Below are 948,054 nucleotides of genomic sequence, written 5' to 3'. Positions count from 1 at the left end.
CTTCCTTCCTCAGACTACAAATAAGATTATTCTTAAACACTGCTTCTAGAGTAAATTCTCTAGTTTCTAAGAAATATTCAACTAAAGTCTTACCAGGTTTTACCTTAGGAACCATAGGTACTTATGAAAAAATATTATCTACATCAGAGTAATAGTATTCTAATTTCCCTGTTTTATAAAACAAACTTGCTAATACACTACATGTTATTCCATATGTCACAGGAAGGTGATGATGGGTAACACCTTCTGACACCGATGCAGGTAATTGCATGCAAACATAGCAATCTCTAACGTCCATAGTTTTTACATATTCATACAATAACTTTGAAAAAACGTTGTTAGAAAAATCAGTTATAAACCTATCCTTATGTAAGTCCGTTCTATCTACCAATCTAGTTGAATGAGCATCATGAACCCTTTCTACATTAGTCTTATTCTCAGTATGACTCTCTATCCTTTCGAACGTTACTTTGAACGAAATTATTATAGCTAAAATACTCCATAAAAGCATTAGTAATCCTGTACAACAACAACACACTTTGCACCATCTTCGAAGGAACACATATGTAGGTTTTCTGCCTTCTGTGTTTTCCATTTCGGAAATAACCAGTGTCTTTTGACTTAGCCGCTTTTATTCACAACTAACTTTTGTCTAAACCCAAGGCTCTAAGCGCCTACTTGGTTCTTTTCAGTTATTTGTCTTGTCCAGAAATTCACTCTCTCTGCAACTTCCTCTTGTCGCTTCAGTCTGGCATTTGATCGTCTTTTACCTTGTTTTCACAATCTTGGTTCAGAATTTCCTGAACATCTGTTTGTTTTCTGATATCAGACAAGGTAACTCTCAGGATATCTAAATCTTCTTCCTCTTCAACCACTTCCGGTACAGTCACACCTAGACTTTCTTGGCTGTCTGCTTCCTCTTGTACTTCAGGAAGTGCCACATACGTCCATTCCCGTGACTTATACTTCTGGTTGGGTTTCTTAATTCACTTTTCTTTCTTCAAGTGTTTCTGATCAGTGTCTTCTGATTTCTCTTGACTAGACACTTCATTCACTTGTTCTGCTTTAGATGGTTTCACTCTTGTCAATCGATACCTCAGTCTTTTTTATTTTGTTTGGCCAAATTTCTTCTTTTGCTGGCCTTTTCAACTTATTTCCCTTCTCACCTCGCTCAGCTTTCCAAGCTCTCTTCCTCAAGAAACGTCCTTCTGGTGCTTCTCCTTCGCTTTCTTCAGATTCGGTCTCAGTTTGACCTTTACCTTCTTTGGACTTTCCCTTCACGTCCTCCTGTTCCCTGTCTACAATTGTCCCTCCTCGTGTTTCTTCCACGCAATCTTCCTGCTGACTTACTGTCCCTTCTCCTACCTGGATGTGGGTTTTCCCTACTCCTCCTCTGGGGTCTTCCGCAACAATCTTACCCTCACTCTATGTATCTAATTCCTCACCTTCTAGTTCTATGACCTCAGGTGGAATCTCTCTCGTACTTGCATGTGGGGCTTCTTTGTCAAGGATTTCCTTGTCACTTTCCTCAATATTTTCCTTTAGCTTTTCTTGTATTCTCACCTGTTAAGTATCTGATTCAGAGCTAGTATCGGAAATTTCCAGTCGCCTCCTTAATGGCAGATTCTCTTGCTCTGCAACTTGGCTTGGTTCCAACTCTCCCCTTCTCGGAGTTGGTCTTGTTCTTGTTTCTTCTGATTCCAACTCAGAACTGGTATCGGACTCTCCCAAATATTCTTCCTCAGGTCTATTTACTGGACTAGGGATTCGGAGAGTAAGACTCGCATGAATCCAATTCTTTACTCTGGCACATTTCACAGACGTCGTCGTGGTCAAAATCACTTGACGTGGTTTCCCCAACGTGGGACCAGACAATTTCTCCTTATATGCACTTTGATCCTTACCCAGTCTCCTGGACTCAAATCATGAGCTGGCTTCTTTTCAAGGGTGGTTGTATCCGATCCAACCTGATGAAACACAGAATGAACGAAATCAGCCAACCCCTTGCAATAATCCAACACGAAGTCATCAGATATAGGCAGTAGTTTGTTGACAGGAATGTAAACATGTCTCATCGCTCTACCCATAACAATTTCATGGGGACTCAGTCCAGTATTCCTATCAGGAATCGATCTAATAGTTATGAGGACTAGAGGCAAGACATCAGGCCATTTTAAACCTGTGGCCAAACATTTTCCCAATCTGTTTTTAATGGTGCCATTCATCTGTTCCACTACGCCAGAAGCCTCTGGACGGTAGGCACAGTGCAGTTTCTGTTGTACATTCAATGCTTCACAAATCAATTTTATGATTTCATTCTCAAAATGCTTTCCTCTATCTGACTCAATCGTAACTGGGAAACCAAATCTAGGAACAAACTCTCTCAATAGGAGTTTCGCTACTGTAACCCCATCACTCCTTCTGGTTGGGTACACCTCTACCCAGCGTGAAAACAGACAAACAACTACTAGGACATATCTTAGCCGGTTACATGGGGCCATTTCAATGAAATCAATCTGCATTCTGGTGAAAGGACCTCCCTCTTGTCCTATGGTCCCCAAACTCACCACTGTTTTTCCTCCGGGATTGTATTGCTGACATATTAGACATCTTTGACAAAGGCTCTCAGCTACAAGTCGAAACTTGGCATTATACCATGTCTGTTTGAAAAGTCTGATCATAGCATCCCTTCCTACATGTGCCTGTCCATGGTACATCCGTGCCATGGTAGAGATCATGCTATCAGGCATAACTGGTCTTCCATCCCGATAAACCCAAACTCTGTCTGCCTTTCGGGGTGCACATCCTGATTTTATCCACTGTTTCTTTTACTCTTCTCCTGCCTCTTCCTGTAACTGCCTCACCTCTTCCCAAGTATTCACAGTGTTAGTAAAAAGTACGGAACATGAGTTCATTTCCTTTTCCCTGTTCCGATTAACTGAATTCTGGTTGCGCGCACAATATTGCGCTATGTCATTCACAAATTCGTTTTCTGCCGACACGTAGTCAGCACCCTTTGAATGGGCAGCACATTTTACCACCGCCAATTGCTTAGGCAGCTGTATCGCCTCAAGCAACTTCCCAACCACTTCAGCATTCCGTATAGGAGTTCCACTCGACATCAGGAACCCTCTTTGGGACCAAATCTGCCCAAAATCATGCACAACTCCAAATCCATACTGACTATCAGTAATCACAGTGACTCTGAGATTCTTTCCCAATTTACATGCTCTTGTCAATGCAAACAATTCAGCAACCTGAGCTGATCTCACTCCTTTCAGACAAGACGCTTCTAACACAGCCGCTACAGTACATACTGCGTATGCTGCACTCAAAATTCCTTCTTCGATTCTCAGACAAGACCCATCCACAAACATCACATAGTCACTTTCTTTCAAAGGCACATCTTTTATGTCCGGACGCGGCTCGGTGCAAAAGTCAAGCACGTCCAGACAATCATGATCCACGTCATCCTTCACTTCCACATTCACAGCATCAGGCAACAATGTTGAGGGGTTTACATTGAGACACCTCACAAGGCTCACATTCGTAGCACCCAAAATGACTTTCTCATATTTCGTTAGACGACTATGCGTCATAAACTGAGTGCGGCTCCTTGTTAAAAAGATCGCAACGTCATGGGGTACAAACACTCTCACAGGGTATCCCATCACAATTCCTTCACTCTGTTCCAAGCTCTTACAGGTAGCAGCCACTGCTTTCAAACAACCAGGCAACGCCACAGCTACAGGATCTTGTACAGCTGAGAAATATGCAATTGGTCGTCCATGCTTCTGTACTAACACAGAAAGTGCACACCCATCTCTTTCACTGCAATAGAGTTCAAACTCTTTTTCACAGTCAGGCAGTTCAAGAGCCGGGGCTTCACACAAGCTGTCTCTCAATTGTTTAAAAGTCTTCAATTCTTCTTTGTTCAATTCAAGGGGATCTTTCACATCACTCTTCGTCAAGCGTACCAGAGGTTTTGCAAAGAGCGAAAAGTTGCTAATCCACTGAAGACAGTATCCAACCATTCCAAGAAACATTCTCTCCTCTCTTTGAGTCATTGGTGCTCTCATTCCCTTTATTATTCTGATCCTGTCTGCAGTCACCTTTCTCAGACCTTTCTCAATTTTATGGCCTAAATATTGTACTTCTTTTCTGCAAAATTGTAACTTCGATGGGGATACTTTAAGTCCTCCATCCGCCAAATGATTCAGTAATGCAACTGTATCTACCACACAGGCTTCTCGTGTTCTCGATGCCACCAGTAGGTCATCGATGTATTGCACTAGTACTGAGCTTTCGGGCGTTTTTAAATCTTCCAGGGATTTCTTTAGAATCTGATTAAATATCGATTGACTATCTGTACCCTGTGGGATTCAACACCATGTCAAGGTACGTTCGCCGAACCGGAACGCAAAAATCTGGTGGCTGTCAGGGTGCAATGGGATGGAAAAGAAAGCGTGACACAGGTCAATGACCGTGTACCATTCTGCATCATGGGGAATCTGATATAGGATTACTGAAGGGTTTGGTACAATGGGACAACACGGTACAACAATTGTATTCACTTTTCTCAAGTCTTGCACTATCCTGAAAGTTCCAATAGGCTTTTTCAAACCAATGATTGGTGAATTACATGGACTACTCATTATCTCTCTCAAAATTCCTTGTTCAATCATTTTGTCTATTATAGGAGTCACCCCTGAAATTATTTCGGGTGTCAATTTATATTGGGGAATATTCGGGTAACTTATTCCTATTTTTACAGTTATCTTCACAGGGTCTACCTTTTTCATCAATCTCATATCTTCTCCCGTGAAATCCCATAACTCGGGTTTCACCGTTTTCTTCAATTCCTGAGGCAATTCTTCTGGGTCAAATACAACAAATGCCTCAGTAACTTCGGGTTCCAAATTGGCCATGGTCATTTTATACAGTACATCCTCATCAGGAGTTTCAATAGCTATGCCATCTGGAGTACAAAAAATCGTGCAGTTCATCTTACACAACAAATCCCTCCCTAACAGATTTACAGGGCTGGTATCGCATATACGTGCATGTAAGTAATTTTCCCTATTTTAACTTTAGCAAGCTCTGTAAGATACGTTTTTATCTGTCTGTTTGAGACTCCAACTACTTGGATCGTGTCACCCGAGAGAGGAAGATTTTTGACGTCAGCTGATCTAACCGTTGAGCGAGTAGCACCAGTATCTACTAGGAAAGTAATATTTTCATTGTTTACCTTTCCATCCACAAAAGGGCCTGACTGGTCTACCTCTAGTGTTGCGCCAAGTACGCACTCCTCTTCCTCTCCTCGGCACAGTCAATAACTCTCTTCTGATTCACTCTCATCACGCTGCAGTCAATACTGCGAAACAGCACTAGCGCGCGGTAGCTTCGTTACCTGTTCCTTGGTGTACAATCCTGTCTCATTACTGTATCTCTGAGGAAAAGGTGGCTTTGGCACCTGACACTTCTGGGCAACAACCTGCTGCTGTCGCTGCGGTTGACAACTCACCTCATTCTGCACCTGTGGATTCAATGATGCATTATCGCCATTAGCACTCGGGGCAATTTACACTCAGATTTCCAATGCCCTAATTTTCCGCAGTTATGACATGGCCACTTCTTTTTGGCTTCGTCTAAACTAATCTGTCCCTTTCCTTTTCCAATATTAGGTTTTGGTCTCACATGGCCCATGCCATTTGCTTGTTCGATCAATTGGGCTTCTTGCCTTTCCGCTACTTTAACCTGAGCCCACATGGCCTTCTCTTTCAGCTTGCGTTGCTTTGCTTCAATTTTGTCGCTAAAATATTTTGCATGTCTCAGTACTTCATCTATCTTTTTATTTTGCCAATCTACTGTATGCTGTTTAATCATTTCGCTTACTTCAGGTCTCAACCCATAAACAAATCGATATACAAAATGACTTAAATCTTTTTCACTCAATTTCTCATCCCCACTGTATTGCTTAAAGGCCAACAACAATCTTTCGTAGTAGGCATGGACAGATTCTTTGACTTCCTGGTGAGTCCTATCAATTTTTACCCAATCAGTTTCTTTTGGAGGCACTTTATTTTTCAAAAAAGTAATTACCTGTTCAAACGTTCTCATTACTTCTGGATCAGGGGCACTTGTTTTAGGATCCCTAGGATACTCTTGAGTGGGCCAACCTACTGTCATTTTACATTCTGCCCATAGATCTGCCGGCACAATTAATTCGAACAGACCATTCAAATCCATAGTACTTTTCATAATTTAACAAACCTTTCCACTTGTCGATACCATTCCAAAGGCTTCTCCCGGAGCCTGGGGAAATCATTTGTGAATAATAAAATGTCCTGTCTAGTCCAGGGAACATGCACATAACCCCCTCCTGGGATCTCCTTCATGGGACATTCTGTTACCACCGTCTCCTTTTCTCTTACCGGGAACGCTGAAAAGGTCTTATCTGTTGCATCATCTCTCTTTCGAAACCACCTGCTTTTCTATCTACATCACCCCATTTCCTTAGCAAGGCAATCAGTTCTTTAATTTGAGTTAACCTTCCTGCAGTAGTCAAGTTTTCGATATCCTTTTCAGAGAAATCTACTCTATATGATTTCTATAGTGATCTTATTTTCTCAAAGTCAATGCCCATTTCGCTTGCTGTCTCTTCCAGTTTCTCATGCAAACTTCTCGCTCTCCAAGTTATACTTTTACAAAGAAACATTAGCTCTTCATCCTGATATGTTTTTAATTTTTCAGTTGGAATAGTCCCTACTATTAATTCCTCCAACGTTATTTTTAATTTTGCAACATCTAAAGGTTGAGGTTCTGTATCTTTTCGCTGTAAATTCCTTAACCAATTGCTTAATTTATCAGAAGTGGGACCTACAGGAATGGTCTCATCTCTTATTCGCTCCAAACTTCTTTCTGGGGTCTCTGATGCCGATTCTGTTGTCATCAGCGTTTTACTTGCTGGACTTTGATTCATTGTCAGATTTTCAGGAGTACTTAACCCTGAGGTACCTACTAATTTTCCCCATGGATTTTCTCCTGAATCTCTTTTTTCCGTCTCGATTTGTTTATTACTATTGTAAGGAACTGTTAAACAATGCTCACTATATTTCTGTTTCTCAAAGACAGGCATCACTGGTCCTATAGTTACAGGTACAGTTACGGCTTCCATATCTTTTGCTAATTCCCTCATTTTCTCAGTTAGTTCCAGGGTAGTTCTAGCTAGTTTAGCTGAGTTTTCATTTACCATCCTGACAGGTTGTGCTATTTCAGAGTCTCTAAATGGATTATTTCTCCCTCTATCAGGTGACGTTTGCTTAAAAGTTTTATTTCGCGGTGTTTCTTTTACTGGCGCACTCGGCATCAGCAACGTGGAGTTTGATTGATACGGGGGAGGATTTTTATAAAACATGTCCTCTAGCACATCATCCTCCGACTCATTCACACCATATTTATAACCTTCTGACCCTGTATTATTTCTCTTCTCTGTAGACTTCCTGCCACCAGTCTCGTCAGCATTTCTCATTGGAAACATCCCATCAGTCATATTTGTACTCCGCCATCTCCTCATTCGATCATCATGACTTTCCTGTCCACACGGTCTACCAAACATGTAATTATACCTTCTGCCACTCCGCTGCCGTTCTCTTTCATACATTTCTTCTTCCCAATCTGTTAAAGTTTCAAACTGAGTAGGTCTAGGTCTCGGTTCTAACCTCATCATCCTTTCTCTTAAGTTCCTTAATACAGCTAAACTGAATGAACCACTTTCTGGAAATGCTAAAACTCCATCTTCTTTGGTGTATTTTGCCCAATTATCTAGCCAAATACATGTATGGTACCCATATTTCGCTACCATAAAGGATGCGGGCGATTTCAGTGGAGGAAGTAGTTGTCCTTCCCTCGTCACAATTGGCTTATCCTTTTTAAATAGGTTTTTGATTTTCCCAAATCATGACTTTTTCTCTTTCTCTGGTGGATCGTAATACATCATTTTCATATTCTTTAATCCTGAATCTCTAGATTTCCTGAATCGCTTCTCTACGACTATTCTGTTTGCTGTCCAATCGCAGCGCGGCTCAGACTAACGCACCAATCCTGTGCATCTACGTTACTCCTGAAGTCCTCCAATCCCAGCGCGGCTCACACAAACGCACCAATCCGTGAAAGATTTGTCTCTCTATGGCTGGCCAATCCCAGCGCGGTCTTTCTGACGTCAGTTTATCTCGCTACTCCTGCTTCTGCTGACCCCTCCTTTACAAAACTTATCGGCAAACTTTCTTACGTTTTTCTTCAATCAAAATCTGTTAGTAACGACGTAAAAACACCACCATTGCCTGTTTCGCTAAACCAAAGAGATAGTTTTGTTCATTTACACAAGAATTCTGTATTTCCAGTAGGCAGCGCTTACCTCTACCCTATCAAAGAATTATTCAGTTTCGCCGATAAAGTAGCACTTCCCTCTAAACTTACCCTTCTAACAAGCAAAGAGGCTAACCGTTTCTCTGGGGATAAAACACATGTGGAGACTACACTGCTCCTGAAAATTAAGGCCAGAGTTTCACGCGAGAACCTGTTGCTTTTGCACTCACGCACATTCACACAGAAATTTCCCTAACGATAACACACGACGATGTTACCAACTCGAAAACAGGACAATGCGTTGTGCGACTTCACTTGCCACACGTTTTCCCCGTGTACCTAAGGGCATCCAACTTCCTACATCCCGGAAGTCTTCAAAAACAACATAAAATGCGACTCAACATAGAATGTTAGTACATAAATCAATAATAAAATCAATAATCAATACTCAAATCAATAATCACCCAACCAATACAATAAAACCATCAATCTGCTACCAGAAAACTGCTCCAGCGGGAAAGGGCAAATTTACATATCCTCCCTGCGTCACAGACCCATCATCACACTAACTCATTCATGCACTTATTCATTGGTAGGGCCCATAACACCAACACTCATACGTCTCGCTTCGAGTCTGCACACAGGAGGAAAGAAGAGCTGGACATGTGGGGGTATTTTGGCACAAATTTGCATAACATTTATATTTACCTAAAGTTTGATACCGGTGACCATTTCCCGAAGCCTGTCAGCCCCGCATAAATCAAATCCCTTCAGGTGAAATCGTCCAATCAATTGCAGGCTAAGGCCCAAATAAATCCAGGAAAAGTTATTTCGCTCGGCACGACTCAGTCCCAAAGGTGTCCAAAGGACCAGGCAATCGTGCAAGCAAATCGACTCTCCTCACCAGCAATCACCAACGGAAATTCGGAACACACTTCTACCCACCCTCTTCTAAAGTTCCCCTTATATATTAAATTCTCAGATAATCTGCAACATTCTCTAGGAGTAGAAGACTCCTGATTGGCTAAACCCTTAAAATTTGAAATATTGAACTTGGTTCCCAGGTTTTCTTGGTTCTCAGGGGATTGAACATGTCATCTTTTAGTTTGTATTTGTTTGTTCAGTTCTCATACGAAAAGTTCCGAAGTAACAACATGTAGACCTCTGAGTACAGGTCACTTATTGTCTTTTCTGTCATTCACACTAGCTGAGTTCTGGCAATCCTCCACGTTCCTATCCTTGACAAGAAACACGGTGCCCAATTTGGAGGTCGCCTGGAGATCCTCAGAGCCATCCAAGTCTGCGCAGTAGGCATCGCGCTCACACGACGGTGGTCACCTCCGAACTCCATTTTGGATATCGCGGCCTAGTAGGCCCGGTGGCCAACTAAAGCAAAACAAACACTAAGAATAATTATTATACGGAAATGAAGATTCTAATGTTCAAACCCACATTAATCCCATTATATATTAGTATTTTCCTAATTTATAGCAACATTTAAAGCAATAATCTTCGATGGTTGGATCCTTTTATGATGCTATTGTGTGTAGTATTGGTCTTTAGGATTATTCTTTTGAAAATTCAATAAAAATCTTTAAAAAAAATAAAAATAAACATTTAAAGCAATAATACTCACCATTCCGCAATACCAGGAGCACAAACCATTACAAAAGCAACATAAATCATGCAATTTTCTATACCAACACATTCTACGGTTAATATACCACAGTTAGTCATTATAATTATTGGCCATGCAATTAGCATTTAGTCCCACGTGTAATTTTGTGTTTACTAAGGTGCAGATGTTGATTAATGGTAACACTCCACACAGTTAATACAGGTTAATACTTAGAATAATTACGTAATTAGTATTTTGTCATGCAAATAGAGAAGGTATACACATTTTTGCTTTACCTGCTCCACCATAGGCATGCTTCTTCTTTTTCTAATAATTGGAATGTAGTGCATATTAATTACAAAAAACACAGTTAATAAGAGTTATGAGGAGAGGATTGTTTTCAAGCAAATCTCCTTTTTACGAGTCCTTGCTCCATCACCTCAGAAACCACCACTTCAGTACACTTCTGGACCTTTGGATACTCTGACAGGATGAAGGACAGCTGTGCTAATACTAGGACTGTCACTCTTCTGGACTGCTGCTCTATAGGAAGTGCTGCCCTGTTGCCTGCTGGCCTCTTGCCTAGGAAAAAAGAACTGGACATGCAACTCCATCTCAGGTCCTTGATCCTTGGTTTGGCGCTTCTATATTTCAATTCAAGCTTTTGGGCTCTTCATGACAATAAACGTACCTATTCGTACCAGAACCACATCACTTGCACCGGAAATCAGTGTGAGCTGCTGCCAGTGCGTGTCTTCGGCCAGCAAGCATTGATCGCTGCAGAGGACCGCCAATGCGAAGTGCCAACCAGGCCATATTGTGGTTAGTTCTTTAAAAATTCATAACTCCGGTTCTACTGATTGGATTTTTGTCGTTCTGGTCTTGTTTTATATATTAAATTCAGGTCTATTCTATCCTAGTGTGGGGTCCTTTTTGTGTGATGTTTTCACTGTTTTACTGTTTGAAGTTTTACACAATGCGAGTTAAGCCTGACTGCTCTGTGCCAAGCTACAGTGGGGTGAGCACAGGTAAATTTGGGGTTTGTGGTGCCCTACCCTAACAAGGATTGTGGCTGCTGCTTGACCAGGTTTCACACCCCAATCAACCAACACCCCAATTTCTTATAGTGAGGTGAGAGAAATTTGAGGTTGAAGTGGAGAAAGAAAAGTGCACAGAAACAGTTAGGTAATATGGAGAGCGAGTAAGATGATGTGAAGAGAGTGAGGTGAAAGGAAGTAGAGGGTGAGGTAAGCGGGACAGCAAGGTGAAATGGAAGGAAGAGAGGGTGGAGTTGGGAAAGGGAAATCTAAGAAAGAGAAAAATGAGAGTGAGGTGGAGACAGCAGAAAAGGCAAGTCCATATGTTTAAAACTCTAGAAATATACAGTGTATACCAGTAGATAGAAGCCAGCAGTAGGTTTGGTATGCAAGCCATGTGAGAAAGTGGCTCTGTGTATACTGTTCCCAAATAGGTACAGGGTGTACAGAGTCCACAGTCCCCAGTGGTTTGGCAGAGGCTAAAGTTAGATATAACCTTACTCTCTAAAGTGGTAGCTTGGTCGAGCAGTAATGCAGTATCAGAGGACAGTGTAAAGTATTTGTTGCACACACTCAGCCAGCAAATGGTCTCACACACTCAATAACTGAACTCTAGGCCAATGGTTTATATATGAAAAATATATGCTTGTTTTATTTTAGCACCAACAATAGGTATTAAAATATACTTTCTCAGAATGAGATGCTTTATATAAATACTTTTGCAATATGCAATTGACTTTTGTAGAAAGTTACAAGTGGTTGCAATAGGCAACACAATTTTAAACACAATAATGCATTGAGTTCAATGGAAGTTTCAAGTTATTTGTCACAGATTACTTTTAGGATTACTTTTGGAATTCCAGGGCTGGATCCTAGATTCAGTCCTGGGTCAGTATTTGGAATCAAGTGATGAAAGTCGACTTAATTACTGTGATGATTTTTAGACAATATTTTGTTATTTTAAAAGTTGACACAGAAAATTCATAGAAAACAGTCAATGATTCCCTATGGCAGAAAATTCAAGTTGCAGGTATAGTATGTTCTTGTTACTTTTGTAATCCAGTACTGAGTGCCTAGACTCAGTACTGGGACCTTTATCCAAAACAGGTAAGTCATTACGTTTTCAGAAATTATACGATTTTTAAAGAATATTTAAAGATTGCAGAAATTGACACTTAGAAGAAATGTCAAAGAAAAACAGTCAATGTTTTCCTATGGGAGAAAATTGGGTTACTGGTAAGTACAGTTGTAAGTACTTTTCAGAGTCAGTGCTGGGCACCAAGATCCAGTACTGGGAGCTCACCTAAGAGCAGGTGAGTATTTTTGTTTTCGTTACTCGGCTGATTTTTGGTGAATATTTTAAGTTTTGAAACGTCCACACTAAGAAGAAATTTCAGGAAAAGCCAGTCAATGTTAACCTATGGAAAAAATTGAGTTATCGGTTTAAAGGTAAGTACTCGACTGGCAGAGTTAAGGTTCTAGGCATAGACTCAGGGGTCTCCCAGGGTCAGGTAGGTACAGTTGGTTCACCCTCACCGGCACAAGGGCGGCCGGGTGCAGAGAGAGTTAGGCCCAATGTTATCCTATGAGAGGTAGGGGGGCCTTGGTTGGTGGCTGCTGACTAGCAGGCCACGTGGCTGTGGGAGCTGGGCTCCTGGTCACTTACTCCGGGCAAGTGGGGAAGTAGATAGGTGTAGAGGTTACACTGCCAGGGCCACTCGAGCGGCTGGGTGCAGGGTGCTTTTGAGCCTTCGGGCGCTCAATTGATTTCAATGGGAAATCTCCGGTTTAGAAAAAGACTGCAAGCTCGGGGACGAAGATTCTTCAGGTGCCACCACCACTTCGAGAGGTAAGTTGGGTAGTTGGAGGATAGGTAGGTACCCAGGGTTTGGGCACAGGGACCCGCGGGCGCCGGGGTGCCTTTTGGTGTTGGGAAATCTTACCCTCTGTTGATCGCGGTTGGGGGGCACCTGGTTCTGAGGCTGCAGGCTTCTTCAGGAGTGTCGAGGGAGGTCCTTGGGTGCCAGACTCGGGGTCACAGTCGCCGTGGGGTCGTCCTTGTGGTCTTTGTTCACTCCAGCACAGGCCAGGCTTGGCGGGTGCAGAGTGGGAAGGGTTCGCGGTTCCGGGCTGCTGCCAGGTATTAGAAGTAGATTTTGAGTAGAGCCTCTACTCATGGGTGTCCCAGGGGTTTAGAGTCAAAAGGCAGCCAGGTCCTCTGGGATTTGTGAGGTTGCTGGCCACAAGAGATGCCAGGTTGGAGCAGGAGCAGGTTCGAGGGTCGACAGGCCAGTAGGGCTGGGGCCAAAGCAGTTGGTGTCTTCCTCTTCTTAGCAGCTGCACGGCAGGTCTTCTTTCTTCTAGCTCTTCTTCGGATTTTGGAATCTGGAATCTGGGGAAGGAAGGTTCAGGGTGCCCCTAAATACTAGATTTAGGGGCGTTACAGGTAGGTGAAGGGCAGGGACCAATGGGTCCCTGTCCTGGGGTGGGTACACCACCTATCCTGCCTCTCTCCTGTGGGAGGGGGGCAGTAGCCTAGTCCTGATTGGGTAGGGCTTCCCATCTTCAAGATGGCGAGAGCCCGGGAATGTGCTTCACCTCCCTCGCCTCCCCCACCTGAGGGGTGGGGTTGGCAGGCTGGCACATCCCCTGTCCTTATTTGCGGTTTCCGGCCAAGCTTCCCGCCAGAGTGGGGGGGTTGCAGTGGCCTGGGGAAGCTCACAGAGGCGGCATGCCTTTGAAGCTTCCCCCTGCTCATCCTGGGGGAGGAGATTTAGCACCTCGCCCAGGATGTGCATTGTTGCAGACCCAGGAGAGCAGGGGCTCTCCTACCCAGGGGTCCGGCAACATGTCTGCTGCGTGGCAGCCTAGGCAGCCTCAGAACAGACATAGATTGTATGTTAGGTTTCAGGGGGCATCTCTAAGATGCCCTCTGGGGTGCTTGGTACATTAAATCCCACACTAGCATCAGTGTGGGTTTAATGTGCTGAGAAGTTTGATACCAAACTTCCCAGTCTTCACTGTTACCATTATGGCGCTGTGGAGTTCGTGTTTGACGATCTCCCTGCACCATATACTCTTAAATGGCAGCACTGCACTTACAGTGCCCAGGAATGGACCTGGGTACTGTAGGGGCACAGGGCTCCTGCTTCTGTGCCCACACCATTGGCATAGGGCACCCAGTTAGAGGGGTGGCTGATGTATGCCATGGCAGTGTAGGTGGTGGGCATGGCACGCAGGGATGTGTGCCATGTCGACTCTTTGTTTTGTCTTGTACACAGACACTCAGCCTGCAAGGGCAGTATGTGTGTGTAAGGGTACAGGGCCTCTAAGGGTGGCACAATAGGTGCTGCAGCCCTTAGAGGCCTTCCCTGGTCACAAGGCCCTGGGTACCTAGGGTACCATTTTCCAGGGGCTGACATGTGGCTAGGGTTTGCCAATTTGGGTTTTGTGTTTTAGGGAAGGAACATAGGCCCTGGGCGCCTGATTGGCAGGGGTCCAGGGCACACTCAGTCAAAGTACATTCAGCAACTCAGCAAAAAGTGGGGGCATACCATGCAAGAAAGATGGCACTTTCTCACAAGCCACACTCATAGAACACCATCCAGCATGCCTAGACCCAGATCTCAGACACCTGGGACTCTCTGAACCACCCATTTTTCATTATGACCCACCCATGCTTCTTCATGGCCCTCATAGATCTCAAATTTTGGAACCAGGCTTGGAGCAAGTTAACGTTTTTTAGGACAGTCAAGACAATTGGATGTATATTGTTGGAGCTTCAATACATGATAATATGACTGTGATTATTCTGTGAATTGTGACGAAAAGCATGTGTAAACATGGGTAGTGATTAATTCTTGTTTGAGTGATATTGATTACGAGCATAATTTATTGAATAATGATGTGTCAACTGGTCATGTGAAGAAAGAACACAATGAGGTGCTACAAAACTGTAGCAAGCATGATAATATTATTAACCCTTTGTGTTTTTGACACTGCTTGTTACCCTGTAGAATTTAGAATGTTAATTTGTAAGTATTATGTGATGGCCGTTGGGGCACTTTTTACTGGAAAGTGGACAGCTCCGGTTGGGCTCATGGCTTTACAAGACCTTGATTACACCTACCTGCTTCAGGTGTAAACCTTCCCTTCTTTTACTAAAAAGTCACAGGGCCCTATGCTATTGAAAATACTCATCCAAAATGGCCGTTGCCTCTAGCTGGCTACTACAGGGCTACATACAGTCTCCCACTCGAGTTTTCTACAAGGAAGAACAGAAAAGGGTTTAGTGCCAATTAGAATCCATTAATACGACGTGAGTTAACTGTAATATTATGTTCTTGCACTTTTTTCCCCCTTACTTACTTGAGACGCTGCCTAATAAAGCAGCACTAAGCAATAGACATTTCGAATCAGACATGAAATGGCATTTAAAAACAGAGTCAAACACTATGAAAATAAGATACATTAAATTGAAAATATAACACCACTATGAGAGGAAATTGTAAAAACTATCCGTTTTAATACCAGTGGTATGGCTTTGTTCCATATTCGACAGTAGAAGTTAAAACTTTTAAGATGGCCGCTATTTTTGTGCCGTATGGCGAATTCCTTCGGCGTTTAGGACGTTTTCTATTACAGTCAATGGCTGTCTAGAGTTTTGTCGTTGTAGTCCCTTTTCTGTGTCCATGTACGGGGACGGTCCGTCTGTTTATTGTGGGTTGTGTCGGGCGGGGCGGGGCTGAGGCAGTAGTGGAGGAAAAGGTTACCTATACACCTGGCTTTCAGCGAGATGTTGGGGTCTTTGGGAGCCGTCGGAGGACCGAAACCTGCTAAGCCCACCTTTATATCTTATGTGGCCCCCGAGGTGAGTGAAAGGGGAGAGTTGTGGCAGGGTGTGAACCCTTTTCCTGTCCGCATCCTGTTGCCGGGGAACATATAGCAAAGTAAGGCTGCTTCACCAACCCTCATATCTTGCACCCATGGGTACCTCTCCTAGGACATCACCCCCAGCAGTTACCCATACATCAGACACTATCCCTCTCTCAAATTGTACATTTTCAAACTACGAGTAGCTTCTCGTTACATTCCTTCAAAATGTGCAACCAGACCAGCACGTTTCAACAGGGAGTTAATGTTGGACGCGTAGTTCGATGATCGATCTCTAAGGCCGTTATTACATTTTGACAGTTCTGTAGTTGTGACCGTGAATTTCTATCCATTAACCACTTGCTAACCTTATATATTGAATTATACACACATTCAGCGCAGGATTTCCACACACCCGACCATTATTACTCACCTGTATTTAGATGGAAAGTGCTCCCACGTCATCTCGCTGGAACGAATATGCCGGTGATCTTAAAGTACACTTCACAGAATGCAAAGTGATACTGCCTAAACATCAGCAAGCAGCCAACTATCACCCCTTCTCCAGCACCGGACGTAGACATCATACCCACTAAGTAACCACAATTTTAGCGGCACTGCACCCTATGGAGTTTGTACCAACATCTGCTCATCAGATGTTATTTGAGAGCTCTTATCTGCCTGCACTTAGAACCCACCAGTCATGTATATGCACATTCTGCAGGTTCCATGCCCCCCCCCCGTTATTACCAGTGATGCATACGTTTACGATAGCAGGACCCCTCCAAATACCAATCTATAACCCATGTCCCACCTGTCACCCAAGAGATTTTGTATAATAAAACATTACAGGATTATATGACGTATTGAGAACTCGAGTATCCAACGTAAGGCTCCTAGATGACTCAATATCACCAAGCATGCAGCCCGTCGCTCCTGTGGCTTTTTTAAAGCAAGTAAGTTAATTTTGCCAGCTGTAGTTTTGATTCAGTTCATTCAGTTGATTGTACACACCTAAAAATAACGACTGGCAAAAGAAACACCCAGGACTGGATCATTCTGCCTTTGGTGACATGGACCAATCTGTACTCCATGGCCCAATAGCCACTTTTAAGTGTTTTATATAGTATGACTCTATCGCCAAGTATGTCCAGAGCACATTTTTATTACACCCGGAGTACCTCAACCATTGTGTGACATACATAAAAAAAGTTGAATTTGTGTTGGGAAGGCGGGTGGAAATATATTAAAGGAACAGTTCAGTTTATACATTTTTTTTATTTACATTTCATAGAGGGAATGTCTTCAGAATGACATGTATTTACCAAAGGTAGGTTCGGAGTCTAGGTTTTCTGGGTTCAAGATGTGCAATCCATCCTCTGTGTCCTGGATCTATATTGTCATCCCAAACAAGGGCATGCCCCCTGTGACACTCGCTTCCAAACTACTCACCAACCTGGATATCCTAGACCCTATTTAGGAATGCAAAAAGGACTATAAGGTATTGGATGAAAAAAAGCTTTCAAAGATACCAATACATCAAAAAATACCAAATATTCTATAAATTCATAACTTTCCGATTCCTTCTACTTCGTTCTGTAATTGCAGCTTACATGGTGATACCTTAATCTTATATAACCTATTGTATGGACTTCATCCAGCCTGACCTATATGCAAAAAATGTTTGTTTACCAACAATTCTACACCCTGTTGTGAACTTCTAAATTAACTAGAAGCACACTGGGATAGAGCTCTCGTGCAATGGGGGAAATGCTTGTCACATACACCACACATTCATGGAGAATAGTCCGGTGTCTCTGACTCTTATCTTTGAGGTAGGCTCATCCAGACACTAGAGCATTTATAGTCAGTCAGGCCTGTCAGAAGAACTCTTATTTGCAGGGAATATATATATACAGATATTCATGTGTGCAGACCCACTCTTTGTCCTCTGGAAACAGTAGACCCACACAATAGTATTTCGCAATACAAAATATATTATGAACAATTGGCTCATAAATCCTGTGCATCAAAATGATGGTGTTTACCACATCAATCACAGAAGTTATTATAAAAAAACAATGAACATTAAAATGTAACCAAAGTATTTTACATCACACATCCCTTCTTTCCATAATAGATAAGTATAGTTCATGTCTAACATCTTGGAACATACATGCATATATAGCTATCTTCATTATTTGTATGTTATCAGAGCAGTTAGTAATCTGTCGAGTATAAATATACCAAGTCATGTATTCATCCCCACATACCTTGTGGAGCTGTCGTCCTTCATTCGGATACCAGGTCTCTGGCAAGTCCCATCTCAACAATCAGTGTACATTTTTTACTCCTTCCGAATCTTCACATCTCTTTATACTCATCCCTCCAAAGATCATCTGTGGAGAAGGGAGGGGCTGCTCCCTGTGTATTCCCTCATATCACCCTTCTGTCTCGATAGATAATGGCTCTATTACTGGAGCTACGGGCAGCAGACCAATGTTGCAGAGGCACACGGAATGCTAAACAAATGCTGCTTTTCTTATTTACTTATAAAAAGCGATTTGTGCGGGGCAAAATGGCCTTGTAACTTAGTTCTGCAACTGAAAATGATTACCACTGAAATACAGCGATCTTCCATACAAAATAGAAACTTCTGTGTTTTGTTAGCACTACTAGCTCTGAAAATAGTAACATGGCGATCTTGCACACACATTAGTTTTTCATTAACAATATTAGTTTTCTGGACTTTTAGCCCGACTCACGCATAGTCCAAAAGGGTTAGTGCTTCCATGTTAGCTCACAGTCAGTCCTGGCTTGTATATAACATATGTATTATACGGAAAAGCCATGCCACACATGACAACGCTTCTCTAAAGATATTTGTTATGCAAATGAGGGACCTGTACACTGTTGAACAGGTTTCAATGAATGAATGAAATGTAACTTATCAAGTGCAGCTGCTGCTTCTCGAGAAACGTCCTGGCACTAAAGGAACACAAGAGTAGGGACAGAATCTAAAACACCCGATACATAAAGGTCTTCAAATGAGCCTCAAACTGTCTTTCACTGGAAGTAGTACGGAGGTGCAGAGGTAAAGAGTTCCAAATACTTGGTGCTAGAAAGGTTTAACTCCCGATTTTGTTTTCCGTATTTAGTAGCGCAAAGCAGGTAGTGCTTTGCAGAATGCATTGCCCTTACAGGGCAGTATTTTATTAACCTGTTCAGAATATACAGCGGGCCATTCCCCGGGAAAGCTCTATTGGTAATCAGGTGTTTGGATTTTAATTCTAGACCTGATTGGAAGCCAGTGCAATTGCTTTAAACCTGACCTGATAGAGTGGAATGTTTAACACAAGCTGGGCAGCTGCATTCTTAATGAGCTGAATCCGTGTAAGCAGTTCGTGAGACGCTCCCAGATAGAAGACATTGGCATAGACTAATATTGAAGCAATCAAGGCATGACCAATCCATTTCCGATTGGCCAGACGGAAGTATTAAAAAAAAAAAAAATCAAAGATTTTAAGAGACCAAAACAAGTGACAGTCATGGCATTGACTAGAGTTTTAAAGGATAATGCTGTATCCAGTAACACCCCAAGATTCCTGGAAACTGTTGAGGGGGTTGGTGCTTGCTTCAAATTGACTGAGGAGGGAGTACCGAGTACTAAATTTTCAGTTCTGTCAGATTTGAGTTGCAGACAGCTATTAAACATCCAGTCAGCAACAGCAGTAAGGCAGCCCTGAAAATCTTTAACTAAGAAGTCATCAATTTATTGAAATGCCAACATAAGTTGAGCATTATCAGCATACAATCCAATGATCAGCCCCCAACATTGAAAAGCTGAACCCAGTAGGGCCATATAGATGTTTAAAAGAGCGGTGCTCAGTGCTGAGCCCTGGGGGACGTCACAACTAACGGGTCTGAACTGAGAAGGAAACAGGGAAAGAAATTCTGCTTGTTATCTATGGTATAGATAAGAACAGAACCAGTCTTAAGGCCCTGCCCCTTATTCCTACCCTCTCCAGTCTCTGTATGAGGATGTGATGGGGTACCGAATCGAATGCAGCAGAGAAGTTAATAAAATGACTATTTAAATAGCTAAAAGAACTATATCTTTGGATAGTAAGTAGCATTGTAATGGACTGCATTAGTTGGTCTCTTTTTTTCTCTTCTCTAATGTAGTATAACTACAGGTTTTGATAACATTTTGACATATTAAAATAGATTGGATAGAATAATTTTCTAATTATCCATCATGTTGCTTATTCAGATTTGGCTGTACAATGTTTTGTAAACACCTTTTATTGGTTTGATAATGATCAAGGTAAAAAGATGTGGTGTTATCACTTTGCTTCTTTCTTTAGGGTGGTCGCAGCTGCATGCAGTGTATCGCCCAGTTATCCTACGCACAATCACTGGGCCATGGGTCTTTCATGACACCGTTCATATCGGGATAGTCTTTGGAATCCACACCATCTGTTCCATATCTTTAGCTTCAACGGAAATCTTCTGCTCTTGTATATCTCTTTCATAGCTGCCATATGCCAATCAATCAATCATTCTACTTGTAGAGTGCGCTACTTACCCGCGAGGGTCTCAAGTCGCTGGGGGGGGGGGGGGGGGGGTGCCGCTACTGGTCAAAGAGCCAGGTCTTGAGGAGCCTCCTGAAGGTGAGCAGGTCTTGGGTCCGCCGTAGGTGGGTGGGGAGGGTGTTCCAGGTCTTGGCGGCGAGGTAGGAGAAGGATATTCTGCCGGTGGTCATACGTTGGATGCGGGGGACGGCGGCAAGTTCGAGGCTTGCGGAGCGGAGCTGGCGGGTGGGGGTGTAGAAGCTGAGTCTGCTGTTGAGGTAGGCTGGACCGGTGTTGTGGAGTGCTTTGTGTGCGTGAGTGAGCAGCTTGAAGGTGATCCTCTTGTTGATGGGGAGCCAGTGTAGGTCTCTCAGGTGGGGGATGAGGTGGCTGCGGCGGACGTTAGGGATCAGTCGGGCGGAGGAGTTTTGGATGCGTTGCAGTTGTCGGAGATATTTGGTCAGGATTCCTGCGTAGAGTGCGTTGCCGTAGTCCAGTCTGCTTCTGACGAGGGCCTGTGTCACCGTCTGTCTTGTTTTGGTGGGGATCCACTTGTAGATTCTGCGAAGCATGCGGAGGGTGTTGTAGCAGGAGGAGGAGATGGCGTTGACCTGCTTCGACATGGAGAGGGAGGAGTCGAGGATGAATCCAAGGTTGCATGCATGGCCGGTGGGCGTCGGTGCTGTTCCTAGCGTGGTCGGCCACCAGGAGTCGACCCAGGCTGAGGGGGTGGACCCGCCAGTCCTAGTCTGCAATGATTCTCTTAAACTGAGTGCTGGTGATCCCCCCTCACTTTGGCTATATCCTTTCTGTCCACTGGTAATCCTGTAGTTCAAAGCATCATTTCATATTTAAGCAGAAGTAGACCCCACCCCCCTCCCCCAAACGAAATGGCATCTTTTTGGGTCCGGGCCTATTGTGGTCTTTATTCCAAATGAGACTGCTTCCCACCTTTCGCCAGAACACCGCAATGATCATTTATTCTCATCACATATTGGAGGTTGCCCCCTCTCACAATCCTTAAGACACAGATCAGATTGGGTGAGAACAAAAGCCTTAAATTGTAGTGTGTGTGGCATAATGGGTGAATTAAGTTGCACCAGTCAGAAAAACCCTCTGATAGCAACTGTTTGGGTGCCCAGTCACATCTTCCAACTCAGTCATCCAGGTCTCCCAGGGCTCTCACTCAGCTGGCTGTTACTGCCTTAGGTAATTGGATATATTATTGGTCAGAGTTTTATAACAGTGATACCACCTTTGATGGCGTACACTCTTCTCCAGTGGGAGCACTCCTGCATTTCAACATCTGTTCTTTGTAATTATGTAGTGTGTGTCTAAGCTGTTTGTCTTTGAAAACCTAGGTCTTTGTAAGACAATTCTTCTCTTTTTAAAACTTTTTTATTTTAAAAAATAAAACACAAAATAGCAAGCAGTGCAGACAATTGTTTCAGTTGACCAGGGCTCTTGTTAGAAAAGGGTCAGTTGGACCATTTCGCTAAAATAAAGAAAATTTCCACAGCTTATGTAAGTTTTTTCCCAATGCATATCCACGGAGCCTAATCATGTGACAGAAACTGGTTGCGTTCAGGAAAAAACGTATCTAATGAGTAGGTGGCAGGATCCTCTACTCGAGGAAGCACAAGACATCCTTCAAGAAAAGGTATAATTCAGAAATACACTAGCTCATTCTCCTAAAATCCTGCTTCTTGTGGCAAGGTCTGAAAGCAAGGTTATGCTTTGCAGAAGTGTGCAGATGTACATCCATAAAAAAGGCTTCTGAACCTTCTGGAAACATGACATTTAGCAAACATATTTAAAGCTAATGGATGTTTCAACCCAATATGAAATGACATCCATATTTGCCAATAAAAAATCAACATGCTCTTTGTCATATATGTGTGAAACAATAATACTGTTCCCTGAGGGTCTGATCCCTGAGCACCACCTTGAAGGCCTCTCATAGTGTAATTTTAGAGTAAATTGAGTTACCCTTGATATTGAAGTATTTATCGGTCGCATTAAGTGTCCATTCCCCCTCACCCACAGTGGTGCAGTCTACATGATTCAAGCACTGTGATCAGTGTGAAGTATACACCCTTAGTCAGCTTGTCCATGTGCCTAAACCTACACACATCCATCATGAGGGTGAATATGTAGTCAAGTTGGGAGAGGGTGCCTTTGTGTGTCCGAGGAGAAGAACTGTTGGGCCACTTGAGCATTGCACTGCATGTGTCTGACTAGCCATGTGAGTCTGCAAACCCTTGTGGTGGTATTGTGTCTTTTGATGTGACTTTAGTGTGACAGTCCAGTGTCACATTCATCAGGAGAAGGAAATCTTCTACCTGCACCAAAACTCCAGTCTCATCTATTCCTTTCTAGCATGGCTCTCCGAAGTGCCACATGTGCACTGCTGCTATTGTTACTGTCTTACCATCCCATTCCATTGCTTGTAGCATCCCTGCCTGTCCCTGTTTTCTGTGGTGTGAAAGGTATTGACTTCTCGATCATTATTTCTACCCAACTGGAGCCACTGGAGACCACGGTGTCAACAGAAAATTATATTTTCTCCTTGTTAGCAAGTGATTTGTTTCCCATAAGGTGTGCTTCTTGTAGTGTTGGCACTTCTGCATTATGCCCTAGCATCAGCCTGAGGACAATATTCCTTTTCATGTTTTTGCCCAGCAGATTAAATTCCCCCAAATTATGTCAAGAATATTAATTCTTTCTGGTGTATAACCCTGGATGCTGTGCTTTGCAGTGCCACATACGTATTTATCTTCTTATAGTGCCCTTTGTGTGTATGGAGTGGTCTGCCTTGGTCCACTGATCTGGAATAGTGCATCAGTTTGTCTTCTACTTACCAGAACTTGAAGTGTGGGCCCAGAACTACCCATCACTTAAATGCATGACTTGTTAGTTGTCTCATCTCTACCTTATTCCAAGGAGCACATATGGTTGAGCTCATCCTGGTTTTTAGGGAGCAGGATGACACTCTATGATAAAGCATGCCCTTAATAGAGTGGGTGAGTTTCTTCAATAACGACAAAGGTTGACTCGGGGTCACCTCTCATTTATGTCAATAGGTTCTAAGATAACTTTTTGTGTAATTAATAGTGGTCAGAGAGACCATGTGTATTATCCCTAAATTCTCTCTCCCCTTCCCAGTCAATGATATGTTTTCAGTGATTGGAACTTTAGTGTCTTGGCATCCAAGGAATCTGCACCCATCAAAATCTCTTCCATCGTACCGCTCAGACATCATCAAGTAGGTGTCATTGACACTCCTGTTTTCTTCAAGAGATCCAAGACAGGTCACAAATCACACTGCTCTTCTGCTGGAATCCCGCACCAAGGATATTTGAGTTGAAGCAGCGAATTCGGCACATATGGCTGAGAAAGAGTAGTGATCATTGCCTACCCTTGCAGGAGCACTGCATGTCTGACTTATCTCATGCACCCAATCAACCCCCCTCCTTGCACCCAAGGTATTTCCTTCAAGTTAGGAAACAACTGAACTGGAAGGCCCATCCTTTAAGGGTTGCTCTGTTGCTAATATGGAAAAGGGGTTCTGAAGTTGTACGTGTGTATTGTGTACTGTGTTAAAGCCCTGTTCCTATTACCTATCAACTGACCAACCTCAGTGACCGCAGAGTCGATCAGTAAATATATTCTCTGTGCCTCAGCAGATCAGAACCTTCTATATGCCTAATCAACAGAACAGTGGGACTGAAGCCTAACAGTAATGCATAGGGTACAGCTAGCACCCAGATGAACCCAACTATAGGAGGTGTTTCTTTCCCTGTGTCATTTTCCAGTTCCACATTACGTGGTTGGTTGTTTATATATCAGCCATTGAAAGCAAGCGATAGTGGAATGAATCATGGACATGGATGTGTGAGCATCACTCAAGACAGTAAGTGTACTACTTGCTATTTTAAATCTTATTGCTGTGATGTTCCAAAATATTTTATTTCAACGGACACCTAACCATTCAACATTTACCAAGAAGAATCCTAGCCAGAAACTAAGACGCTCATCACAGACATGTGATTAATTAATTTATCAGTTTTATATAGAGCAGACATCACTTAGTGGTATTAGCATGCTTTACATTGAACAAGAGAAATTGAATACCATAAAAAAGTTAAACTATGATAAACCTAAATGAATGGGTGTGTATTACTGTTATTCTGGAAATCATTATCTATTTCTGATTAGTCTAATTCTCGCTCGTACAACAGCCTCTGGAGTTCAGTTGAGCTGTAGGCAAAACAGATTGGTTTTAAATACTTTCGGAAAAAGAGAAAGTCTGCTGTTGTCCTCAGATTTTTGGAGCGAGAATTCCACAGCACGGGACACATGGCTGAAAAAGAAATGTTCATGGCTAAGTTTGTTTTGAATTTTGGTGTTTCAAAAAGGAGAAAGTTCTTGTTTTTTGAACCTCGCGATAATCTGAAGAGTCTACAAATTTTATCGGTACAAGGGTCCTTCAGTAGAATGGGTTTGAAGGTCTGGCAGTATATTTTAAATTTCAAACTTGTTTCTAATAGTAACAAATGAAGGAAATTTAGTGTGGGTGTTATGTAGTTAAATTTTCTCTTTGATACTAGTCTAGCTGGGGAGTGTAATGTTGCTTTTAGTAGTTCAGTGGTTACTTCAGCTGTTTCTGGTAGCAGAGTATTGCCAGAGTTCAACTGAGAAATCACTAGCACGTGAGCTGCTGATTTCCGTTTTTGTTGTTTGAATAAGATATTTGTTTTCTTGGGGGCGAGGACATAAGGCGTGTATTGTGAATCCCTCTTTTACAGCACACCTGAAGGGAATATTGGATACTGTGAAATCAGCTAACAAACTGTCTGATTCCAAGTGCATACTGTTTATTATTAGTCCCCCCTTTTTTTTTTTTTACTACAATCCTTTTTAAAAATACATTAGTTTTTCTATACGTTTATGCGAAATAAGAACAACGATCATTTTTGCATTGTAAAGACAATTGTGTATATACAGGGATTAAAGAAATACCTGGTACAATGTGAAAATAAAACTTTGGAAAATGCAGATCGTATCCTCGAATACTGACCTAGAAAAAGATTACTGTGGCAATCACCTTGAAGAACTCATGAAAATCTACTTTGGTACTCAAAACATAAAATGTCACTAGGATGCTTTTATGGTTTGTTGGTTAACTTGGTAGGGTCATTGGTGCTTATAAAGTGCCAATTAGCAATACTGTGGCACCCAGGTTTACATTGGGGAACAAGAAAGATCAATACAAACAGTAATATCTACAATTCTATTGATACCCTACTTGGCAGAAACATTACAGTAGTTATCAATCATGTAACCTATAATAGTCTTGTGAAAAACGAAGTTTTAAAAAATGCAGCCAATTGTACCCAAAATGTCAATGATCTCATCAGCAATATTATGCAAGGGAAACCGCTCGTCATACTGCTATTGACCATGGATGTATCTGGCCCCCTTACCATTGCCTCGGGCTCTCTGACCTGCCTCTTGCATAAACTTGATATAGAGAACTGTTTCTGGAGATTGCAGATCTACTCACTGTTGTAAATTGCTTCTGCAGAAAAAAATCAGGCCTATTATTGGTTGCTTCCTCTGTAGTGTAAGATAATTTTAATAATTATCTGCTTCTGTAGTACACATAAATGGTAGCATCGCCTTCCAGTTGAGAATGTGATCTGCCAGGCCCGATCGGTTCGTTTCCTGTGCCTGCTTTGATGACATTGCAGTTTTTCATAATGGTTTTGATTTTGGCCAAGTGTGTTTAACGTACGTATGGGGGCTTTCATCTAGTGCTCTTTTGCCTGTTGTGGTGTAATTCACCCACTGTAGCACACAGTTCACCTCCTATAGCATACAGCTTGGGATAACGGGTTTGCCCAGTTCAACCACTGGCGCATTTCACTGTCAGTGATGCCATTCTGCTCATTCACAAGAAGCACACAAAGAAGTCTGTTCAGCACCAGGAACTACTTTAGTAATGTTTTCTTTTTTGAGACCACAAACATAGTTTTGGTTTTAGCCATTTTAAAGTCGAGCCTCTAGATTGCGCATGTGCTGTCTGTTGCAAGGCGTTTTGTGGCCGCTTACCTTGTCACTCTCGTTTGCCTGCTTCCTATCCGTGTCCCAAGTTGTCGATGTGTTTTCCCCTCCTATGGAGCATTGCCTCTTTGCTGTTGCTTTGATTAGCTAGCATCGCTGCTTCCACTTTGTGCTTTTCAAGCACCTATTCTTTCCTTTGAGTGAAGCTCTCCTTGAGAGTGCATGTGCTTTTGAACTGTCTCGCTCGTGTACTTCTCTGCCCCTGTTGCTCTTGGTCGCCTTATTGCTCCTCCCATTGCCTCACTGCAGCCTCAATGTTTCTTCCCCCTACCTGCTCCTTCCGTGTTGCTTACCTGTCCCCTTTGCCACCCCATGTTGCTTTACCTCTCCTTCCCTGTGTTGATTTAACCCTTGATTTCCCAAACCCTTCCAACCCTCCCCCGTGCTGCCAAAGCCAATAGGACACAAAGGGGAGACCTGTTGGCTTTTCCAATGCTTCTTCTTTTGTATTGGATAAACCTTTCCAGCTCCCACAGCAGTAAAGTTTTGCATAAATACATGACCAAGTAAAACAAGCATTGAAAAAGCTAAAAGAATGGCAGTCTGCACCAGCACAACAATCTTTGCCAATGTGTGTTTGGTATTGTCAGTTTTATACAGCGTGAGGTATGCAAGTTTAAAAGGAAACATTTGTTCCTCTTTGTTATTGTTGATAGCTTAGCTGAAGTATATATGATTATTGTGGGCATGAGGAAGCCGTTAATATGTTGATCATATGCTTTGCTATGACAATAAATGTTCCTTTCATGTAATGACAGTATGAGTTTTTGTCTTCTGTATTGTATGGTGTAATAGTTCCACTTCTTTTCCCTCTTTAAGTAACTCTCGTGTAACTATATTGGGTCATACTTCAAACGTGTCATAGTTTTGCAATATTACCAATTTCTTCAGTGATGTAATTGGTGATTTAGTTTGGCATGTTGGCAGTGATGTCATTTCTGAGGTTAAAAACTGAGCTTGGCGATGGTTGCATTTAAAGTTACGATAGTAACTTAACTAGCAAATTTCTAATGTTTTTAAAAAAAAGTTTTGTACCATAAACACCTTGCAGTCCACTAGTCCTACTGTTTTTCCTTAACAAGCCTAAAGAATATTTCCATGAATTTGTTTTGTTGTGTAGCACAACCACTCTCTTGAATCTGATCACGTAGGTTAACTGATAACTTGTGCGCAGTGAGGAAGGGCATAGATAACATGATTCTGTCATATGCCTAGAGTGCAACAAAAACACTACCAGATAACTCGTTTGAGTGCCTGAGTATGCTGGTCTTGACAAATACAGTTCTGAACAATGAACTTCAGCATTATCGACTGTACTTATAATAAGTTATGTTTTGAGACATCTGTACAGGATCACTTTTTAGTCGAGATTAAAATAGCTACTAGTTTCTGTGAAATTGCTAAGCAAGAAATACAAATAAATGTAGTTTATGCCAAAGCCTTAATTTATGTTTTGTAGACGTTTGATTCACTATAGGTTTCTTGGTGCTGAAGACCATATGACATTGCTCAAAAAACAATCAAAATAATATGGAAAATAACCAGGTTTTTAAAGAGCAACTGACTATGCTGAGGCAAGTTGTAGGGAAACAGATGCCACAGTTAATTGAACAGACAGAAAAATTACAGCCACCTAATCCGTTTTTATAGAATTTTGTGTTGCTTTGAGCCGTGCATCAAACCTTAAATTGAACTATATATGTTATAGGAAGCCAGTAGAGGTGTACTAGAAGTGGGTAACTCTTGGTAAATCTAGGAGGTTGATGAAAGCCAAAAGGCCACCACATCAGAACCATTGGCTTTGGCAGTGTTTAAAAAAGGGGATGAATTAACTGTAAAGAAAAAGAACAAGCATTGGCATAGCCAATAGGTCTCGCCTTTGGGACTTTATAAGTGTTTAGCCAGAGCTATTGATTTAGCCAGTGTCTTTAAGCTATGTTGTAAGGTAGTGTGGCTTGTGTGCAGCATGTTGAAGAGTTATAATAAAAAATATGTTATAGCATTTTTGTTAGCTTGTATATAACCTAGAAGACATTATGTACAACTGAACTAATCTATTAAACAAGCATTGGAAATGAAATAGGTTTCCCATTTGCTTGAGTTACAGGCATTGGCGTTGTAAATGACAATTTTTTTAACCTATTTGTAATGAAGTGTATGTAAGTTGTGTGTAGTGGAATTATGTGGGTTGGATTGGAATTAAGTGGTGTGGAGTGTATTTGTGCAGTGGCATCGTGTGCAGTTGAAATAAGTGGATAGTAATTATGTGGCATTGAGTGTACTGGAATTATGTGGCGTGGGATTGTGTGTTATGCAGTGTAATAATATGTAATGGTATTTGTGCAGTGGTATGTAGTGGAGTCTAATTATGTGTACTGTTGAATTTTGTGGTGTGGATTGGATGTATGTAGAATGTTGTGTAATTGGGTTGTTTAGTTGGCTTATGTGGTTTGGTTTCGAATTATGTGGTGTGGATTGGAAAGGTGTGTAGTTGAATTGTGTGGTGTGGAACTGTGGGGATAATCAACACTAACTTATCAAAAGCAGCACCCCACAGAAGCAACCAGCTTTTGGCAAAGTGCAAGACCTAGTAACAAATCTCACTCGCCCTGCTTCCCCAACCTATTATTTAAATCAACAAAAAGGGGACTTGTGAGCAGAACCGCTCGGCAAGTACTGCACCTCGCAATTTAATCATTTTACTACATCTGCATACAGATTTGAAGGCATGGTACTATAATTGTCAAGATAATCCATGTCACACACCACATCTTCAATGAGCTAGGGCTCAACCGACCAACATTTAGCATGTTATGGTTTTTATACTGTATACAACAATATTAAAAACAATGGTACATGTCCCAGAATGTAACATATTGTTTAAAGGCCAGCGCTGTCTGAACGTGTTGCATATAGCATGGACTGTTTTCAGTTAAAAATGATTGTCTTTGTTTGGCAAAGAAGCAATGTGTTGGCATGTACATGTAATGTCTTGCCTGCCAGGGACCTATGGGTATGTGAGAAGCAGCTCCAATGCACGCCATGACTTGAGCACAGTTCAGAGATGCATGATAGCTGATGGTTCAGGAGGTAAAGGGGACTCATTAAGGAGGTAGGTGAATTCACTCACCAACGGTAGCATCCACATGACTGCATAATGCTCGGTACAACTCAAAAGCATCCGTTATCTGCTGGCTTCAGCCTCGGCTCATGGTACCAGTGGCACGCACATCACACCTGGAAGCAGCTAAGCAGCCATCCGACTGAACACATAAATTGTCAGCCACATGCTTGCGGTATTTCGAGGCGGGACATTCACCGGAAGTTAATTGCAAGAGGTTAGGGAACGCAAACAAAAATAAAGTACAATTCACCAATTTTAGTAGCAGGCCACTACAGGAGGCATGACCAGAAGGGGGCTACGATGCTACAATCTGTACGCTTTTTTTATTGCGCATAGATAAATGCTCTGGCTGCTCCTACCACGTCCACGAGTGAACTTGCCCCTATGTACCAACGATGTAATAGAAGTACACAAATAACCAGCACAGCCAGAGGCTGCTAGCAGAAGAAACTCAGATGGGTTGGGGAGAGGGGGGGTAGTTGTGTGGTGACCTTGAAGCAGTTCCGTGTGGATGAGCATGAGATTGCTCTTTTGGCTTTGGATGTTTAATGCACTTTGGGCCGATAGAGAGCAGCGGTCGATGTGCATTAAAAAAGTGTGGGAACAATGATCCCGAGTACGATGGGGTGGGATCGGAGATTGTGGAAAGGTGAGGCGCATGTCGTTCAGGTAGCAGACTTCCTGGAGGCGGCACTCATGGAGATACCGACACTTCTCCTTTTGGTGAAAGCTTTTGAATTACTTTTATTCAAGAGGAAAAAAAATAGAATGCAGAATGTTCATACAAAAAATACGCTGACTCCTCTTCAGTTGTCTTTTAAACTTTTAGCTAGCTCCAACATAGGTTATATTTGATGACTCAGGCTATTGTTAATAACATTTATGCCGGTGGATGGTGAGTTTGGGTACACAAGCTGTCCTATTAATCAAGACATGACTAAGATCTGATGTAGCTCCCAAAAGCCACTGAAGAGCAGCATTCCTACCCGTGCTTCTCTGTGCGCACCCCCATGAACTTGAACCATTTTAAAGAGAAAATGCTCGTAAAAATTTCAACAATTTTTGTTTAAGGCGGTTCCACAGCAATCTTTACATTAATTGCTCATTAAAGATGTGAAACGGACATAAAGACTCTAAACATGCTCACAGCAACTGGAGACTTGCTGGCTGCCGCTCGTACCTCTCCATGTTTCGGTACTTTCGAGCTGATGACCCAAGGCTGACTGGAGTGAAGCAGGGCGTTAAATAATCACACTAAAAGCCTAAAAACGGTACTATTCCAGCACTACTTATGGCTGAACTGAAACAGTGAAAGCGAATGAGGAGTATCCAACTGGAAGCAGCCAGCAGGATGGGTTAGGAAGGCAGGGCTTGGGTGGACGTCAATGTCACAACTAGGCTGCGGAGCCCAGATCAGAAGGAGGGGCCAGAGTGTGCTGTTTTCAAGGCACGGGATATTGAGTGGAACTTGCCTGCATTCCTGCGAAACACTCGCCTCTAATACAACAATTTGCATCCATTCTATTGATTGTAAATAGAGTGGAGGGTTGTTTACCTGAAGCAGCAAGCTGGAGGACCCGGGGAGGCGGGGCTTCGGTGGGACGCAAATTCCTTGACTAAGTTACGGAGCCCAGACCGGGAGGAGGGGCCAGCACACTGTGCTTAACGAGAAGAAAGAAAATGTGAGCCAAAACTATCCCAAATATCTTAATGGCAGCTTCCGTTTTGCTGTGTGGAAACTGCTGCTACATCGATAAACGAGTCTCGGCGCAGCTCAACATCGTGTGATTCTGGGCATATCAAAGAAATCACTGAAAGTCCCCGTGCCTAAATAAAACAAGCGCGCGCTCGCGCTGCAAGTTTTAAAAAAAAAAGAAAAAGAAAAGGAGGCACGTCTGACGTGTGGTGTGCGCGCACCATGACGAGAGAGGAAAGCCAGATCACTTTTCCCTCGTCATTGTGCGCGTAGCCGTACGCTTGAGGCCAGCAAAAGCCTTTGGTAGCACTTTGAAAACCCACTTACTAAATGTCTCGCCTGAGACAGCGTATGCGCTGGCTCAGGCGAGACCTAAAAATAGCCACTTCTTAGAGTTAATATCAAAACAGATTCAGGATGTCCCTTTGTTTGATATTGATTTTGTTTTTAGGCTTTATAAAACATCTTGGTCAATTTAAGTTATTTTCATACTCTTGATATTTGGAGGCGAAGGACTGGTGCTACTATGGGTTTTGGTTTGAAATGCTGAGGAGAATCTAAGCAGTATGTGAATAGAACACAGCTGTAGAGAACAAGACAATTTTAAAGGAAGCTAAGCCAAATCGTGGCTCTAGTTTGTATTCTTGCCTTTTTACCCAGTAGGCTAGCCTTCTGTTCAGGACTGACCCATGATAGAAACCTTTGCTCTGTTTAATTATAAAAGGTGAAGTATTTCTATGAGAAACGCAATACGTAGTTGTTGTTGGCATCTGGTTGTAGCAACCAGAGCCTTTTATCACTGTTGTCCTGGGGCTTTAACTTACTTTTGAGCCTAAAACTGAGCACTAAGTACACTCCCTTATCACTTGACCTCAGAGTAGCAAAGTTGAGCAATCCAAGCCTTAGGGGAGCGGTGTTGGTTAAAGACTTAGTGCCACATGTAATATCAGTCAGTAATTCATTCTTGAGATAGTGCTATTACTGTAGAAAAAAACATTTGCTTCCAGCACGCAACAAAATAGTGTGCATAAAGACCCAATGGCAAGAATATTGTATACGCTTAGTAGAATGACTTCTGCCAGCTACCGGGGTCAGCCGATATCTTATTGAGACTGCTTTCTTTAGAAGGAGTCATATGTGCCACTCACTGCAGAAAATGAACATTGGGTTATGTTCTAGTTCCACTCCATCCCGCTTAAATGATAGAGATTAAGTGGTGTGAAATGCTTTTCAGTAGTTCTCACAGGAGTGCCCCTCCTTCGCACAGTGCATTGTCTTGTGGCCTTTTAGTCTTGTCAGGCCAGTTTCAGTTTTTTTCAGGTGCGGTGCGTCAGCTGCTCCTGCTTTAGGTGGTGTGCCATCCACACTGTTTACTGAGCAGGGTCGCGCTAAGTCTGTCCCGACCTGAACGATGCTATTGCAGGCTCTAGGTATGTATGTTTGGGATTGATTGAGGCAGGCTGCAGATGGAAGTGGAGGCCATGGTCCATTGGAGCAAGTCATGACCGGGTGAATCATCGCTGGGAAATCTGCCCTGGGTTCAAACTAAACCTACCACCCAAACATGAAGAGTAAACCTTAGTTGCAGTAGTGATTGTCCAAAGGCTTTAGTCACTGCACACTACAGTGTGTAGCATGGGTCTAGTGCCAAGCTTCTTTGGGTACTCTGGTTACATCTAGTGATTTCCCTGACTGTAGTTGTGACTTTCTAAGTGCCAAGCTGCCACACACTATATCTTTCCCGAAGGACTACCATGGGACACGCTTGCTATTTTCAAGAGTGCTTCGCTCTTGCTGTCATTCCTGTTTCTGGACATTTTGCATGAGCTCCAGGGTATCAAGGCCTCACAACATGGCCTGGTGGTACTGATCCTTTCTTGGGCTGTATCAAAAAGCTTTCAGTTCTTTCTTCCTCAGATCTTGCTGTACTCCTTTACTGTAAAGTGTCTTCTCTGTGCAGAGGTAACTCCAAGACCCATCCTTAGCAGTCAGTCAGATCCTTGTCTCAAGACAGCGCCTTGCCTGAATGTTGCAAAACCTTTCATGTTTCTGTTAACATTCTTGCCAAAGGAAAGTGGATAGTTAGCGACCCCCCCCCCCAATTCTATTGTTTAAAAGAGCATCTTGGTCTCTAGAACCCCAGATTATACCAAGTTTGCAGACCTAGAGTGTGCATCCCACAAGTCCAACTGTGGGGACAGTTGTAGGTGGATCGTTATCTGTGTGTATTCCTCCAATACTGGTCAAGCTGTAGTGTTTGTCTCACAGTGCCGCATCACCACAAAGGTGGGGTGCAGTTGGGAGTCTCCTGGCTGGGCCAACCCAATACAGTGGCACAAAAGAGTGATAGGCTGCTCCTCTTAACTGCGTCTTAACGTGTTGTGATCAATAGTTCTGGGGAAGAATGAAGTGGGAAGGGGTAAGGGGGCTACGTATGGTATAATTGGACTCCCTCTCCCCCATTCCCTCCCTCTCTTCCTCCCCCCTCCCCCTCCCTCTCTAGAGTCTAGTTCACTATAAATCTGCTCAAGAATGCTTTGGAGAAGCCCTGCAATTCACCTTTGCCACGGCTGTATGAGGCTGTCTCCAAGCTCCATCTTTTGTACAACTCCTGTTTAGGTAACCAGTAGTTTCCTGCCACAGTCACACCCGTTCTACTGCATGTGTATGAACTACACACATGCGTGCCATGATCCATCTCACGTGAAGGGAATTAAAGGGGCGGTGTAAATGGACTAACACACCAATCTTAAAAACATGGGGGAGGCCAGTAGAGACCTCCACTGGAGGTCGACTGGTAAAAAGGGCTGTCCTGCCACTGTACGTAGTCAATGTAATTGGTTTACATCCTTGTAGGAAGACCGTCACTTTCAATGAAGTAGAGTTCACATAGTGTGTCCCTTCAGACCACAGAGGCCAGCCCCAGGTTTTACTTGTATCACAAGGAACCTTGAGCACTCATGCATGATAGTAGTGTGTAAATCAGAAACCTTGCATCGCGAACTTGAGGTAAAGGCACACGCTCTCCAGAGCCATACAGTGGATATTTTCCGTCGCAACAGAAGTAATAAAGCTCAAAGTGGATAACCAGGTATTTGTGAAGAGCGAAATAATCACCCCTAAGGGTCTCAAGGCGCTGGGGGCCGTCGGGGAGATTAAGTGAGCTATTGCTCGGGAAGAGCCCGAAGGAACAACATACGAGTTATTGGCCTGCCGGAAAAAAGTGAAGGGTGCGACGCGTCAATATATATGGAACAATGGTTCCGGGACCATGTCACCAACGAAGGACTTTCTAAGCAATATTGCATAGAGCGTGCGCACAGGTTACCCATGGGGCGCCCAAAACCGGGCGCTCCACCACGACCGCTAATAGTAAAGTTGCTGAATTGTCGGGACAGGGACCTCTTGCTGCAGAAAGCCCACGAATTAACCCCGATAACTTTTGAAAACACGAAAATCTCACTATATACGGACTATACGATGCTGGTACAGAGACAGCGCTCTTCCTTCTTAACAGTCAAGAAACAGCTCAGGGAACTGGGCCTGAAGTATGCACTGCTTTTCCCGGCGCGGCTAAAGATCATACATGAACAAAAATCCTACTTTTTTGAAAGCCCAGGCGATGTAGAAGACTGGCTGGAAGTGATGGAGCTGAAGAGCACTGCACCGACTGGCTCACAGGCATTGGCGAAGAGCGGGAACAGCGGGTCGACCTTACCTGGGAAAAGACGGCGAAGAACGGACAGAACGCCTGCGAGGCAGTACATCACGAAACAGCAGATGGAGCAGACCAAGGCTGGGGCGCTGGTGGCGGCGGCCGCCCTCAGGGACAGTCTGGAGGTGTCGACTCGGCCCTCCTTGGAGGAAGAGGCCACGCACGAATCGGACTCTGAGAGCAGTGTCGCGCTGTTCCCCCTCTGCGACCCCGCAAGTCATCAAAGACTTATATGGCTGATTGTATCCGCAAGTATATCTTTTTGTTATCTGTAAATGTAGAGCGATCTTCTGTAACGGCACAGGCTCCGTGATAAGCTTCATAATATTACTGCACAAAAGTACGCCACATGTGGAGCGCTAGCAATGTCCACCAAATGGCAAAGGCGCTATACAAGACCAATGAGGTTTCTTTTTTGTTTAAGTTCAGTTGTATGGTCCGGTATAGTTGGATGACTATACCGAGTATTGGGTTTTTAGGGGGAGGGGACGGTCCCACGGTACCGGGAACATTGAATGGGCTATTGCATCCGGAAGATGCATTGTTCCTCCAGCAGACACAAAAATATAGAAATTGCGTCGCAAGGGAAGTACACCATAATAACATGGAACATACGGGGCATGGGGACAGAACAGAAAAGACATAGGATGCACGCACAGCTTCAACGCCGCAAAGCACAGATAGTGTATCTCCAAGAATCCCACATGACGGACAGCGAAGCGGTAAAGCTGCGCAAAAAATGGAGGGGACAAATCTTCTCCACCTCCTACTCCAGTTATGCCAGGGGTGCCACAATATGGGTGAGGCATGGAGTACCATTCCAGGCAATGGAGCAAAGAGTGGATAAGCTCGGTAGGTACATATTTGTGAAAGGCATGTTAGACGGTCAGCCTATGGTGCTTGGCACGGTAAATGCTCCGAATACGGAACAAGACAAATACTGGGATGTGGTGAGCGGGGCGCTGGTGGGTTGGGAATCGCACCCCTGGATATTGGGAGGGGACTGCAATGCGGTGATGGACGTAACACTGGATAGGTCACACCCGCCGCTACATGGGGCGGGCGTGTTTAGACAAGCCGAAGCACTGGGCAGGTGGGCAGCGGGCTGGGAATTGTGTGATGTATGGAGAATGAGACACCCCACGCACAGGGAATACTCCTATTATTCCGCAGTGCACGACCTGCACACAAGAATTGACAGGATGTACTGCTCCACCAGAATAGCAATTCAGACGTTCAACGCCACATACTTACCAAAAACTTTCTCCGATCATAATCCACTTGAGATCACCATGGCATGGGGGAGGGTACCCACACCAGTCCCCCACATGGAGACTATGGCCGCAGATGCTGGAGGACCAAGTGCTCCGCAGCGACCTTTCTGGGATCATAGAACACTACTTTGCACTCAACAGCTACACAGCGTCAAGCAAATTGATAGAAAGGGATGCTTTTAAATCAGTGATAAGGGGGAAAGCAATCAGTACGACAGTGGGTGTCAGGCAGGAAATACATAAGAAACTAAAAGAGGTAGAGGACGAAATGGGTACACTAGAGCAGGCAGCAGTTACGCGTGTCGACTATAAGGGCCCACTGCAGGAAGCAAGGATAAAACACGCAGAAACACTAGAGACACTATGGGTCATTGACTACCAGGCATACACGAGGAGAGCCCATGCGGAAGCGGACAGGTCTGGTGCACTGCTTGCCAAGTTGATACGGGATGCTCCCCCTACAGCGGTTATACACGAGATAGAGACACTAGATGGAGGAAAGGTATACACGCAAGCAGACATTAATACAGCCTTCCGCCATTATTATGCCACATTGTATAGCACCACAGATCATGACCTAGAGCCCCAAACGGCAGACTTCCTTTCTGCCCTGACGTACCGAAAGCTCACAGCGGAGGCGCAGAAAGGCCTCACCGGGCCCATTACGCAAGCTGAGATTCGGACAGCCATAAAGAACCTCCCGCAAAATAAAACCCCTGGCATGGACGGGCTCACAATCGAATTTTACAGCACATATGCGGATCTCATAGTCCCTCTCTTGGAAACGTTGTACAAAACTGTATGGAAGGAGGGGGCCCTACCGTCCACAACCGCACAAGCATTGGTTATATCACTTCCGAAGGCGGGAAGGGACCCTGCGGATATGGCAAACTACCGGCCGCTGTCCCTACTAAACTCGGAATATAAAATATTAAGCTAGGTACTGGCTAATAGGTTACTGCCCTCCCTGCCTAAGCTCATATACATAGATCAAACTGGGTTCTTACCATCACGCAGCCCGTCCTTGAACATTAGAAAATTGCACCATTTGATGATGGAATCCCCAAGCCAATATCCACATGCGGGCTGCCTTTCGCTGGACCTAAAACAAGCTTTCGACTCCATAAACTGGGAATACATGTTTAAAGCTCTGGGGAAATTTGGGATACCGGAGGGTTATATTGCGTGGCTACGTTTGCTATACAAAAACCCTGTGGCCAGAGCCCGCACGGCGAACCACATCTCTAGTGAATACACAATACATAAAGGGACTAGGCAGGGCAGCCCTTTGTCACCCCTAATATTTATATTGGCTCTGGAACCACTGGCCATAACGCTGCGGAAGAATTCCTGTCACGTGGCATATTACTGGGACACATGCAACACCTTTTTTCGGCATATGCAGATGACATTCTCTTATACCTGCATGACCTAAGAATGCCTCTAACCGCAATACACGACACGTTCCATCGCTTTGCTAAGGTTTCAGGATTAGCCATTAATTTAAGAAAGTCACACGCCTTCTTTTTCACAGAACACGCAGGGATTAAGAATATGGCTTTTGGAGACATGCGTATAGAAGTAGCCCCGGACACCTTTAAATACCTAGGTATACAAATATACAGGACACATGCGGATATGCTAGACGGTAACCTACACAAAGCAATCCGCGCCCTGCGATCCAGCATAGGGTTCTGGACAGCACTGCCATTGTCAGTGATGGGAAGAGTGGCCCATGCAAAAATGGTGGTCCTACCGAGACTTTTATATTATTTTACTAACCTACCGTTAATGGTACCACACACCACGTTCAAATTATTGAACACGATGCTCATTGAACTAATTTGGGGTAATGGCAGATGCCGCATCAGCCTTAAAAAGCTACAAGTGGGTACACGTATGGGGGGACTGGGAGTCCCTGACCTGCGAGCATATTACTACGCCTGTCAATTGCAGTGGCTGTCTTATTGGACGGCGGGCCGCAACTTGCAGGAAATAGGATACACAGAGGCAGACATAGATAATGGTAAATTACATGCATTACTGCTGCCAGAAATGGACCCCTAAGGAGCCCCCCCCCCTGTTATTAGACACGGCACTTCGATGCTGGAAGGCGGCGCTGGAATATACACAACCGTCCAGGGCATACGCTGGGAATATTCCTTTAATGGGGATCCCCCTGTCGAGTGGTAAGCTTACGAAGCGCAAATTAACACTGTGGCTGAACGCGGGGATCGCCACGACGTCGGATTTGTTTGGAGATGGGACACTACTAGATCATGACACATTCGTTAACGAAACTGGGGCCCCGGAACAGTTGTATCTCATACATGCTGCTCTGGCACACTACGTTAAAAGGCACTGGGCCCCGTACAGGCAGGAACCTCCCACGAATGACCTGGTTAAAATGGTGCATTATATGAGAAGGGGTCGGCATCTTATCAGATGGCTCTACACCGGCATCTGCACACATACCGCGGCCCCTTTGGACGCACTGAAGACTGCGTGGGAAGGAGACATCGGCAGGTCCCTCACAGACAAAGAATGGGCAAGGGTATTAGAGCACCCGAAGAAGGTATCGAGGAACACAAAGTTTAAATTTATACAGACCATGGTATTGCACAGGGCCTACCTTACTCCGCATGGGCTGGACAGAATGTTCCCCCAGACACAACACCACTGTCCGAGATGTATGTTAGAAGGCGCTGACCTAATTCACATGTTGTGGACCTGTCCAAGAATGCGAGGGCACTGGGAGAAGCAACAGAGAGGGAGGTGAAAAATACGGTGGAGTAGTGCATTCTAGGATTGCATACACAAGCGCACAAACACAAAGTACAATACCGACTTATGGATCTTGCACTTATATTAGCCATACGTAACATTACAATGAGATGGAAATCACGGAGGCCTCCAGACGTATTGGCATGGCACTCGGAACTAATCCGCTGGGGCACTGCAGAGAGTGCTACACTACACAGGGAAGAGTTTAAAGGGTTGCGGAAAGTACCGATAGCATTAGAGTGGGATGCTCTATTGGAAGCTCTAAAGTCCATAGCGGCAGCTGAAACCCAGCCATAGGTATTATAACCTAATACATACAAAAATAACCAAGCCCTAAAGCCAACGTATACGCAGGAGGTATCGCGGCCCACGCACACGACCAGGCAACAAGCATAGGCTGAAGTTTACACTTAAAAGACCGGAAGGAGAGGTACGCGTGAGACCGGGGAGGGTGGGAAGAGGGGAGTTTTGGGTAGTTAGTATCAACATTGTAGTAATATGCTTGTCACAAATGTCCACCTTCTTTCAGTTCATTGCTAGACAATGTAACAGCCGCATTAAGATGTTGTATATACCTGGATTGTGGCGGAGAGCTGCAAAGGACTAATATATACAGGACTGGATGTATAAAATGTTACAAGCTGCGAACATTGTAATGATGCAAATGAAAATAAGAAATGCAATAAAATATGTTAAAAAAAAAAGTGAGCTATTGCTCAGAGTCAAATGCACAAAGAAGGGGGACGGGGAGCTAGCGGAAAAGGAGCTCCAGTACCCATGCTCCCAAGATCAGACGTGCCAATCACTGGGGGGATCACAGTTCCTAATAAGGTTACTAGCCTATTCGGCTGCTTAAAGTGTAGGTGTAAAGATACCTATCTTCATTAATGGTCAAATGTTGGATACAGAAAGCGGGGTATTCCTCCTAATTGGAGAAGTGCCCTCCCATACCCATATAGGGTGCCATGCTTCATCATTGGGTGTTTTGCTCCTCTAGGGAGTGGCGCTGCAGTCCCCCCCCAAGGGACCCGCGAGAGGGCTCTTTGGCGGAGATCTTTTCAGACTAACGCCCCAGTGGTGGGTGTGTGGGGATTAGTGCAGGTGAGTTAAAAATATCGTACTGTTACCCTCAGAGGTATTTGTTCTTGGTTCCGTGCGATATAGTTAAAAACAGGCAAACAAAGGAACTTTTGCGTGCTTTATTCCATTTCATAATAGCCTCCATAGTAGCCTATTAGGCCATAATAGGCTATTGGAGGCTATAATGAAATTGAATAAAGCATCCGTAAAGAGCAAGATTGAAAACATCAATTGAAGACCGAATTTCGATAAACACTGTTTATATAATTGTTGATATATGTGTATATAGAACCTCCTGTGGGGTTCTATTTGTGGATGTTGGGTGGTCATTTTCCCTTTTTATTGTGCAACTCATAATTGATCAATGTATACTTTATAGGTGAACGCTAAGGAACCTGATTCCCCCTTTTTCAAGCAGTGATCAGTTCATATTTGCTCACCACCTAGACAGTGATTCAAACCCACATAGACTACAAGGAAACATAGGCTACAATCCTATGCATGTACGTTTTGTGGGAGGATAGAAAGTTCTTAAATATTCCTGTAATTTTGTTACTGCTGTTTTTTTTTTATTATTACCTTGTTAGCCTAATCACATTACCTTTGTATTATTGATTTGTCCCGGTAGACATCCCAAGAGCAGCCTCTGTATGCATTCATACTATTTAGCTTTGTGGCTTTACCATTTCACCTGTTGTTGCTCAAGGGCAGAAAGTCATCAAGTCTTTCTCATTACAGTTATGTTTTCTTCAGTCACACTGTTTGAACTTTTGGTCTGGTATGTATGAATACATTTTTTTTAGGTTTCAGTTGTATTTGAATTTGGAAATCATGGTTTAAATAAAATCATGGTTAGCATTATACATGCATGTATGGCCACAATTAAAGCCTCATTATTTCCCCCCAAACTACGTTATATTCCTTTTCCAAGCCTTCATCCCACCCCCGACAGTAATATCACTGTTCAACTAGCATGGATGCCAACCTTACCTATGTAATATTTGCGGCCATCTTGTTCATTGTCTAGGATATCTTTTGGAATACGCAGGACTCGCATTCTTTTGGGGAAAACCAAAAGCCCCTAAAGTTTCATAAACTTCTTATCTTGACCTTGTATGCTAACTTTTATATCTGCTGCAAAGATCCACTTACCCACAAAAGATCCATTGTGGGCGTTTCTGCTTTACTCCATCTCACCAGTATTTCTTCATTTGCTTTACCCCAAATGCATATGCGCAATTAGTTTACATTTTTGTTCTTAGTATGGGATTACATTTCCCAGGAAGCCAGCAGTATCACTTCAGAACTTTTTTCTAACTGCGCTCCTTGATCTCTTTAAGTGTATTTAGAAGGCTGGCCCAGAATCTGTGGCTCTTAGGGCGGGACAATAGCATGTGTGTTAGATGGGCTTTGTTCCTGCAACCCCAGCAGTACTTGGAGCTTAGGATTGGTTGCACAAAGGCTTGCTGGTGTAAAAGGCTATCTGTATATTATTTGGTCAAGCATTCTCTATTACATCCTTAACTAGCAACATTCAGATTCCATTCATTGATCTGAGTCTAACTGTATGTTAAGTTATTTCTATAGAGCACTTATACCAACGTTCCACGACACTCAATAGCTGAAAGCTGAGGCAAGATAACAAACTGAAAGCCTGCACAAGATACCAAATCCAGATATGTTATCTGTTGAACAGTGGTTTTTCCAAAATGTTTACCTAATTCTTTCTCTCAGGCCAGTTTTAACCATGCCTTGCTTCCCTCTTTTTCTGTTATCCCTATTCTGGATATTGCCTGGGTAGATGGGCTCATATTCCAAATAAATTATTCAAAAGGGAGTTAATGCCCTAATTGCTTTAAAGTGCATTCCAGATGATACACTAAATGTCTGACCTGAGCATATCTCAGTTATTCCTTTTCTGACCAGCCTTTCAAAGTCAAAAAATTCTTTATTTCGGCCAATTTGGCCATAAAAGAGTACAGAGTAAAACAGAAAGGGGAAGGGGGAAAAGGGAAGGCAAGTATCATTTAAAATCCATTTGTATACACATGGCAATATTTTCGTACAGGCAAAAATACCCTCTCATTAAAAAATGTAAAAATGCGTCAGGTTCCAGACACTCATTTCAAAAACATTACGGCTAGCAATCCATCTCGATTAATTTACGCCGCTTGCACCACATAGCTAGCAAAAATTTAGAGAGTGCAAAAACAATAGGGCTCGATGAACTAGATTTAAAAATTCTAAAAGCATTCAGGCAATGTTTAAAACCCAGATTTCTGCACAATGGGATCAGCCAATATTTTCTTGGTTTGGTATATGCTGGACAAAAGAAGAGAACATGAAGCTCATCTTCTAGATCGCAGCTACAGCCCGGACAAGACTTATTAGAGGAGGCCGTCCACTTGCTTGTGACGGCCTTGAGGGGTAAAGTGCCATGTCGCCATTGGATAAAAAGTTTACGCGCTAAAATCGGGAAGACAACATCCATGAAGTCCTCAAAATAATAAGAATTTTTAAATTCTAAAAAAGAATTAGTGAGGGAACCCACATTAGGGGCCGTGATTAAAAGTTCCAACTTTTGCCCTTTGTAAGTTTTGGTAAACATCTTTCGTGATATCTGGCCACATCCCCTATCTGGGTCTTCCCACATGGACTGTAGTCCTAGACTTAGAAGTTCACGCTTAATAAACGCAAGCCAGGGGATTTTGCTTACACAATTGAAACTAAGGATCTGTTTAAGTTCGTCCCTGTAATTTACAAGATCTAGAGTGGTCCATAGTCTGTGCCAGAACCTTAAGGGCTTTACAGCTAGCTCGTTTGCAATAGGCGACAGTCCCAGGTCTAACCTCAGCGGTGTTAATAGAGTACTCTGAGGAAGCGATAATAATTGCCTTGCAAATTTGGACTCAACTTTAGTAATTTCAGGGGCCGCACAGTGACCCCAAAGCTCACCCCCATAGAGAGCAGCTGCCCTTGCTTGCGTCTTGTACACCTCCAGGGCAGGACTCACTGGTCTAAAGCTTGATGAGTTGGAAACCTTTAAGATGGCACCCGACAGCTGTGAAAGTCTCATGTGGGATTTGGCCTTTTGCGGACCCCATGACAAATTTTCATGAATTGTAACACTCAGGTACTGGAAGGTCATAACCCTTTCCAAGCATACATCACCCAGTGATGGATTAGCGCGAGTATACACTGGCGGGTTAAAGATCATGAATTTTGTCTTGTCCGCGTTGATCTCAAGGCCTCTGCTCTGACAGAAGTCCCCAAAGCCGTTCAATATCCTCTCAATCCCCATGGGAGATTTGGAGAGCAGGAGGGTGTCGTCCGCGAACATGATCCCCGGCACCCTCCTGCCAGCCAGTCTTGGTGCTTCATTGTCAGGGACACTGTCCAGATGAGAGATTACCCCGTTGACATAAAGGCAGAACAGGGTCGGTGCTAAGACACAACCCTGTCTCACCCCCCTGCCAACGTGGAACCTTGGTGACAGCGTCCCATTCTTGCCACAGCGAACCTGGGCAAAGTTCCCCTCATGCAATCTCATAAGTAGCACTAAAATCTGGTGCGGAAGGCCCAGATCCTGGAGGACAGTCCACAGTTTCCCCCTAGGAACTAGGTCAAACGCGGACCGGAGGTCCACGAAGACCATATAGAGGCTGCCACCCTCTACCTTTACCGTCTTCAAGTACAGTAGGATCAGTCGGAAGATTTGATCCATAGTGGACGTATTCCTTCTGAATCCCGCCTGGAAGGGGCTCAGTGAATCGTGATCCTCCATCCACGTCAACAAATGGTCCAGGACCAGTCTTGCAAATATTTTTTGTTGGACGTCGATTAAGCTGATTAGCCTGTAATTGACCGGGAGCAGAGGTGACCCCTTCTTAAATATCGGGACTATCTCTGCCCCCAGCCAAGTACTGGGAATTTCCATGCCTCTCGAGATAGAGTTAAATACGACAAGGAGATAGGGGCCCCAGATTTCAGGTTGATGTCTAAAAAGATCCCCCGGTAATTTATCAAGTCCCGGGGCCTTTCCCACTGAAAGTTTGCCTATTACACTTATCACCTCCCCCAAGGTAAACTCCAGGGGCTCCTGCTGATCTTCTGGGACTTGTGAGTCGGGCAAACTACACAACGCGGCCTCCCCCCGTATAAACCTTTAAAATAGGCCTCCCATGCTGATGGCGCAATATTCGGTTCAATGGCAGATTTTATGTCACCCGAACCATGGTTAACAAGTAACTAAAATCTGCGCGCATCTTTTGTGTCCAGGGCTACCTTTAGGTTCATCCACCTTTCCATGTCCCATTCTTTTCTTGCATGCCCCATGACCTCTTTGTACTGCAATCTGTAATCTCGAATCACCATTTTGCTGTGCCCTGCCTTAATTGCTATAACAAGATTGCTCTTTGCTCTCCTGCATGCTGAATTGTACCAGGAAGAGGCAGGTTGTCTGGGCCTTCTCGTGGGAGCCTGGGGGTAGAGACTTCAGCCAGGTTATTGGCCAAATCTGAATGGATTACACTAAGTTCTCCATTGAGGTCAGTGGGAACATCTTGGGAGATTAGAGTTTCGACCTCCAAGAGTCGTGGTAGAACTATGTTGTAGACTTTAGCTAAGTTCTCTTCCAAACCTACTATTCCCCCCCCACTTTACCCTACGCCTGTTACTTGATAAGATCAGACCCAGACCCTCATCTCCTCCTACATTAGGTGAGTCTGTTTCTTGTTGGCCTGGATTCACCAACTCCAGGCGTAACGCGTTGTGGTCACTATCAACCCTCTCAACTACCCTAAAATCAATGAGCATCGACCACATTCGGGTTTCCACCATGATGTAATCGATCCGGGACTCTTGCCCCTTCTTGTTATAGGTGCATACTGACGGGCTATCGGACACTGAACGGCCATTACAAGCCCTAAGGGAATTGTTTAATACAAGGGCTGTGATCTGAGTAGCCAATGGGGACAACACCTTAGGGCGTGGGGACTGACCTTTGGGGGATTGCCCAGTAGTCATCCTCTCCCATAAGCGCACCTTCGCTACTTCCAAAAAAAGGCTCATATTGGCAATTCACATCCCCTGCCACCAAAAGCCTAGAATCCCCTGGCAATGTACTCAAGAATTGGGATAAATCATCGATTTGTAGATGACTCAAGCCCTATCCGAACTGGCCGCGAGTAGACATTCACAACCGCCAGTCCATAGCCTTTGGGCCATTTTAGAATGGGTGGACTAATTTTCCACCACGCAACCCAAGTGAAGAGCAACCCAAATAGCCAATCCCCCAGAAGGTCTTCCTTTCCCTCCCCACCTTGCAGGTACATAAGTGGCAAATCCCACTCTTGAGTGTTCCTCCCTGGCCCAAGTCTCCTGGAACAAACATAAGTCCATCTGGTCTACCAGGGCACCCCACTGTGTGCAATGTAGCTTGTTTGTTATACCCGCCACGTTCCAGGACAGTATTTTAATTGAAGTCAGTGCAGTGGCTGCTTTGGTTACTGGAGCACTTCCTAGTGTCTCACCTACACTCTGTGCCCCACAATCAGGTTGAGCTTGGTGCTGTAGCACGACACTTTCTTGAGTCGCAAGCCCCTCTACCGTTTTAGATACCCAGGTCTGGATAGATGGAAATGGACCACCCTCAAAATCCTCTGCACTTTCAGTAGTCTTTTTAGGATCCATAGTCTGGGAATTGCCCACCCTCAGCTCCCTATCCGCATAAAGTCAGTCCACCATTTCAAGGGAACTAAACCTATTATGGGTCACAGGGTAGTTTTGGGTGGTTAAGTCTCTGTGACCGCCCCTGTTCACCCTTTGACCCCGCCTTTGCATCACCAGTGACCAATCCGATGCGCAAACTGGCGTTGCAGGTCGAGGGTAAAAGAAGGACAGGGGATAGGGTTTGATCCTTGAGCCTACACCATCGTGAATCCAGTTGCAAATGTGTTCAACTGTGCACGGGTCCCTAAAATTAACCAGAACACAATCACCTGGGATGGTTTTTCTACTGCGTCCCACCCAAGCTATCCTACGTACCATCAGTACTTCACTTTTGACATTGCGCGGTAGGGGCCTGTTATGATTAAGCCACTGGGTCACTTTATTTTTTAAGGACATGAATGATTCCTGACCTAGATTGCTAATTTGAGGAATACCTATCAAGACCACCACATACGGACTGGTTTCAGGCGGTAAATCAATTCTTTTCGCAACCTGGGGTATAAAATTGGGTAGAGACTCTCCCTCCTCTAGTGCTATCGCGTCTGGGGTGTACATGTTCAAGTTGGCTGCCCCAGCAGCAACTCCTGCGGCCGCAGCTGTCATATTTGCAGCTATGATAGGAGGCCCGGCAGTAGGAGAATGAGCAAGACTCGCAACCCCAATGGGCACAGAACTGGTTTGGGCTATGTCCGTCGACTGCATTTTTTTCTTTCTTTTTACCCCATTCCCAGCCATAGCCTGTTGTAGCTGGGAGAGCTGAAATTCCATGTGAGCAAGTCTCTGATCTAACGGATCAAGCGCTGTCTTTAGTAAGGACCCTAGTCTCTCTATGAGGATATTGTCCTCCCCCCCCCCCCCCCCCCCTTAGCCTCCCCCATACACTGAACCTGCTCCGGAGTCATGGGTCCTTTTGAAGCAGGAGGTGACAGGGATAAGTCAGTGTCCGAGCCAATTGAGTCATTCAAGGTAGGACCACCCTTGGGTTTTAAGGATGCAACACTGCTAGTCCGGCCCTTCCCTGTTCTGGTCTTCCTGTGACAAATCACTTTAGTGGCAGCCCGCTTCCTCTTGCATTTTGCCGCTCTTTGATCCCCCCTCGTTGGATTTGCCGATGATTTCACGGGCGTAGTAAGCACAGATGAAACCTCTCGTATCACAATTGCCGCAGTTGCCTCTGGAATTGGGAAGCCTATAGTTGAAAAGATGTGGCCGTCGTCCTGAGGAGCATGTACCGGGGTTGGGACACAGGTAGTATTGATATGATTGTCATGCACAGGCGTCTGAGCACTGGCAAAATGGCCCAAGGAAGATCGTTTTGCCATTGCCAGGTCCTGAGACACTCTGCGCTCCATAAGGATAATACCCTGGTCAATCACGGAGTTTTCTCTAGTAATAAAATTGTCTAAAGTGCCAGTAACCAGCCCTCTACTGGCCAATGTATTGCTCCTTGTTCCCCGAGCAGCCATATTAGTGATGTCCCCAGCAATACTTACTGTGGCAGATTAAGTACAGTTCTGAAGCCACAGGCGAAAGGAGAATGGAAAATAGGGAATGGCCCAGCCCGGCCTCTCCGACCCCCGAACGGCCGCAGACGCCCCCGCCCATGTCCCGGGCTGCTCCCGCGCGCTCCCCCGCAGCGGAAGTAGTGATGGAGTAAGTAGCGTCAATAGGGGAGGCGTTGCTCTATCCCAGGGGCAGGTGTGTACAGCAAAAAGGATTCCTGGGACTTCAACTCCTTAATTAAAATGTGCGCCCCTCTTGTCTTTCGTGCAGCGGTCCTCCCAGTGATCTCCACCTCCACTCCACTCCACCTCCACTCCACCTCCGTGTCAGGCACGAGCCCCCGCCGGCCTCCTCGCAGACGCAACGGGCAAACGCTCAAACACCAAGCCACGAAGAGCCGTCCCAAACCGCAGAAAGGGCGCCGCAGACCCAGGACTCGTGAATTCCCCAGCACGGCCAGGACAGCGGCATCAACGATGCTCCTCCTTCCCAGCACCTGCAGTAAATCTCGCGGAGTCTCGCTCGTCAGTTTGTTTAATTCTTCTGACCCCTAGTTTGTTAAACATGTTTCCCAGCCTGATACATTTCTGGAGTTCTCTCCAGAACATGCTGCGAGACAGGGTTCTCTAGACACGTAAGCACCAAGGACTTCAGTAATGTATTAACATTAGACCGATAACCCGATGGATCAAACCCACTGAGCAGTACACGTAAGGTACACATTAGGTAATCCAAATCGAAACCCTCTTTCATTGTTAATAGACCACACAAGTTCACTAGCTAGGAATATATTTTCAGGATTTATTAAAATCAAAGTTCCATCCTAGTGCACACAATGTAAATAATAGTTACAATAAACAATAGCGGCCATGATGTATATCAGCAGGCTGAACAACAGAAAATATTGTAACATTATTACAGTATTTTAAGGGTTTCTCTGTATAGATATCCTCAACCTCTCCTTTCCCTCGGCTAAGCTAAATTTAGCACCAAAAAGGAGGCCTACTAGAGTTGCCAAGATGGTTTACACCTGCATACCTGTTCTGAATACAAGTAGCATTCAATGAAGAAACAGCAGCTGCTGTTCCTGTTTATGGGTTTCAGCTGCTGTTTTCTCAAGCCGGCAGAATATCCAAACCGCATGAACTCGCTGTGTCTTCTCTGCAGCTTTCAACAAGAAAGCGTGTTTACAGTTACTAGATAAGTCAGTCTTGACTCCCCAGAGCATAGTTTTTCTCTGTCTAATAACCCTTAGTTTCAGTTCATATACTCTTTTTATACATCACTAAACATCTTCAGGATAGACAATTGATGATAACAGCCTCGCAAATCTTTAACCTACCCTTATTCTTTTGATTAAAAATGACAGAGAAATCAAACTATCTATTTCTAATAAAACCTTGTTCATTATTTAATAATAACTAGAAAAACAATCCAAGAAATACTAAAATATTCCATGAATATATTCTAGCAGACTGAATTATCAGGTTACAAGAAACAAATACTTTAACAATATTAGCACTTGCATTTAAAACGTGCACCTAACTAAATGAACATATATAAACCAAAGGGAGATACCTAAAATGATAAATACATGAAGATTATAACAAACCTAAGGTAGTCTCCCTCCTTTCCGGCCCTAAAGGCCTCTCTTTACAGGTCTTGTATGAAAACTGCACTTCTCTATAATAAAGTGAAGGGTGGTGTGTATGACGTTCTCCCCTAGCATGTCTTTAAAAGAGTGCTAATGACTGAAGACCCATAAATGTTCCCATTGCATTGTATTTTTGATATCCAAGGTATTTCCCATAGCGGTCCACCTGATCAATTATGATCCAGTATGCACCAATCTTTCTCGGTTTCTTCCCTCATCTGCTGCATCAGGATTCTGAGTTGCACTGCCTAGTAGTAGCAAGTGAAATGGGGATAGCCTAGTTCCCTGACGGGGTTGTTAAGCGCATTGCTTTCCCTTCATTCTCAGTCTGCGTCTCCCTCCGCTTATGTACTTGTTACACGCTTTCTGCAACCGTGCAAGCTCCCTCTTTCCAAACCGTAACGGTAGGTCCTGAAACACATACAATATTATAGTTAACACTGTCATTTTACTTCCTGTAATGCGTGCCCACCAATCACCGCAAGTGCACGCCAACTCTGAAGTGTAGTTCAGAGTGTGGTGTAGTTTTGATCTATCTGAGGTAAAATGTCTCCTCATGATCCTTTCCATGGTGGGCACGATAGCGATAACCAGATACCTTTTTGTATATGATGTGGACCACTTTAATGGGGTAATGCCGTGTAGATATATTTCTCCCTTGTGATATCAGGCGCCACTCTGATTTTGTGGTGTTAATACTAAAAATTGTGTGCTGTTAATACTAAAAATTGCCAATTGGTTGATGTGATCCACCTCCCCGAGGACATTTTCAGGAGAAGGCACAGGATTGGAGAGCATTGTGAGAATAAAATCTGCTAAGAGTCACTTCATAAAAGTATTCCATTAATTCCAAGGTATTCCTCTATCTCCCAACCCATTATTTTTGTGTGTGAGATCTCCTTCCTACTATGTAAGGGAATGGAAGCTTTTACCAAAATAATGCCAAACAATATTGAGGTTTTCAAAATGGACCCACTTTACCCTTATGCCCTACTACTACTACTACTACTACTACTACTACTACTACTACTACTACTACCACTCATCTAGATGTTGCCATCTCATTAACATATGTATTCAATGCATCCTCTTGCTGATCGGATTTGTAACATCTGGCTTATTTTTACAGGAGAATCAACAAAAGCACGTACTAATAGATTTTTTTTTTTTTTTAGTTATGTTGTTTTAGTAGTCATGTGTGGTTTAGCTAATTTTCAGCATCTACTCTGAACAGGAGTAACCTTGGCTGGTTAAGTCTTTTGTCATCTACGCATATTGTAAGAGCAGTTACCAGTTATTATTAGCGACATGTGTTTACTGACAGAATGCCACCACTGTACCTACCAGTAGTTGATAGATGTGCTCTTTTCCCACTTACTTTAATGGAAATATTTCCCAGAATCGGGGACCCCAGCATTATAACTTAGTTCAGCAAGTGAATATACCCTTATACATTTTTAATATAATAGTGTCACATATTTGACCTAATTCAGGCCAGGAGCACCATATGTTGATGCTTTCTCTTCCACACACACTCTCCAACTTGTTCTGGACTCTGCCCTTCCATTTTTTTTTAGTCTTCTGGGAGCTGATGCCACCTATGGAGCTTGCGTCATATACTGAAGGCATATCTATGAGGAGACCACTATGTGTCAAAAAACCCTCCATGCAGTTGCATTTAACTCCTTGTTAAGGTCTTTGTGCCACAGTATTTTCACACACCTAGTTAGAATGGGGTACTTGGTGACAAACAATTTAAATATTCATGCAGCCATTGGCCGGAAATGCTGAAACTCCCTTAAACATATTGTCCAACTAGATATTGTTATCCAAGGGTGCAAACGGAAAAAACACATTCACCCCCATGCCAAAATATTTTTACATTTTAAGATAATTTGTATCCACTTGTTATTAACCATATGCAGAACAAGTCTACATCCACCATTTTTCCATTTATTCAATCCTGGAGTGAAGTGAGTTATCATGTACTGGAGAAAATACAATGGGAATGAGGCCAGACTAAACAGAAAACTACTCTGTCCTATATATGTTAAAGGGCCAGTTTGTTACTGGGCGTTCATATGCTTGTTGTATGAAACTTTATTGAGATTAGTAAAAATGACCTGTACATACATCAATTCTACATTGTAGATTACCACTGCATTGTGATGGTAGGCATAAATAACAAAGTGCTGATTTTCTATTCTAACTCCACCTTACACCTTTCAATAACATTGTTGGACATTCGCATGCACTTGACTCCTTCCCACAAAACCTGTTTGGTATTCATTGATGTGACAGGGTATCATTTTTTCATGGCACAGCGCCATTGTACTTAAGCAGTGCTTATCATCAAATTGCCGAATGTCTATTGGCCTATATAATGTTCAAAATATAGGCTCTTTAAAAAACTTGAAAAGAAGTGAGATAATGATTTCGCCCATTACCCCTCCCACTCTCTCTAGAGAAAGTGTACAATTATTGGGGTGCTACTAATAAAGCTAGTTAAAATGAAATGGGTTTTATAGAAATTAGACGAGAAGCCAACAGGTTCTGCTGCTTTATTTAACCGCAGACCTTTGGCACCAATACATTGCCTTTACTTATGGTGCGTTGTAAGGACTTCCTATCTTCAAGAGGCAGACCTGCTTGAGAGACCTCATCCAGAAAGCTCTGAACCTGTGGATCATGGTACCTGAGGACGTTTGACAATTGGGTGAATTTGGAGATTTTAGGTAAGTTCCATGCCGACGAGGGACAACTTTTTGTGGACAAGCAGCTCAGATCCAAAGCTCCTTAATACCTTCAGCCTTTTAGTGATCACTGCTCACCCCAGGACCCAAGATGGGAGTATGTTTCCGTAAACACACCCATAAAGCAGAGCCACTGCTTCCTCCCGAGGCAATCCCATTTTAGCACCTAATAAAAACAAGCATTGAAAATGCAATAGGTCTCGCCTATGATTAAGTTAAAGCCATTTGCTTTGCTAATGGTATTCTATAGCAAAGCAAATGGGTTTAACTTAATGAAAGGCGAGACCTATTGCATTTGTAATGCTTGTTTTGGACTTGTGCCATGGCATTGCAATATGTGTTCAGTGAGCATGGTTGTGTATTGAGCGCTCCGTACGTGTTTGCGCCTAAATTCACTTTGCGTGCCTCACGCTTGAACGTGGAGTGTATTCGTACAGTGTTTTGGTGCACTGCTCATGTCTGTAGTGTGCACAGTCATTTAACCGTATGCGCCTCACGCAAAGAGTTCCTCTTCTTGGCGCATCCTGATCTATCTTTCCATTACAGATACAAGTAAGTCAAAAAGCAAACAAAAGTCTCCCTCTTGGTGTTGCAACATGTGTGTTGCGTTTTCTGAAATGAAGCTTGCACCACCCTGGTCTTGCTAGACCATGTGATCGTTTTACCCTGTGATCCTTCTTTGCCGAATGCACGAGGAACTTCGGAAGTGATACAATCCTACATTATTTTGTTATAGTTATAGCTTGTGTGCAGAGCTGGAAGTGAAAGTGCGGCCCTCCACAGAGATAGATTGGGGAGGGGAGGGTTATGCGGAGCGAGGCACAGTTCTCATCTCAGTGCCATAGAGCGAGGGACGGAGAACCCAAAAGAAGCTTAGCAAAAGGGTGTGAAAAGCGCCCGCTTCTCTGCGCTGTGCCCCTCCCTCTCTGACTTAGGGGGAAAGGGCTTCCCCAGGGCATTCCCATTCAAATGCAATAGGAGGTGGCAGCCGCTCCTTCCCCCGCCACAGGACACGGGAGGTGGGTCTGTCACGACCAGAGACCTGCTTCTCCCTGTGACTGCATTAAACGCTGCTGGCATTGTGCGTGGGGGACTGTGGCGAGGCAGTGCCCCGTCTATGTTGCTGCCTGTTGCCCGTGCTTGAGAGAGGAATTGTGTGCAAGATACGCAGGGTCGGGACGTCGGTGTGTATTACAGTGTGCTGTTTTAATACCGCTTGCATGTAGCTCAATTTTATGATCTGTATGAGTGTGCGTGTTTATGACATGACCCAGGCATGATGGACGTGTGAGTTGTGTGCTAGTGGGTCACAGTGACACCCAGTGTCTAATTGTGTATGTTGTGAATGTGATAGTAGTGAGCTAAGGGTGTGATTTTACATATCCATGCGTTTATTAAGGTGTTTTGTATAGCACTTTCTGATCACTTTCGGTTACTTCAAAGCTCTTATTGTTCTGTTTTAGTGATGCAGGAAAAATATAGGAGTCTTGTGTTAGTGCCTCAAACATAGTGTGTTAGGGTTGCGTGCAAGTGCTGGTGAGATGTGACAGCGGGGGGCAGGGTGAGCTTGTATGTTCTCGTGTGTCACTGAATTTTATTAAGAACGCTTTGTATGTCTGGTATGTTTGGTCAGCGAGTGAGATCAGTGTACGCGTCCCCTCTGTGCTACGGTTTCTTGGTGGGAGATTAGTGTACATGTCGCTTGTGTGCACGTCTCTTGTGTGCTCGTGTTTCTTGGTGGGAGATTAGTGTACATATCTCCTGTGTGCTCATGTTTCTTGGTGGAAGATCAGTGTACATGTCGCTTGTGTGCACGTCTCCTGTGTGCTCGTGTTTCTTGGTGGGAGATTAGTGTACATGTCTTCCGTGTGCTCGTGTTTCTTGGTGGAAGATCAGTGTATAGAGGAGATTGGTTAGAAAATGGGGAATGCTCGACGCAAGATGGCGGCTGGTTTCTCAGTCGAGTGAGCGCCCGTAGTCTGACCTCCCTGATTTCCCCCCCCCGCCCCCCCGATGTGAGACGCCGTATCGGCATGGACTGTGGAAAAAAACTACTAGCAAGCTGCTAACTGCTACGAGACACTAACTGCTACCGGGAATGCTGTGGGACTTACTTTTGGCAAAATACTTCGTAGTGGGCTGCCCAGGATTGCTACGCTTCAGTGGCTGCGGAGGAGTTGTCTGGTGGGTGTCTGCGGGACAAGGCAGGATTCTTGGCCGGTCTGGGATGCCGCCGAAGAGTGCAAGGGGCGGAAAGACCCGCGGTACAGGAGGAAGCGTCACACTGAGCAAGCCTCCGGAAAACGCCTCAAACAAACGACGTGGAGTGGTTGAAGATAGCAACACCAGCCCGGTCAGTAACACCGATAGCGCGATCTTCATGGCAGCCAGGAAAGGCAAAAAGTCGACTTTGGGACAGGACACACCCGAGGAAGCTGCCGTATTAAGAGACTCTGCCAAGGTGAACGAGGGAGACGGTGGGATCAGAGGATCTACTAAGACTAACACAGTGTTATTGAGAGAGGGGGACTCTGAGCTCTGTTCTAGTCCTGCAGTGCAAAGACAGGTTTCACTGCCTGATACTAGTCGGGGGGGGGGGTCTCACCAGCTGAGGTGACTTCAGAAACGCCTATAAGCTTGGAAACAGAAGCTCTGTTGTCTTCTGGCAGCAGGTTGTGTGCAAACAAAATAGATAGCTCCAATGACGGTGTAGAAACTGAGGGTGTAAATTTGATGGAGATAGATAAAGAGGGGCCCTTTTTCTCGCTCTCGGACCACTCAAGTTCATCTGGTGACGAATCCCAACAGATGTTTGAAGATCCTTTCGGTTTAACTAGTGGGTGGTGGAGAAAAACCAGTAGTATATGTCCGGAGGAGGAGACCCCCGGGAATGATAATAGGGCATCTAGCTCTGGGACTGTACGCAAGAAAACTATACCACATGCATCACAATGGATTGATACACAGGTCACTCTAGATCAAACCTCAAAGGAGAAATTGGGCAATGGACCCAATAATATGCCTCTACTGGGGGGGGCAAGACCAACACTGTTCACTTGAGCGCACAGAGGGTATTTAATTGACAGTCATATACGAGACAGTGATGGCACATAGAGAAGAAAGCCAGGCAGAAAGCCAGAAAACTCAAGGCGCATGCAGGAAATTGCAGAATTCGATTTGAAGGGGGGCCAAATCCTGTTCAGAAATTGCGGAAAGTATATCCGAAGCCGAGAATCGAATCTCTACTCTTGAGGGTTGAGATGGCAGCACAAAAAATAGCCACTGACGCGCTGACAACATACAGTGGTGACCTATACTGGAAGTTCGAGGACATGGAAATTCGCCTACGGCGGAATAATTTAAGTATTCTTAGCGTACCTGAAGGGGTCGAAGGTTCAGTGGGCATGGGACACTGAGATACAACGGGCCCACAGATTTCCCTTTCAAATAAAACAGAATCAAACCAATTTGAGGCCCAGAGCTATAATGATATGCCTGTCTAATTTTCTGTCCAGGCAGGCGTTGTATAATTTAGCCAGGCCAGATAGACCAGAGAAAAGTGGTTGGTGTAGAGTTTTTTGTTTGTCCCGATTTCTGTCCTACTACTGTGGAAAAAAGGTGGCAACTACGGCAGTTAATCACGCCGGTCCAAGATAAGGGTGCACAAGCATTCCTCTTAAGCCCAGCTAAGTTGAAAATAATATATAAAGAGAAAACGAGATTTTTTTACATCAGAATTAAAAGCAAAAGAGTATTTGCAAGAGATTAAGCCCTAGGATGGATAACACATAAGTAAGGGAAACCCTAGCTAAACGCCGGCCGGAATAATGTTTGTAGTCTCTGCAGATTGTTGAAGATTTATGCTGATCTGCATGCCAGTGAATACCCTGTCTTTTTTGGGGGGGGGGGTTCTCCCCCTACACTGTTAAACTTTTATTTTACTGTTTGGTTTATGGTGAAGATGGGAGTAATAGGCACTCGGGGGGACATGGGGGTACAGGGGTGGGTACGAGGCTCTCCATCACTGTAGACCGTTGGGTCTATCAGCCTCTTCGCTGGGGAGGGCAGGGGGGTTGCCTTCAGTGGTAGAGGAGGCTGATGTGGGGAGGAGGGGTGGCGCTGCGTTGCAGGGAGGAGAGTGGCTTCCAAGAGGGGCCGGGGATGGGAGGGTAAAAAGTATAAAAAAGCCAGTAGTAACTACAAGATTTATGAAGGAAAGAGAGATGATGTTAAGAGAGACAGGAAACTATGTCTGTTTGTTTAAACCAGGAAAAGATGGCATTTTTAACTGTATGTACATTTAATGTGCGGGGACTCGACGAGAGGGGGAAACGGCAAAGAGTGGCATGTGAAATAAGGAATATGTCACCCGATGTAGTCTGTATCCAAGAGACACATGTCCCTTGGAGCAAACCCATTATATTGAAGGAGCTAGGTTATGAGCTACTGGTGTGTACTTCTCAAGGGACTACCACTAGAGGTGTTGCTATTCTTGCGAAAAAAGGCCTTTTAAAAATCCCGAAAAGGGCAGCAGATAAATATGGGCAATGGGCCATGATCGAATGTATCACAGCTAATGAGAAGTCTGCAATCTGTTCTGTATACGGCTCGAATCATGATGAATCACAAATCATTGAATACTTAATATAGAATTGGCCAACTGGGCAACCCCTCGAATACTTACAGGGGATTTTAATATCCAATTGGGAGAAGTGACTCATAGGTTGGGGGGAGATAAATACGTTGGCAAGAAACCTAAGGTACACGAAGCCTTACAGCAGCTTCTTGAAGAACATGGCCTAGCCGATGTATGGCCCAGGTTAAAACATCCAGAACCAGGGTCAACACATTATTCCTGCCCTCATCAAAAGTTATCTAGGTTAGGTTATTTTTTTGTAACAAAAACTTATCTAAAAGATGCAAATATACAGATTTTCCCCCGAATAACCTCGGATCACAACCCAATACTTTTGGAACTTGTAATGCATGGCTTAATACGACCCAGAAGTACACTCTCCTTTGACTGGAAGCTACTACTAAATGAAGTGTTTATTAGTCACGCACGAAAATGGGTAACACAATTTCTAGCCATAAATCGTAACTCTACTAAATATGGTATAGTCTGGGATGCAATGAAAGCAGGACTTAGGGGAGAGATAGTAAGCTTTGGACTACATGCGCAGAAACAACTTAGACAGCACCAAATGGTCTTATATAAGGAACTACGATGCTCTGAGTGCAATTTGATAGAAGCAGTACAGGGAAAGCTAGATATTGCACAGGCACAAACAGAGTTGGCATGGTACAAAGCTAAGATAAATGAGGAATGAGCCAAAGACATTGCAAAGAAATACCAGCTTTTTAAAAGCGAGTGTTATGAGTTTGGGCAGGCAACAGGGAGATGCCTTGCGAAAAAGATCAGATCTAAAGAGGTAGAAAACTCTATCGCGGCAATTCAGGATTCCGCAGGGAGCATAGTAGAAACATTGGAGAGGATTCTAGAGGTATTTAGGGTTTTTTACTAGGAACTGTACTCAGCAGACACTGACACTCAAAGAGGAGGGGAGGATTTATATAGAGATCCTCTTGGGGAAACTGTGAAGGAAGAAGATCAGAGAAAGCTAGAGGAGCCTATCTCAGTGCAAGAGTTGATAGATGCTGTTGGTTCATTAGCTACAGGGAAAGCTGCTGGCCCCGATAGGCTTCCATTAGAACTATATAAACTTTTTTTGCCAGAAATACAATCGGACATGCTAGCTGTTTTTCGGTAGGCACAAAGGGCGCTCCCCCTGCATCTTGGGATGAAGCCAGTATCATTATCTTTGTTAAAAAAGGTAAACCTCCCACACTGCCAGGGTCGTTTAGACCGATCTCGCTTATAAATTGCGATGGGAAAATCTATGCAAAGATATTAGCATCATGGCTTTCTCGTGTGATTACACCCCTAGTTTCGGTCAATCAACATGGATTCATACCAGGTAGAGGCACGATCATTCATATAAGTAGAGTTACGACAATGCTAGATATCGCCAATACACGTAAATTGCCATGTGGGTTGATACTACTGGACGCAGAAAAAGCGTTTGACCGTGTCTCCTGGGAATTTCTTTAGGCAACAATGAGGTGGTACGGGTTTGATGCTGGGTTTATTCAGACAATTAAAACAATGTACAGATCATCAAAAGCGCGAGTGTGTGCACTAGGGTTAGAATCGAACCCTGTGTCTATACTAAGAGGAACCCGGCAGGGTTGCCCCTGCTCTCCCCTGTTATTGGCGCTATATATTAACCCGTTCTTTAATCTATTGGAACAAAGGCTAAACATATCATTACTAGGCCCTAGGCAAGAACGGGTTAAAATATTTGCATATGCAGATGACATAGCAATAGTCTCACGGATCCAGCCATTACGTTGGTGGAGACCAAACAACTGGCATCAATTTTTGGGATGAGATCCGGGTACAAACTAAACCTAGCAAAGACACAGGTTATATACACCGATCAGGCACTTTTTAATGACCCAAGAGTTGTGGAGGAGGCAATATATTTGGGAATCCGCTTGAACGCATCCCTTGACACAATGGTCATGTCTAATTGGGAGCCTCTGCTCTGTAAGATCAAAAAAGATTTGGACAGGATGGAAGGTCTTCATTTATCAATGTTGGGAAGATGTAATGTTCTAAAAAATGAACATCTTGCCAAAAGTTCTTTGTTTTTTAGGGCAGCCCCACTTGAAATTTCAAGAAAGCAGATTCAGAGACTACAGTCTATCTGTCGTTGTTTTTTATGGCACAGGGCAAACCTCGTCGAGCATGGAAATTTATGACCCTTCCGCGTGAACGAGGAGGTTGGGCAGTTCCTAACTTTCAGTTGTATTACTGGGCTTGCCTATTGCAGTAGGTGGGATTTTTATTGGTTGGGGCAAATGAGGAATATACAGAGGATACGCCTCATATTTTTCAGCTGCTACTAGGCTCTACGGCAGTGAGAACTTTCTTTAAAATCCTCGAACCCAGCTACTATAAAAAAAAAACGTTTTAAGGTGCTTCAGGCCGCCCATAAGGTCTGGCTCCAGATCAGACGACATATGAAGATTGGTAGGATTCATTACTATACCCCTACGGATGCCACAACTTTAGTGCCAACTATTTTTTCGGATGGCATTATGAGCAGATGGAGAAGCAAAGGAATTCTGACTTTAGGGAACCTAGTCGACAGTAGTGGTACCAGGACATATACTTCATTAATGGCTAATTATGATCTTCCCAAAGCAGATTTTTTTTAAAATAACTACAGATAAGGGACTATCTGAACAAAAGAGGGGATGTCTTGCGCTTAGCACATAAAAATAATCTATTCGAAGTTGTGAAGGGTCGGGGAAAAATTGGTAATATATATCAAGCACTTACGGAAGTACAAAAGGATGATGCGGAGGCACAAAATGCTAAATGGAATGTTAGACTGTCTGTAGAGGGTAATATTTTGCAAGAATGTATTACATTAGCTGACAAACTTCTAATATCCTCCAATTTAAAAACACAGCAGTACAAAACTATGTTTAACTTATACTATACGCCGGCGAAAATTGCACGCTGGGGGGGATAAATGAGGATAAATGCACCAGGTGTGGGAAAGATCAGGCAGATATAGTGCACATGTTTGCCACATGCCCTGATCTAAGATTATTGATTAATAGGATGCAGACTTTTTTAACGGAAGCCACGGGGGTACAGATTGAGATAACCCCAATAGTTATGTTGCTAGGGGTGCTAGAGGAGGATATGCATACACAGGGAATATACACATTTAGATATTTAATATATATTGCTGTGGCAAGATTATGTATAGCTTCTCTGTGGCGACAGAAGGAACCCCCTACGTTTGAGATGTGAAGAGGAAGACTATTCGCTATATATGCAAACTAGAAACCAACCTATATGCTATTAAAGGGCTACAGAAGCGTAGAATGGGCACTAAAATTTGGGGGGCTTTAATTGAATTTATGACGCCCGCAATATAAGATCACAAGTAGACCCCGCGTGCTCGGAAGGTTCTTAGTCTGCCTGGTGGTAAAAATCGCATACCCCCTCGGTTAAAGTAGCCATAGGCTAGTTACAAGCCACTAGTTACTTTTTTTAGTTGGGCCTTTTTGATACTTGCCTATCCGCATTTAGAACTTAATGTGTAAAGGGGCTGAAACTCCCATGCAGGGGCCTATATATGTATCTTCTATTACAGATTATATAAATGTTATTTTTCTTTTATATTCTTTTACTTGACTAATCTCTCGCTGGTGCTTTTCTGTCCTATGTTTGCTATATGTTGATGCTCTCTGTAAATGTATACTGGCTTAATAAACAAATAAATATTTTTTTTTTAAAGGAAGATCAGTGTACACGTCGCCTGTGTGCTAGTGTTTCTCGGTGGAGGATCAGTGTGCACTTCTCTTGTGTGCTAGTGTTTCTTGGTGGGAGATCAGTGTACACTTCTCCTGTGTGCTAGTGTTTCTTGGTGGGTGTGGGTGTGATATCTCTTTGGGTCGTTTATGGTGCTAAATTACAGTGATGGCACCGCAATAGCTCCAAGACTCTAGTTAATGGTACTAAGCCCTTGTGAATGCGGATGAGATAGCCATGTGAGTCTAGTCTGCGTTGGTGTGCCCATGGTGACAGCATGGGACGTAGATACTACTGAGATACATTTTCCTGGTCTTCGTTTTTGAGGTCGATACTAGGACAAATAGCACGTCTGTCTAGTGTCTATTTAGAAGGCCGTTCTCTAGAAAGGCTCTTTTATCCGCTGCTTTGTAATGGCCTTCCTTTTATTGCTGTGTTTCGTTTATATTAACAAAAGCAGTAAAGGACACCCATGGCAGCTGTTCCTCCGATACTTATCGGGCCCACAACAAAGAGGAATCCGTGGTTTGTCTACTCGCATACACCGAAAGGTTAGAGGTAAAAGTCCTAATGAGTACAACCAGGTTCGTGTTTGATACGCTGCACAACGTCCGATTAGCCCGTGAACTTTATTTCAGTTTAGAAGTGGTCTACTGGCTAGCGTGATAGCGATTTGCACAAGCTCAAACTGCGGGAAACAGGGAGCCAGAATAAAAACGCAGGCTTGCCAGATTTACAGCTGATGATCATTTGATTAAATAAACACTCACTTTCTGCCTTTAAAATGGCCACAGTGACTCTTCTAACGGTAATGTCTAGCACCCAGATCGGACGGTGAATGACCCGACTAAGACATGTTTAGTGGTCTCCAAGCCGGCGGTGGGCGCACAGTAAGTACCGCTCTGGAGGGTAGGTGGCTCTGCACGGAGGCGGTTAAGGCGTTTAGAGTCTGAGAGAGGGGTTCGCACAGGCGCAAAGAAGATGGCGCTGCCCCGGGCACTGGCAGGCGAGCGGGCATACCAGTTTCAAGCGGTATTAATGCCACCAAACCCCTTTACAACTTAACCTCCCTTCAGTAAGGAGGCTGCTCTAAAAAAAAAAATTGGGCTATAGATAGAAACAAGCTCAGGGTTGGAGGCCTTTGCGCAGTCTGCGGATTAAGGAGCCCCATGATTGATTGGAAGGGAGGAGGTAGGGACAGCAGAGAGTGGGGTGGAGGAGCTGGGAAAAGACACGAGGGAAAACAAAACAAGCCTCGATCTCTTGTCTTTATGGATCTATGTGTTTAAACACATGGTCCCATAAAGATAAGAAATCCCTTACGACAGAAGGAAAGCAGGTGAGACAGTCCAAGTGGGCCGGCACAAAAAGCCAAAGGGAGGCAACATACATAGCTCATTTCCAATGGCTGGCCACCGTTTAGCATAAACGGTGACGTCAGCCAATGGAAATGAGGGGCGGGGCTTAAAGCCCTCTTCTGAATATCCTCAGCTACAAAATCTCTCGCGGAGCAGGGCTCTGCCCTGCAACGCCACGCGAGGCCTAAAAAATATTGATAGTGAGTTTATTATCAACTGCTCCTACCTAGAACTATCGCTCTGTCTCCCTCTACATCTACATTTATCCATTAGAAGAAAATAAATCACAGGCACCTAGGTTGGCATCTTTTAGAATGTGTCGGGTTAAATCTGTTCCATCAGCGCCTTATTGCTTGTTGCTTCTCTGCTGCTCCTGACTAAAATCAATCGCTTATCTCTGGGAGGAAGGATGAAAGGCTAAATACTAGTCACCTCCATATTAAACACCGATGTCCGTGTATTTACCTCACCGAGTCATACTGCTGGTATCTGCCATCCGCACAGCTAGCTCATGTCTGCAGAGAACCGAGAGAGGCGGGAAAATGCAGGGGTGCCTCAGGCAGCCATCCACTAATCCTGATCTTCTTTCTGGTCTCTGGAGACCCTAGCATGGTGATGAGCCAAACAGGGCATTAGGGCTTGTTAGGTCTCGCCTGAGCCAGCGCATGCGCTTCCTGGAGAGACATTTAGTATACAGGTTTTCAAAGTGCTGCCCACATGATTTTGCAGGCCTGAAGCTTGAGTGCACGATGGCGTGCACTGCTGCTGCTCGCGCTCCCGCCTCCCTTCTCCCCCTCTCGTCAGATTTAATCAGGCTCCTCTGCTGCTCGCATTCCCCCCGCCCTTCTCGCCCAGCCCGTCTTGTCACCTCGGCTTGCCCTTCCTTTTCGTCAGCTTTAATCAGGCTCCTCTGCTGCTCGCATTCCCCCCTCCCTTCGTGCACAATCGCGCGCAATGTGCACAGCTGGCATTTGGCTTTCCCCTATCCCCTCCCTTCTTCCATTCCTCCTAGTCAGCTTCATGCGCGCCGGTGCCGCGATTGCTGCAAAACTAAGAAATAGAAAAAAAACATCTATTTCTTTACATTTGCTATAATTGCGGCACCTGCGCTTTACCTATAACCATGTTAAAAGTAAAGCGCGGGTGTCGCGGTTGTAGCAAAATGAAAGAAAAAGATGTGTTTTTCTTTTTTTAAGGTTTGCAGCAATCGTACCCAAAAATAACGGCGTGGCTAAACGGGAAGTGGCGTGTAATCCCAGTAGCAGGACTGCCAACAGCAGAGCACCAACCAACACACCCACCACGAGCTTCAGCATAGCAACAGCTGATTTAAAGCCAAGGGCTAACAGATACTGCCTGCAACACCAGGAAGAATGTTCACAGGGCCATGAAGTAGGATGAGCAAGTGAACAGAGCGGCCATTTGTTTGTGGTAAGCTCTTCTAATCAAATGAATCAAAAATGAGCCGTGAAGTAACAATTAATACAATTCTCGTGTATTTGAAGTTCCCACATACATTTTGCATTATTATACTTATAATAAGATACTGCTACGTACATAGTCGTAGACATAAAATGGACAATAAGACTAAATGACTGCTATGCATCACCAATTTATTGATATACATTCATTTTAACATGAACTCATCTTTTAACGCGTCTTAACGGCAACACGATGCCTCGTCTCATTTCTCTACCACAGATGACCGACACAATTCCATTCAAAACAAACAGACTTCTCTTAGAAGCTGTTCATACACCTGCACTAATAATTCTTCTATGTCCGTAACTGGCGAGTTAAAGGTAAAAGAGGGAAATGCTATTATGAAATGGAAAGAGCGCATCTTTTATTTAACTTTCTGCCCTGCCGCGCTTCTACTCCCTCCCTCACCACAGAGCGCGTCTTTTATTTAACTTTCTACCCTGCCGCGCTTCTACTCCCTCACCACAGTGTGCGCCTTTAATTTAACCCATTCCTCCTCGTCAGTTTCATGCGTGCCAGTGCCACGTTTGCTGCAACACCAATGAAATAGAAAAAAACATCTATTTCTTTACATTTGCTATAATCGCGGCACAGGCGCTTTACCTTCTAACAAAAGATGTTTTACAGCTTTCACAGGTGAGTTAAACCATAGAAGGTCTACGCAGTGCAGCACTAGTGCCTCGCAGACACCCTTATCAGTGAGCACATGAAGGGACATAACTCATTCAAGCCTATTTCGCACAATCAATATAAACTCAAGCATCCTTGCAACCCATGTTGTTACATTTCAGGTGAGAATAGTCTGTTTTCTCTGCATATCGGTACTTGTAGTTTTGCTTTTTCCGCTAGTCACGCCCAACCGCAAGTACTATGATAGAAACAACAGCCAGATGAACTAGTCACACGTGACACTGGGAAATGTGAATTTTTGAAATTGCATTTGTATAGCGCTTACTATCCCTGACGAGGCGTTGAAACAGTATAGTATAACGTTTTCACCTATCCTAGAGCCTGGATCAGTCCGATGCGCATGACGTAGAACCAAGCGTAACCATACACAGCAAAGCGAATCACCGAGTGGAACGACCACCGCATGCTATTGACTCTTTTAGCAAACGCGAACATCATCATAGGTGAAACCATCATTGCCTTACAAGTCAGGAGTGGGCGTGATACTCCATTACTTAGTGCCATATACCAATTGCACCTTATGAAACTCCACATATCTACCCAAAAAGAGCACAGCTTGAAAATCACTGTAGCCTCAACAAAATGTCTTGTGGTCCACTAACAAAATCTCAGTGTGCTGTGAAGGCTCGGGATGTGCAGGGTTATGGAGGTGTCAGCATTGTTTTGGGATTCCACATTTTCAGGATGCGTTCCCAGGGTGTCTGAGGTAAAGGCTGGTTCTACTGGATGGACTTTGGGCCAGAACTGTGTTCCTTCAATAAATGCAACAACATAAATGCCAACGTTTTCGTAGATGCTCCTCGACAGGAGCAAAATAAGACTACAACACTCAGAATGCACTGGTCCAGGGCTAAACACAGTGTACTTAATGAGCTAGAGAGGTGCTATGGCCATAGCAGCGCATGATCTGATCTTGTGTAATAACTGTACATAGTTTTTTTTTTCTAGCAGCGAAAGTATTCAGAACCATGTTTAGCGCCTCTCGCTTCCTTTTATACTAACTGCCCTGGCATATTCGGCGTTGGTTTTGCCTCTGCGTGAATCCAGAGCGTTGTGTTTGCCGGGTGTCTGCTTGGTGCACAGTGTATTTATCACAGGCAAGGGCTGGGAGGCAGCGAGATCTCACGTCCGAGTCACAAAAGCCATTTATGAGTGTGTATCCCGGCAAACGCGTGCTTGTCGCCAGTGCTGAGACAGAAAGAGGCCACATGTGACAGGGAATAATAAACCGAAGTGAGTTTTCAGATTTGATAGATAACGTCACTGTTACCAGTTTGAAATAAACCTTTGCTTGGCAGAGGTAATAGCAGCTTATAACCCCGCCTGCTTTGACTTCCCCAGTAAAAGACTTCCCTGTGGACGGCTCCCTAGAGCCCCCTCTTACAGTCCACCTCGGACGCAATTCAGTGTTAGCTTCTGCGATCCCAGCACGTATCAGGGTGGACAGATAAGTGAACACTTTTGTAAGGTCTAACAAAATCAAATCACATTTTTGGTCATTAATAACGCAAAGGCCAAGTTCTGAATTGTAGTGAATCACTTGTTTGTTACTCCTGGTTTGAAGAAGGGGTACAATTAGAAACAGCATGTCGGTGCACCAATCTTGGCATTATATTTGATGAAAGATTAACCTGCAAAGCTCACTCACTGATTAGAAGGGTTGCACTAAGAGGATTTGTAATGAGCCTCTCATGCAAACACTCAATATGGTAGGACCTCTGTGTTTACTATACCGAAGGTCTACGAAGCTGGGGTTATGCCTGTTTTACTGAATTCGCTTTTGCCAACACATCCTCAACAGCAACAGTCATGTCATTATAATATGTCCAAACCTCTGCCTTTTGAGAAAGTGTTCTTGAAAGAATACAACATTTGTGTCTGAACTGATGCTCTGGAATTAGGTTTGGATGGTTCCTTTATTAGAGTTTTAACATTTATCTCGAAAGCAGTTAAATGCTTGACAATTATAAAAACTAGCAAGATGGTACCTAGTAACTCGGGCGATTAACTTTTTATTGTAGGCTGTGTATGTTTAGCTCCAGCATTCCTAGATTATGATGTAGTAAGTTTGTGTATGGTGTATATACATAATGCATTAAATACTTTTTTATATTAATTTAATGATTTCTTTTCTACTTTTGGGTTTTATCTACATGCACGTATGCTCATTTATTATGATGTAGTCCTCCAGTTGGGTATTTTTGTATTGCATTAATCCTGTATGCTAATAGCTACACAAACTTGAAACTTCAACTCGATATGGATACTGTAATGAACTGTAGGTAGATTGGCTCTATTAACTTCGAAGATTCACTCTTTTTCTTTGAAAGATACAGGGTCTGATTCACAAAAAATAATTGCTTAATAATTCAAGTTATGAGCCTAACGATTGTTAGTTGTTGTTTTATTTAGCACTCACAAAAAATCCAAAGTATGTGTACAACTACAACTAGGAACATTTTACATTTCTGTACAGATCCTTAACCGTAAACTGAATTTTAACCTGGCAGTGAATATTCTAGTTTATGGTTCAGATGCAAAAACTTGTTTTCTGGTTTTCCGCCATTTGGAGCAAGCATTGGAATAGCCAATAGGTCTCGCATTTGGGAACTTATAAGTGTTTGGCCATGCAACAGTTGGTGTTGTTGCACCAAGGATATTCTGCTGCATAACTAAATACTTATAAGGTCCCAAAAGCGAGACCTTTTGCTGTGCCATGCTTGTGGTTTTTTTAACTACTCGGACGTAAAAGCAGATAAACCGGTGTTTCCCATAACGGTTCTCTACAAGAGCCTTGCCTTAACTGTGAAATTGTATAACTTGAGAATGTCCAGAATAAAACTTGAACTGAACTGAGTTTATTAATGATTTGGAAGTTGCTGTGCAGTGTGTATATAGGTGAAAAGAGGAGGTTGGCGAGCCATTAAAGACTTGAGCCAGGTGTCGCCTTGAGAAAAATGTTGTGAACTTCACCAAGCTATATATCTGCACACCGTTAATAATAATGTGCATACTTTGACATTTGTGTCACCTGCTGTGTAATGTTTTATGTATGTAAAGTTCTAATAAAAAAAGATCTAACCTTTTAAAGGCTACCTATGTGGACTGGTGGGGTATTTTGTTTTTTTACAGGCTTGAATAGGCCTGCTTGATTCCTCTATATTATTTAGTACTGTGATGGTTTGCAATTCCAGATGCCCTGTTTAATGTCTTTTGATGAATCAACAGAAGCCTGTTCCTTCTGAAAGCCATTATTAGTGTCTGTCCTAGGCTTGGTTCATGTAACATGTAATTACACTGTTTATTGCTGATGTAGAGGTGAAGTTAAGCAGGTAGAGCCTGAAAAGGCTTCTGTTTCCATTCAAGTCCTATTTCTATTGCCAGTTTGTGAAGTGATACCAGCGGGGTCTTGTCTTGTTTACCCCCTCTTAGACGTATTTTATACCCTCTAATTTACCGAGAGCTAACAGCAAGTTCTTCCCCTACCTACCTGTAAAGGTGGTAAGCACGCCACGTATTCATACAGTCACATTCGTGTTTGTTAAGTACTGAATATAAATGTATGGGTATTTACTCAAAAGCCTTTGAGGATTCTTTGCAACTAAGAGGTGTGCGTTAAATTGTTAAATATGTCTACTGTGGCTTCTGTCAGATGACATGCTTGGCTGTATTCCATCTAGTACTAGTACAAGTAGCCATACTTGTGTGCTCGGTTGGAATTGTGTATCGCAGAGGAACCATGTGCCAGTGGAGTATTAAAGTGTGTGTTTGTTCAAGCCAATAGGCCTTTAATCCTGGATTAGTATCACAAACATCACAGATTACCATAGTAAGTAAGGATTACACTTGTTGATGATTTTTCAGTATAAACTATCTGCACTGTCATAATTATTGCTAGAATCCCTTTGAAATGTCTCACCAACTTCGTTATCTTCCTGGCTCGTGTAACCAAGATCTGCAGTTGGTCTCTTGTAACCAAGAACTGCAGTTGGGCTCTGTGATTGTCATTTATAGTCTGCTTCCATCCATGGCCGCATGGGACAGCCACTTCAGCCAATAGCACTCACGCCCTGTGATTTGTAGCAGTTATCTGATCACATGTGCACATCTTTCAAATGAGTACGCTTCAGTACCAGGACTGCTGGTTTTCCGTTTTCTCCTTTTTATATGCCCCCTTTCATTTCTTTCAATTTTGTTTTGGAGGAGTCTACAGCCCCTCCGACAGTGCTACCAGGCTTCTTGCTTGAGACTCATTTCATCTGTAGTGTACCGCATTCCATTCAGCCACTGCCATTAAACATGGCAATCATCATGTAATGGTATTGTACATAGCATACCATTTGTTTTTTGCCATTCCAAGGAAGCCAACACTTTGGCTCTAAATGTGGGGACCATGCTGGAACTATGAAACAGTGATGTATGTACAAAACCACTGCAAGACAGACACCTACTGTTATGTTTAGCTTAATTTGTTATTGTAAGCTTCTGCCGCCATGTATAACAGCATGTTTTCTTTTTTTTATACTTTAGGTCTTTTAATTTTGTGTGTGTTTTATTGTGGTTGTTAACTGGGTGAGTGGAAGAATGGGATAATGGGTAGATGAATGAATGCATGAGTGCAAGGGTATGCACACTGGCTTATGTAGTGCCTAAACCCATCCGTGACTGAATAGGCACTTTCATTTATGAGCCAGACCTGTTGGCATTGTCTATGCTTATTGTTACTTTAGAGAAAGGAAGCTTTTTCTCATCCAATGTTGAATGCGTTCTAGATAAGAGGTTCTTAGCCGTTTTAGCTCTGTGGACCCCTACTTCAGTACTTTTTTTTACCGGAAGTTGCAGTCGTAGGACACAACGACACAAGGCATGAGACGGGAGCGAGCAGGCAAGGGAGTGTCGCGGAGCCTGTACAAGACGCTGCTGTGAGACACTGCGTGTTGGGCGAGCTGGACCAGATCAGGAGTGCGGCTGGTGGTTTACACGCCGGTTGACACACCGCAGTGAGCCGGGCCTTACCGTATTGCACTCGCACCATCCCTGTGTCCACTGCAAGAAGAAGGGGATGTCGGCAGTCGTGGGCCCGGAGAAGGCAATGAGACTAAGCAGCTGCTGTTACAGCTGTGAGCCTTCTCGCGCACAATCTGCCCGCCCACCCACTTGGCCATTACTCCTCATTGTCACCCCGCCTCCTGACCCAAAGGCCTGCCAGCAAGTAACCCAGCACCCCAGCCCCCAATTGTGCCTGGCCAGCTCAGTAGCCCCGACAAACTGCACTTAATCAAGCAGCCTGCTCACCACTCTGCCTCTCCTCCTTTCTCCTGTCCCTGCTCTGCGAGTTGACTTGCAAGGCACCGCTGCTACCAGCTGTTAACCTGCTCTCAACCAGCTTGATGAACTGCATCAGAGGCTGGAAGCTTCCCACAGCCTATATTTACACTTGCCCATGTGTTCCGCCCAGCTCTCAGCCCAGTCAACCTCAGCTCTCCCCTCAGCCAACCTCAGTTCTCCCCTCAGTCCTAGCCCCAGATCCAGCACAAGGGAAGAGCAAAGGAAAGAACAAATGAATAAATAAGGAAAGCAGTACGGACAGCAGCGATTCTGCGGCCAGGCCCTAGGAGGTTGCAGTTGTAGTCAGAGGGTGTGGGGGCGGCTGGTGATAGACCGGTGCAGCTTGTACCTCTCAGGACACACTCGCTTATGTGCCCCAGCATCAGCCTGGTTAGGCACAGAAAGCAGCGCCTGTTGCAATGCACAAAACGCAGTCTGGAAAACCAAGGGACCCCCAGTGACCCAAGCCAATAGAAAAATCACCCTCGCCAGCACCGCAGCACGTAGTGAATAGGTCCCCATTGGCAGCACAGAGACTCCGGGCCTAGCCCCAAATGCAGACAATCCCGGTGCCCTACAAGCAACATCACCACACCAACATGGTGCTGCTGGAATGCCCTCCTTACAAAAGGTCTTAGCAGCGAAAAAGCAGCAACCTAAAATCCACAGCAAATGTTATTATCTGAAGGACCAACCGGCGGCTATCTTTATGTCAAACTCTAACATCCTGGGACTACTGTCCCCCCTGGAACCAAATGTCCTTAATCAAGTTGCCTCATACAGCCTCTCGCAAGTCATTTTTGACAGGCCGATTTCACAACCTTCATCTGACTTCTCAGTTAGCAATGTCATGGAGCACTGCAACCGTGAGACATTTGCAAACTCAAAAGTCAACTATAAGAAGGGTGTAGCAGTTTTTAACGTACCCTCTTCCAAACCAGCCAGGAAAAAACATATTCAAGCCCTGCAGAATTCTACAAACCGAGCTGGACAACTCCAATCTGTTTTCACCTTTACTTCACAAGTACACTCAGGTGCAGACCCAGGCGGGGACAAGACTGGTGTTCCACCAAACCCACTTGATAGTAAGGATGGCGGTGACCTCTCCCTTCAAATCAAAGCAATGGAAGCTAAGGAAGGTGTAGTAACCGAGCAGTTGTCCTCCACCCCCTTACACCTCTCACTGATAGCCCTGGGGTCAATCTCCCATAGTAATATAGGCTCTCAGCTAAACAATAGCACAGAAGAAGCTGGCAATCTAGCCGACCACAAGAAATACAACCTGCAGGTGCACCTTAGCAGCATTCTCTTACAGTCCAGTCAAAGTTGATACTTTGGAAGTAAAACCTATACAAAACTCATTTTCACCTATGGTGAACGGGAAGCCCTGATAGCCATGTACAGCGGGGACCGGAAGAACTACTCAATTCCCGTCCAAGTAGATGCTCATAAACCTGCACACGTAAGCTCAACCAGTAAGTTAAATGACTCAGTCTACGTATTTACAACCTTGTTAAGAACATTGCAACTAACACTGGAAGCCCTAAATTATCAGCCCACGAAAATGAACACTCAGATCAAGCTACTGATTACTTTGGCAGTTTTCACCTCCAGGATTAATACAAAGCTAGTTAATCTGAACAGTCTTCTAACTAAGGCTCAAAAAGCAATCATGGCAACGGCAGCTCTCTGCGGTTGCTCCCCAATCCTAGATACAATGGAGTCACTGCCTGCAATTTTGGCAACATCCTCAGCGATCTCAAGGCGGACTTGAATCTAGCAAACCCAGCAAACAACCCTACAACACACGGCCCATTCCCGGATCCAGTCTTAACTCTCTCAGTAGGAACCTGGAAATGCAACAGGCCCCTGACCAAATGACAAAAGGCCCACGGAGGAAGAATCAACATAAAGCCTGAATACACAGGTAAAAAATGGTCCAGAGGAAAAGCATCTACTCTTCTTCTGCAACCCAAGCAGCAAGATGAACAAGCAACAAATCCTGGCTGTGACTAGGTTGACCGTGTCCATAACACGGCACCTCAACCTGTAAACCCAGACTCCGTGACTTTTGAGGAACCTGCCGTTTAGAAAGAGGAGGTAACGGGTACCCACAGCGAACATGGTCAGGCGGCAACCCAAGCAGTCTATTGAGGCCCTGTAACACCTTCGGCGGGAGCCCCCAAACAACAAAAGGGCAGTTAGATCCCTAAGAACAGACCACCAAGCAGACTCCGGCACCAAAGGCCGCCTCCACAACTGACCACTTCATGAAAAAGGAAGCATTTGTCCAGTGCTAGCCATGTCCATGGACCAGGCAACAGAGGCGCAGACCATCAAGTCCACCTGGGGCCCACACAACTTAGGTCAAGAAAAAAACAGACTCTAGGACAACATCAAACTAGACCCAGTTACCATCATAACACAGTTCAAAGACCAATCGGATATCCAGGAGCTGTCTTCTAGAACAGTGGTTCAGAAGCCTTGAGCCTCTGGGACCAGTGCCCTCAATACCAGGCTCCTATCCACTGGTGCAGTCGGCAGCCAGGCAGTCTTAATGTATCCCGAATATCAATCAAGACATCATTTTGACCTTCTCAAACCCTGGAACATCCTTTGATTACTAAGCCAAATTCCAGAAACTGAGAACCTGACTACGTCTGATATAGTTTTGGTTGAATTCTTGGCCCCAGCTTCTAGACGAACAAACAAAACTACCATGGTGCCCTGGTCATCACCAGCAGCTTCTAACCAGGTACTAGTTGTCTCAGCGTCCCTCAAAATCTGGTGGATATCTGTGTCATCTGACGTAGAACCAGCTTACCCCCATGTCCTAATCACTCACAAGATGAACAAAGTGTCCATCCTTCTACACAAACAAGTTCGATTTTTGAGGAGTGTGCGAAGCAGATCACCAATGCCATTCAGCCCTAATGCTTCTCCACTGCACGCGAGAAACGCCACAGCACCTTTGCAGGTCTACGACTCGAGCTAGATCCCGGGTGCCCTGAGTCAATCGTAACATCAAGCATGAATAAGCCCTTCAGAATAAGCCCTACAGCACCAGCACCGCCCGACCAGGCTGTCAAGGTTTTGAATCTGAACATTAACGGCTTGTCAGACAAACTAGCAAACCGCGAGATGTCTTATCCCGATCAATTAATCGGGGCCCGCTAAAGGAGTGGGAACTATAATGAAAGAACCAAGCAGCCCCTTTATCTATCTTTTATAGAGACTACAAGACTGTTTTGACTGAGTAGCCAGAGGAAAGCTGTGAAACAAATTGTTAAATTGTTAACCAAACTAAGTGGAATATACCTGATCCATTGCTGAAAGCCCTAATCGTTCTTCATATGGACACCTGGGTCAGAATCAAGTTAGGTGATGGTGCAAACCTATCAAGAAAGAGCCCAACCCATCAAGAGTTCTAGCATGGGTGCGTGTTAGCCCCCATTCTCTTTATCTCTTCTTAGCTGACTTGCCCACCATCTTAGCCCTGGTCAACTCACTCCCACCTAAACTTGGCAAGATTATGCAGCCATGCCTGATGTACGCTGATGACCTATTGCGACTCAGCCAAACAAAAATCAACCTTCAAAGGCTTGTGTGTGCTGCCATCTCGTTCCATAGTCAATGCAATGGAAATCAGTCTAAAGTAGTTCAAAATAATGATTCTGGAAAAACTGGCACTTAGCCCCTACCAGTGGTCCCTGGGTACGTACAGTGTAGAGTAGGTAAGGGAGTGCAAGTAACTGGGCTTGCTTCTCGACAGATGCAGCTCTTTTAAACAAAATCTGGACCTTATGCACCAAAAATTATCGCCTTCAAATGCTTAAAAGCAGCCTTAGCAACTTCCACATATCTCTCTCTTCTGAGAAGAATCCAGTCTAAACTGGTTCCAACCATCGCCTATGGTAGTGAAGCCTTAAAGGGAAGAGATGCAGTTCACTTGGATAACGCTGCTACCAAACTTTAAGTCATTTCTTTTCCTGCCGGAACACTCGTCTCCAGCCCAGCTGTGTCTTGAATTCAGTCTAGTTAAGCAATCTAAAGCAAGGCAAGGAGCCTTCATCAAACTCTGCTACAAGCTAAAAAAAGGCCAACAGTGGAACCCAGAACCACCATCTCTTCGCAGAAAGCACCGGCTGAGACAATTCCCCAGCTAGAGATTACCCAATCGATTCTTTAGCATCTCTTGGCCTAGTAGACCAATGGGAGACAATTACCACATTCTCCCAAGTTAAATCATTGGTAAACGAGACCTGGTAGGCAAAAATGCATTTGCTCTGAGGCAGCATGTTTGTTTCAAAGTTGCGTCTTACAGCAATCTAGCACCACAACCTTATGTGAGCACTGGTATTAAAGCCCAGACCAAAACATTGTTCCTAAGATACCACCTGGACTGCCTACCATCGCTTCAGCATTTGCCACCATAGAAGAAAACCAGCGCAGTGGAGGTTTGTCGACTTTGCGGAAACGCTCCTAAGACTGTGATTCACCAAATCTGTATATGTGAGGCAAACATAAGATCGAAGAATCATTTTAAGACCAGTTTGGATCCAGGTGGGTTTACGCCGCTGCAGGCCTGCAATCATAGCTTGCTTCAACTCAACGGATACTCTGCTCTTCTGCAGGCTCATAAAATGTCTGACCAAAAAATGAACCGCCTAACACATGCTAAGATCTCCATGACTACTCAAACTGAGTGATGAAGTTCTGCATATGCTTTTCTTTTAACTTGTGCTGAACCGCCACTTTAACGCATACTGGCAGCTTCACCGGCCCAAGCAATTTCTGTGAAATGAACCTCAAAATAATACTCACTAATACAGAAACAAGCATTCATTAAACAAATGCACAAATGAACATTTTTTTTATTTCACAAACAAATATAAACACTTAAAATTTTAATTTTAATTGGAATATTGGAGCTTCTACAAAGTCAGCTGAGGCCCATACTGTATTCTGTTTGAGGCACTTGCCCTCCTCCCACAAATCAATATGAGGATACCATCTTAATTTCTATCCTCCAATTTCCATTTTCAAGTTCCTTAACGTTTACAGAACGTTTTAAAGTGTTCAATTTTATATTTTGCTATTTTATTCATGTATACTAGATTAATCTGTTAGTATTATTTAATTTTTTAGGCAGTTGCAAACCCTCGGAGTAGGCATCGTGGACCCCCAGGGGTCCACGGACCACAAGGTTAGGAATCTCTGTTCTAGATCATATGGTGATGTTGCAATGGCTGCTGGAGTCCTCTTCTCTGTGGATATAGTGGCTATAGATTTGTGTGTCATTAACATGCAACTGGAAGGGAATTTAATTCCGCTCTGAAAAGGAGGACACATTTAGTAGCCTAAAAGGTGTGAAGGGAGGAATGATTCCTGTGGGAAATGGCATAGGGACAAGTGAGAGGATGACTGTAGATCCAATGTATACTTGATGTTTGTGATTACTGAGGAGCAAGCTTATCCAGTTCAGGGCATTCTGTTTATCCCAAGCCAATCTTTTGGCAGGTCTGGTCCTCAGTATGTTATGTTCGGTGGTATTAGAGGTGCTTGTGGCCTTCATCAAGCTTGTGATGAGGATTTCTTTCTTAATTTCGGCACGTGCAGAACTTCTTGATTGAAGAGTCTGCTTTGGTGTTTTCCTTGGACACATTGGCGCTCTTTTGAGCGGGAAGGATGCGTCTTTACACCTGTGCACTCAGTTATGTAGCTGCTTGTCTCGAATGAGCTAGAGTAGATGGGAGGCCATTTTGCTCGTGTTGAATTTTTGCTGGGACAACATTTGTTGAAGTTGATTTGCCGTCAAACAGCATCATTTCAAGCGTCTAAAACTAAGTTCACGAACACAATGTCGCTCTCAAGCCTCCTGTCTGTTTGTATGGCTTTACGCAGAACTGTAATTACTCTGAACAGACTTGTTGCTCGTTGAACCGGTCCTGGAATGACTAAGTGCCTAGCCAGTCATCGAGATTTGAATCCTCTAACTGACTGTCTCATCCATATCTTTACAGTATTTGCTTTAACCCGCTGTGCAAAGCTACTGATATTAGGCATTGGGTAGTTTGCTTTTATGGTACTGCAGTTTCTGTAGCAGAAACGGCAATGTTCGTAAAGCACGTGAGGTGCACACAACTATCCTTCATCGATGTCAGTATGTGGACTCGTGTCGTCTTCTTATTCAGTGATTAGTGAGGTTTCTTTTAGGGAGGGGCAGTTTATAGAGAATTATTGCGCCATTGCTAGTAAACCGAAACTAAACGTCAGCACTGGAAGTTTTTATAATTTTCCACTTTTTGAGTGACTCATTTCAAAGGCAGCCCGAGGCCCGTGTTGCATAATGCTGCTTGAAGTTTTGTTATGTTTGACAGCCTCTCATTGAGATCTTATGCAGCAGTCTTTGCACAGAGCTGTTCATTGTTCAGCGTAGTACCCATATGGAGTAGTGGAAATGTGTTTTGAGGTCCCAGGGCTCCGTCTGGTGCGTATCAGGAGGTTTGTAACGTGTTGTTTCACGTTATTCATTGGCCTTTAACTCCAAAAGTAGTCGTGCCCCATGTGATTACATTTTCCAATCCGTGTCATTCTTTAGGTGCCGTTTATTGTGAAAATGTTATTGTGATAACTGGAAAACTTAGTTCATTAGGTGGGACCAAATATATATTAACAAATGTTGACAGTTTATATATAGACGCAACCTAATCAAATAAAAGTAGATCGAAATGCATAATTTGTAACATGTCTTGCAACTGACTCTAGAAAATAGCCACGGTGAATAGGCTGCTGTCCAGCAGAAAGTATAGTAAAATGATGGTGACTGGAGACCAGAGGCCAACCTGTGTTTGCAACATCTACCCAATCATTCAGGTTTTTATTGAAAACCATCATGATAACAAAGTTGGCCAAGATCCGTTACCTTTCTCTGCGATGTTTTTTTTATAAACTATAATTTATATTTTCTTGGCGTATAAATGAGCTACTAACATCTTATTTCAATCTTATACAACATGCAGTTAATAAAACGCACCAATTAGATCAGGTTTCCACGTTCTGTTGTTTATTAATGTTATTGTTTATGACTTTTATAATGTACAAATCGCCTATAGATTTTCTAGGTGCTAAGAAAAGCCAGCAAAAATGCTAGGTTGTAAGATTTTCTAAAAGATTTAAAGTTCTTCTCAAGTCCAGAGGAATCCAGTTCCATAAGGACAGAATCAGCGTAGAAAATGCTCTGCCACCAAGCCTGCTTTATTATTGTGAGGAACTCTCACCAGGAAATAGATGGAGGATTTTTTTTTAACTCTGGGACCTTAACAGATTTTTGTGTAAAAATCTAGTAGATCCACTAAAAATAATTTTGAAGCATGAAAAAGCTAGAGCAATGTTTCCCAGAATCAGAGTTGCTCCACTAAATCTCGGATGCCCTCTGCCAATTTAGTTGCTCGGCGTGAAAGCTGCTCCAACGAATATCTGGCATACCTGAATATAAGATCCATAGTCTAGCCAAAACTGTGTAAAGCCTTTACTGCTGGGCTTAGTTTTTCCTCTGCAAGGTAGGGTGTGATTTTGTATAGTCTCTTATCAGAATAGAGTATGCTATACCTACTATATAGTTGACATGAGCGGCCGAATCAATTTTTAGGTCCGAATTCTTCACAACCAGTACCAGACTGATACAATTACCCATCACAGTAGGTCAGAATGGTGAGCTCCAGAGGTCTGCAATTTCCCCTATGCTGATATATCCATTTTCCCCAAATGGATTTTTAAGTCCCTATTTCCCCATCAGTCTCTATCCCTTTTGCATATGTTGCTGACCTATTTTAGCTGAAGTGTGAGATCAAGAAGGACTGGGCACCTACAAATGAGGTGAAAAAGATTTTAAATGATGTGGGGGGGTCTCACATAGCTTGACATGTTGCTTGCTGGGGTCTTTACCTTGTCTTGTGACTACTACATTGCACAGGATATTTAGAAGAGGAGGATGAGGTACCCTTTCTGATTCGTTTTCTCTGCACAGTTAATCCTCTGATGCTTGTTCTCTGAAGATATGGCTTGAAAAATGTATCATGGCCCTGGAACCAAGTGCCTTAGGCAAAGTAGCTTTAGCTATGTAATAACAAGCTTTGTTTCTAAAAGTGAGATTCAGGCTTTCTGCCGGAATTGGGGCCTGACTGACTTAGCATCCGGTCAGTGCTCAAGGGTCAGGATTCCAGGGAGAGAGAGAAATAAAAAGACAGATGCTGATAGTTTCTGCTCCCCCTTGGCTATCTGCTCCTGGCATTGTACCTAAAAGTAGGGGTAGGCGGAATTTGCGTAGTCGTGCTACGCAAAGCTCCGCGAAAAGGTAAAAAATCTCAGCGAGCACGCAAAAGTTCCACGAACATGGTGAATTGCTTGTTCCGCCCGTTCGCGATGCTTTTTTTTTGTTCACGAACGCTGTTTCGTGCTCGGGGAGAAATATCTCGCAAACACGCATTTAGACAGCACGAACAAACAAATTCCCCGAAGCCGCGGATTGCCGAATTTTGGGAAATTCCACGTTCATCTACGGAACGCGAAATTACCCAAATTCCGAAAGCGGAACAGAATTTACCGCCCAGGACTACCTAAAAGTTGATGCTTCTGACCCCTGCCCGGCAGTAGTGATGCCTTCACTATTCAGCTGCAGTTTATAAACCTCTTTTAAACAACTTTTCTTTCGCCTTTCTTTAGTAACCTATATACAATATCTGAGTAAAGCATCGTTATCACAAAAGATAGTATTGAAAACATTTTAAAGAAACTTATGTAAGCCCACAAAGAGTTGAGTAACTATATTCCATTCCAGGGGTACTGTTTCCTTTAACACTCCTGGAGAGAGATCAAGTCCTTTCTTCTACCAGAAGACATGTTGGTCCTTCATCAGACTGGCAAGAAAACCTGGTATAAGCAATGTAAAAAAGGGCAATTGACAATTCAAATTCTATATCCATGAATGTTCTATATATATATGAACATAACGGCCAAGCTACACAGGTTATTGATAAGAAAACTCACTGTTTAATAATGAAATTAGATACAAAGATTAATAAATACAATAAATATGAGAAAGCAATCCTATCCGATGTGTAATATCAAAACATATATATCTGTTTAATAAATGAATTGACTCAATTTCATCAAAATCTATCATGATTTAAGCCACTTATTCTGAGACTTTATAAGAAAATATTTGAATTGTTATGTATATGTATAGAAAATATTCGTCCCGCCTTTTCTCCTCCATTCTTCCCCTTTGAATTTGGTTATGTTTTGAGGATTAATTTATGAAACAGATATATATTGTGTGAGATTATACATAGGATAGGATTGCTTTCTTTTATTTATTGTATTTTTTAATCTTTGTATCTAATTTTTTGCATTGACCAAACCTGGTATAAGCAATGAATCACTTTAACTGGTGCTATAGATGTTTTACCATGTTTGTGAACAAAGTTGGTGTTGGCACCCTGATTTGTGGAGCTGTTTGTTGCGCTCCAGTCATCTATCTCGCCAGGCTGAGTTAGATTGGAATTGTTATGGGTCCAGATTTTGGAGAAATTTCTATAAGATAGAGCACCTATTTTGTAATGCTTGTTTGCTCAATTGGGCAAATGTATAAAATAGGTTGTCATTCCTTTTATGAATTTTGTCGGTAAGACACAAATACTACTCGAATTAAAAAAAAATTACACAATACACTTTGCAATGTAGTGCGTTTTAGCTGGTGTGCCTTCGCCCTGGACAGAGTTGCAAGTGAAAAACAAGCATTTGCAATGCAATAGGTCTCGCATTTATGCGAGTTTGAGCTATTGACATTGCAAATGACAATGCCTTTTATGTTTTAAAAACGAAAACAAAAATAAAAGGCATTGTCATTTGCAATGTCAATAGCTCAAACTCGCGTAAATGCAAGACCTATTGCATTGCAAATGCTTGTTTTGTATTGTGCCGATGTAGCACACTGATAACAGCACTATGGTATGTCTCGAGTTACACAGAGGACTTGAGTGACACTGCGATGCCTCAAAGCTGGAAACACAGCGTGAAGTTCCTCATTCTTTCGTATGTCCTGTGCGTTGGTGTTAGACTGTGATTCCCAGTCTATTCTCTTTCGTCGGCACGTTAAACATGCATGCTTCATTCCCTTCCGTTCACTTGTGCGCACGCATCGTGAGCGCGTCTCTGTGTATACTCGGCAACTACTTGCGCTGAACTCCGCGCGTCTATGCCTGCTCGCTGGAATCAGCCTCACGGAAAGCTTTCCTTTAAATGTGTTGCTCATGCGCTTAACGGCAGCGTGTGCGCCAAACAGCACACTGCGGCCAAACAGTGAGACAAAGTTCCAATTTCACCTGAAATTCAGTCAAAAACTCCCCCGCTCGGTCTTCTCAGTCCGGCATAACTTACGTTAAGCACCATACACCGGTCTCACCACTTTCTTGACAATACAACAATGAATACTAACCTTCACTATAAATGTCTCTGCAAATCTCGTCAACACGCTGGGTTCTTCGGTGGGTGTAAGCCCTAGTCGTCTCCAGTAATATAACAAGCCTGGACAAGTGACTCTTGAGGGCTCTGACACAAAAACGGATCCAGATAGATGTGCACGCCACCCTTGGAGGATCTGACATAAACAAGACGGAAGTCAGGCGCCCTTGGCCGGGATGTGGGCGGGGCCTGCTCCGGCAAAAACAGAAACCGGCGTGCCATGCTAACACGGGGCTCCCATGCTGAAGGGAGAGCCCCGCGGTGGCGGCCGGACTGGAGAGAAGCCCCGGGTCCCAGGAGGGGGCCCGGGTGAAGAGTGCTGTGGCCGAGGCTGCCCGCGGCAGCGCTGGGCTCCCAGGAGTGCAGGGAAGCCCTGCAAGAGAAGTGCTGCAGCTGCGAGGAGGAGGCCCCCCCCCCCCCCGGAAGAGCAGCCCGGTGAGTGAAGAAGGGCTGGGGGCTCCGTGTGGGCTATTGTGTCCTTTTGGCATTCTGAGCGGCCCCGTCTTGCAGCGGGCCGCTCCAACTTGCCTCGGAAAAGGGACAGGAGATGTGCACATCGCATGTGTGGACGTGCGTGTTCACGTGCGCGTACACCAACTCAAATCCACCAAAAGTCTGCGCGTGCCCATCTCCTGTCCCACTTCCGAGGCAAGTCAGCAACAATAGATCTCGCTGGCGGACAGCAGCGCTTCGCGCTGCGTTTGCCAGGAGAGACCTAATGACCAGAAACTGAATAAAACAAGCATTGGCATAGCCAATAGGTCTTGCCTTTGGGACCTTATGTGTTTAGCCAGAACTTTTGGCTATGTTGTAGAGCATTGTGGCTGCTGTGCATTATGTTGAAAAGTTATAATAATAAGTGTTGAGCATTTTTATTACCTTTATACAAACGAAGACGATATTATATACAACTGAAAAACCTGATTAAAAAAAAGATTTTAACATTAAAAAATGTCTTCTAGTTTTTTTGTACTTGCACTGCTGGCAACTTCTTCCTGCCTGTTCTCATGCTTGTTTGTTATAATATGTTTTGTTATGGGGGAGCGGGACATAAATAAAGGGAAAGTGGAGGTTGGAAAACAGTAATTTAATTAGAACACGAGCAGCGGACGGACACTAGGGGAGAATCAACAGATGCCAGATTCCAAGGGCAGACTGACGTGATGCTTGGGTGGTAAATGAGGTTTGGTGCTCAGGTGGTGATACTTTATGGTGTGGATTTGAGGTACGTTGTGGATTTTGGAGTTCTGGAGTTGAAATATGATGTTTGGTGTGTAATTATGCGGTTTGTATTGGAAATGTGTGGAGTTGGATTGGGTGGCCTGGAACTGTGGTGTTGAGTGAAATTATACTTAGTGAAATTGTGTCATGGTGTGGAGTGCATATATGTTGATTGGTGGTATGTGGTATAGAGTGCATTTTTAAAAAAAACATATTTGTATTCATTTTAACAAACATGTCTTCTTACAGAGCCAGGAATATCATGTTCCTCAATCAGCAATATGATTGACATATAACTTCACATTTTTATGATGTTGTGCAAATCTGAGCTGTTGCAGTGTGGACCCTTGTAAACCAACAAAACATCCAGTCGCAACTGCGCCCTTAATTCTAGGGATTTATGCACACCTATCAGCAATAATATACAGCTCAATAGCAGATCGGGAACAACATTAAAAAGATAACTCAAGACCATTCTCCCCCCTCCCCTCAGTGTTCCCCCCCCCCCCCCCCCCCCACCAGATGTGGCATATGGATCATATTAGTACAATCAAAGTGACATCACAATATTTTGAGTCAATCATTCCTAGTGCATGTGGCCAGTCTCCATGAGTACCAATAAAACCATACTCAAACCCATAGGGACACAAGTGGTGTCGCAGAGTTATCTGACAGAGCACCCTTGAGTAGTCATCAGATAGGAAACATTTCACTCTTCAGTCATGGAATCCCCATCAGCACTCGTGTCTGTGGTATAGAGTGCATGTGGAGTGTATTTATGTTGCATTGAGTAGAGTGCAATTATGTGGCGTTTAATTATGTGGCACTGACTGGTATTATGTGGAGTGTATTTATGTTGCATTGAGTAGAGAGTAATTATGTGGTGTGTAATTATGTGGTACTGAGTGGTATGTGGAGTGTATTTATGTTGCATTGAGTAGAGTGTAATTGTGTAATTATATGGTACTGAGTGGTATTATGTGGAGTGTTTATGTTGCATGGAGTAGTGTAATTATGTGGCACGTAATTATGTGGTACTGAGTGGTTTTATGGGGAGTGTATGTTGTATTCAGTAGAGTGTAATTATGTGGTGTGTAATTATGTGGCACTGAGTGGTATTGTGTTGACATAGCCAATAGGTCTCGCCTTTGGGACCTTATAAGTGTTTAGCCATGCAACAGTTGATGTTGTTGCGCCAAGGATATTGTGCTGCATAACTAAATACTTATAAGGTCCCAAAAGCTAGACCTATTGGCTATGCCAATGCTTGTTTACCTCCTCTGCATTCTTACCTTCTAATGACAGACTGTGGCCGATCCGCAACTCTGTGCACCCGGCCAGCAGCTGCCCTCAGCCTCGGGCTACGGCTGGCATTAGAGCTCAAACAGCGAAGGAATGTGGGCCCGAAAGCAGTAGGTGCACAAAAGGCCGCCGTCTCCCAGGCCCCTTTCCTTGACCAGCCTCCTTCTACCTGGAGCTCCGTTCCCAATCCCAGTTCACTCTCATCCCAGGGCCACGATGGAGAGTAACCATCATTGCACAGAAAACTGGCAGACTTTGCTCCAATGAACACCATTGTTCAATCAAAACTCCAGGCATTCTCTGCACAAGATGTCATTTTTTATTAACTGCTATTTACAAATATGTCTTTGGCAAGACGTTTATTTTATTTAATAACAGCGTGTGATTGCCTGCATGTGCTGTTTTCTTCTCGTGTGCAGCACCCATGTTCCAACATCCACATATTTGCATGTTAATACAAAAGCTACCGAGGTCAAGAGTTTGCCCTGCCAAGACCTCCAGCTGTCTTGTAGAGTACAACCTTTAAAACATTTGCCTTTATACAGTTGGAAGCGTATGTTCTTACATTTAATGCAAAGTATCCTTTCAATTTTGTAGAAGTGGTTTCATCTTTTAGGTCTCGGCTTTGCCAATGCTTGTATTACAAAGGCGGGGCCGTTTCTAGGTGTTTTGCCACCCTAGGCGAGAATTGAAAAATGCTGCCCCTTCCCATTAGCAATGTCAAGCTGGTAAGCCATGTCTTTTTCTACAGAAATTACCATCACATTTCGATAAACTCTACATGATGATGGTGAACTACAGATTATGCAACAGTGTGCTATGTGCCCCAATTCCCCATTAAAATTTATTGGTTAAAGATTACGTCCAGGTTCTTTTTTGGACGTTTTCAAAGCAGGGCACTGACCCTTGACGGTTTTCTTTAGGAATCACTTGGCTAACGGCCATAAAATGGCATTAGATAAGACCGGCGCATAGTGGAAGCTTGTGCAGGGTTTACAGGACATAGGACTGAGAGGAGAGATTGCCATGGGTCTGTGGTTGAAGGGGTCAGTTGGGAGAGGACTCTTGGGGAAAGAAAATAAGCCCATGTAAAATTTTATTTATGCTGGAATAGTCTTGCATACTTTCAGGCATTTCGCATTGAAATTTAATTCTGGGAAAGATCAAATCACAGCAGCATGGAAATAATGCAAGCAAATCAAACAAGAGAGACTGTTCGCGGCATATGCAGTTTTGCTGTCTTTTTTTCTAGCACAAATTGCATCCACAGTGGATGCAAGGACGCATTTTGGGCTAAAAAAAAAAAAAAAGAATTGTACCAAATGCCCAGTCTGCATTTCAAGGCATAATTTGCGCATTTCATGTAATTTTTGCCAAAGGAAATGATGCTAATTTCACCCAGGGTTAAAGGAAATTCATTTCAAAGACAGTTCACGCTCTACACTTTTCACCAATATAGGGATAGGTGACATTGAAAGTTTTACTGTGACCGGTTAGGCTATGTTTTTTAAATAAGGTGCTGATGGGTGCAAGTCTACAGTTTCTTTACCCCAGCATCTTTCTGCTTAGTGGGTATTTGGGGATTACTGTTCTCTCTTCCCATGTCTCAATTTATGAAAGACTGTCCGTGTCTGCAGGGGGTAAGCGCACAAGTCACCAGCATTTTTCAACCTCTATGAGACTGTCTATCCACTTAAAACAAGCGTGTGATTGATGAGGCCTGCATCTTACTGGTTAGGCCAGGGGAAAGACCTATGCAGGCCAAGGTTTGCGAAAGTCCACAAGCAGGAGAGACCTCTCCGATTGTGATGTGTCTGTGAGAGACCAAGAGGAGGAACAGGCGAACGAGTAGTGGGAGGCCCGGAGCACTGAGCAAAGGCCTGAGATGGGCTAGAAGAGAGAGACAGAGATTTTACAGATTTCTCTCTCAAAATTGGAAAAACCCCTATTTATTTTGGATAACCTGAAAATTCATATCTATTTAATGTCCATAAAAATGAAGCCACACACGTGCAATAAGAAGGACAACATTAAATATGCATTTTTGGACATGCAAGGGAAAACAAATAATTGTATCCTAATGTGCATATTTCCTGCATTATTACGCATAATTGCACACCATACTGAGAAATTATTGATCCCATTAAAGGTTTGCCCCTCAGCCCGACCCCACGTGCACTTAATTTTCCCATTTAAAGCTCTGTGTCCAGATAACGCCCCAAATCAACAATGTCCTTCATTGTCCAAACATGAAGTCTTCTGAAGATGCTACCCTCCCAAGATGAAGTCTGGAACACAAAGGAGGACGGGGCAGTTAAGCTTTTTCACAGATTTTTTCCAACTCGAACTGAATCAGACACACTTGTTGAGAGCTGCATACAGATGAAGCCTTTAAGGCATGCAGTTGCGGGCTCGCACGTTTGCTGCAGCGAGTGGAGGCCCTCCCCCCCCCCCCCCCCTTGCCGGCTACTCCTCCTTGACCACCAACGACGGGAAAACTGGTAAGGACAACAAAACGCTCGGGCGAGAAGGATTTAGGAGGAACTAATTACACCGATTGTTTAGGGCCGTGAAACTTTTTTTCAGTGACTGCCGTTTAGCCATTGTGCACATAAAGGTACCTTCGGTGCCATCAGGTGTTCATCGCTCCTCCGATAGACAGACCTCTCACACCAACAGAGGTCCGACTCCAATCCGGTTGGGAGCGAAATCGGAAGTCACATATTTATAGCAGCACGCACGGCCCCCGCCCGTTGCGCCTAACGTGACATCTCATTACGTCCAATTGTAGAAGATGCTAGGGGATTCCCAAACTCATGTTTTATGCCACCGTCCCCCCTTTTGCCGCCCTAGGCGTCTGCCTAGTTTTGCCTAATGGTAGAAACGGCCCTGAGGAAACGTCTCTAGTTTTGGTCTCTTTAAATCTAAACTTCTGAGCGAGCCACACTTTTAAATGGAAATCACATGCTGATGTAGAAAGATACATTTGTTGACAGCAATCAGCTTCCATTCGCTTCAAAAGACTTCTAACTTAAACATGAGACAAGTTTGTACAGTCCTTTAATGGGGGCAGCACTGCACGAGTGCTGTGAACATGAGGGAAACCAGAAAAGAAAATATTCTTCTCCATTTTAGAAACCTTTACTGCTAATTTTCCTTGGTGCGTGCTCAAATCACCTAAGGAGCATAACTAATTATATAGGTCATAGGCCACCCCCGAACTGCTCCTGTGATGCATGTTTTGCGAGGGCTGCGGTATGAACACGTTATGGTACCTGCAATTATTAGTGAATAATTATTTCCTGCAATTATTATTTTGACAGAACTTTAGAGTTTTTTTAAAGCCACGAATACAAACACTGCTGCTGCTAGAAAATCGTAAGGGATATCTAACAACAATGTCTCATAGTGGGATTCATTGGAAGGACAAGTTATTTTAACGCAAACCATATCAACAAATAACGGAGGAATGAATCCATACAGAGAGGACACAGGGAGACCAAGAATGCAGGAGAGAGTTGTATTTTCAACACATGATGGACATATTACGTCATATGTACATGTCATATAAGTTTAAAAGCACTGCGTGACACTTAGTGAAAGTGTAACCAACAAAATACTGTGCACAAGTGCTCGTGGAATTTGTGACGGCGCAAGTGGCACATAAAGTGGTATGTACAGCGGTGAAAGGGCGCAACAGAAAGAACAATGGTACATTGATTATGTCAAAGTTTTAGGGCATTTACACAGTTGATGAAGAAATTATAAAGGAACATTAGAGCAAATGCCCATGATACAATGCGCCAGAAATAACGCTGTGGAAGTCGACGGCGTTTCGGCCTGTAGTTTTCTAGGCCATCATCAGGACTGGTTACACATATTTGGGGCAGTGAAATACGGAGCCGGAGGGCTGGAAACAGCAGGAACCAGCCGAGTGGGGGTACGGGCAGGTCCGAGGGGGTCTTAATTGGAGGAGGAAGAGGACGCAATCAATGGAATAGAATTGAGGAGGCGATTGAATCGTCGGGAGGTGGTCCAAAGTAGGGTGCTGGCCGGTACGAGTCAGGCGGCGAGTGGTGTGTAATCGTAAGGGGCAGCACAAGCAACTCGTCTGGCTTTGCGTGTTTCTATTTTGCTGCCAGACTCTCCGACCATAACAATGCGACCTAAACATGTGGGATTTTAGTACCCCGCCGTATTCTAATAGTTTAAAGTATTTGAGGGGTTTTACTTTCTGCTGCACAAAGTACGACTCTGTAATGACATATTTCAAGCTACAGTACAGTCCGTGAGGCTGAAGACATGTTTGTGCAGCAAACACTATTAATTTGCACGGACGGCTCGCTAGAGCCACGTTCGAAGCACCCGCCCTCGAACGTCGAATAAATCCGGCGCCGCGCTATGTGAGAAAAAAATACAAGTAAAATCGCGCAGTGTGTGTGAAAGTTTAATTAAATAAAGTAACATCCCGTGAAGCATGTGCTCTGAGCATTCCCCACATGTTTTAAAAATAAAAGTAACTGTTTGTTGGTATAGAGTTGAAACATGATTAATAGCCCCGGCCTGCGGTGCCGTGCCAGAGGTCCGAGAAGAGGTCGTTGTGGCACAGCTCCAGGGTGGGCACCACCGACATTGCGTTTATGTAGAGCCCGACTTGTGGACGTTTGTGTAGCGGGGATGAGGGTTGAAACAGCCTGACGAGCAGCGCGCTATTAAGAGTGGAGACTCGTTGCGAGGGGCACAAGTTACCTTCCCTGCCTACCTCCTTCAATTCCAGCCGTGAGGGGAATGGCTTCTTGAACTACCGCCGGTTGCCCGCACTACATTTCCCAGCAGGCTTTGGTGGAGGCGCCTGCTGGGAACGTCACGCCGAGCGCCTTGGCGTTGAGGCTTCCAGGTACTCCGCACCGCGAGACGCGCTATTAAGAGGGGAGACTCGTTGCGAGGGGCACGAGTTACCTTCCCTGCCTACCTCCTTCAATTCCAGCCGTGAGGGGAATGGCTTCTTGAACTACCGCCGGTTGCCCGCACTACATTTCCCAGCAGGCTTTGGTGGAGGCGCCTGCTGGGGACGTTACGCCGAGCGCCAGGAGCAGCTGGGCTCGGCAGTAAGAGGCTTCCAGGTACTCTGCACCGCAGGACGCGTGTGGGCAGCGCCCGGGCAAAGCCCGGGCCAAGGGCAGTCCCGTCCTTGCCCGTCATTGCTAGGAGGAGGCAGGGCAGGGCCACCCCCCTTTTCACCAGTATTAAGGTTCTCCATACATGTACTGTTGTTCCTCTTTCTATGTGGTATCATTCATTTTACCTGGCCGGTAGGTAGGGTGACGTTTTGACAACTGTATAGCCCCAATGCACTTCTTTTTTGATGGACAACGCGTGATTCCTCCGTTACCCCCTAAAACCTGTCCATGCAAGATTGATTGGACTAGAGACTCTGTCCCTGTGCCTGGATTTTGCACTGCACCTTGCACTTTAGCGCAGTTTATTGTTAACTATTTTAATTGTTGCTGCTAAAACACACCTTGCACTTTGCGAGGAGTATAACTAAGGTGTTTCGTTTTTGTCACTTTAGTAATCTGTGCTTTAACTTTGAACTGTACTTTGCACATTGTATTTTGCACATCGTACCTTGTATTTTGTAGTCTATATATTGCACATAGTAATTAGGCCAATACTATCAAATTTTGCATTTTGTAGGGTCTGGTGTATCTCTCCTAGTGTGCCCCAAGGCTGTTAATAATGAGTACGCAGAAAACAAACCCAGGGAAAAGTGTTGTTGGCACATTAGACGCCTTCCTCCTGAGGGCTGAGTCCGCCCTCATTCATGAAATCCAAATGACAGAATGAAGGTTATCCCTCGATCCACACTCCCGGATAGGTAGACTTTCCCTAACCCTTGCATTCTCCGACTTTCTGCCGGCACTAAACCAGGATGCCTCTCTAGTTAGGCTTAGCCCGCCCCCATCCGCACCTACAGCCATAATGTTAAACCCTGGTTCTTGCTCTTCTCAGGAGCATGAACCTACTCCTATGAAAATTAAGGTAACTACTAGAGGGCAGAAGGCTAAGCCTAAACCAGACTGTATTAATGAATCCCTCCCTACCAAAAAAAAGGGACGTGGGTACACTAAATCTAAAAAACAACCAGTACAAGGAACCCCTGGAGTGAAAGCACCATCTGTCCTCCCCACTAACGTTGTTAATGAGGGTAATCCCACCTCTATGAATCAGTTTACGCCAGAGCAACTATTTGATAACACCAAGGAGGGGAATTTTTTGGAGTAGGCTAGAAACTATGCTATCCACTTTACTAGACCCTATGTTTAAAAAAAATAAGTGTGATAGAAGCTAGGTTGGCCAAGCTGGAGGGGACTTTAGGATGTAATCCTCCAGTTATGCCCCCAGTTAGCCCTACCACACACATAGATGACAGTCATAAGGGGCAAAAGAGCTGTGGGGGAAGGAGCAAGGGGTGGGTCTACTGTAAGGTTTGTAGCAACTGGTGAGGCACAAGATAAGAATAGCCTTAATAGCACCAGGTCCAGAAGTCCAGATATTCCGGCCACCTTATGTCAGCCCACGAGCAGAGTAGGATCTCCCGTGACCTATAGGGAGAGGGGGCCAGCGGGTAGGGATAACCAGCTACTGAATCTTCCGATTATAGATCTTCCACCTGAATCTACCCCATACGTAGTAGTATTGGGGAATGTACCCCTCTCCCTATTGGGGCAATGGAAGATTACGCGCAGCTGGGAAACACATTTAAATCACTGGTTTACCCACAATACCACCATGGGTCATTGTGTATACAAAAATATTCTTATGGCACGTAGGGTTAGTTGGATAGGGACCTCACGTAAATTGGACCCTGGTGATTGCGTTATCGTAAATTTTGACAACCCATTTACTGCTGGGCTCATTTTATCCAGGGACATTAGCCTCACTCCGCTTACCAGATCTGTTATCAAGGCTTTACCCTTGGGTTATTTTTACAAGTCTGCCCCCACAGGGAAATGCTAGATAATGGCCATAGGGTACGCCAACGAGGAGGTAGGTTAAATAATCCAGCTCCCAGGCAACAGCCTTTCGCCTTAGCCCTTTTAGCTCCTGCTTTGGATGGCCAGTTATGTAGCACCCACACATTGGTGACAGATAACAGATTCGCAGCCTTATCCGGCTTGGAGAATTGTGATTGACTTAAGGCCCCTGTGTCCCCTGGATCATTATCAGTTACTCTGCTTTAGGGGAAGTAGCTGCGAGCCATACAGCAGTGAGCCTTAATATTTTTTTATCTTGTAATATTGCTGGGCTGGCTAATAAGTTCCTAGATCCTCGGTGGGTATGTTACGTGAAGCAATACACTATAATTTGCTTCCAAGAAACGTGGTCGGTGGACTGTGACCTTTTTTTGGAAGGCTACAAGGCATTTTTTGTCCCGTCCACTCCATCGGCAAGTGGTAGACCTGGGGGGGCCTAGTTACTTCTATTTCGGTGGCCGTTGACTGTAAGATGCAGGTGACCCCATCTACATATTTAGGAATCCTGGCATTGTCAGTAAGTAGGGGGACACACTAGATGGGGAATCTTTAATTTTTATAACTCGACGGTTCGTCCGCATGAGGTGTGTAATATCACCAATCTGGGTGCAATGATAAAACAAACCACGGGCCACAGATTTTGTAACTTTTTGATTTCTGGTGATTTCAATATACACCCTTGCGGTGACCCCTCATCATCTTGCATCTCGTAGTTGGGTTGTCCGCGTATGAGGGGCTCTCATTTTGAACATCATCTTCAAGGGGAACTGTTGAACAATATGTTAAATGAACTAGATCTAGTGGTCACGATGTCCTTAACTGACCCTCATACCAAGTTCCCTGTACCAACGTTCAAAGGAACTGGAAGAGGATCATTCATTGACTTTATTTTAATTTCTTCGTCGCTACAATCCCTTTGTAGTGGTTTTAACATTGTAGTTAGTAAATTCTTTGAGCATAACCCTGTATCAGTCTATATGTCGGGCCACTATTGATAAAAACTGGGAAGGTTTTGAATAGGGGTACCCTGAAATCAACTGAAATGGTCCCAGGTGTCAACCGTTAGTTTTTTTAATAAGGTGAAAACATCCTGTGCCCAGGAACTTAAATTATGCACATCTGAGAGGTCCACTCCCAACGAGATCCTTGGCGCCTATGAGGTGATAGCGCAAACAGTGGGGGAATTGTTAAGTGCTCCGGCTAGAGGCACTGTGTCACAGGGCCCCAGATGGTTTGATGCCAGCTGCTCCAAATCAGCTAAACGGTTGAGGGAAGCTTTGGCAGCAAGACAGAGAATCCAATCCGAGATCCGTGGCTGTCGTAGGGAATGTAAGCTAGCCCTGGCCAAACGCAAGGGAGCCCTGCAGGAAGATGCCTGGAAAGAGTTGATCGACTCTAGTACTCTGAGGAGCAGTGCCAGGTTTTGGAGTGTTGTGAATGGACCCCTGTTTGATAAGGAAGGAGGTGTGGGCCTTGTGGCTCACATCACAGAGGAGGAGTGGGTATGCCACTTTAAAACTATGTTGAATGCCCACTTGAGCCTACTTATAGAGAGCCCAAAAATTGGAAAGATGCTGTGATAAGTTTCGAAATGGTGAGATCCTGGAAGAGATCCAAGGGCTAACCATAAATAAAGCTCCAGGCCCAGACTGGATCCCCCCGGATTTATTCAAATCGGAGCCCCTGTTTTGGGCTCAGATTCTTGAGTCCCTATTTAATGCCGCGGCTAAGAATGGGTGCCCCCAGTCATGGGCTTCTTCAACCATAGTCCCAGTTTTTAACAAGGGCAATAGAAACAGTACACACTGTTATAGATCAATTTCGCTTATCGATTCCATGGTCAAAGTGGTGGGTCGTGTCCTTTTACAGAGACTAACAAGCTGGGCGGATCAGAACAAGATATTGTCGGACGTCCAGTATGGCTTCCGACCGGGGCGGTCTACTGTTGCTCAGTGTCTTAATCTTTTTATGATACTGAATAAATACACTGTAGCACATTCTGGAACCATCCACCTTGCCTTCATGGATTTGTCATCTGCTTTTGACTGAGTAAACAGCGCTAAGCTATGGCAGTCCATGAGGGCAATGGGAGGGTAGCATCTTCAGAAGACTTCATGTTTGGACAATGAAGGACATTGTTGATTTGGGGCGTTATCTGGACACAGAGCTTTAAATGGGAAAATTAAGTGCACGTGGGGTCGGGCTGAGGGGCAAATCTTTAATGGGATCAATAATTTCTCAGTATGGTGTGCAATTATGCGTAATAATGCAGGAAATATGCACGTTAGGATACAATTATTTGTTTTCCCTTGCATGTCCAAAAATGCATATTTAATGTTGTCCTTCTTATTGCACGTGTGTGGCTTCATTTTTATGGACATTAAAGAGATATGAATTTTCAGGTTATCCAAAATAAATAGGGGTTTGCCAATTTTGAGAGAGAAATCTGTAAAATCTCTGTCCCTCTCTTCTAGCCCATCTCAGGCCTTTGCTCAGTGCTCCGGGCCTCCCACTACTCGTTCGCCTGTTCCTCCTCTTGGTCTCTCACAGACACATCACAATCGGAGAGGTCTCTCCTGCCTGTGGACTTTCGCAAACCTTGGCCTGCATAGGTCTTTCCCCTGGCCTAACCCGTAAGATGCAGGCCTCATCAATCACACGCTTGTTTTAAGTGGATAGACAGTCACATAGAGGTTGAAAAATGCTGGTGACTTGTGCGCTTACCCCCTGCAGACATGGACAGTCTTTCATAAATTGAGACATGGGAAGAGAGAACAGTAATCCCCAAATACCCACTAAGCAGAAAGATGCTGGGGTATAGAAACTGTGGACTTGCACCCATCAGCACCTTATTTAAAAAACATAGCCTAACCGGTCACAGTAAAACTTTCAATGTCACCTATCCCTATATTGGTGAAAAGTGTAGAGCGTGAACTGTCTTTGAAATTAATTTCCTTTAACCCTGGGTGAAATTAGCATCATTTCCTTTGGCAAAAATTACATGAAATGCGCAAATTATGCCTTGAAATACAGACTGGGCATTTGGTACAATTCTTTTTTTTTTTTTTAGCCCAAAATGCGTCCTTGCATCCACTGTGGATGCAATTTGTGCTAGAAAAAAAGACAGCAAAACTGCATATGACGCAAACAGCCTCTCTTGTTTGATTTGCTTGCATTATTTCCATGCTGCTGTGATTTGATCTTTCCCAGAATTAAATTTCAATGCGAAATGCCTGAAAGTATGCAAGACTATTCCAGCATAAATAAAATTTTACATGGGCTTATTTTCTTTCCCCAAGAGTCCTATCCCAACTGATCCCTTCGACCCATGGCAATCTCTCCTCTCCCCTCAGTCCTATGTCCTGTAAACCCTGCACAAGCTTCCACTATGTGCCGGTCTTATCTAAAGACATTTTATGGCTGTTAGCCAAGTGAATCCTAAAGAAAACAGTCAAGGGTCAGTGCCCTGCTTTGAAAACGTCCAAAAAAGAACCTGGACGTAATCTTTAACCAATAAATTATAATGGGGTATTGGGGCACATAGCACACTGTTGCATAATCTGTAGTTCACCATCATTATGTAGAGTTTATCAAAATGTGATGGTAATTTCTGTAGAAAAAGACATGGCTTACCAGCTTGACATTGCTAATGGGAAGGGGCAGCATTTTTCAATTCTCGCCTAGGGTGGCAAAACACCTAGAAACGGCCCGCAGTTGGCATTGCTAATAATAATGCAACACTAGCTATTGACATTGTAAATAATAATGCCATTTATTTATGTGTTTGTTTTATAAAATGGATAAAAAAGGCATTGTCATGAACAATGACAATAGCTGAAACTTTTGCAAATGCGAGACCTATTGCATTGCAAATGCTTGTTTCAGTACTGTAGGCTTTTTTTAAAGTTTTAGTCACTACTCAAAATGAAATCCATTTTATCAGCGTTGCCAGTGCTCCTTTATGTTTAATGCCCTAAATGAAACACAATGTTCTAAGCAGATTGCTAAACAGCATCTCCAGCCCCGTAAACCCACGATTGTTATTAATTGCATCCACCCCGTGCCCTTTGTGCCCTTAATAACGTGCGGACAAAAGCACTAATAGCCTGTAGACAGTACTGGAATCTGTTCTGGCAAATTAAAAAGTCACTCCCTCTATTGCTAAAATTCAAAGCAGGCACAAGTCAATTCCTTTAAATATCCACCCAAGTAATCCTGCTTAAATTTTAACATTCCAGGAAAGTACAAACCTGTGAAAGGTCAGGCACCAGCTAATCTGAGACCTTGGCGAAGCTCTTCTGAGTGGAAAGCGCCGGTGAGAAGCGCTGAAAAGTAGAGCCGCGCGTGCGCACACAGAGAAACAAATTAAAACTGGGAACGAGACAGAGATGGCTTTCTATCTGCAAATTACTGAAGAGATGGAGTAAAACCTGAAGCAGCCTGCATTATGTGGCCAAGGAGAAGCGGTGGCCAGCGGCAGCACTGAATGAAGCCTGCGATTCCTTTCAGTTTTTCTTCTCTCAACAAAAATGGTTTATTGTAAGCACCTTAATGTACATGACATTTTTTTGCTTTGCCCACATGTGATTTCCTACTTACCCTTCTGAAATGCAACATTTCTACTATTTACATGCTTCTGACAAGCTACTCAGCTGTTTAAAGTGAGCTGCGCTGGTGACTTCACACCACTGGCTAGCCCTGCAATCTTGTCAAAAGGGCATCGTTTGATTATGTCTACTTCAAGAGCCCGACTCGGATTCACGTTTTTTTTCTGCAAAGGCGCCTACCTGCACTTTTGTAACCACGCCTATGGCGAAGAGCAAGCAAGCATTACAAATAAAACAAGTATTAGTGGAGAGGCTATGGCGCTGCTGACTCGAGAGCGGGAGATCCCGGCTCGAGCCTCTGCTCCGTAACATCTTGTGATTCTGGGAAAATCACCTAATTTCTCCCTGTGATAAGTTGTCAATATATATGTGCTGCAAGACAAAAAAAAAGCGCGGAATGAGGCGCTTTTATGGATGCTCTACTACATAAACAAGAGAGGGTCAGTAGTGTGTTGACGAGGGAGAAGAGAAGTGGGGGCAGTGCAGTGCGAGGAGGAAGGGTTAAGTTTTAAGTGAACTTTACGTTCGGGTTACAAAGGGACAACGGAGGAACGAGGCAAGTATAAAATAACAAGCAGGAAGTGGGATAAGGGAGGGGGTGGCTAATGGTGATCACTTTTGCGGGCGCTTTGATGTTCTCAGTGGCCGTGCGGCTCACTGAGAACATCAAAGCGGCCGCGAAAGTGATCAGGCAGGCTGACAAATGGTGCGTGCGCCTGGTGCACATGCACTGTATTTGGAGGCCTGAAAAGCACTAGTTTGCACTTCCAAATCCCCTGTTTACTAAAGCTCTCGCCAGAGCAGCGCTAAAGCGCCGTCTCAGGCGAGACCTAAAAAGGGTTAGAATGGATTGGGCGGGGCATCCTATTTCTTAAAGCAGATGTTATCGTAAGAAAGGATGTGGAATTAACCAAGTCTGCCTTTCTGAGCCGAAGGCAAGCAGATTGGGATACAGTAGAGGTTCAGAAACCGAGTGTTCGAGCATACCTACCGCTTAAATCAACACCTTGGTCAGAACCATATTTTATGGGGTCCTTGACGACACATGAAAAAAAAAAAAATTCTCTAGGTTCCGGATGAACCTTTTTCACCTCCTGTTAGCAAGACCTAAGGGGGCTTCCAGAGGCCAAGTGCTAGCGTCCTGTGGCTGTGACCGCAAGTCTCCTCAGGATTTGCTGCACTTTGTTTTTTTGTAACTTATATGAAGTCTATAAACACAACACGAAGGTCCTAAGTCAAAGCATAAACACAACGCCGCATGATGCTGTATGTGCAATCCCTTACATTTAAACTTAAAACATTATTGCATCACCAGGAAAAAAGATTAAAGGGTCTATCGGGCCACCCTTAATGGCGGAGCTTCGTCATATATGACCCTGAGGGATCAGAGGCCGGGCCCCTACACTCGTGAGCCACCCGGCCCTACTGGGTGCCCGTCACAGTGATCCCTGTCAAAGGAAATCTCATACCACTGAGGTGACCTCCCAGACTGCTCGAGGTCCAGTTTGAGGTCTCGACGGATAGAGCGGTGCCTCCGATACCGAGCAATCTGCCGGGTGAGGTGAGGCTTTCCTCCCACAGAACGCTGGGAGAGAAGAAGAGGTGACTACACAAATGCTAAGCGCAATCATGCTAGTCTGGTAGGGTGGCTTCGGCCACACCACATCTCTTTTTATAAGTTTCTTTAATTTGATTCACATCACTGTTCACCAAATTTATCCTGCAGTAGCTTCTTTTTAATCAACTAACTGGTCCTGAAGAAAGCCGGGTGAAGTAACCAGATCGGCTGAAACATGTCGACCTAGACAGACCAAGACAGGGAAATAGTCATATATAGATTTTTTGACTTATTTGGTTTTTAGACATGACACCTGGTCAATTCATATTAAACTGTTTTTTTGACCACGTAGTCATTTTTAGTACACCACCACATTATTGCACTGCACTTTTTCTATTCCTTTTTGAACTATTTGGATGCACACCAGTGGTATGAGATTTCCTTTGACAGGGATCACTGTGACGGGCACCCAGTAGGGCCGGGTGGCTCACGAGTGTAGGGGCCCGGCCTCTGATACCTCAGGGTCATATATGACGAAGCTCCGCCATTAAGGGTGGCCCGATAGACCCTTTAATCTTTTTTCCTGGTGATGCAATAATGTTTTAAGTTTAAATGTAAGGGATTGCACATACAGCATCATGCGGCGTTGTGTTTATGCTTTGACTTAGGACCTTCGTGTTGTGTTTATAGTCTTACTTTGGGGACTGAAGGTAGTATAGTCGTTAAACTGGTCCATATTAGACCCTTTTGTAGTGAACTTATATGAAGTCCCCAGGAGGCATTTTTTAGTCCCTAATTTAAAGAAATTAAATTTTAACCAAGTCAGACCAGCTCTTATGTACCTTCAATTGTTGAAGGATGATTGTATCATTTTTATAGTAGGGTTTTTAAAAGCATCTTTGAAATCTAGGCACTTTATGGACATTTAGAATCTTTTCTTTTAGACATGTTTTTAGATTATAGGTAACGGAGTCTGTCTGTTTTTTTAAATAGTGCTAATATTTTATTCGCTTTATGTATTGTATCTGTGTAACTTTTATGGTTTTGCAAACAAAAACCAAATAAGGTTTATTGATTGATTGATTGAGTGGCAAAAACATAGTGCGTACAAAGTTATAAAGGAGACCGTGTAACGCCGCCAGTACATGATCGAGTCCGGATGGGCGGGGCCAAAAGGATACAGGGCGGTAACTAAAAAGCCTCCGTTTCAATCGGAGGCCAGCGTTTACCATAAAGGATGATGCCAGCCAATGAAAATGATGGGCTTGACTTCAAGTCACCTGCAGAAATCTTCTCGATTACTATAAGCCTCGCAGAGCGAGGAGCACATGCGCGCTCCAGCGATAGGTCTGCGAGAACTAAAGAAGGAGCCGAAGTTTAGGGCAGGGGCATAAGTAAACAAAAATGGACCACAAAACTGATCAGAGCGCCGAGGCTACAAAAAGAAAACCTTTCAGGTTGGGTCCGTCCCCTTACCAGTATCCAGGGTCACTATGTGATACTCCTCCTCAAAACACGAAGGAGAAAAGCAACTTGTTTTCTCGACGAGTGGCGCTTAAAAAAAACTCCAGAAAGAGGATACGCAGGGCATCCCGTTAGGCAGGAGATTCACAGTGGGGCAACTACTGGAGCTGGGCATGCGCTGGTGAGCATCCTGCAGTGAAAAATCCTAGAACAGCCTATGCAGAAGATCTGTTGAGGCATTCCTGCCTGTTAGGTTTGGTGATTCAGTCATGCAACTGCACAAGCCATTCCCTGAGCGGACATTGCTCTAGTACTACAACATTTACAATGGCTTTGAATTTATAAATTGATTTCTTTGAAGAACTTCTGTCTAGTTTGTGAGGATTTGTATGGCCCAAGTCATCCTCATTTGCAAAGGAAAATGCTGTTCTAGCTCCCAACTGGTCAGCAAATGTGGACGCGACACCAAGTTTCCATGTAACTCGGATGAATAGCTGTTCTTTCTCAGTTGTTGCTTTACAGTTGTGCAGCTCCCCTGGCATGAAAGAAACAACATATCCGCTCACCTTTCATCTGAAGATGATAATGTGTTTCTGTTCAGCTAGTGTTTGATACAGATATCATGTCATTGACTGTTCCAAAAGAGCTTTGGGTGAAAGTCATGTTTAAGAAATACATAAATACTTGGAGGCAGATTCTATCAACAATAAAGAAAGCCTGACTCAAGTGAACCCCTTTGCCAAGTGAGGCAAAGCCCAGCATGCACGAATCCGGTGGGCTAACTGCAGCATTATAGAAATTGTGACTGTCGCATACTGGGGCTTTATGAAAAATAGAAAGGTGTTCCAGCCACAGCATTATGAATAACTGAAGAAAGTGTGGCAACAGTTTTTTAAACGTTGATAACTCGATATTAAGGTGGTTAAAATTGTTTTAATTGCTCGTTCTGGAATTTTTGAGTGTTGTACGTTCTTGGCATTAACAGAAAATATGTGGAAAACTGATAAATTATAGCTGGAACGTTATGATTAATACAAAGTGTGCTAGCTGTATATTATAGGAAACTTGTGGTAAATGGGGCAGATGGAAACGGATCACGTGTGGTGACGGGAGCTAACTAGAACATAATGGAATTTACTGCAGTTTGCAAATTATAGTGTGAGAAAGTGCCATTTTCTTGCATGGTATGCCCCCACTTTTAGCTGAATTGCTGATGTACTTTGAGTGTGCCCTGGGCTCCTGCCAATGGGTGCCCAGGGCCTGTGTTCCTTCCCTAAAACTGCATTGAAGCCTAAACCCAATTGGCATCTCTGGCCACGTGTCAGCCCCTGGTAAATGGTACCATAGGTACCCAGGGCACTGTGATCAGAGAAGGCCCCTAGGGGCTGCAGCACTTATTGCGCCACCCTTAGAGGCCCTGTACCCTGACACACACACACTGCCTTTGCAGGCTGAGTGTCTTGGTGCAGAACTAAACAGAGTCGACATGGCACCCATCCCTGCCAGAAACCGGTCCTAGGAAGCTTGTTTCCGGTCCAGGGAAGACATGGCTTGGCAGTTCGGGCTGGACTGTTCCCATGAGGCACAGGTTCAGACTGATTTGCATATGGCCATGTCTGAACTGGGGTGGCAGAGTGGGCTAAAGAACGGTGATGGATTAAACCCAGATCAGTTGACTGGGGGTGAGTGCTTGCAATGTTCAACACTCCGTCCATCATTTCCTTTGGTTTTGCTTTGACCCATCCCTGTGTGCCATGCCCACAAACACACTGCCCTGACATACCCCAGTCACCCCTCTAGCTGGGTGCACTATGCCAGTGGTGAGGGTACAGGTGCATGAGCCCTGTACCCCTACAGTACCCAGGTCCATTCCTGGGCACTGTTAGTGCAGTGCTGCCATTAAGAGTATATGGTGCTGGGAGGTCGTCATCACCTTGATGCTACACTGAAGAGTCAGAAGTGTGGTATCAAACTTCTCAGCACATTAAACCCACACTGATGCCAGTGTGGGATTTAATGTAAGATGCACAACAGAGGGAAACTTAGAGTTGCCCCCTGAACCTAACCCACGTCCTGTCTGAGAGGCTGCCTAGGCTGCCACCCAGCAGACATGTTGCTGGACCATTGGGTAGAGAGCCATCCGCTCTCCTGGTCCTGCAACAATGCACATCCTTGGCGAGGAGCTAGGTCTCCTCCCCCAGGATGGGCAGGGGAAGCTTCAAAGGCATGCCGCCTTTGTGAGCCTCCCCAGACCACTTTCTGTGCTCAGCAACTGGTCCCCACCGGTTCTAGCCCCCACTCTGGCGGGAAGACTGGCGGGAAAGCCCAAGTGAGGAAAGGGGGTGTGCCAGCCTCTGCCAACCCCACCCCTCAGGTGGGGGAGGCGAGGTGAAGCACAACTTCGGGCTCTCGCCATCTTGAAGATGGGAAGCCCTACCCAATCAGGACTAGGCTACTGCCCCCCCTCCCACAGGAGAGTGGCAGGATAGGGGGTGTAAAACAATTTGAAACAAAAGGGGTACCCCTAATCACGTTTCCTATATCGGGGTAGGCTTAACATATATGAAAATAAACATATAGGAAACACAACAAAACGTGGACTGAATAATTGCACAAACATGTACACACCCATGGGTAAATATTATTCAAAATTCATATTTTTTATTCAATATTTCATACAAAAAGGAAAGTAAAAAAGGAAAAAGGATCAATATATATATATATAATCAATTAATAAGACCCCAGGTATTAAATCAATCTCTTGTTGATCCGATTGTCCAATGAAACAATCCCATCTATACAGTATAGTCAATAATCTATACGTCCATCATTTTATCAATCCAATGTCAGTATTTATATATCACATTCCTATGTCGTATTTACAATGAATGTCCAAAAAACAAAGGAGAGGAAAATAACTGATGGGATTCAATTACATATATCGTTCATGGCTAATAATATAATCTACGCGCGTTTCGGCCTTGGGCCTTCATCAGATAGCCATGTAATTGTGCAATCTTGTGTGTGGGTCGCACCGGAGACAGTGTTCAGAACATTTGCTCGAAATAGCAGCTGATAGCTGTGCCTGGAGGGCACAATCCTGACACTCTAGATCAAAGAGGATAATGGGGTAGATTCTCCCTGATTAACAGTGATCCTTTGAAAGATGAATCGTAGTGTGAAAAACAGGTCGCGGCCCTGAGGCCATATAAAAAATGTCGCACATGCTAGTCAGGGGAATCCATTTCCTTGCCTCTGCCAAAATTGCCGGTAGGTGTACGTGGGCAGTGGCCTCCGTCTGTTGCGGTCAGGTATAACGCTGCGCCAGGGTTAAAGTTCACCGCGCAGTCCGCATACGTCGTCTATCAGCTGCTATTTCGAGCGAATGTTCTGAGCACTGTCTCCGGTGCGACCCACACATAAGATTGCACAATTACATGGCTACCTGATGAAGGCCCAATGCCGAAACGCACGTAGATTATATTATTAGCCATGAAAGATATATATAATTGAATCCCATCTGTCATTTTCCTCTCCTTTGTTTTTTGGACATTCATTGTAAATACGACATATGAATGTGATATATAAATACTGACATTGGGTTGATAAAATGATGGACGTATAGATTATTGACTATACTGTATAGATGGGATTGTTTCATTGGACAATTGTGTCAACAAGAGATTGATTTAATATCTGTGGTCTTAATTGATGTGTATATGTGTGTGTATATATGTGTATATATATATATATATATATATATATATATTTGATCCTTTTTCCTTTTTTCCTTTCCTTTTTGTATGAAATATTGAATAAAAAATATAAATGTTGAATAATATTTACCCATGGGTGTGTACATGTTTGTACAGTTATTCAGTCCACGTTTTATTGTGTTTCTTATATGTTTATTTTCATATATATAGGCTAGGGAGTGTACCCACCCCAGGGAAGGGACCCATTGGTCCCTGCCGTTTACCTACCTGTAACACCCCTAAATTTAGTATTTAGGGGCACTCTGAACCTTCCTTCCTCAGATCCCGAATCCAAAACAAGCAAGAAGAACAAGAAGCAAGAAGACCTGCCGTGCAGCTGCTAACAAGAGGAAGACACCAACTGACTTTGCCCCAGCCGTACAGGCCTGTCGACCCTCGAACCTGCTCCTACTAATCTCCGGATTCTCCAGTGGTCTGCAACCCCAAAAACCCCAGAGGACATGACTGCCTTGTGACTCTAAAAGACTGGGACTCCCACGAGCAGTGGTCCTGCTCAACAGCAAGCAGCAACCCCTGGCACCAGCCAGGAACTGCGAACCCTGCACACTCTGCACCCGCCGAGCCCGGCCTGTGCCTGAGTGGACAAAGACCACGAGGATGTCCCCCCGGCGACTGTGACCCAGAATCCAGCACCCAAGGACCCCCCTCGACGCTCCTGACGACGCCTGCGGCCTCAGAACTAGGGACCCCTCCAACCGCAACCAGCAGAGGGTAAGATTTCCTGACTCTAAAAGGCACTCCTGCACCGGGTGCCCTGCCGCCCCCTGTGCCCAACTCTTGGGTGCCTACCTAACCTACAGCTTCCCAACTTACCTCTCGAAGTGGTGGTTGCACCTGAAGAATCTCCGTCCCCGAGCTTGCAGCCTTTGTTCATCTGGTAGCTTCTCCATTGAAATCCATTGAGCGCCTGACGGCTAAAAAGCACCCTGCACCCAGCCGCCCGAGACCCCCTGGAAGTGCAACATCTATCCTATTCTACTTCCCCACTTGCCCTGTGTAAGTGACCAGCAGCCCAGCTCCCACAGCCGCGTGGCCTGCCTGCTAGCAGCCACCAACCAAAGGCCCCCTGCCCGCCATAGGCTAACATTGGGCCTAACTCTCTCTGCACCCGTCAGCCCCTGTGCTGCTGAGGGTGTAACAACTGTACCTACCTGACCCTGGGAGATCCCTGAGTCTGTGCCCAGAACCTTAACTCTGCCAGTCGTGTACTTACCTGAAAGCTGACAACTCACTTTTTCTCCATAGGGTAACATTGACTGGTTTCACTTGCAAGTGTTGAGTTTTGAAACTTTTAAATATTCACTAAAAATCAGCCGAACAACGAAAACACTCACCTGTTATCAGGAGAGATCCCAGTGCTGGATCTTGGTGCCCAGCACTGACCCTGAAAAGGAACTACAACTGTACTTACTGATAACTTGATTTTCCTCTATAGGATAACATTGCCTGGTTTTTTTCAGAAATTCTTCTAAGTGTCGATTTCTGAAACATACCAATATTCCTTAAAAATCGCCTGTGTAGCAAAAACTATTTCTTTCAACTGTTTACAGGAAATGCACCAGGGCTGAATCCAGGATCCAGCCCTGAGTAAGAAAATCATACGCAAAGTAACCGAAATTGCATTTACTTAAAAACTCCCATTGAGCTCAATGTTATAATTGTGTTTGAATTGTGTTGCCTATAACAACTGTAACTATTGCATCTAAAGACTATTGCTTATTGAAAGTATACAACTACAGCATTTTATTCTGAGAAAGTATTTTGATACCTTTTGTTGGTTCTAAAATAAAACGACTATATATTTTTATATACAAAACAATTGGCCTAGAGTTCAGTTATTGAGTGTGTGAAACCATTTGCTGACTGAGTGTGTACAACAAATGCTTTACACTGTCCTCTGATACTGTCTTACTGCTCAACCAAGCTACCACTTTAGAGAGTAAGGTTATATCTAACTTTAACCTCTGCCAAATCTCTGGGGACTGTGGACTCTGTACACCCTGTACCCATTTGGGAACAGTATTTACAGAGCCACTTTCTTACATATAGTGCTACAGTTTTAAAGTTACTGGCCCATTGCTGTAAGACCTCCAGTAAATTGTTGGGAGGGACACACCCAAGGCATTATGTTACATAGGTCTTCAATAATATCATATTGTGACCAATGTAACTGGACTAAAATGCTTTAAAGTGCACCGTTGCAAGCAGTGTGATCAAAAGTTATTTTGGGAGAAATTCTACATCTCTTTTGGAATATTTATGTTCTTTGAAATACAACTTTGCCACATATTTCCTGAAAATTAACTGAAGGAGACCCCCAGGATCTCCATATCCTCACCTGCCCAATTTTCTGGCCCAGTGTGCCTTAAAATTCACTGCTTGTCATTAATTTTCTATGAATTTGTATAAGAGAACCAGCACATCTGTAAATTGGTTATTATTTTGTATAACATCGTCCTCCATGTTGCATGCCTTCTTTTTTACTTTTATGTGCATTATTTCTCTCTAAATGCCCCAAAGAAATACTATTAATACATTTGATAAATATGTTTTATAACTATATTACAGATCTATGTTGAAGTGTTCTGGCTTCATTCATGTGCTGCCTGGGCTGTTTTGACAAGCTATGCTGCCTCCATGCGAGATTATTTTTACAGCTGCACTTGTAGTGCCTGTATGCCAGCTGCAACCCATAAGTCATGTGTTTCCTGATGGTTTACAGTGAGCCTGCTGCAAATAGCTTCTGCTTCACTGTGGTTGGATCTGTTATATTTGTCAGGATGTATGAAATTCTTGTCTTCAATAAACAAAGATTATGTTGGATTGATGAAGGTGGTGGATTAAATTGAAGCACTTCACCGAACCCTGTGTCAACAGCTTTTTCGATGTCCACAGATTGGCCTATACAGGAAGGACTGCCCTTGAGCTGATGCCTTCCTCATGGTGTGGACCATTTTCGCTAAACAGAGACTTTGGAAATGGACTAATACTGTTATTTCTATTTTTATACACATGGCATTGTTAGTATGGTTTTTGTTTAGCAAGTATGACGAATTGTGGATTTATTAAAGCTATCTCAAAGATTATAACTTAATTTTGAGTTTGAGTAGGGTTTATATTTTAATGTTTTTATTTGTGGATCTAAATAGCCCGTAGTTACACTGACAATTGTGTCCTCCTGTGAAAACATTGGGTATTGAGTGTTTTGTTGCTTTGTACTGTGGTCAAGTTGCCTTCCATTCTTAGTTTGAGCCTAGGTAGCACATGCACTATCTCTTCGAGACAGGCTGTATTCACGCTGTGGGCTTACAGCCCGCCCATTGCTTTTTTCTTTGTCCCTTCGATTGTCCTTCAGAAATACTTGCTTGATATTGGTTAATCCTTCCTCTTTGTCCCTCCTTTTTTTGTTTTGTGTACTCCCATAGAGCACTGCCCAACTACTGGTAACGTTCCACTTTCGTGCTTTTCTATTTGTGTCTTGGACCATTTCTTAATTCTTTTCCTGCTCATCTTTGTCTTGGCAGCTTAAAGGCATCCAGCTGCTACGACACCCCATCATCTCTACAGCACTCACTCCAGGCTTCCTCTGTAAACAGGGATGTAATTATCATTCTTATCTCCTCACATGGAATATTTCGAAAAAGTCGGCGTAGAATGCTACGAGTGTGCATGTCATGGTGTTTCTTCCTATTACAAAACTAGCGTTGACTGCACTGGTACAAACAAGGCCACAAAAAAATAACAAGGAAATATCATAATGGCTCTCCCCGTTACAGTGGGAGAGCCTCTACTATAAAATTCACTGCTTACTGCAAACTCGCCCCATAATGCTTTGCGGGCCTCATATTAAAAATGCCTTTTTGTCCATATCTCAGCCTGTGGTGGTCCCAGGGCCAAGGGACCACCACCAAATTCAGCTTGATGTGGCCTTGCCTTTCGTTCCAACTTCCAGGTCTTCACCCTAAGATAAAGGGAATGCTGGGGGCTCAAAATCATAGTCTTCCCTGCTGGAGCTTTTGCTTTACACCCAGGAATGGTTTGGATTCTAGGGGCTTTATATATGGTAGCATTGTAGAAGGCCTGAAAGGTCGAAAAATGTGTAATGCATTGTTCATGTGGTTACACTGTCTAGGGGCTGATGTATGGTTGCAATTCAGTGCTCTTTCACAATGCTGTTTTACTGTGATGTCTTGGCTTCCTTGACCTCTCTATTGTGTTTGAACCGATCTTTAGTTGTCCACTCCCCCTAAATTAAAGATGCAGTATAGTTATTTCTCTGGAACACAATACTTGCACTGTAAGGCAAAATATAGTTAATGTGATCAAGACAGCAGATACTGTCAGATCTGGTTTTGTTTTGTATTAAACATACATGCCTTCAGATGACAGTAAATGTTGTTTCACTCACATCACATTACGCTTAGCATATTATTTTCAGAGCTCCAGCTTGAAAAGTTTGTTTCTAGGTATGCACAGGAAGCTTGCATTTCTACTGTGAATTGTTCTCCGTGTTGGCGTCATCATGTCCCACTGCTCAAAGCCAGCATCACCCTATCTTGTTCCTTTCAGTGGAAGCACGGTGGGCTTACGTTATGTCATGAGACACGCACTTAGCACACGTACATTTAATTTTTTTCTTCTTTTGGCCTTGGTACACACGTATCTTGCCAATGCTGAAGAGCATTGCCAAAGGCACTTCCAAGCCAGCAGCTTCCAAGACCTATTGACTGTGCCGATGCTTGTTTTACACTGTTGCCAATCGATGGTGGGGGACCCCTGACCCAAACAAATTCAGCACCATGAAGCCATTCCAGAGTTGCTGAATATTAAGATTCCGTGGTCAACAGTGTCAAACAGCACTGACAGAAAATCAAGACCTTAACCTCCTTGGAGTCAGCCGCCAGTCAAAAAACATCCTCTGCTGCATGTCATATAACTCCATACCTTGCACCTTGCAAATGTTTGATTGGGTGTTGTGCAGGTGTCATTGTTCTCTAGCTATCCATACAATTAAAATGCCACGTGATGCCCTAACATTTCTTACTAAGCAAAGATCGGTAGAAGGCAATACAGTGGTTCACACCTACACATGTTTACAAAGCTTATGTAATAATGAAGTGTGTTAAAGCCAGTTCATCAATAGGATGCTAAGTAAGAAGGGAGACCAGCCACCCCACAAATCTCCAAATTGAAACCTACAAATTCCACAAGTGAACAGAGTTTCTTGCACACAAATCCAAAGAACAAATGAATGCCCTTAATACACATCCAAATCATACATTGGCGCTTGGAACAGTGACTTTAATGGTACTTCATGTAAACCTTCCAATCTATACAAACCTTCTAGCCAACATGCATTTCATCATTTGGGTGAGTAACCCCACTACTTCATCAGAGCTATGTAGTATAAATAAATACACGTTCTGAAAGGATAAGAAAGATTAGTGAGATAGTGCAGAGAATTGAAGCTGACTTTATATTGCATGCAAAGTACATAGGAAACTTGTGGTCCCAATGTGAAATGGTATCTCATTTCATGCTGGAGTGTAAGCAAAGGGGTGATAGTTTATAAGCTCAGCCGGATCAAAACCTTCTTTTTTGACAGTGTACTACTATTGCCTCTTTAAAAACTGTGCAGGCTATACTTTGCTCTAGGAAACAATTTATGACCATACATTGCGGGACATACTCCCTTTTAGCACTTGATTCAAATGAGGTCGAGGAGTCTAGAAATAAAATGCTTACTGTTAAGGATCTGAACTACTGTGGCTGCTGCTAACAGTAGCCAAGAGCAGAATCCCGTCCCGACTTACTGGTTCCTCCGTCATGGGGGCAGATCCGGACTCCTGGGTTCAGTCCTTGAGAGACAGGCATAGACTGTCGACATTATGGCATTGTGCTGGTCTTCCTCATGGGGTCCTGTGATAAGCTGCAGTAGCCTGCATGACCATGCATAATGTGGACAGGCCCTACCCCTCCTCTGGTATGGCCTGTGCCAGCCTCACAATCCAAGAGCTGTATGGAAAATGCAAACACAGAGCTGACAGATTGGGGGGTGTTCCAAAGCAATTGCTTAACCCATAAAAGAAAGAAGACGGAGGTGGAAAGTGTCTTAGCATTATCTTTATCATAGAGAGAAACTTTGCCTGAGGTGCTCGATGTGCTGGTGTATGATGTATTTAGTCCTGACTATTATTATGACTGTGCTGAATTTAGGGAGCCTCCTCTTTCCTTTTGATTCTGCTTTTGATTGCATGTATGTTTTTCCCTGGTTCCCAAACTACTAGCACACCCCCAGTCTATCCCTGCCCCCTGGTTCCTGATTAGAGTTACGATTTCATGATCTTATCATAAAGTCTCACGGTTGTTGCTTCTTTCCTGGAGAGGAGTTTCAAAGTCACCTACCATGCTGTACTCTGGAAACAAGAGTATCGGCGGCAGTGGCCCTCACCACAGGGAGTCTTGCTCATGACTGCCATCCCTTGAGGGGTTCCATGATGGGGGAGCTCTGTTCTCATTACCTTTCCTGTATTCTTTGAAGACCGTGATGGGACGTTAGTGGATACGTAAATATTCCCGAGACCTTCATATGCCACTTTGGAAGGTTAGAGCAAACACATTTACGTGGGCAAACTCTAAAGTGAACATCTACCAGACAATTGCGGCACAAAGGACTAAATGTTAAACTTTCTTGTCCCCAGGGAGCTCTGGCAAATCCCAGCCAGCAGACGTTATAGAGCCTAATGACAAAGGCACAAGTTACAACATAATTAACTCCCTTTCTTGAGCAGCAATGAAATCGTACGGCACCAACATTTTCTCCAAAGCAATTCACCCTTAAAGTGTACTAACCACACCCAAGAACACACCAAACAAACACCCACCCAGTGATTAACCAGTTACTGACAACACAGTGCTACACATCATAACAAAATGCCAACAGGCTCCAAATAAGGGTCAGCTGTGCTAAAATATAAGGCTGCAGAGCCGAACTGTAATATGAAAGAGCATATTCGAACCAGAAAAAGCTACCTGAAGTAGCCACCTTCAGAGCTGAAAATATACCACTGTCTTCCGTCCTCCACTAGTCACGATCATCCTTCTACAGGTCACTTTTCAAGACGGTGAAAGACTCCATGCACACAAACCATATACTTTACACTCCCTAGTCAAAGAAAAATGAAAATGAAAAATGAATACTCGCCAGATCAGCTAATCAGTGGAAAGTGCATGCTCAGCACATCTCAAAGAAGCATCAACCACATTAGCCAACTAGAACTCTGTAGCCAGTATTATTACAATTAACACAGTGTAATGAGGTAACGAGCCAAGATAATATTGCCCTTCTTCATGACCGAGATATGTCATATTTAGGGTTCACTGTAAGGGTTGGAATGTATATATGAATTCCAAGACCACGTTTTCACTCGAGCGTCTTTATTCAGTAACTTTGTGTTCGAGGCATATGAGCTGCAGATTATACACTGTGCATAGATCGCCATCTGGTGTTGGGCCCGCATGTTTGCAGTTTGTTTTTCTTCTTGGACAGTGTTTGGAAGTCACGAGTTCGGTCCGTACTGAGCATGGGCTTCGGCTCCATCCTCAGATTGTTTTTTTCCGCCATCGGGTTCGGATGTAATACTTCGTGCTCCGGCTTCGAACCTTTCCAGTTCGACCTTCGACGAAAAATCCTCGTCCATCGAGATTCTTCAGACAAAATCATCTTCTTTATCTCTCTCTTCGGCACTTCTTCGATTCCAGGCATCGGCGGCGGCCTTCGGGCCTATCTCAACTCCGGTATCGGCCGATGGAAAGGACTCCCTTTAAGAAGTGCCCTAAATGTGGGTCTAAATTTCCCCACACCGATTTACATCAGGTGTGCAACCTCTGCCTCTCTCCCGAACACGAGGCCCGAGACTGCCCCGCCTGCAAGTCTTTTCGATCGAAAAAGACTATTCGGGATCGAAGAGCTAGACGCACCATGGCGCACTCATCGACCTCGGCTCCACCTGACATCTTCGGAGAAGACATCGGAGCTTCGGGACAGCAGCACACCGAACAGGAAGACGACCTCGTCAGCGCTTCCGAGGCCGACGACTCCGACGTGGAGGAGATCACACCGGCGCAGAGGGTCGTGAGTACTCAACCCACTCCCGCGCCCACACCGAAAGAGACTCCGGTTACACCTTCGCCTCCGGGCCTAGGCAAAACCAAACCTACCGCTTCCATCACCCCACCTTCGGGCCCGGTGAAGAGGCATCATAAGTCTCCCGGCGGCTCGGGCTCGAGCCAGCCTACTAGCGGTGCCGAAAAACACCCTTCGGCACCGAAGAAAACCACACCAAACCCCGTTCCGAAGCCATCGGTGTCGAAACCTGGCCTCTCGGTGCCGACCAAACATAAATCCCTCCCGTGCCGAAACCTGCCTCTGCACCGAACAAAAAAACGGAGGCCCCGAAAAAGCATGGCACAGATAAACCAAAGAAGCCGTCGGCCCCGAAAACATCGGCGCCAACAGATCAATCGGTGCCGGAGGAACTATTCACGCCAGATCCTCGACAAAAGACTTTAACAAAGGATCCAAAGACTGGACATTTGACTTTGTCTTCAAAGAAAAGACATTTAGACAAGCCAGCTCCTCCTCCACCGCCAAAACGGAAGAACTCTGCCACATTCCCTTTCAGAGTACCCTCCCCACCGCCTCCACCTCCTCCACCTCCCCCATCTCCACCCCCTCCACCTTCTCCACCCTTGCCTCATCGCTCTCCAACCCCGTCTCCAGACCCTGATGACCAAGGGGATCCATACTATGATCCAACAGATGCCCCACAAGACCCCACCCCTCCGGGAACACCAGACCCATGGGAGGATTATCATAATCCAGTTGTCCCAGATATGCCTCAGGATGATCTTTATCCATCCAGGCCATCTCCACCAGAGGACTCCTTGGGGTTCCACCACTTGTTACAGCGGGCGGCACATTATCATGGGGTGGAGTTACACAGTGATCCAGTTGAGGAAGACTTCCTACTTGATACCTTTGACATCGCAGATAAATATACTGCCATACTACCTATGCTTAAAGGGGTGACTAAACATGCAGCAGAGGTTTTCAAAGACCCAGTCAGGGCTAGGGTCTTAAACCCCAGAATAGAGAAAAAATATAAGGCCGCCCCCACAGATCCTGCCTATATTAAAGGACCTGCACCCTTAGACTCATTAGTGGTATCCACAGCTAGGAAGCGGTCCAATTCTCAGTCATCGGGTGAGGCTCCACAACCCGATAAGGAGTCCAAGCTCCTAGACGCGTCAGGCAAACGCACTGCCTCGCAAGCTGCCAATATGTGGCGTATCGCCAACACGCAAGCGCTGTTGGCAAGGTACGACAGAGCGCACTATGATGAGCTGGAGACTATCGGGCAACATCTCCCAGAAGAATATAAAAATAGGGCTCATGAACTAATACAAGAGGGAAAGACCATTACCAACACCTCTATTAAATGTGCACTTGACGCAGCAGACACAGCTTCCAGGGCTATAAACACCAGTGTTCTGCTTCACCGCCACGCCTCGCTCAGAATCTCAGGCTTTAAGCCAGAGGTACAAGCATCTATACTAAACCACCCTTTTGACCAACAACACTTATTGGCCCGAAAGTAGACGAAGCCCTGGAAAAAATGAAAAAAGATACAGATCCGGCGAAGTCTATGGGAGCATTACAGTCCCACACTCCTAGACGCTCTTTTCGCCGCTCCTCCTTTCGAGGCACTGGCAGGGGCTACTCTGCCGATAACGCCTCCACAACCTACAAGTCCCCTCCTCAGACTACCTTCACAAAGGGCTATCAAAGAGGTGGATATAGAGGAAACAATAATAAAGGCAGGGGCAAAACCAACACCGCCCGTTCTGCCACACCGCCCACACAATGACTTTCCCCCGCTCCCCCCAGACCATTCCACTCCGGTCGGGGGCAGACTACAAAACTTCTTTCAAACCTGGGAGACCATAACATCAGACAAATGGGTGACCCAAATTATTCGGTCAGGGTACTGTCTCGAATTAACATCCACCCCCCCCCAATATTCCACCCAGGCACCGTACAATGTCGCAAGAACATACCACATTGCTGAAACAAGAGGTAATCTCCCTCCTGCAAAAACAGGCTATAGAGCAGGTCCCCATCAATCAACAAAATTTAGGGGGTCTACTCTCTGTACTTTCTGATACCAAAAAGAGACGAGACTCTACGACCCATTCTAGACCTCCGGCCTCTAAATGCATACATACATTCAGACCATTTTCACATGGTAACTCTCCAACAAGTTCTCCCACTCCTCTGCCAGAACGATTTTCTCACCACACTGGACTTGAAAGACGCATACTTTCATATTCCAATACACCCTTCTCACAGAAAGTACCTCAGATTTGTAGTGGACGGCCAACATTATCAGTTCAAGGTTCTCCCCTTCGGGGTCACAACCGCACCAAGAGTGTTCACCAAATGCCTAGCAGTAGTGGCGGCACACCTCAGAAGACAACACATTCACGTCTTCCCTTACTTGGACGACTGGCTAATAAAAGCCACGTCCTACAACCAATGTGTGCAACATACAAACACTACCATCCAACTACTTCACCAGCTAGGTTTCACGGTGAACCACCAAAAGTCCCAGCTGATACCGTCTCACACAAAGCAATACCTCGGTGCCACTATAGACACCTCAAAAGCTATAGCCTATCCCAATTCAGCCAGAATCGCAAGCATACAAGCCTTGCGTCAAAGATTCATTCCTCGGCACTCTCTCCCAGCAAGAGTGTTTATGAAGCTAATAGGGATGATGGCATCTTGCATCTTCATAGTGCCTCATGCAAGACTCCACATGCGTCCACTCCAAGAGTGCCTAGCACGCCAGTGGAACCAGGGCCAGGGGCAACTGACGGATCTGGTGTTGGTGGACGGTCGCACCCATCGCTCTCTGCAGTGGTGGAACACCACAAATCTTTCCAAAGGGCGACCGTTCCTGGACCCGGTTCCTCAGGTAATTCCAACAACGGACGCATCGCTCTCCGGATGGGGAGCGCATCTATTACACCTCACAGTGCAAGGTATATGGACGCCACAACAAAAGTTACTCCACATAAACCATCTGGAGTTATTGGCGATCTTTCTAGCCCTGAAATCATTTCAGAAACAAGTCTCAGCCAAAGCAGTCCTCATTCGCACAGACAATATGACTGCAATGTACTACATTCAAAAACAGGGGGGGGGGACACTCTCCACAGCTCTCTCGGTTAGCACAGAGCATATGGAGATGGACAATCCCGCAAAAAGTCTTTCTTTCTCCTGGCACAACACGTCCCAGAAACACCATGGTAGATCTGCTCAGCAGACAAACGCAGCAAATGCACGAATGGGAACTGCACCCACAAGTTCTTCACCCATTCTTTCACAAGTGGGGGCATCCTCAGATAGACCTCTTAGCCACCCACGAAAACAAAAAATGCCCAAGCTTCGCCGCCAGATACCCACACCCATTGTCCAAAGGCAATGCGATATGGATGAACTGATCAGGCAAATTTGCATACGCCTTTCCACCTCTCCCGCTAATTCCATTAGTGGTAAGGAAGCTACAACAGCACTCCCTCACACTCATTCTGGTAGCTCCAACATGGGCCAGGCAGCCGTGGTACACCACACTACTACAGCTCTCAGTGGTACCACACCAAAAACTACACCTGTCCCCATGCCTCCTAACCCAGAACCATGGAGAAATCAGGCACCCGGACCCAGCTCAGCTCAACCTTGCGATCTGGCTCCTGAAATCTTAGAATTTGGATACCTTAACCTTCCCCCTGATTGCATGAACATTATCAGGGAAGCCAGACGTCCTACCACTCGAGCATGCTATGCCGCAAAGTGGAAAAGATTTGTTGTTTACTGCCGTAACAATACAATCAACCCTTTAGATGTATCCATACAGCACATCATATGTTACCTGCTCCATCTACAAAGGTGTAACCTGGCATACACATCCATCCGTTTACACCTAGCAGCAATTGCTGCTTACCTGCAAAACAGACCGCATTTATCACTTTTCAGAGTGCCTGCTATTAAAGCTTTCATGGAAGGCCTTAAAAGAGTAATTCCACCCAGAGCACCACCCTCACCCGTGTGGAATCTAAACGTAGTTCTTACAAGGCTGATGGGACCGACTTTCGAACCAATGCATAAATGTGAGCTACAGTTCCTTACTTGGAAACAGCTTTTCTCGTAGCTATCACTTCCCTTAGAAGGGTTAGTAAAATACAAGCGTTCACTACACAAGAACCTTTTCTACAGATACATCACAATAAGGTGATACTTCGCACAAATCCAAAATTTCTGCCCAAGGTCATTTCCCCCTTCCATGTCAATCAATCGGTGGAATTACCGTTTTTATTCTCGCAACCTCAATCTGTTGCAGAAAGGGCTCTACATACACTTGATGTTAAAAGGGCTTTACTTTACTATATACAAAGAACGCAATCTTTCAGAAAGACTAAACAGCTGTTTGTCTTCTTCTCTCCACCACATAAAGGCAACCCCATCTCAAAATCAGCGATAGCTAGGTGGATTGTAAAGGGCATACAAATTTGCTATCACAAAGCAAAAAGAACATTATCTGTTCCACCTAAAGCCCACTCTACAAGAAAGATAGGGGCTTCTATGGCGTTTCTAGGGAACATACCCTTAGATGACATCTGCAAAGCAGCCACTTGGTCAACACCGCACACCTTCACAAAACATTACTGTGTAGATGTGCACGCCAAACAACAAGCTAGTGTGGGCCAGGCTGTATTAAAGACACTGTTTCAAACCACTGCAACGGATACCGGTGGTCGCCGCTAGGGTTGGGTACTGCTATATAATCTATGCACAGTGTATAATCTGCAGCTCATATGCCTCGAACGGAATATGCTACTTACCAGTATGCATCTGTTCTTGGCATGTAGAGCTGCAGATCTATACACGCCCACCCGCCTCCCCGGCTACCTGTATCCGTTCCAGTCTATCTTATTTAGATACAACACACATGGGTTTCTCACTGTTATTACTACGCTCCATCATTTCCCTGCTGGCGAAAAACAATCTGAGGATGGAGCCGAAGCCCATGCGCAGTACGGACCGAAGGAGGAGTCACCGAACTCGTGACTTCCAAACACTGTCCAAGAAGAAAAACAAACTGCAAACATCCGGGCCCAACACCAAATGGCGATCTATGCACAGTGTATAGATCTGCAGCTCTACATGCCATGAACAGATGCATACTTGTAAGTAGCATATTCCTTTAGATAGATCATTGGCTTGGATGTTATAATCGTTTTTCTTGGTGCAATTGTGTCTCAGGCGCAAAAATTGCCCAAAAGGGAGATTGTCTTTCAAGGTTCTGGGGTGGAAACTGTCATACACTATTAGACAATTTCTTGCTGTAGGTTTGAAATGAGTGGTGGTAATCAAGGCCCCTTCATGTGCTATTATATTTAGGTTAAGGAAAACCAGATTGGACCTACTCATAGTGAATGTGAATTTTAGGAAGGGGTCTTGTTGGTTAAGCCAAATCAGGAAAGCGTCAGCCTCTGATTCGCTGCCTTCCCAAATCAAAAACACATCATCTATGCATCTTTTCCATAGTTTTACATGGTTGGTGTAAGGATTGTTTTGGTGAAGAATTTTTTGTTTCTCCAGGTGATGTACATAGAGCCCTGCCACACTCGGCGCAAAGGTACTCCCCATGCTGGTACCGTGCTTCTGTCGGTACAGGATGTCATTGAATTGAAAAAAAAATTCTGTCAGAGCTAGACGGCAACATTCAAGAACCACGTCTCTAGGTGTGTGGTATCCCCAATTGTTCTGAAAAAGTACTTCCTCTAAGATGTCCAGGGTTTCCTTGTGTGGTAGACTGGTATAGAGGCTCTCTACGTCCAAACCTATTAAGATGTTAGTAGAGGGGTTGAATTCAAGATTTTGAAGTAAGCAGAGGACGGCTTTGGTATCCTGTAGATAAGTATCTGTGGATTGTATCAAGGGTCGTAAGAATGCATCCGCAAACTTTGATAAAGGTTCAAGAATTGAACCAATCCCTGATACTATTGGTCTCCCAGGGGGGGGCACCATGGATTTGTGTATTTTAGGATTGTATAGAAATATGGAATTACAGGTTTTTTGTTTTCCATGGAATCTGCTTCTTTTTTACTTATCCAATCGTTGGTCAATGATTCTTCTACTAGACTTGTGATCTCTATGCGCAAGCGTTCTGTAGGGTCATTTCGTATCTCAGCATAATTTCTTTCATCTGCCAAAAGGCGTAGACATTCTTTTTGGTAATCTCGTGTATTCTGTAGAACTACGGCTCCACCTTTATCGGCTGGCTTTATCGTGAGGTTCTTCTCATTGGATAGTTGGTGGATGGCCACTTGTTCTATTTTGCTAGTGTTATGGTACACCCGTATAGTGCTGGGATTTATTTCTGTAACTTCCTTCAGTACTGCTTTCTCAAAAGCTAGTAGTTCAATGGGAAGGTTGTTTGGAGGTGGGGTGAAGCTAGATTTTTTTTATGGAGTCCAGTATCCGTGTTAGTATCGGTTGTTGGTTCCTTATCCTTGAAGAAAACTTCCAGTTTGATCCTACGAATGAACTCGTTCAATTTGCAACACAGCTTAAATTTATCCAAATTTTCTGTAGGGACAAAACCTAATCCTTTTTCCAATACAGATCTTTAAGTAGGTGTAAGAGTGATATCAGATAGGTTCACTACTAAACTTGGTTGCTGCTCGTTGATGGAGTGTTTGGTGGGCCCATGCTCCGTGTGTGGCTCCCTGCAGTTTCCAGGGGCTGTGCCCATTGGACCTGTTGGCCTCGTTTGTTTCTTCCTCTTGATGGTGTTTTGCCTCTCCCTAAAAAAGACTGATTCTGTTGTTCTTGGTTCTGTGATTCATCCCAGTATGGATACGGTTGCTGTTGATACGGTTGGTGGAAAGGAGGCGGTCCATAGAAAACATGCACTGGGGGACCATATGGTGGAATGTTGTGGTATGGAGACCAGCCGAATCTTGGTCCTCCCCTGTTCTTTATTCGTCCTCCTCTTGATCGTCTGTTCTTATTCGTGTAATTGTAATTGTTACTTGAATCTGAGTAATCTGAACCTGTATCAGAGCCATCACTGTCCGTATTGTAGCCTGGGTTTCGATTTGTCGGGATATAATCCTCTCTAGTGCAAGGATACACTTTTTCTTGAGAGAAGTTTTTTTGATCCTTTTGTAATTTTACATATTTTGTTTCTTTTAGACCGATCTCAAATTCCGTCATAGTTTTGTTAAGTTCATCCAGTCGTTTTTTTAGCTCGGCAGTACTTTGCTAGGTTTTTAATCGAACCTCTAGATCGTGAATTCCATTTTTCATTTCTTCTGAAAGGCGTGCTGCTGTTTTTATAATTAGCACTATCCAGTGCCTGGTACAATGCCAGGATATTAATGACCCATCTTTTTTGAAAAGTTTGTCATGCTGAAAGATGAAGGGTTCATTTTTGACTATTAAACCTCGTGGGGCAATGTTGGCTCTTAAATTCTCGGTCATCATGATACCGTGTACCAACGTTTTGATTTGGTTGCGTTTCAGTTCTGTCAATTCATCCCAGCATTGAATGGCCTCATTAGTGTCCCTGGTACTGGTCCCAGCCAGGGGAAGCATAGATGCTATAATTCTGTCTACCTCGTCTTGTGAATAAGTAAGACCTGTAACTTCAGTCATGTTCGTGAAGGATACCTTGTGAAGTATGTGTTGAAAAAAATGTCAGAAGGAGTTTTTTTCAAAAGGTTCCTACAGCTGCGCGCTGTAAATAATTGTTATCAAAATATAGGGGGGAATTAGAGGTAAAAGACTAGGTTCACCCTCCAAAAGTACATGAATCATAAACAACCTGAGATATCAGGTAAAAGAACCTAGCTTCAGATACTTAGGGTGTCAGAAATTAATTTAGTTCTGAAAATCACCAGAAAAGGAAGACATTTTCTTTTCTTGAGTCCCCTCACTCACCAGGGTTTCCCCACGGTGACATGCTTCATCATTGGGGTTCTCCCAGTCCTCTACGGACTGAGGCGTGTTGGAAAAAGGATTAGGTTTTGTCCCTACAGCAAATTTGGATACATTTAAGCTGTGTTGCGAATTGAAAGAGTTCATTCGTAGGATCAAACTGGAAGTTTTCTTCAAGGATAAGGAACCAACAACCGATACTGACACGGATACTGGACTCCATAAAAAATCTAGCTTCACCCCACCTCCAAACAACCTTCCCATTGAACTACTAGCTTCTGAGAAAGCAGTACTGAAGGAAGTTACAGAAATAAATCCCAGCACTATACAGGTATACCATAACACTAGCAAAATAGAACAAGAGGCCATCCACCAACTATCCAATGAGAAGAACCTCACGATAAAGCCAGCCGATAAAGGTGGAGCCGTAGTTCTACAGAATACACGAGATTACCAAAAAGAATGTCTACACCTTTTGGCAGATGAAAGAAATTATGCTGGGATACGAAATGACCCTACAGAACGCTTGCGCATAGAGATCGCGAGTCTAGTTGAAGAATCATTGACCAACGATTGGATAAGTAAAAAAGAAGCAGATTTAATGGAAAACAAAAAACCTGTAATTCCATATTTCTATACAATCCCTAAAATACACAAATCCATGGTGGCCCCTCCTGGGAGACCAATAGTATCAGGGATTGGTTCAATTCTTGAACCTTTATCAAAGTTTGCGGATGCATTCTTACGACTCTTGGTACAATCCACAGATACTTATCTACAGGATACCAAAGCAGTCCTCTGCTTACTTCAAAATCTTGAATTCAACCCCTCTACTAACATCTTAATAGGTTTGGACGTAGAGAGCCTCTATACCAGTCTACCACACAAGGAAACCCTGGACATCTTAGAGGAAGTACTTTTTCAGAACAATTGGGGATACCACACACCTAGACACGTGGTTCTTGAATGTTGCCGTCTAGCTCTGACAGAATTTTTTTTTCAATTCAATGACACCCTGTACCGACAGAAGCACGGTACCAGCATGGGGAGTACCTTTGCGCCGAGTGTGGCAGGGCTCTATGTACATCACCTGGAGAAACAAAAAATTCTTCACCAAAACAATCCTTACACCAACCATGTAAAACTATGGAAAAGATACATAGATGATGTGTTTTTGATTTGGGAAGGCAGCGAATCAAAGGCTGACGCTTTCCTGATTTGGCTTAACCAACAAGACCCCTTCCTAAAATTCACCTTCACTATGAGTAGGTCCAATCTAGTTTTCCTTGATCTAAATATAATAGCACATGAAGGGGCCTTGATTACCACCACTCTTTTCAAACCTACAGCAAGAAATTGTCTACTAGTGTGACAGTTTCCACCCCAGAACCTTGAAAGACAATCTCCCTTTTGGGCAATTTTTGCGCCTGAGACGCAATTGCACCAAGAAAAAAGATTATAACATCCAAGCCAATGAGACGCAATTGCACCAAGAAAAAAGATTATAACATCCAAGCCAATGATCTATCTAAAAAACTGTTACAACGACAATACCCACAACATTTAGTGTCCAAAGCAATGAAAAGAGCTTTAAATAACAGAGAAGCACTACTCGAACACAAACGAGATGACACCAATAAAGACCACAGAAGACCAATCTGTATCACCACTTTCAATATTGCATCAGTTCAAGTCACAAAAATAATAAAAAACATTGGCGAATCTTGAATAGTGGAGGTCTGAACTTACAAAAACCTATGTTCAGTCATAAAAAAGCAAAAAATCTGAGGAACTATCTGGTACACACACGTCCTAACTCTGCTATTACTGAAGGACCTGTACGTGTTCTTCATCCATTACCTGAGGGCCATTACCCATGCAGTAACTGTAGCGTCTGTCATCTGACTACAGCCACTAAAAAAGTAACTTGTAACAATGGCATGACATGGGATCTTCGATCCTTTACCAATTGTAATACGACAGGTGTAGTATATCTCATCACTTGCATTTGCAATCTCCATTATGTGGGGATGACCACGAGGAAAGTCAATACAAGAATAGTTGAACACCGAAGTAATTTCAGGTGTAAACGCAACACCACCAAAATGACTACTCATTTTTTAGAGAAACAACATACACCAAACGATCTCAACTGGGTTATTCTTGAACATGTAAAAACTCACACTAACATTGAGAGGAAGCTGCATGAAAAAGAACAACGTTGGGTGTTCAAATTACGATCAGACACTCAGGGACTCAATGACGACATCCCTTGGGGACAATTTATTTAAAATAAAGGGGAATGTAACTACAACCGGCTGTTAAAATAATTTTTCCCCCCAATATATATTAAAAAAAAAAAAAAAAATTCTCAATCAGAAGATCTCTTTCCGCTAAAGTTTTCTCATCCTCCAGCTAGAGACACAACCTCCCTGACTACCCCTTTTCAGTATTTTTTCTACCAATACCTCGGTAGTACTAGTCTCCATACTGATTCATTTGGCCCTTCTGGCTTTAAGAAATGGTATTGACAACAGGTTGGACGGTCCTCAGTCCATTAACTACCTATTGTGACTCAATTTTTTATTTTCAACTCCCCTATGCTGCATACTTGATTTTGTCTGTCACAGTTAGGAGTATCTTTGTTTGCCCTCGAGATCGGGCTAACTGTCTACCCTATCTCCTTTACGAGGCGGCCCCAATTCATCATGGCCGCCACGCTAGGACCCAGCTCCCAGAGTCCTTCTTTTGTGTTTTTCCGCGCTCACGACGCAGAAACACTTGCATATAACGGGACTCCGAATTTGGACACGCTAGTATGCGGTCGGCGAGGGATTTCCCCTATAGGTGAACAAGAGTGTGTTTGTCCACGTACAAGTAAGTGAGGCAACTTTGGACAGCGGTTTGATTTTTAGGATCCGATATAATTCCTTTCCCTCCCGTTTTTTTACCAGTGATCCCTGCCGCCGACACGGCGTCCTCTTGCAATTACTTACCCTAATTCCTTTTTTCAGGTGTACGACATATCCACACCCCCTCCGAGACCATGGGGCACATTGTTGTTTCCTAAAATGTATGTAATTACTCGTACAAGTCATTTTGTGTGTGTTTATGTCGTGTTTAGTGTCAGTTGCATGTGGTTTTACATTTACAATCACTTTTCAGCACAACGCTTGCATGGAGAGTGTTTCTCTACTTTAACGCCTCGTTTTTGACCCACATAGTGGCACCAAAAGAACGGGGAATCTACCAACACTTATGTGTGCAGTGTTAATGCTAATGAACTTATGACGTTATGAGTCTTTTGTTCCTTTAATATATTTGTTTTATGTACCCTACAGATACTACCTACATTTATCAAACGTATGCATTTTCTAACGGATGCTTATTAGTTGCAGCGTCTCACATACTTTGCACCGTAATGAGGCCGACTAGGAGTGGTTTTTGCACAGGGCTGGTCCTTGTGTAGTCCTGAGGAAGAGCTGGGGGAAGCACGAAACTGGTTGACAATATGCTAGGTACACCTATCTCATTATAGCTAGGGCCTTTAGCATATTACCCCGTTTTTAATCTTATTAGCTAGGAGCAAGAATAAAATTATTTGGCCCACTAGTTAATTATTTTAATACTCACTATACCCCACTCCACTTTTCCTGCACTACACATAATTGGTACTACAGTGCTCCTACGTAATCCGCAAGTCGCAGCACGCCTCAGTCCGTAGAGGACTGGGAGGACCCCAATGATGAAGCATGTCACCGTGGGGAAACCCTGGTGAGTGAGGGGACTCAAGAAAAGAAAATGTCTTCCTTTTCTGGTGATTTTCAGAACTAAATTAATTTCTGACACCCTAAGTATCTGAAGCTAGGTTCTTTTATTCTTTTACCTGATAACTCAGGTTGTTTATGATTCATATTTCTAAGCCCTTCAGCGCGGCGCGGATTTCCGCGCCACGCTGAAGGTTCTGTGCGTGGGCGGGGCCATGAGGGAGCGGTTCCGTCATGCGCACAGCGCAACCGACGTGCATGACGGAACCGCTCCGTCATGCGCGTCGAAGGGGTTAAAGATGGCATGAGGTATGATGGTTGTTGTTTATGAAGAACTTTGTAGGTCAAACTGGACAGTTTAGATGTGGCTCTACTTTCAAGTGGCAGCCAGTACAGTTCATTTAGAAAAGGTATGATGTGGTCAGAATTTGCCTGAGTGTTGTGGCCGAATCCATCACTGCTTTCAGGGCATACAGGGAGGGGTTTGGTATTCAGATTAGGATTTCATTACATTGGCAGAAGATTGACAATACTAATACTTGCACGACTTTTTAGAGAGTTTACAATATGTGCGTTAATGTATAAGGATGGGTAGTTCAAAATGCTGTGCTGTTTTATTCCTGGGTGAGATTCTGAGTTAACCCTTATATTTAGACTTTTGACAGTTATACCTGGTTGCATAGATTTTCAACTGAGATTTTTTAGTACATTTTGAGTGCCATGTACATATTGATGAGTATAAACGCTTTGAATTTTTTAGCAGGATTCTTAAGGGTTCTATGTACAGTTAGCACAGCATGCATGTAAGAAAATAACCATGGGGAACACCACTATGCACAAAGGGAGGGGCAGAGGATGAAATTTCCATCCTGAATTGTTTACTGTAGGTCATGAAAGAGATCAACTGTGTCCATGAAGCACTCATGTCCTTTCTTCGTCTAAAGTCAAATCTTGGATGAAGAAGCCATTATGTGTGAGCAATCCAGTGATGTTATTTTGATAACGTTTGTTGTACTTCTCCATCCAAGTTTGCAGTTGTTGATTCATCCAATATTTGAGAAAAGGGATGATAATTGCTCAGGATAGATGGAAGCAAGGATTTGTTAAGAGTGGACTGCCGCTAATTTAATTGAATGAGTATGTCTCGAGCGCAAACAAATCAGAATTTCTGTAACCAGTGCTCTATTTGCACATGTAAGAAGGAGTTTGCAGTGATGTGGAAGACCAGGGTCTTAAGATAGTCCAGCAGTGTGTGACTTTTCCCCCCCAAGCTGTTCCTCTTGCGTTAACAATCAAGACTTTGAGAACTTCGCTGAAATCTTGAAGACAAGGATCTTTGGGGAATGTTTTCCAGAATTTTAGCCTCTTGAGTGACTTAGACCTCCACAATAACGAATTGTGCTAAACCAACACAGAGAGATATGGAACATGATATTGTTGTCTGATTGGCAGAACTAATTTTAAAATTGGCTATAACAGTTCCTTAAGCTACTGTGCAGTAGCGATAATCATTTTGGTGAAATATTGCATATTGGCTAATTTCATATGTTTATTGTAAGACCTTTGTAAAAAGGGGTATTGATTCAATTTTTTAGACAATACTAACGTCACCATAGTTATTTGGCTTGTGGACTTTTTAGTTTGAGTATTTCAATTTAAAAGAAAACCTTTTGTTGTGGGTTTTTGTTGTCTTCCTCATAAATTTTACTGTTTTGGGCTAAATCATACTAGACAATTATTTACAGTTTGCTTAGCACTTTTTCCCTGCGCTGCTCTATATTCCTACCGATGTTCTTTGCTATAGAACTAATTGAGACTGGGGATCTTTATCCACACAATTTAACGTGTGGGCTGATTTCCGTGCCAAACTGTCAAAAGTCATAACTTTGAAAGCAATTGCTGGATGGTCTGAGTATGGTAGCTCAAGCTAGGTACTCACCCTGACATATCTGATGGGGAGAAAATACTCTAATAAATTCCCTCCAGAAAGTGCGTCTTTCGTGCACTCTAGGGATGGTCTAGACGTTCATAAATAATCCTAAATGAGGACTGGAGGCTCCCTTCGAATTCATTGATGAAGTGGAATAAAGATTAGCAAGCAAACGTTTTTGGTTTTAATCGGCATCTCCAGGATTTCTGGGGGCTGGGAATAACCATTGAGCCCTTATTGCTAATGATTGCTGCATTATCTCAGCACATATCAATTTGGTCTTGATGGGCAGTACTTAGTTTGGTGGGACTGTGTCATCCACATAATCACAGTAGTCAAGAGAAAGCCATGTTTCTGTGAGAAACATTTGGTGAAGTTCTTCATCCAAAATCAAATCTTGGATGAAGAAGCCATTCTTACTGGTGTTTTGTTAAAATAAATAAATAATAAAAAGATTTTAAGGTCCAAGTGTTTGCTAGTTTAAGGTCCAATTGTTTGCGAGTTAAAACTGACAACTAAGTGGAGCATTCACAGCTGTGTACTTCAGTTGTGTTTTCATCACAGTGCAGCACAATATTCTAGTTCTCTTGTTTGCAAAGGCCTTGATTTTCTGGGACCGGCATGAGTCAGACACCTTGCTGTTGCATGAAATAGAAACATGTTTGTAAGATCACGGATATATCCAGTACTAGTATCTTTCAATATTAATATTTAGTGACACCTCTGAAATAATAGAGAGCAACATTTCAGAACAAAGGTGGAGCCCCAGAGGGTACTCCTTAAGGAGACAACTGGTTACAGGTTGCAGCCGTTGGCCTAGAGCTCCTAATGCCTTTTGAAGAACGTGCTACCTTTTTAGGTCGAGCCTGGGCAGTGCATGTGTTGCTCTGCGTACCATGCTGTATTGGAGTATGTACTTGAAGCCCCGCCCACTTTCTGCCCATATTTTTCATTGGATTGTGTCATCGTTTGTAAATGTTGGCTTCTGATTCGTTATTAGGCTTGTTAGTCCCTCCTTAGTACTGCCTTGTCTTCATTTGAAACCACACATATGGACTGGCCCTTTTACTTCGGTTGTTACACAGTACATCTTCTTTAGTCTGTAAGCACTATTTTCTTTAATGAGTTTCTCTTTCTGCAGGAAGGTCTCTGGAGCGCAGTTGTGACTACCGGCTTGTTTATTCAACTTGTAACAAACGGGGAGCTCTTTAGGGGCCATGGGAGGCAGAAGGAGGCAACTCTACGATGCCTTCAAGCATTTGGAATGCAATAGGTCTCGCATTTCCGAGAGTTTAAGCTATTGGCATTGTAAATAACAATGCGTTTTATTTATTTTTCAAAAACCAAAACATAAAAGGAATTGTCATTTACAATGCCAATAGCACAAACTCGTGTAAATGTGAGACCTATTGCATTGCAGATCCTTGTTAATCTAGTTATTAGCAATTTGAGAGTATGTGTCACTTTATCGAGTTAAAAAATACTAACTATATCAACCTTTAAAAATTATCCGATGGCCTACATTACCTACTACTACATCGCATCGTCAACTTAAGAATGTATTTACCATTTTTACATCCACATCAGTTTACAATGGCAGTGTAGTAGTTGTTGAAAGAGTGGATGGGATACTTTGATGTATTGCATGCGATCGTGATCCCCCTACGATTGTAGTGTATGCCTCCAAAAATTGCCTTAACTCCTGAGCACAGAATTCAGGTAATGAGCAAGCTCCTTGTCTAAAGCAAATAGAACTACACCCGCCATTTATTGGTGAGTAAATTAGCCAGTTAAGGAATATTTTAAGTATTTGGAAATACACATGCGTCGCTATGATATTTTCACCATTGTTCAGCAGTTATTGTATGTTGTGTATTATTCAGTGACTTAGCGCGTTGTTTCCAGACTAGTTACAGAATGTATACCAATCCAGACACAGCTAAAGAAGTGACACTGAGAATCGTCTATCAATTTTTCCAATTTCTTTACTCATGCTTGGGGGTTTGTACATAGTGTAGCTGCTGCTTGAGTATTTCGAGGGAGTTAAACAAGTCACGGAGCGTGGAGGGTCCCATTAGACCTGTTACTCTGCAAGAGGCATGGAATATGAAAACACATTTTTTTCTTAAGACGGCATTCCATAGTCAAGGCTTAACTAACGACAAGGAAACCTGTTCACTCAATTTTAACTTGGAAATGCGTGGATACTGTGGAACATTCTATGTACAGTCTGCCTTTATAGACTTGGCCGCTGTTCCAGTCAAAAGAGAATTGTTCGTCCTACACCATGCCGGTTTCCTGAAGTCTGACTGCTCGCTCTACATTACTTGCATTTTGATTATTTACTTCCGGTCACTGTATATCCTCACTGTAGTTACTACCTGGTTCTGCAACACTAAAAACAATTGATCTCTACACTCTTTGTGATTCTGATTTGCGGTCACTTCCTAGACTAGACCCTAATGTGGATGTCAACGATCTCACCTCTCAGTGCCTCTCAGTCCTAGCAGTCAAAATCGATGACACTCCACTCCAAAGCATAAGGAAAAGATCTAGCCCCTCAGCACCTTGGTTCAATAAAGCACTCTACGATGAAAAGAAGAACCATAGAACCTTGGAGAAACATTGGAGAAAATCTCCATCCACCTCCAATCTCTCTCGTCTACGTTTAGCAAGATCCAAATACCACAACCACATCTTCCATGAAAAAGCATCTCATTTCAGATCCCTCCTTGACTCAGCCTAAAACAGACCCCAAAACCTTTTGGACCTCATCAAAACCCAAACTGCTCTCCCCTAACCATGAAGCCTGAGGATTCCACAAAGAAAGCACCAGATTTCGCTATTTTCTTTGATGAAAAGGTCAAAGCACTGGTGGATCAGGTCACCCACCCCACCCCCATTGAGGAGTGGAAATCCTTAGTCACTTGGCAGAACTTTGACATCATCTCGAAGATGACTTCCTCAAATGCATCATGGAAACGAAACCCTCTAACCATTCTTCTGACCCAATCCCTAGTGTCATCACCATCGATTTCTACACCCATACTCTCTCTTACTGGACCAGGCTAGTCAATCTCTTCCTCAGTCAAGGCTCCTTCCCTGTTGCCCTCAAATCAGGTCAGGTTACCCCTCGTCTAAAAAAGGCCTCCGCTGATGCAAACGACCTCAACAACTTCCGCTCGATCACCAACCTCCCTTTTCTTTCGAAAATCACAAAAAAATGTGTTGCGAAACAACTTTCCCTACATATTATGGACAATAATCTCCTCAACGTTTTCCAGTCTGGCTTCATCCAAAATTGCAGCACTGAAACAGCCCTGCTGCAAGTGATTGATGATGCACTGCATATACTCGACTCTGGGGAATCGTGTCTTCTGATTTTTCAAGACCTCTCTGCAGCCTTTGACACTGTCAATCATAACACCCTCCTCAACACACTTCATCAGAGAATGGGATTGGATGGCACAGTGCTTAAATGGTTTGCCTCATTCCTCTCGGACAGATCCCAAATGATCAAGATAGCGAGCAGTCTTTCGTCTCCATTGGCTGTAGGTCAAGGCATCCCTCAAGGCTCTATCCTTGCACCCACTTTGTTTATTCTCTACCTGGAACCATTAGGGAACCTCCTAAGTAAATCTGGGATCCATTACCATCTTCATGCGGATGACACTCAAATCTACCTCAAGGTGTCTTCCGCACACGATCTCTCACTAATCAACTCCACTCAACTCTATTCACAACTGGATGTTAGTTCACCAACTCATTTTAAATCCCGCCAAAACTGAATTCCTCCTCCTCTCTCCCTCTCTCTCCCCTCCTCCTGTTCAATCTTGGATGGATCAGCTGAACTTAACAACAAACCCATCATTGTCGACCGCGCTAAATCCCTACGTGTCATACTTGACAAAAGACTTAACCTAATCTCCCACATCAACTCTGTTGCTAAGAACGAACGTTACCAGTTGCGCCTTCTGTGGGGGATTGGTCCGTTCTTCCCGGAGAAAGACTTAAAAACCTTGGTACAATCGCAGGTTCTCTCTAGACTGGATTATTGCAATTCTCTTCTGACGGGCCTACCCAAATCCCACCTCTCTCCTCTCAAATCCATCCTCCATTCAGCAGCTCGCTTCATTACAGGGTCTAAACGAAGCGACCACGTCACTCCTATCCTGTCCTCTCTTCGATGGCTTCTGATCGAGGCAAGAACTATTTACAAAACTGCCTGCATCACACACAAAGCCTTGCACACTTCCTCCCCTCATTACCTGGCGAATAAATTGAAATTGTCGGGAGGATCTCGACCTTCTCGCAATGCGGAAAAGCTTCTGCTTGAGCCCCCCTCCTTCAAAAGGGAAAGATCGATGGCGCAATCCTTCTCGGACAATGCGGTGAGAATCTGGAACTCACTTCTCCCATTGCTCCATGCCACCTCCTCTACCTGGATCTTCAAAGCAGACCTCATATCTTTTCTCTTTCAAAGACACTTTGAGAACTAATACTTTCATTCTCAGGCCCACTAGGAAGTTCGCTCATCATTGTAAATTGGTATTTTTTCCTGTACATTCCTCACCCTTGCGTGCTGTGTTGGATTATGTGTTTGTGTACCCATCCTTTTAAGTCTCCTATTTATCTTTGTATTGTTCTATTGTCTAACACTTTACTCTTGTAACGTAACTGGTTCTATTGTACAGCGCTCTGACACCTTTGAGTAATGTCCGCGCTTTATAAAAAGGCACTAAATAACAATATCCAGCCCTGCCACTGTCGAGACCAGGCGCGCAACGCCCATAGGGTTAAAAGGGCTTTTAGCCCTCACCCACGTCGTGTCTCAACCGGGGCTGCTGCAGCTTACGCCGCTGTGTGCTCGGATGGGCAGTGTCTGGATTCTCATCTTCGCCACTCCCGAGTTTTTCACAGGTCTTTAAAAGACCATTTACGTGCCTTTGAAACTGGTTAACAGGACTGTGTTTTGTTCACTGGTTCCAGTGCCCCTCCCCCCCACTCTACCTATTCCTTAAATTAGTATTTTATTTTTACTGCCACAGTGAGAGAATGCATTTAGTGAAAAGGCATCTCTCGATAGGGGTGAAACCTTTCCAAAAGAAAAATGCAGGCTATTTGTTTAAATAGTCTGCAAAGGCCTGGCCTTGAAACTAAACAGGGCTGTAAATAAAATGCTGTGTATTCATTTGTAACTATGACTTTTCTGTCTGTTTCCTTTTTTTAAAATTAAACTTGAACTGTAATTATTAGTCATGGATCATGAATGCAGCCCTAGAACACATTTTAAAGTGCTTTATATATGTAATTGGTGTTTGAAGTTTGCACAGATAAGCGCTAAAAGTACTGCTTTAGGTGAAAGATCAGCACTTTATTTATTTCCTCCACCCTCTATCCATGATTGATGCCATATTAGCAATAGTTTAACATATCTGAAACCCTATGCCAGCTGTCAAAACAATGCTGAGTTACTCTAGGTGTCTGGGTATACATCATGCATTCAGACAACTCACTGCTCCTTCTCACCACTCACCCTTCACTTTCACGCTCACTCTACACTCATAGCGACCACACTGCACACCATGCACTCACACCATTCACCCTCCTCCTACCCTGCACTCACATGAGCAGACTGCTCACCCTGCATGCACATGACACTCCACTCTCTTGTCACTTTTAAAACTCGCCCTACACTCACAGTGATCACACTCCACTCAAGCTGTTACACTACACTCTCACCGTTCATCCTCCTCTTACCCTGCAGTCACATGAGCACACTACACACCCTGCACTCATGTGACACTTCTTCACCTGTCACTCTCATTGCTCACTACCCAGTCTCTCTCAAACAAGCACATCACTCACCATGCATTAATTCCTCTCATTCTCACTTTCACCCGCACCCAAACTCGTGTCACATCCCTCACCCTGCAATCACTCCTCTGACCCTAATCTCACACTGTCACATTGCTCACTGTGTAGTCACATAGCACTTTTGTCACTCGCACAACTCATCCTTTACTCATTTCTTCATGCGCATCTTCACTCACATGGGCACAGCACTCACCCTGCACTCACACCATGCAAACAAGCACAGCAAGGGAGTCACTCACTCACCTTGCACTTCCCCCCTCTCACCATGCATGCACACGGACAAACCTCTCAGCCTGCATTCATACAGGCACTCTGTTTATCCTGCCTGCACACAGGAACAATAGTCTGCCGGAACTCATTAGGACACACCACCCACTCTGCACTAACTCCTGTCACCATTCACTTTACCAGTCACTCTCACAGAATCACCCTTCACTCTCGCTGCTCGTCCTTTACCTCACAAAGGCACACCACCCACCCTGCATTTACACTGCTCACACCACGCTGCATTCACTCCTCTCACTCTTAATGCACTCCTCTCACCAGACTCTCACATGGAGTCTCCTCTTACATTGTATTCATGCAGCTCACCTGGCACTCATGTCAGCACATTTTTCACCCTACCCTCGCACCACTCACACTGCACTCACTCACACTATTTACCATCACCCAGCATTAACATGAGCACACCTCTTAGTCTGCACATATAAAAATTGCACAACTCTCATGAATATACACATATTTCTGCAAAAGCACCCACAGAATACCTGCTCTTTCTGTGGTACTAGATGCCTACCTAATTCCATCTTCAACCACGTGGCTGGTGCAAGAGGGGAGAGTGGACTGAGAATCTGTGATGGCACAAGGAAGGAGACGGGCTGAGGAGGCTTTGGGGTATGGTGCTGGATTGAGGATTTTGTGACACCCTCAGCCATTCCCGGCTTTCCATTCAGCACTTTGCATTTATTCCGGGACACATAATTTTATTACTTTGTAATTTGGGTCTCAAACACCCCAAAATTCCAAGCGTCACTGTACGAAATCCAAGGTTGCCGAAGAAGTCAAGCATTCCATAAGATCAGCTGGATGCTGTGATATTGCACATTAGAACGTGGATTAATTCATTTCCAATACTCTAAACTGCTTGATCTACAAGTGAAACCAAATGTAAGCACATTTCATTCACATCATACTTGTAAAAAATATTGACAAGGCAATATATATATATTTTTTAATATAGTATAGAGAATGTTTTTATTAAGCTTCACTAAAAGGCAAGGTATGCATAGCTGAAGCAGCAGGGCAAACTTTTCTAACACAATAAAACCAGATTTTCTAATGGAAGTGTGAGTGGCAGTGTGTGTGTGTGAGTGTGACAGAAAACAAAGGTACGAAAGAGTGCAAGAGATATAGTGAGACTGTGAATGTTTGTGTGTTATGCATGCAAGTGTGCTGCTGGTCTGGCATACTGGAGGATATTCTTGCCTTATCGAAAAGGGCACTGATATCATATGGATCGGACGTGTTACCTATAGTAAACTGCAGGCCCGGACATGCCTCTATGAAGACACCATCATTGGCTGTGGGGACTCGAACTGTCTACCTTAGAAAGCTGCTAACTGAGTCATACCGAGCTGCAGGGACACAGAACAAGCGCCACCACACCTGGCCGAAGGCCCAACCATGATGCACTTAATTATTAGCATATGGGATGAATCCATAGCAAAATGTTGGAACTGATATTTGAGGTAATTCTTGTTATAAAGTTTCCTGTACTCATTTTATAGGGAGTGTCAATGGTAAAATGCTTACCATTGAATACCGGAGGGAATTTTAAGAGGTACCCATTACTGTGGCTGAAGTATCCATATTACATTTTTGGCACGGTCATATTGAATGTAAACCTTGGTAAAAGGGGCTCACCATGAAAGAATTATGACCTTGGTGTAGTGGAATTAAAATTCTGACATGACATTTGAAAAAAAATAGATCTACTCTTAGGAAAGGCCAGGCATCTCTGGGGCACGTTAAAAGTACTGGAATATTTCATGATTGCCCTGTAAAGGTCTGCATCGTTTTAGAAATTTGATTGCACAAATTTCCGAAAATTCTCAGGGTAGAAGTCTACTTTGCGTTAAATTATCCACAAGAAATCTGTTAAATAATTTTGCTTGCCGGAATTTGGTGGAAGTATCACACCCTACCAGTTACATAGATCTTTTTTCCTCATATGTCTGAGGTTCGCTCTGACCCCATTTCTTTTACCCCCTGCCCCCCTCTCCGAAGTTCGGGTCCAGGTGCACCTCTGGTGGAAAAACTACCTCCTTTTTTTTTTTTTTAATGTGGCCTTTTCTAAGGTGGTTTTCAAAAGGAGCTGTGCTAGAATGTATTTTCTACTGTACATGCTGCTGTTTGTTATCTAGCCATTTCCCTGATAATGTTTTGGAGTGAAACGTGGCGTACACCATTTTACTTATTTTCACACTTACCAGAAGAGCAGTACTGCATCCATCATATTTAGAATATTACAGTCCTGCTCTATTGCCGAACTGACCAGTTTGCTTGAGTTTGTAAAAGTCGGGAGATACAACATAACAGATGGTAAAGGATTGTGATTGTATTTGCATCTGATATAAAAGTGATTTCCAGATGTTGTACATAATGGCACAGCATAACACAAACTGAAGCTAGGTTGCAGTTAGAAGCTAGAAACCAGCTCAATTTTAGCGCACCGACAGAGGGGGCTGTAGGCACAGGGTCTTCTTACAATGAATGATTTGGGGTCAGAGGAATTTTGCTGGGGAACCTCCTGGCTGCGAAATCCTTTGTGAAGCTTGGATTGTGTTTGTGCCTATTCTACAGCAGGAGAAATCGAATGATTGAATCATTTACTTTAGTGATTGATGAGTTAGGTGCGAGGATATAGCCGAAGCTCCATAGTGAATCATAAAAAAATTCTGACTTGAGAACCATGGCATTGTAGTGCGATCTGGGTAATCGCGTGGATTGTGAATAACATTTTGAAGGTCCTAAGCACATTTTAAATGGAGGGCTATTCTTAATGCTGAAGTGCTAAATGAAATATAACATTAGATTTTTATGACTGACCCAAGATTTGATATGTAATTGTGTATGTATGGGAAAGCCAAAGGAAATTTGTTCATTTATTTGAAACTTTTGTAACATGGTTGGACACTTCCCTCAGTCTTGCATTGAGGGCATTTTACAGCCCTTGGCCATGTTATAGCATCTTCATTGCTCATTGTATGTCTGGTGTACACTTGCTGCATGCAGGTTCCGAACTCACTTATGTAGTTGCCTGGTTTTGTATCCTTACTGTAATGATGTCGTAATGTTCAAGTGTGAATTGGCCAGGAATCTTTGCCCAATTGTTGATGTGAAGTAGTGTCAGGATGTTTTGGAGCGAGAATATAGCTGCAGACTGATGTGCTTGATCCTGCGCACTGACTTAAGGTGGAGTTTCAAAGAAGACTGACAAATGTCTTGTCATTTACGGAGGAATCCCACTCTAGATTAATTGAAAGGAGACCGATTCTGCTCCTTCAAAACTTGAATCTCAGTCTTTCTTCCATTCATGCAATGGAGGCTCTTTTTCCTGGCGGTAAATAGATCTAGTTCCGAAGTATCTTGGTTGGCTGAGGAAAACACATCAAGATATGACCTACCAATGCAATATAAATGTGTTAATACTTTAAGAGGACCAAGCTAAAACTGGCATCTCTAAACAAATCTATAAGAAAAGATGTAATTTTTGTTTACCTCTTGTTAATTATTTTGCTTATTTTTCTTTAAGAAAAACACACCACTGCAACATTGTTTTTGACAAAAGTCCCTCATGCGCACTGCCTTCAAATCTCTGAGTGGAATTCTCAGATATCAATGATAATGAGAAGGAAAGGGCAAAGAACTGGATCTTCAAATTTAAATTGAATCTTCTGAATTTGTCGAATCCTTCCATCCAAGATGTTGTATAAATCCTTTTTTACTTTTGTCAGCAACTGTTTTATGCAGGATATTTGAAGTGTCATGAGGAGATGCTTCAAACCTTCCTCCAGAAACATGTATTATTGATGCTTGCTTGAGGAAGGCTAAGTGATTGCTAATTTTTCAAATAAAATCCACATGTAAAAGGAAGATATTAGTGTTGACAATGACCCTTATCTGGTGTGAATACTAATACTAATATTAATATTTGCTTACTACTTTTGGTTAACCTTATTAAATACACGCTTGTACTGGAAGTAAATATGAAATATGTTTAGTGTGCTATATTAAGTGACACCTGTTTCTGTGAACCAGTATAACTGAAGCACTGAGTTAACCTGTATCTTCTTTTCTCGCTGTTTCACTAGGAGATCTGCAAAAATGACAAAGAACCAGCTGAAATGTCCCCAGATATATTCTTATTACCAGGTAATCATTTCCTGTGTGTTTTCTCTTCTTTGATCTTGTGGTCATTTCACAGTCTTACATGGATTCTAAGTTTACGTGGGTCCTTGAATTGCAGGAACACTGGTCTATCTTTGCTTGACAGTGATTTTTCTCCCTACCTTGAGCTCTAGTTTTTACATTTGTGTTCTTACCAGGCTAAGCCTAATTTGTGAGTAGCTGTAGGAACATCCTGCTAGTGTGTCAGATTAATTCGCAAAATAATTTCAAATCCAGTAATTTCTAGAAGATGAAGTCCAGGAGCAAAAGGGTTCATTTACATAAGAACTGTAAATGCTAGGCAAGTACTTAGTACTGATGCTGTATTTTTCAGTGACTATATTTGTTTACCTGATAATTGGTGCTGTATGTAAAACCATACCTCCCAAATTTTGAAGACCATAAAGGTGAACAGTTCCACAATATGTTTATGAATCCTAAACATTTAGTGTGTTTGTAAATTGGTCGTGATGTTACTTAACAATTTAAAAAAAAATGTATGTTCAAATAATGCATTTTAATGAAGTTTTTTATGGTTGGCTTTAAACACAAACCTATTATCAAATAAGATAAATATAATGTGTTGATTCAAATATTATTTTTCAATCACATTATATTTGTAAATTTAATTTACCCTAACAGCCAGAGAGGCCATCCCAAACACAAATGAGACAGGATTGAAGTTGAAGTCACCCTTCTGCCCACCACCTTCCACCATACTGGTGGAATTGATTACATTTGAATAGGCTGTCTACAATGAGGTAGAAAAAAAAAGCAGAGAAGAACACCTTCCAGAACCTGTCCAAAAAGGAATGGGAAGCCCTACGCAACCTCCAGAACAACCCCAACATTGTCACCAAACCCGCTGACAAGGGGGGAGGTATTGTTATACAAGATAAAGGTGACTACAGAAAAGAATGCAGATTCCTCCTCAATGACGACCGGAATTACAAACATCTCAGGCAGGATCCTACTGAAGCTCTGAAGGACACCATCCAAGTAATGGTGGAAGCAGCAGAAGCAAGACACCACATCTCTAAACAAGAAGCAGATTACCTGTGCACTAAAAGCCAGGACCCCGTACTTCTATACAGTACCCAAGATCCACAAGGAAACCAGACTGCCTCCAGGTCGCCCCATCGTGTTGGGCATTAATTAGCTCCTTACTTGAACCCCTTTCACGCTTCTGTGATTTCATTTTGAACCCACTGGTGCAAAAATCATTGACTTATCTCAAGGATACAAAGCACCTACTGACCCTAATCGAAGATATACCTTTTGACCCACAAAACCACCTACTTGTGGGTCTAGACATTAAGAGCCTGTACAAGAGCCTCCCCCAGTATGACATTCTACATGTGATCAAAGAGACCTTAGATAACACAACATGAGAGTTCAACACACCCAGGGACTTCGTCACGCAGTAAGCAACCCTCGCCCTGAAAGAAAACTATTTTGAATTTGATGGGGACTACTTCCTCCAAATGAAAGGAACATCAATGGGCAGCACTTTTGCCCCTAGCGTGGATGGGCTGTACGTATACCATTTTGAGACTACCCACACCACTAACATAAAATATTGGCGTCGTTACATAGGCGACATCCTGGTGATTTGTGCTGGCATGGAGGACACCCTTGCAACCTTCATGACATGGTTCAACGGCCGCGATCCATACCTACGATTCACCAGCACGGCTGATAATACAAAGCTAGCCTTTCTGGACTTAACAATTGAGGCGAAAGAGGGTAAACTGCAGACCACAACCTTCTATAAACCCACGGCGAGGAATTCGCCACTCCAATTCAATAGCTTCCACCCACGCCCACTCAGGGAGAACCTCCCCTATGGCCAGTTCCTGCGAATCAGAAGGAACTGTAGCAAGATCGAAGATTTTCTCCAACAATCATCAGATCTAATGCATAAACTCGAAACAAGAGGCAATCCCAACAAAATCATGTGCTCCGCCAGAGCACGGAATCAGAACAGCGAGGCCTTACTAGAAGACACCCAACGAATGGACACCACCATACCTCTCACATGTGTCACAACATATAACACTGCCTCCAACCTAATAACCAAAATAATCCGCAAAAAACTGCCGGATTCTTAATACCGGAAACCTAAAGTGGGAACAAGCCCTATTTTCCTTCAAAAGGGATGGCAGGCTGAAAAATACAGTCTCATCTCCACACGCCCAAGAGAAGCCCATACCTTGAGGGATACCTCCGTCCTCAATGCATGGGGTCTTCCAAACATAACAGGCCACTACCCCTGAGGAAACTGTTGTCTGCCACCTCACCATCACCACCACCACCAAAAGCTTACAAGTGGAAGAAGGAAAATCATGGCACCTGAGAAAACACACCAATTGTAACTCCACCCATGTTGTTTATCTGATAGAGTGCCCATGTGGTTTACGATACATTGGCATGACCAGCAAAAAAATCGAAACCAGAATAGGAGAACACAGAAGCAACATACACTGCAAAAGAAACGCAACCAGAATGACGGAACATTACATCACCAAGGGCCACACCCCAAATGACATAAGATGGATAGTAATCCAGCAAATCGAAATCAGCACCCGAATGGATGAGAACCTCCGTTACAAAAAGTACAACGTTGGATTTACCGATTATCAACCCATAAGACCGGGTTAAACGACAACATTCCTTGGAATTCGCTCAGTCACCACTAATTTCACATCTGGCCGCATGATCTTGTGGATGGAACATCTTCTACAGAACCACTGCACAATATTGCATCATCACACTAGTGGCTAAATGCGGGCCCCTATTAACTGCATACTGTATGCATAACATCACCCCAAACTAGTTGGGCTTGTTATATCCTTGGGCATTATCCCACCTGGCTATAGACTCTGGCCTCTAATTACCTCTTTCCCAATAAATGCCATCACACCAGTAATTATGGTTCAAACTCCGCACTGGGTACCTTTTCCCCTTTATGTGGTATATATTTTTAGATAATTACCATCTCTTGAAACAGCAGCTCGTCTTTTCCCAGTTTAAACGTAAAACATACAAACTGTTTTGTCTACAAAACACACAATCCCTTTTTTATCCAATTATCCGCAGTTTAATTTTTGCACACAACATTTCCAATTCCAAACAGAGCCTTTTACTACCAGAATGAGGCCGTTTAACGCACTAGCGGGTCGGGAAACATAGTCTGTTTTCCCTGTCCCTAGAATGAGTCCCAAGCCACGCCCCGTCGTGACGCCATAACGCAACGCGCCATGACACGCCTGCTGCTAATCAACACTGTGGAGAGGAGTTGGCCTAACGGCTGGGGCGCTCAACCTCAGACCTGGGGAACTGGGTTCGAGTCTCTGTAATGACGCTGAACATCCTGTGATTCTGGGCAAATCACTTAATCTCCCTGTGCCTAACAAAAAAATGAATGTGTGTAACGTAGCTGGTGCTATGTAAAGCGCTCTGATACCTGATTGGATTCGGATCAAGTTCGCGCTATATAAAACTCTGCAAAAAAAACAAAACATTAAATCTGGCGGAAGAATACCCTTCAAATACCCGCCTCCCTGTACAGTCCTCGAACCACATAATCCTCATCGGACAGCCAGAATAGGTATGAGACGAGAGCAGGTGACCTTGAAGAAGTAGGTAGGGCCTAAGGGCCCACGGAACCATTTTTCGTCCGACGGGTTTGAACCAGCAACACAACCCTCACAACAATGGGATGCATATCTTTTTCTCAAAACGCCCTTATTTTCTATTTTCTCAGCGTGTGACTACAGGCACCCATGCAGGATTCATGCTGCTCGGAATGAATCTATTCCTGTAAGCAACAGTTTATTTCCGATTTCTTTATCTAAACCGCAATTACTGCCGATATAATCACCTTAACGCATATATCTCGGTAGTAAACACCATACGAGCACTAGTGACACCTATTACCACTTCCGCATTATCCGCAATATGGTTCATCCCAGCGCCAAGATTATCACAGAAGATTATAGTATGACCATACTATTTGTTTGTGTATGTTCATTTTGTTCTTGTCTGTTTCCTTCCTTGACAGGTTTTTTTTTTTCTTTTTCATTTCAAAATACTTTATTGATTTTCACAAGGTATACAGAAAGCATATATCAGAGTAACCATAATCCTAGAAAAAGTTTTACATTTGTAATCATCGATTGAGTGTAATGCGCCTTTATGGATACCATGAGACTAATCTCAGCAAACAATGACAGAAGAAAAGAGGCCAGAAAAAAGAAAGGAAAAAGGAGAGAGAAGAGAATAGAGGGGAAGGAAGAGCAACGGCTAGGCGAACTATAACAACGCTTTTGCATTTCTATGCATATGCTGGCACAAGGACACCCGATATTGGCAGACTTTACATAGTATAACAGCCTAGTACAGGTAAAAATGAACATTACACTTAAATACAATTATTTCAGGTGGAACGACTTATAGATCCCAGGATATGAAGCGTAGTAGACACCTTGTTCATGTCGGTTCGTAAGAGTCTAAAAACACGTCTGGAGAGTTCCACATCGTTCTGGATGATGGTTTCCATGGAGAGTGTTGCAATGCTATGTTGTCTGCCCCTCTGAGGTGGATGATCCAGTTTATCCAGCTTTTATATGATGTCTTGCTGGTGTCCTTCCAGTTGGCAAGGACCATTTTCACCGCAGAGGTTATTAACCGGTCCAATAGGTCTTTGTCATAATCAGATCTCAAGTTTGTGCGTACACAGGCCGTGGGTAGATAGGAGTCTCTAACCATAGTACATTTAAACAAGCCAGTTATGAAGGCAAAGGTTTTGTCCCAAAACTATTTAAGTAGAGTACACTGAAAGATAAGATGAGCTAAGTCCCCGTCTCACGTTTACAGTTCCAGCATGTTGCGTCATTTCGGAGAGCTTTTAACTTCACTCTCACAGCACCACTTTAGCACTTACACTACACCTGCTCCGCTGTAATTCAGGCGTCCAAGCACACCCGAGGTGCACTCTGCACCTTGGGTGGGACCCGATGATGAAGCATGCCACCAACTAGGTTGGAAGGTGAGGGTTTTCATATAAAACCGAAGGGTTTTCAACACATAAAAATTCTAGTTCCTAAATATTGTGAGCTAGTTCTTCTTGATATCTCTAGCATTACGTCGGGGGGAGGTGAACTAGCCCCCACATTAACTCCTCCTTCTCTTACTGATTACCATGCTTCCCTTGAGCCTCTGCACAATTGTCCACTAAGGCTCCTTACCATCAAGACGGACTTTCTCATTGCTATCAAATCTGCTCTGAAGGTCAGTGAGCTGACATTAGTTCGCTGGGGTGGCGCCTATATAGGCACTGTGCATGCCACTTCAGGTGCGGTCGGTGCCACGCAAAGCCTAATAACTCCACATACTGACGTGCTGGGGTACTGCTCAAGAAAGATTTCTGGATCCAGTCTGACCCCTGAGGATAATTCTAAGGTAAGGAATATATAGCTAGATAGAGTCTCTACCAGATAAGGCGTTATCGAAGTTAAGTAACTTGTTCATAGAAGACCTATCTCTGCCACATTTAACGTTTGAAGAAGATTGAGAAACAGAACTTTTTTCTGTTGAATGCAAGAGAAAAACCGCCTTACTAGAGAATATTCCTTCTCTTTTGCAATGACGCCTGAGAAAGCTTGAGACAGTATTTTGGATGCTTTAAATGCAGGTTGTCCAGGAAAAGAATAGCATTACTTCTGGATACTCCAAGCACAGTTATCTTCTTTGTCAGATAAATGGGGGAACCATGATGCTCCTTGCATTAAAGTCAGTTGTTTTTTAGTACAGAGTGCAGTAATGTCCAGGGCACCGATGGGAAAAGAATCCAGGAATGTATTGAACATCACAGCACAGCCATCCGTGTGTGCCCACATCATGCAGATCAACATCAGCTGACACCTGTAACTGTCGCTAAACACACATAAACAAAAGAATAGAACACACAGCCTCCTAACCTTTCGTTACCCAGTAAGTGCAAAAAAAGATTGTGGGATAAATAACCATACAACAGCATTATATATAGACTGTTATATACCTTCCTTTTTTAAAAAGCAAAACCAATAAACACAAGGAACTAAATAGAACAAAACAACAGCAAAATAAAAAAAACGTAAACTCTGAATTTAACAAGTTTAACAAATTCTGCGAACTCCTCATGATAACTAGTCTAGGCGAATCCAACTTCCCTCGAAAGGGGTTGGAGGAAGGAGAACAAGCCACGTCAGTCAAAGACTGACCACAAGAAACAGTATTGTAGGCAATATTAGAGATTGTTAACTTTAGCAATTTACGAAGCATTTCACCAGTGTCCACAATTCGCTCTAACAGCATTCCCACAAACTTTCTCCACACAAACTGGATTACACATCATTTTTCTTTCCTATTCAACACATGAAAAGATTTCTTTTGTACAGGCCACGTCATCCGCATGTAAAGCAAAGTCCTTAACTCTTTTTGCTTTCAGCATAATGTTCTTACTGCTTTAGCTGAGCACCAGACAGAAATCTGACCCGGCTGAAAATTAGTGGCAGCCTTCCTATCTTTCAGCAACTCAAAGGGCACAACATTGGTCGAAGAATGAAGAGTGGTCCTATAAAACCACGACATGGCCCTTCTAGCATTCAAAACATCACACCTAGTGAAGAGACCACTGTATGCAAGAACCAGTGACTCTATTCCTATGTTCCACAAGACCATTTGTCTGACGGTGATCAAAAGAACTCTTGTGGTGATTAATGACACTGTTCTTAAGAAAATTCTCAACTTTATTGCTTACAAATTGAACCCCATTGTTAGAAACAATAGCTTCCGGGAATCTTGCTCTCACAAAAATATTCTTCATATAATCAATGATAATTTTGGATTTAGGCTCCCATAAAAACTTTAACTCAGGCCACTTTGTTTAATAGCTAATCATAGCCAAAATGTGATGTGAATTCAGACATAGTATTAAATGGACCCATGAGGTCTGTGCCTAATTTCCTCCAAGGTCCTGCAGGAGCTTCAGTGGGAGTCAAAGGTTGAGTAGAAACCTTTAAACTTTTGTCACTCCTAGAACAAATAACATTTTAACAAAGTCATCAATATCTCTGTCCATGTGAGGCCACCAGAAAGATACTCATAGCCTACGATTGGTCAGCGTGGCCTCCAAATAATTTTCATGAACTCTAAGAATCAAAATGTGTTTGAGACTAGTAGGAGGAATTAACCTATCCGATCTTATCAACAAATCATCCTCAACTGAAAGATCATTAGCCACCTTGACAAAATGTTGACTCTCTTGGTCAAAGTTTTTCTCCTTTGGTCAGCCCTCAACAAGAGAACGTCTAACTTGAGCCAGGCCCGCATCTTTAGAATCATAATCTCTCCACTAAGATTCAGAACAAGAGCCTACCGTGGCAATTTCAGTGGTAGCAACAATACAGTCCTCCAGATCTTCATCTTCTCTGTTAATTTGAGTACTCTGTCGGCCTGGGCGGTAAATTCCGTTCTGCTCACGGAATTTGCAGAATGTGGGTAATTTCGTGTTCTGTGGAGAACGCGGAATTGCCAAAAATTCCACGGCTTCGTGGAATTTTTTGCTTGTTCGCGCTTTCAAAATGCACGTTCGCAAGATATTTCTCCCCGAGCACGCAAACAGCGTTCGTGAACAGGAAAAAAGCCTTGCGAACGGGCAGTACAAGCAATTCCGCGTGCTCGTGGAACTTTTGCGTGCTCGCGGAGTTTTTTACCGTTTCGTGGTGCTTTACATAGCACGACTCTGCAAATTCCGCCCCCCCCTAGTACTCTGACCACTTTAACCATCATCAGAAGGAAATCTAGAATGATATTCTGCTCTGGCTTTTTTCCAGCAGGAATGTTAACAGCATCAAACTGGTATTGTAGAAGTCTGGTGGACAACATGGTGATTTTGGGTGTACCTTATCACCACTTAGAATGAAGTCTAAGGACTTCTGATTAGTGTGAAGAATAAGCGCCTTTCCCACAGAAAACTGCAAAACCTTTCAGTGGCCAAACAACAAGCAAGTAATAATTTTTTTAATCACCAGGTAATGGGATTCTGTACTTCTTAGCACATGTGAAGCAAATCCAATGGTAAACTCATCACTACCAGATTTCTGAGTGACCACAATGGGAAAACCATAACTACTCGCATCCATTGTTAAAGTGCAAGTAAGTGAGGGATCAAATGATTTTAAAGCCTTCACCCTTACTGTGATTTTGTCCACTGGAAATCCATTCGACTCTCTTCATCCAATTTGAAAATGACATCTTGTAAAGATTATTGATCGGCCTTGTATTGAGAGCATAGTCTGGAATGAAACAAGAGTTACACTTAATCATTTCCAGGAAAGATTTAACGCCAGACTTGTCAGTGGGTGGAGACACTTCAAGAATCAAGTTCATAAATCCAGCCTAAGTTGAATACCATCACAAGAAATAAGATGGCCCACATATTTAACACTGTCTATCTTTAAAAAATTCACATTTGTCACCATGTGTGCAAATATTAGAATAAGGTGATGTGTACTGCGGTTAGAAGCAAAAACTAGTACATGATCTTGGAAAATAAACACCTCTTTAACATCTCTCAACATGTTAAACATGACCCGTTGGAAAACGGATGCCAATCCAAAAGGCATGCAATAATACTGACACATGCCGAAGGCAAGACAAAAGCTGTAATGTGTCGTATCAGGATGAAGCTCAACCTGATGATAACAGATGCTAAATCAAGCTTGGTGAACCATCTACCACCTATTGTCAAGGCTAACAACTCCGTGATTTGGGGTAAAGGATGTAAGTCCACCCTTATCTCCTTATTGAGACTTCTGAGATTATTATTATTATTATTATTAGGAGTTTTATATCGCGCACGGTTACCCTTGGGCATCCCAGCGCTTGCATTGGGAACCCGTCCTGGTTTTTCCCTGTGAGATAATCCATACTGGGCATCCCCAAGGTGAAAGCCAGGCATCCCGCCGCGGGGGGGCCGTTGTGGAGATTAAGCAAGCTAGTTGCCCAGAGCTGCCTAGTGTGAACTCATGCTTAGAGTAGGCACCGAAGCGAGAATTATCAAGTCCGTGGACAATTGGGCTCCAGACCCTGCCGCGTCGGGAATCGAACCCTGGTCCCGGGTCTGACCTCTGCTTCAGGGTATGCCTGCTCTAACCAGTGATCAACACAAACGCACAAATCTCCATTCTGTTTGCATGCTACCACTAATGGAGACAACCAAAGAGATGATTCAGCTGATTCAGTAATACCTTTGTCACAGAAATCCCACAACTCTTTTTGAAGATCATCTCTGACACTGAAAGGCACACCAAGTTTAACAGCAGTGGTGTCAGTCTTGATCCCATGTTTGAAAACTTTAATTTTCCCAAGTTCTTTGGAAAAACAGTTGGGAGCTTTTAGAATCACCTCTGGGCAGCACCCTGACAACCAAACACTAGCATTTGCTCTTCTGTTCGTGGTTTGAGGATCATCCTCAATAACCCCTGTTGAAACCAACCAAAATATTCAACTTGTTTACTGCCACATAGATCTTCCCTTCAATAGATCTTCCTCTGAATTCTAAGACATCTTGAATAGACTCTTTAAGTTCAATTTTGCCCCCTTTATAAGAAACGGGCGAGAGATCAGATTGAAACTATTTCCTATTTCCCAAGTATCATGGAATAATTCTTGAGTAATCATAGTGATTTTGGATTCAGAATCTACTAGTAGACATAACATTTTGTCCTCCACTCTGATATCAACCACAAGGTCAACCTACTCAGCAGGATTACCTCTCACAATTTCAGAACTTTCATCAACCACTAGAACCATATCATCACCTGTTCTGAATCAGTCTTAAGATCGTAATATTTACTCTCAGATACACTTGCAACCTTAGCACCACTGCATTTGGCACTCTGATAACCTTAGCAAAATGGCTAGTCTTGCTACAAATACACTTGACTACAACACTTCTCTTGCCACTAAAATTGCATTTTATGTTGCGAAAAATTATATGTTTTGTTATGTCTCTTCTTTTCCCTACAGGTATTTTTTAAGTGTCAGTGAGTACGCCGACACTCTAAACCACACACCTTAGCGCGTGTGTAGGTATTAAACAAGGCTTCACGTGGCACAATTCACCTTTGCCACTCACAATTCACTCACCTGGTCCTGAAGAAAGCCCTTTTCACTTTTTTTACGGGCTGAAACATGTAGACCGCCACACATAGTCAATTTACGGTCATAATTCCAGATTAGTTGCACTACACATACTCTCTTTTTTTTTTTTTAACCATATCCTGAGCCGCCATTATTAAAGTTCTAGGCAAGGATCCTCAGAGATATTTTTAACTGTAAAAAAAAATCACCTCACACCACATTTATGCACAACACCAGCTCCGCTGTAATCAGGCGTCGTAGCACAACCGGGAGGCACTCGGACGCCTGGTTCGGACCCCAATGATGAAGCATGACACCAACCAGGTTGGTGTGTGATGGGTCTTTTAAGAACACTTAATGGGTCCATGTTCATACAACTTACAGTGATTTAATTGCATACACATAGTGGGTCCGTCCACATTGTTTTAAGTTTTGCTACAAATTCTACAAGAAATATCTTTTGTTGGACATGGTTTAACCATCCTCCCATGATTAGGGTTGCCACAATGGAACCAAATATTAGTTTATTTGAAAAAACATTTAGGATCTGACTTGTGCTCAAAATGTTCAGATTTGTTCGTAGATTCACATGTGAACAAACAGCACTTGCAGTTTCAACAGGTTTATTCTCAAGCTCCTTAGCTGAATTTTGAAAAATGTCAGTGCTTTTGGCACTCTTATTCGTCTCCTCCAAAGTTAGGTTACCCATGGACAACAATTTTTGGCAAATAATCTTATTACAATGACTCATAAACTGGTCTCAAACAAGTTGATCAATAAAAGTCCTAAATTGACACTCTGAAATAAGTCTACGTAAAGCAGGACTGTAAGTGTAAACATCTCCCATCATCTATTTACGTTTTAAAACAATGATATCTGATAACAACCAAACTTTGCTGAGTGCCATATCTATTACAGAGTGTCTTCACTGCAGCTTGAAACTCAAAAACATCCTCTGCCTCATCAAGAGGCAACTCTGGAAGATGTTTAAATGTGGATCTTTCCTCAAAACCAACTTCATGTAACAGAAATTAATTTCTTCAGCTCTAAATCTCTATGCACCCATGGCTCCAAGGGAAGTCTCAAAAGCATCAAACCATTGCTTACAGGGAATTTGAGGTTCACCTGGTGTTTCCAAAAACAGTGGGAGAGGACTAACAGACAGCATGGTGGGAAAAAACAAAACAATATTCCTAACAACAAGGAAACGTAAAAAAACAAAGTTCTATTTTCAAAATATAAATACATAGAGATATAAATATAGTGTGAGTAACTGTACTACACACTACAATTATGCAAAAATGCACTGCCCTCCTTGAAAGACTGAATAATTGATGTCACAACCAACTGCAGAATAAAAATAAACTGTCCTATGAAGATGGTGCGTGTGTCACCATTAATGAAAGATAATGCACAGCACACTTCTTTAATTAGGAAAACCATGATTGTAGATATTAGTGTGCATATCACTGGAACACATGCACTAGGCAATTGTTTTTGAACTGCGGTCGAGTTGAAAAGAGTTTATCGGGGAATATAGCACTTGTAGAAGAAGCACTACATAGAATGAAAATTAGCCGGTCCGACGGATGACCGATCCTCCTCGCCAAAATCAGGAAAGTAGAAATGTCCCGGACACAGATGGTAAAATATCCTGGAATTTATTAAACCTCACAGTACAGTACAGTATGCACAGCATGCAGATCAACATCAGCTAACACCTGGAGCTGTCACTACGTACACATGAACAATGGAATATAACACACGCTCTCCTGACTTTCCATACTCAGGAGGTGCACAGAAATGCAGTGGGATAAATGAGCATACTACAGCACTATACATAGAATATTACATAAAGTCTGGCATGTTATGGGAGAAATAAGGTCTTTTAAAGTTGATACTTACTTGGACTGGTGGTTAGTTTAGCTGAAGCATTCAGAACCATATTAAGGAATTCTGGATTTATCTTTGGAAGTTGAGCTAGAAACGCCTTACCAGAGTTCCCTTGTAACATGTTGTGGCTTCATGCCATGAAGCAGATTGCGGTGGCAGTTTAGATCAGATGGTAATGAAGTTTTACAAGACACCAGCCTGAGTCTTGAGTGAGCACAAGGTAAAAGGAGTTGTCCTACCCATTTCAGAACTGGAATGTGCTCCCAAAAAAAAAAATAGCAATAGAAGAGCTAAGAAATGGCAGCACATGACTAATTATGAATACAATCAGTTAATTTCTCATCGTCGAGTCCAGGACTTGGTGCCTTTAAGCAAACTGGGCCTCTCGAGATGGAGTGTGCAAAGGTGATGTATATCAGAAAGTGCTTAGTAGTCCTGAAATTCTCACATCATCTGATATGGGGCAAGCATCTCCAACCCTTGATTAGCATTGGGGAATTATTTTGAACACATATATAAATTTGTCAGTGTGATGGTTTTAGACATAAGAAATCAGAGTTTATATCTGCTCTCTATTTTAGGCATACAAAATGTTTTTGTTCAGTATTCTGCTATATATGAAAGAAACCCATTGTTTTAAATGGCTGAGTAATCTTAAATGGAGGAATACATAAAAGTTAATTGAGATAAACTGTAAGGATTATTATGTTATCCAGTATCTGTAATTGAAGATTGCAGTAGGTAAAATAAAACCCACAAGTTTGGTGAGCACTCCATCTCCCATAAATAAATGAGTGAGTGAAAGTCTGAGCCTCAAGTTAAAAAAGTAGAACCACACTACTGTCTTAAAAGAAAATGAGTGGGTAAATAGTGCATTCTGAAATCATAGTGTCATACAAAAGATATATTCATGGTGTGCCTTAGAGATTGGATTATGGTAATTCTCTACTAATTGGAATTTCGCTGCCGCACTTTGTTTGTCTCGAAGAAATCCAGCACGTAGCTGCCAGCCTGGCAACAGGCTTGTGAAAATTTAACACCACCTATGGAGATCTGACACTCCTTTTCTCAAAATACCAGTCTTCAAAAAGCTAAAGCCACTCTCTGAAAAGTGCACCCTGGCTGTGGAACTCAAATCTGCTGTATAGTAGGACACCACGACCATCAAATGTTTTAAAGAGAGTAAAAAAGGCTGTTGTTTTTGTCACTTGCACCTATGAATAACTTATGATGAAGCCAGAACCCCATCTTTCCACACAACTAGCTATGTTAACATTTATGTTTATATATGCTAAACAGGTCCCAGTGCCAAATCTCTTTCCCAAAATGGTACAATTGTTTCCCCCATTTGGCAATACCTTTAACACTCTCTGTAAGTCCCTAGAAATTGGTACTTCTGGTACCTAGGGCATGAGGAACTAAAGAAGGGTCGCTCAGGGCTGCAGCGCAAATTGTGCCACCCTAAGAGGCCCCTTAGCAAGCCCATACAAGACTACCATTTGAGGCTGCGTATTTTGGTGCAGCCCAAAGGAAAAACATGACAAGATACACATCTGTGTGCCATGTCATCTTACACTGCATTTAATATTTGTAAGTTACCCTTACAGCAGGCCTTACAGTTCTAAGGCAGGGTGCTTAATATTATATGATAGGGCATACTTGCATGAGCAGATATGCCCCTGTGCTGGTCAGTTCTACTACTGCCTGTGCAAGTGATCTGGGAAACCATTTTAGAACCCCAGCTACATGATGGCTGCACTGAAGACAGGGATGTTTGGTATCAAACATCTCGTATTAATAAACCCACACCGATTCCGGTGTTGGATTTATTAATGTATACACCCTTAGGGCACCGTAGAGGTGCCCCCTGAAAACCTACCATCCTCTGGTGTGTTGGCTGACTGGATTCTGCCAGCTTGCCACCGGAGACAAGTGTCTGATCCCCAAGGCTGAGAGCCTTTGCTCTCAGGCGGTCAGAAACAAAGTTTGTTGAGGAATAGGGTGTTCACACCCCCTCCCATAGGTTGACGTGCTGATTAGCATTACAAGGCAGGGAAGCCTCAAAGAAGCCAACACCTTTGAAATGAGTCTAGCTCCCTTAAAAGGAGAGGAAATAGACTCCGTTTGTCCAGAGCCCTTTGGCACCTGGACAGGTCTGAAAAATAGCTAGTCATGTAGGCTGGCCCACCCCCAGGCTAGTACCACCCCTAAGGTGGACTTATCTGTGGTGGATAGGCCTTTTCAGAGGTTGCCATCTTTGTGTTGGTAAACCTTTGAACTCTGGGACAGGGTTATGCCTACTTCCCAGAGGAAGTGGTCATAAAGGAGGCGTAGTGACCACAAGGGTCAGTAGGCCATTGGCTACTACTTTACACTCGCCTAACACCCCTAAATTCAGTAATTCAGGGAGCCCCAGGCGCCAGAATATATGATCTTGCTGACCTGAAAGAAGACTGAGATGAAGACTTACAAAGAGCAAGAACTGAATACCCAGCAACTGACTTGGCGCTAAGCCTACCTGACTGCCTGCTGACTTTGAAAGTTGCACCAAAAGATGACTTGTTCTGCGGCTGCTGAGTACGTAACAACCCAGGAACCAAGAACTCCTGTGGAGCAGCAGACCTACTCCCCTACAGGCAACCCAAGAGACCTGAGAACACATCAACACTACCAAATACCCGACGCCTAAAGACACCACTGCACCCTTCGCTCCAATCCCGAGTTGAAGTGGGCCAATGGTGTAGGTGTGGTCCCCTAGCCCTCCAGAGACTGAGTCTACTGTGGTTTTGCCTCTCGTGGACACCTCAACGCCGCCTGTAGCCTGTGCACATAGGCTACCTCTACCGCAACTGCTCCCGGTGAGGAAAACCGATGCCTAAACACACCTCTGCACCCATCGCCCCTGGACCATGGAGAAGAGTACCAAAGGTGTCCCTACTTCGCCAAGCATTGTGAGGCCTGAGCCCCACTGTTGGTTCAGCCTGACTGGCCCCCCAGTCAAAGACTACAGCCTCTTTACCTGAAGACCATTCTCCATAGACTTGCATTAAGCACCCAATGCTGTTTTGCACCCCTGCACCCAACCGTCCTAGTGTCGCTGGTGGTGTTCTGCTGGTGCTGACTTGAACCTTGCCCACCACTCAATGTAACTCCTGGAGACTGGTCCCGTAAGTCGCTGTACTATACCTGAATGTCGTTCTTGTTCTTCCTCCCTTAGGATACCATTGCAGCTTCTAAAAATTACACTAAGTTTCGACTTTTTGAATACAAAAGAAATTCTATTACAAAACTTATTTTCCTGATCAAATTGCTTCTGGTGCCTAAATATATATAAAGAGACATGTTATTTTTATAAATTGGTGTTGATCTCCTCCTCGATTCGGGTGTCATTTATTGACTATTGTGTGCATTTGCAGATGTCTAACACTCCCCTCTGAAAAGCCTACGGCTGCTCGACCACACTACCCTCTAGAAGAGCACCTGTGGATTGCTAAAGCAGACTCCTGCCCACTCATAAGGGACCCCCTGGACTCTCTGCATATTATATTTCATTTTGATATAGCCTATAAAGAACCAGCTTCCTACAACACTCAGAATTGCTAATAAATAAATACTTATACAGTGGCCAAACTGGCTACAAAGCTTTAGACCAAGCAATATATATATGGTCCACAAACTAAAGATCAGGTGAGTATGGGCATGTCCCTCCGCGTTCAAGACCTAGAACCTTTGAATATACTTGAGTGCAGCCCTCATACCGTAACCTAACTCACCTGCTCTTGAGGGAAACTTCTAACTAATAAGCCACTCTTGACCGCCTCTAGCAAAGAAGACGCATCTCAGGACACTCAGATGGCTGTACTCCTACCCTCATCTTAAATTGTTTAAGCTACTGGTCAATCTCTTATGCACCCCTGAGAATACCCACCCCTATAATCCCAGGGATCTCAGGTAAACCAAGAATATTGTAGCTTCACAGCCTGACTGGACTTTATCTGCAGTTAGTTGAGCAGCGGCGACAGTTGCATCCCCTGCAGAGCTAACTTTTACTCTCCCGGGATTGTACTGGTACTAAGGGAAGTATGGGAATGAATTTGTTAAAATTATATAATACAGGTGAGCCTCCATCCACGGGTGGGGCAATGGAAATCCGTCTTGGATTGGTGCTGTACCGCAGAAAGAGTGATATACGAGTGTAGAGACTGCCCTCGGAAATGGGGAACGGTGTGGGGTCTCTGAGTTGAGTATATGAGATTTCGAAAGTTCTAGGGGAAGGAGTGGGAGAGAGCAGGGAGAAACCTCTCCGATGAACCAATGGTATTACATGTAAATTACTATCAACTCGTATGATACGCTTCTGGTCTGATGTCGGTGAAGTTAAATGTAAGCGTTGAATTGCAATGTACTGTGCTTATTACCACAAAACCTGTTGTGATACTATACTCTGCATCTGAAGAATGTTTAATAAAAAGATTTTTTTTAAATAAACAAAATATATATTACTAACAATTTCCAGAAGTTTTAATTTACTCTGTAAACAGAAAACAAAAGCCCATCAGCTAAGCCTTGCCATTTTTTCCCAACAGATTTTGTTGGGTTTTCGGTGATAAACAATATAGACATTACATTCTCCATGTATCTAGTACTTACAGCAAATATCAGCGTAACGGCCACTGCAGTCTAAAATCAATCCAAAAACAACCCCCCCCCACCCACCCATAAGTCAGTACAGTGCTACAGAGACCATTTCAAATGCCATTCATTGGTATAAGCTAGCCGGTTGGGCGACTGTCAAGGGGGCCTTCTGCACTCCATAACCGGTGGCTGTCTAACGTCAAATAGGGATCCATACCAGTTCAAGATGCAACACATTGATTTATAGAGACTGTTGTGGGGACCCCACTGGAGTCACTGCCCGTGTATCTGGCTCATGATTAAACTATCTACTAGCATAACTTAGGCTTGAGCCCTGTCCTCCTCAACAACGACCCACTTGGCTTCTCTCATGAGGACTCACAGCTAGCCCACTTTATCATTTCTTTCATCCACACTGTCAACCATGGCCTTCTCGTTTCATTCCAATTTCTAGCTATCTTGCGCTTGGCAATAATAAATGCTAAATCGTGAAATCTGTCTGTGACCTTTGTCTTTGTTGGGTGGGGAAACCATCCTAACAAGTAATGTCCTGGGGTGTGTGGTATCTCCATTCCCCCCGATCACCTGAAGAACCCCTTCCCAAAACGTATGACGATTGGGGCATGCCCAGAACATATGAAGGATGTGAGTCCTTTCCTCCCCGCACCTGAGACATGCTGCATCAGGTATCTGGTTGTAGCAGCTTATGCGCTTCGGTGTCAGATTTGTTCTGTGCCTTAATAACAGTTAATGAGTTTGAAGCATGCATTTCTAGAAATATTCGGCATTCTCTATAATGTGTTGTCCTAGTCGTTAGCAGTGATAGAGATGCCTAGGTTGTCCTCCCATCTAGTTAGTAATTAGTCTAGATGCCACTGTCATTCTGTTCATAGCGCTCTGTATATGCAGGCGACTGTCTTGATGATGCCTGCTGAGAGAGCTATATATGGACTGCTCTGAGATGTTGTAGGCTCGGTATCTCCCCTGCATATTTGTACCAATGCCGTAAGTGCTCTATGCAACAGTAAATTCCACTGGGGCAGGTCAAACTACGCTCTGAAAGTCCTCAAACGGCATGAGCTCTGAGTCTCTAAAGAGGTCACCTACCTTTGTCACCCCCGCTTCTTTTCACTGATCTAAACCCCGCCAGCTTCCCTTATGCAGCAGTACCTGCGGAAACTCCGCTTGGTATGGAATTCTAGTACGTATTTTCTACAAGCCTCTATCCCAACATTTTGCTAATATCCGAAACTCATGTGAGTCGTTTGTGCTGGAAGGTCAAACATGGAGGAGATATCTAAAGAGATCGATCAGCAGCGGCACGTTTGACCCGGAGTTCGGTCCGGGTTGCGTCTGAGCTTTCTCCCCTGGACCAGCCACTGCAGTTGGGCCGCAATCTAATATGTCTTATAATCAGGACCCGCCAGGCCAACTGCCGTTTTTGCCTTCTGCATCGTCACCAGAGCCATCCGTCTGCATCCCGATCCCCAAATAAATGTAGTAATCAAGGTGTTCAGTTCTTTAAACTGCGCCCTTGGGATCCATAGTGGAAGTTTGATAAAAAACAAAGACTCAGTGGGGAGCCACCATCTTCAAGAATCTATTCCGCCCACCGCCGAAAGGGGTAGTGACTTCCAAAATTGATCGAGGATCTCGGGGACCCAACTGTGCGTTCCACATTGCCTTTCAGCAGATCGGCTCTGGTGTGGTAGATCTTAACTCCCAGGTAGGCCAAGCATTGGGGTTCCCATTGTAAGTGGGACAGGCCTGCTGGGGAGTCATCTTTTTGCACCATGGTAAAAAGTATGGACTTCTGCCAGTTGCCTTTCAGACCAGATAAGTGGCCGAATGTGTCTAGCATGGACTCCCCTCAGCTCCTCCCCTGTATTATGTTAAAAGAACAATAAATCTTCCACATACAATGCTATCCTTTGGTAATGTCTCCCTATAGAGAGTCCTGTAAACTCATTCCCAGTCCTTGCAGATGCCTCCATGGGCCCGATGGCGAACAATAGCGGAGACAGGGGCACCCCTGGTGCGTCTATTGCTCCACTATATAACACGTAGAAATAGTTTGTACCGTGCGTACCCTGGCAGTCGGTTCAGTATACAGAAACCGCGTCCAAGCTATAAAGCTCTCACCCAATCCCATGTTTGCCATCACCTCATACAGGTAATGCACCTCGAGGCTGTCAAATGATTTTTCAGTATCAACAGCAAATACCACTGCATCTTCTCGTTCGCAATTTCTGGCTTCCAGAATGGCCAGAAGGTGCCGAATATTAATCGCACTCCTAGGACTCAGGGTAAAACCTGTTTGATCTGGGTGGATCCGTTTAGACAGGAGGGGAAGAGCTAGGCCGCCAAGATTCTACTCAAGATTTTATAAATGATATTTAACACTGACGGGCCTGTATGCAGAGTGATCATGGGCCAGTTTACCCGTCTTTAGGATGGGGACTATCACTGCCTTCCTAGTTGTGTCTGGTAGGAGACTGAAGGTCCTGGCCACCCCGTATAGCTCAGCCAGTTTGAACGCTAGCTCCTATGAGTAAGTGGCATAAAACTCCACCAGGAAGCCATCGGTCCCTGGGCTTTTGTTCCGCGCCACATGCCTAGTGGCATATACAATTTCTTGCAGATAAATATCCTCCCCCAAGCCTCTCACCTCCTTCTCCTCCTCCTCAAGGCGCGGCAGAGGTAGTGTCTTCAAATATGCTTGTGTTGCTGCAGCATCTGCCGGATTAGTGCTAGAATAGTATCGAGCGAATATATCGTTAAAACTGTCTTGTGAGTATGATCGGTTTCCTCTCTCGTCCTCAAGTTCTACAATGGTCTAGCTACATTTATTCGGGCCAGCTAGCCAGGACAACAAGGAGCCAGATTTATCCCTCCCAGTGTGTGTCCTTTACATGTATTGCTTATAATCAAAGCATCTAAGCTGTTCAATCTGGACCGCCACCTCCACCGTGGCTGCCAAAAGCACAGTCTGTAATTCTGGATGTTCCGGTCGCCTGACCTCTGTCTCTAAGTGGCCTCTCAGCAGTCTGAACCTCACCTAGCAGCGTTTGTCTGATACTTTTCGCCTCAGACAGGCAGTGTCCTCGGAGAACCGCCTTGAAGGCATTCCACTCCACCTGTGGGAAGGATGCTATGCCGGTATTGTCAGTAAAGTACTGAATTAGCGTCCCTCTAATCGTCAAGTGAAAGACGTGGTCCTCCAGTGATTTGGGCTTAAGGCTTCCTATGAGGATAGAGGGGCGGGCCGTGTCTACTTCGAATGCAAAAGAACAGGACCGTGGTCCAATGTAGTGCAGGCCAGGTATTTTGCTGCATGCACTAAGTTTTGGATTTGCGGGGTGCATAGAATCCTTGTGAAGCCCTGAGAAGAAAGAATAATCCCTTCCCATCGGGTAAAAGTGCCTCCACGGATATTTATGTCCCCAGTGTTGTTGCCAGTCTCTAAAAGCGCGAACCGTGCAAGTGGTCTGGAGGGTGCGATCAGTCTAGCTGAACATCAGTCGTGCTATTGAAGTCCCCCTCCTATGATGGTTGAGGAAGTCAGATATGGTGCTAGTAGTTGTAATAGGTTCGTTAGGAATGTGCCCTGGTCTACGTTTGTGGTGTATATGTTTGCTATAGTAATATCTCCTCCCTCCAGTAGGCCCCGTACTAGTGCATACCTACCCTCTGGCTCTACCAACATGTCTATGAGCTGGAAGGGCACCCCTGCTCTTATCCCAATCTGGACCCCCCTGTCATATGCCAAAAAGTTAGTATAGTATGCCTGTCCCCTCCATCTCTGCTGTTGTACAATACCTTCCTTGGTTGTTAAATGTGTCTCCTGTAAGAGTGCCATTTGGATACCTCTTCTGTTCAAATAAGAGAACACTTTATACTACTTAGACATGGTTTGCATTCCCTGGATGTTCTAAGAGAAGAATTTTTATGTATTTTTGACCTGCCGTGATGGAGACTCTTAAAATAATCCACTGCAAAGCCCTCCAGCCCCGGCATGCCCATCATAAAAACATTGTGCAGCAGTGTGCAAGTCATGGATCTCCAACTCTCACAACAGTAACGTTTGCCCAAACTGCTGTGCCCCACGAAAAGTAGATCAACATCCCCCATCTGAACAAGAAATTGGAACAAAACCAGCTGTGGTAGTCCTCCCATGTAATGAATAAGTGAAGGGGGTGGCCTCTGGGCTCCCCCAACCGACAGATTTTACATCCAGCTTATATCTATATAAATTTAAGTTCAGCCCTTAATTTTATTTATTTCTTAGTGTGCCTCTCCAGAGGGAGTACAAAACAGTCATGGTAATCCCAGCCATTTACCAGTTCATCGAGCAGTTCAGATGATCTCATCAGACGACTTTGGTTCACTTTAGGCAACTCCATACGCTAGCTCTCTGAGGCACTGGAGCAGTGATCAGAGTCCAAGTCCTGTGCAGGTGCTCCTCGTTCTGGCGTGGACTGTCCTGTTTCTTTGCCACTTATCATTGCTACCACCTCCATCGCTCTTGGCCTCTCCAGTCGTACCTCAGCCTGCGAAGGGCCTGTTGATCCTCACCTCGATCTCTTATTGCGGGCTCTGACTTGTTGTGCCCGTTGCTGTTGACGGCCATTGAGCTTGTTCCAGACCTCCTGTAGAGAATGAATGAATTCTGTCCCCTCCTGGGTCACCACCCTTCGCCTTGCTAGGAACATTGCTGCATATTTGAAGTCTAGCTGGCGTAGTTTATTCTTGGCCTCCTGGAATGAAGCTCTTCGTCTCTGTACCTCTTTAGAAAAGTCAGGGAATATCTGCACCACCATATTATCTACTCTAAGTTTTTCTCTGCGGCTGGCTTGTCTTAGAATGTGGTCTCTGTAGTAAAGGAGTTGTGCTTCCACAGGGAGCGGGGGGCCCTGGCAGGTGCGTCCTCGATGGATTATGGTGCGTGTGTTCAAGCGCATAAAAAGCTGAGGCCCTCAGGTGCCACCTTCATGTGCAGCCAGTTCTCTAGGTAGTCCATCATACTGGTGCCCTCCACCTTCTCGGTAGGCCCACCACCTGGATAATATTTCGACATGAACGGTTTTCCGCATCCTCTGCCCGTAGTTCCAATTTGTGAACCTTCTCTTAAACCGCAGTTAGCTGTTCCTTCATGGCAGTCAAGGCAGGGATGGACTCAGTCAGTTATCGTTCATTCGCTGTCATTCTCTCAGCAAGATAACTATGGTCATCTCGCAGGATCTCCAGATCTGTGTGCTGATAGTCTATTTTAGACTCCAGTCTCTCGCTGGAGGCCGCGATGGCTTGTAATACATCCTGCAATGTGGTATCTTTAGGGGCTTCCGATGGTTGAGAGGAGCTCTCATTCCTCTCCAGCGTGTCAGCTGCTTGCTCATTATCTTGGTCTTGTTTGCGGGTCATCTTACCCATAGCTCTCAGTAGTGAATCAGTGCCAGTCGTGACCCTCTTGCTTCTCTCCCACCCAGCTTAGAGCCGGTCCATTTCTCAGGGGAAAGTTAACCTCTCTCACCACCCCTGGCAGAGCAAATATGGGAGCGAGGCGGGCGCCGACCACTGGACTAGGCGACCTCCGCAAGAGGGCAGTATCACTTAAGGGCTGCAGAGGTCAAATACCCCCACAGAGGTGGCAGGAATCTCACAAGTCCTCTTTCCTATTTATCTCCCAATGGGGACAGTCTCCCAAGTGTGTCCCTGCTGAACTCGCCGGGATGGTACCCCCACACCTTCTCCTCGAAGTGCAGAAGGCCATTCTCCCCTGCCTGAACGCTCGCTGATCTCCCTCTCCTTTTTATTAGACTCCAAGGAGCAGGGCCCAGTTATTTTCGGTCTCCTTCCGCAATTGCTGTGCATCCGCTGTCTGATCGACCGACCAAGCAATTAGGGCACTCCTATCGCCATTCTCCGGATCACCAGCATGATCTGGGGTAGCGCCCATGTAGTGTACACACCTTGTTTTGTATGACTTTTGTTTGCTTTTCCTTACTCATGTGTAATGCAGTTCTGGAGTTGTTCACTTTCATGTAAGGTAGTGCGCTATCAGTTGATGTATACTTCTTCCACACCTTACAGCGCAAAATCGATGGCCTCTCAGGCCGTTTTCACGGGGCCTGCAGGACGCTCCAGCAAAGTCTTAATCATGGGCCCCCAAGTCCCGAGAGAGAAGATCATTGCACATTTTTTTAGAAGGCCTCTCTCGTCGGTTTTTGTGTGTTTAGAAAGTACTCTTTGGATCAGAGCTGGCAGCAGGCTTCTCAGATCTACCCCGCGTGGGGCGATCAGCCGGCACAGCTCATCCTGGTGCACTGTCATCAATCCTCCCCGTGCGACTGGTGGGGTGGGGGGGTGGGGAATTGGGATTTTTGTCGGGGGGGGATTTTTGTCGGGGGGGGATTTTGGCAGGGAGGGGGATTTGGCAGGGGAGGGGTTGGCAGAGGGGGGTGGGCTGCACCAGGGTAGGGTGCAGGCCTCTAACAAGCCCTTTCCTCTCCGCCATGTTGCAGGGATTCTGCACATACACAGACCTATGCGCAGGAAACCAGGACCTCGGTGTGTAGTGGTGCACCAAAAAACCCACCTTGGTGCCCAGAACCCCAATCCGACTAGCTATAGTGTCGTTCAAACACTCAGACTTGTCCACAACGTGAGTAAACAGAGACACAGTATAGTTTAAACTGTTTATTTTAATTAACGTGCTCTATAATGCAGTACACAAGCCAATACTAGCAGCAAAATGCAGAAGAACAATATAATCAGCATTGTTTCAATTCCATAAAGCACAAAAGGGGAAACCATATTATAATGACAGAGGAAACAGGACTACAGCGCCTTACCACCCTCCCCGTGCTATGAGCTAGTTTATTATAATTATAGAAGACCTCTAGGCTTTGTCAGGGGGACCCCATACCTCCAAGTTAGATGCAAGGATTTTACATCTCCAGACAAGCACAGCTTTTCTTAGTTGGAATGAATTTCTCCAAGTGCTTTTTCATGCATGTAATGCCATATTAAAAGCACCCGAGTTTCAGTAGAGCAGCTGTGTTCCATCCTATGTCTATGGGCGTGGGACTGACCAAAGTGAATCAACAGTTACATTTTTTTTCTACCTTGAACACGCTGTGCAGACGAGGAGCACAGTGTACAGCTAGAGGTGTGAAAGGCAGACAGTTCTCATGTGAAAGAGCGCAAGCAGTGTATTTACGTGAACAGAGCCATGTAGGAACGCGTGCAAAATGCCACTAAATGGCAGCCAAGCATATACTAACTTATGCTTACGTAGCAACGTCCGCAGTTAATCCTATGTCCTCACTACACCCTCCCCTGGTCAGGCCATCGGACAGAAGTTTAGTGAGAACACAGAGTTCAAGAAGTCTGAGCAAGAATCAAGAGCATCTATATGGATGTGACTTCAAAGTTAGCTATAGAGAGTTAATTTGGAAATCTTTCAAAAGTGCCTGGAGAATAAAAAAAAATATCTTGTAAAGTGGTAAATACAGAACAACAAACGAAAATAAATGGCAGATGTTGGGCGCCAGCCAAGTTAATCTATCAGTGTATGAGCAGAAAGTTGCAACAGCTTCCAAGAGGAAGTCATTGTTATCATCAGAAAAAAGAGACGCCATCCAGTCTAATAAACCGAATGAACATACATGTTCTTCAACAAAGGGTGTTTCCAGCACCACTACAGGTCAACTTGCGTGATACTCGATGTAACTCCGGTGGAGGAAGTCCTGTGCAGCCGCACAGATATCCCACTGTGCCAAAACTCCAAGCGCACAGGCCATAATTCCAACACCGGAACACTCTTGCTCGTGGGACACTAAGGGACTCATTAGCAGATCAAAATCCGGTGCAGGAGATACCGTATTGGAGAGGCAAAGATCCAATGCCCATTCAAATGAACATTCCATGCAGGTGTAGTATGCGAAACAAAAAGATAATCTATAAGCCACTCTGAGTGTGGCCAGGGGTACAGTACCATAGCATTCTAACATACGGCTATGAAGCATCTGCAGCCGGTCTGGACTGTGCAGGGCCACAGGAAGAGCAGCCATTTCGCAGCAGGCAAATCAACAGCAGAACTCCAGCAGCTAAGGCAAGTAATAGTGGCAACCCACCGAAGATGCTGGAAAAAATAGAATGAATAAATGCCGGTATCACACCAAATATAGTTTGGAATGAAGTCAAATAGGCCAGAGCCCACAACTTTAAAAAAACAAGCATTTTCAATGCAATAGGTCTCGCAGTTACGCGAGTTTAAGCTATTGGCATTGTAAATGACGATGCCTTTTATTTATGTTTGAAAAACGAAAACACAAATAAAAGGCATTGTTATTTGCAATGTGAATAGCTCAAACTCGCGTAAATGCGAGACCTATTGCATTGTAAATGCTTGTTGCATTAAGAAGCATGTTAATCTTAGAGGGCTATAAACGAGCATAAAAACGAATAATATAAGGGGACTTTATCATACTGCATTTTTAGAAACAACCTGAGGTTTCAAATGATATTATAAACATTCTCCTTTACTTTTTTCCATTTCAGATTTAGAAGCACTGGTAACGGTCAGAATGTATTGAAAAATACATTGCAAAGGCCACTGAAACAGAAATAGAGGGCCTAGATACAGGATTATTTACAGCTGACATTGGGACACTAGCCAGTGGGATAGCTTAGTGTGTTAAACGCTTGCGGCTAAGATACGTTAGAAACCTGTAAGTCAGGTTTCATTTCTGGCAGAGCTGAATTGCAGGGGCATAACAGAGGCCCCCCCGCAGTCAGTGCAGGGGGGATGTCACCGTTACCTGAAAGGGGGACCCCTTGGACTAGCCCGTTTCAAACAAATAAAACTCTCAGAAGCAGGAAGGCAGTTAGGGAATGGGGCCCCTTCCCTTACCTTGAAGGGGGCCCGGCCCCCTGAGGTTGTGTTACGCCACTGTGAATTGACATTTCACCAATCCCTGTTCAATAAACTGGACAGCAAAAGCACCAGCCGTTTAGAAGGCTAGTAAATCTATGGAGATGGTACGTGCTGCACAGAAACAGGCATTATTCGGGACTTCACGTCATAGGAACTCCACTTTTAAATATCTTGATAATTTGACAGAGGCGCGCAGAAAAATAAAAGCAGTTTATCCAGAGGAACGAGACAGTCTGTAAAACCCCGGGATTGACCATGCGTGTATTCTCCTCAGAGGTCACGCAGCCAGAAGGCCCTCGCGCAGAGCTGCGTCGCAGAGTACTGGGTTATGAAAGAGAAGCAACGCGCCTGATGCATGTGACCGAGGCCGCCTCGGGCGCGCTCCAGCCATGCGCGGCAGAACGTCACTGGACTCAGAGGCTGCTGGGCTAGGAATAGAACACAGCTGTGAGGAGGAAGAAACGGGGCGAAGAAAGACGGCGTTATACTCTTTAACTACAAACGCTGACCAGGAAACGTCGGGCAAGAGGGCTGCCGAACGTAAGACTCTAAAGACATCCTACACCCTTCTTAAAACCAGACCTTCTAACTTAAAACAAGCGCGTCTCAGAAGTGCGTCGGCGGGGTGTGTGCGCGCGCGTGTCTGTGTACCTGCGTGTGCGTCTGGGCAAGCGCGCCCACAGACCCCGATCGCTGCGCGTGCCCCGGTCTGTCTCCCTTGAGAGGCATCACGGCAACAATAGTTCTCGTTGGCGTCAGCGCTTCGCGCTGCAACGCCAGCGAGACCTAAAAATGGGCCAACCCTGTAGTATGAGAGGCATTGAAAATGGTATGAATTAAAGCACCAAAATGCAGTGTGAGGTCAGTATAAAGAAGGGCTTGCACCTCTGTCTGGGTGTTAGCCACATGAAGGACAAATGTCTCATGGGCAGATGTGAGAGAAACTTCTTTTTGGAATAATAATGCTCTTATTCTGCTCAATTTATTGAAGTCTGCCTCCAAGGTCGGAATGGAAGGCCAAATCGAGTTATCGAGCCTCCCTTGTGAGGGGTGGAAAAAGTAAATTTTTACAGCAAACCACATGTTGTGAGACTGTCACAATATAAGGGATGCCGGCAAGCATGCCGCAACATTCCTCATTATTTAAAAGCAGATAACTACCTTTTGCAAGTGAACGTTGGTGTAATAGCTGGCACTGGGTTACCCTTCAAAACACATGCAAGATTATGGGGCTGAAAGGTTACAAGCTCCTTGCAACTGTAGATTTTTGCTAACTCTGGAATGACCTATTGATGAATCGCATGATTCCCCAGTAACGTACACCTCTTTATCATCCTGTATGCATCTGTATGTGAATGGTAACGACCATGGTAACGACCACACCTCATAAAGGAAAGCACTACCCAAAGTTTCATAGCGGCCTAATGGGTAATGCTTCATGCAGTAGCTACATTTAAACAAAGAAAATAGTAATGGATGAGTCCGACAGAGTCAGTTTCCGCCATAGAGAATGGTAAAGGCTCTAACTTTTGAATATGTAAAAGAGTCCATGTAGCATCTTTCATGGACATAAACTGCTTTTTGTATGTCAAGTTAAAAGGCAAAAATAAAGATGACGCGTTTAAATAATCCCATGGAACTTCCCCATCTTCAGATTGCATAACTGAACGTAATTGATTTTGACCATGATACAAAACCGACAAATCATCCTGTACTATATCAACAACAGACGAAACCATATTATCCAACGTGTAAATGCTGGAAGAAAGTGTGTTAATACTATTATCAACAACTGCAAGTACTTTTTATAGATTAGCCTGGTCTATTGCCCTTAAACGTGAAGCAGCTTCAATTTGGGATAGCTTCCAGATTTCATTGTAAGCTGCATAAATGAACCTTTTTGACCTAGGACCAACAGGCCCTTTTATAAAATCTGTCAAATCAATGGCACTTGATAATAATGACAAATGTTGTTTCACAGATGTGTTTTAACCAATTTTGACATAACATCCCCACCAAATAGGTGATAACTGAATGGGAGTTAGAAAAACGTGGCTCAGGCCTATCCTGTGTGTAGCCAGGGGCCTTGTCATGGAAACGGAGTTGGCAAGCATCCAAACTGGTCTGCCACACCAACCAACCTAGTGGGTCTAGACTAGAAATATTAAAAGTATCATTTGTAAATAATGATTGCAAGTATTCAATGGAATAATAGGTATGATTGCTCATGTCCTCGTATGTAGCTAGAGCAGGAATCGTAGGGGCATTCATTTGCTTTGAAGTAGCCAATCCAAAACAAGTAGTCTGATAGATCGAATCATTTAAAAATAAAATCTGAGTTGGGATGAGGCACGCGCGATGTAAAGCTTCTGTGCCTTTCACCTGCCAGGATCGAGCTCATAGCTACCCACCGACAATTTATTAATGAAGGATTTGGAATAAAATAATTTAGTGTGGGTGAGCATCACCTTAGGATGGGACGAAGTATTTAACTTAAAATAGAACGACTCTGGTTTTGACTTATCAAAATCTGTAAAATTTGTAAATTTGTTCAAAAGCGTTTTTTGAGCTGCCTTGCATAGGAGTTGGGCAATGTTCCCACTGTGCGTAATAAAAAAAAATCTAAATGTATTAGCTTTATGTAGGTAGTGATGTCCATAATGCTGGTAGCCAAACAAATTAGCATAATTTGCAGTATTTAAATACAAATCTTCAGCATCAAATGCAGTATAATACTTAAAATCAGCAAAAAAAGATTGTACTGCTTGTACATCTCAATCATTAGACCTTATGTTGTGTTTCACAACATCAACCATGGAAACACGAAGTACATTTGGTACATTAATTATCTTGGTCGGTCCATGAATCTGGAACTCCACAGCATCCCAAACTATGCCATCCGCAATCGGCCAAGCGGTGATGTTTACAAAAGTATGGTCTTGTTTCATGATGTGAGACGAAGAGTTCGGAGCCAAAGTTCCATCAATCCGTTTCACAGCAGAGCGTTCAGGGAGGTAGTGACCATTGATGAGAAGGAAGAAAAATGTCACAAATCCAAATGACATGAATAAAAAAATGGCGATGAGCACCAACCATATGCATGTCCAAGGCGGAACTAAATAAGTCTGTTTAAACCAAGTGACAAAAATAGAAAATTTGGTAGGTGCCAATGATGATGTGGAGGCCGAGTCAAAAGAAAAACGTGACTGGTTAAGGGTTTCCGGTTGCAAACCAGGCAATGACTCGGTAGTGGGATAAGCATACTCAGTTTCTTCATTATTACTGGAAGCAAGGGGGTTTAGCAAGGGATTAGCAACAGACTCCATCTCTATGGCAGTGTCACGCCGCGTGTTATCAGAAGTGCCCAACTCTGGATTCCTGGATATTGCTGGACAGAATGCAGCTGGTATTATACTATTCAGGATCAGCCAGATGTTGTAACTTGACATTGTCCACTTAGTGTGTCTGTTGTCTTTGCGACCAGGAAGTGGTGGTAAAATGACTGTACGAGAACCCTTCACGCCAAGCACTTGGACAGGTGCACGATAAGAGGGGCCAAGCTCTTTTTTGTTCTCCACTCTCTCTCGGACCAGGTCTCCGACTTTGGGTAGCCAGCCAACTACTGGAATCTGCAGTGCTGCATCCGTGGCAAAGGGTAAATGTTCCTTTGCAAGACTGTCTCTGATCTCTTGTAGTTTCTGTAATATAGCAGAATGATTATTTACGTCCAAGGATGCGGCAGCTGCTGCCATTTCTAGACCATCAAGGTCTGGCACAAACATTTTCATGCCAAAGAGCATTTCGTATGGGGTCCGCCCACCCAGAGATCTTCTAGGGAGATGATTTAGTGCACGTTGAACGCTATACAAATGGGCGTACCAGTTCCTGCCAGTCCCTAAGACCCTAGCTGTCAGGGATTGCTTTAAGTCATGGTTCATTCGCTCCACAACTGAATTGCCCTCAGGCCTGTATGGAGACACAAATTTGATCTGCACCCCCAAAGACCTCATGGCATCCTTGTACGCCTTAGAGGCGAACGCGGGACTCTGGTCTGAATGAAAGGTGCCACATGCAAAAATTCCCACAAAGACACGCAAATCCCCGATGACAGCGCTGCGCTGCGTTGTGGCCATACCCATAGAAAATGTGTGCACAAATCAACTGCAACTAAGATGAATTTATAGGCAGTATTGAAGAAAATGGACCGCAGTGATCCAGATAAACATATCCAAAAGGTCTTTTTGAAATATACAACTGCGTTTGTGGTGGGCGTGTTACCGTTGAGGGTTTAATCTGCTGACAAATGTCACAAGAAAGCACATAATTACGGGTTTGTTTATATAAACCCCGCCACCAGTAACGCTTCTGCAAAATCGGAACAGTCGCAGACACGCCAGCATGCGCCGAAGCCATGCCCTCGTGTGTGGCTGTTATCACAGAGTCTGCAGTGCGCGTTTGGAATCAACCTGTCACCAACGTCATGAATTCTCACATAAGGAACGTTATCAGGACTTAAATGATATGAGTATTTACAATGGAAACCCTGAGTGTAATTGTCACCCTTCTCTGTAGCAGCTATTGCTGCCAAGATGTCATTATCAATCTTATTCATGGATCTTGTAACTGCTGCAACGGAACACGTGGCTACTGTTGATTTAGCTGCTTCATCAGCCAAACTATTGCCTACAGCGTGTACTCCTACGCGCTGGTGGCCAAGAGTATGAATTACGTGTGAAAGGCAGAAGTTCTTTAAGATCTGCGACTCAAACCCAAAGCATTTTATGCTTAATTGCGCTGCCTTTAGAATCACAATAGTCATTCTGAGCCCAAAAGAATAAGTTGTCATTGGAAGACTGAACACAGTAGTAAGAATTAACTGCCCAGAACTCCCTGAGGTCTCGCACCTAGGAGTCTGGGAGCAGACCTCCTCTATCTGCCATCTCAGTTCTGGATCAAATACGGAAGCTGGCTGCAGTGCAGGCCTGCGTTGATGTTGCAGTGATTTGAAGATACTCGCTCTTGTGAATCAGCGCTTTCGAGGAACGAGTATCACCTCATCTGCCTCCCTGCTGCAGTGAGAGCGGCGAGGTCAGGTTGAGTAGGAGCTGCGCAGAACTTCAAGAAGCGCTGGCAGCAGGAAGTCAATTAACTTCACCAGTGGGCACTGACTGCAGTGATGTCAGTTTAATTTCGGCACCACGTTCCTCTACAACTTGGATACATTGTAGCAGTACTTGCAGAGCCGCAAGCAGATCTAGCCAGCCCCATTAGCCTCTGCCTGCGGGGAGCAGTGTGCACCGCACTGACAGGCGCTGCTAGCTCATTTCATCATGTGCATTTATGTAGCAGCACAGGGGGCACTATAATGCGTGACAAGGCATTTCAGTGTGATGATGCTGATCACCACACTGAAATGCGTTGGCGTCACACCTGATGCGTGATACTTGGCAGGACTGGACCGAACGGAGCTCTAAGCAACGCTGCTCACTCCAGTGGCGTCAGGCCACACCCCCAAATCAGCTAAGCCTTACCATGTCCCAGTTTTCTGAAGAAGTAAAGGGCCACATGGTGGCAGTATATAATATCTGGGAAGGTATAATATCACATTTTGCTTTTAGCAGCTTATTCCAAAGTTGGATCTCTCTGATTTTCCATCACTACATCTGAGTGATAATCTAGTGGACGTCAGAAGTCCTCTGCAGGAACCAACCACCACAGAGCTCCATCCGGTCATCTGAAAGCAGCTGGGATGATGGAGGAGGAGGCTAGCTTTTATTTCCATCGCTTAATCGCACTGTATTTAAGGAAAAACAAATGTGTAAAAGTTCAAATTAAATCACTTTTTTTCATGTGCGAGTCAAGCTACGGAACTCTGATCAAACTCTTCTACTATTTAGTAAGTAAATATGGAAAAGAAAGCAATGTTCTTGCCTTATTTTTTCATTTCATAGAAAGCTCAGCTCAGCTTGGCGATCATTTGTAAATTATAACTAATGGTTTTAAGCATAACGAGGCACTATTGTGAAAAGATGTTCTGTTCTCGTTCTGCAATATTGCATTTTTCATAATAAATTATATTTTATCACATGATTATTTGTTTTGTTTCATTCCTTGCTATGTCTGATGATCCCAAACACTAAATATTTCGGTAGTTTTGCATGGAGAAATGGCAGAATTAATTTCTGCTCTTTTTCACTACCGATGGGTACATTATGCAGCCTATCAATTCAATTCAATAGAAACTTTATTCGGCCACGTTCTGGCCATAAAAGTACTTTTTACATAAAAGAACACATACATTTTGGGTTTAAAACAAGAAATCACCCGAGGATGTGATTAAAAGCACAGATAAAATTCATTCATATTATTAAAAACATTTCCAAATAGGCCCAAGCCATTGCTGTTATCAACCCATATTTTTTCTTTTACGTATTGCCCCTGATAAGAAGCTTGCAACCCCATAACAAATGAGTGGGGAGGGAAGCATTTAAATCAGTGCTGGTCTTACTTGTGCAAAATAGCAATCTCTAAAAAGTGGTAAAATATGTTTAGCTCGCAGCTCAGTATAAAAACCACAGAAAAACATAAAGTGCAACAGATCTTGGTCTGAGAAATTATCGCATGCACATGGTTGTAGGGTTCCTAACTTTGAGAAACCTTTAAGTACAGTAAGGGACCAGTGGATACAATTAAATCTAAACCTGGATAAAAGAAAACGATGATGCAAATTATTAACTAAAGACCAAAAAGGTTGATTTAAAATCCCAGGACTTATAATCATAAAATGTCTGCATGTAGGTTTCTTAAGTTCGTTTAATTCCCTATCCAGGTTTCTCCTCTGTAAGAATTGAGTTTTTATAGCTTTCACATCCTCTGGGTGCAGCTTTAATGGTTGATTAAATAGCTCTAGTTCCCAGAGAGCTGAAAGCTGCAGAGAAACATACTTTAACCATGGAATATCTGCAACTCTGTCTAACATCATGCAGTCCTCTAAAATAATTTGGTTTAGGTTTGGCTTATCTCTAGACCAAATGTTTAGCCACCATATCAAGGGTGCTGCAGCAATGTTATCTGTAATGTAGCCCTGCCTTAGTTCCTCATGTACCATAAAAGCTGGAAGGAGCAGCTAGGAGTTTACGTAAGTGTTTGTTTTCAACTCCTTGTAGTTCATTGCATTCCTTGTAGCCCCAAACCCCACTACCATACACTTTCATGGCGACACATTTCTCATTATAAATCTGCAGCAGTGGTGGTATGTGTTTACTCCCTAATCTTCTAGCGAAATCCAGTAAAGCTCCAGCTGCTCTTGCCAAAGTGTTTTTCTGTAAAGCACACTGTGCCACCCAGGTGCCATTTTCATCGAATAACACATCCAGATATGAGTATGTTGGTACGTACATTGGTTAGCACTCCACCTTTACATGTAAGGGATTTTTTCTCTCGCTTTAGATTACCAATTGACATTATATGAGATTTAGTAAAATTGACCGAAAAAGTATTAACTAAACATTTCAAAGCAATCTGCGTATAAAAGAGCTGGAATTAATTTAGAACCTACTCTTGGGACGTCTAAACATTAGTCTGATAGCATTGCCCCCAACTTATTAATGTAAAGTGTAAATAAAACCGGTGCAAGAATGCACCCCTGTCTCACTCCTCTTTTTACCTTCCAGGCTTTATTTAGGGAGCCATTCTCATTATACCTTACCGAGGCAGTCAAATTAAGATGAGACCAATGCAGGAAACATACTAAGTTCCTGTCCATCCCTATTTCGAGCAGTAATTGCCATAGCTTAGACCTGTTTACCCTATCAAAAGTGGATGTTAAATCCATAAAAGCCAAAAACCTACGCCCTTTTTGGTTAGGGTATATTTGTTGGTGATCATGAGTAGGTTCATACATTGCCCCACTGTACCCCTGCCCTTGCGAAAACCAAATTGCAGTTCGGACAACACATCTTTTTCTTCCAACCAAATGCTTAGATGATCTAAAATTACTTTGCCGATTATTTTTGCTGCGGAATCCAGCAGGGAGATTGGGCGATAACAGGCAGGATCGTCCCTGGCACCTCTTTTATAAATTGGCAAAATCACCGCCGTTGACCATGAGTGGGGTAGACCTATCCTTGTAGCCGCTTTAAACACCTCTGTTAAAATGTTCGCCCATGTACCAGAATCTGATTTATAGAGGTCCACAGGTATCCCATCGGGACCAGGGTCTTTCCGTGCAGACATACCCTCAATCGCTTTCTGTACCTCTTTTACCTCAAACCCTAAAGCGAGTGGTGCTGCACTCGGTACCCAGGAGGAGCCTGTTTGTTTTATAGCATCCTCTGCATATATCTTCTTGAAGTGACTAACCCACAGATCGGCAGGAATAACGCACTCAGTTCTTGTCGTATTATTATCTTTAAAATAGGGGCTATTTACTTCCTTCCAGAATTTGGGACTATCAGCTTGTGCACTCGCCTGTTCCCTTAAAGCAGCCTTCCTTAGTGTTAGAGCCAAATCATATGCTTTCCTTCGGCTTTTAATCAGCTCTGGATCAATCAATCAATCAATCAAAGCATTTATATAGCGCACTACTCACCCAGAGGGTCTCAAGGCGCTGGGGGAGGGGGGTCCGCTACTGCTCGAACAGCCAGGTCTTGAGTTGCTTCCTGAAGGCGAGGTGGTCCTGGGTCAGGCGGAGGTGGGTCGGGAGGGAGTTCCATGTCTTGGCGGCGAGGTAGGAGAAGGACCGTCCCCCTGTGGTGGCTCTTCGGATGCGGGGGACTGCGGCGAGGGCGTGGCCGGTCGATCGAAGCTGGCGTTTGGGAGCGTAGAAGTTGAGGCGGCTGTTGAGGTATCCTGGGCCTTGGTTGTGTAGGGCTTTGTGTGCGTGGGTGAGGAGTCGGAAGGTGATTCTCTTGTTGACCGGGAGCCAGTGCAGGTCTCTCAGGTGTCCGGAGATGTGGCTGCGACGGGGGATGTCCAGGATGAGTCGTGCTGAGGCGTTCTGGATTTGCTGGAGTCTCTTCTGGAGTTTGGCAGTGGTTCCGGCGTAGAGGGAGTTGCCATAGTCCAGACGGCTGGTGACGAGGGCCTGGGTGACCGTCTTCCTGGTCCCGGTGGGGATCCACCGGGAGATCTTACGTAGCATGCACAGGATGTTGAAGCACGACGAGGAGACGGCGTTGACTTGTCTGGTCATAGAGAGGGAGGAGTCCAGGATGAAGCCCAGGTTGCGTGTGTGGTCTGTTGGTTTGGGTGCGCTGCCTAGGGCGGGGGGCCACCAGGAGTCGTCCCAGGCGGAGGGTGAGGATCCCAGGATGAGGACTTCCGTCTTGTCCGAGTTCAGTTTCAGGCGGCTGTTCTTCATCCATTCTCTAGGTAAACTTTTTAGTGGAACCATAAGGGCTTTGTGAGCTTTAGAGCAATTGGCATTAAACCACTTAGCCTCCTTAGTACCCGCCGAGCTCTTGTTACCTGTTAGCTTTTTACCAATTTGCTTGGTCAGTTTGTCAAAAGCCTCTAGTACTTCTGTGGGCTCGCTATGTACATTAAGGCACTGCTCAATATCCTCTTTGCCCTCAGTGTATAACTCTGCTAAAAAGAGCTCGGGGACGATTTTCTCCCATCTTATTTTCCGATCCTGATCCGTGGGCTGAAAATCCCCATTTGTGAAGGTCCTTAACTCAGCACCCCGGAAGATCATTAAACCTTTAGTTTCAGCAATGATGGGATTGTGATCACAAAAAACGGTTTTGGCCGCCCTGACTTCCCGCATATGTTGATATAGAGGGGCTGATATTACAACATAATCTGTAGTTGAACTGCTCCCTCTCCCAAAGAACGAAGTTCTTACCTCTGCTTCATCCACAGACTCTAGACAGTATAAATTATTACTAGCTAATAAACTTTCTAGCCGGGCGCCTTGAATGGAATGTTCGAAGTGGGCCATGGGTGGTCTTCAGAAATCTCCCCTTCTAATAAACATTTTAGTTGGCAACTGTGTACATTAAAGTCCCCCCCATTATGATTGTTTCGGTAGGGAGTGTGTCTCTCCTGTGCAAGGACCTCTATAAAATTTTCAAGATCATTTAAATGTTCACTATCATGATCCATACAAAATAAGTTATAAAAATGTACAATCACCAAAGTTACACTGCTTGGAAAGGTTAGTTCTACTGCTAGCAGATGTGGAGAGAAGCTAGGCAGACCCTTGACGATGCATGACAAATTAAGCGATATTAGGGTAAGCAAGCTGCCCTTTGCTCGTCCTACAGCTAATGGGGATGCAGATTTAAAATATGGGACAAAACCATCCATTACAAAGGAGTCAGACGTATCCCACTTTTCTTGGAGTGCAATAATGTGACCCGCCTTTATTATCGCTAACCACTTCTCATCGTCCTTTTTCGCCTTCAGCCCTGTAATGTTCCATGTCATAAAGGTGCACACCAAAGGTTCTGTCACTTTGGGATCACAGGGTAGTGGAAGCGAACTAATCTGTTGCGATATTAAAGGAGGGTTGGTACTAACCGTAATATCAACAGGGGTTGGCTGTCAATCAATACTATCCTGATCCCTTAATGTTGCATATCTATTTGTGAGAGGAATAATGCCCACTTGTGTTTGTAACAACCTCCCTTGGGGTCCTTCTGGGTAGAAAAAAGAAAGTGGAGGAGCCTGTATTCCCGTGTACGAGTCTGCTCTCATCTGGCCTTGTATCATGGCTCTAACATGTGAAGGATGGGTTACATTAACCACAATACAATCCCAGCTCCTGTCTTTCCTTGTGGCTTTCCCCACCCAACCAACTATTCTGGCCATGATAATATGGGGGGGCAAAAGATCGACCATGTGTTTGTGATTTGTCCAGCCAGTGTATTACCTTGTGTGTTAAATCCATTGTTGTCTCTTTGGAGTTCTCCTGTAAGGGAGGAACTCCTACTAGGACAGTCACAAGTGGGGCTGATTCAGGGGGCAGGTGTAAAACATCAGTGCTCTGTCTCAGCAGACTATATGGATTAAGGGGTTTCCGGCCAGTGGGCTCATTCCCGTAAATCAATTGGGTTTCCTTAGGCACAGCCCCTAGTGATTAGCGCAGGGCTGCGTCTGGAGCAGTTCCTTGGGCCCTACCATTTTCGGGATGGCCAGTCATTCCTTGTGGGCCTGTCCTATCTAGGATCTGTATACTATCTCTAGGTGACTGCTGAGACACCCTGTGTTCCCTTGGTGTACTTTTACTAGTTAGTGTGAGTGACTTTTAATATAATACCCCTCTGCCACTGAGGGACGCTTCTGCCCCATCGGTTCTGTCCCCATGCAATCCGAGGTGCTGACAATGAGACGTTCGTTTGCCTGATACAGTAGTAATTCTAGTTTATCCAGCCTAGCAATAAGGGATCAGTGTGATTATAAGATTTCTACTTTTGAAGAGAGGCTGCTTACAATTTGTCCCAAGCCCACGTTAGTTTGATTATCAATGGGTGGCGCTGCTTGTTTTTTTGGCTGCTGAGCCGTTTTCCTGCCTCCACCTCTTTTCTTTTTTACTGGTGGCTCAAATACGGAGGGGACCTCTTCTTGGTTGCCATCAACCTCATCCATTGAGTGTGTGACAACCAGTGGCGACGGCACAGGCTCGCTTTGCACTGTTTGGGCTGGGGTATTCAATGGTACCAGACTCTGGGGCAAACTATTCAATTCCATCGAGAGTCTCCGCTCGGTCAAGGCAATTTCGTTGGACAAAACATTTGCAGCCCTGGTCAGAAATAAATCAAGGGTTGTCACCTCCGCCCTCCCCCCCACTGGACCTTTGCGTGGGCTGCCTCCTCTTGACCATGTCTTCCCAAACTGCCGACAAGCTAATTTTCCAAGCTCTTCAGGATAAATACAACAAAATACAGGTGAAAAATACCAAAATGCTAGATACTGTGTTTGGAGCAAGGTTCCACGTTATCATTTAGAGCCCTCTACAATTTTTCTAAGGCCCCCTCATTCTGTGGGCTAAGAACAGTCTGCTGTAACAACTAGTTGTTTGGGGACCGTCTGCTCCTAATCCTAATTGACCACTGAAGGTAGACAAATATGCGGGTAGAGATCATGCACAGGCTGGTTTTACCTTGCATACCAAATCTATCCGTAAAAAAGTATTCAGTACCCACGGAGTTACTAAATTGCGGGCTCTATGTGTAGTGCGGTGGAACAGTACACCAGTATTCACTAAATTAGGGCTACCAATAGAGGGAAATACACGACTAGTAATCAATAGAGCACAGAGGGTTCAAAAGGTACGATATTGTTCAGTTAGTTCTCTGGACACTCCGGGTCATACCCAGCACCCATCAAGTTTTTTTGTCCTCTCAATAAAAGACTCACTTATTTAAGGCTCTGTCAGGTTTCTGCGCAAGGAGTTCAACAATGCAAACTTGAGGACCAAAATAAAGAGTGGTGGCCCAGCCCTGCCTCTTCCTGACAATGACGGGCAAGGACGGACCCGCCCTTGGCCCGGGCGTGTCCCGCGCAACGGGTGCTCTCCTTTGTATTCAAGCGCCACCGGGCACGTCTGGCAGCATCAACGGTGCAGGGGAGCTTGGGATTTGGAGTCCCTAGGCGTGCTCACCCCCTGTTGTGCCTCTGAACCATCCCGCACAGTGTCAACGGTGCAGGGGATTCTGGGATTTGGAGTCCTTAGGCGTGCTCACCTCCTGTTGTGCCTCTGATCCATCCTGCACAGCATCCCGTGCAGCGGGTGCTTTCCTTTCTATTTAAGCGCCACCTGGCGCGTCTTGCAGAGTCAACGGTGCAGGGGAGCCTTTGATTTGGAGTCCTTAGGCGTGCTTACCCCCTGTTGTGTCTCTGATCTGTCCCGCACAGCGTCCAGTGTAGCCTATCACCTATCCTAAAGAATAAGGTACTCACAAATGTACATAATGGGGATATTGCAGTCACCTGGAAGTTTCATGTCACTATGAACGCACTCTGCCTTCTGCTTTGCACTTTTGTTGTCATGAAACACTTTGGTCCCTTGCAATATTTGGATTACGACCAGTTGGTGCTGCTTGTCCCATAGAAAAAACCCAAAGGATTTCTGAACACAGGAAGTAGTACAACAGAAGTACTCTTTTACATACTCTTATGTACTCGTTTTGTATCTGGCCCGAAACGTCCAACTCCTTAGTAGTAAAAGTGCAAAGAGGACGCAGTTTATTTTTCTACTTGCACTATTGTACTAATTCTTTATGAATATTTTGTATCTGAATATTCCTTAAATATTTCCATTTCATTCTCATTTTAGATGTTTTGTGGCCTATTCACAAAAGGGTTGGAGTACAGAAGTAGTTCTTTAAATAATCCAAATTGCCTTTGCGAATAGGACGCAAACAGTTCAACCTTGGACAGTGTAGACGACTAGAAGAAGTGTCTCTCTCTCTCATAAGCTAATGGTTTGTTACATGTACGTAATTTGCAACTACCTTCTCTTAAACATTTTTTGTATTTTCTTTTGTTGTGTTGCAGAGATATATTGTAAAAAAGTGCCCCTTTTTGCATGGTTACCCCATGCTTTTTGCCTGACATCTGATGTAACCTGACTGTATGTGCCCTGGGTCCCTGCCATTCAGGTTCCCGGGGCATGTTTTCTTTCCCAAAACTGTACCTTTGTACCCACAGTTGGCACACCCCTGGCCACAGGGAAGCCCCTTGTAAAAGGTACCATGGGTACTGTAACCAGGGAAGGCCTCTAAGGGCTGCAGCAGCTATTGTGCAATCCTTAGAGGACATGCACTTTAACACCGGCACACTGCCACTGCAGGCTGCGTGTTTTGGTGCATCTCTGTGTTGCATGTCTACAACCCACTGCCTGAGGCCTAGGTAAGTCACCTCTCTAGCAGGGTGCACTAATCCTCAGGTGAGGGCACAGTGGCATGAGCCCTGTGCCCCTCCAGTGTCTAAGTCCATTCTTAAACACTGTAAGACAGTGAAGTAAAGCCATAAAGAGTATATGGTCGGGGAGTTGGTCATTACGAACTCCACAGCTCCATAATGGATTTACTAAAAACTGGGAAGTTTGGTAGCAAACTTCTCAGCACATTAAACCCTCACTGATGCCAGTGTGGGATTTAATGTAAAATACACTCAGAGGGCATCTTAAAGATGCCCCCTGAAAATCGACCAGCACGGGTGTGGTTCCTGAATGGCTGGCTGCCATTTGTCACCGCCAGACAAGTTTCTGGACCTCTGGGTAGAGAGCCTCCACTCTCTGGGTACAGAAAAAAAGCTCATCCTGGGCAGAGGTGGCATGCTTCCTCCCTCAGGATGGGCTGGGTCCACGAAGGGGAAGCTTCAAAGGCCTGCCACCTTTAGAAGCTGTCCCTACCTTTTGCTGCCCCAGCAACTGGCCCCCACCAGTTCCGGCCCCCACTTTGGAAGGAAGAATCGGCAGGATAACCAAGCTAGTAAGAGAGGTGTGCCCATCTTTGCCAAGCCTATCCCTCAGGTGGGGGAGGTGAGGTGAAGCACACACCCCAGTCCTCTCTATCTTGAAGAGGGGGGGACTCAGCCAATTAGGAAGAGGCTCATGCCCCCTCTCACTGGAGGGTGGCATTATAGGGGGTGTGCCCACACCAAGTAAGGGACCCATTGGTCCCGATCTGCACTCCCCTTTAACGCACCTAAATCTAGTATTTAGGAGCAACCTTGCCTCCTCAGATTCGAGGAAGAAATAAGAAAGACTGAAGAGCCGTGCTGACCCGGGAAGAAGAGGACATCAACTGCTTTGGCCCTAGCCCTACCGGCCTGTCCTGTCTGCGAGCTGCCTCTAGCAAGAACACCGGCAAGTTAAGCAGCCAGCAACCCCCAGCGCCCAGCGGACCTGCCCTGCAAACATCTTACAGACTGTCTCCCATGAGCACCAGATTTGTTCAAGCAAATACTCACCCACAGAATCCCGATTCCGGCGAATCCGCGATTCTGCTCCCGACACCCACTGCCCGAGTTAGAGTGGCCCAACACCACGAGGAGGTCTCCCCAGCAAACCTGACCTTGGATCTGGTCATCCCTGACCTCCCTAGAGCTTTGGACGATGCCTGCAGCCTCAACCTGAAGGGTCTCCCCCCCCCCCCCCCCCCCCCCCCCCCGACCACGATCAGAGCTGGTAAGAGAACCAGAGGCCAGAAGACACCCCTGCACCCGACGCCCCATGGCCTTGGATGGCCTAACCGACCTATCCTAGTTTATGGTATCGTGGAATACCACCTCATGTACTCAAAGTAACTAAAAAGTAATCCAAGAGTAATGAAAAGTAATTTAAACTGTTTTAAAGCATAATCAAACATGTAACGATTGCAAATTCAACAACATCTGCATTTCCTTGAAAAGTCTTGCATTTGAGAGTATATTTTACTTACCTGTGCCAAGTCCTGCTTGGTTCTAAAATACAACATAAGTATACCTTTTTTATACTTACCTAATTGATTTGGATTCTGTCTCTAAATGTATGTAACCAGTCCTTGATTGAGTGAATGCAATAAATGTTTAAAACACTGTGGATAAGCCTAACTGCTCTCCCACACTATCACAAAGAGAGCAGTTAGTACTTACATCATTTAGCCTCTGCTATACCTTGGGGACTCCCTGGACTCTGTGCACACTATACCTTACTTTGGTATAGTATATACAGAGCCAGCTTCCTACATATATTGTACATCTAATCTATTTCTCTCTCTGACAATGTTAGCGGTTTTGTTTCTATTAAATGTGATGCAACTATTGCTCTCTATTTTTACCTTCTAAGCTGAATTATTTTTTCTCTATTTTCTGCCCTGCTGTGTCCAACAGGGGAGGTTCCTTTTGCTGAACTGTGGACGGCAGTGCGCCATTGTTGTTTTCTGTGTGCATTTGTGTTTCCTGCCCATCTGAAACGCAGGTGCTTCCTTGCCCTGTTTGATCTTTCATTTCCCTTTTAAATTGAGGGATTTTGGCACCCAGGCTCCTCACAAAAACTGGCTCCCAAAGTGCATGCCTTTAAAATGATACAATCACTAACAAAGAATACTTCTAATGGCCTCATCTGATTATTTCTCTAAGTTGGATAAGCCCCAGTTAAGTTTAAAATGTAATTATCCAGGGCACTTAAGGAGCTTTTTACATTGTGGCATGGTGGCATGTTAGGAGACTATAGGATTGTGTACTTCAAATGTGGATATATATCTTTGAATTACACAATTACATTACATTTCACCATACCACTTCAAATGTATACTTTTAGGCAGTGAGATTCGAACTTTGGTTCCAAAGTGGCTGCTTTATCCACATTGGGGGTGGAAAAGAGGGAGTAGGAAGCTGGAGCATGATCCTTGGCTTTTGAGGGCACTGGATGGATGGTACAGCTCACGCACCCAAAAATTATCGCTCACCTGGTTTTTGTTTAAAAGAAATCGAGGACCTAAAAATGTGAGGATACTAATGTAAAGGCTCTCGACATGAAAATACATGCTTAGGCTGTGTTGGGTCTTGAACAACCCCTGTATGATATACAGTCTTGTCCCCCCTGTCCTGAGTGCCCAAAAGGTAGGTATCTGATAACCTGATTTTTGATTTTCCGACTATCCCACTGGTGGGTCTCTCCCTACATGGACAGGAGCCTACCCGACAGCTTGATGCATGCAAGACTGGACGATTGCAGGACTGACTGCCATGAGGAACTGCTACTAGGAGGGTCAGTTGAGGGCTTTGCGCTCCATGATTGACGAAGACAGCCTCCCGGAGACTCAATTCTTGACATAAGGTGCCATGGTCAGTGTCCTGGAGACGTCCTGGGTAATTGCCCAAACAGAACCACATACACATGAAACTCTACAGACACGAATTACTTTTGGGAGTGAGTGCAGACTCTCATACTGGTTGTATAAATAACTCCGGACGGTGGCAGTTGCACCACTGCCGAAACCAAGATCGTATTGGGAGGGAGCTATCAGCCGAGAGCTGTGGGACAAGATGGGAACAATGTATTGGCTCACAATCGTACTGTATCTAGAAACACCAGGTTCCGCTACACACAGTTCAAGTATCTACACACCACATACCTCACACCCCATAGATTTAATGTTATATCCCTGAAACTGATAAACACTACCCTTGATGCCACGAGATAGAGGCGGACTTCCTCCGTATGACCTGGACATGCCCCTTAATAGCCAGATTGTGGTGGGGATCTCGACATGCTTGGAAAAGACAGTAGGAGGACAGTACTCCCTGACAGTGACTACCTTCCTGCTGGGCTTATACCCTTGACTACACCCATGGAAAGTACAGAACAGATTTGCAGACCTCACATTAGTACTGGCCCATCCTGCTATAGTGATGCACTGGCGAACCCAGAAGGGTCCGCCTCACTGTAGGTGGATGATGGAGGTCAGTAAATGGGCCAGAGTGGAAGTTAGTGCCTTACAGCTTGAGCAAAGATGAAGACTCCGCAAGTACCCTATTGCAGACACATGGAATGATATAATGGAATTCCTTTGAGGAACCTGCCACACAACCCTGAGAGGTGGCTTATGCAAAGAAACCCAGTAGGGATGCCAGAACACCTCACTGCATTTACACCACAGCATGATTCAGGTACGCGCAATAGAGAGGAACATGCCACAACAACTAATGGGTACACGAAACGCAACATAATACGCCAGAGTATATTGTAGCACAGGCGGGCATAAGTTGTTGTTTTTGTTCACAGTTTTGGTTCTCCTTTAAATACCAAACATGTACTTGCCCCTGATGCCAATGGATGTCTCCAATATCTCAATATCCCAAAGACTGGATACGAAGGACAATGAGAAACACTCACCGGATGACGTTAACAAGCTGTGTAACTGTTAACTTAGTCACATCGCATATGAAACCTGTGTATCTGTATATAAATACAAAAAAGCAAAATACATATTTACAGAAAAAAATCTTGATTTTGTCCCAGTCATCACACTAATTTAGCGTGCAGGATCAGGCCTATACCTGTCGTTTGACATGAGTAGGGTCCTGTGAACTGGAAGCACACACCAAGCTTGTTCTCCTTGATGGACGGTTGACTACAGTCCCCGTCATGGGTTTAGCACATAGCGTGGTGGTGGCAGTGTACTGTGTTTTGTGAATATATTGTCATGATCCAACCTTTTATCTGTGTCGCCGGAGTGGAGCTCTTCTCGCCCCTTGTGTAAATTTCAATTTTTATGCGCTTAACCAGTTCCTAGCTCTAAAATCTTGACAGTAATGGAAGCATATGGGATCCATTTTGGCTACCCCTGGCCTACCTTTGCACAAAATGGAGGTGAGATTTGTTTTCCTAAACAGCGGAAATGTTTTGTTCACATTCCTGAAGCTGGTATGAAAAGACCTAGAAACTTAACTGAGGGGAACTGATACTGGATTCTTTAAGATGTTAGATTATGGCCTGTGCTAAGGGACTGCTGTTTAATCTTCCTGAACATTACCAGGAGAGAGGGGTGGGACCGCAGACTCTGTTACGCAATCTGAGGACACCTTAAGGTGAGGCCTGCTCTTTTCTTTCCCTGATTACTGCTTCAGTTTGACTGATGACAGCCAGGTGCAGAGACCCTTGCACCTCTTTGTGCCTCTATTGTGGGTGGTGCGAGTTGGAAGCTATGCTGCTGTGTGAATCATCACCCTACTCAAAGGCTGTGTCTGGAGAACATCCTAGAAAGTACAGATGAAAGGAAAACGGCCTCATACCAGTTCTACAGAACGCCCTCTTCTGATTTTGGTGTTCCAAGAGTAGAACCTCACTACTCCACTTTTTATTGCAATTGCAAGTCCTGTATGGTCAAGGAAGGGAGTACTCTACAGAGTACTTAGAGGACTGCATTCAACCAGGGCTGGTGTCTGCCTGACAGCCAGTCTCCCAGATGTGAGGGGTATCATCAGATTCTGGATCTCTTGCTTTAAGTGATATGTACCTTTTCTGAAGGATATAGAAATCTGCATACCTGCTGAGATGGGGAAAGAGCCTACCAACCCTGCAGGAGAAGTGACTGTCCAGGAGTAACAAGATGCAGCTTTTCCTTTGTGTCTGTGGGAAACCCAGAAGGGGGAACTGTGGAAAGCAATCTTTTGGTGGCGGTGTTGGCATCTCTGTAGTCTTCCTGCGCTAGTTCCTGGTGGGTGCTGCAAACTAGTGACTGCAGTTGCTGAGGCCCAGTCTGGGGTGTGATTGTGTGTCGGGTTTTGCCTGTAAGCAGCAGGAACTCCAAGGTAAAGATTTGACCTGAAATTGTGTTCAGCAGGTGTATGCCTGCTGCGGCCACAAATGGCAAGTGCGGTAAATAGCCTGTGTGCGGCCCAGCTAACAAAGGTGGTGATTAACCTGTGTGTTGCTGCAGTTGCCCAGTATTGTGATTGGCCTGTGCGTGGCTGATATAGCCCGGAATAATTGGCATGTGTGGGGGCTACATCTGCCTGTTGTACCTCACATCAGGTGCATCTGCAGAAATCGTGACCAGCTAGAAGAGGCTGCACCTGCCTGGGGTCATCTGACTCAATTGTACCCGGGCAGGACCTGCTGGCTCCAGCATGAGCCTGTCGCAGAGACCCTTACTTTAGAGACACTTCCCTTTAGTAAAGACGGTCTCCTGTGCTTCTGCCTTGCGCACTAATGAGTACGGGCCCAATGGACAAAGCAGTAAACTCAGGAGAGCTGCTGCCTGGCATGCAACTTCTCCTGCGTGAGTTTGAGCAAGCCCGATACGTGGACGATGGAACCGATCCTACAAACTATTGCACCAATGAGTGGTAAGACTGTGAAGTGTGACTGTGAGAACTGAGTGCACCTGTTTGGGCAGGGTAGAGACTGCACCTCCGCTTTAATCGTGTTACTACCTTCTACCTTATGCCCTGTTTGAATCGGGGACACGTAGACCCGGGGGAAGAATTTGGATCAAGGGGAGGTAGGGGGAAAAAAGTGGGGAGAGCCTCTACATTGCCTAATTATAGTCAAGTGACCATAAATTGCATCCTGTTTGCGTAGTGTGAAATATTACATTCTAATGTCTATCAAAGTACTTTTTTTCTATAAAGATGAGCACTGTCTCTGAATTTTTGTTGATCTTGAACATCCCCATGTCTCCTTCATGGGAAGCCCTCCCTGCCATTGAGTGAAGTGCAGAAGGAGTTGTACTTGTCTTGGGCCAGTTGGCAGAGCCGTAATACGAAAGACATAAGAGGCAAACAACCTCCACCCCCATGGTTGAAACCAGTACCCCTTGCTTCCCCCAGCCCCAAGGGATCTGACGGCCTGGAAGCCCCCTAGGACTTTGAAAATCCTGCTTTCTCAGTGCTGGGCCTCCCGATTTTGGAAAGCTGCGGTGTTTGTATGACTCCTCTACGGCGGGGTAGCTAGATATTAAGACCGGTTACAGTGACAGAAACGCCTTATGTCAAAAAAGAAATGTAACGCTGTTCCACTAATGGAGAGTTTGCGTCAATAGATATGGACAGAAAGTGTACCCAGGATATAAATAAAATCTAATGTAAATTCAAATGGCTTCCATTTCCAGACCGTAACTGCAAATATATCCTGGCAGCGGAAACATACCGAACTGGTTAATGTGCCTGACCCCATTTACTGTCAAAAGAGGATGTGCAAGCAAGCCTCATCTATTCATAGTCTAAAACACTAACGACATGCACAGAAAATGCAAGTGCGTTTCCTCCTGGCCTATGTGAGGTACAGAGGAGTCTGTTACATCCTAAGACTTCCAGCAGCGTGCAATGCTCGACTACGAAGCTGTTCAAAATGTTTTTTCATTGATTATAAAGTTGTTTACTGGGAAAGGAGTGCACAGAAGGGCACAGTGTTAAATAATTCCTTAGTGGTTTGGAACGTTGGGTATTGTGCTTGTTTTTTAAGCTTTCTTCTGTCCTGTCTCTTGTTGTCTTTGCTTATTGCAAGAGGTCACATATCTGTGTTGCTGTTGAGCACATTCTGGTGGGGGCGTCTTGGTCGGCCCGAATTATCCAGGCAGCCAAATGTATTACACTTCCGTGATGAACGGTTTCTTATGAATTTAACTCTCGTGACCTTACTGCTGACAGGCCGAGCATGCCTTTCGTTCTCAGCCATTAGCCCTCCTAGAAGAACCTCGTGGACTGTTCCCAGGGGCTCTTCGACCGAATCCCTCAGTTGTATGAAATTGTATTCTTCCTGTGCTTTATACTGGAACTTGATGTAGTTCTTTTGATCCACCTCGCCAAACACTTGTTTCAAAGAATCCAGCTGCCTTGTTATGTTTCTTTCCTGTGGCCCCTGACTTAAACTCAAGTCCAGCAGGCCACACCAAGGCCTTATCCATGTTGCTTCCATATCCTAAGTGCCTCTCTGAATGCAGACTTTTTGGCTATTTTACCGAGGCTTTGTCGAAATCTTTTTTCAGCTTATGTAGTTCTCCACTCCAAGATCTCTCAGCCTCTGTTCGGCCTGTGGGTAAAACTCCGTTCTACCCGCGGAGTTTGCAGAGTTCCGAAAATCTCTGCGGAGGAGCGGTGTTTTTTCCTCACTTGCCAACGTTAAAATCGGTGAGCAGAGCAAGAAAAATCTTACTCCAGACCTCCCGGTGAGAATTCTCAACACGGGCAGTAGCGGATTGTCACTTCCGTTTGCGTTGAGAAACCGGAGCTGCTGCTCTCGTAGAGCATCTATTCAAGCGGCAGAAAGAAGCAGTGCCCTCTTGAGCTGCACGTGGTGCCATTCGGCTGAATTTACAGTCCGGGACAAACACCTGGCGCTAAAACTCAGCTCAAACTACACAAGGTACAGAATAGGGGTGGGCGGAATTTGCGGAATCGCGTTACGCAAATCTCCGCGAAACGGTAAAAAATCTCCGCGAACACGCAAAAATTCCGCGAACACGCGGAATTGCTTGTTCGCGATGCTTTTTTCCTGTTCACAATCGCTGTTTGCTCTGCTCGGGGAAAAATATGTTGCGAACACGCATTTTGGGAACGCGAACAAGCAAAAATTTCGCGAAGTCGCGGAAAGCGGATTTTTGGGCAATTTTGCGTTCTCCGCATAACGCGAAATTACCCAAATTCCGCGAACGGAACGGAATTTGCCGGCCAGGCCTAGTACAGAATTCCGCCACAGGCAGAATTCCGCGTATCGCGGTGGTGTTTTCTAGTGATCTTCCTCACTAGCCCATGACAGAAAGGGCTGGGGTAATGGGTGGAATTATTTTAGTTTATTGATTTAACTTGTATAAATTAGTTTTATATAACACATTTTTGCCTCCGTTGGAATAGCAGAGTGGTTTACAAAAATCATACAATCACAACACATAGTATATCAAAATCAAGGAGTAATCTGGAATAACAGTAAGCTGCAAAACATTGATACATAAATCATTGTATTGATGGGTAGTATATAAAATGAACTAGTTTCAGGCACAGAGTGTTCCTTAAATGTTGCACAGGACTCTGTGATCTATCAGTTTCTGATATTTATTCTAATACAGATAAACCTATATTTTCACCTATCGATAAGATGTAGGTGATTGGCCAGTCAGTTCTTTAATCTAATTTTGAAATCTCCCTGGGAGGAAGTATGGTAGATGTATGTTGCGAATACATTTAAAATCCTCTGGGCGTTCCCTGAAAAGGAGTACTTCTAAGTAGAATTAAGAATCAAAAAATCACTTTGCTTTGAGACGTTCTGCTCATTATTAGGTATTTGAGATGAGCAACCATAATGCCTTATAATTGATTCATGTTGGTTTTTTTTTAGGTTGTGTCCCTCAAGTGTTAGCCATTTCAAGCTGACTAGATCTTGTGTTTTATGGTCCAATTCCATGGTTCTAGAGATTTATTGCAACAGAGAGTAATTCTGCATGGGAGAGTTCAAGTCCTTTTTAAGTCTCGCGCCTAGCGTTGCGGTGCGTAGCACTGCGAGAGACCTCTTGTACGGGGTTTGAAAACGGACCTAGGAATCTCACACGCTTATGCGTGTGCTTTTCCTTTTGGCCCACGCTATTGGCCTTTGCATGCGTCTTTTTATCAAAGACAGCACGCAATTGGCCAAAGGCGGGCGCATTGCTCCGCCCATGGCCTATTGGTGTCTATTACGCTCACCGCTGCCATGTGGTTTCAATTATCGTGCCCAGACACAGGCGCGATAATTGAAACCACATGGCTCGCTGTGGCGCACGCGCACCACTCGCTAGCTTCTTTTTTGGATCCATTTCACAAGGAAGCAACTAATTTTTTACGAAGCGTGCCGTGTTTTGCCCACTCTAGATTCTGTCAGTCACTCGTGTTTGGTTAGGGGGAGAAATTTGATGTCTGCGTTTCCTGAGACTCAGCTGTGCCTCACGCAGCCTGCAGGGACAACTTTACTCCTAAACGAAGGAGCTCCCAGGGTACGCACGTATGGGCACTGTTGGAAACCGGGCAACCGGGTTAGCAGTCACCAGGTTCCCAGCACAATGGTAGCTTGGCTCGAGCGGTTGGGGGCCAGGCACCGTGTTAAGCGTACGTCACACCCTCACAATAACCATGCGTTCATCCGTTCCAAAAACGACACTACACCGTAAAAATTATGAAATAAAGTAGTTTCTTTATCTTATTTTCTCTTAGTTGCAGGGTTCATAAAATAAATACAGTACCATAAGATTCTCCTTTAAAAGGGCAGGTCAAATAAATAATACCACAGTGGGGTTTCAATAAATAGGATCAGGTCATAAATAAGCAAGGAATAAATAGGGGTGCAATAAATACAAATGGCTAATAAATACTGTCAGACAATAAATACAATGCAGGAATAAATACGGTCAGACAATAAATACAGTCAATAAATAAAGCACCTTCAATAGTGTAGGGAGATAGACCACCTTAGCAACTTGGGATTCTCCCCCTTCATCTGCATCAGCCACCAAAGGGGTCTGTGGTCGGTCTGAACTAGGAAGTGCGAGCCAAACAGGTATGGCCGCAACTTCTTCAGAGCCCATACCACGGCAAAGGCTTCACGCTCTATTGCACTCCACTTCTGTTCCCTGGGAAGTAGTCTCCGGGATAGGAAGACCACGGGTTGATCCAGACCCTCTTCATTGAGTTGCGATAACACTGCCCCAATGCCATGTTCCGATGCATCTGTCTGGACAATGAACTCCTTGGAAAAATCTGGGGCCCTTAAGACCGGGGCCTCGCACATGGCTTGCTTCAGTTTCCCAAAGGCCTGCTGACAAGCCTCCGTCCAGACTACCCGTCGAGGTTGTTTCTTGGACGTAAGCTCCGTGAGGGGGGCCACAATGGTCCCATACCCCTTCACGAAGCGGCGGTAATATCCTGTGAGGCCCAGAAAAGCTCGGACCTCAGTCTGAGTCTTGGGGGGTTCCCAGGCCATGATTGCCTCGATTTTTGCCTGGAGGGGTTGCACCGCTCCCCTACCCACCAAGTGTCCAAGGTACACTACCGACCCCTGCCCGATCTGGCATTTACTGGCCTTGATCGTTAAACCAGCTTGCTTCAGGGCCTGGAGAACAGTTTGCAGGTGACGCAAGTGATCCTCCCAGCTGTTACTGAAGACGGCAATGTCGTCCAGATAAGCAGCAGAGAAACTCTCCATTCCGGCGAGGATCTGGTTCACCAGACGCTGAAACGTGGCAGGTGCGTTCTTGAGCCCAAAGGGCATCACGCAGAACTGGTAGTGGCCCTTGGGCGTGGAGAAGGCTGACCTTTCCTTAGCTCCATCAATCAGAGAGATCTGCCAGTACCCGGATGTAAGGTCAAAGGTACTCAAATATTGGGCAGCTCCCAGCCGGTCAATCAGTTCATCCGCCCTCGGGATCGGATGAGCATCAGTCTTGGTTACTGAATTCAGTCCCCGGTAGTCCACACAGAACCTCAGTTCCGGTTGGGCACCCGGTGGTACAGCTTTTGGTACTAGTACCACCGGACTGGACCAGGGGCTGCTGGAAGGTTCAATCACTCCTAGCTCCAGCATCTTAGTGACTTCACTGTGAATGCTGGCCTTCACCTTGTCTGTCATCTGGTAGATCTTTGACTTCACAGGTGGGCTGTCTCCTGTGTCCACGTCATGGACGCACAGGTGAGTCCTACCCGGAACAAGGGAGAACAACGAAGAGTACTGCCCCAGGACCTGGCGGCAGTCCTCCTGCTGTTCAGGAGTTAGGGACGGGGAGAGAATCACTCCCTCCACCAACCCATCCTTCTCTTGAGACGCAAATAAGTCGGGGAGAGGCTCGCTTTCCACGTCCTCTGCTCCGTCAGTCACCATCAGCAATATGACTTCGGGCCTCTCATGGTGGGGTTTGAGGCGGTTGGCATGCAGCACCCGTAGGGGCTGACGAGGGGTCTTCAGGTCCACCAAGTAGGTAGCCTTACCCTTCTTCTCCAACACCTCAAAGGGTCCTGACCAGCGATCCTGGAGGGCGCTAAGCTCTCCTGGTTCGATCACCCACACCTTCTGGCCAGGCTCCAACTCCACCGGGTGAGCATTGTGGTCATACCACGCCTTCATCACTGCTTGGCTGGCTTCCAAGTTGTCAGAAGCTTGCTTCCACAACTTAGCCATTTGGCTCCGGAAGGCCAGCATGTAGCTCACCACGTCCTGGGGAAGCTTTCTGGGAGTTCTTTCCCATCCGTCTCTCACCAGGCTGAGAGGTCCACGCACAGGGTGCCCATACAAAAGCTCGAAGGGGCTGAAGCCCACTCCCTTCTGTGGCACTTCCCTGTAAGAGAACAATAGACAGGGTAGGAGGACGTCCCATTTCCTCCGCAGGCTTTCAGGCAGACTTCTGATCATGCCTTTCAAGGTCTTATTGAACCTCTCCACCAGACCATTGGTCTGGGGGTGATAAGGAGTGATGAACCGGTAGGTCACTCCACACTCCTTCCACATGGCCCGCATGTATGCTGACATGAAGTTGGTCCCCCTGTCGGACACAACCTCCTTGGGAAAACCCACTCAGGTAAAGATTCCCATCAGGGCCCTAGGCACAACAGGTGCGGTAATGGTCCTCAGAGGTATTGCCTCTGGGTATCGTGTGGCATGATCCACCAAAACCAGGATAAACCTGTGACCAGCTGTAGTAGGCGGATCTAATGGACCCACAATGTCGATGCCCACCCTTTCAAAGGGGGTGCTAACGACAGGAAGTGGTTCCAGGGGAGCTTTCAGCTTCACCCCTGTTTTCCCACTGGCTTGACAAGACACGCACGTCCGGCAGTAGGTGTCGGACAACACTTTCATCTGAGGCCAATAAAAGTGTGGGACAAGCCGGGCAAAGGTCTTGTCTTGCCCCAGGTGTCCTGCCAAGGGGATCTCATGAGCCAATTCCAGAAGGAAGGCTCGGTAACGTTGAGGGATGACCAAGGCCCGTGACGATCCGTGCATGGGTGCCTTGGGTTCACTGTAGAGGAGGCCATCCTCCCAGTAAATATTATAGTTCCCCTCAACGTTCCCTGCTGCCTGGGCTTCGGCCTGTCGCCTCAGTCCCTCAAGGGTAGGACACTCTTTCTGGCCCTTGCAGAATTCCTCCCTGGTCGGCCCTCCCTCCACGTGCCACTCGGCCGGGATGGGTAGGTCCTCCAGTTCAGTAACATCCCCCTCCGCGGACTCCTGGTCCACCACCTCCGGTGGCCTATCCGTCACACGGGGCACGGATGCCGAGGCAGTCTCCCCCTGCCCTCGGTTCTTCCCTTGGTCGGCAGCCGGCGGTGCCTTTGTTCCAGGCTCCCGCCTAAACGAACTCCCCCCTCCGGGTAGTCGCAGACCTGGTGCTGACACAGGCCCAGTCAGGTGTACCCAGCATCTCCGCATGAGTCCGGTATTCCACCTCCTTCCAAGCATTATGCTCCATGTCATTCCCCAGCAGACAATCGACTGGCACGGCAGGGCTTACGGCAAGTCGAAGTGACCCTGCAACCCCTTCCCATTCAAATGCAACCTCGGCCACCGGATAGTGGCCCATTCTGCCGTCAGCCATCGCGGCAGGGTGGAGTACATGGGGAATCACCTGCTCCGGAGACACCAGTTGGCTACGTACCATAGTCATACTGGCTCCTGTGTCTCTCAGAGCCTCCCCTCTTTGGCCATTGATGGTGACCCATTGCCCATACTTTGTGGTATTTGCGGGCACCTGGATCTTAGGAACCATCTCCCGTTCTCCCAGGGACACTAAAGTGACACCCGCCCACTCCCTTCCCTTATCTAAAGGCATCTCCTCCCCAAGCACTACACTAGCTACTCCGGGGGCCTTTCCTCCAATGGGAGGGGGTGGGCTTTTCGGGCACTTCACATCTCCCTTATAGTGTCCGACACCACCGCACTCGTAGCAATGGACAACCCTTGGCTGCTGACTCTGGCCAGGATTAGGGTTTCTGGGTGGGTTAGCCCTAGGGGTGAATCCTGTTCCCTTCCCTTGGAAACTATTTTGGGGGCCTTTAGAGAACTCCGTCTGCTTTTCCCCTCCCTCTTTCTTCTGGGGGGCGCCCTGTCCGGTCTTTTGAGAGTCCCCTCCAGTCCCCCTTGTGGACACCCGGGTACTAGCCCAAATGTCCGCCTCCTCAGCAAGCTTCCGGGGATTGGTCAGCTTGCTATCCACCAGGTGTTGACGCAGTTCAGGGAAACATTTTTCGAGCAGGTGTTCCTTCAACATCAAATCAAACAACCCGTCGTAGTCCCTCACCTCACTGCCTTGTATCCAACCCTCTAATGCCTTCTTTGCATAGTCCAGGAAATCCACCCAATTCTGTGTGCCCAGTTTGTGGCTACCCCGGAACTTCTGTCTGTACTTCTCGGGTGTTAGTCCAAACTTTCTTACGAGCGCCACTTTCATGGTGGGGTAGTGGGTCTGCTCATCCTGCTCCAGGGCCAATAATGTATCCCTGCCAGCTGGAGGCATGTATTTATACAACCCCCCTCCCCAATATTTCTCTGGAACCCCATGGGCTCTTAAAGAGACCTCATAGGCCGCTAGCCACTTGTCGATATCATCCCCTGCACTATAGCTAGCTACTATGTCTTTTGGCAGATAGGGTTTGCGTTCCCTGGTGATTTCTTGGTCTTTGCTGCCACCATTAGGAACAGTTTGTGCCCCGACTCGTAGGATCTGGAGATCTATCTCCTTGAGCCTCAACTCGTGAGCCATCCTCCGTTCCTCCTTCTCTTTCTCCAGCTCCGCCAACTTCCATGTGAACTGTCTTTTCTCCCTCCGGTCAGTTAATTCTACTTCTGATAAGCCGCCACTAGAGACACTGCTGCCCTTCCTTGAAAGTGTTCTGGGCCCCTCTACTAGGTTTCCCACCTCAGGTTGGTACAAACCAGCCCCCTCGCGGTCAGTCTCTCCATCCCTGTCCTCCTTTTCAGCCTTACTTTCTCGTCGTGCCTCCCCCCCAAGCCCTCAAGCTGGTTTGGAGCTCACCCTTCTTTGCACCTTGGGGACAAAACACCCCCTCTCGCTCACAAAACTCTCTGAGTTGGGCCACAGTGTAGGTTTCCACATCCTCCAACACAAACTCCATTTTGCCCACTCAGGATAGAAGACAGTTGCTTACAGAAGCTATGCAGGGGGGTACCTTTTGTAATACCTCCTCCCACCACCAGAAGTAAATTTGGAAAAACAAAACTCAAAATTAGGAAGTCCGCTTGGAGAAAACTCCCGGTGTAGGCCTATGGACTACCCAAAGTTATTGTCGAGTAGACGCAAGCACAGCTCTATCCCACCGCTGAACACCAATTTTATGTTGGAAACCGGGCAACCGGGTTAGCAGTCACCAGGTTCCCAGCACAATGGTAGCTTGGCTCGAGCGGTTGGGGGCCAGGCACCGTGTTAAGCGTACGTCACACCCTCACAATAACCATGCATTCATCCGTTCCAAAAACGACACTACACCGTAAAAATTATGAAAGAAAGTAGTTTGTCTTTATCTTATTTTCTCTTAGTTGCAGGGTTCATAAAATAAATACAGTACCATAATATTCTCCTTTAAAAGGGCAGGTCAAATAAATAATACCACAGTGGGGTTTCAATAAATAGGATCAGGTCATAAATAAGCAAGGAATAAATAGGGGTGCAATAAATACAAATGGCTAATAAATACTGTCAGACAATAAATACAATGCAGGAATAAATACGGTCAGACAATAAATACAGTCAATAAATAAAGCACCTTCAATAACTTAAATAACACAATTAATAACAATTACAGTTCACATCACTTTCCTGAGGTAGTTTGGTTTTACTATGCCCAAGTACAGCTTGTGGTCATTTGGATGACATGGGGGGTGTCCCACCTAGATTGGTCAAGGCTGGGCCTGAACTGAGGTAGAATAAGGGTAACCTAAGGATCTGGCTCTCCCAAAATACACAACCCCTCACAGAGGTCACTGCACCAGTCTCAGTTCACCCCTGGCACTCCCAGGCTGGTTCTAACACCCCTCTAGCCCCTAGAATGGTCTTTTAGGGCTCCACAGGGCCTCCGATGCCCTTTCTACCACTTACTGCCCTTTTCACGATGATCGGCTCCGCTCGGCGCCGTGTCGATGTCGTGAGGCGGCTCCGGCTCGATGTCGCTGGGCGGCTCCGGTTCGGTGTCGCTGGGCGGCCTCGACTCGGTGTCGCTGGGCGGCTTCGGCTCGATGTCGCTGGGCTGCTCCGGCTTGATGTCGCCGTCCGGCGTCGCAGGGTCACGGTCTCCCCGCTTCCGGGTGTCTCCGGAGTGCGACCTCCACTCCCGACCTCCGGCGCGCTTCACCTCAGATTCCGGCGTCTCCGGAGTGCGATCTCCACTCCCGACCTCCAGCGCGCTTCACCTCGATCTCCGGCGACTCCGGAGTGCGATCTCCACTCCCGACCTCCGGCGCGCTTCACCTCGACCTCGGGTGACTCCTTACTCGACCTCCGGTGCCTCTCCACGACCTCCGTCGGCGCCCTCTCTCGACCTCTGACGGCTCGGGGTACGACGTCTGCTTTCTGTCAGCGCCGCTTCTCCACTTCAGGCCTCAGGTCTCCAGGCTTCTCGACGTCAGGACTCCAGGAGGACACCGCTAAACAGGTCAGGAGCTTGCTGGTCTTCTTTAAGGCCTCTTCACAATATTTAGGTCCTTAGGATGGTTTTTCTGGTCTTGATCCCACACAGGGCTCTAGGCTGGGCTTGGTCAGTAGGGACTAGCATCAAGGGTGGGTTTCTGGACCCCACTCCAAGCACTGGTTTCCACCCCTGCTGCCTTACTCCGACCTCCTTCTGAACTGCTCCTCTCTCCTCTCTAGTCAGATGCCAACTGCCACTCTGAGATGGCCTCCCAACATTCTAAACTGCCTCTCACTGTCACAGGGTTCCAGAATGTTACAGAAGGTTCGGGAAACCTCCAGTGGGTTCTGGTGATGTCACAAGTGACAATGGGTGGCCACCATTTTGTGTCTCAGGCCCTCAGACAGAAGTTCCAGGGGTAGGGAAAATGGCTCCCTGACCCTGCATCAACACTAAAAAGTCTGGTGGTTCCCAAAAAGGAAAAATTATAACAGGGTTTGAGGCAGAAGTGGGACAAAATAAATAATAATGAGGAGGGACCACCCAAAGGGCTGACAGGTCTAACAGGCACCAAGGGGACACTGCAAAACTATTAACCAAATGCAAACATGATCATCAAAGGGGTCCACGGAAGCAGCACGGTGTCCCCAGCCTACCTGAGAGCAAAAATCTGAACTTCCGTGAATAGGGCATTCTCTGGTTGAGAAGAATGGCGGCCACCAGGCAGAGAAGGAGAGGCTGGGCCGCGATCCACACACCTCCACGCCCGGCTCCCCCACCACGCAGCTCCTCAGGGCCACCAGTCACTGCTCTCAATCAATCAGGGTACTTGTAAAGCGCACTAATTACCCGTGAGGGTCTCAAGGCGCTGAGGGTTTGGGGGGGGGGTGCCGCTACTGCTCGAAGAGCCAGGTCTTGAGGAGTCTTCTGAAGGCGAGTAGGTCTTGGGTCTGTCGTAGGTGGGTTGGGAGAGTGTTCCAGGTTTTGGCGGCGAGGTAAGAGAAGGATCTGCCGCCGGTGGTCGTACGTTGGATGCGGGGGAGATCTGCGAGGGCGAGGCTGGCAGAGCGGAGCTGGCGGGTGGGGGTGTAGAAGCTGAGTCTGCTGTTCAGGTAGGCTGGTCCGGCGTTGTGGAGTGCTTTGTGTGCGTGAGTGAGGAGCTTGAAGGTGATCCTCTTGTTGATGGGGAGCCAGTGCAGGTCTCTCAGGAGGGGGGTGATGTGGATGTGGCGGGGGCGTTGACGATCAGTCGGGCGGAGGCGTTTTGGATGCGTTGTAGCCGCCGTTGGTGTTTGGCTGGGATTCCTGCGTAGAGTGCGTTGCCGTACTACTTTAGTAGTAGCTTTGGTCCGAATGATATACGTCTTTATGCTTATTTACGCAGATGTGTATTCATGTTGAAATTGGTCTCTACATGGTATCTTATTGTGTTCTTTTCAGACCCACAACATTGACACTAATACGTGCGCGTCTTTAATTATCAATATATTACCCAGGACGGAAGGAATACTGGCTTGAGGTAGATTTTATACTTTATTCAATTTTGATTGTGTTTAGTTACGTTTCAACTATTTGTATGACGAGTGTGTCAGAGATTTATATTGACACAATACTTTATTCATGATTTAGACACCGCGAACATCTTATTACATCAACTGGTACGTTGTATGTGGTTTATTAGACTTTCACATTTACGTTATCTACCTCTTGGTGATATTCGGGTGATACTTTGGCTCACTATATCATGACTCACATATGTCTTTATCACCTTCCACCTCAAACGTTTTATCATCTCACTGTGGGTGGTTTCACTTACTATCTCACTGCACTCCTATTAGCTGTGTTATTCCATAATAGGAGGTTTGGATATTTCCCTAATACTTGTACACTCCTTCTCAGCAACGCGGGTCCCCTCATGACAAGCGTAATGATTGGGATTTCCCATTTTTATGTTCACTCAAGAGCATGCCTCGGTACAATTTCACCAGCTTCACTTGTATCACACAATTACTAATTAGTATTGCGTTTTGTACATGCTACTAGAATTCTTATATTTATTTTCCAGCCCTGAGGAAGTCGTGGGTACTCCCGGGCGACGAAACACGTGTTGGCTGGACCAACGAATGAAAGAATAAAAGAGAAGATATTCACATATGTGTTACTTGCAATTATTGTATTGTTTACCATATTTTCACATTGTGACTGACTCAACTTAGTGTGCTCGGGTGCTGAATTACAAATGCGAGACCTATTGCATGACAAATGCTTGTTGGGAAAGTCCTGTCTGAGTTAATGTAGTTCAGTTTCCTTTGGTTTTTGATTTAGTTGGGTAACGACCATCCCAGGCTGTTGTCCGGGAAGGTGTTGCCACTGTCTTTGTGGCTATGGATGTTGAAACAGATTTTTGGTATGGTGGAGAAGGGGTTGATTCTCTCTAGTATGCTCACTGGGAGAAGGTTTCCTGAGCCTTTTTAGGTCAAAGCCTTTGCTAACGACATCTTAGGGACATTCAGGATGCTCTCCTGGGAATGTATTCCATCCATTGCTTACCATTGGCTTAGTAGTTTGTAACTCACATTTGCCTGCTTTCGATTTACTGCCTTAATTTGTTTGAGGCAATCCAGCTTGAGTTTGTCCCTCCTACGGAGCATAGCCCATTTACCCTATTCTTCCACGAGTGCTCGCTTTCTGTAAACAGACCTTTAAATCTTGTTCTTATCATGTTGCATTTGCTGGGCATTCAAATACAGAGGTCAAATGTCAGGCTCTGTTTTCTAAGAAAGCTTTGTGTTTACTTTTCTTTCTCTTACTTCAAAATGAGAGGATTTATGCGGCGGTCTTGATGTAAAAGACCAGACTTTTTCCTAGCACACAATTAAATGTAAATATCTGTAAATGAACCGTGCAGATATTTCAGAGTGTATCAGAATTAGGGATGCACATATAAAGCACATTTAACTGTAATTCTGTAGTGTGGTGGAAACAAATATTTTAATGCGATCAAAACAAATCAATACACTGAGTTTTGACACTCCACATATCGTTTGTGCGCTGTATACGTTTTCAGTAAAACTGTACGTTTCTGCAAATGTAATGGTCATTTCGATTGAAAATGTGTTGTCTTTAATGGCAGTGCGCTACCACATCATTCATACTCCACTCTACAACCCTCCATTCTACAACACTTTACATCACTCTATCCTCCTTCACTCTATGCCACGTTACAACACTCCCCTCTGCGCCTCCACTCCCCTCTGCGCCTCCACTCCCCTCTGCGCCTCCACTCCCCTCTGCGCCTCCACTTCCCTCTGCGCCTCCACTTCCCTCTGCGCCTCCACTTCCCTCTGCGCCTCCACTCCCCTCTGCGCCTCCACTCCCCCTCTGCGCCTCCACTCCCCCTCTGCGCCTCCACTCCCCCTCTGCGCCTCCACTCCCCCTCTGCGCCTCCACTCCCCCTCTGCGCCTCCACTCCCCCTCTGCGCCTCCACTCCCCCTCTGCGCCTCCACTCCCCCTCTGCGCCTCCACTCCCCCTCTGCGCCTCCACTCCCCCTCTGCGCCTCCACTCCCCTTCTGCGCCTCCACTCCCCCTCTGCGCCTCCACTCCCCCTCTGCGCCTCCACTCCCCCTCTGCGCCTCCACTCCCCCTCTGCGCCTCCACTCCCCCTCTGCGCCTCCACTCCCCCTCTACGCCTCCATTCCCCCTCTACGCCTCCATTCCCCCTCTACGCCTCCATTCCCCTCTACGCCTCCATTCCCCTCTACGTTGCCACTCCCCTCTACGTTGCCACTCCCCTCTACGTTGCCACTCCGACACGCCACTCCACTCTTGACACTCCACGATACGCCACTTCACTCTACAATACGCCACTCCACTCTACAATACGCCACTCCACTCTACAATACGCCACTCCACTCTACAATACTCCACTCCACTCTTGACACTCCACTCCACTCTTGACACTCCACTCTACGATACGCCACTTCACCCCATGATACACTACTCCACGATACGCCACTCCACGATCCACTCTACTCCACCTCACTCCACGATCCACTCTACTCCACCTCACTCCACGATCCACTCTACTCCATGATCCACTCTACTCCACCTCACTCCACGATCCACTCTACTCCATCTCACTCCACGATCCACTCTACTCCATCTCACTCCACGACACCTCGCTCCGACGCTCCGCTCCGACGCTCCGCTCTGACGCTCCGACGCTCTGCTCTGACGCTCCGACGCTCTGCTCTGACGCTCCGACGCTCTGCTCTGACGCTCTGACGCTCTGACGTTCTGATGCTCTGACGTTCTGATGCTCTGACGTTCTGATACTCTGACGTTCTGACACTCTGCTCCTCTCCGACACTCCTCCACTCTACGCCCATCCACTCTACGCCCATCCACTCTACGCCCATCCACTCTACGCCCATCCACTCTACGCCCATCCACTCTACGCCCATCCACTCTACGCCCATCCACTCTACGCCCATCCACTCTACGCCCATCCACTCTACGCCCATCCACTCTACGCCCATCCACTCTACGCCCATCCACTCTACGCCCATCCACTCTACGCCCATCCACTCTACGCCCATCCACTCTACGCCCATCCACTCTACGCCCATCCACTCTACGCCCATCCACTCTACGCCCATCCACTCTACGCCCATCCACTCTACGCCCATCCACTCTACGCCCATCCACTCTATGCCCATCCACTCTATGCCCATCCACTCTATGCCCATCCACTCTATGCCCATCCACTCTACGCCCATCCACTCTACGCCCATCCACTCTACGCCCATCCACTCTACGCCCATCCACTCTACGCCCATCCACTCTACGCCCATCCACTCTACGCCCATCCACTCTACGCCCATCCACTCTACGCCCATCCACTCTACGCCCATCCACTCTACGCCCATCCACTCCACGCCCTACAAGACACTCTACGCCCCTCTACACCAGTCCACTCTATGCCACTCTGCGCCACTCTACTCTACTCCACTCCCTCTATGACCTTCCCCATCACTCTACGCAACTCACTCAATGTCACGTCATGCCACTTTACTTTGCGCCACTATGTGCCTCTCCACACTGTGGCACTCGCTCCACTCTAATCCTCTCAACTTCACCCCAACCCCACGACACTCTGTTCCACTCTGTGCCCCGCTCCACCCTGCGCCCCACTCCGCCCTGCTCCACCCTTCTCCACGACACTCTCCTCCACACCGCTTTATTCAATCCACTCTAATCTACGCTGCTTTATTCAGTCCACTCTACGCCGCTCTAGTCAATCCACTCTACTCTACGCTGCTCTAGTCAATCCACTGTACTCTACGCCGCTCTATTCAATCCACTCTACGCAACTCTATTCAATCCACTCTACGCCGCTCTATTCAATCTACTCTACTGCACTCTACGCCATAAAACCCTCTCGGGTTCTTTGCGACAATTTATCTTAGTTCTCGTTAAAAGGTGGTTCTGACCATCTGAGCCGCCTGGATTTTTCGCTTTTTGAACACCTATTTGTTGAGCATTTACTGTGGGAGAGCCTCATGAGTTGGGACTCACCCACAGTGAACTCAGGATGGGACTGCATATGTATTTTACCGGTGTCCCCCTGGCGCAAGTTGGCCACTGCGCGGCAGCCAGAGTAAGGAGCACTGGGATGGTTACATGCAGACAAGTGTGCACATGCGTGTGCACAAGTGTAGGGGCTGCCCATGGGAGATTCCTAGCGTGCGCAGCCCAGGAGCAGCTACAAAGTGAATGGTGTGGCAGGACTTATGCAGTGCTGGGTGGTGGCATGGAATAGGTTTTATACAATGGGAAGTAACATGTAGGGAAAGGCAGTGTGCTTTACTTTTTTCACAGACCACATCAGTATTCTCCTATGCGGTTGGGGACCAGTTATGACAGTTTCACTTTCCTAGGGCCTACAAATTCCAGACACGCACTAAAGTCCACTGTAACTGAGATGAGAAGAAGTATTCTGCAGAGTCCAAAGCCATATCTGTACTGCTTTTGGGTCATCCAGAAATGTCATATTGCTCTGACTCCGCTCATAACCACGGCCTGGCTGGGGCTGACCCTGCCAGGCTGGATTAATGACCTTCCTCCCCAAGCTGTAGCATCAGAGGCCTAGCCCTCCACGACCGGCATTCCAAGGGCGGAGGCCTCCTCTCCAAGAAGAAAAGATGGGTGGAGCTACAGGTTAAACCATCAGCAGCTGTCACCTGGTGCCAGGCACCAAGCTGCACTGGAGAGAAGGCAGAAAGGGGGAAGGGGCTTTCAGAGACGATGTGGTTGAGACCCTGGACGACGCCATTTTGAAATAACTCAGAGGCCTGGGCAGGAAGGAGGCAGTAGGCGCAGAGAAGTGATGTCTCGCTGTTTGATAGGGCAAACCGAGACTTCCTGCCAGCTCCCTCCAAATTCTTTAAAAGAGTTTGCACAGGAAGAGGAGCCCACCCTGGCCCCTGGCATCAACGGAGGATGGGGAGCATCGTCGCGCCCCCCGCAACGATGTCTCTGGGGCCTGGAATCCCAACTCCGGGCCCCAACGCCAAGAAGCAAAGCCGGGGAGCGCCATCGCTCTCCCCGTGAAGATGTCTCTGTGGGGGCCCGGGTTCCCATCCCCGGGCTCGAAGTGAAGGTGAGGTGGGGGTATTGCCGTCGCACTCTCCCGTGGTAGCGGAAAGGTGGGGGGACTGCCGTCGCACTCCCCGAAGACCCGCTGCAGCGGGGACGTGGCTTTGCGTCTGCCCGCTGGAGCGGGCAGACCAGAACAGGAATGCTGGCTCCCGTGGCAGCACGCAAAGGTGCTGGCCAGTCAGGGAGCTGGCGGGAGCTGCCGGGGTCGAGGTCCCTGAGCGGCTGTCCACCGAGGAGGCCAGACGGGGTGTCCGGGGCCCCAAGGAAGGTGAGAGGGGCCCAGGTGGGACCGGGCCCCCGAAAACAGTCAGAGCAGCCGGGGGTGGGCTCCCCGAGCTGCAATTACTCCCCTGGGGGTCTGGGTGGGACCAGACCCTCCATCGAAGCCCAGATGCGGCCGGAGACCCACAGCACAGCTCTCCCGAGGCAGCGGGGAAGCCGCTGCTATGATATTCACGCGCCTAGAGGAAGCGCCTCATAATGCTTTGGAGTACTGAGCCGCCCTGCAGGAAAATGCCTGTTTTTCTGCGTATTGTGGCCCCAGGAGGACAGAGTCACCCCGAGAGGTGTGCCACGGTGCAGGGGGAGCTGTAGGAGCAACGCAGTCTCCCCCAGCACGAAGGAAGAAAGTCCCTCCCTAAGTCTCTGGGGACCTGCAAAGAATAACCCCTCAAGCGCTTAGCACAGGCATCAACAGCATTCTGTGGCTGGAACTTTGGTTCTTCAGCTGGGGGTGTGTTAAGGATTGCACCAAGTGGTGAAATGTGAAGGGCTGAGTCTGGGGCTGTCTGGAAGAGGTCATCCCCTGGAGGTGAAGAGGTGTAATTGCACCAGAAATGCATTTACCCATGTTATTTCTTTTAAGAGGGACTGAAAGTCACACGTGTAATGTGAAGTACCTGTGTAAGGTGGAGTCATAAGCAAAGTGGGATTATGTTGCTGGACACTCTTGCTAGGGTGTCTGGCTGTATCGGCTTAAACCTGTGATTTTAACTGTGATGCCTTTTAGGGGCTTTAATTGCAATGCATTATAAGTGTTATTAGCTTTGAGAAGTACCTCATTTAAAGTGATGCCCAAACATGTATTCTTGCTACTGCGTTAGGGGAAGAACAACCCAGACTGTTAGCCACTAAAATGTAGAGGTGTATACTCTATGGACAGTATGAGATGCTCAGTCAGGGTTATGTGTCTGCAGGGCAGGTGTACCTATTTTTAATGCATGTTGAGATGATGGGGTGGGTCGTCACTGGGATGGTGCCAGTTGGTAAGGCCCTCTCTCCAGGTTGTGTAAACCCACTGCATTAGGGGGCAAGATGATGTGCATACATGGGAGTGGTGGTACTAGACTCCACCCCTCCTGCGGGAGGGGTGGAGATGTTATGCAATGTATTCCAACAGCTTATGTATATTTGTAAATTGGTGCATAGTATTGAGTAGTGTGTGTTTAATAAATGTACTCTTACTTTTATAAAGCAAAGTACAGACTAGACAATCAATTATTGAGTGTTATTTCTGCGTACTGGTAAATGGCGATTACTAGCCTGCACCACCTCCCTTGAGTAAGCCTTAGACTGCTCTGTAACGCTACCCTCTGAGAGTCAAGCGCTACAATAGGGTGTTTGGTTCCCAGTGAAGGACAAATGTGACATGTTGTTCGTGCAGCCCTCACAGATACTGCCTCGTTTTCCAACAGTAAAAGAAATTGAGCGTAATTAGAAGATATATATACTGACCATGTACGGTTACATCTACTCACAGGGGAGGAGGGCTCCAGAGAGACACCAACTGTCTAGGGATCCACTAAATTAGGAGAGGTTCAAGGGATGGCGGAAGAGATATTCCGATCCTTGGCCCTGGCAATTTCTTCGGGGTCCCTGCTCAACCCTATGCCACCACAAATGTATAAAGAAAAAGCAGACAAGTAATTTCCAAGCTTATTAAAGATCTATAACCAATCCCGGAGGACAAGTATTGTACCTCAAGCGTGGATGAAAGCCCTAGTCAGCCCACTATTGAAGAAGCCAATGGCAGACAAAAATTATCTTAGTAATTCTCGTCCAATCTCGCAACTCCCCTACCCAAAAAAGATGCAAAATACTTGCGTGCTATCTAGAAAAGCACAATATTTTGGAGATTGAACAAATGTCCACAGCGCAGAATCAGAACTCATCCTGGTCCTAAATGAGTTGAGGATGATGATGGATAATGGTCAAACAGCAGTCCTTACGCTATTAGATCGGTCAGTTGCGTTTGGCACTATGGACCACCACGTTGTAATTCTTAGACTGAAAGAGAGTGTATAGAATCCTACCTGACAGATAGGTCTCAAGCAATGTTATGCCTACCTTACCGCTCAGAATATAACAAATGTCTGTTCATAATATTATTCCACTCTTCGTCCCTCCACTCTACTCTACAACACTCTACTCCCTCCACGACATTCCACTCTACTCCCTCCACAACATTCCACTCTACTCTGACACTCTACTCCGCGACACTCTATGCCCTTCTACTCTACTCTACTCCCTGCAGAACACTCTACGCCACTCCTTGACTCTATGCCACTCCACGATTCTCGACTGTATGGCTCTCTATGACACTGTACTTTACTCTATGACACTATACTCAACTCCTTCTATGCCAGTCCACGCCACTTTACTACACTGTACTGTGATACACTACTCCACTCTATGCCGCTCCACTCTGACTCCATTCTACGACACTCTGCTCCACTCAATGACAATCTACTCCACTCTACAAGACTTTACTCTACAAGACTCTACTTTCTCCTACAAGAGTCTACGACACTCTACTCCACTGTACGCCCTTCTACTCCCTCCATGACACACCTCAACACTCTTAGCCATAACACTCCGCGTCACTCCACTCTACTCCCCACTACGACACTCCAGTCTACGAAACTCTACGCCTTATCTATGCCACTCCACTCTACTACACTTGTTGCCACTCCACTTCACTACACTATATGCCACTCTGCTCTACTACACTCAGTGACACCCCACTCTACTACACTCTATGCCACTCCACTCTAATACACTCTATGCCACTCCCCTCTACTACACTCCATCCCACTCCACTCTACTCCACAACACTCTACTCCACTCCCCAAGCCTCGACTCTACATGACTCTATTCCACTCTAAAAGACTCTACTACCTCCATGACACTCCAGTCTACTCTGCACAACTCTGCACTACTCTACCCTGACACTATTCCACTCCACTCTTTGCCACACTCTTTGGGGACGCCACTCTTCGCCACGCCATGCCACCTTACAACACTCAGTGTCACTCCACAGCACTGTACTCCTCTCTGTGCTATTCCACTCTACTACACCCTATGCCACTCCACTCTATTACACCCTACGCCACTCCACTCTATTACACCCTAAGCCACAACACTCTGCTCCACTGTATTCAACTCCCTCTGTGCCACTATGCTCCACTATGTCACCCTACTCCATGCTACGCCACTCCATTATGACACTACTCCTGTCTACACCACTCCTCCTCTTCGCCACTCATCTTTACGCCCTTCCAGTCTACTCCACTTTACTCCCTCCATGACACTCCGCCACTCCACTGTGTCACAAATTGAGGAGCTCTGACTTGACAGCTACACTTAGTAAGGCAATTGCTAAATAAGGTTAAGGTGATCGCTTTATGACGCATATTGCCACCAGTTCTTATATGCCATCAGAGTGGGGATTTAAAAAAAGCATGCTTTTACCTTCAATTACGCTGTCTGCCGCTGATGGATAGATATATTTTAACTCCTCTCAAAAGATATTTTTAGTGCACGTCCATTTTCTTGACACCAAGTGGTTAAATGTATTTATTTTATTAGGACTCTCAACCCAAGGGTAGTAACTGGTCTAGATTATAATATTATCATTAATAATGTTAATGGTACTATTAGATTGTTCATACAGCTGCTGGTTTTCATGTGCAAATACGTAGATCAGAATGCTCACCTTTCCAGTGTAGGGGTAGAAGACTTGGTGTACACATGGAAATAGCAAAAATATTCTCTTTCTGAGACTTTATTGGAAACCTTTCAAATAGAACAGAAAACATTTCACTCAAACTCATTTTTATTAACAAGGTTTAAGCTGTTTAATGGTGGACAATTAATTTCTCCACCTCTCCCGATTGTTGGGAGACTCTAGAAACATTGGATTGTTGTGCATCAATGTTTCTGGTACTTTCCTGTTATCCTACTCTTTCTGTAGTAACCACAAAGGCAGTGGTTAGTAGTTTAAGTCCTTTATTTCTTTAAGATGATAAGTACACATCCATAGAGTAACCTCCAGCTTCATCAACTGGCAGCATTCACAGAGTCTCTCAGTGATGTCATTGCATTGAATAGAAACTCCACACTTTCGTAATACGTTGATCTTAGACCTCACTAATTTGTGAAATGTATCATAACAGTTAATCTTTGACATTGGCAGTGGCATATTGTTGAATGATATTTCTTGTGCAGGAAAGAAACTGGGCCTATTTTTTGCGGCTTAGAAAACAGTTATGGTGTTCTGAGAAAACCTAAAACTTGCTGAATTAGGTATGTGGCACCTGTTCTGCAGTCATCCATGCATACCGGGAAGTACACCTGGTAATCTAGGTGCCAAATGCATAAAGCCACAACCTTGAGCAACCAATAGTGATTTGTAATAGCATTGCTGAAAAGAATGTGCTGAGTGTTCCAGACCTAAGCCTAAGTGATCACTATCTGCAATAGTATCATCATTCTTTGCAAAGATAGAGAAGTAAATGCTGAACTCTTTCCGACCACTGAAACACTTCTGACTTCATGTTCACCCTCTCTAGTCTGATAGTGTGTCCCTTTTCTCTCACTGCACAGCCCTTCTGCTTCCTAGTTATGAGTAAAATGTACATTTATATACTCCTTGCCTTGGTAATCCCCTAGTGCCTTCAGTAACCATGCCCATCGAAGGGTACGATTTAATTGATGATCCCACTGTGAACAACCAGAAATGGCCAAGTTAATTAAGTGGTGTTGACCTTACAGACTTTTTCAGTGCATGTGTTGGTGAACCCCCATCAATGGGGCATGCTGCCTCTCCGTTGTCGCCCTCTCATTGGGAAATGTGTGAGCCAAATTTAGTATCTCCACTTTGTTTTAGAGAGAAATCAACCACTACACCACACAATAATTGCTAACTCACTTCATCTTGAGTACTGATACTTTATTGCATATGTATTCACAGGTCATGACTGATATTAATTTATCGCAGAACAGTTGGTATCCATAGGAAAACCTAAACCATGTCAAAGTAAACGCTGATTTAGGGAATGAGCCATACAATCCTTTTGCATTAGGCCCAAGTGGCCTCTCACCTAAATGTTGAGGACGAACCTGAGGACATTTCCCGTCTCCCTCCTGCCTTCAGGTGCATCTATTAAAATGGCTTGTCTTGGGTCCTGCTGGAAATATCTTGGTACTTGCCTGATAGGTTTCCACTCTTTGATCTAGCACCAACACCGAACTATGGCAGTGACTGTGCTAGTACCCTAACCTATACAGAGGGTTGCTGACCTCATGGTGGTGTCCCCAGTATGTTTCTCACTTACTGCTTTTTTGCTGAACACCAGCACTCTGTGGCTTATGTATCTAAGGCTATGCCATCCGTACCGGAGCAGAAGGGACTAAGGCCTTCTCAGGGGACTCTCCAGTGACTCGTGCAGATTTGGAGTCTACCAGTCTAGTCTTCATTTTCAATCATTAAACCTGTTCTAATTGTTCAGGTATTGGACCAATTGCTTGACAGCAGTTGTGACCACTGCCATTTAAAAAGATGGATGTCTTGGTGGTTAATTCAGCTATTTTCCTCTTCAGTTGATACTTGTGTCCTGCCCCATGGCTATATTCCTTCATTTGCTGCATCATTTGAAGGCTTGATTTCCACAACATTTTAGTTTTCAACAATGTTATTGGCTCCAGTAGATGTATCTGGTTGTTTGTATGTGCTTTATATAGTGCAACTCTAGCTAACAAGCGACAGAATGCTGTACTAGAGCCTTAAGGACTGTATGAAGCATATGCCCACCAGTTCTCAAATGCCATCAAAATGGGATTTAAAAAAAAAAAGCATGCTTTTGCCTTGGATTACGCTGTCTGCTGCTGCAGTTTACAAGAGGCATGGGGTCATAGGGAAGAGGATGTAGAGTGGCATCACAAGAGGGAGGGAGAAATTAACATTAGCTTTTTTAGGAAGAAGTATTTGGGGGGATTCTCTTTTCTGTGGTAGTATTGCGACTGTATGGCCACAACGCACGAAGTTGCTTGATGGGATAGGCAATAGGAGATAGGCAATGGGTGAAGTAGCAATGGTAAAAAGCCTGTCTGATTGTAATGGAGTTCCATCTCCTTGCAATGTATTAGGAGAAGGCTTGTAATCTTTTCCTTTATGGCCTATTTCTGACTCTGTGATATGTTCATGGTATAGCTTAATCTTGGTTGTTAGATGCAAAGGGTGCTTGCATTGACTGTCCTCGACTCTAGATGAGGCAGCAGAGTTAGAATCTCCTTATATAGAGATATATGAGGAGGAGGAGTTAAGATTTAGATAATTCAGCAAGTCACTTTTCAAATCCGATATTGGTTGACATTTGTATTGGTCAAGGAAGACCCCTTTGGTGCTCAGCTCTTATTGAGGGGGTCCACTGACCCATACAACTTCCAACCTTAATTTTTTGTCACTTACATAAGTATTTTGAACTACATAACTATATACAGATGGTTCCTTTTACCAAGATACTAGTTTTGTCAATTGACAATAATACTTACTTGAAGTGTACTGAAATGTCCTTCTAATGTATTTGATGTAGGTATCAATTAAATCTTAGAAGCATTTTTTAAAACAATCATAAGCATTTAAAAAGGTTTGTGAGGATGTTATTGTTAGTTGAGGATGGAACAAATGTGAAAGCTCATAGTCACGATCTCCTTAAACTCACTCAGACCTGAACTGACAAACAGTTTCTGACTAAAAACTCCTTATTAATTGCTGACGATTTTCTCGAAATTCATACACATCTGCACACTTGGAGAGCTAGTGTTCTAACCTTTCATTGATCTATGTTTATATACAAAAATAGACTACCCAAAAGGCCCTTATAGGCTGCAGTTCTCCCATCTTCTGCTTTACATGGTCAAACACTTGGAGACTTGTAGCATCTACATTTCTTGTATTGGAAATACCTACATTTTTAAGTACAGGCAGAGTACCACTTGAGTGGGCAACAAGTACTCTGGCACCATAACCACATTCTAGCTTTTGTCTGTCCATTGGTGACGCAGTCTCCAGCTTTGCCTCTACCAAGCTCAGTTGCTTCCCTGTGCCTACCCATGCCCAATGTCAATCCAGTTACTACTTTTGTCTCACCACTTCTCCTGAAAACTCTGATTTCACAATTACCTTTTGATTTGTGAATATGACCTGCGTATTATTCCAGTGAATAGTCTATGGCATATTTAAACTTGCAGCTGCAGAAGAAAGCAGATATTCTGAGTTCATCTAATGAGTACTTGTTTGTGTATTTCTTTGTATCATTGTTGAGGGTCAAATTTTAGAAATGGCTTGAGGGCGCCCAGCTGTAATGCAGTGGGGTCCCCAGACATCAAAAGTCTAAGAATCACTGGCTTAAATGGTTTCTCAATTGTGTGGATCATCATGACCTGATGATATGACAGTGTTTCCTTAATAAAATTCTCCAGTGAAGGTGCAAAATTGATAATATCGTTTTTCTTCCTGCCAAAGAAGACATTTTGGTTTTAATCTACTTCGTTTCTGACAGTCTACGCGAGCAATATGAAAGTTCATCTCAAACTACAGATGTATACTTTCAGGTTCAACTCTGCCAAAATGTATGACTAGAATTCAAATTGCTTATAAACCATACAAGTAGGATGCCATTGTACCTTGTCTGCAGCACACTTCGTCTATGATAGGTGAAGATCCAGTCTTCTTCTTGTTTGGGCCACCACGCTTATAACTATTGTCTTACGCTTTCATGTAAGATGGATCTCTTACAACGTCTTTCATAATACTCCCATCTTAAGTCTGGTATACTTGTAGAGTGACAGCTTTGTGCACAAATAGTGTCTGGGGTATAATGGGAGTCAGAGAGTAACGATCTATCTCCCAGCCCCTAACAACCTAGTAACGTGCGTTGTAGATGCACAGAAGAGTCTGTTTGCAATCTTGTTCCTTGTTGTGCTTTCCCAGTTATTAATAAGGTTATTGTTGTAGAATGAAACCGGCTCTCATGCTGGCTTTCAGCATATTACTAAGTTGAGTCATGTGAATATTTTTGGTTTCCAATATTTTGTTGTTTTTTCTCATACTTTTTGTTGGCTTCACTGAGACTACTGATGTTAAGTGTCATCAAGTGCATCATGGATTTTAGGGTGGGGCTTGGCTCCATCTTTAAGGTTGGGTATGGCGATAAGAAACAGGGAGAGGGGAGCTGCTTGTGATATTATGGGCCTTGCACTAGATGACAAGCGTGTGTATGCCATGGGAATCTGCAGCACTACAGGCTACAAACAGCTTGTTCCAGATAAGAAATGTTTTGCTTCATGTGCTTTGGTTGATGGTAGGGGCTATCATCTAGTGCACGACTGCACTGAGTTTCCATCAGCATCTGTTCTCTTTGAAACAGTATAACGTATACAGAACAAGGGTATGCTAACCCATGAGAGAGCTTCCATTTCATCAACAACAGGAGTTTTGTGGTGTGGATTTTTAGGAGGCATAAGGAAGAATGGTGGTCGTAACAAACATCACAATTCTCAAGGCTGGAGATGGCTCAATCCATGTCTTGACTCCGGTCTTATCAGAATTTCTAAAACCCTGCCTTGAAACACTAGGTGGTTCTTCTCGAAGAATACTTTCAGCGTAGAAGCAGATGGTGCTCTGAAAGCCAAGAGTATTTATTCACCAAATGTATTTTAGCCATGGGAGTTCACCTCCACTGACAGGAGTTAATGTTTACTCGTATTGGAACAATTGGCTGGTAAAGAGGGGATCTGCTCATTAATACCTGTTCCACACACAAACCGTAACCCTGAATAACCAGCTAACAATCACTATCAACAGCAAAAAATCTGATCTGTAGACTTTCCAGATCCAAAACAATTTTGGGGTAACTTGAAACTCAGTTGGTTCAGGCTTTCCCGATGATAAAGAATGACTGATTCCAATTTTCACAATGCCAAACAATGAGAATGGTGATTTTTGGGTATGATGGCTTCATGCAAAGAGCTGGTTCCCAGTACCTCTACCAATGCGTCAGTTGCAAAAGTGCTTAGCTTCGCAGTGGGTACAGGCATCTGTGGATTAGGAAAATCTAGTGTTGTCACCTCACCTAACTTGCGGACTCATATGGTGGAATACGCAAATTCTAATGGTAGGGCAACCATTTGCAGCACAACACTTGCACCAGATGCCTCACAGTTCAACACACGTGTAACCAGGTTGAATAACTACTTCACATCATTGCATCGGAGCTAAAAGCAGTATGTATAGCGCTGGAGGTATTTGAAAATATGCTAATTTGCACAGACATGACACTTGAATATTATGTTCAAAAACACAGGGGATAAGCTACCTCATCCGGTCACTGATTAGACAAACAAATTATCTAATAAACTGTCACGGAAAATCAAATCCATCAACCGTCATCTGCAACTGAGAAGAGTCATTGAGTTGTAGTTCTTCCTATATTCCAAGCTGCTTTGCTTTCTGCTCATGCATAAGATAGGATCATATGCCAGTCCATCAAGTTTGGACCCCAATCTCTTGGCATCACACACAACACCAATACTCATCTTTGATATGATTCCACTTTTATCACCCTTCTCTCATCCATGCACGTTGACCCCTGGGGCTGCACTACAGACCATGGGATGCAAAGGCGGTGTGCGCCTGTTTTCTGCACTCCGGAGGCACTGTTGTATTACAGACGGGGCTTCAGGCGCTTGTGTGACCCCGTCTGTAATACTGTTAGCGCCAGCATACATATGGTGCTGGCATGATTTTAAAACGGCTTTCCCTTTTCTCCCCCTCAGGAGTGGACCCATGCCAATGAAGGGGAAACACTTTGCTTCTGCACCCGTGGCATATTATGGATGGGCCTCAGAGGCTAAGAGCCAGGAGGTGCACTGACAGTGCGCCACAAAAAAGGTAGTGCACTGCCAGTGTACCACCTGAGGGTAGTCCTCTGGAGGGCGTAAAAGTGTTCCCATAAAACCTGCAGACATCCTCTTGTAGACAAATGTGGTCACTCACTGTACCCGCCTGCAGAGGAAACTGCCGCCTTCAAATTGCAGGCTAATGATAACAGCGAGTCTTTTCACTAATGTGCTGCCTCCAGGTCAGGCGCAAGTTAGCCTCTGCCCTGGAGCAGTACATTGATGGTAATATAGCGCACTACCATGGCCTCTGCTAGGCGCACCTGGTTAGAAGTGCCTGGGGCAGTGCACCCTAACCATTATACGGCTCCTGGTCTCTAAAGTGTCTCGAGACTTCAACACTTGGCATTAAAGTCCTATCGAAATTATGCAATGCAATACAATCAAGTTCCAGATCACCACTGCATCTTTTACTCATCCTCAAAAAAAGAAAGGCTGAAATGGAAACTCTGGAAAGCATCGTTAAATGTTGCTCTTGCGTTCACTTGTTAAATAGAGGTGCTAGCTGACTGTGAAATAGCTTTCTAACTGCCAGCTGTACTGGTATACTGTGTATTGAGAGGGCTTTCGTACTTAAGAAAGCATTTTCTGTAACATTTAATCAGATATATATATATATATATAGGAAATGAAGTTAGCGGAGGAGAAATTCATACTAACGAACGAAACATCCTTGTAAGGTTTTCTTTAAAAAATAAATAAACGTGGAGGCTACAGTGTGGGGCGCATGAAGACTATTTTGTTAAGTTTGGCACTACGGACCATGTGACCACTGGGAGTATCAAACACCACTCACCTGTGATCAAGGCTGTTAAAGCAGAAACGCGTAAGGAAAGGAGTGGTGTCAAATGCTGCAGCGCAGATGATGAATAAAGGTCATGCTTGAAAGGAAGACTAAGTTGGGCTCTGTATTTTCTCCTGGTAAAACCCATATACAGGATTCTCCATTTCCTGACTGCTGAGCCTGCCCTGCAGGGTCAGGGGCCCCCGGTAAATGGAGCCTTTCTAAAAAATGTTTTGGAGGTGGCATGACCTGCTCAACAAACGTGCCAGCCAAAGGATTGCCATGGCTATATGGTAAACGTAAGTGAGAAAGGGAGATGAGAGGTGATATGCTCTCTTTGGCAACTTCGCATTTTAAGCAAATATAAAAACGCTGCAGCCCAAATATGCACTTGGCAAAAAATATTGGAACAGTATGCACCTTGAATTTGATAATGAATTTTTGGGACATTTGCAGGAAAAAACGTTATCAAGCAAAAGGAAATACTGCACTGTGCCACGCTATGAAACATGTATGGAGGTGCATCCTGGGGCCTGTAGTTTGGCACTACGGACCATGCGACCACTGGGAGTATCAAACACCACTCACCTGTGATCAAGGCTGTTAAAGCAGAAACGCGTAAGGAAAGGAGTGGTTTCAAATGCTGCAGCGCAGATGATGAATAAAGGTCATGCTTGAAAGGAAGACTATGTTGGGCTCTGTATTTTCTCTTGGTAAAACCCATATACAGGATTCTCCATTTCCTGACTTCAGGGTCGGGGGGCCCCGGTAAATGGAGCCTTTCTAAATATATATATATATATATATATATATATATATATATATATATATATATATATTCACTTAAAAAACCATAGGTTTCAAACATGTTATAGTTAGCTGGACATTTCACTCGTGAAAAACCATTGAAATTCCCCCGTTATAGTTAGTGCAGGCAACTATAACTCACGCGACCGCAATCCTCTGCTGATGACGTCAGATATTACATCACTGTATTTAGACACTTATTTACCCATGTCTTCTTCCATTAATTTTTAGCTATACATATATTACAAATATTTTTTTTTCAGAAAGACACATATGTCATCAGTGATGTAATATCTGACGTCATCAGCAGAGGATTGCGGTCGCGTGAGTTATAGTTGCCTGCACTAACTATAACGGGGGAATTTCAATGGTTTTTCACGAGTAAAATGTCCAGCTAACTATAACATGTGTGAAACCTATGGTTTTTTAAGTGAATTTGCAAGGTTTTTTAAATGCTAATTCCTAACTATAACGTGTGTGAAACCTATAGTTTTTTCAGTGAATTTGTACGGTTTTTTAAATGCTAAGATGTGTATTTTTTTTTTTTAAGGTTTTTCACTGTGCGCGCATCGTACGCCCACGTTACGCAGTTCGCGGAATTTTTCAGTGTCTACCGTACGCGCACGCTATGCGTACTCCGCGATTTTTCGCAAAAAAATTAAAGGAAATTTTGGCCCTTGGGGGTCCTTCTGGGACCCCCTGACAAAGGCTAGGGGGTCAGGAACTGTCCACCCTGCCCCCTTTTCACGTTCTCCACCTTTGTGTTTCACCCCCTCAGACTGTGAGAGACAAAATGGCGGCCGACACTTCCTGGTTTCGACCGATTCGAATGTTTACTAAGATCTAACAACCAATCAGAATCGCGCACGGCAGCGTGCGCGTACGGTAAGTTTTTACCGTACGCGCACGGTGCGCGCTTATAGATATATATATGCTTTTAAATGCTATTTTCTCAGGAAATACTGAACAGATTTACACCAGACCTGCAAAAGGCACATCCCTGACCTGAGGACTACCTCTCTGCCAAATTTCAAGTAATTCTGTTCAGCCGTTCGGGCTGTAGCTTGGACTAAAGGTCCTATGGAAAAATGCATGGGGAAAACGCATTTTGGGACCCCCCCTTTTTCTCAGCCCCCGCTTGACGAGCGCCCCACCTATTTTGAAAATTTCGCGAGGATTCGTCAATCGGCGCCAAAGTTATTCCAAATAGAATGTTGCGGATTTCCTATGGAAGCACGATCCTAACTATAACTATCTACTGGCGACCGCCAGTAGATTATATATATATATATATATATATATATATATATATATATATATATTGAAGTTAGCGGAGGAGAAATTCATACTGGCGAACGAAACACCCTTGTAAGGTTTTGTTTAAAAAAAAAAATAAACGTGGAGGCTACAGTGTGGGGCGCATGAAGACTATTTTGTTAAGTTAAGAGCTTTGCCGTCCATTCTGAAAATGTGTTTTAACGTGGAGATTGCCAAAAATATGGGGAAGGAAATAAACCTGGAAAAAGGGAACACTCCCACATCGACTATATTTGATACAAGATGTATAGCCGTGTCTTTTACAAAGCAATGAATATTGCAAAATTGGTATACCTTGCCAAATACATCAACAACACGACCAATCCTGCATGAAGGTACTTAGATTTCAATAGATTTTTAATGATTCGTGCCTAGTAACGCAAAAATATCAACCAATATTCCTCAACGTGTCCCTTTAATGCACATGCTTTCCTTCACTTCAAAGAGCCAGCAATAGCGCCACCTTTGCCGGTTTGCCCCCCTAGTAGAAGGCACTTTTGTTTTTTTTCCCCTCCCCTTCCGTTCTACCATCCTGAGCTACCGACAAGATCTTCCTGCCAGTACCATTGTGCACACTGGCATCAAGGTTGACTTCCTCTGGCCTCCCAATGGTGTTGTATCCGACTGAACTTTAAGATTTGATGCTGACGTCTTGAAATTTAATTAATAGCTAGCTTAGCTCGTCTGGGAAGATTTCCTGTGCGTTCATATAGTTCCTGTAATAAAAGGCTAGTAGGGAGTGTCCACATTGTTTTTAACACTCTCCTCCTACTGTTTATTATTTTTTCACACAGATTAAGTGTCATTTGTGGTACAGCCAGATGTGTATCATTGGGACCTTACCCTTGCCCCTCTACAGAGCAGTTGCTAGTTTAGCAGTTAACTAGATTTGCAGAACCCGTTTTAGGCCTCCCTTATGGTCACCTTTACTGGACAGTCTTAAAGGGGGCGTTTTGTCTACACCCTGCTCATGATTTGATGGCGGTCTTGTTTTTCTGTGTTCCCTGCTCCTGATTCAGTGTTTTTTCTCCCCCTATTCTTGTGTGCGTCTCGCTCAAGGTACATTTGCTTTTTTTTTTTGATTGGTTGACTTGTATTCAATAACTGCTCACGTCAGACCTTGCATTTCAATGCATGAGAGGCTATTTTCACTCCCAATCTCTGTTTTTGCCCCCTGCTACTTTCCCAACCCTTTACTCTCCTTTGTAAAAAAAAAATTAGGTGACCACCCAGTCCCTCGCTTGGCCACTCCGCCCAAAGCTTAATTGGTCATCTTAAAATGCTATTTTGCTTATTCCAAGATGGCCTCTGATGTAGCAAAATATTATTCATTCCAAAAAGGCCACATTGTGTGCCACACATATAGAGTGGACGTCTTCGAATGATTTTTCTTAAAGCACAAGAAAAATTAATTCCAGACAGCTGTCGCACTGGTATGCGTACAAACTGTGGTCATTTTAAAATGACTTCATTTTTTCCTTGAAGAAAAAATCAAATCATTTCAAGATGGAGTAAAAAGCAAACCTTGGCAAAGCCAGTAGTTCAGTCGTCACATTCTGAAAATACATACAAAAGTGTTATCTTCTCGCCTCCTACCCTGCAGCGCTAATTGTACCATCTCTAGCACTGAATTATGATGTCTAGACCAAGCATAGTCCCAGCAGCAGAGAACCTGCAACACAAGCTCTTTCCCTTTCACACTCCTTGATGAATTGCTATCCCTTATCCGTATTTCTTTACACTCTTCCTCCTTTGGATGCCTTACTTTTCATATCTCTTGATAAGTCTTTTTATCTTCTCCTTGAACACGACGTAGTAACTTGTTTGTCTGATACCAGATGCATGCCATTGTCCTTATTTTGGGTACGTTTTTAAAATGGGGTTTGTTGCTCTAGCTCCTTTATTAGACTGATGTAGCACCTAGTGTCTCATTTGCTGATAATTGTTTTCTGTTTCCTGCAATTTGTTTGCCCTTAAGCCCTTTAATAGTGATCTTGCGCTGTTGCTGAGCATGGTCACCTTCAAATATAAAAAAAAAGTTGGTATGTCACTTTGCACTTCCTAAGTCTCTTTGTGGCCGCAGGGGGACTCTGCATGGCGTTAACTGAATTTCTGTTAAACAAGAAAGCAATGCAGTTAGCAGGGAACAGAGTAGTCATTGGGATTAGAAAAGCATAAGCGTTTTTAGGGCTCGTGCCCTAGCGTTGCAGTGCGTAGCACTGCTCGCGCAGGTGAGAGCCCTTTTATATAGGGTTTTGAAAGCTGACCACACGCTCGTGCGTGTGATCAGCTTTGAAACGTCAGGCATTGGCTTTCGCGTGCTTTTTGTTGTTTTTTTTACTTAAAAAGGCACGCGATTGGGCAAAGGCGGGACAATGTCCTGCCTTTGAAACGCCCATTCCCGACGGTGGCCAGCACGCGCAGCAGCACGCGTCCGCCTTGCTGTCGCGCTCCCTCCCCCCCCTCCTCTGTGGTGCGCGCGCACCACTAGTTGTTGACACTAGCGATCGCGATCGCTTTCAGTGCCGCTTGTTAAAATATGAGAGTGAATGCTAGTTTTCCCTTGGTGTGCTGAAACCATCTTTATCACTTGGTCCTGATTAGTAATACGAGCTCGGGGTAGAGTTGTATGGCAGTCCGTGTCGGTGAATGTCGGGGTCCCATCACCGACTATAGCTGAGAGTGAACATCATGTTGTGGTACGCCACTCAGGAGGAGGCTGCCTTCTGTCTACATGGTGCACAGCCCTATGGAATACCTTCTAAACAGGTGGCTAAGATCGCCTGCATTTAGGTGCTAAGGGTTGTCTTGTTTCACGATGCATCCTTAAGGCTGAGGTCTTAGATCTTCCCTTGCTGACAGTGATTCTTTTCAGTGTATAAAGCCCGGGTAAACAGCCTGAAATCACCCCGAGTTATCACTCTCACGGGCATCTGTAATTCCGCAACGGAATCAAAACGCAACGGTTCCCAAGTCGGTCCTGGTTCCTGCAACGGTTCACAAGTCGGTCCTGGAGGCTGCACTGAGTAATGTAGATTACCTGAAGAAGCAGTGAAAACTACACCTGATTCCCACATTTGTTCAATATTTCACCCTGGACTTTCCATCTACTTGGATAAGAACACATAGACACAGCCACACGTGTCTCAAATATGCCGATTAAATAAATTCTGTTTATTAGTTTCTTTCATGGTTTGGACTGAAAAGGCTTTGAGGCAGTGCAGGATATGTGCGCTATTGAATACATGTTCATAGCCATTTAACCCCATGATGAAGCCGACAGTCCTGTTCTGTTCTACCTGCAATATCCAGTGCCTAATTTAGGTTTGAAGATGGAGGCCACAGTACTTGTCCTGTACTGAATTAAATTAAGTGTACGTTTTTAAAGAACCAACAGCTTGGAACAGATATTCCATTGCGATCTTGATCTTGTGCACTTGGACATGTTAGCCTGAGCCTCTTCCACCATTTAAGAGTTGGGGGGGATGACTGCCACTTTTGTGCATGAGTGCCTGTAAGCTTCTACCGTTGGTTTCCTGTCTGCATTTGAAGCCTTGCTGTCGCTCACTGAGCAACTTGTAAACTTACAACACTCTGTCCAGGGTCTTCCCCCATACAAGACCTCAAATGCAAAAAGTAGCCATGTATTGGACCAGAGGCCCAATTCTTTTAGCAGAGCTGTTTTTAAGGGTAAGGCATTCAGCCGTGATAACGAAGATTTGTATTACAACCGGATACCGCTGTTTTTTAGACCAAGAAACAGTGGGGTGATTACAAACAATTTACTCAGCACTACAAACTATGACCTCACTGTATTTGCTGCAAGTAGGTAAAACCAGCATTTGCAATGCATTAGGTCTCGCATTTGCGAGATTTTGTGCTACTGGCATTGTAAATGACAATGCCTTTTTTATATGTTTAAAAAACATACAATAATAAAAGGCATTGTCATTTACAATGCCAATAGCACAAAATCTCGCAAATGCGAGACCTAATGCACTGCAAATGCTTGTTGTATTTGAGGCTATTTTTTCTGTGGTTTGAGAGGCTGGGATGCCCAATTTCGACCTTTCCAGTTGTTGCCCTATGCAATGTGGCCATACGGGAAAATAGCAGAACTATGGTGTTTTAATTTCTATTAAATCTTTTTATTAACATAGCTCATAGTACCATAACACAATAGACAATGTCCAAAAAGCAGATTAGGAAATTGCGTTGTGGTGAATAAAGACAAGCACATTAGTACACAAGTGGGATATCCAATTACATAATTACTCCCCAGACTCCCTCCCTGACCCTCTATATTTCCGCCAAGGCCCCTAGATCTTCTTCCATTTCTTTTTTTTTTTTTTTTTTTTTTTTTCTTTTTTAAACTTTTTATTGAAACAAGGCACAGAATCATAGTTGCATTATTACAGAGGGGTATGACATTCATGTAATACAACGTATCAAAGTGCATTCTTACAGTTATTAGGGATTGAGGGGGTCTCCAAGTCTGGTTTTCCTCATCGCCAGATCGTCGGTGGTTGATGTACAGATTTCTCCTCTATAGGCATTCCAGCTTCCCCATTTTGTATCCCACATTTTAGGGCAACCTCTTTGTTTGTAGACAGATTTCTCGGCAATCATACATTTGTCCATTTCTGCCACCTAACCAGTTGTCATCGGCAATCTATTGAAGCCTCGGAGCATTGCTATAGCTTGTTTCACGAATAGGTATCCAAGGGCTACCCATTGCTGCTCTATTTCTGTCAAGTCTGTGGGTTCCCATATATTTAAAAGTCCCAGTTTTGGTGATAGTTAGATGTGTTTACCTAGTGTGTCTGTCATTTTCTTGGTCGCTCTGTTCCAAAGAGGGCGTATGTGGGAGCAGTCCCACAGGACATGATAAAAGGTACTGTCTAGGCCGCACCCTCTGCGGCCCAACACATCGCTTCTGCTACCTATTTTTGTTGTTCTTCCATTTCTTGATGCAGCTCCTGGTCTTGTATACGGTTTCCTCAGTTCTTTGGCACCAATCTAGGTCCCTCCTCCACTGTTCCCATTGCTGGCGATGCTTCTTTTCGCACCCCCGCGGCCAATGCCAGCCAGAGTTCAACATGCCTCGTCCAGTCTGTGTCCCCCTTAATCATTAGTAACAGCCACTTTGGCTCCATCGAAACCTTGTCACCCACAACCGCGGACATAGTGTCTGTGACCTTGGTCCAGAAAGGAACTTCTTCGGGACACTCCCATTGGATGTGGTAGAAGGTGCCTTCCCCCTGGCAACCCCTCATGCAAAGGGCCGATTGATTCCTGCCCCACGCGTATAGATGTGTACGAGGGTAGTATATATGATGTAAGATTTTCAATTGGACCAGCCTGAACCTGCGACGGATTGCTATTTCGTGCAGGCTCTGTATGGCGTCTTGCCAGTCGTCTTCATCTAGGGTACCAATGTAAATGTAAATGCCAGCATTTGTAAAGCGCACAGCTACCTCCGGAGAGGTGTCCCGGCGCTGTGGGCCGTCGGGAAGAATAAGCAAGCTATTGCCCAGAGTCACATGGTGCTGGGCTCACCTGCCGCCGGAGCCAGGGAACGAACCGTGAACCCTGCAGTCCGGAGTCAGGCACCCTGGCCGCTGCGCCACACCTCTTCCACAATGTCACTGGCCCATGCCGCCCGAAGCCTCACCAAGGGCTCTGGCATATTGTTTATGAGCTTTTGATAAATGGTGGATGTGGGCTTCTCCAATATGGGGTTCAGTAGTAACCTAGCCTCCAAGGGGGAATATTCTGGGATAGAGGAATCTCTACTAATATGTGAACGCATGGCATGTGTGAGACGTATGTAGTGGTATTGTTGTGAGTCATACAGGTCGTATTCCTTCTTGAGGTAGGCAAAGGAGGGGAGGCAGATCCCTTCCCGACGTCCCCGAAGTAGTCAATGCCAATCAGCCTCCACCCCCTAAAGCCAGTCAAACGCGTCACCTCTCTCAGCTGATCTCCAATCCATAGGGGGATTCTACAGGTCAGTTTGCCCGTCCACCCCAAGAACTTGCTTGCCTCCCTTCAACATTGAACTACCACTCTTGTGTGTACAGGCCACTCTCTTCGCGGCCTCCGGACGTAGAGCAGATGCTCACAGTTACCCCCTGGCATGACTAACCTGTCTACTTTGTTACCGGTTCAGAGTTATCTGTATATACCCAGTCATTGACAACCTGGAGCTGCGAGGCCCAGTAATATAATCTGACATCAGGGAGCACCAGACCTCTGTCATATACGCCTCTACTGAGCTTGTGAAGCGTTATTCTATGAGTCCCACCATTCCACAGCAGTGTCCGCACTGACTACGAAATGCGTGCAAATACCCCCGGGGGGACAGGATACGGTGTATTTTGTAGAATGTATAGTAGCCTCGGCAGAGCGAGCATCTTAAATAATGCCGCCCGGCCCTTGAGGGAAAGAGGTAATGAACGCCAGTGACTCATGTCCGCCCCGAGACAAGCCAACTGAGGCTCAAGGATCCTAGCGAAAAATTCCTCCTTATTTCGCTTGATATAGAACCCCAAGTACTTGAACCCATCAGTGGCTACGGTGGCTGGGCATCTTATGGGGATCCGTGGGGGGAGGAAGGGGGATCCGACAAGGGAAAGATCACCAACTTCCCCCAATTGATGGTGTAGCCAGTGTAGCTGCCGAATAATTCGAAGAGATGTGATGCCTCCGCAGTCGAGTGATATGGCTGCGCCATGTACAGCACAATATTGTCGGCGTATAAGGAGATACGCTCTTCCCATTCGTGTGTCAGCGCCAGGCCCCAAAAAGACCCATCTCTCCTGATCCAATGAGCCAGCGGCTCCAGGGCCAGGGCAAAAAGGAAGGGAGACAGGGGGCAGCCTTGCCTGGTACCCCTCCTAAGAGGGAACACCCTGGACATAGCACTGTTCACCCTGACCCGATCTACAGGTTGTTCGTAAAGAAGACGCACCCAACTGCAAAAGATCGGGCCAAAACCAAGTTTCTGGAGCACCATAAATAAATAGGGCCATTCAATACTATCGCCATTGATGCGTCTAACGCCATTAACGCCGTCTGTGCGTCTCCAACATCCTCCATCATATATAGTGCGCCTAATTTACAAAAGGGGGGTGTTATTTGTTCTGTCAGGTTGTTTCAGGGCGCTCTCTTTATTTACATTGATACATATAGTGTTAACTAGAAATATATCTGAAATGGTGCCACAGGAGAGGGATAAAACCCCTAAACCCTCTGGTGGTGGGCCACGGCCCACTGTACGTACAAATCACAAACTGTGCACACGTTAAATTCTGTGTAATACGCATAATAGCATTTGTTTCAAGACAGATCCATACAAATAAGCATCTGAAGAAAATGAGGGACCACAAGGTAAAGATGTATATTCAGTCCTTCTGTTTATGACGAGTTCAAATATTCCAGCCAGCCAACACGTGTTTCGTCATGGGGCACAAAAACCCCTGACTTCTTCAGGGCTGGTGAGAAAACATATATGGGGTACGTATCACAGATATGTACAATGTTGTTATTTTCCAAAACAAGTGCAACCTTATGTGTCAACAATAAACGATGGGACATGCTACCATCATTAAATCGTAGTTAAACCAGACAATTCTCAGAGTAAATGAGTTGTGTTAAGAAAGGCCCATTGACTTGGTTAATGTAAAACACCATTCAAGGAAGTTTGAGAAATCTTGACAAAGAAAGAGAAAAGGTGTATTCCGATATGCATGCGCAAAGTCTAAATCTTATATTGTCTATATTGTGATTATTCGAACTTGTAGTAGTGTCGCTGTAGCAAAATGCCCAAACAGACCAGTTGTGCGTGAACAAAGGCACAGTGTATCAGTGTACCTCGAAGAGGAATTACGAAGTGAATGGGTTAAAAACCACTTATAAGCCACGCGTGAAAATGGACGTAAGAGAGGTTTATAAAAACCCCTACCTTCTCCTTCTACGTTGAATACATCAGACCTGCAAACACGTAAAGGAACCAAACGGAATTAAAACTATAAAATTTGCTAGTTATCAAATCTCACTCATAGAAACACAATATAACAATGCCAAAGAGAGTGCATATCATACAGCCAGGCTTACCTCAAGCCTGGTTGTAATTCCGACCCAGTGGGTCCTAACAATCGATCGGTCCGGAAGTAATCAATGAAGAGAGTGTAGGAGGAAGTTATATCCAGAAAAGTACGTCGATCCAAGTTAAGCCGATGTGAATCTGTAAAGAGTATGCACTCAGTCACTAATATTATCGCTAACCGGGGAGTTGACCAAGAAAAGTAAATCTTAGAATCTATAAACTATAACTTACCTCATGACGAGTACATCTATGAGTCACAGCCTGATTCTCCCCGCGTGTGGTTACATCTGTACACAGTGCGCATGCCCGGAAGTGATTTTTATAGTGAGTTCCGGGAGAAACACTGGACCGTGTGTGTTAAGACTTACATTCAAGCACGCATGCGTAAAGTATAATGTGTCGGGTCCCGAAGTTTGTCAAGAGATACCAACTACAAAGTGTTAATAATAAAATTGTGGAAAAATTAGGACAGAAAAAATAGTGGATTACAGGAAAATGCAAAAACTGACATGGCATCGAACAGTATAGGAGAAAAGCGTAACAAAAGGGCGACGCAATACAAGTACAATAACAAACCATATGAAATGAGCAGAGTCATCGAGTACGACTGAACACCTACAAAATATCAATTTCGCTCTAACTTAAAGAGTACAAAGTTAAAGCAGACATGTGAACAAAACGGTTACATAAAATGAAATTTACATAATTCATTTCAAATTACTGGAAGTAAAATGTTCGAATATAAAACATATTAAGATCTGTCAATATCACCTGTCCTGATATACCCATGAACTGTTGGTATCACGTATCTCTAAACCATTTCATAATGGGTATATAGGTAAATGCAGAGAACACAATGCAATTGCGTGCTTGGTAAGCATTTACCTATCATTGATACAGTTCACCCTATTTGTATTGTTGAGGTGATTCAAACATTAATACATATTATGCAGCATCAAATAACATAAATGGAGCCATGCGTGAATGTAGTTATTAATCCCCTAAGAAATAGTGCATCTCATTGTCACTATTGAAACCTAGGTCATATGTACGCAAGCGCATGATCCAAAACGCTTCGAGCTTTCTCAAATTAAGCTCCCTGTTCCCCCCTCTGGGGTTCTGTTTGCAAATGTCTATACCATAGAATTTAAACCTCTTACTTGGGTCTTGTGTAGGACACTCCCAGATGTGTGTCGCCATGGGGTATCTCGAATCTTTTTGTTTCAGAGCCCGAACATGTTCACCAATTCTCTCTTTGAGGCATCTTATGGTACTCCCTACGTATTTGCCTCCACATGTGCATTCTAACACATAGACTACAAATTTGGTGTTACAATTTATATTCACTCTGATATCATACGACTTGTTAGGGCCTTTGAACGTCTTTTTTTGTCATCTGCCCATCTGCATGTACCACAGCAACCGCATTTATAAAATCCCTTAGACCGCGGAGTCAACCATGTATCTGAGGTTGCGTCATGTGTGTAGCTGGGGCTGAGGCGGGTACGTAGTGTTCTACCCCTGCGGTAAGTAATCTGTGGTGTTCTACAAACAAATTTCACTAAATAAGAGTCATTAGTTAGAATATGCCAGTGTTTATGCATGCTCTTGGACAGGGCCTTGCTATAATCATCAAAGTTAGTGATCAATCTCACTACTGTGTCAATTGGCTTCTTCTCCTTGTCTATGATGGTGTTGATTCTGTCTGTGTTTCTGATTCTATTTTCTGCTCTCTGAATAGTGGATCTAGTATAGCCCCTTTGGGTGAATCTGGTTTTCATGTCGTGTAAGCATAGTTCAAAATCTGAATCTACACTGCAATTGCGTCTAGCCCTCGTGAATTCCCCGAAGGGAATAGCATTGATTTGGTGCGGTAGATGTGCACTAGTTGCGTGTAAAATTGCGTTGCACGCAGTGTCTTTCCTGTACAGTTTGGTATGTAATTTATTATCCTTGATAAGGATCTCAGTGTCCAGAAATGTAATGCATGTATAACTCCACTCTTGCGTGAACTTCATAAATGAAGTGTTTGAATTGAGGTATGCAAAGAATTCTGTCAAACTATCTGGGGTGCCCGTCCATATCATCAGACAGTCGTCAATGTAGCGCCCCCAGTATAGTATAGAGTCATGAAATCTGCCTCCTCCGGGTCCCCATATCCAATCCTCTTCCAAGTTACCCATGAACAAATTAGCGAAACTAGGAGAAAATTTAGATCCCATTGCTACTCCCTTCTTTTGTCTATACCATTGAGAATTGAAAAGAAATACATTGTTATTAAGGATAATGCGCATCATGTCTACCAGCATCTCCGTGTGCTTCCATTGAGAACCAGCTCTTCTAAACAAAATGGTCTCTATGGCTTTGATGCCCAAATCAAGCTCTATGCTGGTGTAGAGGGACACCACATCCATCGTGACCAAGATCATGCCCTCCTCCCATCTGAGGTCTGACAGGATATTTACAATGTGTTTCGTGTCCCTAATGTACGATGGTAAGTTTTTGACTAATGGTGACAAAAATAGATCCACGTATTCAGCTAGTCTCTCAGTGGGACCCCCAATTCCTGCGACTATAGGTCTGCCCGGAGGGAAGGTTAGATGTTTATGTACCTTAGGGAGTGTGTAAATACATGGGTAATTAGGTCTGAATACTTTTAGATATGTCATTTCCTCCAAAGTAAGCAAATTATCGTTATACCAATCAGTAAGGTTCCTATTCACTATTAGCGTTAAAGGGCCCATTGGGTTATGATGCACCAATTCATAGCATGTTGTGTCGTTAAGTTGTGTTAATATTTCCGCATTGTAGTCTTGCTTGTTCATAACCACTACATTGCCTCCTTTGTCCGCTTCTCTGATTACTAGATTCTTATTGATGGCTAGTTCTTTCAGGGCCGCCGTACAAGCGTCGCAGGTTATGGCGGGTGCTCCTACGAGGCATAAAACCAGACTGGCCGACATGCACCAGGTCAGGAAGAACAGATACCAGCCTATCTGCTAGGGCCTTGGCCAGAACCTTGGCCTCTATGTTGATAAGTGAAATAGGGCGTTTCAAGGAGCATTGGTCCGCCGGCTTTATGAATGACCACAATCGTGGCTTTGCGTTGATCGGGGGGGGAGCCTACCCACCTCCCGTGCTTCCGAATACATCTGGAGAAGGGGGTTGATAATAACGTTTGCCTGCCTCTTGTAAATCTCTATTGGTAGCCCATTGGGTCCTGACGCTTTCCCGGATTGAAGCGAATTAAGGGCTTCGCTATTTTCTCGCCCGTAAGATCCGCGTCCAGGCGGTCACTCTATTCTTGGGACAACTTGGGCAGCTCGATATCCTGCAGGAACTCAGCGCAGTGATCTTCTGTCCTGGTGCACATCGGGGAATACACCCTTTCAAAATGAGACGCGAACGCCTCCACTATTTCCAAACTGTTGGATACTGAGGACCCTGACAAGTCCATCACCTCAGCCACCCAGGAGCGCTCCCTGTCGCGTCGCTCGAGCCAAGCCAGCAACTTTAGGGACTTATCCCCAACATCATATAGCCGGTGTTGTGTGGCAAGTGTGTGGGCCCGTGCCTCCCCCTCAGTTAGCGCTCGAAGTTCCCTCTGTGTATCCAGTCTGTGACGGAGGTCACCTGAAGAGGCCATGCTGGCGCCCCGCTCCATCTGATCTATTTCATCTTCAAGTTGGTTGATCTGCAGGGACTCCTCTTTCTTCTGGGCCCCAATCAGTGCCTGGGCCTGCCCTCTCAGCACTGTTTTATATGCTTCCCATATTGTTACATGAGAGGCTACCGAGCCCCGGTTTTCCCCAAAGCAAAGTCGAGAACCCTTCCGAGTTTGTCACCAATAGTCCGGTCCCGTAGGCGCCACGGGTCTATCCTCGGAAAGGAAGCCTTATTGATCACAGGGCCCAGAAAGTGTGACACCGCCCGTGAGTGGCCGGAAATCCCACGGGCCATAATCCGGGGGTCGGCAAAAACGCTCATCTGGTCAGACCGGGTGAAAAAAGTAGTCAAGTCTTGAAGAGGTCCCATGTCGAGCTGAGTAGAACGTGTACTGTCTATGTTGAGGGTGATATGCGCGCCACAGGTCACTAAAGCCCATTGCTGTGACAAAGCCCTCCAGGCCCCGTTCCCCCCTGCAGCCCAACCCATCCCCGGATTGGTCAAGGTCCACATTCATAACCGCATTAGTGTCACCCCCTAACAGGAGGAGCCCCTGGGGAAGATCTGCCAGGAAAGAGCCCAGTCGTGGGAAAACTGAGGAGTGTAGGCCTGGTGGGACATAGCATGAGCAAAAGACTACAGTACGACCCTCCCAGCTCACTGCCGCCGCGGTAAAACACCCCACATCGTCAGACCATGTGCCCAACGGGACTGCGGGCAGGGCATCGCGGATCAGGATGCCCACCCCCGTGATCCTGACGTGAACCCCGAGTGTGCAACCACTTTATAGCCTAAAGGATTCAGGGCCTTGCACCTATTCCCACGCAGGTGTGTCTCTCGAATAAGAACTACATCGGGAGATTATCATTTGAGGTGCTGCAACACTAGTGTTCTCTTAATCTTATTGCCCAGCCCATTCACATTCCACGTCCATATTGTAAACTTAGCTTGAGTACCCATTGAAGTCAGAGAGGCTTATTATCGTACATATGCTCGGACCCACTGTGTCATCAGGCAGGTTACTACACGCATAAGGACTAAACTGGTCTCGAGCAAAACTTACCAACCTCTGAAACAAACCCTCCCCTCCACTAACACCCCCCTACCTGCCTCCCTGCTCGATGGGTCCCCAACCTCCAACCGATCAAACATGCAGAGTGCCTGTCGCCCCATTATATCCCACTCAACATATGCGAGGAAACATGAACTTGCAGTCAGCTAGAAGATTTATACAGAATTAACGAATGTCCCACCCACATTGAAGCTATATTAAGGCAGTTCAACGCACCGTCTCCTAGTCCCTCCCCCTCCCAAATGTGCTCTCAGTGAATTCAATACACCTCCACGGGCCTGAAACATCACAAAGCATTACAAGGAAGTGCAATGTCCATACTTTGCGGAGCTCCTCATAGTAGAACATTCCCCCCACAAAGCGAAACTTAAGTGATTTCCGAAATATCAAGAAAGGGAAAAGAGGAAAAACAGTTCAATCTAATTACCCCCCCTTCTACAGGTCACTTTATTACTCTCCGTTCATGTCCCTGGCTGCCGGGCAAGGGTCTCATCACTTCCAGTGTCCTGTTCTTTGAGTCGCTGATCCGGTCTGTGCGAGCCTCCTTTCCTTCCCACTGTTCGCCAACCTTCCAACCAATCGCTGGCCTCCTCTGGTGATTCAAAGAATTAAGCCCTGCTACCATCCAGGATCTTGAGGCGGGCGGAGAAGAGCATCATGTACCCCTTGTTCCCTGAGGGCTCTCTTTACCCCCTCAAAGGACCGACGCTGGCGCTGGACATGAAGGGTGAAGTCTGGAAAGAACCGGATCGTGGCGTTTTCAAGATGGAGGTCTCCTGTTGTCCGCTCCGCCTGCAGGACGGCATCCCGGTCTCTGAAGTTTAGAATGCGGGCAATGATGGTACGCGGGGGGCCCCTGGCTTAGGTTCCCCCCCAAACGCACGGTGGGCCTGCTCGACTAAGAAGAAGTTGGACAGGCGTTTGGGCTTCAGGTGGTTAAGTACTAGATCTTCTATAAACCAGTCCATGGAGGGCCCCTCCATTCCCTCCGGAACCCCTACTTCGCGAATGTTGTTTCGCCTGGCCTGCCCCTCCTGGTCTTCGAGCCTGGCGTAGATCTCAGTTTGATTTTTGGTAAGGGCAGCCACCTGTTCCTCCAGTCTTTTCGCTTTTGATTGGAGACTCCCGATGCCTGTTTCCGCCACTGCTACCTTGTCAGACGTCTTCCTGGAGTCTGCCCTTAGTAGGTTGACCTCCTCTGTCACCGAGTCTAGTTTGGGCTCCAGGGTTCCCCGAGTTCCCGAATGGCTGCCATTATGTCCCTCAAAAAGGGGTCTGGACCATTAGCTGCGGGATTTTCCTGCTGGCTCCCACACGGAGCCCCGTCGTCCTTCCCCATGGCCACTGTGTATTTGTCAATCTGGTTTGACTGGCCCGGGCCTGGTGGTCTATTGCGGCCCATATCCCAGGATGTGTCACCCGTGTCGAGGCCCAGACAAGATGTGCTGGGGGGGGTTGGCCTCCTTGACGACCACGTTACTCTCAGGGGGGAGCCGGGCTTCCTACAAACACCTCGGACACGGTAGGGCGCAAAAGGCAGCGCCCAAAGGGCAGCCAGACACAGCACGTCTCTACAGGCCCCCTGTAACTTCACTTTTGAATTCCTGTTAATATAACTTAATTCCCACAGAACGGAGAATTACGATATAGATCAACACACATTTACTTCCTGCCCTCAGTCAGCCCCCTGTATGCAGCCAACCCCACGCATGCAGCCAACCCCATGCTGCACACAGCTTTTCGCCATATGCGTTTGAGGTTTGCCAATTCACTCCACCTCCCCCCCCCCCCCCCTTCCCTGGGCAGCTAACTCCACATGGCCGCAGCTGGTGGTTGACCACAGGGTCTGGCCTTAGGTACACCAGGGCTTTTTTCTTTTTTTTTAAAGGGGAGAGGGGTGCGTAGCTCCACTTCCCAAACCTATCATGGCCCTGGGGACCCCTGTCCCTAGGGTCATATATATTTTAAAGGGGAGGGGGGGGGCAACACTTCCCCCCCCCCCCCCCCCTCCCCGAGCCTCATTAGGCCTTGGGGACTCCATCCCCCATAGCCTTATTTATTTTGAAGGTGAGGAAGGATGCATGCCCCCCCTCCCAGAGCCTTATAAGGTCATGGTGAGCCCATTTCCCTGTTTTTTGTTTGTTTATTTTTTATTAAGAAGAGAGGGGGTCCACATCACCCCCCTTCCCGAGCCTTATTAAGTTCTGCGGACTTCATCCCCAAAGGCCATTACTAAAAATTAGGGGAAGGGGGGCTGTGTGTGCCACCCTCCCCAGCTGTTATCGCCCCAGGAACACCACCCCGACCTGCATTTCTTAAAGATGGGTGCCCTGGTGCCAACTCATTGGGGGCTAAGCGGGGAGCCCCAAGTGCTCATGACCAACCCACTATATACTCACTGGGGGCCAAGCGGGGAGCCCCAAGTGCTCATGACCACAGCCTGCTTCCTGCATGGAGTGGAGCTAACATTGCTTCCGCCTGGATGGAGCAGCTAATGATGCTCCGCCCTCTGGGCGCGAACAATATTTTGATCGGTTTCCCTGCCCACGTTAGTGCAGCCAGGGAAACCGATCAAATGTCTGCTACCAGCCGGCGGGAATATTTTCACAGCTCCTACCAGCTACGACCAGACTTTGTCTTTTCTCCCACGTGGCGGACGTTTTGAAAATGCTCCTGCCAAGGGGGAGCAAACTCAGGTTTTCCTGTCAGTGCTGGTAGGGAAATTACTATGTACCTGGAGTAGTCTCTATGGAACATAGCTTAGTGAGCTGGTTCCGGGGCCTTTAGAAGCTCGCGGAGAGGGACAGAGTCCCTAGTTCTAACATGGCTGCCACCACTTCCTGTTTGAAGTGGTGGCAGCCAATCAGATGTCAGCTTTAGCTCTGTTAGGATCTGCAAAGGCTCCGTGTCCCTAGATATCGAAATGTTTTGCACATTAATTGCTCAAAAACTACTGAACAGATTTACACCAAAGTACAAAAAGCACTCTTTCTGAACGCAGATCTAGCTGTCTGGCAAATGTGGTTTAAATCCTTTCAGCAGTTTGGGCTCTAGCTATGTCGAAAGTTCCTATAGAAAAATGAATGGGGAAAATGTGTTTTGGAACCCCCTTTTTTCTCGGATCCTACTCGATGGATCTCTCCTAAACTTTTCATGCACAAACTATTCAAAAACTTCTTTGGAAAGTTTTATGGAGATTTGTCAAACAGCACCAAAGCTATTGACAACACAATAAATGCATTTAGTGTGGAAACACGATCCTGACTATAACTACCCAGTGGTGGCTGCCACTGGCTCCTACATATATATATAATGCAAAGATGGTCAAAGATGCTGCGCACTCTGAGTGCTGGTGCAGCATGTAGGGGTGAAGACCAAACACCCCTCGTAACATGACATGCTTTGGAGAAAAAATGCCGTGCTCCCAGGAGTTTCGATTAAGCAACCCATTATTCATGACACCAACTTCATTACAACTTTATATTAGAACCCCGTGACGTCTTTCATCTTCCTCAAATGGTAATTGCTCTCAGCTGTTTACCGTGCTGTGCTTTATATCATATGCAGAGCATTCTGGGAAATGCAGTTCTAGTCATAGTATGTTAATGTTTCTGTATATTATTACTGCTGAGTGCTCATTTTAAACATGAATTGCTTTTTCCTTTTTCTTGTATTACATTTCCAGGAGTGCTCATTTTCTAGTCCGACATTCAAAATGTATTTCTGAAATGTGCTGACTCCTAGGCAAATTTTAATTTGTCAATAGCTGGTCTTCTTGATGGAAGTTTGTCTTGTTTGGTAAATAAGGCCTACTGCTTCCAATAGCCGCCTCCTACTCTCCTCCTCCTTTATTCATCCTGAATCAAAAAAACGGTCCTTGGAGGAACAAATCTGATTGCAGTAATAAACTCTAACGATTCAGGTCAATATAGCAACTTCAGAAGAAGACAAAAACATAGTTTACGAAGAAACGTTAAGATGAACGCTTTCTGGAGCAAGCAACAAGCAGTAAGATGTTGTAATGCACCAAAGATAGAAAGATATTACTTCTTGTTTCCAATTTTAGGAATAAGGATTAGCATTTAAGATCCTCCACTCTAAGAAGGCCAACACATTAGCACTTATTTTAGCACGTTCCTTCAGGAGCACAGCAATTAAAGTGGAGGCTTTCCGACCAGCATGGTAGGTTTAAAGTCCGACCGCCGTATTATGATGATGGTGGTCGGAGTTTAAACTGACTCGGTCTCACAGACTCAAGGAGCCCGTCGGCTAGTCGTAAAGCGCTCAAAATCCCTTAAGGACGGCGTTCCTGCCGTCGAGATTATGATGTCGGTTTCCGACAGCCAATCCATTTTAGCCTTTCTGACATGTATCGGCTGTGGAAACTGATTTTTGGGGCCCCAGCAGTGCCCCCTTTTCCCTAGGCCCTCTGCATTTGGGCCCGTAACATCCCTGCACCGTGTGGCATACCACCAATGCGCTGTTCACCTGCAAAACCCTCCGAAGAAGAGATTGCTCGAAACGCGTCAGGGAGCGGACGCATGCTATTAATTTTCCTGGCGAGTGTGGTTGCTTGGTTTGAATAAAGCTTGGGGAAAAGCTTCTCTCTACTCGAGTGCGACTCTGATTTTGGACAATCCCCTGTGATTTGATGTTTAACGGCTGTCCCGCCGGAGGGTCTGCACCACCCCTAATTAGGGGGGACTTGGGGTTCCGATATACGGATTTCCGCCGTGGGAGTAGAGAGCATGGATGGAAGCACCTAACCTCTCCAGGGGCTCACGTAGAGCTAGATTTGCATTCATTTGAAAGCGCTGCCATTTGGATTGTTATTATGGACTGCAATTCCCAGAAATCACGCAGAGTCCCATATAGGGCAGCCAATTAGGGCATGCGATGTTATATAAAGGGAGTGGCATACCACCAACGCGCTGTTCGCCCGCAAAACCCTCCGAAGAAGAGATTGCTCGAAACGCGTCAGGGAGCGGACCCATGCTATTAATTTTCCTGGCAAGTGTGGTTGCTTGGTTTGAATAAAGCTTGGGGAAAAGCTTCTCTCTACTCGAGTGCGACTCTGATTTTGGACAATCCCCTGTGATTTGATGTTTAACAGGTGTCCCGCCGGAGGGTCTGCACCACCCCTAATTAGGGGGGCCTTGGGGTTCCGATATACGGAATTCCGCCGTTGGAGTAGAGAGCATGGATGGAAGCACCTAACCTCTCCAGGGGCTCATGCAGAGCTAGATTTGCATTCATTTGAAAGCGCTGCCATTTGGATTGTTATTATGGACTGCAATTCCCAGAAATCACGCAGAGTCCCATATAGGGCAGCCAATTGGGGCATGCGATGTTATATAAAGGGAGTGGCATACCACCAACGCGCTGGTCGCCCGCAAAACCCTCCGAAGAAGAGATTGCTCGAAACGCGTCAGGGAGCGGACGCATGCTATTAATTTTCCTGGCGAGTGTGGTTGCTTGGTTTGAATAAAGCTTGGGGAAATGCTTCTCTCTACTCGAGTGCGACTCTGATTTTGGACAATCCCCTGTGATTTGATATATATATATATATATAATAAATATATATATTACCTACTGGCGGTCGCCAGTAGGTAGTTATAGTTAGGACCACGTTTCCATAGGAAAACCTCAACATTCTATTTTGAATAACTTTGGCGCCGGTCGACGAATCCTCGCGAATTTCTCAAAATAGGTGGGGCGCTACGCTCCGCTCCTACCCTGAAAGTCTCGGGGGGATCCGTCAAGCGGGGGCTGAGATAAAAGGGGGGTCCCAAAACGCGTTTTTCCCATGCATTTTTCCATAGGACCTTTAGAACGAGCTACAGCCCGAACGGCTGAACAGAATTACTCAAAATTTGGCAGAGAGGTAGTCCCTAGGTCAAGGAAGTGCCTTTTGTAGGTTTGGTGTAAATCTGTTCAGTAGATTCTGAGAAAATAGCGTTTAAATCAATATATATATCTGAGCCCGCTTACGGTACGCTTACCGTACGCTTACCGTAAGCGTACGGTGGCGTGCGCGAGCGCGATTCTGATTGGCTCTTAGATCTTAGTAAACATTCGAATCGGCCGAAACCAGGAAGCGGCGGCCGCCATTTTCTGTGTTTCACTCTGAAAAAAAAAGAGTGAAAACAAGAAAAGGGGGCAAGGAGGAGAGTTACAGACCCCCTAACATTTGTAAGGGGGTCAAAGAAGGACAGAAAAGTACAAAAAAAACATTTATTGATTTTTTATAAAATCACGGGGTACGCGTACGGTAAGCTTACGGTAAGCGTACGGTTAAAAAAAATAAAAATGAATAAATGAAATGACGAATTAAGAGTTTAGAAATTAGGGAGCTCTAAAAAGAGCTGTTGTGTTTATGAAGTCATTTTTTTAGTGGTACCTACAAGTAAGTACCGATGCAGAGTCTAAGGTTCAAGAGGAAGACTCTGTTCCCTTCATTATTGAAGTGCACACCATCTCCTCTATAAATGTCTTGCATGTCATAACGCAAGTTGTTGTGGTAAATGGCACCCATACCATAGTCACGGAGGAAAGCAGAAACAGATTTGTTGACGTGCTTTCTTGCTTTGTCAATCTGCGGACAGAAATGATTGGACCAGTTCCATTTTTGCCTTTGGCATATGTTGGAAAACACAAAGGCAGTTTTAGGGAAAAGTGTAAACAGTTGTGCAAAGGTGTCCTTCATAAGCATTTCCAGACCTACCCCAGTCAAAGTGCCTAGGTCATTGCCACCACAGTGCACTATTATGAGGTCAGGGTGTTGGATTTGAATGAAGGATTTCACCAATGGCATCAATTGGTGCCACTTTAACCCTCTCTGACCAATCCATTTAATGTCTACATTTGGCAAAGCAAGGTCTCTCACCATACCTGTTTTCTCTGCAAACTTTTCACTCCAGAAGACATAGCTGTGCCCTACAATCCACACTGTGAACATCTTCAAAGGAGAACTGGATGCACTCAGGAGGTGTCTTTCAGTAGAATGGCAATATGAAAAGAAAGACAGTTTGGAAATGGAGGCATACATATTTTTAACAAAACAAAAAGAACTGATTGGCTGTTTCATACCATTCTAGAAAAAAAACTAGGCTGTATGTGTAAATTAATAGAAGCATGTTTTGTATTGGTACAAAAAAATGTGTAACCAAAGAACAGTACTATGGATTTGCTGTAAGGTTTGAAAAGTCAAGCACTCTTGCTCTGTGGAATTGAAACATTGTGTGGCGAACTTCTGACCTAACTCCACACAGCAGTGTTCCATGAGCTGTTGCTATGGTAGCAGGCAGAAGTCAAGTTGGGGGAAGGGTACTAGGCAGAAGTCAAGTTGGGGGAAGGGTACTTTTGGAAAAGGGTTGGTTTTCAACCAATAGAAATGTGTGATTACATTTGAAAAAAAGGGGGAATCACTGAGATTTGAAACTTACAAGTATATGTGTGGAAAAAAAGAGGGAAAGTTTGCCATTATCTGGTTCTGCTGAGAGGAGAGAGGTGAACACAACAGAGATCCTGGCTCTGATAATCTGCTGTTTGAGTGTCACATTTCTTTCACAACTAACTAATTTTAAAGGTGAGTTTACAGTTTGAGAGGGGATGTATGTGGTAACTTAAGAAATGAATAATAGAAATGGGAATTGTTTTTGTTGTAGTTACACATGGTGGTTTCATAATGTGTCAGTCTGTAAAAGTGATTTACACTTGCCCCGAAAAAAAAAAGAGCAGTAAGTGTGCTTTCAAATTGGCAAAGAAATTTCGTTTTGTGACTAATGTGAAAACATGACTCTGTGTGCATAGAGGAATTATAGGCAGAGATTTATTGCGTCTTGCTCTGGTGATTTCACAGTTGCATTAGATGGAAAGGGGGAGTGAATTTTTGGGGGAAGAAGCAGAGTCTTAGCACACACCCATGTGCTTGCCATGTATAGTCATGCACAGTATTTACAAGCGAGTGGGGTTTTCAGGTTTCAGTCTGTAATGCAAATACATTCAGCATCACTAAGGCTGGTTGCCCTTGCTGGAGTGTAGGCAGTCACCGAGAATACACATGGTGGTGGTCTGAAAAAACAGTTTGGACATGTGCATTTAAATAAATCAAAAAAAGTGGTTTCATAATGTGTCAGTCTGTAAAAGTGATTTCCAATTGTAAAAAGTGATTTTCACTTGCGCCGAAAAAAAAAAGAGCAGTAAGTGTGCTTTCAAATTGGCAAAGAAATTTCGTTTTGGGACTAATGTGAAAACATGACTCTGTGTGCATAGAGGAATTATAGGCAGAGATTTATTGCGTCTTGCTCTGGTGATTTCACAGTTGCATTAGATGGAAAGGGGGAGCGAATTTTTGGGGGAAGAAGCAGAGTCTTAGCACACACCCATGTGCTTGCCATGTATAGTCATGCACAGTATTTACAAGCGAGTGGGGTTTTCAGGTTTCAGTCTGTAATGCAAATACATTCAGCATCACTAAGGCTGGTTGCATTAGATGGAAAGGGGGAGCGAATTTTTGGGGGAAGAAGCAGAGTCTTAGCACACACCCATGTGCTTGCCATGTATAGTCATGCACAGTATTTACAAGCGAGTGGGGTTTTCAGGTTTCAGTCTGTAATGCAAATACATTCAGCATCACTAAGGCTGGTTGCCCTTGCTGGAGTGTAGGCAGTCACCGAGAATACACATGGTGGTGGTCTGAAAAAACAGTTTGGACATGTGCATTTAAATAAATTAAAAAAAAAGGTTTCATAATGTGTCAGTCTGTAAAAGTGATTTTCACTTGGCCCGGAAAAAAAAAGAGCAGTAAGTGTGCTTTCAAATTGGCAAAGAAATTTCGTTTTGGGACTAATGTGAAAACATGACTCTGTGTGCAGAGAGGAATTATAGGCAGAGATTTATTGCGTCTTGCTCTGGTGATTTGACAGTTGCATTAGATGGAAAGGGGGAGCGAATTTTTGGGGGAAGAAGCAGAGTCTTAGCACACACCCATGTGCTTGCCATGTATAGTCATGCACAGTATTTACAAGCGAGTGGGGTTTTCAGGTTTCAGTCTGTAATGCAAATACATTCAGCATCACTAAGGCTGGTTGCCCTTGCTGGAGTGTAGGCAGTCACCGAGAATACACATGGTGGTGGTCTGAAAAAACAGCTTGGACATGTGCATTTAAAAAAATTAAAAAAAAAGGTTTCATAATGTGTCAGTCTGTAAAAGTGTTTTTCACTTGGCCCGGAAAAAAAAAGAGCAGTAAGTGTGCTTTCAAATTGGCAAAGAAATTTCGTTTTGGGACTAATGTGAAAACATGACTCTGTGTGCAGAGAGGAATTATAGGCAGAGATTTATTGCGTCTTGCTCTGGTGATTTCACAGTTGCATTAGATGGAAAGGGGGAGCGAATTTTTGGGGGAAGAAGCAGAGTCTTAGCACACACCCATGTGCTTGCCATGTATAGTCATGCACAGTATTTACAAGCGAGTGGGGTTTTCAGGTTTCAGTCTGTAATGCAAATACATTCAGCATCACTAAGGCTGGTTGCCCTTGCTGGAGTGTAGGCAGTCACCGAGAATACACATGGTGGTGGTCTGAAAAAACAGCTTGGACATGTGCATTTAAATAAATCAAAAAAAGTGGTTTCATAATGTGTCAGTCTGTAAAAGTGATTTCCAATTGTAAAAAGTGATTTTCACTTGCGCCGAAAAAAAAAAGAGCAGTAAGTGTGCTTTCAAATTGGCAAAGAAATTTCGTTTTGGGACTAATGTGAAAACATGACTCTGTGTGCATAGAGGAATTATAGGCAGAGATTTATTGCGTCTTGCTCTGGTGATTTCACAGTTGCATTAGATGGAAAGGGGGAGCGAATTTTTGGGGGAAGAAGCAGAGTCTTAGCACACACCCATGTGCTTGCCATGTATAGTCATGCACAGTATTTACAAGCGAGTGGGGTTTTCAGGTTTCAGTCTGTAATGCAAATACATTCAGCATCACTAAGGCTGGTTGCCCTTGCTGGAGTGTAGGCAGTCACCGAGAATACACATGGTGGTGGTCTGAAAAAACAGCTTGGACATGTGCATTTAAATAAATCAAAAAAAGTGGTTTCATAATGTGTCAGTCTGTAAAAGTGATTTCCAATTGTAAAAAGTGATTTTCACTTGCGCCGAAAAAAAAAAGAGCAGTAAGTGTGCTTTCAAATTGGCAAAGAAATTTCGTTTTGGGACTAATGTGAAAACATGACTCTGTGTGCATAGAGGAATTATAGGCAGAGATTTATTGCGTCTTGCTCTGGTGATTTCACAGTTGCATTAGATGGAAAGGGGGAGCGAATTTTTGGGGGAAGAAGCAGAGTCTTAGCACACACCCATGTGCTTGCCATGTATAGTCATGCACAGTATTTACAAGCGAGTGGGGTTTTCAGGTTTCAGTCTGTAATGCAAATACATTCAGCTTCACTAAGGCTGGTTGCCCTTGCTGGAGTGTAGCACTCTGGACATGGGCTTTTTAAAAAATCTGAAAAGTGGTTTCATAATGTGACAGTTTGTAAAAGTGATTTTCACTTGCCCAAAAAAAAGAGCAGTTTGTGTGCATTCAAATTGGCAAAGAAATTTCGTTTTGTGACTATTGTGAAAAGAAATGTAGTAATATATTTAAATACAATAAAGGATTTTTTTTTAGTTTTTTTCAGGTATTGCTGAAGAACAGTGAACAAAATTTAAGATGCCTACAAAATCTAGAGTTCAAAAAACGCTAAAAAAAAAACTATATTTGAAGACAACTGGAGGACCAAAGTTAGTAGAAGATGCTCATGTTGGGAAAAAGAAAAAATCTTCTGGTAAGCAGAAAAAACAATTTCTTAAAAAAATATTCAAAACAAAGAAAAATGTACAAAATGTCTGTCCTGGAAAAAATGTAACAAAACGAAGAGAACAGCAAAAAATTGAGAATTTAGTTAATGCAAATATACCTTCTGCAACTGAAAAGTTTTACATAAACAGAAAAACAGCGTTTAAAGAGATACGTAGAAAAATGTTTCAGAGAAGAGTTATGTCCAATTTGATAAAGGATGTGAAGAAATATAAGCAAAAGGCTAAATTTTATAAGAGAAAAAAAGAAATTGAAGCCATTGCAGCAAAAGCATTAGAATTAAAAAGGAAACTATTCATTTTAATTTTGAATAGGATGCGTACATTAGATAAAATGGTTAATGTACTGAAATCACAAAGCAAAAGCAAAAGAGTAGTGAACAGAACAAACTTTTGTAAAGTGTTTTTAGGAAAGTGGATGCATAGTTCAAGTAGTGAACCTTTTTTTAATGAAGAGAGCTATTTTCAAAGTAATAGTTTGCTGCATGCAGTTGACACCAGAGGTCGTTCATACGAAGTAAAAAATGGTTGCATAATGGAGAAGGAGATAATGGTTCCAAGAGATGAGGTACAAGTGATGGCAGATGAGGCAATGGGGAGACGTCCTAAAGCCCCAGTGTACACTTGGAATTGTAGTAGTATTTGCACTGTGCGTCAGGAATCTATTGACAGATTTCGAGAGTTTCTAAGAGAATATAGCAAAAAAAGTGTAAAACAGAAGATTAAGGTGCTTCAAAGTCTGGATCCATGCAGAGTGAGAGAGAATACTGGTTTGCAGGGTCATTCTCTGGCTTGTCTATCTAGAAAAGTGTGCAATAGTGTTTTCCATCATTTTAGGATGCTGGCTGTTCATCATACTGAAATGAGAAAGTTTGTGAGACGGTTGTATTTTGCCAAAAGTCCAGCAATAAAGTTAAATGAATTGAATAGGGCTCTGTTCCGAGGAACGGTATCAGATGTAGAGAAGGTTGTTGATGAAATTCAGTTTTGTTACTTTGGTCCTGAACAAAACAGTGCAGAGAAGGACACAGTAAATGAGGAAGAAGTGGAAGAGAATGTAGAACCTTCTGTAAGTAAGACATTTAATGATCACATAACAAAATTTGCAATAGTCTCTAATGAAAGACCAAATGTTACTTGTATTTGTTGCCGCAGAACTCATTATAGAAAACAAACTAGGAATGTTGATCTCTACAGAAAGAGTGAAAATGAAGATAATTATAAGTGGAAGGATTTTGCCACATATATATTTCTTGAAAATTGTTTTGAATTGGGTGAAGATCAGCGTATTTGTAAATACTGTTACAACAAGTTAGAGGAAAATAGAATGCCGACCAGAGCTGTACATAATAATTTAGAATTGGATGCTATTCCTGCTGAACTTTCTGAATTAAATACATATGAGTCTATACTCATTCAATGTGTTCATCCGTTCCAGACCATAGTACGTATGGAGCCCAAAACTGGTAAATTACCTCCTTCAGATTTACTGAGAGGTTTAAAAGGTAGAGTGGTGTATTTGCCCTTGGATTTGAAAAAAAATATGGAAACTATTGATGCGGATACTTTGGAAACTGAACCATTAATTATTCTGGTTAATGGTGTACCTACAAAGAATAAGAAGATTTGGCAGGAGCTGGTAGATGTGCGGAAAGTACAAAGAGCAAATTTGTATTTGAAAAAAAATAACAAATGGTATGAATCAATTTATATAGAAGAAGAAGACGAAGATTTTCAAGAAGACACAGAAACACCAACTGGACAAATTGAAAAAGTGGACAAGACAAAGGAAGAAGAAATTTATGAACATTTTAGCATACATCCTCTTCATTCGAAAGAAGTTATGGGAGACAATATTGATCTCTTTCAGATGAAGAAAGCAAAAGGAACTCCCGTGAGTGTATGGGAGGAGAGCTTGGAAGCTCGATGTTTTCCCCAGCTGTTTCCTACGGGAAAAGGAGGACGATACGATGAACGTCCAGAACAGATTCCAGCTTCCGAGTATCGGACTACAAGACTATATGCTGAAGATCCCAGATTTCGACAAAGTATTCCTTATTTGTTCCATCTTTTATTTGAAAGCGACTTGTCTGCACTGTCTTATGCAGTAAATCACATTTTAAAAAGTGGAGTACATTTACAAAATGTGTCTGCTAAGGATTTTATGGAGAAAGTGCAGCACCGAGATGATCATTTGGAAACACAACTGATCAATCTGATGGCTTGTCAGCGTGGGACAAATGAATATTGGTACCGACGCCATGGTGAACTAAAATGCATGTTACGCAATTTAGGAACACCAACATGGTTCCTTACCCTAAGCTGTGCCGAGTACGCTTGGGATGATTTACTGGATTTTCTACGAGAGGCCAATTCAAACATTAAAAACATCGAATACAAGACAGCAGGAGAACTGTGCTCATTGGATCCGGTTAATGTTTGCAGATATTTCAATCATAGATTTGAGGCTATGATGTCCTTCATCTGCAATAAAAAAAATCCACCCGTTGGAGAAGTAGTGGATTTCTTTTGGAGAAAAGAGTACCAGGCAAGAGGTGCTCCTCATATTCATATGCTGTTGTGGATCAAGGATGCCCCAAAGTTTGGAACAGATACTGATGAAGCAGTGTTATCTTACATTGAAGAATATGCAACATGTGCTATACCAAAAAGCACAGAAGAGAAAAAGTTAAAGGAGCAAGTTTTACGTTTCCAAAGTCATCGGTGTGGAAAATACTGTCGACGGAAATACAAGAGCAAAGAAAAATACTACTCTAAATGTCGATTTGGATTTCCTAGACCTGTTCTTTCAAATGGAAGAGTAAACAGTTTTATGTCAGCTGTGAGACATACTATCACAAGAAAATCACCTAAGAATACCTACAACCTTAAAAGAAAAGAAGAATCAAAAAATATAAATGACTACAACCCAGTCATTTTATCCATGTGGAACGCTAACATGGATATACAGTATGTAGCTGACAATTCCATTGCTGTTGCACGATATGTAACGTCTTACATTACGAAATCAGAAAAAACAGAATTGAAGGAAATGTGGGAAGAGATTTCTCACGAGAAGACTGTCAGTAAGAAGCTGTACAGTTTCAGTTTGAAGATGTTATCGCATCGAGAAATTGGATCCTACGAATGTTCAGATAGGTTATCTTCTGCAAGTCTCTACTCGAAGTCAAGAAGAATAATTTGGGCAAGTTTAGGCCTTGCAGCAATGAGAAATCGGGTACTGAAATCTGTTGGAGAAATTGAATATTTGGCCGAGAATGACCCAGAAAGTACAGATATATTGAAAACAAACATGTTGGACACATATTATCCCAAGAGAAGTCATCATCTGGAGAACATGTGTCTCTATGAAGTGTTGCAGAACTACATTTATTCACGGAAAGCTGCAGAAGACATTAATAACGGAAAATATAAAGTTGTTGGTGAAGAAGGATGTTTGGTGAAGCAAACCAAAGGAAGTTTGATAAATCACCGGAAGCTGAGTTGCGACACTACCGACAAGAAAGAATTTTACTACTTGGCTCTTTTACAGTTGTTTAAACCATGGCGTACAGAGGATGAACTACTGGGAGAATTTCAAAGCTATGAGGATTCATTTAATGCTTGCAAAGACAGCATACAATGCAATACATTCACAACTTATCTGCAAATGTTAAATGAAGAAATTGAACAGGAAACTACAATTGCAGCAGAAATAGCTAGAGACAGTTCTCAGGACAGCCAAAGTTCAGGAACACACAGTCAAGATCCCCTAGGACAACCAATCGTTGAAAATGAAGCATCAATAGCCATGAATGAAGTGGAAACGGCTATGAATCAAGCTCAAGAAGAATTTATAGACTTAGAAAATTTGGAAAGACAACTGAATCAAGAGCAGCAACAAATTTATGAAGAGATCAAAAACAAAATTGATCACGGATTTCTACATGTAAAAAAAGAGTGCTCATGCACATCATTTCATCCAATCAGGATGTATGTAAGCGGACAAGCTGGCACTGGAAAAAGTTTCCTAATTAAAGTTATCAGAAGCTACCTAAAGCAAAAAACGGATTCTACTTTGTCTTGTGTGGTTACTGCTCCAACTGGGTTAGCAGCATATAACATAAAAGGAATCACCTTACATCGTTTGCTAATGTTACCAGTGGAGCATGAGAACAAAATACAATTCAACAAGCTAACTGGAGAAGCATCCTTGGAAGTTTCACGAGTATTGAAGAAGATGCAAGTTCTCATTATTGATGAGGTGAGCATGGTATCAAACTTAATGCTTGCCTTTGTGCATTTAAGAATGCAGCAAATTTTGAAGACAGACTATGACGTGTTATTTGGTGGAAAACACGTCATAGTTTTTGGAGATCTTTTGCAACTTACTCCAGTTAAAGGACAACCAGTGTTTAATACTGTGACACATGAAGACACGAAGAAGTCATTGGGAAGCATCGGAAATACAAATATTTGGTCCTTCTTTGAGTACAAGGAACTTACAACTAATATGAGGCAAGCAAACGATGAAGAATATGGAAGTATTCTGAAAGATATCAGAATTGGACTACTCACAGAAGTTGGCAAAAAAGCATTACAGAGTCGGCTGCTACATAATTTATTTCCAAAGGAAGAAATAGTTGCAGAGAAAATATACAAGAATATTGCAGAAAACAAAAGTGTCATCTGCTTAATGCCAACTCTACGTGAATGCTCAATATTTAATGAGGAGCTTTTGAAATTGGAAAAGGAAGAGATCAGGAAATTGGAAGCAGTGGACAAAATTGAGGATGGAAGAATTACTGTCACAGTAACAGGCAAACTGAAAAATAAATTGGACTCACTAGAGAAGAACATCTCCAAAACAGCTGGATTAGAAAAAAATCTATATGTTTGCATGAACTGTAGAGTGTTTTTAAGGAGAAATTTGGATGTTGAGAAAGGTTTAGTTAATGGAGCGATGGGAAGAGTTGTGGGTTTTATTAATTATCAGAAAAAAGAAGGAATTGAATGTTTAAAAATAAAATTTGATCAGATAGATGAAGTTAAAGATATTTGTCGTTGTACAGTTCGTTTTATGCTTGTGAAAGACTTATATGTACGTAGGAAGCAGTTTCCGTTTTCTCTAGCATATGCTGTAACTATTCACAAGTTTCAAGGATTGACTGTAGATTGTGCATTTGTGAACATTGGTTCAACTGTGTTCAAAGAAGGTATGGCATATGTTGCTTTGTCACGAGTAAAAACATTATCAGGTTTATTCATGATAGACTTTGAAGAATCAAAAGTTAGTGCTGATACAAATTGTGTAAAGGAGTATAATAGATTAAGAAGAAGCTATGCTCCTCATTTAGGTCAGTATCCTGTGTTGGAGAAACGTGTAGTTTCTCGTAAAAGGAAAAATGAGAATATCTGTAGTGAAGATGTAGAGAAGAGGAAAAAAAAGAGGAGTGATGTAATTGCAAGCAAAAAGAAAAAGGAAAATGAAGAACAGGTTGTAGGATGTCATTTTGAAAATAGCTCTGGTGTCAACTGCTACGCAAATGTAGTGCTGAATGTTGCATTTTATCTGGAAAGTTTGCAAGAGCAGATAATAGTAAATCAGGGAAAAAGATTCTGTTCAGAGCTGAGTCTCCTTTTTCAAAAGCTGAGTAAAGATAAAACTCAAATAGAAAGTGCTACTGACATTAGAAAACTTTTAGATGTATGTTCAGGACGAACACAGTTTTCTCAAAATGAACAGCAAGATGCACATGAATTTTTGATGTATTTTCTTCAGGTAGTGGAAGAAGAAGGAGTTCCCATTGACATTTTTTTTGGTCTCTCTTATAAATGGGAACATAGTTGTGATAATTGTTATAATATAAGTGGCTCTATTGTTGATAATGAAAGGTTTATTTATTTGACATTGCCAGAGAGTAAAACAGTCACTTTTGCAAAATTAGTTAAAGATGCTAATCATAGCATGAAATGTGGTGAGTGTAATTCTGACATGTTTTCAACATTAATTTTAAAGGAATACGGACAGTATGTAATTTTAATGATGCAACGATGTAGAGCTGATGGTTCAAAATTGGATACTTTAATAAAGAAGTTTACAGGACAGCAATTATCAATTTCAGGAAAAACTTTTGTAACTGTTGCAATAATTTTCCATGATGGACCTACTGTTACTTCTGGACATTACACAGTTTATCTTAAATGTGAAAAAGGCTGGACACTGTGTAATGATTCTCAATTGATTTTCAAACAACGTTTGCCTTTTGATTTAGCAAATTCATATCTAATCTTCCTGAAACCTAAATTTTAGAGAGACTTGGCAAGATCTGGACAAAACAATTTTACCATTTTACTGGATTACCATTGCAATTTTGTAAAAAAATTTTTTTTTAAATTATCATTTGGTCTAATGGAAAGATAACCAATTGTAATGTGGACTTTTTTAATTTTTAATGAAATTTTGAAAAACCAATAATTTTGAGATTATCGGTAACTTCTGCACATTTTATAATTTGGAATGTTATTGGACTGCCATTGGAAATTTTTTCAAAAATGATTTAAAAAATTACTATTTGGCCATGTGGAAAAGTAACCAATTCTATTGTGGACTAAATAAATTAATCAAAAAATTTTCATGAACCAAAATGTTACAGAGAATCTGTGAGATCTCGACAAATTAAACTTTAGAATTTTATTGGATTACCGTTGGTAATTTAATCCAAACAAAAATTTTAAATTACTATTTGGCCTAAAGGAAATGAAATCAGATGTTTTTTGGAGTTATTTGAGATATAATATTGTGATTATACTTCTGAAACAAACATATCAGACGGTATTTTAAAGGAATAAGTATTGGTATTAGATGATATTTTTTTACAATATTATGCATTTCTATAATGTTAAGTTTAAGTAAAAAAAGAATCAGGGCTTTTTTAATACAATCTTTGTGATTGGTATTTTTTTTTGCCCGCTGTAAAATGATGAATGCAATTGCTTTCACAATTTATAGTGAAATGCAATATATTCTGAAAACAGCAAAAATAAGGCAAAAATATTTTTTGGAAAAAAATGTAAATATGTGTACTGTATTATAAAAAGTTTTTAAAATATTAATACTTTTTCCTTTTTTTCCAGATAGATATAGAAAATTTACGAAAACTACAAACATTTTTAAAACTATTTTTTAAAAAAGAAATGAATAAATATTTTTTCAGTGAGTATGGTAAGTCAATAATAATAATTGTAGTCTCTCAAGGTCAATGTAATGTCATAAATGATTTTTAGTGTTTTTTAAAAAAAAAAAAAAAAAAGTACGCGCACCGTACGCGTACGGTAAAAAAAAATAAAAAAAAGTTTTTAAAAACATATGTAAAAAAAAGATGAAAGATAAGGTTGGCTCTTAAAAGAACCGTTGTGTTCATGCAGGGACAGAGGAAAGAAAGATTGGGAATATTAGACGGTACGACAACTGTGCTGATCTATTTTACTGTTCACCAGGGAAACACTGGTCTCCCTATAAGTAATTAGATCGTGACAAGTGGCGCACCGTACTTCAACCCTCGCAAACCGAGGGTTAATTTCCAGAGGGCCAGCAAAAGGAGATTCTCCCCCCACAGATGAAGGGCTCACCTGACCTGCAGAAGAAGGAGTCAGCCCTGCAGATGATGGTCCAGGCTGAGCTGCTGTGGATGTACTGGCTCGTCTTTCTGAAGAGTTACCTCCAAAAAGATGACCATGTGTCCTTCTGTGTGCATCCTGGAGGTGTCTCTTCATGGTGTGATTCCCAAAGGAATACTTCCTGTCAGGATTACCTCTAGAAAGTACACGCTGACACAGCCTGCAAGTAACTAAGGGTGCATTCACCTTTTGCTGGCCTTCAGGAAAAGTAAAATAATCCCAAACATAAGAAGGCTTTTGTTTCCTCGCTCTCTGCCTCAAGACAGTGCTGCTGGTGCTAGCCTCACTCTCAGAAGGGCTCTGCTGTTCTGCCATCGTATCCCAAAGACAAACCAGCTCCTTCTCCCAAGGGATCACAAGCAGAAATGAGGGGAATGGGTGTGGTGTAGGAGAGTTCTAGAACTGAAAGTAGTTTCAACCAATCAAAAGTTGTGTTTCATGATCACATGACCTACCGTACGCTTACGGTACGCTTACGGTACGCTTACGGCAAAAAGTACGCATGCGCGTAAAAAAGACACGCGCTTGCGCGCATGCGCATAACAGTCACTCCCCGACACTTCCGCGTAACGTGCGCGCGTGGCGTAAGCGCGCACACGTCCCACGCGCAGTACGCGCGGCTACGCAAAGTGCGTAACTATACGCAAGCAGCGTAGAAAGATTACGGACGTTACGTAAACCGTACGCTTACCGTGAGCTTACGGTACGCGTACTAAAAAAAAATAAAAAAAAATAAAAAAATGGAAATAAATTTTACATGTTTATTTTAAAAAATATATAAAAAAAACATATTAAAGAATTTTAAAAATTTAAGCATAGTCTTTATAAAAGGTAAGAAAATTAAATTAAAAATATGTTAGAAAAAATTGAAGAATAAAAAAAAAATTAGCATTTTAAAAACCTTGCAAATTCACTGAAAAAACCATGGGTTTCAAACACGTTATAGTTAGGAATTAGCATTTAAAAAACCGTACAAATTCACTGAAAAAACCATGGGTTTCACACACGTTATAGTTAGGAATTAGCATTTAAAAAACCTTAGAAATTCAGTGAAAAAACCATAGCTTTCACACATGTTATAGTTAGCTGGACATTTTACTCGTAAAAAACCAATGAAATTGCCCCGTTATAGTTAGTTCAGCTAACTATAACTCGCGCGCCCGCAATGCACTGCTGATGACGTCACATATTACATCACTCATGACATGGTCAGTGACATCACTCATGACATCACTGATGACATCTCAAATGACATCACTGATGACCTCACTGATGACATCATCCTTGTGATAGAGTGGCAGACCTCCTCTCACCCTAATATAACCTTTGATACACACATTCAAAAATAGAGACTAAAATTTTCAAAACAATGGACATACCAATACCAGTTACAACAACCTATTCAGTAATTCTAAGATCCACATAAACATCCACTCATTCACCAACAGTCCAATACAGTCACTCATACATGTACTCACTCATCATATGTACTCATACACCTATACATCCTGTTACACAATGCCACTCATCCACAGAGTTACTCACACACATAGTCACTCATGCTAATAAAGAATCAAACATACATTTACTAGCATATACAGTTATACACACACCACCACACTTACTTCTACAGAAACTTACACATACTTAGTCTTTTAAACAATCACTTATAGAAACACATACTTATTCATACAGGAACTCTTTCAATCTCTCACATATACTCACATATATACACCAATAGTCACATATACTAGTTTTAAACATATGTAGTTACTGATAAAGACACTATTGAGACAGTCATTCACTCACTAACACGCCCATACACACACTCATCCACCCATACAGTCCTGCACACATGCTGTGTTCAACACACACAAAGAGTAAATCATTCATTCATGCACCTATGCACTACATAATACCCCCCACCGAACCATACAGACACTCAGACTGATACTCAAAAAACAACTAATAACCTATATAGACACCCATGTAGCTACTCACCAACCCATGCAACCACTTATACACAAAGTGAGAGACTGATACAGATATTTTCATATTTAAACATTACACAGTAAGCCATGTATTCACTATGATACACTTAATCAGTCAGTTACACAATAAATTTTTCAAAAACAAAGCATCCATTTAGACACTTATATACCCATTTATTCTTCCATTGACCTTGAGATATACATATATAAAACATATTTAATTTTCAGAAAAACACACATTCACTGGATGATGTCATCAGTGAGGTCATCAGTGATGTCATCAGTGATGTCATGAGTGATGTCACTGACCATGTCATGAGTGATGTAATATGTGACGTCATCAGCAGTGCATTGCGGGCGCGCGAGTTATAGTTAGCTGAACTAACTATAACGGGGCAATTTCATTGGTTTTTTACGAGTAAAATGTCCAGCTAACTATAACATGTGTGAAAGCTATGGTTTTTTCACTGAATTTCTAAGGTTTTTTAAATGCTAATTCCTAACTATAACGTGTGTGAAACCCATGGTTTTTTCAGTGAATATATATATATATATATATATATATATATATATATATATATATATATATATATATATATATATATATATATATATATATATATATATATATATATATATATATATATATATATATATATATATATATATATATATATATATATATATATATATATTTTATCTACTGGCGGCCGGCAGTAGATAGTTATAGTTAGGACCGTGTTTCCATAGGAAATCCGCAACTTTCTATTTGGAATAACTTTGGCGCCGGTTGACGAATCCTCGCGAATTTTTCAAAATAGGTGGGGCGCTCCGCTCCTACCCTGAAAGTCTCGGGGGGGATTCGTCAAGCGGGGGCTGAGAAAAAAGGGGGGTCCCAAAACGCGTTTTCCCCATGCAATTTTCCATAGGGACCTTTAGTCCAAGGTACAGCCCGAACGGCTGAACAGAATTACTTGAAATTTGGCAGAGAGGTAGTCCTCAGGTCAGGGATGTGCCTTTTGCAGGTCTGGTGTCAATCTGTTCAGTAGTTCCTGAGAAAATCAAAAGTAAAATCATATATATATGTGGGCGGAGCCTAACCACACATCTCATCCTGAGATCTGATTGGCTGTCAGCACTTCATCCAAGAAGTGTTGGCAGCCATCTTGGGACCAATATACATGATAGCACCTCATTAAAAAGCATTGCAGTTAATAGAAGGTTTTAAGACTTTAGTTACATTATAAATCATTTGTTGATGGTACCATACTCATTTTAGGAATTGTGGTATGTTCTAAGGTGATTTCACCATGTGAAAAAGCCTTCTGCTGGGATATCATGATTGAGAGAAAAATATTTTCTCATGCTTTTCCCACAGAGGTTTGGAAGGTGATCTATAAGCTAAACGGAGAGCTTATTTTCTGTAAATTCACATTATCTTTCTCAGTCATGTGAGAATGAAGTCTGACATTCTCATTAAAACATGTACATCCAACAAGGGCAGAGACGGTCAGTTGATTCCTTTGTGTTCTACTGCAGCTTTCCAGAGTGTTCCAAAGAACAACTAGAGCGCTAACAGTCCTACTTATGATAAACGTATGGCATACCTGAAGCCATCTTGCTTGGATTAAAATGGTAACTCTTAAAACATTTAATTTAAAAAGGAAGAAAATGAGGGGGTTCATTTTTCCATAAAAAGTATGATTAGTGCTGCAGAAAGAAAAATTAGGGCACAAATCCTCTTCTATTTCATTAAAAAATTCTTACATGCAGACTGAAACATGCACTTTCAATACCAGCAGCAGTTTTCCCTGGTGAGCAGTAGCTTTACTACAGTGATCTAATGAGCAACTAGAGTGCTAACATTCTGAATTTATGGCAAATGTGTGACACATCTGAATGCCTTCTTGATGGAATCAAAGTAAAAAACTGAAAGTATTTCCTACTGAGGAGACTGCAGTAAATGAGGAAATTAGGAAACTTCATAACAAATAAGTCTGCCAAGATGGCCACCAGAGACAAAAGAGCCCAAATGTAGCCCAAATATCACCCAGATGTAGCCCAAGTATAGCCCAATGACAGAATGTCCCAGAGTGTTCTTAAAAACAACTAGAGCGCTTACTGTCTTCATTATGACAAAAGTATGGCACACCTGAAGCCATCTTGATTGGAATAAACTGGTAACACTTAAAACATTTAATTCAAAAAGGAACACAATGAGGGGGTTCATTTTGCCATAGAAATTATGATTAATGCTGAAGAAAGAAAATTAGGGCACATTTTGAGTGACTTCTCAAATCCTCTTCTATTTCATTAAAAAATTCTGACATGCAGACTGAAACATGCACTTTTAATACCAGGAGCAGACTTCCATGGTGAACAGTAGTTTTACTACAGTGATCTAATGAGCAACTAGAGTGCTAACATTCAGAATTTATGGCAAATGTGTGACATATCTGAATACTTTCATGATGGAATCAAAGTAAAAAAACTGAAAGCATTTCCTACTGAGGAGACTGCAGTACATGAGGAAATTAGGAAACTTCATAACAAATAAATCTCCCAAGATGGCCACCGGAGACAAAAGAGCCCAATTGTAGCCCAAAATCACCCAGATGTAGCCCAAATATAGCCCAATGACAGAAGTGTGCAAAACACTTATTATTTTGTGTTTTTGCAGTGTTATATAGTGCAGACTTGTCAGGTATTGGAGTGCTTTACATGAGCATTGGTTACATCACACAAGATCAAATTCATTTTGGTTGTAGACATGGGGAGACTAACTGATTTGACCAGAATCACAGAATGTCGAGCTGAAGCAGAAACTCCAACCTGGTTCCCCAGTTGCAAAGTCTGCAGTTCTGGAAGTAACACCACATCCTCTCCCCTAAGTGCAACATTTAATCAAGTGGTCAACTGGATAAAAAACATAAAGGTAACACATAATTTAAAAGTGCTTTCTTGCTATTTGAAAACTCAGAAAATATGTCCTTATTTTAGTCTTTTAGAGCACTAACAATAATTTTGATGCCAATAAGACCCTCTCATATATGTAATTTCTAAAGGAAATGCTCTTGGTATTACAGTTTTGATTACATCAAGATGACGTCAGGCGTTCCACACTTTTGTAATAAATATAGAATGTTAGCAATCTAGTTGTTCATTAGGATACTGTTGAGAGGCAGAGGCCAGGGGCACAGACTCTGAAAATTGAAGGCAGATAGGAGGGTGCAAAGGCAACAATTTAACCACACTGAGCAGGCAGGAAGGGCCGTGGCAGCACAACAGACTATGGAGGGCTGTGGAAAGGGGGGCAGGGGCAACAAACCAACAATACAGGACTTGCAAGAGAGGCTGTGGCAATGTAATAGACCATTGTGGGCAGAAGGAAGAGGCAATGGTAGTACAACCATACATGCCAACAGACCCGATTCAGCCAGGAAACGTCCAATGTTTTTAAGCTCAAATGGGCTTTATTTTATCTGTCTCCTGTCTACAATCTCCTCTTTTTCAATGTAACTCAAAGGGGAAAATCAATACCCCAGTTTTTTTTCAAATCTCCCGCTTACCAAGTTCAAAATGTTCGCAAGTATGGTACATTAGATCATGTAAGGAAATGGGGTAGTGACATGGACTTGGATAACAGAGGACAGGAGGGACATGGAGAGGTGCACCAAACTGACCCTGCAGGGCAGGCATCAGGGTTTGCAGCAGCACAATACACCACACAGGGTATGCGGGACAGGAGTGCAGCACAACAATCCATAGAAAGCAAGAGGGAGGGGACAGGACCATGCACATGGACAACAGAGAACAGAGGGGCAAGAGGCAGGACCATAATGGACAGACAGGAGAGAAAGCTGCAGCATAACAGACCATAAAGGGCAGGAGGGATGGATCAGGGGCATTACAATGGAACAGACAAGCCAGGAGGGAGGGAGTAGGGGTCTGCACATGTAAACAGAGGGCCGGGGGCAAGGGGGCAGGGCAGGAGCAGCAAGATAGCCATGGAGGTCAGGCAGGATGGGCACTAGAAGCAAGACACACCATGAAGAGCAACAGTGAGACTGTGATGGCATACACACAGACCATGGAGGGAAGGTGGGAGGGGTTCAGGGGCAGCTAACTGACCACACAGTGAAGGTGGGAGGGGCCATGGCAGCACAGAAGACCATGCATGGCAGGAGGGAGGAGGCTAGTCCATGGATTCACACAACAGAGGATAGGGAGGAGGGGGATGGGGCAGCAAGCTAACTGTTCAGAGAAGGTGGGTATTAGGAACTTTATTGTTTTTAAAACGTGTGTCTGTGCAAACTACTTAAAATATGAACAAGTATGCAGCATAATCTCACTTTTATTCAGGAAGAAGAGGACGTTTGTGACTGTGACTCCGGGCTCACTTGGCAAAAACACCCCCTGACCCTCCACCCCCTATCGCAAAATGTAATGCCCGTGAAAAGGGTAGGTGAACACAGTGTTATATAGAACATAGTCCTGAGAGCACGATTGAAAATGACAACTAGATATAGTGTATGGTATAAACTATGCACCAAAAAGTGTGATATAAGATGAACCGGGCGTGAAATATAATATGCAATACATTGTGCGCAATGACAGATTCATTGGAGAGCGCGAGATAGCACAGGCACTAGCGCGTGCTATGCGATATGCGCCTTGGAGTGTAATATGCACAGGGCAGTGTTGTGTAACCTAACTAGTCTCTAAAGTTGTAATATAAAATATGTGCTGGGGAGTGTAACGTTGCATATGCACTGTGACAAAGATATGGATCCCAGATTGTAATATGTATGGCACAGCACTGTGCGTTATAACATAGGCATCGAGGAAGGCACGTTAGATGGGGCAATATAACCCGTGCGAAGACAAGTGTTGCATGACATATTCACGGGGTGGTGTTACAGTGCACATGGGCAGAGAGTGTCATAGCATATGCACTAGCTAGTGGAATACAACACAGAGGTGTATGGCACTCAGCAGGCAATGGTGAGTGTAACACAGCATTGGGCTCTGCCAGGAGCGCGCTGTGACTCTCAAGTGATGTTTGTCCCCTTTCCAGAGAGTAAAATAAAAAGTATTACACATCCGGCTGTGGATGTGTGTTTTATTAACCGTGAGGGGGGTTTCTTGCATAGTTTTGGTCGAATTTTTGTCGAATCCCCTTTGAATGGCTTGGTGTGCATGTGTCAATAGCTACCGTCAATAGCTACCCATGTTTGTATAAATAAACGACAAGGGTGTCTACCGGGATTAGGCACGGTAGGGCATCAGACATGTCAGAGCTTCACTAGTGGTGGAAATACAATCCACGTGGATTCATTGTATGCGTAGTCGCCTTTTAATGAATATCACGCAAATCGTCATGGTGATAGGTACGTACGGTTTGTCCAGCATGTCCTAGGTGTGTCTATAAATATATATTTTTTTAAAATAATAAAAAACAGTGGCCGGCCCTGGGGATTGGGGTCAAAAAAATATAATTAGGAGACAGTCCCTGGGGGATGGGGTCATCAGGGCCAATAAATTAGAATAAGAAGGGGAACCACACAGCCCCCCTTCTTAAAATATTAGAATAAATAAAAGACTGGCATCGTGCCGGAGGCCACGCCCCCTCCTTGAAGCACTCTGCAAACGCGCCCCCTGGCGAGTTGTAAGTTGGGGAATTAATTCCTCTTCAATACTGAGGGTCCCTGAGGGCCAACTAGCCAAACAGGCATCTCCAGTATGCACCAGGGAGCTGCGCTGCAGACAGGTGTTCTGAGGCCAAGCCCCTTTTTACACCTCTCTGCAACGCAGCTCTGTGGTGCTTACTGGAGGTACCTAGTGGTCTAGTTTGACCCTAGGGACCCTTAGGATTCAAGGGGACTTAATCTCTCAACTTAGAACAGCCACAGGGCGCGTTTACACAGTGGTGTAGGGAGGGGACGGGGCCTGAGGTGACGTGTGCAAACATGCACTATGGCACGTTTTAAATTGGGGATATAATTTTCCTTCAATACTGAGGGCCCCTGGGGGCTAACTAGCCCACCAAGTGCTTCCAGTAAGCGCCACTGAGCTGCATTGCAGAGAGGTGGTCCAGGCTGTGCCACTTTTTACACCTCTCTGCAACGCAGCTCTGTGGCACTTACTGGAGGTACCTAGTGGGCTAGTTGGACCCTAGGGACCCTCAGGATTCAAATGAACTTAATCTCCCAACTAAAAATGGACACAGGGCGTGTTTACACAGTGGTGAAGGGAGGGGACGGGGCCCGAGTTAACGTGTACAAAAACGCCCTGTGGCCTGTTTTAAGAGGTAGTTTTAATCCCCCTGCCCTATTATATACTAGGGGCTTACAGAGGAGGTCATGCTAATCACAGGGGGACCCCAACGCATAATGTTCCCTAGTGTATATAGGTGTTTTCACTGTATTCTAAGTGTCTTTTAACATAGCACTGGCTCTAGGACTGGTTAGTCAGACTCAGTTACCACCAGTATCCGTCTGAAAAAGTTGAGGGTACAGGATGATTTTGCAACAAGGCTTCTTTCTGCTCTTCTTTTTGTTCTTTCTGTGCATTTTTTCTTCTTTCTTCACATGTCCTATCTCTGTAGGCATAGTTAGAAATTAGCATTTAAAAAACCTTTGAAATTCACAGAAAAAAACATAGGTTTCAGGCACGTTATAGTTAGGAATTAGCATTTAAAAAACCTCAGAAATTAACTGAAAAAACCATAGGTTTCAGGGGTGTTCTAGTTAGCTGGACTTTTCACTTGTACAAAACCATTGAAATTCCCCCGTTATAGTTAGTTCAGCTAACTATAACTCGCGCGCCCGCAATGCACTACTGATGACGTCACATATTACATCACTCATGACATGGTCAGTGACATCACTCATGACATCACTGATGACATCTCAAATGACATCACTGATGACATCATCCTTGTGATAGAGTGGCAGACCTCCTCTCACCCTAATATAACCTTTGATACACACATTCAAAAATAGAAACTAAACATTTTAAAACAATGGACATACCAATACCAGTTACAACAACCTCTTCAGTAATTCTAAGATCCACATACACATCCACTCATTCACCAACAGTCCTATACAGTCACTCATACATGTATTCACTCATCATATGTACTCATACACCTATACATCCTGTTACACAATGCCACTCATCCATAGAGTTACTCACACACATAGTCACTCATGCTAATAAAGAATCAAACATACATTTGTTTCCATATACAGTTATACACACACCACCACACTTACTTCTACGGAAACTTACACATACTTAGTCTTTTAAACAATCACTTATAGAAACACATACTTATTCATACGGGAACTCTTTCAATCTCTCACTCTCACATATACTCACTTATATACACCAATAGTCACATATACTAGTTTAAAACATATGTAGTTACTCATAAAGGCACTATTGAGACAGTCATTTACTCACTAACACACCCATACACACACTCATCCACCCATAAAGTCCTGCACACATGCTGTCTTCAACACATACAAAGAGTGAGTCACTCATTCATGCACCTATGCACTACGTAATACCCCCCACCAAACCATGCAGTCACTCAGACTGATACTCAAAAAACCAACTAATAACCTATATAGACACTCATGTAGCTACTCACCAACCCATGCAGCCACTTATACATAAAGTGAGAGACTGATACAGATATTTACATATTTAAACATTACTCACTAAGCCATGTATTCACTATGATACACTTAATCAGTCAGTTACACAATCAATTTTTCAAAAACAAATCATCCATTTAGACACTTATATACCCATTTATTCTTCCATCGACCTTGAGATATACATATATAAAACATATTTAATTTTCAGAAAAACACACATTCACTGGATGATGTCATCAGTGATGTCATCAGTGATGTCATTTGAGATGTCATGAGTGATGTCATGAGTGATGTCACTGACCATGTCATGAGTGATGTAATATGTGACGTCATCAGCAGTGCATTGCGGGCGCGCGAGTTCTAGTTAGCTGAACTAACTATAACGTGGGAATTTCAATGGTTTTGTACAAGTGAAAAGTCCAGCTAACTATAACACCCCTGAAACCTATGTTTTTTTCAGTGAATTTCTGAGGTTTTTTAAATGCTAATTCCTAACTATAACGTGCCTGAAACATATGTTTTTTTCTGTGTATATATATATATATATACATATATATATATATATATATATATATATATATATATATATATATATATATATATATATATATATATATATATATATATATATATAATGTATTTGTTAATCAATTACTGGGGGTCGCCCGTAGGTAGTTATGGTTAGGACCTAGTTTCCAGAGGGAAACAGTTTTTTGTTTTGCCAATAACTTTGGCACCCTTTGATGAATCCTCACGACATTTTCAAAACTATTGCGGCAGTCAGTTCGGCTGCTGTGTGGAAAGTTTTGGGGTGATTCGTCAAGCGAGGCTAAGAACAAGGGGAAGTCCCAAAATTTGTTGTCACCATGCAGTTTCCTATAGGAATTTTAGATAAGACTGCAGCCCGAACCACTGGATGGAATCACTCCAAATTTGGATGAAAGGTAGCTTTTGGTCCATAAAGTGACATTTTTTGAATCTATGTAAATCTTTTCAGTAGTTCATGAGAAATTAAAGGAAAACAAATTTTTTTACCTAGGAATGCGGAAGATCCGTGACTCCTCGCAATGCATCTCGAATCCGTGCGCCAGTAGCAATGTCTTGATAGACTGGCCACAACCTGAGTAGAAAGGTCCATTTTAGGACATCTGGGAACAGTCCCCGGCAAATGAAAAAATAGAGGAAATTTAGTAGAACGGGCCATGGTAGAGGTACCATGAGTCACTGGGGGCAATATAGGGGTCAGCAAGGGACCCCTTATGGGCTAGTAAATACCCTTAAACATTTTTTCCAACGTGTGGGAGTTGCTGACCCATCGTGACCCTCATGCACCCAGTCACATACCCATTCAAACACGCACCCAGACTCACTCAGATGCTCATGCACGCACTCTCAGACCCACTGAGACACTCATGCACTAAGTTACATACCACTCAGAGACTGATACACCCATTTACAGACCCACTTAAACACTAACTCACCCACTCACTGACCCATTCAGACACTAATTCACCCAGATACCGACCCACTAAGACACTTATTTGCCCATTCACAGACCTACTCAGACAGTTATGCGCCCATTCACAGACCTACTCAGACAGTTATGGACCCATTCACACACCCACACAGACACCCACTCACGCACCCACTTACAGACCCACACAGACAGTCATGCACCCAGTCAGAGACCCACTCAAACTCACACACCCACTCGGAGACCCACTCAAACTCACACACCCACTCGGACACTCACGGACCCACTCAGAAACACACCCACTCATAGACCCACTCAGACACTCATGGACCCACTCATGCACTCTTGGACCCACTCATGCACCCACTCCTCACCCTCACTGCACCCTCTAAGACATGCATGCATCTACTCCCAGACCCACTCACTCATGCACCCACTCACAGACCCACACTGACACTGATGCACCCATTGATCCAGTTGGACACTGATGCACCCACTCTGACCCACACAGAGACTCATGCACCCAGTGACAGACCTACTCAGTCATGCACCCAGTGACAGACCTACACAGTCATGCACCCAGTGACGGACCTACTCAGTCATGCACCCAGTGACGGACCTACTCAGTCATGCACCCAGTGACGGACCTACTCAGTCATGCACCCAGTGACGGACCTACTCAGTCATGCACCCAGTGACGGACCTACTCAGTCATGCACCCAGTGACGGACCTACTCAGTCATGCACCCAGTGACGGACCTACTCAGTCATGCACCCAGTGACGGACCTACTCAGTCATGCACCCAGTGACGGACCTACTCAGCCATGCACCCAGTGACGGACCTACTCAGCCATGCACCCAGTGACGGACCTACTCAGCCATGCACCCAGTGACGGACCTACTCAGCCATGCACCCAGTGACGGACCTACTCAGCCATGCACCCAGTGACGGACCTACTCAGTCATGCACCCAGTGACGGACCTACTCAGTCATGCACCCAGTGACGGACCTACTCAGTCATGCACCCAGTGACGGACCTACTCAGCCATGCACCCAGTGACGGACCTACTCAGTCATGCACCCAGTGACGGACCTACTCAGTCATGCACCCAGTGACGGACCTACTCAGTCATGCACCCAGTGACGGACCTACTCAGTCATGCACCCAGTGACGGACCTACTCAGTCATGCACCCAGTGACGGACCTACTCAGTCATGCACCCAGTGACGGACCTACTCAGTCATGCACCCAGTGACGGACCTACTCAGTCATGCACCCAGTGACGGACCTACTCAGTCATGCACCCAGTGACGGACCTACTCAGTCATGCACCCAGTGACGGACCTACTCAGTCATGCACCCAGTGACGGACCTACTCAGTCATGCACCCAGTGACGGACCTACTCAGTCATGCACCCAGTGACGGACCTACTCAGTCATGCACCCAGTGACGGACCTACTCAGTCATGCACCCAGGGACGGACCTACTCAGTCATGCACCCAGGGACGGACCTACTCAGTCATGCACCCAGGGACGGACCTACTCAGTCATGCACCCAGGGACGGACCTACTCAGTCATGCACCCAGGGACAGACCTACTCAGTCATGCACCCAGGGACAGACCTACTCAGTCATGCACCCAGGGACAGACCTACTCAGTCATGCACCCAGGGACAGACCTACTCAGTCATGCACCCAGGGACAGACCTACTCATTCATGCACCCAGGGACAGACCTACATACTCAGTCATGCACCCAGGGACCGACCTACTCCTTCGCGTCCCCGGTGACAGACCCACTCCTTCGTGCCCCCAGTCATAGGCGCACTCCGTCGCGCCCCCAGTCATAGGCGCACTCCGTCGCGCACCCAGTCAGAGACGCACTCTGTCGCGCACCAGAGACCCACTCTGTCGCGCACCAGAGACCCACTCTGTCGCGCACCAGAGACCCACTCTGTCGCGCACCAGAGACCCACTCTGTCGCGCGCCAGAGACCCACTCTGTCGCGCGCCAGAGACCCACTCTGTCGCGCGCCAGAGACCCACTCTGTCGCGCGCCAGAGACCCACTCTGTCGCGCGCCAGAGACCCACTCTGTCGCGCGCCAGAGACCCACTCTGTCGCGCGCCAGAGACCCACTCTGTCGCGCGCCAGAGACCCACTCTGTCGCGCGCCAGAGACCCACTCTGTCGCGCGCCAGAGACCCACTCTGTCGCGCGCCAGAGACCCACTCTGTCGCGCGCCAGAGACCCACTCTGTCGCGCGCCAGAGACCCACTCTGTCGCGCGCCAGAGACCCACTCTGTCGCGCGCCAGAGACCCACTCTGTCGCGCGCCAGAGACCCACTCTGTCGCGCGCCAGAGACCCACTCTGTCGCGCGCCCAGTCAGAGACCCACTCTGTCGCGCACCCAGTCAGAGACCCACTCTGTCGCGCACCCAGTCAGAGACCCACTCTGTCGCGCACCCAGTCAGAGACCCACTCTGTCGCGCACCCAGTCAGAGACCCACTCTGTCGCGCACCCAGTCAGAGACCCACTCTGTCGCACACCCACTCACAGACCCAGAGACTCACGCACCCACTCACAGACCCACTCTGTCGCACACCCACTCACAGACCCACTCTGTCACACACCCACTCACAGACCCACTCTGTCACACACCCACTCACAGACCCACTCTGTCACACACCCACTCACAGACCCACTCTGTCACGCACCCACTCACAGACCCAGAGACTCACACACCCACTCACAGACCCACTCTGTCACACACCCACTCACAGACCCACTCTGTCACACACCCACTCACAGACCCACTCTGTCACACACCCACTCACAGACCCACTCTGTCACACACCCACTCACAGACCCAGAGACTCACGCACCCACTCACAGACCCACTCTGTCACACACCCACTCACAGACCCAGAGACTCACGCACCCACTCACAGACCCACTCTGTCACACACCCACTCACAGACCCACTCTGTCACACACCCACTCACAGACCCAGAGACTCACGCACCCACTCACAGACCCACTCATAGACTTGCACACCCACAGACCCACTCATAGACTTGCACACCCACAGACCCACTCATAGACTTGCACACCCACAGACCCACTCATAGACTTGCACACCCACAGACCCACTCATAGACTTGCACACCCACAGACCCACTCATAGACTTGCACACCCACAGACCCACTCATAGACTTGCACACCCACAGACCCACTCATAGACTTGCACACCCACAGACCCACCCAGAGACTTGCACACCCACAGACCCACCCAGAGACTTGCACACCCACAGACCCACTCATAGACTTGCACACCCACAGACCCACTCATAGACTTGCACACCCACAGACCCACTCATAGACTTGCACACCCACAGACCCACTCATAGACTTGCACACCCACAGACCCACTCATAGACTTGCACACCCACAGACCCACTCATAGACTTGCACACCCACAGACCCACTCATAGACTTTTAACGCTGCCTCAGAGGCCGGAGCTCCAAGATCATGGGGCAAAGCGGTAATTGTCCCTCTTTTTAAAAAGGGTTCAAGAGAAGACCCGGCTTGCTATCGGCCCATTTCTCTCCTGGACTCCGACGTGAAAGTTATGGGTAAAGTCGTCCTTGCCCGTTTAACATCATGGTTGGAGGAGCACTCTATAATTTCTGATCTACAATATGGGTTCAGACAAGGGAGGGGAACAGTTGGCCAATGTCTTAACTTGCATTTGATCATAGGAAAGTACACGGTCGCTAAGCAGGGGGACCTCCATTTAGCCTTTATGGATCTGTCCACCGCTTTCGACCTTGTCAATCGACAAAAGCTATGGGCCTTACTAGCCACCCTGGGGCTTGACACAGTTCTGATTTCCTTCCTGGCTGTTATCCATGAGGACACAACTGCAGTCGTTCGTTATAGTGAAGACGGAAGTCAGACTGACGCCTGGCAGGTAAAGCGTGGTGTAAGACAGGGGTGTATTCTTGCACCCCTACTCTTCTCGCTTTACATCAATAATTTGGGCCCGGTTTTAATTGCAACTAGTAAAGACATTCCGAAAGCCGGCTCCAAAATGATTCCCGCATTGCTATACGCGGATGACACAGTTTTATTGGCCAGAACCACGAGAGGACTACAAGCACTTTTAAATGGTTTTTATGATTTTATGGTCTCTTTAGACTTATTAATCAATTTAAAAAAATCCCACTCTGTCGATTGGCTCGGGGAGAGCAAAAAGGGTGAAATTCTTCTGCAATGGGCAGGAATTAACCAAAGTTCCGTCCTTCCCCTATTTGGGAATTGCATTCGACGACAGATCATCTTGGGTTATACAATGCGCTCAGAAAAAGAATAATTTAGCCAGAGCCACCGGCGCATTGCTGGGCTTTGCAAAACGCATAGGGTGCAAACCGCTTCCTGCCCTATTAAAAATTTATAGCGCAAAGTGTTTGCCAATGGCACTTTATGGAAGCGAGGTCTGGGGTTACAAGGCTGCTCCTAGCATTCAAGTAGTCGAAAATAATTTTTTTCGGAAATTGTTGTCTCTCCCTCCGTCTGCTCCTATTTTTAACATCCATGAGCACTTGGGGATGGGATATGTTGCCGACCAAATAGCTGTTGCACCGCTATTAGGTTGGTTGAGGGTTTGGGCACAACAGCCACCAAACCTAAATCAACAAATTATCGAAGACTGTCTGTCCTTGGAAAAAGCCTTGTCTATCCCGTGGCTACTTTACATTAAAAACAACCTGAAATCACTCGGCTGTCTGGACTTGTTCACCAGCCCTTGTGTTTTAAGTAAAGAACAAATTAAGGCCATTAAGCATCAATTTTTGTCCAGATCAATGTTGTCAAGGGAAGGCGAGGAACTAGGGAAACCATCAGTTAGGAGGTTTGTTACGTTAAGTTTGGGGAGTGGGATTCAGCCCTATTTAACTTTCATTAACAAACCTTTCCACATGTTTTTGCTGATAAGGTTTAAGCACGGTTTGCTACCTTGGCTCTTGGCTTACCCAAAAGGATTTTTTAAGGAGGGAAGTTTGGGGCCCTGCCCTTGTGACAACATTTCTGAGCAAAACTTGTTGCACATGTTATTCTTTTGTAAATTTTACTCTTCTCAGCGCAAAAAATTCATTTTGCCAATCTTGAAGAATTGTCAATTTAAGCAAGCGAGGCCTGCATTGATCTATTTACAAATGTTGGACTCTCCTCTGACTTGCTTCGGGGTCGCTTGTTTCATTGTGGGTGCTTTAAGAGCTAGAAACAGGGCTCTGCTTATATAGTTATCCTCTAACGAACATTGTTCCTAAATATGTTGTTAGGGACAGAGCCTTTCAGTAGACATGATTTTTTAGAATGTATATTTTCGAATGAAGGAATTAATTGTAAAACATACTTTTATTGTATAATGCGCCAAACAGTATTGTATTTAATTTTTGTGTTAAATTATTTTTTGTAATTGCATTTGTCTGTATCATGAATTTCTGTCCTGTGCTTTGATGGTTTTAATATTTTAACCGAATAAAGCAAACTTTGACTTTGACTTTGACTTCACTCATAGACTTGCGCACCCACTCACACACTCACTGACAGACCCACTCAGACACTTATGCACCTATTGACAGATCTTCTCAGGCACTTAGCACCCACTCTCAGACCCACTCAGACATGCATGCGCCCATTCAGAGACTTACGAGCCTACACCCACTCAAAGACTTACACACCCAGTCACAGTCCCACTGAGGGATTTGCGCACCCACTCGCAGACCCATTCAGACACTCGCGCATCCACTCAGACATCCACTCAGAAAGTGACGTATGCACTCACAGACCCATGGAGTCGTACGCTCACACTTACACACACACACACACACACACACACACACACACACACACACTTTGACACTCACAAAACTACTCACAGATCCATTGCCACAGAGTCATAAATCTTAAATGTGCTGTTGTGTTTTGAATTTGTGCTTTTGCTTTATGACTCCACGATGGATTTGTGACTCCTAATTGTTTTTTTTTTTAATGGATTTAAAATGTAAATTATTTAAGTGTTTGGTAAAAGGGTGGCTCTTAGAAGAGCTTTTGTGTTTGTGTGTAGATGATAACTACACGTAAAACAGGATGCAGTCTTTCAAGTTGCCTTTCTCTCAGAAATGTACTCTATCACTTCTATACATATGCTGCATGTCAAAGCATAAATTGTTGTTGTAGATGGAGCCCTTGTTGCGGTCTCTGAGGAATGCAGAAACTGTTTTTTATTGACATTTTTTCTAACTTTGTCTATCCGTGGACATAATTTATTTGACCACTTCCATTTCTGCCTTTAGCAAATGTTAGAGTATACCAAGGCAATGTGAGGAAAAAGTGTCATTAATTAACCAAAGGTATCCTTCACTAAGAATTCCAGTTTTACCCTAGTAAGTGTGCCAAGGTGTCATTGCCACCACAGTGCACAATCATGAGGTCTGGATGTTAGCAATCTGCAATGCTTTCAACCAGGGGCAGCAATTGATGCCACTTTTACCCTCAGAGGCCAACCCAAGTAATATCCACATTAGACAGACTCCATTCCCTATCAATGCCACTCTTTCTAGCACGCTCTCTGGGCCAAATCACAAAGCTATGTCCCACAATCCACACACTAACCATTTGGAAGACAAAGAGGAGTAGCACACAGGAGAAAGCTGGAGCAGAATGAGACCGGTTTGAAAATAAAAGACAGTTAAAATGGAGTACAGGACCTGTTTTATAAAAAATAACATATTTGATTGGATGGTGTAAATGTGCAGGTACCTAAAATTAGGTAGTGAATTTGAAAAAGAAAAGTAAGTAGATCTGTGCTTGGGTCTGGAAAAAAATTTTTATGATATTTTGAATATGCTTATATTTCCAAACAGTCAACCACACTTAATACAGTAGAATTTGAAGCTAGTATGCAGCTTATAAAAGAGTGTTCTAACGTGGGTTGCTATGGAAACTGAGGTAAAACAGAGCGGGGGGAGGGTTTTAAATAGATTGTACTTTCAAAGTTGAAAGCTGCGTGGTTTAGATGCTTTGCTTAATAAAAATTACTTGTTTTCTCAATCACTATTACCATAAAATGCAAAGGTATAGTTAGGAAATAAGATTAAAAAACCGTAGAAATTCACTGAAAAAAAACAAAGGTTATAGGGAGATTATAGTTGGGCTCAGGTTTCATTTGTACAAAACAAGTGAAATCAGCAGTTATAGTTAGCTGAACCAACTATAACTTATGCCTCCTGCAATGTATTGCTTATGACCACAAATATTACATCACTCATTACATGGTCAGTGACGTCCCTAATGACCTCACTGATGACTGGTTTTGTACGAGTGAAATCTGAGCCTAACCTTTGTTTTTTCAGTGAAAAAAATAATATATATATATATATATATATATATATATATATATATATATATATATATATATATATATATATATATATATATATATATATATATATATATATACATACATATATACAGACTCCCTTACTGAAATGCTCGCACAGAACGCATCCGAACCCAACAAAGAAACCTAAACGCATCCTAATAAGCTTTGCATGTCTGTGCAGACGGCTTGGTTCCAACTGATTGTACAGCAAACATAGACCTAACTTGAATAGAAGTGTAGCGTGCCTGTGGGGGAAGGTGTATTTCTACAGTATATCTTTGCTATTGAGTTTTTACGTTTGTTTTTGTTTTAAGGTTTTAGATAGCATAAACCAGGCACAGGATTCCAACGAAGTGCAAAATACTTAAACCTGATTATGAGTAGCCCTGCCGGATGCTATTCATAGTCAGTCTCACTCCAAGCTGTCCGGAATTTATCGAATTTTGTGGAATAACAAGCAGATTTTGGGTCATGCTGCTCCAAAGTGTGCATGTCCTAGTAAACACTTCACCTTTTCCTACTGTTAAATTCAAGCAGGATTGACCTGGCGAAATTTAACTAATAATTCAAAAATTCATTGCACCTTGTGATTGCCGGGTGCAATAACATCGCTCAACTTATAATTGCGATGCCTGCACGGACACATTTTTTGCACAGAGATCACACTCTAGCAGGCCATCTCTAATTATACCCCTAATAGTATGCCAAATCCAACAGATGATACTCGAAATTGGATAAAGTCAGTGCCACTAAGCACCTTGTGGGGACAGTATACTCCAGAAATCATATTAATACAAGTTGATACAACCAGTTACTTGTCTGACATTTGATATTGGTTTGGGCTTTCATAAGGTTTTCCTTTCAGCTATAAATGCACACTTCTTTTCTCAAAGTATTCCAGTTATAGCATGAAGTGGGAGACAGAGGAATTTGTCATACTTATGCTTTATGCTAAATACAAAAGAGAACAGTGTATGTAAGAAATCTGATTCTAATGGCCAGTGTAGTGGGTGTAAATGTCCAACTAGAATTTGCTGGGAAGAGGTGGAGAGAGAGGGGCTTGAACAGGGAAGTTCTCATGTTGGTTTGAGTCGAACCAACACTGAACCAGGTTTTCATCTTACTAGCCACTTCCTATGATAGTTGGTTTTGATCACTTTGTGCTCTATAACAAGAGGTCATACCCATTCATTTACTCAGAATATTTGCAGTAAAGCAGATTCTCTCGTCCTGCTCCATAGGCCATATTAACTGAACATCTAAATACAAAATTCCCACCAGAGCTTTCTGTAATTTCACATTTTAACAAAACTGTGCCCTGCTCCCGCCAATCAGATTCATGGAGGTACAGCGGAACAATGTTTAACAAGGGAGAGAGCACAAACCGACATGATCAGGGAATATTATTTGACAAAATACCTTCAACATCCATTTTATCCAACACTGCTCATTTCTCGAGGGGTTAGCCGCTGTTTGCAAAAGTTACTGTTCATCTATAGTAGACATCCTCAGTCTAGCTGGCACTAATATGCCTGCCTTTATTCCAAATGTTCTACATTCCTTCTGATGTTTACCAGATCATCTTTTAAGTGTTTCCTCTGGAAATAAATGTATCCTTTGACAATTTGTTCTTTGTTCTCTCTGCTCATGAAAGTATATCTCTTGTTTTTGTGGTTGAACTGAATGGCTGGTCCTCCACCTGTTCTTGTTGCAGAAAATAGATGTTCATGAGTTTTTGCAGTCTCTCATATTCCGATAGTCTTCACATCCAAGGTCTTCATCTTCTGCTCATATTAGACTCCTCAGCAATATGCCAATGACTGCTTTAAGCTTATTCCCACTAATCTCCAGGCTCCTATCCGTTGCCAGTTGTTTCTTTGTCATTGTTCTGCTCCTGAAGCATATTCCGTTTAGCTCTTCAAATTGCAAATTGGTATCAATTATGTTTTATCTGCCATTTGAGTATCAAACTTGCTATACACCATATGTTCCTGTTTTTTTTAATAATTTCTGCAGAAACTCTGAATAATTTTTAAGCATCGTGAAAAGATGCTGAGTGAGGATAATTTATCAGTATCTATGTTGTCCTCTGGGAGGTAAAAGAAAAAGATGGATAGCCTATAGATATTGGGTCTTTTGTTGTGATGTGATCTTTCTGTTGCTAGATAGACTCAGCAGCATGTGTATCCTCATTACTCTGCTCAGTTGTTTGGAAACACAGTATATTATTGGACTCTAGGCAATCATTTTGGTTGTACCGGTCTCAACTTTAGAAAAGGCTTTGCACCCCTGACCAGTTGTTGTCCATTAATAATTATCCTGTGCCCTCCTGCTGTCATAAATGCTACTTCCTTTTTTGCACTAGATTACCACTTTTGACACCAGTTCCATAGTCTTTCTCCCAACATGGAATGCTCCCTTTCAATCCACAGCTAGCGATAAAACCTCCGCTTTCCAGAACTTTGTTTTCCTATAATTTCACTGCAATGCTCCCTCTCCATGTCAATTTTCCAAATAACAATTCTCTGAGCAGCTACCTATTCCAGCCTATTCAACCACTTCAATCAGCGATTTCACCCAGCCGGCAAGCAAATTTAGGGGTAGCCAATAATCTATGGAAGGGATCTTCTTTGCCACTGATCATTCCCTCCCTAACCTCTAAACGTTATCAGACATCCTCTCTTGTCTTCTGAATTCATGACAAATAGGACATCTCAATTAAAGTGTACAACTTCCCTGGTAATTTAGTCATATCCCCTCAAACTTCATTTACGTATTTAATACTCATAACACGTCCATGCATGCTCAAGACCATCAGGGAAAGATAAAATGGGTGTTGTTTTCTTATAATGGCCACATAGGATTTATGCTTCATTGAACCATTTGTGTTACCAATCCCTTTAAATGGTTCATCATCTATCGTACCCAGGTAACCTTTCGTGTGTCAAGCGGAAATTGACTAATCTCTTTTTCGTATTCTTCTTGTATCCGCTTTCGCAATTCTTTTAAGCTATTTAATATCCAAGTGCAAAATGCTGTTCATGTCTCACTACTTAAAAATAGTGCTGACTTCTATGGTTTTCACATTATCTCTCTACTACAACATAGTCAAGAAATGGTATCTCATCTTTATCGATGCTACTAATATAGCTCTGCATAATGGAAATGGTCTATTTCCGTTTGTATTGTTTCCATTCAGTATCTCAGTTCTACTCTCCCCAGTCACCTAGTTTAATTTCTTTCATTTTATTCTCATCAATGTTGGGATTTAAGACCTGCTTTCCAACTTTGATTGCTTATATTGTTCAGACCTGCCCGGTTATTGTACTCTTCTCACCAGGTACTTCAATCTTTTTCAGCGTCATATCCTCTGATTTCAGTACTGCTTGTTCTCAAAAAACATTTAAACTGTGGAAACCTAAACCTAGAGTTACAATCACACTTTCCCATGACACTGTACTTTTTTTCAGAAGGTTTACCTTTGATTGATCTTTTCCATTGACCTTCATGTCTTTGCTAGCTAGAGTGCATTAGCCAGAATAAAACCACATCTACCCTTCATTTTTTCCCGTCACTGCATTTCTTCTTCTGCATGAAGTCTAGCTGGATTTTGTAATCTCATTTTTTTCAGGTCGCTATTCCTAGTCTTTGTTTCCCCCCATAAAATATATTTTTGCGTTATCCTTTACAAGATCTCACACTTTCACTTTCACTTTTAACCCAGAAATATGAAACCTGTTTTACTAACAAAATGAATTTCATGGCAGCCTTGTTCCCCAGCCGGCCTTCATCAACTAAATGTTGTGCACCTCTCTACCTATGTTTTATCTCAATTTTTGCAAGTCATTAGTGCTGCATTATTTCACACTTGTTTTATTGCACACTTTAAGGCAAGCACAGCATAGGTAGGAGAGCATAGTCATTTTCAGTTTTCTTCCTGCTTTTGTTCAACAAAATTGCTATCCTGTGTTCAATTAAGAGTGTCTCTTAGGACATTAAACTGAATTCTGTGCTATAACTTTATTCGTCAGGCATAACATCAAAATCCTATTTATTTCTTTTAGTTCTTTTTTGGTTGTTGATTTGGATGAGCAAGTCCATCTTATCATGTACTTGTCTCTTCTATATTGGTCTTATGTCTTGGAGGGGTTTCCTTGACATATTTCATCTCGGGAGGTTTATAGGGTTTGCTTCAGACAGCACTTGTGCTGTCAAGGGTAAATCTCTTGTAGACTAATAGCTTAAAGGGTGCTAAGAACCCGCTCATTACTTACCATTGGTTGACTTGTACAAGCCTTGCTTCCTATTGGCCATCAGCCTTCCCCTGGACTTTGAGTTTCTGTCCCTGCAGTAGAGCATGGACCAACTACAGTTTCCCGTCTGCAGCCAGTGTCCTTCCACTAGCCGCGCGCGCTTACCGAGGTACTTCTTTTTTACCTTTAGACATGCAGTCTCTCGGAGTGCACCTGTTCGCAGTCCGTTAGCCCTCACCTGCTGTCCATGCTTTTCCTGACTCCCTTCGGCTGTCCAAAGTCTTCCCCAAACCTCCCTCCTCCGCCCCCCTGGTGTTGCTTGACCACTCTCCCTTGTCCTCCCCTTTTCTTTGTGCCTTCCCACCCTCCTGCTCACTTTCCTCATCTTCCGCGAGTTCCCTCCTCATCTTCTGTGAGCTCCCTCCTCCACCCCCCTCGTGTTGCTTGCCTGTCCCGCCCTACTCACCTTCTGCTGTCCAACCTTACTTCCTCTTGCCCACCTGTCTGCCATAGAAAAAAAACATTAAAGCCAAATAGCTCTCACAGAGCTTTTTGACTTTGTTAATGTTTTTAGAGATGTTGCACATCAGCGCGGGCTGCTCTGCAACATGGCATAAGGTAAACCAAAAAAAAGCACAATGGCGCGGTCAGCCCATGCCAATGTGCAAGATTTCTAAAAAAGAAATTGGCCACGTCAATATGTCTCACATAGGTGAACCCTATTGGATTTGGCAGTGCTTGTCATCTATAAGTTTTGTGATCGTTCTCAAACTCCCACCTTATCTTTGGGTTTTGATTGCTGATCTCAGCCCTTTTGAAATCATCGATCTTCTTCTTTAAGTATTCTCTGTTTCGCCGACCCATTTCGTCTTCTACGGTTTTCACTGTGTTTCTCTGCTTGCTCTCAATCTTTGGAATGCCATTTCGTTGTATTTCTGCATGTCTTCTTTTTGGCTTAGTTGTCTATTAGCACTAAGATTCCCATCTAGGCTCCATGTAAATTTAATGTTTTCAAATTGGGTTTTCTCAATGTTGAAATTAAACTGGTATCATATTTGACATAGAATGCAGTTACATAAAAGCACTATATAATGATTACAGTTATTGCCACATGTATATATTCCACGCCTAGTGGGCTACTAATATACCCAGAATTCACTATTTCACATAATTATCCGTCTTCACTCATTGAGAAAAGTGATCAAAACACTAGTGTCCCATTTTCATGACATTTTATTGACACTTAATGCAAAGGATGAGTGACATATTTATTGACAGTCATACGTTTTTTGTATTTATTTTTATTTAGGTGAACAGCTCCTCTGTGAGGCTAATACAGTCTTGAAGTGTACACAAGATGAAAGTTCCCAGCGTGGCATCTTTGGGAGATTGATTTGCACAAACTTTAAAGTTGCTTTCCTAACGGATGACCCAAAGGCCAAGGAGAATGTAGGTGGACGTTTCTAAATGGTATATTTTATACAATCTTATGTTGTTATTGTAGTCAGTTAATGCCTCCAAATACACAGATTCAAGTTGATTTCAAAGTACAAAGTATTTTGTTCCAAACCAGTTCACTAGGTTATTATGGGAGAAGGAGTGCGATAGAGAAAAATAGACACGGTTTGTCGTGTGTGTGTCTCTGTCTGTGTGTGGGTTTCCCTGTGTGTGGGTGTCCCTGTGTGTGGGTGTCCGTGTCTAGACTCTTTCTACATCAGACAGTCTGATTTTTCATGAAATCCTATAAGGGGGCTGAGGTACAGAGCAAGCTCCGACTTCCTACGAAGTGCTCCAGATCTCCCTGAGAGAAGCTTGCCTTTTTTCTTTATGTATATAGGGGGAGGGGATGGTTCTGTGTCTAATTCTGATTCTACTGAGAGCCATTCTGATGCTTCCATTGGTTCTTCAGAGAAGTAGTGCTATCACCATCATTATTAACATTTCTGGAAGTACCTACCTTGAATTTTTTTTTACCATCTGGTCACCGGTATCTGAGGGCTGTTGAGGACCTTACACTTGATTTGAAAAATGTAATCATTGAGGAACCTTTTGTTGATGGCCTTAAAAGAGCTCCAATACCTCCAGATTAACCAGATGCCCCTGGAACCAGACGCATTACTTTGCACTGGCTTTACTCAGTAATATGACCATCCAATACATTCTCCACCTGATGGCCTGTATCTGACACTGAGATGTGTTTCTGCTGCAGAAAGAAGAAGAGACTCTCAGGTTGGAGTCACACTCGAGAAGGACCGAAACGTTGTACCAGACCTTCCAGGTCTCATGGAAATTGGACAGATATGAGATGACCCCATAGCTCTTGCTCTGAAATCAGATAGAGCAGTTACTCATACATTTAATTGTTCCACCGTTGCACATACTACACTCAACATGTTCATAGACAGAGCTATGTTTGAAAAAACCCAGTTTAACTCCTACTGTACAACAAGAGAAAATGTTGGCCATCTTTGAGACTCTTCTACCTTGCTTACCCTCTCTACCTTTCAGCCCAGCAAATGCAGTCATGATTTTCCTATGAGTCATATCATATTGTCACATCATATTTTTTTCTCTTGTGCATCAAGTTGGGCACACATCAATGTTTCTGCTCTTCTTTTTCTAATATCTTTCTTTTTGGATCACATACAACAAAAGAGGTTCACAAAAAGGAAACTAAAGCATTCATTGCTTTTAAAAAAAGGGGGGGAATTCAGAAAGAGCTGGAGTTTACTTTGCCTCAATACTGAGGCCAAAGACAGGCTCAAAATCAACAGTAAAGACTATACTACCAACTGAAGCAGAGACAATCTTCTAAATGCTAAGGAACAGTCTTAAGCAATGGCTGTTTAGCGACCAGCAACTACCAAGCAATGGCTCCCTCTTTCCTAGTCCATATTCACTGACCCCCATAGATGGAAACATGAGATCACCTTCTGGAGTGGTAGAATGTCACAGAAAATGTATGGGAACTCGGCAAAATGCACTAAAACTTGCTCATCTGATTATTCCTCCAGCAGTGACAAAGTCTACATCTTGACCAGCAGGTTCAAGAGGTTTGTCCGCTCCTGGACAAATGTCCAATAAAATGAGAGCCCTTGTGTGAAGTGGAAAGAGATGTTCACTTTCCTACCGGAAAGTAGAGTCTAAAACAAGTGCTCAGACCTAAGCTTCAAGATTGGAAAGAAATTGGTTAAAAAAGAAACTTTTTGAATTCCTCCAGTAAATGGAACAGTTTACTTTAAGGACACTGAATGTAACTTCTGGTTAGTATATTCAAATCCCCATTGCAATCAACTCTGCAAAATATTGAAGTTCATTGTAAACAATTAAACCTCTGAATGCGTATCCTGCGTTTTAGGCTGGTATCTTCCAACGGCTATAAGAAACGGCCATGTCCCCACTTTTACTCCAAAATGTCATATTGGAAATCCTTTGAAATGTGAGGCTCCAGATGCGCCATTCCAAATTGGCATCCATTGCAGTACCTGGTTTATTGTTTGGACACAAGAGACGCTAAATTGTATGATTTGAAGGAGGAATCATCATCTATTTATCGCAAATTTCTTTTCTTTCACCGCCATCCCCAAACTACTGCTGGACAGATCCAGTCCTCATGTGATCCATGGCTGTTTGCATCTTTCTTGTACCTCATGCTCAAAAGCACATGATGCCTCTAGAGCAATGCCTGGTGGGTGAGTGGTGTCAAAAGTCAGGAATCTGAGTGGAAAAGCTGAAACTAGCTCCTGCTTTACTGCAACGTATCTCCAAGCGGTACCTGAGAAGCAAACATTTGTGCAGAGTGCACTCTACAGGCAGTCATTACTGCACTTGAGTGATGGATTAGAAAGCTGTATGGATCACCTGATGAGTTAAGAAATCTGATCAGTGAGACAGAAATTTGTTGTAAAACAAACTAGGTCCATATGTAGTTGTAGAGGAGGTTACAATGGTAAGGTTTAATAAGTCATAGTTACAGAATTTTAAAATGGTAGGTTAAACGTTTAGCCCCACCAGGATCTGCCTCCTTGCTGCTCATCCCACACACTCCAACTGACACTCTCTCAACCACACCAGGCACTCCAGCATTCCATTACCTCACCAAGCAATCCAGCATTCCACAACATCACATCCATACTGGCTGAGCAGTAGGGAACAGGTAACTATGGGAAAGGATGCATAATGTTAATAACAAGGCGAGACAAAAAGGGCTTTAAAGGTCCAGCATACATGGGCTTTAAAGGTCCAGCATACGTGCCCTGATACTGATAATAAAGAAAGGAGTATGCAGTTCCTGAAAGGAACTGCATACTCCTTTCTTTGTTAAAAGGATGCATAATAACAATTCAAGCCACACCACAATCATAATACAACAACATGCTTCAGTTGGTGACAGTCCAGCTAGCCTGCATGTTCTTTCTTCCGTAAGTTAAAATGGAGACAGGATATGGACAGTATACTTAACTTACTTCAATTACCAATTAGATCAATTCATTGCATGGTCCTTGGGATACTTTTGCTGGAGGGCATTCTGCCTGCTTTCTGCTGTTTTTAAAATCTGTGGCTGGAGGATCCAAAATCAGGGAAAATGAGAAAATATGCCCACGGTTTCTCATCTGCTTACTGTGTGTTAAAACAATTGGCTATCCCTGCACCAGACCGTCAGAGATTCCATTATGTACAAGCCACCAAAATAACAGTGTTTGCTTTCTGCTCTCTTCTTATCTAGTATGAATGGTTCAAGAAAAATAGTTTTTTCCAGCAGCCTTCGTACATAATAGAATGGGGAAGGGGACTCTGAGCGTTTCCTTTCTCATATAGTAGACTATAATGGGTATACTTAATGTTCAACCATCCTAAAAAAGTGTCTCTTTCTACAATATTATGGCCCTGGGATTGTGCTAGTTATTCAGCACCAAAGAGCTATTGTCATTCTATATGGGCACTTTATAACATAGCTTTTTCGAATTAGAAAAAATTATGACTACTCTGAACTTGATAGTTTTTAACAACGTATTCAAAGGAGGAGTAAATCAGGATTATCATTTACAGATATTATTTGTACATTCGAAGGGCAGTTGTTTCTTACCTGATTCTCCAAGATTCTTGCTTTCAGAACCACATGACTAAAAGTACTTTGGGTCACCAAAGGAAGCACATTAATAGTTCATAATACTTCCTTTTGGAAGAGAGGAGGGGGAAGGGAGCAGGGGTTTTTTTGAGCCCAACCTCCACTACTGACTTTGAAACCTCTGACTGGGGGAGGGAAGGCCTGTGCAACAGTGTGCCGTGCCAGGAACTGCGCCTGCCCCACGCATTGATATTTGGGAGCTAGTGCTGCCTCAGGCAATGAGGTCCCCTCTTAAAAACAGAATTTTTGCTCCAGAGTATCAAGGTTGGGGCGGGAGGTGAGAATGACATGTGAGGGCAGCTTCCTCTGTCACCCGCATTCTTCATCACAAGGGACACCCAACATATAAACACCTGGCAGTGGCCGAAAACAGTAAGGGGAACCTCTCATTCACAATCCCAGAAACGCGGACCGTGACCATGTCCGTTCCGCTCCAAGGGCCAAGACTGATTTGCAAATGGCCAGGTCTAAACTGGGGTGGCATGGTGAGCAAAGGAATGATGGATTTAACCTAGCTCTCTTGACTGGGGGTGAATGTTTTGATTAGTTCTGCATTCCGTCCATCAATTGTGTGTCTTTTGCCCCCTCCTAGGGTGGCAGAAGATCACATATGGAGGGCCTAAAGCTGTGGCATCCAACACATGAGAGACACCATGGGCAATACAGGAAGACTTGCTCCCGGTTGCTGTCCCCTAGCCCTATCCTTAGGGCGTAATTAGCGTCATCACGATACTCAGAGAAGCAGACCAATTAAGGAGTTACTTCTCAATGTACATGAGATGTGAACTGCCTGAGAGCTACTGCCCTAGCGCATGAGTTTCAGGTGAATCATGGGCCAACTGCTTGTGCCTTCACACTGCCGGACAAATTGGATAGCAGTGAACATTGAACCTGGCAGGAGCTCGACCAAGGCATACTGGGGACCTTGAACCTCTGCAGACACATCATAAGTGCTCTGTGAGCCTCTGACAACAGGGTGATGACAGAGGAGCCCCCCCCCTCAACCCCTGGCACCAGAGAAGTGTCTCCTTCCATAGCAGCAGTGACTTCTCTAGTGTGCAAAACCAGATCTGGGAAGAAACGTACTGGCAGTATTGCTACAGCTGTTATGATTCAGGAAAAAATCATGGCAACTGCCAAGGGCTAGAGGGGCAGTACCGACTGCGGACCCTGAAAATCTAGTGCAAACTAATTTGAATGAGATCTAGAGGCCATAGTTGAGACTAGAACAACACTAGATGGGAAGGTGGACACTGGGATGATTATTGCAAATTATTTGGTAGAGTTTGCCATGCCGAAACATCAGTTCATGAGCTCCAGCCCCAAACTCCAGACTTCCAGAAAGAAATACAGGAATTGACAGACTGCATCCACTTCCTAGAAGGGTGAGCAGAGGATATGGAAATCAGGGCACACCAGAATAAAATATAGATCATAGAGATACCAGAAGCAGCGAAGAAGGAGCAGAGAGTGGTAACCTTAAACTACTTGAGTCCTGGCTCGCCGAGTTAATGGCCCTGCTTGGCTTATCCAGCTGGTTTACTGTGAAAAGATCCCATAAGGTCCCAGCGAGGTCCCCACCACCAGGAGCTCTCCCAGGTCTATTGTGGTGAAAATGTTGAACTTCTGAGATAGAGACACTTTCTTGCAGTGTTCTTAGAAAGAAAGTCACTTTCTTCTTGAAATAGGAAAAGTCATGATATTCTTTGACCACACATTAGGAGTGCAGCACTGCATGGCTAGCTTCATAGAGGTCAAGAAGAAACTAAGAATTATGGACATGAGGTATGCTCTACTTTTCCTGGCCAAGTTAAAGATAATGGCAAACCAACAAATTCTGTTCTTGAGAGAACCTCAAGCTGCATGGGACTGGGCGGAGCAGTAAGGAGTACTGAGAGAGGTGAGTCCCCAGAATGGTGAAAAATGCTGCTCTGTCGACAACGACACAAGACAGCACAGCGAGCAAGACCGGTCTCAGCAACTTAATTGATAACATTCAGAGGCAGCAGTCCCAAGAAGATGCTATTGCAATAACAGCAACTTTTTGGCACAGATCCCCAGACCACATTTGAGTACACCCACGCACAATCATCTGTCAATGAAGCAAAATCCACCAGTCTATAGAGAGAGAGGCCCCCCTAATTACTTTCAGGTCCAAGAGGAGGGGGAAAACAAAAACTAGCTAACAAACAAACCCCTAAACTGACCTATATTGTTTTTGATGCGACCTAATTTGGTTCTAACATGCCACAAAACCCAACATCAATATGCAATAGACCAAGTAATTGCAGAGATAGTTTTATTTTTTATTATATTGCATCTCTAGAATATATTCTTTAAATACAAAAAGTGTTTTTTGTTAATTTTCTTTCTTTTTGTGTACATTTAATTAAAAAAACAATATATATATATATATATATATATATATATATATATATATATATATATATATATATATATATATATATATATATATATATATATATATATATATATATATATATATATATATTTACTTAAACCATAGGTTTCACACATGTTATAGTTAGGTGGATATTTCTCTCGTAAAAAACACAATGAAATTCCCCCTTTATAGTTAGTTCAGATAACTATAACTCGCGCGCCCGCAATCCTGCTCATGACGTCACATATTACATCACTCATGACATGGTCAGTTGCATCACTCATGACATCACTGATGACATCATCCTTGTGATAGAGTGGCGGTCGCGCGAGTTATAGTTATCTGAACTAACTAGAACAGGGGAATTTCATTGGTTTTTTACAAGTGAAATATCCACCTAACTATAACATGTGTGAAACCTATGGTTTTTTAAGTGAATTTGCAAGGTTTTTTAAATGCTAATTCCTAACTATAACGTGTGAAACCTATGGTTTTTTAAGTGAATTTGCAAGGTTTTTTAAATGCTAATTCCTAACTATAACGTGTGTGAAACCTATGTTTTTTTTCAGTGAATTTGGCTAAGTTATGTATGTATTATTATTATTTTTATATATTTATTTTAAAATAAATTACGTATTAAATTTATTTTATTTTTTTGGGGGGGGGGGTGTTTCACCGTGCGCGCACCCCCGCGTTTTTTTTTTTTTTTTTTTTTAGATTTAAAAAAATGTTCTGCCTTCGGGGTCTTTCAGGGACCCCCTGACAAAGGCTAGGGGATCAGGAACTCTCTTCCCTGCCCCCTTTTCACGTTCGCCACCTTTCTCTTTCACTCTCGCACTGAAAACAAACAAAATGGCGGCCGACACTTCCTGATTTCGACCGATTCGAATGTTGACTAACATCTAACCACCAATCAGAATTACGCTTGCGCACGTTAGGGTGCTCGCACTGTGCGCGGCTATAGATATGTATGTGCTTTTAACTGCAATTTTCTCAGGAAGTACTGAACAGATTGACTCCATATATGCAAAAGGCACATCCCTGACCTGAGGACTACCTCTCTGCCAAATTTCAAGTAATTCTGTTCAGCCGTTCGGGCTGTACCTTCGACTAAAGGTCCTATGGGGAAATGCATGGGGAAAATGCGTTTTGGGACCCCCCTTTTGTCTCGGCCCCCGCTTGACGAATCACCCCAAGACTTTCAGGGTAGGAGCTGAGCGGAGCGCCCCATTAGTTTTGAAAATTTCGCGAGGATTCGTCAACCGGCGCCAAAGTTATTCAAAATAGAATTTTCAGATTTCCTATGGAAACACGGTCCTAACTATAACTATCTACTGGCGACCGCCAGTAGATAATATATATATATATATATATATATATATATATATAAATATATAACGCACAGCAATCTTCTTCAAAGAAGGACTCGCGCTCAGAATGAAACCAGAATTTATTCAGGAAGGTTACGCGTTTCGACAGCCAAGCTGTCTTGATCATGGTGTGATCAAGACAGCTTGGCTGTCGAAACGCGTAACCTTCCTGAATAAACTCTGGTTTCATTCTGAGCGCGAGTCCTTCTTTGAAGAAGATTGCTGTGCGTTATATATTTGCCGGGAGACCGGCCCGGCGTGACTCGCCACCTGTCAAAGGGCCACGGACTTTGGTAATCTTGGATATATATATATATATATTAATTACCTACTGGCAGTCGCCAGTAGGTAGTTATAGTTAGGACCTATTTTCCATAGGAAATCCGCAACATTCTATTTGGAATAACGTTTGCGTCGATTGATGAATCTTTGCGAAATTTTCCAAACTTTTGGCCAGCTCCGGTCCGCTCCTATCCTGAAAATTTCACGGTGATTCGTCAAGCGGGGGCCGAGAAACAAGGGGGGGTCCCAAAACATTTTCCCATAGGACCTGTTGACGCAGCTACAGCCCGAAGTGCTGAACGGAATTACACCAAGTTTGGCAAAGCGGTAGTCCTCAGTTCAGACTAGTGCCTTTTGCTTAAATGGTGTAAATCCGTTCAGTATATATATCTGGGCGGAGCCTAACCACACATCTCATCGTGAGATCTGATTGGCTGTCAGCACTTCATCCAAGAAGTGTTGGCAGCCATCTTGGGACCAATATACATGATAGCACCTCATTAAAAAGCATTGCAGTTAATTGAAGGTTTTAAGACTTTAGTTACATTATACATCATTTGTTGATGGTACCATACTCATTTTAGCAATTGTGGTGTGTTCTAAGGTGATTTTACCATGTGAAAAAGCCTTCTGCTGTGATATCATGAATCATGTTTCAGAGAAAACTATTTTCTCATGCTTTTCCCACAGAGGTTTGGAAGGTGATCTATAAGCTAAACTGAGAGCATATTTTCTGTAAATTCACATTATCTTTCTCAGTCATGTGAGAATGAAGTCTGACATTCTCAGTAAAACATGTACATCCAACAAGGTCAGAGACTGTCAGTTGATTCCTTTGTGTTCTACTGCAGCTTTCCAGAGTGTTCCAAAGAACAACTAGAGCACTAACAGTCCTACTTATGACAAACGTATGGCACACCTGAAGCCATCTTGGTTGGAATAAAGTGGTAACTCTTAAAACATTTAATTTAAAAAGGAACAAAATGAGGGGGTTCATTTTGCCATAGAAAGTATGATTAGTGCTGCAGAAAGAACAATTAGGGCACATTTTGACTTCTCAAATCCTCTTCTATTTCATTAAAAAATTCTGACATGCAGACTGAAACATGCACTTTGAATACCAGCAGCAGACTTCCCTCATGAGCAGTAGCTTTAATACAGTGATCTAATGAGCAACTAGAGTGCTAACATACAGAATTTATGGCAAATGTGTGACACATCGGAAAGCCTTCTTGATGGAACCAAAGTAAAAAACTGAGAGTATTTCCTACTGAGGAGACTGCAGTAAATGAGGAAATTAGGAAACTTCATAACAAATAAATCTCCCAAGATGACCACCAGAGACAAAAGAGCCCAAATGTAGCCCAAATATCACCCAGATGTAGCCCAAGTATAGCCCAATGACAGAATGTCCCAGAGTGTTCTAACGAACAACTAGAGCGCTAACAGTCTTACTTATGACAAAAGTAGGGCACACCTGAAGTCATCTTGATTGGAATAAAGTGGTAACACTTAAAACATTTAATTTACAAAGGAACAAAATGAGGGGTTTCATTTTGCCATAGAAATTATGATTAGTGGTGAAGAAAGAAAAATTAGGGCACATTTTGAGTGACTTCTCAAATCCTCTTCTATTTCATTAAAAAATTCTGATATGCAGATTGAAACATGCACTTTTAATACCAGCAGCAGACTTCTGTGGTGAGCAGTAGCTTTACTACAGTGATCTAATGAGCAACTAGAGTGCTAACATTCAGAATTTATGGCAAATGTGTGACACATCGGAAAGCCTTCTTGATGGAACCAAAGTAAAAAACTGAAAACATTTCCTACTGAGGAGACTGCAGTAAATGAGGAAATTAGGAAACTTCATAACAAATAAATCTCCCAAGATGGCCACGAGAGACAAAAGCGCCCAAATGCAGCACAAATATCACCCAGATGTAGCCCACATGTAGCCCAATGACAGAAGTGTGCAAAACAATTATTTTTTGTGTATTTGCAGTTTTATATAGTGCAGACTTGTCAGGTATTGGAGTGCTTTACATGAGCATTGGTTACATCACACAAGATCTAATTCATTTTGGTTGTAGACATGGGGAGATTAAGTGATTTGACCAGAATCACAGAATGTTGAGCTGAAGCAGAAACTCCAACCTGGTTCCAATGTTGCAAAGTCTGCAGCTCTGGAAGTAACACCACATCCTCTCCCCTAGGTGCAACATTTAATCAAGTGGTCAACTGGATAAAAAAACATAAAGATTACAAATAATTTTAAAGTTCTTTGTCGCTATTTGAAAACTCAGAAAATATGTCCTCATTTTAGTTTTTTTAGAGCACTAACCATAGTTTTGATGCAAATAAAACCCTCTCATATATGTAATTTCTTAAGGAAATACTCTAGGTATTACAGTTTTGATTACATCAAGAGGATGTCAGGCGTTCCACACTTTTGTAATAAATATAGAGTGATAGCAATCTAGTTGTTCATTGGGATACTGTTGAGAGGCAGAGGCCAGGGGCACGGACTCTGAAAATTGAAGGCAGGTAGGAGAGTGCAGCTGCAACAATTTGACCACACTGGGCAGGCAGGAAGGGCAGTGGCAGCACAACAGACTATGGAGGGCAGTGGAAAGGGGGGCAGGGGCAACAAACCAACAATACAGGACTGGCAAGAGAGGCTGTGGCAATATAATAGACCGTTGTGGGCAGAAGGAAGAGGCAGTGGTAGTACAACCATACATGCCAACAGACCCGTTTCAGCCAGGAAACGTCCAATGTTTTTAAGCTCAAATGGGCTTTATTTGATCTGTCTCCTATCTATAATCTCCTCTTTTTCAATGTAACTCAAAGGGGAAAATCAATACCCCAGTTTTTTTCCAAAATCTCCCTCTTACCAAGTTCAAAATGTTCGCAAGTATGGTACATTGGATCATGGTAGGCAGGAGGAATTGGGGTAGGGACATGGACTCAGATAACAGAGGACAGGAGGGACATGGAGAGGTGCACCAAACTGACCCTACAGGGCAGGCATCAGGGTTTGCAGCAGCACAATACACCATACAGCGCATGCGGGATGGGAGTGCAGCACAACAATTCATAGAAAGCAATAGGGAGGGAACAGGACCATGCACATGGACAACAGAGGACAGAGGGGAAAGAGGCAATGGTAGCTAGCTGACCATAATGGACAGACAGGAGAGAAAGCTGCAGCATAACAGACCATAAAGGGCAGGAGGGACGGATCAGGGGCATTACAATGGAACAGACAAGCCAGGAGGGAGGGAATAGGGGTCTGCACATGGAAACAGAGGGCTGGGGCAAGGGGGCAGGGCAGGAGCAGCAAGATGACCATGGAGGTCAGGCAGGATGGGCACTAGAAACAAGACACACCATGGAGAGCAACAATGAGACTATGATGGCATACACACTGACCATGGAGGGAAGGTGGGAGGGGGTCAGGGGCGGCTAGCTGACCACACAGGGAAGGTGGGAGGGGCCATGGCAGCACAAAAGACCATGCATGGCAAGCGGGAGGGTTAGTGGCAGCACTAACCCTCTGAGCTGGGCCCCACTCCGACCTCGGTGTCGGAGGTGAAAAATCTGGGGGTCTGGTTGGACGCTGGCCTTACCTTTGTAGGGCATACCAAAAAAACTGCAGCCGGTTGTTTTGGTCTGTTAAGAGGACTTAGACCAGTTCTTAAATGTTTCGATGCCCCAACCAGACAGCTTGTAGTCCAGGCAACTATCATCTCTCGTCTGGACTACGCTAGCTCTCTCCTGGCTGGGGCCAACCAGGCTGAGTTAACTCGCCTACAGCGGGTTCAAAACGCTGCGGCTAGAGCCATTGTTGGCCTACCCAGATTTTGCCCGGTGGCGAATGTCCTCCGCTCCCTGCATTGGCTCCCTGTAAGGAAGCGTATTCTTTTTAAGGTCCTTTGTTTGGCCTTTAAAATCTTAAGAGGTATAGGCCCTGAAATCTTGTCCAACTGTATCTCTTTCTATGTCCCCACCCGCAGTCTCCGATCTCAGGGCCAGGCCCTTGCTGTGGTCCCCAGATTTAGACTCAGCCGGATGGGGGGTCGTTCCTTCAGCGTGAAAGCTGCACTAATTTGGAACACCCTCCCAGTTGAAGTCCGTCAGTTAGATGATCTGCTGTCTTTCCGGAGAGCTATTAAAACATTCTTGTTTTAGTTGTCCATTTTAGGTCTTTTTTTCCTGTTGTGTTATGTTTCTCCTTGTGTCTGCGCCGGGACGCTCCTTGGCTGGAGTAGCTGTGCGCATAATAAATTAATATAACATAACATAACATAACATAACCTATGGCCATGATGGGCAAGAAGTAGGGTGCAGGGGCATGCACAAAGGACCATGGAGGATAGAAGGGAGGGTCAGGACCTGGACACAGACCAGAGAGTTCAGGGGAAGGGGGCCTCACAACAGACCGCGCGGGGCAGGCAGGAGGAGCAATTGCAGCACAACAGACCAGGGAGGGCAGAAGGGTGTGGCAGTAAAATGGACCATGGAGGACAGGAGAAAGGGGATAGAGGCATGGCATGTGGACAGGCAGGGTGGAGGTGGAAGGGACAGGTTACAGTCATCTGACAATGCTAGGCAGGTGGGAGGGGAGTGGCAGCTCAACAGAACACTCAGAGTAGATAGCAGTGGCAGATCCATGGAACATGGTGGTCAAAAAGGATGGAGCAGGGGCATGCGCAAAGACATCGGAGTGCAGGGGGAAGGAGAATAGGGGCAGCAAGCTGAGCACAGAGGCTAAGCAGGAGGTCAATGATGGGCCATAGAATTGGGCAATGGAGGGCAGGAGGGCAGGAGGAGTGGACTGGTACATCATGCTAAATGGACGGCAGTGGCAGCACATCAGATCATGCATGGCAGGAGGGAGGAGGCTAGTCCATGGATTCAGACAACAGAGGATAGGGAGGAGGTGGATGGGGCAGCAAGCTAACTGTTCAGAGAAGACGGGTATTAGGAACTTTATTGTTTTTAAAATGTGTGTTTGTGCGAACTACTTAAAATATGAACAAGTATGCAGCATAATCTCACTTTTATTCAGGAAGAAGAGGACGTTTGTGACTGTGACTCCGGGCTCACTTGGCAGAAACACCCCCTGACCCTCCACCCCCCCATCGCAAAATGTAATGCCCGTGAAAAGGGTAGGTGGACGCAGTGTTATATAGAACATAGTCCTGAGAGCACGATTGAAAATGAAAACTAGATATAGTATATGGTATAAACTATGCACCAAAAAGTGTGATATAAGATGAACCGGGGCGTGAAATATAATATGCAATACATTGTGCGCAATGACCGATTCATTGGAGAGCGCTAGATAGCACAGGCACTAGCGCGTGCTATGCGATATGCGCCTTGGAGTGTAATATGCACAGGGCAGTGTTGTGTAACCAAACTAGTCTCTAAAGTTGTAATATAAAATATGTGCTGGGGAGTGTAACGTTGCATATGCACTGTGACAAAGATATGGATCCCAGATTGTAATATGTGTGGCATAGCGCTGTGCGTTATAACATAGGCATCGAGGAAGGCACGTTAGATGGGGCAATATAACCTGTGCGAAGGCAAGTGTGGCATGACATATTCACGGGGTGGTGTTACAGTGCATATAGGCTAGAGGGTGTCATAGCATACGCACTAGCTGGTGGAATACAACTCAGAGGTGTGAGGCACTCGACGGGCACTGGTGGGTGTAACACAGCATTGGGCTCAGCCAGGGGCATGCTGTGACTCTCAAGTGAGGTCCGTCTCCTTTCCAGAGAGTAAAATAAAAAGTATTACACATCCGGCGATGGATGTGTGTTTTATTAACCGTGAGGGTTTTTTTTTTTTGCATAGTTTGGTCGAATTTTTGTCGAATCCCCTTTGAATTGCTTGGTGTGCGTGTATATTAAATGTGCCCGTCAATAGCTACCCATGTTTGTATGAATAAACAACAAGGGTGTCTGCTTGGAGAGTACCCACCGGCGGGGGCGCCGGGATTAGGCACGGTCGGGCGTCAGACACGTCAGAGCTTCACTAGCGGTGTAAATACATTCCATGTGGATTCATTCTAAGCATAGTCGCCTTTTAATGAATATCACGCAAATCATCATGGTGATGGGTACATACGGTTTGTCCAGCATGTCCTAGGTTTTTCTATAAATATATATTTTTTTTAAATAATAAAAAACAAAGGCTGGCCCCGGGGGATGGGGTCCCCGGGGCCATAAGTGGCCTGAGGAGGGGAGCAACTCAGCCCCCTCATAAAGAATTAAAAAAAAAAAAAGGCCATGACCCGGGGGCTGGGGTCCCCGTGGCCGATTAAGGCCTTGGGAGGGCCAAATTTACTTTTTTCAACAAAAACAAATTCGGGTGCAGGCCCTGGGGGATGGGGTCCCCAGGGCCAGTAAATTAGAAAAAGAAGGGGGGCCACACAGCCCTCCTAATTAAAAAAATAAAATAAATAAAAGACCCGCATCGCGCCGGAGGCCACGCCCCCTCCTTGCAGCACTCTGCAAACGCGCCCCCTGGCCAGTTGTAAGTTGGGGAATTACTTCCCCTTCAATACTGTGGGCCAACTAGCCCAACAGGTATCTCCAATATGCGCCAGGGAGCTGTGTTGCAGACAGGTGTTCTGAGGCCATGCCCCTTTTTACACCTCTACGCAACGCAGCTCTGTGGCGCTTACTGGAGGTACCTTGTGGGCTAGTTTCACCCTAGGGACCCCTAGGATTCAAGGGGACTTAATCTCTCAACTTAGAACGGCCACAGGGCGCGTTTACACAGTGATGAAGGGAGGGGACGGGGCCTGAGGTGACGTGTGCAAACACGCCCTGTGGCGCGTTTTAAGTTGGGGAAATAATTCCCTTTCAATCCTGAGGGACCCTGGGGGCCAACTAGCCCACCAGGTGCTTCCAGTAAGCGCCACTACTCTGCGTTGGTGAGAGGAGGTGCAGGCCGTGCCCCTTTTTACATCTCTCTGCAACGCAGCTCTGTGGCACTTACTGGAGGTACCTAGTGGTCTAGTTGGACCCTAGGGACCCTCAGGATTCAAGGGGACTTAATCTCCCAACTTAAAACGGCCACAGGGCGTGTTTACACAGTGGGGAAGTGAGGGGACGGGGCCTGAGGTAACGTGTGCAAACACGCCCTGTGGCACGTTTTAAGAGGTAGTTTTAATCCCCTGCCCTATTATATACTAGGGGCTTACAGAGGAGGTCATGCTGATCACAGGGGGACCCCAACGCATAGTGTTCCCTAGTGTATGTAGGTGTTTTCACTGTATTCGGAGTGTCTTTTAACATAGCACTGGCTCTAGGACTGGTTAGTCAGACTCAGTTACCACCAGTATCCGTCTGAAAAAGTTGAGGGTACAGGATGATTTTGCAACCAGGCTTCTTTCTGTTCTTCTGTTTGTTCTTTCTGCACGTTATCCTTCTTCCTGCACTTTTCTTCGTCTTTGAGGACTTCTGTTGCTTCTTTCTGCATTTCTTTTTTTTCTTTCTGTGCGTCTTTTCTTCTTTCTTCACATGTCCAATCTCTGTAGGCATAGTTAGAAATTAGCATTTAAAAAACCTTTGAAATTCACTGAAAAAACCATAGGTTTCAGGCACGTTATAGTTAGGAATTAGCATTTAAAAAACCTTAGAAATTCACTGGAAAAAACCATAGGTTTCAGGGGCGTTATAGTTAGCTGGACTTTTCACTCGTTCAAAACCATTGAAATTCCCCTGTTATAGATAGTTCAGCTAACTATAACTCGCGCGCCTGCAATGCACTGCTGATGACGTCACATATTACATCACTCATGACATGGTCAGTGACATCACTCATGACATCACTGATGACATCTCAAATGACATCACTGATGACATTATCCTTGTGATAGAGTGGCAGACCTCCTCTCCCCCTAATATAACCTTTGATACTCACATTAAAAAATAGAAACTAAAATTTTCAAAACAATGGACATACAAATATCAGTTACAACAACCTATTCAGTAATTCTAAGATCCACATACACATCCACTCATTCACCAACAGTCCTATACAGTCACTCATACATGTACTCACTCATCATATGTACTCACTCATCATATGTACTCGTACACCTATACATCCTGTTACACAACACCACTCATCCATAGAGTTACTCACACATAGTCACTCATGCTAATAAAGAATCAAACATCCATTTACTTGCATTACTGTTATACACACACCACCACACTTACTTATACAGAAATTTACACATACTTAGTCTTTTAAACAATCACTTATATAAACACATACTTATTCATACAGGAACTCTTTCAATCTCTCACTCTCACATATACTCACTTATATACACCAATAGTCACATATACTAGTTTAAAACATATGTAGTTACTCATAGAGACACTATTGAGACAGTCATTCACTCACTAACACACCCATGCACACACTCATCCGCCCATACAGTCCTGCACACATGCTGTCTTCAACACATACAAAGAGTGAGTCACTCATTCATGCACCTATGCACTACGTAATACCCCCCACCGAACCATACAAACACTCAGACACTCATACTGATACTCAAAAAAACAACTAATATAGACACTCATGTAGCTACTCACCAACCCATGCAGCCACTTCTGCACAAAGTGAGAGACTGATACAGATATTTACATATTTAAACATTACTCACTAAGCCATGTATTCACTAAGATACACTTAATCATTCAGTTATACAATCAGTCTTTCAAAAACAAATCATCCATTTAGACACTTATATACCCATTTATTCTTCCATCGACCTTGAGATATACATATAGAAAACATATGTAATTTTCAGAAAAACACACATTCACTGGATGATGTCATCAGTGATGTCATTTGAGATGTCATGAGTGATGTCACTGACCATGTCATGAGTGATGTAATGTGACGTCATCAGCAGTGCATTGCGGGCGCGCGAGTTATAGTTAGCTGAACTAACGATAACGATGGAATTTCAATGGTTTTGTACGAGTGAAAAGTCCAGCTAACTAGAACGCCCCTGAAACCTATGGTTTTTTCTGTGAATTTCTAAGGTTTTTTAAATGCTAATTCCTAACTATAACGTGCCTGAAAGCTATGGTTTTTTCACTGAATATATATATATATATATATATATATACATACATACATACACATTTGAGTTGCCCCCAAGGAAGAGCCTCCAGGTAGGTTTGTCTTGCACCAATTCAATCAAATTCGGCAGAGAACTGGCTTCATTCTCCTTGCACCAAACGCGTTTCAGGTTTTCCCTTTCTTCAGTGGCGTTAGATTAAGGCAGAGTGTGCTGCTAATCGTACTTATGGAACTCCTGTGGCCTTTTGGTCCCTGTAGTAACACAGAAGTTTTCCTCATGTGAGGCTGCCCAAAGTTTGCACTTTTAACATCCAATTCAAAACCCCAGTGGGTGAAGACAACAGTCCCGCTTCACAAGCACTGCTTTCATTATGCATAAACATTTAAGCACTACCTCCCGAAAAATTGGTGACTTTGTTTGAAATCGCTACGTGTCCACTTCTGCAGTGTGGCTCTCCCGCGGCTGACCAATACCTATGAGGGTCCCTGAGAGACAGTCCCATCAGAAGTTGTTGTTTTTTGGGATCTATTATCACCAATAATTGTGGGATTTGTCCTCTCCAGATCTCTTTTTCTTTTATGTATGATTGTAGGTTGAATGAGTTAGGTTTGATTGGTGAGAATGAACTGCTGAAGGTTGCTGTGGGGTTATGCACACATTTGTTTAAATGAATCAATATTGTACCAACTATAATCTTGAAGCAATTACATGTACAGACGAGATATATATATATATATATATATATATATATCTCCCAAAGTTGCCCTGTTAGTAGAGACACACTCACAATGGATGAATCGCCAGGATACTTTTATTCAAAATCGGCATTCCTTCCCCAATGTAATTCCGTTGCCTGACGCGTTTCGGAGCGGGCTGCTCCTTCCTCATAGGCTCTGAGATGCAAACCACAGTTCAAGTGAATCAACCCTTTCTTCCTTTTCTGCATGCTCGCGGTAATTGCCCTCTGGTGGGCCTCTCAGGTGAGTGATGCCTTTGCATGCTGGGAATTGGAGTCCGCTTCACTTCAATTCATCTCCTCGATTGGAGTCCGTGATTTTGCCACAGTCTTTGTTTCTTTAATTGGAACCCTCCAGTGGGCCCCAGGGAAAGACGGCCGATTCCAATTATGCATCCACTGCGCTGCCTTGGCTCCGACATTCAAAACCAGCAGCCCCAGACTCCATTCTCCCGGCGGTGCAGTCTCCCACGGCCGGACTGCCGTGCGTTATATATCCCAAAGTTGCCCTGTTAGTAGAGACACACTCACAGTGGATGAATCGCCAGGATACTTTTATTCAAAATCGGCATTACTTCCCCAATGTGTCTCTACTAACAGGGCAACTTTGGGATATATAACGCACGGCAGTCCGGCCGTGGGAGACTGCACCGCCGGGAGAATGGAGTCTGGGGCTGCTGGTTTTGAATGTCGGAGCCAAGGCAGCGCAGTGGATGCATAATTGGAATCGGCCATCTTTCCCTGGGGCCCACTGGAGGGTTCAAATTAAAGAAACAAAGACTGTGGCAAAATCACGGACTCCAATTGAGGAGATGAATTGAAGTGAAGCGGACTCCAATTCCCAGCATGCAAAGGCATCACTCACCTGAGAGGCCCACCAGAGGGCAATTACCGCGAGCATGCAGAAAAGGAAGAAAGGGTTTTCACTTGAACTGTGGTTTGCATCTCAGAGCCTATGAGGAAGGAGCAGCCCGCTCCAAAACGCGTCAGGCAACGGAATTACATTGGGGAAGGAATGCCGATTTTGAATAAAATTATCCTGGCGATTCATCCACTGTGAGTGTGTCTCTACTAACAGGGCAACTTTGGGATATATATATATATATATTCACTGAAAAAAACATAGGTTTCACACATGTTATAGTTAGCGGAAATTTTAATCATAAAAAACCATTGAAATTCCCCCGTTATAGTTAGTACAGGCAACTATAACTCACGCAACCGCAATCCTCTGCTGATGACATATGTGTCTTTATGAAAAAAAAATATTTGTAATATATGTATAGCTAAAATTTAATGGAAGAAGACATGGGCAAATAATTGTCTAAATACAGTATTAGCATCAGCAGAGGATTGCGGTTGCGTGAGTTATAGTTGCCTGCACTAACTATAACGGGGGAATTTCAATGGTTTTTTATGATTAAAATTTCCGCTAACTATAACATGTGTGAAACCTATGGTTTTTTCAGTGAATTTGCAAGGTTTTTTAAATGCTAATTCCTAACTATAACGTGTGTGAAACCTATGGTTTTTTCAGTGAATTTGTACGGTTTTTTAAATGCTAAGTTACTTTACGCCATTCGTGGCGTACGCGCCCAGTTAACGCAGTTCGTTCCGTGCGCGCACGGTGCCCTTCGCGCACCGTGCGCGCACAGTGAGCACGCGGTGCGGTTCGCGCACCGCGCGCCCACTTTACGCAGGTAGTGCTGTGCATGCACGGTGGTCACGCGGTGCGCTGTGCGCACCGCGTGCCCACGTTACGCGGGATGGGCCATGTAGGCACGATGCGCTTCGCGCACTGTGCGCACATGGAGGACATATTATGCGCTTCGTTGTGAAAGGTAATCATTTATATTTTCATTTGTGTAATTTAAGCCATGCACTAAAGGTGTCCTGCTGACACCTTTTGTACACGGGGTGGGGATAGTGTGGATAGTTTTTTTTTTTTATTAATTTTTACCGTAAGCGTAATCGGCGATTTTTCAAAAAAAATAAATTGAATTTTTGGCCTTGGGGGTTCTTTGGGGACACCATCATCAATGCTAGGTGATTAGGAACTGAATACATTGCCCCTTTAGATGTTTTATGCCTTTGTTTTTGCTGCCTCACTCAGAGTGTGAGAGAGAAAATGGCGGCCGCCGCTTCCTGGTTTCGACCGATTCGAATGTTTACTTAGATCTAACAGCCAATCAGAATCGCGCTCGCGCACGGCACCGTACGCGTACGGTAAGCTTACTGTAAGCGCACCGTAAGCTGGCTCAGATATATATATTGATTTAAATGCTATTTTCTCAGGATCTACTGAACAGATTTACACCAAACCTACAAAAGGCACTTCCTTGACCTGAGGACTACCTCTCTGCCAAATTTCAAGTAACTCTGTTCAGCCGTTCGGGCTGTAGCTGTGTCTAAAGGTCCTATGGAAAAATGCATGGGAAAAACGCGTTTTGGGACCCCCCTTTTTTCTCAGCCCCCGCTTGACGAATCCCCCCGAGACTTTCAGGGTAGGAGCGGAGCGTAGCGCCCCACCTATTTTGAAAATTTCGCGAGGATTCGTCGACCGGCGCCAAAGTTATTCCAAATAGAATGTTGCAGATTTCCTATGGAAACAGGGTCCTAACTATAACTATCTACTGGCGACCGCCAGTAGATAATATATATATATATATATATATATATATATATATATATATATATATATATATTATATTCACTTAAAAAACCATAGGTTTCACACAAGTTATAGTTAGCTGTACATTTCACTCGTAAAAAACCAATGAAATTCCACGTTATAGTTAGATCAGGTAACTATAACTTGCGCCCCCGCAATGCACTGCTGATGACGTCACATATTACATCACTTATGACATGGTCAGTGACATCACTCATGACATCAATGATGACATCTGAAATGAAACATTGTGCATTGCGGTCGCGCAAGTTATAGTTACCTGATCTAACTATAACGTGGAATTTCATTGGTTTTTTACGAGTGAAATGTACAGCTAACTATAACTTGTGTGAAACCTATGGTTTTTTAAGTGAATTTGCAAGGTTTTTTAAATGCTAATTCCGAACTATAACGTGTGTGAAACCTATGGTTTTTTCAGTGAATTTGTAAGTTTTTTTAAATGCTAAGTTATGTATTTATTTTTAATTTTTGCGCGCACGTTGCGTATTTCGTACCGTGCACGCCTCGCCATTTTTTACAAAATATCAATTGTTTTTTTCTCCCTTGGGGGTCCTTAGATTTATATATTAAATGTGATTGTTAATTCTTTTTTTTTTTGTTTTTTTTTACCGTACGCGCACTCCGCGATTTTTTTTAAAAATTATTAAATTTATTTTTCATAGTTTTTGGTCCTTCGTGAACCCCCTGACTAACGCTAGGGGGTCTGCAACTCTCTTCGTTGCCCCCTTTTCATGTTATCAACCTTTGTTTTTCAGTGCGAGAGACAGAAATGGCGGCCGATACTTCCTGGTTTCGACCGATTCGAATGTTTACTTTGATCTAACAACCAATCAGAATCGCGCTCGCGCACGGCACCGTTTGCGTACGGTAAGCTTACTGTAAGCGCTCGGAGCGCGCCCACAGATATATATATTGATTTAAATGCTATTTTCTCAGGAAATACTGAACAGATTTACACGAGACCTTCAAAAGGCACATCCCTGACCTGAGGGCTACCTCTCTGCCAAATTTCACATAATTCTGTTCAGCCGTTCAGGCTGTAGCTCGGACTAAAGGTCGTATGGGAAAATGCATGGGGAAAACGCGTTTTGGGACCCCCCTTTTTTCTCAGCCCCCGCTTGACGAATCCCCCCGAGACTTTCAGGGTAGGAGCGGAGCGTAGCGCCCCATTAGTTTTGAAAAATTCGCGAGGATTCGTCAACCGGCGCCAAAGTTATTCCAAATAGAATGTTGCGGATTTCCTATGGAAACACGGTCCTAACTATAACTATCTACTGGCGACCGCCAGTAGATAATATATGTATGTATTTTTAAATTAAATGTACACAAAAAAGAAAGAGAAATTACTTTTTGTAATTAAAGAATATATGCTAGAGATACAATATAATAAAAAATAAAGCTATCTCTGCAATTACTTGGTCTATTGCATATTGATGTTGTTTTTTGTGGCATGTTAGAACCAAATTAGGGCGCATCAAAAGCAATATAGGTAGTCAGTTTAGAGGTTTGTTAGCAAAATCCACAAGTGACAGTGACTCATCAGAAGAGCTACTCTAGCTCACACCACAGACAGCTGATGACCTCCAGCAGGGTCCCAACTTACAAGCTGCCAATTATCAGCTGCATCAAGACAGTACTAGCCTGATATGGCAGGAGCAGCGTTGCCTCTAGGGCACTTCCCTTCTGAGGCTCCTCTCTCTCCCTCACTAGGAAAGGGTCAACATGAGGTACTGGAACATGGGGGAGAGTGGGAGAAAATTTCACAAGAACAGCATGACCCATCACAGCAGTGAATGGAGGAAGCTGATGAACAGACATCTAGGGTGGATAAAAAATATAAACCCGCTCCCACCGACCTGGTTTACATTAGAGATCAGTTGCCATTAGACTCTCTTGTAGTCTCCAACGCTCGCAAGGAAGCGAATTCACAAACCAGTGGCGAGGCTCCTCCTCTTGGTAAGGAGTCTAAACTTATTGATGCCTCCGGCAAAAGAGTGGCTTCACAGGCAGTAAATCACTGGAGCATTGCAAACTCTCAAGCTTTATTGGCTCGTTATGATAGGGCTCATTACGATGAGTTAGAGAAACGCATGCAACATTTACCTGATGAATACAAATCTAAGGCTAATGACCTTATTCAAGAAGGTAAACTTATCTCCAATACTTCTATTAGGTGTGCCGCAGCAGACACAGCAACTCGTGCAGTCAACACCAATGTACTCTTACGCAGACATGCTTGGCTGAGAATATCAGGCTTCAAGCCGGAGGTGCAAACTTCCATCCTTAATCAACCATTTGACAAGGACCATCTCTTTGGCCCAGCTGTTGATACCTCGCTGGAGAAGATGAAAAAGGACACTGAGGTCGCAAAGTCTATGGGGGCTTTGTAGTTACCTGTCAATAGGGTTCCTTTTGCCGCTCCTTTTATATGGGTGGTTCAAAAACTGTGTCCACCGAAAATTCCTCCCCCTCTTACAAGGGCAACAACCAATACCCCTCTTCAAGAGGTTATTTCAGAGGAGGTTTTACAGGAAGGTAATGGTAAGGGAAGAAGTAGAGGTAACTCCACACGCACTTCCCCCGCAAACAAACTTCCTTCCACTATCCCCCGATCATTTCACCCCTGTCGGGGGACGTCTCTCCCAATTCCTACCTGTCTGGAATGCAATCACCTCAGACAAGTGGCTACTACAAATTATCCAATATGTTTACTGCCTGGAGCTTACAGACACTCCCCCAAATATTCTTCCAAGATCCCATGCAATGTCACCAGAGCATCTCACCCTCCTAAAACAAGAGGTTCTCTCTCTCTTGAACCACTTTCACATGGTCACACCAACAGGTGCTCCCACTTCTTCAGCAAGGCGACTTTCTGTCCACTCTGGACTTAAAGGACGCCTATTTCCATATTCCTATTCATCCTGCTCACCGGAAATACCTCAGGTTTGTGGTGGACGGACAACATTATCAATTCAAAGTTCTCCCATTCGGAGTAACTACAGCACCCAGGGTTTTCACCAAGCGTCTGGTGGTAGTTGCGGCTCATCTAAGACGACAACACAGTCGCGTCTTTCCATACGTAGACGACTGGCTAATAAAAGCCAGATCGCAACAGAACTGCCGACGCCACCCTCGAAAAACAATCCAACTGCTAGAGGGCCTTGGGTTCACTGTAAACTTTACCAGGTCTCTTCTCCAACCGTCCAACAAACTAGTGTATCTAGGAGCCACTATAGACACTCAAAAAGCTCTAGCTTATTCAAACCCAGTAAGGATCAGCAACATGCAGACACTAATATTGCAGTTTCAGCATCAACATACATTACCAGCTCGAGTGTTCATGCAATTACTGGGAATGATGGCATCTTGCATTATAATCGTTCCTTATGCAAGACTCCAAATGAGTCCCTTACAGGAATGCTTAGCACGTCAGTGGAACCCGGCTCAAAGTCAATTATCAGATCTAGTGTTGGTGGACGGACGCACCCTTCGCTCTCTGCAGTGGTGGAACATACAAAACCTTTCCAAGGGGCAGCCATTCGTCGACCCGGTTCTACAGATAGTGCTAATAGCAGACGCATCACTCACTGGTTGGGGAGTTCATCTTCAAAAACATACCATTCAGGGCATCTGGACTCTGCAACAAAAACAACTCCACATAAACCATCTAGAACTTCTAGCAATTTTTCTAGCATTGAAAGCCTTTCAACTTCATCTAGTAGGAAAAGCTGTCCTGATTCGCACAGACAACATGACAGCAATGTACTACATACAAAAACGGGAGTTGAGGGTGGGGGACACACTCTCTCCAGCTCCCACAGTTAGCCCAGAGCATCTGGAGATAGGCCATAACTAAAGAAATATATCTCCTTGCAGAGCACCTTCCAGGAGTAAACAACCAAATTGCAGATCTGCTCAGTTGTCAACGACAGTAGATCCACGAATGGGAACTCCACCCTCAAATTCTTCTCCTATTCTTCCAAATATGGGGCTTCCCAGAGATAGATCTGTTCACCACCCACCTAAATGCAAAATGCCCAAACTTCTCGTCCAGGTATCCGCACCCATTGTCCAAAGGCAATGCAATATGGATGAATTGGTCAGGGATATTTGCTTACGCTTTTCCGCCTCTCCCACTCTCCCACTCATTCCATTAGTGGTTCGGAAGCTCAGACAGCAGTCCCTGACGCTAATCCTAGTTGCTTCCTCAAGGGCCCGTAAACCTTGGTTCACAACCCTGTTGGAGCTATCAGTAGTTCCTCATCAAAAACTACACCTTACTCCCAATCTTCTCACTCAGAACCATAGAGAGATAAGGCATCCAGAACCCAGTCATCTCAACCTTGCGATCTGGCACCTGAAATCCTAGAGGTTAGATATCTTAATCTTCCGCCAGAGTGCATGAATATTATCAAAGAGGCTAGGCGCCCTACCACAAGAGCATGCTAAGCAGCAAAGTGGAAGCGGTTTGTCATTTACTGTAACAACAATAAAATCAATCTGCTAGGTGCTTCAATCCAAAACATAATTTGCTATCTATTACATCTACAGCGTTCCAATTTAGCTTACACGTCCATACACTTAGATCTTGCTGCAATAGCTGCATATCTACAAAACAGACAGCATTTGTCTCTTTTTAGACTGCCTGCTATTAAAGCATTTATGGAAGGACTTAAGAGTCATTCCCCCCAGACTTCCACCTGCTCCAGTGTGGCATCTCAACATAGTTCTTGCAAGACTCACAGGTCCACTTTTTGAGCCATTGCACAAATGTGAACTACAATTTCTCACTTGGAAGGTAGACTTCCTCATAGCCATCGCATCTCTGAGAAGAGTGGGTGAGCTTTAGGCACTAACCATAGAAGAGTCCTTTTTACAAATACACCAAAACAAAGTAGTTCTAAGGACTAACCCCAAATTCTTACCTAAAGTTATTTCTGCCTTTCATATCTACCAATCTGTTGAACTACCTGTGTTCTTCCCTTAAACAGATTCAGTGGCAGAACGTGCTCTTCGCACTTTAGATGTCAAAAGAGCATTACTATATTGCATAGAAAGAACAAAACCTTCAGGAAAACCAAGCAACTTTTTGTTGCTTTTGCTCCACCGCATAAAGGCAATCCAACATCAAAATCAAGTATTGCAAGGTGGATAGTTAAGTGCATTCAAATATGCTACACTAAAGCTAAACGCACATTAACAGTTCCCCCTAGAGCACATTCTACACGCAAAGTGGGGGCTTCTATGGCATTCTTAGGAAATATACCCATAGATGACATCTGCACAGCTGCAACATGGTCTGCACCACGCACATTCACAAAACGGTATTGTGTAGATTTGTTAGCAAGGCAGCAAGCTAGTGTGGGCCAGGCAGTTTTACGTACACTATTTCAGACAACTGCAACAGCTACAGGTTAGCCACCGCTTTGGGAGATAACTGCTATGTAGTCTATGCATAAGCATATGATCTACAGCTCATATGCCTCGAACGAAAAATGCTACTTACCCGGTATGCATCTGTTCTTGGCATATAGAGCTGTAGAGTCATATGCGCCCACCCTCCTCACCTTTACCTGTTGCAGTAACATCTTACTTAGATACAATATACATGAACATCTCTTTATTACTCTTACTAACTCCATCATCACCCTTTATGGCAAAACAATCTAGGGACGGAGTCGATGCCCATGTGCACTATCACTGACAGGAGGAGTCACCTACCTCGTGACTGGAAAGACTTCTTCAAACAAAAACAAAGTGCAAACATCCGGACCCAACACTAGATGGCAATCTATGCATAAGCATATGACTCTACAGCTCTATATGCCAAGAACAGATGCATACTGGGTAAGTAGCATTTTCCTTCTGTATATTGGTGGCCTAGTATGGACAATGACACTCTTCAAACAGAGTGTGTGTTGAACAAGTGATAAGTCGTTAAAAATGGTTACTCCACTCCACCCTGTGTCTTTTCCAGCTAGGCAATGGTCCCCTTTCATTTCACTATCACCCAGGCACAAGTACGGATTGGTATTAGTGGATTACTACAGTAGAGGTTGTGAAGTTGAGTGTGTCCATGAACCAACTACAACCACAGTTCTATTGTTTTTCAACAAGATTTGTATACGAGAAGGACTACCCAAAGAGCTGGTGTCCGATAACTAAGTGCAATTTGTTTAAAAAGAAATTAAGGATTTTCTAGCAAAAACTGGTATAACACAAAAGAGTCACATTACATCACCCACAAGAGGTATTCAGTGGGCAGTTAAAAAACAAATTGAGGTTAGATGGGCTGTGGACAGCACATTGGATAAATTAGAAGGAAAGTGAACTGTGGATACCCCAAGGGTAGTAACACTCCCATCGAACATATCCCAATGTTATCCTCGGGAAAACACCTTTGGAGGTTATGAGAAGTCGTGCGCCTTCTTGCGAAGTGTTCACAGCCTGGTTGAAAGAATATCTTGGTTGCTTGGTTCATTGACAGGACAAGGCTGAATTTGTGCAAATGAAGGTGAAACAATGGTATGATGGCAAGCACGGTGGTGGTGTGTTTGATGACAAAATTCATATTGGAGACTGGGTTAGTATAAAAGAGCCTACTCATGTACCTAAAGGTCGCTTTTATTTCTGCTACAAAGATTCCCACCTGGACAGGACCCTAACATTTCATAAATGGCATTTTATTGCAGTCATTGACATTGGAACGCAGGCTACTCAAATGACTCCCTACAAAGAAGGACCTTATTGAAAGCGGGCTATTTTAATGCTAGTATTTGAATCATATAGTGAAAAATGTTGCTGAAAGTATTTAACCTCTCAACTCTGGCTGAAGAGGGGTGATGCCCCGAAACTGGTCTCAAGATGCTTGTTTTGAGTCCAGGGAGGACCTGGCCTGGCAGTTCGGGCTGGACTGTTCCCATGGGGAGCAGGGTGAAGACTGATTTGCATATGGTTGGGTCTAAACTGGAATGCCGTGGTCGAGCATCAAAATAATGGATTTAACCCAGATATGTGACTGGGGGTGAATGTTTGATTTGTTCAGCATTCGTCCATCATCTGTTCCTTTTGCACTTATGAATACTTACTTGTAAATGGGGAAATTATCTCATCACCTTTGTATTTCCCCATACATTTCTGAACACCCTCCATTGCAACAATTAATTTCAAAAGAACTTACACTTTTCAGGGTGGGTGGCGGTCAGCATACGTCTCAAGATCAAGTAGTATTGGACTCAACACTGTCAGTATCTCTAGCTCCTTCAGCTTAATCCCATTTCCATGAAGCAAATTGAAATGGATAGACTCCTCGACGGATACATTCCTAAAAAACATCAATATTCCTGACCTACCGGAAGTTCATTAATCACACTTCCGAACCGCTGATACGGCTCCTTGAGAAATGGGAGGACGAGCTGTTAGAATTAGACGACGAGGACTGGATGTTATGTTATGTTATGTTAAAATATTCTTATATAGCGCCTATCACCACTGGTCTCTAAGCGCTGACACAGAAAGAACATAACCTACTATCACTTAGCTCACTAGCCGTCCGCCATTACTTAGGATGAAGATGTAGTCTTTTTAAACAGATAGGTCTTCAGGTTCTTCCTGAAGGATAACAGCTGCGGGTCTACCTTCAGGCTAGCCGGTAACTCATTCCACAATTGCGGAATAAGTACAGATAGCGCCCTGCCTCCTTTAGATTTTAACTTAAATCTGGGTTGGATAAGATTGGAGGCCATACCTGAGCGCAATGTTCTGCCTGGAATATACTTCCTCAGGCGCTGTTTAATATATTCTGGGGCTTTGCCGAAGATTGCCTTATGAGCTATACAGAGGCACTTAAACTGCACTCTAAGCTTGATGGGCAGCCAGTGCAACTTCCGAAGGAGTGGAGCTGCGTGTGAATTCCTGGGAAGAGAATAGATCAGCCTAGCTGCATCATTCTGTACAACCTGTAGTTTTCTCAGCATCTTCTGCGGCAAACCAAGAAGCAAAGCATTGCCATGGTCTAGCCGCGAGATGACAGTGGCGGACACAAAGTGGGGGCTGAAAGGATAGGTGTTAATTTGCGCAGTTGCCTCAGCACCCCCGTGCAGGAACCCACCACCGCCGAGACCTGAGGGGCCATAGAAAGGTCGGCGTCAATCTTCAGTCCCAGACTTTTGACCACCCTGCCGGGAGGAGGTGTAATACTGAGTTCAGGAGGCCAGATCAGGTTGCACCAGGGATTGACTCGATTTGTGATGACCAACACCTCTGTTTTTTCCGCATTTACTTTCAGAAGGTTATTGGTCATCCAGTTGACAGTGAATCGGAGTACATTCCTTACTGATTCCTGTGCTTCCATTGAGTCTTCCAGCTGGACCAAAAGCTGGGTGTCATCAGCATAGTTAAAAATTTGACATTTCTGATGCGTTAGCTCCTCCACCAAAGGTTGAAGGTAGATGTTAAAAAGCAGAGGAGAGAGAGCGGACCCTTGGGGTACACCCCAGGTCACATCATTTGCCTCAGATAGCTGGTCTCCCAGTTGCACCCTCTGGGTTCTACCCGACAGAAAGGATTGAAGCCACTTAAGCGCTTGTCCCAGCTTTTCGATACGTTCAAATAAGATGGTATGACTGACCGTATCGAATGCTGCTGACAAGTCTAATAGAATCAGGGCACAAGGCTGTTTATTATCCGCCCTGATTCTCAACTCATCAGTGATAGCAGCCATTACTAGCTCTGTGCTATGCTGGGGCCGAAAGCCTGCCTGCCTGGTATGGAGTAAACCATGCTACTCTAGGTAGCTAGCCAGTGTGTTCAAGACATGCTTCTCCAGGAGTTTGCCCAGGAAAGGCAGTTGCGAGATAGGCCTATAGTTCTTTAAGGCCTTGATATCTGCACCTGCTTTCTTTAAGAGTGGAGAGACCCTGGCTTCCTCCAGCTGAGCTGGGAGATAGCCCCCCTCTAATGATTTATTCAGAAGGTTCATCAGCTGAGTCTGAATGCCCGGCAGGGCCATTTTGAAGATTCGTGGAGGGCAGGGATCCGTACTGGACCCTGACTTGATTTGGGCGACAAGCACGGCCAGGCTCTCTTCATTAATACACGGGAAATTTTCCAATGTCCCTGTCAGCTCCCGACAAGCAGGGCGAGGTGGCAACGGGGGGAACAACTGGGAGCTCCGTGATATCCCTGATAATGTCCTGAACTTTTTGGAGGAAGAATCTTTGAAAGGTATCGCAATCAGGTTGGTCACTGGCAGGAAGTGACCCATCCAGCTGCATAAGTTCCCTTAAAATTACAAAGGTCTCCCTTTGTTTGTTAGTTGCCCCTCTAATTCTATTTTCATAGTAAGCTGACTTCCTGGCCAGGATCTCCGCCTTGTATTCAGACAGAGACTTTTTGTAAGTGTCTAACTCCGTTGTACCATAGTTGAGTCTCCACCTTCTTTCCGCCTTACGAAGGGCTTGTTTTTTTTGTCTAAGTGAGGCATCGAACCACAGTGCTCCCTTTCCTTTTGCTCTGGTCTTCTCCAGCCGCTCGGGGGCCAGTTTGTCCAGAGTGACACGGATCCAGGACATAAAGGCTGTAGTGTCAGAGTCTAGATTCGACTCCCTCCCTTCAGGGGGTGAAGTGGAAAGCAACATGGAGAGTAGGGACTCGGCTTCAATCTTCTTCCAGGACCGAACCTTTCGCCACGGTTGACTGGACGCTGTGAGTAAGGGATCTCCCGGAACCCAACACTTGATCAGTAAATGATCTGACCAAATACAGGGGCTGACTTCAGTAATTTCTGTCTGGAGTATGGAGGACCAAATTAAATCAAGTGTGTGGCCTTTCTCATGCGTTGGCCCCACTACTAGTTGCTGTAGGTTGAGTGCGGAGAGATTATTTCCGAACTCAACCTCTGTGGGGTCTCTAGGTACCTTATCCCAGTGGTAGTTGAAATCCCCTACCACCATAAGGGATTTGTATCTAGAGGCCAAATCCACCACGATCTCCCTCCAGAAAGGTGTCATTAAAATCTGGCGAGCTCTGTGGTGGGCGGTAGACAACCAGCAGCATAATACAAGAGGATCTAAGTGAGATTTTTATCCCTAAAAGCTCCGCACAGTCACAGTTTTCTGCCAAAACTTGTGTCACTTTGAGGCATTTGTTAAATAGAAAGGCCACCCCCCCCCCTCTACAGTCATTGGGGCGATTGTACCAAAGCGCACCAAAATCAGGGGTCAAAGCCGCCAGTATATCCGGCATGGATGAGGTGCCTAGCCAAGTCCCTGTGAGGGCAAGGATATCAATATCGGCAGCAGCAAGGAGCGTAAAAACTTCTAAATGATGTTTTTGCAATGAGCGCGTATTCAACGTCGCAATTGTCAGCCCACGGGACCTAGTGCGGTCTGGCAGCCCCATGCGACGTAGAGAACCTCCCTCACCCTGCAGCAAAGCTTCTTCCCGCAGCTTAGCTAATGTTATTGAGTCTAGCCCCGTGTTACCTGCCCGGAGAGCCCGAAGGGTATCCATGGTGTACCTGTGGGGCAGACAAGGGGTACTGGCCCCTGGGCCCGTCCTAACATGGACGGGCGCAGACGGGCTTTCCGGCGCGACGCTGCGCGCGTGCGCTGCGCGCGACCATTATTGTCCCTTAAAAAGCGTGTGGCAGGGAGTGCTCGTCAAGACTAGAGCGCTAGCCCCGGAAGCGTCTTGTGGGCGTCTCAGGCCCACACCCAAATTGGCGGTCGGGAGTGAGGCAGCGCGAGAATCACCCAAATGGTGAGTTGTGCAAAACAATTTAGTGTGCAAGCAATGCGGGCATTGGGGGAAACAGGAAAGTGGTATTATACAGTAAAAATACAACAGGTTCACTTTTAAAAAGAGCTAAGAGCTCAAGCGGTATTACAACAAGCGGCAGTACATCTAAAATGACAGCGTTAGCGTGGCAGTCCAGTCTGGATGGAGGCGCTCCCTTCCCCCAGGGAGGTCGCAATCTCATCACAGCTTAAATTGGTGCAATTAAAAATACTCCATCCATAGAGTAAACTATTCAGGACCAGCTTTGGTCCGGATGGGTTATGGAGAGGACTCCCGTTGTAGGCGAAATTGTGGGAGGGAAGGCACGTTCCTACATATCCTTCGGGAGTGCGCCAACATCAGTAAATATTGTACAGAAGTTCTCAAATGTATGGAAGAGGTGATGGAACAAGACCTGACCCTAGAGGCTAAGAGGTGTTTGTTGAGTGTGTGGGGAGCGACAGATCTGAGTAGTAAGGATAAAACATGGGCAACCCTGGGTCACATGGTGGCCAAGCGCAACATTGCTAGACTGTGAGGGGCAAGGGAAACCCCAGGCCTAAATTGATTAAAAGAGGACATGGACTGGGGAATGTTTCGTGAAAAAACTGTGTATGTTTCCAGGAGATGTCCTAAAAAGTGGTCTCAAATATGGAGTAAATGGAATGCATACCGTGGAGATATCTGTGCTCCCCCTCTTCTACCCCCCCTTTACCTCCTCGATGATCCGGTGCATAATGAACATTGTGAAAACTGAACTTACATATTTGTAAATAACGTGTAATCACCCATAATTTGTACATGCAAAAGTTTGTATAATCCAAGCACCCAGAGACTATGTATTTAAATCTGACATGCTGTTTCTAAAAAGATTTTTTTTTTTTTAAATCCCATTTCCGTGTTAACCCTTAACCTGACATTCCTATCAGGCACTTTGGGTCACCTTCAAGACCTGGCCGTGCAATGTTTCGATAACAGGAAGACTAAATCTGAAAACTTATATAAATTTATATTTAATCTGGATCCAGGCATCTAATCTGATAAGCACACTCTTGTTTACAATGTTTTCTTGCCTATCATTTTGACAATCGTTTCTGTCACATCTTTCAACAAGGACAAAAGGATCGGGCAGCCCCAGATCGTATGACAGAACGTAGCATCGCCCTATTTACAGCTATGACACTCATCCCTGATCCCTGTCTATTTTTCTTTAAATCTCTTTGGCCTGAGATAAGTTCTCTGGCGAAAAATAAAGTCAGTCTATTTAGTTCAGGCATTTTGAGATATCTCTGTAGTCTTCTTTCTAGAACAGTCCTTGTTTGTTAGCTCTAAGGCAATATTATTTTCATATTTGGATCTTACATCTGCAATGTTCCATTTGCTAAACTTGAGTAGTGCTTGTAAATAGTTGTCACTATCTTCCGATACAGACCATGTGATCGGAAGATCATGTGTCCCAGGTTAGGACATCTCCTCATTCCACGTTCCTGTAACCACTCTTACAACATTATATATGCTAAGAATTGGCCTGCTTGTATCCCAAAGTATTCTGTTTATCTTTGCAGAAGTGTATAGGACATTTGCTTTGTTTAAATCACTGACCAGAATCGGGCCATTCCAAGTCCACCCACCACTATGTATGCAAAGCGCTATTTTATGGACCATAATGACACATCACAAGAGTCCTCTTGTCTATGTGTTGTCAGCGCCCTAATTCTTTCTAGTCAACGTTTTCAGCTGTGTTGCACATGAATGCCAAAGTGGTCAATTTTTCATTTGACCCCCCCCCGCAACAGTCTCATCTGTCGCCAGCCGCTGGACCTTGGTGTGCAGAAATCAGGTTTCTTAGTTGCCCTCCATCGATAGTCACTTGGCTGCCCATTGCAGCTGAGCTTCGAAGCAGAACAGATCAGCTGTGTGCCTCCTTCAGCTAGTGGCAACTTCACTTTCTCTACAGCTTTTTGATATTCCTTTTACCTCGCTTTACCACCTAAAATAGCGACCCTAATTCATTAAAGAAAAGTATCCGGATAACCATTGATAAGTTCATAGACCAATGTAGTATGCAGGGTAACAATCATTTTAGGCTGCATGTGCTTTTGCTTGCGAGGGGTATTGTTTACAATAAAGGGTGTGGAGACCCTCCCTTGCTTACCATTTGTTGGCTTCATTGTCACTCTTCTTTGCTGCCTCCTAATTGACCAGCCTGTGCGGGGTGTCAATTTTTCTTTCTGGGAAGCATCGACCAAGCACAGATTGATTCATTTTATTAGTATCCAGCCACTGCTCGCGCTGTGATTAAGGTATGCGTTTCCAGTTCTCGAGCTGCTTTCTCCATTCATTCTGTTTTTGAACAAATGTGTGGACATTTGTTTATCTATGCCTGCATCTTTTGGCTTACTTGTACAACTGAAATGAAATTACATTTTACAGGGGTTGGATTAAGCTGTTCTAATGTATAAACGTCAAACTAACAACACATTTACACCATCATGCTGGCCCCGTTTTGTTGTGGTACCTGTGGCTGTAGCTGTGTATTGCTATTCTTCTTTTGGTTAGTATTGTACCTAGTTTTGTGAATTTTTGCATCATTTTACTCTTCTGCCTCCTAAGTAAAATTCCCAGTGAGCGTTGCTTGGGAGTCACATCCAGCTGGCCCCAGTAAATTGACTGTAACTTTGCCAATGTTTTGCAACAGAATGCTTGCACTCCACATCATGCGCAGGCAGCCTTCCACTGGTATTCTGCATCATGGCAGTCTGACCATCATTCTGGGCAAACTTTATTTAACGTTTACGGTGAATCCTATTCAAATTATTGTATTCAATCTGTTTAAGCTTGGCGCTACACAATGTTTATTTAAACTGTATGGATGCCTTGCCCTTGCATTGGTTCTGGACAGTCTGCATCCGATTAGCCCCTATTCCTGGCAGCTGTTTCCCTCTTTGCCTTGTTGCATTGTCCTATGTATATGAGCTATCCACTTCACGCTTTGTATGAGGGCCAGAAACGGCTCCATCATCCAAGTGGTCTTAGTCCTCAGGTAATGATTTCGATATTTATAGATATTTTATTTAATTTACACTTTTAGGTCTCACCTGCCAGCAGTGCATGTGCTGTCCACTGGAAAGGGATATTGTTTATTGCAAATGGCTGGAGGCCCGATCCTTGCTTACTGTTCATTGCCATCATTGGCACTCTTCTTTGCTGCCTCCTAAATGGCCAACGCATAGCCAGGCGTCACTTCCTTTTCTTTGTGTGGCGCATGGACCAAGCACAGATTGATTGATTAATCTTCTAATTAGTGTCCATCTGTTGCTCCCTCTGTGATTCAAGTACCATTTCTTTCACTGCTGCACATTTTCGTTTTTAAACTTTTTATTACTTTTGCTCATCATCCAATAAATGCAATAGTGGAATAATTCATACAGTTTACACTTTAAGCGGGGTCTTCAACAGTATGGTCTCGAGAGTGTTGGTCATTCTGTGTGGAGACATCAGGTGAGGGAGAGACATTGTCCCCCAATATTTGGATTACAACATCTCATGAGCCCTTTGCTCCCTGCCGCCTCCACCCCTGCAGTCTTAATAGCCCTCATCGGTACGCCAGTTGCCCCATATTTTCTTTCATTTCTCTGAGCAGACCTTGCTCCGATACACCACCTTTTCTGCCCACTGACACTAATCAATGTCAGATTCCCAAACTGTGGTGGTTTAGGTTTTCCCCATGCATGCGCCACATTTAGTTTTGCCACACTGCTGCACTTTTTATGTATTTCCATTTTTTTTTATATATTGCTTATATATTGCTTATATATTGCTTGTACATGTACGCTTTTTAAGACTCTTCCTCTGTTTCCAGTTCTTGTGCTGCTTTCTCCATTAATTCGTTTTCAAACACATTTTTGGACATTGCTATACCTGCATCTTTTAGCTTACTCATTCAACTGAAAGAAAATTACACTTTATGCGGGTTGCATAAAGCCGTTGTAATATATAAATCCCACACCAGCAACACATTTACACCTTCATGATGCTTGCTGCCGCACACCATTTTTCGTTGTCTTTCGGCCATTAATCCCCTTTATGCTTTATATTTTTGCATTGATTTTCATTTTGGTTTCTTGTTTAAGCTAGTTACAATCACAACTGTTACTCTAAGCTGCTCTACACTACTGCACTCCATTCTGTGCCACTCTGGTCTGCGCCACTCTGGTCTGCGCCACTCTGGTCTGCGCCACTCTGGTCTGCGCCACTCTGGTCTGATAAAGACTTCTAGTCACAGATTTCTTATTTTAGAATTATCTCCAGGTGTCAGACTGGATCTGGGAATGTTTTGTGAGCAGTTTCTCTGCATACCAGTAGGTGGTATCGTTCTGCTCCGCGTGGCTTCGTCGTCAGCACTGGAAGCGCAATGGGCAGTGTTTATTTAGGCACCACTCCGGTGCGCTGATGTCTATTCTTTTCTTTCCACTCCAGTCAGCAATGATCCGGAGTTGAGCTACACCCAGGCACTTTTTGACTGACCTTTTTTTTTACCCTTTTGACTAAGATTTTGGAATCATTGTCTCCTGGTGTGGCAGGAATGTCCACGAGGAAGCCTGGTATCAAGAAGCCCTGTGGGCCAGTCACCGGCAAATGTCAGTGACGGTTGATTATCTCGTCTGCCTTTAGTGCTTCGAGCACGACCAAGACGCCAAGACCTACATCGATTTGTCGCTTCATGCACCCGAAAGGCCTTGAGGGCGTTATCTTCAAGCTCCATTCTGCTCGATGTGTGACACTGCGATGGTCTCGATACTGGTCAAAAGGAAGGTCCCAGGATCAGTTGCAGAGTCATTCCAGGTACTAAATGTCATCTGGGCTTTCGGATAAGTACCACAAGCAAAAGAAGACCAGGAAGTTGAAGAGGTCTTCCACTTCACCCTGTCCGTCGAAGTCAACCGACGAGACGAGGAAACTTCTGCATTCAAGGCTTGGCTCCGTGGTTGAGGCTGTCCCAGTGCTTTCTCTGTACCTCCCCGAGTTTCTTGGAGCCAGAGTGACCCCCGCCCAACTCTGAGTTTTATGAGGCCATGGACCTCATATTTGGGCTGACAAATGCAAAAAGCACAATTTATGGACGAAATGCTGAACAATGTCAGTACAGTGACCTGGGCCTAAATCCATACTTTTTTGCTCACCATGCCATTCCAGCTTGGACCCAGTCATATGCAAATTAGTCTTGACCCTGCTCGCCATGGGAACAGTCCAGAACGAACTGCCAGGCGAGGTCCTCTCTGGACCAGAAACAAGCATCCTGGCACCGGTTTCGGGGTAGCACCCCTCATCAGCCAATCTAGCTTGACTCCAATGGCTTGAAGAGCACGGGATCCATGTCTGAGCATACCCATTGATGGATGGGTGGAATGCTGAACAATGTCAAACATTCACCCCCAGTACAGAGATCTGGGCCTAAATCCTTTGTTATTTTGCTCACCATGTCATTCCAGCCTGGACCTAGCTATATGCAAATCAGTCTTGACCCTCCTTCCAGACGTGGGTCCCAGGCTCGCAATGCCACTGGGCTGGCAATTCGGGCTGGACTGTGCCATGGGGAGAAGGGTCAAGACTGATTTGCATAAAGCTGGGTACAAATTGGAATAGCGTGGGGAGCAAAATAACAATGGAATTAACCCAGATCTGAGACTGGGGGGTGAATGTTTAATTTGTTCAGCATTCGTTCCATCATTTGTTCTTTTTGCTTTTCCTTTCCCTCATATTTGGGAGGCTTGACCCCGCTCTAGTTAGGCCCCTTGGATTCATGGACGAATCCGGACCACCTCGACCTTCTCTGGTGCCAGCCCCATTGCTGATGTTACCAGTGCCCACTGGCCATGCTGTCTTTAAGCTCATCCCCAACTCCGACACAGAGCCAGATGGGTGTCATCCTATGCCATCTCTGGCACTGACTCAAGGCATTTCTTCCAGGCTAGAGCCTGCGCCCTAGTCTTATCGTTTGGGACTTGGGGATGATTGGGAAGGGCCACTGGACCCTGATGAATACCAGTCCGTATATGTCACCTGGTGTGAGGATCTGAGCACCTACTCAGATACTGGCTCGGTCTCTCCTCCTACCATGGCTACAGAGGTGTGTCCCTCATTTCCCATAGTGGTAAGGAGGGAGACCGAGTTTCAGGACCATCAGAAGGATGTTTTGTCACCGCAGCAGTCGGGGAAGGTTCTTCACCCGAACCTGTCAATGCTCCCTCTTCATGCGTGAAGATCGAGAGGCGACTGTTGACAGCTTTTGACCTTTAGTCTGAAGTCTGTAATGTTACTTTGGCAGCACCACATCCCTCCTTGTGACATGGTGTACAGGCAAACGGGTTGACCCTTTATCTGCATCCTTATCTCATATTCTTCTGTTTTATCCTTACCCTGACCCAGCAGGGCTAAGCATTGGGCACATTGAAGGGTTATTTATCTGCTATCTCCACCGTTAGGTGGCTGCCAGATCAGCCTTCCCTCTTCAGGTCCCTTTTTGCAAATAGGTTCCTTAAAGATCTGCAGCACACGTTTCCTCCAGCTCCCTTCGTTATGCCTCAGTGGGACCCTAACTTGGATCTCAGTTTTCTAATATGTGCTCCCTTTGTGCCGCCTTATACGTGCCTTCTTAGGATGCTCATTATCAACAGATCAACGCCTTAATCAAGAAACCCAAGGCGGACCCCAAGGACCTCAAGAACTTCCGACCCATCTCCCTGCTCCCGTCCCCGGCGAAGGTCATCGAAAAGGCAGTCAACAAACAACTGACCAGCTTCTTTGAGGAGAACAACATCCTGGACCCGTCCCAGTCTGGCTTCCGCAGCAACCACAGCACCGAAACTGCCCTCATCGCCTCCACCAACGACATCAGGACCCTGCTTGACAACGGAGAAACCGCGGCCCTCATCCTCCTGGACCTGTCAGCCGCCTTCGACACGGTCTGCCACCGCACACTAAGAACACGCCTCCACAATGCCAGAATCCAAGAGAAGGCTGGACCACCTCCTTCCTCTCCGGCAGAACTCGGAGCGTCCACCCCCCTCCCTTCCGCTTCAAAGCCACCGAGATCATCTGCGGCGTACCCCAAGGCTCATCCCTCAGCCCAACGCTGTCCAACGTCTACATGGCACCGCTCGCCCACGTCGCACGATGGCACGACCTCAACATCATCTCCTACGCCGACAACACCCAGCTGATCCTCTCCCTCACCAAAGACCCCCACACCGCCAAAACCAACCTCCACGAAGGAATGAAGGCCGTCGCCGACTGGATGAGAAACAGCCGACTGAAGCTGAACTGGGACAAGACGGAGGTCCTCATCCCCGGATCCACCCCCTCTGCCTGGGACGACTGCACCAGGAGCACTCCCTACACCCACCGACCACGCACGTAACCTAGGGGTCATCCTCGACTCCACCCTCTCCATGATGAAGCGGGTCAACGTCTCCTCCTGCTTCAACACCCTCCGCATGCTCCGCAGGATCTTCAAGTGGATCCCCACCGAAACTAGAAGGACGGTCACCCAGGCCCTCGTCAGCAGTAGACTAGACTACGGCAACGCCCTCTATGCAGGAGCCCCGGCCAAACTCCTGAAACGGCTCCCAACGCATCCAGAACGCCTCCGCACGCCTGATCCTCGACATCCCTCGCCGCAGCCACATCACACCCCACCTGAGAGACCTGCACTGGCTCCCCATCAACAAGAGGATAACCTTCAAGCTCCTCACACACGCACACAAGGCACTCCACGACACCGGACCAGCGTACCTCAACAGCCGACTCAGCCTCTACACCCCCACCCGCCAGCTCCGCTCCGCAGACCGCGCCCTCGCCACCGTCCCCCCGCATCCAAAGAGTGACCACCGGCGGCAGATCCTTCTCCCACCTCGCCGCCAAGACATGAAACACCCTCCCCATCTGCCTGCGGCAGACTGAAGACCTCCTAACCTTCAGGAGACTCCTCAAGACCTGGCTCTTCGAACAGTAGCAGCGTCCCCCCACCCTCTAGCGCCTTGAGACCCTCACGGGTATGTAGTGCGCTTTATAAATGCTATGATTTATTTATTGATTGATTCATTGAGGTTACGGTGGCAATTACATCTGCCCAGAGGGCCAGTGAGCTACAGGCACTGTCATCTCAACCTCCGTACATCTCTTTTTTCCAAGACAAAATGATTTTTCGAGCATCCTTGTTGCAGAAGATAGTCATTCCGTTCCACGTAGGCAATTCATTACTTTGTGTACCTTTTACGCTCCGCCTCATCCCTCTAAGGAAGAAGAGCGTTGTTTTTCACAAAAAAACGTTCAGGGTGGACGATCAACTATTCGCGGGTGTTGTCGGAGCCAAGAAAGGGAAGGCCGTGCAGAAACAAACCATCTCCCAATGGATTATTCTCTACATTAAGAACTGCTAAGAGTTGGCCAAGAAGCAACTCTTAGAGGTTTTGTATTCTTGTTCCACCAGAGCAAAGGCTTCGAACACTGCGTTAACATGCAGAGTTTCAGTCCTGGACATCTGCCAGGCAGCAGTGTGGGCTTTGCTGCACACGTTCACCAAGCACTACTGCCTGGACAGTCAGGACTGTCGGAACGGGCACTTTGCCTATTCGGTACTGCAGGACTTTCTGGTCTAAATCTGGTTCACAGGCCCTCCTCAGCGAAAGTATTGCTTGAGTATCTATTCAACGTAAGTAATATGCGGCTATAAATCTATCCAATAAATAAGTTACTTACCTTCTGTAACACTTTATCTGGTAAAGACTCTATCTAGCTGCAGATTCCTTACCGACCTAACTATTCTCCCCGCTCTGCAAACTGATTTCTAGGTACAGGGCTATTCCCTTTTCAACGCCCTACTTCCAAACACCACTGGTCAGTGTTCTTCGTGGCTCCGTGCTCCTGGCATTGACATTTGCAAACAGAAACTGACAGTGCGCTGGGGAGGCGCCTATATAGGCACTGCACACGTCACTCAGTGGCGACTGCCACATACAAAAAGTGGTGGTGGGAGCGTGGGTGCGGTGTGGGGGACAAGAGTGTTTAATCATCATAAGTTAAACTTGCCTCCCACGTCGTTCTTTGGTACTGGGTCTTCCTTGTCCCTACGTCACAGATTCCCTGTCAGTGATTGGACTGAGTGGGCTGAAAAGATGATCTGCTCAGGTCAGGGTCTCTGTGGGGTTTCTCTAATCCGGCTGTTCAATACAGCTGGGTTAGAGAAACCTAAGTGCAAATATGTGTTTGGCCGGCCTGAAACGGCCAGCCAAACACATATCCACACTTAGAGAGTGCATATAGCACTTCTCCTCCCCCCTCTCGTGCTGGCCCCTCCCATTCCTGCACACGCTGGCTGAACCAGCTGCTTAAAAATAAAACGATAATGAAATACTGTTTTATTTTTTAGCTGCTGGCTCTGAGCCACTGCAGCGACACCATTGCGGAAGAGCGCCCCTGACGACACTTCTGGTTCGGATGACACCATGGAAAACCGAATGGCACCACCTATTGGCACACAGGGGTACTGCTCACAAAACAATTATGTATCCGGTCTGACACCTGGGGATAACTCTAAGGTGAGGAATCTACGGCTAGATAGTCCCTGCCACACAAGGCATTACCGAAGGTAAGTTACTTGTTCCTGTGTGCCACTACACTCTGCTCCCACTTTGCCTCTCCATTCTATGCCAAACCACTGCACATAATGCCACTGAGGCATTCAAAGCAACTCCACACAATTCCACTCCATTGAGTGCCATGCCATTTTACTACACGCTACACTTATCAACGCCGTACCATTCTACGCCACTCCAGTCTACACCACTCCAGTCTACACCATTCCAAACTACACCACTTCATTTTATGCCACTCTACTCTGCGCCACTCCATTCCTCTCTGCTGTACTCTGCGCCACTCTACTCTACTCACTCTATGCCACTCTGACACTCCATTCCACTCTATTCCTCTCCACTCCACTCCATGCCACTCTCCCACACTCCATGCCACTCTCCCACACTCCATGCCACTCTCCCACGCTTCATGCCACGCTCAACCGCTCCATGCGACTCTACGCCACTCTGCTCCATGCTACTGCACACCACTCTGCTCCATGCTTCTCTATCTCTCTAAACAACGCCACTATATGCCATTCTACTCCACACCACGCCACTCTTCCACTCCACACCACGCCATTCTATGCCATTCAATACCACGCCACTCCACGCCACTCCACGCCACTCTACGCCACTCTACGCCACTCTACGCCACTCTACGCCACTCTACGCCACTCTACGCCACTCTACGCCACTCTACGCCACTCTACGCAACTCTACGCCACGCCACTCTACATCACGTCACTCCATGCCCTCTACTCAATGCCACTCTGCTTTAGTGTACTCTGCGCCACTCTATGCCACGCCACTCTATACCACTTTACTCCTCTCTCCTCTATGCTACACTGTGCCACACCACTAACTTTTCCTGACCCGCAGCTACACTGTTGTACAATATACCTAAAAGACATTGGCAAAGCCAATCGTTTTCACATAGGTGAGACCTATTGGCTTTGTCAATGCTTATCGAGAGAGCCCATCTTGCTCAAAGTTTGCAACGAAAGGGTACACCAGAATGCCACAGAGTTTCTCAAAATGGCTAGCTCTTGTCTTCCATTTCACTGTAGCACAGATGTTTCTACGATTTGAACCTAAAAACAATAGCCAAAAATATAGAAACAAGTAAACATTAAACAAATGCTCAATTCATGAAATATTTTCTTTAATTCGCAAACGAAAAACCACAAAAATGTAAATTTTATTTGGTAATGGTCAACTCAGATTTTTTTTTTTTAATGTAGCTTTATTTCTAAAATACGAAGCGATATGCTAGTCTCTAGATTATCACTTTCTGTTTTGCTCCTATTGAGTCCACCAATTGTCCATACTAGGCTCACTTTGGTGTACTTGTGCTTCTCCCACAAATCAAGATAAGGATATCAACCTAATTTCTAAGCTCCAATTTCAAATTCCTTCAGTGTTTTAACATTTTTAATTTAGCTCTTTGTGTTTGTTCTTCATTGATACTCTGAGCAGAAGTTGCAAACCTCAGTTTTTCATATTCCCAAATATTTGAATGTACCTAAGGCCCATCTCAAATTGATACCAGTGTTTCATTCCATGGTTTTAAGGGATAAAAACTGTATTTCTACTAAATCATCTTCAACCCTGTAAAAAAGCCAAACTCACCCACTTTTGGAGTCACTGATACCAGATCCACATTAGGATCTTTAAGATCCCCCAAAAAATAGCATTGACATAGAATGAGATGTTTTGTTGTGTACCCAATTCCAACTGCCCCATGCCTAATCCAGGAGCCACGGGTTCCATCACCAATGTTAAACGCAAATAGAGACAGTTGTATTCCTGGTTAAATGTCCCAATTAGTTGTACCTGGTGTGAAATGACCTTCCCGATTGGTCTCTTGGTTCCTGTCCTATGTATAGTAATCACTTTCATCCTTTGAATTATTTTTCTTCGAAGAAGATTCAATTCAAACGGTACCTTGTGACTCCACCCTTAGCCCAGAGTGCACCAAGACAAAGACTCAACCCCAGATTTTTTTTCCGTCATAGAGTTTGGATGTTTGTAGTGTCAACTCCAGATTCGGTGTGGTTTTCTCCAGGACCTTAAGTGTTAGCCATCAAGACTTCAACTCCTGTGGGTGAGAGATCTTCACCGGACACCAGCCAGCTTTGGTACCAGGCTTGAGACTTTATAACTGCACCGGAGAACAACAGAGGCGACTCTGCTCCTAACAGCCTCGATGCAACCCCATATTTGAAACAAGATGCATATAGTTTGACTGTTGTGGTGGGTGCAGTGTCATGGAAATGACATCTTTCCCGTTTTGCCATGAAAGCAAAATTCCCCTGGTACGATTAGCATCGGTTGTGCAACCATTGTTAATCTCTAGATCGCAGTGAGGCAACCTGCTCGGCATGTACAGGTGCAAAAAAAACATCCGGCACTGGTGATCACAACAAAAAATGCAGAGACCCATCAGCTGAAACACTGGACCAGTTCAGCCCAGAGGACATCTTCAGCATTGAGGGAGAAGAGGCTGGGTCTTCTTGTGTACAGCTGGTGCTGGGAGAGCAGATTCCAAATGTGCTGTCCTCTCATGCCTCCGAGGTAGAGGAAAAGGAGCTCCCACCATGCCCAAGCACAGGCCCCAGGACAAAGATACTCCCAGAGGCCTCCCTTTCACCTAAAGCGCTGGCGTATCTCCCACTGTGGGTTCTGTCTCCACAGTACTCTAGAGGGAGTCCAGCATCAAGCCCTGAGACCAGCCTGAAGAGGAAACAGGCCATTGGATCCTACTCCAGGCACAGACCACTGAGTATTGTCATCCATCCTCTCCACCTCAACCCTGAGGTCTCAAGAAGACAGCCCCGAGTCTAAATCCACTTTAAAGCATTTTTCAAAACTCACCCAGAGATCCGCTCTGAATCGGGCATTGATTCCGAAGTCAGACGCAAGTGAAGTTATGATTACAGTGGAGCTTCCACAATAGAGGTAAATAACAAATGGATGTTCTAGCTGCTTCAGCAGTGGTACTACCAACAGTCCCATACCATACACATCACCAAACATACCACTTCGCTGCCATGTACTCAATCACAAACATCTACAACTTCTACAGGAAGAAGTACAGGCCATCCGTGATAAAGGAGCATTCAAGCTGGTGCCTCTCCTCACTAGCGTGGTCAAGGAGTGTACTTCCTATACTTCCTGATACCTAGAAAGGACAGACCCTGTGCCTTCTCCGAGGTTTCAGGCGCTGAACCTGTACATCCTATCTGAGCACTTTCACAAGACCAGGGGCACTAGAATTATGCAGATGGAGAGGGACAAATTATGTGGCAAAATGCAGCATATTTTGTAATAATATTACTTCTTTATTTCATAATTTTTAAATGTGGTAATACTCTCTTGGCATTGGTTGCACCTAATTAGTACCAGTTTGACATCCAAATATAGCAATACGCAGTAGAAAGGTGTGCAGTACAGCTTTGCTAAGAGCCTTTAATCGCATTTTAATTAACGTATGAGCTAAAAACAAATGAATTTTTTTTAAAACCTGCAGATTAAACGGCAGATGATGGATTATGTGTCAAAAGCAGCAAATCTATAAATATACGTAAATCGCCCCAGCCGCACAATCGCATAATGACCACCCTGCAAGATATCAATCTGGTGCACCATCTATGAATGTGCTTTGTATTAAGTGGACAGTATTACTGACTCACAGTTCTACCTTTCAGGTTCACCACAGACCCAAGGGTGTTTACCAAATGTCTTGCCGGTGCAGTTGTGCACCAGCGCAAAAATGCCATTCATGTCTTTCCTTACCTAGACAATTGGCTGATAAAGAGCAGCAGCAAAGATCAATGCCTAGCACACACAGAAACTGCAGCGTCCTTTTTTCCCACTATCGGTGCCAAATACTCCCACCTCTAGGCACAGCAGAGTCCTTAATTTCGAGGGTCTGCTCTAAATGCTGTCAGAGGCAGAGCATAGCCCAGAAGAAAGGATGAAGGTATTGCAAAAGCTGCTATCTTTTTCAGACAAGATGTCCTCTCACGGTAAGGACAGTAATGAAACTATTAAGTATGATGGCTTCGTTTAATGCAGTAGTACAGAATGAGCTTCAGGAGGAGGAGTTGTGGAAAATGCTAAGTGCGCATTTCAGTTTGGCTGGCAAAATCGAACTACAAACTTAGCATTTTTCTACCGGCTGTGTTGCACAGCCGGGTGGATAACAGTACCAGGCTCTCAGGCACTGTTTGAGCGACAAACCAGGCCGCTCAGACCAATTCCAGCGCTTCTCTCATGCTGGGAATAGAATTCCCAGCATGAGAGAAGCGCTAGCATTGGTTTTTGGGAGCCTGCGCAGTGTGCACAAGTCGAGGATCAGGAGAGGAGCAAGATGGAGCAGACACAGCGTCAGTTAAGTCTTCATTTATTTATTTTTAAATGTTTGGTTTTTGTATTTATGTATTACCTCCAGCGCTGCCGGATTGTTTTGCATTCTGTCCATCAATTGTTCTTTTTGCATTTGTCCCCCCGACGGGAATACCCAGACGTGGGTCTCGTGCTCTCCATACCACTGGAGTCAAGCTATCCTGGCTGATGAGGGGTAAAACCCCGAAACCGGTTCTAGGATGCTTGTTTCCAGTCCAGGGAGGATCTGGCTTGGCAGTTCGGGCTGGACTGTTCCCATGGAGCACAGGGTCAAGACTGATTTGCATATGGCTGGGTTCAAACTGGAATGGCATGGGGAGCAAAACAACTATGGATTTAGGCCCAGATCTCTGTACTTGGGTAAATGTATGACATTGTTCTGCATTCTGTCCATCAATTGTTCTTTTTGCATTTGTCACCCCAAGTGGGACAGGTATGCCTTTTCTTTATTTCACTTTATGAAACCGATGTCTCACTCATTGGGTGATGAGTATATCTCACCCTCATTACTGTGAAGTCTACCTGGATACCAAACCAACAGAGGTGCCACATCAATTACGTGGAACTCTTGGCAATTAGTATAGAGCTCCCAGCCTTTCACCTGTGGACCTGGATCTCTTTATGATTCATGATCAGTGCTATACAGTTCATTTGTTACTCCTTGAAATGATCGGTGTTCCTAACTTCATAAGCCTCATAACGATCTTTGATTTCCTTGTGTAATGTGGGGTTCCTGTGCTCTGCCAGTAAACTAAAGAGGTTGAACAAACAAAGAAAGATTGACTGTAATCATCTTTATTGTGTGCAAGTCTAAACGTAATGTGCTTTTGGCGTCCGTAGCGAATTATCTTCCCCAAAATACACATAGGGAAACAGACTGACAGTGGTAGAATGCGTCCAATCATTACCTGATTAAGGTATTTTGTGGAACTTCCTCTTGCCAGTTGTCACACCATCTACCTCATTGGGACCATTAATATCTGCGGATGGGAGGTTTATATTTAAGACTTATTTTTGACAAGATACCGCAATGTCTTGAGGAAATGCTAGAATCAGTGGGGAATACACACATTGAATTTCCTCCACCATACCTATTGTTTAAGCAATTACAGTAGTGGGTTTTAGGAAAAGATCTGGTAATAAATATACTATAATAAGCTGGTTTTATGACACTGAATTATAAGTAAGTGGTTTCCTTTTCTTTTAGGAACCAGAATTTCGAAATAAAGTTGTTGGTGAAAACGACATTACGTTACAATGTGTGGACCAAATTTATGGAGGTATAGTATATTAAGGTTTAACGCATGCGTTTTATGATTCTTTGACTCAATGCAACGTCTAATTCGCAAATTACCATTCTATAGCTTTATTTTAGTTTTATATCTATACCCAAAAGTCAGATGTTCATCCTTCTAAGTTATGGCAAGATTAAAAAAAATTTACATTGATCAATTGTTGAACGATTTCTTTGCAATTATCTTTTAGTGTTTAAGTCTCAGTAATTTTGTATTTAGATTTATAGCAATATGATGGACCATCCCATCTGGTTTTTACGAAAAGGAAGCAAGAAGAGAAAAATGCCATCAACAACCCTGCACCCAATATTTACCTCTGATTTTTCCTAGATGTGCCCATGTCTTTTGTGGCTCTTTGATCATTTCCCTTTAGTCCCAGTGGAATAGTCTTCTTAGTCTGCTTCTCAAGACCATAATGGGACCTCCAGGATATTGAGGACCCTGAGGCAATGGGCACTTAGCTTCTCAGCAGTCTCTGATCATATAGTCAAGCCAAATACTCTTCACATTTCCATAATCTTGCTCCCTCGCTTGCGACATTTTAATAGTTTTAATCCTTATTTCCAACATGACTCACCATTTTTAGCATCCCGACATCTTCCGATGGGACGAGGAGGGTGTGCTTTCAGAACTCTTTTTGCTAATATGACATGCTTTGAAGCAAAAATTAGAGGTGAGACTCTTAGTCTTCCTTGTGTATGGTGGATACATGGCATGAGTTGTACTTTCTAATAGGATAACGTCTGGGTATTCAGCCAACTGCGGTCCTGTACCTTTCTCTCTGACATCCAGAACCTCATGCCAGAATTAAGTCATCTGGGGGGAGACCCACGATATGTGTTGGTGTCCTTTCTACCCTTAACCCTTCCAGCAAACCGTGTTCTCGTTCCCATTTGTGGTGTGGAGTCTTGCCTGGACGGTGGAGGATCTTGTATGGGGTTTACGTCCCTCCTGCACGTTTTGCAAAATGCTTGACCTATAAATTGTCTAACCTCTAAATATGTAAATCACAGTCTCTGTTATGCCAAAATCGTCTCTAATCCGTTCAGTCTTTCTCCGGACCTTTTCTAAGCATTTCTCTCAAAGTTAGGAACCCCCTCTCCCCTTCCATTTTGTAAAGTCTTGTCTCTACAGACCCACTATAAATTCCACGTTTCTACTTTGAGACGTAAATGGGGATGGAAAGGTGGTCAAATATGGCACAGGTGACTGCTGTCCCAAGCCTGCAGTGTTTCCCCAAGGATTAGTGAAGAGCATATTCTAGTCTTCTGATTTAAAGTCTGAAATTACAACATAGGCTTGTAGCTCTTATAAAACTACCAGAACGAAAATCTCTGGGTCTGTGACCATGAACAATGTGCCATTTGGTGAGGTTAACCCTAAAGTCTGAAATTGCAACTATCATGTGGCCCGTGGGGTCATTGTTGTCTCCTCTAAGTTAGTATGAGCACGCTGCAGACTGTCAGCTGCTTTGCATACGTTACTACATGAGCATACTTTTCAAATGCTTCTTTTGATATTTTCACATGAGACCCCACTGTTGTGTTCACGCTTTGCAGGTTCCTGGGATTTAGTCTGAACATTGTGAACAAGGTCAAACAACAATGCCCCTTGTTATTCTGTTCTGGTCAGGCCCTAGCACCTAGACAAAACATACAGATGCAGCTGTTTGGGAATACGTACTTTGGTCTTATTGGAATACACGGATAGGTAGCATACACTTAGAGAGGGACCTTTCCAGGGAGCAGAGCATGACAGCACCTATGGTGTAGAACTACCATCTATAGACTGAGGTACGGGGCCTGCAGATTACACCCAGATATCTTTTAATATAAGATCATCCTGCATCTGTGCAAGGGGAGGGAGGTTAGGCTACTCTGTCTCTCACTATGACAGCTCCTTTTATGATCTACAAATTACTTACTATGCTGACCATATTTGTATTATTCCGTTTTCTGCTTTTGTGGCACTTATACTGCAGATTCGAGCACTGTAGTTAAAATAAATATTTTAAACTTGTTTGTGTCTCTGTCAGATCTTACTGTGGACAAGTAGAAGAGTGTTAGTGAAAGGGTGAGTCTTGTAACTGCGATTCCTGAGAGTCTGGAGTGTTGTGTTCCGGGGTGTCTAATCACTTGTTCCTCTGAAAGTGAGTAGGAGAGCAAGTGAGACACTGTAGCTAGTCGGTCCTGGGCTCATGGGTACTAAGGTAGTAGGATGACTCAGTCCCTATATACTAAGATCCCATAATCATATGCAGAGTTTTGTGTTTGTGCATAATCCCTGCAACACAACATAGGCTTGAAGCTCTTTTAAAACTAACTGAACTGAAATCTCTGGGTCTGTGACTATGAACAATGTGCCATCAGCAAACATGGTAAGCTTAAATGCATCACCCCCTACCACCTACTACACTTAATCCTTTTATTTGACCTTATATGCTGCTCTAGTGGTTCCAGCAATGAGGCAAACAGCAGCATCCTGTCTGGTGTTCCTCTTCATTGGCATGCACCTGGAAAGGATCTTTACTCCTACTCACATCTCCTACTCCTACTCCTTCGCATACCCCAGGCATCTGGTTAACCCTAGCCACCAGAAGCTAGTTAAGCGAGCCAGTTACCCTTTCCACATCACTCATGAACTCCCAGTCGACTCGATCAAATGCCTTCGTAGTGTCAAGTGTCTTATGTCTGCCTTCCACTCTTAAAACCTCCCTCATTGGGGTGTGTTATGGGCTGTATCAGCTTGTGTGATCTAGCTGATAATATCTAGGCCAGTAATTTAGTGTTAACATTCAGCAGGAAAATTACTCAGTGATGGGTACACACTACTGGGGCTTTATCTGCCTTGAGTATCAGTGAGATCATCTCCTCCATTTCAGAGTGGTCACCACCACTAAACAAGTTGCTTTATTTGATGCTTTGAGACAGCAGCTGCGGCCTGCGCAGGTAAGAGCAGTAGAGTGGGGTGGAGGGAGGGGGTGGGGGGGGGGGGATTCGACAGATGACGCAGAGGGAAAATTAAATGAATAGTTAATTTTCCCTCGTTGTCTGTCGAATCACCCCCACCCTGCCCCACTACTTTTACCTGCACAGGCAGCAGTTGTCCATTTACGTTTTCAAAGCCTGCCATAAAAGTAATTACACCTCCGATTTCAAGTTCTCAAATGTGAACCATATTACATCTTTAGAAATCGGGGCCTTTGGGCATTCCCAGCCACAGTCGGGCGACCTCTGGAGTGCCGCTCTTGTCACACAGTAGTTGCTCTCTTCCTTGTTGATAGGCTGTACTACTTCTTTAAAGAACTCTCTTAAGTGCTCAAGTTTTTCCCTCTCTCCACTGCATTGTTGCCCTTATTTGTTTTTTATGTTCCATATCTATGCAACTGTTTGCCATGAAGAGGCTTGTCAAAAACCTACCTGGCTTAGTCTTCCCCCCCTCCTCCCCCCCCCCCCGCCCCTGCAAAGAAGAATTTATATAACTTGACTTGCAGATAATTTGCTCAGTGACATTCCACTGTCCTCATTTGCCTTCGCAAAGCCATCCCTTTTCTCCAATGGCTCTGCAATTGCATATTTTGTGGGCTTTCTCTGACTCACCTAGATCTGCTTTTCTCCCAGTCCGCAACACCTCTTTGTTTTCTTTGAAGCAGGCGACATCCGCTATGGATTGTGCCTTTCCTTTACAGCATCCAGTACAGTTATTGTGCTCACTTCCTCATTGCCATTTGTAGAACAGTAGTCCCAGTTGCCATAGCCTATGTTGTTAACAACATTTGCATCTTTCAGTAGCCCTCTTTAATCTGATGTGTGTGAATTAATGGAAAATGAAAACTGAGAAGCCCCAATGGAAGAAACCAAATCATGGAAACTCAATTTTAAGGAAATAAAAAAAAAAAGATAATTTTAAAGAAAAATCAAAAATTACATTAAACTTAAGTGGAGTTTAAGGCTACTGTGGGAAGGTAAAGGGAATGGTAATGTTTAATATAATGAGGAGTTTTTAGGGGTTAGGAATAATTGGACTATGGGCATAGAAAGGGGTTTTTAGGGTTCAGAGATTGGTGGAAGGCAGGGGTGGTGATGGGTTTTAGAGTTCACGGATGAGTGGTGGTTAGGTGTGTGAAGTGTTTTTAGTTTTCAGGGATGGATCGAATGTAGGATTTTTTGAGTGGTTTTAGCTTTATGGATGGGCAGCAGTTAGGGCTGGTGAGGGTTTTGTAACGTTCAATTATGGTTGTTCGGGTGGGGTGGTGAAGAATTTTTAGGGTTCAGGATATTGTTTGGCAATATAAAAGATATAAATATGAAATAATGTCCCCTGACATAAAGCACTGAAATAAATATCTCCGGCAAAACGTTTTCTGAAAGTAAGACCTGCAAACGTTGCATTTACACTTAAAAAAGATTCATTCAAAAGCCAATTTGGACCAAAAAGACATTCTATGGATTGGTGTCTACGAAAAGATATGCTATTCATTCTGCACATTTCAGTTTAGATGAAATGGTTTCTCAGTAATGGTATTCCATGAAATCATTTTTGTATGAAATCACATACAACCCTTTAATCTCCCTTTCTGGCAACTGGAATCTGACCATACCATGATTCAATAGTGTCATCAGTCCTTGGTCTATCTTGTGCATTCCTGTCACCATCATTTTATCCAATAAGATGCAGTCCAGTCAGGCATATACTTTTATGTGCCGGTGAATAGACCGAATGGTTATATGTCTGTGCATGTCTTATGATGCTGTCATCCATTGATCCCAAGCCATTTTTAAGTCGAGCCTAGGCACCATGCATGCGCTGTCGGCAAGTGTAATCTCAATAACGAGTGTAATCCCGCCTGCTACTTACCATTCATTTTCTCCTGCGTCGGTCATCTTTTGTGGCTCCTCAGTGCTTGGTGCTCCTAATACCTCACTTCCGTTTTTCCTGGAGCACTGGACATCGACAGTTTCCTTACGCTGGAGGGATGTATCCGTTACTTTGGGGACTACTTCAAAAGTTGACGCTTGCAGACATAACGCGAGTGAATCACGAACACACATCAGCCGCGTTGTTAGGTCTCGCCTGAGACAGCGCTTTAGCGCTGCTCTGGCGAGACTTATAGTAAGCGAGTTTTGGAAGTGCAAACAGTGGCTTTTCAGGCCTCCAAATACAGTGCATGTGCGCCGTCCGGGCGCGCGCACCATTTGGAGGCCTGAAAGCACTCGTTTGCTTTCACTTTCGCGGCCCACACGGCCGCTTTGAAGTGTGAGCGCGATCACGATCACTTACATTTCGCGGGCGCTTTGATGTTCTCAGTGAGCCGCGCGGCCACTGCGAACATCAAAGCGCCCGCGAATCAAAGCACCCGCGAGAGACACGCCCTCCCCTTCGTTTTTTCGTCCCTGTTATATCCCTGTAGATACCCCCGTTACCTAAATCTGCAGTTCAGTCAGATGGGGCTCTGGTACATGAGACGCCCACAAGCGCCCTGAAGCATTACTTCTCTCAAAAACCTGCAAAGAAAGCTGTTGGCACTGAAGAGCGCACAATTATCAAACCGGCAGATAAAGAGGCAAAACATTTAGCAGACGCCTCTCGAAACGGAAAGTGCCTCCTTCCTCTCGGCTTCATCGCATGAACCTCTGTAAATGCTAAACAGGCCTCCATTGCTGCAGTTTTAATGGAAAGCGTTTCTCTCTCTTTAACGCGGCTGGCATATTTCTGAAGTACTTTGTATGGTGCCGCGAGCTCCGGTAAAATCATGCGTGTTCCGTCATTTGTTTTATAGAGTAAAATCCAGTGTGACATCTGATTTGTTCACTGTCTGTAGTACATATTTCGTGCAGCAGTTCCTAACATGTAAGACACTCCTTTCTGCCACTTGAGCTCACGATCCCAGCATGACTTTTACACCTGATTTCATGAAGCGCTTACGCCTGGCCTGCAGCGCCTACCAGACACGTCAAACGCCAGGCAGCTATCTGCAATGTCACTTTCCACTTGTGTGCGATATGGCCAATGCCTCGCGCTGAGGGGTGTAAGTTAGCAGCGCCTCCATTAGTAACTGCCTCCGCGCCCTCCCTCCCAGGCCTGCCAAGTTCTCTCAGCCTCGAGTGGGAGCTAAAAGCCCCGCTGTCGCCTCTTGGCAATGTAAAGCGAGATATCCCCGCACCAGGGCCTGTCCGCCGCTTCCTGGAGTGCCTTGATGTTTACAAGACGGGACGCAATAAAAGCATCCTTATCCATAACAGATAATCGCAGCGGGCTTTTCACTTGTTCCACAACTACTTTTCAGCATTCCTACATATCTAGCCCAGAAGACAACAAGAAGACGTATTTACAACTATTCCAGCCAGCTCGTTATTGCGATTTCAACCCTACTAGCAAAGTAGCATATGTCGTCATCTGTGTTTATTTTCAACCACCGTATAAAACATCACTTAAAATCTGGCCATTTTAAACATTATTATCGTGAAATTAGACTACTTTGTCAATTTTGCGCAAACACAAGCTAGTGCAGGTGTAAATTTGTTACAGTCAAAGTCTGCTGTCACGCTGAAAATCGTTTAATTGCTAACTGCACAGTTTTATTTTTCTATCATTTTAGGCCACCGCCAACGCAACTGCACATACAAGACCATGGGAGCCTTGCTTTAATTTCCCGCGTCACTCCATCCCTTACAAAATTAGCTCGCGAGGTTATTTTGTACGTCACGTGCCAATCACCTGCACTAAATGAGGCGCACGTGCCAACCCCCTTGACCCTTCATGTAAGATGCAGCAATCACAGTTACATTTTGTGGAAGGGAAAGAAAATTAGCCGATACGCAAATATTTTCTAATGCCCGAGGTGAAGACTGCAGGCCCAGGTGGGTTACGTACTGTAACCAAATTACAAAATAAAATCCAAGATCACGCTAGAATAAAAAAGAGATATCCAGGAATCGAACCCTTGAACGTTCATTACGCCACATATCTCACCTTTAACTAAAACACAACAAATCAAACGTGTGGTTTCATTCTGAAATCTGAAAGCTGCGTGTTAGGCATCTTGACGTGACCTGTGACAGAAGTGTCAGGGTAATTATTTGTGATATGAACGAGACAAAATGCTCTTGCGTGTACAATAAATCCAGCACGTATTGTTGGTGGAGTTACTAGTGGAGTGTAGGCCTTCTTGCACTGTGATAACATGAGTAGCTTTCTGTGTGCAGCTGGTACTGGGAGGCGGATTCGTGGTGCCGAGACTCTGTTGCGGTTACTGGAAGTGTGAGTTTGGGCTCCTTGGTGAGAAGGGTTGGGGCAGGAGTGTCGGACTTTGTTCACTTTGAATGCAAGGAGCGTGCAATTGTGTTACCCACCCTAAAGGGAGAGTCGTACCGTTCCAACACGGGGCGCTTGTTTGCTATATCATAACCTATAGGAGAGAGTTTCGTAAGCCAGGGGACGTAGCTCCGTGTTAGAGCGCATGCGTTGTATGAATGATGCCCCAGGTTCAATCCCCGCATTTCCAGTTGGTAATTTTTTTTATTAATTAATTCGGAGCTCAGAATAAATATACTTATACCCACCGGATAATGTGACATCGTGTTTCAGTGTTTGTGAGAGAAGTGCAAGCAGTGACGTCCTATAACAGCCCTCGAATGCTTTGGATATTTCTGTTCTGTGATGATTTATAGCGAAAGGAAGCGGACTTGACTAGATTAGGAACACTGCTCATGTTTGGTATGAGATTAAGGTACGCACTTCATTTGTAAAGCACCACAATACTGCTGTGTGTTGTAGGCGCTTCACAAGCTGCATGCTTTTATCTTTAACTTGCAGTTTCAACACTGCATCTCACTGTGGGGTGCCTTCCCTCCCACCACCAAAGAAATGCCTGTAATACAGCAGAAACAGCCCTCTGGTGGTCTAACAATGAATGCTCCGCACAGGCCTTCTGGAACTTTGCTTCCATTCGCGTTATAAACCCTCCCCCCACCCTCCCAGCACAAACGCAGCAAAAACACTCCTTCAGGGGTCTGTCCATGCTCCAAGCAGCCCTCCTAAAACTTGGCTCCCAAGCTCTACCATCCGCCTCACCCGGTCCGCAGATAGTCAGCTGCTTTGAGTGGTGTCTTTATGTCACTTTAACAATCATTTCCACCTCTCGAGGACACTATGCTCAAATGAAAAAGCTGCTCAAATAATCCTAATCTGTTTTAATGGGTTACGGGCTCCTTTTAGGCAACAGGGAGGCTTAAAATCCCCTTTAATTTCTGTTAAAATACCAGGTCCCTCCCCCACCTGATCCCTTCCATTTCACTCTACAGAGATTGGATCTGGAGCAGGAAAGAACACGCTAACCACCCCCCCCCCACCCTTCATTACCCTACCGTGTTGTTTCCATCAATATGTACAAGTTGATGAAAGCCGCATATACAGCTCCTACCAGTGATAACGATCTTAACCAAGAGGCGACGTTTCTCTGTATTGCACCACTGCAGACTCCACATCAAACACATCTACAAACTATTCAAACGTTTCACACCACTCCAGACTTCTTGGCGCATCATTCGGTCTTCTTCCGAAACCAAGGTGTGAACGCTTTTCAAACACATTCAGCTGAAAGGGTGCCACGGCAACACTGATAACTATCTCAGTTAGGAGGCTAACTTTCAGTTTATTGTAGGATTGCTGTTTCCTTTCACAGCAGATTCCTAAACAATTTAAACTGTTAGGCCACTCCAGACTTAGTGGCACACTGTTTTTTTTATCCTTTCTTTTTTTCTAAAACAACGTCTAAAGTTAATTCAATGCCTTTGCTAGTTTTCATTTTACATTTTGCTTACACAAACATTTACATGTAAAAATGCAAGTGCAGAATGCTTTACTCACTATTTTGCTCTTATAGTAAACATGAACTCACCATAACAAGCATTTGCAATGCAATAGGTCTCGCAGTTGTTAAGAGTTTGAGCTATTGGCACTGTAAATGGCAATGCCTTTTATTTATGTGTGGGTTTTTAAAACATAAATAAAAGGCATTGTCATTTACAATGCCAATAGCTCAAACTCGTATAAATGCGAGACCTATTGCATTGCAAATGCTTGTTTTTCTTCTCCGATCGGCTTTAACAATGGCAGCCCATGCAGTTCTTTACTTCTTCGTAGCTCGCCTTACTCAACTTTTTAAACAATCTATATTTTTGTTTTGCTTTTTTCAGGTGAGCCTTGGTTTATTTTTAAATATGGCGCTGCGCCTTTCTTTTGCACGGCTCAGAGTCTTTAATCATCTCTTTAGGATTTTTAGGCTATTATAACTGAGCAACTGTGCTATGTATTTCTGGATCCCGTCCTGTGAAGTGTTAATGTGCAGTCTATGCTAGTGGGGTCATTGGAAGAAGCCATTTATGCTTTTCTGAAGGGATCGCAATATAGAATGGCAGCAGGGTTCAGATTCTAGAACTGCTATGTAAGCAGAGAGTTTAAAGCGCGCCTGCAGTCTGTCGCTGCCTCGCATGGGGACACACGAGCGGTCAGCGCATTGCAGGTGCTTGCGAATAACATAATATAACCTGGCATTCCATAAAGTGATATTTAAAAAGCACTGCTCATTGTTAGCAGAAGAATATAGCCTCTTTGTATACAGTGTAAATAAACAGCATCACGGGTTCTTCTCAGTTGGAGTAAACAAAATAAAAATGATTCGGATAATCAATAAACTAAATTCCAACATGGAGTTCGTAATTCTTGAGATTTTAAATCCATGTAATCGTGAAATGTTTACAGATGGTACTACAACTGCATACCTACAACAATGAATGTGAAGTAGGCGCCTGTACAAACATCTGTGCTCAAATTAATGGGTAGACTCTGATTCTCGCCTAAGCAGAAATGAATGACCGACACCTAACGGAAATGTTTTCGAGGGTTACACGGGTGTCATGCAGCCATATTCGCTTTGGAGCTTTAGTAAAACAAATAATAACAAAGGTGTGCTTTGCCATAATATTCTAGGACAATCCACTATTTGATATATGTAAAAACATAGACTGCTATATCATTTTTTCAAAATTTAAATAAAGCTTCCGTGTTACAAACTGACAGCATTTTAGCTTTAGATAAAATGTATTTCCACATACATGCCGACTTCTATTTCTTTCTTAGATCCGGTCACTTACTTTGGAACTGTGTTATTATTGAGCTAGATTATTGTTAGCCTATTTAGGGACAAGTTCGTAATGGTTAGTTTAGCTATAATAGGCTGACATTTTAAAAGTGTACAGTGGAATCCTGTGCCACCTGATAAGTTCCTTTTCAAATCCCTACATTTTCACTGATGCCAGTGCGACATTTCATAGTCCTCAAAGTTGTTTTTTGTAAATATCCTAATATGTATATAGATTAATTTATATAGACTATACTCGTGAATCTTATATTTTTTTTAATTATAAATCTTTTTATTAAACCATCTCGACATACATGCAAATACGCACAACATCAATATTTGGGTCACAGTGCAATCAAGATAAGTACGAATATATCCGCATAAATGATTGGAATTCACGGAGATGGGGGGTCAACATCTTCTACATCACGGGGAGGGGTACATATGTTGCCCCGGTATGCATTCCAGGGTGCCCACATCCTGGACCATTTTCGGGGGCAGCCACGGCCCACATAAACTGATTTTTCTCTTAACATACTCCAATCAAGGTCCCGCTCCCAATCAGTGATCGAGGGAGGTTTCAGAGCTCCCTAGAGTTGCGCAATATTTCTTTTAGCGATCATGCAACCAAGTGTGACCCATTTCTCAGCATAAGCGTTTAGGTCGGTATGTTCCCAGATATTAAGGAGACACCTGGGCGCTTCTGGCTTGATTTCTATCCCCAACACTTCACTCATGATTATATGTATATTACGCCAATATTCGCTATTCTGCTCACAGTGCCATAATATATGCATAAATGTACTCAGTTGTGTGCAACCCCTCCTACAAGAGCAATCTGTCACTCCACCCATGTGTACCATCTGGGGCCCGGTCATGTAAATTCGATGGAGGATCTTTAGTTGCACCAGTCTAAGTCGCGCTGGGATAGCAACCATTCTGGGAGAGGAGACGGCTACCTGCCATGTTTCGTCATCCAACTCTATTCCTTCCTCGTCCATTTGTCTCGTAGTTTCGACAGGGGGTTTTCCATATTATTAATGAGTTTTCGATATGTCAGCGAAATGGCTCTGTCAGGTAGGTAGCCATCCAACAGCCTATCCTCCAGTGGAGAGGCATCTGGTGGTGTAGGGCCTGCAGGGAATGCCGCTTGCAGCCAGTGTCTGATTTGTAAGTATCTGTAGTGCTCAGAATCCGCAAGAGAAAACTGAGTTTGGAGAGTGTGAAAGGACTTCACACCCTCGGCGCACCAAAGGTCCGTGGCTTGGGAGATGCCTATTAGGTCCCATCTGTCAAACCCTTTTGAGTTTCCCATATATCCCAGTTTCTGTGAGTCCCATAGAGGCGTTGCAAGAGTCAGCTTGTTGTGCCAGCCGAGTGACCTATGTGCAGAATGCCATATTTTGACTGTGTGGTCCGTGGAGCCGGTGAGCGGGAATTTACTAGGCGTTGAGTATAGTGCCCGGGAGAAGGTACCATTAAATAAAAGCCATCGATCCATAAGAAACCCCGGGTTATCAGGGCGCCCATATGTGCAATGATTTATAGCTGTAAGATGCGCGGCCCAATAATATTTCCTAATATCTGGTAGGCCAATTCCACCATCATACCAACTGAGTGTAAGCTTTTTAAGAGCAATATGTGGTCGTCCTCCCCAAAGTAGGTCTCGTAGGAGCCCCTCGAGATCTTTAAAATATGAATCTGGGACAGGGTCTATTGAATTCTGCAGTGCGTACAGGAAACGGGGCAGCGACATCATTTTATATAGCGCAGCTTTGCCCAGAAGCGAGAGCGGGAGCGACTTCCAGTTTAGTAAGTCGCTTTTCAGCCTCTGCATTGGGGGGAGCAGGTTACGGGCATATCAGACTGAGGAATCAAGAGAGACATATATTCCTAGGTATTTAAAGCCTTCTGAGACTACAGATATCGGGCAGGTGTGGGGTAGTGGAGGGGAGTTCCCCCATAGGACATAGAGACGCGAAACCCAGAGTACCTGCCAAAGATATCCAGTATGTCAAAGACTACGACTAATGATCTCTTCGGGGACGCGAGATACAGGAGAATATCGTCCGCGTATAAAGATATACGGTCCTCCCAGTCCGCTGACCACCGTAGGCCACGGATCTGTACATCTTTACGATCCACGCCGCCAGAGGCTCAAGGGCCAGAGCGAACAGTAAAGGAGAAAGCGGGCATCCCTGGCGGGTTTCCCGACTGAGGGTAAAGGGTTCTGACTTCCTGTTGTTCACAACTATCTGAGCCATCGGTGCGCTATATAGCAGTTGCACCCATCTGCAGAAATTGGGTCCAAACCCGAATTTATTAAGCACTGCAAAAAGATACGGCCACTCTAGCGTATCAAAGGCCATTGTGGCATCTAGGGAAACTATAACGGCATCCTCGCGTATCGTCGGTACTCTACCCAAGACTCCGTGCAGTCTGCGCAGATTAAGAGCAGTGTTTCTTTTAGGCATAAATCCTGATTGGTCTGGGTGGACTAGATCACCTATCGCCCTAATCAGCCTCGTAGCAAGCACTTTAGCTAGGATCTTGGGTTCCGCGTTTAGTAACGATATAGGGCGATAGGAAGAGCATTCCATCATGGGTTTCCCTTCTTTGTGGATTGTTACAATGGTAGCAATTCTCTGATCATACGGCAATGACCCCTGTTTAAGGCTATCTTTAAACATGGATTTGAGGTAGGGGCCCAATTTATCCGGCCAGATTTTGTAAAGTTCGATAGGAATGCCGTTTGGGCCTTGGGCTTTTTCCGGACGCAACGCTCTTATAGCTGCCGCTATTTCATCCGCAGAGAGGGCACTGTCAATAAACGTTTGGTCTGATTCAGACAGTGTAGGAAGAGAAATATCTTTGATAAGATCCGAAAAATCATTCTCAGGGTAAGGTGCCACCGATCCATACACCGCTTGGAAGTGAGCTGCAAAGTGGTTAGCTATGTTTTGAGGGTCAGTTACAGGGGACCCATCAGCGCCCGTAAGTTCTGGCACGAGCCTATTGGCTTTCTCTTTCTTGTCCAGCCAGGCGAGCAATTTGCCAGCCTTGTCACCCCAGTCGTATATGCGGCCCAACCTTTCTTGTCCCATTTGTTTGGCTCGGTCAGTGACCAATGCCCGGTACTCCTCCTGCCGCAGCCGGAGGAGGTGAAGGGCTTCCGGTGTGGTGTCTAAGCTGATCTCCTGCTCCAGGCGATAAATCTCCCGTTCTATGTCGGAGATGTCTTTCATTCTATCCTTCTTGGAGCCCGCAATCAGGGAAAGGGCCTGCCCTCGGATTACCGTTTTAAACGCTTCCCATAATGTTTGGGGGGACTCAACTGTGTGTTCGTTCTCAAGAAAGTAATTGTCCATGGCTTTATTGAGGTCTTTTCTGATTTTGGGGTGCTTGAGGTACCAGGGATTTATTGGGGCAATTCGTCCCACCTGCGTGTGGTCTAGTACTATGTGGACCCACAGAGGGGAATGATCGGATATGCCTCTGGCCAGGTGACGTATTTCGTGAATGTCTGTGATTTGTGGAGCCGGAACTATTATGTAGTCAAGACGGGATAGGCTATTATGTGCTCCTGAATGAAAGGTGTATTGGATCTTGTCTGGGTTGCACGCTCCAACTATCTACCAGCCCCATCGCCTCTAGGAAACCGGAGAAGGTATGTGGTGCGGGAGAGGTTGTGCGAGGGGGATGCCTGTCTAATGTCCCTGATATTATGGAGTTGAAATCGCCCCCAAGCATCAATTGCCCCTCAGGCAGAGTTAACAGAACAGCGCTGAGATCAGTGAACGTCATTCCCTGTAGCCCCGGGGGTGCATATACTGACATAAAGGTAACAGTTCGACCCTCCCAAGAGTCCGTAACTCCGACATATCTGCCCCGATCGTCTGCGTAGGTGGAGGTGAGCGAGAAAGGAAATGACTTTTTTTGCATAATGCCTACGCCCCTGGAGCTAGAGGTGAAGCCCGCGTGTGCTACCATGGAGTAACCCCATCTGTGCATTGCTTTGCACGTGTTGCCTATGAGGTGGGTTTCCTGAATCAACACAATGTCCGGTGACAGTCTCTTAATGTATTGTAGTACAACACTTCTCTTGATCTTGTCCCCCAAGCCGTTAACATGCCAACTTAAAATTTGAATCTCCTTGTTACACTGTACTCCCATTGGTGAATAAACAGTTCCCCGCTAGCTAGTTTATGTGTATGCATTGCATTGTCGAGATGATGCAAAGGGACCAACAAACAAACAGCAATCCCACCCAACATCCCCTCCACCCTGCTTCCCTGCACTCTGGGCTTAAAACTGCCCATGAAAAATTAAATGCAGAGTGCCTGTCGCCCAACTATTCTACTGAAAAGAAGAAAAATGCGGGGGGAGGCCTTAAAGCCCTGTAGCCCCCTTGCCCACTGTTACAAATTACTGGTGCAGTATATGATGGCTACACTGGCCATCGAGAAAGCAAACACCCAATTTGTCGGCTTAGATTACGGCTCAAGCCCGAGTCAAACCTCGGCTGAGTGTGCTCCTTAAACAAAGAAAAGCAGGCCAGTCATTGCCACCCACAGCCCATCTACAAGAGTCCGCTGATCTACTTAATGGTCGGTGGAGGTCTTTTCAGGCGGAGCCGTGAGGCCGTCTAGCCAGTCAGACGCTATCTCCGGCAAGTCAAAGAAACGGGTCCTCCCCTCAAACTCAACTCTCAGGCGTGCTAGGAAGAGCATGGCGTATTTGAGACTCCTTTCTCTCAATCTGTTCTTGACATCCAGGAAGGAGCGTCGTCTCATCTGTACTGCCCGGGTGAAGTCGGGGGGGAAAAGGTGATCTCCGCACTTTCTAGGCGGATCGGGGGAGCGACCCTTGCTGCTTGTAGGATTTGTCCCGATCTCTATAGTTGAGCAGCCGGGCCAATATCTGACGAGGGGGGGCCCCCGGCTTCGGCCGAACCCCAGGTACCCTATGGGCCCTCTCAATAACAAACAGTTTAGATAGGCCCTTTGGCTGCAGTTTTGTAGTGATAAGGCCTTCGATGAATAGATCGACAGCGGGACCCTCCGATTTCTCCGGCACGCCAAGAACGCGGATGTTATTGCGTTTCAGGCGCCCCTCATAGTCGTCCAGCTTGTCCTCCGGCACCCTTCGGAATTTTTGTAGCTCTCCCATGTCCAATTAAAGTTGCGAGGTATCCTCCACAATGCTGGCTGTGGTAGTCTCCAACTGTTGGACCTTTTCTCTATACTTTGTTAGGTCAGCCCTGATCAACGTTACTTCCGAGGAGAGGGTGTCGATAGATGTGCGGACCCCGATAATAGCTGCCATTAGATCCTTCATTGTGGGTTCAGTAGGCTCCTGCTCAGTACCGCCCTGTGGCCTATCGCTTGCACCCTTTCGTTCGGCCATGTCCGCTTTCGGGCAGGTATAGCGCTCAAGTCTACTCTGCTGGGACGTGCGGGTGCCCTTTACATTGGACATGGCGAGACTGTTCTTGTTTCCTGGGAAAGCAACCCAGCCTATGCACCGAACGGGGCGCCAGAGACCCCCCCGCCCCCTCACCCACACACCAACGAGAGTCAGCAGGCAAGTGCCAAATCGGAAGGAGCACTCAAGCAGGCTGGGGGTTATTAGAGCATAGGCCACAACCCATGCACCGATTACTGCGGTCTATAAGTGCTGCAAAGGCCCCCTCAGGAATCTAGCGTGTGCCCCCTCCGATGTGTAGAGTAGATGTAACCTCCGAGCAAAGGGGGAGGAGAGGGATGGGGGCACACATCTCAAGGCACCACTAGTCGACAGCGGCAGCAGCCGGAGGGGAAGTCGGCATCCGAAATCCCAACCGGCAGTCCATTCCATCCAACCCACCCCTTGGCCCTCCTCAACCCGGCTCGGGGCGACACTCCGCTATACTTTGTGCCAAGGGGAATCCCGGGACCGCGCAAAATGGCACAGGGGTCTCCAAGCACACCCCCAGCGAGGCGGCACTACCTCCTCCCCCGGAGCAATCCGGTGGAGATCGCCACAATCCAGGGATCGTCCCTCGGCAGGCTCTGCCACCGCAAGACTCCACTCGCCCCCCCCCGGGCGTCACAGAGAAAGTCTCCTCACAGCTGCCACTTAAGTCAGGCGGAGGGTGCCCCTCAGCAAGCGCAAACTCCGCTCACCTCTCCGCTGTGCAGCTCCACCATAATACGAGGGCCACCCGGGGTACCAGCTCCGCAGAGAGGGCCCAGCCCCGGCGCCCCCAAGGCAGTGTGCAGGTGTCCGGTGCAGGGATAAGGCGCTGGGCAGAAGGTTCTCAGCAGTTGTAGAGGTGGAGGGTAAAGGCACGCTCCACTTCCGATGTTCTCCGCTTCCCCGGGCCAGAGGGGGGAGGGGCCGCCCGCCCACTCGATGCTCAAATCAGCCAGTCCACTGATCGAGGTCCCAGCTTTCAAGGGCTGAAGGCCGCCGGCGCCGGCACGCTTTTCTTCAGTCTCGGTTGGCCGATTTTTACCGGAGTTGCAGCCGCGAGCTCTGCTTCAGCTCCGGTTTCTATTTCGGGCACCAGGAAGATCGGATGCATGAGTCGGATAGACGTGGGGGAAAGGGTGTCTCAGAGAGATGCTAGGCAGCGGCCATATTGTCTCGCCGCGAGACCACGCCGTGAATCTTATTTTAATGTGAATTTATTATATTCATTTGCTGTACTTCGCATTAGTGTGTGTTAATATAACTGACTGTATAGATAGATGTGTGGAATTCTAGGTATGTGCACAAGAACACACACAGATTGTTAAGATGTGAATGATGGTTCCGTAGCCAAATACCTCTGATGGTTTCGAGATTCTTGTCACCCGTAGCCAAATACCTCTGGTGGTTCCGAGATTCTTGTCACCCGTAGCCAAATACCTCTGATGGTTCCGAGATTCTTGTCACCCGTAGCCAAATACCTCTGATGGTTTTGAGATTCTTGTCACCAGTAGCCAAATACCTCTGATGGTTTTGAGATTCTTGTCACCTGTAGCCAAATACCTCTGATGGTTTTGAGATTCTTGTCACCCGTAGCCAAATACCTCTGATGGTTTTGAGATTCTTGTCACCCGTAGCCAAACACCTCTGATGGTTCCGAGATTCTTGTCACCCGTAGCCAAATACCTCTGATGGTTTTGAGATTCTTGTCACCCGTAGCCAAATACGTCTGATGGTTTTGAGATTCTTGTCACCCGTAACCAAATACCTCTGATGGTTCCGAGATTCTTGTCACCCGTAGCCAAATACCTCTGATGGTTTTGAGATTCTTGTCACCAATAGCCAAATACCTCTGATGGTTTTGAGATTCTTGTCACCTGTAGCCAAATACCTCTGATGGTTTTGAGATTCTTGTCACCCGTAGCCAAATACCTCTGATGGTTTTGAGATTCTTGTCACCCGTAGCCAAACACCTCTGATGGTATTGAGATTCTTGTCACCCGTAGCCAAATATGTCTGATGGTTTTGAGATTCTTGTCACCCGTAACCAAGTACCTCTGATGGTTTTGAGATTCTTGTCACCCTTAGCCAAATACCGCTGATGGTTTTGAGATTCTTGTCACCCGTAGCCAAATACCTCTGATGGTTCAGAGATTCTTGTCACCCGTAGCCAAATACCTCTGATGGTTTTGAGATTTTTGTCACCCGTAACCAAATACCTCTGATGGTTCAGAGATTCTTGTCACCTGTAGCCAAATACCTCTGATGGTTTTGACATTCTTGTCACCCGTAGCCAAATACCTCTGATGGTTTTGAGATTCTTGTCACCCGTAACCGAATCCCTCTGATGGTAGAGGGCTTGTAAGTGGATGAGACGGTTGATAAAAATAAACTTGCACTGGACCTACATCACTTTGTGGAGGACCTTCCTATGTGGATGGACATGAGTGTATGAATTTTACACTCTTTGTTTTTGAAAAACATATGACTTCAGACTGTTTCACTTGTTTCCTATGAATGATGTGTAGGCCAATGAGAGAACGAGCTGCAGTCTGCCCGGCTTCAGACAGTTCGGTTCTTCTTAACTAGTCTAGTTATGAATATATTTTGATTTCCTTCAAAAGTCAAAATAAATGGCTCCAGGTTTACAAAGCTGGTTTACAGCAAAGCAGCATTTTGCTTTTCACAGTAAGCTTTCAGCCCGCTGCACAACACGTGTTTGGTAAATTCTAATCTGTGTGACTTGACAAGCTAGGGGCCGGTAAAGGACCTTTCCTCTGTAATGTTTAATTTAAACCTTCCTGGCCTGCTGGCCCTGTTCATCACTGATGGTCTGCTCACAAAGACCACTCTATACAGAAGAACAACTACATTTAACACAAAAAAGTGTTTGAGACCAATAATTACTAGCAGCTTTATTGTAAGAAGGACGTTTTAAATCCATTAAAAGACTTGCTATTCACTGATTGTACTTTAAAAACATATGTTGCACAGATGAACCAGATGCTGACCAGTCGGCATAGTGTGTGGATAAACTAAAGAGAGATGCTAAACACCATACTGTTCATCACAATGAGATCACCGTGGATTGTACTTGCTATCACTAGTAATGCCTATGTTCCAAAGCAAAGCTTTGGTGCACTTTCAAGTTCCTTACTGCAGCACTCATGTGACATGATAATACATTTGAAGCTGGTGCACTCCTAAAAACAGCAAAAAATATTTATGGTGTCTGAGCCCCTGTGCCCCACAGAACTAGGTGTCTATACCTGGAACAACTGCTATTGTTTTAAAAGTTTCAGTACGCTCTTTCAGATGAAGTCGAAATGCAAAGTTTGTTTTATTGTGCTTTTAGAATAGACATTTTGTGAACAGCATACACTGCTGTAAACCACGTGTCTCCCACAGCGATGCTTCTAAACATAATGCACAACTGTTTTTATTTTCAGCGCGGAGCTCACAAATTAAAATGATTAAATGATAAATGCATTGGGTATCCTTTTTTTTTATCCGCAGCACCTCCACCTCAGCATGACTCCAACACCATAGCATCATTCAGCACCACTACAGCATCATTCAGCACCACCACAGCATCATTCAGCACCACCACAGCATCATTCAGCACCACCACAGCACCACTCCACAGCACCACTCCGCAGCACCACAGCATCACTCCGCAGCACCACAGCATCACTCCGCAGCACCACCACAGCATCACACAGCACCACCACAGCACCATCTCCGCATCAGCACAGCACCACCTCCTCCTCAGTGTACCACCACCAGTACAGCACCAATTCCGCTTCAGCACGGAATCAACTCTGCACCAGCGCAGCACCAACTCTGCATCACTCACCACCACCCCACCAAAGCATCACTCAGCACCACCTCAGTATGACTAAGCACAACCTGCACACTCCCTCTATCTGGAGTTCATTCACCATTTAGTGCACAAACTACTTATTCCTCTCTATCTTCCATTCTATCTATTCTATACAGTTATCTATCTATCTATTCACCATGGCACATAACTCCACTACACAAATACACTACGCACCACATAATTCCTACCCTTACAGTTCCACAACTAACAATTCCAATTCAGCCCACATAATTCCACGCCAAACCACATACATCCACTCCACTCTAAACCAAAACACATGGGTAAAAGACGGTCATTACCAACTCCAATAGCTCTAACTCTCGTAAATGCAATAGCTATTGCATTGCAAATGCTTGTTTCTCTTCAGCTGACCTCACTGCTGTGTCTACGTATTTGTTCTGTGTCTTATCCTCTAAACCATTCATAAGTAAACTTAAATCTTCCCACACCCAGGTGTGGTCCCTGAATCCAGTCCACCAGAATATGCATGCTGTCCCATAGAAAGGCTTCATGGCCCTGGTTCGTGGCATAGATTAATGCTTTAGTTGGGGGATGCCTCAGACTATTTCCCATACGGTCACCCTCTTTTTAGGTCTCGCCTGACCCAGCGCATGCGCTGGTCTGGCGAGACTTATTGAGAGGGCTCCAAAAAGTGCTACCAGGCCAGCCTAGAGCTACAGTGCATGTGCGCGGGCACGCGCGCTCGCTTTACCGCGATTAATTTCACTTTCGCGGCTGCACGGCCGCTTTGATGTTTGATGGCGATCACTTTCGCGGCTGCATGGCCGATTGGCATAGCCAATAGGTCTCGCTTTTGGGACCTTATAAGTATTTAGTTATGCAACTGTTGCATGGCTAAACACTTATAAGGTCCCAAAGGACAGAAGAGAAGAACTTCTTGGGGTAATCCCTGGAGTGGAGCAGTTTCTGCTGCACTCTAAATAGATGGGTCTCCTGTAGCAATTAGGTGTACACCGTCAACCATGCAGCTTTTTAGAGGATCCTAGATGTTTTGGCAGGCCATTTAGCCTTCTTACATTATTGGTTGTGTCTGTGAATTGCATCCGACCAGTATTCCGCTATGTCCCCTTATGTGTCAGCCTCTTTAGTCTTGTTTCTTCTCATGCCCAGCTTTTATAGCTCATTGACCCCCACCTATCCCCTCTGCCGTCTCCCAGTAAAGCACCTCATTCTGACTTAATTCCTTACAGAGCCTAACTCCCTTTCCCAAAGTACATTTGCAAGCTTAACTGTATTCAATAAAAGAAAAAGAAGGAAAAAAAGCTAAAGGTTTTCTGTGTGCAGTGAACCACCACTTTATCTTGCGTTATGTGGAGGGACAACGTTTTGGTACTCCCCTCATCTCCCGCGCTGCCACCGCCAACTAAAGAAACCCCATCCCGTCTCCTGTAGCCAACCATTCCTCCTGTGTTAGGCTGTTGGTGACTACCAAGGGTCTCCTCCACAGCATCCCACAAACATAGACTTTGGTGTCTGAGTCCTCTCTAAAGTCTGACTCTGTGTAGCCATTTTATTGATTCTACCATATACTATTTATTCACACTACCACTTAAGGGCACCCTTTTGGGACCACATTGTGACACAGCCTTGGTCTGCTTTCCCCAGTCAGTTGATATTGTAGGTATGTGGTGGTTCTACAGTGCGGTCCTGGACAAAAGAAAGTATAGCTCTGTACAGGATTAAAGGCAAGTGTTAGGAGAGGTATCTAGGTTGTGGAGGGTTAATGCATTGTGATGTAGTGTTCTTGAGGTTGTTGCAGGGATTCTGCACATATACAGAACTACGCGCTGGAAACCAGGACCTCGGTGTATAGTGGTGTACCAACAACCCACCTTAGTGCCCGGAACCCCTATCCGACTAGCTATAGTGTCTCATTCGTTCTCTGTACTACAGTGAAGCTACCAATGATTAGACATCCTTGAACATGTAACTTAGATTCTCTCAGTAATCGCTGGAGCTAGAACACACTTTCGCCAACTCACCCATACTTGTCCACAACATGAATAATCAGAGACACTGTATAGTTTAAAATGTTTATTTTAACTAACGTGCTCTATAATGCAGGAAACGAGCCAATATTAGCAGCAATATGCATAAACTCAATATAGTGATCATTGTAACAATTCCATAAAATATGAACGGGGATAACATTATATAAAGCTAGTGGAAAAAGGCCTACGGTGCATTGTCACGCTCCCCGTGCTGGGAAATAGGTTATAGTAATTATAGAAGACCTCTGGGCTTTGTCAGGGGGACCCCATACCTCCGAATTTAGATGCAGAGGTTTACATCTCCGGACAAGCACAGCTCTTCTTCATTGGAATGAATTTCTCCAAGTGCCTAACATGCATGCCATGCCATATTAAAAGCACCTGATTTTCAGTAGTGCAGCTGTGGCAGTATTATGTCTAAAATGCGTGGGACTGACCAACAGATTAACAGAGCACATTGTTTTTTGACCTTGAACACACTGTGTATACAGAGCCTCAGAGTAAAGCAAGAGAAGTGAAAGATAGACGGTTCTCATGTGAGCGAGCACAAGCAGAGGATTTGTGCAAAACAAATGCATGTAGAAACATGTGCAAAAAGCGGCAACACGGCAGCCAAGCTTATACTAACTTATGGTAATTTAGCAATGTACACAGTGAATACAAAACCTCACTACACCCTCCGCCGGGTAAGTCCATTGTATATAGTCATAGGACGAACACATAGTTCTGTAAGCATGAGCAGAGATCAAGTGCATCTATAATCCATCGAATTTTTAGAGAGATGGGAAAAATGCCCAAATTTTTTTTTCCAGTCTTGTAAATAAGTGCCCCAAAAAAATGTATGTCATATAAAAAAAATAGGCAATGAGCGCCAGCCTTTCGAATCCATCAGGGAGTATGAGCAGTAAACAGCAACGGCTTCCAATAGGAAATCATTGTCATCGGTAGAAAATAGAGATGCCATCCAATTTAGCAAGCAGAACGAGCATTATTGATCTTCACAGGTGGGTGCTTCTAGCATCATCGTAGGACAACTTGCGTGATATTCAATGTAGCTACGTAGGAAATCCTGCGGCGCCGCACAGATATCCCATTGTGCCAACACTCCAAGCGCAGCTGCGCATGCCATAAAACTAACCCCGGAGCATTCTTACTCATGTGTCACTAAGGGACTCATCAACAGGTCGTAATCCGGGTCGGGACATGACGTATTGGAGAGGCAAAGATCCAGTGCCCATTCAAAGGAGCATTCCAAGCATAAAAAGTCGGATTGCACGTAAGTGTAGTACGCAAAGCTGAAAGACAGTCTAAAAGCCACGCTGAGTGTAGCCAGTGGCAGCGTGCCATAGCATCGAAGCATACGGTCACGGAGAAGTTGTAGCCGATCTGGGTAGTGTAGGACCACAAGAGGTGCAGCCATTGCGTAGCAGGCAAATCAATAGAAGGACACCAGTGGCTATGGTAACCAACAGAGGTAATCCTCCAAAGACGCTGGAAAAAATGGAATGAATAAAGGTTATTACATCAAATATAGTCTGTAAAGAAGTCACAAGGCCAGAGCCCACAACTTTAATAAATGCACCAGGCCATGTGTATCAGACACATTGAAGATTCGATGAATTAATTCACCAAAATGGAGTGGAAGATTGCTATTCAAAAGGGCTTGAATTTTGGAATTTGTACTCGCTATCTGCAAGACGAAAGTCTTGTGTACAGAAGTGAGCGGGACCTCCTATTGAAATAATAGTGCTTTTATTCTGCTCAACTTATTGAAGTCTGCTTTAATTGTTGGGATGCAAGGCCAAATCGAGTTATCGAGCTTCCCTTGCGTGGCCGGGAAAAGCACTTTTTTACATCAAACTACACGCTACGAAACTGTTACAATGTACGGTATGCCAGCCAGCAAACCGCAGCATTCCTCATTATTCAAAAGATAGCTACAGTTAGCAAGCAGGGTGAAAGTGGGTTTGATTGCTGATACCGGAATATCCTTTAAAACACATGCAAGATTCGGTGCAACTGTATCTGTATGTTTTTGCAGACAAGGGAACGACCTAATGTAGAGTCACAAGATTCCCCTGTAGGGTATACCTCCTTGTCCTCTCGCAAACATCTGTATGTAAAACGTAAGGACCACACTTCATGCAGGAAAGCGCTGCCAGGGGTTCATAGCGACCTATTGAGTAATGTTTCATGCAGGAGCTAAATTGAAACAAAGGGAACGGCAACGCGATTACCCCGTGGATGAGCCAGACAGCTGAGTTAGTTTCAGCTACGGAGAAGGGTAAAGGGTCTAATTTTTCGATATGTAAGAGTGTGTACGTTGCATCTTTCATGGACATAAACTGTTGTTTATCAGACAAATTAAAAGGTAAAAACAAAACAGTTGCGTTCAAATAATCCTATGGCACTTTTCCCATTTTCAGTGTTTGCAAAGTCCATTACTGAACGTAATTGATTTTGACCATGATACAACACAGCTACATGATCTTGTACAATATCAACAACAGACGAGACAATATTATTCAATGTGTAAATGCGGGAAGACAGTGTGTTAACACTATTGTCAACAACAGCAAACACCTTTTCCAGATTAGCTTGCTCTATTTCCCTCAAGCGTGATGCAACCTCAATTTGAGAAAGCTTCCAGATTTCATTGTAAGCTGCGTAAATAAATCTTTTTGCTCTAGGACCAGAAGGGCCTCTTGATAAAATCGTTTAAATCAACATTACAGAATAACAGCGATTATGTTTTTTTTACTGACGACAGGGACGAGCGTTGTAACCAATTTTGACACAATTTTCCCACAGAACAAGTGGTAACGGAATGTGTATCAGCAAAACGGGGATCTAATCTATCCTGTTTATAACCAGAAACTGTGTTATGGACGTAACTGGCAAGCATCAGCAGCCGTCTGCCAAACTAACCATCCTACTGGGTCTAAACTAGAGACATTAAACGTAACATTCTGAACTAAAGCTTGCAGGTCCTTAATGGAATAATCGGTATGCATGCTCCAGTTCTGATATAGAGCCAACTTAGGAATGGTAGGGACATTCATCTGCTTTGTAGTAACTAAACCAAAACAGGTAGTTTGATAAATAGAATCATTTAAAAATAGAATGTGTGTTGGGATGAGGCACGCGCGATGTAAAGCTTCCGTTCCATGAACCTGCCAGGATCTAGTACCCCATACAGATTTGAAATCAATGGTGGCCTTCCAACGTTCATAGCCGCCAACTGACACTTTATTAAGAAACAAATTAGAATATAATAATTTGGTGTGGGATGACATCACCTTGGTAGGTGATGAAATGTTTAATTTAAAATAAAAGGACTACGGGTTGAATCGGTCAAAATCTGTAAAATAAGTAAACCTTTTTACCAGGGTTCTGGAGCTGCCTTCTAATGGAGTGGGGCAATGTTCCCATTGTGTGTGATTAAAAACATTTCTAAATGTATTAGCTTTATGCAGGTAGTGATGGCCAAAATGCTGGTAGCAATATAAATCGGCATAATTTGCAGTATTTAAATACAAATCTTCAGCATCAAAGGCAGCATAATACTTCAAATCTGAAAACAGACTGTACTGCTTGCACATCCCAATCATCTGCACGCATGTTCTGTTTCACTACATCACCCATTAATACTTGAAGTACATTTGGTACATTAATAATCTCTTTTGGCATGAATTTGGAAATCCACAGCATCCCAGACGATGCCACCAGCGACTGGAAAGGCGGAGATGTTAACAAAAGTCTGGTCTCGTTTCATGATGTGAGAAGATGAGTGGGGAGCCAAAGTTCCAGTTACTAACTGAACAGCAGAGCGTTCTGGTAGGTAGTGACCATTGATTAGAAGGAAAAAACTGTCACAAACCCAATGGACATGAACAGGAAAATCATGATCAGCACCAACCAGATGTATGTCCAAGGAGGGACCAATAAGTCTGTTTAAACCATGAGAAAAAATGCGGAATTTTGTAGGGCCAGATGATGAGCTGGAAGTCGTGTCAAAAGAAAAACTTTACTGGTTGAGTGTAGTTGTCTGCAAACCTTGTAAAGACTCACTTGTTGGATAAGCATATTCAGTTTCCGCATTCCAGGTGGAAGCTGGTGGGATCAGCAAGGGATTAGCAACAGAGTCCATCTCGATGGCAGTGTCGTTTTGCGCGGTGTCAGGCACACCAATCACAGGATTCCTCGAAATTGCTGGACAAGAAGCAGCAGGTGCTATTCTATTCAGAATCGGTTCTCCAACTTTAGGTAGCCAGCCAACTACCGGAATCTGTAGCGCAGCATCAGTGGCAGAGGGCAAATGGTCTTTTGCAAGACTGTCACGGGCCTCTTGTAAGTCCTGTAACATAGTGGAATGATTATCTACGTCAGTGTTTCCCAAACTGTGGTCCGGGGACCCCCAGGGGTCCCTGACACTTTCCCAGGGGGTCCGCAGGCAGCAGTTTAAAAAGCACTGCACTTGTATAATTAGCAGTTTTCAGCAACAATAAAACTGTCAGGATAACACCAGTGATTAATGTATCTGCTGGAGAGAGATGAGTTTTGTCCTGTGGCAGCTTTGAGTTATCTAATGTAGCACAGAGGGTTAATATGCCTATTGCAAAGAATGTGTACCATGCATTTTAAATACAGTATTTTATGTGCATAGGTGAGTGGGTTACTGCTTTTGTCACAAAGATTATTTTGTTGCTGTGCAGTACATAAGTGACAACCATAATCTAGCACAGTGACCTATAAACTGTCATCAAAGAGCTGCTTGCAAACTGCATGGTACAAGTTAGTAATTTATGTTCTTTCCCTGTCTTTCATTATCCCGATGCTGCTAAAAAGGTTTACCAGGGTGGAAATACATTTTTATTGTTAAAGTCAATGCTAACCACTGTCTTATGTTCTGAATCCCAAGTTTGTTGTGCTTCTCCAGACCAAGCACTCTTTAAAAATGCCTACCAGTATAAATGACATGTGAATCCTCACCTTGTAGTCACCTTTGCCTTATGTAACATTTTCTATACACTGAGTTACACTTATGATTAATTGTCTCTATATGTGTGTGATGTAAAGTGATAAACGTGTTGTAGACTGCACCATTGTTTCCTAAATTTCTTTGGGGGCAGACCCTCCCAAAGCCCCCTTTGTAGTGGTCAGGCACACTCAATGCACTTGGTGTGCACCGTATGGGGACTGGTCTGAAAACATTTGCCAGGGCTGCTTTGGGTATCCAGTCTGGCCCTGGCAGGAGCAGGAGCCTCGTACTGCGAAATAAAACCAACCATTTAAAAGTTAGTCACAGAGATGCAGCACCGACCTTCCCATTAAAATTTTAGTTTTTTTGCAAATTCTTTCAATATAAAATACTAAGGGGGATATTTACAAAAGAAGTGGTGGAGCGTGTCGTTGGCCTCTGTGGCTTAACGACACGTGCCGCCACTTCAGAAACGCTGCGCTGCAACATATTAACAAGAATATAGTGCAGCCCTACATTTCGCCCCGTGCTGGTGCTATACTTGGCAGTGTAGCGCCAATGCAGGCACCCTTGCAACACAGTGCAAGGGTGTCTGCGTGAAGGGGAAGATTGTTTATGTAAAGGAAGGTCCCCCCTTCCTGCACATAAACAATCTTGAAATGGGGTTTTGTCACTTGTATGTGTGCTGCTTAATGCAGCACACATGGAAGTTACAAAATGCCATTTTTTTTATTGATTGTTTATGTGCAGGAAGGGTCACCTTCCTGAACATAAATAATGCAAGGCGTTTTGGTTTTTCCATGTATGCTGCACAAGGCAGCACACATGGAAAAAGCAAACATGAGGAGAAATAAAGCATTCCTCCTCGTTTCGCCAAGTTAAGATCCGGTTTTCCCTGGTGTTAATTTTGTCGCTGCCTTCTATTTACGCTGCCCCTGTGAATAGGGGGCAGCATCAAAATCAATGGGTTTTGCGGTGGAACGCCCACTGCAAAACCCACAACCCACCCCTTTCACGCTAAGCATTGCGCGAAAGGGGGCCTTATTTACAAGGCAGCGTTAAGCCATGTTAAGTGGCTTACCGCTGTCTTGTAATAAGGTGAAGCCCCTATCGACACGCGAACGTTGCAAAAAGTGATGTTTCCATGGTGGTAGGGGTTTGTAAATATGCTCCTAAAATCCTTAGTAATTCGAGTATTTGTTTTGTGTGCACACGTGTTTATTTTTTTCGAATTACTTTTTCAACGTTTGAAATTTAAATCATGCAAATTGCTTGGGGGTCCCCGACTTCCAGTGGTGACTCAGTGGGGTCCTCAGGAGTCAAAAGTTTGGGAACCACTGATCTACGTCAAAGGGTGAAGCTGCCACTGCCATGTCTAGACCATCAAGGTCCGTAACAAACATTTTTATGCCAGAGAATATTTCGTATGGGGTCCGCCCACCCAGAGATCTTCTAGGGAGGTTATTAAGTGCACGTTGCACGCCATTCAAGTGGGCTAGCCAGTTCCTGCCAGTACCTAAGACTCTAGCTGTCAAAGATTGCTTTAATGGTTCATCGGCTCCACAACTGAATTGCCCTCAGGCCTGTATGGAGACAAAAATTTCACCTGCACCCCCAATGACCCCATAGCATCCTTGTAAGACTTAGAGGCGAACGCTGGACCTTGGTCAGAATGGAAGGAGCCACATGCAAAAATTCCCACAAAGACACGCATATCCCTGATTACATTTCGAGCGTCAGCACTGCGTTGTGGAAAACCCACACGAAACGTGTGCACAAATCAACTGGAACTGAGATGTATTTATAAGCAGTATCTGAAGAAAATGGACCACAGTGATCAAGATATACACAGCTGAAAGGCTTATTGGAAATGCAGAGCTGTGTCAGTGGCAGACTTGTGACGGTAGAGGGTTTAATCTGTTGACAAATGTCACAAGAAAGCACATAATTACGGATTCGTTTATATAAACCATGCCACCAGTAACGTTGCTGCAAAATTGAAACCGTCGCAGACACTCGAGCATGCGCCGAAGCCATGTCTTCGTGTGCGGCTGTTATCAAAAAGTCTGGGGATCTGCGTTGGGAATCAACATGTCTCCAACGTCATGTATTCTTACATAAGGAACTCTATCGGGACTTAAATGATAAGAGTACTTTGAAGGGAACCCTTGAGGATAATCCCCACCCTTCTCAGTTGCAGCAATTGCTACCAAATTTCATTATCAATCTGAGTTATGGATCCTGTAACGGCTGCTACTGTACACGTGGCTACTGCTGATTTGGCTGCTTCATCAGCCAAACTATTGCCGTCTGTGTGTGTTCCCACACGTTGGTGGCCAAGAGTATGTATAACATGTGTGAGTGGCAGACTTTGTTTAAGATCTGCCACTCGAACCCAAAGGGCTTTATGCTTAATTGCGCTGCCCTTGGAATCATGATAGTCATTCTGAGACCAAAAGAATAAGTTGTCATTGAAAGACTGAACACGGTAATAAGAATCACTTGCAATCAGAGAATTCACAATAGGATCAGCAAACTCTAGTGCAAGCACCAAAGCCCGCAACTCGGCCAATTGGGCGGTACAGTCTCCTAGCGCCTGTGTATGAACAACGCTGGACTTGCACTCACCGTTCTTCATGGTACCTGCCACAATTGCACAGGCCTCTGAATACGCATGCTTAGAACCTCGAGCCGGTTGCGCAGAACCATCGGTGTAAATTATACAATCGTACTCCTCAAGTGGCCGCATAGAGCGAGGAGGAGGATGAACAAATTCATACTGCAAGAACTCCTGTGTCTGGAGCGAGGAGTCAAAGATAAAGGTGACATCCGGAGAAGTCAAAGAAGTAGCCCACTGTATCCAACGAGGATGCAATGCCTTTGAGTTTGGTACACTTGCCTTTGTCACTGCTTCAAGTGCAGGGTACAGTGTTAGCAATAAAATGCGTTTCCCCTGTGCCAGTGCGCGTTCCTTCAGGATCGCCATCTGCACAGCTGTCAAAACTTTTTCAACAATGGAAAATGGCATCTCTGCAGTAAGTAAATCCCACTGCGTCTGGCACAATTCTTATCACGAGGTTTGTGTGGTTATCACGTGCTAACAAGTATTTAGATTCAAGAAGATCAGACTGCAAAGATTGCAGTATAGCTGAATGTTCCTGAAGCCAGCAGGCTTTTGAAAATGTTTGTTGTATCAAGGCATAAAGAGGCTTGATATGCTGGGCATATTCGGGAATGTAAGTACGTCCGAAGTTTAGAAATCCCAGCAATGATTGTAGTTTTTCAGGGTTGTCGGAGGTCGCAAACGTGCGCATTTCTCCAGAAAGTGAGGCGCCAAGCCTCTATCTTCATTATTGAGCTCATAACCCAAGAACAACACTGTGTACTCTGCAATTTGTGATTTTGCAAAGTTACATTTGTAACCGTAGTCCGCAAATAAAACAATGATGCGGTCGACTCGGCGGAGATGCGGCCATAATTAGTCGTCCGTGAGATAAATATCAACGTACGAGTACGCATCTGGGTCTATGCTGTCTAAAAAAGAGACAGCACGGGTGGCGAAAACACCAGTGCTGTTTTTATAGCCCATAGCCAAACGCCTAAATTGTTTTTTTTACCACCAGCGGTAAAAGCGGTCAATTGACTGCATGCCGGAGATAGATTGTGACTAAAAAAGCCATTGGAAATGTCAAGTGTGGTTTTATATTTTTTACGAACAAGACTGTCTACCAGGGCAGAACTATGGGTATTCTGTACCGCAAAAGTGCGACAATGAGAGTTCAAATGTCGTTAATCCAAAACTGTGCGTTATGACCCATCGGGTTTGGTAACGGTAAAAAGAGGGTTATCGGTGTTACACGTCTCAATCACTTCTTGATATTCTAACTGTGTCAGAATCTCAGAAACGGGAACTTTTGCTTCCCGCCGGAGGGGATATTGGGTTTTTGGCTGAGGCATAGACCGCAATGGTATTTCATGGGTCGGCGAGTCTTTATCCCAGCCCACATGCGTACGGTACAAAGCCAGCGCATGCACCAAAGCCCACTCTTCTGCAAAAGACTTTGCATGCTCCTTGGATAAGTTACTTGAAAAACTCAAAAGAATCACCTCCTGCCCCCTCAGAGCGGCAAGAACAAAAGGTGGGGGCCAATCAGCTTCCTCCAACAAAATGTTGTAAGAAGAGGTCAGATTTTCCCAAAAAATCCCTTTAACAACTCGTATGTCAGCTTCAATTAAAAGAACTATGTCACATAGTCTGTCAGGGGGAGCCACTCGAGTGTCACCTGTTTGAACTGTAATGAAAGTATCCGTTGCTGTCGACTCCAGAAATGGACGCAGTGCCTGCAGCACTATGGTAACTTCCGCTGCGCTGTCGAGCAGCATTACTGCCCAAGTTAAATTCTGGAGCCGGGTCCTCACCGTCTGTGACATATCTAGCTGTTAACGCTGCAACTTTCTTTTTCTGAAACTCTGGGCGCTGACGAGGAATATCGTCTAGTTTCCCCTTTCCATCAGTCTGACGAGGTTGCTCAGGTCCCTGTGGGGCACCTCGATCTCTGCCGCGATCCTGGCATTCACCTTCACCGGTTTGCGAGCCTGATGTTTCCTGTGAAGAACGAGAACACTGATCAGGAACCTGAAACCTGTCGGGAGACCTCATTCTCGCGCGGCCGTGCAAATCATAAGTGCGCTCAGAAGACTCGGGGGCCGGTGACGTGACACGCGACCCTGGTTTCTGTTGCTTTCCCTGTTTCTTAGTTTCCCAACTCTTTTTATTAAAGATTGGACACTCTTCTTTTTCAGACTGAGACTTCTGTTGTGTTTGCGATTGAGCTGGTGTTTTAGCAAAAGGCTTAACACCCAAACTATTGTGGCCAATGGTCTTAAAAGCCTGGGCAATAATATTCGGCAATTCGCGTGGTCTGTCTGGCTCTGGGACAAGAGCCAAAGCATTTGCTACTTGAAAGTTTACTGCATCTCCCTTAACATTAGCAAGGATCATATCAGCAACTACATCGAACACCCCGACCAATCTCATCCCCAATTCAACAGCTGCTTCTGGGCCTTGCTGATCTTGAAAACGCTTAATCACGGAGGGGAGTACTGTCATAGGAGTGCCGAAGCATTTCGCATATACTGCCGCGAACACCTTACCCCAATTATTACAATTGGTTACTTCGGGAATCCAGTCTTTCTGCAAACTAATAGTCAAAATCCACAGGTGAAGTATTTGGAAATACAGCCTCCAGCTGGTCAAGTTTTTCAGCAAGCCAATAAGGCAAATCATCCTTATTTTGAGGACGCTTGCCCATCACCGAATTAACCATAACAGGACTGATAGGCACACCGCCAGGTCCAACTGGTTGTGCAGCCAAGTCCAGGTGGTCGCACCTGAACGTTGCGAGAGACCAATTGTATAACAGCCCTATGCACCTGAATCAAGGAGGTGTGCAATATGCGGAGCTCCGCTGTAGCAACTGTTGGATGTCTTGGATGTGGTGTGTACCCTGCCAAAACGGGCCAAGTGGCCCCATCAATAGATAAAGGGCCCATACGGATCGGAGTCACTGGGTGGGGGAGGGCGCAATTAAACCAGATTTGGTCTTGCCATGCCAACAAGGGAACCTCAAGAGTTCTATAAGGCCGATATACATTAGGAGTGGCCGTATCAGTATATACATGGAACAGATTATTGGTGCCGTCCACTGCTGGAAAGGTGACCCAAGAGTAAAACATCTCGAAGTGGTAAGCCGGATCAGCTCCAACCACAAAGATAAGGGCAATACCTGCGTCCGGCACCCCATAATCGGCTAAATGTCGACAGAGTGCTGTGCGACTATGCGCCGGTATATCTACGTCAGCCATGAAGACAAAAGAACGTATAACAACCCAATACGTGGCAGCGCAATAGAGGATAAATATGAAAAGAAAACACCTTTTAATAATATCAAGCTTAAAAAACCTATAAAAACCTCAATATAGGAGGATACACCATCACAGCTATTTCCGGAAACAGAAGTGAGGGGATTGTGGACAAGCACAAGTACTACTCAAGCGTCTCGCAGATAAGAGCCAGACCAAACGGTGGTTGCGCCATGTTGCAGGGATTCTGCACATATACAGAACTACGTGCAGGAAACCAGGACCTCTGTGTATAGTGGTGTACCAACAACCCACCTTAGTGCCCGGAACCCCTATCCGACTAGCTATAGTGTCTCATTTGTTCTCCATACTACAGCGAAGCTACCAATGATTAGACACCCTAGAACATGTAACTTAGATTCTCTCAGAAATCGCTGGAGCAAGAACACTCTTTCGCCAACTCACCCATACTTGTCCACAACATGAATAATCAAAGACACTGTTTTAAAATGTTTATTTTAACTAATATGCTCTATAATGCAGTACGCGAGCCAATACTAGCAGCAATATGCATAAACTCAATACAGAGAGCATTGTTACAATTCCATAAAATATGAACGGGGATAGCATTATATAAAGCTAGTGGAAAAAAGGCCTACTGTGCCTTGCCACCCTCCCGTGCTGGGAAATAGTTTATAGTAATTATAGAAGACCTCTGGGCTTTGACAGAGGGACCCCATACCTCCGAATTTAGATGCATAGGTTTACATCTCCGGACAAGCACAGCTCTTCTTCGTTGGAATGAATTTCTCCAAGTACCTAACATGCATGCCATGCCATATTAAAAGCACTTGATTTTCAGTAGTGTAGCTGTGGCAGTATTATGTCTAACATATGTGGGACTGACCAACAGCAGATTAACAGAGCACATTGTTTTTTTACCTTGAACACGCTGTGCAGACAGAGCATCTGAGTAAAGTAAGAGAAGTGAAAGGTAGACGGTTCTCATATGAGCGAGCACAAGCAGAGAATTTGTGCAAAACAAATGCATATAGAAATGTGTGCAAAAAGCGGCATCATGGCAGCCAAGCTTATACTAATTTATGCTAACTTAGCAATGTACGCAGTGAATACATAACCTCACTACAAGGTGAGTCTTCAACTCTTTCCTAAATTGAAGCAACGTTGGGGGAGTCCTGATAAATATTGGGGATGTTGTTCCAGACCCTCTGTGCTTAGAAGGAACAGGCCTGCTATGTTTTTTAATTTTTGTATTACTCTTCCTACTCGGCGGTCAAATGGTGTCCTGGCTGCATGTGTTCCAAGAAGCGCCAGAGATTACAAGCTTGTCTTCAAGATAAGCAGGATTGCTGGTCGTGATGGGTTTGTTAAATGATGCAGATGGTTTTGAAGATATTTCAGGCCAGCAAGACGAGCCAATGGAGTTCCATCAGGATGGGGGTGATTGACGTTACTTTCGCCCCCTAGGTTTCGTAGTCCTCAGTTAGTGACTTCATGGATCACTTGTGTCCTTTTCAGAGATGCATGATCCTGAATGGGTATTCCTGCTTGTACTTCACCCCTTGTGCCTTCAAAAAAGTTGCCACTGGTTGAATGTTTTTCATTTAGTGTAGCTTGAAAAAAGTCTTGGAAAATTTGTAGAGTAACTCCATTAAAGGAGATGGATGTTGTCACCCTCACACATCCCTGCAGTGATGTGCTCCTTGTCTTCATAAGGGTAAACGTTATGAAATGTCTGGTGGGGCCAGATTTTTATTGGATTGTGGCCTGTGGATATGAATTGGCCTGATGTCTATGTTCTCCCATATGGCATGGAAAGGTCCTGTACATATGTTTACACATATTTGACCCGGCGTACACCCCTCCCACCCCCCATTTCAAACATTGTTCCTGTGTAATCTAATCTCCAAGCCCTCCTGCAAGATCACATTTTGTTCTTCCATCAGGAGCAAGCAGACATGGGATGCTTCTTGAGCCCTCATCTTCTTATCTATTGTTTTCTATAGGGAGTGCACCTTGTTGCCGAGTTTTGCAATGTTTTTGTTACTCCTTTTTTTTTTTTTTTTAACAACCCTTTTTATTAATCAAGAAGGCAAGGACTGCAGGCCCCTGTAGAACCAGGGGATCTGCCACATAGTAAATAGCAACAGCTCTTGATATTTTTACATAACAAGGAACATTGAAGAGCTGTTCATACATCATTTGTCAAGAAAAAACACCCCTCCCTTCCCAACACCCGCCCCCCCGACCACACCACCCCCAGAATCCACCAGCATTATCTCTATACAATAGATACTCAGCGCCACCCCTGACACTCAAATAGGCCCAAAGTCTCCATCAGGAGGGACCGGGTCAAGGAAGATGCCCCTATAATCAGCCCACCGCTTCCAGATCTTGAAGTGTTTCCGAGGACACCCACGCGCCTTAAAGATCGGCAACTCCAGGCCCATATTGAAATCTAAACCTAGTTTCCAAACATTAAGAGAGGGAGCCGCCGGCGCCTTCCATGCCCGGGCTGTCGTTAGGCCCAGAAGCAGCAAGTGGCGTTTATAGATATTGCCCCCAATATCGGCCATAATATGGAGCAACACCAATTTGGGGTCGACTGGGAGATCCCAGCCCAACACCTCCGACAGGCACCCTAACACTCCCCGCCCCTCCCCCCCCCAAAACCTGCACACTGCCGGGCAGTGCCAGACCTTGTGCATCAAAGACCCCACCTCTCGCCCACACCTAAGGCAGTCCGGGGAGGCTATAAGACCCGCCCGCCACAACCGCTGCCGTGTGTAATATGTCCTGTGGAGATACCGGAATTGGACGAGGCGCAGTCGGATCGCTATACTAGCTTCGCGGGGGAAGCCAGGGCCTCCCTCCAATCCGTCTCATCCAACGGCCCCACATCCGTCTCCCACCACTCACGCAGACCCTGCAGGGACGGAGCACTATGAATCACCATAGATTGATAGATTTTAGAGACTTTCTTCTCTTGGAGATCCCCCATAAACACCTTAGCCTCAAGGGGACTGAATTCAGGGATAGACTGCATACCCTCCAGTCTAGGGGCGAGGGCGTCGCGCAGCTGGAGGTATTTAAAGAACTGCGTCTGTGGCATTTGATACTCATGCTGTAAGTCTCCAAAGGATTTCATCACACCGCCCTTAACCACCGATCCCAACGTGGAGATACCAATCCTGTCCCAACCCCTAAATCCAGAGAGGGTCGCCAACTGAGGGAGCAGCCCGTTCTGCCACAACGGGGTCTCCCGGGTAAGCCTACCCCACCAGCCAATATGACGTAGAGCCTGACGCCACACCCGGAACACCACCTGAGTGACCGGTGGCAGTGCCTCTCGCAACGCAGTCGCGTAAAGTAGGGTATGTACCGTATGGGGGTCCATGAGACTCCTCTCCACCGCATACGCCGGGTCTCCCCGATCACCATACCACCATTTTTCCAGGACCAATAAATGGGAGGCGTAATAGGATAAGAGATCAGAGGTAGCCAGTCCCCCGTCATATACCGGCAGAAAGCAAACCCGCAGCGACACCCTGACCAGGTCCCCTTCCCACAGAAAGTGACTCTGCACCGCATTAACCTTCCGAAACCAACTGGGAGGAATCTCATATGGATGGTTTTGGAGCTGGTAAAGAAGTCGAGGCAGTGCCACCATCTTAAAGATGGCAGAGCGGCCACAGATAGTGAGAGGCATACGCGCCCAGAGCTTAACATCACGACATACTTTCTCCCACACCGGTACCACGTTGCGCTCCCAGGCGATCGTCTGCACATCGGTCAAAAAGACCCCCAGATATTGCAGCCCCCCTGCCGCAAGACACAATGACGCCGTCCACTCACCCCGTACGTCCCGGCCGCCCAGCACCCAAAGGGTGGATTTCCTCGGGTTCATGTATAATCCCGACGTCTCTCCAAAGACCTGCATTATGCGGAGCAGCCGCGGTCCTGTTTTATCCAGATCCGAAAGGAAGAACAACACGTCGTCGGCATAGAGGGCAATGCGATCCGAGAGGCCATGAATCCCACTCAAACCCTGTATATTGCGTGTCCATCCGAACCCAGGCGGCCAGCGGTTCCATGGCTCAGGCAAAGAGGTATGGCGACAAGGGACAGCCCTGTCGCGTCCCCCGGTGCACCGGGAATCGCGCCGAGGCCGCCCCTGCCAACCGAACCGAGGCCGTAAGATCCGTATACAGAAGCGTTAAATAGGATAGGAAGCGTGGCCCCAGGTTCAGACGCTGCAGCAAGGCAAAAAGATAGCGCCGACTAAGAGAGTCAAAAGCTCTATCTATGTCAGCCAAAAGGAGAGCTGCCCGAGCCTCTCGCCGCTGGACTGCAGCAATCGCCACATGCGCACGCCGGATATTGTGACGCGTTGCCCTATGCGGCATAAACCCGGCCTGGTCTGGATATATGGCAAGAGCCTGTTAGCCAGGGCCTTGGCAAGAATCTTCGCCTCCACATTTAGGAGGGAAATAGGCCGATAGGAGGCATGTTGTTCAGGAGAGCGGCCCGGCTTATGGAATACGACAATCTCTGCATGCCGTCAGCCGGCCGGCAAAACCCCCCGCTCACAGGCATCCTCCACCACCGCATGATAATGGGGCCCTAGTTGCAGAAAGTATTTTCTGAAGAACTCACTCGGGAACCCGTTCGGTCCCGGGGCCTTCCCTAGGGACAAGCTCCCCAATGCCGTCCCCAACTCATCCACCGTCAGCGGTCGGTCCAAATCTGCACGCGCCTCATCCGAAAGGGCTTTAGGGGGAAGATCATCGAGGAACCGATCTATAAGCCCCCCCCCCCCGGGTAGGGTCTCCCGCGAGCCATACAACTCCGCATAGTATGTTGCAAAGCTTGCCGCCAAGGCGCTAGGGTCTGTCAGCACGCGCCCCTCCATCAGTGATCCCCGGGAGGGCCTGAGATTGATGCTGCCCCTGACACAGCCTATAAAGCATGGTCCCTGATTTGTCGCCCCACTGATAAACCCGGCTCCTCGTAGCTAACCATGTCTGCCTCGCCTCATCCATCAAAAGCGAGGCGTATGTTTGCTGGGCATATTGCAACGGACGCCGTGCGCCACCACCTGACTCACCTCGGCTTCGACTCTCAAGGTCCCTAATCTCGCCCTCCGCCCGGACCAACCCCGCATCACGCGCTCGGCGGGCCGCCGCACTATAGGAGATGTCAACCCCACGCAGCGTAGGTTTCCAAGCTTCCCATAAGATATCAACCCCCGACACCGAGCCCACATTCCGAGCCCAGTACAGATCCAGAGCCTCCGTCATGCGGGCACAGTAGTCTTCCTGCTGAAGATGCCAACCCGAAAGGTGCCAGCGAAATTGCCCACTGACCCCCCTTCCCGAGCCGCAGACGAAGCGAGACCAGGGAATGATCCGATAAACCACGTGGGAGGATATCCGCCTCCACCCCCCGTGCCACCGCGGCCCCTCGAAAGGAAAATGTAATCTAGCCGAGAAAACGACCCTCTTGTTACTCCTCTTTAATAATTTTTTAAATAGGCTCTGACCCAATTTTGTGTTGGATGTCCAAGATGGAGCTACTGCATAAAACCTTTGGTCACTATTTCAGTGTCTATAAACATAGGTACTGAAGGGCTCTGGCCGTTTCTTTCCCTGTTTCAGATGTTTGGGGTCATTTCCTTATTTCTTGCTCCCCTTCCTCCAGCAACTCTTTATTATTGGTCTCTCTGTTCTTTTTGAGTCTGCTCTCACACCCTTGGCTGCTACTGGCCATGGATTCCTGTTCCCTCACCATTCAGTCACTGGCCGCAACACTGCTGTTGATCAAATAGCAGGCTACATCTGTATCTGGGTCTAGTTGGCCTTGCTCAAGTATCCTGTTCTCCCAGGTAGTAGGTTCAGTTTATAGCTACCACTGATTTGGCCTCATGGGTTAATTTGTGTCAGAGTGCATTGGGCTGTTGTGTGTGCTAAACTGGCAATTTGAGCCAAGTCCAGCAGGTCTCATGGTCCCTTCCTCTCTACAAAACTGCGCTAGTCCATCCTGCCCTTAGGTTGGGGGGGGGGGTGCAAGGTGCCAGACCCACCACTTTTCTGTAGACACCTGGTCATGGTCTTCTGATGCCCATTGATGTCGCTGCCCCCAAACAAGTGGCACAACTTTCTTTTCGGCTTGCTTGGAAACCCCATGGGCCCTGGTTCTTTTCCCAGCCCTTCTAATTTCTTGGTGGGGGAGGCGCTGTGGCATTGCTCTTCACCACGTGCCTGAGTTTCATGCAGGAGATGGGTTTGAACTTCCTGGCATGTCTGCTTTCCTCGTCTCTAACCTGCAGGTGGGGCTCGTTTATCCCTGGTAGGCTCCTTGGTGCACAGGTTGCTTCTCCAGGCATGCCACCCACTGGAGTTTCCTTTGATTGGGTGATGCCTATTGCTGCATCCATTTGCAGTCCTCCCTCATCTGTAGTTCTTCATCACGATCACCATCTTATCCTTCATGTGGCACCACTGTCTAGTGCTCTACTCACGTGCACCATCTTCTTAGACTGTGCCGCTCTGGCGAGTACCTGCCACGATATTGCTGTGTTCCAGTTAGTGTTCTGTCCCCCTAGCAGTTTTCTGTCCACCTAGCACCTGGACATGCCAGGTGTCCTCTCTATCTCTCCCCTCCCCTATTTAAAAGGCTGGGTCACTAGCTTCATTTGCCCTAGTCACTGCCATAATGTCTATCATTCTTGTTCAGAATCCTAAAATGTTCTCGCCTCAGCTCCCACAACAGTACCCTAAGATGTACCCTAGAATACCTCCAAGTGTTTTCAATGTATCCTCCCAAATTGGCATTGGTTTAGGACAAACCAAACAAATATGAATGGTGCCCCCAAATCTGCTGCAACCTCTCCATTCTGGTCTAGCTGTCTGGTACATGTGATGTAGCTTTATTGGTGTATAGTACTGCTCATAGAGAAGTTTAGAGTGAGTCTCTTAATTCTCAGTACATGCAGAGCTTTTGTGGATGTCTTGTCTGCCTAGTTTCTCCCATGCAATATCTGTAATCTGTCTACTCAAATATTCCTCCCTTATGTTCTTATGTGCCCAAGCAGATGTGAATAGTGAATTAATGAGACGTGTGCAAATCGCCATGACTACCACCTTTGTCCTAAACATCCTTGCAAGTATATTTATTTGAGGCTTGAGAGTCCAATGCCTGACCTAGACCTAACACAGTCGCTCCATTTCTCGGATCCCGAATTCTGTTTTGCAATGCATGAAGAATGTAATGTTCCTACTCTGGAAGAGATCTACAAAGATTCTGCACTCACCTTCCCTCCTGCTCTGAAATTGGCTGTTCTCCAGTGCTGTGGTAAAGTTAGTGTTGAAGTATATCAGTTTATGGGGACAGATAAGCAGAAAGGCATATATGTAGTGTATACTCACCACTGGCGTGCTGATCTACTCAATGATGGGTCTCTGTTTATGTCTAGCCATATCAAGTACCACAACACTCTGATAAGTACAGCGTTATCCATGGCTGTCCAGTTTTTTATCTCTCCGTTCTTGACAATTCCATCATTATTCTGAGCTGCGTATCGTATGTATAAAGATTTCGCAGTGGTAGTCCTCCCATTTGTCTTGGTCGTTGCATTATGTGCAGTGGGTCTCTAGTTTTGGCGTTATTGCATATGAACTTCGTTATCAGATTCTGCATCTGTTCAAAAGCTTTTCTTACACATTAACGGCGAGAGCCAGAAAGAGATGCAAAGCTCGCTGTAGGATATTCATCTTAACTCAACTAATCCTTCCCAACCAGTAGATGGAGAGCGACATCCAGCTTGTGAGGTCCATTTTGTGAATTCATTCCTAACCTTACTTTGAAGATATGGAATGTTATCCTTGTGTATAGGTGTGATTCTGACAACTAAGTACTAAATGTGATGTCCATTTGAGAGCGAACTTATCTTATTTAATCGATTCTGAGGCAGTGTCACTCCTGAGACCTCATCCATATTAATTTTCCCTCTGCAACCATGAAGATGTTCATCCAGTGCTGGTAGAGACTCTGTGAGGTCCCCTAATAACAATATCACGTCCACTTGGGTAGGGCCTAATTGAACTATGCACTACCCAGTGTATAATGTGACAATAGTGAAAGCAATCCGAATCTGAAAAAATCTAGTATCTTTTGAGCAGTTTGAAAGGCTTTATATCATAATTATCAAATAGCTTACTCACTGTCCTGCACCACCCTTCGTTCCATATCTCTAAAGCTCCATCTCGGTCAGCTTGCAAGAAGGAGGTTTACCTCTAGTGGGATGAGCGGGGAGGAGAATAACAAGATGCCTATTGGTATCGCCAGACAACCAGCATGGCCTGTCACTGCGGATGAATACAAGCTCCAGACCATGTTGTTCTTCATCAGCCAAAAGACATTTCATTTGTGTGTCCCTGTGACCATACGGTCCGTGAAACACCACTGTTTCTTATATTATTTTCTTTGCCACTCCACCATGTACCATAATTGGGACACCTGATAGTATTTCAGTAAGGTTGGGGATCCCAGTCCTGCCTCCCCAGGAGTCTAATGCAGAAATTGACTATTTTTGGCCCTTCTCTGCTTGTGTGAAGTAGTTAATTGGTCCATGCAACTTTTATATGGTGTTCTTTGGGGCTTGTAAGTGAAATGTCACAAAAGGTAAAGGATATGGGTGGATCGGTTGTTTTTAACTGGAGCTATCATACTAAGAGAGACCCCCCATGTACCATGTTTGTAAATACTATTTTATTTCTCAGATAGTGTAATGTGTCAGGCTATCTGTTATGAGGACTGGGTAATATAAGTTCCTAATTACTTCATAGCATAAGAAGAACACTGAAAGCAAAATCATGCCCTTAATTAAGTTTGCGCGGATGGGACTGAAATGTTTAGAATTTGCGATTTTGGTGCATTGATCTTGAATCCTGATGTATTGCTATAATCTTTTAGTTCTTGCATCAATGCATAATTAGATTTGGCAAGGTTGACCACTGAAGCTAACACATTCTCGACGTACATAGTTAGTGTATCTGTGGCCCACCCAAATGTAATGCCTCATATGTTTTGGTAGTTGCTGATCATGCAGCCAGCAGCTCCGTGATTAGGGCAAACAGGAGCAGGAAAAAGAGCACCACTGCCCGATACCTCTTTCAATAGAGAATTGTACTGACTCTCTTCTATTGACAGTCATGGCACCCATAGTCTTGGTGTAGCCACATTGCACTAATCTCCTTAACTTGGGCTCAAACCTGAAGGCCTCAAGCCTCTTGTCCAGACAATGCCATTATGTGATTGAATGCCTTCTGTGCATCGTATTGCAGCAGTGCTTTCTAATCATATTGATATGGTCAATAATGTGGAGTAATTTCTTAGTGTTGTCACTACAGCTTCTGCCAGGAATAATTCCTGACTGGTCAGGGTCTGTCAAGCCTGGCATATATGACCCCAGTCTAGCCGTCAACACTCCAGTAAACAACTTTACATCCACGATTAATCACCAGATCGGTATGTATGATCCACAAAGGGAACACTCCCAGCCTGGCTTTTGTATTTTAGTAATTGGGGCCCCCAGCACCAATCCAAGGAAAGTGCTGGGGTCTTTGAATAAATGAATTAATTTCAGGGCAAAGCTGTGGCAGAATGTATTGTAGAATGTTGTCATAAAACCATGCAGGCCTGGTGCATTTGTTGTATTTGAGCATAGGAATGGCACGTCCTCCACCTGATGGGCTATTCTAGGGTTCTAGCTTGTGCAAGGCAGAGACGCTGTAACCCATCTGTTTCCAAATATGTGTAAGATTGGAAGTGCAATATCTTGTCCGGAGTGTCTGCCCTGTGTAGGGCCCACTAGAACTCCTTAAAGGCTGTGATGTTAGGAGGGTAAATCTTGCCTGCTGAACTGTTTCAAGAGGATGCGCGAAGGGTGTACCAACCCAGCTCAGTCGCCTATACACATATCTCACTGTTCACCACACATACATTAGGTTTAACTATTTCTTTACAGCGAGGACTTCAAGATCAAGATTTACTGATGCTGAAATACATTATGGATCTCTCCTTTAAAGTTGTCTGACAAGACAGTGGCAACCCACCTATTCTTGTAAGGAGCAGAAGGGAAATACTACCCTTGGAACCAATTTGTTTTTAAACTGTGGCAGTCTATATTTAATAGGTGTACAATACGAGGCACATGTCTCATCCTCTGTTGTGAAGCATGTTTTAATACTGCAAGCATCTTAGTCAGTGAGATTAGGTCTCTTGCATCAAAACACACTATTTTGACCATCCGAGATGACCTCCTTGTGGCTCTGACTAGCTGCAACTCTGTAGGATGTCAATGAATCTCTCAGTTAGCTCCCCTTCCCTGTTTTGATCTTTCAAGTCTATCAGTTCCTGACAGAGGAACTACTGTTCCTCTGGCTGACTTTTTACATCCTTCTCCAGGGTCACACCTCGATCTTGCAAAATATTCAAGTCATTCTTGATGCCATGTAGGTAGTGGTTCAGTGTCTCCTGCAGCACGAAGAAATACTCTCTTAGATCCTTAAAGAGGTCTTCCATAAATGCTCTAGTTTATGAGAGCATTGTTCTCCATTGATTTGTGGGAGTCAGTAGCCAAATCATAGGTTGCTGCTGATCTGGGCTTAAGCTCTGCTTCCAGTTTCTGCTTATTCGTTAATTTGTCACTGAGCATCTGCTTCTGTTTTGCTTGACCCTGCTGCAGCCCAAAAAGCTGAGCCAATTGTCCTGGATTACTATTACTCTGCATATTGAGGCCTGCCAGCTCCCCAAGCTCACTTAGTGAGTTTGTGCGTTCTGAGTGCTCACAGTATTCCAGTCTTCCTGTCCCGGCGTACTCCTTGTTGGCATGGCAATTCCCCTGCTTCTCCTTTGAGCAAGGTACCTTTTTGGATTGCTTTCCGAGCTATACAGTCAGTCAAGGCTTCACTGGGGGTGTCTGGGCCTCGTGCCCCCACTATCTGTCTTCTCTCAGCCGTACTGCCTTAGTCTTTAGCTTCTGAGTATCACAGTGGGGGATTTTGTATATGCTTCTTAGGCTCTTGGCCCTGGTTTCAGGACAGCGCTCCACTTGTTGTCTGCAGAAGGGCCCATTTTGCCAGCTGGCGAGCACCCTGTCTTACCCCACCTTGGGGGCCTGTGCTGCCTTCCAGGCCCAGAGCCCTTGCCCCCAAATTCCCCTGTTGTCTTTTTCTATGGTCCACCATAGCCAGGTTTCTACCTTACCAGCCCCGTCACTCTGGGGGCGCTCCCACCTACTTCATAGAGATTCCGTTATTCTCTGGACCACCTCCTTCTTTCTCGCCTTGGCCCTCTACCGTCCTGCAGACAGTCTCTGCTGTCCCCCGGTGTGTGCACAAACTAACATCATTGTCTTCTTGGGGTCTGGGGTTCTGATATGCCGAATCAAGGACAGTGCATGCTGCCTCCAACATAGGACTGTGCACCTCGCCCCAGCAAAGATTCCATGCTGTGTCTCCTCCTCTGCCTCCTTGGGGTTTGAGCCTCCTACTCTTCCAGGGCCCTACTCCTTCACCATCTTGACCACGGCCCAGTTTGCATCTTTTAGTGCTGTAGTCAAAGTCTGAGCATTGGTTTTATTTTGGCACATTCCGTCTTTGCTGCACTAAATTTGAGATTCCTTTGTTCGACTCATTGCTAGATGCATGCTAGCTATGGTGTTGGATCGCAGGGTGAAAGTAGCAGATGTGCCTTCAGCGTAGCATAGGTTTATGCCTTTTCTACTGAACAGGGAGAGTAGCGTAAGTAGAGTGAATATGAGCCCCACAGATCATAGAATTTTATGTATTCAATGGCGATTAAACGTGTATCAAAGCAGAGTTGCATTTTTTGGCTCTGTATCATCTTAGCTATCTTCTTTAACTGGTTCCTGAATGACCACTAAGATGTTCTTCTTTAGTGGATTGTGAGATTTCAGTTAATCTAAACACAAGAGGATAGTACATTGTTTTGACCGTTCAGATCCAGAAATGGTATAGTTTTGCAGCATTGCAATGCTGTTACCTCCTTAATAGGGTCATCTGGCAGGTGTAACCAGAGACCAATGATGGTCACTCTACATTCATAAAAATGTAATTGTTTCTAGGCTCCCAAACATCTTATCTTTGTTTTTATCTGGCTGTCCTTAAGGCCCTAGATAGACCTTGAACAGCAGAATCCTCATCCAAGGCCCACCAAATTACCTCCATATCAGAATGGGGTAGGGGTTGTTGTTTGCTGCCTGAACTAACATGGCCAGACAGCGATCATGGTTGTGGTGGTTTAGCAGTGGGGCCTGCCACCTCTAGGAACTCCTTAAGCTCTAGGTACAGGAGAATTACTTTTCCCCAAGGCACACAGTACTTTTTATGATTACCATCCTTATTGTGCACTAAGGTGTTTTTGGCAAAATTGTTATCCTTGGAATTCCACTCCCCGTTTTAATAAGACTGCCCATGGCACTGCCATGTAGGCACAGCAATGTACAGGGCTTTACTCAGGGACTTTTGATGATGTTGGCTCTGATATTCCGTTCTCCATTTACTTTTTAAGATAACTATATGGACACTTACTTCAGCAAATGTCTTTAGTTTTCACCATTGTCGGTGCACCAGTGCTGTGCATGTCTAGAGACGTGTTTCAGGATAGTTGTACAAAGTTATTTTAGAGGTGCTGGAAATGCCACTAAGTCTTCGCATGTGCATGGTGCATCAACCACAGCTAGTCACCCATCAGCTCAAGGGAGCTTTTTTTAAAAGCACTATCCATCCCTGAGCCCTATAAACTTATTGTTACCCCATAACCATTACTGAACCCTAAAAGCTTCTTACTATCCCTTAGCACTACCCTCTTCCCAACCCTAAAATTACTTGGTGTACCTTAACACTAACCACCTCTCAACCCTAAATTCTCCTTACTACCCGTTAACACTTCCAAGGCCTGTACCCTAAAAAAGCCTTTTTGTCCCTTACATTACCCATCTTTGAACCCTAGAAACTCCTTACTATCTTTAGCACCATCTATCCCTGAACCCTAAAAACGTACTACACTCATATCGCCTAAAACACCGTAGAGGTGTAGTAACATGTCACATTTGAACAATATATCCTATTCGCAAGGTACATCCATGTTATGTTGACCCAGATTGTCCACCGGGGGGAAACCCCCTCATACACCATACTACATTGATTTACAGAAGATGATTCTTACAAGTTGTTGCTCCTAATCAGTGGCATTGTCCTTTTACATGTTAATATGCATTTGCTTTTAATGGGATCCTTTCTATCTTTTCTAAACAAGGTCTTATCACAGTTTTGGTTTATCAGCATCTTCTTTACTAAAGGTCATATTTCTGCAATCTTTTCACATGCTACTTGGAAGAGATGAAGCCTGCACTGAAGTATTGCCTCCATCCGGGTTTAATTGACATGCTTTTTGTGACAGAAGGAAATATAGAGGTGCAATGTAAAGGGTTTAGTGGGCTGAATCATGACCCATCTCTCAGTTTATGATCCACTCGAGTTTCATATATTTTAAGTTTCCCCTTTTCCAGTTTAGGAATATGTGCATAACCTTGTGTACACGTGTACAAAAAGTCATAAGGAGTTACTTGGCGCTTGCAGGTTATGATTGTTTGAATGTCTGTCATACAGAAGATTAGAGTTAGTTAAATGTGTCATTACAGAACATCAATCATATGATGGAAAATAATGCATTGTGTGCGAAGGCAATCCAGAACTGTACAAGAATACCGTGTCAAGACCTTCCAACCCTTTGGAATGTCCTGATGCTGCGATCATCCTCAGGGTAGGACCTCATTATGAGCAGCAGCCCAAAAAGCGCACGAGTCACTGTGAGATTCAGCTTAGCTCCAAGCTGGATGATTCGTTGTTAGTGCATAGTAAATCGCTAGCTGCCAGCAGCAGAGTTCTACTAAACAATGAGCAAACCCGCATGCTAGTTGTTCCGTCTCAGCTTATTTCTCAGAGGGGTTCCAACAACATAAAATAGATCATTGCATTTACATGTTGTGAATATGTTCCTTTCACTCGTTGCATTATCTTTGTTTTAATCATTTGCACAGGTGTTTTATGTTGATTTTGTTTTTCCAACCAGACTTGCCGCTGGAAATTCCTGTTTTTATTGTCTACTTTACAGCTTAACTAATATTCTCTCACTAATATATCATAGAGGTTTAGACCTAATCGTATCTGAACACCCGAGCACTTGCAGCTTTGAGAAGTAAATATAGAGTACTGACGTTCAATGACAATGTTATCTGTTTGACATAAGCTTACTTGAGCTTTCTCTTTATCTGTTAGTTTATGATGAAAAAAAGAAATCCCTTTTGACCGGGCAAGTAAGAAAATACCCTGAGAAACTGATTCTTTATTGCAAAGACTTTCGAGTTTTCCACTTTTGTTTAAAATTTACGAAAGAAGAGGAAGTTAAAAGGGTAAGTTTGAAATGCCAGTTCACATGTAAGTTTTTCCTTCATATTTTCTGGTCTTGTCGTATATTTTCTCTTGTGTAGTTTGAAGTTTGTAGTCTATTCATAGATCCATCTGCCTTTAACCACCACAATTTGGAATAGAGTAGTGCAAGCATTCATGTTTTTTTGGCATTTAAAATGGTGGAAATATTCATGTTTAGTTTTTACTTTTAGAGGTCGCTGTAAATGTCAGGCTTGGCTTACTCTCTATTTACACTTGTATAGTGCAGGAATTCACAAAATGGAAGCGACTCTGCCATAGAGCGCATCTGAAACCCAACTAGCGCAATCTGTGCTTTCAAAATCGACTACAGATCTTGAGATGCTGGCCTATTGCTTCTACTGTACTAGACCACTTGAGCCTGGATGTCAATTAAGGGTCGCAGTGGTTTTAAATGTATGTTGTGTGTTCTTGTGATTTAGAGTGTTTGCGTGAGAGGGCATGTGTATGTTTTGTGTGACGATGTGTTTGTGTGTGAGCAAACGCGAGTGAGTCAGTAAGTAAGTGAGTAAGAATGAGTGAATTTCAGTGACAGTAAGTATGAGTAAGAGAGAGCTAATGTGTGGGTGAAAGTGACTCCAATTGATTGAGTGAGAATATGCAAGAGGGAGAGAGGAGTGAGAATGAGTAACAGTGAATGAGAATGAGTGAGTGATTGAGCATGAGTAAGAGGGAAAATATGTGAGTGAGAGTAAGAATGAGTGCAGGTGAATATGAGTGACAATTATTGTGTACGTGCAAGTGAGTGATAATGGATGGATGAGTTATAGTGTGAGTGAGTTAATATAAGAAAGAATGTGGTGCTATGTCTGTGATTCTGATGTTGGCCCTGGCACACTCAAGGTAATATGTGGCTTATGGGGAATCCATGGCAAAATATTAGTGTTGTCATGCTGGATGCATGAATGACACCTGTAACAAAAATCTGGCAGAGGCATACTGGAGGTATTTTTTGGCATAACGAGCACCCATGGTAAAATAAAGGTATTGGCGTACTAGAGGACACTCTTGGCAAATGGGGAACTGGAGGGCATTACCGTCAGAATTCTGGCACTGCTGCATTGCATATCATTTTTGGCATATGGGGGCAGCCATCAAACAGCGCTTTTATTCACTGATGAGGGTCTCAAGGGGGTAGGGGGTTTGCACAGCGGTTAAGGGTTCAGTCAAAGAGCCAGGTCTTGAGGTCCTTCCTGTATTGTGGCAGCAATGTTTTTTGCCTGAGGTGCAGAGGCAGGAAGTTCAAGGCCTTTGCAGCGAGGTAGGAGAAGAATCTTCCTCCAGCCGTTATCTTGCGAATCCGTGGGATGGTGGCCAGAGACGGTTGGGCGGCGTGGAGAAGTGTGGTGGGAGTGTAGTAGAAGAGGCAGTGGTTGAAGTATGTAGGTCCGGTGTAGTGGAGGCTTTGTAGGCGTGCATGAGGAGCTTGACTGGGATTCTTTTGTTGATGGGTAGCCAATGCAGGTCTCTCAGGTGGCCGTGATGTGGTTGCGGCATGGGATGTTCAGGATGAGTTTGGCTATGGCGTTCTGGATGTTCTGCAGTTTCTTTTGGAGTTTCTGGGTGGTGCCGGCGTAGAGTGCGTTGCCGTAGTCCACTCTGCTGCTGCATCGATTACCATTTTCCTGGACTCGGTGGTGATCCACTTGAAGATCTTGCGAAGTAGGCGGAGCGTGTGGAAGCAGGAGGACGAGACAGCATTGATTTGACAGTTCATTGAGCGCTAGAAGTTCAGGATGATGCCAAGGCTTCGTGTGTAGTCTGTGGATGTGGGGGAAGGGGTTACTGAGCGCTGCGGGCCACCAGGAGTCATCCCAGGTGAAGGGGGTGGAGTCCAGGATGAGTACTTTGGTCGTGTCTGAGTTAAGCTTGAGGCAGCTGTCCTTCCTCCAGGTGGTGACGGCTTTAATCCCTTTGTGGAAGTTGCTCTTTTGGCGGTTGTAGGTTCCTCAGTGAGACAGAGAATCAGCTGGGTGTTGTCGGGGTAGGAGACGATGTTGAGTCTGTGGTATCTGACGATGGATGCAAGCGGACCGTGCAGATGTTGAAGAGGTTGGGGCTCAGGGATGATCCCTGAGGCACCCACAGCTGACTTCTGTGGGTTCCCGAATTGAATGGTGGAAGTCTGACTCTGTCTTAGGCCGGTGAGGATGGAGTGGATACATTTTAGGGCTTTGTTGTGGATGCCCGCGTCGTTAGGTCTTGCGCAGAGGGTGCAGTGGGAGATGTGTCAAAGGCGGCTGAGAGGTCCAGGAGGATGAGGGCAGCAGTTTTGACTAGGTAGAGGAGGGTCGGGATGTCATCTGTAGTTGCGAGGAGAGCGGTGTCAGTGCCGTGGTTGCTTCTGAAGCCCAATTGGGAGGGGTTCAGGATGTGGTTAGTTTTGATGAACTCAGAGAATTGGGAGTTGAGGGTTTTCTTGCTGACTTTAGATGGAAAAGAGAGCAGAGAGATGGGTCTAACGTTTTTAAGGTCCGTGTGGTCGGGAAAGTGGTAGACTCGATGGAGCAGTTGATGGTGCGGCAGAGTTCGAGTGTGATGGAGGTGTCGGCTCTTTTGAAGATGTGGTGAGGGCAGGAATCCTAGAAAGCTCCGAAGTGGATGTTTTTAATGATCCTGAGGGTGTTGTCACACGTGAGGGTGGTCCAGTTGGGCAAGGTCTGCTGGGGTCTGGAGTCGTTGGGTGTGGTGGTATTGGGTGGGGTGGGTGGGTCTTGAGTTCTGAAGTTGTCATAGACCTCCTTGATCTTGTGGTGAAAGAAGGTGGTGAGGTTGTTGCCGAGGTCTTGAGAGGGTGGAATGTCTGCATATTGGGGGCACTCATGGAAAAATGGTAGCCCTGGCACCCTGGAGGTAGTTTTTGACATTTTGGGCAGCCGTAGCACATTTAGAAAATAATTGGGGTCAATTCTTCGTGAGCGTCCAGTTTCACTGGCTTTATACACCATGAAAGGCCTTGAATATTTAACAAGTGTCCTTTCTGAGCTTACTACTTGTTAGCACGTTTCTGTGAAAATAGTACTTTAAATGCAATATTTTACGCGTTTTTTTCAAAATGTTCTCAGGGGCAGTATGAGAGTCCCCCTGTAATTCCTTAGAGGAGGTCTGTCTCACTCTCTTCCCTTGCTATAATTCAGGGCATCTACTACTCCACACCACTTTCAAAGATCATATCAGCACCTAATATAGGTGGAATCTAAATCAGACATTTTTCTGTTTTGTGTTTACTTTAATCATGCTGTTATGGAATTTCTGCAATGTCCATTATTGTGATATCATGACGGTTAAAGTCATGTGACATCACTTCCTGGGAAGATTCATGGTGGTCAAAGGTCATATGATGTCTCTTCCAATGATGTTATAAAGGGCAAGGGTGAGTGACTGGCATTTGGTGAATTGACCTCAATATAAATCAGAAAGACTGAGGGAGAAACAAAGATACACTTATTGGAAATACTCTGGAAAGCTGTACATCCTCGAAAGGACTGCCTGGTAGAACACTCCCTCCGATCCTGTCTTCTTTCTGTTAACTTGTCAGTTTATCTCGTGTTTATTATTTGAAAAATGAAGTCACAGCGGTGAACTTGCCGACATAAGTTTCTCTTATTTGTTAGAGAGAAGACTGTGTGTTTTTGGAAAATGGGAAAATCGTTATGCCTTCTTTTTTTCTTAACGAAAATACAGTATTTAAAATGTAGATTCAAATTTTTGGATGGATTGATGACTGATAATTAGCCCTGCAGTTTTTTGTTATTTTCATGGTACCAGGTTAAAAATTAATCTGTCTTCTCCCCTAATACGACTTAAAAGATTTAGAAGTTAGTCGCTGATACCTGAAAGGCTGTCTGTGTGCAAGTACAATCCTGATGTAATTATTTTCCTTAAATTATTGTGTTAATTTTGATCTAGCAGTTACACTTTTAGGTCATTATAAACATGTGTTTTAACCTTTTTGTCACAGATATATTAAACTGTCAGAGCAAGGTAATGAAAATACATCCTAATATGGTGTGTGCTCTGTACATCACCATCCCCCTGGCTTTGTGTAATAAGGTTACAGGTTTAGAATAAAAAAGCAATAATATAAGAAAGAACAAGTCGGAGAAATAAGGAAAGAGAAGAAAAATAAATAGAAAGATAGAATAAGAACATGGTTATCAAGACTCCATAAGTATTGTAGAAAATTACAAATGAAACAATTTATTTGTAAAATAATAGGTTAGTAAATTAGATGTAATTAATAAAAAAATAACAGTGCAGTTAAAAATTAAGATGGAAACCTGCAGGTATCCTAGAGTTTCAAAACCTTACTTTTCTGAAGACAGTTATGATTTAAATAAAAATTAATTTAGGGACAACCACATTATAGCAGAGTTTTCCTACTTGATAGTTATTATTTGCAGTGCAACATATAGCAAAGATCAACTGGTTTTGCTTTCATTTTATAATTTGAGCTTATGACATGAATGCCCCTCATGAAAAGGTAGACTTAAAAAAAAAGGATAGGCAGCTCTTAGCTCTTGTTGATTTTATTTCATTCATCCAACCAAACATTTTTCAGCTTGGGCAGAGAAAAACGTGCATAATGTGACCACCTTTGAGTAAGCCAGCATTGTTTGCCATCAACAATCTTTAGTTTCAGTTTATATAAAGAAATATGAGCGTAAAACAATTGATTGGAATTTAAGAAGAGAAGAGACTGAGTAGTACTAGCAGAACAAGATGCAAAAAAGGATGCAGGGAACTCTGGGTAGATACCAAGTTTTGGTGGAGAGCAGCTCCTATTTAGAGCACCTTACAACACCATTGGCACCCTGAATCTGCTCATCTCAAATGTCTATTTTTCTCGCAAACATTTTAAGCATAGGGTTAGTGATGTGCCATCCACACGGAGCTAAAAAGAGACAAAGCCTTTTGCCAAATTACAGTAAAGTCTTTAAGCTTAAGCATAGGAATAGATAGTGCCATCCATGCCAAACTGAAAAATGGCAAATACCTACGGACATCTATTTATGCAAAATATACTTAATTGTTAATTTTAATAAAAATATTGTACTGTAAAGGACTCTCCAGAAATGTTTTGTAGTGAAAGGATCCTATGAGAGGGGAATGCTTAACCACAGCAGTCTAGGAATCATTCTTGTGTGAATAATTTGTTTCAGATAAAAGGGATTTAAGCTGCAGTGCTCAATTTCCTGACAACTTGTACTTTGTTTTAGAAGTATGAGATAATATTTATAGTTTGCTTCTGTTCAAAAGCAGAATGATATTAATAAAACCCAAAACATTTGCCCCACAATTACTCCTGGGTTTATTTTTAAGTTTCCTTACCAAACACCTTGTTCAATAAAAACCAAGAGAAACCCGTCATTCTTTCTACTAATGTTTGTATGAATTTTAATTGGCAGCATCGACAAAGGACAATTATTAAAAGTGAGAAACCTCATCTTGATTGCATCTTACTTTCCACACCAAGATAATTATAATCGAGATAACCTTTCTTTCAGAGCGACGATCTTAGCTTTAATTTCCTCAAGGTTATACTTTAAAATATTATTAATAACATTAGAATATCATATGCCTACGCAGTATATTTTGGTGCTTTTCTATGCTAGTTCAAAAGGTTAAAATACTTCTATAAAACAAAAATTAATGAAAAGCAAAACCATGGATTTTTCAATGTATAATTTATGTTTCTGATCGAGAATTTTAACTGCAGATTCTTCGGCTATTGAATATTCTCCATTCGTCAGATTGGATCTAGAGGCTTTTGAGTAACTCTGTGCACTACTAGCTGGCACTGTACAGCTCCACACTGACGCCGTTGCACTCTGGGAATGACATGCAGGTCCATTAAAGGTGCCACTCCAGCACACTGACATCAGTTGCTCTCTTCTTCACCACCAGAGATGCATCCAGAGCCACCTCTCATCCTGAGACCTATTTGCCCCAAAATATACACTTTGCAAGGGAATTGTCACCTCTCAAAACGGCAGATCTTAAACCTTGTAAAGACTTTTAAAAGCAAGTGTGTGTGTAAGGGTGGCCTGTGGTGCAGTAAATTAATTTTGATGAACCTTAAGGCCATATAAGGCAGCGAGTAGAAACTCTGTCACCAAATGCTGGAAGACTCCAAGTCATAACTGGTCCAAGTCCCCGTTCCCGAGCCACAAGTTGCAGGAGTCAATCCTGTGGTTGTTCGTCATTACCCTGTCAATCTTCTATTAAGCCTAAGAAAAAAAAAAAATCAAAGCAAGACTTGGCCAATTCTCGTGACTCGCGTCCTCCTGCGAAGGTCCCAGTTCATCACCATGCCCCTTGAACTCGCTTCCGAAGTTGATTGACGTTTGATCCTACTGCACAACCTGTTCCTGCACAATCCAAGTTTCCGGGGCTGTCTGCAACATCGAGGCAGATCCAAGATATCTGTGAGGTCGTGCTTCGACTCCCTTTGGTGAGTCTGTGTGCCTCCACAAGCTCGTAGGCCCTCCATCTGGGATACCGGTGGTGAGTTCACCGCTGGGGCCCGTTGTACCATCTGAACCCATCACTGGTCCTCTCTCTGCTCCTGTACTGACTCTGCCTCCATGATATACACCAGTTCCTGGAGCGTCCACGCCAATGCTGACTCCATCAACGGCACTGTGCCCACTGTGTTCTCCGACTCACTCGGCGCTGCTCTGACCTTGACTTAGGCTGCGCTCGGTTTCTGTTGAACGGCAGCCTTCTCCATCTGACTCGATTAGCGCTTCGCCTCTGAGGTAGTTCTCATACACTACATTCCTTGATTGGGACGGATTCAGATAATGACTATGATGCAGGAGATGAAATTGGCCAACCCTAATATGAAAAAAACTGGTATGGTGACCTCCGTGATGCCATTGGTATTGAGACCGCTCCTGATTCTGGCCTTTGCTCACCCGCAGATCCAGCCAATGAAGAAAATGCTTCCTTTGCAATGGTCATGCGGAGGGTGGCCAAGGTTCTCAACCTCCAGCTCCCCACCTTACAGGTCAGAACCAATGTCCCGACCGAAGTAATCCACTTGGAGGCAACCACTACTGAAGCACTCACTGATACCCTCCTAAAGACCAGGGTCAAACCTTGCTCTGTTCCCCCAGTAAGTTGCCAAATTGCGAGGCGCAACAGACCTGCCCTAGCAGCCCCACCTTTTTTTGCCTCCTGAGAGCTAGGTGATGCAATCTTCCACTAGTTGGACAAGCCCTAGTGCTTTCCAGACTACTGCCCTAGGTAAGTTGTCCAAGAAAGTGAAGACCTTTGGAAAGAAGGTATTTTCTTTCACTAGTTTGGTTTTCAGGTCAGTCAATGCCAGTCGACTACTGGACCCCTATTCCCAAGTCCTCTAAGATTCTATTACTCAAGTCCTACCAGGTGTCCCATAAGACTTTCACCCTGTAGTAACCCAAGCCATACAGGACGGCCGTGACGCTGCCAAATTCACAATCTGTTGTGGCTTGGTTATCACGGATTCCATTGGTTGAAGCGCTGGTGCTAGTTTTGCTGTCCATTGCTGCACCTCGTTGTGATCAACTGGCTTTTCATGCAATGTCCATTTGTGGACATGTCCTTTGACAGGACTTCCCTGTTTGGGGACAAGGCACATTCCACTCTGGAGTGCTTAAAAAAAAGCAGGGCTGCAGAGCTCTCCTTGGACTTGTATGCCCTGCCTTGCCAGCCACATCCACCTTACCGTTCCTTTTGTGGTTGCGGCAGAGGTGCCCGATGCCGACAGCAACTCCAGTCTCCGCAAGGTGCCAGCAATTTCGCAGCCAAGTCCGTGGTACCCACAGACCCTGCGGACACGGGTAGCTCACCAGTCAGTCTCTTGCTCAGACTCCTTTGGCACAGAGCACAGTCACCCTGTTGGAGGCAGGATCCAACGTTTCTTACTGGGTTACCAGTCAATAACATTGGACAGGAGTATCCTCCAACTTGTCCATAAGAGGTACATTTTCCCCATCCAGTGCTCTGCTGCACCTTCCTCCATCTCCGGAAGGACTGAGGGGAGGGCCTTCTGCCCATATTGTAGCAGGAAGTGCAACCTCTTTTGTTCTAAGGGGCTATTGAGAGGGGGCCTGTGCCAGCAGTGAGTTGTGGCAGTTAATGCAGCTACTTTTAGGTCCCAAAGAAGAACGGAAGCATTCATCCTATTTTAGACGTGAGCCCTTTCAATTCTTTCCTATGGGAGGACCAATTCAAAATGCTCACTCTGGAACAAGTCTTGTCTGCTCTTGATCCAGGAGACTGGATGGTGGCATTGGATCAAAAGGACACCTATTTCTATATACCCGTCTTATGGGTCCATCAGGGCTATTTGCCGTTTGTGGTGGGGCAGGGGCCTTTTCAGTTTGCTGTGCTCCTCTTTGATCTCAACAGTGCCCCCCGGCTGTTCATGAAAGCGATGGTAGTGGTACAGCATATCTTCAGAGGTCATGGGTTCCAGGCAGTTGTCAACCACCTCCAGAGAACTGCAAACCTCCTGTCATCTTTGGCGTTCACTATCAATGTGACAGTCACATATGACTCTGACACTCCCCTTCTTCTGAGCCATTCTCAACATGGTTTGGTTTTGAGCTTTTCCCAGAGAAAGGAGAGTACAGGACATTTAGGCTATGCTGCCGGTCTTGGAGCTTTTGTCCTGGATTTCAGTGAGGTCGACTCTGAGTCTGCTGAGATTGATGGGCTCCTGTATCCTGCTGACCGAGCACACCTGGTGGCATATGCCGACTGTGCAGTGGAATCTGAAGTCTCAGTTAGCCCGACATCAAGGGGATCTCTGCCCATGTTCAGATTTAGGAAAAGACTGCTAATGATCTGTAGTGATGGTTATTGGACTACGAATGTTAGAGAATGGGGTCTGTTGCAGTACCCCAGCTTTTTGCCTAGCTTTTGATGCAGCTTTGACTGTAAGGTACTGGGTTGCTGCTGTCCATGTCCCAGTACCAGTGTTCTTTCCCTAAAACTGTTCCACAATTGGCCCTTCAGGCTACCTGTAAGTCCTTAGCAAATAGTACCTCGGTACCTAAGGCATAGGACTGAAGACAGTCCCCTAGGGACTCCTCACCTATGCCATGCAGGCTGCCACTGCAGCATGCATGCCCTGTTGCAGACAAAAAGGACAAAACCGACATGACAGACTGCCTGTGTTACATGCCAACTAGCACTGCTTAAGGTATAAGTAAGTCACCCCTCTAGCTGGCCTTAGAAGCCCTAAGGCAGGGTGCACTATATCTCAGGTGTGGGCATAGCCACACGAGCAGATATGCCCCTACAATAGTGAGGTCTGTTCCTTAATATTGTAAGTGCCAGGGAAGTCATAGAGAGTACATGGGCTGGAAACTCAGCAACTTGAGTTTCACAGCACCGTGATGGCTTCTCTGAGCACAGGAGTGTTTGGGACCAAACTACTCCTCTCAATAAACCCATACTGATGCCAGCGTATGATTTATTGAACCAAACTCAAAGGGCACCTTCGAGGTGCCCCCTAAAAACTACCAACCCTGGTGTGGTCACAGACTATTTTTTAGGCAGCCTGCCACCACCAGACATGGTCTGGACTCCTGGGTCGAGAGCCCCCACTCTCTGGGACCAGAAACCAAAGCACATTCTGGACAGAGGTGTCACAACTCCTCCCCCAGGATGGTCACTGTGCTCGAGAGGGAAGTTTCAAAGGCCTGCCTCCTTTGTAATGCGACCCCCAGGCTCTGCTGCTAGCAGCAAATGGCAGCTTCCGGTTTACTTCACCAGTGTGGGTGGGAAAAGCCGCGGGTAAACTAGGAAGAATAGGAGGTGTGCCCAGCTCTGCCAACTCCACCCCTAAGGGGGAAGGAGGCGAAGTGAAGTACACCTTTCAGTCCTCGCCATCTTGAAGATGGGGCACTCCTCCAATCAGGGCTAGGACTATGCCTCCTCCCACAGGAGGGTTGCATAATTGAAGGTGTAGTCGCCCCAGGTAAGGTGTCCATTGGCACTATCTGTCACTCAATTAAAACGCTCATCAATCTAGTATTTAGGTGGCTCCCAAAGACCCTGAAACCAGTTCATTTTGATTTAAGAAGAAGGATGAAGAAGACGCCGTGCAGAGAACGCCCACTGACATGGCCCCAGCCTGCCGGCCTGTCTGTAGCTTCAAAGACCCAGCTAAAACAACAACGCCTGTCCTGCAGCCAGCGACCTCCACAACCCCTGGGAGGACTGCCTGTCTTTGAAGAAGACCAGAACACCCAGACAGCGGTTTTTGCCCACAAGAAAGCAACACAAAGGAGAGACTGGTGCCCTTCTGATCCGTGATCCTTGGCCACTCTGCACCCGGCGCCTTGGGCCTGTGTCCAGGTGCCCCTGTGATCCTGAGTCCGAGTCCAGTGTTGGCTGACCCTTCCTGTACTCCACGATGACGCCTGCAGTGTGAATCCAAAGGCTCCCCATGATCGCGACCTGTCCAGGTAAGAAAAACCCGACGTCAAAGCACACCCCTGCACCCGAAGCCCCTGGGCCTTTAGGAGCCTGACCGACGGTATCTCTATGACCTACAGCATCCCAACTAACCTCTGCTGTCGCTGGTTTCCTTTATGTATTCTCCAGTTCATCACCTGCAGTCAGTTTTCAAATCCAAGTTCCTCCATTGATTTGCATTGTGCGTCTGATGCGATGTTTGCATCCTGCACCCGGCCACCCCTGTGCCTCTGGTGGTGCAGGTTTGTTGCTGCCTTGTGCCCACGTGCTTGTCTAAACCCCCAAAGCCTGAGCCCTGCAACTGCTTTACCTACCTGCAAGCAGTGTGTCTTCTAGTACCCCCAGTCTCCATGAAGTAACATTGGACCAGTCTTCAACTTTGACCTTTGCACCTTCCTGCTCAAAACACGTAATGCCTAATTGAATTGCTAATTTCATTCATTGGGATAAAAAAATATCATCAGAATTGGTTACATTCTGTTTGTCGTTCAGGCAGTGCAAAGTGTACTTTTTAAAATCTACTTTCACTACTGAACTAGATTTTTGATAAAAAGTGAAAATTTACTTTTATGCCATTTGTTTTATTATTTTCCAGGCAAAATTATGAGAATAAACTTGTATTCATAATTAGGCTGTCTCATAGGGATAAACACTTTTGCCTACACATTGACAATCCGCTTTTGGAGACTCTTCATTATAGTATAAATATACATAGCATGCCACAAGTTACATTTAAACTCTGCACCCATGGTGTATTTTGAATGGCCTTCAAGATATTATTTATTTCCTGGCCCAACTTTATGGGAATCTGACAGCTAAGATACGATATGGGCAATCGGGGGAGTGCACCCCCAGTGTTAAAATTGGATCCGGTATTAGGCAGGGATGCGTCCTTGCACCTCTCCTTTTCTCCCTTTTTATTAATGCAATTGAGTTGGAACTAAGGTCCACAAGTGCAGATGCACCGACTGCTGGTGGCTTGTCCATCCCAATTTTGCTTTATGCGGATGACGCGGTTCTGCTCTCACAAACCCCTTTAGGGTTGCAAAAACTAATGAATAAATTTGCAGATTTTATTAAGGGGAGAAAATTAAAAATTAATAATTCAAAAACTTTTATAATGCCCTGTGGGAAGAAAATTAAGAATTTAAGGCCCTTTACAGTAATGGACCAAATTATAACAGTGGTGGACAAATTTTGTTATTTGGGTATCACTTTTGATAGTGGGGGGATGTGGACCTCCGAAATGATAAATGTAAGAGCCAAAATGGCCAGGTGTTCTTTTGGCTTATTTAGGTTTGCATCCAAGCTAGGCTCAAGACGGATATTAGACATGTTGTATTTATATCGACATAAATGTGTTGCTCTGGCACTATATGGTTCAGGAGTGTGGGGCCATTGTAATAACAACATGCTCCAGGTAGAGGAGAACAAATTTATCAAAAAACTCCTTTGTTTGCCATCTTCCTCCTCAACAAAGTTGATCCATCTAGAGTCTGGTCTAGAACATCTATCTGACCTGATCAGACTAAGACCTCTGTTAGTATGGAGATCTATTTGGTCGAAGGAACAGACTGGTTTTACAAGAAAGATAATCTCTGATTGTCTTCACTTGGATAAATGTTCCCGTATCCCATGGCTTAACTATATTATTCGAACATTTGATGTTCTTTTTAATTTTAGGGTTTGTGATAACCCTTCCTGTGTTTTAGATATCACGAAGACCGAGATTAAACATGAATTTTTGAGGGTTAGCATGATGAAGCGTAATGCAGCTACTGTCCAGTTCTCCTCACATGTCTTTTATGACAAATATAATAAGGAAGAAATGGGGCCCCCAGGATACCTTAAACTGGTTACTATTCGTTCTCACCAATTTGTGTTGACAAGACTCCGGATGGGGACTGTTCATTTGCTTGTTGCGTATCCTGTAATGAAGACTTATACTACCGCCCCTTGTCCGTGTGACGGGACTACTAAACAAAGTACGGAGCATTTTTTATTGTTGTGCCCTCTTTATCTCCATCTTCGAAAAATATACCTGAAACCACTTTTTAAAAAATACAATGTATTCAATATTGTTTCAGCCATGGGGCTTTTATTTGGACTTAATTCACAGGACATCTGCTATTTTACTGCTGTATATATTTTAAAATCGATATGTTTGAGGAAAAGCACCATTTTCATGACATATGATTAATCTAAAATTTGCTGAATCCTCATGTTTTTATACTTATGTATGTATGTACTTTTATGATCATTAATTTATGATCGAATAAAGTTTTTTGAATTGAATTGAATGGCCTTGTGTAAAGTTCAGTAGCCAAATATAACTTCTGTTTGTAGGGAAAGAGCCACACAGTGTGATACAAATAGACAATATCGCAGTGCATGATCTTAAAGCTTGCTGGCAGAACTGGCAGTATGGTCTACCACCCAGCTATTGCTCTCTCAAAATATTCCTTTGCACTAGTTCGTAATTATAGTTTGCTCTGAAAATAGATCCATTTTATTGCAACTTGAAATAGTGTTATTGTTTAAAGTACTGTATCAGTCCTAAACCACGTTGTTTATTTCTTTAATCCACGGTTTAATCTCAAATTGTTTTCTCTTTGTATTTTGATATACATTGTCTTTTCTACTTTGACATGTTGATCCTTTCACAGATCGTCAGTGGGATAATTCATCATATCCAGAGTCCTAAACGACTTAAACGTTTATTTTTATTCTCATATGCAGCTATTGCTCCTCATTATATAGGTAAGAACTTTTTTTGTAGTTTGATTCTTCCTGCAGAGCTTCTATAACCCCTGTTTTGTATGTGATACTGGGTAAAAAAGAGTTTATATGTTTAGAAATTAGGTTGTTTATCACTTGGTGGTTCTCCTACAAGTACCAGACAACACAAAGTCCCAATTAAGTTTTATTCCAGTACATGATATTCCCTTTCAGCTGTTGACTGCCTAAACTTTGTTTTTGCTGGATAATCTCTTCTATTAATGGGTACTTTGAAAGTGTCATAGACTGTAAAGAAAGGGCAGAAATTCCAGAGTCTCGCTAGAAAGTTTGGGGAGACCCTCACCCACTAGTTTCAGCCAGTGGCGTATATCATCTTCACTGGTGTGTCATAGTGGTTAGCTTCATTTTCGGTTCACCTACCTGGACATGAGGATGGCCCAGATAGGTAACACCTCCACCAGAAGGTAGAGTAACTGGATGTAGAATTAGGTGGGATCTGTGAAGTGGCGATTAAAATTACCTCCTACTCTGAAATAAAAACTTTAAACGTGTGTTGGGGGTAGGGGCAAGGTTAAAAACAAAGGAGATGTGTGTGGTGTATATCACTGATCCTTCACATCTTACAACTGTGATCTACATGTTTCAGCCATTCTTGCCCTACTAGGTCTACTGGCTTTCGTCAGGATCTTTTTAGACCAAATCCATTTAGAGAATTGGATGGCACATGCCTGATATCTAATAAAGATATCACAGTAAGCACATTCACTCTCAAATCTTCAAAGATATTTCTTGATGCCCATATTCTGAGACAGAAGAAAAGAACAAAACATGCACCTCATGAACCAATAAAAGCGATAATCACCATTATTGACAAACTGTCTCCAAAAACTTTCAACAATGAAGATACCATTATAGTAGGGTGGGGTTTATGTTGTTCTCAGTACTATCTGTTGATCTTAGTACTTCCAGGGAAAGGTATTCTAAAAACGTAATTGTGTCTGAGTGAGCGATGTTGCTCCATTACATATTGACCTGATGGAGGTATTGACCAAATAGACAGCACAATGTCCCTTCCAAAAATGTCGGTATTTATGTTCCGGAGGCCTTATACACACTTGATATATGGGCTGAGTGGGGCCTTTTGAATGTAAAAATAAATGTAAAAATGTGACAGGTGGGTGGTGGTGGGTCCCAGATATTGTGCCCAGTGTTTCTTATTGCATTTTCCCCATCTTGCAAACAGCCGTGTAAGGCGCAGCGCATGCTTTGTGAAGTTGCTTCAAGCCAATATATGCCACCCTTCGGAAGTGTGAGCGACGTCATTTAGGAAGGTGCTTAAAACTTGGCATTTTAACCAATAAGCTTCTCAGTCTTTCTTACTGAGTTGGCGCCTAGACATCCTAGGGTAATAGTCGCCCTTTATAAATTTCATTTTCATTTCATTTCATTATTAAATGGCAGGAATAACGGACTAAGTGTCTATAGCAGTAACGTTGTAATCTGCCCATGGCCCATCATTCGAGGCATTGTAAATAACATATGGTTAAATAAATCTTTGCACTGGGTGATTTGGTAGTCTATGCTGTACTAAGGCTGGTTATTGTCTTCATGTATATATTAGGAGTAGGATTCAATCATAAAGGGCCAACTGATTAGCTGGGAAGAGCTAAATTACCAAGTTATACATGTAGGTGCTCAAATGTGCACAGTGTCTCATAAGATGCAGGTTGAAGCGGACAGTCTTATTGTCACACACTGCAATGTTAAAAACATGTGTCAAACATTTCTGGTAGAAATAACCGCCACCCTTTCCCACCCCCCTTTTCCTGGGACCCGTACTTACTTTAATTGAAGTCTGTGCCTGTGTCTACTCCTAGTGCATCCTCCATATCCTGGATGTTGCTGCTTAGTGAGCACTGTAGAATTTGAAGTGCTGTCCACTGGGGACACTGACCCGGACCTGTCTCGGAACCTGTCAAACATTCCCTCTAGACAATACCACATCGTACCACAAAGCCCTACATCGAGCCTTAGCCTTTCACGGAGTGGACTCATACAAGGTCCAAGAAGGTGAAGATTTGCTGGTGGAAACTCTCTCCTGCACACAGGCTCCCTCCAATTTTACCCATGTTCAAGTGCATTCTGTAGTCTGCTCCTGAAACATTCAAGGAGCCGTCAAAACCAGGGTGTGAGAAAGTGGCTCTGTATATACTGTTCCCAAATCAGTACAGGGTGTACAGAGTCCACAGTCCCCAGAGGTTTGGCAGAGGCTAAAGTTAGATATAACCTTACTCTCTAAAGTGGTAGCTTGGTCAAGCAGTAAGGCAGTATCAGAGGACAGTGTAAAGCATTTGTTGCACACACTCAGGTACCCAGGGCATTGGTGTACCCAAGGCCTGCCAAGGGCTGCAGCATGTATTATGCCACCCCAGGCTTGGCCTAACAATTTGACACAACTGGCTGATCACTCAGCTGGGGTAAGTTGGTGTAATCACCTCTTACTTAGGTGTAGTATACCTATAACTAACCTTAAATGGGACACCTGGTAACCTATAAGTCACTCCTATGGCAGGCCTTAACAATCCTGAAGGCAGAGTGCTTGGTTCCATGTGAGATGGTGCTCTGGCATGAGCTGAGCCTGTCTGCAGTGGTCGGAACAACTTCCTTCTACTGTTTCCAGATATCGTCATACCATATACTCTTAAGTGCATTATGAACCTCGCGGTTAAATGCTATCTTTGGTTTGGCTTTATCAAAACATGTCGAGTAAGGTGTCATACGAATTGGAATACTAACCCCTCGCCAATTCTGGCGACGGGGTTAGCATTCCACCCTTCTAGAGGGACACGACATGTACAGTACCTGAAACCCGGGTAAAATCAGACATAGCCTCAGCTCCACAAAATGGATGCTGCCACCACAGACACAAGTCTGCCCTCCTGCTGCTGGGAGTCCTTCCAGCTTGGGAGGTGTGGACAAAGGGTTTCCTGCCAGGGGAGGTGCGTGCACCACCCCAGACAGGATTTTGGGTATTGGTCAGGTAGGGCTTGAAAGAAACCAGACATGCCTGTGGCTCACAAGGAGCCTCGGTGCATATGCCAGTTCAAACCGGTCCTGGGGCACACCAGTCCCGGGCCTGGGGCGAGCTGGACAAAGGATTGGGGGTGTAACCACCCCCCCTTCCTGGTCCCACCCATAGGGAGGGACCTAGCAGGTAGTCCGGCCCCTAGAATCCGCTTAAAGGTAGGAGCTGTGTCCTAAGACTTCAGACATCCTGGAATCAACTTAACACTAAGAAGAAGACGGGAACTTCGACGCTCTGCTGCACAGAGGACTGAAGCCAATCTCCCCTGTGGTCAGGGAGTGACCACCTTGCTAACGCAAGCGCCATCCAGCGAATCAACGTCTGCTTTGCCGCCGCCTCCCGCCGGAGCCCGAGCCCAGAGACTGACAAGACCTGGACCTCCAGACCTCTCACCGCCCGATCCACAGTCCCTGCAAAGAGGAGACCCGTGGAGGCACCGAGACACGTGGAGCCAGCCATCTTGAAACGACTACGACAAGCTGACCAGTGCAACAACCGAGGCTCCCTCCAAGTTGTGCTTTGGGTCCTGAGAAGCCCAACCCTCGAGCAGCATCTGTACCAAAGGTGAGCCCTCCAGCATCTCCACGATCTGCGTGGGGCCCTTCTGCATTTTGCCACTCGACGCGCCTAACCGGTTGCTGGCCCGCTGGCTAGTGGCCATCTTGGCGACGAAATCTACGACAAACACCGCTGGTCTGGTTGCTCCAGACTGGCCCTTGCTCCCCTCCAAAGGAGCAGTTCCTCTGACCTTGCTGGTCAGAGCCATCAGCTTATCTCCTTCCCTACAACAATTGCTTTTGCCAAGGCTTGTTTGCTTTGATCAAGTCGCCGACACCGCCGACAGCGAGAGCCTGCGTGGGACAGCTCGTGACTCGACTCCTGGACGTCGTCGACCTTCAGGGACCACGTGGCTGTAGAGTCAAGCTACACCTTCCTTCCTGTTTGCACCCGACATCGCCTGGTACCCACCTGGTGCCACGCTGGTCACTGGCTAGTGACTGTGAACACTGTCCCCTCTGCTTACAGGTCTTCAACATCTCCGATCCACTCTTGGATCCCCTGCATCTCTTCCCGACCGACCGCCTGCAGCACTTTTGTCTACAGGCCCCACGGAACCGATAGAAGAAACCCGACGCACTTCGAGGCCTATGCACCCGCTTCCTGTGGGTGAGGTAAAGCTGGCACTCCTGTGCCCAAGTGTAGTATTACATCTCTAGTGCCTGTGTTCCAAATCTTAAGTTCCTAGGTCATCCGGAAGATTCCTTTTGCAGTAACTTTGTACTTTTTACGCACCCATTGAAACCTATGGGAGCACGCGTGTGACTATTTGCTCTGCACACGCCACCCGTGGACCTCCTGGTCACTAACTGACGTTAGCTCCTTGTAGGCCCAGCGATTCTAGAGGCCCTAGGCCTTTTCCCTTTTCTGTTCGTGGTACTTATACCACTATTTTAGTATATGGTTCGAGTGGCCACCAGGGCCTATCCATATAAAGTGCAACTTCTGTGTATTCTGTGATAATCTTGTTTGACGATTTGTGCTCCTGTGCTCATAAAGAGACTAGGGGTTACTTTGAGAAATAAATACATATATATTTAGAATATATATCTGTGTGGTGTCCTTTCATTGGTATAAAAGGGGGTTACTATTGGTAAAACAGCTTGCTTAACACGCTTCACGAGTTTAGCCTCAAAGACTGCTTAGCCTACGCTACCACTAGGGCAGCTAGTCCAAAAAGGTTGACTTACAACCACACCATAAGGGTTGCTTGGCATGGTACAAGGTGGTCACTAGAACTAGTGAACAGCATATACCAGGCCAACTTCTCACATTGGTGAGCAGCGGTTGGATTTGAGCTTGCTGTGTTTTACCATTGTAATCTCTTGGTTACCAATTGAAAGATCACATAGGTACCTGTAGGTACATATAAAACAAGATTAGATATACTTAAGTTCTACTGAGCTTAGTTGTTGTAGAGCAAAGGGAGTAGCACACCCTGACTACAACTACTAGATAGGTTTAGTAGGTAAACCCAAGTGTAGGTAGATTGCAACACATCCACCCACACTTAAGAGCAATGGCTGGGGCAGAGGGGTCCACTGTACCCATCTCTGTTGAGAGTGACCCCCCGAGGGCACCATCCATCTTTGCTACCCTTAATCAGAATGAGCTCAGGCAGTTGGCAACTCTTAGAGGCCTTAAACAGCCCAAGAACCCTACCTCTGCTGTGCTCAGAGCACTCTTGCAAGATGATGAGAATCAAAGAGAGCTCAAGAGAGCTTCCCAGTTAGCCCCCTTAGGGACAGGAACAGGAGGCCCCCCTTCTAAAGATGCCACTGAGGTACCCCTTTCCAATAGCCATCCCTTAGATGAAAACCATACTACAGAGGAGGAAAGTGAGGGGGATACAGACAGTGGTGAGGATGAAGGGAGAACTAGCCCAGTGCCAAGTGTTATACTTGGCCCAGCTAAACCAAGGCTATTGGGGACTGACAGTGGGTTCACCCCACTGGATCTCCCCAGTGGACTTAACACAGGGCTTGGAAGGCAAAGGAATCGCTCAGGTGACTCCAATGCTTCCCATGGCTCTAGAGGCTCTCAAGGTCACTCCAGGAGAAGGATGACCACCCCTCAGAGGAGGGAACATGAGGCCAAGATGCAAGAAGCCCAGCTGAGGATCAGGAAGCAGAAGCTAGAAGTAGCCCTGATGGAAGAGAAACTGAGCAAGGCTAGACAGCATAAAGAGAGTGGGTCTATACCCACTGGTGGCAGCATTGTCCCGAAGGACAAAGATAGGATTTTCGATAATAGAAACCTGTCTAAGGTTGTGCCCCCCTACAAAAGTGGGGATGACATCCACAAGTGGATAACTGCTCTTGAGAGAGCCTGCAAAGTACAGCAGGTTCCTGAAGACCAGTGGGCAGCAATCCTCTGGCTCTCCTTTGAGGGAAGAGGCAGAGACAGACTCCTCACTGTTAGAGAAGAGGATGTCAGAAACTACAGAGTCCTGAAGAGTGTTCTAGTTGATGGGTTAGGCTTAACCACTGAACAGTACAGGTTAATGTTCAGAGACACCCAGAAGACACAGACTCAGGACTGGTCTGAATACATTGAATGTGCCACTAAGGCTTTGGAGGGTTGGTTGCTGGGAAGTAAGGTATCTGATTTTACAGGATTGTATAATTTGATGATGAGAGAACAGATTTTAAATAACTGTCAAAACCAGCAACTGCATCAACACTTGGTTGACTCTGATCTGACCTCTCCCCAAGAATTGGGAAAGAAGGCAGACAAATGGGTCAGAACCAGGGTTAAGCAAAAGAACCAGAACCAGGGCCAAGGGGGTGATCAGAAGAAAACAGACCAAAAGGGTGGAGATCAGAAATCTAAAGACCAGAAGTCTTCAACAGGGCCCCAAACTACTGCTAAGGAGGGTGGGTCCCAACAACAGTCCAAAAAGAAGAAAGAAGGTCAAAAGAAACCCTGGTGCAATCATTGTAAAAATACAACTCACTGGACTAGTGATTGCAAAAAGGGTGGAGCCCCCAACACTGTTGCCCCTAAGGCACCTGCGCCCAGTACTACTGTTAGCAGTGTTGGTCCCCAGACAAAGGGTGTAGTGGGAATCACTATGGGAACTGAAGGAGATTCTGACTTAGACAGAACCCTGACACAGGCAGTCTTGATCTGTGATGGGGACATTGATTTGTCCCTGACTGTGAGCCCCAGTAACCTGGGCAAGTACAGACAGACTCCTTTAATTAATGACAAAGTGGCTCAAGCCTACAGGGACACATGTGCCAGTGTCACTATGGTGACACCAGGCTTTGTGGACCCTGGACAGTACATACCAGGTGAGAACTACCTGGTGACCAATGCCAGCAATGCCACTACTTCACATAGTGTGGCAGTTGTTAACTTCTCATGGGGAGGGGTAACTGGCCTCAAAAGGGTTGTGGTTAGTGCAGACCTCCCAGTATAATGTTTGTTGGGCAATGACCTAGAGAGTTCTCTATGGTCAGAAGTGGAGTACAGGACTCATGCAGAGATGTTAGGTATATCATCACATGTCCTTGGTCACAGGCCAAAAAGTGCCTCACTGAACCACAGGTCTTGGATCCTGGAACAATGGACCAAGCACCTACCAAGAAGAAGAACAGGAGGGTCAAGGCTGTGCCTTCCCCCCTGCCTCAGAGTGATGATCAGCCTTCCCAGGAAGCTGATCTAGAGGACCCTGAAGGAACTGTCCCTGAAGAGCTTGAACCTGACCAGGTTGAGTTTCTGGGGACAGGGGGACCTTCAAGGGCTGACTTGAGGCAGGCTCAGTTATCCTGTCCCTCTCTTGAACCCCTCAGACAGCTGGCTGCTGCTGAGGCTGCTGGGAATGCTCAAGGTACCCATAAAGTGTATTGGGATGAAGGGCTCCTTTATTCAGAGGCTAGAGACCCCAAGCCTGGTGCAACCAGGAGGTTGGTTATACCTCTGCAATTTAGGGGCTTCCTTCTTACCTTGGCCCATGATATTCCTTTAGCAGGACACCTAGGCCAGAACAAGACCTGGGACAGACTTGTCCCTCACTTTCACTGGCCTCATATGAATGAAGATACAAAGGAGTTTTGTCGCTCCTGTGTTACCTGCCAAGCCAGTGGCAAATCAGGTGGCACAACACAGGCCCCCCTGATACCACTACCTGTGGTGGGGGTTCCCTTTGAAAGAGTGGGAATAGACATAGTGGGTCCCATGGATCCTCCCACTGCATCTGGGCACAGATTTATACTGGTGGTAGTGGATCATGCCACCAGGTATCCAGAGGCAATTCCCCTTAGGACCACTACAGCACCTGTTGTGGCCAGGGCCCTGCTGGGAGTATTCTCCAGAGTGGGGTTTCCTAAGGAGGTAGTATCTGACAGAGGTACCAACTTTATGTCAGGATACTTAACAGCTATGTGGAAGGAATGTGGTGTCAACTACAAGTTCACCACCCCTTATCACCCACAATGCAATGGGCTTGTTGAGAGATTCAACAAGACCCTAAAGGGTATGATCAAAGGATTACCTGAAAAGCTCAGGCGAAGATGGGACATCCTTCTACCCTGCCTTCTGTTTGCTTACAGAGAGGTCCCACAAAAAGGAGTTGGCTACAGCCCCTTTGAATTGTTGTTTGGGCACCCTGTGAGAGGCCCACTGTGTTTGGTGAAGGAAGGCTGGGAGTTACCTCTCAAAAAGCCTAAGCTAGACATAGTGGACTATGTACTTGGTCTCCGCTCCAGGATGGCTGAGTATATGGAGAAGGCATCCAAAAACCTTGAGGCAAGCCAGGCCTTACAGAAAGCTTGGCATGACCAAAAGGCTGTCTTGGTTGAGTTTCAGCCAGGACAGAAGGTATGGGTGTTGGAGCCAGTGGCCCCAGCAGCACTCCAAGACAAATGGTCTGGACCCCATACAATCCTGGAAAAGAAGGGAGAGGTCACCTACTTGGTCGACCTAGGAACTCCCAGGAGTCCCCACAGGGTACTCCATGTTAACAGGCTTAAAGCATATGTTGACAGGGCAGACATGGGCTTGCTCATGGCTACAGATGAGGGACAGGAGGAAGAGAGTGACCCTCTCCCAGACCTGTTGTCTCAGAACCCTGAAGATGGCTCAGTTGAAGGAGTGACCCTTGGAGGCAACCTCACTGCCCATCAGCAGACTGAATGTAGACAGGTTCTACAATCATTTTCACATATGTTTTCCTTGATACCTAGTCAAACTGACTGGTGTACCCATGTGGTGGACACTGGTGACAGTCTGCCTGTAAAGAACAAACTTTACAGACAACCTGACCACGTCAGGGACTGTATAAAGGCTGAGGTACATAAAATGCTGGAATTAGGTGTCATTGAACCCTCAGAGAGCCCCTGGGCTAGCCCAGTGGTTCTGGTCCCCAAACCTCACACCAAAGATGGCAAGAGAGAGATGAGGTTCTGTGTGGATTACAGAGGACTCAATGCTGTCACCAGGACAGATGCACACCCTATTCCAAGGGCAGATGAGCTCATAGACAAACTAGCTTCTGCAAAGTTTTTGAGCACATTTGACTTAACAGCTGGCTATTGGCAAATCAGATTAGCTGAGGAGTCTAAGGCCAAAACAGCATTCTCAACCCCAGGTGGGCACTACCAGTTTGTGGTGATGCCCTTTGGTCTGAAGAATGCACCTGCCACCTTCCAAAGGCTGGTGAACCAAGTCCTTACTGGGTTGGATGACTTTTGCGCAGCATATCTTGATGACATTGCTGTCTTTAGCTCCACCTGGGAGGATCACCTGATCCACCTGAAGAAGGCTCTTGAGGCTCTGCAAAGGGCAGGCCTCACTATCAAGGCTACAAAGTGCCAGATAGGGCAGAGTAAGGTTGTATATTTGGGCCACCTTGTAGGTGGAGGCCAAGTTCAACCACTGGAGAGTAAGATACAATCCATCAAGGACTGGTCCCCTCCAACCACCCAGACTCAAGTTCGAGCTTTCTTTTTTTTTTTTTTTTTTTTTTTTTTTGAAACCGTTTATTGCATCCATAAAAAGGTTACAGGTATGGGCCTACAACCGCACGGCCGGCCGCTAAAGCATCACAAATATAGTACATACAGACAGTAAAGGTCTCTCAGCGGTGTACAGTAGAAACACAGGAGTAATCAACGGTGCAGGCCTCACGGCGTCCTGCCACAGAGTACGGTTTCATTTTAAGGACTAACAACATCAACAAAAAACCACAACCGCAAGGCAACCCGAGATTCAAGATGACAACACTTGCTCCATAGTGGGGGATCCAGACTGGCAGGAAAGATCTGAAGAGGGGGATGGGAGGAGATCAAGGACTGGGGGGCCGCGTGCCCGCGGCCGAGCAAGAGGGTCCAGCTAGGGAGACGGAGCAGGCGAGGCAGCCGGCAGCTGTGGTGGCTCACAAATGCCCCCACGGTAGGCGTTCCAGGGGCCCCAGATCTTCACCCACGCCCCAGGCTTACCCCTCGCCACATACACCACCCTTTCACGGAACATACACCAATCCATGTGCTCTTTCCAGGCCGACACCGCAGGGGGCCTCTGGGATCCCCACAATTGAGCAATATCACGTTTCGCTATCATGTATCCCAGAGTCACCCACCGCGTCTGCGGAACCGAGTAGTCATTCGGTTCCCATACATTCAACAAGCACCTCCTCGCTTCGGGCAGCAGCGCTACACGCGTGACCACACGCAGGACCTCATGCACACCACGCCAGAATCGCTCCACCTTCGGGCACTCCCACAGTATATGCATAAAAGTCGCCAACGCACCACAGCCACGCTTACACAGTCCGTCCATGGCAAAACCCATACGTAGAAGCCTCGGCCCCGTCACGTAGACCCGGTGAAGAATCTTGAGCTGGACGAAACGAAGGCGAGCCGGGATGGCCACCTCTTTCGGAGAGGCCACCGCGGACATCCAATCCTCGTCGTCCAGCTCCAGCCCGTCGGCCACCCAAGCCTCGCGTAGACTAGTTAACAGGCACGGTCTATCATTAATCAGCTTCTTGTATATGAGGGAGATCGTGCTGTCCGGGACATGGCCATCCAGCACTCTGTCCTCCAGGGGGGAAGACTCCGGAATGGATGCAACATCCGGGAAGACGGAGCCCAGCGCATGGCGGACCTGCAGGTACCGAAAATACTCACTGCCCTGCAGCTGGAACTCCGCCTGCAGCGTCTCAAAAGTTTTGAATCCCCCCCTCGTCCAGAGATCCCCCACTGTGCTGATTCCGATCGTGTCCCACTTCTCGAAGCCCTTCGATGTCCACAGGGAGCCCAGTCTCTCAGAGGCATACAGTGGCGACGCCCGGGTCAAACGGTCCTTCCACCCCATAGCTGCATTAGCCGCGTGCCAAACCCGCACCATTACACGCGTCGGTCCCGTCAGACGGGAGTCAGGCGCGCCAGAGTACAGCGCTCGATTGTAATCGCCACCGGGCAGGAGCATCTTGTCCATCTCGAATGCCGGGTTCAGGGCGGGCCCGTAAAGGCCATGATTAATTGCAGCTAGCTGGGAGGCCCAGTAATACCGTTTAATGTCCGGGAGGGCGACCCCTCCATCGTACCACGGGAGCGTCAGTTTAGCCAGAGCAATACGCGGCCTCCCGTCCCAGAACAGGCGCCGCTGAAGGCCCTCCACCTCACGAAAGTAGCGTGCCGGGACCATATCCATAGTGTTCTGGAGGGCGTAGAGGAAGCGCGGCAAGGACATCATTTTAAACAAGGCCGCTCGACCGAGCGGCGAGAGCGGGAGACGCCGCCAGCGCACCACATCCTCCTTCAAACGCTGGAGAGGGGGCAGCAGATTCCGCTCATAGCGGGCCTCCGGGTCAAGAGTGATATATATACCCAAGTACCGGAAACCCTGGGAGGCAATCTGGATCGGGCAGTCCCGCGGCAGGACCGGAGCCTCCCCGGAAAGCACGTAGACGCAGGATTTCGCCCAGTTAATGACTAGGCCTGAGTTGCGACCGAAGGAGCGCAAAACATCAACTAGGACGATCAGGGACTTGCGCGGGGAGGCGAGATACAAAAGGATATCGTCCGCGTAGAGGGACACGCGGTCCTCGTGCTCGGGGGTCCAGCGGAGACCACGGATGGAAGGGTGCCACCGCAGCCACTCCGCCAGGGGCTCCAGGGCCAGGGCGAACAGAAGAGGCGACAGGGGACAACCCTGTCGCGTGCCCCGCCCCAGCGCGAACGGGGTCGACACACGCCCGTTCACCACCACCTGCGCCATCGGGCCCGAATACAGTAATTTGACCCAGCTGATGAAACCCGGGCCGAACCCAAACTTCGCGAGCATCGCCCAGAGATATGGCCATTCGAGCGTATCAAACGCCATGGTGGCGTCCAAGGACGCCAAGATGGCTGGCTCCCGCACAAATGGGACACGCGCAAGCACGCCGTGCAAGCGCCGTAGATTAAGAGCCGTGTTGCGGTGTGGGATAAAGCCCGATTGGTCTTGATGGACCAAATCGCCCACCACGCCAACCAACCGGTTAGCCAACACCTTGGCGAGGATTTTGGGCTCCGCGTTCAAAAGCGAAATCGGCCGATAGGATGTGACCCGTTCACGGGGCTTCCCCTCCTTGTGGATTACCACAATTGTGGCCAGACGCTGGTCCGGCGGGAGGGAGCCCTGCGAGTGGGCCGCGAGGAACATCGCACGCAGGTGGGGTGCCAGCACATCCGGGCGTAACTTATATAGCTCAATGGGAATGCCATTGGGGCCCATGGCCTTGCCGGATGAAATCGAGCGAATAGCCGAGGCAATTTCGTCCGAGGTGGGAGGGACGTCCAGCGAATCTCTGTCTTCCGCCGTAAGGGAGGGGAGTGCAATATCCCGAAGCAGGGCACGGGAGTCCGCCTCCGAACAGGAAGAAGCAGGGGAGTAGACTCCGCGGAAATAATCCGCGAAACAGGAGACAATGGCTTCCGGCTCCGTGGCACACGCACCATCCACACTCTCAATCAAAGGCACCACTCGGCTCGCTCTCTCTCTCTTATCCAACCACGCAATCAATTTACCGGCCTTATCACCCACATCATACAAGCGCCCCTGCTGCTCTCTACCAAGGCCCCTGGCCGCCTCCGTGACGAGGGCCCGGTAGGCCGCCTGCTTTAACTGCAGAACATGTAACTTGGCGTCTGTTACCCCGTTCCCCAGGTCACCCTCCAATTCCGCAATCTCGGCCTCCACCCGGGTCACCTCCTCCCGCTCACGCCGCCGGGCACTGGCAATAAAGGAGAGGGCCTCCCCTCTAAGAACCACTTTGAAAGCCTCCCATAGGGAGATGGCAGATGGGACCGACCCCACATTCTCCTCAAAATAGCGCTGCAAGGATGTGATCAAGTCGGCACGAATGGTGGGGTCGCGCAGATACCAGGCGTTAATCGGGGCCACCCTGCCATCCCCCCTCGGGAAGACATCGAAATGCAACAACAATGGGGAGTGGTCTGAAATACCCCGTGCCAGATGGCGCACCTCTCCCACCCTCCCCGCATGGGCCGCTGGGACAAGGATGTAATCAAGCCGCGAAAGACTACCATGGGCCCCCGAGTGGAAGGTGTATTGTTGCAATACGGGATGCTTTAGGCGCCAACAATCCACCAGGCCCAGTGTGTCTAAAAGGCCAGGCAGCCACGCCTGTGCCCGGGGGAGGTCCCTAGGGGGATGGCGATCCATAGATCCAGAAACAACCGCATTAAAGTCCCCTCCAACCACCAATAGGCCACTCGGAAGTTCCAGAAGGAGGCGCCCCAGGTCCGCAAATGTAGTGGCCTGTAGCCCAGGCGGGACGTACACCGACACAAAACTGAACACTCTACCCTCCATACGTCCCGCCAGAGCAGTGTAACGTCCCCTCTCATCGTGGTGCACCTCATCAATCTCCAACGGGAGCGAGTTCCTAACCATAATACCCACCCCCCGCGAGCCTGAGGTGAAGCCAGAGTGGGCCGCCAAACGATATCCCCTCCGATTCATTGCATGAAAGGTGTTACCTATAAGGTGCGTCTCTTGCAGAAAGACAACATCTGGGGAAATACGTTTTAAATACTGCAGGACCACACCACGCTTAATCCTATCCCCCAGGCCGTTAACATTCCATGACAACACAGTCAAGTCCCTACCCCCCATCATACGTCGAAACAATCGGTCGTCCCCCACCGAGCAGTCTAAAGACAACAAAACAGTTGCAGGATTGCCTTGCGGTACGAACAAACAACACACCCCCCCCACCCCCCGGTCCCAACAAAACTCCCCCCTCCCTGCACCCCTGCATGAGCCCAGACAGCCCCCCCAAAGTGCAGTGTGCCTGTCGCCCCATAGCTAAATACTAACTAGTCCCCCAGAGGAGGAGGGAAGCCCCCAGCAGACCCCACATGACCTCCATGGGAGGGGAACCTACAGAAGCAGTATGTGGTGAAGGAACAATGTCCCGAGTAAGGCAATACAGTCACCCCTCAATTCTGATCCAGCGGGCCCTCCTCGCCAGCTGCGCTCCCCCCACCCCCCCGGCCCCGATCCCCAGGCAAGGTGTCCAACCAGTCCCCAGCCGCCTCGGGCCGGTCGAAGAAGTGCGTGCGACCATCCACCTCCACCCGCAGCTTAGCCGGGAAGAGCATTGAGTACTTAAGATTTAGGTCCCTTAAACGACGTTTGATGCCAATAAAGCTCTGCCGCTGCTTCTGGACTGCCGGGGTAAAGTCTGGGTAGAAGTTTACGTCCATGTTGTCCAACCTGACCGGTCCCTGTTGCCTGGAGGTCTGGAGGATGGCATCTCGGTCCCGAAAATTAAAGATTCGGGCAATAAGGGGCCGCGGCGGGGCACCGGTCTTAGGGCGGCCCCCGGGGACCCGGTGGGCACGTTCCACCGCAAAAAACTTACTCAGCCCCCGGGGCTGGAGATGGGTCAGGATCAAGTCTTCCACGAAGAGATCCGCCGCCTCCGCCTCACGTCCCTCCGGCACACCAATAATGCGGATATTATTCCTCCGGGCGCGACCCTCGGAATCCTCCAGTCGCCGGTCCATCAGGGCGCTCGCCTGGCCAAGCCGGCGCACCTCCTTCTGGAGGGCCACCACGTCAGTCGTGAGGCTCGTTGTGGTGTGGGTCAGGGAATCGACTCGGTCGTTCGTCTTTGACAAGTCCGCCCTCACAAGGCCCACATCCACCAGGACCGAGTCAATTTTTTGCGACAAGGTATCAAAACGCTGGTCCACTGAGGCCTTCAGTTCAGCGATGGCGCCCATGACGTCCCGGAGGGTTAGATCCACTGGATGGGCAGGTGTCTCCGTCGGTCCCACCGGGGATGACCGCGTTGTCTCCGGAGAACCCTTTTGGAGCGTGTAGCGGTCCATACTATTGGCCTGGTGCGCCGTGCCACGGCGGGTCGTCTTCACCTTCGCCCGGTCGCCATCTTGTTTGGTGGCCATGCTGGCCCTTCCACCGTCGTGCCAAGATCTCCAAACGGGCCGTCACACCAGATCACGGGTGTCAAGGGGGCGACCACAGAGCCGCGGGTCGACCCACCGCCGGCGGGCCAGCTGGGCACCTGGACAAGGCCACACCACCGCACCCCGCTCCGCAGCCCGACCTCGCCAGAGAGCAAGGAGGGCGCAAAAGCGAAAGTGAAAGTGCGGGGTGCGCGAGTCGCCCAGCCCCGCTCGCCGCTGTTATTCACCTTGTCCCCGGATCGCGCCACTACTCCAATCCGGGGGGCCGGCGAGGAGAAGGCCGCAACCTTCAGTCGATGTTCCCACCGGTGTTCGGGGTCCGATTCGAGCCCAAAAAACGGGTAGTGCCTCAGCTCGGGTTCCCCGACACAGTCCCCTTAACAAGGACAGGATATTTCCAGGATTTATTCAGGAGGTCGCGGAGGTCCTCGGGAGCCTCGCACCTACGCGGCCATCTTGGTTGCGCGCTAGGCTCCTCCCCCAAGTTCGAGCTTTCTTGGGCTTGACTGGGTACTACAGGAAGTTTGTTAAGAACTATGGGTCCATTGTGACTCCTCTTAATGATCAGACATCCAAGAAGATGCCCAAAAAGGTTCAGTGGACAGTAAGCTGTCAAAAGGCATTTGATGACCTGAAGGAGGCCATGTGCTCTGCAACTATCCTGAAAAGTCCTGACTACTCCAAAGAGTTTATTGTCCAAACAGATGCTTCTGAGTTGGGTGTGGGAGCTGTGCTGTCACAACTTAATGTAGATGGTCAAGACCAACCCATTGCTTTTATTAGCAGAAGGTTGACCCCCAGAGAGAAGAATTGGTCAGCTATTGAGAGGGAGGCCTTTGCTGTGGTGTGGGCCCTGAAGAAGCTGAGGCCATACTTGTTTGGCACTCACTTCAAGATTCAGACCGACCATAAGCCCCTCTTGTGGCTAAATCAGATGAAGGGTGAAAATCCCAAACTGCTTAGGTGGTCCATTTCCCTACAGGGGATGGACTTTACAGTGGAGCACCGGCCAGGTACTGACCATGGGAATGCAAATGGTCTCTCCAGGTACTTCCACTTAGGACATGAAGACGAGACTGGTCAAGGCTAGTTTAATGTCCCAGCGTTTGGGGGGGGGTTGTGTAGGAGAGTAGGGTCTGCTATCCTATGGTCACCCCAAATTTTTGCTTTTTGCTTCACTGGTTTTTGACATATTGAGGCTGTGGGCCTGCCAATCAGACCCCCAGCCTGCTGTTCTCTCTACTAAATTAAAACTATGCACCCTAGGTGCATAACCAATTGGAAGTGGATCACCCTGTCAGCCCCTGTACCAGTGTACACTAGGTACCCAGGGCATTGGTGTACCCAAGGCCTGCCAAGGGCTGCAGCATGTATTATGCCACCCCAGGCTTGGCCTAACAATTTGACACAACTGGCTGATCACTCAGCTGGGGTAAGTTGGTGTAATCACCTCTTACTTAGGTGTAGTATACCTATACCTAACCTTAAATGGGACACCTGGTAACCTATAAGTCACTCCTATGGCAGGCCTTAACAATCCTGAAGGCAGAGTGCTTGGTTCCATGTGAGATGGTGCTCTGGCATGAGCTGAGCCTGTCTGCAGTGGTCGGAACAACTTCCTTCTACTGTTTCCAGATATCGTCATACCATATACTCTTAAGTGCATTATGAACCTCGCGGTTAAATGCTATCTTTGGTTTGGCTTTATCAAAACATGTCGAGTAAGGTGTCATACGAATTGGAATACTAACCCCTCGCCAATTCTGGCGACGGGGTTAGCATTCCACCCTTCTAGAGGGACACGACATGTACAGTACCTGAAACCCGGGTAAAATCAGACATAGCCTCAGCTCCACAAAATGGATGCTGCCACCACAGACACAAGTCTGCCCTCCTGCTGCTGGGAGTCCTTCCAGCTTGGGAGGTGTGGACAAAGGGTTTCCTGCCAGGGGAGGTGCGTGCACCACCCCAGACAGGATTTTGTGTATTGGTCAGGTAGGGCTTGAAAGAAACCAGACATGCCTGTGGCTCACAAGGAGCCTCGGTGCATATGCCAGTTCAAACCGGTCCTGGGGCACACCAGTCCCGGGCCTGGGGCGAGCTGGACAAAGGATTGGGGGTGTAACCACCCCCCCTTCCTGGTCCCACCCATAGGGAGGGACCTAGCAGGTAGTCCGGCCCCTAGAATCCGCTTAAAGGTAGGAGCTGTGTCCTAAGACTTCAGACATCCTGGAATCAACTTAACACTAAGAAGAAGACGGGAACTTCGACGCTCTGCTGCACAGAGGACTGAAGCCAATCTCCCCTGTGGTCAGGGAGTGACCACCTTGCTAACGCAAGCACCATCCAGCGAATCAACGTCTGCTTTGCCGCCGCCTCCCGCCGGAGCCCGAGCCCAGAGACTGACAAGACCTGGACCTCCAGACCTCTCACCGCCCGATCCACAGTCCCTGCAAAGAGGAGACCCGTGGAGGCACCGAGACACGTGGAGCCAGCCATCTTGAAACGACTACGACAAGCTGACCAGTGCAACAACCGAGGCTCCCTCCAAGTTGTGCTTTGGGTCCTGAGAAGCCCAACCCTCGAGCAGCATCTGTACCAAAGGTGAGCCCTCCAGCATCTCCACGATCTGCGTGGGGCCCTTCTGCATTTTGCCACTCGACGCGCCTAACCGGTTGCTGGCCCGCTGGCTAGTGGCCATCTTGGCGACGAAATCTACGACAAACACCGCTGGTCTGGTTGCTCCAGACTGGCCCTTGCTCCCCTCCAAAGGAGCAGTTCCTCTGACCTTGCTGGTCAGAGCCATCAGCTTATCTCCTTCCCTACAACAATTGCTTTTGCCAAGGCTTGTTTGCTTCGATCAAGTCGCCGACACCGCCGACAGCGAGAGCCTGCGTGGGACAGCTCGTGACTCGACTCCTGGACGTCGTCGACCTTCAGGGACCACGTGGCTGTAGAGTCAAGCTACACCTTCCTTCCTGTTTGCACCCGACATCGCCTGGTACCCACCTGGTGCCACGCTGGTCACTGGCTAGTGACTGTGAACACTGTCCCCTCTGCTTACAGGTCTTCAACATCTCCGATCCACTCTTGGATCCCCTGCATCTCTTCCCGACCGACCGCCTGCAGCACTTTTGTCTACAGGCCCCACGGAACCGATAGAAGAAACCCGACGCACTTCGAGGCCTATGCACCCGCTTCCTGTGGGTGAGGTAAAGCTGGCACTCCTGTGCCCAAGTGTAGTATTACATCTCTAGTGCCTGTGTTCCAAATCTTAAGTTCCTAGGTCATCCGGAAGATTCCTTTTGCAGTAACTTTGTACTTTTTACGCACCCATTGAAACCTATGGGAGCACGCGTGTGACTATTTGCTCTGCACACGCCACCCGTGGACCTCCTGGTCACTAACTGACGTTAGCTCCTTGTAGGCCCAGCGATTCTAGAGGCCCTAGGCCTTTTCCCTTTTCTGTTCGTGGTACTTATACCACTATTTTAGTATATGGTTCGAGTGGCCACCAGGGCCTATCCATATAAAGTGCAACTTCTGTGTATTCTGTGATAATCTTGTTTGACGATTTGTGCTCCTGTGCTCATAAAGAGACTAGGGGTTACTTTGAGAAATAAATACATATATATTTTGAATATATATCTGTGTGGTGTCCTTTCATTGGTATAAAAGGGGGTTACTATTGGTAAAACAGCTTGCTTAACACGCTTCACGAGTTTAGCCTCAAAGACTGCTTAGCCTACGCTACCACTAGGGCAGCTAGTCCAAAAAGGTTGACTTACAACCACACCATAAGGGTTGCTTGGCATGGTACAAGGTGGTCACTAGAACTAGTGAACAGCATATACCAGGCCAACTTCTCACACCAATGGTTTATATATAAAAAATATATGCTCGTTTTATTTTAGAACCAACAATAGGTATTAAAATATACATTCTCAGAATGAGATGCTTTATATAAATACTTTTGCAATATGCAATTGACTTTTGTAGAAAGTTACAAGTGGTTGCAATAGGCAACACAATTCTAAACACAATAATGCATTTAGTTCAATGGAAGTTTCAAGTTATTTGCCACAGATTACTTTTAGGATCACTTTTGGAATTCCAGGACTGGATACTAGATTCAGTCCTAGGTCAGTACTTGGAATCAAGTGATAAAAGTCAACTTAATTACTGTGATTATTTTTAGACAATATTTTGCTATTTTAAAAGTTGACATAGAGAAAATATTTCATAGAAAACAGTCAATGATTTCCTATGGCAGAAAATTCAAGTTGCAGGTATAGTATGTTCTTGTTACTTTTGTAATACAGTACTGGGTACTTAGACTCAGTACTGGGACCTTTATCCAAAACAGGTAAGTAATTGAGTTTTCAGAAATTATATGATTTTTTTTAAAAATATTTAAAGTTTGCAGAAATTGACAGAAGAAATTTCACAGAAAAACAGTCAATGATTTCCTTTGGGAGAAAATTGGGTTACTGGTAAGTACAGTTGTAAGTATTTTTCAGAGTCGGCGCTGGGCACCAAGATCCAGCACTGGGAGCTCACCTAAGAGCAGGGGAGTATTTTCGTTTTCGTTACTCCGCTGATTTTTGGTGAATATTTTAAGTTTTGAAAAGTCCACACCTAGAAGAAATTTCAGGAAAAGCCAGTCAATGTTACCCTATGGAGAAAATTGAGTTATCGGTTTAAAGGTAAGTACTCAACTGGCAGAGTTAAGGTTCTGGGCATAGACTCAGGGGTCTCCCAGGGTCAGGTAGGTACAGTTGGTTCACCCTCAGCGGCACAAGGGCAGCCGGGTGCAAAGAGAGTTAGGCCCAATGTTATCCTATGGGCCATGGTTGATGGCTACTGACTAGCAGGCCACGCGGCTGTGGGAGCTGGGCTCCTGGTCACTTACTCAGGGCAAGTGGGGAAGTAGATAGGTGTAGAGGTTGCACTGCCAGGGCCACTCGGGCGGCTGGGTGCAGGGTGCTTTTGAGCCTTCGGGCGCTCAATTGATTTCAATGGGAAAGCTCCGGTTTAGAAAAAGACTGCAAACTCGGGGACGAAGATTATTCAGGTGCCACCACCACTTCGAGAGGTAAGTTGGGTAGTTGGAGGATAGATAGGTACCCCGGGATTGGGCACAGGGGGCCGCGGGGCGCTGGGTGCAGGGGTGCCTGTTGGTGTCGGGAAATCTTACCCTCTGTTGATCTCTGTTGGGGGGGAACCTTGTTCTGAGGCTGCAGGCTTCTTCAGGAGTGTCAAGGGAGGTCCTTGGGTGCTGGACTCGGGATCACAGTCGCCGTGGGGTCGTCCTCGTGGTCTTTGTTCACTCCGGCACAGGCCAGGCTTGGCTGGTGCAGAGTGTGCTGGGTTCGCGGTTCCGGGCTGCTGCCAGGGATTAGAAGTAGATTTTTTGAGTAGAGCCTCTATTCATGGGAGTCCCAGGGGTTTAGAGTCAAAAGGTAGCCAGGTCCTCCGGGGTTTGTGAGGTTGCTGGCCACAAGGGATGCCGGGTTGGAGCAGTAGCAGGTTCAAGGGTCTACAGGCCGGTAGGGCTGGGGCCAAAGCAGTTGGTGTCTTCCTCTTCTTAGCTGCTGCAGGGCAAGTCTTCTTTCTTCTAGCTCTTATTCGGATTTTGGAATTTGGGGAAGGAAGGTTCAGGGTTCCCCTAAATACTAGATTTAGGGGCGTTACAGGTAGGTGAAGAGCAGGGACCAATGGGTCCCTGTCCTGGGGTGGGTACACCCCCTATCCTACCTCTCTCCTGTGGGAGGGGGGCAGTTGCCTAGTCCTGATAGGGTAGGGTTTCCCATCTTCAAGATGGCAAGAGCCCGGAGATATGCTTCACCTCGCCTCCCCCACCTGAGGGGTGGGGTTGGCAGGCTGGCACATCCCCTGTCCTTATTTGGGGTTTCCGGCCAAGCTTTCCGTCAGAGTGGGGGGTTGCAGTGGCCTGGGGAAGCTCACAGAGGCGGCATGCCTTTGAAGCTTCCCCCTGCCCATCCTGGGGGAGGAGATTTAGCACCTTGCCCAGGATGTGCTTTGTTGCAAGCCCAGGAGAGCAGGGGCTCTCCTACCCAGGGGTCCAGCAACATGTCTGATGTGTGACAGCCTAGGCAGCCTCAGAACAGACGTGGATTGTAGGTTAGGTTTTAGGGGGCATCTCTAAGATGCCCTCTGGGGTGCTTGGTAGATTAAATCCCACACTGGCATCAGTGTGGGTTTAATGTGCTGAGAAGTTTGATACCAAACTTCTCAGTCTTCAGTGTTGCCATTATGGTGCTGTGGAGTTCGTGTTTGACGAGCTCTCAGCACCATGTACTCTTAAATGGCAGCACTGCACTTAGTGCCCAGGAATGGACCTGGGTACTGTATCGGCACAGGGGCCCTGCTCCTGTGCCCACACCATTGGCATAGGGCACCCAGCCAGAGGGGTGGCTGATGTATGCCATGGCAGTGTAGGTGTTGGGCATGGCGCACAGGGATGTGTGCCATGTCGACTCTTTGTTTTGTCTTGCACCCAGACACCCAGCCTGCAAGGGCAGTGTGTGTGTGTACGGGTACAGGGCCACTAAGGGTGGCACAATGAGTGCTGCAGCCCTTAGAGGCCTTCCCTGGTCACAAGGCCCTGGGTAAATAGGGTACCATTTACCAGGGGCTGACATGTGGCCAGGGTTTGCCAATTTGGCTTTTGTGTTTTTAGGGAAGGAACCTAGGCCCTGGGCACCTGATTGGCAGAAGTCCAGGGTACACGCAGTCAAAGTACATTCAGCAATTCAGCAAAAAGTGGAGGCATACCATGCAAGAAAGATGGCCAACTGATTAGCTGGGAAGAGCTAAATTACCAAGCTATACATGTAGATGCTCAAATGTGCCCAGTGTCTCATAAGATGCAGGTTGAAGCGAACGGTCTTATTGTCACACACTGCAAGGTTAAAAACATGTGTCAAACATTTCTGGTAGAAATAACCGCCCCCCCCTTTCCCACCCCTCCTTTTCCTGGGACCCGTACTTACTTCATTGAAGTCTGTGCCTGTGTCTACTCCTAGTGTATCCTCCATATCCCGCATGTTGCTGCTTAGTGAGCACTGTAGAATTTTAAGTGCTGTCCACTGGGGACACTGACCCGGACCTGTCTCGGAACTTGTCAAACATTCCCTCTAGACAATACCACATCGTACCACAAAGCCCTACATCGAGCCGTAGCCTTTCACGGAGTGGACTCATACAAGGTTCAAGAAGGTGAAGATTTGCTGGCGGAAACTCTCTCCTGCGCACAGGCTCCCTCCAATTTTACCCATGTTCAAGTGCATTCTGTAGTCTGGTCCTGAAACATTCAAGGAGCCGTCAAAACCAGGGTGGTAACTTCTAGGTTGTACAAGAAAAATAAAGGTTCTTCCTCAGATCGTCCTTGCATCAAAGGTCAGCTCCCCACATATTCCCTGGTGGTGCAGGCTCCCTGTAAGTGTGCCAACGCTCAGGCTACTGTTGGTGCTCCATCACCGGAGAAAGATAGCTAGAAGATTGACATGGCCGGTAAACATGTCACAGCCTGTTCAGCCACTTATTGGTATATCTCAAATTCAATCGGCCTGCTCTCCAGGTACGACTGAGCACACTGGAAGGAAATGAAGGAGCTCCTCCAACACCTCCCAGAACAGTACTGAAAACAAGGCCATGACCTTGTCACTGGGGGGAAAAAATCATATCTAAAACAACTATTCAGTGAGCCCTCGACACCATGGGCACTTCGGTGCGCGGAATCTATTCAACCGTACTCATCTCGCGCCATGCTTGGTTGCGTGTCTCTGGCTTCAAGCTAGTAATGCTTCAGCTCCTGCTCCACCTGTGTTTCAATGAGGAAGCACCTCATCGGAAAACAGGACGACCGGATGCTCAAAACAATCAAGAAAGACATGGACACAGCCAAGGATAGGGGTGCACTTGAGACACTTTGTCCCGTTGGCTCCTTTCACAGGTCCTAGTACCGCGGAAATGGCAAATCCACGGCCCGAAGCCTCTACTTCTTTCCGGACTCAGCGGAGCCAGGAAACACCTTCACTGAGCTATGCCAGGGGAGGTTACAGGGAGGGGTAACAGCTCCTGGGGTAGGGGGAAGGGTAGTACCAATAAAGTAGCCACCCCCGCCAAACGCTGATTTGCTCACATTTTCCCCAGATCACAATACACCTGTAGGGAGGGGGAAGTCTAGAGGGGTTTCTTCCATGGTGGGTAAAAGTCACCTCAGATCAGTTTGTCCTCAAAATCACAGGCCAGACTTACTGCTTGGAGCTCCCACAGCCCCACCAAACATTCTACCACGCAGACACAGCCTTTCTTCAGAACACTAGCCTCTACTTCAAGAGGATTTAGAGGCACTCATTTGAAAGCGGGCCATAGAGCATGTGCTCCCACAACTGCGTTGCAAAGGAGGGTACCCCCTTTACTTTCTCAACCCCATGAAGGACGGGACTGTCGGGCCCATACTCTGCCTCAGACCTCTCACGAAGTACATCCTGTCACAGCTCCTCCACATGGTAATGCTCGAGGATGTCATCCCTCTGCCTCATGACTTCATGACGGCCCTTGACCTGATGGACGTCTATTGCACATCGCCGATACCTCTGGTTTGTGGTAAGTGACCTGCCATTTCTTATTCAAACTTCTGTCCTGCAGGCTAACCACTGCTCCCAGGGTGTTTACAAAGTGTCTTGCCATGATAGCCCTTCATCTCAGGACGATCGGCATACAGGTGTTTCCTTATTTGGATGACTGGCTAATCAAGAGCAGCAGTGGTCAGCCGATACCCAGACCACCATAGACCTACTGCACGGTCTACGGTTCACCATCAATACCACAAAGTCACACTTCCAGCCCCTTCAATCCAGCCCTTCTTAGGGGCAGTGCTCCACTCAGTCACCGGGAAAGCCTATGCTAGCCCAGCATGGGTCCAAGCTTTCCAATCGTTACTCCCCCTTTTCAGCCACGTTGCGAAATAACAGTAAGAACTGTTATGCGCCTCCTCTGCATGATGGCCTCTTGTATTGCCATAGTTCCCCCTTCCAGTTTACATATGCGCCTGTTAGAATAGTGCCTAGATGCACAATAGTCTAAAGCAGAGGGTCACTGGAAAGATCTAATGTTGATCTGTGGCTGCACCCATTGCTCACTGCAGTGGTGGAACAACAACAATCTGTTGCAGGGCCGGCCTGTTCTCGACCCAGTTCCGCAGGTGTCCCTCACAACGGACGCTTCGCTCACAGGCTGGGGATGCATTTGCAGTAGTTGACTGTTCAAGTTATTTGACCACCCCATCAACAGGGTCTCCACATCAACTACTTGGAGCTGATGGCCATTCTGTTGGCACTCAAAGCATTTGTCTGTCACCTTCAACACAGAGAAGTCCTCATGCATACGGACAACATAGCTGCCATCTTCTACTTACAGAAGCAGGACGTGGGACACTCACCACAATTGTCGGTGATAGAACAAGGCATTTGGCAATCCATTACAGAGTCCATCTGCTAGCACACTACTTACTGATAGTAAACAACGAATTTGCAGACCTTTTCAGCAGAATGCAGCAACAATCCCATGAGTGGGAACTCCACTCACAAGTCCCACTCCCTTACTTCCATCGATAGGGCTTTCCCGACGTAGACCTCCTCGCCACTGCAGAAAATGCAAAATTCTCAAGCTTTGCCTTTAGGTAGCCAAAGTCCATGGGCAATGCATTCAAGATGAACTGTTCAGGGATATTTGCATACACATTTCTGTCTCTCCGGCTTCTTCAGTTCAGAAGAATCATCAGTCATCCTTCCCTCTCATCCTGGTGTCTCCTACATGGGGCAGACAGCCCTGGTTTACCACCTTCCTCGAACTGTCCCTAGTGTCCCATGAGTGGCTGCCCAACAGGCCATCCCCTTCCAGGCAGAACCAAGGCACAGTCCGACACCTGAACCCCAGGCAGCTCAGTCTTGCGATATGGTTCCCGAGGTCCTAGAATTTGGCTACCTGAACCCTCCGGAGTGCATGGCCTTCCTTAGGGAGGCACGTAGACCTACAACCAGAGTCTGCTATGCAGCCAAACAGAAAAGGTTTGTACACTACGATCTTCCTAGGCACAGTGATCAACTGCAAGCAGCAGTGCAGAAAATTGTCTGTTATTTGCTTCACTTGCAAAAGTTGGGCCTTGCTTACACTTCCACCAGAATTAATTTAGCTGCAATCGCTGTTTACCTTCAAAACCGAGACTTCACTGCTCAGTGTTCCAGTAATTAAGGCCGTCACAGAAAGCCTTAAAAGGGTCATTCCTCCCAGGGTACCACCTGGCCCCATGTGGAGCCTCAGCATTGTTGTCACAAGGCATATGGGCCCTCCTTTCGAACTGCTTCACTTGTGCCCTTTGCTTTTCATTTCTTGAAGGTAGTCTTTTTAGTGACCATCACCTCCCTCAAGCGTGTGAGTGAGCCTCAAGGCTAACCTTGGAGGAACCTTTCTTCCAGGTTCACCAAGATAGTGTATGGTAAACCTCAAATTTCTCCTTCAGACTGTCCTCAACCAAACCATCAAACTCCCGGTATTCTTCCGGCAGCCAGATTCAGTGACAGAGAGAGCTCTTCACACACTAGTTTTCAAAAGAGCCCATAATGTATTACATTAACAGGATAAAACCCTTTCGTAAAACACAGCAGCTCTCCTTTTCAAAGCCATGCACTGGCCGTGCCTCTGCAAAGTGGGAACGGCATGGCGGTTGGTCAAATATATACAGACCTGTAATGCAAAAATAAAAGGACAATGCCTGTCACTTCCACACCCCACCCTGTGTGTAAGAACGGTGCCGCTATGGCTTTTTTTAGATAACATCCCTATAGCTTACATCTGAAAGGCAGCTACGTGGTCCACTCCACTCACTCTTACCAAGCACTACTGTATAGATGTTCTTGCATGCCAATAAGCTAATGTTGGTCAGGTTGTACTCTGTAAAACAGTCCCCCGCAGCATCCCCCAGTTAGTCACTGCATAAGGAAGAACTGCTTTACCGTATATGCGCAGCATGTGTGTCTACAGCTAAACATGCAGCAAACTGAAAATGTTACTTACCATGTAAGCATCAGTTCCTTGCATCTAGCTCTGTAGACCATGCGCCCATCCTCCTCCCTGGACACCTTAGTTTGTTGCCGACGACTTTCTATTCTTCTTTCATCATTCCTTTGCATGGTCATCTTTTTCTATATCTCTATGCTCCATTTTCCTTCTCACCCACTGTGCGGAAAAACAATCTCACAATAGAGCTGATGCCCATGTGCATTATCAGTAGTAGTTGGAGTCACTGCACCTCATGACTCGAAGTTTTCTTTGTAGAAAAACAAGTAGTACGTGCTTGAGCCCAACACTACATGGCAGGAGTATGCGCAGCATGTGAATCTCAGCACTACATATCACGAACAGATGCTTAAATGGTGAGGAACATTTTCCTTACCTTTTCCTTTCCTGAAGTTCCTGGATTTCAGTTTGCATTAACTCTTCAGTAACTCACAGCCTGTGCTCAGGCTGCGAATAGATGTGGAATGCCTCCTAGGAGCAATAATAGACTGACCTGAATGGGCAGAGATGACTCTTCTGAACTCCAAAGAATATTCAGAATGAGGGCTTTGGGCATTCCGTGACACCACTGTCAATTCTTGCTTGACAGATCTTTTGAGCCACTTGTAACACTTGGGGCACATTTGAAAGTGAGACAATAAGATGCCAAAATAATTATTTTGTATCCACTTTCCGATTGCTGAAGGGTCCTGCTTTTGTCCTGCCTGACTTTGATATCTGGGTTTGTTGTGGGTGCAGACCTGCTTCAAACAAGATTTTAGTGTTAGATGTGGGAGCTCACTAGTGATTTCCCTCAGACACTCCCACACGCCCCAGAACCCAAGCTGTGTGGCTGCAGGCAGACAACATGCTGAAAGAGGCTTTTTCCTGAAAATATCGAGCTGACCAGTGGCCTCTTCTTGATGCCGTGTGAGTCTCTAAGTGCCTCCCCTAAGGCCCTGGCGCGGTTGTGAAAGTGTACTCCTATGTTTGTTAGGGCACCAAAAGTAAGCGTGAAAACGTTTGAAAACCTTTCCTCCAGACCAGTCACTCTTACATTTTTTTTTTACTTTGTGGCTACCAGATTTTCACCAGAACCAATCCATTTGGTGTATCTTAGATTATCTGACCCAGGCTTTATGGTGGTCAGCCTGAAATTGAATCTTTGCCCCCAATCTACTCTGACCATTAACTGTTATTGGTAATTCACTTTTTCTTCACACTCTCTCTTCTTAAAACTTAAAAAAAATCATATCTCTGGTTACCCTTTTTGGATTTCTTTCATTTTGTTAGTTACATTTTACTCCATTTTTCTAGTTTGGGATTTGTATTGTTTTGTATTTTGACTTTATTACTGTTTTGATACTGCATAAATACTTTAGATATTTCCCTAAGTCAAGCCTGTCTGCTGTGTGCCATAGCTACTGGGTAGGGGTGAGATTCGGTTAGTTTAGTGACTTTGAGTCTTCACCTTAATTAGGGTTGGGATTATTATTTAATTGGGCAGGTGCCCATCCCAAATAATAATCCAATTTCTTACAAACACTTTCAGAACTCTAACTTTTTGTTGCATGTTTTATCCATATTTTTTAATTAGTAAACATCTTTCACTTATTATTGATGGAAGAGAGCCTAGTGAGGAGGGCAGGAAGACTTCGCTATAGGAGGCTGCTGTTGCTTGTTGCATATATTTACAAGCATCTTTGTGACATGTCAACAGCAAGAATATAAAGGTTGACTGTGATTGTTTTCATTTTAATTTTTTAAAATAATCTTTGAACATTTAAGATCCCATTTTTGTGAGGTCTCTTGTTAACCAATCACAAGGGTTCGAACTCCGACATCCACCTATTTATCATGTACTCAACATGCGTGCATGGTCTTGGTATGTGCTAATCCAACCTCAGTGCATGTTCGTAGAATAAACTCTGCAGTGTTCTGCCTTTGTTACTGTGTGGAAGTTCAGCCATTTTTGTGGAGGCCTTGATGGCTTCATACTTATCCTACTGTACTTAAAGGCTATTTATAGGGCTAGACAGTACAAAGTGTAGAGCAGTGTCTCCTGTCTGTGGCAAGAGGAGGTGGGACCATTTGACTTGTAATACGAAGTTTCCACCATTTGAAGATTCGAGGCACATGGGTTTTAAATGCCTAGCTTCATACACACAGCCTATCATAATCAAAGATACGGGGATTAAAATAATTTGGCAATATATATCTCATGCCAAAAATAAGCATTGAGATTATCTGATGCGTCCAAATCAGTGACCTGCAGTATGGGGGTAAGTGGTTGGGTTACTATGAGGTAATGTTTTTTCCACCATCAACAGCTCTATATATTCTCAAAATGCCCTTAGTCTCCCATCACTGTTTGAGTTTATGCCCTTTGGATTAAAAAAAAGTGTTTACCTTTTTAGGTCGAGCCTAGTAGACCCAGCATGTGCTGTCTATTGCAAGGCATATTGGGCTACATGTACGAAAGTTAGGAATAGCAATTTCCTAATTGTGTTTTTTTGCGAATTTCATTTAGAAAATAGCCATTCCTAATGTATGAAACGCATTCGAGTTTCATTGCCAATTTGTAGTGGGTCGCAAATAGACCTACATCATGACTATCAATGAGTTAATCGCAATTTGTGTCCACTACGATTCGTTGCAATCAGAGGGATGGTGGCCTGCTGGGGTCAGCAGACCATCAGATCTGTGGTTGCCTTTAAATAAAGCAATCATTTTTTTTTTTTAACTGAAGCCCCTTTTCCCTAAACAAAAACTGGATGCATTTAAAAACAAAAAATTAAAAGTTTCATGTATGTTTTTTAAGAGTAGGCAGGGATCCGTGGGACTACTGCCTGCTCTTAAAACATATTTATTCAACCATTCCTAAAGGGGAAGCGGTTCCAAAGGGACCCCTTCCCACTTGCAAATGGGTTACCACCAACTTTGAGTTGGTGGTAAAGTGTGAATGTTTTGCGATAGCATTTTGGGTGCAAAACATTCGTACATACCAATGCAAATCGGTATTTGGAAGAGACTTCCCAAAAACGCTCCTTCCAATTACTGATTCGCAATCCCAAATTGTGATTCGGTATTAGGTTACCAAATTACAATTTGTGCTATGTACATCAGAAAAGGCATTTTTGCAAACGGGCTGATTCTATGAATCAAGATTTTTGCGAATGTAAAGTTTTTCGTACATCTAGGCCATTGTGGCTTACAAAGTACATAGAGAGGCTTGGACCCCACCTAGTGCTTATCCTTTGTTGGCATTACTTGTCACTCTAATTGTTCTTATTTTTTATTCAAGTCTTATCTTGTAAATTTTGTGTTTATCCCTCATCTTGCTGCTTGCTTTTCAAGCACTACTTTTACCTTTTGTGTGAAGCACTCCTCTTAGAGTGTGTGTGTTTTTAAGCTGTCTTACTTGTGTACATCTCTCCCACTGCACTCCAGGGCGGGACTGGGAATCGAAATTAGCCCTGGCAAACTGCACGGCCAGCTCCCCTGGGGGTGGGGTGATGGCGGGGGACCGGCGGAGCTGTTTTCTAGGGCCGGTTTTGTTACAGGTGGCCGATATTGCCGACCCCGGTAACAGAAACGGCCTCCCAGGTGCCCAAAACCGGACCCAACCCTGGCAGCCCACCGGGTAAATGCCTGGTGCCCGCTACGGCCAGTCCGGCCCTGCTGCACTCTGTGTTCTCTGCTTTTCCCTGCCCTCCATTCCCCTAGGCTTGCACTTGTGCATAGAACCCTTTGCTTCCCCCACCTGCGAGTTCTGTGTTATTCCCCCCCAAGCCTCTGCTTTGCTCTCCCCAAGCCCCCATGTTGAATCAATGCTTCCAACTCTGATCGGTTACCGAAAAGAAAAAAGCACTGGCATAATTCTGAAAGGCACATGCATGCGTGGTGCGCCCACCAGCAAAATGCTATGGCGGCCACGTAAAAAACTTTAGCCATGCTGCTAAAAACTATTGGCAAAGTCAATAGGTCACAAAGGTGAGACCTATTTGCAAAGCCAATAGCTCTCGCCTTTGCGACCTATTGACTGTGCCTATGCTGTTGTTAAAATGTTTCTGTGTGTTATATTGATTCCCGCTCGTCTGTTTTTTCAAATTTTTTTTTTAACTGTTTTGAGCCCTGTCCTCAAAAAAGTAATTAAAAAACTTATTGTTAAAGATTGAATCCAATATGTACTTCTGAAGCAATTCAGAAAAAAACATCTTTGAGGCCTGTGAATATGCTTCTGATAGATTCTTTCGTATGTCCATGCTCATGAAATCTTTCAATGACGAGGCAATGTAACGCGCGTTTCTGCTTGCAGAATCATAGGTTCTTTGAAACTTTCTTTTGTATTCCCACAGAGAAAAAAAATAACTTTCCTGTGCATTTCTTGTACTTCTATTTCCTTCCACAAATACACATTGACTGCTGCTTTCCACAAGAATATATCTACAAGAGTATTGGCAGTGGGAAACTCCCTGAAACTTGAGTCCACCATCCTGGGCCGAACTGCAAATTTACAAACACTAAAATTACTCCATATCTGTGGAGGATTCATTGAGTTAATGCCATTTATAAAAGCACAATTTCACCGCTTTGTTCTTTAACTAGGTGTGGCAGTAGCTTTTAAAACATAAATTGTTCATTTAAATACCCTGTTAACTGTACCCCCACATGCAGTGCACTTTCCTGTTTTGCAAATTTGATATACTTAGCAATGGCTGTCGGTATTGGCCAAATGTAAAAAGGGTTAGTTAAGGGCTGCTCTAGTTATAGGGAAATAACAATTTGAATTCATCCTGAACATTGCAATCTTGAGTGAACTATGTAGCCACTAACAACTATCGTATTACTATATGCATATATTTATTGGCAAAACATCCAGGGTGGTAGGTTGTTTCTTAATTTTGGGGTTTTTGTCAATGACTAGTAGAGACTTATTTCTGAACATAATCACTCCAAATTGCTAGTTCTGGGTTTAGGAAAAGTTTCTTATCCGAAGAACTCCTACTGTGTCCTTCAAAAGAGTACAAGTCAGATTATTGGTGCAGATAATTTTCATATGTTATAATGCAATAAATAATTTTTAAAACTTGACTTTAGTGCCTGTCTAGTGTCATCTTATATAAGTTGAAGGTATTTAATGGTTTGTGAAATTTTGTCAAATGAACTATTGTATATTTTCAGGAATAAGTACAAAATGTCAGACTACAATGTTTGACACAATTAATGATTGGAGGATGGAGCTGGAACGTGTCAAAGCATATATGAAATATAAAATAGCGAGTACCAATGAAGGTTACGAAATTTGTGAAAAGTAAGGAAACCTTTTTATTGTTATTTTGCCGGTTGGCATTTTTGTGTGCGTGCGTAGTGAGTGCGTGTGTTTGTGTGTGTGTGTGTGTGTGTGTGTATTGTCTGTTTTTTTCACAGATCACTAGAAAATATGCATATGTAAATAATCTGTGTACTATGTTTGTTATTGGTAAAACTTGTGGTGCAGTCATGAAGCACTTTTCGATATTCATTACATTTATTCCAGTCCTTCATCCTCATAATTCATTCTAAGTGGGGGTGAATCATCATCTTGAAGATTGGCAATCCTGATTATTCTCTTAGTTTGTCAAACAGTTTAGCTCATTACTTTCTTTAAAATATAGACCTAATAAAGAGGGCGTGGCTAGCGCCTGAGGAAGATGGACGTCTAAACCTGGCTCTCCGCTACAGCGGGAGGAGATCAGTAGTGCATCTTACGCACATGAAATACTTGAACATGTCCTGCCACAATTGTGTAGCTCATGGACATGCTATGTGTACTGTTTTTTAATATAATGGAGTAAAAGAAGCACTCCCGACCGGTACTCTGTCCCGTACGGGTCTCATGCAAAACGGCCATCTGCTAATCTTAGGTAGGAGAAACCTACCAAAGGGCTTAGTATTATTACAGACCTATCCCCAAGGATTTATTCTCTGTAATATAGCAACAGATCAGCTAAAGACTTCAAGAATGATTGCAGGAAAGTACAAAAGAATTGAGGAGTTCACTTGAAACAATACGACGGTATGCCAAAATGGTAACACCCATCCTCTCTATACACAGATAGTTCTCCTGCAGTCCGACACACCCCTGTGCCTTGAATATTAACCACAATTGCCCAACAATGTCAAAATAATAGATCCATTTCTCCTAACACACCAGAGATACATGATCTCCTTCTGCGAGAGTTCACAGGACTTGCACATAAAGATGAACGTACTACTCAACCACTTTTGTGTGCACCGGAGAGCTCACACTGAACAACACTAGTTCAGAGAGCCAAATTGATTTAATAAATTGATCTTTGAACACTATTTTTTGCTGTGGTCTGATTCATTCAGAGTCTTTGTCTATGCTGGACTGTTTGAGTGATCTAGATGGAGCCTAATCAAAATTCATTGAGACCATGATTAATTAAATCCATGACTAGATAAATCCACGAGGACTCATCCTGGTTCTGAGCTCTATTGTGCTTGTTACTCATGTAAGGAAATTTTCAAATATATGTAAAATTGTTCTTAGATGACACTGACTCCCTCCAATCTGAACTAATTGTCCTGAGAAAGGACAAGTCTTAACCACAAGGAATGAAGAGGATGAATTGAGAGTTAGAGGTTTAGTAAATGGTGGTAACTCGCAAGTGTGGAAAGCTGATACTCCTACAAAAAAGATAATCTGGCTAGAAAGGACAACTGTGGAATTTGAAGATGGAAATAGAAGAGGCAATCTCAGGCTTTTTAGCCTACCAGAAAAGGTAGAAAAATATGCTAAATATTGTGCTGCTTTTTTGGAAGTACGGATTTCACAAACTCTTGGATTCTCTTTTTCGGCTTTGAGATTGAAAGAGCACACTCAATTCCAACTAGAATGTTAACCAATTCAAAAACACCTAAACCAATAATCTTTAGACTTCTAAGACAGCCTCATTCAGAGGTGATCCTGGAACGGATGGGGAAAATTAAAACTATTGCCTGGAATGGCCTCTGAATCCGAATTTCGTAAGATTATGTCAAAGAAACTTTCAACTGTAGAAAGGGATCCTTAACCCTAATACATAGGCTGCATTAAACATCACCCTCTCCTTTGCTAGCCCTCCAGAGTGTCCTATCTTCGAGGGTAGAAACCTCCTATTTTGACAAGCCAAAGGTCTTTTGGAGTAAATCATCCACGATCCATGACACTTAAGAATGGACCATTAAAGCAAAGCCTTTCTCTCGCTAATAGTAAACTTTTTTCATTAGTAGACAGCCTGCATATTGCTCAATAAAATATAACATATTGTTCGTGTTGTACTGTAGAATTTCTTATCCTAAGGTAGTATTAATATTATTGGTGACTAGTAGAGCGCATGGCTACCTAGAAAAGGTTTCCCAGCACTAGCCTCCTTGCCAAACCGAGGACAATCGAACAGTTACGTTAACAACTATAAAGGTGGAAACAGCCAAGTTTTATGCTGCTTCTGAATGAAAAACTGAGCGGTTTGCAGTCTCTAAGCAAATCTGGCAGGTAATTCCAAAGCTTAGAGCCGAGATACGCAATGCTAGGAACTTTTGCCAGATCCTCATGGCTAGATCGAAGTGCACGGTGTGGAAAGTATCCAGGCACCAACGGCCTCCGCTATTTTGGCCCTGTATTAGCAACGCACTTGTAAATATAGTATAAGGTCTTGAATTGGACTTGCCACTCAATAGGCAACCAGTGCAGAGTATGTAGAAAACTTGTTGAAGAGGTGAGCCTGGGTGGGTGAAGAGGTTAGCAGCCTGTCGCAGTTTGGACAATTTGGAGCCATTTGAGCAAGAATTTTGCAACACACAGATTCAAAGCATGCTGTAGTGCAGTCTGGAAATCACCAGAGCCTGGACTACTGTTCGTTGAGCATGGATCGGAAGGCATGCCAAAATTTCCTTTAGCCATTTAACGAAGCAAGTGGCTGCTACTTTATTTGTCTGGTGACTCATGGACACATAATGGATGTAATGCTGAACAATGCAAACATTCACCCCAGTCACAAAGACCTAGGTTCAATACATTGTTTTTTTTGCTCACCACTCCACCCCAGTTTGGATCCAACCATATACAAATCGGGAACAGTCCAGCCCGAACTGCCAAGCCAGGTCTAGACTTTTAAAAAGTAATTTTTTTAGTGGGACTAACCTTGTATCTGTCCCGTACTCCATCCCAGTAGGCCTTATTGCTATACTTACCTTAAATCTTTGAAATTGCATATCTTCGTTTCTACTGATTTTGATTTTTGCTGTTTTGGTTTCAAATAATTGAATACATTTTACTCTATTTTTCTATTTTGGTGTGGGGTTGTTTTTATGCTGTGCTTTCACTTTATTACTGGTTGTATGCAGCATAAATGCTTGACACATTGCCTACTGCTTTTGTGCCAAGTTGCCAGAGTGTTAAGCACAGGTTAATTTAGTGACTGTTTGTGGTTCAGATTCAGGCTGTTGCTTGAGAAGGGCTCACATCCCCCTCAACCAACAACCCAGTTTCTCACAATGGTGCCTAGTAGTGGGATACAGTACTTGTGTTTGTACAAAGGCATACTGTGATTTGTGTAGTATCACACAAATCCCGGTGTTAATAATTTGATGCCAGATTCAACCTTTGTTTTTTTAAATAGGCCATTTTTACTTTTTCAAAATTTACTCCCATTCTACCTGCCTGTCTGTGACCCTACCTGAAAGTATGGAGTTTGAGCTCAGCAACCTAGAGAGCTAAACTGTAGCCGAGCTCCGAGGATTCTGCTAGGAGAAAGTGCTTTAATCCAAAAGGAGCTCCAAAAAAGAGGAGCTTGGGAAGTCCCTCAGGGCCTATGAGGAGGCCCACCACTTGCTAGATACAGCAGAAGATGGGGAGGAGGCTATGGGGAAGCAAGAGGAGGACCTGTGCACAGGTCTGAGCTGCTGCAGCCTGAAGAGAAGGAGCTCCCTGTCAGAGCAGGGAGTATTTTGTCTTCCAATGGTCTCACCACATAGGAGCTGAAGGAAAGAATGGTGGAGAGAGTATTCCAGCTACAGCTCGTTAAATTAAAATTTAAGGCAGCCAAGGAGGAGACTGCTGCCAAGAGGGACCTTGAGGAGAGGACATCAACTGTGGAGGAGAGGCAGGAAAAAGAGGATGCTGCTGCCAAGAGGGCAGCAGAGAAAGCCAATAGGACCTTGGAGGAAAAGAAGTTTCATTGGAGGAAAGGAGAATTGCCCACAAACCAAGTCTCGGAGTGCTCTCAGGGCCAAACGGGTACAGTCTTTCAACAATGGTGGCAGCGTACCTACAGTGTCCATTGTAGACAAGAGGGTTCACTGCCCCAAGGATCTGTTGCCTAACTTTGCTGTGGGGGATGACATTGATAAGTGGTTTGAAGCCTATGAGATTGTCCTGGAGATGCACGGGATCTCTGAAGATGATTGGGGAGCCATTCTTTGGAGGCACATACCTTGTGAGGGGGGTTGGTGTCCTGTTGGCTGTAGGTAAGGGGGATAGGGTAAGAACCCACCCCCCTTTATCAGAAAGGATGGGCTTACCCCAGAGAAGCATGTGCATATGTTTAGGGACAGCCAAAAGCTGCCCCAGCAATTCAGGGCGGAATTTGTGGTTCATGTTTGCAAGGCACTGGATGGTTGAGTGAAAGGCAGTGATCTGAAGGAGTACCAGGGGCTGTACAATTTGTCAGGGTGCAAATGTTCAGCAATTGTTTTCCAGAGCTGTGCCAACACCTAGTGGATAGTAAGCTCACTGAACCCAGGGAGCTTGCAATGAAGGTGGACTACTGGCTCAGCACCAGGGTCAACAAGAGGTTATTGTGGGGATCTACCTAAGGGTTGATAGGGTCCCCCAACAGAAAGAGAAGGGAGCAACAAAAGAAAAATAACTGAGTTCTCAAAATACCCCCCAAAAAGTTACCAGACCAATCCTGACCAGCAGAAAGGAGGATTCCACAGGAATAAGCCCTCGGGTCACTTCACCCCTAAGTGCTTTGAGTGTTACAGGTACGGGCACTCAAAAGGAGTTCCCAACTGCCCGAATTAGCAGCAGTCCCCACTTGTGGGCACACTCCAGGAATGCCTAGTGTAGTGGTAAGGGAGGAGTTTTCCCCAGTAAGTGCTGGGGGTAGTGCAGAGGTCACCTTAGTGTCACTGGGACACAGAGAGATGGTACCCAAGGCAGATGTCAACAGCCAGAGGACAGCTGACACACCTTTTATGGTACACTGCTGCCATCACCTGCATTGGGCTTCTTTCATGCGAGCGGCCCAGCTCGCTTCACTGCTTCTTAAATGCTATTCACTAGAAAACAGCCACACCAATAAAGTCACTCTCCTGGCTGGTATTCACTGCCAAGCCCTCTGGTTCCACAGCACGGGAGAGGAGCTACCATCACACCCTTATATCTAGGCTGTCATATGATGGCCCACCATCCCCTGGCTTTAGGTATGGATCCCCATATTCTGATTGTCTGGACTTTAGAAAATTCTGTACTTAGAAGTCGCTGCATACACCATTAAAAGGAGGGACTGATAAACAGAGCTCTAATATCTAAAACAACATTTATCATATCTTTTGATCCATCTACCCCTTCCAAAGGCTCTCTCTACCAAATAACTCTTCAAGGCCTGTTGGCCACCTGAAGGGACTCTGATAATATTAAGTTTGCTATAAGAGGGTATATTTTCATCCTAAACTATGTCTTTCTATAATTCTTCGATACTTCTCAACCAGTGGTTGTGAGCCCTTGTGAGCACCCTGTGCAGTCAGTAAATCAGTGTACCTTCATTTTGAGCGGATGTCATTCAGCCACTGAATATATTCAGACAGACATGGCCCTGATGAAGGATTTGTTCATTTTTTGTCTACTTCCAAAACGCACATCGGCGCATTTGTGTATGAATGTACCCATTATGTACATTTATATAATGAGCAATTATTCTGATTTTATGTGAATTTTTTTCCTTGTATGTTACATGTTCACTTGTTTTGTATATTGTTTTGCTTAGTCTTAAGATCTATGTTGGTTTTGTTATTTGCACTGTGAGATATTATATGTTCTGTATGTATTTGTACTATTGTATTGTTGTGGGTGCTAATCTGAATACATAGAATCATTCTATTGTATGTATTCTCTCTTGCTTTTATATACAAAAAATAATGATGCACATATATTTAAAAAAAAGATAAAGAATCATTGAATATATATTTTTGTACGTTCGATAAAATAAACTTTAAAAACCACTGGTCGGGTGCATGGCATTTTGTATATCATGGACATATTGCAGCCTAGTATATTAAGTCGTTTGGAGAAGTTACTGTTCTTATTTGCCTTTATCATTCATTGATCACCATTGATTTACCTGCCTTCTTGTTACTTTGCCCTTGTAGTGTCACTGTCAGTATTGCCCAATTGTGTGCTGTCTTTTTAGAAAGACACACTCAAAGGCCAATTAAAATAATACAGAAAAAAAAACACGCACGAGCGTGTGAAATGTTCAGAGTGATTCCAAGATGTTGTTTTCCTAGAGCAGCGCATGCACACTGCGCTAGGCTCGACCTAAAAAGCACCGCTCCCGCTTTTGTTACAGGGGGCCTGATATTGCAGCACTGCTGCAAAACCGCCTCCCCCCCCTTGACAAAACCGCACCCCACGGCCAGGAAACCAACACCCACCCCTCCGGCCCACCTGAGAAACACCCGGTACCCGCTACCGCCAGTTCGGCCCTGTGCAGGGGACCCCCTCTGGCTTTGTGCATGGGTGCCGGGCCCGTGCACTGAGATCTCCTGAAGAGGTAGAGGGTGGGGGGGGGGGCCTCCATGTACTTTGCATGGGGCCCCCTTACTTTTCTTTACGTCACTGGGATTGAACGGTGTTCTTCTCCTCAGGAGGGATTTTTCTGGACTGCGGCTGCGCACCTGCCCGTGTGTTTCCAATGCCCTTTGCAGGGCGTTAGCTGCTGTTTTTTATTGTCCGGCTACGCCTTCCCAGCCCGCTCTCCTTTTAATCTGTCAGTACAGAAAACCAGCTGGTTTGATTTCATTGTTCATATTTTGTGCATGGGAAATGCTTGGCTCTGTATGAGTTGTTGGCGCTTTATTGGAATGGCCAAGTTCTGCTAATATTATGTGTTTTACTGTTGGATCTTTATTATGATTTGGACATTTAATTTCCTAGTAATTAGAGTTGGCACCTTTCTAAAGGAAAAATACTGCCCATTCGTTGTTGTTTTAAGCGTCTGCAAAGGCCCGAACATGATACTAAATATGAGAAACAAAATCCTGTGTATTCATTTGTAACATTACTTTTCTGTTTATTTTAATTATTAGTGAGGGATCTTTAATGTAGCAGTAGAACAGATACAAAGGTGCATTTGAAATTATATTTGCTGCATAAAATATGTAAAGAGAAGAGCTAAAAATACCGGTTTAAGATTATTTTGCTTATTTTTCAGCTGACCGAGACATTAAAATACCGGTTGTGCTGGTAGAAAACCGACTGAGTGGCAACACTACGAAATTAAGCAGCTCTGGGGAGTGGAGCTTCCCAGACTGACATGAGTAGTTGGGCTCCAGTTGTACTTTTTTTATAGTGTTTAATCCCGCTCCCTCCCCCTCCTTAATATCTAGACATGACTCTCGTCAGAAGTTAGCGACTGTCACTGGTGGTGCGCAAATGCATGCCCGCCTGCTCCTGAACAGCACCTAGCACCTGGAATCCTGGTCAGTTGCACCTGCAACAGCGATTGCTCTACTCTAGGTTGCAGCCTTTTAATTTATAGATCCAGGTGAGACCTCTGCTTGTTCTTAATCCTTTGTTTTATCCTTTATTGCGCCAGAATCAAACCACCTCCTGTCCCAATTGCGGTTTTAATTTATTCACCGCTTGTGCTACTACATGCCCTCTTATTTTATCTACGAACAATGCTGAGTCTCACTATTTTACCCTTCTTTGATATCCTCTTTAATTACGCATAGCAGCAATTTTATTAATGTACAATCTTTGCCCAAACACAAAATAGAAATACATGATTTAATAGTAAACACAAAACAGCCATCTTATTTATCGCGGAAAGATGGCTTCAGGATTCCTCTAGCCTGGATATTGCCAACGCTATCCTTTCCAATCACTGTATTTTGCATAAATAAATAAAAACAAATAAACCTCTGGGTGACACATCCATCATCTCTAATAAGGCTACTCCTGCTCCGTTGGAGATACTGATATTCAACAAGGTGAAGGCATTCATTTTTGCCTGGCAAGCTCTGCTACAAATCCCCTCTTGATTTATCTTTTCCACCTGCAGTCCTGAATTTTACTTTATCAAGTGTGTGTCTCTTTATCTTGAACCTTACTTTAAGGCCTCCAACTTTTGTATTCTTTGGGATTTTATTGTACATCTGGTCTCCGAATTATTTCACTGTGCTCATTATTTTCTAATGGTCAATGAAGGTTCATTGACCATTAGAAAATAATGAGCACAGTGAAATAATTCGGATGGGGGCACATTATTGATCCCATTCTGACCAGTTCCCGGCTTGTATCATGTAATTCCCCACTTCCCCTTCGTTGGTCCTACCATTTTGTAGTACCTCTTATCATGCAGGAGTGGTTAATTCCCTCTCGAATGTCTTCTCTGCCCAGTCCTGGGCTAAAGTTAGTAAAGCCAACATAACACTTGGGTGCAAGAGCCAGCAACACAGTAACAATATAGAAGATGAGTTCAATCCATTACGATTATCCTCCTATGACCCCAGATGGCAGACCCTCCATTTTATCTTTCTGCCGAGGATCTACTCGCTCCCTGATCATCTTCTCACCATCGCTATTCAAGTTACTGGAAATCGTCCAATAATGTATTCTATCATTCCCGGTGGGCCTGGGTAACCTATCTACGCTGTACACATATCAACCAATGTCATACGAGAGGTTTCCCGGCCCCCACTCAGGGTATTTGGAATACACTTGACGTTGTTATTCGCGACTCTTCTGACGAAAGGGCAATCTCGCAATCACCTACTGACTACTAATTCTTACTCTTCTTATCATATCTGACTCACAGAGCCTCCATGCACATAGTATCACATGCCTCCCCCTCTCTTTCCTCTTCATGAGGATTCTTCTATTGAGATGAGCAAACACTCCCTCTCTAATGTTTCTCCGTTAAACACGTAGTTGATTCAATCCCTCTTAAACTAGATGAAATTGTGCTCCCTGGTGGATCCTTGCCCCCTAACATATTACAGTATGCCTGTTCTTTTGTTGGTCCACCTTTGACTGATCTATGTAACCTGTCGCTGTCCTCAGCCATTGTGTCTTCAAGGTGGGAACAGGTTATGATTGTGCCTCTATTGAAGAAACCTACAGCACACCCAGCTATACTTTTCTAACTTTTGTCCTATTCAGTTAATTCCTTTGCCTCCCAAAAATTCTGGAAAAAGCAGTAAATGTGCAATTGTTCAATTATATTGGGGACATTGGTTGCTTAGACAGCTTCAAATGTGAGTTCAGATCTCAGCACAGCATGGAAACAGTGCTGACCAATATTAATTATGGCAAGAGGCATATTTGAGACCAAGGGTGTTGTGTTCCGCTGCCCTGATCCTTTTAGATCATTCAGCTGCCTTTGACTGTGTTACACAGAGTGCTAGTTACTCACCTCTGCCAGATAGGGGATCTTTGGTAAGGCCTTAAGATAGTTTAATTCCTTCCTTGAAAGCATTTGCCAAGCAGGGCTTGTTCACCTTTTGTTTCTAATGATATTACACTTTGATGTGAGGTTCCTCAGGGTTCTTCCCTTTGCACCACTTTATTTAACATCTGTGTTGTACCCCTAGCTGGCCTGGTAAGAGCCTTAGGAGTTTGCATGTTTCTTATGCAAATGACACATACATTATTGTAGATCACCAATGACTACCCCATGATTCAGCAGATTTTCTGTCAATGAGTGACAACTGTGGCTCTTTCGATGAGCAATAACTTGAACAAATGAGGTCCTCCTTTTCAGTAAAACTTCCTTGTTTTGGTCATCTGCATGCTGGGACACAACTTGTCCATGCTTCAGTTCCACTACACCAGGTTCAAATTTTGGGTGTAGTGTTTGATTTCAAAATCACATTCTCTAAACACATCCCTAGAGTTGTAGCCACTTGTTTCTCTCTTCTTTGCCAGCTGAGTAGGATTCTTCCTTGTATAAATGTAGCCCTGGTTACATTAGCATTACCTCACTTGCCCTAAGATATAAGCACCTACTCATTCTAGGGGACCTGAACTTGCACTTTGACAAGCCTACTGAGCCCCTGGTGAGGGCCTTGTTAGAAATCACGGCAGCCTGCCATCTTACACTGTATGTCTAAGTCCCACCCACAAATTTGGACACACATTAGACCAAATTTTTTGTGACTTTTACAGCGGGTGGTGGATTCTCCATTACCACTAATCGTGTCGGACCACTTTCGAATTAACTTTCGGATTCTAGTCACAGGGAAGCCTATCCCTTTAGGGGAATCAAAGGTGGAGCTCACTTATAGAGCTCTACACAAAATAGATAATCCGCCTGTTAGATTTGGGGGTCTCTAGTTGGCAGAGGTGGGTACCTTTGTCCAAGTAGGGGCCCTTGCGTCTAGTCAGGGTAAGGGGGTACACTCCTAAGATACCCCTGCCCACCCCCTTGATAGCTTGACACGAGCAGACCGGCTTATCTCAGAGGCAGTGTGTAAAGCATTTGTGAACACATACAGTAACCAAGTGACAACACTACCGATGGACACTACACAAGTTGTATATAATAAATAAGTATTCTTTATATAGACTTATCACAAGACAACAAACGACAAAAATCCACAATACTGTACTTAAAATGGCAGAATTAGCTTAGTTCTCTTTAGATGTTAAAATGCGACACTTTTAGTTCAATGTAATGGAATGGGATTAAACCCAGATCAGTTGACTGGGGGTGAGTGCTTGCAATGTTCAACACTCCGTCCATCATTTCCTTTGGTTTTGCTTTGTTTGCCATAAGTTGGCAGGGTATGCTCAGACGTGAGTCCCTTGCTCACTTTGCCACTGGATTCAAGCAAGCCTGGCTGAAGACGGCTGAAATGCCAGAAACCTGTCCTAGGAAGCTTGTTTCCGGTCCAGGGAAGACCTGGCTTTTACAGTTCGGGCTGGACTGTTCCCATGAGGCACAGGGTCAGACTGATTTGCATATGGCCATGTCTGAACTGGGGTGGCTGAGTGGGCTAAAGAACGGTGATGGATTAAACCCAGATCAGTTGACTGGGGGTGAGTGCTTGCAATGTTCAACACTCTGTCTATCATTTCCTTTGGTTTTGCTTGGACTATGCTAATGCCTTCTATCTGGGTCTATCTGGGCAGCAGCAAGAGCAATTTTTAAACTTAAACCCAGACCACACATGACCCCCCCCCCCCCACTCCCCCCTCCCCCCCATCTGAAGTCCACACATTGGCTCCCAGTTAGGGAAAGAATAACATTTAAGGCTCTAGTTATTTTTTTTAAAGCCTTCAATGGAACAGGTGCCACCTATCTTAGAAAACGAGTCAGCCATTATGTGTCCAACGCCGACCTGGCTTGCATCCCCAAAGCTCGTCTGGCACGCAGAGGCGGCACATCTTTTGGCTTTTTGGGAGCCCACTTTGGAATAAACTGCCGGCAGGTCTGAGATCTTTAACAGTGCTCTTCCTCTTCAAAAAACAGCTGAAAACTTGCTTATTTAAATACTAAGCTGCATAGGGTATGCACTTGTTAACTTGTCAGCGCCGGGACACTCCGGATGGAGTAGCTGCGCGCTATAGAGATACGGGTCATTCATTCATGAACGATAAGCTATTATGGTATATTACTCCTCACACCTAACGCTCATCCTTTCTTTCTCAGGATACCTACCTTCGAGCTCTGTATGCGAAACGGGGTGGCATAGCATTCTCTCATTTAGCACCCAATCACTGGAACTGCCTCCCTCTACCTTTCGAAGAGCTCTCAAATCACAGGGAGTTTAGAAAGTAGATTAAAATCTGGTTCTTCCAGAAAAGTCATTCATAAAGTGGCACGTTTTATATGCTGATTTCAGGACCATGATGCTCGTTGGGTTTAGGGTACACTTTATAAATGCATTAAATATTATTTGTTTGGAGATTTCCTTTGTTCAGTGAACATAGACTGCTTAAACTGCAGTTGTTATTTTGTCTATATTTGGCTGTGGTCACAACAAGAGATGCAAGTGCTATCTCCAAGCTAAGTCTGTTGTAGGTACTTAGTTTTTGATGCCTTAGATTATGCGTGGCAGGGTCCATGATTCTTTACTCTTAACTTTAATATCCATTTTTTGTTCAGTTCCTGTCAGTGACCTTCACTTTCAGGGGTCAGCTTTTGACTGGGAGGACTAGGATCGAAGGTGGATAGGGATGATGAATACTTTGACTGCACTTGGAGGGCCGTAGCTACAGTGGTTTAGTGTATTCAGGTAAATAGATTCTAGAGTTTAGATATTATGTGTGACTCTATCAACTTTGATGGATTTGTTGGTATCTAGCCCTGTTTCCTAACATGGGGACTGTTGTTAATGGTTGTATTTTCAGCATTTTATTGTTGTGGTGATCTGCCCTCATAAGAAACTGGGTAACTGGAGAATAACTATCTTAAAACAGTTGATAAGAAAACGTATAGTGGGGATTGGGCAAGCCACGACACCCGTAGTGGGGTAAAGAAGATTTTTTATACAGTGGTGTAAAATTCATGTTCTTACTTACTGCAGTTTTCATATTTCATTTTATGTGCAATTCATCCCTAAAGCCAGTTAGTACAGTATGTGGCAGTATTAATTTTGTATGATGTATTTTTGAATGTTTATAATATTTTTGTTCTCTGTTTTATCTTGTGTGAACAGTCTATTAGTGGCACGCCATTAAACATATGATATTTCATGTAAACTGACTGATTAGGGTGTACATAGCTAAGAATAAGGTTGCGAAAAAGAAGAACTGGACCTGGACTATCCTGACTTCCTCTGCCGGAGCCATGTCACTAGCTCACTGAGCAATCTTGCGCAGGCAGTGTTTTCAGGTTAACACCAGTTCCTCTAGTTGAGTTCACCGACGCAGTGGCAAGCCAAGTAATCTTTTGTTTATGAATAGCCTACTCAAAGGTAGCACTAAGAAAAACCGTTAGTTTAAAATGTTTAATTGAAAATCCTCAGTCTAGTGCATTAAATATGTACGGTAACCCAGCATCCTAATGCCATTTCCAAACTCTACAGTAACCTCCGTTAAAGCATTAAATAGCAAAACCTGCTTTTCGAATTTCATGAGATGCCATGAGACCTTCGCAGGATACCCTTGTGAGTGATAGTGCACTTTATGAATACACATAGCATAGGACGGGTCATTTAGCATATCATTGAATAGCTGGGTACAGCTACTCCTTATCAGAGCTCTCCTGCGGGATTTACCCTCTAGGTGAAAGTCGCCTTCAGCACAGCTTCTGAAATCAAGTCTCTGACTGATGATCAGCTATATTTCTGGGACGAAGACCTCTTCTAATTAGTGCTCAAATCATGAATCCCTATGCTGTTTGACCACTGATTTTATCTCATATTTAGAAGTAAAACCGGTTTTAGGGACACTAAGCCTACATAAATCGTCAGTGCGAACCACATGCTGACATTAAGCATCCATCTGTGTAAATAATGAGCTTACTCTGCATGGGGGGGGCCATATTGTAATGGTTACTCAGTAGCATAAACAAAAACATGTCCGCCTACAGAGTTGTCGGCCATGATGACCTCAACATTTTTGTGTGTGCTCTAAGAACTTTGCACTTTCTTATTAAAGATAAAAATAATCTGACAGCAAGCCCAGAATGCAAACAGACTAACAGAGTTAGCACTTTCATCGTGTTCACATCTTGTAGCAAAAAAGATAACGAACTGGAAAGTGGACCATAGTAGTCACCAGTGGCTGATATTAATTCAAGAATATCACACATCACTTTTATCCATAAAAGCAAGACCATAAAGAAATCACCTTTAACATTTGAAAAGTCGTTTTTGTGGTTACAGGTTGGTGCTAGCTGAAAACAAATCTGTTTGTAGCCATACTGGATGGGAGATACAGAGGTATCGCATTAGAGGGGCTGGAGGAAATCTTTCATCCGGGCACCTATTCAGGAAGAAGAAAACTCTTAGCAGACCTCATTCAAATGTCGTGTTTACTGTTCCGTATAGTGTCATTGTAAATTATTGAATTCTTTTGGTTGCTTTCTAGTTTGCCACAATATTTTGTTGTACCAGTATCCCTACCAGATGAACGTATCTTAGAATTCAAAGGAAAAGGAATTCCTGTAAGTATTCTACTTATTAATCCCTATAGATGCCATACAAAAATAGTAACCATGATTATGCAGTTGTATAACTACATATTTGTGTAATTGTTTTTCAGGTTTACTTTGGTTCAATGTTAGAAATTGTATGTTTGATTTATATATGTTAAATGCAATATATGTTAAAAAGTATAGCCACACTAAATCTCAGTGTGCCAGAATTGCATCTTATTATGGTGAATTACTCTTGATGCATGTTTTCCTACTTAACCACTCAGGGAGAAGATGAGGCCTAATGGCTAGAGCGGTCGACCTCGAAACTGGGGAACCAGGTTCGAGTCTCGGTAGAGACTCTCAACATCCTGTGATTCTGTGCAAATCACTCAATCTCCCAGTGCCTCACAAAAAATTAATGTGTCCATCTGCAACGCAACTGGTGCTCATGTTAAGCGCTCTGATACTTCGGGTCTAGTTTGCGCTATATAAAACTTTTTAAAAACTTTTTTTTAAAGTCTTGTGTTTGAAAAGTTATTGTAGTTCAAACAACATCTCGCTCTTAGGATGTAAACAATTCCCCTTAAGCCACACATTATTTCCTTACTTCACAATTCTATATCTCTTGTTCTATAATCATGCATATATATCTTCCCTCAAAATCCACAATGAATGCCTAAATAACCCACAACCTCATTACCTCTTTGTGACAGTCAATAAAACTTTGCGAGCCACTAACAAACCATTATTTAGACGGTCTTATATAACCTACAGATTGCAAGGCTTATATGCAAACAAAATCCATCTTTATCACAGACTACTATGACAACCTTTCTCTCCTGTTCAATTCATCAATGTTTCTTAGCTATGTGTTGACCATAAGGGCACAGCTCACCTTCACAATGATCATCCTATATTTGGTGTTTCATCCAGGGTTGCTGCCAAGTTTGAACTTTCATCAGATGTTCTCTTTAGTTTACAGTCATCCTCATGTGCCACTATAATGTGCTCCATTCCAATTTCTTGTAATAGTAATCCACCACTCTCACCACCGAACCCCCTTTAGCTAAAAAATACAAGGGAATTTTTCAAAAATAAGCAACATTCCTGTTCTCCATTGCTCTGTATGCTCCTCGTTGACATTAGTCATGATTATAAAATTAACTGGCTACTGTTTTTCAATGACCTTCAGAATTTATAGCATCATCACTCCCTGACCACCCTCCCACCCCCGTCTAGGCATGTCATGGAACTATTTCTGTGCTTCTATTACATAGCCCTATTTATTCTATTCAGCAAGACACAATCTCACTGGTTCTCATTGAAGACAAATGTCACTGTCCAGCATGATACTCTGAACCGCAAACTATAAGCTTACCTAACAACTGCACACATCTGGTGAGCCAGGCCCTTTCAGGAGCATGCAGTTGGTAAGCAGGTCGTTTGTATTAAAAGAAAGAGATTACATAAAAGCTAGCTTTTGTATACCTTGCTAATTTATTTTGCAAACCCCTTGCTCAACACCAAAACATATCTCCACCAGCAAAAGTAGAACTGTCTGCAAATGCCTCAAGCTCTGCATTAGCCCTACACCGGACACATCAGCAGAGCATTCATTGACATTTCACACTCTATGTCCGTAGATTGTTCAAGGATTCATTTGATAAAATCAGGAAGCAGATCAATTACACCAAAACAAACACCACTATCCCACGGATTCCATAACACAAAGCACCCAAATAAATTCACCTCAGCCGCCTGGCCCTAGAAAGTCTGTTGAATGTCCTCAAATTTCTGATGTCTATATTCTAAGAGCAGAAACACATCCCTCACACAAGGCAACTTGCCTGCCACACTAAAGACCAAACCAATCTTCCTGCTGCTAAACAAGGTTAATCCCAGCCTTGGCAGTCTCGCCAAGAACCCTATGACCCACTTTCCTTTCTTTGGGAAGATTGTTGTGACAGTAGCTACTATCCAACTGCACAAGAAAATCAATAATAATTCCTTTCTACATATCCTCCTGTTTGAGTGCAGGCAGTATAGAGGCAACAGTTCTCCAGGAAGTTAACTCCCTCTGCTTGATCGACAACAGCAATCACTTCCTTCTCGGTTAGCTTTTGCATTTGAGCCTAGATGAATTCACACCCCAACCTACGGACAGTCATAAATCACTACCCTTGTATATCTACATCAACTTCCCTTTCAAAATTAACACAGCTAAGAATAAAAAGAGGGCCTTACATAGTGCTTTCACCTGTCCATAGGGCCGTGAGGCCTTTTCCTGTGGTCCTGAAGCAGTCACTGGTTACTGAGAAGAATTTTATGTGTGCACTATAATGTACCACTGATGTCACAAAGCCATACAGACTATTGCACTGCAGTTAGATGTTCAAGTAAAATCGTATAGATGCTTTACTCCCCATGGGTTTAGATGTAAAGTCTCCAAGCTTACTCTACGAGGTGTAAGGGATTTGAAACCTGATACAGCCTGACACACTCCATAAACTTACTGTACATAGACTGATTGCTGATTGTTTTTCAGTTTTGTACAGCATACTGCTACCCATGGCACTTGACTGCTTGTGAAAGATAAGCAGTCAGTGATCTTACTAGGAAAAATGTAGTTTTTCGGATATTTTATACAAAAAACAGAAAGTTAGTGAAAGCTAGTAAAACTGTTTTGTAAAATAAAAAGTTAAAATGGGGGAAGAAAATCAGAGGGCGCTAACCCATTCTGGAACAAGGATAAATCAGCAAAATGCTATAACATTTCAGTGGGCTAATATTGTAGTGATTCAGGGTGCTAACCCGTTCTGGAGCTAGGATAACACAGCAAAATGTTTTTATAGCATTTCAGTGGGGCAAATGCAGTAGTAGATCAGCTTGGAATTTGATTCTCCCTGCAGGCGACCATATTTAGGGACTCCTGATTGTGCAAATGGCTGTTTGAAGCCAGTATTTTCTAGTGATGGAGCCTGCAGTGGAACTTATGCACTCACTTAACCACAAGGCTCTACCATTAGCAGCAGAAGACAAAGTTACTCTTAAGTGTGCCAATAGCTATTTGAACCACCCCTCATGTGACTCTATCCTGCAATTGGGTGAGGCCCAGTCAGTACAGAAACTCACAGCTGTGCATAGGTCAGTGTGTCTGTTGAGCTCTGATTGGAATGTCACATATAGCTATATGAGCAAGAACCATTATCCTACTGAATAGCCAACGCGCTAGGGTCCTCTACTTAACACAAACACTATGTTATTTCTAAGGCCTCTTACGAAGCAGATAGGGTTGGGTATCAAAGATGGAAGCGGACGTTTTCTCTTTTACTAATAGACTGAGATAGCCACTATTGTGCTTTTGGGATGAACTGGATTCGTCCCATCCTCAAGACTTGCCTATGTCACACTGTTATGTACCTAACCCACTTTGGTCTGTATGATCTGTTCTATGTAAAGCGCTCTGACACCCCAAGGTGTCTAATCTGAAATATGCAAAACCTTCAATAAATAAAGACAATACAAATAAGCTTGTTACAAGAATTAACTTTGAATCTCATATCCCAAAGTCATTTGTGTTAATAATTTCATTGATGCGTTTAAACCTATTTTTCTCAAGATTTCCTCTATAATCTTATTGTATTTTTTTCTGTTATAGTGAGTTACTGTTTTTTACTTTATAGTGCTCTTTAATTGGACTTTTTTTGTCTTCATTCTACTAACAGTATTGCTTATTTAAGCTGTTAATCTTTGCATCATCAGTACCTCCTTTGGAGTTAATCTTGTAGTTGGTTGATGCTACCAAAGGGTGAGACTGGGATACTTTGAAGGAGCGTCCATTTTGCATCTGTACAGCTCCTCTCGCAGGGCTATTGTCGAAGCTTAGTAATAGCACATATCAAAGTTTTTGCTACCCTTTTCACCCTTGTCAACTGGATTAGTAACAATTCAGAAAATCACAATACATACCAGCATGTTATATGGCAATTAGGAATTCCTGATAATTAATTTAGAAGAGGAAGAAAGGATAACATGTGCTTTGCATGTGAAGACTGTGTTGTTAGACACGTAAGCTTTAGGAAGTGCCTTAATAGTAAACGTTTAAAATAGGTTCCTGTGAATACAGCCATTTCTTATTTAGGGCCTTCACTATTTGATGTCCTGTATACAATTTTGTTAGATCCAGCAAGAGAGAGTTTAATTTCTGTGCTGGCACTGCTTCTGAGGACGAGTTTTTTTCCTTTGAAAATGGAAAATTAAAGGAAAGGCAGTTGAAGGAGTAATATCTCTAGTCTGGGAACCTAAACGTTTGAGCAACATTTACACATTTTCTTGTTGCGCCCAATTCGTTTTGTCACTTGTGAAAGGTGGTGAAAGATTGACAGGTTTTCAATGCCCAGAGTAGAACAGTGCTTTTTTGAATTTTTCGGTTCGAATTATAAGTATAACGAGCATGTTTTTCATTTTGTAGATTTGGTGTTGGTCTTGTCCGAATGGATGTGCCCTCATGAAAATGTCTCCGCTTCCCAAAGAACAAGACGAAGGCTTTTCACTGCAGCAGAAAGACTTCCTAAATGGGTCAGTAACTGATTTATAATCTAACTATGTAACAATTAGCATATTAATCAAAAACATCAGACACATTTATTTCCATTTTTTGTGTTAGTGTAATCTTTAATTTTTTTCAAAAGTCATGAAATAATCAGATAATGGTACGACAAGTATCATTATGGTAGTAATTTTAGAATGCATAATATTAAAATGAAGAAATATCACATACTTGGTATGTTAAATTTTTTTTAAATCTGACTATGTGTAATGTAATCTGGTGCTCCTATAAAGCGTTCAGATGCCCTTGGGCCAAGTTCAGGCTATATAAAACTACAAGAACTATATTTTTTTTAAGTTCTTAAAAAAATCAAACCATGGCAAGTGTAACTCTTTAAAAAGAAAAAAAAAACTAGTTTTTAATATGTACTTTATTAAATATTTTAATATGTATAAGATTATACGTAGCAGCATTCATTCTACTCTATTTAAAGCAAGTATAAATTAATGTAATATCTCTAGCACTCACTTTATACGCCTGAGAGTCGAGGCTATTTTAAAATACATCTGTAGGCAATGATGGGTGAAATCGAAAAATGTGACAGCTTTATTCTTGTTTGTCGTTTATTTATTCTAACTTTATTTAATGTTTTTCAAGCCAAATTATATCACATTGTGAGGTTATAAATATGTGACGTGACGTTTTCAGTAAGTGATATATTTGACCGTATTAGTGGCATATTTAAGCCACAAAAGAGGACAGAGAAAACAACCCCACATACAGTAGCGGCTCCTGGAGGGAGTGCTGCGGTGAGGCGGGGCTGGGGAGGGGCAGGGTGGGGGGTAGTACAGTACGGTATACGGCCGAACCAAGGTAAGTACATAAATAAATAAAACAAATCACAAGGCGCACGCTGCATCGCCATTTGGCATTGCAGCGCGCACAATGTAATTTGTTTTATTTATTTAATTATTGATGTACTTACCCCGGTCGTAGTTTACTACCCCCCACCCTGCCCTTCCCCTGCCCCGCTGCACTCCTTCCAGGAGTCGCTACTGCCCACATTGTGTTCAGCTCATTCAAATTTAAATTTAATTATTCTAATTAATACAAGATGTCTTTGTACTCTGATTTTTAACAAACAACATAAGTAAAAGCAGCAGTGATAAATACATCTTGACTAGGCCCATCACCTGCCCAGTCCCTTAATCTAAGATGGCTTTAATGGCTAATCGGAAGGAAACCAATGTTCATGCAAGCACTTTTCAGCCAATGCGAGTGGTCCCTAGTACGTATCTAATTACTTCCCCTTCTAAGAAATCCATTTAGATTTATACAAATTCATAGTACAATGTAGTAGCTGGTTATAGGGGGTCAAGTGAGCTAATACATCCACCACAAGGATCTATTATTAACCATGAGGTTAAAACATAAAATTCCTCATGTCCCCCCTCAGCCTGTAATCCCTCTGAAGTGGATTGAATAAGTGCTGTAGAGTTTGATACCTGTCAATTACACTAGGAAACCCATTTGGATTATCAAGTCCTCTGCAAATATAAGCCTTTTATTACAACGTGATTGAGCAAAGTCTCACCTTTTCTTTCTGACCGTTTTGGGGGGATTGCAATCATTGCTTGTTTGTACTCTAAATTTCTTTTCTACTCTAAAATGAATAATGCAGAAATAGTACCAACATCAATAACCTAACGTAAATGGGTCACTCTTAACCTGGGTGTTTGTGTGTTTTTTACCAGAACTTTGTGAAAACAGGGAGGGGGAAGTAACCTCTTGACTAAGAGAGGTGTCAGTTACAGACAAGCCACTCGTGATTGGGCAGAAGAAGAGCTGAATAATTCAAGAAAGCAGACCATATTCACAAGGGAATCATTGAGTTGGAGAGTCAAACTGCAACTCCCTCGACTTCTCAAGAGTCAAACTCCAAGTGATATCTCAGCTCACTGCTTAATTTGCTAAATAATAAGTGCAGAAGCCCAAGGTTTTTCACAGAACCCCACAGCCGATGCTGCTGAATGTTGCCCCATATCAAGGGTGTATAGTTTTGATTCCACCCCATGCCTCTTTAATCCTTGCTACACTCCATGCCCATTTATATCACTCTTGCAAGTTTTTTCATCCTTTTTCCTCCCTTTGTCACTTTTTTCTTTATCCCTTTCTCTCTCTCGATGAAAATCTGATGATAAAAAATAAGCTCCAGTGCACAATAATGAGTGCTAGTGGGCCCCCTCCTACAGCCACGGGCTCAAATTACCACTCATTACCTCTCATTTATCTGTCATATATTGAAAGTAAGTATCGCATCAGTAACTTGACAATGTACCAGCCAATCAGATACGCAGAGGAAGTAAAATACTTACCCTGTCAATCACCTTGCTTTTTAAAGTAATGAAACTGCTCAGATCCCTTCTAAATGGCAAAAATATGTATCCATAAGCATACACTTGGATATACTTTCTTCACTGGTGTGGTCACACATTTACTACAGTTTGATACTTCCATTGGTTGAAAGTTCTAAATAAATGTTCTACATTCTATTTTTGTATTCCATCCCATCATGATTATTTAGAGCAGTCATAACATTGATTGTTCCTCAGGCACAATGAGTGTGAAGGAGAGGGCAGGCTTTTCCTCTTAGGATGCAGAACTGTGAAATTAGATTTTTATTGGTTCCTATGACTCTTAAACCATTAATACGTGTAATTTCGCCATCCTTTCCCTTCTCATGACACAATATGGATTTTGACTTGGGTTTGGGGTATAGTAATTTTTAAGGCTATATACATAGAATGTGAAAAATAGTATACGCCTAGGATATAGTGAAACCTACTTGCCTAATACTTATTGCATCATTATCTAAATGTCGGGAAATGTGAGTGAGAAGACTGTCCGTAATCCAGTAAACAACCAGACAGTCTACTAACAAGCATTGGCACAGCCAATAGGTCTCGCCTTTGGGACCTTATAAGTGTTTAGCCATGCAATAGTTGATGTTGAACCAAGGATATTGTGCTGCATAACTAAATACTTATAAGGTCCCAAAAGCGAGACCTATTGGCTATGCCAATGCTTGTTTCTTTTGTAACTACATGTTACGAAGTGAATACTTTCTTGATGAATAAAATGTTTGCGTCTTTTATTCTTTGCTCTGGCTTGGCACTCAAAGTCTCTCTCTCAGGAGGCTTACTGCTCATATTTGTTTTTGTAAATATACTCTACAAGTCTAAATTTAAACACTATGTGCAAACATTTTGAAAAAGCTAAGCTTCAAATGTTAACATATTTTATAGTGAATTAATTAAATGTGTATCGCTGGTTTCAGAACGCGCAGCTGTAAAACATTATTAGAGACTTGCGTGACAGGTTCAAAGTGACATTCATTCTTTTCGGTGAACAGTGCCTGCCGAAGCGCGTCCGTTTGTTGTCGGGAGCGGCGCGTTATTCCTTGCATCCTACACAAGGATTAACAGGCGACAAGAGCTCTAGGGAAGAAGAAATAGATTGCAGAGAAATATTTAAAATAAAGCTTTGTATTAATGGTGAATCGAAGAAAAAGATGCGTGCGCAATTATTTACATGTGTGACACTTCGCCACCCACACACGATTCCTTCTCTCCAGTGTCTGCTGACGCGCTACAGCTTTTCACAAGTGTCACAAGAGGCTTCCCCGAGTCTGCTGAGGCAGGGCTGAATGTATGTGAGGTGTTAGTGAGTGCACTTCTGAAGCAGTGAAAGTTATAAGACCGTGTCCTGAGCTCACTGTAGCAGCTCACGCCGTGTCTTTGTGGGGAGACCCCGGGGTGACTGTGTGTGGGTCCCAGCGTGTAGGTCAGCGGTTAGTAAGGTGCGCTCCTAATGCACACCAGCCATTAGTGTAGGTTATTAGGCTGTGTCCTGATTTCACTGTGGGAGCTCACACCATGTCTTTGTGGTGAGCCCCCTGGCTGACTGTGTGTGGGTGACAGCGTGTATGTGAGGGGTTAGTGAGTGCACTTCTGAAGCACACCCGCCATTAGTGCAGGGCATTATGCCATGTCCTGACCTCACTTGGCCGCTCACACCATGTCTTTGTGGGGAGCCCCCTGGCTGACAGTGTATGGGAGAGTTCCTGCTGAGGTCAGTGTGAGGGTTAAGATCCCACAGTCCTGGGAAAATCACCCTGTGAGACACCTCCAGAAAGCACTAACACGTGAGGAAGCGCGCCATTTCAAGCAGGCACAACTATAGGAAAACTCCACAAATGTCTTTTAAAAAATGTTTTTGGGGGAACAAAGGACGGGGAATTTGTAAATTGACTTTTGAGTGAAACATGTTTTTCTAATAAAGATTTTCAAACATCCTGTGTGAAGGAGAATTTTTCCCAGAAAACCTGGCGAACTTCGCCAGGAGGTTAATTGAAGGGCATTTTAAAATGTTTAAAGTTCATGAATGTGCATAATGATGGATTTCACCCAATTATGCCATTAGAATTAGAATTTCGGGTCTAAGAAGATGCCTCGTTTTTTTGTTGTTGTTAAAAACCTTCGCATAGGTCGAAATAACACTTTTCAGCTTTGGGTAGTTTGCTAAGCTGCTTGCTTCAGGAGAGCTGTGAATAAATATTAGTTTACTACAATGTAGGTCGCGTGCGCCCTTGTTGAACACGTAAAAGATTTACTAGGCAGAAAACAGGATTTATGTAATTCCCAGCCTATTAAATTAGGATTCAAAAAAGCAATAAGCGTGACTCACACCACGTGTTTGGCTCGGGTGGGCGCTGGTAGCATGAAAATGACCTCACTGTTGGTAGAAAAACAATTCAGACAGTGACGTGAACCAGGGGAAATCTAGAAGTACGTTAAGTGTGAAAACTGGGAGTTTTTCAAAAGTTTGTGGCGCGAAATAACCCTTTGCACATCCATAATTGTAATTTTGCACCCCCCTTCTGAAAAGCACCACGTAGAAAGAGAGACGGGCCCTGGCCGTCCTGTAGGTGTTAAATTTCGCTCACTTAGCTGTCTTGAAGCCCGCACCGTTGTCATCGGGGATCTGAAACTGTTGATAGGAAGTGAAAACGCTACATAAAAATGAACTAAAAATAATATAAGTAAAATGAAATGCCCGAAATGAGCTCAGCCACGGAGGTCTCCAAATATAAGAATGAAGCTGCACAGAAGTCGGTGACATGAACAGTTGTGCGCAGCGCTATGTCCAGCAGAGAAAGAGCTCGTGGGGTAACTCGGCAGCGTGTTGTAGCGCTTCGATGACCGACTAGGACCCTGAAGCTCACACGGGCTAGCCTGAGTGTCTCGAGGTATGATGTTGCACCTGTAGAACATCCCACAGGGAAAACCTATGGCACATTTAACTTATACATAGGTGAAGGATGAAGGTCACAATACTGTCCTCCTGGCAGAGCACCATCGCAGGGTAACCCCTGACCCACAAGCCACGGTATCCATATATAGGCTAGGGAGGGTCTTCTGAGCTCTTTCCTCCCGCGGTGACCCCGAGGTGGACAAACCCAGAAAAACAGACAGCAGTCTGCCCAAGAACCTACAGCGCCAAGAGGCCAAGGAATTATCCAGCTATGCAGTATACAAAATATAAGTAACATAACATATATACATTGCTATGAAAGTAACTGTAATAGAATAGGGGGCGGGGGTCACGGGCTATAGGGGGCATCTGCTGGGCTCAGGTGGAGTGGAACATGAATGAGGGAAGTGTCGTGGGCTTCTTGGCGCAGACATCAGCTGAAGTGATGTCTCTTTTAAATAAGCGCTCGCCAGGCAGGCCATGACGTTTACGTTTGGCTTTTTCTGCCGTCCCACTTGGAGGGGCCTCGCATGCTAAAAGGTTTCTTGTCTTTATGGGGCAATGTGTTTGGCCTCATAAAGATAAGAAACCTTTTACTTCAGAAGGAAAGCAAGCGAGGCCGTCCAAGTGGGACGGCAGAAAAAGCCGAACGAAAACGTCACCAACAGCTCTTTCCCAATGGCTGGCCGCCGTTTAGCATAAAGGGTGACGCCGGCCAATGCGAAAGAGGGACGGGGCTTCAATCCCTTTACTGAAAAATCCCCAAAACATTAAATCTCGCCAGCGAGACTGCGCATGTGCGCAGCCTACGCTTGCAGGACCTAAAAAAGGAATTGCTTGATCATGTAACCATTGCCGAACATATTTGCTGAGGGCAAGATGTACAGATATTTATCACCACAAAAAATTTGCGCTACATCAAATGCCTTTAACATACGAAAGGTGTGTGACGAAACACATTTTATTTTGTGAGATCCTGGGTCAGGTTATGGGGAGGGTATCCCCTGAAAAAAGATAATCATTGAGACAATTGTATACCCTCTCCATAAAAACAAAAACCATTGTATTGTTCTCCAGGGAGTACTCCTGTTAGAGAGAGTAAGGTAAACTCATTCTAATTACCATTGTATTGAGGATATGACTGTTGTGTGAACAGTCAGCGTTTATGCATATGTGAGTAATGGGACGTCATCGTTATGTACATTGCATCTCAACATCTTGTCCCAGATCGCCCTCCTGGCTGCATGTTTCCTAAAACTCTTCTGTCATTTAGCTATGCCAAACCTCAGTAAATATAGCAGCTGTTCTCAGATCTGATTCAGGAAGTGTGCTAGCCCTAGGAAATCAGGCTTGACACTCAATTTATTTGCTTGAATGATTCATCCGTAAAAGTCCCAGAGGGACCCAAGTTCTGATGATGAGTGCGACAGTTTTTAGCACTAAGAAGTGCAGGGTCTCCCTTCAGCAAAGGCTCTAGCTCCTCTAATGAACTCTTCTTTTCCTGGTGCTTGTTAGTAGCTCGAAGAGGGCAACAAGGTGAGATCCAACTTTAGGGTTCAGTAAGCCTGATACCAGAGTTTAATGATATTTGGCATCACTGGCCTTTGAAATATTGGGACTGGATCACAGTGATTACATGCACTTAATCAACAGGTTGTTTAGAACACGTTTTGCTACGTAAATGTTCTCTATTTTTGCTTGAAAGCGGCAGTGATGATTCGGCTTGGCTAACCTCCCCAATAGTTTTCTGCACCCCTTTGCCTTCTGGCCATTACAGCTAAATTCCGCAATAAATGGAGGAAGCATTGGGTAGGTGGCAACAGGTTAACCTAAAGGGTTTAAACAAACCATAATTATGTTGCGTCTTGGAGGGAGCTATCTTCAAGTCTCGGAACATTAGTCTTCTTTGCACCTGAAATTTTGTAGAATTTTGATGCGACAGGCAGCACAGTGCTATCTCATTCAACAGGGAAGATTGGAGTTCAAGTGCCCTGATTTTAATTACTCATCAGAACTGACGATGGGCAGAGTCCTATTATCTGTTCACTCAGGCCTAATACATTTCTGGGACTGATCTTTTTTCAGGCAAATAACCTCAGCAAAGGGTTTCTTGGTAGTCTAACTGTTCCAAGGAGTGATTTTGAGACCCACTGTCAGGTAAGCCACTTCTGACATGGATTATGGGCTCCAGCCAGGATGCCAACATCCATTTTACTACTACAGGATCCACGAACATCGTACATGGACAACAACTCCCTCACCTTCCTTTGGCCTCTTATTTGTGTTACCCTCAATCGTAGTAATATAGACATAGGTAAGGTGACAGAGCTTCTTGGTTGCGATTGTTCTGCAATGTTTGCACAGGAAGTCATTGTTTCCCTTCTCATCAGCAGACTGGTCAATTAATTATATGCTGCTCTAATCCCATCTCCCTTGCGATTGGCAATACGTACAGAGGTTGCACCTGTCAATATAAAGTGAGAGGGAGGGTCCGAGCAATAAAGATATATTAGCACTGGAATCCTGCGCTACGCAGAATAATGCTTCCTTTCCCCCTTCAGGGCTTATTGAAATCATTGTGACTTTTACTTTCATTGCTCCACTTAGGGCCTGATTTGCAAGTTGGAAGAGTGGCATTCCCTGGTGTAATTTCATGGCGCCCGATCACAAACGGTCTGTTGTTTAATAATAATAATAAAGGGGCTTGTAAAGCGCATGGTGACGCCATCCCGGCGTGTCCCCGCGCTGTGGAGTAAAGTCAGGGCCAGGAGAGGGAAATTAAAGGGAAAACAGATGGGTTTTCAGAAGTTTTCTGAACAAGGTCTCTGAATCCGCTAGTCTGATACTCATGGGGAGAGAGTTCCATTCTTTGGCAGCCATTACACGAAAAGAACAACCACCCATTCTGGCTTTCTTGACGCGGGGAATTTTAAGCAATCCAGTTCCCCCAGAGCGGAGAGTTCTGTTAGGCTCGTAGGGGATAGCCAGATCAGTCATGTAGGGGGGAGCTTTGTGTGAGATGATCCTGTAGCACATTAGAAGTGCTTTAAATAGGACTCTCTTTTTTATGGGGAGCCAGTGCAGAGTGGCTAGGGCTGGTTTAGAGGCTGATCTTTTTGGGAGTCTAAGGACTAGGCGTGCTGCCGTGTTTTGGAGTACTGGAAGTCTCCTGATGTTTTTTTGTGTTGTTCCGAGCAGAAGCACATTTCCATAGTCTATCCTCGAGGTCACTAGAGCTTGGGTCATAGTGCGCCTGGCTACAAGAGGGAGGAGGTCTAGGGTACGGTTCAAGGTCTTCATCACCCCGAAGCATTTCCCTACCACTTTGTGCACATGGTTGTCATAGGAGAGTCTGGGATCAACCCAGATCCCCAGGTTCTTAGCTGCTTTGCAGGGAGTGGGTAACGGCCCCAGACATGATGGCCACCACTCCTTGGTCCAGCTCGTATCCCTGCCTCCAATTACCAGAACCTCCGTTTTTGAACCATTTAGCTTCAGGCAGTGCTGGGTCATCCAGCCTGCCAGAGCCTGCATGCAGGTTTTAAAGTTGTCGGCATCAATGGAGGGTGCTTGGGACAGGGAGATGAGGAGTTGGGTATCGTCGGCATATGAGACTAATTCAATGCCGAACGATTCAACCACTTCAGCCAAGGGGGCCATGTAAAGATTGAACAGGGTGGGGCTCAGGGCAGAGCCCTGAGGTACCCCCTGTTCTAAAGCTATGCTATCAGAGAGGTACATGCCTCTCTGAACCTGGAAGCAGCGGTTGGTGAGAAAGGCTTTTAGCCAGCCCAGTGCTTCCTGGGTGACCCCGGCTTTGTTCAGACACTGCAGCAAGATGGAATGTGCCACAGTGTCGAACGCGGCACTAAGGTCAAGCATAATCAGTGCCATAGTCTGGCCCTCATCAGCGCCTGCCCGTAAGGTTTCGGTCGCTCTCAGAAGGGCGGTTTCAGTGGAGTATCCTGCCCTAAACCCTGATTGAGAACTGTGGAAGGCATTATTAGACTCTAGATGGGCCATGAGTTGGCTGTTAGCTATTTTTTCGGCCACCTTCGCCAGATAAGGTAGCAACGAGATGGGCCGCAGGTTTTCTAGGATATCCTGACTTATGTTCGGTTTTTTCTTACCCAGGTTTCGTGGTTGTGGGAACACCAGACCTGATTTTACTGGTCAGAAATACCTGTACGTAAAGTCTCTTAGAGGCTTGGGCTGCAATAGCAGCCAAACCCTCGGCCCATGTCCACCTTTTTCTCTGGCAAGGGGGAAGCACATCATAATCTCTCATCCCATGACTCTATTTCTCTTTCCCTTCCTTACCCGCTTCACTCCCTCCCTCATCCTTCTTAAATCAGGCTCCGACTGCGAATATTTACCATCTGCTGCAAGCAAGTGGTATATGTGTATGGTAAATGTGTGCATTAAACCTCTCAGAATGCCAAATTCTACATAGTATTTTTGTGTCAGTACAGTTATTGCCCATTCTGAGAATTCTAACTCGTAATTGGTGGAGTTACCTGAGGAGATGTCAGGTAGTTCCGTACACCAAAAATCTGTGCATGGATTTACAACCTACTTGTAATCAAGGCCCCACAGTTAGCAATCATTCTCCTATGATCCCATAAAGTTCATGGATTTCCTACAAGTTTGTTTTTTCTTTGGCATATGGCAATTATCTCATTAAGGGTGTCATGTGCAGCTACCTAGGTTTGCATTGAACCATGGGGGTTGATTTGTTTGATACCTTTAGAAGGGTTGAAAGTTTCTTGGCATTCTGTAAATTCCCTTCATACTGCTTAGGATCCTTCCTATGGTATGGAGGCTGCTACATCTTTAAGTCATAATATAAAACCTCTTTACATTTCTGTTCTGTCATGATTCTCCCCCTTCAGCAGTGGTTCGCCTAAAAGGTGGGGAAAGCTAGGCCATTTATTGCCTTCTGATCTCTGCCTGTGCCTCATTCCTGGTACAGTGGTACTCGAATTGACGCTGGACTTTGTTGCCAGGCATACAGGAAATGACCCTTTCTGTTGCTAGGTTCACATGTTTGCTATAAGAGGAGATGAAGGTCCCATTCTTGATATTAGGATCTATGTGGCTAAAACAATCTCTTTTAGATCTTTGAAGCAGCTCTGTGTCTACTTCAGTGCAAGTTGTATGGATACTAAACCATCAATGGCTACTACTAGTGAATGGTCTTAACAAACGATAGTGCTGACAAATGAGCAACAGTTGAATTCGGTCATTTGGGCCACTCTGAAAGAGCTAAGGCAGTCAAATAGATTGCTGGCAGGGAATTGTCCATCACATAAATGCAAGGCAATCCCATAGGCAAGCACTAGCACATTCATGGCCATGTATTAAGAAGAAAATACATGCTTTTAGAAAGCCGTTATTGCCTTAGGCACTACTTTATACGTCATCAGTGATCAAGGACTAGGGTGAGAAAGTTGCAGGAAGTAGGAATGGACTGAAATACTTGTGATTTAAATTACATAGGGTCGTCTTGTTTTTGACCTCTTCCTCCCTCCCACATCCTCTCTTGCAGGTAATCTAGGTTTGCCTGCTAAATGTCCAGTTTGACAGCATGAAACAACAAATTAGGAGACAAGGGGTGATGTTTCTTATACTCTCCCCTTTGTGGGGTTTATTAGTAGGCCCTTGCAGATCCTTGGACCCACAGTGGTGTTCTTGAAATTGATCTATTTTTTAGTCAAAGTGTAGGTGAGATCTCTTTTTTTATCCCATATGGTTTTGAAGTGCAAACTAGGAGCTCTATACACACTCTATGGGCTACATTTATCAAAGTTCCATTTTGCATTCCCTAAATAGCGAATTTTAGGTAATCGCTATTTAAGGAATTCAAAATGGTATGTAAGAAAAGAGCGATTCCCTATTAGCGATTTCTATAGAGTCGCAATCGCTATTAGGGAATCGCTATTAGGAAATGCTACTCCATTAGTTCCTATGGGCCTAAAGGCACATGGGGCGAATGGTTTTGCATTAACTAATTTGGAATTACCTAATTGGTAATTACAAGTTAGGAAATGCAAAATTGAGCATGCCCGGGGGCCTAAGGCCCCCCTGAAGCACCCTCCATAAAAAATGGGCACATGTAAAGTGCACACATGCCCTAGGGGCATATGTGGGCTACATGGCACCTTGAAAAATGCATTTTTTGTGCATTTTTAAAAATTGCACATGGTTACCATCGACTTGGAGTCGATGGCAATAGCATTTCCTAAATGCTCAGTTTGCATTTAGGAAATGCTTGGTACATGTGCTAAGGGAATTGCAAATTGCGATTTCCCTATTTGGAGTCACAATTTTAGGTCATCGCTAAAAAAATTTGATTACCTACAATGCACTGTCAAATCCTTTCATACATCTTGAAAGGCTATTTTGCATTCGCAAAATGGTCACATTTAGCGATTCGCACCATTTACAAATGCAAAATAGGTTAATACATGTGGCCTTTATGTTCTCTGATTGCATTACATCTCGTCACCATAGGTGCCCGCGTTGTATAAGCCTGTCACACATAACTTGTGGCCCTATTCTCTTTTGGTGGGAGTTGACAAGGCATATTGTAAAGCATGCACCTTTCTCCATGGTACATAAACAACGTTACATTGAACATTTATATTGTAACAGGTACATATTAAACATGAGGTGCTTAACATAGCACATTGTGGTGCACGTGAGACTATTACAGAAACCAGGATATGGTTTGGGGAGAAACTGTGAGACTATATAATTGAGACAACACTAAACTTCACTCTAGTTTTGAACATGCATATAAATATTTATGTAAACATATATATGTATGTGTGTGCGTCTGTTTTTTATTTAACCTTTTTTGTAATAATTTACAGATCTGAATGAACATAGAAATGAGAATGAACATTCATTATGATACAAGATTACCGGCATTCAAAATTGCATGACATATGCGTATCATCACATCAAATCTTTACAGAGTAACAGCACTTAAGGGTACCTTGTACCAATACATTTGATAACAAATGTTTGTCAAGTACAATGACATTGCATAATGGGCCTCAGTTTCCCCTGCCTTAAGTGCTGATATAGAATTATAAAACCTCTGGTGAACCTCAAGTAGATGAACTCTTTGTTCCTTCACTGGGTTTGTTCTGGGACTGTCATGTGGTGTTCCAGTATCTGTTTTACCATTTACTTGTTGCTCTTAGAGTGGTCTATTCACCTTGTGGCTTTTTGCTCGCAGTCACGCTGTATCTCTTTCAATTGTATGCCCGAAAAATAGATTTCATGTGTACCAAAGTGGTCTAGTGCCTGGAGGATCAATTGCCTTATGAAGCAACAGCCTCTAGTCAGCCAGGTCTTCATTAATTTTCTTGTCTCTTAAAGTAGCACTCATGTGCACATCGTATACTACAGCCCACTCTTCTATGTCTTTATGGAAATTAGCTAGCTGTGATCAGAGTGATTGAAGCCACAGAATGGAAATTCGCTGTTTTCCAATACATCATTCGGCATATGGTAAATTTATGCATCCTTCTTTTTGGGTACTGGGACCAATCCTGGCAAATATTTTCTATGGGTTGGATTCAGCTTCCCCAGCCAGATGCAATTTAGCCCGTACATCTCAGAATTCATAGCCAGGTCATCTTTTTTTAAAGCCTCATCGTCCCTGTTACATGTAGGGCAAGTGTCTGAGTAACCGATCTATATTATACTTAGCACTTTCAGGGTTACATAAGTTAAAAGCAAGTCATTGAATCGTGCTAGTTTGAATTGTTTTCATTGCTAAATACTTGCTTAAGGTGTGTACAGGCCTTAGACCATTCCCCATCTGTCAGAGTCATCAGACACTGCTCAGCCTTGTCAGTTCAGAGGGCCTTGTAGATCTTCGCTGTTGATCGTTCCCTGCATTGCAAGTTTTAATCCCCTACCAATGTTGTTGTTTATGCAGGGCCTTTTTGGAACATAGTCCAGATTTTGGCTGTCCTAGCATTGTATATGCTGTAGTAAGTGGCTTTGCACACTCAGAGAACCTCTTCTGCTTCCCCAAGAGTCAGGAACTTACCATCATCATAAGAGGTCTCTCATCATGTTAGAGCGCTTGTTTTTTATCGGGCCTTATCCTGCTTAATTTTCTTTCTCCATAGTTACATTACACATGTTACAAGCAACTGTGCCACAATGACCCGTAACTGCATAGGTCTAGTAACTAATGCATGAAAATAGAACTGGGCCACACAGCTTTCGATTAGTTACCAGTCAAGTTATTATTTCACAATAATCTTGACTAATACAGCCTTTTAAGAATTTATTTTCAAAAGTAATTCTTTATATATTTTTTCTGCATGTTGATCACATTTATCTCATTTATCTCATTATACTCTTTAACACTTTTGACAGGATACAACCACTCAGTAAATTAAGAATACCATCTGAAAAGAAAAATACCATATTTTTGTTATTTTAAGTAATTTAACCCTTGTTAGTTTTTATTATCTACAAATTAGCTTGTGTGTGTTTCCAATTCAAATTTTCTGTTCATTAGTATTGTTGTCCTTGCATGATAACATTCTTTGTTTGATATGAACATTTATAGAACCAGCCCTGCATTTTAAAATTCTGACTTTTTATCTTGTGTCCTATTCAGAATAGAAAATATCATTCACAGACCTCCTTATGAAGTAACCATATATGAAGATCTGTCGGTCAATCTCCCTTCCCTTCAAGAAATTCAGACTGCTTACAATCGCTTCAAACAACTATTTTATATTGGTAAACATATATTTATTTTGTTTTAAATTGTCTGTGTATTTCTTTTATAGAAATAGAGAAATATGGAAAATGGGTGCAGCGAAAGAAGAAAGTTTTTTTTTTTCCCTTCACTTTATGATCATTGAGGTGCGCTGCTTCTCAGCCTTGCCGCTTTGCCCTCTAGGCTGATGTACTTTTCTTAACTTGACCATTGTGATGTACCCCATGATGCAAACTAACTGTTAAGATTTACTATTCAAGTGATGTTAAGCTGTTTCCAAAAGTCTGTGGTGGTACATTATTTCTGAGGTGACTAGTTTTGGTCATCCAATACATTCATAAGTCGGAGTGTTTAGATCGGCAAATATCTGGAAAGGTCATCGCCTTACACCAGCAATAAAACCCTATGGCACACTGCTAATAACATCCAAGTACTCACACTCACTTCCAGGCTCAATAACACTAATCAACCAAAATAACCTCTGGGCTTAACTCTAATGCTATCTAATGCTAATGATCTGTCCTATAATGCCCATCATCTCATTCCAACTGTACTCTGGAGACCTCAGCTGCCCACTGCATTCTCATTCTCCAAATACCGATTTGACAAACATGGTCATGTCCATTCCAAAATCCTGTATTTAGTCTTTGAGTATTTGGATAACTATGCCCTTATCTTGGTCAAAGCAGTCCTTCACACCCTATCCAAGCTTCATTGCAGCAGACTATAAATCTCTTTTGCTACAATGTAAATTTGCCCCTATCAATAATGGTACTTACAGACAGTCTTCCTCATCTCTTCGCATTCTCATATACAACCATGCAATGTTAGAACTCAACCAACTCATCAGTGGCTCCACATACTCCACACACGCCATGTGACACTCACTCAACATAATCTTTTTGCTTCATGGCCCTATCAAAAGGACTTCTCCAACAATCTCCATCACATTTACAGCTACACACAACCCCCATCAATATTTCTGACCTTGCATCTGTCCTAATTTCTAAAAGTGCCTCCATCACACATGACTTGCCAGCAGCCAACAACCACTCAATCACTCAACCACTCAATCAATAGGTAATTCTGTCTCTCAACTGATTTTTCCCAATATAATCCTCCCAGTGACTCACAAAAAAATGGTAAACTAAGGTTGTTTTCAATGCCATTTGTAGTAGCGGCTGTGACACCATTTGGATGTTGTAGACATTGTTCAACTATCCAGGCTTTTTTTTAAATTGCATAATTTGATTGCTTCCAACAAAACATTAACTGAAGCTTAACTTACCTCCGCTTAACTAATGTATTTTCAGTGAATTTCAGAAGCTTTTTAATGTATCTACCCGGTCCCTGGACTCTCACAATACACTGTGTACACTTATAAGCTTCACAGAACAGGCAGTGTAGACAATGCAGTATCTTTGGCCATAGCTAGGAAACGTTCATGTGCATACAGATCTACTGCACATGGCCTTCAGATGAGCGCTGGACATTATGCCCCACTACCTTATACCCTGTAGCTCATTCCACAGAGCAACTAAGTGTTATACACAAAATAGGCAACATTCAGGGAATGGGTACCAAGTGTCCCAAAACCTCCTGTGTCAAGCCTCAATTCTTCACAGGAGTGCGAAGATCACAAGCAAGCCCATACATTAGGGAACTTTCTTTCTGGGAACATACGCTCTTACCAATTTAGCTCAAAGGTCATGCATTATTCCCTCCATAAGCCCAGTTCATTGTTCGTCTCACTACACTTTAGTGACTCTGGTGGGAATCCACTATGTTGCGCAGTCTTCTATTCTAAGTGACTTCTATGTCTTTCCCAGTTTGACAAGCCTTTCCACTTCGTTACTCCTTTGGCACACCCCTCAAATCAAGTTCTCTCTCAGTACACAAGGATATTGATAAGTAGAAAGATACCAAGTAGGTAAGCAAGAGTCTCACACAAAAACAGCAGAATTGGTCAGCTTCTCCAGTATTTGAGTGTTATCCGTCTCCTCACCAAAGCACATGAAAGATAGAGAATTGCTGGCCATCTACATGGGTGTGTCTTGTTGGGAGATATTTCTTCTGCTGGAGAAGTGCCAAGGTCAGCTGTACATGCTCTGTGTCTGATTTGGGAGGGGCTGGAGATTCCCTGAAGTATTCATCCCTATTCATACCCCTGGACTAAGATGGAATCCAGAGTTAGGATAGATGCTCAAATAGTTAAGTCTTTAGAAGGTTCAGTCCAGGGTGTACACAATGGACACTTTCGATCCTTCGGACAGCTTGGTATTGACTTGGAACGTCACTTCTGCAATGCGTCATTAATGTGCACTGTATCTGCCAGATTGCTGTTATCTCTCCTGGTTTAAGACTCTAATATAGTGCCAAATTGTAGAGCAGGAAAGTACTTTGGCTTCTTCATTTCAAGCTCCACATACCACACCAGTACCAGGACTGATTCCTACCCTTTCTCCTATGCACCCATGTTACTGGATAGATGCAAGGTTGCCCTTTTCAGTCTTTTTGCTTTTCCCATTTTGATGCGGATTGTTTTGTTAGCATTCCTGCTTCTTCTAGCCTCATTACTTTCAGCACTTGATTTTCCCTGAGACTGACCACAATGCTGTAAGTACAAATAATTGCCTAATGCCATTTGATACACACTGGTCATATTGTAAGCCTTTTAAGCTCTGTCCATTGGGATACTGGCACCCCCACCAAATCACAAGGGAACTTGCGTATTAGTGGCAATCTGACCCCCATTCACAGATGACCTTTGAGCCCCAAATCCTACAGCAGGCTTAGAAAGGCTTGAAGACTCCACTCTCCGATCCATCCAACTCAGTCTCTGTAAAATAATTACCCTGCAACTAAGGACAATTCCATATTTGTTTTCTATAGTCTCGCTGCTTGGTCCATAGTGGTGATGGAGGATAGTGTATAGTTCCTTCAAACTGAGAAGAAAGCAAAATGTATTGAGTTCTAGAGAAAGCAACTCTATTAGTGTAATGCCACACCAATTAAAGCTGCCAGACTGCAGTTATTTTCAATCAGTGAAGCTTTGTATTCTTTTATGATGAGTGACTTTTTGTACCATGGCTTTGGCAGCTGCCTTATCTTTCTTGACCTGTGCATCTCAAAGAAGGTGGCAAATCACTCATGTTATCAGATCTCAAGAGTCCAAGACGTCACAATGTTTTCCTTGGGTCTCCGCTATTATTCTCGCTATGGCCACTCTTGGATCCATATCACCACAATTAAATGGGTCTGTTTGGTTCTATAGAATGGATGTGCTTGTACAGCTTCCTCAGTCATTCCGTTCAGAGCACCCCTGCCTCTTTGAGCATCTCAGCAATTTTGGTCTGATCCACCCACTCCTGCTTTTAAGAGCAAAAATGCTGATCCCAAAAAGGGGCCAGAGATAATATTTCAAACGTTTCTTTGTAAGCAAAATGGACAAAATTTTGTTTTATGACATCATTATGATTTAATCTCGCTATGCGCAAGTTCAGAACGGTCACCAGGGCTCAGGTGCTGACAACCGTCTAAAGTGACGACTGTGCAGGTCTGCTGTATCTATGTTGGGCACTGGGTCGGTTACAGAGATTTCGAACATCATGAGCAGTTCAGAAGAAAAATAATCTCTCTCAGGAGAACAGAAATTGTTATTGGAGTGCTGAACTAGGTAGTGCAGGGTCTGTAATCTGGATAAGACTCCCAAATCTATTTACAAAGTCTCATGAAGTGGTTACCTGGGGCAAGTGGAAAAGCACAATAATTGTTAATGTGCTGAAGTTTAGGCAATATTCTGAGGTCCTCATTACGAGTGGCTTGAGAAAGGGGCCATTAGTTCACCATCGCTGGAGTTACCTATGCCGCGAGTACGGAGTAATGGGAAGTCAATACATTTGGGGCTGAGTTCCTTGAGAATTCCTCATTATGGCCCAGACTTTCACTACTTTCTGTAGCTGAAAACTCGAGGTGAAAGTAAAAAGTTCCTAATTCTGATGGGGCAGGTTATTGTTTGTGACAAGCTTCATTGGAATTAAATAGACGCTAAGGTTTTTTTTTCGTAATTGGAAACTCAATGCAAAAATGTCCTTCCTCTGGGCCCAGGGCCTTACACAGACTATTTGAAGTCCTCTCCACAGCACGTACTGAATATCGTGATAGAACTCACCATCTTAGAGTGTCAGCTGGATACACCCTCTTGTAGCTGGATTTTCTAGGCATTCTTTATCATTGGTACCGTTTTAGGAAAAGAAAAACAAGAGGGCTGCATGTTTTCTCTCTATGGGCCTGAATAACTCCGGCATTTCTCTTGCATGTGTCTGTATTCCCTCTGCTTTCTCTTGTGCTGCTACATTACACAGGCACCAGTCCCATCATTGTTGAATTCCACAACATCCTTTCCCATCTTTGGGGGCACCTGCTATTGTGCAGATGACCAGGTAGGTGATGATTGTAGCCTCTTACATTGATTGGTTATGAAGGGCTGCTTTGGGGTACCTGGGTATCAGAGCTGTATGTCTTTGAAGTCCCACTTATTAGTGTATGGCTTCTATTGGAGTGGAAATTGGGTGTGCTCCACTGTGCCTTACTACTGCCCAGTCTGGAGCCCTGGATAGCTGAAGCTTGGGTTTACACCTTCTGTCCAAGTGGAAATTCGAACAAGAAATTCTGCACAACATTTTTCTGGGCCATTGGAATTTACACACAGCCAAAGGCTGATTTACAGTCCACTAGTTCTCCTCTTGGGTCTACATTCCTTTGATCCCTATGATCATCCCTATGATGCGGATTGATTGTCCAATAAGTGGAAAGAAACACGTTTGCAGCATATGCTGCTGTAGATGACATGGTGTACACACTCCAGACATCTAGGGTTGGGCTTCAATACAGCCCATTGTTTTTCTCCTAAGAAGGAGTATTGGTTTTGGGGTAAAGTGTGCTGCCTCTCCTGACACTCCCACTGTATTAGGACCCAGGCTACACATTAGAATCTTTTTTCGCCATCGTATTTGGACACGTTTTCCTTCCTCCGCAACCACTGAGCACCAAACCATTACTCTCGGCTGGAAAACTGAAGCTCCTTCATCTATGAGATAGTGGGCATTCAATAGCAAACATCCCAAATTCACCCAATATATTGAACACGTCGAAGCCAGATCACTTCATTAACCTGGGGCCAGGTTGTATAAGAATGACTTGTGTAGGGGTAAGCTATATACAACACACAATTACAATTTGGCATTAAAAGGATAGATGCAAGGTGCATTATTCTACAATGCACTGCAAGTCCCTACCTAGTCTCCATCTGCCAAGGAGTTCAAATGACTTGCTTTTGCATGGTGGCTCCTTCTGGTAGCCCTGATGACCCACAGAAGACTTGTGCAATCTATTTTTCTTCCCCTCCCTATACTATGGCTCTCAAGATGAGCTGTCTCAAGGGTCCATTTTTAAACTGCACAAGCATCCTGGACTAGTAAAACACCTTGAGTTTTGGGTAGCAGACATAGAAAACTGTCCCCAACACCCTTGGCTTCGATAAGAATTAGTTATAGTGAAGAAAATCGTCCTGCCATGTAGTGATCTCCAAAGAAGCGTAAGCTCCACGGCAAGGAATGGCACAGAGAGCACCATGCCTTTACCGATGATCCACGTCCAAAAAAGCCTCACCAGTACCACTTGTCTTCCAATGTTGAAAACAATGTTAAAGTGCTCATCAGAGAACTTTAAAGACCCTCTAAAATCTCATTCATCCCAAAGTGGAGAAGAAATTCAAGCCTTCCCGACAGGATCTTGTATTCACACAAGGCAACATACCCCCGGACTCATTTGTAGCCCACACAAAAATGAAATGGTACCAGATGCATGGTACTGGTACCAGATAAAGAGAGTAAGCCCAGCAGAAAAGCACGTAACACTGGATGCTGCACCACAGTGGTATTTTTAAAACTCAATGGCTCTCCTGTCAAGGTATGATAAGTATCAATGAGAAGAGGTGGAGATACCTCCTCAACATCCTCAAGAAATTAGTTAAGAAGATAGTGCAGAAGGAGAAAATAATTTCTACTGCCATTGCACAGTGGTCCTTATATGCTTTGGATATAGCTTTTAAGCAAATCAATGCACTGATATTGCTCAGATACCATGCATGGTTTGAAGTCTCTTACTTTCACCCAGAAGTGCACTAGTGTCTTTAAAGGTTCCCATTTGATAACAAGCATCTGTTAGGCCATATTTGGATGAGATACTTGAGAAAATTAAGACCGGTACTGACACTGCCAAAGCCATACCCATTTTGCAGCGTTGGTAGTGCAAGCAAGGTTTTTGTAAACCTCAGGCACCGACCATCAGCAAAAGGGGCATCAACCTCTAACTCCAGTAGCCCTTTCAGGAAGGTCAGTAGCAGTTTGAACAAGTACAGTATCTAGAAATGTCTTTAGAGGTAATGGCCATGCCAAGGGAAGAGGTGCAATTGGTAGAGGCGCCTCTACCTCCAAACAGTGACTTAATAGTTCTACCTCCCCAATAATCCAACACCTTTCGGGGGAAGTCTGAGATTATACCTTCCTCAGTGGCAAGAGTTAATCTCTCACTAGTGAGTATGTTCCTGTTCATCCCACGGTTATTCCTTAACATTTCACACACCACCACCCCCCAACATTGCATCCCAATCCACAATACATAATCAAGCAGCATCACAAACTCTTGCTGAAGGAGGCACAAGCTCTCTAACTTAAACAATTGATTGAATTAGTTCCACAAAGTCAAATGGGGGCAGAAGGTGTATTCCCTTTACTTTCATAAACCCAAGAAAGACAAGACATTTCAGATTATACTAGAGATGATTCGAGCTCTCAACTGCTACATTGTGCCAAATCACTTTAGAATGATTACTCTGCAGGATGTCAATCCACTCCTCCAAGTGGGGCACTATATGGTGACCCTCGACTTCAAGGATTCCCAATCCATATATCTATCCATCCGTATCCCTTCCAGGATCTCAGGTTCATGTAAGTGGAGCTCATTATCAAAGTACTATCCTTTGGAGTAAGAACATCTCCTAGAGTATTCACCAAAATCTTGATGTAGAGTTGCCGTATTCACATTCATGCGCTTCTATACCCAGATGATTGGCTGATAAATGGAGCAGCCATGACTAGCACACGCATGACAATCCATTCACCTTCAGAATTAGGGTTTTATGTTAATGTACAAAAAAAACCACCTTTGTCCTTTGCAAAGTCAATGGTTCCGAAAAGCCACACTGAGTGCAGTAACAGGCAAAGCATACCCAAGCAACAAGAATCTGATGTTTCACCTGCTGCTTCCCCTTTATCGGACATTGCCTCAACTTACAGTTAATGTGATCATAAAACTGTTAGGTAGCACTTGGATCCTTTTCAGGAGTGTCGTACAAGACTCTGGGCCCAAATAACTTGCAAATATGAGGAGCTGGTGTTGAAGGAGCCAAGTCTTCACGACAGAACTTAGTACTGGTCAGGCTGCAAGCGATGATCAATAGACACTACCCTCATTGGTTGTGGAGTACACAATGCAGGTGGTCAGGACAGGAGCAGCTTCTGCACGTCAATGTGCAGCTATTTGCAGTGCGTCTAGCACTTTGGGTCTTTCAGGAGCAAATCTGCTATAAGGCAGTGCCCTTTTGCACAGACAACATGACATCCATGTATTCCATTTAAAAGAATGGTGGTACCCACTCACCTCATTTGTCGTGTCTGCGCAAACAAGGTTGAAATTGGTCCATTCACCACCAAGTACATTTGTTGGCAGAATGCCTTCATGGAGTGGACAACGACTTTACAGACCTTCTCAGACAAATCTATCAGCAGAGCCACAAGTGGGAAATCAGCACTCAGGTGTTCATACGTTACTTCCAACAATACAGCATACAGTTGTTCTGTTCACTACATATGCAAAATGACCAAACTTCATGTCCATGTACCCATGACCACAGTGGCGTAGCTAGGGGGAAGCGGTCCCCCCAGGCGGCACTATTTTGGGGGCGGACAAAGGTATTCAGATAAGGCTCTGCTTGCTTTCGTGGACGTTTGGGGACGGGCAGAGAAGAAATAGGACTCGGGCAATGTCCTCTTCTTTTTTGTGCTGGCAGCTGTTCCCCCCCCCTCTCTTCCTATTATTCCCTCTCTTTCTGTCTTGCTCCTTACTTATTGAAAACCGTAACTTGAAGAAACGGTTCACAACCTCTCTTTCCTTCTTTCATTTAGTTGCTTCCCTGTGAAATGGATCCAAAAAAGAAACACTCTTGCAGGAAATGCCCTTTTTCTGACATTTTTCTATTCTAAAATGCAGCGGGATGGAGAGAAGTAGAAGGTTTTAAATATGAAAAATAAATGCATAACTAAATAAAGCAAGACAGAGTGGTTGCAAAGTGGCCGGATTGGTTTTATTCACATCCAAATACATCAGCCTCACTTTACAGAGTTTGCCAGGGAAGTGCTACTTTTGTTTTCTAGTCTTTCTTTGAACAGCATTGTTGTTCCCAGGTGGGAAAGTGTACCATTCCTGGAGGTACTGCAATACCTGGTTGATGGGTGGATTGGAAAACAAAATGTGTACCATGGCTCTGTGTTTATGGATGCGGTCTTTTTAAACTATACTGCTTACGTTTTGTAAGGATATAAGCAATGGACATTGAAACGGTTCCCTTCAGGGCCCTGTAGTCATGTCCTTAACTTTTCAGGTAAAACCACTCGCTGATTTCTGAATAGTGAGTGAGAGATCGTTAAGGTAACCATGTTGTTTCTGCTTACATTTCACATGCTTTACTTAATCTTGCATTACCTATGAGTGTTTGCTTGTACTTTTTTTTTAGGCAGCATATTACTCTTATCAAGTGCATAATTTGAATTAAGCCACATCCAAGTGTTTATAGCGGGCACAATTAGGTTGTAGCTGAAGGCAGTGCGAGTTTCTCTCCGTGGGGCAGTATGGAGTTCAGTGGGGGAGAGGATGTGGCACTATGGCCAGAGCTGTCGAATTTGGAACTGGGGAACTGGGTTCAGCCTTCATGACGAGTCCACCAGACCACTCTACTGAGGAAGCATATTCCCATGCTAGACATTAGAAGGCCCCACTAGACCTTAGAAGGCTTGATGTCTTAGCACAAGCGGGTGTACCTAGTGGTGTCAATTGTGGGTTAACCTTGAAGGCCTGTCCACCACAATCCATACTGAAGTTCATCTCCAGTCTTGCGGGCAGGCCTACAAAGCAGCACACCCTAGAGCAACAGTGATCCAGTCACTGTGACTCTGTCACTGAGGTCACATGAACCTTGAGCAGGTTAGGGCAGTGCGAACGGTGTGACCGCACTGGGTACCTATTACAGGTGGGTGCGTAGTGTTTGCAAGTATATTATGTTTTTTTTAAAACTATCTGCCTCCTTCCTGGCCTCCAGCAATTTTCAGAAACAATAAAAATGTCATGATAACTTCGGTGATTAATGTTCTTCCTAGAGAGAGATCCGGGTTTTGTCTAGTGGAAGGGTTGACTCCTGGAAAGGTAGCACAGAGGGTTCATGTGCCTGCTGCAAAGAACATGTACCATGCAGATCACAAAGTGCACTGCTTTAATGGGGGACCATGATGAATGGTCATTTAATGTCCGCTGTAGATTATGGATCCCTGAAAAGTGTCATGTATGTGCATGTTTGCATTGTGCTGAGGGGATTACCAGGTAATTGTTCACGCAGCTCTCTGATGGATGTCACATGATGTTTTTCTGAGTCCCCAGATAGATCATGCAGTCTGTGTGTTCTATTTTGTACTGCCAGTCACCGGTGTATTCAACTGTGCAGCCTTGGACCGTGTCATGTATGTGCATGTAACTTGCATGATCGAGGTAACTATTAGCGGCGATACTACGTGTCTCTCGGTCCTCTTTCAAGTGCTTGCCGTCCTTTTTCCCCAGCAACGCCCTCCCCGCCCCAGGGGCGGCAATCTGAGGGATAGCCCCGGGCGCCACAAGCTCTAGCTACGCCTCTGCATGACCGCAGTCCTTGGTTCTACAAATCAACTAATCAGGAAAAATTGCAAATGCTTTTCTCCACTTTACCTGTGATTCCTTGGGTCATCAGGAAAATATGTCCAGTTCCAGTGTGATTAATCCTCCTCAGATGTCCTACCTAGGCTCAACAGTCATGGTTGTCAGGGCTTCTGAAAATGTTAGTCCACCCTCACTCCGTCCCGACCTGCTTACACAACATTCGGGTCGGTTAATACAGCCTAGGACCAGGGAGTGTGGTCTTTCGATTTTGCACCCGAGGTCCGAGAATGGGAGTATCTATATACCTAAAACATCCTAAGGAATGTATGGAAATACTTAAAGAAGATAGTTAACCAACCACTAGGGTGTATTATGCAGCTAAATGGAAATGTTTCATCCATCACTGTCATAATTAAAACATAGAGCCCTTACCTGATAATGTACAAACCGTGAATGAATAAGTGAATGAGGTGATTTGCAGAGTGCTAATATCTGCCCCAGGGAGTGTCCCAGTGCTAGCCAACAAGCAAGATAAGATTCCTCTACCATAGTTACTAAGGTGAGGCGAATAACCAAGTCTTCAGGAGTTTCCGAAACAAATTCTCCTTTTTGATGGAGCAAAGAGCAAGGAGAGCTTGTTCCAGGCTTTCGCTGCTACAAAAGAAAAATAACCTCCTCCCCTCCTTTTCAACTTGAATGTAGCCATGTTAAATAACAGGGTCTTGCCTGGTCTTAGTAGTCTGCTTGGAGTGTAAGGCTGGAGCCTCTAAGAAGTATTTTTGGCCAATGCCATAGTAAGCTCTGTGGACCAACACTAGTGTTTCAACTTTAGGAAGATCCAAGTACAGACTATTGACATAGTCTAATCTGGACATAATTAATTACTTGCACCACTGTTTTGTTCTCCTGTCATGGAAATAAGTCCAGCATTTTTTTTAATGATCTTAAAATTGAGAAACACATACCTATTACAGTAAAAACTTGGAGATGTAAGGAGAGGTCATTGTCAAATTTAATTCCAAGGTTTCTTGCAATTACTGCTCTGGGAGGATGGTAGCCAATCCTTCAGGCCACCAGTCCCTGATAGAAAAATTATGACTAGGTCCAAAAACAAGGATCTCAGCCTTATCAAATTTGTATTTTAGCAGGCTATGATGCATCCATTTAATTACCTTTGATACATTTTGAAAGCAGCCACTGGATTAGTCACAGATCGGTCCATCAAAAGAGTAAGCTGTGTGTCATCAGCATAAAACCCTACCTAAATTCCTAAAGATTCTATTATTGTCACCGGGGGGGCCATGTCGACATTAAATATGGCTGGACTCCTTGTTGATCCCTCAGGAATACCATATTGAGTCTGTGATTTCTTGATGAGGAACTGGCTATAGTTACTGTTTGTTACATATTGGAGAAGAAGTATTGAAGCCATTTATGCGTCAAGTCACAGATGCTCATCTCTGATAGACGTTGTGGAAGTAATGAATGAAATATGGTGTTGAAGGCCACTGACAAATCAAGAAGAACAAGGGCAGCCTTCTCACTTTAGGTAAAAGTAATTTTGATGTTACAGACTTCAAGCAGGGCTGGTTCAGTACTATTATGTGACCTAAAGCCTTATTGTGACGGATGCAGAACATATGCGTGGTCACTTAGTCAGGTAATACATTGTTAACCAATTTTTCAAGGCTCTTGGAGAGAGTTGTGAGCAGGGAAATTGGACGTTAATTTGCTAGAGTATCTGGATTTGCTGGGGTTTCTTCAAAAGAGGTGTTGTGTTTTCTTGTTTCTAGAGAACTGGGGCAAAGGCTGATTCCAAGGAGGTATTACAAAGGGCAATCACCACAGAATGAATAACTTCATTAGCTTGTCCCACCACTTTTGAAGGGCAAGGATCCATTTGTGATCCCAATATACAACTACTGATGGCTAGTTTGGTTTGTTGCAGACTTCGTGGTTTAAAATCGTGCATTGTGGAGTTGGATTTGGGGTACGTATTTGAGGGTGGTGTCCAAAAGGAGCTGTCGAAAATTTAGGATCAAATTCAGATTGAATATTTAAAATTTTCGAAAAAGGCAGAATGATCATAACAACTCTGCTCAGGGTTATACTATTATATTGTATTTGTTACATTTGCAAAAGACAGGCCTTGCCTATTTATCAACACATATAAACTTAGCGAGAAGGCTCAAAACAGGTAATATCCCCTACACTATTGCCAATTCCTTCATGGTATGTTAACATTGTCTTCATTTGACTTATGGGGCCTCCTTTTGAGCACCTTCATTTGTTCCAGCTGCAGTTCCCTTCATAGACGATGGTTTTCCTTGTTGCACCCTCCTCCCTACATAGTGTTAGTGAGCTATATGCATTGTTAAGCGAAGAACCTTTTAAACAAGGCCATAAAGACAGAGTTGTGCTTAGGAAACACCCTTCTTTCTTGATAACATGAAAAAGTGACACTATTTTTAACTGGTCTGTTGTACTACATTCCTTCATTCCAAAGCCACCAACGCTTACACGTTACTCTACATGTTAGAAGAGCCATTATGGATTACATCGATTTTAATAAGCCTATGTGGAAAACAAGGTAACTTTTTTTGTGTTTGCCCAACCATAAATCAACACCATAATGTCAAAGGCAAGCCTCGCTAGGCGGATTGTATGATGCATTCAGATTTAGTACTCTGAAGCCAAATGTACATTGTCAACCACTGCTAGAGCACATTTTATTTTTCTCAAAGTGCCACAATGGCTTTTTTGGGTATTATTCCGCTGGCAGATCTCTGTAGAACTGATACTTAGTAATCCATCAACACTTTTACAAAACACTACGGTATGGAGATCCGTGCACTACAAGAAGTAAACTCAGACAAACAGTACTTAAACCATTGTTCCAGACATCACCTGCTACTGCTTGTAAGCCACCGCAGTATGGGAACGAGTACTGCTTTTAAGTCTATGCACAGCATGTGAACTACAGTGGCACATGTTTCTAACAGAAAATGTTACTAACCTGTAAAAATTGGCTGAGCTTGCAGCCCTGTAGGCTCACATGTACCTTTGCCACTTCCCCGGATTGTCTTAACATTATATGTTCATATACCAGTTTTGTAGACATCATAATGCTTCACAATCCAAAACCAATGTCTCCCCCAGGAGAAGGACAAATGGGTTAAGGTGGAGTTTGTGTTTTGGTTCATTGTGGGTTTCAGGAGAGGTAGCACGGTTAACGTCAAAACAAAAATTTCGTATTCATTGAGGAAAATTGCAACATTTGAGCCCAGCACTAGATGGCAGCACTTTTCTCGGCATGTAAATCTACAGAAGTACAAGCCGCAAATCGATTGTTACAGGTAAGTAACATTTTCTAATTGCATAGAACACAATAACTTTAAAAAAGCCTACAAAATTTCAAAATTAGTCTTGAAGGCTCAGTGTTGATGGTAGTCCAAATATGGCAGTTTGTCAATTATTTTAATTATAATTCTAAACAAAATATCTTTTTTGTGCCTTTTGTTGGTAATAGTATAGTGAACGTTCTGTATTGTGCTGATGAGTGAGCACTACCTTTCACATAGATTGGAAATCAAAAATATAAATATAATTGATTGTCTGTGTGACAAGGTTTTACTATCATCAAAGTTGACAAGATTCTCATGGTAAAACATTCAGTGATGGCCTCTAAATTGTTTTACCTTACTTTTACAGATTTATGACATTAAAGAACCCCAAACCTTGGATTTTTTTAAAGTCTTTTGCAAATAATTGTTGCATGTAGCTTAAAATAAACTGGTATTAAATATTCGCTTTATTAATTTATTCAACAGATAATCGCACAGAATATTGGGACTCCGATGTGAAATGGTTTTCTGTTCTCGAGAGCTGCAACTGGCTAGAAATAATTAGGTTTGTTTAAGACTGATTTGAGGCATTCATATTTTAAGTACATATATTGGCTGTCTATGAATGTGGATAGACCTGTTTTGAACTGTTTGACTCTTAGATAACACACCTACTTCATTTCTTAAGGTGCAGCAGTATGCTGATTTATCCACAAACTGGCACCTATCATCATTGCCATATCTTAACTCAACAATGTCCCAGAACTGCCTCGCGCCTGCCCCCACACTAAGGACTCTTTCAGCAACATTCGTGACTGGACCCATGTGGTCAATTGTTTACTTGAAAGACTACAAACTTAGCAGTAGTTCAGTTGATGACGTGTCTGCTGCCTACACCATTTGCCTACATATTTGCTGTTTTCCAGTTCAAAGATGTTTTTTTATATGAAGTGGTTTACTGCATTAGAAATCCTTTTGTGTAAATTCAGCAGTACCCTTTATAGTGACAAAACAGCCGTCTCATTGTCATTGTATCTTGATTGGCAAGGGTCCTTCTCTGGGCATTTGGGGCCTGATGGTTAATTTGCACACAGGTCTTATAGTACTAATAAAAGGGAGAAATTATGGCCGCACAAAGAAAGCTGCACTTTCTGTCCTTGGAGAAGCATCCCCTCCAGCACCAATGTTCTAAGGGGAGGTAATATGACATAAACCTGTAAATACTCCAGTTCCATTCTCGAACTCTTTCCTTAAGAGTAGAATTCCAAATGTCTTCTCTTCTGCTGTTAGCTCAGAAACGGTGCCCAACAAGCTCACCGCCTCAATATATTCTATTTATTGTGAAGGTGGTGTAAACTCTGCCCTACTCCTTAAAATCGGTTTCTACAGTATCACAGTAGATTATACCGAATTTGATTTTTTTTTTTAGAAACGTACTCTCAAAATATTTTGGTATAGGGTAATAGAAGAAAACCTGTTGGTGTATGAGCTACTGAAAAGATCCTTCAGTCTTGGGTATTCCCACGTGCATTAATATAGGGATCCAAGTTTGGCTCAAGTTATCTGTATTTATGTACAGCCCCTGGGAGCAATCTTTGACATCTAATTAGATGGATAGGTTCCCTTTTATGCCTCATTTTACTAAGATATTACACACTGTAACATGTCAAATGGTTGCTACATAACTCTGTCAACAGTGCTTAATTAAAAAAAAAAAAAAGGCTGCCACCATATCAACATGCGGCTTTGCCTCAGTATTGCAGGTTGTTTTTCATCACTGTGTGCTCCCTTTCATTAGTGTTGCTGTATTTTTCTCTTCCTCCTCCCTTTCCTGCCTTTCTCTCCTGTGCTTTGGGTCAAGCACACATTATGTTAACTAATGCTACCTCCATGGAAGTAACCAATAACATTTCAAGCAGAGTTAAGATGGTACCTACCAGGTATCTCTGGGTCCTTCAGCGCAGACTCAAAGGATGCTGCTTGCCACTGTTCCCTCTAGAGTGCGCGTCTGGGCGGCCGCGCACATTGTCATTTATCGCCGTGCAGGTGGCCCTTCAGAGCGCGCATTACAAAGGGTCCTAATGCTGATCAGCAGGAGAGATCTTTATGGGCGTCTGAAAACTAACAAAGATACAGGCGCCTGCAATAAAAGGACAACTCTGGGCAGGGGAAACAGGCTGGCTTTAGTTAAAGCACAGCAGAGTGGACCATATTTAACCCCTTTGGAGGTAGATTACTGTGGGCTGCTTCCATATGTTGTGGCATTTTTCTGTTGTGCTAAGGAAAAGACTAGAATTAAATAAAGGAAAACACAGTAAATTTAAGGTATTAACACATTACAAAGAGTTACTTATTTAGGCAGAGACAATACTTCGTTTCTACCTTTCTGCATACAGTTTACAGACACTCTTTTAATTAGAGCTCTAACCCAGTATTTCCTGAAGCTTTATTTATGGTGATACATCCAAACTGTACATAAAGATGCCTTTGAATTCTGTGTGTATTTTGTCAAGTTTGCTGCACACTTCAAACACGTAGGTCAAAATGTCAGGTTATGTTGTTTGCTGCTTATGCTTTTTTTTTTTTTACACAGAACCGGTGTTTTTAAACTTCTCTCACTATGCAGTGAGGAGAAAGAATAGCAGAGTGAATTATGTGCCAATCTTGCTGGGGTATATGAAGTGTGAAAAACGGAAAGGCTGTAGGATGTCGTTTTTTCGTAGCACAAAGCAAGCATGTGAATACCTGTAAATAAACTGTATAAATTCAGCACCTATGAAAGCAAAAATAAAGCTAATTTCTGAATAATTCTGAAGTGTGATTGAAACAGATTTTAATAGGATCAGAAGAAATCAAGACCCTCAAATAATATTCACTGAAGCCCGATTTCCACACATTATCATGTATGAGCAAAACAGTGTATAACTGTATGTCTGTGTAAATTTAGTGACCATTTCGATGGAAATGTGCTATCTGTAAATGAAAATGCGCTAACACACCATCCTTTAGTTACATAAAAAAATTGCTCGCCTCATGTCCATTAAAGCTAGGTGGGCTGTGGTTCTAAAAGGTTTGGAAAGCGGTGCACTAAGCACAAGTGATGGCAGTTAATTTACTCCCAAAAAGTACTTTTACTAAATATCTTGGTCCTTTTACTAAATGTCTTCGTCCACATGTATGAACCAATGGTCACAAAATACTGGTCGCATATTCCATCCAGTATTTTTGAACCATTGAGACATTTTGCCAACCAACCTATGTATTAATAGGTTGGTTCGCAAAATGCCAAATTGCAGTTGGTTACAATTCAACCTGCCTCATGAATACTAATTAGGTAGGTCAAAATGAGACCAACTATGATTCACAGCCATCACAGGGAGAGTGGCCTGCTTGGGTCAGCATATCACCGTGATTGCTTTTAAATAAAGCAATAACATATATATTTTTTTTAATGCAGCCCATTGTCTTAAAAGGGAAACGGTATGCATTTAAAAGAAAAACCAAATAAAAGAAAAGTTCAATTTTTTTTTTTTCGAGAGTAGGGAGGGTACCACCGCATACTCTGAAATATTTTGTCAACGTTAACGCTGGGTTACCGTGACATTTGAGTAGTCAGTAAAATATTAATGTTTTTAACCTGATTTTGGCTGCAAAAATATTTAATCCCAGTCGAAATTGGTATTCAAAAGGGATGCCCTAAATATATCATTTACAAATACTGATTCGGTATTTAGTGGCAAGCCCAAATTTCGATTTGATAACGTGTTACTGTGTGGAAATTTGGATTTGCTACATACCAAAATGTATTTTTGAAGGTCCAAACAGTCAGACATTGCAAATCAGACCTTTTGTGAACACAAAATGCCTTTGTATATCTGGCCCTTGTTAGCCCTTTTTTCAATGTCCACTGTTTTCAATTCCATTGATATGCTGAAAGTTGGATTTTCATTTAACAACCATGTGCAGTTGTGCTCTGTTTACATGGGCTGAACCGTTTTAGCTAACACACCAGGAAACAATTTTCTTCCCACAATTTTATATAGTGCAACACAGTTCCAAGAACCTTGGACGGCTTTATATGTGCACCAGAAAATGTTACCCGTTATTTAGGTTTTGCCTAGGACAGCGCATGCAAGATCTCTTGTTTTATATACAGTGGGCTTGGAGACTACCTATTACTTACCATTGTTTGGCCTTATTGTCACTCAACATTGCTTGCATCTTATTGGTTTGCTGCCATAAGTTTCCTTCCTCTTTGTTTGTTTGTCTCTCCCCTGGAATATTGATGCAATACTTGCATCCTTCCACTGCTCATTTTATTAGGTGCTACTTTTTTTTTATAGGTTTAAGCACTCTACCAGAGTGGGTCTTTTACATCTGGCTCCCTCATGTACTTCTCTCCTTCCTGCTGTCTGTCTAATTGCTTTCTCTACCCACTGTTATCTGTGTTGTAGCGTGTCCCCTCCCACTTTCCTCCAGCTCTCTGTGTTGTCGCTTGCTATCTCCCACTCTCCGTGCTTGTCCCCAAGTGGAAGAGGTGTGGCGCAGCAGCCAGGGTGCCTGACTCCGGACCACGGGGTTCACAGTTCGATCGCCGGCGGCAGGTTAACCCAGCATCATGTGACTCTGGGCAATAGCTCGCTTAATCTTCCCGACTTCCCCCAGCGCCGGAACACCTCTCTGGAGGTAGCTGTGCACTTTACAAAGGCTGGTATTTCATGCTGTCCGTGTTCTTGCCAGTCCCTTACCATTCCCTGTATTCTTGCTTGCTCCCTCACTCCCACTCCCCTCTTGCTGTCCATGTTGCCCCTGTACCTGCCATAACAAAAAAAGAGCGAGATATGATGCTGTCAATGATGGCCACATCATAGCACTTATTTAAAAAGAAAACTTTAGGCCCTGCATACCCACCTCCCATTTTATCCCAAAATGAAGAGAGGTGTTGCCTTTCACCTTTTTTAGAGGTAGCACGCTCACTCCTGTTACGACTCAGTTGCGCACACAGCTCAGAAAAGTGTGCACATAGACACTCCATTGCTGCACAGCAAAAAAAATAATTAGAGGGAACATTGCTGCTTGCTGTCATTAAAGCTAGAAAAAACAGGACAGTAACTTTAGAACCAGCCTAACGCCCAGTTACAAATTATAAAATAAATCTTGAAGTGTATTAAAGTGTATTAAAAGTTCCTCCTCCTTATGCTGTGTTTATTATACCACAGGCAGTGCCTGAAGAAAGCAATAGAGGTTTCTCAATATCTGGAAGTAGAAAACACAAATGTGGTTCTTAAAGGTAAGTGATAAGTAATACAGTAACTAGAGATAAAAACATAAATGCCAGCCTTCTTTTCATAAGCAAGCAAGGAAAACTGTACAATACATGAATGTTATTGTACCATATTATTGTTGAAGTTCATCACAATTAAAACTGCCTTGTTATATTGTTTTCATAGTGTGGTAACAGTAATTGCTTTGTAGCTCACTTGTATGTTTTTCATGAATGCCAACTCTGATTTTTTCAGTCACATCTAGAAGCATTTAATGGTGCATGAGATGTAAGTGGAGATATTGAGAAGCTCCAAAATAAAAACCAGTAATTAGAATTCAGATCTCCAACTTGTTTGGGCTGGATATTCATTATCAGTACTTGAATGTCTATCATGTTTAAACTCTTGCTGCAGAGGGTCTGTTTTTATACCTTAGAAATCAATTTTGCATGAACCTATTCTAGATTAATGTGCTGTCCATTATTGTGCCATATTGTGATTGAGTCTGAATTGTTTTCAACTAATAAAATAACGAGTTTAAACCTTTACAGCATCAACTGGAAAGATATTACATACACTAATCTTTATGAGAGCAGACATGTTTTACATTGAAGAAACAATTATTCTAGACCACACAACACATTTTTGTTGCTGACTCTCCTCAAAGTTCTTTTTGCATTTGTCACCACGAGTGGGACGGATATGCTCAGACGTGAGTCCCGTGCTCTCCATGCCACTGAAATCAAGCTATCCTGGCTGAAGAGGGGTGAAACCCCGAAACTGGTCCTAGGATGCTTGTTTCCGGTCCAGGGAGGACCTGGCTTGGCAGTTCGGGTTGGACTGTTCCCATGAGGCACAGGGTCAAGACTGATTTGCATATGGCCAGGTCTAAACTGGAGTGGCATGGTGAGCAAAAGAATGATGGATTTAACCCTGATCTCTTGACTGGGGGTGAATGTTTTGATTTGTTCTGCATTCCGTCTATCAATAGTTCTTTTTGCATCTCTCCTCAAATAAGGGCTATGGTATTAAACAAGGAAGCAATAGTAGCTGGGGGGCAATCTTAGCGCATATGAATTTAACATGGAGATCTAGAGCACAGTACTCAATGAACAAGTACTTCTTTAGTATACATTGCAAATTATTTACTTAATGACATGCTGCAGCTACAGTCACAAAACACGGTTGTGTACATGTTCAAGCAAAGAAAGATTCACAAGTGGGGGAGACAGCTTTGAAATGTTTGCCTACTTCTACTATATTTTCACATCTCTACCATGGTGCTGATTAATTGATACACAATATATGAATCTAGAATTGGTTCATGTGCAAAACAAACCAGTTACTTAACTTTTGCAACAGTTTTGCAGCCTGAAACTTTTAGATTCATGTGGGTCTTCCAGTAAAGGTGAGCAGTGTATTAAAAAAAGGAATCGGTTAATAAAAATTAAACAATTAAACATATATTGGGTACATTTTCGGTTTATTGTTAGTACCCCACTGTGGGTGGGGGGGGAGGGAACAGGTTATTGGCTCCATCAATGGTTTGACACTCAAAAGTAAAAGTTTATTTTATTTAAATTGTTCCTTTACACCCATCAGAACGTAGGTGTTCCCTGTCCTGAGATTAAGAGAATAATAATTGGAAAGTTCCTTTCGGTGCCTTTTTACTCAAAACCACCTTCCGTTGAATTCAGTGCCTCTCATGAGATGAGCGGATCTTTCTGTCTCCTAGCAATCTGACTCTTTGTTTTTCTGATGCGTAAAGGCTGGTTATGTGCAGGTCTTACTATGGATCGAAAGAGCTACATAAGACAAGCTGAGTTAAAAAAACAGACATGCTATGTGGGTCCACACCCTCTTCTTCCTCTTGACCAAAATGCGCCCCACCCACAGACAGGTGGATGTAATCAGTCCAAACTCTGCCGTCGGTTCTGTAGGGGAATAGAGTGTGTTTTCTCAGCAGCCATGGTGAAAGCTGGTTTGATTTTTTTTCAGTATTCCATCCATCATCTTTTCTTTTTGCATTTGTCACCATAAGTAGAAAGGGTATGCGCAGACGTGATTCCTGTGCTTCCTATGCCACCAGATTCAAGTTAGCCTGGCTGATGAGAGGTGATACCCTGATTCCGGTCCTAGGATACTTGTTTCAGGTACAGGGATGACCTGGCCTGGTAATTCTGGTTGGACTGTTCCTATGGAGAGCAGGGTCAAGACTGATTTGCATATGGCTTGGTCTAAACTAGAATGGCATTGCGAGCAAAAAAACTATGGATTTAACCGAGATCTGTGACTGGGGTTGAAGGTTTGATTTTTTTCAGCATTCCTGCCATCATCTGTTCTTTTTCCATCTACATGCTTGCCATTCTTTTAGGATTACCAAATGGTCATTGTTTCAGGGCAGAGGTTGTGTATAGGCAGTGCTGTGGTATAGGTGAGTTTTTCCTCTCCATTGTGTAATTGAGAAAGGCCTGAGTCAGGTCGCTTTGTCTAATGTATCTGACTAAAGCACAAAGGACTTGGTCTTTACAAGGATTACCTATGCAGCTTCATTGCATGGGCCCCTTTTAGAGCTGATCAGACCATTTTCTATCACTGAGAGCTTATTTTCTAGAATTAACCACCTAAATGTCCTACCTACCCCAAAATGCCCTTATTTGGGCTTTTTTGTTTGACAGTTGGGAGTTTGTTGTATAGCTTTTACTTTACTTTTCTACCCGTTTCCTATGGGGTAATCCAAAACATTTGCTTGATTTTAGGCAGTCATGCACTGGTTAGCTCTGAGCTCATGTCAAGTCCATGTTGCTTTAATGTTGAACAGCTAAGCTCTCTGGGTGAAATACCAGGTTCAAATATGTGGAACTTATTGCTGAAATACTGACTTTCAAATGTTATTCTTTCTAATCAAGAGGGGTTTTCTTGCCAGTAAGTTTCCGATGCCTCCAGTATCCGCAGGGGCATAGGTTCTATGAATTTAACCAATTTAGAATGGGGCCTAAGGGGCTCATCACAATGGCGGTTGGACCAGTGTCCGGCCGCCATCCGGCGGGATGGAGGCCGGCCGACAGGTAGTCAGTGGCTCCACCCACTATATTACAATCCGACCTCTGTGATGGCTGTCGGAAACATGCCTTTTCCAATAATGGCTTGTGCTGCAGCCCGAAAAAGGGCTGCAGCACCAGCCGTAATTGGAAAAGGCATGTTTTTTAAACATCCATACACCTTGTGCCAGGCACCACATGGTGCCTGGCACATGGTGCATGGGTGTTTGGGGACACCACATGTGCCCCCCTCCCCCCAGGCTACACAGCGGAGTCCGAAGGGGGACAGGGGCCCTGCCAGGGGCACCTAATGTCCCTTTCCGGCCGCCTTACAGAAAGGGATATCCTGATTCCTACAGAGGCACCGCAGCCCTTGCAGGGATTCGGAATTCGACCGCCATCTTGACGGGCTCATTGAGCCTGTTGGAGGCAATGGTCCTATCCCCACCTCTGTGGTCCAACTGTCTGCATTGTAATGCAGCAGTCAGACTGATGCCCTAGATAGCGGGCGGAATGCCACCGACGGTCTGTCCGTGGCTGTCCCCCCCCCCATCATAACGAGTGCCGTAGTGTTCACAGATAGATGTTTAAAGCCAGAGCAGAGGGAGAGCAGGTGTAAGTGCACCCAATAGTGTGCTATGGAGACAATCTAACAATAGGCCAATTTTAACATGCAATTTCCTTTTGTTGATAACAGATGTAATTTACACTAGAGTGTTTATGCTTATCCCCATTTTATTTGGTCTATAATTGATTTTTTGGGGGTTCTGATGGTCTTAAACCCTCCCAGCAAATTTGTGATTTGATTTGAAGGGTTAACTCTAGCATGGACAATTTGTGGCATCCTAAAAAGTATTTGAAGCTCAACTGCAGTAACAGTCCGACACTAAGGCAAGCTTATCAGTCAGGAAGCACACTATTTCCCAAGTGGATATGCTGATTCACTTGGAGCTAATGCAGTGAGTTTAAGTCTAGAACTTCAGTGGCAAAACAGTGCAAGTTAAACAAAAGCGCAGCTGTTGCATTCTTCTCCCTATGAAGCCTCATCCCAAAACAGTAGTTTGAGGTATTGTTCCACAAATACAAAACTTGACCTTGGCAACACAGTATCTACTCTACAGCCAGAACGAAAGTGAATTGCTGCAAAGTCATTCCTTTATTTAATTTCTTTTTCTGAAAATTCCTAGCACTTGGCAGTAAAGACCTCTGTTACTTGCCACTGTGCTTCGTCAGGGTTCATGAGAGTGAAGTTGGAAGCAGTTGTTTTATTTTCTTAATTTGCATCATCATTCATTTATTCCTTGCATTCTGCTGACATTCAGTAAAATGTTACTTACCATGGTTCCTAATGACTGTTAGGCTCAGGCATGCAGACATTTAAAAGACATTTCTCAGTACCTGTGTTATCAGATTACATTTGAAACTTTTCCATCAGAGTCAAAAGATACCTTTTTCAGTAAATAGGGCCACTTTGTGGATTCATACTAGAATAAATGTTAGCTCCTAATAAAAAACCACCACGTCACTGTGCAAGTTTCTAGACATTTTAGCTGCCTTTACTTCTATAAAAGTTGTAGAAAAAAAGACATTTCTGAATCTTTAACACCATGTGGGATAAAGATGAGTCTATACATCCACTTGCTTCTTTTCGCCTGATTAATAACTCTGTCACCCCCATCTAAGCTGTGTCATTATGCGATCAGTTTAAAAATAACAGAGTAAAACTGCTGTTCTTCCCTCATGGACCTCCAGAAATGTTTTGCAATAGCATATTTTATGTCTTTTTTAGGTATGGCCAAGAGGCAGCTTTAGCGGTTATGCAGCCTCCTTTAATTATAAAAATAATAAATGAAATGCTGCCATATCTACATAAATGGTGGAGCTATGTGTCGTCCCTCTTAAGCCATTAGTTTCCAGCCGTCATTTATATTTTACCTCTGACCTCCACAGCGTACATTATGGAATAATGGGTCAGCCAACATCAGACGCAAGTTCGCTTGCGCTGTTAATGATGGCACATAGCCTGATCAAGTGCGCTTCTGCCTAACAAAAGTGCCATTTAGCTTGTGGGTCAATTACAATAATTCAAAACATACAGTACTTATTTTTTGTGCCAACATGAAGCATATTTCTTGTGATATGCATTCCAATTACAAAAGGACTTCGATATCTGTACTAAGCACAGTTTCCTGACAGGAAGCACCCGTTTTCTTCTATTAAAATGATATGTTATAGGTAATTTTTTGTAATTAAACTTTTCATTGTAAGTATATGTCTACAACATTTACTCTGTATATTTATATTTGCTTCCTTATTAGGTCTTGCATGAGACATTGCATGCACAAACATTTGAAAGTCCGTTTGTTTACTTATAGGGGCTTAGAGCCCACCCATTGCTTACCATTGGTTGGCTTCATCGTCACTCATTTCCTTGCTTCTCCTTGGTCAGCATGTGCCAGGTTCACTTCCTCTTCATGTATTTGTCCCTCCCCTGGAGCATAGCCCAAATTCTGCTTCTTTGCCCTGCGTGTGTCCTTCCACTGCTCTTTAAACCTGGGAAGTGCTTTTCAGGCCGTTTCTTCCCTTTCTGCTCTGTGTTTTCACTTGCTCCATTGTTTGTTGGTTCCCCCTTTGTCTGTTGCTTCCCTGTTGTCTGTTGCTTGCCCATTGTCTGTTGCTTGCCCTGTCTCCTTTCCTGACCGAAAAAAACGCTATGGATCGACTAGCCTAGGCTGTTTTATTGCATTTTTTGTGTTGCTTCTCCCAAAGTTATTGCTTACCCATTAACCCCCTTGCTCCGCCGTCATAGCTTGCCCCGTTCTTCCAGCCCCCATTGATTGCATGGTCTGCTCCCTCCCACGAGATAAAAAGGGCTATGAGACAGCCAGCTCTGTTGTTTCCCCCCTCCCCACCCACCAGCTTTTAGCCATGTTGCATAGCAGCCGCGCTGCTGTACAGCATGTTTGTTAATTTTTGTGGCAAATGCTGAAAAAAAAAAAAAGTTAACCAATGCACCAGCTTGCCAAGGCCAGACCTCTTGGCTTAGCTAGTGCTTGTTTCCAATTCTAAGCAACTCTAGTGAATGGTACTGAGTACATAAACATTTCTGCAAAGTCATATACTAATATATACTGCTTATTTAATAATGCCCATATGCTATAGAGTGGACATATTTTGGTGAGAACACTCTTATCTTAGTGCAACCACTGTTTCACAGCCTTCCAATTGCCCATGAAGATGGTTCAATATTTTTCACATTTTTACCACAGTTTTTCTTCACTGAATCAAATAGGTCATCAATTCCATAAAATGATCCTTTCTTTCTTAAATTAATTCATCAAGTGATGCCTTTCATCACAGTGTATTGTCAACATTGCTTATCTTACAATTGTGTATGGAGTGTGCATTCAAGTACACTCAATCATTACTTTGTATTGTTTTTCTAAGAAAAGAAACCTGTCTGGAGGTAGCCATGTATTTCCCTTACCCTTAGGAGAGGTGAAATGATGATATATGTAAGTGTGTCCCCTAAATTTGAAAAAATGCTAAAAGTTGTTAAGGGGTATCTTGACTTCCATTTTTGAGGTTACAAAGTGCCAGTATTTTTAGGTCTCGCCTAGCGCTGCAGCGCATGCGTTGCTCGCCTTGGCGAGATCTATTGTTGTGGGTTTAGCTTCCGAAGGGGGACAGCAGATCTGCACGCCCCCGGACAGGCGATGTGCACATCTCCTCATGTACGGCTCGCGGCTTCACAGCAGATCATAACCGGCAGCGCCTGCAAGTTATCTCATTCGTCTGCCAGCTCCGTCGGTCAACTGAGAGTTCCTTAAGCCTCCTGCAAGCTCCCCTTGCCACACGCTAAGTCCCCAGTCACCTGCAGTACAAGATCACACGTGGAGCTCACCAATGCGCCCCTGTCTCTTACAAAGTTTTCAATCGTGGAACATTCAGAGCAGGTGTGGGTTCCTCTCCCACGCACTCTTGACCCCCGCTACCCCAAGTAGAGTTACCCTCAGATAACCCTCAAGTCAGTCTTGGCACCGCTGGTCACTTGCAGGCTCCTCCCCAGATGCTTATTGGCTCTCACAGTAAATAGCCGGCTTCTTCACTCACTGACCGGCTCCCCAAGGACTTCCTATAGCGCTTGGCATCTCCACAGATTACCCAGATCCATAAAGAGGCACCCAGCACCCCCGCAATCTTCACAAGAACCCACAAGCCTTTGTCTGGCTCCGAGCAGGGAGTATCTGCAAAGTTCGAGCTGCAAGCGGAATCCATCAGAACCAAGGAGCCGCCTACCGTATGGGCCACATTGACAGTGTAAAGGAAATATCGATGGCATGTGAGCCGAGCCTGCCGCGAGTGAGTGCCGTCTTCCAGCGTGTACTGAAGATGAGAGGAGGAACCATGTCTGCAGATCATGGGGCAGGCTGACTGAGGCTAGTCTGCGAAAAAGGGACGGGGAAAAAAAAGGTTTATTTCTGCCAGACAGATGAAGGGACGTGCTAAAATAGATTAGAAGAAGTAGTACGCGCACAGTTGCTCTCACACTGCCTGACAGATGGGAGGGTCCATAGACGACCGTCAGGGACACGCTACTACAACCAGAGAAAATATATAGTGATATACCCCGAGTCACACTATCATGAAAGATGGGGCCTTAGAGAAAGATGAACAGACAAGAAAACCCGCACCACGAAGTAGTAAACTTATTGACTGATGGGAGTAGCCTGTACAAGATTGCCACAGACAGAAAGAGAGACAAGTTATAACAAATCTTCAGATGGCACACTGGCAAAGAAATAAACAAAACAAGCATTGGCAAAGGAATAGACCTCACCTATGTAAGCACTATTGGCTTAGTCACTGTATTTTAGCCATGTTGTATAGTAGCTCGGCTGCTCAGCAGCATGTCTGAGAGTTAGGGGAAAAGCGCTTTGCCGCAGCCAGCACTGACCATGATCTTAGTATGGGATTATTCTCTGCCGTCACAAAAAAAGGTTTTCAGGGTGAAATGACAATAACACCACGTCAGCATATGTAGAGCAACAAGAAATTAAAATACACATTTATGCATCAATCTTTTTTTAATGGGAAGCCAAATGTGAGCCAAAGGCTGAGGATGGTAGGCAAAACGCACATTAAGCAATAATAAGAAAAATAAATTATAACCACCATTCAAAAATGGTGCAAGGACTGCAATATACTTAATGCAGTCTAAAGTTGTGAAAAGTAAGTAAAATCATGGCACAACTGCGATGTCTGGCACTCACAATTGCATAAAACGCATTCAAAGGAGAAAACTCACACAAAGCTGATGTTTAGGGTATCATTTCTGCATGAAGACCAAGCCAAAAGGGCGATGCACAGCAGTGAGCGCTGGATACTGTAAATGTAATCCCTCACACAGTGGGATTTCCCCCCCCCCCCACACCATCTCTATCATACCCCACTCCGTGTCTTTCCACGTCCCAGCGCTCCTTTTCTCCCCCTTCCTTGACCCAGCTCGCTTTCTTAACCTTCCCTTCCTCCTGCTCGGTCTCCCCCGTCTCCTATCGCTTCCTCCCCCCACCTCTCCCGCTCCCCTTTCCTCTGACCTCTCTTCACTTCCGCTGCTGGGAGCAGAAATTCATTAGCAGCCGCCCTGGGAATGCCCGGGCTTCTGAAAATAATGACAACCCTTTTCAGGTGCGCAACACCCATTGGGCTCACCGGGCTTCAGCCCCCCCCCCCCCCCCGTCATGTGTGTCAGCCCGGCTGAGACAGCCTCGCGGGCTGGCGTCTGTCTAATTGCAGCTGCACCCGAGTACTTCGGAGGTCTTTAAAAGCCCATTTACTCGTTAATGAGGCTTTTGTTGTGTTTTCACCCCTTCTTACAGCCACTCTGCCTATGGCTGGAAGACTTAGCCCCCACCCGAAATCTTTTTCACCCCCCCCCTCGAAATTTGGCTATAGTTGCCCGCCTGACCATTTGAGGCACTGCTCAGATACGATTCCTTCTCTCACTTTCTCTCCCTCTGCTTCTGTCCTTCTCTCCCTGTCTCTCTTTTCCCGTCTCTCTCCTTCCCCCTTACCCGCCCTTTCTATCCGGTCTCTGTCGCTTTTTCTCTCTAATACAAAAAAAACAAGCATTTACAATGCAATGGTCTCGGCAATATTATAGGTAGAGCTATTGGTATTGTTCATTATTTTTTATCATTTTTGTATCCCTAAATAAATGGCATTATCATTTCTATTGGCATTAGCTTTTTTTTGCATATGTGATGCCTATTGCATTAGCAGAGAGAGAGTGAGCTAGTGAGATAGAGAGTGATTGAGAGAGAGTGAAGTTGTGAGGTTGTGAGCTAGAGAGTGAGGTAGTGATGTTTTGAGAGAGAGAAGTTGTGAGATAGTGAGGTAGTGAGAGTTATGTAGTGAGAGAGAGTGAGGTAGTGAAACAGTGATGTGAAATTGCTACAAATTAGTAACTTGTTACACCCGATCCTCTTAGTTCAATATTTCAGAGCAGAAGAAAAACAAAAGCAAGGTAACAGGCAACCCCGTTCAACAGTAGACAAAGAGCCAATTAGTCACCTGATGTCTTCTATTCTAACTAAGTAGAACTTTCTAACTCTGACTTTCACGCTGTAAAATCTCATTTGCCAAGAGGACATAGGGTAAAGACAATGAACTACACATTTTCGCCACAGTGTTTATCTAAGTACCAACTGAGGTAAAGGAAATTCCACAAGAAACAGCTAAGATTATTTCCTTCTAAACTGTGATATGAAGGGCGCTTTAGTAGCCCAGTAAACACTTGTCTCGGGGAGTGGGGGGGGCGTTGCCAAGATGGCAGCAGGGTAGGGCGCCTTTCACCGTCTCTCCTGCCTGCCATCGGCCTTCTACAGCAGCGCAGCAATGACCGGAATCCCGAGAAGTCTGTCACAAGCTGCGAGTGGCACGGGGACCAGGAGCGGGACCCCCGAGTGAAGAGTGGGAGTACGCAGATGCCGGCGGCTTGGACGAGCCCCGCAGTGGGGCCTACGATACACAGCTGGGCTGCAGAGGACCGCGCAGCGGCGAAGATAATAGCAGAAGCCGGCAGCGGCGTGAAGTGCTGCCGAAGAGAGCTAGTGGATGCTGCGGCGAGGGGCAGGCGAAGCTGGCTAGTGGTGACCTAGGGTTGAGGGGGACCTTGGCTGGCCGCCCTTCATTAACGCCAGAGAACGGCCCTACCAGCAACGGCTGCAGGATATCTCGGAGAGTGGGAAGCCCGAGACAGTTGGCACTCGGGGGTTTATACTCACTCACACAACGGAAAACAGGCAGGGATTTGTAGGAGAGCTCCATACAATTTAGCTATAACTTCAGGCTCGACATGAGGCTGCATCACATAACAAACACCTACCTGGTTACTCCTAAAGCAGGTCAAGCCACTTAAAGTTTTGTACGCTCAACATGAGAGGACTTAATAAACCGGTAAAACGCAGGTGCTACTGTCCTAGCTAGGGGGAGAGGACGCCATAAACACCGCCGCCTTTCTCCGAGGCGAAGAAGAAATGCCTCGGAGAAAGGCAGCGGCGGTTTCAGATTCGGGGGCGTGTTTCTTTTTCTCTCCTCTTGCCATTGGCTGGAGGAGAGAAAAACACGCCTAAAAAAGGGCGTGGCTAAAAAGTGGAAAGAACAGCACGGATCATGCCCCCGAATCTGAAAAAGACGGAGCCTATTTGGAGGGACGGCTCTCTCCTCCAATGGCTGGCCTCCGTTTAGGAAGCCAGCCAATGGAGGAGAGGCAAAAAGAGAGGCGGGCTAAAGAGCCACTCTCAGAAACATTAAATCTCCGACTTCTGGTTCTGCCTTCGGCAGACCGGACGGTCCTCGACCTAAATATGGGGATGCGGGAGGGAGCAAAATAAAAAACAAGCATTGGCATAGCCAAGAGGTCTCGCTTTTGGGACCTTATAAGTGTTTAGCCATGCAACAGTTGATGCTGTTGTACCAATGATATTGTGATGCATAACTAAATACTTATAAGGTCCCAAAGGCGAGACCTATTGGCTATTGGCTATGCCAATGCTTGTTTTTTTTCTTAGCCGCTTCCCCCACGCCCCTCCCCTCCTCCTTCATCCTCCCCTACCTCACACTTCCTTCCCCCACCCCTGCCCCCTTACCTCGGATTGATGCCGGCCACACCTGGTCAAAATACATTCAAATCAAGAGAAATAACACAGGAAAATCCACACAAGACAAAGTTCAAGGTACAAACCATCAAGATTTATTTAAAATTAAGAATCAATACAGAAGGCAAAAAGGTAATGGCTAGTCAATCAATTCAAAATGCTCATAATGCAAATAAAGGCAAAACATTGGCAGCAGAGAAATGAACCATAAGTTAAATCAGAAGCCAGCGCCATTTGCTGTCCAACACAAGGCAAATGAGAAATTAAGAGCATTTGTCATAAGCACTGCTCAGTTAACAAGATTAAAGTAACTTGGGAGTATTCCAAGTTGTATTAAAAGCAAAGCTTAATATGAAGTCTGCCTCTAAGAAGAGCATGGGACGTATCTGGCTCTTTTTCCCCAAAGGGGACCTTTTATACACGTTTAGATTGAGAAACTGTGCAGCCACTGTGGTCTGACACAGACAGTTGCATTGAGGTACCTAGTAGTAAAACAACAACACGTGGCAATAGGCTTGTACTCTACATCTATTCATTTATTCTGTATTATACCCTACAACAAAAACAAGGATGCATTAAAGATATAAAGAGCATCTGCATTTGGCCAAAGGAAGTGGACGTCCATTTCTATGCACTTGTACATCCGCCCTCTGCAGGAACACCAGGCGCAGCATGAACAGAAATGAATACATTTTAAAAATGTCGCACTGCAAACAGAGCAGAGGACTGACTGCAGTGCATGCGTTTTATTGAAGTATCGACGGTCACATTGGAGGCTTCCCCGAGCACCGAGAAAAAGAAAACAACAGGCCAGGCTGCGCCGCACGGGTTTGAAATGTGCACCTTTGAAGACACTCCCATCCTAAGAAACGCAGGGAAGCATTGCATTGCATTTGCTGTGTTCCAGTATTCATTAGAATACTGAATTACTAATTGGAGAATCGGTGTTCACCATCCCGTCCTCCCTTGAATACAAAACTCCAGTTTGTACACCACCATCCGCAGTGGAGTTGTGAGAGTAAACGGATATTTCAGTTTTACTCCCTCACAACAACTGTACGTCTTGATTTCAGTTAAAAATGTGGATTTGTCACATTTCAGAAATTAATACGTTTTTTATACGCTAACCGTGCAGGGTCTCTAAACGCTCCACGCTGTTGGAGTAAGGTGCATAATACATTGATTTGCCGAACTTCACATTTGGCCAAGAGTAGAAGCCGAGATTATATTCCCATTGGCTGAAATTGTACTATTTGGCTACAGGAAGAAGTGCTTCTCGGCATGGTTTCATAGGGGGCGGGGGACTGGAGGGCGGGGGGGGGGGGGGGGGAGGGGTGGGGGCAGGGGTCTGGTGGTATCCATAATGTGAACCCGTGAATCACATGTATTTTTTGGGCTAGTGGGGCTACCACTGGGGTCTCTGCTCGTCCCTTATGCGGGTGTGTCGGTGGCTGATGCTGGCTCCGTTTCACCACACTCCCGACGTCCAGGCTCCTGTGTTTGGGCCTGGTGAGCGGTATTTTGGCACCAATGGTGATGGAGCAACAGTTCCAAGGCTGTTATTCGCTTCCACTATTGTCGTCGGCAACTCGTGCCCTCTCCTGTCCAGATACGCGTGCTTACACCAGAGATAAAACATGAGGCGGCTCCGGGCACTTGCTGGGGCGTGTTGTCCCCCTCAGTGCAGCGGCCTGTGGTACCGGGAGCGGGCAGGCAACAGCGTTGACACAAAGCAGCGGAGAGCAGGAAATAAAAGGTGCGCCCCTTAATCTCCGTGGTGTGTTAGGGTACCCCACTATTTACCTAAACAGCACCCGCGTTCAGTCAAAAGAGTGGCGGGAGAGCGGAATGTTGCTTGTTTTTTTACTATAGTTGATAACCCGGCTAGAATTTAAAAAGTTCCAAGTACCACTGCCTCACAGCCGCAGAGGCCATACACCAGCTCTGGTCATATTCTAGTCGGGTTTAAAATAGTTTGGTTTTAGTCTTTCAAACGGTTATATTTTTAAATAATTTCCCCGTAAGAAGTAGTATGAAATAATAGAGACCTATTTATCTATCTAATATAAATATATATCTATATATCTCTCTATATCTATATCTATCTATCGATCTATCTATCTATCTCTCTTTCTCTCTCTCTCTCTCTCTATATATATATATATATATATATATATATATATATATATATATTCACTGAAAAAAACATAGGTTTCAGGGGTGTTATAGTTAGCTGGACTTTTCACTTGTACAAAACCATTGAAATTCCCCCGTTATAGTTAGTTCAGCTAACTATAACTCGCGCGCCCGCAATTCACTGCTGATGACGTCACATATTACATCACTCATGACATGGTCAGTGACATCACTCATGACATCACTGATGACATCTCAAATGACATCACTGATGACATCTCAAATGACATCACTGATGACATCACTGATGACATCATCCAGTGAATGTGTGTTTTTCTGAAAATTAAATATGTTTTATATATGTATATCTCAAGGTCGATGGAAGAATAAATGGGTATATAAGTGTCTAAATGGATGATTTGTTTTTGAAAAATTGATTGTGTAACTGACTGATTAAGTGTATCATAGTGAATACATGGCTTAGTAAGTAATGTTTAAATATGTAAATATCTGTATCAATCTCTCACTTTGTATATAAGTGGCTGCATGGGTTGGTGAGTAGCTACATGGGTGTCTATATAGGTTATTAGTTGTTTTTTTGATTATCAGTCTGAGTGTCTGCATGGTTCGGTGGGGGTATTACGTAGTGCATAGGTGCATGAATGAGTGACTCACTGTTTGTATGTGTTGAAGACAGCATGTGTGCAGGACTGTATGGGTGGATGAGTGTGTGTATGGGTGTGTTAGTGAGTAAATGACTGTCTCAATAGTGCCTTTATGAGTAACTACAAATGTTTTAAACTAGTATATGTGACTATTGGTGTATATAAGTGAGTATATGTGAGAGTGAGAGATTGAAAGAGTTCCCGTATGAATAAGTATGTGTTTCTATAAGTGATTGTTTAAAAGACTAAGTATGTGTAAGTTTCCGTAGAAGTAAGTGTGGTGGTGTGTGTATAACTGTATATGCAAGTAAATGTATGTTTGATTCTTTATTAGCATGAGTGACTGTGTGTGAGTAACTCTATGGATGAGTGGCATTGTGTGACAGGATGTATAGGTGTATGAGTACATATGATGAGTGAGTACATGTATGAGTGACTGTATAGGACTGTTGGTGAATGAGTGGATGTGTATGTGGATCTTAGAATTACTGAAGAGGTTGTTGTAACTGGTATTGGTATGTCCATTGTTTTGAAAATTTTAGTCTCTATTTTTGAATGTGTGTATCAAAGGTTATATTAGGGTGAGAGGAGGTCTGTCACTCTATCACAAGGATGATGTCATCAGTGATGTCATCAGTGATGTCATTTGAGATGTCATCAGTGATGTCATGAGTGATGTCACTGACCATGTCATGAGTGATGTAATATGTGACGTCATCAGCAGTGCATTGCGGGCGCGCGAGTTATAGTTAGCTGAACTAACTATAACGGGGGAATTTCAATGGTTTTGTACAAGTGAAAAGTCCAGCTAACTATAACACCCCTGAAACCTATGTTTTTTTCAGTGAATTTCTGAGGTTTTTAAAATGCTAATTCCTAACTATAACATGCCTGAAACCTATGTTTTTTTCTGTGAATTTCAAAGGTTTTTTAATTGCTAATTTCTAACTATGCCTACAGAGATAGGACATGTGAAGAAAGAAGAAAAAATGGACAGAAAGAAAAAAAAGAAGTGCAGAAAGAAGCAACAGAAGTCCTCAAAGACGAAGAAAAGTGCAGGAAGAAGGATAACGTGCAGAAAGAACAAAAAGAAGAGCAGAAAGAAGCCTTGTTGCAAAATCATCCTGTACCCTCAACTTTTACAGACGGATACTGGTGGTAACTGAGTCTGACTAACCAGTCCTAGAGCCAGTGCTATGTTAAAAGACACTTAGAATACAGTGAAAACACCTACATACACTAGAACAATATGAGTTGGGGTCCCCCTGTGATTAGCATGACCTCCTCTGTAAGCCCCTAGTATATAATAGGGCAGGGGGATTAAAACTACCTCTTAAAACAGGCCACAGGGCGTTTTTGCACACGTTAACTCAGGCCCCGTCCCCTCCCTTCACCACTGTGTAAGCACGCCCTGTGTCCGTTTTTAGTTGGGAAATTAAGTTCATTTGAATCCTGAGGGGCCCTAGGGTCCAACTAGCCCACTAGGTACCTCCAGTAAGTGCCACAGAGCTGCGTTGCAGAGAGGTGTAAAAAGTGGCACGGCCTGGACCACCTCTCTGCAATGCAGCTCAGTGGCGCTTACTGGAAGCACTTGGTGGGCTAGTTAGCCCCCAGGTGCCCTCAGTATTGAAGGGAAATTATATCCCCAATTTAAAACGTGCCATAGTGCGTGTTTGCACACGTCACCTCAGGCCCCGTCCCCTCCCTTCACCACTGTGTAAACGCGCCCTGTGGCTGTTCTAAGTTGAGAGATTAAGTCCCCTTGAATCCTAAGGGTCCCTAGGGTCAAACTAGACCACTAGGTACCTCCAGTAAGCACCACAGAGCTGCGTTGCAGAGAGGTGTAAAAAGGGGCTTGGCCTCAGAACACCTGTCTGCAGCGCAACTCCCTGGCGCATACTGGAGATGCCCGTTGGGCTAGTTGGCCCTCAGGGACCCTCAGTATTGAAGAGGAATTAATTCCCCAACTTACAACTCGCCAGGGGGCGCATTTGCAGAGTGCTGCAAGGAGGGGGCGTGGCCTCCGGCACGATGCCAGTCTTTTATTTATTTTAATTTTTTAAGAAGGGGGGCTGTGTGGTTCCCCTTCTTATTCTAATTTATTGGCCCTGATGACCCCATCCCCCAGGGCCTGTCTCCTAATTATATTTTTTTGATCCCAATCAATATATATTTATAGACACACCTAGGACATGCTGGACAAACCGTACGTACCTATCACCATGACGATTTGCGTGATATTCATTAAAAGGCGACTATGCATACAATGAATCCACGTGGAATGTATTTACACCACTAGTGAAGCTCTGACATGTCTGATGCCCTACCGTGCCTAATCCCGGTAGACACCCTTCTCGTTTATTTATACAAACATGGGTAGCTATTGACGGGCACATTTAAAACACATGCACACCAAGCCATTCAAAGGGGATTCGACATAAATTAGACCAAAACTATGTAAGAAACCCCCCTCACGGTTAATATAACACACATCCACTGCCGGATGTGTAATACTTTTTATTTTACTCTCTGGAAAGGGGACGAACATCACTTGAGAGTCACAGCGCGCTCCTGGCAGAGCCCAATGCTGTGTTACACCCGGGTTATATTGCCCCATCTAACGTGCCTTCCTCGATGCCTATGTTATAACGCACAGTGCTATGCCATACATATTACAATCTGGGATCCATATCTTTGTCACAGTGCATATGCAACGTTACACTCCCCAGCACATATTTTATATTACAACTTTAGAGACTAGTTAGGTTACACAACACTGCCCTGTGCATATTACACTCCAAGGCGCATATCGCATAGCACGCGCTAGAGCCTGTGCTATCTCGCGCTCTCCAATGAATCTGTCATTGCGCACAATGTATTGCATATTATATTTCACGCCCGGTTCATCTTATATCACACTTTTTGGTGCATAGTTTATACCATACACTATATCTAGTTTTCATTTTCAATCGTGCTCTCAGGACTATGTTCTATATAACACTGTGTTCACCTACCCTTTTCACGGGCATTACATTTTGCGATGGGGGTGGATGGTCAGGGGGTGTTTCTGCCAAGTGAGCCCGGAGTCACAGTCCCAAACGTCCTCTTCTTCCTGAATAAAAGTGAGATTATGCTGCATACCTGTTCATATTTTAAGTAGTTTGCACAGACACACGTTTTAAAAACAATAAAGTTCCTAATACCCGCCTTCTCTGAACAGTTAGCTTGCTGCCCCATCCCCCTCCTCCCTATCCTCTGTTGTGCGAATCCATGGACTAGCCTCCTCCCTCCTGCCATGCATGGTCTGATGTGCAGCCACTGCCCTCAATTTAGTATGATGTACCAGTCCACTCCTCCTGCCCTCCATTGCCCAATTCTATGCCCCATCATTGACCTCCTGCTTAAACTCTGTGCTTAGCTTGCTGCCCCTATTCTCCTTCCCCCTGCCCTCCGATGTCTTTGTGCATGCCCCTGTTCCATCCTTTTTGCCCACCATGTTCCATGGACCTGCCACTCCTATCTACTCTGAGTGTTCTGTTGAGCTGCCACTCCCCTCCCACCTGCCTAGCATTGTGAGAAGACTGTAACCTGTCCCTGCCACCTCCACCCTGCCTGTCCACATGCCATGCCCTTATCCTCTTCCTCCTGTCCTACATGGTCCATTGTATTGCCACACCCTTCTGCCCTCCCTGGTCTGTTGTGCTGAATCTGCTCCTCTTGCCTGCCCCGTGCAGTCTGTTGTGAGGCCCCTTCCCCTGAACTTTCTTGTCTGTGCACAGGTCCTGACCCTCCCTTCTATCCTCCATCGTCCTTTGTGCATGCCCCTGCACCCTCCTTCTTGCCCATCATAGCCATTGTGCTGCCACTAACCCTCCCACTTGCCATGCATGGTCTTCTGTGCTGCCATGGCCCCTCCCACCTTCCCTGTGTGGTCAGTTAGCTGCCCCTGACCCCCTCCCACCTTCCCTCCATGGTCTGTGTGTATGCCATCACAGTCTCACTGTTGCTCTTCATGGTGTGTCTTGCTTCTAGTGCCCATCCTGCCTGACCTCCATGGCTATCTTGCTGCTCCTGCCCTGCCCCCTTGCCCCCAGCCCTCTGTTTACATGTGCAGACCCCTACTCCCTCCCTCCTGGCTTGTCTGTTCCATTGTAATGCCCCTGATCCGTCCCTCCTGCCCTTTATGGTCTGTTATGCTGCAGCTTTCTCTCCTGGCTGTCCATTATGGTCAGCTAGCTACCATTGCCTCTTGCCCCTCTGTTCTCTGTTGTCCATGTGCATGGTCCTGTCCCCTCCCTCTTGCTTTCTATGGATTGTTGTGCTGCACTCCTGTCCCGCATGCCCTGTGTGGTGTATTGTGCTGCTGCAAACCCTGATGCCTGCCCTGCAGGGTCAGTTTGGTGCACCTCTCCATGTCCCTCCTGTCCTCTGTTATCCAAGTCCATGTCCCTACCCCATTTCCTTCCATGATCCAATGTACCATACTTGCGAACATTTTGAACTTGGTAAGAGGGAGATTTTGAAAAAAAACTGGGGTATTGATTTTCCCCTTTGAGTTACATTGAAAAAGAGGAGATTGTAGACAGGAGACAGATCAAATAAAGCCCATTTGAGCTTAAAAACATTGGACGTTTCCTGGCTGAATCGGGTCTGTTGGCATGTATGGTTGTACTACCATTGCCTCTTCCTTCTGCCCACAATGGTCTATTAGATTGCCACAGCCTCTCTTGCAAGTCTTGTATTGTTGGTTTGTTGCCCCTGCCCCCCTTTCCACTGCCCTCCATAGTCTGTTGTGCTGCCACGGCCCTTCCTGCCTGCTCAGTGTGGTTAAATTGTTGCCTTTGCACCCTCCTACCTGCCTTCAATTTTCAGAGTCCGTGCCCCTGGCCTCTGCCTCTCAACAGTATCCTAATGAACAACTAGATTGCTAACATTCTATATTTATTACAAAAGTGTGGAACGCCTGACGTCATCTTGATGTAATCAAAACTGTAATACCTAGAGCATTTCCTTTAGAAATTACATATATGAGAGGGTCTTATTGGCATCAAAATTATGGTTAGTGCTCTAAAAGACTAAAATAAGGACATATTTTCTGAGTTTTCAAATAGCGACAAAGCACTTTTAAATTATTTGTTATCTTTATGTTTTTTTATCCAGTTGACCACTTGATTAAATGTTGCACTTAGGGGAGAGGATGTGGTGTTACTTCCAGAACTGCAGACTTTGCAACTGGGGAACCAGGTTGGAGTTTCTGCTTCAGCTCGACATTCTGTGATTCTGGTCAAATCACTTAGTCTCCCCACGTCTACAACCAAAATGAATTTGTTCTTGTGTGATGTAACCAATGCTCATGTAAAGCACTCCAATACCTGACAAGTCTGCACTATATAACACTGCAAAAACACTAAATAATAAGTGTTTTGCACACTTCTGTCATTGGGCTATATTTGGGCTACATCTGGGTGATTTTGGGCTACATTTGGGCTCTTTTGTCTCCGGTGGCCATCTTGGGAGATTTATTTGTTATGAAGTTTCCTAATTTCCTCATGTACTGCAGTCTCCTCAGTAGGAAATGCTTTCAGTTTTTTACTTTGATTCCATCATGAAGGTATTCAGATATGTCACACATTTGCCATAAATTCTGAATGTTAGCCCTCTAGTTGCTCATTAGATCACTGTAGTAAAACTACTGTTCACCATGGAAGTCTGCTCCTGGTATTAAAAGTGCATGTTTCAGTCTGCATGTCAGAATTTTTTAATGAAATAGAAGAGGATTTGAGAAGTCACTCAAAATGTGCCCTCATTTTCTTTCTTCAGCATTAATCATAATTTCTATGGCAAAATGAACCCCCTCATTGTGTTCCTTTTTAAATTAAATGTTTTAAGTGTTACCAGTTTATTCCAATCAAGATGGCTTCAGGTGTGCCATACTTTTGTCATAATGAAGACAGTAAGCGCTCTAGTTGTTTTTAAGAACATTCTGGGACATTCTGTCATTGGGCTACATTTGGGTGATATTTGGGCTACATTTGGGCTCTTTTGTCTCTGGTGGCCATCTTGGGAGACTTATTTGTTATGAAGTTTCCTCATTTACTGCAGTCTCCTCAGTAGGAAATACTTTCAGTTTTTTACTTTGATTCCATCAAGAAGGCATTCAGATGTCACACATTTGCCATAAATTCAGAATGTTAGCACTCTTTTTGCTCATTAGATCACTGTAGTAAAGCTGCTGCTCACCAGGGAAAACTGCTGCTGGTATTGAAAGTGCATGTTCCAGTCTGCATGTCAGAAGTTTTTTAATGAAATAGAAGAGGATTTGAGAAGTCACTCAAAATGTGCCCTAATTTTTCTTTCTGCAGCACTAATCATACTTTTTATGGAAAAATGAACCCCCTCATTTTGTTCCTTTTTAAATAAAATGTTTTAAGAGTTACCACTTTAATCCAAGCAAGATGGCTTCAGGTGTGCCATACGTTTATCATAAGTAGGACTGTTAGCGCTCTAGTTGTTCTTTGGAACACTCTGGGAAGCTGCAGTAGAACACAAAAGAATCAACTGACAGTCTCTGCCCTTGTTGGATGTACATGTTTTACTGAGAATGTCAGACTTCATTCTCACATGACTGAGAAAGATAATTAGAAAATTAGTTTATAGATCACCTTCCAAACCTATGTGGGAAAAGCATGAGAAAATATTTTTCTCTCAATCATGATATCCCAGCAGGAGGCTTTTTCACATGGTGAAATCACCTTAGAACATACCACAATTCCTAAAATGAGTATGGTACCATCAACAAATGATTTATAATGTAACTAAAGTCTTAAAACCTTCTATTAACTGCAATGCTTTTTAATGAGGTGCTATCATGTATATTGGTCCCAAGATGGCTGCCAACACTTCTTGGATGAAGTGCTGACAGCCAATCAGATCTCAGGATGAGATGTGTGGTTAGGCTCCGCCCACATATATATATGATTTTACTTTTGATTTTCTCAGGAACTACTGAACAGATTGACACCAGACCTGCAAAAGGCACTTCCCTGACCTGAGGACTACCTCTCTGCCAAATTTCAAGTAATTCTGTTCAGCCGTTCGGGCTGTACCTTGGACTAAAGGTCCCTATGGAAAATTGCATGGGGAAAACGCGTTTTGGGACCCCCCTTGTTTCTCAGCCCCCGCTTGACGAATCCCCCCAAGACTTTCAGGGTAGGAGCGGAGCAGAGCGCCCCACCTATTTTGAAAATTTCGCGAGGATTCGTCAACCGGCGCCAAAAGTATTCCAAATAGAATGTTGCGGATTTCCTATGGAAACACGGTCCTAACTATAACTATGTACTGGCGACCGCCAGTAGATAATATATATATATATATATATTCACTTAAAAAACCATAGGTTTCACACAGGTTATAGTTAGGTGGATATTTCTCTCGTAAAAAACCAGTGAAATTCCCCCGTTATAGTTAGTTCAGATAACTATAACTCGCGCGACCGCAATCCACTGCTGATGACGTCACATATTACATCACTCATGACATGGTCAGTGGCATCACTCATGACATCACTGATGACATCATCCTTATGATAGAGTGGCGTTCGCGCGAGTTATAGTTATCTGAGCTAACTATAACGGGGGAATTTCATTGGTTTTTACGAGAGAAATATCCACCTAACTATAACCTGTGTGAAACCTATGGTTTTTTAAGTGAATTTGCAAGGTTTTTTAAATGCTAATTCCTAACTATAACGTGTGTGAAACCTATGGTTTTTTTAAGTGAATTTGTACGGTTTTTTAAATGCTAAGTTATGTATTTATATATATTTTTATTTTTTTAACGTGCGCGCAACGTGCGCGCACCCCGCGATTTAATTAAAAAAAAAAAATGTTTTTTCCCCCTGTGGGGTCCTTCTGTGACTCCCTGACAAAGGCTAGGGGGTCAGGAACTCTCTTCCCTGCCCCCTTTTCACGTTTTCCCCCCTTTCCTTTTCAGTGCGAGAGACAAAATGGCGGCCAACACTTCCTGATTTCGACCGATTCGAATGTTGACTGACATCTAACAACCAATCAGAATTTCGCTCGCGCACGGCGCGCGCGCATAGATATTTATATGCTTTTAAATGCTATTTTCTCAGGAAATACTGAACAGATTGACACCAGACCTGCAAAAGGCACTTCCCTGACCTGAGGACTACCTCTGCCAAATTTCAATTAATTCTGTTCAGCCGTTCGGGCTGTACCTTCGACTAAAGGTCCTATGGAAAAATGCATGGGGAAAACGTGTTTTGGGACCCCCCTTTTTTCTCGGCCCCCGCTTGACGAATCACCCCGAGACTTTCAGGGTAGGAGCTGAGCGGAGCGCCCCATTAGTTTTAAAAATTTCGCGAAGATTCGTCAACCGGCGCCAAAGTTATTCAAAATAGAAATTTGAGATTTCCTATGGAAACACGGTCCTGACTGTAACTTATCTACTGGCGACCGCCAGTAGATAATAAATATATATATATATATATATATCTGTATGTATATATATATATATATATATGTATGTGTGTGTGTATGTATATATATATATATATATATATATATATACACATAAATATATATATATATATATATATATACAATATAGTTTTAGCAACTGAAGAACCGGGCTCATTAAGCCTGGCGGCGCAGGGTACGCCTGAAATTTTCTGAGTTCGCCTTCCAAATTACAGAGACACGGAACACTCTGTCTGGCATAGGAACTTCAATTTATTAGCTGCAGCTAGGTACAGTTGTCCTAGAAGTACATCAGTGGTAGGTTCTCAGGAGACTGCCACTTCAATCTGTGGCTCAGTCTTTTGTAGCGCTTGAATCCCCTAAAGCAACAACCCCCACAATGTGCAATAAAAATACAAATCATCCACAAGAAAACATTCTTTGCACAACATACAGGATAATGGGTAATAGAAATTCCTTCCCTAAGGTCGTGTTCTCTACCAGACCCTATAGGTCAGGTGGCATAGCCATTCCTTGGTTAAATTAATTTACGACAGGACGTGTTTGCGTGTTGAAGATGGTGATTCGTAAAACAACTGGAGAGGCCGAGAACGGTCACCAAGGGTCAATAGATGGTTATCCGGGGGATTAGTTGCTTCGAGCCGGGTCTCAGAATGGACTTAGCTCAGGGAAACAGGAAAGGTCGTGTAATATGTGCAACAGTATAGAACGTGAAAAACGCTATGAGGGTTGAAGGGGCCTGAGTGAGGGCAACAGCGTAATGGTGTTACAAGCAAAGATGGGGCCGTATTTGAATTTCCTCAGACCCTCCTTTTGCCATTACTCAGGCAAAGAAGCCAGAGGCTGTTGTTAATCTGAATCGACTTCAATAGCCATGAAATCTACAAGCTGTTGTTGCAGCATTACCTTTGTGTCCGCTGCTTTCTGTGCCACCGGATTTGGAACACAGGGTGGCGCAGAGCCCGCATATAGCTGGACCACATTGTAGGCAAAGGCAACATGAGAAGAGAATAGCCAAAGTCGCTCCGACAAAGGTAAGAATCTTCCATCCCCATGTAGACAGTAGTCCCCCAAACCATCCCATCAGAGACCAATTCCCTTCATCCTGGTGAACGGACTCAGCGATTTTATGTAGCTTAGAGATGGCTTGGTATACTGTAGGGGCGTTATCTGGAATAAAAATGCAACAGCTAGATCAGATCAATCTGCATACGCCCCCACGGTCAGCAAGGATGATATCTAATACCATCCTGTTCTGAAGCGTGACGAGGCGGTCAGCAGCGAGTTCTGCAGTGATGTTACTCAAAGCTCCAGCGGTTTCATTGACAGTGGCTTCTACAACTCAAATTAGTTGTCTTATGTCTCTACGGTTGGCTATTGAGCCCCAGAATGGAAGGAGTCCTTTCAAGACATCCCCGACTTCTTGTCCTGACGTATCCTGGCCAGATGCCACCCCTCTTTTCTGTAAATGATGCTTGGCATCTGCTATAGATGTAGGGGGCAACAACCAAGCGATATAACAAGTGCCTCTCCAATTACCAGGTAGAGAAGTGTAAGCCTTATTTCCACACACGAAGTATGTATTACGTGAGGGAACCATGCGAGGCCAATCTGTCCCATTCAATGTCACGATATGTTGGCAATTGCTTGTACCCTTATATTCTAACCCTCCTTTCCAAATACAGAATGGTGCTTGTCCAGGTACCACTAGAAAAAAGTTTGTCCTTTTCGAGAGGTTCTATTGGAGGGCAGAAAATACAAATTCGTAGATTTGTTTTGGCGATCAGCATATTCTGATTTCTCACTATCCGTCCCATATATCCTTTTTCTGTCCCGCCAACATAAATGGTATAGATGTACTCCCAAGCTCCTTACTTCTCGAGTATCCCCATCTCCAGAAAATACCCAACTGGCGCTCAATTCCCACCATGCACTACAAGAGCCATTAAATGAAAAAGGAAGGGTAATGTATGGCATTCCAGTATTCACCGAACTTGGCAGAAGACCGCAAACCCAACAGTTCGTCGCATTAGTGGCCAATTGATGTTGGTGTAGCATGGAAATGAATGTGTTGTTGCGGAATTCACTCCTTCTTGACTCAACATGAGGTGGTAGAGTGACATGTGTATGCATTTTAACCGTAACTTTGGGAGTAGGCTGTGTAAAAATTACGTGTAGTCCCCATCCTATACAAGACAATATAATACATATCAAAATCAATATTATTAAAGCCACTATAAAACGATTATGCAATAATTTACAATGCTTCGTGCTCATTGTTTGTATTTTGTCCATTCCCTTGTTAACAGTAATTTCCAGCTCTAAATATTGCCCCTGACGGGAGGTTGCTTCACTCAGCTGTGATTGTCTGTAGTTCTTTATACTTTCCTACAAGTCCCACAGGCCTAGAGCCACATTTGGGTCACAATTCTGAGACTTACGATCACGGCCCTGCAATCATGTGGAAATCGAGATAAAGACAAAAGTCAATGAAGCACTATTGAGGTATTTTGTCCAGTCTGGGCCTCAAATCGTACCTCTGGGAACCAGGTACAGTTTGTTCTTGGAAAAGGAGATGTGGTTTAGTAGTGTCCAATTTCACTGCTGGTGGTATAGCTGTCTGGAGGACCTCGTCGTCGTCTTGTCCTGCTCCGGCAAAGTCTAGGCGCGCATCGCTGAATAGTCCAAATCTTGGTACTCTTCCGTTTTCAGAGTCACTAATTCGTTTATGAACCCATTGATCATAAGGCAATGGTAGGGGCATTTTCTTGCAATGTACCCCATGTACCCAGTTCTTTTTGCCGACCACCTTTACTGCAGTATGCGTCATCAGTAGCACCTGACGAGGTTCTCTCCAGCGAGGTTCCAAGTTCTTTGACCTCTGGAAGTTTTTGACGCAGACCCAGTCTCCCGGCCGTATGGTGTGACCAGGATCCGTTGAAGCCTGGGGCAAAGTATCTTGTACCTGTTGGTGAAGGACAAGTAACTTAGTGGTTAGATCATGTAAATAGTCAATTAACAATGGATGCTCTATCTCTGAGTATTTCTTTGGCCTTGGGACTCCCCAAACATTTGCAGGGTGTCCAAAGACAACCTCATAAGGACTAAGCCCCATACGGGAATGGGTGGTTGTTCTGGTGGATAAGAGAGCCAAGGGCAAGGCATCAGGCCAGGCAAGGCCCGTGCTGGCTTGTATTTTCGCCAGTTTAAACTTAAGGGCGCCATTATAGCATTCCACCAAATCTGCTGACTGAGGATGGTTTGCTGCGTGGAATTTTTGCTGAATGCCAAGGCCTGTACATACTTTCTGCATTATCTGACCCACAAATTCACTTCCGTTGTCACTCCAAATAATTCTCTGTAACCCAAATCTTGGCAGAAACTCCTTCAAAAGGACTTTTGCCGTGGATAGAGCAGTATTATCTTTCAGGGGATAGGCCTCTACCCATCGGGAGAAGGCACATACCACAACAAGAACGTACTTCAGATTGTTACATCATTCCATGTGGATGTAATCTATTTGTAAAACCTCAAAAGGGTAAGTTGGGGGAGCAAAGTGTCCTGCTGGTGTTGGTGTTCCCTTCCCCGGGTTATGCATCAAGCATACAATACAATGCTTAACTAGATTGTCTGCACATTTAGGGATCCCCACATTCTTCCATACCGGAGCCAGAAGTTTGCATATACCTTTAGCGCCAATATGGGCTGGACCATGTGCCATGGTAACTACTGGGAGTACATAAGCATCTGGTAACAACCAGCGTTGATGTTCTGACAAGTCTGTCCAGCACCCTGTCACATCCAATCTTCCTATACTTTCTTTCCACGTACTCAATTCTTTCTCTGTGGCCTCTGCCTGGATCATTTTCACACTGTCCACAGTATCCTCACACATCCCTCCTTGTGCAACCCATCTAGCAGAGCCCGCAACATACATGCGGCTTGTAGTGTCTGTAGCTGTCTCTTTCGCTATGTGGTCTGCGAAAGCATTTCCTTTACCTACATCATCAGTGATTTTCTTATGAGCACTACACTTCACAATCGCTATCTGAGTGGGCAAGGTGAGTGATTCATGGAGGTCATTTACCAATTGGCCATGCTGTATCTTAGTGCCATGGGATGTGAGAAACCCTCTTTCCTTCCACAGGCGGCCAAACCTATGGGCCACTCCAAACGCATACTGACTATCAGTATACACATTCACCCTTTTTCCTTCAGCCAACACACAAGCTCTAGTCAGTGCTATCAATTCAGCTGCCTGGGCTGAGTTATGTATAATACGCGCTGTTTCTACAACCGTGTATAAGGTAGTGACTGCATAGGCTGAGGTCGTTTCACCATTGGGAAGCTTAAAACAAGAACCGTCCACCCATAAGGTCCCATCCGGGTCCAGGAGTGGAGTATCCTTTAAATCAACTCTGCCTTTTGTCTCTTCCTCCGTGCGGAGGAAGCAGTCGTGTTGCTCCTGAGTGTCATTTTCTACTGTGATTGGCAGCAATGTTGCCGGATTCCAGGTATTACACCACTTAATGTGTATGTGGCTAGCCAAGAGCGTCAATTCGTACCCCGAAAGGCGTGCACTCGTGAGGTGTTGGGTCTTTGTTCTATTTAGGAGGGTGTCTACTGCATGCGTTACCATGACAATAAGGGTATTATCTAATACCAATCCAGCAGACTGGCGAATGGAAACTGCCGCTGCTGCTGTAGCCCTCAAACAGCTAGGTAATGCCTTGGCCACTGGATCTAACGTGGCCGAAAAATAGGCACAGGGGCGTTGCTTGTCCCCAAATCGTTTCGTTAAAACTGATAACGCGCAACCTTCTTTCTCATGAACATAGAGTGTGAAAGGCTTACTGTAATCAGGAGTACCTAACACAGGGGCAGAGCACAAGGCAGTGCGTAAATCAGTGAAACTTTTCTGACATTCCGCAGTCCATGGAAGCCGGTGTGGTGTATCTTTGAGTGAGTGCCAACAAGGGTTTTGCCAGGAGGGAAAAATTGGGGATCCATTGTCTACAATAAGAGGTAATACCTAAAAAGGCACGCACCTCTTTTTGCGTACATGGAATAGGCATTTGGGCAATTGCTTGGATACGTTCTGGGGTCAATCGCCGTCCCTCCTTTGACAAGAGATGACCTAGGTAGGTAACCTCTTGACAGCAATATTGCAATTTTGATGGTGAAACCTTGTGGTTGTGGTCAGATAAGTGGCGTAACAGTGAAATGGTAGCCTTTTTACAAGTGTCTTCAGAATCTGCTGCAACCAACAGGTCATCCACATATTGAATGAGAGTGGCTCATGGTGGTAAACACAAAGTATCGAGCTGTGATTTCAATGCTTGACTATAAATGGAGGCGCTCTCGCAGTAGCCTTGAGGAGCTCGCTTGAACCGGAAGCTTCGGCCTGCTAAGGAGAAGCCAAAAATATCCCTACTTTCCTCAGCAATGGGAATGCTGAAGAAAGCATTTTTTAGGTCAATGACGGAAAACCAGGAAGCTGAGGCTGGTATCATTGTCAGCAGGGCATTACTATCCGGGACAGCAGGGAATTGAGATACCACAATCTTGTTGACCTCTCTGAGATCAATCACGAAACGATAGACAGGTGGCTAAGAAGGGTTGGTTCGTTTAAAAACAGGCAGAACAGGGCTATTGCATACATTTCCCCTAGTCTCTTCGACCACATCGTTTTGTACCAAATCATGAACTATAGTCAAAAGAGCTTTTTCGCCGTCACTGGAAATTTTATATTGTGTAATGCGAGGAAATTTAGTATTCGGCTTGAGCGTTACAATGTAGGGAGGAATCCGCAGGAGGCCCACATCATTGGGGCTGGTGGCCCAGAGGGTGGCTGGAAGAGATTGTAATTCAGGGAGAAGCTGATCTTTAGACAAGTACATCGGTGAGGTCACTTTCTTACCTAAGGTAAGACGTACACCAGAAGGGGAACAGTGTAATGTCGCATACAATCTCTTCAATAAATCCAAGCCCAACAAATTTTCACCACAACCGGTTGTTAAAAGGAGCGGGGCCTCCAATTTGTAAGGACCAATTGAAATGGGCAAAGGGCATGAAACCGGGTTTTCACCTGGGGCGCCAGAAAAACCTACAGAAACATTTGTACAGCCAGACAAAGATGCCCCAGGGAGTTTAGAGTGAAGCATAGAGCCCTTTGTTTCACCAGTGTCTAATAGGAATGGCTCTGTAACACCTAGTGCTGCCACATCAACGTAAGGCCCACTTTGGTCCACTGGAACTGATACTACTCCCGTACTTTGTCCATGGCTGTCCTAGCTAGGTTGAGAATTCTGGCTCTCATCCTCAGTATAGTAATCACTGTTGTAATAGTTGGTAGACTGAACATTTTGCTGATCAAAATAATTCGTGGAGTTTCCAGGGGGCATGGAACGTTGGTTATTAGGCGGCATACCTCGTCCTCTACCTCTTGGTACTGACTGATAACCACCCTGGCCTCGTGATGCAGGAATACCGCTCGTGCGCTGTAACAAAACCGGGCAATTATACTTTAAATGGCCTTCTTCTTTACAGTAATCGCATTGATTTTGGCCCAGTGGGGGCCGGGGAATGAAAGGCCCAGACCTCTGCAACTGTCTCTGGAATTGTGGAGACGGCTGGTATTCACGTTGGGCAGGGCGAGGAGGATAAGCTTGTTGCAAAAGAACTTTTGTTTTCAACTCTTTGGTCTTTTCATCAAGTTTCTCTCTTTCCTCTTTATCCCTATTTTCATAATACTGGGCAGTAGCCAATATCTGGGCCGAAGAGGAGACCGCCCACGCGCTTTTGCAATTCTTCAACTTATTAGATATTTCCGGAACCAAATTTGACACAAATTTGTCTTCAAACACTCGTTGGCCACCTTCCGTGCTCATATCCTGACCACTATGATCGATGAACGTCTCCTCGAAACGAGTGAAGAAATCAGAGACGTTTTCATCCACTTTCTGCTTACAAGCTGCTAACTTAACCCAATCAACTCGCAGAGGGGGCATCATAGTTTTCAGTAAGGCAATGATCCTAGCTGGGAGTTCTGTAATTAGAGCCTCAGGTTTGGCACCACCCACTTGGAGTCTGTCCGCGGCGAGTATGGCAGCCCAATCACCCCCCAGTTCCCTCACATGGTCCTCCTTCCGAATCCTAGCCCATAACGGTTGTGGGACCACATTACCCATTAGCATGTGTATATCGCCCAAATTCATAATGCATGCATCGACAGTTTGGGACAACTCTTTGTAGTACCCAGCAGGATTTTTACGAGGGTCCGGTAAGGACTGCTTAAGGGCCAATACCTCAGATCGTTTCCACGGAACGTGTACCCACACACGTTGAAAGTGAGCAGGTATAAGAGGATTACCACCCTGTGCTGCAACCTCCTCTCTCCACACTGGGGGAACCTCTCTCATGGGATAGTGTTTTGATTTTCGCCTGACGGAGGAATCGCGTTTTGGCAAGGACCGGCAGGCAAGCATCATTCTAAAAGTGACAAGCGTTCCTACCGCGTCCTCAACCTCTGCGCCCACAATCAGCCCTTTATGAAACTCGGCCTGTACATCGAGCAGGCCCTGAGGGGCTCGTCCCAATCCCATATCCTCCCACTCTTGACTTAAAATGTTACACATAGTATCAAAAACATATCTCTGCGTTGGCGCCTCCCCCTGCTGAAAGGTGACCATAATATCTTGCACACTATACTGGGGGCCATTCGTGATCCACCTTCGGGCCTGAAGATCCAGCACTTCCCGTTCCTCCGGACCTGACTACGAGTTTGTCTACGAGGAGGAACAAGGGTCATTTGAAATGTCCCAAAGAGAGGGGACAAAAGGCCAGAAACGGTATCGATCATTCGCCTCCGAGCGGAGGGAGAATTCGTCATTAGGACATGAGACAGAATGTTAGGCGGGGCAGAAGAGGGAGTAACATTTACGAAGGGAGCCGAAGGTAAGGCAGAGCTCGGTAATACCGAAGAAAGCTGTGGTGGGGGTGCAGGAACCGATTGAGGAGCGACAGGTGGGACAACAGGCGGATCAGGTGCTAATAATAAAGGTGCATTCTCTCTGGGGGCAGGCGGTAATCCAAAAGGTACATTAGCTCCCTGCGCATAGGGCGGGGGTAATCTCAACAGATGGGACATTAAAGGATCCTTCTCAGGGTCCACATTTTTCTCCGTAGGGGAAGTTGGCAACACTGGATAACATTTATCTATTGCCATACGATGTTGCCTATCTGAGACCTCGATCGCATGATCGGTTTCATTATTTTTAAACTGTTGCGCAGCTTGTAAAATAGACATATCCCTCCTATTTCTTTTAGCTTGTTTTATTTCTTTCTGTTTGGCCTCCTTACGCCATAGGCGAAAAGAGTCAAACATAGCCGGCCGGGCTTTTCGCTTAAACAAAGTGTTCTCCAAATTATCTAAAATATTGAGCTCAAAACTGCCGTTTTGTGGCCATCTTAAAACACCATCTTTCCTAGTATAGCGAACCCATGCCTCATTAAAAGCTATGGGGCCAATACCATGTTTAGAATATACTTCATAAGTGGGAGTTCCGGCCGGAGGAATTGGACAAGAGTTCTCCAGTCGGGAAGCCCTATCGCGATTACAACAAAACCATCTTCCAAACTTACTGAAACCAGGCATCGCTAACACAATAGTTTCTTTACAAACTTCAAGGGGTTAATTAGTCACTTTATAGTACAAAAACTGCACTCACCCCTCGGTTTCGGCTTTTGCAAAAGTCGAACAAAGACAAAACAAAGACAAAGGAGTGGCCACTATACTTAACTTAACCAGATGTTTCCGTACGCCAACAGAGGTCCGTCTGATGTCTTGCGATACAAATTACCAAGGGAGCCAAAGCATGGCCGCAGTCAGGGCAGCAGGTCTTTTCAGCCGTTGGAAGGGAGAAGCCACACGGTAAAAAACCTTCGGTCCACTTACGACATGCAGGGGTCGATCACGTGGTGCACGTCCTCCGGAATTTCCTTGCGGGGCTCCTCACGCTCCTCGGGCTGGACCCACGACCTCTGAAGCGGCCTCACAGAGGGCACCAAATTGAAGAACCGGGCTCATTAACCCTACGGCGCAGGGTACGCCTGAAATCTTCTGAGTTCGCCTTCCAAATTACAGAGACACGGAACACTCTGTCTGGCATAGGAACTTCAATTTATTAGCTGCAGCTAGGTACAGTTGTCCTAGAAGTACATCAGTGGTAGGTTCTCAGGAGACTGCCACTTCAATCCGTGGCTCACAGTCTTTTGTAGCGCTTGAATCCCCTAAAGCAACAACCCCCACAATGTGCAATAAAAATACAAATCAACCACAAGAAAACATTCTTTGTACAAGATACAGGATAATGGGTAATAGAAATTCCTTCCCTAAGGTCGTGTTCTCTACCCGACCCTATAGGTCAGGTGGCATAGCCATTCCTTGGTTAAATTAATTTACGACAGGACGTGTTTGCGTGTTGAAGATGGTGATTCTTCAAACAACTGGAGAGGCCGAGAACGGTCACCAAGGATCAACAGATGGTTATCTGGGGGATTAGTTACTTCGAGCCGGGTCTCAGAATGGACTTAGCTCAGGGAAACAGGAAAGGTCGTGTAATATGTGCAACAGTATAGAACGTGAAAGAAACGCTATGAAGGTTGAAGGGGCCTGAGTGAGGGCAACAGCGTAATGGTGTTACAAGCAAAGATGGGGCCGTATTTGAATTTCCTCACAACGGCGACGACTACTTTTTTACTGAAATCATAAATGATGTGTCGTAATTTCCTCCAGTGTTAAAAGTATTTTCGCGTTACAAAAAGAAGAAAAGCACAAATATGCCTTGCGTTTTTTGGGGAAATGAGCCTCGCCACCAATGGACTACAGTTTATCATTTGTTCGCGCTTGCTTTTCTTAGTTAAAGTCCACAATGGGGGAGGAGGCTGGTGTGAAAGATGGTGCGAGGAGGGAATAGTCCAAGGTCGTGTCCCAGGCTTCGACTTTCAGGCACAGGCTGATTACAAAGGCGATTACAAGGCGACAAGCGATGATTCTTCAATCAGGCGAGCATCTCAACTTCTGTGCCTACACATGGTGCGATTCTATTATTTACATTGCTGTTTTATGTTTTTTCAGCTTGGAAACGGCCAATATGATTAGTATTATTAATATATTTTTTTAATATAATTTCGTTGTATATGGTGACTGGAAAAATGTTATAATGTAAAGTGTCATACGAAAAATATTTAAAATGTAAAAGTAATTGAACAAAATGATCAGCTACGTACAGGGTAGTGTAGTCATTTAGTATGAATTATTTTCTATATAAAAAAATACGTTATCCTTTTCTTCAGTAACGAAGCATATTCCTGCAAAAAAAAATATGCAGAAAGGACGCCTTAGAATGCACTTCGCCACCCTCCCGCTCGTTTTAAAAGGAGTATGCAAATAAGAAACGTTTGTAAAAACTTTAAAAGTAATGCGAAAGGCTGCAAAATGATAATTTTGTATGAAGGTTAAAAGGCGGTGCAAGATCTGAATATTCCTGAAAAAGCGATATTTTAATCTGCAATGTTAACATGTTTTTACCTTTTTTTAAAATACAGCACAGAGAACATTTTTAAGAATTAAAATAGTGTATATATGGATTAAAGCAATTTTTATATATTTTAATAAGGTTACAGTCTGGATCGAAACACACAACGTCATTTTAAAGCGGCATTGCCGATTGAAAACAATTTGAATTTACCTCTTTGAAAGAAAATAGTTTTTAACATTTTGCAAGTATGTTTGAAGTTCAAGTTCCTCATTTACAGTGGAGCGGGAGCCATAATCCTCTCTCCCGCCATACCCCCCTAACCCTCCACTAAACAAGCTGCGAAACGCGCTTGGCTGAGCGAGAGGAAAGCCAGATGGCGCCTCTGCTCGTGCCTGTGCGCGTAACCGTACACTGTATGCCACACAAAGCTGTGGTCGGACTTTGAAAACTCCACTCCTGAATGTCTCGCCAGGGCTGCGCATGCGCAGGCTCAGGCAAGACCTAATAAACACTGCATATTTTTTAATCTTTATGTTTACATGGGAAGGAACATTAGTGAATGTGCTCACACCCTTGCATATATTTGTTACACATTAACAGCGCTTATATTTATTCACACATTACCAGAACGTACCTCATTTTGAACGCATGATTTTAATGCCTGGAGTTGTATGAATTTGACTGTTTCCTGTCTATAACAAGTATTTGCAATGCAATAGGTCTCACATTTTAGAAACTTTGACCTATTGCTATTGTAAATGGCAATGCCTTTTATTACTGCAGGTTTTAAAAACAATAAATAAAAGACATTGTTATCTAAAATGCCAATAGCTCAAAATCTCGCACTTGTGAGACATATTGCATTGCAAATGCTTGTTCTATAATGTTACAGATCTGTTTATGAATTAAATCATAGCTGAGAATCAAATGCTGTTAATTTGCAGATTACAAGACTTCCGTACACTTGTGTCTATTCGTAAAAAGTAGAGCATCTCAGTCTTTTTTTGCTGCATTTAACTTTTCATTCAGCAGGTTTGACTTGTATCCGTGTTTTAGAAATTTTATTATAATTTTAATTGTTTCCTCTGTGCTGCCAAAAGTAATGCTATTTTTCAACAAGTTGGTTACCATAATTTGTATCAAATTAAATTAGACATATTTTCTTATCGATTGGTTGAAATGTCAATCCAGTTGTTCTCCTTCTGCCGCATCTGCTTCCTGTCAATGCCTTGAGAGGGACTCCAAGTCCCAGCATTACGGCGCCCAAGAGCACCAGCAAGGAGAGGTGTTCTGCTTGGGTTTTCGGATCAGATAGAACCCGCTCATCAGAGTCTCACTAACCCAGCCAGAACGTTACCCCCTCCCTAGGGCCTATTTACAATAGTGCAACCACATATATCTACCACCTAAGGACAGGGAATTCCTACTATACATACCAAAACCTCTTATAATCGGCGGCCTCACGATCCCATACGGATCCAGACCTCTCTGCCCATACGACAGTATCACAAGTGGCGGCCTCGCGATCCCATACGAATCCAGACCTCTCTGCCCATACGACAGTATCACAAGTGGCGGCCTCGCGATCCCATACGAATCCAGACCTCTCTACCCAGACGGCAGTCTCAGCACAATTGGCGGCCTCGCGATCCCATACGAATCCAGACCTCTCTGCCCATACGACAGTATCACAAGTGGCGGCCTCGCGATCCCATACGAATCCAGACCTCTCTACCCAGACGGCAGTCTCAGCACAAGTGGCGGCCTCGCGATCCCATACGAATCCAGACCTCTCTGCCCATACGACAGTATCACAAGTGGCGACCTCGCGATCCCATACGAATCCAGACCTCTCTGCCCATACGACAGTATCACAAGTGGCGGCCTCGCGATCCCATACGAATCCAGACCTCTCTGCCCATACGACAGTATCACAAGTGGCGGCCTCGCGATCCCATACGAATCCAGACCTCTCTACCCAGACGGCAGTCTCATACGACAGTTCATCCTATGATCACCATAACATACAAAAAGGGAATCAGTCTCACTATTCATCAGATCACACAAGGACTGCCAGTTCGAGCATAGCCTGTTCTCCGGTTCGAGGGGCTCCTCTTTCCCTTATTCAGTTACCACTTACCTGATCAGGGTTAACATCTGTTCATGTAGCCGCAGCTGACTAGAAAAATAGGCTACCCTCTCATACAAGAACACGCAGCACATGTTGGTTCACTACAAACTGGGTACTTTATTACTCATTACATACGCAATCACATAACATTACAATATATCACATAACCTGCAAAGAAAAGTGAAAGATTAAGTTGTACACTCTAATAAGAAAGGGTCGACATCACCTTAGTAGTGTGTAGCCTGCACTCAGTGGTCATCTAGGTTCCCTTCTCGTCTGTGCCTCGGCTCGCCTGGAAGTCACACCTCCGCAGTCACGGGTACATGTCTGCACCACTATGCGCTGTTCTCTTCACCCTTCTCCGAGTCACTGGGACCTCTTCCTTATCGGCTACTCTCTCCTCTCTGGCTATTCTGCTAGGAGAGTATCTGTCTCTCGGTTCTTCTCCGCCTTCAAGATGGCGTCTGTCTTCCCTGGAATAAGTAGTAGCTTTACTGCTAACGGCTAGATGCCGCCTACGGACTGAACATGTAACTGCCTCAGACTTTCACTAATATAGAGGTGCGTTTCCTCATGGAAAATTCCGGCCCGTAACCTGCCGCCCACCAAATTCTTGTACCTCCCCGTACCAAGGACACGTTCCCAGCCGGCCGGCCTGATGTAGTGTCTTCGGCATGAAGAAAAATACAATCCTTCGATAAGGGCCGGCCTGAACCGGTTCTCTCCAAGCGAATAACACCTCATAACTAAAACATTACATTTGACCTAGAAGCATCCCAAGCTGCCGGAGCAGAAAGAAAGATGGAGTCTCTCCCGTTTGAGGCCTACCAGGCCTGAATTCAGCACGGCTCCATGAAATACCCTCACTACAGGACAGGTTATCCCTAATACTAACGAATCTATCCCCTAGGCTATGTGTGCAAGCCCTGATCTATGGGGAAGAGCACAGGATCATGTCGAAGTGCCTAGTAAATAGGCTCCATTCACTACTCTAACCCTTAGACTTGAATGGTAAGAGACTGAAGTCACCTTCAATCACTTTTCCTCACAAGAAGGCCGGGAAAATCGAGCAGAACAAGAGGCAGAGCCTGCTCACCTAGAGCTACATATCGCTCACTCGTCCCCCTGTGGTAAAAGCCGGGCGGGCCCATCTGCACCCGTCCGCTACCAGACAAGGCTGGGCCCACCTCCCTCTTGCTTGCCATCATTATTTGCCTCATCCATATGTGCAGGTGAGCGATCTTCTAAACATATTCAGTCATGGGCAAACGTAAGACTGTTGGGTCTGCCTCTACACCATGTCCAACGGTCACTATAGCCAGTATGCTAAAGAGAGCCGTGAGAATAATCTCAAACTAAATTGTGCTTACTGAACGCTGGCTATCGTTAGAGCAACGATCATTATTTGACGAAGCAAGAGGATGCGCTGCACTAACATGGATAATAGTGCCTCTGGGTTAATCAAAGTGGGGAGAGTGTCGCAACCAAACAGCCAAATTAGTGACTGCGATAACCATGTGAATAATGTGGCTACCCGCCCAGAGCAACCTTGCCTTATGAACGCTCAATCTCCCTTGGGTCCAGCCGTTAAAAGGAAACAAGCATTGGCATAGCCAATAGGTCTCGCCTTTGGGATCTTATAAGTGATTAGCCAGAGCTTTTGGCTTTCCTGATGTGTCTTAGCTATGTTGTAGAGTAGTGCTGCTAGTGTGCAGCATGTTGCCGAATTATAATAAAAGAGTGTTCTAAGCATTTTTGTTACTTTATATTTATATTTAATATATTATGTATAACTGAACGACTTATTAAAAAAGAGAAAATGAAAGTAGCGCTTCAGTGGCAAACTATATAAAGTGGCGCTAATGTGCATGGTTGTGAATAAAACCAATCAGACCACTTTGCGACTACTCTATCATGCTTTATTTAATTAATGTATTTTTTGTATTTTTACCCTTTTTTTCCTCTCCGACCCGGGGCTGCACTTTGGGAATAGAAAATTGTCAGAAAAAGATGACATTTTCAGCAAAAGTGTTTTTCTTTTTTGGATCCATTTAACAGGGGAACAAATAAAGGCAAGGAGAGGAAGAGAGGGTAAGAGCGGTTTCTTCACGTCACGGTTTTCAGCAAGTGAGGAAGAGTAAGACAGAGACAGAAAGAAAAAGAGAGGGACTTTGAGGAAGAACACAAGAGTGACGGGGACAGCGGCAGAACAGGACAAGTGAACTTACTGTCCTTGTCTTCTCTGGGCAAGAAGGAAAAGACAGAGTCCTTTTCCTTCTCTGCCCTTCCGCCATCTTGAGCTTACTCACAATGCCAGTTACAGAATGCCTCACAGAGCAGCGCATGCGTGCTGTGCTATGCTCAACCTAAAAAGCAGCGGCTAAAGAATGGGTAGTCAAGCGGAAGCATAATTGCCAGCAAAATGGCCAGCTTTTATATTGGTTTCAACCTCAACCGCAGCCAACGAAGGCCGGCGATTACTTGAATCCGAGTTCGTTATGCCTCATAGACCTGTGTGAGATATTCCTCACTATGTTAAGAAACAGCTGAAACCCATTGTCACCTGCATAAATCACATAGAGAGTTATTTGGCCTGATTGCCAAACAGCACATAATTACTAATAATGGGAATTGCCCTCCCTCCGGTCACAACGCTCAATTCTGCTGTCGTTCAGGGAACACTGAACTTCCAGAGACAGCTGTGAGGATTGTAATTGCCCCAGCCAGCACCCAGGAACACTCAACAGTTGCGTCTTCTGGTGGCACCTATCAACCTGGCACCACTGATAATGGTAATTCAACTTTTAAATCAATGGAAGAGCGCAACCCAACAAGTAGGGAGAACACCGGGACAGAGCGTACTCACAATAACGAGAAAATGAACTTAACCTCAGCAGCATGCCCGTATGTGCTGGTTTTAGCAGGCGTTCCCCCTCTTAGACGAGATGAATCCGAATCATGGGACCACCTGTGTAGCAGAACCACTCACTGGTTCTGTAGATATAAACATTTTAACGCAAGAGAATTAAACAAAATCATAATGATACACAGAATTGTTTGTGTGGGACTCAAGTAAAAATATAGAGGGTGACTGCATTGTGATACATTTCAGGAATCCGTCCTGTGTAAGAAATATACTCAGGATGAATGAGGATGGTTATCATGCTGAGTCCAGGATTGTTACACTACCACTAGGGTATTTCTGTAAACCAGAGGGGAACACCGTGCACCTCTTTTCATGCAGCTACCCCCAAGCCTAGGTTCCCTTTGGTCTGTAGAAATTGATTTGCGGCTTCAAATGTCTTAACTGATATTGATTGACTGGGGGTGGGTGGGGTCACATGGTTGTTAATAAGGAAGCAGTACTTAATCACCCAACGCCTATAACTCGATCCAGTGTTCTTATATCTCAGAATGCCATCTCTGATCCACAAGCTCCTCTACTGAAAAAAATAAGCTGGAATGTGGCAGGGCTCCGTTCTAAGATACATTTACCAGAGTGGCAACTTTCTGTAAGACGTTATGATATTATATTGCTTCAGGAAACCTGGGCCCTTCCGCCTATGGCACTTGACTGATTTCAGTGTGCCAGCCGGGCTGTCTGGTTTGGCCGTGCTTGTAGAGGCGTAGCTGTTTGGTTAAACTTACTTACCAGTGGCTGTGCTAGCTCCCTGGAGACCCCCAACAATAATTTGAAGGTTGTACTTTTTGTGGTGGACTACTGTTTGTAGCTAATTAATTTTTTATAACAACGACTTAATTATGACTCCCAATACGAAGTTTCCTGCTTTATTTGACTACATTGACTCATTGCTAGATAAGGTCACCAACAAAGGGCGTCTGACTTATCTCTGTTTAGCAAGCAATTTCAATGTGAGGCTTCCCCAGCACCCCAACTCAGCTTACGATAAGTGCCCCTTAGAGGGTGCTGACCCAAGAGGCTAGGAGCTGTTGACTTACCGTTCTTCACTAGATCTGAATAATGTAATGGATGTGGCAGGTACTAGTGAAATTGGGCTGCCTACCATCAGGGGCAGAGCTCCTCCGTAATAAACTATATTTTCATTACAAGTATTCTAATTCAAATGGAGACACCATCCCTTCAAACTTTGGGGACCATAATCCATTGAAGTAGCTTTGTCAGTAACATCGAAGGCAAAATTCAAACTGGACTGGGAAATTAGCAAACTGAAGCTGTCAACAATCTTAGATTGGTTTGGGAACTCCAAGACCAGCCCGATTCGTGAAACAAATAATAATAAAGAATCAAGGCTGGTTGGGAGCTGTCTGATTGAAGATCAGGTGGTGAGTGCCTTTAATGATCTCTGCTCAAATATAAACAAGCATTCGAGAATACGTTTCCCCGATGGAGAAAAAAGTGCAGCCTGAGTAACAGCAGAAAGAAAAGGCACGTGGTGACTGCTGTGAAAACAAATGTGGTCATATAACAGCTTGTCACTGTTCATACGCCTCTTGCGCTCAAGCACCTCCCTCCCCCCACTGCCAGCAAACTCTGAGGCAGTTTAGAACTGTTAGCCAGCATTCTGCCCCTTGTGTGAATGCTCAGTGAAGGAGCCCCTTCCGAAAAAGTCAGTGCCTGTCATGCAATTTAAACATGTACTTAATCCGTGTCTCCCCCTCAAGTCCCTCCATTGCGTACACTGCACGGAACAGCTGGATTGCAATGCCATGTTGTACGTTCATATAAGGATGCATGTGTCATAAAACCTCGGGCCAACATAAACACCCATGAGCACAACAAACATTTTTATCAGAGCCCGAGAGAGCCAGAGGGCTAGCGTTGTGTAATAGACATATGGGAGCTTGTCCACTGCGTGCGGGTCACTGAAAGGTATATACTGTGTATACCTTATGTTCCCTGAGACACACCATTCCGTCTGAAAACTGGTAAATTTTCAATACTGATAATGAACATTAATACAAGCAATATGTACACCACAAAATGCAGTGACATCACTTGTCAACACAAAGTACAGTGGGAGGGGGAGGGAAGACAGACAACATGGACAACGAGAGGGGGAGAGAAATAAACAAACTACGGCGGGAGGGGGCGGGAACAAAGTGAACACAAGAGGGGGGGAGAAATAAACAAAAACTACATCAGGAGGGGGCGGGAACAAAGTGAACACAGGCAATGGGAGGGGGCTGGAACAAAGTGCCCATGAGAGGGGGGAGAGAAATAAACACAAACTGGGGCAGGAACAAAGTGAACACGGGCAACGGGAGGAGGGGGTGGGAAGAAAGTGCCCACAAACAACGGGAGGGAGGGCGGAAACAAAGTGAATCACGAACAGTAAACACCATTCCGTCTGGAAACTGGTAAATTTTCAATACGGATAATGAACATAAATGCAGGCAATATGTACGCCACAAAATGCAGAGATAACGCTTGTCAACACAAAGTACGGTGGGAGGGGGCGGAAAGACAGACAACAAGAAGGGGGAGAAATAAAAACAAACTACGGCGGGAGGGGGCGGGAACAAAGTGCCCACAGGGGAGGGGGGAGAAATAAACACAAACTACGGTGGGAGGGGGCGGGACAAAGTGAATACGGGCAACAGGAGGGGGCGGGAACAAATTGCCCACGAGAGGAGGTAAGAAATAAACAAACTGGGGCGGGAACAAAGTGAACGTGGGCAACGGGAGGGGAGTGGGAACAAAGTGAACACGGGCAACGGGAGGGGGCTGGGAACAAAGTGAACACAGGCAACGGGATGGGGGGTGGGAACAAAGTGAACACGGGCAACGGGAGGGAGGGCGGGCACAAAGTGTCCACAAACAACAGGAGGGCGGGCGCAAAGTGAAACACGAACAGTAAAGTTACAAAACAAGGTGAGGCATCACCCCTACTACCACAAGTACTTAATTGGCAAGGCACAGTAATCAGGACACAGTTGGTCGATATAGCATTTAAAATACGAAAGGGACTGTACCTTATTAAAGCAGATGGCCTCACAATTCCTGGAGAACGATTATGGAAGTGAATAGTTCACGACAGATGATTTGGAGAAAAGAGAGCTATACAGAACAAGACAAGCCCGGCGGAGCGTGGCGCGCGCGCGCTTGGGGGCGGGGGAGCGCATTCCAGGCGGGGGAGCGGACCCTTTGAAGTGCTCCCAAAAAGCGGATTGCATGGTGGCACGATGCGCGTGATTGTGCGCGTGCTAGCCATGCAATCCGCTTTTTGGGAGCGATTGTGCGCGTGCTAGCCATGCAATCCGCTTTTTGGGAGCACTTTTAGAACCCCCTTACAATAGTCTCGTTTTGCGATCGCTTACGCGATAGCAAGGCGAGACCTAAAAAGGCTTTTATGAACCCACCTAGATCTGCACACTCTGGTCCGAGATAGTCTAACCACGACTGCTTTATGTAGTGCTCTTGCTGCTAAACCCAGGATTAACTCTGTGGAGATTTCATTACGAAAACAGAGAGGTTACTTCAAAGCACTGGAAGGAGGTTATTACACAACAATGGGATTCGCTCCAATTAGCGGCTACTATGAAAGACAGCAAATCATTTTGGTCTGCTGTTATGAGAGATATAAATTAAACCGTGACCTCGATTAGCTGCTATATCACAAGCGAGGCATGGTTGGCCCTCTTTTCTAAAATATATTCTGCTACAGTATAGCCCTCTGAGTTCCGAATTAATGTCAATAAATGGTAGGGCATTCAGGTTACCCTACGTGAATTTGAGGATTCCATCTGTCAGAGTGTTAGTGGTAAGGTTCCTGGATGGAACGGAGTCCCAATTGATGTGATAAAATGTAATACAGTGTTTTGCCCTCTGTTATTGACAAATGTTTTTAATAACCTTGCTCATTCCCCGGTACCCAGTTCGTGGTCCAAATCAACCATAGTGCCCATAGTCAAAAAAAGTGACCGGTCTCACCCAAGTTGTTACAGACCCATTTCACTCATTGATAAAACAATAAAAATACTAGGAAGGGTCCTATGTAATAGGATCAAGGCGTTGATTCAAGATGAGGCAATTTTATATCCCTGCCAATATAGGTTTAGAAATTGTGTAGGTAGGATCGCGTAATGACTGAACGTAAATGTTATCATAGGCAAGTGCATAGTAGCCAAGCAAACACCATTATATCTGCATTCATGAACCCGACCTCAGTGTTTAACTGTGTAAATCACCCGAAATTATGTTGACTCCTACTCTCCAAAGGGATGGATGAGGCACTGGTGCAATTCTTAGCATATTTGCACGAGGACATGAAAGCTAGGATAAGGATCAGGTCAAACGGCGAAGTTTCTGATCCATAAAGGTTTCCCGATTCATGCAGCAAGGCTGCATGCTGGCATTCTTATTGTTTATTTTATATATTAATGAGCTTTGTTCCAAAGATAAAAGATACCTTGCTCCCACACTATTATGTGCGGACAACGCAGTGCTGATAGTTCATACACCAAAAGCACTGCATCTATTGGTTCATGCATTTGTTGAACTTATGGCTGCTCTGGACCTACAAAGGAATTTTTCTAAATCCTATACTATGGCTTGTGGCCCAAAGTGCAAACATCTCTCTACTCATTGTTGGCACAAATTGTGTAAAAACCTCTAGTACTTTTTCTTACCTAGTGGTCACATTCGATGCAGCTTGATTGTGGGCTCCTAATATTGTGCAGCACAGGATGAAATTATCTAGGGCATTAGGCTCGCTATATAGTTTATCCCAGACCCGGGGGAGGGAGAGCCCTTCTCCCATTACTACAGATTTATAAGACTCAGTGTATCCCCACCATAGCCTATGGGGCGGAGATGTGCGGCTTTGCATAGAAACTGGGGAGGGGAGTTTGGAAGCTTGAGAGTAGTCTTTGTAATTTGTGTCTGTGCTCCTCATAGTTTGCACAGGCCTATCAAGCAACACACCGGTAGAGCTGGTGAACTAATAAATGCTTGTTTCTCATCCAGATATTCGAGATCTCATCAGTGCATCTGAACCAGATTGCTACATGGTTTATAAATTCAAACTCAGTGGTCTGCCGTAGTTGCTGCTGTCACCACCCCACCTCATCAAGTTTGCAAAGGTGGTGCGCGTACAACCTATTGCTCTTCTACATATTTATTCGCTAAAGCACTTTTCATCAAAGACAAAATAGTTGTGTGTCACTATCACTTTAATCATCTACAGCTGCATATTTGAGTATTCTCTGTCTTCTCTGCTTCAAAAGTTACTTGTAGCTTACTTTCTGAGCTCTGTGTATAGATGACACAACATGCAAAAACAACAATTGATGGACAGAATGCAGAACAATGTCATACATTCACCCCAGGACAGAGATCTGGGCCTAAATCCATCGTTTTTTTGCTCACCATGCCATTCCAGTTTGAACCCAGCCATATGCAAATCAGTCTTGACCCTGTGCCTCATGGGAACAGTCCAGCCTGAACTGCCAAGCTAGGTCCTCCCTGGACTGGAAACAAGCATCCTAGGACCGGTTTCGGGGTTTCACCCCTCTTCAGCCAGGATAGCTTGATTCCAGTGGCATGGAGAGCACGGGACTCACGTCTGAGCATACCCGTCCCACTCGGGGTGACAAATGCAAAAACAACAATTGATGGACAGAATGCAGAACAATGTCGTACATTCACCCCAGTACAGAGATCTGGGCCTAAATCCATCGTTTTTTTGCTCACCATGCCATTCCAGTTTGAACCCAGCCATACGCAAATCAGTCTTGACCCTGTGCCTCATGGGAACAGTCCAGCCTGACCTGCCAAGCTAGGTCCTCCCTGGACTGGAAACAAGCATCCTAGGACCGGTTTCGGGGTTTCACCCCTCTTCAGCCAGGATAGCTTGATTCCAGTGGCATGGAGAGCACGGCACTCACGTCTGAGCATACCCGTCCCACTTGGGGTGACAAATGCAAAAACAACAATTGATGGACAGAATGCAGAACAATGTCATACATTCACCCCAGTACAGAGATCTGGGCCTAAATCCATCGTTTTTTTGCTCACCATGCCATTCCAGTTTGAACCCAGCCATATGCAAATCAGTTGGCAGGGTATGCTCAGACGTGAGTCCCTTGCTCACTTTGCCACTGGATTCAAGCAAGCCTGGCTGAAGACGGCTGAAATGCCAGAAACCGGTCCTAGGAAGCTTGTTTCCAGTCCAGGGAAGACATGGCTTGGCAGTTCGGGCTGGACTGTTCCCATGAGGCACAGGGTTAGACTGATTTGCATATGGCCATGTCTGAACTGGGGTGGCAGAGTGGGCTAAAGAACGGTGATGGATTAAACCCAGATCAGTTGACTGGGGGTGAGTGCTTGCAATGTTCAACACTCCGTCCATCATTTCCTTTGGTTTTTGCTTTGTTCGCCATAAGTTGGCAGCGTATGCTCAGACGTGAGTCCCTTGCTCACTTTGCCACTGGATTCAAGCAAGCCTGGCTGAAGACGGCTGAAATGCCAGAAACCGGTCCTAGGAAGCATTTTCCGGTCCAGGGAAGACATGGATTAGCAGTTCGGGCTGGACTGTTCCCATGAGGCACAGGGTCAGACTGATTTGCATATGGCCATGTCTGAACTGGGGTGGCAGAGTGGGCTAAAGAACGGTGATGGATTAAACCCAGTTCAGTTGACTGGGGGTGAGTGCTTGCAATGTTCAACACTCCGTCCATCATTTCCTTTGGTTTTTGCTTTGTTCGCCATAAGTTGGCAGGGTATGCTCAGACGTGAGTCCCTTGCTCACTTTGCCACTGGATTCAAGCAAGCCTGGCTGAAGACGGCTGAAATGCCAGAAACCGGTCCTAGGAAGCTTGTTTCCGGTCCAGGGAAGACATGGCTTGGCAGTTCGGGCTGGACTGTTCCCATGAGGCACAGGGTCAGACTGATTTGCATATGGCCATGTCTGAACTGGGGTGGCAGAGTGGGCTAAAGAACGGTGATGGATTAAACCCAGATCAGTTGACTGGGGGTGAGTGCTTGCAATGTTCAACACTCCGTCCATCATTTCCTTTGATTTTTGCTTTGTTCGCCATAAGTTGGCAGGGTATGCTCAGACGCGAGTCCCTTGCTCACTTTGCCACTGGATTCAAGCAAGCCTGGCTGAAGACGGCTGAAATGCCAGAAACTGGTCCTAGGAAGCTCGTTTCCGGTCCAGGGAAGACATGGCTTGGAAGTTCGGGCTGGACTGTTCCCATGAGGCACAGGGTCAGACTGATTTGCATATGGCCATGTCTGAACTGGGGTGGCAGAGTGGGCTAAAGAACGGTGATGGATTAAACCCAGATCAGTTGACTGGGGGTGAGTGCTTGCAATGTTCAACACTCCGTCCATCATTTCCTTTGGTTTTTGCTTTAGATGACACAACATTACATATTCAGAATTTCACTGTCAGGAAACGGAGCAGTTTGAGTGGTATAGACAGGAGTGGTAACGTTAATAAGGCTGCATATGGATACCGAGTGGCACTGGCTGACAGTGGGTGCTATGAATCCCCTAACCATCTTAGCAGACTGCTTCACCAGGATCAGAGGCCACACACAAAGCAAAGAAGAAGCCAAAAGCCAGACATGAGGCAGAAAGAAGAACCTAAGAGAAAAAGCAGTTACAGCAGCAACGGATGGAGAGACTCAGCACCAAGAAGGAAGTAGCTGGAACTCTTCTTTGTCCTTCCGCTTGGGTTTCTCTCACTCCTACAGACGAGCTTCATCCCAAAGGAGTTCAAACGGATGTGGGTACACTGCAGTCATTGTCGTTGTGATGGCAGATGAAAGTACCTGCCCACCTGACCTACTGTGATGTCCACAGATTAAACTAAATGCCAGGAGTCCGGTTGGAGCATCTCGACCTTCCAGGCTTGCATAGCATCCTGTTGGCACAACAAAGTTCTATTACATCTCACAGCTATCGGCGAGAACATTTGGCTTACTTCGTTGGTGTAGCAAACCACAGCTAACTGTAGTATCAGAGTCGTGCTGCAGGAGGAATACCCTTTCTTGGAATACATAGAACTAAAAATAACAGAGTCTAGAATAGGATGTGTAACCTCTTTTGAATTAAAGATTATTTCTTATTTTATCTCAAAAGTGGTACGTGCATCTTGTGTGCTTAGAAACATTAACACTTCCCAGATCTCTAAGGACTCTTGACAAGGTAGAGTTCAAATACAGATAAAGGAAGCACCATGCGACACACAGCGACACAGATCGGCAGAAGTTGGACAGATACAGAAACCGGGGAGGGAAGGAGTTTGGAAGCCTGAGAGTAGTTTTTTAAATTTGTGTCAGTGTTCCTCATTGTTTGCACAGGCCTATCCAGCAACAAACCGGTAGAGCAGGTGAAACCAGCACTTCCTATAGTATAGTCAAAATATAGTATTTGGGTAGCATCTGTTCTGTATACCGGAGGAAGATGCTATTACAGGAAAGAGACTAAAATAAACTACTGGTCTGGGTCCCCAACAAACCACTCATTGGCAAATCAAATCTGTAACTGTATTATCAACAACTGGAAAATACTCAAAAACCTCCCATAGAAACTAATATTTGTCACTAGGGAAAAATAAATACTTAAAATCAGAACAAGCAAGGGTGAAGACAACCTGCGCACATGATCAAATATTCATTGTTAACCTCTGGGATCTTTGACATATAAAAGACATCACAAATGTGTAATGAATCCATTGGTAATGATTTCTTTATATAGAGAGGAATCAATTTTCCGTATATTGGAAGACCGCACAAGAACCAAAGAAATTCATCCAGCAACACAAGGTGCAAGTACGATGCCAATAATGAACCACATTGTTTATATGAAATACTCCGAGGACAAATTAAAATGGACCGTTCGACACACAGTCAAGGAGGGAACATATTGGGTCTTTACAAAAAGCAGAGGCTATGAAGATGAGTGTCACTAAGGCAACCTGATGTTAATCATATACACTTCCATGTAACTACAGAAAATCGTGTGGCTACGACAACAGCACCACTGGGTACACACCCATGCAAGGCGGCAAAAAAGACCCAACAAGGTTTTTCCATTAAGCAATAAAAACATTGAAATATACATACCTGGTTCAGACAAGAAATGTTCTGTATAAAAGCCATAAAAGAATATCCCTCTTAAGGGAAGCTCACGTGCAAGGTCCAACTTTCTAATTCACAACATGGGTGATAAGGTAATATATCACATTATACCCCTCGTCCTGACAGAGTCCACCGTAATGGCACCTCTGTATGGTGAAACACTTTGACTGCATAAGAGGGAGAGACCAAACAATAGTAATGCACCCATAGTTCCCCTTAATACTTAATACAAATTGCTTATAAATCACCACCCTTCTTATCCTGCAATAGAGAAATTGTGCTAAAATAGGCAACTCCATCCTAGGGATATCCAAATACACCCGTTGGGACGCTGCAGAATCATTTTGCTGCTAGAAGAAACGAATAAGCACAATATGAACGGATACTAGCAGTCCCAGCATTATTAGCAAAAATCTCTTGGTGGTGTCGCTTTTACCTACATATGTTACGCAAATTGTTTGTTACGTAATCAAGGAGTATTACGATTTTTACATACAAAGCAATCTTAAAAATGGGCGAATAACTATGAAACTCAGAGCTTGTAAACTAGAAGTCTCATTGATGCAAGTAAGAAACAGGAGAAAAGCAATAAACAAAGGTACAAAAGGCACCTGTGATCTATTTAAAAGTCAAATGTACTGTTTGAGGGTGTGTAACCAACCTCAGGTTTGTTTTGCCATTCTATTTTAAGTTTGGCCCCTTCTAACTGATTGCTAGATGTCTTCTACCCATTGTATCATTTGTGTAAAGCCCAGCCTTGGGGTACCGCAGGGGGCTAGCACATCAAGCTTAGGGAAATAAAACCAGGCACAGACATGGGAATCACAGAAAGTCAGCACAAATAGTCTTTGGCACACATCTATGCCTGTGTTGATATATACAAGTACATTAAAGCCAGACATTTTGGCTTTGCTAATGCTTATCCTCAGTGTGTTTGAGGTTCTTAGGTCTTACCTTTTCCATCTCTGGTTTAGCATGGGTAGGTTTATTTAAGTGAGCATTTTAAAAGGAATGAAATTGAAGTCTGAAAATCAAGTACAAAATAAATACTTGGGGCCTAATCATGAGTACGGCGGTCCACAGGACTGCCGTACTCATGGTGGCGGTCTGACCATCGCTACGCTGTGGGTCCACCCACAGTATTCAGAGTGTGGCAGTCAAACCGCTGGCTCAGCCGGGACCAAGGATCCCACTGGGTCGGCGGTCTGCAACCGGCACGAATATGCTGGCAATGCCGCTGCCGGCACCTGCATGCATATTAAGAGTTGCCTTTGCACCACCCTTTTCATAGCGGTGAGCCCGCCATGAAAATGGTGGCAGAGAGGCAACAAGGGGGCCCTAACTGGGCCTCCCGGCTTATTTGGGCCTGTGGGTGCATGCAGGGGGGGCACATGTTATACCCCCCTGTAATTGCACCCCCATTCCTGCACGGTGTGGCATTCATGCCACACCGTGCAGGAACGTGCTGCAGTACTGTATGAGCCTACCAGCCCCCGTCATGAGACTGCAGCAGCACTGCCCCCCTTGGATTGCAGTTGTAATATGGTGGGCGGACACACCATGGCTTTGCCCGCTATCCTGCGGACGGCACAATGGCGTTACCACAGGAGGACCGATAAAGTTGTAATAATGCCCTTATTGTCGTTGGGGATGGTGCAATGTAGTAGATTCCGGTAATAATGATTTATGAAGAGATGTGTGGACATCTTTTTCTCAGTGAACGTTGAAATCTTCCTGAAGAATCTGTTTGATCACAAAAGGAGGTGAGTTGATCAGCACTATAACAAAGGAAACCAATCAGCACATATCTCTTTACTGCCAGATGAGCGATGTAAGTTTGTGGAAAATGTGTTGTATTTGTTATCTCTGCAGTGAGGCACTGGAATGAGGAGTTTGATTTAGTCATTTAGCATTTTAGAGACTCCTTTTGGATAAAGGCAGCTGCCATACCGCAGGGTGGATATTGCATCCTAGTGATATGGAGGATGAGCAGAACTAGGTTTCTTTGAATACATTGCCATGATAGTCTTAAGCTTGAAGGAGAGTAGATATGGAAGCTGCTTTAGAGACCATAGAAGTACAATTTAGGAAGTCTGCTTTGATGTGATGTATGGGAGATGGGTCACTGGTTTGGAATAAGTGAGTGTTTGAGGTTGCTTAATCTTTGATTCTGGTAAGGACATCTAACCCAGGATACTGAAGTAATTAGAAATATTATCGAGCAGAATATTCAGGTGCATGGTGTTCATTAGGAGTATTGTGCATAGAGGAAAGCTCTGAAGCATTGGGGGTAGGGTGTGTGTGTTGGACTCTTCAGGCCTATGTGTGTCAATTGATGTGCAGTGGGGCCAGAGTTTAAGAGGACAGTCCCTGGAAGGAGAGTGGAAGAGAGATGTGTAGTTTGCAGACCTTGTATCACTTTGTACAGGTGATCGAGATCAGTTTGATTTCAGAAAGTTCACTTTGTAATGTTGATAAGAGATTATGCTTTTGTTAGTAGAAGTGCCCACAATAATGAGGCAAGTAATCATACTTAGTACATAGAAGGCAACACCGAACTTTGCAGAAGGGTTTGAATGTCTCCCTGATAAAGGGACTTCATCCCAAAATGTCTAGAAATTTCAAACTTAAATCATGAAAATAGAATATTTGGTCACCTTGATTGAAATATTACTAGGAAGCAGAAAGGCTTTTGTGTTATGAATAAAACCAGTTACTAACTATGTTTTTCCTAGTGTAAGTATATCCTTATATATGCTGAAAAGATCCCCAACTGTTAGGAATAATGGAGCTTTCCAACGATTAGGAAGATAATGTGGAGCATCTTGGAAACTGTGTAAACCATATGAATAAGAGTAAAATATTGTTGCAGAGGGGTATCATTATTGCAGTAAGTAATTTCACGTCTCATGTGAATAATGCTTGTGGGTGTCCATATAAGGACACTTGCTTTGTGTACAGTTTTTGTGGTGTAGGTGGACTGGACCACAAATTTAGTTGACAGAGGGGCATTGGTGGTAGTGGCTACTGGAAGGGTGGTGGGTTTGGTCTTTTCAGTAATGTGGCCTTGGTCAAAATAGGAATAGCTTTGTTACAGATTATGGTACTGACTTCCTTGATCACTGCTGGGAGTATGCTGTCTAGTTTAATTCACAATAGGTATATTGGTGGCGGAAGAATGGGGGAGTTGAGGAAGGTGAGTTTGTTGTATCATAGTCAGTAGAGATGGTTCGCAAGATATCAATCAAGAGGAAGGTTTTAGGACCTTTAGGGTATCAAAACATGGTGATGATAGAATGTCGATATCTGAGGATATGTCTCGACTGTTTCAGTTTCATATAGGGGAAGCTCTGGTTATAGTAACCTAGGATGTCACATTTTTTGGAAAGCAAGGAATGCTAGTTTATGCGACAGAGAGGAAAAAGCATTGTGTATAGGTTCAGGTGAGAATAAGCTCTAATCACAAGCAGGTGCATGTTTCCTACCATACATCTAGGAACGTCATGTTAATTTTCCCTATAGCTCTTATTCCAGTTCTTTGGCATTTTCCATAGCAGAGAACTCTGCCCAGGGGGGATTGTAGCCTCCTGTGCATATGCATATTTTTTTCTACAGGGAAAACTTGTTTTCCCATGGAGAAGGCCCTTCCGCAACACCCCCAACTAGTTTGGTGTAATCCATTCCCCTTTCTATATTCCACTGAGAGTTAATTCAGCACTTGGCTATTACTAGTGTAGAAAAGAGTCGATGTGTACCCCTTTGAATGAGATTTACTATTGCAGATTTAACCATACTGATAAATAGATTTACACCCACTAGTAAGCTTAGACTTTACCACCAAATGTACCTTTTTGAATAAGGCCCTTTGTCGATAGTAAAAATAAAATAAAGATTAGGTCAAAGCGCTGGCCTACAGAGTTCGGTATTTGAGGAAGGTTTTTGATAGGTCAGGGAGTAATAGAATTTCTAAGGGGTTGTTGCACGCATCCCAGAATAGATCGGATATGAAACTATATGTTCGAGGCATGTGTGCTGTAAATACACATGCTTTGCATACTCCTGCCATCTAGTGTTTGGTCCGGATGTTTGCAAGTTGTTTTTTCGAAGAAGTCTTTCCTAGTCACGAGGTAAGGTGACTCTTCCTTTTGGTGGTAGTGCGCCTGGGCATCGACTCAATTGTTAGTTTGTGTTTTTTAAGCCATTGGGTTCAGATGTGTATTGCTGCGCTCCAGTTCGAAACAGTTCCCCAGGTTCCCCTCTGCGCACAATCCTCTCTGCCATCGACTGTATTGTTTCCGTACGCGTTGCCACTTCTCTGCCTATCGTTTTGACATCGGAATCGGAAAGCTTGGTGCACAGCCTTCGAGGCCTAGCCGCGCCCGGTCAGCTCTCCGTCGATGGATGGGACTCCGTTTAAATTCTGTCCTCGGTGCCACGTGAAGTATCCACACACCGACTCACATGAAGTGTGCAACTTGTGCTTAGCTCCCGAGCACAAAGAAGAAAACTGTGGCACTTGCAAATTGTTCCAGTCAAAAAAGACTCTCCACGACCGTCGGGCTCGACGTCGAGACATGCAGCGTCAAAGCATCGGAGACACGCCGGACATCTTCAGTGAACACTCAGGCCAAGAAGACATTGAGGCATCAGCGGCAGAAGAGGAGGAAGCCTTCTCCGAACAAGACTCCAACTCGGAGCTCGAAATATACCTCCGTGCTGAAGAACGGCGGCAGGGTCAAGGTGACGTGAGTACCGAAGACCCCTTTCCCCCACAAACACAACAGAAGCACAAGGCTTTGGCACCACCTGCACCTTCTGGCCAAGGTCGGCACCGAGACAACGTTTCCTACGCCCCGCCTTCGGGCCTGGCTCTGAAACATCCAGACAAGCCATTCGGCTCCATACCGAGTTGCTAAAAGTCTTCCTCAGAGTCGAAACCCTCCGGTTCCAAGCATAAGTCCGGTTCGGAGACGAAATCCTCTGTGTCGAAACGCAAGCAAACATCGGAGCCAAAACCTTCCAAGCCAAAAGGCCAGCCTCCGTTGGCACTGAAGACTTTGCCACCGAAGCACAAAGAGCCCCCTTAGGATCCGAAAGTGGACACTATTCTGTTAACATCAGATCCAAAGCAGAAGAGGCTCCACATTAACCCTGAGACTCGTCATATTTACACAAAACCACCTAAAAAATGCAAGCTTCGAGATTAGGACATTTTTTACAAGATCCCCTTGAAGAAAAAATCAGTAGCTACAAGTCCTCTCCATCTGCCATCACCTCCTCCAGCACCTCCGTCTCCACCTCAGAATCCTTTGCATATTTTACCTCAGGATTCCCCACAATCATGCCATGTTGATGCAGATGATGGGGGGATAAATATCCCAATAGATCCATGGACAGATTACACAATTGATCCCCCAGGTGATACTCATCCAGACCTTTACCCAGCCGAACCATCTCCTCCAGACAACAATGCATCACAGCAAGAACTCATTGCCAGGGCTGCACATTACCATGGGGTTGAACTGCACAAAGAATCACTAGAAGAAGATTATTTGCTTGAGACTTTAGCTTCTACACACAGACATTTCCCATGCTTAAAGGCATGATGCAACATGCTGATGAGATTTTCAAGGACCCAGTCAGAGCACGCATCTTGACTCCTAGGGTGGCCCAAAAATATAAGGTCTCTCCTATAGATCCTAAATTTATAAAGGGACAATTACTGTTAGATTCCCTAATAGTATCTAATGCTCGTAAGCGGGAGAATTCTCAAACATCAGGAGGTGCTCCTCCGCCAGATAAAGAGTCTAAATTAATTGATGCTTCTGGCAAGCACATAGCTGCTCAAGCTGCAAATCAATGGCACATTGCAAATACGCAGGGCCTCTTAGCCAGGTATGACAGGGCACACTGGGATGAAATGGAGCAATTGCTCCAATATCTCCCAGATAAGTATAAGGCTAAGGTACAGTACTTAGTAAATGAGGGTAAGATCATTTCTAATTCCTCTATATGCTGTGTCGTAGATGCTGCAGACACCGCAGCTAGAGAAGTCCGGAGACACGCTTGGTTATAGATTTCCGGGTTTAAATCTAGAGTCCAACAATCAATCCTTAACACATCCGTTGATAAGGAACACCTATTTGGTCCTAATGTTGACCAGGAGTTAGAGAAAATGAAGAAGGACACCGAGGTAGCTAAATCTATGGGAGCACTCCAGACTACCTCCCACAGAGGCTCCTTTCGTTGCTCCTTTTACAGAGGAGGGTCAAAAACACAATCCCCAGATCAAAATACCTCCACTTACAAAGGTAACAACAGTCCCCTCTCTCAGAGGGTTTTTTCAAGGAGGTTATAGAGGCAACAACTTCAAGGGTAGGGGTAAGGGCAACACACCACGTAACTCCCCTTCCCCCAACAAGCAGTGACTTGCCCACGCTTCCCCCTGATTACACCACCGCTTTCGGGGGAACACTTCAACAATTTCTCCCCGTTTGGCAGTCTGTAACGTCAGACAAATGGGTGCTTGGAATTATTCAACCTGGTTATTGCCTGGAGCTTACCAGCAACCCCCCAAACGTTCCACCTCGGTCTCACAAGTTATCTCCAGAACACATACACTTGCTGAAACAAGAGGTCCAGTCCCTCTTACTGAAAGGGGCAATAGAACCAATTCCTATACAGTACCAGGGCTCAGCAGTTTTATCTCTGTACTTTTTCATCCCCAAATAGGACGGTTCACTAAGATCTTACTGGATCTCAGAGAGCTAAACCCTTATATACTGTCAAGAGCACTTTCACATGGTGCCACTTCAACAGGTACTCCCACTTTTGCAAAGAGCAGAATTTATGTCTACCCTAGATTTTAAGGACTTGTATTTTTACGTTCAATTCATCCGGCTCATCGCAAATACCTCAGATTTGTGATAGTGGGCAAGCAATACCAATTCAAGGTGTTTCCCTTCGGAGTGACCACAGCGCCCAGAGTATTTACCAAATGTCTGGCGGTAGTCACTGCTCATCTCAGAAGACAACAAATTCACTTCTTCCAATATCTAGACGACTGGCTTATCAAAGCCAGCTCTCAACAGAACTGTCTACAACACTCACAGTTCACAATAAATCTACTTCATCAACTGGGGTTCACCATTAATACTCAAAAAGCTTACCTGCATCCGTCATAGATGGAGTCTTACCTAGGTTCCAGTCTAGACACAGTCAAAGCTCTAGCTTCTCCCAATGTAGACATAATTCGCAATATTCTGGCTATGATTCTACAGTTTCAACCAAACCAAGCTTTATCAGCCAGAGTGTTCATGCAACTACGGGGAATGATGGCATCTTGCATTGTATTTGTGTCCCATGCAAGGCTTCACATGCGCCTCCTACATGAGTGCTCCGCACGTCAGTGGAATCAGGGTCAATTAACCTATCTAGTGTGGGTAGATGGCCGTACCCATCTCTCTCTGCAGTGGTGGAACCCACAAAACTTACCAGCAGGCCGGCCTTTCATTGACTCTATTCCACAGATCGTGCTCACAGCAGACGCAACAGGTTGGGGGGCTCATCTTAAGGGCTACACAATACATTGAAGCAAAATTGCATTTTGATGTAAAATCATGTTAATGTGCATAAGCTCCCCTGGTATAATATCAGAACGATTTTAGACAGTTCTTTAGGACCACAAATCACATTTAGGAGCAGAAATCTAGTGAAGTGCAAAATCAATTGTAGGTGAAATATCCCTCATGGTGTAGCATCAACAATGTATAGAAACACTTTTAAAAGCTCAACTGTGCCTTCTTTGCACTGTATAACTGCTTCTCCACCATCCATGCACTGCACTGGAATCACTATCTAGGCATACTAGCACACCTGATGTCCAGTAGCTAATGGTGGGACTGTAATACTCCTCTTGTGCGATCTAAAATGATAATGGCACTTTCTTCAAGCAATTGTTGAAGCGTCCCAACAAAACAAACTGATGGCTGAAAGGGGCTCACTCAAAACTGCTCTCTGTATATGTTTTGGTGTTACTGCCATAAGTTCTGGCAAATAGTTAAAACATTCTGTAGCGATACCTAACAAAAGCTCTACTGCCCATGGTTTACTGTCATGTCGTACAGATCTGTAGAAGATGGTTATGCCATTTCCCCCCTAGCCAGAAGAGAGGTTCCCAGTGAATTTCATAAAATTGTGTCAGAACTCTCCTGAAGAGGGAGCACAGTTTTTAAATGCATGACTTTGTTTGAGAATTCACAAAGAACAGATCATAAAATATTTTCTGTTCCAAAAGCTTTTATTTTGTATTTTAAAGTGATTCTTAAGCATTATTTGCATGTGAATTCGAACAGATCATTTTTAAGGCTTACCAGATCCATGCCTTTACTCCTAGCTAAGCTTAAACCTTGCATCAAGATCGTCACTTCCTGATATGTAGATTCTGGTTTTGTGTGGTTTACAACTAGTGGTTTTCCTTCATCATCCAACTTTCACAGCAGCAACACAGCTTGGTTTCAATTCCCCTTTTTTGATCTGTTCCCGCTTTCTGTTCCACTTGACCTAATTTCCCCTTGGTTTTCATTCTGACCAAATCACGCCTTTTCCCTTCTGACCTTTCCTTTGCCATATCCTGCTTCTCGCTGTAGAATTGGAGAAAACCGCCTCGCATTGCAACCGTAAATACAGTGTGTAGGTGGGGACTAAGACATATTTATTTCTGAGTGGAAATGCGTATAGTCTTTTTTAAGAATTAAGAAAGTGACTTTAGAGAAAAAATGTTTTTTTTTTTTGCAGTTATAAATATTGTGATGCTCTACATGGATTAATAGAACATGTATTTTTTTTTAGAGGGGAGGCAATATGTGCAATAGTAGTGTACTTTGCAGTAGGCAATACTTGTGTCTGGCAAAGGATCATTAATCAGTACGTTATGGGGGAAGGATAGAAAATGAAGGGAAATCAGAAATAATTCAGTGCCCCTTCTGGGTCTAAACAAGGTAAGAAGCTATTTATTATATTAGACAATATGAAACTCTAAAGCTGGCTGAAATTTGCTCTTCACATTGCTTCTACTTCTACAGGGGCTGGAAGTTGTAAAATTTGTCCTTAAATGTAGAGAGAGTACTATCAAGAAAGGTAACGAAAGCTTCCCAGGCTAACCCAGGAAAGAGAAAGATCAGGAGGAGAAACTGGCACCTCTAGAGCATGTCTCTGTTTCAGTTTGGTAAAGATAAAAGCTGTGTTAAAGACATCTCAAAAGAATAGTTCCAATATGTCCCATAGAAAATATCATAATTTTTTAAGGAAACGTGGGTAGACAGTTCTAAAAATGTCCCAGAAAGGTTAGATTTAGCTGAGACTGCAGAGCTTTTTTTTTTTTGAGTTTCAAAACACACTTTATTGAAAATCTGCACAGTACATCAGCGTAATGTCAATCATCCATGGTATTGCTGAATTATTACGACAGTGATTTACACCTTCCCGTGCAGATTCTCTACATATAAACATCCCTCTTCCCCTTCCCCCCCTCTCCCCCCCCTTGTTGAAAGGTCCACCCACCGGTCATAGGATAACTTAATGGTACAGTGTATGAGGAGCAACACAGTCCCTATAAAGTCAGATTCTCCAAACAACTGCACAATGCAGGGCATCCCCGTATGAATGACAGCCGTCAGATGTCTGCGCCTGCCCGCCTCTAGAGCAAGCACCAGGCATGACCCCCCCCCCCTACACTCCATATGCCTCATCAGCCTTGTATAGACTCCGCCCTGCTGCTCCCCAAGCGCTTATCCCTCATCTGAGAGTATCACAATTGAGTGCCCTCTGCTCCCTCTGCTGCGGGGTCCACCTCCTTCCCCTTCAATGTTGCACCGCAGGATGCTCCAGAGTCCAGAAGAAAGGCAGTCAATGGTCCCCATATATCCTTCGGGCGAGACTTCACAGGTAACAGTTCCGCATAATCATGCAAGTGGCCTTGCCACGTAGCCATCTCATTAACCCAGTCTTTGAATTTTGGAGCTCGACCCCGTCCCCACCTACAAGCTATCTGCCGTTTTGCCAAGAACAGCGCTAGCGCCAGGAATTTCTTATGTACTGTTTTGATGCCCTGGATGAGACCCAAGAGCGCCACAAGTGGATCTGGGACCATATGCACTCTGATCATAGCGGATAGCCCTTCGAAGACTTGTACCCAGTATGTGGCCACTTGGGGACAGCACCATGCTAAATGTAGAAAGTCCGCCCCCTGCTGCCCACATCGCGCACAGTGATCATGCTCCCTCAATCTCAGTTTGTGTAGTTTAATAGGGGTATGGTACAATCTATGCAAATACTTAGTGTATGAGGCGAAGTCTATTGTTACCGGTAACCTCCTCAGTTTGCCTGCAACCTAGCTCCCATTGCTCATCCGTCAGCGGGGTATCTAGGTCCTTGTCCCACTCCCATCTAGCCCCTGGCGTGCCGGAGGAAGACCCTTTCCTAATGTGTTAATACAGGGTTGACACTACATGGCGTGGGGCTTCCACTCGCAACAGGTCATGCAGGGGAGGGAACGTGTCCGGTTCGTCCGGAAACGCTGGGGTGACCGCCTTCACACTTTGCCGGAGCCTGGTGTACATGAACCGATCCATAGTGGACGGCTCACGGCCATCAAAGAATTGCCCTTGGGTTCGGAATTGCCCCCCTACATAGAGATCTCCCCAGGTGGTGTAGTGCAGCCTATCCAGTAAGTTGCGGCACAACCCTTCATAAGTGACCTGTAATAAGGGGTTACGCAGAAGATGCATTTTGGGGGAATACATCATGGGGCCACCCAACTTGCGCACAATATGGTCCCACGCAGCGATCGTACAATCCACCGTGGAAGGGCGGCGCTCTCGCCACCCTGGTGAAGAGGTACCCTTCTGGTGGTGTCGGGGACATGTAGCCATCTTCCACTGCTAAGTGTGGCATGTAGGGAGGCGGATGAAACCAATAAACTGCAAAGTGCGCCTGCGCGCAATAGTAATAGCATTCAAAGTCGGGAACATCATACCCCCCCTGCTGATACGGTAACAGCATTGTGGCAAGGCTCAGGAACGCCTGCTTCCCCCCCCCCCCCCTGTAAGTCGTATAATTTGTGAATTAAATGCATTAAAGAAGAAGCGCCCTGGGTGATAAAGGATATTGACAAAGAGATACAAGAATTTATGGAGTAGGACCATCTTTATAAGGGAAATTCTCCCCGCCATCGACAGTGGGAGGCGGATCCACCTGGCAATCTTGTCGATAACCCCATCTAGCGCCACTCCATAATTCGCCCGCATAAGTGCATCTCTGTCCCTTGTTATCTGTACCCCCAGGTATTTTAACTCTTCATTCTCCCAGACTAAGGGGTAGTCCATTGGGAATTGTTGGGTATTAGGCGTGAGGGGGAACACTGCAGACTTAGCCCAATTTATTTGGATGCCCGATATGGCACCAAATTTGGTAACCTCACGCAACACTGGATTGAGGTTTTCCATCGGCTTTTTAATATACAAGGTCATATCGTCCGCATACAATGAGATAAGTAATTGCCTGGCGGGACATACCAAAGAGCGCTCAATATGGTGCTGCCGAAGCTTCGCAGCCAAAGGTTCGATGGCTAGAGCAAATAAGACCGGGGAGAGTGGGCATCCCTGCCTCGTGCCTCTAGATACCTGAAAGGGAGTGGGGCGTGCGCCATTCATCAGTACCGTCGCCAACGGTTTAGTGTACAGCAGTTTAACCCAATTCAGGAGGGAAAACGGCATTCCCATATATTGTAGAGTACCTATCACGTAATCCCACTCCACAGAATCAAATGCTTTAGTGGCGTCTAGAAAGACCGCCACTGCGGAGCACTTAGGATCTATGTCCTGCATGACTGCGAATAAGGTGCGAAGGTTGTGGGCCGTGGCTCGATTTGGAATAAAGCCCGCCTGGTCTGGCAGCACCAGGCGCTCCATTAAAAGCCCGAGCCGAACTGCTAGAACTTTTGTGAGGATTTTAGTGTTGCAATTCAGTAGGGATAATGGACGATATGACTCGCAATGTATCGGGGACTTGCCAGGCTTTGGCAACGAGATAATTTGGGCCTCCCGCATTGTTGTCGGCAGTGTACCTTCCTCCAGTGCCGCATAAAACACGTCTTTCAAAATTGGCGATAAAATTGGTGAATATGCTTTATAAAATTCTATTGGGAGGCCATCGGAGCCCGGAGCCCTTCCCGACTTCATAGTCATTATGGCCTCAACGATCTCGTCCACTTATAAGTCCAAATTTAAGAACTTTTGTTGTGTGGGTCCCAACCATGCCAGAGCCGTGTCCTCAAAGTATACCAGCAGATCCAACGGGTCCCCCCTGTGCGTGGTGTAGAGTGCGCTATAATAACTTCAGAACACCTCCAGTTGATCAGTGAGGTTACGATGCACCTTACCCTGGGGATCCACCACCTCCGTGACGTAATTAGAAAACTTAGGGGGTCTAGTCAGCTGCGCTAACATTTTCCCGGGGCGATCCCCTTCCCCGTAAGCTCTGACCAGGTACGGTTTCCCCCGAAACCTACTCTCTGCTCGCTGCTTCCTCATACGTTGCGAGTGTCTCCCTCAGCCTGGCTCGGCATGCCCCATCGTCCGGAGACGCTTGGAGTGCCGTTTCCAATATTTTAAGTTCGCCCTCTAGCTTTTGAATGTCCCTTCGTAGTGCCTTAAGGACGCCCTCTCCTTTGGAAATGCACCAGCCCCTTGCCGTAACTTTAAATGCCTCCCAAACAGTAGTGAGGCTCGAGACAGAGCACACATTTCGCTCAAAGAAGTCTTTGATGTCCTGCTCCAGATCGTTGCGAAAAACTGTGTTCTGGAGGTGCAAGGGGTTGAGACGCCAACTGGGATGCAGGCTATGTGGAGCAGGGGGCTGCATGGTCATCATCACAGGGGAGTGATCAGAGTAGGTGCGTGCCAGGTGTACAACGTCCGAGAGCCAATGCGCCATCCCCACAGATACCAGGAGGTAATCCAGTCGGGCCCAGGACGCATGCACCACCGAGTAATGCGTGCCTTCTGTCTGCGTCGGATATATGTACCGCCACGTGTCTAAAAGGACACTAGCGTCCATCACGTCTTTGAGTGCTCGCTGCGTACGCGTATAATGCGCAGGCACGGCACGGCACGAGAATGATCCACCTGGGGCTGCACCACCGTATTGAAGTCCCCCCCCCCCCCCCCCCAAATGACATACGTAGTGCCTAGCATCTGGATTTTGTCCCATATGGAGAGTAAGGGTTGGGAGTCATCCGAATTAGGGCCGTAGAAAGTGGCTAAAGTCACCTCATGTGAGTTAAGCGTCCCCCACACCAGGCAGAACCGCCCGTCCCTGTCCACTTCCGACGCACCCGGTATAAACCCCACCCCACGTTTAATTAGTATGGCCACCCCTCTAGAGTATCCAGAATAGGACGCGAAGTAACGATGTGAGGCCCACTTTGCTACAAAGGGGGGATCCGCACCAGCGCGCAAATGTGTTTCCTGTAGCATGACTATAGCTACCCGGTGCCTGTCAAGATAATTAAGGACCTGTCGTTTTTTCCTAGGGTTATTCAGACCCCGAACGTTCCAAGTGAGAACTTTCAGGTCGTTAATGTCCCGCGTGCCCTCCACCATTTTCACAGCTATGATAAGCGGACTGATATACTAGCTGCTCCCTGCTGACCATCTGGGTGAGTAACAAAACTGTACACCAAGAAACCCCCCCACCCCCCTCCCACTCCGGCACCCCCAACTCGCTTGGAACTAGCGCCCACCCCCCCTGAAAAGGCATCCACCCGTTAAACACTATTCCTCCCATTAGGAGGTTTGGGGGAACACCCGTGTGGGAAAAACACTAGGGGCACGCACCGTACGCACTCTCCTCCACGTTTGCACCCACCCCGCTATATGCGCAGTTAGTTTTAGCAGGAGGGAGGAGAGAGCCCAGACTAGAACAGTATGCATGCTATATAAATCTGAGAACATCACCAAAATCCAACAGCTCTGTGCACATCGGTCGTCAAGTGTCCATGTACGTGTAGTCACACGTGCGCAGGTCAATCCGGATTTGACAGAGGAGACCGTGATCCAGACCGAGAACAAACTCCCGCTCCCGATGCTGTGTGAGTACGATGCTTCTTGAGAAAGTCCTCCACTTGTTGAGGGTTCTGAATTTTTTTTTGCCGACCCTGGTGCGTGATTTTCAGTTTTGCTGGGTACATCATAGCGTATGAAATCGATTGCGCCTGTAGTTTCTTCTTCACGGACGTAAATTTGCGCCGCGCCTCCTGCATTGATTGTGTAAAGTCCGGAAAGAAGGACAGCGTGGTGTTTTCATAGTGTACCTGCTTCTTCTCTCGAGCAAGACGCAACACCGCATCCCTATCCCGGTAATTAAGAAAGCGCGCGGCGGGGCTCCCGGGGGCGGGCGGGCGGGCGGCCAAGGATCTGTGTGCGCGCTCCACCGCTAGGAATCGCGGCCAAACAGCTTCACCACCAATTTTTCGACGAAGTCCTCCATACGTCCTGTATTGGCCGACTCTGCCAAACCCAGAATGCGCACATTGTTCCTTCGGGAACGTGCTTCCAACTCCTCGTTTTTGTCTGCAATTACCTTGAGCAGCCGCTCCATCTGTGAGAGCTGCGCCCTGTGGGCCGTAGCACCGTCCTCCAAATCAGACACCCTAGTTTCTGCCTCTGTAATCCGCTGCTCGTGATGGTCTAACTTATTAACAACAGAGTCCATGCGGGCATTCATAGTGTATCTTTTCTACGATCGTTGTGAGACTCTGTTTCATTCCCAGCAGCAGTGACTTCCAATCTTCCTCCTGGGCGTCCATAGTGCCTGTATCTGCTTGGTCAGCTGAGTTGGGCTTGGCGGATTTACGCGCCTCGAAGGGCAATTTCGCCTGCTTGGCGTCAGTGCGGCCCATTTTGGAGTTGCGTCAGGCCTCTTCCAATTATAGGGGCAGTCTGAGACGGCCTGCGATGCGCCCCGGGTCCCACTAGGCACTAGGGGAGACGCCCTCCCCAGCTTCTCCTGACCGCAGAGTCCCGCAGCCGGTGTCACGGGGCCACACGACAATACCCCTCAGGCGGTCCACACCCCCACCACAGTGGCGCCACAAAGCCGCAGATCCACCAGACTGCGCGAGTGTATGGTAACGGGAAGAGGCCTTCCCCTCAGCACTCCCCACCGGGATCCCGCAAAATGCCCGCCACTCACCACGCCGGGCCGGCGATCCAGGCAGCATACTCCCAGGACGCCCTCATAGATCCACCAGGAGAGGGTTCAGCGCACGGTGCCAGGTCCCCCCGAACACCTTCCAAGTCTACGGCGAGGGGTAGCCCGGTAAGTCTCTGCAATAGTGACCTCTCCTCCCGACACACGAAATGGCGGCAATGTTCAGGCAGCACTGTCCTCAAAAGGTGATCTCGTCAGGGGCATCCCGCCAGCCCAAGCAACTCCTCCGCCATCCGCCAAGGCGCAACCACAGCAGGGGGGGCCCGCCACTCGTCCCGGCGGCAGACTTCGCGGGGGAAGTGCGGCCCGCCACTTACACCCAGGCGGGCTCCCAAGCGGCTGCTGGGTGACGGGTCTCATGCACGCTGCTCACAGGTCCAGACCGCAGCGAGCTCCAGCCGGGGTGGATCGCAGCCGCCACGCCGCTCCGCCGGTCAGCACAGCTCCGCCAGCACCGCAGAGATCCAAGCCAGGCCTCCACCACCGCTCAGAGAGGCCGCGCAGCACCGGCCTTGCGAGGCCGCGGCAGCCGCTCTCCCCCCTGGTGTCAGCGAAGCGCCCAGCCGCAGGAAACTTCCACCGACTCCAGGATCGGCTCAGGCAGCAACGGACGCCCAAGATGCCTCACATTTCAATCCCCAGCGGTTCCGACACCGCACAGTGCGATATGCAGGGTTTGATAGCAGTCCAGGATGCACTGAAGGATGTTATCTCGTCCGGTCGGGTAAGCGCCTTACTGGTGTGGGCCATCTTGGTCGCATGCCACCTAGCGCCCCCGAGACTGCAGAGCTTAAGAGATCATGAAGACATAACAAAGTGATGGGCTAAATGCTTCTCTTAATCTCAACATCTGACAGATGCTTGGGTCGCATCCCAGACCATCGTTTTTGACCCACGGAAGAGACCTGGGCTGCAGTTCAGGCTGGACTTTTCCTATTGGAGCAGAACCATGACTAATTTACATATGGCAGGTCTCTGTCTCGAGTGACATAGTAGATGAAAAAAAAAGCACTCAAATGCGGCCTTAGCAGTTCACCAGTGGTTGAAATTAATTCAAGTATTCCTTCAATCTCTTTATTGGTTTTCACATTAGTTCAGTAGGGTGCAGAATATTTGAAGCATAGATTAACAAGCTATTATTTTTGTCTGGTGCTTTTGGCCGACTATTATTATTCTGAATTCAGTTGATCAATGTACAATGTCAAATGCTTTGAGATCACTCATAGTATTGATAAAGGAAGAATTCAAACTTGGCTTAGCGTGGTGTGGAAAATCCTCATCTATTTAAAAGCGAAAGAGTCATCACGATATTAGCTTAAATGTTTGGGGAGTATAGTCAGATTATAAACAAGCAGTATTTAAATCTTCTGGTATGTTGGACAATGATACTGGTCTACTATGTTTAGAAGAGGACAATTTACCTTTCAGCCTCTTTGACAGAAAACTATTGCTCATTGCATAATGCTTTGGGACCCTTGACCTAGAGTTTAGGATACCCATTTTTGTAATCTTTCATTCAACTATATTTGTTTAATTGAGTTTTATATAGCACTCTTTACTCCAGGTTGCAATTAAGGCGCGTCTTGTATCCTAAATACAATCTTACGGTAGTCTTTAATTTTTGAGTCGCTTGCTAATGATGTAGTGGCCTTTTTAGGTCTTGCATAGACGGTGCATGGACTGTTTCGTCAAAACATTTTCTTTACAGTTTAGTGGGTTGCAGCCTGCCTGCAGCTTATCACTGGTTAGCTACAGCATTGCTCTTATTTGCTTATTTTTATTTGTCATCTCATGCACGTGTCTTATCTCTTGAGGCTGTCCCTCCCCTAGAGCAAGGACCAAGTACCTGTGTCCTTCCACTACTTCCGTTTTTGGAGCTACTTTCAAGTACTTCATACAAGTGTTTGTTTTCAGGCCCATCTGTTACTTCCCCCTCATCACTATCTCCTCCCTGTTTCATCTGCCACCCATCCCTGTTTCATCTTTCTTTCCACTCTTGTCTGTTTTTTCTTCCCCCATCCACTCATGCCCTTTTCTTGCACCTACCCCTGTTCCCTGGCAAGTGGCAGCTATTTCAGGGCCAGCATATCTGGCTGGCTTTCTTCACTTCCCCCAGCAGCGGCTTCCTTGCAGGCAGGAACTGGAAGGGCTTGATTTACAGTTAATGACTGGCACATCCCGGAGACATGCGGTCACACCTCAACCTTCTGCTGACCTTGCATCCTGTGCTGCCTGCCCCCTCGCATCGGAAAATTATCGCCTCTTTGGGAAACCCAGCATCCCTGCTAGCGCAGTTCAGTGCTGCAGTGACCTGTGTGAGGAGGAAGTTGCAAATTTACTTCTCTGTGGTAAACAGACCGCAATAGTTTTTTTTCTCATTACAGCAGGCTTTTTAGAAATATTTCATTGGGTACTCTTAATGCAAGGCAGATCTGCTTGTTCACGACATACCCTGTTATTTTTCATTCAGTGAAGTCGACAGCCTGAATGTCCATTAGGAGTGCTGCATGTTTTCTTTGCTTTTCTCAGTAGAGCACCAGGCTTCGCTCGCTGGACGTGGATTAATCAAAATGCCAAGGGTAGCGGAAGTGACCTCACACACCAAGTGACCCTCGCAGAAAGTGACATCACAAACTTTGACCTGGTGACATCACAGGAAGGGACATCACCTACCCTTTGCCCCACCCTGATGATGTCACAGTAAGTGACATTGCAAGGCATTTGACCTGATCACAACATATGAAGTGGCATTGCAGAAGTGGACCTCAGCTAGGCCTACCAGTGCAAGGGGTTCGCCCTTCTCTGCACAGAGTCCTCAGACCAATAGGAAGAAGTTGGCACAGAAACTGGAATTGAAAATACAAAGTTTAATAAACCTCATGAGGTGGAACTACATTCACACAGCACCCTTCGGTATTGAACCAAACAGAAGGAGCATGGTCCTTTTATACCCACACAGGGGCTCAAAAAGAAGGCGGTACAAGTACAGAAGAAGGTTTTACGCACGTATAAGGTCATATAGAAATGCACAGTCGACAAGTAGGAGGAGTTAACAGTTTTCCAATGCTAGTAAACACATCCTGACAGTTACATACTACTAACAGCTGCAAGGACAGCTGAAAACTCAACTGGGCATGTGCGAAGGTGGAAGATGCTAAATATAGCTTGTTTCTAGGCAGATTACAAGAGTAGTCAACACTGAGGGAGGACAGAGCACATGATGAGCACGTGGCAGCACATGTCAAACAAAATGGCTGCCAGAAATACAAAATGGATTCCACAAAATGGACAAGATAGCCTCTAAATACAAGATGGATTCCGCTAATGCTAATCCAATCGCTGCCAGTTTACAACAGATGACCCTTTTTTCATTAGCTGAAGACATTCGTTCCTCTGGGGTAATCTAAATATGCATCCCGTACATCTATTAGCATTATTTCGGCCACCTCTTTATTCAACATTTGTTGGGCCGATGTTTCTGCAACATTCCTTTCGACAGGTATACAGACAGAGATGCAAATGGAGCAAAGCATTGGACCACATTGTATACATACACAGCATGTAAAAAGTATTGCAATCATTACACACAGGATAGTCAGCTTCCAGCCCCAAGCGGAAACAAGAGTCCAAAACTATCCAGCAAAAGTCCAAGTACCAGTCTCTGGATGAATTTCTGCAGCAATTTTATGCAGTTTTGAAATTGCGTCATATACTGAAGGTGAGTGATCCGGTATGAATACGCAACAGCTGCTACCGATGATGTGAAATGCACCACCTCGATAAGCCAGAACTACATCTAGAACCATTCGGTTCTGGAGAACTACAATCCTTGCAATTTGCAGCTCCTCCGTAATGTTCCCAAGTGCCATAGCTGTCTGATTGGTAACAGCTTCCACAACTCTAGTCAATCGTCTTATTTTCCTACTGTTTAATGCAGCACCCACAGAGAAGAACAAACCTAAATTAAAATAGACATATTGTTGCAGAGTGGTATCAGTTTGGTCTTCTTCGTCAGTACTTCTTGTCCTTTTGTATCTATTTCTAGAGATCTCGTCGAATAATTTAAGGTCCCGGTGGTATGATGCAGGTGCCAGAAACACAGGGGGCAATAGAAAGGACCCATAGCACACACCTGACCACCCAGCAGGTAGTTGATAATATCCTTGGCTACCACAGATAAAGTAGGTATTATGTGAGGCTATAAAACTACTGTTATTTACACCTTCAATAGTCAGAATTACAGTACATTCGCTTTTCCCCGCTGGAATTCTCCCAATACTGCTTATACATAGATCTGCTTTAGCTCTAGTAACAGAAATCACAAATTGTTCATTACTGGTAAAAGTTCTCATATTTGTGAAGACATATGGGGTTCACATATTGTCCGGTTGATACTTCCCATTCGGTCCCTTTGGCTTGAGGATAACCATCTTTATCTTGATAGCATACCTTATTAAGGCGAAAAACGAAGCCCGCCTACTGTACGTCTTCCAGATGCAAATAAAAGCGCACACCAAGCTTGACAAGAACCATTATGAGAAAAGGGAAGAGGAATAAAAGGTGTTGCTCCTTTCTTTTGATGTGCAGGTATCATCCCACACACCCAACAGTTGGTAGTATTTGTGGCATTATGAGTATGATGCAACATCTGGATAAAGGTATTATTTAAGTAGGCTTGTCGATGCTTCTGTTCATGGTAGGGAAGCTTAAAGTAGTGGTGTTCAACTGATACTGGAGTAGTGGCGATCAAAAGCTCTCGAGCAGGAGCCACTTTCTCAACGAACCAGGTTATTACTGCTACAGCCACCATAGCAACAACAAACCCTATATCACAAATCATCTTTCTCTTAGCAACAGTTGATCTCATTGTGGACATGATCAGCTTGTCGTTGGAAACAATCGTTGGAGCTCTTATCCCTGGGCAGCCGTTGGTTTCTTCACCGAGGGTCAAGACGGGTGTCGCTACACTATACAGGACTGATTCCCCTCTCTTGCCACATCGGCATTCCGTTTCACTAACCCAGGGCGGCTGCTCAATCAGTCTATTTCGACGATGCAGGCTCTTTCCGTTGTCTCAGTTGGTATCGGGATACTCCAGGAATCGTGTGGTCCGGGAAGACTTCCTCAGATTTGTCAGGTGATATGGCTTGGCCTCTCTCTGTATCCAGGATGTCCCGATGGTCGATCAAGGCAGCAGGATCCACCAAGGTAGACGGCACTTTCTTGCAATGGGTAGAGTGCACCCAGTTCCTCCTGTTCGTCACTCGGACCGCAGTTCTCATTGAAAGGAGCACCTGCTCCGGGCCGCGCCACCTCGGTTCCAAGCTGCTCGACCTCTGGAATGATCGGATCACCACCTGGTCTCCAGGTCGAAGTCCATGGCCTTCATCCGCAGACCTATCAGGAAGAGCTTCTCGAACCTGTTGATGAATAGAAATCAAATTGTGATAGGTAGTCACTCATCAATACACATGGTACATCATGTATGGGACGTGGTTTAGGAATTCCCCAAATGTTCATAGGCCTGCCAAACACCACCTCATATGGTGTAAGACCAGATCGCGAATGTAGCACTGATCTAATGGACAACAGTGCCAAAGGTAATGCATCTGGCCAATTCAAGGATGTGGAAGCTAGTATTTTCGCCAGTTTCAGTTTGTGTGGCGTTCTACCTTTCCACTAGCCCTGCCGATTGTGAATGGAAAGCAGCATGAAATTTCTGCTTTATCCCTAATCCCTTCAGGACATATTCGACAACTTGCCCAATAAAATGGTGTCCGTTATCACTCCATAAAAGTCTACAAACACCAAATCTAGGGAAGAATTCCTTCAAAAGTACCTTTGCTGTAGTGAGAGCTGTATTGTCCTTTGTAGGGTATGCCTCTATCCATTTACTGAAGGCACATACCACTACCAAAACATACTTTAAGTTGTTACAGCGCTCAAGCTGGATGTAATCCATTTGCAAAACTTCAAAAGGTGCGGTTGGCGTAGCAAAACCTCCTGTAGGAGTTCGTGTCCCTTTACCAGGATTATGCTGAAGACAAATCAGACAAGACTGCACCATCTTTTTAGCTGTGCCGGCAATTTCTGGATGCTCCCAAACTTGCATGAGCAATTTAGTTATCGAGGAGGCTCCAACATGTACCGGCCCATGTGCCATATGAATCATAGGTTGTAGGCAATCTCCACTTGCTCATCTCTTTATTCCTCCAACAGCCCTCATCGTCCAATGTTCCCTCCTTAGACCATTGCTCAATTTCTTCTGCAGAAGCAGATCTCTGCATATCTAGCACTTCCTGTCAATCGCTGCCAATTTACAACAGACGACCCTTTCATGCCAACGTTTAGCCTGTGACTTCACTACGTACATAGACGTGGTGCTTCGCTGCATGGCAGTTTCACGGGCTGTTTGGTCTGCAAAAGCATTGCCGTGTCCTATCTTATCAATTACTTTCTTATGTGCGCTACATTTAACAATTGCTATTCTCTTCGGGTATGTTAAAGCAGTCAAGAGATTATGTACTAATTCTCCATGCATTATTTGCATCCCGTGGGATGTAAGAAAGCCCCTCTCCTTCCAGAGTAGCCCAAAATCATGAGCCACTCCGAAAGCATAGCGGCTATCTGTATAAATGTTCACAGATAAGTCAGTACTAAGTTCACATGCTCGTGTCAAAGCTATTAGCTCAGCTGCCTGAGCTGACTTCTGTGGAATACGAGCTGTCTCAACTACCGTCTGAAGTGTTGTAATTGCATATGCAGCTGATGTTGTACCATCTGGTAACTTCAAACAGGACCCATCAACCCATAGTTGCCCATCAACACTTGAAAGGGGCGTGTCTTGCAAATCGACACGACCCTTTGTCTGTTCCTCAGTAAGAAATATACAATAATGAGACTCCTGTGACTGAGTCACCGGGTATGGCAACAAAGTGGCTGGGTTTAGTGTCGCACATCTCTTCAGTGTAATGTGAGGGGCCAACAATGTCAATTCGTATCCTGTCAGACGAGCACTAGTTAAATGCTTCGTCTTCGTCTGATTTAAAAGGGAATCAACCGCATTGGGTACTAGCACCAACAGCTTATATGACAAAACTATCCCTTCACTCTGACGTATTGACACAGCTGTTGCTGTAACTGAACGGAAGCATCCAGGTAACGCACGAGCAACAGGATCAAGTACTGCTGAAAAATATGCACAGGGACGCTGTTTGTCACCGTGTGTCTGCACTAAAACTGACAATGCGCATCCATCTTTCTCATGTACATAGAGTGTAAAAGGCTTCGTATAATCTGGAGTACCTAACACTGGTGCTGAACAAAGAGCTTTTCGTAACTGTCGGAAAGCAGTCTCACATTCATCTGTCCATGGGAGGGGCATTGGAGTATCTTTAGTCAAAAGTGCTAGCAAGGGTTTAACAATGTGTGAAAACCCTAATATCCATTGCCTACAAAAAGAAGTAAGACCAATGAATGCACAGACATCTTTCTGAGTACGGGGCACTGGTGTGTCTAAAATAGCTTGAATGTGATCTGGTGTGAGTGCACGTCCCTCCTTAGACAGAAGGTGAACTAGGTAGGTTACCTTCGGTCTACAATATTGCAATTTCTTTCGTGACACTTTGTGATGATGGGAAGCAAGAAAAGAAAGCAAGGACAAAGTACATTTTTCACACTGTTCAGGGGTATCTGCTGCCAACAAGATGTCATCGACATATTGTATGAGAGCCACACCTTCAGGCAAAACGAAAGAATCAAGTTGTCTTTTTAATGCTTGACTGTAAATACTAGGACTCTCAGTATAGCCTTGAGGAACTCTACAAAATCTATACGATCGATTATTCAAAGTGAAACCGAACAAATATCGGCTATCAGGATGAATAGGGATCGTAAAGAAAGCATTTTTTAAGTCTATCACAGAGAATGTAGTTGCTGTCGGAGGAACCAAAGTAAGAAGTGTCGTTATGTCTGAAACCACAGGGTATTGTGGTACTACAATCTTGTTAACTTCTCGCAAATCAATAATGAATCGGTAAATCCTAGTGTCAGTATCTTTTTTCAGAATAGGAAGAATCGGACTGTTACAAACATTGTAAGGAACTTCCTCAACAACCCCCACTTCAATGAGTCCATGGACAATACGTATGAGTGCTTCTTCGCCTTCCTGTGAAATTTTGTATTGAGGCAAACGTGGCAGCACAGTGCCCTCCTTGACACTAATATGTACTGGTGAAATAACCATTTGCCCTACATCAGTGTCTGAAGTAGCCCACAAAGACCTAGGGGGTGAAGCGAATGCAATATCCTCTTTAACAAGACAAGCTCTCTCCGTCACAGGATGGTTGTCATTCAAGATAACTCGTACACCTTCTGGAGAACATCGTATCGTAGCCCTGAAATACTTGAGCATATCAAGACCCACAATATTGTCTGGTGTATTCGTGGAAAGCAAAAATGGACATGGAGCAGTAAATTTATCCACATGGAATTCAAGTGGTTGTGACAGTGGGCTAAGGGAAGGGGTTCAATCGAAACCTATCGATGTAATGGTTAAGCCAGACAGGGGAGCCCTTGGAACCAATTGTTTAGACAAGGCGCTACGAGTAGCTCCTGTATCAACCAGAAACTGATCAGTAGAACCCAAAACATGTGCTGTAACATAGGGACCCCTCTGATCTACTGGAACTTCAACTGATTCCTTACCCCATCCTAGGCAATCCTACGCATAAGCAGAATCTTGTAAATCAGACGACACATAGTCGGACATTTGATATTGGTTCCCTCTATCAAAAGTGTTATACCCACCCTGCCCACGTATATTAGCATCAAACCTAGCATGATCACCTGTGCTTCCTCTAGGCCCTGAATATCCTGAACGATTTCTCATTTGTCCCCGACCACGTGGACACTGCTGAGCACGCAGTGCTGGACAATTGGAAGCCCAATGCCCAAATTTCTTACAGTACGCACACTGGTCAACAGACAAATTCGAACGAGTATAAGAAAGGAAAGACGAACCATAAGATCCACGTCCACCTCTATCACTACCTCTAAAAGGCGGACCATAAGCCTGAGCCAACATAACCTTCGTTTTTAATTCTTTAGTCTTCTTATCCTCATTACCCTTTGCTTCTAATTCCTGGCGTTCATAATACTGAGAACGATACAATCCCTCTACTAGGACACTATGGTACAATGTTCATAAGACATGACACAAACATCAATTCTATACACTCTAAAAAGTCACCAGATATTAATCACATTTATTGTATAAAAATTATACATGTATTTCATAAAATCAATTACACATTTACAGAAATGTTTAAAAACACAATAATTAATACCATATACCAATTGACAACTATCAGTTCAAGTACATATAACAGCCTGTTATGAGCCCGCATAACAGTAAAAAAACAGAAGACAGTGCACTTTGTCATATATTACACATCTTATTGGGTCATGAATAAATGTCCGTAGTTAATGATATGTTCCTCAATTATATCTACTACAAGTAAACCACGGTTCTCCCAAGATTGTGTTGTTCAGAGGCGTCGACGCGTTTCGATGGTATGTCTTATAGATCCATCTTTATCAAGACACGTTATAGGCTTTTAGTCCTCGTTATTAAAACTGGGACCTATTAAGAGAGAAAGGTTGTTTAATATTATTATATCCTGGAACTGATACTTAGTTCTCTTATATATTGGCCGGGCAAACATTCCTCTATTTATTAAGCCTTGCTTCACGTTCTCTCATCACACACGCTTATGAGCTTAGTTGTATTCTTATATATTAGGATGAACAGCACAATGTTTTTACTAGGAAAAATCTCTCCCATCCTACTCATACATATCGGGAGCAGTGCTTGTTGTTATCAAGAAGAAACACTTACTACTCGATTTCCAGGACGATTATCTTAAATTCTGTTTCCTTCGGTTCACTTGGTTAATATTTTCTCATCGAGGTAATGGGGACCCGTAATGTCTCTCACCTCTTGAGCGTCACCTATTATAAAAAATATTATATGCGCATATATTAGCGCTACTTGAATTTAGTCTGTGCTTATCATATTTCCTTCACGGTATCTCTAATCCGTGCTAGTCCTGTTATATCGGCGGCATATTACCCTCCCGAACTCGTAGTGGCCCTTAGGAAACTGGCGCTACATTCTTATCTTAGCGAAAGTAGTGCTATAAAATAATCCAAACAACCACTTACTTTACTGTTTCCAGGACGGTTGTATAATATATAATCTTTCATCAAAGTGACGGGGATCCGTAATTTATTTCCCTCGATGTACGTCACCTATCGTTTAAAATATAAAATGCGCAGTATGAGCACCGCTCAAACCTACCAAATACCCCATATATTGTATTGGCATTATACTGAACCCGTCTCGATCGGATCTGCTCTTATGCTCTTACCTATATTCTTGATGTTTCTCGGCCTCGAATGCAGAAAAGCTCCTATCCAATCTCAGATTTGCCTAAAACGCCTGCCTATTTGTTAGTGCTAACGATGGTAGTTATTGGTCAAGGTGAACACATGACCAAGCATCACATGACGTTCTTGTACTGGAAAGGATTAAAGGGATTCTAAATGCAGAACCTATTGTGAAAAGTTAATATTTATATAATAAGTGAGCTACCCCTGCCCTATCAAATCCCACTGCAATGAAGGTAATAATACCCATCACAGAATACGTAACCGTTTACTGTATCTGGTTACATGAAACCGACATTTTCAAATTGTAGCCAACTTTATTGTTCCATGCACGGTGCAATCGTTAGGATAAAATACACATCGTGGCTCCCTGGATTCTTACCTGTAAGTTATTTATAAAATCCTGTATTTTAAATTAAAGGCCACCAACTCAACTGTTCTTTGTCGTGTGATTTGTAATCTATTCTCCTTATTGCATCGTATATACGTGGACTCCATATAGTGTGCCAGAACCTTCAGCATTTTGCAGGGTTACAACATTGTACAGGTGAAATGACAAAAATTGTCGTCTCACTCGAGACTTCTGTTATAACAGGTAGATCACAACCACATATTGGTCAAAACATAGCTTTACCTAATAATCCCCATTATTGTTACAGACACATGCATAAAAACCACACATTTCAGCATTCTTAAGGGGTACATGATTCAGAAGGCAATTGCGTTTTCAAATATAACAATACCACTAGAATAGCAATAATGTTCACCTTATTAGCCATCCAATGTTACATAAACTACCAGAAACATGCTACATATGTCAGTATCATAAGGGGGTACACAGTTACAACAATATTGTGACAAGAATAATCGTTTCTTTACCCTTTCTAATGTGTCATTCCCTTTAAGTAGCAATAATGTTCATCCAGTCCTCTTTTGAAATAAGACCCCTTTCTACTGTATTAAAATGACATATAAACCATTGTTCTCTCTTTCTCCTTTTGGTGTCAACATCACCGCCTCTTCTGTTAACAGTCACTTTTTCCATTATAAACCATTGGATTTGATCCCAATTATGATTCATTTCCAGGAAGTGATCTGTCAAAGGTGCATTGACTTTCCTAGTTTTAATTGCCGATTTATGTTTCAAAAGTCGGATACGTAGTTCCCTACTGGTTTCACCTACGTATCCAAGACCACATGGGCAAATTAAAAAAATATACAACATTTTTGCTTCGACAGTTGTTGAGACTTCTGGCCCAGATCGTTTTATTGTTGTGAGTCAGATTTTTCGCTTCGAGGCATAGGGGACAGATGGAACACGTTCCACATTTATGGTTCCCCATGGCTTTACCTCCTGTCACCATGACCTGGGTTTTATGTTTATCATCATATGTTCTCACCAAAGAATTACGTATTGTTTTGTTCCGTCTAAAAGAGAACAGTGGCTTTTCTAAAATGGTCTCTGCTCCATAGTTCAAAATCTTCCAATTTTTGTTAACAATATTTTGAATCCTATTACTAAGATTAGAGAATTGGGAGACAAAGACAATACGTCCTGTTGTTTTGTCGTTATTTCTAACTTTGTTTGTCTCCAAAAGATGATCACGATTGTAGAATCTCGCTCTTTTAAAAGAGTGTTTGATTAATTTGCTTGGATAACCTCTATCAGATAATTTTTTCTTTAGAAATTCAGAGTGATAGTAAAAATCTGAGAGAGTTGTGCAATTACGCCTGAGTCTTAAAAACTCCCCAAATGGGATATTATCCTTTTGGGAGCGCGGATGGTTACTTCCGTATAACAGGAGTGTGTTTTTATCAGTGGGTTTAGAATATAGCTCTACCTGCAGGGTATCTATCACGTTTTTGATTTTTATATCTAAAAATGCCACCTCAGAGTCGCTAAATTTTAAATTGGGATCTCCTAAATTAATCCATTCAAGAAATGACTCTAAATCCTGACTGGCACCGTTCCAGACAAAGATGATATCGTCAATGTAACGGTGCCAGCAGGTAACATTTTCAAAGAACGGAGCCATCTCATTGTAAACCTGTTTGCTTTCAAAGTCGCTAACATAGAGGCATGCCAGGCTGGGCGCACAGGCAGCCCCCATGCTAGTCCCTTTGATTTGGATGTATGCTTCATCCTTGAATAAAAAGATGTTATTTTTGAGGACCATTTCTATGCATGACATGATAAATCCCTTGTTAGCTCCCTCCAAGTCCTCATGATCCAAAACATTAGAAATCACTCTTATAGTATCATTTTGGGGAATATTAGTATATAGGGCTTCAATGTCAAGGGTCACCAGGAATTGGTTAACCTTGTTGAAGCCCAGCCCCTCAAAAACAGAAATAGCGTGTGTTGTGTCCTTGAGGTAAGATCTTTGTTTTTGGACGATCGGTTTTAGAAAATGATCTACATATTTACTTAATGGCTCCAATATCTATCCCACACTACTGACAATTGGTCTCATGGGTGGATCAGTGGTATTCTTATGAATTTTGGGGAGTCCATAGATCGCCGGTGTCATGGGGTGTGAATTCAGAAGATATCTGTATTCATTCTCGCATATCCATCCTTGTTCTCTACCTAAATTAAGGAGAGATGCCACCTCTTTTTTAAGGGCGTCAATAGCTGTAAAGCGTATGGGTTGATAATGTTCTCTCACATCCAAAAGGTCCCTCATTCTTCTATCATAGTCTGTAGTATCGAACACAACAACGCCTCCGCCTTTATCAGCAGGTTTGATGGTTATAAAATTGCAGTCATGTAGCGATTTTAATGCTTTTTTCTGATCCAAGGGGAGATTATTAGTATGGTATTTGGAAACGGCCTGTCTCGTTTCTTTTATTTCCATTTCCACCACTCTCTCAAATATATCAACATTTTTGTGGATTTGACCTAAATTAGGTGTAAATGTGGATTTAGGTTTCAAACCTGATATATTGGGTGCAGGTTCATAGTGTTTGTTTTCGAAAAATTTATTAAGCCTGATTTTTCTAAAAAAGCTTTTTAAGTCACTTTCCAATTCATATACGTTATGTGGGGCACTTGGTGCAAAACTGAAACCTTTCTTTAAAATCTCATTTTCATCTTTAGTTAAAATCCTCTTGGATAAATTAATTATGGGAAGTTCTTCTACCTCCAATACTGTCTGCTGCGAGTGGCTAAATATTCCTGTCCCGTATTCTGAGGTTGATGGTTTCTCGGGGGTTCCTGTCGGTTGTAACCTCTGTAACCCCTTTGTCCCCGATTCTGGCGCCTGCCTAAAAAAGACTCCCGTTCAAATGAGGGAACTCCTCTCCCATTTCTATCACCTTCTTGTTCCTCTTCGCTGCTGGAACCTGACGTTTCAGAGAAAGTGACCCGTTTGTTTCCTCCTCTTGAATAGAGAGGTCTGGTATATTGTGGTATATCCCACTTGTAGTCATTTTTATTATTAAAATAATCTTTGCCTAGATATGGGTATACTACTTCTGTATTGTATTTGTCCACATCTTTTCTTAATTTTTTCATTTTCTTATTAGTGAGAGATTCCATATAACCTTTCGCCTCCAACTCAAGTTCTTCTAATTTACTCTTTGCCTCCTCTAAGGTAGAATTTTGTTTAAAATGGGCTTCTAATTCATTAATTTGTTTTTTCTCAATATCCAATAATTCCTGAGCTGTTTCTATAATGAGAATGAGCCAGTCTCGGCTACAACGATTGGCTATATGTGTCCATGTTTCTATGAACTTGGGATTTTCGACGAAAAGCCCAGGTTCATTTCTCACTTGTAATCCTGTCGGAATCACGCCTGCTTTCAAGTACTCAATTAAAAATGTGGGTCAAGTTCTCCAAGCAACCTTCCTTTCCATCACATGGTATATAAAGTCAAGACTGTAGTCGAGTCAATCTGATGACTGCCACGCGGGGACTTGCCAACAATTTTTGACAGGGCTGTCATCATTGGTAACACTTTCACATGTGCTACCAGATTGACAGCCCTGGGACCAGTTCAGACGTCCAAAATACAGTGATACTCATACCGCACCATGTCCTCAGTTAGGGTAGGGTGCAGCAGGTGCACGCTTACATGTACACGTTCTGCTGGATGCAGCACGTGTAGTTAGTCACTGTCCAATCATTCCCAGCCATGCTCGTTCACTGAGCATTCTCACCTGGCCCTGCAGTAGATACATACAATGTATCAAATCAAGGACTGTGCTGGCCAGCCTGGGGTCACCATAGCAACAAGTGAGACGAGTTCTTCCTCCACGCAGGCCCAGATTGCAGGCCTTCATAATGTCTCTGCAGGCAGAGTTTCAGCACAGCTGTGCAATCAAGCGCTGCTCAGGCTGTGGCAGATTTTTTGCCAACAGAGCCATTGCCAAGGCTGACAAACAGCCAGGGGTCGCAAGCAAGTTGGCAGGGGTCACAACAGGTGGCTTAGGGGTCGCATTAGTGGCCCCTAACTGTTTGTTCGTTCGCTAAAGGGTGCGTCCAAGTTGTGCCCATAGCACAGTAGGGTGTACTTTCTGCAGAACAAACCAGTGGTAGCGGAATTGATTCTTCGAGGGCAATGCCTTTTAGCCTTAAATCATGTTAGAAGGACACCTTCCAGTTCGACCCTGGTAGAATGCAATTAGTTTCCTAGTTGTTGGTCATTGTCTAACATGTTTGTATCATGTGTGTCGGCTCTCCTTGGCTGCGTACAGAGATGAGCAGCACACACTACCTAGTCTACTAGTTGTTTTTGCATACAGCATTAAATGGTGACTGCCTACACATGGGAAGGTCATGCTGGCTCCAAGGTCCATGGAGGTGCCGCTCACAGAACCTATTGCATTTGTGGTGTTTCGGGTCTTTGTGATTTTATTGCTACAGTACACATTCAGCCCAACGCTCTGTCACTGCCACAACACTGTTCAAAGCGTTCTCTGCTCCTAGGCAGTTCTGCTCATTGTTGTTCAGATTTTGGGTATCTGCTTTGTGTAGGTCCCAATGCGCATCTCTCCGTCATCTCTTCCGCCACCCCATCATCTCTGCCACCGCCCCATCCTCTCGCAAAGGATGTTGAGAAATCAGAGACCACTCCCTTCCCAGTGCTTAATTTGAGCTTGTGGTAATGTAATTGGCAGCACTGGCAGTGGGCGGGGCAAACTGAAGTGGCCCTTTTTTTTTATTTTTTTACACAAATTAACCACTGCATTCTCCCCCGCTCATTGAGCCCGTCTTGCCTTCTTGGGAAGCCACGATGGCCCGCACTCAGTGGTGTAACGCACAGTGATGGGGCCCCCCTGCAGAATGTGAGGAGGAGCCCCTCAGTCTCGCATATCTCACAGATGGTCATTGGCTTTAGGCTGAATGACGCCCCCCTGAAGGGCTGATGTGTGTTCCTAATGTCACACCATTGCTTTGCCTGTCCAAAGCTAATATATGCACCAGAAAAATACACTTTTATAATGTTATGTTTATTTTACTTTGAGACAACATTCTGTATGTGAAGTAACTGTGTAAAAGTGATGAGTGTTGTGGAGTCTGCCGTAGCCCCGCTGAGTCACTTGTTCTGTTTCGGTAAACTACAGAACTGCAGTTGATGGCAGAGACATAGTCAGTGATTATTAAATTAACATTTGTTTTCAAAGGACACTAAAAGTTACAAAAAGAAAACCTTATTCACATTTTTATTTTACTTTCCCACATCATATAGGATTGTTTAATAACTTTCATAGCATTTTGTTTACTACTTTTAGTCATGCTAGACAGCAGTCACGATGCGCTACAACATGGCTAAAAGACATCAGCAAAAGCCAATAGCTCTTGCATATATGAGGCCTACTAGCTTTGCCACTGCGTGTTTGTTTATATATGTTAGTCACCGAATAACCATACAGATGCTGCTACACCCGGTACCTTCCTGAAAAGTTCCCATTGTTGACCATTCCATACCACTCCCCTTCCATCGTAGACCCACCACACACCTTGCTTCTTCGACCCACCCTGAAAGCGTCAATCACAGCAGCCTTTCCCTCTTCCTTCTAAATCATCAGCCATGATGCCATGTGTCCATTCCTTTTTGCTGCCTTTTCTCACGCACTGTTCTACTCACTGTAAAACCTCACTTTGCACAACGTTTTGATGCTTCGTAGTTCGGCTTGTGCTACATAAATGATTTGATTTGAATTTTAGCCTTGTAAAGCACTTGAATTCCCTGGGGCATCTTGGCGCTGCTTCTGAATTTAGGAAGAAAGAGTTGCACTAATGACTAAAGAGCCAGGTCTTGAGAGATTTCCTGAAACACAGAAGGTCTGGACAGTTCTTTAGATTCATGGAGAGAGAGTTCCACAACATTGCTGTCCCCAAAACAAAACTTCTACCTCCCCATGAGACTCGTTTGATCTTGGGTAGCGCTAGAAGCTTAATGATATGCATGCAGACTAGTTTTGCTTGAATTCTGCATTCTCAACAACGGTACTGTCTCTGATATTTGTAAAAGGTAGAATATAAATGGGCATGTTCATTATCTGGAAAAACATTTGTTCGAGGCATATGACCTGCAGATCCGTACACTGTGCATAGATTGCCATCTGGTGTTGAGCTCGGATGCTTGCGCCTTGTTGTTGTCTTGGAAGAAGTCTTTTGTAGTCACAAGATCGGTGACTCCTCCCTTGGACGATAGTCGCATTGGCTTCGACTCCATCCTCAGATTGTTTTTTTCCGCCATCGGGTTCGGATGTAGCTTTTGCGCTCAGGTTCGACACCTTATTTTCCAAACCATTTCGACGTGCAAACTAACTACGGTATTGTTTTTGATTGCTTGATCTTCGATGTGCATCTCAAATACTCGATTCCGGTCGTCGACGCGGGCCGCTGGGCCTATCCACGCCATCCGGGCCTATAGCTCGTGCAAAGGACTCCATTAAAAAATGCCCCCAGTGTGGAGCGAAATTCCCACACAGTGAGCATCACAAGGTCTGTAACCTGTGTCTCTCGCCCGACCACGACCAGAATAATTGCCAGGCCTGCGCCTCTTTTCGATCCAAGAAAACCATCCGTGATAGCCGGGCCCGACAACACATCATGGCACAGAGAGCATCTCCGGCACCAGTGGACATCTTCGACGAAGGCCCCGATGTCCCAGAGGAAGATTCTGAGGATTTTGAAATCGTGCCCGAAGCAGACGACTCACTCAGACGACCACATCACTCCTGGTCAGCGAGTGAGTACAGCTGCCCCTACCCCAATGCCACCCCCACCCGAAAAAAAGAAGGCCCTGGTCAAGACTTCGCCTGCAGGCCCCAGTCGCGACAGAAAACAAGCTTCTGAAGCCCCGCCCCCGAAGATAAAGGACAAGCCTTCCGGTAGCTCGGGACCGAGCAAACCACAAATCCGTGTCCCGCAGGCACCGTCGGCATCAAAGACAGGAGAGCAACCTACTCCCAAAAAGAAGTCGGCACCGACCACCTTGATGCCGAAAGACAAACCATCGGATCCGAAGCCAAAGTCCTCGGAACCGAAAAGGTTTCCGTCTCCATAGCGAAGCCAAAGGACTCCAAACCACCTCCTAAGGCCTCGGAGCAGAAATCAAAACCCCGCTCGGACCCGAAAAAGTCGGCACGGAAAGCGGTTACCGAAGAGGAAGAACTTTTTCGACTGGATCATGTCGATCCCAAACAGAAAAAACTCCATATAGACCCCAAAACAGGACATGTGGGTGCTGTTCCACACAAGACACAACAGACACTCCTGCAGTGCCTGCAAAGAAAAAAAAACTGTGCCACTTCACCTGTAAGACCCTCTTCTCCTGTTCTTCCTACTGAGCCTGTTCTTCCTCCTAAACCTGTCTCCCCTCTACAACTTCCACCACATTCACCACCACAGGATGATGATATGATGATTTAGGGTGTGGGGGAGGCAACAACAATTACCCTTTCACTGACCCTGATGATTACACGGACACACCACAGGACGATTGGGACGATTATGATGACTCAATAGATCCCCCAGACCTCCCTGAACCACAGCTATATCCAACAAAACCATCTCCCCCAGATGACAATATTAGTTTTGGTCAGCTTGTTAATAGAGCTGCTGTCTACCATGGTGTTCACATGCATTCAGACCCTGCAGACGAGGATTTCCTTCTAGACACCTTCGAACAGTCACAGAAGACTGTCCAAATATTGCCAATGCTAAAAGGGGTCATTAAACCTATTCAAAGACCCATTGAGAGCTAGAATTCTCAATCCCAGGATTGACAAAAAATATAAACCTGCCCCCGATGATCCCATCTACATCAAAGGGCAGCTACCCTTAGACTCACTAGTGGTAACTAACGCTAGGAAACGCGCCAACTCTCAAACCTCCGGTTACGCACCACCTCCGGATAAATAATCTAAGTTGTTAGATGCCTCTGGCAAGAGAGTTGCTGCCCAAGCAGCCAATCACTAGCAAATAGCCAACATCCAAGCATTTCTTGCTTGGTATGATAGGGCTCACTATGACCGACTAGAAACCCTATTACAACTTTTACCTGATCAGTACAAAACCCAGGCAAATGATTTAATTAAAGAGGGCAAATTAATAACCAACGCCTCAAGTGTGCCCTTGCTGCAGCTGACACAGCTTCTAGGTCCATTAACACTAGTGTGCTACTCAGACGACATGCCTGGCTACGTATGTCAGGCTTTAAACAGGAGGTGCAGACAACTATCCTCAACCAGCCGTTCAATCAGGAACAACATTTTGGACCAGCTGTAGACACCACTCTAGAGAAGATGAAAAAGGACACGGAGACTACTAGATCCATGGGAGCATTACAGTCACCATCCACACGTGGTTCCTTTTGTCGCTCATTTTATAGAGGAGCATCCAAAAACATTGGAACAGAGACTGCCTCCTCTATCTACAAAAATACTACGCGAACATCCCCCAACAGAGGATATTTTAGAGGTGGATACAGGGGAAATAACAACAAAGGGAGAGGCTGAGGTAACAACAACACTCGTGCCTCCCCCATTAACAAACACTGACCTCCCTCCACTCCCTCCAGACCATTCCACTCCGATCGGGGGGAAGACTTTCACAGTTCCTACCTGTCTGGGACTCCATCACAACCGACATGTGGGTAAGACAAATTATCCAGTATGGTTACTGCCTGGAACTTACAGCAACCCCACTCACCATACCACCCAAACAACATCCAATGTCCATGGAATACCTTTTTTTTATTTTTTTTATTTAAGTCCTCATTTATACGATCTTTATGATAATGGCTACGGGGTCACCTCTTAATCGTGCACGGGGGGGAACACCCAGAAAGGCAAGGTTAGCCATGTCATAAGAACCAGCAAATTCCAGTGAGTTTGGACCAGCAATGTACCACCATTGAGAAAACTCGAGAACTTGCTAGATCGTGTTGTTTAAATCATTGGACTTCCCTCCCTGCCCTACCACCTATCCCATAGTTCGCAATATTTTGTGCGTTTACTGTTACCTCTCAGTTCATCCATCTTTCTAAATTTGTTCATTGCCCTAACCCAGTCGTCTACTATAGGAGGTGATAGAAGAATCCAATTTTTACACACCTCACGTCTAGCTAATAACATAGACCTAAATAAAAGGTGGTTCTGTTTTTTACTTAATTTAATACTAGAATAAACAAGTGTCTAAAATGCCAAATATGATGATGAAGGGGCTTACCTTGACGTTGAAATCTAGAACTTTAACAATAATCTTACCAACTGCATGCCAGTAAACATCAAGGTGAGTGCATGTGAAAAACATGTGTATGTCGTTAGCCTTCATCTCTGTGCATTTAGGACATTTTTTCATCACCTGTGTGTTCATCTTTGACAATTTTTCAGGTGTCCAATACGACCTATGCAAAGTAAAAAGATGGTTTCTCCTAAAAGTGCAGAAACAATAATGTGCCATAAAGTGCAAGATACTTGCCAAGAATGATGCATGTTTTGAGCCGGAAATATTTTCTTCCAAACGTCTTCAGGTGTATCCAGTTTCCCTCGATCAGGTGCCAGTACTACATTGAAACTTCGTTTCGAGTTGGATGTTTTTATAAGTTCTCCTCTAGCGTCTTGCTAGGGTCCGGTACTATCACTTGTCCTCTGGCCCAACTGGCCATCTGGTAGTATTTGAATCTTGATAGTTCTTTATTAGTTCTTTCCGCTAAGTCATCCCAGTGTTTAAGATTCTCATTTTCAAGAAGGTCCCCCCACTTCTCTAATCCTGCTTTTTTCAGAGGGTTTGCTAGGGCGTCTTTCAAACATTCTGGGTGCCCGGTGAGTTCCATATTGGACCTAGAGGACTATAATACGAGAACTTCCATATTTTCCTTATCTCGGATCAAGTTTTATATGCTGATCTTAATAACTTCCATTTGATCTTTTTGAAGTATTTGGGATGGCCGAACTTATAAAGACATTGGTCCTAATCAGTTACAGCCTTCCAATAGGCGGGATAGGACTCACAAGCAAGAAATAAAATCCTAATGTTTTTAAAATGAAAAGCTTTATAATATGTGGCTAAATCTGGGCTGGCGATCTCCCCCTGGCTTTTCTTTTGGCAGAGCTTTCTCCAGGCTATTCTTACCCCCTTTGGATGCCCAAATAAAGGAGTTGATTTCACTCTGTCTTTCTTATCCTCACAGAGTTAAACTCCAAAGGGATTGCGTTGAATATGAATGTGAACTTGGGTAGAATGGCCATTTTGACGACATTGGATCTCCCCAAAAACGTAAGATGTAGACCAGTGGTTCCCAAACTTTTGACTCCTGAGGACTCAGATTGAATCACCACTGGAAGCCAGAGACCCCAAAGCAATTTGTAGGATTTAAATTTCAATATAATCAATGGGGGGGAGCTAGAAGAAGCTGTAATCCATTCTGCTTCCTGTCAGTAACTCATAATCAATAGGAAATGGATCACTTGTACCTGCACCAGGGTCCAGATCGTTCTGTCCGTCAGTACTCAAGATCGGTACTTAGAGAACCCTCAATCACGTAGAATCGGTCGCAGGGCGGTTTATCTTGATTCTCCGCCTTTCTTTTAATACGTGTCCGCATTATCATTGGGTCTCTTTTTTGAATGCTTCCTCCACCTGGAGGGAACCACTGGATTTTACAGTAGTGATCAGAGATTGGTAGTGCAAAAGTGCTTTGGTGAGAAGTGATGCTAAAAATATCTTTCTCATACTACCTTAGAAGTAATATTTTTATTCTATCCGGTGAATGAGAAGTCTTCTTAAAAAAGTGAAAAATCGTTCAGAAGGGTCTAATTATGTAACCACTGCACTGTTTGTGTCCAGATCTAAGGTAGACATGTTTCAGCCCTTCGGATGCCCCTGGAGGGTCGATGGGCTTTCTTCAGGACCTAAAAATTGTGAGAACAGGTAGTGTCCGGTTCAAAAGGATTCAGAGTAAATACTCTGTAATATGAGGTCAAAAAAAGTACCTAAAGGTCCTTTATTTATTTATCAAGGAATGAAGCTGATTTCCTAAAAACAAACTCTCCCAAAGTACCTTACTTCTACTCCCTCCCAAAAATACACAAAGAGAGGAGACCCCCTCCGGGCCGCCCAATAGTATCTGGTATAGGGTCGGTCCTGGAGCCACTTTCACAATTTGCGGACCAATACTTGAGACCGCTGTTACAGAGGACACCTACTTACCTGAAGGACACTTGTGACCTACTAAGCCACCTCAAAGATGAGACCTTCTCTACCGACACTATGCTCCTAGTGGGTTTTAATGTAGAGAGTTTATACACCAGCTTGCCACAACTAAAAACATTGGAAACTCTCGAGGAAATACTCTATGACCAGAACTGGTCATACCAAACACCCCGACACTTCATTTTACAATGCTGCACTATCGCCCTTACTGAAAACTATTTTGAGTACGAAGGTACAATGTATCAACAACGCCACGGTACTTCCAGGGGAAGTACATTCGCTCCTAGTGTGGCGGGACTCTACGTGAGCACTTTCGGAAAAATGTACATACACAATGCAGTAAATCCATACCAGTCTAAAATCCGATTCTGGAAGCGATATATTGATGATATCCTGGTAATCTGGGAAGGCGACCAACTGAGTCTAATCAGCTTCCATGAAGGGATGAATAAACAAGATGATTGCTTAAAATTCACCTATACAGCTAACTGCAAACAGTTGGACTTCCTAGACCTCACAATCTACATAGAACAGAATACCATGAAGACATGGACATTATTTATACCCACAGCAAATAACAGCTTACTTTCATGCAACAGTTTTCACCCGCGCCCCTTAAGAGAAAACTTACCATACAGTCAATTCTTACGCCTCAAGAGAAATTGCAGCGAACTAACTGAATATAAGACACAAGCTAATGAACTAAGTTCCAAGTTGTCAAGAAGAAATTACCCGACAAGAGTAGTGTCAAAATGCCAAAAGAGGGCAAGAAATGAACCACGAGAAAGCCTACTAGAAACAACACAAAAAAGTCCTGCCCAAGATACACCTACATGTGTCACTACCTACAGCATTGCGAGCAATGCAGTAAAGAAGATAATCAACAAAAACTGGCGTATATTGACTTCAGGCACATTAAAGTGGCCCAAACCGAGATTCGCCAACAAGAGGACAAGAAACATAAAAGATATACTGGTACATACACGACCACTGGCACCCCTAAAACACAGAATAACCAACACTTTGTGGGATATGCAACCAGTTACAGGACACTATCCCTGTGGGCTATGCTCAGTGTGCCACTTGACGGCACCGACGAAAACCATGCAACTAACACCAGACTTAACATGGACGATAAGACAACACACAAATTGCAACACGTCCCATGTTGTCTACATGATCACGTGTCCTTGCAGTCAAAGATACATCGGAATGACATGCAGGAAAGTTAAGCAGAGGATTTGTGAACACAGAAGTAACGTTAAATGCAAACGAGAAACAACAAAAATGAGCAGGCATTATATCGATTATAAACACTCTGTGGATGAGCTCAACTGGGTCATCATTGAAACACTGATAGGGACAATCCACAAAGCGGAAAAAGTTCTTATTTGAAAAAGAACAGAGATGGGTACGCCGTCTTAAAACAGATACTGTGGGCCTAAACGATAATATACCCTGGCTGAGCATAAAATGACCAACCAAACGTGTGTCTACCATCACACTGTCATGAACACAATCATCAATGGGCCTCTTATTGATATTTTGTTCATTCCAGAAGTAGTTAATTCCTGTAATGTATGTACCCATTGTCTCCAATATAGGAATAAGTTACCACCTCCCAGTGACCATGAAAAAGCTTTATATCCCTCCAGATGGTCACTAGACAGACAGCATCCATTCTAGTTTATTCCACTTTATTTAATTTTATTTTTTCCATTTTTTTTTTTTCCAGTTTATTTCATTTAATTAAATCAGAACACCACCATAGCAACATTGGGAAAACGACCCCTTTAAGTCTTTTTTCTATCTCCATAATCCTCTGGCAATATCCTGAGCTCAAACGAGATCCTGCCCCAATCGGGTCCCGGAGATCAGCGTCAGCACAAGTCGTGCTTAGCCCACAGAGGAGGTATGGATAACGCGGGACAACACCCATCCTTTAGAAGACACATAAAGTATTATCGCCGAAGAATACCTTCTGACTGTACCATATTCTCCTTTCTATCTTTTGTAATCACATTAGGCTTCGCGCTCACGGCGGCCCCGCAGAAGCCCGAATCGGGACTGCCGCAAGGTATTTCATGTAACTTTTTTATGAGCCGTCAAAATACCACTCTTGACCTTCCCGTTGGGTTGTATAAAACAATAGTGGCAAGACACAAGCTCACTAATGGTGTCTGTGCGCTCCGTAATGCTTCACATCTTACTGCATGAGGAGGCGCCCACTCTCTAATTATCATAAGCGTCTTATAGTCGATCCCCCGATTGCCGCACTAGTACTTTAACGACCCCATGAACTTTGAGATCGTTCTCCTTCCCTACCTTCGGCTTCACTTCGGGCACAAAACAAGCTCAGCAATGAAATGTCTCACTTATCCACTATCGATACGTGACACTCTACATTTTCAGGCACAATACGAGCCCTTTAGAATTGTATGCTTGTATTCATAATTCTTTACTTGAAACTCGTTTAATTGTTCAGTTCCCACAGATTTTCCAAGCGCTCGACAGGTATATAAGTACAGCTCATATAGGGGGGCACTAACAAGCATGACACTAGCTGACTAACCATTCTAAGTCCTTACACGAAGGGCGGCTGGCACTGATCCTCTTAGCGCCTGACAATTATATAAGCATTATACTTAACTTCATCAAGATTACTAACCTTTATCACACCATATACAAACAGTACAGAAATTACAGTTGACTTATAAAGATTTGCCATTTTTAACAGACTTGCTTTGACAGTATTGTGAAGATTTGCCATTTATTTTAGTTTGCTTAAATTACCAAAGTGTACTTAAGAAAATAATGAGTACTCGCATTGTTGTTCGTCTCTCTCTTTATGTTTTCCATTTAGGTATCATCAACCTTTAGGTACTTTTTTTGGCCCATATATTACAGAGTATTTACTCTGAATCCTTTTGAACCGGACACTACCTGTTCTCACAATTTTTAGGTCCTGAAGAAAGCCCATCGACCCTCCAGGGGCACCCGAAGAGCTGAAACATGTCGACCTTAGATCTGGACACAAACAGTGCAGTGGTTACATAATTAGACCCTTCTGCACGATTTTTCATACACTGGATAGAATAAAAATATGACTTCTAAGGTAGTATGAGAAAGATATTTTTAGCATCACTTCTCACTAAAGCACTTTTGCACTACCAATCTCTGATCACTACTGTAAAATCCAGTGGTTCCCTCCAGGTGGAGGAAGCATTCAAAGAAGAGACCCAATGATAATGCTGACACGTATTTACAGAAAGGCGGAGAATCAAGATAAACCGCCCTGCGACCGATTCTACGTGATTGAGGGTTCTCTAAGTACCGATCTTGAGTACTGATGGACAGAACGATCTGGACCCTGGTTGCAGGTACAAGTGATCCATTTCCTATTGATTATAGGATTTAAATTTCAAACATTAAAACAGTAATTCGAAAAAAATAAACAAACGTGTGCACACAAAACAAATACTCAAATTACTAAGGATTATTGGAGCATATTTACAAGTCCCTATCGCCATGGGAACGTCACTTTTTGCGATGTTCCTGTGGCAATAGGGGCTTTTCCTTATTTACAAGGCACAGTTAAGCCACTTATTGTGGCTTAACGCTCCCTTGTAAATAAGGACCCCTTTCATGCAATGCTTGGCATGAAAAAGGTGGGCAGTGGGAGTTGCAGTGGGCGTTTCACTCCAACACCCATTGACTTTGACGCTGTCCTCTATTTACAAGGTCAGCTTAAATAGGAGACCGCACCAGAATTAAGACCATGGAAACCTGGTCTTGGCGAAATGAGGAGAAATGCCTTATTTCTCCACGTTTTTGCTTTTTCCAACGGAAAAAGCAAAACACCTTTGATTGTTTATGTTCAGGATGGTGACCCTACCTGCACATAAACAATCTTTACTAAAAATGACGTTTTGTAACTTGCATGTGTGCTGCACTAGGAAGCACACATAGAAGTGACAAAAAGGCATTGCAAAATTATTCATGTGCAGGAAGTGGGAACATAGCAGCATCAGGATAATGACAGAATGGGAATAAACATATGTTGCTAACTTTTACCATGCAGTTTGCAAGCAGCTCTTTGACAGATTATAGGACACTGTGCTAGATTACGATTGTCCCCTATGAATTGCACAGTGACAAAAGAATCTCTGTGACAAAATCAGTAGCCCACTGACCTATGCACATAAAATACTGTTTTTTAAAATGCATTGTACACATTCTTTGCAGTAGGCATATTAACCCTCTGTGTCACATTAGATAAGTCAAAGCTGCCACTAGACAAAACTCTCATCTCTCTCCAGCAGGTACATTAATCACTGGCATTTTCTTGACACTTTTATAGTTGCTCAAACTGCTATTTTTACAAGGAACTTTGCAGTGCTTTTAAAACTGCTGCCTGCGGACCCCCTGGGAATGTGCCACAGACCCCTGGGGGTCCTTGGACCCCAGTTTGAGAAACACTGATGTAAACAACTCCACGATTTTAACAGTTTCCTAATTTCTTTGGTTTTAAGATCAAGATTGAATTGAGCGACTTCTTCGATGCTTCTTGGGACTTCAATGCCCAAATATTTGATTTTATTTTTAGATTCAATCAGGGGTAGCGTTATGTTCCAATGCATAATTTCCGTTTTTTGGTGGTTAATTTGATAACCGGATAAACTCCCAAAATCCGAAAATAAACAATTTATGCTAACAACCAATTCATTCAAGTTACTAGTGTAAATCATTAAGTTGTGGAAATGTGGATTTTTCTGGTCAGTTATGTCCCCTATCTTGGACCCCAACGGTTCTATGTGCATGTCACAAGTACATGTATGTTCCCTCCAGTTCCAGTTATGAAGACGCAAATACATGTATGCCCACTGTCAACATGTCCTCTGCCAGATCCGCCATGAATAGGCCGGATATTCCATTCTTAAATATGAAAGGCCACCGGCTTTATATGGTTCACTTATGCCATTTTTCAGTCCAGGCAAGTAGGCCCTGATTCTGTCATCAAACTCTTCTTGCCTTCTGCCTCTAAAAAGCTCCAGCCCGAGCCTGCATCTGTGACCATGAACTTTGTCTCATTCTCTGCGCGGCTCACGAAGCCTGACATCAGCTTACTCTCTGCCAAGAACTGTATTTCACCTTCGAATTATCTGCTTCCCCCTCAGCCGATGCATTCCTGCCTAGTAGTTTAAGTAAACATTCCTCCAGTTACCAAGCAAAAAGGCCCATCTTCTCTGTCCTCATGCAAGTAATTCATAGCCCTGTTACCATGGAATATTCCTACCCCCTCGCATTCAGTGTAGACACTTAGACGCTTGTACACGCACAGTCAGTATAGAATAGATTCTGTCCGAGAGTCCTTCTTTTATGGATAACATAGTTCTTTAAACATAGGATGTTAGATATGATTTGGGATTAGGTTGACTTGACCCCCCAGACTTCTTGTCTCCACATATAGAGCTAAATGTCAAGTCCCCGTCACCCCCTAGTTACACGTCAATTACACGTCATACTGCTGCGCGCGCATCCATGCCAAGTATTATCTTATAGATCCACCTATACATGACATCACAACCAATCATGTTCCTTTTTACTCATTATTACACCCATTTTCGGTTACGCAAACCAAACGTCAATGTCCTTATCAATTGTTACGCCTACTATATTCACTTCATTATAATGTATGGACTATAAAAGTTACTTCTTGTCAATAAAGTATGTACTTCACTTCCTGAACCCCCGTGGTGATGGAACTTGAGGCATCCGATTATAATCGCTTATTGGAATAAAGTCCATTCCGAAACTCTAATATCACGGATTCTGCCTCTCATTTTACTGAGCTATTTTATAATGTTTCTGTATCAAATTCAGTCCCGGTAAAGGAGAAATATTTACCACATGATGGCGCCCGAATAGGGACACTTTCTCATCTCACGCGCCGGCGGTGCGTTGCAGGCCCGGTCTCCTGCCACAGCTGGACGGACAATAACGCGTACCAGCAGGATTTCCTGTATCTCCCTCCGGTCAAGCGGGGGCGACTGAGACTGCGATCAACACCCAGACGAGGCGGTGAGAAGTGCGAAGTATCCCGACCAGAGCCTAGCTGAGAGAGCAAGATCCGAGGTATATAGAGACCCACCAGTCCGAAGTCAAGCCCAGTGTCCGACGAGTCGAGTCGAGTCGAGTCCGGTCCGGTTCAAGTTCAAGTTACTGAGGCCTTCCGTTTCCGAAGCTACCCGGTGAGTACCATTGCTGGGGAGGCATTTCTGACGTGCACATAGGTTGTGCCGGTCAAGACGGGTTTGGGTACACAAATCCGGTCTGCACTGTTTTAGCAGTGTATCTGTACTGTTTAGCAGTATATCAAGTATTCCGAAGTATTCCGAAGTGTCTAGTTGTTGTCTAGTTATTGTCGAGAATTAAGCTTGGTGATTAGTTATGCAGACGATCATCATTGTTGTTTCAGTTAATGGTTTAATGTTAAATGTTTAAAGTGTTTAAGTATGTTCTGAATATCGTGGTATGAATGACTGTTCATTATCGTGTTTATTGTATTAAGTCTGTTCAAATTCAAGTATCAGGTCAAAATCAAGTATAAGGTCAGTTCTCAATATGCCGCTCTTTTCGAAATTAAGACAGATCACTACCAGAAAAGGGGTTCTCGAAGAAGCAGTCCCTATTCCTCCTAGGGACACTCCAGGGCACTTTATGTATCACAAACATGGCTTAGACGCTATATTATTTCTTGATTTATGGGTAGACTATACCAAGGGATTACCAGAAAGTCAGAGGTGGCCCACAGCGGGGACCTGGGATGCAGAGTGCATCATGAAAGTCGAGGAAGAGTTATGGAAAAGAAAGGTCAGACAGTCACAGAAAGACGCCGTTGAATTATGGCGTAAAGAATCATATAGACGAACAGAAAAAGCACGTAGACAGGAGGAGAAGAGTAAAGAGAATTCCAATAAAGTTCGAGAGAATCTATTAATTGAGGAAGGTATCCGAGTAAAATCAGAACAAGTAGACAGACAAAGAAATGCCCTTATGAATGGTATGTATCCCCTTCTGGCCGAAGGATTACCTAAGGCTACTCCAGAGATACCGAAAGACTTGCCACCCCCATTATTCCCAATCAAGGTACATCCTAAGGGGCATCCTAGAACCGCAGAAGATGTTTTTCTTTCCTCATATTTAGATGACGCAGCTCCCGAGTATGCTAATTCCGCCCCACATAGACCGCATACCAGGGAGGTTCAACGCCAAGATCCAGTACCCGTATCCCTGCAGCAACAAATCGAGTCACAAGTTCCGGCAAGCACATCTGTTTCTGTATCCGCTCCTACAGCTACTTCTATGGCTGTGTCCACACCTGCAGTTGCTGTGTCACGTTCGACGAATCCTTTTACACCCGACGCCCCAGATGGGGCCGCGGGAGGAGCTGCCAATGTCTTTTCTACACCACCCAGAATAAATAAACTTACTTTTCAAGAGTCAGCGCATTCACGTACACCCAAACTCCTTAGTGCTCGTGCGCTTAAGGAACTTCTTATAGATTGTAGATATGACCCGGTGCCTGGAAAGGAGGACGAAATGACCCTAGCATCATTGCGTATCAGACGAGCCGCAGTGTATTTAGCGAAGTTACCAGGAATGACTGCGCATCTAGATAATATATATCATTTTGTCCAAACGGGGCGAGATCCAGAATGTATTTACAGAGCTATGGAATACCAGAAAGTAGAGATACAGGGGGAACTGTTACGTTTCCTCATAAACTGTGTGATCAGAAATCAAGACCGACCGGGGGTAGACCCGGAAGCAATGAAAATTCTTACAAGATGGAGCCAGAATATATCGGAAGGGAGACATGATAAACAAAACTGTATAATAGCCATGTGCCGAAAGATTCGTAAAGAAATAGAACGCCTACACGAAGAACGATTAGAGGTAGACGAGTTCGAACAAAACGAGGAAGAAGGGTCCGGACTGCCCACAGGACAGTCAGACACCATAGCCTATGTAGGTAGAGGAAGATCTTGTAATAGGAATCAGACTAGATGTCATACTGACCCAATACGTCCGATATGTCCAGATAATAACAGGAATTTTCAAATACCTATAATTAACATAAGGTCTAACGAGCATTCGTTCCAAACCGCCGACAAACTACTCCGAGAACGAAGGGGTTATCATTTCCTCGATTCTATGGATGAACAAGATTTAGCCAGGGCAGCTGTCCATTGGGTGGACAGTCCCGGAAAATATAGTGATGATACAATAGTACGCACATTTTTGAATCTTACCCCAGATGAACAAAGGTTAGCTGGGATTTATATGATTCAACAACTCATTATACTATATCGGAGTCAGCATTCGGACCCTGGTCCCTTGCCTGACATACTGACTGAATTACTTATGAATAAATGGAGAGGTCCAGGTACTGAATTAATTAAAGAAATTCTAGAATCAAGAAAGCAGTATATTCTTTTTGTATGTTCAGAACATGTTCCATTGTCCGTCAAGGAAAGAACTACGTATCACATAGATAGACAGAATCCCTTACGAGAAGTGCACCCAATAAAGGGTGAGGACAATCAGTTTAAACGCGTATTTGTATATACGCCCATATCGAAAATAGAATTGTTAGAAATGAAGAAAGTGGTACCCAGTCATGACAAAGACCCAGCGGGTTTTCACCGAGAAATTAAAGACATGTTACTCATGGGAGAGTATACCTACCCCGACATTATGACAATATTAAAGGTGTTGATGCCTGCTGGCATTTATGAGAAACTCAAGGAAAAAGAGTGGGAGATAGGTGATCAAAAGATAGAATGGTCAGCATTAGAAGCAGAAGAAAGGGCCAGAGGTCCAGGTTCGGGGCTTGGGGACAAAACTAAAGCACTACCAGGTCTACTAGTACAGGTAATGCCACGTTTATTAACTACGAAAATGGAAGATTGGGGTACAATTTCAGCCTGTAAGCAGAAGCAAGATGAAGACACTAGTGATTACTATGCCCGATTTGAAAAATGTTTTGGTATAAATAGTGGCATAAAAGCAAGTAGCGAATCATACCCACATCTGTTTGTAACAAAATTAGTAGAAAATGCTCTGCCCCCAGTAAAGAATAGAGTATTAAAATTCGAGAGTACCTGGCAAGGTAACACTCCAACACAAATGTTACAAATGTTACAGTACCACCACAATAGAATTAAAGAGGAACAAGAACATGAACACAGACGCATGAAAGACACGAAAATGAAAATGCTAGTTTCCCAGACAGTTCCAGCTGAAGGACATAAAAAGGGTATGACACATTCCGATTCAGCAGGACCTGTAAAGGGGACATGCAATTATTGTAAAAAGCCAGGCCATTACGTACACGATTGTCCAGTTTTAAAACATAATATCGCCATAGGTAAAACACAAGAAAGATCACGGCCACTAAGACAAGATCAGAATGAACAAGGAGCTATGCAGCATGCCCAGGCCATGCCAGCCGCACAACAGCCAATACAGTTTGTGCCAGCTGCACCACCGTTGCCTGCTGCTGCCACACAGACAACAACACGACAAATGTATCAGACCGCACAGTATGAATATCCCGAGTATCAGCGTTACGCATGAACAAGCCTAGAGAGGGAAGTTGACTTACCCCTTATCGAGATTCCTGTAGATCAAGAAGGACCTTATGTACATAGTAAATTATTAGGTCAAGATAGAAAATTTTTACTCGATACAGGGGCAAGTCGAACAACTATAAAACGTAGTGAAGTTCCAGGGGCACCCCTCTCAGGCTCACAGAATATTTCCCTTGGTTTGTCAGGAAAACCTATTGTTAATGAAGTGTCACAACCTCTGCCACTTACGATAGGACCTTTGACCCGAACTACAGATTTATTGCTTACTAAATCATGTCCAGAAAATCTATTAGGAATAAAAACGTTAAAAGCTCTAGGAGCTATAATATGTTGTTCTCCGGAAGGAGTAAGATTGTTTTTACGTGATTTTAAAGGTCACTATGTATCTAGAGACATGGATCCCCGACTGCAGACCTTACCTACACGTCTATGGGCACAAGGCCCTACTGATGTTGGTTGCATGAATATTACACCATATCGAGTCACACTAAAGGCAGGAGTGGTGCTACCACGAATGCGACAATACAAGTTACCACCAGATGCTGTAGTGGCTTTACTACAAATCATTGACGAACTCATTGCCCAAGGAGTAGTTGTGGAAACAGACTCCAATATATGTAATTCACCGATAATACCGATTCTTAAACGAACAGATCCTACAGCGCCGCCAGTATATCGATTGGTTATTGATCTGCGCGAGTTAAACAAATGCATTGTGCCACAATTTCCTGTGGTCCCAGATATCTCGTCATTATTGACAGCTATTGATTCCGAAGCAACATTCTTTACTGTAATTGATCTCAAAAACGCCTTTTTCAGCGTCCCAATAGATCCGGAAAGCCAATATTTGTTCGGATTTAGTTTGAATGGACGTAGCTTTAAATTCACACGCGCACCTCAAGGATTTACAGAAAGCCCCAGCATCTATAGCCAAGCACTGAAACGAGAACTTGACAGTATCCACATGCCAGTTAACACTGCCTTGCTTCAATATGTCGATGATCTGTTGATCACCGCAAGAAGCGAACCTGAATGTGAGAAAGCATCACTGACAGTTTTACAATTTCTAGCCGAAAAAGGGCACAAGGTGTCCCCTTCTAAGCTGCAATTCTGTGTCCAGCAAGTTGTTTATCTTGGACACTCGCTGGACAAGGAGGGAAGGCAGCTTACACCCGACCGCATTCAGTTAATAACTAACATGCCAATACCCAAGACACAAAAGGAGGTGCGGGCTTTCATAGGCCTCACTTCATACTGTAGACAGTGGATCCCGCAGTATGCATTTCTAGCAAAACCACTCATTCAATTGACAACACAGGAGGCAGCCACATCGACTGTTCTCCCTTGGACTCATGAACACTCACAAGCTTTTGAAAGCCTAAAGAAAGCTTTATGTCAAGCACCCGTTTTAGCAACGCCATGTTACAAAAAACAGTTTACACTCTTTGTTACAGAACGCGAAGGTACTGCTTTGTCAGTACTCACACAGGATCAAGCAGGAGCACACAAACCATGTGCCTATTTCTCTAGTACATTAGATCCCGTAGCTCAGGCTTTGCCTGCGTGCCTGAAATCAGTAGCAGCGACAGCTTTAGCAATCAGACAAAGCGATGCCATAGTGTTAGGACATCCATTGACAGTTCAAGTACCCCACGCAGTAGAGGTTCTTGTAAATAGAACGCAAACACAACACTTGACTATAGCGCGACTTACAGGATATGAACTTACATTGTTTCAGCCACATATAGAAATAAGACGCTGTAACACATTGAATCCTGCCAAACTTTTGCCAGTAACCGGAACAGACCCACTAGCCCATGACTGTATTGAAGTTATTACTGTAACGACAAAACCCAGACAAGACTTGACCGATGTTCCATTGTCAGATCCAGACTTGACATTTTATGTCGATGGTTCATGCATGAGAACAAGTACAGGAGAGTTAGTAGCCGCTTATGCAGTCACAACAGATACTGAAGTCATTGAAACTAATCGTATAAATACTTTGTCAGCTCAAGCCGCAGAGCTCATCGCTCTGACACAAGCCTGTATTCAAGCCACGAATAAAAAAGTCAACATATACACTGATTCACGTTATGCATTCGGAGTTGTACATGACTTCGGCGTGCTGTGGCGAGAGAGAGGTTATTTAACTTCCCACGGTGCCCACATTCAGCACGGACCCCTCATTCATGCATTATTAGATGCAATACATCTACCCACTGAAATATCAATTATGAAATGTAAGGCTCATACGAAGGTTACTGATATCATTTCCCAAGGCAATGATCTAGCCGACAGAACAGCTAAACTGACTGCTCAAACTCAGACCCCCGACATGACAAAGACAATAGTCCCGACATCGACACATTGTATGACCGTTAAAGATCCTACTCTTGACGTAATTGACATACAGACACATGCTACACCAGACGAAATAAAGAAATGGACCGAGTTAGGAGGGATCCAAACGGACCAAGGATGGATGATGAAGGAAAAATCTGTATGGTTCCTTCCTGATTCAATGGTCCAAGTTGTAATTAACACTACACATAGTCCAGCACATCTAGGAGAAAAAGCTATGCTAGACAGCATTCAACACATTTGGTTCAATAAACATTTACGAGCAGCAGCAAAACAAAAGGTCCGTACCTGTATGATCTGTTGCCAGTTCAACCCAGGAAAAAGTGTTCCCGTAGAACAGGGTGGATTTCATCCTCCTGATCACCCTTTTGAAGTCCTACAGATGGATTATATCCAGATGGAACGATGTCGAGGATTCAAATATGTTCTCGTAGTTGTCTGCGCTCTGTCCCGTTGGACGGAGGCGTACCCGGTTTCAGATTACACTGCCCCGACTACTGCCAAACAGTTGGTTCGAGAATTCTTCCCACGATACGGTTTACCACGTGTTGTCTACTCAGATAACGGCCAGCCGTTCTCATCCGAATTAATGAAACACGTTTCACTTCTGCTAGGATATCAGTGGAAATTCCACTGTGTCCGACATCCCGAGGCAGCAGGTCTCGTAGAAAGACATAATCAGACACTGAAAATCAGACTGTCCAAAATATGCAGAGAGAAAGGGGTCGACTGGATAGTAGCATTACCAGTTGCACTTTTTTACATGAGAATGGTAGCACACTCTAGAACAGGGCTATCCCCGTATGAGGTGATCTTCGGTAGACCACCGAATATGTGGGGGACGCCTATACCACGCAAAATAACTGATATTGACTGTAATATGCTGACAGATTACTTGGCTTCCTTGATGTCTGCACTACAATCTTCTCGTTCACAGGTAGCTGCAGCCTTTCCCGACAACACTGAGGTGAAACCCCATGACGTTGTTCCGGGAAATCTTGTCTTTGTGAGGAATTTCGACCGAAAGACTCAGCTGGAGCCCAGGTGGAAAGCACCCAAGTTGGTCCTGTTGACCACAAGAACAGCCGTGAAGATCGAGGGCCGCAAGGGCTGGATTCATTCAAGCCACATCAAGAAATTTCATGGACTATCTTCGGATATAGACACTGTACCCTGCACTCCCTCACAGACTGATTCAAAACTCCCTTTTGTTGAACCTAACAAATCTGAAAATTATAAACTAAAGCTTAGGCCCAACCAGTCGAGCAATTTGATTGTTTAAGTCCTCTCCAAGGTGAAGCGGTTGAATTGTCTCTGACATGTATCCCTTGGACCTGAGTAGAGAAAATACCCGAAAAATGTTGAAACGACAGGCGTATTGTAAATCACTGCGTAGCCACTGCATAGTGACATTATTAATTTTGTTTTTATTGAGTCTTTTAATAATTATTACAAGTATGTTGTTGCACATATATTACCCTATTTCTAGACATGTTTATAATGTTGCTGCTGAACATTCCTTTAGTGACTTACCTCCGCATGAATTGTCTTATAGACTTGCGCTGCGCAATAACACTTTCATTAGTATGTTACATCATTCCCATCAGACTAGTAATGCCACCAATTGTTGGGTGTGTGGCCGACTCCCTCCCTATCAGAATTATGAAGGAGTCCTGCCTTTCTTTCCACATCCATTTACACATAATGGCTCCTGTGGAGCATGGTTTAGTTTAATTAATTCCATAGACTCAGACACAGCAGTTTACCAAAACCATTGGATATGGGGAAACCTGAACCTAGTTTTACTCAAAGTCTGCTACCCTGACAAGGAGGGTCGCCCCAAAAGAACAGGAACTGATCTAGAAAATGAAGTGTATGGATTAGGTAATTTTACACCTAATCTCATGATTCTAAATGTCGTATCCGAAGTTGAGCTAGTCTTACCCACCATGTCAGTATTCCCAGCAAAAGGTGAATTGTGTGTAAGAAAGGTTGGTTCCATACATATGGGCCATAGTAAATGCACTACTATGGTAGAATTCAGTGATCGAGGAAAATCTTCATTCAGAGCTTCTCGCCACTCCTACTTTATATGTGGTCAGACTGCATATATGCGTCTACCCCTAGATTGGGATGGTACCTGCTACATTGCATTCCTTTTGCCACCTGTTTTCCTAGCTCCTCCTGATTATTACAGAAATATTCATTTAGTACACAACAGAGAACGGAGAGATCTCCCCATTGTCGATTACACTGAGACGGCATGGGACAAGTATGTAGATTTTAATAAAGGCATCTTTCCCTATATAGGTACTGTTACTAATAGTAAGCTGATACGTAGATTAACTAGAACCCTTGAAGCAGTAGTGAATGAGACTATTTCCGCCTTAGGCAATTTAACGGAAGAGCAGTCTGCTATGCGGATTGTTGTGCTTCAAAATCGTCTTGTCCTTGACGTCATCCTGGCTGATAGGGGCGGAGCTTGTAGGGTCATCGGATCAAGCTGTTGCGTATTCATACCAGAAAATTCGCCATCTGTATATAAAGCCATCACTCGCCTTCATAAGATTGTAAGCCAGATACACCAGAACCCAGGCACTTGGACTTGGTCCAGTTGGTTTTGGAATGCGGTATCAGCCTGGGGATGGAGAGTTCTATCCTTCCTAGGTATTGGCCTTCTCATACTATTCAGTTGCTGTCTATGTCTACAGTGTGGACCAGCGATTTGTGGTCTGTGTGCCACATCGTGTATCCCACATCAAGATTTTCATTCAAGATCCCGGAAGAAGAAAGAAGAACAAATGATGCTATATGAACAGATCAATGGATTGATGAAGATTGATATCTCTTGAAGGGCAAGGAGGGGACAAGGAGGGAATGTGGAAATGTGGATTTTTCTGGTCAGTTATGTCCCCTATCTTGGACCCCAACGGTTCTATGTGCATGTCACAAGTACATGTATGTTCCCTCCAGTTCCAGTTATGAAGACGCAAATACATGTATGCCCACTGTCAACATGTCCTCTGCCAGATCCGCCATGAATAGGCCGGATATTCCATTCTTAAATATGAAAGGCCACCGGCTTTATATGGTTCACTTATGCCATTTTTCAGTCCAGGCAAGTAGGCCCTGATTCTGTCATCAAACTCTTCTTGCCTTCTGCCTCTAAAAAGCTCCAGCCCGAGCCTGCATCTGTGACCATGAACTTTGTCTCATTCTCTGCGCGGCTCACGAAGCCTGACATCAGCTTACTCTCTGCCAAGAACTGTATTTCACCTTCGAATTATCTGCTTCCCCCTCAGCCGATGCATTCCTGCCTAGTAGTTTAAGTAAACATTCCTCCAGTTACCAAGCAAAAAGGCCCATCTTCTCTGTCCTCATGCAAGTAATTCATAGCCCTGTTACCATGGAATATTCCTACCCCCTCGCATTCAGTGTAGACACTTAGACGCTTGTACACGCACAGTCAGTATAGAATAGATTCTGTCCCAGAGTCCTTCTTTTATGGATAACATAGTTCTTTAAACATAGGATGTTAGATATGATTTGGGATTAGGTTGACTTGACCCCCCAGACTTCTTGTCTCCACATATAGAGCTAAATGTCAAGTCCCCGTCACCCCCTAGTTACACGTCAATTACACGTCATACTGCTGCGCGCGCATCCATGCCAAGTATTATCTTATAGATCCACCTATACATGACATCACAACCAATCATGTTCCTTTTTACTCATTATTACACCCATTTTCGGTTACGCAAACCAAACGTCAATGTCCTTATCAATTGTTACGCCTACTATATTCACTTCATTATAATGTATGGACTATAAAAGTTACTTCTTGTCAATAAAGTATGTACTTCACTTCCTGAACCCCCGTGGTGATGGAACTTGAGGCATCCGATTATAATCGCTTATTGGAATAAAGTCCATTCCGAAACTCTAATATCACGGATTCTGCCTCTCATTTTACTGAGCTATTTTATAATGTTTCTGTATCAAATTCAGTCCCGGTAAAGGAGAAATATTTACCACAAAGTCATCAGCATATAATGCCACTTTCAGGGCCCACTCATTAAAACTAAAAGGTGTGAATTCTTCAGAAGATCTTATCATATTAGCTAGAGGTTCTATGTACAGGTTGAAAAGGTGTGGGGAGAGTGGGTAACCCTGTCTAGTGCCTCTTTTTATCTGAAAGCCTTTTGAAACTCTACCATTTACGAGTATTTTCCCTACCGGGGCTGAATATATATTCGCAATAACCCTTGAAAAGTTCCCCCCTAGATCAAAATGGTGGATAACCTTGTACAGGTATGACCAAATTACGCGGTCGAACACATTTGCTGCGTCGAATAAGTTGGTGAGTCAGGTCGCATAACTGTCTCCCCCTCATGAATCCCTTTTGGTCTTGGTGGATTAAATTCTTGGTGAAGGACCCAAGCCTTTGTGCCAGAATGTGGGTGAATATTTTATAATCATTATTGAGAAGGGAGATGGGCCTGTATGACTCACATTTACAGGGGTCTTTTCCAGGTTTTAATATCAGGCAAATAGTTGCTTCATTCCAAGTTTTAGGGATCTGAGAACCCTCCATGTAAATTGAATTAAATAGTTTGGGGGGCCAACAGTTCCTTCAAAACTGAGTATATCTAATTGGGGATTGCGTCAGGCCCAGCCGCTTTTCCTCTTTTCAAACTCTTGATTACTTCCAAGACCTCTTCTACCGTAATAGCTGCATTTAAAGATTCACGGGATTCAGCATCCAACTTCAAAAGTTATGATTTATTTAAATATGTATCAACCATAGAAGGTGAAGGGGAGAGGTCTTCATCATATAATAGCTTGAAAATGTCAACAAAAGCCTCTTCTACATCAGCCCTTTCTTCTACCTTTTCTTTACCATTGGCATTATAAACTGTCAAGATCTTATTTCTATTGGACTTAGTTTTCAGCTTCCACGCTAAGAGTTTACCGCTATTTTCTCCAAATTCATAGTTTGATAGGGAACTGACCTGCCATCTCTTCCACACACTGTGTTCCAAATAAGCAGCTAATTCTTGTTTCTTTTTTAATATATCTTCCCATATTTTATTCTGATCTTCCTAATCAAGAACAATCTCCAACCTCCCTTGTTTCTCTAGTATGTCAGCTTCTAATTGTGCTAATTTGAATTTGTTCTCTTAGTTCTTAAATGCTGCCAGGCTAATTAAGGCTCCTCTAAGAACTGAATTAAATACGTCCCAGATTACAGTCTTGGGGAGTTCCCCCTCGTTATTATCTATAAAGTAGCTTAGCGTGGTATCGCTTAACTTATCTATTATTTCCGAGTCCAATAAGAGTGTGCGATCTAAAGTCCACCTTTTCTCTCCCTGCATATCCTTTGTGGCTAATTCAAGGTATACTAAAGAGTGATCTGAGAGATGAGCTGGCATATGAGACACCTTCTTGACATTGATACCCAAAGTCTTATCGATTAGAAAAAAATCAATTCTCGATGCATGTCCGTACTTATAATTCTTATAAGTGAAGTTATTAATCATGTCTCCTTTAACTCTCCAGATATCTATTAACCCCAAGTCATCTTTAAGTCTGTTCAGACATTCCCTCATTTTAGGAAGATTTGGAGCCCTGCCAGGGGGATGCCTATCCTTTCTGGGGTCTAAAATAATATTAAAGTCCCCACCTAAAATGATTGGAAGAGATAATGTTAACAATTTATCGTAGAGAAATTGAAGGGGCGCTGGGTCGTCTGTGTTTGGACTATAGTACCCAACCACCGATAGAGAAATGTCGCCCGCCTTTATGTTGGCATGGCCCATCTACCCCTCGGATCTACACTCTCCCATAGTAATGTTAAATTCGCTGACTTTTTTTTAACAATAGCTACTTCTTTGGTATTGCAATATTGATTAGTACAGATACTCTCGCCAACCCATTTCTCATGTTTTATAATTTCGAACCATTCTTCTTTGATAAGGTAAGTTTCTTGTAGTATAATTATATCATAATTTTTTAACTTTAGATATTCAGAAATCTTTTGTCGCCTAGCTCTTAATCTTAACCCGTTCACATTCCATGTTACTAACTTTAAATTACTCATATAGCCAATGGTTTATCATACCGCCTTTTACCTTGACCCTGATTGCCATTAGTTTGTATATCAGACTATTATTTTTTAGATTTTTTTCCCAAATGCCCCCCACCCAAAAGCGTGTTTAAAGTGCACAAAAATAAAGTAAAATTCCTGGGACCCCCCCCTACCACCCCAACCCCTACCCCTTCCCTGGAGAACCCTCCCTAGCACCATTGGGCAAGATTGGTTGCCCTATTTGAGGTCCGCAATTGAGGATTATTGTCCTGAAAATTATCCCTCATGGCTCCTGGCTCTGAAGTTTACACTATTTACTGCTTTTTATTATGTGCCCTCATTTGCTCTAGGAGTAACTCTACTTCTGACGGCTCTCTAATGTTGTGTGTTTTATTGTTCCACATTATTCGCAGAAGGGCTGGGAATTTCAGTTGGACAGTGGCACCCTCCATCCTCAGGTCTTGCATAAATTTACCCAAGGCCCATTGCCTATCAGCTGTGGCCTTAGAAATGTCTGAACGGATCTTGTAAATATAACCATCTTTTGAGAGAGTGCCAGATTTTAGAGCTTTATTCAAAATGTGCTCTTTTAAGGTGTAAGATTGAAAGTTAACGAGCACTCTCCGTGGATTTTTCCTATCTTTATTGAGCCTAGAGAGGTCTCTATGTCTTCGTCCAGTGCTTTTTCATCAATTTCTGGGACCAGCTCATTTAACAATTTAACTGTGAAGCCCCTTACGTTCTGACATTCTTGACCTTCCGGGATATTCAACAGGCGTATGTTATTCCTTCTGGAGTTATTCTCTAATGTCTCGATTTTGTCCCTGAGTTCCCGCTTGGCTCGTGACAGATTATCAATGCCTAACTGGCAGTGTTTCACTTCCTCCCTAGTCTGCTCTAAGGCAGTCTCAACTGCCACAACTCTAACAACTAAAGCGTTGACCTTAGATTCCAGGGCTTCGCAGTTGGCCTGAATTTTTTCTTGGTTCCTTCCCTATTTTTCGAAGCTAAGCTTCATTTCTTTAAACAACGAGCCTACCAAATTACTGACCCCTGCCTCCGGTGAAACTTCTAGATCTTCTACGTCTCGCTCCTTGTTGTTTAAGCACTGTAACTGTAGCTGGTTTCCAGCTCTCTCAGGCGTCTCCTCAACTTCGGTAATCCCAATATAATTCTCTTCATTAAGTCTTTTATCTAAGCCCATGAGCACCTGATATCTATTAGGGGATTCCATTATTGCTGATATCACTGGTGTTACAGATATTGGAGTGGGCCCTTCCACTTGAACATTCCCTTAAACATTCCCTATGACACTCTCGCTCTCCATATCTCTTCGTAAGTCTCTCTCAGGTTTTGGCGCCTCGTGTCTTGGAACTAATTTCTCCTGCACCTTGAAAAAAGAGCGTAGCGAGGGGGTCACTTTCAAGTTGAATCCTCTCTTTTACTGTTCTTTTTTGGCCGTCTTATCTGTTCTTGTTGATAATAAAGCTGAAGATCTCCCCTTATTTTTCTGGCATCTCTGTTTTTTATTTGCGAGTTTACCTCTGCCGCCACCCTCTATCGCAATATGCTCACCGCACAGCTGGGCCAGCCCTTGTTCCTGCTCTTGTTCCTGTTCACTTCTTGATAAGATTTCTATTGGGGGGGGTTAATGCTAGGTGGGGTACTAGGTGGAGCATGGCCCTTATTCAAGCGCTTGCTTCTTAAATCACGCGCTGCTTCTTTGGGCTCAATAGTACTAGCCTCGATTAACTTGGCGCTCGTGCCCGTACAAGCGTGAGACAATGGTGGCAATAGTACCGCTGGGACTAACTTGTCTAGGCAGGACTCTTCCGAAGTTATGACTGAGATGGAGGCCTCCTTGTGCCTTCCCCTGTACTCCTTCTTGGTGGAATTCATACAGATGGTGCAATGTTCGGTTGTTCCTGTACTGTCTGTACTGTCTTTACAATCCTTGCAAGCTTTAACAAAGAAGATGCCTTCCAGCTGTATGTCACTTTTGCTATCCCCCCTCTGTGAGTATGTGGCACTCCTACCTCCCCTATGTATGTCCGATATTACTGACAGCTGTGGACGTAAAGGGGGAGGAGGAGGAGGTGAGACACACAAGGGTCCTCTAAAACTTACCCTCTGAATAGCCCGCTGTCGATTCAGCAGTAGCAGCCCCCCAGAAGCTTTCTGACCCCCCCCCCCCCCCCCAGTGTTTTCCGCTCTATTTTCTGCACAGCGAAGGCCACAAGCTGCTGCTCCCAGTCTAGGCTCCCTGACTCAAATCGCGCCTTGTGCCGGCCGTTATGCTGCCACCGCTGTTCTTCATTCGGCAGCCTCAGCACTGCCTCCTTTCACGCCAAAAAGCCCTCTCACCCCCTGCCAGTCTCTGCCGCAACTCCGTGTCTCTCCTCGGTCCCAAGGGAAAGCAACAGCCTCCGAAGTGCTTCTTCGCAGCCTCCGCTCACGCCACCAGCGCCGGTCTCTCTGCTGCAACCTCCGATCAGCTCCTCCGATCACAGGAGCAAGCGCGGCACCCGAGGGTCGAAACACAACCTCCAAAGCCTCCAAAGCTCCCCCAAAAGATTTTTAAACTTAATTTCTCAGTATTTAGTAGATCAGTATTAGTAGATCACTGAAATTTTCTTAGAGTATGCCGCCGACGGGCTTCATCTGAGAGCCAGAGCCACCTTAGCGTTCCACAACACACCTCGCGACCTAAGCTCTCAGCCGGCCGCCATGTTCTCCTTCACGTTCAGATGGAACACCTTACACTCTTAAAACAAGAGGTTCTCTCACTGCTTCAAAAGCATGCATTAGAACTGGATCCCTTACAGCATCAACAAACAGGGGTTTGCTCACTATATTTCCTAATCCCCAAGAAGGACGGGACTCTTAAGACCAATACTCGACCTCAGACCCCTCAATCTTTATATACAGTCAGATCATTTTCATATGATCACTCTCCAACAGGTTCTCCCACTGCTACAACAAGGCGACTTCCTTGCCACATTCGATCTCAAGGACGCCTACTTCCACGTTCCCATACATCCTGCTCACAGGAAGTATCTAAGGTTCATAGTGGACGGACAACACTATCAGTTCAAAGTCCTTCCATTCGGGGTGACCACCGCACCCAGAGTGTTCACAAAATGCCTTGCGGTGGTAGCAGCACATTTGAGAAGACAACAAATCCATGTCTTTCCATATCTCGACGACTGGCTAATAAAAGCCAAGTCATTCAGTTAGTGTGTTCATCACACTCATCAAACCATCCAGCTGCTACACGATTTGGGATTCACAGTAAACTACACCAAGTCACATCTTCAGCCCTATCATATACATCAGTATCTAGGGGCCACACTAGACACCTCCAGAGCTCTGGCATATCCCAATCCAGCCAGGATAGTCACTATGCAAGCCCTAATCACCAAATTTCAACCACGGCACTCCCTTCCAGCAAGGGTATTCATGCAACTCATAGGAATGATGGCCTCTTGCATCTTTATCGTACCTCATGCAAGACTTCAGATGCGCCCCTTACAGGAATGCCTAGCACCTCAGTGGAACCAGGCTCAGGGAAAACTTACAGATCATCGCTTTCTGCAGTAATGGAACACACAAAACCTGTCCAAAGGGCGGCGTTCCTCGAACCGGTTCCATAGATAGTGCTAACAGCAGACTCATCACTCAACGGTTGGGGAGCCCATCTCCCAAAATATACTATTCAAGACAAATGGACCACTCAACAGAAAGTGCTCCATATCAATCACCTAGAATTACTAGCAATATTCTAGCATTAAAATCATTCCAAGTACATCTACAGCACAAAACAGTCCTAGTCGAGCATCAAGGCATTACAATAATCAAGCCGGCTGAGAATTGTGGTCCGCTGCACAATTCTCAGCCGGCTTGATTATTGTAATGCCTTGATGCTCGAGTCCCCGGGATACCTGATCCAGCGCCTCCAACGCATTCAGTCAGCTGCGGCAAAACTCGCCCTTTCGAGACCTCGTATTTCATCCAGCTCCAGAGCACTATCTGATCTCCACTGGCTTCCGGTGCAACGGAGAATTCTGTTTAAATCCCTGTGCATAGTTTTTACGGCTCTGCATGGCCTTGGTCCTAGACCGCTACAAAATCTCTTCAGCTGGTACACTCCCACGCGCAGTTTGCGCTCTTCAGCAGCCAGATTGGCCATAACCCCCAAGATAAAGAGATCTACCTTGGGGGGACGTGCCTTCAGTGCTGCGGCAGCCCGTCTCTGGAACAGTCTCCCTATGGAGCTCCGACAGGTCCAGGAACTGACAGCATTCCGTAGGCAGCTCAAGACCTGGCTCTTCCCCAGAGCCTAACCCCTTTTTTTCTCCTCCCTCCCCTCACTGTGTCGTCAGCGCCAGGATGCCCGTAGGGTTGCAGTGCGCTTTATAAATATTTTATACATACATACATACAACATGACAGCCATGTATTACATACAGAAACAAAAAGGCACACATTCTTTGCAGCTCTCCCAGCTCGCACAAAACATTTGGAGATGGGCCCACAAAACATATATCTGCTTGCAGAACCTCTTCCAGGAGTTCACAATCAGATTGCGTATCTGCTAAGTCGGCAGACACAGCAGATACACGAATGGGAACTTCCCAAGTTCTTCAACCATTTTTCCAACTGTGGGGTCGACCAGACATAGATCTGTTTGCCTCACACTCAAATGCAAAATGCCCAACCTTCGCCACCAGGTTTCTACACCCGTTGTTCAAAGGCAATGCGATATGGATGAACTGGTCAGGCAGATTTGCGTACGCTTTTCCGCCACTCCCACTGATTCCCCTAGTAGTACGCAAGCTCAGGCAACAGTCTCTCAAGATGATCCTAGGGGCTCCCACATGGGCATTCCTACCGTGGTTCACAACACTGCTGGAACTATGCCTCTCCCCAACATTGCTAACGCAGAACCATGGAGAGATAAGGCACCCCGATCCAGGTCAACTGAATCTAGCAATCTGGCTCCTGAAGTCCTAGAGTTCGGTTATCTTAACCTTCCGCCAGACTGTATGAACATCATTAAAGAAGCCAGATGCCATACTACTAGAGCTTGCTATGCTGCAAAATGGAAACGATTTGTCATCTACTGCAGTAACAATCATATTGATCCGCTGGATGCTTCCATCCAGGACATCATTTGCTACTTGCTACACCTGCAAAGATGTGATTTGGCATATTCATCCATATGATTACATCTAGCAGCACTTGCTTATTTACAAAATAGACAACACTTGTCACTATTTAGAGTACTTGCAATTAAAGCCTTTATGGTGGGACTTAAAAGAATAATTCCTCCCAGATTGCCACCGTCTCCGGTGTGGAATTTAAATATTGTTCTTCCCAGGCTCATGAGTCCCCCATTTGAACCTTTACATAAATGTGAACTTCAGTTCCTCACAAGGAAAGTAGCTTTCCTTGTCGCAATCACCTCTCTCAGAAGAGTAAGTGAGATCCAGGCTTTAACCATACAACAACCATTCTTACAAATACACCGTAACAAAGTGGTTCTCAGAACAAATACAAAATTCCTTCCCAAAGTCCTCTCTGCTTTTCATCTTAACCGGTCAGTTGAGTTACCGGTGTTTATTCAAACTCCGTAGCAGAGAGAGCTCTTCACACACTAGACGTCAAAAGAGCACTACTTTATTACATTGACAGGACTAAACCCTTTCGAAAAACAAAACAACTGTTTGTAGCCTTCTCCCCATCTCATAAAGGTAACCCCATCTCCAAAGCTGGGATCGTGAGGTGGATAGTAAAATGCATTCAAATATGCTACCAAAAGGCTAAACGCACATTAACAATTCCCCCTAGAGCGCATTCAACACGCAAACTAGGGGCTTCCATGGCATTCTTAGGGAACATCTCCTTAGATGACATATATAAAGCAGCAACATGGTCTATACCACACACCTTCACCAAACACTATTGTGTTGACGTGCAGGCTAAGAAACAGGCTTCTGTAGGCCAAGCTGTTCTTAAAACACTTTTTCAAACTACTGCAACAGATACAGGTGACCACCGCTAAGGGAGACACTGCTGTACAGTCTATGCACAGTGTACGATCTGCAGCTCATATGCCTCGAACGTAAAATGCTACTTACCAGTCTGCATCTGTTCTTGGCATGTAGTGCTGCAGATCCGTACATGCCCACCCACCTCCCCGGAACCTGTATCTGTTCCAGTATCATCTTAATTAGATACATTCACATGGACATCTCTTCTATTTCTTACTGACTCCATCATTTCCCATCATGGCGAAAAACAATCTGAGGATGAAGTCGATGCCCATGCGCACTATCGTCCAAGGGAGGAGTCACGACCTCGTGACTACAAAAGCCTTCTTCCAAGACAACAACAAGGTGCAAGCATCCGAGCCCAACACCAGATGGCGAATTATGCACAGTGTACGGATCTGCAGCTCTACATGCCAAGAATGGATGCATACTGGTAAGTAGCATTTTCCTTATGAAACCTCAACAAGGCTGAATTTCAGGTATTTGTCAGAAACAACCAGCAAAAAATAGTACAGTCCTGTCTCAATGGCATGAATCTTGACCGCTGCAAGACCCAATTTTCTCTAAATGCTTATTCACTTAGATTCACGTACAGCAACCTCACTCTCGAGGAACATATTCCCAAAAAAACAAAGATGGCCTGGTGTCATCTCTATCTTGTAAAGAAAGTGAGTTTTTTCTCTCCATAGCAATGTCAGAACTGCTGTTCAAGCACTGGTACTTGCGCATCTGGATGGTGGTAACACCCTGTTCCGTGGTGTCCTAGATACCACATTGACCCTTTGTGGCATTCTAAATGCTGCAGCATGTCTCATCTAGGGCTTGAAGAAATATGATCACATCACCATAATCCTGATGGAACTCTATTGGCTCCTTTTGCCAACATACATCATCTTAAAAAACCACCTCATTTACAATACCATCCTGACCAGGACCCCCTATTAACTTACAGAAAAGATGAACATCTCTGGTAATTCTCAGCACATCCACAGCCAGGACAATATCAGCACAGAAACTAAGAAGTGTCAAACAAGGAACAAATGAGACAGCAGGCCTTTTCCACGTATGCACCCACGATCTGGAATAACATCCCTGTATTCATCAGTACCTCTCTAATGCTTTCTAGGTTAGGAGAGTTGAGAACTCATCTCTTTAAAGAATGCTACAATACAATGCAGTAACAGTACACTTCTGCTACGAGATTCTGTCTGCCTCTTGTTTCACACATTCAATGCATGCTTCTCTTTAACCCTGTGAACCCCTCTGCTGTCCTTTGGCTAGGTTCAGACTAAACAAATGCCTATATAAATACGTACATATATACATGCATAACCTCATGTTTTCCAAATTAAAAAAATAAACTACAAAAAGTCTAAATGACAGCATTTCCTCTATAGTATTAACAATCAGCCAAACTGCAGAAGCAGCTGTACAATTGGCTGTAAACACCCCTGCTAAAAATGTTTTAGAGCAAAAATAAAAGCTCAAAAGGTGTCCTAATACTGTCACTGTAAAGTCGCAAAAATAGACTGTGTCCCTTTAAGACCTCTGTAAGACTGCTCTACCACATCCTGCCCAACAGAGTCAGCTAGGCAGTTATTAGTCTTCTTCCCAAAGAGCAAAATCCCAAGCACATTCTGCCTTTTTATAATGCTCTGTTTGGCTAAAGCACCAATTTTGTTGATTATTTTTTATTTATTTTTTCGGTTTCACTCAACTTCTTTGGGCATCATTTGTCTTATTGAGCATTATTTCTAGAAAGAAGGCACTTTTTCTGAAGGTGGGACTTTTCCCAAACACCAAGCCTTCACGTTCTGACGAGTGTCCAGTCTGCAATGGTAATCGGTCAAGGAAAGGGGACTTTGATGTGTGGACAGTCTGGGATAAACCATTTGTAGCAAGGGGTTACACACAATTCTGAAGAAAAGCAAAGGCACACGCCCAGCATAGAAGAGACATTGGCAAGAAAGTCTGTTCAGTGTCTTCTACATTAGCTTTGGGGTCAGAGGGCCAGACTGGCCCCTGCTCTGCCTCTCATTATACCACCACAGTCACTGTCTGGAGGAGAGTAGCAATCTCATATCACTGCCGCACCTGCTTGCAGGCGAAGTGAAGACCATCAGAAAGAGTGTCAACATCCAACCATTTGAAATAGTGATGTTCAAAGTAGTCTGGGTTGACATCTATCAGAATTCCTTCAATTTGACTAGAACTGGGTCGCCCCTGTCTCAAAAGTCTTAGGAAAAGACTGTGCCATCCTTCTCATAGCCAGTCTCGGTACAGCCTTCAGTGATGATGTGATTTTCAACTCAAACTCAGAAGATAAATCTGCACTGTCACCTACAGCTTGGAGATATATTCAACATCCTCTGGTCCAGGGTCAAGGCTTTCACAGCCTATATTGCTTTTAGGCATGAGGTTCCATCTCACAGATGGGTATGAAAGCTACATGTGAAAAGGCTCTGAAATGTTGAGTCTAGCAAGGAATCTTACCATACGCATTCACAATGGGATCAGCATACTGTAAGCCAGAAGAATGGAAGATTACACAGAAGAGTCTTCTTGTGTACTCTGCAGGTTTGAACAAACAAGATAATCAAATAATTATTTTGAGTCCCTTGTCTAGGAATTAAAGAAAAGCATCTGTAAGAAAAAAGGGAGATGTAACTGCTGCATGCAAGATAAGATAATAAATCTCAAAGATAGAGCAAGCTTTGGTAAGTGTGGTCCAGAGCATTGAAAAATGACCAATAGGTCCTAGTTGGTCAACCGATGAGAACAATCCGGTGTATCAATTGCTAGACACCTTACTAAAGTATGAGATAATTACAGTTTGTTACATCATAGAAAGTTGGGCAGTTAGCAAGCAGCATTTAATAACTGACATAGGTTGACAGTACCACAGGGATAAGACAACCCTGGATACTGGGCAATGGCATACGTAACTAATGAAATCTAATCAGTATACCCAAGTACTCTCCACCTCTTGTCCTCATGTCCCTATCAAAGGGTCTCTTCACCACTCAGGTTCAAGTCCTTATCATTAAATTGGGGTAGCTTATCATAATTTTTGGAAAGTTCTAACAGAACATTTTCCCACATCTCTACTGCCTCTTCTAGCACTCACAACTTTGTGCTCATTGCCCTCAGCCTCCACCCCCCTACTCACATTAGATATCCAACTCACAGTACTCAGAACTGCAGCATAGTTTCAAGCCATCTTCCACTTAGTAGCCACTAATGCTAGATCAATATATCTACATGCAGGCTGGGAATCTTGGTCATGGCAATAATGACTAATATGCAAACCTTGAGTTCAACTAAATTTGGTCTATCTGTTAGTTGCATGAGTATCTTTGTTACAATCCTCCAGCACTGTTTTAACCCAGACTGGCCCACATCATATGATAGAAAGTAGCATGTCCAGCATAACATTTGAGGCATCTGTCGGAAGCTTCTGTAGACCTCTTATTGAGATGCTTAGTATTCAGATTTGTGTGGTGTGAATAGTAAAACTGTAAAAGCTTAAAATACACATTCTTGGACAATTTTACTATTACCTCTTCGCTCAGCCCCACTCATCAGCTGGGATTTCTGTGCCAGTTTACCTCCCCACCTTTCCAGACATCTGAAGAATGTGCATAGTTTGTGCTTCTCAGAGCAGTTAAGTGTCATCACTTTTCTCCCATTTCTTGATGTCAACATTTTGTGTACGGCCCAGTGTTATGGGGATTGTCTTCCCTCAAATCTATATGCAATGCAGCACATGTACTGGGTGGTTATGTGTAATACTTTGCCCAAATGCCAAGCTGTAGCTATTTTTGAGATCTGAAAACTTGAGTCGAAATTCAGAATCACATACGCCACCAATAGTAGTTATCCTCACTATAGATCTCCACTGTCTGCCTACTCAGACTGAATCCAACGTGGGCCAACAATAGCATATCAGGAACAATAGCCACTTCTTAGCCAGTAATAGCTAGACATCATATCTATCAGTGACATGCTGTGCTGATTAGTCTAGGGAGCTTTGAGCTTGAACTTCAGGCTAAATACCATGGTGGGTCAGGCTTTGTACTTTGGTTTAGATCACCCTTTAAAGACTGGGTAAGCTTGCTACTTCTCTTATACCCAGAGAGAATCCCACAGTAAATAAGATCATCCTACTTCTTTATACAAAGTCTTGTATCTGAATTCATAACTGTCCCATGCATCTCTTTGGTTTACAGGGCTGCCAATGTGAACTAGGCTGTATTGGTTTCTTATCTTCTTTGAGCTGCGGAAACAAACTGCTCAACTCACTCCCAGTGGGACATGATGGGATAATTCAGCCTTCCCAAGTTTTTAAAAGGGGCAGGGGCCATTTGCACCATTTTAAAGTGATCAGTATTGGGACAGGGTATTAGGACATGCTTCCTTGCATTAATTTGTGTCCTAAGTGTTGGTTAGATGTTGTGTTTTCAGCCAATGTGCTGTTGTGTTTACGTTTTGGCTAGCTGGGAATTTATGCGTTTTAAAAAATGTTAATGTTAGCTAATAGGGCATGTTTTGTAGTTAATTTAATTTAATTAGGAAAACATGTTATTTTAAATAAAAATGTGTTTCAGAGTCCTTAACATGAATGGAGATATTCTACCTTTGAATTTAAATTGATATCTGTTGTGAGGAACTAGGATTCCAAGTTAGTAACTTGTCCTTCCCTTTTCCTTATATCTTTTGATGAACACATCATCTTGATGATTCCTCACCTTAAAAATATTCCACCAGCATCAGCCTGGTCTAGAAAAGCTTTTCCTCGGCAGTAACTCTCCAGTACTGCCTGGTGGCATCATGCAACTCCATCCACTATTCAGCATGCCGGACATGAATTTACCAATCTATAATTGGTATTAACCTGCCCACTGTCATCTGTTTGTTATTATGCACCTCATCAATGTGCTATAGAGCTCCTTCTTGGGACCTCACAGGCAAAATATTCCTCCGCTTTGACCGAGGCTAAGACAAATGAAGCTTCTGAAAGTCTCTGGTTCAAACCCGGACATAAGTTGCGAAAGCAGATGTCTTTACCCATTCGATATGCATTTGTACTTGGTGTCTTAAATCCGACCATGGCACCTTGACCTGTAATTTTTGTTCTTTGATACATACAAATGCCTGCATGAAGGAGGAGGCCAAATTACCTTTGACCAAAGCCTGCATGGACACTTCCCCTACAGGTAAGTCTCTTGAAAGGGAATAAACTCACAAAAGATCTTTTACAAAAACATGAAAATTGACATAGACAACATGAATCCTCTTCCTCTTTGAGAAAACAATCCGGTTCACAGTTTAATTCATATTCACTCTGCAGCTCCATGAAGCCAGGCTGTTCCCCATCCTCTGATCCAAAACCGCTGAAGATTCATGTGAAATGTTCTGCTACATGTATCAATTTTGCGCATGTTAAGGCTTTCTGAAAGGCATCATTAGGATGTCTCTTCTTAGCCGCTGGCCTGCTCTACAAGGGTGGACCTGCTCCTTTGAGCTTGGGGACTCTGGCGAGTCTGAGTCATCCTGACTTCTCACCTCCAGAAACTCTAACCTAGTCACCTAGAAAAAAAAATCACAGGCCTCAGCGCTATACTTAATGTTGACCGCAAAGAAGGGTCTCTGAACTGGTTCTATATGATTACATCGATAATCTATTTCATGGAATACCATTATTGAGAACCTAATCTGTGTAATTGAAATTTTCTGAATAAATCTTATAGAAACCAAATCATAGAATGTCTTTTTGTTCGATATTCGCTGTGGCATGTAAGGTGTATATGCAAATATTGCTAGTATTACTTTCAGAATCCGTTTTGTTGAAGGTAATTGCTTCAGTGCTTTTCTTCAGGGGACATTTTTGGGGATATATATTTTTTAAATTGTCAAATAATTACTTTGGATGCCTTTAGTTCTCTGAAACATCACTACCCCTAAGCACCATCTATCCCTGCCCACTCACAGCCTCTAAACTCCATGCATCCCTTCCATTTAAAAACCTCTCATCATGCCTAAACTATACCCACCCCTAAAAACTCCATCCATCCCTGAACCCTAAAAACCCTTTCTACCCCGAAACTCCACCATCTCAGAAACCTAAAAAACCCTCACTGACATATACCCATATCTGAACCCTAAGTCCTTTCTACTCCTACACGCACCTATCCCTGAACTCTAAAACCCCTCAATACCCCTATCCTCACCCATTCCTTAATTGCAAAGACCACTGCCAATGTCTAAACCCCACCCATCTTTGACCCTTTAAAACCTCTCACCAACCTCAAACACCACCCATCCATGACCCGTAAAAATCCTGAACCCTAAAAACATTTCACCACCCCAAACCTCTACCCATCACTGAACCTGAAAAGCCTGCACCAGCCCTAAACTCCACCCATCCATGAATCCAAAAAACCTATATGCCTAAACTCCACCCATTCCCGACACCGAAAAATCCCTCACCGCCCCTACAATCCACCCATCCCTGAACCCAAAAACCCTCACTAGTCCTGAACTGCACTTAAGTGTAATTTAATTTTAGATTTATTTGTATGTCATTAAAATTGTATTTCCTAAAAAATATATTTTTACATTATTTGATTTCCTCCAATGTGGTTTTTCAAGTTTAGATTTTCCTTTGATGTACATACATCACTGTGCACTAGCCTGGATTCCATAGTGCTGCTGCATATGAAGTAGGCTGAAATTATCCACTTGGCACAGTAGAAAAAGGACAGAAATTGGCTTTCAAGAACAACTTTTACCCAAGGTACAGAAATTCACCCGGACGAGGAAGTTATTCAGATTCCACGGTTATTTACCCAGACGGGGGAGTAATTCAGATTACAAGTTTATAACCACACCTGACACAGATTTTGATTTGACAGAGAATGATGACTCTGAGGTCAACAATCTACTTCCTCTTTCATACTTCAGTTCTAGCCTTTAGCTTAAATTACAAAATGCCAGTGACCTGGATACCACTTCAGGAGGATACATTCCTTACACATCTGGGGTCCTGACAAAGGAAGGTTCTTACTTTACTACTATGGAGTGTAAAGCTGCAGACACTCTGCAGCTGACTTTGCACTGTGAAACACCAAAATCTAATATTATACATGGATCTTTGCCAAGCTCTTTCTTTTATTTAATGAGACTTTGCTGGAAACTGTTCTGGCTGGCTGGGAAAAGTCATTCCTGGGCCCGGCAGTGTACAGAAAGCTTGTCAGATTATATAAACCTGCTACTGGTTCAGCCAATGTTCTTGGCTTCTCTTCCACCGCCAGAGGACCTAGTGGTGCAGGCTTCATCCTCAAAGCTGAACCCTATTCCTTTCCTATGGTCCCTCTGGACAGCGAGTGAAATAACTACTCTGTGCCATGGGGCAGAAGTTTTTTCATCTGGCAAGCTCACTCTCTGTACAGTCATTTACACAATGTTACTTGGCTGCTATGTTCATGCCTTGTGGATATTAGCCACACCAGTAGTTGTGAACCTACCAGATCAAGTGATTTCTTGGTTGCTTTGAAGCGGATCCTGAAGTGCAGCTTGATTGGCACATGGGCACTACTGTTACACTGCGAATGCCTAGATGCATTATATAAGCTTTTCAGGAGAAATCTTGATTGCCTTGATGGACATGCCCTTCGATGGTGAGCAGCTTTTCATGAGGAAGCTCGATTCCTCCTTGGAACACTAGTAAGGCTGTAACTGGCTAACTGGATCTGGGCCCAACTGCAAGGCGGTTCCTCCAAAAATACAGACCATTCTGGAGCTATTCGAGATCTCATCAGTCCCAGCAGAGGCAACCCTGTAGAAGGGGCCATTAAGGTGTTGCCTCTGGAAGAAAGAGACACACAATTTTATTTTATGTACTTATTGGTTTCCAAGAATGACTGACGTCTAAAGCCCATCCTGGATCTTCAACTTCTGAACTTGTTCATTTGGCAAGACAAGTTCCAGATGGTGTCTTTGAGCCATAGATTGCTGGTCTTGAATGAATGAGATTGAGTGACGTCTCTGGAGCCTCAGAATGCCTATTTCCATCTTCTGCTCACTGGCGTCATCAATTTGCAGTCTTAGTGATCGGGCTGACAACTATATCTCGTTCTTTCTCAAAAGTGCTGCTGTTGTAACAACTTGGTTGAGACTCTTAGGAGGTCATGTATTTCCATACTTGGATTACTGGCTGGTGAAAGCAGAGTCCCCACCCTAGCCGAAGAGCATTTTCAGCATATAATGACTCTTCACCACTTTGGATTTACCATCAACTTGCAGAAGACCCACCTCACTCCAACGCACAGGTTGACCTTCATAGGTGCCGTGATAGATAGGATCCATTTCAAGACCTTTCCTCCTCCTCAGAGGCTTATGAATATATAAAAAAATAATTCCAAAATATTTATCTCTGCCGAAGCTCCAGTGATAAGGCCTAGTGACTTAAATCTATGTTCATTTTGAAAAGCATTACAGGTTGCCATTACATTGGCTAGGTGCTTACGTAAAATTCATGTATGATTTCCCTGTAAACTGTACACTGTTTTCCATTAAGACAAGGTGATATTCGGCCCTTGCTCCTCCTTTGTCTCAAGGGTATTGATTATATGTCTTTTAAATAAGATTCATCTCCCATAGCTATATACAGGCCTTCTCTGCCTAGCTTCATTCCAATAGTCATATGCACATATTTCTGTTTGTACAGAAGCAGCGTGCAGCAGTATCTAATTTATTTTTAGTTGCATTTGGTGGCCTAGCGCCGAAAGCTGTTACAGAAACTACCAGTGGCTGATGGATCACTTCTGGTTTCTCTTATTTATATTCATACAGCTAATTGACCGCTTCAGATGTACACATTTCCCATTGTCAAGGAGCATCAGTGGGACACTTTAGGCACGGTCCTGACAAAGATATATTCAGAACAGCAATACGGACTATCTATTAATTCCACAAGCACCGTGCTCTTGATGTTTCAGTCAAATGCATTGTTCAATTTGTTCTAGACTTCCTTATTAAATCTGCTTGCCCATGCCTTCAGCTGGCTAATGTTGCTTTCCACTGTTCCCTTTCGCCTGTTACTTGCTGTGGAGCCTGCTCGCAGATGTGAAATAAGAGTTGCATAAAGTTACATTTATTCCAAACACCCATATTAACTATGTATGTGACATTTGTCATATTCAACCCACTCTCTGACGTATATATGTAGCCAGCCTAAACCGCCCTTATTCCCCTTGCCAATCCAACTGATCCCAGGGTTTAGCCCCTTGACTGGGTAAATACAACTATACACCCACATTTATATGATCTTAGTGTAAGTGGCATCCTCCGTTTCCCCCATTAATCCAGTTTCATCCCACCCTCTTCTTTTCCTCGCAATTTTAACGGGTCCGCTGCCTTTTCTGAATCCTAGAAGATGTAGTATCTCTTGTCAATCTGAGTTTGCCCATCTTCAACACATGCTACAGAAACTTTTTTAACCATGTTCAGTGTCTCTCTCTCATGCTCTTTTAATTGTCTCTCACAACATGGGGCTCTTCCAGGACTACTCTTTTTTCCTCTCCTTGTTCTTTGAGCCATAGGGGTTGAAAAGTGTAAGTCTGCGTCTATTCCTTTTCTTTCTAATCCCGATTCGGCTGGAAAAATGAGTTTACAGACCAAATGGGATTAACATTTAACTCGTAATCAGGCCCAAACTGATTGAAACACTGAATTAGAAACTTCATCTAAAAAAGGATGATAGGATTCTGCAGGGCATATGTGTCGCTGTCATACCATTTGTTGCTGTTCATGTTTCTGCTTGATCACCCAGTGAATCATTCTTTACATTTGTTTTATGTCAAAAGTTTTTTAAAGCTTTTGACTTGTTTAGACAGGCCTCCATTTTGTAATTTTGTTAATTTCCTCAGCCCTTGATGCAAAAACTGATATCAGAGAATGACGAAAATTGCAATCTGTAGCACTGTAGGTGCAAAGTAAAAGTTGCATTTTCTTGTTTTAACGATCCATGGGTTAGCAGATGTTAGTCTATAAAGAGAGACTATTTATTTTGTTAAATAATTTCAATCAAATTGTATATGTGACCAAAGCTTGTCTCAAAAAAGCAGTTTCTACAAGACAAAGAATAATAATTTACGGAGGTTAGATACTAGCCACTTTTAACAGAGACTCAGCCCTAATCTCCACTGGGGTCTCCTAATCCCAGGTTTGTCTGATGTTACCTAGGTAGTCTCAGACCCATCAGTTCAATGTCGGGATGCGTTTTTCTTATCAGCTGTGTCCTCCTGGTCTATCTTTTTCAGTTTCAGAAATTTTTTATTGAAATAAGAAATGCTCAAATATTACATAGTAAGATAAAAAGTAAGAAAAAGGTACCTAAAAATAGATAAATAGCTAGTTAAGTAATGACAATAACTTCTTGCTGTATTGGGAGTAAGGACAGAGAAGTACGGGCACTCACGTAAAAAAATGCTGTAACTGGGCTCCACAATTCTCTTTGTTTAACAGCTAAGGTTAAGGGATAAACAAAAGTTGTGTCTAAACTATGATTGTAGCAAACAGCATACCACCAAGCCTTATAAGATAATTTGGTGAAATCCTTCCAGTTTTTGGTGATTTGTTGAAATGCCACAGCTAATAGCAAATCAATTATCCTAACGCTACTAGTGCAATGCTCCCAGATGGGAGATAAGCTCCCTAAGAAAATATGAGATAGAGAAAAGGGATGGGTGGAGGAAAAAATCTTGTTAATTTGAGACCAAACCTGCCTCCAAAAATTAAGAACAAAGTGACAATCAAAAAGCATGTGGAAAAGATCAGCACCTGGTAAAGAACAGGACCAACACTTGTCTGAGGTATCTGGGAAATGGTTGCTGAGAGTGAGTGGTGAAAACAATAAACAATTGTAAATAAAAAATAGTGTTTGAGTAGTATTGGCCGCCCTGGAGGATCTACGAATTTTCAACCACAATTTGTCCCATAACACAACAGGCCATGAAGTTCCAAAATCATTTTCCCAGTGTTCCTCTGTAGTGGTTTTGGTGCGGGGATAGGACAGAGTGTGAAAAAAAGCGTATATCTTGGAAGCTTTAGAATGTGTAAGAAGTAAAGAATTCAACGAGGGCGTATCAGATGACGTGGGAATTGATGAGGGAGATGCAGCACGATGAACCTCGTAGGCTTGCTGTAAAGCGTGAGTCAACAATGAATATTTGGTTTGAAAAGCGAGAGGAAGATTAAAAGAAGTGGCAGCTAAATCAAAAGGAATGATTTGAGTATGATGGAACAATTGCCTCACCCAAATAAGACCACGTGTTCTCCAAGATTTCCAAAAGACTGGCTTATTGTTGATTAAAATGGATGTATTATGCCAAATAGGTTGATCAAAAAAGGATGAATCAGTTAAACAAGGAAGGATTTTGGAAGTATGTTTAAGAATGGGAGTTGAAATGGACTGAGGTCTGCGAGAGAACATAAGATACTCTTTGAAAGAGAAGGGAAAAATGAAAGACTGTTCTAAGGTTGACCAGAGAGGAGATGTTAATGAGATGTCTTCAAGCCAATGAGATACTTGATGTAACAGGAAAGATTTATGATACAAGGAAAAGTTTGGAAAGTTCACCCCACCCTCCCTTTTAGAACGCATCAGCCTAGACAAAGACATACGAGATTTTGTATGCCCCCACAAAAAGGAAGAGAGAATAGAGTTAATCTTCTTGAAATATTTCAAGGGGATAGGAAGCGGAATGTTAGAGATTGTGAACAAAACAATGGGAGAGAGCATCATTTTGATGGTATCTAATCGTCCCCACCATGACAGGTAGAGAGGATGCCATTTGCTAGTGAGAATAGTTAATTTTTGTATACAATCTTCCATAGACTTAGTGATTGTGCCCGAGAGAGAGGAATGAAAATGGAGGCCCAGATATTTAATAGAGTTAGGGCTCCAAGTAAACCCTGAAGCAGAAAAGTCATCCTTGAAAGTTACTTCAGTGAGTGGCAAGATCTCGCATTTATCTTTATTTAGTTTATAACCCGAAACCTGAGCAAAAGAATGAACTTCGTCTAAGAATGCTGGAAGGGATGTGACTGGTTGGGATATAAATAATAAGACATCATCAGCATAAGCTGCCATTTTAATGTTGGAATCATGAAAATTAAAACCATGTATATTATCATTCTGACGAATTCGCAAAAGGAAAGGTTCTAGAGCAAGATTAAACAAAAAGGGCGAAAGTGGGCATCCCTGCCTAACCCCTCTCCCTAACGAAAAATAAGAAGATAAGCCTCCATTCGCCGAAATAGCAGCCCTAGGACGAGAATAAAGAAAGGAAATCAGGGAAGAAATTTTTGGTCCGAAACCGAACCACTTCAGAGTTTCAAATAAATAAGGCCATTCAACTCGATCAAAAGCTTTTTCTGCATCCAAAGCTATGGCTGCAAGGGAATGAGGGTGATGCGAAGTCTTAGAGAGAACGTCAAAAAATAATCTGGTGTTATCCGATACCAATCTGCCCTTGACAAAGCCAGATTGTTCTTTCCCTAAAAGCTCGGGTAATGAAGATTCTAAACGCAAAGCCAATACTTTAGAAAAAAAATTGTAGTCAATGTTTACCAGAGAAATAGGGCGATAATTTTTACAATGCTGTGGATCTTTACCCGGTTTCGGAATAATACAAATAAGGGCATCAGAGAAGGAAACAGAAGCCGAACCAGTTTGACGAAAGGTAGAGAGAAGCAAATGCAATTTGGGAATTAGCAAGTTTGAAAAACAGGAGAAGAATTCAACAGTAAAGCCATCCGGCCCCGGAGCTTTACCCTGTTTGAGAGTGTGAAGAGCCTGAAGAAGATCCCTGTGAGTAAGATCAAATTCTAAGGAAGAAAGGTCCGGAGGAGTATCAAAAGGACAAGATATGGTAGACAAAAATTGGGAGATGGACTGTTCAGACGAAGATGCTTCAGAGGAATATAATGTTTCATAAAAATGCAAGAATTCTTGTAAGATGTCCTCATTCTTATGTTTCAGCAATCCATCTTGACCATAAACAGATTCAATGTTGACTTTGTTATGTTTGACCTTTAAATAATTAGCCAACAACTTACCAGCCTTGTTCTGTCCACCGTAGAACTTGGCGCTGGATTTTAAGAGAAAATTAGAGGCATTAGATGTGGAAACTTTATTAAATTGAAGTTTGGCAGAGATGAGGTCGTTTAAGCAATCTTTTGAGTTAGAAGTATAATATATGTGCTCTAAATATTTAATTTTGGAAAGTAGAACAATAGTGTCCTGTTGGGCTTTCTTCCGTTTACGGGAAACATAAGTAATGATGAAATCCCTAGCCGACGCTTTGAAAGCATCCCAGACTACAGGAAATGGAACTTCACCTGTATGATTAAACAAAAAATATTCATAAAAAAAGGACGTGAAAGAAGATACAAATTGGGCATCAAGAAGGAGAGCATTATTGAAGCGCCATTTTTTAAAGGAAATAGGATTCTGTAGAACATCCAATATAATGGAAACTGGAGCATGATCCGATATTAAAATGGAGCCAATGTCAGAAGAAATGAGGGACTGAGTAAGGTGATGCGAGAGAAAAAAATAATCTAGTCGAGACTGAGTTTGGTGAGGGGGTGAGAAGAAAGAGTATTCTCGGGAGGTGGGATTGCAGAGTCTCCAGGCATCAGTAAGTTTGAATTGTGCGATAAGGTGAGTAAAAGATTTTTGTGACTTATGAGGGATGTAGGCGCTAGCTGAATGCCTATCCAGAAAGGGGTCAAATACTTCGTTACAGTCACCTACTAGAATGAAATTATCAACATAATGTTGAGTAATTAGCGGAGCTAAAGAGGACCAAAAAGAGGCGTCCCCACATGTGGGAGCGTACACATTTAAAATGGAAATAGGAACATTGTCGAGATTAAAATTGACTAACACCCATCTACCTGAAATATCAGCGAAATGCATTACTGACTGGACTAGAAGAGATTTTTTAAATAAAATCAAAACGCCATTACGTTTACCATCACCTGGAGAAAAATACACTTCGCCTACCCAACCCCTTTTCAATTTGGCAGATTCAACTGATGATAAATGTGATTCCTGTAAACAAACTATATCTGCATTTAGTGTGGACAGATGGGATAACTCTCTGTCTTTTAATTGGTGAATGTAAACCTCTAACATTCCAAGAAAATATTTTCAAAGGCATGAAATAGTGTTAAAAAAAACAAATAAAACCATATCAATATATCAGTAGAGGAAGAAGCATAAAAATAAACCAAGAAAAAGATATGAAAAGCATATATATATGGTAATAAGAGACAACAAAGATAAAGGAGAATAGTGTCATGAAGAACATCAAAGTAAAAACCAGTTACATGATGAGGAAAGAAAGGGAAAGTAAAAGCATGGAGATATAGTATAAACAAGAGCAGAAACGAAGAAAAATGGAAAAACTGGATCAAGAAGAAAGAAGGATCTAAAGAGCATAAAGAAGAAAGAAAAGTAAATGAAAGAACAATAAAACAGAAGAGGAAGAATAATAAACTTACATATTGTCGAGGACAAACAAAAGGAGAGGAGGGTGGAGGCCACATAGAGCAATGACGAGTCATAAGCTCCCAAGGGAAGGCAGGGAGGAAAGACAACCGCAACGAACTCCAGGGGCATGAAGGTGAATGGTGATGTGAAGGAAGAAATCTGTATGAAGGGGAGAAAAGGGTGAACGTTAGATATGAAGAACATATACAGTTAACAAAAAACAACCAATTGAGAAGACTGTATAAACATAACAATCATAAAAGACCAACCAAGAACAAGCGTACAATCATTAATATAATGCAGGTAAATGTAACCAAATATTAAGAACTAGACGATGCAGCAGTGTCCATACTGGTAGCATTGTGAGAATATAGAAAGCTCTTCAGTTTCAGCGGATCATCATAAGTAGTAGTCTTATTATTGAAAGTCACTTTGAAAAGGCAAGGATGAAAAAGTCCATATCTCGCTCCCATAGATCGGAGCTGTTGTCTAAGTGAAAGGAAGTCCTTACGCCGATCAGCAGTAGATTTTGCATAATCCTGTGAGAAGAAAAGCCGATTACCAGACCAGGTGAGTCGAGGAAGTGCCCTGGCAGCAGACAAAACAGTGAGTAAATCGGTATATTCCAAAAAATAGAGTATAACACCTCGCGGCTTTTTAGCATGAGTGGTCGAGAAGCCAGTTGGAGGAGGACCTAACCGATGAGCCCTTTGTATGTTCAGACTGGTGGTATCCGGCAGCTGGAGAATCTTCGGTAAAAAGGATTTGAAAAATGCTAAGGCATCAGATCCCTCTGAATTTTCCGCCAAGCCATAAATGCGGAGGTTATTTCTCCTACTTCTGTTCTCCAAATTCTCAATTTGTTTGTGGAGTGCAGACACTTGAACACACAGTGGCTCAACCTTGGCAACAGAGGAAGCAAGAGTGTCAACATGGTGTTCTAAAAGGGTTACACGACCATCAATATTCGACCACTTGTCGGAAAGCAGCTGAAGAGTAGATTTGGTTTCCTCAAGAGTAGATTTAGTTTCTTCAATAAAAGTGCGTAAAGCCCTAATTTCTTCCAAAAGTATATCCATCGTTACTGATGAGGTTTGTTTGGGAGGAGAAGGAGGGTCTTTTTTTAGCCTTTTGGTGGAAGCTTTAGTGACGCCACTAGTGTGTGGAACAGAGACTGGAGAAGAACTCTTAGCCGATGGATCAGAAGAGTCATCCATCTCTAGACACCTGTATCTAGACCCCGCTAGAAGAAGAAATTTACGAGGAGTTGGAGAAGGCTTGCGTAGCTCCTTGTACAATCTACCCATAGATGTTACAACAAAAGCAAAAGTAGTAGCCACAGAATAAGGAAAGAATGAACAGCAGCAAAAAGTGACAGTGGCATCCAAAAGCGTGAAAAAGTCAGCACTGTGTCAATACATTTGAAAGAGCCAGGACGAAATAACCTGTAAGTGAAGCAATACTCATCATAGAGCGCAGTTAGAAATCTTTTTACACTGCAAAGCAACGAAGAATAGGGTTCAGTTAGGAGCAACAACAAAATGGCGGTCACAGGTACATGTATTAACTTCACATATCTTTATGAAATAAATGAAAATATGTCACATTAAAGTAAGACATAGAACGCGGCCCATGTCTGGTGAATTGTAGAGAAGAATATCCGCAAAATAATGTTCACACATACTGCAGCGTCGCTGTGAGGAAGAGGGAGGAGCCAGAGGTGAGAGGAAACCCAAGTTGCACAAAAAAAAAACTCTCTAAAAAGAGCCAAAACTCAGCTTAAAGGTGTAGAAGGTACATCAAGGCGTGCAGTAGGCTATCGAAATGAAGAATAGTCATGTCAATCCGCCGTTACCTTCATTAAGCAGGAAGCGCCATGCATAAAGCTCTGACCGATACAGGAGGCTCCGTCAACGAGGAATCAAAATGGCGGACGTGATGAATGAAGTCGGCGCTTCGAACATTCGCCGAGGTAAATGAAGAGCCACAGGTAAATACGAGGCTTTAAAGTCACCCCAGCAGTGCCACAACCATTCCGAAGTCAAAATTCATGACTTCTAGGTGTAGAAGAAACGTCGGGAATCTCGCTGCGGTCCCTCCTCACCGCGCTGCCCAGGAGAGCTACATAAAAGCCGCCATTGTCCGCGGGCGCTAGCCACGCCCCCCCCCCTCCTGGTCTATCTTACCTACCCAGAGTCTGGTACTGTGTTGCACCACCATCCGTTACTACATGAGTTAGTTGCAGGGCACAACATATTAGCACTATGTGAGCCTTCAAACGCCAATAACTGATAGAAAAACATGAAAGTTAACAAGGAGTTGAAGAATGGCTTAATGAATTGCGTAGCCTAGCTTCCATGGAGGAAGATAATTTACAGATTAGGAGACAAAGAGGACTACTTCAAAGCTATTGGATTAAAGTTTCATACATTTAATGATTACGATATAAGTTGTACTTCGTTTCGAGATACCTTTCAACTTTTTATCCTTACAGGTCTTTAGTAGAGAGTCTAGTAAAATTAGGCAAACGTTCTCTCTCTCTCTCTCTCTTCCCACCCCCCCTCGTCTCTCTCCCTCCCCTATAAACTCACTATTTGTCATGCTATTTCTTATGATGAATTTGCTGCTCTAATGGAACCTGAATTTATATTTTGAGATGTAATTGGCTCTGCTGTATTGAGTACCTTTAGATATAAAATGTGTTAGAGGTTTAGATGATCTTGCTATGGTTTCTGTGTTTATCCATTGTATGACACTGACGCTTTTCAGTGAAGACGTAAAATTAAAAAAGTGAATGCTAATTATAGTTTATCGATCTCCTGACCAGAACTTTGTGATCTCGGAATGCATCTATTGCAAGCATAGGAAAGGTGTGATGTAGATTTATAATTACATGTTCTCTAAAATGTGTATTTCTTCCTCCTCTCACCTACTAAATAAAGAAGAAAATGCGTCTGATTTGTGTTGTGTGATCTCAAGCCTGATCCAGGTGATGATGGATCCACATTGCAGGACAAAACTTGGCTTTCAAAGTCTCATTCAAAAGGAGTGGATCATAGGAGGCCATTGTTTTTTAGATCGGTGCAACCATCTACGCCAAAATGACAAAGAAGAGGTACGTTTTTTATCGTCATGCAGGCTATTAGTCATCATTTTCGGAGCTAGTGCGCATGATAGTCTCTCACGAACACCATTTTTGTCCTGCTGTCAAATATGTACTTGATATAATGTGTAACATAATAAGTTCCTGTTAGAAATGTACCTTTTTACGTTTTTACTGCAAACTTTTATTGATATTGTTTTTGGGTTTCATTCAAATTTAGGCTAATTCCATCACCACCATTTTATTCACTGTTTAGCTTTATTGCTTTACCGAGTGAGCAAAGGGTACATCATGTTATCCTACTTAACTTAAGGTCTTACAGAATCACCTGACTACTGGCCAATTAATCGTAATGGTTTCTCTGAAGTATGAACGATGTAATTACAACACCCAATTGTTGGACTTTTTTTCTCTTCCCATAATACTGGTTGCTAGGATACAGTTGTTATTTACAGATGAAGTTGACCACATTCGTTAGCCACTCTTTTCTTAGCAAAAGTTAGTGCTGGTTAATGGGACGTTGGCTGATGTATGTGAAGTTGTACCATGTGCATTGGTGAGTGGTTATATCCCAGTATTCTTTTGCTCAAAGAGCTTGATTTCAGGAAAGGTACAGGTTTTTTTAGGCCGGGAGAACAACCTTTTTCCAAAGGGGGTTTTAGCTTAACTCGATGAACAGCCAGCGTTGTAGTTCCTTTTCATAAGGCATACGAGGAACCTGCTTGTTGTGTGTTCACCTTTCCAGAGGAGACATAAATGTATTTTGTGTCGTATATCTATTTTTTGGGGGGACAAATGTTATTGATTTTAAACATCAATGGCATAGGTAAAACAGTTACGTAAGACACCTATCATGTACTATTGTAGAAGGTAAGTAGACCATACAGGGCAACACATCCTGTAATCACTGAACAGTACAGTACTAAGAAGCACGCAAGTGGGACAGCACAACTAATTAAGCAATCTGCACAAGCCATTTATCCCACACACTAGCGTGCTTCACAGGACAGCCACAGGCTTCGTATATCACCCACTCTTGCTGCCCGCACCAGTCAACTTCTTTTCTCCATTTTGATAGAGCAAACAGTCTACGTGCCAACCATTAGGAGGCAATGTTGCGCTTTGCCACCAGGAGGGCCGTTCCAAGGAAGGACCTTTCGGCTCTTTTGCCCCCGGTACCCTAAAAAATACCCCAAGAAAAATCAGCAGTGGGGGCAGGGGAATCTCCCAGCCCAAAACCCCGGACAACTCCCTGGTCCAGTCCGTCCAGTAGTTAAGCTTGGCGTTGTAGGCCCATACCATGCGGTAAAAATCTGCGGGTTCAATTCCGCATCGCGGGCAGGTGGAGGTATGTCGTAGGCCGGCTCGATGTAACGGTGTGGAGAGAGATAAACAGAGTTAGTCTGAATGAGGCGCAGTCTGGCAAAGGTTGATAGCTCTTCAGAGAGAACAGACCCCACTGTCTACACTAGAATGATATCGTTAAGCCCAAGGATGGGTTGATAGCTCCTCAGGGGCCAGTAGCGCATCCCACCAGTCTTCATCCTCATTGGGGCCCATCCAACCATCCCATTGGTTCCTAAGATGATCCAGTGTCCTGGGGGAATTAATGATGAGTGTGCGATAAATCTGTGAGATTCCATCAACACTTTGGCCTCCAGGGAGTGAGTGGCATGGGAGTGTCTGAGTTGAAGGTATTTATAAAACTGGGAGTATCCGAGGTTGAATGTCTGCTGCAGATCATGGAAGGACCACATATGTGACCCCGACCAAACATCCACCAGTCTTGTGATGCCAGTGATTTTCAAGGAACGAAAGCTGCTAAGAGACGAAGTTTTCCTCAACCAGGTGCCATGCTAAAGTGGGGTTTGTTGCGCGAGTCTAGTCTCCCATCGCACGTGGTGCGTGGCTGCCCTCTATGTGAGAAATCCCACCCGGGTTACCATAGGCAACAAAAGGGAGATTGGGGCTCCGTAAAGCATGTTCTGAATCTGAGACAAGTCCAGCGGTGAGAGTTCCACCCGGTAGGCAGAGTCTGACCACCCGCCATTGAACCACTCATGGATGACGAGTAGGTGAGAAGATAGGTAGTAAGATAGAGGTTGGACATAATCAGGCCCCCATCATAAGGCCCCCATTGGCAATGTACATGTGCGATGCATGACCGGGCGCCCCTCCACAGGAATGATGTTGTGGCGCTATCCAGGGCCGAGAACCAGGCTTGGGACAGCCGAAGTGATAAGTTCTAAAAAAATATACAGGAATCGTGGAAGGATCATCATTTTGTAGAAGGCGATACGTCCTAAAGTGTTGAGGGCGAGGGTATGCCACTTAGTAATATCAGACTGGGCCTTCCGAGCCAGAGGTTCGAGGTTAAGGGTCCAAGTTAGCTCGGGGTGTAAAACGACCCATGTATCTAGGGACTTGAAGCTAAGTCTACACAGGGGGTTCGTCGCCTGCCAATCAAAGCAATCCCTAATCGGTGCCAGGAGGACCAGCGCGGACTTAGTGGAGTTCAACCACAGACCGGATGCTTGTTCATACCGTTCGAGCAATTGGAGGCATCTGGGTCCACTCACTGCCGGCTTGGCAAAGTACAGCAGGACGTCATCTGCGTACAGCACAATACGGTCCTCGTGGCCTGACCCCCACATCCAACCGGCTAAAATGGAATCCGTGCGGATAAGTACAGTCAGGGGCTCTATCGCCAATGCGAAAAGGAGGGCTAATAGAGGGCAACCCTGCCTGGTCCCCTACTCTATAAGGAAGGTTTTGGAAAGAACACCGTTTACTCGAACCCATCAGTGAGGTTGGCGTAAAGGGCCCCAACCATTCCCTTGAATCTGGGTCCGATGCCTGCTCGAATCAACACCGACTGCAGGTAGTCCCAATCCACCGAATCGAAGGCCTTTTCAAAGTCAAAAAGAAGTAAACCAAGGACGGGGCTGACGACGTCAGTGTGCCAGAGCCTAATGCAGTCTTTGGATACAGTGAATCGCGCTCCAGAGCGGCATGAAAGGCGCATTGATTCGGGTGCACCAGACTCGTGATAATGCGCCAGAGCCAATTCGCCAGAATCGCTGCAAAAATGTTCACATCACCGTTGAGGAGTGATAATGGGCGATTGTCTGCACATGAAGTGGAGGGGTGGGGCTGCGACTTGGGTATCAATACTATAGTTGTGGAGTCCACATCTGCCAGGAATGATCCGACCTCTAGATAGAACTGCAAAAAATAGATGTAAGAAAGTGGCTCTGTATATACTGCACCAAAGTAAGGTTCAGTGTGCACAGAGTCCACGGTCCCCCAGAGGTTTGGCAGAGGCTAAAGTTAGATATAACCGTACTCTCTAAAGTGGTAGCTTGATCGAGCAGTAAGGCAGTGTCCGAGGACAGTGTAAAGCATTTGTTGTACACACTCAGTCAGCAAATGGTCTCACACACTCAATAACTGAACTCTAGGCCAATTGTTTGGTATATAAAAATATATAGTTTTATTTTAGAACCACAAGTGGGTATCAAAATACTTTCTCAGAATGAGATGCTTTAGTTAAATACTTTCATTAAGCAATAGACTTTTAAATGCAATAGTTAGTTGTTGCAATAGGCAACACAAGTTAAACACAATTATAACATTGAGCTCAATAGGGATTTTAAAGTAAACTCAATATCAATTACTTTGCAAAGGTTTTTGTTACTCAGGCCTGGATCCTGGATTCAGCCCTGGTGCATCTCCTGTAAACAGTTGAAAGAAATTGTTTTGATTATACAGGCGATTTTTAAGGAATATTTGTATGTTTCGAAAATCGACACAAGAATTTCTGGTAAAAACCAGGCATGTTATCCTATGGAGGAAAGTTTTGGTTATCGGAAAATCACAGTTGTAACTGCTTTGTAGGGTCAGTGCTGGGCACAACGATCCAGCACTGGGATCTCTCCTGATAACAGGTGAGTAATTTCGTTTTCGTTGATCGGGCAATTTTTAGTGAATATTTTAAAGTTTCAAAACTCTACACTTAGAAGAATTTCCAAGTGAAACCAGTCAATGTTACCCTATGGAGAAAATGTAGGTTATCGGTTTTCAGGTAAGTACTCGACTGGCAGAGTTAAGGTTCTGGGCATAGACTCAGGGGTCTCCCAGGGTCAGGTAGGTACAGTTGGTACACCCTCAGGGGCAGCCGGGCGCAGAGAGAGTTATGCCCAATGTTAGCCTATGGCGGGCAGGGGGCCTTTGGTTGGTGGCTGCTAGCAGGCAGGCCACGCAGCTGTGGGAGCTGAGCTCCTGGTCACTTACACGGGGCAAGTGGGGAAGTAAGATAGGATAGATGCTGCACTTCCAGGGGCACTCGGGCGGCTGGGTGCAGGGTGCTTATGAGCCGTCGGGTGCTCAATGTATTTCAAAGGAGAAGCTGCAAGTTGAACAAAGGCTGCAAGCTCGGGGACTGAGATTCTTGAAGTGCGACCACCCCTTCGAGAGGTAAGTTGGGAAGCTGTAGGTTAGGTAGGCACCCAGGAGCTGGGCACAGGGGGCCGCAGGGCGCCGGGTGCAGGTGTCTTTTGGCGTCGGGAAATCTTACCCTCTGCTGGTCGCGGTTGGAGTGGTCCCTGGTATTGAGGCTGCAGGCATCGTCAGGAGCGTCGAGGAGAGTCCTTGGGTGCTGGATTCTTGGTCACAGTCGCCGGGGGGACGTCCTCGTGGTCTTTGTTCACTCAGGCACAGGCCGGGCTCGGCGGGTGCAGAGTGTGCTGGATTTGCGGTTCCTGGCTGCCACCAGGGGTTGTTGCTTGGTTTGAGCAGAACCACTGCTCGTGGGAGTCCCAGTCTTTTAGATGAGCAAGGCAGTCAGGTCCTCTGTGGTTTTTGAGGTTGCTGATCGCTGGAGACGCCGGGATTTAGCAGGAGCAGGTTCGAGGGTCGACAGGCCTTTAGGGCTGGGGCCAAGTCAGTTGGTGTCGTCCTCTTGTTAGCAGCTGCACGGCAGGTCTTCTTTCTACTTCTTCTTCTTCTTGTTTCGGAATCTGGATCTGAGGAAGGAAGGTTCAGGGTGCCCCTAAATATTAAATTTAGGGGCGTTACAGGTAGGTAAAGGTCAGGGACCAATGGGTCCCTTCCCTGGGGTGGGTACACCCCCTATCCTGCCACTCTCCAGTGGGAGGGGGGCAGGAACCTAGTCCTGATTGGGTAGGGCTCCCCATCCTGAAGATGGTGAGACCCCGGAGTTGTGCTTAACCTCGCCTCCCCCACCTGAGGGATGGGGTTGGCAGAGGCTCGCACACCCCCTTTCCTCACTTTGGTTTTCCCGCCAATCTTCCTGCCAGAATGGGGCTCGGAACCGGTGGGGTCCAGTTGCTGAGTACAGCAAGTGGCCTGGAGAAGCTCACAAAGGCGGCATACCTTTGAAGTTTCCCCTGCCCATCCTGGGGGAGGAGACCTAGCACCTCGCCCAGGACGTGCATTGTTGCAGACCCACGAGAGCGGATGCCTCTCTACCCAGGGGTCCAGCAACATGTCTGCTGGGTGGCAGCCTAGGCAGCCTCTCAGTCAGGACGCTGGTTGTTGGTTAGTTTCAGGGGGCATCTCTAAGATGCCCTCTGTTGTGCATTTTACATTAAATCGCACACTGGCATCAGTGTGGGTTTAATGTGCTGAGGAGTTTGATACCAAACTTCTCAGTCTTCAGTGCAGCCATCATGGTGCTGTGGAGTTCGTAATGTCGACCTCCCAGCACCATATACTCTTAATGGCAACACTGCACTTACAGGGCCCAGGAATGGACATGGGCATTGTAGGGGTACAGGGGTCATGCACCTGTAACCTCACCACTGGCATAGGGCACCCAGCTAGAGGGGTGACTGATGTATGCCAGGGCAGTGGTTTGTGGGCATGGCACACAGGGATGTGTACCATGTCGTCTTGGTGTTTTGTTCTGCACCCAGACACTCAGCCTGCCGAGGCAGTGTGTGTGTGTCAGGGTACAGGGCCTCTAAGGGTGGCACAATAAGTGCTGCAGCCCTTAGGTGTCTTCTCTGGTCACAGTGCCCTGGGTACCTATGGTACCATTTACCAGGGGCTGGCATGTGGCCAGAGATGCCAATTGGGTTTAGGCTTCCTTCCCTAAAACTGTATTGAACACAGGCCCTGGGCACCTGATTAGCAGGAGCCCATGGCACACTCAGTCAAAGTACATCAGCAATTCAGCAAAAAGTGGGGGTATACCAGGCAAGAAAGATGGCAATTTCTCACAATAGGTGTGAGAGTCTCCTGGAATGCATTATAATACTCCATTGGGAAATCGTCAGGGCAGGGTGTTTTGCCGGGTGACATACCAGACATTGCCTGTATGTTTTCTTCCACTGTGAAGGGCTTTTCCAGGGCACGGGCATCATCGGATCATCGGGGGACAGGCAGGGGAGTGGTAGTGAGTCAAGGAAGGCCTGCACTACCTCACTTCTCTGGCCGCGGGTCTAGCATATAGGTTTTGTAATAATATGCGAAGGTCTGCGCTATCTCTGGTAGGGAATACGGAGGTTGACCATGTGCGTCGAGGACTTCCGGGACCATCCTGTTGGCCAGCAGATGTGAGACCAGCCAGTAAAGTAACTTTGTTTTTGTCCTCCTAGCCATATATTCTGGCCCTCTAGAGGTGTTTGGCTGCCTCAAGGGAGTGTAGCCTAATATCTTCCCTGATAAGGCCCAGCTGGTGAGTGACACCCGCCTGAGGGTCTGCTTCCAGCTGTTGCTTCAACTGGAGAACCTGCGCCTCCAATTGGGCAACCAGGGTCGATCGGTCATGCTATCTGCCTCTTATGACTTTTAGCAAAACCGTGCATTGTCACCTTACTAGCGGACCATAGCATTCCTGTCTTGGTCAGCGTTTGTTGTAAAGAATGACCGGAGTTCAGTCCAAAGGCGGTGTGTTAACTCTTTGTCCTGAAGATACCTGGTGTTCATGCGCCCATGGGTCACTGACCACCCACAGGCGTAGAAGTAAGGTGGAGTGATCTGAGATGCCGCGGGCCAGAATCTGGATCTGGGCCAATTTCTGGCAATTGGGGGTGGGCAGAAAGATCGGATCTATCCAGTAGTAAGTGTAGTGGACCGTCGAGGTGCGAGTGAGTTGCAAATGCCGAGGGTGCCAAGACCTCCCGGCATCGCAGAGCCCCCAAGCCGTGGCCCAGTTGGTGAGACGGGCGATAATCCCACAAAAAGCCACCTGCTTCAGGGTCAGGGACTGCGTTGAAGTCTCCTTCCATCACTGTGATTCCCTGCGGGAGACAGGTAAGGAGATGGGAGAGATCTTGTAGCAGTCAGGGATATGGGCGGTATATAGACTCCAACTAGTAGTAACACTTGGCCCTCTAGCGTAATGTAACGCCTCAGCTGGTCGCGCGTAACATGTGTTGCAACCATCAAAAAGGAGCAGTGCAGCAGGATAGCGACCCCCCTGGTACCCCGTTAGAACCCTGCGTGATAAACTGTTGTAGCCCCTCCGGGCCAGGAAGGGGCAGCGATCCCCCAGGAGGTGGGTTTCTTGCAACAGGAGGACTTGCGGAAGATGCTGGTTGGTGAAGGCAAGTACGGCTGCATATTTCGGTCTAGCAGCACATTAATTTTCCATAACATAACCTGAAAGGTCATAGGTGCGCAAGATTAGGCTTGGTGTTGAGGACGTGTAATGATGTACCCCTGTAGTGGCGATCTGTGGGGCCCTGGGAATCTCTGCCAGGTTTAGTAGTGTCAAAAGGTAAAGGAGTGTTACTTCAGGATTGGGCATGAAAATACGATATGTGCGTGTGCCATAAATTGAGAAGGAAAGAAACAGGGTTAAACACAAAAGCAACAAACAGTGAGTAAACATAACTCCACTCCCCAATGCCCACCCCTCCCCAAACTTCAACCCCAGAAGCATCTGTCGCCCTGTAAAGAGAGAACATTATTTAAAAAAAATGTACTCTAACATTCTACGTGTCTTGTGGATATACGAGCACCCCCAGTTTCCATATAAAAATCCTCAAAGTTCGACCAAAGTTATTGGAAAGCTGGTAATGGAGGCTGTTTGGACCACCGGGTGTGTCGTTGGGGCCCAATGGATTCAACTGGCCCCTTGGTAGGTGGGCAAACAACAAGGCAGTGGGCGGTGACTCTACCAGGAACAGAGCCTCGCCCCAGGCCTGTTCCAAGCTTCCCGGGAGCAGCAGCCAGGCCCAGAGACACTCCAATCAGGGACCCCGGACCGGAGGCAGACACAATATCTTGGCCTCCTCATCCTCACTGTACCATAGCATGTTGGGAAAGACGTAATCTCAATTTAAGGCAAGTGAGAGTTCAGCCGGCAATCATTCAATAATGGGGCTACGGGACAAGTCGGAGTTAGAATGGGGGACAGTTAAGTCTGACCGCTGGGTTCCCCGCTTCTCCGCTGCAAGGTCCACCTCCTCTCCTCCTGAAGCTGCGCCGGGTGCCAGTTGGGAGGGCTGGAGAGGTGCCTCCCAAAGGGAGCCGATGGGGACAGTGAACGTCTCCTCCTCTGCCCCGTCCTCGACCGGTTGCGCATTCTTTTCTTGCCTTGGGTAGAGTCTGTGTTGCTAGGTCATCAGGCACATCCTGCCACAGGGAGGGGGAGGCAGCAGGTCCCTCCAGCGGGTGCTCCTCCGTGAGCTGCTTTAGGCCTGTCATCGGGCCTCCTGAATGACTGCATCTTTGTACCGAAAGTTCAGGTTGCGGGCAATGATGGGACAAGGCAGACCTCCCGGCGGCGGCTTGGGGATCAGGGCCCGGTGCGCCTTTTCGACGGCAAACCATGTAGCTAAGCGGTCGGCGGGCATCCAAGATTTCATCCAACTCTCCACTTGGTCTACCACCTGTCTAGGGTGATCGCCTAGAAAGAGATTTTCGGCATCCTCCGCTCGCCTGTTGAGGTTTGCCGTTCTTGTGAGTAGAGTGGATGCTTTTTAGGTCTCGCCTGAGACAGCGCTTTAGCGCTGCTCTCGCGAGAGCTTTTGTTAAAGGGGGATCTGGAAGTGCAAACGAGTGCTTTTCAGGCCTCCAAATACAGTGCATGTGCGCAGGGCGCGTGCACGATTTGGCAGCCTGATAAGCACTCGCGCGCACCATTTGTTAGCCTGAAAAGCACTGCGTGATCACTTTCACGGCTGCTTTGATGTCCTCAGTGAGCCGCGCGGCCACTGAGGACATCAAAGCGGCCTTGAAAGTGCACACCATTTGCCACCCCCTTCCTGCTTCTTTTTCTTTATGATTATATACCACTTGCACCTTTTTCTGTTCATGTAGCAAAGGGATGTATCCGTTTACTCTTGCTCTGCTTTAATGCTCGTTATCCCCTTTGCTTTCTGCCACGTGCTTGCTCTTAGGTTGGTGCGTGCCTGCGAGGAACGACCACGCGGGTGAGATCAGCGGCAGCTCCCATGATGCTGAAGGCGAAGACACTACTGGTGGGGCGGCAGTCGTGCACCGCGCGCGTGGCCTGCCAGGTGCCAACGCGCTCATTTTCGACACGTCATCCATCCTTGTACGTGCCCCCCCCCCCCCGATAGAAAGTCGCCTTATTCATTGTCGTTTCTTTGCATCCCACTGCTTTGTTACTCATTCACACTCCAAAACTACGGTGGTGTGTCGCATGTGCTGCTCTTTCATCGCATCCACGTCTCTCATTGTATTCATTGCAGGGATTAAACGCAGGCACCGGCAGCCCCTGCGAGGCAGGGTGCCGACCACCTTTCAGCCAAAGGCATATGTGAATATCCAAGAGATTATGGGAGTGTCAGGGAACCCTCACCATATTCTGCAGGAAGGCCCTATAATGTTGTGTTACACCATTGATTCATTTAAAGTAAGAAGCCTGTTGCATATATTAAGAATGAGGCAGATTACATCGCAGCAGCTTTCGTGATTTCCTTTTCCTTACATTTTTTTTAAATTATTCATTTAGAGATTTTGTCGTCTGCCGAAAAGGGGTCCCCGATCGAGTTGGTGACCAAGGCCCCACTAAAACGGACGGCACGCTTGACCATCATCTTCATCGTTATGAAACCATTTCTACCACATAACATTCTTAAATCCCAAATAGGCCTGGGAGGGTCTGTGGTTGTTGCAAATCTTTGAGAGATGCCTCGCCGAGACTACCTAAGTCCCCCCCCCCCCATAAGTTGCACTGGCACTGCTTGTATTACAGAGTGAGAGTATGAATATCTGTTCTTTTTTGCCGTGACGTATTTTTCGGCAAAACCCATGTATAATGGCCAGAAGGCTGTTTGATGTGTGAGTCAAGGGGATTGTGCCTTTTCTAATGGAGATGGATGATAAACCCCACTGTTTGGGTGAGTATCCTCACAATTAATACAGAGGTATCTCCGTCGTCCTCAGTCCGAGCTATACTTGTTATTTAGTGAAACTCCCAGCAAACCGTGTTTTTCTCCTAACTTTACTGGTGCCATTTTTTGCTTCAACAACCTCAGGGGCCTGCTGTCATTGATTTGCATCCCACAGATGCCGCAGACGAATAGATTCCTATCTTTCTCGGTTGGCTTGTTTACGACTAATTAGCATGCCTGGTTTCCTTTTTCAAGTGTCAGGAATTTTACAGCCGTTTGCTCAGACTCCTGCTGTCCCCTGTGTTCGTGGGGCTTAAGATGTTGCACGATTATTTATATATTGTTTTCACAGTAAATTTAGTCGCTTCTCTGCGCTCCTTTTTTTTTTTAGGTGAAACATGTTGAGCGAAAAAGATGGAAAGCAAAGTAGATACACAGATGGTGCATTTTAAACCCGCGTTGTTCGGCAATCGCTTGTAATTATATTCTACAGGGCATATATCTGGGAACATCGGAGAGGGAAGCGTGGCAGGGCAGCAGATCGTAGAATATTGTTTGCCCGGTAGACTTGCTTCTATGTGAGGAAGAATTTACCCGATGAACATGCTAACAGTAGAGTAGAAATACAGATTACCTTTGTATTGGCAGTGGAGTGACGCATCATTGAGTGCAGCTCATCAGCATGTTGCAAACCCCAGTGTAAAAAACAGCTCATGTGATGGGTTCTGTATCGGTAACCGCGCTGAAGTGCATCCATTGTTTGCTTACATATAATACTAACAAAAACATGCAGGAAGACAAGCTATCAGAATTTCCAACATAAGAATAATGTGTAACACTCCCCTGAAGAAACATGACTGTTGCAAATTACATTTAACAATTTGCATCCTTTAAAGAAGAAACATAAGGAAGGGGTCCAAGAACATCAAATGCGCTCTTCTTTTTGCATATTCGCACTCCTATGGCTCCAGCTGCAGTCCAACGGTGGCCATTCTGCATCCTCCATTCAAGGGTTCAAGATAAAAAGCCAATCCTTCTTCACAGACCCTTGCGGCTGCTGACAGCGCGGGTGTTGCGTTTTGTAGAGCTCAGCAGCGCGATCGGATCGTTACAGCTGCATAAAAAGAGCAGAACAAGCATTTGCAATGCAATAGGTCTCGCAGTTACACGAGTTAGAGCTATTGACATTGTAAATGACAATGCCAATAGGCATTGTTATTTGCAATGTCAATAGCTCAAACTTGCGTAAATGCGAGACCTAATGCATTGCAAATGCTTGTTAAGAGTGGCGTTGTCATCTTCAGCACATGAGATCCGGGTTTCTGCTTTGGTCAGTCTGGCCGTGGCATTACGGAAATCTTTGCGCAACAGGGCCACGTCTATCCGAACCTCCCCAAATCTTGTTCTCCACCGCTAACTGTGAAGTCTGAATTACCTGTTGTATTGTGGTGAGGTCTGGGTGTGAGGGGCTGGGCCTGTCGCCATCTGGGCGGCCTGAGGAGCTTGCAAAGGAAGCGGATGTGAATTAATCCATTTTCGTCTGTTTCTGCGTGGTGCCTGAGTGGGCAGGCCTGTCCTTGCCTATCTTGATGAAGAGCGGTTAGTTAGATTAAACGGTGTCTGGGTCACTGACAGCAGCACCTAGGGTAACCACGGAGGCAGGCGCGGGCCTGGGTTTCCAATTTGTTGGACCGGTCACCCGGGGCAGAGTCTGTCAGTGGGGTATTTGACCCTCCAATCCAGGGATGGTTCTTTGGGGCTGTTAGACCTGGCATCTTGGCGTGGGTCTCCCTTCCACTTTTTGTCGTTGTGCCTCATGTTTTTGCTGGTGTTAGCTGCTCAGAGCACTGTGCCACTGCCGACCAGTGCGACAGTGCAAGTGCTCCCTGTTGTAAATTGCTGAATTGATTGGATTCCATGATTGGCTTATTTGGTTTACTGTCGGACCCTAGTACAGTGCACCAGGAGTGCCCAGGCTTGTAAATCCAAATGCTGCTGGTGGGCTTGCAGCACTGGTTGTGCCACCCACAGAAGCGGCCTTGTAAAATATGCCTAAGGTCTGCCATTGCAGAGCCTACGTGCAGTCTGGTACTGTCATGCTGACTGGGCAAGTGCACCCACTTGCCAGTCCCTAAACCTTCCCTTAACTTCATGTTAGTCACCCCTATCGTAGGCCCAAGGGCAGGGTGCATTGTAAGCATAAGGTAGGACAAGCCCTGATGTTTGTGGCATGTCCTAATAGTGAATTACAGCCATTTTCGTTTTTCACTATTGCAAGGCTACCTGTTCTCATAGGCCAGAATGGGCTGTTAGAATTATTACATTCTATGATCCTAACAGACCCAGGGAACATGGTAGAAATTTGAGTTTAGTATGCCTGAACTCAGAATAAGAAAATACACCTTTTCGTAAGGTTTATTTTAATATTCTGTGTTTGCAAATACCGCTTTTAGAAACTTGGTCTTTGCTGCCTAACCATTTCAGCCCGCCTGGGCTAGGATGTGTATCTGCTGTCTGGTTTCTGTGAGTGACAGGGCTGGGGAATTCCAGGAGACAGGCTGGGCAGCCAGGTGGTGAATAGAGAGATTACATCCAGATGGGTGGGAGGAGTAAACCTGGACTCTGAATAGGGCTGTGCCTTTCCACCACAATGCTGGCTTCACCCCCTGGGGAGCGTCTGCTGTCCCTGCCCTGCACACTGAAAAGAAAAGCCAGAATCCTGTAAACAAAGTACTCCAGAACTGGGCTGAACTGGGCAAAGGCCCCTTGGCCTGAAAGGACAAAAGAATTGCAGTATAAGTATTGGGACCCTGAGCCCAAGAAATTAGATCCTGCTTTGACAAGAAGAAACCTCTGCCCAACGAGAAGGAACTGGGAAAGCTGTAAGGAGGAATACTGTCCCTGACCTGGGGGATTGGCCTGCAGTAGTTGCCTTGCTGCTGAAGGAGAGGAGAAAGACTACAAAGACTTTATTTTCCAACTTGTGCTTAAAGATCTCCAAGGGCTTGTGAGTGAGCTTGCCCCCTGAACGAAGTCCCAGGACCAGTGGACTTCACCCGCCTTGAGAGGAGCTGCTGAAAAACGCCATTCTCCCCGTAGCGCTGAAGCAGAGAGAAGTGTGCATCTCAACAAGGTCGACGCGTACACTGGGAAGCCCGTGCCAAGCTGTCCGCCCCGAACAACGCGACTTTGTGGCCCCAACGAGCCGTAGCTCGCAACGTAAAGGAAGGACTCGTCCGGCCCGAACAACGCGACTTTTTGGTCCCCACGAGCCGTAGCTCGCAACATGAGGGATGGACTTCGCACCTCGCTTTTTCCCCTCCAAACCGCACTTCTCAACGCGCACCCTGCCACTGATGTGGGGAGGCTGCGGCATGTAGAGCGGCTGGGTACGTCTCGCACCACTGCAGTGTACAGTCCTTTTCGCACCGCGCTCAGAGGATTACCCGAGCATCAACTCTCAAGGTACGGCTCGTACGCCGCAACGAACAGCAACCGCACCGCACAAAGCACCGTCCCCTCATGCAACGCGACTCTGGGCCTCCACGAGTCGTAGCTCGCACCGCGAAAGAAGGATATCGCCGCGTGCAACGCTTTTGTTTTCACTGCATCGTCCGTGACGAACTCTTCCATCTAAGGTACTGTGTACGACTCGCACACCGGGTTTGAGCGCATCGGTCAGAAGCGTCCGCTGCGCGCGTCAGACTCTTTGGGTTCATTTCATCACCGTAAGGGCCGAACCGAGGAATACGAATCGCACAGACTTTTTTAAGATACGCTTTACACAAGAATTCTTTTATTGCTCATAGTATTGTGGATACGTCTGTCGTTATATGGTCTTGTGCTAAGCCTGATATAAAATATACTTATTTTTGATATAATCCTAGTGTGGAGTCCATTTGTGGTGGGTCACCTGATTACTGTATGAGTTCACAAATGCTTAACCCATAACGCCTCTGAAATAAGTCTTGTCTGCTCGCGCCAAGCTACCTAGAGGGTGAGCAGGGGTTATTTTAAGAGGGTAATCCCCTTATCCTGACTAGAGGAGAGGGTCCCTGCTTGTCACAAGTGCTACCTGTGCCAACCAGAGACCCCCAATTCTAACAGGGGCCCTCTCAGTAGCTCTGTTCTAGGGGGTGTGTAGGTAGAAGCGCCCCAGTAGCAGTCCCCCAGTGGCCGGCGAGGTGGGTGATGTGGGGTCCAGTGTCCTCTACCCAGGACCCAGGCCAGCAGCAAGGTGGAGAGCCGTGCTGTGGCCCTGGTCTCCAGAGGTCAACAAGGTCCACAGCATCCCGGGGGCATCCTCCTGGTTCAGTGGTAGTGGTGCAGGGGGGCCCTGACAGCTCGGTGTTCAGAGATCCCAAGCATGGATAGGATTTGCAGAACCCCTTCGCAGAGCGTCAACTGGTAGTGTAGGTCGAAGGAGAAAAAGAAGGTGGGGGGAGTCTCTGAAGCAAATGGGTCACCAGCAGAAGTATCTCTCTGAGACACAGCTTCCCCCCAAACACAGAGGGCAACCCCGCCTCAGCCCCGGTCGCTGTGTCCCCAATCCGGGCTCAATATGGCCACTGGCACCCGCCAGGCAGGGAGAGGGAATCAAGATCCAGGATCCGGCAGGCCAGCCAGCAACCAAATAACAGGCACAGCCCACCTGCACAGGGCAAGGACAGATCCAGGACCCAGAGACCTCCAACCGCCCCCAGTTGACAGAACTATCGATTTAGGGCACCTGCGTAGCCTCAGTTTGGGGCATCGTCAGCAGGCAGTAACCAGGGAACAGGAGCAGCCCCAGGCGCGAGGCAACGCTAGTTCCAAGGCCTCCAGTCAGCCCACGGCCTGCAAGCAGCTGAAGTGGGTCGGGGGCCCACCCCAACAGTTGGACCCCGGGGCTTGCGCCCTCACAGTACCTTTCTGCAGCCCTGTCCGGCCCTGGTGTTCCACCTTACGCGGGCGGCCCCCCTGCTCCGAGTCTGCCGCCCAACTGTATCGATAGGAAGTGGGGTAGGGGATCGAGACTCCTCAGTCAGCCTGCACTGCTCACTCCTCGAAGCCTGCAGACTTGGCCACTCCGGGTGGTACCACCTCAAGGCCACCTAGGATTTAGTCCCGGTGGGGGAGATCCTCAAGGCGCAGAATCCTTGCCTCACCTCGATGCGGTCATGGGGACTCGACACAGTTCTGTCCCCTGCTCGATGCTCCAGCACATCCCTTCACCAGCCTTTGTCCAGTGGGAGGGGGGGAACGAGACCCCTCAGGTAGTTCCCACTCTGCGGTCCGCCCAGCTCACTTCCTGCGGTCACGCCCTGTTCCGCCCGGCACCTCCTCAGGGTCGCCTTGGGGTCACTCCGATCCTCACTGAGGCGGCCAGACGCAGAAGGACAGGCCTCGGGTGGGCTCCCACCGTGGATTCCTCACCTCTCCGCATGACCGCCACAGAGGCCTGTGTCGGTTTGGCCTCCTGCAGGCAGATCCATATGGGCCTCTGCTGTGCTGAAGATCACCCTGAAGGCCCCACCGAATTGAGGGATACGCCCGTGGCAACTCCCCTCCTTACTCCATATGACTAAGGGGCCCCGGCCAGAGCACCACAATTGCTGAATCCTCTGCTCAGGAGAGCCCGGAAGGGGGCTCAGGACACAGCCCCAGTCCTCCACGGTTCATGCCCTGTGGTCTGGTCCGTGGATAATTGTTAATTGGTCCGCATTATGGACGTATCATGAGGTTTGGGCTCGGCAAGACGTTAAGGTGCTTACGCATGTTGGCTACCTTGGCCAGGCCTCCTCTCATATATCTTTTTATTCATTTTCACTGATATAAGAATATTGGTAAATGGGATTATAAATAGGGCTACTGGTTTTATGGTATTTTTTTATTTTTTTAAAACATTTCCCCTCTATATTTAAGCATATTTATTTTGGGCCATCTTATTGATATCTTTCCATATTTATTTTGTGTTTTGTGAATAGATGGAGAAATAAAATGGTATATTTGCACATTTATTTAACTCCTACACGTCCTTCATACGTAGATGATGTTGCGTTTTAGCAAATAAAGCAGCCACATATAACAAAACACCACACTCGCAGGTACATATTAGCATTACCGTACAAATGTATGTTAACATGTGCCTGTATTTAAGGAAATTCCATCCTGTTTTTAACTCCCCATGCTGTCTATCTGCTCAGCTTTTGCTGGAGTTCATGAAAGACAGCATGGAGAGTCTCTCACAAGAAGCACAATTTTCTGTATTTTTCCATGTTTAAAAATAAATACAGACAGCAAACATTGTTTTCTCTCTGTATTTATCTGTAAGAAATTAGTAAAAACTGAAAACTGTGATCCTTAATGATTTATGTATCTTTAATGTAGCCTCAATGTTCAAGTTTGAGCTTGCCAAACTAAGTGGAAGAATGTGTTGTTTTATCTGGTTTACCTGACGATAGAATTTTTCATTTCTGGATTGATTAGTTTCTATGATTTTTTTACAGTCATCAACAGACACATAGTAAGTGTAAAATCATTTTCTTGAAGAGAGTTTTCTCTATTTTGTTCTAGGGTGAATCTGCGTAGTCCTACATTTTTAGGTCTTGTTAAGCAAACCTCTTGTGTGAAATACACAGAGTGGGCTAAGGATCTACCCCTTTAAATTAATTTGCTTCCTTGTGTGAGCTCTTTTCAGCGTCTTGGCCCAGCCCAGATGAGTATTTGTGTTTACTCATTTACAGGGGCACTATCAGGGATGGTATACTCTGTTACATTAGTGAAAATTCAATTGCTATGAGGATACATTAATTTAATGGGATGCTTTCAAGGTCTTTATAAGAGGAGTGTGCATCAAGGCTGCATAAGGCCTCCACCCGATTCTCCATAGAGAACTTGCATGATTAGAAAATTACCTTAAAGCACCAGCCTTCAAACTGTGTAGCGTACCCCTCCTCGGGAGGATGCAAGTCCATGTCTTCTCAGTGGAATGTGCGAGTCTCACCACCCACTCATTCGTGGTTTTCCGTAGTGCATTTTGTAACCTGTTCCGAACATGGAGTCTTTTTTACCTTACTTTTAAAGACAGTTGGGTTTGTACTTTAAATGACTTAGTCTTGATATAAGGAAGAGCCCACATTGCAGGAACAGCCCTGGAAACTTGGTAAAGCAAAGGTGGGCATTAAGGCTGTGTGCAGAGAAAACATTTACAATTGTTTTTGTGCTGTCTGCAAACAATTTAATATGCCTGTCAGTACAAACATAATGCATTGATTCTTACACCTGGAGCTTGCCATGAAGCACTGACATTTTATGCAACAAACCATTGGATTTTTACCTGGCTTTACTTTAATGTACTTCGTGCTGCCCTGCTGCGTGATTGGTAGTTGTTTATTTCTAGCTGTCAATGTATGTATTTTTTTAATCAGTTTTAGCTTTAAGGAGAAACATGAAGTAAATGTGCTTAGTTGTAGTGAGTTCTCCAAGACCGTGTCATCCATTCCGTTAGCTCAATGTGTACTGCAGGGATTTTTGCAATGCTTATGGCTTGCAAGGAGAGGATTGAATAACCTGGATTTACTAACTCGGGAACAAAAAGAATTTTTAAATAGTCTTCCACTCTGTTCAAGATTAAACGGCTATGCCTCAAGTTGTGTTGGGGTAAATCCTGCGAAACGACGGTTTTCAACAGCATTGATTTGCAAATCATTGATGGGATACTTGTACTCTGACCTTATGGCATGGGCTTAGATGGGTGATGTAATCTACAATTTGTGGCCAGTACAGAGGGGCACCTGACAGCATTGCCCTTTTGTCTCCATTATTATTAGCCTTGGCAGTGAAGCCTCTGGCGAGCCACATAAGTCATAGTGGCAACACACATGGAATTGTCATTGATGGTGGACACCATGCGATTTCCGGCTATGTGGATGATGTCCTCCTTTATTTATGCAGTGCTCTTATATAGTGCACTAGCACTCGAGGGCATTTAGGTACTTTACATTTAACTAGAACAATGCATTTGGCTTGGTAAGCAACAATAGCAGGACTAAAGTAACTATATGAATATCTAAACTCATATACAGTTAAGGGTGATAATGAAGCGGTAGGGAATAATGTGGATCAAACAAGTCCACACTTTATGGATGTTTATGAAAAGAAGGATAAGAATTTCAGTCTAATCAAACGAAGGAATGTTTTCAGATTCTTCCTGAATATTTTGGGAGGTCGGCTTTTGAAGTTATCAGGTGGTGAGCCTCAGACATATTATGTCATCTATGTTAGATGGATTGTCTGGCTGTTTTTAGCATAATGTTCCGTTTGCTGGTGAATTTAAGTAATTTCTGTCTGTTCCCTCAGAACCCTGATAATTTGCATAAGCTGACAGCTCTAACTGGCCACCGGGATGGGAACCTCTTCCCTTCGGGTATTTGGGCTTGCAGCTTTGTCATCTGATGGAGGATGCCACTTCTGGCATCATTACTAGAGCTCTGATGTCAGCTTGATCATCAGATTCTTTCCAGAGATAGTCTTCTTGTATCCCTTATGGGCAGAATATCCCTTTCTTAAATGATGTAACGGTCTAGACAGTTATAATATTTTGTTAGTATCTCTATGTTCCTAAGCTGCTAATGTTCAGAGTATTAAATGCAGTGCTGATGAACATGTTTTGGAGAATGGGTAGGAACACAGCAACACTAAGTGAATTACAACTGTCAATAATGGGGGAGGTGTGGGTGCACCAGACTTCGAGTCCTACTGCCTAGTTGTGCAACTTCAGTTATTGGTTTGATGACTGAAACTCAGGAGAAATGTTGATCTCTAATACATTTGCAGCAACTTCAGAAGCAAACCACTAATTGATGCTTTACTTGGGGACCACTGGCTTGAATTCTTCTCCCTTATCTTGTTAAAACTAGCCAAGCATTCTTGGAGTGGATATGTAAAAAAAAAAGGGTCTATGAAGGTGTACACCCTTGAGCTGCCTCTGTGGGATCTTTCTGATTTACCTTCGGTTTCTTGTAATGTCGGCATTCCACCTTGATTTTCTGCAGGAATAATCAATTTGGGTGATCTATACGACTTGAAGGCCACATGAATTTGATCGGATCAAGGGTGAACATGGCCTTTCGGCAGGCGATTTCTTGCCAGTGCATCTCTAATCAGGGTGTTAAGATCTTGACTTAAGGAGGGGGCAAACTGAATAAGCCTACCATTGAGAAGATGCTGTACCAATACTCATTTTAGGAGGTGCTGCAAAGTTAATCATCCCCATAGACTGGAATGTGCAAGACCCCCTGTCGGGGCAGAATGGACTGCTACACGAGGGTGGTGAACCTCCCAGCAGAAGATGCTCGACCTGCGATACCTGATAATGCTGCCCTCCAACTCACTATGCAGTCATACCGTGAGGCCTTAGAAGGGAGAGTGGGTGAGGAGCACGCGGAGGTCTCCCTCCTGCATCAGGACCTCCGCAATGTGGTGGAAAGGGTCAAATCTGCGGAAACCAGGATTCTGAGCTGAAAGGCAGAGTCCAGCGCCTTCTCAAAGATGTCACAGAGGCTCAAGTCACAAACAGGGACATGGTGTGGAGACTGGAAGATGCAGAAACCCAACGCAACAACCTAAGATTTGTGGTGTTTCCAGAGTGGATTAAGGACCTGAATGTGCCATGGTTCCTAAATAAATGGCTGCGACAGATCCTACCTCAGGACAGACTCTCCTCATGCTTTATTATCGAATGACCACATTGTGCTATGGGGAGCAGGCCACAGCCGGGAGCCCATCCAAGGCCGATGATAGCGTGCGTCCTGAACTTCCAAGACAGAGATATGATCTTTTCCGAAGTATGCAAGATGAGGGAAGTGTGCTATGAAAACTGCAAGATCCCAGATTATTCTAGAGAGGTTCAGTGGCAGGGGCGTACGTTCTACTCCATCAAGGCCAAACTGCAAAGTCTCCATTTGCAATACAAGCTTTTATTCCTAGCCAAACTTAAGGTTTTATTCAAAGGGAAATCTTATTTCTTTCAAACACCTGAGGAGGCGTGGCAGTGGTTGGATGAATGTCCAGGTTGTGGGGGAAGAATTTTGCTTCTCTTGCTCGTAGATTGGAAGTACTGATCTCAAAGTGCTAAAACTGATGTCGCTTCCTCTGAGGTCCTAAATTGGCAGCATTTGTCGCTGGCTGACTTGACTTTTATTGGTTCATGACCGAAATGGCAGCTTTTTTTTGTGTACAAGGGCTAACGTCTTGCAGGATCTCTTGAGAATGCCAGTATTTCTCTGGAAGAATGAAAAAAGAGCCAATAAGCCCCTGCACCACAGCTGATACACAGGAATCTTTAACGTGGTAATATAGAAAATACAGTTTCTGTCAGAAATGTTCAGTGTACTAGTGCACTATTGCCCCAAAGAAACAACCATACCCAAGGGACTGGGGCATCTAAAGCATGAATATACTGTGACACCAAGTACTGATAGTGCTAGAGAGAGGCCCAAGTATGGAAGAATGTAAGAGTCTCCAAAGAGTAGGATGGTCCTGTGAGAAAGTGCCATCTTTCTTGCATGGTATGCCCCCACTTTTTACTGAATTGCTGAATGTAGTTTGACTGAGTGTGCCCTGGACTCCTGCCAATCAGGTGCCCAGGGCCTATGTTCCTTCCCTAAAACACACCAAACCCAAATTGGCAACCCCTGGCCACATGTCAGCCCCTGGTAAATGGTACCCTAGGTACCCAGGGCCTTGTGACCAGGCAAGGCCTCTAAGGGCTGCAGCACTTATTGTGCCACCCTTAGAGGAACTGTACCCTTACACACACACACTGCCTTTGCAGGCTGGGTGTCTGGGTGGAAGACAAAACAAAGTCGACATGGCACACATCCCTGTGTGCCATGCCCATCACCTACACTGCCATGGCATACATCAGCCATCCCTCTAGCTGGGTGCCTTATGCCAATGGTGTGGGCACAGGAGCAGGAGCCCTGTGCCCCTACAGTACCCAGGTCCATTCCTGAGCACTGTAAGTGCAGTGCTGCCATTTAAGAGTACATGGGGCTGAGAGCTCGTCAAACAAGAAATCCACAGCACCATAATGGCAACACTGAAGACTGCGAAGTTTGGTATCAAACTTCTCAGCACATTAAACCCACACTGATGCCAGTTTGGGATTTAATGTACCAAGCACCCCAGAGTGCATCTTAGAGATGCCCCCTTTAACCTAACCTACAATCCACGTCTGCTCTGAGGCTGCCTAGGCTGCCACACAGCAGATATGTTGCTGGACCCCTGGGTGGGAGAGCCCCTGCTCTCCTGGGCCTGCAACAATGCACATCCTGGGCGAGGTGCTAAATCTCCTCCCCCAGGATGGGCAGGGGGAAGCTTCAAAGGCATGCCGCCTCTGTGAGCTTCCCCAGGCCACTGCAATCCCCCACTCTGGCGGGAAGCTTGGCCGGAAACCCCAAATAAGGACAGGGGATGTGCCAGCCTGCCAACCCCACCCCTCAGGTGGGGGAGGCGATGTGAAGCACATCCCCGGGTTCTCGCCATCTTGAAGATGGGAAGCCCTACCCTATCAGGACTAGGCTACTGCCCCCCTCCCACAGGAGAGAGGCAGGATAGGCGGTGTACCCACCCCAGGACAGGGACCCATTGGCCCCTGCCCTTCACCTACCTGTAACGCCCCTAAATCTGGTATTTAGGGGCACCCTGAACCTTCCTTCCCCAGATTCCGAAATACAAAGAAGAGCAAGAAGAAAGAAGACCTGCCCTGCAGCTGCTAAGAAGAGGAAGACACCAACTGCTTTGGCCCCAGCCCTACCGGCCTGACGACCCTCGAACCTGCTCCTGCTCCAACCCGGCATCTCTTGTGGCCAGCTACCTCACAAACCCCGGAGGACCTGGCTACCTTTTGGCTCTAAGCCCCTGGGACTCCCATGAGTAGAGGCTCTACTCAAAACCTACTTCTAATCCCTGGCAGCAGCCCGGAACCGCGAACCCAGCACACTCTGCACCAGCCAAGCCTGGCCAGTGCCGGAAGTGAACAAAGACCAAGAGGACGACCTCACAGCGACTGTGACCCCGAGTCCGGCACCCAAGGACCTCCCTCGACACTCCTGAAGAAGCCTGCAGCCTCAGAACAAGGTGCCCCCCCACCGCGATCAACAGAGGGTAAGATTTCCCGACACCAAAAGGCACCTCTGCACGCGGCGCCCCACGGTCCCCTGTGCCCAATCCCGGGGTACCTACCTATCCTCCAACTACCCAACTTACCTCTCGAAGTGGTGGTGGCACTTGAAGAATCCTCGTCCCCGAGCTTGCAGTCTTTTTCTAAACCGGAGATTTCCCATTGAAATCAATTGAGCGCCCGAAGGCTCAAAAGCACCCTGCACCCAGCCGCCCGATTGGCCCTGGCAGTGCAACCTCTACACCTACCTACTTCCCCACTTGCCCTGAGTAAGTGACCAGGAGCCCAGCTCCCACAGCCACGTGACTTGCTAGTCAGCAGCCACCAACCAAGGCCCCCCTATCCCTTATAGGATAACATTGGGCCTTACTCTCTCTGCACCCGTCCGCCCTAGAGTCGCTGAGGGTGAACCAACTGTACCTACCTGACCCTGGGGGATCCCTGAATCTATGCCCAGAACCTCAACTCTGCCAGTCGAGTACTTGCCTTTAAACCGATAACTCTAGTTTCTTCATAGGGTAACATTGACTGGCTTTTTCCTGAAATTTCTTCCAAGTGTGGACTTTTCAAATCTTAGGTGAGCTCCCAGTGCTGGATCTTGGTGCCCAGCACTGACTCTGAAAAATACTTACAACTGTACTTACCAGTAACCCAATTTTCTTCCATAGGAAATCATTGACTGTTTTTCTGTGAAATTTCTTCTAAGTGTCCATTTCTGCAATCTTTAAATATTCTTTAAAAATCGTATAATATCTGAAAACGTAATTAGTTACCTGTTTTGGATAAAGGTCCCAGTACTTAGTCTAGGTACCCAGTACTGGATTACAAAAGTAACGAGAACACACTGTACCTGCAACTTGATTTTTCTTCTATAGGGAATCATTGACTGTTTTATTTGAAATATTTTGATTCAACTTTTAAAATAGCTAAATATTGTTTAAAAATCATCACAGTAATTAAGTCGACTTTCATCACTTGATTCTAAGTATTGACCCAGGACTGAATCTAGGATCCAGTCCTGGAATTCCAAAAGTAATCCTAAAAGTAATCTGTTGCAAATAACTTTAAATTTCCATTGAGCTCAATGCATTGTTGTGTTTAAAATAGTGTTGCCTATTGCAACCACTTGTAACTGTTTACAAAAGTCAATTGCATATTGCAAAAGTATTTATATAAAGCATCTCATTCTGAGAAAGTATATTTTAATGCCAAGTGTTGGTTCTAAAATAAAACAAGCATATATATTTTTTTATATATAAACCATTGGCCTAGAGTTCAGTTATTGAGTGTGTGAGATCATTTGCTGACTGAGTGTGTACAACAAATGCTTTACACTGTCCTCTGATACTGCCTTACTGCTCGACCAAGCTACCACTTTAGAGAGTAAGGTTATATCTAACTTTAGCCTCTGTCAAACCCTGGGGGACTGTGGACTCTGTACACCCTGTACCTATTAAGGAACAGTATATACAGAGCCACTTTCTCACAGGTCCCGAAAAGACTGGAGCATTACACACCCTGCCACTGCTCCCACTCCATCAGGCCCACTTCGTCATCCTATCATGCCAGGATCCATATCTAGGTCATATTTACATCTACCAGTATAACTGTTATAATCAACTATAGTACAGTTAGCCAGTTGAGAATTGAAGAATAATAATATAGCCGTACATCCAGCAAGACTAGACCTCCATCCTCTGCTTCTAATTGAGGAATGTGTAGTTTTAATCTCGGTTTTTGTGCAGACCAGATAAAACGTCTAAATTCTGAATGAACAGAATCGAAAAAAGTTTTGGGAATTTTGATCATTATATTGGAAAAAAGAAATAAAAATAACGGAAGAATGTTCATTTTAATGAGGGCAACCCGCCCCATTATCGAGATGGGGAGATTTTCCCATTGTTTAAGCAGGTTGCGTGTTTTATTTAAAGTGGAGATAAAATTTAATGAATATAAGTCCTCCAATCTGGTGGTCACAAAGATCCCTAAGTATCTTATTGGCTTGGTTGCTATATAATGTTCCCGCATAGTGAGGGGCAAGATATCGACAGTGCTATCAAAAAGAAGCACCTCTGATTTGGCATTATTTATTTTATATCCTCCAATGTTAGTAAACTCCCTAATTTTATCCAGGGCTCTCATTAGATTATCCCCATCAGCTTCTAAATAAAGTGCCATATCATCGCTAAATAATCTAAGTTTTGGCAAACCCGGTAGGCTCAATAAATAGGGAAAATAGCACAGGAGAAATGGGGCAGCCTTGGCGTGTCCCCAGACTGATAGAAATTGTGCCTGCGATATCCCCATTAATAACAATGGACGCTTTTGCATTGTAGTACAGATTTTTCACCGCCTGGCAGAATACACTTGGGATCGCAAATTTGTTTAAGATTGTGAATAAAACATGCCATTGTACTCTGTCAAATGCTTTTTCAGCATCAAGCATTATTACAGCCGCCTTGGTTTTATTAGTATGGAAGTAATCGATCGCCTGTACTAAATAATGAGTGTTGGAAGCCAAAAGTCTATTTTTAAGAAAGCCATTCTGATCATGATGGATAAGTAAAGGGGCTACCTGCGCGAGTCTATTAGCAAGAATTTTAGTAAAGATTTTGTAGTCAGAGTTTAATAGACTAATAGGCCTATACGAATTAACCTCATTTTCTGATTTTCCATTTTTTAACAAAGCTTATTACTGCAGCTTGAGTGAAGTTTTCCGGAACGGGGTTTCCTTCAAGGATCCCATAAAATAACTTTTTGCATGAAAACAGATTTGGAGCGAAAAAATCTTATAGATCTCGGAGGGGATTCCATCTGGTCCACAGGCCTTGGCTGCCGGAGATGAATTTACCGCCTGTGTAACTTCCTCAAGAGAAATAACTGAGCTCAAGAGCTCTTGTGACTCAGGTGGTAATATAGGGATGTTTATCCTGTCAAGCCAAGCTAAAACAACCTCTGAGCTAGAGTTGTGCGTTTCGGTATAGTGGTCTTTGTAGTGATTAAGAAACACCTCTGAGATTTCTGAGGGAAGAGACGAAGAACACAGAGTTGTTGGGTCCACTAGTTTTTTTAATGTGGTTGGTATTTGATCTCTTTTTAGTAGACCAGGCTAGAAATCTGCCTATTTGATCGCTCTTCTCGTATCTTTTCTGTAATACTGAGTCATGATGTACAATTTCTTTAGCTTCAAAGTATTCTTGTAATTTGAACTTGGCACCAGCGAGTTTAGCTTTCCCTTCTGGAGATGGGGTAGCAAGATATTCTGCTGTTGTGCTGCTTAGCTCTTTCTCAAGCTGGAGTCTTTGAGTATTCTCTTTCTTCCTCTTAAAGGCCAAGTATGCAATCACCTCGCCTCGAAAGAAAGCTTTTAAGGCGTTCCAGACAATAAACGTAGGAGCGTTGTTAATATTTAAATTTTAAAACTCCTCCAATGCCAAACGCATATGCAAGACCCATTGTTCATCAACAAAGAGAGATTTATCAAATACCCATCTGGGCCTAATTTTTGATTGAGTTTTAATTTCAAACTTCACAGTAATCAGTTCATGATCTGAGAAAGGATTTTCACAAATCTCAGACTCAGTATTTAAAAGAGTATGTAAAATGAAAAAAAAGTCAATCCGAGAGGAGGAAGGAAATCTTCCTGAATGGCAAGTATATTGTCTTTTATCTGGGTATTGGTCCCTCCAACAATCTACTAGTGCAAAGTCCCTTATAAAATCTTGATACAGCTTTCTGGACTTGGGTTTAGTTTGTGTTTTGTTGGCCCTGGAGCATTCGATAGCTGGATTTATCAATAGATTAAAATCGCCCCCTAGCACAAGATACCCAGACTGATTGGTTGCAAAATCATACAGGGACTGCAGAGATGTTGGTGAGTCCTCAGTAGGGCCATAGTAGCTCACAAAGTTAAAAAAGTGGTCTGAAATCTTCATCTGCTCCCAGAGCCACCTTGCACTATGATCTTTATGAACCATCAGGATCTCGCATTGGAGTTTCTTAGTTACTAATATAGCAACCCCTCTAACAGCTGCATTGGAGGAGGCGTAGAATTCATGCTGAATGTAACCAGGGAGTTTATCTAAGGGGAAGCCCTCCTTCCCCTTAGATGTCTCCTGTATTAGCATTACATCAACGTTTAAAGATCTAAACCAAGCCATCATAGATCGTCTTTTGACTTTGTTATTAAAGCCATTTACGTTACAGGACGCTACCTGCAGCATTTTAGTAAACATTTTTTTTCTCTTTTTTTCTTCCTCACAACAAACACTGCCTGATAGCAAAACAAGAAAAAACAGAGAATTATTCATGGGTTTTTGAACTTTTACACATATGCTACATTTTATTTCCCCACCCGAGACCCTACCACCCTCCCCTCCCAACCCCCTCGTGTGACCCCCTACCCAACCAACCCACAGGCCCCCTTAACCTTGGAACCCTTACCTGTCTAGGGATCCCTGGGTGCCCCCCCTACACGAGTGACCCCCATCCTACCCCCTTCGTGACCCTACCCTTCCCCCCCCCCCCTCCTTCTCCCTGTGTTGGGGTGCAATGACATGGCACCCAAGGCGATGAGATCATATTCTGAAGGATTTGATGAATGACAATTTTTTCCTTACAACTATGCTTAAGGAATCTGAGATCGACCTTGCACCCAAACTCCCCCCAAAAAAACACGCTATATGACCCCAAGGGCGATTGCTTTGCTCTCTCAAAAAATATGGGAAATATGATATTCCATGGCTTCATCCCCAGTTGAAATTAAATGAATGCATTCCTTTGGGGCTAAAATGGTCACGTCAAAATTGCGCTCAGTGGGAAAAATTGGGATTTGTTACTCTTCAAGATTTTTATAGAAACGAAAGGTTTCTTTCCTGGCAGCAAGTACTAGACTGTAAGAGTAATATAAGCAGTCTCATGATGCTCAGCTATGCACAGGTTAAACAGTTCTGTGCAGGCCTAACCTTCAAAAAAGATTGTCCAGGTGCTCTCCTTGGGAAGGCACATTTTATTTCCAAAACTAAGGGGATAGGCAACTGGTACAAACTACTTAAATCAGCGGAGAGTAAACAGGTGATCCTCAACCACTTGGAGAAGATTAACTCGTCTACTGGTTGCACTTTCAACATTGGCAGAATTATAACAAAATGAGCTACAAAACAGTCAGGGCTGCCAACCTAAGAAGGAAACACAAGGAGATGATGGACGGAGCACTGAAACTTTTCAGACACTCACCCCCAGTCACAGATCTGGGTTTAATCCATCATCATTCTTTAGCTCACTCCGCCACCCCAGTTCAGACCTGAACATATGCAAATCAGTCTGACCCCGTGCCTCATGGGAACAGTCCAGCCCGAACTGCTAAGCCATGTCTTCCCTGGACCGGAAACAAGCATCCTCGGACCGGTTTCTGGCTAATCAGCCGTCATCAGCCTAAGAAGGATGGCATGGTTTGGCAAATGGAAGATCTATTATACTCCTGATCGGCTCCACAAAATGTTCCCCATTGTTGATTCTAGGTGCTTTAGATGTGGTCTTACCACTGGGGACTGGCTTCACGTTGGGTTTACATGCTGCCACTTAAAAGCTTTTTGGCAAGATGTCTTTTCTGAAATTGGTAAAAAATTAGAAATCGATCTTCCTCCTAGCCATTTAACTTCCCACTTTGGCGGGATGGAAATGAGCGAAGACTTGACCTTAGGTCAACGTCAATTTAGTTTTATTGCAACATTAATTGCGAGATCTCTTATCCTAGCAAACTGGAAATCCAAGGTGGTTCCGATGATCCATCAATGGCTTATAAAAATGCAGAGAGTTCTCAAACGAGAAACTTTATATGCTAAAAGGGTAGGCTCTTCTGCCAAACTTGATAGAATCTGGCGATTTCTGCATTGAATTGTTTTGTGGCCCACTTTTAATTGTGTTATTTCATTTTAATTTTCACCACAATCTATGAGTTTGCTAAGTACAATTACTTATATTGAACTGGACTTGAGCTTTTTAGTACATCATGAGCAAAGGTTTCCGTATATTGTACCTGCAGCTCTAAATCATAATTGATCTTGTTTTTTTCTTCCTAATTGTTTCTAAGTTTTCCTCGTTGAATTGTGTATTATGAATGTTTGTAACGTTTTGAATGACAGTTTCATAGATTTAAAATGAATTATGAATATTGTATTTATGTCTGTAACAAAAGAAGGTACGTTGTTCCTGAAATGGGTCATAGAACAGAAGGGGAATAAAGTGCTATGTACAAGAGCCACTATGAATACAGGTAATCCCGCTGATGTTATACTGCAGGAAAATTGTTTCCTTTGGAACTAGGGCCCTCACACACCCAGCCAGCAGGTGTCATGCTTCATCATTGGGCCTGCTCCTCGTCGGGTCGGCGCTGCAATACCCAACGGGCACCCAATGAGGGGCTCTTTGGCGGAGATCTTTTGTTCCATGCCGTATGGTGTCGTGGGGGTGAGGGGCCTATAAAGTGTAGATGTGATGTGCTAGTGAGTGCAGAGGTTAAAACAGGTCAGGAAGTCCAGTGCGAAACCCTTTTCCATGTTGGGCTCCCTACCTGATTAATAAATAGAGAGTGTATGGCAGCTATATGACCATCCTGGATCAAAAATGTTTGCGCCCTACTCTTGCTATCGAGGTCAACATGTTTCATGCCTAATTGTCAGGGGGATCAGTGGCAATTCTTCAGGATCATGGTGAAAACTATCTACACACTGTGATCAGGTGGAAACACCTACCTATCACATGAAGAGACCGCGGGAAAAACATTTACCCACAGGTATAGAGGACAATCTATCACATGAAGAGACCACAGGAAAAACATTTACCCACAGGTATAGAGGAAAATCTCATCAACCGTGTTAGGCGCCCGAAGCGTCCAGGGGGTGAGGCATCAACTATATTCTGTATATGACCTCAATCGTAGTTATGAATCATCACTTATTGAGGTTGTGGTGGGAATGACATCAGTACCTGCAATAATGTCGCGCTGAGTGCGCACAGGCAGCGGATCTGGTCACTAAATTGGTTAGGGCCACAGCTTAATGAATAGAGCTGCGCTCGCGGCCCCGTGGTCGGCTGGTGACGTCGGTGAGGTCAGCCGGCTTGCTATAAAAAGTCCTTTCTCGGCCTAATGGCCGCCTGGTCTGGAGGGCGGACCGAGCAGGTTTGAGGCGGTTTCTGCCGAGCAGCCGTATGAGACAGGAACAAGATCTATGTAGGTTGCTTTGGCACTTTGTAAAAATAAAAATAATTAATTACTTTTTGCTACAAATAAAAAGATATATATTCACTGAAAAAAACATATGTTTCAGGCCTGATATAGTTAGGAATTAGCATTTAAAAAACCTTAGAAATTCACTGAAAAAACAATAGGTTTTAGGGGTGTTATAGTTAGCTGGACATTTTACTCGAACAAAACCATTGAAATTCCTCCGGTATAGTTAGTTGTACTAACTACATTTCGCGCGCCCGCAATCCACTGCTGATGATGTCACATATTACATCATTCATGACATGTTCAGTGACATCACTGATGACATCTCAAATGACATCACTGATGACATCATCCAGTGAATGTGGTTTGGTTCGTTATTTAAATATGTTTTATATATATATATATATATATATATATATATATATCAATTTGCATTGAAGAATGAGTGGATATATAAATATAAATATCTGGATGGGGGATTTAGTAGCAGTGTGATTGACTGTTTACTTGACTAATTTATAGTGTCTCACTAAATATATTGGATAGTGACTAAACTGTGTGAATATCTGTATCACTTTGTCAGTTTTTGTGTAAACTGCTGCACCAATTGGTTACTAACTACATGAAAGTCTATATTATTTATTGATTAGTTAACTGAGTATTTATATGGGAGTGTGAATGTGTGTGTGGTTCGGTGGGGGGTGTGTGACTGCCCAAAGATGTGTGATTAGTTGATTCAGTAGGTATATGAAGTTAAAACTACATGTTATAACAGTTGTTTGGGTGAGTGAATATCTTTATGGGTGTGGCGATGAGCAAATATATGTCTCAATGGTACATGTCCAACAAACTAGAAAAATAAAAGCCAGTGTATGTGTCAGTTGTTTATAAATAAGTATACATAAGACTCAGTGATTGTATGAGTGACTGTATGGATAACTGTATAGTTGTAATAGTGATTTTATAACACACTAAGTATGAGCTATTATCTATATGAATAGATGAACTGGTGTGTTTATAAGTGTATAGCTAATTAGAACATTGGAATGTTGGGAGCTCCATTGAAAACAATGGAGTGCTCCGGGCTTATAATGGCTGGTATAAGCCCGGAGCGCCAACATTCCAATGTGTCTTTGTTCACAGCTCTGGCTGTGAACAAAGACTTCAGGGAGCCGGAGGGGATTTGAATCCCCTCGCGCTCCCTGAAGGCTTCGTTTTGTTAGAACATTCTGCCCTCTAGTGGCAGAATGTTCTAATAGCCTTATAGCCCTTCGTAGCAGGGCTATACCGGCTTTTAAAGTCCCGCTGCTGTTGTTAAAGTCCCTCACCTTCGGCTCGGGCCTTTAACGCTGCAGCGGGCCTTTAACAGCCGGTATAGCCCGCTACGGCGGGCTATAAGGCTATAGTAAAAGTAAGTATGATCCATTGTTTGCATAAGTGAGTAGGATGACTTCATAAGTGATTAGGATGTGTGCTGGTGTGTAATGTCGATATAGGTGTATAAGTATATTTGATAGTGTTCTATTGATCATTGACAGCATATATGAGTGAATCTATAGGTAAGTGATTAGATGTGTGTATAGATCTAGGAATCACTGAGTGGGTGTTTAGAAACTTGTATTGGTGTGTCAATGGTTTTAAATCTGGCACTCTGTATTTTACAGTGAGTGATGAAAGGTTATACTAGTGTATGATGAGGTGTATCTGATTGTCACGTGGTTGATGTCATCAGTGATGTCACTGACCATGTCATGAATGGTGTAATATGTGACATCAACAGCAGTGGATTGCGGGCGCGCGAGATGTAGTTAGTACAACTAACTATATCAGAGGAATTTCAATAGTTTTGTTCGAGTGAAATGTCCAGCTAACTATAACACCCCTAAAACCTATTGTTTTTTCAGTGAATTTCAAAGGTTTTTTAAATGCTAATTCCTAACTATATCAGGCCTTAAACCTATGATTTCTTCAGTGAATTTCAAAGGTTTCTTAAATGCTAATTCCTAACTATATCAGGCCTGAAACCTATGGTTTATTCAGTGAATTTCAAAGGTTTTGTAAATGACAATTTTTAATGTATTAATTGTTATACTGATTTTTTTTTATACTGATTTACTACATTTTTTAAACTGTTTATTTTTAGATATTTTATTTTTTTAATTACATTATACATTACAATACAAAATATACTTTCTCAGAATTAATTACTTTAGTTTAAATACTTTGCAAATAGGCAATAGATTTTTAAGTACAGTAGTTACAGTTGTTGCAATGGGCAACACAATTTCAAACACAAAGCAACATTGAGCTCAATGTGAATTTCTAGTCAAATGCAATTAGTTACTTTGATTACTTTTCTAACCACAGGAATGGATCCTAGATTCAGTCCTTGGACATCTCCTGTAAGCAGTTGAGTAAAAGTGTTTTGGTTACAGTAGTGATTTTTAAGGATTATAATTGTATTTTAAAAGTTGACACTTCGAAAAAATTTCACATAGAATCACCAACGTTATCCTACGACCGAAAATTCACTTAGCAGGTAAGTAGTGTTATCGTTACTTTTTCTTACTCAGTGGTGGATCCTGGATCCAGCACTAGCCAATCTCCTGTAGACAGTTGAAAGAATGTGTTTGTCATACAGACGATTTTTTAGGAATCTTTTTAGTTTGTGAAAATAGACAAACTTTCTGCTCAAAACCACACAATGGATTCCTGTGGAAGGAAATACAAGTTAATGGTAAGTACGCTTAGAATTACTTTTCAGGGTCAGTGCTGTGCTAAAAGATGCAGCCCTGGGTTCTCTCCTGATAATAGGTGAGTAAATCCAAATTCGTAGTTCGGCTGATTTTAGAGGAATATTTGTACGTTTCAAAAATGGACACTTAGAAACTTTTCTGCTGAAAACCACACAATGGATTCCTATGGAAGGAAATACAAGTTACTGGTAAGTACGCTTAGAATTACTTTTCAGGGTCAGTACTGCTCTAAAAGATGCTGCACTGGGTTCTCTCCTGATAACAGGTGAGTAAATCGGAATTCGGAGTTCGGCAGATTTTAGAGGAATATTTGTACAATGGTGAATGAAGGGGGTGGGGCCTGAGTTGACGTGTGCAAACACGCCCTGTGGCGCATTTTAAGTTGGGGGATTGAGTCCCCTTGAATCCTGAGGTCCCCTGGCGGCCAACTAGCCCGCCAGGTACCTCCAGTATACGACAGGGAGCTGCGTTGCAGAGAGGTGTTCTGAGGCCACGCCACTTTTTACAACACTCTGCAACGCATCTCCGTGGCGCTTACTGGAGGTACTTGGTGGGCTGGTTGGCCCCTAGGGGACCTCTGGATTGAAGAGGGATGAATTCCCCAACTTAAAACGCGCCACAGGGTGTGTTTGCACAGCATCACCTCAGGCCCTGCCCCCTACCTTCACCACTGTGCAAACGCGCCCGTGGCACGTTTTAAGTTGGGGGATTAAGTACCCTTGAATCCTGAGGTCCCCTGGCGGCCAACTAGGCCACCAGGTACCTCCAGTAAGCATCACGGAGCTGCGTTGCAGAGAGGTGTAAAAAGGGGCGTTGCCTCATTACACCTCTCTACAACGCAGCCCCCTGGCGCATACTGGAGGTTCCTGGTGGGCTAGTTGGCCCCCAGGGCCGGTTATGGTTCCCAATCCGGCCGTGCCTGTGCATGAAGTGAAATAGATTACTACAATTAACTTACCTTTAAAATGAGGATTACCAATTCATTGAGGTTGTTAGTTGCTAGTCTGGATGCGATCAAGCTTTAGGCACAGTTTAATAGCTTGGCTTGAAAGTACTTTTAAGGGTAGCCATCTTTCTCTTATGTTCCTACAGAAGGTTTGGATTTTTTTGGACTCTGGATAGCTAGTGTTTTTTTGCCTTTTCGCCGTCTGCCATAAAGACCCAAACTGCATGTGCCTTTCCCTCCAACATGGAAATCTATTTTGACTATCTGTTTAATCGTCATATGTGACAGTTTTATAAGTCTGATTTAAAGTGTGAATGAAGGTGCAAGCTTTGTAAATGACAAGTTCCAAATTTTAATCTGTAGCACAAAAGTTTGCCATTCACATCAGGAGCAAATACTGCATCATGTGATTGAGGATAGCCATGTCACAACAAGGCGTTGTCCCTGGATGTTGTAGGTGGAAACCGTGCTGTTCTTGTACTTTAAATAACGGAGTTGCCACATTGAAAGAGACTCCATTTAAAGGTTATATACAGCCCTGTGATGGTAAACCCTGTAAATTAAAATGGTTGTTTTATAGCCTTGGTGCCACACTTGTGCATGTTACTGCTTCCTTCAAAGGTGGTATTTTCTGCTTCAAAGATAATTTTGATAACTCAGGAAATCATTGAAAATGACATTGTCAAGGTAAATAATAGCCAAATAAACACACTGGGGTTTTATTTTATATGCTGCAAAAGTCTCTTTTCTCAAGTTGTCACATTTCTGTCTTTAAGCTGGACAGTTTGTGTACGTAGCTTAATGTTCGAGGCGTGTGGGCTGCTGAATTCATATCTGTGCATAGATCGCCGCCTAGTGTTGGGTCCGGATGTTTGCACGTTGTTGTCCTGGAAGAGTCTTCGAAGTATCCTGGGATAGGTGACTCCTCCCCTGGACTACAGTGCGCATGAGCATCCTCTCCATCCTCAGATTGTTTTTTTCCGCCATTGGGTTCGGATGTGCTTATCTTGACTCAAGTTAGGAAAAACTTTTTTCAGGCCAAAAGGCCTTTAGTTCGCGTCGGTACTGTTCCCGATCGGTATCGATAGTTATTTGTTAGTTTACTAACTTCAAGACCAACTCTTTTCGCATCATATCCGACCATCGACCCGACTTCGACGATGGAATCGAGGACACCATTCAAGCGGTGTCCTGTATGCAATGCGAAATATCCCCATGTCGACGTCCACCCGGTGTGCAACAAATGCCTTTCACCGGATCACGACGAGTCCACATGTATGGCCTGTGCCCGATTCCGATCCAAAAAGACTCTCCGGAATCGACGAGCAGCGAGACTTGAAGCGCAGCAAGCGGCACCGGCCCCGACCAACATCTTCAGCGCCGAGGACGAAGATGTGGAAGACGTGGAGAACCTACCCTCCAGCCCCGCTTCCGAACACAACTCCGGATCGGAAGACATCGAAGAACGACTCTTTCACAGAGACGAAGCCGACACCGAGGTAGGAGACTACAATGAGGCCTTAGGGGCCGAAGAGAGTAGCTCCGGTGACGAGCAAGACCTACCCGTACAGACGGAGGATATTCCAGTGCGTTAGTCTATGGCTCCGGTCGAGGGATCGCCTTCGGGCCTTACCCACGACCTATCCCGCAGTTCTTCGGCCCCGCCCTCTGGCCCGGCCTCGGACATTCAGCGGCAGCCATTACTACCCAAAACAACTGGTTTCCCTTCATCGAAACCGAAAGCCGTATCGGTTCCACAGAAACCGAAACTGAAAGTAACACGGGTCGGATCGAGGCCCACCACACCTTCGACGCCAGCCAAACCCGTCGGCACCGATCGCACCAAACGGGACTTCGGTGCCGAGCTCGCAGCAGCCGACGTCGGCGCCGACACACGGAAAAAGGCCATCGGTGCCGCCAAACCGCCTCGGCTCCCGGCACCGAAACAATCGGCTCCAGCCACAGTGGTCAAAATAGCTGCTGCGTCTCACACTACTTCGAAAGCAGCACCAAAGGCACAATCATCGACGCCGTCGACAGCTACTACCTCTCCTCGACTCGATGACCCCGTGGCGCCGAAAAAGTCCACGCCTGCCTCTACAGAACCGGTCGGCGCCAAAGAACCGTCGGCGTTCCAGGTGCGGCAAGTTGCAGCGTCCTTGCAACGCATCAAAGAAAAGGCAGCCCTACAGGACCCTTCAGGCTCCGAGCCGAAAAAAGCTCAAAAAGCTTCTCCGGCACCGGCCAACATCACTTTTGGCCTGCCGCCATCCACGGCACCCAAACTGTTCAAAATCAGAACACGTGTCACCCACACTAGGATCACGCCTGCCGAACGCTCTCCTACGGAGACGTCACCATCCCACATCATCGATGCCGACACCGGCAGAATGATGCTCCACAAGCGGAGGATAACTTCCGAGCCAGCTTTGGACTCCTACCGGATCCCTCTAAAGAAAAAGCTGCCAGTGGATTCGGAACCAGTTCTTTACGAACCTCTCCATACCTCTTACCAAGATCCACAGTCCTTCTCTCCGACACACTCCGAAACCGACGTTTTGGAGGACTACATGGGTGACCACGTCCCCTACCCCGGAGACATGGACCCTGACGGCCAACAGGACCCTGATCAGGCTTGGGATGACCCTGCAGACCCGGGTGCACATATGGATACACAGGACACGCAGCTATATGGCGCGAAAACATCTCCCACAGAGGACACTGCCGCATTCAACGCCCTTATTGAACGTGCTGCGGCCAATCATGGTGTGCAACTCCACTCCGACACAATCGAGGACGATTTTCTAATGGATACTTTCGCATCCTCAGAAAGGAATATCAAAACTCTACCCATGTTGAAAGGCGTCCTCAAACCAGCAAAGGACATTTTCAAAGAACCCACCAGGGCACGAGTAATAAACCCCAGGATCGACAAGAAATATAGGTCGGAGCCTGGGGACCCTACCTACATTAGAGGCCAGTTGCCTCTGGATTCCATCGTAGTCGCCACTGCTCGCAAACGGGCGCACTCACAGACAACTGGGGATGCTCCTCCCCCGGACAAAGAGTCCAAGGTGCTAGAGACCTCCGGCAAAAAGATTGCAGCCCAGGCAGCTAACATATGGCGTATTGCCAATACTCAGGCGCTCCTAGCTCGCTACGATCGCGCACACTATGACACATTAGAAACATTACTCCAACATCTCCCTGACCAATACAAAGAGGGAGCAGAGATCCTCATCAGGGAGGGACAACTCCTCACTAACGCATCCATTAAGTGTGCACTGGATGCCGCAGACACAGCTGCCAGAGCAATAAACACTAGCGTCGTGTTACGACGACACGCATGGTTGCGAATCTCCGGATTCAAACCGGAGGTTCAGAATAACATCCTCAATCAGCCGGTCAACCCCGACTACTTATTCGGACCAGAGGTTGACACCACCCTAGAAAAAATAAAAAAGGACACAGACACTGCAAAGTCCATGGGGGCTCTCCAAACACAGACCTTTCGGAGTGGCTCCTTTCGTCGCCCCGGAAATAGAGGAGCAGGTAGAGGACAGGGGTCACAACAAACCTACAACAAGGGCAACACCCAAAGTACCTACGATAAAAACACCCGGGGTGGATATCGTGGTTCAAGCACAAAGGGTAGAGGACGCGGATACGGCAATACCAGATCCTCTCCCAAGAACAAACAGTGACGCCCTCTCCCTTCCTCCCGACCACATAACACCTGTCGGGGGAAGGCTACAAAGGTTCCTGTCCACGTGGAACTCCATCACCACGGACAGGTGGGTCAAAGATATTATCAAACACGGTTACTGCCTAGAATTAACCTCAACTCCACCCACAATACCGCCAAGACACCGTCCTATGTCCTCAGAGCACTTAGCGCTATTACAGCAGGAAGTGCTAAGTATGCTGCAAAAAGGCGCAATAGAGGTCGTACCCGTCCACGAGCACTGTACGGGGGTGTACTCCCTGTACTTTTTAATACCAAAGAAGGACGGGTCACTCAGACCCATACTAGACCTCAGACCCCTCAACCGCTACATTCTCTCAGAGCATTTCCACATGCTCACCCTCCAACAAGTCCTCCCATTGCTCAAACAGGGAGACTTCCTAGCCACGCTAGACCTCAAAGATGCGTATTTCCACATACCCATTCACCCATCACACAGAAAATATCTCAGGTTCACTATTCAGGGCCAGCACTACCAATTCAAGGTTCTTCCCTTCGGCGTGACAACAGCGCCCAGGGTCTTCACAAAGTGCCTAGCTACAGTGGCTGCACATTTACGGAGGCAACACATTCATGTCTACCCTTACCTGGACGACTGGCTTGTTCAGGCAAAGTCAGCCCAGCAATGCGCCAGCCACATGTCCCGCACCATTCACCTCCTTCACAGCCTGGGGTTCTCACTAAATTACCCAAAATCACATCTCCAACCCGCACACGTACAACAGTACCTGGGTGCGACCATAGACACTCTGGCAGCCACAGCTCAGCCAAATTTAGTGAGGATCAACAGCATGCAAATGCTGATTTCCAAGTTCAAACCCCACCACTCCCTTCCCGCGCGAGTGTTCATGCAGTTGATAGGCATGATGGCCTCCTGCATTTTCATAGTCCCACACGCGAGACTACATATGCGCCTGCTTCAGGAGTGCTTAGCACGTCAATGGACTCAGGCTCACGGGCAACTAAAAGACCTAGTGTTGGTGAGCGGTCGGGCATACAACTCTCTGCATTGGTGGAATCCACAAAACCTTTGCAAGGGCCGACCGTTCCAGGAGCCTGTTCCACAAATAATACTGACAGCGGACGCGTCTCTCCAGGGATGGGGAGCTCATGTACTCAATTACACAGTGCAGGGACTATGGACAACACAACAAAAGAAGATGCACATCAACCTTCTAGAACTGATGGCAATCTTCTTAGCCATGAAGGCATTCAAAGTACACTTGTGCAACAAAGTCGTGTTGATCCGGACGGACAACATGACTGCCATGTACTACATACAGAAGCAGGGAGGAACACACTCTCCACAGTTGTCTCATCTGGCTCAGAGCATGTGGAAGTGGGCCATTCAGAGGAACATGTTCCTCATGGCGGAACACCTCCCCGGCAAAGACAACCAGATGGCGGATCTGCTCAGCAGACACAGCCACCAGATGCACGAGTGGGAGTTACACCCATCAGTACTCCAACCGTACTTCCAGCAGTGGGGTCACCCAGAGATAGACCTATTCGCCACAAGCGAAAACGCAAAATACCAAAGCTTTGCCGCCAGGTTCCCACATCCGCAGTCGCAGGGCAATGCGATATGGATGAACTGGTCCGGCAGATTTGCGTACGCTTTTCCCCCAGCACCATTGATACCGCTGGTGGCTCGCAAACTCAGACAACACTCACTAACACTCATCCTGGTTGCTCCAACGTGGGCACGCCAGCCATGGTACACCACCTTTCTCGAACTTTCCGTGGTGCCCCATCAAACACTGCGGATCAAACCCGCGCACTTGACGCAGAACCATGGAGAGATTCAGCACCCAGATCCGCAACAGCTGAACCTGGCAATCTGGCTCCTGAAGTCCTAGAGTTTGGCTACCTAAACCTGCCACCTGACTGTATGGACATCATTAAGGAGGCCAGGAGACCCACTACCAGGGCTTGCTATGCAGCCAAATGGAAAAGGTTCGTCATTTATTGCAATAATACTGACATTAACCCGCTAGACGCATCCATCCAAAACATAATCTGTTACCTCCTACACCTGTACCGATGCAATCTGGCATACACCTCAATACGTGTCCATTTGACCGCAATATCAGCCTATCTCCAAAACAGGCAGCACCTCTCTTTATTCAAAGTGCCTGCCATCAAAGCCTTCTTGGAGGGACTTAAACGAGTAATTCCCCCAAGACACCCACCAGCACCGGTGTGGAACCTCAACCTGGTCCTCACCCGACTGATGGGTCCACCCTTCGAACCTCTCCACTCATGTGAGATTCAATTCCTCACCTGGAAAGTAGCTTTCCTAGTGGCAATCACTTCATTAAGAAGAGTTAGTGAACTCCAGGCACTAACCATTCAAGAGCCATTCATACAGGTTCACGCCAACAGGGTCGTACTACGTACCAACCCCAAATTCATGCCCAAAGTAATATCGCAGTTCCACATGAATCAAACTATTGAACTGCCTGTTTTCTTTCAAAACCCACAAACTGTCGCAGAAAGAGCACTCCATACACTAGATGTAAAGAGAGCCCTCATGTACTACATCGACAGGACTAAAGTCTTTAGGAAAACAAAACAACTTTTCGTTGCCTTTGCCCCACACCACAAAGGTAACGCCATCTCCAAAGCAGGTATAGCCAGATGGATCGTTAAATGTATTCAAATTTGCTATCAAAAGGCTAAACGCACATTAACGATTCCCCCACGAGCCCACTCAACACGTAAGTTAGGGGCCTCCATGGCTTTCCTTGTAAACATTCCTTTGCATGATATATGTAGAGCAGCCACCTGGTCCACTACACACACATTTACCAAACACTATTGTGTAGATGTGCAATCAAAACAGCAGGCAGCTGTAGGACAGGCTGTTCTCAAAACTCTTTTTCAGACCGCTGCAGTTGGCACTGGTAGCCGCCGCTAATAGAGGGTACTGCTATATATTCTATGCACAGATATGAATTCAGCAGCCCACATGCCTCGAACTGAATATGCTACTTACCAGTATGCATCTGTTCTTGGCATGTAGGGCTGCTGACATTCATATCGCCCTCCCTCCTCCCCGGCGCCTGTAGCAGCTGCAGCTCTCAGAATTACTGTAAGCATGGTCATCACTTTCTGTATCTACTCCATCACTGCCACAATGGCGAAAAACAATCTGAGGATGGAGAGGATGCCCATGCGCACTGTAGTCCAGGGGAGGAGTCACCTATCCCAGGATACTTCGAAGACTCTTCCAGGACAACAACGTGCAAACATCCGGACCCAACACTAGGCGGCGATCTATGCACAGATATGAATGTCAGCAGCCCTACATGCCAAGAACAGATGCATACTGGTAAGTAGCATATTCATTCCTTACTGTGGCAGAGATCTCTGGCGGTCTTGGGTGTTGTAAACATGTCATTCTGTAGGAAGAAAGGAGACCAGCATCTATTCAGATCACTTCTGCCAGACATTACTATGACATCTGCATGTCAATGGAAACTCATAACGGTTTCCTTCTTTGGAAGAATGGGGTTTTGCCGATGAAAAGGAACCTTTAACAAAGGGAAGTTGAAGCAGGTGTAGCCAGGATAGGTGGGACTATTCCTTATATTTTCTGATGCTGAAGTGGACTGGTTTTGAGAAGAGTTAGGATAGTGGGAGGGGAATTTCAGTGAATTTCTATAGCACACAGAAGTCTGTGATACCTTTTTCCGTAAAGGGCCTAACTGAAGCAGGAAATATGTCAGTGTGGTAAAACTTGGCAGGAAGAGTTGAGACATTTAGCTTTGTGTATTTAGAAGGTCTTGCCAAACTCACCTAAAGAATTGCTGCTCAGCCATTTTCCAGTCCGAGACCTGCTTGGGACTTGGAAAAGATCAGAGGACTCCATGGTGGAAGGGTTCACTCTGCCTTGAAAAGGCAAAGGAGTGGTGACTCTTGCTTCCCCTAATATGCTGTACATGAAAAGATTCTCTGATGGCCAGGTAGTCTGGCATCTTGCTGACCTGCATACAGAAAAGAACCTAGGACTAGACTAAAAGAGGTGTGCCTGCTGGTGGAAGTTGGAAAAATGTGGACAATATACAAAAGAAAATTGCATCTGATTGGAGGAAAACCATCAAGACCAGTGGTGATTGAACTTTTAGCTGTGGCCATGACTGGAAAATGTGAAAAGCATTTTAGGTGGAGTTGCAAAAGACCGAGTGTGGGCTTGCCACGAACTTGCATGGGCTTACAGTCTGCCCATTTGTTCAGTTTGTCACTTTCATTAGCTTGCTTCGTATTGGGTTGTGTTTCTTTCCCAGCTTGTCCATGTTGTGTTTGTCCCTCCCAATGAGGATAGTCTCTTTACCATCTGATTGGCTGGCTTCTATCCTTTTACTGTTCACTTTTAGGAAGGTATTTTTGTTGTTGCCTAAACACTCCATAAGACTGCATAGGTTTTCTAACACTCTCCTTAGTTTTCTTCTCTCCCCATCCCCATCCCCCACTCTCCCACACCTCTCCATGTTGCGGTCTCTCCAGTGTGCTCTGCCTCACCAGTCTCCCTGCCTCACCCACAGTCCATGTTGCTTTCTTACTCGTATTCTTCTCCCCCTAGTACGCTCTCCCTTGTGTGTTGTCTTTCCCTTCCCTGCCCACTGCCTGTTGCTGCCGATCACCCTCTCCTCTGTTGCCCCTCACACCCACCATACAGAGGAGAAAAAAAATCACTCCCGTAAAAAGCGAAACGTATATTCCCTACTGACATTTTGCTCGCTGAATACCAGCCCAGCACCCCGCATGACCCATATCACCATTGTACTAAACTTATATCTTGTAGAAATTGAAATTACATTAGAAGATAGATTTGAGAAACTCTGTAGTTGGTAAATGCATTAACACTAAACACTAACCAATTCAACAAATAAACAATATTCATAACTTATATTATAATATTAGAGGCTGTTAATAATCAGGACTCGATATGGCTTCAGAATGCCCTATCTGGTGTATCTTCCACAGAGTCGTTAATGTATTAGTGTGTTTTTTTGTGTGTGTTTTATTGCCTTTTTTGACCTGTTTATTCAATGAAAAAAATATAGTTGAGCTTTTCATTAGTATTATTCCAATGTGCAATTTGTAAAGATTTGAGTTGAGAATATTTTTTATCTTTCTTCTTTTTATTTAGGTCCCAGTTTTCCTTCTTTTCCTGGACTGTGTTTGGCAGTTGGTACAACAATATCCAGTGGCATTCGAATTTACAGAGACATATTTAACAGTTTTATCTGACAGTGTCTACATCCCCATCTTTAGCACTTTCTTTTTCAATTCACCATTTCAGAAAGATACGCACCACCTGGTAAGTTTTTTAATAACTTATCAAAGCATTATCTCCGGTCTAACTTGGAAGCCACACACCAGTTCTTTGGAACCTAATTATCTATTATCAGTTTCTTAGCATAAAGAGCACTTATTGTGTCCTACAACAAGCTAAATGTTTTTGTTTAATCATCTACCCTTGTAGATTTTTTCCTTATAGAATAAATTAAGTTTTCTAACATGATCCTTTATTTGGAATTTAAGACCGTGGATCTTTCCCTCTTCATAACAACCAATATTTCTGTTACAATGGAAAAGTCCCCTGCATGGTGATGGACGTGCCTCAGGTCCATGGATATCTGGACCTCTGGTAGTGATAATTGGTCATAGGCAGACAATGATCATGCGTGTACGCCGTGACCTAAGCCTGTCCCATGGCAATGCGGTCTTGGACTGGAAAGGGTGACCAAAGCTGTACCCTCAGAGGGCTGGAGGGCTACAGCCCTTACCTAGAGTTAAGTGACAAGAGTTGGTAGGGGCAGCTACCCCGTTTTGTGTTTCATAGTGTTCAGTAGTGAGAAAATACCTTTTTACTGGTTGTCACATGAGTAGTGCCTACTGGCCCATCTATGTATAGTTATGTGGCTGTATGCTTAACTCACCCTTGGGCTGTATGGAATGGCGGGTCATGCTGGACAGTGTATGTTACTTGCGTGCTGGGATGTGTGTGTACGCTTGTTCATAGTACATATCATAGAGACCTTTGGGTTCCATTTTAGGAATGCATGGCCTGGAAGGCTACAAGAGATAAGTACTGCAAACCCCAGACAGGTGATGTGTATTGCCTATATTCCTGAGGGTTGGGGTGAGAGCACATACTGGAGGAAGGGAAGCCAGAGCAACCTCTGTGCTCATCATATATCTCTTTGATTACATGAACAGTTAATGACCCTGTTTACCAGGCAGGTCGCTCCCCTCACCGCCACGCAGCCCCCTGTGTGACCACTGACCGCTTCTGCATTGTGTATGCCTGCGTTAGAGCGACTGTGCCCTCCTTCTCTTCTGTACCTACGAGTGAGTGATTCTCCCCCACTGTACCTGTGTATTTTGCTGCCTTGATTGTCCCCCTCTCCTTTGGTGCCCAGATTGTGTCCCTTTTTTCTTCTGTCACTCCCCGCGTCTCCCCCTCGCCGCTCGTTTCCCGCCGCCGCGTCCCGTAGCTCCGCCCCCTCGCACCCTATTGGCCGCCGCGTCCCATAGCTCCGCCCCCTCGCACCCTATTGGCCGCCCCGCTCCCACCTCCCAGCTGCTCCTCCCTCCCTCTCCCACTCATATGGAGGCTGCGCCTGGCCCGCGCCCAGCGCCAGACCCCCTGGCCCCCGCAGATGCCAGCCCACCCGCAAGACCTACAACGCCGCCACTCTCATCGCACTCAACACCGGCCGGAGCCCCGGCTGCGGCAGAGCCACCCCAAGACGCACCCACGGACCCTTCACCTGCCAATCCTGCAAGTTCTCCTGCATCCGGACCCGTACCGCACCCGCCTAGCCAAGCACCAACAGCAACCACCTGAAGCACCTGAAGTGCATCCTGCTCAACACCCGCTCCGTCCACAGGCACGCAGTGGAACTCTGGAACCTGCTCGACGCCACATGCCCAGACGTCGCCTTCCTCACGGAAACCTGGATGAACGCATCCTCAGCACCCGACATCGCCATCGCCATCCCGGACGGATACAAGATCACCCGGAGGGACCGCGCCAACCAGAATGGAGGAGGCATCGCCATCATCCACAAGAACACCATCCGCATCACGACCAACTCCGAAGACACCCTCACAGCCGCCGAACACCTGCACTTCCAGATCCACACCGACCCCAAGACCACCCTCCGAGGCACTCTCATCTACAGACCCCCGGGACCTTGCACACAATTCAGCGAAGACATCGCCGACTTCATCAGCCCGCACGCCCTCCCCTCCGCTGACTACATCCTCCTCGGGGACCTCAACTTCCACCTGGAGAACAACAACGACCGCAACACCACCACCCTGCTGGACAACCTCGCCAACCTCGGACTCAAGCAACTGGTGACCACCCCCACCCACTACGCCGGCCACACGCTCGACCCCATCTTCTCCTCCAGCAAGGACATCACCTTCAGCCACGCCACCGGACTCCACTGGACAGACCACAGCTGCGTCCACTTCAGCTTCAGAAGGACCACGACTCACCACCACCCGCAACTGGTCCCCCGCAGAAGCTGGAACAAGATCACTGCCAACCAGCTGACCACATCCCTGAGCCAGAACCCCCCCACCAGATCAGCGAACCCCAACCAAGCCGCCAACAACCTCACAAAATGGATCAGCAACAGCGCAGATGACCTCGCTCCACTGAAGACCCCCCCCCGCCAGACCCGGCACCAAGAAAGCATCTTGGTTTACCGACGGACTCAAGAGCTCCAAGAAGAACTGCCGGGCCCTCGAGAAAGCCTGGCGCAGAGACCCAACTACAGACAACATGACCACCCTGAAGCTCGCCACTCAAAGACATCACCAGCTGATCCACGCCACCAAGAAATCCGCATTCAAGGAACGACTGGACAACAACGCCCGCAACAGCAAGGAACTCTTCAACATCGTCAAAGAGCTCTCGAACCCCAGCGCCGGAAACAACGACATCACGCCCTCGCAAGACCTCTGCAACTCGCTCGCCTCGTGCTTCCACAGCAAGATCGCAGACATACACAACAGTTTCAGCACACAGCCAACGCACCCTACGACCGGAACAACGCCCCCCACCACCACCCTCCGCGCCTGGACCCCAGTCAACACCGAAGACACCATCCGCACGATGAACTCCATCCACTCAGGATCTCCAACCGACCCCTGCCCTCACCACGTCTTCAACAAGGCCGACTCCGTCATCGCACCCCACCTGCGGGACATCATCAACGCCTCCTTCGACACCGCCACCTTCCCAGAGAGCTGGAAGCACGCCGAACTCAGCGCCCTACTGAAGAAACCATCAGCGGACCCCACCGACCTCAAAAACTACCGCCCCATCTCGCTCCTTCCTTTTCCGGCCAAAGTCATCGAGAAAACCGTCAACAGACAACTGGCCGCCTTCCTCGAGACGAACGGATCCCTCGACCACTCGCAGTCCGGCTTCCGGGCCAACCACAGCACCGAGACCGCCCTCATCACAGCCACCGACGATATCCGAGCTTTGCTCGACAACGGGGAAACAACGGCCCTCATCCTCCTGGACCTCTCCACGGCGTTCGACACGGGTTGCCACCGCACCCTAGTGCAGCGCCTCAACAACATCGGTATCCAGGAGAAGGCACTGGAATGGATCATCTCCTTCCTCGCCGGAAGAACACAGAGAGTCCGCCTACCCCCGTTCAGATCCGAGGCCACCGAAGTCATCTGCGGCGTACCACAAGGATCATCACTCAGCCCCACCCTCTTCAACGTCTACATGAGCCCCCTCGCAGCCGTCGCACGCCAACACAACCTCAACATCATCTCCTACGCCGACGACACCCAGCTGATCCTCTCCCTCACCAACGACCCCACCACCGCCAGAACCAACCTACACGAAGGGATGAAAGACGTAGCCGAGTGGATGACGAACAGCCGCCTGAAACTGAACTCCGATAAGACGGAAGTCCTCATCCTGGGATCATCACCCTCCGCCTGGGACGACTCCTGGTGGCCCCCTGCCCTTGGCAGCGCACCCAAACCAACAGACCACGCACACAACCTGGGCTTCGTCCTGGACTCCTCCCTCTCCATGACCAGACAAGTCAACGCCGTCTCCGCATCATGCTTCAACATCCTACGCATGCTACGTAAGATCTTCCGGTGGATCCCCACCGAAACCAGGAAGACGGTCACCCAGGCCCTCGTCACCAGCCGACTGGACTACGGCAACTCCCTCTACGCCGGAACCACAGCCAAACTCCAGAAACGACTCCAGCGCATCCAGAACGCCTCAGCACGCCTCAGCACGCCTCATCCTGCACATTCCCCGACACAGCCACATCTCCGTACACCTGAGAAACCTGCACTGGCTCCCCGTCAGCAAGAGAATCACGTTCCGACTCCTCACCCACGCACACAAAGCTCTCCACAACCAAGGCCCAAGATACCTCAACGACCGCTTGACCTTCTACACTCCCACCCGCCAGCTGCGATCAACCTGCCACGCCCTCGCCGCCGTCCCCCGCATCCGAAGAGCCACAACAGGAGGAAGATCCTTCTCCTACCTGGCTGCCAAGATGTGGAACTCCCTCCCCATCCACCTCCGCCTGACCCAAGACCACCTCTCCTTCAGGAAGCAACTCAAGACCTGGCTGTTCGAGCAGTAGTGGACCCCCCTCCCCCAAGCGCCTTGAGACCCTCCGGGTGAGTAGCGCACTATACAAATGCTTGATTGATTGATTGATTGGGGCATGGGCTCGTTGTTAGGGAGAAGGTGGACAGATGAGGTTGGCACTGTGAATCAGGGTATCTTGATAGAGAGGAAGAATGAGGTCTTTAAATCTTTTTGAGGCATTTTTCAGTGGAGGTAGATAGCCAGGTGTGATCCTCGCTTACTCCTTTGGCCTGTGTTGTGGGTCAGTCAGAATTGGAGTCCCTCCTGTTGTGGCAGACTGTCCCTTTGAGGGAGGGCAGTGCAGAGGAGAGAGCACTCCAAAGGAGCTGACACTCACTACCTTAATTGTAAAGGCTCAGACACTAAATCACATTTGGAGGTGGGAGCATGAGCCCCACACTTTGTTAAATCTCCTTCTTCGGCCCTTGTTTGTATTTTATTGTGTGCTAACGGTTTCGAATAAAAAATGTATCCAAAAAAAAAAAAAAAATCTCCTTCTTCAATTGGAGAGAAGCTCCTGATTTCTAGCTACTGGAACCAGGGCTAGTCTCCCTGTGAGGTGAGGGGCCATTATCCAGGAAGTCAAGACCATTTTCCCAAATACTGGAGCACCAGTCTTCTGTCTGCTTCTCAAGACCAGTGGACCCTGTGAGGATGAGGAAGCGAGTTACTGAAGGGAGCAAGGCCCAGCCATGATCCTACCAAAGTGCGAGATGCCTAGTCCATCAGGTTGGGCAAGACTGTTCGAGGACGGCAGGCCCGTTGGGTACTCGCATGAACTTAGTGTGTAGCACTGCTGAAGTTGACTCTTAATGCCAAACGTATATTTTGTCATGTGGAGGCTAGGGTGGGCCGCATCTGAACGTCTTTTCGGGTTTCAAATGGGAATAACAAGACTCGCTACAAAGGGATGGCAAGACTCTGGGATACCACCAACGGTGATGCTGACACACCAACCTTAGATTATGGATATTATTTAGTGTGTTTCCTATTTGCCTTTTGTGCTTATATTAAAATACTACTTTTTTCAGAAAAGCAAGTATTTGACTGGACACTCGCCTTACTGCGGTTACTGTTTGTAGCTTGAGCCGTGCATCTGTGTAAGCCTCACACCGACCTCCCCCTTGAAGAGCATTGGACTGCTCGACCTGCGCTATCACTGAGAGTCAAGTGCTGACAGTGGCAGTACTTGGCCTAGTAACCCAGGGCCCATTACTGGTCGGGTCCTGGAACATCATGAGTAAAAAGCCACAACCCTCACGTTTGGGGCCAGTCACTCCTGCGTGCCCTGTGGCACTCTGAAAGAGGTTTCAACAGTTCCAAATATGAACTTCTCCCTCTGTTTTTAAGGAGTTTAAGGACAATTTCTAAAGCGCATGTTCACCAAACTGTCTCTTGGCGCTGGATTGCTAATACTGCCTTGATCCACAGTTATTGGTAAGCCTGTTTGAATAGCCATGTCTTCAGAAGCTGTCTGAATCTGGTGTAGTTAGAAGTGGACCTAAAGTCCAGCGGCAGAGTATTCTATACTCGAGGGGCAGTCATAGAGAAATTGCGTTCTCCAGCCCAATGGTTTTTGCACGGAGGGACCACCAAATAGTGTAGGTGGCTAGAGCTCAGTTTTCTGGTAGGACAATACTTGAGGATCCGCGATTTGACGAAAGCAGGACAGTTCAAATACAAGGCCTTAAAGACCTACAAGCACACCTTGAACATTGTTCTCTGTGCGACTGGCAGCCAATGAAGGTTCTTTGTCACTTGGGTGACGTGGCCATATTTGGGCAGATAATAAATCGACCGAGCGGCCTGGTTTTGGATTACCTGGAGCCTACGCAATAGGACTTTAGGAAGACCCAAGTAAAGAGAGTTGGCATAGTCAATTCTAGACATTACTTGGTTCAAAGCCTCTTTAATAAGGAATTTCTTTATCTTTTTTGTGCGTCAAAGTTGGCAGAAGCTTGCCGATGTCACAGCTCTTACCTGCTGCTTAAATGATAACTCCTCTTCAATCATGACCCCATGGCTTTTTACTGCCATTTTAGGAGAGGGAGGGGGACCCATCTCACTGGGCCAAGGTGATGGGACCCAGTGGTCCACTTTAATTTTTGTAACAACTATCTCCTTTTTGTCGGTATTCAACTTCAACTGATTACTGTTCATCCAATCCCGGATGAACAGCATAGTGTCCTTAAATTGTTGTCTAGCCGTGGGGCTATCGTTGATCATGAATAGTAATTGCATATCATCAGCATAGTTAAAGATGTTAATTTCCTTGTTCTTAAGGGAATTGACCAAGGAGCGGATATAGATATAAAAAGGTGAGGAGAAAGTGAGTAACCTTATGGTACCCCGCAGTTCAGTTGTACCTTAAGTGACACAAAGGGGGGTAGCCTAACTGATTGGGATCTCTCACTCAAAAAAGATATGATCCAGTTCAAAGCTGAATCCCGAAGCCCTGCAGCCCTGACCCGGTTAGCCAAAATGACATGGTTGACCGTGTGAAAAGCCCCAGACAGGTCCAGTAGCCCCAAGCCTTGACTATTACTGTTCTCAGCTACCTTCTGCATGTCATCAACAACTGACATGATCACAGCTTCTGTGGACTGCTCCGGCCTAAATCCCGCCTGACTTCGGTCCAAGAACTCTGATTCTTCAATAAAAGAGCAGAGATGGCGAGCTACATTAGTCTGAAAGTAATTTTGCCAAGTATGGTAGGATGGAGACCGGCAAACTTTTTTCATATCCGTGGAATCTGCTCCCGCTTCCTTTAGTATAGGAGCAATAATCGCTCTCTTAAAAGATCTGGGAACCAACCCAGAATTGATGGACTGAATAAGGAGTAACAGTACCAAGTCGGCAAAGCCGGTACATACCGCCTTTAGGACCTTTGGTGGACAAATATCACTTGGTGACCCTGATTTAACTTTTCTCAATAAGTTGACATGGTCCTCTTGCTATATGTGTGGGAAGCAAGAGATCATGTGACTATTCCCAATGCCTGACTGTGGATTATTGTGTAAAGGGCCGGAAGGGATGCTATTTTTAATAGGTTCAATTTTTTTACCAAAGAAAGTGTTGAGCGAGTCACATAGATTTACTGAGTATCTACCATAACCATTCTATTACATAACATAGCCTTGTAAACACGTAGACTACTGATTAATTATTTACTAATGAAATGGCCGGAAGCTTTAAGAAGGTTTAAGCAACCTAAAATACGCATGCATTCTTAAATAATAAATAAATTGTTCCTGGCCGTTTGTGTATCAGTGTTGTTGCCCAGGCTCACTGTTTTGCTTTGGGGAGTTAATTGGGAAATATTGCAGCTTTGAGAGAGTTACACAATGTCCTCCAAAAAGCACTTGGACATTTGTATGTCTATCTCTAATGGAGGCTTTAAATACATGAACCACTTCAACAACAGAGTGTTGAAGAGCCTTAATGGTAAGCAACTAGTTACTAGACTTTTTAAGTAATAGCTGGTAATGGGTAACTCTGGAACGGGAAGACTTAGTATCTCATTACAAAGTCCCTGCTACCTCCCAAAGCGGCGTCATGCACCTCCCTTAAAGCCCACTCTGCTCCACAATAACCAGTTCCGGAGTCCTCAGTTACTCTCGGAGTTTTTAGTTGACTTTACAAAAGACCTTGATAAATGACTGGAATATTGGTAAGTTATATTTTTTTTCCCCTTGGTATTCCACCCCATGACTCCATCTGCTTTTCACAGATGGAGTCTCCGAGTAAAACACCTTATATCCGCAGAGTTAACGCAGAAATGGTAGTCCCTGTTTGGCCTGTAACTCCTGTTACCAGACAGATCCTGATTACTGGAACTTTACAACCGGGCCCATGTGTAGTTTTCATAGATCTCTCGACAGAGGTTGGTTTGCGTTAAGGATGAGAAGACAATTGACTGCTAGGTTTAATCATCTATTGAACTGTGAATGTAGGTTTATGGAATATTTATGAAAGAGAGCAGAGGAGGTCAGTTACTGGCAAACATCCAAACTTCTCGTCGACCATATAAAAGGTTTAATTTTCCACAGCTCAATAGCATTACAGTAAATTAATGTATAGCGTAAGGCCCAAACCAGCGACATAATCATAAAAGTGTGTATTCAAATTTCACAAATGTCCTGTTGTGCTCAACGTCTTCCCATTGAAGTGATTACGTGTGTGCTTGTTTTGACAGGCTGGGGAGAGCCAGGACGTACAAAGCAAGGCTTTGAGTTTTCACAGCGTCTGGAATTGGTCCGTGCAATTTGATGCTAAAGCGCAGGCTTTATTTCATAATCCTCTATTTGTGAATAAATCAAAACCAAGCACACGCAGCTCAGCACGCCCAAAGGTAAGTCTTCATTTTTTTTTAGTGCAGGCCTTTTTTTCCAATACGTAAGTAAGTAATCTCTTTATTGCATGATTAATTAAAACCTTTGCAATCAGTAAAACATATGTGTAAAAGCAACACAGCATCCTTTGTAATACTAAGATTGGTTAAATATATTTAAAAATTACGGTGAATCCATACAATTACAAGAATATAAAAGCTGGCATACAATACAGCCAGTAAGGTGCATAGAGTGGCATGAAAAGTGCAACGTTTTTTGGGTGTTAGTTCTTGAGAGTTCCTTTGTAATGCCAGTTTCTTTAAAGTTAGTATTAAGGATTTTGACCTAAATAGCATTGGAGTCTGTAAGCGGGCTACCAAAATTTTCTTTGTTGACAGTTGCAGTCTGCAGTTCGTCGTGTTCTTTGCTCGCCCAGTTCTTTACACCCCTTGCCAGGTGATTCCCCGTGTCAGTGCTTGGCTGGTTCCTTGTCCCATGTTGCTGATCCTGGGGTGACAGGATAGATTCAGCAATTTTATGTTGGCGTTGTTGGCCCACATCCCAAGAGAGTGGCTGCTTCAAGACGCAAAGGGACCAGAGTGATAGGCACAATTACCAAGGGCGATCTCTTTTAAGCAGGGTTGTCATGAATTACTCTGAGGACGATGGGCCTAAATTGGTGACCAATTTGTTAGAGGGCTGCCAGAGACAGCTTTGCTTTTGCTGCACTCATAAACCGAACAAGGCTGCTGGCCAACCGAACATTGCTTCACTCGAAGTAAGCCTTTACCGCCTGCCTACACGTTCGTACCTGGCTTTCGATCAGGCGCGGCTTTAATAGCGGTCTTCGTTCCGCTCCCAAGCCCTTGCAAATGCATAATAGATGTAGAACATCTTCGCTGATGTCTCCGCATAATCTGCAATTGTTTGTTGTGTCTGTGTGTTTCCATGTTGGACAGTGACTCTTTGCGGGTAAAATTCCCATCCTCAGAAGCAAGAATCTTTCTTTTGTGATTCTCGAGAAGCCTGTTCCTAGGTATGGTTGTGGCTTGCCCTCACATAGCTCTGAATTACAAACCAACCGTGGGCCCTCTTGCTAATTGCTGCTGGAAAACTGACATTATCATGTAATTGCCACGTGTTCGTTTCAGACGGCCTTGTGGCCTTTACCTTTGGGCAACAGTGTATTCTTGCACACAAATCTGGCAACAAGGCATTTGTAATGCACCAGTGCAGTGAGGGCATGGATGCAATTGACATAGCAGATATATTTAGCAACATTATTTAAACATTTTATGTAAATCATGGATGATTTCCTTGCCTCTGTTCAGGGAGATGTCCCAACTCTTCAACATATTCACACACAATGGCAGCAGATCATTTATCATGAGCCGTTATGGTGACCATTCTGTAGTCACTGCCTTCAGTGTGTATCACTAGATCAACTTGTGCCTGTTGGTAGGAAAGTAACCCACAATAAGATGAGTAGAGTGTTGTATAAATAAGAGTGTTCATACAAAAAGGAGCCTGGGCAGCGCATGCGCAGCTCTGCGGCATGCTGTATTGGAGTATGGAATATGGAATAGAAGCCCCGCCCACTCCCGCCAAAATGTGTTATTGGCTTGTGTCATTGTCATTCGTAAATGCTGGCTTCTGATTCGTTAATAGGCTTGTTAGTCTCTCTTTAGTACCACCTTGTCATCATTTGTAACCTCCCTTGAGGACTGGCCTTTTTTACTTCGTTTGTTACACGGTACGTCTTCTTTAGTCTGCAAGCACTATTTTCTTTTAGGAGTTTCTCTTACTGCAGGAGGGCAGGATGGTCTCTTGTGTGCAGTTGTGAACACCAGATTGTTTATTTAACTTGTAGCAAACAGGGAGCACTTTAGGGCTATGGGAGATAGAATCTTCGAATGATTATACAATTGTTTCTTAATCCTTCTTGGCTGGACTTTTCTGACTCATTAAGGCTTTCCATTGGGCGCAGACACTATCAGTGTCCTCTTATGGTCTTAGTGAATTTCATTAGTAGATCATCTGTAAACAAAACGTATCTATGTGTAGCGTCTTTTTGATGATTTTCATGCTGTCTTTTCAAGGCATCCTTTGTGGCACAAATTGATTTTTGTTGTTTGAAAGACCCTTTTGCTGTTGTAAGCGCCACCTTTTAAAATCCTCGTATTTGATCATTTTGCACTTCGTTCTTCAAGTGTATTTGGTAGCTACCTGCACTCTAGCAAGCACAAGATCTTTGAACCAAAGCTACACAGAAACCAGCTTCTGCTATATGTGAGGGAATTTCTTAGAATGCTATTTTGATGTATGTTTGCATTTAAATTGCTTCATCCTTACTGCCACTAGGAACTTGCTGGTGCAAAACCTGAACCTATGTAAAAATGTTTCTACTGCACTATGAGGTTAAATGGAACACGTGCTGCTCTCGCCCAGCTATCATATTTTTTTGCACACAGACTGTGCTGAATGTTGGATTGTACGCGTCTTTTGAACCAAAAGTGACAGAGACCAGCTACACAGTATTTTACATTATTCAACAGTAGTTCTCATTGGTATCATTCATTCTGATAAAAGGCTTCTAACCGCAGATTCCTCACTTTTTAAATATTCCACAGGTGTCAGAGTGGATCTGGAATCTTCTGTGGAGTACCTCTGCACACTTGTCAGTGGTGCCGGGCAGCTCTGCACTGACACTTTTCAGCCCCAGAAATGATGTGCAGAGTCAATATGGGTGCTGCTCTCACACGTTGACATCAGTTGTTTACTTTTCATGTCATCCGACACAGATCTTGAGCTATCTCTCATCTCTTTCTTTAGACTGATTTACTTCAAATTTCACAGTGTGCAAGGAACATGTCACCTCCCAAGTCAACAGAGTTACAACCTTGTATGGACTGTCGCAAACAGGTGTTTGTGACAGATCCTCATCAAGTTTGCCTGTGATACCTGGGGTAGAATCATGGCTGTACGGCGTGTAGTGACTGAACGTTGATGAACCTGAAAGCCATATGGGACTGCGAGTCAAAACTATACATCACCAAGTATTGGAAGACTCTACGTCAAGAACAGTACAGGTCCAGTTGTCGGCCTCTGTCTCGTTTGCCATCCAGAACTTGCAGGAGTTGATCCCGAGGCTGATTGTCATCTCGCTGCAAGTCTTCTGGTAAGTTGGAGAAAAAATATTAAAAATCCAAGCGAGACTCCGCACCTTCCTGCCACTTTTGTACACTTGTGAAGGCCCACAGGTGCGTTGCCATATCTCTCGAACTCTCTCCCAGAGTTGGTCGCCGTTGGAGCCCATCCGGCAACTTGTCCAAGCAAACCCAAGTTTCCAGGGCCGTGTGTGACACTGAGGCAGATCCAAGAGTTCCATGTGTCAACTCTTCTGATCCCCTCTAATTCCCTTCTGCAGGCCCAAAGGAGCCCAGAGGCCCTCCTTCTGGATTACAGCCCTCGCCCTGCATGCCATGTGGACCATCCGCACCCATTACTGGGCCTCTCCTGGCACCCATACTGACTCTGCCTCTAGATCGACGGTAGATCAACGGTCCGTGCCTGTTTCCGGAGCATGAACTCCAACCCATTGATGGCAGAGGCCGAAGTTGTGCTCTTCAACTCCGAATCGGTTGCGTTCTGACCTCGACCGAGGCCACACTCAGTTACTGTTGAACCATGACATTCTCCATCTGACCCAATTATCATCCCACATCCACAAGTCAGGTCTCGTACACTACATTCCTTGTTTGGGACAGGCTCTAATAATGACTACAATGCAGGAGATGATTTTTCCCAACTCTACCACGAAGGAAGAAACTGGTACGATAGAATAGATTTCTCACTCCCCAATCCTTCCACTAAAAAAGTGCCTACTTTAAGATGGTCATGCGGAGGGCGGCTGAAGTTCTTGACCTTCAGCTTAGAGGTCAAAACCAATTTCCTGACTAAAGTCCCCCAGCTCGGACAAACCAATACTGAGCCCCTGCTCCCCTTCAATGAGGCACTCAATAACACCTTTCATGGGCCTTTGCCAAACCTTGCTCTAGCCGCCCAGTAAATCGCCAAATTGTGAGGCTCCACCGATCAGCCCCAAGTGACCTCACATTTTTCTATTTCAGCTCCTCTCTCTCTCTCTCGAGAGAGAGAGAGCTTAGTGGTGCAAGTTTCCACCAGTTAGTCTTGGTGGCACCGGGCAGAACAACGTCGAAAAATATTAAATTTTCTTGGACAGTATGTCCCGAGTAAAGAGGAAAAAAACCACAGCCAGAAGATACTACAGAGAAGGTGAATATATTGAAAATATGAGTGTTCGTAACAAGCAACTTTCAGATTATCACTCATCTATTGATAATGTTTGTCATGTAGCTTGTTTGTTATCATATAATGCTGTCTTCATTTCGACTGGAAATAAACCCACATCTCGAGGTTTGCTGCTTCCAACTTGGAGGTTGATGGGTAACTACCCTTGAGTGAGTGCAATCTTATCCATTTTGGTGAGTACCATCCCTTCTGTTACCGGTTTAATAACTAGGACAAGCTTATCGTTCCACATAGGATGCTGGCTATTTAAAGTGTCCCTACATCACTTCTGTTCTGATGAGATCCCTGTATCCCGAAAAGGGTTGAAATATCGTTGACGGTTTACGATAGCAAGCAAACTACATGATAAACGTTATCAATGGACTAGTGATAATCTGAAAGTTGTTTGTTAATGAACCCACAAGAATTTTCATTATATTCACCTCCTCTGTATTATTTTCGGTTTGTTTTTTCTTTCCTTCACCCAGGACAAATTGCACAAGATATTTTTTTTAATGCTTTCTTTCCTGATATTCTTCCAAGGTGGATAAAGATGATCCCTAGAAAACCAAAGTGGGTGTTGGTCATATATTGTAAATGCGAACAGTGATTTCTCGGACAATAGGAGAATTGTTAGAATCATACCAGTGAGAAACACTGCTAATGAATAATACCAGACACCCAGGTTCCCATGGGCTTAAAGGTTGCTTGATGTTTTACGAAAGTGTTAGACCAAAAGTACTTACCAACGTCTCCTGTAAATCCTAACATGGCCTCACCCAGAACACTTCACATTCCTGGTATTGCATGATGTGCGTTCCCACGGACTCACATCTTTATCATACTTATCTGAATGAGGAGATTGAGGGGTGGAATTCATTTTTGGAGACTTGCACGAGGGCCTTATTCACATTTATTAGCATTTTTAATGCAACAGTAGTATTCTGGTGTCATATGAAAGAGAGAATGCTTCTGCTATATCAAAGAGAGAATGTTCTGGTTCGATACTGATCGCATTAGCTCACCATCCGAAGGTGGGACTCTAGCTGAAAGCCCAGTTCTTTGCTGCACATGAGCGTTCATTGTTTTTAAACCATCTCAACTTGCTTCTGTCGCACTCAGAACCTTCTCTAACCATCTGTTATATAACCACAACGTCACTGGTGTAATTTGCTCCAAGTTATCAATATGGATTCTTTGATCCACTAGTACATTTGCTGCCTAGTAACCTCTTGCTTTGGCTTCACCTTTGTTTTTTTAGGTCACAAAACCTGCTCCTGCCCCTAATAAAGTGAGGTGCTAAAAAAAGACCAGACCAAGCTACCACAAACTTACATTGCATTCTAACCATATCACCAACCCATCCAAAATAATAAAATAAACAAGACAGTTTTGCGCTGCTTCCACTTTTGGCTCAATGACCTTGTTATGCAGCTCGAGCTGGGGTTCGCTTTCTTGTAGTTGTCAATCTTTAACCCATCTTTCATTGACCTAAAATTACTATGTAGGTGTTACGACATTGCCAGAGAACAGAGGGTCTGCACTGGCAGATTAGTGGCTTTAGGTGAGGAGAGAATTGATGGAAACTCTTTTCTGGCATAACAGATGTCTGCAAAATGCATACCAGTGCATCATGGTATCTGTCTTGATATGGTATTTAACAGTTACAGCACTGACCAAAGACGTGCGCAGAAGAGATAATGTGAAAGTAGATTCCCTAAATATTTAACAAATTAATATGGTGAAACAGTGCAAATTTTAGAAGAGACAAGCAGTACAGTATCATTGCAGTAAGCAAAGAAAATTTTGGTGCTGCTCATTATGATTTGAAGATCCACACGGCGGGTCACTCACACAAAATGCCCATGCTATGTAAATGCTTTACAAACACGCCAACATGATTTTCATGGCATTCCAGTCAGTGGTGGACTGCTGACATTACATGTTGGATATTGGAGCTCAGTAGCGCGGCAAGTGAGGATCATAGTACAACAGAGTGTTCATATAGTTTGATCATCAACCCAGTCTCTGATTCTGTGTTCCCTCCAGCACATTAACTTCATTCATATATGTATTCCCAGGCCAGATGACCCTACTTGTTTAACTTTTTGACAAAATTTACATTAATATCCAACTTTTCCTCCCATCCCCCTTTTCCCTTGTTCACATCTCTCGTACATTTCTTTTTTTACATGTGGACTGCTTCATTGTCCATGTGGCTTGCCCCGCATCCTACAGTTTGGAGAAACATTGACTTCCCCACACTTTAATAATTTTCTTATGGTGAAAGGCTTTACAGCCAAGGGCATGAAAAGGGTGTATGTAACATCACATAGTATAAGCAGGGAGATGGCTCCGAACTCCAGAACTAAAGAACATAATGGAAAGATAGAAATATTTAAAATCATCTGTGTATCTGAATCTACAGGCTAATATTTGTTGATATTTTTAAATTTATGACATGAGAAAGGAAGGAGAATAGCTTAGATCTCCTTAAATTTTGGCAAGGCCTTTGACACTATTGTGTATTGGAGATGCAGACCGCTATGTAGCCTCGATGTGACAAAGGGTGAAGTTAAGTAGGAGCTAGTTATGAAATGGGTTTAATTTGTGGAGAGGTAGAAGGCCAACAAAAAAAATGGAAAATTTCATAGCTATTGTAATAGAAAGTTTCAATTCTATTAAGGACACGTAGGCGAGGATTATGCTTAATATCTTTTACTTCGGTTCACATAGTAAATTTACAGCAGCCATTTTAAGCATCACCTTAAAAGAGATTAACATTACCAAAATCCTTTGGGTAATCAACAGAGAACAAACCAATTTATTTATTTATAAAGTTTTATATAGCACGAACATGATCCCGAGGGATATCAGAGCGCTTTACAATTGGAGGGATAGGAAGGAAACAGTTGCATTACATGTGTCACATAGGACAGAACACATATCAAATAGGACTCAGAACAAGAACGGTTACAAATACAAAGGGTCAACAAAGAATAAGAAAAAAACTGGTACATAGCGAAATTGGAGGGGAGCAAATGATTCAAACCAACAAGAATAGCATCCAGCGCAGGGCTTAAAGGTGTAAGTCCAATGCATTAGAGCAGATGATCCAGCACCCTCTTAAGGTAAGAACTTGTTCATAAGGAATCTTTTTACTTCCAGATTGAAAGCAACCTTGGAGGAGATTAATATTTCTGGTGGGAGAGAGTTCCAGATCTTCGGTGCAGAGCCAGAGAAAGCTCGGTGACAAGTTCTCTTTTTGCGAAAGATCTGAGGTTTCAGGAGGAGACAGTTAGCACTCTTAGAAGGTCTACTGTCTCCGGATAGCTCAAGCTTTTGTGCTAGATAACTGGGGGTTTTGAAATGGAGGGCTTTGTGGGATAGGCATGCAATCTTAAACTGGATTATTGCTTCGTAGGGCAGCCAATTTAGGGATTTTAAGACTGGGGAGATGTGCGCATTTCTTTTGGTACCTGTAACCAATCTGCCCGCCGCGTTCAATGAGGCCCTTAATAGGGCCAAGTTACATTTGGGGAGACCAGAGCGTAGCACTGCCATAGTTTAGCTTCGGCAAAACAAGCGCTTGGACCACTTGCTTGAAGTCAGCTTGTGGGAGGAAAGGTTTGAGATTCCTGAGTATCCTCATCAGGTGGTTAGCTCCCTTGCACACATTGCTAATAGGAGTCTTCATGTTCAAGTGCTTGTCCAGGGTGATTCCGAGAGATTTAGCTGCGTCAGTAATGAGGGGGGAGCAGTTGAAGGCGGTGAGGTGGTTTTTCCAGAGGTCTAATTTAGGAGTGTTATTCGGAGGAGAAATGAGAAGGAATTCAGTTTTAGAGGTGTTGAGCAGGAGGTGTTTCTCAGTTGACCAGTTTTGAGTAGTCAATTGGGTAGTGTTGAGTGAAATGATGTTTTAGATAAAGTTGGGTGTATCCGCATACATATGGAAGAGAATGTCCATGGAATTTAGCGCAATAGCTAATGGTTCCAAGAACAAGTTGAAGAGTATGGGAGATAGGGGGACCCTTGGGGGCTACTGGTGATGGCTGGGAGAGAGAGTGGTTCTCCACTCTTTGGGATCTGTGATGGAGGCAGGACGAGAACCATTGCAACACTGGACCAGACAGGCCAATCCTGGGGCCAGAATGAAGAGGAGGTTGTCGTGATTAACAGTTTCAAATGCAGAGGAAAGGTCAAGGAGGATAAGGAGGCACGATTCATTTCGGTCAAGCATTTTAAAAATGTCATCCATAAGGCGAGTGAGAGCTGATTCGGTGCTGTGCCCACTACGAAAGTCAGATTGATGTTGGTACAGGAGATGGAAATTTTCCAATAACCAATCAGAACCAAGGAGTCAACATATAGTCCATTGCCACTGTTTACGCTGCCTCTTTTCTTTGCACGAATCACTTTGTCATCCTTTGCTCACGAATCCTGTTTGAAGCTGTCATTCCCTACAAGGTAAGAAACAGGAGACAATTGGAGCGGAGTTGTTCAATGGCATCAGACAACACTTCAGTAACACAACACTTGCAAGAACAATCATGAGCCGTCCCATAAACGATTCAGAACAAGCCATTACACACAGTTCTATAAACAATTTAGAATAAGCCATTACCTACTGATAACAGGGAGGGAACATTTGAGAATTTCTCGCTGGGTGGGATAATCTTCGCCTCTGTGTCCTTAATAGAACTTTCCGTTACGATAGCTAGGAAATCTTCATTCTGCGTCTGGACCGGAGGCGAGGATTATGGTATTTTTAAGCTTACTCACCACCAGTTGTGCCACATCTACCACTGGATTGAACAAAAAAATTTAAAGGTGGAATCAGCGGACCAATCTGCTTCAATCATGATGTCCGCCAATTGGGCACCCAAGTGAAACGCTTTGGAGGCTATGTTATGTTAAAAAAAAAAATGTGTAGAGCGCAGCTTATACCCGCGGGTGTCATGGAGCCAGTCAGAGTGCTGAGCAGGTGCCAAAGAGAAAGGCTACTGGTTAGAGAGCCAGGTTTTTAGGGACTTTCTGAATTTTAGAAGGAAGGGAGGGATCTGATCTAATGTGAAAAGGGAGGTGATTCCACTGTTTGGTTGCTCCTGCCAGGAAGCTGCTTCCTCCCCATTTAGAATTTTTGTACCTAAGCTGTTTATTTTGAAAGATCCCATTGATCTAAGATTTATAGAGGGAACTTACTAAGAAAAGGCTTTCCTTAGAAAAACTGGTCCCAAATCGTGGAGGGCCTTGTAAGTAAGGCAAAGAGATTTGAATTTGGTCCTATTTTTTACATTTAGCCAGTGAAGATCTCTTATGGCATGTGTGACTGATTGAGGCCTAGGCAGTCCCAGCAGCAGTCTTGCTGCTGAGTTCTGTAGAACTTGAAGTTTGTTAATCTATTGAACCTGCAGGCAGCTGCATTAGCCGTTGCAAAAATCAAATTTGAAAAGTAGTAACGTGAAAATGACTGTCTTCCTGGAACTGATGGGGAGAAAGTGTATTATTTTCTTAAGGATTCTAAGGGTGTTGTAGGAGGATAAGATAACTGCATTAATTTGCTTACCAAGATTCTAATTTATCATCTAGGATAACCCCAAGACTTAGCTTTATTTGAGGGGTAAGAGAGCATTCCCATTTCTGCCGGCCAGCAGGGTGCAGACCAGAAGTTGGGGTTGTTTCCGAACACGATCACCTCAGTTTTCAGCTTAAGGCAGATCCAGATGCTGATTTGTCTCAGGCAGTTCTGGATTCGATGGCTAGTGTAGTTGGAGTCGTTAGAGTCAGACAGCACGCTCTGCGTGTCATCCCAGTATGATGTGAGTGAGAAGCCAAAAGATCAAATGAGGGGGACAAGTTACGCTACATTAATATTGAAAAGAGTAGGGCTGAGCGATGATCCCTGTGAAACTCCACAGGGCAGGGAGAAGGATTTAGATGAGAAAATATCTAATTTGACCGTATTTTCCCTATCAGTACGGAAGGATGTAAGTAATTTTAAGGCAACATTTTTTTATGTCAATGGCTTCCAAAGGGTGGACCAGGATGGAATGATCCACCGTATCGAAGGCCACCGATGCAAGATCAAAGCGGCCCCTCTTGCTAAGTGTTTCCCAAAAACTCGTTCCTCAATATCAACTTCCTGCATCACTCACCATTGTGTGATCATTGAAGAAGAAACTGCTCTGTGCGGCTTTTGCAGCGCAATCAAGAGCTGTCTCTCACCTGATGGATGGAGTTCCTCTATCATTTCCTCATACAGTTTCAGACATTGCACTGCGCAAAGTTTAAATGAATTGACAAATTGCGAGGTAGGAGATGACTCGAGTATGGGACTTAGTCTGTCTGCTGACCGTGTAGTAGACCCCGAAAAGTAAAAACACTCTACCTGTAACATCCAGAGTCCGGGCATTGGAGACCCTATGGCAAGATATCAAGCACAACAGCTTAGCCAGCTTAGCGCAAAGCTCCTTCCCTGAAAGGATTCTATTAGGTTGCCAAGAAAGATAAAGGTTTAGGACTTAGTTAAAGAGTGGAGTATTGCGGCTCTGAAGGCAGAGAAAGGTGAATGCCTCTTAATAATCTCCATACAAAAGGATGCTCACTGACTAGGGCTCCATCATTGAGGACGAGGCCCGCCGAGATGGCGGAAAGAAAGGTGTTAATTGAATGGTAAACCAAACCCTCCGATAAGAGGTCGGACAAAATATTGAGAATGTGGACTCCCTCTGCGACCACTGGTTTCCATGTCTTGTCATACACATCAGCCCATCCATCTCATCCAAGCCGACCTATACCGCTTAACGATGCTCTCTGCCCAGGCTCTGGACCATAGGATCACCTGATGGTCCAAATGGGAGGCAAACTGGTCCACTGAGGAGGGGCCCCCCTTTCCGACAGCCTGGAGAAGAACCTCAGGTCCAGCTTCCAGAGACTCATGTCACAGAGATGACAGGAGTGCCAGTCCTGGAACATATTCGGCGGTGACGGACACTTGATGGTTCTGGCAGTGCTGCCATAAATACTTCGCCAGATCAGACAGGACTTTCGATATGCTCCCCCCCCAGATGGGTGGGGTACCACACTGATGATACATTGTCCATCTTCAGGAGAATGCAAGATTATATCCTGTCCTTGGTCCAGCAATGTACTGTGAAGGACCCTGCAAGCAGTTCCAGGCAGTTGATGTGAAACGTCTGCTCGTCTTGTCACCAGCTTCCTACAGTAGAAAAGTCTCCACATCAGGTGCCCAAACCTAACCTAATGCCGTTTGACTCAATGACCAGATATGGGTGGGATCCGAAGATCCCTCTCCCATTCCAGGCTTCCATGTGGGAAAGTCACTATTGAATTTATTCCCTCGCCTCCTCCAATAGAGGCACCGATTGAGCGTACCCTTCTGCAAGAGTACCCTTCAGCAAATGGTAGGCCTTGAGGCGTTGCAACTCTTAAAAGTGTAGAGGACCCGGAAAGATCACCTGAGTAGATGATGACAGAAGGCCCACCAGCCGTGCTAGTTGCTGGAGAGAAGTGTAATATCTGGCGAGGGCCTGTTACTGTTCGTGACGAATCTTTGCAATTTTCCTGGACGAAAGGCTCAGTGTACAGCCACAGGGTCTATCACGAAACCGAGAAATGCCTTGCATTGGGTTGGAGAGAGAAGAGATTTGCTCTCATTATTTACGAACCCTAGCCTATAACAGGTGTACTGTTGTCTGCAGCTGTGTGAATAAATTCTTGGGACATTGGCTCATAATAAGTCTATCAGCCAGGTAGATAATGATCCTCATCCCCTACGCATGCAGGTGTTCACCAATGGTTTGAGGATCTTCTTGAAGCACCAGGGTGCCGAGGACAGTCCGAAAGGGAGCGTAAGGAACTCCTAAGTTTGAGTCCTCCAGATGAAATGAAGAAGCATCTATAGGGCAGACAGATCGGAACAGAAAGGCAAGCGTCCTTCAGATCCAGACAGACCATCCAGTCGAATGGCCGGAGAACAAGCTGCAAAAGATGGATACCTTCCATCTTCAAGTGACGTTACACCAGCCACTCATTGAACTCTCGAAGTTTTATTACGGGTCGTTCACCCCATCACTCGACCAGGAAAAAGTTGCTTTGTCTTTGAGATCGCACTCTGCTAGGGAAAAAGAGATCGGGCACACTGCTTGCTATGCCGAGCCATAGAACTTAATCTGAAACCCTTGGAAGGTCTGAAGGACCCATGCATCTATTATGATAGATTCCCATCTGTGGAAAAATTGCACCAGCCGACCCCTCTCGCCAGCCCCCTCCCCACACTTTTAGTTGAGAAGAAAGGTGAACAGTCGCCGTTGGTGGAAAAGTTGGAGGCTTGGCCACTGGAACTGCCTCTGCCACAGAAACACCCTCTGGTCGGGTATTGAAGTAGGCTTGGTCCTAATATTGACCGCGCCTGGAGCCTTGTCCCCAGGAGGGGATTTGGTAGGAGAAGCGGCGAACTATGTGGCCCCTGCCACGACTGGACCCTTGGAAAACATGTGGATTAAATATGTGCTTGATGGATGTTTGTGCTATGTCAAGGGATGAGAAGGTAGCCATAAACTTCCCTAGCTCCTTGATGCAGGGGTCTCTGGGGAGACCCCGCTGGGCTACCGTCCCCACCTCAGATGCTGCTAGGTCACCTAACTAAGGGTCCACCTTAATAAGCAAGGAGCAACGCCTCTCAGTAAAGAGGGCGCAATTGGCGTTGCCCAAAAAGATCAAGGCTCTCTTGACCCAGCCTGATGGTACCTCTAGGGAGATTAAGGAGCCAGAAACCTTAGCCTCCTCAGCCATGTCTGATATCTTAGTCATTGGCCCCACCGTGTCCAGAAGCTTGTCCTGGCACGATCGGCAGGAACTGTCTAGCCCCTTCCTGGGGTCCCTGATAAACGTAGCCAGAAAAGTCGCCATTCTGGCATCATTCTCGGGGGTAAGGGCTACTTTCCACTCCAGAGTAGGTCTTGGGTATTCTGCTTGCAAGCAGCTGCACGCCTCTTTCTCCAGTTGCTTAATGAGGCGGCTTTTGACATACTTTGCTATTTAGCTTACTGGGGCCCATTCTGCTTGACGATTGCATCCGGGTCTAGCATGTCTGACATTGTGCCAGAGGAGGTGGGCACAGAAAAGTCATTGGCTGCAGGATGGCAGCAAGGCCTTGACTGGCCTGCCTCCTCGTCCGAATCCCCGTGGGAATAGTCTCCATCCTGCATGTTTGGGGACATAAGCCTTTGGATGGCTCGCAGCCTATCAGTGGAGCCAAAGGTACCAAGGGGGGCTGGGTTTGGGCTGGAAAAACTAGTTTGAGACGCCCAAAGGTGTCCTGATCCACTCCAGGAAGTTTGCATTTTGGGCATGGGGACACCTGTTCAGGGGCAGTCTGTGGGCGAGAGGACCTCACGTAATCCTCAAGAACTTTGTTATACAGGTGTTGTTCCATGGGGGCATTTGCCACCGCAACCGCCCTATGAATGGTGGCATCGATGACCTTATGGAAGTCATCACCCAAGGAAGGAAGGACAGGGCTTCCTCTTCCGCATACACTGTCCAATGACTGCATGGCTACCAATCGGGCAGGTGCCAATATGGTGATAGCGGAGCTGTCTAGTTATGGTACAGGGGAGACGAGGGGCCTCAAATCAAATGGGGTTCTGTCCCCAAGGACACAACCTAATACTCACAAAAAACCCCCACTGCCTAACAACTATTGTAAAATTGCTAATCGTCACTGATATACAAACCACTTAGACGTCACATAACCCCCAAAAAGAGCACTACAGTGATATTTTAACAAAATAGGAAATAACAAATAATTATTTTACAATGCATTACATCAAATTTATTGTATCAAATCACAGTCATAATAATATAAAGTTTATAAATATTCAATGATACAACAAAAAAACCCAGGCGCAACATGCTCACTACACAGCACTCACTCTGTCAAAACCATGCGTACTCATTCATTCACACATGCCAAAAAATCATACATATTCAAAAAGTTTCCAGATCACATCTTGTAATTACCCCCCACAACAAGATTGACGGCATTTTAAATAGCCACAGTGTACAGTATGGTAGAATAATGGCGTCAACACAATATCATTTCATTAAATGAAACAACATGTTAATACAATTCATTTACACAATTTAAATGATGTCATAAGTGAGAAATCTCAGGGGGAGACATGGAAAACAGGGAACTCCTGTGCCGACGCGCGTTTCGGTGTGTGACCCCAATGGTGGGTCTCACCTTCCTCAGGGAGCAGTAAGATGAAATGATAAGTGGAGACGAAAAAAGGGAGCGCTTGGGAAATAAAAACAACTATTCATGTATAATGCCATGGTGACCACATAATAAACTCAAATGACACTGTGAGGACAATGATTAGGGAGTGGAGGTTTGGACATAGCGCAATTTGTTTTTTTTTTTATAAACCTTTTTTATTGGCATTTATATAATAGTACATACAACAACAAATCTGGTAATGCGATTGATATAGACATACAAGCAAGAGCGCTCAATCGCGCCTTATGTGGACGTCTGAACGTGTAAGCCTAGGGTATGTAGGCCCACCCTCAGTCTTTGAGCTGACAACTGTCCTCGGAGGCCTGTGCCGAAGTTTACCCAACCAGCTTGCGTGGTGGTCGTTGCGCCTTGCTGGGGCTGTGGGGTGTGTCTATTCCCCCTTGTATTTTATCATAGGGGCTATAGGATGTCAGCCACATGTTAACCATAAACAAACTGGGGATATATAAAACTGGGGGTGTACTGTGTCACAGAAGATGAGCACTACTGATCGTACGCCTGAGAGCTATACCATTGCAAGGTATGTTGCTGGGGTTACACGGGTGCGAGGGGGGGGAGAGGGAGGCGGGAGCACTGATCACTGCCCATGCGAGGGCATGGTGAAGGAACAGTCCCGGTCTGCAATTACGACCCGTCGGGCATACGGACCCCCTGTACATCTCCCTGGGTGGACTCATGGGCCATGGGGGCCCCGGGGGAACCAATCGTTCGCGGTCCCGCCACCGTTATCGTTTCCTGTGCGAAGGAATGCAGTTGCATGGCCCAGGGCAGGGAAATCGGGTGTTTGCGAAGTCCCTGGACTTCCTCCGCTCGGAGTAGCTCTTCCTCTGCCTTACCCCACTTTTTGACTGCACCCATCCATGCCGCTAGGGGAGGACCCTCCGGTGTCTTCCAATGCATAGTGATGCACCGTTTGGCCAGGAGGAGCACCAAGGAAGCAAACCGCCTCTCTACTTTCATGTGCTTGTGTCGCTTGTGGATGCCCAGGGCGCTAGCCTCCCATGTATATAGGTCCTGTAGCCCCGTGACCGTGCGAAGGGCGGTGTGGATCGCGTGCCAGTAACTGTAAAGCGTCGGACAATCCCAGAACATGTGTATGAAAGGGCTCCAGGCATCTGGGGCAAGCAAACGAGCTGTCAGGGAAATACTTCTGTAATTTTTCGGGAGTGAGGTAAGCCCTATGCAGGATGTGCAATTGTATATTCTTAAAGCGGTAATTGCGAGATACCTTCTTGGTATGCTCAAGGGCCCTGGTGCATTCCCTGTCATGTAGTGGTCTGCGGAAGTCGGTTTCCCAGTGTTCTCTGAGGGGTGCAAGTGTGGGTTGTTTTAGAGTCTGTATGGCTTTATAGATCCAGGTGACTAAGTGGCACCCTGGCCCCATCTGCAGGATCGCATGGATTACCGGATGTGTGGGGGTTCCGTGTCAATCGCGCGCCACTGCTTGCGGCAGTCTGCTAGGAGCTGTCTATACAGTATTAAACATAGCGCAAATTAATGTAAAAAGAACTGGAGGCGTACATGAGACACAGTAGAGTCAAAAAAGATTATTAAACTAAGCCGAAAAACAACCCTAAGTGAGCAAGATGGAAAACAGTATACCTACACCTTTTACACAGTGATTAGAATGAGGAATGTGTATGTAGAAGAGCTAGACCCTTCACCTCTTCACCGACACGTGAATAAACCCTAAGCAAAAGGGTCCTAGACTGTTCCAGAGCTTAACACAGGATCAATAACACGCTAAATGCATCACAGAACATTCCCGGTAAGGAGCTGAGTAAACAGATGTCCTATTATAAAAAGAAGATATAAAGAAAAAAAACAAAAATGTAAATCAAGCCGGTTATTTCGAATGCCCTCTCATAATCAATATATCCATTCAGGGCCCACTTCTGTGTAATTGTTTCCCAAGGACACAACACCCAACTAATATATACTGGGTAGAGCCTGGTACTGTGCCCCTCAAATTGCCAGCACGGCTAATGACCAACTTCCAGACCCCGCAGGACATTATTTATATATTGGACTATAAAGGCACTGCTCAATTACAAGCTGTCAGGTAAAGGCTAATCCGCCCTGCAACAAAAAAGACACAAACCTTCTGGGGCATAGAGAATATCACTTGCCAGTAGCCCTCACGGGCGTTTAGATATGGAGGATTGTGGGCATCAAAACGGGTACAAATGTATCTTGTGCAGACCAATGGCGCAACGAAACGTGAGGGGGGCCCCCCTGCAAGGTACTTGGAGGGGCCCCCTCCAGACTCATTTAGGAACTCTCCAGGCAGAGTACTGTGCTGAGGTAGCCCCCTGGAACTTGTGGGTGCCCACGCACTGCAGGAGTTGCAGGGGGCCTGTGTTACGCCACTGGTCCAGACCCCTTAATACCGGGGCGTCAGGTCTCCAGGCTCGGGGGAAGGTGATTAGGCGGCTCTTGCGCCGGGTGTGTCCCTGTCAGAAGAAAAACTGAAGATGTGCGTCATGGACCTGAGGGGGCGGTGCTGCGCTGACAGCACAATGCCACCTGTCTTCACCAAACATGCCACACTGCTGCATAGGAGTCCTCCCGTGGCTGAACGAACCCTGCAAGTACACGCTAAGCAATTAAAAACCCCACAATACAGGTTATAATAGCAATAGTAACAATATTACATGAAAAACAACCCAGTCAGAATAAGGGAGCAACACTTATTTGCAGCTTCTGAGCAGCAAATAAAAGAGACAGCTTAAACCGTGGCAATGGACTATATGTGGACTGGCTTGGTTCTGATTGGTTATTAGGTTTTTGTCTGTTAATAACCCAAAGGATTTTGGGAATGTTAGTTTGAGTTAAAGTGATACTTACAATGGCTGCTGTGACTTTACTATGTGAAGTAAAAGATTTTAAGCATAATCCTCGCCTCTGGTCCTGACATAGAATCTCAGTCAACAGCTCATCCTTTCAGTGCTTTTACCAGCAACATTTCCAAAAGGCTGAAAGGCAGATTTTTGCAGATTATACTAGTTGCCAAATGTACTAAATGTTTTAAATTCATAAACAGTCCAAGTCGCTGTTTGCGACCGCAAAACCTTTCCGCCCATGTACTTCACTCATTATACGAGTCATTTAAATTCTACTGACTCCTAAAATTGATTTGCGTCGCCATACCAATTCTGTATTTGAAAGAGGCACGTTCCTTTTACTTACTGAATTGATATGATGTGTCAATGTATCTGAAAGAAACACGTTAGTTAGATTCCTCACCTTAGAATATCCCCAGGCGTCAGGCTGGATACAGAAAGATTTTTGTAGCAATACCCCTTGCTCGTCGCTAGGCGTCGTCTGCGGCTCCGCGTCCGTCGTTGGCGTCGTGCGCCGGAATGATGACGTCGGAGTACTTAGACGCCACCCTCGCGCGCTGACGTCAGTTCTTCTTTTTTCCGCGCCAGACTGCGCCGATCCGGGAAGAGCTTATCCCTTAGTCAATTCTTTACTAAACTTTTTGACTCTTTTTGGTCTTCTGTCGACTCGACTCTGGTGCCGGTAGGATGCCTGGGTTTAAAGCCTGTGACTCCTGTCATCGACTGATGTCGGTGACGGACCACCATCGCCGGTGCCTTTACTGCCTGGGGGCCGACCACGACGCGGAGTCGTGCCCCGATTGTCAGGCCTTGACCTCGAAGGCTAGGCGGGAGCGGTCCCGTAAGCTTCTCGAGCTTCGGCACTCCGCTCCGCGCCGCTCACGGTCCCGGTCCAGGAGGAGGTCCAAGGACCGGTCGCGGAGCCGCAGTCACCATCATCGCTTGTCGGGCTCGAAGTCTTCGGGTAAGTCGAAGCGATCAAAGAAGTCCAAGAGGCGACACCGCTCTTCGGACTCCCCTCGCCGGTCGCGCGACTCGGCCGAGGGTCAGGGTGGTCCCACCCCCGCGGCTCAGTCGAAGCCGCAGGAGCCGCGTCCGTCTCCATACCCGCCGGTCCCTGGGACTGACGCGACTCCGGCGGAGGTCAGTGCCTTCCTCTCGGCCTTGAGGGGCCTGGCTCCGCCGTCTACACCTGCCGGCACGCCTTGGGGCCCCGCGGGCTCGACTGGTCGACCTCGCGTGCTGGCGGCTCCGGCCCTGGCGACGACTTCGGTCCCGACGCCGCAGGTCCCCAAGGGATCCAGGCCTGGATCTCTGTCGGCGCCGGTCGACCTCACGACTCCTCCTCCGCCGGCGCCGGCACCGACACCGGTTCCACCTCCGGCGCCGTCTCCGGACGACGCCGTTCCCCGGTTTAGCCCCTGTACGGACACGGCGCCGCTGCTGCGCCGTACCCGACGCCGATGGATGAGCGTTTCATCTACCGCCCGGCTCCGATCATTCCTCCTGTTTATCAGGAATCGGATGACTGGGGCGACTGGGAGGGGTCTGAGGACACTATGGCCATCCAGGGCCAACTTTCACAGGACTGGGAAGACGAACTGGGGGATGCCAGTGGTCTGGACACTTCACCGGACGCTGGTTTCATCTCCGCTCCGACTGTGGCCTCGGAGGAAGGTGCAGCTTTCTCAGTGGTGCTGCGCAAGGCGGCTGAAGCCCTGGGGCTCGAGTTGCCTGCTGTGGCCGTGAGGACTAATATCCTCACAGAGGTGCTTCAACCGTCAGCAAGCTCCACAGACCCTCTGCTGCAGTTCAATGAGGCCCTCATCGACGTTCTGCAGGGCACTTGGTCCAAGCCCTCCACAGTTCCTCCTGTGGATCAGAACGTGGCCCGGCGCCACCGCCCTGCTCCGGGTGACCCCAGTTTCCTGTCCCAACACCCCACCCCCGAGAGCCTGGTTATCCAGGCCTCCACTTCCCAATCCTCCTTCCCGTCCACTCCTCCGGATCGGGAATCCAAGAGGCTGGAACAGTTCGGAAAGAAACTGTTCTCTTCCCTGAGTTTGGGCCTGCGGTCTTTGAACACCGCTTGCCTCTTGGACCGTTTCTCCCACTCTCTGTGGGATGCGGTGGAGGACGTGCTGCCCCTGTGTCCGGAGGAGGCCCGGACACGTCTCTCCCAGGCACTTGCTGATGGGCGAGATGCAGCGTGACATGCCATACGGTGTGGACTTGACACCACGGACTCGCTGGGTAGGGCGATTTCCATCACAGTGGCGCTCTGGCGCCACGCCTGGCTGCGGTCCACGTCTTTTTCGGGGGATGTCCAGAGTACCCTCATGGATATGCCCTTTGATGGCGCTCGCCTTTTTGGTGAGAAGGCGGATAGTGCGCTGGCTCGTTTTAAGGACTCCCGGGCTACGGCCACGTCCTTGGGTCTCTCGGCCCCACGGCCGCAAACTTCCGCCTTTCGCTCCTTTCGTGGCCAAGGAAGAGGCGCCTCCTCACGTCCGCCTAGCCACCGGCCGCAGAACCAACCTGCACGCGGTCATGGACGTGGGTTCTGCCGTGGCGGTACTAGAGGACAACGTGCCGGTCAGTCCACATCCACCCCGGCAGCATCAGCCTCAAAGCCCTCCTAGTCCGAGCTTTCAGGCCCATTCCATGCCAGTGGGCGGCAGAGTTCGCCATCACCTGCTCCACTGGCGCTCCATCACTTCGGACAGGTGGGTGCTGCAAATCGTCCGAAGGGGCTACACCCTCCCCTTCGAGACGACCCCTCCGGACATGCCACCGTAGTGCCACCGTAAATCGGAGGACCACTTGAATCTTATGCGGGAGGAAGTTACGTCCCTCTTGGCCAAAGATGCTGTCGAGCACGTTCCTGGTCCAGAAGTAGGCCGTGGTTGCTATTCCCACTACTTTCTGGTTCCCAAGAAGGGCAAAGGGGGCCTACGCCCTATCTTGGACCTCAGGAGCGTCAACACCTTCCTCCGGAAGTAACGGTTGCTAACTTTAGCTCAGGTTCTGGCTGCCCTCGACCCTGGAGGCTGGATGGTAGCGTTGGGCTTGCAGGACGCCTATTTTCACATCCCCGTCCTGCCGGCCCACCGGCGTTACCTGCAGTTCACGGTGGGTCAGGAGCACTTTCAGTTCACCGTGCTCCCCTTCGGCCTCACCAGTGCCCCTCGGGTGTTCACGAAAGTGATGGCGGTGGTCGCAGCTCATCTGCGCAGATCGGGGGTTGCAGTCTTCCCCTATCTCGACGACTGGCTGTTGAAGGCGGGCTCGCCCCAGCAAGTCGTCTCCCAGCTCCAGACTATGGCCGACCTCCTGCATTTGCTGGGGTTCTCTATCAACGTGCCGAAGTCACACCTGAGCCCCTCCCAGAAGCTCCTCTTCATCGGAGCAGTTCTCGATTCGGCGCAGTTCCGGGCTTTTCCTCCGGAACAGCGGGTCCGGGATATTCAGGCTCTGATTCCCATCTTTCGGCCTCTATCCTGGGTTTCGGTCAGGTTGGTGCTGCGGCTTCTGGGGCTGATGGCCTCCTGCATCCTGTTGGTGCATTACGCCAGGTGGCGAATGCGGGCTCTGCAGTGGGACCTGAAGTTTCAGTGGGCCCAGCATCGAGGCAACCTGTCCGACCATGTCTTGATCTCGGAGGGCACTGCGAAACAGTTGCAGTGGTGGCTCACGGACCGCGATTGGGTCAGCGGCAGATGCCTCTCCCTACCCCAACCGGAGCACGTAGTAGTGACGGACGCGTCCCTCCTGGGATGGGGGGGCCATATGGGAGAGGCGGAGATCAGAGGACTCTGGTCTCCGGCGGAGGCTCAACTCCTTATCAACCTTTTGGAGCTGAGAGCGATTCGGCTTGCACTGAAAGCCTTCCTTCCCTCTGTCCGGGAAAGTGTCGTGCAGGTGTTCACGGACAACACCACCGCCATGTGATGTTGCAACAAACAGGGCGGGGTGGGGTCGTGGACCCTTTGTCAGGAGGCTCTGCGCCTCTGGACATGGCTGGAACACCAGGGCATCACCCTGGTGGTTCAACATCTGGCGGGCTCTCTGAACGCCAGAGCAGACGAACTCAGACGCCGGTGCATGATGGATCACGAATGGCGTCTGAACTCGGACGTGCCGCAAGGTCTTTTTCTGCAGTGGGGAGAGCCTTGGTTAGATCTAGTCGCCATCGAAAAGAACGCGCAATGTCAGCAGTTCTGCGCGTTGGAATTTCCAAGGCAGCACTCGCTCGGAGACTCTTTTCGTCGCGAGTGGAGTTGCGGTCTGTTGTACGCCTTTCCGCCTATACCACTTCTGCCCAGAGTGCTGAAGAAGATCAGGCGCGACCGGGCCCAAGTTATCTTAGTGGCTCCGGATTGGGCACAAAGGTTCTGGTATCCCGAGCTATTCAGTATGTCAATCGATCCCCCGATATGACTGCCTCTTCAGGAGGACCTTCTGTCGCAGCAGCAGGGGACGGTCCTCCACCCGAACCTGTCCAGCCTCCACCTCCATACGTGGAGATTGAGCGGCGGCAGTTGATGCCATTTGACTTGCCTCCTGAAGTCTGTGATGTCATTCTGGCAGCCAGGCGTCCCTCCACAAAGACGGTATACGCCTGCCGGTGGAACAAATTTGTGGCATGGTGCACAGCAAAGGCTGTGGATCCCCTTTCCGCCCCTCTTTCTGAGGTTCTCCTCTTTCTTCTTTCTTTGGCCCAGCAGGGCTCTGCTTTGGGCACCTTGAAAGGTTATCTTGCTGCAATCTCTGCATTCTTACGGCTTCCTGATCCGCCTTCTCTTTTCAGGTCCCCTGTTTCACGTTTTCTCAAAGGCATTACTCACATGTTCCCTCCTGTCCCCTTCGTAATGCCTCAGTGGGACTTGAATCTTATTCTGACCTTTCTGATGTGCGCTCCTTTTGAGACTCTTCACAATTGTCCCATTCGTCTTCTGACCCTGAAAACTGCTTTCCTGGTAGCTATCACCTCGGCTAGACGGGTGAGTGAGCTCCAGGCTCTGCCATCTAAGCCTCCCTTTCTTTCTGTTCATCCGGACAAGTTTGTCCTCCGGACTCGTCCTTCTTTTCTACCAAAAGTGGTGACCCCCTTTCACATCGGGCAATCTGTCACGTTGCCCACCTTCTTTCCGCATCCTTCAAAAGAGGAAGAGAGGCTCCACCGTCTGGACCCAAAACGGGCGCGGTCCTTTTATTTCCGGGTGGACGACCAACTTTTTGTTGGATACGTAGGAGCTAAGAAGGGGAAAGCGGTACACAAACGGACCATCTCACGGTGGGTCGTGTTGTGTATTAAACTTTGTTACTCCTTGGCAAAAAAGGACCCTCCTGTTGGGCTGAGGGCCCATTCCACCCGGGCCACAGCGGCTACTACTGCCCTGGGCCAGGGAGTTCCCTTGCAGGACATCTGTCAGGCGGCGACGTGGGCTTCACCGCACACTTTTGCCAAGCACTATTGCCTGGACAGCCAAGTCCGGAGAGATGGCTACTTTGGCCGTTCTGTTCTCCAGGACTTTCTGGTGTGATCTTGGTTCACAGACCCACCACCGGGGGTTGGTATTGCTGCGGTATCTATTCTAAGGTGAGGAATCTAACTAACGTGTTTCTTTCAGATGAACAAGTTACTTACCTTCGGTAACGATGTATCTGTAAGAAACATTAGTTAGTTAGATTCCTCACCGACCCACCCATCCTCCCCTTTCTGCGAACTGACATCTAGGGTTAAGGCTATCCTTTTCAGGGCCCTAGATTTTTTGGCACCAGAGTCGGTCTCTTGCATGGCTCTGCGTTCCTGGCGCGGAAAGCTATGTACAAGAACTGACGTCAGCGCGCGAGGGCGGCGTCTAAGTACTCCGACGTCATTCCGGCGCGCGACGCCAACGACGGACGCGGAGCCACAGACGACGCCTAGCGACGCGCAAGGGGTATTGCTACAAAAATCTTTCCGGATCCAGTCTGACGCCTGGGGATATTCTAAGGTGAGGAATCTAACTAATGTTTCTTACATATACATAGTTACCGAAGGTAAGTAACTTGTTCTTTGCAACCAAAATCCAGTCACAAAACATTGAAAAATGATCAACTCCAGAGATGGGGTGGTAAGCCATTTGCAAAATGGGAGGGGGTCTCTAATATCCCTTCCCCTGTGTAGATGTAAAAAACAATGCTTGTTATAGAGTAGAAAGTAGTACCGGGGACCACTGCCAACTCTCAAACATTAAAAAAAGTACATTTCGATTTTAAACTCTGCCCCTTTTCCTTTAAAGAAGACGGGCTGTATTAAAAAAACTAAAAAAATGTAATTTAATTAAAGGCGCTCGCAAACATCATGGCCTGCTAACCCTAGCAGGCCACCATCCCTGTGATGGCCATGAAACAGAGAGTGAGTTGCAGTTTGTGACGTACCCCATTAATATACATAATGTAGGTTGGATTATGACCCACTTCGATTCAGAATTTTACCAACTGACCTATTAGCACCTAGGTCAGTTCATATAGGTTGATTCATAAAATTCAGTACTAGTTGCAAAAATATTGGACACAAATTGTGACCAGTTTTTTGCAGTCATTATTTAGTAAATCTGGCCCTAAGATCTGAAGCAGAGTTTGTACCTCAGTGGAAATGCAAAAAGATTGGAATAGGGTTTTGAGAGTTGCCTTCTAGAGATTGTGTAACCATGCGGAAAAGTAGGCGTTTGTGATGGAGAAACCATTAAGATTCAGTGCCAGATTGCAATAACATATTGAAAGCCATTGTCTTATTTTTCTATATATATGTTGTTGTATATATGTGATTTCCCTCTGAAAATCGTTTTCCACACATTCATTTCTTTTTCAGTTCACACATTTCATGACGCATTACGTTGCTATGCAGCACCACACATTCACTAGCTTTTTAGTGCTTGTTTACTCATGGTTCATAGTTTACCTGGTTCATACATCTGTGTCACTTTTTAGCAGTATTTTACTCTTTAGGCACAACTTGTAAATGTGGAGCCATAGCAAGCTGCATTTCTATATTTCCTAGGTAGAACTTATAGAAGATGTATGCCCTTCACAAGAAGCCGCTTAATAATTAAAACTGTTCTATTCCGATTGGTTCCATCTGTGTCTGAGTTGCAACCAATGGACTTTCAGTTTTTATCTAAGCTTGTAATTAGCTTCATCCAAGTCTGAGTTGAAGTCAATAAATGGCTATATTTTTAGTGACTGTTTATAGTTTTTCGTTTTACGATCTACATTAGTTGATAATTTTCCAGTCTGTTTTTAGTACAAATTTAGAGTCTCTACCTGCCATTTTTTACCCTACATTAAGTGCATATACAGCCGTTTATGTAAAAAAATAAATAATAAGGACCCAGTCAATTTACAGACCCAATGCATTAGTTTAATTGACCCTTGACACTTATAATTGGCTTCATCTGTGGTTCTGTGTCTGGGTTGTGACCAATAATTATTTACCCTAATCATGGCCAACATGCTACATTTGACAAGTGAATGTGTTCTTCAATTATTGTCCTTTATGGTCCTTTATTGTAGCCAGGGGTCAGGGATGCCGGCAGTCTCAAGTCCCATCACAATTTTGTTAGGGTAAGGCAACATTCTCATGCCCAACTTGTAGACCTCCGACCTAGGAACCCTAAGAGGGCATGTTCAGGTCAACTTAATTTGTTTGATAGTGAAGTATAGCATTGTCACAAATGTATGTATATATTTTTTTTAGTTTTATATAGCGCGAACTAGACCTGAAGATATCAGGGCACTTTACATGAGCCCCAGTTTTGATCCAGATGGACATATTGATTTGTTTTTGTTAGGCACGGGAGATTAAGTGATTTGACCAGAATCGCAGGATGTTGAGCGTCGTTGCTGAGACTCAAACTCGGTTCTCTAACTTCAAGGTCGACCGCTTTAGCCATAAGGCTACATCCTCTCCCCAATTGTATGTCCTACTCTAATTCATTGAATTCACTTAGTATGCCTGTTTGGTGAGGAAATATCTTTTAACGATAATGCTGGAGAGGTGGTCAATCAGAAGCATATTCGTGGGGCGTTAAATTACTCTTGCTCCCATATTAAACATAAATTTGAGGTTTCAGACTTAATTCATTCACTGTCCCTTGACTGCCTACTCACCACCGAGACCTGGGCAAAAGAAGACTCTGGCCATGATTTGGTGGACGCGGTTCCCCCCAGGTTATGTGTTATTTTTAGAAATGATTGTCATGGCGAGGGGGGGGGGGATTGGCCTTAAATGCTCATGAGGCTGTTAGATGCACCCTCAAATCTGTGGCCAAGAGTACAGGTGACTCTCTAGAGGCAGCCCAATTTAGGCTTAATCTCTCAACCAAGTACACTTTTTCAGGTCTCTTGGTATACCGTCCACCGGGCTCACAAGGCAGCTTCATTGAGGCTTGGTGTCAGACCTTGGAACCACATTTGATGTTCTTTCAGTTCACCATTCTAGGAGATTTCATTTTAATTTTGATGACTCTCTTTGTAAAGACTCTGCCCTGTTCCTTGAACTTATGTCCAATTTTGGGTTTGAACAGTTGGTGCAATTGCCTACTCACACGGCGGGCCATACTTTAGATGGGATTTTTATTAACTACAATAATTTGGTTATTGAGGAAGTCCAGCCCGTAGCTGGGCAGATCAGCGGGTGATCCAGTTTAAAGACTTTCTCCTACGCCTTACATTCGAAATGGGCTCTATACTTCTTAAGAAATTACTTAGTAGGAATTTAAATAAGATCACTGCTGACTGTTTGGAACAGGCCCTTTAATCCTCCATAGCAGCTAAAGAATCTCTTTCCCCTTTTCTGCAAGGCTTCTAAGATTGGGTTGACACATCTCTGGATATTTTTGCTCCCTTTAAAACCAAGGTTGCAATTAGAAGCAAGCCTTGTACACCTTGGTTTTCAACAGAACTTGTGACCCGTAGGCAGAAATTACGCAGACGTGCGAAAATGGCGGGCAAATCCACGCCTTAATGAAAATGAGAAACAAAGTACTTCTGTACTATAAACAAGCTATAGTACAGGCTAAAGCATCCTTCTCTATGGAGAATGTCAGGTCAGATAATAATTCTTCTTAGCTGCTTTTAAGGTAGTGAAGGAGCTGTCAGAACCTCCTACTCAGCAGGCGCCTAATTCTTCTCAAGAGTTCTGCGACAAAGTAGCAGAATATTTTCAAGATAAAGTTCTTACATCTTCTTGAATTTTAATTTGCCCGTTCCAGATGAAACATTCCTTGATAAATTTGCACTTTGTCCTTCTGACAATCTTTTTTCAGCTTTTCCATCTATCTCCGTCCAGTAAACCAAGGACGTATTGTTGAGTCTAAAATAATGGTCTTTGTCTGATCCTTGCGTGCCCAAATCATTACAACTTGCACCGGATCCTATTGAAAAGTTTTTGCAGAAGGTGTTTAATTGCATGCTTCAATTGGTTATTTTTCCTGCTATCTGGAAAGAAGCTGTTGTCACTCCTCTCCTTAAGAAAGCCAATGTCGATCCTGAAGATATAAAAAAAATCTTCATCCGATCTTCTTGGTGCCAGCTCCTGCTAAGATCCTAGAAACATTTATAAATCAGGAGCTGATGAAATTCATTGATTCCCAGGGGATCTTTGATACTTCTCAAAATGAGTTTTGGTCTGACCATAGCAGAGAGACTGCCCTTATTGTGGCTGCAGACAGCATCCATGGCCAGGTCGATCGGGCGGCTATCTTGGTAATGCTTGACTTGTCGGCAACATTCAATACTGTTTCACCTGCACGGATAGGTCAGTGTTTGCAGCAATCTGGGGTTCGTGGGACCATCTTGCAGCTTTCCAGTCTTTTTTCTATCAAACGGGCTGCAAATTGTCAGCTGTAGCGGTTTCAAGACAAAGGCTTTCAGACTCCTCTCTTCAATCTTTATGTGGACCCTCTGGCTGATCTGTTGCATTCATTTGGGTTTCAAGTGCTGTCATATGCAGATGATATTCAAATTATTGTATCCATTTCCAACAATTTGCCTTTGGTGGTGGGTAGGTGTATGTCCAGCATTATCTTCTGTATGAAGGGCAATTCCCTTAAGATTAATGCAGACAAGACTTAAGTGCTTGTGTTTGGCTGGACTACTGTAATGCACTTTACCTCAACATCAATAGTTTCTCCCTGAATAAACTTCAGGTTGTACAGAATGCGGCAGCCCACCTTATTCTGAACAGTCCCAAGCGGCACTCGGTTAGAGATGGGATTCGTTCCCTTCATTGGCTCCCTGTATTTTTCAAGGCCGTGTGCTTAGTTTTTAAGGCTCTTCATCATAGGACTCCCGGCCAAATGAATGCTCTTTTTCATTGGCACACTCCTGGTAGACTACTTAGATCCTCATGCTGTAAAATACTTAGGATCCCCAGATTTTGGAAGATTAAATGGGGTGGGCTCTCCTTCTCGGTAGCCACCACCAAAGCCTCTTCTGATCTATTCTGCTGTGTACTTGCAATCCATTGAACCTCTTCACTTTTTTTTGGTAGGATTGATTTTTGATTGGCTGCAGGCAGAGCATTCCAGGTGGTGCAGAAAGATAATGTAGAAATGGGTTTTATCCATCTGATTCCTACATGGTTTTGTTATTTGGCAAAGATTTCATTTGTGGTGACAATGCTGTTGGCTTGAAGGTTTGAGTTTTAGTCTGTTCAGCGGCATGCACTGCATTTCTTTAAGTTATGCGACTAAATCTCAAGAATGTAGACCCAAATGTTTGGAGCATTTGGACCTATTGGTTTAGCTATGGTAGTAGCCAGTTTTAAAGTAGAGTAAATGCAGATAGTGGCAAATTGCTTATAGTAAGACAAGGTGTTAAATCGCTTTTTCGGCGAGTAGCATGCTATTCCGGAACACATAAAGGATTAGTGGTGAATTAGTATAGTGACATATGGAAGTAGTTTGAGCGGTGTATATGATAGTCTGTTATTTCGATTGAGAAGGATAGTGGAGGGATAGAATTGGAATAGTTTTCCATTTATATAGCGCTTGCTACCCCTGATGAGGTGTTAAAGCGCTTTTCGGCAAGTCACATGCTATTCTGGAACCCAAACAGGATTAGTGGGGAATTAGTATTGGGAAAAATGAAATTAATTTGAGTGGTGGACATGTTAGTCTTTTATTTGGATTGAAAAGGAATAGTGGCAGGAAAGAAGAGGGGAGGGTCTAGAATTGTTCTTTTCTTTTTTGGAGTTCACAGCAGTATGAGGGTGTATTGGATGATTAAAAGGGATGTGGAGTGGGAAGAGTCAGAGGGAAAGGTTTAGAAAGGTTTGTTTGGGAGATCTGAATAGTAAGAGGTACGAGATGATGCATGGAGGGGTAGAGTCTAGAAGGGGTTATTTTGGGGATCATAGTAGTGGTATGGGTTTAAGATGAACGAGACAGGGGAGTTAGAGAATGGATTGATAGAAGTATAGGGTGAGAAGTAGGATAGTGCTTTGGAAAGAGTAGTAGACTGAGGTTTGAGATGAGTTAGATTGGAGGAAGAGCATACATTGCGAGAGATATAGGGTAGTGCATTGGATATGCCGAGTTAAAAGTAAAGTAATAAATATATAGATACATAAGTACATGGAAGGTATATAAATGCATATATGCAGGAATCAGAGCATCTGAGTTTTAAGAACAGGTGTTAGAAGCCCATAGTGCTGTTCATCGATGAAGAGTCAGTCTACGAGAGTGAAGAACAGGTGAATGAAGCACTCAGTGAAGAGTCTGAGTGTCTACGAGTGTGAGGAAAAGGCATATGAAGCCCACAGTGCTGTACCTCAATTGAGACTCTGAGACTAGGAGTCCGAAGAACAGGCATATGAAGCCCACAGTGTTGTTCATCACTGAAGAATCATAGAGGAATCAGAGTGTCTATGAGTTTGAAGAACAGGGGCGAGCAAGGGGCGTGTATGTGTTGACGTCTGAGGAAGCCGAGAGGCAAGATGGCGGCCCCGTAATGGCTGATGCAGTCGGGCAGCGAGGACATCGAGATGTGTTAAACCCCTAGGACGCAGACCCGACCCGACTCGACCCGATCCCGTTGGAAGAAAGTCCCGCGAATCCAGTAAGGAGATTCCGATATGCCGACGGCACTCACCGGGTGCCGACTCTCGAGACAGGCTCTTCGTCTGGCGCTGGCCGCGTTCGCGGCTCTCAAGTCTGCTAACCGATTACGTGAGCTCCCTGAGAAGGGGCGGAGCCAGATCCGAATATCGCGGAGAGCGGCGCCCTGCAGTCTGCGGCCAGGAAAGCTCGAAAGAGGCAGTCCTGACGATCTCGGTAGGAGATTCTTGGTATCCAGAACACAGTGGGATACTATGGCCCCTAAAGCCACTGTTGGCTCCAAATCTTCGTTTCATGGGGGGAAAAAAACCCAGAAGGAGGAAAGTGAGGCTGAGAGGGCGAAGGACATGCGAGGACGCCAGTTGCCAGTAGGACAAACGAAAAGGAAACAGCAGGGGGGAGGCAGGCCCGCAGCAGCTTCAATTGCGGATATTTTTCCTAAAGCAGGCAAAGTAGGCAAAGAGAAGGAGAAGGAGAAGGAGAAGACTGTCGAAGTTGTTGAGAGCGTATCGGCGGATACTCTCTCTGGTAATTCTTCTTTGTTTGTTGAAGAGCGTATTGACTCCACCACCCCTACTGGTCCTTCCTTAGTCAACATCTTAAGCCCCCTATCTGCTCCTGCAGAAAAAGAAGCCCCTCCAGTTGAGCTTCTTCCCCTCGTTGAGACCGCAACAGCTTCTTTGGATGTGGAGAAGGGATGCCATAGTGCAAACAATGAGCCACTGAAAACTGACACATTGCCTATCGGTACGACTACCGAGAAAGTGCCGAGCGAATATTATTTCTCTGTCTCTGATGGGGCGGAATGGTCCGAGGAAGAAGAACATAGCTCCTATTCATGCGCAGATTCGGACTCTGATGATGCTCCTCCGGTAACGCGGCCTCCGGTGGCTAAGAGTCAGTCTTCGAAAGTTGGTCACTCTACCCGAGAACTAAGCTGGGATCACTCGCCTGACCTGGCCCTGCAAGGTGGATCTGTGCCGGGTAGTCCTCATCGCTCACTCTTGGAGACTATGCATCAGGAGATACTTGCTCATAGGGAGGAAACCCGCCAGGATAATCGCAAGGCACAGGCCGCCATGCGGAAGATGCAGGGAGTGGTAAGGAAGCTATCAAAAGTTTGCACGAATACGGCAGACAGAGTGACTAACTTGGAAGAGAGGGTGGTATCCACGGAGGCCGAGGCAGCTGCTGCTACATGCAGTGTCAACGCCCAAAGCCTCCAGGTTGTGGACCTACAGTGGAAAATGGAGGAGATGGAGAACAGGCTTCGTAAGAACAACTTGAGGGTCTTGGGGATTCTGGAGGGGGCGGAAGGGTCGGACATAAGAGCGTTTATCATCAAGCTCTTTGAGCAAGCTTTTCCAGAGCTTTCAAGCTGGAATTGGTCTACAGAAATACAACGCGTCCACCGTACCCCCTTTAAGGTCCGCTCTAATGTCAAAGCAGGTGACAAACCTAGAGCCGTTTTGATTTTTTTCGGTAACTTTATTTTGAGACAGTCCATTGCAGAAAAGGCTAGACCAGATGCTAGGAGGAGCGGTGATGGGTTTTCCTTCTTTGTTCGCCCTGATTATTGCCACACGACTGTGGAGAGGAGATGGCGGTTGAGGGAAATGATTAAACCCTTTCAGGAGAAGGGAATACAACCCTATCTCATAAATCCAGCTCAGTTAAAGGTGATCAATGAAGGGAGGACCCTCTTTTTTCCATCTGAAATCAAAGCGAAGGAGTACCTGGCCTCTCTGGGCAAGAAGGCCGATTAGTTATTGGACTGGAAATAGGTTGAGAGTATAATCTTATACGCACTGGGTGCGGGTCGGGAACCGAGTTATTCTTGTTTGGAGCATTTAGCTTCAGTTAAGCTAAGGGGCTATAAGGGGTACTTTAAATTGTGTGTTCTTTTTTCTGTCCACACATGCCCACTGCAACACCATCATATGCTCAGATTAGGTCTGAGCGCCTCACCAAGGAGGGGTTGGGGGAGGGTCAGCAAAAGGGGGGGTCCACCACGGGTGGGAGGGGGGCTGGGTTGTGAGGAGGTGTGGGGGTCAAAAGGGGGGAAAATAAGGGGGAAAAATGCAGTTTGATTCATCGTGTTTACTGTTGTAGCCAAGTATTGGTTTTTGAGATACAGAAGTTATATAAAGAACAGGTTTATTATTATGTTCAAATAGTGTATCAAGATGACTCGCATTAAGGTTTGTTCAATTAATATAGGTGGGTTAAACGATTGGAGGAAACGCTTAAGGCTAGCCCATTTTGTTAAGAATTATGGTATCAATATTCTTTGCCTGCAGGAGACTCACCTACCTTGGTCTAAAAGGAACCTTATGTCTCTTAGTGGCTTTGAGTTGGCGGCTTGTTCTACCCAATCTTCTACAAATAGGGGGGTCGCGATTTTATTAAAAACGTTCCTGGGAGGGGTCAGGCGGACAAAGTCGGATAGTCACGGGAGGTGGGCCTTAGTGGAATTAGAAAGGGGCTTGACACTCTGTGCAGTGTATGCGCCAAATGATGATGATCCAGAGCTTTTCGACCTTCTAGAATTAGAGCTAGCCTCTTGGCAAACCCCCATAATTATGTGTGGCGATCTGAATATCTTTTCTGATTGGAGCGACTCTGTAGTGTATCAGGGCCGAAAACCAAGAGTTTTTAGGGCTATTAAAGCCCTTATCGATTCGCATGGGTTAAAGGATGTATGGGGTATGAAAGAACCGTTAAATCCCGGCTATACTTATTTTTCAAATCCTCATCAGAAGTTTACTAAGCTGGACTATTTTTTTATTTCCTCTAATGAAATGAATAGAGTCGGAATAATGAAACTCCCAAAATTCTTGTCCGACCATAATCCCCTGATACTGACGTATGAATTAGCGGGGCAGCATCGGGTTGGGACCAGGTGGACCTTTGAGAGGTGTTTATTGTTGGATAGTAGATTCACCGGGCATATGTTGACATGGGTTGATGAGTTTTTTGCGGCTAATAGGTATAGCGCTTCCAGGAATGGTGTGTGGGAGTCGTTCAAAGCTGCTCTAAGGGGCGAATGTATAAGCATTGGGGCCAGGATAAGAAAAGAGGATAAAAGGGAAGTGGAGGGGTTAATGGGCACTTTGTCAGCTGTAGAAGAGCAGCACATGAGAGATATAACCTCCGGAGGAGATAGTAGTAAGAGTCAGAGCGAACTGCTGAAAATCAGAGCAGAACTCCAGAAGCTGATTATTCAGAAGGCCTCGGGAGAGTACCAAACATCTAAGGCCAAACGCTACGAAACGGGAGAGCAGGCTGGCAGGGTTTTAGCTCTACAAATTAGGCAGGGGAAAGTCAGAAATACCATTTCTTTGATTGAAGAAAACGGGGAGGAATATACAGAGGTAAAGGAGATAACTCTGGCTTTTGAAAATTTTTATCAACGTCTGTATGATGAGGAAAGGTGGGATGAGAATCAGGGGGTCGAGGTAGTCGATTATGGTCCTCGCCTCGATACTTTAGAGAAGGATGAATTGGATAAGGATATTAGTGGGGGTGAGATAATTGAGGCTTTGCGTGAGTTAGCTTCCGGTAAGGCCGCCGGTCCGGATGGGATCCCTTTGGAGATCTACAAATGTTTTGAGCCAGTGATTATACCAGTATTACTTGACCTATTTAATGGAATAATGTGTACAGGAGTGGTTCCAGCCTCCTGGCGAGAATCCAACATTGTAATCTTCCATAAGAAAGGGAAACCCCGTGAGAAACTAGGCTCCTATCGACCAATTTCGCTAATCAATGCGGATACAAAATTATATTCGAAGATTTGGGCAAAAAGATTGGGCAGGATCATTGGTCGTCTAGTCTCCCCCTGGCAGCATGGGTTTATCCCGGGTCGCAGTACTACGGACCATATCAGTGGTTGTTCGATGCCCGGGTGGCAGGGGGAGGGGAGATGGCTATGATCCTGCTCGACGCAGAAAAGGCCTTCGATAGGGTCGTATGGGATTTCTTATGGGGTGTGCTGGCTGGGAGAGGTTTTGGGGAGAAAGTTATCAGAGCCCTCAAAGCAATGTATGTAGATCCAGTTGCAAGGGTGGTGGTCATGGGTGAGAGCTCTGAGAAGATAGCCATTAAGAGAGGTACCCGCCAAGGCTGCCCTTGCTCCCCGATCCTCTTTGCATTGTACATCGACCCTCTTATTCAGAAAATTCTAGGGTCTCCCAGGATTAGCCCGGTGGTTTGTAATGGTCATTCTAGTAAAATCTTGGCCTATGCCGATGACCTGGCAATTATTACTACCAATCCCCAGCAGGCACTTCTGGCCCTGGTTGAAATCGCAGAGGAGTTCGGCAAGCGGTCGGGTTATCTTTTAAACGAATCTAAAACTCAAATCATATGTACCAGGAATTTATGTAAAAGCGACTTAAGATATGTGGATTCAGCAACATATCTAGGGATAAAGATCAACGCCTCAGTAGAGGAAATAATAGCCGAGAATTACCCTCCACTTTTGAAATCCATTGAAAAGGAGTTAAAGAGGATAGATGTGTTTCATCTTTCCCTGATTGGGAGGGTAAATGTTTTAAAAATGTCAATATTTCCTTGAGTGCTTTATTTGTTTAGAGCTATACCCCTATTTTTGGAGGACAAACTAATTAAAAGTTTCGAGTCTATTTTTATAAGATTTGTTTGGCAGTTTGGCAGGATCAGGCGGTCTACAAATTTTATGTCGCTCCCCAGGGAGAGGGGAGGGTTGGACTTACCAAATTTGAGATTATATCATTGGTCCTGTCTTCTGACCCAAATGACTATTTTGTTTAAACATAAGGTTATGCCCGGTGTTAGCAACCTGACGGTCCAGGACTTACCTTCTATTTTCGAGTTTTTAATTGGGGAAAAGGCCATAGGGTTGCTCTGGCGCGAAGCCGACCGTAGATATTATAAGCGGCCACGTCTGAAGATTTTGGAAGGGGTTTGGGGGGTCTGGAGGTCTGTCTTTAAGTACTGCAAAATCCCCAAGGTAAATCGTTGTCTCCACCTGTGTAACTCTAGTCTGCTTCCCTATGTGGGGGCCGATAGGAATTTGCAGGTATGGAGAGATCTGGGTATCAGGACCTTTGGGGATATCTGGTGGGGCCCTGAACCATCCAGTTTTGATGACCTCCAACAAAGGTTTGGTATCCCGGTCAATCACTGGTTTTTGTTTAGTCGAGTTATATGCTCATTAAAGGCATTGAGACCAAAACCCATCTCAATGGAGGAGGTCCCCATAATCGAATTGTTAATTGTGGGACGTAGAAAGATTAAATGGGTCTATAAGCAGCTAATAGCAGAATCGAGAGATGATATGGAAAAAACGGAGGCAGCTTTGGCTTTGAAACTAGGAGACCCAGATGTAGATCTCGATTTGGCCCTTACTCTGAACAGAAATGTTTTTAGATCTACAAACTTGAGGGCCCAGCATTACAAAACTGTATTTAACTTATATCATTCTCCTGCCAAATTATTCGCCTGGGGGGTTAGGGTAGATGATAGATGCCCCAGATGTAATGGTGGTCAAGCCGATATGTTGCATATGTTTTTTAATTGCAGCTCATTGTCCTCATTGTTAAGGGAAGTTGGAAAGTTTTGGGAGGGGCTGCTAGGTCATAAGATCGATCTATCCTTGACCCTGATGCTACTGGGGTGTGATCATAAGCAGAAATTGGCACAGGCCGAGGAAGCGCTGGTTTTTATGTCTGTGGCGGTGCTTCGGATTTTAATTGCTTCGGGTTGGAAAGAGGTATCGCCCCCTTCATTTCAAATGTGGCTCTCTAGATTATTGAGCATTCATAATAGTGAGAGATGCCTATATGAGTTGAAAAGTAAAAAAAAAGCGGGATTTTGGAAATAGATTATGGGCCCCAATAGCGACTTGGAGGGAGATAGGTAGTATTTAGGTCATAAGCTTTTAAACCTGTTTTTTAAGTCTTTTAAGTCCTTTTTATAGTACTTATTGATAGTATGTATTGTATTCTATGTTGGCTTGATTTGTTTCTGTACTGATGTATTCAAACTGCAAATAAAAAAAAAAAAAATTACAAAAAAAAGAGTTTGAAGAACAGGTGTTCGAAGCCCACAGTGCTGTTTATCAGTGTTCAGTCTTGAAGTAAAACTCTATTAAGTCCTACAATAGTCATGACAGACGGAGAGCCTGAATAGAGGGTGCACGAGGTCCCTCAATATTCATTGTTATTGAAATGTTTGGGGAGGTTTATGAATTCCTACAATAGTCATTGGAAGAGTTGAAAACAAGGTGTACAAGGTCCTGCTATAGTCATTGAAGACATGAGGATAGGGAGGAAAGTCAATGAAGTCCTACAACAGGTATACCAAATGTAGAGTCGAAGAGATGGTTCGAATTTTCTACCATAGTCATTGTGGATGTAGGGTGGAAGAGAAGGTCCACAAAGTCCTACAACAGGTATACTCGAAGTGGAAGAGAGGCTTACAAAATCCTACTACAGTTTTTTTTTTCCAAATACTTTATTGAATTTTCCAATAAACAAATGATCAGCATATCATGGTTAGAATGACATATCGGTGAAACAAACAACCTCATATTATATGGGAACTTAAGCAGAACTTTTTACCCAAATACAATACTTAGTATTCCAAACCATATGCAATCAATGATAAAGAGGAAAGAAGAAGACAGAAGAAAAAGAAGAGAAAGAAGAAGCAAAGAAGAAAAATAGAGAGTTCCTATACAACTAAGCAACAAAAGACAACCTAAATGAAAATACGAGTACCATGTACTAAGACAATTGGTGAATTCTCCCAGTAGACCCAAGGGAGCTAAAATAAACCAGCATTATAAATGTAAATACAGAAACTACACCAAGGAGAAGAAAATACAAGACAAAAATACAATATATTTGACATAAGGTGACTGAGGTTTATGGGAATTGAAATAATTGAAATAATTGTCCGAGGTATTCCACAGCGATCTAGACGAGGGTTTCCATGGAGAATTCTGTAAAGCAATATTGTCTGCGCCCCTTAGATGCATGATCCAGTTTAACCATTCCTTATATGAAGTCTTACGCGTGTCTTTCCAATTAGTAAGAACCATATTCACAGCTGACGTGAGCAAAAGATCGAGGAGGTCTTTGTATGTATCAGTACATATGTCAACCATCGGAAAACCCATAGATAATGTTGAGAATTCTCTCTTTAACTCACATTTAAATATTATGGATAAAAAATGAAAAATCTTGTCCCAAAAGGGCACCACAGACTTACAGTATAAAATAAGAAGGGCTAAATCACCATTTTCTAAGTTACAATTCCAACACAATGGGTCATCTCGAATACCTAAGGAGTGTAACCGAGCAGGAGTCCAGAAAGCTTTGTGCAAAAGCCAACACTTAGTTTGGGAAAGTGCTGGGGATATTTTATTACTTAATATTGATCTCCACAACTGCGGCCACAAGGATTCGGGTAGCGGGTCAGAGTAATGCGAATCCCAAAAAGTGATAAGATTATTATTGAGATTAGAAGTTTTAGGGCGAAGAAGTTTATAAATATGGGAAACCTGATGGCCCAATTTGTTGATGTTTGTCACAAACATTGGTAAGGATGGTTGTGTGTTGAACAGTTTGGCTTTTGTTAATGCCGCTCTCACCTTCAAAAAATTATAAAATTCAGTATTGTCTAGATTATATCTGGTTTGAAGATCCGAAAATGTAACTGGATACGAAGCATGTTCCAACTGTTTAGGGAAAAAAATACCTTTGTTAATCCAAGTATCAAAAGTTAGACATTTACCTTTATAAACTATTCTACGGTTATACCATAAGGATTCCATTTTAGATCCCTTGATACTCAACTCAAGTTCCTTATCTAGCCGCAGAAGTGCCTATTTTGTGATAGATTTAGAACTAGTCGGATAAAGCTGATTAGATGTGAGAAGTGACAGAGGATTGAGGTTATCAAGAATAACTTTTTCCACTTCCAACCACACCAGAATATAATGGGCAGGGGGAGAAATCCAGCAGGAACCTTGCTTCGCTAAAAAAGCTAATTGATATAGCCTAAAATCAGCCAGATTCACCCCGCCCAAGGATTTATCAAGTCTTAGTTTTTTAATACTAAATCGAGCCTTCTTGCCACGCCATAAAAATGTTATGAGAAGATTATCTAATTTCTGATGGAAGTCATCCGTCAGGAGGAGTGGGAGCATGCTTATAAGATAATTAACTAAAGGAGTGATCATCATTTTTATGGTTTCTATCCTCCCCCACCAAGTAATACATTTTGGAGACCAGGCGTCCAAACGTTTTGTAATCTTTTCCAGTAATAATTTCTCGTTATGATGAAGTGTCAATAATATTGCTTCCAAATTCTATCCCTAAATATTTTATATATCCCAATTGCCAGGCCAGACCAGAATCACCTAAAACATCTTTGGTACAGTGAAAATTCTGTGGTTTTACTTCCGATTTGTCTCTATTAAGTTAATAGCCAGAATGAATGGAGTATTCTGCGATCGTGGACATCAAAGCTTTAATTGGATATCTCGGCTGTTCCGTCATTATCAGAATATTATCGGCATAACAGCTAATTTAACCTGGATGCCATTAACGTTAACTCCCTTTATGTTCGTATTTAGTTTAATATCCTGGATAAGAGGTTCTAGTGCCAACAGAAACAAAGATGGAGACAGGGGGCAACCCTGTCTAGTACCTTGTTGAAGGGTAAAAGATTTAGAAAGAGAACCATTAACAGCAATATGGGCTGAAGGCTTCAGATAAAGGGACATAGCCATTTTTATGTAGGACTCGCCCAAATTAAACTTGTGCATACATTGTTTTAAAAACGCCCAAGAGACCCTTTCAAAGGCTTTTTCTGCATCTAATGTGATAGCAGTGGATGGATCTGTTTTAATTGCAGCATTCTCCAGAACACGTCACAACAACCGGGTATTATCGTTAGACATACGAGTTCTGAGAAAACCAACTTGGGAATTATTGAAAAATTGTGGGAGGACAGTATTAAGTTGTGTAGCTAAACCTTTTGCATACATTTTACAATCTACGTTTATAAGAGATATTGGCCTATAATTCTTATGTAAAACGGGATCCTTCCCTTCATTTGGTATAACAATTATGTTAGCTTCTGACATAGAGTCTGTCGTAGCCCCATTGGTCGCTATATGATTGAAGACTTTCAGCATGGTCTGTTTTAGTTGATCTGAAAAGGTTTTATAAAAGGTGGCTGTAAAACCGTCTGGGCCTGGGGCATTATTATCTTTCTAGGATTTGATCGACTTCTCAACTTCCGAATGGGCTAATTGGTTGTCCTAACATAAATTTGTCTGCTTCCGACAATTGGGTTAGTTTAAGCCTATTTAAGTATTGGGTACACTCCTCCAATTTAAAGTTTTGTTCATTTAGACCATCCAGGAGCCGGGAGACCTCAGTAGGTGCCAAGCGGGTGCAGCTCTCAGACCAAATTCTGTGTCAGGAGGAGCGCACTCCTCCCCTTCCTGATCGGCGAACAATACTCAGCCATAGTGTTTTTCGCTGCGGTGTCTGCCATTAAGCTGATATCGCTTCCACACACCTTAGCGCGTGTGTAGGTAAATTACCCTCTTTTTCTCTTTTCACTACTCACGTGGCACTATTTTGCCACTCACTGCACTCTCTGGTCCTGAAGAAAGCCCCACACAATTTTAGCGGGCTGAAACATGTAGACCACACACATAGTTAACTACGAAATCTAATTCCTTTCTTAGTTACCACACATAATTTTTAATTTTAATATATCCTGAGCCGCCACCATTAAAGTTCCCCCGGCAAGGACTCTCAGAGATATTTTTAACTTCTCACAACATCACACTATCACACCACACCAGCTCCGCTGTAGTCAGGCGTCGCAGCACAACCGGGAGGCGCTCGGCCACCCGGTTGGGGCCCCTATGATGAAGCATGACACCAACTAGGTTGGTGTGTGAGGGGCCTTTTACTCACCTAGTGGGTTCCCAAGCACTGCTTGCCAGTGTTCGTACCAACACCAATGGGTCTGTCCATTTTTGATTGATCTAATATATACTACAGGGGATACGGACGCACCCTTGCCTCCCTAGCTCTCCCATTGTTCTCCTCATTTTTGTATAACCCCTCATAAAACGACTTAAAAGTATTAAGGATATCCTTCTGTTTTGTATGAGTTTGGTTATTAACATCTTTAATGGGTGAGATAACATTCGGGTTCTGCTTATGTTTAAGATATGAAGCAAATCATTTGCCCGCTTTATTGGCTTCACACAGATTAAGGGCTTTGAATTTATTGATCCATACTCCCGCCCGCTCAAAATGTTGTTATATTCATATTTCTTTTGTGTTAAGGTATAAATAGTAGTATCGTGTAAAGACATAGCATGAGAGCACCTTAAAGTTTAGGTTTCTTGTTCTAGTTGAATCAATCCAGCGTTCATACGTTTATTTATCTTTGTTTTAATCTCAATAATTATTCCCCTAATAGTATCCTTCAAAGCATCCCAAAGAGTGTTAACATTGGTTTCTGCAGAGTCATTATGTTTAAGATAATCTATGATCGCTTCCTCGATTTTCTTTTTATCCTCCGGGTCCGGTAGAACATCATTATTAAAACGCCATCTTTAGGTGTAGGTTCATTGTGGCTACCCGCCAATTTGACACTAATACACGAGTGATCTGACTCTAACCTGGGGGATATATCCGAGTGTTCAATGAAATGTGTAAAAGAACCGGAAATGAGCATGTAATCAATTCTAGTATAAGAGTTATGGGGAGCTGAATAAAAAGTATAATATCTGGTGTCTGGGTGTTGAAGACGCCAAGCGTCTTTGAGATTAAATTTAGAACATATAGTCTGAATTATGGCATGTGAGCCGGTAGGATGATAATTGCAAGTAGACTGTCTATCGATTATTGGATCTAATGGAATATTAAAGTCCCCAGCAACTATGATAAGATCATCTTGAGGAAGATGTTCTATGGTCCTTGAGATACCATTCCAAAAAACAGGATCATCTGTGTTAGGTCCTTATATGTTCACCACATGAATACAATCTTCACCTTTCTTTAAGCGGGTAATCAATAGCCTACCCTCACTATCATGAGTCTGTGACTCCAGCGAAATATTAGACTTTTTAGATATCAGAGTAATTACACCCTTTTTTTATGTTCTGCTGGAGAAAAAGCCATTTGTGAAATCCAATTGTATTTAATTAAAATAGCATATTCTTTATTTAGTTTTGTTTCTTGTAACAAGATGATATCCCCTTTAGTTTTAGCCAAATAATCAAATATTTTCCAGCGTTTAATTGGGTGATTAAGACCTTTGACGTTTAATGATACTATATTAAGATCTTCCGCTAAATTATATGACCTGCTTTGAGTCATCACATATAAAGCTGAGAGTACGGTGTATTGAACATATAGACTGTGCAGAAAATCTCAACCTCAAGAATGAACTCTGATGATGGTAAACACTTCAAAACACACAATAGCGAACGTTACGTACATAGCACTTAGGTACTCTTGACTAATGAAAGTAAAATACTGTCGAGCTAATAGAAAAAGTAGCATAGGAAAAGGAGAATAAGAAAAAGAGTGAAAATAAAAGAAGACAGAAAAAAGAATAATAGAACAATTGTAATGCCTGAAAGACAAAATACTTCACATCCAATGGCCAACACCATCTTCAGGGCATTCTCCCCCAACCTCCCCACACCCCCCTTCCTTCCCACCCTCTCCCGCATATCTCAAATGTAGGAGGTGCGACGGCAGGAGCATCAAACTGCCAACAGAGCAACTCTAGAACCAATACTATTATTTAAAAAACTTTCCAGAGTACTTTGAATATCACAAAATGAGGTATGACTACTAACAGAAGACATGATAGGCTAAACGTTTGTCAGGAAAAGAGAGCAACCTTCCCACACCATCAACCTTATGAGGATGGGACAAAAGTAACAATAATAGACACCTCTAAAATATATACTCATCGGAAAATGTAAACCTGCATATTAGACTTGTAATACTCAAATGTTAGAAGGAAAAAGAATCTTATACAGGTGGAACTTGTATTATGTGGATCTATGGATTCACCCCGAAAGACATCAAACCTGTAAACAAAGAAAATTAAAAACCTGTCCATATCATGACTTGCTGTTGTTGGATGAAGATGGAGAGGAATCCATGTCCTGAGCAGGAGGGCCCTCCAAGAAATTAGACAGATCCGCAGGGTCTGTAAAGTAATGGTGACGACCATTCAAGTATGCTGAAACCTCAATGGCCTGAAAATGAGGCGTTTGACGTGAAGCAGAAGTGAAAGTAGGTATTCTGTGCGCACGATCAATTTCTAGAGGGTTTGATAGTTTTAAACTGGTGATCTGGGGTAACCAAACCTCCAAAAAAGCTACACAAGAGCCTGCAGCATCTTCGGACCCCTCCGGAATTCCAAGAATTCTAATATTGCCCCTCCTATTTCTATCTTCCAATTCGGCTGATTGTTTCAGAAGATTGCTCGTCAAGTCTGAGCGACTTCAATTCCTTGCAGGACTTAAAAGAAACATCTTCAACATCGCTAATCCTTTGTTCCGCCATTGATAGCTTAGAATTAATAATACTCATGTCAACACGAATAGCAGTTAGTTCTAGTTGCATAGTGTCCGTATTCTGCTTGGTGGACTTGCAAGGTCATGAATTTCTGCAAACTTTTTAAGAATCATTTCCATGGTACTATTAATGTCCGCTTTCTGCTTGATAGGAGAATCAGACAAGGAAGGTTCCCCCTTATTTTTTTTTACATTGGAGTCTAGACTCCTTCTTAGCCAAATTCTCTATAAAAAAAGAGGGATAGATAAGACCCAGATCAAGTTGGGATTGGTGAAACTAATGGAGGTACCAACTCTACGTCCTGAAGGAAATCTCTCTAAACCAGCAAGACGACACACCTGGCTGTATTCAGATAGTAAGTGGTAAGAACAGCCTGAGAATAATACAGCCGCACTGAGCGCGTGACAAGATGCACCCCTATAAAAACAAGTGCAGCCTCAAAGCCTATCAATGGCCGATGTTCCCGCATATCAAATCACAACATCAAATAACCGGCAAAATGTTCTTTCTATAAATCAGGCGTCGACAGTGTGTCTAATATATCAGGTGCTCCCTTGTTGAAATGAGTGCTGACTCAAAACCTAAAAATGGCAGATATTTCCCTGATACAGGCTACAGCAACTGATGGCTGATAAGTAGATCTCATTTAGAACCAGGCGCTGACACAAGAGTTTGTGCTAACACTCAATGATTACACCATGCAACATACTTGGCGCTGTCTCTCATCGACTTGAAGCCATAAATTTGAAGCAGGGAGCAAAGATATTGGGATCCACAGACATCAACAAAAAAGAACAAGAGTCACAGTATTTGGGATCCACACATTGCTTTCATCTAGATCGCTCAGCAAGACTCTCGTGACCCTCTTTCCTTATGTTTCACAACTGCATCGGCATATCGGTCAGCGCGTGATTACAAGCGCCACCATCACAGGGTCAGGCATGAACCAAGTATGGGCCAACACATGCATAAAGGGAACACTAACGACACAGGCGCATATGAGGTTTAATATCCAAAACACACCCTATCTGTCATTTTGAAGTCAGGCAGCATTCGTGAGAAAAAGCACCGCTTCAACAAAGGAATAGATTTCTAAGTGTAAATGTTGCATGCAGAACAAGGGCCGTACATTCAAATGCAGATGCAATCCAGGATTTTCAAAGGCATACCAGCGCGCTCGGAGGTCTGGTGCAGGAGCGCTCGACATCTGCCATTTTGTGTAATCCATTTCGCTCCGAAGCAGAAGTTGCTTCAAGGATCACAACCAAAAACGCATGCAAAGTTCACCAACATTTGGATCCACGGTAGCAGCCGACCCTCATCTTTCGATTACTTGCGCTCTGTGTTGTTTTCAAGCGCCGTAGCTCTGAAACCACCCCATTTAGGCTTCATTCAAGGCAGAGAGACGTGATCAACCAGCCTTCGGCTCTGCCGTCCAAGCTACGCCCCCCTACTACAGTCTTAGTAGATGTGGAGAAGGTCTGGAAGAACCTACAGCACTCAGAGTAGAGGCACTGTCTGAAGGATAGGTGTTACAGAGCCTGTAAATGTACTGTGAGAAGGACAGGTGTACTAAGCCTGTAAATGTGGAGTCTGAAGTACAGGTGTACAGACCCTGTAAATGTACAGTCTGAAGAACAAGTGAACTGATCCTGCATAGCAGCTCATAAATGTACACTCTGAAGCGAGGTTCTATGTAGTCCTATAATAGGCTTTGTGAACGTACATCCAGAAGTAAAGGTTTGCGAGGTTCTACCAGAGTCCATGTACACTCTGTATTGAGGGTCTGTGCGTAGATGTGAATTCGGAAGTGTATTTTAAGAAGTGGGCATGAGGCAGTCCGAGCAGGAGGACGTGGGAAGGGAGTAGAGAAGTGTTCCTTGAACAGCATTTCTGGGAATGTGTTTTGAGGGCTGTGGTTTTGGTTTGTCGTGGTTGGCCTTTACGGAGAGGCTTGTGGGTGGAGATGGACATGGGCGCTGTAATTTGTCCGGACCCTCTCCGGGAGTAGGTGCTGACCGGTCCGGTCTAGCAGAGCAGGTACACAGTCCAGATTCTTCCCTTGCAGTGTGTTGATTGGTCTTATGACATGAGCTGTTTCAAGCTATGTTCGAGGTGGGGTCTTGCACTCTGTCACTAAAGGCACCAAGGGATGTGTCGATGGAGTGAGGGGTGGTGGTCCCAGAAAAGTAACCATTTCAAGCACAAGTGTGTAGGAGGTTCTCAAGCAGACCTCAACTGTAATGCCCCCCTACCCCACTTCCATGCCTTTTCCCCCAAATGATGCTCAGTCACCCGTGAGTGGAAGGGGTCTTTGGCCTCCATGTCGGCCAGCATGCTGGAGAAGGAGTTGGTGTCCCGCTCAATGCTGCTGAGTTGAGTGTGCGGCTGGGGTCATGTATGGAGACTGTGGCTGGCTGTCATAATGTGCATAAGTAGTAGATTTTAGACAGCTAGACGTCTGCTACTGCCTGGGTAATTTCTGTAAATTGCTTAAGGTACCCAAGAAATTAGAGCTACCGAAAGGTTACTTGTGCAAAAGGCAACCAAAAAGAGCATGAATATGTTATTTAAGTTGGGATGTCACAGAAAGAGTGGTCAAACGGGAACATTCTATGGAGACTAACATGCTGAAAACAAATGTACTAATCCACTAGAAGGCTCATCCTGGCAAAATAGATAATTGATAATGTCACATTAGATTGTCCAGGTTGTAGAGGATACTTTTGGTACAGCATCAGGCAGAGTGAGTAGAGGGTATGCTGTGAGACCTGTGGAATTGATTAGAAAAAGTCTTCACAGCAGGATACCAACAAGAATTATGGGAAGCTATGCCTTGGAAGCAGTCAGTTTGTGTACAGTATGAAACCCACAGGTGCAAATTTAGGGAGACTGCTTGCTCAGCACACAGACATTTCGGATAAGGCGTGTTCACTATTGAAATTTCTTTTTTGCTGTATGTTTTGTTCGAACTTGATATTAAAAGAGTGAACCTATAACCCCCCCAAAGCTACAAATATTTTATAACTCTGTTTCTAAAGCAAGTCATTTGTCCCGATAGAATGGATGGGAAGTAACAATAATACTAAATACCACAGGTATGGCCCTGTCTAGCATTAGAAATAACCATTATAACTGTTACCTGTTACTAATGCTCTAGTTATTGGCTGCAAAATCAAGAAGGATCTGTTTGGCCAGATGTCGGCATCAACCACTTACCTTGCAGAGACATCTTGCCGGACTTTAAGAAGGAGATACTGTTTGGCCTGAAAATGTTATCTTCGTATGACTAATTTCAAGATGTCTTCAGGAGTAGTTGTAAGACACTGAAATCTAGTGTTAGTCAGGTTTCCTGGAGGGGCATATGGAGAGGTAATAAATGTACAGAGTAACACTTAGTCTTTGATTCAAGTTTATCATCTCTCAGGCATATCATCTGTTGTAGTTATCGCAGTTCTTTCTCCCTTCCTGTATGAGTCATAGTTCCCATTGGCTCTTTCTTGGTGTGGGTAATGTGCATTGTCTTTTAGGATGAGGCGATATTTCTTTTATACTCACAAGGAAACGGTAAAGCAGCTAAGGAAAGGAAGTAATATTGAATTTTAGTCCACATCAAGTTGCCTGTTCCAGTCTAGAACTTGACATAAGTATTTTCTGTGATTAATTAGGCATTGTAATTAATACATGGACTTTAGGGCATATACCAGAGTTTTTTTTTTTTAATTAATTTTCAAAACAAAGGTAGTACAGTGCAAGAGACATAACAATACAGTGGTGTGTAATCGACCATGTACATAGCTGGAACATGAGACATACAATTGTCCAAATCATTTGTGCGGTACGGTCAGTGATGACTTATAGATTTGGAGAGACCACACCCAACTTTTTATAGGTACTCAATGAAGAATATCTCAACACCCCACCTGGAATATGTTATTACATGCAGGTATCATCTCCTTTTAACCCCAGCTAGACCATACAATTATACATTGCATTCCAGAGACCCAACAGGTGCTGCAGCGTCCCCAGCACCTCCAGCATTAGCGGAATCTTCAGAGTGCGCCCGAACCCAGTCAATAAATGGCTCCCATATTTCCTTAGGCCTGGAGGTAGGTGGCATGAGCTCCCAATACGTCGCTAACTGAGTTTGGCCATACGTTACTTCCCGTAGCCAATCTTTAACTGTGGGTTTCCATCTTTCACCCCAAACAATCGCTATTTGTCTCCTGGCAAACAGAAGCAATGCGTGCAACTTGCGTTTTTTGATGTGCGTGTTTTTGACATATCCTAATAGACCCAACAGTGGGGAAGGGTGCCCTCCGAGACCCAGGATCTGGTTGATGGATTCAAAAATCTGAGACCAATAGTCAATAATGACCGGACACTCCCACGCCATATGGAGGAATGGGGCGGCAGCCGCCCCGCAGCGCCAACAACAGTCAGTGTCCCTCAATCCCATCCTATGTAGGCCAATTGGCGTTCTATAATAACGGTGTAAAAATTTGAAGTGGATTAGTCTAAGTTTGTAATTAGGCGAAAGTTCGGCCATTTGAGCACAACAATATGACCACTCGTCTGTCAGGGGGAGGGGTAACTCGGCGTCCCATTTAAAGCCAGCAATTGAGGTTACCACCGGAGCGTCAGTCTGCATGTGTGTGTAAAGTCTGGTAATCAATTTGCGCGGCAACGATGTAGTCAACAAGTTTTCTAGGGCATTTAGAGTGGGTGGCTGGGATGGGAAATCTGAATGCAGCTTCCAGCAGTCAGCCCGGAGTTTATGATAAAGAAACACCTCTCCGAACGGTACCCTCTCTCCTTCAGCCGCTGTCGGATAGTCCCTGAACTCCCCTTTTGGGTATAAGTCCGCAAAAGTATGGAGTTTCATCGCCTGTGCAACTTTGCTATTTATCTCGTCTCTGACGTTGGGTAAAAGAGGATTTTGTGCCAGGGGGATCGAGGGAGCATACAATATTGGCATCCCCGCTCTTTTCCGTAGTCCCTCCCAAGCCCATCTGAGCGTTTCGGTAGTATCAATCCCATCCGTGGGTCGATTATAGCTCTGATACACTGCCACGCGCAGCGAACAGGTGCCACTGCATCCCTTTCCACGGCTACATGTGGTTGAAACGGCGTCTGATGAACCCAATATTGTAGAAATTGTGCCTGCGCACAGAATGCATATAATTTCATGACCGGGGCACCCAGCCCGCACTGCCTGGTTGGTAATGACAACAGTTCCCAAGAAACCCTGGCCTGGACACCTGCCCACACTAGCGAGATCAGTAATGACCTCAAAGTCTTAAAAAAGGACTGAGTGAGTACGGGTGGCAAGTTCACGAACAGATATAAAAATGTAGGTAGAATTATCATTTTGGCCAACGCAATTTTACCGGCCAACGACAATGGGAGCCTGCCCCACAGAGCTACCTTGTCTTCCAGCCAGTTTACCGCCCTTCCATAGTTAAGGTTCCAGAGCTCTTGTACATCTCGGCTAATCCAAACCCCCAAGTATTTCAGTGTATCACTTTCCCACTTTAGCGGGAATTCCGAGGTTACTGCCCTGGTATTATCTGTGAGGGGAAATTTCACCGGCTTTTTCCAATTTATGGATATGCCCGACAAACCACCAAATTTGATACACTCCTTCAAGACTGCATCTAGGTTGCGTTCCGGGTTCAATATATACAGAGTAACGTCATCGGCGTACAGCGATATTAAAGGACTGCGAGCGCTAAATCCTATCCCCTTGTCGGTGTGATGTTGTCTAATGCGCGCGGCCAGGGGTTCCATCGCTATAGCGAATAACAATGGGGACAACGGGCACTCCTGTCGTGTGCCTCGCGTGATCGGAAAAGGGTCTGAAATGAGATTATTTACTCGCACCCTGGCTGTTGGTTTGGTATACAGCAGTCTAATCCACCTGAGAAAAAGCGGGCCAAATCCCATCCTTTCCAGGATTCGGAGTAAGTAAGGCCATTCGAGCGAGTCGAAGGCCTTAGTGGCGTCCAAAAATACCACCGCAGCCTGCACGTCAGGATGGAGGTAATGTAACACTGAAAAGACCGTACAGAGGTTATCTACATTTATAAGTGACAATGGCCTATATGAGTCCAGCTCATTTTCATGTTTTCCCGGCTTCAGTAATGTAATAATAATAGCTTCTATGGATTGAGGCAGTATGCCCATGTCATGTGCTTCCCCAAACACCGCCAAAAGTCTAGGTGCAAGCTCCTCAACGTATGTTTTATAAAAGGCAGTCGTCAGCCCATCTGAGCCAGGGGCCTTGTCTAATGGCAAACTCATGATGACCTCAGTTACGTCTTCAACTGTAATGGGCAGGTGCATATACTCTCTATGTCTATCGTTAAACCATGCCAGCGCCACGGAGTCTAAAAATTCCTGCATACCTTCCGGGAATTCTGTTTGCTTGGCTGTATATAACTGCACATAAAACGAAGAGAACTCATCCAAAATAGCCGGGGATCCTCTAATTGTGGTACCCCATTTGTTAATAATTTCGGGAACAAAGGCCGTGGAGCGCGGGGCTCCAAGCATACCTGCAAGTATGCGCCCTGGTCTATCCCCCTCCCCATATCTTCGCGCTTCCGCATATTTTCCTAAGAATTTAACTTCCCTTTGTGCTTCCTCTTCATATTCCAACAGTTTGCTCTTCAAATCCGCGAGCAGGGTATAATCACCCCCATTATACATGCGAGTCTCCAGGTCTTTTATCTGAACCCCAACCTTACCCAGAGTGGTTCTAATGGCCTTTAGGACTCCAGCTTGCCTAGAGATGCATTTCCCCCGATGACCACTTTAAAAGCTTCCCACAGCGAGGCCTCCAAATCCGCAGACCCAGTGTTTAATGTAAAGTAAATGTCAGTGCGAATCTCCTCCTTGAATGCCTCGTCTAGAAGCGCCGGTGGGGGGAGCCTCCAGGTGAATTCCCTACGTGTGGTGTTGGGTAGAGATAGCGTCAGTAGACATGGGGAATGGTCCGATACGGTTCTCGACCTATGTTTCACCCCAACCACCCAACTGGCCATATCCCTGGTCATCAGCCAATAGTTCAGGCAAGACCAGGCTCGGCGGTGTTTCAAGAAGCACGTACCCTCCTTAGTGGATTCTGAAGTCACCAAATGTCCACCATATCCCCATCATCCAGCAAACCATTTAGGACCTTACTGGCCGCGGGATGGTGTGTCCTCGCTGTTTCCTGCCTATCTAGGTCATCATGAAGAATGGCATTGAAATCCCCACCCCAGAGGGTTATGTTACACCCAGTGGCCTTAACCTTGGCCCATACTTCCTGAAAGAATCCAGGTGAGTCAACATTAAGGCCATACAGCGCCACCAGCATCAGCAAATTGCCACCTAGATATCCCAAGAAGACAATGTATCGTCCGTCAGGGTCTGTGTACACCTCCCGCTCCCTCCAATCAAGTCCCCGTCTTACCAGCACTGCCACCCCCCTGGAATAGTTGGAATATACTGAGGTGTATGATGAACCCCATCTTTTGTGCCTGAGTTTCGCGGATGTCAGGGAGCGGAGATGAGTCTCCTGCAACATGCACAGATCTATATTGTGTCTTGCAAGATATGCATGTACCATTCGGGATTTCCTATTATCGTTGAGCCCGCGTATGTTCCAGGTCAAACAATTTACTGTAGTCTTGTGTATGTCATGGCATTTACGTATGTCTCATCACCATTTCCCTCCAACAATTTGAAAGTCTCCTTGTTCCGAGCCTCATACCAACCATAGCATGTCCACACACCACCCACCCAATATGAAACTAACCCCAACCCCATCCCCCCACCCACATCAACCCCCCAACTAGGTTGAAGCATATCCCCCCGTGCTACACCACAAACAGAATACACCAGGGAAATTTCCATGGGGACGTGTGGGTACCGAACGACACCCCCTACCGAAGTGGGGTGGCCAAGAAACTGCAAGGGACAGAATTTACAATGCGTCGAGAGAGGAACAACCCCGTGGCTCAAGCAGCATTTACTCATCCCATCCCCACTTGTAGTTACAAACAAGCACCTCCCTCCTTTGGCCAGACCGGCAAACAAAGTGCATTTTCGATAATGGAAGAATATATGAAGTCAAACAAACAGTCAGTGCATTTGGCTAACCTCAGCCAACAAAAGCAATACAGTGCTATATTCAAATCAGCAATTCTATCAGCCCAGAGTCTTTTATCCTACAACCAAACCTAAACAACAATGAAGCCCCCGAGCGCGGACATAGGCAAGAAGAGAGTAGCAAGCAGGAAATGAAAGCATACGTATCAGTCATTATCACTTAGCTGGTTTTCAGTAGCATCGCCAGGTCAAGGGCCAGATTTCTTTCGCTTGCCTTCCACATGCTTGGCAAATTTCAAGGCGGATTTGGCGTCCGTGAAGAAATGAGCGGAACCATCATAGGACACTTTGAGTTTGGCTAGGTAGAGTAGGGAATTTGTGATTGCAATAGGAGCCTCTTCGCTGGCAAAAATTCCCGTCTGGCTGCCTGAACCGCCGGAGTGAAGTCTGGATAAAAGGCAACTTGATTTCCTTGGTGTGTGATATTCCCCATGCTGCGAGCTTGACGTAGCACCACGTCGCGGTCCTGATAATTTAAGATTCTTGCCAAAATAGGATGCGGCAGAGCCCCAACCGGTGGTCGAGTTCCCAAAGAGCGATGTGCTCTTTCCACAGCAAACATAGGCGATAAGTGCGTAGCGAACAGGTCTTGCAAGAAGTCAGTTACGTACACTTCCAACTTCGTGATCGCCGTCGTCTCCAGGACCCCTATGATGCATAGGTTGCTTCGACGCGATCTGGCCTCCAAATCCTCATTCTTTGCACGGATCACGCCCAAGAGTCTATCCATTTGCGACAGCTGGTCCTTGGTCTCTACCTGAAAGTCGTGGAGGTCGGACTGTTTATTTTCAAGAACGTCCAATCTATGTTCATGCATGCCAACCTGGGTCTTCACGGATTCCATCTGGGTAGTCATAGTATCTAGTTTCGCGTCGATGGTGCGCAAGCTGGAGCGCATTTCTAACATAAGGGTGCGCATGTCTTCACCTTGATAGTCTTGCTGTACCTCCGCTGATCCTCCAGAAGCCGACTCTGCGTCCGGTTCCATTTGTCTGGTTGAACGTCGCTGTTCAAAGCTAAGCTTGGGCTGCTTGGCATCTTGTTTGCCCATGATGGTTTGGCAAATAGGGCGCCCTCAGGGCGCAACGTACGTCTGGCACCACAAATTCCGCAATTTGGGCTTATACAGTGGCGTCTTCTTTCTGTTTCAGCGCACAGCCGACCCACATGTGTCCCAGGTGTGTGTCTATGCCTCCCCTGGTACTATCTGCCACATGCCCTCATGGGGTCAGATATCAGCCACCAGACCTCTAGGTTGGCCAGCCCAAATCAATTCTGGACCCCCCACAGGCAGCCACCAATGCCAAACGATCGCTTTGGATTAATCGCTGCCACACGCCTCACTGGGCCTCTCACTTCCACTCTGGTAATGGCGGCCGGATAGCACACGATTACTTCAATGTGTGTCTGTCACAGGGTCCGCTAGTGGCAAAAACACACTCGGATCTTCTCCAAATAGCCAGCAGCTGCACGCAGCAGGTACCCCTGCAAAGTTGCTCCTCACCGCGTATGGAGCGCCGCTCCGATAATGCAGGCAGACGTCCACTCCAGCACACAAGATGGCATCCTCGCCTGCAAGGGTCCTCTCTAAGCCCTCACCACATAACTCGGGGGGCGCACCCACGCTGCCTGGTATCCCAGGGCAGCCCTCCTAAGCCGCGACCAGCCTCCGGGCCGATCTGGCCTCAGCTCTGCCAATCAATACCGGAAACTTGCACAGGCCCGAAACGAGACCACAGTCTCGAGTGTCCGGGGCAGTCGCGATTCGGCACCACAGCAAGCTCCACCTCGTCCCGCGCACAACTCTACGGGGCCCCGAAAGTGTCACAGGAGCTGCGGACTCGGCTAAAAAGAACACCGCTTGTGACCACAGGTGTTCCGACGTTGATAGAACATCGGGGCAGAAATTCGTCCCTGGTGAATGAGCGGATTTATTCAGGATGGTGTCTCGGCCGGCGGAGCACGCTCAAGGAGCAGCCATTCCGCAGCCCGGTAAGCCACGCCACCGGACATATACCAGAGTTGACCAGACAGTCTGCAAAACCCTTTCTTCGACATTCTTTAGCGTCTCTTGTGGTTCACTTATAGAGTGGAATTAAAGAGCATTAACATCCTTGTACTGCATGGTGAATGGGACAAACAAGTTTCTAATTTGGTCATAAGGTATGGTGGATTTGAGGGAGGAAGGTTGAATTCTCTTCTAAGACTGAAAACGTATAACAGTGGGGGGCTTTTGTACAATTGTACATGCATTATATAGGAATTGTGTGTCGAGGCTGATTTTGTAGGTTCCTCCTGACATAGCAAGAATCAATATAAATTGTGGTTAATAATTATCTAACTTGAAAAATTACATTCAGTTAGGTTTTGTCCAAATGTGAAGCAGCTAGACTGGTAAAGACTCACTATGGCCAGTGGAACCTGGTTTTATATGTAACGACGACGATCTAGATTCTGAGTAAAACTATGTATGTTACATAAATTAGTGTGCATGCTTTACAGGTCTCTTTTTAAGATAGTTGTAACTTTTACTTTGTCATAATAAATAATATTCATTGTGATTTGTCTTTTTTACCAGCATCAGCGACAACTGTCTTTACCACTTACACAAAGCAAGTCCACGTTGAAAAAAGGATTTTTCAAGGAAGAAACTGGGCCCTTCATCAAGAATTTGCTTGGGAAAAGAATCAGCAAATTAATAAGCTCCCCTGATGAGGTACCAAATAGCTCGCGGTGGTTTTATGACAGCTGGCATTGCAAGCCCCTTGATCTACATGGACTCATCCTACCTCATATTGAAGGACCAGAAATCCGAGTCTGGGCACAGCGTTGCCTGCGGTGGATCCCTGAAGCACAGATCCTTGGTGGTGGTACTGTTTCTACTATGTCAAAAATCTTTGAAATCATGGATGAATTACAGATGTTGCAGATGAAAGTGGAAGAAAAGTGCCCTGTGCTTCGGTCAGATTCTCGGCCAAGTGACATGGTAGTGAAGATGAGGGCTGCCATCCGTGCCTCATCTTTGTATCCATTTGCTTTACTGCACAGAAACTCTTTCAAGCCAAAACCGGTGATACCTACCAGCACCTGGAAGGGCCTGGAGGCAGAAGATGACTTGGCCAAAAGGGATGATGAATTTTTTGATCTGGGCAGCCTTTGAGGCTACTTTTATATGGTGTTCTTTGTGCCACACGTTTGTAAAATATCACTTTAGAATGATTGCATCATAATTGCTACATTTCAAATTTAAATTATGCATTGATCTGGAGGAAATATTTTTCCCTCCATGTATCTGATGTCATCATTTAGATGTATTTGGGAATCTTGACGTTGAGTTACTGAGGACTAATCATCTGGCTCAAAGAGTTTGCGCAGCTGAGGTATGGGTTAAGATTCCTGTATGCCATGCAATAAAACGGATAATTGTGCCAAAGTGATGTAACAGAGATAGAATCAAAATAAAGTATATGTGGCAGGCCACTGTAACAAGCGCTCAAAACCAAGTACTTGGCTGGCAACAAGTGAAGTTTGAATTAAAGCGCTGAGTTCAAATTGCTGTTAAATATAAACTATCCTGTAACGTATGTTTATCTCGCACTTAGATACAAGGTTCATCGACCGAGGTTTCTAGCTTTGTAGCTGAGTGGTAGAGTATTTGGGAGGCACAAAAAAATTAACATTTTGTACATAAAGTATACTGGTGGCGGGGACAAAATATAAAAATTTATTTGAAGCACTTTGTAGTGTTGTACAGCAGTTGTATGAAATATATTTAAGAAAGTAGAACTCTCTATGGTTAGAATGAATGGGCATTTTTGCCTACTGTTTATTCATTGATTTAATTTTTAGCCACCTGAGATAAATGAATTCATCAGATGACCCAATGCAGACAACTGTAACAGTAGTATGGCCCGACATGAAGCGTATATACAGATTATTTGATAAAAAAGAACTTGCACAAAATGAACTGTTAAATTCACCACAGGTGAAAAATCAAGTGTCGATATTGTACAACAGATGAGACCACCTTTTCATTGTTATATGTGTTAGTCATACATTGTGCCATTTGCCCTTTTCTGCCTTTTGTAACTGCTGGTTAAGGGGACTCAGACCTCACTGCCTACCTTGGTTTGGTGCCTTTTGGCACTCTGCCCATAGGGTTGTTCATTGCACTGATTTACTTTTTTCTAGTCTTTCAGCTGCATTGTTGGCAATTTACTGAAATCCATTAACTCCAGTAGATTTTCTCCCTGCATCATTTTATTCTCCAGTTACACTTTTTCTTCTTTATAGTATATAAAGTGCATTTGAACATGATTTGATGGAAATTGGATCAGTTGTGCAAACACTGAGCTCATAAGTCTCATTCAAGCTTTTTATTTATGATTGCAGGAAGGCTGTTATTTGTTGTTGTTAATGCTTTATTATCATTAATCCCTAAGCGATAAGCTATGTGTACACCTGTTTGTGTTATTTTTTATTGTTCTGAGAAGTGAAGCACAGGTTTAAAAAGAAAATCCATATTCTACTATCCCATGGGCCACACCCACATGACTGCTTTTAGGGAAATTAAATAATAGTAGACTGCTTTAGGTGCCAGTTTCACTTTGTAAGCAGCAGTCCAGGGCCATGAGCTGGGTACTTGGAGAGCGCGATTGAAGATGCCAAAGTGTCACATTGTTTAAAGCAGGATAAATCCATGAATATGCCCCACCACAAAGTGTTCTTATTCCCTCACACGCTTCCATTTTCAATGAAGTGCACTAAGCAAACTCAGCTGTAGGATGTGTCAAAAATTCATTTAAAAACAAAAAGAATTTTCCCGAATGCTTTCTGATGTAAAAGCAAAATCATAACATGTTATGATTGTACAAAAGATATGATAACCTGAGCACCATTAAAAAATCTCTATGCTGGATTCAGAAACGTGTCTATCCCACATAGACATTATCGAAGCATATTCATGTGCACCCAACTACTAATGTATAGCAGAATGCCATCCGTTATTGTAATGTTAGTAGTGGTTCATAGACATACACTGAAGAGCAAGACAATATTTTAAGCACAGGCTAGCTTCCTATATATTGTGAGTTGTTTTTTTTATACGAGTATATATCATTCACCTTACAAATATCACTTTCAACCCTTACCTAGATAGGATGGATAGATTTATCACTTTCAGCCCTTATTAGGTAGGATGGATAGATTTAATATTAGCAATAGTCTACAAAGAACAGTGTATTAAAGCCATTTTCAGTGATCCTGATTGTTTATTCATGCCTTACATGGCCATCAAAATCTATTTCACTCCACTCATTATCTAGCTTAATCAGAATGGCCCAGTGGGTCTTAATCTGTTATGTCAAGATTGAAGTCTGCTTGAAACCTGCTCTTGACAACCACTGACATTTGTACATTTAAGCAGCAGTTCTTTTTGAAACAACATATATTTATGTTTGTGATTGCTAAGCAGGAGAAAATAGAAATGGCTATCAAAGGCGTATTTGAAAGAAAAATAAATTTGCCCACGAAGTTTATGACCTCTTTTTGCTGGAAAGACAGGAATGTACTCTAGACAAAAGTTTACATCAAGATGATCTTGTTAGTATATTATTTGTAGTGGAACTGACATTAAATTAAAAATCAAGATTTTACTCCATAATTGATTAGAAAATTGCAAATAGCTCAGAGTTCCGTGGAGTGAGAAGACTCCGTTCCTGTTAAAAACTATAGTTTTTAATAAGGACTGAGTAAAAACTAGTGTTTAGTTTTGCAGCATCAGCCAATTTCTAAATGGACTGCAACACTCCTAACATAGATATGGTCAAAACCCAGGATTATTTTGTTATCAGAATGTAATATCATTTCAATAGTGTTCTTATGAAGGTCCTGTCATCTACTAGAGGGCACTGGAATATCACTCACTATCTGATGCTCTACATAAGATTCGTAAATACGTAAAGAAAATGAGAGTAGAAATACATTTTTAGAAATTAGTACCGTGTAAGTAGATATGTAGAGATAAAATACTGAATCAAGCCAAAACCATAATCCCTTCAGAGCAAATGTATAGCTACATTTCCAAGACAAACCATTATTTCTGCCTTTTTTCACAAACTTTTATCGTAGTTTCTTGAAATGACTATGTCTTTGCTATAAAGAGAGAACGTGGTTTTAGTTTTAATGTTAATACAACAGAGAACCTGCTCCTGATACCGAAACAGCTGATAGTGTTGCTTCATCTAAGGAACGTTAACTTCAGACCTACAAAAGATAACTGTCTATTTAAAGAGGCCCAAGGAGGGAAGAGCTGACAGCGCTAGCAGTTTCATGTGGTTTGTTGGCACTGGGACTAGTAAATATTGATAGTTATTGTTCATTATCCTCCTTAAGTGCCATGGCTAACATATCAGGCCCATATGCCAATTTGAGGCTGACAAAGAGCATTATTGATCGACTCAGTGGTCAGGATGGCATCCTCAATTCAGACTGTTACTTTATATAGCTTTTAGAGATGGGTATATGTAGATTACTAAGAGTACCAAATAGGACAAGACATGGTAAAGAAAATTCTTATTGAAACAATTGTCCACTGCCAAAAAATAAATCTTAGTGGTTAATGCTGGGACTGGTAGTACATTATTTTTAGATTAGTAGGTTTTACTTATTTCAGAAATTATATTTTGGCAAAGATCCATCTCTAAAAGATGGTATTGATCTGGCACACTCTGCAAACTGAGAAAATCAGTCCAATAGCGAGATGATGGCACACATTCATACCAACTAGACTATAACTATTATGTTTAGCTATGTCAGTTTGACTAAAGAGTTTACATCATAGTCAAAGTTTAGTTGTTGAAGAACTATGAACTTCTGATGACAATTCTAAATACTAGATAGTCACTACCTAGCTGTGTTGAGTTTTGTGTAACATTTAATTATGAAACTCCTATAAACCTATGCTCTGACCTGCACAGAAAGGGCAATGATTTAGTTCTTAGTGGCACTCAACCCTAAGCAGTTGACCGACCACTGAAAAGGAGAATTCCATGTTTGTTGGGTAGGGGGAGGATGTGTGTGGTGCCTCACAGCAAGAGGAGATTATTTCGTAACCCTCTGCATAATGTTGTCTTCTTAATGATTGAGAACCAAAGTTTTGAAGTAATTATGGATCATTCTCAAACCTTGGTGTTGTCCTGCTTTATTCTAATATTGAAAACAATATGGAAAGACGGTATGCACTGCCACCTTTATTTTTATAGTCTAGAATATGGCACAGCACTGTGCCAAGGAATTAATCCATAGGGAATTTGACTTACCTACCTGTCCAAAAAGGTTTTGTAAAGAATATTTTGGTAGAGTGAGTGAATAGCGGGAATTGAAATGTACGATTAATCAGTCATTCATCACAACAATATTGAATTCTTCTGTCCCTGACCAAAGTCAGCCTAAATATTGGACTGTATATCACATCATCTTCACTGGACGCTGTCAGACCAAGAAATAAGAAAACAATTGAGTGACAATATATTTTTTAACAAAAAACGCTATATAGTATTTTTCCTTAATATATTATAAATAACTATATTAATAAAGTGAAGGGAGAGCTTGCAAGGGTTAATCAAAACCGTGTGAATGCTGAAGATGTAAACTGCAGATTTATGATATACGTTAATTATATGTTGCCTTACTCACTTAATGGTAATGAAACCTGCACTGGGAGTCATAGGATGTACTTTATCAGCCAAGTACCTGCCTTGGATAGAAGATCTATCATTCTGTTTATGGTTATTATTTTTGTTTTAACAAGCATATTCTGCTATATATAATATAGGTGAATATTGTATTCAGAAGTTATACTTCTGTTTTTGTGAACCCTTTCAAGTTGACATACGTAGTATAGTAATGACTACCAACTTGCTAATGATGGAGAAGCTGGGTCGAACTTGGCACTTGCTTCATTGCAGAAAGTTATCATTACTTCATCAATATGAGTCTGAAAAAACACAGGGGGAAATATTTATTATATGTACAGCAGAAATGTGTGTGTTATAAAAATGTTTATACATTCCACTGTTGGGATGATCTGCAGTTGGCTGGGGAAAATATATTGCACAATTGATTGAGCGGCGCTGAACTCTGAAGGGAATTTATCAATCTCCTGGACCAAACCTTTAATAGTGTTAAAGACGCTGGCTCAGAATTGAAGGCTAAATGACTTATTTACCTATGCTTAAACATTCCCCATTCAGTAAAATGTGTTACCGATTCTGCATTTAATCCCAGGATCCATTTTTTCTTCAGTTGTGTTTCAAAAAGCCTGGTTTATTGTTGGTGTTTATCTTCCTCCACTTTCTTGATCTAAAGCAGAATTTGAAATACATGTTTTTGTTTCCCAAATGCAAGACTAGCTGTTTTTACCTCAATGGATTTATACACTGAACAAGATTAGTAATTACCTGTTTCCCTATGTTATTCATTTGTAGGATTAAAATTGTATTTTTATTGTAAACTCTGCATTTTGATTACATTGCAGGATATTCTTTAGATGTTACTTCCTGTCACACTTTAAATATCATGGATAATTTCCTGTTTAAAGCACTGAATTAATATACTTTGTTAAAATATAAATCTACATATATGTATATATATTTGGTAAGGTGACTATGCTGCTGTCAAATGCCCTTTTAGTATTTGTAGAAAGTAAGGATAAAACAGCTCTTTTATATTGGGGGCATTTTTCATTTTTACTGCTTGTGTGTTAAAAGTATCTATACAGTTTAATTACAAGTAAGTTATATTCCTTTCATGTACCATGATAGAAACAAAGTATATTGTATGAAGGACCTCGTAAGCTCATATTGTATCAGAAGAACTAGAATTCACAGTCTTGTTACTCAGGAAACATCTCACTTAAGTAAATGGAATCTCACTTTCACACTCTATAATGCCATTGTATCACAGAGTTTCCCTACTCATTCCGTATATGTCATGTCTGCAAGTAAATAACTCTGTGAAACAAATTTGGAATTGAGCCTTTGTTATTGGCTTCCTTTTGTTCCTCTAGTGATATTTCTGTCTGTGTTGCACCTGTCTCCATTGATAATGCCTCGTGTATTCAACTGATGTTTTCTGCAGTATGGTATGAAAATGTAAACAATCTTATTATAATTTGTTATTTATTTTGTCTTGGGCACATACAAATCTGTATGGGCTCAGAACAAAAAGACAATTAACAGATTAACAATTATAGAACGACCTCCATAAAGGTGTGCTTTAAGTTTATTTTATTGTGATTCAAGTCCTGTAAATAAGTAACAGTACCAGAATGGGGAACAAGGCAAATAAAGCTTTGTTTTATGCAGTGTTTTCATTGAATGTGCCCACCATAAGTTTAATGTAAAATTTTTAAGATTGTGATATTTTGTGTGTCAACTAGAGAGCGGAAAGACAGTGAGGAATGAAAATGATTAAACCTCTATCAATTGCATTGTGCAGATACTTCCAGCATTCCTGGTGAGGAGGTCAAGTGAACACATCACCCACAGTTTTGACTTAAATGTTTCACTTTGAAGATGGTGAAATGAAGGACTTCCCAACATAAAAGTGGTAACTGCTGTATGAGCCCCAATACTCCCTAGTCTCGCCAAAGGAAGCACAAACCGATTTACTTTATGTGGCACATTTTTGGGTGGTTTGTGTGATGGAAATTTAGGGAGGCCTGTATAAGAGTAGTAACCCCATTACAAGATGAGATGAGACCACTTAACTCATCCCACTAATTAGCATGCTGGTGGCCAAAACAATTGTTGTGCCTAGACGTGAAGGGCCGATTCGTATTGATCCACGTTGGTTACCTACATTGATCATAAACTGATGTGTACACTCAAGACAGATGCCACTTAGGTGCAACCAAAACTCATTAATAAATAAATGGGATTCACTTCTTTTAAATAATCAGAAATCTGTTTCTGATGGCTACTTCGAACTGCAGATTCCTCATGATGTGAATATCTCCAGGCTTCAGACTGGATCCGGAAACAATTGCAATAGCTCCTGTGTGCCGTCAGATGTTTCGGAGATGATGAGATAGGACCAGATATACGCACTACCCCTTAATACTGACATCAGTTCCTGATTTTAAATGCTCATTGATGCAGTTCCAGAGTGTCACTACTCTTGACGTTGGTACTTTACATGATCCTTTTTCGACTCTTATGAAATTTCATGTCAAATGTGCAGGGATGTCATCTGTGAAGACAACAGATGCCAAAATATGTCAAGCACATTGGAAACAGATGTCCTTTATGGATTTTCACATTGTCTGCCTGCCTCTGCACCAAACATGTTTCAACATCATGTGACAAATGCTCACTGATGCACCCAAAGTCGTCATAGAACAAGGATCCAAACTATACTTTATTGCGCACAAAAAAATCACGGGCTAGGTTACAAGTCAAAATAGTAGCCTAGTATAAGTAAATGAGGCTCTTCGACATCCACATGCTCCCAATAGCAAGAAAGGTTTCACAGTCTGTGTTCCAGACACTGGCTTCACCCCCCTTTTCTGATGCGGTGCAGAACCTGTAGCCAATGTGTCTTGAATTCTCCAGGCCATCATCAACTCTGCAGCAAGTGGAGGGCTTTAAAGAAGCCATGGAGCCATGTTACAGACTGATTCCAATCCCCTTATGCATGCCTCCTATACCCAGGGACCTGACTGTATGTTCAGATGAATTGCCACCTGTCGACCCTTCTCAGGCATTGACTAAACCTGGACAAAGTTCAACCCAGTCCTCGTCCCATTCTGGGTTTTATGTCCATCTTTGTGCTTCAACCCTCACTTGTCAATCTAAGGGCCCGCCTCCATTTCGGATGGTGCCAGATTCAGTTTTGTGTCCTGACCTGGATGTGGGCCCTTCCTAAGGTAGTATTCGCTTATCTCATGGTGTACAATCCAAAAGCACAACCAGTTGTGGAGGAAGACTCCCCTTCAGGTTTTCTATCTTGGCAGCAATACTTCAGGAAGATGAAGACTTTCTCAGTCTGACTCTGATGCAGTACAATATCATCAAGCTGCATAACTTGAGTATAACGAGAAGGTGCATAGATGACTACCCCCCTCTTTTAAATCCACGTTGATGCCTCTCTGGGTCCCTGAACGGAGAAAGTGCCGGTTTTGGCTGTTGTGGGTAGGAGGGTGGCAGAAATGCAAGAGCTGCCCCCTCCACTGAAGAGACTAAAGCAAATCTTTTCTTTAACTCTTTATTTAGCATTTTACATATGACCATAAGAGCAAAATAAATAAATATAGAATTATAACCTTTGTTGCTCAGTCCCTAACCTCTCTACCAATGTCTCTAATTATTCAATCCAGGTCATAGCTGTACCCTACATCATGAATGCACCTCAGCATTGAGCTATTTTTCTTAGCCTTCTGTGCGGGGCTAACGCACAATAGACATACCATTATTCTGCTTTTCAATCAAGGCCCTCTGTTTAGAAGGAGGCAGTGCCTCAAAGTCTCAATACCACGGCCATCCATATCTCGAAGTTATCCGCTACCTTTTCAGCCCTCCTGGTGTGTTTAAATATGAAGTTATTCAGCCAGAGCCCACTCCAGCGTGTCCTTAACCCAGAGGTGTATACTAAAGCACCTCCTAGCCATCTAACTCCTAGCCAATAGCAGGGCCAACTGCCGAAATGTGTATTAAATCTTCATGTGTTGCGGCAAAGCAATGATACCCAATATGCACTGTTGTGGGGTGAGAGAAATCTGAATCCTTTTTGCTCCTCGCAGGAGAGTAGAGATCTCAGTCCAGTAATCAACCAGGGATAAGTATAAAAAAGATGTGCCATCCTCTCCACATATAGGGCATACTGCAGGTCTGGAATGGTGAATTTTGCTCAGTGTAATTGTGAGGTATAGTTGGTGTAGGAAGTTAAAGTGAATCAGTTTAAAACGGGCATTGCCTGAGACCTTCCATACTAGCTCACAGGCAGTTGCTCAATCTCTACCAGGCACCACTGGCCTGAGGCTCGGTTTTAGGCTAATCCAATTTCAGGCTTTTGTAAAAGTAAGGTGACAAGATGTCACCCGGCACCCAGTCCCCGAATGCACTCCAGCGTGCTGGACACCAGAGCTGTATCCCAGAAGCCCGTCCAAATCTTCCTTGCTGTGCCAGAAACCTTAGCATTCTGCAAGAAGTGACACAGACCCACTGCAAACAAATCCTGCACCTCCTGAAATGTAATGTGATTAACTTAATTCCCTAACACCTGGCTGCCCTCGTCCGTCCAGTGACTGACTTACATGTCCCTAGAGATACATTGTAACGGTTGCAGGTCCAAAATATGTAGGTCGCTCGCAAAGGGCAGTCGGTTAAGGGCCCTGGCAACTATCCTCTCCTAGACTTCGACAGTCTGCTTCACTTCATATGGGATGTGGCCGCCACTCTGCTGCCATTCATAAGCAGTAACAGCAGGGAAATCGCACCGTAGGTCCCCCTCAGTAGCCTCTTCTCCCAGTTGTCACCCTCCTCAAACCATCCTGCAGCATGTTGATTATGAGCCGCATAATAACAAAGCTTCATGCCAGGTAGGTCTGACACCGTCCCCACCCCCCTTCCTCCTGGTCCAGTTTCAGCACATCTAAAGAGGTCCTACTACATTTGTCTGCCCAGACTATGGACACCAACTGCCCGTTTAGTTTTTGTTTTTAATTAGGTTTCCACACAGCATACAAAGTGAAGCATTGTGACTTGCATCATTTCAAAAACAACAATGTGAAAACAGTCAGAAACGAACCCCCGCGATCGATCAGTTCAGTACTGTGTGCACCTATACATACATTCAAGTGATCCATTTTACATATTGGAACATGTCATACATGACCAGAGTTATCCTTCCCCTATTGCAGAATTTGTGTCCTGATCCTTCACCCGTAAGTACTGCACTAGTGGCTACCAAATGTCTTTTGGTCTCAATGTCGTTGGTAGCTCCTCAGCATAGAGTTCAAGATTGTCTCTGCAATACACAAGGTCCTTAATCCAATGAACAGGTCGCGGTGCAAGTGCGCCCTCCCATGTCACAGCTACTCTTCTCTTCGCCATCAATGGAGCTAATCTTATACGTTTGCCAATGGCACCTTTTAGATGTGGTTTGATACTCCGCAAACAGATATGAGGTGTGCATGGTAAATCAATGTTGGTCATTATCTTCAGCCTGTTCAGCACTTCTACCCAGAATGTAGCCACCTGGCCACAATCCCGGGCCAGATGCCAGAGGTCCGCTCCAGCAATCCCACATCGTCTACATGCATCACTGTCACGGAGGCCGCATCTAACCAGTTTAGCTGGCGTGTGATACGCCTGGTGTAGATACTTAAAGTGAATTATACGCTAATTGCCATTTGATGTAAATGCACTAATTAGGCCGCAGCACCACTCTCACTCTTTTTGCGCGAGCTGAGGATGCAGTCTGGCGTTCCACCTGTCCAGGCTTGTGTGGTCATCTGTTGCTTTCTCCTCCCTGGCTACCCTGTATAACTTTGTGATTAGCTTGCGTCGCATGGGACTGACCAAGAGCAGCTGGAGCGTTTGCAGTTTCCGCGGCTCATCCGGAAAGGTGGGGTAGTGCGCCTGTAATGCCTTCTTAAGTCTATGTAAATTGAATAAGAAGAGTGGTGAACTGTTTTGAACACACCCCATCTCCTCATCCATAAGGAAACTGCTGTTAGGGATCAGATCCTGCATGATATCTATACCTGCCCATGCCAGTGTGTGCATAGCGATTTATTTATAAAGTTTTATATAGCGCGAACAAGATCCCGGAGGATATCGGAGCGCTTTACAATAGGATGGAAGGAAGGACATAAATGCAAGATCGCCATCAAATAAGAATAAGCAACAAGACTGAACACATAATTACTGGACAATTGCATCAGGGAGATTAATACATTAAGCAAGTATTTATCTGGTTACGAAGGGTGAACCAATATGCGGTGAGGAAGAGCAGTAACTAATGAAGGTACAATGGTTGTAGGATCAAAGACTTCGAGCAGGTGAATTAGCCCAATTAAGGTAAGAATTTGCTCATTTGGAATCTTTTGGTTTCCAGTTTGAAAGCAGTCATTGAGGAGATTCTACTCACTTCCGGTGGAAGAGAGTTCCAGATCTTTGGGGCACTGCCAGAGAAGGCTCGGTGACACATTCTCTTTTTGCTAAGCAAGAGTGGTTTCAGGAGGAAAGTGTTAGCGCTTTTTGAGGCTCTATCGCCACAGGATAGTATGAGCTTTTGCGCTAGGTATCTGGGAGTTTTGAAATGAAGGGCTTTGTGAGTCAGAACGGCAATCTTTAACTGAATTCGGGCTTCGTAGGGCAACCATTTAAGTGATTTTAGGACTGGGATATGTGCCCATTTCGTTTGGCACCTGTAACCAGTCTTTCTCCAGTATTGAATCTTTCATAGATTCACATGCTTGTATCTTCCCCGTCATGGTGGGAGTCTCACGGTAAATGAATAGCAATAGCAGTAAAAGAAAAAACTGCATCGAAAACCCACAGCGAAGTATAGTGTTTGGTAACCTATCATCATTATTATGTGGTCCAAAACTCAGCCAATCAGCTGCCAGCCCTGACATCACACTCCCCAGCAGAGCCACCATTCCTCAGATTTCCAACCGCCGTTGTGTGAGAAAGAGTCTCCCTGAGCCTTGCTCAGTTTGTTCCTGGTGAACTTTTGAACTTTCTATCTACAGTCTTTTCATCTGGATTGGAGGTACTGTTTTTCATTTTATCTAAATATGTCTGAAGGCTCTAAAAAGAGTCTTTTCAGGCCGTGCAGATCTTGTGGGAAGGCCAGATTATATTCTGAAGACCCCCACAAATATTGTTTGTACTGTCTTCATCCAAAACATGTTCCTAAGGAGTGCAAGCACTGCAGAACTTTATCTGCCAAGACTTTAAAGGACAGAGAAGCACGTTTGCTGTTGTGGCCTCAGAAAAAGAAGGCCGCCTTAGAGACTGACTCAGAGGATGATTCCAAGGCACAATCTTCTAAAAAACGGAAGTCAAATACTTCAGAGGAGAGAGAGGATGCTAAAAAGCAGAAAATTAAAGACAAGGAGGTGTCTTCATCTTCTCTGCCTCATACACCTTTAAAGAAGTCTTCAGAGACGAGAGTGGTGTCTTCAGCCCCGTCGACGAAGACTGGAGCGTCTCCGGCGCTTGCTTCTGTGAAAACGTCGACGACTCTGTCGACTACATCGTCGACGATAACGATCTCGACAGCGGCGTCGATGGCAGCTACAAAGACAACGGCGTAGAAGAAAGGTTTGTCGACAACTCAGTCGACGGTAAGATCGTCGACGACGACTTCATCGCCGGCGGGTGCGCAGACGACCTCGTCGACGACCATTCGGATTTGTTCGTCGTCGACCTCATCGACGGGAGCACCGTCGACGATGGGAGCTCCGTCTACGACGACCTTTAAGATGACCTTTGGCAGGATCAATGTCAATGATCTCTATCAGGAGTTTTCCACCATCGACGGGCTCGTCGACTGACAAGAAAACCACGGAATTTACCGCATGGACAAAAATATCTCCGCTTCCTCCCTCAAATCTGCTGGATATGCAAGAATCGGAAGATGAAGGGTTGTATGGAGTGGCCTATAGCCCCTCACAGCTACAAATTAAGAGCCAGGACACAGATGAAAAAGAATGCCAGGGAAGGGCAGGGGGATTTTTCTTTTAAAGACTGTCCAGTATCCGGCTCCAAAAGGTATGAGTCCTTCCAGCAGTCATACGACTATGAGGAGGAAGAAGAGGCGCATCCTAATGTGAGGGAACAGTCAATTTCTGTTTCTCTAGTGACTGATTTACGACACATGATCAATGACTATTATCGTCGTTTTCCGGAGGCTAACGCCCCTGCCATGAATACCTCGGGCGATTCTCAACCTGCAGCGCAAGCTTCGGTGGTTCAGCCTACGCCTACGGCGCAAAAAATATGCACTTCTCTGATAATTACAATTAGAGATGATTTCGCAGAGTGATGGAGAAGACCAGCCAGAAGAAGGGGAACTTCTTCAGGAGGATCCAGCGGGCGACGAATGGGATCGATATATCTTACCTACTACACCGTCACCGGCAAATTCTCCACTGGAGGACATTGGAGGATTCCACGACCTCATTGAAAGGGCCTCCAAGAGGTTCGATCTTTCTCTGCCAGTACAGGAAAAGGATTGTTTCCTCTATGACTTCAAAGAATCATCTAGAAAGTCTATTAGATCAATTCCAGTGATCGGTCATATCTGGGACGAGGGTTTAAAGATCATGAAAAATCCAGCCTCGGTGCCCAGAATAGAGAAGAAATATCGAGCCCCAGAGTCTTCTCCAGCATGCCTTATTGGGCATTCGCGCCCAGAATCAGTGGTAATGCAGGCGGCACAGAGACTGTCCAAAAACCCAGTCTCGGCTACTTCAGCTCCCCCCGACAAGGAGGGAAGAAGGATGGATGGATGGCGCGGGGAAGTGTTTTGCGGTTATGGCAGCGGCTTCGATTAGAGCCTCAAACGCTCTAGCTCTTATCAGTCGTTACAATAGGCAAATGTGGTCAGACATTGCACCATTATTGGCTCATCTCCCAGATGACAAAAAGGAAGAAGCGACCACTATTTTGCAGGATGGGGCTAGGGCAGCCTCCGAATCTGTCGATATAGCTATGGACATTTCGTCTGTGGCGTTTAGACAGATGGCCGGAGCAGTGGCACTCCGGAGACAAGGCTGGCTAAAGGCCACTGCATTCAGGCCGGAAGTCCACGCAAAAATTGTGGATATGCCTTTTGACCGGGAGAATCTCTTCTGCAAACATGTAGACGATGCTCTCCAAGGAATCAAATCAGACACCGCGCGAGCGCTGGGCTCTCTGCAGCAAGGTAGATTCCAGTCCTTTCGGAGAAGAGGATCTAGAGGCCAGTACAATCAGATATCTTCTTACCAGTCCAATAGGTACCAATCTTACAACCAGCAGGGGTACCGGCAGTTTTCAAACAACCAGCAGTTTCGTTCTTCAAATACTCCCTACCAGCAGCAGTCCAGAGGGAAGTCTGCTGCGCAAGGAAAATCACAGCACTCCAATCCGAGACAGTGACTTTACCAAGGTGCCCACCACCTTGGCATACCTCAAAAAAGACCATTACCTCTCTCTTTTTTATCAGAAGTGGCTGTCAACAACAACAGACAGATGGGTACTGGACGTGATACATCAAGACCATACCTTAGAATTCATACAGCAGCCCCCGAATCAACCACCTGTTCACAGGAAACAACATCATCTTTCAGCCCTCAAGGCAGAAATCTTGTCTCTTATTGTGAAAGGGGCGATAGAGGAATTTCCTCCTCAACAGCGAGGGAAAGGATTTTACTCGCATTTCTTCCTGATAAAGAAAAAGCAGACTTCCAAATGGAGGCAGGTAATGGACCTGAGAGGTCTGAACAAATTCATCAGAAACATATCGTTTCGTATGCTGTCAAGAAATCCTTCTGATGCTACGCAGAGGAGACTACATGGCATCTCTAGATCTCTTAGATGCCTATTTTCATATCCCGATTCACATCAAACACAGGCAGTATCTACGTTTCGTGGTGGCAGGGCGCCACTATCAATTCAAAGTCTTACCCTTTGGTCTCAAATCGGCGCCAAGGGTTATCACGAAATGCATGGCGCCAGTAGCAGCACACCTGAGACAACAAGGCCACCAGATTTATCCGTATCTGGACGACTGGCTCATAAAAGGCGCATCATACCAGGACTCCCTGCACTCCCTGCAATGCTGCATGGATCTCTTCTGTTGCCTAGGACTACGGATCAACATGGAAAAATCGTATTCTCATTCCTTTGCAATCCCTTCAATTTCTAGGAGCCATGCTTCACGCAAAGGAAGCAAAAGCTTATCCTTCAGAGGAGCGCACTCAAAAAATCTTAAATCTGGCATCTCAATTGCAAACAAGAAGGTTCACTTCAGTAAGAATCTTCAAGACATTGTTGGGGATGATGTCTTCCTGCATCCCCGTACTTCCCAACTGCCGGTTACACATGAGGTCTCTCCAAGAGCTTCTCGACAAGCAATGGGTGCAATCCCAAGGGTCCTTCGAAGATCGGATCACCATCACTCCTCAGATACAGACAGCTCGGTCATGGTGGAGGATCAGAAAACATTTAACAAAAGGACTGCTCTTCGAACCTCAATGTCCCAGTTATGTCATGACGACAGACACCTCACTTCAAGGTTGGGAGGCACACCTCCAAGACCTCGAAATACAAGGACATTGGACCACTCGCTCAGCTCAGCTTCATATCAACTTGTTGGAGCTAAAAGCAGTAGTCTTGGGATTACAGGCGTTCCTTCCCAGAATCCACAATTCGACGGTACTAGTCAGGACAGACAGTACGACGACGATGTTTTACCTGTTAAAACAAGGGGGTACAAGGTCAAAGCTCTTATCAAAACAAGCTCAAAAGATTTGGAAATGGCTCCTGCTGCACAACATCTCTCTCTCCAGGTTCAGCACGTTCCAGGAGTTCATAACACACTGGCAGACATCCTGAGCAGATCGGCCAGTGTTTCCCATGAGTGGGAATTCGCTCAAGGTCAACTTTTAAGAGTGTTTCGTCTATGGGGCACCCCATCTCTGGATCTGTTTGCAAACAACTACAACAAATAATGCAAGCAGTTTGCAAGCAGTTTTCCTCAGGCGGGATCTTGGGGAAATGCTCTACATCTACGCTGGACAGGAATGTTCGCGTACGCATTCCCTCAGTTTCCTCTGATACCGGGAGTGTTACGGAAAATGAGATCGGAACCGTGCCATTTAATTCTGATAGCCCTGGCATGGCCGAGACAGTTCTGGTTCTCGGTGCTCCTCCAGTTGTCGGTGGCCCCCAGAGTACAGTTTCCACTGATTCAAGACCTAATCTCCATCCACAATTGACATCGCTGAACTTGTCAGCCTGGAACCTCATGAGCACGAATTCCACTCCTTAAATATTTCTCAAGAATGCCGGGATATCCTCTCTCAATCTCGGGCAGTTTCAACAAATAAAACATACACAGCGAAATGGAAGAGATTTTGCCAGTGGTGTTCCTCTCAAGCTCTGCATCCTTTTAATGCTTCTCCAGAGCAAATTCTCCTGTACCTTTTACATTTGGCCAAATAAGGACTCTCACATGCGTCACTCAAAGTACCAAATCATCCATCCCTTTGGTCTCAAAGGGTGATAAAGGAATTTCTCAAAGGGCTCTTCAGAGTGTTCCCTCCAGTTCAACATCCGCTGGTCCCATGGCAGCTCATTACGGTCCTGATGCAGCTCATGAAGCTGCCGTTTGAACCAGTGCATAAAGCTGAATTACAGTTCCTTTCTTGGAAGACGGCCTTGCTACTAGCCCTCACTTCAGTGAGATCCAGGCTTTCTCTATTGCAGAACCATTTCTTCAATTCAGACAAGATAAAGTCATTCTCAGGACAAATCCTAAGTTCATTCCCAAAGTCCCTTCTGTTTTTTATCTCAATGAACCCGGGGTGTTGCCTACATTCTTTAAGGAACCCTCTTCTGCAGCGGAAAGGTCTCTGCATACTCTTGACATCAAAAGGTGCCTAAAATTCTATATCGACAAAACAAAATCATTTTGAAAGACAAACCAACTATTTGTGGCCTTTTCTGGGCCTAGAAAAGGCTTAGCTCTGTCCAGATCTAGTATTTCGAGATGGAGAGCTTCTGCCATTTCTTTATGCCATGAGAAAGCTGGAAAATCTCTGCCATCCAAAGTTCGCGCTCATTCCACGAGAAAGATGGCAACTTCAGCGGCTTTGTTCACGGGAGTATTGCTTCCGGACATCTGCAGAGCAGCAACATGGACAAATGTGCACACCTTTACTAGACACTACTGTCTAGACACAGCGTGGAAAGAGGATACAGCAGTGGGACAAGCAGTTCTACGTCACCTGTTTCAATAAGGTATTTCCCAGACCATACATTCTGAAACTATAGTATTTTCTTATTACAATTTTGTGTTATACATATATATATATATATATATACATATGGATATTCATATATATATAGATGTTGTCATTGGATAATGTTTTCAATGCATGGTCGTTAATATTTTCTTGGTTCTAGGTGTTTATTATATCCTAGTGATAAGGAGCAGAGCCCTGAGAGAAAAGGGGGTTCTATCCTGGAAACGCAATATGGTATAAGTACTGCTCTCTATTCTGATACAAGCATGTGAATCTATGAAAGATTCAATACTGGAGAAGAAACTAGTTACTTACCTGTACACTAAGGTTCTCCAGTATTGATATCTTTCATAGATTCACATGCGGCCCGCCCGCCTCCCCGTTTCTCAGGTAGACCATTTTATCTCTAGATGCATCCTTGGCTCTCACTCGGGGCTGGAAATCTGAGGTATGGTGGCTCTGCTGGGGAGTGTGATGTCAAGGCTGGCAGCTGATTGGCTGAGTTTTGAACCACATAATAATGATGATAGGTTACCATACACTATACTTCCCTATGGGTTTTCTATGCAGTTTTTTCATTTACTGCTATTGTTATTCATTTACCTTGAGACTCCCACCATGACGACGGGGAAGATGCAAGCATGTGAATGTATGAAAGATATCAATACTGGAGAACCATAGTGTACAGGTAAGTAACTAGTTTCATCTGCAGTGTTCAATGATGCCCTCAGTGGAGCCAGTGTGTATTTGGGAAGGGCACAGAACGTAGCGCTGCCATAGTCTAACCACGGCAAGACAAGCACTTGGACCTCCTGTTTGAAATCAGTTTATGGAAGGATTGGTTTGATCTTTCTGAGTGTCCTCATCAAGTGGTGAGCTCCCTTACATACATTGCTGATATGATTCATCATATTAAGGTGCTTGTCCAGGGTGATTCCGAGAGATTTGGATGAGTCTATGATGAGAGGGGTGCAGTTGAAAGCCGTGAGGTGATTCAGCCAAAGGCCTAGCTTGGGGATATGATTCGGAGGAAAGATGAGCAGGAACTCAGTTTTGGAGGTGTTGAGTAGGAGACAGTTCTCAGTTAACCAATTTTGCGTAAACGTTAGAGTAGTGTTGAGTTGGATGATGTTATCCGGGGATGAGATTTTCAGATAAAGTTGCGTATCATCTGCATACATATGGAAGAAAATGCCAGTGGAATTTAGTGAATTAGCTAATGGTTCCAAGAAAAGGTTGAAGAGGATTGGCGATAGGGCGGTCCCTTGGGTGACACCCATGAGTACTGGAGAGGGTTGGGAGAGGGAGTGGTTTGCCTTGACTCTTTGTGATCTGTGGTGGAGGAAGGACGAGAACCATTGTAATACCAGACCAGAGAAACCCATCCTGTTCTTCAGAATGGATAGGAGGTTTTCGTGATTAACCGTGTCGAATGCGGAGGAGAGGTCGAGGAGGATCAGGAGGCAGGATTAATTTTGATAAAGCATTTTTAAAATGTCATCCATAACGTGAGTGAGAGCCGATTCAGTGCAGTGCCCCTTCCGAAAGCCAGATTGCTGCTGGTCCAGGAGTTGGAAATTCTCAATGTGAGCACAAAGTTTGGATTGAATGCATTTTTCTAGGAGTTTGGCTAGGGTGGGGATGTTGGAGATAGGGTGGAAATTATTAAGGTCAGCTTTGTCTGTTTTAGTTTTTTTTTAGTATAGGTGATACCTGAGCTGCTTTTAGGCAGTCGGGGATCGTGCGTTTACAATCCTTGTCCAGGTGGGGATGAGTACATTCTTGATTTCTTTGAAGATGCCGGGGGCAGCGGGTCCTTGAAGTGGTTAGACGGTTTGATATTCTGAAGGATCTTGTTAATGTCTTTTTCACTGAATGGGGTAAAACTGCCCCATGACGCATTGTTCTTGGTAATCTGAAAGAAACACGTTAGTTAGATTCCTCACCTTAGAATATCCCCAGGCGTCAGGCTTGATCCGGAAAGATTTTTGTAGCAATACCCCTTGCGCGTCGCTAGGCGTCGTCTGCGGCTCCGCGTTGTGTGCCGGAATGATGTCGTCGGAGTACTTAGACGCCGCCCTCGCGCGCTGACGTCAGTTCTTCTTTTTTCCGCGCCAGACAGCGCCGATCCGGGAAGAGCTTACCCCTTAGTCAATTTTTGACTAAACTTTTTGACTCTTTTTGGTCTTCTGTCGACTCGACTCTGGTGCCGGTAGGATGCCTGGATTTAAGGCCTGTGACTCCTGTCATCGACTGATGTCGGTGACGGACCACCATCGCCGGTGCCTTTACTGCCTGGGGGCCGACCACGACGCGGTGTTGTGCCCCGATTGTCAGGCCTTGACCTCGAAGGCTAGGCGGGAGCGGTCCCGTAAGCTTCTCGAGCTTCGGCACTCGGCTCCGCGCCGCTCACGGTCCTGGTCCAGGAGGAGGTCCAAGGACCGGTCGCGGAGCCGCAGTCACCATCATCGCTCGTCGGGCTCGAAGTCTTCGGGTAAGTCGAAGCGATCAAAGAAGTCCAAGAGACGACACCGCTCTTCGGACTCCCCTCGCCGGTCGCACGACTCGGCCGAGGGTCAGGGTGGTCCCACCCCCACAGCTCCATCGGAGCTGCAGGAGCCGCGTCCGTCTCCATACCCGCCGGTCCCTGGGACTGACGCGACTCCGGCAGAGGTCAGTGCCTTCCTCTGGTCCATGAGGGGCCTGGCTCTGCCGTCGACGCCAGCCGGCGCGCCTTCGGGCCCCGCGGGCTCGACTGGGCGACCTCGCGTGCCGGCAGCTCAGGCCCCGGCGTCGTCGACGACTTCGGTCCCGCCGCCGCAGGTCCCTGAGGGATCCAGGCCTGGATCTCTGTCAGCGCCGGTCGACCTCACGACTCCTCCGCCGGCGCCGACACTGGTTCCACCTCCGGCGCCATTCCCCGGTTTAGCCCCTGTCCAGACCCGACGCCGACACGGAGCCGCACCCGACGCCGATGGATGAGCGTTTCATCTACTATCCGGCTCCGATCGTTCCTCCTGTTTATCAGGAATCGGATGACGGGGGCGACTGGGAGGGGTCTGAGGACCCTATGACTCTCCAGGGTCAACTTTCACAGGACTGGGCAGACTAACTGGGGGATGACAGTGGCCTGGACACTTCACCAGACGCTGGCTTCATATCTCCTCCGACTGTGGCTTCGGAGGAAGGTGCAGCTTTTTCAGTTGTGCTGCGCAAGGTGGCCGAAGCCCTGGGGCTCGAGTTGCCTGCTGTGGCCGTGAGGACTAATATCCTCACAGAGGTGCTTCAACCGCCAGCAAGCTCCACAGAGCCTCTGCAGCAGTTCAATGAGGCCCTCATCGACGTTCTGCAGGGCACTTGGTTCAAGCCCTCCACAGTTCCTCCTGTGGATCGGAACGTGGCCCGGCGCCACTGCCCTGCTCCGGGCGACCCCAGTTTCCTGTCCCAACACCCCAACCCCAAGAGCCTGGTTATCCAGGCCTCCACTTCCCAATCCTCCTTCCCGTCCGCTCCTCCGGATTGGGAATCCAAGAGGCTGGAACAGTTCGGAATGAAACTGTTCTCTTCCCTGAGTTTGGGCCTGCGGTCTTTGATCACCGCTTGCCTCTTGGACCGTTTCTCCCACTCTCTGTGGGACGCGGTGGAGCACGTGCTGCCACTGTGTCCGGAGGAGGCCCAGACACGTCTCTCCCAGGGACTTACTGACGGGCGAGATGCAGCGCGACATGCCATACGGTGTGGACTTGACACCACGGACTCGCTGGGTAGGGCGATTTCCACCACGGTGGCGCTCCGGCACCACGCCTGGCTGAGTTCCACGTCTTTTTCGGGGGATGTCCAGAGTACCCTCATGGATATGCCCTTTGATGGCGCTCGCCTTTTTGGTGAGAAGGCGGATAGTGCGCTGGCTCGTTTTAAGGACTCCTGGGCTACGGCCACGTCCTTGGGTCTCTCGGCCCCACGGCCGCACACTTCTGCCTTTCGTTCCTTTTGTGGCCAAGGAAGGGGCGCCTCCTCACGTCCGCCTAGCCACCGGCCGCAGAACCAACCTGCACACGGTCGCGGACGTGGGTTCCGCCGTGGCGGTTTTGAGGACAACGCGGTCAGTCCACATCCACCCCGGCAGTATCCGCCTCAAAGCCCTCCTAGTCCGAGCTTTCAGGCCCATTCCACGCCAGTGGGCGGCAGAGTTCGCCATCACCTGCTCCACTGGCGCTCCATCACTTCGGACAGGTGGGTGCTGCAAATCGTCCGAAGGGGCTACTCCCTCCCCTTCGAGACGACCCCTCCAGCCATGCCACTGCAGTGCCACCGTATATCAGAGGATCACTTGAATCTTCTGCGGGAGGAAGTTACGTCCCTCTTGGCCAAAGAGGCTGTCGAGCGTGTTCCTGGTCCAGAAGTACGCCGTGGTTGCTATTCCCACTACTTTCTGGTTCCCAAGAAGGGCAAAGGGGGCCTATGCCCTATCTTGGACCTCAGGAGCGTCAACACCTTCCTCCGAAAGGAACGGTTCAAGATGCTAACTTTAGCTCAGGTTCTGGCTGCTCTCGACCCTGGAGACTGGATGGTAGCGTTGGACTTGCAGGACGCCTATTTTCACATCCCCGTCCTGCCGGCCCACCGGCGTTACCTGCGGTTCACGGTGGGTCGGGAGCACTTTCAGTTCACCGTGCTCCCCTTCGGCCTCACCAGTGCCCCTCGGGTGTTCACGAAAGTGGTGGCGGTGGTCGCAGCTCACCTGCGCAGATCGGGGGTTCCAGTCTTCCCCCTATCTCGACGACTGGCTGTTGAAGGCGGGCTCGCCCCAGCAAGTCGTCTCCCACCTCCAGACAACGGCGACCTCCTGCATTTGCTGGGGTTCTCCATCAACGGGCCAAAGTCACACCTGAGTCCCTCCCAGAAGCTCCTCTTCATCGGAGCGGTTCTCAATTCGGCGCAGTTCCGGGCTTATCCTCCGGATCAGCGGGTCGGGGATATTCAGGCTCTGATTCCCATCTTTCGGCCTCTATCCTGGGTTTCGGTCAGGTTGGTGCTGCGGCTTCTGGGGCTGATGGCCTCCTGCATCCTGTTGGTGCATTACGCCAGGTGGCGAATCCGGGCTCTGCAGTGGGACCTCAAGTTTCAGTGGGCCCAGCATCGAGGCAACCTGTCCGATCTTGTCTTGATCTCGGAGGGCACTGCGAAACAGTTGCAGTGGTGGCTCACGGACCGCGATTGGGTCAGCGGCAGATGCCTCTCCCTACCCCAACCGGAGCACGTAGTAGTGACGGACGCGTCTCTCCTGGGATGGGGGGGGCCACATGGGAGAGGCGGAGATCAGAGGACTCTGGTCTCCGGTGGAGGCTCAACTCCATAACAGCCTTTTGGAGCGGAGAGCGATCGGGCTTGCACTGAAAGCCTTCCTTCCCTCTGTCCGGGGAAGTGTCGTGCAGGTGTTCACGGACAACACCACCGCCATGTGGTATTGCAACAAACAGGGAGGGGTGGGGTCGTGGACCCTTTGTCAAGAGGCTCTGCGCCTCTGGACATGGCTGGAACACCAGGGTATCATCCTGGTGGTTCAACATCTGGCGGGCTCTCTGAACGCCAGAGCAGACGAACTCAGCCGCCAGTGCATGATGGATCACGAATGGCGTCTGAACTCGGACGTGGCGCAAGGTCTCTTTCTGCAGTGGGGAGAGCCTTGGTAAGATCTATTCGCCACCGAAGAGAACGCGCAATGTCAGCAGTTCTGCGCGTTGGAATTTCCAAGGCAGCACTCGCTCGGAGACGCTTTTCGTCGCGAGTGGAGTTGCGGTCTGTTATATGCCTTTCCGCCGATACCACTTCTGCCCAGAGTGCTGAAGAAGATCAGGCGCGACCGGGCCCAAGTTATCTTAGTGGCTCCGGATTTGGCACGAAGGTTCTGGTATCCCGAGCTACTCAGTATGTCAATCGATCCCCCGATACGACTGCCTCTTCAGGAGGACCTTCTGTCGCAGCAGCAGGAGACGGTCCTCCACCCGAACCTGTCCAGCCTCCACCTTGAGGAAATATGAATTTTTATGGTCAATTGTGTCCCCTATCTTAGACCCCAACGGCTCCATGTACATGCTACAAGTACATGTATGTTCCCTCCAGTTCCAGCTATGAAGACGCAAATACATGTGCGTCCAACGTCAACATGTCCTCTTTCAGATCCGCCATGAATGGGTCAAATATTTCTTTTCTAAGTATGATTGGCCACTGACTTTATATGGTTCACTTTTCTAGTTTTACAGTTCAGGCGAGTAGGCCCTGAATTCTGTCATCAAGCCTTTTCCTGCTTCTGCCTCTGAAATGCTCCAGCCTGGACCTGCATCCGTATCCATGAACTTTGTCCTACTCCCTGCGCGGCTAACGGTGCCTGACGCGGCCTGTTGCCTGCCAAAAATTGTATTCAGCCTTCAAGTTATCTGCTCCGCTCCTCATCCAATGCATTCCTGTCTAGTAGTTTAGGTAAACATCCTTCCAGCTACCGAGCAAAGAGCTTGGCCTCGCTGTCTTTATGCAAGTAATTCATAGCCCCTGTTACCATGGAAGATTCCTGCCCCCTCGCATCTCATGTAGACACATAGACGCTTGTACATGCACTAACAGTCAGTATAGAATAGATTCCGTCCGAGAAACCTTTCCTTTTGGATAACACAGTTCCTTAAACAAAGATATTAGATACGATTTGGGATTAGGTTGACCTGACCCCCCAGACTTTTGTCTCCACATGTAGAGCTAAATGTCAATTCCCCTTCACCCTCTAGTTGCACGTCAATCACACGTCATGCGGCTGCGCGTGCATCTCTGCCAAACATTTCTGCTGACACTGCAGGATTCTCTTATGGATCCACCCACTTGTGACATCATTTTAAATGACGTTTCTAGTATACGCCTGTTATTACGCCCATTTTCATTACGTATGTGTATTCTTATCTGTATTATCAGCTGTTACGCCTCCTGCATCTGTCTTAATGCAATGCTTTTCATATATATATTGTTACTTGTCAATAATGTATTGCCTATCCCTTCCTAAACCTTCGTGGTGATGGAATAAGATTGCCTAGTTCGAACTATGATTCCTTTGTAAGGAATAAAGACCTTTTCAGAACCTCTAATACCACGGATTCTGCCTCTTATTTGACTGAGTTATTCTTACTAGACTTTACCGCATAAAAAATAGTACAGGTAATTTAAAATATTTACCACATAAATTGGCGCCCGAATAGGGACACTTTCTCATCTCACGCGCCGGAGGTGCGTTGCAGGCCCGGTCCTCTGCCACAGCTGGACGGACAAAAACGCGTACCCGCAGGATTTCCTGTATCTCCCTCCGGCCAAGCGGGGGTGACTGAGGCTGCGATCAACACCCAGACGAGGCGGTGAGAAGTGCGAAGTATCCCGACCAGAGCCTAGCTGAGAGAGCAAGATCCGAGGTATACAGAGGCCCACCAGGTTCCGAAGTTTCCGAGTCGAGTCGAGTCCAGTCCGGTCCAGTTCAGTTCAGTTCCGAGGCCTTCCGTTCCGTGCTACCCGGTGAGTACCATTGCTGGGGAGGCAGTTAGACGTGCACATTGGTTTGTGCCGGTCCTGACGGGTTTGGGTACACAGGTCCGGTCTGCACTGTTTTAGCAGTGTATCTGTACTGTTTAGCAGTATATCCAGTATGTTCATGTATATAATCTAGTATTATCTAGTATTATGTCAGTAGTTAGTTTTCTCTTAGTTATCATTGTTCGTTAAATGTTAAATGTTTTACTGTGTTCAAAAATTGTGGTATGAATGAGTGTTCATTATTGTGTTTTTCGTATTAATTGTGTTCAAGTCCAGTTTGAGTAAGAATCAAGTAGCAAGGTTTAAAGATGCCGTTCTTTTCAAAATTAAGACAGATCAAAACTAGAAAAGGAGTACTCGAAGAAGCTGTTCCCATTCCACCTAGGGATACTCCAGGGTATTTTATGTACCATAAGCATGGCCTAGATGCCGTATTATATCTTGATTTATGGGTGGACTACACCAAGGATTTAGCAGAGAGTCAGAGATGGCCCGCAGCTGGGACATGGGATGCAGATTGCATCATGAGAGTAGAAGAAGAATTATGGAAAAAGAAAGCCAGACAGTCACAGAAAGATGCCATTGAACTATGGCGTAAAGAATCGCATAGGCGCACAGAGAAAGCGCTCAGACTGGAAGAGAAAAGTAGGGAGAACTTAAATAAAGCCCGAGAAAATATGTTAATTGAGGAAGGTACCGGAGTAAAAACAGAACAAGTAGACAGACAACGAAACACTCTTATGAATGGTATGTATCCTCTTTTGGCCGAAGGTTTGCCTAAGGCCACCCCGGAAATACCGAAGGATTTGCCACCCCCATTACTCCCGATTAAAGCACATCCCAAGACCGCAAAAGATATTTTCCTTTACTCCTATTTAGACGATGTAGCTCCCGAATATGTTAATGTTCCACCACACACACCACCTGTCGATGGTGCTCAACGCCGAGATCATCCGCCCCCAACTCCGCAACCACAAACTCCTCCGCACAATCCAACTGTTCCTGCATCCACAGTTTCTACCTTACATCCCACAAATCCTTTTATGCCTAGCACCTCAGAAGGTGCGACAGGAGGTGCGGCAGCAATTTTCGCCACGCCACCATTACGAAGCAAATCGTCTCTTAGAGATTTAGCAAACCAACGTACACCACAAATAGCAACGTCCGACATGTTTAAGGAACATCTTATAGATTGTAGATATGATCCAGTGCCCGGTAAAAATGACAGAATGCTGCTATCATCGCTACGTATACGACGAGCTTCAACGTATTTAACGACATTACCAGGAATGATTAAACATTTAGACAATATATATCGCTTTGTCCAAACAGGGCAAGGCCCTGAAAGTATTGACGAAGCCATGGAATACCAGAAAGTGGATGTACAGAGACTACTGTTACGTTTCTTCATAAACTGCTTGATCAGAGACAGAGATAGGTCCGAGGTAGATCAGGATGAAATGCAAGTCCTTACCAGATGGGGTCAGAATATATCAGAGGGAAAACACGATAAACAGACATGTATAGTAGCTATGTGCCGAAAGATCTGCAAGGAAGTAGAACGAACACATAAAGCCAGATCGGAGGCAGACAAAACTGAATCAGAGGGAGAGGAGGAGGAAGAATCAGAAATGCCCACAGGACAATTAGAAACGATTGCTTATGTAGGTAGGGGAAGACCTTGTAACAATACCAGATACTTTAATGACCCGATACGTCCGATACATCCAGAATGTAACAGACATTTTCAAGCCCCTATGCTAAATGCGAAGTCCCCTGAACACTTATTCCAGGCTGCTGATAAACTACTCCGAGACCGAAGGGGGTATCATATGCTCGATTCTATGGATGAACAAGAATTAGCCAGGTCATTATATACACGATTGCGCAGTTCTAAAACATAATATCTCTACGGGTATAACGAAAGAGAGACCACGTCCGCCTAGACAGGATCAGATCCAACAACAAGTACCTCAGAATATACAGCCTATGCCAGTTCCACAACAGACCGCACCACAACCACAACAACAACCACAATAACAGCCACAGCCTATTGCTGCAACACAAAACACGACACAACAGATGTACCAGTATGCATAAAATGACTATCCAGAGTATCAGCGCTACACATGAAATAGCCTAGAGAGGGAAGTTGGCCCACCCCTTATTGAGGTTCCCGTAGATCAAGAAGGTCCTTACGTACAGAGTCAAGTATTAGGGAAAGACAGAAAGTTTCTACTCGATACAGGGGCAAGCAGAACCACTATCCGTCACAGCGAAGTCCCAGGGGTACCCCTCTCAGGCTCACAAAATATTTCCCTTGGTTTTTCAGGAAAGCCAACTATTAATGAAGTATCGCAACCGCTTGCATTAACGGTCGGTCCATTAACACGGACTACAGATCTATTGCTCACAAAATCATGCCCAGAAAACTTGTTAGGTATAAAAACATTGAAAGCTCTAGGAGCTGTAATATGTTGTTCTCCGGAAGGAGTACGACTATTTTTGCGTGACTTTAAAGGTCACTATGTGTCTAGAGACATGGATCATCGGTTACAGAATCTACCTGCACATTTATGGGCACAAGGCCCCACTGATGTAGGTTGTATGCACATTACACCATATCGAGTTACACTCAAAACAGGAGTAGTATTACCACGAATACGACAATACAAGTTACCGCCAGATGCTGTTGTGGCTTTACTGCAAATCATTGACGAGCTCATTGCACAAGGAGTGGTTGTAGAAACGGACTCCAATATATGTAATTCCCCGATAATTCCGATTCTTAAACGAACTGATCCAAAAGCACCACCAGTATATCGATTAGTTATTGATCTGCGAGAATTAAATAAATGCATTGTACCACAATACTCCGTGGTCCCAGATATCTCTTCATTGCTAACAGCCATAGATTCAGAAGCAACGTTCTTTACTGTAATTGATCTCAAGAACGCTTTCTTTAGCGTCCCAATTGATCCGGAAAGCCAATATTTGTTCGGATTCAGTTTAAATGGACGAAGTTTTAAATTCGCACGCGCACCTCAAGGATTCACAGAAAGCCCCAGCATCTATAGCCAAGCACTGAAAAGAGAACTTGACAGTATCCACATGCAAGTCAACACTGCCTTGCTTCAATACGTCGATGATCTGCTGATCACCGCCCGAAGCGAACCTGAATGTGAAAAAGCATCACTGACGGTTTTACATTTCCTAGCCGACAAGGGGCACAAGGTGTCCCCTTCAAAGCTGCAATTCTGTGTCCAGCAAGTTGTGTACCTTGGGCACTTGCTGTCCAAGGGGGGAAGACAGCTTACACCCGACCGTATTCAGTTAATTGTTAACATGCCGACACCCAAGACACAAAAGGAGGTACGGGCATTCATAGGCCTCACTTCGTACTGTAGGCAGTGGATCCCTCAATATGCATTTCTGGCAAAACCACTCATTCAGTTGACAACACAGGAGGCAGCGACATCAACTGTCCTCCCTTGGACTCAGGAACATACGCAAGCTTTTGAAAGCTTAAAGAAAGCTTTATGTCAAGCACCTGTTTTAGCAACACCATGTTACAGCAAACGTTTTACACTTTTTGTTACAGAACGAGAAGGTACTGCTTTGTCAGTACTCACGCAGGAACAAGCAGGATCACATAAGCCATGTGCTTATTTTTCCAGTACATTAGATCCCGTAGCTCAGGCTCTTCCTGCGTGCCTGAAATCAGTCGCAGCAACAGCTTTAGCAATCCGACAAAGCGATGCCATAGTGTTAGGACATCAATTGACAGTACAAGTACCACATGCAGTAGAGGTTCTCTTGAACCGGACCCAAACACAACACTTGACCATAGCAAGACTGACGGGTTATGAATTAACATTGTTCCAGCCACACATAGAAATCAGACGTTGTAGTACATTAAATCCTGCCACACTTTTGCCAGTAAGTGGAACAGACCCATTGGCACATGATTGTTTTGAAGTCATTACTATTACGACGAAACCCAGACAAGACTTGACAGATATTCCATTATCAGATCCAGACCTGACATTGTATGTAGATGGTTCATGCATGAGAACAAGTACAGGAGAGTTAGTGGCCGCTTATGCAGTCACAACAGACACTGAAGTTATTGAAACAAATTGTATAGATACCTTGTCAGCTCAAGCAGCAGAGCTCATCGCTCTGACACAGGCCTGTATTCAAGCCCAAAATAAGAAAGTCAACATATACACAGATTCACGTTATGCATTCGGAGTCGTCCATGACTTCAGCGTGCTTTGGCGAGAGAGAGGTTATTTAACTTCTCACGGTGCCCACATCCAGCACGGTCCCCTTATTCAAGCTCTGTTAGATGCAATACATCTGCCGACTGCAATATCGATTATGAAGTGTAAAGCCCATACAAAAGTGACTGACATTATTTCTCAGGGTAACGACCTAGCTGACAGAACAGCTAAACAGACTGCTCAGAATCAGACTCATCCAACTGACACGACAAAGACAATAGTTCCGACACCAACACACTGCATGACAGTTAAGGATCCCGCCCTTGATGTAATTGACATACAGACACATGCTACACCAGAAGAAATAAAGAAATGGACTGAATTAGGAGGGATCCAAACGGATCAAGGATGGATGACAAAGGGAAAATCTACATGGTTTCTCCCCGACTCAATGGTTCAAGTCATCATTAACACAATACATAGTCCAGCGCACCTAGGAGAGAAAGCTATGCTAGACAGTATTCAACACGTTTGGTTCAATAAACACTTGCGAGCAGCAGCTAAACAGAAAGTACGTACCTGCATGATTTGTTGTCAGTTCAATCCAGGAAAAGGCGTACCTGTAGACCAGGGTGGATTTCAACCCCCCGATCACCCTTTTGAAGTCCTCCAGATGGATTATATCCAGATGGAACGATGTCGAGGATTCAAATATGTCCTCGTAGTTGTATGCGCTCTTTCCCGGTGGACAGAGGCGTATCCCGTCTCAGATTACACTGCCCCGACTACTGCCAAACAGTTAGTTCGAGAATTCTTCCCACGGTATGGTTTGCCCCGTGTCGTGTACTCAGATAATGGCCAACCGTTCTCATCCGAGCTAATGAAACATGTTTTACTTTTGTTAGGCTATCAATGGAAATTCCACTGTGTCCGACATCCCGAGGCAGCAGGTCTCGTGGAGCGGCATAATCAAACTTTGAAAATTAGACTGTCCAAAGTATGTAGAGAAAAAGGTGTCGACTGGATAGTAGCTTTACCAGTTGCGCTCTTTTACATGAGAATGGTAGCACACTCTCGAACAGGGCTATCCCCGTATGAGGTGATCTTCGGTAGACCACCAAATATGTGGGGGACGCCTATACCCCGTAAAATAACTGATGTTGATTGTAATATGCTGACAGATTACCTGGCTTCCTTGATGTCTGCACTACAATCTTGTCGTTCACAGGTAGCTGCAGCTTTTCCCGATAACACTGAGGTGAAGCCCCATGACGTGGTTCCGGGAGATCTGGTACTGATAAGGAACTTCGACAGAAGGAACCCGCTGGAGCCTCGCTGGCAGTCGCCTAAACTCGTCTTATTGACCACAAGGACAGCTGTGAAGATTGAGGGACGTAAAGGGTGGTTGCACTCGAGCCATATCAAAAAATTTCATGGACTATCATCCGACTTGAATTATCAGCCCTGCATTCCCTCACAGACTGACTCAAAACTCCCCCTGGTTGACAAAACTGAAAAAGAAAACTATAAACTGAAACTAAGGTCTAGCAAGTCAGACAATTTGATTGTTTGAGTCCTCTTCAAGGTGAATCGGTTGAATTTGTCTCTGACATGTATCCTCTAGACCGAAATAGAGAGAGAAATAGACAGAAACAGCTAAAAAAATATGCGTACTGTAAATCACTTCGTAGTCACTGCATAGTGACATTGTTAATTATGTTTTTTCTAAGTCTTCTGATTATCATTACCAGTATGTTATTACACATGTATTACCCTATTTCCAAGCGTGCTTTCAATGTTACTGCCGAACATTCTTTTAGCGAACTACCCCCGCATGAGTTGTCCTATAGATTTGCGCTGCGCAACAACACATTCATTAGTATGTTACATCATTCTCATCAGACCAGCAATGCTACAAATTGTTGGATATGTGGCCGACTCCCTCCCTATCAGAAATACAAGGGAGTTCTGCCTCTCTTTCCGTATCCATTCACCCACAATGGCTCCTGTGGAGCATGGTTTAGTTTGATTAATTCCCTAGATTCAAATTCAGTAGTTTATCAAGACAACTGGGTTTGGGGAAACCTGAACCTAGTTTTACTTAAAGTCTGCTACCCTAACAAGGAGGGACTTCCCAAAAGAACAGGAACTGATCTAGAAAATGAAGTATACGGATTAGGTAACTTTACACTTAATCTCATGATCCTGAATGTTGAATCTGAAGCTACACCAATCTTGCCCGCTATGTCAGTATTTCCAGTTAGAGGCGAATTATGTATAAGAAAGAATGGTTCAATTCACATGGGCCATAGTAAATGTACCACTGTAATAGAATTCAGTGATAAAAGCAAATCTACGTTTAGAGCTTCTCGTCATTCCTACTTCATCTGTGGTCACACCGCATACATACGCCTACCCCTAGATTGGGATGGTACCTGTTACATTGCATTCCTTCTGCCACCTGTTTTCCTAGCCCCGCCTGATTACCATAGGAATACCCATTTAGTAAACAATAGACAGCAGAGAGATCTCCCGATTGTCGACTACACCGAAACAGCATGGGAGCAATACACAGATTTCAATAAAGGTTTCTTTCCCTACATAGGTACAGTCACTAATAGTAAGTTGATACGTAGATTAACTAGAACCCTTGAAGCAGTAGTGAATGAAACTACTTCCGCCTTAGGCAACTTAACAGAGGAGCAGTCTGCGATGCGGATTGTTGTTCTTTCAAAATCGTCTTGTCCTTGACGTCATCCTGGCCGATAGGGGCGGAGCTTGTAGGGTCATCGGATCAAGTTGCTGTGTTTTCATACCAGAAAACGCGCCGTCAGTATATAAAGCCATAACTCGACTTCATAAGATCGTAAGCCAGATACACCAGAATCCAGGCACCTGGACTTGGTCCGGTTGGTTCTGGAGCGTGTTGTCAGCCTGGGGATGGAGGATACTATCCTTCCTAGGTATTGGCTTACTCATTCTATTCAGTTGCTGCTTGTGTCTACAATGTGGGCCAGCGATTTGTGGTCTGTGTGCCACATCGTGTATCCCGCCTTCGAATTTTCACTCAAGATCCCGGAAGAAGAAAGAAGAACAAATGATGCTATATGAACAGATTGATGGATTGATGAAGATGGATATTTCATAAGGGTCCGTAGGGGACAAGGAGGGAATGAGGAAATATGAATTTTTATGGTCAATTGTGTCCCCTATCTTAGACCCCAACGGCTCCATGTACATGCTACAAGTACATGTATGTTCCCTCCAGTTCCAGCTATGAAGACGCAAATACATGTGCGTCCAACGTCAACATGTCCTCTTTCAGATCCGCCATGAATGGGTCAAATATTTCTTTCCTAAGTATGATTGGCCACCGACTTTATATGGTTCACTTTTCTAGTTTTACAGTTCAGGCGAGTAGGCCCTGAATTCTGTCATCAAGCCTTTTCCTGCTTCTGCCTCTGAAATGCTCCAGCCTGGACCTGCATCCGTATCCATGAACTTTGTCCTACTCCCTGCGCGGCTAACGGTGCCTGACGCGGCCTGTTGCCTGCCAAAAATTGTATTCAGCCTTCAAGTTATCTGCTCCGCTCCTCATCCAATGCATTCCTGTCTAGTAGTTTAGGTAAACATCCTTCCAGCTACCGAGCAAAGAGCTTGGCCTCGCTGTCTTTATGCAAGTAATTCATAGCCCCTGTTACCATGGAAGATTCCTGCCCCCTCGCATCTCATGTAGACACATAGACGCTTGTACATGCACTAACAGTCAGTATAGAATAGATTCCGTCCGAGAAACCTTTCCTTTTGGATAACACAGTTCCTTAAACAAAGATATTAGATACGATTTGGGATTAGGTTGACCTGACCCCCCAGACTTTTGTCTCCACATGTAGAGCTAAATGTCAATTCCCCTTCACCCTCTAGTTGCACGTCAATCACACGTCATGCGGCTGCGCGCGCATCTCTGCCAAACATTTCTGCTGACACTGCAGGATTCTCTTATGGATCCACCCACTTGTGACATCATTTTAAATGACGTTTCTAGTATACGCCTGTTATTACGCCCATTTTCATTACGTATGTGTATTCTTATCTGTATTATCAGCTGTTACGCCTCCTGCATCTGTCTTAATGCAATGCTTTTCATATATATATTGTTACTTGTCAATAATGTATTGCCTATCCCTTCCTAAACCTTCGTGGTGATGGAATAAGATTGCCTAGTTCGAACTATGATTCCTTTGTAAGGAATAAAGCCCTTTTCAGAACCTCTAATACCACGGATTCTGCCTCTTATTTTGACTGAGTTATTCTTACTAGACTTTACCGCATAAAAAATAGTACAGGTAATTTAAAATATTTACCACAACCTCCATGCGTGGAGATTGAGCGGCGGCAGTTGATGCCATTTGACTTGCCTCCTGAAGTCTGTGATGTCATTCTGGCAGCCAGGCGTCCCTCCACAAAGACGGTATACGCCTGCCGGTGGAACAAATTTGTGGCATGGTGCACAGCAAAGGCTGTGGATCCCCTTTCCGCCCCTCTTTCTGAGGTTCTCCTCTTTCTTCTTTCTTTGGCCCAGCAGGGCTCTGCTTTGGGCACCTTGAAAGGTTATCTTGCTGCAATCTCTGCCTTCTTACGGCTTCCTGATCAGCCTTCTCTTTTCAGGTCCCCTGTTGTTTCGCGTTTTCTCAAAGGCATTACTCACATGTTCCCTCCTGTCCCCTTCGTAATGCCTCAGTGGGACTTGAATCTTGTTCTGACCTTTCTGATGTGCGCTCCTTTTGAGCCTCTTCACAATTGTCCCATTTGTCTTCTGACCCTGAAAACTGCTTTCCTGGTAGCTATCACCTCGGCTAGACACACCTCGGCTAGACAGGTGAGTGAGCTCCAGGCTCTGTCATCTAAGCCTCCCTTTCTTTCTGTTCATCCGGACAAGGTTGTCCTCCGGACTCGTCCTTCTTTTCTACCAAAAGTGGTGACCCCCTTTCACATCGGGCAATCTGTCACGTTGCCCACCTTCTTTCTGCATCCTTCAAAAGAGGAAGAGAGGCTCCACCGTCTGGACCCAAAATGGGCGCTGTCCTTTTATTTGGACCGCACCAAACAGTTCCGGGTGGACGACCAACTTTTTGTTGGATACGTAGGAGCTAAGAAGTGAAAAGTGGTACACAAACGGACCATCTCGCGGTGGGTCGTGTTGTGCATTAAACTTTGTTACTCCTTGGCAAAAAAGGACCCTCCTGTTGGGTTGAGGGCCCATTCCACCCGGGCCACAGCAGCTACTACTGCCCTGGGCCGGGGAGTTCCCTTGCGGGACATTTGTCAGGTGGCGACGTGGGCTTCACTGCACATGTTTGCCAAGCACTATTGCCTGGACAGCCAAGTCCGGAGAGATGGCTACTTTGGCCGTTCTGTTCTCCAGGACTTTCTGGTGTGATCTTGGTTCGCAGACCCACCACCGGGGTTGGTATTGCTGGGGTATCTATTCTAAGGTGGGGAATCTAACTAATGTGTTTCTTTCAGATGAACAAGTTACTTACCTTCGGTAACGATGTATCTGTAAGAAACATTAGTTAGTTAGATTCCTCACCGACTCACCCATCCTCCCCGTTCTGCGAACTGACATCTAGGGTTAAGGTTATCCTTTTTAGGGCCCTAGATTTTTTGGCACCAGTGTCGGTCTCTTTCATGGCTCTGCGTTCATGGCGCGGAAAGCCATGTACAAGAACTGACATCAGCGCGCGAGGGTGGCGTCTAAGTACTCCGACGTCATTCCGGCGCTCGACACCAACGACGGACGTGGAGCCGCAGACTACGCCTAGCGACACGCAAGGGGTATTGCTACAAAAATCTTTCCGGATCCAGCCTGACGCCTGGGGATATTCTAAGGTGAGGAATCTAACTAATGTTTCTTACAGATACATCGTTACCGAAGGTAAGTAACTTGTTCTTCAGACTGATAGGTTTGTGCTTTACTAAAGAGGTCAAGGAATGGGGCAGACCTGGAGGAAGGCAGTAGGACCTTTTTTAGAGGCGAGCTCAACGGTGATGAGTCTTGATTTCTCAGTGAAGAAGGTAGCAAGATCATCACTTGAGGGTGGGCTGCCTCCACAGTCAGAGTGGTGACCTACCACTGATTGCTGTTTAAGCAATTCGAAAAGTTTCTTAGGACGGTTAGCAGCTTGATCGAGTTGGAGTCTGAAATAATCTTCCTGAGCGCTCTTGATTTGTTTGTTGTAGAGGCTCCTAACCTCTTTAAGGAGTTTTAGTTGGTCCAAGGATGGTTTGGCTCTCCAAGCTCATTCAACTGCCCTAAGGTTGCGATGTTCCGTGTGTAAATTGTCATTGTACCACGGCTTGGATATTTTTGTTGTTGCATTTTTTTGTTGGAATGGAGCAATGCCATCCATGATGTTCGAGATGGTTGAATTGTAGACGTCTGTAGGAGACTGAACCTCAACCAAGTCAGTTTGGGAGGAGGAGAGGGCAGATTTACAATGGGCAGCTAGTTCATCTGAGTTTATTGATCTGAGGTCCCTTTTCCAGGTCTTTGATTTCGTTGGATGACCCTTCCTCCTCGACACCTCCTTGTTAATATAAAAGAGGATGCAGTGGTGTTCGGACCAATCGCAAGGGGTAATGGTATCCAATGTAATGGACTGCCCTTTCGAGAAAATGAGGTCTAGAATTTCTCCTTTATTATGAGTAGGTTGGTCACAATGCTGAATTGGCTCTAGGTCATTTAAGAATGATTTAAGGAAGGTTACAGCGTGGTCATTGGGGTTCGGCCAGTGAAGGTTGAAATCACAGAGAAAGATATGGAACACGGCTGAGTTGACATTGCCTGAGATGATTTCCATAATTTGCTCGATGAAGGGGCAGTTGTCTCCCGGGGGGTGATAGACAGTGTGAAGTTTACAAACCGGCAGATTATTACTTGAGATGCTGAGACAAAGGTATTCACAAGATGAAGGTGTAGAGGACTCCAAGTGAGAAATCGAGAGAGTGTTCCTATGAATACAGGCTAGGCCCCCACCCAGCTTCAGAGCTCTAGCCTAATTATGTCGTGAGTGGGAGGTACTAGGAGGTCAAGGATAGGAGGGAGTCGGGATTTAACCAAGTTTTATTGAGGATGATAATGTCTAAGAAGTCGTGTTGAATGATGTCGAAGATATTGGAGGCGTGTTTACTGGGTGACCTGCAATTAAGTAGTACACATTTAAGTCGTAACGGATTTAGGGGGGAAGATGTCAGAGTGACGTTTACACTAGTGAGATTGTCTTTATTGATGACTGAGATTGTGAGGAGCTTCTCTGTTTGGGTTAGACTGAATGGATTGTATTTGTCTTGTCGGGACACAAGTTGGAGTTATACCTAGAAGAGTAAGAGTTGTGAAGGTCATTGAGATCTTTGGACGCCAGGTCGGATTCAAATCTTCTGGGGCGGGAGGGGGCGTTAGGTAGGGGTATGGTTTTTGAGATGGAGGGGTTTAATAGCTGGGCAATATGATCCCTAACCCTAGGGGAGGCACTGCGCAAATTAGCGGATTTGAGGAAAGAGCTGATCACGGGGAAAATATAATTTGAAAGGGCTTTCAGATCATGTAGTTCAGTGTTCAGTAGTGAGAAGGTGCAACTGGAGAGATATATTATCCAGGCGCGCAACCAAGTCCGAGTGTAGGGAGAGAGGCGAAGGGTGTGTTGGGAAAGCGAGCGACGAAAGGGGGCCTCGGTGTAAGCCTGTGTGGTCCACTGTGCTGGTGAGTAGATCTTGTGGAGGGAGATGATCATTTGGACCTGTTGGAGTTCCATGACCATTGGATAACGAGGTTGAAGCGTTAGCGGGAGTGGTATGACCATTGAGCCGTTGGTCAGGTATGGTCCTAACATGCATGTGTGGGCTAGACCAATCATGGTCAGAGGAGGGCATTTGCCCGGACTCCAGAATCGTATGGGGAGTGGGAGGAGGGATGAGGGAAGAGGGAAGAGGGATTGAGTGTAGCAGGTCGTGACAGAATGTCAGATGGGGATCTTTCCGATCGAGGAATGGATAGAATCAGACTGGCTAGCTGAGCGCTTAGTGCATCCGGAATGACTCTCATCCTCTGAGTCGGGGCACTAGAAGGTTGGGGGATGTCGACAGGGCCTCACTGTGCTCATCTAGAGACGATGAGTGATTTGGATAGAGTGGGGGCCTCCCCGAAGCGATGGTGGGTGGACTGGTAATGTCCTGAGAGATGGTAGGGTGAGTGAGTGTAGGTGTCCTTGGATTTTGCCGAAGCCGCATTGTTGAGTTGCGGGAAGATAGTGGCTATCTTAACTAGATTGAAATTGGAAGCTTGGAGTAGGATGATACCATTGTTATAGAGGGTGATGGGGGGCGTGGCGTTTAGTGTGGGCGAGGGTTCTGTTAGTTTGAGACCATGAGGTGTTTTTCTGGTACTTGAAACTCGTAGCATAGAGTAGAAGACTTTCCGCCAACATGCTCTTTTCCTGGTGTAGAAAATAAGGTCATTAACTCTACTGCCTTTGTTTGTACAAGAGTAGATGTCAGAGATTAGGGTTTCAGGCCTAGACCTGAGAATGTGATTCTTGTGTTTCTTGGCGGCATTTTTCGATAGGTTGGGTGGGTAGTTGATAATGAACGCGTTGGGTCCTGAAGGGTCGGGCCTTAACTCCATTTTGAAGATACTTTTGGTCGAATGATGACTCAACAGTGGAGCATGGATGGTGTTAAAGGGAGAACTCATGAAGCAGGTGTGTATGGATGGAGGCCCCTTTTATGAAACGAAGAAGGCGCCATCTTGGTGCGATGGACCGTTAGCCAGTTGCAGCGAGATTAAGCCATAGGCCCCAGTAAACTTATCCAGTCCACAACAGTTCTGGAAAGCCAGCAAAAATTTGTGAAGTGGGGAAGCGGTGGGAAATCAGACGGGCTGCCTGGGCGGGTAGACAGCGCACGCTGGTCAACGTGTGCGCTCAAGAATTCCCCGTCAAATTAATAGACGATAACGAGCTTGCTTGCCCCTCCGTGAGTAGTTAATCAGAAGGGGGGAGTCGAAGCAGGCCAATCGAAGAACAAAAACCAAAAATCCCCCAACAATTGCTCTGATGATTCCAGCCTATCCCCTCGGTGAGTTGCAGATCGGGAGGGAGAGGAGGTCCGCCGGTCAAACACAGGCAAGCAGCCGAAGGAAGCCAAACAGAGTGTGGGACCATTCCGTCTCAAGTCTGCAAGTTACTTCTGAGCGGCACAACCTGACGAATCGGTCCCTCCGCACCAGCCGATCTGCTCAAGGGCGTAGGCAGCATGAGTCCAGCTCGATGGACCGTTGAAACACCAGTCGAGAGTTACTGATAATGCCGCTGATGTGCTAACGGGACGTATAAAGGAAGTTTCGCGGCTGATCGGCCTATATCTTACCAGGCCGCAATTGTGGTGTCCAGTGTGTTAATTTCTTGTCTAGGGGTGCCTCTGCGAGTGTGCGACAAAATACACTTTAGTGGAATCGGGTGAGCATCCCCGTCTGCCACCGCGACATGCGGTATAAATTTGTGGTGACTGCGCCAGTATTATGCATATTGGGCTTGTGCACAGAGATAGTACAAGTACATGTCAGGCACTCTAAACCCGCCCTTGCCATAGTCCAGCGTCAAGATGTCCAAGCTCACACGGGCTTGTTTCCCTCCCCAGATGAGTCGCACCAATAGCGAGCGTATGGTTTTGAAAAAACGTGTCAGTTTTATTAGTATATTGCAGATCAGATACAGAAAAAGAGGCAAAATAACCATCTTAATGAGGGCGATGCAGTCCACCAGTGGCAATAGCATCTTTGACCAGTGGTCATCTTGCAGCTCAAGTTTGGCTCATGCAACGCCGTAGTTCTCCCGTATGACTATGTCGGGGTCCTGGTGTATCTACACCCCTAAATATTTCACAGGATCAGATGACCACACAATGGGGAAGTCCAGGATGTGATTCAATGTGCACTCTGTCAGTGGGACCACCAGTGACTTACTCCAATGTATGTTGATCCCGAGAAATACCCAAATCTGATATATTCTCGCAATATGGGCACCAAGTACACCTGCAGTTCATGGACGAACAGCAGCATATCATTGGCATATAGTGAAATGCTCACAGGTCTGTGTACGAACCGTAATGCCGCTTCCCTATGTCTTTGTCTAATAATGCAAGCTAATGGCTCCAGCATTAAGGATAAGAGGAGCGGTGAAAGAGGACATCCCTGACGGGTGCCTCTGCGTATCCGAATTGGGCTTGATGTGAACCCTCCCACTCTTATGCGTGCCGTGGTGTTCGTGTATAATAAGCTGTATCCCCCAGGAATTCCTATGCGTTGTAAGATGTGGAACATGTAACCCCATTCTATCGAGTCAAATGCTTTAGCCGCATCTAACATAATTGTGCGTAAATTGTGGGATGTGGTATGAAGCCAGACTGATCCAGTAGGACCTGGTTCGGCATTAATGGTGGAAGTCTGGTGGCTAAAATTTTTACCAGTATTTTAGCATCCATGTTAATGAGGGACAAGGGGCGATATGACTCGCAACACGAGGGTTCCTTATCTTTTGTAGTAGAGTTATGATGAGCGCTTCTTTGAGGGTTGGGGGCAGCGTTCCCATTTCATAGGCCGCCACATACATTTCCAGCATTACGGAATTAATTCCGCCGCAAATGCTTTATAAAATTCGCTAGTGTGGCCGTCTGGCCCCGGCGCTTTCTTGTTGGGCAGTGAGCGTATCGCCTCCCGGATATCAGCAGCTTCAATCGGTTGACACAAATAGTCACATTGACCAGAGGATAGCCAGGCAAGGGAAATATCTCCTAGATACTCATCTAGTTTTGCAGGCTCTGTCTCACCCTGGGATGTGTACATCGTAGAATAACAGCCGCGGAATTGCTCTTCAATTGCCTGTGTGGTGTGATAGTCCTGCCCGGAGTTATATGTGATTTTTTCTATTACTGCGGCTTTGGTCCTCATCTTAATCTTTTCAGCAAGGTTGTGTCCCGGCCTGCCCCCTCGCTGTACGCACGATCAACTTGCCGCTTGGCTAAATATTGCATCTCCCCAATAGCCAATTCGTTATATTCCAATATTTATTCTTTGATACTGGCTAATGTAGTGTCATTTGGAGAGTCAGCATAGCCTCGCTCCAGCTGCGCAAGGTCAGATTCTTTGCGGGACGCTGATCACGGATATCCTTTAGTATACCTGAGTTTGTACTTATGCATGTGCCCCTGATTGTGGCCTTGAAAGCTTCCCAGAGTGTAGCCACACTATCCACTATCCTCTTATTAAAGTCAAAGTATTGAATTATAGCTTCTCTAATTGTGTGTGCATACAGCGGATCCAGCAGCGCTTCCCATCACAAACGCCACATGAATTGACATGGGATGCTCAATGGGATGTGCAGGGAAAGCCGGACTGGGTTATGGTCAGACAGCGTCCTAGGCAATATGGCAACCGAGTGTATCCACGGATTCACCTCAGCACTCGCCAGCCAGTAATCCAGTCTTGACCAGCTACCATGCACCATGGACGTGAGTGCCTTCTAGGCTGTCAGTATGGCGATGCCGCCACGCATCTAGAAGCCCTATCTCATCCATCCCGTTGTATATAACTAGTGCCGCCTTGGGTGATTGCCCTCCTTGTTTGCTCAATTTATCTCTGCCAGGGTCTAGATGTGTGTTTAGATCCCCTCCCCATATAATCTGTGCCTTGGGCCACTCTCTAAGAATAGTAAATATTTCCTCAAGCATGGCAGGCGTGTCAGTGTTGGGAACGTATACATTCACTATGGTGAATATTGAACCAAATATTTTCCCTTGCGCAATGGCGTATTGCCCCTCAGCGTCTGTGTGTGACTTTATGACCACAAACGAGAGCCCTCTTTTAACCAATGTAAGACTACTACTAGTGGTGTTTCTAGCGCTCAAAGCTTTTCAATCTCACCTAGGCAAAGCTGTCCTAGTCTGCACAGACATGACAGCTATGTACTATATACAGAAACAGGACGGGACACACACTCTCCAACTGTCATGCAGAGCACAAGCTATTCGGAAAGGGGATATACATCACAAGATTTATCTCCTGGCGGAACATCTTCCAGGAGTAAACTATCAGATTGCAGACCTCCTCAGCAGCAAGAGACAGCAAATCCACGAATGGGAACTACATCCCCAGATTCTCCTCCCCTACTTTCAGGAATGGGGATTTACTCACATAGACCTGTTTGCCACAGCTCAAAACACGAAATGCCCAAGCTTCACCTCCAGGTTCCCACACCTGCTCTCCAAAGGCAATGCCCTATGGATGAACTGGTCAGAGATATTTGCCTACGCTTTTCCATCTCTCCCACTACCGTTAGTAGTTCGGAAGCTCAGACAAACATCCCTCAAACTAATACTCATAGCTCCCACATGGGCACGTCAACCTTGGTTCACCACCCTGCTGGAGCTCTCAGTAGTTCCACACCAAAGGCTGCATCTCAACCCCAGTCTCCTCACTCAGGGCCATGGAGAAATCAAACATCCAAATCCCAAAGAACTCAACCTAGCGATTTAGCTCCTGAAGTCAGAGTTTGGTTATTTACAATTACCACCAGACTGTATGAATATACTAAAAGAGGCTAGAAAATCTACTACGAGGGCATGTTATGCAGCAAAATGGAAACGGTTTGTTATCTATTGTAACAATAACAATATTAATTCCCTTGATGCTTCGGTGAAAAACGTCATCTGTTATCTCTTATTCTTACAGCAATCTGGACTAGCCTACACATCCATACGCTTGCATCTAGCAGCAGTAAGTGTATACTTACAAAACAGGCAACACTTATCTCTAGTCAGAGTACCAGTGATTAAGGCCTTTATGGAAGGATTAAGAAGGGTGATTCCCTCAGGAGTCCCACCTGCACCAGTATGGAACTTAAACATAGTCCTTACAAGACTAATGGGTCCACCATTTGAACCAATGCACAGGTGTCAATTACAATGCATCTCATGGAAGGTTGCTTTTCTCATTGCAATCAATTCCCTAAGGAGAGTTGGTGAACTTCAGGCACTAACTATACAAGAGCCTGTCTTTCAGCTTCACAAAGACAAAGTGGTTCTTCGAACCAATCCTAAATTTCTTCCTACAGTAGTTTCTGCTTTTCAGATCAATCAGTTGAGTTACCTGTGTTCTTTCCTCAACCTGATTCCATTGCAGAACAAGTTCTACACACACTAGATGTTAGAAGAGCTCTACTATATTATGTGGAAAGAACAAAAGAATTTTGCAAGACAAAACTGTTTTTTGTTGCTTTTTCGCCACCACACAAAGGCAATCCCATATCTAAATCAGGCATTGCAAGATGGATCGTGAAATGTATCCAAACATGTTATTCGAAAGCAAAAAGAACCTTGATAATACCCCCTAGAGCGCATTTCACCTGCTAAATAGAACCTACTATGGCCTTCTTAGGGAATATTCCTCTAGTTGACATCTGTAAGGCAGCAACATGGTCTACACCGCATACATTCACCAAGCTCTATTGTGTAGATGTATTATCGAGGCAACAAGCTAATGTAGGCCAGACAGTACTTAAAACACTTTTTCAAACAACTACAACGGCTACAGGTTAGCCACCACTTTGGGAGTATACTGCTGTATACTCTACGCATCACGCTATCCTGGCTGAAGAAGGATGAAACCCCGAAACCGGCCCTAGGATGCTTGTTTCCAGTCCAGGAAGTACTTGGCCTGGCAGTTCGGGCTGGACTGTTCCCATTGGGCACAGGGTCAAGACTGATTTGCATATGGCTGGGTCCAAACTGGAATAGCATGGTGAGCAAAAAAACTGATGGATTTAGGCCCAGATCTCTGTACTGGGGTGAATGTTAGACATTGTTCTGCATTCTGTCCATCAACGGTTCTTTTTGCATTTGTCACCTCGAGTGGGACGGGTATGCTCAGACGTGAGTCCCGTGCTCTCCATGCCACTGGAATAAAGCTATCCTGGCTGAAGAGGGGTGAAACCCCGAAAACGGTCCTAGGATGCTTGTTTCCAGTCCAGGAAGGACCTGGCCTGGCAGTTCGGGCTGGACTGTTCCCATTGGGCACAGGGTCAAGACTGATTTGCATATTGCTGGGTCGAAACTGGAATGGCATGGTGAGCAAAAAAACGATGGATTTAGGCCCAGATCTCTGTACTGGGGTGAATGTATGACATTGTTCTGCATTGTGTCCATCAACAGTTCTTTTTGTATAGTCTACGCAAAGCATGTGATCTACAGCTCACATGCCTCGAACGGATAATGTTACTTACCCAGTAATCATCTGTTCTTGGCATGTAGAACTGATTCACATGCACCCACCTGCCTCCCTGGGTACCTATACCTGTTGTAGTTTCCTACTTTTCATACATACACATGGACATCTCTATTCTGCACTTACTAACTCCATTCACACCCTCTGCAGGAAAACAATCTAACAATGTAGTCGATGCCCATGAGCTCTATCACCCAAAGGGGGAGTCACCTTACCTTGTGACTGGCTGGAAAGACTTCTTTGAAGAAAAACAACTTGCAAACACCCGGACACAACACTAGATGGCAGGAGTATGCAAAGCATGTGAATCTGCAGCTCTATATGCTAAAAATGGATGCTTACTGGGTGATTAACATTATCCGTCCTACACTACGGTGTGACATATTCTTCAGTATACACTGATAAATCTAGTAATCGGTCGTATCTTAAGTAACAAAGTAAGATTCTGCCTTGCATATTCGAGCTGACCCGTTTAGGGGTCAATTATGGACTCAAGGGAGCAAGACAGCGATCGGCTCACTTGCAACTAGATCGTGGTGTGGCATGCACCTGCACACCTACCCCGGTTCTGTCTACCAGAGGAGGTAGGTGTGCAGGTGCACGCCACACCTGGTAGGGGAGGCTGAGGGAGAGATTGTCTCCACAGGGGATACCAAACACTAATTTTGTATATAGATGTTGTTCTGCACTATTGCCCATGGGGTCTGCCATAAGCCCCCCCCCCCCCCGGTATGTATCATAATCCCACCCCACTGAAGCAGCCACAGACAGCCTCCAAACGTGCATAGGGGACCTTGCCCCACATCTCCAGCCAATTCCAGACCGCTTCAGGATGTTTAGAAAAGTTTTATTTTCCCATTGGCTATCACTCGTAGATGTGCAGGGTACAGAAGCTTATATTTAAGATCCACTGCCTTTAGTTTCTGCTTGACTTCCGGAAATAAATAAAATTGAGACTGCACCTTCTGTGAATTAATCTGGGTAAATGGCAATCTTGTGATTTTCGTAGTGGAGGGATCCTCCTTGGCAGCCCAGGAGATACAGCCCCTGTCTTTGTAATTGAATATGCAGGCTATAATAGCTCTGGGGGGCACTCTGCAGGACGGCCAAGCAACCAGTGCCCTATGGACCCTTTCCACAGAAAACCTAGCGTACAGGCCCTGAGGTTTTAGTTCCTATTGTATCCAGCACTCTAAAAAGCATTCTGTGTAGGCCCCCTCTGCACGCCCCTAGATCCCCAGCAATCACTCATTATTCTGATGTGAGTGTCCCTCCGCATCCTCAGCTCTAGCCTCCAATGCTTGTGTCAGTGTTGTCATTGTGTCCATCTTCTTTCTGAGGGTGGTGACCTTGGTTCCTGCGTGAACCTTATCTGTGACCTTACGGAGGTCTGCACACAGGAGGTTGACCTTAATGGAGGTAGACTCCATCCTTTCATTCAGGGTCACCTTGGATTGCCACCAGTAGGTCTGCCTTGGAAGTCTCACTCTGAGTCAGTGGTGCCATCAAGGGTGGGTTGCCTGGGAGCTCCGCTGCTTCCGGCGTCACAGCTGGTGTAGTAGTATAGTGTATGATGGTGTTGCCCTGCTGAAGCACCGCACCCCCTTTTCTTTCCCATTTTTGCTCAGGGAAGCGCCTAAGGGGCATCAAATCGAGCACGAAGTCATTCCCTCTGACGTGCGGCACCCCTTCTCTGATTTCAGGCCATCAGGGGCCCAAGCTGCTAGGGCAGGTAAGTGTCTCATTAAGAGGCGGAAGGCACAAGTATCAGGAGGGCACACCGCTTCCATGTTGGGTGCCCAAGGGAAGTATTCTTCTTGCGGAATGCTTAGGCAAGCGTAGGCAGAGAGGGGAGAAGAAAGACAGAGCACCGGTCAGTAAGCAGAAGGGTGCACAGCAGGCCCCTGGGGATTGGGTCTCAACTCTTCAGGGCGTTCAGGCACCAGCGTCAAAGCCCTGCCCTGCCCAAGGGCCGCAGCCCTCAGATCAGGCACAGCTGGGAAGATTTCTCTGCCCAGGGTTCTCTCCCAGGCGCTTGCAGGACATGTGGGCCTCGCAGGGCAGCAGGGCTGCTTAGTTAGGTAACCTGGGACTGCGCCTCACCACCAATCGTGAGCAGCTGGCCCTCCGAAGCCAGCTGAACCCCTCTTCGCCTTAAGGCAGACGCAGCACTAGTCCCAGGTGATAGCTCACTCCACGTTGCTTTCTCTAGACAGGCCTCCAGAAGTGGTGCAGGCCCAGGTCTAGAATGGCTGTCCTCAGTCTTCCAGCTCCCTCACAGGCACCTCTCCACCTGCCCAGTTCAACTGGTTGTGCAGCTGGGAGATTCAAATTCACCAGTGGTAACAACCAAAAACTGAATTTAGGGCAGGATGACATTCGGGATCACAGAGAGCCATAAAGATGCTCCCTCTTGGCCACCTTGTTCGGCCATGCCCCCTAGGCAGAAATTCTTCCAGAGATTTTTGCAACCTGGACCTTCTCCTTCGTAACCTAAATTGCCATCAAACAATACCGACACTGGTTGGCCGGATTTTATCAGCCTGGTCAAAACCAATTTCTGTGCCGGAAGAGGATTGTCCTAGGCCTAGGTGCCATTGACTAGTTCTTGGTGACCTTTTTTTTTTGGGGCTCAGCCTCCCACTCCATGAGCCTAAGGACACAGGCCTACGCTTTCCTGCATGACAGGGAATCCAAGAAAATTGATGCAAAAAGGATGGCAGCCTGAGGCCAATATTAGACCTCAGACTTCTAAATTGTTCTTTAAGAAGTAGAAGTTCAAGATGACAGCCCCAGGGCAGGTTCTGCTGGGCTTGTAACCACAAGGACTGAATGGAGTCTCTGGATCTCTAGGATGTGTCCTTTCATGTGCTAGTCATGCAGTCACACAGGCAGTATCTCGGCTTTGTGGTGGGATAAGATCATTTCGAGGTTATCGCCCTGCCATTCGGACCCATTGGGTTATTATGAAGGTTATGTCAATGGTTCACTGGTGGGGGATATATGTATTCCTGTACTTCAGCCACTGGCTGTTGAAGGTGGGCTCAGCTAGTCTCAGGCCAATTGCAGAAAACAATGTTCTTGCTGTCCACCCTACGATAGTCCATCAACAAGTCTAGGTCTCCTCTATAACCTTTACAGGTGCTGCCATTTATCGGGCCATTAGGAACATGGTTACCTTTAAAAACCTTTTCTCCTCTGCCCTGAGTCTAGGACATTCAGACTATGATCCTGATGTTTCAGAAAAAGGTTCTGTTTCAGCCCTGATGAATGAATATATAGTTTATTAGTCAATTAAAACTATGAGCGCAACTCAAATCATACTGTACAAAACACCTAAGAAAAAGTCTAAAACGTATTATAAATCAGCAGCAACCATTGCACATCTAATTGGTAAACCTTCTCATTGTTTGCTGTCCTTCACTTGTATATGAATAAAATCTTTGAATACAAATGATAAAATGCAGTTGGGTGAACCCGTCTGCCCAGCGCCTTCCTACGACTCAAGGTATATTGATCACAGGCCCACCTTTTCCCTGGTTGGTTATCGTGTGAGTTCTTTACGATGCAGCAAGTGGTGATTCTGCAGATGAATGCCATTATTCAAGACTATGAGCGGTTGAAGTCCGTGTGTACATGTCCACGAAGCGGGTGAAGTATATGTGCTTTACTAAATGTTCAGTGGTAATTGATGAAGTGCCAGTGTGCAAAACTATTTGCTGTTAAAGTACCGATGTGTAGAAGATAACTGTTGGTGTAAGTGATTTTTGCATTTGCATGACTGGATGTTGAGCAGCTACTATCGTTATCCCTAGCAGACTCTCCTTGCTTATCCATTTTGCCTGCTCATGAAAGTTTACATAACTTGACGGGATTGGCAGAACCATATATATCAAGGTCTCCGGCAGCCCTTAACAACCGACCCTGGGGCCTACTAGGAACTTATCCGTCTCGTCACAGCCTACACCTCCGCCCCCCATAATCCAACCTATGCACTAATCAGGCTTTTAAAAATAGCCAGGAATTGTACTAATCTAATGTTCAACATTGTATTGCTTAGGTCCATTGACTCCACCAATGCAGTCCTGCAAGACCTGATTCCCCTATCAAGGAACTCTCATATTAATAGGCTTCTTTGTTGGTTGACCAAAACTGGGCAGATACATATAATGTGGAGCAGAGACTCGATCCCCTGATGGCCTAGTTGGCAGTTCTGGTTTTCACTTTGGCCGCCTTTCCTCCATTGTGGCAGTAAGTTTGTATCGCTTAGCTCTAAAGGCCAGGAATGACTGTTTAACCTTACGATGATAAGGTGCTGCAAGCAGTAGAGAATATTGTAAGATTGAATATGATTTCAACACCAGCCACCCATGATGACGTTTGGTGAACTTTTCCTTGTCTGCAGTCCTGCTTTGCAGTTTGGGCGACTTATTTACCAACTTCTTAAAGGTTTGCCCAGGTTTTTCAGAGTTCCATAAGTCGCCCAGTTCTAGCATCCGGATACTGTTCTCTAGATATTTCTTGTGGGTGCCATTCCCCCATTGTAGATTGATTTCGGACCAAACTCAGTTAACCAGGGTGTTATCGGCTGCTGCACGCAATTTGTGACAAAGCTTTTCAAATGCTGCCAGCCTGGCAAATGGCTGTTTTGTTAGTGAAAATTCCATCTAGAGTTGTGCTGACGAGCCCAACCTGGGTGCCGGAAGGTTTGTTTGTAAGATCTTATCAATAATTTATCAAGTAGAGGATCCTCAGCGCCTAGCATTATCTCTGATCCATACGCGAGAGTTGACATCAATTTAATTTTCATTACTGCTCCCATAGATTTAAGGTTATGCCCTCGGATGAATATAGCCAATGATGAAAAGGCATAATTGATGGTCTGCGCTTTCCCCTTGATCGCCTTTTTCTATGATGGAAATTTATCATTTGCATCTATTTTGACCCCTAAATATACGTAGGTGGCTGCCTCATCAATTTTGTTTCCATTAAGATGCCATCTTCGATTTTATTTTTTTGGTGCCCTGATTACAAGCCATCACATTTGTGTTTTTTTGTAATTTACTTCCAGGCCATACTTTTCTGTGTATGTACCAAAGCAATTAAATAGTCTTTGGAGACCTATTAGAGTGTTACTAAACAACAGTAAATCATCAGCATAAAGAATGTGAGACAATTGTTGTCAACCCACACTGTGTGCATAAGCTGTCTGTCCATCTAACTGTTGAAAGATTTGCCAAATACAAATTAAAAAGAAGGGGGGCTAACATACAGCCTTGTTTTAGGCCTGTTGTTGTTTGTACTTTCTTAGATACATGTTTACCGTCTCAATTTTTTTTATCTTAACCCATGTGTCCTAATATACTAACCTAATTGCTCGTAAGATGTTGGGTGGGATTCCCCATCACTGGACCTTAGCCCATAGCATGTTCTGTGGCACACAGTCGAAGGCTGCCTTGAAGTCAACAAAACACGTGTAGAGTGATATGCCGATTGCCTTTGCTTGTTTACAATTAGGCTCAAGGTCATAAGAGTTGTTATAGTGCCTGGACCCCTTAAAAAGCCGGTTTTATATAAACGGAGTCTCCCATTACCATACAACCAAGATTCCAAATCATGTAATATTAACGTGGAAAAGTATTTGAGCTCTACATCCATGAGAGCAATGAGCTGGTAATTGCTGGGTGAACATGCCAGACCTCTTTTAAAAATGGGATGGATTATTGAGCCCCTTCAGCTATTAGGGATTACTTCATTTGCCAGACTATAATTAAGCATTGACTCCAGAAAGCCTGCCCACTGTGATGTAAATTGCTTGAACAGAGCCTGGGGATGCCCATCTGCCCAATGACTTTTTAATGACTTGCTCTACCTCTGCCAATGTAATTACCCGTAGTGCCAGATTATCTTGATAGGGCCAGTGGAGACTAGTTATATCTAAAATGTAAGTTCAGGTATTGAACACACTCCATCTCACTAATATTTGCATTGTTTGCTGCTGCAGGGCCTTTCTCGTTCCTATTGATAAGTGACCAAAATCATTTGTTTTAGTGGCATGTGGCAGCTGGGCCCATATTGTTTCTTGTTTGGATTGTATATGCACCCAGATGTCTTTTTTTAAGCGATGTCTCTCGTTGCGGAATTGTTTTAATAATTCTGGACCTCCTGGATTTTGACGTAATTGTCGAAAGAGTTTGCCTGTTATTTAGTTTTCGAATGTGGAATGGCATAGTAATGGATTTATAATGAACCAGACGAGTTCCCTTATGCCGACTGTTCTCTTTGTGGGTTTTGGTCTGTTGTTGGAGTGTTTCCCATGCCACTATCGGATATGGGCAAGTAGGAGTTAGATCCTGCAGGCTTGCGACTGCCTTCTCTGCTATGCTGTTAACTGTGCTTGAGGACCACTTCAGACGTTTTAGGTTTTCTGTGCCAATTTCCCCCTGTAGCATACAAACTGATTTTTATTTGCGCATGAATGTATTTACCATAGTTACCTGGGGATTGTGGCCACTCTCCACACGGTGGACTATGCCGTAATCTTGTACGTGATTGTATAGGGATGTTGAGACATGTGTGTAATCTAAAATGGAGACTGCGTTGTCCCAGACTCTTGTCCAGGCAGGTGGGGTATAACCTGGCTTCTGGCCATTCAAGACCAATAGGCCCATTAGCTTGCAGGCCTTTATTAGTTCTTCTCCAAATGTGTCCCTCTGGTTCTTCAGTGGCATTGCTTGCTCAGGGAGGGGTCCAGCTGCATCAGTATGGATGGCTCCTGGGTCTGTTAGCATCTTGCATCCTGCTGATGCCCCAGGCATTGAGGCACTTGCGGGCCTTTCAATGGAACCTGTGTTTGCAATAGGCCCAACATTGAGGTTTCCTCTTGCACAAAACCTGTAGCTCCAACAAGGTGGCTCAGTACCTACAGTTGTGGATTGTTTATGCCAGTCTGACATGCCAATGATGAAGATATATTGTACCCTATTTGATGGCCTTCTTACAATTACCGTATTTTGCATGTTTTATGCATTGAAGTTTTTTAACATTTTATCAGACAACTGTTTTATTTTCTTCAGATTTTATCTATGTGTGATGGTTTTAAATAACTAAGCAAAGCTTACATTTACTGACATCCCTCATATCACTCTCATTACCCTCCTCCAGAAGTCATGATGGCAGCAGAAGCATCTTCTTACTATGGAAGGTCCTCTGAATGATATGCTGATCAGGGGCCTCTGTCCTCTGGTGGAGCAGTGCCACATATATCTGGTGAAGCTCAGGTCTATCCAGAACCACAGTATGGTACTAGAACAAGCAGGATGGAATAGGGTCACAAAAGCCCTCAAGAGTTGGGGCGCTGACTGACTTTTCAAAGCATTTTCATAACATTCATCTATTAGGATCTCTGAACATCAGTGCAGACAAAATCAGCAGGTGTTATCTTGCCGAACACAAGTAGCATCTGCTCCCGGAAGCAGCCGGACACACCCTTGTTCGACCGGTTTGCCACTTATGAAAACATGAATTGCCCAGCCTTTTGAATTTTGTCACCCATAAGTGTTTCTAGGAGACGCATTCTGCCTTTGGTGATACTTCGACCTCCTGTACACCTTTCCACGTCTTGCTCTAATACAGCGGGTGATCTAGAGTCGGGCAGCATCGAGGCTAGCTCAATCTGATAGCCATGGACTGGGCTCGGAGAGTCTGATCCTCTGACTCTGAGCATATGCTGCCCACATTGGTTACCGCTTCAGAAGGAGAGGCTATCCCTGCAGCAGGACAGTGTTTTACACTCCAACACCTCCATGTGTGGAGTTGAAGCACAAGCAGCTGAGAGGGTTCATACTTTCTTCAGAAGTAGTGGATGTCATTCTGGCTGTGCATTTGGGCCACTGGATTACATGTCTTGCTTGGTGTGAGAAGCAAGTTGAGCACCTATAGGCGAAACTGTAGTATGTTCAGGTGTTAGTTTTATCATTGGCCTGGAAAGACTTAGCTGTGGGCACACTTAACAATAACTTATCAGCCCTTTTAGCCTTTCTTCATTTCTCTGATCAACTCGCATTATTCTTATCAAGCTAGTGATGTGTTTTAAAAAAGCTTTTGTATATGTTGCACTCTTCCCTTCATTATGCCACAGTAGGAGTTTAATTTGGCTCAGACCTTTCTGGTGTGTGTTCCCTCTGAGGCTCTCCACTGCTGTACTTCCGAGGCTCTTAACCCTGAAAACTGTATTTCTTATTGCCATTAGTTCTGCATGTCACATTAGAGAGCTGCAGGCCTTGTCATTTCAACCTCTGTATACTACCTTTTTTGCCTGACAAGTTGGTGCATAGGACTCGTGCATACTGCCTTACAAAAGTTCTGTCAACTTTCCGCATGGGGCGGTCTATCACGCTCCTTGTGTTATCTTTTCTCCAACGCATCCACCTAAAGAGGAGGAGATGCTACTCTGGTTAAACTCATGGCATGGCCTTAGTTTCTACATTGATAGGATAAAGGAATACTGTGTTAATGATCAGCTGTTTGGTGAAAGCCACCACCGCAGCCCTGGTTCACAGTGTTCTTGTTTTCGACATTTGGCAGGTAGCCATGTAGTCATCAGTCCACATTTGCACCTACTGCATTGATTTTCAAGCTACAGAGAGGATAATTTTGCCGACTCGGTCCAGCTGGAGACTGGAGACTGATGAGTTTATTTTTTTTATAACTTTATTTTCCATTTTGTGAACATGTCAAAAGATACATATGAGCAACCTCGTTCACCAATGAGTACAGTGTCATCATCACAGTATCGGCATATGCATTTTAACATCACAATAAAAGCTGCTTTCGGTATGGCTAGTACAATGAATACAACAGTGCTGTAGTTTCATCCCCAATGATCTTACCTCTTGTCCCTAACCCCTTCCGTATCTCATCGGCACCAGGTACCCTACATTTAGCCATATTTTTCAAACATTCAAGGCTGTGTTGAATTGCGAATAGTATACTGCACTGAGGACGTTGGTAGCATGAAAACTCTTTCAACCCACTCCCTTTGGAACAATGCCGTTGTCTGGTTGAGAGTTAGTGGCCTGTTTAGTAGTTTCAACATATGAACGGTATGGGCCCCATATATCCCTGGGGCGGGAAGAGCAGGGCAGAATTTCAGCATAGGTCTCGGAATTTACATTGCAATATGCCAAACTGTTTAGCCAATCTTGTACTTTAGGTACTGTTCTCCTGCCCCAATGGATGGCAACCTCTTTTTTCGCCAGTAGGAGTCAGTTTGGGAGGAGGAGAGGGCAGATTTACAATGGGCAGCTAGTTCATCTGAGTTTATTGATCTGAGGTCCCTTTTCCAGGTCTTTGATTTAGTTGGATGACCCTTCCTCCTCGACACCTCCTTGTTAATATAAAAGAGGATGCAGTGGTGGTCGGACCAATCGCAAGGGGTAATGGCATCCAATGTAATGGACTGCCCTTTCGAGATAATGAGGTCTAGAATTTCTCCTTTATTATGAGTAGGTTGGTCACAATGCTGAATTGGCTCTAGGTCATTTAAGAATGATTTAAGGAAGGTTACAGCGTGGTCATTGGGGTTCGGCCAGTGAAGGTTGAAATCACAGAGAAAGATATGGGACACGGCTGAGTTGACATTGCCTGAGATGATTTCCATAATTTGCTCGATGAAGGGGCAGTTGTCTCCCGGGGGTGATAGACAGTGTGAAGTTTACAAACCGGCAGATTATTACTTGAGATGCTGAGACAAAGGTATTCACAAGATGAAGGTGTAGAGGACTCCAAGTGAGAAATCGAGAGAGTGTTCCCATGAATACAGGCTAGGCCCCCACCCAGCTTCAGAGCTCTGTCTAGCCTAATTATGTCGTGAGTGGGAGGTACTAGGAGGTCAAGGATAGGAGGGAGTCGGGATTTAACCAAGTTTTATTGAGGATGATAATGTCTAAGAAGTCGTGTTGGATGAGGTCGAAGATATTGGAGGCGTGTTTACTGGGTGACCTGCAATTAAGTAGTACACATTTAAGTCATAACGGATTTAGGGGGGAAGATGTCAGAGTGACGTTTACTCTAGTGAGATTGTCTTTATTTATGACTGAGATTGTGAGGAGCTTCTCTGTTTGGGTTAGACTGAATAGATTGTATTTGTCTTGTCGGGACACAAGTTGGAGTTATACCTAGAAGAGTAAGAGTTGTGAAGGTCATTGAGATCTTTGGACGCCAGGTCGGATTCAAATCTTCTGGGGCGGGAGGGGGCGTTAGGTACGGGTATGGTTTTTGAGATGGAGGGGGTTAATAGCTGGGCAATATGATCCCTAACCCTAGGGGAGGCACTGCGCAAATTAGCGGATTTGAGGAAAGAGCTGATCACGGGGAAAATATAATTTGAAAGGGCTTTCAGATCATGTAGTTCAGTGTTCAGTAGTGAGAAGGTGCAACTGGAGAGATATATTATCCAGGCGCGCAACCAAGTCCGAGTGTAGGGAGAGAGGCGAAGGGTGTGTTGGGAAAGCGAGCGACGAAAGGGGGCCTCGGTGTAAGCCTGTGTGGTCCACTGTGCTGGTGAGTAGATCTTGTGGAGGGAGATGATCATTTGGACCTGTTGGAGTTCCATGACCATTGGATAACGAGGTTGAAGCGTTAGCGGGAGTGGTATGACCATTGAGCTGTTGGTCAGGTATGGTCCTAACATGCATGTGTGGGCTAGACCAATCATGGTCAGAGGAGGGCATTTGCCCGGATTCCAGAATCGTATGGGGAGTGGGAGGAGGGATGAGGGAAGAGGGATTGAGTGTAGCAGGTCGTGACAGAATGTCAGACGGGGATCTTTCTGATCGAGGAATGGATAGAATCAGACTGGCTAGCTGAGCGCTTAGTGCATCCGGAATGACTCTCATCCTCTGAGTCGGGGCACTAGAAGGTTGGGGGATGTCGACAGGGCCTCACTGTGCTCATCTAGAGACGATGAGTGATTTGGATAGAGTGGGGGCCTCCCCGAAGCAATGGTGGGTGGACTGGTAATGTCCTGAGAGATGGTAGGGTGAGTGAGTGTAGGTGTCCTTGGATTTTGCCGAAGCCGCATTTTTGAGTTGCGGGAAGATAGTGGCTATCTTAACTAGATTGAAATTGGAAGCTTGGAGTAGGATGATACCATTGTTATAGAGGGTGATGGGGGGCGTGGCGTTTAGTGTGGGCGAGGGTTCTGTTAGTTTGAGACCATGAGGTGTTGTTCTGGTACTTGAAATTCGTAGCATAGAGTAGAAGACTTTCCGCCAACATGCTCTTTTCCTGGTGTAGAAAATAAGGTCATTAACTCTACTGCCTTCGTTTGTACAAGAGTAGATGTCAGAGATTAGGGTTTCAGGCCTAGACCTGAGAATGTGATTCTTGTGTTTCTTGGCGGCATTTTTCGATAGGTTGGGTGGGTAGTTGATAATGAACGCGTTGGGTCCTGAAGGGTCGGGCCTTAACTCCATTTTGAAGATGATACTTTTGGTCGAATGATGATTCAACAGTGGAGCATGGATGATGTTAAAGGGAGAACTCATGAAGCAGGTGTGTATGGATGGAGGCCCCTTTTATGAAACGAAGAAGGCGCCATCTTGGTGCGATGGACCGTTAGCCAGTTGCAGCGAGATTAAGCCATAGGCCCCAGTAAACTTATCCAGCCCACAACAGTTCTGGAAAGCCGGCAAAAATTTGTGAAGTGGGGAAGCGGTGGGAAATCAGACGGGCTGCCTGGGCGGGTAGACAGCGCATGCCGGTCAACGTGTGCGCTCAAGAATTCCCCGTCAAATTAATAGACGATAACGAGCTTGCTTGCCCCTCCGTGAGTAGTTAATCAGAAGGGGGGAGTCGAAGCAGGCCAATCGAAGAACAAAAACCAAGAATCCCCCAACAATTGCTCTGATGATCCCAGCCTATCCCCTCCGTGAGTTGCAGATCGGGAGGGAGAGGAGGTCCGCCGGTCAAACACAGGCAAGCAGCCGAAGGAAGCCAAACAGAGTGTGGGACCATTCTGTCTCAAGTCTGCAAGTTACTTCTGAGCGGCCCAACCTGACGAATCGGTCCATCCGCACCAGCCGATCTGCTCAAGGGCGTATGCAGCATGAGTCCAGCTCGATGGACCGTTGAAACACCAGTCGAGAGTTACTGATAATGCCGCTGATGTGCTAACAGGACGTATAAAGGAAGTTTCGCGGCTGATCGGCCTATTTCTTACCAGGCCGCAATTGTGGTGTCCAGTGTGTTAATTTCTTGTCTAGGGGTTCCTCTGCGAGTGTGCGACAAAATAACACTTTAGTGGAATCGGGTGAGCATCCCCGTCTGCCACCGCGACATGCGGTATAAATTTGTGGTGACTGCGCCAGTATTATGCATATTAGGCTTGTGCACAGAGATAGTACAAGTACATGTCAGGCACTCTAAACCCGCCCTTGCCATAGTCCAGCGTCAAGATGTCCAAGCTCACACGGGCTTGTTTCCCTCCCCAGATGAGTCGCACCAATAGCGAGCGTATGGTTTTGAAAAAACGTGTCAGTTTTATTAGTATATTGCAGATCAGATACAGAAAAAGAGGCAAAATAACCATCTTAATGAGGGCGATGCAGTCCACCAGTGGCAATAGCATCTTTGACCAGTGGTCATCTTGCAGCTCTAGTTTGGCTCATGCAACGCCGTAGTTCTCCCGTATGACTATGTCTGGGTCCTGGTGTATCTACACCCCTAAATATTTCACAGGATCAGATGACCACACAATGGGGAAGTCCAGGATGTGATTCAATGTGCACTCTGTCAGTGGGACCACCAGTGACTTACTCCAATTTATGTTGATCCCGAGAAATACCCAAATCTGATATATTCTCGCAATATGGGCACCAAGTACACCTGCGGTTCATGGACGAACAGCAGCATATCATTGGCATATAGTGAAATGCTCGCAGGTCTGTGTACGAACCGTAATGCCGCTTCCCTATGTCTTTGTCTAATAATGCAAGCTAATGGCTCCAGCATTAAAGATAAGAGGAGCGGTGAAAGAGGACATCCCTGACGGGTGCCTCTGTGTATCCGAATTGGGCTTGATGTGAACCCTCCCACTCTTATGCGTGCCGTGGTGTTCGTGTATAATAAGCTGTATCCCCCAGGAATTCCTATGCGTTGTAAGATGTGGAACATGTAACCCCATTCTATCGAGTCAAATGCTTTAGCCGCATCTAACATAATTGTGCGTAAATTGTGGGATGTGGATCTATGTGGTATGAAGCCAGACTGATCCGGTAGGACCAGGTTCGGCATTAATGGTGGAAGTCTGGTGGCTAAAATTTTTGCCAGTATTTTAGCATCCATGTTAATGAGGGACAAGGGGCGATATGACTCGCAACACGAGGGTTCCTTATCTTTTGTAGTAGAGTTATGATGAGCGCTTCTTTGAGGGTTGGGGGCAGCGTTCCCATTTCATAGGCCGCCACATACATTTCCAGCATTACGGAATTAATTCCGCAGCAAATGCTTTATAAAATTCGCTAGTGAGGCCGTCCGGCCCCGGCGCTTTCTTGTTGGGCAGTGAGCGTATCGCCTCCCGGATATCAGCAGCTTCAATCGGTTGACACAAATAGTCACATTGACCAGAGGATAGCCAGGCAAGGGAAATATCTCCCAGATACTCATCTAGTTTTGCAGGCTCTGTCTCACCCTGGGATGTGTACATCGTAGAATAACAGCCGCGGAATTGCTCTTCAATTGCCTGTGTGGTGTGATAGTCCTGCCCGGAGTTATCTGTGATTTTTTCTATTACTGCGGCTTCGGTCCTCATCTTAATCTTTTCAGCAAGGTTGTGTCCCGGCCTGCCCCCTCGATGTACGCACGATCAACATGCCGCTTGGCTAAATATTGCATCTCCCCAATAGCCAATTCGTTATATTCCAATATTTATTCTTTGATACTGGCTAATGTAGTGTCATTTGGAGAGTCAGCATAGCCTCGCTCCAGCTGCGCAAGGTCAGATTCTTTGCGGGACGCTGATCACGGATATCCTTTAGTATACCTGAGTTTGTACTTATGCATGTGCCCCTGATTGTGGCCTTGAAAGCTTCCCAGAGTGTAGCCGCACTATCCACTATCCTCTTATTAAAGTCAAAGTATTGAATTATGGCTTCTCTAATTGTGTGTGCATACAGCGGATCCAGCAGCGCTTCCCATCACAAACGCTACATGAATTGACATGGGATGCTCAATGGGATGTGAAGGGAAAGCCGGACTGTGTTATGGTCAGACAGCGTCCTAGGCAATATGGCAACCGAGTGTATCCACGGATTCACCTCAGCACTCGCCAGCCAGTAATCCAGTCTTGACCAGCTACCATGCACCATGGACGTGAGTGCCTTCTAGGCTGTCAGTATGGCGATGCCTCCACGCATCTAGAAGCCCTATCTCATCCATCCCGTTGTTTATAACTAGTGCCGCCTTGGGTGATTGCCCTCCTTGTTTGCTCAATTTATCTCTGCCAGGGTCTAGATGTGTGTTTAGATCCCCTCCCCATATAATCTGTGCCTTGGGCCACTCTCTAAGAATAGTAAATATTTCCTCAAGCATGGCAGGCGTGTCAGTGTTGGGAACGTATACATTCACTATGGTGAATATTGAACCAAATATTTTCCCTTGCGCAATGGCGTATTGCCCCTCAGCGTCTGTGTGTGACTTTATGACCACAAACGAGAGCCCTCTTTTCACCAATGTAAGACTACTACTAGTGGTGTTTCTAGCGCTCAAAGCTTTTCAATCTCACCTAGGCAAAGCTGTCCTAGTCTGCACAGACATGACAGCTATGTACTATATACAGAAACAGGACGGGACACACACTCTCCAACTGTCATGCAGAGCACAAGTTATTCGGAAAGGGGATATACATCACAAGATTTATCTCCTGGCGGAACATCTTCCAGGAGTAAACAATCAGATTGCAGACCTTCTCAGCAGCAAGAGACAACAAATCCACGAATGGGAACTACATCCCCAGATTCTCCTCCCCTACTTTCAGGAATGGGGATTTACTCACATAGACCTGTTTGCCACAGCTCAAAACACGAAATGCCCAAGCTTCACCTCCAGGTTCCCACACATGCTCTCCAAAGGCAATGCTCTATGGATGAACTGGTCAGAGATATTTGCCTACGCTTTTCCATCTCTCCCACTACCGTTAGTAGTTCGGAAGCTCAGACAAACATCCCTCAAACTAATACTCATAGCTCCCACATGGGCACGTCAATCTTGGTTCACCACCCTGCTGGAGCTCTCAGTAGTTCCGCACCAAAGGCTGCATCTCAACTCCAGTCTCCTCACTCAGGGCCATGGAGAAATCAAGCATCCAAATCACAAAGAGCTCAACCTAGCGATTTAGCTCCTGAAGTCAGAGTTTGGTTATTTACAATTACCACCAGACTGTATGAATATACTAAAAGAGGCTAGAAAATCTACTACGAGGGCATGTTATGCAGCAAAATGGAAACGGTTTGTTATCTATTGTAACAATAACAATATTAATCCCCTTAATGCTTCGGTGAAAAACGTCATCTGTTATCTCTTATTCTTACAGCAATCTGGACTAGCCTACACATCCATTCGCTTGCGTCTAGCAGCAGTAAGTGTATACTTACAAAACAGGCAACACTTATCTCTAGTCAGAGTACCAGTGATTAAGGCCTTTATGGAAGGATTAAGAAGGGTGATTCCCTCAGGAGTCCCACCTGCACCAGTATGGAACTTAAACATAGTCCTTACAAGACTAATGGGTCCACCATTTGAACCAATGCACAGGTGTCAATTACAATGCATCTCATGGAAGGTTGCTTTTCTCATTGCAATCAATTCCCTAAGGAGAGTTGGTGAACTTCAGGCACTAACTATACAAGAGCCTCTCTTTCAGCTTCACAAAGACAAAGTGGTTCTTCGAACCAATCCTAAATTTCTTCCTACAGTAGTTTCTGCTTTTCAAATCAATCAGTTGTTACCTGTGTTCTTTCCTCAACCTGATTCCATTGCAGAACAAGTTCTACACACACTAGATGTTAGAAGAGCTCTACTATATTATGTGGAAAGAACAAAATAATTTTGCAAGACAAAACAGTTTTTTGTTGCTTTTTCGCCACCACACAAATGCAATCCCATATCTAAATCAGGCATTGCAAGATGGATCGTGAAATGTATCCAAACATGTTATTCGAAAGCAAAAAGAACCTTGATAATACTTCCTAGAGCGCATTCCACCTGCTAAATAGAAGCTACTATGGCCTTCTTAGGGAATATTCCTCTAGTTGACATCTGTAAGGCAGCAACATGGTCTACACCGCATACATTCACCAAGCTCTATTGTGTAGATGTATTATCGAGGCAACAAGCTAATGTAGGCCAGACAGTACTTAAAACACTTTTTCAAACAACTACAACGGCTACAGGTTAGCCTACGCATCACGCTATCCCGGCTGAAGAGGGGTGAAACCACGAAAACGGTCCTAGGATGCTTGTTTCCAGTCCAGGAAGTACTTGGCCTGGCAGTTTGGGCTGGACTGTTCCCATTGGGCACAGGGTCAAGACTGATTTGCATATGGCTGGGTCGAAACTGGAATGGCATGGTGAGCAAAAAAATTATGGATTTAGGCCCAGATCTCTGTACTGGGGTGAATGTATGACATTGTTCTGCATTGTGTCCATCAACAGTTCTTTTTGTATAGTCTACGCAAAGCATGTGATCTACAGCTCACATGCCTCGAACGGATAATGTTACTTACCCAGTAATCATCTGTACTTGGCATGTAGAACTGATTCACATGCACCCACGTGCCTCCCTGGGTACCTATACCTGTTGTAGTTTCCTACTTTACATACATACACATGGACATCTCTATTCTGCACTTACTAACTCCATTCACACCCTCTGCAGGAAAACAATCTAACAATGTAGTCGATGCCCATGCACACTATCACCGAAAGGGGGAGTCACCTTACCTCGTGACTGGCTGGAAAGACTTCTTTGAAGAAAAACAACTTGCAAATACCCGGACACAACACTAGATGGCAGGAGTATGCAAAGCATGTGAATCTGCAGCTCTATATGCTAAAAACGGATGCTTACTGGGTGATTAACATTATCCGTCCTACACTACGGCGTGACATATTCTTCAGTATACACTGATAAATCTAGTAATCGGTCGTATCTTAAGTAACAAAGTAAGATTCTGCCTTGTATATTCGAGCTGACCCGTTTAGTGGTCAATTATGGACTCAAGGGAGCAAGACAGCGATCGGCTCACTCGCAACTAGATCGTGGTGTGGCATGCACCTGCACACCTACCCCGGTTCTGTCTCCCAGAGGAGGTAGGTGTGCAGGTGCACGCCACACCTGGTAGGGGAGGCTGAGGGGGAGTTTGTCTCCACAGGGGATACCAAACACTAATTTTGTATATAGATGTTGTTCTGCACTAGTGCCCATGGGGTCTGCCATAAGCCCCCCCCCCCCCGGTATGTATCATAATCCCACCCCACTGAAGCAGCCACAGACAGCCTCCAAACGTGCATAGGGGACCTTGCCCCACATCTCCAGCCAATTCCAGACCGCTTCAGGATGTTTAGAAAAGTTTTATTTTCCCATTGGCTATCACTCGTAGATGTGCAGGGTAAAGAAGCTTATATTTAAGATCCACTGCCTTTAGTTTCTGCTTGACTTCCGGAAATAAATAAAATTGAGACTGCACCTTCTGTGAATTAATCTGGGTAAATGGCAATCTTGTGATTTTCGTAGTGGAGGGATCCTGCCTCCTTGGCAGCCCAGGAGATACAGCCCCTGTCTTTGTAATTGAATATGCAGGCTATAATAGCTCTGGGGGGCACTCTGCAGGACGGCCAAGCAACTAGTGCCCTGTGGACCCTTTCCACAGAAAACCTAGCGTACAGGCCCTGAGGTTTTAGTTCCTATTGTATCCTGCACTCTAAAAAGCATTCTGTGGAGGCCCCCTCTGCACGCCCCTAGATCCCCAGCAATCACTCATTATTCTGATGTGAGCGTCCCTCCGCATCCTCAGCTCTAGCCTCCAATGCTTGTGTCAGTGTTGTCATTGTGTCCATCTTCTTTCTGAGGGTGGTGACCTTGGTTCCTGCGTGAACCTTATCTGTGACCTTACGGAGGTCTGCACACAGGAGGTTGACCTTAATGGAGGTAGACTCCATCCTTTCATTCAGGGTCACCTTGGATTGCCACCAGTAGGTCTGCCTTGGAAGTCTCACTCTGAGTCAGTGGTGCCATCAAGGGTGGGTTGCCTGGGAGCTCCGCTGCTTCCGGCGTCACAGCTGGTGTAGTAGTATAGTGTATGATGGTGTTGCCCTGCTGAAGCACAGCACCCCCTTTTCTTTCCCATTTTTGCTCAGGGAAGCGCCTAAGGGGCATCAAATCGAGCACAAAGTCATTCCCTCTGACGTGCGGCACCCCTTCTCTGATTTCAGGCCATCAGGGGCCCAAGCTGCTAGGGCAGGTAAGTGTCTCATTAAGAGGCGGAAGGCACAAGTATCAGGAGGGCACACCGCTTCCATGTTGGTTGCCCAAGGGAAGTATTCTTCTTGCGGAATCCTTAGGCAAGCATAGGCAGAGGGGAGGAGAAAGACAGAGCACCGGTCAGTAAGCAGAAGGGTGCACAGAAGGCCCCTGGGGATTGGGTCTCAACTCTTCAGGGCGTTCAGGCACCAGCGTCAAAGCCCTGCCCAAGGGCCGCAGCCCTCAGATCAGGCACAGCTGGGAAGATTTCTCTGCCCAGGGTTCTCTCCCAGGCGCTTGCAGGACATGTGGGCCTCGCAGGGCAGCAGGGCTGCTTAGTTAGGTAACCTGGGACTGCGCCTCACCACCAATCGTGAGCAGCTGGCCCTCCGAAGCCAGCTGAACCCCTCTTCGCATAAGGCAGACGCAGCACTAGTCCCAGGTGATAGCTCACTCCACGTTGCTTTCTCTAGACAGGCCCAGGTCTAGAATGGCTGTCCTCAGTCTCCCAGCTCCCTCACAGGCACCTCTCCACTTGCCCAGTTCAACTGGTTGTGCAGCTGGGAGATTCAAATTCACCAGTGGTAACAACCAAAAACTGAATTTAGGGCAGGATGACATTCGGGATCACAGAGAGCCATAAAGATGCTCCCTCTTGGCCATCTTGTTCGGCCATGCCCCCTAGGCAGAAATTCTTCCAGAGATTTTTGCAACCTGGACCTTCTCTTTCGTAACCTAAATTGCCATCAAACAATACCGACACTGGTTGGCCGGATTTTATCAGCCTGGTCAAAACCAATTTCTGTGCCGGAAGAGGATTGTCCTAGGCCTAGGCGCCATTGACTAGCTCTTGGTGACCTTTTTTTTTTGTTTTGGGCTCAGCCTCCCACTCCATGAGCCTAAGGACACAGGCCTACGCTATCCTGCATGACAGGGAATCCAAGAAAATTGATGCAAAAAGGATGGCAGCCTGAGGCCAATATTAGACCTCAGACTTCTAAATTGTTCCTTAAGAAGTAGAAGTTCAAGATGACAGCCCCAGGGCAGGTTCTGCTGGGCTTGTAACCACAAGGACTGAATGGAGTCTCTGGATCTCTAGGATGTGTCCTTTCATGTGCTAGTCATGCAGTCACACAGGCAGTATCTCTGCTTTGTGGTGGGATAAGATCATTTCGAGGTTATCGCCCTGCCATTCGGACCCATTGGGTTATTATGAAGGTTATGTCAATGGTTCACTGGGGGGGGATATATGTATTCCTGTACTTCAGCCACTGGCTGTTGAAGGTGGGCTCAGCTAGTCTCAGGCCAATTGCAGAAAACAATGTTCTTGCTGTCCACCCTACGATAGTCCATCAACAAGTCTAGGTCTCCTCTATAACCTTTACAGGTGCTGCCATTTATCGGGCCATTAGAAACATGGTTACCTTTAAAAACCTTTTCTCCTCTGGCCTGAGTCTAGGACATTCAGACTATGATCCTGATGTTTCAGAAAAAGGTTCTGTTTCAGCCCTGATGAATGAATATATAGTTTATAAGTCAATTAAAACTATGAGCGCAACTCAAATCATACCGTACAAAACACCTAAGAAAAAGTCTAAAACGTATTATAAATCAGCTGCAACCATTGCACATCTAATTGGTAAACCTTCTCATTGTTTGCTGTCCTTCACTTGTATATGAATAAAATCTTTGAATACAAATGATAAAAGGCAGTTGGGTGAACCCGTCTGCCCAGCGCCTTCCTACGACTCAAGGTTTATTGATCACAGACCCACCTTTTCCCTGGTTGGTTATTGTGTGAGTTCTTTACGATGCAGCAAGTGGTGATTCTGCAGATGAATGCCATTATTCAAGACTATGAGCGGTTGAAGTCCGTGTGTACATGTCCACGAAGCGGGTGAAATATATGTGCTTTACTAAATGTTCAGTGGTAATTGATAAAGTGCCAGTGTGCAAAACTATTTGCTGTTAAAGTACCGATGTGTAGAAGATAACTGTTGGTGTAAGTGATTTTTGCATTTGCATTTGCATGACTGGATATTGAGCAGCTACTATCGTTATCCCTAGCAGACTCTCCTTGCTTATCCATTTTGCCTGCTCATGAAAGTTTACAGAACTTGACGGGATTGGCAGAACCATATATATCAAGGTCTCCGGCAGCCCTTAACAACCGACCCTGGGGCCTACTAGGAACTTATCCGTCTCGTCACAGCCTACACCTCCGCCCCCCATAATCCAACCTATGCACTAATCAGGCTTTTAAAAATAGCCAGTAATTGTACTAATCTAATGTTCAACATTGTATTGCTTAGGTCCATTGACTCCACCAATGCAGTCCTGCAAGACCTGATTCCCCTATCAAGGAACTCTCATCTTAATAGGCTTCTTCGTTGGTTGACCAAAACTGGGCAGATACATATAATGTGGAGCAGAGACTCGATCCCCTGATGGCATAGTTGGCAGTTCTGGTTTTCACTTTGGCCGCCTTTCCTCCATTGTGGCAGTAAGTTTAATGTGTGTATCGCTTAGCTCTAAGGACCAGGAATGACTGTTTAACCTTACGATGATAAGGTGCTGCAAGCAGTAGAGAATATTGTAAGATTGAATATGATTTCAACACCAGCCACCCATGATGACGTTTGGTGAACTTTTCCTTGTCTGCAGTCCAGCTTTGCAGTTTGGGCGACTTCTTAAAGGTTTGCCCAGGTTTTTCAGAGTTCCATAAGTCGCCCAGTTCTAGCATCCGGATACTGTTCTCTAGATATTTCTTGTGGGTGCCATTCCCCCATTGTAGATTGATTTCGAACCAAACTCGGTTAACCAGGGTGTTATCGGCTGCTGCACGCAATTTGTGACAAAGCTTTTCAAATGCTGCCAGCCTGGCAAATGGCTGTTTTGTTAGTGAAATTTCCATCTAGAGTTGTGCTGACGAGCCCAACCTGGGTGCTGGAAGGTTTGTTTGTAAGATCTTATCAATAATTTATCAAGTAGCGGATCCTCCGCGCCTAGCATTATCTCTGATCCATACGCGAGAGTTGACATCAATTTAATTTTCATTACTGCTCCCATAGATTTAAGGTTATGCCCTCGGATGAATATAGCCAATGATGAAAAGGCATAATTGATGGTCTGCGCTTTCCCCTTGATCGCCTTTTTCTATGATGGAAATTTATCATTTGCATCTATTTTGACCCCTAAATATACGTAGGTGGCTGCCTCATCAATTTTGTTTCCATTAAGATGCCATCTTCGATTTTATTTTTTTGGTGCCCTGGTTACAAGCAATCACATTTGTGTTTTTTTGTAATTTACTTCCAGGCCATACTTTTCTGTGTATGTACCAAAGCAATTGAATAGTCTTTGGAGACCTATTAGAGTGTTACTAAACAACAGTAAATCATCAGCATAAAGAATGTGAGACAATTATTGTCAACCCACACTGTGTGCATGAGCTGTCTGTCCATCTAACTGTTGAAAGATTTGCCAAATACAAATTAAAAAGAAGGGGGGCTAACATACAGCCTTGTTTTAGGCCTGTTGTTGTTTGTACTTTCTTTGATACATGTTTACCGTCTCAATTTTTTTATCTTAACCCATGTGTCCTAATATACTAACCTAATTGCTCGTAAGATGTTGGGTGGGATTCCCCATCACTGGACCTTAGCCCATAGTATGTTCTGTGGCACACAGTCGAAGGCTGCCTTGAAGTCAACAAAACACGTGTAGAGTGATAAGCCGATTGCCTTTGCTTGTTTACAATTAGGCTCAAGGTCATGAGATTTGTTATAGTGCCTGGACCCCTTAAAAAGCCGGTTTTATATAAAAACGGAGTCTCCCATTACCATACGACCAAGATCCCAAATCATGTAATATTAACGTGGAAAAGTATTTGAGCTCTACATCCATGAGAGCAATGAGCTGGTAATTGCTGGGTGAACATGCCAGACCTCTTTTAAAAATGGGATGGATTATTGAGCCCCAGCTATTAGGGATTACTTCATTTGCCAGAATATAATTAAACATTGACTCCAGAAAGCCTGCCCACTGTGATGTAAATTGCTTGAACAGAGCCTGGGGATGCCCATCTGCCCAATGACTTTTTAATGACTTGCTCTACCTCTGCCAATGTAATTACCCGTAGTGCCAGATTATCTTGATAGGGCCAGTGGAGACTAGTTATATCTAAAATGTAAGTTCAGGTATTGAACCCACTCCATCTCACTAATATTTGCATTGTTTGCTGCTGCAGGGCCTTTCTCGTTCCTATTGATAAGTGACCAAAATCATTTGTTTTAGTGGCATGTGGCAGCTGGGCCCATATTGTTTCTTGTTTGGCTTTTATATGCACCCAGATCTCTTTTTTTAAGCGATGTCTCTCGTTGCGGAATTGTTTTAATAATTCTGGACCTCCTGGATTTTGACGTAATTGTCGAAAGAGTATGCCTGTTATTTAGTTTTCGAATGTGGAATGGCATAGTAATGGATTTATAATGAACCAGACGAGTTCCCTTATGCCGACTGTTCTCTTTGTGGGTTTTGGTCTGTTGTTGGAGTGTTTCCCATGCCACTATCGGATATGGGTAAGTAGGAGTTAGATCCTGCAGGCTTGCGACTGCCTTCTCTGCTATGCTGTTAACTGTGCTTGAGGACCACTTCAGACGTTTTAGGTTTTCTGTGCCAATTTCCCCCTGTAGCATACAAACTGATTTTTATTTGCGCATGAATGTATTTACCATAGTTACCTGGGGATTGTGGCCACTCTCCACACGGTGGACTATGCTGTAATCTTGTACGTGATTGTATAGGGATGTTGAGACGTGTGTAATCTCAAATGGAGACTGCGTTGTCCCAGACTCTTGTCCAGGCAGGTGGGGTATAACCTGGCTTCTGGCCATTCAAGACCAATAGGCCCATTAGCTTGCAGGCCTTTATTAGTTCTTCTCCAAATGTGTCCCTCTGGTTCTTCAGTGGCATTGCTTGCTCAGGGAGGGGTCCAGCTGCATCAGTATGGATGGCTCCTGGGTCTGTTAGCATCTTGCATCCTGCTGATGCCCCAGGCATTGAGGCACTTGCGGGCCTTTCAATGGAACCTGTGTTTGCAATAGGCCCAACATTGAGGGATCCTCTTGCACAAAACCTGTACCTCCAACAAGGTGGCTCAGTACCTACAGTTGTGGATTTGTTTATGCCAGTCTGACATGCCAATGATGAAGATATATTGTACCCTATTTGATGGCCTTCTTACAATTACCGTATTTTGCATGTTTTATGCATTGAAGTTTTTTAACATTTTATCAGACAACTGTTTTATTTTCTTCAGATTTTATCTATGTGTGATGGTTTTAAATAACTAAGCAAAGCTTACATTTACTGACATGCCTCATATCACTCTCATTACCCTCCTCCAGAAGTCATGATGGCAGCAGAAGCATCTTCTTACTATGGAAGGTCCTCTGAATGATGTGCTGATCAGGGGCCTCTGTCCTCTGGTGGAGCAGTGCCACATATATCTGGTGAAGCTCAGGTCTATCCAGAACCACAGTTTGGTACTAGAACAAGCAGGATGGAATAGGGTCACAAAAGCCCTCAAGAGTTGGGGCGCTGACTGACTTTTCAAAGCATTTTCCTAATATTCATCTATCAGGATCTCTGAACATCAGTGCAGACAAAATCAGCAGGCGTTATCTTGCCGAACACAAGAAGCATCTGCTCCCGGAAGCAGCCGGAGGCACCCTTGTTCGACCGGTTTGCCACTTATGAAAACATGAATTGCCCAGCCTTTTGAATTTTGTCACCCATAAGTGTTTCTAGGAGACGCATTCTGCCTTTGGTGATACTTCGGCCTCCTGTACACCTTTCCACGTCTTGCTCTAATACAGCGGGTGATCTAGAGTCGGGCAGCATCGAGGCTAGCTCAATCTGATAGCCATGGACTGGGCTCGGAGAGTCTGATCCTCTGACTCTGAGCATATGCTGCCCACATTGGTTACCGCTTCAGAAGGAGAGGCTATCCCTGCAGCAGGACAGTGTTTTACACTCCAACACCTCCATGTGTGGAGTTGAAGCACAAGCAGCTGAGAGGGTTCATTCTTTCTTCAGGAGTAGTGGATGTCATTCTGGCTGTGCATTTGGGCCACTGAATTACATTTCTTGCTTGGTGTGAGGAGAAGCAAGTTGAGCACCTATAGGCGAAACTGTAGTATGTTCAGGTGTTAGTTTTATCAGTGGCCTGGAAAGACTTAGCTGTGGGCACACTTAACAATAACTTATCAGCCCTTTTAGCCTTTATTCATTTCTGTGATCAACTCACATTATTCTTATCAAGCTAGTGATGTGTTTTAAAAAAGCTTTTGTATATGTTGCACTCTTCCCTTCATTATGCCACAGTAGGAGTTTAATTTGGCTCAGACCTTTCTGGTGTGTGTTCCCTCTGAGGCTCTCCACTGCTGTACTTCCGAGGCTCTTAACCATGAAAACTGTATTTCTTATTGCCATTAGTTCTGCATGTCACATTAGAGAGCTGCAGGCCTTGTCATTTCAACCTCTGTATACTACCTTTTTTGCCTGACAAGTTGGTGTATAGGACTCGTGCATACTGCCTTACAAAAGTTCTGTCAACTTTCCGCATGGGGCGGTCTATCACGCATCTTTTCTCCACCGCATCCACCTAAAGAGGAGGAGATGCTACTCTGGTTAAACTCATGGCATGGCCTTAGTTTCTACATTGATAGGATAAAGGAATACTGTGTTAATGATCAGCTGTTTGGTGAAAGCCACCACCGCAGCCCTGGTTCACAGTGTTCTTGTTTTCGACATTTGGCAGGTAGCCATGTAGTCATCAGTCCACATCTGCACCTACTGCATTGATTTCCAAGCCACAGAGAGGATAATTTTGCCGACTCAGTCCAGCTAGAGACTGGAGACTGATGAGTTTTTTTTTTTTTTATAACTTTATTTTCCATTTTGTGAACATGTCAAAAAGATACATATGAGCAACCTCGTTCACCAATGAGTACAGTGTCATCATCACAGTATCGGCATATGCATTTTAACATCACAATAAAAGCTGCTTTCGGTATGGCTAGTACAATGAATACAACAGTGCTGTAGTTTCATCCCCAATGATCTTACCTCTTGTCCCTAACCCCTTCCATATCTCATCGGCACCAGGTACCCTACATTTAGCCACGTTTTTCAAACATTCAAGGCTGTGTTGAATTGCCAATAGTATACTGCACTGAGGATGTTGGTAGCATGAAAACTCTTTCACCCCACTCCCTTTGGAACAATGCCGTTGTCTGGTTGAGAGTTAGTGGCCTGTTTAGTAGTTTCAACATATGAACGGTATGGGCCCCATATATCCCTGGGGCGGGAAGAGCAGGGCAGAATTTCAGCATAGGTCTCGGAATTTACATTGCAATATGCCAAGCTGTTTAGCCAATCTTGTACTTTAGGTACTGTTCTCCTGCCCCAATGGATGGCAACCTCTCTTGTCGCCAGTAGGAGACCCAGCAATGCGAACCGCCTGATCCCCCTGGGGAAATTCACCGTGTAGCCTAGCAGGAACACCTCCGGGATCGGAATGAGGGGCAAGCCAACCATCCTCCCTAGTGTGCGGTGGATGTTCTCCCAATACATCTGCAGTCGAGGATACGTCCATGCTAGATGTGCGAAGTCAGCATGTGGCGCAGCGCATTTCGGGCATGTGTGTGGTCTAGATGAGTCTATCTTGTGCACTTTAGCGGGAGTAAAGTAGACCCGACAAACATTTAAAATGGAGCAGTTTGTGCCTACTGTTAAGTGAGACTTCTTTAGTGACTGCACAACACTTGGCCCATTGCTCGTCCGTTATTGGGTGGCCTAAGTCTATCTCCCAATCACGGCGAACCTTGGACTGATGAGAGTTCACTCTTGAGACGCACCTACTTTTAGGGGACATTCCTTTGGTATTGATTCACAAAGTGAGGAATCTGCAGTTATAAGTATACATCACAAGAATAAGTCACTTACCATTGGTAACCTCCCCATTCAGTGGAGTGTTTGGGAGCAATAAGAGCTCAAGGTCGATTTTGCACACTGCCAATTCAACTTTATATTTTCAGCCATTTCACGTCTGAGTCTGTGTAAAATAGCAATAGATAGCTGATGTAAGCGTGAGGGCGCGGGCCCTAGATGGGCTCTGAGATGTCATGTCCATAGGTGATAGGCAATCATGACCGAGGTCAGGAGCACATCCTACAGGTGCTCAGGAGCTGGTGCTAACGTTTTCAGATCCAGTCTGGTGCTTATGGAGAATCACAAGGTAAGGAATCTGTGGTTAGAGCATTTACCAGAAAAGAGGGTTATCAAAGGTAAGTAACTTATTCTTTGGGGGGTGGGGGCAAATGTAAGGAATTCCATCTGATTGATTAATGAATACCTTTATTTAACAGTTTTCACAGCCTCCACAAAGATCTAGTGTTTAGCTATGTCATCTAAGTAACGGGTTTCCACATAGAAGCACTGTTGATCAATCAGATACCTCAAAAATGTGTCGGAGTTAAACCTAGCAAGCTTTAATATAGCTTTTAGAAATGCTGTGGAAAAGGCAAGACATATTTATATGTTTTCAAGATAATTTGAAATAGGTCTTATATTATGTACAAAATTGGACCAGACCTGTTATATTATGTAGTAACTTCAGTCACAAGGCTATAATGCCACCTTGCAAAAACTGTTACGATCTCACAATATATTTTCTGATGGGTACACCTGTATATTCCTCACCTGAAGAGTTCTCCTTTCATGCTTTAGATTGGTAGGGGAAACCTTTCCCCTGCCAATAGTCCTCCGCCAATACCAGGTGGCACTGTGTGACTTTAACCAGTACACTCCCTCATGACATGACAACACTATATTAGGTGGCAAGCGGCATGCTAGAGTCAGTTCCTGTTTCTCTGTACATCATTGAAGTGGGTCCTGGGCTCTCTTTCGGTGTCTTACTGACAAAATTCCTTAGCATTGGCCAGCAAAAAGGCCAAATGTCACCAAAACGTTCAGGTTTCAAATGTCACAGATGCTGCAAGAAGTTGTCTCTTTCGGATACATGTGACAACTGCATGTGGTGTCTTGGATTGGAGCACAACGATATGGCCTGTGAATCTTGTGCCTCCTTGCCCACAAAGGTCAGGGAATGAGCTCCCAAAAGTTCTTCATGCAAAATACTCGAAAATTGTCGTAGGAAGAAGAAACCCTTCTTCCTCACGAAAACAGTCCATCGATGCCATCCGCTTCATCATCGTTGGAGACATTGAAGAAAAGGAGTTGAAAGTTTCTGGGTTTATCACCTGACCCCATCAAGGTCGAGACCTTCTGACTTGGTATCCTGAATCTATTCAGTGTGACTCCTGCACCTGCAGAGCTACCCCTCCACCTCCCCTAAAGCAGGTTGGGGGGAGCACATTTCTTTTCAGTTCAAGAAATTTTTATTCAAGAGGTAAAGGATGTCTGTATATGATACAAAGTATTAAAACAATAACAATACACCGCAAATCTTATACAATAAAAGTATGTAAAACAGACTTTCAACAAGAGAGAAAAAATCAAACAAACTAAATAAAATATGAATACTGATAAAATAAATACAATTTAGGAACATATCAGGGAAATCAAGGTGGTTTCAAAACTTCCTGCTGGAGTTGCTTAAGCGTGTAGGCATTTTTGGCACAAGCATCAATGTACAGTGTAACTGGTAACTACAAATCCAAACGTTTCATTGCCATACATAGAGGATAAACAAAAGTGGTATCCAATCTGTGATTATGGCAGACCGCATACCACCAAGCTATATAGGAGATTTTTGCAGTGTCTTTCCAATTACTTGTGATTTGCTGGAAAGCAATTGCCAACAGCAAATCAATAACCCTGGATTGAATTAAGTGTTCTCCCAAATAGAAGAGAGACTGCCCAAGAAAACGTGAGTAAAGGAAAAAGAGAACTTAGTGTCAAAAATTAAATTAATTTGAGACCATACACAACGCCAGAAAGTACGGACGTGTGGACAGGAAAACAACATGTGAAAGAGATCAGCTTTGGGCACCAAACACGTCCAACACGTATCCGGAGTACTGGGAAATCTTTTATTTAAAACAGCCGGTGATAGTAGAAGCCGATTATAAACAAAGAATAGTGTTTGCGTTGTGGAGGCTGCTCTTGATGACTTGCGTATTTTAATCCATATTTTTTTCCATAGGGATAGCGGCCATTCAGTCAAAAAGTCACGTTCCCAGCTCTCCTCTACTTTGGATTTTTGTCTGTCTATAACTGAATCTTTTAGATATCTATATATGATAGAGGCTTTAGGTGATGTTTGTAACAAAACGTGTAGGTGTGAAGGGGGATCTAGAAGGGCAGGAGTATCATGTGTAGTGGGGAGTTTAGAGAATACATCTGTAACCGTTAACTTAAGTAAGTTATATTTGTGAATGTAGGAAGAGGGTAAACCAAAGGAATGGCTGAGTATGTGGAAGGATATGAAAATCGAATCTGAAAATAGCTGGTGGATCCATATTAATCCTCTTTGTCTCCATGACTTCCAATAGAAAGGCTTACCTCGGATAGTTAAATGCCTGTTGTGCCAAATTCGGGATGCAAGGAAAGAATCTTTAGTAAGGGGAGTAGAGGAGGTTGTGAAGTCAAGAAGTTTGGAGGTATGTTTTATTATAGGGGTAGAAAGAGATTGAGGCTTATGTGAGAAGGAAAGGTATTCATGAAAGGAAAAGGGAGATAAAAAGAGATGTTCAAGAGAGGTCCATAAAGGACAGTTGTCCGTAGAATCTAGTAACCACATGGAAGCTTGACGTAAAAGGAAAGCCTTCTGGTAAGCTTGAAAATCAGGATAGTTGACTCCACCTTCTATCTTGGGACGTGATAACTTAAAAATGGACATTCGAGGTTTCTTATTACTCCATAAGAAAGAGGAGAGGATAGAGTTAACTCTCTTGAAAAGTTTAGCCGTAACAGGCACTGGAATATTGGAGATCGTGTATAGAACTATGGGTGTTAACATCATCTTTATGGTGTCTAAACGACCCCACCAGGAAAGGTATAAGGGATGCCATTTAGCAGTTAACTCTGAGAGTTTTTGAATACATTTTTGCATGCATAGTGATATTGTAGTTGTTACTGAAGAAGTAAAGTGTAAACCTAAATACTTAATATGATGAGAACTCCATGTAAACCTAGAAGCACTAAACTCCGCTTTAAAAGTATATTTGGTCAGGGGTAAAATTTCACATTTATCGTTGTTCAACTTATAACCAGATATGAGGGAATATGACTGTGTTTCTGCTAAAAAAGCAGGAATTGATACCTCTGGTTGTGATATGAAAAGGAGAATATCATCAGCGTAAGCAGCAAGCTTAATATGGGCTTTTGAAGTTTGAAAACCATGTATGTCAGGATTCTGACGTAATTTGGATAAAAAAGGTTCTAATGCCAAAAAAGAAGAGAGGGGGCATCCTTGGCGCACACCTCTACCTAGTTTAAAAAAGGGGGAAATCAAGCCATTAGCACAGACTGCTACACAGGGGTTAGAGTACAGGAGAGATACTAAATTTATAAAATTCGGGCCAAAACCAAACCATCTAAGAGTATAAAATAAGTATTTCCATTCAACTCTGTCAAAAGGTTTTTCTGCATCTAAAGCTATGGCTGCTAGCGAGTATTTTAGAAAAGGAGACTTAGATAAGACATTGAAAAAACAGACAAGTGTTATCTGTTATAACCCGTCCTTTAACAAAACTGGACTGTTCTTTCCCCAGCAAGGAGGGTAAAAGGGTATCCAAGCGTATGGCTAATGCTTTAGAAAATATTTTATAGTCAATGTTCACCAGGGAAATGGGTCTATAATTTTTGCAATGTTTGGGGTCTTTACCATCCTTAGGAATAAGGCAAATGTGAGCCTCCGAAAAAGAACCTATAGAACTGTTTTTGGAATGAAAAAATTGGAGAAGGGTATATAATTTGGGTAAAAGAAGTGTAGAAAAGTGGAGATAAAACTCAACAGTAAAGCCATCCGGGCCAGGTGCTTTCTCTTTCTTAAGGGTTTGGAGGACATTTAAGAGTTCTTGCTGTGTTAACTCAACCTCTAGGGAAGACAAATCTAGTGAATCACGTTGAGGATAATGAATGGTTGAGAAAAACTGTAACAATGAGTGATACAATGGCTGCATTTCGGAGGTATATAATGATTTATAAAAGAGAGAGAATTCATCTAAAATTTCAGTGTCCTTAAATTTTAAAGCAGATTGATTGTCATAAACAGAATCAATATTTAACTAGTTTTGTCGAACTTTTAAATAATTAGCTAATATTTTCCCAGCCTTGTTTTTGCCACCATAAAATTTTGCACTAGACTTTAGAAGATATAAAGAGGCATCGTCAGTTGATCTTTTGTTAAATTGGAACTTAGCCTTTATGAGAGCCGTTAGATTTTCTTGTGTCTGTGAAACATAGTAAGAGTGCTCCAGTTTCTTAATGTCACTGAGAAGAGCATTAGTGAATTGACGCGCAATTCTCCGCTTCTTTGCAACATAACCAATAATAAAGTCCCTATCAGAAGCTTTAAAAGCATCCCAAATGATAGAAAAAAACAAGGACACATCTTGGTTCACCGAAAAATATTCGTTACAAAATGCGGCAAAGGAGGCTGTAAATTTTGGATCTAAAGGAGACTGTTATTAAATCGCCATCTTCTGGGGGTATTAGCTTTGGGCAATATCTCCAAACCAATTTAGACAGGGGCATGATCATAAATAAGGATAGGATCTATATCAGCATACGAAAGGGATTGTGAAATATTATGGGAGACACATATATAGTCAATCCTTGACTGAGTCTGATGGGCTGGGGAATAAAAAGTATATTCTCTGGTGACTGGGTTGCAAAGGCGCCAAGCATCAATAAGTTTATGTTGAGTAATAGTATGAACAAAAGATTTATGGGATCTATTGGGAGCATAAGAAACTTTGGAATTCCTGTCTAAAAAAGGGTCAAGCACTTGATTACAGTCACCTGCTAAAATAAAATTATCCTCAATGTAGTGAGAAATCTGCTTAGCTAAAGCAGGCCAAAAGGATGCTTCTCCTCCAGTAGGGGCATAGACATTGAGAAAAGAAACTGGAACACCCTTCAATAACAATTTGACAATTAACCATCTGCCTTCCATATCTGAATGCTGTGATATAAATGTAACTGGAATGGACTTACGACATAAAATCGCAATTCCATTTTGTTTACCATCTCCTTGAGAAAAGAAAACTTCCCCAACCCAACCTTTTTTTAATTTCAAGGATTCATCTTCCTTAAGATGGGTTTCTTGAAGGAAAGCAATATCAGTATTTAGTTTGGCAGGATGAGATATAACTCTTTGCCTCTTAATTGGAGAGTTTAACCCCTTAACGTTCCAAGGAATTAATTTTAATGATATAAAAATGGAGCTACGTAATGACACATGGCATCATAGTGAAAGTCCAATGCAAAACAAACAAGTATGATAATGCATGAATAAAATACAGAACGGTAATGAGAGAGCTAGGACTCAAGCCACAAAATAATAAAAGGTGTACGTAATTGAGACCAGAAACAGGGTCGATGTAAAACATTAAAAAAATAAACAAAGTTGATAATTATATAGTAAAAAAGTGCTGATGAAAAGAAGATCAGAAATATGTAAATAAAAAGAATTGTTAAGAGAAGAGAAACAGCGAGAACAAAAGAAATACAGACAACCAAAGCTTTAAATAAAAAGAGAAGCTACAAGATAAAATAAAAAACTGAAGACAAAACGAACAACATACCTACTCTAAGGGAAGAAGAAGGTAGGGGTAGGTGTAACCACATGAAGCAGACGAGACGACCAATGAGGACTGGACCAGACCGAAGAGGAAACACGCCAAAAATAAACGCAACTGTGGAAGCAAATAAGAGAGAAGATGTGAGGAATAAGTTATATGATAAGACAAAACATGAAAAAGATAAAATTGTGTAGCATCAAGTAACATTATCAAAGCAAAACTAGAATGCACAACCAGTAAGAATACATAACAGCAAAAATCCTGCAATCAATGAGAAAATAACAACTTGAATTGGAGTTATAGGTCAATCAGGTAACATGTGAAGAGGACGGTCTAGAAGAATCCATAAGATCCGTCTTGTTCGCATTGATGAAGCTTTGCAAGCGCACAGGATCCTCATCGGAAATAGTTTTATTGTTATAGGTGACTTTAAAAAGGCATGGATGAAAAAGTCCATATCTGGCACCCATAGAACGAAGGGCTGGTCTCATGTCGAGAAAGGCTTTGCGTCTTGAAGCAGTAGCTTTTGAGTAATCTTGTGCAAAAAATAGAGTGGCACCAGACCAAGAAATTTTTGAATAGCCCGAGCAGCTGTCAAAACTTTTAGTAGATCGGTATACTCCAAGAAATACAAGATGACGCCTCTCGGTCTCTATGAAGATGTGGAGTTAGCGGAGATACGACCCAGCCTGTGAGCACTCTGTATATTCAAAGAAGAGCCTTCTGGTAGATGAGGAATCTTGGGGAGAAAGGATTTGAAGAAAGCGATGGGATCCGTACCTTCGATTCCCTCTGCTAGATTAAAGATGCGTAGGTTATTCCTCCTATTCCGATTTTCAAGGTCCTCAACTTGTTTTTGTAGTGTTGAAACTTGAGAATTTAAGGAGGTAACGCATTTGGCAGTATCCTGAAAAGAGAAAACATTCTGCTCCACTGTCGTAAGTCTGGTATCCAGCTGCGTCCAATTATCTGAGAGGATCTCTAATTTAGCGTTTGTTTCTTTTACAAAGGGTCGTAGGGCTCTTATTTCCTGGAGTAAAAGCTCCATCGAGACTGGGGGAGCCGATTTAGGCGGTGAAGGGGGGGGTCTTTTTTCAAGCGCTTAACATTAGACTTTCCTGTAGGTAATTGTGCAGGCTCCATAGCAGTGGTACAATAATCTATATGGAGATCACCCAAACTTTCCAAACGAGATAACTCAGAAAAAACCTTTGAGTTCTTAATAAAAATACGCTTTGGTTTCGAGCGCCCAGAAAAATTACCTTTCGTTCTGCCCATCAACCTGCAACAGCTAAAGTCCTGAGGGCATAAATGATATTAATATGTAAGAGAACCAGCCAGGAGGACCAAAGAATAAACTGTATATCTGAATAAAGCAGCTGCTCCAAAAAGAATGTTGAGAAGAAGAAAAAAGACGAAAAGAAACAATTCAAGAGTTGTTGGGAATTTTGTAGAAAATGTAGCCAATGTATGCCTCTTCACAAAAAAGGGTAGAGCGTGTTATCTGAGCCCTTATTTAAAAATGCAGAAACAGTAAGCGCCAACCATAAATATTTGCAGGACTTCCTAGTGCTGTAAAAATAAAATTGGCATGCCTCCTGGTGATGTTTTGAAGAGAAAAAAAAATCCTCCGTAGGCTGAAGACAAAATGGCGGCAGAAATCACAGCACCTCAACAATACCTCAATGACAATGACAAAAGGAAAATAAGAGGAAACTGGGTCACATCACTTAACAGATTGCTGCTGATGGAAGTGGTTGTGTTTTCTGAGCAGGAGGGAAGCGAAGAAGAGTGATACAGAAAAAAGTTGCCATTTCTGAGAGGAGGAAAAGCACTCGCGTCGCGTGAAATACAAAATGGCGGCCATCAGCGCTACCCTCCAGACCCGGTTAAATTGAGAAAAGAACAGATTAAATTACCGCATAAGCGTCTGGGAGGACGCCATGAAGGGAGACAGCATTCCAAAGTGAATTCCGCTGCAAAAAGCGTCGCGCGCGAGTCATTTTATGCGCGTTTCGTCCGCCTCGGTCCGGGAGCCTCAACAGATCGCCGCTATGCCTGCCGGGCTCCAAGCCACGCCCCACAGGGGGGAGCACATTTCTGCAGGATGAACAGCTCTGAACCTGATGCCTCAACTCACCTCCACAGACTGGGGCTTAAAAAGACATCAATGCCAATGCAGACCCATTCACAAAGTCTACCATGAGGCCACTGTCATCTCTATGCCTCAAAGAGAGAATCCGGTAGTACAGAAAGCAGCTGAAGTCTTGGAACTGGCCATGCTTTCTGTGATGGAGAAGACTAACATTTTACTGAGATGTTGCAACCTTACTTCCATTTAATGAAGCCTTCTTGAATTCTGTTGTGGATCCATGGATGAAATGCTTTTAAGGCCCAGCAGTCCACAGGACCCAGTCATCATAGGTCTGCTCTGGGTTATCCCGCTTTTTGTGTTCTCACTTTTTTACTGGAAAGTCTGGTTTTCCAAACATCTTTGTCGAGGCAGAACCGAGATACCTTCCCAACGGCACCTCCTGACATTGTGTCAAAGAAACTTGGACTGAAATGTTTTTATTCAGGCAGCCTGCCCCCCCGCCCGGCTAATTTCACCTGCATCCTCGGTCAATATGTTCGTGTCATGTGGCCATTGGCGAACCTTGGTGATTAGGCCACATGGAAAATACATTTGCAATCTTCGACAGTAACACACTGGATGCATGTACTCATATCTTGAAGTGTTTGGCCTGGACTCTGCAGACACACTTACTTTGGACACAACTGTTCTATAGCTGCCGCATGCTTGGATGAGTTCAGCTGAAATCTGCAGACACGTCCATGCCACACTCATGAGCATAGCCTTTGATGGAGAGCAGTTGTTCAGAAAAAATTCTTGCCTGGAGCATTTCAAGAACAACTAGCACATTGGCCTGCCTCCCTTGGCACATCAGTAACATCAACAATTTGAGAAGTTTCATTGCATTCCAAGATTTAAATGTAATTTTTATATGTACAAATTTCGAGAACTAAATCAAATAAACTTAAACTTGTAAACTTGTAAACTTGGGAAGCAACGGAAGAAGCCGTGATGCCAAAACCTTACTGAGTATCTTGTATTCTGTGTTAAGAATCGAGAGAGGTCTATAGGACATTAGTTCAGTGAGATCCTCGTCCGGTTTCAATAGGGACGTAACTAATGCTTCTCTAGTAGTGGCATGTAGGGTACCTTCTTCTAAGAAGGAGGAATAAAGTTACAATAATCTAGGAATTAAAGTAGCTGCAAAAGTTGAGTAAAACTCAACAGGGAGGCTGTCAGAGACCGGTGTTTTATTACGGGCTAATGCATTAATCGCCATTTGAATCTCCGCAGTAGTAATGGAAGCCGCCAAGTCTTTGGCGGTCGAGTCCGAAATAGTGGGAAGTTCGACCTTTGCCAGGAAGCCTGTTGTCGCATCTGACATGTCTAAGAGGGGAGCGGTATATAAGCGTGCATAGTATTCCTGAAATGCAGCATTTATTTCAGCCTGGGAAGTAATCAATGTGTTATGAACATAATGTATTGCCATTATGGGAGTGGGAGTTGCAGAAGGTTTAATCAAACGGGCTAACAATGTGAGTGTTCACAGGCGCAAGTATAACAGAAGAATAGCATTATAAAAGCAATTATGGAAGTAAGGATAAAAGTACAGATATAACAATGTAGTATATACAATATTAAAACAATAGACAAAACCATTGAGTGGGTGCATTACTAGGACGTTTAAGTAAATTTAAGATTCAAGGCCTGCACTGAGGATGTGTCGCACAGTGCAGTTCTGAAGAAGCTGCGGAGGGGATGCAGGTCTTTGCGACGGTTCTGATCCATACAGCAGCAGCAATGCGTCAGTTCTGCTCAAGGATGCCCTGCGCAACAGAGGCGATGCGTCGGTTTATCTGCATCCACAGAGGCAGGCAGAGCACATTAAGCCCACTTCCTGGGTCCATGTTGAGATGCAGGTGCAAGGTTGTTGAAAGCCTGTTGTGTCTCTCAGGATAACCTTAAGAGTCACTCTGGGGTGCTGTGTTCAAGGGATGCAGGCCCAGTCCTTCTAACCCAGGCAAGATGGCAGCAGGTCAGCACAACAGGGCAGTAGTCCTTCAGAGCAGCAGTCCAGCAGAGTGGCAGCACAGCAGTCCTTCCTGGCAGAGTATCCACAGGTCCAGAAGTGCACTGAAGAGGTGGTGTCTGACGTCCAATATTTCTCCTTGTGCCTTTCCTCTGGAAGGTGGGAGAAGCTTCTAGAAGTGTACAGACTTCCTGCCTTCCTTGTCCTGGCCCCAGACTAACTACAGGGAGATATGCAGCCCTTTGTTTGGAGGTAGGACACAGCTTAGTCAATGTAAGCGGGGCTGTACCCAGCTGCTCCCTCCCATTCTGCCAGTGATGGCCTATCCAGGCACAACTAAGCTCTCTATTGTGTGTGGGTGTCTAAGAGGAATACACAAAGACCAACTGTCAACTACCCCAGTCATGTGACCCAGAGACAGGCTACAGGCACTATATGACTAAGGCAGGAAAATGGCAATTTTATAAAAGTGGCAGTTTTAAAATTGTTTTTTAAAATCCAGTTTCTCCATAAGTTAGGTTTTTCCATAACAATTCCAAAGACACCAAACATGGATGGTTTACCAACTCCCATTTGGAAATTACTGCTTATTCAAAGTAATAAGGTAACTCCAATGTTATCCTACAGGCATTGCAGTTGAGAAAATCAAATTTGGGAGTTTTTCACTACCAGGACATGCAAAACTTAAAATAACATGCACCCTGTCCTGTGGGCTGTTTAGGGCCTGCTCTAGGGGTCACTTATGTGTATTAAAAAGGCAGGTTTGGGCCAGGTTTATTTTAGTCTTGGCCAGTAAGCACAAAAATCCTCAAAACAAGGTCCTAAACCTGCTCACAAACACATGTCAGTCTTAGTGAATCATAAAAGAAATGTCTTTGATCGTTGCTGAAAAGTTTTAATTGTCCAATGTCAATGCTTCACTTAGCAATCAGAGATCATATTTCAATGATTGCTTATATATCAGTCCAGTATAGAAACACAAACAATATTTGAACAGATGGAATTCATGTTCCTGCTGTTTCCTCAGTGTCAAAGAGATGATGGCAGCCGACCCGTGTTTCATTACTCACTGAACTCACTGAACATACCGTGTAGTGACATCCTTTGGCAGTGGGATGTTTTTGTGACCTTGAGAGGCACCAATACTGGGAATGTATTATTTGTTATAGTGCATAGTTTGGTTTCTATAGGATTGATGTGCTGCTTTATATGCCACCAATGCCTTCTTGTTTTGTTTGCATAAAGCTTATGTGCTAGTTTGCACTCAGTTCTCCACATTGTGGTTGATACATTAGACACACTTTCCAGGACACACAGACTAGAATGTCTTTTGATGATGAGAGGGACAATATTCTTATGGAGCTGCTCACAGGTACCTCAGATAAAACCATAGAACAGCAACAGATTAGTGAACAGGAAGGCCTAAAAAAATGTATTAAACTTGAGCGTTTAAGAAAGCAAGAATTGTCTAGATGGTGGGATGCCACCGTTTTAAAGAGGTACCTAGATATCAGACAAGTACCTTGTGGATTAGGGGTTATAATTTTTCCCTCTTTTGAGGATTTAGACCTGGATCTACTTAAGGAGTGGGAGGAACTAATTTGTACCTCTTCATACAAAATGATGGATATTCTTATCTGCCATGCAGAACGTAAGCACAGCAGTCTGTTGCTAAAGATAGAGAAATTGGAAATGGAAATTAAGAACTTAAATTTGCCAGAAGCAACTGAATTTTTTTTAAAGATACTTAAAGAGGTTCTAGGCACATATTAGCATTACATTAGAGACAAGAAAATGAGGAAACTTCGACGCGATGACAATGATTATAAAGGTGGAAGGGTATTTATTTTTGCGAAAAAATTTGATGAGACCAATCCGCGACAAATTATAGCGAGTGGTACTAATGTCCCTCCTGTGGTTGCAGCCTCAACCAGTGAATCAGATATATTGAGTGTTCACAGTAAGATGAGTGCAGGAGGTGAAGTAGAAACGGGTAACCTTGGCTCCACACATGACCCCACGTCATCCTCATTTTTAGAGGAGATGGCGCGTTATCGCAAAGACACCAGGAACAACTTCAACAGAGCAAACCCAAGAAAACAAGACGGGGTGGGTGCCGCAACAAACAAAAGGGAGGGAGCAACAAATACCAGGTCCCTATCGCGCAATGCGAAGAACTGAGGCAAACTTCAAACATGGGCTCGCATAATGCTGACGGGCTAGGTACCACTTCCACGAATGATGTGAATATTGTTAATTTGCCAAATGTAACTCTCTCTCAGTATGATACAAATGTTCTATCTAAGGGCCTTAGTTTTTGCCCAACGGCTCAGCCAGATTTTGTCAAACTACATATAAATTTGTTTAAGTTTACCCGTCGAATCAAATTGAAAACGTTTTTTGAAGAGAATCCCATGCCAGTTATACCTGCTCCAACTCTTGTACCACCTTGCAATAAAACAATTCGAGAAGTACAGGATGTACATCTACTTCTTTCACTTGATGACTGCTCAAACACGCTTTTTGATACATTATTGGATCTAGATATTACATCAAATCTAAATATCGATAGCGGACTAAAACGCAAGTCTAAATTTGTCCCTGTTTTAGCTACTGATAACATGATAGACATGTTCCACCGAGCAGTAAGTATTGATTTCTATCTGCTGGAGGACAAATTGGGGAATGCACGCAATACATACACATTCAATCTGACTAGGAGTGAAAATCTTGCTTTAAAGAATTTAGCAAAAAATCCGAAATTGTCATAAAGGAGGCGATTAAGGGAAGAAATATAGTGGTGATGCAGGATGATGACTATATATGTGAGATAGAGACGCAACTCATGGATAACTTAGCTTACACCAAACTTTTGGCCAATCCATTGAAGGACATCACAGAACAAATTGAACTGAGATTAACTTTTTGGAAACAGTAGGGCCTTATTTCAGATACTGAATATAGATATATTTTTGTGTCATCTCCTAGGGCGCCATGTATATACATTCTCCCTAAAATACATAAAACTGGTTCATTTCCTCCAGGGAGACCGATTGTCTCCGGTATTGGGTCACCAACGGAACGTTTGTCTGAGTACGCTGATATTGTCTAACCTTTCGTACTTAATCTCCCGTCATATCTCAGGGATACGGGTGATCTTCTGAACAAACTCGAGGATAATGAATGGACGGGGGAGTTGTCATTTGCAATTTTAGATGTTTGCTCTTTGTATACGAGCATACCATTAGAACAAGGTTTACAGGCTTTACGGGACACATTATCCCAGAGAGACGCTACCCTTTTTGAGCACCACCAGAAATGGTCTTAGACCTGACCCACATGGTGTTAGAAAATAATGTCTTCTTACACCAAGGAACATGGTTCAAACAGGCGATGGGCGAAGCAATGGGTTCGAAATTCTCACCGTCCTACGCTAACCTGTATATGGGCAGATTCGAATCTAAACATCTATGGTTACATGGTCCTCCAGAATTAACGGGACACATAGTGTATTGGGGTCGTTTCATAGACGACATTTTTATCATTTGGGCAGGCACCGATGCAGAATTTGTTGCTTTAACAGACTATCTTAACAACAATAGTTACAATCTGAAGTTTACAGCAAATTACAGCAAATTGGAAATTGAGTTCTTGGATTTAGTGCTATATTCCAGGGAAAACAAAATCATGTCTAGATTGTACAGAAAACCTACAGCATGCAATGCTGTCTTGCATGCCTCTAGTGCCCATCCCATCACACAGATAAATGCAATCCCCCTAAGGGAAATGACGAGAATCAGGAGGAATTGTAGTGAGGATTCAATTTTTCTCCAAGAACTGTATAAACTACAGGAGCGTTTCAAATGCAGGGCGTATTCTCCTGGGGTTCCCAACAAATCTAAGAAGAAAATCATTAATACACCAAGGCAAACTTTACTAAGAAAGAAACACAGAGCCAATTCTAAACAAAAGGACAAACTAAGTTTTGTCACATGATATAACACCCAGAGTCATTCTATTTTTAAGATCTTGTCTAAACACTGGCATCTTCTTAATTTAGACAGGTCAGTGGAGAAGTACATCACGAAAAAACCTAGGATAGTACACAGGAGAGGAAAAACACTTAGGGATATACTCTGTTCTAGCTATTTACCTCCCAAACCTCCGAGCGTGACATGGTTGCCAGAGAAACCAAAGGATTTTTGCAAAAGTACCCATTGCAATATGTGTCCGTATGCCTGTAACAAAATGCAAGAGTTCAGTTATAACACCATGACGACTTATAAGATCTTAGACTTCATTTACTGCAACACCAAATTTGTTGTGTACTGCATAAGATGTCAATGTGGACTAATTTATGTAGGAAGCACTGTAAGGCCCTTAAAGGAAAGGATACAGGAACACATGTGGGACATCCGTAATAATAATGCGAGTTACCCTCTGGCTGTACACTTTAACACCAATCATCCAAGAATGACTATGACTAGTATTAGCTTCCATGGAATCGCACAGGCACGATGTGATCCGAGGGGAGGGGATAGGACTTTGGCACTAAGAAGAGCGGAGTCCCAATGGATTGTACGTCTTCGGTCTGTGGAAAAGGGGTTAAACATTGACAAAGAACTATATGTATTCCTTACTGACTGAATGAATGATTAAGAAATGTTTCCTTTTTTCCTGACTATCTGGGCTGGAGATCTATGACAACTAATCTTATACTACTTTCTTTGTTAAAATTAGGAACCTGGAAATACAAACATTGGCCGATATCTTGAATCACATTACATATTTGTTTATACTGGTTTTCATTGCAATGTTATATATGATGTCGAAATCAGTGAATATGTATTAATTACTCAGCAATGTTAGTTACTATAAATATTGCTATGTATCTGGGGATGCAACAATTTAACCAATTAGGAGACACGTTGCTGTGTTTTCACATATTAACATTGTGCTCTGGGACTGTTTACTCTCATTTGTCATTTTCTCAACTATACTGCTATCAATATATGGTGATGGACTCTTAAGCTTTTCTTTTCCCTAATCATCAATATCATTAATTAGAGAATAGACTAGAGTTCTAAACTTCAAGAAATTCTATGTCTTGCCTAATGACTTATATAATATCGGCAAACTTGCGCTTAGATCATCGTATCTTATCTTGCCTTTTCAAATATGGCCGCTGTATGAATTAGATGACTACCGACACATAGCTCCTCCAAACATGGCCACCGTATAAATCAGTCGATTGCTGGTACAGCTTTCGCCACTAATTTTTAAATGCGGGGAGTCTTTATGATGATAAAATGTAATGGGGAACTATTATATGTTTTTGATATGTTAAAAAATTACTTAAGACTGTTTTTAAAATGCCAAGTGCAAGCATGCTATCATTTACTTGATATCTGTCCAAAATAGCGGGCACCCTAGCACTAGAAATCACAGCCCAGAACCCCGTTTCTATTTTTAGCATGTCGGGCTCGGGTGCATTTCATACGTAGAGACCGCCCTCGGCTCCATACACGGAGGGCGGATGCTATTTAAATCGTAAGGAAACATGGCGACTTGTCGATACCATTGCGTTGCGGGACCATACTGGACGAAGCCACGATCAGCGGGCTCGCAGAAGATTAGGTCAGTAATTGGAGGTCGAGCTTTGGCATTCTTTAATTCAGGCAGTCATCAGTTATGATCATATTATTGTCGATTATAGTCTATAAATATTGTTTTTTATGTTTTCTCTCCTTTCTTGTTTTATAGGGGCATATCACAGCCCTTGTGCACTTTATTTATGCATATTGCAAGTAAGTCGATGTGCTTCTTTACTTCCCAGGCTGAAATGCAGCATTTATTTCAGCCTGGGAAGTAATCAATGTGTTATGAACATAATGTATTGCCATTATGGGAGTGGGAGTTGCAGAAGGTTTAATCAAACGGGCTAACAATGTGAGTGTTCACAGGCGCAAGTATAACAGAAGAATAGCATTATAAAAGCAATTATGGAAGTAAGGATAAAAGTACAGATATAACAATGTAGTATATACAATATTAAAACAATAGACAAAACCATTGAGTGGGTGCATTACTAGGACGTTTAAGTAAATTTAAGATTCAAGGCCTGCACTGAGGATGTGTCGCACAGTGCAGTTCTGAAGAAGCTGCGGAGGGGATGCAGGTCTTTGCGACGGTTCTGATCCATACAGCAGCAGCAATGCGTCAGTTCTGCTCAAGGATGCCCTGCGCAACAGAGGCGATGCGTCGGTTTATCTGCATCCACAGAGGCAGGCAGAGCACATTAAGCCCACTTCCTGGGTCCATGTTGAGATGCAGGTGCAAGGTTGTTGAAAGCCTGTTGTGTCTCTCAGGATAACCTTAAGAGTCACTCTGGGGTGCTGTGTTCAAGGGATGCAGGCCCAGTCCTTCTAACCCAGGCAAGATGGCAGCAGGTCAGCACAACAGGGCAGTAGTCCTTCAGAGCAGCAGTCCAGCAGAGTGGCAGCACAGCAGTCCTTCCTGGCAGAGTATCCACAGGTCCAGAAGTGCACTGAAGAGGTGGTGTCTGACGTCCAATATTTCTCCTTGTGCCTTTCCTCTGGAAGGTGGGAGAAGCTTCTAGAAGTGTACAGACTTCCTGCCTTCCTTGTCCTGGCCCCAGACTAACTACAGGGAGATATGCAGCCCTTTGTTTGGAGGTAGGACACAGCTTAGTCAATGTAAGCGGGGCTGTACCCAGCTGCTCCCTCCCATTCTGCCAGTGATGGCCTATCCAGGCACAACTAAGCTCTCTATTGTGTGTGGGTGTCTAAGAGGAATACACAAAGACCAACTGTCAACTACCCCAGTCATGTGACCCAGAGACAGGCTACAGGCACTATATGACTAAGGCAGGAAAATGGCAATTTTATAAAAGTGGCAGTTTTAAAATTGTTTTTTAAAATCCAGTTTCTCCATAAGTTAGGTTTTTCCATAACAATTCCAAAGACACCAAACATGGATGGTTTACCAACTCCCATTTGGAAATTGCTGCTTATTCAAAGTAATAAGGTAACTCCAATGTTATCCTACAGGCATTGCAGTTGAGAAAATCAAATTTGGGAGTTTTTCACTACCAGGACATGCAAAACTTAAAATAACATGCACCCTGTCCTGTGGGCTGTTTAGGGCCTGCTCTAGGGGTCACTTATGTGTATTAAAAAGGCAGGTTTGGGCCAGGTTTATTTTAGTCTTGGCCAGTAAGCACAAAAATCCTCAAAACAAGGTCCTAAACCTGCTCACAAACACATGTCAGTCTTAGTGAATCATAAAAGAAATGTCTTTGATCGTTGCTGAAAAGTTTTAATTGTCCAATGTCAATGCTTCACTTAGCAATCAGAGATCATATTTCAATGATTGCTTATATATCAGTCCAGTATAGAAACACAAACAATATTTGAACAGATGGAATTCATGTTCCTGCTGTTTCCTCAGTGTCAAAGAGATGATGGCAGCCGACCCGTGTTTCATTACTCACTGAACTCACTGAACATACCGTGTAGTGACATCCTTTGGCAGTGGGATGTTTTTGTGACCTTGAGAGGCACCAATACTGGGAATGTATTATTTGTTATAGTGCATAGTTTGGTTTCTATAGGATTGATGTGCTGCTTTATATGCCACCAATGCCTTCTTGTTTTGTTTGCATAAAGCTTATGTGCTAGTTTGCACTCAGTTCTCCACATTGTGGTTGATACATTAGACACACTTTCCAGGACACACAGACTAGAATGTCTTTTGATGATGAGAGGGACAATATTCTTATGGAGCTGCTCACAGGTACCTCAGATAAAACCATAGAACAGCAACAGATTAGTGAACAGGAAGGCCTAAAAAAATGTATTAAACTTGAGCGTTTAAGAAAGCAAGAATTGTCTAGATGGTGGGATGCCACCGTTTTAAAGAGGTACCTAGATATCAGACAAGTACCTTGTGGATTAGGGGTTATAATTTTTCCCTCTTTTGAGGATTTAGACCTGGATCTACTTAAGGAGTGGGAGGAACTAATTTGTACCTCTTCATACAAAATGATGGATATTCTTATCTGCCATGCAGAACGTAAGCACAGCAGTCTGTTGCTAAAGATAGAGAAATTGGAAATGGAAATTAAGAACTTAAATTTGCCAGAAGCAACTGAATTTTTTTTAAAGATACTTAAAGAGGTTCTAGGCACATATTAGCATTACATTAGAGACAAGAAAATGAGGAAACTTCGACGCGATGACAATGATTATAAAGGTGGAAGGGTATTTATTTTTGCGAAAAAATTTGATGAGACCAATCCGCGACAAATTATAGCGAGTGGTACTAATGTCCCTCCTGTGGTTGCAGCCTCAACCAGTGAATCAGATATATTGAGTGTTCACAGTAAGATGAGTGCAGGAGGTGAAGTAGAAACGGGTAACCTTGGCTCCACACATGACCCCACGTCATCCTCATTTTTAGAGGAGATGGCGCGTTATCGCAAAGACACCAGGAACAACTTCAACAGAGCAAACCCAAGAAAACAAGACGGGGTGGGTGCCGCAACAAACAAAAGGGAGGGAGCAACAAATACCAGGTCCCTATCGCGCAATGCGAAGAACTGAGGCAAACTTCAAACATGGGCTCGCATAATGCTGACGGGCTAGGTACCACTTCCACGAATGATGTGAATATTGTTAATTTGCCAAATGTAACTCTCTCTCAGTATGATACAAATGTTCTATCTAAGGGCCTTAGTTTTTGCCCAACGGCTCAGCCAGATTTTGTCAAACTACATATAAATTTGTTTAAGTTTACCCGTCGAATCAAATTGAAAACGTTTTTTGAAGAGAATCCCATGCCAGTTATACCTGCTCCAACTCTTGTACCACCTTGCAATAAAACAATTCGAGAAGTACAGGATGTACATCTACTTCTTTCACTTGATGACTGCTCAAACACGCTTTTTGATACATTATTGGATCTAGATATTACATCAAATCTAAATATCGATAGCGGACTAAAACGCAAGTCTAAATTTGTCCCTGTTTTAGCTACTGATAACATGATAGACATGTTCCACCGAGCAGTAAGTATTGATTTCTATCTGCTGGAGGACAAATTGGGGAATGCACGCAATACATACACATTCAATCTGACTAGGAGTGAAAATCTTGCTTTAAAGAATTTAGCAAAAAATCCGAAATTGTCATAAAGGAGGCGATTAAGGGAAGAAATATAGTGGTGATGCAGGATGATGACTATATATGTGAGATAGAGACGCAACTCATGGATAACTTAGCTTACACCAAACTTTTGGCCAATCCATTGAAGGACATCACAGAACAAATTGAACTGAGATTAACTTTTTGGAAACAGTAGGGCCTTATTTCAGATACTGAATATAGATATATTTTTGTGTCATCTCCTAGGGCGCCATGTATATACATTCTCCCTAAAATACATAAAACTGGTTCATTTCCTCCAGGGAGACCGATTGTCTCCGGTATTGGGTCACCAACGGAACGTTTGTCTGAGTACGCTGATATTGTCTAACCTTTCGTACTTAATCTCCCGTCATATCTCAGGGATACGGGTGATCTTCTGAACAAACTCGAGGATAATGAATGGACGGGGGAGTTGTCATTTGCAATTTTAGATGTTTGCTCTTTGTATACGAGCATACCATTAGAACAAGGTTTACAGGCTTTACGGGACACATTATCCCAGAGAGACGCTACCCTTTTTGAGCACCACCAGAAATGGTCTTAGACCTGACCCACATGGTGTTAGAAAATAATGTCTTCTTACACCAAGGAACATGGTTCAAACAGGCGATGGGCGAAGCAATGGGTTCGAAATTCTCACCGTCCTACGCTAACCTGTATATGGGCAGATTCGAATCTAAACATCTATGGTTACATGGTCCTCCAGAATTAACGGGACACATAGTGTATTGGGGTCGTTTCATAGACGACATTTTTATCATTTGGGCAGGCACCGATGCAGAATTTGTTGCTTTAACAGACTATCTTAACAACAATAGTTACAATCTGAAGTTTACAGCAAATTACAGCAAATTGGAAATTGAGTTCTTGGATTTAGTGCTATATTCCAGGGAAAACAAAATCATGTCTAGATTGTACAGAAAACCTACAGCATGCAATGCTGTCTTGCATGCCTCTAGTGCCCATCCCATCACACAGATAAATGCAATCCCCCTAAGGGAAATGACGAGAATCAGGAGGAATTGTAGTGAGGATTCAATTTTTCTCCAAGAACTGTATAAACTACAGGAGCGTTTCAAATGCAGGGCGTATTCTCCTGGGGTTCCCAACAAATCTAAGAAGAAAATCATTAATACACCAAGGCAAACTTTACTAAGAAAGAAACACAGAGCCAATTCTAAACAAAAGGACAAACTAAGTTTTGTCACATGATATAACACCCAGAGTCATTCTATTTTTAAGATCTTGTCTAAACACTGGCATCTTCTTAATTTAGACAGGTCAGTGGAGAAGTACATCACGAAAAAACCTAGGATAGTACACAGGAGAGGAAAAACACTTAGGGATATACTCTGTTCTAGCTATTTACCTCCCAAACCTCCGAGCGTGACATGGTTGCCAGAGAAACCAAAGGATTTTTGCAAAAGTACCCATTGCAATATGTGTCCGTATGCCTGTAACAAAATGCAAGAGTTCAGTTATAACACCATGACGACTTATAAGATCTTAGACTTCATTTACTGCAACACCAAATTTGTTGTGTACTGCATAAGATGTCAATGTGGACTAATTTATGTAGGAAGCACTGTAAGGCCCTTAAAGGAAAGGATACAGGAACACATGTGGGACATCCGTAATAATAATGCGAGTTACCCTCTGGCTGTACACTTTAACACCAATCATCCAAGAATGACTATGACTAGTATTAGCTTCCATGGAATCGCACAGGCACGATGTGATCCGAGGGGAGGGGATAGGACTTTGGCACTAAGAAGAGCGGAGTCCCAATGGATTGTACGTCTTCGGTCTGTGGAAAAGGGGTTAAACATTGACAAAGAACTATATGTATTTCTTACTGACTGAATGAATGATTAAGAAATGTTTCCTTTTTTCCTGACTATCTGGGCTGGAGATCTATGACAACTAATCTTATACTACTTTCTTTGTTAAAATTAGGAACCTGGAAATACAAACATTGGCCGATATCTTGAATCACATTACATATTTGTTTATACTGGTTTTCATTGCAATGTTATATATGATGTCGAAATCAGTGAATATGTATTAATTACTCAGCAATGTTAGTTACTATAAATATTGCTATGTATCTGGGGATGCAACAATTTAACCAATTAGGAGACACGTTGCTGTGTTTTCACATATTAACATTGTGCTCTGGGACTGTTTACTCTCATTTGTCATTTTCTCAACTATACTGCTATCAATATATGGTGATGGACTCTTAAGCTTTTCTTTTCCCTAATCATCAATATCATTAATTAGAGAATAGACTAGAGTTCTAAACTTCAAGAAATTCTATGTCTTGCCTAATGACTTATATAATATCGGCAAACTTGCGCTTAGATCATCGTATCTTATCTTGCCTTTTCAAATATGGCCGCTGTATGAATTAGATGACTACCGACACATAGCTCCTCCAAACATGGCCACCGTATAAATCAGTCGATTGCTGGTACAGCTTTTGCCACTAATTTTTAAATGCGGGGAGTCTTTATGATGATAAAATGTAATGGGGAACTATTATATGTTTTTGATATGTTAAAAAATTACTTAAGACTGTTTTTAAAATGCCAAGTGCAAGCATGCTATCATTTACTTGATATCTGTCCAAAATAGCGGGCACCCTAGCACTAGAAATCACAGCCCAGAACCCCGTTTCTATTTTTAGCATGTCGGGCTCGGGTGCATTTCATACGTAGAGACCGCCCTCGGCTCCATACACGGAGGGCGGATGCTATTTAAATCGTAAGGAAACATGGCGACTTGTCGATACCATTGCGTTGCGGGACCATACTGGACGAAGCCACGATCAGCGGGCTCGCAGAAGATTAGGTCAGTAATTGGAGGTCGAGCTTTGGCATTCTTTAATTCAGGCAGTCATCAGTTATGATCATATTATTGTCGATTATAGTCTATAAATATTGTTTTTTATGTTTTCTCTCCTTTCTTGTTTTATAGGGGCATATCACAGCCCTTGTGCACTTTATTTATGCATATTGCAAGTAAGTCGATGTGCTTCTTTATACTTTTAGTAAGCCCGTTAAGTGCCTACAACCTCCTATTGTTGCTTAGTTTGTGAAACAAACGTGATAGTTTCAATAATTTTTAAGAAGTACTGTTTTCTGTGTTTTTTCTTGTTTCTTGTTTTATAGCGGCATATCATAGCCCTCGTGCACTCTATATATACATAGTGCAAGTACGTTGATGCGCTTTTTATACTTCTTGCAAAACGCCCTAAGTGTCTACTCTAAACCATCTTATTGGTGTCAAGTTTATGAATGAACTTGATAGTTTCACATATTTTAACTCATGAGAGTTTGATTAATTAAGCCTGAAAATAACGGGGCTATCATTTTCATTGACACATAAGATTGATATATATGTATACTTCAATAGACTGCTGAATTTTGCAAAAAGATTTTATAAATATGTTTTGACTGAATACTTTAGTAACACAATCCTGCCCACTTATATTTAGCGTGAAAGTTTTGAGAGAATGGCAAATAGGAACATACGCAAATGCCCCATTCTGTGACAGTTTGAACTCATGTAGGGTTCAGAAATAGAATTAAGATTCTGACCCCTTTTTTAGCATAGTTCGCAAACATTACTAATAATAATATTATTCTTTGTTTTTTGAGGTTTTAAGATATTGTCCAAACAATTCTGTTATCTGAACGTAGACACCGCGTTCCCGCATAAGGCTTGACAACTTTATGTACAACAGGTAATTTGTATAGTTATTAAGTAGTGAGGAGCATATAACCTAATTTTCCTGCATTTTAACAGTATTTTATTTAGTAATTACAAACATCTCTTTATTTTTCTTTGATTACAATGCCAGTGGCTTGTATAGAATTTGAACCTGGGATCTGGACATACTTTTTCAGGAGCCCCCCAGAGAACTACTGAATTCTCATGTGGATCTGTTATATGACTTCTTGAAATCTGGATGCCTTTCAAATAAGGTGGCTATGACTGTTTTGGTTATAATGGAAATAACATAGCTGCAAGACAACATTGTAGCTATTTATCACCATGTTGATCGTTATCTTTTTTTAGGATTTTTCAGGATTCCTGTACATTTTAGATTTTGTATGCTGTTCCTCACTTAGAATAGCAGGAGAATTTAAGAATTGAAGGTAGACATCTTCATTTAACTGGAAATCTTCACGTAATGGGTGCAACAATTCTTAGGAAAACTGCTTTGTTGGATGGTGCTCATCTTCCTCTTTTTTACTTATATTTTGGGTTGCTACTTTCAACTTTGGCTTTCCTTTTCTTGTGCACACTGGTGTGTTGTAATCTTGGAATCCTTCACCCTACTTCCTTTTCCTTTTTACTTAGCACTATGATACTTCCTTGTCTCTGGGGCTATTAATGGGACATGATATACATTGGCTGTGACATTTATGTATATTTTGAAATTGCTTGCAGCCTTGAAGAAGTTACAGGGAGGAACGAAACACGTGTTGGCTGCCATCATCTCTTTGACAACGAGGAAACATCAGGAACATGAATTCCATCTGTTGAAATATTGTTTGTGTTTCTATACTGGACTGATATATAGAATCATTGAAATATGATCTCCGATTGCTAAATGAAGCATTGACATCGGACAATTAAAACTTTTCAACAATGATCAAATACATTTCTTGTATGATTCACTAAGACTGACGTGTTTGTGAGCAGGTTTAGGACCTTGTTTTGAGCCTTCTTGTGCTTACTGGTCAAGACTAAAATAAGGACATCAGGAGTGCTGAGGCACAGTGTTTTCTTATAGTAAAATACACGGAAGTTCTTAGGACATACCGTGAAGTGACATCCTTTAGCAGTGGGATGTTTTTGTGACCTTGAGAGGCACCAATACTGGGAATGTATTATTTGTTATAGTGCATAGTTCGGTTTCTATAGGATTGATGTGCTGCTTTATATGCCACCACTGCCTTCTTGTTTTGTTTGCATAAAGGTTTATTTTGCCAGCTTGAATTGGAAGTTTAAAACTGTACACATAGACTGCAATGGAAGGCCTGAGACATGTTTAAAGAGGTACGTAGGTAGGTGGCACAATAAGTGCTGCAGGCCCACTTGTGGTATTTAATTTACAGGTCCTGGACACATGTAGTACCACTTTACTAGGGACTTACAAGTAAATAAAATGGGCCTATTGGGTGTAAGAAATATTTTCCATGGTTAGAGGAGTGAGCACAAGGACTTTAGCACTGGCTAGCAGTGGTAAGTGCACTTTTGTCACAAGGCCAACAAAAACGAATACAACAAAAGGTGGAGAGTAAAAGCAAAAAAGTTGTGGGCGACCCTGCAGAGATGGCCAGGTCCAACTGACACTTAATGAATCGGAGCTCTGGTTTGCTGTGAATGTAATATATTTGACCATACCACAATGATTCTGCAGTTTTACTAATTTCATAAGCAAAAATAATGTATAAAAACACTTGAATTTGGGGGAGAGCCAGAGCTTTCCTGAATGCGGTAGGGATGCTGTAAGTTTCTCACATAATTATGCTGCCCACTTAGGACTTAAAATATGTTTGAGTTTACAATTCTCTGTAATGCTCATTTTGCCTTTATGGCATTTATTCCGTACCGCATTATCGATGAAGTTCGGTAATACATCCTTGAAATTATTCAGCGGATCTAGAACTCAATAATTGAGAGCCCATATACTTAATTGACCATATCTCTGATGTTTGATGTCCTGACATTGTCCCCGAGTCAAATGTTGGGCGTTCTGATGAGACAAATTTTGGAAATTTCAAAATTGTGGGATCGTCTGCACCCACATTAATTCAAACACTACACATGTCACATTTATAATGTCCAGTCAGTGGCGAAAAACACCACAGTTGGGTCCTCTGGAGATGGAGGCAGTGAATGTGGTCTGAATCCAACCAAAATAGTCTTTAACATATTTTCCTCTTTTGAAGGCAAAAAGGAGAATCTCCAAGTCCCCGTCATGAGACCTCAATATCTGCCAGTTAAACATAATGGTTCTTTTGAGTTTCACACATGGGGATTGAATTGAGTAACAAATGTGATTCTACATGGTAGATGGGTTTTTCTTGTGCTCATCTGTAAATTAGACAAGCAACGCCTCCATGTGGCAGACTGCTGTAAGTGCCGGTGTTGACAATTAGGTGCCGGTGCCGAGCTCACCAGCTCAAATTTAGCACTGCTCTAACCACATTCCAGTCGTTTTGTATTTTTGTCGCCTGTGCATCCTCAAAAATGCACCATATTCAAATCAAATGTTGTCCTGATCACATACGAAATGTCTACCAAAAACTGGCAGACCAGAGCCCTCTGAATGGTTTCGGGCTAGTTAGGGCAGATATAAAGCATTTTCATTTTCCAACCCATCCCAGAGTTAACTAGTGCTACATATACTAATTGATGTAGCCTACGGGGTAACATGTCTTAAGTCTGTACAGGGCAATGATAGAAAATAATCCAGACACAGTGGTTAACAGTAGGAATAAATTAAGTGAAGGTATTGAAAAAGTGACAACAAACAAGGGAGTGGGCATATAAGTAGAAAGTGTAAGGAAGTTCCAGCACTTAAATCGACCTACAGTACCATCACTTAAAATGATGATTGAAACTTTCCAAACTGTGAAAAATACAACTCTGAGAGAGACAACTTTTCTATCTGACATATGATTGTTCTATAAAAACAAAATCAAGAAGTGGCTGAAGGCCTCTAACTTAGTTGAGGAGTTATCAAGCCAAACATGATTACTTTTACAAGCAAGTTGGCCTATTGCTTCTTAAGAGACAACACAAAACCCACAGCAAACCACAGAACTGAAAAATGTGGCATTTCTACTGGCTAAAATGAGGACGGAAATGACTTTTAATTCAATCGAAATCCTGGATTTGGAAGGACATACAAACCTAGGCATCTGGGGTGCTAGCTATGCTGCCTAAGACAAACGGTGGAAGATAATAGCAAAGTTAAACAAGAGGGGAACATACTGCTAAATGGTCTGTTTCAATTACATGCCACCAGAAGAGAAAGCAGGAAAGGGGGAGCAATGCTATGGTGCAAAAAGAGCAGTGCTTAATTTGAGCAAGTTGTTTTGGGTGCTCGGCACCAACACTTAATTGTCAGCACCAGCTCTAGTGACCGTCCAATACATGGTGGCGCTGTCTGAGATGTGCACAATAACCGTGTTTATTAAGTCAAATGGCATTGAAAATGAATAATACCAGCCTCTCACGCCATTATAATAGCTTTGTGTGGCCAGCAATTGTCTGAATTCTCACACTTGTAGGAGTGCGATGGTTAGGTGTTATGTTGGTACTGTCATTGGCAGCGCTGGCATGGGCAATTGTGGTGCAGGCTGCAGTGGCCTTCCAAGAAAGGCCAAGGCGCTTAATTTTTTTTTAATCAAGCCCTGAACAAGAGGTAAGGGGGAAGTTGGGAAAATTCAAATATAAGTCACATAGAGAGAGTTTCAACAGATACAACTTTACTGAACATACGAATTAAATATAGTAAGACCGTAGGGAAATTAAGTAGTCGATCTATGGATTTATGTCCAGGAAAATACACAGTCAATCAGAATAGAACGAGACACAAATAGAAATTCACACCCCGCAGTGAGGTCCAAAAATACATACAGCTAAATGTGATAAACTGACATGCACAGCCAGTGGTGAGACACATTGATCTATTAGGAGACAGACAAGCCAAGAACGGAATATCATTTTTGGACAGACACCATAGATGAGTACATAGCATCACATGTGTACAGCCCATTCATCACAGAGTGCACCTGTGTGGATCTTTAACTCCTTAGCTGCCGTGGCTTCCCCCGCCTCATTGCAAAGTCTCAGCCCTTTTTCTGACTTTAGAGGCCTTTTGAACTTAAGCCTTCAGAACTATGTTACATAAAAGGTGTACCGGGCACATGTGCGTACTTTTTCCAACATGTTGGTGATTCTAAAGGTACCCAGGGTTTGTGGATTCCCTGAAGGGAACCGAGATAATAGCAAACATTTAAAAAACAGATGTTTTGTTTTTGGAAAAATGGGGGAGGGCTGCACAGGGAAACCTATGGTTTCTTTTCCAAATATTCTTCAGCAGTGGTGTTGGGTGGTCATTTAATGCTGCTGGGCGCGCAGATGCGGCAGATTCGTGTGGATATGGATGACAGGGCCCCTATTAGCCAATCCCCTTGTTGCTTCCCTTGTGTAAGCATGAGTTGCCTGGCTTGCTTCCTAGTGCCTTACTGCATCTCTCAACAGTTTTTTTTGTATTCTTTTCTCATGCTTCTTTTACCTTTTTAACTCACGTTTGTTTGCCAGTAGGGCGGTGCTTGGGGAGCCAGGTGGCGACACCAGGAGTTGCTGACCTCTAAGTCTTTCTTACCCATAACTCCCCCACTCTTTTGCCTTGTTTTCAGCGTTGCCTGGCAACCTCTTGGCCGCACCATGTCGGGTGGCTCCTTATGCTGCTGGGAGTAAGGATGCGCTGCGATGATTTGATTGACAGAGTGCCTGCTAGTCGAGGCTGCTTTAACACCTGTGTTGTTTTCCTTCTATATGCACGAGATGCCTGGCTCCCTTCCTAAGTGCCTTGCTGCGTCTTTCAACAGTTGTATCCATTTATTTTCCTTTCTCCTGCTTCTTTTAGCCTGGTATTTTAATGTACTTTTGTTGGGCTTGGCTGCAGCAGTGCCTCCGTCCCCAGGCCCTGACGTTGATAGTTGTTGGGCTCCATTGGCCTTTCTTTCTCTCACCTGCTGTCTTGCCTGGCCAAATGCTTTCAGCGTTGTCAGGAAACCTCTTGCCCATGCCCACTGGTACGGTGTTGGGCAGCCATTACATTCTGTCTGGGTGCGCTGACCAGTGCGTAATTTGTTGAATATTAAGTGCCAGGGCCCTGACCAGGAGGCCACTGCAGCTTGCCCCACCAACCGCCCTTGTCATGGCTGCCAAAACAACTACTAAACATCTCTCTCGCATGTAAATGCGACAGTTCAGATTATTCCAGGTCCCCAAAGCTAAAGGAATGGCTGGGGAGGCAGGTATTAGCAATTGTAATGTATATTGTTTTCCTAAACCGTGTTATACTGCTCATCTCTAAATTAGATGAGCAGCGCCACCATGTGGTGGACTGTTCTAAGTGTGGTGCTGACAATTAGGTGCTGGTGCCGAGCACCGGAAACCAATTAAGTGCCGGTGCTGAGCACCGGAAACCACGGCACGGGCTCAAATTAAGCACAGGCGCAGATACGCTGAAGATGCACCTGAGGCGAGCCCATCTGCGCCCCATCCTTGAGCAATACCAGCTATGCTGCCCTCACAAATTCACCAGCATCCTAAGGCAAGCAGCTTGTGGCTTTGTTACTTTTGCAAGTTACTTTGCCCTCAACCCTGTAGTAAATGCCCCTCTTACTGCTGCCGCCCCTCCACCCACCTCCAGTCTAATGGCTGACACAGTGAGCTCACCCGTACTTCTCTCACGCCTCCCAAAGCCTCCCCCATTCCCTACCATCTTCTCTTCCTTTTGGCCCACTCCTAATGGGCGTTGTCACCTGCCACCCATTAAGTCTGCATTCATTATTGCTTGCTCACTCTGTAAACATGCCATTGAGGGACATGCCATTTTAGTCTATGCCCATTCGGACATTCTTGTCTTCATCACCATCGTCAAAATATTTTCCAACCATCAAGACAATTAAACATATAAATAATTCACAAAGTTAAAAGTGCTGACTTAAAAAAACATAAAATTCATATAAAACTTTACGACCAATATCGTCACATATTACAGGTTCAGCACAGTTGTAGTGTATAAAAAGTGGAAATTTAAAAACGGAGCTCTATGTCATCCAAAGTTTAGGGAATACGATTTTAGCCCAGCGCTTTAGATCTAATGCACCAACTCCAGTGTAAATATTTGGACACTGCGCAAACAATTGTCTGGTTGCAGAGCAGTCGAAGAGCATCCAGGTGCTGTGTGCATAACCCAAGATTTTCTAGGGCACACATGTGATGGACAAAAGAGCACAAGGGATTCGTCTGCCGGCCGGCATGATTGACATGTAGTGCTCAGTGGTGGAGCTAGGGGGCGGGGGACGTTGCGCCCCGGGCAGTAGGAGTTTCAGGGGCGTCGGGCCCCTCCCTCCTCAATGCGGCCGCCCCTGGGCGGCAGACGGAGAGACTGCCACGGGCATCCACAGTGCCAGCCACGCCACTGGTGGTGCTCACAGCACCACCTGGGTTCCATTGCGCTTGGATCGGCTGTAACGTCAGAGTCTCATATCAAGATGTAAGATAGATGCTCTTTGCAGCTATGGGAGTTATATGATCCAAAAAAAAAGGTTCAAAGGCCATATCAATCTTAAAAGCCTAAAATGTATCAGCATCAGACCCCTCTGGGACATGCCTAAGTTCTTCAGCCCACATGCACTCCCAAAAAGCTTTCTTTAAGGATACCTTAGGAAGGTGCTTTAGGGGAGCACAGGAGAAACAAAATTTGTCTAGGCCAATCTTGTGCAGCATGTTATTAATAAAAAAAACCCATTGAATGTTACCAGCCCTGGTCTGGGTAGCTACATCCTGAAAGGAATGGTAGGAATCCTCAAGCACTATTGAATACTTACGCCTGCCCACAAGCGGAGCGGTCTGAGTTGAGCTTTAAGAAAGAACGACATAAGCCTCAGATCACGTCTGAGTGGAATCAGTGGGGTATTTTTAGGGAGATGTTTGAGGGCTCCTATAAAATCGTTCTCAGCCACCCACAGCGGGGCCAGATCAACATTGTCCCAAACTTCCGCCCCATACAATGAGCTGCCCTCGGCCTTTGCTCTATACACTGTAGTGAAGGATGAACTTGGAATCGAGGTAGTTGATCAAGTATATTTATTTTAAGTAGATGGTACAGGATAATAGTACATAAATTAAGTTAAAGTAAAGGAAATGATAAACATATAATAAACCCCACCAGGAGCAGGATGGTACCAGCTCAGCCCTAACTCTCAACTGACAACCAAGAGCACTGCAGCATTCTACTACATCATCATGATGTCAACGTTCTACAGGCTAGGCAGGAGACTATGGGGAAGGAAGTGTGAAGTGCCATCACTATACATCTTCCCCTTTTACAATATCAACAAAAACTTAAGGCTCAAACAATGAAGTAAGAAGAAAACAAAGTAAGGAAGAATGAGAAACACTCGAAGAAGGAATAACACGAAAAGAACATCAAGAATGAGAATAGGAGAAAGCAATAAAGGCATAAGGTGGAACAGGTAAGTAACACCATGAAGAAAAACTAGACAAGATGAAAGAAACAATGCTAGGGTGCACTTGAGAAGGACAAGAACTAAACGAGGAAGAAAGAAGAAAGACTATAAAAGAAGCCATGCTAGAATGCACTGAAAAGGACATGAACTAAATGAGGAAGAAAGAAGAAAGATTATGAAAGATGCAAGAAGGAAGACAGGACATCTTCTCCTTCAACAACAATATAGAAAAGAGAAAGAGGAAAACAGAACGAAGAATACACTGAAAGACGAAAGGTAACACGTACAGAAAAACGTTCAAGAGACAGCGAGGCATACCAGTTGGCCATACTGGAATGGATGCATGAATCAAAGAACGAAAAGCGATGAAAAGAAAACAGAACATATAAAAGCTAGAAAATTACTCCAACAGGAGAACATAAGAGATCTCCAAAACATGAATGAGAAAGGTGAGGAAAAGAAAACTACACCCAACAGGTGTAACAATAATAAATGAATTAAAGGGAAATCTTAACTTGCCAGGAAAGTGTCAGAATGAAAACTTTGCGCAAAATAGATCATAACCTGGCAAAACTTAAGCAGAACATTCAACAACAGGGGTTCCGTGCACAGAACCGCTGTAAAACTCATGAGTGAACATAATGAATAAATAAGAAATGCAGGAGTCGACAACCTTAAAAGAAGAAATTTCCATAAAACAGCATAAAATGAAACATTTTCTAAAATAAAACTTGTGAGAAAACGCACTGTGCAAGAACTCAAGCGAAGGTGCGAAAAATTCTGCAAATAAATAAGCATTCAAACAAGTATATAAAATTACATGCATCATAGAATACAAAAAAATGTGAACAGCTGTCTGAAAGAATATGGAAAGTCATATCAGAACATAGAATAAGCAATAAAATTAAGATTATACTTAAACTGAATATATCATTGAAAATATTTCATGAATAAAGAGAAATTAATTGCAATCATTTAAGAACTATGCATAACAGCAATATATTTCTTTTTAAATTAGAACTAATTCTTGCATCATACAGAATTAAATTGGTAGAAAAGTAATTAATAGCACTAAACAGTAGCGCAACGCAAGACTTTCAGAAATTAAACACAATATAGTCAATAAATTGTACAAAGTCAGACTCCGGTGAATGAAAATAAGAAAAAAATAAAATAAAATAAAAGAAGTAGTCACCGTTGTCGTCTGCTTAATATGTTGAAATAAAACCAGAAGTGCTGTGCGAATCAGCGGAAAGTACTCGCAGTAGGAACACAGCTGAATAAAAGGAAAAGCTGCATACTGTAGCATTGAAATGAAAACAGTACTCACACTTTTGATGTCATCCAAAATAGTTCACAAAAATCGGCAAGAAGATTGAAGAAGCCGCTAGTATGTTGAATAAAAAAAAACACTTCAGGATTGAGACTCAATAAGTGAACAGGGAGTACCCATAAGGAAAGTTGAAGAAATGGCATCGTGAAAGAAGTGGCAAACAACGAAGCTACGTTGAACTTTATTGTAACCTGAATACTGAAAAAAAAACGTGGTTGGCAAATGAAGCTGGTTGAAAGCTTAAGACGAATGGAGGTAACGTGCCAATCTCAAAATGGCGGTACATTTCTTGACGCACTGCAGGATGGCTCAAGGCGCGCTGAGGTATGCAGGCATCGATAGGCAGCTACACAAGCACAATGGAGGAACGAGGAGGGAAAGACGTCAGATTCACTCAGGCTCCACGCGACTCTAGAGGTAAAGTGAAGAGCGCGCGCGTGTTGTTTGAATTGAATAATGCGCTGCCGTTGCTCATAAACGAAGAGCGCCACGAAAATAATTAAAAACTGAAGAAAATGGCACAGTCTTTTCATCAAAAATAAGCGCGTATGCCTACCAAAATGCCTGTACTCCAGTAACTTGCCAATTTAAGTTATGTATTTTAAACAATGCCAGATCGTAGTTCACAGGTTTCTTCAACTAGGCAAAGAAAGTAGAAAAGCAGGGAAATCCTCATAAAGGTAGCAGGTTACAGCAGGGACTGGCAATATATGGAAGAAGTGGGCGACCGGTGGATTGGTCACTGGTGGGGTTAGCCAGTATGCTTGAGAAAGAAAACGAAGTTCATTACCTTGAAGCTGCTTGGAATTGAAAATCTTTGTAGGTTTCTTAGTTGCTGAAGAAAGGTTACTTGAAGTGAAAGTCCTTAGAATTTGAATCCACGCAGGGTTTGAAGTCCAGGTCGTCGCCAAAATAAGTGTAGTGAAGGATGAACTTGGAATCGAGGTAGTTGATCAAGTATATTTATTTTAAGTAGATGGTACAGGATAATAGTACATAAATTAAGTTAGAGTAAAGGAAATAATAAACATATAATAAACCCCACCAGGAGCAGGATGGTACCAGCTCAGCCCTAACTCTCAACTGACAACCAAGAGCACTGCAGCATTCTACTACATCATCATGATGTCAACGTTCTACAGGCTAGGCAGGAGACTATGGGGAAGGAAGTGTGAAGTGCCATCACTACATACACCTTCAAAGAGGGGCATATCTGTTTCGCTCAAGAGGCCCGATACAATTTGAGAATGGCTCCTGCATGCTGGGTGAGATTCAGACTACTTCTCTAAACCTAAGACAGCCATGACATTGATTTAGGGAAGATGATCCCCAAGTAAGTAAGCTAGCTGACCCTTTCTAGAGGTCTACCTTCCAAAAATGTGGAACTTCTAAAAGACTTATGCGGGCTGACGGCCATACACTGTCTTAGACTGGTTAATCACCAGCCCTCGCTCGTTGCAAAAACCACAGAACTTGTCCACTAAATATTGTAGGCCAATCGGGTTTTTGATATTAGAAGGGTATCATCTGCGAATAACAATAGGGGAATCTTGCAACCAGCTAGTCGGAGCCCATCATTCAAATTGTTTTCAAGGTAAGATGCCACAGCATTTAGATACAGAGAATAGGATCAGGGCAAGGACACATCTCTGGCATCCTCCCTTTTGGATAGGTATCTGATCTGTAAGCTCCCATCGCCTTCCCTATCAGACTTGGGCATATGTTTCCTCGTGTAGACAAACCAAAACCTCTATGAGGTCATGTGGTACCCCATTGTTTTTGAGCACCCTCCAGAACTTTCCACGTGGGACAAGGTCGAAAAAAGACTTTAAGTCAACAAACACCAAGTAAAGATGTGCTTTTTGGAGCAAAACTGTCTTCCAATATATCAATAAAAATCTAAAAACCTGATCAATTGTGCTAACCCCTTTTCAAAAGCCTGCCTGTAGAAGAGAGAGGGCTTGATGCACCTCGACCCAACCTTCCAAGGTCCCTAGGATTTGTCATGTAAAAACCTTTTGAGCAACATCTATAAGGCTGATCGGCCTATAGTTTAGAGGAGAATCCCGCACTCCCTTTCTATAGAAGGGGATGATTTCGGCAGCCTTCCAACCGCCCCTTGAAGAATGCAATTAAACAGTCTATTAAATATACTTCCTAGCCATCAATATCTGTTAAGAAAAGGTCACCTGGGATGCCTTCAGACCCTGGTGCCTAGCCCCTTTCTATGGCTTTGATTGCAGAAGCTGTCTAAACTCTAGTTTGAAAACCCCTGAAGGAACTAGGTCATTTATTCTAAAGTTAAATGGCTTATCAGTATTCGGACCCTGTTTGTAGGGATCCAAAAAATAAGGATACCATATCTCAGGAGAGATACAGTTGACCAGGCAATTGGGAGGTTGGTTATTACCATGGCCCACTAACTTCCAAAACGACCTGCTATCTTTTTGGGCAGCAGCTTCATGGAGAGTCTCTCATATCGGAGAGTCCCCATCCCTGCGTGCTTTTATCTGAATTTGTTTATACTCTTGGCGTTTGGCACGAATCAAGTTACAGTCACCAGAAGTCAAGGCAAGACGTAGCTCATCCTTCTTATTGCTGCACGCTTTATTATACCAGGTGTGCTCTACCTTTGATGTGGCCTAGCCCGGCTAAGAGCAGCACACAAAAAACTCACCAAGCAGCTTGAAAGGGCCTTTGTTGATCTTTACGGACTTGGCATGGCATATGTCGTCACTACGCTGGACTAGGGCCATATCTTCGAATTCGTGTACAGCATCTACTACCTAGGGCTTCAGTTATAATGGCTCTGGACTCAGCATGTTTTTCTACTTTGTCCCATTTTAATCTTCGCCTGTCATTTGATGGGGCCACATTCATGCTTAATGAGGTCGGACATTTAGCCTACATAGGGGAGAACAATATGATCACTGTCCTCCCTATCATTTACCTTAACATCGACCAGACTGCCCCACAGCTGCAACAAAATCAGGCAGTAATCAATTCTGCTGGTGAACCTGTGCGGTTAAAGTTATGAGGAGCAGACAGATCCCCAGGCGTAAAGCCATTGCAAGCCCTCAGGCCTTATGATAAAGCAAAAGACATGAGCTAAAATATGGAGCTTAGCCAGGAGTCTCAATCATCTCCTGATTTGCCACGATTCTCTGGAGAGGAGGAAAAGCCTAAAAGCAGATTTTGTCCACTACCACTTCTTTGATAGTCAGCCTCTTGGAAGTTGATGGTAAAACCCAAGTCACCAAGTAAAATATTCGTCCGCGGAAGGTGTTCCCTGAGAGGTGACTCTAGTCAGTCTTCCAAGTACAAAAATACATGGCCTCCTAGCCGTCACAGTGAAGCCAGCACCAGCACTTTGTAAAGATCCGCGGAGTGATCGCTGGTCCAAACAGTAGCACTACGAACTAATAATGCTGAAAACGACTGTGAATCTCATGTAACATCTGTAGGCAGGAAGAACTGGAAGCTGGAAATAGGCATCCTGAAGTTCCAAGGATGCCAACCAGTCTCCTGCATTTAGACCAGTAGGCAGACATCCAGAATGGGTCTCAGACCCCTCTCCTTCTTGGGGACAATAAGTAACGTGCATATCATGCTGTGCCCCTTTTTAGGTCTTGCGCCTAGCGTTGCAGTGCGCAGCACTGCTCGCGCAGCGAGAGACCTCATGTAGGGGGTTCTGAAAGCTGACCACACGCACGTGCGTGTGCTTTTGTTTTCGCCAGCTGCTATTGGCTTTAGTGTGCGTCTTTGTAAAAAAGGCAGCACACCATTGGTGAAAGGCGTGTGAATGTCCCAGCTTCTTTCCAAATGTAACCGCCCATTTCCCAGTGGTGTCTGTTAGGCGCAGCAACGGCACAGACAACAGGTTCCCTCGTCCCCGCTCCTCTGTGGTGCGCGCGCACCACTGGTTTCGATTCCCTGCTTGTTGTATTTGTGGTCAGCGGCGCCTTCAGACCCCTCCCGCCTCTCACCACAGCATGCTGAAGCACCTTTATGTATTTGCGGTCAGCGGCGCCTTCTGACCCCTCCCGCCTCTCACCACAGCATGCTGAAGCGCCTTTATGTATTTGCGGTCAGCGGCGCCTTCAGACCCCTCCCACCGCAGCATTCTGAAACTTTTAAAAGAAAGCTTTGTGCACCGAGTTAGCAAAATGATCCATTGTGCCCGAACTTCAGAGCGCTTATTTTGCAGTCGAGACTGCCATTTCTGCTTTTTATTGAGTCCCGCTTAAAAGTGCCTTTACACATCGACGTCGCCCCTCTCTCGGATCGCCACACACACCACCCCAGCTATTTCAGGAGCTCTCCTCGCAGCAGGTGCTGCTGCTGTACTCAGCAGTGGTCACCCTCTCACATGCATGATCTTAGTCACACACTGAACCTAGGCAGGAAATATGCGCGCATCTAGCACTCTGAAGGGTCATAGACATGAGCCTTCCCGCTTTTACTATGCAAGTGTGCGGGAGGCAAAAGAGTACTTCCAGTAGAACATTCACTGTAATCGCAACTTTTCTATTCATAGCGTCTAAAATCCTATTCATAAATAATTCCCGAGGAGATAAAACGAGCGCTTCGGGAAAGAAGAACAACTAACTGCAGCATGCACAACAGCCCCTGGTAGCCTGGATAGCGCCAACCGCAACGCTTAGGCTGTATCTGGGCGCTGCAGAAGGACAGAATAAGAAAGCAGGTTACAGGAGAGTTAAGAATGTGCTGAGGACGCTGTTGGTGGGGGGTCACATTAGTTGCTTGTTTGGACCGTGTGTCACTGCAAAATGCTAAAGGGGAACCAAAAAGGAGGGGTCTTGTGAGAGAGGGATTGGAGATCCAAGGAAGATGTTACCCCTTCTGACACTACGTGTGATTGAGATCACGTCACTGTGCGCCCACGTGCCTTGATTTTATTTTTGACTCTTTGCACTTTTTTTTAATTAGTATTGTGGGGAGGGTAGGTGGGTTCCGGTGTCACTACTCGACTGCCTTTCAGACGCAGTCGTGCTCCTACGACTCATCTCTCTGAAGGCTGGGAGGAGGTCAGTCACCTCCCGACCTCTGCCCTCGGACTATCCCTTCCGTCAGAAAGTGCCGGGCACTTTCCCTGTAGTTCTAGACCCCGCCATGTCTCACATTCCCGGGCGTCCTGATCTCCACAGCCCCGTCTGTGCCTCCACCTGCCCCCGGCCAGTGCTCACACTGAAGCTTAACACCCTCCCTCGTGCTGTGGTAAACACACACTGCAGACGCGCATGGCTGGTACACGTCAACGACAAAGGGGGTGCCAGGCAGAGCTCGTGAATTCTGCACAACCAATGGTACGGCTCGACAGTAGCAATTATCCTACCTGAAAAGTCGCTTGAAGTTCGAAAATATATAATTAAGACCGTCACAAATTCCTTTCTTGGTTTTTTTTTTTTTTTAGTTAAGTAGTTTTTATTGAAGATAAAAACACACAGGATTACAAATACATATTTAGCCAGTAGGAGTAAGTAACTTGTAAGCATGTCAGCATATATAAATGATGACTATACAATAGGCGAATTCTACATAACAAAAAAAAAGGAAAAAGAATCTAAACAGTATAAACAGTAAACTTAAAAGTTGCTAAGAACAGGAAATAAAAAGCAAAGCATAGTATACCACAATGAAATATAAAACTCCTAAATAGGTAATAGAGTGAATATACTATTTAAATAGAAGAGTAAAATTTTTATCAAAAAGGAGAGGGGGAAAATAAAGAGGGAAAGGATAGGAAGAGAAAGAAAGGAAAAGGAGAGGAAAGAGAGAGGACAGAAAGAAAAAGAAGAAGAACAAGATGTTAAGAGTAGATAGAGACTATGATGTTGATGATAAGAAAGACGTAAAGGGTAGCCATAGTAGGTCAGACTTAATTTGTTTGTGAATGGAGGATTGAGGGATAGAGGCAATTCTATGTTCGTCACAAATATAGTTCCACCAATGAAGAAAGGATAATTTAGAATTGTCTTTCCAGCAAGTGAGTATGACTTTAAAGGCCACGGCAAGGAATAAATCTAACAACGGAGAGGCAGGAGTAACTAGATCAAAATCTGGCGAGACAGAGTCCAAAAATACATTTTGAATATTAAGTTGTACATTAAGAGAAAAAATCAGTGTACATTTTGACCATATATCATTCCAAAAGGCATAAACTTTAGGACAATAAAATAATAAATGTATTAAGGAGCCTTCAGCATTAGGGCAAGACCAACAAGATGATGTGACAGAGTGATTGAATGTATGTAACAAAAGGGGAGTAATAAGGACTCTATTAAAAATAAAAAAAAAAGGGATTGTGTGAGATTTGCAGCTTTGGAGGTTTTGAATAGTTTCTGCCAAAACTTATCCCATTGTGATACTGACAGAGTCAAGGAAAGGTCTTGTTCCCACTCCAGTTCCACCTTAGATTTGACCTGTGTACAGATAGGAGAAGATAGAGATTTATAGATACAGGAGGCACTGGGAATAGTATCGGTAGAGGTATGAAATAGTGAAGAGTCAGGAAGAGAGGGAGAAGGAGTTGGAAGAGAAGGGAATTTCTGTAGACACTCCTGTAGAATTGGGACTAACGTATCATATTGCAGGGTATAGGAATCAGGAAGATGGAAAGAAACTTGTAACTGCTGGAACGAGAGAATTACATTGTTAACAATCAGTTGATGTACAAAAAGAAGGCCCTTTTCTTTCCATTGTTTGTAGTAGAATGACTTGTGGCGAAATTTAATGTACTTGTTAAACCAAAGTGATGACGCTAGAAAGGATTGATAATTATTCAGGTTCCTAAAGAAAAGTGTGTGTAACAACATTTGAGAATGTTTCAAAATAGGGTATTTGGAAATAAAAGTACAGTTAGTCATGTGTTCAACATCTCGTATTGAAAATTCATTTAACAAGGAGCATTCAACATTAACCCAAGAGGGTTTAGGCAAGTCTTGATAATCCTTGGACAAAGCAAAAAATTGACGAATCAAGAATGATTTATGATACAAATTAAAATCAGGGAATCTTACACTTCCTTCGTTTTTAGGACGAATCAATTTAGCCAGGGCAATGCGTGCATGTTTGTTATTCCATAGAAACTTGGTGCATAGCGAATTAATCTGAGAAAAATAATATTTAGGAATTTTAAAGGGTAACATAGACAATATAAACAAAATCTGAGGAACAATCATCATTTTAATGGTATCAAGTCTGCCCCACCAAGAGAGGAACAACGGAGACCAGAGATTTAACAAATTAGTAATTTTAAGTTTTAAGGCAGAGAAATTCTGAGCTAGTGTATCACGAATGGTGGGGGTAAACCATGTGCCAAGGTATTTTATTTTTTGGGGACACCATGTGAAATTAGACAATTCAAACATATACCTGTAACATGAAGGATTTAAAGGTAAAATCTCAGTTTTAGAGAAGTTTAATTTGTAACCTGAAACCTTAGCGAATGATGCAATTTCCTTCAAAAAAGGGGGTAGGGAGGATACAGGATTAGACATATAAATAAGAACATCATCAGCATATGCAGACAGTTTAATTTGTTGAGATTTAAGATTAAAACCAGTAATGAGAGGATTACTTCTGATACGTTCCAGAAATGGCTCTAAACATAACAGGAAGAGTAATGGTGAAAGAGGGCAGCCCTGACGTGTACCTCTTTGAAGGGAGAAATAAGGGGAAAAGAGACCATTAACAAAAATACAAGCTTTGGGATTGGTGTATAACAACTTAACATAAGAAATAAACTTCGGACCAAAGCCAAACCATCGTAAAGTGTGAAGCAGAAACTCCCAATTAACACGGTCAAAGGCTTTTTCAGCGTCCAGGGATAAAGCCACTAATGGGGAGGGATATTTTTTACTGAGAGCAAGGATATTGGAAAACATTCTGGCATTATCAGAGGCCAAGCGACCTTTAACAAAACCAACTTGGTCTGGATTAATGAGAAGGGGAATAATTTTCTCTAAACGAGAAGCCAATATTTTTGCAAAAATTTTACAATCATAATTAATTAATGAAATAGGACGAAAATTTTTACAATAGGAGGAATCTTTATCTGGTTTGGGGATTACAATGATAAGAGCTTCCAAAAAAGAACCACAGGCTTGGGAATTGGAGATAAAAGAATTAAAAAGTTCTAATAATTTGGGTGCAAAAATTGAGGAGAAAGCAGAAAGTAATTCAATTGAAAAGCCATCCGGGCCAGGAGCTTTTGCTTTCTTCATAGATTTAAGTGCATCAGATAATTCTTGTAAGGAAACTTCTTCTTCAAGGGGTTGGAAATTATCTTGGGAAATTTGAGGCTTAGGGATATCACTGAAAAAAGAAGCAAAATCATCCTCAGAGGGATTTGTGGTTTCTGTGTATAAGAGCTTGTAATACGATTGAAATGTGTCAATAATATCCGAATCAGATGAAAGGAGAGAATCGTTAAATTCTGAATGGATTGGGCCAATAGCTTTTCGTTCTGATTTAATTTTTAGATAGTTTGCTAACATTTTCCCGGCTTTATTTTGGCCTCCGTGATATTTCGACTTAACCTTGAGGAGAATATTACAGGCATCCGTTGTAGCTATCTTATTCAGGGTGGATTTAGCTTTGATTAACTCTTGTAGTGATGAGGAGGATTTGGAAGAATAATACTTATGCTCTAACGCTTTTATGTGGGTTAAAGTTTCTTTATATTTAGCATGCAGCAATTTTTTCTTTTTTGAGGAATAGGCAATAGTAAAAGCTCTGAAAGATGCTTTAAAAGCATCCCAATTGTTGTGTAGGGAGGTATCTAAAGAATTATTAAAAGAAAAAAATTCCTTAATAAAAGAGGTCACTTCTGAAATAAAAGTACGATCTGATAGAAGGAAGTTATTGAAACACCATCTACCTTGTTTGCAAGTGGTGAGAGATAAGTCAATATGGGTGGAGACAGGAGCATGGTCAGAGATAAAAATAGATCCAATCTCAGATGACTGGAGACAAGGTAGCAGTGATTTAGAAATAAGAATATAATCAATACGAGATCTAGTATGATGTACAGGTGAAAAGAAAGTAAATTCTGAGGTATCAGGGTTACATGTTTTCCAGGCATCGAATAGAGGACGAGAGGAAATGGCTGTTTGAAAGGATTTGTGGGATTTGTCAGGTTTGAACTTGCATTTGGATTGCCTATCAGTGAACGGATCCAACCAATTATTAAAATCACCACCAACCACAATATTAGAATTGGGAATTGACAATAATTTCAATTTTATATAATTCCAAAAATCAATGTCTGGTTTAACAGGCCCGTAAATATTGAAAAAAGTCAGTTGTCGTTTATTAATGATAACCTCAGCCAATACCCAACGACCATTCGGATCACACTCAGATGATATGATTTGTGCATTAATGGATTTATGAAATAAAATAGTGACACCACTGTGTCGGTCATTAGCAGGAGAGAAAACAATCTGATTGACCCATTGACGTTTAAGTTTAAGTGATTCTTTATCATTGCAATGAGTTTCCTGTAAAAAAGCAACCTGGGTGTTAAGTTTAGCTAGATGAGACAATGCCTTTTGACGCTTGACGGGGTGACCCAGGCCACGAACATTCCACGACACGACATTAACCATATTTCCGGGAACAGGGGAACGTACGGACATAGGACCATAAAACTGCAGGATTGACAAGAAAAAAAAAAGGAAAGATATGTTACATTAAGTAAAACAGAAAAACAAGTCTTAGGAGAGAAGCCAGAACATGGAAACAAGATTAAAAATGAGGAAGAACGAAGAAAAGAAAAATAGAAAGAAGGAAGAGGAAGAGGAAAGAGATGTGAAAGAGGGAAGAGGAGAAGAGTAAACAGACCAAGGAAGAACATCCAGATCTGTAAAAAGAAAGAAGATCTAAGAGCAGGGAAACGTAGTGACACCGAAGGACGCGGACCACAGTGAAAGCAGGAGCAGAAAATAAGAAATGGGCTATAAGCCTCACAAGAGTAAAGAAGGACAGAAAATCAACATAAGAAAACAGGCAAGTCAATAAAACAATTAATGCAGGAACAATCCAATAATGTAAATGAAATCAAGAGCCAGTATCCATGCCATGTGAGGAAAAGTTATGAAGAAAAAGTTTGAGTTTATCCGGATCCTCAAAGGAGCGTGAGCGACCCTTATGAGTGATTTTACAAAGGCAGGGATGAAGAATACCATATTGAATGTTGAGTTGTCGCAATTGAGGCCGAAGAGCAAGGAATTCTTTGCGTCTGGCGTTTGTAGCATTAGATATATCTTGAGATATGAAAATGTTATGACCAGACCAAATAAGACGACGTTTAAATCTGACAGCCTTCAGAACTTGCATGAGATCGGTGAATTCCAAGAACAACATTATAATACCACGAGGTTTATTAGCAGATGGCTGAAGCCGACCCAACCGGTGCGCTCTTTGTATGTTGAGAGGATTAGACAATGACTGAAGGTCCAGCAGCTCTGGAAGAAATTTCTTTAGAAATGAGACTAGGTCAGACCCTTCAACATTTTCCGGCAAGCCAAAAAGGCGTAAGTTGTTTCTACGATTGCGATTTTCAAGATCCTCAGTGTGGAGTTTTAGTTTCAAAATTTCTTGTTCAAGGAGAGGAATCTTTGTAGAGATATCTTGTATGTCACAGACCCGTTGCTCAAGATCAAGAACTTTACTTTCCATAACAATCCATCTTTCCTCAATTTGCTTAAGCTTGTCGTTGGTGGCGGACATGAAGGGCTGGAGGCCTCGAACCTCATCCAAGATGGGATCCAGGATTGGATTTTGCGATGATAAAATTGGTGAAGGCGGATCATTTTTGTGCCTTTTCGGTTTTGTGCCAGAAACCGATGGTCTGGACATGTGGGGATCGCAAGCCATCATCAAAAGCAACAGAAAGTCAAACCAGAAAGTCAAACGAGAAAGTAAATCCAAAGCAGCAAAATTTTTTGACGGTACTGCAATGTAGGGAGGTAAGTACGCCACTCACGCAGGTGCACTGTAACAACTCAGGAATTGGCGATTGGAAATGGACGTAAGCTTAGGCTTGAACAAGGCAGAGGCACCCAAGGACAATGCACCGATGAAAGTAATACAAAACAGTGGATCCAAGCCTTGAATGAAAGTAGTCCATCAATAACAGACAGAAAGTACCTGGCAAAATCAGCAGAAATTGAAGAAAACATTAACCGTATGGGCACCTCATGTAGTACAGAACATGGGAGGAGAAGCAATGCATGTTGAAATAGGAGGCGGGCCAGTGCACTGCAGTACCAGGAAGTGGTGAAAAACGGCTAATAACAACAATAATAGAGCCAGATGTAGGCTTCAGGCATCACAAAAACTGGTTGGAGGCAACACAGCCTCAATTCAGAAGTCGACGAAATCAGGAGAGGGAGATGCGAGCGCCGCGGATATACGGAACAAAATGGCGGCCGCTTGCATCTCTGAGGGAAGAAACTGCCGTTGCGGAGAAAGGCCGTCAAACGTGAGGAAATTCGGAGAGGAGGCGGTCAAAAGACTCACCGCGATGCCCCCATTGTTATGCAGTCCCTCTCAACAGCACCACTTGAAATGACGGTATTAAGTAGGTTCCGAGTCCCGCGATGAAGCGGAGCTCAAGCAGGGTCCGCCATATCGCTTCGGCGTTCAAGCCACGCCCCCTCCTTTCTTGCTTTGATCAGGAAGTTTTCTCAACAGTTACGTCCCGTCAGCCTTGCTTCCCCTTTATTGTTTATTAGACAATTATCTCAATCCAGATTTTAAGTGTCTCTAAATGCACCGTGACTTTGCTTTATAATTAGTTTGTCAAATATTTACTGCTCTCCGTTGTGTGTTACTGTTTTGTTCCTGCTTTTTATTGTTTTCATGTAGCCCCCCTGTCGCTTAATGGCTACTGCATAGCTCTTTTAGAAGTAATGTTGCACGTGATGAAAGAGACAGCAGGGCAGAATGTGGCTGCATTGTTGAGGAAACTTGTCGTTCTGAATTTATAGCTATAAGCAGGGCCGCTGAAATTATAAGAACGTGACATTTTCCCCATAATTACGGATCTTGCACATTTTCCACTTAATTCAAAAATGTTATGCATGCTAGAAAACTTAACAAAATAGTGTTTCTCGCATAAACAGATCAAATTTATCTAACTGGCAGCAAAATGAATGGTACGCAGTTACGTTCTAACACAAAGTTAAAAATGATTTTAAAAATGTGAACATAATAATACACACAAATTCATTAGGCGGTTCCTTACAAAGAAGAATCAGGTTCTGAACAGTGTTAATTTTGCATTTTGTTCTAATTGGTTTTAAGAATCTTTTTCTAGCCTCTGCGACAATCACGTTTGGGCAAGCGAATAACACATGTTCTAAATCTTGCACTCCACCTTTACATAGATCACAAAGAGTAGACGCCTTTTCCTTTGGATACCACTTATATGTGAAATGATTTCAAAGGCAGTATCCCTAGTCGGAGTAGTAAAATACTTCGCCTGACTCTGTGTTTTAAGTTAAAAGAGATATACTGTTGTATTTTCCTAAATACAATAGTTTCTGCATATTGTTTATACAATGAAAGTTTGGTGCAATGTTGGATATCAAGATCCATACTTAACCTTGGCGTTAAATGTTTAAAAAGTTTCAGGTCTGCTGGTGGCCATGATTTTAACATGTCGAGGGTAACCTTAGATAGTTTAAAAGTGGTAGAGACATTTTTCCCCAATTGGTCCATACTGACCAAAGCGGGTTTATACCCCAACGTAGCACCTCACAAAATATTCACCGGCTTCATGCCTTGCTACATGCGGTGTCAGCAACTGCACCACTCGCTTTATCGTTTATCGTTAGACGTGCGACAAGCTTTTGACACCCTGAGCTGGCCCTATATGTTAGCTGTATTATCCAAATTTGGCCTGCCCCAGACCTATTGTAATTGGATCAAACTACTCTACACTAACCCTACTGCTCGTGCTAAGATGGGATCGAACATCTCTCCCTCTTATACTGTTAATCGGGGAACGCACCAGGGCTACCCCTTATCCCCCTTGCTATTTGTATTAGCCCTCGAACCACTGGCTCAATATCTGCGTCAGGTCATGGTCCCTTATGGTATTCCATTACAGGGTGTGATCCACCCGGTATCTCACTACGCTGATGATATGATGTTATATTTCGGAGATTTAAATGAAAATAAACACAAGATGGCCGCTGTTTTCTCAAGTTTTGGGGAAATATCTGGCTTATGTCTTAACGCGTCTAAATCAGTTGCCTACTCCTTTTATGATAGCTATGCTTCTCACTATTTACAATTTGGTCAGATGCAATTTTAAGTAGAGCCTGTTACTTTTAAATATTTGGGTATTCACGTCTATAGAGCTAGTGTAGATATCATTGATGGTAATGTGGTGCGGACTATTAATTCATTACGTTCCCAGATTTCCTTCTGCAATACGTTACCATTGACAGTGACGGGCCGCTTGGCTCTGTCTAAAATGGTTAGGTTGCCCAGACTCGTTTACCATTTTGTGAATTTGACGGTTGTACTTACGGCCTGGATTTTTAAAACACTGGATACCCTGCTGTCCTCTTTGATTTGGGGAGGGGGGCAGACATAGGTTGGCATTGGCTAAGTTGCAACTACCTAGTAATGCAGGTGGGCTGGGAGCACCTGATTTTGAAACATATTGTATAGTCGGGCAACGACAGTGATTAGCATATTGGTTGGCGGGCAAAAATGTACTTGAATTGGGCATTCCCCTGGCTTCTTAAAATATGGAACCCTTCAATCGCTGCTATGCCCGGGAGTGGATAAATTGTGTGATCCTCCTTATCTCCTACATATAGCACTACACTATTGGAAACCAGCTCATAAATTAGCAAAGCTGGCCTTTCCAAACGCCTAGAATATCCCGCTCTGTAGTTTGCCTACTAGACGAGGGATAATATCAATGGCTCAGATACAACTGGGTATAGAGAAAGTTGGTGAGTTCTTCCTGGATGGACACCTGATGCCCCACGAGGAGTTTGTACGCAATCATTCCATACCTGACACTTTGTTTCTCACTTGCATGCTGCAATAGTGCATTTAATTTGGAAATATTGGCTCATTGACCAGAAGGAACCTCCCACTTTCCAATTATTGAAATCTCTTCATATAATAGGGCATGGCCGACACCTGGTATGTTGGCTCTATCGGGGGTTGACGGAGCATCTATATACCCCATTACAACATCTCAGACAGAAATGGGACACAATACTACTACGTGAACTAGAAGATAGAGAATGGGCCCTAATGTTAGAACACCCCTGGCGAGTCTCCCGTAATTGCTGATTAAAAACAATACAACTATTCATATAAGACAAAGCATGTCTTGCCCTGACGACAATACAAAAGAGGTTTCCTAATGCGCCTTTGGTTTGCCCGAAATGTCCGGCACAGGATGCCGATTTTATTCATATGTTATGGTCCTGCCCAGGATTGGGGGGGTTCTGGTCAGAAGTTCTGGTCAGAAGTTACCCAGAGTCATCCCTCAGCCTAACGCTGTTTAACATCTACATGGCACCGCTCGCCCACGTCGCCTGACTGTACAACCTCAACATCATCTCTTATGCTGATGACACCCAGCTGATCCTCTCCCTCACCAAGAACCCCCACACCACCAAAACCAACCTCCACGAAGGAATGAAAGCTGTCGCCGAGTGGATGAAGAACAGCCGTCTGAAGCTGAACTCAGACAAGACGGAGGTCCTCATCTTCGGATCCACCCCCTCAGCCTGGGACGACTCCTGGTGGCCGACCGCACTGGGAACAGCTCCAACACCCACTGACCACGCACGCAACCTAGGGGTCATCCTCGAATCTACCCTCTCCATGACAAAACAGGTCAACGCCGTCTCTTCCTCCTGCTTCAACACCCTCCGAATGCTCCGCAAGATATACAAGTGGATCCCCAACGAAACGAGAAGAACGGTCACCCAGGCCCTCGTCAGCAGCAGGTTGGACTACAGAAACGCCCTCTACGGAGGAGCCTCGGCCAAACTCCTGAGATGACTTCAACGCATTCAGAACACCCCTGCATGCCTGATCCTCGACATCCCCCGCCGCAGCCACATCACACCCCACCTGAGAGACCTGCACTGGCTCCCCGTCAACAAGAGGATAAACTTCAAGCTCCTCACCCACGCACAAAACGTGTTTTTTTAATCTTTCCGACGACTGGACTAAAGCTGCCATCTAGCCCCCCCCTCCTTTCACTCTGTGGACTGGTTACAGGATTTACAGCGCCATGATGCTCCTTCCGGAGCGAACGTCTGCGCTTTAGAAATACCCCTCCAAATTCCAAATTCCAAATAAGGCACTCCACAACACTGGACCAGCGTACCTCAACAGACAACTCAGCTTCTACATCCCCACCCGCCAGCTTCGCTCCGCCGACCTCGCCCTCCCCACAGTCCCCCGCATCCGAAGAGTGACCTCCGGCGGCAGATCGTTCTCCCACCTCGCCGCCAAGACCTGGAACAACCTCAACCATCCACCTACGGCAGACCCAAGACTCCTTACCTGACGCCGCTGCCTGCCTCCTGCTCCCAGGTAACGCCTGCTGCCTCCTGGCCGCCCCCCACGCCGCTGCCTGTACTCCTCTCGCTAGCTGACCCCCGCTGCTCACCTGGTCACTCCTGGTGTCCGCCGCTTCCCGCCATTTTCCCGCCGCCGCTGCCCCAGGCGCACCCTCCCAGTCCCGCCTCCACCTACTGTCCCGCCCCCCCTCCCTGCCCATTGGCCACCCCGCTCCCGCCTCCCGCTGACCCTCCCTCCCGGCTCCTTATTTATGACGCCCCTTCAGCGACCGCGCAGCGGACGCGCGCAGCGGGCGCGCCTTATGTGCGCCGAAGGTGCGCCAAAGGTAAGCCCGTCTGCGCCAAAGGTAAGCCCGTCTGCGCCCGTCTGTGCCTGGACCGCGCCCAGCGCCAGACCCCCTGGCCCCCGCGCTCAGCGCCAGAACCCCGCAGGACCTACGACTTCGCCACGCTCATCGCACTCAACACCGCCCGAACGCCCGGATGCTACCAAGCAACCCCACAACGCACCCATGGACCCTTCGTCTGCCGATCCTGCAACTTCTCCTGCCTCCGATCCTGCACCGCACCTGCCAGAACTGGAAGCAGTAACCACCTGAAGTGCATCCTGCTCAACACCCGCTCCGTCCACAGACACGCCGTCGAGCTCTGGAACCTCCTCGACACCGCATCCCCAGACGTCGCCTTCCTCACGGAAACCTGGATGAACGCCTCCTCAGCCCCCGACATCGCCATAGCCATCCCGGACGGCTACAAGATCATCAGGAAGGACCGCGTCAACCAGGCCGGAGGAGGCATCGCCATCGTACACAAGAGCACCATTCGCATCTCGGCTGACTCCATCGACACATTCGGCGCTGCCGAATACCTCCACTTCCAGGTCCGCACCGACCCCAAGACGACCCTCAGAGGCACCCTCATCTACAGACCCCCGGGACCGCGGGCACAGTTCTGCGATGACATCACGGACTTCATCAGCCCACACGCCCTCCACTCCACCGACTACATCCTCCTCGGGGACCTCAACTTCCACCTGGAGAACAACAACGACCACAACTCCACCACCCTGCTGGACAACCTCGCCAACCTCGGACTCAAACAACTGGTCAACACCCCCACGCACCACGCCGGCCACACGCTCGATCCAATCTTCTCCTCCAGCAAGCACGTCTCCTTCAGTCACTCCACCGGGCTCCACTGGACCGATCACAGCTGCGTCCATTTCAGCTTCACAAAGAACATGACCCACCACCACCCGAAGCAGGCCCCACACCGAAACTGGAGCAAGATCACCGCCGACCAGCTCACCATCTCCCTCAGCCAGAACCCCCCCGGCAGGACAACGGACCCTAACACTGCAGCCTGCAACTTCACACAGTGGCTGTCCGCAAGCGCCGACAACCTCGCCCCACTGAAGGACCCACTTACCAGGCCCAGGAGCAAGAAGGCCCCCTGGTTCACCGACGAACTCAAGGACTCCAAGAAGGCCTGCCGCACCCTGGAGAAGGCCTGGCTCCTCGACAAGACCGCCGACAACATGACCGCCCTCAAGCTCGCCACCCGCAGACATCACCAGCTCATCCGCACCACCAAGAAGAAATCACTGAAGGAACGATTGGACAGGAACGCCCATGACAGCAAGGAGCTTTTCAACATCGTCAAGGAATTCTCCAACCCCAGCACTGGCAACAACGACATCGCCCCCTCACAGGACCTCTGCGACTCCCTCGCCTCATACTTCCACCGCAAGATCGCCGACATCCACAACAGCTTCGGCGCACACCCCCCGCGCCCATCGGTCGAACCCACGCACCCAGCCGCCACCCTCCAGACATGGACCGAGGTGACCCCTGAAGATACTACTCGCATCATGAACACCATCCACTCCGGATCCCCGACCGACCCATACCCTCACCACGTCTTCAACAAAGCGGCCCCCACCATCGCACCGCACCTCCGAGACATCATCAACGCCTCCTTCGAGACAGCAACCTTCCCGGAGAGCTGGAAGCACGCCGAACTCAGCGCCCTGCTGAAGAAACCAACAGCGGACCCGACCGACCTCAAGAACTTCCGCCCCATCTCGCTCCTTCCCTTCCCGGCCAAAGTCATCGAAAAGGTCGTCAACAAGCAACTGGCCGCCTTCCTCGAGACGAACGGTTCCCTCGATCCATCACAGTCCGGATTCAGAACCAACCACAGCACCGAGACCGCCCTCATCGCAGCCACGGACGACATCCGAACCCTGCTCGACAACGGTGAAACAGCAGCACTCATCCTCCTAGACCTCTCCGCAGCATTCGATACGGTCTGTCACCACACCCTAGTACAACGCCTCCACGACACCGGCATCCAAGGGAAGGCCCTGGACTGGGTCACCTCATACCTCTCCGGAAGAACACAGAGGGTACGCCTGCCCCCGTACCGCTCAGAGGCCACCACAGTCATCTGCGGCGTCCCGCAAGGATCATCACTCAGCCCTACGCTCTTCAACATCTACATGAAACCTCTAGCGGCCATCGCTCGCCAACACAACCTGAACATAATCTCCTACGCCGACGACACCCAGCTGATCCTCTCCCTCACCAGAGACCCCGACACCGCCAAAGCAAACCTCCACGAAGGGATGAGAGATGTCGCCGAATGGATGAAAGACAGCCGCCTAAAGCTGAACACGGACAAGACAGAAGTCCTGATCCTGGGATCATCACCCTCCACGTGGGACGACTCCTGGTGGCCCCCGGCCCTAGGCACCGCACCCAAACCAACAGACCACGCACGCAACCTGGGCTTCATCCTGGACTCCACCCTTTCAATGACCAGACAAGTCAACGCCGTCTCCTCATCCTGCTTCCTCACACTCCGCATGCTCCGCAAGATCTTCCAATGGATTCCGACCGAGACGAGGAAAACGGTCACCCAGGCCCTCGTCACCAGCAGGCTGGACTATGGAAACGCCCTCTACGCCGGAACAACAGCCAAACTTCAGAAGAGACTCCAGCACATCCAGAACGCCTCCGCCCGACTCATCCTGGACATCCCTAGACGCAGCCACATCTCGAGCCACCTCAGAGACCTGCACTGGCTCCCGGTCAACAAAAGGATCACGTTCAGAATCCTCACCCACGCACACAAATCCCTCCACGACCTGGGCCCAAGGTACCTCAACGACCGCCTGACCTTCTACACACCCACCCGCCAGCTACGATCCGCGAACCTGGCCCTCGCCGTGGTCCCCCGCTTCCAGAGAGTCACCGCCGGAGGAAGATCGTTCTCCTATCAGGCTGCGAAGACATGGAACTCCCTGCCGGTCCACCTGCGGCTGACCCGGGACCACCTCGCCTTCAGGAAACAGCTCAAGACCTGGCTGTTCGAGCAGTAGCAGACCCCACTCCCCAAGCGCCTTGAGACCCGTCCGGGTGAGTAGTGCGCGATATAAATGCCATGATTGATTGATTGATTGCTGCCCTTCAGAAGACTCCTCAAGACCTGGCTTTTTGAGCAGTAGCAGCTTCCCGCCCCCCCCCCCCCCCCCTAGCGCCTTGAGACCCTCACGGGTATGGAGTGCGCTTCACAAATGCTATGATTGATTGATTGTTTGATTAGTAGTACTGACAGAATGCACACCCTGGGACACGATTGAGGCCTGTCTCCTGGGGCTGTTCCCCCTCCCCAAAAAGGCAAAATTATTACGCCGTTTTGCAGGACTGGCTTTGATGATTGCCAAAAGACTGATTACACTACACAGCGCTTGAAATCCCGCGCAGCGCCCCCTGGAGGCAGGTGGCGGGAGGAGGTTATCAGGTGGGCGGTTGCAGAGAGGGAATCACTACAGTGCGAAGAATATAGAGGACTACGAAAACGTCCAATATCCTTTGAATGGGTGCACCTGCTAGAACTTTTTAAAGCAGACACAGGTGATGAGTTGGAAGACTCGCAGATTACAGTGTTGGAAAGCGGTGCAGACGTATGATTATTACATGTGAATTGGCTGGATTTCTAAAGGAAGTACTGTTTCCCCCCCCCCCCATTCTTCCAGTCCCCAATGCGTTCTCCTTTCCCCCTATCTCACCCTCCCCTTCTTACCCCCCTGCCTTCCCCCTCTTCCGCTGTGCCTCCCCTTACCTTTCCCCTATGATTTCAGACCTGACAGTCACCCGATACAAATCATCTGGTAGGGTGTATTGTTTCTGTAGTGGCAACAGTTTTTTATTGTTTAGTTTTAGTATTGTTTGGGGTGGGTTTTCCTTGGGTGGGAGTTAATGGGTACTGATGTTTTTGATGATACTCCCTCTATCACAGTTTATTCTCTTATAATGTATCCACAATTATATCTTTGCATTGTTTCCACATCTAATATTAAGTGGATACTAGTTATGAATAATGACAACATAGAACATGTATGGGATTATTACTATCTCGTTATAGAAAAATGTAAAACATAGAAAAATGTATCCTGTCTGATCAGGATAATCCACAGTACTCAATAAAGTCTGTGTTCAAAAACAAAAAATCTTACATGCTCCAGTTTTTATTTCCCTTTTGATAGTGGTTTCCTGTCTACAATTTTCGATTCCCCCCTTTCTCGAAGTGCCACGCGCCTTGGCATTACACTACACTGTTTTTCATATAACACACTTTGCGGGTATGGCAACGGGCTGCCGTCTGGAGTATCTTGCTCCAAGCTCGGAGTATACACTGGATTCCTTTACCTCTTGCAGCAGGGGTTCGCGTTGCCCTCATCGCTGACCACATTAATATGCACTTAGGTGCATATTAACAACAAAGTTGGCAGCACGGTGCAACCCTGGGTTTTCCCTTGCCCCGTGCTAAAAAAGCTGCCTAGCGACAGTGCAGGAACCCTTGCACCATGGTGCAATGGTGCCTGCGTTGCAAGGATGATTGTGTTCGCGCAGGAAGGGACACCTTGCTGCACAAAACCAATCATTAATGACATTTTGCTCCTTTCTATGTTTACTGCAGAATGCAGCACACATTGAAAGAACAAAAAACGAGGAGAAATACAAGTAATTCTCCTTGTTGCCCCACTCTAATGCCTCCTTTTCAAAGGTGTTAGGTTTGGGCACTGCCTCAGATTTACAGATCCTTGTAAATCTGGGGCAGTTTAAAAAAACAATGGGTGTTGCGTGGGTTCATCTTCGACAACACCCATCACACGCCTCTTTGCCTCAGAAAACTGCAGCGAGGAGGCTCATATTTACAAGGTGAATTTTTACTTTTATTATTCTTCAGCTAGTCCTGACCCCCGCTGTATGGCACTGCTTCCTTTGGCTATGTGTTTTTGTGCCCCCCTCACTCGCAGCACACAAATGTGGTTGTCTTTGGAGTCCTCTATAGTTTTAAAAGCAATTCAGGAATGCTGACTATTTGTTTTATATTTTTTGTTCTCACATACACCTTATGGTGGTCCAATTTCTTGACACTAGATTTATAGCTTTGATATTAGTTCTATTTAATTAATTTGCATTTTTGTATTATCCCATTACTTTCAGATATGAAGTAGTCCCTTTTCACCCTGATGTGCTTTTGTTCTGGACTGTTTTTGTCCTATTCAAGTCTCCCTTTCTCCTATCACCCAATCTTAGCTAAGTCCACCCTTTCCACTTTTGTCACTCCTTCATTGTGGGAGAGACGCTCTTCATCTTTTGTTCCTTCAGGTTGCTTTCTTAACTGTCAAGTGACTGCCCCGATGATGGCCATGCTTATGTCAACACGAGTAGCCAAAACGTTGGCTCTCTTACAATATAGACTATTTAAATATTTATATTAATTAGGTTCAAGATTGCTTTCAGTTATACAATAAATATGATATTTTTTAATCAACTTGTCTGTATTTATATTTTCTTTGCACCTTACTTGTCAGTATAGCACCGCGCCTTTTCACCATTTCATGCTATTAACATAAATTAATCCTTATATTAAAGAGGTTTTGTACTTTCTTTTTCCTATGTTTTTCTACTTGATGGCTTACCTATTAATTTTACTGTTATATAAACGGTTTGTTTTATACCTTTGATCCAATTCCTTGGTCCTAATGGTTTATCATAATTTCACGTAGTGTGACGCAGTAAACCACCTTGCTGAGCTGAGCTGCGTGAAATGGCAGGAATGCGCTGTATTTACCATCATAGGGCACATTCCTGTACTTTCCTTGTGCTGGTGCACTTTTGGCTGCCTAGTGCCATGCTGCAAGGGTGCCTGCATTGTAAGCAGGATTGTTTTGTGCAGGAAGGGACATCTTCCGGCACAAAAATAATCTTATGAAGCATGCAGCACACATGAAAATCAAAAAAGGAGTAGACGTATCCTTTTTACGCCTCCCCTGAGGAGGCGTAGAATTTTGACGCATTCCCAGGTCTACCACTAATGTTAAATCTGTGAATGCACCAAAATCCATGGGTGGACGTGTGGGAACATTCAAGCTCTACCCATGGAACGCATCCCTGGGGCAGAGTAACGCAAGGCAGTGATTTGCGCTGTCTTGTGTTACTCCAGATTTATCAAGCCATGCAGGGCCACGCAAGGTGGCCTTGCGTGGCTTGCTAAATCTGACTTTTTAGTTGTGTCGCCCTTGCTCCCCCTTGTCTGATGCAAGGGCGACACAACACAATAATAATTATAGGCCACAGTCTCTTGGTACATTTACACTTTCCTTGATTAGACCATTACTTTGTTATAGTTGATTGGTTCAAAGCACTTATTGCTACTATTGATGTTGCATAATTTAAATGGCAGCGTTTCAGCCTCAATACTGATAAATCTGTTTTTATTACATTGTCATGACTGTTGCTGACTGAGGTCAGAGTCTGTAAGAGTTGCATACCTTCTGATGGATATTTCTTACCCCAGATACATCACCTTTAGAATGTCTGCAGGCGCCAGATTGGTTAAGGAAGATTTTTCAGCATAGCCTGTGTGTGCCAGTAGGTGGTTTTGTGCATCTCTGTGTTTACTCCGCACTTCCCCAGAAGTGACACCTGGAGCCACATTTATGCACCACCTAAGCATCAATTCCTTTCCTTCCAAACCTTTGTACACGGATCTGAAGCAAACTTCTTACTTTTTCTCATCAGTTGCTAAGTTTTTTCTCTACTAATTCTTCCCCAGTGTGCGAGGCAACATGTCTTCTCCTAAAACTACAGGGTTTAAGCCTTGTAGGCACTGTTGCAAACAGATGACTGTCATAGATCCCCACAATGTGTGTCTCTGATGTTTGTGTTCAGGCCACAACTCCAAGTTCTGCAAGGACTGTGTCCTGATGGAACTGAAGGCAATTTTTGAACGCAAAGCCAAGTTGTACATCGCAGAATATCACAGGAAGTTGTGTAAAGCCAGCAAGAGATGTATAGGGAGACCATGATTTGCATCTAAGGCACCTTACTGGCTCGCTCTGAGATGGCTTCTGGCCCCATGGATCCACAGAGGCCTTTAGTCAGGTTACTGCCACAGGCCCCCCGCAGCGCCATCTGTTTCTCCATCTGCTTCAGGTTCAGCTCCGACTTCAGAGCCAACTCCATGCCCGGCACCATGATTCATGCCAGTTCCTGCTGCGAGGACGCAGGCCCTGACACCATAGGAGGACACAAATCCCGTTGTCCTGACTGACTCCAAACCGAATCTGTCTTAACCTCAGCCGAAGTCACATTTCAGCACAGTCCCAACACGCCAGGCTCCAGTACAGTCTGACAATACCATGCTTTGCCTAGGAGCTACCCTCCAGTTTTGCGACAACTGTTCAGATTGGACACTAACCAGCTTTTGTTGATGATGGTAATGGGGGAGACACATTTTGTGCACAATATGATGATGCACCAACTTGGCACAGACACTTCAAAATGACCAGGATGCAGCCAAGTATGTCATATGGTGATGCCTGGACACAACCAACTGCTTAGGCAAAGCAGTCAGCACTAGCCTGGTTCTCCAGCGCCATGCAGAGATAAGATCCACAAGCTTTTCGGGCGACATTCAAGTGTTACTCAGGAATATGCTTTTTGATGGGAAGGCTGACTCTGCCCTTAAGTGCTTCAAAATGGGTAGAGCCACTGCACGGTCATCGGTCTCTGCACACCTGCAATGCACTATCCCCAACAAAGTTCACCTCTGTCAGGGCATTGCTAGGGGTTTCACCTACAGGTAGCATGAAGGCCCATCACACCAACTGCTGCTACCCTAATCCCTTTGGAGCCAGGGTAGGCGATTCAGCAGACGGTGTCCATGCTTGCAAGGACAACAAACCTCCCAGTCCCCAGCACCTCCGGTAGAAGCTTCCAAGCCATTTTGGATTGCCCTTAGCGGCACATGACCACACTGTGGGAGACAAGATCAGTAATTTGCACCATGAGTGGCAAGCCATAACATTTGACAGGTGGGTCCTGCTAAGAGTCCAACAGGGCTACGGCATGTCATTCCTTTATGTCACGCTGCTTCTTCCACACACATCAGAGCATCTTTCGGGGGGGCATTTGTCAATTTTTCTGCAGTTAGAAGAGTCCTGGTCTCAGAGTTTTCAACTGGCTGTCATTTCTATTATTTACTAGTGCTGAAAAAGGGCAGAAGCTTTCCTACTATTTTAGATCTTCAAGCTCTCTCAATGTATTCCATCAGAAGGACAAATTAAAGATTCTCACACTGGCCCAGGTTCTATCTGCCCTGGATTCAGGATACTAGATGGTGTTGTTGGGCATACAGGATGTCTATTTCCATGTCCTACAAGCCCACAGGCACTATCTGCGGATCTCGGTGGGCCACATGCATTTTCAGTTTGCTGTTCTCTCTTATTGCCTCACCAGTGCCCCTTGGATGTTTACAAATGTAATTGCAGTTGTCGTATGATTCCTTCAGAGGTCAAGGTGCCAATCTTCCCTTATCTTGGCATCTGGCTGTTGACAGTGGGCACCCCAGTCAATCATGGACCACTTTCAGATGACAGCAAGCCTCCTTACATCACTGTGGTTCACGATCAACCTGCGAAAGTCACGCCTGATTCCTTGACCGAGGTTACCTTTCATCAAAGCCATCCTGTATACCATGCACATTTGTGCCTTCTCTCCAGGTCAATCAGTCCAGTTCCCAATGTTTCAGCCTTGCTCCTGGGTCTCAGTGAGAGTTTTAGGGCTATTGGCCTCCTGCATCTTGCTAGTTATCATGCCAGATGACACATATGGGATATGCAGTGGGCTCTGAAATTTCATTGGGCCTAGCACCAAAGGACCTTGCCAGATTCCATCCAGAATCCATTCGGAGGAGACTGCACAAGTTCTGCAAAGCTGGTGGCTCGACTGCAATTAGAAAAGTGGTAGACCACTCTCCCTTCCCCACCCAGAGCTGAGGGCGGTGACAGACGCCTAAGCAGGACGTATTTCCATGCCATGTGTGATGACCTCCGAGGTGCAGTTTCCATGTTATAGGATGCAGCACATAGTGATGTAATATGTGACATCATCAGCAGTGCATTGCGGAGGCACACGTTTTAGTTAGCTCAGCTAACTATAACGGCTGAATTTCTCTGGTTTTGTACAAGTGAAATGTCAGACTAACTATAACGTCCCTTAAACCTGTGGTTGTTTCAGTGAATTTCTAAGTTTTTTAAATGCTAATTTCTAACTAAAACGTCCCTGAAACCTGTGCTTTTTTCCAGTGAATTTCTAAGGTTTTTTTAAACATTTTAATTGATTAAAAGATTTTTGCAACAATTTTTTTCTTTTTTTGTATGATTTTGCATGTATTTTTTAAAACGTTTAAAATTATTATAATCACTTTAAAAAAATATATAGCATAGCTGATTAAAGATTTAAAGTGTTATTTATTTGAATAATTAACTTTTTTTACGAAATTGTAATATTGTTTTATTCTTCCTAATTTTGCACGGTGTGATATTATATGACTTTTTTTCTGTGTTTTGCTACATTAAGTTTTGTATGATTGGTTTTAATACTATAAAAGATGTTTTGTTGTCTCAATATGATGAATATCTTCTTTATACATATATATTTTACAAAAAAAGTGTCACGCACCAATCGCGAACCTAGGTGGTGGGTGCGTGGATCTGTTATAGAATATCAGTCTAAAATACATATTTAGAATGAATTGATATATTTTTTTCACAAAGAGGTTTATTACTGAGTGCAAAAAAATAGTAATATAGAAGTTATAAATTCGATTTGAAATGTTTTAAAGATATTTTTGAGGACGCAACGGTATCACGCACCCAACGCAGATCTTCACATTTGGGCGTAAATCCATTACATGAATGTACGTCTAAAATACATACTTACACTGAAATAATATATTTTTTAAACAAAGAGGTTTATTATTGAATCCCAAAAATTAGTATTACTGTAGTTGTAAAATATTTTTAAGATCTTTAAAACACATTTTTGTGTACGCCGCACCATCGCGCACCGGTCGCGTAGGAATCGAGAACCCTGCTGGCACGTATTTCCGGGATCGCATAGGGGTCGCAACTCCGGCGTTATTTGAAAAAGAATGAAATATCAAAATTGCAAGTTTAAATATCTGTTTTGCTTAAAGACTTTTCACTAAAATAATTTCAAACACAATTTCCTAATAGCAATTTATACTTTTAACTTAAATCTGGCTCAACACCTGCTGCTTTCTTCTTGTTTTTGGTGTGTCTGCCTGTCAGAACATCTTTTTTGTAGGCTCTTACAACATATTTTTTTTTGTGGTATTTTGACTTTCCGAATCTTTGAAATGGCATCTTCTCATCCAGAGGAAGAACAGCTGGAGGATCCAGAAGAAGTTGAGGAGCCCATTAAGAAGAGGAAAGAAAGTATGGTTTGGGCATTTTTCACCGTTCCAGAAGGTGAGAAGAAAGTTAATGCATGTAAAGTTACTTGTTCTTTCTGCCACAAAGTTCTGTCTAGGGAGTAGGACAAAAAATATTCTTGTGGAACTTCATCCATGAAGGCGCACCTGGAAACGATCCACCCTACTCGACTGGAAAGGGAAGTCATGGCTCGGGAAAAGAGGGAGCAAGCTGCCCAGGCTGACCCTAATCAGCCATCAACATCGGTGGCAGCACTTCTCACTACATCTCAGCCCAAAATGTACCCTGAACTAGCAGATGCTAGTATAAACTGCAGAAAATGCCAAACTATGCTCTGTGTTGGAGAGCAATCCATCGATGCAATAATTAATCTACTAACAACACACAAGCGTTAATTTATGGGGGGATTTCACAATATTGTGTTTCTTTGTTTTTTAGAAACATTGATGTTGGAGTCTGCAAGGTTTTTTTTCTTCTTAAAGTCAAAAATAACAAAAAAAACCGAAAACATTGTTAATACAATAAAAAAAACTAGTTTAAAGAAAAAATGTTTCTCACAGAACCCCCTATACTGGTTAAAAATAGAAAAATTGTATGTAGTAAAACTTATTGCTTGAATAAATGTGTGTGTGATGAATCTAAGAATAGTGCCTGGATGATTGAATGAGTGCATCAGTAATTCATCAGTGAATCCATGAGTGTAAGGATACTGCCTGAGTGAACATTTGAGTACAGGGCTACTACCTGAATGATTGCATGAGTGCAAGGGTAGTGTGTGCATCAATGTATGAGTGCATGGGTAGTCCCAGGGTGATTGGATGAGTGCAAGAGTAATTCCTGGGACACTGGATGAGTGCATGGGTATTACCTGAGAGAATGGATGAGAGCATGGGTAGTGCCTGAGTGACTTCATGAGTGGAACAGTAATCCTTGGGTGCTTAGATCAGTGCATGGGTAGTGCCTGAGGGAAATTTGAGTGCAAGAGTAATGCTTGGGTCACTGTATGAGTAATGTCTAGTGCCTGAGAGAATGGATGACTGCATGGGTAATGCCTGAGTGAATGGTTAAGTGCAATAATAGTGCCTGAGTGATTGCATGAGTGCATGGGTAGTGCCTGGGCGATTGCATGAGTGCAGGGGTAGTGCCTGGGTGATTGGATGAGTGCATGGGCAGTGCGTGAGTAAATGGATGAGTGCATAGCTAATGGCTAGATGAATAGGTGCAACATCACTGTCTGGCTGATTCTATGTGGGCATAGATAGTAATGAATGAGTGTACGGGTAGTCCCTGTGTGATTGTATGAGTGCATTCATGGTGTCAGTTTCATTCAATGAGTGGATGGTTAGTCCCTGGGTAATTCTATTAGTGCATATATTTTCAATGTTTGCATCTGACAAGTCCTTGGATAGGGAGTTGAATACACACCTATCCTGTATAATGAGGAGTAAATAACTTGCAATTAAAGCACTTTTATTGGTCTATGCACTCTTGTAAAAAGTTAGTATGATAGTACTCCTCAGAAATATGATGATACTTTTCAAATAGTGTAAAGGATGAACAGTATTTATATTAGAAACAAATAACATATAATTACATTTTAAACATTTTTCCAGGTTATCATGCATATTATATTATGTATTCTTACCTTTCAAGTAATTTAGATACATTACTCAATAGAACTATTTTAGAGTACTATTATCCTCAACAGAATTAAAACGGTTTTCAAACTTCAACAGTAGCTATTATAAAGAAGAGAAAAAAACTGTTATTTAATGATAATGTATTACAGAAATTATAATATTTTATTTTTAAGAACACAACATAAATTTAGAAATACATAACATTTTAAGTTTCCCTTTTTTGCTGTTCTCAGATTCGACTTAACTTCACCATACACAGTGATTTCAATGTAGTAGTCTCATTGACCAGCAGGAAAAAAAAAATGATTGGAGAAAAAAAAAATCAGCATAGAACACTATTATCAATATGTGTAGCTATGCGTTTTCCTATCCACACTTTGTTAATTACTTCCTTCATCTATATTAACTCTATTATTTATCTCAAATACATTTGCCAAAATGTAGACTCTCATTTACATCTAGTACAATATAGACAACAAATATATAAACTATTTGCTTTTAAACACAATTTTCTAAATGTAATTTCAATTAGCGCAAATAATAATCAAAACACTAATTGTAAATACTAATAGTTTGCAGTGATGTCTACTTTCTGTTCACGTCTTCCCAATAGACCGAATGATGTACTCAAAACTTTGGCTGCAGAAATAACAAATATGAATTTGGTAATTCATTAGGCAATCTAGGTTTGAATTCCAAGTGGGCATCATTGCAAAGCGTCCATCCTTTGTTACACTTTAAATAAACAGTATAGTGTCCAGATGTTGCAGTAAGTCCTTCATGAAAAATAATAGCTATTTTTGTATAAGTTCTTCCTGAAATAGATATGTGACTTACTGTGAAATTTGTAATTTTTGTTTCCAATTTTCTTCCATTTGCTCTACATCGTTGTAACATTAAAATGAGATATTTTCCAAATCTTTCTATATGTAATGTAGACAACATCTCTGATCTACAATGTGGGCATCTCATTTCCTGATTTGCTGTTTTTGTCAATTTGTTAAAAGCCACTGATTCGCAGTCTGGTATTGATCAAGAATAGCAATCGTTCTGTTTTTATTTCTTTGGTAGAAGTAAATGAACACTCTTTACACTTATAGTTCCACTTGCAACTTAGTCCAAATAAGTTTTCAATGTTCTAATACTCCAAGCATAAGCATTAGACATTCTTGTGCATCTTGTTGTATGTTGAGAGTAAATCTCAATGAACCAGTACATATATCTAAAAGATGCCGAATGCTAGAAGCAGTATGCATTTTACTTCTGTCACTTATCAACTGTTGAAATAAATGATGTAGTAAAGAACAGAATCTTTTTTCACGATTTCCCATGATTTCATGATGAAGATGTGGTAAATGAAACGCAACATTCAGAATCACATTAGATAACAGTTGATACCTAAAGTTTTCTAACTGGTATCCCACAATATCATCAACACTTTTTTTCTTTATACTTTCAACTTTTTCTTCAGTTGCTTTCCTTTCCGTTTTGGACACACTATACGTTTCTCATATATGGGATATTCATCTAAATCAGGAGCATAAAGTCTTCTTAAACGATTGTATTCTCTTACACAATTTGCATCAGCACTAAACTTTTTCTCATCAAAATCTATCAAATACAAATCAGACAATGTTCTTATTCGAGACAATGCAATGTATGCCATTCCCTCTTTGAACACCGTACTTCCAATATTTACAAAAGCTCTGTCTATTCTTAAACCTTAAGATTTATGCTAAAGACAGAGGAAACTGTTGTCTGCGCACATACAATTCTTTTACAAGCAAAAAACGTACAACACAACGCCCAATCTGTCTTACCTCTTTAATCTGATCAAATTTTATAATTTTATAATCAAAAATTCTATTCCATCTCTATTCTGAAAATTTACAAAACCAACAACTTTTTCCATTGCTCCATTTACAAAACCTTCTTCTACATTCAAATTACGCCGCAAAATTACCTGACAGTTTAGACATATATGTAAAGTCTTTTCTAACCCTGCAGTTTTAGATACAGACTTTTCCAAAGAATGCAATTTAGCCTGTAGTTCCTCTGTAAGAAGAATAGTCACTCCCTGGTGTTCGATTTTATCAATAGCTTCAATTTCCACAGTTTGGTTGTTTTTCCAGATTCAGAAGTTGTTGATTAAATGTAGAACACTCTTGCAGTGTAGGCATTAGGCAAACTATAAACTTGTTTTCTGCAAGCATATTGTACATTACATCAGCTGCTATGTTTTCAGTTGTAAACAAGTTCCTTAGTAGCTGACTTTCCAAAGCTTGTTTACCATGTTCAGTTAAGACACCAATTCTTATGTCTTGAAGAATATTTCCATAATCTTGATCACTTGCTTGTCGCATATTCTTAACAAGTTCTTTATATTCAAAATGTAACCAAATGTTTACATTTCCAATACTTCCCAAAGATTTCCTTGTGTCTTCATGGACAAGTGTAAAAACAGGCTGTCCTTTTACAGGAGTTAGTTGTAGTAGGTATCCAAATACAATTAAATGTTTTCCTCCAAACAGAATATCATATTCTTTTTAAAAAATCTGTTGCATTCTTAAATGTACAAAGGTAAGCATTAAGTTTGAGGCTATGCTCACCTCATCAATGATTAAAAGTTTGATTTGCTTCATGACTCTCGAGACTTCGTAACAAGCTTCTCCAGATAGCTTCTGATATTCCAATTTATTATCATTTTCAACAGGTAGCATAAGTAATCGATCCCTTTAATGTTGTTTGCTGCTAATCGAGTTGGAGCTGTTACAACACAAGATAAATGTGATTCTGTAGTTTTGTGTAGATAACTGGTCAAAACTTTAATTAAGAAACGTTTTCCTGTTCCTGCTTGACCTCTGATGTACAATAGAATAGGTTTATATGATGAACATTGGCATTCTTTTTTTCGTGCAGCAAACCATATTGTACCTGTTGTTTGTAGATATATTTCTTTTTGTTTAATATTAAATTTTTCTTTCGAACTCTTCAAACTGAATAATATCCTGTTGTGCTTGTTGCATTGCAGTTTCCACCTCATTCATAGCTATTGCTGCTTCATTTTCAATAATTGGTTGTCCCAGTGGATCTTGACTTTGTGGACCAGAACTTTGACTGCTTTGTGAACTTTCTCTAGCTATTTCAGCTGCAATAGTACTTTCTTGTTCAAGCTCATCATTTAACATTTGTTGATAAGTTGGCAAAATTGTGCACTGAGTGCTACCTTTAGTTGCATTAAAAGAATCTTCCTAGCAGTCAAAATCTCCAAATAATTCTGTTTCACTGTGCCAAGGCTTGAACAGTTGCAGAAGTCCTAAATAGAAAAATTCTCTATTATCTGGACTTTCACGACTGAGTTTTCTGTGGTTAATAAGATTTCCTTTGGCATGTTTTACTAAACGTTTGTCACATCCAATTACTGCATATTTCTCTTCTTTTATATTTTCTGTAACTTTTCTTTTAAAGCTGTAATGTTGAAGTATTTCATAAAGACATGGTTTTTTGAGGTGTGGACTCCTTTTGGGATAGTATGTATCCAACATATTAGTTTTAACAATATCTGTACTTTCTGGTCCATTCTGTGCTAAGTATTCAATTTCTTGTAAAGATCAATACTCTATTTCATGTGGAGGCAAGACCTAGACTTACCCAAATGATTCCTCTTGACTTTGAATATAAACTGGCAGAGCTCAAGCGATCCGAACATTCATAGGATCCAATCTGTTGATGGGAAAGCATTTGCAAGCTAAACCTCTGCAATTTCTTGCTAAGACTCTTCTCTGCTGAAATTTCTTCCCACATTTCTTTCATCTCTGTCTTTTCAGATTTAGTTATATGTGATGCAACATAGCGCGCAACAGCAACTGAATTATCTGCAACATATTGACTATCCATCTTTGCATTCCACATTTTCAAAATAACTGGATTGTAGTCATTAATGTACTTCGAAGCTTCTGTTCTTTTTAAGTTGTATGTATTCTTCTGAGACTTCCGAGTTATTGTATGCCTTACTGCTGACAAAACACTATTTACTCTTCCTTTAGAAATTATAGGATTTGGGAATCCAAAATGACATTTTGTATAAAATTTCCATTTACACTTGTATTTTCGTCAGCAGTATTTCCCACATCGATGACTTTGAAACCGTAAAATGTGTTGTCTCACGCTCTTTTTACCTCTATCTCTTAAAATGGCACATGTAACATACTGCTCGATGAAAGACAAAACTGTTTCATCACTATCAGTTCCACATTTTGGAACATTCTTTATTCATAATAGCATGTGTATATGGGGAGCACCTCTGGCTTGGTACTCTTTTTGGCAAAAGAAATCAGTAACTGCTCTAAGAGGAGGAATGTTTTGATTGCACATAAATGACATCGTACTTTGAAACCTATGGTTAAAATACCTGCAGACATTTACAGTGCCCAAGGGACAGAGTTCTCCAGGTGTCTTCAATTCAATGTTTTTAACATTTCAATTTGCTTCTCGTAGAAAGTCAAGTAAATCTTCCCACGCATATTCAGCACACCTAAGTGTTACAAACCATGTAGGTGTACCTAAGTTTCTTAACATACATTTAACCTCTTCGCTGCGGCGCTAATTCCGCCGCAGCGTGCTGAACATTCCAATCGCGGGCGTGGTCATGACGGCTCCCGGCCGTCGTGCACACACGCCCACCGTGACTCATGACGGCCGGGAGCCGTTATGAGCATGGAAGAGGTTACGTTCACCATGATGACGAAACCAATATTCATTGGTACTACGTTGACGCGACATCAAATTAATTAACTGAGATTCTAAATTTTCATCTCTTTGTTGAACTTTGTCCATGAATTCTTTTGCAGAAACCTGTTGAAGATGAACTCCTGTTTTTAATATGTAAGTCACTGCATATGAAAATGCAGACAAATCACTTTCAAACAGAAGATAAACTATATATGGAATGCACTGTCGAAACCTTGGATCTTCGGAGTACAACTTATTGAGCGGTATTCTAAAGCTGAAATCCGTACAGCTCGCTCATCAAATTGTCCACCTTCTCTAGTGGGAAATAGCTGTGGCAAACAACAAGCTTCTAAACTTTTTTTCCATACACTCATGGGAGTTCCCTTTGCTTCCTTCATTTGAAACAATGCAATACTGTTTCCTATAATTTCTTTAGAATGTAGAGGATGTATAGTATAATGTTCATAAATCTCTTCACTCCTGGACTTGTCCACTTTTCTATTTGGCCACTTGACATTAGTGATTCATCTTCTAAGCATATTACTTCTTCATCAACGTTTACATTCTTATAAAAAATATTATTCTATACCAGGTACAATATAGCCTTGTGAAGTTTAGTAACATCTACAAACTCCCAGATTTTTCGACTATCTGTTGGTACACCATTTACTAGAATAACTACTGGCTCATTTTTCTCCCTGTCTACGCCAACAGTTTCAACATTCCTCGTTTGACTTCTATAGTGAGTACGTCGACAACAAATACAAACATAGTTTGGTTTTTCAGACAAAACTATCTTAAACTTTGTTATTTCTTCTGCAAACTCATCAATACTAATCGCTTTACCATGTTCTACAACACCTACACTCTCACTTTCTCTACACTCTTGTGAACAAAAACAACAAAACTGTATATCATTACAAACTTTTTGTACATCTGATAATGAACGGTGCAAAAGAGCTGTGTTCATTTTACTTAAACATAATGCAGGACGTTTTACATAATAGAGTCTCCTTACTAACTTCTGCATTTCAGGGTGGTGTACCGCTAACATTCTTAATAGATGAAAAGTACATTGGCACACTTTTCTTGAAAGACAAGCCAGAGAATAACCCTGCAAGTTAGTATATTTTCTTATTTTACACAGATCTAGTCCTTGTGACATCTTAATCTTCTGTTTAACACTTTTTGTTTTGCTAATTCTCGTAAAACAATTCGTAATATGTCAATAGATTCCTGTTGAATACTGCAAATATTGCTACAGTCCCACTTATATACAGGAGCTTGTGTACTCCTGCAAAATTGAACAATTGATGGACAGAATGCAGAACAATGTCATACATTCACCCCAGTACAGAGATCTGGGCCGAAATTGGTTGGCAGTTTGGGCTGGACTGTTCCCATAAGGCACAGGGTCAAGACTGATTTGCATATAGCCGGGTCTGAACTGAGAAGGCGAAGTGAGCTAAAGAACGATGATGGATTCAACCCAGATTTGTGACTGGGGGTGAGTGTCTGAAAAGTTTCAGCACTCCATCCATTATTTCCTTGTGTTTGCTTGTGTACTCTTCCCTTGAACTTCTTCAGCTATTACTTCTTCCACATTCCTAACAAGCATTTTTTCTTTTGGAATGGGACAACCATCTTTCATTTCATCTTATAGCATCGACCAGTAGTATCAACTGCATGTACTAAAGTGTTATCTTGTAAATAGCTTTCTTCATTAAAGAAAGGCTCAGTACTAGAATTGTGCTTCCATTCACCAGTAAAAGTTTTACAAAAGTTACTTCTCTTAACAAGTCTTTTTCTTTTACTTTTTTGCTTTCATAAACACCATTGTTTTATCCAATGTTCTCATTTTTTTCAATATTAATATAAATAATTCTCGTTTTCAAAAGCAGTATCTACTACACTTTCAACGTGTTGCTTCTTCTTATACTCTGCTGATCTTCTTTTATACTTCTTACACTCTTTTAATACATTTTTAATTACTCTACTTCTAAACATTCTTTTACGTATCTCTATAAATAATGTTTGCATTCTTATAATGTGTATTATTTTTCCAAAATCTATCTTTTTTTACCTTTACAATTCTTCTTTTCCTTCTGGTTTATTGTCAAACTTTTCTTTTTCCTTTGGTTATTATTGACATCTTGAATCTCTCTACAAATGTTTTAAGAAACTGTTTAATGCTCTTTCCAGAGGAGATTTTTTCCTGAGTAACGTTTTGCTCTTTGTTCTCTTCTCTTTTCATATTTTCTTTCCATCTTCAATTTGTGATCCAAATAAAATACATTTCTAAAAGGCAAAGGACAGTTTCAATAGTTTGGTACATCAATTAACAATTTTAAATTAATTACATGTCAATATTCATAATAATCACTAAGTAATTACTTACAACTACACTGCTATTCTCTTCATAACAAAAAGAAAAGTGCACAAACAAGTAAGAGAACTGCAGAAAGAAGAAGAACTGTGCTGGAAGAGAAAGATGGGTACAGAAAGAAAAAGAAAGGTTCAGAAAGATCCAAGAGAAATGCACAAAGAGGCAACACAGCTACAGAAAAATATGAGAAGTGCCGAAAGAGGCAACAGAGGTGCAGAAAGAGGCAATAGGGTTGCACACAGAAGCAAACAGAAGTGCACAAACACACAAGAAAAGTGCACAAAGAGCTAAGAGAGATGCAGAAAGAGGCAAGAGAGGTGCAAAAGAGACACGAGAGGTGCAAAAGAGACAAGGCGGGTGCAGAAAAAGGCAAGAGAGGTGTAAAAAGAAGCACAAGAGATGCAGAAACAGCCAACAGAGGTACAGAAATAGGGAAGAAGGGTACAAAAAGAAGCAAGAGGAAGGCACAAAGAAGCAAAGGAGGTGCAAAAAAGGTAAGAGATGTGAAAAAAGGGACAAGAGACGTACAGAAAGAAGCAAGAGAGGAACAAATGAGCTGCAGAAAGAAGAAACTGATGTGCAAAAAGAACTAACAGAGGTGTAGAAAGAGCAAGAGAGGTACAGAAAGAAGCAAGAGAAGTACAGAAAGAGACTAGAAAAGTGTAGAAAGTGGCAAAAGAAGTGCAGAGAGTGGCAAAGGAGGTGAAGAAAGAAGGAATAGGGGTGCAGAAACAGCCAATAGAGGTGCACAGCCAGGCAACAGAGGAGCAAAAACAGGCAAGAAGAGTACAGACAGAGGCAAGAGGAGTGCAGAAAGAAGGAACAGAGGGACAAAAAAGTCAAGAGAACTTAAGAAAAAGACAAGACACATACAAAAAGAAGCAAAAAGAGGAAAAGAGCTGCGGAAAAAAGCAAGAGATGTACAGAAATTGTAAAGAGAGGTACAGAAAGAGGTAAAGGAGATGCATAAAGGGGCAAACAATGTGTACAAAGAAGCAAGAGAACTACAGAAAGAATCAAGTGAACTTCAGAAACAAGCAAATGAGGTGCAGAATGAAACAAGAGAGGTGCAAAAAGAGGCAAAAGAGGCACAACAAGATGCAAGAGAAGTGCAGAAAGAGACAACAAAAAGGGAAAAAAGAGGCAAGAGAAGTGCAGAAAGTGACAAAAGAGGTGCAGAAAGAGGCATAAGGGATGCACAAAGAGGCAAGAGAGATGGTCAAACAGGCAACAGAGAAGAAGGGTGCAGAAAGAGGCAAGAGGAGTGCAGAAAGGGACAAGAGGAGTGCAAAAAGAAGTAACAGAGAGGTGCAGATAGAGGCAAAGAGGTACAGAAAAGAATAAGAGAGGTGCAGAAAGGAACAAGAGACATTCAGAAAGAAGAAAGAGAGGTGCAGAAATTGGCAAGAGAGGTGCTGAAAGAGGTAAGGGAAGATGCAGAAAGAGACGAGAGGTGCAGAAAGAGGCAAGAGGGGTACAGAAAGAGGCAAGACAGGTGCACAAACAGGCAACAGGGGTGGAGAAAGAATGATGCAGAAAGAGACAAGAGGAGTGCAGAAAGAAGCAACGGAAATGCAGAAAGAGCCAACAGAACCGCACAAAAAAGCAACAGAGGTGGACAAAGTGGCAGGACAAGTGCAGAAAGAACCAAAATAACTCCAGAAATTTAAAGCACCAATCACTCCAATGTCACTGTTGTAAGTCTCACCATATTCCGGAAAGCATGTATGCATGTGTCTATGCCTTTTGCTAGTGGAATCATACATAAAAGAAATATACAAATAGTTCTATACCCGTGTTTCACACGTCTAGCATCTTCAGATGCATAACACATGTGAGAATACATGTACAAGTAGAGACATACCTGAGTCACAAGACCATGCAGACCTTTAAACTTGACAGACTGCGTTTCCCATTTGAAGCAGACACCAAAATGTGTACGGAATACTTCAAGTGAACCTTTCCAGAGACTCATACAAAGTATCCAAATCACTAATCCCTCTGCCAACATGTCTTAAACCTCACTTTTCTACTGCACCTTCATTTTTCACCGACTGCTCAGAATGATTAGACCTACCAAATTTAAAACAGCAATCCTTCCAATGCTACTGTTGTAAGTCTCACCATGTTCCTGAAAGCATGCGTGCATGTGTCTGTGCCATTTTCCAGTGGCGTCATACATAAAAAAAACATACAAATAGTTGTATACCTGTTTCACATGTCTATCATCTTTAGATGTACACATGTGAGAATACATGTACGAGTAGAAACATACCTCAGTCACAAGACCACACAGACCTTAAAACTTGACAGGCTGTTTTTTCCATTTCAGGCAGACACCAAAATGTATATGGCATACTTCAAGTGTATCTTTCCAGAGACTCATACAAAGTACCCTAATCACTAATCCCTCTGCCAACACGTCTTAAACCTCAGTTTTCTGCCGCAGCTTCTTCTTTTCACCAACTGCTCACAATGTTAGACCTACTAAATTTAAATCAACAATCCTTCTCATGTCACTGTTATAAGTCTAACCATATTTCTGAACATATGCATGCATATGTCTGTGTCTTTCCCATGTCACTGTTATAAGCCTCACCATATTCCTGAAAGCATGCATGCATGTGTCTGTGCCTTCCTTTTTTCTAGTGGTGTCATACATAAAGAAACATACAAATAGTTGTGTACCTGTGTTTCAAATGTCTTACCATATTCAGATGCATAACTCATTTGAGAATACATATACAAAAAGACACATATCTCAGTCATAAGAGCACACAGACCTTTAAACATGACTCATATCAAACAGAGATCCACATTTATACACCCTACTTCAAGTATAACTTTCTACAGATTCATACAAAATACCCTAATCACTAATCTCTCTGCCAACATGTCTTAAACCTCCCTTTTCTGCTGCACCTTCATTTTTTACCGACTGCTCACAATTTTAGAGCTATAAAATTCAAAACAGCAATCCTCCCCATGTTACTGTTATAAGTCTCACCATATTCCTGAAAGCATGTATGCATGCGTCTCTGCCTTTTGCTAGTGGCATCATACAAAAAAGAAACATCCAAATAGTTGTATACCTGTGGTTCACACGTCTAGCATTTTCAGATGCATAACACATGTGAGAATGCATGTACAAGTAGAGACATACCTCAGTCATAAGACCATGCAGACCTTTAAACTTGACTGATTGCTTTTCCCATTTGAAGCAGACACCTAAATGTATACGGCATACTTCAATTGTACCTTTCCAGAGACTCATATAAAGTACCCTAATCACTAATCCTTCTACCAACATGTCTTGGAGCTCACTTTTATTTTGCAGATTCAGTTTTCACCAACTCTTGAGAATGCTGGGCCTACCAAAATTTAAAACAGCAATTCTTCCCATGTCACTGTTTAAGTCTCACGATATTCTTGAAAGCATGCATGCAAGTGTGTGTGCTGTTTGCTAGTTGCGTCATACATAGAAAGAAGCATAGAAAGAAGCATACAAATTGTTGTATACCTGTGTTTCACACGTCTAGCATCTTCAGATGCATCACACATGTAAGAATACATGTACAAATAAAGACATACCTGAGTCACAAGATCATGCAGACCTTTAAACTTGACAGACTGCACTTCCCATTTCAAGCAGACACCTACATATGTACGGCGTACTTCAAGTGCATCTTTCCAGAGACCCATACAAAGTACCCTAATCACTAATCCCTCTTCCAATATGTCTTAAACCTCACTTTTCTGCTGCAGCTTCATTTTTCACCGACTGCTCACAATGTTAGAGCTACAAAATTTAAAACAGCAGTCCTTCCCATGTTCCTGTTGTTCATCTTACCATGCTCCTAAAAGCATGCATGCGTCTGTGCCTTTTGCTTGTGGCATCATACATAAAAGAAACATACAAATAAATATATACCTGTCTTTCACACACCTAGCATCTTCAAGTGCCTAACACGTGTGAGAATACATGTATAAGTAGAGATATACCTCAGTCGCAAGACCACACAGACTTTTAAACTTGACACACTGCTTTTCCCATTTGAAGCAGACACCAATATTTATATGGCGTACTTCAAGTGTACCTTTTCAGAGACTCGTAGAAAGTACCCTAATCACCAATCCCTCTACTAACATGTCTTAAACCTCACTTTTCTTTTGCAGCTTCATTTTTCACCGAGTCCTGAGAATGTTGGGCCTACCAAAATTTAAAACAGCAAGCCTTCCTATGTTACTGTTGTAAGTTTCACCACATTCCTGAAAGCATGCGTGCATTTGTGAGTGCCTTTTGCTAGTGAATTCATACATAAAAAGAAACATACAATGTTATATACCTATGTTTTAGACGTCTAGCTTCTTCATATGCATAACACATGTCAGAATACATGTACAAGTAGAGAAATACCTCAGTCACAAGACCACACAGACCTTTAAACTTGACAGACTGCTTTTCCCATTTTAAGCAGACAACAAAATGTATACAGCGTACTTCATACTTTCCAGAGACTCATACAAAGTAGCCTAATCCCTAATCCCTCTACCAACATGTCTTAAACCTCGCTTTTCTCTGGCAGCTTCACTATTCACCAACTGCTCAGAATGTTGGGTCTTCCCAAATTTAAATCAGCAATCCTTCCCATGTCAGTGTTATAAGTCTAACCATATTTCTGAATGTGTGCATGCGTATGTCTGTGTCTTTCCCATTTCACTGGTGTAAATCTCACCATATTCCTGAAAACATGCATGTGTCTGTGCCTTTTGGTACTGGCATCATACATAAAAGAATCATACAAATAGTTATATACATGTGTTTCACATGTCTAGCATCTTCACATGCATAACGTGTGAGAATACATATACATGTAGAGATATACCTCAGTCACAAGACCGCAAAGACTTTTAAACTTGACAGACTGCTTTTCCCATTGGAAGCCGTCACCAAAAGCTATATGGCATACTTCAAGTGTACCTTGCCAGAAACTCATACAAAGAACCCTAATCAATAATCCCTCTGCCAACATGTTTTAAACCTCACTTTTCTTTTGTAGCTTCAGTTTTCACCAACTCCTGAGAATGTTGGACCTACCAAAATTCCAAACAGCAATTCTTCCCATGTCACAGTTGTAAGTCTTACTATATTTCTGAATGTATGCATGCGTATGTCTATGTCTTTTGCTAGTGACATGATACATAAAAAGAAATATAGAAATACTTGAATGTCTATATTTCAGACGGCATATGCTCTAAATTTATGTAGAAGAAAGTTTATGTATTCCTTTCTGATCATAATACAGGGAACATGGTTATAGAGTTTTATAGACTGCGATATAGTTTAATACATCTGTAAATATAAATTAAAAATCAGTTTTCTGTACTACTTTCATTAGAGACTCAGGAAGCATACATATTACTATGCACAAACTATTTCAATCTTCATTGTAGTACAATAAAACAAACTACAATACACTTTTGTACATCTGGTAGCATATTTCAAACATCACCCTTTCTAATAATTTGCAAACGTTAAAAACGCTTTTCAAAGTTAAAAATATCACACCAAAAAATGAAGCACTACTACACAATACATAACACACCTTACACATTTAGAACTCACTTCCCAAATATTATTGCAGAATATGAAATATCAGAAACTCATAAAAGATATTTTTCACACAATAAATGTAATGCACCACTCTCAACAAGGCTTTCTGCACAGCAATAAATGTAAGTAATAAATCAAAATGCTTCCTTCATTATTTCAAATTCTGAAACCTATTTCTATTGGTTAGACATATTAACCCTTTATTAGTATCTTCTAAAAGTGTCCATACAGGTTCTATAATTTACTGGAGTAGCGATTCCACCGTGGTGCCAAAGTGTAGCGTCGCAATGGAGCCGCAAACCCTTACAGGAGTTTAAAAACCTATTTCCAGTAATAGTAGTATTTATTTTTAACATCACACTACTTCCAAACATAGTACTGATTTGGAAAAACTTACTTTAGTAGCATATCACTTATATATAAGTTAGCATTTCATATTTTAAAACCACAGTTCAGTTTCAACCCTTCCCCCATTCTGTTTAATCTTCGTTTCCATAGTAACACTTTCTGCAACATTCAACTGTACCAGAAGGTCGCAAGTTCACCCTATTTTCAAGTTCAGCAAACTAGCTTACAAATCCAAATAGCAGGTGTGGTTGACTTTTGCAAAATATTACCTTATCCTATCTACTGTATCTTTCCAAAAATTTTCAATAACCAATCAAAAACATGCTTCTTAAGGAAAGTAACATGCATCCTATTTTTTTATGACATAATTTTTATGACCAACCAATCAATTATTTACTTTTGCTAAAACAGCACCATCTCCACCATTTTAGATACCTCTCATTCCACCAACTGACTTACTCATCTACAGACGTCTTTTGATTCCGTCCACACCTCCATTGAAAATTCTTACAGTATGGATTGTAGGCCACAGCTATGTTTTCTGGGGCAAAAGGTATGCTGAACACAGAGGTATTGACAAAGACCTAGGTTTGCAAAATGTAGATATTAAAGTGGCACTAATTGATGCCTCTGGTTAAAAACTTTTTGCATCTCCAACCCCCTGACCTCATGATTGTGCACTGTGGTGGCAATGACCTAGGCACATTGACTGGGGAAGGGCTGGAAATCCTAATGAAGGATACCTCTGCACAATTGATGTTGCTTTTCCCCTCAAACTGTCTTTGTATACTCTAATATATGCCAAAGACAGAAATGGAAGTGGTCAAATCAATTCTGCCCACAGATTGAGACGGCTAGGAAGAATGTCAATAACGCTGTTTCTGCTTACCTCAGAGACCATAGGATGGGCTCTATCTATAACAACAATCTACGTTTTGATATGCATGACATCTACAGATGTGATGCAGTTCACTTCACAGATGAAGGAAACATTGTTTCTCAACAACCTTTATCTGTGCATCCGCACTTACATGTAGCTCCAACAAAGTAATAATGAAAACAACAGCTCTTGTTGGAGCCACCCTATCACCCAACAGTGAAACTTATTTTTTTTTTAACATACATACTCTTTTTTAAATATTTTCCGGATTCACCAACCTTTCGCGAATTTGACAAACAAAAGCATGAATTCAATGTACTACAACACAATACACTTTTCAAGTTTCACTTTTTAAAAAATATTATTTCTAACTCTATCACTTTTAATGTGATTATTAACTTCAATCTCACTAGCTCTAAAAAAACAAATTCACAAATGAAACACTACCTTCTGAATTATATACTATTTAATTATTTATTTAAGGTGGATCCATGAATCTGCCGCGACATTACACTGGGAGCCGCGATAGGGTCGTGACTCCTATCACAAGAGGAAAAAAAAATATTAGGACTTGCCCAATCCTTTTTTTGTTTTTTTTAAACAATGGGAAGGGGGGCCTGCGCTGCCCCCTACCCGGGCTGTTTTGGGCCCTGGGGACCCTATCCCTGGGGCCTGGCCTCTGTTTGGGGACCGTGGGGGAGCCCCAATGACCCCCGTGGTCCCTGCCGACTCCCCTTCCACATGCTGCGGGAGTCTGCATTGCTTTTGGGCATGGGGAGCTGCTAAGATGCAGCTCCCTTTGCCAAAAAGCAATTCTGCTTCCCTTCATGGAAGCGAGAGCAGTTTTCCTGCTCTTGCTTCCATGAAGCAAAGCAGAACTTTGCTATGGCATGGCGGGAGCAGCGCTCATAGCAAGCTGCATTGTCCCGGGGGTGGGCACCCCTGGACATTGCTGGAGCCGCCCTGGGGGTGGCTGTCCCCAGGGCCTTGGAGGGCTCCTGGCTGGGGGGCAGTGCAGCCCCCGTCCCATCATCTTGAAAGCCCCGGGGAGGTGGTTGTCCCCGGGGTCCGCAACGGACCCCTGAATTTAAATAAAGTATGCCCCGGGAAGGTGGCTCGAGCCCCCCCCCCACACTACATTTCTAAAGAGAGCCCCTGGGAGGTGGCAGTCTCCAGGGCTGGGGTGGCCATGTGGCCCCACCTACAATGAATATTACCCCGGGGAGGTGGTGGTCCCCAAGGCTGCAGGGGCCCGCTCAGATCCTCGCATCTATTTCAATAATTGCCCCTGGGACCTGGCCCACCCCTTGGCCATAAATAAATGAAGCGTGGGAGGACGTGCTTTTTTTTATTGTCAGCGGGATTCGCGCACCTTCCGTGAATCCCGACAAAAGTTTAAAAAAAAATGTGTTTGGGGTCCTTTGCAGCCCCTGTGGGGACACCTGAGCATCCCTAGAGGGTTACGGTGTTTTTACCGTGCCCTCATTTCTTAATTTTGAATCTTCTTAAACCCTTTCCCTTGTGACTCAGTTCAACCGAATCACAAGATGGCTACCAACACTTCCTGGTTGGAACTGTTGGCAGCCAATCCAATTGCAAGGCTCGAGATCGGGAGGGTTTGCGGATCCTCCGTGTCCATATATAGATATCTGTAAATATTACATTTTCTCAAAAACTACTGAACGGATTTACACCATTTATCAAAAAGAGTGCACTCTGGACCAAGAGCTACCTTTCTGGAAAATTTGGTGTTATTCCGTTCAGCATTTCGGGCTGTAGCTTCATCAACAGTTTCCTATTTTGGGACTCCCCTTTTTTTCTCGGCCCCTGCTTGACGAATCACCCCAAAACCTACAACACACCAGCTGACCTGAACGCCCCATTAGTTTTGAAAATTTTGCGAAGATTTGTCTAACGGCACCAAAGATATTGGCAAAAGAAAAACTGCTTTTTGAATAGAAACAAGGTCCTAACTATAACTACCTACTGGCGACTGCCAGTAGGTTTTATATATATAGTAGGTTTTATATATATATATATTCACTTAAAAAACCATAGGTTTCACACATGTTATAGTTAGGTGGATATTTCACTCGTAAAAAAACAATGAAATTCCCCCGTTATAGTTAGTTGAGATAACTATAACTCGCGCGCCCGCAATCCTCTGCTCATGACGTCACATATTACATCACTCATGACATGGTCAGTGGCATCACTCTTGACATCACTGATGACATCATCCTTGTGATAGAGTGGCGGTCGCGCGAGTCATAGTTATCTCAACTAACTATAACGGGGGAATTTCATTGGTTTTTTACGAGTGAAATGTCCACCTAACTATAACATGTGTGAAACCTATGGTTTTTTAAGTGAATTTGCAAGGTTTTTTAAATGCTAATTCCTAACTATAATGTGTGTGAAACCTATGGTTTTTTCAGTGAACTTGTACGTTTGTTTAAATGCTAAGTTATGTATGTATTATATTTTTTTTTATATATTTTTTTTTCAATAAATTACTTTTGAAAAATTGTATATATATATATATATATATATATATATATATATATATATATATATATATATATATATATATATATATATAAATTCAATAGTCCTGGATCACTCAAGCAAAGCTTCCCAAGTTACACAGGTACAGACCACAAAGTGCGCCGTAAAGAGTTTTGTGTGCTTGATTTATTCCTCCATTGTCAGCATGACGCGTTTCGGCTGTGAACACACAGCCTTGATCACATGACCCCCCCGGTGAAACACATGATTTTTATACTGTGATAGATTGGATAATCAGTGCTACGTGACGGTTAGAGCAAGGAGCTAAACAAAATACTTGCAAATTTACAAGTATAAGTTTAAAATTCATAAACATATAAATAACTAAATAAATACATTATTATCACAGTTAAATATATAAAATGCGAAAAAATACAAAATGTATAAAACATATTAAGTATTTAAAAGACTGATCTTATCATTTAAGCAGTTTATAAAAAAAAGCCTAAATTTTGGAGTTTTTAATTGCAGTCAAGTGACTTAAATAGTAGCTCCTACATATGAATTTGTCCCAATGCACAATCCCAGTCACGTATAAAATTAAAGTGCTAGTGCTAAAATACAAAATTGTATAATCAAAAAATTATTTAAATTACAAATCAAGAATGATATTAAAATTCATATCATATCCAATATATCCATTCAACAAATGGGAAATGATGGTGAATAAAATTCACATATTGCATGACTGTAAATATATTCAACATTAATGCTTATACTCTCCACATCCTCGATTAAGACAAATGTACTACTCAATCCATCAAAAAGTACGATCATAATAATCTAGGTATTCAAAATCATCACGTAAAAATTCATAAACTGAATGATCTCATTAAAAATATAAGTCATAAATGAGTCCCATAGAGTCCAAATACTGTAATAAATTAGCAATGCAGTGTAGAAATTTTCTGGATGCAGATAATGCAGTTAAAACAACTAATTCATGAATAACCCAGTGAAGAATAATAACTTTATAAAAAGTTATAAAAAGTTATGGAGATCCTCTCCTGTGTTTAGTCCCTTCGGGATTCTAGTGTCTAGTAAAAGAATGTATTTAGACTCCAATTGTCTTAACTGCTTTTCTCTGTTTCCGCCTCTTAAATTCTTTTGTACAGAGTCAATGACAAAGTAGCATAAATCATTAAGGTTTTTGTTATGTACCAATTTGAAATGCCGTGCTACTGGGTAACTATCGTCTGCATTGACTATTGCTCTGAGGTGTTGAAGGATGCGATTAAAAACTTGTAATTTTGTACTCCCCACGTACTTCAATTTACAGGTGCATTCCAATACATACACTGCATAGTCTGTGCGGCATGTCAGAGATTTGTGAATTTTAGTAGGGCTGTTCTCAAATACACTGCAATATTCTGTAGTATTTCTGCCAAATTTACAGGCCCTGCAAGAGCTGCATTTGCGGAAACCTGTTTTAGTGGATAACCAATTGCTAGGGTTAATTACCTCCGGGTTAGTTCTAACCAGAGCATCCCTCATTGAGGGAGCTCTTCTAAAAGTGATCAGTGGTTTGTCAGGTAAAAGAGGGGCTAAAGTAATGTCTGTTTTTAATAGAGGCCAGTGTTTAGTTAAGATACCTCTTATTTTTCTCTCTTCTACATTGAACGTGGTTATAAGCCTAATTCCATCTTGATCATCTTTAAGAACATCATCTGGGTTTCTTTTTTTAGATTGTGCAAAGGTATTTAAACAGTCCTCTCTGGTATGGTTATTGGCCTTAGTCTTGGCCAATTCCAACTCCTTCAAATCATAACCACGGGCAAGAAATCTATTCAGGGACTCAAGTTGACATTTTTCTAAATCAGAGTTAGAACTACAGATTCTACGCATACGTAAAAATTCACCATATGGTATGCTTTTAATAAGATGGCGAGGATGGGCACTACTAGCGTGTAAAATAGCATTGCCAGCTGTTTTCTTTCTATGTAATTTGGTTTGAATAACATTATTGTCAATATAAATTTCAACGTCTAAAAATTGGACAGAGGATTTACTGATGTCGGCAGTGAATTGTAAGTTGAGACTATTGATGTTGATAGTGTTGAGGAAAGTCATAGCCGATTCAGGGGTACCTTTCCAAATTAAACAAATGTCATCTATGAACCTCCAGAATTTAACTATATTAGATTCAAAAATAAGTTTGTGGGTGTCTCTGAGGACATGCTCCTCCCACCACCCCACATGTAAACATGCATAGGATGGGGAAAAGCATGCCCCCATTGCAACTCCTCTCTGCTGCCGGTAAATCTCTTTGTTGAAAAGAAAATAGTTATTCTCTAGGCAGATTTGTATCATGCGTAATATCATACCATTGTGCTGACTAAATTCGATGTTGCGCTTGTCTAGAAAATATTTAACAGCTGTTAAACCATCCGCATGATGAATGCTAGTATATAAAGTACAAATATCCATGACCACCAGTACAAAGTCCTCTTCCCATTGTACTTCACTCAATTTGGACAAAAAGTGTCCAGTGTCCTTAATAAAGGAGGGAAGGTTTTCTACTGATTCATGCAGAAAATGGTCCACATACTTGGACATAGGCTCCAGGAGGCTGTTTTGAGCTGAAATAATGGGCCGTCCTGGTACTGGTATAATTTGCTTATGAATCTTTGGAATGAAGTAAAGCGTGGGTAAAACTGGAAAGTCATTTTTAAGAAAGCTGAATTCTTGCTTGCTTAGTAGACCTTCCCTCTTCCATTGGTTTAGTTCTTTGAAAACTGACTCTTTAAGATTTTTAATGTCATTAAATGATCCTTTGCTGTAGCACACAGTATCCTACAAATGGCGATTCGCCTCTTCCATATAGAGCGTGCGAGGCCAAATGACGATATTTCCACCTTTATCAGCTTTGTTAATGATAAGATTAGAGTTGCTCCTTAATTTTTTCATCAACTTAGCATATTGATTTTCCATATACTTGTATCTTTTATGTTTTCTGGATGATACAGTCTGCAAAGTTTTCAGATCTTCAACTACTATATCATTAAAGCTGTCGATAACATCTTTTGCCATAAGAGGTATAAATGTGGAGGATGGTTTAAAGTGACTATAGCAAGGAAGGCTGTTGGTTATGCCCGTTCATCTTGAGTTGAGCCACTACCACTTTCTTCATTTGTGGATAAGGCATGTACTGTTTTAAGCATGTTGACGTCTGCTACTTGAAATTTGCTCCTGGGGCGCTCTTTCATAGATATGGTTGATGCCTGATCTTGTACTTTGTTTAATTTGAAATACTTTTTCAGTTTCAACTTCCGTATAAATTTAAAAACATCTATTCTGGTTTGAACATAATTGAAACTGTTACGTGGGCAGAACGACAGGCCCAGGGACAAGAGTTGAGATTCAGCTTTAGTGAGTATCGTATCAGATAAGTTGACCACAGTGTTATCAGGGGATGTGGTTATTGACTTTTCGTTTACCATTTCTTTCCCCTGCCTCTCTTGGCGAAGCCTCGCCCTCTTGCATTTCCGCCTCTGTTTGCGGCGCTCGTTGTTCCTCCTGCGTCTTTGTTCTGCTGTTGTTGCTGTGTCCGTGGCCGCAGAGTTTGACGCCTGTCCTCTATTAAAAAACCCAACTCTTCTGAAGGTGAGTATTTTGTTAATAGATGAGTTTGTGCAGAGTTAATCGATTCCCCATCATCCGAATCAATGCTGCTGGTTGCTGAGCTGGACTCCACATCTGACATTTTGTCATTAGAGGTATTTTGTGTAGGCAGTGCAGGGGTTTTTGTAACCAGTGCTTGTCTTTTTGCTGTGTCATATTTGCGGGCAAACGTGAAGATTTTCCCCGTTTCATAATCACGTTTGTCACGCGCAAATTTAAACTGCTTACGTGTTCCTATTGTTTCCTCATGCTTGGCCAACCGCACAGCAATTTCATCTCTAGATTTCTTTATAAGATCCTTATTATCATGTTGGTCAAGTAACAGGTTAAGTTGCTCAATTTCTTTTATTATCTCCTTGCGGTCTATTTCTGCATATTTAACTAGAATGCATACCATGTTCATAGACGCTTCCAAATTATTCGTTGCCCATTCTTTCAACATTAGGGGGTTAGGGTTCTCAAATGATGGTGCTATGAGAACTCGTAACCCCCGTGGCACACGCCCCACTTCCCTATATTGTTCCAATGAGCATTTTTCCCACCATTTGGTGATTTCGGTGCGCTGTAGCTTTTCCAATTTCTTAAATGATGATTTCAAATCATTGTGGACGCTAGTTTCCACATTGATGGCTTGAGTAGTATCAGTTATGTTAGGTAGATCGAGGAACAAAGTGTTCGCTATTGCCTCACGGCTCCGGAGCGTCTCCGCTGACGTTGACATATTTTATGGTGAATAAATCAATCAAAGCACTCGCGTATCCGCTATGTTGTTAAGCGTGTAACGCGTGAATTCTGGCACAATCCTCACACTCGCTAATACAAAGAGTGCACCAAGCAATGTCCTCTTACCCCAGAGCTCCACGGTATATCCTGTAAGCGTCCTCCGACACCCGCTAGGTTCACCAAAAGATACTCCGAGATCGCCGACAAAGCTGCTATTGCACTTCAAGATGCGAGGGGCTGGCTGCTTGTCTACTCCTTCCGGGTTAACTCGATGCTCGCAACTGCGAGGTCAGCCGCATACCAAACCAGCCCAAAGCGCGAGGAGGGTCCGTAAAGGCGGAAACAGCCGTATTCCACCAAAATTGTAAAAATTCAATAGTCCTGGATCACTCAAGCAAAGCTTCCCAAGTTACACAGGTACAGACCACAAAGTGCGCCGTAAAGAGTTTTGTGTGCTTGATTTATTCCTCCATTGTCAGCATGACGCATTTCGGCTGTGAACACACAGCCTTGATCACATGACCCCCCCGGTGAAACACATGATTTTTATACTGTGATAGATTGGATAATCAGTGCTACGTGACGGTTAGAGCAAGGAGCTAAACAAAATACTTGCAAATTTACAAGTATAAGTTTAAAATTCATAAATATATAAATAACTAAATAAATACATTATTATCACAGTTAAATATATAAAATGCGAAAAAATACAAAATGTATAAAACATATTAAGTATTTAAAAGACTGATCTTATCATTTAAGCAGTTTATTAAAAAAAAGCCTCAATTTTGGAGTTTTTAATTGCAGTCAAGTGACTTAAATAGTAGCTCCTACATATGAATTTGTCCCAATGCACAATCCCAGTCACGTATAAAATTAAAGTGCTAGTGCTAAAATACAAAATTGTATAATCAAAAAATTATTTAAATTACAAATCAAGAATGATATTAAAATTCATATCATATCCAATATATCCATTCAACAAATGGGAAATGATGGTGAATAAAATTCACATATTGCATGACTGTAAATATATTCAACATTAATGCTTATACTCTCCACATCCTCGATTAAGACAAATGTACTACTCAATCCATCAAAAAGTACGATCATAATAATCTAGGTATTCAAAATCATCACGTAAAAATTCATAAACTGAATGATCTCATTAAAAATATAAGTCATAAATGAGTCCCATAGAGTCCAAATACTGTAATAAATTAGCAATGCAGTGTAGAAATTTTCTGGATGCAGATAATGCAGTTAAAACAACTAATTCATGAATAACCCAGTGAAGAATAATAACTTTATAAAAAGTTATAAAAAGTTATGGAGATCCTCTCCTGTGTTTAGTCCCTTCGGGATTCTAGTGTCTAGTAAAAGAATGTATTTAGACTCCAATTGTCTTAACTGCTTTTCTCTGTTTCCGCCTCTTAAATTCTTTTGTACAGAGTCAATGACAAAGTAGCATAAATCATTAAGGTTTTTGTTATGTACCAATTTGAAATGCCGTGCTACTGGGTAACTATCGTCTGCATTGACTATTGCTCTGAGGTGTTGAAGGATGCGATTAAAAACTTGTAATTTTGTACTTCCCACGTACTTCAATTTACAGGTGCATTCCAATACATACACTGCATAGTCTGTGCGGCATGTCAGAGATTTGTGAATTTTAGTAGGGCTGTTCTCAAATACACTGCAATATTCTGTAGTATTTCTGCCAAATTTACAGGCCCTGCAAGAGCTGCATTTGCGGAAACCTGTTTTAGTGGATAACCAATTGCTAGGGTTAAAAACCTCCGGGTTAGTTCTAACCAGAGCATCCCTCATTGAGGGAGCTCTTCTAAAAGTGATCAGTGGTTTGTCAGGTAAAAGAGGGGCTAAAGTAATGTCTGTTTTTAATAGAGGCCATATATATTATCTACTGGCGGTCGCCAGTAGATAGTTATAGTTAGGACCGTGTTTCCATAGGAAATCTGAAAATTCTATTTTGAATAACTTTGGCGCCGGTTGACGAATCCTCGCAAAATTTCCAAAACTAATGGGGCGCTCCGCTCAGCTCCTACCCTGAAAGTCTCGGGGTGATTCGTCAAGCGGGGGCTGAGAAAAAAGGGGGTCCCAAAACGCGTTTTCCCCATGCATTTTCCCATAGGACCTTTAGTCGAAGGTACAGCCCGAACGGCTGAACAGAATTGCTTGAAATTTGGCAAAGAGGTAGTCCTCAGGTCAGGCATTTGCCTTTTGCATATATGGTGTCAATCTGTTCAGTAGTTCCTGAGAAAATTTCATTTAAAAGCACATAAATATCTATAAGCGCGCACCGTGCGCGCACCATAACGTGCGCAAGCGTAATTCTGATTGGTGGTTACATGTCAGTCAACATTCGAATCGGTCTAAATCAGGAAGTGTCGGCCGCCATTTTGTGTGTTTTGTGTGTGACAGTGAAAAAGAAAGGTGGAGAACGTGAAAAGGGGGCAGAGTAGAGAGTTCCTGACCCCCTAGCCTTTGACCCTGAAGGACCCCGAAGGGTGAAAAAAACATTATTTTTTTTTAAATCGCGGGGTGCGCGCACGGTGAAAAACCTTAAAAAAAAAAAAACATTTTAAACGAGCCATTCCATATTACAGAATACAGTCAATCTATAACTATATACATAGGTAGCTTATTGTAAAATAAATATATAAAAAATATAATAAAACATACATAACTTAGCATTTAAAAAACTTTACAAATTCACTTAAAAAACCATAAGTTTCACACACATTATAGTTAGGAATTAGCATTTAAAAAACCTTGCAAATTCACTTAAAAAACCATAGGTTTCACACATGTTATAGTTAGCTGGACATTTCCCTCGTAAAAAACCATTGAAATTCCCCCATTATAGTTAGTTCAGATAACTATAACTCGCGCGACCGCCACTCTATCACAAGGATGATGTCATCATTGATGTCATGAGTGATGCCACTGACCATGTCATGAGTGATGTAATATGTGACATCATCAGCAGTGGATTGCGGGCGCGCGAGTTATAGTTATCTGAACTAACTATAACGGGGGAATTTCAATGGTTTTTTACGAGTGAAATGTCCAGCTAACTATAACATGTGTGAAACCTATGGTACCGTACGCGTACCGGAGGCTGCTTCTCCATGTTCACTTCTGTTATTGAACAAAAGGTGAACTCTGAAGTTGGAAGAAAGTGTAATAAGTCTCATGTGGTGTCTACGTTATGTTTTTTAGCTATTTTTGGAAGGCTTCCTCAGTGTCTGGTGTTTTTCGATATCGACTTCATTATTTTCTAGTATATATATACTTTAGTCTTCAATCTCACTTTCTGTATAACATTCTTATTGCTTTTCTCACGTCCTACTTCCGCTTTTCCCTCTCGCTGCTTCCGCCACCGTTGTTTCCATGATTTATTTCATTTTATTCGTTGTATTTGAATAACAGCATCTAAGCAATAGAAGATGGCGCTATAGGGCGGGGGCGGAGGAGTCAGCTGAGGATCAGCTGAGACAGGGGCAGTGCTGATCAAATAATAGGATTTCAGGGCTGACTGTTAACAGGACTGATAGGGTAAGTGCCTTTTCAGAGCTTTGAAGGGCGTGACCTCGTTCATGAAATGCACAGCCAGTTTTGTTGTATCAGCTGGATATGAACGGTTGTACTTAAGTGTGTGGTGGGTCAGTAAGACAGTAACCACTCAATGAGGCCGGGTCAGGCTCGGCCATGGAGGGCCTTGTGATCAGGACCAGAAGCCAGTGATGTCATTGGTGTACTGCAGACCAAGAATGACGTGAGCAGGGCAGTTGAGGACCTTTTGTAAGTTGGCCAATGTTTTCTCCAGGAGACACACATCTAGTTAGTCTGCCTAATGCTATTCCTCCTTCTGGGTTCATCTGTCTTCCCCTCGACCAGGTGTTTCCCAGCTTCTTGCTTCTCGCTCCTTCTTTCTTCGTTTATTCTCCCTTCATATGTGTTGTTGGTACTTTCTCTGTCTCGCTTCTGCCTTTCTCTCCTTGTCGCCCTTCTCTGCTTCTCCTTTTCATTTCTCCTCCATTCATGCCTCTTTGATTCCCCTCATGCTTTGTTGCTTCCCCTCTTTTAGTGCATTTTGGCCTGCATCGCTCTCATAGCCGCTACTGTTTCTCTGTCCATGATGTGCTCTAGTAGCCTGTTCAGGCATTGCTTTTCATATTCCTCATGTCTCAATGGCTCTTTTTCCAGTGGTCATGACACTCTGTGCTTGTCACTCTGCCTATCCCAATAACACTTTAGCTATTCCATCCTAGCTGTTTTCTTGACCCTACAACGGCGTGCCGTTCTCACTGTTCCTTTTAACCCCTGCAATCTAGTGCATTCAAAGGTTCTAATTTCCAGGTTTAGTACTCTTTACTGCATGTGATCACCTGAACTCGGTGCTGGGCAGGTCTCCACTTCGTGCCGTGGATGCACACAGTTGCCCAGCTCTGTACTCACCACGGAGAACATATATTCAGAAATGCACATGGACTCGGAGCCGCCTTACATTTAAGCGCTGCTTCCATCCCAGTTCCTTTTTCAGTCTTCTCTCATACTTCCCCCACCTTCACAGATTTGCTCTGACTTCTGCCACTCATTCTCTCACCCTCATCTCTCTGGTTCTCCACCTGCACCACTCATTCTTCCACCCACTCCAGCTTCACCAGTTCACTTTCTCACCACTAGCTTTACCCCTCTCTTCCTTAACCTTGCTCTCCCCTATAGTTCACATTCCTCAGTGACTTACTCCACGCACAGACAACAGGGACAACAAATTGCCCATAAAAAAACATAAAAAGTTAACCTCCACTGCTCGCTCTCACTTTCACTCTGGCCATCACCCCTATTTCCCAGTTTCCCTCTGCTCCACTTTTATTCCCTGGTTCTCTCCCACCTCCACTCTTCCACCGTTTCCTGCATATTTTCCACATTCCCTCATTCTCGCACCTGGGTCTCTGCCTTCTACTTCTGCAAATTTCTTAACTGTTTCTCTGTCTCGCAGTTCCATTGTCCTCTCTTCCTCCTCGTCCTCCTTCAGTCACCCTCCCATGTCCACGTCCTACAGTGTCTCTCCATCATCTCCCACCTTTCTCTTACCTTCGCCTCTCCCACTCCCTCCCCTCTAGCTACACCATTCTCCTTACAGATACCACCTTTCTTCTATTTTTTTGCCTCCACCTTCTGCAATCGGCATCATTTCTATTTCTTGCCGCTCCACCATCACCCTCTCATCTCTAGCGCTTATTCCCTCGCCACTACGTGCTCCACCCCCCTTCTCTTCCCTATACAATCAGCATAATTTCACTCAATGCTACACACTTCCACACCACACAATTCAACTCTTCACATTTCCATTCCACACCACATAATTCAACAGCAAATCACATCATTCAACTCAACACAATTACACAACACACCACATACATTCAATCCATACCACAGAATTCCACATCATGCCACAAAAAACAACAGTACACCATATAATTAAACTCCTCTACATACCACTCCCGAACACAAAATACCATTCCAAATAATTACACTCCATAATGCAGAATGCCACTCTACATCATTCCAGTGCACTCAATACCACATCTTTACTATCCACAAAAAACCACTGCACACCATACCACATAATTCTACTACACTAATCCACTCCATATCACACAATTCTACCGCATAGAATTCCACAACTAAGAATACCAATTCAACCCACACAATTCCACTCAGCACCACCTACATCCACTACACTCCAAACAAAAGCACATGGGTAAAAATATTATCATTTACAACGCCAATAGCTCTAACTCTCACAAATGCGAGACCTATTCATTGCAAACACTTGTTTGGTAAGGAATGTGAACCTCTGTCTTTGGAGCCATACATTAATGTATTGGATGAGGAATGCAGGTGGGCCTCAACCTCGCGTGGACACGATGCGGCCAGTGGGTAATGTGTCTAAAAGTCTGGCATGGGGAGCACGTGATGACTGTGTGTACTGTGTCCTAATTGGCTATCTGTTCCTAACTTCATGTGGCATCTGACTTTATGGTGTTTTAGGAACGTGGACACCCTCTGACCATGTGTGCTTTATTGTGGCTAATCTTCCTGGACCATTGTAGTGTTGCTGCGCCTCTCTGTCGGATTGAACTGGGATTTCCTGTTTTTGCGTGTGTCTGCTGGCTACGCGCCACCCCACCTGTGACCTGTTAATCAGTGACCTTGGGCTTAGGCCTCAGGGCCTGCCTAACTATGTATTTCTGAGTCTGGTTGACGTGGAGTTCACAACAGGTGAATTCATCAATAAAGATGCGATTTCGTCTTTATCATGAATATATTGTTATTCATATTGACTTTTTCAATATTAACATTTCCCTCACTAGCTGAATTTTCAAATAGACTATCTAACCCATATTTCATGACAGTTACTTTATTGGAGGACTGTTGTTCTTTGGTTTTCACAATTACTACTTTCCTAGTTACTTGCATTTTACCCAATTTGAGGACTGCGTTTTTACAGCAGGAAATCCCCATTGAACGGTACCACATACAAACAAGGACATGATGAAAACCAGTCACAATGACATGCACAATCTGGAAAGCCACCAGGGGAGCCAGGAGAACCAATTCAAGAACCACTCCTGCTCAGGGGCACCTTCCTCCTCACGCATGTCTCTTTGTAAACGGTGCAGTGCTTGGATGGCAAGTATCAATTTCCCATTATTCAGGTCATTCCCTTTGATAAATGTGCAACAGGACACACCAATCTTGGCACACACCCTTCCCTCCATCACGATCATTAAGTCTAACACATACTTATGCTGCATCACAATGAGGCGGATTGCTCTCAGTTCTTTGATCAAATAAAGGCCGAGCTCAGTGCTGTTCATCATTTTAAGCATTTCACACCTGGTGATTTGGAGCCAGCGGACATTGGCTTTTGTCTGCACGGTGAAGAAGGATATTGACCCTCTCGTCGATATTTGTGAGTCCGAAAAGAGTCTAAATTCTTCTGGAATGTTATGTTAAGTTAAAATATTTGTAGAGCGAATGGCTGTCCCAGCACTTGAATTGGAAAAGGCAGGACCAGCAAGTGAGACTAATAGTCCGAGAATAGTCAGGTTGTCTTTGCCCTTCTGAAGGCCCAGTGACCATGGATGCACCTGATAGACAGAGGCAGAGAATTCCAGAGGGTAGGGGCTTTCACATGGAAGGAGCACCCACCAGCTCTTGCTCTTCTCACCCAGGGCCCAAGGGCTTGGTGGAGGTCCGCCGAGCGCAAGGCACGAGAGGGAACATAGGGGAGGAACAGATTAGCCAAGATGGAGGGGCTGGAGCCCTTGAAGATTTTATGAGATACATAGGACTTATAGTGAATTCTTTGCTCTACCCGGAGCCAGTGCAAGCGGTGACTAAAACCAGAAACAGAGCAATGCTTCAAAAGGGCGAACAAAAGCCAAGCCACAGCATTCTGGGCTCGCTAGAGACTTATGATCACCGTCTTGTTCGACCCAAGGAGCAATGCATTGCAATAGTCAAGCCTAGGCAGTATGGTGTATTGAATGATCATCTGATGCATGTGGGAGTCAAAGAGTCCCAGAATGGGTTTTAAGCCTCGTAAGAGTCAAAAACAGATGCCCGCTACAGATTTTGCCTGGGCATCCAAGGACAGGGCACTGTCTATTCAGAAACCCAAGTTCTTAACAGCTTTTTTAGGCTGTTGTGTGGAGACAGCCTTAGCGTGGGAGGCCACCAATGACTGCCCTATAGGTGGGTATCTCTCCCCAGAAGAAGCATTTCAGATTTATTCGAGTTTAATTGGAGGCAGTTGGTTGCCACCCAATCAGAGATGGTGATAAGGTCTTGAAATTTGGGAGAATTCTGCATAGGGTCATTGGAGAAAGAGAACACCAACTGCGCGTTGTCGGCTTAAGACACCAAGGTGATGTTGCGAGATTTCACCACCAATGCCAGTGGAAGGATTTAAATATTGAACAGAGTGGGGCTCAATGCAGAGCCCTGGGGAGCACCATAGCTTAACAATTGAGTCTGGGAGTGACAGGGTGGAGAGATGACTTGAAATGTTCTGTCAGCCAGAAAAGACGTGAACCAGGAGAGAGCTTTGCCACCGATACCGGTCTTCCGCAGCCAGTGCAACAAGATCTTGTGAGAGACAGTATCAAATGCTGCACTCAGATCAAGCACAATCAGCGCAGATCTGCCCTCATCCAGAGAGGCACATAAAAGGTCTTTGACCGCCAGCAGAGCAGATTTCGTGCAGTTCTGGGGTCTAAAACCATTTTGGAAGGGGTCCAGAATCGAATTGGATTCCAGAAACTGAGTTAGCGTAGCATTGACATGAGATTCTGTAATTTTAGCAAGAAAAGGAAGCAGAGAAATCGGGCAGAGCGTCCAGAGTAGGTTTTTTAACAGTGGAATAACTTTTGCATGTTTCCATGATTCCGGTACTGAGGCTGATGACAAGGACAGATTTGTCAGTTCCAGATAAACAATCCTGAAACTTTAGGAAGAGGTTGTGTCTAAGAGGGTCGTCTGGGGAGCCCGACTTTCCCTTGTTAAATAGAACTTCAGAGGAGATTGGGGGGAAGGAGGAGAGGGATGGGGAAGAGTGTCTTAAGGACAGCACGGAATCTGAGTCTGAGTCCTTACTATCCGGGCCAAAGTTGTCATGAATACACTCTACAATCACAATGAAATACTTGGCCAGTTCCTGACACTGAGAGTTAGTTAGTGGATATAGTGTGCTCTGCAGCTAGTGAGGGTTTCATCATGCCCTTTAGGAGAGAGAAAATAGTTTTAATGGGGCTTCTGCTGTTTTTTATTTTGTTCACAAAGTGTGCAGCCCTTGTCTTCTGAATCAGTCTATTATAAGCCTTAATTACATCTCTGTAGTGTGTTTGGGCTGCGGGTTCATATAAACATCTCCAGGCTTGTTCTAGGACCTTGCATTTTTTTCTGGCTAGGGTCAAGGATTCGTCGAACCAGATGTTGGCCTGAGGTCTTTTAGAATGTCCTTGTCTTGAGCCCAGCCAGAATAATCTGCAGTTCTTTTTTCACAAGCCTGATGCAGCAAGGTTGTCTTTTTCCTTAGCTGGAGCTGGTACAAGTCCGATAGTTCTTCTCCGGGAATGACCAGGGTAGGAGTGTGTATTGTTACCCGAGAACAGAGTCTGCGCCATCCAGGGACGAGCTGAGTGTACACAAACTCGCCGCACTGCCAGTACATAGCCATCAGGGTGCAGGTGCCCCATTGCATATCCCAAATGGGCAGGATTGTGCCACAGTTTTCATTCATGCCCAGTGGAAGTGTTACTTTTTCTATGAAACATAAGTAATACAGTGTAAGTTTCCGTACAGCTAGGGGTTGCCCCTTTCCTTCTAGCCAAGTGTATCCACCCACCTCGGTATCCCAGATTTCCTGAAATGGGGTGTCTATGCTTTCATTCAACCCTCCCCTATGAGACCCATTTCCCTTCGTGTGGCCTACACAGAAACTCCACGTCTGGGGTCCACTTGTTGTTAAAGAAGACTGCCCCAGATATGCTAAGGACAACTCTTGGACCACAAATGGAGGCACAAAAGGAGTTTGTGCATTCAGTTGGAGGTTTTTATACCTCCAAGAATCTCTTCTCTGGAAAGTCTTGGCGTCAAACAGTATCCTCCCCTATGGTGCCCTTTCTGGGCATCTTCTCTAGCTGAATATCGCTAGGCATGGTGAAAAGGTATGGCGCTGTTGAGTTGGTCTAGTAACGGGTCAGATTTACTACTATTCTGAGGGGTTCTAACTTGTCGGGTTGGATTTTGGCCTTGATTTTGCATAGGTATAAGTGGAGAAGGCATTATGCTTTTTCAGGGGCTACCTCTTGGGAAAAGTAAAGTCTATCTGCGCCTTCTCCATGCAGTATAAGCGAACAGACGTAACATGCCCTGGCTGATGTCTTGGAACCCACAGGTGTCATGTGCTGATGCCATGTGTTGTGTAAAAGGGTGGTGTGTAGTGCATGTGGAATGCTAGTGTTTGAGTTGGTGTAATTATAAGTGACATGGGAGAGATCCCTATGCAAGCACTGTGATAGTTTTTGATCAGACTCCATTTGTCTGGGCGGTTCTTTAGCAGTGAATAGGTGTGGCAGCACCCAAATTAGACAGTAGGTACATAGAAGTGCAAAAATACATAATTTGGAATTGAACATTGCAGGTCTTTGATATGGATCCAGGGCAGACGTCTGTGGTCTTCTGGTTATCGGGTGTTTTCGTTCAACAGTTCGATCAAAAAGTTCACAGTGCAGCTCGTAAGTTTGATTTGCACACTTTAGATCTGCGCTGGGGTGATGATGTGGCAGCTAAAAATGTGGTGCACTTGGCAGTTTGATTGCAGACATGTTGAATAAGACCTTGGTTCATTTGTTAATTCAGAAAAACATTGTGCGTGGGCCATTGTTAATGATTTTTCTTCGGGGTTCCTGTATTATACTCAGGAGTATGTTCCCCACACTCCATTTACACAATTTATAGTGAGACACTGGAGAGTGGCCCCGATCCTGGTATCTTTTTGATGATTAAACTTAAATGTGACTTATTAGTGATCAGACAAATTATTCTATTTTATGAGTCTTCATACTTAACTGTGTGCTTGGGTTACTGCGAAATGTTTTTGGAGTGGTGCTGATCATAGGGGTGGATCATATCAGTTTTCGTTTAGGGTTTTATGGGCACAGACTGTGCGAGGAGGATGAGTGTCGCTGTTAAGTGTTGGTGGTTGCAACATGCCCAGAGATCACGTGTATATATTCTTCTCTGTTCTTGGCATGTGGCATCAACATGCTCCTCCCTTGTCGTGCCAGATATCTCGACACCCTGCTTTCTCTAGAGACTTCTTTTTGGTCTAACTTTGTGCTACCTTTGTTGGTTTTTGGGTGCTTCCCTAGATCTCGCGTTATCTGCCATCTCATTTATCATGAGGTGGAGGGGGTTGGAAAGTTGTTTCGTAGCCCCCTTTGTACCACTGATTGTGCCATTTTGTGGTGTCCGAGGCAGGGGCTTTTACGTTTTCTCCGGATGGTGTATGAGAGGGCTGGTGCATTGGTTAATTGCTCAGGCCTGATACGGGGTTGAGTGCATTTAGCGTGCTACTCACGCCTGGAACTGTGATGGACTTTGTGGCCTCCCCATTCCCAGGCACCTCCCTCTCCCTTAGACCATGTCTTTTCAATGTGTTTGGATCTGTGGTTCATGGCTTGTGGCTAGGGACTTCTAACTAGTGGGCATGCTCCTGTCACTATTTTGGAGAGGGATGGCACAGTGACCAGACTCAGAAGATTTGAAAAACCCGAAGGAAAGAAGAGGAAACATCGCTGAGATAATAAGAACATGGGGAGCCCATCCCAAGGCCAAGAACCCTTGCTGAGTTTTGCCTAGGGATGATGACTGGACCGGGACTGCCTCGCAACTCCGGAATGCCTAGCTAACCTGACAAACCTCTCAACTGACTTAGTGCCATGTGGGCACCTCGCAACTTATTGGCTCTTGTGCGTGTGCTGTATGCATGGGATCTTCACTATCCCATGTGTACGGGAATCCTGGATCCCGTCACTTTAGAACAGCTTTGTTTTAGTGCTGGAAAGGGGACCTCTATTTGGTTGGAGGCTTCTAGTTTTTCGGGGGCGATGTTGGAGTTTCACGCCATGAAGAAACTTTGGTCCCGTGCTGAATGTCTGAGAATGGGTACCTTTTGATTAAGTGATTGGAACCAGTCCGTATTGACTTTGGATGCAGGGACCTGGGTGCATGTTTTTAAGTTCTTCGTCTGGGAGCTGCCCCACACCCTCGTCAGACAGCCCTCCCCCTAAGGTGAGGGCTGTCAACCCCGCCCTGGGGGATCAGCAGCAGACTGAGCCCTTGTCTCCCACAGGAACCCTTAATGGCGAACTTTGGTGAGGATACCCGATCGACAGAACACATACAGCAGCCCTGAATTCACAGATGCAAGTACACTTTTTTTTTTGTCTCATTGGTCCTTCTTTTGGTTTTGGTACAGTTCATTTTTGTGATGTGGGTGAATGGGTGATATTTTACTGTGGGGCTTTATCCTACTGTGCATTTGGACTCTGTGTCTGTGTGAAGGCATTACCTTCCCAGACAGTTACCCCTCCCTGCTGAGGTGGGGGCCCCAGTCTGTGGTTGCTGTTGCCACGTGTTTTTCTACTGCCTGATCCCTGTTGCAGATGGCTGACTTCCCTGCGGCTGAATGTAAGGTGTACTTGGGTTTCCTAGGGTTTAGTTTGTGGATGAAGATTTTGTGGTGGCTGACCCAAGCCATCGATCTCTGTTCGTGGTATGCTTTTAACCAACATCTAGCTGCCAGGTGGTCCATCCTGTAGAAATAGTAACATTCCCTAGGGTCTGGTTGCTGCAAACCTCCCTGGCCTCTGCCGCTATAGCTAGGTTGAAACCCTCTGGGGTTTTGCGGTGGAGTTCCCTTTAAGGCTGGTGCCATTTGCACGCTTGCGACCAACGCAGCCCCCTGAAGGGCGGTCTGTTTCAATTTGTGTTGGACCAATATAACAGTGTCTCTCTGGGCTTGCTCCTGTTTTTCTCTATCCTCTTGCTTGTTTTTGTGATAATGCAATATATGGGCTTGTATCTCCCGCCAGGCCTTGGTGTCTAACCCAACCACGCTGCCCAATCTGCTTTGTATCTCGGTGGGCAGCCCCTTTTTGAGAATATTCTAAAATAATGAGTCTTGTGGGCCTGTATCAGTCCATGCCTGTCCTGTCTCTTGTCCCCATCGTTTCCTCACCCTATCCAAAAAATTGTTTATTGTCTGCTCTGGCTTCATAGTCTCTGCCATTAGCCCTCCTATGTCAGAGAAGTCATGGAACATCTCCGACAGGGCCGTCCATATTTGGTGCCTGTATGATTTGAGTGCGGCCCGTCATGCTCAGTGTTTGTCAGCGTAATTGTAGGGATGTGAGCTCTGGCGAACACTGTGTTAGTCTGTTCTCCGATAAGACTCCTTAGCGTACTTTTAATCTCACCTATTGCTAGGTTTATTCCTGCAGTGTTCTTTTCAAAACATGAAATCCATTCCCCCCTCTCCATGCAGCAATGGTGGTAACTTTGTCCTTCGCCCTTGTTTATTCATTTGAGCCCATTGCACATAGATGGTCCTTGATGTGCCCTTCTGTAGCAGCGGTTACATTTTTACTTTGCGTAGCTCTACATGTTTCGCCCTAACATGGCGGTCCCATCTTTTTATACATTCCTGCATCTAGGGGAAGGTCCACTCGGGATCTCCTCCATGGCGGATGCAGTCTTCCACTAAGGCCATGCCCTCTGGTTTGAAGGATCCCTCCTTCGGCCAAGGTCTATCGTACTGATTTTTTCCCTCAGTCCAGTGGGCTAGGAGGTGGCCGAATGGCTGCGCAAAGGTCACACCTTCCTATCTGGCCAGTATCTCCCTTGGGGTCAGTCTATCTATCCTGTGCTTTCGGGTGGAGCAGCGTATGTCTTTGTCACTGCTCCCCTCATGCTAAGGTGCCATCCTGTATTTCCTGTCTTGGTTGGGCTAATACCAGGCTAACTTGGTCTCTTATTTCCCGGTCAGCCCCTCTCCTACATTGAAAATTTGGTAAGACTCTGATCCCAGCATGAAGCCTCTCATCTAATTTCCCGTACCTATCCCCGCTGGCCTCATGTGTGGGGCGTGCTGCTCTGTTTTTATCCCTGTGCTTCCTGAGTGCAATTTCCTTCTCGTTTACCTCCTTAGATCACACCTTTCTTCCACATTCAGTCTAGGTTGCCTCCTTTGCTTTGAGCTATGCGCTGTTCTTTTCGTTCGGGCTTTGCCCTCAGATTCCCTTTTTGTTGCTTCCTCGTGTACCTGAGCAAATCATGTAGCTCCGCTCTCGTCATTGGATCTCAGAGGACTGCGGCCCCCTTCCTCATTCCCACTAGCTGTATCAACGTCTAGAACTGCTATAAACCTCCCTGTCACTAGTGTGTGTTCACCTAGACAAGTGGTGGTGTGTGTTCTCAGTGCTGCTTGGGTTCTATGTGTTGGATGTGACGGACATGGTGGTTGAACTTCTGGGAGCCCTCGCACCAGACTGGGGTTGCTCTGGGACAGCCTGGGCCTGCTGGCCTGTTAATCTCTCATACCTGGGCCTAACCATTCATTGTTCGGGAGGGGGCCCGTCGGCTTCAACTGGAGGGTTGGAGTATCCTAATGCAGAGAGTGCAGGCGAGAGCACCTCCATACCTGCATATGGTGGGGGAGGTGCTGATGCCTTGCATTATTGCCTAGTGCATTATTATCGATCTGCTCTTCCTCAAAGATGGCCCCTAGTTCTAATAATGCCTCTGTCTTAGGTTTCTTTTGACCTGTGTATTTGGTTTGTGTGTGCTAATGTTTTCAATTTGCACTAGTGTCAAACATTCCCGCCTTCGGCCAGGGAAATGTATGTGCCTTATTACGTTTTTTTGCCTGTTTGGGGAACCAGGTTTGCATGTGTTTTAGTGGTGTTCACATGATACGTTTGGTAGCTTCAGAGGATATGATACATTGGCTTCTTTATTTAGGCACTCTTTGGTTTGACCTGAATCATGGGGAAAATATACATGGGGTTATTTCTTCTAATTACGTAACTATGAGCTCAGCGCTATCTCCAGATGCATCAACAATTCAACATGAACATTTCATAAACACAAATAATAATGCATATGAAGGGTTGCAACATAGAAAAAGTGCAATTTGTCAATAGAAACAGCATCTGAACGAAATTGACTCCTGGCATTAAATACAGTAATAATAATTAATAATAATAAAGAAATATTTATAGAGCGCGCAGCTACCCTAAGGCATCCCAGCGCTAATAGCTGCAGCAGACTGTTCATGACAGTTAATGGATGGGGTTTTGGAAAAGCCAGGTTTTGAGAAGATTCCAAAAGGCCAGAAGATTGGACTCTAGGCGTAAATGAAGGGGAAGGGTGTTTCACAGCTTGGCGACATTGTAAGAAAATGAGCGCCCGCCACTTCTCACCTTTTTAACTCTAGGAACTGAGGCTAGGCAAAGGTTGGTCGAGCGAAGGCATCTATTTGGACGATAGGGAGAGATGATAGTTTGATTAATAGGCAGCCCTTTCCCCCAGAAGGACTTGTGGGCGATGCATAGGGGCTTAAATTTAATTCCCTCCATAAAAGGCAGCCAGTGTAGAGCCTTCAGTGCAGGCTTAGCAGATTGGCTGTTGGGGATCTTAAGCAGCATACGTGCTGCACAGTTTTGAACAATCTGCAACTTAGTAGTGGTTGCCCGAGGGGCTCCCAAATAAAGGACATTACAATAGTCCAGGCAGGAGAGAATCAAAGCCATGACCATAAGTCTCCTTGCAAAAAAGGGAAGGAAAGGAAGAACTTTACGGAGCATTCTGAGAATGCTGTAACAGGTGCCTGACAGTTTCGTCGCCTGATGCTCAAAATTAAGGGATCGGTCCAGCCACATGCCAAATCCTTTAATCTGATTTTTAGGGACAGGCGCAGGACCAAGACAGTTTGGCCATAATAATCCTAGGTTGAAGATGGGGGAATTACCCAGCAGCATTAGCTCCGAATTTTCTCAGTTCAGTTTAAGGCAGGAGAGCTCCATCCACTTGGCAACCTTCTCTAAGCAAGGTCCTAAGCAGGATGAAGAATTCTCAGGATGATTAAAAGCCACAACTATTCGAGTGTGTGGAGAATCCATTCTATGATGTAGAACTCAGTGATGTCATTAGAATGACGTCACTGAGAGATTCTGTGAATGCTGCCAGTTGATGAAGCTGGAGGTTACTCTATGGATGTGTACTGTTTATCCTGAAGAATAAAGGATCTTATTCACTAACCACCGCCTCTGTGGTTACTACATTTCTATGTCGACGAGGGACTGTGCAGGGGGCAGATAATTGAGTGACCTCCACCCCTGGAAAAGCAGATTGAAATTAGAAATTCTGCTAATGAACTGTAAGTAAAAAAATAAAATAAAAAACTGAACAGAGTTTTGAGGTGTAACCATGTGGTCCCTCCTAAGATATTGAGAGGAAAGTTAGTTAAATTGGTACACAAAGGACACTTAGGTAGAAGCATGTGCAAAAGAAGGTTAAGGCAAAGTTTTTGGTGGCCTGAAATGGACAGGGAGTTAGAAGCAATTGTAAAAGAATGTCAACCATGCTGCAATAGCGATAAATGCAGAGTAATTCGTCAACCTCCTCTTGATGTCCCTATTCGACCATGGGAGAAACTGGCAATGGATTTCTTGGGTCCTATTAGCAGACTAGGTATAAGGAGCAGATTTATGATAGTTCTAGTTGATTACCATAGTAAGTGGTTTATGATAAAGTCTGTAGAACATATTACGTCTGAGGTTGTTATTGATTTCTTAAGGAACGCATTCTTGGAAGAGGGAATACCTAAATGCTTAGTTACGGATAATGGAGTTCAACTTGTTTCCACGGTGATTGCAAAGTTTCTTTCAAATCTTGGTATTAGGCATGAAAGGGTGGCAGTATTCAGGCCACAAGCCAACGGATTGGTTGAGCGGGTTAATCGTATCATAATGGACAATATTCATTAAGTAATGGATTGAGATGGAGAGAAGAGTTAGATAAAATGGTGTGGGCACACAGAGTAACTCCACACTCTGTCACAGGTGTTTCACCTTTTGTGGCTTTAAGGGGGAGAGAACCGGCAACGAAAGAATCCCCTGTATGGTTACAAAAGAAAAATCAGGTTTGGGTAGATCGAGAAAGAATTGCAGAAAGAGTTAGAGAGTCTCAAGAAAGAAATAAGGATGATTACAACAAGAGAAAAGGAGTGAAGGATATAAAAATTGCAGTTGGTGACTGGGTGATCACTAAAAGAATGGGTTTGGTAAAAAAAGGAGAAAGTAAGTTTTCCGAATCTCAAAAGGTGGTAAAAGTAATGAATTCTGTGGTAACTCTTGATGAAGGAAAAATATGGAGCATGGGGAACTTGTGCAAAATTGATGTTCCAAATTCTTTTGAATGATCACATTCTTGTATCTCTTGTGATTTGTTAATGTTTTGTTATTGTTATGAATTTTAACATGTATAGTTTGTTTGTTTTTGGACATTTTATTGTAAACTCTTTGTAAAGGGGGGAGATGTGTGGAGAATCCATTCTATGCTGTAGAACTCAGTGATGTCATTAGAATGACGTCACTGAGAGATTCTGTGAATGCTGCCAGTTGATGAAGCTGGAGGTTACTCTATGGATGTGTACTCTTTATCCTGAAGAATAAAGGATCTTATTCACTAACCACCGCCTCTGTGGTTAATACAGAGTTTCATCAGCGTATGTGACTATCTTAATACCATATGGAGGAACAATCTTAGCCAAAGGACTCATATGTACATTAGACAATGTAGCACTGAGGGACGAACCCTGAGGAACACCGCAGCTGAGTGACATGCACTTGGAGATATTATCTCCTTGAAAGACCTGAAAAGAGCTGTCTTCCAGGAAGGACTGCAACTAGGTGATAACACCACCAGACACTCCAACATTCCTTAGTCTGTTAATCAAGATGTCATAGTTACCAGTGGCGAATGCAGAGCTGAGGTCAAGGACGATGATAGCCGCTGTGCCTCCTTGGTCAAGAATTTTCTTGGACTCTTCGACCACTGCTAGAAGAGTAGTTTCTGTCCCCTGTTGGGGCCGAAATCCAGTTTGAGAGGAGTGCAATAAGTTGTGGGACTCTAAAAACGTGGACAAACCTGTATTAACATGTTTTTCAAGGATCTTGCTAATACCCGGAAAGAGGGAAATAGGGCGATAATTTCCCAAGAGATTGGAGTTAAAATTAGGCTTCTTGAGCAGTGCTTTCACCATAGCACATTTCCAAGGTGGTGGGACTGTGCCAGTAGTGATGGAAGAGTTAATCAATTTGAGTATCACTGGATGAACTGTTCCAGCAGCTTGGCTCAGAAAGTGGGGTGATGCTGGGTCTCTGGGAGAGCCAGATTTTACTAGGGCAGAAGTGAGTACTAACAACTTCATATCCATCATGGGAATTTCATCCAGGAGATGCTCGATGCAGGGGGGGGGCAGTGTCCATGAGCGAAGGGTCGTTGGAGCATGAGGAGCGAGGAAAGGTGATGTATATATCCTGAATTTTTTTGTAAAAGAACTCTGCCAGTTCGTTACAGCGGGCAGGGGCACCATCACAAGAGGCTTCTGGGGAGGATGACATGAGAAGATTCTTCGCAATACGGATGATTTCCTACGGGAAGTTAGCAGCTAGGTTGATTTTTTCCTCATAAGCTGCTTGTGCGGATTTAATTTCAGATTGGTAAAGTTTAATAGCATCCCTATATTTCTGTTTGCTTAATACATCTGTCTGTGAGAAATAGCATGATCATGATATAAAACATTGGGTCATCCAAAGAAACACAGTAATTAAGACAAAACACAGTTTGCAGTAATTAACAGCACCACAACAACACACACATACCATACATCAATAATTGCCCCTGTATAACACCCAGAGGCCAAGCGTACCATGTGTATCATGCCCAGCGATCCAAGCGACCAACACCTAAAAAACTGACACAGAAAAAAAATGACGAGTTTGTCAAAAATTCCTTAGCCTGCACCTAGCGCATGCTATCCTGTGACTAGGAGAAGCTGTGCATGGTACATGGGACTAAGTGAGCATGATAATCTGTAAATATTGGCTCCGGGACAAAGATAATAACATAGTGTGAGAAAGTGCCATCTTTCTTGCATGGTATGCCCCCACTTTTTGCTGAATTGCTGATGTACTTTGACTGAGTGTGCCCTGGGCTCCTGCCAATCAGGTGCCCAGGGCCTGTGCTCCTTCCCTAAAAGCTGCATTGAAGCCTAAACCCAATTGGCATCTCTGGCCACATGTCAGCCCCTGGTAAATGGTACCATAGGTACCCAGGGCACTGTGACCAGAGAAGGCCCCTAAGGGCTGCAGCATGTATTGTGCCACCCTTAGAGGCCCTGTACCCTGACACACACACTGCCTTTGCAGGCTGAGTGTCTTGGCACAGAACAAAACAAATAGTCGACATGACACACATCCCTGTGTGCCATGCCCACAACACACTGCCCTGGCATACCTCAGTCACCCCTCTAGCTGGGTGCCCTATGCCAGTGGTGTGGGTACAGGTGCATGAGCCCTGTACCCCTATAGTACCCAGGTCCATTCCTGGGCACTGTAAGTGCAGTGCTACCACTAAGAGTATATGGTGCTGGGAGGTCGTCGTCACAAACTCCACAGCACCATGATGGCTACACTGAAGACTGAGAAGTTTGGTATCAAACTTCTCAGCACATTAAACCCACATGGATGCCAGTGTGGGATTTAATGTGAAATGCACGACTGAGGGTATCTTAGAGAGGCCCCCTGAAACTAACCAACAACCAGCGTCCTGACTGAGAGGCTGCCTAGGCTGCCACCCAGCAGACATGTTGCTGGACCCCTGGGTACAGAGCCATCTGCTCTCGTGGGCCTGCAACAATGCACATCCTGGGCAAGGTGCTAGGCCTCCTCCCCCAGGATGGGTAGGGGAAGCTTCAAAGGCATGCTGCCTTTGTGAGCTTCTCCAGGCCACTTACTGTACTCAGCAACTGGCCCCTACCGGTTCTGACCCCCACTCTGGCGGGAAGATCAGCGGGAAAACCCAAGTGAGGAAAGTGGGTGTGCCAGCCTCTGCCAACTCCACCCCTCAGGTGGGGGAGGCGAAGTGAAGCACAACATCGGGCTCTCGCCATCTTGAGGATTGGGAGCCCTACCCAATAAGGACTAGGCACCTGTCCCCCTCGCATTGGAGAGTGGCAGGCTAGGGGGTGCACCCACATCAGGGAAGGGACCCATTGGTCCATGACCTTTACCTACCTGTATCACCCCTAAATTTAGTATTTAGGGGCACCCTGAACCTTCCTTCCTCAGATCCCGATTCTGAAACAAGAAGAAGAACAAGAAGAAACAAGACCTGCCGTGCAGCTGCTAACAAGAGGACGACACCAACTGACTTGGCCCCAGCCCTACAAGCCTGTCGACCCTTGAACCTGCTCCTGCTAAATCCCGGCGTCTCCTGTGGTCAGCAACCTCAGAAACCCCGGAGGACCTGACTGCCTTGCTCATCTAAAGACTGGGACTCCCACGAGCAGTGGTTCTGCTCAAACAGCAACAACCCCCGGTGCCAGCCAGGAACCACAAATCCAGCACACTCTGCACCCGCCGAGCCCAGCCTGTGCCTGAGTGAACAAAGACCACGAGGACGTCCCCCCGGCAACTGTGACCAAGAATCCAGCACCCAAGGACCCTCCTTGACGCTCCTGACGACGCCTGCAGCCTCAACTCCAGGGACCCCCCCCAACCACGACCAGCAGAGGGTAAGATTTCCCGACACCAAAAGACACCCCTGCATCCGGCGCACTACGGCCCCCTGTGCCCAACTCTTGGGTGCCTACCTAACCTACAGCTTCCCAACTTACCTCTCGAAGTGGTGGTCGCACCTGAAGAATCTCCGTCCCCGAGCTTACTCCTTTGTTCATCTTGCAGCTTCTCTATTGAAATACATTGAGCGCCCGACGGCTCAAAATTACCCTGCACCCAGCCGCTCGAGTGCCCCTGGAAGTGCAGCATCTGTCCTATTCTACTTCCCCACTTGCTCTGTGTTAGTGACCAGGAGCCCAGCTACCACAGCCGCGTGGCCTCCCTGCTAGCAGCCACCAAACCAAAGGCCCCCTGCCCGCCATAGGCTAACATTGGGCCTACTCTCTCTGCACCCGGCTCCCCCTGTGCCGCTGAGGGTGTACCAACTGTACCTACCTGACCCTAGGAGACCTCTGAGTCTCACCCCAGAACCTTAACTCTGCCAGTCGAGTACTTACCTGAAAGCCGATAACCTACATTTTCTCCATAGGGTAACATTGACTGGTTTCACTTGGAAATTTCATTACAAGACCGGAGGCTACCATTATGCATATTACTTTTAATGCGTCACCAAGCAGCCGCATACATCATAAAGAAGAAAGGTTCCAGAATAGAACAACAAGAAAACATACAAAAGCCATGAGGACATAACAATCAGCCTCTTTTAAATGAGGCTCCAAGCAGATAAGTCACCTTTTTATTCCTCTCTTACTCTTCATCATTATTGACTATTTAATTGAATTTGTTGTCCTTTTGATTATGTATTATCTCTATGTGATTTATTGTTGATAATGTACTATTTCTCTATGTGATTTACTGTTCCAACAAGCTATTGATTATCCCTCTTATGGGTTGACTCTGTGCACTGGTTTCCCCCCCCCCACGCACCCCTCCCTCCCTTCGCTCTACCGACCTCCAATTTACGGAGATCGGTCTCGACCCGTTCTTCCTCCTCATCGCGCTCCATTTTCTTGACTGTCTCCCTACACATACCTCGAGCTCTGTGTTGGCCTCAAATTCGCAGACACCCCTTGAGATGTTCTTTTGGCACCATTCCCTCACGGAGAACCCCCTCGATCCCCACGGGGGATCCGCGCTCGACCTACTTCCTTTCCGCATTATTTGTACGTCACTGCACAAATTTGAGGAAGGCCCATGGGCAACGCGTGCGCAACGTTTGCGCGTTGCCAGGGAACTTTCCTCTAACCACTGTGACTCCCTTGGCAACGCTCGAGCACAGTGTCTGTTACTCGGTGCATCGGAAGGAGACTGACAAGATCGTTTTTTAAGGGCTCATTACTCCCACCGGTAGGAATAATATCCTTATTAAGAGAAGGAGAAGGCAGACACTCCTTTTCATTATATTTTCCCCACCATATAAAAAAAAAAGAGAGAGCTTACCTAATTTTAACCACTCTTCCCAAAAATTATATATATTAATAGTATTAAATATAAATATAAATATATATATATATATATATAAAACAAATAATAAAAAATATATACAAATATATATATATTATAAAAAAATAAAAAATAAATATATAAATATATATATATCTATATATATATATATATATTTATATATATATATATTTATACGTACGGAATAGATTATTTTATCTCTTCCCTAATTCTCCATGTCTGACATAGATTCAGATGAGGCTAGCGCCCCCATTCCTAATATGGAGAACGAGGCAATCAAAAGCATGATCAATGACGAAATGAGATCCTGTATGTTGTCAACCTTATCTAAAGTTATTACGTCTAAAAGATCACTCCCTCCTGAGGAGCATGACACTACTGAACTACAACATACACTTAATGATGATGATGATCTCATGGAAATAAGGGGAAAAAGATCTAAAAAAATGAAAAACATCAATTTTATCCCCAAGAGCACCATGGGAGGTCACAGCACCTCAAATTTGTTGGGAGGTCATCGCACCTCAAATACTTCAGGTGTCCTTAGCGGCACGAATCTTAAAGGTGTCCCTAGCGGCACAAAATATACGGGTGTCCATAGCGGCACAAACTATCGAAGTGCTAATTTTATTGATACACACTTGGATCATAATATTGATGATGATGATGATTTTATTGATGATGATGCCTCTGAGTTCCCTGATGAATATATCCTCGACTTAGATGAGGATGATCAGGAATTTAACTCTCAACCCTTTGACGATGATCTGCCTTCTTCTTCTAAGGACACCATTTTAGATCCATTAGGGGAAGAGATGTTTTCTTCCCTTAATATTAAACACCCAAGAAGTACAGATTGGGTTCCACAAGATCACGTTTGCAAATTTATCGCAAAATGGTTGAGAAACCCTCTGGAAAGAGACACACGAAATCTCTTAAGATCCGAATGCTCTAGACCCTTCATTGAGGGTAAAGTCTGCCAAGCACCAAATCTCGACCCAGAATTGATCAAATATCTTTTTAAACTCGGGCGAGACCCCGGGAAGGGAATGGAAAGATCTTTTTAAATTTGCCAAGATGGTCTCCTTGATATTGTCGGTCCTCTTGCTAAAATCATCGATGCTGCAGAAGATAGCCATATCAATGGCTCTCCACTTAACACCGATACAATCCAAGGCTGGAGCCAAAGGGCATTAGTTTTATTGGGGAACGCCAATGCCAGCATCAACTCTGAAAGGAGAAGAATTGTTCTCACCAAAATCAGTCCCAAACTGAGTGACCTAGCCGAAAAGGAACCCTCTCTCAATCCCAAAGGTTTACTTTTTGGTGAAGAGATGATCAAGACCTTAGGTAAATACGTATCTACCTTCACGGCATTGGACAAGGCACATCAAAATATGAAGAGAGTCTTCAACAATAACAACCTTTTTGGCAGGGCCGGAAGAAGGGGCCAATCTTCCGGCCGCTTCAACCGCAGGCCATACTCCAGATCTAGAGGTTACGGCGGAAGAGGTTACCAACCCCCAAACATACCTCAATTTTATCCCCCAAGAGGGAGAGGATTTCGCTCAAGAAATTTCAGAGGAAAAGGAGCATCCAGCGACATCAACCCTCGAAGTGAGTACTATGACCCTTCCCAATTCTTTTTCCCCCTCTCCAAAGGTAGGAGGCAGACTAAAATTGGAAACTAATTACTCAAGACCCTTGGGTCCTGAATACCGTGAATGGATTTATGATAGACTTTATAGACACTCCCACTCAATTTTCACTTACGAAAAACATTCCCCTGACCTTAGATCAAGATAAAATTATAGAAGAAGAGATTTCCTCTATGCTTCTGAAAGGAGCAATCGTCGAAGTCCCTATGCACATGATAAGATTTGTGAGCACATTATTCCTAGTAGAGAAAAAGGACAAAGGTTGGAGACCAGTAATAAACTTAAGGGAACTCAGCAAATTCCTTGTTTACAGACACTTCAAGATGGAGGGAATCCATCTTTTGAGAGACTTGCTACTACAAGGAGATTGGCTAGTCAAATTAGATCTAAAAGATGCTTATTTTACAATTCCCATGGCCAAATCTCATCAACCCTTTCTCCAATTTATCTGGAAAAATCATCTTTTTCAGTTCCAAGCTCTTCCTTTCGGTCTCTCCTCAGCCCCTTGGTGTTTCACCAAGGTGATGAGGACAGTTGCCTCATGCCTACGGGAAAAGGGTATTCGCCTTATCATATACCTGGACGATATCCTGATTCTGTCTCAGGATCATTCTCAAATCATTAAAGACCTGAACTCTGTAATAAACCTCCTAGAAACTCTGGGTTTTATCATAAACAAAGAAAAGTCAATTCTACCAAAAAGTTTGGAATTTCTAGGTTTCACTGTGGACACCACAAATTGTCTCCTCCTTCTTCCTTCAAATTTTTTTTCAAAAATAAGGAAAGTGATAAGACATGTTCTCAAACAAGAGGATCTATCCTTGAGAGAACTAGCCAGACTTCTCGGTCTCCTTTCCTCTTCTATCCAAGCTATCTTTCCAGGCCCTCCAAACTATCGAGCCCTGCAAAGAATAAAAGCGAAGGCTCTAAGATCAGGTCTGTGGTACGGAGATCGGATTTCTCTGAACCAAGATGCCAAATTGGAACTGAACTGGTGGTTAGAGAACCTAGACGCTTGGAATGGCCGAGCAATCTTTGGTTCAGCCCCAGATTTTATCTTAGAATCAGATGCCAGCCTTCATGGCTGGGGTGCATGTTTCCTGGATCAGAACACAGGAGGAGTGTGGTCTCAAGAAGAATCTTCTCTCCATATAAACTCTCTAGAGCTCACTTCCAGTCTTTATGCCCTAATGAGTTTCAAAAAATTAATTCAAGGGAGATCTGTTATCCTAAAGATGGACAACATGTCTGCTGTCACCTACATGAACCGTCTGGGAGGTACGAAATCCGCAGATCTCTCGAACCTAGCAAAGAAACTTTGGATGTTCTGTCTAGAACACAAGATCTCGCTAAGAGCAGAATATCTCCCAGGAAAATCGAATCTATATGAAGATTGGAACTCAAGGTTCCTCTTAGATCACAGCGACTGGAAGCTCAACACCTCTGTTTTCAATTCTCTCAACAATTTCTGGGGCCCTTTCCAAATAGTTCTCTTTGCGAGCAGACTAACATTCCAACTGATAAATTACTACAGCTGGATGCCCGACCCGGGTGCTCTAGCAGTGAACGCATTTCTCCAATGCTGGAAAGGGATCAACGCCTATGCCTTTCCCCCTTTTGCCATGATACAGAGAGTCCTCCAGAAAGTCAGACTTCAACGAGCTTCAATTGTCCTAGTGACTCCCTTCTGGCCATCCCAAGCATGATTTCCCACTACTCTGGAACTTTCTTACGACCTCCCCTTCCTAATTCCCCCCCTCGCAGATCTACTCTCAGACGTGGACGGTCACATTCACCCTTTAGTCCTATCAGGGAATTTGAACCTTCTTGCCTGGAGAGTGTCAGGAGACACAACCATCTCACAGGACTTTCATCAACAGCTTCAACTCTCCTCAGCGAGTCTTGGGCCCCCGGTACACATTACCGGTATAACAACATCTGGAAGGTTTGGTTACGTTGGTGATTGGAAAGGAACCTGGATCCTGTGGAGGATATCAATTGCTATAGATCAGCAATCTCCGTAGGACATGCTCTCATTAATGGTAAAACAATAGGCAAAAACAACATTATTTGTAGAGTCCTCAAAAGTATCAGGCTTGGAAGACCTCCTAAACCTAGATACCAATCGCTATGGGATGTCAATGTTATTCTTGACCTCTTTTGTAGTTGGCCCGATAATAACCTTTTGAATAGAAAGTATCTCTCCATCAAATTAGCCACTCTACTTTGCTTAGTTTCCTGCCGTAGAGTTTCGGATGTTAAAGCTCTTGATATTTCATATAGATCCTATAACATGTTTGGAGTCAATTTTGATTTGTATAGAAGAACAAAAACTATGTCTGAATCTATCTTTTACCCCCAATTTGACCTTTGCCCAAAACTTTGTGTTGTAAACTGTATGAAAGAATATGACAATAGAATGAGTTTTCTCCGTCCTTCTGGTGAGAATCAGTTACTCATCTTCTTCGTTAAACCTCACCTAGGTATTAGCTCTACTTCTATCGCTAGATGGGTTAAAATAGTTATGAATCTAGCAGGTATTGATCAAAATATATTTAAACCTCACTCCATCAGAGGCGCTATGGCCAGTAAATCCTTCTACTCAGGTGGTAATTTGAATGATATTCTTAAAGCTGCTGATTTGTCCAATTCTACTACCTTTGCAAAGCATTACTGTAAACCAATCCCTCATATGTCTGATGTTGTACTACATAGCTACCAACATGCATAATGGTAGCCTCCGGTCTTGTAATGAAATTGCGATTCTCATATTACCATGACTAGAGAATCTAGATTTCATTAAAGACACGGAGGCTAACATTATCCCTCCCACCCTTTCCCTGTGTGTAGATCTAGAAATTACTGAGTGGGTTTTTAGAAATGTGTACTGGTGTGTAAATGGATTCAAATATGGTACTCTGTATTTTACAGTGAGTGATGTAAGGTTATATTAGTGTATGATGAGGTGTATCTGATTGTCACATGGATGATGTCATCAGTGATGTCATCAGTGATGTCATTTTAGGTGTCATCAGTGATGTCATCAGTGATGTCACTGACCATGTCATGAATGATGTAATATGTGACATCATCAGCAGTGGATTGCAGGCGCGAGTTATAGTTAGTAGAACTAGGAATTTCTATGGTTTTGTACGAGTGAAATGTCCACCTAACTATAACACCCCTGAAACCTATGTTTTTTTCAGTGAATTTCTAAGGATTTTTAAATGCTAATTCCTAACTATAACATACCTGAAACCTATGTTTTTTTCAGTGAATTTCAAAGGTTTTTAAAATGCTAATTCCTAACTATAACGCCCCTGAAACCTATGGTTTTTTCAGTGACTATATCTATATCTATATCTATATCTATCTATATATATATATATAGATAGATATAGTTTGTGCTGTAACCCCTTCGTAAGAGGCATCTCCTTGAGGGCAACTTGCGTGTGAATAGATATAGATATAGATATATATATATATTATCTACTGGCGGTCGCCAGTAGATAGTTATAGTTAGGATCGTGTTTCCATAGGAAATCCGCAACATTCCATTTGGAATAACTTTGGCGCCGAGTGACGAATCCTCACGAAATTTTCAAAATAGGTGGGGCGCTCCGCTCCGCTCCTTCCCTGAAAGGATTCGTCAAGCGGGGGCTGAGAAAAAGGGGGGATCCCAAAACGCGTTTTCCCCATGCATTTTTCCATAGGACCTTTAGTCCAAGCTACAGCCCGAACGGCTGAACAGAATTACTTGAAATTTGGCAGAGAGGTAGTCCTCAGGTCAGGGATGTGCCTTTTGCAGGTCTGGTGTAAATCTGTTCAGTATTTCCTGAGAATAAAAAAAGCATTTAAAAGCATATATATATCTATAGGCGCGCACCGTGCGCGTACGGTAAAACATACCGTACGCGCACCCTGCCGTGCGCGATCGCGATTCTGATTGGTTGTTAGATCTTAGTAAACATTCGAATCGGTCGACACCAGGAAGTGTCGGCCGCCATTTTGTCTCTCGCAGTCTGAGGGGGTGAAAAACAAAGGTGGAGAACGTGAAAAGGGGGCAGGGTGGACAGTTCCTGACCCCCTAGCCTTTGTCAGGGGGTCCCAGAAGGACCGTAGCTTGCACGTACGGTAGAAACGGAAAAATCCCGCGAACTGCGTAACGTGGGCGCGCGGTGCGCGAAGCGTACCTGTGCGCGTACGGTACGCGAAGCGCACCGTGCGCGTACGGTACGCGCACAGTGAAAAACCTTCAAAAAATTTTTTTTAAATACAGAACTTAGCATTTAAAAAACCGTACAAATTCACTGAAAAAACCATAGGTTTCACACACGTTATAGTTAGGAATTAGCATTTAAAAAACCTTGCAAATTCACTTAAAAAACCATAGGTTTCACACATGTTATAGTTAGCTGGACATTTCACTCGTGAAAAACCATTGAAATTCCCCCGTTATAGTTAGTGCAGTATAACTCACGCGACCGCAATCCTCTGCTGATGACGTCAGATATTACATCACTGATGACATATGTGTCTTTCTGAAAACAAAATATTTGTAATATATGTATAGCTAAAAATTAATGGAAGAAGACATGGGTAAATAAGTGTCTAAATACAGTGATGTAATATCTGACGTCATCAGCAGAGGATTGCGGTCGCGTGAGTTATAGTTGCCTGCACTAACTATAACGGGGGAATTTCAATGGTTTTTCACGAGTGAAATGTCCGGCTAACTATAACATGTGTGAAACCTATGGCTTTTTAAGTGAATTTACAAGGTTTTTTAAATGCTAATTCCTAACTATAACGTGTGTGAAACCTATGGTTTTTTCAGTGAATTTATATATAGATAGATAGATAGATAGATAGATAGATAGATAGATAGATAGATAGATAGATAGATAGATAGATAGATAGATAGATAGATAGATAGATAGATAGATAGATAGATAGATAGATAGATAGATAGATAGATAGATATTGCTGTTTAGTTGGGAATTCAAGGATTCACCAGGTGGCAGGCATTCAGGCCGATTTTACACATATTTTATTGTACTGTTTAGCCCCGGGATAGATTGTTAACCTGTGTATTTCCCTGCCTCTTACGCTGTTGAGTGAAGTTACCTCTAAAAATGCAGCATACCATTTCTCTAAGCCCGTAATTCAAACCACAGGTCATTTACCGGCAAATCCAATCAGCATCAGGGGCAACATTACCGGGTCACCTCAATGCGAAGATGGTATGAACAGCACAATTTTTCACCAATACATTTTATATTTGTGTTTTATATATTGAGGGCTTTATTTTTCTGAGGGATTGGCGCTGTTTTAATCAGTAATAAGCTTGAGATTTACTCCTCCCATGTGCACATTCAAACACGCATTATGTTTATCCCTGGATCAGTGCAGGCTGAGGAAGCATTATGTTGAGACATGCTTGGTTGCACTGTGCAGTTTATTTACAACGTAACATTTAATTATGAATGACCTTTTGAATCCAGCTGCACTGTTCAGTTATGCTGTCAGGGTAATGTTCAAATAACACAATTGGTCTGTCCCAGTGCATAACTTCAAATGCTAAGTATTTTCTTTATGTTTATGTGTGCCTTGAATGGGAAGGGCTATACATACTTACGTGTACTTACCGCCTTGTGTACGTGCCTTCTTCATTTGGAGCAGGACTTAGCGGTCGCCAGTAGATAGTTATAGTTAGGACCTAGTTGCCATAGGAAAAGTGTTTTTTGTTTTCCCAATAACTTTGGCGCCCGTTGACGAATCTTCACGAAAGTTTCCAAACATATGGCCCGCTCCGGTCAGCTCCTATCCTGAAAGTTACAGGGTGATTTGCCAAGCAGGGGCCGAGAAAAAAGGGGAGTCCCAAAACGTTTTTTTTCCATGTTATTTTCCATAGGAAACTTTAGACACAGCTACAGCTCGAACTGCTGAACAGAATTACACCAAATTTGGCAAAAAGGTAGCCCTTGGTTCAGAAATAGACCTCTTTGTTAAATGGTGTAAATACGTTCAGTAGTTCCTGAGAAATTAAAAAAAAAAGAGGTAAAAAAATGCATTTCCCTTAGGAAACTTCAGACATGGCTACAGCTCAAACTACTGAACAGACTTACACCAAATTTGGCAGAAAGGTAGTGCTTGTTTCAGAAAGTGTCCTTTTTTTAAATGGTGCAAATCCGTTCAATAGTTTTTGAGATATTAAAGTAAAACAATCTTTATATATCTGGGCGGGACCTAACTACACAAGCACAAGCTTGGCTCTAATTGGCTGCCTACACTTCAATCCAGGAAGTGTTGGCAGCCATCTTGGTGCAAGCAATGCTTTTTAGGTCGTACCTAGCGACGCAGCGCATGCGCTGCCCACTACACAAACACAACTGCACTACCCTAAACACTAAAACAATACCCCAGCATGACCACCTACACTACCCAAATACCACTGCGCTACCCTAAACCCTAAAACACTACCACCAGCACGACCCCCTACATTACGCAAACACCACTGCGCTACCCTAAACCCTAAAACACTACCCCCAGCACGCCCCCCTACACTACCCTAACATCAAAGCGGCACCCTAAGCCCTAAAACACTACCCCCAGCACAACACCCTACACTACCCAAACACCAATGCGCTACCCTAAACCCTACAACACTACCCCCAGCACAACCCCCTACCCTACCCAAACACCACTGCGCTACCCAAAACCCCAGAACACCACCCCCAGCACGACCCTCTACACTACCCAAACACCACTGGGCTACCCAAAACCGTAAAACACGACCCCCAGTACGCCCCCTGACACTACCCAAACACCACTGCGCTACCCTAAACCCTAAAACACTACCCCCAGCACAACCCCCAACTTTACCCAAACATCACTGCGCTACCCTAAACCCAAAAACACTACCCCAGTACGCCCCCTTACACTACCCAAACACCAATGCGCTACCCTAAATCCTAAAACACCACCCCCAGCACGACCCCCTACACTACCCAAACACCACTGCGCTACCCTAAACCCTAAAACACTACCCCAGCACGACCCCCAACTTTACCCAAACATCACTGCACTACCCTAAACCCAAAAACACTACCCCAGCACGACCCCCTATACTACACAAACACCACTGCGCTACCCTTAACCCTAAAACACTACCCCAGCACAACCCCATACACTACACAAACACCACTGCACTACCCTAAACCCTAAAACAATACCCCCAGCATGACACCCTACACCACCCAAACACCACTGCCCTACCCCAAACCCCAAAACACCACCCCCAACATGACCCCCTACATTACCCAAACACCACTGCGCTACCCAAAACCCTAAAACACCACCCACAGCCCACCCCCTACACTACCCAAACACCACTGCGCTACCCTAAACCCTAAAACACTACCCCAGCACAACCCACTACATTATGCAAACACCACTGCGCTACTCTAAACACTAAAACACTACCCCCAGCACCCCCCCTACACTACCCAAACATCAAAGCGGTACCCTAAACCCTAAAACGCTACCACCAGCACAACACCCTCACTACCCAAACACCACTGCGCTACCCAAAACCCCAAAACCCCACCCCAGCACGACCCCCTACACTATCCAAACACCACTGCACTACCCAAAACCCTAAAACACCACCCGCTACACTACCCAAACACCACTGCTCTACCCTAAACCCTAAAACACTACCTCCAGCATGACCCCCTACATTACCCAAACACCACTGCGCTACCCTAAACCCAAAAACACTACCCCAGTACGACCCCCTACACTACCCAAACACCACTGCACTACCCTTAACCCTAAAACACTACCCCAGCACGATCCCCTACACTACCAAAACACCACTGCACTACCCTAAACAATAAATCTACCCCCAGCACGACCCCCTACACTACCCAAACACCACTGCATACCCTAAACCCTAAAACACGACCCCCTATACTACACAAACACCACTGCACTACCCTTATCCCTAAAACACTACCCCCAGCACGACCCTCTACACTACACAAACACCACTGTACTACCCTAAACACTAAAACAATAACCCCTACACTACACAAACACCACTGCCCTACCCGAAACTGTAAAACACTACCCCAGCACGAACCCCCAAACACTACCCAAACACCACTGCACTACCCTAAACCCTAAATCTACCCCCAGCATGACCCCCTACAGTACCCAAACACCACTGCACTACCCTAAACCCTAAAACACTACCCCAGCTTGACACCCTGTACTACCTAAACACAAGTTGGCTACCCTAAACCCTAAAACACTGACCCCAGCACGACACCCTACACTACCCAAATTATTCAATTATTGTCCTCAGGTCGGATGACAGCGCAGCTTGTTCGCGCTGAAGAAAGGTCCGATCGAGACGACGTGCAACACATGACAATCAACAGAAGGACCACAAGGAAGCCTTGTTACTCACAGCTGGCTGCCAGACCTTGAGGAAGATCGAGATCCCACGAGACTTCGGCTCCTGCTGGCACTATTGTGTGATTTGATCATGAAGGCCGCCGGAAAGTAACAAGTGATTGCAGGATCCTTCCTTGTTCTTTATCCTGCTCTTTGCGTTGGGATGGCGTTCCCGCTCTTTCAGGGATGGCCCTCTCTGTGGCCCAAGTCCCTTCCACCTCTCGTCTCACCACTTTTGTCCAGGGGCCAGCTGGAGAATGTAGAGGACAGCGCTTCCCAGTAACACCAGGACCGGTGCCTCTCGATGGAACTTTGACGATGCCTCCTGGGCGGGTACCATAACTGTTTGTACTTACCTCTGAGCTCGAGAAACCTTGGCCGATGCACGTGGAGCTGTCCAATGCAGCTATACAGGAGTTTTGGCTCTGGTTTACCCCCTCGACCGACACCTGCCCAGCCGGACATGTGACACTGTTTTCCTCGTTGCCCTGTTGTGTTTCCTTCCCTCCCCCACATCTCATGTTTTTGTTTTCTCCTATGTCCTTACTTGAAACCTGTAATTGAAGTAACTATGTAACCTGTAACGCTCTGATCCTCATGTAAAGCGCTCTGATACCCCCGGGTCTAGCCAGCGCTATATAAAACTTCAAAAATAAATAAATCACTGCAGTACCCTAAACCCTAAAACACTACCCCCAGCATGACCCCCTACACTACCCAAACACCACTGCGGTACCCTAAACCCTAAAACACTATCCCCAGCACGACTCCCTACACTACCCAAACACCACTGCGCTATCCTAAACCCTACAACACTACCCCACCACGACACCCTACACTACCCAAACACCACTGCGCTACCCTAAACCCTAAAACACTACCCCAGCAAGACCCCCTATACTACCCAAACACCACTGCGCTACCCTAAACTCTAAAACACTACCCTAGCATGACTCCCTATACTACCCAAACACAACTGCACTACCCTAAACCCTAAAACACTACCCCAGCACGACCCCCTACACTCCCCAAACACCACTCACTGCACTACCCTAAACCCTAAAACACGACCCCCTACACTACACAAACACCACTGCACTACCCCAACCCTAAACACTACCCCAGCACGACCCCTACACTACACAAACACCACTGCACTACCCTAAACCCTAAAACACTACCCCTAGCATGACCCCCTACACTACACAAACACAGCTGCACTACCCATAACCCTAAAACACTACCCCAGCATGACCCTCTACACTACCCAAACACCACTGCACTACCCTAAACCCTAAAACACTACCCTAGCATGACCCTCTACACTACCCAAACACCACTGTACTATCCTAAACCCTAAAACACTACCCCCAGAACGACCCCCTATACTACCCAAAAAACACTGCACTACCATAAACCCTGAAACACTACCCCCAGCACGACCCCCTACACTACACAAACACCACTGCACTACCCTGAACCCTAAAACACTACCCCCAGCACGACCCCCTACACTACACAAACACCACTGCACTACCCTAAACCCTAAAACACTATCCCCACCACGACCCCCTACACTACACAAACACCACTGCACTACCCTAAACCCTAAAACACTACCCCCAGCACGACCCCCTACACTACACAAACACCACTGCACTACCCTAAACCCTAAAACACTACCACAGCATGACGCTCTACACTACCCAAACACCACTGCACTACCCAAAACCCTAAAACACTACCCCCAGCACGACCCCCTACACTACACAAACACCACTGCACTACCCTAAACCCTAAAACACTACCCCAGCACGTCCCCCTACACTACACAAACACCACTGCACTACCCTAAACCCTAAAACACTATCCCCACCACGACCCCCTACACTACCCAAACACCACTGCGCTACCCTAAACCCTAAAACACTACCCCACTACGACACCCTACACTACCCAAACACCGCTGCGCTACCCTAAACCCTAAAACACTACACCAGCATGACCCCCTACATTACCCAAACACCACTGCACTACCCTAAACCCTAAAACACTACCCTAGTATGACCCCCTGTACTACCCAAACACCACTGCACTACCCTAAACCCTAAAACACTACCCCAGCACGACCCCCTACACTCCCCAAACACCACTGCACTACCCCAACCCTAAACACTACCCCAGCACGACCCCCTACACTACACAAACACCACTGCACTACCCTAAACCCTAAACTCTAAACCCGAAAACACTACCCCTAGCACGACCCCCTACACTACACAAACACCACTGCACTACCCTAAACCCTAAAACACTACCCCAGCATGACCCTCTACACTACCCAAACACCACTGCACTACCCTAAACCCTAAAACACTACCCCAGCATGACCCTCTACACTACCCAAACACCACTGTACTACCCTAAACCCTAAAACACTACCCCCAGCATGACCCCCTACACTACCCAAACACTACTGCACTACCATAAACCCTAAAACACTAACCCCAGCACGACCCCCTACACTACACAAACACCACTGCATTACCCTAAACCCTAAAACACTACCCCCAGCACGACCCCCTACACTACACAAACACCACTGCACTACCTTAAACCCTAAAACACTACCCCCAGCACGACCCCCTACACTACACAAACACCACTGCACTACCCTAAACCCTAAAACACTACCACAGCATGACCCTCTACACTACCCAAACACCACTGCACTACCCAAAACCCTAAAACACTACCCCCAGCACGACCCCCTACACTACACAAACACCACTGCACTACCCTAAACCCTAAAACACTACACCCAGCATGACCCCCTACTCTACACAAACACCACTGCACTACCCTAAACCCTAAAACACTATCCCCACCACGACCCCCTACACTACCCAAACACCGCTGCACTACCCTAAACCCTAGAAAAGTAACCCCACCCCATGCTCAATCCCCCTTACCTGTCACTCCTCGTGGTTCCTGCTTCACGTTGTCTCTGAGGGGCGGTGCAAGTCGTTGTGAGGAAACGGAACAGCCTATGTTTCCTTACAACGACCTGGATCGTCTACATTTGTTTAGAACGCATGGTAATTTACCATACATACCTTTACAACGAAATACGTTGTAAAGGCATGCGTGGTAAATAACCATGCGTTCTAAAAAACTGCGTAATAATGACTTCGCGATGTACAACGCATGCATGGTAATGCATGCGTTGCAATGGTATTGCGAAGTAAAAAAGTTGTTGTAACAGCTGTTTACCGATCGAAGCTGGCCCCTGTTCTTCAGTGAGTCTTGTATTTGATTAGGCGGAAGGAATGTGTTTTTTCACCGAAAAGTGCGTTCCCGGCTGTTGTATTGAGAAAGTGTCCGCGTGGCCTGGTTTCACTTCCGGTGGGAGAGTGGAAGAGTCGGTACAAGCGGCTGTCTGCGCGTTCAGGCAACAATTCCCTTTCCCGCGCTACCACCAGTATTTTATGCTAAGCCCCGCCCTTAAGCTCCTCCTCCTTGCGGCCAATAGGCTGGGGCCTGGGGAGGGGAGTGAGAGTAAGAGATAGCGAGAGCGAGGAGGCGAGCGCCGAGAGAATTCAAAGGAGACAACTTCTCAGTAAGTTATATATATATATATATATATATATATATATATATATATATATATATATATATATATATATATATATATGTATATATATGCACGAAACTCCTTCTTGCGAATGAGTAGAGACCACACCGGGGAACAGAAAGGAAGCAGCTTTATTCCTTTAAAGGGCGAATGCATTTCGGCTGCACATCAGCCTTCGTCAGCGCCATAATGTTCAGGAGGCTTCCACTTCACGAACTTGAGTCCTGCTGCCCTCTTATTGGCTGAGGGCCCGCTCCGCCCCCTGTAGTAAACCGCGCACCTGTCAACAGTTCAAGTGGTGTAGACGAACTGCAACTCCCAGAAAGCATAGTGAAATCCAGGTAGGTGATGCGTGAGGGGTGTTGCGCCTGGTGGATGAGCGGAATGACAGGACAGTTCGTGATGAAGCCAATTTCCCGTAGGTAAAGGAACAGCATGCCCCCTTAGGTCCCCCAACCGCCTCAGCCAAAGAGTTCAGGGATTGTGTCTGGCAGGGGCAACGATGACAGTGCACCTCGCCCAACATGGGGTTGCTGTCTTTCCTCTCCGAAATCCGTGGCGGGTCCCGGTCTCCCAATAACTTGGATACACAAACTGCCACTGGAACAGCGACAGAGCCTGGGGAGGGGAGTGAGAGTAAGAGATAGCGAGAGCGAGGAGGCGAGCGCCAAGAGAATTCAAAGGAGACAACTTCTCAGTAAGTTTATATATATATATATTCACTGAAAAAAACATGGGTTTCACACACGTTATAGTTAGGAATTAGCATTTAAAAAACCTTAGAAATTCAATGAAAAAACCAAAGGTTTCACACATGTTATAGTTAGCTGGACATTTCACTCGTAAAAAACCAATGAAATTCCCCCGTTATAGTTAGTTCAGCTAACTATAACTCGCGCGCCCGCAATGCACTGCTGATGACGTCACATATTACATCACTCATGACATGGTCAGTGACATCACTCATGACATCACTGATGACATCTCAAATGACATCACTGATGACATCACTGATGACATCATCCAGTGAATGTGTGTGTTTCTGAAAATTAAATATGTTTTATATATGTATATCTCAAGGTCGATGGAAGAATAAATGGGTATGTAAGTGTCTAAATGGATGATTTGTTTTTGAAAAATTGATTGTGTAACTGACTGATTAAGTGTATCATAGTGAATACATGGCTTAGTGAGTAATGTTTAAATATGTAAATATCTGTATCAGTCTCTCACTTTGTGTATAAGTGGCTGCATGGGTTGGTGAGTAGCTACATGGGTGTTTATATAGGTTATTAGTTGGTTTTATGAGTATCAGTCTGAGTGTCTGCATGGTTCGGTGGGGGTATTACGTAGTGCATAGGTGCATGAATGAATGACTCACTCTTTGTATGTGTTGAAGACAGCATGTGTGCAGGACTCTATGGGTGGATGAGTGAGTGTATGGGTGTGTTAGTGAGTGAATGACTGTCTCAATAGTGTCTTTATGAGTAACTACATATGTTTTAAACTAGTATATGTGACTATTGGTGTATATAAGCGAGTATATGTGAGAGTGAGAGATTGAAAGAGTTCCTGTATGAATAAGTATGTGTTTCTATAAGTGATTGTTTAAAAGACTAAGTATGTGTAAGTTTCCGTAGAATTAAGTGTGGTGGTGTGTGTATAACTGTATATGCAAGTAAATGTATGTTTGATTCTTTTTTAGCATGAGTGACTATGTGTGTGAGTACCTCTATGGATGAGTGGCATTGTGTAACAGGATGTATAGGTGTATGAGTACATATGATGAGTGAGTACATGTATGAGTGACTGTATAGGACTGTTGGTGAATGAGTGGATGTGTATGTGGATCTTAGAATTACTGTATAGGTTGTTGTAACTGGTATTGGTATGTCCATTGTTTTTAAAATTTTAATTTCTATTTTTGAATGTGTGTATCAAAGGTTATATTAGGGGAAGAGGAGGTCTGCCACTCTATCACAAGGATGATGTCATCAGTGATGTCATCAGTGATGTCATTTGAGATGTCATCAGTGATGTCACTGACCATGTCATGAGTGATGTAATATGTGACGTCATCAGCAGTGCATTGCGGGAGCGCGAGTTATAGTTAGCTGAACTAACTATAATGGGGGAATTTCATTGGTTTTTTTACGAGTGAAATGTCCAGCTAACTATAACATGTGTGAAACCTTTGGTTTTTTCATTGAATTTCTAAGGTTTTTTAAATGCTAATTCCTAACTATAACGTGTGTGAAACCCATGGTTTTTTCAGTGAATTTGCAAGGTTTTTTAAATGCTAATTCCTAACTATAACGTGTGTGAAACCCATGGTTTTTTCAGTGAATTTTTTAAATGCTAATTTTTTTTTTTCTTCTATTTTTTTAAACATATTTTTATTTTAATTTTCTATCCTTTTTTAAAGACTATGGTTAAATTTTTAAAATTCTATAATATGTTTTTTTTAATATATTTTATAAAATAAACATGTAAAATTTATTTGCAATACATTTTTTCCTTTTTTTTATTTTTTTTTTAGTACGCGTACCGTAAGCTTACGGTAAGCGTACGGTTTACGCAACGTCCGTAATGTTTCTACGCTGTTTGCGTATATTTACGCAATTTGCGTAGCCGCGCGTACTCCGCGTGGGATGCGTACGCGTGTACGCTACACGCGCACGTTACGCGGAAGTGTCGGGGAGTGACTGTTATGCGCATGCGTGCAAGCGCGTGTCTTTTTTACGCGCATGCGTACATTTGCCGTAAGCGTACCGTAAGCGTACGGTAGGTCATGTGATCATGAAACACAACTTTTGATTGGTTGAAACTACTTTCAGTTCTAGAACTCTCCTACACCACACCCATTCCCCTCATTTCTGCTTGTGATCCCTTAGGAGAAGGAGCTGGGTTGTCTTTGTGATACGATGGCAGAACAGCAGAGCCCTTCTGAGAGTGAGGCTAGCACTAGCAGCACTACCTTGAGGCAGAGAGCGAGGAAACAAAAGACCTCTTATGTATGGGATTATTTTACTTTTCCTGAAGGCCAGCAAAAGGTAAATGCACCCTTAGTAACTTGTAAGCTGTGTAAGCGTGTACTTTCAAGAGGTAATCCTGACAGGAAGTATTCCTTTGGGAATCATACCATGATGAGACACCTCAAGGATGTACACAGAAGGACACATGCTCGACTTACTGGAGGTAACCCTTCAGAAAGTCAACCAAGCACATCCACAGCAGCTCAGCCTGGACCATCATCTGCAGGGCCGAGTCCTTCTTCTGCAGGTCTGGTGAGCCCTTCATCTGTGGGGGGAGCATCTCCTTTTGCTGGCCCTCTGGAAATTAACCCTCGATTTCTGAGGGTTGATATTCGATGCGCCTCTTGTCATGATCTAATTTGTCATAGGGAGACCAGTGTTTCCCTAGTGAACAACAAAATAGATCAGCACACTTGTCGTAGAGACTAATTTTCCCAATCTTTCTTTCCTCTGTCCCTGCATGAACACAACGGCTCTTTTAAGAGCCAACCTTATCTTTCATCTTTTTTTTATATATGTTTTTAAAAACTTTTTTTTTTTTTTTTTTTTTACCGTACGCGTACGGTGCGGGTAATTTTTTTTTTTTTTTTTTAAAAACACTAAAAATCAATTATCACATTACAAGGTCCTTGAGAGACTACAATTAAAAACTGAAAATGTGATTGTGGAGAAGTGGAAAAAAGGGACCATGATATTTTTGACTTACCATACCCACTCAAAAAAATATTTATTCATTTAAATTTTTTTTTAATTGCGTTAAAAATGGTTCTAGTTTTCGAAAATTATCTATCTCAATCATGACATCTCTGCCTGTAATTCCTATATGCACACAGAGTCATGTTTTCACATTAGTCACAAAACGAAATTTCTTTGCCAATTTGAAAGCACACTTACTGCTCTTTTTTTTTGGCAAGTGATAATCACTTTTACAGACTGACACATTATGAATCCACTTTTCAGATTTTTTAAAAAGCCCATGTCCAGACTGCTTTTTCAGAGCACCACCATGTGTATCCTGGGTGACTGCCTACACTCCAGCAAGGGCAACCAGCCTTAGTGATGCTGAATGTATTTGCATTACAGACTGAAACCTCAAACCCCACTCGCTTGTAAATACTGTGCATGATTCTACATGGAAAGCAGCTGGGTGTGTGCTAAGAGTCTGCTTCTGCACCAAAAAATGGCTCCCCCTTTTTCCTACTAATGCAACTGTGAAATCACCAGAGCAAAACGCAATAAATCTCTGCCTGTAATTCCTATTTGCACACAGAGTCATGTTTTCACATTAGTCAAAAAACGAAATTTCTTTGCCAATTTGAAAGCACACTTACTGCTCTTTTTTTTTGGCAAGTGATAATCACTTTTACAGACTGACACATTATGAATCCACTTTTCAGATTTTTTAAAAAGCCCATGTCCAGACTGCTTTTTCAGACCACCACCATGTGTATCCTGGGTGACTGCCTACACTCCAGCAAGGGCAACCAGCCTTAGTGATGCTGAATGTATTTGCATTACAGACTGAAACCTCAAACCCCACTCGCTTGTAAATACTGTGCATGATTCTACATGGAAAGCAGCTGGGTGTGTGCTAAGAGTCTGCTTCTGCACCAAAAAATCGCTCCCCCTTTTTCCTACTAATGCAACTGTGAAATCACCAGAGCAAAATGCAATAAATCTCTGCCTGTAATTCCTATTTGCACACAGAGTCATGTTTTCACATTAGTCACAAAACGAAATTTCTTTGCCAATTTGAAAGCACACTTACTGCTCTTTTTTTTTGGCAAGTGATAATCACTTTTACAGACTGACACATTATGAATCCACTTTTCAGATTTTTTAAAAAGCCCATGTCCAGACTGCTTTTTCAGACCACCACCATGTGTATCCTGGGTGACTGCCTACATACCAGCAAGGGCAACCAGCCTTAGTGATGCTGAATGTATTTGCATTACAGACTGAAACCTCAAACCCCACTCGCTTGTAAATACTGTGCATGATTCTACATGGAAAGCAGCTGGGTGTGTGCTAAGAGTCTGCTTCTGCACCAAAAAATCGCTCCCCCTTTTTCCTACTAATGCAACTGTGAAATCACCAGAGCAAAACGCAATAAATCTCTGCCTGTAATTCCTATTTGCACACAGAGTCATGTTTTCACATTAGTCACAAAACGAAATTTCTTTGCCAATTTGAAAGCACACTTACTGCTCTTTTTTTTGGCAAGTGATAATCACTTTTACAGACTGACACATTATGAATCCACTTTTCAGATTTTTTAAAAAGCCCATGTCCAGACTGCTTTTTCAGACCACCACCATGTGTATCCTGGGTGACTGCCTACATACCAGCAAGGGCAACCAGCCTTAGTGATGCTGAATGTATTTGCATTACAGACTGAAACCTCAAACCCCACTCGCTTGTAAATACTGTGCATGATTATACATGGAAAGCAGCTGGGTGTGTGCTAAGAGTCTGCTTCTGCACCAAAAAATCGCTCCCCCTTTTTCCTACTAATGCAAATATAAAATTACCAGAGTTGTACACAATAAATCTCTGCCTATATTTCCCAACATGTGTAACCTGGGTGACTGCCTACATTCCAGCAAGGGCAACCAGCCTTAGTGATGCTGAATGTATTTGCATTACTGAGTCCAACCTCAAACCCTTAAACTATTCTTTTTTTATACCAATACACCTTAATTTATCGTGAAAACATAGTCCATATTATTTTACATGTTCCTCACATTTAAATTTCTCCCAAAACAGAAAATAATAAACACAACTTCAACAAAAAGAATTACATTTCTATTATTCATTTCTTAATTTACCATATACATCTCCTCTCAAACTCTAAACTCACCTTTAAAATTAGTTAGTTGTGAAAGAAATGTGGCACTCAAACAGCAGATTATCAGAGCCAGGATCTCTGTTCTCTACACCTCTCTCCTCTCAGCAGAACCAGATAATGGCAAAGTTTCCTTCTATTTTTCCACACATATACATGTAAGTTTCAAATCTCAGTGCTTCCCCCTTTTTTTCAAATGTAATCACACATTTCTATTGGTTGAAAACCAACCCTTTTCCAAAAGTACCCTTCCCCCAACTTGACTTCTGCCTAAGACCCTTCCCCCAACTTGACTTCTGCCTGCTACCATAGCAACAGCTCATGGAACACTGCTGTGTGGAGTCAGGTCAGAAGTTCGCCAAACAATGTTTCAATTCCACAGAGCAAGAGTGCTTGACTTTTCAAACCTAACAGCAAATCCATAGTACTGTTCTTTGGTAACACATTTTTCTGTACCAATACAAAACATGCTTCTATTAATTTACACATACAGCCTAGTTTTTATTCTAGAATGGTATGAAACAGCCAATCAGTTCTTTTTTAAAAAAAAAAAATATGTATGCCTCCATTTCCAAACTGTCTTTCTTTTCATATTGCCATTCTACTGAAAGACACCTCCTGAGTGCATCCAGTTCTCCTTTGAAGATGTTCACAGTGTGGATTGTAGGGCACAGCTATGTCTTCTGGAGTGAAAAGTATGCAGAGAAAACAGATATGGTGAGAGACCTTGCTTTGCCAAATGTAGACATTAAATGGATTGGTCAGAGAGGGTTAAAGTGGCACCAATTAATGCCATTGGTGAAATCCTTCATGCACATCCAACACCCTGACCTCATAATAGTGCACTGTGGTGGCAATGACCTAGGCACTTTGACTGGGGTAGGTCTGGAAATGCTTATGAAGGACACCTTTGCACAACTGTTTTCACTTTTCCCTAAAACTGCCTTTGTGTTTTCTAACATATGCCAAAGGCAAAAATGGAACTGGTCCAATCATTTCTGTCCGCAGATTGACAAAGCAAGAAAGCACGTCAACAAATCTGTTTCTGCTTTCCTCCGTGACTATGGTATGGGTTCCATTTACCACAACAACTTGCGTTATGACATGCAAGACATTTATAGAGGAGATGGTGTACACTTCAATGATGAAGGGAACAGAGTCTTCCTCTTGAACCTTAGACTCTGCATCGGTACTTACTTGTAGGTACCACAAAAAAATCACTTCATAAACACAACGGCTCTTTTTAGAGCCCCCTAATATCTAAACACTTAAATCTGATTTTCATTTCTTTTTTTTTCTTTTTTTTTTTACCATACGCTTACCGTACGCGTACCCCGTGATTTTTTTTAAAATCAATAAATGTTTTCTTTGTACTTTTCTGTCCTTCTTTGACCCCCTTACAAATGTGAGGGGGTCTGTAACTCTCCTCCTTGCCCCCTTTTCTTGTTATCACTCTTTTTTTTCTGAGTGAAACACACGAAATGGCGGCCGCCGCTTCCTGGTTTCGACCGATTCGAATGTTTACTAAGATCTAAGAGCCAATCAGAATCGCGCTCGCGCACGCCACCGTACGCGTACGGTAAGCGTACCGTAAGCGTACCGTAAGCTGGCTCAGATATATATATTGATTTAAAGGCTATTTTCTCAGAATCTACTGAACAGATTTACACCAAACCTACAAAAGGCACTTCCTTGACCTGAGGACTACCTCTCTGCCAAATTTCTAGTAATTCTGTTCAGCCGTTCGGGCTGTAGCCCTGTCTAAAGGTCCTATGGAAAAATGCATGGGAAAAACGCGTTTTGGGACCCCCTTTTATCTCAGCCCCCGCTTGACGAATCCCCCGAGACTTTCAGGGTAGGAGCGGAGCGTAGCGCCCCACCTATTTTGAGAAATTCGCGAGGATTCGTCGACCGGCGCCAAAGTTATTCAAAATAGAATGTTGCGGATTTCCTATGGAAACGTGGTCCTAACTATAACTACCTACTGGCGACCGCCAGTAGGTAATATATATATATATATATATGTATATATATATATATATATATATATATATATATATATATATATATAACAGTGCATGTTTGCATAGTGGTGAAGGGAGGGGATGGTGTAGGAAAGTGGCTCTATATATACTGGAACGAAGTAAAATCAGCCGAACTACGAATTCCGATTTACTCACCTGTTATCAGGAGAGACCTCAGTGCTGCATCTTTGAGCCCAGTACTGATCCTGAAAAATAATTCTAACCATACTAATCAGTAACTTGAATTTCCTTCCATAGGCTATCATTGACTGGTTTCACTTGGAAATTCTTCTAAGTGTGGAGTTTTGGAACTTACAAATATTCCTCTAAAACCAGCCGAACTACTAATTCCGATTTACTCACCTGTTATCAGGAGAGACCTCAGTGCTGCATCTTTGAGCCCAGTACTGATCCTGAAAAGTAATTTTAACCGTACTTACCAGTAACTTGAATTTCCTTCCATAGGCTAACATTGACTGGTTTCACTTGGAAATTCTTGTGTGTGTGGAGTTTTGGAACTTTAAAATATTCACCTAAAATCATCTGAACAACGAATTCCGATTTACTCCCCTGTTATCAGGAGAGAACCCAGTGCTGCATCTTTTAGCCCAGCACTGACCCTGAAAAGTAATTCTAACTGTACTTACCAGTAACTTGTATTTCGTTCCATAGGAATACAGTGTCTGGTTTTCACCAGAAAAGTTTCTGTCTATTTTCACAAACTACAAATATTCCTTAAAAATCGCCTATATGACTTAAACGCATTCTTTCAACTGTTTACAGGAGATACACCAGTGTTGGATCCAGGATCCACCACTGAGTAAGAAAAAGTAACGATAATACTACTTACCTGCTAAGTGAATTCCCTCCCATAAGATAACATTGGTGATTCTATGTGAAAAAGTTTCGAAGTGTCAACTTTTAAAATACAATAATATGCCTTAAAAATCACTACTGTAACCAAAACACTTTTACTCAACTGTTTACAGGAGATGTCCCAGGACTGAATCTAGGATCCAGTCCTGTGGTTAGAAAAGTAATCCATAAAGTAACTAATTGCATTTAACTAGAAATTCACATTGAGCTCAATGTTGCATTGTGTTTGAAATTGTGTTGCCCATTGCAACAACTGTAACTACTGTACTTAAAAGTCTATTGCCTATTTGCAAAGTATTTAAACGAAAGTAATCCATTCTGAGAAAGTATATTTTGTAATGTAATGTATAATGTAATTATAATGTAATTTAAAAAATAAAATATCTAAAAATAAATAGTTTAAAAAAAGTTAGTAAATCAGTATCAAAAAAATAAATATAACAATTAATACATTTAAAATTGTCATTTACAAAACCTTTGAAACTCACTGAAAAAACCATAGGTTTCAGGGGTGTTATAGTTAGCTGGACATTTCACTCGTACAAAACCATAGAAATTCCTCCGTTATAGTTAGTTCTACTAACTATAACTCGCGCGCCCGCAATCCACTGCTGATGATGTCACATATTACATCATTTATGACATGGTCAGTGACATCACTGATGACATCACTGATGACATCTCAAATGACATCACTGATGACATCATCCAGTGAATGTGGTTTATTTTGAAATTTAAATATGTATTATATATATAGCAATCTGCATTGAAGAATGAGTGGATATATAAATATAAATATCTGGATGGACGATTTAGTAGCAGTGTGATTGACTGTTTACTTGACTAATTTATAGTGTCTCACTAAATATATTGGATAGTGACTAAACTGTGCGAATATCTGTATCACTTTGTCAGTTGTTGTGTAAACTGCTGCACCAGTTGGTTACTAGCTACGTGAAAGTCTATATTAGTTATTGATTAGTTAATTGAGCATTTGTATGGGAGAGTGAATGTGTGTGTGGTTCAGTGGGGGTGTGTGACTGCCCAAAGATGTGTGAATATTTGATTCAGTAGGTATATGAGGTTAAGACTACATGTTATACCAGTTGTTTGGGTGTGTCAATATCTTTATGGGTGTGGTGATGAGCAAATATATTTCTCAATGGTACATGTTCAACAAACTAGAAAAATAAAAAGCAGTCTATGTGACAGTTGTTGTATATAAATAAGTATACATAAGACTCAGTGATTGTATGAGTGACTGTATGGATAACTGTATGCTTGTAATAGTGATTTTATAACACACTAAGTATGAGTTACTGAATAAATGAAGTAGTGTTTGTATAAGTGTGTAGCTGAGTAAATGTAAGTATGATCCATTGTTTGCATGAGTGAGTAGGATGACTGCATAAGTGAATAGGATGTGTGCTGGTGTGTAATGTCGATATAGGTGTATAAGTATATTTGATAGTGTTCTATTAAACATTGACAGCATGTATGACTGAATCTATAGGTAAGTGATTAGATGTGTGTGTAGATCTAGAAATTACTGAGTGGGTTTTTAGAAACGTGTACTGGTGTGTAAATGGATTCAAATATGGTACTCTGTATTTTACAGTGAGTGATGTAAGGTTATATTAGTGTATGATGAGGTGTATCTGATTGTCACATGGATGATGTCATCAGTGATGTCATCAGCGATGTCATTTTAGGTGTCATCAGTGATGTCATCAGTGATGTCACTGACCATGTCATGAATGATGTAATATGTGACATCATCAGCAGTGGATTGCAGGCGCGAGTTATAGTTAGTAGAACTAGGAATTTCTATGGTTTTGTACCAGTGAAATGTCCACCTAACTATAACACCCCTGAAACCTATGTTTTTTTCAGTGAATTTCTAAGGGTTTTTAAATGCTAATTCCTAACTATAACATACCTGAAACCTATGTTTTTTTCAGTGAATTTCAAAGGTTCTTAAAATGCTAATTCCTAACTATAACGCCCCTGAAACCTATGGTTTTTTCAGTGAATATATCTATATCTATATCTATATCTATATCTATCTATATATATATATATAGATAGATATAGATATAGATAAATATATATTATCTACTGGCGGTCGCCAGTAGATAGTTATAGTTAGGATCGTGTTTCCATAGGAAATCCGCAACATTCTATTTGGAATAACTTTGGCGCCGATTGACGAATCCTCGCGAAAATTTCAAAATAGGTGGGGCGCTCCGCTCCGCTCTTTCCCTGAAAGTCTCGGGGGGATTCGTCAAGCGGGGGCTGAGAAAAAGGGGGGTCACAAAACGCGTTTTCCCCATGCATTTTTCCATAGGACCTTTAGTCCAAGCTACAGCCCGAACGGCTGAACAGAATTACTTGAAATTTGGCAGAGAGGTAGTCCTCAGGTCAGGGATGTGCCTTTTGCAGGTCTGGTGTAAATCTGTTCAGTATTTCCTGAGAATAAAAAAAGCATTTAAAAGCATATATATATCTATAGGCGCGCACCGTGTGCATACGGTAAAACTTACCGTACGCGCACGCTGCCGTGCGCGAGCGCGATTCTGATTGGTTGTTAGATCTTAGTAAACATTCGAATCGGTCGACACCAGGAAGTGTCGGCCGCCATTTTGTCTCTCGCAGTCTGAGGGGGTGAAAAACAAAGGTGGAGAATGTGAAAAGGGGGCAGGGTGGACAGTTCCTGACCCCCTAGCCTTTGTCAGGGGGTCCAGAAGGACCCCCAAGGGCCAAAATTTCCTTTAATTTTTTTGCGAAAAATCGCGGAGTACGCGTAGCGTGCGCGTACGGTAGAAACGGAAAAATCCCGCGAACTGCGTAATGTGGGCGCGCGGTGCGCGAAGCGTACCTGTGCGCGTACGGTACGCGAAGCGCACCATGCGCGTTCGGTACGCGCACAGTGAAAAACCTTAAATTTTTTTTAAAAACATACATAACTTAGCATTTAAAAAACCGTACAAATTCACTGAAAAAACCATAGGTTTCACACACGTTATAGTTAGGAGTTAGCATTTAAAAAACCTTGCAAATTCACTTAAAAAACCATAGGTTTCACACATGTTATAGTTAGCTGGACATTTCACTTGTGAAAAACCATTGAAATTCCCCCGTTATAGTTAGTGCAGGCAACTATAACTCACGCGACCGCAATCCTCTGCTGATGACGTCAGATATTACATCACTGATGACATATGTGTCTTTCTGAAAAAAAAATATTTGTAATATATGTATAGCTAAAAATTAATGGAAGAAGACATGGGTAAATAAGTGTCTAAATACAGTGATGTAATATCTGACGTCATCATCAGAGGATTGCGGTCGCGTGAGTTATAGTTGCCTGCACTAACTATAACGGGGGAATTTCAATGGTTTTTCACGAGTGAAATGTCCAGCTAACTATAACATGTGTGAAACCTATGGCTTTTTAGGTGAATTTACAAAGTTTTTTAAATGCTAATTCCTAACTATAACGTGTGTGAAACCTATGGTTTTATCAGTGAATTTGTATATAGATAGATAGATAGATAGATAGATAGATAGATAGATAGATAGATAGATAGATAGATAGATAGATAGATAGATAGATAGATATTGCTGTTTAGTTGGGAATTCAAGGATTCACCAGGTGGCAGGCATTCATGCCGATTTTACACATATTTTATTGTACTGTTTAGCCCCGGGATAGATTGTTAACCTGTGTATTTCCCTGCCTCTCACGCTGTTGAGTGAAGTTACCTCTAAAAATGCAGCATACCATTTCTCTAAGCCCGTAATTCAAACCACAGGTCATTTACCGGCAAATCCAATCAGCATCAGGGGCAACATTACCGGGTCACCTCAATGCGAAGATGGTATGAACAGCACAATTTTTCACCAATACATTTTATATTTGTGTTTTATATATTGAGGGCTTTATTTTTCTGAGGGATTGGCGCTGTTTTAATCAGTAATAAGCTTGCGATTTACTCCTCCCATGTGCACATTCAAACACGCATTATGTTTATCCCTGGATCAGTGCAGGCTGAGGAAGCATTATGTTGAGACATGCTTGGTTGCACTGTGCAGTTTATTTACAACGTAACATTTAATTACGAATGACCTTTTGAATCCAGCTGCACTGTTCAGTTATGCTGTCAGGGTAATGTTCAAATAACACAATTGGTCTGTCCCAGTGCATAACTTCAAATGCTAAGTATTTTCTTTATGTTTATGTGTGCCTTGAATGGGAAGGGCTATATATACTTACGTGTACTTACCGCCTTGTGTACGTGCCTTCTTCATTTGGAGCAGGACTTGGCGGTCGCCAGTAGATAGTTATAGTTAGGACCTAGTTGCCATAGGAAAAGTGTTTTTTGTTTTCCCAATAACTTTGGCGCCGGTTGACGAATCTTCACGAAAGTTTCCAAACATATGGCCCGCTCCGGTCAGCTCCTATCCTGAAAGTTTCAGGGTGATTTGCCAAGCAGGGGCCGAGAAAAAAGGGGAGTCCCAAAACGTTTTTTTTCCATGTTATTTTCCATAGGAATCTTTAGACACAGCTACAGCTCGAACTGCTGAACAGAATTACACCAAACTTGGCAAAAAAGTAGCCCTTGGTTCAGAAAGAGACCTTTTTGTTAAATAGTGTAAATCCGTTCAGTAGTTCCTGAGAAATTAAAAAAAAAAGAGGTACAAAAATGCATTTCCCTTAGGAAACTTCAGACATGGCTACAGCTCAAACTGCTGAACAGACTTACACCGAATTTGGCAAAAAGGTAGTGCTTGTTTCAGAAAGTGTCCTTTTTTTTAAATGGTGTAAATCCGTTCAATAGTTTTTGAGATATTAAAGTAAAACAATCTTTATATATCTGGGCGGGACCTAACTACGCAAGCACAAGCTTGGCTCTAATTGGCTGCCTACACTTCAATCCAGGAAGTGTTGGCAGCCATCTTGGTGCAAGCAATGCTTTTTAGGTCGTACCTAGCGACGCAGCGCATGCGCTGCCCACTACACAAACACAACTGCACTACCCTAAACACTAAAACAATACCCCAGCATGATCACCTACACTACCCAAATACCACTGCACTACCCTAAACCCTAAAACACTACCACCAGCACGACCCCCTACATTACGCAAACACCACTGCGCTACCCTAAACCCTAAAACACTACCCCCAGCACGCCCCCCTACACTACCCAAACATCAAAGCGGCACCCTAAGCCCTAAAACACTACCCCCAGCACAACCCCCTACACTACCCAAACACCAATGCGCTACCCTAAACCCTAAAACACTACCCCCAGCACAACCCCCTACACTACCCAAACACCACTGCGCTACCCAAAACCCCAAAACACCACCCCCAGCATGACCCTCTACACTACCCAAACACCACTGCGCTACCCAAAACCGTAAAACACGACCCCCAGTATACCCCCTGACACTACCCAAACACCACTGCGCTACCCTAAACCCTGAAACACTACCCCCAGCACAACCCCCAACTTTACCCAAACATCACTGCGCTACCCTAAACCCAAAAACACTACCCCAGTATGCCCCCTTACACTACCCAAACACCAATGCGCTACCCTAAATCCTAAAACACCACCCCCAGCACGACCCCCTACACTACCCAAACACCACTGCGCTACCCTAAACCCTAAAACACTACCCCAGCACGACCCCCAACTTTACCCAAACATCACTGCACTACCCTAAACCCAAAAACACTACCCCAGCACGACCCCCTATACTACACAAACACCACTGCACTACCCTAAACCCTAAAACAATACCCCCAGCATGACACCCTACACCACCCAAACACCACAGCCCTACCCCAAACCCCAAAACACCACCCCCAACATGACCCCCTACATTACCCAAACACCACTGCGCTACCCAAAACCCTAAAACACCACCCCCAGCCCACCCCCTACACTACCCAAACACCACTGCGCTACCCTAAATCCTAAAACACTACCCCCAGCACAACCCACTACATTATGCAAACACCACTGAGCTACTCTAAACAGTAAAACACTACCCCCAGCACCCCCCCTACACTACCCAAACATCAAAGCGGTACCCTAAACTCTAAAACGCTACCACCAGCACAACACCCTCACTACCCAAACACCACTGCGCTACCCAAAACCCCACCCCAGCACGACCCCCTACACTATCCAAACAAAACTGTACTACCCAAAACCCTAAAACACCACCCGCTACACTACCCAAACACCACTGCGCTACCCTAAATCCTAAAACACTACCTCCAGCACGACCCCCTACATTACCCAAACACCACTGCGCTACCCTAAACCCAAAAACACTACCCCAGTATGACCCCCTACACTACCCAAACACCACTGCACTACCCTTAACCCTAAAACACTACCCCAGCACGATCCCCTACACTACCAAAACACCACTGCACTACCCTAAACAATAAATCTACCCCCAGCACGACCCCCTACACTACACAAACACCACTGCATACCCTAAACCTTAAAACACGACCCCCTATACTACACAAACACCACTGCACTACCCTTATCCCTAAAACACTACCCCCAGCACGACCCTCTACACTACACAAACACCACTGTATTACGCTAAACACTAAAACAATAACCCCTACACTACACAAACACCACTGCCCTACCCGAAACTGTAAAACACTACCCCAGCACGAACCCCCAACCACTACCCAAACACCACTGCACTACCCTAAACCCTAAATCTACCCCCAGCATGACCCCCTACACTACCCAAATACCACTGCACTACCCTAAACCCTAAAACACTACCCCAGCTTGACACCCTATACTACCCAAACACAAGTTGGCTACCCTAAACCCTAAAACACTGACCCCAGCACGACACCCTACACTACCCAAATTATTCAATTATTGTCCTCAGGTCGGATGACAGCGCAGCTTGTTCGCGCTGAAGAAAGGTCCGATCGAGACGACGCGCAACACATGACAATCAACAGAAGGACCACAAGGAAGCCTCGTTACTCACAGCTGGCTGCCAGACCTTGAGGAAGATCGAGATCCCACGAGACTTCGGCTTCTGCTGGCACTATTGTGTGATTTGATCATGAAGGCCGCCGGAAAGTAACAAGTGATTGCAGGATCCTTCCTTGTTCTTTTTCCTGCTCTTTGCGTTGGGATGGCGTTCCCGCTCTTTCAGGGATGGCCCTCTCTGTGGCCCAAGTCCCTTCCACCTCTCGTCTCACCACTTTTGTCCAGGGGCCAGCTGGAGAATGTAGAGGACAGCGCTTCCCAGTAACACCAGGACCGGTGCCTCTCGATGGAACTTTGACGATGCCTCCTGGGCGGGTACCATAACTGTTTGTACTTACCTCTGAGCTCGAGAAACCTTGGCCGATGCCCGGTGGAGCTGTCCAATGCAGCTATACAGGAGTTTTGGCTCTGGTTTACCCCCTCGACCGACACCTGCCCAGCCGGACATCTGACACTGTTTTCCTCGCTGCCCTGTTGTGTTTCCTTCCCTCCCCCACATCTCATGTTTTTGTTTTCTCCTATGTCTTTACTTGAAACCTGTAATTGAAGTAACTATGTAACTTGTAACACTCTGATCCTCATGTAAAGCGCTCTGATACCCCCGGGTCTAGATAGCGCTATATAAAACTTCAAAAATAAATAAATCACTGCAGTACCCTAAACCCTAAAACACAACCCCCAGCATGACCCCCTACACTACCCAAACACCACTGCGGTACCCTAAATCCTAAAACACTATCCCCAGCACGACTCCCTACACTACCCAAACACCACTGCGCTATCCTAAACCCTACAACACTACCCCACTACGACACCCTACACTACCCAAACACCACTGCGCTACCCTAAACCCTAAAACACTACCCCAGCAAGACCCCCTATACTACCCAAACACCACTGCGCTACCCTAAACCCTAAAACACTACCCTAGCATGACTCCCTATACTACCCAAACACAACTGCACTACCCTAAACCCTAAAACACTACCCCAGCACGACCCCCTACACTCCCCAAACACCACTCACTGCACTACCCTAAGCCCTAAAACACGACCCCCTACACTACACAAACACCACTGCACTACTCCAACCCTAAACACTACCCCAGCACGACCCCCTACACTACACAAACACCGCTGCACTACCCATAACCCTAAAACACTACCCCAGCATGAACCTCTACACTACCCAAACACCACTGCACTACCCTAAACCCTAAAACACTACCCTAGCATGACCCTCTACACTACCCAAACACCACTGTACTATCCTAAACCCCAAAACACTACCCCCAGCACGACCCCCTATACTACCCAAAAACCACTGCACTACCATAAACCCTGAAACACTACCCCTAGCACGACCCCCTACACTACACAAACACCACTGCACTACCCTGAACCCTAAAACACTACCCCCAGCACGACCCCCTACACTACACAAACACCACTGCACTACCCTAAACCCTAAAACACTATCCCCACCACGACCCCCTACACTACACAAACACCACTGCACTACCCTAAACCCTAAAACACTACCCCCAGCACGACCCCTACACTACACAAACACCACTGCACTACCCTAAACCCTAAAACACTGCCACAGCATGACGCTCTACACTACCCAAACACCACTGCACTACCCAAAACCCTAAAACACTACCCCCAGCACGACCCCCTACACTACACAAACACCACTGCACTACCCTAAACCCTAAAACACTAGCCCCAGCACGACCCTTTACACTACACAAACACCACTGCACTACCCTAAACCCTAAAACACTATCCCCACCACGACCCCCTACACTACCCAAACACCACTGCGCTACCCTAAACCCTAAAACACTACCCCACTACGACACCCTACACTACCCAAACACCGCTGCGCTACACTAAACCCTAAAACACTACACCAGCATGACCCACTACACTACCCAAACACCACTGCACTACCCTAAACCCCTACCCTAGTATGACCCCCTGTACTACCCAAACACCACTGCACTACCCTAAACCCTAAAACACTACCCCAGCACGACCCCCTACACTCCCCAAACACCACTGCACTACCCCAACCCTAAACACTACCCCAGCACGACCCCCTACACTACACAAACACCACTGCACTACCCTAAACCCTAAACTCTAAACCCGAAAACACTACCCCCAGCACGACCCCCTACACTCCCCAAACACCACTGCACTACCCTAAACCCTAAAACACGACCCCCTACACTACACAAACACCACTGCACTACCCCAACCCTAAACACTACCCCAGCACGACCCCCTACACTACACAAACACCACTGCACTACCCTAAACCCTAAACTCTAAACCCAAAAACACTACCCCTAGCACGACCCCCTACACTACACAAACACCACTGCACTACCCTAAACCCTAAAACACTACCCCAGCATGACCCTCTACACTACCCAAACGCCACTGCACTACCCTAAACCCTAAAACACTACCCCAGCATGACCCTCTACACTACCCAAACACCACTGTACTACCCTAAACCCTAAAACACTACCCCCAGCATGACCCCCTACACTACCGAAACACTACTGCACTACCATAAACCCTAAAACACTAACCCCAGCACGACCCCCTACACTACACAAACACCACTGCATTACCCTAAACCCTAAAACACTACCCCCAGCACGACCCCCTACACTACACAAACACCACTGCAGTACCTTAAACCCTAAAACACTAACCCCCAGCATGACCCCTACACTACACAAACACCACTGCACTACCCTAAACCCTAAAACACTACCACAGCATGACCCTCTACACTACCCAAACACCACTGCACTACCCAAAACCCTAAAACACTACCCCCAGCACGACCCCCTACACTACACAAACACCACTGCACTACCCTAAACCCTAAAACACTACCCCCAGCATGACCCCCTACACTACACAAACACCACTGCACTACCCTAAACCCTAAAACACTATCCCCACCACGACCCCCTACACTACCCAAACACCGCTGCACTACCCTAAACCCTAGAAAAGTAACCCCACCCCATGCTCAATCCCCCTTACCTGTCACTCCTCGTGGTTCCTACTTCACGTTGTCTCTGAGGGGCGGTGCATGTCGTTGTGAGGAAACGGAACAGCCTATGTTTCCTTACAACGACCTGGATCGTCTACATTTGTTTAGAACGCATGGTAATTTACCATACATACCTTTACAATGAAATACGTTGTAAAGGCATGCGTGGTAAATAACCATGCGTTCTAAAAAACTGCGTAATAATGACTTTGCGATGTACAACGCATGCATGGTAATGCATGCGTTGCAATGGTATTGCGAAGTAAAATAGTTGTTGTAACAGCTGTTTACCGATCGAAGCTGGCCCCTGTTCTTTAGTGAGTCTTGTATTTGATTAGGCGGAAGGAATGTGTTTTTTCACCAAAAAGTGCGTTCCCGGCTGTTGTATTGTGAAAGTGTCCGCGTGGCCTGGTTTCACTTTCGGTGAGAGAGTGGAAGAGTCGGTTTCGATCGAAAGGAGTTCTGTTGTTGGACGGGACCAGCGCGACGCGTCATCAGAAAACACAGCTAATAAAAAAAAAGCGTCCTCCCGAAGTGTGGAGCAGTGGCATGAGAAGTCAATGAGTGTGCGTCCCACCGCAGTTTGACCGTACTGTGCAGTTCTAGGTTACGGAAGGCAGAAGCGGCATCCATCGCAGGTCCTCTTGTACACTTAAAAAGGACCAAACAATGCTTTCCTTTCTTTTCTTCTTCTGCTGCACCATCTGTTCTTCCTCCTCCACTGCAAGTGGATCAACTTCGGCAAAACTAGAAGCCATAGTTGTATTTAAAATAAACAAACACACAAAAAAGGTATATCAATATAAAGAGAAGCAAGAAACAGGTCTTCTCTCTATCAAGGACAAAAAGTAAGGGAAATATCAGAAGGATGGCTCCTCCCTCTTTCACAATGAAATTGATTTCAACCAATCAGATTCCTTTTTTCTTTTGCACGGGTGCACGCACTCGTCACGCACCCTTCGCGCACCCACGAAAATCATATATATCATTGTACACTATAAATAAAAATTTCTATAAACTTTAAATAAGTATATTAGCAAAACTGTTCAGTCTTATATCATATTCAAACTTTCTATAGTCATTTTTTCAACTTTAAAAGTACGCCGAATTCTCGACTTCGGCTCGATCTCAGTGCGATCACGGCACAACCCCGGAAATACGTGTCGGGAGATGTTGCACACATTAAGCAGCTACTCCGCGCATTTCGTAACTATACTTTAGTCAAAATTATATTAAAAATAATACTTTAAAATACTTTTATTAATAAATTTAGACAAACACTTAAAGGAAAACTTTTATTTATAATTAATTTAAAGATATTTCATACTTTACAAATCACGCCAAAGTCGCGACCCCAGCGCGACTTTTCAAAATGGCTACCGGAATGCGCGCAGCCATCGTGTAGGATGCGCGACTTCTGTATAATATAGAAAAATAGAATGAATATAGTTTTCCTAACTAGAATTTATTCACAATTTTTTTAATATATATATGTATAGAAAAAAAAAACATAGAATTGAGGTACATTAGACTTACAAATTTTCATTTAAAAAACCTTTGAAATTCACTGAAAAAACCATAGGTTTCAGGCACGTTATAGATAGAAGTTAGCATTTAAAAAAACATAGAAATTCACTAAAAAAACATAGGTTTCAGGCATATTATAGTTAGAAATTAGCATTTAAAAAACCATAGAAATTTACTGAAAAAACCATAGGTTTCAGGATCGTTATAGTTAGTTGGACATTTCAGTCGTACAAAACTATAGAAATTCCGGTGTTATAGTTAGTTCAGCTAACTATAACTCGTGCCCCCGCAATGCAATGCTGATGACGTCGCATATTACATCATTCATGACATGGTCAGTGACATCACTGATGACATCTCATATGACATCACTGACGACATCACTGATGACATCATCTAGTGACTGTGTGTTTCCGTAAAGTTTAAATTTGTTTTATATATATGCCAAGCTGTATTGAAGAATGAGTGGCTGTATAAGTGTCTGTATGGAGGATTTAGTAGGTACATGACTGACTGTATAAGTGAGTGATTAAATGTGACTTTCTGAATGCATGGGTTAGTGACTAAACTGTGTGAAAGTCTGTATCAGTCAGTCTGTTGTTGTGTAAGCTGCTGCATGGGTTGGTGAGTAGCTGCAAGAGTGTCTATATGGGTTATTGATTGCTTGCCTCAGTATTTGTATGGCTGCCTTAGTGTGTGGGTGGGTGGGAGGTGTGTGACTCTGTGCATAGATGTGTGAGTGGTTGATTCACTGGGTGTATGGGTTCAAGAGTGCATGTAGGTAGGGTAGAGCAAACGATCTGTTTGCTCTACCCTACGGCTTGATCCTAATTCATTACCGGCAGAGGAATCCTATAAAACTCTACCCACTGGCAGACCCGACGTGCCTGTCGTAATTCCCCATTGGAGTCTATCCCTGGCGTTTTTCTTCGTTCTTTTATCACATTTGGCCTGGTCTGCTATCATGCTGACTTAACCATGAGCCTGCCTCATCGTCAACCCCCTGGGAACCCCGCATAAGAGTTGCCTGAGGTTCGGACTTCTCCTATGACTTGAGGGTGAAAAGAAGGCCTTACACCCCTACAAGGTGCTATTTGTGTGTCCCACACGATTGTGACTACCACTCCCCTGATGAAGGTGTAGCCCCTAGTGGGCCCAACACCGAAACGTGCGTTGGCTCCCTTCGCTTCGTGCCTTCCTGAAGACTTTATCTCCATACACGATTGGAAGGACACGAGTGCTGGAACTGTTATTTCTTTGGAATTACCCATCCTTGAATTCTGATGTTTTAACCTATTTATGAACTGAAATGTTTTGATTATATGTCTGTTGTATATATGAGTATGTTGTGGGAATGAATGTCAGTATGATTGTCCTTGTTTAGTGTGGGACGTAGATATCTCTATTTTGTGAAAACACTGATCGCTATTGATTACTATCCTGATTTATTATATTAAAATAAACTGATATTGTGGATTTCATGACGTTTGTAATGTTCTTTTTGTAGGACCTCACTGTCAATCCTGGTTAGTGGTTACACATCCAATTCCGACCCATTTTCCTTTTGGGCGTATCTATATCTTTTTTGTGTAGGCAGTTGGTATTTTCTTTTGATATTGTGGTGAGTGAATGGATGTCTCAGTGGTACATGTGCAACTCAGTACATATGTAAAAGGCAGTATATGTGAGTGGTGGTGTATATAAATAACTATATGTGAGAGTCAGTAATTGTGAGAGTGGCTACATGGATGAGTTTGTATTTGTAGCAGTGATTCTATAAGAGAGTAATTATGTGTTAGTATCTAAATGAATAAGTGAGGTGGTGTCTGTACAACTGTATAGGTGAGTAAATGGAAGTATGATTGATTCTTTGCATGACTGACTAGGTGTGTGAGTAACTCTGGATATGTGGCAGTGTGTGAGTTTCTGTATAGGTGTATGAGTGCATATGATACTGTTGTATTGATGAGTGACTGCATGTATGAGTGACTGTATGGGTGAATGAGTGGATGCGTGTGTAGACCTAGGAATCAGTCAGCGCGTTTTTAGTAACTGGTATTGATGTGTCTATTTGTTTGAAAATGGTAGCCTGTATTTTAGTGTGGGTGTATCAAAGGTTTTATTCAGGTGTGAGGAGGTGCATCAGATTTTCACATGGATGATGTCATCAGTGATGTCATTTGAGATGTCATCAGTGATGTCATCAGTGATGTCACTGACCATGTCACGAATTATGTAATATGTGACGTCATCAGCAGTGCATTGCGGGGGCGCGAGTTATAGTTAGCTGAACTAACTATAACACCAGAATTTCTATGGTTTTGTAAGAGTGAAATGTCCAACTAACTATAACTTTCCTGAAACCTATGGTTTTTTCAATGAATTTCTATGGTTTTTTAAATGCTAATTTCTAACTATAACATGCCTGAAACCTATGGTTTTTCAGTGAATATATATATATTTGCAACATTGTATTGAAAAGGAAATTGTAATCATTCAAGTCAATTACAGTCAGTTAAAACTGCTCCAGTAATCTTTATTTTCAGGCGTGCCAGCAACCCTACGCGTTTCAATCTCAACAGAGATCTTGTTCACTGGTAAATTGACAAAGTAACGGCAGCATTTTTTTCTTTACATAGGGCTTCCAAGTGTCATTACATCACTTCCTGCAATGCGCCGTTAAGTATTCTGGATCTTGTAGTTTATCCAATCATTATATACAAAAGCAAATTAACATTTAAATAAGTATTTTACTAAAAACCATTTGTTTTTTTGTTTTTAACACAATCACACCCAGTGCACACAAAATAAATACTGTACATATAATCACAATCAATTATAGTGCCAATTAAATTATTGACCATCTGTAGTGCAAATTTTAAACTCTTTTTCAAAAATGGATCTCTCATCACTGTGTTTTTAATCTGAATGTCAACAATGTTGTCTGCCAGGATAGACATAATCATTCCATCATCATTCCATCAAAACAATTTATGGCATTCAAAAGTTTATTCATTGCTGTGATTAGCTCTAATTTAAAGCCCAGTATTATTGACGATTATTATCCCGCTTCAGTTTCAGGTTCAATCTGGTACCAATCAGTCTCATGATACTTTAAAACGACATTTTTAACAGACATTAGTTGGTGAGAGACAATTGAATTTCATTGCAGATCTTTTTTCTTCCCAAGAGTACTCTCTTGTCATGTATGTTTGTCTTTAAATAGCCACAAAAATCCTATGTGCAATGCTCCATGAGCATCTCTTATACTCAGGAAAAGAACAGGAAGAAAAAGAGGCAAGGAAAAATACAAATCAATTTCTAACAACTGTGCAAGTAAGCCATCACAAATATAAAAAAATATATGTAAAACAGTGAGTAATAAAAATGATAATGTATGATAAAGTAATTTCTGATTAATCAGCAAGCTCCAAAGCAACCGAAGGTACATATATTATAGATGGAGCGAAAGTTTATAATATGTCGAGATTCCTTTTGTCTCAAGATTTTTTCACTGTCACCACCGCGAATATTGCGTTCCACCGCTTCTACAGCGTAGAATTTCAGATCTTTCCAATTCCCCCCATGTTCACTTTCCATGTGTTTAGCCACTGCGTTGCTTCTGTCAGTGTTGATAGTGCAAGAGCAAGAAATCTTAAGGATCAGCTAGTCCATATCATTAACAAAAAGAAGCAGCATCATGGATTAAACCAAAAGGTTTCTATAAATGTACACATTGCAAAGTTTGCATAATTGCAAAAAATACAAAGGAAATTGAAATGGCGAACAAAAAGATGTCGAAGATACAACAATTAATCACATGTAAAAGTAAATTTATCATGTATATCTTTGAATGTACATGCCACCTAAAATATGTGGGCAGAAGTATGTCGGCGCTGTTAGCTCTGGCGACATTTGACTTCCATTTGGTCACCATTGTGACAAAATTTCCTCATGGCTGGCTCTACGCTGGCGTTTGTCTCTTGGGGGGCTGGGACCATTATCTGTTGTTTAACTTCCTTGATAAATATCGCTGATTGCGATTGTTCCGTACATTATGGGGTCGAAGGTAGGGGTTGGAAGGAATATCACGAATTCCTGATCTGGGGAGTGGGGTTGGATCACGTTCCCTATTCTGTTTAGGGTGGGCAAGAGGCACTCTGCAAGTTTGGGGTGACGGGTGGTTCTATGCCCGTCGTGCAGGGAGGCAGGGTGGGGGGTGGGTGCTGGGAGTTGGGGGGTCGGGTGGGTATGTTCCAACTATTTTTGCTTAAGTCTTGACAGGATAATTACGCTTGCTTTTCTGTTTATTGTTGATTCATGTTATTTTTTGCAGCAATGGTTCTCTTTATTGGTTTCTATGTCCCATGTACGCAGTCCTACAGGTAGCAAGGTTGCGGACCCCAGCGCATCTTACACTCCCTTGCTCTTGACTTACCCAGGTGGCGTACCACCCTCCCTATCAGTCCCTGGGCGCTTAAGGTTCCCCATATTAAGGAGGCGTTACTCAAGGAAGCTGATTTCTTTTTTCAAGAAATTGCAGGGTCCGTTACTGCAGCATGTACCTTATGAGTTGCGTTTGGCACTGTTATGAAGGGTAGGGCCCTGCCATTGACGGTCGGCCATAAGAGGGAGCTTAATAGACATATCACAGAACTTGAGGATGAAATCCTGGCTCAGGAAAAAGACATGGCACTTACCCGTGACCCTGAGATGCAGCACTCTCTTGCGATGGTCCATCTTGACTATCGGCAGTTTCTGATGGAGGCGGGTAAGGCACGGTATGCCTCCACCCGGCATAGGATATATGAGCATGGTGAACGGACGGCTAAACTCCTGGCCTGGTTGGAGAAAAAAAGAACAACTGTCTAGATGGGTGCATTCGGAGAGAGGGGCTGATGATACCGTTTGCTTCTCATTTGTCGTCGGTGTATACGCCCTTGGCGACGGTCCAGCCTTCTGGTGCTGCAGACCTACTTTTGACCATTAAGGTTGCACATCTGTCCGACCATGATCGGGACTCCCCGGAGGGCGCGATCACCGAGGCTGAACTTCAGAAAGCTATTCAAGACGTCCGCTCGGGAAAAGCCATGGGACAAAACAGGATCCCGATCGAATTCTTGAAGCCGATGGTTGCTAAGCTCTCTCCCCATTTGCTGCAAATGTATACTGAGAGCCTGGAGAGGGGGGAACTGCCAGCTGAGATTAGGACAGTGTCCATCGTGGTTATACATCAACAAGGTAAACCATCTGATGACTGTCGGTCGTATCGACCGATTTTGCTCCTCGTGGTTAAGGCAAAAATATTGGCAAAATTGTTGGCCAACAGGCTTATCCCATGTATCGCTGAACTTGTAAACCCTGATCAAACTGGGTTCATGCTGGGGAGAAATACTGCCCTCAACTTACGACGGTTAAATGGGGTCTTGGGCCGGCGCAACACCATCAGAAAAGATGCTGCATTACTGTCGTGGGATGCGTCAATGGCATTCGACTCCATAGAGTGGGATTATTTATTTGCTGTGCTGGATAGGAAGGGATTTAGTCCAAACTTTAGAAAGTGGATACAATTGCTTTATGCCCACCCAATTGCACACGCGGCGGGCAATAAGCACGTCTCTAGAGAATTTGTGTTGGGGAGGGGTCCCAGACAGGGGTGTCCCCTACCCCCTTGCTATTTGCTTTAGTGCTAGAGCCGTTGGCAGTCTGGATCAGAGGGGAGCCGTGGATTAGGGGTTTGAAGTAGACTGAGGACCATGAGGATCGTAATTCTCTCTATGACGATGATATCCTCCTGTACATGGCCTCACCTTCTCACTCTCTCCGACACATTCTCCATATCTTCCACATCTTCGGTGCCCACTCGGGATACACTATTAACTGGACTAAGTACCAACTCTTCGTATTGTGGGGTGCACCGCCGTACAATCCTAGAGGATATGACATACCAGTAGCGACTGCGAGCTTCAAGTATCTTGGTGTCCACATAACGCCAGATCCGTCCTTGTTCTATGAACTGAACCTACTTGCCCACCTCACACGTCTTCGCTCTGAGGTCAAATATTGGCGGTCCCTCCCCCTTACTCTCTTGGGATGTGCAGCACTCTTTAACGTGCTGGCATTACCGTGCTTCCTTTACGTGTTGCAAAACACCCCCAATGTGATCCCGGACACCTATTCTGCCAGTATAGATAGCGTAGTGAGGGAGCTGTTGTGGGACGGTCGGGCCCCGCGTATTGCTATGAAAAAGTTGATGATGGGGTGGTACGACGGGGGTGTTGCATTACCCGATATTAGGCTTTATTATCAGGCATCCCAATTGGTGGCTATCAGCAGGTGGGTGCACGGGGAGTATGATGATCCAAATTTCCGGACTGACCGTTGGCTTCTGGGCAGGAGGGGCTACAGTAGGGCACTCTACACGCACCCTCGCAAACTCAATCTCACAGGACCTACGGCCCGCACAGTGGAAACCTGGCACGGGGCAAATAGGAAAGAGGGTTGGCACAACACACTAACAAAAGCCACACCATTCTGGGAACCAGACTTCTTGGAACAACTCAGCAGATGTCAGGGATTTGACAAATGGGAGATGATCAGTATCTCAACAGTGGGCGACATGTGGGTGGGGGGACACTTAGCAACGTTTGCAGACCTACAGTTTAAATATCAATTAGCCCAGACTGAGGTGTTCCAATACCTACAAATTAGTCACGCTATTAGAGCATCCTTGCCTAAGGACGCCCCACTGCCGGAGGCCTTCTCTCTGGAGGATCGATTGATTCTTGACCCCATGCCCAAAAAGGCCATATCCCTCACATATAGAAAATTTGTAAATAATCGACCGGACCATTTGACGCGCCTATGACGGAGTTGGGAGGCTGAGGACTGGCGTGATGCCCTGGCTTCTCCCAGGGAAGTGGCTATCCCAATGAGATTGCGCCTGGTCTAGCTGAAAAATCTTCACCGGATATACTTAGATGCTGGGACCTTGGTCAAAATAGGTAAACGGTATGACCCACTTTATCTCAGGCAATTTCAATGGCCGGGAACCTTTTTTCATATCCTTTGGGATTGCCCATCAGTGCAGTCCTATTGGACCACGGTCACACAACAGTTGGTGAGAGCAGGTGGCAAGGCACTGCAGGCTTCCCCCCAGCTATGTCTCTTAAACATTTGGGAGGCTACTGACCTGACGCAGGCTTCCCCCCAGCTATGTCTCTTAAACATTTGGGAGGCTACTGACCTGACGCAAGTTGACCAATCATGGGCCTCACTCGGGCAGGTCATCGCAACACGGAATATCGCTCAGAAGTGGGGAGTGGGAGTGGTTCCGGATTTGCGCGACTGGGCAATTGATATGGACAGTGGTATGATTGCGGAAAAAGATGTGTTTAAAAACAGGGGCTGCCCCAAGAAATGGGATCAGAAGGGGGGAAACTGGAACAGATATAGAGGTAGCATCTGCTTGTCCCCTACTGTGGAGCTACGACATGAGCGAAAAAAGACTCCTGTATATTTCTTGTATAGACGAAGTGCCCTGACCTGACATTGCCTAGGGGGGTCCCTTCCGCATCAGGGATGATTGGGGCGAGCACTGTTGCATAGGTAACCCACTATGTGTAAGTTATCCGATGGGGTCATCTGCACCTAATTAATGTGGCCTGTGGGGGGGGACGGGATTGCTGCCTCCCGATTTACAATTGCGATGATCCTTGTACTTCTGCACCATGGACTTCAACATTATGTCATTGCTGCTTGGTTTAATTTTTGTTTCTCCTTTCAATAAAAATGTTTATAAAAAAAAAAAAAAAATCCAATAAAAAACAAAAAAAGAAATGGTGTTTAGAAAAATATTATTTAAATGTTAATTTGCTTTTGTATATAATGATTGGATAAACTACAAGATCCAGAATACTTAATGGTGCATTTCAGGAAGTGATGTAATGACACTAGGAAACCCTATGTAAAGAAAACAATTCTGCTGTTACTTTGTCAATTTACCCGTGAACAAGATCTCTGTTGAGATTGAAACGTGTTGGGTTGATGGCACGCTTGAAAATAAAGATTGCTGGAGCAGTTTTAATCGACTGTAATTGACTTGAATTATTACACGTATCTGCGAGTGCGAGCGGAACTTCCTATTGGATACAATGTTGCAAGTAGAAATGGCGTGACCCAGCCTTATTGCTTTCTGCACCGCCTGAGAGCACCCAAATGTATCAGAGTGTGGGTTTAGCTTGGAAGGATATATATATATATATCATGGCTTTAAGACCCCGAGCTCCGTCTTCTCCTTCCGCTGAACGTTTTTTCTGTGCTTGTGTTTGACTCTGCAAAACAGTGGTTGTTGTCACCACTTCTTCGTCGGATTGTCTCAATATCTTGGTGTGGGAGGCATGAATCCAGTATGGTAGTTCACCACACTTAACAGCAGTGATCTTCACATGGATGACTTAGTAGAGCTCTTTCCAACAGGGCTCGAGACAAGACGTCCTGTTGTGTTTCTTCACTGAGATCAAGTGTCCTGGACTTCACCACCCCCTTTTGTACCGCTTTGTTCGCCATAAGTTGGCAGGGTATGCTCAGACGTGAGTCCCTTGCTCACTTTTCCACTGAATTCAAGCAAGCCTGGCTGAAGATGGCTGAAATGCCAGAAACCGGTCCTAGGAAGCTTGTTTCCGGTCCAGGAAAGGCATGGCTTGGCAGTTCGGGCTGGACTGTTCCCATGAGGCACAGGGTCAGACTGATTTGCATATGGCCATGTCTGAACTGGGGTGGCAGAGTGGGCTAAAGAACGGTGATGGATCAAACCCAGATCTGTTGACTGGGTGTGAGTGTTTGATTGGTTCTGATGCTCCGTTCATCACCACCCCCTTTTGTACCGCCCTGGACTTGAGTCATGACATTGTTCTTGTCTTGGAAGTGGGGACGTCAAGTCAACCTGATGAGAGACAGAACACAGAACATCAGCCAATCCCTTGCAGTAGTCAAGAACCATGTCATCTGTTATATTCACAAGCTACTGAAGGAAGTCTCATGGCTCTCCCCATCAGGATTCCATGAGGGGAGATTCCAGTCATTGGATTTGGAGTCCTTCAAAGACTCATCAACACATGGGGACAAGTGAAAGTGTACTTGAAAGAAGTGGACACACACACCTTCGACATCCTAGATTTCAGAGTGCCATCAATCTGTTCAACAATACCAGAAGCCTCTGGCCTGTAACTGCAGTAAAATCTTGGATCAATCCATTGTGCTACTCACAATAGCTTCATCACTTCATCTTGAAGTATGTCTTGCAATCTAATTCCGGCGAAACCGGAAGGCTGAACCGAGCAATCAATTCCCTCAGCAATACTTTGGCCCCTGTAAGGCTATCACACCTCCTGATTGAGTATGCTTCAACCCAACTGGAAAAAAGACACACTACTACCGCCACGGTATAGCAGAGTTTATTGAAAATGGGCATCTCAACAAAAATGGAAGGAGTTAAACTCAAGAGCACAGTATCTGGAAATGCTGTTTGCATTACAATTGCCTCTAGCGACAAAATCAGTGCCGCTCTTATGTGCAGCATACTTCACCACTGCAATATCCTCTAGCATTTGCAGTTTATCTAACACATTTGAAACATACTTCCCATTTCGAAAGGGGGTACCAGCTGATGTGAGAAATCTTCACAGAGACCATAGCTGGCCAAAGTCCAGCACAACTCCAAACCCATACTGGCTGTCAGTGTAGATAGTGATTTTCAAGCCTTCTGAGGTGCAGCAGGCTCTGGAAATAGCAATCAGCTCAGCTACTTGCCCAGATGTTACATGGCACAAGTAAGACACTTCTACAACTCCACTCAGTGTAAATTCAGCTCATAAAATACTGCATCTGTCCATCAAACAAGATCCATCAACAAAAAAGTGATAATGATACTCGGGAATGGCTACATCCCGTATGTCAGATCACGGTGTTTTGCACAACTCAGTAACACTAGCACAATCGTGATCAAATTCGCCTTCGTCATCTCCCTCTTGAGTTAGCAATAGGGAAGCAGGGTTTAGTATGTTACTCCTCTGGATGGAAACATTTTCCACTGCCAAAATGATTTTCTCATAGTGAGTTAGGCAGCTATTTGCCTGGTGTTGACTTCTGGTCCGGGTTATGAGGATCTCAATGGAGTGGGGTACCATTTCAATTAAGGGGTAGCCCATCACAATCTCTTCAGTTTGCTGTATGCTAAGGCTTACCACTGCAACCGCCTTAAAACAACCAGGCAACGCTGCTGCCACCGAGTCAAAAGTAGATGAGAAATACCCTGTAGGGAGCTTAGTATCACCATGAACTTGTGTAAAGTACTGACAAAACACAACTATCTAATTCATGACAAAAGAGCACATATTATTTCATATAGTCTGGCATTCCAAGAGCAGGTGCACTACAAAGCAGATGTTGAGCTCCTGGAAGGCTTCCATGCTTTTGTCATCTTTTGGTACCATGTCGTTGACATCAGTGCGTGTCAGTCTTATTAAAGGTTGTGCCACGAAGGAAAGGTTTGAGATCCATTGTTGGCAGTAACCAACTATGCCCAAAGACATTCTCACTTCTCTTTACGTAGTTGGGAACTTAAGGACTCTTGCTATGTGTTCATGGGGCACTCCCCTCAATCCCTTCTCTATCTGATACCCCAGGCACATGAACACCCTCTGACAGTACAGTAATTTTTTGGGTGAGACTTTATGCCCATTCTCAGCCAAATGGTTGAGTAAGGCAACTGTGTCTTGTTTGCAAGCTTCTTTAGTCATCGAGGCGATCAAAAGATTGTTGATGTATTGTATTAGTGTCGTACTATAATATACCTGCAGAGAATCTAAGTGTCTTTTAAGTATCTGATCGAAGTAGCGTGGACTTTCTGTATAGCCTTCTGGGGAACAACACCACATGTGGGACTTCTCTTGGAACCGGAATGTAAAGAGAAACGGGCTCTCTTCGTGTAACGGAACCGAGAAGAAGGCTTGACAAAGATCAATGACCGTGAACCACTCGCCTGTGAAGGAATTTAGAACAGAATCATAGCAGGGTTTGGTACGATCAGATACTATTCAATAACAATTTTGTTAAGCTTTCGGAGGTCTAGTATGTCATTTTATAAGAGCACGTCTGTGGAAAAACAGCATTGGGTTGAAGGAGATCTTTAGGGGTATAGCACTTTTAATTGGCCCAATCTCTCTCCCTGTGAAACCCCAGATATCCTCACTGTCACTCAAATCCACTGATAAGTCCTCCTTTGTAATGACCTTAGATAACCTGACAAAACATTCCCTGAGACTTTAATTTAAATTCAGCGTCAGCTGCTTGGGTTTCAGTTACAACCCCATCCTGTGTGCAATAAATTACGTAGTTGAGTTTGCAGAGTGGATCATGTCTTAGCAAGTTTACGGGGCTAGAATCACAAACCACAAACTGGTGTTGCTTAATGATGAATGATGTCTCCTATTTTTCCCATTACGGGGGCTGTAATTTGGTTGGTGCACTGATTTGTAATGCCTACGACTTGGACTTCTTTCCTCGAGAGGGCTAAGTTAGGGACCTCAACTGTTATAACCATTGAACGAGTGGCTCCTGTGTCTATTAAGAAAGATATGGGAAGTAGTTTAACCTCTCCGTCCGCATATGATCCACTCTGATCCACTTTTAAGACTGCGCAAAGTACACACTCCTCCTCCACCCCCCTCAGGCACAATTATTGGTCCTGGTTAAAATTTATGGGAGCCTCAAACATCATGAGGACTGTACATCCTTGTGACATCATCGAATTTTGGGGTACTCTGTGGCTTCGTTGGAGATGGGGGGGATATCTTCCCACATCTGCTTTGGGTTGAAGGAATTTGGTAATGACTCAGATTTAGGGACATTCAGGATGGCCATAAAAGGTCTAGGTATTGGGGAAAGTTCTCCCAGGCCTGCTGAACTCACCTTGAGATTCCATCACAATTCAGTCTGGATAGTAACGGCACTACTCCTCACAACGCCCCACTTTGTTACAGATATGACATGGGGTAACTTTCTTTAGGGCCCTCATACTGGTCCCTGCCATACTGCCATATTACCTCAACATGTCCCCATTCCAGGGACATTTCCACTGTAGTTCATTGAGACTCCTTGCATTGCCATTCCAAAACTAGGGTCTAACTCAGGTCCTTGGAATGGAACATTAAGTCCCTTAGCCCCTCCATTCTGTGCCAACTGAGTCTGGGCTATCATGCACTTCTCCTTAAGGCACTTTTGCTTCACTTCCAACATGACACTGCAATATTTTGCATATTATAAGATCTTGTTAACATGTTTTCTCTACGTTTTGGAAGGGTGCTCATGAAATGAAAGAGGTCTGATCAAGACCATGGGATGTGTACATAGGCTCCTCCCTGCACCAACTGCAATGGATACTCCTTTGCCACTCCTCCTACAGCTCCTTCCTCATCCTTCCTTGATCCCTCTCTCTTCTACTTCACCTAGACCTTCCCTTTCTTTGACCACAATGTCTATTCCCTAATAATTTAATTATCTCAATTCTGCATTATGTCCACCAACTCTTCCATCCTTCAATGCTCCTCTTTTGTCACTCTCGCTTCTTTCTTGCTCATGTGAAGCAACTAATCTCTCCATAATGTCCCAGATAGTCCATCCCCACATTTCAGTTCACAATTTCCTCAAATTCTATTTTCAGCTGAGCGAGGTTGATTTGTTGTGGAGGTTGCCATGCACTTTGCGAGTTAACTGATAAGTCTTTACTGGTTGTTTGACCTCCTATCCCGCAGCTTACTGAGTTTCCTCCTTATAGAGGGTACTAATAGTGTCCCTCCAGGTCTCAATGTTGCATCCTGAGGTATACATGGTATAGGTTGACTTGGGATGGTGCTAACAAGTCCTTCAGCCGGGGAAGTGATTGTGGCACTTGATGAAGGCATGGTGCTTATTACTATGGGTGCGGGGGTCTGAGCAAAGGATGGGACATCAGTTTCTGTATAACTTGGAAGGGCGCAGACTTCAGTAGAGGAGTTTGCAAGTGCTCCTGCCTTGGTCGTTACCTGAGCAGAAGTGCTTGGTGCAGAAGCTGTTGCATTATATAGGGGTGGTCTTGTGCCAAGGAGCTCCTCCATGAAGGCGTATTCCTCCTCACTTTCGGTTTCTGTCCCCTCTTTGGTTTCTCCTTTTCCTTCTCTTCACCTTCTATTAGGGGACTGGCTGCTACAGCCTCAATTACTTTCTCTAGCCACTTTCTCTGCCTCTCCCCGTCTTGTGCGCTTCTCCATGAATGAACCCTCCTGCGGACCTTTAACTCAAATTTCATTCTTTTCTTTTCACTTGCCATTTGATACCAGAGGTTTATGTTTTACATTTTACATTCTTCTCCTCAAATTCTCTATTCGAGGGATGTGGAAAGTTGGAAGGTCCCTCAGAGTTCCCCATCTGTGGACGCATATGTTTGCCTTTGGCTAAGCAACATGCATGTGTGTAACCCTTTCTTTTCAGCTATTTCCATAGCTTGGGTACCTTCGTGAGGAAATACTCCTCTCCATTTGCATCTTTCTCCTTATTTTACAAGGCATTCCCAGTTTTGTCAAAGGCTCAGTCACTCCCTGTTTCAATATCTCATTTACTCTGCACCAAAAGCTCACGATCAATCGACCAATCCCAATTTGTCTCTGTTAAAGATCACCCTATTGCAATGTGACAATGGTGTCTGACAGCTAATCCCTGCGCGGCTCCTTGATGACGCAACACTCCAATACCACCAGACCGATTATAAACCACTTAACAACCTTCTTGCCATTTGCCTGCTAAACCACACAAAGTTTCTACAGTAATAAGAATGCTACTTACTTTCAAACCACAGGAGCTCTCGACCTGCGAAAGCCACTATACAGAGTGACTTCCACTCTCATGCAATAAGGGATGAACCGAGTTTGGTTAGTATGCTAGTACAAGAGAAGAGTATTTCTATCTTGATGTAACTGATGGGGCCTCACAGTACACCTCACATAGCAGGCAAGATCAATGATTCAATATTCTAACTTGAGGCACCTCCCCTAAACTCTACAGCATATTTAAGTACTTGTATACTCATCAACTTCAAAAGTACAGGAACATCATCAAGAATACAGTAACTATTGCTCCCACAAATCCAACATTCAAAACCACATAATAGTTGCTCTTAAAATCCATCCACTACATTCCACCACAATATGCCTACTCCAACTCCCATATTACACTACTCCACAGCTATTTTTATTATTTCCATATTTTGCATGCAATCGCTATTGATACTCATGCTGTTATTTTTCTTCAGGCACCTTGTTTCTCTGGAACCAGGTCGGGTTGGGACTGGGCCATTTAGATCTCAGCGGAAACCATCTGGACCATGAAGGAACAGTACTCGGCTCTATAGTCAATTAGTTTGTCAATCATGTTTCGACTCCAATCAGAACCATCACCTCTGCTACCAGACTGTTGGCGTACAAACTTATCCTAAATCCAACTCATGGAGCATTTCACTGGCTAGGACCAGGAGTCCGTATGCGGACATAGTGCTCCCCGAGTGGAGACGTCACTTTGTCTATTAGATTAAGCTCCAAAATAGATGCTGAAACATTCTTGGAAGAATGACAGACAAGACAAGGGTTGTTGTTTCAAGGCTTTATATAAGGAATTAATAGGCAGGTTACATAGAATGTACATTTAGCAGCAAACCATAAGCACAGAGAACCCAGTCATGCCAAGTACTACGCATCAGGGGTTAGACTAACGCATTTAAGAGTTGATGTACACAAAATCGCACTAAAAGGCACTAGTCACGCCTAATAGCACCCACAGTACCTTCAGGAACAAGGCGCTAAAGAGGGTCTCAATGTTGATTCCTGAGGTATACATGGTATGTTGACTTGGGATGGTACTAACAAGTCCCTCAGCCGGGGAAGTGATTGTGGCACTTGATGAAGGCATGGTGCTTAGTACTATGGGCGCGGGGGTCTGAGCAAAGGATAGGACAGCAGTTTCTGTATAACTTGGGAGGGTGCAGACTTCAGTAGAGGAGTTTGCAAGTGCTCCTGCCTCGGTCGTTACCTGAGCGGAAGCGCTTGGTGCAGAATCTGCTGCATTATATAGGGGTGGTCTTGTGCCAAGGAGCTCCTCCATGAAGGCGTATTCCTCCTCACTCTTGGTTTCTGTCTCCCTCTTTGGTTTCTCCTTTTCCTTCTCTTCACCTTCTATTAGGGGACTGGCTGCTACAGCCTCAATTACTTTCTCTAACCACTTTCTCTGCCTCTTCCCGTCTTGTGCGCTTCTCCATGAATGAGCCCTCTTGCGGATCTTTAACTCAAATTTCATTCTTTTCTTTTCACTTGCCATTTGATACCAGAGGTTTATGTTTTACATTTTTCATTCTTCTCCTCAAATTCTCTATTTGAGGGATGTGGAAAGTTGGAAAGTCCCTCTAAATGGGAATCAGAGTTCTCCATCTGTGGACACATATTTTTGCCTTTGGCTAAGCCACAGGCATGTGTGTAACCCTTTCTTTGCAGCTATTTCCCTAGCTTGGGTACCTTCGTGAGGAACTTCTCTCAATTTGCATCTTTCTCCTTATTTTACAAGGCATTCCCAATTTTGTCAAAGTCTCAGTCACTCCCTGTTTCAATATCTCATTTACTCTGCACCAAAAGCTCATGATAAATCGACCAATCCCAATTTGTCTCTCTCAAAGATCACCCTATTGCAATGTGACTATGGGGTCTGACAGCTTATACCTGCGCGGCTCCTTGATGACGCAACACTCCAATACCACCAGACCGATTATGAACCACTTTACAACCTTCTTGACATTTGCCTGCTTAACTACACAAAGTTTCTACAGTAATAAGAATGCTACCTACTTTCAAACCACAGGAGCTCTCGACCTGCGAAACCCACAATACAGAGTGACTTCCACTCTCATGCAATAAGGGATGAACGAAGTTTAGTTAGTATGCTAGTACAAGAGAAGAGTATTTCTATCTTGATGTAACTGATGGGGCCTCACAGTACACCCCTGTAGGAGAGTAGGATCTGCCTCTTATGTTGCCCCCACTTTTTTTCTGATGTTCACACTGGTTTCTGGCTATAGTCTGGCTGGGACCCTGCTAATCAGGGCCCCAGTCTCTCTGTTCTCTCTAAACAACATGTAGTGCATATTAGATGCACTAGTGATTGGATACTGTGGTACCTTATGAGCCCCTAGTATATGGTACCTTGGGTACCAGGGGCATAGGTACTTCACAGGCCTACCAGGGGCTGAAGCATGTATTATGGCACCCCTGGGAAGCAGACTAAATCTGACACCACAGGCCTGCTACTGCAGCCTGGGTGAGGTAGTGTTAGCACTCCTCACTGAGATATAGGTTCACTATATCTCTCTTCCTGCACGCACATATAAACCTATCAGTCACCCCTAAGGCAGGCCCTATCAATCCTGAGGGCAGGGTGCTTGGTTTCCATGTGAGGGGGTGCCTCTGCCTGAGCAGGGCCCCTCTGCAGCTCTCAGAGTCCATTCTCTGGGGCTGTTTGTGAATGCGGTCAAACCATATACTCTTAAGTGCATTATAACCTCGCGGTAAATGCTAACTCTGGGATGGCTGCATCAAAACATGTCGTGTTTGGTATCAAACGCTTTGGAATCATACCCCCACACCAGTAACTGGTGTGAGAGTATGATCCCACCCTTTTAGAGGGATAGACATGTACCCACTGTGGAAACACGGTAGAATCCTGAAGAGCCCTGGCATCACAAAATGGATGCCACCAGTCACAGACACTGGGCTGCCCTCCTGCTGCTGACCGAAACTCGCAGTGGAGGAGACTCAACAATAGGCATCCTGTCAAAGGGAGGTGTAACCACCTCCCAGACAGGGTTTACTGTATTGGGGCTGGGTGGGTGCCCTCCTAGAGTGCTTTGAAGTCCTGCACTGGGGGAGCAGTAGGCCCCTCTGTGCATACACCAGTTCAAACCAGCTCAGAGGCTACCTGCCCCAGCTCTGGCACGAAACTGGACAAAGGGAGGTGGGTGTAGCCACCCACTCCCCTGACCCTCCCATAGGTGGGGTCATAGAGCTAGTCCCTCCCTTCCTTTCAGTATAAGTTAGAGGAATTATGCTTTACGAGAGGAAAAAAGCTCCTGTAAGAAGCTAGAACGCGTATGGCGACTCTCGCACAATGAGCAAGCTAAATCTAACTATAAGACTGCAATATCTAACTACCACAATAACATTAAAAAGGCTTGCAAATTGCATATTGCGTCCGTAGTAGATCAAGCAGGAAATAACTCTAGAATGCTTTTTCAAATTGTGAAGGATTTTACTAATCCTAAATCTTGTGAGACCAGGGACATTTCCTCCCAAACTCTATGTGACAATATTTCTTCCTTCTTTATCCAGAAAGTTGAAAATATTTATCAAAAAATTATTTCATCTAACACTTCCTTTCCTGTCTCTATTGTAGATATATCAAATTATACCAGTGAAGACTCTCAATTATGCACCTTTCCTAATTTTACTACCACAGAAGTATCATCTTTACTGGAATGCACTAAATCTGGCTCCCCTCTTGACATTATTCCGGCTAAAGTCGCATCTAAACTTTCGGCTCAACTTGCTTCACACATATGTTCCATTATTAATAGCTCTTTAAATTCCGGTAGTCTCCCGCAAAAATGGAAACATGCCCAAATTATTTCTATTCGCAAAAATTTTAAGATTCATCCTTCCGAGTTGACCAATTATCGCCCCATTTCTCTGCTTCCTCTACAGAGCAAGCTCATAGAAAAACACATTAATAGACACCTATCGGCGTTTATTGAGTCCACTCATGCACTTGATATCTCCCAATCAGGTTTTCGAGCTAAGCATAGCACGGAGACTGCCTTAGTGGAAGTAATGGACAATATCAGGATAGCTCTGGATAGCGGCCAAGCAGCACTTTTGGTGCTGCTTGACCTTTCAGCAGCGTTCGATACCATTTCTCATCAAATCCTGCTGTCCAGACTGCAGGGGCTTGGAATTAAAGGACTTGCACTGAAGTGGTTGTCAGATTTCCTGACAAGCAGAACTCAGGCAGTCACTATGAGCTCTTATAAATCTGCTTCCTCTCAAGTTACCAGGGGTGTCCCCCAGGGCTCATGTTTGAACCCTACTCTTTTTAACATCTATGTGACCCGCCTGGCGAAACTTATGAGAAATTTGGGGTTTAGCCCTATTTCTTATGCGGATGATACCCAACTCCTCCTCACCTTTGATAAAAAAAGATCAGACACACAACATATTTTCTCCCAGGGTATGATGGCTATTGCCTCTTGGATGCAAAGCAATTTCCTCCAATTAAACTCCGAAAAATCTGAGATTATGTTGTTTGGAGGTGCTGCCATCAGTTGGTCGCCAAACTGGTGGCCTGAGAAGTTGGGTAAAGCCCCTATTCCAAAAGAGGAGATAAAAAATCTAGGCATCAAACTGGATCAAAAACTTAACCTAGATGCCCATGTCAATACAACCGTTGGCACTTGTTATCATGTTTTGAGCCTACTCAGGAGAATTTTTCCTTTGCTTCCTATCTCCACCAGGAAGACTTTGATTCAGGCCCTGATTATGAGCAGAATCGATTACTGTAATGCTCTGCTTCTTTCTACACACTTAGCCTCATTAGGAAAATTGCAGGTTATACAAAATACGGCAGCCCGTCTAGTGACGGGTTTACCGCCCAGGACTCCTTCTCTGCCTTTGTTACTAAAGCTTCATTAGCTCCCAGTGAAAAAAATTGTGGAATTTAGGATAGGATGTATGATCCTTAAGGCCTTAAATAAGCTTAGTCCTTCTTATCTCGCCAGGAAATTTAATATCTATACTCCTGTATGCTCACTTAGATCTGGATCTAAAAGACTCCTTTCGATTCCCAGAATTAAGAAGGCGCGCACCGGAGGCAAAGCTTTTTCTTACCTCGCCCCGAGTTTTTGGAATAGCCTTCCTCAATATCTTCGCGCTGATATGACCCTTCTCCAGTTTAGAAAGCTAATGAAAACATATCTCTTCTAACTTGTTTGCCATGGTCGTATATTTGTTAAGTGCAGAGATACCCCTTGGGGTGATTCAGCGCTATATAAAATTATAAATAATAATAATAACCCTTGCCATTGCAAACTAGATATCCCTGGACGATGCTCTGAAGAAGAATCCTGGACCTTCGACGTTCCATTACCTCTGGAAGATGAAAGAATCTCCCTTGGAGTCAAGGAGTGACTCCCCTGCTTGGCAGGCACCAAATCTTGCAATCAACGGTCGCAAACTTTCACGTTCCCGCCGGAGTCTGAAGCCCCTGCAGCCCAGGAAGAGGATTTCCTGACTTCTCCAAGGCCATCGTGAGTCCCCAGTGACGCTGAGGCAAGTGGACCCCACGAGTGACGAGGAACCGCAATACCTGGGTTCCGTGCACTATTTTCGAGTGCAACCCCTTCACGACATTCTATGAATTTATGCATTGGACCACATGTGGTCCAAGCCTCCAGCAGGATTCCCTCTGAAGATCAGAGGCCTACCTCGTCCCGAGTGACCGTGGGATCCTGGTGAGTGAATCCTCCCGAGGCGTCTTTGCGATCCCTTGCCGGTTGGCTTGTGGGTCCCCTGAAGACTTTTCTACAGTTCCAAAGGGCTCTCCTGGTTGCTCCAGGCCTGCCCTGACTTACCCTTGCTGGGTGAGTCCCTCAGACCTTGCTGGTCTGCACCGCTGACTTTTTATCCTTTCCATGAGACTTGCTGTTACCAAGGCTTGTTGGCTCCAATCTGGTCACCGACACCGCAGTAAGCTGCAGATTTTGTCGGACACGAAGAATCCAGCTCCTAGTTGTCATCGATGCCTCCTTGACCTCGTGGCTGAGGAGTCAAGACACCCGTGGATCACCTGAAATCACCCGACGACTGTGGGCATCCATCTTCCTTGCCCCGGGTCACTGCCAAGTGAATTTGAACACTGTCCCCTTTCAGGTCTTCCTTCTTCTGAATCCAGCCTTGGATTCCACTGGACACTTCTCCTGTCTTCACAAGCAGCAAGTCTTCTTTGGCACCCATTGAAAACGACGCCGTGACCCGACACCACACCAAAAGACACCTATGCACTCGGCTTCCCTGGGTGAGGTAACTTCAACACTACGGTGCTCCTGTGGGTGTTGGCTCTAAGATCACTTAGTCAAATCAACAAGGAGCTCAGGGGGGAAGAAAACAAGATTGGGTCGCCCCCCACTCAAATCAATGCTACAACAAACAGGGCCCAATCTGATAGTACGGTAAATCATTAAGAGCTTTGTGTATGGGACTGAGAGGTATTATTTTTCCTTCTTCTATACCGCTCTCCACCAATTACATATGCGAGAGTTGTCCCAAATTCACAAGATACCGTAAATAAATAAAAACCACAAGAACCATATCCAAGGTCAACAGTCACTGTGTTCAAAAACCAATTCTTAAAAATACCCTGTGAAATCACAGATGTAGAAAGACCACCACCATATGGTAATCAGTGAAAAATATGTGCAAAACAAGGTAGCACCTCACGTGAGCAACACCAAAGCGGGCTTTGCTGGTTAAGTATCACCAGTTATGCCACGTTTATCATCATAGGTTGCTACCCTGTAAACCAAATAATGTAAAAACCAAAAAATGTGTGCCAGAAAAAATAGTGAACTAGGTTAACATATGTGAACGCATCACACACTTCAGCCCCAATTAAAATTGAGATGAATCCACGGCAACCATACTTTATTCTCAGCTGGTGGATCAATTCAAAATAAAGACGTGCTGTATATTGACAGACCAATTAACGTTGGGCCGACATGTTTCATTGCCTTTCTCTCATGGCAATTTCTTCAGGGCACCAGGACTTCGTCCACCTTATCTGGACACTTGTTGCGAACTGTCAGTGACTGTATAGACACAAGAAAAGGTTCCTGCCCTTATGCACTGCCAGCCAGGACAGAAAACACCCATTCCATGCATTCATTATATTCAATCTGTCTTTCCTTGAATATGCGAAAAACCACATTACCAGGTGTTAGCCAAGGCCATTCGTACCAGCTAAGAACCGCGTCACACAGGCACTGCTTATTTTAAACAGTAATCCCGTATCTCAAACAGACACTTGTGTTGCCTTGGGGGCATATCAGCAACAACCGGCGATAATTATTGCTAAGCGCACTTAGCGCTAGGATAATTATCGCCGGCTAGCGTGGATTTTTATCGGTGAGATAGTGTGCTATTAGCAACGGTTATCTCAAAAGCGATAAAAATCCTAGCGCTAACTGCCTAACGTGAGATTATCGCTGGAAACCCAGTGATAATCTCACAAAATGTGGCGTTAGCTTGTTGATAGGGACTCACAAACTTAGCCATGATATCGTCCTTCCATAGGATATCATGGCTAAGTCAGTCCTGAAGCAGGCGTAAGGAAAGTAGCGATAACAGGGGTTATCGCTACTTTTCCTGCCCTATGCTTCATAGCGTGGGGCTTGATGATAGGAGAAATGTCGCTTAGTGACATTTCTCCTGTCATGTCAGGAACGCCCACTTTGCGTCTCATTAGAGATGCAAAGCTGGGCGTTAAGAATAGGTGCGCTAATGCAAGGTTTCATGCGTTAGCGTGACCTTGCTAATTAGGCGATAAAATTATCGTTGCTTTTCAGCCGAAAACGGCCGCAAAAGCGGCGATAATTTACTATCGCCACCTTGTAAATATGCCCCATAGTTCTGTAAGGAAAATAGTTTAAAAAAGGTGACTTAACAGTGACACTCTTCCTCTGAATAACTTCAGCTCTCTACATCTCCAAACAATAATCCTTTGTACCATTCGTGCAACCCCTTCTATATTAGTTGTTTAGTATACTATTCTTATTTAATCAAAGCATTCTTAAATCAACTTTTCAGTCTTCTTTTGAATGTGTGTATAACCCCGGTGCAACTCGACACCTAGCTGCCTCCATTAACCGCACATGTTTGTCAAAATGCGTCCGGCAGTTCTGAACATAAAAACGATGCGTCTTGCCAACGTTCGTCCTTCCTCTATGCATCACGCTATATTATTTTAAGCATCTCTACCCTCAAGGTTGCCCCGATCTTACCGCACATTACTGGCGAGCAGAGCTTCGTCTTATTTCCGCGCGAATCACTCTACGCGCGTCGTATATTTAAATACTGGACCCCCAAGGGGGTGACACCAAGAAGCAGGATTCTAAGGGCTCTGAGAAAAGTGGGGATAAGTCAAAAGACCAGAAGTCTTCACAAGGGCCCCAAAAATCGGCATCTGGTGGGGATTCACAATCCAACAAGGGAAAAGGCCAAAAGAATCCCTGGTGCAAATTCTGTAAAAAGAAAGGGCACTGGACTTCTGACTGTAACAAGTCCAAAGACCAAACCACCACCACTACTACCCCTAAGGCAACTGTTCCCCCTAGTTCAGCTACTGGTGGAGGTGGTACTCAGATTAAGGGTGTAGTAGGGTTGACCCTGGGTTCTGAAGTGGACTCTGGCCTAGTCAGAGTGCCCATTCAGGCATTGCTGATTTGTGATGGAGACATTGATATGTCCTTCCTAGTGAGCCCCAGTAATCTGGGCAAATACAAACAGCAGCCTGTAATAAATGGCAAACAGGCTTTGGCATTTAGGGACACAGGTGCTAGTGACACCATGGTGGCAGAGGATCTTGTGGACCCTGGACAGATCATCCTGGGCAAAATGTACCAGGTTACCAATGCAAGCAATGTCAGGACCAACCATAGTCTGGCAGTAGTGAATTTCTCCTGGGGAGGGGTAACTGGCCCTAAGAAGGTTGTAGTCAGTGCAGACCTCCCTGTCGAATGTCTATTGGGCAATGATCTAGAGACTTCAGCCTGGTCTGAAGTAGAGTTATGGACTCATGCTGATATGTTGGGCATCCCTGCAGAGGTATTTGCTGTGACCAGGTCACAAGCCAAAATGCATAACACTGAATCCTGAAAACATGGACCAGGTGCCTCGGTCTCAGATCACAGATTCACCTCTTGAGGGAGGAGAAGCAGATCCTGAAGAAGGAACTGCCCCAGAGGGACTTGAGCCTGATCAGGTTGAGTTCTTGGGGGCAGGGGGCCCTACTAGGGAAGATCTGAGTAAGGAGCAACAGTGTTGTCCCTCTCTTAAACCCCTCAGACAGCAGGCAGCTGCTGAGGCTGCTGGGAGTGGTAGTGGGTCCCATAAAGTTTATTGGGATGAGGGACTCCTAAAGTCTGAGGGTAGAGATCCAACCCCTGGAGCCACCAGGAGTTTGGTAATACCTCAGAAGTTTAGGGGGTTTCTCTCGACCCTAGCCCTTTTATCCCTTTAGCAGGTCACATGGGCCAAAAAAAGACCTGGGATAGGCGTGTTCCACATTTTCATTGGCCACATATGTCAGAGGACACCAAGGAGTTTTGTCGCTCCTGTGTCACTTGCCAAGCCAGTGGCAAGTCAGGTGGCACAGCAAAGGCTCCCTGATACCACTACCTGTGGTGGGGGTACCCTTTGAAAGGGTAGGGATTGACACTGTTGGTCCCCTTCACCCTCCAACTGCATCTGGGCACAGATTTATCCTGGTGGTAGTGGATCATGCCACCAGGTACCCAGAGGCAATTCCCCTGAGGACCACCACAGCCCCTGTGGTGGCAAGAGCCCTCATTGGAGTTTTCTCCAGAGTGGGTTTCCCAAAGGAGGTCATCTCTGACAGAGGTACAAACTTCATGTCAGGATATCTAAAAGAAATGTGGAAGGAGTGTGGTGTAACTTATAAATTCACTACTCCCTATCACCCACAATGCAATGGGTTGGTTGAACGTTTCAACAAAACTCTTAAGGGAATGATTAAAGGCCTCTCAGAAAAGCTTAGGTGAAAATGGGACCTTCTTCTTCCCTGCCTTTTGTTTGCATACAGAGAGGTTCCACAGAAGGGGGTTGGTTACAGCCCATTTGAGCTTCTGTTTGGACACCCTGTAAGAGGTCCATTGTGTTTGGTAAAGAGGGCTGGGAGTTACCTCTCAAACCCCTCAAACAGGATGTGATGGACTATGTACTTGGTCTCCGCTCCAGGATGGCCGAATACATGAAGAAGGCAACCAAGAACCTGGAGGCCAGCCAAGAATTACAAAAAACTTGGCATGACCAAAAGGCTGTGCTGTGTACCAGCCGGGACAGAAAGTGTGGGTGTTGGAGCCTGTGGCCCCAGCAACCCTTCAAGACAAGTGGAGTGGCCCCCATACCATTGTTGAGCAAAAGGGAGAAGTCACCTATCTGGTGAATCTTGGAACTCCCAGGAGCCCCTTGAGGGTGCTCCATGTCAACAGATTGAAACCATATGTTGATAGGGCTGACATGGGCTTGCTCATGGCAACTGATGAGGAACAGGAGGAGGAGAGTGACCCTCTCCCTGACCTGCTCTCACAGAACCCTGATGATGGGTCAGTAGATGGTGTTGCTTTGGCAAGCAGCCTCACTGACCATCAACAAACTGAATGCCTACAAGTTCTGCAGCAGTACAGACACATGTTTAGCCTGACCCCTAGTCAGACTACCTGGTGCACCCATGAGGTGGACACTGGGGACAGTCTGCCTGTCAAGAGTAAAATCTACAGGCAACATGACCATGTCAGGGACTGTATCAGGACTGAAGTCCAGAAAATGTTGGAATTAGGTGTGATTGAGCCTTCAGATAGCCCTTAGGCTAGCCCAGTAGTCCTAGTACCCAAACCCCATACCCAGGGGGGTAAAAAAGAAATGAGGTTTTGTGTAGACTACAGAGGCATCAATGCAGTCACCAGGACTGATGCCTATCCAATTCCCAGGACAGATTAGCTGATTGATACTTTGGCCTCAGCCAAGTATCTTAGCAGATTTGACCTAACAGCTGGCTACTGGCAGATCAGGTTAGCTGATGATGCAAAAGCCAAAACAGCATTTTCGACCCCTAGTGGGCACTGCCACTTTGTGGTGATGCCCTTTGGATTGAAAAATGCACCTGCCACTTTTCAGAGGTTGGTGAACAAAGTTCTGGCAGGGATAGAAACTTATTGCTCAGCTTATCTAGATGATATTGCTGTCTTTAGTTCCTCCTGGCAGGATCACCTGGTCCACCTCAGAAATGTTTTGGAGTCCCTGCAAAAAGCAGGCCTTACTATCAAGGCCACTAAGTGCCAGATAGGGCAGAGTCAGGTTGTGTACCTGGGCCACCTTGTAGGTGGGGGCCAGGTTCAGCCTTTACAGAGCAAAATCCAAACCATCATGGAATGAGTTGCTCCAACCACCCAGACACAGGTGAGAGCCTTTTTAGGCCTGACTGGGTATTATAGGAGGTTTGTAAAGGGATATGGATCTATAGTGACCCCCTTGAATGATCTTACCTCAAAATAAAAAGGCCAAAAAAGGTTCAGTGGACAGCTAGCTGTCAGAAGGCATTTGAAGACCTAAAGCAGGCCATGTGCACTGCTCCCATCTTACAGAGTCCAGACTACACCAAAAGGTTCATTGTCCAAACAGATGCTTCTGAGCTGGGTGTGGAAGCTGTACTGTCTCAACTGAATGATGAAGGTCAAGTCCAGCCAGTAGCTGTCATTAGCAGAAGGCTGACCCCTAGAGAGAAACGTTGGTCAGCTATAGAGAGGGAGGCCTTTGGTGTGGTGTGGGCCCTAAAGAAGCGGAGGCCATACTTGTTTGGCACTCACTTCTTAGTTCAGACTGACCACAAGCCCCTCCTTTGGCTCAAACAGATGAAAGGTGACAACCCAAAACTTTTAAGGTGGTCCATTTCCCTACAGGGGATGGACTATACAGTGGAACCTAGACCTGGGAACCAACATGCCAATGCAGATGGACTCTCCGGGTATTTCCACTTAGAACACGAAGACTCAACTGGTCAAGGTTAGTTTAGTGTGCCTGCGTTTGGGGGGGGTTGTGTAGGAGAGTAGGATCTGCCTCTTATGTTACCCCCACTTTTTTCTGATGTTAAAACTAGTTTCTGGCTATAGTCTGGCTGGGACCCTGCTAATCAGGGCCCCAGCCTCTCTGTTCTCTCTAAACAACATGGAGTGCATATTAGAGGCACTTGTGATTGGATACTGTGGTACCTTTTGAGCCCCTGGTATATGGTACCGTAGGTACCAAGGGCATAGGTACTTCCCAGGCCTACCAGGGCCTGAAGCATGTATTATGGCACCCCTGGTAAGCAGACTAAATCTGACACCACAGGCCTGCTACTGTAGCCTGGGTGAGGTAGTGTTAGCACTCCTCACTGAGATATAGGTTCACTATATCTCTCCCTGCACACACATATAAACCTATCAGTCACCCCTAAGGCAGGCCCTATCAATCCTGAGGGCAGGGTGCTTGGTTTCCATGTGAGGGGGTGCCTCTGCCTGAGCAGGGCCCCACTGCAGCTCTCAGAGTCCATTGTCTGGGGCTGTTTGTGAATGCGGTCAAACCATATACTCTTGAGTGCATTATAACCTCGCAGTAAATGCTAACTCTGGGATGGCTGCATCAAAACATGTCATGTTTGGTGTGAAACGCTTTGGAATCATACCCCCACACCAGTAACTGGTGTGGGAGTATGATCCCACCCTTCTAGAGGGATAGACATGTACCCACTGTGGAATCACAAAATGGATGCCACCAGTCACAGACACTGGGCTGCCCTCCTGCTGCTGAGAGAAACTCACAGTGGAGGAGACTCAACAATAGGCATCCTGTCACAGGGAGGTGTAACCACCTCCCAGACAGGGTTTAGTGTATTGGGGCTGGGTGGGTGCACTCCTAGAGTGATTTGAAGTCCTGCACTGGGGGAGCAGTAGGCTTCTCTGTGCATACACCAGTTCAAACCGGCTCAGAGGCTACCTGCCCCTGCTCTGGCACGAAACTGGACAAAGGAAAGTGGGTGTAGCCACCCACTCCCCTGACCCTCCCATAGGTGGGGTCATAGAGCTAGTCCCTCCCTTCCTTTCAGTATAAGTTAGGGAACCCTTGCAATTGCAAACTAGATATCCCTGGACGACGCTCTGAAGAAGAATCCTGGATCTTCGACGTTTCATTACCTCTGGAAGACGGAAGAATCTCCCTTGGAGTCAAGGAGTGACTCCCCTGCTTGGCAGGCACCAAATCTTGCAATCAACGGTCGCCAACGTTCCCGTTCCCGCCGGAGTCCGAAGTCCCTGCCGCCCAGGAAGAGGATTTCCTGACTTCTCCAAGGCCATTGTGAGTCCCCAGCGACGCTAAGGCAAGTGGACCCCACGAGTGACGAGGAACCGCAATACCTGGGTGCCATGCACTATTTTTGAGTGCTACCCCTTCACGACGTTCTACGAACTTGTGCATTGGACCATGTGTTGTCCAAGCCTCCAGCAGGATTCCCTTCGAAGATCAGAGGCCTACCTCGTCCGAGTGACCGTGGGCTCCTGGTGAGTGAATCCTCCCGAGGCGTCTTCGTGATCCCTTGCCGGTTGGCTTGTGGGTACCCTGAGGATTTTTCTACAGTTTCAAAGGGCTCCCCTGGCTGCTCCAGGCCTGCCCTGACTTACCCTCGCTGGGTGAGTCCCTCAGACCTTGCTGGTGTGCACCGCTGACTTTTTATCCTTTCCACGAGACTTGCTGTTACCAAGGCTTGTTGGCTCCAATCTGGTCACCGACACCGCAGTAAGCTGCAGACTTCGTGGGACACGCCGAATCCAGCTCCTGGTTGTCGTCAATGCCTCCTGGACCCTGTGGCTGAAGAGTCAAGACACCCGTGGATCACCTGAAATCACCCGACGACTGTGGGCATCCATCTTCCTTGCCCCGGGTCACTGCCAAGTGACTTTGAACACTGTCCCCTCTGCTTTCAGGTCTTCCTTCTTCTGAATCCAGCCTTGGATTCCACCGGACACTTCTCCTGTCTTCACAAGCAGCGAGTCTTCTTTGGCTCCCATTGAAAATGACGCCGTGACCCGACACCAAAGGACACCTATGCACCAGGCTTCCCTGGGTGAGGTAACTTCAGCACTACGGTGCTCCTGTGGGTTTTGGCTCTAGAATCACTTACCCTGTAAGTGACTTGCTTGTAGACTCTCCCTAAGTATCCTTAAACTCTAAGGGGCATATTTACAATAACTGGCGCATCCCTGCATATTAGCAGGGCTGCGCCAGTTATTGTGCGCCACAGCTCCGCCACCATGGATGCGCCGCATTTACAATGCGGCGCACCATGGGGCAAAAACGGCACAGATGCGTGACGCATCTGTGCCGTAAAAGTGGCGCATTGCTGGAGTTGCGTCGCAAGCGCTACGCAGCTCCAGCAATGCTCTGGGGGGCCCTATCTTGTGAATGCTGCGTCAATCCTTACGCCAGCTTCAGGCAAGGTTTTGACGCCGCATGTGCCTAAGAGTGACTGAGTGAAATCTTGTAGATTTCACTCAGCCACTTTTAGGAGGCGTTCCTGCGCCGGAAGGACCCCCCTTATCAGGAACGCCGACATGTGGCGCAGGGCTTTACAACTTGACGCATCTCCCAGATGCGTTACGTTGTAAGTACCCCGCACCATGGCGCAGGATTTGCGCTGCCGCTGCGTCACAAAGTGACGCAACGGCGGCGTAAAGAAGGCGCAAGGGGCTTGTAAATCTGCCCCTAAATTTCCAATCACGACTTGCTCCATTGAAGTCAATTGGGATCCGCGGCTGTGTTCTCACACTGCATGCGTCTCCCGTGGTTCCTTTACTTACCTGCCTTGGGTGGATTTGTGAGCCCCAGCGCTTCTGAAGGCCCTAGGCCTTGTCCCTTTGCAAGTCGTTATTCTTAAATCTCTTTTTTAGTATATCGTCTGGTACGCTCCTAGGGCCCCAGCCATATTTGTGCTTAACTTGTTGTGAAATGTTAATTTGTGTATATGTTCCTGACTTCTAATCTCATAAAGAGAGTTGTTAGTAATAAATACATATATATTTTGTATATATACCTGTGTGGTGTCCTTTCATTTAGTAATTCAAGAGATTATAAGGTAAAACAAGCTGCTTTACATTCCTCTAAAGACTTAGCCTGAAGGCTGCTCTCCACAGCTACCACTAGAATAGCTTTCTTTAAAAGGTTGTCTTAAACCTATCTACCATAAGAGTCAAATTGTACTGGTGCAAGGTGGCCACATTAACTAGTGACCAGCATATACCAGGCCAACTTCTCACAACCTCACATAGCAGGCAATATCATCAATATTCTAGCTTGAGGCACCTCTCCTAAACTCTACAGCATATTTAAGTACTTGTATACTCATCAACTTCAAAAGTCCAGGAACATCATCAAGAATACAGTAACTATATTACTCCCACAAATCCAGCAATCAAAACCACATAATAGTTGCTCTTGAAATCCATCCACTACATTCCAACACAATACGCCTACTCCAACTCCCATATTACACTACTCCACAGCTATATTTATTATTTCCATATTTTGCTTGCAATCCCTATTGATACTCATGCTGTTATTTTTCTTTAGGCACCTTGGGGCATATTTATAATAACTGACACATCCCTGAATATCAGCAGGAATGCGCCAGTTATTTTGCGCCCCAGCTCCGCCATCATGGATGCGCCGCATTTATAATGCGGCGCACCATGGGGCAAAAACGGCACAGATGCGTCACGCATCTGTGCCGTAAAAGTGGCGCATTGCTGGAGTTGCGTCGCAAGCGCGACGCAGCTCCAGCAATGCTCTGGGGGCCCCTATCTTCACAATGCTGCGTCAATCCTTACGCCTGCTTCAAGCAGGCGCAGGGTTTTGACGCAGCATGGGCTCAAAAGTGACTGAGTGAAATCTTGTAGATTTCACTCAGCCACTTTTAGGAGGCGTTCCTGCGCCGGAACGCCCCCACCTGCCCTGGAACGCCTACATGTGGCGCAGGGCTTTACAACGTGACGCATCTCCCAGATGCGTCACGTTGTAAATACCCCGCACCATGGCGCAGGATTTGCGCCGCTGCTGCGTCACAAAAGTGACGCAACGGCGGCGTAAATGAGGCGCAAGTCAAACATAAATCTGCCCCCTTGTTTCTCTGGAACCAGGTCGGGTTGGGACTGGGTAAATTTAGATCTCAGCGGAAACGATCTGGACCATGAAGGAACAGTACTCGGCTCTATAGTCAATTAGTTTGTCAATCATGTTTCGACTTAAATCAGAACCATCACCTCTGCTACCAGACTGTTGGCGCACAAACTTATCCTAAATCCAACTAATGGAGAATTCCACTGGCTGGGACCAGAAGTCTGTATGCGGACATAGTGCTCCCCGAGTGGAGACGTCACTTTGTTTATTAGATTAAGCTCCAAAGCAGATGCTGAAACATTCTTGGAAGAATGACAGACAAGACAAGGGTTGTTGTTTCAAGGCTTTATATAAGGAATTAATAGGCAGGTTACATAGAATGTACATTTAGCAGCAAACCATAAGCACAGAGAATTCAGTCATTCCAAGTACCCCGCATCAGGGTTAGACAAACGCATTTAAGAGTTGATGTACACAAAATCGCACTAAAAGGCATTAGTCACGCCTAATAGCCCCCCCAGTACCTTCAGGAACAAGGCGTTAAAGAAGCCTGGCTGTATTTTAAAAACCAGCACACCTTTAGCTTGCTGTGGCAATAGGTCCTGCTGTACCATGCAATGCTGCTGCAGAGCCCATCTAACAAATTCTGTAAGAGATTTGAGCAAGCCCGGTTTAGAGGGGTGATCACTGTTGTGTTCCTATTGGTTCAGATTTTTTTTAGATCAGCTCAGGGCAGGCTCTAATTCCGATCAGTCAATCCCCTGCCTGCCTGCCTCATGGGCTCTCTTGGTGGACCACGTCGTCAGGAGACATGGGTTGGTGAACGAGTCCAGCACTCGGATCACTGTCTGCAGCCCTCACGTGGATCATTGGTGCCTTGCCGTCTGGTGCATTTTACATTTACATTATGGCAGAGCAGCAGCTGAAGTTTTGTGTTTTTACCTGACTTGCAGCGCTCCCTCTCTCCTCCCCCATGCATGACCGTCAGTGCTGAGTGTTGTGGAGAGGTTGTGCTGGTAGATTTGCTTCCTCCGGATCATGAATCCTGCGGACCCAAGACCCTTGCCAGCTGGTGGAGCCCCGGAAACATAATTTAGGCCTCCAGTATGGTGCCGGAATGTTATCTTCCTTCCTGGCAGCCTGGGCCACATGGTGTGGCCGAGTACTCCCAATCTCTACCCCCACTGTCCTACATCCAGTTGAATCCTAAAGCAGAGAATGATAGGTGAGTTTGCAGATGATGTCACACCATGATCGTTCCATCACGTGTTGGCACCCGGCAGGTCCCAGGCGGCTGGAACGACTGTAGAATTAGCAGCAACAGAGTGAAATTGAACTCACATAGCAGACCGTTGTGCACAGAGACCAGTCTTCTCTGCTGCCAAGCCAGCGAATCCGACACTGTGACCTGGAAGAGGTTGAAGTTCCCAACAAACAAGAATGATTCTAACACTATAAGTTCCTCTGTCAGCAATGCAGCCCCTGGCTAAGCTTTACCTCTTTTTCTTCATCTTGCATTTCTAAACACTATTTGCTTTCAATTAATATTGTGTTTGTGTAGTTCTTTTTCAAACAAGATACACTGCATTTTGTGAACCAAGTCGCATAGTACATGCAAAATGACAAGGTATAAAGACAGTGATGAAGAAGGAGATTACCTGTGTGTAGGAAAGTAGGATCTGCTTCTTATGGTTACCCCCACTTTTTGCTTGATGTTACACTGTTTTGACTATTCTGATGGGATCCTGCTAATCAGGACCCCAGTCTATCTGCTTTCTCCCTAAAAATGTTATGTCATGTACTTGGGTACACTCCAGATTGGATACTGGGGTACCATTGTCAGTCCCTAGTATATGGAACACATGTACCCAAGGCATTGGTACCCCAGAGCCCTCCCATGGTCTGAAGCATGTATTATGCCACCCATGAGAGGCCATGCAAAATGGAAGTACAGGCCAGCCATTGCAGCCTGTGTATGCACCTCTTACTTTAGATAAAGGTTTACTATATCTATAGGTCACTACACTTAAAACTTATAAGTCACCCCTATAGCAGGCCTTGACAATCCTGAAGGCAGGGTACTTGGTTGGTTTTACGTTAGAGGGTGCCTCTGCATGAGCAGAGCCCCCCTCCAGCCTTCGGAGACCATTCTCCCAGGTTGTCGGAGACGCAGCCAGACATATAGGTAGAGGTGCATTATATGTTTGCGTAAAATGCTATCTCGAAAACGGCTGCAACAAATCATGTTGTGTTTGGTATCAAACACCTTGGAATCATACCTCCACACTGGTAACCGGTGTGGGATGTATGATTCCCCCTTCAGAAGAAAGCTTTATGGTGTCCCTGATCTTCCCGGTACCAGCCTTCTCGGCCCGGACAGCACAAAATGGTTGCTGTTGACCAAAGACACATTTCTGCCCTCTTGCTGCTGAGCCAAGCTCAAGCAGGGGAAGGCACCACAATAGGCATCCTGTCACAGGGAGGTGTGACCACCTCCCAGACAGGATTTAGTGTATTGGAGCTGGGTGGGTGCACTTCCAAAGTGCCTGAATGTCTGCACGAGGGGCACATTTGGTGTCCCTGTGCATAGTCCAGTTCAAACCAGTCCTGGGAACTGTTGGCTTCTGCTCTGGCGTGAAACTGGACAAAGGACATGGGAGTAACCTCCCTCCTGTCCTGACCCTCCCCTGGGAGGGTCCCCTGAATCTGTCCAACCCCCTCCCGTGGGTACAAAAGGGCTTACCTGGCTGTAGAACCCTAGATTCGACCTGGACAAAATTCTGAACATGAAACCACTGACCTTCGACTGTCTGGACACTCTGGACTTTGCTGGACTTCGACTGGGCCCGACTTCATCTCCCTCTCCGTCCAAAGCTTTGTCTATGCCCGTGCAACATACAAGCTCCGTGCATGACCTGTGGAGCATCAATGACAACTGAAGTTCTTAGCTCCACACATATATTTAGAGTGGTATGCTGCATGGTTTGCTTAATTGGCAAATCGTGATTTTGTTTAAAAATTTTATTGTGTCACTATTCATGTTATAATGAGCACTGTCTTTCCTGCATCTTTTTTTCAGGATTTGAAGAGTTATTTCTCCTTCAAATAAATCAGGAGTACTCTCTTCTTCAAGTAGATCATTTTATTTGTCTGTTCTGGTGTTTTTCACTTTTTTGGAAATTTCACAATATATACAGCAGTAGCACAGGTTCATGTTGGTCCTGATGAAAGCAGGATTATAACTTGGTCCTTAGGCTGAAACATGTAGACCCCTTTGTTCTTTCGGACTTGAGCAGTTATTTTGTTAAAACTGCTACTACACTGTTTTTAATCTTGTCACTCGGATAGGTAGTATTAAAAGTCGATTCTATCCCAGTAGATGATTTTATTACTTTCACTTTACACTCTCTCTGCACTGCTTCCATCGCCATCACCGATACATTAGGTAGCCTAATAAATATCCAGGGCACATATCTCATCCTAGATGATCGGAGAAGTTATTGTTGCCCCTTCCATCTGCAGCCTTGTTCATTTTGGAGGCTCAGGTTGGGCTACCGAATCCCAGATGATGTGGGCTGCTATCTTGGTGGCTGATGGGATTCATTAGTACTTTTTTTGACTCTGTTTTGTGCTCATTCTAGTCTTGTCTTAGTCCACAGTTTGACCCTAGATTGCTCTGGTGTGATAAAAGTATATGGATTAATAAGGGATTAGCCATCTAGTGGTCGTTAAATATTTTTACCTTTGACCCTCCTATGATATATCCGGCCTTGTTTGATATATCGTGTTATTGATTGCACTTCCAAAGTGCCTGAAAGTCTGCACGAGGGGCACATTTGGTGTCCCTGTGCATAGTCCAGTTCAAACCAGTCCTGGGAACTGTTGGCTTCTGCTCTGGCGCCAACCTGGACAAAGGACATGGGAGTAACCTCCCTCCTGTCCTGACCCTCCCCTGGGAGGGTCCCCTGAATCTGTCCAACCCCCTCCCGTGGGTACAAAAGGGCTTACCTGGCTGTAGAACCCTAGATTCGACCTGGACAAGATTCTGAACATGAAACCACTGACCTTCGACTGTCTGGACACTCTGGACTTCGCTGGACTTCGACTGGGCCCGACTTCATCTCCCTCTCCGTCTATGTCTATGCCCGTGCAACATACAAGCTCCGTGCATGACCTGTGGAGCATCAATGACAACTGAAGTATCTCCCTTGGGGTGAAGGAGTCACTCCCCTGCATTCGCAGGCACTGTAACGCAACTGACCGGTCTGCTGATCCTGAGCTCCTGCGGACTACGAAGGCCCCAGCAACACAGGAGGTGGGTTCCTACGTTCCTTGAGGTCGAGCTGCCCTCTCACTAAGTTTGAGGCCAGTATCCCTCGTGGGGACTGCATAACCCCCAACCCCTGTGCACAGCGTACATTGGCAAGTGCATATGCTTGTTGGTGTTCCTCAACCAAGTGCATTGGGCTATTAATAGCCCCAACATCTGCACTCATTTTGTACAAAGGACTTTGGCCTCCTCGCACTCTGTGCCCTGCAAGCTGTTGTTTTGTGAAACTGCTAGAGGTCCCCTCGCGACTCCTGGTCTTTGGCTTGTGGGTAAATTTGAGGGACAACACTGATTTTCTTGGGCTCCCCTGGTTGCTCCAGGGCTGCCCTGACTCCCCTTGCTGTGGTGAGTCTCCTGTTCCTTGCTGGGCCAGACCGTGACCTTCCTCAACCTTCTTCGTGGGTTGCCGCTGCCAAGGTTTGTTGGTGCTCCCGCCGGACACCGACCCCTATGCATTCGAGATCCTTTGCAGGACAGCACGTATGCGGCTCCTGGTAGTCCTCTACATCTCCTGGTCCCTGCAGCTGTAGAGTCGAGGTCTCCATCTTCACACCTGAAGCACCCGACATCGGTAGGCATTCGTCCACCGAGGCCCTGGTCACTCCTGAGTGACCCAGACTCTGTCCCCTCTGCTTTAAGGTTCCTTCCTTCTAGAATTCACGTGTGGGTTCCACCGTACACTTTTCTTCCTTCCAGCAGTGGCATTTCTTCTCCCACTGAGAACGACTGTGGTTTCCGACGCCACTTCAGCCCTATGCACCCGGCTTCCCTGGGATAGGTAACTGTGGTACTTCAATATCCACGGGTGGGGTGGCTCTCCAACCTTCTATGTTCTAGATGGTTTCCTCATAATCCACTGGGAAGGGTCCTTAAACTTTAAAACTGCCACCGCGACTCTACCATTGAATTGTACGTAGCACGTGGTCGTGTTCTCACACTGCACCCGTCCTCCGTGGGGTCCCTACTTACTCACCTTAGGTGGTTCCTTGAGGTCCCAGCGATACTACACTCTCTAGACACTGTCTTGACTCAAGTCGTGGTTCTTATACCACTATTTTAGTATATGGTTTGGTCTCCCCCCGGAGCCCACTGTGTATTAGTGCTACTTATGATTGTTTCTGAGCTACATTATTGTGTGCTTTGTGTTTATCTGCGTGTAGCAGATACTGTGAGATATTTACGGTGTGTTATAATAATAAATATATATTCTTATCACTACTGTATGGTTCTCCTTTCATTTAACCAATACAATAAGATTGCATTCTGGTAAAAGAAGCTGCTTGACATTCCTTCAAGAATAAGCCTGAAGGCTGCTTTCCACAGCTACCACTTGGATAGCTTTCTAAGGTTATCTTTGACCTCTTAAATCACCATAAGGGTTGTTTGGACTGGTGCAAGGTGCCCACTTTAATTAGTGGACATCATATACATATTGAACCGCAGAGGAGACGAGTGACCGGAGCAAGCGACCGGCGGGAGCCTAAAAGCCACGAAGACACGCTACGGTACCATATTACACCACCTAAATCAAGTGAATTAAAGGGGTAATCTGATTAATATTGTACCACCGATTGAAAAGTTGCCTACTCCTTATTGGATCAGAAATAAGAGCAATAGAAAATAAGGCACAATGGGTGCATCACCTAAAGAGTTGAGTTGGAGCAACAAGCTACTGAGTGCTTTTGCACCGGTATACAAAGATTTAAAACACTTGTGGGACACACTAAACATGGAAAGGAATGAATGAAAGTCTTTGTTCTGAAAAAGGTGGCCTGATTAATTTACGCTACCAAAACGCGTTGACGCATGTTACTCTGTCAAATTGGGAATAGACAGCAACAACACCAACAAAGGAAATTTATTCCCCTGGGGGGTGCTGTCTATTTGACCAGAATTGACATTAACAAGACAAATTCTACTGTCTCACCATATTCGTTTCCAGGGAAATTATTTGCCTAATGATTTTTGCACAATTGACTTTTACATGTAATATTGAGTGTTTTAATGCAGTTTGTATGAACCTTTTAAAAAAAAAATCTTTTGCATATGTTTTTGTTGTAATTGCCATTTTGTGTATTACATATCTCGAATAAGTGCATCAGCATCCCGAGTGGAATTGTAATCAAATATACAGTGAGCGATTGTGAATGCGTGTAGTGAATAAGTGTGTTGATTTTATGTTGAATATCTCCAAAGGGAATATCTTTTTTTAACCCATCATATACAAGGCCAACTTCTCACATTGTGAGATATGCATATGGACAATTTCAGAAAGATTTGGGTAGGGAAAAAATGAAAGTGGCTAAAAAAGTGAGAAACTGCAGATGACAGTGCAAATGGGAGAACGTGATCAATGAAATTGCCCTGAAGTCTACTTACTTTCTACATACCAAAGTAATGTTTAAATGAAAGCCTGATATTTTCAGAATGCAAACCTTTTAAATTCTAATTCACAACAAAATCTTTTTGAAATTACAAATTCATTTCATACTGTTATCAAGCACTGGTATCACCAACATGTCTGGTTTGTTTTAGGGGTATGATTGTTATACTCTGTGTCTGGATAAAGTAAAATAAAACTCACAGGAACACAAATCCTAGTCATGGATTTACTCATGAGGAAGTGTAACTTGAGGTCTCCCACATTCAGCAATAGAATGTCACTCATTCACACACTGAAATCATAGAATTGTCACACATAACCAATCTGAAAACTTGGCAGCTTCGATAACTCTCTATAGTTTAAGCAAAATCCGGCATAGATTTGCCTTTTAAAAGAGGGGGCGAAAGGGTGTACTCAACTCACATGGCCTTTAATAGGACTTTAAACAAAGTTGTTCATACATTCTATACAAGTACATGTTTCTCAAGATGTGCACCATTAGGGAAGGAGCAAAAAGAAACATTCAGCTACAGAATACATTCGAAAATTCCCTCATAGTAGTAATACATTGGGTTTGCAGACACACTCACAGTAGTTTATTTGAGGAGTTTAATTGATACACTGTAGAACATGGGTACTCACAAACTTTACCTCGGGGCCAAAAATCCAGTCTGGTTTGTGGACGAGGGCCACACCAATAGGCCGGCAGGTGAGGGGGGGTTAGGAGGGGCTAGGTGGGGAGTGGGGCTACTAGAGTAAAAAGAAATCACCACCTTTTCAAAACATTACTTGACAGTGCTGTATTTCAAAAGCAGATGTAACTATAAAGCTACAAGGAGGAGGCAAGAGGGTTGGGTAATTCTGTACTGTAGCGTAATGTTGCATGTATTCACTTGCATTGGTTACTCTCTTCTCTGCGCCTACTTTGACTTCAATGCATTCAGAATTATTTATTGTACCCTGGAGGGCAATGGGCAAAACGCTCATGCACACTCACGTACACATACACACAAGCATGTGGTGGAGCAGGTAAAACGAAAAATGTGTATACCTTCTCTATTTTGCATGAAAACACTAATTATGTAATCATTTAAATATTAACCTGTACTAATAGTTTGCAGTGGTATCACTAATCAACAGTACACCTTAATAAACACAAATTACACGCGGGACTAAATGCTAATTGCATGGCAATTAACTCTAATGACTTTGGTGCCGATTAGGATCCTGGAAAAAATTTCCCCAACCGAATTGAATCTGGACTTTTTTCCGTACAAATGGTAAAAGCGCCGTACAAACTGCCAAGTACGATTCGTATGGGAAAAAGTCCATACAAATCGCATTGGGAAAATTCCCCCACACGTCCTCGGGTCGGGAAAAGTCTCCGACACGTCCCCGGACATTTTTACGTACAAATGGGAAAACTGAAGTCCAAATGCGCAAGTACGATCCGTCCCATCCGTCCGATTGTACAACTGTATGGAAAAAAGACCGTCCGGAGCGAACTCCCATAGCAACCATGGAGATGTCCAAACAAGTGCCCGGTACGCGCCGTACACCCCCTCCCCCGCCCCCCGTATGTTCGCGCCGTACCCCCAGACCCCCCGCGGATGGGCACGCCGTACCCCCAGCCCCCCCGCGGATGGGCGCGCCGTACCCCCCAGCCCCCCGTATGTACGGAGCGTACCCCCCAGCCCCCCGTATGTATGGAGCGTACCCCCCAGCCCCCCGTATGTACGGAGCGTACCCCCACCCCCGTATGTACGGTGCGGACCCCCAGGGGTGGGGGTACGCTCAGTACATACGGGGGGCTGGGGGGGACGGGGGTACGCTCCGTACATACGGGGGGCTGGGGGGTACGCTCCATACATACGGGGGGGCTGGGGGGTACGGGGGTACGCTCCGTACATACGGGGGGCGGGGGGGGGTGCACGGCATGTACCGGGCCCCCTAATCAGCTCGCATCGCTGCGTACTTAGCTTTTCCGGCACTTTTTTAGGTGCCGTAAAAATTTTCCCATCCGGACTGCAGTCGGTGCGAATCGTAATTGCTGGTACGTAAAAACATGCCTAACTCCGTCCGGACGTCACGTCCGCGGTGTCCCGGATCACATTTGCATGTATTTTTCTGTCGGTTGGTCTTTTTTCCGATTCGTACGGAAACGGTGTTTCCGTACGAATCGTAATTGCATGTTTGTAAAGTTTTACAACCCGGTACGAGTCGGACGGAGAAAAAGCTCCGACCCACGGTTTGTATCGGGTTTTTCCAGGATCGTAATCGGCCCCTAACTGTGGTACGCACATTAACGGAAGAATGTGTTGATATATGAAAATTGCATGATTTATTTTGCTTTTGTAATGATTTGCGTTCCTGGTATGGTGAAATGGTGGGTATTATTGCTTTAAACGTTGCTATAAGCTAGGAAAATACTAACATATAAAGGGATTAGTGTGGGTTTAAACATTAGAATCTTCATTTCCGTATATTAATTACTTTGTATGTTTGTTTTGCTTAAGTTGGCATTCGGACCTACTAGGCCGCAATATTCAAAATGGAGTTCGGAAGTGGCCACCGTCGTGTGAGCGCGATGTCTACTGCGCAGACTCAGATGGCTCTGAAGATCTCCATGCGTCCTCCGTTCAGGGCACAGTGTTCCTCGTCAAGGATAGGAACATGGAGGACTGCCAAAACTCAACTGGTGTGAATGACAGGAAAGACAAAGGCAACCTGTCCTCAGAGGTCTGCATATTGATACTTCGGACCCTTTCGGATGAGAACTGTCCAAACTACAGGATGACATCTTCGATTCCATGAGAATCAAGGAACTCTGAGAACCACGTCCCATATTGCAAATTTTAGTAGCTTAGCCAATCAGAGTCTTTCCAAATTCAGCAAATGTTGCATGTTACCCTAGAATTTATTATAAAAAGGGGTTAGTAGAGGAGAGTAAGTTAGTGCGTTCCAGAAGGGTGATCCGAATCCCCGTTGATCGATTTGCTTGCACGATTGTCTGGTCCTTTGGATACCAGAGGGGATACCAGAGGGGATTTGATTTAAGCAGGGCTGACGGGTTAAGGGGAAATGGTCACCAGTATCAGAAATTAGGTAAATATAATTGTCATGCTGCTTGTGCCAAATGTTTATTGAAAATTACGATTGATTAAATACTGATTATGCTAATGAAGGTGAATCTAATTAGATAAACTAAACATTTATTAACAGAAATTGAGTTTGTGATTCTTTAATGAGGTATTGACTAAACGATTTGAGGCTTAAAATGTGTTTTAGCTGATTCTAAATCACCATCAACCAGTCCAACTAATTGGTCCATCGACCAAGTGGTGGAGTGCCTTAATGTTAAAGTTAGGAGTCTATTGGTACTAAGAAGCATTGTATATATAATGTAAAGAAGTTCTTCCTATAGTAGAAAATCTTTATTTCGGTTATGAAACCATAAAAGACAGCATTTCATGTCAACGATTAAAAAAAGATTTTGGCAGGAATATTTAAAAGAGTAAAATACATTGATAGAAGAAAAAGATCTTTCGCAATTTGTCAATGACCACAGATAAAAAAATAAATTTCATTAAGGTTTTAAAAATTGCAGACGAGCCCACCACATTGCAGCAAGAAATCGTGAGGTAGCAAATACTATATGCATGCTGGTGTCATGTTTTAAAAACCTAAACACATCTATGCAATGGATAGCACCAAAATTCTTACATAATTGCTGTAATTCTCTTCTTCTGATCTTAGAGTAGCCTTGGTAACCAAAAAAAACATGCAGTTCTGTTTCCTCAGCTAGACCACAGGCAGGGCAATTTATTAACAAATGAATGCAGGGGGAGACAACCATGACAAAACTGCAAATAGCGTTTCCTGGCAATGGTTGGACGTATAAAGTCCAAGCACGGCTCTAGTTGGTAAATGGCTTTTATATCCAGGGACTGGCGAGTTACAGAGCCAATCTTGGGGTCCTCTGAGATCTTATCAATTTTCGCATTCCAGTACATGGTGGATAAATATGTTCGCGTCACCCTGGTGTGGCCAATTAGAGGACTTGCCCATAGCTCGGGACAGCCTATCTCATTTAAGCTTTTCTTGATATGCATAAGCCAAGGAAGCTTCCCTGCCCCAGATAGGCTGAGTACCTCTTGTAATTCTGCTCTGTACTCCGCCTGCTCGTTTGTTGATCACAGACGTCGCCAATACAGTAGCGGACGCCTTGCAATTTCTTGTGCGATAGGTCTCACCCCCAGATCCATATACAAGGGCAACAGAGGGTAGGTCTGCGGAAGCCCTGTCAATTGCCTCAGAAAATTATTTTCGGTATGTGTAATTGGCCTAAGGTTGGAGTGCCCATATAGTTCAGCCCCGTAAAGAGCTGAGCTTCTGGCCTGCGTCTTATAAATCTCTATAGCCGGGGTCAGGGGTTTGTGGAAGGACTTTCTATAATGTTTAGCCAAACCCCCAGCTGTCTGTATTAATTTCAGATTAGATCTGTCCACTTGGGGTTTCCATGTCATATTTTCATTTATGGTAAGACCCAGGTAATCAAATTCTGATACCCTTTCTAACGGTACACCATTCATGCTGAGATTAGAGCGGACATTCTTACTGGGGTTAAAAAACATAAATTTTGTTTTTAGTATATTGATTTCTAAACCCCTACCCCTACAAAATTCGCAGAAGGCATACAGGATTTTTTGCAGGCCCATGGGGGATTTTTAGAGGAGCAAGGTGTCATCTGCAAACATCATTGTTGGTATATTCTTGTTTGCTAGCTTAGGGGTATCGATGTTCTGGCATTTATTTATATGAAGATGTAAAACAGCGTTGGGGCTAACACACATCCTTGCCTCACTCCCCTATTAACCGGAATGCGATTAGTGTGTTCCCCGTTCTTACCAAATCTAATTTGGGCGAAGGTGCCAGTGTGTAATTTCCTAAGTAGGAGTAAGAGATAGGACGGAAATCCCAACTCTTTGAGCACCTTCCATAGTGCCTCTCTGGGAACCAAGTTAAAGGCGCTTTTAAGGTCAACGAAGACCAGATACAGACTGCCGCCCCCCATCGTTACTGTCTTCCAAAATAGGAGCTACAGCCTGAAAATCTGGTCTACCGTTGACATTTTGGCCCTAAACCCCGCCTGGAGGTGGGAGAGGATATTATTGTCCTCCATCCATAATTGTAGGCGATCCAAAATTATCCTGGCAAACACCTTCTGAGAGACGTCGATCAAGCTGATCGGTCTGTAGTTGATTGGGAGAAGAGGCGAACCCTTTTTGAATATTGGTATCACCTCTGCACCCAGCCATGTCTCAGGGGGATCCATCCCTTCCAGCATGGCATTAAAAACTATCCATAAATAAGGGCCCCAGATCTTAGGTTCAGCCCGATACAAGTCGCCAGGAACCTTATCAAGGCCAGCTGCTTTCCCTGGGACTATTCTGTCTAAGGAATTATACACTTCCTTTAAGGTGATCTTTGTGCTATCTAAATCTGTTTCTGGGAGGACTATAGTTTCCTGCCCCTGACCAGTGCATTCATTGGGACTTTGTGCATATAGGAGTTTGTAATGGGCTTCCCACTTTTCTGCCGCTATATTAGGTTCAACAGCACCCTGTCCTCTTGCAGTCCCTGAGCTCACTATATTCCAGAAAGATTTTGAGTCTTTATTTTCCAGAGCCTGTTTGAGATTTGCCCACTGTTCTTCTCCCCACGAGATTTTAGCAGCATGAATGGCGTTTTTATAGACAAGCCTTGCCATTTTTATGGTAGGACTACACTTTGATTTTATGGCCTCTATCAGGGCACTTTTCATTTTCTTGCAATTGGAATCGAACCAAGATTGCCGTGGTTTGTGGGCACCAGTCCTACGACATTCCTTCCAAAAGACATCTTTCAGTCTCAGGAAAGCTTTGCGATTGATTTCAGCAACCTTACTCACATGGGGTACTGAGATATCATAGTGCACATATTCTAACATAGCCTCCAGGTCTGGGATAAACTCCCTGTATAGTGTTGCCATTTTTTCCTGGGAATTCTCTAACCATGACCACTTCACTCTCTTCCTATTGTTACTAAGGAGAAGCCTATCGTCTTGGTCGATATGATCCGGGCTGTGTTCAGCCCCGGGGGAGATTGCAAGATTTACCATCAACGCATTATGGTCACTGTCCTCACGTGGTATAACACTAAAATCAGAGGCTAACGACCATACTCTGGTCTCCAGAAGTATATAGTCTAGGATTGAGGAGTGGGCCAGCCTATTGTAGGTAAAACTACCTGGGGAATCTAAGGGAAAACGCCCATTGCATGCTCTCAGTGAATATCTGAGAGTTAGCGCTTTAATTTGAAGAGTTAAGGGGGACCATGCTCTGATCCGAGGGATGTTGGGCTCCGGAATAGCCCATATATCATCCTCTTCTGCGCTGTCCGAATCCCCAGATTCCAGTAGGGGCTCAAAATGGCAGTTCAATCGCCTCCCAGAATTATCGCGGCATCCACGGGGATATCCGAGAGGAGATCTTCTAGGTGTGCTAGAATTGCAAGATTGTTAGAAAAAGATAATATAAGGCAAAGGATGTCTGGACTATGTGAGTCTACTTGCCTAACATCGCAACTCAGATGGCATCCCACCCAAATGCTGAGTCCACCTAAAGGCCTGCCCCTAGTTCCAGCAATGGCAGGGATATGGAATGATGTGAAGCCTCTACGAACAGGGTGTTCTATAGCCCATGTTTCCTGAAATAAGCATATGTCACAAGAATCTACAAAGACTCCCCATTCTGGACAATGTAGTTTGTTTTTGATACCAGTCACATTCCAGGATAGTAACTTAATTCTATGGAGAGAGGTCTGGTTGTCAGCTGAGGCCTTCATAACTAGTTCTCTCATGGGTGGGACCACAGGATTATTTACAGAATTTTGATTAAGAGAAGGACCAACCGGCACTGCAGTTACTACGCATTTTTCTGTCTGCTCAAGGGTAGATGGAAACTTGCACGCTGCCCTTCCACTATCAATGACAATCTTCAATTTTCCCGCTGCCCTCACTGTGTTGACTTCGAACGTTGCTGGCCCAGCGTTGCTACAATGGGGCCCTGGGATCAAGAGTCAATCCACCTCCTCCAAGCTCTCAAATCTGTTAAAGAGGGGTAAGTTAAATGGTTGGGGCCGTTGCAAGCCTACCACCTGGCCCCTCCCAGATCGATGAGAAGGCCGTACCCTAGGGCCATAGCGTGACCTGACCCCTGTACCACAAGCAAAACCATGGTTGTAAAAATAAGTGAGGGGAAGAAGTCTGATGGTAGAATCCCCATTACTCAGGTATAAAACTTGTTGTACCAAGTGGGGATTCCTAAAATTGACAACTACACAATCCCCACTAATGTCCTTAGCCCGATTGCCAATCCACTTCATTCTTTGAGTCATCAAAATATCAACTGTGTTGGCATAAGAAAACTGATATTGTCTGGCAAGCAAATGGAGGCATTTGTTTTTAAGTTCCAAATGAGTTTCAGTTTTATCTTCACCCAGTGAGGGTACACCAGCAAGGACTAGTACATATGGTACATTAGCAGGAGGCAGATTAATAAGAGGTAGCTCTTGGCCTTGATGACCATGAGGTGTGGGGGCTACTCCCGGAACTCTGGCAATCTCCTTACGACGAACAAGACTGTCTGCCTTTGCCTCAGTAATACAGGCTGTTACATTGCTAGAACTTGCTGACCCCTTATCTGCAGTATGGGCTGTAAAACCTTCCCCTCTGCTTTTCTCAGCAGATGTATTTCCCAGACTAGTGCACAAAGTTGGAGCCGTATTTCTCCCATGTGTGTTGGCTGGGAGTGATGGATTTGGATGAGCCGAGTCTGTGCATGTGCAGGTCTTAGACATGGTGTCCAAACGGGCATGGATTAGGGCAAATTCTTCTTTTAGAAGCCCGCTGATTTGATTGAATAGTATGTTGGAAAATGAAGCAGCTCATGCAGGAGGCGATAGATCCATATGAATTGGAGGCTCACAAACTCTCTGTTCGGCTACTACCGACACAGCGGTTCCATTGTTCATTTTCCTCTTTTTGCCCCCCACATTCTTAGATTAAGGATGATGATTGGCTGCACTTGAGTTAGCGGGGGTTTTAGTGCACCCTTTACTTCTAGTAGTTGCCCTACATGTAGCTTCTATAATTGGAACAGGCGACTTAGGCGTAGAAACCTGACTTTGAATACTGTCACCACTTTCAAGGGGAAGGGAAAGGTTAGATGGTGACAAGGCCAGGGGAAGGTCCGGAGTTATAGACAGTCGGCGCTCAGTTCGCTGGATTTCTGTGGCCACCACTCCTATCGCCCTTTGTAACATCTGATCGATTGATGTCTGGGGGAGAAGTTGGGGGGTGGAACCAGGGGGGCATGGCATAAGGCTTTTACGGTTTGTTTGCCCATACTAAGCTCTGTGGTGTCGGCTAAAATTGTGGGGGCTTTCTTAATACTAACAAAAACAACAAGCCCAAAGAAACAGCTTACGTTGGCGCAGTAAATGGTAGGACTTGCAGTTGTAGTGGTTAGTCACTCCTGCTTCTTCGTTGCCTGACCCCTATGCAAAACCCCTCACTTCCAGTTACTTCTCTTTAGGTGCGATTTTCAAACTAAGGGGGTGGCCCAGCCCAGCCTCCTCCGGCCACAGGCTTCGCCCGGCGCTGCCCGCTCGCGTCCCGTGACGCGGGAGCCCTGCACTCCTTATATGCGCCTCCTGGTAATAAGGTATCCCCACATGTCCAGCGCTTCATTCCTCCTGTGTGCAGATTCAAAGTGAAGTCGCATGAGTGTTGGTGTTATGGGCCCCACCAATAAATGAGTGTATGAATGAGTAAGGGTGATGACGGGTCTGTGACGCAGGGAGGATATGTAAATTTGCCCTTTTCCACTGGAGCAGTTTTCTGGTAGCAGATTGATGGTTTTATTGCCTTGGTTTGGTGATTATTGATGATTGATTATTGATTCATGTTCTAACACTCTATGTTGAGGCGTGTCGCGTTCTATGTTGTTTTTGAAGACTTCCGGGATGTAGGAAGGTGGATGCCCTGTAGGTACACGGGGAAAACGTGTGGCAAGTGAAATCGCATGGTGTATTGTCTGGTTGCCCTGTAGGTACAAGGGGAAAACGTGTGGCGATTGGAGTCGTACAACGCATTGTCTGGGTTTGAATTGGTAACATCGTCGTGTGTTGCTGTTAGGGATATTTCTGTGTGAAAGTGCGTGGGTGAAATAACAACAGGTTCTCTCGTGAAACTCTGGCCTTAATTCTCAGGAGCAGTGTAGTCTCCACGTGTGTTTTATCCCCAGAGAAACGGTTAGCCTTTTTGCTTGTTAAAAGGGTAAGGTAGAGGGAAGTGCTACTTTATCGGCGAAACTGAATAATTCCGTGGACGGGCAGAGGTAGGCACTGCTCTCGAGAAATACGGAATTCTTGTGTGATTGGACAAAACTATCTCTTTGGTTTAGCGAAACAGGCAATGGTGGTGTTTCTATGTTGTTACTAACAGATTTTGATTGAAGAAAAACTTTAGAAAAGTTTGCCAATACATTTTGTAAAGGATGGGTCAGCAGGAACAGGAGTAGCGAGACAAGCTGACATCAGTGATCCTGTGCTGGGATTGGCCAGCCATTAAGAGACAAAGTTTTGCGGATTGGTACGCTGGGGTATGCCGCGCTAGGAGTGGAGAATTACCGTGTGACGAAGACGCTCCAGATTGGTGCGTTAGTGTGAGTGGCGCTGGGATTGGAGAATTACAGAGTGACATAGACACTCCAGTATGGTGTGTTAGTGTGAGTCGCGCTGCGATTGGACAGCAAACAGAATAGTCGTAGAGAAGCGATTCAAGAAATTCAGCGATTCGATATCAAAGAATAAGAAGATGATGTATTACGATCCACCAGAGAAAGAGAAAAAGTAATGGTTTGGAAAAATCAAGAACTTATTTAAAAAGGATAAGCCGATTGTGACTAGAGAGGGACAGTTACTTCCTCCACCGAAATCGCCCGCATCTTTCATGGTAGCGAAATATGGGTACCATACATGTATTTGGCTAGATAATTGGGAAAAGTATACTAAAGAGGATGAGGTAAGTGGTTTTTAGTTTAGTTGTATTAAGAAACTTAATAGAAAGGATGATGAGATTAGAACCGAGACCTAGACCTACTCAGTTTGAAGCTTTAACGGAATGAGAAGATGAGATGTACGAAAGAGAACGACAGCGGAGTGGCGGAAGGTATAATTACATGTTTGGTAGACCGTGTGGACAGGCAAGTCATGATGACAGAATGAGGAGATGGCGGAGTACAAACATGGCTGATGGGATGTTCCCGTTGAGAAACGCTGAAGAGACTACTGGTACCAAGTGTACATAAAAGAGAAACAATATCGGGTCAGAATGTTCCAAGTATGTTGTGAATGAGTCAGAGGATGATGTGCTCGAGGACATGTTTTATCCTCCCCCATATCAACCAAACTCCACGTTGCTGACGCCGAGTGCGCCAGTAAAAGAAGCACCACGAAATAAAACTTTTGAGGAAACGCCACCTGATTTAGGGAAAAAGAATCCATTTAGAGAATCTGAAATTGCACAACCTGTTGGGATGGTAAATGAGAATTCAGCTGAATTGGCTAGAACTACTCTGGAATTAATTGAGAAAATTAGGGAATTAACCAAAAATATGGAAGCCGTAATGGTACCTGTAACTATAAGAGAACAGTAATGCCTTTCTTTGATAAACAGAAAGATAGCGAGCATTGTTTAACAGTTCCGTACCATAGTAACAAACCAATTGAGACGGGAAAAAGAGATTCGGGAGAAAATCCATGGGGAAAATTAGTAGGCACCTCAGGGTTAAGTACTCCTAAAAATCTGACAATGAATCAAAGTCCAGCAAGTAAAACGCTGATGACAACAGAATCGGCACCAGAGACCCCAGAAAGAAGTATAGAGCGAATAAGAAATGAAACAATTCCTGTAGATCCCACTTCTGATGAATTGAGCGACTGGTTAAGGAGTTTACAGCGAAAAGATACAGAACCTCAACCTTTAGATGTGGCAAAGTTAAAAATAACCCTGGAAGAATTAATAGTAGGGACTATTCCAACTGAAAAATTAAAAGCATATCAGGACGAAGAGTTAATGTTTCTTTGTAAAAGTATAACTTGGAGAGCGTGAAGTTTACATGAGAAACTGGAGGAGACAGCGAGCTAAATGGGTATCGACTTTGAGAAAATAAGGACACTACAGAAACCACATAGAGTAGATTTCTCTGAAAAGTATATCGAAAATGTAAATACTGCAGGAAGGTTAACTCAAATTAAAGAACTGATTGCCTTACTAAGTAAATGGGGTGATGTAGATAGATGGAAAAGCAGCTGGTTTCGAAAAAGAGATGAGGCAATAGATAAGACCTTTTCAGCGTTCCCAGTAAGAGAAACGGAGACAGTGGTAACAGAATGTCCCATGAGGGAGATCCCAGGAGGGGGGTATATGCATGTTCCTTGGACTAGACAGGACATTTTATCATTTATAAATGATTTTCGCAGACTTCGCGAGAAGCCTGTGGAATGGTACCGACAAGTAGAAAGATTTGTCAAATTATCAAAAGTACTATGGATAGATTTGAATGGTCTGTTCGATATAATTGTGCCGGTAGATCTATGGGCGGAATGTAAAATCACAGTAGGTTGGCCCACCCAAGAATATCCTAGGGATCCTAAAACAGGTGCCCCTGATCCAGAAGTAATGAGAAAGTATGAATAGGTAATTACCTTTTTGAAAAATAAAGTACCTCCGAAAGAAACGGATTGGGTAAAAATTGATAGAACTCACCAGGAAGTAAAAGAATCTGTACATGCCTATTATGAGAGATTGTTATTGGCTTTTAAGCAATACAGTGGTGATGAGAAATTGAGTGAGAAGGATTTAAGTCATTTTGTATATCGATTTGTGTATGGGTTGAGACCTGAGGTAAGCGTAATGATTACACAGCATACAGTAGATTGGCAAAATTAAAAGATCGATGAAGTACTGCGACATGCAAAATATTTTAGCGACGAAATTGAAGCAAAGCAACGCAAGCTAAAAGAGAAGGCCATGTGTGCTCAGGTTAAGGTAGCGGAAAGACAGGAAGCCCAACTGATTGAACAAGCAAGTGGCATGAGCCATGTGAGACAAAGACCTAATATTGGAAAAGGAAAGGGACAGATTAGTTTAGACAAAGCAAAAAAGAAGTGGCCCTATCATAACTGCGGAAAGGTAGGGCATTGGAAATCCGAGTGTAAATTGCCCCCAAGTGCTAATGGTGATAATGCACCATTGAATCCATAGGTGCAGAATGAGGTGAGTTGTCAACCGCCACGACAGCAGCCGTTTGTTGCCCAACAGTGTCAGGTGCCAAAGCCACCTTTTCCACAGAGCGTAAACCCTCGGAGATACAGTAATGAGACAGGATTCTACACGGAGGAACAGGTAACGAAGCTACCGCGCGCTAGTGCTGTTTCACAGTATTGGCTGCAACGCGATGAGAGTGAGTCAGAAGAGAGCTATTGACGGTGCTGAGGAGAGGAAGAAGAGTGCGTACTTGGCGCAACTCTAGAGGTAGACCAGACAGGCCCTTTTGTGGGTGGAAAGGTAAATTATGCGAATATTACTTTCCTAGTAGATTATGGTGCTACTCGTTCAACTGTTAGATCAGCTGATGTCAAAAATCTTCCTCTCTCGGATGACACAATCCAAGTAGTTGGAGTCTCAAACAGACAGATAAAAACGTATCTTACTGAACTAGTTAAAGCTAAAATAGGGAAATTTTCTGACATGCACCGCTTTGTTGTGTGCGATACCAGCCCTGTAAATTTGTTAGGGAGGGATTTGTTGTGTAAAATGAACTGCACGATTTTCTGCACTCCAGATGGCAAAGCTTTTGAAACTCCTGATGAAGATGTGCTGTATAAAATGACCACGGCTAATATGGAAACCGAAGTTACTGAGGCATTTGTTGTATTTAACCCAGAAGAATTGCCTCAGGAATTAAAGAAGACAGTGAAACCCGAGGTAAGGGATTTCACAGGAGAAGATATGGGAATGATGAGAAATGTATACCCGGTAAAGATAACTGTAAAGGAAGGAATAAGTTACCCGAATATTCCCCAATATAAGTTGACACCAGAAATAATTGCAGGAGTCACTCCTATAATAGACAAAATGATTGAACAAGGTATTTTGAGAGAGATAATGAGCAGTCCATGTAATTCACCTATCATGGGTTTGAAAAAAACTAATGGAACCTTCAGGATAGTGCAAGACCTGGGAAAAGTGAATATAATTGTTGTACCATGTTGTCCCATTGTACCAAACCCTTTAGTGATCCTGTACCAGATTCCTCATGATGCAGAATGGTATACGGTCATCGACTTGTGTCATGCTTTCTTTTCCATCCCATTGCACCCTGACAGCCAACAGATTTTTGTGGTCCGGTTCGGCGAACGTACTTTGGCATGGTGCCAAATCTCACAGGGATATACAGAAAGTCCATCATTATTTCATCAGATTCTAAAGAAATCACTGGAAGATTTGAAAATGCCCGAAAGCTCAGTACTAGTTCAATACATCGATGACCTACTGGTGGCATCGAGAACAAGAGAAGCCTGTGTGGTAGATACAGTTGCATTATTGAATCATTTGGCGGATGGAGGACTTAAAGTATCCCCATCGAAATTACAATTTTGCAAAAAGGAAGTACAATATTTAGGCCATAAAATTGAGAAGGGTTTGAGGAAAGTGACTGCAGACAAGATCAGAATAATAAAAGCAATGAGAGCACCAATGACTCAAAGGGAAGTGAGAATGTTTCTTGGAATGGTTGGATATGGTCATCAGTGGATCAGCAATTTTCACTGATTGCAAAACGCTTGGTGCGATTGACGAAGAGTGATGTGAAAGACCCCCTTGAATTGAACAAGGAAGAGTTGAAGGCGTTTAAGCAATTAAGAGACAGTCTGTGTGAAGACCCAGCTCTTGGGATGCCTGACTATGAAAAAGAGTTTGAGCTCTATTGCAGTGAGAGAGATGGATGCGTACTTTCTGTGTTAGTACAGAAACATGGAAAATTGAGACAACCAATTGCACATTTTTCAGCTGTACTAGATCCTGTAGCTGTGGCGTTGCCTGGTTGTTTGAAAGCAGTGGCTGCTACCTGTAAGAGCTTGGAACAGAGTGAAGAAATTGTGATGGGATATCCTGTGAGAGTGTTTGTACCTCATGATGTGGCGATCCTTTTAACAAGGAGCCGCACACAATTTATGACGCATAGTCGTCTAAATATGAGAAAGTCATTTTGGGTGCAGCGAATGTGAGCCTTGTGAGGTGTCTCAATGTGAACCCCTCAACATTGTTGCCTGATGCTGTAAATGTGGAAGTAAAGGATGACGTGGATCATGATTGTTTGGAAGTACTTGACATCTGCACCAAGCCGCGTCCGAACATAAAAGATGTGCCTCTGAAAGAAAGTGACTATGTGATGTTTGTGGATGGATCATGTTTGAGAACAGACAAAGGAATTTTGAGTGCAGCATACGCAGTGTGTACTGTTGCGGCTGTATTGGAAGCTTCTTGTTTGAAAGGAGTGAGATCAGCTCAGGTTGCTGAACTGTTTGCGTTAACAAGAGCATGCAAATTGGGAAAGAATCTGAGAGTCACTGTCATTACTGATAGTCAGTATGGATTTGGGGTTGCGCATGATTTTGGGCAGATTTGGTCCCAAAGAGGGTTCTTGACATCGAGTGGAACTCCTATAAGGAATGCTGAAGTGGTTGGGAAGTTGCTTGAGGCGATACAGCTGCCTAAACAATTGACAGTAGTAAAATGTGCTGCCCACTCGAAGACTGCTGACTACGTGTCGGCGGGAAATGAATTTGCAAATGACATAGCGCAATATTGTGCGTGCAACCAGAATTCGGTCAATCAAAACAGGGAAAAGGAAATTAACTCATGTCCCTTACTTTTTACTAACACTGTGAATACGTGGGTAGAGGGGAGACAGTTATGGGAAGAGGCAGGAGATGAGGAAAAGAAACAGTGGATAAAATCAGGATGCGCACCCCGAGAGGCAGACCGAGTTTAGGTTTATCGGGATGGAAGACCAGTCATGCCTGATAGCATGGTCTCTACCATGGCACGGATGTACCATGGACAGGGACATATAGAAAGGGATGCTATGATCAAACTTTTCAAACAGACCTGGTATAATGCCAGGTTTTGGCTCGTAGCTGAGACCCTTTGTCAAAGATGTCTAATATGTCAGCAATACAATCCAGGAAGAAAAACAGTGGTAAGTTTGGGAACAATAGGACAGGAGGGAGGTCCTTTCACCAGAATGCAGATTGATTTAATTGAAATGCCCACATGTAATCGGCTAAGATATGTCTTAGTGGTTGTTTGTCTGTTCTCACGCTGGGTGGAGGCGTACCCAACAAGGAGTGATGGGGTTACAGTAGGAAAACTCCTATTGAGAGAGTTTATTCCTAGATTTGGTTTCCCAGTTACGATCGAGTCAGATAGAGGAAAGCATTTTGAGAATGAAATCCTAAAATTGATTTGTGAAGCATTGAACGTACAACATAAACTGCACTGTGCCTACTGTCCTGAGGCTTCTGGAGTAGTGGAACAGATGAATGGCACCATTAAAACCAGATTGGGAAAAATGTGTTTAGCCACGGGTTTAAAATGGCCTGATGTCTTGCCTCTAGTGCTGATGACTATTAAATCTATTTGTGATAGGAATACTGGACTAAGTCCCCATGAAATTGTTATGAGTAGAGCAATGAGACATGTTTTCATTCCTGTCAACAAACTACTGCCTATATCTGATGACTCCGTATTGGATTATTGCAGGGGGTTGGCTGATTCCGTTCATTCTGTGTTCCATCAAGTTGGATCGGATGCAACCACCCTTGAAAAGAAGCCAGCTCATGATTTGAGTCCAGGAGACTTGGTGAGAATCAAGGTGCATAGAAGAAGAAATTGTCTGGTCCCACATTGGGGAAAACCACGTCAAGTGATTTTGACCACAACGACAGCTGTGAAATGTGCAAGGGTAAAGAATTGGATTCATGCGAGCCATACTCTTCGAATCCCTAGTCCGATAAATGGACCTGAGGAAGAATATTTGGGAGAATCTGATACCAGTTCCGAGTCAGACTCAGAAGAAATGAGAGCAAGACCAACTCAGAGAAAGGGAGAGTTGGAACCAAGTCAAGTTACAAAATCAGAGAATTTGCCATTAAGAAGATGATTGGAGATTTCTGATACTAGCTCAGAGTCAGATACTGAACAGGTGAGAGTACAGGAAAGCGTAAAGGAAAATATTGAAGAGACTGTCAAGGAAATTCTTAATAAAGAAGCTCCACATGCAAGTACAAGAGAAATTCCACCTGAAGTCATAGAAGTAGAAGGTGAGAAATTAGATACAGAGAGTGAGGGTAAGATTGTTGCGGAAGACCCCCAAGGAGGCGTAGGGAAAACACACATCCAGGTAGAAGAAGGGACAGTAAGTCAGCAGGAAGATTGTGTGGAAGAAACACGAGGAGGGACAACTGTAGACAGGGAACAGGAAGTTGTGGAAGAAAAGGCGAAAGAAGATAAAAATCACACTGAGACCGAATCTGAGGAAAGTGAAGGAGAAGTACAAGAAGGACGAGTCTTGAGGAAGAGAGCTTGGAAAACCGAGCGAGGAGAAAAGGGAAATAAGTTGAAAAGGCCAGCAAAAGAGGAGATTTGGCCAAACAAAATAAAGAGACTGAGTTATCGAATGACACGAGTGAAATCATCTAAAGCAGAACAAGTGAATGAGGTGTCTAGTCAAGAAAAATCAGAAGACTTTGATCTGACACAATTGAAGAAAGAAAAACGAATTAAGAGACCAAACCCGAAGTATAAGTCACCAGAATGGACGTATGCGGCACTTCCTGAAATACAAGAGGAAGCAGACAGCCAAGAAAGTCTAGGTGTGACTATACCGGAAGTGGTTGAAGAAGAAGAAGATTCGGAAATCCTGAGAGTTATCTTGTCTGATATCAGAGAAGAGACGGATGTTCAGGAAATTCTGAACCAAGATTGTGAAAACAAGGTAAAAGACGATCAAATGCCAGACTGAAAAGATACAAGAAGAAGTTGCAGAAAGATTGAGTTGCCGGACAAGACATATAACCGAAAAGGAACCAAGTAGGCGCATAGAGCCTTGGGTTTAGACAAAGTTAGTTGTGAATAAAAGAGGCTAAGTCAAAAGACACTGGTCATTTCCGAAATGGCAAACACAGAAGGTAGAAAATCTACCTGTGTGTTCCTTCGAAGATGGTGCAAAGTGTGTTGTTGTTGTACAGGATTACTAATGCTTCTATGGAGTGTATTAGCTTTAATAATTTCGTTTAAAGTAACGTTCGAAACGGTAGAGGGCCATACGGATAACAAGACTAATATAGAAAAGATTCATGATACTCATGGGACAGGATTAATAGACAGAACTGACCTGCATAAGGATAAGTCTATAACAGATTTTTCTAATAATATTTTTTCAAAATTATTGTATGAATATGTAAAGACTATGGATGTTAGAGATTGCTATGTTTGTATGCAGCTACCTGCATCGGTGTCAGAAGGTGTTACATATCACCACCTTCCTGTGACATATGGAATAACATGTAGTGTATTAGCAAGTTTGTTTTATAAAACAGGAAAATTAGAATACTATTTTTCTGATGTAGATAACATTTTTTCACAAGTACCAGTAGTTCCTAAATTGAATAAGATAAAACCTGGTAAAGTTTTAGGTGAATATTTCTTAGAAACTAGAGAATTGACTTTAGAAGCAGTGTTTAAGAATAATCTTACTTGTAGTCTGAGGAAGGAAGAAAAGACTTTCTTGGACATGGTGGAAGAAAGGAGAATTAAGATGCAAAGAAAGATACCTGAGGGAAAAGGGGAGATGACAGTCTGGGACATAGAAAAAGAAAAACATTTAAAGGGAGAAATCAGTCCGGCTATGGCTTTAGATTGGCCTCAGAGAGGGAAATTGTGTATCAGAAGAAATGAAACGGTGTATGATAATTATTTTATAGGTGCGAGTGAATGTCATGATACATATAGAATCATGAGAGGATGGGGATTTAAAGGAGGAAACAATCCGGTATTCCCTGGATTATATTTTATCTGCGGGAACAAAGCTTATTATTGGTTGTCGGACCATTGATATGGCACATGTTACCTAGGCCTGGTCTACCCAAAGATATTTCATGTGGGAAGGGGAAAGGATGGTGCGCATGGGATAGGTAGACAACTAACAAGTAGAAGGAGGGAAAGTTGGTCAGAAATTGTAGAGGATATTTTTGGAGCACTGATACCAGCCGTTGGAATATCTCTGAATGCACATAAAATTAGAAAATTGTCTACAGTAGTGGATCGCTTATCGACAAGCACTGCTGGAGGGTTCTTACTGGTAAATACCGAAATGGTAGCCATGAGAGCCATGGTTATGTAAAATCGACTTGCCCTTGATATTATTTTGGCAAAAGAGGGAGGAGTCTGCGGAATGCTGAAAGTGCAACATTGTTGTACTTATATTCCTGACGAGAGTCAAGATTTAAAGAAATATATTAAGAATATAACAGACTTGTATGAGGAAATTGTTCCATTGGCGGTTGAAAGTGTTTGGGAAAAGATTGGTAAAGGGTTTTCTACTATAAAAAGCTTCTTAATAAAATTAGGTAGTACATTTGTAGGTAAGATTCTAATTCCAGTGACTTGTGTGGTAATACTAGTATTAATTTTGAGATTAGGGTGTGTCTGTATAAAGAGAAGAAAGTTACAAAATAAAATAAAAAGAGAAGTGGCCAAGAAAAGAGAGAAAGAAACAAAGGAAAGAGAAATGGGAGATATAGAACTAGAAGAATGGAAAGAAAATATGTATAAGAAAACAAGACTGAGAATTCATTTCCATAAAAAGTTTAACTAAAATTTAGTGGGATTTGTGGTGATATTAAAAATCACCAAAGGGGGGATTGGTGGAGCAGGTAAAACGAAATATTTGTATACCTTCTCTATTTTGCATGAAAACACTAATCACGTAATCATATAAATATTAACCTGTACTAATGGTTTGCAGTGGTATCACTAATCAACAGTACACCTTAATAAACACGAATTACACGCGGGACTAAATGCTAATTGCATGGCAATTAACTCTAATGACTAACTGTGGTACGCATATTAACGTAAGAATGTGTTGATATAGAAAATTGTATGATTTATGTTGCTTTTGTAATGATTTGCGTTCCTGGTATGGCGAAATGGTGAGTATTATTACTTTAAACGTTGCTATAAGCTAGGAAAATACTAATATATAAAGGGATAAGTGTGGGTTTAAACATTAGAATCTTCATTTCCGTATATTAATTACTTTTTATGTTTGTTTTGCTAAAGTTGGCATACGGGTCTACTAGGCCGCAATATTCAAAATGGAGTTCGGAAGTGGCCACCGTCGTGTGAGCGTGATGTCTACTGCGCAGACTCGGATGGCTCTGAAGATCTCCATTCGTCCTCCGTTCAGGGCACAGTGTTCCTCGTCAAGGATAGGAACATGGAGGACTGCCAAAACTCAACTGGTGTTAATGACAGGAAAGACAAAGGCAACCTGTCCTTAGAGGTCTGCATATTGATACTTCTGACCCTTTCGCATGAGAACTGTCCAAACTACAGGATGACATCTTCGATTCCATGAGAATCAAGGAACTCTGAGAACCACGTCCCATATTGCAAATTTTAGTAGCTTAGCCAATCAGAGTCTTTCCAAATTCAGCAAATCTTGCATGTTACCCTAGAATTTATTATAAAAAGGGGTTAGTAGAGGAGAGTAAGTTAGTGCGTTCCAGAAGGGTGATCCGAATCACCGTTGATCGATTTGCTTGAACGATTGTCTGGTCCTTTGGATACCTTTGGGACTGTGTCGTGCCGAGCGAAAATAACTTTTTCCCCGGACTAATTTGGGTCCTAGCCTGCATTTGATTGGACGATTATACCGTTGATCGATTTGCTTGCACGATTGTCTGGTCCTTTGGATACCAGAGGGGATACCAGAGGGGATTTGATTTAAGCAGGGCTGACGGGTTTCGGGGAAATGGTCACCAGTATCAGAAATTAGGTAAATATAATTGTCATGCGGATTGTGCCAAATGTTTATTGAAAATTCCGATTGATGAAATACTGATTATGCTAATGAAGGTGAATCTAATTAGATAAACTAAACATTTATTAACAGAAATTGAGTTTGTGATTCTTTAATGAGGTATTGACTAAAGGTTTGGAGGCTTAAAATGTGTTTTAGCTGATTCTAAATCACCATCAACCAGTCCAACTAATTGGTCCATCGACAAAGTGGTGGAGTGCCTTGATGTTAAAGTTAGGAGTCTATTGGTACTAAG

The 948,054-nt window shown here is 44.5% G+C and overlaps 1 protein-coding gene across 2 annotated transcripts; it reads left to right on the top strand.

Annotated features, from left to right (window-relative positions):
* The first annotated feature begins 15,719 nt into the window (after positions 1-15,719).
* Positions 15,720-690,572, top strand: MTMR12 (myotubularin related protein 12). 2 transcript variants are annotated; one of them, XM_085630615.1, is made up of 16 exons: positions 15,733-15,892; positions 132,666-132,726; positions 263,775-263,914; positions 310,236-310,308; positions 357,038-357,171; positions 370,348-370,441; positions 401,780-401,909; positions 415,905-415,980; positions 420,425-420,531; positions 434,466-434,590; positions 448,424-448,502; positions 453,157-453,227; positions 579,505-579,677; positions 621,996-622,166; positions 630,706-630,861; positions 683,782-690,572. In XM_085630615.1, exons 1-16 carry the CDS (start codon positions 15,818-15,820, stop codon positions 684,361-684,363), a joined length of 2,247 nt encoding a protein of 748 aa, XP_085486741.1. In that variant the 5' UTR covers positions 15,733-15,817; the 3' UTR covers positions 684,364-690,572. The 2 variants fall into 2 exon arrangements, with proteins under 2 accessions (XP_085486751.1, XP_085486741.1); XM_085630625.1 differs by lacking the exon at positions 263,775-263,914 and having other exon boundaries at positions 15,720-15,892; positions 683,782-685,999.
* Positions 690,573-948,054: the final 257,482 nt, after the last annotated feature.

The sequence above is a fragment of the Triturus cristatus genome, chromosome 2_1, assembly GCF_964204655.1.
Source record: "Triturus cristatus chromosome 2_1, aTriCri1.1, whole genome shotgun sequence".
In the NCBI taxonomy this organism is placed as follows: Eukaryota; Metazoa; Chordata; class Amphibia; order Caudata; family Salamandridae; genus Triturus; species Triturus cristatus.
Note: the sequence above shows the minus strand (reverse complement) of the source record. Positions and strands in the feature narration are given on the sequence as shown.

What these genes read in the sequence shown, in the direction of transcription:
- MTMR12 (XM_085630615.1), top strand. Translation starts at nt 15,818, where the DNA reads ATGTTGGGGTCTTTGGGAGCCGTCGGAGGACCGAAACCTGCTAAGCCC. An exon ending in GCCAAAATGACAAAGAAGAG is followed by an intron (nt 579,678 to 621,995) that starts GTACGTTTTTTA and finishes CTTTTTATTTAG; the next exon opens with GTCCCAGTTTTCCTTCTTTT. An exon ending in AGAAAGATACGCACCACCTG is followed by an intron (nt 622,167 to 630,705) that starts GTAAGTTTTTTA and finishes TTGTTTTGACAG; the next exon opens with GCTGGGGAGAGCCAGGACGT.